General features: G+C 39.2%; 2 long non-coding RNA genes across 2 annotated transcripts; both read right to left on the bottom strand.

Moving 5' to 3' along the window:
• Positions 1–383,535: 383,535 nt before the first annotated feature.
• Positions 383,536–404,266, bottom strand: LOC123385279. The gene is made up of 4 exons (XR_006597501.1): positions 403,787–404,266; positions 399,613–399,691; positions 385,879–386,038; positions 383,536–385,119 (listed from the first exon to the last, which is right to left on the bottom strand). It is a non-coding gene; the product is annotated as an uncharacterized LOC123385279 (long non-coding RNA).
• Positions 404,267–456,977: 52,711 nt separating this feature from the next.
• LOC109499521 lies at positions 456,978–1,038,412 on the bottom strand. The gene is made up of 7 exons (XR_002742161.2): positions 1,037,520–1,038,412; positions 1,033,844–1,034,008; positions 889,528–889,690; positions 724,744–724,965; positions 587,762–587,953; positions 585,868–585,966; positions 456,978–457,586 (listed from the first exon to the last, which is right to left on the bottom strand). It is a non-coding gene; the product is annotated as an uncharacterized LOC109499521 (long non-coding RNA).
• Positions 1,038,413–1,049,533: the final 11,121 nt, after the last annotated feature.

The following is a 1,049,533-nucleotide window of genomic DNA, read 5'->3' as shown; positions in this document are numbered from 1 at the left end:
GGGGTGCCTGGGTGGTGCAGTCGTTAAGCGTCCGACTTCAGCCACATCACGATCTCGCGGTCCGTGAGTTCGAGCCCCGCGTCGGGCTCTGTGCTGATGGCTCAGAGCCTGGAGCCTGTTTCTGATTCTGTGTCTCCCTCTCTCTCTGCCCCTCCCCCGTTCATGCTCTGTCTCTCTCTGTCCCAAAAATAAATAAACGTTGAAAAAAAAAAAAAAAAGAATGAAGAGTCGGGACCTTACACTTATGTGTTTATTCATGGACACACACAGACTTACATAGATACATACATACAACTGTTCTCTTCCTTTATGGACTCTATGCCAACAGTCATTGTGACAGAATTTAGCAGACTAGGGAGGGGAGTCTGACATAATCCCGATCTGAAATAGTTTCCTATATACCCAGAGGGTGATAATGTGAAATCTTTTCCAATCATAATTCAACCCTAAAACATCAGCTAAAAGAGAATCTTGGGTTTTGATGTGAGGTGCCAATTAAGTTGTTGCCTTTCAGCTCCAAACCTGCGCTTCCATACTTGGGGAATGTCCGCGGGGGCTCTGCAAACTGGGTGTCTGCTTTGCTAGCTTGAGCAGCCAATAGGGGGCGCTAAGGGGAGACACAAGGCTACCAGGAAAAAACCAGATTGTGTCTTCCTGTCTGTGTCCCCTGAGCAGCCTGTGGGCTTTCGGACAGCTCGCCCTGAACATCACTCCATCAACGCCTCCTCGCTGGGGAGCAGCCGTTCTGTGTCGTTGGATCCGGTGTGCCATTTTTCCAATATTTGCAGAACCAACGTCATCAGGCCCCCAGCAGGCAGCTGGTACCCCATCCTGGGGGCTCTGGGTCCCAGGCCCATGAGGCCCCTCTTGTAAGTTTCCAAACTGCAACAATCCCGTCTTGCCTCTTCCTCTCTCTCCTGCCGGAAGCTGCTTCCTGCAGCTACTACAGCAGATACCTGACAGCAGGGCTTGGCAAACGACAGCGCGGAGGCTGAATCCTGAATGCTTTGCTAACTGTTTCGTAAATATAGTTTTATTGGGACACACCCAGGCTCACCCATTATATGGAGGCTGCTGCTTTCTTGTTTCTGCAGTAGAGTTCAGTAATTGTGATGACCTGGAAAACCCAAACGATTTAAGCTGGCCCTTTATGGAGAACATTTGCAGATTTCTGACTTAGAGATCCCTTTTTACCCTGTGAGTTACCAAGTTAATAATCTTATATCTAATTAACTGTGTGTGTGCGTGTGTGTGTGTGTCTTAATGTTAAATTCTCTTTTTCAGATAACTGAGTGAGACATTTTCAAATAAACAAGAAACTGGTGAGTTAAGAGAACTGGAAAACAGACTTTGGAAGGGAGGGAGAAAGAAAGAAAACACTCCTAGGTTAACAGGACCTCCCTCAAGAAGCCAACACATCACCAGACTCTGGAATGACCACATTCCTAATGATGAAGGAAACAAAATGGAAAAGTTTTGTACCAGGCAGCAATGATAAATGGTCAAGAGAAACTTTTTAATTGCACATGCTAAAATCAGATAAAGCCCAGCAAGGATATTTATGGAGAGTACCATCGCCATGGAGACAGATACAACAACAGATCAAAAGAACAACTTTAAAACCAAACTATATTTCACTGAAAGTGAACTGTAGGTCTATTTAGCATTTTCCTTCACTCTGCTTTAATAATTTTAAATGGATCTTATGAAAGTTGGGATTATGGGCTCAGCTTACATCTCCATACAATTCTGCATTCCTTTACTTTATATGGCACCTTCTTTTTTTTTTTTTTGGTTACAAAAAAAAATAAAAAGCTATGCAAGGATGAGAAGAGAAATATAGGTATCTACTCTTTATTTTTATTCCATCTTTTGACAGGAGCCCATTAAGGATGTAACTAGTGGGAATATAGTTTCAACATGATATTCCATTAGGCAACTTATTTTTGGCTACTTATTAAGAAAGGTTGCCTAATGTACTGTTTTAATGACTAAATCAGGTTTTTCCTACCTGGTACACAAGGAAAGATTTCTGGGCTTTCAAAAGTAAATGTCAGTCACTACATATTAATAACAGTTTTGTCTGTCATCTCTGGAGATTTCATTGACAGTCTTTTTATTAGAAATCATTTTTGTAAGACATTAAAACCTTATTAATATTTTTGGCCTCTGAATATTAGAAGCCAGCTAGCCTACAAAGATTCTCCACCAGAATTTGTAGTTGAGCATTTTATATTTTTTAAGAGGATGCTGTTTTATACATACATACATACCTACACACACCCATGCGCATGCAAACAAACACGTATGTGTATACATATGTAATTCTCAGTGGAAAACAATTGTTCCTTTTTACTCTCATGTTTCTTAATACACGCCTGATGTAAACTGGTAACTGCTATGTCTTTGAAGCCTGCCATAGTCTTTAATTAGGAAAAAATATATATGTATGTTATAGGACTCAGCAATGACGAAAAACATAGTTGGGGAGGGGGATAACTTGGAACATGGCCTTGGTATTTAGACAATTTAAACATTATCTGATTTAATGACAGGAAAACGCAAGAGAAAGCATTTCATACAATAGCATTTTTTATAGCAGGGTGTCTCTATATCAGGGCCTGGCCAGCTATGGATGGTCAGCCAAATCAGACCCACTGCCTGCTTTCGTAAATAAAGCTTTATTGGAACACAGCCAGGCCCCTTTATTTACATACTGTCTATGGCCGCTTTCACACCGCAAGGGCAGATTTACAACTATAAATCTATAACAGCTATAACAGACGGTATAAGGCTTGCAACGGCTAAAATGCTTACTACCTTGCCTTTTGCGGAAAAAGTTTGCGAACCCTAAACTGTGCAAACCTGGCGTTTATAATTACGCTATTTGATCTCAGACTTTACCTGCCTTCTTTCATTAGTCTCCAGAGAACCAAAGGTTGGAAAAGATGAACGTATGGCTTCCCAAGTCTCAACGTTTCTCAAATAAATGTACACCCCTTCCTCCCATTTCTGATAGTCCTCTGCTGTCCTTTTGACAGTTAGGCAGGCTCCTACCCTCCTTCTCCCTCACCATCTGTACCCCTTGGTGAGCGAGTCTTTCCCTTTCCACACCACGGGCGTCTTCCTCTTCTCTCCATTTAGACTGGCACAGTTGCAGATCCTCTTCTCGATTATTGAAATTACCTCTGATACACCCTACCTCCACGCTACCCCTTCTTCAGTCCATCCCCTCATTATCAATCGGCCACTCGTGCCAGAATGCGAATTGAGCACATCCCTCTCTTGAGGCTATCAGCTTATTGCTTTTATCGTCTCTCCGAATAGTTCTTAACCTTGCTATCACGGCACAGTGGTATGAAGAAAGCTATTCCATGTTTGTCTGATGGAGACAGAGAGCTAGATCTCACTGGCGAATTTTGAGGGGTCTTTCTGATGACGAAAACAGGATTCTGTTATCCCTCTGTTTACCTCGACTCCCTGGGATTCAGACACATGTTTCCTAGGAAGGAGAAAATGGGATGGAACTGCAGGTAGTTCACCTGCAATTATACTTTTTTAAAAAGTCTATTTATTTTGAGAGAGAGAGAGTGTGTGTGTGTGTATGTGTGTGTGTACTTGGGGGCGGGTCAGAGAAAGAGGAAGAGACAGAGAATCCCAAGCAGGCTCCGCGATGTCAGTGCAGAGCCTGATGCAGGGCTTGAACCCACGAACCATGAGAACCACGCCTGACCTGAGCAGAAGTCGGACGCTTAACCGACTGAGCCACCCACGTGCCCCTGGAATTATGCGTGAACATGGATGTTCCCCTGGAGGGCTGGGGCACATGGGGATTCTTCTAATGAGAATCTGTGACCTACAGGATGAGCCTCAGCATCTTAGGATGTACTGAGTGGGCCCAAGACAAACTTCTCCATGGGATCTGTCATCAATTTGTCACGTAGTCTTCATGTCACTGCTGCTGATCTGTCCCCGGTTTCTTGGCTGTCCTTTTAGTCTCCATTACCTCTGCACTCTTGGCATACTATCTCCTCAGCTTTCCGTGTTCTTCCTCATCTTAACGCTTGAGGTATTCCTATTTATCCTTTAAGACTTGGCTTGAGTAATTCCTATTCAAGGGTAGCCCTTTCTGACCTACCCAGGCAGACTGCTACATATCCTTCCCTGATCTCCCCACATAGCATGTTCCTACTTGGTGCCAGATGTTTCCCTTCCAGCCTGGACACACCATCTTCAATGCCTGTATTGTCTTCCCTCCAGAGGACCTCAACTGGATTTTGTTTTCTTTCTTTACGTCTATAGTGCCTAGGACCACACCGGTCATATAGTGGGTGCCAAAGAATTGTTTGTTAAGTGATTGAATCTATGCACATTATTTTTAAAAATCAGAGAAAAGTGGTGGCTGGGTGGCTCAGTCGGTTGGGTGTCTGATTCTTGATTTCAGCTCAGTTCTCATGGATCTCATGGTTCGTGGGTTCGAGCCCTGCATCAGGCCCTTTGCTCACAGGCCCTGTGCTGACAGAATCCTGCATGGGATTCTCTCTCTCCTCTTTCTCTGTCCCTTCCCCAAATGCACGCACACATACACGCGCTCTTTCTCTGCCCCTACCCCCTGCTCGCTCTCTCTGCTTCTCTCTCTCCCACACACAATAAATAAATAAACTTAAAAAAGTAATAAAAATAAGAATCAGAGAAAACTGATGTTTACTGCTGGGACTCTACCCTAACTTCTCCTCACAAAGAGTGAAACAGGGAAGAAATTTCACTCACACCCCAGAGTTAGGAGTTGTACGCTCTCTATATCGTTCAAAGCATTAATAGACAAAGAGCCCTACCTGAAATAGATAAATTTGCAAATGATGCGATTTCAGAATTCGGTAGGAGAAGGTTTGGGGGGTGATGACCTTTCTTACTTCATTTGTGTTGAGCTTGTGTTGAGCTGTATCTTTCGCTGCCTGGGAAGTCTCTGTCCTCTCTTCCGCGTGGATAGAGTGGAAATTGAGAAAGATTCCTGGAGAATCCTGTAAGGTTACCTGGGTGCGTTGATATGAAGTCTGAGGTACAGCAGATGCCAGCGAGAAGCAGAAGAGTTTTTCAAGAAGAGTTTGGGAGGTTGTCAAAAATAAAACATACCGCCTTCCTCTTAATCCTGAGGGCACCAGCTGCTGAAAATATACATATGCTTAAAAAACATACAATTTCAGGACTTTTAACTTTCAGGATTGTTTTTTTAACCAGAGGCTTGTTTTTGTTTTTGTTTTTATTTTTGTTTTTGTTTTACTCTCTATGTGGTTGTTTGGTCATCCAATTGATGGTGAAAAGCCCAAACAACCAGTTTACAAACTACAATGTTACGTAATGATCTTTTTTTTTTCATTTTTAATCTGAATTGACTAGCTATAGTTTTCTCATCAAGTCACAGGGTTTAGTTAGAGCTTGTGACCCAGTAACAGTGAAATAGCAGGTTTTCACCTTCGAGTCATTGTTTAAAAAATGGGGGGTTGGCGGAATCCATTATAGTCGAGGTTAGGAAATTTACCATGAGATAATTCAATCTGAACATGAATTGTGAGTGAGAAGTTGATTTCCGGGTTTTTCAATAATGGCACAGGAAGTAATCAAACTTGATCAGTGACAAGAAACCTATGAAATGGGCACAGCTAATGGGGCTATTTTGCCCTCAAAAGTTTTTCTGAAAACATAGGGTAATGCTATAAGTGCTGAATTTCCCCACCTGTAGCAAAAACGTTTCCTTAGGGCAGAGTCGACGTGAATAGAAACCACAGTGTGATGAAGAAAAAGTCTGGGATGATTTATGTGTGTGGTCTGGCTTGAAAGTGGGTGGCAGAGGTAAGGGAAAAAAAAATTAATGACCTTTCCAGGGCCCTTTTAGTCCTCTTGTTCTATAGAGAGAGCTGTGTTCCGTGGAAATGGAGTGATAAAATGAGGGCTCAAAAAAAAAAAAAAAAACATAAGAGGGATTATTATTAAAATGTTCTCAGAGATGTGGACAAAGAAAGTGAGACTCAGCGGCGTGAGTTCCACTGGAATGATGTTTATCAAGTGTATCGACAGCTGGATGGGACAACAGGGTAAAGAGAGCCAACTTCTAGAAGTATCTGCCAAACCCAACAGTTGGAAAACAACCAAATGAGTAAAACTAATTTGTTTTCTTTAACAAACGTTTGCCTATTGCTTACTGTGCATCTGACACACTTGTGTCTGGTGACTCCCAACTCGTTCAGGATTCTTAACAATCCTACGTGAAAGGCCCTACTCTTAGCCTCATTTTAGTGGGGCACAGGGATGTTGAGTAAGAGGTATGGGGAACACAGACAGCAAGCGGTGAGGCCAGGACTCAAACCCTGGCGGCCTGGCTTCCGCTCTTCACCTCACGGAGAATGAAATTCCCAAGACAGAAAAGGAGTAGGACTTCCTGGGAAGGCACCACGTGAATTGTGCGCAGCATTGGCGTCAGTTGTCTCCAGCGCTGGAGAATTTTCATAAAGTCATATCTTGCCCCTGCGTCTCCTCCAGGGTGCGGGACGTACAGGGAAGAAGGCAGAGAGAAACGGCAGCAGAGTGATCTAGCCAATCTGGCAAGATTGTTCTTGATTGAGAGATTACTTATTAGTGCGGTTGGCTCTTCCAATAGGGCGGAAATGAGGGTTGCTTTAAGCTGCTTTCATGTTTCATGAAGGATTGTTTCTCTGACGTTTTGCTGTTGTCTGAGAATCTGTGAGTGCCCTTCAACCTTTATCTCACCACACGGCCAGGGAAATGAGAGATGATGGCTTACCCTTTAGCAGCATCTGTATGCGATCAAAATACTGCATGACTCTCTCAACAATCTGTTCATAGGACTGTAAAATTCTCTGTCATATAGAACAAGTGTAACTTCCTTCCAAGTCAACTGGAATTAAGGGAGCATTTTCTGCGGACACGTGAGGAGGAAATCCATACGATTCCACCAGCGTTATCCAGGGTACCACCTAAGTCCTTGGTGGCCGACCCGGGCACCCTTCTTCCTTGTCCTCTGGTAGCTGAGCTGACATTTTATACGTGAATTTTGGGAAACTGCACTGACAAACTTAACATATGATTGACTCTGCTTCAGGGCCTCCCTTGCTCCCAAGGGACGGTTGGCTATCTGGCTGCTGTCATCTCAGGCGGGGCTCTGGGGTGTCACATTTTGAGCCATTCTGGTCTGTAGAGTCAGCTGGCCTTGCACTCAGCAATGCCAAGGGTTGGTCTTTCTTGTTCGTTGTCCTTGTAGATACTTCAGCTTTTAGAGCAGCAACTTACTGGACACATCATTTAGCACAGCCAGTGGCAAGAGAGATGGCCAGCTCTGCAAATGGGCATCTCCACTCCTGCTGCAAAGTCAACATGATTTCTCAAGGCAGAGGACCAGGCCTTGAAAAGGAAGATGCCTGCTGTCATTTGCTCTAGGTAGAGACTACAAGGGAAAGTCTGTGTCTTTGACTCTCTATGAAGGTAGACTTCCTGGAGGTCCGGTTACCGGGACAGTCTCTAGCCTGGATTGGATTGAGCCCTACCCTGCCATGGGTGAGGTAAATCATATGTTCTAAGGGAGGAGTGACTGCATACTAAGTCGTATGGCATGTCAGGGTGTGTGTGCGTGTGTGTGTGTGTGTGTGTGAGTGATAAGTCCCCTCTGGGGACAAGTAAAATATTGCATGCGACTTATCTATTAAGCCCAATGCTTATTACATTTAAGACCTGAATACATATTCATCAAATGCTTGATTCATCTACAAAGCTTGTCGTGCCCTGCTTCCAGATATGGTTTTTGGCCCCAAAGTGTATTAACACACTGAGTGATAATATTTGAGCTGTTTCTTTGGGTCAGACCAATGGTCTGTCTTCCCTCTTCTCTCATTTTAAAAGAAGATATTTAGAGAGTATAAAGGTATAAAGGCAGTCTCTTACTTTTGATTCAGAGAAAATCACACCTTTAAAAATAAGGGTGTTCCAGGAGAGTTAGTTACCCTATATTACCACTCTTTTATGGCTCTGAAGAATTAAACCAAAGGTATCTAAATATAAACCCTTTAGATCACTAAAGATAAAACATTAAAAGACACTAGAAATTTCTATAGATCATTAAAGGTATAATGTTAAAAGACACTAGAAATTTCTAATATTCTCCAATGTCTCTCAGTCTCTTTCTCTTTTTCCTACCCCCCTGTCCCACCTTTCAGAGAGCTTAATAATCTCCTAACTGCATGGTGTAGTGGGTAAAAAGTTATCTTTAGGGCTAACGGATCTGAATTTCCATTCCAATTCTCCCGGTTACTAGCTGTCTGAACTTACTAAGCTGCTTAATCAGAGGCTTGGCTCTTAGATCTGTAAATTTGGTATAGAAAGGATTTCTTAGCACAGATATTACAAGGAACAATAAATGTATGTCTGATAATTCCTCTATATTACTTAGCACATAGAAATGCAATAACTACCAGTTTCCTTTCCCTTTTCAGTTGTAAATGGCAAGTAGAAGCTCCACTCTTTAAAACACTGATGGCCTGAGGCGGCTGGGTGGCTCTGTCAGTTGAGCATCCGACTTTGGCTCAGGTCACGATCTCCCGGTCTGTGAGGTGAGTTCGAGCCCCACATTGGGCTCTGTGCTGACCGCTCAGAGCCTGGAGCCTGCTTCAGATTCTGTGTCTCCCTCTCTTTCTGCCCCTCCTCCGCTAATGCACGCTCTCTCTCTCTCTGTCAAAAATAAATAAACATTAAAATAAGTAAATAAATGAATAAAACACTGACGGCCTGATTTAAACAATATGGAAACCCACCTGGAAAACCTGTCCTAAACAAGAACAAATTCAAAAGACCCAAGGACCAGTGCCGGCCCACTGTTGGCTCTTCCCTCTCACTTGTATTTTCTTATCTTTGATAATTGAGAGACCGTGATCTTTGTCCCTAAGGCAGGAAGTTTGTGTGTCTGTTGTACTGTGCACCCAGTCTGTATGGGATTACTCAGCATCGCTTAAATAAACAAGAACATACCAAACACATCCTCCCCATTGAATGCAGAGCCACCTGAGTCAGAATATCATTTCTTTGTAGCTTGACACACCTTTAGGAAGATCAAATGCTGACCCACCCCCCAGCTGCAAGTCCCTTCATAGAGCTGACTCTTAGGGTGTGGCCATTTTTGGGGGGTCTGAAAGACTTTTGGTTGAGTCAAAACTTCTCATAGGCTGATGAAAGAATTAATGACAATGAATGATCCGACCACAGCTCAGTTACCAGTTGCAAATAGATGTTTTATATATTTGCTAGTATATAATTATTTTAAATTATATTACATAATACGTAATAGGGCAGAATATGTATAATATTATATAGTAACATATATCAAAAAATATGTAGGGGCGCCTGAGTGATTCAATCGGTTAAGCGTCCTACTTGAGTTCAGGTTATGATCTCACGGTTCATGGGTTCAAGTGCCGCATCGGGCTCTGTGCTGACAGCTCAGAGCCTGGAGCCTGCTTCGGTTTCTTTGTCTTTCCCTCTCTCTCTGCTCCTCCCCTGCTCGCACTCTGTCTCTTTCTCTCTAAGAAATAAATAAACTGAGGGTTGATGGGGGTTGAGAGGGAGAGGAGGGTGGATAATGGGCATTGAGGAGAGCACCTGTTGGGTGTTATATGGAAACCAATTTGACGGTAAATTTCATATTAAAAAAAGAAATAAACATTTTTTAAACAAAAGTACATATATTTATGTCTGTCTATATGTTTACACACACACACACACACACACACACACACACACAAATTTTTTGAGTAATATATATCCTGATCAATTGAATGATGATATTAAGAAGATGTCATGTAATACTCTGGTTTGCCAGGATAGTATCTGCCCATACAATGCTTCCCTGTTTCGGAACACAAGTAAGATTTGATTCTTCTCTCTCTTCACCTTTTTTCTTTCAGTCTACCATCACGTTTTGTGGATGCCGTCTTCAAAATGTGTCACGTCAACGTGACCGCCACTTCGGTTGAGGCCGTAACTTGTCACCTAGCATATTGCGGTGCAGCTCCATAGGATTTCTTGCTCCCATTCTTGATTCTCTTCCGTCTATGCTTCCCTTGTAAACATACCTTTTCAAAAGGTAAACCGGTTCCACATAAGCAAGGTACAGGCTAATCGACCTAGGTAAAAGAATTCTCCATCCTCAACCATAAACATGGATCCTCAAATACCTCAACAGGTGGCACGCCCAAAGCAGAGGTGGGACGGAATCCAGTCCTTCCTCAGCATTCCAGGCTGACTCAGCATGCCAGCTGGGACATTGATAATTACAGTCCAGAGGCATTTTAATGCCTCAAAATTATCCTCATGACCACTGGCTGTCACTCCCCATCCTCTCCCTGACCCCTTAGTCTTACACAACACCTAATCTTTCTCCATTTTGTCTCTATAGGTTCTGTCTTCTCTTTTGGACACTTCATGTAAATTGAGTCATATAATATGGGTCTTTGGTGATGGGCTTCTCTCACTTACTGTAGTTTTCAGGGTTCATCCATGTCGTGGTATGTGTCAGTATTTCATTCTTTTTTATCGCCAAATAACATTCCATCACGTAGCTATACCGCATTTTATTTGTCCATTCTGCAGTTGATGGACACTTGGATTGTTTTTACTTTTTAGCTCTTATAAGAATGCTACTATGAACATTTGCATACACATTTTTGTGCGGACAAATGTCTTTATTTCTCTTAGAGGGATATCTAGAAGTAGAATTGGTGGGCCACATGCTAACTTTATATTTTGAGCAATTGCCAATTTCTTCCCAAAGTGACTGCACCATTTTGCATTTCCCCCTGCAATGTTACGAGGGTTCCAATTTCTTCACATCCAATCCAACATTTATTATGGACTCTCTAATGTTCGTAAAGTCATATCTCATTGTGATCCTTGCCTTCTTGTAAGGAAAAATGCATAAATAATTATCCTTCGCTCTGCCGTATGCAGCCCAAGTTGTCATCGATACCAATGGGCTAGTGAGTGAATTCTGCAACAGGCTCAGTCAGAAAAAGACTCCAAGTAGTGGTTGGTGGTTTTCCACCAAAACAATATGTGACATGAAGACCTGAAAAGGACTATATGGAAGCCACTTTATATTTTTGCCTTTCCTTTACAAATATTAAGAAGGAGCTATGCAACAGAGCCTGACGTTCAGATGAGCCCTGGGATTTCTTCTCCATGTATATGCACAATGTCTGACTCTGTGACTTGAAGGAGGCATGTATCTGGGACTGCCATTATGAGAAGAAGGGCTCATCGAAGGACAGAAAGCAGAGCAACTTCTTAAATCCCTGCTCCTTCAGTGTATTCAGTGTAATCTGTAAAGTGTCAGATTTCATGGACCACCGTGAAACACAGCTGCACAGAAGCCAAGCCATCCCAGAGCAAATGTTCATAGCAATAGGCTGGGGTAAAGGCTTCCACTCAAAAATCCTGGTCACGCTCGCACCATGGGTTCCATATTAGGCTAAGATTGATGGTGGTCAATGAGCTGACATGTTGCTCCGCCTAGGGATGGCATCCTATCCACAACTGGCTCCTCTGCCAAAAAGCTAAATTAGCGATGTCCACTTGAATTAGGGCATAATTCAAATATCTCATTGAACCACTACTCAGTGAAATTATCCACTGTTGGTAATTCCTCAGTAAACTCCAGTTCTTTGTGGCTTCAAGAATAACCACCATAGGTGTAGCTCAGTGGATGACTGCAGATGCAGTGAGGACTTTTGCTAGACCATGCTGGAATGTTTCTCAGCATCTAGGTGCCTCACTTACTAGACCCATATTTGAAATAGACCAACACTCTTTCTCAGTCCATCTTTCCTGTTGACAAGGAATCCACTCAAAATTGTGCCACGAGGGAAGAATATTATAATAATACAACAGAACACTGGTACTGAATTGCATATGGCCAGTCTTCATGGGAACTGAATATGGGAAGACACTAGAATGACTAATTTTATTTCCATGTTTCAGACTGTGTGTTTTACTGTCTCCCTGCTCATTAGAGTTCCGATATTTTCCCTCCACTCTGTATCTTTTGTCTGTCTGTCTGTCCCTCTCCCTCTCTCAATATGCAAGGAGGAAGAGACATTGATCTGTGTGCAGAAAACAAACAAACAAACAAACAAACAAAACCTAAAAGGCAAGAGACCAAAGGAGAGCCAAGTGAAGGATTAACCTGGGGGCAGCGGACACTGAGAAGGAACCCAAGGAGAAGTGAGAACCACTAATCACCTGGTTAGGAGACGGAATGAGCTCTAACAGGGGCAGTTCTGAAGCAAATGCTGTGAGTTTGGAAAGCCTACAGGACAGTCTTTTTCCACATAGCCTGCTATGTGTCACCAAGCCAGGAGCAAGTTCTGAACGGGACTAATCTAACCTGAGAAATGCATTCTCACGGTTTAGAGTTGACATTACTATTTAGGCATAAGTATTCTCTAGCCTTTAAGAAATCACCGGATGTCACTTCTAAGTAATTGTAGTGGAAATACATGACGCCCCCCCCTTAACTTTTATGAAAGTATGAGACTTTCCTGCAGCATAAAAAGATATTGCTTCTTTAAGCTGGAAATGAGATAGATTTAACCTAAATGAATAAATATATCTTTGCAGTTTTATTCGATGTTAAGATTCTATATGAGACAGAACTAAACGCTTTATTCAGAATCAGAGCTGTTCTTGAGGGGTGAATTCACTCAAGATATGCATTAATACTCTAGAAACACATTGCCTGTCACTTCTTACTGCTTGCTGCTTAATTAAAAGGGATGTCAGACACTTCTGAAAAGGCTCTGGTAAATTGTCAAATTCAACAAAAGAAAGAAAATTTTAGTTAAAAGCACCTTATGTAAATTATGCCTTCCCCCAGCCCAATTTCCTTTCTTCTTCTAACCACAGTTACCGTCATTTTAGGTGACTTTTGTCTGGCATTTAAAAATGAAATGTGATTCTCTTATTCACTCCTTGGCAACATTCCCTGAAATATTCTGTTAAGTGTTTTCAATTATATCCCAACCCCAATAGAATTTCAGTAAGAGGTTTTAAACAGATATTTTATCTAGTACATTATGTTTTTCAGTTTGTATGATATTTATGTTGCAATAAATATAGAAAAATTAGGCAACGCTGAAAAATCTTATTGCTTGAAATCAATACATTTGTATATGGTTGAACACACCTTCTGAAAAATTAGAGATTTTAAGAGGTCATTTCAAACCTTTGCATTAGAAATACCATCAAGGGAGCTCCTGGGTGGCTCAGTTGGTTAAGCATCCAACTCTTGATTTTGGCTCAGGTCATGGTCTCACAGTTTGTGAGACCCAGCCCTACATCAGGCTCCACACTGGGTGTGGAGCCTGCTTAAGATTCTCTCTCTCCTTTCTTCTGCCCTCCCCCACTTGCACTCTTGTTCTCTCTCTCAAACAAAAAAAAAAAAAAAAAGAAAAAGAAAAGAAAAAGAAAAAGAAAAAGAAAGAAATACCATCAAATTTGCAAGCAAATAATTGTTAAAAAATTAAAATTAAAATTATCTCTATAATAACTGGACTGATTATTTGGTTGCATACAGTTGCTTAGAGTCACATAGAAAATCGTTTGCTTATTGAAATTTAACTTGTTAAACGTATAAGTAAAAAAAAAATTTTTTTCTTACGTAATTGGGGCCCAGTGTTATTTGGTGGAAAGTACAATAGGATAAGAAAGAGAACTGTTGGGTTCTGGGCAGGCTTCACAATTTCCCCAGATCTGCAGCCTTCCGCAGAGTAATTAAACATCCCATACTTCAATTTCTCCATCTTTTAATGCTTCTTTTTATTTTTAAGGTTTATTTATTTTGAGAGAGAGAGAGTAGGGGCAGAGAGAGAGGGGAGAGAGAACCCCAGGCAGTCTCTGCACTGTTAGCATATGGGGCCCAAAGTGAGGCCCCAACTCACGAACCGTGAGATCATGACCTGAGCCAAAAGCAAGAGTCAGTCGCTTAACCGACTGAGCCACCCAGGCACCTTTCTCTACCTTTTAAATGGGGATAATAAGATGTGTCCTGCCAACCCCATAGGAATGTGGTGATATTTCAATAAGAAAATGGCTGCCCGCAGCTTTGTAAACTGTAATATGCTGCATATAGACAGGCATCATCGTCAATTTCTCTTCCACTGTTGGCACATCCATAGCCACTCTTGAACAATTGATGGGTTAAAAGCAGGTCACCATTTAACTTTGCCCAGCTCTCTTGGTGATTTAGGTAAACAAAAGAGAGCCGTACAAGAGTCCAATCTGGTTGGCTGTGACACATTTAATTTGTTGTCATCTTTTGCCGATTTTGTAACATGTTTCAAGATTTATGACCTAAGACTTCAGGAAGTAAAACAAGTGGGAAATGAAAACAAAAGGCTGATAAAAGAAATCTAAGAGAGAATTCATGATAGCTAGCATGAAATGAATTATGAAAGTGAAGGTTTTTGAAGTTGCATATCTATTTTAATGATCAATGAGCTATTGATAGTATTAGGGCATATTAGAGGATATTTAACAGAAATATAAAGTGAAAATTATAAATGAATTTCTAGATATTAAAATCAAGAATTTACAAACTCTTACTGTAATTTGGAAAAACAAAAATTGTCCAAACAAGTCAACCCTTATCAAATTTTCACTTTAATAAATTAACTAGACTGGGAGTATTATTCCTGGGAAAACACCCTGCTTGATTAATTAAAAAAAAAAAAGTAAAATCCTTTGTCATTTGCCATCAGGGTAAATGCTGTAATAAGTAATTGTTCTCTGAGTAGCAGCTCCTCCAAAGTGTCATTTCATTCTTTTTTTACATGTTTCACAAATTTGAATATTCCCAAAAGACAGTAGTATGCCTTCAGCATGAATAAGATGATTATAGGATGACAGAATTTTTCTTGAGAGCCATTTCACGAGTCATTATATATCCTTTGCCAACTTGCAGTTGGATGCCAGATGCATTAGGCTATGAGACTGCTATTTAAAATAAAACAGAGTAGGATAATTATGGCAATTGACCAGTTGCAAACTGAAAAGTCTGCATGTTATGTTTTAAAAAATTTATTTCCGCATCCAAGAGTAGGCGACTTAAGCTTAATGGCTATGCCCATTGACTTTTCAGTTCTTCTGCATGTCTCTTATTGATTTTCAGGTTATGAAGATTAGGTGGCCGGCATGCAATATTCACTTTCAATCCTGCGTAAGTCTCAATAATCAGGCCACAAACAATCTTCCCCCCCAACTGGCTATAATAAACACAAATCTAATAGTTATAATTTTCTGCTGTCTCATATCAATGGAGACATTTTTTTTTAGATACAGGCATACCTCCTTTTATTGCATTTTGATTTATTGTGCTTCACAGATATTGTTTGGTTTTTTTTTTTTTTTTTTTTTTTTGTAATTGAAGGTTTCTGGCAACCCTGATTGAACACATCTGTCAGCACCATTTTTCCAACAGCATTTGCTTGCTTTGTGTCTCTGTGTCACATTTTGGTAATTCTCACAATATCTCAAACTTTTTAATTGTTATTATATTATTTATGGTGATCTGTGATCAGTGATTTTGATGTTACTATTATAATGGGGGGGGCACAAACTGTGCCCATATAAGATAGCGAATGTCATCAATAAATGTGTATCTTTTGACTGTTCCATTTCCTGTCTGACTGTTTTCCTATCTCTCTCCCTCTCCTCAGGCTTCTCTATTCCCCGAGAAACAACAATATTGAAATTAGGCCAGTTAATAACCCTACAATGACCTCTTAGTGTTCAAGTGAAAGGAAAAGTTGCATTATCTCTCACTTTGGATAAAAGCTTGAAATGATTAAGCTCAGTGAGGAAGGCATGTTGAAAGCCAAGACAGGCTGAAAGCAAGGACTCTTGTGCCAAACAGTTGGCCAAGTGGTGAACGCGGAGGAGTTTTGAAGAAAATTAGAAGTGCTACTCCCATGAATACACAAATGATAAGAAAGTGAAACAGCCTTATTGCTGATACGGAGAAAGCTGGAGTGGTCTGGATAGAAGATCAAACCAGTCACAACATTCCCTTAAGCCAAAGCCTGATCCAGAGCAAGGCCCTGCCTCTCTTCAATTCTGTGAAGGCTGAGAGAGGTGAGGAAGTTACAGAAGGAAAGTCTGAAGCCAGCAGAAGTTGGTTCATGAGGTTTAAGGAAAGAAGCCATGTTCATATCAGAAAAGTGCACGGTGAAGCAACAAATCCTGATGGAGAGGCTGCCGAAAGTTCTCCAGAAGATCCAGCTGAGGTAGTTAATGAAGGTGGATACACTAAACAACAGAGTTTCAAGGTAGAGGAAACCAGTCTTATACTGGAAAGAGATGCCATCTAGGACTTTGATAGCTAGAGAGAAGTCAATGCCTGACTTCAACGATTCAAAGGACGGACTGACTCTCTTGTTAGAATCTAATGCAGCTGGTGACTTTGAGCTGAAGCCAATGCTAAATTACCAGTCCCAAAGTCCTACACCCCTTAAGAATGATGCTAAATCCACTCTGCCTGTTCTCTATAAATGGAACAACAAAACATGGCTGACAGCACATCTGTTTTTAACATGGTTTCTTGAATATTTTAGGCCCACTGTGGAGATCTACTGCTTAGAACAAAAAATCCTTTCAAAATATTACTGCTCATCGACAATGCACCTGGTCACCCAGGAGCTCTGATGGAGACGGACAGTGAGATGAATGTTATTTTCATGGCTGCTGATACAGCATCCATTCTGCAGCCCATGAACCAAGGAGTCATTTTGATGTTCAAGTTCTTATCATCTAAGAAATCCATTTCATAGTGCTATGGCTGCCATAGTGATCTCTCTGGCGGATCTGAGCAAAGTAAACCGAAAACCATCTGGAAAGGATTCCCTATTCTAGATGCTATGAAGAACATTTGTGATTTATTGGAAGAGGTCGAAATATCAACATGATCAGGACTTTGGAAGAAGTTGATCCCAACCCTCATGGATGACTTTGAGGGACTCAACACTCCAGTAGAGAAAGAGAAAGTAACTGCAGATGTGGTAGAAACAGGAGGGGAACTGAAGTTAGACGTGGAGCCTGAAGATAGGACTGAATGGCGGCCATCTCATGATCAAAATTTAATGGATGAGGAGTTACTTCGGGATGAGCAAAGAAAGTGTCTTTTTTTTTTTAAGATACTATTAGGATTGGTAAAATGACAACAAAGGACTTAGAATAATATATAAACTTAGTTGATCAAGCAGCAGCAGGGTTTTAGAGGATTGACTCCATTTTGAATGAAGTTCTACTGTGGGTAAAATGCTATCAAACAGCATCACGTGCTACAGAGAAATCGTTTGTGAAAGGAAGAAGCGATCAATGTTGCAAACTTTATTGTTGTATTTTAAGAAATTGCCACAGCCACTCAACCTTCAGCAACCACCACCCTGATCAGTCAACAGCCATCAACATGGAGGCAAGACCCTCCACCAGCAAGCTCAGATGATGGTTAGCATTTTTTAGCAATGAAGTATTTTTTAAAAAAAAAAATTTAATGTGTATTTACTTTTGAGAGAGAGTTAGAGGGCGAGCAGGGTAGGGGGTAGGGGTGGAAAGAGAGGGAGTCACAGAATCTGAAGCAGGTTCCAGGCTCTGAGCTGTCAGCACAGAGCCCAACGTGGGGCTTGAACTCAGGAACCACGAGATCATGACCCGAGCTGAAGTCAGATGCTTACCTGACTGAGCTATCCAGGCACCCCTACGTATTTTTTAATTAAGGTATGTACACTGTTTTGTTTTTTTTTTTGACATAATGCTATTACACATTAACAGACTATAGTACAGTGTCAATAAACTTTTATTTGTACTGAGAAGCCAAAAACTTCATTTGACTCACTTAGTGCATTGTTTTATTGTTGTGGTCTAACACCAAACCTACAGTATCTTTGGGGTATGCCTAAGTCTTTAAAAACTATGCCTGAGGAAACGCTGCTCTTTGGGGTAAAAAAAAATCTTTGACTGATGTGCATTTAGTGTTCAAACTGTCCATAGACACAAACATTTTAGAGCTTTGAGCAGTAAAATGGGACGACCAGATGACGATGGATGTACATTAATTATTTTTGTCAATGAACAAAAAATGAAGGAGAGAGTTATGTTATGGTGCTATATAGCCTGACTGCTAAATTTGCTTGAAAGTGGAAAAAGAAGAATGTTGTTGATTATTTATTTATTTATTTATTTTCCCATGACTCCTGAGCTGCCCAGCTAGATCGCTTAAGTTTGGTGTTAGAGGGGATCCGGCAAAACATGAAGATTCTATTTCTTCAGAAGGTATTTATTCAGCAAATAAATACCTGGACAACGCAAGGGAGGAGTTGCTGGGCACGGATCAGCCTAGGGGAAGGACATGAGATTGATATATTGGAGGAAGTAAAAGACGGCCAACGTGGCTAAAGTAAATAAGGGGGAGAGGGTCATAAGATGTGGTCAGGGGGCATTAGGATTAGTCTATTTGTGGGAAATACATTCTTTTTCATTTTAAAAGTATAAGTAAAAATACAGTTAAAAAAAAAATCCATGCAACCAACAACTCATGCCATCACTGGGATATTCCCAGCAGGCCTTGACTCGTTAGCCAGACATAACCAGAAGACGAAGGCAACCATTGTCTTAGCCTTCACCTAGACACAACTGTGCTGGACGATTTGTGAAATTAAAGGCAAGGAAGCTCATCTGATCTGCAGGCTGAAGATGTTGCAAAAATTCTGACATGAAGAGACATTTGAAATTTTATGTACTTTAATATAGGGGGAATAAGTGGTATCTAGAAATTCTGAGGAAGATTTGGTTCTTAAGGAGAATTTACTGCATTCATCTAGATAATTTTCTGTATTAGAAACAAATGTGAGCCATCAGTCTGTTCAACGCCCTCTGCCCCCCAGATCATTCTCTTAGGTAAAACAGGCTTCTGTTGGCAAATATGGCATCATATTTGTCAAATATTCTGGAGTAGTAAATGTTGCCAAACAACCTTTAGAATAAATATTTTTACTCTAGGGAAGCCTGGGTGGCTCAGTCGGTTAAGCGTCTGACTTCGGCTCAGGTCATGGTCTCGCGGTTCATGGGTTCGAGCCCCACATTGGGCTCCGTGCTGACAGCTCAGAGCCTGGAGCCTGCTTCGGATTCTGTGTGTGTGTCTCTCTCTCTGCCCTTCCTCCGCTCATGCTCTGTCTCTCTCTCTCTCTGTCTCTCAAAAATAAATAAACATTAAATATGTATATATATATTTTTATTCTAGACCTTGAGAGTTGAGTGAAACCCTTTGAAATTGTACGTATAATTCTGTATATGCCTATGTATGTATGAGTATGTAGGTGTGTATGCTTATGTATATATAGATATGTATGAGTATGTACGTATGCGAGTGTGTATTATGTACAATTTTGTATATGCTTGTGTATGTACGTGTGTAAGACAGCAGAGTACGGGATGCTATTGAGTCAGGAGGATTCTGGCACCGGCTACCCAGGTTTCAGTCCCAGCTCTACCCCTGATTAGCATATGCTCTTTAACCTCTTTCCCTTCATTTGAGAAATGCATGTAATCGTATCACCCACCTGATAGGACTGTTTTCATGCTCAGATGATTCAAGCATATGGTACCGTGCCTGGAAACATAATCAACACTTACTATGTGAATTTTTCTGGGAAGCGAGTCGTGAAAAGCCCCCTTGCCGTTCACCTCAAAGAAAGAAAGTTAAGAAGGACTGTCTGAGCACTTCAGGAAAATTATTTTTTAAAGTGGCAATAGGCTAACATGTCGAGGTAATTAAAATATCAATCTGCGCATGTTATTTCCTCTCTGAGGATATGCTCATTATTCTGATCTTGTTTCAGAACCACTAAAGTTAACATCTTACCTTCCTTTATTATTAATTTCTTTCAGTGTCATATTAAAGATTTTGTTCCAGTAAAAATAGTAATAACTACTTAGCCTTGAAACCTACTTCCAATATGGAATTTTCTATCATGAGGGAGAAAAAATTATAGTTTAAATAGAATTTTAGAAATAATCTTCAGTTAAAGCAATTACTATTTTTTTAAAGACCTCTCTGGTTTTTCTCTAATTGTACGTTCTATCGGACTTCCACTCTGGTAAACTTTTGTTAACTTTAAGGTTTATTTATTTATTTTGAGAGACAGAATGAGAGAGAGAGAGAGAGAGAGCACGAGTCGGGGAGGGACAGAGACTGAGACACAGAATCTGAAATAGGTCCAGGCTCCGAGCTGTCAGCACAGAATCTAACTTGGGGCTCAACACCACGAACCATGAGATCATGACCTGAGCCAAAGTTGGATGCTTCATTGCCTAAGCCACCCAGACACCCCTGTTTTGCTAATTTTAAAATACAGAGCCCCAATAACCATTAAATTTGTATATGTTGATGGCTAGTACATGCTGGAGAGGGGGTTTTCTAAAACACTAAAGAGTGAAGTGTTTCTCTGGGATGAGTTCCCTTTTTCCTCTTTGAGATTTCTAGAGACACTCAGAACCATGGCCAAGTCTACATGACCTCTCTTATCTGCGTATTGAGTCCTGTAGTGCGACAGAGCTCCAAAGTACCTGCCTTGGTGCGTGCAATTGGAAAGGTTTCATAGAAAAACAAGTACAGTAAGTTGTGGTCAGCTTTCAAGCCGATGCTTTCAAGCATCACATTCAAAGTCTATTTAACATACGCTGTAGCTGAAATAAACCTTGTGTATCTGTGTTTGTATGCATCCGACAAAAAAGTCAGAAAACTATTTCAAGAAAAATATGAACTATCTTATTTCAATCATGGTCAGAGTCTAACAAACACTTGTGTGCTGGTCTGGGAGTCTAACATTTATTTACCACATTTCCCCCTGCTCTTCCCAAATATCTACTTCTCATTGCTACACTGCTTTGGCTTCTGGAAATTTTTCCCACAAGTACATCATTCAGTCTCTGATTAGTCTGACTGACAAAGTCTGGGACCACGTCTGTTCAGTTTGTCTATACAGCATTGAATTAAGACTACTATTAACAGGACTCCAAGAAGCAGGATGAAGCCAATTCTGTACTGACTGTAACCACAGCCCGCAGTAGTGGTCTTAGAACCAACCAGCTGAATAAATCCCGGGAACCATCAGAAACCATAGAAAAATAAGGGTCTATGGCCATACAACCCTGAAGGCTCCAGATGTCATCGGATCTCAGAAGCTAAGCAGGGTTGGGTCTGGTCAGTACTTGGATGGGAGAAAGACAGGGGAGTTTCTTCTAAAGTTTCTGAATTAACCTTTCCTTAAATCTAAGGCAATAATCCAGGTTTGGTGGGATGCATTAGTGATTGCACAGACTGCCTTTACTGCAAGTCTATGCATCTTATAAAAAGAAAAAAGCCTCACCAATGAATTGAGGCTGATCTGTATTCCTTCCAGGGCCAAGGAAGTATAATTGATCAATTTCACTAAAGTCAGGGAAGGACAGATTTCATAGTCACTTTTACAAATGGCTGACAAACATTGTAGTCTTGGGAGGGAGGCAAATTAGTGTATTGTTCTTACACATGCCATATGATCTAAAGGACACACATGGTGGGTCTGGAAAGAAAGTGTTGTTTATAATTGTTGGGGTCCCCAACATGGGACCTACATCATTCAGGGGACACAGGTGAAGGAGTCCCCAAGATAGTCTCCTAGCTAGCTGCTGGGACTTAAGATTCCTAATTCTATTCAAATAATTGAGTCTATTTTTGAAGGCAATGCATCCAATCTGTTCTATTTATTCAAGGCAATATCCAGGCAGCCTTTATCTGCCCGTGTAACGACTGAGAGTGGCAAGGGAGGGTGAACAGAGACATCTGGAGGTGTTTTGCATGGGAGGAGCAAAAACTGAGGCCATTTGCTTTTTCCAATAGAGTCTCAGGGAGGTTAAAAGGAACAGCAGTTGAATCATGGTCAAAATCTTCTCATGGGGGATGATAGATCCATAAATCAGTTAAACTTGAGGGATGTACAACAATTTAGAGGAGCCATATCAAGGCATCTTCCTTCACAAGCAAGGCTCCAGGGGCATTTCTGAAATACAGGAGATTGCTAATGGCCTTCTGTTCCCTTACCTTCCAGATCTGAGGTGTTCCCCACCATGCTGCGGGGTTATGGCTCTCCCTGTCTCTATTGACACAGAAATGGAGCATTCCATTACACCGCCTATCACCTTTTTTTCCACCTATTTCTCAATTCACACTCAAACCTGTCATTTGAAGGGGTAGCGAAAGAGGGATGAAAGCATCTTTATAAAACTTAACCAGGATTAAGTTTGAATCTCCTAGGTCCCTTATGCCCAGGATTCCACTTGGAGAGTGTGTCCATCAGGCTGATCTGGTATTGCAGAAAGAGAGACACGTTATGCCCAGGATGGTCAAGGCAGAATCCTGACTTTTCAAAATAGGTCTCTCCAACCCCTTTCATCCTGATCATTACCTAAGAAGCAGCCAAGAGATGATCATGCCTTTCCAAAGACAGTTATGCTCAATGACCACATTTCCATACCATTGTGTGTGGTCCAGGATTGTGATGAGGGAGGGAGACAAAAATATTTTCACGTCAATTTTTGATGAGGCTGTTCCACTGCTCAATAAAATCTGTAAATAGTAGATCCCTGAAAATTATACAGAGCATTGAAAGCCCATCATAGGTTTTGACTGTCAGCCTACTGATTAGTTGCTTTTGTGACAAAAGGTGCATACTTACACTGTGAATGGCCCAGAAAGCCTAAAGCATGACACAGATCAGTTTCAAAGGCCACAGTGGTTGGCTGGAGTTGGCTGATTGGAGTGTCAACAGTGGTGAATGCCACTGATAGCCTTTATAGGGGTCAAAGGTAAGATGTTGCAACGTTGCCAGGATGGGGTGTGAACGGTGGCTCATGTGATTTAGCTCTTTCACCGTGAGACAGATGGGTCAACTTCTGGTAGGCATCACTCATTTGGTATTACGTGGTGGGCTTTGCAGCAGAAATGTAGAATTCTTGACTTCGTGCTCAGTCTAAAGCAGTGACTTCATGTCCTTTCTGGTACAGTGAATCTCAAAGGATTCACTCATAAGATTACATTATTGTCTCAACTTCACTGTGATCTCTTCTCAAACCACATCAGATGAATCTGGTTCCCTCAGAGACTAGGGGCAGATGGTGAGTTTGATTTTGGGGCCTATATCTCGTGGATCCACAAAACCTTGAGTTCTTCATTTCCATAGAGTTCCCCAGAATATTCAAACTCATCTCATACTTAGTCCCCATTGGAGACAGGAAACCTTGTGCCCAACGCTTGGTCATTTTTTTTCCTTAAAGAATTAAGGTCAGAAAGCTAAGGGGAAGGTGATCAGAAGCCATGGAGGGAGAGAATACCTCTGTGCCAGTAAGTAAGGCAAATTGGCTGCTTGTGGCTCAACCAAATGAATATCTAATGCTTTCTGTTCACCCAAAGCCCAATATGAGTTTGGGGGACCCCTTTAATCTTCCTTCTCCAGCTTAGAGTTAACCTGCTACAGTTTAATGAATGTTGGCTGAAGACATGAGACTCTTGGGTCAGAGACAAAAAACTTTATGTTCCCATTTGTTTCCCATGCTCCTGGGTCTCACAGAAGTGACTCAGAGGGGCCCAGGTGATGCTGTGCCTACAGTGGGTTTGTGTCACAGCTAAGGGACCCTGAGCTTAGGAAACCTCAATACATTCTAAGGGGCTGTCAGCAAAGCTGTATGACCTTTGCTCCAGAGAGAGACATTATCATTAGCATACTAGACAGCAAACAAATACGTCCCTTGATCCAAAAGGAAGACACAGTCTTGCTCTTCCAAAGCTGTTCTCTGTGCAAACATCCCCCAAAAGACAGACCTTCACAAAGGGCTGTCAGTGACTCTGCTTGAAAGATGTGCAGATGTGGGAGTGACCCATGGAGAATTGTCTCCCCACATACCTAATTCATCACGCTGTTGGGATGATTAAATGAGGTAAGATGGTTTGTAAAGCATTTAATGAATATTAGTTATCATTATTACATGGTTATAGTTCTTATAGAGAAATGCTTATTTCTTAAAAATAGAGTTAATTCAATTTAGAGGCATTTTAATCTAAGTTTTATAGTCTTCTGGGTGAGAAAAATGCAACTATATACACAAATAAGCTTTTGAAAGCCAAAAGAAGTATGTATGCCCAGAGAATGTAAAAATGACAGGTCTTAGTATGCATAAAATCCTAAAGATGATATTTATGAATAAAAAAGAAGTTCCTACACTCTTAGATTAAGTGGGCTTTTACATTTTAATACGGTTAGTTTTTTTCCCCACAGTTATAACAGTTCTAATTGAATGCTTTAAGTCAATAAATAGATAATTAATAGATTATTAGCAAACACTTTGCTTACAAAATTTGGCCATTTTTTTTGGAGGGTATTGTTTTTAGAACCTAAAGTGGTGGGGTTTTTTTTTTGGTGGCATTTTATTTATTTATTGTTCTCTTGTATATGCTATAAATTCTCGGTGTTTCAAAGTTTGGCAAATATTTGCCTAGATCATTTACTTCTCCCCATTTCTAACCTAGCCCCCCAGCTTAATTGTAGGATTTATTTGTGGAAATTTTGGTGAGGAAAATAGCACCTGTTTTTGTAGGTCATCTCTGAGTGAGCCTTAATATTCTTTTCTTAAAGCTTTCATCATGAAAAATTTTAAGCATATACAAAAGAAGAGAAAATAGTACAATCCACTTGGTTTAGTCATAGCCCATCTTCCATAGTTATTAGTTCATAGCCAATTTTGTTTCATCTCTACTGCCCTTCAGCACGACCTTCCTTCCCTCTGGATTATTCTTTGAAGCTAATCCAAGATGGAATATCATTTCATTGGTAAATATTTCATCTGTAAATTTCTCTAATACTTAAGGACTGATTTTTAAAGGCACAATACCTTAATCACACTTTCTTAATATCATCAAATATCTAGTCAAGTTCACTGTTCCCCAATTATCTTACAATTTACTTTCATTCTTATTCCCATTTAGTTGTTTAATTTATTAATTAATTAATAGACACATTTGAATTGGGATCCACAGTGTGAAGAGGTAATGCCTGCTAGGTTTCTTTTAACCCATTTGGCTCTACTTGGTGAGTTCTTTTGTTGAAGAATCCAGAGCATTTGTCTTGTGGGGCTTTCCAAATCCTGAATTGAACTGATTTGATCTCTGTGGTTTTATTTGCCATCTTCTCTGAACCTGGCCTCTCTTCTATTTATAGGCCTGGTAAGATTCAAGTTCAGTTTTGCTTTTACTGGTGGATTTTGAAGAGACAACCTCAAAGGTGGCAAGTGTGAAGTGTGTAGGCAGGTGGGGCTTTCAACAACCCGTGATCTGTGCCAGACCCGCTGTCGCATACAGGCTCATGACACGGAGATGCTGAAAGTTCATTATTTCTATAAGGAGAAGCTTCCTGCTATCAACTCTTTGGCTCTCCAGTACCCTTTACAAAGGAAAAGCCGGCTAATTGCTTTTGCCTCTTTCCGTGTATTTACCAATTCGTGTAGTCATGAAATGGTTTCGTAGCACCCAAAGCAACCAGTGAGGTTTTTTTTTTTTTTTTCAAAAATATCATTTTCGTAAATTTAGGCATATTTGATTTTCTAGCCAAGGCAGGTGTTGTTTCTACTGATGGTTAAATTGTTCCATTTTAGCTGGTGAGAGTTTATCCAGACTGGCTGTGAAGTCTTCTGATAGAGAATGATCTCCTTTTCTCGTGTAACAAAATACAAAATTATTTTGTATTTTCCTGCCTCAGATGGAAATCAGCAATTTCTCCAAGAAGACTTATATCCTTTTATGGAAAATAATATTTCCTATGAAGTCCCATGAAATGTCACAATTATGACATTTTGAAGGAGAGAAAACACACGCTCTAGATTGGGCAATCCAGACCAGTAAAACACTGGATTGCGTTTGATACTAGACGAAGGAAAACAGGAGAAAAATATGTTGGAAGAAAGTCTGCTTTTGTGCTTTATCTACTAGGTTATAATGTTCACTGTCTCCAAAAAAGGGAAAGCAAGATTCAAGCCAAATTGCTCCTTCTTTTCGGATGAGGGGGTCTTGGCGTTCACCGTTTGCCTAAGCATACATTTGTAACTTCGGGATTTTTATTAAGTGCAAAAATCTTAGCATTGCCCCGAAGGACCCCCCCGCCTTTAACACTGGATTTGCTTCGAAACGATGTTTGAAAAGCCAGGCATGGTTTCCTATTGATGTGACTGATTTAATAATGTTCTTCTTCATTTTGTTTATGCAGCCTTCTTTGAACTGCTTGCTCCAGACTGTTTTAAGCGTGATATCCTAATCTGGTCTATTTCTGCGGGTAGTACGCTCAGAGAAGAGCCAAAGTGAGCCGAGATGTCCGTTATCCTAGGTGATCCCGAGCGCCGGGGCAGCTCTGCCTTTGGTGACCTGCAATCACAGAGCCCAGGGATGGGTAGCTCTGGGCTTCGATGTGCATTCTGATGAGGCTCCCATGACAAATCTAATGGAAGGCTCTGGCTAGCTGATGCATAGCTGGCCTCCTGCCCTCATTTAACACACAATGCATTCTTCATTCCACATACCATAGTCTATTTATGGATTCTGTTCAGACCAACGCAGAAAATAAGATATATTTTTGTCTCGTTTAATAAAGCCGGACACATAGGAAAAGGAGGAAAAGAATGGCTCGAGCTCTCAGCCGCATTTTAGCATACAGATGGTAACTATAGGAGGTGTTAGTTGCAGGGGGAGAAAAAAAAGAGTTGATCAGGAAGATTTGCTTGAGTGAATTTTGATTTTGTTTCCAGCAGACCTCATCACATGGCATTGTTTATGCAGATAGACCCTCTTTTCAGAAACCGTCTGGCTTCAGAAAACCCCTGTCAGTCGAGCATAAAAGCAAAGTTGTACAGCAGCAGTTAGCAGATCTGAAAGGCTGGCTGAATGGAGCTTGGGTGGAATATGCAGGCAGGCAGGCAGACAGAAAAGCCATTCTTCTCTGTGCCCCGACGGTGTACAGAGAGACAGCAGACCCTGGAGAAAACCCGAAAAGGCCTGGAGAAAGGGAGCAGTCACCCCTCCGCTAGAGAAAAAGAAAAATCTCCGGTAGCGGGAGCTCAGGGTTTTAGACACGAGTGCACTGAAAGAACAAAGACACGATTTCACCCTTTCCACCGTATTTTTAGTCCCTGATACGGGCAAGTATTTATTCTCTCTCTGCCTGTCCGTCTCTGATTCCTGGTTAGAGAAGATTGAGGGAAAAGAAGAAACGGTGTGATTCACTCACAAAGAAATGCATCTGTTTCCATGTTCCTCGCATTTCTTACAGGGACAAACGAGCAAGTTTTACTAACGTCGATGGCAGAGGTAAAATGGGAAATCTGAGAGTTTTTCCTTAGTAATCCGTGTCTTCCTGGATGGTGGGCTGGGCAGCACAGACTGGAAATCTCTGCGTCATGGCACTTTGCTTGTATTTACTGTGTTTACGCGCACAAATAGAGTTTTCCATATGTATTATATGTACGCCATTCACGAACCGTTCTAAAAATATAAATACGGCACTAAGAACAATGGGTTTGTAAATCTAACAGCAGGGAACAAAGGATCGTATAAATTCAAGTGTATTTTGGTTCCCATAGAAGATTATTGTGTTTTTCCACTTTGTGAAGAGCATAGATTTTCCCACAGAATTTTCAAGAAAGGTTAAGAGGCAGAAAATCCAAGGTGGTGGGTGCACTTCTTATCAATAGACTGAAAAGTACTTGTTTTAATTTTTGCGTTGCGCCATTTATTTGACTCAGTTCAGAAAAGGCTGAGAATTATTTTCCTTTTTCTGTATGGATAGATACTTTTTTCTTAATTGAACACATCACCGTATATAACAAGATGGATAGTATATATTAATTGTGTATGAATACAGGGAACATTGACACTCCGATAATGAATATACCTCTTACTTCAACATAGCGTGGTGTTTATTGCTTCTCCTCTGGCCATGGCCTTCAGAGTATTATTATTATTATTATTATTTTTTGACTAGTGTGGAAAGGCATCCATTCTGATCAGGGATAAAATAAAAAATAAAACCCTAGGTCAATGCTACATAAGGGCAATGAATAATGTATTTTTAATAGTTCTGTCTTTCTTGCTTCGGCGGCCTTTCAAAGTGATGGACAAGTCCTGGATGTCTTTCTTGAAGTCATCGTCCAATAACAGCCAAGAATTTCAAAACGCTTTGTCTTTGCGGGGTTTGGAGACCGCTGGTCATTAGGTCCACCTTAGAAGCACATCTTTTTGAGCTACGCAACCTGGAAACAGCAAAGAAAGAGGGCTTTGGCATCATCCACACTTCAGGGCCCTGCCTTCCTTTCGAAGTGGGATAGCCTCCTCTCTCCTTTTTCACCCACAAGAATAACAACAGACATTTTCGGGGGAATGTTGGGGGCTCTCAGCAAAGGGTTATTTCCATCTGTCATCAGTTTGGATTTTGCATATCAATAAAAAATTAATAAACTAATTTCAGGCATATACGACACAGTTAATGTGGAAAGCCTATTGTTAGGAAAGAAATAGTATCTTCCTATCAGTGGATTTAAACAGCCATTCATCATTTCTAAAGGGCAATTATTTGGAATCCATTAAACTGGAATTCATAATACCCCTGCATACTGAATTTTAAATAGAAATCTGTATTTAGATGAAGGAATACATTAGTATAAGTCATTAGAGCACTGAAAATCTATGACTTGTTCATTTTTCACTTTTTCTTCAGATAATATGAAGCACTGGGGATGTTGGTCCTTCAGTAACACCAAACAGAAAGAAAACCAGGCACTCTTGTCACAGCATTGCTATAGATAATGATGTTTTCTTTCTCTTCCTCTTTTTTTTTAATCTTCGTGTTCCAGATTTTCTAATTATTACGCACAAAATGAATCCTCTCATGGAAAACTCCTCAGTAATTGATAGAAAACTCCTTTCTCCAAAATGGTGACCCCTTTCTGCAGTTGTATCTTCTCTGGCTCCCTGGTGTCTACATTCTAAAGGTTACAGCTCAAGGGGCCCCTGGGTGGCTCAGCCGGTTGAGCGTCCGACTTTAGCTCAGATCACGATCTCACACTCCGTGAGTTCGAGCCCTACGTCGGGCTCTGTGCTGACGGCTCGGAGCCTGGAGCCCGCTTCAGATTCTGTGTCTCCCGCTCTCTCTGCCCCTCACCCGCTCATGCTCTGTCTCTCTCTGTCTCAAAAATAAATAAAAACATTAAAAAATTTTTTAAAGGTTATGGCTCAAGATAGCATATCAAAGTTATAGGAAGCCAGGCGAACAGTCACACAATCTCAAATAGGTGGAGAGAGCTCATTTTGATTGGTGCAAATTTAATTTATAAGACATTTAAAAGCAAATTTAGGCCCACTAATTGTAAATAATATGAAAATATTGGTTATTAGACCTGTTTTAATACATGGACAAGGAACATTTATAGTTATTATATTTATGTATATAGAAATGTTTTTTGTTTTTTGTAATTGCTGTATAGGGACAGAAGAAAGCTAGGTTGACAGACCTCTAACCTAGCCAATAATAAATATTACACTATCATTTTGCTTAACATCCCTTTGCCTCAACAAACTGTGCTAAATAAATTATAGTCCAGCCCATGTTAGAATAAATGCCAACTCTGAATTAGTGTGGCTTGATAGACTTCCTCTGTGTAACATCTCTACTATCTTCTAGCTTGAATTTCTGTTGATGTCGACGTGCTAGTTATTTATATTGACTCCTTTAGTAGCTATATTTGGCAAAGGAGAAATGATAAACTCACAGCTAAGAAAGATGAAGTTAAAGAAGCCTTCGCTAATCTGGACCATTCTAAAGCATCCTTCACTAAACTTCCCCACTCCCCAGCACACACACCGATCCCTCTGCTACATGCAGATCTTGGTAAGACAAACTCATGGGAAGGCAACTAAAATAACAGTTACACACACTCTACGTGTGTTGACGTGTGCTGGTAATAAATGAGATTCCTAAAAAACGCGGCATATGGCCCTATGACTTTCAGCCTCATTTGGAACGGTGCAAACCCAGTCTGTTCCAGCATCCGTACTATTAGCATGTTTCCTGACAAGATGTTAAGTTTTAAACATGTGCGCAAGCATGGACATCTGCTTATATGTGCACATGCATGCGAGCGTGCATGTGCTGTATGCACATACTTTGTAGCAGACCAAATCACATGCCAGTAAACAAGTAAGTTGGGTAACGTTGAACTATAGGCAACAGTTACCAAAGTTCAAAGGACCAGAAGCCCCAGAGTTGCTTTTTTGTCTTGGGTAATACACACTCCTATGAAAAATGTACACTCATGTGCTTATACACGCAAAGGCAACAGGAAATCCGGCCAGATTCTGGAGTGTGTGTTTGTGGCTGCTTCAAACTTTTCCTAGATGCACTTTTACGATGTTTATTTGTTTTTTCTCCCCTAGTCTGAAGATATAAATTCCACCTCGCTTTCTTTTTTTCATTTAAAAAAATTTGTTTAAGGTTTATTTATTTTTGAGAGAGAGACAGAGAGAGACAGAGAGAGAGAGATCGTGATTGGGGGAGGGACAGAGAGAGGGAGACACAGAATCTGAAGCAGGCTTTAGGCTCTGAGCTATCAGCACAGGGTGTGACGCAGGGCTTGAACTCACGCACCATGAGATCATGGCTTGAGCCAAAGTCGGAGGCTTAACTGACTGAGCCACCCAGGCGCCCCATCAACCTCACTTTGCTAATTCACAAATGAAAATTAAACATTTGCTAAGCAACTTTTAAAGATGCATTAAAAGGTACCTTGCATATAAAAGTATATGTCACATATTATATAACATACTATATATATTACATTTATACCTGTGTGTGTGTGCACGCACATGTGTGTGTGTGTGTATTTATGTATGTAAACTGGGGAGCAGACAACCATAATAGCTGCACTTATATCAAGCCTTGTTTTACTTTGCTGGACTGCTATAACAAAATACCACGAACCGAGTGGCTTGAACAGAAATATATTGTGTCAAGGTTTTGGAGGCTTGAAGTATAAGATCGAGATACTGGCAGAGTTGGTTCCTTCTGAGGTGGTGAGGGAGAGTGTGTTCCAGACCTCTCCACTAGTTTCGAGTGGTTTCGTGGCAGATGTCGGCTTGCCAAGTTCCTTGCCTTGTAGGCACGGTAGCCTGATCTCCGCTTTCGCGTTCGTGTGGCTTTCTCCCTGTGCTCATGTCTGTGTCCAAACTTCCCTTCTTAGAAGAATGACGGTCATATTGGATTAAGGGCCCCCCCCTCCTCCAATATGGCCTCGTCCTAACTGAAATAACTCATCTACAATGACCCTATTTCCAAACAAGTCTACACTATGAGACACTGGATTGGGATCCCGACACACAAAGTTAGAGGGGAGACAATTACACCCATTACAGGGCCTGTATACACAACCGACGAGAAGAGCTTTTGTGAATCAAGTTTAATGAATGGCTTTGGGAAGGGGGCCGCCTTCATGGGAAGCTACACTCTCTAGCACAACTTTCATTCTCAAGGGAAAATGAGTCTGCTCAGGTGGACTATGTCCAAGGCCCTCTTTTCCACCCCCCTGCATTGCACAAGGGTGTAAACTTTACCAGAGCAACAGTGTGGCTAAGAACGGCTTACAGCCAAGCGGTCACACAAATCACAGTCCGGCCACAGCTCAAAAATGCGATGAAACTGGGCTTACACATGCCAGTTGTGGTTTGAGTTTTGGTGTGGGGAAAAATGGAAATGCGCAGATGGAGACGCTTCCCAGAGATGCTGATGAAGATTTCTTAAATTCTGATACATCAGGAGGACCCAGACTGTCCCGGCCACGCCTCTCTCTGGCGTAATGCCAAGAAGGCCATTTGTCACTATTTCATAGGTAACTCGTTTTGGAAATTTATACCAACACTGTATACAGTTGAAAGAGTATCAAGCAATAACACCTCATTATAAAATAATTAGCATAAAATGCCCACCTCTTAGAGCTAGCTCACAACATACCTCATACATTTAAATTTCAATCTGCCCTATTTTAATAGAAATCCAAGGGTTGCCCTCAGATGCATTATGCTAAAAACATGCAGCCTTATGCAAAGAAGAATGCGAAAGAAAACTGCACGTGATTGATACTTAATAAATGTTTATGGAATGCATTTTGAAATTTTGTTTGATGGGTACTAGAAAGCAGAAGATTAATGGGTGGTCCTTTGGCAGATGTGAATTTAAAAAATACCCAGTTGTTTGGTGAGAGAGAGCACTTTAGGAGAAGCTACCTAAGAAAATCAAGACAAAATTTAGACAAAAATTAATACATCATTGAAGTGACTACAGTCTGAGTTGACCTCATGCTCACTCACTAGATTATCTCCTTTACCTAAAAGGCGGGAATATTGTATCATCTGCCTAACTATTGGAACGTGAGGAGCCAGAGAGGGAGCCCTGCATAAATTCCAAAATAACAGTTTGAAGATGCATGAGATATATTGTTAGAAATAAGATTATGTAGGGGCGCCTGGGTGGCGCAGTCAGTTAAGCGTCCGACTTCAGCCAGGTCACGATCTCGCGGTCCGGGAGTTCAAGCCCCGCGTCGGGCTCTGGGCTGATGGCTCGGAGCCTGGAGCCTGTTTCCGATTCTGTGTCTCCCTCTCTCTCTGCCCCTCCCCTGTTCATGCTCTGTCTCTCTCTGTCCCAAAAATAAATAAACGTTGAAAAAAAATTAAAAAAAAAAAAGAAATAAGATTATGTTCAGTAAACTGTCGTATTATCTATAGTGCTCTTTTTTCCCTATGTTGGAATTTTATTCTTTCCCTCAGTCAATGCTAGAGTGATTAACATTGACGCTATTTAATTAAGCCTTTATGTAAATAGTTTTACTTTTGATAGATTCGTTATGACCTCAGTCCTCTTTAGGGATATCCCAGTTCTTAAACACCTGTTTTCATTGGATCACGAGGTACTTATGAGGAGATTCTGGGCACCATGTCACCGTGGTAAATATATGCTGGGGGAGTTTGGGGCAGCCTAAGTACAAGCAGTCACACAATTCCTCAACACTTACGAATAGAGTGAGGTGGTCATGTCACATTATGTAGTCAGGAATGAATTGGTGTTATGGGTTGAATTATCTCCTCCTAAAAGATACCTTGAAGCTCTAACACCGGTATTTGTGAATGTGACCTTATATGGAAATAAGAATCTTTGTAAATGTAATCCAGTTAAGGTGAAGTCAATTAGAGTGAGTCCTAATCCAATCTGACTAGGGTTCTCACGAGGAGAGGAAAATGCCATGTGAAGAAAGAGAAGCAGAGAGAAAGGGCCATATGAGGACGGAAGGAGATTGGAAGGCTGAAAGCCAAGAATGGTGACTCAGCCGGAAGGCACCAGAAGCTAGGAAGAGGTGAGGAAGTGTCTCCGGGGGGAGCATGTCTCTGCTGACTCCTTGGTTTTGACCTTCGAGCTCTAAAACTGGGAGAGGACAAATCTGTTTTGAGCCATACTTTGCCACGGCAGCCTGAGGAGTCTAATACATTGGGTTCTGGATACTTCGCATTTTGCATTATACAATCTACATGGCTACACGAATGAAATTGCAAACTTCTTGAAAAGCATATGCTTTCTTTGTCTCTAGTCCTGCTTTGGAAATACGTATTTGCCCACATACGTATATATATATTTTTTTCCTGCTTGTGCATGGCACAATTCAATAAATGCATCAGCCTTACACAGTCCAAGGTTGGAAAGTGTTTGGGATTAATTTGTGTGTTCTTGTAAGGGTAAATCAACTCTGGACCTTCACAAACTAAGGAGGTAAGCCAGTCTTTTCAACCTCTTTCTGGATCCCCATCCAAATCATTGCTATCTCTTCTTCCAAATGTGGGTCCCCACTGCCCTCAGGATCCTCTTTAGATTTGCAAAGTTTACTATGGTTCTACCCAAGTCTGCCCTCAAAGGAAATGCCCTTTTCTCCCTTACCTTTAAGAACATAAACATCTGAACTGAAATGCCTGTTTCCTCAGTAAGACTTATCTCAGCTGGGTGGAAGCAATTTGATTAAATGAGTTCACTTTAAAGAATTAATGGCAACCTATTTGATGTTTTCAAGGATATTTGCATTTTGAAAGAGGAAAATTATTAACATAAGTTAGTCTTTTATTAATAGAAATTTAGACGGCATGCAAAACAAAGAATTGTATGGTGTGGAAAGAGATTTTGAAGGAGATGGTCTTTTACATTATTCATCATATCTTATCATTTAGGTAATAGCTTACTCCACATTCTAGTCAAGCAATCATGTTTCCATATTTTCATCACTTGTGGGCACAGAAGAGGAGACTATATTTTGAAAATACTGGTTACTAAATACTAAATACTGAGTATTTCGATTCATATTTCAAATTCATGGAACTTTTAGGGTGAAAATACTTTTGGGTAGAGACTTTTACAGGAAGGTAGACACAGCTTTAAATTTTGGCGTTATCATGTAGGACAATATAAGCCAATGATCGAACTTCATACTGTCCCAATATACTCTATGTGAAATTAAAATTAAATGACAAGACGCATATAAGTTGCCTGGCACTGTACCTGACCTACATTCATTCAAAAATATTTATTGTGCACCTGCTATGCCCCAAACACATAGTGCATTATCAATAAAATTGCTTTATTTCCTTTGTTGGTGAGCACACACCAAAAATATGACTTTGGAAAGAGTGAAACATGTACCGACTCTGTCCAGCAAAATATCATCTGTTTGCCAATTAGATTGTTATTTATTTTTGCCATACCACTTCCAGTTTCATATACAAATTCCCTTATATGCCATGTATAGTCTACAGTGTATGACACTAATCTCAAAGAGATTTGAATTATATTAAATATTCACATGAAGAAAAGGCTGGTGTCATGTGACGATTATGGGTCTAATGCAGCTCTATTATCTACTTCGATGTGGATAACATTTTTAAGGCAGAAAATTTTCACTTTATAGTATGAAGTATTTCGTTTTATTGTTTTTATTAAGGAAATCTATACTGGTATAAAAATTGGAAAAAATCTTTTTCTTAAGCTTATAGAGCAATGAAGTTAAAATTCTAAAAAGAAAGTTCCTCTGACCCACTGACGGCAATTTAAGAAAGTTGCTTAAACTTCTTAAAGCCCCATTCCAGATGAGAAGAGGACCCAGAATTGTCTCACTTCCCAAATAAGGTGTGCTATAGAAAGACAAAGGGTATTTAAGGTCATGATTTAGATTTAGCCTCAGGCTTCTATCAATAATTAAGCTCTGAAAACCTTCTAGGCAACAATTCTTTTTGTTTTCAAAGGTTAATTGCAGAGTTTTTCTGTGTGTTTCTATCCTTTGAGCAAATATTCCATTAGCAAATTAGTTACCTAGCTCAGTGTATCTGATTATTTGTGTCTGTTTGCTGGCTGGGAAAAATCCTCAGAAATCCATCTCCAATGTCTAGGCACATATAAAGTGGCCATACTTCAGTATTATCTGGCTTTGCATGTGGTTTGTACCACACAAAAAAGGTTATGTGGTTCAACCAATAAATACCACAGCCTGTCTTTATTCATTTTTTTTTTCATTCTGTTCATCGGCTTGACTTCTTATCATCTGCATATTAATTTAAAAATAAATTGATCAGTAAGGCTGATCAGTCAGAATCATCCTTAGCTTTCCCAGGACTTTTTCAAATAGTGGTTGGTGATGATTTGGGTTGACCTCAGTCATGTCATTTCACTTGGTTAGACCTTAGGTTCCTCTTTCATGAAATAATGAGGTAGGACTCAAGGTATTTTTCTGATTTAATTTCCAATGAGTCCATTATTTCTGTGCTGGACCATGGCGCTGCATTTACAGGTGCAATACAGAGCCAGTCCCCTGGGGGGGGGGCATTTATCATAGGGCCCATGTGCAGGTGGTGATGACATCAGTAGCAGGGACTAGTGTGGGAAACTTGTACTGGTCACAGGGACATAGTAGACAGTGGGCTAACGTTTGTTCTGCAAGTTTGCCTTTCAGATGATCTAAACCACTATATAGTGGTTAGGGTTATTGATCTATGTAAGAGTAGTATTTGAGAACTCAGGGGAAAGGAACAGTGACTTCCCTAAGGAGGTCTTCTGTGGGCCCACACCAGTTTTGAACTATGTATTCCAGGTTGCTAGTTAAACACACAAGCTTGAATAACCCGATTCGATTTTAATCATCTCCATTTATCAAATTAGGGAAGCCAATGACTGGATTTTTATTTTGCTGAATTTTACTTAAAGATGTTTATCCAACTCATACTGGTATCTCTCTCTCTCTCTCTCTCTCTCTCTCTCTCTGTGTGTGTGTGTGTGTGAATTTGTGTAGTCAACAATTTTTTGATAGGTACCTACTGTATATCAGAAACTATGTTAGACTGGTCAGGGAAGAGCCACTTTTGTTATAACCCGAGGAGAATTTGACTCTTTCCCAGAATTTGTTTATCTTGTACTTGAAACAGGGAGAAAAAAGCATCATCTCTGAAAATGTCAGTTTGAGGCCCAACATATATTAAACTCATGGCAGTGTTAGGTCTCATTCTATCTTATATTTGTATTCCTTATGAGTAGGGGTCTGTTTTCAGTTCATCCTGTAATTTTCTAAGCATGAGTAAGCCTAAAGCCTCACCGATTCAGCCAAGATCACCTAATTAATAAAGCTAAGCTATAATAGCTAAACCTTGAGATTTATAAAATAAAGTGTAATGGTATGATTTAAATTTTTTTTTTAATGCTTATTTATTTTGGAGAGACAGAGAGTGAGTAGGGGAGGGACAGAGAGAGAGGAAGACACAGAATCCGAAGTAGGCTCCAGGAGCTGTCAGCACAGAGCCCGACGCAGGGTTTGAACTCATGAACCGTGAGATCGTGACCCGGGCTGAAGTCAGACGCTTAACCGACTGGGACACCCAGGTGCTCCAGGAGTGTAATGGTATGACTGAAGGCTCAGCCATTCCATTGTCGTCTTGTGTTTCTGGATACATTTCTGACGATTCTTATCTAACATTAGAACCATCCTCTCTCAGTCTTTCCTAATTATTGCATGTGATTGGTGGTCCTGTTTTTGCTTTTTATTATTTTAGCTTTAGTATTTTCCCTGGGTTTCGTCTGTTGAATCTGAACAACAATCAAAAAGATTTTTACTGGGACCATTGTTGGTGTGTAACATAAACTCAGTGAACTAACTAATAAATACCTCTGCTCTGGACAGCTCCCAGGAGGACTCTGCAGTTATGGGCACAACATATGGTAATAAAAAATATTCTTTTGTTGTCTGAATTCTGCTGTTTTCTCAACCAAAGGTACACACTGGTATATAAGAACCAATGAGAAAAATTAAGAAAATGACCATACCAGAACATTTCTCTTTGGATTGGTGGTTCCCCTAATGGCTCATGCTGTTTCTTGCTACTTTTACTCAGAGGTGGTCCCTCTAAAGTTGCTTTCCACCAGGAGGCTGTGCTGAAGTCCAATCTGACTTGAGTGAGTGACACGTAAGGTCAAGGTCACCTCAGTTTTGTGTAGGCCACTCCATCAAATTAATCTTTATGAACATAAATGTTGATATAAATATTCAATTTCTGTCAATTATTCTAATTTTTACACACTGAGAAAGAAGATTGTTGTGTTTACTCTAAACCTCTCACTGGGGTGGGGTGTGTGGGGTGCTGTGTCATACGAACTCACGATATAAATATGGTTTTGCTCCTGACACATCAAATTTAGTGAAAGATTTTGGAAAGAAGATAAATGTGTCATCTCATTAAGCCTATAAAAGTATCATTTTATTAATTGCGGGTATATGTGTAGTGGAGAATGAGTACATTTAAGGCTCTAAGATAAAGAGACATCAATAATATTTCTTTCAATGGAAGGCCTACAGTTTGATTCTTAGGCATTCCCTCATCACTCATCTGTCTGGGTACTTTTCATTCATTCATTCATTCATTCATTCACTGTCTGCAATTAGGGATTCTAAAGAGGAAGAGTTTGAAGAGTCTTGTTCTAAGCAATGTGGGTATGAATGAGGTGTGGGGAGGGGAAGTAATAGGCACAATATGGTAATAATCACATTTTTTTTCTTCCATGGTGATGTTAAGATTTACCTACTTGGACCAAATAATGTTCTGATTGCCATATACTTATGTGAGAGTGACACCCAGTCCCATTACCAATGTCAGTAGAAGAAATAGAAACGGGCTGGAGGGATACTTTTGCATACTTCTAAAATACATGAATGCTGGCAGACTTTTTTTTTTTTTTATCCCCAAAAGGCCATAGAACACAAAGCTTAACACAGAATGATCTGGAGCGATGTTTGCCTTGGAAGGTGGCCGTTTAATGTGTACTCTCTCCTGATGCTGTAGTTTTCTCCCACTTAGAACTCACTTGCTTATTTGAATGTTAGCCGTCGGTGTATGCCGCGTGAGTATCCCAGCTTCGAAACAGCCTCTTCTACGTTTTCCTCACCAGCCAGGGTCCGTGGGAACCTCTACCTACTTCTCAGTCATTGTGAGCAGTTGCTATAATTTTTATTGCCTTTTTAGTTCTTAGAGTGATCTCTGTCTTCTTGTTAATTGTTTTGATACACGCATATCACCTGTGTCTAAATCTTATGTTCTATCTTCTACATATGTATAACATATATTGTATACATACAGTGTATACATACATAATATGTAATACATATTGCATGTACATCTATACAGATCATCCTTAACTTACCATGGGGTTATGTCTTGATAAACCCATTCTAAGTTTAAAATATGGTTAAATCAAGAATGCATTTAATACTCCTAACCTACTGAACATCATAGCTCAGCCTAGCATACCTTAAACATGGTCAGAACATTTACGGTAGCGTACAGTTGGGCAACATCATCTAACACAAAGGCTACTTGATAATAAAAGTGTTAAATGTAATTGACTTTGTGCTAAAAGACAAAAACAGAAGGGTTGTATGGGTAGAATAGTTTTAAGTGTACTGATTGTTTACCCTCATTTTTTTGTTTTTTTTTTCATGTTTTTTATTTTTTTAATGTTTGTTTATTTTTGAGAGAGAGAGAGAGAGAGAGAGAGAGAGAGAGAGAGAACATGAGCATGGGAGGGGCAGAGAGAGGGAGACACAGAATCCGAAGCAGGCTCCATGCTCTGAGCTGTCAGCACAGAGCCCGAGGCAGGGCTTGAACTCACAAACTGTGAGATCATGACCTGAGCCAAAGTCGGCCACTCAACCCACTGAGCCACCCAGGCACACCTTTGTTGTTTACCCTTATAATCGTGAAGATGCCTGGGGGCTGTGGCTTGAGGCCCCGCATCACAGGAGAGGATCACACTGCATATCAATAGCCCTGGAAAAGATCCAAATTCAAAATATGAATTACAGTTTCTAGTGAATGGATATTGCTTTCATACCATCATAAAGTCAAAAAATCATGAGTGGAACCACCATAAGTCACGGACCGTCTACGATGTTATGCTGTATTTTATGTATCATATCATATCTGTGTAATGTATTTATCTCATGTGTGCCTAAATCATTGTGTAATATCTATATTGCCCCTGGGATACCTTTAACATGGAGCTAATGATCAAAATTTCTAATAACGTAGGTCAAGTTAGAAATACAGCCATTTTGCAAAATATATTCCATAGAGCAATATTTGTTCAGTAGTGCTGATAGACGTCTTTTGAAAAATGGGTACCATGGACAATTAATTTGAAGTATGCTAAGTAAAAGCCATTTAAAAACATTCACTGAAGAACTTTTAAGGTCTATTGTGTGCAGTGTCTGTGGTGGATAATTAAAATGAGGTTATAACACACAGAGGTTGCCAACCTCCTTTAAAAGTGGTAGACCATCTTTCAGCATCTCGACTGACAAACTAGATTTTCATACGTACATTTCAGGAAACGCCAGATACTTAGGGATCACTAGAGAGCTTAAGTTCATACTTTGCATCTAAAGATACTATAAAAACACCCCTGTCAATAATGTTTTAATTCCTGATCTTGAGAAACTGGTTTCACATTGGGACATACTCCTGTGTTAGGAACCAGCAATGTTAACTTGGGGGTTAGAAGTCAACTTCTCTAATTATTAGTCAAAATAATTGATGGGAGTAGTATGGCTTATCAAATCAAGTATTTACTGACTACTGGATAAGCATGATTAAGCGAAGAGATATAAATGTAGCCAATGTTCTCAAGGTGTTGACTCCAGGGACTCTGGGGCAGAGATGATCCCAAGACTATCTCTCTGGCTGCAGACCTGACAGCCAATGTATCTGCAATTCCAGCCCTTTTCAAAATATTCCCCATGTTGTCCTCATACATACAATTGTGAGAGTCCAGAGAATTAGTGCCTATGTTTTTCAGCAAATTAGTCCTCCAAATGGCCTTCTAGAAGATATCGTGTCCCTCCTTCCTGACTCCATTTAAATATATCTGCTTCTTACACCTCTTCATATCTCATAAGCTAATCCAATGTGATTTGCCACAGGTTCTCATAATGAATAGTGTTCAACGAGATGCACATGGGCTCATCATTACTAAAATTACCATAGTTGTCCATATGCCATTGGCTCTCCTCCAGTGCAACAGAGCCCTGAAAGCTTAACCAATGTTGTGGGGATTACCAGGTTCCCAGGAGTCAACAGAGATCTCTCCAAGCTCCAGGAAAAGTGGTGATTTCTGAGATCCAAGAGGTTTTGGGATTCAAGAATCAGTGCCTTATAACACAAAGTGGTGGCTGGATCCCAGGAAAGTCGCTAAACTGAATTCTGGGCATTGGAATTCCCAGTCATGGAAACTTCTATTCTAGATTACATAGTGCTTCTAGTGTCCGAAGTACGTGTTACCATGGTGTGCTTAGTGAGGATGTTCCCACGTCAGGGCATGTTTTCACAGCGTGCCAAAATGCCAAAGGACCAAAGGCACACGTTGTTGTTCAGAGCCCCCGGTATTCTGAATTCATGTTCTCATTCAACTGTGTAACAAGATCCTGAAGCAATACTCTTACATGCTTCCAGTGTCTTATGGAATTTTTAAAGTAGCCCTTCTTCAGTTTTCACTTCATTCCTTTCTCCTCCCAGTTCTCAGAATGGAAAGGCTGAGCTAGAGGGTGAATCTTAGACAAGTGTTAAAAGTGTAATTAACTCCCACTCCCATCCTCCCATATTATTGAAGAAATAGTTCCTGCATCCACCTTTTCTGTTGGTGTCTCCTGTCCTTTGAAATAATTTATTCTCCAGTTGGTTCCCAAGGCTGTCACATACTTTGCCCATTAATAAGTGTGTTCCACAAGTCTTTGAGACATACCCAGATATGCTTGGGTGCTTGCAATTAGAAAATCTTACTAAAATGTTAAAGTGTGTTGTATCTCATGAATTTTGGGGGGTCTACTTCTAGTACAAGTAAGCAGTAGGACTCATCTAAGGTAGGAATGTAGGGTTGAAAAGAGCAGGTTTTCAAAGAGAACTTCTTTTCCTGCATTTGTAAGTCTAAGCTCAATTTTGACTGGATATGTAGGTAAGGGAGAGGAAGACGCCTCTGAAGGGAGAAAAGCCAGGAGTCAACAGAGGTTTCCCCAAGCTCCAGGAAAAGTGGTGATTTCTGAGATCCAAGAGGTTTTAGGATTCAAGAACCAGTTCTTTATACCACAAAGTGGTGGCTGGATCCCAGGAAAATAGCTAACCTGAATTCTAGGCATTGGAATTCCCAGTCATGGAAACTTCTATTCTAGATTACATAGTGCTTCTAGATCTCAAGGACGATGCAGGCGTGGATAATGGTCTTCCATGGGTAACTAGAGAGGACCAAGGACTAGAGGATCCAAATGTTTGTCTCCATTTTAGATCTCTGGATGATTAAATAACCCCAAACTTAGCAGAGTCGAATTTCCCATCCATCTAGGCAATGGGAGGTTGGAGTTGAATTTGATTTTATTTAAAGGAAAACACAGACCTGAACGTGCAAGAACAGTTTCACTAATTTCAGAATTCAACCCAGAAACACTAAAAACCTTAGAATCCTCGACCTCATCAAAGTTACGTTTCTATGATAGGCAACACCTAACTTATTCTAACAATGCGAGGCAATATATGTCAAATGCCAAAATGAGTACAAAGTGTAAGAATTTTTAAACCTCAAAGCAGAATGTATGTGTGAGTGTGATACAGGAGAAGTCTTTGGGGAAGATAAGTGACTCCTCTTGGGCCACGACAGTGGGCAGGTGTGGATAGCAAGCCGAAAAGAAAAGAAAACCTTCCCAAGGAGTCAAAAGGTATAGACAAATGTGTAGGCAGGAAAGAGAATCGTGTTTTCAGGGAAGAGGGAGGACACCAGGGTGATGAACAGATAGGAACGAGAGGGATGGGGAAGCAGGTCCAGCCAGCCTTTGCACTAAGTGGCTTACCTATATGTCTAATCTTCATCATAAACAGGCACAGGAGGTATTCGTGTCTCCATTTGCTGGATGAGAAATAGGGACTAAAGAAGTTGGATGGTGTGCCTTCATCAAATAGGTTAAAAATGTGAGCCATGAGCTATGAATGATGGCCAGATCCATTTCTGGCTAAAGCCCGTATGTTTTATTTTAACTATCCTGCATTATTTCTAGCATTAAAATATTTTTATAGCACATTGACAATTCAATAGATGGATTCTTGTATTCTGGGAGAACACATAACTAAATCATTAACTGAAAGTAAACAAATAGCTACTGCTTTTTTTCTTACAGCTAGAATTGTGTTTGAGGAATTTTAAGAATGAGATAAAAATGAAGCTTTCTGTTGATTTAGAGCAATGTCTTATAATCAGGTAAAAGATGCATGAAATTTGCATCAATTAACAAAGCCAAATGAAATCAGAAAAGAGCAAAATTTCACTGTTGGAAGTGACATATTATTTTTTTTAATTTAGTATTATTATTAAATGGGAGCAGAGTCAGCTACCCTACAATGTGGATAACAGGAAAACTAGCAGAGCACGACTGCGGTTGTTTGAAAGGTGGCCCCCCGAAAGATATGTCCGTGCAAAACCTGTGAATATCCCTTACTTAGACATGGGACCTCGTTTGGAAAAGGGTCTTTGCAGATGTGATTAAGGTCCTGGAGATGAGATCGTTGTGGATTAGGGTGGGCCTGCGGCCAATGGTAGGTGTCCTTGTGAAGATAAAGAAAAGAAGGAACAGGACACAGTGGAGAAGGCCATAGGAAGGCGGCGGAAATCGGAGTGATCTGCCATGAGCCAAGGGACCTGCTGGGGGTCCCCAAACATGGAGAAGCACATTCTCCCTCACAGCCTCCAGTAGGAGTCAACCATGCCAGCACCTTGATTGTGAGCTTCTGGTGTCCAGACTGTGAGAGAATGAATTTCTGTGCTGCCGGTCACCCAGTTTTGCTGTAATGTGTCATGGCCGCCCAGCAAACAGATACAATGACAAGATGCCGTGTAAACCATAAGCCCAATGAGGCTCAGAAAATCCTCTCTTCTGCGTGGAATGATCCTAGTCATTACCAAAAGGACTAGTTTCCCTGTGGACAAAACAAACAAACACATAAAACAAAATAAAGAAAATAACATTGAGTGGGGCTACTGGGATTGGGCCTGAGTCTGAGTCTGTTTCTAGAAAGTTTTCTTTTCTTTTTTTTTTTTAATGTTTATTTATTGGGCGCCTGGGTGGCTCAGTCGGTTAAGCGGCCGACTTCGGCTCAGGTCATGATCTCCTGGTCAGTGAGTTTGGGCTCTGTGCTGACAGCTCGGAGCCTGGAGCCTGCTTTGGATTCTGTGTCTCCCTCTCTCTCTGCCCCCCACCCCCCTGCTTGCACTCTGTCTCTCTCTGTCTTTCAAAAAAAAATGAATAAATGTTAAAAAAAATGTTTATTTATTATTTATTTTTGAGAGAGAGAGAGAGAGAGAGAGAGAGAGAGTGCAAACAGGGGAAGAGCAGAGACAGAGAGAGGGAGAGAGAATCCCAAGCTGACCCTGCACTGTCAGCTTAGAGCCCAATGTGGAGCTTGAATCCAGGGACGGTGAGATCATGACCTGAGTTGAGATCAAGAGTCCATTGTTTGACTGACTGAGCCACCCAAGTGCCCCTCTAGAAAGTTTTCTTAACTGGGTTTTCCTATAAGCAAGAGTGGACACTGTGAGAATGTATTCCAGAGTGCTGGAATTTACTCTTTTCTGGTCCTTACAGGATTTTGTCCATTTATATGAAGCTTTATTTGAAGAACAAGTCACTGTGTGCTTGAAAGGACAAATACGTACATTTACTCACATGTAAGCTCAGAATTTAGGCTTCCTTTGCTCTTTTCCTTAACTTCAAGTGAAGGAAAGTCACCAGCACCCTCATGCTCATGTGAAATGAATTCTTGATAATTTAGTTATATAAATCACACACAAATGCCCCACAAATAAAGCCTTTATTATAAATTTAATTACTTACGTGATTTATTTTGTTTTTATGAGACCAATACTTTAATAGTTTTTTTAAGTCGCAGAAACAGTTGTTTATGTAACCACCGTAAAAAAGAATTACTATTCTCATAAATAATAGTGCCTGCATTCAGAAATAGAGAATTACCAAATTCTGGAGCTCATCCTTCAGTTCTATATTTGGAGATTATAAATCAGTCTTCGGGACACATGAATATTTTAATTATCTTAGCCATTTATTGGAAGGTTTCCTCCCCTTTGATTTAAAACAGGATGGCGCATGTAGCAGCCTTGTGACATCCAAGCTCGAATAATATATTTTCATATTCACAACGTGAAACAATACTTATCTCCTTCCCTATCTCCTCTACTTTTACGCTGTAAAAAGGCTTACTTGACTCAAAGGCCACTCCATCCATGAAGCCTTGTGCTGTCATGCTGGTCAGAAATCATTGCTCTCTAAACATGTTTTATTGGTACCTTCCTTTCCAAAATTTACCACGTGCTGCCATGTGTTACAGTGATTTATGGGTGCCGCGCGCACCTCCATGAAGGTAAAAGCTACTCAAGTAGAGGTGGCAAGTCACTTTCACTTGGTAGGTCACCTCCAGTGACTGGCAGGCAATGCCTGAGGCGCCATGTTGAGAAGGATCCAAGGGCCATGTTGCAGCCCAGCAGGAAGACAACGCAAAACAAAACAAAACAAAAAACCTCTGATCAAAGAGGAGCACGTGAGGGCTACACATGAGGGCTTTTGTTCTTTCTGTCCTTCGAGGTGGGACCAGATTGCATTTGCATGTCGATTTCCAACACAGCCCGGCACTGGGGCATATGTCTATTTCCTGTCTGCCTCCAATTAATTAGCTCCAACATAAAAATACCGAAGTCTGCAAAAACTGCACCGAAACTAGGCACACATACCTGATCTGTCACTGATGGATCTCTAGAGTTGTCTTTGTTCCAGTGGGCTTCAGACCTTCTTATTTTGGGGGACCCTTGGGTCCCTGATTTGATTCCATTACGGTTCCTTTTCTTGATTTATACTCTTGGATTAATAACTGGTTTCAGGTTATCATGAAAAAACTGCCTGATGGATTTTTCCTTATTTCTCTAATTGTAATTATATGGACGGAGGCCACTCTCAGTTCCAACACAGACACTGGAGACGTGGGTGACGTGGCAGCCTCTCAGCCCATGGGAAGTAGCCCGTGGCCCTATCACCCCGACACATTCAGAAGCAAGAGATCCATACCAGCCAGATACGTATAGAACTTTTAATTAGCTGATTTTTAAGTGCATCTGTATATTAAGGGGACACATATACCATGCAAATCCTCCCTGCCTTCTGTGAAAAAACGTGACACTTTCTACCTGAGTTATCATATAAAATTAATGAAAACATTGGATCATCGGCCTATCTTTATATTTTAAGTGAAGTATTTAGTACTGAGGAAAGAAAATGAACTGACCCGGAAATAGGTGGATTCAAAAAACACTTCGGTATAATATTTCAAGGAACAAGCTGACCTTGACAAGAGTAAAAGCCTTTTCTTCCTGCCTTTGTGTTTCATTCTGATGGTGGTAATTTTTATTTTTTTGTTGTCGTAGCGGAACATCTTTTGAGTGAAATCTAACTAGTAAATCAAAGGGAGAAAAAAGATCTTTGTAAGGAGAATAAGGTATTTGGGTTTTTAATTTTTTCTTTTTTTTTTTACCTTTCCATGGTCTCTCATGAATGATAATATGCACGTATTGTGTTTGCAACCGCCACGACTTATGGATGGAGAAGAAAATGATTCATTTATGAGTCTTCGGGGATTTCCTAGGGTAGCGCATGCCCTGGGAATGGGCACTAACAGACCTGGCAGGTGGTAAGTCCATTTGTTGGAGGCTATGGGCGTGAGGATAAGGACGAGAGTTTCCTAATCAAGTGGCATGGTTATATATATAAACATACGTACATATACACATGCATGCACAATACACAGATGTATTATATAAAGATTAGAAAGGCAGGGGAAGGCAGATAGGTGTTATATATGCAACCAGATAAGAGGGTCATAATAGAGAAAAGTAGCTAAGGCAGGAAGGTATAGGGAGATAAAATATACTCTGGCATAAAAGAGATGTAAAGTCTACGGGACCCAGCTTCGTCAAATGGAAATAGAGGGCTCCCGACCTCATGAAATTTAGGCAGACAAGTATTCTAGAAGGCAGTGGGGTGGAGTTAAAGCTCTGGCCAAAGAGCAGTGGTTTATAACCCAGAAGAGATTCAGACATAAGCCTTGATCTTAGCCGGGAACCCAGGCCAGACTCAGTGGCGAGATAGGTTTTGCATCTTGTAAAAGCATCACAGGACCAAGAAGGGTGGGAGAAGGAATGGAGTTATGCGGCTGGAAAGGAGGTCCAGGATCCCTTTCCACGGAAGTCGCTCGGGGCCAGGGGAGCCCAGCACCTGTGCTGTGAGGCACGATCTCCCTCGCTGCTGGCCGACGGTGCTCACGACACGGGTTTTGCCGTCACACTTGCATCGGGGATGGATTCTGCTCCTTACTAGCTGTTAAACTGGGCGCAATAATTAACCCCTCTGAGTAACCGTCCCTCAAATATAAACAGTGGCTGATGTTTCAATATTCTTATGAGTATTAACTGACATTATGTACGTGAAGTGCTTAGCAAATTGCCAGGCAGATACTCAACAACCACCCCCCCTCCACAAACAAGAATAAAACCACTAAATATCTAAGCATCTTTACCATTCTAGGTGGGACACCCGAGGCTCCTTGGTTGTAGGTAACTCTGCCCCAATTACCCATGTAGCATATGGACTGGGATTCTTAGCCAGATTTGTCCAACTCTAGAACCTGCGGTCTTGATTCTAAATAGCGCTGAATGTGGGTGCGGTCCAGCCCAGATTCAGAGACTATCGGGAAGGATGAGTTGACTCTTGCCAGGATTAGTCCTGCGGCTGCTTTGCAATGACGAGTAAATCTCCCTCAGTAAGATCTGCTGTCACTTGACGTCAAGATGGGTAATAATATATATATATATGTATAAACCCTCAATAACTTCTGAGTTTTACTTGATTTAGATATTCGAGTCACTTGCAGTCATCACCGCAGCACATGGTGCTGCTGTTCAGAAACTAATGTCCTATATGTTTTGGATGATGTGCTCAAAGTGCTGTTCTCAGGCTCACAGGGTGAGCTGGGGGAAAGAGGCTTTTTGCAAAATCAGGAAACAACTTTCGCAGGGACCCGGCCAAGACTCAACGCCGGAGTTTCTCAATATTCTGGATATGTTTGAAACACCTGCCCTCCTCACCTGCCCTCCGCATTTCTCTCCTCACTTACAGCCACTTGCTACTTTTCCGACACAGGGTGCCCGTCGCAGAAAGGAAATATGGAGTTTGAAGGGAGGCAGGTGATGAGCGCATGGCACACGTCTCACAAGCCGCCCAAGACCCACTGTGATACGGCTCTCGGGAGATCGGATGGAATTAGCGGTCTCCACCTAGAGCTTAGTATTTCCCTATTTGTTCAAGCACAAATCAACTCCAAAGGCAGCGAGAGGAGTTTTCCATGCAAAACTACAGCGAGGAGGCAGGTCCTGAAGCTCTTTAGATCCTCACTTTGATTTATGAAGAGACGAAAAATAAGACAATACAAAAAATGCTATGCTAGTCAGAAACCAGTGAAGTGAGATCAAGAATAACACTTTGTTCTGATCAGTGGAAGGTCAGAACTAATCCTCTGTCTCACCCTCATTTTGAGACTATCAGAGTGCAGTTTTGCAGGGGAATGATGAATTGGGGGTTGTCTCAGCTCGCTAGGTGCCGTAGATCTCATTTATTTTATTTTACAAGTCATTTGGCACAATGGTAATAATGACAATGAAATTGGATTCTTGCTACTTAAAAAGGCCTTCTGCTTTGTGCATAAATACCTTGGTCCATGCAGTCAGTTGTCGGGGGAAAGCCATTATCCACTTACCACCTCTGGTTACAGTAACTTTAATTCGGCGATTTTAGCGCCACAATCAGACCCAGGCATAAGCAGGGTAAGAATTGGCCTGAACGGTGCATTTGGAACTGTGGAAATGATCTCTTTCCCCAGAATACCTTGTCTACCTATATGTGAAAGAAGCAGAAATTCTATTAGAGGACCATTTCTTTCTTTAAAACTCTACGTCCCCATGTATGTTTTAAGGAGCAAAGATTCTGCTGTCGTAAGCCATTTAGTTATCGCTGCGAACCGTATTGTCTCCTCCAGGACAACTAACAAAGATCTTAAGTAACATGAAAGACGGGCCCATGTTTGATTATTTTCTCTGCACCAGACACCGTAACCCAGCACACGATTGTGCACATTGCAGTTAATAAATAATTTCAGATAAAAATAAGTAGCTGACTTCAGTGTACAGGGGGGAAATTACATTTCAAAATTCCAGGCACTACAGGATGAGAAATCTGGATGGCAGATAAAGGAAGAATAATTAGCGAGAATGCAGGCACCACTGAGGCATCGTCAAAGATTGGCAGGTGAATTATAAACATGTCTTGGGCCTGGATGGGGTGAGAATGAGGGTTACCAAAAGGAAAACCAGAGGCTAAGGAAGGGAATGTGAGGAAAATATCCAAGACAAAATTCACAATTCTGCCTTAAAGTGATCCTGACAGAAAAATTTATAAAATTGAACAAATCGAAGCTTTTCTCAGCAACCAACTCCCCATTGGCTATTTCAACCACACATCTCTCTTCTCTAACCTGATCCCACTGTGGTGTATTTGATTTGGATTATTTGCAAAAATATCCCCTCTAAGTTTCCTGATGAAATGTGCTGAGAGCACATTTTGTCCCCTTGAAGTAAATGTGTTTTCCGTGGTTCATTAAATCACCGCGTCTCACGTATAATTCAACTCTGTCCTCGTGGACACCTTAGGACTAAGCCATGCATTACTGAAACACTACTCCTCTGGATTATTGTGGCAATTATTTCAAAGGGATTTCCAGAAATGAATTTGGTGCTCTTCAGGGGCTGTCCAGCCTGGACCTTCATGTTATCTAGCCATACTCATTTAAAGAGTGTTTAAATACAACTTTTAACCTATCCGCCCCCACACACATGCACACAAGACAGAATTTTAGGTGCTCCCTCTTGCCACTGGTGACGCTGATTTTCCATATTCTCAAAGCTGGCCAGTGTTAATACTGGGGGCCATAGAAAATCTATTTTCCTCAAAAGAGTTGAATCGCAGTAGTAACTGGTTAAATGGGGTTTCTCAGCTTTCTGCTCAGATAGCACCATGCTCTACCTTCAAAACAAGGACAAGTTAGAAACGTTAGACACCCATGAACCCCCAGGTGCCTTGACATCACGAGAGGCCACACGCTGAAAAACTGAGGCTTCACATAGGTACGGTGGAAAGGATGTTTATGGATGAAAATGCTTATAGTAGCTATAAACAGTGTTCATCCCTACAGAATTTAGCAATTAGTATTTTTTTTCTCTCCATATTGAAGTCACGATTTCACTTCTTCTGTGATTCCATATATTTCTTACCTTACTATCGACAGACCTGTCATCTTCCAGCTTTCTTTGAGATTATATGGCTTGTCTTGTACCAACATGGGCACATTAAACAAACAAAAAAAGAGGACAGAAATTGTATTTCAAAGGCCACGCACATTCACTCGCCCATCCACTCAGCATTCACTGAGGGAGTGTGTACTGTGCGCCATGAACTGCTGTAGGTGTTCGTGTAAAACACGGGTAACGTCCCGGCACCAAGGAGGCTTTGTGCTCTTAGAGGAAGGTAGATCGTGAAGAGCTGTACCAATAAATAAATAGGATAATTTGAGAGTGCGATGATGCTGAGAAGATATAAATCAAGGTACCAGGATAGAGAGAAATGGGTGAGCTGATCAGCGACAGTGTCTCTGAAGACAAGTCGCCATTTGAGTAGACCTCCTTGATGAGAAGAAGTGAACCCTGAGACCTCTCGTAATAATGTTCCAGGCCCATGAAATAGAAATAGGTTGGGGAAAAGCAGGAAGACCACTGTGGCAAGAGTGAGTAGAATAAGAAGGCACAAGAAGAGAGGGGAAAGAGTTGGTGCGGGGGGGCCCTGGGGACAAAACAAAGGATGGCCTTTCGGGAATCGGGCATTTGAATTTATTCCAGGGATATGATTTGGGTTTTCAAAAGATGACTCTGGCTGCTATTTGGGACTGGCCTGTCCGAATCCATTTGCACAGCTGTACAGAATACCACGGGATGGAGAGGTCATAAACCACAAGAACTTCTTTCTTACAGTTCCGGAGGCTGGAAAACCCAAGATGGAGGAGTCAGCAGATTCGACGTCTAATGAGAACTCATTTCCCGGTTCATAGATGGGCATCTTCTTGCTGTGTCTTCATCAGGCTGAAGAAGGCAGTGAGCTCTCTGAGGTTCCTCATATAAAGGCAATAATCCCCTTGGTAAGAGCTCTACGTCATGACCCGATCCCCTGCCGGAGGACCCATCTCCTAGCACCATCACACTGGGGGTTAAGATTTCCACATGTGAATTGGGGGAGAGGGCTGACAAGCCTTTAATCCATCTCATGGTCTTAGGGGGCCAAGAGTGGAATCAAAAAGACTGGTCATTTTACTAAGTCTTTATAGTTTTGAGTATTGCTTCTTAATTCTTTTTTGACCCACGGATTACCCCGGCTATGGAAATGCACATCATTGCTCTAATCTGCTCCGTACAGAGAAAAGGCACTTGACCTTGCAACCTTGTCAGGGTGATGGGAGGGAGGTGAAATTCTCCCCAGGTCCATTCTACCTGAGCTTTATACATGATTTTCTGACAAGGATAGCTTTCAGATCATAGGTTTGGGGTTTGGATCTCTTACTTTCTGAGGTGGGCAGTAACTTGGAAATAACGTAAGTTCAGAGTCAAGTTTAGAGTTGGTTCTCCGCCACTGAGTGGTTGCATGAGTTTGGGAAGGTCAGTCGGCAGCAGATGCAGACTGTCCCTCTGCGGAGGGAGTACATCAGCGTGTAGGGTCAAGTGAGACGACCATGTGACAGTGCTCCACAGACGAAAGCGCGATGTAAACGTTAGGCATCTTGAGAAGTGAGTATTTAGGCTGAACTCTTATTCACAAGACAGAGATGAACGTATATTAAGGCGCCCTGTCTTATCCAAAATTGGGCCTGTAGCACTGACTCCCCTCACCATCCACACTGCATCAAGGAAAAAGTGGGAACTGGACAGGGAAGGAACAGTCACATCAAGAGTTCAGCTCAGGTCATGATCTCATGGGTTCCTGCATCGGGCTCTGCTCTGACAGCGTGGAGTCTGCTTGGGATTCTTTCTTTCTCCCCGCCGCCCCCACCCCCTCCCCTCTCCTGCTCTCTCTCTCTCTCTCTCTCTGTCTCTCAAAATACATAAATAAACGTTAATTTTTTTTAACTGGAAAGGGAATTTGAAAGCTCAAGTAGTCTGGGGGCAGGCAAACGTTTTCTATGAAGGATCAGAGAGTAAATATTTTACTGGCTGGCTTTGCGGACTCCAGTGCAACCACTCGTCTCTGTGTTGTAGCATGAAAGCTACAATAGACTTTTGTAAAAATAAAAAATAAAATTAAAATTAAAACAAAATTTAAAAAAAGGAGCATGGCTCTGTGCCAATATAGCTTTATTTGTGGACACTAAATTTGAATTTTGTGTAATTTGCGTGCATCCAAAATACATTCCTTTAAAATTTTTCCAGCCATTCAAAACTGTAAAAATTGTTTTTGGCTCGCAGGCCGTACAAAAATATGGGATGGATGTGGCCCAACGTCTGCCGTTTGCCAGCTCCTGATACAGCCCATGCCTCTCTCTCCTCGATTAACTTGAGGCACCACCCAAACCACCTGGCCGCTAATTTATCTGTTAGGGATACTTGAGAAGTTGGGATAATTAAAGCTTTGCAGGGAGACAACATCATTCAAAACACAAATAATGAAACAAAAAGAACTCTACTTCTGCGGGGAATTTTGCAAAGACGTTAATTAAATAAAGATGGCTTACAAACGCTGTGCCGTGGCAAACGAAGACTCACACTGGACCTCCATTGATAAGAACGTCCAGCTAGATTAAGAAGTTTGCTAATTGACACATGTAAGTTTGTAAAAGAGACATAGAGCTTCGTTTGTAGAACACATAGGCTGTGTTGTATGCCCAGACAGACCAAGTTCCCTGTTGCTAAGAATCCTGTCAGATTAAATCAACCTGCAAATCTATAATTGTGACGTCTTGTTCTCCTTGGTACAATGTGAGCCACTGTAGTCATTATCTCAAAGCTCTTTCACTCTGAAGAGTATCAGTGTTTAATTATATTCTTTTATGAGACCTCATTTGTAGACATCCTCCTCCTTCAGAGTTGGCTTTGCTCAGGAAAAGTAGACCATTATTTTCAAGACTGTCCCCAACGGTACTGAACATTAGGTCTCTCAGCCGTGTCCTTTTCAATAGAGCATCGCGTGGAACCAAAGCTCCATGTTCTCGCTTCAAATTCTTTAGTTGTGAGTTGACAGATGAACTCATTCCCAGCTCCTAAGGGCCCTCACCAACCTCGTCAAGACCCACAGAACACGACAGGTTTGCGGTCTGGTCAGTCTGGCAGACAGATCATATTCTTCATAACAAACGGGGGAGGGGAAGGAGGGGAACAACATTTCATGTCTATATTTCAGATAAAAAGCGAAAATCATGAATAAGTCGAGAATAATTGCTAGGACTCTCAGTGAGGAGAGGAATTTCAGTTAACACAGGAAACGAGGGCTGCAAAAGACCAAGAGTTGACCGACTAGGGCCCAGGGGCCAGAGCCGGCACCCTGCCCATTTTAGCAAATGCATTTTTATGGGAACGCAGTCACGTTCGTGTGTTCTGTATTGTGCTGCACGGGCAGAGCTGAGCAGTTGCAAAAGAGACATGTGGCCTGCAAAATCTAAAGTATTTACTGGTCCTTCATAGAAAACTTTGCTGACCCCTGCTAAAGACCGCTGAAATCACCACGTTAAAAATATAAATACATTGGAGGGGCGCCCTGGTGGCTCAGTCACTTAGCCATCTGACTCGTGATCTCAGCTCAGGTCTTGGTCTCAGGGTCGTGAGTTCAAGCCTCTCCCCGGGCTTTGCACGGGGCAGAAAGCCTACTTAATAAATAAAAGAGTAAATAAACAAATAAATGCACTTGAGTTAGCACTTTTGGACAACACTCAAGGATTTTTCCAGAACTAAATTCTAGCATGCTATTTTCAACTTAAAATACGACATGGTGTCTGCAGAACTTTTGCTTCCTTTTGTTCATGTAAATTAATAGTATGTAGCAATGAGTACTATATATGCTACCAGGATTTCAGAGAAAATCCAAGTAAAGTTCTTTCTGGGAGTGTGTGTGTGTGTGTGTGTATGTGTGTGTGTTTCATAGAAACAAGATTTCTCGGTTTTTCATTTTACATTGAGATAGGATGTACGCATTCATGCTATCATACCCAACCTACACGATCTGATGGTGCGTCAGTCAGGATCCAGCTTGCCAGGAGAGGATGCTTCAAAAGTAAGAAAGAAGGACTGCCCTCTCCCTTGGGTGGGACTTCTTGCTCTCCTAGCATCATGTTAGGATAGGAATCACATTCTACACTCCCCTTGTCCGTATCTCCAAAAGTGGTGCGAGGGCTTACTCAGGAGACGGATTTTGTGATGAGCAGGTCTTGTGGATAAGGGAGCCAACCACTTTATCCTTCCACCGGAGATGGTCGGCACACGGTGCCATGTACTCAACAGAAAATCATCCGGTTCCATAGAAGGTTGGAGTCAGCCAAGACACGGCAGCCCTTCTTTAACTGAGTTTGGGTACCATTGTTTTCTTCTACTTCCCCCCCAGTTATTTTTGCACGCATACATTGCTAACAAGTACCACCTGCGCTCTCTCTCCCAGTCAGCACACAGTTGGAAAGTGAGGTTTCATCTGGCAGTTATTGAAAAGCTAGTTTTAAGACTGGTGGCAGAGGCGAGTGTTCGAGCTCCACAAATGTGGTTCTATTTCCAAACAGAAACTTGTCCCAACTAGGATCCATTCACCAATGCCAAAGTAAACATTGTTGTCAAATATGGCACAGGAAAATAAAGGGATATAGAAGCATCTTTTCTAGACATTATGATTTGGATGCTATGTCTTTCTTTGAAAGTCCAAAAGGAACACAAATATCCCTCACTGAACCCGCTGAATCCTTAACCATTAATTACGATTTACTTATAAAGGTCTTCTGTAGAGTGAACAAGGGCTCAGTATATGCAGCGGCAGCTTGATTTTCCTTCTTTTGACATCTGCTAAAAATGAGCTATGATATCATCAATCATATTAACCCTGTGGTATTGTGTTATTCCTTGGGTGTTCCCAGATTTCATCTGACAGCTTTTTCTAGGATTCAAACCATAAACACTTTCTCCAGAGACTGTAATGAGAGGTACAGATAAAAATCAAGGGGACTGGAACTGATTTTAAAAGGCCAAAATACATAAATAAATAAAATAAACCAGACAACACTTGCCCTCTTTCTCTCTCTAACCCACGAAATTCATCCTTTACCAAAAGCCCCTACAAATATAAGTAGCCAATAGCCCCACTAGAGGCTGAAAATCTAGGGATGTAAGTTTAATCACCCAGAAATAAAGAAGGGGCGATTTTTGGGGGGAATAATATTAAATTTGTTATGAAATGGTATAAAGCAGTATAAGAAAATACGTATTATCATGAATTTGAGCACAATGTGATAATCTGCACAGTGATAACCAATATGAAAATTAAGCAAGAATAATGAAGCATTTTATTGGCAACTTCTAGAAGCAACTTATGTATACAATGAGGAATAGTAAGAAAATAGTTTTGTTTAAATTTTTTTTTTCAACGTTTATTTATTTTTTTGGGGACAGAGAGAGACAGAGCATGAACGGGGGAGGGGCAGAGAGAGAGGGAGACACAGAATCGGAAACAGGCTCCAGGCTCCGAGCCATCAGCCCAGAGCCTGACGCGGGCGAGATCGTGACCTGGCTGAAGTCGGACGCTTAACCGACTGCGCCACCCAGGCGCCCCGAAAATAGTTTTGTTTAAAACAATGACGTTGACCAGAGTGGCTAAAATGAACAAATCAGGAGACTATAGATGCTGAAGAGGATGGGGAGAAACGGGAACCCTCTTGCACTGCTGGTGGGAATGCAAACTGGTGCAGCCGCTCTGGAAAGCAGTGTGGAGGTTCCTCAAAAAATTAAAAATAGACCTACCCTATGACCCAGCAGTAGCACTGCTAGGAATTTACCCAAGGGATACAGGAGTGGTGATGCATAGGGGCACTTGTACCCCAATGTTTATAGCAGCACTTTCAACAGTAGCCAAATTATGGAAAGAACCTAAATGTCCATCAACTGATGAATGGGAAAAGAAATTGTGGTTTATATACACAGTGGAGTACTACATGGCAATGAGAAAGAATGAAATGTGGCCTTTTGTAACAACGTGGATGGAACTGGAGAGTGTTATGCTAAGTGAAACAAGTCATACAGAGAAAGACAGATACCATATGTTTTCACTCCTATGTGGGTCCTGAGAAACTTAACAGAAGACCATGGGGGAGGGGAAGGGAACAAAAAGTTAGAGAGGGAGGGAGCCAAACCATAAGAGACTCTTAAAAACTGAGAATAAACTGAGGGTTGATGGGGGGTGGGAGGGAGGAGAGGGTGGGTGATGGGCATTGAGGAGGGCACCTGTTGAGATGAGCGCTGGGTGTTGCATGGAAACCAATTTGACAATAGATTTCATGTTAAAAAAAGTAAAAATAAAACAATGACTTTGATATGAAAACATCATTTTCTCCTACTTTGAACTTTTTATGTTTCTCTTTTCGGATATCTACCCACAACCCAAGAGTGTGGAAGCCCACTTCCAATCAAATCTCAAAATATTGTGTGTGTTTGGTGAAGCTCTGGAATGCTTGTTTGAACTGTAGACAACAAAATAAAATAAGGAGGATTGTGTCACACCAATTTATCTGAGGGATTTTCAATCCATTTCATACTAAAGAAATATATTCTTTTAGGATTACTCATCGCAGGGTAAGCACCCAAGAGACTTTACAAAGACCTTTGTGATCTTGAGGCTGTGAGTTCAAGCCCCATGTTGGGTCAGCTAGCCTTTCATCCCATTTAGTTCTGAGGCTTCCTGGGTAAAATGAGCTATCCACATGCACTGTGCAGCCATAGATCCAATCAGCTGGCCACCGAGCCCCGGCAGCTTCACGCGTGTGGGTGAAAGTGATGTGTGCCATTTCCAGGCTTGGCCCGTAAGAGCTGCAAACATGCGATTCCCTCCATTCTTTCTTCTTTGTTCGTGACCTTGGAAGCTCTCTGTGGAGCATAGTGGAGCCACAAGGTGGAACGAGGTCAGCCCCCTGAATCATGGAGAGCGACCCGGCAACTGGAAACACCCATTTGGGACTTTAAGCGGACAAATGATAAACCGCTGATACTTGGGAGTTTATTTATTAGAGCAGCTAAAGGTACTTTTGTGGCTACAAGTTTGAACTAATTTAGAAGTGATTCTGAATTGTTTTTTAGGTCTGAAGGCTAATAGGTCTATGGAAATGTTGGGTCAAAGGTATCTCTTAATAATTCCCACAAAGTGGGGCCCCTGACTGGCTCAGTCAACAGAGCATGCGACTCTTGATCTTGAGGCTGTGAGTTCAAGCCCCATGTTGGGTATAAAAATTACTTAATAATAAAATCTTTAAAAAATAATAATAATTCCCACAAAATAACTCCAGTCATTATGAAAAGGTCATCTTCCTAAGACCTGCGAGCCAGCTTTGACATAAGGAGGTTGAATAGTTTTAGAATAAAAATAACAAAGATATAATACAAAGCTTGGGGGCTCACATACATCACCGGTTATATCATCTTTCCATGGTTGAAACATTTCCATGGCAAAAATTCTAGTCACTTAATAGGTTCAACTTACAAATGAACCTCAGAGCCTTATTGAAACCGAATTCTTACTTGCAGACCACATGAAGAATTGACTTCCAAAGGAACAGTCCCCAATTCTATATGACTTTTGCATCACACTGAATCCCTAATAGATAGAGTTGGTCTTCTTAACGGGAGGTAGTGACCATGGAGGAAGAAGGAAGAAGAAAATAGTACATATTCACAATGAATCAAGTTTTTGTAAATGTTTATTTATTTTGAGAGAGAGAGAGAGAGCGCAAGCAGGGTCGGGGCGGAGAGAGAAAGAGAGAGGCAGAAAGAGAATCGCAAGCCTGATGTGGTGCTCCAACTCACAAACTGTGAGATCATGACCTGAGCTGAAATCACAAGTTGGACGTTCAACCGGCTGGGCCCCCAGGTGCCCCTTGAACCAAATTTTATGACCCAAGGCACCACTCTCCTGTTCATGAAGACATACACGTTCCTGGACATCCCCATTTTCTTCAAGTACCTTATAAATAGTTACACAAAGAGGTAAAAGTCATAGACAACAATCCCAGCAAATTGAGGTCGGCATCGTGCAAACAGCAACAGTGACAGACCACACCGTTCAGATGCTTTTGGAGGATCCAAAGTAGAATTATTTGTAGTTGGTAACTTTTGGGGTGATGCTCAACCCACAGGCTGCCGACTCTGGGAATGCCCTGCCCATTCAACAGATTCCAGGACTCCTATCTGACTACAGTGCACTGTAACAGTTGGGCAGATAAGAGTCTCCCTCTAGAGATTCTGGGACCTAGATACAGCAATGGCGGTAAGTCTGGGCCGTAACTAGACACAGGGGTATGTAAAGCGTGGTGTTTAAATGGAAAGTGGTGCTGGTCTTCAAAGGAGAATGCTGCAGGCCCATGAAAGAGAAAGGGACAGAGGCGAGGACAGGGAAGGAATGAGCGAATAAGAGAGCAAGGCTAGGTGCCTGGTAGCTCCCCTCCCCCTGGTGATAGACCCTCCTCTGGAACATGTTGAGCTCCTGGCTTTTGCTCATTGCAAATCAATGGCACCTACAAGGCTTTCTGGTACCGGTTGCCCCGGTGAGCCTTAGGTTATGCCTTTCACAAGACTTTTTCTTCCAACTCTCCCTCCTCAGTTTTCGTAATACCCTTTCCTCTGCTTTGTTATGTTTTCAGCAAGCACCTTCCACTTATCTGTAAAGATCTAGATCCAGTATCACCTCCTCTGTGAAGTTTTATCAAATTCTGCTAGATGAAGTTAGTCATTTCTGCACCTGTGTTGGCATAGTACTTTCCACATTCCTGAATTACGACTATTTGCTTATGCACCTCTCATCGCTCCAACTGGGTGCTCTTGGGTAGGGCTGGAATACACTTTTCTTTGAATCTCTAGCATCTAGCAGTGTTCGGCACATAGTAGGTTTTCATTAAATGTTCATCAAATGAATGAATCGGCACAGCCAATTTAGTTGGTGTTTACCTCCTTCGTGATGTCTTAGAACACCAAGGCACTCTTAAAAGTGTTGTGTGTGACCCTCAATATTTTGAGAAGTACCTTTCCCTTCTAAGGAACTCTGCCTCCTTGCCCTCTGTTCTCACCAAGCTTGAGGCAGGATCTTTCTGGAATACTTATCATTTTATAATTATTGTATTTTTCATGAAAACTGACTCAATCCTGCCTATGGCTAGAGTTCTTGAGCAAACAAGGCTTTTGCATTCCAAAAATCACTCCTAGGATGAGTTTACACTCAGGGAAGTTAAGTAGAAAAACAATTTGAAAAACTTCAAAAATCACTATGATTATTACGATGACTTATTATTATATTTATCAGGAGGAACAGTCCATTTTCTTGCTCAAACTAACAAGAGATGCCAGTTACAGCACAAAGCGTCCAACCGATTTGAGGCTAAGTGTGATTGACTCTATAGATTCTTTTAGAGACTGAGACAAGCCTAAAGCATCTTATCAGCATAGTGAGTGAAACAAAGCTGCATATCCTAAGTGTCGGCAGCTGGCTCTCCATCACATTGGAATCAAGATTTCCAAGCTCACTACTTTTAATCCAGGGGGCGGATACTTACTTAAAATACACAAGCAGTTTACATGGCTACAGGGCTTTTACCTTCTTGTTTCAAAGAGGAATGAGCTATTGGATCACCAGAATTGTTAATATCTAGGGAAGAAAAAAAAGAAAGGTTTTTTTTTTTTTTTTGCACGTGTATGTCTTCCTGTCTGTTTCTCTCTGGTGTGTGTCTATATATTTATACACAAAGGCAAGATGAGATGTGTAATATATGCAAGTGCATATACCCAAGTGTATGTATGGATATGTGTGCATATGTATATGTATAAATCTGAAAGAGCTCTTCTGATCTGTTGTGTTTTTTTTTCTTCTTCAACCTCTCATAAGGTGAAGTTTCATCAAACTGTATCATGTGACTCTCCAGGAACCTCACTGAACGGGTCTGACTCATCGTCTGGGAATTTTAAATAGGCATGTGCTTCCATGAGAGTTAATACTTAAAAACACACATACACACAAACTGGCAGTTGAAGAGAGAAAGAAAGAAAAAAAAAAACACAAGCGAAACTTTTGCTTGGCACAAACACTCGGGTCAGACACTGGACATTCCATATTTCACAGTTAATTACCAGGTGGAATTAATTACCTTTAAGAGTGAAGGTGGTGGCTCAGTGCTCAGGGGACAGGGGCAGTAAATCTACAGTTTATATCCTTAAATCAGCCAGGTTGGATTAAGCAGTGAAAAGAACTGCCCCTGAATTAGCTGACCCCGATTCCCCTCTGAGATAGGAGTTCTCCTCAGAACCAAGGGCTGTGTCTGCCCACTAGTGGTCAGATTGCAGAGCTGGGATCCAGACGTTCCCTAGAGGATTTTATGCCAAGTTCTATCTAGATCAACGTAGATATGGTGTTGGTCACCCAGTCTGATTTTTAAGCAACGCTTTGGGGACCTATCAACTCAGCTCTATCAGAAAAGTTAGAGTAGCAGGCTAAGTTAACTCCAAGCAAAACTTTTCTATTTGCCAACGTTCCTTAAAACCCTTATTGATGAGTAAGCTTTGCAGTGGAAATTATATTGTTAATCTATTACCAAAGGATCAACTGCATTAATAACACCTAGTATAAATAAACAGCTTTCTTCTCTCTTTGCTCAGACATCCACAGACATAAAATATTTCTCAGACATAAAATACCACACTGGGATAGTTTCCCGAAAATCACTAAATTGTTCTTTCATTGCCAATGGAATTAATTGGAAAAAACTCAGCTTGGAATTAGAACTTTTCCACTAATTGGTACCAACCTATATTTTCATCATTATCTCCATTAAGTCACTAAAAAAAATCCATATACAGGCTAAACTCAGGTGAACACTTCTTAGCAGAATATTTCCAGTTTGTTCCCTATGCTTTGCCCATGACTGCCCATTTGAACTACATGCCATGTTCTAATATCTACCTATACAAATAATACCTTTAGTTCAAATGTACACACACACACACACACACACACACACACACACACACAGCTTTTTCTTTCTCTTAAAATCAATTCATTCAAGGTCTAGCCATTGTAATATGCCTAAAATTGAAGTTGCCCCAAATAATTCCACCAGATTCAAGCTGTCTTATCAGCTTCCTCAAGAAATACACATTAGGATAGTTTCAGGTTTCAAAGTCCAAACTTAGAACATAAAAATAAAACAATTCCCCCATTTGATTATACTGCCTCCAAATGCACTCGGTACAAAACACATCAAAAGAGGAAAATTAATTAGACAATCAAGCTAGGAACTGCCAAGAATTGAGCAATTATACTTTTTAATCTCTTCTCTCTAAAATATTATCAGAAATCATATTTCAGACACAAGAGAAGGATGTAACTGGTCCATAGGGAATAGTTGATAGCGTCACGTAACTCGGAAGGATTTTTCACTTTTTTTATCATAAAACGGTGTTTTCAAAAACACTACAATTTCTTCTTTTATTCAAAAACCAGTTATCGAGCATGTTTCCTGTTTCAGGCCACGGGAGAGGCATTTGTAGATACATGTATGGAATATCTATCATCAGTTATGGTTGTGATTCTTTGCAAACTGACCAAAGGTTTATGTAGATCTTTGCTATGATATCAACTATGACCAGGCAGATAAGCAACCAGAACATATTAAATCATTATTTTGACTGTTTGCTCACTGATCAGACCCATTGTTCATGGAAATACGGTGTAGTCATTGAAAAAACCCAATAATGAATAAATTATATGTATATTGGCACTTATCATCGGTTTATGTGCCATTCATTATACTTCCTTAGGAAGAAGACAGGGGTAATTGGAATAAAAAAAGGATAAAACAACAGAAATGTAACAGAAAAAAATAACACCATGACTCTTCATGATATAAACGTATAAAAATGTCTAATCTTAGGCACTGGTGGCTCAAGAAAATGGGAACGATTTGAAGGCTACTGTCTTTCAGAAATATTTTATAAAGTTACCTATAAAAAAGAATAAAGTATCTGTGCACAGATTTTCACAAGACATTTATTTCTCCAATCCACCATAATGATGTGACATAAAAGGAAATAGTAGGTGACAGATAAGGGCTGTCACAAATAAGTGTAATACAGAAGAGCAGGAGGTTAAGGTTAAAAATTTAGCCCTGTTTTTATATGTAGCCTAGAGCGATAGGGTTCCCTTATCATCCAGGCTGTATACATTCCCTTTCAAATAAATTTTTATATAAGAACAGTGGTGTCCATGTCGACACAACTACCTGCTATCGCAATGTGGAGCGGAATATTACAGGCATGTTTTTCAATTTTTCATGATACTTTGGTCACATGAGATAGACTTCCAGAGAAGCACTAGGGAATAGTTTTAAATGCAGTCTCCTGTTGTTAGAGTACACAAACTATATAAAGGACCTATACAACTCAACACTAGAACACAAATAATCTAATTAAAAAATGGGCAGAGGACATGAACAGGCATTTCTCCAAAGAAGACATATAGATGACTAACAAATACATGAAAAGACGCTCAACATCACTCATGATCAGGGAGATGCAAACCAAAACCACAATGACCTATCATCTGCCACCAGTCAGAATGGCTAAAATAAAAAATGAGAGAGACAGCAAGTGGTGGCAAGGATGTGGAGGGAAAGGAACCAACCCTCTTGCACTGTTGGTGGGAATGCAAACTGGTACATCCACTGTGGAAAACAGTATGGAGTTTCCTCAAAAACTTAAAAATAGAACTACCCTACACCCCAGCATTTGCACTACTGGGTATTTACCCAAGGAATACAAAAAACACTAATTCAAAGGGATACATGTACTCCGGTGTTTATTGAAGCATCATTTACAATAGCCAAACTATGGAAGCAACGTAAATGTCCACCGACAGATGAATGGGTAAAGAAGACATGTTGTATGATGGAATATTATTCAGCCATAAAAAGAATGAAGTTTTGCCATTTGCAAAAACATGGATCTAGAGAATATAATGCTAAGCAAAATAAACCAGTCAGAGAAAGAAATACCCTATGATTTAACTTATATGTGGAATTTAAGAAATAAAACAAATGATCATAGGGGAAAAAAGAGAGAGGCAAACCAAGAAACAGACTCTTAACTGTAGAGAACCAAGTGATGATGACCAGAGGGAAGGTAGGTGGGGGGATGCCTGAAATAAGTGATGGGGATTCAGGGCACACTTATCTTGATGAGCACTGGGTAATATATGGAGGTGTTGAATCACTACGTTTTACACCTGAAATGAATAGAACACTTCATGTTACCTATGCTGGTAACAAATAAAATTAAGAAAGTGAAAAAAAATTCTCCTGTTGATTTTGTTGACAGTGAAAATTTCATTATATGGAGGAAACCATGGTATTGTAATGCTGAAAGAGAATTTGCTTATCATTTAATCCAGTCCTCTATTTTGCAAATGGGAAAAATGAGGACCAGCATGTTTCAGTGACTTTCTCAGGGTCATATATTTAGCTGTAAAAAAAAAAAATCACAGCTAGAATACCCTTTTTTGGGAGTGATAATGCAATATGCTTTCTATAACACCACACTTCCCACTTGATATTTTGATGGTAATGTTGTCTGACTTAGTATTTGGTATGAAAGTTTTCATATAATGTTCTTTAGCAATGCATTGTTTACTATAGCATAGGACCCATGGCTTCTAACATCAAATTCAATGGCTAATCATACCAAATCTTCTTCAGTGACTGGTAGCTCCTGGGATAAAGGGAAGTTGGTATAGGTTAAAGAGATGGGTGAAGGCTACACTGCCTGTCTTAGCTCAAGCTGTATAACAAATTACCACCGACTGTGTGGCTTAGGCAACAGACATTTATTTCTGACAGTTCTGGGGTCTGGGAAGCCCAAGATCAAGGTGCCAGCTGACTCGGTGTTTGGTGAGAACTCTCTTTGTGGTTTGCAGACAACCATCTTGTATTTTCACGTAGCAGAGAGAGAGATCTCATGTCTCTTCCTCTTTTGATAAGGGCCCCACCCTCCAAGAAGTCCTCTAACCTGAAGTTAGGCCCCACCTCCAAACTCTATTACACTGGATTAGGGTTACAACAATGAATTTTGGGAGGGACATGAACATTCAGTCCAGAATTGTTCCCAGAGAGGAGAAAAGTGCTGTGAGTGGTTACAAAGTCTGTACATTCTCAGAAATCTTCTAGCACTTCAGCACAAGTGGCCATGGGTTCACTGAAGGTAAGAGAACTTTCTTTTCTCTCTTGTCAAAATTTTAAATTCATCTTTTTAGACTGTGCTATTAAAAAAATTGCTATTTACTCTTTTTTTTCTGGGTGGGAAAGTAATACGTGCTATCTGCAAGTGTGCTGAGAGACTAGAAAGAAAGAAGGAAATAAAAAATCACCTATAATGTCATCACTCAAAGATAAAAACAATTCAAATGTTAAGTATTTTAGTATTTGGGGGATAGGCTTAACATATGTATACTTTTTTTTTATTCAGAAGGCAAAAGAAATCTCAGAGAGTTCTAATTAAGTAAATGTTTTACGGTAATTTTATTAACATTTTTTCATGAATGGGGTAAAGTTGTAGAAGAATACTACTCTACGGAAATGTTCAAAGTCTGGTGCTGAGATAAAGGCAGTGAGTTTTGTTGTAGAAAAGAGGTGGAGAGGCCGGGCTACTCACAACAGTGCACTTCGTTTCAAAGTGCCCGTGGCCACTCACTCCCGGACTTACGTGTAATGGCCGCCTTTTTCAATGTTGACTGGGCAGATTCCTCACCGGTCAAGAGCTTTCCTGCACACTGGTTATTAAAGAAGTTGGTCAGTAGCAATGTGCTTAGTGTATTTAGATTAGCTGCTCAACTCCAAGTATTCTCTGCGATGGATTCTCTCATGCATCCTTCCTCAGGCAACCTGGAGACTTCCATTAGCTTAGAACCAGTCATTTCACCTCAAATAATCTTTGCACTTCTTAGAATACCTTTATGTCAGACAGACTGCAATTTGCTTCGCGTACACAAATGAGACACCTTTTGAAAGAGTACAGTCTAATTGAAACTGTCTTGAATGTCTTTATTCTAGACAGCATCTATTACAATATCTATTTTTACATACACTTTAGATTTTTCCACTTTCAGGCTGATTAAGGTTTGAGGCATGAAGGAAAATCATGCTTTTTTTTTTTTTTTTTTACTGTTTTGGGTCATTTTAATGGCCAGTCCTTGAATGGTCTTGATCTTAAAATGGACAGTTTTTTAAAATTTTATAATAAGAAAGTGAAAACAAAGTGGAAGTGTGGGAACCCACATACTTTCTGTCTCTTGAAACTGATCATATGGAGAAATGAAAGACTGATTCATGATGTTTTGAGCATTCAAACAGGCGTATTCTTTCAGAATATAAAAAGATTCATTTTCTGTCTGTCGGCTATGGCTTCTTTCAGCTTTTTGTGTTTAAAAGCATTTTGTGAGGCCCTTTATCACTCTCTTCACACATTTAAGACAGTGTTAAAAGCACAAATAATCAGTATTTATTGAATGCCCTACTATGTGAGTCTAGACTTCAGACCAGAATAGAATAGACTTCAGAATGAGGTTTCATTTCCATTTCTCAGGCTTTGCTCGTATTTGCTTTTTAGTACTTTCAACTTGACATCATTGATTCTAGGCCATTTCTCACTTTCCCTCCAGAGAATCACCTCCTTCTCTCTCTTCCAAGCTCACTTCTTAATCCTTTGTTGTTGTTTTTCGTATTGATTGTTTGTTACACAGGTAACACATGAATAAATTATCCACCGTGAAAGATTCAAGCTATACAGACTCATGTAGGACACACAGTACAAGTGACCCTCTCATCACACATGAACCCAATTTCCTTAGCAGAAATTATCTCGGGTGAGGCTTCTTGTCTTTTTTCTATTCGTATATGAATACATATGCCACATTAAACACAAATGAGACCACAAAACGGGCATTGTTCTGTGACACGTTTTTTTCATTTAATGGGTGGCTTTGGAGTCTGGTTCTGAATAGTACATTAGTCTATCACTTTCTTAATTGTCGCATAGCATTTCAGGATATGTGATACTTTATATTTTATCTAAAACTCTCCTTTTAGGCATATTTAGTTCTTCTCGTTCTTTTAACAGTTTAAATAATACACAGCAAAACCTTTATTCATATATCATTACGCACCTATTTCTGTGAGAATGATGGCATGGAATCCCATTCTGGACCCAAACGTGCGTATTTAAATTTCCATAACTTCCGACAAATTGTTCTCAAATCGTTTTGCATGCCCATCACCATTCTATGGCAGCCCCATTTTTAAAAAGCTTTACCAGCACAGAACATTGATGCTGGTGTTAGTTCAGTCGGCATAATCAAAACCATACCAGTTACTTCGTGTGAGCGGATTCTTAAGACATTTCAGACATGGAATCCTTAGGCCTTGGTACTGGCTTGGATGATCGGGGAGGGGAAAGTGGTACCACTGGTGAATCCGATGCCTCTAACTTATAAATTGAATGGCTAATGGAGCCAGTCACGGAGACAAACAAGAAATCTTAAAAATGAGTATTCACGAATTGAATTCAGCAGCTTTTGAGGTCAGATAAGAACGCAACATGAGGCATTGGCTGAAGGAATTGGAAGACTGGAAAAGACAAAATAAGAAGTAGAAGTGGAAGTCATCGGGCTCCTGGACTCCGGTTGAGCGTCTGACTTCGGCTCAGGTCACGACCTCAGAGTTCCTGGGTTCGAGCCCCGCGTCGGGCTCTGTGCCGACAGCTCGGAACCTGGAGCCTGCATCGGATTCTGTGTCTCCCCCTCTCTCTCTGCCCCTCCCCCACTCGCGCTCTGTCTCTCACAAAAATAAATAAACACTTACAAAAAATTTAAAAATATATAATTAAAAGTTTAGGTTATAGTTTTCTAGGCATAATATTTTGTGGGATTCCATTGTCTAGGAACATAGTGGTGATGGTTTCATGAATGCACACTTACCTCCTCAAGTTGTATAAAGTGAATATGTACGGCTTTTTATATATTAACCATACCTCAAGCAAGGGATTTAAAAGCAATTCAGAACAAAAAAAAAAAACCCTATAAAAACAAACATATTAGAATTAGAAAAATTCAGAGATTAGTGACTGAATAAGGGAGTTTTGAAGAGATGTGACAAAATTCAAGGAGGGAATCAGAAATTATAGAAGAAGTTGTGAAATAAATATCTGATTAAAAAGAGCGTAAGAGAGAAAAAAACATGATAATGCCTTAAGAAAAGGAGAAGATGGGAAGAATATATTTTTTTGCGGGGGGAAGAATATTTTTAAGTCAAGAAGATTTTTAGAGAAAGTGATAAGGGTACAAAATTAGTGGGGGGAAAAAAGGACCAATATATGTATAATAAGTTTTCCTGAGAAAGAAAACCAAAGCAATAGAATAAAACAAATACTAAAAAATATGATTCACAATAATGTTCCTGTCATGAAAGCAATCTAGAAATATGTATTGAAATGCACTTCATTTACCAAATAACTGGCCCAAAATTGCCAATACCAACGTACAGCCTCAAAAATTATTGGACTTTAAAGAAAAAGAAAAAAAAGGGGCAATTGAACAAAAAGAAGACTAAGTCATTCACACAAGAAACAAAACCACATTGTCAATCTGCTTTATACCAGACGTCAAAGGAGTAGGACACTTGAGATACTCAAGAAAATATGAGGTACAATTTTGTGTTCTGGCAAAATGTACTTTAATTCCAAAGGCTACACACAGACCATTATGAGCATCTAAACACTGAAGCCATATTGTTCCTTGGGTCCTTATTAAGGAATTTCTTAGACAACAAGCTGCAGAATTTGGAGCGATTGGAAAGGCATCAGCCAAAGGACAGGTAGGTTTTCAAATGCCATGATTGTAGAATACCAAGGAAAAAGAAGTTTTTTCAAAACCAACGTAAAAGGCAGATGATTTTCAAATATGCAATAGTTAGATCAACCACTAAATTTTCATCAGCACCAATGGAATCCAGAAGACCACGGAATAACGTATTTAATGTACTATAAGGAAATAACTGGCAACCATAAAGTCTGTCTTCAGGAAACAATAACTTCTACAAATGATGTTAAAGTCATTTTTCGGCCAACCAAACCCACAGCAGATTGCCTCCCTAAGACCCTAATTAAATGTCTAAAGGCAGAAGAAAATGAAGCCAGATGGGGGGTCTGATGTCAGAGGGATGAAGACCAAAGAAAATGGTAAATGTGTGAATAAGTCTAAGCAAATATAATCAAACACTAATCGTATAATGCAACAATAATACTATCTGGGTGACAAAAAAATTTAAAAACCTCCAGATAATACTAAAACAATGGATAAAAATAGCAACGATCAGGGGACTTTGAGGGTAAGACACGTAAGTTATTTAATGGTAACTGTGATATCCTTGAGTGTTCCCTTTATCATGATTTGTATATATTATATATTTTATATATCATTTTCGTGTTAATAAAAAACAAATTTCAGGAAGAAAAGCACCACTATACCTCTTAATGGTTGGTTCAAATCATTAATTATTTGATTATAACTCGAGTTACTTTTTTTCCATGTTTATTTTTGAAATATAAAGATATGGAACATGAGTAGGGGAGGAACAGAAAGAGAGGGAGGCACAGAATCTAAAGCAGGCTCCAGGCTCTGAGCTGCCAGCACAGAGCCTGATGTGGGGCTTGAACTCACGAACCGTGGGATCATGACCTGAACCGTGGGACCATGACCTGAGCTGAAGTCAGAGGCTTAACCGACTGAGCCACCCAGGTGCCCCCTGAAGAGCTACTTGTTTTTTAACCTGTTGTCAAATATATTAGCTATGTATGATATGCCTAATGAGAAAGTATGATTTTCCTCAAAGATCCTGATATGTCTCATGCCTTTCAGGCTACATTTAAGAAAGAAAAAAGAAAAAACAAAACAAAAAAACAGCCTTTCTTTTGCTCTGGAAGTTACAGTTGGAATAAGGCTAAAGTCGAAGTCATATGGAGTGTTAACCACTTTCCTTATTAGCCATGTGATTTCCCCAGCTAATTTCTCCCCTTTCTTTTCTATATATTCAGATAATTACAGTCATTAGTGTTACATTGTGGTGAAGATACTATCACGATCACTGTTTTAGGTGAGCGTTTTCACGGTTCAGAAAGTGAGAAAACGCGGAAGTTTGTCCTCAGAGAGCTTTAACGGTCATGATAGGTTAAGTCAGCGCCGGGCCCGAGAAGGGAGGAGTGGAGACAATGAAAGAAACAGCTCGAAAGCTTTAAATGTAAATGAACGTTAATCATGAAAAACACTGATTAAAGTGTAATGATGTAAAAGTTAATCTAGCTACTATGCAATTAACTCAAAATTACAACCATATATTGTATGTGTAATCACATCCTAAGAAACATATTACATTTTAAAAAATGAAACCACTTTAACAGGATGCTTATGGGAGCCTGCTGACAGATAGCTATACCAATTTGATAATTAACTTTTTAAGGCTAGTTCACATTTTGTGTTCCTAATTAATGCCTACTTAATTTTTGATACATTCTATATTAGGTTAAGTGCCAATTAAATGCTGTGCAAGCTCTAGGAGTGGAAAAATCTCTAAACCTCCAAAACCATGTGACTTTATCATTAAATTGCTCAATAGAAATTAACTACAAAAACCAATTTCTCACTAACACCCTAATAAATTTACTCTTGAGTAAAATTATTAAGAAATAGATATGATTTTGCTGTGATGGCTCAATGAATTCGAGTTTTTACGATGATCGCTGTGATCATGGCTTCTAGTTATATAGTCACTAGGAAAAATTTCTTAAGATAACTTGACCAAAATCCCATAACAATCTCCGCAAGGTCCCAAATGATGTAATTGATTATGTCTTCATCTGCACCAGAAAGTAGCAGAGCCCAGGATTGAAATCTTATCCAAGAACACCAGGACAGGCAGTCCAGTCCGAACACCAGACCACAAATAGAAGACACAGGGTAAGACGTGAGGCAAATTTCTGTCTCATCCCATGCCTCAGATTCTCTCTTAACACAGCGGGGATGACAATGTTTATCTCCAGGTTGTAGCGGAAAGAGTTAAACAAACATGTCAGACACATGGCACACAATAGTGGTTATAAGAAACCATATTAACAGTGAATGTGCACAAAGTAGCCTAAGTTCTTTGTACAAACTCGTAATTCTCACAGTATTGCTCTGAAGGGATTTCCCCCCCCCCCCCCCCATTTTGCCGATGAGAAATCTGAGACACGGAGAGCTTAGGTAATTGGCCAAAGTTGCATTAGCTAGTCACTGGTAGAACCAAGTAATTGAACCCAGGTAGTTTGACTCATGCTGTTAACAACTGTGCCACACAGTTTAGTAAAATTAACAGGATTTACACATAATATGTTACCTATTCTCCTCTGCAGTGTGTCTGTGCTTCTCAAACTAGTGAACTCTTTAAAAAATTTTTTTTCTTTTTTTTAACGTTTATTTATTTTTGAGAGACAGAGCACGATCAGGAGAGGGAGACTCAGAATCCAAAACAGGCTTCGGGCTCTGAGCTGTCAGCACAGAGCCCGACGCAGGCTTTGAACTCCCCGATTGTGAGATCATGACCTGAGCTGAAGTCGGATACTTAACCCACTGAGCCACCCAGGCACCCCTCAAACTGGTGAACTCTTAAGCCTGCAGTATATTGAATGTTTTGTACCCTATGCTTTTATCAAAGTATGCAGTAATATGGCAAACTTCCCTGGATTTATAGTTAGAAGAACCTTAAAGGAAAGAAAATGAGCATTAATACATTTGAAGCAAGTTTTAATTTTAGGTATCTAACATATATTCTACAGTGAACTTTTTTTTTTTTTTTTGAAGTATCATATATACAGTGAAATGCCTTCATTATTAGTGTAGGGCTAAGTGAATTTTAAAGTAAGCACCGCTGAGGTGCCTGGGTGGCTCAGTTGGATAAGTGACTCTTGATTTCGGCAAAGGTCATGATCCCCCGATTTGTGAGCTCGAGCCCCACAGTGGACTCTGTGCGGAAGCGTGAAACCTGCTCGGGGTTCTCTCTCTCTCCCTCTCTCTCTCTGTCCCCTCCCCACTCATTCTCTCTCCTTCTCAAAAATAAATAAACATTAAGAAAAAATAAAACCTCTAAAGCAAGCACATCCATGACCAGCACCTACATCAGAAATGCCAGCAAAGGCACCCCAGACGCTCGCTCATGATTTCTTTCACTCACCGTCTCTTCCCCAAGGTCAGTCACGATTTGATTTCTAATGTCATAGATTTTTTTTTTTGCCTGTTTTTGAAATTTATAAACGGAAGCAAACCCTGTGTATTATTTGTCTCTTGCTTCTGGCTTTGCTCATTTAATCTTATATTTGTGATATTTATCCGTTTAGTTTGTCAATAGTTGCATTTTCCTTCTTCTTATTGCTGTGTAGCGTTCATTGTATGAAGAAGATACCACAATTTAGTCATCTATTCTATCATTGATGAGCATTTAGTTTATTTGTAGTTTGAGGCTATTTGTTTTAATGTTTATTTATGTAAAGAGTTGGGGAGAGGCTATGTGAGAGAGAGAGAGAGAGAGAGAGAGAGAGAGAGAGAATTACAAGCAGGCTCTGAGTTGTCAGTGCAGAGCCCGACTTGGGGCTCCATCCCACCACTCTGGGATTGTGACCTGAGCCAAAATCAAGAGTCAGAGGCTTAACCGACTGAGCCACCCAGGCACTCCCAGTTTGGAGCTATTATGCATTGTGATGTTATGGATATTCTTACAGTTGTTTTTTGGTGAGTATATGCACACAGTGCTAGTAGGTCTATCCTAAAGCCGGAAGTGCTAGGTCATGGGGTTGGTATAGGGTGACTGTCCCAGCCCTACTTCCGAAAGTCCTGTGTCTTGGGAAACCCTTAAGGCCGCATGAGCCAGGACAATGGGTCGTGTTATGTGTGCTAGATATGTGCCTTCTCATCATTAGCAGGCACTGCCAGGGTTTTCCGAAATAGTTGTACAAACTTACTTTCCTGAGAGCTGTGTCTTCCCATTCGCACCAGCGCTTGGGATTAACTCTCTTTCATTTTACCCATTTTGCTCGATCCATAATGGCATCTGCCTGCAGTTCTTGCGAATCATGGATTTGAACATCTTTCGCAATTGGGCTCTTTTCTTCGTGACGTTTCTGTTCAGAACTCCTGCCCATTTTTATTTGATTCTGCCTTCTTATCATTGATTTGGTGGCTGTACGCGCTGCAGATGACATACCCCGTTCCATGTCTTGTGTTTTTATTTGCTCAGTGATGTCACTTATTGAACAGCAACTACTATTTTTAATGCAATCCAATCTCTCATCTTTTCCTTCATAGAAAATAGTTTTTGTCACTTGTTTTAGAAATCTTTGACTGTCCCAAGGCCATAAAGTTACTGTCTTTGCTATTTTCGAGAAGATTCATTCTACCTTTTGCGTTCAGATCTTCATTCTCCTTGGAATTGACTTTTATATGAGGTATAGATAAAACTTTGTCTTTTAATATATGGATATTACATTTGCCCAGTACCATAACATTCCAACTGCTCTGCAATGATAATATTTTCATAAATTAAGAGTCTACTTGTATCTTTTGATTTTTTTCGATACTACGTATTCTGTCCCATTTTTCTATTTACTTATCCTACATCTAATACCACATGATTTGGGTTAGTATAATATTATAGTAAATCTTGATACCTTATTGAAAAGGTCTTCCCCCATGGTTCTTCTTCAGGCATAGAAGCCATTTTTGGCACTTTGACTTTTAACATACATTTTGGAATTAATTGCCAATTACCGTACAATAAAAATTGCGAGATCTTTATTGGGATCACATTAGATCTTTAAATCAATTTGTAAGTATATGACATTGTTATAATACTGAGCTTTCTAATTCATGAGAAGGGCCATTTTCATTTACACGTCCATTAGCCCATTCAATAAATTCTTGGAATATAGAGGTATTTTACATATTTTGTTAGCTTTCCTTTCTTTTAAGTTTATTTACTTATTTTGAAAGAGAGAGAGAGAATGTGAGCGGGGAAGGAACAGAGAGAGAAAGAGGGAAAGAATCCCAAGCAGGCTCCATTCTGTCAGCATAGAGCCCGACACAGGGCTTGATCTCATGTTAGTCTCGATGGTATTTGATACTTTGTTACTTTTGTAAATCGTATCATTTTTAATTAGCTTTTATCTATCTGCTTGTTGCCAACATATAGAAAATCAATTGGGTTTTGTTTAGGAAACTTGTATTCGGCAATCTTGCTAAACTCTAATAACTAGAATTATTAATTACTAAAATTTGTCTGTATAAGTTTTGTAATTTTCTACTAATATAATCATATGTATAGATAAGGGTAGTGCTATTTCCTCTTTTGACTCTATACAACTGAATAAACAGTATTGAACACATAGGTGATTCTGGGCATCTTCATTTCGTTTCCAATCTCACAGATAAAAATGTAAATATTTTACTGCTAATACAAAATTATTCTTAGGATTTTTGTGGACAGACTGTCAGGTAAGATATGCTTCTGTTCAAATTTAGTAGAACTTCAAAATGTTTTTCAAAATGGTGTGCCGATTTATATCTCTTCTGCGTGTAAGAATTGCCATCCCATCTCATTCTTGACAATATTTGGTGTTGATAGTCTTTTTCTAGTCCGCTAATACTTCCGCCATGGGTACTGATTCCTAAGAGATCATTTTTTTTCTGCATCTATAAAGATGACAATATGACTGTCCTTTATTCCATTAGTCTAAAGAACCCCACTGATTAATTTTATGGTTATGTCATCTTTGCATTTCTGAAGTAAGCGCAAGTTTATCATAATGTGTTATCCCTTTTAATATATTGCTGAGGGGGCGCCTGGGTGGCGCAGTCGGTTAAGGGTCCGACTTCAGCCAGGTCACGATCTCGCGGTCCGTGAGTTCGAGCCCCACGTCAGGCTCTGGGCTGATGGCTTGGAGCCTGGAGCCTGTTTCCGATTCTGTGTCTCCCTCTCTCTCTGCCCCTCCCCCATTCATGCTCTGTCTCTCTCTGTCCCAAAAATAAATAAACGTTCAAAAAAAAAGAAAATTAATATATTGCTGAGTTTTGTTAACAGTCTGTTTATGATGATTTCATCTAAGATTGCCCATAATTTTCTTTTCTTATAGTATCATTGTAAGGTTTTGGTTTATAAGCTATACTGGACTCTTAAGACAAAATGAGAGGAGTTATCCCTCTTCTATTTTTTGCATGAGTTTGCGCAAGTTTGGTGTTAATTTTTTGCTAAATATTTACTAGAATGTGTTGGAGAAACTATAAAGTTTTTTTTATTTGTTTCTTTTTGGAAAAATTTATAAATACAGACCAAAAAAAATTCAGTGATTGTTTGGATTTTCGATTTCTTTTTGTGTCCAATTAAGAAGACTTTTTCAGGACCTTTCTATTTTGTGTAAAATTTCAAATTCATTGACTTGGAGTTTTCCGTTGTATCCTATCATGGTGTTTTAAAAATGGTAGGTTCTCTAGTGATGTCATTCCAATTTGACTTTGGTCATTTGTACATTCTCTCTAACATATATGTGCACACACTTACATGCACCAGGCACACCCGGCATTATTGAGCTTAATTAATTTTTTGTAGAGGCAATTTATTGCCTCATTGTTTCTTTCCATTGTATATTTCTTAAAACATAATTAATATCTTCCTTTTTCTTTTATATTTTGTCCTTCCTACTTTTTGGGGTTTAAGTGGACATTTTTTCCTAATTTCTGTCATGGATGTCTATTTTATTGGTTTTTCTGCCTCTCTTCATTTTCCATTACACTGGAAACTTGAACTTGTACAAGTTCAAGGCTATGTATTTACCCATTATCACTGCTTTAGCTACATCCCATTTTGAATTTTCATTATCATTTAATTCAGAATAATTCTTAATTTTCATTATGACTTCATTGACACATAGGTCATTTAAAGGTATATTGTTTAATTTTCAAGTATTTGGGATTATAAAAATTCTCTTTGTGTTACTGACTTATAGCTAAATTTCATTGCCACCAGAGAGCATAATCAATTGATTTCAATTTTGTGAGAATTGTTGAGACTTACTTAAATGCTCCATGTGTATTTTTGATTATGAATAAAGTGGCTTGTAAGGACTAGTTTTGGCTTTATATGTTTTAGCTATGTTGCATAGTATAGAGCATTTAGAATAGCTGTATTTCTTGTTAAATTAAACCTTTTATGATTATGAAGGGTTCTCTTTCGAAATCTAACACATGCTCTCCAATTCCTTGTCTCTCTACTTTAGTTGCTACTGTTGAATACTTGCTGTGTCTTGAAATTCCCTCTTTTTTGGCTTTATATATACCACATTTCTCTTGTTCTTCTCTGAGCAGTGCTTTCAAAGGTTCTTAGGGTCTCCTTCTTAAGACCATCCTTTGAACACTGGTTTTCTAAGTGTTCTGTTTTAAGTCCATTGTTCTTCTTATTCAACTCACTCTACTGTGGTATTTTTTAAATTGTGCCATGATGCCAGCAACTCCCAAACATATATCTTTATGTGTGATCTTCCCTCTGGTGTAGACTTTGAAATCTTACAGTCTGTTATAAAATCCACTTAGACATTCCACAGGTACCTCATACTTAAAATGTCCGTAAGAATGATTGCTTTCATGTTCTAAGATCTTCCCCTTCGTCAGAACTTCTGATTTCATTTAATGAAACAATAAATCTTTTCATAAGTGCAACAATAGTCATTTTAGGTTCTTTTATTGTAAGTTTGGTCACGGAGCCATAGAACCCTTGTACGAGTGAATTCTTGCAAGTATGTTAATTACAGAAAGGCAGAGTAGCTATTTTTCAATGTGTTGAATTGTGTGTGTTATTTGGAGTTACAGACGGCAGCTGTGGAGCTTGGATTCCTATTTTTCCCCCCTTTGGCTTCCTCTTTGCTATTGATCTTGGTGACAACTGTAAAAGCACAGTTGTAAAATCATTTACTTAAACCTGTTCCCACCCAGACCATCTTTCCTAATTGGCAATAAACATCAACATGTGATGGTTCAATTACAACTGCTTCTCTTTCTTCTCTCATCCAGATGCCAAGCTGTTTCTCACTTAAATGCTACTTCTCACAAGGTTTTGTTTCCTTGAAATTCAATTCCCTGTTCCTCAATTGGTAATCCCTTTCTGTTCTTTAAAATTCAACTGAAATGTAATTTCCTATAGGACTTCCGAGCCCTGTGATATGATCTAAACATCTCTCTCTCTCAGTAAGTTCTTACAAGAGCTTGTGGAAACATGTAAGTCATTTTTCAAATCACATGAAAATTAGGCTCAGAATTCCTTAAAGGCAGGCTACACACGTATTTTTTGTTCTATCTCTACTGCTTAGAGTTCAAGGCATATGGAAGATATCAGTAAATGCTTGTTGAAATGTTGAGCTTAACTGCCTGGTAGTATATGATTTCAAAACCTGTATCAGAAAACTCAGTATTTTATAAAATCATCTTCTAGATTACAAAGAATTTTCGACTCAATTTTTTTCTAATTTGAGCTCCACAAAAATTCCATAAAATGAAGCACAACTGTTATTTACCCAATTTTACCCTTAAGGAAAGGGGTGGGGGGAGCTTAGAAACACATCATGTCACTACCTAGTTAAACGTAACCTCAGAGCTAGAAACTATGTCTTTGGAACATGAAACTCAGCATTTCTTGGAATCTAATACATTTTTATTCATTATCAGATTATCAATGATTTTTTTTTTTTTTTTTTTTTTTTGGTTTCAAGTTGTATCACTTTTACTTTCAACAATTCCTTGGAGTTTTCAGACAAGTCAGTGTTTTGATAATATCCAAGGAAGTGAAATGATTGTGACTATAGTATCGTTTTGATAACATGGCATTTTACTTTTGCCTATTTGCATTTTCAAAATGCTTTATTTTCCCTCCTCAAATACTCCTATATATTCATTAACAGGGGCTCACAGCCATCCGATGTTCGTTTTATGGAATTTATTTTTCTGGGGCACCTGGGTGGCTCAGTCAGTTAAGCATCCGACTTCAGCTGGGGTCATGATCTCACAGTGCATGGGTTCCAGCCCCACGTCAGGCTCTGTGCTGATGGCATGGAACCTGCTTCAGATCCTCTGTCTCCCTCTCTCTCTGCCTCTCCCCTGCTTACACTCTCTCTCAAAAATAAATAAACATTAAAAAAGAAAAAAGAATTTATTTTCCTTAATACCCAATGTCAGCTGTAAGTACCGCATGGGAACTTCTTCCTGGACACACACCTCTCTCTCTTAGTCGATACAGATTTGGATTTGTTTTCTTAGAATTTTTGGTTGTTTTTTAATCTGTCTTGGATAATCTTTTTATGCTGGCCTTCTTGTGAAGAGCCTGCATATCTGTCTCTTGATTTATGCTTCTACTTTATACAAGTTGCAATTTCCTGTAAAGATTAAGATAACACTTGTCTGATCTGCCAGAGGTGTTGCCTCTATATTTAAATAGGAATATTTTACTTTGTTCTATTTTTTTCCTTGCTGTTCTCAGAGCAAGGGCATTTATCTTAAATGGTCAAATAATTCATGTGTATAAGAGGAAAATAAAAATACCTGACCTCATTTAAATTTTAGGCATGGGCTTCCAGACGGTCACAATTATTGCTGTGGGACATTTTGGCCTAGAACTTCTTTTAAAAAGGTTTATTGAGCCTAGATTTGTCATCAACTTTCGTGAAAATCAGATGTTTTCTGCTATCTGAAATATTTTGGCCTAATTTCAAGCCAAAAATCTGGTACGCTGTGGATATCTTTACTTATGAAAATTATCTAGGATTATTATTTTATGCATATTTTCTGAATGAAATATGGAAATTTCACCTGATTTTAATAATAATAAGTTATAGCCTGATAAATAAATCACTTTAGATAATTTTAAGTTGATTTAAATCTTCTAATCATTCTCTTAGGTAACCTCATGCTACTCAAAAAAAAATCTTTATTAACAAGTAAAATTGTATTAATTACTACTGAATGCTGAGAGAGTGTTCTTAGGCGTTCATTTCTTGTCAGCCAAACCCTTGTCTAATCTTCTTTTTAGCTAAAATGAGCTACTTCAGAGCAGGGACTTGTCGTAATGACCATGGTACTCCCAGTAACTGGAATATTTTTTGCCACATAATCAGCATTAGTAAAAGTTTGTAGAAAAAAATCTTAGCTTCCCCCATAAAACAAAAGTAAAAAAAATCAATATTGGAAGGGTCTTAATAGGTCTATCTACTGAAAAGTTTATCATAAAATTTCATTTCTGTTTTTGCTATATGAATTGGGCTAAGTTGACGGGGGAGATGGGAGGAGAATGGTGATATTTTAGATGAGTTCCTATTGCCCATTCCCTGTCAAATAATGGAGGTAATAACTAATATCATATATATATATATATAAATACATATACATACATATATAAATATATATGTCTATACACATATATTGCTTAAAATGTTGAAACGAAGAGTCAGTTTATTCTTTATTCAATGAAACTATAACTTTTTTTTACAGTTGATCTGAAAATTTTGACTGAGTTGACTGAATGCATATAGTAATAAGTTAAGGTTAAAGCATAATTAAGCACGTACTTTGTGAATAATGATGGATGTTTTTATCATAGCCCTTTGTATCCCCAGAGGGTCATATTCACAGTCTTAACAGAAAACCTCACAAACCTCATTCTATTCCTTCCTAGTTGAATGAACTTAGCCAGCTCACAAGACCTCTTTGTAGATCTGCTAAAAAATGACTGAATATTCTCAGTTTTTAAGAGTCTCTTAGGGTTTGGCTCCCTCCCTCTCTAACTTTTGTTTTTCTTCCCCTCCCCCATGGTCTTCTGTTAAGTTTCTCAGGATCCACATAGGAATGAAAACATATGGTATCTGTCTTTCTCTGTATGACTTATTTCACTTAGCATAACACTCTTTTCACTTAGCATAATACCCTCCAGTTCCATCCATGTTGCTACAAAAGGACATATTTCATTCTTTCTCATTGCCAAGTAGTATTCCATTGTGTATATAAACCACAATTTCTTTATCCATTCAACAGTTGAGGAAGGCACCTGTTGGGATGAGCTCTGGGTGTTGCATGGAAACCAATTTGACAATAAATTTCATATTAAAAAAAACGACTAAATAAGATGACTTTAAATGGATTTGCTCTAATACACAACAAATGTGGACAAGCCAAGGTACTCCAGGGGAAAAAAAAAAGGCTCTAGCCAATACATATTCAATAAACATTTGTTGTAAAGGATATAATTAAAAATTCTCCGGGGGAACTTCTCTGTAGTGTTCCTGAATGCATTGTCACTTCGCATATAGATTTCAGTTCCATGCCTGCCTATGACATCAAGAATTGATATCTGCATATCGTACAGAAGATGTAAACATTTTACTGGGCATATTTATCTGCTCCTTATTTCGGGTAAAGCCAAGCTGCTGCTACTAACTTCTGGTCATATTATTTTTTTCTTTGTTAGGAGAAGCCCAAAAAGATTGAATTTGCACATTAAGATAATATAATTAAGGATAATGAAGTTACTATAGGGTCATTATTCAAGCAAAATCATTCCAAATAGATTGAAAAAGGAAATGAGTACAGGAAAAAAAAATTGAGAACAATCTCTGAAAGAGTCCAAAGGGCATCATCTAATATATTGTATCAGTATTCACACGGAGTTTCCACTCAAACGTTTTTACTTTTAGTTCAATGCCTTGATTTGCTTCTAATACCAAAAGTCCTCAAAAATCTATATACTCCTTTCCACTACTTTGAAGATGGTTCTGTACATCGGCTTGATGTATTGAGTCTGGGTGGGTAGGATTTGCCTGAGAAATGCCATAATACAAGGCCCCTTTGTTGTGTCTTCAACAACTTTGAAACTTGTCCCAGAAAAACTATAAGCCATGCCGCAGGGAAGACATGGCAAGGCAGATCCGGGTGTCTGTGTGTGAGAGGAAGCTCTTTTTTATTAATAAACAGGCCTTTAGTCTCCAGGGCCCATTTCCCCGGCAATCAATTCACTTAGAGAAATAAAATGTCATTTAATTGGCAGGAAAATTGCCTAAATTTTGTGTGACAAACTCAAAGAAATATATTCTGTAGATGGAAAAAGGGAAGAGAAAAGGATATAAATTAAATGTTAATTATGAAGATGATTAAAATGTAATAATATACAAAATGCATCTAGCTCCTTAGTAATTGACACAAAATTATATAAATTTGGGATATGTAATCACAATCAAAGTAATATTATAAACTTAAAAAAATAAATTGCTTAAAATTGATGCTTAGGTTCCATTGTGTTGACAGCTATCTACTAAATCTGTAGAGAATGCTAATTGGATAGGAATGGCTTGCATTTAAAAGTCAGTTCAGATTTTAGGTTAATTGGCATCCACTTCACTTGTGAAGTCTACCTTGTTAAATATAAATTTTTAAAAAATTAATGCCAATAGAAGTGAGAAAACCATTTGACACAAGGCAGCAATTAACGATATAAAACCAAAATTCAAGAATCTCAAAGTTGGTAAAAATGCAAAATCCTTTATTTGCCCTTGAATTTACAAATCAATCATATGTCAAAATGAAACGTAGGGGGAAAAAATGTAATGTAGGAAAATAACCTGCCAAATAGCATAAGAGAGATATCAGAAAATCCAGAATAAATGCAAGTACAAAGATTAAAACAGGAAATAATGAAATAAATGATGATAAAACAGCCAGATACCCTCAGAGTTTTGTACCTCTTTGTATCTTAGTTTACTACTTGAATTTATTATTGTTTAACATCTGTGAAGATTTTTTCATCTTTCATCCAACATGCTTTTGTTAATACTAAGATACGTTACATAGTCAAGTATATTCTAATCTAGAGAATGATGTTAGTGAAAAGCTCTAGTGCATCTGTTTCATAATGACACGCCTCTTCTCTTCCTCTTTATTTTCTGGGCCTTTTATATTGCAACTCAACATATGTTCATTCATAGTCTCTTGTATTTGAAGCACTGAAGTGGTTACTGGAGATATCTATCTCCTAAATCTAATATCTGTATCGCTATGAATGGCAGGTTTTAACAATTACTCGAGGACATCTCTTATTGACAATCTCCCAAGAAAAAAAAAACAGGGACACATTCAAGCATGTCTAAACGAGGAGAGATGATGTAGAGCCTTGGGGAGCTTGGCAGAGGGTACTGAGGGAACACAGAAGAGAACAATATGGAAGACAGACGGAATTTTGAAGTCCAAAAGCAATGGTGATTTTTATTGATTTTGGTGTTGTCTTACTGCCATGATTTTGGAAAAAGCTAAAGAATTTGTGAAATAGACAGATTTGAAATGAATCAGACACGGTTCTATCCCATAAGGAAGTCTCAAGGAATGGTAGACACGTGATCACCTTCATCTTGCTTAGCAGACTCTTAAGACTGTAAGTTCAAGATCTAGTCTACTTGAGTATAGATCCTAGCCCTACAACTTGATCTGTTTGTGCAAATTACTGCAATTTTCTGCCCTTGGTTTCCTCATATTTAAAATGGCAAAGATGGTAATTGAGAGTCTGGGAGCATAAAACAAACACCTGATATGATGAAGGAAGAATGAGGAGACAACTCTGAAAACACAATTTCAACAGAAAGAGCTCAAAATATATATGCATTAAATATCAAAGGACTGGGGCGCCTGGGTGGCGCAGTCGGTTGAGCGTCCGACTTCAGCCAGGTCACGATCTCGTGGTCTGTGAGTTCGAGCCCCGCATCGGGCTCTGGGCTGATGGCTCGGAGCCTGGAGCCTGTTTCCGATTCTGTGTCTCCCTCTCTCTCTGCCCCTCCCCCGTTCATGCTCTGTCTCCCTCTGTCCCCCACCCCAAAAAAAAAGTTGAAAAAAAAATAAATATCAAAGGACAAATAAAGCACAGAGGAAAGCCCAAGGCTTGAGATTAGCATCTCAATTTAGATTAGCATCTAAATTTTCCAGATTTAATTATTTTTAATGTTTATTTATTTTTTGGAGAGAGAGAGAGAGAGAGAGAGAGAGAGAGAGACAGAGCACAAGCCAGGGAGGGGCAGAGAGAGAGAGAGAGAGAGAGAGAGAGACAAAGAATCTGAAACAGTTCCAGCCTCTGAGCTGTCAGCACAGAGCCCAACTCAGGGCTAGAAACCACAAACTGTGAGATCACCACCTGAAGTCAGATGTTCAACTGAGCCACCCAGGTGCCCCTGAGATTTTCCAGATTTAAAATAAAATACACCTACAAAAGAAAGAGAATAAAGCTGGTGTAAGGAGCCTCATCATCTGCTTGATAACATGGCAGGTGTTACGGTGTGGGAGGAGGGTGTCACCTTAATGTGCTGAAAAAAATTATTTTCAAATTAAAATTCTATACCTAGCTAAAATGGTAGTCAAATATGCTAGTAAAAGCATTCTTAAATATGCAGACTCCTCACATATCTTTTTATAAGGAATAGAATAAGTATTTCTTTTTCTAGAAAAATAAGGATAGGAGTCAAGAAATAGAAATCCATGGGGAAATAAATAGCATAGGGAAAAACAAAAAAAATCATATAATTTAATTAATCAAAAAATGTCCATGGAAAGTGGTGTAGCAGGGCAGGAAAAGTTTAAATAAAGGAAATGCAGAATTCAAGGGAAGGTATACATCTATATCTATATGTCTTTAATACAAAAAGCATATAATTAGAGCAATATAAACGTAAAAGATGTTTAATAAAATTTAATACCCATTTTGATCTTTTTTTAACCAATCTAGGAAAATAATAAAAATTCTTTAATCTGATACAGGACATTGCCCAATAACTGTTGTTCACATGGCCTATAATAATGGGGAATGGTAGGAACACTCCCTTAAAAGTCATTACAAAGGCCGTAAATCCCAGAATCACCTAGGCAATAAAGTCGAGGATCATCTTTTTCAGGGCATAGCCAGTGAAGGACAAAAGAAAAACAACTACACATATTAGAAAGAAAGACAACAACTTTTTATCATTCACTGGTAGTTTGACTATGTAGTTTTAAAAAAGATTATACAAGGGGTGCCTGGGTGGTTCAGTCGGTTGAGCGTCCGGCTCTGGCTCAGGTCATGATCTCACGGTTTGTGGGTTCGAGCCCCATGTCAGGCTCTGTGCTGACAGCTCAGTGCCTGGAGTCTGCTTTGGATTCTGTGTCTCCCTCTCTCTCTGCTCCTCCCCTGCTTGTTCTCTCCCTCTCTCTCTCTCTCTCTCAAAAATAAACATTAAAAAAATTTTTTAAAAAGAATATACAGGCAGATTATTAGAATGAATAAGAATGGCATAGCAGCCAAGGCCATAAAACAGAAAAATACAGGCAATACAAGGAAAAAGAGATAGAACATATAGGAAGATGGCAGTCTTCATTCGCTTCCAGTACATGCCAGATCAAACCAAATAGACAAGTAAGGGTACAGAAGATTTGTATTATGTAACTAATAAGGTTCTCTTGATCGACATATTAAACTCTCCACTTTGAAACAGAGGATATACTTTTCAGTTCCCGTGGAAATATCCTAAAAGTTAATCATACATTGTGCCACATAGAAAATCTTAGTATCTTTCAAAACTATGGAAGACAACTATCTTGGTCAATGACGGCTGCTATAACATACACCAGAGACTGGGTGGCTTAAACAACAAATATTTACTTCTCACAGTTCTGAAGGCTGGGAGTCCAAGAGCAGGGAGGCAGCCTTCTTCCTGGTTTGCAGGTGGTTGCTTCTTCTGTGGTGGACAGAGAGGCAGCAAGTTCTCTGGTCTTTCCTTATAAGGGCACTAATCCCATCAGAAAAACCCTACCCACGTGACCTCATCTACACCCAATTTAAAAGAAGAAGTTCTTTTAATGTTTATTTTCTTATTTATTTGTTTTTGAGAGAGGGAGACAGAGCTCAAGCGAGGGAGGGGCAGAGAGAGAGGGAGACACAGAATCCGAAGCAGGCTCCAGGCTCTGAGCTGTCAGCACAAGAGTCCGATGTGGGACTCAAACTCACAAACTGCGAGATCGTGACCTGATCTGAAGTTGGACACTTAACTGAGCCACGCAGGCACCCCTAAACCTAATTATATCCCAAAGCCCCCAATTCTGAACACCTTTACACTGGGAATTGGGGACTCAGTGTATGAATTTTGGATACAAACATTCTGTCTATAATAATAACATTCCTACGCATAATAGAAAAAAATGGCAAAACATTAAAAAATCACCTATACATGGGAAAATTTAAATATTCTCCTTTACACAACTCTTGAATGAAAGGTAATTCAAGCTGGATATGCAGAATATTGACAAAATATCAAAAATGAAAACCGTAAGAATCTATGACATACATCGAACACCACTCTCAAAGGAAAATGTATACAAATTAAATACATCAATTAAAACACATTGGCAAACATCTGAATCAAAAATTCAGAAAAAGGGAAGCTGATCCAAATGAAAGAATCGGTGGAGTAAAAAGAAGGAGTCAACAGAAAAAAGCAGATATAAATAAGTTAGAAAACAGAAAATGTAGAATAAAAGAATTAGTATTTTTTGAAAAAAACAAAATACACCATCAGCTAATCTGGTTAAGGAATGAACATATGGAGATGGTGTGTAGGGTGAGGAGGCATGGGAAAAATGCCAACAACCACATAAAAGCTTTTATGTGGAAATAACCATCAAAATAAAGACATTTAAGAAACAATGTGGAGCCAACTTTTTAAAAACCCTTTACAATTACATCGAAACCTTATTAAAATGGATACAATCTTGTAAGCTGTAAACAGGACAATTTCCATGTATTTCTATAGAAGATAGGGAAGTCCATCAAGAAGCCAGCTTCTCAAACATCCCAGACCCTCGAATGGTTTCATTTTGAATTCTACCAAAACTTTCAAGAGCAGATGTTGCCAGCGCCATTTAAACTGGTCCAGAAAATAGGAACAGAAGTAAAGCTTCCAAATTTTTTAATCGTATTAACAGATCCAAGAAAAAAAAATCATGAATAGCATTGTATATACTGAAAAAGAATTTGAAAAATTTCAAAAGAATTGGGAAAGTTTCAAAACACTCAACCATTTCTTTTCATTTCTTTTTTCTTTTCTTTTTTTCTCTTCTCTTTTCTTTGTTCGCTTTCTTTCTACACTCAACCCGTTCTTTTTTTAACATTTGTTTATTTATATTGAGAGAGAGAGAGAGAGAGAGTGAGGCAGAGAGGCAGAGAGAGAATCACAAGTAGGCTCTGTGCCGTTCCAACAGAGCTAGCTGTCAGATCATGACCTGAGCTGAAATCAAGTGTTGGACGTCTCAGAGGCATCCCAGCACTCAACCATTTCTTGACATGCTAAATTATATGTCCATCTCCGCATTAAAAACATGAATGCGGTGGAAAACATCAGGCACATTCACACTAACTTCAAGAGCAAGATAAACTACCAGTTTCAGTGCTAAGACTCAGCTCTGGTCTAGAGGTACTAGGCTCCAGACAATTTGAAATTACCGAGAGAATTAACTGATGTGCATAGAGTTCATAAATTAGGATACAAACTGTATTAAAGTAATCAGGAATTCATATATAAAATTGGCATTCAATTAAAGGCTGTAATAAGACATAGACCCCATTTATAATGGCAGTAAAAAAGATAACACGGTTACGAATAAATTGAAAGCAACACGGGAGACCTAGTCAAGGAGCAAAAGAGAGACTTGGAAACATGAGAAGACACACTATGTCCTAGTCTTGCCAGACGCCAACTGGATGATACACGTGGCAAATGTATATCAGGTCTCTATAAGTGTGTTTATGAAATTCATGTGATTCTAGTCAAATATTACTAGTTCTTTGTTTTAGCAAGCAAATTCCTTAAGGGTTTTAGAATTTCAGGGAATCCCTGAAATAGGAGAGATATAGCATGAAATGGAGGCTAGTTTCACCAAATATTAAAATAGAATACAAAGCCTTAATAATTAAAACACTGTAGTAATGGCATCTGGATAGACAAAACAGGAAAGCAGAAGTCTAGAAATGGACCTGCATGCACTGGGGTCAGTTTTGTATAAAATACAGAAAGCATCTCAAAATTAGTGTGGGAAAGATAAACTAATTTAAAAAATGGCTGAGGGGAGCCTGGGTGACTTAGTCAGTTAAGCATCTGACTTTGGCTCAAGTCATGATCTCATGGTTTGTGAGTTCAAGCCCTGCATTGGACTCTGTGCTGACAATTCGGAGCCTGGAGCCTGCTTCGGATTCTGTGTCTCCTTCTCTCTCTGCCATTCCCCCACTTGTGCTCTGTCTTTCTCTGTCTCTCAAAAATAAATAAAAATGTAAAAAAAAAATGGCTGATGATCAGATTCAGAACTCCTATTGGGCTGAATTCCCAAGGAATCAAGTGTTCAAAAGAAAGAAAAATTAGAAAAAAAATTAAGCAGTAAATTGACTAGAAGAAAACAGGGAATAATTTGTTATAAACCTAGAGTAGAAAAGACCTTTAATCTCTGATAAAATCCACGATATTTAAATTTTAAAATAAAAACAAAAAAAAACCTTCTAGAGTCAAACAACAGTAGCGAAATAACCCATCCTAGCATTGTGTAATGAAACAATGACAAAGATAAATTAGTAAAACATTTTTCAGCCTACATCACAGGTAAAATTTAACAATTCTTTCTAATGTATCAAAAGCTCCTAGAAATTGAAAAGGAAAGGCCAATAGTCCAAAAGAAAACTGAATAAAATATATATGGACAGATTTTAAGAAAAAGAAATGGTGGATGTTTAACCTGTTGACATTAAGAGAAATGTTGCTATGGTACCAATATTAGCAATATTAGCAAAAGTGTAGAAGTTAAATAACGTTCTAAGGCCACAGAATCAGGGACTCCCCTAAATTGATGGTAGCAATACAAATTCTTTTTAAAGCAGTTTTTTTTTAATATATGAAATTTATTGTCAAATTGGTTTCCGTACAACACCCAGTGCTCCTCCCAACAAGTGCCCTCCTCAATACCCATCACCTACTCTCCACTCCCTCCCACCCCCCATCAGCCCTCAGTTTGTTCTCAGTTTTTAACAGTCTCTTATGTTAAAGCAGTTTTTTTTAACGTTTATTTATTTTTGAGAGAGGCAGAGTGAACATGTGAGCAAGTTGGGGAGGGGAAGAGAGAAACAGAGAATCTGAAGCAGGCTCCAGGCTCTCAGCTGTTAGCATAGAGCCTGACATGGGATTTGAACTCATGAACCATGAGATCACAACATGAGCCAAAGTCAAATGCTTAACCGACTGAGCCATGATGCAAGTGCCCCAGCAATGCAAAGTCTTACAAATCTGATGGAGGGCAATCTGGAAATACCTATCGACAGTAAAACAAATACACATATCACACATGTGAAACTACATTTACAAAGAAATTTTTGCAGCACTGTTGCTAACAGCAAACAAAATAAAACAAAATAAAGCAAAAACCAAAGAAAACAAAGCCAAACAAACAAACAAAACCCCTGGAAAAAACTTAATGTTCACCCAGAGTGGACGAGTTAAATAAATCATGGTGCGTTCCATATAACAGAACACAGTTGAAAAGAAAAATGAGAAATCTCTTTTAGAGACTGGAATGGAAATCACTTCTGGCGATATTAAATGAAGATGCAAGAAACAGAAGCCGTATAGTGTATGCTCTCTTCTAATGGGTGATGGGGAAGAAGGAAAAATAAGAATACATTTAAACTTGTTTCTAAGTTCAGAAATAAATGTTGGTAGGACAAATGAGATAGCATTGTGACAACTCCCTGAACAGTCAGCCCAGATGTTAATAGGGGTGACAAGGAGAGAGTCATTAGATGTGTAAATCATGTCAATGTATTACTTATTCAGTAAAGTTAGAAGAAACCAAATACAGTTATACATATGTGATAAATGTTTTAACCGAGGTATAGCAAATGCCAGGGAAACGGTCATGAAGGGATATTCAATTAACTCGATTAGTCCAGCTGGTAGGAAAGTTTGCAGAAATCAAATTGTAACAATATTGATATTAGTTCTAGAATGTTTCATAGAAATCCACCACGAAAACAGGGTGACAGAGGGGGAAATCCTGGTGAATCCTGGTGAATGAGTGGTCCTCATCTATCTGTCATGAAGCAAAGAGAAAGTCTATCCGCCTTTAGAAATATATCTTTTATGAGGGCAGTTTTTTTCTTCTTGTGAGGTGAATATCAAAATAAGATAAGATTTCCAAAAAAGTTAGATTGCTACTTATATACAAATTATAATATCAGTGCATCAATGTCCAGATTTTTTCTATCAAATTAACAAAGTGATCGCTCATTACTATGGAACGTGCTGAGTTGCCCCCCCCCCCCGCCCTCCCCCCCAGCCCAGTTGTGTGATAAGTTGAAGCCTGGACCATCTTTATTTTCTCTTTGTGTCCCCTCTGTGAGGATGGGCAAGGATTTGACAAATGATGGACTCAGTTCCAAAGCATCTTCCATTTCTCACCTCTCACCCTCTGCCCACTTCCACACCTAACATCCCACCGAAGCTCACCATCCCCTCTCTGAAGCCTTCCTCCTGCTCTCCTTACATCTGCACCCTCCCACTCTTTTATGGTCTCTGCTACCTCAATACCCCAAGACCCTTGTCTCATTTTTCTCATCCAGGTTAATGAGGTGCATTTCTCTGAAATGCATTTCTGAACGCGTTCCTCGAGTTTCAGGACACTGTCATAGGAAATCATAAGGAAGTTTGAAGAAGTTACTAGGCTTATGTATTTTTTCGAGGTATTTAGGGACTTACCGAGGCACGTTCTGATTTCTTTTTCAAGACACATTTTCTTCGTTATTAACTGCTACACCGGTGGCTGGTAAAGCCTCAGAAACTTGACTCTGCTACTTGGAGATGTGTTAATAATTCAGGCAGAGGTAAGGCTAAAAAATTCCCTTTGTACTTCTTATCTAGAATTTTGATTTTTTTTTTAACAAATACATTAACGGTATTAAGACCGTCTGGGTCATTTCTGTGCGATTTAAGAGAACAGATTGTTTTCGAGCATTGGTAGGCAGTGCAGAAGAATCTATTTACATTTAAATTATTTGCTAATTACAAATCATGATTAGCTATTAAGTAAGAAGAGTCACTTAAAGACAACTACTAGGCAACACTTGTTAAGTTTGCTCCAGTGATGAGGACTTGGAGAATAACAAAATTGAGGTTAAAAATAGTTTGTGATCCATATCTCTTCATCAACTCAGATACACCTCCCCTTATTTCCAGGCCAAATGCTTATGGTTTTCTTGGACCCGAAATATCTCAGTACAAAATAATATATACAGGAGGAAGGCTGATAAGTTGTCTGAATTCGAGAAATCATATCCTTCAAGGTTACTCCCCAACTAGACTCTTTCCCTGGATTTTTTCAAGCCTATAATCAAGGAGTAGCACAACACAATCCCGGCAAAGACAGCTGCGGGGGAAGCAGGAATAAACATTTGTTTTCACTTTGAAAATGAGACTGTTGCCAAGAGGTTTTGGGCTCCTGTACAAGTCTTTGCAGAATTACAGAAAGATTTCAGAACATAGGAGAAACAACGGCCACAATTACCTTTGATTCGGCACATTGCTTTTCAAGTCTGGACAGACATACGTCAAACTAGATGCCCTCATCATCTACCATAGAGGTCAACTTAATGAAAGAAGGAAGAGAGTTTTGCTCTAGTCCCTGCAGGGCTATACAGAGCGGTATAAGCCCAGATGATTCCGGTGGACTCCTGCAGTATCTTGGGCTCCATGTCATGAAAAAAACATACAGCTGGAGGAGGGCATTGTGTCATTTTAACCTATTGGTGATCCACCAAATACTAGCAGCATGCATTTCTGTGCCTCCATTATGAACACTGTTGTCTTGTAAGGAATAGCAGGAGAGAAGAGTGTTCTTTACTACCCGACAGAATTCTCATAATCTCTCTGGATGGATTCTCTTTGGCTTTTTAAACTTCCTGCTTCAGGCCACATACTCAAGGCTCCTAGGAGATTCCGTGTTCCTCCTTTTTGCTGCAGATTACCTGGCATTGAAAACATGTCCCTCGAAATAACTGGGAAACGGGCTCAATTTAAGAGGTGATAAGATGATTTTATTTGGGTTATTTATGTCAAACATTCTTGCAAATTCTAAGGCCTTCTTTGATATTACCTCTTATATTTTATATTTTTTTCCAACATATAATACCAAACTCATCCTAATGAGTGGCTGGGATGATAACAGACAATATTTAGGTCATTGACCTTTTGAAATATTGCAGAATGAGTCCTGGGAGCTAGGAAGAAACATCAAACAAAAGAAATATGACTCTGGTTGTCTGTACCATCACTGAATAGAAGAGACAGTCACACTCCATGACTTTTGCCTATACCTGAGCCGTGACTGAAAGTTGGTTCTAGAATATTCGGCTGAGCTGCCGAGCCTAGTGCCTGGCTGAGCTGAGACTTTAAAAATGCCCTGCCAACTGTTTTCTGGAGAAAGACAAAACAATGAATGCTTATGGTATTTCTTTGTTGGAGCTTTGTAATTCACACACTCACGGAAGGCTCTGAGAAATCTGGTTGTAAAGAAACCTGCCAAATTCAAACCGGTAAGATCGTTGAGTCACTATATTGTTCACCCGAAACGAATATAACGTTGTGTGTTCACTATACCTCAATAACAAAACAATGGATTTGGAATTAGCAAAACAAGCATATTACATAAATATACGACAAAATACACCAGAAGAAATAGCAACAGAATCTATCATGGTTCTGGGACGGGGGCATGGGCAGGTAATGCAGAGACCTGACTTTTTTGTAGCTGTTGTTGTAAGCCTTTTAACACTTTTTATGTATTTATGTATTTGTTTTTTTAAATGTTTATTATTGAGAGAGAGAGAGAACAGAGCATGCATGCATGAGTGGGGAAGGGGCAGAGAGAGAGAGAGGGAGGCAGAAGATCCAAAGCCGGCTCTGTGCTGACAGCAGAGAGCCTGACACAGGCTCGAACTTATGAACTGTGGGTTCATGCCCTGAGCCGAAGTCAGACTCTTAACCGACTGAGTCACCCAGGCATTTCTTCCTTCCTTCCTTCCTTCCTAATATAATTTATTGTCAAATTAGCTAACATAGAGTGAATACAGTGTGCTCTTGGCTTCAGGAGTAGATTCCCATGAGTCATCTCTTACACCCAACACCCAGTGCTCATCCCAACAAGTGCCCTCCTCAATGCCCATCTCCCATTTTCCCCTCTCCCCGCCCCCCCCCACCATCAACCCTCAGTTTGCTCTCTGTATTTAAGAGCTTCTTATGGTTTGCCTGTACGTACTTGTAATACTCACTTTGGTGAAACCCATTTTGAATATAAACAAAATTCTTAAAAAAAAAAAAACCCACAGTGATTACTTATGTTTTCTCACAGAACTAAAATACTTCATGACCTGAGAGTGCTAACAATTTCCTTGAGCTGAGTCATTTTTAAGAACTTCAACTCTAAGACTGGTGTTCAGGACACAGTCAAAGCTGTTGGGGCCAGCCCTTGAGTCCCTGCCAGGGCCAGGCTGGAATTGAAACATCCTGTATACATCCAAGGATCATGGCAACAGTATTTGGTAACCACATCTCATTGTCATAAATGATGAGGAAGGGTTATCTTCATTTGCTTCTTCTCATGAAATCATTTCATTTACATAAGATACATTTATGAACCATAAACCAATGATACGGAAGCACTATTGACTATCTTGTTTCATCTTTTTATTTTTTTTAATGTTTATGTATTTTTGAGAGTGGGGGTGGGGCAGAGAGAGAGAGAAGGAGAGAGAGAATCTCAAGCAGGCTCCACACTGTGAACACAGAGCCCCATGCAGGGCTTGATCCCATGAACTGTGAGATCATGACTTGAGCCGAAATCAAGAATCAGATGCTTAACCAATGGAGCCACCAGGGCTTTCCCATCTCATTTTAAATATATATTCCCTGAAAATACTTTTATCTCCAGTGTAGGGAATTTATAATTAAAGGAGTTGTCAAATTGGTCAAGGTGATTTGAATAGTTACAGTCTGCAATAAAAATGATGTTGATTTTTTTCCTTTAAGAAAACAAACCAAGAGTGCCTGGGTGGCTCAGTTGGGCTTCAGACCCTTGATTTTGGCACAGATCATGATCTCATGGTTTGTGGGTTCGAGCCCCGTGTGGGGATCTGTGCTGACAGCGTGGAGCCTGCTAGGGATTCTCTTTCTGCCCCTCCCCGTTGGCTCTCTTTCTTTCTCTCTCCCCCCTCAAAAATAAATAAATAACCATTAAAAATAAAAACAAAAAAGAAGACTGCTTAATTTTATTTAATCCAGAATTTTCCTAAACACTTTTGGAACGGAATCCTAGTTTTGAGAAGCACCAACAAATTAAATGAAAGTTCCTTTTGTTGGAATGGATTTGGGAAATACTAGGTTACACAGGGACAATTTACATCCCTTCGTGCGATAATGAGGAGGCGTGAGAGGAAGCAGCTCATATGAGGAAATCGAACGATGAAGACCAGAAAGAACAGGACAAATGATTGTCAGGTGCTACTAGGAAGAGACCCAATTGCCTACACAGGCCATCATTTTTGCTGAAGAACAAATAATTGTTTTAGAGTTGGAAAATCAACACATGTGTCAATGTGGATGATAATCTTAAGAAATTACCAAAAATGTAAGAATCAATAAATAGAGCAGAATTTTTTAAAATGTGAAATGTTATTCTTTATTTTTCCAGAAAGTTTACTTAAGAATATCTTTGGAGTTGATTCAGAGAGAAGCATCCTTGTGTTCTTCCTTAAGGCTCTTTAATCCGTGCACATGCAGAGACATTTCTATTTTGTGTCCCCTCTCCACCATGTGCTGAGGGTTTCAAACACCCCACCTTCTCTTGTCTTACTCATCAATCCCTAATACTGCCCTCTGGAGTGAGTGTGGTCTGACCCCATGAGGAAGGAGGGAGCACCTAGGAGAATTGTGAATATTTATGTAAGCCATTGAGTAGAATGCAAACAAAGGGGTGATTGTTAGCATATTTCTTGGAGTGGGTTTTCTTTCCAAAGTGGAGATTTCATGTCAAGGCTCCTCTTGGAATTCGGAGTCGGCGGGGTGGTGGGGGGCGCGGTGTGGGGGGAAGAAACTGATGGGAAAATGTGTCCTGTTGTGTCAATGCTGTAAATATTTAACTTTACAGATGGAGACCTGTGAGTCACAAACAGTATGCCAAAGAAAAATTGTTTATTTACTATTTTGCCAAAGATTTATTTTCCTGAAGTACAAACATTGGAAGGGAGGAGTTAGGAAGGTGAGAGGGTGGGAGGCCAGAAAAGGAGAGTGGAAGGGAGGGAGGGAGGAAAAGAGGGGCACATTTTCTCTTTATTAATTTAGAGTAATCACTTTCAATGAAAAAAGCATTGAAAGTCTGACTCAGGGAGCGAACACGGAGAAGATTATCCTTCCTGGAAGCAAAGCTTTGATGTATTTATAGTAAGTTGTTTCTTTTTTTTTTTTTTAAGTTTATTTATTTTGAGAGAGACAGAGACAGCACTACTGGGGTAGGGGCAAAGAGAGAGGGAGACAGAGAATCCCAAGCAGGCTCTGCACTGTCAGCGCAGAGCCTGGCATGGGGCTTGAGCCCACAAAACCGTAAGATCATGACCTGAGCTGAAACCAAGAGTCAGATGCTTAACCGACTGGCCCATCCAGGTGCCCCAAAGTTTTGATGTGTTTGATAACAAAAGGTCCCTGCCAGCCACAGAGCTGAAAATTATCTGAATGTCTATTGCAAGGAATAACTTCCCCACAATCTTTCTGACATTGAATTCTCTATGCCATATCAAGCTAGCAAACATCAATATACATTATTATATTATATAGTATATTATCACACAATAATATCTACAAGGCATATATAATTATAATAAAAATGTGTCTATATATGCACTGTGCTATATGATTTCATAAAATAATCTAATAAAATAATAGCTATAACAAACATTGAAATGACTTAGTGCAGACAGCATGAACGGAAGGTAAATACACATTGGGTGAAGAGCAGGTGACGATATATAATCACACTTGCCATACAAATACATAGACTTTCCCTCAATTCCTGCAGCCCTGATCATTTGGCTCTAGTTACCTCTCCAAAGCAAACATACAACATATCACAGCTTAATTTCCCCTTTTACCAATGCTCTTTCACTTGCATACCTGTTTGATTATATTATTTGAAATTTACAAAGGAAGACTTTGTTTCCTGGGGCACTTGACCGCCTCAGTTGGTAGAGCTTATGACTCTTGATTTCAGAGGTGTGAGTTTGAGCCTCACGTTGGGCATGGGGTCTACTTAAAAACATGTTTTCACTAATTCAGTTAAAAACAAAACAAAACTAAACTAAACAAAACGTTGTCCGCCGAAACATGTTGATTTCATGAGCTAATAAGAATGACTTGGCTAAATGTCATGAGGATTGAGGCAGTCCCCCGAGCATTCCCATAAGGGCACGCACACTCTTCGGTTCGAAGGTGGCAGAAACAGTATCTGGGGTCCTCAAGACTCTGGGTGCTCCTCTAAAAGCAATGATGCTTATCGTAGTACAATTGAAAAGCCAGAGCTTGTGGATGGTGTACATCTTAGCAAGTGGCCAGACTATGTCTCTTCTGAGACATTTGGCCGATTTTAGCTTGAAGCTAAACTCACATGTAGCTTCAGGCCATGATTCTCTACACATTCTTCATCCAAATAATCTCTGGCAATAGTCTTCTGAAAACACAGACTGGGAATGACCGTCATTGGAATGGTAGACTTCCGGCTACGAGTCTTTTCTCCTGTCACCATAATGGGGATTTTCTTGTTCAAATATGGACTTTTTCTTATTAAGTAGGTATCGATGACTTAGTGGTTAAGAACCTGTCGTCAAGAGTACTTGGGTTCAAGACACAACTTCTTCACATAATTTGTAGGAGAGCTTTGGAAGGTGATTTTTTCCTCCCCAAACCTACTTCTCCTGTGTAAAACATGGATAAAAGTATTATCTACTTTATGAGGATTAAGGAAATGAAAATTCACTCAAATTATTGAGCACCTTCTGGTATATAGGAAATGATCGTAAAAAATAATTTGTAATTGTGATCTAAACTGGATTTGGAGAAAATGTGACAATGATTGTACTGGCAGAAGTGGACTGGTTCTAGGTCCTCAAATTGAGCTGGGTCCAGTTCTGTAGCTTTTAGACCAGAAGATCCTGTAAAAGAAAGGAGGCAAAGAGGAGAAACTCAGAACTGTTCTGTATTGAAGGATGATAAATACTTCGTCTCTATTGTTTATATACAGTAATAGGGATGTCAGTGAGTTACTCGGGACTGCTGAGTCTATTAGTTTCATGTATAAATCGGGCATAATATAATTTGCACATTGTTGACCTAAAAAGCCATAAAAGTGCGGTTCTTATTGTTAATTTTTTCACTGGTCCTGACATAAACGAAATGAAAACTAGGAACGTTAACCACTAAGATCTGTGTTCTTTTTCAAATTGCAGTGAAAAGCCATTCCCACTACTCTGGGGAATAAAGCCATTCCTTTCTTGGTTCTTTGTCGGCCCATGGACACACACAAAGACCGTTATGACACTTGTGCTATCTATAGTATTTTTCACTTACAGCTCAGTCCATGGAAAGTTCCCATAATATGCTTTGTAATGCTTAACTGGGTATTTCACAGAAATAGATTATTTCAGGTTTAGTTCATCTTAGCCCTGTCATATGTTTCTTTCTAGTTGGAAAGGAACCATGGATTTTAGGACAAAATAAACAAGCAAACAAAAAAGAATTACAACTGCCATGAAAGTTCAACACTTTATTCCTAATTCTTTGAATACGTCAACAATAAATGCCTAGGTTTCCTCTTGACGGGTCAGTAACTGCATTGCGGACACACAACAGATGTGTGTGCATCTCCGTGTCAGTCTGATGGACCATGGAGGCAAGATTCAGGACTCTGCTTCCAGAAAGCCCAAATACTGCTTTGTGCCATCGAATCTAGTTCTAGAAATCAAATCCTCTGTATGAGTCTGAGTACCATGGAATTCTGGGACTTCGTAACTGTGTTCTCTCTTTTCACTTTGAGACCTAAAGAATATTTCGCAACTAAAAAGTGGCCTTTCCTAAAAGGACTTTTCTTCCAGCTTCCACTTCCAACCTGCCCACTGTGCATGTGATCACCGCCACCCCTGACTCACTACCTATACCTCCTGGGATCTGGGCACAGAGAATGCCAGGGCTGTAGGGAATGTACCAAAGTCACTGAGGTCACTGTGTAAACAGACTGTGCTTAAAAGGAAATCTTAAGAGAGCCCAGGAAATGTGAAACCCACTGTGGTTCTGCCCGGGGAAAAGACGCCCCCACTCCCTAATTCTCTCTTGCTTAATCCATGGAAAAAGATTCAACCAGACAAGTTGCTGAGTTTAAGGTCAAATTGAAATTCTTTTCCCACCTCTTTTCAGTTTTTCCAAGCCAAACATTTCACTGGCTCTAATGCAGAAAGCATAGAAGTTTATCCTTACTTGCCCTAGAAACCCTGCTATTTTCATCTTAAATAACCAGTCTCTGTGCTGGGAGCTTTTAACCCACTACTGAGTGAGGTTTCACTGGATTTGCCCTTCTCTGATTTGTCTCAATTTGTACCATTTTAATTTGTAGATACACAAGCCAATGCGTTGAATTTTGCTTACCTACAATAACCAACCATCATACTTCACCTACAAGGTTTCCCTCCAGCTGAAACCTCACAATTTTCACTTACTGTCTGTAGTACAAGTCTACAAAGATGGTCTCAATGTTCTTTTCCTTCATTTTTTTCCCACTTATCCTGACTAGGTCTTTGCATAAATTAACACTGAAGCACAAGTCACCAGTGACTTCTGTCCTACAAAATCCAATGTTCATAAATGTAACATTCACTCTTATAAAACTTCTAGAAAAAATATAGGACAAAACTTTTGTCAACTTGGGTTAATTAGGCAAATATTTCTTAGGTGTGGCAAGAAAAGGTAATATATTGGATTTCATCAAACTGAGAAACCCCTTTGCTTTGAAAAACACCATTATGAGAAGGAAATGACAAGCCACAGCCTGGGGAGAAAATCTTTGCAAAGCATATATCTGATAAAAACCTGATACGCAGAATGCACAGAGAACATTCATAACTCAATACTGAGGAGACAGACAACCCAATTACAAGATGGACAAACTATTTGAAGAGAGAGCTCGCCAAAGAAAGATAGTAAGCATGGCAGATAAGTACATGAAAATATGCTCAATATCAATAATCATTAGAGAAATGGAAGTTCAAACCACAATGATGCACCACATTTTAGAATAAAATTACAATAAAGAAAGGAAGAAAAAAACTGGAACCAGTGGAACTCTCTTATCTTGCTTTTAGGACGAAAATTGGTTCAATAACTTTGGAAAACAGTTTAGATTTATATATATAATATATAATATATATATACATACAAACTAGTTTATATATATAATATATATTATGTTTATATATATAATATACATAATATATATTATCTTTATATATATACTAGTGTGTATATCTATATATGTGTGTATATATATATTTATATACACACACACACATATATATATATATATATATATATATATATATAAACTTCAACATGCAATTACCATATTACCCAGCATGCTGCTGCCTTGGCATTTATACAAACGAAATGAAAACCTGTGTTCACACATGCAAAAATTCTATGTGAATACTTATAATGAATTCATTTGTAATCTCCCCAAACTGGAACCAACCTTCCACGGGGATGGGTAACAAACTGTAGTTTACGCACCCAATGGATGCTACGCACCAGTGAACGGAGCATCTCCTGATCCATGAGACAACCTGATGAATCTCAACCTGCTTTATGCCAAATGCAAGCAGATTTTAGAAGCTCATACTGTGTAAATTCCTTATCTCTGACATACTTGTAAAAGTAAAGGTGCAAAAAACAGATCCATGACTGGGTCTGGGGATGGCGTTTACTATAAAGAGGCACTGGGAACTGGGCGTTTTGATGGAAACTTGTATGTATTGAGTATGCTGCTGCTAAAAAGTTTCTCAAAACTTAGCTAACCTTATACTAAAAAGAACAAATTCTACTGTGTAAATTACACCTTATTTTTAAAAAAAAAATAGGAAAAAACGTTAATGGGCAATGACTTACTTCATAACCATCCACAGTAATTGATCATCATTCGAAAATTAATCCAGTGGTCAATTCTAAGCCCTCACCTTTTCTGACCTCTCTGGGGTCACTTGACAAAGGTGACCAGCCCTTCCCTTCTGGACTGCTTTTTCCTTTTTCAATTTTGGCTTCACAGATGACAAACTTCTCTGGTTTCCTTTCTACTTCACTGGCGGCTCCTTGGCGGTCTCATTCGCTGGCCTAGAATTTTTTGACCTCATCTGTTACCACTGTCCCCTCCGCTCACTCTGCTCTGGGGACACTGGCCACGCCGCTCCGCTTCAGCCCAGCCGGGCGCTCTTCCTCAGAGCCTTCCCACTTGCTAGCCCACTAACACGGAGCACAGTTCCTTGCAAGACTGAGTCTCTGTTTTCAGGTTCTGTTCAGTTCTCATATCCTGAAGGCAGAATATATCCCTATCTAAAACAGCTGCCCCCAATGCCCATGGTCTATCTGTAGTTGCTTTCACCGAATAGTCTGTTTTCCATAGCACTTATCTGGAATGACCTTTGTTTATTGTCGGTCTCCCATGGGCATACATTAGATCAGAGGCTTTATCTGGTTGCTTGTCGTATGTATGTCTGGTGCATAGGACCAGGCCTAGCACATAGCAGACTCTCAGTAAATACACACACACACACACACACACACACACACACACACACGTCTTCTTTCCTTTACGACCAGCTATAAAATTCTCACCTTCCCTCATCCATAAGTAAATTAACAATAGATTGGACCATGTGAAACGGTGAAATGGTCAATACTTGTTCATTTTGGAACTACAGGATGGACATTTCCTATGTTCAAATTTAACACCATCATATTGTTAAGAAAACAAAATAAAAACACACAAACGTGCCAATGACACATAGATTAAAATAATACAGGTGCTACATAGGTCAGACACCATGGACAGAATATTATTACATATAAACAAAAGCTGGCCCTGCCACTGTGATGCCTCTACCTTTCCATGAAAATCTGTAAGTCAGTGGACAGTGACAGGACACCTGCTTCCTGAATGATAAGAAGAAATGAATGGATTTCACACTGACAGCTTGTTAATCCATTACCTGGCAACCACAGCTTGGAGACCAATCTTCATTTTCAAAAACCCATGTTCTCTGTTGAAGTCTTATTTAAGTAATATCTGTGCAATCTGTGAATGAAGCCAGAGCGGAGACATGTATAAAAATCACAATGCCATTCACTGACAGATATTAGCTCTTTCTCTGCTAATACAGAGAACGGATTTTTTCATTTTTCTTTCCAGCACACCAACTATAATTAAATTTAAGAAGTGCCAAAAATTAATGCTCTCTCTTTTTTTTTCTCTTTCTTACAACTGAAACAAATAATTCCATGGTATTTGCACATCATACTTAATTGCAAATGGTAATCGACAGCATAAATCTTACATTAGTATGCTAGCTTCGGTGACATCTATTTGTATTTCCAACCTTTAATACTGCAGATGGTTTAATACTGAATAATCTCTGTTTTTCAATATCTTCAGCCGCTTTTACCTTTGTAAGTTTTCTTTCTTTCTTTCTTTCTTTCTTTCTTTCTTTCTTTCTTTCTTCTTTCTTTTTTTTCAGAAGCTTTGTGAGTATAATAGATCTATGGATGCCTAAAGCCCATCAAATGGAAATGTGATGGAGTTGATATCCACACCGTGGTTTTCCCAATGGGCATCAGGCTGAAGATTTCCTTCCTCAGTCCTTTTCTTAGTTTCTCCCATTGGCGAATGTAATCGATAAGCCTATGCATTCTTTAAGTGTACTTAACACCTGATGCTTATGCTTTGGAAAAATATGGCACTGAGTAAGTTTACCCTTCTGATAACTCATTTGTGTTTGTGTTTAACTCATCATACTCTGCTGGCTTAGTCAATGACACGAATGGTTTCTCACTAGGAGGATGTGCAAAAGCTCTCGGTTATTAATTAGCTAGGCCCCAGTTATTAATTAGCTAGGCCCTGGATGAACAAAGAATTATTACTAAAAGCAAGACCATCAACTCAATTAAGAGGAAAGTGACACCTTACCCTGTGAAAGCAAGGCAGAGGTTCCTTGAGTATACACAATAAATACCTAAAGTTTCACCGCATACTAGATGAATTTTGACATTTACTGGACAATTTTGTTTTTTCTAGACAATTTTGAAATATCCCAGCACAATGAATGGACTGCTTAATTTGAAGTTTTAAAGTTAACTGTTTATATTTTTATAAACCATGTGCTATAATTGCACATGTGAACAAACTCGTGTGTGTGTGTGTGTGTGTGTGTGCACGTGTGTGCACGTGCAGCTAAGGAGAAGATACAAATGATGATAACATGGTCTAAAAGACCAATGTCCAATAACAAGGGCCAAATACAATGATTATGTCTGTTGGGAGGAAAAATGTAGACATCATAATCTTATCTATTCCTTTTTACTGGGCATTTGTGCATGTTTGATTAAATTGCATTTGTGGGCACCTGGGAGGAGTAGACACTTTAATTTACAAATTTATTTTCCTTGTTTTGCAACTATATAAGTTTTGTCAAATAAACAGGTTCAAAATGAGCAGGATGGTTTAATAAAATGGATGTTCATAGAAATGCTCAAAGAAGGAAAGATGAAGAATTGAAAGTGTTTTTCTGAGGCAATTAATAGTTCTTTGTAATTTTCTTTTGAGAAAGAGAGTGCACGTGCACAAGTTGGGGAGAAGGGCAGAGAGAGAGAGAGAGAGAGAGAGAGAGAGAGAGAGAGAGAGAATCTTAAGCATGTTCCACAACCAGCACAGAGCCCAACATGGGGTTTGAACGCATGACCCTGGGATCCTGACCTGAGCCGAAATCAAGAATCGGATGCTTAACCAACTGAGCCACCCAGGCGCCCCAATAGATTTTTTACTGCATACTGCAATTCCCATTGTGGGGAAGTATCCTTACATGAAACAAAGGTACTAATTCCTGTTCTCTATACTTAATTATTGTACACTAACTCAGACTTTTAAATTTGGCAGAAATTACCTAGTTAGTCATAAAACATGCCTTCCTTAAATCTCCTAAGGTTGGATTCTTGAACAATAGTTCTCAATGTTGGCTGCGTACTAACACCACCAAGAGTTTTTAGATAAACTGTGTTAAATAAATCCTATAGAAGATGTTTACACTGCTCTATAGAGCTACTACATCAGAATGTCTAAAGGGTGAGACCTGGGAAGTCATATTTTTAAAAAATATATCCATTTTAGTTGAAGTAAAATGTGTGCACGGAAGAATGCTACTCTCATAAATGTACAACTTAAGGAGTTATCTATCACAAAATGAACACACCCGTGTTCTGATAAACAGAACATCACCAGTGTCCCACTTACATGCCTTCCTCATAGGTACTAGTACTTCTTAGAACTTCCCCAGAAGATGCTAAGGTGCAGCCAGGGGTGAGAACCACTCTATTTACGGCTAATTGTTTTCTACACCAATTTCTCTGTTTTGATTAAGTTCTGAGGAATGAGTTATGAATCATTATTCTATGTTGGTGTTTTATCTTGAAAATAACCATTTAGACGAGTCGACATTACATCCTTTTGTACAAATGAAGAAGTGGAGGCTGAAAGAGTTGGCATAATTTGTGGACATGATACCTTAAAACGGGGGCACTGGAATGTAAACCCAGGTCAGCTTAGTGGTTAAAAGTTAAAACTGGAAGCAGACAGACTTGGGTTTGAACACCACTTCCTACCTGTGCAGCCCTGAGTTAACTGATTTAGTCTTCTTATCAAGAAAATAGAGATCACAATGTCATCTAGCCCATCTCATTGTTACAGGGCTTGTAAATGACATGGCACAGTGCCTCGTGACTATTATTTTGGCCAGTGTTAGTCTTACATATGATTCTAGAAACAGCTTTTCCTGCCGTCCCAAACAGCTTCTTCTAAAAAGCCAGAAGTGAAAAATGACTTCCTGCCAGATCTTTAAAGCTGTAATTGTTTGATTTAATTTCCAGGCGAAGAAGGTCGTCATAGTATATACACATTCTAGTGTGTTCCCAAATTCTGAAAACCTAGGGCAAACAGTGTTCTTATTATGCCTTTTTCAGATTAATAATTAGACCCATCGATTTAAATTTTGAGAGATTCCATCTGAAAAAGTGTCCAGATATTGAAGAGAAATATATTAAAATATTAATTAGGAATGAAATTGACATTATTTATTGATAATACATTTACCCTACATTTCTTTTTATAAAATGGAGATAGATGAAAGATAGATGATAGAGAGAGATAGACATAGATGATAGATAGATATCTTTGTAAACAGGTAAAGAAACTAGATTAAGTAAAACAAATTATGGGATTTCCTCTTCTCATTCCCTGAGACTGAGACTACCTACCTACAGAGCATTTAGAAAGTCAAGAGATAAGGAAAATAACATTACATCACTGTTGTCCTTTCAGGTTAGCAAACAAAAGCTGGATACAGCAAATCATGTAAGTTTGAGCCAGGTACCTTTGCCTTACTAAATTACAATGTTGGGGAATTTCCACTACATCACGGGGACATGCACAAGCTACCCTACTTCCTTATTAGACCAGTTACCTCACATGACCCATTGTTATTGCTAACCAGACAATTCTTCTAGGGAAAAGAGAGAGAGAGGGAGAGAGAGAGAGAGAGAGAGAGAGAGAGAGAGAGAGAGAGAGAGAAAGAAATCAGAGTGGTTAATGATCGTATTTGACATGTATTTACCCTTCTACTTGGTAATGTGAGGAGGCAGAGACCAACAGCTTTCTTGAAAAATGTCATCAGTTAGACTGGACTCCTGCTCTAGGAATTCCATAATGAAGGCAAATACATTTACTGAAAGAGGTGTGACTGATTACCAGCAGAGTATGTTAGATCTGACTGTGACACTTTAGTTGGTCAAGTACTTTAGACTTCAGCTGTTTTGTGTGTAAAATGTTGCTGTTACCTCGGGTTCCCTGTGTGATTTGACTTTGGAAAGATGAGGACAAAATCCGAGATGTCATGGGACTTTAAAAACTTTGTGTTTTTGTTGTTGTTGTTGTTGTTGTTGTTGTTTTCTTGTTTGTCTTCAAGGCTCTAGGTTTATATCTCTCTATGTTACAGTAGGAATTTCTAAGAGACGATGGTCAGAGACTGTATCAATAATCACAAACTAATTGTAGTATTATAGTATCAGGGCATCTTCCAGGCAGGGACATCTACTCACATAGAGTTTTCTGCAAGTTTCAGTTTTGACTCATCTCCCCTGAATCCATTCACCTTTCTTCTTAAAATTTTATTTTCAGCAATTTTTTTAAGTAGGCTCCATGCCAAGTGTGGAAGCCAACACGCAATCCTGAGATCAAGACCTGAGCTGAGATCAAGAGTCTGATGGTTAACTGACTGAGCCACCCAGCATCCCAAAAGTTTATTATTTTACTCTATTAGATTGAATCCCAGAGAACTTTGTTTTGACATCAGGTGTTTATTCTTAATATTATATAGTATTAACTAATATTTTAAAAATTAATATAAACTAAAGTCTCAAGCAAGAGCAATGGGCAAGACTATCAAACAGGAGTTTATAGGGCAAAGGAAAACTTCCTAGTTGAACCATTCAATCATGTTTTCAGGACTCAGCCAAATTGTAGGAACCTATTTAAAAAGTTCTTCTTTAGAGGAATTTATATTAAGGATGACGATGAAAAGAATAGGAACAGAGATGTAAGAGTTGTTTAGAAAGGATCAAGTGGTTTTCAAACATGAGCTGTCACTGGTTATACCACTAACTTCCGCAGTAGCTCCTTTTGACATGCATGATTGGACTAATTCCATACAAAAATGTGTGATGACAGAGAAAGGTTTCAGCCTAACGACAAAGTTTTCAATCATTTTAATAAATATAATGTATAGCAGCAGCACTGTTGGGCATATTTTGTACACAATTTAGGATTTAACTTTGCTCTGTTTCTGGTACACTTGAATTACCAGGGTGTATGTCCTCGTACTAAGTAAAGGTCAAGTTGATGGTGAGCCATTTGAAAACCGGATACTATTCTTTGGAGTTAGAAAATCTGTCATCGGCGATACAAATCAGTGTTTCCCAAAGTTAATTTCGTATAACGTTAGTCTAAAGCACGCTTTCTCAGCTGTTGACATTTGGGGCTGGATGATTATTTGTTGTGGAGGGCTGTCCTGTGGATTGTGGGATGTTTAACAGCTTCCCCAAACTCTACCCACTAGATGACAGTGGCACCCAGTCATTTGTGGCGTTCAAAAGTGTCCCCAGACGCTGCCAAATGCCCGCTGAGCCGGGGTGAGGGGGTTGGAATGACCATGATTGATACCTGCTTTTCTAAGGTTTCATCCCTTCCCAATGATCTTGTGATGGGCTTTACATGACAAATTCTGCGATAGTATAAGTCTTAAAGATTCACATTTATTATTAGCAGATGAAAGATTCTGAAAAGTCTTATTGCAAAGACATCAATTTATTTTTGTTTAATTTAACATTTCCCAAATATTTTGACTACGGAATCATCTGTATCTCAGTAAATGCTATTACAAATCTTTGCACTTTGTTACAAAACACGTTAGAAACTCCTGGTGAAATCGAATGTGTACACAAGCCCTGGATTCTCTTAGAAGAAATTCTTAAAGCTTCAAAGTTCTTATTAAATATGAAAAGTTTTATTATACCTTTATGCTCAAAAAATCTTGGGGCGCCTGGGTGGTTCAATTGGTTGAGCGTCCGACTGCGGCTCAGGTCACGATCTCAAGGTTCACCAGCCCAGAGTAGGGCTCTGTGCTGACAGCTCAGAGCTTGGAGTGGGCTTTGATTCAGTGTCTCCCTCTCTCTCTGCCCCTCCCCTGCTCATGCTCAGTCACTCTCTGTTTCTCAAGAATAAATAAACGTTAAAAAATTAAAAAAAAATCTTCATTTATATAGATAGCCACAACCTCAACTATAGTAAACTAACACATTTTTTCATAGCACACAATGGTTTACAAAATTGGCAGATGTGAACAAATAGAAAATACATATTTTGGCCTCTGCCCCCAGTTCCTGGCACAGAGCTCCTAAAACCCTTGTAATTTCCTAAGTTGCAAAAGCCCCAGGAAGAGCCTTTATTCTAATGCAGGTTTCCCTCCACCATCCAAAAGTAGAGTGTTCCCATGAAACCTTTCATAAGCCAAAATGACTTTAAGAGAAGAGCAATTATCACTCATTCATGTAGAAAATTTTTGAGTGTTCCCAGAGCCCCCCAAAATGGCATCTTTTGGACTTCTCTGATACCTTCGGACCCATCTTGCTAACGGGTGCACAAAGTCAACCAAAATAAAGCCCAGATGCTCCCAGACACAGTTCACAGCTAGGACAGCTTGATGCTGATATGAGTGTGGCTCCAGAGGAAGGAGGTCCAGGGGGCCCCTCTCACCACTCAGAGTGTGCTGCTGATATATCAGTTTGCTGCAGAACAGACACAGATTGGTATTTTTGCTTTTCACCTTTTTGTGGAAAAGCAAAAATCTTCCTTGATTTCTTTTGGTTAACTACAACACACCAAAGCAGGTCTTTTCCTAAAAGCGAACTTTTGAAAAGTTCAGATGCAGGAGGCACCTGTATTTGGCGTTTGACCCTGGTTCCCGACACAGAGTTCTCTAAATAATTGCAACGTCCTGGGTGATAAAATTATCTTTTGTTCTAGTGAGGAAGCTCTTGGCGGGTCCCACCTTCAAGATGGGGGCTGGCTAGTACAAAGACCAAGCCATGATTAGAAATTTGGAACTTTCGGGCCAATTCCCCATCCTCGGGGAAGAGGAGAGGGGCTGGACGTTGGGTTAATTATCTGTCATGCCTACTGAGGAGGCCTCCTAAAATCTCAGTAGTATATGGGTTTGAAGAACTTGCAGGTTCAGGAACGCGTGGAGTATGGGGAGAAAGGTATCCAGAGAGATCATAGAAGCTTCCCACATACCTGCTCCAGGTAGCCCTCCACTTGGCTGTCTCTCTCTCTAGCCTATGTTATAGTCTTAATAATGGACCAGTAAATGTAAGTGTTTCCCTGAGTACTTTGAGGCATTCTAGCAAATTTGAAGCCGGGGGAGGGTTTGGGACCCCGATATACACTCTGTCAGAAATACAGGTGACACCCTGTGTCTTGTGATTGGTGTCCTCAGGGGCAGGGAGGGGGCACTCTTGTGGGACCGAGCACTTGATGGGTGGGATCCGACATGGACTCCAGATACTGTCCCAATTGAATTGATTCATAATTCACCAGCGGATGTCACAGAAACCCACACATCTGGAGTCAGAGTCAAGTGTGGTAAGGACATGAGAGTAAAGGAGAAACAAACAAGGAGTATTTCCTTGTTTCACAGGGGACATTCATTACCTCCTTTCCAAGATATAGGTAAATGGTATTAGCCTTCTTTATGAGTGAAGAAACAGTCTCGAGAATGTGAAGTAACTTGCACAGGGTCTTACCACTTCAAAATGGAGGGTAGAAACCTCAGCCACATTCTCAGATCACACTTTGGACCCCAGTACACGTCACGGATGTAGCCACTCAGCACACTGCTGCCCCTCTCTGATGGGACACCAGCTGAGCAATGGACATGAGCCCACCCTCCCACTCCCCATGTGCACCAGTGAATAGTTTCCTCAACTCAGCCTAAAGCCATCCCAGATTCACAATGACTGCTTTAGTGACAGGCGCCTAATCCAGACCTACTCAGAGGATGGCACTGTACTACTCTTCTAGGAGTCCACACTTGACCTACTTTGGTCTAGCGGGAGAGTGGTTGAGGGCTTCAGTGCAATGCTAGGGGAAGGAACGCCTTTTGGTCAGGTCCAGCTGATGGTCAGGGGAGCAGACGCGAGATCATTGATCACCTGAAATTTTTGCTGCCATGTGGAAAATTTATCTGCATAGAAAGCCAACACATAGAAGATGGACCCAGAAAATTCCAGAGTAAGAGACGCAGCACCCCTTTGAACTTGCCTAAAGCCAGATCTGCCAGTTGATGTTTCCAGTCATCTAAGATTTGCTTCATTATTTGGCCCGTTTGTGTTTGCATTTGCAACAATTGCAATAGAACTGTAACAATACACCTGAAAAAAAATAGTAATGAATGATTTTGTCATTTCAAAACTTAACTATTGCAGTACAAAACAAGCAATTCATTTTAAAATGCTTTATAAATTTTAAACCACCATATATTTATATTGCAACTCCTGACTTAGGTGTGTCTAAGCTAGACTGCTGTTAGTCACAAAACTATAAAAACAGAATGAAAACAAGTTCTAGGTGACATGATTAGATACAATTTGTATAGTAACTCTAAAGGAATGCCTCAGATAACCAGCTAACTGCCAGATGAGGAAAAAAACAAACCCAACCAACCAACCAACCAAACAAAAATATCTGGAGAACACAGCATGGGTGTCTCTTCCTAAAAGGAGAAAAGTCAGGGTGAACAAAAAATTTAGTACATAACACATTGGTACTGGCATTTAGTAACAGTATTTAGGAAATTCATCTGAACCAGTTAGAAAAATAAGATATCGGTTGCATAATTTTTGACAAAATAGATGAATGCTACTGCTTAATTATTTAATTTACTGTGGAGAAGTTAGAATTGAAAAAAAGATTAAAATCAGTACAAATATTTTTCCAGTTTTTTCCATAAATAGATGATTATAAGAATCGTTTCTCTTTCAGTTCCAAATCTAAGACCTAGTTCATGCGAGAGGCACATTTATTTATTATTTCTGCAGCTAATAATTATTCTAATTTGGTTGGCTTTCTGTTCTTTGAAGTCCACACAGATCCCGAGTAGTGGATAACAAAAAGTGCTTCTGTAAATACTGTCACATGCCAGTGCCATTCAAAGAAATGACCAATCTGTAGCTGACTCTATCCCAGAGTTGCTAACACTTTTTTATTGTAACGCTTACTTACTTTTGAGAGAGAGGTCACAAGCTGGGGAGGGACAGAGAGAGGGGGAGACAGAGACCGGGGGAGACAGAGACCATGAAGCATATTCCTCTCTGTAGGTGCAGAGCCTGATGCGGGGCTCCAACCCACCAACCGTGAGATCATGACCTGACCTGAAGTTGGACACTCCATCGACTGACCCATCCAGGCGACCCCAGAGTTGCTAACTCTTATGTGGAGGAGTCGTGCAATAATAACTACGAGAAGCTACTGCCTAAGACCATAAGGGCAGGTTCTCAACAATTCTGAACCCGTTTTTATCGTCTTAGGTGGTAGCTTCCGTTTACGAGAAACAAACAAACTCAAATAAAAAGGGAGAGGAAGTACTGACGATGGCCACCTTCCAATGGAGTCTTTAAACAAAGGTATTTTGGGATGCACAATTCATCTAGAGTCCTCAACAGCAATAATTTAAGAGCCTTTATTATACACCCTGCTGTGTCCACATTATGGCATACTCTCCACATGCCCACTTTTAATATCCTACTGGAGGAAAAAAAAAGTTTCCTTAGCCTTCACTTTATATATTTTTTCTCTACCTAATTCCTCCACTTACTCATAGTTTCTGTTACCTCATAACTTTGGCAAAGTCCATCATGGTCTTTCCAGGCCGATTTCTACAATATTTAACTTTGGTTCCTGCTGCTAAATGACTCGTTCTGCTAGAATTTCCAACTTTCAGAGAATCTCACTTACTGAGCTCATTTTTGGTGAGCCAGGCCACATCACAGCTCCCTCATCAGCTTTTGGATTCACAGCCCTGAGTCTGGTGTCCTACCTCTTGGTCCAGCTTGGGTTGGTTAAAGAGGTAAAAAACTGTGCAGTAAGAAGTCTGTGAGGCAACTTATCCTGGTAGGAAATGTGTCGACGGTGAACACGGTACTTGGCACGTATAATAGAATTTAGCTCTTTCTAACCAATGGAGCAAACTGCCTACATCCCACCCACACAATTTCAAAGTTTGCCCCAACTTAACACATTCCGTCTATCACACGCACTGTAAATACAGCCACGTCTTGCAAACAGGATGCTGTTAATCTTGTGTCAACGTCATCTACAGCCTCTAGAGACAATGTCAAAGGCCATAGCAAATATTGTTTGGTGATCTTAGACTCTACCAGGTAATGGTTAAGACCACTGATCTAAGGCTAAGTTATTAAAGATGGCTCTGATACATAATCTCTTTATTCTTCAGTCTCTTAATCTATAAGATGAATATGCTTCTTACCCACCCAATAAGACTTGGGGGAGGATAAATTGAATCAATATATCTCAAGTACCACAAAGACTACAGGAATATTAAATGTTACCTACTATTTAAAAAGTTTTTTAGTGTTTATTTATTTTTGAGAGAGACAGAGACAGAATGCGAGTAGGTTAGGGGCAAAGAAAGAAGGAGACACAGAACCTGAAGCAGGCTCCAGGCTCCTGAGCTGTCAGCACAGAGCCCAGTGCGGGCTTGGGCCCACCATCTGTGAGATCGTGACCTGAGCTGAAGTCAAATGCTCAACTCACTGAGCCACCCAGGTGCCTCTGAAATGTTACCTGCTATTTTAAATAGGACCATTGGCACACATTCAGTTTGAATTTGCCTCATATCTGCACTTGTAACTTACACAAGCCTCACTAAACAAGTGATATAAAATGGTAGTAAAAACCTACGACTGTCATAACAGCTACCTTTTCTGGAAGAGAGAAATGAGAAGAAACCTTCATTTCTTAGTACCTAGAGCTCTGTACTATTCACCTGTCTCTGGTCCTGGCCATATATTTCATTTTCTGGAAGAGTTCACTAACTTTGAAACATGTGGTTTCCATGGTTCATATTACAAGGTCATTTATTTTTGGATGGTAAGATATTTTTTAATAGGACGAGTGACTCCAAGGATATTAGCTTGCTACCTACCTTCTTTTAGAGTGAAGAGTCTGGATACTCCTCTTCTCCAGAAATCACAGGTGAGGACTTTATTAGCTACATCATAGCTCCAGTAATGCACTAAATAATTCCAATTACCCCATCATTTCCACTTGCTTATACCTGATTTGGGGTGCAAATTTATGTTTTAAAGCCTTTTTTTGTTACAAGTAAACAAACCCATTAAAGTAGCCTCAACATAAAAAGAGCTTCTCTTAAGGATGTGTGTGGTCCAGATCTGAAACAAGACTGTTGACCAGAATTGAAACAGCTCTAGGGGCCAGCTGTTTTATCTGTATCTCTCAGGGTAAATGAGACTCTGTATTTTGATATCTTTGGTTTTCTTCCGAGTTTATAGCTTCGGTTTTTCATATTCTCTACACTGCCTCATGGCTTCTTTCTTTATGCCTCTTTTGACCTTTAGCAATGACAACCAGTTGCTTAATTTTCTCTGTGCTTTTCAATTAAAACCCCAGAGAAAATGAATTTTGATGGACTAGCCTCCTATATCAGAGGTTCTGTATAGCTGGTAGGTTGATTACCTTTGGTCAATACCAACTCCTGCTCAATCCTTTATAGAGAGAAGAGAGGATAGTTCATTGTTTTACACAGGGCTGCCTCTTCCTCAGGGGCTGTGGGCAGGGGCATTTACTTAGAAGGTTATGCACACTCAGAAGGTGTTATAAATACCAGGTTAAAGGATTCCCTAAGAGGGTATCAAATCTTATTCCTCAGGGCATGGCGCTGCCCATCACTTTTGAAGGACCATAAAGAAAAATTTGCATTTAGTGGTGGCGTCAACCTCGGCAGTTTAAAATCATCTCAAGTGGGAGTATTTTCTCCATGGGAAATCCACCAACACTAAAAATCAGAGCTTCCTGTCTCTTCACTACCCACCAGCCCCCCCATCCTACATCTGGCTTACCAGCACTTTACTGCCTCTAACTCAGTAAGAGTAATTAACTGCCTCTTACTCAGTAACTTCAGGAAAGAAATCCTATTGACATGAGACAGCCAGGCAACCATTCATGAATCTATTACTGTAGTCATGGAGTAGATCAACCAGGTTGTCCGTCCCCAGACCTCCATAGAGCTAGAGTATTGGTTGGTCTTATTAGAATGGCAAAGACAGAGAGGGATAGAAGTGGTTTCATTGTTAGAATTGAATTGAGATCGTTAGAAGAAAAAAATTATGAATAATGAGCATGCAGAAACCACAAGGCAAGACTCTTGGAAAATATGAGACCTGTTTCAATCCTGAAGACAAAATGGGACAGGCCAAGCAGCTAAGGTCATAAAAGATTTCAGGACACTAGAAGATTGTGTGGATGTTACTGGTAATACTTTGTTACCCTAAAATAGAATTCCTTATTAAACTTAATTTCATTCCTCATAACTTCTCTAAAGAAAAATAAGCATTCAGTGTATGTAAGAGAATATAGGAATATATAAGCTTTTCCCCTCCTGAAACTCTTAGAATGATACCTTCTATATTTTATGATCATTATTTAGTGTAATTTGGCTATCAATTATAAATAGAGCACTCAATCTTATAATCACTTAGACATTTCCCCAAATGCTCCAAAATTAGGGTGTGTGTGCATGTGTGTGTGTGTTCAACTAAGAAAACATAATAGCATTCAATGATTATAGCTTTTTCATGTCCACAAAACAAGGCTTGTTGCTTTGCCCCAAGCAGTGTGAGCTCACATAACATCCAAGTAATGAACACTTGCTTGTAGGTCTCCTATGGGTATGAATGCAATCATTAGAAGCTCAACTTGACCACAGAAATCATTCCTGTCTATTTACTGAGGAGTAAAGCCCAACTGCAAGCAATACAGTTTCTTGGCATCTTTTGTTTGCACCAGCTGATGCTAAATGGTGTGAAGATTCACAGAAGTTCCAAGGATTCATGTGATACAACCACTGGCCATTCTTACTTTATGTTTTCACCAAGAATTGAAAGCCCAGATAAAAGCATTTGGTTCCCATCCTCCCAGCATCCCCCCCTCAAAAAAGAGACACTTTTGTTTGTATTTCATTCCATATGCTTGGTCTTCTTCAGCAGAATCGAGAGTTTGTTCTTTTAAATTATTGTAGTATCTGGGACATATGGAATCAGAAATACAGAAATCTCCTTGATTACCTTCTCTGCACCTGACCCTCAAACACACCCAAAAAGGGCTTGGATTTTCCCACTCTTCTTTTACTGTATGGCCCAATAAAAAACACCAAATATAAAAACAAAGTCACCTTCAGTGATTTTAAGACTAAATAATCACCTAATGCCAGTCTTTCCTCTTTGACTATTGACCAAGACTGTTTCATAGAAAAAGTGACAAAGATCTCACAATACTTGTTAATAAAAACTCAGTGACACTAAATAACTAAATAGATTGGGAACAGAAAATTAAAGCTGAACCCACTCAGTCTGTATTGAGAATACCTGACATGAGAATACAGTGACCTTTTTACTATCTCTGTTGAATTGACTTCGATATGGTTCCTTTCAGCCCCATGTAGCAATGAGAAAACCACCTCCCGTGGAGGCTGAGTCTTACAAGAGGTCTCCCTCCCTTGCTAAGATCCTGGCTCAAAAGAAAGGTCATAAAAGCTGCATACTGATCACATTCTAAACCTTTTTGCCCAGGGCCCAGTGGAAGCCTGGATTAATGAGACTGATAAACTCTGACTTACCCTTTAAGACAGTTAGAGAAAAACACCCCATGGTGATCATTCAAGGCCAATAGGAGAGGCCATCACCAACGCTCAGCTGTCTTAACTGGCTATTGTTCCATAGACACTTTCGGTTCACAATAGGAAAGTGTGCAAACCTTCCTTTCTTCCTCTTTCCTTGAGTGAAAAAGGGACTCAAAAGTCAAAATTTCCAGAATAAAGTGATATGTCAAAGGTCACTTATCAGAATTATCGATAAAGTATTTTGATCCCCATCCATTGTGATGATTTTATGTTCAAATGATCCATCTATGCAACACTGGTATCTCCGAAGGTTCTTTCCAGTTCTCGACTCAGGGTGAAATTTGCAATCAGTCAGAAAATATTCAGAGTATTTGGGAGAAAAAAAAATCCCGTTTTTGACAGAAACTCAAACAACAGATGCATATTGTTGGTTCATAATGAGAGAAATAGCATTTGACATATAAAAATAATGATCTTCCAAAAGATGTCCATGCCCTAAATCCTAGAATCTATGAATGTGTTATCTGATAGGTCAAAGAGACCTTGCAGATTGTTATTAAGAATCTCGATTTGGGGAGATTATCCAGGATCATCTGGACGGCCCCAGTTTGTCACATGCAAAGATTTTATGAGCGAAAAAGGGTTGCAGAAAAGTCAGAGCCAGAGGAGGAGGTGTGACAACAGAAGTTAGGAGTGACGCAAATGTTGGCTTTTGAGACAAAGTGAAGGAACGAGGGCAGTCTCTAGGGACTGCAAAAGGCGAAACAGGGAACCTCCTAACCTAGAGCCTTCAGAAAGAATGCAACCCTGCCACTACCTGAATTTTGGCCTCGTGAGACCCATTTTGGACTTCTGACCTCCAGAACTGTAAGTTCATACATGTGTCTTATTTTAATCCACTAAATTGGTTGTAATTTGTTATGGCAGCAAGAGGAGACTAATACATGGTCTAATAACTTCATTATTAAATTACTGTAAAGAATCTATGGGATGATATATATAAACCATCTAACGTATTGTTCTTTGTTAAAATTAGTAGTAACCAGTCTTAGTTGACCTACCCCTTACTTTCCAAAGAATTAGGTCACCTTTAGACTCAGTGAAAACCATGACTGAAATATCAAATTATTTCCCATTTATACTCAACACAGACCTTAAAAAGTATTCACCTGCCTTAAAAGTATTTGCAACTTTAACACTATAAAAACCTACAGATCTAAGATTAAGCTTACTCTCATATTGTACCTAGTTTATTGTTGGCAATCAATATGCCGGTATTCATGAGTAAAGGATAGGCTACAAAGATCTAACCCTTTGTGGATTCTAAGAACTAGAAGTGGTAAAGCCAAATTTAAAAGTTAAGTGATTTCTTTGAATTTTTTCAAAATTAAGTAAGTTATTTAAAATGTGCATTGGAGCGAACAAAATGACCGACTAAACATGCCCATATTTTTATTTTAAAATAGTCTAACTAGCATGACATGTTTCATTATTTCATTAGACTTATGAAATTTCAATTGATTTAAACATCACGCATATGAACTCAGAAGTGTTATCACTGTTAATCATCACTTGTTTATACAAAAAAGATGCTTTGATATTTTTACCAGGAGAGACGATGCTTTTAATCCCCTTGTATTTGTTCAAGAAAAGTTCTAACCTCAGACTACGTCTGTGCATGCAGAGGTAATGATAATATTCTTCCTATTGTCAAGGACAAAAGCAAATGTGGGAAGCTCCAGATGGATATTGAATAGATAAATTTAAACACTTTCATGGGGGAGTAGGGTAGAAAAAACATGTTTTTCCTGTAAGATTTTTCAGTGAGAAGCGATTCTTTGCTAACCTGGGAATCATTGCTTAGAAAATTTTAGCATGAGAAAACTTGAAGAAAGAAAATCATTTCTTTCAACTCTGGTTGTGGCCAGAGTATTTGGCCTTGTCCCCCTCTCTACCCTGCAGGTAACCCAACAGATGTTACATTTCCACAACTGGGCAACCTCCACATTTAGGACTACAGCTGAAGTCCTACATGTCTAAACAATTTAAGCGAAATCTGGCAACATTCATTTTAAAAAAAAATATTTATTTATTTTGAGACAGACATAGAGAGAGAGCGAGTGGGGGACGGGCAGACAGAGACAGAGACAGACAGTATCCCAAGCAAGCTCCGTACTGTCAGTGTGGAGCCTCGACGCGGGACTCGAACTCACAAATTGTGAGATCATGACCTGAGTGGAAATCAAGAGTCAGATTCTTAACAGACTGGGCCACCTAGGCGGCCCAAAATGCATTTTTTAAACCAAGGTATATATGCCTAAAATAAGACATCGGTTACTTCTAGAAAATTTGTGTTTTATATGCTTTCAGATTATATATATACATACACACATGTATACATATATATACACATATATATACGTATATATGTGTATATATACGTATATGTATATGTGTATATATGTGTATATGTGTATATATGTGTATATATGTATATGTGTATATGTGTATATGTATATGCGTATACGTATATGTATATGTGTATATGTGTATATATACGTATATATATGTGTATATATACGTATATATATATATATATATACGTATATATATATATATATATATACACACTTAATTATGATAGTAAGTGTTCTGTAATCTGCTTTTTTCCCACATGATTATACACCTCAATCTTCACCTAACAACACTAATTTGCTTCGGAATACCTCATTGCTGTATCAAAATGCATTAAAATGAGAACTTTTTTTCATTATTTTATTGGGAGAAATTACGACATATTTAATTTCATCCCATTTTTGCCGACAGAAAACTATTTCACTTGAGCAAGTTATATACATCATCAATGACAACTTGGAAGTACAAGAATACACTTTTCATGAAAAATGCCATGCCGTGAAGGCTTCTTTTACTCACCTTCGAAAGAAAAAGACCCAAGAAGCGTGGTGGGTGGTACAGGTGAGGCACGAAGGTGTTGCTGTAGTGGACGTTTCCTCTCCACACCATCTTCAAACCAGATCTTGGTTCCACCATCATCTGCACCCCTGCTGCTTTTCCAAACAGAGTCAGAGCGCAGAGAAACACCTTGAAAGCAAAGCTGGGAAACAGGAGTGCGTCGTAACATCAGGAAGCAGCACAGATGCTCCACGATCCACCTCTATTTCTCACCTCGTTCTCAGCCCAGCGTTCTCAGTTCTCAACTACGTCGGGTAAAATGTCTCTGCCTGAACCAATCATATTGGACTATGTCTTCTTAAAGCCTATGTATTTTAGCAAGTTTGGGGATAAATTCCTTCCTATTCAGAAAAAGTCAGGAGAAGGGATGGAGACTGGAGAGTCTTTACGTGAGATAAGTGTATTGAGAGCGTAATTAGTCGGAGATATTACCCAAGTTATAGATCATGGTCTTCTCTCTCTGGAACAATCCAGTTTAGGAAAGAAGATTGCATCCCATCTATGCACAACAGCCACTGTGAGAAAGATTAGCCGAGTGACACCGAGGGACTTTTGTGGGTGTTGTCGCAATTAGATAAAAACTTTAAAAAATTATATTCATAAACTTAGAGCCAATAGTTCTACTTCAGCGAGCTTGTTAAAAATTAAAAACTTATGTACATGTACGATTATTGTTGTGTTATTTGTAATGGGAAAAATTTGAATCTGTCTGTATGTGTAAACAATAATATTTGTTGCATATGCTGAGATAATTCAAAGCCATTAAAACATGTCTCAAGTGATAGTTAACCCATGAAAATGCATTTGATACATTGCACAGTTAAAACAAAATCAGATTGCAATATATTCAAATCAATCTCAATTTTGTAAAATATCCCTGTAAATGGAGATTTATTATTAGAGATGTTTGAACAGAAATAAACCAAATATTAACTCTGGTTTGCTCTGCTGTGAAGTTTTGGATGATTAATATGTTCTTTTTTATTCTTTTCTGTATTCTCCCATTTTTTCAATAATTAAAAATACTTTAACATTTTTAAATGAGTAAGACATTCAATTGGAAGTGGTTTTTAAAATAGTCTACTGTAAGAGAAGGCAGAAACAAGGCAGTAATTATATTTTGAAATAATATAGGCTACAAGTAATTAGGATTCTATGGAACTGATGGTGGTAAGGGAGAATGTTTCTGTGGAATTTCAAAGGGAAATTTTAGCCAAAATACTCAGTAAAAAGTTAACCAAATGCCCAAAATAGTAGTCATTGAATACACACACACACACACACACACACATATACATTATATATATATATTTTTAAAGTTTATTTATTTTTAGAAAGAGACAGAGCATGCGCAAGCAGGGGATGGGCAGAGAGAGAGAAAGAGAGAGAGAGAGAGAGAGAGAGAGAGAGAGGAAATCCCAAGAAGGCTCTTGTACTGCCAGTGCGGGCTCAAAACCACAAACTGTGAGGTCATGACCTGAGCCAAAATCAAGTCGGTTCCTTAACTAATTGACCCCCCCAGGTGCCCCGAACATATATTTTTAATTTGAGAAGGAAATCGATAAATTCTGGTTTTCTCCCAAATCTTCCACTTTGGTTAGCTGGATGGTTCTAAAATCTCTGAACTTTCTAAAAGTCTTACGGTCAAAGATTATGTATTTCTTTCTATTGCGGAATTCTCAGAAGTAGCCATCATAGAACCTTGTCTATTTGTGAATTTCAATGTTGGCAGAAACCTGCCTTATCATTGTGTCTATGTGGCCATGCTGAGGAGGTCTGATTTGGCCAGAGATGTGAGTTAATACAAAGTGACTGGTTGCTCAGCCTTTTTTATGCATTCACTAAGAAGAACCTTCCAGCTTCCTATATTTTGTTTTATGAGTGTAAGTAGATATGGAACTAAGTAAATATTTATAAAAGTCAGCTATGCCACTAGAGGTACACATAATTTTTAAAATTCAAACTCTTAGAATAACCAGGTATAAAAAAGAAAAATGAACAAATGTACAATTTAGAGATTTTTTTCTGTTCAACATCATACCTACATTAAAATAGATTTATCCTATTTCAAAGTCTATTTCAGATGTTCAATTCACAAGATTTTTTTAAAAACAGGAATATAATAAATACAGTACTGAGACTTCGCAGGCCCAAAGTTCATAATTATCTCCAAGAATCTTTTTACTCAGAGCCACCTGGAGGCAAAATTATAAAGGAGGGAAAGTTTGCATTTAGCGTTTCCTTCCCTATTACCTTCCACCTTTAGGGATGAATGTATTACCCTAGATCTTGAGCCCACCTGGATGCTCGCTCACACGTACCCTTTGTGTCTTACCCATAAAATAGTTTTCCTGTCTATTCCATAGCACTTGGTACTATGCTTTCTTGATAGCCCTGTTTTAAGGGCTAGTCATTATTCTTCCCTACTGAGTTCTAGCCTCTGTCCTCTGTTTGAAGTGAGATTATTCACATAGAGAGTGATTACTCCTCACCAGCAACCATGCACAAACATCACGCACAAAGTCTTTAGCAGTTACACACTTCACACAGGGTTGGAAGTTGCCAGAAATAAGTATGCCGTCTTAGCTACCTAGACCAGCTTTGCATGTAAAAATGGAAGATTTTATCCTGGTGGCTATGGCTGAACAGTCCTGATGGTTTTGCATACGAGTCAAGTGGGGACTATCACCAAATTTTCACGGGAAACAACCCGGGTCTGAGTCATTCCACTGATGTTACTTTCTCCTGTCAAACTGAGCTCTGAACGCTCAAGACATCAGATTTTCCCCCAGTTCACCCACCATCCTTGCCATCAGGGCATTTCCTCCTGCAGTTAAGGCAAAGCTATCCCAAGGGATCAAAATATCCTTCTGGCCTTGTGGAATTGCATCTTTAAATATGTTTGGGGCTTTCCTCTTTTTTCGTCTGCGATTTTGTCGGTTTATTTTTATAATTGGTGTGGTTTAGAAAGGAAAAAAAAACATAAGGGTGCTGGAGGCTATTTTTAAAGAACCAAGATAACCATATGAAATTATTTTTATTGTTATTTTTTTAAATGCTTATTTATTTTTGAGAGAGAGAGAGAGAGACAGACAGACAGACAGTGTGTGAGCAGGAAAGGAGCAGAGAGAGAGAGAGGAAGACACAGAATCCAAAGCAGGCTCCAGGCTCTGAGCTGTCAGCACAGAGCCAGATGCAGGGCTCGAACCCATGGACCACCAGATCATTGACCTGAGCTGAAGTCCGACGCTTAACTGACTGAGCCACCCAGGTGCCCCTAAGATTAATTTTATTTAAAAAAAGTTTTTTTTTAACGTTCATTTTTATTTTTGAGACAGAGAGAGACAGAGCATGAATGGAGGAGGGTCAGAGAGAGAGGGAGACACAGAATCTGAAACAGGCTCCAGGCTCTGAGCTGTCAGCACAGAGCCCGACGCGGGGCTCGAACTCACGGACCGCGAGATCATGACCTGAGCCGAAGTCAGCCGCTTAACCGACTGAGCCACCCAGGTGCCCCCCTAAGATTAATTTTAAATGGGAAATACTAAGAAGAGAAAAGATGATAAATAAAGGTTCTGTATAACTGATGTTGTACAGAGAGACTTTGTAGTTAGCTGAACTGCTGAGCACTTTATATTCTATAGTATTTGTTTTGTTGCTTAATATTCTTGGCTCCCATCTTAATTTTCTGTTTGGTCCACCTTGTACATTAATTTTGAGCAATGGAGCACAGATATAGGTAAGTAATGAGAGATCAACACAGAGGAAAAAGTGACATACTTCCCAAATGTACGACCTTGGCTTCCAGGTGCCTCTGTGGAAACCTTGAGGTCGTGTGAGAAAGGAACAAAGGAGCCGTGAACATGAAGTAAGAGAATTGCTGCAGAACTGATCTAAGACATCTTCTCAGCTAGGGCGCCTGGGTGGCGCAGTCGGTTAAGCGTCCGACTTCAGCCAGGTCACGATCTCGCAGTCCGGGAGTTCGAGCCCCGCGTCGGGCTCTGGGCTGATGGCTCGGAGCCTGGAGCCTGTTTCCGATTCTGTGTCTCCCTCTCTCTCTGCCCCTCCCCCGTTCAAGCTCTGTCTCTCTCTGTCCCAAAAATAAATAAACGTTGAAAAAAAATTTTTTAAAAAGAAATCTTCTCAGCTACTTCAACTTAGACCGTGTGTGAGCCCATAAAACGAAGACAAAAATAAAAAGCAAATGGCCTGAAATAAATAGATGCCAACATCCAAGGAATACCCAAAGATACATTATTGATAAACTGAAAAAAGTACAATGCCTCTTTTGTTAAAAGTTATTAGGCTCTTTGTTACTATCCGCAGGCAGAGATCGCCTTATCTCTGGCTCCAAGATGTATTCGTGGAAGTGAAAACACTGACACACAGGAAAAATGAGGGATTTTCCCAGTATCCCCTAGTAAATTAATCAGTGGGGAAGGAAAAAGGGCCAAAGACAGCCCCTTTTTCAAGTCTTTGGTAGATATTCCAAAAAACCATAAATTTCCAATGTGTGGACTATGCTCATAAGCATGTGTATAAGCCAAAATATGTATTTACAAAGAAGGCTATTTCTTGTTTATGTGCATATGTTTTCACTTTTTGTTTCCAAGGGATTATTATAGACCTATGTGCATATTCAATATTTTTTTTCAAGAAATATGCAGAATCCCAGGATTTCAGTTGTTCCAGGATTCCCTCGACATTTATGTTTTTTGTAAAGCTTGATTCTTGGAATATTCCCCCCCCCCAAATCCTGTCTGGTGACATAATCTTATTAGGGAGGATAATAATAAATATACTTTCCTCATAAAAGGCCCTTTCCACCCACACATATAAACACTTCCTACTGATTTTCTTGAAGTCAAACAGTGAAGAGTCTATATCTCATAGTATATTGCTTTTGGAACTGAAGTTATCATAAAACAGTAGACGCAGGCTTGCCCCTGCAGTTCTTTCGTTTACTCGGTGAAATGACATTTGTGTACATCCTTGAGAATTTCCACGCCCGAACACACGATTTCTATCTGGCCCTTTCATTTCCTGACATTGTCTAAATCCCTGCTCGTAGAATGAGACACAACTGGCTGGCACAGGTGAAATGCCAAGTAAGCTACATGGAAACTAAAAGCAAAAGTGAAAACTGAAAATAAATCCCCTTCTTACAAACAATGTTTCTAGAACACCTCACTATTCAAAGATAAAGAATCGTAAAGCTTCAAGAAGTGAATGTTCGGTCCAAAACACGGAGGCAGAGTTCGAGCCCTGGGTCCGCCATACCTTGTCTGATCTTTTAAGAAGCCATTTCACCGCTACCCCATTATTTCACAATGGGGTTGATACTGACATTTGGAGCAGGATAAGCCTTTTTGGGTCTGCCCAGAAATTTGCCAGGGGTCTAGCATCCTTTGGCCCTCATATCAAAGGTCAGCACTACCTTCCTTTTTTTTTTTCCAAAAAATTTTAAGTATTTATTTATTTATTTTTGAGAAAGAGAGAGAAAGAGAGCACAGGAGGGGCAGAGAGAGAAGGAGACAAGGAGAGAGAGAATCCCAAGCAGACTCCTCACTGTCAGGGCAGAGCCCAATTCAGGGCTTGAACTCACAAACCATGAGGTCATGAATGGAGCCCCAACCAAGATTTGGACGCTTAACGGACTGAGCAGCCCAGGCGTCCTCCAAATTTTTAGGCATTTGTTTAAATTCCAGTTAGTTAACATCTAGTGTTTTATTAGTTCCAAGTATAGAATTTAGTGTTTCCGCACTTGGATACATCACCCGGTGCTCCTTGCAACAAGTGCCCTTCTTTACCCCCGTCACCTATTTCCCCATTCCCCTACCCACCTCCCCTCTGGTAGCCATCAGTTTGTTCTCTGGGGTCAAGAGTCTGTTTCTTGGTTTGTTTCTCTCTCTCTCTTTTCCCCCCATTTGCTCATTTGTCTTATATCTGAAATTCCACAGATGAGTAAAGTCAGATGGTTTTTGTCTCTCTGTACTTAGCATAATACTCTCTAGCTCCATCCATGCTGTTGCAAATGGCAAGATTGCATTCTTTTTGATGGCTGGGTAATATTCCATCGTGCATACGTACCACATTATAGCTATGAGCTGAAAAAGCTCTCAGACACTTAGACTGAGCGGATGTGCGGGGTGCTTCTGCCGGCGAAACAGCAGCAGCAAATTGCACATAGTCTTTATTTCATGTTCACCAGGTGTAAACATTAAAGCACGTTAAAGCACGGAAGGAAAACACGACGAGCCTCAAGACATAGAGCAAAAGCACCTCTGGTGTTTACGTAAAAGCAGGCAGGGCAGCTGTGCGGTTTCCAAGGGCCGCTAAGCAATTACACTGGGTTTGTTCCCTAACTGGCTCCTGGGAGATCAGGAGCTCTGTTCTCACAGTGCTATCGCTTTCTACGTCCTTGGGACCGTAACATCGCTCGCACGTCAGCAGTTACCCCACTCGCTTTCCCAGGGCTTACAACACTCTCTAGAAATAACTCCACACCACATCTCCTTGATCCGTTCCTCATTCGATGACTATTTGGGCTCTTTCTATAATTTGGCTCTTGTTGGCAAATGCTGCTATAAACATCAGGGTGCACGTATCCCTTTGAATTAGCGTTTTTGTATTTCTTCGATAAATACCTAGTAGTACAATTGCTGAATCATAGGGTAGTTCTATTTTTGGCTTTTTCAGGAGCCTCCACGATGTTTTCCACAGTGGTAGCACCAGTTTGTGTTGCCATCGACAAGCACCATTTTCCATTTATCTTGACAGCAACCCCCCTCCTAAACTCTCACATTTTTCAATACATTGGGCAGGAGCTACGAACAGGTAAGTGATATCACCCTTGTGAGAACCTATTTTTTTTTTATCATTATGGATCTTTTATTACCGTCTTTGTAAATGAGATTTTTGCTTCACAAATTAATTGCCTTCCTTCCGTTGTGTGTTTCTTGAATTCTCTACAGCTGCCTAAAAAGAGTAAAATCGTAAAGACAACGTTTTGTGATGGTGGTGTCGACATTTCGTGCTTTTATTTTTCTTGTCTCATGACTAGGACGACTGTGTGTAAGATATGTTTTGGTGGATATTGGTGAAGGAGGTGATAGGCAGCAAAGTATACAATAGGATAGGAAAAATATATATAAAGTTCTTTGCGATATTCATTTATTGAAATCTTGCTTATCTTTCAAAGCCCAATACAAGTGTCATCTGCGATATTTCATTTCCTCCTCTGCCTTTCCCCCCATCTCTTTTGAATGTCCATTACGTATATGCCATGAATTGGAAGTAACAACAAATTCATTGCATCAGCCAGCAACTGGGCTCAGCAAAACAAGGTGAATTTTAATAAAAACATACTAAATCTTAGCACAGGCGGTTGTGTTATGCATACATACCTATGATAAAGTTTAACTTATAAATAATTACTCCCAGCAAGAGATTGACGTCAATAACTAGCAATAAAATAGAACAATTGTAACCATATACTGTAATCAAATTAGTGACTGTGGTCTCTCTCTCTCTCCTTCAAAATGCTGTACCGTACTCACCCTTCCTCTTGTGATGATGTGAGATGATGAAATGTCCACATGATGAGAAGTGAAGTGAGGGACTCGGGCGTTGTGACCTAGTGTCAGGCTACTAGTGACCTAGTGACCTTACACCAGAAGGACAGTCACCTTCTTCCAGACCGTGGTTGATTGTGGGGAACTGAAATTGCAGAACCTAATGGCAGATAGGGGACTGCTTATTGTATTCCCAAGATTTCCAGATAAGTCTCTTCTTTGTTCAAAATCAGAAGGTCAAGGGGTGCCTGGGGGTCAAAATCAATTGAGTGGCTGATTTCATCTCAGGTTATGATTGTGCTGAGAGTGGAGCCTGCTTGAGAGTCTCTCTTTCTCTCTCTCTATCTTGCACATATGCCTTCGCACTAAAAAAAAAAAAAATTGACATCAGAAGGTAGTTTCAATCCCACCTGTTACCTGTTTCCAGAGGATACTGCTGTGCCCTTCTCTTGATGTCCTGTGGGCTTTCTTCTTCATGTACCTGTGAAAATAGGAAAGGGAAGACTGTTAAGAACAAAACCTAGAGTAAACCAAAGTTGGTTTTGTATAGCTGCCTTTGACCTCTCAATTTCTCTCTCTCTCTCTCTCTGTCACTGTCTCTCTCAGTAGGTTTTATGATTTTATATCCACTTGCTTTTGTGAAACTTAATTGAGTTATATTCCAGGACATTCCCATTCATTGTGTGGTTGAGCACCTTTTTTTTTTTTTAAATGGAAAAAGGGTTGGTTTGAATACCAAACGGTAGGTGACCTTTACTCAATGATGAGATTGTAGGAGAGATTTATGATCTTGAAAGCCTTCTTGTCTCTGCAGATAGCAAATCCCAGCATTCCAGGCTCTGCCACTGCGTAATTTCCTTCTGCCACATTGTTTTGCTGCAAGGTTCAGTCATTGTCTTCTTCAGTATGTTTCCATTGACAGGAGCATTTACAAATGAAATCCTTACTAAAGGTGAAGTAAAACGATTTTCTCCTTCAAGGTCTGAATTTAGGAACTTGTCTTTTCTCATAACAACTGATGACATCTCTGTTGTCTAGGAACAGAAGCGAGAATCCATCCATCCCTTGGCAGGCACACAGAAAAGAATATACACAAGGTACTGTATATTTGCAGGGTTTCTTTTCCAAACAGCGGAGACGGGAAATGTGTGAGTTAAAGTGACAATGCTAAATGTCTAGGCACACGTGCTTTTATTTTTGCATAATAATGAAAAACTGGCATTTAGAATGAACTTAGAGATCACACACTGAATAGTGACTTTTCTTCCCCCAAACCATTAAAAAAAGAAAGAAAAAAGCTACACTGTCAAGTTTGGGGACGTGTTGGAAAAATCAAACTAGGTATCCAGTGTACTTTAAAATTATCACTGGGGCCCCTGGGTGGCTCAGTGGGTTAAGCAGCCGACTTGGGTTCAGGTCAGGATCTCATAGTTCATGAGTTCGAGCCTTCACGTCGGGCTCTGTGCTGACAGTTCGAAACCTGGAGCCTGCTTTGGATTCTGTGTCTCCCTCTCTTTCTGCCCCTTCCACACTCATGCTCTGTCTCTGTATCTCTCAAAAATAAATAAACATTAAAAATAAAATAAAATAGAATAAATTGAAACAAAATTAAATTAAATTATCACTGCCATTTAACAGATAATCATTTAGATCCTCTGATGCAGACAGAAATACATGTTGAGATAGGTCTATTAATTTGGAGTCCTAGGATATTCCTCTTTATATTTTAGGTGCTTTTAAAATTATTAATTTTGTCTTCGGAGAAAACCATGTGCATACAAGCCCCCTCCCCCCCACTCCCCCAGATCTGACTGAATCGGCAGAAAAAGCTGTCTGGCTCCTGTGTATTACAATTCCATCATTACCTAAAAAATTGGCTCTTGAGAATGGCCTGGCTTGGATCATTTTAATGATGTGTTACAAAATATATCTGAGCTGCTATAAACAAGTCCCCCTTTGTTTAAAAGAAAGAAAAAAGAGAAAAAACAAGAACAAGTAAAACACTTCCTGTTTCAAAGTGATTACTCTTAAAAACAATTCCTCTGCTTCTGACAACATTCCTCTTTAGCCGCCACACCAGGAACCACACACAGCCAGGGGGAGCGTGTGTGAGTGCACACACACGTGTCTATCTCCTCACGCACGCTGTTGAATTCCCCGTACGTCCAAAACGTTGTGATTCTTCACAACCACTGTCATTTCTATTTCAAAACCAACATAACCCAAATGGGCTGGAGACTTACAACGATGGAAACCTTTGCGCGGTCAGCTTTGCTATAGTGAGAAAGACCGTGGGTTCCTGGTTGTTTAGTTTACCAGCTCCTTGAAGGAAAATATTCATGCACTTAATAAAACTCATCACATAGATGTGGTGGGATTCACGTGAGGAACGTCGGTTCAGGCATGTTGCAGGTGCTCTACGCCTGGAGTTGGTTAAATCTGACTCAAATCTAATCTGCTGTTCTAATGAGAATCAAACCAATGTTCCAGAAGATATCTCATCATTTGAACCAAAACCCAAACAAAATATTACAAAATACAGACATACAAACAGCTATATTACCTTAAAATAAAAACAAAACACAAAAAACAAACAAGAAAAAAAAAACAGGAACTGAAACAAAGAGGTCAACTTAAATTCAGAGGAGAAAGACATTCAAAATGACTCAAATGAATGACTGGGGACTTTCAATATATACCTTCTTTTATAATGTGCTGTAGCATAATGATGTGATTGGTCTCGAACTTGGTTTCTTTGGATCAAAGAGTTCCCTTGAGTCAAGTAAACCAGTCGCCTGAGGCTTAAACTCCACTCTGTTTTTCTCTTCCTATCCTCCACTTCACCTTAATAATGAGATGGGTGGTGAGGGACAGTGGACAGAGAAAAGTACATGGTATGGTTTGCGTAAGGCTTTGAACTTCAACTGCATTGAGGGTACGTGTAGCTACCAAGTCATAGAGAAGAACCAAAGTGTGGTTCTATCACTAATAGATCTGTATCTCACTTGCTTTATGTAAATGAGAGAAAAAGGCACATACTGTCCAGTTTACAGCCACTCAAGCCTCTGCTGGCTCCCACATTTTCTGAATATTTTGATATAGGTTCGAGCTTCAACATGAGAAACATCTAACCATATATAGTTATATATAACATGACACACATAATGGAATATTATTCAGCCAAGGAAAAGAAGGAAATCCTGACATTTGCAACAACAAAGGACGGACCTCAAAGGCATAAGTGAAATAAGTGAAATAAGTCAGATGGAAAAAGACAAATACTGTATAATCTCACCTGTATGCAGAATGTAAAGGAAACAAAGCTCATAGATACAGAGAACAGATCTGTGATTGGCACAGGGGTGGGGGGGGGGGATACAGGAAATGAGTGGTCAAATGATCAGAAGGTATAAACTTCAAATTTGATTTTGATTTTTAATTTTATACTGTTTATTTTTGAGAGAGAGAGAGAGAGCGCAGGAGAGAGGCAGAGAGAGAGGAAGACACAAAATCTGAAGCAGGATCTGGGCTCTGTACTGTCAGCACAGAGCCTGACACGGGGCCCGAACTCACGCACTGTGAGATCACGACCTGAGCTGAAGTCGGAGGTTTAACCGACTGAGCCACCCAGGTGTCCCTTTAATTTTTAAATTATAGTCACCGCACGGTGCATTACACCCCAGAACTTATAACAGGAGTTTGCACCTTTTAATCATTTGATCACTCATTGCACCCAACAAGCTTTTTATTTGATGACTGTTTTCCTCACATTCTACCAAACACAGTAGTCAGAACCAAAGTTAGTGGACTTAGAGTTCCAAAATCTTCTCCTAGGCTGATTGTTAACACACCGTCTTATGAGACTGTGTCTTCTAGGGGCCGCTGGCTGGCTCGGTTGGTTAAACAGTCGACTTTGGGTCAGGTCATCTCACGGTTCGTGAGTTCGAGCCCCGCATCGGGTTCTCTGTTGTCAGCACGGAGTCCACTCCGGATCTTCTGTCTCCCTCTCTTTCTCTGCCCCTCCACCATCGATATTACCCTCCTCTATCCTTAGTCCTTAAGACATTGTCATTTGATGACTTCCAGGTTTATTCTGCGCATTCATTATCGACCTCAGTTTATGGTTTAATATTCCCTAGGTATTTATATCATCCATCACCCCCTTCCTTACACAGTCTGCACATTAGCCCACATTTTTAGGCCTTGTTAGCACATCCCACTGATTTTAGGCAGTTTTCCAAGCCTTTCACGGACGGTAGGGAGAATCTAGTTAAATGACTTTTGACATATTCTAGGTAATTTGTGTTTAGAGAGGGATTTTCTTTAGTACCTAGTATGTTTGTCTTTTTATTTTTTCAAGAGAGCCACAGAAGATGCAGGAATAAAGTCAGGTATGAATTTGTTATTTACTTTATAGACGCGCCTTGAGAGGGAGTCATAAAGAACAACAGGGAACACGAAGTTGAAAGGAAAGCAAGCAAGCAAATCTTCATCGAGAAACAGATGAGGTTGCTGAAGATGTTCTGTGGCCTGGGAGAGCCTGGTCCTGAACCACACAGGGTTTGAGTGAGTAAAAACTGAAAAGATGAATGAAAAGAAAGGCAAATAACAAAACACCTTCCATTTCACACTGTCTCATGGCAGTGGGAAGAGGGTGAATTATGCAAAGGGTGGCTTATGCAACCAGGAAAGGGTGTTTGTGAAATAAAAGAGAGCCTAAGAAACACCCATTTCAGGTTGATTTAACGTGGATCCCTTTCCTTACATTCATACCAGCTTAATTCTGAGTTTCCTTTTCAAGGCCAGTGTGAACTTACCAGTGACCCCCAAGAATGGGAGGGAACTTGCTCGCTCATGCACAAGGCAACTCTACTTTCCTTGGGGTGGACATGGATTATTTTATGGATAACTGAACTATTATACATTGTTTCTGAATATCATTACACATCCTGACTACCTTTTTGCAAAAATAACAGATGAAATAAAGATGGTCATTTGTAAGCTATGCTGCACCTAGGCAAGGAACTTTCCTTCAGGAAATGACAGCTAAATCGCAAACCATGTGTCTTTGAGACGAACTATAACTTGTTCATTATGGGGGGAACATTTCCTTTTCTGAGACTGGCCCAGACACTGACAATACAGCAGCAGCAGTAGTAATAACAGATCCCTGAGTTTGTTCGATTCGTGGAGGAAGAAACTACCATTAATCCTTTCTATTCCTATTTTTTTGTTTACATATTTATGTCAAAGCACCATTAATAAGATTACAAATAAGCACCATTAATAAGATTACAAATAAGATTTCATGTCATGTTTACATAAAATAAATACCCGCCAAATGGTGGGGATCAGCATTTCTCACTGGGGTGGGGGGTGATACTATTGACATACCATGGAGCAGGACAGTCTGGCACAATGCAGTGAAATCAGCATCATTGGCTCTGCCCCCTAAATGTCAGGAGCACCCTTACCCGGAATAAGTAGGAAAACCAAGAATACCCCCTAACACACACACACACACACACACACACACACACACACACACACGTGTGTGCAAGCATTCCCCGGGGAGATGATACCATTCTGGTTGAAAGGCACAGGTATAAAACTCAAAAAGCATATTTTCTTAAAATAAGAAAGACAGTTCTCAAGGAAAGTACTTGTATTTTTCTGTTTTAATTTTGTTTCCTCTTCCCGATCTCAAACGAGCTTCCAGAGCTAGAAAAAAATCCCTTCTTCTTAGAATCAGCCACTTTACCAGAACAGGAAAATTTGAAAGCACACAGAAGAGGTGTTCAATAACACCGAGTTTCTCTGCTCATGCCCCTCTTTCCAAGAGGAGGAAACAAAGCAAGGGAACGTTTCTTGCTGAAATATTTGCAAGATGACTTTACTGCTCGTTTGAAAAGGGTAAGTCATTTTCTTACCCATCTGCTTATCAAAAGCAGGCTGTCCACTCTTGTTTTGTTGCTTCGATAGACAAGGTATAATTTGTTTCATATTGTTAATGTGCAGCCGGTCTTTTCTAGCCAAGCTGTAGGCACATTTTGATGGCAGGAGTTATCAACCTTTAAAGGAAGCCGTGTACAACAAGGCACCGGCACTTTGCTGACTGATAGGGACTGGTATTTTATTTTGGGAAGTAGCCTAGAGCTGTTATGGCTCTGGGTTTTTGACAGCCGTCATGTGTTGCTATTTCAGACGAAACTTTGACTTGAAAAATCAAGTAGCCTGAGGGTTTGGAATCATACTTAAATTTTTAATAAGTTGTCAAAAAAATACTTTTCAGTGTTCATTTGTAACTGGACCAGACTCTACAAATTAATACGTAAACGGTCACAACCCCATTTACAGTTTGCTGCGTAAAAATACTTAAAGGGCCAGTTATCAAGTTTATACCAAGACAAGTATCAGGTCCTACCTGTTTTTTCTGTTTGTGTTAGACAAGACATACTACCCTGGGCATATTTCGGTCTGGAACTAAACTGATATAGGCTGTATTTTGGTTGTTTTCAATTTGACCGTTGAAGTTCTCAGAATAGACCCTGCCATAAAGCTGGTAATTATCCGTAGGTCACCGAGAAATCTACTTAAGATCCAGGGAGAGACAGAGACAGAGAGAGGGAATCCTTCTGTTGAGGCATAGGTGGTGATGTCGGTCAGTGACTCTGTCGTCCACAAAGCAGGTTTCAAAACTGATTACTGATCACTGTCATATGACCAAATGTATGCACAATCAAAAACATTGATTATTCATTCGGTTGACTTAAACATTATTATTGAGCTGGGAAGCAGGTGGCTCTGGGGTAGAATAAGGGACCATGGGTGGTTTGGATTAGGTGTTGGAGAAACGTATAGGGTCATCATGGAACCTTTGAAGACCCATCGTGTTACGTGCAACAAGCAATACGATTTTAATCAGATAGAGCTTATTTTAAAGTCTACAAGCCATGTAACTATGTCTAAGAGTTTTATTCCCTCTGTGTATCAGTCCCTTCAAGTCAAAAATTCCAATACCAGTAATGATGGAAATGCTAATGATAACAGTAATATTATCTGCCTTATTGCACTGTCACAGGGATTTAGAAAATAGGTAAGAAACAAGTTTTGCAATGATTTATGTATCAGACACCTGTTACTTCTTTTCTTGTCTACTCACAGTTGGGTCCCAGGGCCAACAGACTGACACCTGTTTACCTCCAGAACTTATTCAGGTTATTCAGGCTGACAAATCCACCGGCAAAATACTCATGGTATGGCATTTGCCTGTTGTATAGCAGAGTGAGCACACAGCTGGCCAGAAAAGAGAAAATAGACCTGAAAGTCGGCAGCTTCTGATTAGCACGTGTTTAAAAGTTTGTACAAAATGCAGAACGAATTTTGTAGCTGCACTGTCAGAATGACAAATGTGTACGTAAAAGACACGGGTATCTGAGGATACCGTAGAGTCTGATCCCTTACCAATGTAAGATATTCTGCAGAAACGCAACAAAATGTCAGCTGTCCTTTAAGGAGTGGTTAAATGTGGAGAGGTGAAGTATGGAATAAAGTAATTCTAAGGGATCGTGGATGATCCCAGTCCTCAACATGTAAACATTCACGACCTAGTCCATGGACAAAGTTGTTGGCAGCAGAAGTTCTAACGTATTCCCATGAGAGAAAAATTGAGACATTAGTTGGAGGTGTGTTTGGAAAGTCTTGAATGCCCAGTACCCCCTAGATCTTCAGAGTGTTTGACCACTGCAGTGAGGGGGAGAATGAAGCTTCCAGAAGACCCCACACTGATGTGCGGGATGAGTAAGAGGGCAGAGAAAGCAGAGATACAAGCTAAAGACGAATTGCGCACTACGAGTAGTGTGTGTGATGTCTTCGAAAACACGACCGAAAGCGGTGAGGGATAGCCAACAAAATAGAATTGACAAAATGCTGATACTTTTGAAATTGGGTTCCAGATACACGAGGGTTTGTTACTTTCATCTCTATTTCTGTGTATGTTGAAAATCTTTCATAATAAAAAAAAATAAGTATATACTAGCATTCTTAAAAATTTTTGTCCTGGACCGCTTTGAATAGCCAGTCAAGGCAATTGACAGTCCATCTGTAACATGCATGCATTAAAAAATATTTGTGTACATTTGCAGAGATTCGTGGCTCTCTCTTCTCCCTTTCCCTCACCTTGAAGTTCATCCATGTGCCTCCCGGGTTCAACAGATCCCCTGTTTACATACAGAAAATGTCTCCAAATTGAGACTTCTGGAGACTGTGGGACTTTGGGTCAAGTGAAATTCACGGTTCTCATTCCTCAGAGCTTGCTTTAGCTCAGGTCGCTTTTAATTACCACTCTTCCTAAGCACCTTCTGTTCTATGTCACACAGAACTTTCTCAAGGGTGACAGTGCTTCTCTTGCCTGTGTTCTATTTAAAGAAAGACAGGGAGCCAAGGTCAATTCAAAGGAAAGAAGTGGTTTATGATCCCGTGCTGCATGGCCACAGAATTGTTTACGATAGCAGAGGCATTTTCTAAACTCCAGTGAGAGGAATTTAGTATATCACTCAACAGCTGAGTGATATTACACATATCCGAGCTGATTATTATTCCATAAAATGGAAGCTATGTTGGTAAAAATGAGGAAAGGAAGCAAAGCACCCTGTTGGTTAAAAACTGAGATTCTGGAGTGACAAAAAGACCCAAACGTGGTTCCAGAAATTTCTTATCTTTGAGACTCCAAGAAAATCACTCACTTCTGTGAGCTTTAGTTTTTTTTTTCTCTTCTGTAAACTGTGTGATGTATAACTCACAGTTGTTGAGAAGATGAAAGAGAGATAGTATTGATGATCTCTCCAATTAATAGTGGCTGTGGGCTGGTGTTTCAAACCAGGGCTTGACCAGGTTTTTATACAGGACTCAATACCTCATTATTTTATCTGAATAAAGCCCTCAAGCATATCAAGAATGTGGCATCGGTCATCTCTGATGTGTTTGTATAACATCATCTTCTCTGAAGTCGCTTCCTTCTCCTTAGGACCACTCTTTCTATCCTGATTTTTTCATGTCTCCAAATACCCTGATTGACCTCCAGTCTGCCTCCAACCTTCTTACTCTATAAATGAATCCCCAGGATCCCATTGTAGTTTCATTGTTTTAATTACTACCCATACAGTGATGCTTCCAAGTATATATATATATATATATATATATATATATATATATATATCATCTATATCATCTATATTTATATCTTTATCTTTAGTCTTGTGCTTCAGACTTTGAAATGAAAATGCCAGGAAGTCAAAATTTCTGGAATTGAGCTCCTATTCTCTGTCTCTTTCCATTCCTGCAACACTTATCACTCTTGGCTCAGTTATCCCAGCTCAGGTTATCACTAACCAACTTGTGGGTCGCTGCAGAACTTCTCTCCCTCAACATCCAAGTCCAAGCAGCTCTTGCTGAATCCTCCACTCAATTATTATTTTTGTATTCTCTCTTCTCCTCTCCCTGCCTGTTGCTACCCCCCCCCCCCAATTCAGAATGCCATTGTCTCTCACCTGGTCTTCTGAAATGACCTGCTTGTTGGTCCCTCTAACCTCATTGTCTTCTCCTTTCCTGATGCCAGCATCTCTCAACATGTGGTTAATATGAAACGTAAAGCTGTTCTTGAACCCCCTTGCTTAAAAGTCAGTTTGGCATCCAGTGGCCACTACAATGGGACTGGCCGCCATCACAAGCTTCTCCCTAATTCATATTTTATGTTTGGGTGAGCAAAAAAACAAAACATGTGGGGTTCTCTCACTCAGGGAGACTTTATACCTTCTCGTCTTTGATCTTACTATTCTGAGTAAATGAAGCATTCACTTCCACTCGTGTTTTCACATCGTAACCCATCCTCGTTCTGTAAGATTAGTGCTTCCCTAACTCTACCTCACAAATTTCTTTCCCTAGCTAGAATAGTTGTATGCCTCTGTGCTTTATTGCATGGCATAGCTCTATCATGACTCTTTTTTTCTTTTTTTAAGATTTTCTTTTTAAGTAATCGCTACACCCAACGTGGGGCTTGAACTTACAACCCTGAAATCAAGAGTTGCATACTCTACCTACTGAACCAGCCAGGTGCACCTGTCAGGACTCTTGAATTATTTCTGCCCATCCAGTTAGTCCTACGCACCTCAGCGGCAGGGATTTAATTTTATTTTCATTCTGACTTCCTAGTACGTGACACACGTTAAAAACTTACCCAATGTCTATTGTACAAAATTAAACTAACCATGGTCCTTATAGTCATAGGATATTTTAGGCATGCAATCACGGGTGAAAATTCCAGGAAAATATGAAGTACATACATTTCCAAGAGCCTCAGTGGATGCCGGAAACCATGGATTATATCAAACATTATATATTCTGTGTGTTTTTCCCTATAGATACATACCTAAGATGAAGTTTAATTTATAAATTAGTCACAGTAAGAGATTAAAAATGAGAATTAATAATAAGATAGAATAATTATGATGATAAGCTGTAAAAAAGCGATGTGAAAGTGGTCTCTCTCTCAAAATATTTTACTGACCTGTACCCACCCTTCTTCTTGCAGTGATGCGAGATGGTAAAATATTTGCGCGATGAGAGGCAGTGAGGTGAATGACGTAGGCATGTGATGTAGCCCTGGGCTACCACTGACCTTCTAATGACATGTCAGGGCAGTATATACTATCATCTGCACTACTAAGTCACCTTCTCACCATAAAGTCAATGATTTCCCCTGAAGTGATTTTATTCCTTTATCAGCAGGAGAAAGCTGAAGGCAGAGTAGTGGCAAGGGGTTGACTCCAAAGGCCTTCTGGTCCCCAGATGTTTCCTTCACATAATCTGAACTTAAACACTTTGCATGCTTTGGAAGTTCTACCAACGAAAGATCCGTTTTGGCTCCTAGAGGGGAGTCAATCACTAATTCATTTGTGTCCGCCGCAAACTAGAAGTTTTCTTCATATTAAAGACTTGAGATAATAGTGGTTAAGGAAAGAATTTTGAGTGTGGGTAACAGCGAAAAATGAAAGAGACGATTTTCTTGTAAATGTGGGCAACAGAGAATAAGGACAGATCTAAGTGGAGTGACAAAATGGGCCGAGATTTCAATAGGTTGGTGGCATTATGGGGTCCCCCTTGCAGTGTGGTTACAACAACCGGACACTATGTCACCTAACACTATGTCACCTATGAACACCATACATCTAACACTGGAGACAATTCAAGTTACAGTCTCTGCAAATTGAACTACTGGGATGGCCGTAGCTGGTGGCTCTGGTGGGGCCTGGGGGTGGAAAGACAAGAGCTACTAATGCAGTGTGGAGCTACGGCAGATAGAACACACTGAAAAATCTAGACACTGTGCCCATACCCACCGTACTCCCTGCGGGCTTCTTTCTAATAGGCCAAGGCATACAGTATATAACAGCAAAATCAATTTCCAAAGTAATAAACTTTCTCAAATTCAGTGTCTAGGCACAGAACTATAAAAAAATATGCTGTCAGAAAAACTTTATCAAATGAACATTGTGCATATAAGCATTTTCCCCCCTTGGCAAATGGAAACCACTGAGAACAGAGGTTCCTCCATCCTGAGAATTCTCTCTTCTTGCTCTCACGTCAAATGGGGCTGATTGGCTGGTCCTTCACTGAGAAGATTGAGTCTTAACAAGAGAATGGACCTATATATTGAATACATTATGGTACTCTTCCCCAATCAAAACCACACACACACACACACACACACACACACACACATACACACACTGGGTATGACAAAGTGTCCTATTTTTCTGGTTTGTGAAATTATTTATAAGTATACAAAACAGGAACAAGTATTTGAAACTGAAACCATCATAGAAAACCTGGAATATATTGTCACTTATGTTTTTTACACAGAAAAACTCTCATGACCTATCTACTAAAAATATTTTATGTTTTGGGGTACCAGGGTGGCTCAGTTGATTAAGCGTCCAACTTCAGCTCAGGTAGTGATCTCGCGGTCCATAAGTTTGAGCTCCATGTTGTGGTCTGTGCTGACAGCTCAGAGCCTGGAGCCTTCTTCCGATTCTGTGTCTCCCTCTCTCTCTCTCTGCCTTCCCTGGCTAGTGCTTTGTTTCTTTCTGTCTCTCAAAAATAAATAGATATTAAAAAAATATTTAAAATAAGTAAATAAATAATAAGACGTTTTATGTTTTATGGTCCTTTCAGTATAATGCAGTATATCTTTAGAAAGTAAAATTCCTGAAACTGGGAGATAGTTACTGGATTTGTGTCTTGAAATTTAGAAACCAGTGTCAGTGATTAAGTGAGAAGGATGCATGATACCATTATGTCACGGTGATCTTTGGCTCTTGGACGCAGACAAATTCATGATCAGAAAGATATCCCTGAAGACGATGGATGGCTTCAAGCTAGCCCTCATATAAAATCGCTTTTATCCCTCATTTTTATATTCTATGAGCCAAAAATATGGTTGATCTGATGTTGGGAAGACAGAAAATATCTGCCCACGATAGAACAAGCCTACATAATTGATACATTTTTCTGAAAAGGTTTATCAGCAACGGAAGCATCCACGAAAGCCGAAAGGACACTCTCCTTAGTATAGAAATGACATTGAAATGAGGTGTTTTGGAGTCCTCTGCTCCTTCTCCGGAAGCATATCCGGTAGTTTAGTCAGGGAATGTGACAATAGGAAATACCCAGTCTCAGCGAAATTTAAGATTAAGAGAAAAAAGACTTTTTTATTCACCTTAAAACTAAAATTTACCAAAATAAACTCAGGGGGGAAAATGTTCACTAGTAAGAAATAAGAGAGGGCATAGCTAGAAGAAAAGAAATCAGAAAGGTGCTCATATTCTTGGAAATTCAACATTTTCACTGTTCTATAGTTAGCTGAAATAAGGTAAACATTTTTGGAAAGAAAGAGTAGGCACATTATGGCTTTCTTTAAGGCAGTAAAGCTGCTTAAGGGACAATTTCATCAAGGCGTTAGTTCCTAAACTGATCCGGTCCTTGCAAAAGAAGTCACCAGTCAAAATGTCTCATCAAGGGCTGATCAAGACGGCTAATGGTTTAGGTAGGTAGATAGTTCACGACCGGGAGTAATTTAAATTAATCTTTGACTGCCAGGTGTCAACTCTCACCTAACTCATGTGTAAAGAACAAAAAGAAGAAATTAAAAATCAAAGTTTCTAACTTGCTATATTGTATCAGTTCATTTTCTAAAATATTTTAAATACTGGCTTTTCAAGAAATTGCAGGGGAAAATCAGAGTATCTAATTTTTCAGTTCTCCCTTTTCTATGATTTTAATGGCTTATTGCTGCAGAGTTCCTCAATTCCAGTGGGCAGTTGTCTAAATATATATTTAAAGGGGACGCACAGTTGACACACGTATTCATGAGAGACACAGTCAAGTTTGAAAGACATTATTGCTGGGGCGCCTGGGTGGCGCAGTCGGTTGAGCGTCCGACTTCAGCCAGGTCACGATCTCGCGGTCCGTGAGTTCGAGCCCCGCGTCAGGCTCTGGGCTGATGGCTCAGAGCCTGGAGCCTGTTTCCGATTCTGTGTCTCCCTCTCTCTCTGCCCCTCCTCCGTTCATGCTCTGTCTCTCTCTGTCCCAAAAATAAATAAACGTCGAAAAAAAAAATCAAAAAAAAAAAAAAAAAAGAAAGACATTATTGCTGAATAATCCAGTGGATAAAGGAGATAGATGACAAAGCTTTTCCTGAGGACATATCCAGGATAGGAAGTTACAAGGCCCAAGTTTAATTCTTTATTCAATCTCTGAGCACTGTGTGCTTGCTCAATGTGAGAAGTAAGGGAGATGATTCACTTTCAGAAATAACAAATAAAAGCTGCGCTGTCTAATTAACAGTAGGTTCACAACCTATTGGAAATATGTATAACCTCCCCTCTCCCCATAATGGAGTCCCAAACCCTTAGACACTTCACTTCCTGGTTCTTCTTCCCCACCCCCCTTCCATTCTAGGGGCTTACTTTCCTGGGCTTTGCAATGCGTATGCACCAAAGAACAAAGGGAGGAGGGACTGAAAGTCTGCGTTACCTCAGGGAATGTACATTTGTTCCAATCGGACTGCATTTTGCCTTTCGTGGGCATAGGCAACTTCCGGGTAAGGCTGTAACCTCTGTAGTACTCAGCCAATGAGGAATCAGGGCAGAGGCTTACCTGCTAGGAAATAAATTGTCTGCTGTAACTGCACTGAGCATACCTGTCTATCAGCACCCACTCTTGTAAGAACATTGATTAAAGCCTCGCTTTGCTGTGCTCCGAGTCTCCGCCTCCCTCCTTTGATTGGGTCAGTGGACTTATTTCTCACAGTGAAGCCATTTAAACTGTTTCCTTATTCAATTTAAGCCATTTAAACTGTTTCCTTATCCAATTCAATTCAATTCAACCTTCAGTTGTAAGGTCCATTCAAGCAAGCTTGGTGATCCTTCAATCGGCTGCTAAATAAAGCCATGATATCTGTGTAGATGATTTACATTTAAGGAAATTTGCCTTTTTTACACCAGGTTCAGGACCAGATTTCCATTCGTCAGATCTACTTCCCGCCTAAGGCAAGTGACCCAATATACATGGGTATTGTTCTGGTTTTCCTCTGGGAAGTTACCAGCAGATGTTTAGCCTGACATCAAAACTTCGCTCTAGAACTAAGCTTTTCACATGGAATATGACAGGCATTCATATATGCTGTTGGATTGATGAATAAGAAAAGGGAATACATAAATGTAGAAATAATTCATTTGAATCTTTAATCTTCCAACACTTGTTGATTATTTAAGGTATTTCTAAACCATACTAAGTGTTAGCAAGACCAGTCCCCTTGTTTAAAGTCTTACATCTAGTTTGAAACTGTCTTCAATCCTGTGGACAAGGAAAAAGACCATTTTTACTTCCTGTAACACCTCCCCCCAAAGCCCTGGGTCAAAAAAACTGAAGTGTCTGTCCATTTAAGCAGTGTCATAGCAAAAACTTCACCCAGGGCTTGTTGGAACAAAATAAAGCTTCACTGCTGGAATAAAACATTCCACCCATTAGAAGACTCCAGTTGCAAACTTGATTTGGTATAAAGGTGTCTCCTCCACCCCTCGGGCCTCCGCAGGTGGGAGAGATGGGCTGGAGGGAATGACCTGCTGGTGAAGTCCTTCCTTCCTCCCTCCACTTCCCCTCCTCCAGCTGGTTCCTGCTGTGTCTGATCCCCTGGGGTTGGGCCACAGGGAAAGCTGAGAGGAAAAGATAGCAGTAAAGTCCTTCAATCAACAAAAACTTTCCCCTGAGCTAGTGTCAGTGCTCGAGGGGCTTGGCAGAGTTTAAAACTTATTTTGACCTCAGATTTGTGAACTCCTTGGAGACCCCTGTGTATCTCCTCCTCCTCACTTCCACCTATCTAAGGAGCTTGCCCATCTAGTTCCCTCCATTATAGCAAATGTGCCAGGGCTCCAGCGACACTTAGGAAGTCCCTGTGCCAGATGGCCCTTTTGGATTCATGGATTTATCTAAGGGACACTTTATACTTCCTTCACTTTGGAATCTCTGGGCGTGTGGTTACTTCACAAACCTCTTCCCTTTCTTTGCTGACTCTATACACCTCTAGGTTGACTTGGTCACCAGTCCGCTGTAATTTCCTTTTGGAAACTCTGAGGATGCAGGGGCCATTTTGGTGATTTCTTTAAAGCTTCATTCTCCTAAAGTAAGGGGCATTCGCATTTCCCTCCTTTGGGTTGGAAGAGAAACACCACCCTCTTCGAGAAACTGTCCTAAAGTATGTTCTCCATTCCCTAGTTCCAAACTCATGTATACCTTTCACGCGCAAGAGAAGTTTCAGAATTGTCCAGTGTATTCTTACCACCATTTAAAAAAAAAAAAATCTTCCCACTCTTGAGCTGTCACCGTCTTTAAAATGTGCTTCACTTAACATATCCAATTAGGCATCTTCCATAAATAACACTAGGAAATTTTCCTAACTACCCTTGTTTATGTAGAGATAAGTGTGTTTGTTGACTAGTTTCTGAGTACTTAGGGAAATAACTCCTCGAAACATTATTGTATCTGCCAATATCTGACTACAACATTGCATATGGCTTATACTTATGTAACACTAAAATAACTGGAATGTAAAAAGGTGTATCTACAGATGGCCTTTGGAACTTCAGTTTGAAGTGCCCAAACTTAGGCTTTTCATATAGCGTTATCAAAAACTATTAAACATTCTTACCATCCCAGTTTGAGACGCTTGTTATTGTGTTTTGCAGTTGACAACGTGAAGGTTCAGAAATATTGCTGCTGATTTAAATATACATTAAGGAATTCGGCACCAAGAAGTACATTCTGGGGAACTATGAAGCTGCATTATCCATTTTAAGAGTTAATAGCCATTGTAGCAAAATAAAGGTAAATTAATAAACATCCCTAAAATGAAAAATTCTAATTCTTACTTGCACCAGCCACATTTCAAGTACCCAGTAGTCATAATTGTCATAATTGGCTAGATACTACCCTATTGAACAGTGCTCATATTAAAAATTATTTTTTGCCTCATTATAGACATTTCAGTCGAACAGCACTGCTCTGAAGAAAGATGTCATGATTAAACCCATATGCATGAAATCAGATACTCTTCCTTGACAGCAAAGGTGGAAGCTTGTTTGGGGGCTGCTTGGGATGGGCCTTTAAGGCCGAAGCGAAGGTTTGCACCATATAAATGATTAGGTGCCTTTTCTGGGACAGCTCAGCTTATTTTAGTGATGCGATTTAGGAAGGTTTCAAGTTGGACAGTGTATTACAGAACTGGTTCTGCTGAATTCAAGATTACAGCTACTGGGAAATTATCTTGATACAACTAGATCTAGACTTTACTGCCGAAGAAAACTCGAAAGAGAATCTTCCAAGGGGCAAAGTGAGGACACGACGTGGTGCAAATTGAACTCACTGCTAAATGTTAACATTTATTTTTGTAAGAAACCCACTTGATTTACAAATGTGAGAGGTTGCCATTCTCTTTTCCTGTGTCTCTAAGGTAGTTATGATTTGGATTCAGTCATTTATTAGGATAAGAAGGTCTCTAGTCATGGTGGGTGAGATGTCACTGGAACTTTTCTAGGGGAAATTGTAATGCATTGCTCTCTCTCAAATTTATTTATTCTCCTTTGCTTTTTAAAATTGACTTCTTTTGTTTCAAAAGAGCAGGAAAGGATGAGATAAAACCTGGAGACAGTGAAAAAAATATATCCTGTTTGTCTGTTTTCTGTACAAAACAAAAGGTTAGAGTTATTATTTTTTCTCCAAAATAAAGCAAATATCTCTTTGGTCATCCATAATAGGTCAGAGCTATTTTGAACAGTTTGATGTCATTTCTACATCCCTCAAGGAAACAAAGGGGAAAGTCAGAGGAAGGGGAAAAGGCAGCTTTGATAAGTTATGCCAGCCCCTGGTCCCCAAGAATGAAGCTTCCTGTTTTTGTCATGTGGCTGAAAACAGTAGGGGGGAAAAATCCACTGTGATCAATGGTATTCATTCTTTTGTTATTTTGCGGTTACCTGCCATCGTTCCCTAAATAAACTAAACGAGGTCCTTTTTGGTGACAACTGTGAACAATAGATCCGTCTGGGCAAAGGTTGCTGGAAAGTTACAGTCTGAGATGGAGAAGGGATGGTGACAAGCCAGAGAAAGTTCCCCATATGAATAGCATTCAGTCTTGAATGTCTGTTGTCATTAGATTTTATGACAGTCCTATCAATGCCATCAATTAATACTTTCAATTATTGTAAAAGTGGGCTTTATGACATATAAAAAGTAATAGAAAATGTAATGCTCGCAAAAATGAAGAATTCTTTCCAAACAAAAATGTCTTTTAAATGGACTTTTTGTGGTTCCTAGGATTACTATAACCATTAAACATCCAATTATTTAAAAGGACTTCTAGCAAAATGACCTCAGAGATTGCTACTGAAGGGGAGTAGAGTATGCCACCCCAGAATGCACCGCTTTGTCATGTGGATTATTTCAAGCTGAAGACACTCAAGGTCCAAAAGACTCAGGGAGAGAGATTTTAACCTCCCCCCTAACGTCCCCCAGGAATTTAGATAGAGGGCCTGGACCAGGTATGGTAAGATGTGGGGAGCTCAGCAGCGCCTGTTTGTTCAAAATCCTCTCTGTGTCCTCTTGTCTCCCTGTTGGCATGGCAAACATTTGTTTACCAAACATTTGCCCTGCCCATCTTCCTGTGAATTGTCTTCCCTCCCTTTGAAGCCCAGACTCCTCTCCTGCTCCTTAGCTCAGGACAACATATAAGCCTCAACTGCCTGACTTGCCCTTGAACCTCATCTCTTTCTGGCTCCCATACGTATGAAATTAAACTTGTTTTTCTCCTGTTAATCTGCCTTGGATATTAATTACTTAATTCTTAGTTAATAAACCAGCCAAAAGAATCCAGAAGAGTAAAGAAAAAAACTTTTCCTCCCCTACACTACCATTTGGAATTCTTATACATTCGGTCATCTTTTCTCTGGGTGTTCGCGTGCATCCTTATAGCATTTATCAACACAACATTGACAGGAGGCCATTTTATTCTTTTTTTTTTTCCTTCAACGTTTTTTATTTATTTTTGGGACAGAGACAGAGCATGAACGGGGGAGGGGCAGAGAGAGAGGGAGACACAGAATCGGAAACAGGCTCCAGGCTCCGAGCCATCAGCCCAGAGCCTGATGCGGGGCTCAAACTCACAGACCGCGAGATCGTGACCTGGCCGAAGTCAGACGCCCAACCGACTGCGCCACCCAGGCGTCCCACAGGAGGCCATTTTAGCATGAACACAACACAGCAATCACAGAAGAAATGCCTCTCGGCCCACCTCCACGTCAGACTGGCTTCCTAGTCCATTCTCCATGCCGGGGCGGGGAGACAGCGGCGTCTCTACATTTCAGTATATTTAGGAATAATATTAGAGACAAAGTTCCAAGTTATTTTCTTTCATGAGTATGGTTCTTTTCTTAATATAGGATTATGAAACATGGAACTATCTAGTAAGTAAATTGCATTCTTTGCTTCTTTGTCAGGACTTGGAAGAAATATTTAAAATTCCAGTCAATCATCTGGATGTTTGTTTTACTTCCTGCCAAACATCTGGATATTCAAACATATCAAGATAAAGTAATGCTTTTCAGTGATTTTATATGAACTGTGTAGATGTACCCTTCGATTGGGGGACAAAGAACAGTTGAAATGATTTTGCAGAGCTATTTATACAATTAAAGCTTGATCAAGGGGGAATGTGATTTAAACCTCGGTCCTTGGGAACATCATTATGATTTATAGAGGGCTGGCTTACTATTTTAAAATTTCTCTATATTGTTTTCTTCCATAATAGCTCCACGCCTCGTAATGAATTGAAAATATTCAAGTCTTTAGAATCCCAATGGATTGCCACAGGGAACGAACAGAAGGTCTCTCTCCCTCCCCCTCCTTTTCCTGTGTTCAAGTTACAGGGCCAGATATATGGCCGTGAGACAACACAGAAGCAGGGTCAAGAAAACCATTTTGCTCCAGGGACCTGGCAGCTGAACTCTCCCCAAATGCTTTTAAAAAGAAAAAATATACATATTAAATGCCAATTTTAAACAAATCCAAAGATTCGTGGAGCCCTTTTTCACCTCATGATGTTGCTGTAGATATGAATGCACACCAAATGAGGTAACAGATTATGAAAAGTCGATGCTTAAAGTCTCTTGAGTTTTCTAACAAGAGATCTGGGAAGTTTAAAAGCATATCAGGTTTCTCAGAGATTATTAATTCTGGACTGCATTTCAGAGTATATCAAGTGCAGTCTGCTTTATACCAAACAGAGGGGAATGCACCACCAGACTAAGCAGACAGAACTAATAAGAGCTCGAATAAATCAAATTAAGAAATATTTATCGAACATCTCTGTGTCTCCGGCATTGAGCTGTTAGGTGTGCGATGTACATAAAACATAAATGAAAAGTTCTGTGGTCTCAGACAGCTTAAATGAATTTGAAGAGATAAGACAATTGCACAGAAAATAAATAAGATACCAAATCTGAGCAGCAGTTCAAAATGAACGTCTCAAGAAATATCATAAATGACAAAAATAAACCAAAGCCAGGGACATAATAAAGTCATCTTATAAACTGTTGGGCTAAAAAGGCAACTTCCCGAGAATGTTGCTATGGAGAAAAGCGTTGGGTTTCAGGTTACAGACATTTGTGCTTCGGAGGTACCAGGCCTTGGCTGAATTCTGTACCTGTTCCCAGTCTGATGCTGTGCTTGTAATGGCGGCGGGTGGCCAAACTGACCACGGTCAATGGTGCTCGGGAATGGAATTGAAAAAGTAAATCGTAAGACAAAAAGGTCACGGCATTGCAGTGTCAGAAAAAATAAATGGACTTTTGCTCTTGGAAATATCATAAAATGACACAATAACTGAAGTTTCTATTTGAATTTCCAGGCTTCACCCGAATTGTCTACCGATCTAACCATCTCAGAAGTCTCTGAAAGGCCAACTGATGTCATCTTCTTTCTTCTTTCTTGATTACTATGCCTATTAAGACAATCAAAAATTATTTGAACCAAGGTAAATTAAGCGTGCCTTCTTTCTCTTTGACCCTTGATGTGAATGACCTAGATCCTCTGGACATTTAATTGCTATTACCTCATTAGAGGTACAAAAAAGAGTATAAAGAAACAATAATAAATAACCATGAAACCCAGCATAAAATAAACAAACGAAATGTTTTTAAATGAAGAAAGACTTCACAAACTCAAAGTAAATTAACTAAAATAGAGAAAGGGAGAGAGGTGGGAAAAGGGCCAAACCCCTTACCTTGAAGAAACAGGGATCAAAAATTATTTTGTTCTCTGATAGTTTAATATTGTTGGAAATACAGTGTTAAGGCATTAAGCTAATCTCAAAGAGAGCTAAAAATAGAATGCTTACCTTGGAAAGTCCCCGCTGAAAACAACACTGAAACAGATCCTCTCCCAAAACAGAAAATAAATGAAAAGGCAACAAAACTGGAATTAAAGCATACAAGAAAATGAAAACAAGTGAAAGCACACACAGTATACCAACAAAGGATTGGTGGGAGACAGGTAGAAGGGGGTCATTTAACAAAAGTGCTGTTTAAAATGCATGGGCAGGTACAGAGACATCACCAAAGTAAGTCAGTATTCCAGAGCACTCAGCATCAGGAAACTTTACCACCCATAAGCCTGAAGTAATGGGAGGAAACAATGACCAGGAACCCACAAAGTGGGTCTAGAAAGAGAGCCTTTGGCCGGCTGGGGCATTCATGGGAAAGACAGAGCAATCAGGGGGCCCAGCAGGATGAACCAGGATAACTCCTTGACCTTACTCTCTTCCTGTTCTGCTTTGCCCTATCAGGAGTCTCCACTGATTCACTCAACAGAAAGCCAGGGGGCATGAAGTCAGTTAATGTGCCCATGGAATTCAGCATCCTGGAGTACAGCATAGTGGAAACGGGGGAGCTGATGGAGAACCAAAAAGAAGATATCCGATGCACACGACAATTACAAGAAATCATCATAACTGGGCATAACGTCCTTTTGAAGATTTGAGTTTTCTAAAAAAACTGTCTCCTGGAGATAGAATTCGCATACCATGAAATGCGTCCTTCTAAAGGGTACAATTTTGTGTTTTTAAGTTTCGAGTTTTACAACACTGCTATATAACTTTTGAGCATTTTAATCACCCCAAACAAAATCCCATGTCTGTTTTCCCCCTACCCTCAAACCTTGACAAATGCTGACCCACTTTCTTTCTTGATGAGGTTTTCCTTTTCCAGACATTGCATACACATGAAATCCTACAACATGTGCTCTTTATGTATTTGGCTTTTAAACTTAGCATGATGCTTACAAGGTACATCCATGTTGTAGAAGATATCATTATATCTTCATTGTTGTGGCTGAATAATATTCCACTGTGTGAATTTATCAGTTTGTGTTATCCATTCTTCGGTCGATGGACATTTGGTGACTCTACATTTGACTATTATGAATAATGCTGCTATGGACACTCATGTTCAAGCCTTTGTGTGAACATATGTTTTCACTTCCCTCATGTAAATATTTGTAGTGGAAATTTCTGGGTCACGTGGTGTCTCTATGTTTAACATTTTGAGGAACCACAAAACTGTTTTCCAAAGAGCTATTCCATTTTACATTCATGCTGGCAGCACACAAGGGTTCCATTTTCTCCACAGCCTTGCCAACACTTGCTATTATCTGTCTTTTTTTAAATAGTAGCCATCCTTCATGGGTATGAAGATATATCTTCTGTGATTTTGATTTGCATTAATGACTAAAATTGTGGTTTTTAAAATGTATTTCTCGGCCATTGGTATGGTTTTGAAACATCTTTATTCAAGTCCTTTGTCCTAAAAATTGGGTTGTCTTTTTATTGTGTTATTTGTGTGTTTGAAGAGTGCTTCAGATATTCTAGATACAAGTCCATCGTAAGATAGATGATTTGCAAATATTTTCTCCCATCCTGTGGGCTTTCCTTTCACTTTCTTGATGGTAAGATTTCATTTGGATGAAGTCTGGATTATCTATTTTTGTTTTATCACATAGTTGTTGGTTTGTGACCCTCCTAGGAACTCCCCCCATGTAATCTGAAACTGGCCTCTGTGAGAAGAGGGCAGAGAGAAACTGAAGACAGAAGCAGGTCATTCGAAAATGGAATGGGGCACTTTTAATAAAACAAAAGGAACTTACATATGAGGCTTGTCTGGGGAGCAGCAAGACAAATGGATCACTGTACCTGGCCACCACATCTTAAAAGTTTATAAAGAGGCCCTAACTGGACTCAGTCACGTATATCACATAGATGTTTTTAACAGCACATAACTATCTCAAGGTTATGTCCTTGGAGCAGCCTCTGGGACCAGGAAAGGCAAATGGAACCTACACTGGGAGGACAGGGAAGAGGCAAATGGAACCTACACTGGGAGGACAGGGAAGAGGCTGAGGAGTGGCTGGGTCCAGTTCCCGGGTCAGTCAGCGGTCACGGCTTTTTGATCGTATTATCCGCCAGTGTTTTCCATATTCTACCTAACATCTAAAGATGCCTAGTTCAAAGTTAAAAAAATTTATCCTTACCTTTTCTTCTGAGAATTATATAGTTTTATCTCTTTCCTTTGAGGCGATGGTCTAATTCGAGTTAATGTATTTACATAGCGTATTAAGAGTCACAACTTCATTCTTTTGCCCTTGGATCTACAGGGTTCCCAGCACAATTCATTGAGAAGATTTTCCTCCTTTGAATTGTTCTGGCACTCTTATCAAAAATAAACTAGTGATTCGTGTATGGTTTTATTTCCTGATTCTCAACCTCCTCCGGTACTACATTGTCAGTACGACACTGTCTTTATTACTGTAGCTGTACAGTAAGTCCTAAAACAATAAATTGTGAATCTTCCATTTTCTTCCAAGATAGTTTGCCTATTCTGGATTCCTGATTTTTCATGTGAATTTTAGGATCAGTTTGTCAATTTCTTGAGCAAACAAGCAAAACAAAACAAAACAAAACCCAGCTGGGATTTTAGTAGGGATGGTGCTGAATATGTATGTCCACTTGGCGACTATCACCATTGTAGACTGTCACCATTTTAGCAATAATATCTTCCAACCTGAGCATGGGATGTATTTCCAATGGTTTCTATCTTCTTTAATTGTTTTTAATGATATTTAATAGTCTTTAGTGTACAAGACTTGCACTTCTTTAGTAACATTGATTTCTGAGAATTATATTCGTTTTGGTGTTATTAAAATGCAATTGCTCTCTTAATTTTATTTCCCGATTATTCGTTGCTGGTGCATTGAAATGCAATTGATCGTTGTACACTGATCTCGTATCCTGAAACCTTGTTGAATACATTCATTAGTTCTAATAATTTTTCAGCGGATTCCTTAGGACTTCTACATACAAGAGAACACCATCTGCAAATCAAGATAGTTCCCCAGTCAGAAAAGCTTTTATTCTTTCTCTTGTCCAATTACTCTGGCCTTATAGAAGCGGCAAGAATGGACATCGTTGGCTTGTTGCTGATCTTAGGGAGACAGTGTTTGGTGTTCCATCAGCATGTGTGACATTAGCTGTGGTTTTTTCATAGACAGTCCTCGTGAATTAAAGAGGTTTCGTTCTACTTCTAATTTTTTGAACATTTTTATCATGAAACAGTGTTAGACTTTGTCAGATAATTTTTCGTGCTTCCTTCAAGATAATCATGTATGCTTTGTTTTTTATTCTGTTGATAAAGTGTATTGTGTTCATTGATTTTCATAAAAAAGTGAGAATGACCACCCCCTCGCCCCCAAGGTGGAGGTATGTCACATGGTATTGTTCCTTGGACTTGAAACCCAATGGAGTCTGACTGACTAGATTTTGAAATTGCTTGGGGCTGTCGAGTCTTAGTTTTTTTTTTTTTTTTTTTTTTGGACCCTTTTTCTCTCAGTTTGAGTTAGAATACGTATAACTGTTATCCTATGCATTTTCCAACTTTGTATCTTGGGAAAAGATAACTTATATCTTAAGTTTCCAGGTTCATAGGTGGAGAGGAATCGTGCTTCAGGGTAGATTATACCCACACTTGTTTTAGACGATGAAATTTGGGACTTTTGAGATGATGAAATATGGGCTGGCTAATGATTCTGTAATAGAATGAGACTTTAGGGGGATGTTAAGATGACATAAATATATGTGCAATATTCTACTTAATAAGGAAAAAAAATCAGTTATCGAGGCCTGGTTAATATACATTAGAACAAGCTTAACGAGAGAGAAAGGAGAAATAAGAATGGCCTGTACTTATAAGAACGGTTGTAGGTAAGAATCCTCTAGACTGGAATTTAATGGTAAGCGAGGGACTTTTAGAATTTCAGGTGAATGCTGTTTGGGGAGACATTGTTGGAGAGAGATGTTATTCTGTGCATTAGCATTGCCCATACTTGTACTAGGACTTCAGTATGTCCTTGAGATTCAATGTTAAAATCCGATGATTCAATTTTAATGTTTGTTTTACTGGCTGTGCTCCTATGAAAGCAAGTGCACTCAGCAACCATGAACCCCAGCTATATTTGGGTAAATAATGAGGTCTAACCTCTGGGTTGTCAACTTAAAAGTTCTCAGTTTTACCTTGTATTCAAATTATTACACTAGGCTTGAGTCAAGAGTTTCTTTTTTTTTTATCAGACTTTTCAATTTGAGGAAAAAGACTGTACAGAAAAAGGAGTCGGTGGGGTTGGCAAACTTCTCGAGGCATGACAATCCTCAAACACCAGAAACAAAACAAAAGCACACACACACACGCATACATATATGCACACATGCATACACACATAAACTAACACACACACACACATTAAAACACACACAAACACACACACACACGTGAGAAAAAAAACAAAAAAGATATAGTGGAGTTTACACTGAGGTCAAAATTGTTGTACAAGGGAGAATGTGCTGCTGGGCTCTATATTCCAGAGAAAGAACAGTTCTGTGAGTCTGGATATGTGTTCACCAGCTAGAAGAAGTTTTTAAAGAATCCTTTCTGCATTTGCAGCCTGGGAGTATTATACCCAACCTCTAAAGAACCCCTGTTTCTTAAGAAGTTCAAGTCATTTCTGGAAGTGTGGAGAAGATTGATGGTGGCCAAGTTTGGATTAATTCGAAGTTTCTAGTTCCACAAGTGAAACTGGATCCCTGGGGACTTGGAAATTGCTGTGGGATTTTCAAATAAACAGGCTTTGGAACCACTGATACAAGCTAATTGCTAACAGAAACTTGAGAAACTGGCAGAAAGAACCATGCCAATGACTGGTGAATAATATTTGTTTTGAGCAAGATTTTTAATGGCAAGGAATAGAAAGTCTCAGAGCCTGGGATGTTCTGCTGACTCACTTATTCTGCAGAATCTGGCCTGAGTCCTTATCAGTGGATTCATAGCCATCCTTGTCCTAGTTCTGTGCTGGGCTCTCCCATGCTTTTAAGGCAGCTTAAAAGCTGATGACTTGTTGAATTTAAAATTATGTTTTAATAAAGAAAAAGCTATTCATGTTTACATTGGATTATGGGTTCTGCTTAAGTGATGTGCCATTGACCAGTGAGGTAGCACTTAGATATTCCTACAGAGTTGGACAAGACTCATGAAAGGGTAATCTATGAGCCATGTTTGCTTAAAATTCTTGAATTTCATAACAAAACCTAGGGGATAACTTGAATATTCGCTATCTATTGAATTCACCAAGGTTTAGGAGGACAAAGCTGTCACTTTAACTATACTCTGGAAGTCGGATCGAGTAATTACATTTAGATATGAGATGCTGGGACAGCCTTGAAAGTCAGAAGTTCTGCAGACACGCCTCTGACTCTTAAAGGTGGACCCAGTCAATGAGTGCAGTGCTGGTGGATGGAGAGCAGGTCAGTTGGTCAATGTGGATTAGGGTGCTCCTCAGAGCTAGCCAGGGGCACCAAATAGGGATGATGCCTTTAAATGTGAACCCATCAGAGAGCGAACCATAATATTTTAGGCACAAGTACTAGCTATACCATGAAGTTTAAAGTAACCCAATTAGTGATGGACTGGTTGTAGACAACAGAAAAGGCCATGCTATGTTTTTAGCATTGATGCAGGTGGGTATGATTGGTAGGGTCATGTTACAAAATAGAGATAAAAGGAGGAAGGAAAACTTTAGCAAAGAATGTTATCAGTACAATGTTAAATTGACTGGACATTAGCAATCATTCAACCCAACCTGTTCTCTTTATTAATCAGGAAATCCCCGAGGCCTCCAAATCTCAAGTAATCCATTAAAATTAGTAGAACAGATCATCTTCGAACTCAGATTTACTGAAACCGAAGTTTCCAGGTGATTCATCTCAGGGATGAAATAACTCGGGTTTGGACTGAATGATCGAAATAGTAAATTGAGATTTAAAGAATTTCTGTAGAGCCAATAATAAGGGTGGAAGCCTGGAGACACATTTGCCCAGTTCCCTGGGAGTATGAGGATTTAACTGAGAACTCAGTAGAAAGAGGATAGCAATTACATGGTGGTATGTGTGGTTTTGTATTATGAGCCTCAAGTTAAAAGACTTTGTAATATGAAATGGGTTTGCTATAGCCATGGCAATGCAGAGCGCATGGAGCCATTAACATAGAATCATTTTAGCCATCAATCCCTTAAAGTCATTTTGCAGATAAAACAAAGTCAAATAAGGGAAAGTAGACACTGATACTAGCAATCAGTGTCTGCCTATGACTACTGCCTTACCCAGCGCTAATAGGTTTTACGAAACTAAGCAATGGCAAATGGGAATATGGACGTAATGCAAAATAAATAAATAAATAAAAGAAATGGCCAACAGTGGAGCCCACGTTGCATTCCTAATGGAATCTTCCCAGTACCGTCTGCATAGATCTTCTTCTCTATTTGCTCTTTTTAATGTTTCCCACATCCTCCTCATGTTGCACCTCCTTTCCAAAAAGAATTTCTTCACTTTGATTTAAAAACCATTTGTTCAAGGGGCCCCTGGGTGGCTCAGTCGGTTGAGCGTCCGACTTCGGCTCAGGGCGCGATCTCATGGTTCGAGGGTTCAAGCCCCACATCGGCTCTGTGCTGACGGCTCAGAGCCTGGAGCCTGCTTCGGATTCTGAGTCTCCCTCTCTCTCTGCCTCTCCCCTGCTCCTGCTCTGTCTTTCTCTGTCTCTCAAAAAATAAATAAATGTTAAAAAAAAAAACATTTGTTCGAGGCACTTCTGAAGACCCCCAGGCCAATAGAATATTGTTCTTTTAATTATGTACCATGTAAACAATATAAACGTAGTAAACTGACCACACAGTATTCATGGATCTGATCATTTCTGGCAGTCAGTGGCTAAATTTCGTAATTGTCTTTACAGCATAATATATTTGGGGTTGTCAACACACAGAGGTTATATTTACTCTAAGGGACGTAAGATCCCAAAGCAAGGCAACTCTTCCACGGTCAGGGTGTACAAAGTCAGAAATAGATCTAAAACCTTTTGCTTCCTGGCTTAATATTTTGGCGCTATCTTTAACTTCTTGTGTATAACTGTAGCATTTGGTATGGTCAGGATTGCCTGGAAAAGATGTGTCCAAAATTGACTTTCTCCTTTTAGGATCTGCTGAATATAGTAGAAAAGTGTAAAAGAAGATAAGACATTCTCTTAAGGGTGGAAAACAGTATTTATGCTAAGTGTGGAGAGATATCATCGAAATTAGTCTCGGTGCTGAAAAAATCAGTGGTACATATAATGTCTTATGTTGTAACGCTGTTACCCTGAACATTTTAAGGTGATTAACAAAAAAACTGTTACTCTCAATAAAATGTAGAATATGAAGAATAGATTTATGGAGTATGAAATACTATGTCAAAAATAAAACTGTCAATACGCTTCCCTCTCTCTTTATGGTATGATATTATCTAGTTCTTACTGACATTTGGAACTCAAAGCACTGTGGAGATTCAAAAGAAACTTTAATGTTGACAAATGCTGATTCTAAATATATATATATATAAATTTTGATGAGCGCAGAATGTATTTAATAAAGTGATTTAAGATGTTCAAGAAGAGTCCTGTACAAACCCAAAGCAAGTTTTCTTTGAAAAATTGAATTTGTTCCCTTTTTAAAAAAATGACATCATACAAGATGTGTTTTTAATCAATTATCATTGTAGATAATTCAGAGGGCAACATATATGGGAAAACAATGGCGTGATTAACTAGGCATTGACCTCGTGTTATGGCACTGGTCCAGAGAGAGCTTATTAGTTTGAGCTAGCAGTAAATATGAAACCGAGGGCATCATAAATCACAACAGCAGGATTAATCTGAATGTGAATCAGATACATGGGAAAAACTGAGACATTCCCAGTGAGTCCAAAAACAGCTACGTGAAGTCAGTGGAGAGAAAATGATTTTCATACAAAGGTCCGTACACAGTTCTTTCCATTTTATCTAGGAATTTTCAATTGCAGACTTTCAATTCAAGCCCTTACAGCTAAATTAGAATTTTCCTTAATTAAATAAATCAGAAACATGGGCTCTTGGGATTGCTAGTGATGCTGATCAGGACAAAATCTTTGTGAGGGGGGAGGTATGTGGATTTTGCTTCTCAAAGGGTTTTGTCTCATGATACCGTTAGAGGCTTGGACAAGCCGCCTACCTTGAGGCTATTGTTTCAGCTCCATAAACTCATTTAGTTTGTCTGGATCATCACAGAAATTTTCATTCTGAGAAAAACATTGCAACCCACATTTCGCTGTACCAGCCAATTGAATGGTTGACCCATCTTAGATAATAATACAAAATGGGTTGGAAGAACTTTGAGCCCTGTTTTGATTCTCAGGATTTCAAAAAGATCCTAGAGTAATGACACTTTCAAACTTACTTTCTGCATTAAAGAGGAGAATTCTAAGAGTTTACTGTATTTAGGGTCGGCAGGTAGATGTGTTCGTTACCTGCCACAAATATGTTAGCTTTAGTCTGCAATGTTTGATTGAGTCACCGGTCAGACTCAACATGTTTGAATTTTCATTGCCTTGTGATTTCTGGGTATAAGTTTATGGTGATATTACTGCTCGAGAGACATGAAGAGAGAGAAAACACCAGCAAAGTAACTATGTGGTATGATGGAGAAAAAGCAACGGTAACATTGTTTTTGTAAACGTGCTTTTCTTTTTTCTTTTTCACTTTAGGAAAAAAAATATAGTGGTACACTCAGCTGGGTATGGAAACACAGCCATATCAGCATACTAAATCATAAATGTTAGCGAATCAGAAACACACATAAGGTTCTAACTCTTTGGGGTTTCTATATGGGTATTCTTCTACTGACACAGACTTGTTTTTTCTACCAGACATACCAACGACATGTAAAAAATGTATTTCCCCACTGTAGGCTGCTTATAAGCCACCTGCTGTTGCTGCTTTGACATTTTTTCATTAAGACCTGTTTTCTCTTTCCCAGAGGCATCGGTAATATTCACTGTGGTGTGAGTCAGACTGGTGGCTCCTTTCTATCAGAGGATGAGCCCAATGTGGGATGCCTAATTCCAGAAGGTTCTAGGGGAGCAGAAGAGATGATGTATATATCTTCTAGCTCAGCCAATTCCAGAAATGTATGGACAAAAAATAGTCAGTTCTTGCCATCCGCACCAAAGGCTTCTTCAAATGCTTTAATTGCCTTGGACATTCATAGTCGAAACAAAGCACGAATAGAGTGGCTGATGTACAATTACATCGCGCGTGTGATTACTACCCTGCGTTGATGATACACGCTTTTCTCAACCTATATAAGAGAGGGTTAAATAAGCTGAGTAAATTAAAAGATCATATCAAAGGAAGTTAAAAGAGAAAAAAATCTATTTTTTATGATTGAAGAAAATATGAAATTATATAGGGTAGGTAAAACTTTTATGTCATTCAATTTTGTTAGAATATAGCAAGCCAATTATATAAAATTAAATTTCAAGCTTGATTGATTTTTTTAAATATTCATCTTAAGCACTGCATTTGGTGTTTATTGTATTATACAGGAAATACCAGAGAACGGCTGCTGCATCCAGGAATTAAATGAAACCTATACTGTCAATAGCCTGGCTGGGGTTTTGATAAAGCATTATGACATTTCTATATTATGCAGCACCATAAAATGCTAAACATACACAGAGCACAGAACTATAAGTTTCAAAAGCACATACTGGAAGCTAGAGTGTTTTGGCATTTATAGCTGGCTAGCACGGGGAGATAATGAGGAGTCTGATACCTTGGAAATCATAACTATGAAATATATACAATAGTTTCCCATCAAGATGGATCATATATCACGCAATATTGGAGGATAATTCAAGTCTGCAATGCAATCTGCTTTTCATTTCAAGTGGAGGGCGACGTAAGCCATAATTTACCCAGGTAGTACTCGCTTGGGATCTAACGACAAATTTAGAGCAACTCGTGACAAAAAAAATCCACATAGGAAACCATGAAAGATTTGACATCCTCTTGTCTCTCAACTTCCTTCCCCCGACTCTTCTTACCCTTCTCCATAAATGTAAAATCTTTTGTGTTCATATGGATCCGTGATGAAATATAAGTATTCCTTGAAAAATATAAAGGGACATATACAATTACTAGCTAGTAATTCCCAAATTGTTGATGGAGAGAGTGTAGGATAAATCACTCCAGTGAGAGCTTATTGTGGCTGCCCCAGCCTCCACAAAGAGCCAAATTTAAATACCTGTCTACTAAAACCACTTTCCACGTTAAGAGGTGCGATGGCTCTTTCTGTATACACCAATTAATTCTTTATCAAAAAAGCCCTTTTATATCATATGGAAATGGAGTTAAGGTGGCATAGAACCAGCGCTTGTGGACTCCGGAACAAGTGAAATGGCTGATGTTCCATTGTTACTTTTCATTTCAATGTTTAATAAAATATTGAGAGACAGTAGGAAGACAGACGGAATTTGTGGTGGGAAATAGAACAGTCCTTTGTGACTGGACAAAATGGTGGGAACCCTTTGGCTTCTGGCATTTTTGGTCATCTGTGTAGGCTTGGCCAACTGCCACTTGGGCTCTCTGTCTCGTGCCATTGGATGAAAATATACCCCGTGTAGGGGAGTCTCCGAGGAGTTTGACAATATGGACCTGACCTTTGGTTTCATCTCTGCCTTTATTATTATTTTTAAATAAATTAATACATGTATATTAATATAAAGATATCTCTTTGCAACTCTAAAATCTAAAGACAGGATATGCACAATAAAGCAGATACAAAAACACGAGCTTTATATTTAATATTTACAATTCCCCTTCTCCTTCTTCTCCTCCTCCCCCTCCTCCTCCTCGTTCTTCTTTCTCTTCTTCTTCTTTTTCTATTTAGGCTAAAGCTTACATCCCCATCTTCTTCTTGTTCCTGAAAAACAAAGAAAAATCAGTTTGGACCGCTAGTCAAGAGATGGACCTATCTTCACATATCTGAAAACAAGCAGAATAATGTGACTGTTTTAACTTTCTGGTGCTTGAGTTTTACACTTCATTCGTGCTTATAAATATGGTGATAATACCAGCATGACTTGAGCAAATAGAGATAAGACAGAAGGTAATGGCTAAATTCCAGCATAAAATTCTTGGATAAAATATTATTTAAGCACACAGCACCACCTTCCCAATGTTCATTTCAGACTTTGAAGCTTAATTCTTCTTATTTTTACATAGGCTTTACTTTCTAAAGAGATAGAAAACAGTTGTCAAGATGGCTGACATCTTGAATATTATTATTTAATTTCATTGTGATCATTCCCCCCCTTAAAGTCAAGTAATCTTAATTTCTTTTCCATTCTTTTATGTCCTCTTTGTCAGTTATGTAACCATTTCAGATGTTCTACTTGAGTTTCTTTATGCCTTCAAAATGGTCTTTTTCATCTTATTCTCTCAAACATTTGGGATGCAAAATAAAAAATGGCACGGCATAAAAATCAGACAAAAATTAAGTATTTTCAAAAAACGATTACATAGCAAGCACCCACAAGGAAGGATTAGGTTACATAGTCCTGCTCTTCAATTTCAGGGTTTCATTTAGCTTTACTCATTTACTGATTTATAAACTCCCAGACGTATTTCATAAAGGAATTGTCAGAGTTTACAAAAATAAATATAAAAAAAAGATTAAAAAAAACAAAGGTTGAGAGACACAGAGTAAGGGGGAATATATGGGTTATACTCGAATAAACCCCTTGATATACAGAAGTATAAATATATGTAAGGGACACTGTAGTTACCAAAAGAAAGTCACAGATTTGGCCCCGAAGCTTTTAGCAGTTCAAGCAAAAAGGGAACTCATCTCAGTTACAAGAATCACAGTGTTCCTAAGACTTACAAATAAAAACAGCAGAGAAAACCATATTTCAAGAAAAAATACCCCAAACTAAAAATCTGAGCGATCTCCTTCATGGATTCTCATACACAAGTATGGGAAAACGTAATAGAAATAATCCTACAGTGAGTATAACGGCACATTTTATTGGACAGTTTCTTACGGCGTTTTCTATACAGGCAACGGGCATGAAGTTACTGGACAGTTTAGTGAAAGCCAATAGAGATAGTGCCAAACATTTTGGTTCCATGCCCAGTTCTTTGGTTTGATCCAAAGATAGAGTCAACATGCATGAAAGAATAAATCTGTAGCATGCCCATCGAGCCTACATCCGCAAACATCTCTTGACAGCCTGCATTTTGATAAGGATTAAATGGCAGAGACTTAAACATTTTTACCTGCCAGAAAGAACCTGAGGGCACCTCTGTGGTGCTGCAGATTGAGGCCTAAGTCCTATCCCTCAATACTATGAAACAAAATAGGGTCTGCCTCTACCTTCCCTACTTGACCTAAGGTAAGTAGGACCTAATTTTAAAAGCTCAAGGAAATGAATGAAGCCCCCTTCTCTTGGGACCATCGCTTTTACCAACACGCAGTTCGAATGTACCTCTGTGAAAATTAGATCTGTGGTTAGCCACAGACTTCTGTGGAAGAGAGAAACTCAAATTCCAGGCGAATCGGTGCTACCGACGTAAACAAGTGCGGTGCTCTCACCGCAAGATGTGCGTGTCTATAGAAATCGTCAAATACAGTAGCCCATTTTGATTTGTTTGGCTTTCCACAAAACTAAAAAATAAAACGCTACTGCTCATTTGCCAAACACATCAACTATTCGGTCAAATTCATTTTGGAGGAATCCGGAGAATGTTCCGTTGCTTTCAAAGTGGCATTTTTAGAGGACAGGGTAGGCTTGTTCCCACCTCCAATCCCCGAGAGAGAAATGGTAGGGGAGAGAATTCTGGAAGAAAATTGCAGGGTCTCTATTCTCAAGGAGAAGGATTTTCTTATTTGCCTCCTCAGTTCCTTCCAGGGCCACACGGCACTTTTGTTTTACTGCCTTTTATTATTTCTTCCTTTTTCTCCTGTAACCGCTCATCCTCATAGTCCTGAAAGAGTTTAAACAAAAATGACTTTGTTTGGTTCTGCAGAATTAACACGACACTCAGGCATATTTCTAATTGAATGCAGATGTTTTCTAAGCAGAGACAAGCCTCAGCCTTGTGTGCATAATTCTTACCCTGCCCTAATGGAGAGAAGTGAGTCCAAAATTAGCAACTTTTTAAAGCCAAATCTGGCTATGTGCCACAGAGACTTTGCTTTTTTTTCTTTCTTTCTTTCTTTCTTTCTTTCTTTCTTTCTTTCTTTCTTTCTTTTTTTTCTTTTTCATTTTCCAAGGGCGTGCAGACAGGAGGTCTTTAAAAAGCTATACAGGGAGGGCCACCATATTTCCAAGAAACTTAAAAAAGGAAGAGAAAAAGCCAAACTAATCAGCGTAGCAGTACATTTATGTTCTCCTCTACTCTCTGCCCTCAGAAATAAGGCTTTTAAAAATTCACAAAAATGTTGCTCCCCGAGTGGCAGGGGCAGCAAGCTTTGGAGGGAATGAGGTCAACTCAAGAGCTCCGTTTTGACCGTCTTGAGACAGAGTTGCTGACACGGGCAGACTTGTGAACACCAGATGAAGAAAGGGTAGCTCTGTGTTTTCTCAACTCCTTATTTCAACAATTTGCACTAAAGATGTTACAACCTCATTGTTCTGTCCAGATCCAAGGCCATGTGCATGTCTGCTAGAACAGCAGGTTTTGAGACCGATTATGTGGTCCTTAAAAAAAAAAAAAATCACTTTGATTGTTGAGAACCTCATAATCAGGCAGTTTGTGTACAAGGTCTGTGCTCCAGAGGCCTGACCACAGGATTGGCCAGAGAATGAAGGCACGGCCGATGGAAATTCATGTTTCAGATAGAGGATGCGTATGCCATGTTTTCTGCCTTTCCCACTGGTGAAAGATTTCAGGACGATGAAGCAAATTTTCAAAATGTAGGATTATGTCTAATGTGAAAATAAATAATCCCCAGAAATTACACATTCATAACCAGAAACAAAATGCTTGAGTTGTTAAAGAGATGGTTTACTAATGCTAATGAACATAAAAAAAAAAAAAAAAAAAAAAAAAAAAAAAAAAAAAAAAAAAAAAAAAAAAAGGTCAGCTTACACTTAGGTTTAGAATTAGGAAGAAATTTACCTTTTAAAGAGGAGGATTCATGGAACGCCTGCGTGGCTCAGTCAGTTAGGCCTCAGCTCTTGATCTCAGCTCAGGTCTTGATCTCAGGGTCATGAGTTCAAGCCCCATGCTGGGCTTTGAGTTGGGCATTAAACTTACTCAAAAAAAGAAGAAAAAGTGGGGGAGGGGTCCTGGTTGGCTCAGTCGATGGAGTGTCGTACTTTGGCTCAGGTCATGATCTCACGGTTTGTGAGCTCGAGCCCCACATTGGGTTTGCCACTGTTAGTGCAAAGCCTGCTATGGATCCTCTGTCCCCCTCTCTTTCTGCCTCTCCCCTCGGTCTCTCTCAAAAATAAATTAACGTTAAAAAAAAAAAAAGAGGTTTCCTGACTTTCACCAGCATTTTCAGCCCCTCATCCAACTCACTGCGGTGAGAATGATTCTCTTGCTGCCCCATGGTCATTGAGTTTTTATTGATTTCAATAAAAGTTCACCTGCAAGTGGACCATCACACTAGGTTTTAGTGATCTAGAGAACATTGACCTGAGTGGATTTTGCCTCCATGGCATTATTTTCAAGGATCTGGTTATGTAACCATTTGGACTCTACTTTAGGTAGAGAAATATCTCTTTGGCACATGGTTGAGAATATGGCTCTTGATCAAAGCTCAACATGTTGGGGAGAGAGGAAAGGAAGAGATATTTCTTCCCACTTTTTGCAATTCCTGATTGACCTTCCAAGGAAAGCTCCATTACAGAGTCAAAGTAGGTGACAACTTTGAGACACTAAAAGTTGAATCCATCTTCTGAAGAATTAATCCTTCCCTTGCTCAAATAACATGCATGAAAATGGGAAATGCGTGTCCTACTGCATTTTTTTTTTTTTGGACACACCGTAGGACACTAATTAATAAACTACTCACGATTTCATGAAACATTCAACATGTGGGAATCTCTGAAGTTGCCTTAATAATAAGACACTGTTGGGGCACCTGGGTGGCTCAGTTGGGCAAGCATCCAGCTCTTGGTTTCAGCTCAGATCATGTTCCCACGGCTTCGTGGGTTTGAGCCCCACATCAGGCTCTGAGCTGGCAGCATGGAGTCTGCTTGGGATTCTCTCTCTCTCCCTCACTCTGCCCTTCCCCACTCGTGCTTTCTCCGTCTCTCTCAAAATAAGTAAATAAAACTTAAAAAAATATAATAAGACACTGTCTTGAGGGTTGGAAGGTTTTAAAGGGTTTGGCCTGTCTCCATACCTGTGAGAAGATTTGGGGCTTTCATGGTAAATAATTAGCGTGCTACCTAAAAGTCAAAATTGTAATATGAAAGTCTAGGAGAAAGAAATGTTGGAGACATGAGTAATGTCTTTGGAAATACCATCCACTTGAGTGTTCTAAGGGTTCAAAGATGTTAAGCTTCCATCATATCTAACATTATTTCACCAAGCAAAGGCCAAGATGAGTTGAATATAGGTGCTAACAAATTATAAAGTGTACGTGACATTAAAAAAGACCAACAAACCCACACCCGAAACCAATCTAACATCTGCCTCTTCCAAAGCTTGAAGGAAAAGGAGATTATTTTTTAATGTTTATTTAATTTGAGAGAGAGACAGAGAGAGAGAATGTGTCCAAGTGGGGGAGGGGCAGAGAAAGAAAGAGAGAGAATCCCAAGCAGGCTCTGTGATATCATCACAGAGCCGCATGTGGGGCTCGAACTCACGGACCGGGAGACTGTGACCTGAGCGGAAATCTTGAGTCAGACGCTTAATGGACTGAGCCACCCAGGCGCCCTGAAAGGGGATTATTTTTGCAATATTTTCACATTCAAATAGTGATAGAAAAAGACGAACGATCTGTAATCAAGGAAAACATTGAAAGCCGGTTTCAACCGTGAAGACTCGCTCAGGAATGCTGAATTTGTTTTTTCTTCCATGCATTACCCACTGATGCCTCGGGATGGGTATCCTCACAACAGAATCCTTTCTCCTGTGCTTTTGAAGTTCTGTGTTAAGCAGTTTCCAGGGCACCTATTTTCTGGCTTCTTCTTCGGGTTTTAGTTTCTGTTTGTTACTTGCTCTATTTAGTTACCCCTAGGGCACACAGCTAATAGCTTTTAGCTGAACAACTTCTGCTTTTAAAGGGAATTCATAGTGTGATGTTCTCAGGTTATCCTGTAACTGATTGTTTTTAATGAATGGCTCTTCTAGTTTGACAAAGGATTTCTGACCTTTAAGACTGTTAGTATTTCTAGGTGATATTTACTCTGTTGATCTCTGGCTTTCATTGTTTCTTTGCACTCTTTGTGTGTAGTTTCTCTGTTTAAACTAGTGATTTCATGTGTTTTGAAACTAAACACTTAATCTCCTTTGGTTTGTATACTTTGCAGTCATTGCCTATGGAAGCACTCCCTCAATGCATTCGAGAGATGTTGAAATCCTGGTTTCAGATAAATTCTAGTGCTTCTTGCCAGAGGGAGAGGAGGGCCACTTGATGTGGCTTAACAACTCTGGTTTATTTTCTGCTTCATCTTGGTTTATCATCCTTAATAATATCAGACCTTGGCATTTCAGATACACGCTGAGAACAGAGGAAAGGAAAAAAATATATATATCCTACAAGATCTTTACGCTACGGATTATTTTTTTTACTTTCTGGGAATGAGAAAGGGGTAAACTGACGCTTAAAAGAATGCTATTTATTCGCTAAGCATAAGAGCAGATTACAAAATTACCTATCAGGAGGTTGGAGGCCAGTTTTTCTAGGTTGGGGTAAGACCGGGGGCAGCGTTACAGGCCCACCTTTTACCAGTGAAATCAAGTTTTAAAAAATGCTTCCGGAAGTTCTAAAGGAAAGAATCGAACAACCAGAGGGGAACGTGTGAAAGCGGAAACGGTCAGTGAAACCCTTTTTACCTTCATAATTTGCTCTTGCTTCTGGGCTCATAAGCGAAGTTGAATCTGTGCTTCCCGCGAATAGACGCACGGCTGCCTTCGGCCCGTCTGCCCGTGTCTGGGCCCCACACCTGGCTTCTGGAAGAAAAAGGCCAGAACACAGTGAGACGATGTCTTTGATTCACTGCACCCTAGCTTGGATGCCACCCAGTCTTCCCAAATCACTCCTGTGTTAGCTAAGCAATCCGGTCTGGAGAGCAAGGGGAGATCTCTCAGGAGTCTTGGACAAATAAAAGCAGTAATCAAAAGTGAGGTATTTAACACAGTTCCAGCATGCGAGAAAAGGCAACAGATACCATTCCATTTACTGGCTTTCAAAATTGGGAAAAGAAAAAAAAAAAAGATTTAGAGCTGAAGCACACTTAAGAAAGAAAAATCAAGACAGTACAGCAGAAGCTGGGGGAGGAGGGAGCACGTAGAGTAAAAATTCCCTCTGAGCCCACAGAAAGCAATAAGAGTTCTCATTTAACCTCGGAAAATGACTTGAGAATCACTTGTACTTTGAAACGATTCTAAATTGCAAACTAATTTCCCAGTGGGATATGTTGATGGCGTTGCCGTTCGCAGCATAAATAATGAGCTTGCAACCAGGACCCCCAATAAAGCAGCGCACGTTTGTGGAATTTATGAACAATTTTTTCCCCCATCTGACATTGCAATGTTAATGCTTCCAGTTAGGAGTTTTACTGTGTCAGCAGGTGAATCCCCTGGCAGTAAGTCAAGCTTTAATGGAACATGCTGGTAGGAGCGATTATGCTGTTGCAGGGTAAAACTCTGGTGTATTAGCCTTCTAGAATACATGGCCACACTCTGCTACCTACCCTGATCGCCAGTGTTCCTGGTTGTTGGACTTTTACTGCTACGCTTCAAATTGACCATGGCAAGGCAAAATTTCTATCTTATAAAAGATTTTAGAACTGGAAACCATAATGGTATCTAGTTAAACCCTTTTTTTGTTTGTTTGTTTGTTTGTTTGTTTTTAATAAGGAAGAAACCTGAGGCTTGAGGGGTTACCTGGCTGGTTAGATAATACACATGAATAAATGATAAGACTGGGACTCTATCCTAGGATTCGTCTGTTCCTTTAGCACTCTGTTCTTGCCTCCCTGGAGGATGCTGCCTTTGTTGAAAAACAAAAATGGTGAGTGCAATCAATTTTATAAATGTGTTTAAGAAAATGTGACAAAAATATGAATCTGAAATATGCTTTCATCATAGAGCAAAAAGCACACTGCCTGGTCTGTCTGAACCTCCAGTCTTCTCTGGAGATATCTATCTATCTGTCTATCTATCTATCTATCTATCTATACTTATACACTTGTCCTGAGATAGAGAGATAGAGAGAGATAGATATAACTATCTCTCTATCTCAGGACAAGTGTATAAGTGATTATGACGTCTTTACAAGGCTTCATCTTCAAATTTAAAGATATTATTAGGTTGCGTGTCCCTAAAGTGTTAATATGATGCCTATAAACCATTCACTGTGGGTAAGACATCATGATCTCTAGCTAACCTCAAAAGTGAAATCTCTTTCAGTCAATTGATGTTTCTCGAGAAAGGCTTGTGTGTCACGTGGCTTAGGAAGGTGTAGCCTACATATACCCAGCTGCAGATCACTCAGAGGTGTCTACACTCTGTGGGGCCATGTGGTTCCCTCCATGAGAGCAATAACCAAATTCTCAAGTACTTATCCCTGGGTGTTTACTCTACAACAGGGTAGGGGGTGCTATGGGTTCTGCCACTCAAAGCGGTTCCATTCAACAGGTAACCGAGGGCTCGCACAGCTTGCAAATAGTATTGCCTCATTGACCTTCTTAGACCTCCAAGCCTACGAATGAAATCTGCATTCTAGTCCAGCATGAGGATGGTGTCACCGTTGCAAAGCCATCCCATCTGGGTTTAGGATGGCGACAGGTGATCCTTTCCTCCTCGGCTCCTTTTCCTCATCTTCACATCCACCACTACAGTCAACCCTCCTTTCAAACCCTCTACGTCATCCCCTTCATCATCATCCCCTGGAGAGAAGCATCCGTTTCCTGTTTCATGGAGAATGTCAGTCAAGAACACCTCAAACTCTGTCCCGAACCGTCATGCTTTCCTTTCCTACATCTGCACCTCTCTTTTCTGGATCCTGTTGCATTTGGCTGCAAACGTGGTCCACTCTTCTCACGTTGCCTTTTCCTTCTAGCAGGCAGAAGTGCTCAGATCTAAATCTATAGCTTCCCTGTGGACACACACACCTCTGCCACCCCCTCAGACACTCCGTACCCAAATTGTCAATGACTTTCCAGATGCTGATGACAAAGGCCATGGATCAGCGACACCACCTCATCTCAAATTTCCTGCTGGTCATTCTTGCCAATTCTCAGTTGGTTCTTATTTTGATCGGTTCAACGTTGACATTCCTCAGGACTTCATCATCAGCCTTTGTTTTTGTCCCATTGTACCCACTCCCTTTGGGTGAAAATACGGCTCTTGTGGCTACAACTACCATTCTTGTGAGATAACTCCCAACTACAGACCTGTCTTCTGTGGAACAAACAAGTATATTTTACTGTAAATTAAACTTCTTTTGTGGAAACTTACATATCAGTTTATCTAAGTTGATGCAAATCCGGAAACAGTATGCTTCTTACCCAAATCTACCCAATCTTCCCATGTTCTTCCTCTTGATTAGTGACATAGTCAACCATCCAGTTAACTACATCAGGTGACTCAGGGGTATATTCCGTACTTCTCCCTCTTCCCTAAGTTTTCAGCCCAATTGTGACAAAATTCTACATATATTTTTCCATCTTGATGTCCTCAAATCTTCTGCCGGTTCATTGTCTCAACTCCGCTCTTAGTTCAGACCAATTGGCTCCCTCCCAGATTATGAATTCCTGAAATGACAAACTAAGTGGTTTCCTTGCCTTCGCCTGTGTCTTCCTCCATTCTTTTCCCCCTGTGTAGACCATGAAACGAAGAAATTTTCTTCAAATGCTTCCCGCAAGTAAGATTCAAAAGCAAACTACTTAATATGACCGTGAAGCCTCTTTGTCATTTCTTGCCTTTCTACCTTGCAGTCTGGAACACATGCTAAATTGCCTGCAAGGTCCCTTCCTCTCTCATCTCTGCCAAAGCATTTACTCACAGCATTGTTCTTAGGGTTTGTCTTCTCCCTTCTCTATAACCTACTTGGCAGGAAATGGGGACTATGTCTTTCAATAGCTTACAATGCCTGGTCCATAGTAAGTACTCAGTAATATTTCTTAAGTGACTAGAGGTCAATTATCTAAAATAGGTTATTATAATTGTTATTATACCTTCTCATGTATATGCCTTCAATGTACTTTTAATCTTCTTGTTCAATGATATGCGTTTACAAAATATCAAACAGTACATTTCATTTCTTACCTAGCTCTTTAAGCTGATAATAAACATGTTAATTAAGGAATTATTATTTTCCTCAGGCCCACTTTTATTACTTTGCATGAATTTATCTAATTTTTCTAACAGCTACAAGACAGTTATTATTTTCATCTCTATTTTATGTATGAGAAAATTGATGCACACAGAGAAGCGAAGTAGGGATTGGAAGCCAGATGATGTGACTCCAGAGCCCTGCTTCTTAACCGCCATGATACCTTCCAAGTCTCAATGTTATACTGCCTTCAGATTACACTTCATCCTAGCTTTTGTCCATTCTTCTTTTGGAATTCCTTAAACTGTTATTTTGACAGTTTCAAGCATGAATAGCAATAAACCTCCCAAAATGAAGACGATCCCTATTCCCAAGACCTGCCGATTCTGGTCCTTAGCAGTGTGTAATATGTACACAGGCTGGAGAACTGTTTCAATACAAACTATAAAGAGAGGATTAAGAAAAATGGCCATGAACGAGTGGCAAACACTCACACTAAAAGTGTTTGAACACTCCCTTCAGAATCCAGAGGTAGTAAAAAAAAAGTTTAAAATATATTTAGAACCTCTATCCAGAGTTCCGTAAAAGATGCCCAAAGGTGATTGAGATTCTTTTTGTGTGTGTGGTTTTTTTTTTTTTTTTGCATTTGTTGAATGGACGTTGAGTGAAAATACACCCTAGTCAGTGCCCATGATGTGAACAGCTCTCGATATATTCATATGCCTCCAGAATCACATGATCCCCAAACATCCAATCATTCCAAAATCTTTAAAAATAAGGTAGCTATCCCTGTTCTAAAATACACTCTTCCAAGTCCTCAGTTAGGGTAAAGGTGACAGAAGAAATACATCTATTCATTTGCTTGTGCCCACAGTTGAAACCAAAGGGAATATTGGCCAACAAAAGTCGGTTGCCATTATTCTAAAATATCCTCCTCCCAGAACGCCTGAGCGGCTCAGTCCATTAAACGTTGGACTCTTGATTTCGGCTCAGGTCATGATCTCACATTTCATGTGTTCAAGCCCTGCATCAGGCTCTGTACTGACAGCACAGAGCCTGCTTGGGATTCTCTCTCACCATCTCTCTCTGTCCCCTTCCCCTCAAAAATAAATAAATAAATAAATAAATAAATAAATAAATAAATGTTTTAAAATATCCTCCTCTCACAGGAAGCATGATCTCACATTGCCAAAAATATTTATCCCAAGCTGCAGGCAATGTTATACTGAGTCTTTGTTTCAGATTACTAAGTCACCGTATTCAGGTAGGATGCGAGTGCCAGGTCGGGTGTCTCTCAACACACTGTAAGAATGAGGAATGTGGTGGAAAATAGTATACCCTCTTAGAAGGGCTGCCCTTGATCTACTCAACCTGTGATAGCTAACTGCACTCACCAACTTTGAAGACATTTCATTGTCTGAACTGTGCCTGTATCCTGAGCTCTACAATGATATTCAAAATAAAAACACAATTTCCTCTTAACTCTCATCCCATCATGATTTTTTTAATTAAAAGCAAGTGTTGGCCTTTTCTCTTGTAGTTGCTAACATATCCCACTTGAAAAAGACATGAAAGCAGCAAAACCCCGTATGACGGAGTTTTCCCCAAAAGTTGTGTTTTTAATCAACTCATTTATTTCTTTTCTAAATATTTACTCCTGTTACCTGCAATGTATCTGTCACGCACTGGGTGATAGGAATGCAGATACAAAGATATGTCTTCTGCCTTGAAGAGGGTTACAATATCTTCGAGAAGAGACATGAAATTAAGTTACAGCGGGATAAGATAGGTACTTTTGCAGTAATATAAATAAATACTGTGTAAAACGACAATAACGACGATAACAACAAAAACCCTTACAAATCACTGGGGTTTAGCTGATAGCCTTATAGAGGAGGAACTTTGCTTTAATTAGTGCGTAGAAGTTGACCTAAAAATGAGTTCTGCCTTGACCATGAGTACAAACACATGAAGTGTCAAACTGGTCTGATTTATCTCTTGACTTCTGCTGCTGTGGTAGAGGGTGACCACGGTGTTGGGAGGGGGTGAAGAAGAAAGAGAATTTTCTCCTGGATCAAAGATAAAACCTGAGGGTGAATGACCATGAGATTTCATCTCAGAAGTCACATTTCGTTTTACTTTGAAGAGTTTGATAAGTCTCTACCCGTCACCCACTTCAAAGTTGGGACCCATTTGCAAACATTTCAAGCCACCAGAAAGAGTTTGTGCCTTTTGATGGTTACAGACATTGCTTCGATTTAGGCAGTGGTAATTAGGAATGAGAAGTGGTACAGGGGAAGAATTATCGCCAGGAGAGGCATAGAGGCCATATGGATGAAACTTGACAAACCACAGTTGGCAGAGACCGAGAACATTCAATCATTATCTTAGAAGACTTCACACCCCAACACAGCCTGTCTTGCATAGGCACCTACAGAAACTGAGCCATAGAACTGTAGTAATGAAGAAAGATTCACATGAACACACCAATCAGGACCCCTCATCCCATTGCTTCTAGATGAGTCTGGAAAAAACATGGTGAGGAGGCAATCCCATGTAAAGGGTGCAATTGTACCCGCATGTTACTTACTTTTCACTTTAGGTCCGGGCACAGGGCTCGTGGTACAACATTTAGGTGCACGTTTCTTGGCATGTGGGCAGCTCTCCATAAATACTTATGGAGTGAATGAAGTATGGTGTAAATTATCTATTCCACAAGGTAGTTTTCTTTCACCCAGAGTAATCCTTTATTGGTTATTATGAACTCCAAGTTAAAATAATCCCTTCAGCTCTTGTTAAGGAAAGGTCCTAGAAGTGGAAGAACCCACCAGACATGGCTGGCTACCGGCGGGCTGTTCCCATTCCGTACACCATGAGGAGAGCTGCTGAAACGGGCATTCTTCAGTGTGAGAGAGCCCCCTGTAGGCTAGCCTCCTTTTTAACCTACAGTTCTTGCCTTTCTATAAATATAGCTTAAACTGACAAAAACCAAAACCAAAAACCAAAAAGAAACAATCTGGCTTGGTAGATTCTCCTGGTGGCTGTGAGATTGATAGCTCTTTTGGTGAGAGAAGAGTTTCTGTGGGAAACCAAAAGCTGTTACAAGGGCTTTTCGGGAAAAAGTTGCCTTGTATGCTTCATCTTTATTAATGACTGCTAGAGACATTCCTCAAAGCCCAGGCCATGTTAAAGAACAAAGAAAGGCATTCTCAGCCATTTTACAGGAAAGGGGAGGATTGAAAAGGCTTTTAAGGCTTTTTAAAAGCCATCAGAAGATAACTTAAATTTTACAGCACCCATCAAGAAGACCAATAACCGAAAGCTAAAGTAATCCAGGTCCCATTGCTACCGGGATTCATACCATTGATGCAGGACTAGAGATAAGATCCTAGTTCTTGATGAATTACGGAATAAAACTTGAATTTAGAACAATTTTATTGCTTCATATGTTCAATAATGTTCCGTGTATTTGAATATTGGTTAAACATGTACATGTTATATATTCATTCATTAATTTAAAAAAGCATCCCCCCCCCCCCCCCACTATTTGAGAGTCAGTATGCTAGATGCTGGGAGTGCAAACAAATACATTGATTGGTCCCTGCCTTCAAGAAGCTTAAAATCTGGCATACTGGAACTTTCTGTTTGTTTTGTTATATTGCTTTGGCTCACTGACCATCACATTCGCCTGACATGATGGATTCACGGCCATTGTGCAAAAGAAGTGAGGCAGAAGGACATCGGAACAATGAAAAGACATGAAAAGTTCCCTCTCACTTGTATCAGTAGCAACACCTTCTTGCCATTATTTTTGTTTCCAAAGAGTGTCACTTTTTTAACAAATTAAAAACCTGTTATTAGGATACTTTAGGCCAAAACTCAATTCGAGAAAAAAACCACACCCACATGGTGGTAAAAAACAAAACAAAACAAAACAAAACCAAAATTCAAGATTCAAGGCAATGAAATCATAAATAGCTCATTGCCCGACTTAATTGTTCTTTCTCCTCTCAATACTGCCTGTTAACATTTCACAATTGGAATGTTTTCCATCTGCGCCTTTCCCAGAATTGTGTGAATATAGCTGATGAAAACCATTATCACTCTGTCTTTTGTCTTTGATCTGCTTTGTGTTGACACACTCACCACCAGAAAAATGTTAGCTCAGTCATCCACGCAATGTTATAGATGCTTTATGTCCCGTGTTCAAAGTTCTCTATCCGTACTTCAAACTGCTCTCCTCATTCTGAGAGAGAACACCTCATACGCATGTGTGGAAGCAAGATCCAGAGGGTCAATAATTGTGAAAGTTGGGCTGGATTTGTTTAAATCTGCTGCATAATGTAAAGATAAAGATTCTTCTGTACTGATACATGAAAGCAATAAAATATATTAAGCTATCAAATACTGGTTCATGATGCTCTTCCAGTAAAGTATTTTATCCAGTCTTGTCTCTCCCATGCTTTCACATGTTCTTGTCAGAAGGCTGTAATAGTGACCGTGTACTGTTCCGGAGAGCACCATTCACACCACAGATTTATGAGGATGCTGGCCCCACGGACTGCAGTGTACAAGTGGATTGATTTATAGAGTGGGCTTGGGGTAAACACTTCATGATTGTCATACTCACCTCGGGGGGTCCTCAGGGGTCAAATTAGACCAAACTTAATATGAGAGGAATAGGATAGTTTCAGACAACAGGATGCGTGTTGTTTTATCGCATGGAAATTGTTTTTTTAAAGTCTACTTATTTTTGAGAGAGAGAGAGAGAGAGAGAGAGAGAGAGAGTACAAGCACACGAGTGGGGGAAGAGAAGAGAGAGAAAATCCCAGGCAGGCTCCATGCTGCCTGTTCAGAGCCCTATATGGGGCTTGAACTCACGAACCCTGAGATCAGGACCTGAGCCAAAACCAAGAGTTGGTCGCTTAACAGACTGAGCCACCCAGGGATCCCGTCTGTGTGGAAATTGTGAATTGTGAGGTTAGAGAAGAATGTGAATCATTGGAGTAAATGGCAAATCAAATGCTAAGGTGTAAGGAGAGGGTAAACAGAAGGTGAGTCTAAAATTAGAGTGAGGAAAAGGGTGCTTACTTTGAGTTTGAAATGAGAAAATGGTGCTAATTCATTTGATTGTTCTTATTTATTTATTTTTAAGTAGGCTTCATGCCCAGTGCAAAGTCCAATGTAAGGCTTGAACTCATGACCCTGAGATCAAGACCTGAGCCAAGATTAAGAGTCAGAAGCTTAACCAACTGAGCCATCCAGGCATCCTCACTTGAGTATTTTTATAGTGATATCATCTACCCTGTTCATAGTTAACATGATCACAAGAAATTTGGACTTAGAAAAAGAAGTTAAGTACTGTTCTGTATTTCTAGGTAAAAAAAAATATTACTATCTAATTTAGAAAAAGGTAGTTTTTGGGGGCGCCTGGGTGGCTCAGTTGGTTAAGCATTTAACTCTTGATTTTGGCTCAGGTCATGATCTCATGGTTTGTGGTTCATGAGTTTGAACCCCACATCAGGCTCTGTGCTGACAACACGGAGCCTGCTTGGGATTCTCTGTCTCCCTCTCTCTGTCCCTCCTCTGCTCACACTGTCTGTCTCTCTCAAAAATAAATAAACATTCAAAAAATAAAAGAAAAGAAGAAGATAGTTTCTCTACCTCAGTTGATGTCCGGGGAGAAATCTGTGAATGATCCGACACATTTCTTTTGTTCCCCCCACTTCCGAGGGAGTTTGACAGCCGGGTTGTGAGTGCTTCCTCCTGTATGACATGGGGATAATGCCAGTGTCCCTCCCTGGGCCAGTAGGAGAACCAAATAATGGAGCTGAAAGCAGGAAGCAACATTTCCTCAAAAGCCACATGTCCTCATTTAGTTTCAAAACAGCAACCATAGAAGCCCAGTAGACAAAGATAATGCTGAAAATACGATGTATTTGAAATTCATGGTTTGTCTTTTCTTACATGATTACATTAGGAGACATATGCAGGTGAATGCTGAGTAAATTCATTGTTATTGGGCATTATACTTGTAATGGGCTGAATGTATGTGTCCACAGAATTCATATGGTAACGCCATAACCCCCTGGGTGGCTGTATTTGGAATAAGAAAGCAATCCAGGTTAATCAAGATCTTCCTAAGTGTGGGACCCTGATCCAATAGGGTGTTATGAGACACCAGAGAGCTCACTTTATCCCTTTCCGTGTGCATGCACTAAGGGGAGACCGTGTGAGGGTATCAGAAGGTAGCCATCTGCAAGCCAAGAAGGAAGGTTTCACAGAAACTATCCAGCTGGAACTCGATCTGAGACCTCTACCCTCCAGAACGGAGGGGGGGAAAATCTGTTGTTTACCTGAACTTTTGCTATCCAGCCTATGGTATTTTATGACAGCCTGAGCTGACTTATACAGTGTTTTTTGTTCTTGTTTTTTAAAAAGAATGTTGTAGTTAATCATATTCATAGATGCCCTTTGTTAAAACCTCCCTTTATAAAACAATTCCTTGGGAAATTCTCATATATAGGCACGTATCCTTATTACAAGTGTCGCTCATATATCCCTTTGTGTCTATAGTTCTCAGGGGCAAAATAACCTATGTAAGATACCAAGACTTAAAACCAAACAGACCACTACTTATCTCGTTCTTTCATTCTCAGCTCATGCTTGTGAGTTTCTCCCTTTAATTACTATATATATATTTTTTTACCGAGATAAAAAAACGTTCACAGTGGAATGGACAGGTATTTCTAAACCCAAGTGATCCAAATATTTCTGTGTCAATATCTAGTCACGTAAGTAGAACATTCGCCCAGCTCAGTCAGTGGAATATAAGCTATTTCTATGCTCGAATAGATTTGTGGCTGATTAAATTGTAGCATACGATATCACCGTATCCCTTCTTAGGATATACTCTAATTTCGTATAGCTGTTTTATGATGGCGGCGTGCGAGCAGGCGCATATGTGTGTATGCGTGCGTGTGCGAGGGCACTTTCAGCACGTGCTTCCTATTTCTCCAGGATTCACCAGGAAAGCATTTTCCAGAGAGCTTTGTATCTAAGCTTCGCATGAACATCTGCAGCTTTGAAGGTGAAAATGATTCCTCGGGGATTGGTGGTAACAGCAACCTGGGGAGAGCAAAGTCAAGAGGATGAAGGTGGACGATATGACCACGTGCCAATTTCCTCCCTGACAAACCTTTTATATCACTTATCAGGGTTTTAATTCCATCCGCTAAGCAATGCAGGTCCCCAGAGCAGAGGTTATGCCTGTCCTCAGTTGCTATTTCATTACACCGTGCTCTGCAATTTCTTTGGGACTCCTTGGTGATGGGGCAAAGGGTGTTTGAGTTAGACGGTTCGTTCTTTTATTTGTTGTTTCAATAGGGAAAAAAACCCAAAAACACCCAAACACCTATTTTGAAAAGCATTCACCCATTGCTGGATTACGACAGCCCTGTGATACTTAGACCCAAATATTCCCAACCCAGTCACCGGTCCTTTCTACGACACCATTTTGGAATGATTTCAGTTAGAGCATTTAAATAGAATTCTTGGAAGGGAGACCATCTTTCCTTAGCAAAGCTGGAATACTCATTGGCAGGCAGCGGAGATGGGCTGCGTTAATGTCAATTTCTTTACTTTTTACAAATGCCACCTGTGCTACCAGCATTGATTTGAAGGTGATGTAATTTTCTTGCAAATCCATTAGTTTTATAGGTTTTTGGCAAGCCCCACTGCTGTGTTGATTAGATATAGTAACTGTGTCTATTTAAACAGGGTTTTAAATGCCTGGCTCAAGTCTCTGTATTGGCTGGATAACAAGACATACAGTGGATGCTTTAACTTAAAGGCTGTGCTAAGCAATGATTTGACGTATAGCTTAGTGTTTAGCCATTTGTGATAATAAGCACTTTAATTGCGGAGTTAATTGCAGGTACCTGCAAGACATATCTTCAAGTGATCTTGACAGATAAGATACGGACTCTCCACCCTTTTGTGGTGGTTTTATTCTAACAACGTTTCTCAACCTTCAGTCCTCAGACAAGCAATATCAGCATCATCTGGGAACTTGTGAAACATGCAAATACTTGGCCCCATCCCAGGCCTAGTGAATCAGAAACTCTGGGAGTAGGGCCCAGTTGAACGCTTGAACAAGCACTCCTCATGATTCTTCCCAATGCTAGTGTGAGAACCACTGCTGTAAAAGAATCCTGGACACTCTGGGATCTCACACACTCTATTTTGGCCCTGAACAATTCAACGTGACTCACTTTTGTAATTACTCTTAATGAACTAACTTCTGTACCCAAATTGGATCATACTGGAAAATCATTTCATGTTAATAAACTACTGTCAGCTCATCTCTTAATTTTTAAACATTTACCTTTACTCTGACAGACGGTGGCTTATTATAAATACATCAGGAGTGAGGTCTGGGGTGAGGGAGAGCAGCTAATCTTTATTTTCCTTATCTCTCCTTGTCTTCTCTTTTTCATTAGCTAAAGAAGTGAACATCGCATGCTCCATTAAACAAGATGCAGTTTTTATTATCTTGTATCTCTTCTTGAACCCTTTCTATAAATGCTACTTGATTACTCTTGCATGTTGAGATAGACATTTAGAATAATCAAAACATCAAGAAAGCGATGCTTGGTTAATCTATGGCAATACAGCTTCCTCGACACAGACAAATGGGTTGAGACAGATGCAGGCCTTCGTTCTACCCGATGGGCTGAGATGATGCTTTACAGAAGGAATGAGGTGACAGACTGGATGCTGACAAGTAAACAAACAAAATGGTAGTAAGTCGATTTCCCAGCAAAAGAAAGTTTAAATCCCCTGAGGGAAAAGTAGATGATTGATGATTTAGATATCCAAAATGCACTATAGTTAAACCCTCAGCGTGATTAGTTGTTCATATGAGCATTACTTGAGTCAGCAAATATTAATTGAGAAGCTATCATATGCCCTATTGTTGTCTGCGTTTAGCTGAGTTGGAGATATGCATCCCTTCACCACATAGTTCTGGATTAGTGTGGGCCACAGACAAGAGAGATGTTGCATGGCATCTGGAGGGTGGAAGAGAGACGCAGCCATGTTTTCTCAGGCCCCGTGTCACTTACCCCTTGGCTCTCCTTGTTGGAGGGAACAGCAGCCAGGGCCATAGCACCTCCATATCTTGCTGGATATGCTCCTCCAGTGTCTCAGATTCCTGTTCCACTTGTGGGTTGACCACCATCTTGAGAGCTTCCTACTTCTCCTGCTGGTGCAACTGCCATCAAAGGAAGCTGTCAGAGACCAGTATGAGTTCCAATCCATCCCTGTGGCTTCCAGTTTGCTCTCAGAGTTCTCCACCCATCTGTGGTCACTCCCCACCCCCCTACACATGTATCTTCCTTCAGAATTGCCTGCCCTACCCATAGTGGGCCCTAGGTCCGGACACTGAGGTGACAGCTTCAGACACTCTTGAACCAGCTCTCATAAACTCATCAAGTCAAATCTCCATAATAAATCCATGGTTAGATATCATCCCGAGAGTTTCTGCTTCTCTGATCAAACTGTGGTACAGGATTTGGTACTAGATGTGGCCCCAGAAGAGCTGAATCTGAAGCTGTTAGTTCCTCCACTTTCGTCCGGAGTTTATTAGAATTGATTCTCCGTTTTGTTTACATTTAAAGGCATCACTGGCTCGCTTTCTGGTAGTAAATGGGCCAAAGCATGCAGTGGTACAGCATTTCATTAAGTTATAGCCTGCAGTCATGGATCTTTGGAAGACGAGAATTCATTGATCAAGCATGTGGTTACAAACCCCCAAAACTCTACGGCTTTCAGGTCACAGAGATTTCCTTCTGGCTCGTATTACAAGGACACGTCTGCAGGGAGCCACAGCTCCATTCCACCTGTATTTTCATTTTGCAGCCCAAGCAGAAGGAGCAGTCCTGTTCTGAAAAGTGACCTTCTCGTGGCAAAAGGGGTGGCCCAGAGTGCTGGTGGAGCCCCTCCTCCTCATGGACTAGACTCCAACACAGCGCTGGTCCCATGAATTCATCTTCATCAGGCAAACATGCCTCATAGCCAAACCCGAATGCTGTGGCACCAGACTGTATCACCCTCTTACAAAGAATGAGGAATGCATAGTGGCCAGCAGCAATGCATCCTCCCACAGTAACTTTAATATTAGATGACTCCGAACTGAGGTTGGTTATTACGCAGGAGACTTCTGGGAGTTCAAGTGTCAACCTATCTCCAAGCAGGGCAGAAATATAGCATAATGGAAATTATAGTGAGGACAGGAAATAAATAAAAATAGGAGTTCCAGAAGGGGGAAAAAAGCAATTATGGAAAAAAGCATTACAGACACAAATAAAAAAATAAAATGTCCTTGAAATAAAGAGTTCTGGGGCGCCTGGGTGGCGCAGTCGGTTAAGCGTCCGACTTCAGCCAGGTCACCATCTCGCGGTCCGTGAGTTCGAGCCCCGCATCGGGCTCTGGGCTGATGGCTCAGAGCCTGGAGCCTGTTTCCGATTCTGTGTCTCCCTCTCTGTCTGCCCCTCCCCCGTTCATGCTCTGTCTCTCTCTGTCTGAAAAATAAATAAACGTTGAAAAAAAAATTAAAAAAAAAAAAAAGAGTTCTGATTTTGCACCAGGCCATATGGATGAGAAAAAGACACATCTAGGAACATCCCAGTAAAATTTCTGACTCCAAGAACAGTTGTTGTTGTTGTTGTTGTTGTTTTGGAAAAAGGCAATTATCCAAGCATAATTAATAAAATATCCTCCAAAGAAAAAAAAAAATCAGGCCACCAGCAGACTTTTCATCTCTAATGCTGGAAGATTGGAAGCAACAACAAAAACAAAAAAAAACATGAAGTAGCAACATAGAAAGAAGAGAAGAGGAAAAGGTGTTGTCTACAAATCCTGTACCATTTGCTGGGGGAAAATATTTCCTGAAAGTTTTTAAGGACTTTTGAAACAGAAAAAATATCCTGGCTTTGTCCTTTTTGTGGGAATGTAAGTACGGCTTGGTGGGAAAATTTGTAACTATTTTAGTTTCAATAAATTGTATGTTCGTAAGTGTTTGATTATAACAACAGTAACTATTTTGATTGGAAATTTTCAGTAGAATTTCCAAATTAACAAGGGAAGCACGGAAAGTATAGTTACTTGAACAACTGAGCAGAACACAAGGAACGAAAGAGGGGAAAAAACACAGTGTATAATAAAAGATAAAATATAATAAAATGGAAAGAATAAGATCAAGTTTACCAGTTTTAAAGTAAATAAGAATAGTAATTAAAAAGCCTTGAATCTCAGAAAAAATTCAAGGTAAAATAAAAATATCTAGAGCAAGGAAAAGAATGCTTCAAAAGAATAGCTACATAACATAGCAAATAATACCTAGGTAATATTTCCCTGTTTTCTCAGACAAATGAATTGACTTAAATGCCTTTGAGATTAAAGAAAAGAAATAATTAAACATTCATTTTAATGAATTAGAAAATAGAAATGCAAGAGGTAGGAATTAATAGAGAAAAATTTAAGTTGATAAAATAGAAAACAATCAAAACCATTTAAAGTATAGATCATTAAGTCAGTTCTCCTGGGAGAAAAACCACTACAATAGATAAGCTCCTGGAAGTCTGATTAACTAGAAGTGGATGCCCAAAGAGATAAGATTAAGTATGAGAAAAGACACAAAACCAAATATGAAAAGGAAAGACAAAGTAAAAAGAGAATGCTACTTGAACATCACTGTTTACCAAAAATGCCATTTACCAGAGAAGAGTCTAGAAAGGTGAGGCATCTATAATGCAAAATGGATCAGAGCAGCTTGAAGCCAAACATTCATGTACACACACACACACACACACACACACACACACACGCACACATAGACATACACATACACACCCAACCACCCACATGTGTGCACACACACACGCACGCACACACGTGCACACACGCATGAAGGGAAAATAGTTTATCATATCACATATACCATATCGTCACTAAATGAAGTAAATATGATACTGATGTAGGAAAAGGCAAGTAGATTAGTGAAATAGGCAAAGAATGAAGATTTTAGTTTGTAGACCTTTAATACAGAAAAAAAACAATAATTAATTCAATGACAAAAAGATGATTTTTTAAAAACAACACAGGCACAACTGGCCAACCATCTGGAGGGAAATAAAAATGGAACCCCATCTTACACCATACATAAAAATATACTCCAGATGGACCAAAGCCTAGATTGAAAAACAAATGGACGAAGGAAAAACTAAAAACTTTACAAGAATTTAGAAAACTATACATACCAAGACATTAGTGGTTGGCTGACCTTCTTGATCATTTCTGGAAGACTGAAAGTTACTACAAATAAATATGGTTTATTTCATATAAACAAAAACCACAAGTGGAAAAATACATAATAAGGTCAACAGACAATGATTGGTCTGTAAAAGTATTTCTGATTTGATGGCATGAAAATAATTAATATGTGTAAGTTCCTAAAAATAGAAAAATAGTTCAATAGAAGATGGATAAAAACATAAAGAATCCACAGAAAACTCAAACATGATAGAAAACAAACCCAGTAAAATATTTTCATATTCTCTAGTAGTCTGATAAATGAAAATATACAAGTTAAGGTAACAAAAAAAGTGATTACCATCTGTGCACTAGATTGGCAGAAATTAGAAAGATAAGACCTACGGGTATCAGATTAATGACAAAAGAGCATGCCTACCCAAAGATGGAAGAAATGTGAAGCATGACAGTCTTTTTAGAAAAAAAAATTGACAACACATGTTCAAATTAAAAGTACAAAATTCCCTTTTAATCCAACAATTTCATTCAAGAGATCAACATAATAGAAATACAGGTACCAGCAGGTAGGAGTCTAAGTGTTGAGTATCTAAGGCGGCGTTACTTAGAGTTGGCCTAAACTAGAAATGCTCCAAAAGAGAGGAATGAAACTGTTTAAAGTTAGCTGAAAGCTGAAAGCTTTTTCTCTCAGTTCAGGAACAAAACAAGGATGCCCAATCTTGCCAAAACGCTTGTAGCTTTTCACTCTTGGGTATGGTGTTAGCTGTGGGAGTTGTCATAAATGGCCTTTATTATGTTGAGGTACACTTTGTCTACTCAACATATTATTGGAAATCCTGGCCAGAGCGAGTAGGCAAGAAAAAAAAATTAAAGGCCGTCAAATCGTTAAGGAAGAAGTAAAATTGCATAAGTACTATTTGCAGATGACAAGATATTATATATAGAAAACCCTAAAGACTCTACCAAAAATCTTTTAGAAGTAATAAATGAATTCAGCAAAGTCACAGGGCACAAAATCAATATACAAAAATCAGTTGTGTTTCTATATACTAGTGATGAACTACAGGAGAAATTAAGTAAACAACTCATTTATATTTGCATCCTAAGTAATAAGATATGTAGGAATAAATTTAATCAAGGGTGTGAAAGACCTGTACCCTGAAAACTGTAAGACACTGATGAAAAAATTTAGGATGATACAAATAGATGGAAAGACGTCTCGTGCTCATAATTGGAAGAATTAATATTATTAACATGTCCCAAATACCACCCAAAGCAATCTGCAGATGCAGGGCAGTCCCTGTCAAAATTCCAATGGCATTTTTACAGAAATCTAAGAAACAATTCCAATATTTGTATGGAACCACAAAAGACTCTGAAGAGCCAAAGCAACAGGAGAAACGAAGAGTTCAAACTGTATCACAAAGCTATTGTAATCGTAACAGTATTGTAAAGGCATGAAATGAGCATAAAATATAGATAAACCGAACAGAACAGAATGGAGAACCCAGAATTAAACCCATGCATATATGGCCAATTAACTTAACAATCTAGGAGCCAAGAACAGACACTGGGGAAACAGCATTCTCTACAAAGCATGGTGTTGGGACACCTGGACAGCTACATGCAAAAGAAACTGGACCACTTTCTTACACCACACACAAAAATAAAATAGTGGATTAAAGACTTGAATGTAAGCCCTGAAAACATGACACTCCTAAAGGAAAGCAGCAGGTAAGCTCCTTAACATCAGTCTTAACAATAATTTTTGGCGGGACTTTGATAGAAAAAGCAAAGCCAACAGAAGTAAAAATAAACAGCAAAGGAAACCAGCAATGAAATTAAAAAGTAATCTGTACAATGGGAGACCCTATTTGCAAACCACATATCTGATTAGGGGCTGATATCTAAAATATATGAGGAACTCACACACCTCATTAGTAAGAAAACAAATGAACAAGTGAACAATAGGTAAAGGACCTGAACAGACATTTTTCAGGGAAAATATCCAAATAGCCAACAGGTGCATGAGAAGATGCTCAATGTCACTCATCATCAGGGAAAGGCAAATAGAAACCACAATTAGATATCACCTCACATCTGTTAGGATGTCTGTTATCAAGAAGACAAGAGAGGGGCATCTGAGTGGCTCAGGCGGTTGAGCGTGGGACTCTTGATTTTGGCTCAAGTCAAGATCTCATGGTTCATGGGATTGAACTCAGCATCGGCATGTGATGACGGCTCAGATCCTGCTTGGGATTCTCTCTTCCTCTCTCTCTCTCTCTGGCCACACCCACCCCTCAAGATAAATAAATAAACATTAAAAACAGAAGACAAGAGGTAACAAATGGTGGTGAGGATGTAGAAAAAAGAAAGCCCTTGTCCATTGTTGATGGGAACGTAAACTGGCAGAGCCACCGTGGAAAACACTGTGGAGTTTCCTCAAGAAATTAAAATCAGAACTACCATACGATCCAGTGATCTCACTTCTGGATCTATATCCATAGGAAACAAACTCATTGTCTTGTGGAGATACCTGGACCCCCCTATTCATTCCAGCATTATTCACAATAGCCAAGGTATGGAAACAACTTACGTGTTAATCAACAGATTAATGGATAAGAAATGTGATACACATAATGGAATATTATTCGGCCTTAAAAAAGAAGGAAATCCTGTCATTTATGACACATGGATGAACCTGAAAAGCATTATGCTAAATGAAATAAAGAGAGAGACACTATATAGTATCACTAATATATGTGGAATAAAAAAAAATTAAGTCAATGGGGGGGATACTTTCATAATGTTTATGCATATCAAACCATCGCATTGTATACTTCTAACATCTTACAATTTTGTTGCTTATACTTCCATAAAGCTGAAAGAATTAAAATTATAAATATCTATAACTGCAAAACAATGAAACTGTGTGACCTCTTACCTCTCCACCTCCTGAGTCTCACAGCATTGTTCATATTGCAAAACTTGGATACTGTTACATTATCATAATATTATGATATAAACTAAATGTTGGTTTCATATGACAATAATATATTATTGATGTGTCCATACAATTAAAAATGAACAAACAAAAGGTAGCCAACAACAACACATAAATAATTCATGGGTTGAAGGCAAAAGTAATGAAAATTATAAAGCGTTTATAAGTGAAAATGGAGAAAGGCTTCAATTGTCCTTTCACCTTTCTACCTCTTCATTTTATGAGATATTCATGCAGGAGATATGTATGCATCAAAGTTATAGCATCTTGTAACATTAGCATTCTCTTATAAGCATCATAGCCAGTTAGTTTTCCTTAATTCTATACTGGAAATGAATGATGCTGGACACTGGTTACTTAACCACAGCCTCTCCCTATTCATTGTTTGTTTGTTAAATTGCAACAGCAAACAGTGTCTTTTCCCCTTTATTTCCACGAGGGCTCATGGTTACCATGTTTCCTGAGTTTTTATATATTTAAAAACATCTCCCTGTTACCTTATATAAAGACATTTTGGTTCTCACATTCTCTCTCCAAGGACTTTGTATGTATCGATTGTTTTATTCCCTTCTATCACTTAATATTCCCCCCAGAGAAGAATGACGTCAAGCTTATTGATTCTCCTTGTTGATACCTTTTTTGTTTTTTAATGTCTAGGTCACCAAGAAAATATTTCTTTGCCTTAAAGTCCAATTACTTTAAGGACATGACTTACTATTAATTGCCTTGTATCAATTTTTCTTAGTACATGGTATATACTTAGCATACATGGTATAAATTCAATTTGCAGATTCAGGTGTTATTTATTTTTGAAAAGTTTACTGCTTCTATTATGGGAGGGAATATAATTCAATTCCATTTTCTCATGTTTTTATTCTGAAAGAAGGATTATGTATGTGCTACATAACTTATAGTTATCATTTTCCACTTAAAAATTAATTCGCTCACACTGTCTTCTATACTACTGATATTGTTTTCTGTCATGTCTTTTGAATTTCTGCTGCTACCAGTGGCTTTAGCTTGTCTCTTTTTCAGTTGTTCTTTTTTTTTTTTTTTTTTTCGTTAGTTTCCGGCAGAATAGTGCTTAAGAAACCCCTTTTTTCTGAAATATTTAACCAGAAATACTAATTTATGATATTAATTTTTTTGATCTACTACATAAAGAATCACATTAATTAGGGCATATAGAAATAAAAGGCCTGATGGGACACTATTATATCATTTAGGGGAGAGATGATTGGTACTTAGAATATATATACCAGCTGTAAACGATTGTACCATTAGGATCCCATTGAAATTCTCCACTCGTGACATTTTTGCTTAAGATTATATATAACTAATCATGGAGGAAATCAATCTATGGCAAAATCCAGCAATAAATACTCCTAATCCAGTGCACAGAACCAGCTCTACATAGAACAGTGTCTTTTTTAAAAATATGTATTCTTTTCCATTTCTATTAGTTAGCCCTACAATAGTCTTAATAAAGTCTAGAGAATACAATGCCAAGACCTTGATTTTTTTTTAGTTTTGAAAAGAAAAGGACTTCAATATCCAGTAATAAGGTCTCAGTAGGAACCTTCTACTGAAAATAGCCTGGAACACTGGAAAAACATAGGAAGCATCACCTTAAAAGTGTTAAGGAGATCGCAAGTGATCAAGAAATACTCAAGTGAGGGAATGCATGGATGTGGGTCCCCAAAGAGGTTAGCAGAACATTGAAACTGGTTTTATCCAAGAGAATTAGAGAAGCCAGGTGATCCTGGCCATCTGTTTTCAAGGCCTCCAGACTTGGAGTACGTGAGGAAAAGTCCATTGTCTGTAATAGGATCTTCTTTCTGCAAGGAAAAATTGGCTACCTTAACCATGATGCTGAGTTTGAAATTGGGATAACCCCGAGACTTTGAACTCATAAATTAGCAAGCTCTCATTCAGATCTGCAGGCCGAATTCATATCTCTGTGGTCTGAAAACTGTAAATTAATTATTACACTTTAAAGTAATCCTGTATTTGTATTTATCCAGAGGCCCAGAAGAAACAAGCACAAAACCTGTCCGGAAAGCTTTACTGTCTGCCAGACTGCAAATAAATCATACAAATATAATTCTATGTGAAAGAAACACAATGAACAATGATAATAAATTCAGAAGGAAAGAAGGCACCATAAGGGAGGACCAGCAGAATAACAGACCGCAGAAGTAGATCTTCCAATGCTTCACTTACTAAGATTATCAAACAAAAATATTATATAACCATGTATTTAAAAACATAAAATTGGAATATTTTGAGGAGAATAAAAATCTACAAAGAACAGATAGGCAGATCTGAAGCAGAATCAAATAGCACCTCCAGAGATGAAAAGTAAAACGAGAGAAATCTTTAAACAGGTAAATGTAGTGGTTGATAAGATACGGCTGAAAGAAGAATCAGTAGTCTGAAAGATTATGTAGGGGAATTATCTCAAGTATAACAGATAAAGAAATTGACAGACTGATAGAGGTTTCTGGAAGGAGAGAAGACAGAAAATGGGGAGCAATGTTCATTGATAGAGATTATGACTGAGAACGGTTTTGAATAGATGAATCCAGTAGATTTTAACCAAAATATACAGGTGCAGGAATGCCAGTGTGCAGAGTGCAGTATATAATAGTGAAATCCAGACCTGTTCACATCAGAATGGCACTGCCATGCACCACAGACAAGGTGGCTACAGTGAGAAGTCATTCTGATCACAGCTGCTACCACAGCCGTCATAGTTAACGGGGGCAACAGTAGGCTCCAACAGATTTCCAGAACTTTCTAAGTATCAACAGCAGCAGCAGCAACATAGCTGTTGCTCAGATGGTAGCAGAGGAGTAAGCTCCTACCACGGGTGACTAGGAGCAGCTGAAGGTTACTGGAGGGCCCCAGCGGGTTTGGTAGCACTGGATATAAAAATAGGCATGGCTTCTGGTTAGTGACGGGAATAGCAGTTCACAGTTCAGCAGCATCTTCACTCGGTGCCAGAAAGAGCAGCCAGGGGCAAAAATAGCTTCTTCACGTAGTGCCTGGGTGGCTCAGTCGGTTGAGTGTCCAACTTCGGCTCAGGTCACGATCTCGCGGTTCATGGGTTTGAGCCCTGCGTCGGGCTCTGTGCTGACAGCTCAGAGCCTAGAGCCTGCCTCAGATTCTGTGTCTCCCTCTCTCTCTGCCCCTCCCCCACTCACTCTCTGTGTCTCTCTCTCTGTCTCTCTGTCTCTGGAGACAGAGTCTCTTTCTCTCTCTCTCGAATAAATAAAACAAATAAAATAAAAACATTTAAAAAATAGCTTCTTCAGCTATGGCAACATTTTCTTCTCTGTGGATCCTCCAATTCTTGCAATGCCGTTGCAACAAGTTTCTATGTTAAATAAACCTTAATGTGAAATGTTTAGAGTCGTTTCTGTTTTCTTGGACTGGACAATGGCTGATAAAATAATTAACAGGCTTAATCTAATGCATGCAACAGGTGAAGAATACATTTTTCTTTTCAAGCACACAAGGGACATTTTATCCTTTACATTTTGTCTACTAAGGTAGGAGACTGGGTCTTATTTAAATCTTGTATTTTAATAGGAATTCAGTCTCTTTAGGTTTAGGATGTGGTCTCAACCTACTTTTTCAGGCTGTAGTTGATGGCAGTTTAATTTTCAGAGCCTTTGTGGCATTATTTTGTTCCGTTTCATTTATCTGGTGCTCCTTGGACTCCCGCTTCAGTTCTCTGTTGATATTACCTCAGGGAGTCAAAGCAGTTACCCGGCCAGGCCACTGAGCATCTCTTGATCGGGGAGAAATGTGGTGAGACCCTCTCCCAACTCCAGATGCCAAGTGTCTCTGGATAAAGAGGACCATCTCAGTCCTTGGGGACAAAAGCTGTCCAGGATCAGGCCACTTGGCTTGACTACATCCCTCTTGTCTGCTCTGCTGACCAGTACTGCTCTCCGGGTGAAGAGTTTTGCTTCTTGACTTCTTAGACCAAACTGCTTTCATAGCTGGCTTCCTCTTGCCGGGTCTGCTGTCCCCACCTGGGTACCTTTTGATGGGATAGGTAAGTCTCATGCCAAGCGGGAATGCCAGTGCCCCTCCTCCCTGCTAATTGTCAGTGGGCTCTCAACCAATCCCTCTTAGCGGTGTCGTCTGGCTTTTTAATAGGGCCAGAAGGATGCCTGGTCAATCCAGAAGGAGAATAAACCTACCTAACCTACTTTCTTTGGCTGAGTCAGGGGTGGGAAGTGTTGGATCTGGGTGACCTTCTGTTGGTTGGTGTTCCAAACCAACTCGGTTCAGTTGACCCATGCCATTTCCAGGTTTTATAGTGACATTGAGTAAAGACAAGCGAAAAGACAAGGAGGTCTTGTGATCATGCCCTACTGGAAGTAGCCTTAGTATCTTTTAAAGTGTATACATAGGGGGCTCCTGGGTGCTCAGTGGGTTAAGCATCTGAATCAGCTAAGGTGATGATCTCATGTTTCTTGAGTTTGAGACCCTCATGGGGCTCTATGCTGTCAGCATAGAACCTGCTTTGGATCCTCTGCCCTCCTCCCCCACCTCTCTCTCTCAAAATATAAAAAAATAAACATAAAAAATAAAGTGTACAATATGATTTATATGTTGTGTTATTTAGATATTTTTAAAATAATTTAGAATTTTATTTTATTTATTTTTAATGTTTATTTATTTTGAGAGAGAGACAGACAGACAGAGCAAGAGCAGGGAGGGGCAGAGAGAGAGGGAGACACAGAATCCGAAGCAGGCTCCAGGCTCTGAGCTGTCAGCACAGAGCCCAACACAGAGCTCAAACTCCCAACCTCTAAGATCATGACTTGAGCCAAAGTCAGACACTCAACCGACTGAGCCACCCAGGTGCCCCAAGAATTTAGAATTTTAAATATAAGATGCTTACTAGGCTTAATATTTTTTATCTGTATGGTGCCCCCTTAAAACCTACTCTTGGATCACTGCCTTTAGGAAATGCAAAAAAGAGTTTGCATATGAATAAAAGGATTTTTCTAACTGTATATTTAAAAAAAATTACTGTTCATTTATTTTTGAGAGAAACAGACACAGAATGTGAGCGGGTTAGGGGCAGAGAGAGAGGGAGACAAAGAATCCAAAGCAGGCTCCAGGCTCGAGGTGTCAGCACAGAGCCCGACACGGGGCTCAAACCCACAAACTGTGAGATCATGACCTGAGCCCAAGTCGGAAGCTCAACCGTCTGAGCCACCAAGGCGCCCCATCTAACTGTATATTTTTAACTGTAAAAATTAGAGTCGACAAGCAGTGATCATTCACCATATAAATCATTACTTCTTCTACACTTTACATGTAGTATATTTTATTTATTCTAATGGATTTATTGTATTCTGAATCTTATCATCTGTTTGGAAATTTAGGTTGATGCTTGTTTGAGTACCATACAGCCAATTGTAATATAATATTATTGCTTCTTTTGCCCGAGCCCTTAATATACATTTGTTATTTTAAATATACTGTTGAAGTGTCTCATCCTAACAGGCCTACAATCAAAGTATCCACATCTCCATTTCATAAGTGAGAAAACTGGAGGTAATTTTCTATACACTCCCCAGGACTTTCCTATGACCACATAGCTGTAAAAAGTGGCAAGACTGGGGCGGGGTGCCTGGGTGGCTCAGTCAGTTGGGCTTCTGACTCTCCATTTCTGCTCAGGTCATGATCTCAGAGTTTGTGGGATGGAGCCCGCATGGGGCTCATCACGGACAGTGGGGAGCCGGCTTGGGGTTGTCTCTCTCCCCCTCTTTCCCCCCCTACCCATTCTCATGTGTGCTCTCTTTCTCAAAATAAATGACTAAATAAATAAACACTTTTTTAAAATCATTTTTTAAAAGTGGCAAGATTGGGAAATGAACTCCAGTCTCCTTCCAAGTATGTTTTCTATGCGTTGTACTACTGCATTTGTAAAAAATGACAGTATTAAATTAATGATGCAAAGAAAGACAACAAGTTAATGTGCTTACCTAATTTCTTTCTCTCATTCTATTTTTCATAAATTCAAAACTAGAACTTCTATGTTTGTAGTAGAGAGTAAAAAATATTGAAACGGGAAAATCCTGCAGGAACAAGAATCCAAGAAACCTTTCTCTCTTTTTCCTGGTTTACTTTATTTTTAAAATTCTATTGTAATCAAAAACACATAGTCAAAATTGAAAATAGATATTTTGTTGAGGAAGGTGAGTATCCCATAAAATTTAAAGAACGTTTTGCACCCTAATCTTGCTATGTTCCAGTAGACATTAGGAATGAGCTTCCCTAGTTTAGAATGGGTACTATTACTTTGAGCTTGATATAAACATTGTCAGGATAATAAGATTCATTCCATTCCTATAAACATTCATGAGAGTAACGGTTTTGTCAGTGTATTCATAGAACTTACTTGTAGCTTTAATCTGGAATGTTTTCTCCAAGTATAAACTCTTTTTAAGCACTTTATGAAAAGCAATTTCATTCTGACATGGGACATTGACGGCAACTTACTTTATATATCCTTTCAAGGTCTAGATGTTGTACCTGTGTAAAAAGAGTTCCCATTCTGCCATCTCATAAGCAAATTTCCATTCAATGTCTGAACTTTGGCTTATTAAAGAGAGTTTGCACACGTTTACCGGAACATATGACTATCTAAATAAAACTGAAGGCATATTTCACTTGGAAAACAAAAGTTAAAAACCAACCAACATTCTTCAGCTTTTGTATCTATAAATGTCACCATTTCAGACAAAGAAAGAACTCTTTGCAAAAATATTTTCATAAGAAATATACTTGATATATATTTTTTTCAAATTCTTTCTTTAACAATTGGAAGTAACTGCTTTCCAGCTTAACATACTCAAATAAATAAAGCCTTCACCAGATATTTTGTATCTTCTTAGGTTGATGATATCCAGCCAAATCTTAGGTAGCGCTCACCTTTCTTCTGGAAAAGCTGGCATAACAATGCTTTCCTATTAATGTTTTCTAAACCATTTTCGAGGTTTAGGAATTTTTGTTTCCTCTTCCTTTTTAACTTAGCATTAAACTGTTAATGCTCTGGAGCCAATAATGCCTTTGCATTCCTGACCCTTTGGCTATTTCTTATCCTAAGATTTGCTGCAGTAAAAACTTGGCCATCAGATTAATTTGCAAAAGTTATTTCCTGCTTTAGTGTAAATTAAGATAACTCAAGGAGAGGATTCAATCGTTTACTGAATTCTGAATTGTGATCTGAAGTCAAATATTATCATTGATAACCAAGAAACTGGCTTCTCTCTTGAGGATGGCACCTACTTCTTTCCTGAAGGGTGTCTGTCTATCTATCTATCTATCATCTATCTATAAATATATGTATATCTATCTATATTTATATAGATCTGTGTCTATATAAATATAGACATTTACATATCATATATAAATATGTATATATAGATATATAAATAAATATAGATATTTAGATATTTTATATAGATATTTTTATATAGATATATAGGTATTTATTTACATATAGATATAGATATGGAGAAGAATGTAGATATATATAGATATAGTTATAGATAGATAAATAGATATAGATAGATATATACCCCTTTATGAAAACTGTAGAGGGTGCTATCCTCAGGAGATAAGCCAGTTTCTTGGTTATCAATGATAAGTTTTGACTTCAGATGACAACTCAGAATTCAGACAGAATTAAACATTGTATCCTCTCCTTGAGTTTTATATATATATGTATATATATATATATACATACATATATATATATACACACACACACACATATATAAATATATATATAATAACATATATAACATATATATAAAAACATATATATAATATCATATAATAATATATAATACATTGTAAGTGATGTCTATGATATATATTTATCTATATAAATATAAATAGATAGTGATATATATATATGTGTACTAATTTTTATATAGGTAAAAAACAACAATTGATTCCCAACTCCTCTTGTGTATGCTAAATTAGAAATTCCCAACACAATCGCTGAACTCATAAGTAGTCTGGTTTTTGTTGAAAGAATAGGTTTTTGGGTAACCCTTTGCTATCCCCAAATAGCACATAAAAGGGTTGGTGCTGATGAAGGGAGTAACTTTATGAAATCAATGAAATATAGACATTTTGTGACATACCATTCATAGACAGGGAAATACTGTTGTTTCACAAAACTGATTACATATTTTCCCCTTATATATTATAATCAAAGATGTAATTCTTTATTGCCATAAATAGCATTCCCACATGTTGCTCGACATGAATATCAAATTTTTTTCTGATTCTTTTGAAAACCAGCTGGTTTGGGTGGATATTTTTACTTTATAGGGAATTTAATATTCTCTGAGGATACTTTTTGACCTCAAGAGACATCAAATTGACGTCTAATATGTGCCGAGTCGTGGCTCTCAGAGCCTCCCCCAATCACAACCATCACAAGCAAACACAATAACCAACCAGAGTTCAAACTGATAAAAATAAACCCAACTCTATTCCTATTCTCTACTGCATATGCTTATTCTCCTGCTCTAATAACTAACAAACCTCAAAACAGTATATCCATCTGTTATTCCACATAAATACAACATTGACTGTATTTTATTTTAATCACAAATGACGCCTCCCTCCAACTTTAAAATTTTTTTTTGATAGGCATTTGTTTCAGAAGCGAAAACAACATTAAGTCATTTCTAGGCTAAAAATTGAACATTTTTGGTGATAATTATGGATCAATCATGACGAATATAGAACAACATGGACAAATCAAGTATTTGTTTCCCCCCAAATGACATGAATATACATCTCTACTCCCCCTCCATGAGCTTTATTCTCAATTGTTATATTTATTATCATTAAAAAAGATGCACAGTAAAGGTGCCCTATAGAATACTATAAATTTAATGTACTAGGCACAGTCTAACAATCGTCTGCAAGGTTTATCTCATTAAACAAATACTGCTGACATATTTATGTATGTTCTAATTAAAAGTCATTATTCATGGGTTGGAACTTGCTTTAAAAATGTCTCCGGCATGCATTTCAGAAGGCTGGTTTTATTTTAACCCAAAGACATATTTTCTACATTATTTTCTATTTAATTAAATGGATGTTGCTCTCATTCCGTCTCCAGTTCAGTGATATTTTAACTACTGAAGATTTAAGTAAAATTGTTCAGTTATTGGGTTGAAAGTATTATGTTGATGAGGCTGGTAGGGCATTTTCATAGTTTAAGTATCCAGCGCTTAATCTTCAGTAAAGTCGCGGAACTCCACAGAGACAAGTGAAAGCAGGGATTGTTCTTATTATTTCCATAGGGCTTAAGTCAATGCCTTGCACGTAGTTAGCACTTTATAAACGATAGTTGGACTGATGAGTGATGATGATAGCCATCAAGAATATCAAGCCTTTCCTATCCTTTGATACACATCCTGCTTCCTGTTAAATTGCCAGAAATGGTGTGGGTTTTTTTTCTTCCTCTGCTTGAAAACGTAGCCATGCTCACCCAGATGGTTGCATTCATGCACGTAAATCCATAACCTACTGGTTCCTTAAATCCATTTTTAATTACCAGTTGTGAATGTTTAATTTTCAACAAGGCCTTCGCGAAACTCAAAACACGCCTCTCTTATCGCTGAGAAACTCCAATGGCGGTTAAGACTGCCGCATCCATCACGTTGGAAATTAGTGCCTTCAACGAGAGGTGTTATTTAAATAAACAAAATCATCCCATCTTGCAGTATTGAAGAGTGTCGGCTACAGAATCGATGAGAGTTTATTTTCATAAATGTTCTTCTCATGTGCTTCCCATGAAATGCTGGGGTTCACACGGGAAGACCGGAGAGCCGTGTCCCCGCGGTTGGGCTGCACTATCTTTGCTTCAAGGATTGTCCAACCAAGTCACTGCATTGGTTCTAAAGATTGAAAAGGGCGGGATGTAGTGTGCTGTTTTGCCTCTCAGTCCTTGGTCTCTCCAACACCCACGATAATGAAATCTCCATGATGGGGTGGATGGCACGGGCTGGATTATTTGTATTAGGAGAAATCTGCTGGTGACCTCACAGGTGGCCAGAGCATGGTCAGCAAACAGTGGGTTGATTCTTAAAATATTTTAGCATAGTAACCATGACGTCAACATGAGAATAACCCAAGCTGGGGCACCTGGGTGGCTTAGTCGGTTAAGCATCTCACTCTTGGTTTCGGCTTAGGTCAGGATCTCAGGGTTTGTGAGTCCGAGCCCCACATTGGGCTCCATGCTGACAGTGTGGGTCCACTTCGGATTCTCTCTCTCCCTCTCTCTCTCCCCCTCCCCTGCTCACTCTCTCTGTCTCTCTTCTTCATAAATAAATAAACTTAAAAAAATTTATGTCACCTTTATGTCCATACTGTACTGCACAAATACATGTCATTCCAGCGGAAACCAGGAATTCCAGATTGAATGGAATTAAACTTTTTAAAATGTTATGATTATCACAACCTTTATTCCCTTCCACTGCATCAGATCCTTAAAAACTATTAAGGGGAGATATTTTCAGCTCATTCGTGGTGTATTACTATGAGGTCAGGAGACGTCTGATTTTAATGATTATGGGATTTCTGTTGAAATAAATTTCATTGCACAAGTTAGGCTTCTATCTTCAAAGAATGTGGGAAGAAAAGGGGCTCAATACTATACTGCAAGGTCACAGCGGGTGTTCCATGAAAATTATTATTTTTGCTTTACTTGACAGAATTGAATTTTTCCACACTAGTGTTTGTTTTTTTAATTTTTTTTAATGTTTATGTGTTTTTGAGAGAGAGAGCATGAGCATGAGCAGGGGAGGGACAGAGAGAGAAGGAGACACAGAACTCGAAGCAGGCTGACAGCACAGAGCCCAATGCGCGGCTCAAACCCATGAACTGTGAGATCATGACCTGAGTCAGAGTTAGACACTCGACCGACTGAGCCACCACCCAGTTGCCCCTTCACACGAGTGTTTTTTGAAGTATAAATTACATACGATAAAATTCACTCTTTTTTTTAATGGATATAATATTTATTTATTATATATTTTCTTATTTTTAGTTTTTTAATTTACATCCAAGTTAGTTAGCATCCAGTGCAACAATGATTTCAGGAGTAGATTCCTTAGTGCCCCTTCCCCATTTAGCCCATCCTCCCTCCCACCACCCCTCCAGTATCCCTCTGTTCTCCATATTTAAGAGTCTCTTATGTTTTGTCTCCCTCCGTGTTATTTTTGTTTCCCTTCCCTTATGTTCATCTGTTTTGTCTCTTAAAGTCTTCATATGAATGAAGTCATGGGATTTTTGTCTTTCTGTGACTAATTTCACTTAGCATAATACCCTCCAGTTCCATCCACGTAGCTGCAAATGGCAAGATTTCATTCTTTTTGATTGCCGAGTAATGCTCCATTGTATATTTATACCACATCTTCTTTATCCATTCATCCATCGATGGACATTTGGGCTCTTTCCATACTTTGGCTATTGTTGCTAGTGCTGCTATAACCATGGGGGTGCATGTGTCCCTTCAAAACAGCACACCTGTATCCCGTGGATAAACAACTAGTAGTGCAATTGCTGGGTCGTAGGGTCGTTCTATAAAATTCACCCTTTATAAGGTGTTCATGGCTGTGAATTTTGACAAACACACACAGGCATGTCACCGCCATCAGAATAAATGCAGGTTGTCCCCATCATATCAGAACCACCCATCTGGCATCTTTGCCACCTCTCCACCTCCAAGACTTTGGCAGCCAGGGGTCTACTTTCTGTCCCTCTAGTTTGGCTGTCCCCAGAATAATAAACACACAGATTTATAAAGTCTCCGCTTTGGGGGGTCTGGTTTCTTTCACAAAGCCTAATGCGTCTGAAATCCATCCATCTTGTTGCTGCACGAAACGTTTGCTTTCTCGCTGAGTGCTATCCCACTGCTTGACTGCAACATTATTTGTTGATCTATTCCATGGTTGATGGACATCTGAGTTCTTTCCAGTTTTCGATGGTTGTAGGTAAAATTGCTATGAACACACAAAAACAGGTTTTTGTAAGGATATATACTTTTTCATTTCTTTTGGGTAAATGGGATTTCTGGGTTGTATAGTAAGCACATGGTAACCTGGTAAAAAATTACCAGACTGTTTTTAAACCTGGTTTTTGCCATTTTTCATCACCGCAGAAATTGACGAAGTTACTGGTGCCCCATATTGTTAGCAACACATGATATTGTTGGGTTTGTTTTTACCATTCTTATAGGCTGAAGGCTGATTAAAGTTTTAATTTGCATTATTTAGTAACTAAGGAAGTTTAGCATATTTAGACATGTTTATTTGCATCCACATAGCATCCCTGATGAAGTGTGTGTCTAAGTATTTTGTCCATTTAAAGATATCTTTTTATTTATTGAAATATCAACTTCTTAATTATTAAGAGTTCTTTATATGTTCTGGAAACCAGTTAGTTACCACATATGTATTTCTAAATATTTTCTGCCAGTTTTTGGTTTCTTTTCATTCTTTATAGTTTTTTTTCCAAGGAGCAGAAGCTTTTAAAAAGCTAAAGTCAACTTTGCTAAAGTCAACTTTAGCAAACTCTTCTTTTAGGATTCATGACTGTTACCTGCTAAGAGACCTTTAACCATTGCCTAACCCAAGATCTCAAAGAGCTAGAATAAGTTAATATTTAATTCCTTTAAGTGGGTTTGTAAGGCTTGGTGACCATGAATGGACAGCAGGCATGGAAGAGGTGGCCTCCCAAAGCTGGCCCATGACACCTGTTACACCCAGAGAGACCCTGGCAGAAACAACCAACCCACAGAGTCTGACTGCCTAGGGGTAAACAGATGAGTAGACACTGTCCAAAAAGGCAGAGCAAGTTCAAATGCGACTCAAGTAAAGGCCAACAATAAGGAGTCATAAGACAGGGGGATCCGGATGGAGTGAGGGGCTGTAAAGATCAAGGTCAATGCACTGGAATGCCATGACTCAGAAAATCTGCCCCCTGGTGTCAGAAATATGGCTAACGTGATGATCGTCTCATTCATAACATGATATTCATTTCAGAGAGAAGATGAGGAAACACAGATTCCTGGCTCTCTCCAGGAAAACCTAACTCCAGGAGTACTGAGGTGGACCATGAAAGCCTGTGATTTGTTCTTGATTACAGGATCACACAGGTCTTAAAGCACTATTTTTCAAAGTGTGATTCCAGGACCATCTGGATCAGAACCACCTGGGAGGTCATTTAATATGCAGATTCCTGGGCTCCGCCTCAGGCTTGTTGAATCCTAACTGTTGGAGGATGGTGAGTAAGACGCTGGAATTTATATAAGCTTTCCAGGGGACTGCTAAATACTCCACTGACTTAAGGTAGAACAATCATTAACCACCAAAGGACTGGGATGGAGGCGGGATAGGGAAAGAGACAGCTGTGTGGTTTTTACTCCATTCCTGCCTGTGGACAGACCATTGCAGGGGCTGGAGCTGTGTCTGAGTTTAGAAACAGAATCAATCAGTAATGTGTCTGCAGAGGCAGCAAATGGAGAGAACTCCTACTTTGAACTAATATATCAATTGGCAATATATCACATACTACAGAGCATAACATATTACATAGATATAGATTTACACACAGAGAAGATTCGGTAATTACAGAAACCGAATAAATATACTAATCAGAGCAATATTTTAAATGGAAAATTGGGGGGTTTGTGTTGAATAAAACACTTTCTCTCATCACTTGACGTGGTAGCTTTGGGGCGCCTGGGTGGCTTAGCCGGTTAAGCGGCTGATTCTTGATTTCCGCTCAGATCATGATCTCACGGTTTGTGGGATCGCGCCCCACACTCGGCTCTGTTCTGACAGCGCAGAGCCTGCTTGGGATTTCTCTCTCCCTCTTCTCTGTCCTTCCCCTGCTCACACACAAGGTCTCTGTCTCGAGATAAATAAAGAAATATTAAAAAAAAAATGAAGCGTCAGCATCACCTCCAATGATGTGTTGAAAGTTTATGAAGCATTTAAATTACATTTAATATATAATTGCAATAACATGAAAATAATAAAGGTACCCCAGTAACGGAAACCTGGCAAACTCTTTCATATAGATGGTCACGTGCATTCATTCTTAATCAGAACTCCAAAAGGCTGTGGTTTTCATTTCTCTCTCTTACTTTGGGTGTGATACAGTGCTTATTATCACGTCTGTTTCCAATTTCCTGCTTTTACACATTTAACATGCACCTCTATAATGCAAGGGAAGATCTAGTCTATGAATACAAACAAAAATCTAAATAGAAATATACTTGGTAAAATAACCCAGCAAGTGATCTTAAGTCTGAGACACAAAGTCTCACCTGAACATATCAATTACTGGCCATTATTGTTTCAACAGAAAACTAAAAAAGAACCACAGGCAATTCTTTTTAGGGCACAGAGCCCTGAGCTCAGGAAGGCTCTGACTTCTGAGCGGGTTATATCTATTTCACAAGTGAAAAGGAGACCTTGGCCCTCGTGGGCTGTTCTGTCTCTCGGTTCTACCCCAGTAACTCACCAAAAATGAGAAACAGACGTTGGGTCTGTTACAGCATTATTTACAAAGAATAAATCATGTTCCCGCCTGCAAGCGAATTTGGTTTGGTTTCTGTCGCAGGCATAAATTAACAAGGTGTCAAATGAACATCGTGACCCCATTTTAATGTCAAGCAAAGCACACCAAATTCATAACGGAGAGCACGGCCTCGTGCTGCAGCCCAGCGAAACTCGACGTGGAGAATTTCCCCAGCCCAGCCGGTTCTGGGGCACGGCGAATCTGGATTCCGACCGTCATCGGCTGAGGACATCTCCACACTCTGTGACTCACGTCTGGATGTCACGGTGGTCACAGGCTGCCGATTCCGTGTCCCTCCTCTTCCCCAGCGGCGGCACGGACAATGCGTCGTAAAGAAAGCGCCCTTTCAGCCAGCCGTGGGTTTGCTCCGCACAGCACGACCCTGATTTGGAAAGAGCTCGGCTCTGCACCTCCCCTGGGTACGCAGAACAGCAGAAGGGAAGAGTGAAAACTGCCAAAATGCTAATCACGGGGAAAAAAAAAGAAAAAAAGAAAAAAAATAACAAGATCCAGATGGGACAAAATGGACATATTTCATTTATCCTGGGAAACTCTACAGTATATCATTTGTGATGCATAATACACCCAGCCTTGGCCCTTTATAAACAAACACTACGGAGACATATGCCACAAGATTATAAACAGAGTCGGCCATAAATTTGATGGGGCCGCACACTCGGCGTTGCCTACACGGCTGCGGCTTATTCAGCGGGTTCTGGGGGCCGCAGTCTGTCCCTCTGGCTGCTCACCAGCTGTAATCTCCGCTCACCCAACGGGGCAGAATCCCGGTGGATCAATTCACCCTAATGAAACTCAGAGGCTTTTCACACCAAAAAAAAAAAAAACCCAAAAAACAAAAAAACCCTCAGGATCACTTTGATGCGGCCCACGCTGACGCTGGGGAGTCAAGTTCATGGGGCAGGCTTTCTAAAGAGCTAGCTAGGAAAGCTGCTCTCAATCTTCAGGGGGAAGAAACAGGCTGTTTCGAAAGGCAAAGATGCTTAGGGGTCTGCAGCCGCTTCTCAACGTCAGCCCCGCTGGACTGAGTCCAGAGATTTGGGCGAGGGCTTCACATCCACGTTTAGTAAGTTCTTCGGGCTCCAGGAAACGCATGGGGATGAGCACCGACTGGATAAATTGTTAGGTACGTGCATTGACGAGCATCACAAATATTTCCGAGGCTCGCTCTTTCAGCTCCGCTCAGGAAAGAAATTGTCCTCCCCCGAGCAGGGATTGTGTGCTGGAATATGATCAGCCACTTAGGTGGGAACACCCCAGCGACGGCTTGCAAACCATCGAATTCGTTCAAAACACACTAGGCACAAAAAGGGACTTACAGCAAGCAACGTCTTTCACTGTCGGTGCCTCACGTCACCTGTGCACCCCTGACCTGTGGCTTCCGTGCGGGTGAATTGTGCTCTGAGCGGTTCAAGAAGCAGAGGGGTGAGAGCTTAAGGGAGCCCGACTCAGGGACCGTCAGCTAGACATCTGCCTTCGTGCAAGTTGCCTCAGCGCTGCCTTCCAGATCATTCATTCGGACACTCAAGCTCTATGTGGTGTTGTCTGCAAGTTGCAGCATAAAGTGGGGAAGTGAGAGGAATCTAGAAACCCACAGGGTTGGCTCCCCGAGTCTGCGGCCCTTGGTGGCCGAGAACACAGAGGGCAGGGAGGGGGTCTGGTGGAGCCTTGTTAGTCTTATCTGCTCCTCTGCAAGGAAAGTCCAAATAAATGGATGAGATGGAACCGAGGAAATGCCTAGATTTTTACATAATTTTTGTTTTAGTCATGGTTTTGCCTCTTTAAGAAAGTTTTAGTCAAAAACGGTTCTTTTTTAGGCCGTGTACCTGGCGTGTAATTTGCCGTGGACCGACAGAAGACGTTGCTTATTTAATTGTCTTCTGTCCCATCCACCATTGGGTCTTCAAGTCTAATATACTTTCCAGAGTAGTGATTATGGAAACGCAGGACCCTATGGGTGCCTTGTCTACATCCGTAATACGGAACTGTCTGAAGCCTAGGAAATAGAACATAAATCTCACACTGCACCGTGCTATGCCCCGTCGACTTTTCTTTGGCTGAAACCTTTTTTTTTTTTCTTTTTGAAAGTGTTGTCTAACTTCTTACCATGGCACATCGTAGGAAAATCTAGATCTTAATAAATCTTCATACCCTTGTCCAAATCTGCAGTGGACTGAATGTTTGTGGCCTCCCCTCCCCAAATTCATATGTTGAAATCTTAATCCCAATGTGATGCTATTCAGAAGTAGGACATTTGAGAAGTGATTTTGTCAGGAGTATGGAACATTCAAAAAAAGGATTAGTTGGGAAGTCTTGGTGGCTCAGTTGGTTAAGTGTCCCACTCTTGGTTTCGGCTCAGGTCTTGATCTCACGGTTTCATGAATTTCAGCTCCGTGTCAGGTTCTGTGCTCACAGCGTGGAGCCTGCTTGGGATTCTCTGTCTCCCTCTCTCTCTGCCCCTCCCTCACTTGTGCTATCTTGGTCTCTCTCAAAATAAATAAATAAACTTAAGGAAAAAAAAAAGATTTTTTTCCCTTCAAAGAAAGTCCTGAGAGCCCATGAGCTTGCTTTCCACATGTGAAGACACCAGGAGAAGAATCTCACCAGAATCTAAGCATGCTGTCCTCCTGGTGTTGGACTTCCAGTGCCCAGAACCGTGAGAAATACGTTTTGATATGTATAAGTCACTCAGTCTCTGAAACTTTGTTATGGCAGCCCAAGTTGCTTAAGACAAGACAAAAGTTTGTAAAGGAACCATGAGTTGTTGATATCATTCTCTAACATCTTTCGATCAAACTCCCCAAAGGTATAATAAATAATGCCTTTTAGTTTTTCCAATATCACCCTAATTGCAACCTTGGGCCTCTTTCCTCTTGACTGTGAAAAGCAAATGTGGTCAAATTGGTTTCCCTACCTCAATTTCCTCTCCATAGCATCTCTCTAGGAAATTTCGTGGTGCCATGCTTGGGGGTGGGGAGCATCTGATTCTTGGTCATTGTTATTGCAGGCTGACATCTGTCGAGTCACATTTCATTTTACCTGCTCTCTGGACCTCAACCCATGCAGGGTGCTGTAGGGTTGTCCCATGCTCCTGCCCACAGGATACCCCCTGTTCCAGATCTCCACCACCTGCTACTATCCACCTAGCAGGCACTGGAAATATTTAGGTGCTTTTATTTACTGGACTGGAATGTGGGAAACTCTGCGAACATTCTGGGGCCACGAAAGACCCTGTAACATTCACTGATCTTCTAGGGTTCACAGGAAGTTATTCCCATAATATGCAGAACTTTGCCAGTTTCCCAGAATGTCCTCTGTAGCTTAGGGATACACTTCTTTTGTTCTCTTAGTTATCCAGACCAATCCAAGAATTCCAATATCCCGCCCCCCCCCCCCAGCCCAAATGAGGTCTTAAGGACAAAATGAAAAGGTGCATAGACCTCACAAATTTTTCTCTATGTCTTTCTTTTTTCCTCCTGCTTGTTTGTCTTTTCTCCCCATGTGATAAATTTCATCTAGACTCTGGGGGTTAAAACTAATGCTCTGGTTTTGTATTCTTGTTCTCTTTCCAATTTGCTTTCTTGCTATGTCTTGTCTTTTTATTTGAAAGTCAAAAGCCAAGATTTTTATTCGTCATTAGTTGTAGTCTTCAGTAGACGCCTCTCCTATGGCAAGGAAGGCTGGCAGAATGCCTTATTCTAGTTTGGTTGGGATTTGGGTAGGGGTGAGGGTCAGGGAGAACAAAAGGTACAGAAATAGTGGGAAAGTCATGTTGGCTAGTAAAATAACAATAGATTCTTACCAAAATTACTTGTGATCTTATCTAAGCATATTTTTAGGTTTAATCACAGCATAGTGCAAAGGATGGGAGAGTTGGCGGGATGGGGTCAGTGAGTGAGTAAACCAAATTAATGAATTTGATTTTAAAAATGTGCTTTGAATTTAGGCTTTTGTTCAGTTTCCATAAACCAATTATATTTAATTTCACAACGGCATAGACTGCACGGAGCACTGAACAGACTAGATAATAAGTACAAGAAAAAGTGCAGATCTTTTTTGTTTTGAAATTTAGAGGTTTGAAAGTATACAAATAACACTTGATGACCAGTCGTGACTCTTAATCCTGAACACTTGTCTTGGATTGTGGTGTCCTAATTCATTTTGGTACCAGGCATAACCATTTCTCTTTCTTTTCTTTAGAAACAGCCCTCCTCTTTGTTCAACATTTTTTTTTTGAGTTGATAGTTAGGGTCATTAATTGCCTTTTACCCTGGCTGTTATTTAAATCTAAGCCCCATAGGCCATGGAGCATAGAGCTCCATTTCCTCCATGATGAAGCTGTAGGGCATGAGCACACAGGTTGGTGACATGTTCCATATTACAGAGCGCACAATGCTTGATGTGGGAGGGAAAACAGAAGTTGAGATCCGGGGCTGAGTTTACCCAAAGCTCAGAGGGTAAGAAATGGACGCAATTATATCAAGAAACTGAGTCTTCATTCCATCATGTTTTTTAGCACATTAGAACTGGAAAGGGGAATTTTAAGACTTTCTATGCAATTTCAAGTTTTGCTCCTTTAACCTTTAGATAGCTAACATCTGGCAGTTTATTGATATGTGCTGATTAAAATGAAGGAAGGAAGGAAGGAAGGAAGGAAGGAAGGAAGGAAGGAAGAATAAATAAATAAATACTATGTCATGCATGGGGGTAGGTTGGAGAGGAAAAGGAAATTAAGATGCGCTGAGTATTAACTTTATGGAAGATGTTTACATTCTTCCTGTCTGTAAATAGTGTTTGACTTCAAAATGGGCCACACACTTTATTTTTGGTATTTCATATAATGTGGTATGCAGAAATATAGTTCTTGCCTTCACTGAATTTATAATCTCATGGTAGAAAGCTCAACCAAATCATTTTACAAATAAAAATATAAAATTATGATTGTGCGAAGTGTAATAAAGAAGAATTCTCCAGCTACATGCTCTGTAACAGTCTCTTCCAGGAGTGGGAATGGTTGAGAGAGATACCAAAATCTAGAGGGAAACGCCATCTCAGTCTAAATACTGGCATGCCACTGATGGTTCATCATCATCATCATCATCATCATCATCTAATTTGTTTTACTTTCAACAGCCACACTAGCTTTAAAATGTGAAAGTAGTTAAGTGTTGGTAAATAGTTGATTCTCCAAGCCTCTTAGTGTCCACCCTCCATGACTATTCTACTCACTCCTCAGGAATATCTTGGATCATCCCAACCCAGAGCATAACCCAGTCCAACAACCAATGGGTTGACACTTAACAGATTAGTGTCCCTTGGATGCTTCTATAGTCACTGGCATGCATTTTGATTGATTGATTCCCATGTTTTGCATGTTAGTTATTTTCTTTAAGTTTATTTATTTATTTTTGAGAGAGAGAGAGTCCCAAGTAGGTTCTGCGCTGCCAGCATAGAGCCCAACATGGAGCTCAAACCCAAGAACTGTGAGATCATGACCTGAGCCAAAACCAACAGTTGGATGCTTAACCCACTGAGCCACCCAGGCACCCCACTTGTTAAATATTTTTAATGTCACATTTGGCCATATGCAAAAGTTTAAGACAAATTTTTCTGAAAGGCCATTGAAGCTTCTAAGCAAACACCTAACGCTTCTAAGCAGAGAAGCTATAATTGGGAGTTAACGTGGGAAAATCGGTGTGGTAGGAAGAATACATAGCAAGAAGAGATACACACAGGCCTTGTCATGTGAAGGATTATACTGCATGTGTAGAATACAGAGACCAGTGTGGCTAAAGCACAGGAGGAATATGAAAAGGGTGAAATATGGCTTGAGAGCAAAGAAGAGTTAGGTAACTGAAAACCTTAGAGGTCATACAAAACTTTTGTACCTTCAAAAAATGAAATGGCAAAAATGCTGGTTAGTTTTATGTGTCAACTTTACTGGGTTGCAAGGTGCTCAGGTATCTGGTCAAAAATTTTTCTGGGTATGCCTGTAAGGGATTTTTTGGATTATATTAACATTTGATGTGGTAAGCTGAGAAGAAATGAACTTGCCCTCCCCTACATGGGCAGGTCTCCTCCAATCAGTTGAAGACCAAAATAAAACAAAAGGTTGACGTTCCCCAGAGTAAGAGGAAACTCTTCCCGCCCAGCTGCTTTGAGCTAAGGCATTACTTTTTTCCTCCTGACTTCAGACTTTAATTGAAAAATTGGCTCTTCTGGGGTCTTGAGCCTGCTGGCTTTTGGACCTGAACTCCCATCATCAGGTTTTCTGGATCCCAAACCTTTGGACTCAAACTAGAACTCACACTGTCAGCTCTACTGGGTCTCTGGCTTACTGATTGCAGATCTTGGACTCTTCAGCATCCATAATTGCATGGGCCAATTCTTATAATACATTCATATATATCTCCATATCTTATTGGTTCTGTTTCTCTGGAGAACCCAGACTACTACAAGTGAAAGAATCTAATTCAGTTTTGAGAAACAGCTCTAGCTAAGGGAGAAAATACTTTAGAGGGGATAAACGTGAAGACAAAAACACTATGAGGAAGCTAACGAGCTAAGAATAAAGACAACTTGAACTACAGAAGCAATTCTCAGCAGGCTCCAGGCTCTCAGCTGTCAGCAGAGGGTCTGACACACAGAGGGTTGAACCCACAAACCGTGAGATCATGATTCGTGGGAGTGCCATACCTTTTCAAGACAATTTTAGAAAGTAATGAAAACGTCTTTATTCTGTTTTGTTTTATTTTTTCAAGGCAATGGCTATTACTGGAACTTACTGGTGGGTGGGGTCCCAATCTCCTAGGCATATCTTACAATGGGCAGGATATTTACACTTGGAGGGACAATTGTCTCTGTCTTACAAAACTTGGGAATGACCCATTTAAAAGCAGAGACTTTCATATACATGAAAAATCTGTCTTCATGTACATGAAAAATGGATGTCTAGAATCTATGCTTTACATATAAACACACAGTCTATTTACATGATTTACTTTTCCAAGTATGCACGTACTAAATGGAGAAAAGATTGTATTTCAATTTGTTGGGAAAGTTACTGAGTTTCGGCCATTTTAGAAAATCATGTCATTGAAGGTAGCGCTGTTCTCGACATTTGAGTCCAATACAGTGGATCTGTCATCAGCCTGTTTTCAGGCTTTCAAGTCCAGACGGATTCTTTATGGGGGGCGCACATATCTGATGACATTGTTAGATCTTCTGGTCTAGCTATGCCTGATATTTGCATATTGGGAGACATATTATTTGAACATAATTTTCTTCTATTTGCACTTCATATTATAGTTCAAATGGTTTTGTTTTGTGTTGAAACTTTATGGGTCAGTGTGGTTATATTAGGCATGAATTTATTTCAGTATAGTGAGGGAGGTATTATAAAATATTTTCTATCAGTCGGAGGCATTGATCTGAGACAGCTGAGAAGCACTGGCCTTGAATTTATGTTTCTACCAGTGGGTATGGAAAAAATATGAATAGAGTCCAAAGAAATTTAAGTGGTAAAATTAACAAGAAATGATGAGCGATTGACCGTGAGGGTGAGATAAATGGGAAGTGAAGAAAGAGTCCAAGATGACTCACAGAGTATGGCTTGCATCGAGGAATGGATGGAGGGGCCATTTACTGTGTTGAGAGACCCTGGAAGATGACCCAGCTTGGAAAGATCGACATGAATTAAGTTTCAGTGCAATAGGGGAGACAGGACTAAGTGTGAGAGAAAAAAAGTCTAGGCTAGCAAAGTAAATTCAAAAGTCATCACAGATGGCCAAAGTAAAGCCATGAAACTAAAGACGAGATTTCATTTCATTATATTTGAGCCTTGGAGAATTCCAACATTAATGACATTTAACATTAAATTCGTACCACAATGTGTTAGAGAGGCATTACTTACCATTCCCATTTTATGACGGAGAAAATTGATACTAACAGAGATCACTCGAACTAAAAGCAGCAAGGGTGGAGGTAGCAGATTTGGGGATTGTGGACTGAAAAACGAAGTCTAAATCCATTTTCCTTGCCTTTTGAGGGTATCAGTGAATAAATAAAATCTCTGAGGGAATTCACTTTGGTGGGGGGAGCATATATCGTAAAATATAAAAATTCTATTATAGTTGGGAGGCAATTCTCCGTGGGTCTCTTCTGTTTCTGCACTTCTTGCTAGAGAGGCTTTGACTGCCCCTTTTCTGGTCATTATTAACAAGAAGATCTATGCTGTGAACAGCCTTGGAAGACAGAGCTACTATCTCACTCTGAAACAAAGAGTAGGCACATTTATTGCACGCTGTAAAATAATTTGAATCCTCTAAGTTTAGGGTTCACTGCATGTAACACTATACAGTGGGTGTGTAAGCGTCCATCTGGGCCCACTTACATTGCCTCCATGGGGCTTGAAGCAAGGGTAACTAGTGAAAATATGCCAACTTTCATGTGTCTCACTGTGTTATAAAGTAAAATCCTTTCTCTCTGACCCAGCCTGGTGATTTTTGCCAGAATTCATGATATGACAGTCGGCTGACTTGTTAGCTTCAAGTAGAGTAAGAGCTTGAAAAGTCTTAATCACAGATATTCCTCAGCTTACAGTGGGGTTACATCCTGACAGACCCAGCATTAAATTGAAAATTATTAAGTCAAAAACTTATTTAATACACCCAACCTACCCAACGTCATCGCTCAGTCTAGCCTACCTTCAACGTGCTAAGGAACATTCACATTAGCCTACAGTTGGGCAGAATCATCTAACACAAAGCCCGTTTGACAGTAAAGTGTTGAAAATGTAATGTATTGAATACTGTACTGGAGGTGAAAGACAGAAAGGTTGTGCAGGTACAGAATGGCTGTAGGTGGATTGTTTGTTCATCCTACTGATCGTGTGGCTGACTCCGGGCTGTAGCCACCACACTGCCCTGCATCACAGGGGAGATGGTACCACACAAGCTAGTCTGGGAAAAGATCCAAATTCAAAATCTGAAGAACAGTTTCTACTGAACGTGCATCGCTTTTGTCCACTGCCAAGTGGAAAAATTGCAAGTTGAACCATCGTAACTCGAGAACCGTTGGTATATAGTGGACCGAATACTTACGTAGTATGCTGGAAAAAGAGAAGGCCTGCTGGAAGAAAAGAAGAAAGAGAACAGTGTAAGGGGAATAGGTGGGGTTAAGGGTTCTTCTTTTATTTTATTTTATTTTATTTTATTTTATTTTATTTTATTAGTAATCTGTACAACAACATGGGGCTCGAACTTTCGGTCCCGAGATCAGGCATCACATGCTCTTCCGACTGAGCCAGCCAGGGTTCTCTTTTTAAATAGCATGGTTAGTATCTCGCATTAAGAGGTGAGCAAGGACTTGGAATAGTTGTTATGCGAATACAGGAGAGAAGAATATCTCACACTGAGAACAAAAAATCAATGCGAGTTCTCTAAGGCCAGAGTAGAGTCCATAAGGGAGGTCTGAGAAATAGCAGGATCCACCTCAAAAAGGAGTTTGAGGATTTTACTTCTGATTCTGAGCGAGATGGGAAGGAACCATCAAGCAGCCGAGGAAGAGGGTCTAAGTGCTACGTTAAAAGAATCATATTCGCTGCTCTGCCGAGATTACCCTACAAGGAAGCAATGATAGGAGTCGAAAGCCAGTTTAGGAGACATCTATACTTTATTGGCCAAGGACTTTGTTACATTGTTCACCTCCACATTTAGATCAGAGTAAGACAATCTTGTTGTTGTTGTTGTTGTTGTTGTTGTTGTTGTTGTTTGAAAGTATTCTAGGAACACTTTCTCCCTATTGCTTGAGTACATTTAAAATCCCCTCTCCATAAACTATGCAGAATTCAGTAACACTGGTCTCCAGGAACAATGACCATTTTTCTGAACCCATATATTTTGCCATGATATTCGGGACAACGATAAGACCACAGGTGACATGGACCAACAGCTTTGATGAGGGTGATGATGGAGATGATGGATGCTGAAAAAAATAAATAGACAGCATTTACCAACCAAGTCGGTGTTAACCATACCAGGTATCATGCCTTTATTAAAATACTAATGACTTTGGGATGCTAATAGACAACATTAACTCGGCAGGTGCAGTAGATGATTCCGAACGGGGGAATCACTTTAATACAATCTACTCTTTCATTTTTGCCTATTTAGACACAATTTGATTGGAATTTCACTTGTGCACGTTGGCACCTGCGACATTATCTTCTCTAAATGCCACAAAATAGATTTTCCACGCTGCTCCAACCAGGAAACTTCATTATAATGTCTCCGAGGAGCCTGAGAAGGGAAGATTTTTGTCGCAGAATCAGCACTCGAACAACCTCTACATCAGTGGTTCACGGACTAATGTGAACCAGAAATTCGCTGTAGTCTTACAGCAGATTCAGATAGAAAGGTAATTGTCATTACATCGGCACATGTTCTAAGTACAGGTCTGACTGTACCACAGAGACAGAGCAGGTGGGCCACCCCCCCTCCACCCCCCCAACCACACAAAACATAACTGGGAACAAAATGCAAATGACCAGTGAGCGAGTCGGAGGATGGAATTTGGAAGGAACAGGCAATTTCCAGTTTGCTTAGGGTAAGCAAAACCTCCACAGTCAACCTGCTGACTCAATGGATTGACAAATTCAAACATTTTCAGGTGAGGGAGAAGGAAAAATTTGCAAACGAACTGACAATGGATTTAACTGGGTTTAGCCTGAGGTAGTTTAAAATTTTGAACGGCACTTGCCTCGGAAATGGGGGCCGCCTTGACACAAACACTGGCTTTGGATCAGCTTTTCTGTTACTTACAGACCTCTGGGTTCACCGCCTCTCCAAATTACTGTTGATTATTTCAGCATTTTCTAATTGGGTCACAAAAATAGGCGTGCTTCCTCTGAGAAAGCATTGCAGGTACATAGCAGGCTCACGCAAATCAAATAGTCTGTGTTCTGTCTTCTGTTATTAAAAATACTGAAATGTGCCATACTCATGACACAATGAAAATATCCAAACTGCAGGGAGAGGCGTATTCAAATATATAGATAGATATATAGATAGATAGATAGATCTTAGAACATCTTTGCACACTGAAGGTATATATTTCACGCAGAAATATATGTGTTCAAATATTAATAAAACTACCTGGATTTTTTACGTCATGTCTCAGAGGCTGTTTTGAGGTATATTACTAGCCGTAAACTATCCATGGAACACTTCACTATAGTACTATATCACAGTCACAGGCAAACATTCTACCTAAGTGATTTGATAAAGGGGTGATTCTATTACAGCTTTGTCTTGATTCAGCTTGTGCCCGTCACCAGAAGAACATGACTGTGCATTCCACTCTGAGGCCAGGATATCACCTGCTGGGGCTACAAACCAGGGCTACAAGCCATGGAACTGTTAAAAAGTAGTCCCCAATACAAAATCTCATGCAAATCCCCCCTTTGAGACACATGTTCCTTTCTACAGTGAAAACAGAGTTACATCTTTTAACTTCAAGCAGAGAAAGCAGGTTTTGGTCAACCAAGAACAGGATGCTTTGGGCTTGAGCGGTGCCTGGGAGGGATGACACACGGGACGGATTCACAGAGATGAGCTCTGTGGGGGGGAGGAGAGGACATCAGAGACCTTCCTCCAGCAGGAAAGCCCTTGTTTTCTCTCTGTCACTTACAAAGCGGATAGGAGAGAGTAGAAGTGGTTTGGGATAAGAGGAAAGACATTGCTTCTGCTGTAGCAGGCGTTGATAGGATGTCAAAGGAGTTCATGTCTAAGGGTCTTATTTTCTCAGAGAATTGGGCGGCAAAGCGCTTTGCTGACGGTGAAGCAGGCAGGGGGAAAGTCATAGGGTTAAGAAAAGAATTGAGGGCTTAGCAGTGCCAAAGTGGAGAACGAAATGGTAGCCGTAAGAGGGAACACAGGAAGATTGCAGGACAGAATACACACTCCAGGTGAGGCTTTGTGTTTCGCAGATGAATTAGAAGCACAATTGCAAGAGAAAAGAGCTCCAGAGATATTTTGAGCACAATGTCTATCTTTGAAAAGTGTGTGGTCCTTTAAGGTACCTAACCGTCTTGGAGGTGGTGGTGGGGGGTCCTTATTTATATGCATGAGCGTTGATACTTTTAATTAAACACACCTATGTTGTGACATCTCTCATAAACACACACTCTGATGGTTACATGAATTTACACACGTAGTAAAATGCTACAGAGCAATAGAACTATCGCATACCAACATCAAATTCCTGGTTTCAATATTGTACTATAATTTACTCTAGGATGTAACCTTTGCATATAATTGGGTAAAGGGTACAGGTGCCACCGTTGCTACTTTTTGCGAACGCATAATTATTACAAACTAAAAGGAAGAAAAGAAAACAAAACCCAAAAGCACTCCTCTTCGGAGAGTTGAGCATAGTTTTCGGTGTATTCTTTGAGTGGATACGAGCCACGAGGTAAAACTGCATTTACCATCAATTTCCAAGCTTTCTGTCAGCCATTGTACAAACAAATAATGCAATGATACTGAAAATGGTAACCCCAAGTTACATGTTAGAAACATGGCACTAGGCTTTTTGTAGACGTCTGTACATGTTCCAGAGGGAAGTACATCGCCCCACTTTTATGAAGAGAGGTTTAACTTTATTCATCACAAATCATGTAACAAGGGCCTCCAACCACATTTAATTGATTAAAAAGGAGTTGAGAATGTTATTTCAAGTACACAGGGTACAAAAGAACATATAAATTGTTGCCTGAATACCAAGAACAACTATCGATTACTAACTACAATTTGTGTTTTCGAACATGAGAAAAGCCCAGCGGGGTATAATTGAACCACAAAGAAATCTCAAGCCATCTTGCTACAGTGAGGTCCCTCCAACTCTGAACAAACCAAATGAAGAGAACCAAGGAAGAAATGTCACCAGGATTTCATCTTGGTATCAGCAGCTGTACACAGATAAGCCTAGAAGTACACTACTAATGAGAAACTATATATGAATATTTAAAAATTCAAATCTCCCAGGGGGTGCCTGGGTGGCTCAGTACATTAAGCATCTGACTTTGGCTCAGGTCGTGATCTCACGGTTCATGAGTTCGAGCCCCACGTCGGGCTCTGTGCCTACAGCTCAGAGCCTAGAGCCTGTTTTGGATTCTGTGTCTCCCTCTGTCTCTGCCCCACTCACGCGCTGTCTCCCTTCCAATAATAAAAACACTAAAAATTTTTTTAAATATAAAATAAAATTCAAATCTCCTAGAGGACGATGGAAAAGATTTTCTTTATGTTGGGCATTTAACCAAACTTGACATTCTATTTGTATACCTTATACGCATTTTAGACCAATGTTTTCAAAGAGCTAAAGTATTCTTCAGTACATAAATGGCTGCTTAAGTTGCCTCAAAGAGCCTACGGTTGGTTGGAGGGGATGTTTTAATCATCTAAAAACATAATTGTTTTTAATTCATTTTCCTAATTATTTTTAAAGCCTTTCGAAATGGAAAGTCATGATTATTTGATGTCTCAAGTCCTTTCTCACCCCGTAAGTTGGATGTGCAGTCCCTGAGTCAGACACTTAGTGCCTCCAGATGTGCTGAACTGTCAACGTTGTCGGCTGTCATTTTATTCTCAGTTTCCTGGCTTCGAGAGAGAGAGGAAGACACCAGAAGCAACAGCTGGAATGTCAACAGTTGTGATTGCTGATAAATTACTAAACAGTGTGTGTTATTTCTATGAAGTGGCAGGAAAACTGGAAGGGTTTCAAAATATGATTTAAAAGAAACCCAAAAAACAAGAAAGGACCACCCTTAGCTTGAGCATGGGATATAACAGTAGAACAGTTGTATGGTTTTAAATACTGTCTATCCACTAACGATCACACACTGGCTGGAACCTCTGCTGTGAGCTTCAGGGTCATGAATTCAGTGCCCACTCAGCATCCCCACTCGGATTTCTTGCTCAAACACATCCCGTGTCGAAAGCAGATCTGATATTGTTGCAACATTTGCTCTCACGGTACTTCTCCCTGTCTTCGTTGATGGTGAATCAGTAGGGGAAAACCCTGAGTCGGTCTTGGATCTCATCTTTCTCTCACAGCATCCAGTTCCAGAAGGCTACTGGCTGTACCTTCAAATGTATCCAAAGTCCTACCATTTCTTCGCTGACTCCACCTTCATCCCAGCCGCCATTTTTTTTCTCACAGGGGTAACTTTAACAGACTCTTGCTGCCTGCCCCACTCTCTACTCTCCTATAGTTTCTTCTCGGGGGCTCAGCTGGATCAATTACTTCATTCCTTCTCAAAACTTATAAAGGTTAATGCTTTCATTATGAACCACACCATCCTGTAAAGTATGACCCCTCCATCACCTCAGCTTCCTCCACAAAGCTCCCTTTTACTCCAGCCATGCCAGATTCTGCCCAGACATTTTTTGGATCTCAGGTCTTTGCAATGGCTGCTCCTCTTTCCTGAAGTGTTTGTCCCATTTAATCCACATAAAAACTTCCTCAGATACATCAAGTTCTTCCATGGATTATGTTCCAAGGAAGTTTTTCCAGACCATTCTAAAACAGCCAAAAAACATTACATATTGATAAGGAAATAGAGCAGTTTGAGATAGTTATGAAGTGATCCAAATGCATTGAAACAGTTTGGCAGCTTCTTATAAAGTTACACATACACAAACCATATTTCCCAGGGATTCCACTTCTAGTTATTTATTCAAGATAAATGAAAAGCACAGAGGTGGGGGGAGGGTGCAGTGTAGCACAGTAGGAAGCTCTGGTTCCCTGGACCCAAACATACCAATTCAGCAATAATCCATGGCAAATTCCGTTTGTGAGAAGTCAGAAACTAATTAAAGTTCCTCTGCACCCTGAAAAAATGAATAATCGAACTCAATGATGCCAGTAGGGAGAGTTGACATACTTCCTCATCAGAATCCCTGTCCCCATAAGAATAGGAAGAGATCCCTTAGCTATCAGGGGAGAGACAGGGTTAGCTTGTGAGTGCCATGCCTCCTCCTTTCCAAAAGGATTCTCAGAGGACTGGCTTCTTTCACACTAGCCTTGGACCTCTGACAGATCCAGCACAGTCTAGCCACCCAGAGGAGACTGGAGACAGTGGTTTGGGCTAGTAGATGCCATTGATCTTTCTTTCTGCTCAGCCTAGAGCGAGCAGATTGAAAATCCCAGTTCTCAGCTTCTCCTTGGGGAGAGGAAGTATTGATCCATGTGTCCAGTGCCTTAACTTCCCCAAAGGTGCCTAAAGAACTAGTATCTATCTAACCAGTCTGGGGGCACCTGGCTGGCTTAGCTGGTAGAACATGCAACTCTTGATCTCGGGGTCACGATTTCAAGCCCCACGTTGGGTGTAGAGATTACTTTAAAAAACAAAAACAAAAACAAAAACAAAAACAAAAACACTTGCCTAACCAATGTCTATCTAGCGAGTCTGGAGTTCTGATGGGTTTGGTATAGTCTAGCCAGTTTACGGAGAATGGAGGCAATGGTTTTGACCAATAGGCACCATTGGTCTCTCCTCTGATCAGCACAGAGTGAATGGATGAAAACATTACAGCTCTCAGTTTCTTCCTGGGGAGGAAAAGATTTGGTCCATACATCTACCACCACCCCCCATCTTTTCCGGGGCTGCCTTACAAGCTAACATCTGTCTTTCCAGTCTTAAAGCTCTGGCAGATCTTATAGAGTCCAGCTGCCTGAGGAAGAATGGAGGCAACAGCTCAGGATGGTGGATGCCATAGCTAACCCCTGGTTCAGCACAGAAACCACAGCTGCCTGCTTATCCCTGGGAGGGGGAAGATTTGGTAAGGTCCAGAATCCCTGGCTAGGCTAATAGGTGAGGGTCTTCTGTATGAGAACAGTCTATGAAGACTAGGAGAAGTTTCTACATTGTCTAGTGCACAGACAATGGGCTTACATCATTTATCTGAAAGAAAATAAAAATAACTCCTACACAGATGCTCATCGAGATTAAGAGAACAATGTAGGAACAAAATGCACTTTCAACAAAGAGATAGAAAATGTTTTAAAAGTACCAAAGAGAGAACATGTAGCTGAAGAACACGATAAATGAACTGGAAAGCTTACCAGAGGGGTTGGACAGGAGACTAGATCGATCAACCAGAAGAAAGGATCAGCAAATTCAAAGACAGGTCATTAGAAATAAAACAGTCAGAGAAACAAAAAGGAAAAAGAATGATACAAAGTGAAGAAAGCGTGAGGAAACGATCAAGTGGAAGAATATATTTTATATAGGAGTCCCAGAAAGATAAGATAAAGGGAAAGGACCAAAAAGCTTATTTAAAGAAATAATGGATGAAAACGTCCAAAGCTGGGGAAAGACATAGACATCCATATCCACAAAGCCCAACATAACTCAGATAAGAGGAATCTAAAGAAATCCACACTGAGGCACATTCTAGTCAAATTGTCAAAAGTCAAAGGCAAACAGAGAATCTTGAAAGCAGCAAGAGGAAAGCAACTTTTCCAGCCACAAGGTAACCCTGGTAAGAGTATCAGTGGATTTCTTAGCAGAAACCTTGTAGGCTAGAAGGGAGTAGAACTGAAAGGAGAAATTGACAGCAATAAAAAAATGGTAGGATGCTTAAATATCTTGCTTTCAGTACTGAACAGTCAATGAATAAGGAACAGGACTTGAATAACACTATGGACCAAAGGGACCTAATAGACATATACCTCATTCTACCCAACAGCAACAAAATATGCTTTCTGCTCAATCACACACAAGCATTTCTCCAGTCTAGATCACGTTAGGTCACAAAATAAGCCATAACCAATCTGAGAAGGTTAAGATTATACCAAGTGTCTTTTCTGACCAAAGTGGAATAAAACTAGAAATCAACAGCAGAAAGAAAACTAAACATACATACATATATACATTAAAAAGTAACAAATATGTGGACATTAAACAACAGATTATTGATCAACCATTGGGCCAAAGAAGGAATCAAAAAGAAAATTAGAAAATTACCCAGGACAAATGGAAATGAAAACACAACATAAAACTATGGGACGCAATAAAACAGTACTAAGATGGAAGTTTGTAGTGATAAACACCTCCATTAAAAAAGAAGAAATATCTCAAATAATAAGTTAGCTTTATACTACAAGGAACTAAAAGAGGAGAGCAAACTAAGCCCAAGTTTAGCAGAAAGAAAGAAATGTCATAGATTAGAGCATAAATAAATGAAGTAGAAATAAAAAAAGAATAGGGAAAAAATCAACCAAACTAACAGTTTTTTTGCAAAGATAAACAAAAGTGACCAATGCTTAGCTAGATTAAGATAAAAAAAAAAAAAGAGAGATGATTTAAGTAAATTGGAAATATGAGAGGAAACATTACAACCAGTATCACCAAAATAAAAGGGACAATAAGAGACTATTAAGAATAATTAAATGCAATAAACTGGATAACCAGGAAGGAATTGACAGATTTCTACCAATGTACAATCTCCCAAGAGTAAATCATGCAGAAATAGAAAGTCCAAACAGACCTATAACCAGTAACGATACTGGTTATCCTTGCTGTATAGTAATCAGAAACCTATTCTTTCCCCACTGCTTATTAAGTTAGACCATAGACATATGGAAAGAATTCCACATACATGGATTGGAAGGATTAATAGTGCTAAAATGTCCATATTATCCAAAATGATCTACAGAGTCAATGCAGTCTCTATCAGAATCCCAATGATATTTTTAAAAGAAATTGAAAAAAAAATTTATATGAAAATACAAAAACAAAACAAAACAAAACAAAAACAAAAACAAAAACAAAAACAAAAACTCTGCATAAGGGAGCCTGGGTGGTTCAGTCAGTTAATAAGCATCCAACTTTGGGTCAGGTCATGATCTCTCCATCTGGGAGTTCGAGCCTTGCATCGGGCTCTGTGCTGACAGCTCAGAGCCTGGAGCATGCTTTAGATTCTGTGTCTCCCTCTCTCTCTGTCCCTCCCCCATTCACACTGTCTCTGTGTCTCAAAAATAAATAAATGTTTAAAAAAAGCTGAATCATCAAACAAAATATCTTTTTTTTTGAAATTTATTGTCAAATTGGTTTCCATACGACACCCAATGCTCATCCCAAAAGGTGCCCTCCTCAATACCCATCACCCACCCTCCCCTCCCTCCCACCCCCCATCAACCCTCAGCAAAATATCTTTAAAAAACAAATGAACAAACAAACAAAAAACCTCTGCACAGCCAAATCAGTCTTGAGAAAGCCTCACACTTCCTGATATCAAAATATGTTACAAAGCCAGAGTAATCAAAACAGTCTGTTTTTGGCCAAACAGATCTTAGTGAAGACAGTTGAATAAACTCTAGAGATCAGTAGTACAACATTGTACCTTTACTCAACAATAATGCTTTACATGTGTAAAAAAATTTTGAGAGGGTAAGCGTTCTTACCACAATAAAAAATAAAGATAAATGAAAGTACATTAATTATAAGAGCCAAAAGCTAGAAATAACCCAAATGCCCATCATTGGAGGAATGCATGAAAAAAAAGAAAAACAAGTTGTATTCATATAACAGAATACTATCCAGCATAACAAAAAAATGAACTGATAACAAACACAATAGCATGGATGAATCTGAGAAACATTTGGTTGAGCCAAAAAAAACCATATGTAAAATTTACATACATGTATGAGTTTATTTACATGATGTTCTAGAAAGCTCAAAAGTATTCTAATGTAGGTAAAAGCAGAGAGGCAGTATCTATGTCCAGGACTGGGGGCAGGGGATGGTATTACCTGCAAAATTTTAAGGGTGAAGGAAATATTCCATATCTCGATTGTAGTGACAATTACAAAGGTGTATATATTTGTCATAACTTGGTGAATTATATGGGTTAGTTTCATTGTATGTAAATTAAGCTCCAGTAAAGTTGACTTAAAAGTGGGAACAAAATAAACTCAATTTATTTACTATATATCAAGAAACGAAGAACCCCCAAGAGTCAATAATACATATACTACATTCTCTGAACTCATGCCATGAATATAGAAGTCAATACTGAAAAGACAGTTTATATAAATCCAACGAAATTCAGAAAAAAATATATATTTATTTTCTATTATTACTTTAATATTTATATACTACTTTATAAATATTTATTTAATATATATTATATAATAAACTGAGAGCTAAGGCAGTGAACATTATGGAGGTTATAAAGTATTTAGTACTGTAACACAATGAATATATTACACATTTAAAAACGTGTGGATTGGGGCGCCTGGGTGGCGCAGTCGGTTAAGCGTCCGACTTCAGCCAGGTCACGATCTCGCGGTCCGTGAGTTCGAGCCCCGCGTCGGGCTCTGGGCTGATGGCTCAGAGCCTGGAGCCTGTTTCCGATTCTGTGTCTCCCTCTCTCTCTGCCCCTCCCCCATTCATGCTCTGTCTCTCTCTGTCCCAAAAATAAATAAACATTGAAAAAAAAAAAATTTAAAAAAAAAAAATAAAAACGTGTGGATTGCCACTAAGGAGGTACTTAAGATAACTTTGTTTCTATACATGTATTCATTATGTAACAAAAATGGCTAAAATAAGTTTGCTAATTTCACAACTGACAATCCTATATACCTAAAAATTAAAGGAAATAAAAGGAAGAAAATAGTAAACTTAGAATATAATAAACAAAACTATATAGACGACCAACAAATTCAAAGTTGGGTCTTTGAAATGCAAATATAATAGACACATCTCCTAAATATTGACTGGGAAAAGAAGGTACAATATATTGCATTCGGATAGATACAGTAAGAACTAAACCAAAATGTAATGTACATTTCATGATATTATTCAATCGATTGTTAAACTTCATGGACTAGGCAATTAAAAAAAAACAATCACCAAAAATTAATCAAAAATCTATGGGAAACACATATTAGTGAAAACTATTAAAAGGGAAAGGATCAGAAGCCAAAAATTTTCCATTCCTTCAAAAGAAGCAATTTTACAAAATGATCAAGGATCAAATAATTCCTATTTTAAGAAAATTGCCAAACTGGAAAATGATGGTAAAAATTAAAATAATTGTGTATCCTCATCAAAACGAGATGCAAAAGTAATCAATACAAATGTTGACAAACCGAGTCTCTTAGCTTATGAAACCTGTGGAGTTTTCTTCAAGGATGCAAAAATAATTGAACAAGAAAATAATGATCAATAGTATAACCCAAGTGAACAGATTTTAAAAAGGAAAAATAGGGGTCCCTGGGTGGCTAAGTCACTTTAGCATCTGACTTCAGCTCAAACCATGATCTCACGGTTCATGGGGTTCTAGCCCCATGTTGGGGTCTCTGTTGTCAGCACAGAGACCACTTTGGATCCTCTGTCTCCTTCTCTCTCTCTGCCCCTCCCCGTTCACGTGTGTGTGTGTGCTTGTGCATGCGTTTTCTCTTTCTCAAAAATAATTAAACATTAAAGTAAATGAATTAATACATAAATGGGAAAATATTGGGTCCCCTCAATAACCATAGATAATAGTCAATGGTTAATAATTCCTAGCAAAAAAAAAATTCTTAGCAAAGAAAAAATAAAATAGATTGTTGTTAGGCTGATAAAAGGAAGGTTCCAAAACTTATAAAAAGTATCCAATTTGATACTGACATGTCACACACATTCCCACATGGCTCCAAATACAATGAGGATGCTTAGTGCTTCTATTAACACTCAACATTACACTGGTGGTCCTGGTGTGTAGAATGAGAGAGGAAAGAGAAGAGGCATCCACATCTATTACTGAAAAATCCAAAAGTCACTGTTTGCAAAATTCCACAGATTTCCAGTGAACCTATAGTGAAACATAATTTAAAAATACTGTTCAAATAATGAAAATAATAACAGCAACAAAAATAGCCATGACTACATATACATACAGTATACCTGTGAAAAACAGTCTGGAGGAAACTCGGAATTCATGATAGCCGCTGCTCCCATGTAGAGAGGAAAGGAGAGAAAGAAATGGGACCGTGCGAAGAACTAAGGGGTTATCAATTCCTCTGATATTTGAGATTACATAATCGGTCTGGGAAGAAAAGATGATAATGGGAGTACCCTGAAAATGCTGATGGATAGGTAGTTCTTAGAGCATCTTCAATACTTCTCTGTATTTTATCCACTTCTCGCAATAATTTATTATTAAATTAATATTAATTAATTACTTTAGAGCCTAACGGCTTCCATGAACCCTCCCGATGTGGCTTAGAGGAAAAGAAACAGGCATGCATCACTGCCATCAGCAGGATGCTTTGGAAATGCATAATGAGGGCATCCTGAACCAGTGACAGGTCTGGGGAGAGCACGTGATCCTCCATGGGGGTGGGGGGCAGGGAGCCAGCTTGAGGAGGCCACGGACACCAACCTGACTCCTTTGCTAAGGCTCAGTCTTGCCGAATGCTGTGAACACTGGTCCGGTCCGGAGCCCGGGATGGCTTTGCCTTCAGCTGCCCGACAATGGTCTAAACACTTGGTTCTGTCATAGCCTAACCAAGAGTTGCAGTGACTCTCACAGAGAGATTCAGTTAGCTTAGCAAAGGATCAATTCGTTGAGCCCCTTGTACATGGAGTAACGTGCCCACAAAGCAGTGCTTTGTGGTCCAGCAGCTGCCTCATCCTCAATTCACAGCTCTGCTAATCGTGTGCTCTGCTCGCCGTTGGACGAGTTTCAGAGCCATTGGAAGAAAACGTTGCCTACACTTTGAGAATTGAAGGGGCCGCAGATGAGAATGGGAAACGCATCTCTGAATCCGTGTTAGGATCTTTTACTGCTCTTGTAATTACGCTATGATACAGCCACATTGTCCCGCATGTAACCCCAGACCACCGGGGCTTGTCTTTCCCTTTCTCATGCATTCTTCCTGTCTGCACGTCGAAGATCCCAAGCTAAATCAAAACACAATGGCAACTTTTGGCCCTCTCAAAGAAATCTTACTCTTGCCCTTAACGAGGGCAGAGTTGCGGTCCCTCAAGCGACTCCTCCTGTTTCTTGACTTCAGCTTCTTTCTCTTCTGGTGAGAAGTTAGGAAGAAATAAGGCAAAACAATTCAAAATGGTTCTAGTATCTACTTCTGGGAGGGTGCACAGGCTGGAAGGTTGAAGAGACAAAACACGAGACTGCCTGATGTTTCAGATATCAGGAAATGTGTTTTCCAGAGCAGCTGACACTTCCTCACCCCGGGCTGAATCTTGATTAGTCTAAGCAAATCCCAATAATTTCTTTCCCTGATTGTCACTAATTTATTTAGGAAAACGGATGCCATGCCAGAATTGCATGGGGGCTTCTGGGAAACCTGTTCTTGATCTGAAAAAGAGGCACAAGTCAGGGACAAATTCTCGTCCCTTTCTCCAGCTTTTTGCTCTTGAGTGGTGGCTGGAGCTGTCCCCACTGAGTTGTGAATAGGACAAATCAAGGCCAGCTGAGCAGGAAGGGGGAAAGAACTTCGGTCCCTATAGATGTGACACAGCAATGGGGCCAACCAGCCCTGAACCCACCTCCCCTCTGCAGCTCTGCTTCTGAGAAACAGCACCAGTAGGTTTTCTGTTGGTGTGATTTTTAGATCTTTGGACTTAATTGTTTTTCCGTGTTTGGTAAAGCGGTCTGGCTAATCTGACCCATGACTGATACTGCGATTCTGCAGATATACACGGGATTTAGAGGCCAACTCCCTGAGTTTGAATCCTGCCTATGTGTTTCTAACTTGGAGAACTTGAGTCAGTGACTTAACTCCATTCATTCGTTTATTCAGTCACTAAGTCAGGCTGCAGACATTTATTGGCTGGGTATTCTGCCCTCGATTCCACAGTCCTCGAGGGTGAGGGAATTGCATATAAAACACTACAAAAACCAGCTGGCTTAGGTTGCTCTGAACTCTAGTTGACTTAGAGGGAGAAAGAGACACAGAGAGTGTTACTCACCTTCTTGTCTAAGATCCCAAACTTCTGGTCTCTCCCAAGTAGCGATGCTGGATGTGATACCATGTGGATCCATAACTAAGTGTTTCATTTCTCAAGAGCGTCTCTTCACATTCAGTGGGAGAAGTAAAACCCAGTAACGTCCAGAACATCTTCCAAGCATACAGGATCAAGCTAAGCTTTTTGTATGGAAGGAATTTTCTTCCCCCCGTAGTGTGTTGGAGCCTTGTAGAGATAAGAGATCCATCTGCACTTCAAACAGGACTTTTTCCTTTCTTTTTATTTTTTCCCAGGCAAAACAGCGTGTCACGCCCCATTCAATAACGTCATCAGTTATCTGCAGCAAAATCCCCTTGAAATACTCTACAGATTGTCTTATAAATTGGAGAGAGCTAGACTTTATGGGATCCACAGCATTTCTTTCATTTGATATTATTATGTGGTCATTATTAAAAATAATGGGGATCTCATCACCAGGACAAGAGTGGGAGATGTGCAGTTAGCTTTCTCAGATTCCTTCTGTGTTTTTGTCTTGCCTTCTACGGTGTCTAAAAGAATGCAAAACATTCTAGTTGTGTTGCTTTTCCTCCTCAGGCTTAAGTCTTTATCTCTCATAAAGTCTCACTCTGTCTCAATGACTGATTTGAACATGTTCTCCTTTACTAATATAAATATTTCTACTACTTACCTTTTATTTTTTTAAATTTTTTTAATGTTTATTTTTTTTGAGAGAGAAAGAGAGAGAGAGAGCAGAGGAGGCACAGACAGAGAGAGAAAGACACAGAATCTGAAGAGGCTCCAGGCTCTGAGCTGACAGCACAGAGCCCGACGTGGGGCTCAAACTCACAAGTCGTGTGATCATGACCTGAGCTGAAGCCAGACGCTTGACTGACTGAGCCACCCAGGCACCCCACCTTTTATTTTTTTCATGTTTATTTATTTTGAGACAGAGAAAAAGACAGAAAGAGAAAGAGAGAGAGCAGGGGCAGAGCAGAGGGAGAGGGAGAAAGAGAGAAAAACCCCAAGCAGTCTCTGTCTCATCAGAGACAGAGCTCGACAGAGGTACTTGAACCTGGGAACCATGAGATCATGACCTGAGCTGAGATCAATAGTCATATGCTTAACCAACTGAGCCACCCAGGTACCCCTCCACTATTTAGTTTTTAAGCCTACCCTCTCCTCTTGTGTGTAGCATTCTCAATAACAGGGTCGATGGTGATAAAAATTGTAACAAATCTACAAGTTTATCATGTCAGTTTAAAGAAGAAGCACACGTATGGGTGTTTTATTAACTGTCAATTATTATTTAGCTGCAAACTGTAACTATCAATACCTAAATTTAACTACTGATAAATCCTTAAGAAATAAGGTATTCATATCTAAAGCCTTCAAATTTTGATAGAAAAAGGCAAGTTTTGAAGTTTATTTTATAAAACTTTTAGTCCTCTATGTTAAATCAAAATATACATAAGGATAAACATTTTTTTAAAATTTCTCAGATTTTAAAAATATATCTTGGCAGAGTGATAAACATTTTCAGTTGTTGTTAAGATCATGCAATGTAAAATACTGTATTCAATCCACTCAGGTATTCAAAAGAGAACGAAAATAGGGACTCAAATGCTTGTTTGCCAGTGTTTATAGCAGCATTATTCACAATAAGCGAAAGGTGTAAATAACCCAAATGTCCATCAACAGCAGAATGGATTTAAAAAATGTGGTATATGGATACAAAGGAATAATTCTCAGCCATGCAAAGGAATTAAGGTCTGATACGTGCCATAACATGGATGAACCCTGAAAGCATTATGCTAAGTAAAATAACTAAACATACAAGAACAAATAATCATGGTTCCACTTATATATGTGGATATAATGTATATAAAGGCAAATTGATAAAGACGGAAAGTAGAGGTTACTGGGGGCAGGGATTGAGGGTAAGAGTGATTGGAGAATTATTGCTTAATTGGCAAAGAATTTCTGTTGGGATGATAAAAAAAAAATCAGGAACTAGAATATAATGATTTTGTACAACATTGTGAACATAATGAATACCACTGAATTGTATGCCTAAAAATGGTTAAAATAGCACATTTTATGTTATCTTTATATTTAACTACAAAAGCAAAATAATTTAAAAAATTGTACATTTGAGTAAATGTTTCTATTGGAAACCACCTTGTTGTACTTAAGATTTTACTCTTAAGAGCTTACAAAGTGATCTTTGTTAGTCTGGTGAGAAATGTACTTGAATTGCACAGTTCATTTGAAAGTGAGACACAAAACATTCTGACCCATATGTGTCCAATCATCTTCTTACATCCTCTGCTTTGGTTAAAACCTGAGAGGACCTCATGTCTCCTGAGGCAGGTTGGGAGACTTTACAGTGATGAGCTTCAATTCTTATTTTAATTTGCCTGCTTCTCAGCTTCCCCGCCCACTAAAAACTAGAGTTTAGCTCCTCAACAAAAGGGGTTTTTTTGTTGTTGTTGTTTATGAATTTATTCTACCCATGCATTCTAAGGATGAGATAAACAGGATTGCAGAAAGGACAAATGGTCCACAGTATAGGACATGAGGTTTCCTCAGCCCTACACAGACTAAGTAATTTCAATAAAAAGTTCTGATACTAACACGTAAGTCATTTCTAATGCTTTCGTGAGACTCCACTTATTATTCCCCTTTTCTCATTCACATGGGTAACTATCACCTGGTCTTTTTCTCTGAGTTTTTCTGCAATGGAGCTGCACAGTCAGGTACTGTTTCTCCTCATCTGCAAATATTAGCCTAATACTTCCCTGTGGTTGGTTGCCCCCGGTCTCCATCTAATAACAAATCTCTACACCGCCCTCACCTCCCACTTAAAAGTCGTTAGCTTTGCCAAAATACCAACCATAACCATCATGATTATATGAAGAGAAGCATGCGGATTTGCAAGTTGGATCTGGGGGAGCAGATGGTGGGATGTCCGCAATGAGAGGGGTCCATTTGGGGCCCTGGGACATTTTGACCCCTGGGACGGCAGGGCAGCAATCGCAGAGCCTTGGCATGAACCGCTGTAACCACTAACAGTGTCTCTACTCCTGGGGTGAAGAAGGACAGTGGTTTGTAAGATCACTCGGATCAGCTCTGAGATTGCCAGTACAAGGTCAATCCCTGAGGCTAATAAGAACATGCATGCCCCAGAAACCACCAAAGCTTTCCTGAAGAAAGCCTTCAAATCATGGAAAAATCACTTCACTGGTAAAGAATGACACTTTCTGTACCACCATGTGACCTCAGCAAGTGACATCACCACTGTTCTATGGATAACTTCCAGAAAATAGGAGTTAACTTGATTTCATTCTTGGGTATTCTTGCAACGTGGTGTGGACAGAGAACACTTGATATGGTCCTTGAGTCTAAGAATACTTCTCTGGACTAGAATGTATTTATTTATTTTTGTTATTTAGAAAGCAAAGGCACCAAGAAGTGGGCTGTGCACTGAGAATGCCAAAAATAATAAGACAGTTGCCCCATCTTTAGGGACAAGTGAGGAACCATACTTCTTCCAAACAGCGATAACATATAACTATATGGTGTGTTGAGAAACATGACAGGGTGAGCTGGCCATAAGGTAACTTAGTCTAATTAATCCCTTATGGTAGTTTAGAGAGAGAAGTAAAAAAGAGAGTTTTGGAGGAGTAAGAGGTAAGGTTTAGACTGATAAATACAAGAAGATCTTGAATTAATCATAGCAGACAAAAGTTGGGTTGGGAGGGGGGCTCCTGGCAGAGAGTCATGGGCAGACAAAATATCACTGTTTTGGGGCACCTGGGTGGCTCAGTCGGTTAAGCGGCCGACTTCGACTCAGGTCATGATCTCGCGGTCCGTGAGTTCGAGCCCCGCGTCAGGCTCTGTGCTGACAGCTCAGAGCCTGGAGCCTGTTTCAGATTCTGTGTCTCCCTCTCTCTGACCCTCCCTGTTCATGCTCTGTCTCTCCCTGTCTCAAAAATAAATAAAACATTAAAAAATTTTTAAAAAATCACTGTTTTATTTTTGTGGAGTTGATCCAAATACAATATACTGTAAGGATATAATTGAGGGTTTTACAAAGCCATTTCATTTTCCACAGTATTTAAGGGTTAAATGTAAGTATATAAGGGTTAAAGGGTCAATAACTAAAAAGCCTCTAAAGAGAATTCCATTTTGCATAGAGAAAATTCCTGGTCTGTGCTAATTTCTAGTGATAGTCCCATTGCAAAAGAAATTGTTCATTCCCTAAACTGGAGTGTGTGTGTGTGTGTGTGTGTGAGAGAGAGAGAGAGAGAGAGAGAGAGAGAGACAGAGACAGAGACAGAGACATGATATGACCGAGGAGAAGGAAGAGTGTATAATGTTGGCAGGCCATAGAAAGCATCATTTTTCACCTCATAGCAGTGGGTAGAATGACATTCTCTACCACTTATTTGGGCTGATTTTAGACAGGAGGGAATGGAGAATGACCCCTGACATCATGGGACTTATAGACTAGGTGAGAATATGAAATATAAATGAGTAATTACAAATTTCAGTGAGGGAAGCAAAACCTTATATAGAGATAGATAGATAGATAATAGATACATGGATGGATGGATGGATGGATAGATAGATAGATAATGCATAGATAGATAAATAGATAGTAATACATAGATAGATAGATAGATAGATAGATGATAGATGGATGGATAGATAGATAGATAATAAATGGATGGATGGATAGATGGATGAATGGATAGATAATACATAGGCCGGTAGATAGACAGATAGATAATACATAGATATAGAGAGAGTAATACATAGATAGATGATAGATAGATAGATAGATAGATAGATATCATACATAGGTAGGTAGGTAGATGATGGATGAATGGATGGATGGATGGATAGATAATGCATAGATAGGTAAATAGATAGATGATGGATGGGTAGATAAATAGATAACGGATGGATGGATAGATGGGTGGATAGATAATATGTAGATAGATAGATAATACATAGGTAGATATCATAGATAGGTAGGTCAGTAGGTAGATGATGGATGGATGGATGGATGGATGAATGGGTGGATGGATGGATTGACAGATAATGCATAGATAGGTAGATAGATAGATATGATTTCTTATAGGAACATGAATTTACCTGCTTGGGAGACAGTCTCTGTAAGGCGTATGCAGGAGCTTGAGGCCTGTAGGGCAAGCAGCTGAGGGGGGAAAATGGATTTAAAGTGAGCGAAAGAAAGAACAAGCTGGAAGCATGACCCAGGGCCCGTGACGTTGGACTGAAAGCCATGCCAGCTTTGCTGCCGCTGCCGCTGGTGGTGTGGGCGTCCTGCAGAGCCCAAGGATCTTCATCATGCACCTGACCCGGTGGCCGGAGCAGCCGGCAGAGCGAAGAGGAAGCTGGATCCGTCACGGAACAGGCCGCTGCCTCACAGATGGGAGGCGAGCTTGCAGTTAGCAACAGTGCACATGACCTACCAAACAGCCGCCACATCACGCGTGGAATCCCAGTCCCCCCGAAGGACCCCTTTTGCACCTCAGACTCTTTGAAAACATATAGGAAAGGGAGTTCTGAGAAACACAGCTCAGCAGAGTTCAACCGAAAATGCATTACACCACCACGCAAAAGTAGTAGTAGGCTCGTGATCAGGGCAGGCAAGAGAAGATGGTCAATGGGAGAGAACCCAAGAGGCTTCCGGGTGCTGGTCATGTTCCATTTTTTAAAATCTGGATGCTGGTGACATAGAATTTGTGAATTTGGTGAGAACAGAGTGGTGCACTTATGATGTGTGTTTTCCCCGTGTAGGTTATACTTCAATAAAAAGTAAACAGAAGAGGGGCACCTGGGTGGCTCAGTCAGTTAAGCGCTCAACTTCAGCTCAGGTCAGGTCATGATCTCACGGTTCAGGAGTTCGAGCCCCACATTGGGCTCTGTGCTGACAGCTCAGAGCCTGGAGCCTGCTTCCAATTCTGTGCCTGCCTCTCTCTCTTCCCCTCCCCAGATCGTGCTCTGTTTCTCTATGTCTCTCAAAACTAAACAAATGTTAAAAAAAAAAAAAAAAAAAAAAAAAAAAAAACTAAACAAAAGACAATAAAAAAATCCCAAATCACATGGTGATCATTATAAACGGGTAAGTACAGGGGTGCCTGGGTGGCTCGGTCAGTTAAGCGTCTGACTTTGGCTCAGGTCGTGATCTCACAATCTGTGAGTTCGAGCCCCGCATCAGGGTCTGTGCTGACAGCTGGGGGCCTGGAGCCTGCTTTGGTTTCTGTGTCTCTGTCTCTCTCTTCCCCTCCCCCACTCATGCTCTCTCTCTCTCTCTCTCTCTCTCTCTCTCTCTCTCTCTGTCAAAAATAAATAAACATTACAAAAATGACTGAAATAAAAAAAATAAATGGGTAAGTACAGATACAATGAGGGCTAATAAACAAATGGAGCTAACCTATCGAGGGGCTCAGGAAAAGATCCTCTGCATAGTTAACTTTAAGAGGAGACCAAGGCTGAAGAAGCAGTTCTTCTGATGAAGGTGGACAGAGCTTATTCAGATGGGTTCATCTGGAGCACAATGACTTGAGGAGGGCAGGGGGAGGGAGGGAGAAAGGAAGCCTGAAGAAAATGCAGAGATGGATGTCTTAGTCTGCTCAGGCTGCCATAGCAAAATGCCACGGCTGAGTGGCTTGAACAACAGACATTCATTTTCTCAGTTCTGGAGGCTGAAAGTCCAAGAGCAGGGTGCCAGGGTGGTTGGGCTCTGGTGAGAGCCTTCTTCCAGCTTGCAGGTGGCTCACATGGTCTTTCCAGTTCCTCCTGGATTATGACCTCACCTTTATGATCTCACTTAACCTTCGTCTCTTGTTAATGGCTCTATCTCCAAACACAGCCACACTGGGAGTAGGGCTCCCACATATGATTCTGGGGGCAGACAATTTAGTCCCTAGCAAAGGGAGAGCTCTATGAGCCATGAAAACTCTTTACTCTGTCTTTTACCCAAGAAGAGTGTATATAAGATTTTTATGTGGGCGAATCATCTCTTTTGAGGTTTTGTGAGATCCCTCTGTAGACTAGACGGGGTGACAGGAATAAAGGCAAAGAAAATCCATTAGAAGGAAGTTTCCGTATTTCAGCAGGGAGGGAGGGGACGGTTGCTGAGGTCAGAGAATCAGGTGTGCTGTAGAGTGGATACAATGGTACAGAAATGCTTGTGTATGAATTCAGATTCGATTGCTTTCCAGCTGATGCTTTGGGCCAGTGGCTTGCCTAGTGAAGATATCAGTTTTCCCACCCGTATGGCCAATAGACACATGAAAAGATGCTCAACATCACTCTTCATCAGGGAATTGCAAATCAAAACTACAATGAGATACCACTTCACACCTGTCCGAATGGCTAAAGTCAACAACACAAGAAACAACAGGTGTTGGTGAAGATGTGGAGAAAGGGGACCTCCTCTTGCACTATTGGTGGCAATGTGGTGCAGCCACTGTGGAAAATAGTAGGGAGGTTCCTCAAAAGGTTAAAATAGAACTATCCTACGATTCAACAATCACGCTACTGGGTATTTACCCAAAGAATACAAAACACACACACACACACACACACACACACACACTAATTCAAAGGGTTCCGTGTACCCCTATATTTATTACAGCCTTATTACAATAGCCAAATTATGGAAGCAGTCCAAGAGTCCATCCATAGATGAATGGATAAAGAGGATGAATGGATAAAAAAGAATGAAATCTTGCCATTTGCAACAGCATGGATGGAGCTAGAGAGTATAATGTTAAAGCAAAATAAGTCAGGGAAAGACATTGCCATATGATTTCATTCATGTGTGGAATTTAACAAACAAATGAGCAAAGGGAAAAAAGAGAGACAGAAACAAACCAATAAATAAACTTTTAACTATGGAGAACAAGCTGATGGTTACTGGAAGGTAGGTGGAGACACAGTGATGGGGATTAAGAAGGGTACTTGTCATGATGAGCACTGAGTGTTGTATGGAAGGTGTTGAATCACCATACAGTCAAACCTTGGTTTGTGAGCATAATTTGTTCCAGCAACACGCTTGTAATCGAAAACACTTGTATATCAGAGTGAATTTCAAGAACCATTGGCTCAGTTATGATCATGGGACGTTCGGCATCACGTATGATTAGTATGGCAAGACATCGCTCATTTATCAAATTAAAATTTATTGGAAATGTTTGCTCGTCTTGCGGAACACTGGAGGAACACTTTACAATCCAAGGTTTTACTGTATCGTACATGTGAAACTAATATTACACTGTATGTGAACCATAAATTAAAATTTAAAAACTTAATAAAAAATTTCCCCACCTGTAAACTTAAGATCATAACAGAATGGACTTCATGTCACAGGTTGGGCTCCTTGGGCAGCGGAAGCTGTAAAGTAACTGTGTGCAGGAAGTGTCTTGGAGAGTGTAATTTGCAGGATTGGGCAGGGGACAAGTTTTAGTGTGACAATATCACACAAAGACCTCAGGCCCCCCAAATTTTTTTTAATGTTTATTTATTTTTGAGAGACTGAGAGCATGTGAGCAGGTAGGAGCAGAGCGAGAGGGAGACACAGAATCCGAAGCAGGCTCCAGGCTCTGAGCCCTCAGCACAGAGACTGAGGCGAGGCTCAAACCCATGAACCTCGAGATCATGACCTGAGCCGAAGTCCGTCCGGTGCTTACCCCACTGAGCCACCCAGGCGCCCCCCCCCTTCAGCCAATTTTAATGGAAGCATGGAGCACGATGGTCCCCCCACCAGGGTCCTTTCAAATTGGAGAGGCAGGGTTTGCATTTGAACTTGTGCACCCACCAAACATTGGGAAGGACTGTGGCATGGGGTAAGGCCCATCAACCAAAGGCGATTCTTAACAGGGGTCTCGGCTGAGAAGTGTACCAAGCCCACCAAGAACTGAAGGAGTGAGTCCTTCAACGGGGGGGGGGGGGGGGGTGCGGTGTAATGCAGCTCTACGCAGCCTCCCTGCAGGGATTCCATGAGAACTACAGGGGCGAGGGCGGAGTGCTGCTTGCCAGAGTGCCTTGGGTATCGCATTAGCTACGCGTGTTAAAAACGAGGATCATTCCTATAGAGTAAATCAAAGAGGCGTCCAGGGCATACTAACAAGGAGCAGAGTAGTATATATTATGTGATATACTTACTCCTGTTGGAGAAGAAAAAGGAAGAGCGAACTTGGTACTATTTGCAAAAAAGAAACTAAAGAATAGTAAAAAGAACGAATGAAATTAATGATTTATGGAGAATGTGACGTTGGGAGAGGGATATAAGGCGTAGTTTCTCACTCACAAGCAGTTATATTTGGACAGATACGTACAATGTGGGAAAGGTTCATGAGTGGAAGCGAAACTCCTATATTTTCTATATAGTTTTGAGATTTGTAAAACGAAAATAAAGAAACGATTTTTTTAATTGGTCAAAATTCTAAAAATGCCCCAACTAAATACAAAATAAGACATATAGTAACATAAATACATAGAAAAAAATTCATATCGAATGCCATTACAATTTATCCATTTCATCTAAACTAGAAACAAAAGCATTAGAATAAAGAAGAACGTTGGCTATACACACTTAGGAGGCTGATGTTTAGGAAAAAATAGAACAAAATTAAATTTAAAAAAGCCAGTAAGTAGTTTTTGTTAAAAGTGGTTTCGATTAAAAAGTAGTCTTGCTAATTTTATTTGTTGCTATTTTGAAACTAGTCCTTTTTCATTGAGGGACCATATAATTAATAAGTTATGTTAATGATGTTAAGAATCAAAAATAGACAAATTAAGTGAATTACTAAGACACTAAAATTGAATTGAAAATACCAACATAAACCAATGGGATTTGAATATATACATCCTTTTTCCAGTAAAAGAGCCTAGAAGTAACATTGTCCTAGTATAACTGAGGGCCCTTAGAGACCAATTTTTTTTCTCATACCATTTCTTGCCTGCAACATTGGGTTTTTTTGGGAAATGGGTGATTCCAGTTCTAGGGCAAATATATACAAGATAAACCTAGAAAACAAGACATGTATATACATATATATATATATATATATATATATATTTTTTTTTTTTAAATGGGACCATTTTGAAAAATGACCCAATTGTCTACACGAAAGTCATAAGGCATCTACAAGAAATTACTAGGAATAATAAGTAAATTTAACAAGATCAAAGAATACAAGATGAAAATACAAAAGCATTTCTATTTTTTTAAATAATGTCAAGGAACAATTGGGAATTGGAATAAAAACGATACCTAAGAATATTAAAATGTGTGGGATAGATTTAACAATATACATATTCAATTATATTTTTATATACTAGTGCTAAACAATTGGGAAATGAAATTTTCAAACTTCTCTTTACAATAGTGTCAAAAAATAGGAATAAATAACATCAGGTATACTACTTCTCTAAAAAAAATGCAAAGACGGTTCTAAGTTAAAGGAGACATAAATGAATGTATATGCATGTTAAGAAATAAGTTACCCACAAATTGATAGATTCAATGCAATCAAAATCATAATCTCAGCAAACATTTTTGTTGAAACTGACAAAGAGTTTCTCAAATTTATATGGAAATCCAAGAGCTCAGAAGAACCTAAAGCAATCTTGGAAATGGAAAATAAAATTGAAAACTTAAACTACTGACTTCCAGACTTACTACAAAGCTACCATAATCAAGACACAGCGATATTGGCATAAACATATACAAACAGAGGAATGGAACAGAATATAGAGTCTAGAAGCAGGTGAACAGTACGAATGCAAATTGATTTTGACAAAGGCGCCAGAGCAATTTAATGGGGAAAGGAAAATTTCTTTAACAAATGGTGCTCTAACACCTGGATAAATACATGAAAACAATTGGATGCGTCAATATAAAAAGAAGAGTCTCAATCCTTACCTCAAATCATATACAAAAAGTAATTTAGGAGATATCATTGTCCTAAATGTGCAAGTTAAAACCACTAGCTTTTAGAAGAAAGTAAAAGATTATCTTCACAGTCTGGGTATAGGCAAAGATGTAATATCTTTATCTCTATATATGTATATGCTATGTATATATGTATATGCAACGTGTATATGTGGGCATATATACAGATATTCTTCATCTAATCTATAGATACCAAGCTTACGAGTCAGGCACCATCCAAGTGAACAGAGCTGAAATAGATTGACATGGAGACAGTAATTGAGAGTTTCAAGACTGGCTGAGATACGTTCTGGTAAGAGAAGACAGCCAAAGCTCATGGACAAAGCAATATGAACATTAAAGTATCTGGTAGAGAAAAAACACTGATGAAGTCAGTCACCTGAGAAGACACACCAAGGAAGCCACAAGCTGATAGTCTCCGAAAAGATGGAAAGGTCCAGCAATACATGGACTGAAAACATGTGCCTGAATGGTTTACATCAAGATCATTGGCGATGCTATTGACAGCATTTCTGGTGAAGTCACAGGGCAGAAGACAGCCTGGTACATCACATCTCCATGACCCCTTTCTGTCTTCCAACATAACATACTGCAATTAAACTTATAGGAGATTTTTTGATATAAGGGGATAAAATCATCTTAGGGAGCTCCCCATTAGATCACTTAGGTGAGAAAATTGCAAGGGAATCTCTATGAAATAGATATTGTATTAGATAATACTACTGATTACACAATCAGAAAAAAATACATAAGATTGGGAAACATAAAACATTATATTCAAGGATGAGTCACAACAGTCGGAGACAGTTGCTCCCTTGTCGGGAAGACTTTGGTGATGCGTATACAATACCACAACACCAACAGGTTGATGTTGCCAAAATGAAGGTTACAGAAACAGAAACTAATAGATAAATACGCTCTAATCTATGTGTTCCAGGTAAACTGGCGCACGTTAAGTAATAGTAAACACTAAAAAAATATTAAGAACAATCCTAATAACTAATAATCTTAAAGCACATTTCTATTAGGAATTACTGAATATTTAGGTAGTTTGAAAGGGAAATTAGGTTTGTATTTGCCATATACCCTCAAGGTTTACCGTCTTTGAAATACCGTGCGCTGTAGTTGACAAATGGGGAAAGGCTCGTGGAATAACAAAAATAGTGACAGCTGAGTGAAAAATGCCAATCTGGAGGTTAGAAATCTTTCTACCAGACATCAGTGAATGTTCAAAGTGTCGATATATTTTTTCTGATGGCTGCTAGGAAAATTTGGCAATAGAGAATAGTCAGTATGTAGACAGCACACTCTAAGAGGGACATGGCTTTCCTGGCCATAACCCACCACACACACACACACACACACACACACACACACACAAACAACAACAACAACAAAATCTCTGTGAATCATAGAAGGATCTGTGGCAGAGTCAGATGAAAGTAGAATCCATCAGGTTGGATATTTAGGTCTATCTTTACATGGCAATCTATTTGTTGGAGAACCCAAGGGCGTGACAACAGAGGGAAAATAAATGAGCTATTACAATGGGGAAAAAAACTCCCTTCATTCTGTCATTTGTAATATGAGAGCTAAACTTGAGTTCAGGGCATATATGTCTGCAGTAAGATTTCATTTTATCATTTAATGAACCCACACGGAAATTGTTTAATACAAGAACTCATAGGATAGTTCATGCAAATGGAGGAAGCAATCAATTCAAAAGAGATGTTAGCCTAATGTCTTCCAGTAACTATAATAAACTGAAATGCAAAACAGACACCTACAGAAGCTCTCAGTCTGCTTCAAATCACTGAGGCACAGAGACATGATCCTGGTGAAGGGGAACCGGCGTTACCATATATAGTTTTTCAAGTTGATGGGAGATCATCTTGATGTGAAACTCATTTGATAGGTTTCCCTTCTGCCCAGAAAACTAACAAACACAAACAGATACTAAAAGACCTATTTTAAGCCAAGAGATAAATTTGAATGGGTTGTTTCAAAAGGATCCATGTGAAGGGTGACTGGATGGCTCAGTTGGTTAAGCATCTGACTCTTGATCTCAGCTCAGGTCATGATCTCATGGTTCATGGGGTCAAGCCCTGCACCAGGCTCCGCACTGACAGCACAGAGCCTACTTGGGATTCTCTCTCTGCCCCACCCCCACTTGTGCTCTCTTTCTCTCAAAATAAATAAATAACAGATCCATGTGATGTAGTCCTAATGTGTCCAGTGAGTTTCGGATTGCATTCATATCTTAAGCTTTCCTTTTGCAAAGATTATTGGTTTCTATTGGTAAAGTTCTTTGAAGTCCTTGGATTAAATGCTGACTGAAGTTCAATGTTTGATTATTTATCTTTTCATCTGGCATCATGGTTTCTAAAATGTAACTCTACAGATTGTGCACCATATGTTTTCAGTATAGGACTATTTTCCAGAAGTATTTGTTTCTTATATTCAATAATGGAATTACTTGTTTGCTAGATACTGTGTAATTTTGCTACGCAATTATAATGGATTTTGAGAGCTGAAATTTTCTCTTTTGGAAAGAATAGTTTCATAAATGGAGAAGGAGAATTCATAAATTTAACCCCCTAGGACTGGGATCCATGCCCGCTGGTATAAAAATGACATAAGATGAACAGCAGATTGATACATTGGGTTAACCGTGGCATTCGATCAAAACGGGTCGTTTGACTGCAAAGGACCAACATGAAGGAATTTTCTTGGATTATGGAGCTATTCACTTACATGTTTGTGGGATGATTACACCAGTCCATAGGGGCCTTCATTACCATAGAACCATATGCACAAAACACCATCCATAGCTGTCTATCTAAAATAGAGGTATATAAGTGGATGTGTGGGTGTATACATTTTTAAACTCACTGAACATTTAAAATAGGTGAATATAAACCATACCTCAATAAAGTTGATTGGAGATATGATTTTGTCATCTCCTACAAAGCTACAACCTAAATATTTGGTCATATTCAAGCCTACAAAGCTACAACCTAAGTATTTGGTCATGTTTCTGTCATAAAGAGGAAAATAAGATTTTTATACAACACACAGAATAAAATAGCTTCGAACAACATCAAATATACAATCTCCTGTTTCACAGCATATTAGTAACTTTGCATAAGGCAACCCAAATAATTAACTTGGGTTAAACTTTCTAATCAAATTGAATATACTAATTACCGTGGGAGTTTTTCCAGACTAAATTCTTCAACTTAGTCCCTAGACTTCTTTTCTCCCCTCATATTTCAGATCTTAGAATTATTGTTGGAAAGCAATCTACTTATTCAACTTGAGAACAAGAGTTCTATTTACATTAACAGTTTATAATTCTATTTATATTACATATCCCTAGAAAGAAATCAAGCGATGAATCTATTTGTATTATGAATATATTACCACCTGCTAGCAAAGGATATTTATTTGTGTTATTGCTTACATTGTCTTTTGATGACTTAATTTTCATCCACCACTTTTCTCTTTCGGAACTACTACAAATCATCATTTGTATGGGACATGAGAAGGTCACTTGGCAACATGAACATTTTATATCATCGAAGTTCTTTCTGTCATTGGATCACACTGTTTGGCACCTTTCAACTTTGCATTAAAGCATTTCCATATTGAAGCACGAAAACCTCAAATTTTCAAATAGGAAAATAAATTAATAAAAAATAAAAAGGAGTAATTTCAGAAACTAACACTTTCAACAGTATGCAAAAGAAAAAAGTAGGCTCAAAAATAATTCAAATGAACACGGGTGCAGACACAAGATGATTGTTGGGCAAGAAGAAATGTCCATCAGAGGACAATTCGTCAGGAGAACCAATCAAGTGGGTCAAGGGTACATTTTTGGAAAAAGTTTTATCTGTATAAATTTCTAGTCAGAGAATTATCAATTGGCATGCACATCTTTAGGGCCATGCGTGTTTCTGGACTGTGACAGCTATGACCATTACATTCTTGCATGTCTTCAATAGCCATGATTTCACTGTTGTATATTTTTTGCTTGAGAGACCTCAACATGGCAACCCACTTAGTTTTTATTTTTGTGATTATTAGTGAAGCTGGAAACTTTTTTTTCATGTGTTTGTTGGCTCTTTTGTTTCTTCATCAGTAAAATTAAACAATATTTCTTGAGAACCTACTGTGATGAATGAAACATCAACATTTCCGTCTTTGTGAAACATATATACCAATAATTGCTTAATCTAATTCTTTGATGATTTTCTACCAGTACATTTATTATTAATATATTAATATTTAAAGTGTATCACTTGATTGAGTGTATTTTAAATCTTTATTAAATCTATGCAGTTTTTAACCTAATGATCTTTTCCCAGAATCATTTCCAAAGCAGATATTGATGCATATAAAGATGTTTCTTACTCATATTTATCTTATGACTTTTTTTAATGTTTATTTATCTTTGAGAGAGAGAGAGAGACAGAGACAGAGACAGAGTGCAAGTAGACGAGGGGCAGGGAGAGAAGGAGAGGGAGACACAGAATCTGAAGCAGGCCCCAGGCTCTGAGCTATCAGCACAGAGCCCAAGGTGGAGCTTGAACTCACGAACTTCGAGATCATGACCTGAGCCGAAGTGAGACCCTAACCGACTGAGCCACCCAGGCGCTGCATCTAATGATTTATTTTTAATCAATTATTTTTAATTATTTTTAGTTAATGTTGCCAAAGGAAACATATGGGTATATGTTATGACACCGATTTATCATTTTAATCCCCTCTGATATTGAATTAATCGTCAGCCTTTTCATTGACTAATTCTCCCTTTGCCTATTGACTTAAAATGACTATTCTATTAAATATTTATTTTCTTTTATTTTTTTAATAAAATAATTTATTTATTTAATTTGAGGGTGGGGGAGGGACAGAGAGAGGAGAGAGAGAATCCCAAGCAGACTCCGCTCTGAGTGCAGAGCCCGTCTGAGGGCTCAAACCCACCAACCATGAGATCATGACCTGAGCCAAAACCAAGAGTAGGATGCTTAACTGACTTAGTCACTCAAGTGCCCCAATATTTCTTTATTTTATTTTTTAAATGTTTATTTATTTATTTTTGGGAGAGAGACAGGGCACGAGTTCAAGCAGGAGAGAGGCAGAGAGAAAGAGGGAGACACAGAATCTGAAGCAGAATTGGAATCTGTGCTGACAACTCAGAGCCCGACATGGGGCTCCAACTCACGAACTGTGAGATCGTGACCTGAGCTGAAGTAGGACACTTAACCGTCTGAGCCATGCAGGCACCCCTTCTTTATTAAAAAAAAAAGAATTAATGTTTGTTTATTTTTGAGAGAGAGAGAGTGAGTGGGAGAGGGCAGAAAGAAGGAGGGAGACACAAAATCCGAAGCAGGCTCCAGGTTCCAGGCTGTCAGCACGGAGCCTGACACTGGGCTTGAACTCACGAATGGTGAGATCAGATTGTGAGCCTAAGTCGAACGCTTAATCGACTGAGCCACCCAGGCGCCCCCTTTTTTCCTGCTCCTGACTGAGTTTTTACTCAACAGAATGTGTTCCTTCAGGGTTTAAAAACATTAAGATTGCATTTTACTGTGAATTCTGACTGAGACAGAGCTGGACCTATTCCCATGCCGAGCTCCAGCCCAGTCAGTTATTTTCTCAAGGATCTTTATAAATAGGCTATTGAATAAATTGGTCTTATTGGAATAATTATCTTTCATCACACTCAAGCTCCTGTTTGCGGAATCTAGGGACGAAGTTAGAACAACAAGGGCAAATTCAAATGGGATCCAGAATCAGCCTTCAGTTTACCCCAGAGTCATAACCCTAACCTATGACCAAAAACCTAGGCTTTCTGCTAAGGCAAGCAGAGAGCAGGGAGGGGGGCACTCCCACCATCACCTAACAAATGCAATTACTCAGCAGTCAAACTGAAAACAGGGGAAAATTTACTTCATGTGTAGTTTTTGTTTTTGTGTGTGTTTCTGTTTTTATTTTTCATGAAATCGTAGTTGGAGGGAACATTTCATGTTCTCAGGCCATATGGTCCCCAGGAGATAATCCTTCCAGGTGGCCCTCTTGCTATGCATCTCTTCTGCTTAATGACATGGAATTGTTCAGTGAGCAAAATACATCAAGTCATAGATTTTTAAAATAAATATATATCATTTGAGCCCCAGCTATTCCACTGGGGTCAATATTTTTCTGCTGGTGGCTTCTGTACTGTGTGAAATCTCTCTACTGTTGAATTATAAGATCTTCCTAGTTGGTCCCCTTGATGACATATGCCATGTGTAATGACTGCTCCATGACTCTCCAATGCTGAGCTGATTCAACATCCCTTCAATTGCTACAATGTCAACACCATATCTACCACTGCACCAGATGGCAATCATCACCTGGCCCCGACTTGCAAATCTCAATAACTCCCAGCTTGATTGCTCCCAGCCACCTCATTTTGAATATCTTATAATCGTATAGCATCCTCCCTAGAATGGCTGAGAAAATCCCGAGAGAAGAGAAATATCTGATCCTCGCCTAGGAAGAATGACCTAACTCCAAACTATTTGTGTGCTGACTCTAGACAGTTTCTTAAATATGGACCTTGTGGCCCCCTTCAAATTATTCAACTAAGAAAGACATAAATTTAATCTAATAAGAATATATTTTATCATTTTTTCTAAATCATTCTTAGAAATGAGTGTTCAAAGTTATGTGTCTTACTTTGAGCAACAATAAGAGTGAGACGTCTTTATTCCTGAGTTGATTTGATTTTTTAATCACCAAGCTTCATAAGATTATTATGTTTTGGAAGAGGGGAAGTTATTACAAAAGAACAGCAATGTTTCTCTGTATTACTTGACAATGTTTTGGTGTTATTTGAAAACTCATAGTAAATTAGAACTTCTGAGTTGGGATTGAAATGTATAAGATTGTTAGAATAATTATCAAAAACCCAGAATGAGTAATTTAATAAAGAAAACAATCTATTGGGATGTACTATGCCGTGTTCCAGAAAGCAGTTCTATCTTGGTAACTGCATACCAATAGCAAGCAACATAGCGAATTCCTAAGTCTCAGTCTCTAATACCATCCTCTTGTCTTTTTAATTTTTATTTAATTTTAATTTTTTTTGAGAGAGAGAGAGAGAGAATGTGCATAAACATGCAAGCCGTGGGGGATGGGGGAGGAGCACAAAGGGAGAGGGAGAGAGAATCCTAAGCTAACTCCATGCTCAGCACTGAGCATGGTTTATGCTCGAGCTCATAAACCATGAGATCACGACCTGAGCCAAAATCAGGAGTCAGATGCTTAACCCACTGAGCTTCTCAGGCACAGCCCCCTCAACCCCCCCCCCACGCCCCCCGCCCAAACCATCTTCTTATTAAAGGAACCAGACAGAGGTCCTTGGAGAAATGGCTGATTCCAGAAATGCAGCATAAAAAATAGTAATATAGTGTCAGAAAGTAAGGATACACTCAAAGCCAAACCAAATCAAACGTAAAAACAACTCAATAAATCGAATATTATTTATTCAGGCTATCTAAAAACCTATCTTATTACCTTGATGAGAGTATGTCAAAGGAATATAGGGGCCAACTGAGAGAGCTCCCAGGGGCCAAGTTGATACTGATACAAATAGGTGATGGCCACTCATACAAATACTGATACAAACAAATGATAAATATCAAGTCAGTATACTGATTGGATACAGAATCTGATACAAATAAGTGATTGAATAGGTAAAAAAAATGGGGAAAGAATAAATAAATTTCTACTCCTGAAGAAATCTAAATAATTTATGTAAATCCTCTATCTTCAGGAAGGTGGAACATAGTTCCCCACTCCTTGTAGGCCGCAGGTGCTGACTGCCTTCCAGAAGGTTCCATATGAATAGCAGGAGAAAACAAGTGATTTTAAACGATAGGAACCTGACGAACACTTTGATTATTCACATTTCCATCATTTTAATGTAATGTCCTATTTCGGTACCAGGATCCCATCCTGGATACCGCATTACCTTTATTTATCTTGCCTCCTTCAACTTCCTCTTTCTTTGGCTGTGACAATTTCTCAGAGTCTGTCTGTTTCTTTTTTTGGTGACCTTGAGTGGTTTGAAGAGTGCTGGTCATGTATTTTTAGAATGCCCCTCCATTGGAATGTGTGTGATGTTTTCCTCATGATTAGACCGGTGTGGGTTCTTGAGAGGGAGACCACAGATGAAAAGTGCCATTTTCATCACACCATACCAAGAGCACATATTTTCAACAGGGCTTATCACTGTTGGTGTTGACCTTGACCAGCCCGCGTAGGTAGTATTTGTCAGGTTTCTCCCCTGAAACCACTTTTTCCTTTTCATACTTTTCTCTCTGGGACAGTCCCCATGTAAGGAAATTGATTGTCAGATACACAGGAATTCTCTGTACTATCTTCATGATTTTCTGTAAATCTAAAACTGTTCTAAAATTTAAACTTTACTTTAAAAAAACCAATCAGCTCCACTACTGTGATACTCACCGTATAGTGTGGAAACTGGTGAGAACCTGAGTTTGATAGAATAGCTTCGGTAGATGAAATATTATTCGATCTATCTAAAAACCTAAAACCTTGCTACCGCTGAGCAAATCAATACAAATCTTTGATCACATGGAGTTGTGCCTCGTTCTTACATTTAGCCCCAGGAAAATAAATCCTAAGCATGGGAATGGCAAATAAAGATTTTCACTTAAGAAAAATGTTAATAGTTGCCTGAAGATTAGAATAAAATTGGCATTTTTGATTTTATGCAGGGCAGTGGTCCCTATGCAGAGCACTAATGTTTGTACCCAACCCAGCTAAACTACTTAGCATGATTCTTATTTTAGATTCATTGCGTGTAAAGGGGTTCAATTGATGGAGATACACCCGTGTTCAACAGTTTTGCCCAATAGCACTGCTAAGCTCCTTCTTCCTTTGAATGTATCAAGTTAACTAGCTTTAACCTCAGCGCATACAGAAAATTCTAGCTTCTGAAACGTGTTTAAAATGCAATGAATGTTTGCTCTTTCATCTAGAATTTATACATTTTAAAAAGCATATGCAAAATGCGTCTCTCTCCTTGCAACTTTGCCTGAGTAAAGCCATCTCGCATGGAGTTCTTTTCCAGTAAAATTTTCAAATCATGAAGGTTAGCCTGTCTTTTCCTTTCTGGATGATCAGATATCTTGAATTGTCATCTTGCATGTTAATAATTATGTTTCCAAGGATATGAAAGAGTAAATATTACAAAAACACCACTGATGTAGCAGATCATGTATTCAGAAAGCACCGGAGGACAAAAAAAAATTATCTTCAGAATAAGAATCAGAAGACGCGCACAAGTTTCATTTGTATTAGCAAATTTTAGGATTTCTAATCCCTGATTCCAGTGATAATATGTCCAGCAGTATTACCTTACTGTCTGATAGTTTGTTCTATTATATAGTTTGCTTTCTGACAATCCTTTATAACACCTTCAAGATTAAACTAAGGCGTGTTCGTGCCAAAACAGAACGTTAAAAAAAATTGTTACCAGAATTCATGCAATGCATACTGGAAAACAGTGTGATGTTTCAAGCTTTGAGGTGTCATATATGATATTCGATGTCCTGACATTCTTTAATGTGCCACTCAAAATGCATATTTCTTAACTATACAATAGCGTTCTGATGTGTTAGACTCTGAACTGCTAGAATACAGGAGAAGTAGGTATAAAGATAAATGATGTTTTTCTTCTTTTTTGTGATATGATGTAGGAGAAATATAAATAATTCTTTTAATTTCCATTGTTTTCTTAATTCTTAAGCACTGTTTCTCACTGTCTACCCTGTGTCTCCAGTTTATAAGAAAACCTAGTTATTCACTGTGTCATGTCTTATATATTCAGTTCATTTTTTTTTCCATTTAAGGAGAAGAGTATGGAAAACTCTTCCCCCAAAGAGTATGTGTTAAAAATTCTCTCCGTAAGAGCTTCAATGTAGAAAAAGGTCCTGTAGCTGGATGTAAAATGTGCAACTTTGTTTTCATTCCCATTCACTATTGATAACCAGATCAATGCTTTTTTTTTTTTTTCTTGGACTGCAACTAGGATATGTTATGAACCCAAAGCCAATTTTTCTCTTCCGGTTTATAAATTGAGTATAGCATCGTCACAACCTACAGACATGTATTATCCATTTTTATGAAAAATATAATGCTTAGGGGAGTGAGATTTATATATTTTCTGTGACTTTTCTTAACAAGCATCTGAGATGTTGACCTTTTTCAATTAAAACCTCACACTGAAAAACAAAATTGTAGGCAAACCTATGAAAAACAAACACCTTCAAAAAAAACACTAAACCTTCAAAACACAACAACAAAACTTACCGAAATAAATTCAAGCCTATAAACAAACCCATCTCGTTTATTAAACTCAAAATTAAATGAAGAAACACTAAAATATTTGAACTGGCATACCCAGTGATCTCTTACTGCTCTAAGCTTCAGTGCAAAAGACAAGGAGATATTGAAATGTCAGTAAAAATTCCATTTTGCAGTACTCCTGCTAAACAAGAAAAGGCATTTGTCTTTGGCATCGAATTATTTAAGAGGCAAGAGCAAAGGTAGAAAAAATAATTGACTCTATAAAAAAACATGTAATTCAATTGACCACACTGGCTACAGGGAGAAAGGTCTAGCAGCAGCTGTGGAGTTTCCTAGAGGAAGCTTTTCCAGTTAGACTCAAGACAGCACTCATTCACCCAATAAATTATGACTGAAGAGCATTACCTCATGCAGGAAAGTTCTCATTGGCTGGTCAAACAGAAGAAAAAAGACAAATCCTGGCAAATTTAATCTCATTGACGTTTACATATATTTTAGTTGTGATGGTTCCAGCCACATTGTTGAGAAAGTCTTGTTGGCTCTCTGCTCTGGACAATGTCAATTACTTCCCTGGATTCCCTTGTTTGATTTAGTCCCAGGAGCAGGGCAGCTCCTGCTATGAATTTTCTCCTGGTCAGTGTGAAGAAGAGGAGAGTAATGTATTTCATTGGGTTATTATATCTGTAGAAATGACTAAACCTGTTTTAAATAATATGCAACATGATGTATAACTACCTGTACTGAAATATACAGTTGGTCACTTAACATTTATTTATTTTTGACACAGAGAGAGACGGAGCATGAACGGAGGAGGGTCAGAGAGAGAGGGAGACACAGAATCAGAAACAGGCTCCAGGCTCTGAGCCATCACCACAAAGCCCGACGCGGGGCTTGAACTCATGGACCGCGAGATCATGATCTGAGCTGAGGTCGGACGCTTAACCCACTGAGCCACGCAGGCACCCCCACTGTTGGTCATTTAAAAGTTCTACAGCACTGCTACAGCATAATCGTATCTATTATATATACTCATACATATATATACACACACACATATACATATATATGTATATATAATTGTGTTCCTAGAAAATACTGTTCTGAGTTTTTTTTTATTCAAGTGCTTATCTTCTTTCTATGAAAATATTCTTTTATTTCTTATTTGCTCTTTCCTAGAATTTCCAGTCTAAAGCCATCAATCATTTATGCTAAGAAAATTAAGCTGAATTAATCTCCAAATCCTCATAATTTTCCAAAAACTAAGACATTTCCTGAGTGTCTAGATACCTGGTTCTTTTACATTCAGAATAGACCATCCTTCTTAAAAAACTTAAATGTGCCAACAACGATTTCATTCTTTATTAAACACACAAATTTGAACCAGAACTTCTGCTGGCTATTTTAGGGTGTCGTGTTCACTACATACAAGTGGAATTTTTGAGCACAATTATATTTTCGCTGGAGACAGATGCCAAGGTCAGTGGTCCTCCAGATCATAAACTCTGCAGTGATGGGCACCTCCCAAAGGCCAGATCTACAGAATCGTTCAGTGTTCAAGAAAGAAGATCAGGAAGGTCAACTTGGGGTATATGACCATTATATCATCAACCTTCAGAGCTGTCCCAAAGAGAAGACAGTGCCTGACTCTTCACCAATCTCATAACGAGAGACATTCCTGGTTATGTTAGTTTTAACACCAAAAGTCCAACTGCAAAGCCAAACTGAGTTTGAATCAATATACTCATTTACACGTAGTTCTACACAAATGCAAGATCTCACATGAGAAATGTGAAAGGAATGAAAACATTATTGCTTTTGTCCAAGGTACTACTTGAAGTCATCTAAAAACTAACAACGGTCACTGCCAATAGGTCTGGAGTTTCTGGTTCATATTATCCTCATTTATGAGTAAGAAGGTGAAATGGAGCATTTGAAGACTCTTTTAAAGATGTAAAGTCCAAAATAGTTCTCTGATGTACCAGGGACAATGTATCTATCTTAAAAAAAACAAATGTATTCCTTCTTTGATTCAGCAAAATATATTGAGTTTATACCAGTGCTTGTCTGTATGTTGTATGTACGTGCTGTTGTTCTTGTATGTAGTAGGATACAGTATGAGTATGACAAACAAAACACCTGCTCTTAAGGAAGATATGAGGAAAGACATCAATAAACAAGTAATGATAATTCAAACAAATAATTTCAGGCTGTGATAACTGCCGTCTATGAAGAAAATGGAAAAGGAAATTGTACAAGGAAGTGACTAGAGGATTGTCACTTTCAACTGAGTAGGAAGGGAAGGCCCTCTGAACTTTGATTATATGTTAATTATGATCACAAACCAGGGGCGCCTGGGTGGCGCAGTAGGTTAAGCGTCCGACTTCAGCCAGGTCACGATCTCACAGTCCGTGAGTTTGAGCCCTGCGTCGGGCTCTGGGCTGATGGCTCAGAGCCTGGAGCCTGTTTCTGATTCTGTGTCTCCCTCTCTCTCTGCCCCTCCCCCGTTCGTGCTCTGTCTCTCTCTGTCCCAAAAATAAATAAACGTTGAAAAAAAATTTTTTTTAAAAATTATGATCACAAACCAAAGGAAAATTTTAAACAGGTAGACATAGCATCACTTGCTTTTTTTTTCTGTAAAGAGCATATTTATTGCCTTGAGGAGAACAGATTGTACGTTCAGGGCAGGGCAAATGTGGCAAAGCCAAGGCAACAGACCAAGACAGGTAGCAGTAAAAGCAGCAGGAGTTGAGATGTACCTTGAAGGCAGGGTCAAGAGGATTTATTGATACATTGGCTAGCATGCATGTTGAGGGAAAAAACAAGATCAGGAATTGTTTCTAGAGTTAGCAATCGTTTGCAACTCAGTGGGTGATAGTCCCACGTACTGAGGTAGGGGAGACTTGAGAAGAATATTTGATTCAAGGGAAACTTAAACGTTCAAGTAGTAATTTTGAAATGGCAACTTCTTATGTGAACTAGAACTCTTTGGAGAGGTTAAGGTGAGATACACCTTTTTGGGAGTCATCAGTATGAAGATATTTAAAATCATAGATTGGTTAGGTAGAACGTGTAGCTAGAAAGAAACGTACAGCACAGAACTCAGTGCTGGAGACTCTAGCGCTAAGAACTCAGCCAGAAATGGAGGAGCAAGCCAGAGAGAATGGTTAGAAGCTGCCATTGAAATTGGAGAAGTCATGGAAGTCGTGGAAGTGCTATTAACCTGTTTATATATTTATAATAAATATAAATGCAATAAAATTAATAAATCATGTAATAAATCAATTTAACACTTCATGGATAAAACAGCATTTTATCATTATGTTTGATGGTCTGGGGGGTTGACTGGGCTTAGACAGGAAGTCTTCACATAGGGTTCCTCTTGTAACCGGATGGTATAGTCATCCTGAAGTCATCAATTAAATTCAAATTTAAGGTCAAAATGTGTTTGTTTTTAATGTTTATTTACTTTCGACAGAGAGAGAGAGTGCAAGCAGGGCAGAGACAGAAAGAGAAGGGGGCAGAGGATTCGAGGCAGGTTCTGAAATGTCAGCAGCAAGCCCGACGTGGGACCCAAACTCATGAACAAGCAGATCATGACCTGAGCCAAAGTCAACACTCCACTGAGCCATCCAGGTGCCCCTAAGGTCAAATTTTTAACTAATGTGATCTATTTTAAACTAATGTTATGCATTGACTTATTATCATGTTTTTATTCTAAGTGAATTCTGAAGTTTGGGATTTAGTCTTACTCCAAACTGACTCTGGATTCTGTTTCCTCATTTGTAAGAAGTTGTTGCTAAAATTACTTTTATCTCTACACTTCTATCATGTTTCTCGCCAATCTCCTCTTCTCTTCAGCCAGTTCTGTCATTATGACTAAGGTTTCCCATTTCCAAATTTGAACTCAATTCAGGTATAGCAATGTTAAAATAGTTCTGAGATCCATAAATATTGACATAATTGAAGTCTGACCTGCAAAAAATAGTGTGGTAGTCCAAAATTTATTTTTGCTGCCTAAACTTCCATTTCAGTGCTTTCTTTTGTGAAGAAAAAGTCCTTCTTTTCTTCCCTTTTAGGCAATTGTAACTTGCTATCACCTCCATATTCTTCCCATAACAATTGAACTCCGAAAAGGTCAGCAATTATTAAAACTAATATCTATCTTTCATAGACCTATTATCTTCTATTATCTATCGATCTATCTTTCATGTATTTATTTATTCTCTGCCTTAATCCCAAAGAATTAAACTGAAAAAATAAAGCAAATCAATGTAAATCAATGATTGCATGTCCAAGGGCTATATTTTTTTTTATTTTAACCCTAATATCTAACTGAAATAAATACCTATTATTCATGTATATCAGCTATCAGTTGATAAAATACGAATGTGTTGAGTGATTTGGGGAAGGACAGAAATTTCTAGAATTACTCAGACTCTATCTTTTCAACTTAAACAGAAAAACAGTCCTGTTATCTTTTTTGTACTCCTCATTTTGTCTCACATGAATTATGTCTATGCAGTATCCCCTTAATGTAGATCTTCTGTGTGTGTGTGTGTGTGTGTGTGTGTGTGTGGTTCTTTTCTTTCTATATAAATCTGTGCAAGCTGCAGATTTAAGTTCAATCCCTGCTCTATAGGAGGTAAGAAGAGATAACGAATTACGGTCTCCAACAAAGAAGATTATTCAGAGCGCCTTTGGAAGAGGCAGAGAGAGGGGCAGTAGGCTAGTCTTTTATTAAACACATCAGATCTAGGACTTCCTGAAAACTCCTTTCCCTTATCTCTGTCAGTTTATGGGGGAGATACCTAAAATCTGGGAAGTCTGAAAACTGTATTGTTTTCAGAATAAGGAACAGATCACAGAAATTCATGAATAAAACCCCTCTTTCTGCCACAGAAATATCACATGGTTTATTTGCTCAAAAGCACATAACGAGGGGTTGTGTGAGGAATTAGGGTAAAATGCAAGGCAGAGGGAAAAGTGTGCCAAGCAGATAGTTGCCAATGACCTAAAACAGATGCCAAGTTAATCTGGGGGCCAATTTGTCAAACATTCTCTTTGAACTGCAAATTTCCAACCCAGGGAAATTTCAGCTTGAAATATCACGCTGTCTCTGGGAAAGATCCCTCATATAATCAAGGTTATAATTATAGTGGAGGTGATGAAACTTGTTCTGTAATCCATACTTTAGTTGATGCTGTCTGTTTCATTCATCTAACTTTTTATCCCTCTCTTCCCCCCATTCTCTTTCCAAATTTTCTATAAATTTCTTGGACAAGCCATTTATGTCATGTTGCCTAGGCTACTGTATAAAAGAACATCAGTGCCAAGAACCAAAGAAAATTTGTTATCAGGGGACTGGTGGCCTGCAAATCACTGTGACTGGTAGAAACATTCTTGCTGTTGTTAACAAATTGTGTCAAAAGCACGTACAATAAAATTCAAATATGCTAATGCTACAAATCCAATTTGACATCCCAGGGCAGATTTATGCCTGGACCTCGGAACCAGCACTGGAGTAGATAGAGCTATTTATCTATTATTTTAGTCATTCATTGATCTAAGATATTTTATTAGAAAGCTACCTTGTAGGATAAGAATGGAAAAATGGGAGTGGGGAGAAGCTTAAATTAAGATGAAACTGTCAGGTATTCCTAAGACCCTATCTCTAGCTGAAAATGTGCTCAGGGTAGTTAACAATTGCAATGTTTCCATGGCAGAGTTTGATAAACAATTTTGGATTAATCAAAAGACCGACTCCCTACACAGACACTCTGTTCTGTACGATCAATCCCACTTTAAAATAAGAAACAGAATGCTGATCTTTCAAATCTGGGATAATTCCTCCTAATTCTGCAAGCCAGGATTGTACATGGATGGTTCTGTTTGTCCTAAATGTGGTCTACACTAGATAAGGACAGAATTGTGGATTTTGCAGCCAAATGATACTATAAATGTAGAAAGTAATTCATCAGTAACATAAAGAATATAAAATTATTGCTGGAAGCAAATGGGAAGATGGGGTAGAAAGGAAATGAGTATTTATTAAGAACTTAGAGCATGCAGGACATTTCCTATGTGAAATGCCTACCTCAGATTTTCATGTAATCATTCATTCGCATCTCAGACCCTGTTCTAAGTACTTGTGATACAATAGTGAGATAAATGGTTTTTTTTAAAAAAAAAAACTGATGAAGTTCATATTTGATAGGGAAAGACAGACATTGTAATAAATATAATAAATAACTAATCTTAATACTCTGAGAAGACAAATAGTGTAATGGGAAAAAAGGCAAGAACTATGAGGACTCAAGATAGAGGAAGTACAGGGTGAAATAAGGTGTCCAAGTACATAGCAGCAAGAAGGCAGCGTCTGAGCAAAGGCACGGAAGGATGAAGGACTAATCACTTGGACGCTGAGGGGAAGATTATTCCAGAAGGGACAGAAAGCGAAGGTTCTTAGGAGGGACTGCACCCAGGATATTGAGACAGGGGTGTAAGCACACGAGGGTAGACAGTCAGTGGGTGAGAGGACAGGTCAGAGGGAAACTGGGGCCATGTCCCATGAGACTCTGTCCACCACGAAGAATGTTGGGAGTTATTCTGAAGAGAATCAGGAACCTTAGAGGTTTCAGTAGAGGAGTCATGACTGAATGTTTAAACGTTTCCCCTAAAAAACAGACGGCAGAGGGATTAAGAGGCAAAGAACATCACTCAGGGGCTTTTGAGAACATTTAGGTGAGAGCTTATGGGGACTCCAACGAGGATCTTAGTGGCAGAGATGGTATGAGGTGGGTGAAATCTGGTTCTACTTTGAAGATAGAGGCGGCAGGCTTTCCTGACGGAATGTGTGTGGGCTGGGAGACTAAGGGAGGAGTCAAGAACGACTCCGAAGTTTAGTCCTGAGCAATTGGAGGGATTTTTGTTTTTCCTCATGATTTACTGACGTGGGAACAAGTTTGACAAAAACACTGAGGGTTTAATTCTTGAGTGTGTTAATATTTGAGATCATAAGCACACAGTCAAGCAAGTGGTTGGATACGTAAGCTTAAAATGCAGGAGTGAGGTCCGGGCTGAAGTTATAAATATCAATCAATCAATCTATCAATCAGATAATGGTAATAATGATAAATAAAACGGTACCATGAACTGGGATGAAGTAGCCAAGGAGGCAGTATAGATATGAAGGATGTAGTTGAAACCTTGAATCATTCTGAAGACAAGGGATGAAGGAAAGGAGCAGGACTCAGAGACAGAAAAGGAACCCCTAGAGGAGATGCTCATCACCCAGAACCACAAAGAAAGTGTTTCAAGAAAAAGCATGTGGTGAACTATGGGAAAAGCTGCTGATAGTTTAATAAGATTAGAATTGAGATTTGCACGTTGGATTATGCAAAAGTAGAGATCACTGGTGACCTTCCAAAAGAAATTTTTTTAGAGGAGAGGAGGGGAAATCTTTAGGGTAGGTTTAAGAAAGAATGAGAAGAGAGGATTGGTGATACCAAATAATGACACCAACTTCGAAGATCATTTTTACAAAATGGTTGGAAATTAGAGCTACTGAGGAGAATAAGTAGGGTCAAAGGATGGATAAAAAGATTTTTTTTAACGTTTGTTTATTTTTGAGAGAGAGAGAGCATGAGCAGGGGAAGGGAAGAGAGAGAGGGAGACACAGAATCCGAAGCAGGCTCCAGGCTCTGAGCTGCCAGCATAGAGCCCGATGCGGGGCTAGAATCCATGAACCGTGAGATCATGACCTGGGCTGAAGTCGGATGCTCAACCCACTGAGCCACCCAGGTCCCCCAAAAGATTTTTTTAACATAGGAGAAATAACAGTGTTTGCTATGCCCACGAGAAGAACCCAATACAGAAGAAACAGACGGTGGGGTAAAGGGACCAGCTGATCTGTGTCCTGGAATGGGCAAGCAGGAGGGGACACAGCCAACATGGGAGAGTCGGACTCTCTGCAGAAGCACACGGAGCTTACCCAAGTTACCTGGAGCGAACACACCTTCTATGGGTGAAGATGCCCATGCGCAGGTGTTGAAAGTCTCTTCTGACTCCCTTAGTTCATTAGTGAAGAAGGAAGCAAACTCAGCAGCTGAGAATGAGGAAGACGGAAGAGGTTTCAGAAGGAGGAGAAAGCATTAAATAGTCTCCTAGGAGGGTCCAGGAGTCAACAAACTTGCGAGATAAGGAATGGCCACCAGGAGCAGTCCCTCCCTCCTGAGATCACTGGCCACGAATTAAAAGTGCAACCTGCCAGTGAGGTTTGTCCCAGGCCAAGTCCAGACACAGAACGAACAAAATGCACAGAGTATTGTGCTCCTTATTTTTCTAATATTTAAGGTGGCCTTTCCCCAGAGGCCATACTCATTCGTTAAAGCAAAGAGCAGAAGGCACTTTTGTTTCTGTTCAATTTCAATTGTTCTGTCCCTTCCAAACGCGTAGCAATCCCTGCACGTGGTGGAGTCCATATGGGATAAAGTGCCTCTCAGATTGCCTTTCTCCCTGCATCTTTTCTTCATGTGGCTGGGTGTATGGGCTGGGGTCTCTTTTATCTCAGGGCAGTAGAGAAAGCCTGTGCCTCCTCCTTCCTGTGCTGTCCTTATGGTTTCCTGGTGGCTGCATGTCCTGAAGGCATGTGGAGGCAGGAATGGCCATGGGAGAGCAGTCTATACTTACCTGCTTTATGCAATTGGGTGTTGTGCTGGAGGTCAGGGCCTCTCTTTCTCCTCATTCTCCTAGGCTGTCCCACACCTACCTGGAGTGAGGTCACACATTCACAGCACTGTGGTAGGTGTGGGGGGTTCGTTAGCCTTCCTGAGCCACTGAAGTGTTCCTCTTTGTATGGGCGTGGAATTGGGGACACGGGGGCCACCCACAGAATCACGTGGCAGTGAGAGGGGCTTTTGCAGCAGAAGCTGGCAGGCGCTGGTCAATGCTGGATGAAGAACTAAGTGGAGGATCTGTGGCACAGCCAGCGGGAGCCTCTGTGAGGCTGGCTCGGCTCTCAGAGCCCTGCTAGCGTCTGGCCAAGCAGAGTGAGAGCTGGCTACTGGAATCTTCACTTGCAAATGCCAACATTCGCCTGCTCGTTGCAAGGAGAATCTGTGGGCAACGAATACATTTCTGAAGAAGGGATACAAGAAAGGGGGGCCATGAAGCGCACACGTGTACAGAAGCGATTCATGACATTCATAATCCCAACCTACATATGACTAGCACTTAACTCTTTGGGGGGATCTTCTCATGGCTCACGTCCTCCCCAGCCATCCCCTGCCCTCTTACTAACGACACTGGAAAAGCATAGCACCACTTGCTCAGAGGTTTTGTTCTCAGGTAAATGTAAGGAGAGCCCGTTGAACATTGATGAAGTAAATGAACAAGTGAATGAATGCCGCAGGGAATACGTAATGGAGAGTGGGCGGCATTTTGAACTAGACTCACAAGGACGGTAGAGGACGATAGAATACATCCGTAGCAGCAGCACGGCCACCGGAACTAGACAGTATAAGGCATGTTTGAGCAATGTCGGGTAGTCTGCCCCTTGCATAATTCAATGGAAAGACCAGAGGACTTGCACACATACTTTGGTAAAACTCCTGTTTCTTTCATTTATTCTCTAGGTGAACTTGCAAGAGCTATTTAACTTCTTTGCTCCTCAGTGTCCTAGGCCAGACAATGGAAATCATTTTATATTATCTTTCAAGATTATTGCGAGGACTAAATGAGGCAACTCAGACATGTCACCCAGTTGCTTAGCATGTCTTCATAAATGCTACATGAGAAATAGTAACGGGAATGAAATTTGACACAAAGTTCAGGATGAAATAAGGACAGGACTTCAACGTCATGATAAATATCCAGACGGGATGTTATGCTATGGATGATGGTGACACGAAGAAAGGTTGTGAACCGAGGATGTTACCACTGATCTCAGCCAAAGACCACCAAGAAGATGGCTTTGGCTGGTTGCTCTTTTCAGTACATAACTGGGGCGTGTTTTGGTAAGAGGATGTTAGGATTTATAGGATTTGGGTTTTGGTCATTTTGGGGAGGATGTTGGGCTTTTCTCTGGGTTGGATGTTGCCAGGAAGTAGGAGTAAAATTGGGTATGGTGATGAGTACAATCCAGAAAGAGAGAAGATTCAAGGGTAACGATGTTGTACGTAAAGATGCAGTCACACATATTAGCCAGAATATGGGCTTCTGGGTCATTTTTGTGGTTCAGACAACATTATTATTTCTCTCTGTGTTCAGATAAGATTGCAAAGTCATCTTGATTTTTGTCTTGATCTATCAGGGCCCAGAGCAGCCTTATCTGCTATCGATGTTCTAAGAAGTTGTGTGTGTTCAACAGGAGAACACCCAGGTCTAACTGTCATTGCCAGAGGAACTTCCAGCCATACAAAGACCTGTCGTATAGACGAGGCCAGCTCCCAGATGTCTGGGCTGCTCCTTCCATACCAAGAGTAAGGACAAAGATGTGTGCTTTGGGAAATACACATAAAATTGATTGCAGGGTAGAAACCAAAACTGGATCCCCTTATACTAGATGAATGAAAATGAGAAATTGAATTAGAGAATGCACGGATGGATTACCGAACACCCTAGAAACTGGATTACTTGACCATTAGAAATAGTTTAAAGGGAGTCCTGGTGTATATGCTTGGTTGGACAGGCCTTCTACATTCTCTTTAATGCTTAGGATTCATAATTCTGTGCTTTCTTTATCACGCCCCATCAAAGAAGGGTTTTCTATTGTAATGGTGGTTTTAACTACCTGGAGTCATTCCAAATGTCAATTTAGAATGATGCTTATCAAGTCTCTTTCTCCAGAACCCCAGGGTTTTGCAAAACTTTCTGAGATGTCATCTCAGGCTAGCAAGGGGAGAAACAATTAGTGGGCTTCCTCCCACCCGATACCAGCCAGGAACAATCCCCTTTGATTTCTATCATATATCAGGGTTTTTTGTAAGACTATTAAAAAAAAAGTGCACTGCTTCCTGACATTTCATTGCATAAGTTATCTGAAAATCTCCATTCTGGGCGGAGCTAACTGTAGGGAGGTCTGGCTGTTACTTTCCAGGAGGCTGTTTCAAATGTAAATGTTTGTCCTGACTCCCTCTTTGCCTGTGGTTATAGGGAGACCTTGCTGAAAGCTGAACAGTTATTCATTCTCGGCCTTCATGGCCACAATCACTTTGATAGCTTTTTACCTCATTATGCTCCCAGGAAGCTCGATTATTAAGCAAAATGGTTTAAATGAAGAAATGATTACAACACGGGAAATGGCTTTTCAGGAGTATTGGCTTTATAAATTCATTGTTCTTCCAGCTTGATACTAATATTTTATCTATTAAAGGATATATCAAGGCAGGCAGACTTCTGGAGCTGTTTAAAAATGGAACTATTATGCTGCTTTTCATGTTTTCACATTATCGCACTTAAAATCCATTTAATAAATTTTGTGCCAAAGAAGGCAGTCGCTCTACTGCTGATCCAAAGTGTCAATTCTGCACAACTTGATTGCACATTCTAGGCCGTTCCCCAGCATAGTCTTACATGTACATTATAAATATTATGTTGCTTTGGGTTATTTACTCCTGGTGTTTATCCCTGAGTTTCTACATTATTGTAAAGTAACTACAGAACGTCTTAACTGAACCATAATCTCCTTTTATCTAAAATCAGATAATATGGCTTTACTTGGAAATACATTCTGACCAATATCCATAGAGTAACTCTGGTGACGTTTCTGGCAACATATTGTATTTTTAAAGAGCACTTGGGTCTCTGTATTGAATTCTCTCAAGGAACGGCATGATCTCTAGAATAAAAATTGGATGCGTTAATGATACATATGAAGCTATCTCTGATCTGGACCCAGGAAGTGCTTGCTAAGAAAAGCCTCAAGTCCCTGACACTGTTGATTGCCATCTGAAAGCTGAGCTCAGCATCGGGTCACCAGTCCTCCTCTCCTGGTATTAACATAGTGAGCTAACCCGGCCTCCCTTGACATTATGCTTCATTAAATCTTTCTTTCCAAATGCTTTCCCTCTAAAACCCTTATTTCCTCATAAATAAGTACCACTGCATTATTAATCTATTGCAAAGGTGCATTCGTATCTTGTAGCTTTGACTGACATGGGACTGTGAAAAGCAATTTCTCCCTTGAGTAGAGGCAGATGCTTCCTTTACCCCCATACACACCTGGTCACAGAGGATGGTTCAATGTCCACCTGGACCGCAGGACCCCATTCAGATCTTTACTCCTTTTAGCTAAAACACCAGCCAGTGTCTGCCAGCCCCCGGACTCTGCTTCGGGAAAATGATTCCCACAGTTTTGCAATGAAAAACAAACTGTATTTGGTACCTTTGGGCTTCCTTTTCATATCTGCTTTAATTAGGGGAGGACAGCAGCTCCAAGAACAATCAGGGTGTGGGTGGACCAGAGGCAGGACACTGGACTAAAGCAAAACAATCAGAGACGCCAAGCAAATTCCCTCTCTGGATAATTTGAATGACTCGGAGAAATGATTGGGAACCCAAAGGCGAAAAAGGCAATTTAAGATGCCCTATCCTTGGAAATCCCTGCCTTTATGAATAAGGAAATCAAAAAGAAATTGGTAAGGTTTGAAAATTATCCTTTTGTCTTACTGTCAACACAGGAGCTGTGGGACAATGAAAGAAAAATGAAGCTAGACAGATTGATTAAGGTGGAGAAAGGGCTGCCTGTGGGAAAAAAAATGCTTGAGATTTTGGAAGATTTGCAAGACAGATACGGAGGGAGAGAGAGAAGACCTTGAATGCAAAGCTGAGCGGAAACAAAAACGGAGCAGAGGTACGTGCAGGTGTAGCTACTCTACAAGACAGTATTAAGAAAGGATGAGTCGATTTAGTAGATGTTAAAATCAGAAATTGAAACTGGGCCCCCAAAGAAATTTATCAAGACAGAGAGATAAAAATCTCATTAATAACCTGGAATTACTCCTCAGAGATCACCCCAATGCAGGAAACGATGGAGAGTCATTCTCTTAAGGCAGCTCAAAATGAGAGCTCTCAGGAAATCACTCCTTGAAGACAAAATACCTGTTCCAAGTGGTTGCATAATATTTGGGCTGATCTGAGAGGTATAGAAAAAAAAAATACCAGTAGGGAATTATCAAAGCAATCATTTACAAGCTAGAAATGCTATATATGGAGACATCGTTCTTTGCCTAATTGAATATATTCCTAGGAATGTGTGGAGTCAAGGTGATAAAGTCATAGAGAATAGACATAATTTTTGAAGGTGATTAGTATGGCCCGTGTTAGATTGAGCTTAGCCCTGATTGGATCTCAGTCTAGTGGCCACTGTACTTACAGGGTGTTGCTTCTACGTGTATATTGGTACATACAAAATGGTATCAAAACTAATGCTGTATATGTGGGAACTGATCTATATTCCAGGAAGGAAAACAGCACAAAGGCGGTGGGGGGAATAGAGCAGAGGACAAATAGAGCAAGTCTGTTAAGTCTGTCTTCTTCCAAAGCCTGTTTGGAGTCCTACCCAATCGTATCCACAAACATCGCTACGCCAGAACTGGGTCTGAGAGGTGAGTAGGTTTTAGAAAAATCAGGGTTCTACTAATAACTAAGATGGGGGTCATGGATATTGTGCTAGGGTAGAAATTCTGTGAACGATTAATGTTTTCAAGCAAAGTTAGGACTCCTTAACTCTAAATCTCTCACCAAGAACGATCACGCAAGACGGGTCAGAAGACTATGTGAGCTAAAGAAATTTCGGGGCCGGAAGACAAAGTGAAAGAAAATGATGAGACACTCAGATCTCGCAAAAAAATGTCAATCCTATGCGAGGTCAAAAAGTAGGTTTAGGTGTCTCCAATCCAGCTGAGCTTTCCCCAGAAAAGTAAGGACTCGAGTGGGGAAAAAGACCATTGGAGACATAGGGGACGCTATCTTACTATTGCAAAAGTATGTCCAAAAACACTTCTCAAACCCCAAAACATGAAGGAAAATTAAGTAAACATGGCATCTTACAGAGCAGATAGCTGAGTTATTGGTAATTATCTGGCTCAAGGGGCATGAGTTTCATATCCATCAAGAGCAGCTCTCTTCAGGTAATGTGCTGAGGGTGGTTCTCCAATGGGGGGACTGGGGAAACCCCGCTTTGGATGCAGAAAGCAATTATACTGCAAGAGTCCACGGCTGCAGGAAGTTTTCCTGAGCTGGAGTAAACATGGCTTCCAACCAAGATGGGCAGAAGACGGTGGGGCTTGTTACTGCATATCTTCCACAGCCAGTGTGGCACCAGGGCACTGGCTCCTTGATGTTCAGAGAGAAATTAGAAATTGAGATATTTTGAATGTGCTACATGAGAATACAGTCTGAAGAATGGGCTTACTGCCACTGCACATTTTGAACTCCCCTAGACAGCAGGATTATTTTAATGCTGCACACTGAGAGAGAAGGCTTTCTCTCCAAGATAGGGAGAATTTTAACAGTGCCGTAATTATTTCCATGGTGAGAGACTTCTCCCCTACTAAATTTTAGTTCAAGTCTCGAAGGTTAGACCCCCCTGGGGTAGAATGAATGGCAACCTGGTGAGCCTGAAACAGAAGACTTGCCTTGATTTTTATCTCTCCCCTTTTACTCAGATATCATTAAGTCCTAGGAGAGTGTCATGTGGATCTAGTTTAATTGTATTTTGGGAACCTTCCTTTTGTTTGGGGTAACTCCGAGGGGGCCTGAGGATTGGTTTATTGTCTTCATTTTGTGAGTATGTGGCTTAGTGAAAAGCTATTCCTTTGTTCCCAATGTACACTTTAGACTTTTTATAAATAGGAGCACATGAGAAACTTGGCGGGAGTAATCCAATCTCAGAGGCACAGCAAAGTGACATCCTTTCCAGTAAGAGACAGACAGGCATCTACTCAGGCATCTGATTTAGAGTTCTGCTCTCTGGCTCAAGATTAGCCACATTAAAAATAACGGTGTTGGCAATGATGATTTCTGGACTTTTCACTTGAAGATTTTGGATATTCTTTGAACTTAATATTTAAAAAGAAGATTATTTTATGTTGACATCCACCTGAGAATTTTGAGCTCTGATTTCTGTGGCCTTAGATTTGTAAGATCTTCTTCTTGACATTTTAGTGTCTCCTCGTGATAATGAGGGGGTGTTGGTAATTAAATTGGGGATATCTCTACAATGCTGACGACTTATTAGGATGTTTTCATGCTGTCGTTTGATGTAAGAGCATAACGTAGGGTTAAGTTATCCCAGGCAATGTGGCTGGACATACTTTGAGGATAAAAGAGAATAAGAAATACTTTTCTCGGGTGCCTGGGTGGCTCAGTCGGTTAAACAGCTGACTCTTGATTTCGGCTCAGGTCATGGTCTCACGGTTCATGAGATTGAGCCCTGCATCAGACTTTGCGCTGACAGCATGGAGCCTTCTTGGAATTCTCTCTCTCCCTCTCTCTCTCTGCCCCTCCTCCACACACACACTCTCTCTCTCTTACGTGCTCTCTCTCTGTCTCAAAATAAATAAACTTTAAAAAAAAGAAAAAAGAAAAAAAAGAAATGCTTTTCTGCCCTAGGAAACAGCAGGATCTTCACCTAAATATATGGAACTGACCCATTTCAGACCCCTGTGGGGGGAAAGCTAAACTCCCAGGAGCAGAAGGAAACCCAAATAGCAGTGGTAGGTGTTTGGGGAAGGGAGTCAGGACAGATGAGTGGAACAGCATTCACAGAGTGGGACTTGTCTCTTCTGGGAGGGGTATCTACATGGCCAGTGGAATGCAGATCTGAGAGTTAAATGCAATTATTTAAGAAAACAAAATGCTGGAATGTAATGGGGAGAATTTCTAGTTTTCTGAACTCATTTTCCTATTTCCATTTTTCTATTCCCAGAAGACTAACACACCTGGTCTTATTCCCCACCTCTTACTCTTTCCCCTTTTCTGGAGGAATAAATTATATATTGGGGCAGGGGATTTAAAAGAAATATGTGGGCATGACTAGTACAGCCTGTAGTTTCTTGAATAGTAAACCCCCTCCTAAATTCATGTCTATCCAGAATCTAAGAATGTGACTTTTTTTTTTTTTTTTTTTTTTTAGAAATAGAATTGTTGCAGTTATAATCAAGTTAAGATGAGGTCATAAGGGATTAATGTGGGTCCTGACTCCAATGACTAGTGTCCTTATAAGAAGAAGACAGGAGAGGCAGTGTGGCTTAGTTGGTTGAGCGTCTGATTCTTGATTTAGGCTCAGGGCACAATCTCATGGTTGAACCCCGTGTTGGGCTGGGCTCTTCGCTGGGCATGTAGCCTGCTTAGGATTCTCTATCTCTCTCCCTTTCCCCTGACCCAATTCCTGCTTGTGCATGCTCTCTCTCTCTCTCTCTCTCTCTCTCTCTCTCTCTCTCTCTCTCGAAGATGAAGAAGAAGAAGGATAGAGGACACACAGAGACAACAGTGAAGAAGGCCATATAAAGATGGGGACATAGCTTGGAGTGATGGCATCTACAAGCCAAGGATTGCTGGGGCCACCAGGGAGGAGGAGGCAAGAATGGATCCTTCTTTAGAGTCTTCAGAGGGAGTGTGGCCCTTCCAACAAATAGGTTTCAGTCTTGTAGCTTTCAGGACTGTGAGGGAATAAGTATTTCTTGTGTTAAGCCACTGAGTTTATGCTAATTTGTTACAGCAACCCTAGGGAACAGCTCGATCATCTTGCTGTTTTCCATCAAGGTTTGTCTACAAGAGGCACGCCTTCTGGTCTGCTCTCTGCCATGGGGTCATCCAACCATGTTGGTGATGAGTGTTGTGTCTGTCTAAAGCAGGAATATAATGTTAACGAGCCCTTTAAATTGGAAATCAAAAGTATAACCTCTTACTTTCACAGTGACAAAGCCAATATTCTGATCATCTGTATGATCCACATTTATCTCAGGTGACTCAATACAGGAAGGAATTAAGCATAAAATAAACAACATACATTCATCACATACCGTATTATATACAGTATATATTGACTATGCTGTTTATTGTCCTAAAAGCCAACACATCACAATATACAACAAAACTCTCAACGTTGATACATACTATAATGTCTTCTTTTCTCCAAAACTTTCAAATTAGATGACCCCTATGTTAGTCGTATTGGGCTGGAACAAGTTACCAGAGACCATGTGGCTTAGACAGCAGACATTTATTTTCTCACATCTCTGGAGGCTGGAAGTCCAAGATCAAGGTGCCCTCATGTTTGGTTTCAGGCATTTCTTCCTGGCTGGTAGATGGCCATCACCTCCCTGTATCCTCACATGGCCTCTTCTCTTTGATATCTTCCTTTTCTGATTAGGATACCAGTCTCTTGGATCAGGGCTTCACCCTTATGACCTCATTGAACTGAGCTGCCCCTTTAAAGGCCTTGTCTCAAAATGCAGTCACATTGGGTGCTAAGACTTCAACAGGTAAATGTGGGGGGAACACAATTCCATCTATAATAACCCCATTGATTTTGACCTTCTAAAATCTTTGTCTCCAAACTCACAGGATTTTCAAGGACATAAAAATTATCTTATTTATCCGTGAAATTCCCTCAAAACTCTTAGTGACTTTCTCCTCAGGCCTCCCTATTCACTCCTGGTAGGGAGGCAACTCTCTCTTTTCTTTTATGTTCCTTATAAGCTGAAGTCATTACTTGTGCCTTAACAACCTGTGTTGTTTATAACTTGCCCTGGACCATCTCTGCAGCTTAAAATCCTGAATTTACCTGCCTTCTGTGTGCATTAAAAACATCAAATCTCTTCTTTGGGGCTCCTGTGTGGCTCCATTGGTTCAGTGCCTGGCGCTTGGTTTTGGCTCTGGTAACTATCTCACGGTTCGTGAGTTCAAGCCCCACGTCAGGGTCCATGGTGACGGCATGGAGCCTGCTTGGGATTCTCTCTCTCCTCTCCCTCTGCCCCTCTCCTCCTCGTGTTCTCTCTCTCAAAATGAGTAAATAAACTTAAAAATAACCAAATCACTTCTAGTTTAAAAAGTATGTTTTATTGTTTTTCTTCTTGCATCTAAGCATTTTCATTATTTTCTTCTTTCGTAGAATATTCTCACCCTCTTCACTTTTCCATGAGTGTGCATAACTCTATTCAGTACAATTTTCAATAAGTTCTATAACATACTACCCTTGCAAGACTTCATTAGTATTCACCGTAATTAGCTTAACTTTAATTTACTAGAGGATCAATAATTAATTTCCAAAAATATAATGAATAATTAGCATTTAAGGAGCGCCTAGGTGGCTCAGTCAGTTGAGCATCTGACTTCGGCTCAGGTCATGATCTTACAGTTTGTGGGTTCGAGCCCCACATCAGACTGTGTGCTGACAGCTTGCTCAGAGCCTGCAGCCTGCTTCAGATTCTGTGTCTCCTTCTCTCTCTCTGCCCCTCCCCGGCTCATGCTCTGTCTCTCTCTGTCTCTCAAAAATAAATAAATGTTTAAAAATTTTTTTAAATTAGCATTTGATATACGAAAAACATTTAATGAGAATAACAAGGATTCCAACATAAACTATTTTCATAACAAAATGGGTATATTTTCTAATAAAACTGAATCAAAAACATGGATGGACCTAGCAGGAATTATGGTAAGTGAAATAAGTCAGTCAGAACAAGGCAGATACCGTATGACTTCACTCATATGTGGAATCTAAAGAACAAAACATCTGAATAACCAAACAAACCAAAAGCAGAAACAGGCCCACAGACGGAGAACAAACTGATGGCTGACAGATGGGAGAGGGGCAGGGGATGGGCAAAATGGGAGAAAGGGAGAGGGAGGTGCGGACTTCCAGTTATGGAATGGAACAAGTCATGGGAAAGAAAGCACAGCCTGGGGAATTGTCATCATGTTGTAGGGTGACAGACGGTAGCTACCCTTGAGGGGAGGATAGGATAACAGAGAGTTGTCAATCACTGGATTGTCCACCGGAAACTAATGTAATGTGTGCCAACTACACTCAAAATGTCTTTTAAAAAACTGAAAAGTATTACCTGAAAGAGAACCTGTAGTTTAACTGCTTTCTCATCATAATTTGTGTTTCTGGGGGCCCTGGGTGGCTCAGGGGGTCAAGCGTCCGATTTCAGCTCAGGTCATGATCTCTCAGTCTGTGGGTTCGAGCCCCGCATCCAGCTCTGAGCTGCTTCAGATTCTGTGTCTCCCTCTCTCTCTCTCTCTGCCCTTCCCCCCTCCCGCTCTCTTTATCTGTCTCTCTCAAAAATAAATAAACATTAAAAGAATAAAAAAATAATAATAATTGTGTGTCTGTTCTCTCTGTATAACAAGTGGGACTATAGCACATGCTCTTCCAATGTTGGTGAATTTGTGAGGAAAAATAGGAAATGAATGAATGGATGAGGGAATCAATAACAAAAAAAAAAAGGTGTAGCGACAGTTCTGAGGTTCTCAGTTCTACCAGCAGGAATGATTCCATTCTGCCTCCTTCCTCGGGGAGTGCAAAGAAACTATCATGACATGAGAGACCATGCATTGTTTGCTTGTAAACCAACGTGGTAAATTCTCTACTGTGGTGTTACGTTTTCCTCTCTCTACTTCTCTATTTTTATTGAGTGGTGAAGTGGCTGTCCTGCCTTCAGACAGAGAACAAGCTGGAGAGACTCTCTTGAAAAGCACAATTAAGCTGTACGTAGATCATATCATACTACTCGAAAATATAAATATGCATGTAAATAAATATATTTTACCTACATAAAACATTTGTAAGTAGAATTACATGATGCTATTACAAGTCTATTGTGTTCTTAAATGAGTACATTATACTATTCACATCAAATGTTGCATTTGACCTTGCATTTCGTTTTACTTGATCTTTTCAACCGGAAGCATAAGCGTGGCCTTCTCATTTATGCAGTTCTTCTTTTTTTTTTTAATGTGTATTTATTTTTGAGAGAAACAGACAGAGAGAGAGAGACAGCGAGAAAGGCAGAGAAAGAGCAGGGGAAGGGAAACACAGAATCCACGGCAGGCTGTCCTCACAGAGCCTGACACGGGGCTCGAACTCATGGACCATGAGATCATGACCCAAGCTGAAGTCAGACGCTTAACTGACTGAACCACCCAGCCGCCTCTCGTTTATGCAGTTCTGAATAAAACATTCCTGAGTGGTAAAATAACTCACCAGGAATGGTTCTGCCTCTACTATAGCTGTATTATAGCTGTATTATCACACTGTATTATAATCACTGATTCATCTGGTTTCCCCTTCTTAACACAAAGAGGACCTCTAGCTCTGTGTTTATGATTTAGCATCGTGTCTTTTTTTTTTCTTAGCTCTTATTTAAATTCTAGTTAGTTAACCTACAGTGTAATATTAGTTTCAGAGGTACAATTTAGTAACTGAACACTTTCATACAATACCCAGTGCCCATCATGACAAATGCACTCCTCTGTCCCCATTACCTTTTTTAACCCATCCCCCCACCTACCTTCCCTTTGGCCGCCATCACTTTGTTCTCTACGGTTAACAATCTGTTTCTAGGTTTGCTTCTCTCTCTTTTTCCCTTTGCTTGTGTTGTTTCTTAAATTCTGCATAGGAGTGAAATCATGTGGTATTTGTCTTTCTCTGACTTAGTTCACTTAGCATAATACACTGTAACTCCATCCATGTCTTTGCAACTGGCAAAATGTTATTCTTTTTGTGGCTGAGTAATATTCCATTGTATATAAACCACATCTTCTTTATCCATTCATTAGTCAATGGACATTTGGGCTCTTTCCTTACTTTGGCTATTGTTGATAACGCTGCTGTAAATATCAAGGTGCATGTACCCTTTTGAATTAGCATGTTTGTACCCTTTGGGTAAATACCCAGTAGTTAGCATTATGTCTTAAAATTTATAACAAAGTGGGCATTGGATAAAAACTTTATAAGTTTTAGTGGAAGAAAAAACATAAACTAATATCTTAGCAACTTTATTTCCAAATATCATGATTGCTTCCAGACCTTTGATATTAAACAGCTTTGAAATTTTGAAATGGAACCTAATATTCCTCTCTACTTTCCACAATCTCTTCAAAATTTAAATACTACTAGTGACACACAATGACACAGTCACAGTTTCAATGACACTTAGAGGCAACATCCATTTATACGGCTCGGCAAATTCTACCTCGTATTTACTAAGAGTATACAGTAAGAGGAGTCAAACCCAACTGAATGAATATCATGAAGAGGGCTACAAAAGTTGGTGTCTCAGTAATGCTATTGTCGTCTATTTGCTTTGACCTAAGAAGGTTTCATTTATGAGAGACAAATGGGGAAGGTTAAAACGAAAATGATACCTACACAGATACTTCTATTTAAAGCAAAGAAGTCGCTGCTTATAAACTTCATGGGATATAATTGAGGAGAAACAATCTCTGCAAAGGAAATCCATTGCAAAAATGGACACATACTTAAATATAAGTACTACCTGCTAAAGGGAGGGGCCATCATGAGCCTGTGCCAGGTTTATTCTTACTACTAATGCTTATAACCAACAAGGATGGACTGCCAGGTGACCTAACCAGGAGTGACGGGTCTGTGTCACTAAGTGAAGGCCCAGAAATGTGCACTAAGAGAATGACTGTGATAATGAGATAAGTAAATTGGAGATCTGAAAGCAGGATAATTTTATTAGGGCTGGAATAGAATAGTTACATAGGATGACAAAATGAAAAATATTAGCCGACCAGGGGCGAATTAGGTAGGAAAACCCAGGACATGAGGACATCAGAATTGTTGACCAACAACCACACATAAAGGATTTAAGGGGATTTCTACGAAAGATGGCTGAAAATAGTACGAAACGGTGGCTAATTGTAAGAACTGAAACTCAGTAGTCAGGCCTTAAATTTCTATTTCAATGGTAAGCTTTGGCATTCTAAGCAAGTTATTTATAGCTTGGTTTCTTCATCTTTGCAATGGAGTAAATTATAAATCTGTAATAATAGTTACATTTATTGAGATTGAGATTAAGTGAGATAACATATGTAAAACACTTAGCATAGTGCCTGGTACATATAAACGGTCAATAAATAACATAGAAGCATATACACGTTACTATTAACATACAGTTTTAAATCAGGGAGCTACTTGGACACCAGTTTGTCATATATTAAAAAAAAATAGAAGAAAATGATTTTATTTTTTCTGTGCCTTAGAAAGCTACCCGGTAAGATTCTGTGTGAAATTGACAGAGAGGCCAAGTAGAACATTGAGAATTTTAAAATGGCTTAAAATCTTGGCTCCAGTGTAACAATCTATCAGGTTATAATGAAAAGGCTGTGTTCTGTAGTTCACCAGTTGAAATATAACCTGTGCTCCTGCGACCTCAATGTGTGTTAAATTGTACTCTATAAATCGTGGATCACATGTTCTGTAGAACGGTTCAAAAAAATTAAGTGAAATAGAATAAAGCCGAATGCCATATGCTTTGGTTTTAAATTCTCTAAACTCTTCTAGCTGCACAAGTGCAAGATAATCCTATCTGTTAGCCACATACCAGTTATATTCCATTCTCTCAGACCCATCATTGTTTCAAGGATAAACATTACCTAATTACCAGGCAACCTGGTAGTTTTTGTTGCTAAGAAAACTTTTTATAATAAGTCTTGACTTACAAAAATATGAATAGGGGTGACCGTGGTCATGTTTAAATAATATGGAGATTCTTCTGGGTTATATCCACCACTTCTAGGTCCTGAAGAAGCGTCACGAATATTTAGTCTTTTCTCAATCAGCAGATTAACGTTCATGCCAACACCAAATAAAAAGTGGCCACTGATTCTCTCTGTTGTTTTGCCTTGAGTCTTTAGAGCCACCCGACTCCCCTTCAACTTTCTGATCTATTCCTGATGTTTCTGGGTTCTGAACTTGTGACTTCCTTTACAATCACAGTTGTGTTTGTTCCAAGATTTGATCTCAGCATCATTGCCAGTGGTGCCCCGTTACGTCCTTGACAAGAGATGGATTTCTTCTTCGTCTCCACCGCCATGAGTTATTCTTTATAAATAACCCAAGTAGTCCAGCCAGGATTTGAGACTTTATCCCTCACCACCCACCCCCAAAGATAGATATGCATGTCATTTTCAGAGGAACCAGATCATGGGGCAGTCCCCAAGTTGGAGGCAACTTCTGTATAGAACTTCTAACTTCAAACTTGAGCCCACATGTATCATAGTGATGAAGATGTTGTAAAGACTCCTTTTAATACTCTTTCATTAGTTTGGTAAAATCCCCACACTTCTGTTCTCACCAGAAGCTCCAAAGCCCCTTTTACTCCTCAAATGAATACATAATCAAGACTTAAGTTACTTCTTTATTCAAGCTACAACCTAAAATTCCCTTCCCTGTCATATATGGACAGAAAGATGTGTAGGATTCAATAAGTATGTCTCCAGTGGCTTGTCTGTTTCTAGACCACAGGGAAGTGTGCCCTCTTACTACATCCTCAATCTTTTCTTGGTAGAGTCATATTTAGATCTCTTGACTCTCTATCCATGAAACTTCCTACAATTTTTTTCCCTGAAAATTTGTGTGAGAGGCCAAAGTTAAGTGTGGGAAATCAAGTTATATCTCAGATCAGGCGATAGTGTCAATATCATCCTCATGACATCCCTGCATTATTTGATTTTATACCTTCCACCAAAGCTACTGGTTCCCTCCAGATTCCAGCCAGGCGATTCTTCCAGGCTCTGCTTGTACTTATAACTGTAATTTCCCTAGTTTATAATTAGTTTTCCACATTCACTGGGGAAGAAATGATGGAGGAGAGGGAAGGGAATGGCCATAATGCTTCAATTCTAAAACATGATCAATTAGAAGAAAGTGAGATGAACATCACTGATTTAGTATTGGCTTGGGGGGGGGGGCAGGAACCTTATAAAACACATCACAGATGTTTTAAAGGTGCAAAACATCTTAGGATGGAAAGAATGTAATACCTGTAGATTTTTTATTATCTTCTACTGGGTCAGGCAGTGTATGAGGCACATTTTAGGTGCATTAATTCACTTATTCTTCTCAATAGTCCCCACCTGCATTCGATTTTATCCATTTTGCAAAATGAGGAAACTGAATGACTTTATACCTAATGAGCTGGGGCTCAAGGTTTCTGATGTAGTCAGTCAAAGAAAGGCCTATGTTCTTTCATTTCAAGCGCCAAGCTCATGAGTGCTCTCCTGGAGGTATGGTGGATGAAACATTCTGCCTACTAGCCTCAAGGAGCATTGGAAGGGACAGGGGTTTCAATGACTTCGGACAAGCCAACTGTCTTCTCCAACAACCTCTAAGCAACTCATTCCCAAGGTCTTATATTTTCATTGCCTGAAATAATTGTAATCCTCAAAATTTGAATCTACAGTCCTACTCAAACCACATTTTGTTTACTGCTCATGTTTCCTTCATCTTCCTACTCACTTTCCTGATCTCCCAGCCCTTGAAACCCCCTCTTTTCTTCCCACTGATGGATCCCATGTGTATCCTCACTTTCTTTTCTACTGAACTTGAATTAGCTGGCCCATCTTCGCATGTGCTCCTTCACCAGCAAACTTTCTCCCTCAGCCCCCTGTCCCTCTGTCCTCCCAACTCAATCCCCAATTTAGAATTGATCTAATCAATTCTCTCTCAAGCACTGTGTTCAGAAAATCATGCGACCATTCAGACCATTTCTATCCGTCACATGTGGTTGCTGTCCACCGACCTACCTAAGCCTCCAGCACTGCTGAAAATGTGTTTTCTACTCTTGCTGGTTACCTCATCTTGCTTGTCCCATAGTGGCTCTTCCAAACTCTCATTAGTTTCACTAGTTCCTTATTCCAAGCCTGTGTTGTTCTTAGTAGATGATCTTGTTTCCTACTTTCCAGATAAGGCAGAAGAGTGAAGCCCCTTCTTTTCAAAACTCCTCCTCCTCTATGGACTCATGCCAGTTGCCCCTAATATCTAGAGGAGTCACTTGAAGCCTTTCAAGACTTGGCTTATATGCCATTTTTTCCCCTCAATTCCAACTGCTTTATTTAATTAAAAATATCTCCTTCCTCTGCTGGTTTGGTCTTCCTGGTTCTTCTTAAAGCAATCACTTTCTAAAATATTGCCTAATTTTTTTACAGTGTCTATTATTATTGCTCACCGCCCCCAGTGCAATGTAATCTCCACTAGGAGCTTCATCTATTTTGAACACCAATGTATTCTAAGAATCTGAGACGGTACCTGACTCATGGGAGGTGCCAATAGATATTTGCTGAATGAATGAAGAAACGTGCAGAAGTATTTTGGTTGCCTGCTTTCTTCCTTGTCCTTCCGGAGGAAGAGGTTATATAATCCACCTTCAGGTAAAAATGGTTATGAAACTGTTACTCCAGCAGAGATCGGGAAGATGGTGTAATTTTCTTCTTTACCTCTGAATTATGATGCTAAGGTTGCACTCTTGATGGCCAGTCTGAGAAAGCTTTCCTTGTGACCCCTTCCACCTAACTAGTTCAAGGGCCGGGAATGCATTTGCTGACCCCCTCACCTCTGACTATCCCTCAATAAATCTGGGCAGAACACATACCTCTGCTCTACTCCATCTCTGTCACTAAATACATTCCCCCAAACAACTGGCCTCCAGGTTGACCCAAAGGCACTGAATTCTGCTGTATTTCATTTTTGTTTGATAGCTTTGGCCAGGGTTTTTTCATTGCAGTTGAATTCTGTGCAGACGATAGTCTACCTGAGACATCATTGACAGCAGCAAGTACATTTCTCTTTGGAACACAAGTCAAACTTGAGTCACAGTCCCCAGTGAACAGGAACAGTCCAGTGTAGAGCAGTAATATAATCCACTATCCCCTTTGGCTAAAAACTGTTTGCCTGGCATCCACAACCTACTGAAAAAAGCAATGCAAACCTGATGTTTACCAATTTCCTGGGATAAAATCTGATTCTGAGAAATACTTTATCAGATAGATAATACTTCTGAATGCTGAATTTCCAGGCTTTAGCGAAGAAGGCATTCTTAGAAGGCCCATTGCATTTACCCTGAGGGTCTAAGTCCCACATAACAAGTACATCTTTTCTTAATGTTTGAAAATGTTATTGTTGCCTGCCTTCTCATTCTCCTTTTGATGGACAATAGCAATTCCTCTCTCTCTCTCTCTCTCTCTCTCTCTCACACACACACACACACACACACACACACACACAACTCACAATGGTTTCGTTCAATTTACTCTTGGAGCTGTCTTTAATTCTTCCTTTGATTCTTACTCTTACCTGGGGTTGGCTTCATTTTGTTGATGTCAAATCATCTTTTTGATTAAGTAAAGTACTGCGTTAGACATGTGATTGTGTTTTTTTTTGGGGGGGATATTAATACATTGTTTTAAGAAAAGAATTATGAATATAATCTGCAATCTGTATTTCATCAGCAACGATGTTTGACAGGAATGACTGCCATCCGCATGCCTGCTATGGGGATGGGGGGTTAAAGTAGTTTGTAGCTAAGGAAATTAGGTATGGAATTGTGTCCTCCTGTGTTTTCATTTAAAGAGCCTTTGTAGCTCTTATTTTCCTCTTTAAATAAACTATTGGATTAGAGATCTCGCTTCACTTAGGCAGTGACAAGGCCAGACAAGCAGTCAGCCTCCAAATTACAAATGAATCATGTCACTAAAATGTGTTTGTTATCTGCCTTTGGTCCTGTGAATCCCTAATAGATTTTTATGCAGAAATGACATTCCTATGCCAGTTAACATAAGCCTCCTGTCATGATATTTCTTAGGTGAGAAAGGAGTGGCCATGGCCAGTCACTGTTTTGCTCTTTTATATCTCTTGTCCTTTCCATTTCTCTCTTTGGTTTCCATCATGCTTTCCCTCTGACCTTTCTGAGGCATTTCGTCCTTCCATTCTTCCTGCTTACTCTCAGTCTCTTAGCCTTCTGGTGTGGCTTCCATGCCATCCCTACCAAATATCAACCCACTTGTCCATAACTACACACTCACCAGCAATGTCAGCCTCTTGGCCTTCTATGACAAATATCTATCAAGGTGCTACTCCCCTGCCATCTAATATGATACATTTATGGTTTGAGTCTTCACCTGGATATGCTACAATGTTTGATAATCCTCTTCCAAATTTTCACAATCTCCTTTGGTTCTTTTGCTTCATTCCCGTCCACTCTTTCACTCTCTACAGGAAATGTGTTCCTTATAGAGAAATTGGAAACCACGGGACATGCATTCCTTAAACTTGCCACTAATGTAAATATTTCTCCTTATCTTCTTCCCATCTCTTTAAAAGGACATGTTGTTCCTCCTCTAACCAAGTTCAATCCTTCCACCTATGCTTTTGCACTTTTCTTCAACCTTCTTAGACATTTTTCTCCATCACTAATGATTATAGTGATGAAAATTATAATTTTCAACCACTTATTCTCCATTGGATCCTTTTTAAATATGTATTTGAAAATATTCTATGTAGGGGCACCTGGGTGGCTCAGTCAGTTAAGCACCAACTCTTGATTTTGGCTCAGGTCAAGATATGGTTCGCGGATTTGAGCCCTGGGCTGGGGTCTGTGCTGGCAGTATGGAGCCTACTTGGGATCCTCTCTCTTCTTCTGTCTCTGCACTCCCCTCTCTCTCTCTCTCTCAAAAAAATAATAATTTTTTAACAAAGGATTCTGTGTATAAAAAAGAAATAGTAACAATCCATAAATGTTTCCTCTTATTTTCTCCATTTTTGTCCATCTCAACTAAGCTTCTAAAAGATTGGTCCAGTGCTAAGAGAATTTCACATGAAGCCAAGTTCTGGGATAAGCCCATGGTGCTAGGTTAACAGGAAGCAAATGGAACAGGATGAGAAAGGAAAAGAAATAGAGAGGCTGTGATGTTAGATGGATGCCAAAGTCAAGTTTGAAGTCAAACTTTGAAGCCAAAATAAAGGCCCAACTTAACTGGGAGAAAACACTATGGTCAGGCACTAAAATATTAGTAAAATATTAATAAATGAACAGGAGACATCAGAAAGTCCATGGATGAGTTATGAGATGGGAAAAGAGGGGTTGGTATGAGCCTCCATGGAGCAGGAGTTTTACTCCATGGAGAAGGAAAAACAGTATAGATTCTAGAATGGAAGTCAGAGAAATGCCAAGGTAATTCCCAGATATGAGGTCCATGAGATGTTGGAGAAAAAATAGAATCCAGCTGAAAGGGTTGCAGGAAAAATAGCTTTGCATGGCAAAATCCACTTCCAGTTAAGATTGGGAAGAGTGGGGATGTTGAGGAAACAACTCACAAATGAGTGAAAAATTGGCTACAAGATCAGGGTCTTCTGAAGGCAGATGGAGGGCGAGTACTGAGCAGTGTACATTAACTGAGGATGTATTCTGTCAGTGAGTAGCAAGGCTCAGATCTCAGGCAATGAACAAGGAGAGCAGACCTGAGTAATGGCAGATTAAACTGGCCACAAATTGCCGAGATTTGCTGTAAGAATTTCTTTTTCACTTGGGAAAGACTAGCTATGGCTTAAGTTACGATAATTCTGAAGGAAGGGATACTCACTGAGGAACTTCTGACTTGAGTGCACTCTACTAGCTCTGATGATAGGCTCTGGGTATGTGGTTCCTACACTGAGACCCCCTCCGTTGAGGTGTGCGTGCTGAAGGGTTAAGGTGGAGATCTAATGTTCAGAGGCTGAGTCATAGAAGCTAAGAGAAGATCCTCATTAATCCACGCTTCATAAATCCACAGGAGCCACCAGCTACCAGAATCTCCATTAAGAGTACTCAGTCTTGTTCTAATTGACATGCCCCACCGTGGCCTGCATTACCCAGGGTTCTACTCAGAAATCTAAGAGTTATGATTGCTGTACAATTATCGAAGTGCTCGTCACCCCTTCACCTTCTTTCTTTTCCCCAGTAGATACATATTTGTGTTTAAAATACAGCCATTTCACGAGCTTGACTTGAATTTGTTCCTGATGCATTCATGGATGGAAAACAGAATTCGGCCAGCCTCGTTTCTGGGTTTGATGTGCTTTCCAGACTTGTTGGGGTTAGCTGGAAGTAATCTTACCCCGTATAGTGTTTAGATGTTTAAAAGTGCTTTGCTGCACATACAGAGCGGCTTTTTACTGCAGCTAATCAGAAATAAGCAAAGGGACAGATTTACAGTTGGAAAGACAGGGAATATAAAGGAAAGAGCTCTGCTTAGCGAACCTGAAGATAAAAATAAAGTGAAACCAGGATGCCTGGTAGGTGTTGCCATGCCTCCCATCTCCAGTTTTCATTTAGATATTGTACATCAGGTAGACGAAGTTATTCATACCAAATCTGCTATAAAACATATTCCAATCTCTCTCATCTGCAGATTACGTTCATGCAGATGTTATGTGTCTTAAGATGGAAAGTCTTCCAAAAGAGGAAAGTGGTTTTCTTCACGTCAAATGTAATAAACCCAAACCAGGTAAGTCAGCTTTGCAGCCTGGAATCCTATTTGTTTGCATTAGGTTGGCTTTTGTCATTGATCTTTCACCGGTAATATCAGACTATACATCCATTCTGATGATGTATAAATGGAAAATTCTCAGTATAAGATCACATGGGAACCTCTACAAGATCATGCTTTTTCTCTTATTTTTTCCTGCTGCGATTTTGGAAGGCTCTACTTTTCTCCTGTTAAAATGATTAGTGCTTTAAGTGAATGAGATCACTTACTGAAATAAAAGTCCAGCCAAACCATATTCTCATATCGTGATCTCATACAGGCTCAGCCTCAAGAGAGGCCCCCTGAGAGATTTTGCAAAGTTGTTCATCCAATTGTTGTATGCAGCCTCTGTTCAAAAAGGAAACACGGTTGACAAAATCTAGTAAAAAGGGCCCCTGGATGCCAAAAACAATATAAACGCATGTATGCCTTAATACAGGCTGCTATCTTGCAAAAATAATCTTCCTCTGTTGTAAAGCTCATGGTGCATAAAACACCTGAATACTTATGTAATTCTCACTTTCTGCATCGTGAAAGGCCCGAGACTCTGAGGTCTCTGTAGCCATGTGCCCACAAACAGACCGTGGGACATCTGGAAATCCTGAGACCCCCTCCCAGCATCGCTTGGCTTCAGAATTTTTAAACTTGCTGTTCCTCTGACACATATATCTTTCGATTTTCCAATTGCTATCCACTCCCAGCTAGGGGCTGTGGTTCTTGAACATGTCTTAGGTTCTAAGTCATTCCAAAATGATTATGAAAACATGAGATAAAATACAGTAATAATTGTTGGCTTACCTGCAGGATTAATCTAGAAAACACTATAAAGTAGTGCCTGCCACCTCACTGAGCTCTCTCTAGGTCCTCCCCCATTCCTTCCCATTAGAGTCTTTTTCTTCCTCTCTAAATTCTCTCACCACCCATTCTGCGTACGTCTCGCTTACTCCCTCAAAATCTTCTAAAACAAAATGCATTTCATTTTGCCTACAAATCTATCTTATTTTTGTATTGAGGTAAATTTTACAGAAAGTGCAACGGCTACAAATCTGTCTTTTGTTTTTCATTTAACAAATATTTATTCAATGCTTAGTTGGGCAGTGTTGTGAGCCAGGACCTGGTCCTGCATTGACTAGGAACCACGGGTTTAACTTCCAGACTAAAGCCTGAGCCCGAGGAACAGACCCCATCTCACCATCTTTATTTCTGATACTTCTCAGGCATTATATATATATATTTTTTTAATTTTAAATTCCAGTGTAACTAACATACAGAGCTGTATGTGTTTCAGGTGTACAACATAGTGATTCAACAGTTCCATACAACACGCTGTGTTCATCACTTTTTTTTTTTGTATTGGAGCAAACTTTACATGAAGTGAAATGCATAAAGTGAAATTAAGTGTATAATTTGATAAGCTTAATAAATCAACACACGCTTGTCCCATTTGTATCAAGGCAGAGACCACTCTTAACATCCAAGAAAGTTGCTTGATGTTTCTGTTATCAATTCTACCCCCTGTAGGCAACCTTTGTTTTGATTTCTAGTGTCATAGACAAATTTTGCTTGCTTTTGGACTCCAAACAGAAGGGAATCCTAGAGTGTATCCTCATTTCTTCCAGATCCTCTCGACTAGCATGATTTTGAGATTCATCCGTGTTGTTACATGCACACCAGGAGAGGATTATTTATTAGCTGTGTGTAAGTCCACCTTGATATGAATATCCCATGATTTATTTATTATTTTTACATTGATGACTATTTGGTTTGTTTCCAGTTTTTGATATGATGAATTAAGCTGCTATGAAAAAAGTCTCATAGAAGTCTTTTGGGGGACACGTTTTCATTTCTGTTGGGAAAATACTTAGCAGTGAAATTGATGAATATGTCTAACTTTCTAAGAACCTGCAAAATAGTTTTTCAAACTGGTTGTGCCATTTTTTTTTTAATTTTATTTTTTAAAATTTACATCCAAATTAGTGAGCATATAGTGAAACAATGATTTCAGGAGTAGATACCTTAATGCCCCTTACCCATTTAGCCCATCCCCCCTTCCACAACCCCTCTGGTAACCCTCAGTTTGTTCTCCATATTTATGAGTCTCTTCTGTTTTGTCCCCCTCCCTGTTTTTTTATTATTTTTGTTTCCCTTCTCTTATGTCCATCTGTTCTGTGTCTTAAAGTCCTCACATGAATGAAGTCGTATGATATTTGTCTTTCTCTGACTGACTAATTTCACTTAGCATAATACCCTCCAGTTCCATCCATGTAGTTGCAAATGGCAAGATTTCATTCTTTTTAATTGCCGAGTAATACTCCGTTGTATATATATACCACATTTCTTTATCCATTCAGCCATCGACGGACATTTGAGCTCTTTCCATACTTTGGCTATTGTTGATAGTGCTGCTATAAACATTGGGATGCATGTGTCCCTTCGGAAACAGCACACCTGTGTCCCGTGGATAAATGCCTAGTAGTATAATTGCTGGGTGTAGGGTTGTTCTATTTTTAGTTTTTTGAGGGACCTCCATACTGTTTTCCAGAGTGGCTGCACCAGCTTGCATTGCCACCAACAATGCAAACGAGATCCTCTTACTTCACATCCTCATCAACATCTGTTGTTGCCTGAGTTGTTAATGTTAGCCATTCTGACAGGTGTCAGGTGGTATCTCATTGTGGTTTTGATTTGTATTTCCCTGATGATGAGTGATGTTGAGCATTTTTTCATGTGTCAGTTGGCCATCTGGATGTCTTCTTTGGAGAAGTGTCTATTCATGTCTTTTCCCATTTCTTCACTGGATTATTTGTTTTTTGGGTGTTGAGTTTGAGAAGTTCTTTATAGATTTTGGATCCTAACCCTTTATCTGATATGTCATTTGCAAATATCTTCTCCCATTCTGTCGATTGACTTTTAGTTTTGCTGATTGTTTCCTTCACTGTGCAGAAGCTTTTTATTTTGATGAGGTCCCAGGAGTTCATTTTTGCTTTTGTTTCCCTTGCCTCTGGAGATGTGTTGAGTAAGAAGTTGCTGCAGCCAAGATCAAAGGTTTTTGCCTGCTTTTTCCTCGAGGATTTTGATGTCTTCGTGTCTTACATTGAGGTCTTTCATCCATTTTGAGTTTATTTTTGTGTCTGGTGTAAGAAAATGGTCCAGGTTCATTCTTCTGCATGCCACTGTCCAGTTTTCCCAGCACCACTTGCTGAAGAGACTGTCTTTATTCCATTAGATATTCTTTCCTGCTTTGTCAAAGATTAGTTGGCCATAGCTTTGTGGGTCCATTTCTGGGTTCTCTATTCTGTTTCATTGATCTGTCTGTTCTTGTGCCTGTACCATACTGTCTTGATGATTCAGCTTTGTAGTATAGCTTGAAGTCTCGGATGGTGATGCCTCCTGCTTTGGTTTTCTTTTTCAAGATTGCTTTGGCTATTCAGGGTCTTTTCTGGTTCCATACCATTTTTGTGCAACTATCTATGAGATTTCCAGTTCTTCCAGACCCTGACCAATATTTTGTCTTTTTTAATATAGCTGTTCTAGTGGATGTGAAATGTATCATATGCTGGCTTTAGTTCACCTGATAATGAATGATATTGAGAATACTTCATGTATTTATTGGCTATTCATGTACTTTTATGACTGCTTTTTGCCCATATTTGTTGGGAAAAAGGTATTCTTTGCCCCTTCTATTGATGTGTTGGTGTTCTTTTATTTTCTGGGTACAAGCTCTTTATTAAATATTTGTATTTCAAATATATTGTTTCATTTTATGACTAGTCTTTTTAACTTTTTAATAGTGTCTTTCGATGAATAGAGATTTTTATTTTGCATTAAGTTCAACTTTCCAGTATTTTATTTTATGCTCAATTTTCATGTCCTCTCTAAGAAAACCTTGCCCACTGCAAGGTCATTAAGATACTCTTTGATGTTTTCTTTTAGATATTTTATACTTTCAGCTTTTACATTTCTATAATACACTCCAAATTAATTTTTGTGTGCTGTCTGATAAAAATGCCAAATTTATTTTTTTAGTGAATCACTTTAATTTAGTTTTTACAGAGCAATTAAAAACCTGTATTTTTCTCATTGAATTGATTTTAGTGCCTTTGTTAAAAAATCAACTGACATATACTCCAGGGACTAATATTAAGTTCTACATTTTGTTTCACTGGTGTTTTTGTTTATTTCTACACCAACACCATAGTCTTTTGATAACTAGCTTGATAGCAAGTCTTGAAATCAGACACCACGAATCCTTCAATAACATTCTTGTTCAAAATTCCTTTTGCTATTCCAAATCTTTGGCTTTTTCATATAAATGTGTATAATTAACCTGTCAATTTTTATGAAAAAGGCAGTTGGCATTTGAGTTGGATTGCATTAAATTTATAGATCAATTTGGGGGCAATTCACACTTTGAAAATGTGTCAGCAAATGCTTTTTGTAAAGAACTAAAGAGTAAATATTTTAGGCTTTGTGAGTGGGCCATACTGTTGCAGCATCTGTTGTAAGAAATCAACTCTGCCATTGTGGGATGAAGGTAGTCAAAGAAAATACACAAATAAATGGCCATGGTTGTGCTTAAACACAATTTTACCAAAATTGGGCTGGGGAGCCTGTGGGCTGTGGTTTGCCTTGCATTTAAAAAATTGAGTCTCCTGAATCTATGGACATAGTACGTCTCACCATTTATTTAGGTATTATTTACTTATTCACTGCAGAGACTTGTGGCTTTCATTAAGGTCTTGCCTCTCTTTTTTAATTTATTCCTTGTCTCCTTATTTCTGATGTTATGGAAGTGGGATATTAAGATTCCATTTTCCAATATTTGCTGCTGCGCTAGAGAAATACAATTGATCTTAGTATATTGAGCTCATATCCTGAGAACTTGCTAAATACACTGAATTTAGCAATTATTTTGAAGATACCATATGATAATCCATGAAAATAACTGTGTTGTCTGTGGAGAAAGATACTTTCATGTTTCCTTTCCTATCGTTACACGATTGATCATCTCTTTCCCTCCCATTGCACTGGCTGTGATTTCTAATAATAAATACATCCCAGCATTGTTCTTGACAGTAGGGGGGAAAGACCTGATGTTTTATCATTAATTTTAATTTTAGCACTAGGTGTATGTAAATGCACTTCATCATATTGAAGTTTACTTCTATTCTTGGATTGCTGAGAATAATTATAAGATATTGAATAATGTCAACATTTTTCCTATATCTATTGAGATGTTCATATGAAATTTATCTTTTATTCTATTAATATGGTGAAATGCAGTTATATTTAAGTCATTTTATTAAGGTACAAATGATATATAATACACCACACATATTAAATTGGGCAGTTTTGCTACATTTTGATATATGAATACACCTGTGAAACCATCACCACAATCAAGATAATGAACATGTCCAACACAGCCACTTATTTAAATTTTCTCTCTTAGCAATGTTCTACAGCTTTCAGTGCTATAGGTCTTAAACATCTTCTGTCAGACTTATAGCTGAGTGTTTCACATCTTCCTTGTTATTTTAAGTGATTTTCATTTCTGTTATAATCCTTATGTCTAGTACTATATGAAAATACATGTGATAATGTTTACATTCATCTTATATTCTGTAAACTTGCTAAACTCATATATTAGTTCTACAAGCATTTTTGTAGATTCTCTAAGTTTTTATGTAGATTATTAGGTCACCTGAATAAGAACTGTTTGACTTTGTCCTTTCCAATCTGCATGCCTTTTCTTTTCACTGCCTGCAACGCACTGGCTGGAGCTTCTAATGTTAAATAGAAGTGGTGAGAGAGGACATCCTTGCTTCATTTCTGATCTTCGAAGAAAGACTTTTGGTATTTCACCACCTGAGTGTAATGTCAACTGTAGGTGTTTTGTGGATGAAGAACTAACCTATTTTTCTCAATTTAATTAGTTAATGTTTTAATCAGAAGTAATATTGGCTCTTTAAATAACTTTTTAGGATCTGTTGAGATGATTATATGGTTATTCCTATTTGGCTATTAATGTGGTGATTTGCACTGATTGCTTTTCAAATGTAGAATCAAATTTGCCTTCCTGGGACAAATCTGACACAGTTATGACATGGTAAGCTTTTTATATATTATTGAATTACATGTGCTAAAATTCCATTTGTTTGATTCCTTGTTTATAAGTGACTTTTTTTTTAAATTTTTTCAACGTTTTTTATTTTATTTTTGGGACAGAGAGAGACAGAGCATGAACGGGGGAGGGGCAGAGAAAGAGGGAGACACAGAATCGGAAACAGGCTCCAGGCTCCGAGCCATCAGCCCAGAGCCCGACGCGGGGCTCGAACTCACGGACCGCGAGATCGTGACCTGGCTGAAGTCGGAGCTTAACCGACTGCGCCACCCAGGCGCCCCTATAAGTGACTTTTTAAAAATAGATTTGCTTTCTTGTAATGTCTTTGGATTTGTACCAGATTAATCTTGGATCATGGAATGAATTAGGAATAATTCTCTCTTCTCCAATATTCTAAAATAGTTGTGAAGAATTTGTATTATTTTCTCCTGAAAAACATTTCTTTTTAATTTCACCAATAAAGTCATCTGTGCTTGCAGATTTCTCTGTGGAAAGGTTTTTAACTACAAGTTTGATAATTTTTATATATCTAAGGCGGTACAGATTATTTATATATTGTAGTAAGAGCTCTGGTAGTTTGTGTCTTTGAAGGAATGAATTTATCCATTTTCATCTAAGTTGTCTAAAATATTGGCCTAGAATTGTTCATAATATTCTCTTATTATCCTTTTAATCCGTGGGATCTGTAATGATGCCACTTCTATTACAGATAATATTGTTAATTTTTGTCAAATCCTTTTTATCCCTGATCAGACTGACTGGAGGCCAGTCGACTGTATTGATCCTCTCAACAACGCCCCTTTGATTCTGTCAATTTTCTCCTTTTATTTTTTTTTATTTCAACTATTTTCCTTTTATAATTACTGTTTCCTTTCTTCTGCTTACTTTTGGTTTTATTTGCTCAATTTCCCCTCTTGATTCTAAAGTTAGAAGCTGATATCACTGATAAAAACTTATTCTTTCCTTACATGGGCATTGAGAATTATAGTTTCTCTCCCTCATTCCAATTTTTTTATATGGTATACTTTTATTTTCACTTGGTTTAAAAACAAGCTATCTTTTTTTTTTTTTAATTTGACCCATGGGTTATCTAGAAGTATGTGCTTTGGTTTTCAAATATTTGGGAATAATTCCTAATCTAATTTCAGTGTGGGCTGTAAAAATTTCTTTACTAATCCAAATTTTTTGAAATTTATTGCGACTGGTTTTATGACACAGAATATGGTTTATGTTGGTAAATATTTTATGTGCACGTGAAAAAAGCGAGTGTGTATCCTGCTGTTGTGTGCATTGTTCTATTAATTGTCTATTAGGCCAACTTGATTATCTTCACATGCTTTCTGGGTTTGTTGTTGTTGTTGTTGTTGTCGTCGTTGTAATTATTGGAGACACAAGGGCTTAAATCTCAGACTCCAATTATGGATTTGTCTATTTTTCCTTGTACTTTTCTCATTTTCTGCTTCTTATATTTGGATTACTGGTGTTAATGTATACATATTCAGGATTGTTATGTCCTCTTGATATGACTCCATTATAATCATAAAACTGTGTTTATTATTACTCATATGTTTTGCTCTGAAATCTACTTCGCCTGATGTTATTTAATATAGCCTTTCCAGTAGTATTTGGAACAAAATTGGGCCAGAGTATCTTATTTGGTACTTTATATTAACCATTGGTATCTTTATATTTAAAATAGTTTTCTTGTAGACACCTCATTAGTCAGGTCTTGCTTTCTGTATCTAGTTTGACAGTCTCCTCCATTAATTATGATGTATAGACCAAGTAATTTAACACAATAATTTATATAGCTAGCTGAATTTAAATCTTGCATCATGGTATTTGCTTTTTATTTGATCTATTGTCCTTTTTTTACTTCTTAATTTTTTTCTGTTATTTTGGAATGAATATTAATTATGATTTAATTTTTTCTCCTTTTCTGGCTTAGTAGCTATGACTATAATTTGTTTTATTTTAGTGTTTGCTCTAGGGTTTATATTGTACATCTTTAATTTATCATAGTCAACCTTAAAGTGATCTTTTGCCACTTCACACATAATAGGAAAATGATAGAATATTTAAAATTCTCCTCTCCTAAAACTTGTGTTTTCTTAATCATACATTGTACTTATTCATGTATTACCAACTCAATAATTTATAATTATTGCTTTTCAGACCCACATTACAACAAATGAAACATGTTCTTAAAGTAGAACAAGAATGATACCAAATGGAAATATGAATCTACACACAAAAAGAATATGAATCTACACACACTGGCCAAGAAGAGGCTCTTGGGAAGGCTGGCCAGGTTTGCAACATCTCTTTGAAAGCTCTTTGCTTATAAGGGCTTGTTTGCAAACAAACAAAAAGATTAAAAGTCATGAAAATAGTGAATAAAATGATAAATAGAAGAAGAAATTTTCCTCACTTGTAGATTTTTTTTTTAATTTTTTTAATGTTTGTTTATTTTTTAGAGAGAGAGAGAGACAGCATGAGCAGGGGAGGGGCAGAGAAAGGGAGACACAGAATCTGAAGCAGGTTCCAGTCTCTGAGCTGTCAGCACGGAGCCCAATTTGTGGCTTGAATTCATAAACCATGAGATCATGGTCTGAGCCAAGTCGGAAGCTTAACTGACTCAGTCACCCAGGTGTCCCTCCTCACTTTTAGATATCTTTAAAAGACCATGGACAGTTTCAAAGAAAACAACAACTATACGTGAAAACAATTACACATTTACAATAATATGGGTAAGTGGAAATATTCCAATTTAAGGCAAGCACACTATATGTAAAGTAGCATTATATTATTCAAATACTGACCACAAAAAATTAAAGATTCATATTGTAAATTCTAGAACAATCAGAAACATAAAAATACAGGAATATAACTAAAGAAAAAAGAAACAGAAGAACAATATGCAGATAGGTACATAGGAAACATTCATCAAGAAGGAATATTTAAAGGGGGCATAATGATAATTACTTTAAGGGTCAATAATATAAATAATGCAAATAGAAATCAGATTGTGTATATTTAAAAAAAGCAAACACTTGATATATCTTAACTGCAAAAGGACATATATATTACATGGGATTAAGTGGGATATTTATACTCATAAAGAAATTAATACTCGAGAAGACATAATAATTTTAAATGGATATGCACCTAATAACAGAGCTTCAAAATGTGTAAAGCCAAAACTAATAGAATGGAAAGGAAAAAAAAACTATATTTATTGTTAGTTATCAACATTTAGTTCACAGTAACTAATAGAAAAATTTGACAAAAAAACCTGTAAAAATATAGAAGACTTGAGCAACACTATTGATGAAATTGATATAATTGATGTCCTATCAGTAGCTCAAGATAAATTATTAAATGGACACAGATATTGGCAATTATAGACATATTTTGGATGACAAGTCTCAACAACTTTAAAATATTTGAAAACATAAATCATATATGTTTTGAACAAAACAGAATTAAAGTAGAAATCAGTAACAGAAAAATATCTGGAAAACCCCCGAATATTTGGAAATTAAGCAATTCACTTCTGAATAAATGCATTTTTGGAGAAAGTACACACATTATATCTAATTGGATCATAGAATTAAATGTAAGAACTGAAACTATAAAATTTATAAACATTATCTTCGGAAAAATCTTCGCAAACCTACATAGAGTAATATTAATTCATGCAGAGAGAAGACTAACCATAAAAGAAAAAAAACTGATAAATTGGACTTTGTTGAACTTAAAACTATTAAAAGACAAGTCACAGACTGGAAGAAGATAGTGGCAAAACATATATCTGATAAAGGACTCCTATCCAGAATATATAAAGAACACTTATAAATCAATAAGAAAGAAAAAATATATTTAAAAAGCCGAAGATTTGAACAGACATTTCTCAAAAAAATAAAATAAAATAAAATGACCAATAAACACATGAAAAGATGACCAGAATCTTTAGGAACATGCAAATTAAACCCACAATAAGATACCACTACATACCTATTGGAATAGCTAAAATAAAAAAGCCTGATCACATCAAGATTGTAGAGCAGTAAGAAACATTTTATAGTGCTTATAGGAATCCAGAATGTATAAATCACTTTGGAAACACTTTGATGGTCCCTTATAAAGTTATACATATTGCTCTAGGATTCAACCATCCCATTCTTAGTCGTTTACCCCAAGAAATGAAACATATGTTTACATAAAGACTTGGGGTCTAATTTTCATAGGAGCTTTATTCACAGTAGGCGGAAAGTGGAAACAACCCAAATGGCCATCATCTGGGGAATGAATATACAAATCATGGTACGCACATACGATAAAACACTATTCAGCAATAAAAAAAGACACTAGCTGTTGATGCTGTCAACTGAGTGGATGCATCTTGAAAGCATTATGCTAAGAGAAAGAAGCCAGAGACAAGAGATTATACAGTCAATGATTCTATTCAATGAAATTCTAGAAAATGTAAAACTATAGTGACAGAAAGTAGATATGTTTGCAAGTGCCAGAGGGTGGGAGTAGCACAGTGATTCCAAAGGGGCCCAGGTTACCTTTTGGGGTGATGGAAATACTCTATGCCGTTACTCTGGTGTTGGCTACTTGATTATATGCATTTGTCCAAACACATTCCCTTGTATTGTTAAGATTGGTGAATTTTATAATATATAAATAATGCTGTTTAAACATCAATAATGCTGTTTAAAAACAATACAGCTCCAAAACTATAGACGACATATCCCAAACAATACAAAGGATACAGAAAAGAGAATTTCTGTGGAGTAGAGCCAAAACCTGGATCATCTCTCCAGAGATTAGTGATTTAGAATGGCCTCAAGAAGTACCTATTTTAAAGGGATGTGCGTATTAATAAAGGGATGTGCGTATTCATAAAAGATCTCTATTTGATATTCACATAAGGGTGTGTGTGGCGGGGGGGGGGGGGGTGCTTGCGTGTGTGTATGTTTGCGTGTGTGCCTATGCGGATGTTTGAGAGTGTGGGACCATTGATGGAGACTGAGATACCAAGGGAGCCAACGGAGAGATGAACTGGACCCCTGCCCTAGAAGGAACAGTGCCAAGAGGCTGGCCAAGAAGAGGCTCTTGGGAAGGCTGGCCAGGTTTGCAACATCTCTTTGAAAGCTCTTTGCTTATAAGTGCTTGTTTGCAAACATTAATCCATCTCTCCAGGTAGCATTCCCTATGTGTAAGTACCTTTCCTCAGCAAGGAAGGAGGTGCAGGTTTGCTGCTAATATGCAAAGTATTTCATTTAGTAAAGTCTTTCAGTAGGCTCATTTGAAGCTCTCCTACTGCTATGTTAATAGATTGGATCTATATGTTGTTTCCTAACAGTTGCTGTTTGCACTAAACACAATCAAATGGCAACATACCTCTAAAGTAAACAAAGAAGGTTTTATTTATTCTGTTGGGGTTTTCTCCAAACAAAATTAATCTGACCACTATTTCTTGGGTCAAGTTATTTTCTCCCAAACTGCTTGGAGGCTTTCTGAGAATATCTGAGGTCCTTGTTTTCCCTCGAAGCAGGCAGGAAATTATCATTGGAGGGACAATAACACAGACAGGACTTTGTCTCCATGCTTTGCCTTATAGCAGTCACCCTTGCTCCATCATTCAGTCGGTCCCTTCCCTTCCTTGCTCCTGAAAACAATGGGTCACCCTTACTGTACTTCAAAACCCTGGATCTGGAGGATAAACAGAAGTGGGGAAGGTGTGGTAATGAAATTATAGAGCTTGTTTGGGGAATGTTTGTTGATTTTCCCAGTGAACTGTTACCTGCTCAGCTGGGTTCGTTTGCCGGATCCTTCACAGAGGAAAGAGGTGCGAGGGTTTAAGAATTGTTGAAAGCAGTTGATAGAAACTGACTGATGATAGTCTGCTAGTCTGATTCTTTTCCATTCCACACAGGAAAACAGGATGCAGAAAGGGCTCTGCGTGGCAACCTAGTGTTTGTATGTATTTGCCTGTCATTTTATTTCTATTTCCCACAAATACTTGCTGATTTCTCCAGGTGAGACTATGTTCTCCATCAACATCTATTCTTGTCCACCAACAAAGTGAGCAACTGAACAACAAAAGCAAAAACATCCCTTCATAGTAAGCAAGTGTGAATTGGTCTTTTAACTTATGGACCAATGTATTTCACATGTAGTTGAATCGCGTTGACTGCATCAGAGAGGATTTGAGTGGGATATGCTGAGATTTATACTAAGTGACAGCATTCATCTGAATGTGCCTAATTACCTTCACATAGCTATTTTATTCAGCCACTTTCATGTCCCCATTGATGTGCATGCAAAATAATAATAAATAATAAAAACAAAATCACAACCTTTATCATGGTATAAACATGATTAACATGAATATTTATTTCTCTTCAAAAACCTAGTCGGTCTTACATGTCAGGTGGGGGGTTCTTGCTCTATTCAAACTCAGAATGTCATTTGAAATCTCCTAAAAGTCTCCAGGCTAAGCTATCAGTATTTGGGAGAATAAAAAATTACCTGATGGTGCAATCATAGGATGGATGTGGGAAACAAAAGCAGAAGGGAAATGGCAAATAAAATGAAATTTCTGTATAACCTGCAGCCCATTGACAAATACTTGAGGCCAATACAGAGTATAACATTTCTCCAGGAAATCCCGATTGTCTTAATGTTAATCCTTTGCTAGAGGGGAAAACAACCTTAGCTTGACAATAGGTAGACCTCCAGTATCCTGTCAGTCTTCTTTAGCATATGGAAATACCTTTGAAACTTCCTGTTGACTTTACCTCCCCAGCTCCCAAATACATAATCAGTATCCCCTCATGGTCCCCAGCGCAGCTTTTCGTGCCCCCGGGTCCTGTTCCCGTGCTTTAATAAAATCACTTTTTTGCAGCGAAGACATCTCAAGAATTCTTCCTTGGCCGTTGGCTCCGGACCATCACCACTCTAAAACTCCATCAGGATTACTGAATTTTATAGTAGTGAGGGGCCATCAAGAACAAGTCAACCCCAGGAAACTGAGATTTACAGAACTCGCATGGATTTGCCCTTGAACATGTAGCTTGTGTCAGACAGAGCTGGGATAAAATTCTCTAGAACTTTTAGTCTCAGTGTGGCACTAACAGTGCAGGAAAATGTGGCAATAAAAACACTGGCTATGTGTATTGATAAAATGGAAATGTGTGTGTGTGTGTATGTGTGTGTGTGTGTGTGTGTGTGTATACTATACCTATATAGTAGATGGAAAAGAATTCCCTACTATAGGTAGTCAGAGAGGTTTGTGACAAGCAACCTGTTTCCAACTCAACCACAGATGCCTCACACACTCATCAGTAGGGAAGAAGACCAAGTCAGACTAAGCCACAACATGATTTACCTCTGATCATTCCACCCCAAATTCTGTCTTGTGGTTCCAATTGATAAGGGGGCATGAGGCGAGCTGAAGGCAAAGTATGAGCTAGCACTGCCCTCCACCCCCAGGTGGGATATGTGTGATGTTCCTCGGACACTGCTGGCTGCCCAAGAACAAAGGAAAGGAAAGGAAACAAATGGTCAATTGATAGAGATCACAGTCATCCGGACAAGGGTCTCCACCAGTTTGTAAATATCTTCGTAAATTACAAGAAAAAGGCAATGTTATCAGTAGCCTAATCTCCAAAAACCCGTAGACTCAAGTTTTCTGGAGCCCTTAGTATCACCCTCCCCTCCATAGGTGTGGGAACAAAGGCAAGAAGGAAAGAGCAGGCAAAATTAAATTTCTTTATAACCTGCATCCCATTGACAAATACTTGAGGCAAAGACGAGTAGAAAGTTTCTCCAGGAACCCCCTACCATCCTAATGTTAATGTCTTACTAGAGTAAAAACAACCTTAGCTTGACAATAGCAAGGCCTCCGTTATCTTAAAAAGTTCTGTTTAGCACATCAAAGTCCTTCTGGAGGCCTCCCTTTTGTCTTTACCTCCCCAACTCCCATAGTATATAACCAGTCACTCCTCACCACCCCTGTGCAGCTCTTCCTGCCCTGGGGTCCTGTCCCCACGTAATCACCTTTTTGCACGCAAAGATGTCTTCAGGAATTCTTTCTTGGCCATCAGCTCTGAACTCCACCATCATACCCAAACCTCATCACAATGGCTTTTCATCTTCCCAGTCTTCTGTCATCATGTCACAATCTATGGAATTCAAAAGAATCTGGTTCCAGATTCAACAAATGCTGCTGGCACACATAGAACATAAGCTGCCTCTTGCAAGGTGCGGGCTGGACAGCCCTGAGCCAACCAGAGATTACCCGTGCCCTTGTGTTGCTTACAGTCAGACTCAAAAGAGTCCTGGGTGACTTTTAAGTAAGTTTTTAACTTTTACCTTTTAAGTAAGTTTTCCAAAGATGTTGCTTGAAGAAGCCCACGGGCTCAGGCAGCTCAGGGGTATGAATCTTGAGAGCCATGACATCTGTATTGGTCTGGCTGGGGTTGCCTAACAGAATACCCTCGATTGTGTGGCTTTAACACAGAAATGCATTTCCCATAGCCCGAGACCAAGGTGCCAGCATCGTCGGTTTCCAATGAAGGCTCTCTTCCTGGCTTGCAGACAGCTTGTAGACAGCTACCCCAATGGCCTTTCTTGGGTACACATGCACAGAGCGAATGAGAAGAGTGAGCAAGACTCTTCTTATAGAAGTACTACTCCTACCAAACCCTACCCTCAGGACCTCTTCGAATTCCCTAATTACCTCCCAAAGGCCCCATCTCCAAAACCCATCACATTGGGGGTTAGCAATTCAAATATAAGTGGGGGGAAGGGAGCATAATTCGGTCCACTGGAGCATATTTCGTACCTCTACTCATTGTCCCATTGACCCTCATTGTCTTAGAATCTGGGGATCCTCTTGCTGGTGCTTCAACCTGTGACAGAATTAGAATCTCAGACAACTTAAACCTGCTCCCTGAGAGGATGGATTTTTTTTTTTAATGTTTATTTATTTTTGAAGGAGAGAGAGACAGAGCGTGAGCAGGGGAGGGGCAGAGAGGGAGGGAGACAGAATCCCAAGTAGACTTTAGGCTCTGAGCTGTCAGCACAGAGCCCAATGTGGGGCTCGAACTCACAGGCCGTGAGATCATGACCTGAGCCGAAGTCAGACGCTCAACCGACTGAGCCACCCAGGTGCCCCTAAATGCCTTTTTTTAATGAAATAATAACTATCTTAAAAAATAGTCATGAATCATTTAGCTTAGGGTAGAAGTAACTATTAGACGACATTAATGGCTCCCCCACCACCGATGTGACGTCTTCATTTGAGAATTCTAAACAGTGAATCTTCTAAAGATATGGGTGGGGAGAACTGTGAACTCCAAGAGCATTTTGCATTTCACAGAAACATCTAAAATCTCTGCAAATGTATTCTCCCTTTCATATGTTCTGAATCAGTCCAGAGTAAATACATTCAAAATAAAAAGGGGAATTATACCTTGCTATTTTATAGCTGTCACCCAGGCCTTTCCCTGTCTTGAAAATAGCAGTTAAAATCTTTTTCTCAGAATTGAATCTTTGCATGTTTCGTGCAACTTCACACACACACAGTATAAAGATATTCTGAGTGTTTAGGTACAAGAGTTGGCAGAGTGATGTAAGCATTTTTGACCATTACACATTTCAGATTTTTCTCTTCCATTACCTTGGACTTTTTGAGGTATAGTTGATATAAAAAAGCGAAACCCAAAAACCCTGGACACATTTAATTTACATAACCCGGTGAGTGCAGAGATACGTATACACCCATGGAACTATCACAACAATCAAGGTGATAAACATTCATCACCCCCAAAAGTCTTCCCCTCCACTTTCATAGTGTCTCTGTGTGTGTAAGAATACGTAACATGAGACCTACCTCCTTAACAAATATTTAAGTGTACTATATTGGATTATCAGTCATAGGCACTGCGTTCTACAGAAGATAGCTAATACTGGTTCATCTTGTGTAACGGAAACTTGTCTAGAGTATTGTAAAACACATTCTTACTTGTAGATAAAAACGAACAAAAGTCTTGGATTCTTTATATTGAGACATTACATATTGTGAGGCAAAAAGAGACTATGTTACCGGTCTCCAAGCTCTTTCTGGCTCAAGACCTGTATTCATGCTGGCACTTGACCCTTCACTCTGACTTTTTATCCTGCCCCCTAATCCCAATCATATAGTTTATTTAGGTCAGTGCCACCTCTGTATTCTCTATTATCTCACTCAGAGAGCAGTTTTCGCAATTTGGTGTTTCCTTTTGGCCGATTCCGATATAAAATCTTTATTCCCTTTGCACCGTAAGCATTACTTTTGGCACATAGCAGGTGCTCAAACGTTTATTTGCTAGATTTATGAATTCACTGCATTGATAGGCAATCGGGACAGATGCATAGGGCATGGGTTAGGAGACTTATATGCATTTTTGCTTAGTTTTGTGGATTTTTCTCCCCCAGAAATGGAATGCATGAAAGTATGTTAATCTTTCTCACTAAGAACACCTGACAGGATGTCACATTTCAGTATACTTGATAGGTCATGTTTAGTAAAATTAATTTGTTTTTTAATCAGATTTTGATTCTTGCATACCTGCCAGTGTTTATGAGAGAGAGAGAGAGAGAAAGAGAGAGAGAGAGAGAGAGAGAGAAGCCAATGGACCTGATATTCCTAGGAGTGTTTTTTTTTCTTACATGGGTCTCTATAAAAGGAAATAAATAAATAAAAGGAAGAGATGTGGGTGATTACTGGCTCTTGCAATATGATTTTTCAGGTAACCACCATATAAGAGAGTCAAGGAAATGTTGAACTCTTCCCAATTCCAAAGACAACAGCTAAATTCAATTGCAAGCCAAACCCTTTGATACAAATGGAAAATATTCTTAAGCATACTGGTTCAAAGTTCAGCTTAATTTGCTTCTCGTCCTTACCAAATTATCCTACCCTATTGGATTCAAGCATATAGAAGTGACACAATCTCACCTCAAAGAAAAAAATGAAAGGAATAAAGTGGAATAAAACCGATTCCAAATAATATCATGTGGTTTTACAGATAAGCACTTGAGCCCTAGAAGGTAGGCAATTATTTCTAGGGAACAAGAAATGTTGTCGATGCCCTTTACAATTAGGATGAACGTATCCCAGTTTGCCTGGCCTGGTGAAATTCTTAATACTGCCTCTTTTCACTTTCAAAAATGTTCTAGTTCAGACAGTAAATTATATGACCACCTTATTTATGATTTAAGAACATCTGCAACTTGGAAATCTAGGAATTCCAAAATGTGTCTAACTAAACAGCAAAACATACCTTCTAGTATTGGTTTTGCCATTTTAAAACATATTCTGGAAGATAACTGTCCTGAAATAACTGTTCAGAATAACAACTTGAATTCTTATTCCCCATACAGGACTGGATGTGGCAAATTCTTTCTGATAATGCATCCTGTGGTGATCATGCTTTGAGAATGTGTGTCAAGTCAAATGCAGGGCGTTGAAACACTGATAAGTCACAGGATAACTATGGAAAACACCCTCGACATTTAGAATTTCTGTTTTTAAGTTTAAAAAATGTTTATCTGTTTTTGAAAGAGAGAGCAGGGGAGGGGCAGAGACAGGGGGACAGAGAATCTGAAGATGGGTCTGTGCTGACAGCCGAAAGCCTGATGTGGGGCTCAAACTCATGACCCATGAGATCGTGACCTGAGCCGAAGTCTGAAGCTTAACCAGCTGAGCCCCCCAGGCACCGGACACTTGGAATTTCTGCTCAGTGGACCCGGATTCTGGTCTAGGCTCCACCGTAAACTACCTCTGTGGCCATGGGCCATTCATTTCACTTTTCTAAACACGGATTTCCTGATACGTAAAAAGGGACTAAAACTATTTTCCCTTCCCATTGCACAGAATTAACAGCATCTACTAAGAAAATGCATCGTGCGATTGCCAGCATTCTACTTCATTTAAGGAAGATTTGCACGGAACCTTGCCTGGGAGAATAGACAACTGTGAGGCTCATGAGGGTCAGAATATGACTGGGCTTCCAGAGGTCCTGGCTTACAGGTGACTTACTTGGGCAACTTACTCAATCTGCTTAATTCTAAGTTTGTTCACCCGCAAAATGGGTAGAACCATATTAACCTTAGGTTCTTTTTTTGCGAGGTCATGCGAAACGTCTCACAAATAAATATTAGCTTTGTGCTTCCGAGCCGGTTTCTGTGAAGATAGATGATTTCTTGCAATACAAAGCAGGCAGTAGAACCCCTAGCACTTCTAGAAGCCTGAAATGTGTCTCTACATAGAGGAGACCCAACAAAGTGGTGGGGGTGGGGGTGGGGGCGAATCCAAACTGTTTTGGAAGCCAAGGAGTGCCAACCTCCATAGACTCCATGTGGTAGTAGTTTGGGTTCCTTCACTTCTTCTCTATTTGATAATTGCCTATATATCCAATGGTACCAAATATTCAGTTTGCAGTGTGTTTGACTGTGAAGAGAATTTGATATGAAATAGTCACCGAAATGGAGACAGGAGAGTGTTAGTGATTACAGAGCTTCACTGGCTAGATTGAAGCAGATGGAGAGAGACCCAGGGTCTGATTTTCAGAGATTTAGAGTGATTAGGAGAAACATAAAGTAACAGGTGGATTTTCAGCCACATGATATTCAAAAGTTGTCACTGTGGTAGAGATTGATAACTGCAGTTGGAAACCCTAATAAAACTCAACCACAGTTACCTGGTTTAGCCTGTTTCTTGCCTTCAAGCACAGAAGCCTCACGTTTTTCATGGGCAAGAAGTGATTGCAGACATTCACACATTTCAGAGTAAGGTTAATTACATTTTTTTAATGTTATTTTTTATTGAGAGACAGAGAGACACAGAGCGTGAGCAGAGGAGGGGTAGAGAGAGCGGGAGACGTAGAATTTGAAGTAGGCTCCAGGCTCTGAGCTGTCAGCACAGAGCCCGACGCGGGGCTCAAACCCACAAACTGCGAGATCATGACCTGAGCTGAAGTCGGTTGCTTAACCGACTGAGCCACCCAGGCACCCCAGAGTAAGGTTAATTTTAAAATCAAGGAGAGGAGAAGCAAAATATGAAGACTTGTTGCTCCACTGAAATTTTTATGAATATAACTTGTTTTGTAGCTTTTTAAATTTTTTTTCTTCCAGTTCTTCATTAAACAAGATTTAAAATATTTTGTGTATTATTTGTTAAACATTGGATCTTTTATCACTTACTTTTTATGATCTGGGACTGGAAAGGAGAAAGATATTATAGTTAAAGGGGGAAATAATTCATTTTTTACCTCTCTGGATTGAGAACTGTTATGAATGTATACCTAAATTGACATTTATTAATCAACATTGGCAAATTTTTATAGAGGTGCTTTCACTATTTGCCTTCTTGAGTATTAACTATTACTGATATATTCCCTGAGATGGACATAAAGATGAGAGCAAACTCATCCTGACAAAAAAAATAATTAGGGGGGGGGGGTGGAAATCAGCATAAAACCTTATAAATTGTAAAAAGATTACTAGTAATCAAAATGTCTGACTTTCTCTTTATGCAAATATTATTGAAATTCATGCATATGCAAATAAAGATGCTTCTTCATGACAGAGATTAAAGACATACAGTGCAGTCATTAGTATTCTTTGTATACATTCAAATACAGCAAGATTGATATGCAAGCAAAATGAATTACAATCAGGAATAACACTCTATTATTATCATATCACTCAAAACCCATACCCAAGTACCAAATAGGCAATATAGCATTCAGGGCAATGTGGAATGTGGTAAGGCATTCACAAGGGACACAGATACTTCTCTTCTAGTAAGATGATTTTTATTACTCATGATTTAAAATCTATAGGCAACAAACAAAATAAAACACAATGGAAATTATAAGTATTTATAATTATATTGTATAATTATTTACAAAACAAAAACAGTCTTGCATATATTGCAGACCTTGGGCAAGGCTGTTCTTTTTAGGTCTTAGATCCTGAAAATCCATGCTAAACTTTTTACAGAAATTTTTGTTTCAGGAGAAAACTGTAAGTGGTTCCGTCTAGTGTTTTACAAGGAAAAAAACATTCCTACAAAATCCAAATTAGATATTGAATTTGGAAGCTGTTTGGGGGAACCTACTCTTTCATTAGGGAAATGATGTTTAAAAAAATGTTACACATGCCTACTAAGAAGGATCATTTGCCCCAAAGATTAACATAAAATATAGCTTACAAAAGATGAACATAAAATGCCTTTGAACATCGAGCCACAATATCAGTTTAGGATAATAATAATTTATAAGTATGAATTAATAAAGTGTCTTGTTCCCATACTGTTTACTTAAAATTATTATTTGGAAAGAATAAATATGGTATTTCTGAAATCCACTTCCTTTAGAAAGGCATATTGTGGAAAGTAGATTCATTTAGTTCAGATCCATTGCCAAAGAATTTAAAATGTCCAAGGACTTGAGTTATTGCACCTACTTTTAGGTAGTTGATAGATCCATGCCGACCTGAACAATCCCTACTGTACCTCTGACTTGAGATTTGGAAATGTTGGAAGTGCCACGTGAAAAGATGGAAGCACATTAAGAATTATGTTCTTCATCCTCAATCCTCTCCTAGGGTTATCAAAAAGAGAGAAGGAAAAAAGTAGCATCCCAAATAAGTACTACATGAGCTTAGAAGACAGGTAATAAAGACAGGAAGAAGGGAGAACATAGAAGTTTAAATAGAGTGAAATAAACATCTCAAATCAAAAACGTTTGGCTGAGCACCTAGGTCATTAAATCGCGCACTGTCACTGAAACAATTTCATATTGGGGATTGTCCAGTCTGGTCAATAGGGTTGATTATTGCCACTTTTATGTTTATATCTATTCAAAAAGTCCATGCATTTCCTTTCCAAATACGAGAAGTGATCAGTATTTAACTTCCTACTTGTATAATGATTATGGTGATGATGATGATGGTTGTACAGAGCTATATAATGTACATGAATTATCTTTTTGGTCTTCACAACAATACCAAAAGGGACCAGGGCAGACTTGAACATTAACCTTCTTTACCTGAGGAGATAAATGACCCACCAAGGCTACATGTCAAGGCCAATATGGCTGAGGTAAGTGACAGGGACCTAGGTAGTGAAGTTCCATACCCAGTACTCCATGGGAAATACCATATAACCACATTCTCACTGCCTCATGCTGAAACAGACACTTTCTCAGTCTTAACACTTGTGTAAAAATAGACAAATTGCTCTTTAGAATGCTGAATATGTGCTAGCATTTTCTATATTATGTTTCAGTTTTTAATTATCAAAACTGGAGTTAGTTTGCACTTATAAGGCGAGATTCTATTTTTATGTAGACCAATAGTAAATCATTGTTGTGTTTTGTTTTGTTTCATTTAGCGCAATAGTGTTGTTTACATTTCACTCTAAAAGCAGAAACTACCAGTCACCTCCTTAGTGTCAGATCTGAAATCAGGTTATAAATCTTCACTAAAAGATAAGCCTCGTTTTCTTTTTTTCTGGTCAACAATGGCACTCATTGCCCAGCTAATTTACTTTCATTTTGCTTTATGTAATTTAACTTAATTTAATTTTCCCAGCATTATTAAGATATGATTAACAAATAAAATTGTATATATTTAAAGTTTACAATGTGATGATTTGATATATGTATACATTGTGAACTGATTATCACAGCCAAGTTAGTTTAAAAAATTTAAAAAAATTAAAAGTAGTTATCACTTTTTTGTTATGAGAATACTTAATATTCACTCTTTTTAGCAAATTTTAAGTATACAATACAACATTATTATCATGGCACAATCCTTTACATTAGATTACCAGAACGTATCCCATCAGTAGATAGAGTTTTATCCACAGTCGAAGAGCTCCAGCATGCCCTTCCTAATGAGCTACCCTCAGGATTTTAGATTGTTTAGACAGCCGCACTATTATGTGGGTACACCCTTCTCCAGAAGGGTGAGTATTTGAGTATTGACTACTAACACTCATAGTGCACCTTCTGGATATCACCCTCCTCAGACAAGGGCTACCTAGAATGCTACAGCACAGCAGGAATGAGCTTCATGCCCACCAATGACCCTTGCAGATTCTTGTGATTATAATGGGTCCATACAAATTATCCAGAATAATCTCCCTATTTTAAGTTGAATTATCTAAATTCATCAATATGAGTTCTGGTCCCAGATGGTGATGTAAGAGTCTCCTGAATTCACATTCTCCAATGGACGAATATATATACTGAATATATAGCTACACATGCAGTAATTCCCTCTGCTAGAAATCCAAAAACTAGCTGAGTTACTCTTACAGATAAGACAAATGAGAAATATCTACTTTAAAAAATGGTGCTCAGTGCAGAGGGACAATACAGAAGCACCCATCTCCCAGTTTTTCCTCATAAGATGTCTACTTGAATACTTCATGCTTCCCAAGTATCTGACTTACATTCGGCACGCATCTAGATGCAAATTGAGATTCTCCCTTTTGGGACATTGCAAGGTCAAGGCACACCCTCATATGCTGGAAGTCACTAAAAACAAAGAAGGCAGCTTGGACAATCATAAAGGTTTAAGAGAAAACCAAGAAGTTGGGATGAACTCAATGTTAAACTTCATCTCCTATATGAACCACTCTGTCAAGACTGGAAGAGGTAGCTGTGCAGAAGGCAACGAAAAGCCAAGAAACAGAGGAATATGTTTCAAACAAAAGAACAAGATAAAACTCCAGAAATTGGTCTTAATAGAAAGGAGATAAGTGGTTAACTTGATAAATAATTCAAAGTAATAGTTATAAAGATGTTCACTGAGGTCACCAACACATGAATAAGGAATAATTTCAACAGAGACAGAAAATACTTTTAAAAATATTTTTTTAAAGAGTAATCACAGAGTTGAAGAATATAGTACCTTTACTGAAAAATTCAATGAAAGTGTTCAACAATAGACTAGGTCAAGCAGAAGAAAGAATCAGCAAACTCAAAGACGGGGCAATGACATTCATCCAGAGGATCCAAAAAGCAAAAAAGAATGAAAATGAGTGAAAGTAACTTAAGGCATTTTATGGGACACCATCAAGTGGACCAATATTCACATTATATGGATCACAGATGAGAAGGGAGAGAGAAAGTGGTAAAAATATTATTCAGAGAAATATTGGCTGAAAACTTATCTAGCCTGGGAAAAGAAACAGATGTCCAAATACAGGAAGCATAGAAAGTTCAAAATGAGGTGAACCAAAGAGACCCACACTGAGACACATTATACTTAAACTGTCAAAACTTAAAAACAGAGAGAAAGCCTGAAAAGCCACAAGAGAAACACAACTTGTTAGGCACAAAGGAAGCCCCATAAGAAAATCAGCAGGTTTTTCCACAGAAACCCTGCAGGCCAGAAGGGAGTGACACAATATATTTTTTCAAAGGACAGAAAGGAAAAGACAACAGTGACGAAAACAGTCAAGAATATTCTAGCCAGCAAAGCTGTCCTTCAAAATTGAAGAAAAGATAAAGAGTTTTCCAAACAAGAAGCTAAAGGGCTTCATTACCACCAGAAGAGCCTTACAAAAAATGTTACATGGATTTCTTCAAGCTGAAATGAAAGCATATATCTCACTCATAAAGGTAAATGTATACTTTTAAATTAAGAATATTCTTAAAGGAGTAGGTAAATTACTTATAAATGTACTATGAAGGTTAAAATAAAAAAATACTAAAAATAACTAAGCTACAACAATTTCTCAACAGAAAGAAGAGATTAAAAGATGTAAATGGTGACATCCAAGGCATAAAATATGGGAAAGAGGGTAAAAATGTAGAGCTTTCAATGCATTCTTTCAAAATTGTTCATTATCAGCTTAAAGTAGACTGTTACAAAAATAAAAATAAAGTAGACTGTTGTAAATAAAAGATGACTTGGGGTGCCTGGGTGGCTCAGTCGGTTGAGCAACCAACTTTGGCTCAGGTTGTGATCTCACGGTTTGTGAGTTCGAGCCCCACGTCGGGCTCTGTGCTGACAGCTCAGAGTCTGAAGCCTGGTTCTGATTCTGTGTCTCCTTCTCTCTCTGCCCCAACCCCACTCATGGTCTGTCTCTCTCTGTCTCAGAAATAAATAGACATAAAAAAAATAAAATAAAAATAAATAAATAAATAAAAGATGACTTATATAAACCTCATGGTAACCATAATTTAAAAACCTATATTAAATACCAAAAGATAAAAAGAAGGAAATCAAATCATACCACTACAGAAAATCATCAAATCAAAAAGGAGGAGAGCAAGCAAGCAAGAAACAAAAGAATCACAGAACAACTGGAAAACAATTAACAAAATAGCAATAGTATGTCCATACCTATCAATAATTACTTTAAATGGAAATAGACTAAATTCTCCAATCAAAAGATACAAAGGGTTTAATAGACTAAAAGAAGGAAAAACCATATTTTGCCTACAAGAAACTCATTCAGCTTTAAGGATACACACATTGAAGTGAATGGATAGGGGCACCTGGGTGGCTCAGTCGGTTAAGCGTCCGACTTTGGCTCAGGTCACGATCTCACACTCCATGAGTTCGAGCCCCACGTCGGGCTCTGGGCTGATGGCTCAGAGCCTGGAGCCTGCTTCCCATGCTGTGTCTCCCTCTCTCTCTGCCCCTCCCCCGTTCATGCTCTGTCTCTCTCTGTTCCAAAAATAAATAAACGTTGAAAAAAAAAATTAAAAAAAAATAAATAAACGTTAAAAAAATTAAAAAAAAAAAGTGAATGGATAGAAAAGCATATACCATGTAAATGGAAACTGGAAGAAAAGAGGGGTAGATATTCATACTTACATGAGACAAAACAGACTTTAAGACAAAGACTGTAATAAGAGACAAGGATGGTCATTATACAGTAATAAAAGTGTCAATTCATAGGAGGCTATAATATTTGTAAATATTTATGAACCTAACAGAGAGGCACCTCAATATATGAGGCAAATAGAGGGAGACTTGAAGGGGAAAATAGACAATAATACAATGATAGCAGGGACTTTAATACCCCTCTTTCAACAATAAAAAAAAATCATCGAGACAGAAAATCAATGAGGGAACATTGGATTTAAAACATACTTAGACCAGACAGATTTAACAGACATTTACAGAACTTTCCATCCAAGGTACACACGGGATATCGTCCAGAATAGATCTTTTGTAGACCACAAAACCAGTCAATAAATTTAAGTAGACTGAAATAACATTAAGCATCTTTTCCAAACAAAATGGTATGAAACTAGAAACTAGTTACAAGAACAAAAATGGAATATGTCAGATACATGAAGATGAAACAACACGCTCCTGAAAAACCAATAAGTCAATGAAGAAATAAAAACAAAAAATGAAATGAAGCCTGAGATACATGAAAATGGAAATGCACCATATCACACTAATGGGATGCAGCACAAGCAGCTTTAAGAGGGAAGATCCTAGCAATAAACACCTACATAAAAGAAAAGGAAAAGATCTCAAATAAATAGCAAATTGTAAACTTCAAGAAACTAGAAACAAGCAAACTTATCACAAACTTAGTAGAATGAAAAAACTAACAAAGTTATTAAATAGTTCATAGCAGAAATAAATAAAATAGAGACAAAAAATGGGGTGCCTGGGTGGCTCAGTCAGTTGAGCATCTGACTTCAGCTCAGGTCACGATCTCACAGTTTGTGAGTTCGAGTCCTGCATGGGGCTCTGTTCTTACAGCTCAAAGCCTAGAGCTGCTTCAGATTCTGTGTCTCCCTCTCTCTCTGCCAATCCCCCACTTGTGCTCTGTCTGTCTGTCTCTCTCTCTCAAAAATTAATAAACGTTAAAAAATAGAGTAAAAAGATGATAGGAAAGACTATTAAAACAAAGGACTGGTTTTTTTAATGTTTTTATTTATTTTTGAGAGAGAGAGAAGGAGGCTTCAAACTCTGAGCTGTCAGCATGGAGTCCAGCACAGATCTGGAAATCACGAGCTCTGAGATCATGACCTGAGCCACAGTCAGATGCTCAACCAACTGAGCCACCCAGGAACCCTGGACAGTTTTTTTTTAATTCATAAACAAACAAACTACCAGTTAGACATGCCAAGAAAAAAAAGAAGTCACTCAAGTAAATAAAATTAGAAATGAAAGGGAAAACATTATAATTGATACCAAAGGAAAAAAAAAACATCAAAGAGACTACTATAAACAATTATATGCCAACAAACTGGGCAACCTAGAAGAAATGGATAAATTCCTAGAAAAATACACCCTACCAAGACTGGATCATGAAGCAGTGGAAAACCTGAACACAGCAATAGGGAGAATGAACCAGTAATCAAAAACCTCCTAACAAAGAAAGACTTAGCACCAGATGACTTCTTTTGTAAAATCTACCAAACATTTAAGGAAGAATTAATGCCAATCTTTCTCAAACTCTTCCAAAAAATAGAAGCCAGGGGAAACTTCCAAACTCACGTTAGGAGTCAGCATTACTCCAATGGCAAAGCCAGATGTTTATTTCAAAGCTTTTTCTCTAAGACCAGAAATGAAACTCTACTCTCACTACTTTTACTCAACATAGTATTGGAAGTCTTAGCCAGAGTAATAAGGCAAGAAAAAGAAATAAAGGGCATCCAAATTAAAAAGGAAGTAAACTGTCAATATTAGCAGATAGCATGATATTATATATAGAAAACTCCAAAGACTCCACCAAAGTACTGTTACAGGTGATAAACAAATTCAGTAAAGTTTCAGAAAAAAAAATCAGTCTAAAACATCAATTGCATTTCTATACATCAATAACAAAAAAATTAAGAAAAGCAATCCCATTTACAATTGCACCAAAAATAACAACATTTCTAAGAATAAATTTAATGAAGGAAATGAAAAAACTCTATTCTGAAACTATAATACATTGATGAAAGATATTGAAGACACAAATATTATTGGAAGGATTAATGTTGTTATAATGTCCATACTACCCAAAGCAATCTACAAGTTCAACGCAACCCCCATCAAAAGTCCAATGGTATTTGTCACAGAAACAGAAAAAAACAATCCTAAAATATGTATGGAACCACAAAAGACCTCAATTAGGCAAAACGATCCTGAGAAAGAACCAGAAACCTGGAGTCGTCATCACACTCCCTGATTTCAATCTATACTACAAACTGAGAGCAATCAAAACAGTATGGTATCAACAGAAGAACAGACATATTGATTAATGGAACCGAATAGAGAGCCCAGATTTAAGCCCGTGTATATATAAGCAATTAGTTAACTAACACAAAAGAACCAAGAATATACGATGGAGAAAGAAAAGTCTTCAAAAAATGGTATTAGGGAAACCTGATAATCACAGCAAAAGTATGAAACTGGACCTGTATCTTAAACCATCCACAAAAGTAAGCTCCAAATGGATTAAAGACTTGAGCATAAGACCTGAAACCATAAAATGATTGGAAGAAAATATAGGGAGTAAGCTCTTGGACATGGGTCTTGGCAATGATTTTTTTGTATTTGACACCAAAAGCAAAGGCAATAAAAGAAAAACAAATGGGGCTACATCAAAATAAAAATCTTCTGCACAGCAAAGGAAATCATCAACAGACAAGGTCACAAAAAGGCAATATATAAGGGAAGGGTTAAAACGTTCACAAATCACATATCTACTAAGGGGTTAATATCTAAACCATGCAAATAATTCATACAGCTCAACAGCAAGAAAACAAACAAGTTGAGAAAAAATGAGCCGTTGAACTGAATAGGTGTTTTTCCAAAGAAGACATGCAAATGACCAACAGACTCCTGAACAGGTGCACCATATAACTCATTATCAGAGAAATGCAAATCAAAACCACAGTGAAATATCTCACACCTGTTAAAAGGACTGTCATCAAAAAGACAACAGAAAACGATTGTCGGCAATAATGTGGAGAAAAGGAAACCCTGTTGGTGGGAATGTAAATTGGTGCAGCCAGTAAGGGAAACAGTATGAAGGTTCCTCAACAATTAAAAAAGAATGACCTTGGGGCGCCTGGGTGGCTCAGTTGGTTAAGCAACTGATTCTTGATTTTGGCTCAGGTCATGATCTCATCATGAGATTGAGTGCCATGTGGGAGTCTGAGCTGACAACGTGGAGCCTGCTTGGGATTCTCTCTCTCCCTTTCATTCTGCCCCTCACACACACTCTCTCTCTCAAAACAAATAAATAAACTTAAAAAAAAAAAGAATGACCATATGATCTAGCAATCCTACTTCTGGGTGTATATCCAAAGATAATGAAAACAGGATATTGAAGAGGTATCTGTACCCCCATGTTTATTGTTATAGTATTCACATTAGCCAAGATATGGAAACAACCTAAGTGTCCTTCAATGGATGAATATATAAAAATGCATATATATATATATACACAGTGGAATATTCTTCAGTCATGAGAAAGAAAGAAATCCTGCTACTTGCAACAGTACAGATGGAACTTAAGGTCATTATACTAAATGAAATAAACCAGACAGACATAGAGAAATACTTCATGGTATCTCTTATATATAAAATATTTTTATTTTTTTATTTTTACTTTTTTTTAATTTTGAGAGAGAGAGAGAGTGTGTGAGTAGGGGAGAGAGGCAGAGGGAGAGAGAGAGAGAGAGGATCTTAAGCAAGCTCAAAGTTCAGCACAGGCCTGACACAGGGCTCTATCCCATGACCAGGATCATCACCTGAGCCCAAATAGAGTCAGACACTCAACCAACTGAGCCGCCCAGGCAACCCTAAAATATTTTTTAAAGCAAAGCAAAGCAAAGTCAAACTCATTGAAACGGGGAGTAGAAAGGGGCTTTCCAGGAACTGCAGGGAGGAGGGGCTGAGGGGGGATGGAGATTGGAAAAGATTGGTAACAGGTACAAATTTTCAGCTATAATATGAACAAGGTCTGGGTATCTAATGGAAAAATGGTAACTGTAGTTGATAACACTGTATTGTATAACTGAAATTTGCTAAGGAAGTAGATCTGAAATATTATCACAAAAAAAAGACATATATGTGAGGTCATGAATGTGTTATTTAACTGGATGGAGGGGAATTCTTTTACAATCTATATGTATTTCATATCACCATGATTGTCCACTTTAAGTATCTGACAACTTTATGTCATTTATATTTCATTAAGGCTGAAATTAAAACAAAAACAAAAACAAAACTTAGTCACAATCCTATATATTAGATTTCCCTAAATGAAAGTTTATATTCTTTGACCAATATCCACACTTCTTCCCCACTCCCACCCCCTATCAACTAGCATTCTATTCCCTATTTGTGTCAGTTTACCCCTTTCTGGGGGGTTTCACGTTAGACCATGCATTACTTGTCTTTTTCTCTGCTTTATCTCACTTAGCATAATGTTTCCCAGTGTCATCCCCCTTCTCGTGGATGGCAGGATTTCCTTTTATTTTAAGGCTGAATAATATTCCATTGTGTGTGTGAATGCCTGTGTACACACACACACACACACACACACACTCACACACACACATATTCACCCATCAACAGACACCTAGGTTGTGCCCATATCTTGGCTATTGTGACAAATGTGGCCGTGAACATGCAGGGTGGATATCTCTTCAATATCCTGTTTTCATTTCCTTTGGATATATACCTGCAAGTGGGATTGCTGGATCATATGGTAGTTCTATTTTTAATAATTTGAGAACCCTCTCTACTGTTTTCCATGGTGATGCACCACATTACATTCCCATGAACAGTACTCAAGATTTCCCTTTTCCCTACATCCTCCTCAACACTTGTTACCTCCTGTCTTTCACTAATAAAGCAAAAGACAGTAAATGTGGATTCAGAGCTTGTTTTACTCCATTTTCTTTGCTCTTCCATCGTGCAAACATAGGGGAGGTAGAACCTTACCTCTACCCTCTTAGGGTCTTCTGCTGGACCTGAGAATGACCTTGACATAAACCAGATTAACAGGTGAAAAGCACCCAGATTTCATTCATATTTTGGGTGACAAGGGAGCCCGGTAAGGAAATACAGACCCAAGGAAGTGCCAACCCTAAATGCTTTTTATACTAGATTGAACAAGGAGACGATGTTGTTGAGAAGTAACTGAAATATATGGGGAAACTAATGCAAGTGGAGCTTTTTGTTTTGTTTTGTTTTGTTTTGTTTTGTTTTGTTTTGTTTTTAACAAGGTCTGTTTGTACAGACTTCTCTTGGCTTTGGCTCCCCATTTCTGGTGATAAGAATGTTTCCTTCTAGTTAGATAGGGAGACTCATAAGACTCATATCCACTGCTTTCAGGAAGAAAAGGGAAAGTCAGACCATTCTTCTCCCATTTGCTATTTTTTCCCCGTGCCTTTAGCTCAAAATGCACCTTATGCCAAAGTGTCATATTTACGAGTGGCCTACTCTGTCACCTTCCACACACTGCACAACGAAGAGTTTTCAGTTTATCAATTAGAAGATGTACATGGATATCGGTAGAAGAGCAATGGACGTATTTCCGGTTAACTTATAAAAAGATAAATAAAATATTTAACTGTATATAACCTATATGTTAATAGTCTGATTTTTCTGTCACAATGAATCACTCACTCAGAATAAGAGGGGAAAAAAAAAACCAAAGAAGCCTGAGGTAGACATTTCATCACAGGCAAGAGGGTGCTACAAAATCAGGAGAGGGCAATTATTCTAAGAAGGAAACAACAACAAACAAACAAACAACCCCTAAAACTAGCTATATGTCTATAAAGTGAGTTTCTGTAATCTTTGAAAGCTATTTCATGTGATATCTGAGTACATGAAATTATGATTTCAGAATCAGCCACATGAATAAGCAGTGGATAAAATAGATGTTGAGAATTTTTTTTAATTTTTTAAATGTGTATTTATTTTTGAGAGAGAGAGACAGAGTGCGAGATGGGGAGGGGCAGAAGGAGAGGGAGGCACAGAATTCGAAGCAGGCTCCAGGCTCTGAGCTATCAGCACGGAGCCCAATGCGGGGCTCGAACCCACGAACTGGGAGATCATGACCTGAGCTGAAGTCGTGACCTGAGCGGAAGTTGGACGCTTAACCAACTGAGCCACCCAGATGCCCCAAGAATTTAGAGTTAGGTCTAATCTTTAGATTTGTCTTAAAATTACCAAATGGGTTCCTTGATAATGACATGTTCCTATCATTTATTTGATTGTGGTTTTTTTTTTTATTGTTCCAGGTCTTAATTAATTTTGGTGTTGAGTCTCTGTATTTATGAGAAAAGTATTTTCTTTTTTTGATTTACTAAAACATCTACAATCTTTGATGAAACAGCAAATGGGTAGCTCATGTTTTAGTTGGGGGGTACTGTTCTAATTCCAACATTTCCCACCTCTTAGGAAGACCTAACATATTTGAACATATTATATCATACAAAAACAAAGAAACAAGGGAAAAATAATAGAATTTAACAAGCTTTTTATGATATGTCTGAAACCTTTGCTTCTGCATTGGTAAGTAAGACATCCTAAGGGAGAAAAATCATAAAGCAAATGAAAAGCAAAGTCAAATGTTACATGCTCGATGTTAGACTCTAAATGTGGGCACATATAACACATTATAAAATCTGATCCCCCAAAACACAGGTAATCCATAAAAATATTTAACCATTTCTATTTCTATTACAGGATTTCTGTGTTAAAAGATCCCTAAAATCTTGAAGGAGTTTTATGAATCTTACAGTAATAAATATAACTGAATTAAGACCTACGAATGATATTTCAGCAGCAGGAGAATTACTCTTGTGATTACCAGGTATATCACTTTTACAAGTATATTTTTATTTGGTTGTATTTCCTGGCCTTATCTTTAAAATTTATTGGTATAGATTATTATTTTTAACAGCTCTGCAAAGAGAGAAATCAAATAGAGTTTTATGATTTGAAAATTATTTTGCTCCAGCAGCTTTATGTCTGTGAGAAAGTGAAATTTCTTACAGTGAAATCCAATGATGCAAATGGGTTGCTGACACCCTTGAATTAATGTAAGGAAAATCTATGTACACTCAAAATAATTTAAATGACCAATAGTTGTACTTTTTGTCGGACGTTAAAATGAGAATGATGACATACTCTCCATACTCAATTCTTCGGAGGTGGCTCTGTATTTTCTATAAATTACTTCAACGATGTAGGTAGCAATAATCTGCTCATACATTTTAGTTTGCATCGCCTTTCAAAAATTCTAACCACGTGTCAAATTCCCTCTCTTTCAACCAATTTTCTTTAATGACATTAACACATTCTGGAACATTCAACTCTAATTTAATTGGTTGATTAATAGAACCTTCGAAGGTTTTATTTCTGCTTACAAATTTATGGTTTGAATGAATACAGCATTGGTCTTCCGTCTGTATGTACGGAAAATTAATTTCTAAGATGGGTTGGTTCAAAGTAACTTTGCGCATACAGCTAAGGGAATTGATAAAATGCCTTAGGTACATTATTTTCCATTATGTAACCTTGTCAAGTAGCAAGCACATATCCCCGAGCCATTCAAAATCACAATTGGTTTCTATTAAATTCTAGTAATTCACATTTTATTTATTGGGATTAATATTGATTATGTCTCCTCAAAGTAGCTTTTCTATAAACTCGCTGCCTTTTGTTGAAGTACAGGAAACAACAACCACATCATTAATTCATAGAGGTCTTTGATTTGAAGCTATGGTAATAAACCCACCTATAAAACTCAGCTTATAACATTTCTAAGTACTCATATTTAGACTCCAGCTTATGAAACAAATCATTTAAGCTAAAGTGTCACTAAGTCACAGAGAAAATGAGGGGTTCAAGAATGGTAAGCAATAAATCTAAAACTATCTTAAAATCCTCTAGTGAAAATCAGGGCCAGTCTGAATGTTGACGATGACAGAAAGCTTCAGGAGGTAAGAATTTATTCAGGTATAGACTTACAAAAACTCAGAAGACCAAACATCAGAGAAAACAGAAGAGAAAGGGGGCAGAAATAATGATCCAAAGGTAAAAGAGAAAAATGAACAAACCAACAAAAGTGAAGACTAGAAGGTACTTGGAAAAATAAATTAAAATAGATACGGTTTGCAGTGGTTCAGCCTACAATCTAGAAATTGATAAAGACAAAGGAATTCTATAGAGAATGATGAAAGTAATGGAGGCAGAAGAGAATCCTGTTTTAAAAACAGACACACTCAGGGGCGCCTGGGTGGCGCAGTCGGTTAAGCGTCCGACTTCAGCCAGGTCACGATCTCGCGGTCCGTGAGTTCGAGCCCCGCGTCGGGCTCTGGGCTGATGGCTCGGAGCCTGGAGCCTGTTTCCGATTCTGTGTCTCCCTCTCTCTCTGCCCCTCCCCCGTTCATGCTCTGTCTCTCTCTGTCCCAAAAATAAATAAACGTTGAAAAACAAAATTAAAAAAAAAAAAAAAAGACACACTCTTAGCAATACAGAGGTTTAGCTTTATTTACAAGAACTGAGAGACTCACGGCGAATATTTGGGCTCTCATGGTCTCACGTGCCTCGGACAGGAAACTTGGCTCATGTGAATGATCTATGTGAAGTGAATACTTTGATGCCTAATTTATTAGTTTTTAATGAAGACTAGATCACAGATCCGGAACAAGTCAATAACCTTACTCTAGGTCTTATTTTCAATTACCTATTGCCAGCGAAGTGCAATTCATTTCCTCGTTAGCGGTAGCTCCTGAGTCACTATTGAAAAGCAAACATGTAAATCATTTTTCTCTCCTAAGTTTCCAAGGCCAGAGAAAATAACAAAGGTGGTACTGAAACTTCTTTGACGTGAATCCCGCACTGATTATTCATTGATTTTATTTTATAGTGTTCATTACTTCCTAAAAATGTGAAGGAGGCAGCTTACCACGGAAGCTATAAATAAAGAGCAAATAAACAAGTATTTAAAGAGTAATAATAACAATTAATAATAATAACGCAAAACACAGTGGAGAGAAAGATCATTTCTGACACCTGAAGGTAAGAGTATGTAGCTTTAAGCACAAAACGTATCTTCGTGAATTTATGGTACTAAACTTTGGAAACTACTGGCCCCCATTAAAGTCTTTTCCATTCCCCAAGGCTTCCCAGGTTCAGCTTGGCTGAGAGCTCTGCATCCTTTTCTGTATCTCCCTCTGTAACTGGATGTGTATCTAGAAATTATGTATCGGCCTCTCTGATTGCTTACCTTAAACTCCAAAGTCCAACCTCTTTTGGACCAGACTGATTCCTCTGTATGAAGGGGGTACCCTTTTTCCTTTTGATGGGCTGATGAATTTCTGTCTTCAAAATTTGGGGGGCTAAAGTTCTTCTCCCTCTGATGTTTTTCCTACTCATCCTAGATATAATTAATGGCTTATATCTGTAGCTCCATATCAATAGCTTATATATGTAGCTCCAAATCAATCTTTTTCTCCATATCAATAGCTCCCACTATTGATACATCTCTTAGGAGTTCATGGAGCAGGGGTCATCTGGGTGGCTCAGTCGGTTGAGCGCCCAACTTCGGCTCAGGTCACGATCTCGTGGTCCATGGGTTCGAGCCGGGCTTCAGGCTCTGTGCTGACAGCTGGGAATCTGGAGCCTGCTTCAGGTTCTGTGTCTCCCTCTCTCTCTCTGCACCTTCCCCACTCAAGCTCTGTCTCTCTCTGTCTCAAAAAACAACAAACAAAAAACAAAAAACAAAAAACAGAGAGAGAGAGAGAGTTCTTGGAGCTTATATCTTATTGCTGTGTTTGGTTGCTTATCTTCCTCAGAAATTTTAGGATATATGAATTATAAAGATTTTTAATTGTTAACAAATACTTGAAATGAGTTGATAAGAATGTGTAAAAAGAGTCAGAACTGATAAATAAAATTCAAGTTTCTTGATGATTATCTACTTCAATTTTGCACATTTCCTTAAAGTCACTTGCTAGAGATGTACCCCACACCATTTCTATTTTGACAAGCGATTTGCATTAACATTTAATAAATGACTAAATAAACACCTAAATAACTTGCAGTGCTATTATCACCATTGGTGTCCTTGCTGAATGGAAGATCAAACATAGAAATCTGTTATTCTAAACTGGAAGTATCTAAGAGAAGAAGATGTAAATAAGGAAATAAAACAAGTAGAAGTAAATACAAAGCCATAAAAGTATGCCAGGTACTGCAAACCATTTAAAAACATAAATACAATCGACATGAATCTGTTTATCTTGTAGAACCCCACATGGGTTAGTTTAATGCACAACAAGAATGAAAGAACATATCCTGAAAAAAAAAAAAAAAAGAAAAAAGAAAAAGGAAAAGCGAGAGCTGCCAAGAATGAAAGTCAGTGATTTTTGCCTAAAAAAACTGTAAACCCCTCCTTCCCTATATACAGCAGGATGCTTGGGTCACAGTCTCCAAGTCTTCTGTTCTGATGATGAGCGCTATGTTTCATTGGCCTGCAGGCCAGAAGACTATTTAGCAATGGAGACATTTTAAGGTACCAAATATTTGGTGGAACATCGGACCAAATGTTTATGTCAGATCAATAAATATACGTTGGAGACCAAGGATTGATTTTAAGGTTCTGTGACCTATTAGTGTTGTGTAAAATCTGAACATCTAACTAGTTCTATAAAATCTAAACAAATAACTAGTTGTACAAAATCTGAATGTCTAACTTTCCAGGCTACAATAAGATTATATGATTTATACCCCTTGATTTCCTGCCCCCCCCCATTCCCCATTCCAGATTTCTGACTGGGCCCTATATTTGAATCTTATTAATTCCCTTCTTCATTGTTATCTCTAATTATAGAGCTGTCAATCTCAAAACCCACAAAAGAGGGAAATTTGAAAACATTCTGGATTTGTATTATACTATTGAATGCATTGTGGGTTTTTTCGTATGGCTGGAAGGAGACAGCTTTAAATGAACTTTTCACGGGGGAAAAAATAGGTGAGTGTTTAACAAGAAAAAAAGGGAATTGACAGACATATAATTATTTTAGTGTCTGCACTTTGTTTCTTTCTTCGCTTTTGTCAGCTGCCTTCTCTCTTGACTCGCCAACATATCCCCCAAAAGTTATTTCATTCGTTCCCCTTTTATCACATGTACAAAGAGGCCTGAACAGGCATCTATTTGGGTTTTCTTCTTCAGGTGAAGCATTGAGAGTTGGCTGCAGGAACGCAGGGACTGAAATCTTCAGAAGCCAGGGGACTTGGCCCACGGCAAGAGTCATAGCCCCCACATTTATCTAGAGAAGAACGTCCCCGTAATTACTGGTTTTCGGCACAAAAACTATCCATGTGATGCAATCCAGAAGGATTCATTAAAAAAAAAAATCAACGGAATACTTGTAATTAGAAAGGACACCAAAAACGTATGTGAGCTGAATGCCAGAAGTGAGTTTCACTCTGTATGCATATCAATATCCTTGTAATCCTCCTGCCATCAATAATAATCATAATTCAGGTGAGGGAAACAAAAAGAAGTCAGAGGTGTTATGCAAAAACTGTTTTTACAAAATGAAAGTGAAAAGACAGGAGAAAAATTCAGCCGGGGAATTACTCTCACTTTATGAATTGTGACCTCTCATCTCTGTGTATGGTAGCTGTCCCCATTACTTGAATCTACAGAGATGTCATTAAAATTCAATATGGCTTTAAAAATATGCACGTTTCTAACATTTATAACACTGCCACTTGTCTCAGGGTGAGGCCCCAATGTATGTTTTGATATTTTATTGTCAAAACTGTGTGTACTCTTCACCCCAAATTTCTAAAAAAACCCAGAAAGCACAAAGCAAAACCCAGACTTACTATATATTCAAACATTGGTGTTTGAAATTAAGGTATTTGTATATATATTTTTTATATATTAAATTACATTTTATATATTAAATTATTTTTACACAATAAAAGTACATAACATTAATTCTATCCAATGCTAAGATATGTCTTCTTTGTAACTGAATTATATTATCACAGCTATTAGAAACTATATTTTGGATCACTGTATGAAAGAAGAATGAGTGACAGACCAGAGAATTGCTTTAGGAATATTACCATCTTTATTTAAAGAATTCTTACATGGCATTATCCTCTGACATTTCACATGCATCCTATGAATATGTATTGATAGAAGTTCAGATAAGATTACTTCCAGAAAATCCTGTCTTGTGGATTGCTGAATGAGTTTTAGTTACATATTGGCTGAAATTGGCCGAATGTTTCTTTATTAGTAGAATGTCTAAAACAGTATATCATGACACATTACCTAATTCAGCATAATGACTTCAACTGTGAAATTTCTGTCTAAAATCAGAAGGAGGTGAACTGATTCTTTCAGCATAAAAATTATAGTAGTATCAGTTATTTTGAATACAGCTAGATTCAATTCTCAGAAGCCAGGATTTGGCTTACTTAAGGAGAATACTTCCTTCTTGAGAGTTGCGGTCATTTATTTTATCCTATCCCACTTTTAAAGGTTGCTGAATTCCCTTCTTATAGTCTAATTATTTTTAAAGTATGTAAAATGGAGTTAAAAATTAAGGGTTTCCTTGATTCTTGCAACTTTAATACCACGACACGTTTCTTTTATGATGTGGAAAGTAACACATTGCAATATATGACAGGTGGTTTTCATTCCAAAAGGAACCAGAACGAATGTCAGATTTATCTAAGGGGAAAAATACCATTGGTACTTCATATAAATCTCTTCTTCTATCCCCCAAATACAAATTAGCTTAATGTATGGTAGCAACTAACAATGACAATAAATGACTCATGACTGCTGGTCTAGTGATAATGTTGAAGCATATTCTTTCTTCTCTGATGTATAGCTCAATCCATCAAACTATCAACAAATATATGTAATTAAGAAAACTGTATTTATCTCTTCCGGCTTCAAAATTCCAAATCTTAATATATGATGGGCAAGATTCAACATTAGGTGCTCTGACAGTTGGTCCCAAAGTCCTTTTTGCCAGGCACGACGAAAAAAAAAAAAAAAAACCAAGAACTCATCTGGCAGATACATATGGTAATTATAGCTGGAGTAGTTTATACTATTGTTCAAGAGTATTCAGCCCTAGCTTCCTCTTCACTCTCACGGAGGAAAATATGTCCCTGCTCCTCGCCTTTGGCCTCAGCCACATTAATCGCTTTGTCCAGTGCAACATTAGTAGTCATGATGCAAGCAGGGACCTGCGGTGTTTACGGTTGGTCTGCGTGCACTCTTGCCTCTTCCAATCACTGTTTGAAGAACATCTCTGGCCAGCCCGTTTGCCCAAGGAAGATGAGTAGCAAAGCAGCAGATGACCTTGCCAACTTCTAGACCAGCAGTTGGCAGCAGAGTTGCCCTGAGCCACGAACCTGTACCAGGCAGCTATTGGCCACGGCACAGGCAAGTTAGTGGACCCAGCGGAGACCACGGATAATCCACCGATGCGTGAGAAATAGGAACTTCTTATCACATGCCATATTTCACTGCTACCCAGATGAAAGCCAACATTTATGGGATCTCTTACGTGCACCAGATACTGTTCTAGCACCTTACATTTTATAGTTTTACATCAATTTGTTTAATCTCCACTACAGTTCTGTTGCAATCAGCATTCCCATTTTACTGCAAAGGAGACTGAGACACAGAGAGAGAGGTTAAGAATTTGTGCAGTGAGGCACAGCTAGTGAGCGGTGGTATTGGGATTCACATTCTTGCTGTGTGGTTCCAGAGCCACTCAACTGATTGACTCTCAGTAGGTATTTTCTATGTATTTGACTTAAGGCAGTGAGCAACATAGATAGACATAAATGATATGGTCACTACAAAAATAGAGGCATCATTTTTTAAGTTTATTTATTTTTGAGCGAGAGACAGAGAGAGAACGCATGTGAATGGGAGAGGGGCAGACAGAAAGGGAGAGAGAGAGAGTCCCAAGCAGACTGCACACTGTCAGCACAGAGCCCACTGCGGGGCTCGATCTCACCAACCATGAGATCATGACCTGAACTGAAACCAAGAGTTGGATACTTAACCGACTGAGTTACCCAGGCACCCCAACACCACTAACTTTTTTTAAAATTGTTTTTAATGTTTTTTATTTATTTTTGAGACAGAGAGAGACAGAGCATGAGCAGGGGAGGGGCAGAGAGAGAAGGAGACACAGAATCCGATGCAGGCTCCAGGCTCTGAGCTGTCAGCACAGAGACCGACGCGCGGCTCGAACTCACAGACCGTGAGATCATGACCTGAGCTGAAGTCGGATACTCAAACGACTGAGCCACCCCGGCTCCCCAGCACCACTAACTTTTTAATCAAACATCCCAGAACTGATCTCACCATGTGTTTTTAAGACCTGCTCCCCGGTCATCATTACTTTCACCAGAGTCACACATGTAGGGATTGGGGGGTCTTTTCAGAGCCCTCCGTTTCTTTTATCCTCCAAATCCAAGTGGCTACCTAGTCCTCTCCATGGTTCCTCTGAAAGCGCCTCCAAGCCACACTTGCCGCTCGACCACTTTCATTGACCTTGATTCGTTCCATTGTCTCTCACCCAGATAGTACAATGACTTCTTAAATGATCTTCCCACTACGTGTTCCTGTTTCTGTTTTTTAAGTGCGTAGGGCTCGCAAATATTACTCTCTGACTGGTGGCCTTCTCCAGTCAATCTGATCCTCAAAGGAAAAAAAATGTGTAAATGCATGTACACCCAAAATCATGCATGTGATTCAGAGGGTCTTTTGAACCTCTGCAGACTGTGCAGCGATCCCTCAGGGCACTGGATCCCGTCATTGCTCTGACCCCTCCCACCCAATAAGATCAGATATTTTTCAAAAATGGACATCTAATTATGTCCCTTCTCCAATTAAACCCTTCAGGGACAGCCTGTCTCCTGCAAGGTAAAAGTCAAATACATCAGTTTAGAATGATAAGGTTCATTATCATTCCACTTGAGTTCTTCATTTTGGCTTTTTTTTTTAAGTTCCCCACATGTACCATGGCCTTCAGTCACATTTAACGCTCTCCAAAAGTCCTCAGCTGGCTTCATCCGTTCTGTTTATCAATTCTTCTCTGCTTCGAGCACATTCTTCCTCACTGTCTTCCGGGTGAACTCCTGACCCAGGGCTCCTGCCACTTTCTCTATTAGAACATTCACCTGCCTCTGGCATAATGGATTTATCATTTGTCAAAGTCAGAGCATCCCATGAACTCTCTGAAAACCCGAACCCTGTCACTCACATCAGTGATAGCCATTATCTAACTCAGTGTCCAGCTGTTAGCAAGTTCTTAAAGCAAGTTCCTATAAAAGAAGTGGAGGAGAAAGAGAAAGAGAGGGGGTGGGGGGGAGAAAAAAGAAGTTGGGGAAAGGAAGGAAAAAGGGAAGGGGGGGAGGGGGGAGGAAGGAAAAGAACTAACACGATTCTGTTGAACTGAAGACCTTACATAGGTATGGCTGTGAAGACAATTCTATTTATGAAAAGGAAGATAGGTAATATATATTGAGCACGTTTTGAGTGGATATCACATAGGAAACATTCCCTGTCTACTGTCACCTAGTTCTTACAGCAGCTGTGTTTGTTAAAGCTTATAGGTGAATTCAGTGACGCACAGAGGACTACCTCTGAGTAGATGGTTTGCATGCCATCTCTGGGTTGGGCAGGGATGGGGCTGGGATCCTGACCACTTTTTCCATCACACCGGTTAGTCTTCTTAACAAAAGTCAACGAAGGATTTAGCCATTCCCTGATTTACATACAATTTTTCACATGGATCCCAGGAACTCAGAAATGCACACAAAAATGCATGCTTACTTTCCAAAGATGCTGATTTAAAAAAAAAATTATTGCCAAAGTTGGCTAACATACAGCGTATACAGTGTGCTCTTGGCTTCAGCGGTAGATTCCTGTGACTCATTGCTCCCATACGACACCCCGTGCTCATCCCAACAAGTGCCCTCCTCAGTGCCCATCACCCATTTTCTCCTCCAAAGGTGCTGATTTTTAATTTTGCTAAGCCAAGTCAGCTCACTTAACATTAACCGGTCTTACTGCAAGGGTATCAAACTTTCCTTATCGATGTACAGGTTTAGGTCCAAGGCTGGTACATTATTTCTTAACTTAGCCACCAGTTAATGCTTGCTTTTGGCTGAAACACAAAATCCAGTTCCAAGTGGTGCTAGTATAAGATGTAAAGAAAGATAAGGCTGTCACTTTCCATTTCTTTCTCAATAAACATCAACATAAAGCAATCGAGTGTACTTGGTTCTACTTATTAATAGTACACGGAAAACAGAGACCCAAGCAAAACTTCACCGCTGCTGCCAAAATGCAGGGTCGGAAGCACCCAGAATAAGCGACGACAGCCATAAGTAGCTTAAAGAACAGAGTGAACGGTTGCTTTTGTGATTTTACAGGCATGCAGAGAAGGAATGGCTCCAGGCATCTTTTTCAGAGCAAAGCGGATTCTACTTGTGAATGGGGTGGCCCAATGCACCATCTACTGTCCAGCTGCCTGGAGCCTCTTTCCCCCACCCAGCACCCAGGAGCCCCGCCCTGTGTCGTGGTCGTGGGTGGGGCTGCCAGGAGGGTGGCTGTGCTCCGCCCCTGGCAAAGATAACAGAAACTGACATCTTTTCAGAGCCCTGGCTTCTAAAGAGGGTGATTATGTCTGCAGCTGCTTTGGCTCTTCGCTGAAAAAAGTGTTTGTGTCTCAGATACCCGCTTCTAAATCATGTGGCGGTTTCCATCTAGGACCAAAGATGTGTTTGTCTTCAGACATTTCTCTGTTCATATCTTTCATGGTCTTCTAGGGGTTGTAGTCAAAACCGTTTAATTCCACTTTCTAACAGCTTAAATGCTTTTAAATACTTAATGATTTTTATCCAGTAGCTGCCAAATGCAGTCCTGAACTCTGAGCTTCTCCAGATCGTTAAAAACTAGCCCTCCCATTGCACCGTGTTTTTTTCTGAACAACAAGAAGAAAGAATTATTATAAACAGCATATATGATCCTGAGTGCTGTTGAGGTGGGGCGGGGGGTTAAACTTTTTGAAGCGCTGGGTCTGTTTATTATAATGTGGATAAAGACATTGTTATGAACATTGTAGAAGTCTTAATGTTTGAAGTGAGATCTGCTCGGTTCCATATATCATCTCAGTGGTCAGACCTTTCTTGATTCATTTCAAGATGACTGCTTCCCCAACCTAAATCAGCCATATTTCTTTTGATCGGTAGTAGACAGAGCCTTAGAAAAGTTTAGAGTCTTAGGTTGTTAATAGTTTCATGAACCTGGATGGTGATCAAGTTTAATCCTATTTTCCTTGAAAGGAAATTTAGACACAGCCACTGCCAAAAATGTTCTCAAACTTTAATGTACTCGGAATTACCTGGAAGCCTTGCTAATAGGCAGGTTGCTGGACCCCCACCCCTAAAATGTTGGTTTCAGTAAGTCTGGATGGGATTGGAGAAAATCTGTTCCTAACAAGCTCCTAGGTGATGCTGATGGTGTTGGTCACCAGGCCATTCTGTGAGAATCGCTGGCCTGAAGGATTGGCCAAAGAGACAAACAGGATGGAAACACGACCTCGTCACTTCTAAAACAGTGTTTTGCCACTCCTCCTAGCATGTCTTTGTCTCCTAATCCCCTACGCCAATTCCACTAAAAGTAACGTTTCCATTGAACGAACTCTTATGGCAGGTGTCAACCAATGAAGAAAAAGAAGATGGCCTTTGTTGAGATTTTCATTCCAAGAATGATAAATAGCAGCCTAGAGCGCCTTCCCAACTGTATCTGTTCTATCTTGGAAACAGACTATGATAAGGAGGTCTTTGGGCATTGGGTTGGAACGGCATTAGTATTAGGTTTAACAAAAGCTAAAGTACCTTTAAAAAAGAAGGAAAGGGGTGCCTGGGTGGCTCAGTCGGTTAAGCATCCGACTTCAGCTCAGGTCACGATCTCACGGTCCGTGAGTTCGAGCCCTGTGTCGGGCTCTGAGCCATCAGCCCAGAGCCTGGAGCCTGCTTCCGATTCTGTGTCTCCCTCTCTCTCTGCCCCTCCCCCGTTCATGCTCTGTCTCTCTCTGTCTCAAAAATAAATAAAAGTTAAAAAATTTTTTTTAAAAAAGGAGGAAAGAAGGAAAAGTGGGAGGACTATCCACTGTGCACTTTTTTTGGGGGGGTGGGGAGAAGGGATGTTTGAAATTCACATTTTGTTATATCAGGAAGCTGCAAGTTGAATAATCATATATTAATACTATTAATATAAACTGTATAGTACAGTTTTTTTTCCTGAGAACTTTTTCCCCTAGACATAAGGAGGATTTAAATACCGATAAACAGCCACGTCCAGGTCTTTCCAATCAGGTTGCTGTCTGATACCCGTGCTAGCTCTACCTTTATCTCCAAACTGCAGGTGTAAGGACACCACAGGCTTCCAACCTTCTATCTGTTGCGCTAAGCAGGTCACCAGCACAGCTCATGAGATATCTCATTCCCCCTGCCGCCAGCCTGGTGGGAAGCTGGAATAGTTAATGAAGGTATGCATACTTACATCTGAGGAGAGGCCACAAGCATGTCTTTGTCTGTCTCAAGGTTATGCTCCTTGTATCATGTCTTTGTCTCCCAATCCCCTACGCCAATTCCACTAAAAGTAACGTTTCCATTGAACAAAATCTTATGGCGGTGTCGAACCAACGAAGAAAAAGAAAATGGCAAAAGGAAAAACAAAACGCTTGTTTGTTCCACAATCTGTAAGTTGTATAATGTAGGGCTTTATAGTACCTTCTTGATAAATGAATTATAAATAGATTTATTAAGTTGAAAAGGCAACATGAATAAGTGAGGAGCCACAAGATTTGGGAACAGAAATGGAGAAATCATCTTAGAAACAGATATATGGACTCTCTTGAAAATATCTTCTAGGGTCCTAGCGGTGCCACTGGACTCATGAAGGATTGTTAGCAATGCTGGATACTTCTGTTCAAGCTCTAAATGCGTTGTAAGTCCTCATGCATACAAAAGAAAACTTTGCATTTATATAATACTTGATGGCACATTTGATGCTCCTTCATCTTGTACCTTTCTGGTTGAGTTGTGTGCACTCGTCTTTACCCCTCCTCACTCCCCACACCCACCCTTATCCCTGACTCAGCCCAAGCATGGGGGATCCTAACAACCCAGGTGACCTATCACCACCGCCACTGTGTTCATCAGTTTTCATCTTTTTGGAATGCTCTTTCCCTCTCTCCTTGCCTGTTTAAATCCTTTCTTTACTTCCAAGCCTGAAGTAACAGCCACTTCTTATGTTAAGCTACCCTTCCCACGTTTTTGTTCAATAATTTATTTGTTTATACCAACGTTTAGCATTGGAACATTAACCTTTGCCCTGTTATCAAATTTCAGGGAGCATGCCTTCTATTGGTATGGTAGGGATACATGAAACGAGTCAACAGGAACTTAGTTATGGGGAGTATTTACTTCAGGAAAATTCCGAGTTTTAAAAAATTTAGTATGGCTTCTAGCTGATAGTCTCCAATGTTGCACACTGATTATGGCTTTGTTAAGAGAACAGGCTTGAGTGTCACATTGCCTGGGTTGGAGTTCCAATTCTACCACGTAAATGCTAGCAAGTTAGTGTTTCTGTATCTCAGGTTCTTCATGTGCAAAATGGAAATGAAGATAATACTCACCTCCTAGGGTTATTGAGGACGTTATATGAATTAATAAGGTGATTAGAACAGAGCCAGAACCATGCAGACCACCAGCAAATATTAATTACTTTCATGGTTACGATTCATGAAGACATTTATGCTGCCCTAAGCAGCTCTTTAACTTGAAGATACCAGAACAATACTGTAATATATCAGAGTGATGGATTCAGACTTAGATATTCAGGTAAGACATAATAATAAACATGAACTCAATCCTTTCATTGAGCAAGGCATTGCCAAGTGGGAAGAGCATGCTTTCCACTTGCTTAGCTAAATTAAACATTCTATGAAACAACGTGGACCTTTTAACAGGCATTTTTGCACAGCCAATATCAGCGGTCAAAAAATACATAGAAATCACCCAATTTCGTTAGGAAGAGAGAGAAAAAGGATTTAAGGCTAATTTAAGGGCTTTTCAAAGTCTGAAGTACATGATGGTCTATTGCTTCTGGTGTTCATTAAGACTAGTAAATATTATGGGAAAGTGTATCACCAAAAAAGAAAACTGGAGCCCAAAGTAAAAATGTAAGCACCATAAGTATAATTGAAACAATGATGAAAGGATAGCAGTTATGTCCTTAGAAAAACAAAGGCTTATTAAAAATTTCCAGGAATTAACTCTTAAGTGTTCTGTAATTGTGATTCTTGTCAAACACACACACACACACACACACACACACACACACACACAACACCCCATGTCACATTGAGATGTTTACTATAATCTTAGTTCATCATGCACACTTTCCTATATGAAGCTATCATAATTGAAAAGATATTGTTAAATACCTTTTAAAACTTTTTAAAATCTTTATTTATTTTGAGAGAGAGAGAGAGAGAGAGAGAATGCATGATACTTGGGGAGGGGCAGAGAGAGAGAGAAAGAGAGAGAGAATCCCAAGCAGGCATTTCCTTGTCAGTGCAGAGCTCAACACATGTGGCTGAATTTCATGAACCGTGAGATCATAACCTCAGCCAAAATTGAGAATTGGGCACTCAACCGACTGAGCTACCCAGGTGACCCAATATTACTAAATACCTTAAAGATACTCTCATGAGCCTGTAATTTATTAAATTATTTAAAATATAGTTTAGAGGTGCCTGGGTGGCTCAGTCGGTTGAATGTCTGACTTTGGCTCAGGTCATGATCTCACAGTCCATGAGTTCAAGCCCTGCAATGGGCTCTGTACTAATAGCTCAGAGCCTGGACCCTGCTTCAAATTCCATGTCTCTGTCTCTCTCTATGCCCCTCCTCTGTTTGCACTCTCTCTCCCCCTCTCTCTCAAAAATGAATAAACATTAAAAAAATTTTTAATAAAAATAAATAAAAGGCAAGGGAAATAAAAGAAAAAATAAGCTACTGGGACCTCGTCAAGATAAAAAGCTTCTGCACTGCAAAAGGAAACAATCAACAAACCTAAAAGGCAACCTACAGAATGGGAGAAGATATTTGCAAATGACATATCAGATAAAGGGCTAGTAACCAAAATCTATAAAGAACTTATCAAACTCAACACCTGAAAAACAAATAATCCAGTGAAGAAACGGGCAGAAGACATGAATAGACCTTTTTCCAAAGAAGACATCCAGATGGCTAACAGACAGATGAAAAAATTCTCAACATCACTCATCATCAGGGAAATACAAATCAAAACCACACTGAGATACCACCTCACACCTGTCAGAATGGCTAACATTAACAACTCAGGGAACAACAGATGTTGGCAAGGATGTGGAGAAACGGGAACCCTCTTGCACTGTTGGTGGGAATGCAAACTGGTGCAGCTGCTCTGGAAAACAGTGTGGAGGTTCCTCAAATAATTAAAAATAGATCTACCCTACATCCCAGTAATAGCACTACTAGAAATTTATCCAAAGGATACAGCAGTGCTGATGCATAGGGGCACATGTACCCCAATGTTTATAGCGGTGCTATCAACAATAGCCAAATTATGAAAAGTGGCCAAATGTCCATCAACAAATGAATGGATAAAGAAGATGTGGTTTATGTATACAATGGAATACTACTTAGCGATGAGAAAGAATGAAATCCTGCCATTTGGAACAACGTGGATGGAACTGAAGGGTATTATGCTAAGTGAAACAAGTCAGTCAGAAAGACAGATATCATATGTTTTCACTCTCATGTGGAATTTGAGAAAGTTAACAGAAGACCATGAGAGAAAGGAAGGGGAAAAAATAGTTTCAAACAAAGAGGCAGGCAAACCATAAGAGACTGTTAAATACAGAGAACAAACTGAGGGTTGATGGGAGGGTGGGGCAGAGGGGAAAATGGGTGATGGGCATTGAGGAAGGCACTTGCTGGGATGAGCACTGGGTGTTGTATGGAAGCGATGAATCATGGGAATCTACCACTGAAATCAAGAGCACACCGTGCACACTGTATGTTAGCCAACTTGACAATAAATTATATTAAAATAATAAAAAATAATTTAAAATTAAAAAAATAATATAAATAAATAAACAGCCAGATAAACAAATAAATTAAAATGTAGTTTAGGTAACTGCAACCCCTGCCCAATAGGAATTTAATAATAATCCAAGATGGGAAACGCTGATGCTGTTATAAAATAAATGCGATGTATATAGAAAACAAACAGAAGAAGAAAAGGAAAAAGTGATTACCTCAATGCCATTTCACGATGAAGAGGGAGTGGGAAGAGCAGAAAGCTAGTGAAGAATTAATATGTAGCCTTCCAAGTATAAGAAGAGACCCAAGATAGCCACAGAAATGGGATGAAACCAGTACATGGAACAGGTTTTGACCCAACACCTCTGTTCAGGGCAGACCTTTTGCTTGGAATTTCCCACACGTTTCTATCTTATACAAACCTGGACTTACTTAAAATTTTTTTTTTCAACGTTTATTTATTTTTGGGACAGAGAGAGACAGAGCACGAACGGGGGAGGGGCAGAGAGAGAGGGAGACACAGAATCGGAAACAAGCTCCAGGCTCCGAGCCATCAGCCCAGAGCCTGACGTGGGGCTCGAACCCACGGACCACGAGATCGTGACCTGGCTGAAGTCGGACGCTTAACCGACTGCGCCACCCAGGCGCCCCAACCTGGACTTACTTTAAAATAAGTTCTATTTAAATAAGTTCATTTATAGAAAAGAAATTTCAAAGGAGGAAAAACTAATCTCTGGTAATAGGGGAAAAATGAATCTATGATATTAGAAATTAGGTTAATGGTATATTCAGGGAGGGTAGTAATTTAAAAGGGCAAGCAGGTGTTTTCTGGGTTACAGTTGTATTTTGCTTTTTGCTCTGTGTGCCTGTTATACTGTTTTTCACATTGTTATACACATTCATTGAGCTATACAAGTATATATTGTGCACTTTTCTGTCTGTCTGTTTTATTTAAATAACATTTGCATTTTTCAAAATGTCAACTCACACAGCCTCTGCTATGCTTTCCTGCAATATTTTTTCCACCTTAGGTAAGTCTTCTTTTTCTAGTCTCTCGGTACCTACAATATTAAAGTTCATTAAGAGCAAGAGAACATAAATATTTTCTTATTTTATCACCAGCAACTAGAAGAAGACTATTATTAATCAATGCTTAATAAATTACTGATGACATAAGTAATAACTGAATGACAAAAACCTAAGATTTGCATGATCAGACTATGAGTACCAGGAAGGGTAAGATAATTAAAAATTGTTGATAATCAAGATCTTGAAGAAGATATTAAAGAAAGTCCTTAACTTATATACAAATGACTAGTTAGCATGTAGATACTGTCTACCATTTCTTCACATTTCACACATTTTAAATTAATATTGAAGGTGAAAGTTACAGAGGCTCTTTGCCTGTAACTTATCTTACGGTATTTACTTTATATATATTTATCTTATTCCTGTATTTTCATTAAAAAAGGGTTTCCAGTCAATGAAATGTGGTCAAACCATATTTATTAATTAATTTGCGAATAGAAACTATCTGATCATAGTTACCTTAGATTTATTTATTCATTAAATACTTGTTGAGCCTCCTCTATGTGATAGAATTTTTCATATTCAAGAGATACAAATACAAACAAGATAAGTCCCTTTCCTCAAGGCACTTCCTGGTCAGTAGGAAGAGAAATGTATATATATTAATTGCTACACTAAGGGTTAATACAGAGTGCTGGAAAAAGTTTTAGAAGAAGCTATAGTTCAGGTAAAGAAACCCAGATGTGAAACTTTTCTAGAGTTTCAGAGTAAGCAGATCTCTTGGCCTTAAAGACTTATCTTGATGTGATTTGTGATGTTATAAACTCCAAGTCATGAGACCAAAAAGCTTGTAGCAAAAGCACACTTTGGACCTAAAGATATAGGAAGATTCCAGGTATTTGAGGGCTGTGGCTCTCATATTTCCAGTGAAGTTCTAGGCACAAATCGAGTCTTTAGCTCATTTCTTGATCATGCATGGTAATTTTTCACATTGTAGCTATTCAATCCATACCTGCTGATTTTTGAAACTGGGGATGTGGCTACGATGGCCTTATCTCTAGCATGTGATGGAAGCCTTTACTCCCATCCTTACAGCAAGAAAAAGCTGGACAAAGTGAAAACCAATGACTTTTCTCAGACCTATCCGAGAACCATTTTCTTGATATCTAGAAAGAAAGAGCCTCCAGATGTCCAGCTGCAATTTGCTCACCTGGAACAGGAGCTGCTTAAGCTAAAAGCTGGCAGGCAGGCTTTCATGGCAATTTTGATGAATTGCTGAGGCTGAATTAGCATCATAACTTCCTGGGGGCTTCAGTCTTTGGGGGCTGGTCCACATTTCTCTGGAATGGATCTCCAGGAAGGTACATGGAGATCCCTTTGTGGTTCTGGCAGGGAAAGGTGAAGAGGAAACATTTTGAAACACACCCAGAGCCTTGATAACAAAAGCCTATTCTCCACGGGAAAAGATTTGCCAGAGTTTTCCATTTTCCAGATGGGGGAAAAAACTTCTTCTTCCCCAGCCACCTCTAGCCTTCCTGTGTCAGCTAAAGAGGAAAGACAAAACGAAACAAAACCCACAGCCGACAGGTCAGGGCTTTAAGGAAACTGATTGGAAATGCATCCAGGCAAGGGAGAAGGAGGCAGAGGGATAAAAACATTTGTGAAGGTTATGGCCCTCAGACACAGGCCCACAAAAACACGGAGCTGCAATCATAAAATTACAGATTACACTGCTTCTCCATGACTTCCCTTACACCTACATGTCTCCATACAATAATATACATTCCAGATACAAGGACTGTAAGACATAGACTCTCTCTGAGAAGGAGCATTTAGGGAAGCCCAAAGTAAAGAGAGGAAACTAAACCAAGGACATTAGAGAAATTTGAAGCCTCCGACATCTACAGAAAACATTAAACCTCACCACAGCTCATAGCTAGATTAACATAAATTCTCAAATTAAAGGCCTATTTACCTTGTTTCTATTACCTGATAAGGCATGTCAGTCTTTTCAAAAAAATGTTTATTTATTTATTTTGAAAGAGAGAGTGTGAACAGGTGTGTTCATGAGTGGGAGAGGGGCACAGAGAGAGGAGAGACAGAATTCCTAGCAGGCTATGTTCCAACGATGCATGAGCCTGACACAGGGCTCAAATTCACTAACTGTGAGATCTTGACTTGAATGGAAATCAGGACTCCGACATTCAGCCGACTGAGTCACCCAGGTGCCCCAGCATGTCAGGCTTCTGGTGTGAAATTATAAGGCATGCCAAAAGGCAAAACACAAAAAAAAAAAAGAACGCAAAATACACACACACACACACACACACACACACACACCCCACACTGTGAAGAGGTAAAGCAATCATCGTGCTTAGACTCAGAAGTGACACAGATTTTGGAATTATCAGGCTGGAAATTTAAAATAAATATGATACATATGTTAAAAGTTTTAATGGAAAAAATACTCAACATGCGATAGCAGATAGGTAATGTAGGCAGTAAGAAGGAAACTCTGAAATAGAACGCAATGGAAATGCTGCAAATCAAAAACACTGTGATGGAAATAAAGAGTGTCTCTGATGGGCTCATCAGTAAAATTTGACATGGTAGAAGGTGGAATCTCTGGGTTTGATGACAAATCAATAGAAACTTCCTAACTAGAGACTCAGAGCAAAAAATAATTGAAAACTAGCAAAAACCAGAATGTACAAGAACAGGTATAATATCAAAAGGTGTAACGTGCAAAATTTCAGTAGAGGAAATTAAAAAAAAAAAAAAAGACTGGAACGGAAGAAGTGTTTAGAATAACAATGACCAAGGATTTTCCAAACACCATTGGCCATCATCAAACCACAGGTCCAGGAAGCTTGGAAAACAATTAAGGGCATATATACCAAACAGCAACAATAAAATCGCACACCCCCAAGCGTATCATATTTAGACTGTGGAAAACCAAAGACAAAGAAGGTGGAGAAGAGGGAAAACAAAACAAAACAGAACAGAACACCCTACCTATAAAGGAACAGGGATAAGAATTACAGTGGGCTTCTTTTCAGAAACGATACAAGCAAGAAACCATACAACCAGTAACTCAAGGTGATTCTGGCCCCGGGAATTTATGGATCACATTTTAAGTAACACAAACTATGCTCCAATGAACATGCCACGATGAGATTAGACATACAAGGGCTTTGTCAGTGGAAAAGCCTGTGAGACAAAACAGAGAGGCAGGCAGGAAGTTTGGGAGAGACCTCAGGCCACCCTGCAAGTTTAATCTCAAGTGAAGGAGTGGAGGGAAAAAAAAATCTTTGGGTGGAAGAGTCTTAGACTGCCATCTGCTCTAAGGAAAATTCAATCAGGATGCTAGGGAGACCTTGAGACTAAATAGGCTATTACAGGAGTTCTCAGTCTCCAGGAACAGGCTGGCCCCCGTGCTGTAATCACACACAGTCCTTGGTTTGGAACAACACGTGGAAAGTATGGGCTCAGTACACACGCTGCGATGGATTTCAGAGCCCAGCACTTGGAGCTGTGTCTACCCAACTGCAGTTGTGGACCCCAAGGTGTATTCTCATGCCTGCCCTAGTACCAGAGGAAGATAATGATATCAAGTCAAGGGTCTATGCAAAGAGAAGAGGAGAGGAAGCTCAGATGTTTGCCACGAATGTTTGTGAGCAAAGCTCTTTCAATTTTGACAATCTGAGAAGGACAGTTTTCGTTTTTTGTTTTTTTTTTTCACATCTAAATCATTAGAACTCTGGCAAATCTCGGTATTACGACAAAAGGATTAATTTAAATCTGTGAAATACAGCTATAGCATCGCATTTGATGTGGCAATGAAAACACATCTGGGTGATGGGATGAAACGTTCACAGTGATCTTAAGGATAGCCGAGGTCCCAGGTGAAGCACAATTTCTCGTGTGGTGTAATCGTCCAAAAGCACCGTGCAAAATTCTAGATGTGGCAGTTGGATGAAACAGTTGTGAGATTTCAGACCGTTTGCCAAAACAAGTCAGAAGTAAAGCACCCCTGCTTCTTAGCAAGTGGTGTTCGTTGAATCGCTTTTGCTTATGTTTGCTTGTTCTCTCTGGAAGGTCATTCTTTTAAATGGTGTATTGATAATTACCTTCATTCTAGAACATGTATGACAAATTTGGGTCAGATTAATTTCAGGAGAGGCACTCTCCCAGATAAGGAGCTAACGGATGGGGACTACAGCTGACTACAAAATCCAGTCAAGTGCCTGGCTGTGTATGAAATTAAGCAGGGTTTCTTTTGTGAAGTGCCCACGCTTGGACTTGATCTTTGTCATTGTGCTGTGCCAACACTGCTCTCGCTCCTCACAAGGCCGAAGAGTTTTGTGCGCTCATAACAAACAGGCATTATCTCTATTATGTACCAAATTACCATTAAGATTAAAATACAATTAATCCTCCCTCTGGATCTCTCTTCACTGTGCTGTAAATTAATCTGCATGACAGAGCTGCAGATATCAGAGCTGGACAGAACTTTACAAGGGCCCTTCTCTACTCCAATTTCTTCATTTAATAGAAGAGAAAAATGGAGTCCTAGAGACTCACGTACCTTCACCAGGCCTACCTGTAAGGTGAAGACGAAAATGGCTTTCCCTTCTACTTCTCAGAATCTCTGTAGGAATCAAACTAGATATGGGATTCCAATTTTTGGAAAACAATCCAGTCAATAATAACATAATCATAACCACAAAGGTAACATTTATTGAACACCAGGTAAGAACCGGACACCCATGATCTCACACATCAGCCCAACCCTTTCAAGAGAGGTGCATTCATTACCCCGGCTTGGACAGGAAGAAACACATCTGGACTTGGCTGGTGGCGGAGCTGGGAAGTAGCCAGCCTAGGGAGTCTAACTCTAAAGCATACACCCTTTGTCTCATGACCTAAGGACTCACACCTTTTTCAGAAGCAGAGCCCATACTGGACCACGATTTTCTGATAATCCAGGGGATTCCCCTTATGATAAATTAATTCCATAAGGTTCTCTTGGAAGTAGGAAAACTTGAACCTGCCTGTCCCTTTCTGGGCTTAAGGTTTTATGTATTCTTTACTGTTAGCACTGAGTTTTAACGAATAATAAAAAAAAATAGGAGATGCTGCTGCTGCTGTAGGTGTTCTGCCCAGTGCCGTGGTTTCCTATCGCTGTATATTTTGACAGTTGAACCTCCAGTGTCCAGGGCTATTATATCCGAATATGCCTCTCATCACCCAGTGTTCTGCTTCCTTGCTGTAATAAGCATGAAGCTGCAAACTGCCCATCAGGAATTTAGAAAAGAGCCCAAAGACCATGGCAATGGCTTCTGGATGTGCTGTATGCAGATGACGTTAAAATGCTGCCACCTTCTGTTTAGCCCCAGCGCTGCGGATGCACCCTGTGCCCACCGCTTCCCTCTTCTCTGAGCTGATTTGCACTGATCCCAAACTGCACTTCTGCAATATATAATATGACAAGCTAAACGCAGAGCCTGCCAAAAAATCTTGATAGGCTCAGCTTTTGTGCTGCAGCACTTGAAAAGACCATTACTACTGCCATCCCACTAAAGTGTGCTCAATATTTTTGACAGTGAATCATCTAAGCAGGAGTTTATCTCTGCATTCGCGGGGTGGGAGTGGGCTTCGCCCGTTAAAGATTCAAAAGAGGGGAGATGAAAGGGGTGGGCGAAGGGATAATTTTCCATTGTCACTGGATGGTTTTCCGGATGTTGCAAGGGCTCTAGATTTATTCTCAGGGGCATTTTCTGCCGAGACGCTCAAAAGAAATGAAACTGCATGGGCAGGATCGCAAGTGAGGGAACAGCATGAGCACCTGCATTTTTCTCCAACGCGGAGGGTTGGACCGGGCTTCCAGAAGCTGGTTTATCCAGGACAATCACCTCTTGCTTATCAGCCTTAAACTATCATTCGGTCCAGGGCGGGAAACCTGTGGCAATCGCTGACACCATACAGGGTGCGGATCCCTTGGATCTGAAGGTCTGCTGGCCGGCAGTCTCATCCCTAATATCTCCCCAGGAAGCGCAAACAGGGCTTCATTCTACCTCAGCCTCTACAGCTTTGCAAAATTGGTTCTGTCCAGGATCATTTTAATCACTAGCATATGACCACCTCCAAGCATGTGTGTGCACTTAGGTCTGAGCGAGTTGGGACCCCTTATACATTAAAATACCAGGATTGTTTAGTAAAGCTGGAAAGTCAGGAATGGAAAATAGTTCTAGCAGCCAAAACTGCCTACTTAGGTGCTTACTGACCAAGTTTTTCTTGACTAAGAAACTCGTGCCTTATGTCTCTATGATTATACTCAAATCCTCTCTTGGGTCTAAAATTTATCTATCTGTCCATCTATCTAATTTTGCATCTCTCGCTACAAGAGACAACAGACACACAAAATATATTTTATTTCCTCCCGAAGCCCTATAGGAAAAAAAAATCACCTAATCTTCCAATTTTTTTCTCAAATGAATAATACCATTCTTAACATTCTTACTTATTTGATCCATCATTTGCCTAGAAATGCTTCTCTATATTTTAAGTCTTACACATATGATACGCTTAACATGAATTGGAGACATGAATTACACGAATTGGAGACAGTCTTGCTGGTCTCGGATCTTACAAATCCCTAAACTAATTAATAACTTAATTGCAAATAATTTCCAATATAAATGCAGTAAAACAAGATTTTCATATTTTTGGGAGATGATACTGCGTTCGAGGAAAGTTAACACCTCCGTGTAAGGATGCTACGTAACTCTGTGGCAGACATGCACACAGACGGTAATCCTCCCCCAGCCTGGTTGAAAAGATATCAACAGAGAGCTTTCTTGAAGGGTAGACTCTGTACTTTTCAAGGGTTAACGCCCAAGAGTCAGGCACCTGCACAGAAAGTCACTCCGACATAGGAAATCTCAGATGGACCGAAGGCTGGAGCAATTCAGGTGCATACGTTTCCCCACTCACTTTAGCATCCAGACCCCCATGCCTACTAGTAATATGTTTTCCATCTTCAATTTCTTCAAGCTGAACAGATACGAGCAAATACTTGCCAGTGTTCTGAGCTTGTTCGCGTACTATTTAACAGCAACCTCTGCCTTCTTCTGGTAACCAAGCTTTGATAATTTCCACTCAATTTTACTTCGTGGCACTGACAGAAAAATCATAGAGCAACTGTGCCCTGAGACAGAACCATACAACCTGCAACTGTCAGACCTTCTCAGCAAGCCTGCAGAGTATCTGAATTACAGCAGTGAAAGGAGACTAGGGAAGACTCCATTCGTCAGATGCCAAGGCAGGAGGGAAGGAACTCTCCAAAAATCAGATCCAGAAAAACAAGGTGTTTCGAAGCTACATTGAGCAAGAGAGATCTTGATGCAATGCCATCACTCTCTGTGAAGAAACCAAAATGCAGAGAAAGACTCAGCCATCAGGATAGAGCTAACTTAGTGAGGAATCAACCTGGAACCAAATCAACTGGCTGGCATGGCTTCTCTCCTCTCCTTCAACTGCAACAAGAATTCTCAGATATTAGCATCAAAAGAAAATTCAGGGAATTTTGAGTATTTTGTTGAGTAAGAAACAAACTTGGGGGAACAGAAGGCTTCAAAACCTTCTCAGGAAGGTTACAGTGAGGTTTATAAAGTCAGGAAGAGGATGTCTGTAAAGCTTAAGTCTCATTGGTTAAGAGAGCAGGTTACTTAGACCATCCTTAATTTGCTACACCATGCTGAGTCAGATAAGACTCAAACTTTGCGCACAGTTTAAGTGGGTATTTCAGGGAGATGAATCCTTGTGCGTTTTGCTGAGCTGGGTCTGGGCTCTTTGTTCAGAGGCAAAAGGTGGTCCCAGTCTCCATTTTTATTTTTATTTGACATTAGTGTGTACAAAAATCACCTGGGGAATATGATTACCAGGCAGACACAGGCTCCCACTGGAAGGGTCAGAGACATTAGGTCTCTCTGGAGCCCAGCAATCTGTATTTTTAATGGGTGATCATGACACAGGTGGCCTGAACACACTGCTTTAGGAAAAGCCTCCTTCCTTCATGGGAGTAGCTCCCCATTTGTTTTTCGGGAAAGACTTCTGGAATCAAAACTGATTAATTATTCAAGTGTCTAGTCAAGGGGTCACCGAGGTTAACCGACTGGTGTGAGTTACCCTGCTTCCTGTTTCTCCACACTTAGAGTACTCAGGCTGATTTCGGGGGGAGACAGAATCGCGCGTACCAAAAAAACAGAATAAAATACAAAATAAATGTAAAAAGCCTAAATGTCAACTCTGCTCGACTCTGACCCCCAGCCACTTGCCAGTAAGAAAAGCTACAGTCAAAGGCTTCCTTCTCCTGCTGGTCTCTCAAACCTCCAAAGCTTCAAGAAAAATGATAGTTACTCTCTTTCTACAAACGACTCTTGTTTCTGGATCATTCTAAGTAGCCCGGTCCATATTCCTCACAGAAACAAATTCGGAGTTCCTCTTATCAGGGGCCTACACAAAAGCAGATGTGGAAACTTCTGTACATTGGATACATTACAGGAATGGATGACAGGGAGTTTGTTGATTCCAGAGGCCCCATGAGTCTTCTGCGACATTAGAGTACCACAGATGGGTGAGCGAATTCTGAACACCATCACGGTCTTCAGCCATTGGTGGGCCTTCTCCCACGAGCACCGAGATCCTGAATATCGGGCAGTTAGCCTCAGCATCGCAATTAGTTACCTGCTCCTCCCGGCCCTTCCCCCACCCTCTGGAGCTGCAGGCACCAGGCTGGAGGAATCAAAGTAAAACGGATGCATTTCTTATTCCTTCTGCCTCCAACGGGGAGCCGCGGCCAGCCTCTGTGTTAGCAGTGGGAGAAAAGGTAGACCCATCCTATTTGATTCAGACGGTCACCGTCACAGGGTAGCCGCAATTAGCCCACGCCGGGCTTATTCAGGCCTTGGATTCTTTTCAGAAGTGAAAAAGGGAACACTTGAGGTCTATTGAATTGAAGCGTGGCATCTGCCGAACACCGAGGGGAGAGGTCGGGGGTCAGTGCTTGATTTTGATAAAGCGTGCCAGATTAATTGTCTTTGGTAATCCTGTTTGTCATGGTAGATGTGCAGAGGAGTCTTTGTGGCCCAGGCTGACATATGGGCCAGCCTGCTGCTTGCCTATTCAGCCCCCCCACCCCTCCCCAGCACATGCTCTCCACAGTTGGACTGGTTCCCAGGGCCTTGTTTGCCGGGGGAACTGGAGGCCCTATTCAGCCATCCCCCATTTCCACAAACAGGCCTCCTAATCTCCAAGCCTGCCGGGGCTCCTGAAAGAGGCTGCATTATTCAGAAGGTCTGAAGAGAGAAAGGGAGACAAGGCGGTGGGGGGGTGGGGGGGGTGGGGAGGGTGAAGGGGAGGGAGAAATCCAAATACCAGAGACCCCATGAAAGACTCTGCAGACTGAGGAGGGGGTTGGGGGGCAGAGAAATATAATTACAAAAAATAGCAGCCGTGTACTTCAGGCAGAACCCTTCAGGAGGCTGATTACAGTTCCTCTCCAAATCTGAATCCATCACCAAATTATACCCTGCCTCTTTTGTAAAATAAATGTTAATAAGAGGTAATTTGGGCCCTGCTGATTGGTAAGCTCAATGGAGATAGACAATTTTTTTTTCTGCCTCTGTGTGTGTGTGTGTGTGTGTGCGTGTATGTGTGTTTATTGTAATATCTGGAGGGCGTTTTCCCCCCCTTCTAACCAGAATTGATATTCAACCACAAAAGATGAAACAAATGTTCAATGGCCTGACCCAAGTGCCAGAAAATCGATAACAGTTTGAGTTTTATGATAAAGGGTGAATGAACAGATTGGCGATGGGCCCTCCGTCTGCTAGAGGGTGCACTTGGTATGCTCTGGAGAGAATGTCCCCTGAGATTTAGCTGCCAGTGGGGCCCTGGGAGGGGGGTGAACTAATGCCTGCCTCCTGGGGAGAGGAGGGTCCTTGCTCTAAATAGCTTTGCCTTTCTTTGGTTTAAAAGCAGGGTTGTTTTTTGGTTTTTTTTTTTTCATTTACATAATCATTATTTTGAGTTGCTGACAATTCTTTTGGGGGCTTTTATATTTAAAAGCACACAAAAAAATAGAGACAATCCTGTGACAGATCTTTTGAAAATGTTCTTATGATGTGTATTTATGAACAGATCCAGAAACGGCGCAATTAGAAACAATGAATAATAATGTTCTGATCAGACAAAAGCATGGAGATATTAAAATACAAATCCTTGATCGTAAGGCCCTGAACCAGCCTTTCGTGTATCTTCCTTGCTCTGTCCCTCGCATCCGCAGGGCAGAGATGGGGCTGGTCAGTGAATAGCCTCGCTCACCTCACATCGCTTAGGCTCCACTTAGGATTTCTGACTTAAATGCTTTGAAAACCGTGCGTGTGCGTGTGCGTGTGCGTCCGCGTGTGTATGTGATTAACTTGGCAACGTCATTGTCGATTTCAAGGGAAAAAGAAGAGATTTTTCAAAATGTAAGAAATTGAACTAAGAAGAAATCGTTAAATGTTTTTTTTTTTATTACAGATATTCCAAGGAAAAGGTTTTGTGTGGGTTTTGTTTTCCCCTCCGCCCCAAATAGTTGGTAGCTATACTCGTGTTGCTGTTTGGGGATATATATTTCAATATTTATTTGTTTGACTTCTTATAGTAAAGCAGGTTGGGGACTCAGGAACTCAACAGCCTAGGGTACATGAGGGCTCACTGTTGCTTTGCCAGTGCATAGAACAGGGCCAGGCACATCCTATGAACTCACTAAATTTTATTGATTCAAAAAGAATTTTTAGAAATATCGAATAAAAAATAACAAAAAAAATCCACCTTGACATTGCCAAGGAGGAAAACTTGCTTTAACCTCTGCATTATATTATAAGGAAGGAGAAGGAAGCATAGGAAGAGGAGGAGGAAAAAAAGAAATAAATCACGTTTGTGAGCACATAGTCTCTGCCGGTGTAGACATTATCCCATATAATCCTTAACAGGACCTGTGGGATGGGAGCGCTGATATTCATGCGGCACACAGGGGTGACTGAGTACTAGTTAGATGATCCTAACCACCCAGTAACCCTGTAAGATGGGTTGTGATTGATGCCCAAACATCAGTATTAAGAGGCTCTGACGGTGAGGTCTGGGCATCAGTATCTCGTAATGCTTCCCAGGTGATTCTGACAAAATGCATGATGGAGAATCATTGATTTTAAGTCCTGCTTTTCAAATGGTGATGTGCGTGCCAATTAACCAGAGGGTCGGCTACATCGAGGTTTCTCACTAGGTTGGTTTGTGGTGGGGCCTGAAATCCCATAGTCCTAACAAGCCATCAAGTGATGCTGGTATTATGGCTGGTCCGAACCTTCTCTTGAGATGCAAGTCTTTAAAGATTAAGCAATTCACACAGTGGCTAGCCTACACTTTGAACCCTGGTTTTTCCAACTGAAGAAACGGACTTCTTGAGCCCTGTTATATTCTACCTCTTATCAGATCAAATCCTGTGTTTATGGAAGTGTGGTGGGAACAGAAAAGCACTCATCTATGAGTCTGGAGATTTGGGGCTTTGTTATAAGTCTTTCTCTGCCTTTGACTCTGGGCCTTGCCTCCTTGGGTCTCAGTTTTCGTCTCTGAAATTTCTAGGATTTCAAGTTGACTATAGTTTCTGTCCTTGAATTCTTGATGTGTCAACTATTTAAACACCTCCTATGAGATTAGACTTTTCTTATAGGGAAAATGCCACTTTAGGAAGAGCTAAAATTCTTTTTCTTTCTTTCTTTCTTTCTTTCTTTCTTTCTTTCTTTCTTTCTTTCCTTTCTTTCTATTTCTTCCTTTTCTTTCTATTTCTTCCTTCCTTTTCTCTTTCTTTCCTCTTTCTTTTTCTTTCTTTTTTTCTTTTCCTTCTTTCCTTCCTTCCTTCTTCTTTCCTTCCTTCCTTTTCTATTTCTTCCTTCCTTTTCTTTCTCTTTCTTTCTTTCTTTCTTTCTTTCTTTCTTTCTTTCTTTCTTTCTTTCTTTTCCTTCCTTCCTTCTCCCCCTTTCCCTCTCTCTATCTCTTTCTCTTTCTTTCTTTCTTTCTTTCTTTCTTTCTTTTCCTTCCTTCCTTCTCCCCCTTTCCCTCTCTCTATCTCTTTCTCTTTCTTTCTTTCTTTCTTTCTTTCTTTCTTTCTTTCTTTTCCTTCCTTCCTTCCTTCCTTCCTTCCTTCCTTCCTTCCTTCTTCACCCTCTTTCTCTCTCTCTCTCTCTCTTTATCTCTCTCTTTCTTCCTTTCTAAAGGATATATGTGTTTCATTATATGCTTTCTAGGATGAAAAAGAGATAAAAGAATATTTGGTGTTATTAAGAGGGGCCATTGTTTCTACAATATTCCCAGAACAACCCCATGTGAAGTCCTAGATTTTAATTTCCCCCATTTTGTATACTACTACTTGGTCATGTATCCATAAAGGAGACCAATTAAAATGGAAATCTGCGAGGAGATATTAATTATTTATGGCTTAGCATGATATGGTGCTTTCAGAATGCCCTGAGGCAACTCGGATGCAGGTTGGAGAAAAAGGGCGGACGTAGGTGACAGACAAACGGAGGAGGCATCATGAGCCAGAGCTACAATACCTGAGCCTCGCTGGCTGAGGCATAGATATAAAACAGATTCAGAAAGGCATAAATACCATGCCTTACTTTTTTTTTTTTTTTTTGGCTGGTTATCCGGAGAAATCTGTCTCAGGGTCCTCCAGCCTTTTCTGATATTGGCACTGGGAGAACCCCCCTGAAGAGAATGGAAAGTGACCAACACTTAACAGCACCTCCCTCCCTCACGTTAGCATGGTCTGAGCCAAACGCTTTTGAACTTGCGTGATTAGGCTCGGCGGGAGCCAACTGCCTTCCTCTGGAACAGAGGCGAATACCGCCCATCTTCTTCTCATGTTCTGTAGGCAATTATAACACCAGAATGTGCCTCTGAATTCCTCAAATCAGCTTATAGAGGCCGTGTGTCTGGGAGACCTGGGCTGGAGAGTGAGCTGGATTTCCAGGTGGGTGTATTTCAGGAGAACCACAGACATCCGGAAGGTCCACTGCCTAAGGAGGCACCGCTGTCCTCATCTTATTTCTTCTCACCTCACTTTTATTCAACTTATCTGTATCTCGATTTCTTTGCCCAGATTAGCCAGAAAGCTTCTTTGTCGATTTTCGAGTGAGTTTGACAAGTCTGCCCCAGAAAACGCTCCAGTGGCCGTCCATCCTAAGCAGGCCTGTCAAACAGACCGCTGCTTAGAACCAACTTTCCCACTCTATTTCCAGAACAAGCTGTCGCCTTGCTCACAATGCTTTTGCCAAATTTTACAAGGTCAGAAATTCTGTGATGGGGGAAACACAGCTCGAGGGAAACGGAGGAAACCGTGTTTTATTCAGTGGGTGGCTTCCTCTGAGTAAAAGCATTACTCCTTTCAGGGCTGTCTCTAATGTGAAAGCGTAAGGAGTCTTGAAGTTTAGAGTGAAAACTTTGCTCATCTGTTTAGCTCTCCCCAGTGGGCTGAGGACTCTTATGCTTATGGGTTTAATGCTTTTTGCCAATTCAATAGTACTCAGACTCCTAATGGCCACTCATGCTGCGGGTTGTCAGCAGGAACAGGTCAGGGTGACAGAGACTGTGTGATTCAGTCAGGTTACTTACATAAGATCCATCTCACTGCATTTCATTTCCTGAGATAATACGGATGAGTAAGTTTTACTTCTATCAAACAATAGCATAAATAGAGACATTGCCTGGTCCCCCCCCCCCCCCCCCCCCCGCCATGGAATTATCCAAAACCAGGTTAGGGAAAGAAGTGCTTCTTCAATCTGTGTTCTGTATGTCTCTCTAGGGGAAGGAAAATGAATCATCCCTAACTCTTTTTAAAGTCTCCTAGCTGTCGGCCCGCTCACTCGGGTTCCCAGTGTGCTCTCACAGTGGTCTGGCATCTTGGAAATGTAAGGACTCTGGAAAGACACGGGGTGACGGTCTGACTTGGTCTGCTGCTAGAGTGACTTCGTCTGGTCTGGAGATTCGAGCATTCCTGAGTTACCGAATGCCAGTGTCGGCTCTTTTCCCCCTCTTTGGATTTGTTCATCACCCTGCTTACCCAAAGAATTCTTACCTCTTTACCATGAACGGTAATAACAATAACAATAAGTAGTAGTTGTAACGTTAGGAACAGTTATTACTTGTTCAGTTCATTATTTCTCTTTTTAGTAACCCCAAAGTATCGATAACTTGCCCAAGGTCCCACAAGCTACCATTTGGTAGTCAGATTCCAGGGTTTTCCTTGACCATAGTGCAACAGGGGGTACAAAGAATCAAATAAGCAAGCACTTAGTGGAAGCTTGCAATATATAATGCGATGTGTTCAATTGAAAATATCTATATATATGGATATATATATCCTGGCAGAGTTTTTCTCAAAATTCTGGCAGAGCTTTTAGGCATTCCAAAACGTGGTTTCTTTTTTGTAGATGTAAAAAATAATTTTTTTAATTAAAAATAAAATAAATGTAGTCCCTGTCTGCAAGATGCTGGCCTCAAGACAGAGAGATAGGAAAAATAAACCTCTATAAGAATTAATAAAAAAAAATTGGAGAGGAGAAGAAAGATATCCCCCCTCCCCAAACACAAGGCAGTTGTGATGAAATGTCAATGAATTACGTGTCTAATTTACTTGTTGTCACTTAAGGGAAATAGTTGAGGATCTAAGAGCAGAGATAAAAGGAGCAATGGGGGTTCCATTTTGTTGGGTTGAAGGGTTCGCATTACTCTGGCTTTTTTGGTATAAATATTTAAATATATCCTCTTTGAATTGACATGGCTGTATGGATCCTCCTAACACACCAAGAGCTAAGCTGCTGAGTGTATACTTTGCAGATCAAATTTCCAGTGACGCTCTAGACATCTTGTATTCTTAGTAGTGACTGAGTTAAGAGCCTGGTCTGCATGCAGCTTGTTTGTAGAAACTCCAGGGAGTTTTAGACTTGATGTCGAAAGACAGCTAACACCTGAGATTGTAAAAAAGTAATAACAAACAATGTAAAAATGGCTCATATTTATCACATTGCAGGACATAATTCTAAGGGTTCCATGTGTTTAAATTCATTTTAAAGCTCACAAGAACCCTGGAGATACAGAACTCTGACAGAGCTATAGGCATTCGCCAAAACCTGGTTTCTTTTCTTGACTGTGTTTCATATCTTGCAGTGACTTCGTAATTGACTTTGGACCAGAGTAATGTGGACACTGTGATCTTTTCTCTTCCCAGTATAGAACCATATGTCCCTCCATGCACAGTTGCTTCGTGATCGTTCCAATTTCCAGCTGGCTGGAAGGGAGATGCTCCCAACCCTTTCCACTCACATGCTCACGCGCACACACACACACACACACACACACACACACACACAGTGATGCCTTTGGCGTCTTCATACTGAAGAAGATAGAACCACCAAATAAAAGGATGACATCATTCAAAAGAACCATTCAACTTGGGGCATACAGTAGACTATATTGAAACAAGAGATAATGTTTCACTTGGTTAATCCGCCGTCATTTTTTTTTCCTTTTAAACCACAGAAAACATTTTTTTTTCAGGGTTCCGGAGGCTGAAAGGCCAAGATCAAGATGTCAGCAGGGTTGATTCCTTCTTCCAGCTGTGAGGGAAGGATCTGTTCTAGGTCTTTCTTCTTAACTGTTAAATGGTCATCCTCTCCCTTTCTCTTAACATCATCGTCCCTCTGTCCATGTCTGTGTCCAAATATCTTCTTCAGTCATATTAAATTAGGGTCTTTCTTAATGACCTCCATTTAATTACATCTTCAAAGATCTTATCTCTAAATACAGTTCCATTCTAAGGTAGTGGTGGTTAGTAAAAATGCAACATATGAATTTGGGGATTACACAATTCAGCCAGTGAATCCCAGGGCATATAAAAGTTATGTTTACACTGCTAGCTGTTCAATAGCATGATGGCATGATGTCTTAAAAAAAAAAAAAAGGTATGTAATTTAATTAAAAATCCTTTATTGTGGAGGGACAAGTACGCATTGGCGGCTCCAGCAACAGCCACCACATATGATGGCCCCACAATGCCTCTCATCGTGTTGAGCGTGTTCTGAGGCTTCAGACTTCAAGGGGCCCTGGTTCATCCCTAAGTGTCCCAACCAGGGAGTTATCAGCACCACGTGACCTGTTCAGTTGTTTGCTGCTATCTCTTTCCATTGATTGCAATTCTAAGCCACTGAATTTTGAGATTTACTCATTACGGAATCGAGCCGTCCTTATTCTTCCCATTTTACAGATGAAAAACTGAGGCTCAGTTAGGTTAAGGAACTTGCCTGGGATGACTTGGGAAACCAAGATTATAGACTAGGAGATCTGATTCCAGAGCCCCAATATGTATCCACTGCGCTAAACTGGAACTTAACTCCTTGCTTTCCTCTTAGAGGTGATGTTGGGTATACTTCTGGCTAAAACTAAGGTAGTGTTGGCAAGGCAAAATATTAACTGCTGTATTCTTTGGCATAAACAAGCTCCTCGAGCAAAGCAAAATTTCAAGCAGCAGGAAGTGGTTTTTAAAAGGATGTTCATTTTCATCGGTCTCCTTCTGTCTGTATAAAGCATTGTGGCTCATTGTTTTCTGTTTCCAGATTGGGAGCTAGTCCTAACATTCAATCTTACAAACTCAAGGTTGGATCTTGGGGTAAGAAAAGGCAACAAAGTTAGCATTGCCCAGGAAGAATCCAATCTGCTGTGGCAAGGCTGTGTTACATTTTGTGAATTAACAGAAATGAGCCAACTAACCTACCACCAACCAATCAGAAAGGGAAGCAACATATACTTTTCCACATTTATCCTTCCTGCGATGTTTAGTATTCTTGAAGGGAATACTAACCTATAAAAATAAACGTCTTAGGGTAGGTTTCCAAATTGCTGTAATAAAATTAATGTAGATGGGATTGCAAGTCAAGAGTGGAGGGCCAGAGAACAGTTGGGTTGAGATACTAAATTAGACATAATTTCAAACTTCCTCATCTTGATTGGGGAAGATTATTTTGTGTCACACTCTCCATAGACATAATAGCATTCACTTATACCTCTCCTTCATCCAGGCTACTTCTCAATCTCTGCTGTTTATTTTATTTTTCCCACAATCATATTTCCCTACCAGGTTCTTTAAGTCCCTTGATCACTGGGGAGACTGTTTTAATGCATATTTTATCCCTCATATTGTCTAGTCTAGTGTTTGCTCAGAATAAGCTGTTCAATAAACATCTCCTAAATCAATGAATATCTTAATGGTCTCTAATGTGAAATGGGATTTGATTCAACGCTTGAGTCCCTCACCATATATAGCATCGAGAGTTATAATATCTTAGGAATCTATTTTGGTAAAATAAATATTAGTCATTGCTTTCCAAGTAACTGATTCTATGCCTACATGTTCATTTTAAATCCATAAAACATACTGATTATTCACAACACAGAAATGAAAATATAATTTTTGACCATTAGGATTTCAAATTAGTACCAAGCAAAAGGAAAGGTTGGTGCACCATCTCTGAAAGTAAGAAGTAATGTAAAGAAGATATACACAGTTTGAGTGCCTGCAAATCTGGGAAAATCTGAGGAACAGCTAGAGTCTAGCTAACTGTGCTGTGCCAATCAATTTCCTGAGTTGCTAATGCACGGTATTTACACATGTCACCATTGGGGGATGCCAGGTGACGGGCACAACGGACTCCTCTGCAAGATGTTTACAGCTTCTCATGAGTCTACAGTCTTAAAAAAAAATAAAATTAAAAATAAAAACAAAAAAACAGGGCGCCTGGTTAGCAGAGTCGGTTGGGCGACCGACTTCGGCTCGGGTCATGATCTCACAGTTTGTTGGTTTGAGTCCCGCGTCGGGCTCTGTGCTGACAGCTCAGAGCCTGGATCCTGCTTTGGACTCTGGGTCTCCCTCTCTTTCTGATCCCTCCCCTGCTTGCACTCTGTCTCTCAAGAATGGATAAACATTAAAAAAAATTTTTAAAAACAAAAAACAAAGTTTTAAAAAGTAGGGTGAAAGTATTTTAGTGATTTTGTGATAGAAGGCAATAGGAGAAAATATGTGTACCTTTTTAATTTGTGTTATTCATTTCTTATTTAACAAAGGACATTTGGGAAGTTTTTGCATTGGGAACCAACATTAAAGCCCCATATAGTTTTGGCTAATTTAGCCTACTCTGGCCCTTGTGTTAAATATAAATATAAAGTGGCATAAACTATAAGAAAAAATATTTTGGTAATTACTACTTTTTGGTTTTGGCTGCTGAGTATGGTATCTATGCAAGAATAATTCATATGCTCAGATTTTATGCAAACGATGTTAATTTTATAGCCTTCAAACACTTGATATTGAGTCATATAGTATTTCTTTTATTGTACTGATGGCAGAATTTACTGCTTTATGTTTTAAATATCCCCTTACTGATTAAGCACTAGAGATTTCTCCCATCTCAATACTAATGTTATAATTTTATGTTTGCAATACTAGTCATTGAAACTATATTTTACAAAAGTTTAAATTGATCAAGTAAGATCCATCACCACACAAACACAGATACACATGCACATATACACACAAATACAATATTCCATGAACTTAGACATATTCAATTAGAAAAAACAACTTCTCTTTCGGTCTAGAATTCTCAGATAAGCTATTTCCTCATATTGTTTATAATTTATTTTCTGTAGGCTTTAATACAAATTAAAGTATAAATTATAAAGGTATAGATTAATTGTAAAGATATGATTTATATTATATTAATTATGTTAATATGAACCAATACTAAATATAAATTTAATATAAATTTAAAATAATTTATTTATCTTTGCCGTATTCCCTTAAAAACTTTAGTGACATTCTCAGGACTACACTAAATAGGATATCCTTCTGTAATTAGATTTTAAAGATGGAAGAGACTTCATAAGTAATAAAATCGAACTGGCTCATTCCATAGAGTAAGAACCAGAGGGTCGGCCATGCCATGTGGGTTACTGGCTGAGTCTGGATTAGAAACTAGTCTTCTGATTCTCAGAACATGGTTCATTTCACAATCTGATGTTGCCTCATGAGAGAGAAGGTGAAAAATTTTAAACCCGGGGGATTAAAAGTTCCACCTCAGGTCATTGCTTCACGTTACTCCCGAACATAGAAGTGGCCCCGTGGTGACATCTAAGATATTTATTAACACTCATATACAAGAGTGGCTCTCCTTTCCCCTGTGGATTAATCAGACTACAAGGGGGAAAACAAGGAAGGAAAAGAAAAGGAAAATATTTAGGAACTGCTAGTTGGGAAATGCAGTGAGAGGAAGAAAAGGTCTTGAGAATTAAGTCAAGTTGATTCCCAGCGCCCTCATTCTGTCCTGATGGGAAAAGTTGTGCTGGCCAAAAAGAACGTTGGTTTCCTTGCTAAGCTGGAACACTGCAAGGGGCACGTGCTGGCATTCTGTGATCGGTGAGATAGCCAACGGTTTTGTTGCTTCAAAACTATTTGCCGTGTTAATTACCAAATTAGTCGTTTCCCTCCCTTTCTGGTCGTCATCTCATAAACTGCAGTCACTTTTGGAAAAAGCAGAATCATTGCCATTTTAGTCTGTAGGAATTTTCCATATTACACTGATCTTTGCTTTATGAGACCTAAACTGATCTTCCGGTACAAGAAGAGAGGAAAATGGATCTATGGCTTGGAAAAGATGGCTATATCCACTGGAGCTTAAAAACCTGTTCCTACCTCCTTCACTCATTCCACAAAAATCGATAGTGTTCCAGGCCTCCCCTTCCTCCTTTTCATGTTTTCCCTGCTCCCGTCTCCACTGATGTCCATCATCATCTGATGTAGCCAATATCGACAAATTAAGGAAATGAGCAGCTATTGAGGGTATCAGAAAAAAAAATTGTAAGAAACTCTGAAATGGATCAAAATGCTTATTGGGTATCCTCAACAGAAAACTGTGTTGTGGGCTTTGTACCTTTCCTTGCCATTGAGCTATTTTCCAGCTCTCAAAGTTAGAGACAACCAAGAGCAATACAAATAATTATTTCCGATTTGCAAATAGATTCTGTCCAGTGCAGGGATAATTGATTTCCATCCTTCTTATGGAAAAAGTTTTATATCTCTTTGTAAATACATTTCAGCGTTCCTGATGGATCAATACAAGGATGGTTTATTGAATTCTCTTTCAAAATGGTTGTAACATTTGACTTGTTCTCTCATCAATTAAATAATCCAAAAGAAGACATGAAGGATACTATATCCCTTTATGTATGTTCTTCTGAAAGTAAAGATTGTTGTTTCACAGAATGAGATGGTCTGCCCATTCAAGTTATATGCTTAGTTGTGATTTATTGTAACTTAATAATCACTACTATAATTACTGATGGGGTAGCTGGCCGGGTTAGAAGCAAAAGAAAGAGAAAGATACAGAGAGGGATAAAACACACACACACACACACACACACACACACACACACACACACACCGAGAGAGAGAGAGAGAGAGAGAGAGAGAGAGAGAGAGAGAGAAAGTTGGTTTCAATTTCACTTTAGAGGCTACCAGGCAGGGTAAATGTATATAGGGTTTGCTCTCTAGTTTAATGAACTTAGGAACTTAATTTCCCAGTTGATCATAGGATTTTGGAAATAAGTTCAGGTGCATTAATCACATTAATTCCAGGTGGGATCAGATAAACCAGACTTTCATTTTTTAATTTATTATTTTTTTTAAGTTAATTTATTTTGAGAGACAGAGAGATAGAGAGAGAGAGAGCATGGGGGAGGGGCAGAAAAAGAGGAAGAGAGAGAATCCTGAGCAGGCTCTGTGCTGACAATGAAGAACTCGACATGGGACTCCATCCCAAGAACCATGAGATCATGATCTGAGCTGAGATCAAAAGTCCAATGCTCAGCCAACTGAGCCACCCAGGCACCCCAATAGATCAGATTTTTAAAATATACCTTATCCTGGGTGCTAAATGTGACAGAATAATCTATTCTAGTTTGTTTGAAGAGTCCAAAATGTGCTACATAGTAAGCATAAAATTTGAGTACTTTAAACAACTATATGAGGAAGCTAATATTGTTTGGCAAAGTATTGTTTTCAACTATGTTTCAATCTAAATAAGGAATACACATCATTAGAGCTGAAACAGCATCTGCGAACAGTTTTGAAAAGATACTGAAAAATTGTGTGTACGCTATCCTCTTTTTTCTGTCCTCCTTATCAAATGTAATTATCATGTATCATAAAAATGGCCTTGTTCTGTACTGTTTCCTATCTGTAGTTCTATACAAGCTACATTTTATATTGATATGATCCATTCAAGGAGCACCCGTGGCCCTTGCCAAAATTTAGGAAGCATGTCAGTCTTATCTACAACATATTTTCTAAGGCATCTATTACTTAATTTGGGGTTGATAGCTAATAATTGATATCAATAGCTGGTCTATTTTTATATGATGATGTTTCTGTACTGACTTTTGTTTTAGAGTAATTTCATCTATATTTTTTCTGAAATGGAGAAACTATATTCAACTTGAGTGCTTTGCACTGGCTAGCATCAGTCAGCAAAAGAATATTATTTTTAATGAACTAAAGGGGGAAATGAGCCTAAGGGGCCACTTTCTCCTCTAGACATGAAATCCCAGCACAGAATTTCACAGAGATATTTTCCAAGTGAAAACTAAAGAGTCCATCTATGGAGCACGTAATAAATCTACCATGTGAGAGCACACACAGCCAATAATAGATCGGTAAGTGTCACACTCTCCTTAATCTCATCAATGGCAAATTCTTCATCTCAGCTACTTTTCATTCTGCAGTAAGAGCAAATGAGCTTTTCCTCTATGCTTTCTTCTAGGAGTTTTATGGTTTCAGGTCTTACACTAAGTCTGTCTTCCATTTTGAGTTAAAATTTTTGTGATTGGTATAAGGTAGGGCTTTGATTTCATTTTTCTGCACATGGTTATCGAGTTTTCCCAGCACCATTTATTGAAGAGATGATCTTTTTCCCATTGCATATTCTTGGGTCCTTTGTCAAATATTAGTTGACTGTCTATGTAAGGGGGTTATTTCTGGGCTCTCCATTGTGTTCCATCAGTCTGCCTATTTTTTTTAACGTTTATTTATTTTTGAGACCGAGAGAGAGAGCATGAATGGGGAGGGTCAGAGAAAGAGGGAGACACAGAATCTGAAACAGGCTTCAGGCTCCGAGCTGTCAGCACAGAGCCCGACGAGGGGCTTGAACTCACAGACCGCGAGATCACGACCTGAGCCGAAGTCGGACGCTTAACCAACTGAGCCACCCAGGCGCCCCATGCCTGTCTATTTTTAAGCCAGTGCCATACTGTTTGATTGCTATAGTTTTGGAGTAGAATTTGAAATCAGAAAATGTAATGCTTGTAGCTTTGTTTTTTCTCAGGACTGCTTTGGCTCTTTGGGGTCTTTTGTGGTTTCATCCGAATTTTAGGATCGCCTTTTCTATTTCTGCAAAAAATGCCATTGGAATTTTGAGAGTAATGGCATGCAAACTGTAGATATCTTTGGGTAGTATGGACATTTTAACAATATTAATTTTTCTGAAGTATGGACATGATATATGCTTCCATTTGTTTGTGACTTCAATTCCTTTCATCAGAGTCTTACAGTTTTCAGGGTATAGAACTTTCACTTACTTGCTTAAATGTATTCCTGGTATTTAACTGTTTTTGATGCTAATGTGAATGGGCCTGTTTTCTTTATTTCCTTTATAGATATTTCATTTTTAGTGTGTAGAAACACAACTGATTTCTGTATGCTGATGTTTATATCTTACAATTTTACTGAATTTAGTTGGTTAGTTCATCAGTTTTTTGGTTGACTCTTCAGGATTTTTCTCCATACAATTTCATATCATCTGCAAATCAAGACCATTTTACTTCTTCCTTTTTTATTTGAGTGATATTTATTTCTTTATCTTGCCTGATTGTTCTAACAAAGACTTCCAATACTATGTTGATGAAGAATGGCAAGAGTGGGCATCCTTTTCTTGTTTCTGATCTTAAAGGAAAGCTTTTAGCTTTCCCACCATTGAGTAAGATGTTAGCTGTGGGCTTCTCAATTATGATCTTTATTGTGTTGAGCTATGTTTTGTTTTGTTTTGTTTAATTTTTTTTCAACATTTATTTATTTTTGGGACAGAGAGAGACAGAGCATGAACGGGGGAGGGGCAGAGAGAGAGGGAGACACAGAATCGGAAACAGGCTCCAGGCTCTGAGCCATCAGCCCAGAGCCTGACGCAGGGCTCGAACTCACGGAGAGTGAGATCGTGACCTGGCTGAAGTCGGACGCTTAACCGACTGCGCCACCCAGGCGCCCCTGTTTTGTTTTGTTTTTAAACCAAATCTGTTGTGAGTTTTTATCATGACAGGATGTTGTATTTTTGTTGAATGCTTTTTCTGACTTTACTGAGATGGTCGTATAATTTTTGTCATTCATTGTATTTATGTGATGTATCGCATTTATTAATTGGTGTATTGCCTTGCATCCCAGGAATAAATCTTATGTGAACATAGTGTGAGATACTTTTGGCACGCTGTTGAATTTAGTTTGCTAAGATCTTGTTGGGAATTTTACATCTAGATTCATTAGGGATATGGGTCTAGGTATTGGTAACAGTTTTTCAGATAAGACTTTAAAAGCACAAACAACAAAGAAACAAAGAAATGTGTATATTTATTGCAAATGAATATGTGGGACTACATCAAACGAAAATGCTTCTGCACAGCAAAAGAAACAATCAACAAATGAAAAAAAACAAAAACCTAAGGAATGGGAGAAAATACCTGATAAAGAGTTAATGTCCAAATATGAAAAGAATTCATACATAATGATAAAAGCAAACGATCTGACTTAAAAATGGGCAAAGGAACTGAATAGATGTTTTTCCAAAGAACACATGCAAACGGCCAACAAGTACATGAAAACATCGCTCCTCATCAGGGAAATACAAATCCAAACCACAATGAGATATCACCTCACATGTTAGAACGGCTGTCATTGAAAAGGCAAGAGATGATAATTGTTGACAAAGATGTGAAGAAAAGGAAAGCCTTATTCAGGGTTGGGGGAATAGAAACTAGTTCAACAATTCTGTTTTATAAAAACAGTATGGAGTTCCCTCAGAAAATTAAAAAGAGAACTACCATATATTTCAGCAATTCCAACACTGCGTATATATTCAAAGGAAATTAAAAACAAGATATCAGAGAAATATCTATCCTCCCATATTTATTGCAGCATTAGTTACAATAGCCAAGATATGGAAACAACCTAAATGGTAATCAATGAATACATGGATAAAGAAGATATGAAATATATGTATACACACAATGGAGTAGAATATTATTCAGCCATGAGAATGAATGAAATCCCACCATTTGCAGCAACAGGGACGCACCTTCCGGCCATTATGCTAAGTCAGAGAGAGACAAATAACCTATGATCTCACTTATCTGTAGAATCTACAAAAATCCAAACTCATAGGAGCAGAAAGTAGAATAGTGGTTACCAGGGTGTAGAGGGTCCCAGAAATGGGGAGATGTCGATCAAAGAGTATAAACATCTGGTTAGAAGGTGAATAAGGTCTGAATAGCTAATGTACAGCCTTGTGATTATAGATAACAACACTGTTCTCTGCCCTTGTTTATGCTAAGTTAGTACATCTTAAATGTTCTCACCACAGAAAATAAAGGGTAGCCAGATGACACGATGGGGGTATTAGCTTATACAACAGTGGTAACCGTATGGCAGTATATACATACATCAAATCAACACACTGTACACCTTAAAGTTACACCATGTTGTAGGTCGATTGTGTGTCAATAAAGCTGAAAAATATTTTCTTAATATTTTTTTAAAAGCAACTGAGACTTTTTTTTCTTGCTCATAAATGCCTTATCACTTTCTAGAATTCTTTTAGGTGTGTGTGGGTCTTATTCTTTCTGATGGATTTTAAAGCTATGCTCATGCAACCTATTTGGCTGGTTTAAACATAGGGATGAGAACAATGGTCTTTTGAGATATCAGCGTGTAAACCAAAAGCACCTATAATGATTTTTAAGTCTTTTTAGCAACCTCTGGCACCTAATATGCAATGCTATAAAGTAGGCACTCAATAAATGTTTGCTGAATAAATATGAATAAGAAAGCAAATTTATTCTACGTTACATTAGAGTGCAGCAGGACCAGAAACAAGGAATGAAGTTATAGGGAAGTAAATTTTGGGTCAATATAAAAATGTACTGTTTAGGAAATATAGCTAACTAAAAGTCAAGCAGGCTTACATGTGCGGTAATCATTTCCAAGTTATTGCAAATGTTTAATAAAGATTTTAGGGTATAAGTAGAGTTACATGGACTGCCTGAATGCTTATCTTTCTTTGTTTTTCTTTGTTTTTTTCTTTTTTTTTTTTAAAGAGAGTATGAGCAGGAAAAGGGTAGAGACAAAGAGATAGAGTGAGAGAGAAAAATCCCAAGCAGGACCCATGCTGTCAGCACAGAGCCCCACATGGAGCTCGAACCCACCACTGTGAAATCATGACCTGAGCCAAAATCAAGAGTCAGACACTTAACCCGCTGAGCCACCCACAAGCCCCTACGTGCTTATCTTTAGATGATTCGTTAGGTCTTTATAACTTAATAATTGTATATTATTGCAAGAGAGCAAATTTTATATTTGTTTTTTTAAATTTTCTTTTACATTTATTTATTTTTGAGAGACAGAGAGAGACAGAACACAAGTAGGGGAGAAGCAGAGAGAGGAGACAGAGAATCTGAAGCAGGCTCCAGGCTCTGAGCTGTCAGTACACAGCCCGACGTGGGGCCCACACTCACAAACCGCGAGATCATGACCTGAGCCGAAGTCGGAGGCTTAACCGACTGAGCCACCCAGGCACCCCCTTTTTTTAATTTTTGTTTTCACATTTATTTACTTTTGAGAGACAGAGAGAGACAGGAGAGCAAGTTTTACATTTGTAAACCATGTAAAAGGGACTAAACCTTTGCACACACCAAACAGATGTACAAAGAAGATGTACCTTCTAAATTTTTCAGAATCTTTTTTTTTTTGAACCGGCTCCTATACCTTAGAGCAGCTGGAACAAAAACAAACGATAAAATTGTTAACTTGTCCAATCAATATTATCTTAATTCCCAAGGGCTTTAATAGGCCCTGGAAGGATTTTCTCTCTCCTGTTTAAGCGCTCTGTCATTCAGATCCCCCAACTGCTTGATCTTCCCCTTCAAATCCGGACGATAGCATTCAGGTTGGCCTCTGTCACCTCTCTCTGGTGCTACAATTGTATTTTGAGGTGTCTGGATTCTCACCCGCACAGGTATGAATGGTTTTGTGTAGTGTTTGGGGTACATTGTAGAACAAAGTGGAAACTTCTGTCTTACCTGAGCCGTGGCCTCTTTGTCTAACGCCACACTTTCCCTGGTCTATCAGCCTCCTCAACTTCCACTAGGCTTTGTGTCCACCCTGGGATGCCCGATGAGCCAGAGGCTCATCTACAGGCTAATCTATCCACTCATCCATTCAAGATTTTATTTTTGGAGTGGCTCCTGGGAAGGCTTGACTTAGGGCCTTTGCAGGTTTTATCGCTGCCAGTCCTTGCCCAAGTTTGAGGTTTCCTCCAACAAAAGAAAAGTGAGGACCACAGGTTTGACACTCAGCCCTCAGACCCCATGTACGGCTATCTCTTCTTCCGCCTTTGTTGGAAGGAACGGAACGGCCTTCTGTCATGTGGGAAATGATGCAATGGTGGCCTCTGAGTACATGGTGAGGTAAGTTATACTCAAGCCATGGAACAGGAAGGCTCACAGACCAAATTGAAATGAGTGATGCCCGTAGCGTATTTAATTTAGAACACAAAGCGAGACCCACGTGGAAAGAAACACAGTAGCATTACCTGGATTCTGGGTTATGCAGTGTTCACAACTCTACTGCGTAAATGTTCCACCAGGACGGGTGTGCTTAGAGCAGCGCTGAGGTGCCACAAGAGATGATAACAGACAGGAGTCACCGGGCGGCAACACAAACACCTAGTCTGTCGGAGCAAGACCTTAGGGGCAGCTATGTGTGGTCAGAGCGCAGAGCTATAGTTTGCGGATGGTCTCCCGAGTCGCAATGGCCTTTTCCCTGAGTGTCTCAAAAAGGGGACTCTCAAAAAGAGTCACGTGGGTATCACCACTCAGTTCTGGTTTGAGCTTTTATCCATATGAACTGCCTCATGAACCTCATGTGTATCCAGTACATCATAAATATTTACTGTTTACTTTGTCTTTCCATGTCTTTCTATCTTCGTTCACACACATCAGTTTCACTTATTTAATAATTGCCTGACATGAGCAAGGGTATGTAACTTAAGGGAACATTAAAATACATGCTTATTGGGACACTTGGGTGGCTCAGTCAGTTAAGTGTCTGACTTTGGCTCAGGTCATGAGCGTCTGACTTTGGCTCACGGCTCGCAAATTCGAGCTGCGCATCCGGCTCTGTGCTGACAGCTCAGAACCTAGAGTTTGCTTCAGATTCTGTGTGGTGTGTCTCTCTCTGCCCCTCTCCCGCTCACGCTCTGTCTGTCTCTCTCTCAAAAATAAAGTCACATGCTCCACCAACTGAGCCAGCCAGATACCCCATATGTTTATTATTTTAAAACATCCCTATTAATGAACGCTTTTAAAACATCCATTGCATTCATTATCTGTTGTCAGAAATAAACAAACGATTAATTAATTTAGTCAGTTACTGTTTACTATGAGTCTGCTTAGCTTCTGACACTGTACTTGAGCATGTAAAATGCAAGTGAACTGGACTGTTTCTTAACTCCTGTCTCGTGACCTTTAAACAGTGCCAGTACCTGCACAAATGTTCCCCAGTTACATCGATGATCCACCGAATTGAACTGATAACCTTCAACTTTCTAAATATCACAATCTGCTCTTAAAGGAGTATTAGACATGGCTTTGGTCCTCAAGGAGCTTTAAAAAAGGCATATTTATTCTTTCATTCATTCATCTATCCTTAAGACTATAATCAGGCATTGCATAGATTATAGTTTGTAAAAAAATCTTTATTTGAATGCCGAATGGATTCTTAAATTAGGCAGCATTGGTGGGGTAGGGATCTGGGATATCAATGTAGAGGAGACAATTCTTAGAATTGTGAAAGGCGCAAAATCTGAGCACAATGCGTGTACTACGCTCCAAGTATGTATGATAGAGAGTCACCTTCTCAACTAACCAGTTCTCTCTCTTTAATTGTGCATGCAAGTTTTGGAAAGAAGAAGTCGTGCCCAAGAAGCCAAACAATTTATCTGCCAAAAACTAAAATAAAATAAAAGGGCAAAACAAAAGAAGGAAGGAAGAAGAGAGAAAAGAAAGAAGGAAGGAAAGAAAGAGAGAACAAAACAAAACAAAACACGTATCTGAGATGATGCATTATAGCCAGCCGGGATGCATGAAATACCAGAAATAGCCATTTCTCACCATGGTGGAAACCTATCAGCTTACAAAGATGTCATACTTCCATTACCTGCCACATGAGCAACTTTGGATACATTCTTCACCCCTATTTCCCAGCTATCATGTTGACTTTTCTGCTTCTGGTTTTACTTGCTATCATTCTTTCTCGCATTAACATTTTTCATTAAAAAAAAAACCCCACAATTTTCCACCACAGATAATTTCCATGAAGTTTAAGTGTTGTAAATCTCCTAATGATATGTATTGCAGGGTCTTAACCTTTTCATGTAAGTGGTTTCAAACCACAACACTCTTCTCGCAGCCTTGTAGGTGTCTTTTGTAACTTCATCAATACATCCTTATTTGATGAAAGCAACCAATCAGATGTTGTCTCTTTTTCACGGTCTTTGGATTTTTTGGTTTGATCAGCTTTCTCCTGGGTTCCTGGAAATGCCAGTTACGTAAGGAAGTCTGCCGTGCTTGTCACGTAAGATTTTATTGCCTGTTGGTGTGGACATCTGTCCTGCTGCTACATCTATGCAGCCATTGCATTGCAAGTCCATTCTGTGTCTTACTCTTGTTGAATGATCTTCAAACAGTGCCAATACTTACACAGATGTTCTCTAGTGACGTCGATGATCCACTGACTTGAATTGAGGCCTTAAACTTGGCTAAATATCACAATCTGCTCTTAAAGGGATAAAACTAGTAACTAAGCGACTCGCGGACGGCTGTTGGATTTGCACGATGGTAGCTCATGTTGATGGGTAGAAAAGATACCTAGTCTTTGACAAGTCAGACACACTCAGAGCCTCCTACTTCGCCTCCACGATAATAACCGTACACTCTGCCTAATAGTCTCTGGCTCAGTGAGCTTTGCAATCCAACGGGGTTCGGAACACGAAGTCATTTAGAAGCCACTAAAAACTTCAGTGGCTGACCAGTTAAACAGAAGTTTGATTTTTAGGAAATTCTGCCTTCCTTGAGATAATATATGGGAAGAACTGGGCATTCAATATTTATGCTCACTTTTGAAAATTACTGTGAAATGATATACAGTCCTACAGTAATCCCAAAGTAAGACAGGAGCAAAGGGACACAGAGAGTCTCGTGCATGTAAATCCTATTTTAAGCTGGGGTACTGGGATTGCTTATATATGCCAATAAAATCTCCACATGTAGCTGAGGAAGCTCTTGGCTGTTATAAAATGTAAATCCTCTCTTAAGAAAACAACTGATTTGAAGCGCATTTCTATCTGTGGATCATGCTGTCAGGATTTTAGTGTTCTAATAACCCAGTTCTAATGAGTTCTTATGATTTATTCAATAAGGACTAAAGGTCTTTTATATAATTGTTACCTTGCTGGCTAATACCGTAGGAAATGTTATATAATTCTACGTAGATATTTTATTTAGTTCACGTCCTTGAATAATCAAAACAATTAATCATAATTTCTTATTAAATAAGTCACCACTGTCAAAATTACTTTTATTCCTTAGGCTGGAAATCTCTGCTTAAAATTTGCCAGAAAAAATTCTGTGAAGTATAAACTCTCTTCAGGTAGATAAAAGTCATTTTAACTGTAAAGAATTGTCAGGTGAGGGACACCTGGGTGGCTCAGGTGGTTAAGCCTCTGACCGGCTCAGGTCATGGTCTTGTGGTTTGAGAGTTCGAGCCCCATGCCAGGCTCTGTGCTGTCAGCTGGAGCCCAGAGCCTGCTTCGGTTTCTGTCTTTCTGTCTCTCTCTGCCCCTACCATACTCGCACTCTGTCTCTCTCTCAAAAATAAATAAAATAAATAAAATAAAATAAATTAATAAAATAAAAAATAAATAAAATAAATAAAAATTAAATAAATAAATTAAAAATTTTTAATAAATTAAAAATTATAAATTTTAAATTTTTTTTCAAAAATAAAATAAAATAAAATAAATAAATTAAAATTTGTTTTTAGAAATAGGTGAATGAAGTCAATAGTTACAGATTCCATTTTGTTCAGGGAATTATGTAAATGGATAAAGAGAGGGAATTCAGCCCTGAATATTAGTATTACCCTTCTTAAATTTTTTCTGATTTTATTTTATTTTTATGGGTTTTTGATTGTCCAATGAAGTTAAGTGACCTTTTGTCCATATCTACTAGAATAAATAAGGATGTCCATACTTCCTATTGGTTCTTCTGACTGCGATGAGACAGTCACTCACATTGATATAGTCAGTGTAAGGCGGACCATTGGGTTAAGGGGACATCGAACTTAAAATTCATGTCACTGGGAGTGTCGGTACCTCCTTAAGAAGTTAAAGTACTCGTGAAATTTCTGTGATTTGGATTTGATGTGTGTAGTACAATTGTCATTTTCTCCTACGTTCTCCCCTTCGCTGGGATCACACTTCTAACAGGGTGTCTGGATTTTCTCAAATACATTTACTCGGCCAACATCTATAGTACTTCTCTATGTCAACCACTGAAATTAGCATCAGAGACACAGGTGAATATGTTAACTAGACTTTATTGCAGTGATCACTTAACAAGGTATAAAATATAGAATCACGATACTGTACACCTGAACCTGACATAATGTTACATGTCAATGATACCACAATAAAACAATTTCTGTGGAACTGTTTAGAAGTTAATAGGTGCTTGAAAACTGAATAACTTCAGTCGCTGATGAGACATTGAAGCATTTTGTTTGTCGGTAATTGGTGGAAGAGAGGCTGTTTGGAGTTATGCTTACATATTTCTGCACCCTGATGTATGAAGGAGTCATACATGTAATTTCATGTGTAATTTCACATGTAATTACATGTGTCAGTCATGTAATTTTCTCTGGCTTCCGTGCTATTTCAGGCCATAAATTCCTGTACTGTTTTCTTAGAGGTTGCTTAAAACAGTTCTATGATTTGTTATGTAATTCATACAGAAGAATACGTATACAATATATATCACCTATGAAGCATATCAATAATATCTATAATACTTTTACGTGTACATAAAAACTTGCCACTGGATTTAAATTAGAATATTACCCATATAGAGAGCTGTTCCTAATACTACATTTTTATTCTGTATTTATGCAACCCTTCCCTGATTATATAACAACATCCAAGTATTTTAAAGTTCCTGTTATTTCTTCCTTGATGAAGCAGTTGAATTTTATGTAAGTTGTATTTTAATAAAGCTATTAAGAAACAAGACATGAAAAACAAGGTGAAATCAAGGTTATTAATAATTTTGTTGAATTTCTCGGATCTTTATCAGGTTTCTGTAGGCAAGACCTATGCCTTGCATAATTGACAGGATAGTTATGAAACCTCCCAGTATGGTGCTATGTTTTTTAACTTATCCCTATGTTCTATAAATTTTTCCTTTATATATTTTAAAAGCATTTTCAGGTGCATATATTTTTCTGGTGTGTGGAATATTTTCTCACGTGGTGACAATATTCTCTACTGCAAAAACTATTTTGTCTTAAAGTCTATCTATTCTGACATAAATATTGTTCTCCCAATTTTCTTTTGCTAGTGTCTTCCACATTTTCCCCCACATTTTCAATCATACAGTGGCATTATATCTTAAATGTATTTCTTATGACTAACATAGCACAGAGCTGTTTTTGAATCCAATCTGTTTTGAAGTACATAAATATATGTTTCAGTTTATCAGTTTAAATATAGTTTACATATTTAATTATTGTATATATTTTATATATTTAATTATATAAATAGGTCATATTTAAATAAGCATAACATATTTTAATACTTAAATACACATTGAATGCAGTCAGACTTTTCAGTTTTATTTGTGCTTCCCTTCTATTCTGTTTTTTTCTTTCTTTTCTCTCTCATTTTGTTTATATTTTCTTAATCTCTTGCTTAGCTTGATTCCTTTTCCTCTTTCTATCCCACTAATATATCAGATAAAAAATCTATTTCTAGTCATTTATTATTAATTTTTGAAAACTGGTTACACTTCCTTAGCTATACTTGCTTATCAGAGCCTATAATGAATTTGGTCTTAAAACACCTTGCCCCACCTCTCGCACCATGAAAAAAATGTAGAGACTTTTCGATACTTAAGATCATGTATTCAATTTAAATTCCATTTTCGTCTATTTAATTCTCTCATTTGTGGGAGGGAATCTACTGTAGGCTGTTCTTGTTTAGTTTAACATACATTTCTATTAACTTATTTGCTCATCATTCCTTCTTGTATTTCATTCCTCCTACCCCTAGGTCATTTTTATTCCTGTGAAATTATTTCCTTTGAGAGCAAGTTTTGTAAAGGCATTTGGTAGTAACCTGTTCATTTTAGTTTCATCTGAAAATGTCTTTGTTATGTCGCTTGTAAGACAATACACAAAGTATTCCTGTGTGTCAACATAAAGTCAATATTAAGTTTATTTGCCTGTTTTCCACTAATGAAATAGCTGTGGGATTGTGTCTTCACTATCTCCTCTGCTAGCTGCTTATAACTTTACCATAGTAAACTTGTTTGCATTTTATATATTGGTGGGTTTCATAAAATTATTCCCCTGCTCCAAATACCTACTTTATAACCCAAGGAAGTAATTTTGGAGGTCAATTCTTATTTTCCTTAAAGATTGTATTTTTAAGTAATCTCTACATTCAACATAGGGCTAAACTCACAACCCTGAAATCAAGAGTCACATGCTTCACCAAGTGAGCCAGCCAGGTGCCCATGTCAGTTCTTATTTTTAAATAAAATGAGTATTCTAAAAGCCTCGTAGGAATATGTTACCAAAATGTTATCTATCTTGGATGTCTGATATTATAATCTTTAGGATTTTATCACCTTATCTAAAGAAAATCAACTGACCAAACTGTGCATAACACAAGTGATGTATCTCTTAGAAAGAAAAATCTTTGTTAATTGTAGTCCTAATGGCAAGCTTTGAGAAAGTTTCTCATCTTACACATGGTTTTGTTTATTTCATTTTCCATGTATGCACTAAACTTTTTATAGTTCGTCATAAAACACGTAAGGTTTATTTTGAGACTGAAATGGATAATCAAATACAAATGATAGCCACAGTGTCTGCTAAGTGATCAGTATGATGGTTCTTCCTTTCTTGGGTTCAGAACCAATGGATTTGTTTTTCTTCACTGAATTTATTATTTCTTTAGATCAGGATTACTATTGGTAAATGAAACTAAAAAGTCTCACTGTGGATTTATAGTCAAGACTATGTTTTTAATGTTTGTTTTTGAGAGAGAGATAGAGAGACAGAGTGTGAGTGGGGGAGGGGCAGAGAGAGAGGGAGACACAGAATCCCAAGCAGGCTCCGGGCTCCGAGCTGTCAGCACAGAGCCCGATGTGGGGCTCGAACTCACGACCTGCGAGATCATGACCTGAGCTGAAGTCGGACGTTTAAACGACTGGGCCACCCAGTCGCCCCAAGACTATGTTTAAAGTCTCCTTTCTAAGCCTGAAACTTCAGTCAGATGAAATCAGGAGAACCTTCAGTCAAATAGTTTCTGTCTTCTATTTTTTCTGTGATAAAATAATGGCGTCCATCATCCTACCTCTCATTTTACAAGGTGGAAGGTGGGAAAGGCTGTTATAAATCTAGTAGTCTAAACGCTTCAATCTTTGGGAGGGAAAGGTAGTCCCAGGTTAGTGATGCAGAAGAATGAGAGGTAGCAAAGCTCATTAACTTGTTTGTTAGTCAAGAAGAGAACCCATCTGGTGCCTGGATCTGTCTCTCTCTCTCAAAAAAAAACATTTAGGGGCGCTTGGGAGGCTCAATCAGTCTGACTTCAGCTCAGGTCGTGATCTCGAGGTTCGTGGGTTTGAGCCCCACTTTGGACTCTGTGCTGACAGCTCAGAGCCCGGAGCCTGGTTTGGATTCAGTGTCTCCCTCTCTCTCTGCCCCTTCCCCCTCGCACTCTGTCTCTCTCAAAAGTAAACATTAAAAAAAATTTTTTTAAAGAAGATAACTCATTTTTTTTCCATGACACAGACTTGTTTCTTTTTGCTTCAGGAGCCACAAAACAAGCAACAGTCTTAGCTTATCGATGGGTGGAAAATAGCTAACATTTACCATGTCACTGAATTCTCAGAATACTCCTATGAAATATTTACTATTGTTATCCTGATTCTGTAAGTAAGCACATTGGGGCACAGAAAGTTTAATTAAGTAACTCACCCAGAGCTACATAGTTTTGGTGAATGGCATGGCTGCAAACCCATTAGTCAGACCCAGAAAACCACTCTCAACCAACACCAAATATGGCTACTTCCTGTATCATTTAGTCAAATGGAAAGCAAATTTTGAGGAAAAATTCTTGGTTTTAAGTCAGGTGAAGATTCACTTTGGGTTGAATTTTTTCTTTTCCTGGTGAAAGAGTGAAAACACGAGAGAGTGAAAAGTGGGCTTTTGTTCTGGAGAAGTCCTTAGAAAGAGTTAAGTAGACAGAGGCTGAGATTTTATCCAGGTGGCTGGATTGGAAAAAACCTAACTACTCTTCCATATATTCAGCTAGAAGGGCGCAAATGTGGACCCAAGAAATAACGATAGAAAACAAAAAAGAGAAAGACAAAACTCTCCACAGAAAAGCTCCAGGGAGATAGAAGAATTCAGCAAAAAGAATTTGCTCCTCAAATGCAATGTGATCCAAACTGGGGAGCTTGACTCATATTTGCTTCCAGGTCACTGAGAGGAGGCACTACAAGTTTCAGGGATTTTAAAAAATTACACTGAGTCCTGGATTCTTATCAAAGAACATGTTAAAATATCTTGGCGATTCCTAGAGGTGATGAGTCTTTAACTGATTTTAACTGTATTTGCTAAAGGCACACAGTGAAATGGACTACACTTTAATAAAGGGCTTAAGAAAAAAATCATTGAATTTGGGGTAACACCCAGTGAATTCTACCAATAGTTCTGCCAACAAACATACCTGTAAGCAAATTATAGGAAAATACTGATGGTGTTTGGCTTGAGCAGGGTCTCAAACTAGAAGCCACATCAAATCCACCAGCAAAGATGCTTCATCTGGGCAGCGTAGGGTTTTGAAAGATTAGATCTGATTTGTCCTTGGGCAGACCCGGCACGTCAGTAGACGGTGGCACCAGCACTCCCAAGTGGTTTGTGCTCTCTGCCGTTCCTGGCCCCTGATGCTATGCGGATTTCCCACCTCTGGTTTAAGTGTGAGATTTGTTCAAAAGGATAGCGACAGGGGCACTGAGACTCGGCAAAGTTGTAGAAGAAATCCACTCCTAATCAAATACGACCACTACGATTAATGAAGTGGATGGAGTCATCGGCTCTAATTCTCCCCTCCCAGCAACTGTGTTCTCTGCCAGGAAATGCCTTAGTGACATCCCTCTGTGAGTCACATCTCGGCCTCCCGTGTTCGAGTTTGGGCACAAGACTTGCCTTCCCAGATAGAATGAGACAGTGGTGACCGTGTGTTAACGCTAAGCCTCAGCCTCCAGAAGCCTCGTGTGTTTTTGCTTGCTCTCTTGTGTTTCTGCCACAACCATGGTATCAGGATGTTTGGGCTAATCACTGGGCTTCGGAGGAGATAATACACAAATGAATATGCATGATAAGCATGCATTTAAAAATATTCACATGTTCAAAATCGCTAGAAAAATCAAACCGTGCAAATTACATCCCTGAAAGATCATATGTTGCATATCAAATTAGGAATTAAAAAATACTGTGTGCTCCGGGCGCTTAGTTTTGGGATGTGGGAGCAAAAAATAGGGTGTTAATACACGTTTTTGTAGGTTTGTGGATTACCTCCACCTTTCCGGAAAACAATTTGGAATATAGTGTCAGAGACATTCAAAATATTCCTAAGAATTTTTTACCTTAATAATTCTACATTGAAGAATTTTGCCTTAAAATAAAATTGTGCAGACCCAAAGTACACAGATCTTCATAGCTTTTCACAGCTTTGTTTATAATAGCAAAACATCAGAACTCACAGTCGGTAACTGAACTTAAATGATGACCCAAAAATATAATTGGATTCTATAAAGTCATTAAGAATATTGTTACAGACGTACATGTCCTGACTTAGAAAGAAACAGAGAAGAATTGGATAAATTGCCAAAGAAAGAAAGTTACAGAACCATATCTAGATAATTATATCTCTCTTTTCTGCAAAACTATTCAAATATACGTTACATAAAAGTTAAAAGTCTATGCCACAAATATAAAACAAGTAATGTAAATTTTATCGTTCATGTCTATCTGTACTTTGCAGTTTTTTGTAAGTATATTTTTACTTGTGTAATTAAAAATTAAATAACAAAATGGGGTGCCTGCGTGGCTCGGTCAGTTTCGTGTCCAACTCTTGACTTTGGCACAGGTCATGACCCCAGGGTCATGGAATGGAGCCCCAGTCGGGCTCCATACTGAGCATGGAGACTGCTTAAGATTTTCTCTCTCTCTCTTTCTCTCCTCCTCTCCCCCTCTCCTCCATCTGCTCTCTCTCTCTCTCTCTCAAAGAAAATTAATTAAAAAATTAAATAACAAAGGCACCCCCCTCCCCCGCTTAACATGGCTGATTCAATGTTTTAGAGTAGCTAAAAAACAGATCAAACCTGTTCTTTGGCTGTAAATTAAATCTTGAATTCTATTTCTACCCTTTTATCCTGTGTCCAAAGTCTTTCCTCCTTGGTGGTTACTTCTGCTCCTGATCCTACTCTATTTTAGGTTTAACATGAACAGTCAAGGGATCCTTGGGTTTTGGTTTTCCCTCCTGCCTTCACTGCCAAAATATAAAAAGGTAAAAAATAAAATGTGGATTTTTCAAAATTCGCCTTTATAATCACAATACAAATTTTTACTTCTAATTTTCGTTTTTCTAAATATATATATTCCAACTCTTCCTAAATTATCTGTATTATACTTATAATAATTTCATTGTCTACAAAGGAGAGACTTAGAAAGATCATACATTTGGGGTGCCTGGGTGGCTCGGTTAAGCGTCTGACTTCAGTTCAGGTCTCCGACTTCAGCTCAGGTCATGATCTCGCCGTTTGTGAGTTTGAGCCCCACGTGGGGCTCTGTGCTGACAGCTCGGAGCCCGGAGCCTGCTTTGGATTCTGTGTCTCCCTCTCTCTCTGCCCCTCCCTGACTCACACTCTGGCTCTCTGTCTCTCAAAAATAAATAAACATCAAAAAAGGGGGAAAAAAAGAAAGATCATACATTCAACAATAAATATTTGGTGGTTTTAATCACTGTAACACCCCTCACAGTTCAAAACATGGCTATGTTGGTGGCTCCTCACATGGAAAAAATCTGTAGAATTAGGGGGGAAAACGAATGTTGAACATTTATTGAGTGTTTAACTCTCTTACTGACTGTTGCTAACATTAAGAAATGAAGGTAGGCAACCTGACTTTGCTAATGACCTTGAAAATATAGAAATTAATTTCATGCTTGTATTTGTCTTTCTAATAAGTGGCATCCAGACAAAAGTTTTTAGCATCATCTGGCCCAACCACTGGAAGGAATCTTAGGCTAGAATACCAGGACAAATCAAATGTGAAGTCAGTAATTTTCTCATCACTCATGGCTGCTGTGAAATGCAGTCAATGTCTAATCTTCTGTAATAACTACAACCGTGTGCCAATTCCCTTAGTGCTCTGCTAAATATAGAATTTTACTTATTTTGATTTGGGGTCTTTTTTGTGATAATCTTTATCAGTTTTATCTTTTCTTTCAAAGTATTCATACTTACTTCCATTGCTCAACCAACAAAAGGATTTCTTTGAAGAGAAATCCTCAGTCATTGAGCTCAGAAACAATTCCTCTCCCTATTTCCAGGAATCAAAGTACAGATTGAATCGAGTTCTTCTGATAGCTTTAGTTTGGTTTTATTTTTTCCATAGTTCTCAGAAGAAAATAAACTTTAAATGTTGAACTTACTAAAATAATTATACATAAATTAGAAAATAGTGATTTCTGAGTCTCTTTAAGAATATCTTTATTTCTCATTTTAAAGTAATCTCCACACCCAACATGGGGCTTGAACTCACGACTCTGAGATCAAGAGTCACATACTCTACTGACTGAGACAGCCAGGTGCCCCTATTTCCATTTTTTAAACCACCAAAATAAATACATAGGAAAATATACATAGGAATAAAACACACGTAGGAATAAAAACCATTTCAAGGACCCAGATAGGCTTCTCTCTAATACTTAATAATGGAGATGTAGATATTTATCTAAGGAATAGAAACTTCATTATTTCTTTATAAGAATCTAAGTTTAAGTTAAGAACTTGTAAGTTATTAACATTTTTCCAAGAAGGTCTTGGGAAATATGAACCAGATAGTTTAAGAAAGCATCAGATATAACTAGACTTTAATGTGTTTTTCCACAGAAAGGGACTTCTTTCTTCTCAAAGTTGAATTGATATTATAAATTGAATTATTTTATTTTGCCAACGAAAAGTAATTATATACTCAGCCTAGTTACATGACTATCATCATTTAAATAGCTGTATGACTTTTGAGTTATTAACATCTGCAATTCCACATGTCCAGTCATGAAAGGAGGTTAAATATAACCTCAAGTATGCATTCCCTCAGATATTCGTTTGTTCTGCTCTCATTCAAAAGTCATTTTGGAGTCTGCGTTCATGACAGAGCCTGGAAATACAGCCACAAACAAGTAAGGCATTGTGTCTGCTTCCTCAAGCTTCCCTGCTGATAGGAAAATCCAATCCTGAAGACAACTGTCAAAGAGTATTAATGGTAGAGGTAGATCGAGGTGCCGTGGAGCGCTGTGGAAGGTCAACCCACTCACTGTCCAAGGGAGGTTTCCCAGAAATACCAGCATTAGGACCTAAGGTAGGAGCAGTTTTAACTGGTGCTGAAAAATGAATAGTAGCTCCTATGAACTCTTCTAAAACAATTAACTGTATGGACAAGCACAGTCTAAGCGAAGGGGACCACGTGGTGTAAAATCACGAACATGGGCACAGAATGAAAAGACAGGAAGGGAAATATTAAAAAAAATTTTTTTTTAATCTTTATTTTTGAGAGAGAGAGAGAAAAAGAGAGAGAGAGAGAGAGAGAGAGAGAGAGAGAGAGAGAGAGCTCAAGCAGGAGAGGGCAGAGAGAGAAGGAGACCAGAATTCAAAGCAGGCTCCAGGCTCTGAGCTGTCAGCATAGAGCCCGATGTAGGGCTCGAACTCATGAACTGGGAGATCATGGCCTGAGCCCACGTCAGACGCTTAACTGACTGAGCCACCCAGGGGCCCCTGGAATATTTTTAAGATACACCAATTCCACCTTTTGTCCTCTTCATTTATACCTTAGAGTACTGTTGACTCTGGACATCCGTGTCTGATCTTGAAAGATATTGAGGTTAGTAGGGGAACAACACTGGCAGTTTTCTAAAAGGCAAATTGATAGTATTCAAATTGTTTATGTATGCATATATATATATATATATATATATATATATATATGTATATATATATATATATGTAATTGAGCATGTCCATTCTTGGAATCAATCTTCAACAGGTGCTCATATATATATGAACAGAAATTTATGCTCAGTAACAGCAAATGTTGGGAGAAAACTCAACAATGGGGGAATAAAAATAAATACATTTTCACAATATACAAAGTTAGAAATGTGACGCTCAGAAAGTTAGTGTAAGTAGTGAAAAAACATCTAAAGTGGGATAAGACAAAGCTTTTCTACACTGATTATGTATTATTTGAATAGTAAGAAAATTAATATAATTTGCTCTTTTAAAATTTTTATTTTTAAGATACCTATACATCACTTGAATCAGATCATTCGGTAGGGTTGGGAGCCATCTCCACCTCTCTAATATTCTAATCTATTGAAAACCTTTCATTTACAGCATCTCATTGAGTCTACTTCCCAAGCTTGAGAAAAAAAAAAAAAAATGGCCACACTGGTAACTTCTAAAGTGGTAGAAATCCGTAGAATTGGGGGGGAAATGAAATGCTGAAGATTTATGGAGTATTTATTTAACTCTCTGGAAGATACAAAGCTCAGCAACGTACATCTATGATCTGGTTTAATCCCTTGCGACAACAACAGCACCACAAGCAAGGTGATATGAAGCCTCTTTGTATCTCGGACAGGCTGACGTTCAGAGAAATCAAGCGACCGTCCCAAGGTAAGGTTGGCCACTCTGTGACGGGGCTGGAGTTCAAAACCAGGATGCTTGAAACTGCAGCCCGAGCTATTACCAAGTTGAATTGACGCTATGATGACACTCATCTTGGTGATGCAGAAACTGAGGTTCTTAATCCTGTAGAAACGGAGTTCCTGCGTCCAAACTGTAATGCCACACATCTCTTAAAGTTGCTGCTGATTTTCAAATCGATGTGTTCTGAGGCTAAATCTCATGGTTTCGCCCACTACCTTACGTCTATGTGCTTGAGATGCAATGTCTTTTCAGTGACCGGCAATAGCTGAATTTTCAAAAATAAGTAAAGTGCAAGGGACGGCCTGAGGGTAACAATGTTCCTGGCGATTTCCCTGTCGGCCTTCCTAACTCCATAACTTGAACAAATAAATATGCTCTGTGGTTGGTGTGGCCGGAAGCTCTGGGAGCCTGGTGTCACTCATTTCAACTTAGTGCAAGCCCTTGACGGATTTCTTCTTGAGACCCTCCTGTGTTACCTCCAGGGCTACAAGGTGGTATCACCATGGGCTCTGGACCTTCCTCGCCTTCAGATTCTTGGGTCGAATGTCAGCCGTTTAAAATATATATCTGGTCTGATTTGATGACAAATACGTGAAAATATATTTTAAACAAATAAAAACTCAACTGCCATCCCGGGTAGTTAATTAGAAATGAAGCACCGACAGTAACAAAGACATTATCTGCCAGTTTCTCAGTTGTCTTCTGATCCAGTTTACCTGGAAAATAAAGCTTCTGAGTAGAAAGGTAACGATAACAGACTACATCTGATAAATAAAAATAAGGAGTTTCCTCCGCTTGTTGAAACAGGGCCATCCACAGCTCATCACTGAGGTGGAAACCAATCATCTCTCAGCCTACAGTAATGTCATGACATTATAACTGTGATCCACTCAATGGTCTTCTGCAGGCATTTTTTTTTTTAAGTTTTTTAATGCTTATTTATTTTTGAGAGAGAGAGAGAGAGAGAGAGAGCATGAGCGGGAGAGGGGCAGAGAGAGAGGGAGACACAGTATATATGTGAACTGGTGCTTACCTCTGCCACGGTATGAGAACCAAATTAAAAGCATCATTGCAATTTGTGTTTGTGGAGGAAGATTACTCACAAAACAAGCTGACTTTACAGGACTTTAAAAAACTATGTGGCAGGTATTTATAGCGTTGTGCTAGTAACAAAGTATTTTCATTTCCTCATTCAGGCACGTGTGGAATTTCTTTTGGAAATTCTTTTGGAATAGTACTCCATTAGCCCACGATTTGAACCTTAATAGTGTTTATTTGTAAATATTGCACAAATCAAAATTTTCCTTTCCGATTCCCCTTTCTTTTTACTCATCCCAAATTTCAAAATAGTTCAACTTCAAAATAGCTTCTTTTTGTTGTTTTTTTAAAACTTGTAGGCTGTGTTCTATATGCGGCTTGTTCTGTATTAAACTTGTATACTGTGTTCCAAATGGAGCTTTTTCTGGAATATTTCTGTATGCAGTCTCTGCTCTGGGATCCGCTTATCTGCCTCATTAATTTCCCTTTTTCTGTTAGGTCACATTCATTATCATACCCACGGGCTCCAGCATTTCCCATCGTAAAAAACAGACCTGGACTCCAGTGTTCTCCTCCCAAGAGCCCATTCCTTATTCACAGAGAAATTCAGAATTCACTTCCTTCCCTTTCTCTTCTCTCTTGCATTCTTCCCTCTCCCTCTTCTTCTTCACTACACCGATGTTCTCCTCGTGGCTATCAAAGTCCATGAGCCTTACAATTAAGGTATATATATCCGTTATTCGCGTTGGACACGGGATCCCAGCAGCGTCTGCCATAAAGGCCGATCCCTCTTTCAGGATATAGTCCTTGGCTTCTGTGAAAGCACGCTTTCTTGGTTTTCCTCCTCCCTCTCCTTAGCGAATGTCTTGTCTCAAAATATGTGTTACATACTTAATATTTGTTTCGTTAAGGGTTTTTTTTTGGTGAGGTTTTTATCTTGTTTTTTCATTTGGAACAAATTCGTCTCTTTCTTCATTTTGCTTGACTGCATGAATTAGACAAAAAAGCCATATACCACATTCTTGAAAGAGTGGGTGGCCCCCAGGGGCATCTGGCTGGCTCAGTTGGTAGAGCATGCTACTCTGGATCTTGGGATTGTGGGTTCCAGCCCCACATTGGGAGTAGAGATTACTTTATAACACTGAAAGAGTGGTCTCCTGTAGGAGAGGAGACTTACCATTCAGCCTAGACTTAGCACTTGGCTCTTCTCAACCCTTTGTGATTGTCTAAGCAGCAGTCTGATGAAGTTGCTTCCAGCTTATCTCTACTCTCAGGCAAAAGACCCCAAACCCAAACAACCCCCTCCAGGACATAAGGACTGCCTTGAGCCAGCAAGACCCCGCCCATTACAACCACCAACTTGACCTTCAATGCCTACCAGCAAGTCTGCTCTGACCTTTGCCTCACGCTTTCCTTTAACCTGGAAGTATTTTCCGCACTTTGGTAGACCCTCTTTGAGATGTTACTCCACCGTTTTCCAGGGTTGGCCTCACTGAAATAAATTCCTTTCTCAATTAATCAGTGCTTGTTTCTCTGCCTTTCGATCTGGCGGCGGTGAGTGGCTGCAGCTGGTCTGTCTGGGACCCCAGAGCCCTGAGCTCCAGCTACAGCAGGTTTTAAGGGCTCTTTCTCTGTTGTCCTGAGGAACCCAAAAAAGTAAGGCCACTGGCCACCAGAGCCTGGCGGGATGGAGGTGTGTGTGGGGGGGGAGGGGGGGGGCAACCACAAACAGCAGGGTTTCAGAAAAGTGTATAAGCTCTTTTCTGGGAGGCAGGGGTGAGCTGGAGCCAGGCAGAGGGGGGGCGCCAGGCTCTGCAGCACCCTGTTCCCAGACAGCGCCTCCTGGATCCGGAGTCGTGTGCCAAACTGGAAGCCTGCCTCTCCCCCATCAAGGCTTGAGAACAAGAGATCCTGGGGGAAGGGGAGGGGCGTGTTTCAGTCTGCTATGTGTTCCTTGCAGGGTGGCGGTCGCTTAGAACTGCCCCTCTGCTTGTTACAGTCCTGGGGGGACCCAGGCCAGAGATCGAGGGCTACCCTTGGAGGCAGCCAAGAACCATGAGCACCAGTTGCGAGCTGCGTGTGCAAACTCACCTCGGGAGACGGGAGACGGGAGACCCTCAGCTCCGGGGTTAGCTAGCTGGGAGGGGAGGGGAGGGGAGGACTTGCCTGCGCAGAACGACGTGGGGGAGCGCACACCCGGCACCCCAGAGGAAGAAAAAGGACGGAGCCCTAGGCTAGAGCAAGGCAGGGGAGATGCGAACACAGGGCCCACAAGCCAGTGGGCCGAAGACGGGTGCTCAACTAGGTGCCTGCCTCTCGGGCTGGTATGAAGATGAGAAAAGGAGCCAGGGTTGCAGAAGGAGGTGCGGGTCTTCAGGGGCCCCCCCCTGCGCTGCACCCCTGCACGTGAGTACGTGCGCAGTGGGAGCCCCTTTCCAGCCACCTCTCGGTTTCTTACAGTCTCCTGGGTCTGGTAGACCACCGCCCCAGCGGTTTTCAAAGCTAGATGGTTGGGGGCTCTTCTCTCAGGTACAGGCCTCAAAAGTTGGGGTGTCCGATGAGGAGTTCAGCCCCTTCCCTCATTGGGGAGAAGCTCCAGGTTTTGAGTTCCCTCCGGATTGCAGGCGGCGGGCTGTGCAGGGAGCGGAGTTCACGTGGAGAGGGCGTCCCAGCCTTTGCCACCTGCTTCCGTGTGGTTTTCCGCTCGCTCAACTGATGTGCGGTTTTGCTCAGCTAGCATTTACAGTCTCTCTCTCCTTATTTTTTATTTTTTCCAGGGGAAACTCTTCCATTTGTGGCACACACTTGGTGTGCCCATGGGAGAAGGTGAGCCTGGGACCCTCCTGCATCACCACCTTGATCTGGAACCCCCCCCCCCAAATTTCCTAGTTGTGTTGTCTCCAGGGCTCTGGCATAGATCCCCTGTTGTCTCTATATTTTTTCTTGCCTCATGGCCTTAAATACCACGTGAAGAGGCCTCCTACTCCTCAATCTGTATTTCCATCTCTGACCACTTCTCTGAGTTCCAGGCATAATTCCTCAACTACTTTCGTGAAAACTGTAGGTTCTTGCCCGGTAAACATCACAGACTTCCTTACCGGTTACCAAACTGAACTCTTGTGTCTACAACCTTCCTGAATATTTTCTGCCTCTTTTTATTTATTTACTTACTTATTTATTAATTTTTTTTAAGTTTATTCATTTATTTTGAGAGAGACAGAGAAAGCATGAGTGGGGAGGGGCAGAGAGAGAAAGAGAGAGTATTTCAAGCAGGCTCCATGCTGCCAGCACAGAGCTGGGTGTGGGGCTCAAACCCACGAACTGTGAGAGCATGACCTGAACCCAAACCAAGAGTTGGATGCTTAACCGAATGGGATGCTTAACTGACTGAGCCACCCAGGCACCCCTCTACCTCATTTTGGTAAACAACACCATTTACTACTGAGTTTCTCAAGCCAGAATAGTTTCCACGAATGCCTTTAGGAAGAATGAAATTTGTCTCCATAATAAGTCCCAGAGTCTCCGTTTGTCTACTCTTTCTGTACCGTTGTTACCACTCTAGTCCAAGTCTTCCCACCTCCAGTAAGCTTCTGCAAATCCCACAATTGGCCACCCACATCCACCGATGACCTCCCCCCCAGCTTATTATTCATACAGCAACCACATGAGCTTTTTAATAACAAAATTCAGAACATGCCATTTTCTAACTTAAATCCCTTTGCTGGCTTCCCATATCCTTAGGATAAAACACAGAGTTCTGACAAGGCATGTCAAAATCTGCCTTTCTCCCCGTATCTGCTACCACACTGTATGCTTTTCCTGCTCTCCATTCACACAGACTTCCTTTGAGGTAACTACGATACTTTAAATATCCCATCTGAAAATCTCCCCCACTCCTAATTACTCTCTATCACGTCATTGTGTTTATTTCCTTCAGATCGCTCATTACTGCACTTTATAATTATGTTGTGTGTTTTACTTTTTTACTTAGGGATCTTCTAATAGGAAGAGGCATTTATATTCTGGATTCCACCAGACAAGGGACTTTGCCGTACTTCAACTATTTTTTCTCACCACCTAGAAAAGTGCCTGACATATTGTAGGTGTTCAGTAAATATTCATTGAGCCAACAATAAGGCCACTTTCATTCCATTTTGTTAAACTGTAAATGTATCCATTCACGAGTACTAAATGAAAACTTATGTGCTGCATTTGGTAAGAAACTAATATCACTCGGCATCTAGAACAGAGGTCAGCCTACTATAGCCTGAAGGCCAAATTCTACCTGCTGCCTGTTTTTACAAATAAAGTTTTATTGGAACACAGCCCTACCTATTCATTTACCTAGTCATTGTCTGTGCCTATTTGTGCTGTAAAGTTAGAGTTGAGTAGTTGTATCAGAGACTGTCTTTCTCGGCTTGGGAAGGCTGAAAGATTTGCTCCCTGGTCCTTTACAGGAAAAGTTTATTGACCTCTGCTCTAAAAAGATCCCAGTGTGATCATTGCTTCAGTAGGAAATCTTTAGTTAGGTTTTCTTTTTTTTTAATTTTTTTACTTTTTTTTTTTGAGAGACAGAGCATGAGCGGGGGAGGGGCAGAAAGAGAGGGAGACACAGAATCCCAAGCAGGCTCCGGGCTCCCAGCTGTCAGCACAGAGCCCGACACAGGGCTCGAACTCACGACCAGTGAGATCATGACCTGAGCTGAAGTCGGACGCTCAACCAACTGAGCCACTCAGGTGCCCCTAGTTGGGTTTTCAGAACTAACAATCAAGCAAAGAATTTTAAAGACAGCATAATGCATCCTATACAGGATCAAGATCAGTGCCCATTCTTCACCTCCCGACATGTATAGTCCTGAGTCTTCTGGAGTTTTCGTCTAGGCTTATCCATTAACACTTGACAACCACCAGGCCCTAAATGTTTTCTAAGTTCAGTCTCATCATCTGTGAGGTGAGCCGGATAGCATTTGCCTTGACTAACTGAGCACTCGTGAGGAGAGAGTGAAGTGTCCCACACAATGGCTGGGTTTTGATTTTGACTTCATCTCCGATGACTCCTTCCTAGCGCTGTCCTAAACAGTTCCTTCTCTCTGCTTCACTTCTGGGGGATGCTATTTTGATTACGGATTATGATCATGACTTGTTCAATTAGACTGTCTGGATTTAAATTGCAACTCTTGCATATATGAGTTTAAAAAATCATTTTTATTAAGATATGGTTCACATATAACGTTGTATAAGCTTTGGATGTACAACATTGATTTGACGTTTTTATGTTGTGATGTGATCGCTATTGTAGCATCAGCTGACAGTCACATCTCAGAGTTATCATTTCTTCCAGTGGCAGGAAAAATTAGGATCTAGTCTCTTACCAAGTTTAATGTCTATAATACAAGTTTATTGTCTATTATCACCGTACCATGTACAGATCTCGAGAACTTATTTATTTACTGGTTGCAGACATTGATAAGTTCATTTTTTCAAGTCTCAGTAAAATGAGGAAATAACAGCTAATGTTCATATCAAGGTTACTGTGAGTCAGGTGGTGCTTTAAGCCCTTTAGATGCATTCATTTGTTTAATACTCTTAGCCACACAAGTCAGGGTTATTATTATTCACATCCCATTTCATAGATAATAACATTGAGGCACCAAGAAGTTTAAAAACTTGTCCAACATTACGGACGCAATAAATCAAAGAGCTGAGATTTGAACCCAGTCCTCGGGCTTCGCTTTTTATCTTCGCGTAAAATTCTGGTTGGGATTAAATGAAGGAAACGATGAAAAATTCTTGACCGTGCTTACATTAGAAGGCATGCCATAAATGCTACTTATTATTTGATACAATCTTCTGTAGGCTATTCTGAATGGAAAATGTCCCATCCTATTCTTCCAGAATTACTTTATTTCTGAAATGAATATATTTAGTTGATCCATTTGCATGATACCATTTAAATAGCCGCAAACTCACCTTTAATTTTTATGTGTGTGTGACGTCATGCCCTCTAGGAAAAGACCCTAACATCCAGGTAAGCCAGACTTCTTCGCAGCCCCTCTCTCTTCAGCCTGGGTAACCAAGACAAAGTAAAAAATTCCTTCTAATTTTAATCTTAAACCTATCTGTCCCTACGATGTCTGCAACACATAATAGGCCAGGAATTAAAATCTGGGAAGAATAAAGTGAGGTGAGGTGTTCTAAACTTGCGTTTTTCAACTCCTTATTTTCTTTTAATGAGTAAATGTGTTCCCCAATAACAAATGTACCGTTGTGGCAGGACAGGCCAGATCTTCACCGAATCCTCAAGGAAGCCCCATGACGCACCGGGAAACAAAACACGAAAGTACCCGGCTTATGTAACGACTGCACAACAACTTGTCCTCTCAGTGTAATAACATGGAGGAGGCAAAACAATTTGAAAAATCTTTTGACCGGGCTGAATTCGGGGTTTCAAGTCCATCCCTTTGCTGAAAATGTGAAAATCTGATTTTTTTGCGTAGTTCTGGCATCATCACTGCCAGCACAGGGAAGGCGCAGGCTTTACTGGGGAGAAAACTGAGGACACACAGAGAGAAAATGAAAGCATATGGTTTGAAATGTTTCCCAATTATGCCTCTGCACTTTTTGACAGAACATGTTCTGGATTGCTGAGAGTAATACGTTGCAAGCTAGGTATAAAACATGGTACGTTGTAGAAAAAAAGATTCATCTTTTCCGGTTCCCTCTTCCCCAAAATGGTACTTATGGAGAAGTGGAAGATGATGTCTCATCTGTGCAGAGAGCTGGGGCTCCCGAATTCCTCGGAAGAAAGCTTACCACAGCCCACGTAATGGGATGGTGGTGGAAAAAAATGTCTTTAAGTTGAAAGATACAATAGGACGTATATGGCGGGCATATTGCACGAGCTCGGGGACAGAGACCAGGATGAGCAAGGTGTACTCGGAAGAATTTGAGATTTGCTTCCTAAAGGAGAGATTGAACACTGACTGGTAGCAGGAGATACTGTCGAATGAGTGGATTGGGGACCGAAAGCACAGAGCTTTGAACAGAGATTTAAGAATGTTAGAGTTAAGTGGGAACTGTTAGATATTTCTCTCGTAATACGTTATTATGGAGAAGACTGCAGCATTTTAAAACACTTGACACTAAGCACAATGTGTTACTCATTTTGTTCAAAGACATAATTGCAGCCCAAAGGAACCATGGATTTTTGTGTTTTTCTTTGAGCCTATAGGGGGCTCCAGTATCACTGCTTTATTAAGTAGATTGGCCATTGTCTGGAGTTTTGGTTTCTGGACCTTTTTTATACTTGTCTTAGTTTGCTCAGTCATGGCAAAATACCCGAGACTGGGTGGTTCAAACAACCGAATGATCGTTTCTTTGTTTGTTCTCACACTTCTGGAAACAGGAAGTTTGTGATCAGGGCAGCAGCATGGTCAGGTTCTTGTGAGGGTTTTCTTTTTGGCTTGGAGATGCTACCTTCTCTAGATGTCCTCACATGGCCTTTCTTTGCTCGGTGTGTGTGTGTGTGTGTGTGTGTGTGTGTGGAGAGAGAGAGAGAGAGAGAGAGAGAAGAGAGAAGAAAGAGGAGAGAAAGAGAGAGATCTCTTCTTATAAGGCCACCAAGGCCACCAATCCTATCAAATTAGGACCTCACTCTTATGATCTCCTTTAACCTTAATTGCCTCTTAAAAGCCTTCCCACCAAATAGAATCACTGTGGGGCTTCATCTCCAACATACGAATTTAGCGGAAACACAATTCCGTATGTGGAGATACTCTTCAGAATTATTGAGGCTCTCAAAGAGCTTTTGTTCATTGGGTTATATTCGTTGATACTTAGTATGTTAGAAATTAAAACTAAGGAATTTTTAAAACAATACGCAGCGTGCATTCCATTAGCTGTCTAGAAAACTACACTTTATACTTACAGGAGAATAGAGTGACAAAAGCAAAGAGCACTTTAGTATTGTTATGAAAATAGTTCTGCCCTCACAGATGCCCTAGAAGGCTCTCAAGGATTCACAGGCATCCCAAACAAACTTTGAAAATCACTCACATAGAAGACATTTGAGCTGCCTAGATATTTTTAAATAAGCAATTCTTCCAAAAAGAAGAATGAATATATATATATATATATATATATATATATATATATATATATAAATTTATCATCTATCATCTAAATGTAATACATATATTGGAAGTTATATCAAAATCTGAAGATCTCCTTTTTTGCTCCAAAGTTAGGATAACACACAGAAATTGCCGGGCTAGACACCCCCACTTCCTGCCACCAGCATTTGAATACCCAAACCCAAAGACAGTTACAAGCTTTCATTCTCATCTGTATGACAGTCTACTCTTCTTTTCGAAAAATCAACTTCATGGCTGTGCTCAGGGGCCAGACAAAAGATAGGCAGATATTGATTTTCCCAGGAATGACAGAGGGCTCATATTTTCCTTTTCTTATTTTACATCAAAACCTTGTCATTCTTAAGGCACTCTGCACACACACACACACACACACACACACACACACACCATCTTGATCTTCAAAGATAGCAAAGCATTCCCTGAAACTATTTTAATAGGGAAAGACCATTGCAGTGTTGAATTCCAAATTCTTAACAGCACTGGATTCTGTAATAGCTCATATTTTTCTAGCACTGGCTGTGAGTATTTTGCCACCAAAGATTTGGCCTTTTCTTCTTATAGTTTTTTTTTTATTTTTTTTAATTTTTTTTAACGTTTATTTATTTTTGAGACAGAGAGAGACACAGCATGAACGGGGGAGGGGCAGAGAGAGAGGGAGACACAGAATAGGAAGCAGGCTCCAGGCTCTGAGCCATCAGCCCAGAGCCCGACACGGGGCTCGAACTCGCGGACTGCGAGATCGTGACCTGAGCTGAAGTCGGACGCTTAACCGACTGAGCCACCCAGGCACCCCATTTTTTTAATTTTTTTTAATGTTTATTTATTTTTGAGACATAGAGAGACAGAGCATGAATGCGGGAGGGTCAGAGAGAGAGGGAGACACAGAATCCGAAACAGGCTCCAGGCTCCAAGCTGTCAGCACAGAGCCCGACGAGGGGCTCGAACCCACGGACGTGAGATCATGACCTGGGCCGAAGTTGGACGCTCAACCGACCGAGCCACCCAGGCGCTCCCTTCTTATAGTTTTATATTCTCTCTGAATTTCTTCCAATATCACCAGTTGAAATGCTTGGGGCTGAACTTCATTCTAGAATATTGTTCTCTTCTTAGACATTGATGTTTCAAATAATTATAAAAACCACCTCAAAGTTAGTGCCAAACCAGTGAAAAAAAGGTCAGTCAGCAATTTTACACGCAGGAAGAGTCTATACTCAATTTGCACATCAGAGTTTTAATATTATGTTGACTTTAAAACCGAATAAACCATAAAGTTTACATTTGGACAACTTGAGTCAAAATTAATCTAAACAAAATGCCTGAAGTGACGGTGATTTACTAAATGAATAGCAGGACTTGGGTCGGAGAAAGACTAATTCTCAGCATTAAAAGAGCCTCAAATATTTCTATTCCCCCGCTTAAGCAGATGTTAAGATGAATGGGCCGGCTCCCCCCAGTCTACTTTGTGATCACGTCCTTAAGAAATGATTACTTCCATGTGCTCAATATTTGAATAACATTAAGAAGAATTTGCCACCTTCAGAAAGGCATTACCAATGGGAACTGCAGACACTCGGTAATAAGATGACAAATCATTTCATTGAAGCAAGATTTTCCTACGTGTGTGTGTGTCTTATTTAAGAAGTCAGGACACAGAGCTGGTGTCGTCAGAGGGGCAGGGTTAGTAATCGTGTAATCGAAGTCACATGTTTTTTAAAGTTTGGAGTGCACTGAACAGTGTATGCGTTGATTTAAGTCAGTTAAGTTTATGTGTGAAGTTCTCTTTTCCTTTAGAAAAGAGAAAGGCATGAAGAAAACAGGTAACTTCTCTACGGTCTTTGTGGTTGGAGGATGTGAAAGAGACCATGCTTGGTATCAGCTTTCTTTATTTCTCTCAATCCAATCTTGCTTTTCTCCTTCTGCCTAATTACTCTAGGAAAAATATCCAGTTTTTTCTCCCTTTTTTTTTTAATTTTTAATGTTTATTTATTTTTGAGAGAGACAGAGACAGAATGCGAGTGGGTTGGGACAGAGAGAGAGGGAGACACAGAATCCGAAGCAGGCTCCAGGCTCCGAGCTGTCAGCGCAGAGCCCGACGCGGGGCTCGAACTCGCAAGCTGCGAGATCACGACCTGAGCCGAGGTCGGACACTCAACCGACTGAGCCACCCAGGCGCCCCTTTTTCTCCCTTTTAATGTCTACTCTGGCTGGCAGAGAATATGAAGATATAAGGGTGAGTGAAAAGCTCGCTGGTTCTTCTGGCTCACATTAGAATATTTAGAAAGTTAGAGAAATCTTAAAAGTCTAACTCACCCAGATCTCTTCCACGTTGGGAGGCCAATTAATGTATTGGGTTCTGTTATGTCCTATTGGGCAATGTTCTGTACCCCGGAATGTCATTCTGAAGCATTATTTTTAATGACAGAATGAGGAAAATAAATAAACACAAAGTCATTTGCCCCTTGGTTGCAAACAGATATCGAGTTCGGAGAGATCTGATGTATCAATAGAAGAAGGCAGTTCTGAATGCTAAATCAAATTATACCTTTTCCTGTTGGGATTTTAACATCTGCCTCCGTGTAGATTGATTAGAATAAAGCAACCATCAGAGGCCCTTTGTCTGTGTTTGACTGGGCGAAACAACTGACGAGTGGCCATCAGATTACCCACAGAGGGGCAGCTGTGAGATGGGGTTTGACAGCTGACTTCATTATAATTCGTGGGCTGCAGACTGCAATGGATTTGTCCTTTAATTGAGCTGGGCCAGCAAACTGCCCAGAGAGGAAATAGGAGGGAAATGGTTGGATGCTGATAACACAACAGAGGACCTAGCAGGTGAATCCCACTCTAGGACAGAACAGACAGTATCAGGACAACCCTGGAAAGCAATGTTTGGTATGGAGAGAGTTCCAATGGCTCTAACTGAAATTGCCCCACCTGGGCTTTTGGAAGGTCTGCAAAAGTCCTTTTATTCATCAGGGATCTTTTTCCCCCCTTAGCAGGCAATTTCCAAAATATGTGCCTATTGCTTCCTTTGTCACGTGCTCGTGAATGCTGTCTACCAAGGAAAGTGTCTTCAAAAGTGTATGAATAACGATGTGTAAAGAAGGAAAGAAGGTTTGCTACGGTTCGCAAGATTCTGGAGGGGTTTCTCATAAAACATTTTTTTGTTTTGCAGATTGTCAAATTATTATGATTTACCATGATTCAGCATATATAGATATATTCAGGAACATAAAATAGTATATGGTCAAATATTCCTAGGTGAAATCCTGCCGTCTGAACCATCAAAGCCAATTGGATTTAATAAAACACAGAGGTCAAAATAATCCACCATTTCAAGTTAAAAGAAAGACAACTTACAACTGCATATATTGTGAAAATGTTATAGATTTTTGCTTTGGGAAAATAGCTTGGTAATAGTCTTTGGCATTTAAATATATGTGCTTCTGTGATTTGTCTTCATTTGCTTCTGGTAGGTTTTCTTCTGTTCACAATAAGGAGCCAACGTGAAATAATTACTAAAAAATTCACACTGGTCATAGATAAAATAATACACACTGTTCAATGTCACCGTCACAAATGCTTTTTGTGAATGTTTCCATTTACGTTATCATCGCTTTACTTTATAGAGTGGAACTATATAGTGGGACTTCTTTATTTACAATTATAGGATTAATTGAATAAATCAACGGAGGGCATTATTACCATATTTTTTATTACTGTGTTCAGCTTCCTTTCCCACAAAATTTTTTTGCGAGTTCATTGCAAGAAGAAAACTCTTTACATTATTATCATGGTTCAATCTTCCTGTCTGTGAATGCCGAACCAGAAATGTAAAGTAGTTAACCAGCAATCAAAAGAAAATCTAGATAAATGATACCTTGATAATTGCTTTTAGAATCATAGAATTTTAGGTACTCAAATATTTAATGGTCATTTACTCAAATAACTCATTTCTTTCTGGTGGTAAAAATCAATGTGGAGTTGGGGTGACTCATCTTAGGACTTATGACCTAGTAACAGAGATTTTCTGAATAGAACAAGGTGAGGTCTGGTTTATTCAGGCCAGTAGTTGAACGTTACTGTCAGCCCCTTCACAGAATGTCAATACTTAACTCATGAAGGACATTTCCTCAATATGTATAATGGTTAAGTATAGAGGTTAACTCCTATATACTTTGCAACATAAACTCCTAAGAGCGAATTTCTACTATTCTTCTACTATTCTATCCTACTATTATAAAGGTAGGTAATGGTAACCTTCTAATTTTACAAATGAGGAAACTGAGGCACAGAGCGATTTTTTTTTTAAGTGACTTGCCCAATCTCTTTGTGGCTGTTTCATTTGTAAAATTAGGAGGCTAATATTATCTACCTTTATAATATTAGAAATTCTGTGTGTGTGTGTGTGTGTGTGTGTGTGTGTGCAAGCAATGATTAACACATGTAAAAGCATTAGAACAAATAGAAAGTCGGGCACCTCGGTGGCTCAGTTGTTTGATTATCCAACTTCGGCTCAAGTCATAATCTCATGGTTCGTGAGTTTGAGCCCCGCAACTCCGCATCTGGCTCACCGCTGTCAGCACAGAACCTGTTTCGGATCCTCCGTCCCCCTCTCTCTGCCCCTCCTCCACTTGCTCTCTCTCAAAAATAAATGGACATTAAAAAAAAAAATCTTAAAGAACAAATATAAAGTAAGCCTCATATTAAAGCAAGTGTTAACTATGACCCACCCTTCTTTCTCTCAATTAGCCTCATTATATTTTTTTGCATGCTAATGTATTAAATATAAATAAGTGAATAATACATGAATGCTTTTTTATGAAAATAGCATCTAGTGATAAAATTTACAAAATTATCGACCTGTATTTCTTGAGCAAATAACCATTCCAGAAATAAACATTCCAGCCCTATAACCAGTTCTAAAGGCAATTTCTGATTTATTCTTCATGAGATTTTGCCTCATTGGTATGCCCTTTCCTTGAAATGGTTTCCGCAGTTATGGAGACATTGACCTCCAGAGGGGGGAAAAATGGGGAAAATCAGCCAGGCTGATAAAGTTGTATCTCTATGTGACCATGGGAAATTATTCCCAGTGAAGAAAACGTGGATCTATTTTACACCCTTATTTGAATCACGTCCATGGCTTTCAGACCCTATCTTGTTTTTTGCCACCTGTAATCTGGTCTTCCTAGATTTATTTCTTTAATCAACTGCTAATTACTTGTAAACAATCCTTAAAAAACATTTCTCAGGATTCCCAAACTAACTACAAATTGGCAGTAAGAGAGACATGGGATTGGCATCACTTTATAAAATAGTGATGAATGGGGGTGCCTGGGTCGCTCCGTTGGTTGAGTGTCTGACTCTTGATTTTGACTCAGGTCATGATTTCAACTTTCTGAGTTCGAGCCCCACATTGGGCTCAGTGCTGACAGCACAGAACCTGCTTGGGATTCTCTCTCTCTCTGCCCCTCTTCTCCTTTCTCTCTCTCAAAGTAAATAAGTAAACATTAAAAAAAGAGATTTAAAAAATAAAATAAAATAGTGATGAATAATATTAACCCCCCAAAATAATTCTCTAAATCGTTCTGTCCCTGTCCCTGAAACACACAGTCTAGTAATCTCCTAAAAGGCCTCCCATAATAGGTCACAGAATAATAATATGTTATGTCCTCAATATGATAATTTACATGCAACAAAATTCAGCACATGCATAATAAGTTTCTGTATGTTTTTCCACAAACTATAAAGCAGCAGTGGGCATTTTTAGAAAGTAAATGTGTCCATTACACAATGGCCACTAAATTAGGTTATATATATGCCATGCACTAGAATTCCTTACCAAATAAGATAATGGAAACTAACAGAGTTATTGACCACCAATACCACATTTGCTTCATTGTGCACACTAAATCTCTTATGGATAGAGAGTGCCACTTTAGATGTTACACGATTTGTGTTCATATGGAGGAAAAGATAGAAATTAAAATCGAGATTTTATGTTCTGGGTCCCAACTCTCTCATCATTGTCTAAAATTTGAATTGCTAAATAAAGTCAACTAATTATAAACTTTCTCTAAAACTTACAGTGTGAAAAACACAAGTCTTGCATTTGTTATCTCCATGGGTTTGTCTAGTGTCTGTGACTTGGAAATCATGTTTCCTTTGTTAGGTCAAGGCTTATTCCCTCAAATCAGACATAAACATTATATACAAGAACCATAGAGGTTCTCTTTCTTATTCTGAATCCAGGCATTCAAATGAGTAGTTTACCAGGTTCATTTGGGGAAATCACACTTAAAGTTTGGAGGTTCTGTTTTAGCTTTATTTGAAGGACGCCTGTGAATCAGGTACTCATATTCACGTTTGTTTCTAAGGGTGAGGTTTGGGTATGGAAAGGATGTCTTTAGGAATAGCACACCTTGGTCCTTCAGAGTGGTTGCATTTTAATCTTCAGAAAGATCTACGGGACTGATACATCAACAGTACCCGTTGACATACAAAAACGAGATCACTGAATCTGACTGAAGATTAATTCAGCCTCCCTTACTCAGGAACCATCAGGGAAGGACCCGAGATCAGGAGATGAGGTGTAAAGAAGAAAGATATGGAAGAAGGAGGTCAATTCAATCCAAATTTATACAGTTAACTAAATAGGAAGTCTTTATTGGACTGAAAGAAAAGAGAGATTGAAAGAGTAAAAAGTCCAAATTCATAAAACTATGCTTTTAACAAAAACATCAGATAAACTGTTTTAGCCTTGGGGGATTTAAATTTTATCTCATTCTGTTGGATTTCTCCTTTATCTCTGTTGTAGAATGATCATTATTTTATCTCTAATAGAAGTATTTAAGGCTATAATTTCCCTCAGCACTTATTAATCTGTACCTAACAAATTTTCATATCCTGCATCATTATTAATATTCAGCATGAAATGTTGTTTATTTCATTTGTGATTTGTTCTTTGACCCTTAGATTATTTAAAAGTTGTTTTTTTTTTTTTTACATTTATTCATTTTTGATAGAGACAGAGTGAGAGCATGGGAGGGGCAGAGGGAGAGGCAGACACAGAATCTGAAGCAGATTACAGGCTCTGGGCTGTCAGCACAGAGCCAGATGTGGGGCTCAAACTCATGGACTGCGAGATCATGACCTGAGCTGAAGTCGGACACTCAACTGACTGAGCCATCTAGGAACCCTTGGATTATTTTAAAATATATTGTTTAGTTTGAAAATATTTGTGATTCTCATAGATATCTTTTTTTTTTAATTTATAATTACGCCCCCTTGTGAGCAGAGAACATACGCTGCATAATTTAAATTTTAAATGTGTTGGGGCTTGCTTTATAGCCCTACGTAATATCTGTCTTGGTGGACATAACATATGCTCATGGAAAGAATACATTTTCTCTGGGGCGCCTGGGTGGCTCAGTCGGTTAAGCATCCGACTTCAGCTCACGTCATGATCTCACAGTCCATGGGTTCAAGCCCCATGTCGGGCTCTGTGCTGACAGCTCAGAGCCTGGAGCCTGCTTCAGATTCTGTGTCTCCCTCTCTCTCTGCCCCTCCCTTGCTCATGCTCTCTCTCTCTCTGTCTCAAAAATAAATAAAAACATTAAAAATTTAAAAAAAAAATTTCCTGTTGTTAGGTGCAGTGTTCTTTTTCTTTTTAAGTTTATTTATTTTGAGAGGAGGGGAGGGAGGGACAGAGAGAAGGGGGGAGAGAATACCAAAAAGGTTCCACACTCAGTGCAGAGCCCGATCCAGGGTTCAATCCCATGACCACAAGACCATGACCTGCACTGAAATCAAGAGTTGGCCACTTAACTGACTGAGCCACCCAGGTGCCCCACATTTATTCTTAAAGGACAACTTTTCTGAATATAGTATTTAGTTTTTTTGTTAATTACTTTCAAGATATTGTTCACCGTTTTCTCATCTATAGATTTTCTGATGAGAAATCCATGTTAATTCCAACTGTTTTTCTGTAGGTAATGTGGTGCTTTTCTTTGCTTTTGAGATTTCTCTTTCTTCAGCATTTGGTGTTTCAACTATAATGTGACCTTGGCTTGGTTTTCTTCATATTTATCCTACTTGATGTTTGCAAAATTTCATGAATCTTTAAATTTACATATTTCATTAAATCAGAAAGAGGTTGAACATTATTTCTTCAAATAAATTGTCTTCTTGATTGTCTCTTGTGCTTTTCTGAGACTCCAATTACATGTTTGTTGGATTTTTTGATGTAGTTCCACAGTCTTGAGCTCTCTTCTTTTTTCTCCTTTTTTTCTGTTTTTTTTTTCTCTCTGTTCAAGTTTACTGACTTTCTCTCACTCATATTATGTAGGAATTTTTTAAATTTCAGATATTGTGTATCACACTCACTTATTTCTTTTCCTAATTTCTGTTCCTTTATGCTTACTATCTATTCTTTGTGAGCATACTTTCCCTTATGTGCTTAAATATTGTTATAATTGCTATTAAGAATAGCAATTTCTGCTACTTGTAACATATGGATTGTCTTGGGATTGTCTTTTCCATTCAGAATGGGTCTTCATATTTATAGTGATTTTGGATTGTATTTTGAGCATTATTACTGTGGAAGCCGAGGACTCTGTTTTATTCATTTTAAAACATTTAAAATTTTGCTGTTATTTTTGTTTGTTTTAACAGGGAATTAACTTGTAGAAATTAAACTCCAAATTCTGCATCCTAAATCTCAGTGTAGGTTAGTCTATTTATCCTTTGCTGATGACTATCAGGAGCATGTATGGTTCAGGAGAAAAAACAAATTTGGGCAGAACTGATACAAAACATTTCGGCAATTTTTTTCTACTTCTTACTTTCATTGGATGCCCCTCACTTTTAAGCAGATGTTAAGTGCCTCAAATTTTGTTCCCTAATTCTTCAAGGCACAACAATATTAGGTTTTCTATAAAAAAATTAGTTGCCATGTGTGCAGATAACTTTGACCGAATGCCTTAGAAATACAAAATCATCCAAAGTATCCTTTTTCTTCTATATTTTCGTGCCTGAAAGTGTTGTATATTTTTAGTGTCATTATTTATTTTTAGAAATTGATGTGAAGAGAGTAAAAAGAAATAAAGTCATGAGAATGTAATATACAGCATGGAGACTGTAGTTACGAACACTGTATTGTATCGTAAAGTTAATAAGAGAATAGGTCTTAAAAATTCTCATCACAAGGAAGAAAAAATTCTCTACACAGTATCAGATGTTAACTAGACTTACTGTGATCGTTTCACAGTATACACAAATATCAAATCATTATGTTTTACGCCTGAAACAAATATATGTTAATTATAGCTGAATATTTTTTTAAACAAAAATGTTATTTTATTTTTTCTTTTAAGTTTTTATTTAAATTCCAGTTAAGTAACGTACAGTGTAATATTAGCGTTAGGTGTACAATATAGTGATTCAGCACTTACACATAACCCCCAGTGCTCATTACATGTGCTGTCCTTAATCCCCTTCACCTATTTCACCCATCCCCCCACCCGCCTCCCCTCTGGTAACCATTGATTTGTTCTCTACAGTTAAGAATCTCTTGGTTTGCCTCTCTCTTTTTTCCCCTTATGATTGTTTTGTTTCTTTAATTGCACATATGAACGAGATCATGTGGTCTTTGGTTTTCTGTAACTGACATGTTGCACTTAGCATTATACTTTCTAGCTCCATCCACATCATTGCAAATGGCAAGATTTCATTCTTTTTGATGTCTGAGGAATATTCTATTACACACACACACACACACACACACACACACACACGTATGCATACACATCACATCTTCTTTATCCATTCATGAGTTGATGGACATTTGAGCTGTTTCCATAATTTGACTATTGTTGATAACGCTTCTACAAACATCAGGGTGCAAGTATCACTTCAAACTAGTATTTTGTATTCGTCTGCTAAATGCCTAGTAGTACAATTGCTGGATAGTAGGGTAGTACTATTTTTAACTTTCTGAGGAACCTCCATACTATTTTTCAGAGTAGCTGCACCAGTTTGCCTTCCCATCAACAGTGTAAGAGGGGTGCCCTTTCTCTGCATCCTTGAGAATATCTGCTGTTTTTGTGTTGTTGATTTTAGCCATTATGACAAGTGTGAGGTAATATCTCCTTGTAATTTTGATCTGTACTTCCCTGATGATGAGTGATGTTGAGCATCTTTTCATGTGTCTGTTGGCCATATATATATCTTCTTTGGAAAAATGTCTGTTTGTGTGTTCTGCTCATTTTTAACTGAAATATTTGTTTTTTTGGGTGTTGAGTTTGAGAAGTTTTTATACATTTTGGATACTAATCCTGTATGAGATATGTCATTTGCAAATATCTTCTCCCATTCTCTAGGTTGCCTTTTGCTGTTTTGATTGTTTCCTTTACTGTGTAGAAGCTTTTTATTTTGATAAAGTCTCAATAGTTTATTTTTGCTTTTGTTTCTCTTGTCTCAGAAGCATATCTAGTAAGAAGTCACTATGGCCGATGTAAAAGAGGTTAGCGCCTGTGTTCTCCTCTGGGATTTTAATGGCTTTCTGTCTCACATTTAGGTCTTTCATCCATTTTGAATTTATTTTAAGAAACTGGTTGAATGTCATTCTTTTGTATGTTGCTGTCCAGTTTTCCCAACACTATGTGTTGAAAAGACTGTTTTTTTTTCCATTAGATATTTTTTCCTGTTTTGTCAAAGATTAAATGACCATGTAGTTGTGGGTTCATTGCTGGGTTTTCTATTCTGTTCCATTGATGTATGTGTCTCTTTTTGTGCCAGTACCATACTGTCTCGATCACTAAAGCTTTGTAATATAACTTGAAGTCCGGAATTGTAGATGCTTCCAACTTTGCTTTTTCATCTTTAAGGTTTCTTTGGCTATTCAGGGTCTTTTGTGATTCCATACACATTTTAGGATTGTTTGTTCTAGCGTTGTGAAAAATGCTGGTGGTGTTTTCATAGCAATTGCATTAAATGTGTAGATAGTTTTGTTTTATTTCTTCTCTAGTCTTAATTATTTCTCTCTTCCTGCTAGCTTTAGGCTTCATTTGATGTTCTTTTTCTAGCTCCTTTAGGTGTAAGGTTTGGTTGTGTATTTGAGATTTTTTTTGGTTCTTGAGTAAGGCCTACATTGCTATATATTTTTCTCTTACAATTCCTTTTCCTGCATCAGAAATGGTTTGGACCATTTTTTCTTGTTTTCTTGTCATTTGTTTCCATGTATTTTTAAATTTCTTTTTTGATTTCCTGGTTGACTCATTAATTGTTTAGTAGCATGTTGTTTAACCTTCATTTATTTGTGGTCTTTCAATTTTTTTCTTATAGTTGACCTCGAGAATCATAGAATTGTGGTCAGAAAATATGTATGCTATGATCTTGATCTTTTTTGTACTTGTTGAGGGCTGATTTGTGACCCAGTATGTTGTCTGTTCTGGAGAATGTCCCATGTGCACTTGAAAAGAATGTGTATTCTGCTGCTTTAAGATGAAATGTTCTGAATATGTTAAGTCCATCTGGTCCCATGTGTCATTCAAAACCATTGTTTCCTTGTTGATTTTCTGCTTATATGATCCACACATTGATGTAAATGGGGTGTTAAAGTCCCCATACTATTGTTGTATTATTATTATCAATGAGTTCCTTTGTTTTTGCTATTAATTGTTTTATATATTATAATAGTTAGATCTTCTTGTTGGATTGTCCCCTCTATTATGATATTGTGCCCTTCTTCATCTCTTGTTACAGCCTTTTGTTTAAAGTCTAGTTTGTACGATATAAGTATTCCTACCCCACCTTTCTTTTGACATCCATTGGCATGATAAGTCCTTCTCCATCCCCTCACTCTCAATCTGCAGGTGCCTTTAGGTCTAAAATGAGTCTCTTATAGGTAGCATTTAAATGGGTCTTGCTTTTTTTTTATCCTTTCTGACACCCTATGTCTTTTTATTGAAGTGTTTAGTTCATTTACATTAAGAGTAATTATTGACAGATATGCATTGACTGCCACTTTATTACTTGTGTAGTGATTGTTTCTGGAGAGTTTTCCACTCAAAGTATTCTCCTTAATATTTCTTGCAGGGCTGGTTTAGTAGTCACGAACTCCTTTAGTTTGTGTTTGTCTGGGAAACTCTTTATCTCTCCTTCTATTCTGAATGATAGCCTTGCTGAATAGAGTGTTCTTGGCTGCAGAATTGGCTTCCCAGTCAGCTCGTTGAATATATCATGCCACTCCCTTCTGTCCTGCCAAGTTTCTGTTGAGAAATCGGCAGCTACCCTTATAGGTCTTCCCTTGTAACTTATGGACTTTGGTCTTGCTGATTTTAAGATTTTTTTTTTCTTTATCACTGTATTTTGCAAATTTAATTACAGATTGCAGGGCTTCTTGGTGTTATCCTGCTTTTGTTGGTTTTGATGGGAGTTCTTTGTGCCTCCTGAATTTGGATGTCCATTTCCTTGCCCAGATTAGGGGAGTTTTCAGCTATTATTTCCTCAAATACATGTTCTAGCCCTTTTTATCTTTCTTCTTCTTCCATAACTCCTATAATATGAATGTTATTATGTTTGACGGAGTCACTGAGTTCCCTAAGTCTGTTCTCATGTGCCATAATTCTACTTGCTCTCTTTTGTTCAGCATCATTATTTTCCATTATTTTGTCTTCTTTATCCTTTATTTGTCCCTCCGCTTCTTCTAGCCTTGTGTTCATGGCAACCAGCCTGCTTCTAATCTGTTATTGCATTTTTCATTCCTGACTGATTCTTTTTTAACTCTTATTTCTGTTATAAGGGCCTTTTTGAAGTCCTCCATTCTTTTCTCAAGCCCAGTGACTATCCTTATGATCTTTGCTTTAAATTCTCCATCAGGCATGCTACTTATGTCTGTTTCACTCAGATCTCTGGCTGTGACCTTATCTCGTTCTTGCATTTGGGATAAATTCCTCTGTCCTTGCATTTTGTCTAAGTCTCTGCCTTCTTCTGTGTGTTGGAAAAGCCTCTTATGTTTCCCGCTCCTGAGAGTAATGGCTCTATGGAGAAGAGATCATATAGTATCCAAGGCACGGTGGTTCAGGAAGTGTATCTGGTATGTCCTGCATGTGGTCTGCTGTTGTATTTTGTCTGCTGTATCTTTTAGGTCAGTTATCTGCAGAGTCTCTCCTTGCTTGCATTGGGCGGTGTTTGTAGTTGGCCAGAATGTGGTGAGTTTTAACTAGGTGTGCTCTGGTCTGCTTGTTAAATGAGAGCTGATACTATTTCCAAAAGAACTGAAGCCCTGCAGAACTCTCTGGTGGCCATGGGTTTGTGCCGGTCTTCTATGGGAGGGGCCTGTTGGCCTGGGATTGAGGCAAGCTTGACGGAGAAGTGCAGTCCTGCCAGAGAGCAAGTGGTGGGGCTTGGTGTGAGCACATTAGGCAGGCAGTGTAGACATTGTGTTGTTTCCCACTCACTGAAGTTGAGGGGTGGGGGAGGGGATCGGCACCAGCCAGCTTCTTTGTCCCCGGAGAGGTGTCTTCCTGAATACTACCTTGAAGGCATGCATTCCAAGGGGAGCAAATAATCTCCCCCACTGTGTGCCTCAGGGGCTCCTCATGTCTGTTGTTGCAAGCCATCTGCCCCCCGGGGCGTTTGCCTGCCTTCTCGCCTAGAGTAGGGCAATGCTCTCCAGGCTCTATCCCAGGCAAGCCCTCAGACCTTTAAAACTCCAGTCTTTAAGCCCTGCTGGTTGAAAGAACTCTCTAAAACCAGCCCCTCTCATTTTCCCAGCCCATGGCTTTGGGGAGATGTTCTTGTGCTGTTCCTCGTGTGCTCCTCTATCTGTCACCTTTCTCTGTGACCACGGCTCCCTCCCTTCCACAGCATCTGCAATTTGAGATCCTTTTCTCCGCCAAACCATGCCTCCAAACTTCCTAACTTCCTCCATGTGGCCTCTTCTGTTCCTTTAGTTATGGAGCTTGTTTTGTTAGTCTTCAGGTTGATTTCTGGAGTATTTAGAATGATTTGAGAGTAACGTATCAAATCGGATGAGATGAGTCTAGGGTCCTCCTACTCCTCTACCCTCCTTCTTTCCTTCCTCTTAATTAAAACAAAAATTTAAAGGTATTGAGAGTTTATAGCTCTTATCTGCGGTAGGATTATGTCCTTTAGAAATTACTTGGTTATAGCAGAAGTGGAAGAGTGATCAGTGTTTCTTGAAACACAAGAAGCTCCAACTACCCAAGATTATTTGAACTTTTTTGGGCTGGTTACCTAAATGCTTACATGATGCTTAGTTATCTTTTTCCCAAATGTCTTTCAATAAATGGAGCCTGAGAAAGAAAGTCATTCTGAGGCAGTAGCCATGCTGTAGCCACATGCAAATATTTAAGGAACCCAAGAAGGTGCAGTGTATACCCTTGCTATAATTCTAATAATGAAGAACTCTTTAGGAATATGAGCAACGAAGTAGGAGAATTTAATGTTTAAGGGTATTTCTGAATTAAACTCCTTCTCCCCATTCACCTAAATTGGTCAATACTGCATAGAAGGTATGATAAATCTTCCTTACATTAAAATTAAACTGCCATTAAGAATACAATTTGAGCCACATTTTCAGATAGTAGTGATGCTTCTGAGCCCATGATTCATAGCACCTTACTTAGCAATCTCATCGATAATAGAATTTACAGAACAGATTACTAAACTAGAGGCTGAACACATCGCCACAGGAAAATAAAAAGGATTAACGGGATTGGGGGCTGGGTGGCTCAGTGGGTTAAGCGTCCAACTCTTGATTTTGGCTCAGGTCATCTCAGGGTTTATGGGATCAAGCCCAGCGTCAGACAGATCCTACTTGGGACTGCTCCTCTCTTTCTGCATCCCCCCGCCCCGGCTCATTCTGGTTCCCCCTCTCTCTTTCCTTCAAAATAAATAAATAAACTTTTTAAAAAGGGAGAAATGGGGCAAAATGAATTAATTTCAAAACTAAGATATTATTAAATACATAGAAAAATAAATGCTTATGGACAAATATAAGTATGTAAGCCATCTTGCTCTAAAATGCTTATCGAGTATATAAGCTACCCGACACTCAGGACGGGACTAAGGAAAAGTAGAGATGTGTTTTATCCCACAAAAGGTAACAAAATTTATGCAGTAATGGAAACAATATTTGGAGTTGAAGGGAAGTGTGTGCGTATGCTCTTGTGTACACAAGTTTGTCGTTGAATGTTTTTAAAGCAAGAATTCTAGTAGAAAGGGTATCTAACTACCGTCATTCTTTTATGTGGCTTCTTCCCTATTCATGTAATTCTAATTTATCAATCCTGCTGAGAAGCTTAAAGAGCAAGGTTTAGTTTCTTCCTGAATATAATTTTCATTTTTATTGTTTAATCCAATATGAATTTTTATTAGACTTGCTGAATTTTAACACTAGTTTCTTTGCAATATCCTAATGAATTTTTGTCACTGTGGGGCACTTTATATTGCTATCAGATTAGTAGGGGAGCACATGTTAGTTATTAGACTTCCTATAAATAATGTATATTCACTTACGTGGTACCAGTCCATACTGAAAATTGTTTCTTAAGGAACATAGAAGTTACCAAGTTGAAGAGTAAGAGAAATCAAGTTGACACAGAGAGAAGGTGCTGAATTTTCGAGGCTAGGTTAAGAATGTCTGCTAAATGTTAATATTCACTCCTGGTGACTATTTCTATTACACTTTGATATATAAATACTGAAGTTTATATTCAAAAGCTAGTCAGTTGGAGAGGATTTTATGAAAGCTGTAGTAAAAAGACACTTGGCCAAGCTGCCCAACAACTTAATTCTCTGGGTTTTATTTTATGTAAATCAACTAAATGTGGCAAAAATGACAAAGCCCAGTGCTGGTCAGAGTTAGAGATTTCTCACTGAGCATCAACAAGGTATAAATTATAACTTTATGATGGGAAATTAGTCAAAATAAAGGTAATATCATAAAAAAATTATAAAGTCCTTAAATACAGCAATTCTACCTCTACTAACAAGCATTTCTTTGCTTAACCCAAGGAAATAATTAAAAACATGATGAAGCATTAGCTACAAAGACGAATGTCAATTATGGCAAAAGAATTAAATGACAAAAGAATTAAAATTCTTCCATTGTGACTTTTGTTGAGATCAAGGCACTCCACCACCAGGAGGGCCACCTGGATACACATGGTCTGAGGCAGGAGCAGGCAGGGTTGGAGTGTATGGAAGGACATTTGGGCCCTGTCGCATAGCTCTTTGCTCAACTGGAGTTTTTTATTTTGTCTTTGTTGTTGGAAAACATAAGTTAAGTCACTTGTTATTTGGAAAACTATAGGAAAAGGTCACCGCAGTAACTGGTACAAATGGACATTTATTTCTATAATTTCTTTTGCAGGATTTTGAGTATTTTCAAGTTTCTGAATAGTAACTTATTTGTGCGTGTTCAAAACGTGTGAAGAAATCATTCTACCAAATCATTTTACTACAAATGTCAAGTATAAAGATGCATAAAATCGGAAAGCTTATGTAATGTTCTCTTGAATAACTAGCAAATAATTTTCCTCCTGGAGAAAAGTTAGGAATGAACCTAAAAGATTGCACAGAAATCGGATACGTGTGCCATTTTTTCTCAAGCCATTGAAAGCTGAATGGCTGTAAACTCAGGGTCATCTGTCTGATAGTAAGCTATGTACATTTTTTGCCTGGAGTTGTGCAATGAGGAAAGCCCTCCACCGACATCTGTTTTGAAGAATCTGTAGCTATGCATTTATTTCATTATCCTTTTAGCAAAACCAGAGCATTTCAGAGCTATTCAAGTCACGGCTTTCAATACATTACCAAGCCATGATTTAAGCTCTGCTACAAGCCCATATATTTGAGGGGGGAGAAAAAAAAAAACCAATGGGGAAATCATTGGCTCGGGTCCTCCAGTTGAGATCATGGTTAGAGGTGTGACAGTTGCCAGAAACCTCGGAAAAAAAACATCACATATTCTCACATCACTCCACCCTTCACCACAAGAAAAAATAAGGCAATATGAGGCTAACATCTTTCCACCTTTCCCAAAAGTCAGGGCGTTAACGGCCACTCTGTGTGGACTAGATTGTTAAGTTTTGTGTCCGAATGCACAAAGAAATGGCATAGGTCACAGGTGAGATACAGCATCCTGCAATCCACTGTAAAAATCGATTTTTCACGTGGCATTCTCCTTGTACTGAGGTTGACCGTTATTAAACCCAAAAATATCCTGACGTGTAACTGCCAAAATACTTACAACCATATCCTTGAGGAAACTGGAGTGCATGATTTCTCTCGAGGTCAAAACTTGAAGTAGAATTAAATATAAAGTCTCTTGCTCCAAGATAATTTAGTTTGTTGCCCTAATTTACTGTGCTGGTTTAACATTTGAATAGACTTTGGAAAATCTTCTTCTTCTTCTTATGACTGATTTGGAAGACAGAGGTAGAGAATCAGATTAAACTTTACAACCATTGCTTTAAAATACACTCCCGTTCTGCTCTGATGATATCTAATTATTTTATTATTTCTAACAACATAAAAAGTACCCATAAACCACTTCCCAAACCAGTGGCCAAAATTGTTTGGTTATTTATTTGTTTGTCTATATTTTTAGAAGCTAATCTCTTAAAAGTAAAATACAGCTAACCAGTGACCTCTCACAATGCGTAACTCTCACACTCTCTCTACAGGGGTAAATAAATATCATCCCAAATATATATTTGTCTTTTTCTTGCTTTCACTTTTGGAGCAGCTTTATTGAGATATAATTGATACAAAATAAACTGCAAATGTGTTTTTCCAGCTTTACTGAGATGTAATTGGCATAAAGCATTGTATAAGTTTACCGTGTACAACATAACGATTTCACATATGTATATACTGTTATACACAATGTAACACAGTAAGATTATTTCACATCCATCACTTCCCATAGTTATACTTTTTTCTTGTATTGAGAGCTTTTAGGATCTACTCTCTTAGCAACTTTCAAATAAACGGTGCACTGATGTCTGTGCACCAATGTGTTTGGTCTCTGATCCATTTTGATATCCTTTTCTATGATGTGAAGTCCAGACCAAGATTTATTATTAAATTGGGTATTCCGTTGTTCTGGAACCATTTAGAAAAGCTTATTCTTTCTCCCCTGAATTAAATTTGAAATTTTGTCAAAAATCAACTCACCGTATACATTTGGATTCATTTCTGGAACTCTCCATCCTATTCTATTGGTTTATTTGTCTATCCCAGTGACAATACTACGCCTTCGTGATTGGTCTGGTTTTGTAGTCAGACTTGAAATCAGAAAGTCATTTTGATTCCATTAACATCTTTGCATTTCCACCTGAAACATATAATCAGCCTGTTATTTCCAAAAACAGCCCTGCCAATGCTTTCAATTGGATTGCCCTAACCTATAGAGATCTAGTCAGAAGAATTTACAACTTAACACTCTTGAATTCTCCTGCCCACGAACACAGTGCTCCATTTATTTACCTCTTTTTGTAAGAGTTTTAAACTTTCTTTTTAAGAAAAATGCTATTGAAGTGTGGTTGACGTACAATATTATAGTAGTTTCAGGTGCATAACGTACTGACTCAACAATTCCTATGTGTTGCCCAGTTGTTCACCATGATAAGTGTACTTGCCATCTGTTACCATACAGTGTTATTACAATATTACTAACTTTATTCCTTATGCTGTACTTTTCATCGCCATAGCGCATTGAATTTATAACTGGAAGCTCGTGCATCTTAATTCCCTTCACCTGTTGCGCCATCACCTTGCTCCACACCTCCCCTTTGGCAACCCCTAGTTTGTTCTCTCTATTTATGAGTCTGTTTCTGTGTTTATTTTGTTTTGTCTTGTTTTGATTTTTAGATTTCACCTATAAGTGAAATCGTATGGCATTGGTCTTTCTCTATCTGGTTTATTTTACTTAATAACCTCTAGATCCATCTATGTTGCCACAAATGGCAAGATTTCATTCTATTTTATAGGCAAGTAATATTCCATCGTGTATGTGTACAGCTACATCTACATCCATATCTATCTATCTGTATATCTCACATTTTCCTTATCCATTTGTCTACCAATGGACACTTAGATTGCTTCCACGTCATGGCTATTGTAAATAATGCTGCAATGAACATAGAGGTGCGTCTATCTTTTCAAATTAGTGTTTTTGTTTCTTTTGCGTAAATACTCGGTAGCGGAATTACTGGGTCACTTTTAATTTTTTGAGGGTTAGCTTTTAAACTTTCTTAACAATGTTTTGTAACTTTCACACTTTGTTCCAAAATACTTCTTCCAAAGTATTTAATATTTTTGTTGTTATTTTAAATGGTGTTTTTTATTCAACTTCCAATTTATTTTTATTACTATTCTTGATCTTAGGGAGAAAGCATTTAGTATTTCTCTGTTATAGATGATGTTAGCTGCAGGGTTTTCATAGATACCTTTTATCAGGTTGGAAACGCTCCCTTATATTTCTAGTTTTCTGAGAGTTTTTATCCAGTGTGGATATTAAATTTTGTAACATGGGTTGTTGTTTTGTTTTTGTTTTTTTCTTGCATCTATTGCAAAGACCAGATGGATTTTTTTGAGTCTGTTAATACAGTGAATTATATTGACTTATTGTCCACATGTTAGATCAACCCCATATTTCTGAGATAAACCCCACTTGATGTTACTGTATTATCCTCTCTCTTTGTATCTAATTCCATTTGCAAAAATTTTGTTAAGAATGGATACTATAGTTTTCTCATGACATCTCTCATTTTGCTAATATTATTTCTTCTTTAAATACTTGGTAAAACACAATGTTGGATCGATTTGGGCTTGGAATTTTCTGTGGGAAGGTTTAGCCACATATGCAATTTATAATAGATCCAGGGCTATTCAGATTATCTGATTCATCTTGAATGTGCTTTGGTTGTTTGTGTCTTTCAAGATATGTGTCCATTGCCTCCAAACGGTCATGTTTATTTCCATTAAATTATTCAGAATATTCCCTTATTTTAATATTTGTAGAATCTATAGCAATATCAGTTTTCTCATTCCTGATATTGGTAATTTTTATCTTTTTTCCCTGATAAATCTGGCTAGAAATTTACCATTTTTATTTATCTTCTACAATAGCTTTTGTTTTCTCTTTTTTTTTCTATTTCTCTTTTATTGGTTTTATTGATTTGTTGCTCTCACTTCTGTTTAGGTTCAATTTGTTTCTATTTTTCTATTTATGGAAGCTGGAAACTTAGGTAATTGTCTTGACACCTTTTTTTTCTAACATAGGCATTTTGTGCTATAAAATTTCCCTTTAATATTGCCTTAGTGGTATTCAACACATTTTGTCATGTTGTGTTTTCATTTTCATTCAGTTCAAAGTACTTTTAGCTTTTCATATCTTCTTCGGCTCATGACTTATTTAGAGCCATATTCTTCAGTTTCCAGTTATTTAGGGAATGTTTCAGTATCTTTTTGTTATTTATTTCTGATACAATTCCATTGTCTTTGGAGAAAATACTTTGTATGACTTGAATCATGTTAGATATTTTGAGATTTGTTTTGTGACCCAGAATATTATCTTTAAGATAAATATTCAGTGTTCATTTGAAAATAATGTGCACTTTTTGTAGTTAGGTAGAATATTCTATAATAATCTATAATCTATTGAAATTTCTGATCATATTTTCAGATGTGTCTATTTCTTCTTGCATTTCCATCAGCTTTTGCTTTATATATTTTGAAGGTTTATTATTAGTTTTATAAGCATTTAGAATATTTATGTCTTCCTTTTTTAAAAATTTTTTAAAACTTTTTTCAATGTTTATTTATTTTTGAGACAGAGAGAGACAGGGCGTGAGCAGGGGAGGGGCAGAGAGAGAAGGAGACAGAGAATCAGAAGCAGGCTCCAGGCTCTGAGCTGTCAGTACAGAGCCCGACGTGGGTTTCAAACTCACAGACCACGAGATCATGACCTGAGCTGAAGTCGGTCACTCAACCAACTGGGCCACCCCAACGCCCCCCCCTTTTTAATGTTTATTTATTTTTGAGAGACAGAGAGACAGAGAGAGAGAGAGCACGAGGGAGGAAAAGCAGAGATAGGGGGAGACACAGAATCTGAAGCAGGCTCCAGACTGTGAGCTGTCAGCACAAAGCCTGAAGCAGGGCTCAAACCCATAAGCCAGGAGATCATGACCTGAGTTAAAGTTGGATGCTTAACTGACTGAGCCACCCAGGTGCCCTTGGAATTTTTGTCTTCTTGATGAACTGACCCCTTGATCTTTAAGAAATAAACTTCTTTGATAATATTCTTTTTTTTATGAAATCCACTTTGTTTGATATTGATATAGCCCTTCCAGCTTTCTTTGACTAAAATTAGGATGGCGTATATTTTTTTCATTTTTGAACATTAACTCATTTGTCTTTAATTTAAACTGTGCTTCTTATATACACCATGTGTTGGGGTCACTAAATTATCTAATCTGACAATATCTTCCTTCTAACTGGGATAATCATACCATTTGTTTTTTATTTAATTTGAATACAATGGTTTTTAATTAAACTTTTTATTTTGAGGTATTGTAGAGTTACATTCACTTATAAGAAATAATATAGGGAAATACTCATGCCCTTTACTAAATTTCCTCCAGCAGAATCACTTTGCAAAATTATGACTTAATATCACAACAAAGATATGATACCAGTATACTTAATATACAGAACATTTCCATCAGCACAAAGAAGTTACTTCATACCTTTTACAGCCCCAACCACTTTCCTTCCACCTCTTCCTTAACCACTGTCAACCACTTACCTATCTGTTCTTTTCTCTAATTCCATTATTTCAAGATTGTTGTATAAATTCAACTGCATGTTATCTTTTGGGACTGGCTTTTTTTTGCAACCCAATTATTTGGAAATTCATCTATGCCATTGTCTCAATCAATAGTCCATTCATTATTACTGTTTCATGACATTCCATTGCAGAGTTGTAGTACAGTTTGTGTAACTATTCACTCATCGAGGACATCTGGTTTATTTCCAGTTACTAATAAAGAGTGGCTTCCAGACAGCAATGTATGAGTGATCCAGTTTCTATGCACCTCTGTTAGCAATTGATGTGACTATGTTTTATTTTAGCTAGTGTGATATTTGTGTAGGGAAAGCTCACTGTGGTTTTAATTTGCGTTTCCCAAATAAGTAATGATGTTGAACATTTTATCGTGTGTTTATTTGTCACCTGTATGTCTTTTTTTTTAGTTATGTCTTTTCAAATCTTTTCAATTTGATTTGATTTGATGGTGAAATCACTATTAGTGTCTTTTGCCAAGAGTCTATTTGGATTGTCTTATTTTACAATTGAGTTTTAGGAGATCTTTATATATTGTAGCTAGTGGTGTCAACATACACATAATTTGAAAATATTTCTTCTCACTCTGTTCCCTTCATTTTGATCTTCTTCATGGTCTTCTTTGCAGAGAAAAAAATTTTTCAATTGTGATGAGTTCCAGTTGATCTTTTTTTTCTCTTTTATGGATCGTGCTTTTTATGTCAAGTCTAAGAATTCCTTGCCTAACCCAAGATCCTGAAGATTATCTTCTGTATATTTTTTGAAAAGTTTTGTAGTTTTACATATTACATTTACTTCTATATCCATTTTGAGCTAATCTTTGTAAGGTGTCATTTTTTGCCTGTGAATGTACAACTGCTCTAGCATCATTTATTAAAAAGACAATATATCCTCCAATGAATTACTTTTGTCTCTTTGTCAAAAATCAGTTGGACATATTTGTGTGAATTTCGTGGGTTTTCTCTTCAGCTCTATTTATCTATGTAGAGATCCTTCTGCCAATATTATGCTATCTTTACAAGTATGTGTACATAACAAGTCATAAAATTGAATAGACTGGTTCCTCCCACTGGTTCTTCTGTTTCAAAATTATTTTAACCATTTTAATTCCTTTGCCTTTTCATATAAATTTTAGAATAACATTGTTTACATGTATAAAAAAGCATGTTGATATTTGACAGAAATTATGTTAAATCTGTATATTGAGAGCGATTGACATCTTTACTATGTTGAGACCTTTAATCCATGAACGTAGTACATCTCTCTACATCTTCAAACTCTTTCAGAAATGTTTGTAATTTTTAGCGTGCAGGTCCTGCACATATTTTATTAGATGTGCAACTAAATATGGCATTGTTGAGTGATTATATATGGTACTGTATTATTAATTTTGGTGTCCATGTGGTTATTCTTAGTGCTATAAAAATACAGTTGATTTATGTATAGAAATACAGTAGATGATCTAGCTTAGTACATCTTCTATGAACACTTGAAAATAAACTGTATTCTGCAGTTGTTTGGAGAAATGTCTGTAAATTTTGATTAGATAAAGTTAGATGATGGCATTATTGATTTCTTCTATATCTTTGCAGAATTTCTGTCTGGATGCATAAGAGGGAGAAGTGCTGAAAAATCTGACTATATTTATGAACTTGGCTATTGTTTTATTTCTATCGGTCAGTTTTTGCTTTCATATTCTGCAACTGTGGCTGCATGCACATTAAACATTTCTATATGCTTTTTAGTGGTTTGTTTATTTATCATAGTATAATGTCTCACTTTGTCTCTAGTGAACTTCTGTGCTCTGAACTTTACCTTATATTAATATGAATACTCCTGCTTTCCTTTGACTAGTGTCTGCCTACATATCTTTTCCCATTCTTTTACTTTCAAACCACCTATGTCATTATATTTTAGGTGAGCCTTTTGCAAATAGCATATAGTTGGCTCATGTTTTTTATTCCATCCTGCCAATGTTGGTCTATTTATTGATGCATCTAGGTCATTTACATGTAATGTAATTATTGATATGTCAGGTCTTAAGTCTGCCATTTTATTTTTACTTTTCTCTTTATTTTCTCTATTTTTTTGTTTCTCTGTTTCTTTTTTTCTGCCTTATCAGTTACTTGAACATTGTTTAGAGTTCTACTTTGATTTATTTATAGTGTTTTTCGATATATATGTCCACATACCTATTTTTAGTGGTGGGCTATGGGTGTTAAGTTACATATACGTAACCTATCCTAATCTACTTGTACAATGACTTTACCAGTTTGAGTGAAGGTAGTAACCTTGCTTTCCTCCATGTCCCTTTACGATTTTCTTAAATATTTTCACTACATATGGTTAGAATTATATCAGACAGTGCTATATGTGCTTAAGTTGTAAACCATAATTTTTGGATTACTTGAGAATGAGAACATATTGCATTTATACATAGTTTTACTCTTCTTGTTGCTGCTTCTTCTTTCCTGTTGTTACAAAATTCCTTTTTAATCATTACTTTCTGTTTAGAAAACTTCATTTAGTCACTATTTTTAGGGTTCAGATGCTGTTGACGAATTCACTTATTTTTATTCACCTGAGAATATTTTACTTTCTGCCTTATTCTTAAAGAATATTTGCATCAGACAAAGGGATGTTGGTTGACAGATTTTTCTTTTAGCATTTCAAAACCATTGTGTCACTTTCTTCTGGACTCCATTGTTTTCTGATGAATAATCTTCCTGAATTCTAATTTTTTTCCCTCATTGGTAAAGCTTTCCACTTTCAATATTTTTTTTTGTCTTTAGTTTTCAGATGTTTGATTATGATGTGCTTTGATGTGCAATTCTTTAGATTTTCTTTTGGGATTCCTTAAGCTTCTTGAATTTCTAAGTTTATGTATTTTGCTACATTTGAGACATTTTCAACCATTATTACCTGTAGTATTTTTTAATCCCCACCTCCCTACCCCAGACACCACCCATCTTTCTCCTGTCCTTTTGGGACTCTGATGACACAAATGTTACATTTTTTTGTTGTTGTAATATTCTCACAAGTCCTTGAGGCTCTGTTTTTTGTTTATTTGGTTTTTGGTCATAAAAAATTTCTCACCGTTGTTTAGATGGGTAATCTCTATTGTTGTATTTTTCAGTTTACAGATTCCTTCTTCTCTCCTCCCTATTCTGCTAGTGATCTACTGAGTTTTTCATTTTGATTTTCACATTTTTCTGTTCTAAAATTTCCATTTGGTTCTTCTTCATATCCTAATTTCTGTGCCAAGACTTTTATTTCCATTTGTTTTAGGAGTTGAAGTACATTAGAGTGGCTGCTTCAAAATATCAGATAATTCCAACAATCTCTTATTTCAATGCTGACGTCTATTGTTTCTTTTCAATCCACTCGAGATCTTGCAGGTTCTTAGTATGACAAGTGATTTTCAATCAAAACCTAGATATTTACGTGTAATTTAATGATGCTCTGAATGTGATTTAAACCTGCTATTGTAGCTGGTTTCCTCTAACACTGGTCCAGCAGGGGATCGGAGGTTATCACTTTGTTTCTGCCATTTGAGGATAGGATTCCAGGTTCTCAACTCAGCCTCTATTGACATCTGAGGAATGGAAGTTCCTCCTTATCATTGAGTGAGAATGGGAGTCACAGCTTCGCACTAGACTCCCTTGATGCTACTTTAGCTGGGAGGAATAGCAGTGCCTGGTTATTACCCCACTCTCACATGGTCTCTACTGATACCACATAAGAATTAGCCTTGTTACTGCTGGGTGTTGGGCAAATCCTGACACTCTCTTAGGCCTCCCCTGACAGAAAGCCAGCAGGAAAGATGAAATACTTCATACTTACAGGTAGCGGTAAGAGTTCAAGCTTCCATGTGTTCTCTACTGTCACCTGAAGGAGGGGGCAAGTCCCAGCTCCTCACTGGCACTTCTCTAACACTACTCTGGCAGCAGTGTTGGAGTGCTGCCCCATCACAGCCAACGCGGATGGAAGTCTAGATGCCCCACTCAACTTCGCTGGTGTGGGTAGGGAAGGGGCCATATTTTTCCGTCGTGTTTGATTGGAATAGAGCAGTTATCACCTCAAAGTTTTCTGTCTTAATCAGCTGCCCATTTTCTGGTGCTTTGATGAGAGACTGTGAGCTTCTGAGGGGTTTACATTTCTGCATGCAATGACATTTCAAGATTGCCAGCTCCTTCGGTTCCAAGTCTGGCACATAGAAGGCCAAAATAAAATAAATAAATTTAAAAAATATATAAAAACAGGAAACTCAGATGATGTCAGTCTTCATATCTTGAGGACCCCATCTGGTTTTCTTACTTCTCACTTTCTAGAGTCCTCTTATATTTGTTCTAAATACAACGTCCAGAGTTTTTAGTTGTACTTAGTGAGAGGACCAAGAATAAGTACCCTAATCCATTTTCCAGGGAGGAAAAGTCCTAGGTCCACTTATTTTTAAGGTTATTATTCATATATATGGGTTAAAATCTACCATCTACATTTTTTTTTCATTTCCCATGTGTCCTTTGTTCTTTTTTCTCTTGTCTGCCTCCTTTTGAATTAACTGTGTATATTTTATGATTCTCATTAAGTTGCTTTTTAAAAATCTTATTAATTATAATTTTTCTTATGTCATTTTAGGGCATACCTTACAGTAACCTAACCTATTGTCTAACTTCAAGTGATAATATAATATTTTAAAAATACTTTAAGAACTTTACAATAATATTCTTCCATTTCTCCCTTTCTATTCTTTGGGCTATTGTTTTCACATAATTTAATACTCTGTATGTCATAAATCTGACAGTAGAGTTCATTATTTTTCCTTTAAACAGCCATTTACCTTTTAATGAATTTTATATGTCACATGCTCAAAAAGCATGTGAAATTCGGTCATAATATTTGCTTTAGTGTCCTGGTCTATTAATCAGTGTCATTTCTGGGTCAATTTCAGTTGGTTGGGGATTTTTGTTTTTTGTTTTTTTGTGTGTGTGTTTTCCTACATCTTTATGTGTCTTTAATTAGATATCAGACATTTTGGATTTTACATTATTGAGTGCAGTATAGAGTCAGATTTTACAAATATTGAGTTTGTTTAGAGACATGCTTAAGTTATTTGTAAATAGTTTGATCTTTTTGGGTTTTGTTTTTAAGTGTTGCTAACTGTTCACAGAGCTCCATTTCCTAATGTTTATTTTTCTCCATTAGTGAGGCAAGAGGCTTCAGGGTGTTAGAACTAATGTCCCCTGAGTTATAAGATTTTCCATTCTGGCAGGTTTGGCACTTTTTCCTCTAATTCTTTCAGGTAAGTCTTTTTCTGAGCTTGGGTAGTTTTCTCACATGCATGTTATGATCAGTTCTTGATGGAATACTCAAAGGAGATCCCTAGGATTCTCTCTCTGGGCATCTCTCTTCTCTACTGTGTTCTGCTCTATGACATTGAGACTTCTTGGCTTCAGTATACTCCCACATCCACCTGTTCAACTCAGGGAAATGCCTAGGCTCTGAGGTTTTCCTTTGTACACCACGACTTAGAAACTGAGAGGGCTTTAAGGACAATTGTAGTGCTCACTTTGTTTTCTGTCTCTGATACTCAACATTTTAATGTCATTATAACACTGTGATGTCTTATTTGTATTTGCTATTGTTGCTGTTATTTTTGGACAGAAGGTGAATCTATTGTTTGTTTCTCCATCTTGACTTAAAATTTCTTGCTTTCCTTTTATATGTTTTCTCTTTTAAATAATGTCCTCACATATGCCTAAAGAGTATATATAACCATGTTAGAAGTTTTTTTTAATTTATTTTGAGAAAGAGAGCAAGTGTGAGCAGGGGAGGGACAGAAAGAGAAGAGAAGAAGGAAGGAAGAAGAGAAGGAAGGAAGAGAGAGAATCTCAAGCAGGGGCTCGACATCATGAACTGTGAGATTATGAATTTAGCCCAAATCAAGAGTCAGTTGCTTAAAGGACTGAGCTACCCAGGCATCCCTAGAAGTTGATTTTTAACTTTATAAGAAGTATCCTATTGTAAATATTTTCACACTCTTATTTTTCACTTAATTTCATATTGCTAAAATTAATTTATGTCATTGAATTTTATGTGTTTTGACTATGGCATAATACTGAATTGTTTTAATACTTTTAGCTGATTCATATACATTTCTTTTGATTGACATTTGGTGTTTGTGGGGGATAATCTTAGGGATTACCCAGGCTTACACCAATGGGTTAACAAGGCATAAAGAATTACAAAGGCATAAAATGCTCACACCCGAGTTTGGGTAAACCAGATTGGCACCCCAAGAATAGGGTGGTGCAAAGGCACCCTGAGAATAGGTAGGCACAAAGGTGCCAGGAATAGGGAGGTGCAAAGGCACCCCAAAATAGAGAGGGGGTGCAGAGTCCCCAGAATTGAGAGGGAGGGGCAAACGCCTAAAATAGGAATGGTGCAAAGGCCCCCAATACACAGGTATATGAAATAAACAATATTAGAAATTCAGGGAGGAAGACCCCCAATTTAGTACTATGGCAGAAAAGCTGCTTTCACAGGAGGATAGGGACAAGTTAGGTAAATTGGTGAATTGGACTATGGACCGCTGCGCTGCAGGCAAAGCAGCCCAGAGTGGAGATGGTTAACAAAAGAAAAGGTGCCTTGTTAATTTCCCCATCTGTCTCATCCCCTAAACTAGCTAAGGTAAAACAGAGGTGCTGCCTCATGTCCACTGTAAACAACCTTCCTCCCGACTGCCGGCACCCAGATTTTGTTTTGTATTAACCCAAACCCCAAACACTGTATATCTTCAAGACCCCCTTTCCCTTACATCCACAAGTTAACGTTCACAGATTCATTGTCCCTTTGTGCACAGCCATCGGCATGTTTGTAAGCCTTGTGATCCTAATAAAAACAGGGCAAGGACCCTTATTCAGGGGTCTTGCCTTTTCCCAGACATTAGCCATCTCTCTTTCAATCCTGCGTCCCTTTTTTTGCTAGACAAGAGAGAACTTTAGACCCAGAGTCTACGACAGGTATTTATTTCTATTTTGAGAATTACTTTTCTGAAATGTTTATAAATATTTCCTGCTATGCATATGCAAGATGTTCTTTTATATGTATGCCTAAAAATTAAAGTGCCCGTATAGTACATGCGTCTTTAGATGTGAGAGATAATGTCAGTTACATTCCAAAGTGAGTGCAAAGCTTTACACTTCCAATAGCAAGTGTAAGAGATCTCATGGACACACATCTCCAGCATTTTGTGTTGTCACACTTTTTAATTTTTAGCAAATGAAATGGCATTACATTTTGGTTTTGATTTACATTTCACTGACTTATAGAAGGATCAACCTATTAAACATATTTTCTATTCTTTATTTCTCAAATTATTTTTGTTTTTAAATGTCTAAGTATATTTTATTATTTTATTTATACAAGTGTTTCATAACTCTTGTTAGATTCTTAGATATTTGTTATCCTTGGATGCTACTGTAAGTATATCTTTTTATTTTCATCATGTTTCATTCGTGTGTTCCTAGTGTCTATACTCTGTTTTTTCTATTAAATATATTTTCTTCAATTTCTATATAAATTTTACACCCATCTGCATTGTACATGAAGTTTTCAACTTTCTTTTATGCATTTCCCTTACTTGACTCTTAGTTATCCAATAACTGCAATTATTTGAACATAACTTTTAGTACCTCAGAAGATCTTTTGCAAACATAGTTCTTGGCCTCTAAATGCTCAGCTATTTGCTAGAAAGTGAAAAAAATAACTTCTGTGGTAATATTGCCTTTAATGGCTGTCAATTCTTCAAAATATCTGTTTCATCATACTAAATATAACTTAGTGGTATACATGCATCTTGGATACAAGGAAGAGTGCTTTCTTATGCATGTTGTAAACCTCCCATATCTGATAATTCAGTTTTTCTCTGAGCAGACATATATTGGTGTTGAATACTGTTAGTTTGGCCTAGGAAGCCCACCATAATGAAGATTTCTGTAACCAGAAAAATAATGAAGTCATTGAGTAGTGACTAAGTCACCAATAGCTATTGGGTCAAGGAAGTAGATGTGGGGCATGCACAGAGACACGTCTTTCATCATGCATTTATTTTTAATTCATATACTCATTCTATTCCACGAAGATTGATTGAGTTCCTCTTGTTTGCCCAGAAGTGTGACAGAGTGTGAAGTATATGAAAGACGCCCAAGTCTTGCTCTCCTACCAGTGCCACTAAGTTTATGTCTGGGCTTCATAGCAGATTCAACAGAGATTACCTTGCATTTTTATAATCAGTGAGAGACATATTTAACATAGAAATTCAAAAATTTTTAAAGAATAATACATATTATGAGTGCAGCAGTAATACAGATGTTTAAAACTGAAGGTGATTTGAAACTATCTCACCCAACTCCTTTATTTTATTGGTTGTATGACTTGATAAAATTCAGATGGTCCAACAAAAATAGTCTTGACAGTTAGGCTGCCTGGGTACAATCTGAGACTTTATCCTTCATTTTCAGTAGTTCCTTAGACAATGGATTTAATTGTCAGTTACATCTCTAAGCCTCAATGTCCTTTTCTACGAAATAGGGATATAGTTTTAGTAGGACTGAGTAAGTGGAATGCATCACAGGACCTAAGACATAGTAAGCAAGCATCACTTACAAACAATAAACAATAACATGAAGATTTGAACCCACTGACTCATCCTCAAGGGAAGAAACTGATGCTAAATCCCTGGTATGTATGAGGCAATAATCATAATCTACATAGTGTAAGGTGTGCCACATTTTATTATTGTTCCCTATTACTTTCTCTCCCTTCTTGTGAGAGAATTATACCTTCCTGAGACCTGGAAGTCGGATGCGGCCATATTACTTGCTTTGGCTTAGGAACCGGACATATACCATTTTCTACCAGAAGCCTTAAGAGTAATTGTCTAAGTTACTCCTTTTCTTTTTCTTTCCCCATAAGGCCAGCATAACCTGGTAGAGGTAGAGTTTATGGTTCCAGAACAAAGAATTTGTGGAGCAGAATCTCAACTAACCCGTGACGGATGGATATGTATTGTGGTTGAGGAATGAACTACTGCTGTTATAAACTATTGAATTTTCAGGGTCTCCAGTACCACAGAAATAACCTTTGTTACTACAGAATAATCTAGAAACCTGATCAATGCAGTGAACTACATATGTTCTCTGTGCATTGTCTTGTTACTTATTTCCATGGCAGCAATATGTACAAAACCTGCCAAATCTATAGTTGAATGTTGTGCATTTATTTGGCAATTTTATTTGTAAAGTGCTAATCTTCTTTCTGGATGCAAGGGAAAATATGAATGAGTAAATTTTTTTTTTCAGTTTTCACCCCAGATGTTTGGCAACAAACAGACAGAATAGAATGTTAATGGTTTTGAAATGAAATTAGGCCAGAATGTTAGTTTCATCGGGAAAAAAATTGCTTTTTAAAATGGGAGGAATGGGGTGCCTGGGTGGCGCAGTCGGTTAAGCGTCCGACTTCAGCCAGGTCACGATCTCGCGGTCCGGGAGTTCGAGCCCCGCGTCAGGCTCTGGGCTGATGGCTCAGAGCCTGGAGCCTGTTTCCGATTCTGTGTCTCCCTCTCTCTCTGCCCCTCCCCCGTTCATGCTCTGTCTCTCTCTGTCCCAAAAATAAATAAACGTTGAAAAAAAAATTTTAAAAAAATAAAATAAAATAAAATGGGAGGAATAAGAATTGTATTTCTGATGGTAGTCTCTTCTGCATTTATTCAGAAGCTTCTTATTTGTCATCTGGTCTGAGGAAGGGTTCATTCAGCTCAGCTCAAGCAAAGTTGCTGGAAGCCGAGCTATGCCAGCCTGAGTGGCAGGGCCCGGGCTGTGGACGGATTGGTGACTGCTGGGCGGCCCGCCGACAGTGAAGCTTCTTGTCCTCCCGCTTTTAGGTAATTTGGCCTTAAAACTACCTGGCATATTGTCAGTTGGGGAATTGCCCTTGGCAGGCCCCCTGGGAAAAGAACCATTAGGGAAGAAAATAAGGTTCCGCAAGAAATTGCGTGGCCTTACGTTTAGCCTTCGCCATTCCCTATGGAGACTCCTCTTCTTACAGGAAGGATAGCTTCATACGTTTTCCAGCAAAGAGGGCCTGTAAAAGAGAGACATATGGATTTGAAAGCCCCACTCCGGCAACTAAGGAGTGTATCTCTGGGCACAGGTGACTTCAACCCCTAGGCCCACCTGTACCCCCGGAGGCATTCCAGATGATGACTGAACCTAGTCGGTTAAGCTACAGAATGGTTCATTGGTTCCTAGGTGCATGGTCTGTCTCAGAATGTATGAGGCATGGGTTTCTAAGGCTTTTTCAGCCCCTTTCTGGCACCTCGGGTGGAGGCAGACACATTGTTCTTCTGGCCTCATGTGGTTAAGAGGTCATGTCCCTGTAACTGTTCCACTTGAGGTGTTGAGAAATGGAGGGCCTTTCACGAGAACAGCAAAGCAAATGCTTTGTAGATTATAGATAAACGCAGATGCATAATGGAATAATGTAAGAAATTAATCTATAATCAAAGGGTATGTGGGAAAGTTAGGGGAAAATCACCATGTTATTTCTTAAAGGTCGTTTATACAAAGGAACATTTTCAAAATTAGGTAATGTTAGAAAAACATAGTTGACGTATGCTCCAAGGAAATCACTAGCATATATAATGCCACATTTACTGCAATAAATTGGCCAGTTCAACACATTGCTGTTGTCTGTGTCCATTTTTATTTTAGCTTTTTATTTTAATTTTTAATTTTTAATTTTTTTTCGTTTTGTTTTTTTTTTCACTTTTTCGCCGACGCCGTTCATCCTTCGGGAACCCCTGGACCTGCTGCAGCTGGACTCCGGCACAAAGTCAAGTAGATGGATTAAAAAAAATACTAGTCACATAATAACAGCCAATCAAAATACAGGTTTTGAGGCTTTTAGATCACTGTGTATTATTAAATTCAAAAGAGCATGATGAGTAGATTATTGTGAAAATTCCTTAAAACTAAGAATATTATAAAATCACTTAATAGAAAATAGTGATCATCAGAACCAAATAAATTCCTTCTTATTGTCCAGCAGAAGTAAGCTTTTATAAAACAATATCGTTAGGCTGTCTGCTTTGTTTTATTTTATTTTATTTTATTTTATTTTATTTTTTTTTTGATAATGCATCCGAGGGGGGGATGCAACAGAGTAGACAGGGAGAGAACCAATGGGGACTTGAAATGCCATGGTGTTATCATGTTCCTTAAATTTCTGTGTTGTGTTAGGTAGATAGCTATTAAATGCCTCTTATACCTATTTTCATCTCTTCTATATTTAACAACATTTTAAAGAGGAGAAATCCAGTAAGTTGAAAAATGGAGAATATCTGTTTGATTTTTGACGTGTGAATTGTGAGTGACAGTGTTGCAGGAACTGCTTCAGGGAATTGATGAGAGGCAGCCGGACTGGAGACAAGTGGGAAAAGGGCAGGAATTGATCAAATGAAGAAACGGTGTGTTAGCGACTTTTTCAAGAAAAGAGATATGGTAGTAAATGGAAGAGGATGTGCATTAGCAAAAAGTGGTCAGACCTCAGTTTGTAAAAAAGGAAGGATTCGCATGTTTACAGTGGAAAGGAGGACCAGTTGAGAGGAAAAGACAGAGAGAGGAAGGATGCCCGGTAGAGAAAGGTCCTTGAGAAGACAGTAAGAGCAGAATCCCCACTGTACACAGAGGAAGTTGCCTTGAGTTGGAGAAATAAACAGCCCCTTCATTGTAACAAGAAGTAAGAAGAAAAGAATGTGATTTTTCCCCCCAGAAAACCAGGAGACAGATGCTTATTTTCTGAATTAGGGAAATAGCAAAGACAGTGGAAAAAGTGTGTGCAATCAAGACAAATTTGGTAAATACTAATACGACTCTGTTGCTGCTTAAGTTTTTTTTTTTGTCTGTGTTTTGATTTGTTTTGTTTTTTGTTTTTGTTTGTGTGTGTGTGTTTTTCTGGGATTTTTTTTTTTTTTTTTTTGGTGAAGGGGAAGAGTGTGCATGAATACAAAAAAAATACAGGAATAGCTAGACTTCTGGCTTGAGTAGATGGATGGATTATGATGCTATTTGTTATCACTGAGATCAAGGAAGGCGGTAGATTAGAAACCAGTCTCAACTAAGGATCAAACCTGCACAAAAATCCTCTCAGAAACATAGCTCGGAACAAGCACTTTGTGGGTACTACCTAGCCAGTGCAGTGGAATAGTAAAAATAAACAAACCACAGGAGTTAGGAGACCTGGATTATTTTCTTCCGGTGGCACCATTACATCACGTTGACCTGAGCCCACCTCTGGTGAACTCATTGCCTTCATTAGACCATGTCCATTGCTGGTCCTTCATGATATTTTAATGAGCCCTACTGAGAAACCATGTTTGAGAACATCTTCAAAAATCCAAGTTTCAAGGTTTTTCTTCGAGAAGGTTATCGTGATTTTTGGTTTAAACCTGGTTATAGCAAGACAGTGGTAAAAACAAAAATCAACTGTTTTTGGAGCACAGCTTTGAGATTTATATAATTTTAGTATTCACTCCATCTCTTGATAAAAATGTGTTGAGCATGGACCATGTGCAAAGCACAGTTTTGAAAATTTAGCACAAGTAAGTGAAGACCCTCCTGCCATAAAAAAAAAAAAAAATCTGTGCCTTCAGGAAGCTTATTTTCTGGTGAGAGGAAGAAAGTAATGAGCAGTAAAGCTAATACATCAATGATGAATAAAAATAGGATAGAATGTTTGAAGGGGACAAGTACCACAGAAAGATACAAGGAGCAATGAAAGGGAGGTCAGACGTGATGAGCAGCTATGTTGTAATTAAAACAGGATTATCAGCACGGGCAACACTGAGGCAGTAACAGTGAGCGAAGAATGAGGGGTTAGCCACTCAGATGTTTGAGAGAAAAGGGAGCAGCTGGGGAAAGTCCTTGGCATAGAGAGGAACAGCAGGGTGGCCGGATGGGAGAGACCCTGGGGAGAGCGGTGGGGGATGAGATGATGGAGAGAAAGATGTGACAGTTCATTGGCTTCCTCTCCTGCGTGAGATGGGGTGTGTATGTTGGGGGGGGGAGGGGATGGTGGGTCTGAGCAGTGTAGACCCAGAAGTCAGTTCTAAATAATTGAAGTTTGAGAGGTCAAGTAGATATTCCAGAGAACCGGCAGTGTGGATGGTGCCATCCATCTTCCACCTGAGGGAATTCCTCCTCTCGATAGAAGACCCAGGACGGTGCATCTGCGCAGAACGTGCTACATATTTAACGATGGGTCAATATTCAAATTCTTGATATTCTACCAAAGTTGTTCTTATTTGTTTGAATGCATTATTATGGAATAGCTTAGCGTATCCAATGGATACTCCGATGGAATGGAAATAGGTTAGAATATCCCAAAAACAGATTTAGTTAAGCTCTTTCAAAATGCTCAAAGTGCTTGATCCTTGGTAGAAGAACCTCTCTATATTTTTAAAATGTAATCGAGATTTGAATGTTGCTCTGAAATCTAGCATCGCTCCCCATGCCAAATTCCCTTGCTTTCTATATCGCAAATTTCTAAAATAATTATTCTGTCATTTTGCGGTCAAGACGAACATTTCAGTGTGTCATAATATAATCATAAAGCAGTGAAAGACTAGGCCTGTCCCATGTTCCTCTTATTCTGTAAGTAGGTTTCGGTTATTCCTGATGAGGAGATTAATTCCACATATTCAAGTCAGTAATGATTGCCAGACAGGTTTATGGGATGGAAATGCTTACAGACCATTCAGGGACCTTGATTGTAGAGTGATATGAAATATATTTGCAATATTTTCTCTCCGTTATTTTTATATGCTAGGCTTATAGACCTGTAAATAAAAGTGGCAGATTTCCCAAAAGAATTAGATTTCAGCTTATGAGTTTATTTTATGGAGCCTCTATTCTACCTGTGTAAGTACTTCGAGTGGTTACACAGGCAAATATAAAGCAACATCCGATTCTGTTTTATTAGTGTGTTTTACAACAATTCTGCAGATACACAAGCTTCAGAGATCATAAACACCCAAGGTCTTGAAGACTTTACCTTCCTATAAAGTGTTTTTTGAAAAGTGGTACTGCCTTCCAACCTATAAATACATTGCTACCCTTGAGGGAGCAAAGATTTATCTCTTCTCAATTTACAAGTAAATCCATTGTTAACCCACCTCACCTCTTCACCAATAAAGGGCTGATTTATGATCACCGGTCAATGAGTCCATCTGAAGTGGTTTCTACAAAGGCTAAGGGAAAAAAAAAAGTATAAGAAAACCTAGTAAATTGTGCACCATTTAATGTAGATAAAATGAAGTGAGCTGTATTATACTGCGTAGCATTAATCCTGTAAGTACCTGACTGTTGTTTGTTCTATTTCCACGCTGGGAATAATGATGCCAGCTAGTCACCATTCCTCCAATGGAACATGGTTCATGGTGCTTGGGAACTGTGGGTCTGTCACAATTGTGTCTTAGATAATCCTGATGAATTCCTCTTTACAAAAAATTGTCACTTGCCTATTGTTTCTTGCGTTTCCTGCCAAATAATTTTGGCATCCATTTCATTGTTTACATGAATATATTATTCCACGATAAAGAATAACCAACAAAAAAAACCCCAAACAGGCACCTGGGTGACTCAGTCGGTTGAGCATCCGACTCTTGGTTTCAGCACAGGTCATGGTCTCAAGGGTTCTTGAGTTCAAACCCTGCATTGGGCTCTGTGCTGATAGCTCAGAGCCTCCTTGAGATTCTCTCTCTCCCTCTCTCTCTGCCCCTCCCCCACTTGCACTCTCTCTCTCTCTCTCCATCTCTCTCAAAATAAATAAATAAACTTTAAAAAATAAAACCAAAACAAAGAGCACATTATATGTTTATAAATAAGAAATGTTAGAACGATAGATTGAAATAGGGATGGTTCTTACGGCTAACAGAAGAGGATTTTTGAGAATGGAAAGAGTGGTATTTGGAGTTAAGGGTTGCATCTCAAACACACCACAAGTCTTTTTTAAAATGCACTTTCCCTGGGGTGTATAGCATGCTTGAGTTTTCTTAAAACATATCTTCTGGGGTGCAAACCTCCTAAGAGATCCTTCATTCTTCCTCTTTCTTAGAGGATGAGCAGGCAAACATCCACTAAGAGGATCTCTGTGTGACCTTACTACCTCATGGTCAATGGATCTCAAATTTGAGCCCCGGAATAGATCCCAGTGAGCACTAACCTCTTTCCAGTGTCGTGGGGTTAAAACAAAACAAAACAAAACAAAACAAAAACCACTGAGGAATACTGCATGCTGAGTCCTCTTCTTGAAGGTTTGTAAATCACATGAACATTAAAGGGCTCTGGGGTGCCTGGGCAGTTCAATGGGTTAAGTGGCCACCTCTTGGTTTTGGCTCAGGTCATGATCTCACTGTTGGTGAGTCTGAGTCCCACATCAGGCTCCATGCTGACAGTACAGAGCCTGCTTTGGGATTCTGTCTCTGTCTCTGTCTCTCTCTCTTGCCCTTTCTCTCTGCCCCTCCCCTGCTTCTGCGCGCACTCTCTCTCTCTCTCTCTCAAAATAAACAAATAAATAAACTTAGAAAAAGGCACTCATGCTCTGAGCATTCCTACTATAGGGAATCCCCACTGCATGGGGCAACCTTTCTCAAATATATTTCATCATCGATTTTTGTTGTTGTCAAGTTGAAATAAAATTCACTCACACACTGGTGATGTTAACCAAATCCCACTACTCTGGAAACGAGGAAACAGAGACCAGGAAAGGTAAATGATATGAACATGACATCTCAGACTGTGTCACGGTCTACACTAGAGCTGAGAACGGTGGGCTACCAGTTAGGGGCAACTTGGGGGTTTCTGCTAAAGCTCTTGTGAAGGGGTCGAGCTGGGAATCATATAGGGAAACATACAGGGAAACAGAGGAACATGTCCATTTTAAGAAACAGACTGCTGAGTATTTCAAGAAACAAATAATATATTTTTACTGTTAATGTTTTATTGTTGGGCATGTATTGCCTCATTTACCTACCTCTATCAGACAGGAAAGTGTTATACTGTGAACTAATCTGAAACATGATCCTTCTTCTTTAAACTTGGAAAAATTCAGTTGTAGTTTCCTATATTAGTCGGCTCCAGCTGCCATGACCAAATACCACAGGCTTCAACAACAGACATTTACTTTCTCGAAGCTCCAGAGGCTGTAAGTTTAGGATCAAGGCACTGACAAGGTTGGTTTCTGATAAAACTTCTCTTCCCTCCTGGATTGTGGATGGCTGCCTGCCTGCTGGGACCTCACATGGCCTTTCCTCTGTGCTCCTCCTCTGCTTGAAAGGACCCCAGCCCCAGCCCTATGGAATTAGGATCTCATCCTTTTACATTTAATCCTAATGACCTCTTTAAAGATCATTAATGATCTCTAAAGATAGTCAGCCTGGGGATTAAGGCCTCACCATGTGAATTTTGAGGGGACACAATCCAAACCAACCCATTCTCGTCCATATTTTAAAATTGTCTGCTATCGGTGTTGTTTCAGAACGCATTCCTATTTCATGCTTGTTCTCTCAGTTTGCCCCAGGTTAGCCCTTTCTTTCTGGTCCCTACACTTACCACACATACCTCATAACTGAAAATCTCTAACGTTTTGGGAATTGACCCAAGAACAGTCTTGCTTTCCATTACCTTCAACCTTCATAGCCTTATTTTCCAGCATACACTGATCTCTCCCCAGGCTCTCAGCTCCGGAGTCCTTCTTCAAGGCTGGGGCTGCTGTCCTTGGCATTTTTGGCAAGCCCCCTGTAGAGCCTGCCTAGGGTCTTGCTGCAATAATCAGGTCAACAGTTGTTTTCTGGAGTGGGCCCCTGGGCCACCTCCCACCTGGGTGATCAAATTTTTTGTTTGTACCAGCACATTAGGAGTATCAATCTGTTCAGTCTTTCTTTAGAACAGTGTAATCTATTGCATCAAGGAAGAAATAAGCATGGTTGCATCGTGATTACTTCTAAGACTCTGCTAGTTCATCCAGGGCTCCATGCATGGTGTGAGTTCCAGGGAACATTGATTGTGCTTCCCATTCACTGTGGCCAAAGAAAGAAAATATGTAATAAACAGACCAACCAAGAAGTCAGTTGTATTTGATTACTTTCATAACAACCTTGACATTGCGCATCATGACTATGTAATTAAAGTAACTAACATCTCCGTATTGTTTTCAGTTGTGCCTTTTTTATTGCTTCCTGGAACAATGTTGCAAAGCAAGAAGCAGAGGTAGGTAGTTCTATAACTTGGCTGGGATCACACAGCTATTAAGTGGTTGAACCAAACGTAAACCTAATTGACTTCAGCTGAAATTCAATAATTAATGCATCCAACATTGACTGCATGCCAGACCTCGGTAGGATATGGTGAGCAAAGAGGCACCAATTCTGCCCTTGAGAAGAATCAGGTGATAGAGACACACAGACATTCATATGGCAATTAAAAACAGATTTTAAAATTGCAGCCCTGAGAAGTGATGCTTGGAGGGACAGACACTGTAATAATAACAAGTAATAAGAGGGGCTCCATCCCATGCAAGGGATTACAGATAGTAACATTCCATGTTTCAAATAAACCGGGCTATCTCCTATCTGGAAATGTCACTAGCCATTCAATCCCCCTGTTTGTGGTGCCAAATAATCCATCAACCTAATTGATATACCAGGATCACCTTCCTTTTTGATTACCACAAGGTTAGATTAAGATAGATAGATATAGATAGATATAGATATATAGATATAGATATAGATATAGATGTAGATATAGATAGATATAGATAGATATAGATAGATATAGATAAAGCTTGGTAGTATTTGCTATCAAGCATCTATTTCAGACAGAGCTTAGAAAACAGATAACCGATATTCTACCCTGTCTCCCCTAGCCTCAGGTGGAAAGACAGGTACATTTGCATGTGACCAGTAGGGCTATCTACCAGGTTCTTATTGGCCACAGAAATCAGGAAAAGGCATAGAATTAAGGTTGCACAGAGGACCAAAGTAGTTAAGTAGGAGAAGAGCATTCATTCACTGAGGCGGGCGAGAATGGAGCATGAGGTTAGATAGGTAGATAGATGATAGATAGATGCATAGATAAATGATGGATGAATAGATAGATGATAGATGGAAAGATGATGGATGGATAGATAGATAGATAGATAGATAGATGATAGATGATAGAGAGATAGATGATAGATAGATAGATAGATAGATAGATAGATAGATAGAAGATAGATGATGGATAGATAGATGATAGAGAGATAGAGAGATAGAAAGATAGATGGTAGATAGATAATGATGGATAGGTAGATGATGGATGGATAGATAGATAGATAATGGATAGATGATATATGGATAGATAGATGATGGATGGATGGATAGATAGATGATAGATGGATAGATAGATGATAGGTAGATAGAGAAGGTATCAATTTTAGGCAGAGAAGAGAGACGAAACAGGATACGACTATGAAGATTCTTGGAAATATTTTTTCCCCTATAGGAAATACCATTTCCAGGACAGTTAATCATAACATGCACCTAATTTCCAAAAACCTATTTATGTTTAAAGCATATTTTGATTTTTTATCAAGTAGTACCCCTTTGTCTCAATCTAAGAATCTAAGAAGTATTTGCTAAGTCCAGACAATGACCTTCAGTAGTCAGATGTTGATGTCTGGTATTAACGTTACAGAATGTGTGTGTGAGTGTGCAGGCCATCAGCCTTAGACAGTGCAAGACATGACATAAACTTGGCCGTAGTAACTCATTATCAAAAGCTAGATGTAGGAAAGCCTGGGTGGTTCATTCAGTTAGGCAGCCGACTCTTGGTTTCAGCTCATGATCTTGAGGTTTGGGAGTTCGAGCCCCGCATCAGGGTCTGGGCTCGCAGCTTGAGCCTGCTTTGGATCCTCTGTCTCCCTCTCTCTACCCCTCCCCCACATGCTCGTGCTCTCTCTCTCTCTCTCTCTCTCTCACAAAGTAAATAAATGTTAAAAAAATTAAAAAGCTAGATCTAAAGATTACACCCATCTTGAATATCTTTATATTCAATACACTTTAGGGAATAATATTTCTCAATTCATCATTCTAATATTGTACCACTTTTATTTCCTTTATAACTATTTTCTTAAAATGTCAAGAGGTACCTCATTGGTATGTGGTTACAACGTTCGAAATTTAATATTTATTTATTGTCTCTACATCATTCACATTTATAGAAATATCAGTAACATCGGGGTTTATCTTTATAAGAAAAGTCTTAGTTTATTTGATTTTCTTGCAATTTACTCAGGGACATATCTACTATTTTCTTTCAGACACAGTTCTATGTTCAATAATTTTTTTATGATTGTTTGGTAGAAGAATCATCAGCATATTTCTTTATAATTACTTTATACTTAGTTCATAATTACTTTAAACTTACCTTTTGAAGCCGTCTAGTCAATGCAATATTCAATGCTTAACTGTGTGCCATCTATTAGTCTAGTAATGTAATTCAGCAACATGGTGACTTTTTCTCCCTTTTAAAGGAGATGTATTTTGTCTTGCCATAGAAGAAATCAGAAAGATTAAAAGCCCATGCATGCCGGCAAGTAGTTACCAGAAAAGCTTTTTATGAAACATGATTGTAACATGCCAGAAGAAATTTGCACGGAAAATGATGTAGTCTAACTAATAAGAAATACATTTGAAATTGAAAATTAAATATACTTTTGCATATCCTGATATGCTACTTGAGTTGCCTCATTTGCATGCAAATAAGGGTTCAATAACTATTTTAATTGCTATATTCTCCCAAAAGCAAGGAGAGAAGATTCAAAATATATGTATTATTTTGTATGGGAAAGAGTGTTAATATTCACCAAATAATTACCTAATTTACATAGTGATTAGACTCATCTGCAATAAAGTATTTTTATAAATATACAGAGGGAACATTAGACGTTGTGAAATTTGACAAGTGAAATCACAAGCAAATCTAATAAGGAAAATTATATGCAGGTGAAAGACTCCTAGTACATTATTTTTAATATAACTTTATTACTAATGTCAGAATAATAAGTCAAATCCTTAAGCATTTGGTGCATCATATTTGGTAGGTGAGAGGAGAAAAGCAAATATAATATAGTTAAAAAAATATTGAACATGATCAAACACATCTGAAAGAGAAGAATTCCTCAGGGAAGAATTTCCACCTACATAATTTCAAGTGAAGTAATCTATTTTCTAATTAGCAAGGAAAAAATCCCCTGTATATGACCTTGAATTCTAAAATATTAGCTCAGAGGGAATATTTACAATCCAAAGGCTCAGATGCATAATGAAAATACGGACATGACTTTTACTGTTGTTAAGGTTCTTTTTAAATCATTCTTAGGCATAATCAGCCTATGTTGACTGACATTTATAGTATGGAAATTGGCTAGAATACAAATGCAATGGCGTTTGAAATTAGAAAACATTACTGAGGAGACAGGTTAAATATTTGTGGCGTTCAAAGCCATTTTTCTTGGTAGAACCTATACCTTTGCTCATTTTGATCAAGCTTATATTCTAAATGAGTTTTACATATTGAAATTATTTTAGCTCTCCAATGTTACTTCCTTTGTCATTTTCTATGTCGCTGCTACTCATTTCAGAGAAATGCATTTTTCAGCTCTCAACATTTTCAGTGTGATAAAGGAGGGAAAACTTTAGGATTTAAACAAGGCGAATTGGTCAGATTCGGAGATAGGTGCTAAGTGAACCGCCAGCTGCTTGAATCAATGAGTGAACAAACTGACCCTCCTGATTGTAAACAGTCTATTCACTGATTTGTTTGTGGGCTTACAGCGATCTAGAAACGTTAATTACAAGGTGAAGAGCAAGACCAGGCAGGGAATATCAAGAATGAGGAGACCTGATGAAAACTTCTAGTTCACAGCCTTTTTTCTCCAGAATGTGGGACACGATAGAGATTTCTGGCTTCTGGGAGAATAGTGAGGTACTGTATACGCAGAGTTGGAAACTAAAATTATAAGGGAGAGGATGCCACCAGAAAATGTACCTACATTCTGGAGTGAGCCAATGATGACTCCTTCATTCATTCATTATCTGATCCTAGAAAATTACCACTCAGAAGTTCAGGTTCATGTAAAATGAGAATGAAAATACTTTCGGGGTTATTGGGAAGATTCAATACGATTGTTAGCATAAAGTCTGTAGATCATGGCCAGTTTAAATTTTTTTTAATGTTTATTTATTTTTGAGAGAGAGAGAGTGAGACAGAGTATGAGTGGGGGAGGGCCAGAGACAGGGAGACACAGAATCAGAAGCAGGTTCCAGGCTCTGAGCTGTCAGCACAGAGCCCGATGTGGGGCTCAAACTCACGGACCATGAGATCATGACCTGAGCTGAAGTCGGACGCCCAACTGACTGAGCCACCCAGGCGCCCTGATCATGGCCAGTTTAATAAGTAATGGCAAGTTATGTGTGTTATAGACGGTTCAGGAACATAGATTTCTGCGATATTTCCCTCTGCGATATTTCCAACTGACTCTCCTTATCCTTTGAGATACAAGATTCTGCATCTATGATAGTTTCTTTAAAATTTTTTTTAACGTTTATTTATTTTTGAGAGAGACAGACAGACAGAATGTGAGCGGGGGAGGGGCAGAGAGAGACAGAGACACAGTATTCGAAGCAGGCTCCAGGCTCTGAACTGTCAGCACAGAGCCCGACGTGGGGCCCGAACTCATGAACCCTGAGATCGTGACCTGAGCTGCAGTCGGACGCTTAACCGACTGAGCCACCCAGCTGCCACATATGTGATGGTTTCTATGGTATGTTTAAGAGAGCTGACACTTAACATCCACAAGAGCATAGATCAATCATGCATGCATTTTGAAATAGAAAACTAATGGGATCATGGGAAATAAAACTCTGTATGATTATAATTTATTGCACATACTACAAAATGTATATTAATCTAAATGTTCATTCGTAGGTTGTCATTGCCCATGAACTCGATACTCCTGGTATAAAGTTTTATTGTACCCGACACATAGTGGCAGGTGAAATTTATACACAATTCTACAAGGCTTTCGTAACCTTGATATCAAAACCAAAATAGTACATTGCAGGCCAAACAAAATATTGGCAAGATGAAATCTAGCAACATATATATTGTGACCAAGTTGAGTTTGTCCAAAGAATGCAAGGGGGTGGGTGAGGGAGCCTTAGAAAATCCATAAATCCTACTCTCAGTATTAAAAGATTAAAGGAGAAAACACGCAGATGCCTGAAAAGCATCTGATATTATTTAGCACTCATTTGCAATTCAAATTCTTTGCACACCAACATTAAAAGGGGATTTTCTTAACCGAATCACTGGTGTCTATATAAAAACCTCAGTAAAGAAGGAACCACTCCAAATAGAGTGTTAAGATAATTGTTTATTTTAGAAGACTACATTTTGAAAGGCCTGTTTATTCTTTATGTTGCATGTGTCATGAAACCCGGAGCAAATGTCATAAATTGTGTGTGCTACAGAATCATAATCTCTGTCAAGGGGATGTTGCCTGACCCCTGTCTAACTTAATGAGATGAATTCAATTAAAGGAGAAGGAAGCTAATCTATCCCTGTGCTAGCAGTCAGTGTAAAAAACAAAAAGGACCGTTGTTTCATGCACTTATGTTGATGCCCGTGCTGCGATCTTGCACCTCAATTATTCCTGCTGTCAAGGTGGATGATGTTGCTTTAGCCCTTGGTATTCCGAATGCAGCGGGAGAAGAGGCCGCACCAGCGTCACACGGGAGCTTATTAAATATTGAGACTCTCAAGCCGACTCCACCCTCGACCCTCTGAATCCGAGTCTGCATTTTAACAAGGTCCCAGGGCGTTTCTCCGCACGGCGTAAAGCAGGAGAAATGCCGTCTAGGCCCCCGATCGTCCCGAATTTGACTCTTGGCATAGACCATGTGATATTTGGCAGTTTTTGTTTGTTTTACCGGAAGGTGTGGGAATTTGTCGGCATAACAGTAATATTGATAATAACGGACAATGATATTGAACTGGCCACGGCCCTGTCCTAAGCAATTTCGGTGCATTTACTCCTTTTGTTTTCCCAAACTTCCCTGGGAGTTGCATGACTCCAAGGTACAGAAGAGGAAACACACAGACTTCAGTTCCCTGCCCCAGATGAAAGCAGGTAAGACCAGGTCAGTTTGGGAGCCAGACTCCCTGTCTTGCACTGTTAAACTCTCCCAGGCTATTTCTGATAAGAAACCGCTTTCCCGAAGAATGCCAAAATGCTGGCCACGGTGCAGGATAGAGGTGAAAGGTCAGCGGAAACCATCACCCTATTCTACAACGCGAGGTCCACTGGAAAGACAGTGCAAGCCACAGGAGTCGTTGTAAATTTTCTGGTAGCCGAATCAGGAGAAGAAGTAAGGACCAGGTGGAGTTCATTTCAGTCGTATATTTTATTTCACCTACCATGTAAAAACAAGAAACTTATCATTTTAACATAGTGAATAGTAACATTCATTTAAGGAATATTTTATCTGTTTTATACTTTGCCTTTGAAATTGGTGTATATGAATTTTATTTTAAGTTTGTTGATTTTGAGAGAGACAAAAAGAGAAAGAGAGAGAGAGAGGGGAGGGGCAGAGAGAGAATGAGAGGGAATCCCAAGCAGGCTCCATGCTGTCAGCGCAAAGTCTGACACGAGGCTCAAACTCATGAGCCGTGAGATCATGACCTGAGCTGAAATCCAGAGTCAGTGGCTTAACCGACGTAGCCACACAGCGCCTGAAGTTGTTGTATATTTTAAAGTGACGGCTTTAAAACATACATGTTACTCTGACCAGCCACAGCTCCAGTGCTCAGGGTCACCTGGGGCTAACGGCTGCCATATTTGGCCCATCGGGCAGCTTGTTCTAAAGGCTCTGAGCACCTGAAATAAAAAAGTTTGCATGTTAATAAGGAACAGCAGATCAATAAGTAAATCTAATATCAGTGGAACCATCTGTAACACACACCAGCACTCTCTTTCCTTCTGGGCTTTGTGCAAACTTATCATTCCTGCTTTTACTTTTAAAACAAATTGGGGTGAAGGGGTGCCTGGGTGGCTCAGTCAGTTAAGCGTCCGACGTCAACTCAGGTCATGATCTGAGTTCATGCCCTGCTTGGGGCTCTGTGCTGATGGCTCAGAGCCTGGAGCCTGCTTCGGATTCTGTGTCTCCTCCTCTCTGCCCCTCCCACGCTCATGCTCTCTCTCTGTCTCTCAATAATAAATACACGTTAAAAACAATTTAAAATAAAATTTGGGTGAGGGGCACCTGGGTGGCTCAGCTGGTTGAGCGTCCGACTTTGGCTCAGGTCATGATCTGGCAGTTGGTGAGTTCGAGCCCTACATCGGGCTCTGTGCTGACAGCTCAGAGCCTGGAGCCTGCTTCGGATTCTGTGTCTCCCTCTCTCTCTGCCCCTCCCCTGCTTGCTCTCTGTCTGTCTCTCTCTCTCTCGAAAATAAATAAAGATTAAAAAATTTTTAATAATAAAATAAAATAAATTGGGGCAAAATAACATGCTGTGTGATTCTGTGTTTTTAATTTGGAATTTATAATGAGCTTCATTCCATCACACATTATTTTAAGAAATGATCTTAACAATTGCCTAACAATCTTGTGTGATTTTCAACCATTTTTATTTTTTTAACTTTATTTACTTATTTATTGAGAAAGATACAGCATGAGCAGGTGGGGGGCAGAGACAGGGAGAGACAGAATCCCAGGCAGGCTCCAAGCTCAGCACAGAGCCTGATGTCAGGCTTGATCTCAGGAAACCGTAAGATCATGACCTGAGGCAAAACCAAACATGGGACGCTTAATGGTTGGAGCTACCCAGGCGGCCCAATTTTTGACCATTTTTAAAAGAAATGATCTGAGTTTTAGCATTTGGTTTAGTTTTTCTCGATATCAAAAATTACATGATGAAGTCCTGATACCCAAATCTTGGTACCCATGTCTGACTAAACACACACATTTGGAATGGCCTCCATAATATGACCAAATTGCTTTCCAGAAAGAGATTATTAATGGTACCCATCAAACATGTCCTTTATCCCTCTAACACTACCAAACTTTAGGAAACATCTTTGCCACTTTAAGAGATGGTATATAGTTTTTAAATTAGTGTTTCTTTTGTTACAGTTTAGGAAAGTGTGTATGTGTGTGTGTGTGTGTGTGCACGCACGTATGCACACGTACATGCACCTATGTGTTTTACAGACTCTCTGCTTCTTATGCATTTCTTGTTTTTGACCTGGGACAAATTCCTTACATATCGAGGGAATTAACTGTTTTTCGATCAAATATGTTGCATATATTTCCTAGCTTGAAGAAAGATATTGAGATGACCTTCGGTATTTACAGTTACACAGTTATAACTACCAATATTGTCCATCGGTGTGCCCCTTCACTTTTATCTTTACACAGGATCCTTTCCTTCTCAGATTAAAGATGAATCTACATTCCCTCCCTGCTGTTTCATGGTTTTCCCCCATATTTAATGTCTTAACCCATATGGAATTTATTTTTTTCCAAAGTATGTAAATGAAGTGTAACTTTAATTTTTAAAAAAATTACCAGCTCTTTCCACCAAGTATCTTAATATTTGTTGATTGCAGAATTTTTAGGTGCGTGGAATTAGGTATCTCGTTTACCTAAAAAAACAATTATTTTATTTTCTCTTCTCTCATTTCATATTTTGCATAAGACCAGTGTAAGTCTTTTCCTAAATCAGTCCCAAATGATGTGAGAAGTGTGACGTTTAGAATTAACACAGTATTTCCTGTGCGTGGTCAGTGACCCAACAAGTGCAGCAGCGGGTGGGAAGGGAGGAAGCCCAGTGAAAGGTAAGTGCTGTGACAGTGTTACCTTGTGCTGGAACATTTCTCTATGCTGGCCCAGTGCCTTTTTTTTTTTTTTTAATTCCCTGGCATGTCTTTCTTCATCCACAGCCAGCCCTGGTAATAATCACCATGTTTGCCTGGGATGAAGAGCCACATCAGGGGTTGCCTGGGTGGCTCAGTGGATTGAGTGTCCCACTTGCGCTCAGGTCATGATTTCCCGGTTCGTGAGTTCAAGCCCCGCGTCAGGCTCCGTGCTGACAGTCCGGAGCCTAGAGCCTACTTTGGATTCTGTATTTCCCTCTCTCACTGCCCTCTCCCACTTGTGCTCTCTCTCTCTCTCTCTCTCAAAAATAAATAAATATTATAATAAAGAACCACATTAGGTGTAAACATGCAAATAATATCTGCATAATCTTCAGGCTTGACCTAGAACCAGAATCACTTTCCGGTCCCTAAAGGGACCCAGATGCACTCACTCAGATCTCTTGATTTTCCCATGTCCCCCAAGCCACATGCTTCCCCTAACATCTCTCTCATTCTCTTTCTCACTCTCACACACACACGCACGCACACACAAGCATGCACACACATATCTCACGCCCTCAGAAATACCAGCAGCGTTCTGCCAGGTTTCCTCCCTTTCCTTTCCGGTATGCATGCCCTTCCCGTGAGAAGAGTCACATCCCAGTCCTGAAATTTGCTCTATCTTGAATAAAGTGGATCCAGCAGAAATGCTTTAAACTTCCTGGTATTTGGATTTTTCTCTTCTCTCATTTCAAACATTTTTTTCTTTCTATTTTTATATTCAATCGGTGCATTTCTTTGGAAATCTGAAAGTGAGCAAGTAAACCGCCTGTTACATAGTCATCATATCATTAACCGAAAGAGAGAGTATCGCTGATATACGAAGCGTATTGTTAATGCATAACTATTTAGCATTTGCTTGTGCTAAATGCACGCGTGTCTGAAAACAGGCACGCGTGCCCGAAACCCACATTTGGGTGGTTTTGCGGTGGTCTTTCAATAGCATTGAAAGAGCCGATACATTTGGGTATTATTTCGTTTGCCATCAACAAGATCTTCAGCATAGAGAACAGAGTTAATGGATGGAAAATCTTGCTTGCACGCATGGAAGACGCAGACTTTCCCTGTCAGTGGCCATGCACTTGGCACATATTTTTCAGCAAGGTGATATAAACCTCCGTTGAAAAAGTTGGTTGATGGAATACCATCTGATTTTATCGAGAGCATAATGAAGAGAAAAACCACATTCCTTCTGGTGCCATCCCTGGGGTACCCTGCACTCCTCTCTTCCAATAATTGTGTATGGCAGTAAGAAGCCGGGGGCTCTATGCGGTCACTGGTTCCCCCTCACTGCATCTGTAGGTAAGCAATCTGAGAATTACTGATACTGAACACAAGCCACGGTGACGGCAAGACTGAGGCCCATATTGATCCAGTAGGAACATGATGGATCTGTCAGGTTCGGGCAGAATGCATCCTGTGCCTGGTGGGAGAGTTCCTTCCACGGAAAGGGAATTAATTCTTCTCTCCAATGAAACACTTGAGACTGAAGTATACACACTCACAAAGGAGTCTAATAGAACCTAGAACATAGAAAAGAAATAGCTTTCTTCTCTCCTTTTCTTTTTCACTCATTCGTTCATTCATTCATTCGTTGTTTTGGTAGGTCCTGCCTGGCAACACATTACACCGAAGCTCTCTTGGTCTTTCTGAATTTCCTTCAGCCTATCTGGGCATTTTCATTTTTTAATCAGCGTATTCACATTTGAAACTCTGGTTTAAAAGCCTTCAGTTAAAACAGAAAGAGGCAGATTCATTGGGTGTATATGAAGTAGGCAGTAATTGCATTGGAAAACCCCAAAACACACAAGCCAGAACCAGCTGTAACCAAACACGTGTGGAAAGCAGCGCACAGAATTTTCCATGGCCCGCAGCAGCAATGTTATACAAATAGTCCCCGAGGTGTCTCAGCAGCTCCACACACAGTGGAAAGAAATTAGATAATGTTAAAGACTTACCAGATGGATATTCAATCAGTTGTGTGTAAAATTCTCTCTGTAAATTGAATATTGAAGGCATAGCTACACTGAACTTATAAAATTAGCGTCTTTGTTTTCTAGCACGGTTCCCTGATGTGAATGGGCTGCACTAAGAATACCAAGGTCACAGTAAGTGTTATGTAAGTTTATAGGACACATGAAAACAAGCATCAGGGATAACCCAGAAACAACTGGCCGAAAGCACATGGAGAGTAGATTACGAGAACATGCACAAACGAATAATAATTTGCAGGGCTCTTGGTTCAAGATTTGAGATAACAAATTGCCTTTTTAATAAGAAACAGACTTTTTGTTTAAATCGCTGCCTTCTTGGAGAATGCTGTAACTTTCTTAGAACACAGCCATATCTTGCTGTCCATATAGAAAACTCCTAAACTGTATGTTCCTTGTCCCACTAAGTCCTGACCTTTCTATTTTATTGTTAAGTCCCTTTCTAATCAGACTTCATCATAACCTGGGTAAACACCTATTACCCATGCTCACTAATATAGATCAGGCCCAGTCTGTGCCCAGTCTCTTCCATAGCTACTTCAAACCTCAGCGATCTCCTGTCAAAAGTCCCCTACCATAGGAATAATACTGGCTTTCGTCAGGCAGTAGGTGAATATTTATTGACAAGCAAGTCGGAAGGACTACCATTCATGGGTGTTCATGCTAGGAAAGACAAAAGGTGTTAGATCCAAACACATTGAGATAGGAGTGCTGAATCAAAACCACTACAGTGTAGGACATGAAGACTTCACTAATTATAGCAAAAAATCAGGATGGCCATGAGTCCCCATTTGCTCTGGGTGACTCGAGTTTATACCTGTTGTTCCTGTATGTTACCAATGGTACCCTTTACTCTCCAAGTTGTTTCTATTTGGATGATAAATAAGATGGCCACTTTACCAATGCTTGTTGAGCATTTACTACATGACTGGTAATATTCTGAATGCTCTGTGAATTAACTTCTTTGAACTACACAACAGCATTATAAGATGGTCAGTAAAATTATTTTGGTTTTCAAGTGAGGAAACAGAAGCCCAGGGATTATCTTTCAAAAGACCACACAACTATGGAAGTTAAGGCAGCTGTAAAGGACACCCGTTGGAGAATTAGAATGGGTTTTGCTGAATTCTAACAAAATTTTTGAGAATAAAGTTAAAATTAATGTTAAATATTTATGAAGGGGGTTAGAGAGTCCTTGGAGAATTCTTCCCTTAGACTTAAGCAGGTCTAAATATTTAAACAAATGGCACTTAGTGTTTTCTAAACAAAGGCATCTGTGATACTCCCACAGGAAGACCACAGATACTTGCTGAGAGAGATGGGGGGTTGGGAGCTGAAGCAGGAAAAGATTCAGCTACTAATAAGATGGCCTCTAGAGCCCATCAACACAAATGGCACTGCTTGTTTGCATACTGGAGAGCGTCATGCAGATCTTCAGAATTCCACAGGTATTTGGATTTTTAGAAGTGTTCAGAGTAGGGTAGAAGTGGAATCTTAAAAATGTAATTGCTTTGGAGAAATTTATCTTATTAAAAGCAATGTTAAGATCCATTCCCTTCTGGGTGGCTGTGAATTGAAATGAATCTAGTAGCCAGCTGTAAGATATTAACAGTGATAGTATTCCTCTAGGATGTAGAATTGGCTCCACTGAATCTACTCATGGGAGGTGTGCTCCTAGGTGTTCAGTAAATTCTTTATGGATGATTTTTGAAAGTAAGAAAATTTACATATGCTCATATCTGTGAATAATCTTGCCCTATTAAATGCACCTTAGGAAATAAAAATTCAGTTCAATTTTAATGAGTAGTACATTGGGAATGAATTCATTCATTCAGTCTGTATAGTCTATAGTATTTGATCCTTTGGGGACCCAAGAACATGACTATTCTGTTCAAGTTTGTTCTTGTCCTTTGGGTCTATAATTTTCCAGATCATAACCCTTAATCTATTACATAAAGTTTTTAATCTTTCATATTGAGTATATTCAGAGTTTATGCATCATCATTTCTTTTCTCAGGAAGTTTTGCTTCTAGAATAGTCTGTGAATTGTTAGATGCCTGCTTTGCATGGTGCCTTGGGAATGATTTCATGTGTCCTTCCTTGATGCTGCAAATCCACATGTTTCTTACCTCAATACTGTATGTCTATCTTTTGTTATTTGGCCTGATAAATCTGTGTTCTACTTCTGGAAGTAAAATGGAGGTAGACTTCACAATTTTGGGAATAGAGTAATTTCTTGAAGAGGGCAAAAACTAAAAATGGATTCCCCTAATGGTGAGAACATAAATGTCATTGTATTTTGTCTCTAATAGCATAGATGTTTAACACATTCACGCAAATTCAAGAACACTTACAACAATGTCATCTTAATTAGCAATTACTTTCTCTTCTGTGATGCATTGTGTTTGCAAAGGGGCATTTATATATAGCAACTAAAGCATTCTATTTATTAGCACTTGACCTTTTTATTGTTAAGTATCATTATACTTATTTTTTAACACATAGAGTGACAATAATGTGCTTGCTCTCTCATCTCTAAAATCAGTAGCACACTTCTTACTTCTTCACTTCTTAATGTGAAGATAGACACAAAGTACAGTACTTTGTATTAGACATCATTGTCAAGTCAGCATCTAGTACTCCAATATTCCTGCAGATATCATTTCTCATTCATACAGTATCTATGCTTTAGGGAAAGTGGGTTCCACCCTCAGCCCCAGAGGTGTAACCTGATTATTCCAAGCAATTAGATTGTGAACAATCTAATATCCCTGGCCAACAGAGTAGGTTCAGCTGATGACATTGACATAGCCATTAGGACTTCTATTTGATGCTGAGAATGGAGATACTTTTGAGATAATTTGAGATATCCTAACAGATACAGTCTTAGTGTCCTTATTACACTAACTACTTATAAATAAGTTATATAAAAACTAATTAAATTAATATAAAATTTAAATAAATTTAGAATTTATAATTCATATTTATTTAAATTAGTAGTTTATATAAAATTAAATTTAAAAATAAATACAGTATATATATATATATATATATATATATATATACACATACACACACATACACATATATATACATATATATTCCCAAACTGGTAATAATATTACTCCTTAAAACCTACTGCTAAAGGAAGAAAAACCCAAAGTACTTTCAGACAATTTTATACTTTATGGTAGCTACTACAGCTCTGTAGCCTTTTTTCTAAAGGACTGTTGACTAATACAGGACTTTCTCCCTTAGGAACTTTCTAGACAATGGCACAGGGCCATGGAGCCCAAGCAGAAATCAGGAGTCTAACTAAGCTAACTCTACTTAAGCTAAGCTGGCAGAACTGTGGAAGTCCATTGTTCCAATGGAACTATGGGGAGCAGGGCAATGTCTATGTGGAACTACCCTTTGGGCCTTTGACTGAGGCCTAGATTAGTTTGCAAAGTCTAACAGAAATCAGAGGCTGTGCAACTGGAATTGAAATGAAATATCTGAAGTCACACAGTGCTAGGACTTCTTAGAATGTTCCATCTCATCAGAGAAGAAATGCCACACTGAGCATGCTGGGCATTGAGTGAAGCTCCCAGGGGGGGTAAACTTTATAACTATGTACTTCTTAGAGTAGGTCTATAACATAAGACTAAAGACAATAAAGACAGACATGGCCAAAGAAGGTATAAAACCCAGCCTGACTGGGTTGAGAAAATCCATTAATAATTTAACTGTTTATTTAAAAAAAAGTCAACCCCTAGAAATGAAGACAACATATTCCAGATTCCTTATAGTTTAATGTCTACAAGATCTCATGCAAAAGAAAAAAAAATACATGAAATGTAAAGAAGCTGGAAAATATGGCCACCAATCAAGGCAAAAAACATTTAATAAACACAGACCCTAAAATGATGCAGAATTTGAAATTAATGGAAAAATGCTACAAAACAGCTATCATAAATTTTTAGAGGATTTAAATAAAAAGGTGAACAGAAGCAAACAAATGACAAAACTCAGTATACAACTAGAAACTGTTAAAAAAAGAATCAAACTGGAATTCTAGAACTGAAAAATATACATCTGGCATGAAAAATTCACTGAATAGGTTTAATATAAAATTGGAAATGTCAAAAGAAAGGGGTATTTGCGTGAAAAAACAAATTATTCAACCTGAAGAAAAATATTACAGAACGTGAATGGAACCTCAGTGATGTATAGAACTACTTCAGCAGTATCGGGGCGCCTGGGTGGCGCAGTCGGTTGGGCGTCCGACTTCAGCCAGGTCACGATCTCGCGGTCCGTGAGTTCGAGCCCCGCGTCAGGCTCTGGGCTGATGGCTCAGAACCTGGAGCCTGTTTCTGATTCTGTGTCTCCCTCTCTCTCTGCCCCTCCCCCGTTCATGCTCTGTCTCTCTCTGTCCCAAAAATAAATAAACGTTGAAAAAAAAAAAGAACTACTTCAGCAGTATAATATATATGTATTTGAAATCTCCAAAAATAAGGAGAATGGTGTGTGTGTGTGTGTGTGTGTGTCTTTATATAAACATCAGCCTAGAGATCCAAGAATCTCTGCAAACCCAAGAAGAAAAGTACAGAGAAAAATCAGTCAAGTTGTTGAAAATCAAAGGTAAAGAGAAAATGTTAAAAGCAGCCATAGGTAAAAAGACACATAACATACATAGGAATAGCAATATGAATGATGGTTAATTTCTTAATAACTGCGAAGCCCAGAAGATGATGAAAAAACATCTTAAAAGGACTGACAGGGAAAGAAAAGAATGATGTCAATCCAGAATTCTATATCCAATATTTTCTAATGCACAAAAGCTGAAGAACTTATCACCTACAATATTGCACTGAAATACTAAAAGAAATATGTTACACTGAAACAAAGTGATACTACCTGGAAGCTTAAATGTTTAAGAAAAAAGAATATTGGAAGTGGCAAATATAATGGTAAATATAAAACTATATCTCATTTCTTTTAAAAAAAGTTTTTTTAATGTCTATTTATTTTTGAGAGAGAGATAGAGTGTGAACAGGGGACAAGCAGAGAGATAGGGAGACAGAATCTGAAGCAGGCTCCAGGCTCCGAGCCATCAGCACAGAGCCCAACACGGGGCTTGAACCCACAAGCCGTGAGATCATGACCTGAGCCGAAGTCAGACGCTCAACTCACTGAGCCACTCAGGCGTCCCAACTATATCTCATTTCTGTTGCTAATGTTTAGAAATGACAACTGATGGTTTATATAAAATCTATTCAAAAATAGATTGAAAATTAAAGGAAAAAAGAAAAAAATACAATACAAATAGTGAGCATGAACACTCTGAAATGGTTATATTACTTTCAGATGAAGTAAACATCAGTAGAAAGAATATAATCAGAAGTAAAGTGGAATAATTCATAATGATAAAAGGACTAATTTATTAATGAGCCAAAGCAACCATAAATATGTATGCAGCTAACCACAGCATTTAAATATATAAAGAAAAAGCAGAGGTAAAGGGTGAAATAAATCTGTAATCGTAGATGGAGATTTTAAGACCCTACTTCAATAATTTACAGAAAAAGTAATTTATAGATAAAAATATATAAAGATTTAAATGATGATACTATACTATACAAATGATACTATAAACTAAGTTGACCTAATTTACATTTATAGAATATTGTACCCAGTAACATTCAAATATGCATTTGCTTCCTTGTGGAACATTTAACATGATAAAAAATATGCTGGTTCATAAAATAGCTCTCAATAATTTTCAAAATATTTCAATCTTACAAAACATGTTCTCTTACCTTTACAGAATTAAAATAGAAATCAGGGGTGCCTGGGTGGCTCAGTCAGTTAAGCGTCCAACTCTAGGTTTCAGCCAAGGTCATGATCTCATGGTTCATGAGAACCGTGTCAGGCTGTGCTCTGTGCTGACAGTGCTAGGCCTGCTTGGGATTCTCTCTCTCTCCCTCTCTCCTCTCTCTCTCTGACCCTCCCTACTTACATGCATGCCGTCTCTCTTTCTCAAAATAAATAAACTTAAAAAAATAGAAATCAATAAAAAAAAATAGAAATAAGACATCTGGAAAAACCCCAATACTGGGAAATTAGACAACACAAGTCTAAATAACTCATGAGTAAATGGAGAAATCACACAGGACCTTATACAATATTTCACACTGGATGGTAAAGAAAATGCTTTCACATCAAAATTAGTGGGATGACATTATAGTAATGCTTACAGAGAAATTTATAGGTTTAAATATCTGTATTCAAAAAGAAGAAAAGTTCACAAAAATGATATAATATTTTTATCTTGGAAAGCTACCTAAAGGAAAGCAAATTTAGTCCAAAATATGTAGATGAAAAGAAATAATACAGAGTAGAAGCCAATGAAATAGAAGACAGAAAAATAATAGAGAAAAAATAATGAAGCCAGAGTTTTTCAATCCTGAATTCTATATATACATTTTCTGATGCACAAAAGCTGAAGGAAATTATCACCGATAAGATGGCACTAAAAGAAATACTACAGGCAGTCTTTTTTTTTTTTCAACGTTTATTTATTTTTGGGACAGAGAGAGACAGAGCATGAACGGGGGAGGGGCAGAGAGAGGGAGACACAGAATCGGAAACAGTCTCCAGGCTCCGAGCCATCAGCCCAGAGCCTGACGCGGGGCTCGAACTCACAGACCGCGAGATCTTGACCTGGCTGAAGTCGGACGCTTAACCGACTGCGCCACCCAGGCGCCCCTACAGGCAGTCTTTTAAAAGTCTTTCCAAAAAGAGTAATAAAAGGGATAACTCCAAGCAATAGTTTCTTTAAGTTTTTATTTAAATTCCAGGTAGTTAACATACACTATAATGTTAGTTTCTGGTATACAATACATACAACATCCAGTGCTCATCATGACAAGTGCATTCCTTAATCACTATCACCTGTTTCCCCGTCCCCCCACCCACCTTCCCTCTGTAACCATAAGTGTGTTCTCTATAGTTAAAAGGCAGTTTCTTGGTTTGCCTCTCTCTTTTTTTCCCCCATGATCATTTGTTTTGTTTCTTCAATTCCACATACGAGTGAGATCATGTATTTTTCTCTGACTGAACATTTTGCTCAGCATTATATTCTCCAGCTCCATCCATGTCATTGCAAATGGCAAGATTTCATTCTTTTTGATGGCTGAGTAATATCCCATTATATATATATATATATATATATATATATATATATATATATATACACACACATATATATACATATATGTGTGTGTGTATATATATATATATATATATATATATATATATATGCATGCCACATCTTCTTTATCGATTCATGAGCTCGTGGACATTTGGGCTCTTTCCATAATTTGGCTATTATTGATAATGCTGCTATAAACATCAAACAATAGTTTTTATTTTAAAAAATGGCATGAAAGAACAAATTACCAGTGTCAAGATTAAAAGAGAGAATATCTGGCTTCCGATTTTATAGTTGTTACAGAATAATAAGGTACTATTAGGAACACCCATTTAAAACTAAATATGACGGGGTGCCTGGGTGGCTCAGTTGGTTAAGCGTCTTACTTCCACTCAGGTGATGATCTCACTGATCATGAGTTCAAGGTTTGTGTCAGGCTCTGTGCTGACAGCTCAGAGCCTGGAGCCTTAGGATTCTGTCTCCCTCTCTCCCTCTGACCCTGTCCCACTTGCTCTCTCTCTCTCTCTCTCTCTCTCTCTCTCAAAAATAAATAAATATTAAAAAAATTTAAACTAAATATGACAATTTAATTAAAATTAAGAAATTCCTTGGAAAATGTAACTTGGTGAAACTGACACTGTAAGAAATAGAAAGTCCTAATAACCCTGTATCTATTAAGGAAATTGAATTGAAATTATCAAAGAGGTTCCCAGGAAGAAAATTCCGAACTCATTTTTATGGGTAAATTCCAGCAAACAGTTAAGGAAGAAATAAGATGGAACATACCCAAAGAGTTGCACAAAACAAAGGAGAAAAAATAAAAACAAAAAATATTTCCCATATCATTTCATGAGATCAGCGTACCCCAATACCAAAACCTGACCAAGACAATGTAAGAAAAAGAAAAATTACAAACAAATCTCTCTCTCTCTATTAACATATTTGAAGAGGTTACCTTGAAACTCCTCTTCCATGTTTGAAGGATAAAGTCAATCAATATAGTTACTACTCTTACAAGGACCTTAGGACTCTTTCTGAATTTGAGATTGTCTTGTGAAAGTTCACGTTTAGTGCTTGGTGAAAATTAACACTCTGACAAATGAATATTATGGTAGTTATTGTCTGTTGTGAGAAGTTTAAGACTGGAACAGAGATATCTGGCTGGGAATGTTCTCTGAGCATGGCTTCATGAATGTAGGGCTCAGTTCCTCATGTAGGTGACGGTGGCATTTGTGGGTCGGGGGTACGGTGCCAGATGGAATTCACTGCGCACAGGTGACACTGGCTTGCTTTCTGACACATACACTAACGTCTTTCAGAACATGCCTGACTCACTCCATCCTAACATCTCTGAACTAGCGAGCCACTCCGAAGGGATGTTGTACTCACACAGTTCCGTGTGACCTGCTCCTTATCCATCACTCAGCTGTCAGCTACCCATCATCACTGCAGACATGCTCTCCTGACACCCTACCTGGAACCATGGCTTCTCATCCCAGCATACCCTCTTTCAAGTTGCTATTTCTATTTTTCTTTTTATAGAACTTTAGAATGTTTTATTTCTATTAGAGAATGTCACCTCTACCGAGAGTCCTCCCAACATGACCCTTCCAAGGGAGGTCTTCAGTCACTCTGAGATCAGACTACTTCATATTCTGTAGAACCTACCAAGATTAAAAGGTATTTATGTATTTTTGTTTGTTTGTTTGTTTCCCTTGTTATTGCAATGTAAGTTCTTTGAGAGAGAGACTTGGGTATTTTTTTTTCTCTTTAATTAATGTATACCCAGTGGATTGAAGAGTGTCTTGAACATTGTAGATCCAAAATTAATACCTCCTAAATGACTGAATGTATGGAAGTGAAACCTGCTGGAAATATAAGTTGAAACATAAAGTTTGGAAGAGAAAATTAGAAGTCTGGTTAGGTAGGGTAATACTTGAGTCTTTTAAAAAACCCTCACTCAAAAAAATGTTTATTAGTTATCATTGTTTCCAAGGTAAAGTCCTTGAAGGGTAACAAAAGTTTTTTTATTTTTTAAAAGACCTCTGTGAAAGTCAAAAGTTCTCAGGATTGGGAACACCTTTAACAGCAAATAATTTAATGTGAGTTAATCAACACAAACAGAAAATTTGGCAAGCAGCTAAAAGGGGTTATGTGTGATCCTAGCAGAGGGAAACATAGCCAAACTGGGAACACAGGAAAATACCTAATAGAGAAGCTTTAAAATGTTTTCCCAGGGCTAATCATGAAAGAATATGATTAAATCTAGCGACATTCGAATTTTATTGAAACAACTGAAGCCTTTTTCCCTCAATCCTTAAAACTACTGTATTATGCAATGACAGTTTCTTAAAATGAAAAAAGATCAATCCCACAAATTTTTTAAAAAATCAATTATCCAATGGGAAAGAGATGGATTATCATTGATTGCATCCTGCCTGTGGTAGAGATGATGGATGACCGCAGTCATGGCATTGATCTTTGGGAACAGGCTTACACCAGTCTTGCATGGCTTAGTATAGAGCCACCCACTCAGACGATGCATAGATATACAAAAAAAAGACCACATTTTGCATTCTATCAGCGTCTTTCAACTATTCTTTTGTTCATATAACTTCGATACCATGGTCCTAAATTCAAGCATTGTTACTTGCCTTAGACATTTTTTTTCAGATACGATGACTGTAAAGAACTTCTGGACAGACCCGTGCAGTAACAGCATAAGAGAGCGGCCATATAAATGATCCTCTGACAGTCACTGTGGTTTGTTCCTAAGTGAAGTGCTGAGAGCTCATCTTGTAACTCAGACAAATCCTTCACATTTTCAAATAACCAGGAAATGTGTGAAATATTACAGGTTTATTCCAACCTGCAGCATTTCGAGATGATAAACATTTCCCGTTCAGTTTCCATTTACATACTCTATGAAATATATATGTCTATGTTTTATCAATAGTGACTTGTTAGTTAAGTAGAATGTATTGTGACTCCAAGAAGGCTATTTTTATTTAAATTTATTTAAATGGCACATTCTTTGCGGAAAGGCATCTCAACTTCAGCCTCACGTGCTGTTCCAAGAATCACATGAACTCAGGCCTGGTAACAAGAGCCATTTCAGATTCTACAATGCATCCACTGTTCTTTGGTTGTGTACTGAATACGGCACTGAAGCCACATTGCCCCTTCCTTTTATCACGGCCTGACTGGGTGATGAGCAAGGCGGCCAAATGCACATTTACAGAGATGCTGGGTGCCACCATGTTAACCTTTGTGGTGCCAATTAAAAATGGACAAATAGGATCTTGGCTTCATCCTCGTGATAACTGTGTTGCTGTTTACACAAAATACTCAGGGGGAGAAAATGTTGGTGAGGAAGCAGAGGAGAAGAAGTAGGAAATAGATCTTTGTCTCACGTTAACCTAAGTCAATTTGACCGTTCAGCATATCACGTTTTTATTTTTGTGGAAGTTGGTAAATCCAGGGTTAAAAGAAGGAAGAAAGTACATTATTTTTTTTAACATTTATTTATTTTTGAGACAGGGAGAGACAGAGCATGAATGGGGGAGGGTCAGAGAGAGAGGGAGACACAGAATCTGAAACAGGCTCCAGGCTCTGAGCTGTCAGCACAGAGCCCGATGCAGGGCTCGAACTCACGGTCCGCGAGATCATGACCTGAGCCAAAGTCGACGCTTAACGGACTGAGCCACCCAGGTGCCCCGAAAGTACATTATTTTTTTAAAAAGGAGCTCTCATAACAAATTTTAACCAATGAGGTAACATTTATTAGCAAGCAAGTACAGAATAGTCATTCAAACTGGTCTGTACTTTGGGCAAACCCTTTGCCCTCAGCACCTGGAATGAATGGCCATTCTTCAGACACAATGCAAACAATTAAAGGTAACTGATAACCGACTGACATAGATTTGTGTTAACTAGCACATATATTTAACGCTTGTATTTGATATATGTTGATAGTGACATGTTTGATACTCAAGTCTCTTAACAAAAAATTACCACATAGATATAATGCTTTCAAACTGACAAGTTTCATTTGGGGGAATAACAACTTAGCCAGAAGTCACCACCTATATTGTGAGAAGTATTCTAAAATAAAAAGAAGCAGAAGTGAACTTCTTCAAGACTGTGAATGTCTTCACATTTTTTTCTGTGTGACAGTGGGAACACAGCTTACCATTCCATTTTGTGAGACTAAACAAAATTAACCCTAAATGACAACATGGGAAAGTGGAAGGTAGGACAAGATTCTAGTGCCAGCCATTATTTGGAATTGTATACGAATCGTATACGAAGTTCCAGAAATTTGAGGAAAAAAAAATACTTGCATAAGTATAAACTGACCTGCCAGATTTTTGGCAGTTAGAAGGTAGGTAAATGGATCATGTATGTGAACCTATTTTTATGGAAGCATAGTCGTAATAAACTAACCACCCAAGCAAACAGATCTGGACTAAGGGAGAGGACAGGGAGCAAACAAACATTCACTGAATGGCTGCTTCAGGCACAGTATTAACTGTACTCACATTACACCCTCTCCTTCATCACTTGGTGGGGAGTAATTATTGTCATGTTGATGGATGATGAGTCATCATGACTCATGGTTGACGGAGCTACTTGTAAGTATCAACCGATTGTATGGCAAAACTACGTTCAAAAACTTTTGACATTGGGGTGTGAAACATCTGGGTTTCTTCCCTAAAACACGACTTTTTTTCACTTTACATCATATAAGTGCAATGGCTCCCCAACTCTGAAACGGTTGAAATGTTGCCAAATTGCCAGTTCTTTTCCTAGAAGGTTTGCTGTGCCTTTTTTTTTTTTCTTTCCTAGGCACCATCTGGTCATTTTGTCATGTTTACATTATTTTTGTCTCCTTGGAGACTACTGAAATGGTGTGCTTGTGAAAATGGGTATTCCCTTTTCTTTGACCCAGGATGGCTGAGTGTAAGTTTGCCATCATGGCTACACGGAAACCCCGTGCCCATCTAGGCGCCGAGGACATGATAGAACTCAGAGTGTGGAGCACCTGCCTTCAAGGAGCTTACGTTTGCCTGGAATAATTTCCAAAAAAAGCCAACTTTTTTTTCTGGGTGAGCAACAGTTGAGGCTAAACAGTGTAGACTTAGAATTGACCCCTTTCATTTTAGAAAGCAGCTTCTAGCTCTTTACTCATAAGACCACCTGGAAGCCTAGAGACTCTGTATTGTAGTTGACATTGGCCACCAAAGCCTTGCTACTAGAGCAGGTTGGGGAGGGCTGATGTTTACCAACATACAGCAAGCTTTGTAATGGGCTTGTGGGGAGAAATAAAGATTGGCAACCTTGCTGCTCTGACCCACTCCTCCCTTTTAAAATATTGATACTTGTTCTGAAGTCACTTATCACCTTCTGTTGTGGCTAATTGGAAGCACTTGGTCCCACTGCTAGCTTCTTGCTGTGATAAATATTTAATCACAGAGGGGAAAGTGCCTTTTTGAGAACATACATTGGTCTATGGCTCTTGAAAACAGAATAAAGGGCACCGTTACCTGGAAGGAGCCTTCACTCCCTCATCCCGGGTTGAGAAAGGTCCACCTAATTACCTCTGCTGAGAAACAGCAGTCTCCTCACTGACTGTCTGACATTTAGACATTTCTCCCCTCAACTCTTCCCGTTGGTGTGAAAAGGAACTGAATACAAAACGAAAGTCCACTTTGCTAGCAAATTTTTTACCCATCACAAAGTTAGGCCACGGATATGTGGTATGTCACTCTAACCGTGTCATTTTTCTCTCCAATTAAAAATAATGGATGCTATTGGCCTGTCAGGCTGCCCAGTATTCCTATAGGGAGAAAATTAGTTGGTATCTCCACAGTGCCATTGTCCACTAATTTGAAGTTCAAGGTCTGACTGCGCTCCACCTCATGTCTCTCCACGTATCAGAATGTCGCTGAGAATTCGTACTTCCCATGGGAAGGGGTCTGACAGGCACTGTTACAGCCAAACCCATTTTTCCTGGAACAGTTTTCATGCAAACTGGGAGTGAGAAAAGATAATCACATCGTTCAGTTACTCAACTGTATCTCCTGGAAGAAAGTCTTCTGAGTCTGTCAGTAGTTGCCTCATCCCTGGGATGTTAATATATTGTAGTGGCCAATTTTCTGTGAAAATGCGCTTTGAGAACAAAAAAAAAAAAAAAACCCAAGAAACTCTTAATATGTCAGGTAGTAGAAGAGAATAAAGGATATACAGCCACCACTGGTCAAAGGGAGCAATCATTGTGCTTGTGGATATGTTCTCTTTGTGTTTCAATTTCTCCAATATGGAGAAGAATAAACAAGTTGTCCCTCCTCTTTAGGCGAGTTGGGCTGCTGATTGTTAATAGAATAAATGCTAACAATCTCAATGTTGGATATAAATAATTGCAGAGGTGCAAAAACATTTAAGCCAGAAGTAAATGTTAATAGCTAAAAAACATTTTATTCTTCTTCAATTACATCTACTCAGCCTCAGGGCCTTCTCTTTGAAAGACTACTGTTGCCAAGAGAAGCAACTGTGCTGACAGCATGGATCCTGCTTGGGATTGTCTCTCTTTCTCCTTCCCTCTCTGCCACTCCCCCACTCACACTGTCTCTCTCTCTCTCTCTCTCTCCCTCTCTCTGAAAATAAATTTAAAAAATTAAAATATATATATATATATATATATACACATATATATGTATATATATACACACATATATATGTGTGTGTGTGTATATATATATATATACACACATATATATATATAATCTAATTGTAAGTTAGGAGAGCCTTAACCTTATAAATTAGAGGCTTCCTACCTCAACTGACACCCCTAAGAAAATATTGGAAAAATTTGTCAAATCCTTAGAAGATGATAGTTTAGAAGATAATTGCATTTTGGATTCATCTTTTATACTAGTTTTAACAGACTAGAGAAATTATCTGTGTGACAAAAAAAATCAAGTGACTCTTCACAATAAGCAGTGGGATATTTTTGTTCATGAGTTCCATAAATGCACATCAATTAATTTAACATATCTAGGGGTAGGACCTGGAGGAAGAGAGTACAATAACTCTGTGTCATAATCACTAATTTTTGTGTCTAATTTTACAGAGTACCTTGAGACCCAATTAAGAGAAGTGTCTTCCAGAGCATTTGTTTCCTTATTCTCAGCCCCACAGTTTTTGGACTATACCTGTATTTCTCCTTTAATGGAAGAAGAGAAATAAACTACAGAATTTCTGGGTAGACATAAACCTTGATTTTAATTGTGATTAAAAACCCAGGCTATGGAAGCCATGAATTAAAGATGAGTTTTTAGTGTATTAATACTGTAAGAAATCCGACAATGACACAGACAACATTAACCAAAATGCCGTAATATCATTCAATCCCTAATGATGACAGTTGAATTAGGATACGGTACTTTGCTTGGGTTCCACAATTGACCAATGGAGTGACCCCAAGAGAGAAGAATGAATGTGATTAATTGCTGAATTTTTTCTCCTCTTTTAGGAAAACACTTTCGACTCTATTAAGCCTCGAGAGGACAAAAGTATTGTTGGGGGATAGTGATTACTTAAGAAAATTTCATGTGTAAAAAGCAAGATGATTCAGAAGTGATAGTGTGACGTATCACTATTAAGACCATAGCAAGAACTGGGTTTGAGTGGATCAGAGGCATTTAGGTTAGACGTAACAAAGCACAGTGTAAGGGATTGCTACACAGCTTCACATTGGTATGAAAAATGTCTTCCCAGGAGAATTGGAAGACACAAAAGGAGAAAAAGGCAATATCTGTCTAGACCATTAATGTAGATGTCTACCTAAAGAGAGGTTTGTGAATTCAGAATTCCTTTCTGATCCTAGAATTCAGATTACCAGTGACTAAAAATGCAAAATCTACAGGCTAAACACATCTCTGTTGAGACTTTACATATTTAAGCCAGGAGCAATAAATCATATGTAGAATCCTATACAAAGTCATTTAACTCAAAAATAGAAACAGAGTGATCTCCACTGTTTCATAAATTGGTTGAAACAAAAACGGAAAGGAATTTACGTGAGAGATAGTTACAAGGAAAATGACTTATGACAAATAAATGCAGATTCGTATGAGACGCACGCATGCACACATTCAGGAGATAGATTTGTAACAAAGAAAGCGTTTGGGGTGGCATCTAATCTTATTTTAGTTAAATGGGATACTGAGGTACATTTTTCTATTTTGCAAAAGGGAAAGCTTATTAAAATAAGAACTTTGGAATGAGATTCTAATTTTTTTAGATTAAAATAAAGTTAGATCATATTTTATAGAATATCAATCTGTTGCCATAGTTAATACTGCAAAGGGGCATAGAAGTAGAAGATCTTCAAGGACACAGTTCTTTGATGATATGAAGCTTTTCTAAGCTAACTTAGTACTTTGTTTCCTCTCTCTCCTCTCCCACCATGACACCACTACCCCTATCTGTCCAACACCCCTTCCAATAGAGTAGGACACAATTATGCAACAATATTACAGAACGGAACTACAGGAAATGTGTGTCGCTTTCCTCTTGTTGCTGTAAGAAATCACCACAACCTTACCAGCTTAGCTTAAATCGTGATAGATTTCTTGGCTTACAGTTTTGGAAGTCAGAAGTCTGAAATCAGTCTCACAGGGTTAAAATCAAGGTGCACCAAGGGTACATTCTTTTCTGGAGGCTCTGGGAAGAATCCGTTTTCTGGCTTTTTCCACCTTTGAGAGCCTGCCCGCATTCCTTGGCTTATGACCCCTTCCCAAGCCAGCCATGGTGGGCTGGGTTCTTCTCACATCGTCTTACTCTGACCTTTCTTTCTGCTTCCCTCTTCCACTGTTTATCATCACACTACTCTTATGATTGCTTTCAGCCCACCTGGATAAGTCCAGGATAACCTATCATCTCATGGATGGTGATTAGAAATCATAATTCTGTTTGAAATCCTAAAAGCACTCTGTAATGTGGCCTAACATATTCTTGGGTTCAGGAAAACAGTGGTTCCCTTTGGTTAGGGGGAAGAAGGGTGGTATTCCACCTACCACAGTCAAAATGGCCATTGCGCACACTCATACACACTCATGCAGGAAACTGAATCATGGTACCTACAGAGAAACTTGGAGACTCCGCTTTGCTTCAACTTTAGATAAAATAAGGGCTCTTTTCTGTAAAACTTTCTTTGCATCAAAACGAGTGCTGCTGACTTGCATTTTAGCCATGAGGTCCCTCACCTCATGGTCATTCTCTGAATGATATACCCAAAGTGAAGGAAAAGAGGAAATTTATACACATCCTGAAGAGGACCTTTTGTGAACACTGTTTTTTCCTTTTCTTGACTGACTTTAAAATTCACTAGAAAGATGATGTGGGGGATATGGAGGGTATGGAAGAAATCCCCAACATGTAATCTCATTGTAAAAGGGAAATACTTCTGTGTTATTCAACATGCTATGGATCTTTTATACGTGAGGTTAAAGAGCAAGCGTATCACTGAATTGTTTTACAGGACATGCTCAGAAATGCAAAGAAATCAAGAAGAAAGGCATCTGCGTGTAATTAAAGTACTAGGCAATGTCACTAAAGAGGTAGTCTTTGTGTGAGCAAATGACCAAGAACTTGATTCATGGGAAGAGAACTATAAAGAAATAAATATTTTTGGTGGGCATAAAAATAGCTGATCTACGTTCACATTGTGATTTTCTTGTTTGTTTCACAGGCAATTCCTCGGGATTCCCACCCAGACCCCATGTAAATGAAACGGAAATGCTCTTTAAATATCTTTGAAAAGGCTTCCACCCCTTTGTAGTTGCCTTGTAGTTGATCAGCGTGTGGTGTCACATGTAGTGGTGTGAAATGTATATCTTTTGTGATTGGGAGGTCATGTGTCACATCTAATTCCAGGTAATCTGGGAAAGGTAAACTCAGTGTTCCTGATTCACTAGACAGAGAGGGTGTGGCAAATATTAAGATAGTGATGGTTTTATCCGTAATTTATTAAAAATGACTTTAATGAGTACAATAGAATGTCATGCTGAGTAATTATTATTCTTTCTATCATGAAATCAGAACATCCCAGTTAGTACCACTCTTTTGTATCCAGTTCTAGCATTCTTTAAATATTTTTAAATGTTTATTTTTGAGAGAGAGAGAGCAGGGGAGGGGCAGAGAGAGAGGGAGACACAGAATCTAATGCAGGCTCCAGGCTCTGAGCTGTCAGCACAGAGCCCAATGCGGGGCTGGAATTCACAAAACGTGAGATCATGACCTGAGCCGAGTCAGACGCTTAACCGACTGAGCCACCCAGGGTCCCCCCAGTATTCCTAAATCTGTATGCAAACAATTGTCAGTTTCCTTTCAGGATTCTCTATAGAAATCAAGAACATTTTGAATGCTCTATAAAATCAAATAAATTCATGATCAGAACTTTTTTTCCATGCCCAAAGAAAGATACAGATATGCTAAATGGCTTAGAATAACTCTCCTTTTAACCTCCAGAGGAGTTGATATTTCTAAAACTGTCCACAGTAGTGTCCCTTCCCACATCTGTTCACCTTCTTGTTGAAATATATTGAGGGGGCACCTGGGTGACTCAGTTGGTTAAGAATCCGGCTTTTGATTTTGGCTCAGATCATGATCTCAAGGTTTGTGAGGTCAGGCTCTGTGCTGACAGGGTGGAGCCTGCTTGGAACTCTCTCCCTTCCTCTCTCTCTCTCTCTCTGCCTCTTCCATGTTTGTTCCCCTCCCCCTACTGTCTCTTTCTCTCTCTCTCTGTCTCTCCCTCAAAAATAAATAAATAAACCTAAAAATGTTTTAAATGAATATATTCAGTATGTATGTAAGATGTAGATTGTTTTTTAATGTATGCTCTTTATGAAAGGAATAAAAAAGCAAGGTTTAAAGTGATTTTGATGTACAATCTAAGAAACACAATTACAAAAGCCACATACCCACATGGTGAATCGTAATTTTTGTGCCCAGTTTATTTTTCTAAGTGTAAAGTTTCAGTCCTAGAACGAACAGTAAAATCTGGCTAACAGTATACTCGCATTAATCCCACAGACTCATCTAACGACATGGTCTCATGTGAGGAATTGATGTCAGTGCTGTTTTCATGGGGAAAGTATTTGGGCAGCATGGACTATTAGGAACACAGCAAAGCATAGCACGCTTGTGTTCATATAATTCCGTTGTGCTTCCTTTAACATATAATGAAAATATCTTGGCATTTAAATCTAAGACAGATTGATAAAAGTATTAAGAGTGCCTTAAAAGAGTTATTTAAGATTTAGCATCTGCTTATGCTTCAGAGTGAAGTCTGTACTCAGAAGTTTCCTGCATTTCCTGAAAGGGGGGGGGGGACTTGCATTTCCCGAATATATCCCGCCATCTAAACAAAACACCTACCTTGTTTTCAGAAAAGATCTATTGAACAGTGGTGAAGATTAGTAAAGGGCTAAGATGAATCCCATATGCCTTATTTTTTTTATTGCCAATTACTCATTACTTTCTTACCCTTGAAGTAAATTGAGGATACAATTAAAGAGACTACGTAGCTTTGATCTTGTCCACCTCACTCATTATTTTGTGTTGGGAGGAGCATGTACCTTGAGCACATTAGACATTTGTTACCTAGGTGAGGTCTGGTCCATTAGAGGGGGCCCGTCCCAACCATAGAGGCTACAGCCTTGGAGTTATGCCATCCGCCATTCCATTGGAAAGAAAAGGAGGTGGTAGGAAGCAAATATAGCCTCACTCTTGCTTAAGAAACCATTTGATAGTGGGTGTGTGCGTGTGTGCATGTGCCTGTGTGTGTGTGTGCTTGTGTGTGGCAGTAAGACTCATGGTCCAGCTTTCAAAAGTCACTTTGGTTGGTAAGTTCCATCTACTGAATTTGGGCTGCACTCCCACTGCTCAAATGTGTTTATTGGGCACCTAGAGAAATAACAGGAACAGTATTGCCAGTTTCTAGTTTGCAGATCCTGGGGGGCAGGGAAGGTGAAGGAAATGAAGGGGAGATGGGCAAAAACACGGACACAGTGTCAGCTTTTAATGTATCTTGAAGTGCAAACAATGAATATGGATAATTGGGTCACTTACACAACCTGAGTAGATGCCTCATAACTTACCGGCATAACTTAATGAGTACAATAGAATGTCGTGCTGAGTAATAATTATTCTTCCTATCATGAAAGCAGTCTCCGCTAAAATAAAGGGGAAAAAATTGTCCTGAGGAGTTAAACTAACAAATGCCTGTACCCTCCGAGCCATGTTTGCACTGGACAGCTCAGCCGTCAGAACAAAATTACCACTAGCTGAGGATTGCTTTTTCATTGAAATACAGGAAGGGCTGCTTTTAACACATCATATCTTTCCTGAAATGTGTTTCCTGGAAGGCTGCCTTACATATGCAAACTTGGGGTTAAAAACCAGGTAATTGAGATGGAAAACTATATGTGTGCATGCATTAATGATACCCACAAATTGCATGCGTACGTTACTGTTGAATTTCCAAATTGAATTAAATATTTCAAATTTCAGTAACAAAAATGTTATGCCCGTTGGATTTTATTCCTTTATTTAGTCATCTGTCTATCATCCATAGCTCTCTATCTCAGCTCTCTGATGCTCACTTGATACTAGACTGGAGCTTTCTTTGCTTTTAACTAGATTAATTTATGAATTAATATCGTAAGTCATGGTTGAGCTTTGTGACCATCTTGCAAGATCGTTATTTTCTGACTTACAAGGAAACTGAGTCCCAAGGAAGACCCCGCAGGGAGGAGTAAGCCCCATGATAAGAAAGCTCGCTCCAAGACATGTTGAAAGCTGTCTGCCTTCCGCAAGGGGGAGTTTTGCTTGAGCCAAAGAAATGAAAAGGTAACTTTCTTCATCAATTTACCTAGACTTCAATCCTCTCAGGGCAAGTTGACTCTTTATCTCATTAGTCCAGATTAGGTTTCATATAAAATCAAAATTCACTGGACAGTTGCCAACCAGCTCCTATTTATGTTGTGGTAGGACAATCTGGCCTAAGAGGCTTATTATATAAAAGTACTACATTGATGGGGCGCCTGGGTGGCTCAGTCGGTTGAGCGTCTGACTTCGGCTCAGGTCGTGATCTCACAGCTTGTGGGTTCGAGCCCTGCCTGGGGCTCTGTGCTGACAGCTTAGAGCTTAGAGCCTGGAGCCTGCTTCGGATTCTGTGTCTCCACCCACCCACCCCCAACACCGCCCCTTGTCTCTGCCCCTCCCCCACTGGCCTCCCCCGCTGGCACTCACTCTCTCTCTCTCTCAGAAATAAATATTTTTTAAAAAGTCCTACATTGTCGAAATACATTTATTTATTTATTTATTTATTCATTTTTGAAATTTATTTTTCGTAAGTAAACCCTATGCCCAATGTGGGACTTGAACTCATGACTCCAAGATCAACAGTCACATGCTTTACCGACTGAGCCGGCCAGGCACCTCTGTTAAAATACATTGATTAAATAGATTTTTTTCCCTCTTTCTCCTCTGAGTGGAGAAAAATGATGTACCATCAGTATCGACGTGCTCTCACTCTACTATTATTCCTGGACCACCTTGAAAGGAAGATGCAGTAAAGGTCCATTTGTTATGTGCCTACAACAATAGATAGATTTGAATGGCTTTTCTCTCTATCCCTGCATTTGCAGCAGATTTCTTATTGTCTGATGTAACGTGATATACACAAGCAAAGGGCAAAATTCCCAACGTGGTTTATCTTTTTACTGAAACAGGGGCGTGAAGGAGTATTATGTTTTATTACTTGTCTCGCTTTCTTGTTTTGATACGCTTCATTATAAATGGTGACCTATTGTTCATCCTCAGCTGGCTTTTAATCTTAACCCAGAGAAAAAAGCAGCAGTCATGTGTACGCCTTATCAGAATCACTGAGCCAATTCAACTGGGATTTCTAAGACATTTGCCTATTTCCATATTGTGTCCTGTATTAATTGGTTCTACTGAATCTTTATTATATATAGGTCAACTATAGGAAAACAAATATTCTAGAAACAAATCATTTCCCAGAGAATCAATTAGGGAATCTTTGTGACTATTTCATTAAAATTATTCCTATTCTTAAAACCAAACAACATAAATGACCAAATAGGACACCTCAGTACAATCATTCTCTCATGCTAACCTCTGACTGCCAATTTTCCTCTAAGAACTTCTGATTGGTTTAGTATTATTAAACTCACATTTAGTTTAAATCAGAATAGGCCAAGTAGAGCTTGACAAACATTTAAATGACATTGATTAATAAAAATTTTTCCTGTGCCTTAGGCAAAAGTCTTTTGTTTTTAAGGATACGTTCTTAAACTTCAATTATTCTACTCAATTTTGATTGTGGAGGAGAAAGCAGGAGTAATGGTATTAGCAAAATAGCAGACTGTATCTACCGCTGAATCCTCTGACAGTGGGTTTGCTTATATAAATAAGTCCAGACATGCTGGGCTCAGGGGGATCACCGCCCACAAGTGATCAGTCTTCAAGTGGGAAGAGCTGACAAAAAAATGCCAACCTCTCTCCCCCTTTGTTAAATCAATATTCTTGAGTAGAAAGTTAAAACTCCACTGATCTGCCTAGGAAAAACCTCTGCAGCAAAAGCTTAGCAGTTGAAAATGATGAAGTATGGCTTTGCCACATTCACACACCCATGCATTTTTCATTTTCAAGGGATCATAAAATGCAGTTTGTGATTTTCAGCAACTGGCACTGGGAATTTATTCACGTGTACTGCATACATTGATATATAGGAAGCAAAAACTAGTTTGAAAAACACTGACCAAAACACCATGTTACAATACTTCTTATACCACAAACTAAATGTCTTCAAACATCACATTCACTATTGGCTTCAAAGAAGGATAAAACCAAAGCTATTCACATTAGCATAAAAATGAGTATATACTTGCTTGATTGGGGTCTCTCTGGTCAAACAGATTACTCAGCCTTGTGTGCCAGGCACCCAGAGGGAGGACAGATTAAATGTCTGTGTTTTGGATCAGTTAAGGGGGTGGAGGTATGGGGGCTAAAAACTACTACAGTCTCAGGAAAAGTGGTCAAAAGTGATTAAAGACCTAACAAGCAGGAAATCAAGAGCAATTATCAAGGAACCAAAACAAAAAGAGCTCCAGTCCAGAAAGCAGACAATGAAACAAGAGACCAGAGGTCAAGTCCAGGCCACAACAAACGGGATTCCGGGCATCTACTGCACAAGAGAGCCATTCACTTTGTAGACACAGAGTGATTTTGTGTGGCAGTGGGGGCAGAACATGGAGATTCTGAGCCTTCCAACCAAGCCCTAGAATGGAAGGAGAGAAACACGTCTTGCACAAACCTGCACTGACACCCACGGTCACACACACACACGTGTGCACATATGGGAGAAGACGCTCACACATTCTCACTAGTACTTGCAGGGGCATGGCTGTGCCCTGTCTGGTCACACACCCTTCTTGTTCCCGGCTGACATCTATCCACCACTCCCCAAAGCCACTCCACTGGCAAAGGCAGAGTAGGACCAGAAGTATCCTACTATCCATGTCTTGCCCAGCCTGATATCCAAGGTTGACGAGCAGGTAAGATCACTTGTGAGATTGTGAGAAGCCTGGGTGGCTGCCTGCAGGGTTGAAAGTGACCCTAGCACAGAGCTGTTGAGGGTAATCCATAATATACTAACTTAAAAATATTCTGTTTGGGGAAGGAGTGTCTTACGATTGATTACATCAGCTAGCAAATACTTGGGTCAAGTTCATGGTCTCTATATCCAAGAAGAGGCCAGAGAGCCACATGCAAATAGAACAGTGATGGTAATGGAGTATTTGTCATTCATTGCCAGGAGCAGCTGAGATGTGAAAACCCTTTCCTTAAGGGCTTTGTGTCTGTATGCTACATAACTCTGGCTATTTGTTTTAATTTTTGTTTTCTTTTCTATTCTATAGATGTGTTCCCTCTTATCCCCAGGGCTTTGGCGCATAGACTACCTTCTACTTGGAAACTTCTCTCATCTACCTTTCTTCACTTCTCCACAGAGATCCTTTCCTTCTTACTAAACACTTAAACATCCAATAGCTTCAGCTGAAGCACCCTGTTCCTGAAGCAACCCTCTCTGACAGGTCCAGCAGAGGTCTGGGTCCTTTCTTATGAGACCATAAAGTCCTGTTCCTTTCTTTCTCATCAGTTTGTAGCCATATGTGCATTGAGTGGGATGTTCATGATTGAAATTATAGAGGGGTTGCAATTATTGATAATAACAAAGGTAAGATCATGAGAATGAGTGGATGTGGGTGAGTGAAGGATAAGATATTTGGAAGTCAAAGAGTAAAAGGCCAGCCTACAGCAAGAGTCATCTCTATGGGTATTCGAAACACTGAGAAGTATGATGGCAATAGGTGGACAGAGAGATAATGAGTTGGGAGCTAAGCTCTTCAAGGAATGAAGTGCAGTAACTGGAGGAGAAGTGTGTGTCTGTAAAATAAGGAAGTGGCTGCTATTGTGTGATGAAAGGAGTCCAACGTGGATGACTTCACGGAAGAGAGAGAAAAGGTGTCTAAAATTGACAACAAGCAACAATGAAGGCGCTTGCCCCACCATCCTGTGGGGTGTGCAGGCCCCAGAGTGATGAGGAGTTTGGGAGACAAACCATGAGAAGGTAGTACGGACAGCAGTGTCATGAGGAGAAAGTCAGAATTCGTTTATAGCAAGAAGACCAAGTGAACGTGATGATATGGGGGATTTTACTAATAACTGACTTAGGATTATAGAAGCTTAGAGAATTGGGTTCACAGGTTGGAGCATGGTGAGAGAAGTGGTCAGGGCTTCTTTGGGTGACAACCAGGAGCAGGGCAAGGTACAATGAGATTAATCCTGGATGATCCTCACAATCCTAAAGCTGTAAATTCAAGGGGAGGGAGAACTCTAGGACCTTCCCTGGAGCAGGAAGACTTCTCACACACCCACTTGGCTTCTACTAATGGAAGTAAGGGTTTCAGAAAGAATTAGTCATACTTTGAACATGGAGACAGTCTCAATCCCTGCCGATGGTGGTCTGCAGAGATCCCACTGCAGTATGTGCAAATACATGAGTGACCTACAGAGTGGGTAGGAGGCCTTGTTAGGGGTCATAGATTTGTTCTCATTTCTTGCTGCAGGAAGCTTTCAGAAAGGTGAACATGGATAATGGAATCGTTACTACTCTGTTCTACATTCTGGTGGCTCCATGGGTGACTTCACGGGTTTCTCAAGCCCTTTTTCTGTCCTTAAGGCTAAGGCCTAGATTGAATTGGCCAAACTTTATCCCAGGGTAAGAAGCTCCATTTCTCCTTTATCCACAGAAAGTCTTCCTTAGTCTGACCGCTTGCACACCTGCCCTATTGTTTACCTGCTGCTCATCATCAAGCCTGTCCTATCATTGGGAGACCCGCTCTTACACCATGAGTAGCTTCCACGTAGATTCTCTATCTGAACTCTCTTCTGTTTATTTTTCAAATCTTTGTCTTGTTTTGTAATGAAACAGTGCTGATTAAGAAGGTGGGCTCCCAATTGGTTCTTACTTCCTCCCAATGGATGTCAGATTGGATCCATCAAAGCTCTCAATATCCCAAAGAACATAGAGAGTAGCAGATCTTATATTCCCTGTCCTACCGAAGTCAACCTGGCCATGACTAGTTGTGATGCAAAATATGATGTTTTACCTAAACAGTCACATGACTTTTCTCTAAACATAGCATACATCACTGCTCGGAGCAAGCAACACAATCCATTGTTTTCATGATAACGTTTACCAAAAGCAAACAAATGAGCAGCAGCAACACCCATGGGGTTATTTTTATAAGGATACTTATTTTCAGTATGATTTTTGTCTTTCTATTGATGGCTCATTTCCCAGTAGTGTTTTGTTGAACTTAGGGAAGAAATAAAATATTCCTTGTTTAATTTTTTTTAATGTTTATTTATTTTTGAGAGAGAGAGAGATTGGGAGAGGGACCGAGAGAAAGAAGGAGACACAGAATCCGAAGCAGGCTCCAGGCTCCGAGAAGTCAGCACAGAGCCTGACGCGGGACTCGAACTCACAAGCAGCAACATCACAACCCTAGCAGAAGTCCGACCCTCCAGAGTGTCTGCACCAGTTTGCATTCCCACCAACAGTGCAAGAAGGTTCCCATTTCTCCACATCCTCTCCAGCATCTATAGTCTCCTGATTTGTTCATTTCGGCCACTCTGACTAGGGTGAGGTGTTATCTCAGTGTGGTTTTGATTTGTATTTCCCTGATGAGGAGTGACATTAAGCATCAGTGTGGAGGTTCCTCAAAAAATTAAAAATAGATCTACCCTATGACCCAGCAATAGCACTGCTAGGAATTTACCCAAGGGATACAGGAGTGCTGATGCATAGAGGCACTTGTACCCCAATGTTTATAGCAGCACTTTCAACAATAGCCAAATTATGGAAAGAGCCTAAATGTCCATCAACTGATGAATGGATAAAGAAATTGTGGTTTATATACACAATGGAATACTACTTGGCAATGAGAAAGAATGAAATACGGCCTTTTGTAGCAACGTGGATGGAACTGGAGAGTGTTATGCTAAGTGAAACAAGTCATACAGAGAAAGACAGATACCATATATTTTCACTCATATGTGGAACTTGAGAAACTTAACAGAAGACCATGGGGGAGGGGAAGGAAAAAGAAAAAGTTAGGGAGGGAGGGAGCCAAACCATAAGAGGCTCTTAAAAACTGAGAATAAACTGACGGTTGATGGGGGGTGGGTGATGGACATTGAAGAGGAAACCTGTTGGGATGATCACTAAGTGTTGTATGGAAACCAATTTGACGATAAATTTTATATTTAAAAAATAAATAAATAATAGTAAAAAAAAGAAGTCCAACCCTCAACCGAGCCATCCAGGCGCCCCAAAATAAAATATTTCTAATTTCTAATCTTAATTTTTGAAAACATCTTGAGCTGTTCTCGTTGCTTCCTTGCATTCATGACTTCAAGCTGTGTGCTCTGGTAGGAGATTTTACCACATGTGGCTATCAACAGCTTGCCATAATCTGTGTGTCGAAATTTTATAAATCAACCCTATATAATATTTACTAAATCTGGAAGTAGAAGCAAATACTATTTATATGGCCTTTTTTTTTTTTTAATTCTTGGCCATAACCTTCTGGCGTTATCAAGCCTGTGGGAGATGGGTCCTTAAGGAAGTTCAAGAGCACCACTTTTAATTTTCCCTAATTTGCCCAAATAGCTAAATTGACCATCTAATATGAGAAACACTAAATATAAAGAAAAAAGAAAAAAGAAAGAAAAGAAAAGCTTATTCTGTGGGTGTTGTAGATAAATCAAGAAGGGATCAAAACTGCCTTCACTGCTATTGTTCAGCCAAGTCTGGCCCCAGGAGTTTGTTTTCCAGAGACCAGCCACGCTCCTGCTCTAGATGAAAGTGAGAGAGGGGCACCTGGGGGGCTCAGTCAGTTAAGCCTCCGACTTCAGCTCAGGTCATGAAGCTGCTGACAGCTCGGAGCCTGGAACCTGCTTCAGATTCTGTGTCTCCCTCTGTCTCTGCCTCTCCCCCGCTCACACATTCTCTTTCTCTCTCGCTCGCTCTCTCTCTGAAGAAAAAACAAACATTAAATTTTTTTTAATTAAACAAAGGAAAGTGGTTGATAAAGAATGTGGCATTATGGGTCTATCTAAATTATGACTAAGTTCTTTTACTCCCTCATTGTTTTCTGCTTGGGATAGGAAAGAGATGACTAGATTTCCACGGAGAACAGGGTGAACATAAAAATAAATGAACAAGTATAGCGTGTGGTAAATGTTATAAAGGCAAGTTAAACAGACGCTTACCTGAAGAAGTGATGTTAGAACAGAGACCTGAAGATTAACAAAAACTAAACCAGGAGAAAAGACGTGCAAACGATCTGGACAAAAGTAGAAGGAAGTATGGCAGAAGGAAAGTAGAAGGAAAGGAGAAAGTTTGACTAGAGAAAAGAAAGAATAAAGAGTGTTAATAACCACACCGTGCAGTGCCTCACAGGCTATTTGTCATTCATGGAAGAGGCGGGAGAAGCCAAGTAGGCTTTTGGTCAGGAGTCAGTGGGAGACCGGTGACATGATGAGATTTGACTTTGACAAGATTCTTCTGGCAGTAGGATGGAAAGAGGGCCACTCAGTGAGGAGGCCACTGTATGATTTAGAAGAGGGATGATGCTGGCTTGGAGGAGGAAATAATTCGTGTAGAGATTAGAGACGTTGTATGGTGTTGGTCAGTTGGATGATGAGTGTAGTAAATGGCACTGGCAAGATGCTTCCATCCACCTGAATGGCTGGTGGTGGCATTTAATAGGATAAGGTAACTGGGGGAGGAACGGACTGGGTGGATGTGGGAGGACAGGCAATGAATTTAGTGTAGATGTGTTAATAATTTGAAGCACCTCTACGGAGATACTGAGCGTGTAGTGAAATCATATTCAGATTTCAGAAAGTAGGCCTGGACTTACAATAAATATTTGTGAATCATTGTCAGATACATGATGATTGAATCTGTGGAGGTGAATAAAATTGTCCAGGGAGGCGTAAAATGAGCACTGAAGGGGCCCGGAGCGGATCTTTGGGTAATTCCTACAGGTGAGACCCTTTCCCTCCTCCACTTCCACTCTTTCTCCGCTGTGCGTGCATGCACACACACACACACACACACACACACACACACATGCATACACACGTGTATGCACACGCTCATGTGCACATGCACACACAGGCGCTTGCACATATGTGCATGTACACACACAAGCACACCCATGCACACACACATGCATGAGCACACGTGCACACACACACACATGCGTGCACCCACACGCACATGCATGCCTAACTTCAAAAGAAGGGCTCAGTGCTAACATTTCCATCAGTCCCAACGTTTTTCCATCTGAAGTGGGGCTATTGACTGTCAATATATATTTTTCTTTAATGCTTATTTATTTTTGAGAGAGACAGAGTGTGAGCGGAGGAGGGGCAGAGAGAAAGGGAGACAGAATCTGAAGCAGGCTCCAGGCTCTGAGCAAGCTGTCAGCACAGAGCCTGACGCGGGGCTCGAACTCACAAACTGTGAGATCATGACCCGAGCTGAAGTCAGACGCATAACCGACTGAGCCACCCAGGGGCCCCAGACTGTCAATATATTTTTAAGGCCGAATCATTCTGGCTGGAGCAAAATAATTCTAATCCATTTAATCAAATCATTGTTAAAATGCTGTTTTCCCTTCTCCAATATGATCCAATTAAAATAATGTTTAGGGGTAAATTTCCATTAGAAAAATCATAAGATTTGCAACCTATTTTCCCATGGTGGTGAAGGAACGCCTTCAGAATATAGTAAAGGGAACTCATCCCTTCTTTAAGGTAGTGGTTTATCCCTTGGAAAACTTTTAGTGCTGTTGTTTATTTTTGTCTCAATTAATTTTAGGCAACTCCCTAAACTCTATAGCATCTGATGCTGAGCAGGCTTTGAGAAAATACTAAAAATCTCCTGAGTTAGTTTTTATATTTTTAAAGGCGGAGGGGCGCCTGGGTGGCGCAGTCGGCTAAGCGTCGGACTTCAGCCAGGTCACGATCTCGCGGTCAGTGAGTTCAAGCCCCGCGTCAGGCTCTGGGCTGATGGCTCAGAGCCTGGAGCCTGTTTCCGATTCTGTGTCTCCCTCTCTCTCTGCCCCTCCCCCGTTCATGCTCTGTCTCTCTCTGTCGCAAAAATAAATAAACGTTGAAAAAAAAAATTTAAAAGGAGGAAAGGGCTCCTGGGTGGCTTAGCTCATTAAGAGTCTGACTCCTGGTTTCAACTCAGGTCACTATGCCACGGTTTGTGGGATAAAGCCCCACATCTGGCTCTGTGCTGACAGCGGGGAGCCTGCTTGGGATTCTCCCTCTATCTCTGCCCCTCCCCCACTCTTGCTTTCTCACCCTCTCAGCGTTAAGAAAATAAACTCAAAAAGAAAGACAATCATTTATTCGTCTACTCAACAAATGTCTATTGTCTGCTAGGTACCAGACATTGTTACAGGTTCTGAAAATATACAATTTTAAAAATGAAGAAAAAGAGAGAAACATGATTTTAACCTTTATGGGGCACAGTGAGGGAGACATAAGTGTATGAAAAAAGTATGCATATAAATGTTAAATTAAAACTATGGTAAGAGCTATATACAATGGGAAATTACTGGGTGCTATGGAAGGATTTACTAGTAGTTCTGGGGCTATTCAAGGATGGCGGGAAAGTGTTCATGGGGAAGTCATAATTCTATGCGTCTTGAAGTAAGACTAAGAGGTCGCCAGGGTGAAGAGATGGGGTGAGGACTAGAGAGAGGAAGGAAGGGCCCCCAGCAGGTAGATTTTTGTGTGGTAATGAGAGTTTGGCTCTTCATCTTAAGTGCGATGACAAGCTTTTAAAGCCACATCTTCTTAAGTGGCACTCTGAGATACTTAAAAACGTGCTCACGAGAATTAAAATTTATACACATAAAGATCTACTTATTTATAAGTAGAGATGGTAAAATATTTCTTGCCTTTTGATTGTCCAGCAAATGGATATAGGGTATGTCTATGATCAACCCCACCCCTCACCCCCAAAGGCCACGGTGGCCTACCTCCAGAGTAAACAACGTGGAGTGGAGGTCTCCCGGGGAACTCATGTGATTTTAAAAGGCATACAAACCACATTTTGAAAAAAATAAAATACAAGCTTTACTTCTTAAGATGTAGAACTTTTTTAAACTCTGTTAGCCTCATACCTTCAGGCAGGAAGGAAGAAATGCGATATTGGCAAAAAAATTCACTAGAGTTGGCTGGGAATGATGTGTTTCTGGCACTCTGAGATACTTAACACCTTTCAGAATAGAGGGAAAAAGTGCTTTGAAAACGTTTCAGCAAAGCACACATGGAGAATATTCTTGATCAAGACAGGCTGTCAGCATCATGTTTTACCACTGCCATGCTCCCACCCAATTCCATCACTAAATATACTGTGTTATTCTCTCTGATGGGGTCAAAAGTCTAAGAACTGGCTATGGTTTCTGCCCTATCTCAAGGAAATTTACTTGCAAGTATGTTTGGTATTTAATTGCACAGTAAAGAGGGTAGTGCATCAGCAATGTCCCGAAACATACACACGAGTTTAAAAGATAGGTTCAAGCGAAATAAAATGTTTCTCTTACTTCAGTCAAGCTCACAGTACTTCTGTTAGAGAACTATTCTGAAATATTTTGCTCCAGTAATAGTTTGACCTCTTGATTGTATTGTGATTTATTATCAACAGATGGACACCTTAACGTGAAGGGTCAGAAATGAAATCTAGTATGTTGGAGTTCATTGATCGAACTGGGCCACGTTTGCTGAAATTATTTGTCCAGAGGGTGGTAGACAGCGCTTCAAATTTGATCTGATAGATTCAGCCCAATCTTTAATGGCAAACGTTTGGAAAATGATAAACAGATGGGAGTCATCAAATAAGACTGGACACAACTTGCATCTGTTTTGATGAACAGTTGTGATTTACAGTGAAAAGAATGTTGGCCACGGAATCAGCACATCTGGATGTGAATTTGAAGTCTGGTTCACTTATTAGATGCTTAATGTTAACCAACTCACTTGACCTCTCTGAACTTCAGTACTCCCTATTGTAGAGTGGTATAACAATGCCTATCTCAGAGTGGCTTGGGGACGATTACATTGCTTTCGGGTATTGAAGTGCCCAGCAAGAACCTGGGGCACAGTAAGCTTTCAGTGACTGGTTGTGGAATCAAAATTGAATGACTTCAACCTTAGCATTGGGAAGTGTGAATTTTTTCTGGATGAACTAAGACATTGTTTTGCAAAAGGTGAGGGGCACAGGGCTGAGGAGGGTGGCCAAACAACGTGATAGAGTGTTTGCAGAATGCTGGCTCTCTCAGGGTAAGATGAGCCTTTCCCAGTTCATACCTCGGGTTCTCGGTGTCATAGTGGGCTACTCAGAGCCCAAGGAGTTTCTCTAAACTCATGAAACTGTTCCAATAACCCTGAGATGAGTTTTTCTGGAAAAGAGAAAAAATTGCTGTTCCAAAGTTTAATCAAATGAATTCCAATCTCACTAACAGTGACTGAATGCTTGCTATGTATAAGGAATATGCTAAAAATGAATATATATGTCAATAAATGTTTAACATACAGCTGTATAGTGCAAAGAATAAAGTACATGCTAAAATGGGACCTTCAATAAAGTTTCATTTGCTCATTGAGATAAGGAATTTAAGAGAAAGGTACATGGATTTTTTTGGATAGTATTATATTTGAAGAGCAGAGGTTCACATATATGGAGATGTTTAAAAGCATCTAGAACTGAGAGTTGGAGCAAGTGAGCAGAGTCCTAACATCACAGCAAAGAGCTGTCCTAAGCAGACTTTTTAATGTGTCTTTTGGTGCCTTCTGCTTCCTCTTTTCACTGTCTTTTATCCTTTTTATCTTTTCTCTTGTCACCTACAAATTCTCGACAGCCAACACTTGGCGTTTGTATCCTGCCCTGATCCCTCTAATCAGAAAGGAAACACATTCAATAAGGCCAATTAGATTGGAGTTACTCCCCCACCCCACCCCAGAAGACTGGCAGTCCATAAGAGGAATTATTAGAATAGAAAATGAAATGAAACCATATTCCATAAATTTTTCCTAAACTCAGGGGTTTTGAGTGAAGAACATGTGGGGGGTTGGTGAAGATCCCAGGAAGGGACTGTAACACTTTCCACCATGGCCCTGTTGGTAACTGGCTGCTTCTCTAGGAATAACCTGGCCCTGGGCTTTTTTAAAGAGAGGGCTGCTAAAAGGGACTGGCTTCCTCAGAGGCGAGAGTCAAAGGGCAAATGAAGCCATTAAATGCAAAAAAAATAAAAAATAAAAACATTTAAAAAAAGTGCTTCTACTATTTTTTACTAGCAAGATTCCAGGTTGACTTGGCCGCCATCATTGTGAATAGGGTTTTCACAAGAGGGTAGGAACGTAGCTGGTGTCCTTGGCCCTATTAGAGCTAATGGAAGGCTGTGTTTGGGGAGTTGAGGGGACAGACGGGATGCAGGCAGAGAAGCCCTTCTGAATGCTAATCCAAATTTGGTCACAGAACCCCTGACAGAAAAAATTCTTACATTTCTTTGATAACAGGTTGAGATTCAAACAGGCCTTCATTTCCTGCCCTTCACTGCAGTATCCATGCAATTCGTTAAGGCACTGCCATTTTTTTTCCCCTCCAGAGATGACTGCTTTTCAGTTCTGGGTGAAGTGACAGCTAAATATAATGGGGCATAAATCAATCTGCAAACATCTGCTCCAGGGACCTTTGGAAGGAAGGGGAGGAAGTGTACATACATATGCAGGCTCTCTGTAGCAAGACTGAATTTACTGAGATGCTCCCCACATCCTTTCGGGCCCAGGATATGAAAAAAACTTCTACAGTGAAACGGGGAAACCTGCGTATTCAGGCCTTCAAATCTTTGCAGCAGGAAGCATTGCATTACAGTTTTCCATGAAGTTTCCTAGTAGAAGAGGTAATGTTGTGTGTTTGAGTGGAAGAAGGTAACCTAAAGCGCATGTTAATAGTTAACATAAGAATACATTATTAAAAATCCATTAAAAATAAACATGGTTCTTCGAAGGAAAAATGTTACAGGAAAATGCATGACTACAGCCCATACTTAAAACTCAAATGCCAACATTTATGTGTTCTTCCTCCTGTTTTTCTTCTCTCTGTCTGAAAAGAAGACAATGAAGGAGGTTTCAAAACTGCAAACCTTACAAAAGGTTCACGATTATTTTTCAGTGACACTACTAAAAATAATGTGCATTTAGCTTTTATCTCACTGGATCAGCATCTGCTAAAAAATATTCAATCTGCAAGCGTTAGAGACTTTCTGTCGGAGTTACTGAAAATAAATGCTAATACATGGGTAAATTGCAAACGTGATAGAATATGAAGGTAATACATTTTAACCCATGCTCTTCTGGTGTGCTGAACTTACATGAGTGGGCTCATATTTTTATATACTGCAAGTATAAAAGCCCTCAATGTGTTTGCTAGGAAATATGGAGGCAATTCAAGAGCGTGCTTTGCTGCAAGCATGTATTTTATAGGTTTGTCTCCCTAAATCTCACCAATAGGTTATAAACCTTAAGACAAATTTGCAATAGAATTTTCTGTCTTTACTAGAAAATCCAACTGGAAAAACTGTTGGCTGGTAGACAGGGTTTGGGTATTACCCAATCTTTGGGTTGAGATAAGTTTGGAGTAGCTACCTCTGATTATTTATTTTAAAATAAGAAGTATACAATATTATAAAGAAGAGACAGTAAAAGCTCTTCAGACTACACATAATAAGCCAAGAGCAAAGAAGTGTTCCTCATCCCTGAATTGGGTGAAGCATGCCTATGTTACCATTGTAACGTCCACACCATCTTGTGGACGTAGAATCCAACAGAAGCACAGATGTAGGGGAGACACCTGAGTTCTAATCCAATGCTGTCAGATCCTGAGGAAGCCACTTATTCTCTGATTCCTCAAATTTAAAACTTACCAGCATGACTTCTGTGATTTTAACTGTGCTACAATATGTGATGTCCTGATCCAGTGTCGACCATCAGTAGCTATTAGCTGTTGTCGCCTGGTTAGAAATTATAATTATGTGAAGTGACGGATGTGTTACCTAACCTTATTGTGGTAATCGCTTCACACTGCACACATGTATCAAGTCCTCATGACAACATGTACCTTAAACATACACAATGGTATATGTCAATTATATCTCAATAAAGCCGGAGAAAAATAAAAATAACTAACTAACTAAATAAACAAACTGGTTTCACGTTTACAATAGTTGGTCATACTTCCCCTCAAGGCAGAAAAAGGAAATAGTTTAAGAAGTAAATATCGAGTACCTGCTACGTGTTAGAGAATGTGCAAGGTACCAGGAATATAATTGTGAAGGAGAAGGGGAAGGGGGAGAGGAAAAGGGAGGAGGAAGAGGAGGAGGAGGAGGAGGAGGAGAAGGGGGAGGGGAGGGGAGGGGAGGGGAAATGGGAGGAAGAGGAGGAGGAGTAACATTAATTTAAGACTTGTAGGTACTGATCTCGGTATTACACATGTGTTAAGTCCTTGCCCTCCAGGAACTTGCATTTTGGTGGCATACAGATGAGAACATGAACAGATGTGGTACACTATGGTGAGGACCAAGAGAGGGTTTGCTCAAGGGCATAGGGGTCATATTTCCTTGGACAATTAATCAGAACTTGGGAGGAGCTAGAAGATTTCTGAGAGAAGATGGCATCAGTGAGAACTACTTATGGGGGTAGGAGATGCCCTCACCTTCTGAACTTCTCAATGGTAGGATAAAAGCCTTAGCATTAGAAGCAGATTGCACACCGGCCACCTTTGCGATGGCTTCTCTGCCCCACTGGCTTTGATCTTGACCATGACTTGCTTTGGCCAATAGAATGTGAGCGGTTTTGCTATGAACACAGACTTTAAATACGCTTATGTGATTTGGCTTGTCTCTAGAATTTCTGCCATCTACCATGATGTAAATGTCCAAAGCGGCTCAGGGTGACTGCATGTGGAAAAGTCCAGAACCTGACCTGATGTAGAGCTATCCCATTCAACTCACAGACCTGTCCACAGAACAAACAAACAAACAAACAAACATGCTATTCATTAGAAACCATGGAGATATGGGGGCACCTGGGGGGCTCGGTCGGTTAAGCATCTGACTCTTGATTTCAGCTCAGGTCATGATCTCACAGTTCATGAGACAGAGCCCCGCATCAGGCTCCACGCTGACAGCATGAAGTCTGCTTGGGAATCTCTCTCTCCCTCTTTCTCTGTCCCTACCCTACCCACTCTCTATCCCTCTCTCTCTCTCCAAAAATAAATAAAAGAAACCATAAAGATTTGGAGAGTTGTTTATTATGTATTTTTTTTTTGCAGGAAAGAAGGCTGATGAATACAATATAGTTCCAAACAGATACTCTTTATTGTTTTAATTTCTTTAGGAGCGAGGCTAAGTGTTACATTCGAGAAGAGCAAAGCCTAGTTCTAATGGTAGCTGGGTCACAGCTTAGATGTTTTACTTAGAAGTTTAGAAGTCCCTGGACTAAACACTCCTTAGTAGTGGTCCAGTTATGTGCCGTTATTAACACCAGCTGTAAGAAGTATACGTTTTGGAGTCCGCCTTCCTTGAATAGGACCTTAATTCTGCCACTTCTGCATCAAGCAAAGCTGAGCAAATTACCTGACTTCTCCTGATTTGAGTTTCTTCTCTTTTTCTTCATTTGCATATAGCAAGAGCAGCTTCTTTATAAGATAACAAGGATTATGATAGTGTAGATACAGTGCTTTGTGCAGTTTTGGGCAAACAGTAAATTGTCTACAAATTAAGTAGGCATTACTACATGATGATGGCTTTTCTACTCCCGCCTTAAGGGAAATTTTCAGAGTGTTTTATCCAACCTTCTTCTTCAGCCCATTATGTTTCTTGTGATATTTTTGCACCGTTATGGCTTTTCAGGATCCCTGAGACGGTGGTACCTAGAGGAGTGCCGGGATTCCCAGCTTTTAATTTCGTAAAGACCTAGAAATCCTTGACAACTTAAACTAGCTTTTAATAAGCAATGCTAAAATAAAATAACAGTTGGATATGCTTGAGAAGACCATGCTGTCAGATTTTTGGCTTCTTGCTACTTTAGATACCTCTACAAAGAAGAAAAGTGGTTGTAGCTTTCTCTAAAGGAATATTTCCCCCCTGGAAAATATACTCTTTTATTGCATAGAAGCATTTAATTCCCAAAATGTCAGAGGGAAATACTGTTAGCTCACTTGGCCCACCAGAAGGAACTATTTTGTCTAATATCAGGTATCTTAGTGATCAAGGCTTTTTATTAATGTATATTCTTAGACAGCCACATGTAACCACCACGTGGCAAGGTTATGTTTCAGAAACATGGCTGTCTTATAATAAAGATGTTTCCTTCATGAGGTAATGCTCCTGAAATATATGATGGGTAATCCATGATCCACTAAATCCATGAGGTAATGGGTCTGAAATACGTGCCATAAACCACAGAAATTTTCTGATGGGAACACTGGACTTGGATTTTTCTATTCCCCTGAACGTCGGGGCAGTCAGGATGACTAACACTGGTTTTTCCCCATGTTTCCTCTTTTCTTTCTCAAAGACAGACAAAGTTACAACTACCCATCATTTCAGAAGGACAAGTGATTTATAAAAAAATCTTCCTGCAAAGAAAGGAAGAACAATGTGGCAGTTTGAAATGTAGCGAAGTACGTTGTGAGCATTCCCCTTCCCAACATGCACACATTTAAACCATTAATATGGCTTTTTTTCCTGTTAATTAAGTTATAGAAATGAGATAAAATCTTCACTTTGAAGGAAAATGCATTAGTATAAAGTCAAGACCAATTGATTTCAAAATGAAGATATCTTTCCTTAGAGTTACCACACCCCTTGCCAGTGGATATCCCTCTGGAGGCACAAAACTGAAGCTACTTTAAACACAAGTATGTGAACATGTATGCACATATACTTCAAAAACCTTTGTAACCAACTGGTTCAAACCCTTCTTCTTGCAGATGATGAGACAATTTTTTAATGCCATCTGTGGTGGTTTTAAAATATATCCTTAATTTTTTATAAGCTCCCCTCAAAAGATAGAGTCTAATTACTCTGTCCTTGAGAGAAAGACAGAATTGGAGACTTACCTCTGAAGAACAGAATGTAGGGGTGCCCAGGTAGCTTATTGGTTGAGCATCCGACTCTTGATTTCAGCTCAGGTCATGATCCCATGATTCATGAGTTTGAGCCCCGCATTGGGCTCTGCACTGAGAGTGTGGAGTCTTCTTGGGATTCTCTCTCCCTCTCTCTTTACCCTTCCCCCACTCTTTCTCTCTCTCCCTATTTCTGTCTATCAAAAATAAATAAATAAACTTAAAAAAAAAAGGAAAGGACAGAATGTAACCAAAATAATAGCACATGGCTTGCAAGACTAGGTCATAAATGGCATTGCAGTTTGCTTCTTGCTTGCTTTTGGATTGCTTTCTCTGAGAGAAATCAACTGCTATGTCGGTATCCAAGGAAAGCCAGGAGAGTGTGGCAGGCAGCATTCTAAGATGGTCCCCAAGCTTCCCACCTGCTGGTATACACATCCTGTAATGCCCCCGGCCTTGAGTGTGGACAGGACATAAGAATATGACTTTATGTTGGGGCACCTGGGTGGCTTAGTTCGTTAAGCATCCAACTTCAGCTCAGGTCATGATCTCACGGTCTGTGGGTTCGAGCCCCACATTGTGCTCTGTGCTGACAGCTCAGAGCCTGGAGCCTGCTTCAGATTCTGTGTCTCCCTCTTTCTCTGTCCCTCCCCTGCTCACACTCTGTCTCTCTCTCAAACTATGTATCAACATTAAAAAAAAATTAAATATGGCTATACAGAATAGGTAGGCGGACAGTCACTCCCATGATTAGGTTATTTAGGACCGTCATAGCAGACTGGAGAGATTCTCCCATCACCTTAGAAGAAGTTATTTGCCATGCTATGCAAAGGCCATGGGGCTAGGACCTGAGGACAGCCTCTAGGAGCTCCGGGAGATGCTGGCCAACATCCAGCGAGAAGATGAATGAAGGAACTTCATCCCTATAGCCACAAGCAGCTGGAACTGGCAAACAACCTGTATGAGCTTGGAGAAAGACTGTGAGCTCAAGGTGAGAACACAGTCTGGCTAACATCTCAATTTCAGGCTCAGAAAAGAACCTGAACAGAAGACCCCATTTAACCTGTACCCTGCCTCCTTACTCATGGAAACTGTGACAGAATACATTTGTGTTGATTTAAGCCGTTAAATTTGAGGCGATTTGTTGCAGAGCACTAGAAAACAAAGACAGAAGGAAACTGAGGCCTACCCCCAATAACTGACATCATGTGAACAAACCATCTTGGAAGCACATCCTCCAATACCAGTCGAGCACTCAAGACTGAAACTCTGGCTGACAGATTAAGTGGAACCTCACGAGAGGCCCAAAGCTAGAACCACCCAGCTAGGCTGTTCATGAATCATGTTTTTAAAATATTTTGTGCTGCTTTGACATCTTGAGGGGCCTAGCTTGCTGGGGAGAGACTATTTCTCTCAGAGCTAGCTAATTTCTAGAGGTAACAAACAACTCGCGTGCCATCACAAACACATTGCATATGCAACTGACCCATCCTGAGTCTATACCACTCGCCACCTCCTTTGTATAACTCTTATACACCAAGCCAGTGTTTCTTTGCCTTAAATCAATCCAGGGCAACTAAAGACCACCCCTATAGCCCAGAGCCCACTGATATTATTCTGGTAGCCAATTCTAAGCTGTATCCTCTGTCCTCCTTGTGTTTCCTGCAGAAAGAAAGGGTTTGCTTTCTCCTTTTCTCTTGTCTGCCTTCTGCCTGAATCTGTGCTTCCCCATGCAACCCTGCATGGTGTGGCATACCTCCCTTCTCTGAAGAAATGTAAGTAATACATTATTCACTCTTTCAATAGCATTAACTTCTCCATATCGGCACTCCGTCATCTCCATAAATTAAAATCCCCTGGGTATTTTTTAACACAGCTGCTCCCTAATTTCTGATCCACAAAACCCATGTGAGGTTATCCACATTTACTTCTATTTTAAGCTGCTAAGAATTGGAGTAATTTGTTACGCAGCAGTAGATGACTAATACACCATCTTTGCTTGTATTCACCGCCAGGGCCAGAGAAGTGGGTCTAGGTTCTTGATTCTCCTGGACGTATGTTGAAGTAGCAAAAACAGCACAGACTCTGAACTCAGACTTCAATTCAAATAAAAACTGCTGCTTGGGGCACCTGGGTGGCTCAGTCGGTTAAGCTTCTGACTTCAGCTCAGGTCATGATCCCAGGGTTCATAAGTTCGAGACCCATGTCAGGCTCTGTGCTGACAACTCAAAGCCTGGAGCCTGCTTTGGATTCTGTGTCTCCCTCTCTTTCTCTCTCTGCCCTTCTACACTCACACTCTGTCTCTCTGTCTCTCTCTCTGTATCTTTCTCTCTCTCAAAAATAAAATAAACATTAAAAACAAACAAACAAATAAATAAATAAATAGATACTGCTGCCTATGTTATTCTTGAGTTTGGTCAAGTCCCCTTAATATCACCGAGTCACAATTTCCTCAATTTTAAAATTGAAATCATACCTACCTCATCAGTATTTTGTGAGATTTTTGATAACTGACCAAGACAATGCTTATAAAAAACCAAAGGGTTTTTCATGGCATTGACATTCAATATATATTAGGGTGTTTTTTTTTTCTTAATGTCTCCATTGTCATTCAAACACAGTGAATAATCAATTGCTCATACAAAGAAATTGTCAGCCCTAAGATCCCTGGGAAAATCTCTGTATAAGCAACTAACATTTGAAGATAATGGTGAAGGACCATGCTTGGAATCAGAACAGGGAAAATAACAAGACTTCAACATGCAAATGAACAGTAAGAGAAATCACCATCACATCTTGAAAAGTTTCAGTGTCCCGTTGAGTACCTTCCACAATCTTGGGTTGCTGAAGTGAAAGGAGCCACTTTGTTCAGATAGAGCTGGAGCATCATGCCAGATCATCACCATTCTGGAAAAGAGGTGGAACATTGTGCTCTTGTTTGCACATCTCTTATGCATTGCTAAGACCTCCATCCCTATCTTCCTATCTTCTCAGTGACCTACTTTGTCTTGAGACATATCATGTAATTAAAAAAAAAAGGGTCAATGCCAGTTAGCTTACTTATGCATCTCCTTCTCTAATAAACCATGTCAACAAGATATATCAAAGATGACTCTCAAGGAGTTTATACCTAGTTGAGGTGAAAGCTATAGAAAAGTAAAAATACAAACCATGAGATAGACAACTAGACCTCTATGGTGATGATGAAGTCCCAGATGGGTGCTCTAGACTGGGTAGTTTGAAATGAGATAGTCTCCAAACTCTTAGTGAATTTTGATACTTATCCTTTCTTCAATACTGGAAATATGGAAGGGAAACTCCCTACACTATACACAAAATACATTTTTCTCTTTTATAGTTCATGCTATCAAAGGGATTTTTATCTAAGCAAATGCAATAAAGAAGGTTTGTTATATGTATTCTAGAAGTTTTATAGTTTTGAATTTGATGTTTAGGCCTAAAATCCATTTTGACTTATTTTTTAAATTGGGTATAAAGTAAGTATAAATAGCCAATTGTTCTAACATCTTTTGTTGAAAAGGCATCCCTTCCTTATTGATTTACTTGGGTAACATTGCAAAAAATCAAAGGACCATGTGTGCATTTATGTTGGAAGTACCTATTCTGTCTGATTGACCTGTATGTCTACTTTATGTCATTGCCAGATGGAGTTGCTCACAGTAACTTTATCATTAGTTCTGAAATCAAGTAGTGCGAGACATCCAATTTTGCTCTTCTCATTAAAACTTATTTTGGCTCTTCTCTGTCCTTTGTATGATCATGTAATTTTAAGAAAAATCATCAATTTGATACAAAAATTATGCGTCCATGTTGATTGGGATATATACATATATATATATATATATCCTTTGATATATATTTGGAATGTAAAATACAGGTATTGGACATGTTTGCTTGTGGTTTTGTTTGTTTGTTTGTGTATTCATTTATTTGAGAGAGAGTGCAAGCAGGGGAGAGAGAGAAAGAATCTTAAGCAGGCTTCACTCTCAGCGTAGAGCCATGGCCCTGGGATCTTAACCTAAGTGGAAATCAAGAGTTGGATGCTCAATTGACTGAGCCACCCAGGCGCCCCAAGTCATTGTATGTTTTAAAGCAATTCCTACATTTTCACATTATAATGTTATTATAAATGTTCTTTTTAATTTAATCTCCAAATTTTTCATTTCTTGTCTGTAGAGTTGCAATTGAATTTTATATAGAGAGTTTGTATCCTATGACATAAACTCACTTGTTAGATCTAGTAGCTTTTGTTTGATAGATAATCATATTCTTTGAAAAAAAAAACTTAGTTTCTTCTTTAAAATCTGTATGTTTTTTTATTTTATCTTCCTCTCTTGCCACTTTCCCACTCTTTGGGGTAAAACATACAGTTTATCACCTTTGAGAATGATGTTAGCTATAGACTTTTCATAGATTCCCCTCCCAGGTAAGAAAATTCCTAGTATGGGGAACCTGGGTGGCTTAGTCTTCTGAACATCCAACTTTATTTTGGCTCAGGTCATGATCCCAGTGTTCTGAGGTGGAACCCTCCATGCTCAGCATGGAGCCTGCTTAAGATTTATGCTGAGTGAAATAAGTCAGTCAGAGAAGGACAGATATCCTATGTTTTCACTTGTGTGTGGATCTTGAGAAACAGAAGGCCATGGGGGAAGGGACAAAAAATGGTTATAAACAGAAAAGGAGGGAGGCAAACCATAAGAGACTCTTAAATACAGAGAACAAACTGAAGGTAGATGGGGGAGGGGGTGGGTATTGGGAGAGGGGGGAAATGGGCGATGGGCACTGAGGAGAGCACTTCTTGGGATGAGCACTGGGTCCTGTACATAGGCGATGAACCACAGAAATCTACCCCCAAAACCAAGAGCACACTTTACACACTGAATGTTAGACAATTTGACAATAAATTATATATATATGAAAACAAAACCGGAATCCAGAGAGGTTAAGGCACTACTCCAAGGATACACAGTCAGGAAATGCCAAGCTGAGAGGAAGGCCCGGATCTGCTGATTTCCAGCCTGACTCTTTCCTGTACCACTTTACCATGATGGCTATTTTTATGTGTTGTCTGGCCATGAGGGGCTTATATTAAATATTATTCTCGGTGTATCCGTGAGGTGTTTCCAGATGAGATTAGTATTTAAACTGGTGAACTCAGTAAAGCAGATTACCTTTCCCTTGTGAATGGGCCTCATCTAATCCACTGAGGGCCTTGAATAGAACAAAAGCTGGACTCACCCCTTCTCCTCTGGTGGCTTCATCTGGGACAACCTTCTCTTGCCCTCACCCCTCCTGGCTCTCAGGCCTTCGGACCCTTACTGGTCCCCATCCTCAGTGCCCCCTGGCTCTCAGGACTTTGGATTTGGACTAATTACACTATTGGCTTTCCTGGGTCTCCAGCTTGCAGAGGCAGATCATGAGAATTCTCAGCCTCAGTACTGCATGAGCCATTTCCTTATGAAAAATAAATATAGATTTATATTTATAAAAAAAGATTCTCTCCCTCTCTCTCTTTCCCCCACTTGTGCTTTCTCTCTTTCTCTCTAATAAAAAAATAATTAGAAAGTAAAAAGGAGAAATTTCCTAGTATGGACGTTGAAGTTTATCAAAGCCTTTTTGCATATTTATTGAAGTAATCATATGATTTTTACTTTTAGTCTCTTGATATGGTGAAGTACATTGGTTGATTTTTTCTAATATTGAACAAACTTCGTGCTCCTGAGATGAACTCCATTTGATAATTTTAAATTGTCATTCTATTATATTTTTCTGATTATATTTCATTAAAAATCTTCTTTATGCCTGAGAGACATCCATATTTTTATTGTAATATCTTTGCCTGATTTTATCAGTGTAATGCTGGCTCATTAAATAACTTGAGAAATGTTCTCTTTCCCTATCTTCTCTTCCTCCTCCCCTTCCTCTTCCTCCTCCCCCTTCCTCTTCTTCTCCTTCTCCTTCTTCCATAGTTTGTTTAGAAGTAGTGTTGTTTGTTCCTAAATTTTTTTTGTAGGAATTACCAGTGAAGCCACTGTCCCTGGATTTTGTTTATTTATTTTTTTTTGTAGGAGTCATTTGTTTGGATTGTCAGTTACATTTCTTTAGTAGCTATAGGACTATTCAGCTTGTTTCTTTTTGGATTAAATTTGGTAGTTCGTTTCTTTTTAGGAATTTGCCCATTTTGTCTAAGTTATTAAACTTTTTGTCATAAATTTGTTCATAATACTCCCTTACTGCCCTTGTAATGTTTGTAAAATGTAGAGTGATATCTTTCATTCATTTCTGATATTGGTAATTTTTATCTTCACTCTTTATCTCTTGAGCTATCTGACCAGAAGTTGATCAGGTACATGGATGATCTTTTTTAAGAATTAATTTTACTTTCAGGGAGCCTGGGTGGCTCAGTCAGTTAAGCCTTCGACTTCGACTCATGTCATGATCTCACGGTTTGTGAGTTCGAGCCCCGCATCGGGCTCTGTGCTGACAGCTCGGAGCCCGGAGCCTGCTTCAGATTCTGTGTCTCCCTCTCTCTCTGCCCCTCCCCTGCTCGTGCTCTGTCTCTCTTTCTGTCTCTCTCTGTCTCTGTCTCTGTCTCTCAAAAATAAATAAGCATTAAAAATAATTTAAAAAAAGAATTAATTTTACTTTCATTGACTTTTTTTGCTGTCTTGGTCTAGAAAACAGAAGTTTCTATTTGATTAATTTCTCATTTTATCCTAATTATTTGCTCTCTTCTGCTTGTTTGAGTTCAATTTGTTCATTTATTTCTAGCTTTAAGGTTGAATCTTAGATAATTAGTTTTAGGCCATTATTTTCTGTCCTATGGTATCACTTTATGAAATAAATTTCTCTCAAAATACTGCATTAACTTCATCCCATAAATGTCTATATATTTTATTTTTATCTTCATTTGGCCTAAAATCTTTCTTAATTACCCTTCTTTGACCCTTGGGTCATTTAAAGTGAATTATAGGATTGCAAAATATTAGGTGATTTTCTAGGTATATTTTCTTTTTTTTTAATGTTTTTTTTAACGTTTATTTATTTTTGAGACAGAGAGAGACACAGCATGAACGGGGGGAGGGTCAGAGAGAGAGGGAGACACAGAATCAGAAGCAGGCTCCAGGTTCTGAGCTGTCAGCACAGAGCCTGATGCGGGGCTCCAACTCACGGACTGTGAGATCACGACCTGAGCCAAAGTCGGACGCTTAACCTACTGAGCCACCCAGGCGCCCCTCTGTGTATCTTTTCTATCGTTGATTTCTAATATAATTCCATTGTGTTCAGAAAACATGTTTGTGTTTGTGTGACTACCAACTTTTTAAATACATAAAACTTATTTTGTGGCCAAATATATGGTCTTAGAGAATATTTTGTATGCACTTGAAATGTATGCTTCTTTTTAGTGAGTGTTAGCATTTGAATTTTAGTTTTTGAGACAACCATTCATTTCCCCATCCTTCTGCTGATTCAAATGTTAAAAAGAAATGGATTGAAATGGGGAATTGGGGGGACAAAAGAATCCTATGGGTTTAAAATTGGAGCTGATATAGTGTTTTAAAATAAAAGTCACTGGATGCATTAGAAGGGCAATCCCTGGCTAAAAGTTAGGAGGGTCAATAGGATATTTTTTTATCCCCAAATATGGTAGGGGAGAGAAATGTATGAAAGATGGCTTGGTGGAAAGGCATTGGAAATTGTCACCAATAAGATATAAGAGTAATTTTATTAGACACTATATTAGTTTTGGATTGGTGCCATAGTATGTCATGATACGTTTGGTTTAAAACAACACAAATGTGGGGTGCCTGGGTTGGTTAAGCATCTGACTCTTGATTTCAGCTCAAGTCATGATCTCACAGTTGGATCCAGCCCCACGTTGGGCAGCATGGAGCCTGCTTGGGATTCTCTCTCCCTCTCTCTCTGCCCCTCCCCTGCTTGTGCCTGAACTCTCTCCCCAAAATAAAATAAATACACATTAAAACAGCACAGATGTATTCTCTTACAGTTCTGTAGGTTAAAAGTCTAACCTGGGTCTTAACTGGGTGAAAACCAAAGCGTTAGCAGGGCTCTGTTACTTTCTGGGGAATATTTTTCCTTGCCAGCCATCGAGGAGCCACCACATTCCTTGGTTTGTGGCTCCCTGCCTCCATCTTCCAGGCCAACAGCATTGCATATCTTTGATGATTTTTCCATAGTCACATGTCCTTCCGACCACAGCCAGGAAAGATTCTCCACTTTTACAGATGCATGCGATTATATTGGGACTATTCAAATAATCCAGGATAATCTCACCACCTCAAGATTCTTAACTTATTTACATCTGCAAGGGGTCCTTGCCACCGTATTCACAGCTGCCATGGATCAGGAAGTGGACATCTTTGGGCGAGCCATTATTCTATCCACCACATACTTTTCTCTATATATTTTTTCACCATATATAGTGTTTCTAAATGGTGCTTCTACACTGGTTCTTGTCAAATCCCCGCCTCCTTGCAGGAATGCAAAAACCAGTTAAGCAAATGAGTTTCTTTGGATTGTAAATATGATGCCAAAGCATGCAATGTGACACCTTGGAATGAATCCTAGGTCCTTGTGACACAGGGCTCTTGTGCAAGCAAAGGAGGGGCCTGTGATCCAGCAGAGCAGTTCTGTTACAGACACGCTGGGGAAATACAGCTGGGTTACTCTAAAGCCTGCCCACACTCAGTCAACAAGAGGCTCTTTCCTGATCCGTTCTGGTTGACCCCCTGTTTCTGTAGCTATCCTTATTTTCTCCCCTCCTCCCAAGAAGCATCCAGCAATAGGGGAGGGAAATGAGAAGTGAAATGTCTCGAGAGTCACAGTGAAGCGGACTAGTACACGGCACTTTTAATCTTTCACAATGTACTTATTCTGCTTTGGAATGCTTTCTAAATGTGGGAAGACTGGTGAAAATCTGCTACAACTTTTTATTCTTTACACACCTCCAGAATCTGCCAAGATTCACTAATTCATGTCCATGTGGGCGAGCACATTATTTCCTAACTGAGATTTTGTATTTTTCTTCTGAGGATGGAGTGAGTACAGTGTTGTAATTCATGGAAAATACATGAATAGGCTTCTAAATGAGCATCTTTTAATGCAACTCTAATGGAGATCTTCGGAAAATAATTTACCCCCCACAGTGTCTTCATATCATTTATGCATTTGGACTCACCACCTTTCCTTACATTAAAATAATTAGAAGTGTTCATAAAAACTAGAACGTGTGTGTTACAACAGAATCTGTCGTTTGCTGTGTACTAGAGCAAAGTATGTTTGCTGTGATATGCATAGCTTGGGGAATCTGTTCTTACTCCTAAGGGCAACGCTGGCTATGTGCAACTAGAAATACAAACCAGTGGCTCGCTGCCTCCTGTGGCCCTGTGTGTCCAAGGAATGCCACTTCAACTGCCAGTCTCCATCTGGCTTCTCAATTAGAGCCCGACAGGACAACTGGTTTTCTGCCGTTCTGTGATAAGGTAATCAGTTACCTGCTTCTATCCATCAAAACTTGATTTCATAGTGGTATGATATGATTTCTGTTAATACTTGCTTACATACATACTGGCTATTTATGTCTGTGATTTTTATTCCTCATGCCCACCCCATATCCCCTAACAAATGTTTATAACAAATCTCTGAATTATCAAAAGCTGTGCCCTTTACAAACAGAATTGTTTTCAGATTCGGATGGTGAGAGAAAACCAGATGGTTTAATAATCACAGTGCTGGGGGCCCCTGGGTGGCTCAGTCGGCTCAGTCGAGTCCAACTTCGGCTCAGGTCACGATCTCGTGACTCGTGAGTTCGAGCCCCGCGTCAGGCTTTGTGCTGACAGCTCAGCCTGCTTTGGAGTCTGTGTCTCCCTCTCTCTCCGCCCCTCCCCCCACTCACATTCTGTCTCTCAAAAATGAATAAACGTTAAAATTTTTTTTTTAAAAATCACAGTGCTGAAAAGACATTATCAGGATACAATATAAGCTGCATTCCTGTGGTTAACACCATAGATAATTAGAAGCTACATTTGTAAAAAGCTAACTAACCAGTTGACAATGAACCTTGTTCTGTAAGCTTGTTCAGACCCACGCTGTATTTAAAGACACAGAAGTTTGAGAGCTATTTGCGAAAATTCAAACCAGTCATAATTAAAATTATTGGAGAACCAACGTTTGATCTTCTAGCTCTTTACTACAGTCCCTCGGTATAAATAATGGAATGGATATAAGATGGTATTATCTGCTTTTCCACCCCTGTGCCTTTTGAGGGAAATTGTGATCTCAAGGGCATGGCTATCGGGTGGGAATAGAGAGAGGAAGAAAGGTTGTTGGCACATGCTTCGTCTATTTTAAACCAACCCAAACAAGTAAGGTGACATGTGCCTGAATATGTCTTCCCCTCTTTTTCCCAACTTATTCTCAAAGAAAAAGAAATGATCTATCTCTAATCTATCTATCTATCACCTATCTCTAGGTGTATAGATCTAGGTGTATCTCTAGGTATAGATATCACCTATCTATATCTAGATATAGATCTGATGTTATAGTATCTAAATATAAAGGGATAAATTAGGAATGGACAGATAATTAGATGCAGGTGATAGATGATAGATGGATAGATAGATAGATAGAACATAGAATAAACACAGACACATACACCCTACTTTTCTTATACAATTAATTATCCTACTTATGGGGCATGTCTAGGTTAGATGAATGTATATATACATAAGTGTATTTATTTATTTATTTTTTCAACGTTTATTTATTTTTGGGACAGAGAGAGACAGAGCATGAACGGGGGAGGGGCAGAGAGAGGGAGACACAGAATCCGAAACAGGCTCCAGGCTCTGAGCTGTCAGCACAGAGCCCGACGCGGGGCTCGAACTCATGGACCGCGAGATCGTGACCTGGCTGAAGTCGGATGCTCAACCGACTGCGCCACCCAGGCGCCCCCATAAGTGTATTTAGATGTGCATTTTTAGGGAAAAAAAGAATATTGCATTTCTGTAGAGTTAAAATATATTTCTGAGTAATAAAATGAGTTAGACATCTCAGTCATGGAAAGCCAAGCATCTCACTCCTGATGGCTACTCACTGGAATGTGATGGGAGTCAATCCAGCATAGAAATGTTTGTCATGATTTCAATTAATTTCAATGTCTAGTTAGTGTCTCTGCATTGACAAAATACCACCAGAACTCAGGAGTCCAACAGCACCAGTTTTTTTACAATGGTTTTGAAAGATGGATAACATTGCTTAATACAGAAGCGTACCTGGAAACAATTGCATGTAGCTTTGAATCAATAAGAAACAAGGACAAAATATAAGCAATAAATTGGGGTAGATAAACTGCTGAGAGCCATCTCCAGAGGGCAATACAAATAAAAAGACGGAAAAGCTCCCTGAAAATTATGACAGAATCAGGGCAAAATGCAGATTTTATAAAACGATTTGGTAAAAATAATCTAATGGCATGCATATACACACACAGATAGAATGTGTCTATAAAGTAATGAAACCCATTTAACTAATTTCGCATACAAATGTGGTCCCATTCAGATGCTGTAAATTGGAAACTGTCAATTTTCCTGTGGAAAGTTATGGCACCTATCTATAAACAGGCACTTTTTATATTGACTTGGCTATAAAGGATGTTGACTTGCTCTACTTCCTGGTTTCAAATGGAACAATTATGTATTTTCCAGTCAAGCTTAAAATAGGTCACACTGAAAGTTTAATGAGATTTCTTCTCATGAGGAACTTCTTCCTAAAGACTTCAAGGCCACTTTTCTAAGCAACGAACAGGAACTATTCTTTACACCCAGACATTCAGATTCATTTTCTCAATAAATCCGTCATCCAGATGTTCTTCTCCATGTGAGGCCAAATATTTGGATGCTGCTTTTTTTTTCAATGCTTCACATCAAATATGTAAACTTTTTCAGACAATAGTGTGGGGATATACATTGTAAGCCTTATGTGGTTTAAGTAGACCTCTGGCTTTTCTTCCCTCAAGTGAAGTTTGAGCATTGCTGATATGCCGTTCATTTGAATATTATGGCAACCTGTGGAAGTTGACTTTTCCCTGAAGAAAATGGCATGAGCCTATATCTTGAGTGATTTCCTTCTGGGTAAATGGCAAGGACAACATCCTTGGCAAATCTAACCCAAGAAAGCCATGGTCAATCAGCTATGATTCTATTTAGGAAGTGTGGAATTGAAGCATTTTGAAAACTAATGCCTGCAAAGAAAGAATCAGATGATTTGGCAAATGAACAATATCCTCTAAATTTTCTTCTAAAGTAATCATGATGTTTACCATCAGTTAAATTTTCAGAAGAGTTTTTCCCGCATTTGCTTTTGGGTATCCATCCCGAAGTCAAAGGTCACCAAATACCATTGGCCATCACTGTGGTACTTGCTTTTATTCAGTTTGTCCATTTTTTCTAATCTTTGCTTTGGAAAAATACTATATGTTTTAGAAGCAGGATACAGTTATTATCAATAAGTTGGGAATATATCAACTCAGGCAGTGTTAGTCACCAAACAAGGGTTTTACCTCTCCAGTGATACAGGAATCCTCAAGACAGGGTACAAAGCAACTTGAGGATGCATCTGGGAAGGGAGACAGAGAACTCTTTCTTCTTTAAGTATGAACTTGGCTAACTATTAAAAGTGCCAGCAATTTTGGTCAAAGCTTTCAATCACATCAGTCATACATGGTCTGGAAATTAGTTCAAGCAGTAATGTCCCAAGTCTGTGGACTGTTTCCTGATGCACTTACCATCCCATTAGTAACCCCAAGCATTAGTGTAATTAAACCAGAATCGATATTGCTATACACCATGGGGAATACACATTATTACTCGTCTCATGGTTTAAATCTTGGATCCACCATTTGCTAGCTGTGTGGTCTTGCTCAAACTGCTACCCTTCACTGTGCTTCAGTCTCCTCATCTGTAAAATGGGTGACATACTGCCAATTTGACTAAAAGGACTAAGTAAGATAACACCTAGTCACTAGGATCCAGTACAATCTTCCCCCATACTACATGGCAAGCGCATAGCAGCTACAAAACCTGAAGTCCTCTCATTTAATGTTACTCAAGAGTCTTCAATGGCTCACCATTATTTTTAGAGTGAAATAAAAAGTCTTCAAAATGGCCCCAATGATCCTGTACAGTCTGTCCTCATTGCTGGTCCGTTACCCCTTTATCTTCCTTTTCTACAACCCTTTCCTGGCTCAGTCTAGTCAAGACACACAGTTCTCCTTGATTCTTCACAAACATTATAGCCATACCCATGCCTCAGGAACTCTGCACTGTCTGTTCCCCTGCACGGAGTAATTTTCCTCTACACCGTCACATAATCATTTCTTCACCTTCAACTCTTGGCTCTGCCGTCACCTTCCCAGTGTGGCTCCATTTAAAATGACAAACTCATCCTGAGCCCTCTTTGTTCTCTTTATCCTTTTCTTTTTGTTTCTCTGGTATCCGATACTCAATTTGACATGCTATATGATCAATTTGTAATATTTATAATTTGCTACGTTCCCCCCAACTGGAATGTTGAATCATGAAGGTAGATTTTGTCGTTGTTGTTGGCTTGGTTCAATAATTCATCCTTCACGCCTAGAATAGTGCTTGGCATAACATAGGTACTCAAAAAAATACCTGACAAATGAATGGATAATGAATAAATGGTAGTGAGTTTTTGTGTTATTATTTGGCCGAATTTACCTTTGTCTGACTTGGTTCACTGCCACCTCCTCTACCTTTCGTTCTGTTCCAGGCTGTAGCATATGGCAGGTTAATCATTCTTCCCAAGGAGCTACAGCCTGGTCAAGAGTGCAGGCAGCCTCCAGCTACCTTGGAACATAATCATTCCCCATTTCTCCTCATTTGCAAACTAGCCTCCCAGCAGTATGCCTCCAAGTGAGCACCCAAGAGCCTCCAAAGAACACTGCTTTCTTTGTCTTGCTGTGGGGGATAAAAGTCCTCAAGCAAACTCAATCTTGCCAAGTGCCACAATTCCACTCCGTTTCATGCCCTGCAATACAAAGTCAGCTCAGGATCCATTTGTCAGCCATAGCTGATGGCGCCTTGGTCCCCGTGGTTTTCCAGACACTGTGACCATTGGTTGTGGGTAAAGCCTACGATGGACTACGTCCAGCTTAACGGCTGTTGTCGAGAAGAGGCACACACATTGACACAAAATGCTCCCAAACATGTTTGGATGTGTGAATCATGTTGAAGGATGGAATAAACAGTGAAGTGTTTAAAGATTACTTTCTCTTAAACAAAAGTCTGCAGTTTAACTCTCTCCTCTTTCCTTGTTCTATTAATACAAGGAGTATAAATTAGGTAGAGGGAGATGACAGACAGTCTCAGACAGAAAATGTGAACAACAGTTGCTTTGTTTTCATTTGGGCAAACAAGATGAGAGAAGTTCATACCAGAGTCTGGGAGGGACACGTATCGCTGCTGGAGAATGACTTGCAATAGTTGAATAAACTTCTTTGGGATTAAAAAAATAAATGTCTGTGCACGAAACCTACATAGTTCTACTTTTAGCTAAAATTGAAGAGTAAATAAAAACACCGCACCCAGCAACTGGGTTGGAGAGCATGCTTCCGTAAGTTAACACTTTACCAAGTTTAAAATCACAGAAGACAACACGGCTGTGTATGAATAGCACTACATAAAATAATTCCAATCGGATAATCCCTGTAAGTAGGTGGGAATACGAGTAAGCATAATATAGGTGGGGCTCAGTGATTGCCATGCCGACTTGGTGACTCATTCGTGATAGAAAATTTTTCTTCAGCTTCCTCGATTCAGTACTGTGCTAAACTTTGGAGGAAAATGTGGAGAAAATAGTTCTTACCTTCAGGGAAGTCACGGTTGAATGTGGGAGAAAAAACATGAAATATGATTTGCCTTAATGGTTATGGTCAATGGCAAGGTAGTTTCTGAATATTAAGGGGACATAGAAAGACACTGGGGGTGCCAATCTCAAATGGGAAGGCGTGCATGGTACTTATTTCCAAGGGGATGTGACAGGTCAGGAGAATCTTGAGGGATGCCTCAATGAGAGGTAACTAGATGGAAAAGGAATTGAGTGGGAGAAGATATGATTAGCAAAAGGGGATCTTGAGCTCAGCATGAGGACAAGAAAGGGTATGCTGTAGATATACTTAAGGGGCAAGAGGCAGGCGTTAGACTGCAGAAGGCTTTCTCTGCTATCCTAAGGAGTTTGGGCTTGGTATGGAGAACTACTAAAAGAACACCTCCAAGGAAAGACACCACTTACTTTTTCCAAAACTAATACCTCTGGCAATACAGAGTATGTCTCAAAATTCAAGTAAGTGGGCAGATGATAGTTTAATTCATTGAGTTAGAGAAATAAAAGGAGAATTCTTCTGAGTGGATGGCCGATTGGGACAAGTTGATGCTGAATTTAGTTTGAGATATGCTGACCTTAAATACTCAAGGAAGTGTTTATGACCATGGGAAAAGATAGAGTTTGAACTTGAGAGAGATCAGAACTTGAGAAGGACAGTTGAGATCAGGAAGCTCTTCATGAGAGCACATACAACCTCTGGACACATTCCCTATTTCCTGTCTTCCCTTCATAGAAAAAACAAACAAACAAACAAACCATGAGGGCAAAGGCTTTACTTGTTTATTTCTGGATGCTCCGCACCTGGAGCTCTGCCTGGATCACAGTGGGCACATAGGAAATATTTTCTGCAAAGCCTTATTACTTAGAATTGTAGGGGAAGGAGCTGTGTTTGGATAAGATCACTTCATATTTGGAGTGGAAATGAGAGAGGACAGAGAGTGAAATTCTATGTCAAACACTGGGTGAATGATGTCATTTGATTCTGAGAAAGAAGCCTCAGGGAATTTGGAGATGATTGTATTGCCCAAGACAATGGAAGAGACTGTGGAAAACCATGTTAAAAGTCACAGAGCACTAGGAAGGAATTTATGAATGACCAGCCTTATGGAGAGATCTAGAATGGGGATGGTGCATAGGTGGAAGAGAGCCAGAGTGCTGAGAACGGAGGAATTTAAGTGAAGTGTGAGTATCATTACTCTTCTCAGATACTTGAGGTGGAAAAGGAGCAAAAAATGGCCACCCAGAACAATGACGGCCCCGATATATTGGAAGGGACAATTTTACGTCCATGTATTTACTGGGGCTGGTCAATAACGGTTGAGCAGAGGATTTGTAGTGAAGAAGAGACTGATCATAGAAGACAGAGGGAACTGGAAGAAGCAAACCTACAAGGGGTATAAGACCAGGTTATCTTGTTGCAAGCTATATCCTGAATTCCCTGCAAGCACTGACTAGACAGAACAGTGCATGAATCCTTATTAAGCAAGTCAATATATAACAATAAAATCAATGAGTATACAGGGCCCAGATCTGGAAACAGGTAGCTTTGAATGGGAGGTGGGCTGGTCTGTGTCTCTGCCTTACTTCTTCCAGGTAAACACGGCTTCCCTCCTACACACATGTGTTCTTCTTTTCTGGGTATGTAGGGGCTAATGGTTTTGGGGCCCTGATCTCCTTTCCCTCTCCTAAACTCATACCTTTGTGGTTCTTCTCTCCTCACATAAAACACACACCCGTGTCCACTCACCCCTCCTCCAACTGAGCTCGTCAGTTCCCCCTGGCTTTCATGCCTTGCATCACTGATTTCATCCCACTTCCCTGTGTACATCCTTGGGCTCTAGGAGACAGACCACCCTCTTGCCAAACCCATCCACACCCTGCTTGGCTTCCCTATCCCATTTCTGAGCATGGTATGGATTCTTTGAGATTCCTAGGCAACGCTTTCTGTTGTTTTGCAATCAAACCTGTTCCCTGCCTCTTGTAAAACTTATGTGAAAACCTCACCTCCCTTATGAAGTTATCAAAGGCCCCTCACAAAAAACCCACTCAGTGGTTTAACTCATCTGCTGTTTTTATGACTGAATTGACTTCCAATTGTTTTCCATGGAGACGAGCAGATCCTATGACATTTACTAGCATACATCCTCCTCGAGGGCACACCTGGGACCACTGATCATTTTCCTGAACACATGCTGGTACTTCTTTTTCTCCCACTCATATGGATGCGACTAAGAGCTATGCTGTGGAGACAGCACTAAATCATCAAAAATAAATTTCGCAAACTCCAACATAGTGAGCGGTAAAAAAATATTTTTTTAAAAAAATCATGCCCGTACTTCAGACCCTATGAATAGATTAGAGCACAATTAGGTCAGATTTAAGGACTCCAAAGGACAGGAAACTTTATTCTGCATGGCTGTAGCCTGAAGCCTAAATTTGGACTCGCCATCTTATTTGTATGGATTTCTAACAATATGTGTATATAGACAAGGTGTCTCCTCACTAAATTCATCACCAATACCAGAATAGCAATTCAAAGCTTATGCCTTGTTATTGATGGGAATGCAGTGTAGATAAGTTGATTTACCTTGCAGAAATTATACTAATTGTTCCTTATTGCATAAAAAATTACCTTAAGATATAGACATTTAATGGGCCTTTTTTTTTTTTTGAAATTGTCTTGCATCATTTCTGTGGATCAGGTACCTGGGAGCAATTTAGCTGGTGGTTGTGTCTTGGGGTCTCTTGCACGGGCCTCTAGAGCAAACACAGCTCAGTGTCTTTTCTATTTAGCCTGAGGTCACATGCCATCATTTCTGCAATATCTTAGTGTTTGCTCAAGTCAGCTCTATTCATTATGGGAGGGGACTCCACAAAGCTATCAATGCTAGGACCCGAGGATCACTGGAAGTCCAAAGTTTCGTAGAACTAATATAAAAAGGAACTATCTATATGCATATAAAGGTACATCATATATTAAAACATGTTTAGATTATGTGTTCATATATCTGGTTTTCTACTAGTATCCCTCTTCTAACAAAGATGCCCTGTTTACTTCAAAATTATTTACGCTCTCATTAGACTAGTGTCTGCTCTATAATTAGTGCTCAACAGAGATTTACAGATAATAAAGAGAGACGTTGATATATATATATATATATATATATATATATATATATATATTTTTTTTTTTTTTGGCATGCCTTTTTTTTTTTTAGATTTGCTTTTAAATGTTTCAGGGAGAGCTAAAAGTCCAGATTGGCTTTCACTTCAGCCAAGTTAGCTGGCTGTGTTTGCTCCAAATGCCCGTACCTGATTTCAAGGGCATAATGGATAATGCACAGGTTTTCAGTCTTCTTCCAAGAAAACTAGAACCCCCCACTGGGATGCGGAGAGCAGATGTGTAGTCCTGACACTGGGGACTGTGTTGTATGTCTGGATTAGATGTTCATTAAGGGAAAGTGGTGTGGACGAGCTTTATACTCAGGATTTACCACTAATGCTTTCCAGACCTACAGGAACCTCCTCTACTCTTTTTCCTCCACTAACCTAACAGACTTAAAAACAGCTTGGGAAGTCTGAGGGTATCATCTATGCAGGGATTTGTCAACCAATCCAACTGACTTGAAGCAAAAGAATGGCCTAACAACACCTCGTTCGTGTCCCACGGGTTCATCTGCCTTGATCAGATATGTAATGTGGAAAAATGGGTGCAAACACATTGGGGCAGGTCGGCATTACCCCAGCCCCGCTCCATCCAGTGACATTGTGCTGAAATGGGCTGGTTAGGACTTGGGGCCCAGAGGCGTGTCATTGAATGCATCCACATCTCTGCTGCTTCCTTGCCTTGTGAAAATAAAGAGATGACGGCTGACACATCTTTAGAACTCTTGTGACAAATGGCTAATAAAAACCCAAGCAAAAGCCCTCTATAAATATAAAACAGCACTAGATGGGACACGCTCTGACATGATGATACGGTCTAACAGACACAAATGCTTTCAGACACAAATGCTTTTCAGTTTTTGACAAGGTCCTCTCTGACACTGAGGCCTGAGTAACGGCATCTTCAAACAATCCATTCTGTGGTGGACACTCTTTCGACATATCCGTACCCACCTTTCCATTTATTGTGTGGCAAGACCAATGTTGTTTGATTGGGTCAGGGTGCATAGTGCCAATGCCAATGACCCATGGTCAGTCAGGTAACCAAAAATGACACGTGGAAAATAGGTTAATGACTGGTTGACTTTGGTCCGAATCCCCTTCTACTCTCCCCTTTGATCTCTTTTGATTTCTGCTTTGTGAATAATGATATTCTGGATTTGTCTCGTGGAGATTACTGGCTTTCAACCACAATGTTTTCCAGACTGTTTATTTTTTTTTTATTTTTTTAAATGTTTTATTTGTTCTTGAGAGAGAGAGAGAGAGAGAGAGAGAGAGAGCATGAGCGAGGGAGGGGCAGAACGAGAGAGGGACACAGAAACTGAAGCAGGCTCCAGGCTCCAAGCTGGAGCCCGACATGGGGCTGGAACTCACAAGCCGTGAGATCGTGACCTGAGCCGAAGTCGGACGCTCGATTGACTGAGCCACCCAGGTGCCCCCAGACTGTTCTGTTTAAAAGGAACCCTTGTGCGCTGTTGGTGGGAAGGTAAATTGGTACAGCCACTGTGGAAAACCGTATGGAGGTTCTTCAAAAAATTTTTTAAAAAATGCCATATGATCCAAAAATTCCACTATTGGGTATTAACATAGGAAAAACAAAAACACTAAGTCAAAAAGATATATGCATCCTTATATTTATTGAAGCTTTATTTACAATAACTAAATTATGAAAGCAACGTAAGTGTCCATCAATAGATGAATAGATAAGGAAAACATGGCATATATACACAATGGAATATTACAGAGCCATAAAAAAGGATGAGATCTTGCCATTTGAGGCAACATAGATGGACCCAGAGGGTATTATGCTAAGTGAAATAAGTCAGACTGAGAAAGACAACTACCATATGATTCTACTTATAAGTAGAACGTAGAAAATGAACACACAAAAATCAGAGTCAGCACTATAAATACAGAGAACAAACTGATGCTTGCCAGCGGAGAGGGTGGGGGGGATGGGCAAAATGGGGGAAGCAGAGAGGGAGATACAGGTCTCCAGCTATTGAAAGAGTAAGTCACAGGAATAAAAAGCAGAGCATGAGGAATAGAGTCAATGCTATCATAATAGCGATGTAATGGGACAGATAGTAGCTGTACTTGCAGTGGGTTTAAGATAATGTAGAAACTTGTCAAATCACTAAGTTGTACACCTGAAACTAATGCAACATTGTGTGTCTATTATTCAAATTGAACAAACAAATATAAACAAAAAAAATGAAATGAAAATACATAAAAGGCAATTGTCCACCCCCCGTTAACGAGGGCAGGTTTGTGGGGTGAAGATGTCAAAAGATCTTCTACTGGGGAAGCAGAATGGAGGTGGGAGGCTGTAATCATATTTGATTGTGTAACATCCTAAATCTTGCTTATAAATATGCTTTTTGACAACATATTCTTAGTAGATTGAAATTCATTTTTTTTCTGAAGGGCTGGAAGAGGGTTAGGAAAGTTGGAATGAATTATGTTAAATCTGCTATAATAAATAGAAATTTTCTGGAAAGTAGCCCAGAAACACGGAAGGACATCAGAATTGTAATTCCAGTTTTGTCAACTCTTAACTGGGTAGAATGGACATGTGGTTTATCACTCTAACTTCATAGAGAAGAAAAATGAGACATAAATATTAATATCTACCTGTGTATGTGGATTAAGTGAGATAAATGTGGGTCTCTATTTTGAATATTTTGAGGTCAGCAATGGATTAGGGCTTTTAAAAAAATTAAAAGGGCTTATCTAAATGTGTGATTAAAATTTTTTCAGGGGTATATTGTATGGTATTTACAGCAAGTTAAGAATGTATTTAAAATTGATTCTTAATCATATTTTCATTCTTTTAAACTTGTTCTGCCTCATTTTCTCTGTGATAATAACTATAATTATATCCATTCCTCATTATAAAGCTGCTCCTTTTTCTTCCTTGACATTCTGCCTTCATTGACTAATGAGGGTGAGGCTATCCCTCAGGTTATTTATAAAATTCAGGAGATTGCAGAGGAAGGTTATGTGCAGGCTGCATTATATACAGTACTCCAGTTTTCTTACCACAAAATAAATTTACCAAAATTTGCATCGTAACAGAAGGTAAGCACCGATTTGTACATCTGTGAGCTTCTAAATAATCAAGTCAAAGCTGTCCCGTCAAACTTTGGCCATCGATTCACCATTGTCTTACCTTGAAACACCAAGATAAATTGTACCGTTCTTCTCTCTTCCAGTCCCTAAGGCTTTTCAGTTATTACTGGCCTATTTTTTTTTTCCTGCCCCTCTTCCTTCCTTTTTATCTCATGTCTGGAGTCCTCACTAGAGATTTCAGATGGACAACCTTCCACTTATGGTCTAGCTGTTCATAGTTAAAATTCATTTTTTCATAAAAGGAGAAGTCTAGACGATTATTTGGACTTTTAGGGCTCTGGGGAAGGGGACTTATGGAGAAAATGACTTTTCATATTTCCTTATAGATAAATAATCATGTGTCTATAGTCAATAGAGATCATCCATATGCAATTCATCTTTGTCTTCACTTGATCTTAGCCAAAAGGCTGAGAAGCGATAATTCATCTTTTTCTTATGTATTGCCTGTTAAGAATGACCTTGTGTTTCTTGACACATTTTAAAGTGAATGATTTTATAAGGCTGCTTCCGTAGTCCTCCATTGTTTTACCAAGTTTGGCATTTTCTCTCTCTCTTATAATCTAACCCTTTCCTTTATTTGCAGTAATTGTCCAGTTGATACACAACTATTTACGTTGGCTACTTAATTATTTCAAAGGGAAAGAAATTTTCATGTGCAATGATCTTTTTATATATCTCCTATGGATTCAAAATGCATTCCACTCTTACTCCGTTCCTTAGCTCATATCACCTCCCTACTCTCACCCCCTGCCCACCCCCCCAGCTTAGTGAGTACACTGACATTATAGTATTCCTTTTCAGTCTGTATCTTGTATTGTAATTGTGTGTTTTTCTAGTCTATTGTCTATAGTCACAGTGAATTCACTGGGGGCGTGGACCCCACCTTATTCAACCCTGTTTCCAGTACGCAGCAACGTGAGTGACCCCAACTAGTTCAAGAAATATGTGTTGATTATAAAGAGATGCCAGCTACCAACCATGTAATGCTCATTTACATTCAAAGGTAGTTTTGTTTATTGTCATTACTGCTTTTGCCTAATCTCACATTTTGTCAGTTCGTTCCTGACTAACAGCATCAACAAAAAAAAGTGAAAATCAACACATCCATCTTTAGGCCAACACCCACAATTTAGAACGAATCTCACCTGATAGTTTCTTTTGTTTATTCAAAATGTGTATTTCTGTATGATTTACTGCTTTTCCCAAAGAAGTCTGTGAACATCGACTCATCATGTTTCTATGCTGTTATCTTTAAGATACTCTTTAAATTCCAGCAACTAATCTTGGTGGAAACCAATTAAGTTACATCCAAAACATTCTAAAACCCTATTATTTGAAAGTATCTTGGAGTTCATCTAATCTGTTTCATTTTTAATGGATAATGAAGCTCATGTAGATTGATTGACATTTATGCACCTGGGAAAGACAGGTGGAATGTTCACTCATTCCATACATTCCAAGTTGAAGGTATGGAAAGAAACAAGAACACACTTGAGTTTTCAGAACTGAGTTCATGTTTACAAGACTAAGAAGTCTGGCCCACAGTATGATTTAAAGGGGACATATTAGTTTGTTTCTGGTTCACACAAGTTGGATGTGTTTGCCAGAGGCTTTTCTCCATTCTGGGCTTCAATCCCACATGCATCCTCCAGCATGGACATGGCCATGTAAGCAGCTGTGTGGGTGGTATACCAGCTCTTAATCACCTTGGACCAAAACAACACACATCATTTTTGTTTTCCTTATTTGGCTAAAACTAGGCCTATGGGCCTGCCATACTTGACTCTAGCCAGTCTCTACCAAGTTATTCCTCCTGACCACCACACATTCAGAGAGTCTTCTTATACATGTAGTAGATTGACCTCTCTCTAAAGAAGCCAACACAAATACCCCCCAGTCTCTTCATCCAGTGCAAAGGGCAGAGCCACTAATTGGGCCCATCAAGGAGAAAGGGGCCAGAAATGGAAATACGTTGACAATCTCTCCAGATTGTCTTAAGTATGCTACAATAGTGCCTTTCATGATCAAAACACTGTAGTAGGTGGTAAACCAAAATTTTATACATCATGATTCACTTATATGTAGTGACTAAAAGTGAAGAACACACACACACACACACACACACACACACACACACACAAACCCATGGCACCACTTTTTCAATAATTTCTCATAGAAAATATCAGTATTCTTGGTTCATACCCTTAGAAGGACCCACTACAGTCAGTCAAGATTTGACATCCACTGAGTGAGAATCTTTGGTTTGCTTAACTTTTACTTTTTTTATTGTTTTCAGTAAAAACTAAGTGTGCATTTTTAGGAACTAGAACAAAGTAAGGTCCCTGCATCTCCCCCTTTTAAGTGCTGCTGTGTAAAATACAAGGGTGACAGAGCAGAGGTAGACTTAAAATTGAGACCATTCCTGGGGAAGCTGGGTGGCACAGTCAATTAAGCATCCGACTTTGGCTCAGGTCCTGATCTCTTGGGTTTTGGGTTCAAGCCCTGCATCGGGATCTGTGCTGTCAGAGAGGAGTCTGCTTCAGATCCTCTGTCTCCCTCTCTCTGCCCCTTCCCCACACACTCTCTCTGTCTCTCTCTCAAAAATAAATAATAAATAAACATTAAAAAATTAAGATCTTTCCTGTGAAGGCTGAACTAATACAATTGTGCAAAGTAGCCTGAAAATAATTTGTCGCATGGTTTTTACTTTCCTTCACCTTCAATGAGATCCTCTTGATACATAAAACCCCAGGCTGCAAACTGCAGTGAAAGTGGCCTTATAGCAGTGCATGTTTTAAGGTTTATCTTCTCTGAGCTCTTTGAGACTGAGTAAACATGGTTATCCATGGACTATTTCTACTCTGACATTTGACTAAAACATAGGCTCAAGCCAATTAACAAAGTTCAGCTATATAATAACAGGATTAGAGAAATGATTACGGGGCCATCTGACACCTCTTAAGGAAAACAGCAGCTATTAACCCAAATCCATCACTTAAAACTTTTCTAGGAATAACATGTATCAGCAAATAGCTCATTCTGAACTTTCAGTCTGATACTTTCTTGTTGAAGGCATAAACTATATCTTTAAATGTAAATAGGACCCCAACACTGATTTGAGATGCTGCTTAGTTAATTAACTAAGGTGGCCATGAATGGCCCTGTATGCAACCCAGGAAAATTTCTTTCTGTGCCTTTTTTTTTAGTGGACCAAATCCAGCCTCAAATATGGATCTATACTTTGCAGCATCCAGTGTAAACAAAGAAATGGTTTAGTTAGTGCATATAAATTAAGGAGGAAGGGAGGGAAGGAAGGAAGGAAGGAACAAATGAAAATAGGTGAGAGGGAAAGAAAAGGGAAGAGAAGGGAAGGGAAGGGAAGGGAAGGGAAGGGAAGGGAAGGGAAGGGAATACCAGTTTTCTCAGTCCTAAAGTATTTCCTAGAACTGACAACTGAAAGAAATTTCTCCCATGGGGACACCTAATACAAGGGAAATGGATTAAATCTTTTAAAACTTATTGGCAATAAATGTGACATTAAACATCCAATGGATTTTTCTTTTAATGTGTCATGATTATCGTTATTAAATCTAATAATGTCCCATAATCCATTTATTCAACAACCACTGGTTGCATATATAATCAGCAGTCAGTATGAAGGGACAAACGGTGAATGGAACACACTGTCCCTAACTTCAGGGTGTTCACAGCTTGGTGAAGATATGGAAATATAGGCAACTGAGCCCTATGATTGGAGAAGCCAATCCAAGAGGTCAAAGGGAGAGAGCAGTGGTGGGAAGCATCTTCTAAGCCTCCAGTTAGACCTACAGAGTCCCCATGGGAGAACACCATGGCCATTCTGCACAGGGGCCAGGAGAAAAGCTAAGAGATGAGATTGAGATGTAAGCAGATAGTTAGATTAGGAAAAACTGTGTTAAGGAATCGGGCCTTCCTCATGGGGACAGTGAACCCAAATGAAATTTAATAAAAGTAATCCTGTGACTTAAGGAAAAAGAAAAAGAAAAAAAAAGAAAGAAAGGAAAGAAGGAAGAGAAACCCCCCACCACAACACTGAACTCCAACCATGCTATTGTGATGACCTTTAATGAAACAAAATCTTTATGAAGTGCCACTGGGGCAGAAGAATTTAATGCTTGTTGCATGTGACCCATTACCAGTCCTTAATAGAGCAGTTGGTTCCTACTCCAGGGGAGACTGGATGGCAAAGGACACAGCCAGAGTCCCTTGCAGGCTTGTGTCTCTTACAATAGGCGCACACCCTCCCATCGTGCCACACGCCATATTTCCAGCATGGTTGCAGAAGCAACTGTGGTAAAAATGCACCACGGACCAAGAGCATCTGTCGGTCTTGTGACTTGTGCTTATTGCAGATGCCTGTTTTCTGCCCTCCAGGGAGGGAAGACAGTTCTCTGTATCAGAATTAAAACAACAGCTCTACACACTGTCAGCAAGTTTTTTGTTTTTTGTTTTTGTTGTAGCTATGTCTTCAGTGAACTGAGGACAGAGCGTTTTGCTTTCCTTGGGAAAAATAGCCCTGGAAATTTCCCTTTCTGTGCCTCAGGAGAAAGGAAAAATGCACATGTTCTGCATGCAAGCCTCACTCTTTCCAAAGATGCACCACGTTTCCCCCAAATAGCGGCCTCACCCCCTGCCCAGACATATCCATTCGCTAGAGACGGCTCTCTCTTAGAGCTGGAATTCAATTTCTTTACCCAATGAAAAATTAAAATACTTAAGTAATAACATTCAGTAACATTGTCTGCTATCTGATAATGCACAGAAGTGGGGCAATTATGCTTCGCCTCGGGTGGCTGATGAGGCCACTTCAAATTTCAGGCATTATCTAATAATACCCTTGCCTGTATCCAAGTGCATCGTTATAATTATTAGCCATAAAGAAAGTACGGTGCACGTATGGGGGAAATAGCTTTAATTATTTAATTTGATGATACGACAACACAGCCTTGCCATTGCCATCCTTGCAAATTCACATCCTGCCCCAAACACGCGGCACCTCCCCAGCTTGGTACCTCTCTGCATGGGTTCTAGTTTAAAGTCTGGGAAACCATATAATTATCACTTCAAATGAAGAGGGCTTCAGAGCACGACTGCTATCAAGAGCGTATTAAAATAAAAGTGAAAACATACTGAGGGACCAGGGAGAGGATTGTGATGTGTTGGGCAGTAGAACGGCCTCAGGGGATTTCCACGCTCCCATGAATCACAGAATCTCTAATTCAGCAGTTTTCTTTTCTTTTAGAGACCCAGCTGTTCACAGATAAGTTAATTTCTCTTTTGGTGGATACATCCTTGGGGGGATGTCATCCTTACTAAGGTGGACATGTGTGCTAAAGAGAACATGTAGTAATGTGAAAGCACTTGACTCTGAAACCAGTGAGCATGGTTCCAACCCAACCACAATCCCAATGACCTCATAAGTCACAAGGTTTTAGAGTATTTCATTAGAATGCTGAATTTCCAAATATGGTCTGTCCCACAGATGTGTGAGGATAAGCTATTTGACTCAAGCACAGGGACTGGAAAGAACAAAGCTGTGCATGTGAATCAGAGAAAAGGTGAACTTACAGGGTGTAATTGTTGTCTTCCATTATCTGCCAGGTTGTCAAAAGGGAACCGGGGTTTGATTTATTGGTCTTCCTTGCTCCAGTGGGCAAACTATCTCCAAGAGGTAAAAAGATACTGAGAAGCAAATTTTCCCTCAATATAAGATTTATTTTTTATTTTTTAGTTAGAATCCTGTGACGACCATTTGTCATAAATATTTTGTAGGGAAGTTTTCTGCCCTGGGAGGGGAAGTTGCTGAGAACATCTATGGGGTCCCTTCCAATTCTACACAGTCCAAATTTCATAGAACAGGTAAGGGACAAAGAGAAGCCTATTAGTAAATTTAAATCTATTTCATTGAAACGGGTCTCTGAAAGATAGCAACCCAACTTTCCCCATCTTTACCTCCACTTGCCACACCGTCCACTACACGCCCCACTAATGGTTTCCCGTGGCACAAGTCCAAGATAGAGTAATCGTGTTTGTTTGATGACTAGACATCCTTTATGCCTGAAGGATCAGCTCTAACAGTCAAACAAACTGAATTAGTGCCTAATGCCGAAACCAGAGCACTCTCTGGACTTGAGAGAGTGGTCCAAATCACCAATATTGCCAGCCTGATTGGTGTCTCCCTAGAGGAAAAAAATCACTTTGTGTTATTTCAGTTGATTATGAAAAGCTTGAGGGGATATAATTGACTGGAAGGGCAGTGGATTTAGAATGCATGTTGAGGTTCTTGGGTAGCATGAATCTGCAAATAGTATACACAGAGGCCATAAACTGACACATGTTTCTCCCTCCTAAAAGCAAATGTTTTGATTTGACTTGATTTGCATTTGGGGTAAGCAGAGTTGAAACAGAGATGAAAGTCTGAGCTGTTTGGAAAGAAGGAACTAAGTCTGATCTGAATTTTGTAAATTAATGTAAATCAGCCCTGTAGAGAGAATAATTTAGTGTTATTTATTTGTCCTGCTCATAGCCCAGCTAGAGCTTATGCCAACATAACGTTGCCAACACCACGTTACTTTATGAAATCTCCCTACATTACTCTCCCTCCTAGACCTAGATGAGATGAACTTCTATCTGGGAATGTGACATTGTGGGGAAAATCTGACCTTAAGGGGTCCTCTTGCTGTTAACTATTTATTAGAAGGAGGAAATACAAGACCCATTGGTTGTCTGTGAGTCCAATATATGAAGACCAAATGCACACTAGAAGTAAAGGAGAAAGGATGAGAGGAAGCCATACATGAACCATTTCTACTTAATAATAGAGTTTCAGGCAGACTTTACGATGCAATCCTAATATAGGGATTAATGATTTATGAGGTGACAGTATTGAATGATATCCCTTTCTCTACTCTTTTTGAGTACTTTCCAAATTCCAGTAACCCTAGCATCAACTGACTTCTTAAATAATGAAGATCACATAGGCAGGAATTATATTATCATGGCTATTCTTGCAGTAAGATGAATATTTAAGAGAAATTTCGGATGTAAGACTTTAATTATTGTTCTCCTTAGTATGGAATCACCAATTTCTAGAAGAGCATCACACGTCATTTCTTGGTACAGCCTCAGTATGTCTCTGCTATTAAAAATGGTGGGATTCCATTGGAATCGGTTCTAAATTAGTCTGAAATTCTTATCAAAATGAAATATAGTGCTTAATAATCAACTCCTGGTTCCCATTTTCATCACAGGTAGCTCTGAATGTCACACCCTACCAACATTCTGCCATATATTTTGTTTGGAACATATCTTCTTTCAATAACTTTTCCAACTACTCACACTGCTGTGAACCATCTTTACCACTCCATAAATTCACCAACTATTCTTTACCACTCCATAAATTTACCAACTATTCAAAACTTAAGAAGATCTGCTTTGTTTTGTCTATCTCTATGCTAATCTGAATAATTTATTTTTTTAAAAGGGGGGTAAAAAATTAAGTCAGAATAATTTATCTATGCATTGCATTCACCCATAATATGCTGCTTCTTAATTTCTAACCCAACATTTGTCTTTAACAAAGAAGAACACATATATTCCATCACCAGATTCAGTTAGCTTTGTGTTTTTTCTTTATCCCCATCTATTTATGAATAAACGTTATTCTCCATTCATCCTCATATTCAATTAATTGGACAAATCTGAAGACCTACTAAAAATTCTTATTTGACTTGAAAGAGTGAGAGATCAGAAGAAATAGGAGAGATGTAGTGAAAAGGGAATGAGTAAAGTTTTTAGCAACGCTCTTGTCTCTTGAAGCCCCGTGAAATATTTATTCTAAGTACCTAGGATTGCTAAACAATTATGAATATCATTTGATTATCTCCACTGGTGGTAGAAGCCAAACTCCAAATTGCCTCAATCCCTTTCTCATTTTATGAAATCGGGGATCATTCATCAATTCACATTCAGGGGTTAATGGAATCATAGGATACTATTTTCATTGCCTTTATTTTAAAAATTCAGATTTTTCATAGCATAGCCTTCTTGATTCACCTTCTTAAGAAAGAGTATTAAAATTTGAACCTGTTAAAGACATCTTAGTTAATTTTAGCCATCAGTTGGAATTCAGGTATCAAGTTACCAATAAGTGATCTCTTATGTTCATAAGCAACCTGCAGTGTAGTTTCAATTTGGTCGTCATACAATCCTCCCGCCTCTGTGTATTTGGACAGCTGAAATGTCAGAAAATCTTTTAGATGATCAACCAACAAGGGAGAGAGTTTTGAAACTATGACCTGACATTTCAAAGTATACTGCAACAGCGTAATAATCCTAATCATTCAAATAATCATCAATAATACATATTGAATATAGACAAAGAATTTAAAAAATTCAAATACACCTAGAACAAAGACATCATGCCTAAGCCATAATCCATATATTTTCAGAGACATAAGGATAAAATCATAGCTCTTTCTCATCTAAAATGGTTAATGCTCTTGAAGTAAAGAGATATTCAGGGCTGTTTATCAGATTTAAAAAACAAACTAACTAACTAAACTTGCTCTGAAATGTGACCAGTCTCCCATGCTTTGTTTTGAGAAGTTCTCTGATAAAAAGAAATCAATTAGATCAGTAAATGAAACCGTTGCCTGGACTCTGAAGAAATATATCATAGTAAAGAAATTGCAGACTTTTTTTTCTTCTTCTTAATTAGTTGGTTATCTGAAGACAGGTGTTATTGCCAATAAGGAATTTCTTGAAACAGGTTCTCGAAAGAGAAGCAGTCTGAATTTTTCATTGTTTCATTTTTTATTTGTTTGTTTGTTTTGTTTTTTTAAAGAAGGACCTCCAGCAAAGGCAAATATTTTCATTGGATCCCTTTTCATGTCACACATTCTTGGACCCCATGTTCCTCCCGGTCTGCAGCCCATAACCCTCATTCCCATTTCTTGACCATGTCTTGAGTAGAGAAGAAGAGAGGTAGGAAGAAAACAAGTCATTTATGTAGATGGGAAGATGTCTTGAAAAGGCCGAAGAGAGGAGTATGAAGTTCATTTTCCAGGGCAGTTCCTGAAAGATGGGGTGCCATTCTAGCCAACGAGTAGTTGACTAATAGTGACATTGGAGAAGCAGTTGTGACTTGCGAGGGAGAAGATGGGAAAAGACACTTTGGATACTGCAGTGCTCTGTAACATCCCTTGGATATTGTTCAAGAGAGTCAAGGATTTTTTTGTTGACATTACTTTTTTAACTGTTGGACTGTGTTATCTGAATGTGATACAGAGAGAAAAATGGTAGAGTATCATTTACTAGCATGCTTAGCATTACAATTATAAAAGAAAATCCCCATAATGTCTATCTTCTAGCAAATCCATAGCTCATTTGTCATATGTCACAGCTCTTAGTGGCTAATAGAATGCTTTGTATTGTATGTTATAGAATTGCTTGGTTTTCTCTCAAAATTTTGTTTAGTTTTTTAAAATACCTTGAAAAATGTCTTGTACATTATGTTCAATAATTAACTACTACTCCATATTTTAAGTCTGTTTTTTTTTTTATGAGAAAGCTGAAAAAGGGACACGTATAGACCTCAGTGAGTCCTTACTTCTAACAACTACCAAAATGACTTACATACACTCCATCCATTTATATAAAAGAAAAGATAAAAGCCATCTCATTTGTTTATGGGCTTTTGTTTGTTGTTTTGTTTTGTTTTGGTCCTTATCCATGGTGTTTTTCTTTTTAAAGTCAAATTTTAAGGAAAAAAAAAACAATGACATATCCTCTGTCATTTTACAAAATACATATGTTTGTTCAAATTAAATTAAATAAACAGGCATCTATTGGATGTATCTAATGCATATGCAATAATATTCTGGATGATGCTTGGTTGTAGGAAATATACATTCTCAGCAAATACTGTATTTTTTGGAAAACAGCCCACTTAAAATGAGAGGTTTTATGATCCTTTACATTTTACATCAGACCCATTATTTGTGGTTTGTTATATGTGCAAGACTATAAATTTCTGAGGAATATGAATATATGTATATACATATATATGTATAATTTATATATTACATATGTACAGATACATACTCATGTATAATCTAATAATTACATGCATGCATATCTATATATATGTCTTAAAGATATATATCTGTATATATAAGATTTGAACATAGTATTGAAAACTAACACTTTTAAAAAACCTTTAAATGAAATAGCTGTGAGAATCTGTGCTGTTAAACTGTTTTTAGTTTACCAGGTGCTCATCTGCATAAATTGGGATAAAACAAATGTCTTGATCTGACATGTTTATTTCATTGAAGCAGGTCTAATAATTGAGTGGTGAAAGCTTAGAACCATTTGGTTTACTCTATTTACTTTCTGTTCTTTAAAGTTTGACAATGTCCTTCAACTAAATGAGAGTTCTATTGAAATTATCTTTCTTCTAAGATATACTGGCATCTTAAAAGCTCACTTCACAAGAAAATTTTTGATTGCTGTGTTTTTGTTTTTGTTTTAGTTTCAGCAACTATATAAAGAATACTCTCCATGATTGAGATGAATTAAGCCATAATTGTCCTTGGCTTTCATGTCTTGGTAAAGCCACAGAATCAAATGCTTGGAGATTTTCCTAGACTTTAGTTTGTGTTTCTCTCCATTTTACAAAGGACATCAAGGGCAACGGCACAAATTGGTTGAAAACCAAGAAATAGTAAGTTTAGAGGGTACCTGGAATTGCTGACAGAAAGTGAAAATATCAGGAGCAACCGGGTGACTCAGTGGATTGAACATCCGACTCTTGATTTCAGCTCAGGTCATGATCCCAGGTTCATGGGATTGGGCCCCATGTTGTGCTCCTTGCTGAGTGTGGAGCCTGCTTAAGATTCTCTCTCTCTCTCTCTCTCTCTCTCTCTCCCTCCTTTTCCTCTGCCCCTCTTCCCCACTCATGCTCTCCCTCTCTAAAATAATAAAAAGAAAAAATAAATAAAAAAAATTTTTAAATGAAAATATCTGCCATCTGTATTTTTGTATAATGCTAAATGTCGACAAGTCTATCACGAATGGGAGTGATAATCAATGAAATTATCAAACATCGGTTAAGTGCTCACTGGATTTTCTTAAACATATGGATATGTGATATTATATAAGCATGTAATATACTTTCTACCTGAATAGATTGGAGTTCATCAATTAAACCTTATATTGTTACACTTCCCACTGATTTCACTGCACTGAATGTACTTCAGGGCTAATGTTCTAAGAGGATCTCAGTTAAAAACTGCAATTATAATTTCATTTGAGAGGACTTTTAAAGTGGCTTTCAAACTACTGAAATACATGTCCAAACATTTTAGCTCTTGGTTACCCTCATCATACTCCTTGCCACCTGGATTAAACATAAAATTTCAGATGTGCCTGGGTGGCTCAGTTAAGCATCTGACTTTGGCTCAGGTCATGGTCTCACAGTCCATGGGTTCAAGCCCCATGTCAGGCTCTGTGCTGACAGCTCAGAGCCTGGAGCGTGTTTCAGATTCTGTGTCTCTGTCACTCTCTGCCCCTCCCTGCTTGCTCTCTCTTTCTCTCTTTCTCAAAAATAAATAAACTTAAAAAAACACATAAAATTTCATTAGTACACAGACATAAGACTCTGGCATGAAGCTGTTACCCTAGTTTTTTCTAGTGCTACATGAACATATAAAATGATAGAAATAAATTCTTATTTTTTTAAGTTTTATTTATTTATTTTAAAAGAGAGAGCACAAGTGAAGGAGGAGCAGAGAGAAAGTAAGAGAGAGAGAGAGAGAGAGAGAGAGAATATCAAGCAAGGATTTTTTGCTGAGAGCTTGGAGCCTGACCCCGGGCTTGATTTCAGGAAGCACGAGAAGCCTGAGATCATGACCCAAGAAGACCCAAGAGTTGGACGCTTAACCCACTGAGCCACCAGATGCCTGCGTGGCTCAGTCAGTTAAGTGGTTAAGCCTCTGACTCTTGCTTTCTGCTCAGGTCATGATATCAGGCTTCATGAGACTGAGCCCCAAGCCAGGATTTTTTTTCTCCCTCTCTCTCTGCCCCTCCCCTGCCTCTCTCTCTCAAAAACAAATACATAAACTTAAAAAAAATACACTGAGTCATGAGATCTATTGTTTGATGCTAAATAATAATTTTAAACAAATTTTTGACTTTTTAACTCACTCTATCTGTATCAGGTAAATAATTTTTAGAAGGATGAAATTTTTAATGCATCATGAGGATTAAATTATAAATTAAATAATGATAATAGTTGGAATTGATATGACATTAACTTTATTGGTCAAAATATATCACTCTTTTTTTAATAATCGCACAAACTTCAAGGGTCTGTGTTCAAAACGCCCATGCAAATAGCTGTAGATATTAATATATTAATAGGTGAGTTTGAGTTTTTTGAGAGAGAAGGGGTGCAGAGGGAGAATTAACCCACTTGGTATATCATGTAAGTTTGAAAGTTTAAAACCAGTGTTTTCATTTATCCACCAGGATTTGACGCATATAGTCACAAGTGCGCATTCCTGGTTTCTATATGTTGACCTATCATCAGGGCAGGTGCAAAAGATTAATCTGAATTTCATCTTGGTGTTTGGTTTCCTGGCAGAATGTCTCTGTGATGTGTGCCAGGCTACACAGAGTGTTCCTTAGGGAGCGTTGTACCTGTTATGAGCAGAATTGTGGTCCTCACCCCCCTCCAAATTCGTATGTTGAAGTCCAAACCCCCCATGTCTCAGAATGTGACTGTATTTGGAGATGGAATGTTTACAGTGGTAATTAAGTTGAAATGAGGTCCCCAGGTTGGGCCTGAATCCAGTCTGACTGATGTCCTGATAAGAAGAGATTCAGAAACAGATATATAGAGAGACGAGGACGTAGGGAGGAGAGAAAGGCCATCTACAAGCCAAGGATGAAATCAATCCTACCTACACTTTGATCTTGGACTTCTGGCCTCCAGAATTGGGAGAAAACAGATTTGGGTTGTTTAAACCATCCCATCTGGTACTTTATGACAGCAGCTTAGCAAACTAATAGAGTATCAATTCCAAATTTAAACCAAGGCAGGCAGACGTGTGCAGGAAAAGGGAAGAATCTTAATAAAATCATCACTACGACTTATGTTCTTCTGAGAATCAACACGAATAGTTACTTTTCTTCTTTGTTTATGCTATACTTGCTCTATAATAGTGTGCTGAATAGGTAAAGATAAGCCTGATCAAGGATTTCTAGTTATTGCTCCTGAAGTATTCATATCCTTGAATACTAAGCTTTTGGTATTTTCCATAGAGTTAGAAATGTCCTGATATTGATTACTTTGTACCACTATAGCTTCAAAGCTTGGAAGGATGTTTAATATAATGATTTTTTTTTCATGCTCTAAAAAGGAATACCTGCCATGAAATCAAAGGAAGACATTGATTTATGCTCTGAGAACAATGAATTGAAAATTGAATAAAGACAAGGGAAAATAAAATTTCCTAGACCAAGAACAAATGGAAATTGATTTAATTTCCTGAAAAGAAATCACCTCTTTGAGTAGTCAAACAAAGCATTACAATCTCGCTGACTACCAGGAAAGGACAAATTAGAATCAGAAGAATCTGTGAGTATGCAGGCTCCAAATTACTCTAGTATCTTTCTGGTAAATTTCCCCATTTTACACAAAACATGACGTAACATTTCGGGGAATCGTGATTTTTCCACCAGTTAAGTATAATGATATTAAAATATTTTCCTTGCCCTGCCTTTTAAAGAAAGATTAAATTATATTCTATCTTGCAGGCATAGGCAACACGTGCATTTCTGATAGTGGTGCTTGAAACATATGGGCATTCAGCTGTCTGCAGTTTTCCTGATGACTTCTGACTCCCCTTACATACACTTCATTCCCAGAGCCATGGACTGGAATCTTTGGGCAGTGAGAGAGGGGGATGGTCACAAGGAAGGGATAGATTTCTTGCCAGCATAGGACTGACCCTAAGCAACACTTAGGGTGACAACAACCTGGAAGCCTGCCAACTATAAGAAAGAGACAAGGGAAGCTCAAGAAGAAACTAATATTTAAATACTCTGTTCTGAAGAATTGTGTGGCAGACTTGGAACCAAAGTGTAGCATATAAAAATCCTGATGGCTTGAACTCTTTAAGTCTCACCTTGGAGGGAAATTGCACAAAGAAGCCGCACAGGACTTAGCACAGAACAAAATAAATTTAAGTGTCGGCATCAGGTGTGCGGTGTAATTTAAGACAGAATAAGGCAGATGTTGGGAAATAGACACCTGTTTCTATTTGAAGGCCACCTCTAAACTCTTTGTTTTAGGGCTGAGAAATTCCCCCTAAGGGGAATGGTTAGTCTCAAATCAATCATTTTAGGCGGGAAAGAAGGGAAGTCAGCTTGAAGTGGTGGCTAGGAGGGTTGTCTCTTTGGCTAGCTGCACTGGTCTCCACTTTCTATATTTTCTTTTTATTTATTTTGAGAGAGAGCAAGTGTGGGAGGGGCAGAGAAAGAGAAGGAGAAAGAAAATCCCAAGCAGGCTCCACTCTCAGCACCAAGCCCGATGTGGGGCTTGAACTCACGAAGGGCGAGCTCATGACTTGAGCCAAGATCAAGAGTCAGACGCTTAACCAACTGAGCCACCCAGGTGCCCCTATAGCTATGTCTTAGTTTCTTCAAGTCAAAGGTCTTTCCTGCTTTCTCTGTTCTATTGCTTTGTTCTTCTTAGTTTCACTTAATTTAGATTGAAGGCATCATTAATCCAGATTATATTTGGAAGGATATCTCCGGTTAATCAAAATTTCATTTTCCCCCATAATTTTGAGGGGAGAATGTTTCTGTTATTTCTCAAGTATTTCTTACGCCATTTTGTCTTCTGATTGCCTGAGACTTTTGTTTGCTTAGTCTCACAGAATATTCTCAGAATGTCAATTTGGATCTATAAATGCTCACTTAGTATTTACAAAATAGAAAGCCTGAATTTTTTTTTAATTAAAAAGGTAAAAAATGAGAAATCTATATGGAGATGGATAGAAATATAAACATAACTGCTAAGTCTTCCCTCAGTCGCATAAAGTGGCTATGTCCCTAAGGAGTTCAGATATTAAATGTAGCCCCTTCTTCCTCACTTCCGAACAGGTGCTTAAAGTCCGTGCCATCACACCCTTGAAAACTGAACATTGCCTTGAGCATTTCCTCTGACAGGAGCACATTTCTCCTAGGTTGTCCATTTCAATGTCAGGAAGTTCAGGAGGACAGCAAGTTCTCAGTATTGAAATAAGCCGTGTCTCCTGGTCCGCATTCTGTAAGCCACGCTAGCCTGGCTCCTGTCCTCACATCCCCCCAAATTGGCCACTTGTGACGTTTATGACCATACATCCAGTGCTCTGACGCCAGGATTATCTTATTCTTTCAGCAGCATTTGACCCAGTTGGCATTCTTGACTTCTGGAAGTTTCTGTGTTTTTCCCTCTTGCTATGCCACTTTCTCCTGGACGTTTGCCCACATCTCTGGGCATTGCTTCTGCCTCCTTTGCCAACGTAGCTACCTCACTTCCAAAAGAAAAAAAAAGTATAATTTCCAGAAATTCTTTGTACCAGACAAAATAGGTCCCTAAATGCTAATGTTTTCACTTAGAAAAGCATCTAGTATTGGGCCTGTGACATTCAAGGCACTTGATAAATTGGAACGATTCACTCTTCTACTTTGAAGGGTGACAGTAATTAGGATAAATTTTCTTTTGTTTTTAAATAAAAAATGAAATGTCAGCAAAAAATATTAACCAATGATCTCATTCTCCGTGTTTGTTATTGAACTCCATTGCGTGGTATTTACTATTTGCAAAACTTGGAAGCATTTATTTTAGCTAACTGATGATACAAGAAGTGCCTTAGTGATGGCTAATGATTTAAACGGATTCAGAATACATGAACTTAACCACTTTTTTCTCAATTTTCAATTATGTTCCCACCTTAACCTGTAGTAATTCACAAAGAAACAAATCCTTCCATAATGAAGGAAAACTGTACATGTTTTATAATCCGCAAATGTGGCCAGGTTTCCTTTAATGGGTTATATGTCTTGAGGAGATAGCTTGAGGCAAAGTGTGTGAAAGATTTAAAGGTAAAGCAAATTCCCTTGTCCTTTTCTTTAATAAACACCATCACGATTGACCTTTAAAGCTGATAAAGCTATAAGGAGAGACAGGAGCATATGCGGTATTCTGCCAGACCTATTCGAATGAATTTAACAGATGGCCAAGGCAGGGATTCTTTCTTTATCCAAAGAAATTTCAAGTTGATTTCAACTTCTGTGCCAATACTTTGTAATATCAAGGTTTTTCTTACAAAATACATCGAAACAGGAAGTTCACCGGAAAAAAAGAAGACACTTTTCGTCCGCTGGTGTGAGAGAGGGTTTGAGATCACAAGGACAATGGTTTCCAGGGGACGAGGAGGCCAGTTCTGTGCCGTGCCTGAGGACTCAGCCCCACGTTATCCACAAAGGGGTGGGAATGAGGTCGCTTTTCACTTGACCTCAACCATGTTGATTGGTTACATTCTTATTTAGTCTGTGAAACTGTTCAACCTAACCTTTCCTGACTCTTATAATCATCTCGAGTGCTAATGATCTTCCGATCATTCTCCTGCCTTTGGAAATCGTATATGGATCACAAGGTGCACACTCTCAAAGATGATCTAACGCTATTCGGTCTGCTCTTAATTATAAATAGTTCTTTCTAAATTTACTACAGCTATAAACATCATATACTGATATATACATATACAGCCTCTCTCTTATATGCCACGCACATTTATATTCGTAGTTTTAGAGTCACATATGCTACTAATTTCACTCCCAGATGTCTCTCTGCCATATCTCTTCTGTACTTACCATCTAAACTATCTGAAGCCTTTCATATACACCTGGGTGTGAATGAATTGCACACAAGGCTCCCTGAGAAACCCCGGAAGGCAGAAAGTTTCTCTGCGCTTCCTTCAGTATCGTTGTTTTGGAGTCTTTCAGGTCTGGGTAAAGTGTCCCTCAGCATCGCCCAACGAAAAGCTGAAATACAGCACAAAGAACGTTCATCGCCCTTAACTATTTTTATTAATATGTTTCCATTATTGCCTTCCTATTGTCTGTATGTTTTAATACTTGCTGGTGGTAACCATTTGGAAGTGATTTGCAGAGGTGACATTTCACCTCTAAATAGTTTCTCGTGCATTTCCGGAGAGTGAAGACATTTCCGTATGTGACCACAATGAAGTACAACACATGTGATCATTAAAATTAATTTAATTATACCTACTTTAGTCTATAATGTTGAGCCATGACATGAAATTTTTGAAGAGTTCAGGCCAGTTTTCAGTTCAGGCCAATCAGTTGATTGTCCCATAGTCTGGCTCGCTTTGACTCTTTCCTCATGTAATATATTATATATATATATGTTAACATTATATTATAATATACTTAACACTTTTTTTCAGCAGAAAACACCACGTAGAGAATATTGTATGTATACTTTTTATTGCATCCCTTCAAGTGGAACTTGAGTTTTATTTCGCGATGGCTGATACTAAATTTGGTCACTTGAGTAGAGTGGCACCGCAAGTCTGTCCCTTCAATTCATAGTAAATAATCCATGAGTGAGTGATAGTTTTCAGCCCAGGAAATAGAAGTCACCCAGTGCTTTCAGCATCAAAATGTTGCCATCTGAATTTTCAGCTTGTGAGTCTTTTTTTTTTAATTTTATAAAATTTAAATTTATAAATTTAAAAAGTTTGCCAGAAGGTAATGGGTGATATATTCAAATCTAGGGTAAGTGTAAGCTAAGAATACTTGAGAAGTGTTGTATGAAGAGCAACTACCATGTTCTTCATTAAAATAGAAAATGTTCATGTATTTTCAGAGAGAAGCTCCTTGAAAAGTTGCACCGGATCCCTATAGTTCTGTATTTTAGACCACATAATTTCTTATTTTTAAAATATATGTTACTTCTGCTTTCAAAAAAATGTGGGAAAAATGATAATATCTTCTTGTGTGTTGGTTTCCAAATTATTAGTATTTTCCTTAATTACAAAAATATTTTACATTCATTTCTGAGAATAATAATGAGGATTGATGTATAATATTACATCTGATAAGCAGTTGCTACTAACATTTAGTATACTTTCCAGTATTTTTTCTAGTTATGTACTTTTATATTCGGTTCACACTGTATCCTATTTCATATATAGGTTTTTTTTTTTAATTTGTGAATTTGGAATCTATAAGAAGAAAGGCATCTATCCAAATCACATATTAGGGCTTTTGACAAATAAAATAATAATACAAAAACCCCAGTAGCCAGTGTTACAATTCCTACCTTTTTTTTTTTAATGTTTATTTAGTTTTTAGAGACAGAGCATGAGCAGAAGAGGGGCAGAGGGAGAGGGAGACACAGAATCCAAAGCAGGCTCCAGGCTCTCAGCATTCAACCCTGAGTCCCACACGGGGCTCAAACCCACAAACCTTGAGATCATGACCTGAGCTGAAGTTGGACACTTAACCGACTGAGCAACCCAGGTGCCCCTACCTACAATTCCTATCTTTAGTTAGCATAATTCTTGGCAGGCATAAGGTAATTTTTCCTTGGATTCAGGGGACCTTCTGGGTGGAAACTTCAAAACTGACTCTGAGATCTGGTGAATGGGCTGGAGAGGCCATGACTGACACCAGGGGCAAGAAAGAACAATGACGGCCCCAGAGAAGAGCTCACTGGATTTTCTACCAGGCTCTGGCACCTCCTGGAGAAGGGCTGAATGACCACACAGTGTGTGGCTGAAGCTGGTACCATTCAGGGCTCAGGTACCGGATGATAGCACCATGTCTACAAAATAATAGCCAACCTATGAGTGTGAATGCCCCAGTCTGGGGCACCACCAGGTTCTGTGCAAAGAGCTCAGTGGCCAAAGGCATTGTGGTACACACAGCCCCACACAACACCGGGATGGGAGCTATGTAAGCAAGAACGCCAATCGTGGATTCCAATTTCACTCTTTCCTTTTCTGGCCTTTGAAGACAAGCCCAACTCCTTTAAACTGAGTATGGTTCCATGGGTCTTTGGACTTAGAGTGAGAGGGAGATCTTCGGACTGCCCGTTGATGACAATCAATTATTAGAAGTGGAAAAACAAAAGCAAACAATTCAAACAAATACACTGATGTCTTTGAACTGTGAGGCAATATATCCAGCAACGTGAATTACATGATTCTTCCCAGGCATGAAGGAAAACCAGGGAGGCTAGTGGCCCGCCAAAGTTGCTTTTGCCCAAGTTAGTATTGCTCTCAGTACAGAGAAAACTAACCAGGTACAACCATCTGACATCAACAAAGGTACACCCATTCTCCATCTGACATCTACAATTCTTTTAAACTTGACTTAAAAGAAAAACAAAAGCTCAGCTATTAAATGCACAGAGAGTAAGGCTGTCGTTTAATTTTGCTTTCTTTACATTGATAAATAATTAATATAATTCTATATGTGGAGGAAGGCTTAGTATTGCTAGTATTTTGAAGGGCATAAGGAAGGATCATTCCTACTATACTCTTCAGGTCTACTTGAATGAGAATGTATATTTGCCAAAATCTGCCCCCTGTTTAATTCTGAATCTCCACTTGACTGATTCACAGATCATTGGTCTTAGCATGGCCACTAATCTCTTTATGTTTTATTTAAGGGTGAAATTATAACCCTCCTAACAGCCCATTGTTATCTTTGTTTACTGACTGATTACCTTAGCAAATTCAATTCTCAGTTTCCAGACAGTTAAACACATATTTTCAGAAATGTAGAGTTTCTCCAATTAATAAGGTCTTGAAAGTTAACTAAAGTTTAACTCTCACCAGTAAAAGACTAATATGTTTCCGTGCCCCCCTCCCCCCTCGTCTTTGTGAATAATTATTTTTTAAGGAAAAAGAAAAGAAATTCCTTGCACACTTAATCAGGCTAGACTAGCCTATTTGGTAACTGTCACTTGAAATAGATGTGGTGTCACCTTTTCATGAATGGATGAAAACGTACCCCCTAAATAAATGATAAACAGGAGCCAGCAGCGACGGGGTATAACGAAGAGTGTGAGAAGGTGGGGTGGGTATAATAAAAATAAATAAATAAATGAACCAAAACGGTATTACAAAGGGCAAAGATAAATCTCCCTGGTCTCTTGGTGTGCATTTATTTGAAAAGACAGGATGGCATCATTTGGGTGCTCCTTGAACCATTTTATCTTTACCTGTACACAGTGTGGCAACTGCCTTTTTTACCTCAGGGACAGAGAAAAAGAAGGAAAAGAAAAACCAAATCAAAAGAGGGCAATAAAGAAGGGACAGAGCTCACAACCTTAAGTTATCACTAACATCATAGCAATGCTCCTTTTAGACAGCTTGTTCCCCAGGATAGGATCCTGGAACTGGGAATCTCTCGGGAATTTTGTGTCCATTGCTTCTTCAACTTTCAAAGACTGGGACAGGCAAGCTGAGTTACTACCTACATAGAAAGAACAGTGAAATATTTAAAACTTCCTAAAAATGGTGAAGCTGATAAGTTATATTGTATCCCTGGCAGCTATCTTCTTCCTAAAAACTCTGGGATGGAAGTAGGTTTGTTTAAAGGATAAGAGAACAAAAATTACTTTAAGGAGATGAAAATATTTGTTCAGAATGTGGTATAAGCACATAGAGGGATAGATCTATTATCATTTGAGAAAACATCCAAAATATAATGCTTATTTTTTTTTCTAAAATGAGGACTGGTTAGAGCATTAGTGTCATTTTCCCTGTCTTCATTAAATCCTATACCTATCAGGGACTAGCAGAATGAAGAATATATCAAAGGGGGAATCTAACCCTAATGCTATTGAGAACCCTATTTTCCCAGTAACCAGTATGTCACGCTCAAACTTCCAATTTCCATTCAATCAGGATGTACTTCCACAACCACAGACTCTTGTGAGTTCTTGCTTAGTTAGCCTGGGCTGTGAGTAGGAAAACACAGGACAGAGTCTCCAAGGCCCTTCCAGCTTGAAGCTGTCACTCAGTCCTAAAACCACTGTTAGTATTTTTAGGTTTTGTAATGGCAGATACCTTCGTACTTCTGTGTGCCAGTTCCGTGTCCTAAAATCTCTCCCAGTTACTGAGGGCACATAACAAATCATCCCCAAACACAGTGGCGTCCAGTAACTATTTCTTGCACTCGTGGGTTGTGTGGCTCAGGATTTCAGCCAAGTTAGGGCAGAGAAAACTGTCTCTGTTCCATGATGTGTCCTGGGGCCTCAGTGGAAGACTCCAAGGCTAGAACTAGAATCATCTGAAGAGTTAGTCATTCAGTGTCTGGCTGTTAATGCTGACTATGGGCCAGGGACTGTATTCCTGTCCCTGTAGGCCTCTCTATTTGACCTCTCGAAGTGAACTAGTCTGGGCTTCCTATCAGCATACTGGCTGGATTCCAAAGGCAAACATCCCAAAAGAAAGAGAGCAAGCCAAGTGGAGGCTGTATTGCCTTTCCTAACCTTGCTGTGGAAGCCACATAGTGCTATTTGTGCCATGCTCTGATGAGCAGAACTGTCAAAAACCTGCCCAGATTCAAGCAGAAGAAGGGAGAGGGGGTGAGAGAAGGCCTCACCTCATCACAGGGATGGGCAAGGTTCTGGAAAAGCATGAAGGACAGAAATATTGTTATGACATCTTTGGGACAAGGTGCTAAAAGGACAGAATAGTTAAGAGATTTACTCAACAGATCTCTGTGTAGCTGGTAGTGGGGCAAAGAACCAATCCTCTTTCTCACATTCCAAAATCTTGTTTCTTTCACATACACAGCAGTGAGAGAGTATTACTCTCAGCTGAATGACAGTTGCCTTCAATGGAGAGGTGACATCTTCAGGGAAATAAAGGTTCATAAAGAGACAAAAATGAAAATTCTCAGAGCTATTTCACAAAATTGGCATCATACCAGGCTGACCTATAGGAATTTAATATTATTTGAATGTTTTTGTAGACAATGTGCTCTGAAGGGGCTCCAGGGTGGCTCAGTCAGTTAAGCATCCAGTGGCCAACTCTTGATCTCAGCTCAGGTCTTGATCTCAGGGTTGTGAGTTCAAGCCCTGCATTGGGCTGTGAGTTGGGTGTGGAGCCTACTTTACAAAACTGTGCTATGGTCTCAATAGTTCATTTTTGTTTTTGCTTCCCGTGCCTCCAGAGACATGTTGACTAATAAGTTGCTGTGGCTGAGGTCAAAGAGGTTTCTGCCTGCTTTCTCCTCTAGGATTTTGATGGCTTGCTGTCTTAACGTTTAGGTCTTTCATCCGTTTTGAGTTTGTTTTTGTGTATGGTGTAACAAAGTGGTCCAGGTTCATTCTCAAGATAAAAAGCTTCTGCACGGTGGAGGAAACAATCAGCAAAACTAAAAGGCAACTGACACAATGAGAGAAGATATTTGTAAATTACATATCAGATAAAGGGTTAGTATCCAAAATCTATAAAGAACGTATCAAACTCAATACCCCAAAAAATAATCTAGTGGAGAAATGGTCAGACGACATAAATAGACACTTTTCCAAAGAAGACATCCAGATGGCTAACAGACGCATGAAAAAAATTCTCAACATTATTCATCATCAGGGAAATACAAATCAAAACCATGATGAGATACCACCTCAAACCTGTCAGAATGGCTAAAATTAAGATCACAAGAGACAACAGGTGTTGGTGAGGATGAGGAGAAAGAGGAATCCTTTGCACTGATGGTGGGAATGCAAACTGGTGTAGCCACTCTGGAAAACAGCATGGAGGTTCCTCAAAAAGTTAAAAATAGGGGCACCTGGGTGGCGCAGTTGGTTAAGCGTCCGACTTCAGCCAGGTCACGATCTTGCGGTCCGTGAGTTTGAGCCCCGCATCGGGCTCTGGGCTGATGGCTCAGAGCCTGGAGCCTGTTTCCAATTCTGTGTCTCCCTCTCTCTCTGCCCCTCCCCCGTTCATGCTCTGTCTCTCTCTTTCCCAAAAATAAAAATAAACGTTGAAAAAAAATTAAAAAAAAAAAGTTAAAAATAGAACTATCCTACAACCCAGCAATTGCACTACTAGGTATTTGTCCAACAGATAGTAGTGTGCTGTTTCGAAGGGGCACATGCACCCCAATGTTTATAGCAGTGTTATTGACAATAGCCAAAGTATGGAAAGAGCCCAAATGTCCATCAACAGACGAATGGATAAAGAAGATGTGGTATATACATACAATGGAGTATTACTGGGAAATCAAAAAGAATGAAATCTTGCCATTTGCAACAATGTGGATGGAACTAGAGTGTATCATGCTGAGTGAAATTAGCCAGAGAAAGACAGATATCATATGACTTCACTCATATGTGGAATTTAAGATACAAAACAGATGGACGGAAGGAAGGGAAGCAAAAATAATATAAAAGCAGGGAGGGGGGCAAAACATAAGATACTCTTAAATAGAACAAACTGAGAGTTGCTGGAGGGGTTGTGGTAAGCTAAATGGGCAAGGGGCATTAAGGAGGACATTTAGTGGGATGAGCACTGGGTGTTACATGTAGGGGATGCATCACTAGAATCTACTCCTGAAATCATTATTGTACTATATGCTAACTAACTTAGATGTAAATTAAAGAATAATAAAAAATGTGTTCTGTAAAGTTGTATGCTATGCTTCGCAAAGTTTTGTAAATTCATTACTTTGAATGTGTTTAGCCACGAAAAAGTTTTCAACTTACTAGGACTTTAACCAAAGGATACAGGAGTGCTGACTCATAGGGACACATGTACCCCAATGTTTATAGCAGCACTATCAACAATAGTCAAATTATGGAAAAAGCCTAAATGTCCATCAACTGATGAATGGATAAAGAAGATGTGGTTTATATATACAATGGAATACTACTTGGCAATGAGAAGTAATGAAATCTTGCCATTTGCAGCAACCTGGATGGAACTGGAGGGTATTATGCTAAGTCAAATAAATCAGTCAGAGAAAGACAGATACCATATGTTTTCACTCAGATGTGGAACTCGGGAAACTTAACAGAAGACCATGGGGGAAGGGAAGGGGAAAAACAGTTACAAACAGAGAAGGAGGGACGCAAACCATAAGAGTCTCTTAAATACAGAGAGCAAACTGAGGGTTGATGGGCAGGGTTGGGGAGAGGGGAAAATGGGTGATGGGCATTGAGGTGGGCACCTGTTGGGACGAAACTGGGTGTTATATGTAATCTATGAAGCATGGAAATCTACCTGCGAAACCAACAGCAATATATATATATATATATATATATATATATATATATATATATACACACTAATACACACACACACACACACACACACACATATGCAAAAGACGTACATACGTTTTAATAAAGTTATTGTACATAAATATTATACCATAAGAAGAGAAACCACTTTATTAAAAATATCATAGCTACAAAAGAGTCAGCAGTAAGAAAAAATAAATGTATTACCAGAGAGAAGGAGGGCTTAACATGGCGGTCCCCACGCAGAGTAGGAGACAGATCCTTGTATTCCACTAGTTAATGTGGGAAAGTGTCCTAAGGACTCAGGGGTACAGAGAGTGGGATAAAAGAACCAGTGGAGAAACCACCACCACATGGGCGAGTCTTTGCATCTCTCAACCACAGCAGAAGCTTCTGAGGACACTGACAGAATGGATCTCAGCTCTCTCTGCCTAGAGAATGAAACCCTTTCCTCACGGGACAATGGTGCTCAAATGGGCATTGACACCCTCCAGTCCTGGGGTGTACATGCTGAGAGCAGAGCAAGTTTCCCAGTGTTGCACCTGGGAGGATGCCATTTCAGAGGCGCCACAGGGTAGGGAGTGAGAGGAATGCAGTCTAGGAGGAAGGCAATGTGCTGTCCAGGTATACCTCTGCAAGCCTGGAGCCTTGAAGTGTGATTTATGTAAAATTAAATATGCAGTTCTTAAGTGTCCAGATTCAGGAGTGTTGATCATTTCCTATACAAGTGAAACTATCACTCTAAAGAAGATATGCCTGTTACCATAGCCCTACAAATTTCCTAAGGTCTCTCTCTCTCTCTTTTTTTTTCTTGTTTTAGAGAGAGAAAGAGAGCATGAGACAAAGAGGAGGAGGGGGTGGAGGAGGAGGAAAGAGAGAGAAAGAGAGAGAGAGAGAGAGAGAGAGAGAGAGAGTCTCAAGGAGGCTCCAGTCTCAGCACAGAGCCTGATGTAGGGCTTGATCCCACAACCCTGGGATCATGAACTGAGACTTAATTCCCTGTCAAGTGCTTAACCAACAGAGCCACCCAGGTAGCCCCCTAAAATCTCTTTCTTATCAATTCTCCCCAATTTCAAGGCTTCTGATTTCTATCACACTAAATTGGGAGTTTAACTTAAATTGAAATTAGTCTGATTTATATAACAATGTTAATGTAATGTCATCATATGACTTCTTTTACTCAACATAATACTTATGAAATTCATTCATGCTTTTATGTATATCATGCCGTTATGTATATCATACATTTCTTCATATTAGTTTATTTATTACCCAGTTTTATTGTCAGGCAATATTTTCTTGTTGGAATATATTGCTGTTTATCCATTTTGCCATTGATGGCATGGTGTTTTCCAGTTTTATGAGTAAGGTTGCTTTGAAGTTCCTTGTGGAAGTCTTTTTGTGGACACATGTTTATGTTTATTTGAGTAAATACCTTAGAATGGAATTGCTGGGTCATAGAATAAATATCTATCACAACATTGATGAGCGGGTCTACACACGGAGGTGCTAATTTATACTACCACCATTTGCCCCACCATTTGCCCCACCATTTGCCTGCCAGTTACCTTAGTGAGCATGGACTGCGGGCAGAACACCACAGAATGGGTGGCTTAAACAACAAATATTTATTTCTCACAGTTCTTGAGGCTGGAAGACCAAGATCAAAATGCTGGCTCACTCACTGTCTGGTGAGAGCTCTCTTCCTGGTTAGCAGGCAGACACCTGCTTGCTGAATCCTCAATGGGCAGAGACAGAAAGAGAGAGAGAGAGAGAGAGATGATCTCTCTCTTATTTACTCATCAAAAAGCATGAATCCCATTCCTGAGACATCCTCCCTCATGACCTAATTACTTTCCAAAGGCTCCACCTCCAAATACCATCTCATTAAGGGTTAGGGATTTAACACTTGTATTTTGGCCAATCACAAACATTGAATCCACAGCATCAACGTTGCATATTATCTGTTTTGTTTTGTTTCGTAACAAAATGCATTCTAGTGGGCGCCTCATTTTGGAGCCAGTTTGCATTTTCCTGAAGTATAATTAAGTCAAGCACCTTTGGAGGTTCTTATCGGTCATTCTTCTATCTTTTGTGAAGTATCTGTTCAACTCTTTCCATTGTTAATTGGACTGTATACTGGTTTTCTCTCACTGTTGTAGCAAAGTATCACAAAATTAGTGGCTTAAAACAATACAATTTTGTCTTACAGCATTTGACACCTCTCTTATTGGGCTAAAATGGAAGTTTCCACAGGTTGCCCAGAGAGGATCTAGGGGGAAAATCCCCATCTTTGCATCTTTGCTGTTTCCATTTTCTAGAGGCTGCTCACATTCCTGGACCCACGGCCCCCTCCACCATCTTCAAAGAGAGGAAGGTGGCACCCCTCTAATCATTCCTTGTGGTCACATCTTTCTTTCTTTCTGAACTCTGCACTGAAAGTACCTCTGATTTTGAGAACCTTTGTGATAAGACTGGACACACTCAGCTAATCCAGAATAATTCCCTTCCCTCAAGATCCTTAATTGAATCATACCTGTAGATTCTTTTGTCATGGAAAGGGACATATTCACAGGTTCTGCAAATTAGGATGTGGGTATACTTTGGAGGCTCATTATTCTGTCTACAACAGATCCCTTGTTTTCTTATTGTTGTAAGAAACAGAAAGTTCTGGATACACATGTGCATACTTACACACACACACACACACACACACACACACACACACAATTTTTCCTAGTCTGTAGTCTTTTTGGTGACTAGAAAATTTTAATTTTGATAAAGCCCAACTTGTTATTTTTTTCTTTTACATCCTTTGAATTTTTGTACTTTTTGCATCCTATGAAAACTATTTACTTAACTCCAATACCATGAAGATACTTTCCTATGTTTCTCCTAGAGGCTTGATCGTTCCAGCTTTTATGGTTAGATTTATGATCCTTTTGAATTAAATTTGGGTATGAAGTGATACAGTAGTCATAGTTCTTATCTTCAATAACAAAATCTAGTTATTCCAGCACCATTGGCTAAAAGATATTCCCACTCAATTGAATTGGTGCTACGGCCGTAATTTAGTTCTGTGTTTCTGCCACCCTTATCTATTTGTCTCTCTTTACCCCATTATCCCATGATCATGATTATTGTAGCATTACAATCAGTTGTGGCATCAGGTATGTCGAGCCTTCAATTTTGTTCTTCCTTTAAAATGGTTTTAGTTATTATATTCAATAATTCCTTAGTTTGTTAGTATTGATTGTTTAGTTATTTATATGTTAATGTAAATTTTAGAATCAGCTTATCAATTTCTACCAAAGTCATGCTAAGATTAAGATTAGGGTTTTACTGGGGGGGGGGCGGTATAGGGGGATACAAAGGACATATTGAAAACACCAAGTGTCCAGATCCACAGATATAGTATTTCTCTCCATTCTTTAGGTTTGAGAGTACATATCCCTTCTTATTACCAAAGCTGGGAAAACATTAGCAATATTTCATTATGATACAGTTAGCTGTTGGTTTTTCAAAGATGCCCTTCCTATATTAGGGAATTTTCCCCAATTTTCTAGTTTGCTGAGAAGTTTTATTATTAATGGATGTTGGATTTTGCCAAGGGCTTTATTCAGCCCTGATTGAGATAATCATAGTATTTTCTCTTTTATTCTGTTCATCTAATGAGGTATATCAATTTATTTTTCTAATGTTAAACTAACCATACATTTGGGATTAACCCCCACTGGTCATGATGTATTATTCTGTTTGTATGTATTGGTGGCTTTGATTGGTGCTGTTATTCCTGATAGAATTTTGCGTCTGTGTCATGAGAGTTTCTGATCTGAAACTGAAATTTGTTTGTTTCCCTGAATGGTCATCGCCAGGCTTTGTTTCACACTCATCAAACTTCACAGAAATGAGTTGGGAAGTTTTCCCATCTCCTTCTAAAACTGGTATCATTTCTCACTTCTTAAGGTAGAAAGTGAGATAATCATTTTTACATCTTTCTTCTTTCCTAGTAAACATACTTATAGCTGTAAGCTTCCTTTGAAGCATTGTTTTATTATCATTCTATAATTTTTGATATGCTGTATTTTCATCTTCATTCGGTTTGAAATAGTTTTGAATATCTCTTCTGATTTCTTTCTTGACCATAAACTGTTCAGAAGTAATTCTGCTTGATTTCCAACTGTCTGGAAATCACCTGCATCAGTATTACATGATGGAAATATATTGTGAGCCACAGATATAATTTAAAATTTTCAGACATCCATATAAAACCCTCCGAATGAAATAAATGGAATTAAATGTAGTTACATATTTTATTTAACTCAATATGTCCAACATAAATCATTCCAACATGTAATCAATATAAAGTGAATAACGAGATATTCTACATTATATTTGTGTTAAGTCTTTGAAATGTGATATGCATTTTACCCCCACAACATATCTCAATTTGGGTTAGACACATTTCAAGTGCTGGATAGGCATACGTGGCTATGGGTTACCTCATTAGACAGCATAGCCCTGACAGGGTGATACTCTGCTTTTTTTTTTTTTTCCTGAGTCTCCGCATTTTAGGTCTCTGTCTATGCTGACATACTTGATTTGGAAATGTTAGAAGAATAGGAAACTAACAGCTTATCTCTGCTGGTGGCTAGGGCTAGGGTTTTCTTACTAATCGATGTCTCTATTTTTCCAAATAGACGTAAAAAATGGTTGCCTGTGTAGGTAATAGACCGAGGAAAGTAGCAACTCCAACTTACATGGGAAATAGATGAAACCAGTGCATCACGATGTTGAGCTTGGGCTCATCCATGGCACATTAAGAATCCTCAGGAAAAATAATAGAGATAGTTCTCTACCAACTCTATTATGCAGAGTAATTTAGCTTTTCTAAGTCTCTGCCCCAAGCTGCACACTCAAATTATCCTTCACTGGGGCACGGAGGAAACCGTGTCTGTGACATTACCCAGCCTCTAATCAGAGCAACTGGAATTGTATGTGGCAATTACTTTTTGTTTGTTTTGAATCACATCTGTGGTGATTCGCTTTGCACTTCCCTTGTTTCCTTACCAGTGACTTCCTAACATTTCTGTGTAAGTTGTGTTGCTTTGGCTCTGTTTTACAATGATTTATGCAATCATTTTTGTTGTTGGAGTCTATCATCTCTCTCTTTGTTGATCTATACATACATGCATTCATATACATGCATGCAGGTATGTATCTATACCTGTGTGTGTGTGTGTGTGTGTGTGTGTGTGTGTGTGTGTGTGTGAGAAAGATTCTCACACTCATTCACCTAAACGTGGCCATTCCAGGTTTCAGGGTAACATGGTTTTACCCTGATTTTTCACATGGTTTCTCTCTATGGAGACTACACTTTCAGTTAGTTTGCAAAATATCTCACTCTTGTAATTAAAGTACAGACCTTCTTTTCAGCACTAAAGCCCCTTCTCTGTTTAAGAGGAAGGTTTCCATAAATGCTCCTGTAGAAGTACTCTGCTCTTGAAAGATGTTAATATTTAACTGACCTTGGCTTATCATTTTCTTTTTTCAGATCTTCCAAAACAAAAACAAGAGCCACCTAATTTCAGAGTCCTATTTACAAATGTCCCCGTACCGTTGAGGTGCCACAGCGATCATATAAACAGCTCAATGCTTTGAAAACTTTACTGTGCTTCTGAATTACCTAAAGGACTTATTAAAACAGAAATGACCAGGCTGCACCAGCTTACAGTTTCTGATTCTATAGGTCTTGTGTGGGGCACAATAATTTGCATTTGTAACAAGATCCCAGGCGATACTGATACTGCATGTTCAAGCATAATACTTTGGGAACCATTGTTACAGGAATGCTTCATTTCCTGTCCTGCCCTTCTCCCAGACCTGCATAGATGAGAAAAATGTATAACTGTGGTACTGCCCAGGGATTTCTGGGGAACATTATTAATATACCTCAGAACAGTCTATCCCAGAGGATAAAGGCAGGAAACATTGATCCACCGGCTCCTTTATCCCACTGGCCACGGTTGGCTCCATGGACATTAACATACCTGACTTTGCAGACTGCCCATCACTGAATGCAGAATGGCTGCTGATTATTTCCTACCAGATCTTGGCCTGAGATGAGGTTTTGTGTAATTGCACCGTGTGAAGCTGGCTAGAGTCTGCATGAGACCAGTCGCGGCCACAAAGGCTGAAGTTAAGAAGGATTTTGAAGGAAAAGCAAGTGTCCAATATAACGAACGACATTTGTGCAGACAAGATTCTGTTTTATGGTTAAATCTGAACTTCATTGCACGAGAAGATTCTAAATATTTTTATGACATGGTCTATTGAGGCTTTTGACCGAAGAGAAACTTATCACAAAGGAAGGAAATAACACAAAGTCTTGCCTGAAAGAAATCGATAAGCTTAATTTGGAGGATTTTTAAAAGGCAAGATAAAGAACACATGGAATTACTTGGAAATTCATTCAAAATTTCAGATATATTTTTCAACCTTGTAGTGTCCTGGTATAGAAATCAATAAATTTGGTTAGAGTGTATATGATAGGAAAATACTGAGTGAAGAAGATACAATTTTCAATATTATCTAAATTAGACAAACAATCTTTGGAAATCATGGTATATTTCTTGCTGATAAAAGTAAAATTTTGATAATTTTAGCTAGAAATACTTTTTTGGGGAGGGTGGCGCCTAGGTGGCTCAGTCGGTTAAGTGTCCGACTTCGGCTCAAGTCATGATCTCATGGTTCGTGAGTTCGAGCCCCACATTGGATTCTGTGCTGACAGCTCAGAGCCTGGAGCCTGCTTCAAATTCTGCATCTCCCTCTCTCTCTGCTCCTCCCCTGCTCACACACTGTCCCTCTCTGTCTCTCAAAAATAAATAAATGTTAAAAAAATTACTTTTATGTCTGAGTATATTGGATAAAGGTTATGTTTATAATTGGAGAAAATGCCAAAATAACTTTCCAAGAACTTTTTTTTTTATAGATTACTCAAACTTGAATGCTAGGGTTAATAAGAATTCACTATGTAGCGTAAGAGTTACTGCAACTTCTATTACAGAGTTCTAGTAAAAAATTAGACCCTGATATTTTGGGGAGATATTATGTATTTTTTCTACTGCCAAATATTATCACTTGCTTTTTTTTTTTAAATTCTAGTTAGTTAACATACAATGCAATATTGGTTTCAGGAGTAGAATTTAGTGGTTCATCACTTACACCCAGTACTCATCACAAGTGCGCTCCTGATACCCATCACCCATCTAGCGCACCCCCCACCCACCTCCCTCTGTCAACCCTCAGTTTATTCTCTATCTTCAAGAGTCTATAAGAGACCATAAGGGCTTTTTCCTCTCTCTCTTTTTCTTTTCTCCCCACCCCCCATATGTTCATATGTTTTGTTTCTTAAATTTCATATATGAGTGACATCATATAGTATTTGTCTTTCTCTGACTTATTTCACTTCATATTATACTTTCTAGATCAATCCATGTTGTTGCAAATGGCAAGATTTCATTTTTTTGATGGCTGAGTCATATTCCAATGTGTGTGTGTGTGTACCACAACTTCTTTATCCACTCATCAGCTGATGGACATTTGGGTTCTCTCCATAGTTTGGCTATTGTTGATAATGCTGCTGAATACATCAGGTGCATGCACACCTTCAAATCAGCATTTTTGTATCATTGGGTAAAGAGCTAGTAGTGAAATTGCTGGGTCGTAAGGTAATTCTATTTTTAACTTTTTGAGAAACCTCCATACTGTTTTCCAGAGTGGCTGTACCAGTTTGCATTCCCACCAACAGTGCATGAGGGTTTCCCTTTCTCTGCATCCTCGCCAATACCTGTTGTCCCTTGTGATCTTAGTTTTAGACTTTCTGACAGGTGTGAGGTGGTATCTCATCATGGTTTTGATTTGTATTCCCCTGATGATGAGTGATGTTGAGCATCTTTTCATTTGTCTATTAGCCATCTGGATGCCATCTTTGCAAAAGTGTCTATTTATGTCTTCTGACCATTTCTTCCATTTGTTCTTTTGGATGTTGAGTTTGATCAGTTCTTTATTGATTTTGCATACTAACTCTTTATCAGATATGTCTTTTGCAAATACCTTCTCCTTATCTGTATGTTGCCTTTTAGTTTTGCTGATCGTTTCCTTAGCTATGCAGAAGCTTTTTATGCTGACGAAGTCCTAATAGTTCATTTTTGCTTTTGTTTCCCTTGCCTCCAGCAAAGCATCTGGTAAGAAGTTGCTACGGGCGAGGCCAAAGATATTTCTGCCTCTGTTGTCCTCTAGAATTTTGATGGCTTCCTGTCTCACATTTAGATCTTTCATCCCTTTTGAGTTTGTTTTTGTGTAGGGTGTAAAAAAGTGATTCGGGTTCATTCTTCTGCATGTTGCTGTCCAGTTTTCCCAACATCATTTGTTGAAGAGACCGTCTTTTTTCCATTGGATATTCCATTTATTGAAGAGTAGTTGACCATACCGCTGTGGGTCCATTTCTTGGTTTTCTTTTCTCTTTCATTGATGTATGTGTCTGTTTTTGTGCCAGTACCATACTGTCTTGATGACTACAGCTTTGTAATATCACTCAAAACTTGGAATCATGATGCCTCCAGTTTTGTTTTACTTTTTCAGAATTGCTTTGGCTATTCAAGGTCTTTTGTGGTTCCGTGCAAGTTTTAGGATTGTTTGTTCTAGCTCTGTGAAAAATGCTGGTGGTATTTTGATAAGGATTGCATTAAATGTGTAGATTGCTTTGGGTAGCATAGACATTTTATCAATATTTGTTCTTCCAATCCATAAGCATGGGATGCTTTCTTATTTCTTTGTGTCCTCTTCAATTTCTTTCATAAATGTTCTATAGCTTTCAGATCTTTTACCTCTTTAGTTAGGTTCATTCCTAGGTATCTTGTTGCTTTTGGTGCAATTACAAATGGGATAGATTCCTGGATTTATTTTTCTGCTGCTCATTATTGGTGTATAGAAATGCCACAGGTTTCTGCACATTGATTTTATATCCTGCAACTTCATTAAATTCCTGTATCAGTTCTAGCAATTTTTCCGGTGGAGCCTTTTGGATTTTTCTATATAGAGTATCATGTCATCTGCAAATAGTGAAAGTTTGACTTCTTCTTTGTCAATCTGTATACCTTTTATTTCTTTTTGTTGTCTGAGTGCCGAGGCTAGGACTTCCAGTACTATGTTAAACAACAGTGGTGAGACTGGATATCTCTGTCATGTTCCTGACATTAGGGGAAAGATCTCAGGTTTTCCCCATTGAGGGTGATATTAGCTGTGGGTTTTTCATATATGGCCTACATGAAGTTGAGGTATGTTCCATCTTTCCCTACTTTGTTGAGGGTTTTTATCAGGGAAAGATTCCATATTTTGTCAAACATATTTTTTGAATCTATTCACAAGATTATATGGTTCTTATCATGTCTTTTATTAATGTTGTATAGCACGTTGATTGATTCTATTGCTTGGTTTACTAAGCTAATGTTACTGGTCAATTCTCAGTAGGATGTGAGTTATGAAGAATTTTTCCTGTTTTAACATTTTCTTTCCATTTATTTCATACTGTGAACTGACTCTCCAGAACCCAGAGTCATGCCTACTTCTCAGATGGGGCTCCATACCTCTCAATAGATAAGATACATAACTAGAGTTATCTTACTGTCTTTTTCTTTCCTAAAGATTATATTTTTTAAGTAATTTCTACACCCAACATGGGACTCAAACTAACAACCCCGAGGTTCAAGAGTCACATGCTCTACTGACTGAGCCAGCCAAAGGCCCAATCTTACTGTCTTGGATGATGTAACCTAACTGGCCCCTAAGGATGCTGAACCTACAACCATATTAGTGTGTACATTCTAGCCAGCTAAGTAATTACATCAACCATATGCTGTTTATTAATGTACAGATACATCTGACAACTATGTTTTATTCGAGCGTAATTAACCTACAGCATTATGTGAGTTTCACGCGTGCAGTGCAAGATCCAACAATTCTGTACATTACTCAGGGCTCATCGCGGTAAGCGCCCTTCACCTATTTCATCCTCCTCCCCACATACCTCCCTTCGGACAACCACCAGCTTGTTCTCTCTATTTAAGAGTCTCCATTTCCCCCATCACCTATTTTTAATATATGCCAGGGCACTTGGCTCTGTGCTCAAACTATAAGAAAAGAATCAGTGTCCCTGCCCTCTGAGAGGTCACCATCCAGTGCAGGTGACACACCCATTCACAGCTAATCTTAGAACAACAGTGTGAAATGGAAGGGTGTGTGCCAGCACAGGATTTCCGGGAGATTGGAGGAGGTGAGTGTCCGGTGGAGGGCGTCAGGGACAACCACCATGGGGGGAGAGGGGGCTTGTCGCAAGGTGTGTATTATCACAAGGTGTGTATTTGCACTAATATACGATCTGCATAGATCCAAATGTCCTGTTCCAGTATCTGCACAATGCACGATTTAGTGACCTCAGTCCTGGGGTCTAGTAGTGACTCTGGCTAACTTATTGACTTACAGTGGTCATTTCACCTCTTTGTGCTCAGTTAACCTTCACCGCTAAGAGGCGGGCCACCTCATGTTTCAAAGCACTGTTGGAGATACTAAGTAGAATAGCAGATGAAAGCAACTTCTAAGTGTATAAATGCATCTTACATTCATAGGACAACGTATTATTCATATTATTTCCAGTTCGTAGAAGATGGATGTTTGATGCACACAAGTATCACCCTCGTGTGCAAAAGGATGCAGATACTCATTCATTTGGATGCAGTCTGTCCCGGTGTACCGGGAGTAAAGCAGGAGAGAACTGATAGAAGACAGACCAGACTTTGGGGGATAAAGGACGTCTTTGTATATTGCTTTCTTTGTGCAGCTGAGTAAATACTCAGTATGCATTTCTCTGTGATGCTGCCTTTCCCTCGACATATATGTGACACGTTTGCAGGAAATAGCCACAACGTATGACAAGCGATTCCTGGCTTACAATTTCTTTGAGGAAGCTAAACCCTAAATGAGCACTTGAAATGAACTGCTTGCCGACTACATGGGAGGAAGAGAAATGGGAAATCTACATATAATGTTTGCACAAAATTCAAACACACTTTCACTTCCCTAGGCTTGTCGACTCCCTCACCACCCCAATTCCGTCTTTCTGTGCATTTATACCAGATAAAGAAAGAGTCAGCGATCCTGGGAGCTCACCCTCATCTTCCACCTTCTTCGGTCATCTGTGAGCCACCACACATTCAGGCCTTGCTTTTCCTGTGACCGTGCATAAGACATGAGGGGCCGGAGCAAGTGACATTTGCAAGTAACGTGCATATGGCGCGGGGGCCACCTTCCTGCCTTTCAGCTTCCTCACCTTCCACTCTCTGTCCTCACCACACGTACACAGCCCTTGGCTTCTGTTGAGTTTAATAAATGTTCTTAAATGTTCTAGGGAAGAGAGCAGAGTCAGGGGAAAATAGGTGCCATAAAAAATGTGCAAGCCCACAAGTGCCTCGGCTGCCCTAGCTCCTGTGGAAATCAGCGCCGGGCCTCCGTGTAAGCTCTTCCCGCGCCGGGTAAAAATGAAAACAACATGGTCATAAATTAGCTGGAACTGCACTTCCCCAGGGTTCGGTGACAGCCTGATAAATAACCCTGCGCACGTACGATCTGGCTTTCCCTGTGCCAAGGTTTTCTACTGTAATATTTTCAGGCCTTAAGTCATGGTTATCAATACTTGATTAATACAGGGAGGGAAAGTTAAGACAACACAGGGGACATATTTCCTTGGACAAATACAACGTATTAACGGTGCGATAGTGTATCTGGGTTAAGTATTTATTGATCATTATACGGATGGTCATTTATAGACATAATTAGTAGCTGAAATGCTCAAACCCTTCTTGTAAAGTAAATACTTTGAAAAATTCTAGAGGCTCACCTCAGGTTAATCTCTGATTTCTGAGGTATGTGCCTGGACTTCTTTTAATTTTCGTATATAATTCTTCGTATTTACTAATTTTGGCAAAGTAGGTGCTTAAACCTTGCAGCATTATTTGTGTGCAGAATTTATTCCTCAGTACATTTTCCATTTTATATATAGAGACAATATATATGTACATAGAATATATATGCGTGTATATATGTGTATATATATATAAATTATGTATATAGTATGATTGTGTTTTATAAATATTTATATCACATTCACTTAACCTCAATCCATCAAATAAATTCAGTTATATTTGGATAACGTTCACAGGAAGGAATAACTTCGCCTGTAACTTTTCCAGCTAAACTTCTACCGTCAGAAATAAATCTGTATTTACTCTGTATCACAGTCAGCTTCTTTGGGTGGGGAGATGGGGAGGATGAAAAGAGGTAAGTCTTAAACATCCCTTTGTCATTAATTATTGCCCTGGAGAAAGTGAATGTTCAAGTAAATAACGATAAAACCGATTTTTACTGAATAGCAAAGCTGGATAAAGAAAAAAAGAAAGTTGTGTTTTTATTTTGTATAATTAACTTAACTCCAGATACTGAACATAATGTAGTCATTATACACACATTTATTCCTTGTAGCACTACCCATGTACTAGGCCCTAAAAAATATAATGAGTTCAGACTCTCATGATTCTATTTGGGCTAAGTGTGTTTGCATTATGTGTGCGCACGGCTGTGCTGTGTTTTCTGTGCATGTGTTTAAAGAGCGTAATGCAAACAGCTATTATGTATTCAATACCTAATACATACCAGGTACTCTTCTAAAGGTTTTATATTTTTTATCTTATTTAATTTTCAGAGATGATCATGTGCGTAGTTACTCTTGTATCCTCTTTTTAAAAAAATGAGGAAACAGGAACAAGTAATATGCTAGCTGAAACCATTACGTAAGAAAGTGGCAGGACCAGAATTCAAAACCCGTAAGGGTGTCGCAGGAGCTCCAGCCCCTGACCAGTGTATCCCCATTTCACAAAGAAGGGCTTTGGCATCAGAGGCAGAGCAAACAGCATAATGATCTCAAATGGCTTTTCCCTTCAAATATATTTTCCTTATTTCTCAAAGCTGAGTATAACTGGATCTCATGGAGTCTTTGTAAATCTTCCTCAAGGAGAAATTCTCCTGATTAAATTCATCACCTTCCCATCACTTCTTCACTCTTCTCATTCCACTTTATGTAAACAAAAAGTCAAATGACAACTGGACGGGTCCAAATGATCATAAACATTGCTGCAGTGAATCAAGCTTTATTAACATGGAAACACACTGCTGTTGAATCCAGAAAGTTTATTTGGTACAAGAAATAACCAAGCAAGAGGAGTTTCTTCTGTCCAGCCCAAAGCAAGATGTATGTTTATTTATCTTGAAAAAAAAAAAAAAAAAAAAAAGAGCTTCACCAGACGGGAATCATGCTTTCTTCATCTTTGTAACTGTAGGACCCAGTTCTGAGTATGAAACATGACAGGCACTCATGAAATATTTGTTACATTACATGTGCCTAATTGACTCTGACATATTCATCAAAATATTTTATTTCCATAATTTGGATAACAGGAGATTGCACATAAAATAATCAAAGTCTTAGATGTTGGGTTGTAAATGACAACAACAAAAAATCCTTGTTACATCTGAAATAGGAATTTTGGGGGGCACCTGGGTGGCTCACTCGGTTGAGCATCTGACTTGGGCTAAGGTCATGATCTTGCGGTTCATGAGTTCAAATCCCGCATCGGACTCACTGCTGTCAGTTCAGAGACCGCTTCAGATCTTCTGTGCCCCTTTCTCTCTGCCCCTCCTCTGCTCCTGCTCTCTCTCTCAAAAATAAACATTAAAAAAATAAATGAAATGAGAAATTTATTGAAAAGGATGCATGGAAATCAAGGTAAAAAATACGAAACTGGGTTTTACTGGACACCGGAAACAAACCAGAGGGGCCCGGGAAGCCAACTGATTCTCTCTCTTTGGTCCCATGCTCTGACACTGCACCTCTTTGCTCCTCTGTTTGTTGGCAATTTACATGTTCTTGCTACTTTATACACGTGATAGAAAACATTGACTCCAGCCTGATCCCTCTGTGAGCTCCCGGTATTGGTCCCAGCAGCTAAGTGAGTCAGCGTTCCATGTTCCAAGTCTGACTTCCCAGGAGCAAGAATTCAGTCGATCTAGCTCAGCTCAGGCATCAACCTGGGGGCTCCCTGGTTCGCTCCCGCTCAGCAGACACCATGAAAGACAAGTTGCGAAAAGTGAGGGCAGGCAGGAGTGTATACGTGTGTGCACATCGTAACTGGTCGAGGAAAAGTGATTGTGTTTTAGCACCTTGCAGGCACCTGGAGACAACAGAACTCTCTGGGGTCTTTACTAAACCATAAACATGATGTCGTTTTGCAAGGAAAGAAAAATCCTCTCTTCCCATGTAATTTCCATGTTTGGACATTTGTAAAGCGGTATCTACACAATATCCAACTCTCCAAGAAATTTAGGGGGGGGAAATCAATGAAATATTCATTTGGGTAAAAAATATTCCAGATTCAGTGCTGGAAGAGGGTGTTCTTTGCATTTGCATCAGTGAATCTATATGAAACAGAATAAATATAAAACATCAAAACACTCTGGTCATTCAAGCTCCACTTCGGTTGTCTTTAATACAGATCAACCACATGAAGGAAAAGTTACACAAATGTTAGCTCAAAATGCAACCTGATTTATCTGCACTTTAATTTTTAATACAACCAGAGGTATGAGGACATAAGTAGCTAAATATTGTGTTCATCATTCTATTTTCTTTGAAACAAATACCTTTTTGTGATCATGTCCATCCTCATTGTTTTTGTGTTAAATTAGATGTTAGTTAAATTGTGTTAGTTCTGTCTTTTCACATCACTACTTGGCAAATTAAAAGGTTGAAGTATGCAAGTAGGTACTGACAATATTATTTTTGATTAATTTACTTGTTAATGAAAAAAAATACGACTTTGTATTTAAAACACAGGTACAATGAGGACCTTAACACAATAAAATCGGAACATAGAAAAGGGGTCGTTGCAGAGAAAAGTCAGAAGGGAAAGAAGAATTTGCAATTGTGACAACGGAGTATATTCTGCAGCTCTGAGTTTTGTAAAAGTCGAGTCAGGAGAAATGAATTGCTCCCTGGTTCTCATCGCCACATGGCGTGCGAGGCAGGATAACAAGATGCCAGTGCCCCAGCTCTTGCAGCTTGTGTCCCTGTTACCTTACGTGACCACAGGGACTTCGCAGTTACGACTGTCAGGGTGGGGCCAATTAATCACAAGTCCTCAGAAGTTGGGGAAACTTCCTCAGCTACAGAAAACCAGAACAGGGGCAGGGTAAGAATTCAGCCCCAGTTGCTGCTTGTGTCCTGCAGGGAGCTACAGGCAAAGACTGGAAAAGGCAATCAAGTGGATTCTTGCCTAGATGCTTCGGAGAGACTAGAGGCTGACCTTGGCTTTAAGACTTCTGACTCCAGAATGATAAGGTAATAGATTTCTGTTGTTTTAAGCCACTGAGTTGGTGGTAATTAATAAGGCAACAATAGGAAACTAATGCAGATACAAAGATGTAGCCTGTTGATGGAAAATTTTTTAAAAAAGGTTTTTTTTGGTTTCGCTGGTCTTGACTTCCAAAAAAAAGAAAAAAAAAAAAAAAGAAAGAAAAAATATATACCTAGAAGCTTTATAACAGAACAACGACTCTAACTGAAATATTGGAGGGAAATTTCGGAGGTATTCTTAACATGGCTTCCTTATTAATTTTAATTACTAATTTTCATGTTTTTATTTTTATTTTTTTAACTTTTTAAAATATTTTTTTTCAACGTTTATTTATTTTTGGGACAGAGAGAGACAGAGCATGAACAGGGGAGGGGCAGAGAGAGAGGGAGACACAGAATGGGAAACAGGCTCCAGGCTCTGAGCCATCAGCCCAGAGCCTGACGCGGGGCTCGAACTCACGGACCGCGAGATCGTGACCTGGCTGAAGTCGGACGCTTAACCGACTGCGCCACCCAGGCGCCCCTATTTTTTTTAACTTTTAACAATAGTTTTTTTTTAAGAGGGAAAACACAGTAGGAAGAGGGAACGCTGCAGTTCATATGAAATGTGGTGAATCTTTACGAATAGTTAACATACACCTAATACTTGAAAAAAAAAACTGTATAGTAAAATGCCATTATTTTGTTACAACTCAAAATAACTGAAAAATAATAGAAGCACTGTACTGTCCATTAGGATCATGACTTTGGCCTGGACAGTGACTTTCTTTCTTCTCTTTCCTTTTCTTTCTTTCTTTCTTTCTTTCTTTCTTTCTTTCTTTCTTTCTTTCTTTCTTTCTTTCTTTCTTTCTTTCTTTCTCTTTGTCTTTTTTTCTTTTTCTTTTTCTTTTTCTTTTTCTTTTTCTTTTTCTTTTTCACAGAGAGAGAGTGGGCAAGGAGCAGAGAGAGAGAGAGAGAGAGAGAGAGAGAGAGAGAATCCCAAGCAGGCTCCACGCTGTCAGCACAGAGCCCGACTCGGGATGCCAACCCACGAACCTTGAGATCATGACCTGAGCCGAAACCAAGAGTCTGACGCTTAACCACCTAAGCCACCCAGGCGCCCCCGGACTGTGACTTTCTTGATTTAAATTCCCTGGAACATCAATTATGAAGAACACATTTACAAAATGCCTTCAAAAAAGTCATACGCTGATCCATACCAGTGTGCCGTTAAGCATATGTGACATTAAGATACGTTACAGACTTTAAATATCTTCATCCAAGGAACTGAAATGACAGAACCACGACTTTCCTATATTTTAAACTTTCCAGCTTACACAGCAGTGAGGGGCTGTAAAAGTGACGGCACAGGCTGAGACCAGGCAGTGGAAGCCATGGAAAAAAATACAGCTGTTCTGCGACCTTTAAACATTGTGTCAAGGAGCGCCTGGGTGGCTCAGTCGGTTGAGCCTCCAACTCATGATGTCTGCTCAGGTCGTGGTCTCGAGGTTCATGAGTTCGAGCCCCACATCGGGCTCTCACTGACAGCAGGGAGCCTGCTTGGGATTCTGTGTCTCCCTCTCCCTCTGCCCTACTCTGCTTACTTTCCCTCTCTCTCTTTCTCTAAAATAAGTAAACATTTAAAGAAACTGTTTCAATACACTAAAAACTCTGAGAATATCGGTTATAAACGTATAAAGGAATCAAAATTAGTAAAACGAATTTATTTAGTACATCATAATCTCAAAGGTGAGCAGCAACATTGCAGGCATGTGGTATGTTCTTTGCATACAACGCTTCTCAAATAGTCCCTGGAGCAGTGCTTGTTTCCCTATTCCTAGCACACAGGACAATAAGGAGTATCTTTTGCGAACCTAGGAGAGTTAGCTTACTGTAAGTTGCCCACAGCTTTCAACATTTTATCTTCTGCTTTACAATGACTTGAAACAGCTCTGAGAGTTCCTTTGATGTGAAGTCTTATGTTAATGTCATTTGCTCCGGGACATCTTTATCCTCCTGGTCTCAACCACATTCCCCGTTTCTGTCTGCAGGCAGGTTCCCTGTTTCCTTACCTAGGGTGGAGGGCAGCTGGATCAACATTGCTACAAGGAGCTGTTTCTCTTACAACTCCATCAACGAGCCACCCCACCTGCACCTCCGGTGTTACCACCTGCACCCCCCGTGTTACTATGCTTCTTTGCTGGGCGTCCCTATTTGGTGGCATATCTCCAGCTTCAAGTATCTGTTTTTGTGCAATGTCACCCGGGTTTAGCACTGAGTGGTAACAAGGGCTCGCAGCTACACGCTTTGCTCTTTGTGTGTGTGGACGGAACCACCGCTGCGTGGGGACCAATCACCGGCAGAGTTTGAAACAAGGGACATGATTGGTCAAAAGCAAGGATGCTCAAGTGTCGGGAGGCGATTGGGGGGCTGAAGAGTGGGCAGCTGAGCGTGTACTTTATGCGATTGCCCACAGCTAATACAGGTGGGACTTGAAACTTGCATGGACCGTTTGGGCACCGATGTGGTTTAACTGAACCGGGATAACTGAAGTCTGTGCCCATCACCAGCAGGCAAAGCAAGGATTGTCTGTCCTGGGATCTGAGGACCCAAGGAGGTTGAATAATGAAAACTACCAGTTTTGAAAACATGCGAGGGAGAAGAGGGGTGATGATTTAAAGTTATAATAACGTTTTTTTAAAGAACACACACACATTAAACAAAGTAAAAATGTTACTGAACACATATAGATAATCCCATGCAATATGGGATTAAGAGGTACTAGCAAGTGGGGGATGATATAAAAGAAATGTCTTTCTCCTCCTGAATATAAGTGACAAAAGAACCCCTAAAGAAATCAATATGGATGGCTACAGAGAAAGGGTTGGGGGAAACCCAGCCGGAAGTTGCATGGGGAACATAAAGATAGTTTCATAAAGGCAAAATGTGCTAGAATTTTCCCCCATGAAGCCCTTGAATTATGATGACTATGAGTGCTATGGGTGTATATTTGGAAAACCAACTCTGCTTTCTGCTTTCTTTGCCTTTTTTGCACCAATAATTTCTTAAACAATATTCTATTTCTATAGCAGGGCTCTGTCACCGTGATGCAGCCAAGCTTTACTTTGACAAATCAAGTATTAAATAATTCATTGGTGCTCCGAGGGGAAAGATATCCAGAGCACATCCCTGCAGAAAGTTCCCCTTCCTCGTAAACAGAACAGAGTAGCACAGATATGCAGAAGCACGTCCCCTCCATGCGTAGGCGCCTTCGAAACGAGTCAGGATGGAGTGTCTGCATTAGGAAGGAACCGGGCCCGCTGGTCAGCAGTCCGTTCGTCTTATTAAATCATCTTTCCTTCTGCTGTTTTTTAACGGAGGTTAATGGCATTATTATTGGCTTAATCAGCTGGGCATAAAATATATTCTTTCACTAAAGAAAAATAGTTTTTAAGTAAGAACTGATAGCAATTTATAGGGTTTGTTTTATGTATTAACAGTCCCTTCATTTCAGATAGTTTTCTTACAAGAGACAGGAAACTATAGGAGTAGGGAGAGAACGCATGTGCTTGAACAAAAAAATTACGTTGACACAGAACGGTGCAGTGGCTATTGGCAAGGATTAAAATACATTAGATGTGGGGAGACATAGTAAGGATATGGATATCATGCCAAATCTAACGAGGACACGAACAAGGTAAAGTCATTTTTAAAAATGTTACCTTTTCTCAAAATCCAAAGAACGGAGCCAATGAAATCTGATTTTGTTTACAAAGAAACATCAATGTTTCTGCTAGACAAATGCATAGATCTTTCTCTCCCATTTACCAGGTACACAACAAGAGGAAGGAATAATGTATACCATCATAAGATATTTATGTTGCCTATCTCTAGGGGTCTTGAAGTGCCTGACAAAATTCATACCATTAATTCTCCCTCTGTCCCTGGGAGATAGGAAGCAAGCAGACATTATTAGACAATAATATAACTAATGTGCATATGTGGAAGCAGGAAGGCTGGTGAGGCTTCAGCTGGATCAGCTGCTTTTCTGCCTTTGGGGACGGAGAATGGCTGCAGGGAAACTGTACTCTTTCCCGATTCTGCCAGTCCCTTCCCCAGCGCTGGGACTTCTTTGCCTCCAGTTCTTCGAGAACTGAATTTATCTGAGTAACTCCCTAAACTGAATACACAGATGAATCTTCAAGTAAGTGAACGCTCTGTCTCTCTTCGACTCACTTTCTCCCACCTCCTAATAGCAGATTGTCCTGTGGTTCTGAGCCGCTTTGTCCATAGCCAGTTACTGAGCCATAACTGCCCCTACGCTGCACATCTCAGGCTCTACCTCCACGGGCTCAGAAGGAACTCAGAGCCCTCTTAATTTTCTATCTGCTATTTCTGCAAATCCACACAAGCTGCCCCTCTCATGTAGATCCCTTGCGAATTCAAGTCCTCTCAAAATCCTACTGGAGACCTTCTTCTAAGATTCTATACCTTGACATTGCTCCTTCTCTAATGGGCCATGGAGGGCTGGCTGGAACAAAGGTGTTATATTCAGAATCATGTCTGCCCCGACTTCAGCCTTCGAAGGATGGTGGCATTATCTTAACAACCAAATCTCTGTGATAATAATGATCGAAAGATCGTGTTACCTTTACCATGGCTTTCGCAACGCACTAAACACTTTACATTCATGGCCACGTAAGGTCCTTATGAGGCTGGTGTTTTGATTCGACGCATTTTCAGCTGAAAGCGGCTTTAAACTCCCAATTTTACGCTGTCCGAAATCACAGGTATGGACTAGAACTCAAACCCATGTTTCTTCCACGATGAGTTATACGTTCCACACCGCTAAATTTTAACGCTGCTGAAAACTGCGTTTGCCAGCCAATGCTAAGAGCTATACGTTTTTCTTATTATTAATAAATAATTTCAAGAGGGCAAGAGGGAGATTCAAAATTGAGGTGTTAGGATTAGTTAGGTAATATGCCAAACTCCTTATAGTTTTTCTTTTTTCATCTTCACACACACAATATATTTTACCCTGTTGCAGAATGGACTTAGGTTTCATAGCTTATGTAGCTGTGGGCATATGTTGTGGATAGTGCTATCGTATTTCCAACAAATATATTTGCTCCCGGCCCCACCTGCAACTTGAAACCTTGCATTATTAGAAACAGGTTTCACTCCATCGTGATGTGTATGAGGTGACAGAAGGGAACATAATGAATAAGTGGAAGTAGGAACATGGCCTCAGCTTCCCGACATTTTCAAGAGGACGTAATAGGTCTCTACTGCTTCCCTATCAAGAAAAGAACACCAGATCTGTGTGTTAGCACTGTTTCAGCAATATGTAACGCAGTGGCTACTGTTTTGCTCTTTTCTTTCAGTCCTGAAGTTGAGGTTTTAGGTAAAATATGAGAATAATAGTATCATTATGTCAGAAGAAATCATGTATTTGGGATCAAGGTTTCTCTCACTACTTAAGTAGTGTATACAACAGAAGCCTGGCGAATGTTGACTGTGCCCTGTAATTTATTTAAATGCGTTCACTCTTGTAGGGGATTATTTACAGAATTATTGTTTTGCAACATGCAGGTAATGTTGGGGTATTAAATAATTCTCCTTTTAGAACTTCACACCAGTTTAATTTCATATAACAATAATTGAAATGATCACAGACCTTCTGGGTCTCAGCTTTCAGAGGTACGTTACAGAAAAAAAAAATCAAACAAAAAGGACCAAATCAAAAGGATGAGTAAAATGGGTTGCAGAGTGTTTGTTAAAATATCTACAGCCACGTTTCAAGTACTATGAGTCTAGCCTAAAGCAGATGATGTATACTAATATCCCTTTTTCTCTTACATTTATGTTTTTTTCTGAATGTTATTGCAAAGATGAATCTGTGCATTACTGGTTCTTTATGGCTGTATTCACCTCAACTATTTGGTTCATTCATAATTTCTAAGTGCTCATTTTGTGTAGAGGAAAAGCATGTTATCTCATGCCTGAGGATATCATTTTATATATTAAAATCCATAAATTTCATGGTATTTCATTCTACAAGATTTTTATACTGCAGGATTTTCTTCGTTGTTTAAAGCTGAATAATATTCCATTGTATGTATATGCCACAGTGTTTTTTTAATCCATTCATCCATTGATAGACATTGTTTCCACATGTTGGCTGTTGTGAATAGTGCTGGAATAAACATGCAAATGCTAATATTTCTTTGAAATCCCTAACTCAAAAAAGAGGGAAATCCTGCAATATGCAACAACGTGGGTGAACCTAGAGGACATTATGCTAAATGAAATAAGCCAGTAACTGAAGGACAAATACTGCATGATTCCATTTGTATGAGGTATCTAAAATAAACTCATTGGAACAAAGAATAGAACTGTGGTTGCCAGGAATTAGGAGGAGGGAGAAGCAGGGCGTTACTAACCAATGGGTATGAATTTCAGTTATGCATATAAATAACCTGTAGAGATCTTCTATACAACACTGTGCTTATATATAATAATACTTTGTAAGTATCGGATACTTACAAGTCTGTTAACAGGATATGTCTCAACTGCTCTCAACACAGTGAAATAAAATAAGAAAAATATTTTTCTAACATAATAAAGAAGAGCAGATCAAGGACTAAACTCATCTAATTATCAATCAATGCTAATTACTAATGAGTGAATGAAAAGAAATAATAAAGCATGATTGATAACCATTTTAAATTTATTCAAGTAATACTCACTGATCACTTATTATGTGTTAAGATCTTTGTGGGACATTGGAAATATAAAGATGAAAAATTACAGTCATTGGTCCAAGAAGTTTAAGTTGATGCTCAAATCGCAGTAGATACTCAAAGGACTAAGTCATCAATTATGCTTGGGACGAAGGCAGGGAAACATAACAGTTGTTGACAACTGAATCTTAAAACGTGAATAATAGCATATGAGATGAAAGAGGGACTAGCAAGTGAAGAGATTTCTAAACTAACTGAAAATACTTTAGAGAAAAAAGATTCGTTTTTATATTTTGAGAGAGAGAGACAGAGTGCAAGAGGGGGAGGGGCAGAGAGAGACACACACACAGAATCCGAAGCAGGTTCCGGGATCGGAGCCATCGGCACAAGGCCCGATGTGGGGCTCAAACTCACAAACCGTGAGCTCCTGACTCGAGCTGAAGTCGGCGGACGCTCAACCGACCGAACCACCCAGGCGCCTCTAACTAAAAATACTTTTAAAGTCATGAAGTCATGACATGATTCAGGGTCTTCAAAGGTTTTAATGTGATAGGGAGAAATGTAACCAGGACAGCAGGGAGTGAGGTAGGGCGAGGGAAGCCTAGACTCCTAGGCGATGAGGCTGATGGGAACATACTAGGTCTTAGCTCTGGAAGGCAGGCTAAAGAGTTTAGTATTTATTCCAGGGTGATAAAAAGGCTCTAAAGGATTAAAACGGGCATATATGATCTAACGGTTTTCGCCTCAGTAATTCAATGATAGCAGCAACATGGCAGGAGGTTGGAGAGGGAGGAAAACAAGACCAGATTTAGGGGGACCCTCTCATGGTACTTTTTCAGCAGTCTAGACCGGAAGTGATAAAGACTTGCATGCACGCGGCAGGACTACAAATGGATAGAAAGAGAGAAAACTAAGAGTCATGTAGTAGGATAGTGTGAGAGGAATTAATAACCAAATCTTTGTAGATTACAAAGAAGGGAGAAAAATTAATAATGGCTGAATTACCTGGTTTAGGTTGCTGTGTTGATGTAGCGCTCATTTAAAAAGGACAGGAAATTTTAGAGTATAAACTGATTCCAGGGAAAATAATGAATTCCATTTTGGAAAAATTCATAACGGGGGACTCATAATTTAGAAGTCAAGCAACTCATCAGAGTCATTAGCATTCATGTGGTAACCAAATCACTGGAATAGATAAGATTGTCAAGGGATTATATGAGAAAGGCAGTAGAGGGGCACCTGGGTGGCTCAGTCGGTTCAGCCTCTGACTTTGGCTGAGGTCATGATTTTGCAGTCTGTGAGTTTGAGCCCCGCGTGGAACTCTGTGCTGACAGCTTGGAGCCTGAAACCTGCTTCGGATTCTGTGTCTCCCTCTCTATCTGCCCCTCCCGTACTCATGTGTGTGCGCTCTCTGTCTGTCTCTCTCAAAAACAAAAACAAACATTAAAAAAATAATTTAAAAAAAGGCAGTAGAAAACCAAGGATAAACACCAGGAAGCACCATCATTTTAAGAGAAGTAAAGGATAAGAAAAATGGTCAGAAAGAACTAGAAAGAGGACAGTCACTGAAGAAAAAGATGTTCTGAAATATAGGAAAAGGTCGAGAGAATCGAACACTTACGACAAAATACCGTTAAGAATTGAAATGTGTCCACTGGTTTTAGCCATGATTGATTTGGCAGCACCAGTGAGGTTAGAAACCGGATGAAATTATGGGAGAAGTATATGCGATCTAAACACATGGAGAGAGCAGAAATAAAAGCAGTAGACTCTTGTCAGTGAGGGAGGAGAGGGGTCAGATACCAAGGGGAGAAACAGAATTCAGACAGTAAGAGTGACTTCATCAAGCTCAGCATTTGAGAAGGAAAAAAAAAAAAAAAAAAAAAAGAAAACAAAACACTGGAAGAAAGGTAATGGATGAAATTGCGTGGGCGATGGAATACTTACTGGAAAAGATCCAAGAGAAGCTGAAGACAGTGGAATAAAGACTGTGGTTAGAAGCATCAACCTTCAAGGGGGTTGGGAGGTGATGAAGTTCCAGAGGTCTTTATGTGTGGAGGCAGGGAGGTAAGAATGCTCCCGCCTGAGTTCCTCCCTGTTGTCTGTGCAGGTGCTTTCCAGGGTATCGGCTGGAGGGAGGTGAGGGAAGGGGGAGGCTTGGTCAGAAAGCTTGACATTTAGAATAGCCCCTGAGAGAAAAGGTAGGGAAAATTCACCAAGGAAGCACTGGCTGAGATCTGATTTGGAAAAAGCATAGTGATATTTGCTCATTCATTTACATGTTGATGTACTCGACTAATATTTATCAAGCATCTCCTGCGTCCAAGGACTAACAATGAATAAAAACAGAAATCTTCACTCACTTGGAGTTGGGGGAGTAAGTAAGAAACTTATTTGTGTACAACTAGACCATCTACTATGGCACTCTGTCCCTGTTCTCTGACTTTTTCCTGAGGGGGATTACCGTTCTTATCTTCATAAGTTAATGTTAGCTTTAAATGAGCTGATTTATTTTTTATTATTTAAAAAAATTTTTTTTAATGTTTAGTATTGAGAGACAGAGAGAGACAGAGCATGAGCATGGGAGGGGCAGAGAGAGGAGGAGACACGGAATCCGAAGCAGGCTCCAGGCTCTGAGCTGTCAGCACAGAGCCTGATGCGGGGCTCAAACTCACAAACTTCGACCTGAGTCGAAGTAAGACGCTTAACTGACTGAGCCACCCAGGCGCCCCAAATGAGCTAATTTATTTACTTTTAAAGTTTGTTTATTTAATTTGAGAGGGAGAGAAAAAGTATGAGTGAGGGAGGGGCAGAAAGAGAGAGAGAGAGAATCCCAAGCAAGGTCCACACGGTCAGCTCAGAGCCCGATGTGGGGCTCGAATTCAGGAACCGTGAGATCATGACCTAAGCCGAAGTCAAATGCTTAACTGAATCACCCAAGTACCCCAGCCTAATTTATTCTGGAAGCATTTTTTAAACCATAAAAGTATCCCCGGGTGATAACCCATGACCGAGATCTTGAACACAAGTGGCATAGTTGATGAGTGGGATATATGGACTTAAGACAAATAATAGAAAAGAAAAAAATGCACATTCACTGCAGGATAAAAAATTATTAAACATAAATTATGAATGAGGATTAATATCAAGCGAGTGCTTCTTTGTGCCTGCTAAGTTTTATATGTGCCTAAAAACGATAGCACCACAGCTCAGCTATCGAGGAACGGGAAGAGCAGAGTCCAGTCAGGGATGCAGACGCCTGGCCAGGAAACGCTCTGCCAGTGCATAAATGTGAGGGTAGGGACCCAGAGACAGTGCTATGAGGCCACTGAAAAGTGGCTGGATCTCCCTGGTGTCGCCAGTGAAGTCCTCACAGCTAACGGTGCTGAGGTTTACTCTTGAATAATGTCAAAAGAAGCGAGTGAATCGGCAGCAGGACTTACAATCACACGCTCTATTTCCACGATTGTATTATGCAAAGACAGGACATTAAAAGTCCTGTGTAATAAGTTCGACATTCCTTGCCATAGGTTTCGACTCTTCCACCCCCCAAAAATCCAGTTCCGTGGCCAATATCCATTTCATCCTCACGGCTGAGGCCCCACTGGTCTCCCACCACCATTCATGGAAAGGGAGGAGACCAGATAAAATAGTGTGAACAACCACCCTTCAAACACAGAGACAGTTTTGTATTGAATCGCCTCGGCAGACTATCCGGGTCTCCGGTTCTTCAAAGTATTTCATTTAAATTACCATTAAAGTAAAATTAAGTTGGTATTAACCTTGTCTGTTCAAATGATGCCCCTGAAAGGTAAGCACAGCCTTCTGACATGCATGGAAATGAAATGATGAATTGATACATGTACCACTTGGGATGGATGGAGTCCTTCTAATGAGTGATCACCTGTGGTGTAAATGTATTGATTGTGTTTGTACATGTCAAATGAGGCTGGCAAGGATGAACTTGAAGAAATCAATCTTGGAACTTGCTAGGATAGCAGCCTCCTACTTTCGCAGGTACTAAATCATGAACTTGCAAAAAAAAAAAAAAAGAAAAACCCATACACAAAAAACCTGCAAAGTTTGTAAAGTACCAATCTCTTCTTGACACTATTTGGTTTGGCGAAGGATTTCTTGTCAACTTAAAAGATAAACATGTGCTCAGAGAATGATTTGTGGAGGACAAATCATGGCAAGAGTTCATCTGGAGACGCACGTGCTTTCAGCGCTGTCCTCTCGATACCACGAGGAAGAGTTGTTTCCATTTCTACGTATTTTTCTTATAATTACAAAAACACGTGGAGAGATCCACATTCTCCTGCTCCCTCTTCTCACACTATAATGATGAGTTTCTGGGCCTCTTTCTTTATGTTGGATGTAACACTGATAAGAAGAAATGTGTGAAAATGAAGGTGATGAAGTTTATTTTTTTATATTTTTACTGGGAAACGTGCCAGGTCTGTGGGCGTGTTCACAGGTGGTTGTACACACGCAGCCCCATCCTCGCACACACACGCACTCGTGCAACAATGTGGCGGCGTGTGTCATTTAGCAGCGGTTGGCTGGAACAGCCACACCTGCCCTCTCGTGGCGTTGGAACTTCCATGCGCGTGAAATATCGTTTGCATTTCAGGAGGAAAACTTCCTAAGGCAGATTTGGGGAGAGGAATGCTCTCAGAGCAGATAAAATGATGCAAGGCCCACCTCCCGAATTTGCTTCCCTGCCAGTGCCAACGCCCTTGATTTCTGAAGAAAGGCTTCTGTAACCTGGGGCTCCAGCATGCAGGTGGGGTCTTATTGACCCAGCTCTCTCCTTATGCTAGGGAAGGATCTTTTCAGGGTGTTGGTTTTTGTTTTTGTTTTTTTAATTTTTAAATTTTTTTAATGTTTATTTGGTTTTTTTTAATTAAAAAAAATTTTTTAACATTTATTCATTTTTGAAAGGCAGAGTGAGACAGAACGCAAATGGGGGAGGGACAGAGAGAGAGGGAGACACAGAATCCGAAGAGGGTCCAGGCTCTGAGCTGTCAGCACAGAGCCCGACGCGGAGCTCGAACTCACGGACCGCAAGATCATGACCTGAGCCGAAGTCTGACACTTGACCAACTGAACCACCCAGGCAGCCCTGTTTTGTCTTTTAAATAGGAAAAAAATAAAAAGACATGCATAATGTCTTCATCATCCTGACACAAGAGGCTGGCTGAACAATTTCTCTCTTCCTCCACACAGTAGTGAAACAGGTGGTTCAGGGACACGTAGACTTTACGGTAGCAACAGAACAGCACCTACTCGCCTGTCACTTCCATTACTTTCGTTGCTTTCAGTTTTATGTTTATTTTTGAGAGAGTGAGCGTGTATGCACGAATGGGGGTGGGGCAGAGTGAGTGGGACAGAGGATCCCAAGCAGGCTCTGCGCTGACAGCAGACAGCCTGACACGGGGCTGGAACTCAGGAGATGTGAGATCGTGACCTGAGCCAAAGTCAGATACTTAAGCGACTGAGCCACCCAGGGGCCCCTCATTGCTTTTAGACCCTTTCAAAAACACCCTCGAAGGACAGAATATCTCATATATTGAATTTGCCAGGGATTCCTGTTTGTGAACATCATATCATCGTATGCCATGTTGGGCTAAAAAGCAAACTCACAGAATTACCACTCTTCTGTGATGATCTGGGCTGGAACATTCCGGTGAAGAAACTGAGACACAGACTCTGTTGGCATTTACATGGACCGTCTGCCTGCAGTGGGCAAGGGGTGTTACAGACTGTAACAGGAATACAGGAGACTAGTGTGCTCGCCTCCTTAGCGGTATATCTCAGTTCCTATCAGTCTTGCAATCACCCTTTCTCAACCTTTTGCTCTTATGAGGAGGAAGGTATGGCTCACCATGGGAGGGGCCAAACATGAGACCATTGCCTTACATGCAGGGATTGTATTCTGAATCTATAACTTAACACATGGCTTTTAGGCAAGACATTCTAAAGGAATCACACTAGATGCATCCTGTCCTTACTATCTCAAATACTACATATAGCAAATCTCAGGAAGATGAAACTTTCACCATGATGAAAGACTTCTTGCAACATTCTCCCTTAACTCGTTGAGAAAAAAGAAAGAAAGCGATGCATTTTACTTGGTTTCCCAACTTACAGGCCTATTAATTACTCCTAGTCTCGTTGATGAACAATACTGCAATGTTAAAAAAAAATGTTTGAGGGGCGCCTGGGTGGCTCAGTCGGTTAAGCGTCCAACTTCAGCTCAGGTCACAATCTCACGGTCCGTGAGTTCGAGCCCCGCGTCAGGCTCTGGGCTGATGGCCCAGAGCCTGAAGCCTGCTTCCAATTCTGTGTCTCCCTCTCTCTCTGCCCCTCCCCCGTTCATGCTCTGTCTCTCTCTGTCTCAAAAATAAATAAACATTAAAAAAAATGTTTGAACTCTTAGACGCTCAAAGATTTTCCATCTCTCCTTTTGTCTTTCACTTTAATGAATATTATAAATACTTGAAGAGATGATAGACAGTCAGCTTCTTGAATGAAGTAACATTTATACGGATTAGGTATCAGGCATATTTTTATCGTTTTACAAACCAGCTGAAGGGCTGGGCCAAAGTTTTTCACTTCCAATTTTTGGATCAGTAAAGGGGTGAAACTCGTTTTTGTTTTTAAAAAGCAGTCTGTGTAATTATTGCGACTACGGATTTTCCATTTGGTCCAATATGTCAGTACACTTAAATTTTTTTTAAGTATATCAGAGTGTTAGTTGTGAGAGAATGGTGTGTGTGTCTGAGTATATGCACACTTTCTAAGTGAAATTAGTACTGAACTCGACCTCCTCGAAGGCGGCTACGAACTAGTACTGATCAGCCTGGGAGACACTGTGGAGTCATCCCTCAGATATAATCTTAGGCTGGGCAGAAAAGTAGATAAAATAAAACTTGAGAACCCCCACTAAGGTCTAAGATTTCAAAGAGTAGGAGTATTCACTGGAGCATGAAACACAGGTTTCACTTTCCGTTTCACTCAGGTAAGAATAATGACACCAGCAATGTATTCTCATTAAATCGTGATAGATTATAATGGCAATTTCCAAAATGCAGAAAATTTGGAAAATGCATAGAAGCATCAAGAAAAACAAGAAGATCACCTCGAATCTGCCTACCAGACAACCCATGTTAACATCACACCTTCTAGACCCGTGTCCAGTGTTTCCCTGGGCGTAATTTCCTTAGAATTCTGAGAGCTGAATGGAACTCTATCCTGCTCTTCACCAGAATCATTAGGAGAGCATTTTTCATGCCACTGAAAGATAACTGAATGGTGAATCTCAAAAATAAAGATAGAGATTGAAAGAGGGGATTAAAAGCACCGCTTCATTAAAAAAAAATTGTTAATGTTTATTTATCTTTGAGAGAGAGAAAGGCAGAGAGCAAGCGGGAGAGGGGCAGAGAGAGAAGGAGACACAGAATCTGAAGCAGGCTCCGGGCTCTGAGCTGTCAGCACAGAGCCCGACGTGGGGCTGGAACTGACAGACTGCCAGATCATGACCTGAGCAGAAGTTGGCCGCTCAACCGACTGAGCCACCCAGGTGCCCCTAAAGGCACTGCTTCATTAGGTCATGGATTTCGCTTTTGCGTGAGTGTGTGCATGCGTGTGTGTCCGTGCGTGTCCGTGTGCATGTGCATGTGTGCGTGATATTTAGGGAAAGTGTCACATTCAAGGCACTCATCATGTGGATCTTATGTTTCAGTTTTGATGGAATGTGAAAATTAACTGGTAAATAGATTTAGGACCGTAGACGTCAGTCATCTGGAGTATAGGTTATTGCTTGTGCAAGCAGATATCTCATAATAATTCATTTCACTATTTTAAACTTTTCTCATCGAAATGCCAAGCAGTACACCAAAGACTTTTTGGAACCGTTACATCGCCAGAGTCCCTTTTGCGCATGCGCCGTGCTTGTCCCCACCCCCTGCGTCCCCCACCCGGCCATCCCTACTTCCTTGTCCTGCATCATCTCGTATCAAACTTTTAAGTATAGAAGAGAAGCTATGGATTTCCTTACAAGCTAAAACTCAAGTTGCTTGTCCTAAAAACCTAAATGGACTCTTACTATGAATTTCACAACCACATCTTTTTCAGTAAGGACCTTTAGTTCGACGACTATAGAAATAACTACTGTTGAAAACTTGAATTCTACAGCTCAGTGTCTTCATAGTTGAATCCCATCGAATTCCGACTTCCACCCTGTTTCTCTGCTGTGTCCTTTCTCCCTCTCTCTGCTGTCCTCATTCATTTTACCTTTTTGTTTTCCTTCCTGACGGCCTGTTTTCCTTCATTCTTCCTCTGCTCCTGTTCTCTTTCCATTTGTTATACTTTTATGCAGTAAACTGGCTTGAATGTGTTCAACGTGTTGAATTGCCTGAAATGTGTGCATGCACAGTTTGTGTCTTCCCCTGCAGCCCCGAGGCTTGTGCGTTAACAGCCATGACTCTGCTATCAGGAACCAACGTATCAGTGCCCCAGAATCTCTGTTACAAACCCAACTTCTCCTCTACAGACAGAACAACAAATGAACTGAAAGCTTCACCAACCTTGGAGAGCCTTCAAGGTGCTAATGTCTGACAGCTGAGAGTCTTTGCAGGCTGCCTGGCAAAGCAATAAAAGCCTTAAATGGTTTGGGGACCACCCAGTCCCTGCTTTCTAAAGTATTCATGAAATGGAATTACGATACCCGCTACCTTGATATAATTTCTAGTTGCCTCAAGCTCTCTCTGCATTCAGTTTGACCTCCTTTGCTACCTTTGACATTGATCTATTCTTGAGATTGTAGCTATAGGCTTTATGTTTGAACTTGAGATTAAAGTCGGAAATAAAAGTCACCGTAATGTCTCTGCCTGTACGTTGAAGGGCTGCTGTGGTTGTGGTCGTTTGTGCTAATCCGGGTGGCCGCTGAAGGGTCCGCTTGGAAAACGAGATCTTGCAGGACTTGAGTTGGCATGAAACTACAGTAGGAGGTTGTAGGAAAAGGAGGACGAAAGGAATAGTGTGGTGTTGACACTGCTCCTGAATCAGACAAGGAAAGCCGAGAGTGTTGCCGTCAACGGCCACCTGCTCTTTGTATTTAAAATGGGCTCGTCCAACAAGTTCAGCAAGAAATGACCAAATCCATTTTTTTTTCCTTTTCCATTGGGGACTTGCTACGATGCGTGGCTGGGTTTCATTTCCATTACTGTTTCCAGTCTGTTTGCTTTACTACGAAGTAGCATTGTTTATTTCTTCTATGCCCCATTCAGGATAGTCTGGACTATTTTTATTCCTCTGTGCTTAATATTCTATATCCCCCTGTCCCTTCGTGGCTCTTATGATAATCAGCACTTTCCAAATGGGAATAGATTTCTCTTGCTTCTTCTCTCCTGTGTTTCTTTTTTCACCGTTTCTTCCCCTCCGCTTTCTCCGGGACTGTCCTGCAGGTATTCAAAATAAAGTGAAAGCTGCCCAATAGGAATGTCATGCCAACAGGAAAATATACCTGTACCACCCGGACGTTAAAAGCAGGAGCAGGAGGGAGAGGGAAGCAGGAAAAGAGTCTGAGAACCTGTTGCCTTGCCTTTCAAGCAAAGGGACTCTTTTCTCGAGCTAATTTCTACTTAGAAACAAAAGGTTTTTCAGAGAACACAGAAAGAGACGGGGCTGAATGATGCTCCAATTTGCATTTCTGTTCACATAATAGTCTTGTTCAATTGACTAGAGACAGGTTCTTTTTTTTCCCTTGTTCCAAACAGAAGCACCTGTTCAAAAATAGTTGAATCAAATTCTATTCACAATTACTGTTTTTCTCAAATTTATCTCTGATAACCAAAGAAATAATTTCTGAAACCTCTTCGTTTTCTTTTCTTTTTTCAGATCTGCACTGAATAACTTGAGGTAATATGGTAATGGTAAGGGAACATTGTCAGAAGATGTAGTTTATAATCTAAACTCTATCTCATTAGCTGTGTGATATTAAGTAAATCATCTAGACGTCTTGGTCTCCATTTCTTTTCTTACAAAATTAGGACTTTGTATTAGATAATCTGTACTATTCCTGTCAGTTAAAAAAAAATCAAGTTTGGTCGTCTTTCACCTTTATCGTTCAAAAGCTGTTTTTCCTGAAGCAGAATGAGTCTGTAGCCTGGCCTGTTGTAGGAAAGCCACTCTCATGGAAATTTCCAGCACCACGATTGAAGAGCCACATTTGTGAACTCCTGTTTCTCAGACTCTGGGCTGCCATCTGATGTGGCTGACAGCAGTCTAGAATACTCATTGGTGCTTTGGAAATGTGGTTCTTTACTGCTGAATTCTGTGGCATCATTCCTTAATGGGTTGTTAGTGAGGTCAGGGACTGGAAATGAGAATTACATTGGTAGTGATTTTAAAAAGAGGAAGTGCATTATTTTATTTTATTTTATTTTATTTTAAAGTTTATTTATTTTGATGGGGGGAAGGGCAGAGAAAGAGAGAGAGAATCCCAAGCAGACTCTGCACTGTCAGCACAGAGCCCAATGTGGGGCTCAATCCCATAAACCAGGAGATCATGACCTGAGCCAAAATCAACAGACTGAGGTTTAACCGACAGAGCCCCCAGGCATCCCAGGAAGTGCATTTTATTTAAAAAAATGGCCACTTAAAGTAGTGATTCCTCATGACACTAGACGATAGGCTTTTTGAAGGCATGGAAATAATTTTGTTATTATTATGGTACATTCGGTGTCAGGCACTCAGAAATCATCCATAGGCAGCCAGTATATGCGAGATTGAGAAATGCTGAGAATTCTGATATTTCAAAAACAATCTCAAAGTAATGGTGTTCTGAAGGCGAGGATAATTTTTTTGAGCTGTGAAATACGCACTATACCATTCATTCTGTGGAAAAGAACAAATATAGTCTGCTGTGGATTTGCTTATCTCTGTGATTTACCTTTCTGCTTCCCTTCTCCCCTCCCCCACCTTACTGTTCCTTCCACCTTTGCTCATCTGTTAGGAAGGGATGCAGGACACCCAGGTGAAGTGGGCTTGCCACCCCCACTGCCCCCCGGCCCTTCCCCTAGCCCCCAGTTCATTCCTGTGTTCTCTCCATGACTCAGCTCTGGCTTGCTTCTTTCTGGAACCCTTCTTTAACGGCCAGCCTGCTAAGACGCCTTGCAGTGTGTTTTGCACAGTACCCCGACCTTACCTTTTCCAGTAGCACTAGTCAGACTCACTGCTAATATGATGGCTTCATTTGTACAAATTAGGGAAGTATATTCCCAGAGATGAGCAGTGCCCTCTGGAATATGCCGAATATGACAGCTGGCAACACTTATCAGTGTTATCACATTTCAGTAGAGAGCCTCCAGCCTGTTCCACTTGTTTTTCCCAATTTTCTCCTCTCAGGAACGCCACTTTCCTCCACAATGATTTGGGAAATACTTATTCTTGCTACTGCCCAACATGCTTTATAGCCAAACAGAATCTTTCTCCAACTTCCCTTACTCCGGTCTCCCTTCCCCACCTGGCTCATAGGCGCGGGTGACATGCTACCAGCTGGCTGCCCTTCCCTCCTTTGTGTAAGGAGCTCCTGTGGCAGCCAGATGGCCTTACGGTCAAACCCAAATCTCCATGCACGGGGTCCCTGGCCAGTGTGACTTCGGGCTGTGCTCCCAACATCCCTTGCTACAGATAACTGCATTTTTTTTTCTAGACACACAACATTCAATTTATATCTCTCCCATTTTGAAATGGTCACCTCCTCTTGTTTCTTCTCATCCTTTAGAACTCAGTCCTGAGAAACTTTAGCAGCCTCACTGTATCCAAAAAGGTAATTAGAGAAAGACACACACACACACACACACACACACACACACACACACACACACACCTCTCCGATGGCCAGGTTTCTGATACGCTGGAAAACCGCACTACAGACTTACTGAGGCCCGTGCACATAAACATAAGATGACAATACAGGAAAGAAAGTGATCTCGTTGGCTAGTTTAGGCATATACTACTTGCCTGGAGAATGGGATAAAACAAGTTACTTTTTCATTTCTTTCGTATTTATTTTTGCACTCAAAGGTAACTCATAGTTCCCTTTTGAATTCACTGATATTGTGAGATAGATTCTCCCATCTAATCCTGCGACAGTAAAACACACAGCCGGGAGACAACACTGATATGGTCTGCTGGAAGGATCCTACTAATTCAAGTCATGTGGGATCGCATAATGAATGTGTTTCCAAATATTCTAATATTGCACAGTAAAACACATCTGTAATATAAATTTCAAACGTTTATAATAAGCTATACATTGCAAGACCTCTTGATATTTCAAATAAACAAGGGATACATATTTGTCATGATGCTAACAAGTAGACGTTCAAACCATACATTTTCACACATATGCTAATTACTATACTATGAATAGCCAATAATTGATTAAAAGGTATTTTGCAGATGTTACGTCTGTACAAATACATGATCATCAAAAGAATTTTAAAAACCCAATAGCTAAAGGCAGAGATGGAAAAAAATAACCACACTCCAATTACTTTAATATAGGAACAAAAGAAACATATTTCCTACAAAACACGAAAACAAAATGGGTTTATTGCATTTAATGACACCATTGCTGATACTACTGGAGTCATATGTGGGAAAACTGCCTTTTACTCACAAATGTGGGAGCCCTTCTGTTACTCAAATGGTGTCAAGAAAGGTGAGTTGGTAAGTGCATGTAGCTCCAAAAATAAGATAGTTTTGAAATTTATGAAGTAACTAGGAAAATACAGAGTGCTGATCCAACAAGTATAATACCAATGGGAAAATACTGCTGACCGCTTTTAATCTCTCCTTTGATATGTTGATGTGTGTTAGGTCCATCCAGCTATAGGATCAGGTGACGGAAAGAAGAAACTCCTCTTTTGTGCACTCTTTATGCTAAATGTTATCACATAGAAGACTGATCTGTCTACTGTCTAGTAATCAATTTATTCATCCATCTAGACACCTATTATGTACCTATCATTTACCTATCTATCCTTCCAAACCTGTAAGATAGTGATTATTCTCCCAATATTACAGGTGAAGACAGGGCAGAGAAAGCCCATCATACCTTGCCCACGGCCACCACAGCAAAGTGGGAGCTTGAATCCACATCAGTGTATTCCCAGGCTAATACCACCTGAGGAGTCTTCTGTTTTTGTGTCTGTGTTTGCAGTGGTGCCCACGTTGTATCATAATGGGCTTCCTGAGTGCTGTCTTCTCCAATAGCCTATAGGTGGTAACCTAATTATTAATACACCCGTATCCACTAGCAACATGCCTGGAACTTACAGGCCCTCCCCAGATTCATACTGAATCCAACTGAAAACATACTACCTGTGCTGGTTTAACTACAGTCTAATTCTGGATGTTCCAACAGTCTCAGTCTTGGAAATGAGGACTTGTATGAACTGACCTAACTCCGCTGCCAGCTCTTTTCCAGTGTCCTCGTTGTTAAGTTAAACATCACCTGATATTAATTCACTTCACAGGAGAACAAAGGAAACTTTCCCCTCATGACTTTTATTTTGGCCAATTCAGTTTCCATTTCCTTTTTTTCCACTCAAATATTTATTTCCCCAACACTCAGGAAAATTTTATTTCTCCTGTTTTCCAAACAATGGCAACCATTGGTTCAGCTTGTAACAATCTCATATCTTCACTGTGGGCGAGTGCGCTTGAAATTCAAGACAAAGTAAATAAATTCTATTAGCACAAGGTTGTTATTTTTATCATTCTAGTCATACATGTAAGGAAATGTTACAATTCACAGTGAATGTTGCTGGCATGAATACAGAGACCACAGTAGAGAGAGATATATTTAAACTGACAGGTGTGTTATGCCCTAAGCTTTATCAGAACATATGGGGGGAAGGTCCTCTTTTCACCAGGGTTCATTGTCCTGACTTGCACAGTAATTATTTTCCCTGTAGCTACCCCTCCCCCCGCAGACTACTAAAGTAAGACTGAAGCTCAGGTAAAAATGATCACCACAGCCTGCCTGGGAACTTGGAGTGCCATAATTTTGGTTCTTATTGGCCACCAGTCCGTGGCTGGAAAGCACAGCACTTGGAGCCACAGAGAGACACAGAAGAGTAAATAAACACCTTTCTCCTCTGCCCCGTAACTAGCAAACCACACTCTTAGCACAAGGTGAGGGTTTTAAGCTGACAGGATATTCCATTGTGTCCATTGGGATTGAAGCCTAGAAAAAAATGAGTTTATCTCCAAAGTGAATAAATGGTTAGAGCAGAGGTCACCAAGCGATGGCTTCTGCTTCCTTTTGTATGGCTCACAAACAAGAATGTTCTTTTTTCCTTTTCATGTTTAAAGGGTTTGGTAACAATAAACAAACAAGCAAACATACAGGCGTCTTTAAGATTTTTAGATGACTACATTTAATCTGGCTCCAATCTACAGCCTAGACTTTTGACCAAAGATTAGCAAATGTTTTAAGGTTTTGTGAGCCACATACATTTTTTTGAGTTTTCCCCCCAACCCCTTACAAATGTAAAAATATATTATTGTGGGGCAAAAATAGAAACACACATGTGGGCCAGATTTGGCCAGCAGGGAGGCCCCTGCCCTTGTGGATGGTTGACTCATACAAGAGAATGGAATCACCACATGGAGAAAAGTACTCTATCAACCACGAATTCTTCCCAACAGGATCACCTGCTTTGGACTATTATGAGACTGAGAAATAAACATCCATGGTATTCGAGCCAGGGTGCAGACAGTTCCAAGAAGAACATTCCAAGCAGAGGCCCTGGCTCAGGAGCACGTCTCTAGCATTTGTAGAATACATAGGAGGTAAGCGTGTCTGCATTAGAATGACCAAGATGGAGAATATGAAGATTTGAGGCCAAAGAAGAAAGAGGCAACTAGATTTTCATAGGTTCTCATGGATGATTGTTTGGTTTGTCCTGAGAGCAACCCAAAATGGCAACCCACTGGAGAGTCCTGAGTTGGGTAAGGCACAATGTTACTCTGGCTGCTGCACTGAAAATGCATACAGGGAATCAGTGCTGGACCTTTGGGGGGGCAGGGGGAGGTAGAAGACTGTTCCATCACTCAATGGAGCTGGAACCAAATCGCAGCGAAGGATAAGGTGGGGCCCACAGCACTTGCTAATGGATCGACATGGTGCACGAGAATGAGGGAGAAGCTTAAGATGACTTCACATATTTTGTCCTGGGTGAGGTTGATACCGAATTGAAGAAAACTGGAGGACGAATAAGGTTGGAAAACATTACGGGCCCAGTTCTCTGCATCCTAAGTGTGAGATGTATACAGGACCTCAAATGGAGGTGTCATACTAGCAGTTGGATAGAAAAGTCTGGGGCTGAGGGGAGGAGTTAAAAGCCTCCCTCTCTAATCTAGACTTTTTTCCGCAGAACCCCTATTTCACTGCATAGGAATATCATGTTTTGTTTGCATTATTTTTCTCTCTTTCTAGGTTGTTTACTCGTTGAAGGGAGGACTGGTTTATTTATTTATTTTTTTAATTTTTTTTTTCAACGTTTATTTATTTTTTTTGCGACAGAGAGAGACAAAGCATGAATGGGGGAAGGGCAGAGAGGGAGGGAGACACAGAATCAGAAACAGGCTCCAGGCTCTGAGCCATCAGCCCAGAGCCTGATGCAGGGCTCGAACTCACGGACCGTGAGATTGTGACCTGGCTGAAGTCGGACGCTTAACCGACTGCGCCACCCAGGCGCCCCAAGGACTGGTTTATTTTTAAATAATTGTGTGTCCTCTACAGTACATGGCACAAAGAATGTGTTTCGCATGAACAAATGAGTGTAGATATGTGAGTCTACCGATGCCAGAGACAGTGTATCCCTAAGTAAAGTTCCCAAGCTTGTGAAATACAGGCATTGGCCACAGAATGCTTCTACTCTGAAACACAAAACATTTTTTTTTTTTAATGGGGAATAGCTAAGGCCTTCAGAAAATAGTGAAGACTGTATGTCTAAAATATTCACACGAGTTCTCAGGGCAATTTCAGTGCTAACTAAAGTTTAGGATTATTTCTATGGAATTGTGACTATAAGCATACATTTCTATTATGTGAAAGTATTAATAACGATTACATTCCATACCCGAGTTTCATGGAAAACTACCACCAATAGGGCTTTTATTTTTTTTTTATTTTTATTTATTTATTTTTTAATTTGAGCGAGCGAGCGAGAGAGAGACAGCATGCCCAAGAGCCAGGGGGAGGGGCGGGGGAGGGAGAGAGAGGGAGAGAGAGGGAGAGAGAGAATGAATCTTAAGTGAGCTCCACACTCAGCATGAAGCCTGCCACAGGGCTCCATCCACGACCCTCGGGTCATGACCTGAGCCGAAACCAAGAGTTGGACACCTAACCGAGCCACCCAGGTGTCCCCAATTAAGCACTTTATTCCCGTTCTCACCCTTGAGATTTATTTGCGAACGTTATGTCCACCTAACTGTAGGAAAGTAGCCTGAATTTGTTATTTTCCAAGAAAAATCACAATAGAAAATTGGAAAGGGGACAATCACCACCATGACGTACGATAAACGTCTGAATGTCTGCTGAAATAAGTTTACAAAGTGTGCAGATCACCTGCGGAACCTATTTCTTCTGTCAGGGACCAAATCAATGCTGTTATTTCACAAATGAATTATAGGCTACAGCTTTCCTTAAAAAAATAAATTGCACCAGATATTAGATGGTATCTTTGGATTCACAATTGCACCTCGGCATCTTTTTTTCTAGCCTCCCAGGGAGCGCTGCCAGGGGCCTTAAAAGCAGCGTGGTATTTGCCCTCATCGCACCTGTGAGTAGGCTGCGGTGGGTGGAAATGGACTTCATGATTTAAACAGATTACCCAGGAAAGGGATCTTCAGCAGGTTAAAGCAATTACTTAGTTTTCCTGGTTGTGACAGATTTTCATTGTTCCCGAACACAGCCCTCCCCACACAAGGGAGGTGCGTGTTTACTTATGTCTCCTCTTCGGCAGCTGACTTCTCTTTCTTCTTCCCACCCCCCCGTCAGACATCAGACTTCTGCGCCCATCAGATTCCCGCGCCCACTGCACCCAGCCGCCCTCACATCCCCACACCCACCGCAACGCCGGCCAGCAGGCTTACAAATTAGCAGTGTTTCAAATTCATTTGTAGTTTGTAATTTTAAAATGCTTCTGAAGTTAAAAAAAAAAAAAGGTTCAATCATTGACTATCTGTGAACACTCTTCATTTCTAGTTCTAGTCCACTGCGGAGACAGGGGTCTCTCTCAAAGGACGATCTCCCATTACATAGAAATTTTACCCAATCTTTCAGATTCCTGCAGTTTTAAGAGTAAATGACGCCTGTAAGTTTGGCACATGGATTTGCTGTATTTCAGTTCTGACATGCGGAAGCGTCAGAGGTCCCCATATGGATGCCTCATTTTTTTTTAATTAATAAATAAAGAGGGAGGGAGGGAAATGCAAACTGAATATCAAAATCCAATGAATATGACAGTGGTAACTCAAAACGTTAACCGCAATTTTCTCTAAATTGAGTTTCAAAACTTCTTTTTTCTTTATCGCCAGAGGTCTGGGCAGAGCTCAGTGAAAGAATGACATTCCGTGCCTCCCCCCCCCCCGCATTTCCTTGGCCACATTGGTTTGGGACAAGATAGATGGTGGGGGTTCAACGTACAAGAAGCATCCTGCAGCTCCCTGTCAAACTAAAAGGTTTAAAAAAATGGTAAGGGTAAAAGCTTTTAAGGACTGTGACATAAATGACATTTGATGGGGTAGAAAGCCTCACTGTATGTACAGCTTCTATTTAAGACTGGAAGATATTCAGACCAGGTTTTTCTAAAATATGTTTTAGCATCTAAAAAATGACTGATGGGATTAGAAGTTGGGTTAGTTTTGTCTCTTAAGTTCACAATCAGCTTTTTTTCCCCCCAGATACTCAAATGTCATCCATAGTAACTAACTCTGCTCCTTTATTTACATTTTAAATGTGAGTGGCATTAAGGACTTAGAATGGCCTCTGACCTGTGGCACAATCTGTAGGATTTGTCCCCTTGAAGCAATATTCATAAGCTCTAATAGGATAGAACTCTATTTTCTATCAACATCACCTTGACAGATATGGACTCCAACTTCATTTATAATAGAGCATAGAGTATATTTAAGTGCATGAATAAACACTTATAGCTAAAAATCATTTTCTTCACCTATGCTGCAAATGGATCCAGGGATTTAGAAAACAGTCTCTTTACTCCCTCTCTTCTAGAACTCAGGGGCCAGGAAAAAGAAAACACAAACTGGTTATATGATTGAGTTTGAGCCACAGATATTTTGGTCCCTGATTCTTAGCCTGTTGTTAAATGCTGCCCTCAATCTGATAGCAATTTAAAAAGCCCGGTCCAGGGGCACCACGGTGGCTCAGTCGGTTAAGCATCTGACTTCAATTTAGGTCATGATCTCACGGTTCATGAGTTCGAGCCCTGCATCGGGCTCTGTGTTGACAGCACGGAGCCTGGAGCCTGCTTCGAGTTCAGTGTCTCCGTCTCTCTCTGCCCCTCCCACGCCCGTGCTCTGTCTCTCTCTTTCTCAAAAACGAATAAACACTTAAAAAAAATTTTTTTGAAAAAAGCCAGAAAGCGCCAATGCCAATCAGGAGTAGGAAAACTAGAAGTTGTTTTCAGCTCAGCTCATCAAAGGATATGTAAGTATTTTTCAAACATTAATCAGCAAAAAGGGACTTTGATTCACAACAGACATGATCTGTTTAAAATGCAATCAACAAAGACCATGAATAACAGGGGGTCCCCCTCTTTTTCTAATTCAGCGTACAGTGATTGGATTTTAGGGGGATTCACGCTCATCGCGCTTAGCTCGGTATGCCTGCATCGCCACGTAGAAAACTCCCATGTCCCCGTGGTGCTCTTCCTGACCCACTCATGCACCTGCTCAAGGCAGTAACAATGATTAATTTCAGTATCCGAACCTCTGTCTCTGTTTTGCTATGTCTCTCCATGTCTCTTACTTCCTACCCTCACCTCCACCCATTAGCAGTAAAAGTTCTGTCTCCTACTTGACTGAGAAAATTTCACTCATCAGACGAAACTTTAAGTTCTCATTTTAAAACTTGTGTGTCTAAGGGTGTTCTATCCTCATTCATCCCAGACTCCTATAATCAATCATCTGACATTTTTGAATGAGAAAAGCCATCTCACCTCAAAGGTAGTCCTCTTACAATTCTGGACCTTTTCTAGGGGTCTCCTTCTGAGTGAGAATGAAAGAATCACTCACACGGTTATGAAAGCCATATACATGGCTGCCATTATGAAAACCTTCAGTCATGCCCCAGACACCAATACAGAACAAAATCCTTTTGCTTCTATGTCCTCAGTAGAAGCCCATCTACTTTCCACCATCCCTGCTACCATCAACATTGTTCATCTGTCACCCAGTATATGATGACAACTTCTCACATGGTTTGGTTTCTCAGTATCCTGTCTTCTGCCTTCAATGCTTTCTTCACAGTACACTGGGATTATCCTTTCAAAATGTGATGCAGTTAAAATAATTGACTCTTGGGGCGCCTGGGTGGCGCAGTTGGTTGAGCGTCCGACTTCAGCCAGGTCACGATCTCGCGGTCCGTGAGTTCGAGCCCCGCGTCGGGCTCTGGGCTGATGGCTCAGAGCCTGGAGCCTGTTTCCGATTCTGTGTCTCCCTCTCTCTCTGCCCCTCCCCCGTTCATGCTCTGTCTCTGTCTGTCCCAAAAATATATAAACGTTGAAAAAAAATAAAATAAAATAAAATAATTGACTCTTCATTTTGCTCTTGTAGAATATCATTTATCTTGATTTCCTTGCGTGGTATTGGTATAGACCTGTTGTCCCAGCTGTCCCTTGATTTCTGAATGTTTAATAAAGTAGCATTATTAAGAGTTGCATTTTTAAAAATCCAGGGGGAGGAGTGCCTGGGTAGCTCAGCTGGTTAAGCATCAGACTTTTGATTTTGGCTCAGGTCACGATCTCAAGGTTCGTGGGATTGAGCCCCACATCGGGCTCTATGCTGACAGCACAGAGCCTGTTTCAGAGTTTCTTTCTCCCTCTCTCCCTGCCTCTCTCTCTCTCTCCCTCTCTCTCTCTCTCTGTGTCTCTCTCTCAAAAAGCCGGGGGAAAAATGAGGATGTGTTTGTTTGTACTTGCAGTTTCTGCCAAATGTCCATCTGGTCACGTGTGGCATTCCTGAGCAGTAGATAGAATTCTCGCTCTAAAGTCTATTACATTTGTAATGCAACCAGCAAAAGCTCATCTCCCTTTCTCTGACTCAACACAACACCTCTCTTTCAATTACAACGTGGGGCTTTTGCTGTTTAAAAACATGCATTCAGACACAAGCAGCTAGAGACAGATCACCGAGGTCTACGATAAGCGTGAAGCCTCCAGGCTGCCAGTTGGCATCGTCAACAACAAAAAAACAGGAAACTACAGGTGTTTGTAAAATAAGTATGGGAGCTTAGCATTTATTCTGTAAAGGTTATGAGAGCAGTCTTAAGTCCTTTGCTACATATTATTTGTCAGTTTTTTGGTGTCTATCTATAATGATGTTATTGATTATAAACTTTTGTGTGATGAATCTTTCATCAACAATTAGATTACAAAATAAAGTTGCATCTTTAATGAAAACTTAAAATACTAACATGATGTTTCCTTTTCAAGCTGATAACGAATGTGGAACTTACATAAAATGATTTTGTCAACATCTACCATCCAGAATAGGGACAGCAGTGATGTCACAGATAAAATGAAATGAGAAGTCAAAAATCTGCTGAGATAAAAATAATTTATAAATTATAATTTAATTTTTTAAATATATTTTATATTTTTTTATATTTATATATATTTTTATTTATTATATATATTTTATATATTTATATTTTATTTTCTATATTTTTATATTTTTCTAAATATTTTTATAAATTTTTATAAAAATACATTTTTATAAATTTTAAAAATATATTTTTATAAATTATAACTTATTTAGAATTTATAAATAAAAAATTATAAATAGTTTATTTGCTAAGATAAAAATAATTTTATTTTTAAAATAAAAATTTTCCATACCTGTAGCTGCAAAAGTTATATTTACCTATAACTGTGTGAACCGTGACTTTTCAATTAGATGGAATGATTATTTTAATACTTAATTTCACTCATCTTCAGTTCCAAATGTTCTTATGAACTAATAAAATCAAAATGATAGAGTCAATTACCTTGGCCCCATTAGCAGAACTTCAAATTATTGAAACAAGGAAATGCTTCAAAGAGAAAATTATTTAGGTGGGTGATAATAAGAATACATATTTTGAGAATCATTCCATTACTGTAAAAAATGCCCTTACTGAGTAAAATCGCAATGGAGAAGAAATTTACTTGGAAAAGAGAAGTTAAAAATGGCTGCAAATTCCTGGCCCCTCCTCTTTTTGAAGGGTAAAGGCTACTCGCCTTCCCCTAGAGTCTGTGCTGGCACGACCAGCTTGCTTGGCAATGAAATGTGGCAGAGCTGACATTCTGTCCTTGTGAGGTTAGTTCATAGAAAGCTATCCAGCTTCCACCTTGGCCCCTTCAAAGACACATCCTTGGGGAAGGCAGAAGCTATGTAACAAACTTGGAAATCAACCTTAGCTTCTCCAGCCATCCTCACACAGGCATTACCCATGGAAGCCCCAGTACACAAAATGTGGACAAGAAACAAAAGGGCCTCAGTCAAGCTGTCTGGGACATCTGTAGCCATGTGAGCCACGGCTCTCAAGTTGAGAGCCCAATAATTATAGAGCCAGAAAGGAGTTATGTCCTGCTAAATCTTTATCCAGTCCATTCACCTTCCAACTTCTACCCACCAGCCAGACAGTCCACTGTGACTTCTGACTGAATCAACCAACACTCAAGACGGCCACCAAATGGGAATCCTCATGCCCATCTTTCTGCCTACATTTATTGTCTGAGATTCTACTGCAAGGAAGGACTTTTCTTTCTCCTCCCAATGTCATATAATTATTCATTTTTTAATATCAGTAGGATTCCAGTTCCGGTCAATAACTTTGGATAGACTCATTATTTCTTTTGATTCTCAAATTTCTTAGATTTGGTCCTTCAAGCTGACTCCTGGGTCTTTCTGATGTACTTCCATTGTTATTTGAGAAATTTCTTGGGCACCTGGGTGGCTCAGTTAGTTAAGCGTCTGACTTCAGCTCAGGTCATGATCTCATGGTTCGTGAGTTCAAGTCCCATGTCCTGGCTCTGTGCTGACAGCTCAGAGCCTGGAGCCTGCTTCAGATTCTGTGTCTCCCTCTCTCTGTACCCCTCCCTAGCTCACTCTCTCTCTCTCTCTCTCTCTCAAAAATAAATAAAACATTAAAAAAAAAAGAAATTTCATTCTTTTGAGAAGAGAGACTCCCAGTTCATCTTCTTTCCCTTTCCCAGATATGTCTCAGAGCATTCCTGGTTTTCTTTTTTAGTGAAGAATGGTATTTGGAATACAAATCCCAAATGCTTGGTATGTTCACTGCTACTTGGATATAAGTGCAATTCCAGTCCATCTCACATGGAATTTTTGTAGCCTTCCCAATTACTGTTTGTAAATATTTCTCAGACAGAATAATGACTCCCATTAATAGTCACTTACTTCCTTGCTCAGTCAGTTAACATATTTGTTCAATATAACCAGTCACTTATCCACCTCTCCCACCTATCACTTCTAAGCCCTGCTCCTATCATCCAACTTTTGAACACCGATGTCTCTGTTAGGAGAGAGTGAAGGAAGCAATAGAATTCTAAGTCACCATGAGTCAGGGGCACCTGCGTGGCTCATTCAGTTAAATACCTACTCTTGATTTCAGCTCAGGGCATGATCCCGGGGTCATGGGATCGAGGCCCACATTGGGCTCTGCACTATCTGTGTGGAGCCTACCTGGATTTTCTCTCTCTCCCTTTCTCTCTCTGCCCTACCCTGCTTGTGCACTCTTTGTCTCTCTAAAAATAAATAAATAAATAAATAAATAAATAAATAAATAAATAAATAATATGTTTAAATAACCATGACCCAAACAAAAAAGAAATCACAAGGGAAATTTAAAATATGTTGACCTGCATGATAATGAAGATATGAAACAACAAGCCTGTGGACACAAGTAAAATATCATGGTCTACAGAAAAAAGGGACAAATGTATCAACTATTTCAATATTATTTGACTACAAAACACAACTTTCCAACAAACTGCAGATGATTTTATGGCAAATATTAAAATAACACTATATTTAAAAAATTCTTCTCTTGACAAAATACTAGAGACAGACATGGCTGAGAAATGGGTTAAAGAATTTGAAGATGTACCATAAATAATCATCGTACATAGGTCATTTTAAGGTTCATGTCGTAATACAAAATGTTTCTGCTTTTAAATTATGCTTTCAATATACACAAATGCTAAAGTTCGTTAGGCGTACTAAATAAGATAATAAAATAAAAAATAAGTAAAAGCTGAGAGACTGGTATTTGGCGGCCAATTCGTTAGGTATTCCTTCCAAAGAGCACAGTGCTGTATTTATGGGTGGAAATTATGGTCAAGGTGTATCTCAGCCTTTCCCACCACTTTGATGTGCCTGTGCTCAGTCTCTGAATTTCTTTCAGAGAGAATTGGCCCATCTCAGGGGTGCCTTCACTGTGTCCATAGGAAGAGGGGAATTCAGAAATGATCTATGCAACCACTCTGATTAGAACTATTTTAGGGGCGCCTGGGTGGCTCAGTCGGTTAAGCGTCTGACTTCGGTTTAAGGTCATGATCTCGCGGTCTGTGAGTTCAAGCCCCGCGTCGGGCTCTGTGCTGACAGCTCAGAGCCTGGAGCCTGTTTCATATACTGTGTCTCACTCTCTCTCTGGCCCTCCCCCATTCATGCTCTGTCTCTGTCTCAAAAATAAATAAACGTTAAAAAAATTTTTAAAAAAATAACTATTTTAGGGGTGCTTGGGTGGTTTAGTCAGTCAAGTGTTTGACTTTTGATTTCGGTTCAGGTCACGATCTCACCATTTGTGGGATTGAGCCCCATTGTCAGGGTTTGGGACACTCTGTCTCTCTCAAAATAAAGAAACTTTAAAAAAAAATTATCTTTAAAAAAAAGAACGATTTTATACACCCACCAATATATTGGTGGAAATTAGTAAGACTAATTTCTCGTTAGCCAATAATATTTCAAAAGTATATTAAAATATCCATTTATTTTATACAATTATATATATTTATTATATACGTATACACATATATATTTCCTCTGATCACCTTCCTTACAATAGTCATTGTGTCACTTTGAACAACTCAGGATAATGTGTTTTTTTAAACATCTTTCCTTAGCTTCAACCCTTCGCCTTTATTTTTGGAGGTTTGCAAACTGGCCTTTTTTCATTCCTTCATTTATCAAACTTCATTTGCCAAATTGTCTTCTCCTCAGGGCCTTTGGAAATGCCCCTGCATTTACATGAAATGTTCTTTACTTTGTCTCCATATTGCTAGCTTCTACTTATCTTTCAGGCTTTTGCTAAATAGTTGCTTCTGGGACCCATCCTGAAGAGGGAAATCTCCATTATAAAATCTCTCAAAGATACAAATCCCCCTCTTCTCCCTAGTATTTACCACAGTTGGAATTTTGTAGGTATTTATGTGAGGATATGTCTCACATACCATAAAGTAGCTGAAAAAAGACAAGGAACACATCTGTGTTTTCTCACTGCCGATATTAGCCCAGTACCTGTTATTTAATACATGCTCAATAAATATTTACTTGCTGAATAAATAAAGAAATGAGTGACACTGTAAATTAGCCTGCTCTTCCATTCGGTTCCTTACGTATTCAAAAGATCTTGCCCTACTCTCTCCCAGGATTCCTTCCGTTCTTGGAGGCATCACAGACTGTCAGGCACCTTCCTGGATAATCTTTTCTATAAATTGAATTAAATAAATATGTTTTGCTACCAAACAAGGTGTTAAAGAAAATTTCGATAATATCATACTACCTTGAACGATTATATCAGTTATAATTAATCTGTTTTTAATAATGATTTCCACAGAATTTTGGATATCAGGTCTTTTGATCAAGAATGAAACTTCATCACTTAAAACTATTTTAGAAACTCATCTCTTTACATTTACATGACTTTCCGAGGAACCTAACCGGAAGCACTGCTGAAGACAGGTATGTTGGCCTTGAAATAATACCTTTAGTTATGAAGGGCTTTTTTCCCCTTTTTAAAAATTTATTTATTTATTTGGGGGGTGGGGAGAGAGAGAGAGAGAGAGAGAGAGAGAGAGAGAGAGAGAGAGAGAGAGAGAGAGAATGAATCCCAATCAGGCTCCGTGCTGTCAGCACAGAGCCTGAGGCAGGTCTTGAACTCAGGAAACATGAGACCGTGACCTGAGCTGAAATCAAGAGTTGGACGCTTCACCAACTGAGCCACCCAGACGCCCCATTTTTTTTTATATTTAAAAAAATATTTTGGAATTAAATATTTGTTAGAAAAGCTAGTATTTTCAAAACACCTTTTGTAAAGCAAGGCTGCAGTTTGGGATATCTGGAGAGCAGACTCTGAGCCAGAGTTCAGAGTTGGAGCTGTTTATAAGATCAGCTCACCCTCTCTGGAAGGGAGGGAGAGGAAGCAGGCGCCGGTAAAGTGTGACACAGGCAGCCTGACTCAACTCCACTGAGAGCGGCAGAGATGAAATGACCTGTCACAGTCTGTCCTGCTTTGAACCTAAACGGCAAGACTGTTACACCTACACTCTGATCATCAAGGCGCACGTCTTCCCCAAGGGATGCGGTATCTCTCCGCAGCAGGGCAATCCCAGAAGGCACCGCCAGCCAAATGCAGTCTTCTGACCACATTTACAGCAGCGGGGCCTCAGGTCCTTCCTCGAAGGGGATCTGCACCCACATCTCCGTGTCCATTACTAGCAATTTGTTATTTCATTATCCTTTCCTGATTTTTCAAAAAAAAAGAGGAACAGATATTTATTAAATGCCAACTCTGAGCTAGAGACTCTAATAAGCATTCTAAATGCACCATCTCATTTAATGCTTACAAAAACTCCATCATCTCCCAAAATTTTAGCTCCATTTTACAGGTAAGGACACTTGGACACAGCACGTAGATTCCCAAAGGACACACAGAGAGAATTTAGACCCAGACACTCTAGCTGCACATGCAGAACATTTTGACCCAACTAATAGGAGTATAGAAAGTATGGCTGCTTTCTAAAAGGAATGCAAAAAAACATACAGGCAATAAATCATCTTGAATGTCCCAAATTCATTTTTGGTTCAGTGTACCTGTTTCCATTTAGATTTTATTAAGGTGAGTTACATTTGTATGAAAAAGAAAATTTTCTCTAATTATGCTATTGGACTTAAGAGGGTGACCCTTGTAATGATTAATGTTTGATGTCAGAGGAAGGACAAATACAAATACATACAACCTCGTGTGGAAAAAAATAAACCAATATCTCCATCTAAAAGTGTTCCATGTGTATCAGAGATATAAGAATGCAGAATGAAGGAGGGTTACAGAAGTAATTTTATTTTTTACATTTATATCTCACTAGGTAACTGGCAGGAGACATGATGCTAAGGTATATATATATCGTATATATATATATATATATATATATATACGATATATATATATACGATATATATATATATCCATATACGATGTATATATATATCCATATACGATATATATATATATATATATCCATATACGATATATATATATATACATATATATATATATATACATACACACACATACATATATGTATATATATATATCCATAAGATTGAATTTAAGGGCCTAATTCTCAATGCAATATCATGTTAATGAAATGATTTAAAGCATACTGCCTTGGATTTTGTAGGCATTTACAAATAGCTTATAAATCTGAAAATGCACGATACACTTATCCCCCTAGAGAGTATTCTGTACAAACCTCAACCAACATATTTTGCTATATACATTAAGGACTAATTTTTAATGTTATTAGAAAAGAAAATATCTAAACATCAAGAGCTATCATTGTGTGGATTTCCCACAGGATATGTCAGATGAACCAACATTAGAGTTATTGAAACCAAGAATGGACAAAGCATATTTATGGGGTATAGAAAAGGCAGAAAGGTACAAATTGACCTAGTGGTTCGTTTCTATTTCTGAATTCATAGACTGAAAGGTTATAAATTATATTAAAGAGATACAGAAAATATTACACAGCTTATTAAATCATTACAACCCATCAACAACCACCAAAACACATTTATTTTATTTTAAGGGTTACCCATTTCATTATGAATGGTTTAAAAAAAACTTATCTAAGGTATTTAATATAATATAATGGGCGGTTTTTACAAATAGAATAAAGCAAATGCATTTGAAATGGCTTGATATGTTGTAATTGCCACACGCCCAAAGAAATTATTTCCAAGACTTTTATATAAACTGGAGTCTACCCACACCATCCTTATAAATATATTAGTACATCTTCTTAATTCCCTTATAACAATAAAATAACTACCACGGCTATTTCAAAGAAAATGGAAAATCGAGGTTAAAGGTGGTAGAGACTTAAAGGGGACTCAGACTACAGATACTACCTGTGTGTGTTTTTGCACACATGTGAACACATAAGCATGTGTGTTTGTGCACACGTGCGTGTGTATGTATCTCACGTATACTTTTTAGGATGCCTACCAACACTGCTCTTCTGAAAAGACGTGTGATATTACAATGCCAACGCCAAGCATACTGAGAAAACAAAAGCAGCCAGGAGATAATGATGACTAAAAGCTACTTTTCCACCCAAGTGACTACATGAGAGCGTGAAACTTTTACCTTTCAGCTGCCCGTCGGGACTTACCCCAAACTTTTTAACAGATCCCCATGACCACCTTGTACTCCTCCTTCGAACATTTATTACACACACAATAAAAAGCACCATTTTAAGAGAGACAGAGGAGACTGGATGCCATTGTCTTCTATGGGAGCATTCGTTTGCCTCTCCGTCACTCGTCCAGCCATTGCAATACATGTTCTGAGTTTCTCCTACATTTTCACCATAATCCTGAAATGCCCCACTCCCCCCTGTGCGTTCAATTCCCAAATTGTACATGTGGGTATCACCTGAATTACTTCCAAGTCAAACCTTTTCAAGAGGATATTTGGCAATTTCTCGGGAATTCCTTAGTCTACACCCCTAACTACAATTTGCTGTCTCCCTTGGGTATCTACACGACAGGTGACATTCTACCTTTTGTGTTACTTTTCGTATCAAAGTCCTTCATTCTTCCTGTAAATAATGCAAAGTATACTGAAATTCTATTTCCTAAAGGAACTTAATTTGTGTCTGTTTTGTCAGTGATATATATTTTTAAGAGCAATTAAATAGTGAGCCAAAGAATTCCTTGGTGATCGGGAACATCCTATTTGTCAATTTAGAGTAAAATACCTAAGCTCGTTTTCCCTTATGAGCTCGTATTTTCTGCCACATGGTTTGCCTCCAATTTTCAGCCTGGCCTATGAAAATAATGCATTCATATTTCTAAACACACCCAGAGATTAGAACAGAATAGATTTGTGGATGACAAACACTGCTGTCTGGATTAAGCTCTGTGGGCATGACTCTGCATGGAAGCCTGCACAGCCGATAAGGGTGGAAATTTAATTTCTGCCTAAATGGAGCCTTAGTGGGAGAGCATATCTCTGAAGACTTCAGAGGTAAAAATCTAGTGATCATAATTTTACCCAGATGGGCTTTTTTTTTCTTGTATTCTAACTAATATAGAGCAAAATGTCTTTAAGTGGATTATTCCCATTGCAGGGGTTCAATTCAGGGAGTATCACACTTCTCCAGCATTGATCTGTGTTGTTGAACATGATTTCCAATTTTCTTAGATTTTTTTTTTTTTTGCAATTTGGCAACAGGGTGTTATTTAAAAAAGGGAGGTTGTATACAGAAGTATAGAAGTCAGTGAAACTTTGCTCTTCCAAATATCTTCTATCCTATCATCACCGTGACTGGCTCAATCCCCTAGTCCTGGGTGGCTTTTTTCTTACTCTCTTTAAAGATCCTTTTCCTGCTGACATGGAAGCAATTCACGTAATAAAAACAATTTTATCTCTAACATGCAATGATTCATGCACCAAACAGGCGGTCAAATAGCTGGTTTCCACATCACAGTAAATGAAGCTAAAAGAACAGGTACGTGGATGGGGCTGGAAGCTTTAGAAAGCCTGTGCTGAGCTTAGCTGTTTATTCACATACTCAGTGTGAAATTAATGAAGATACGTTTGGTGGCCAAGATTTCTATTACTTTGAAATACTATAATGTAGGTAAGTACACAAGAGTGTGTTTTAAAACACTATTACTGGAATCCATATCTTGTCTTTTCGGGAAATAAATGCAGATTTATTTCCTTCATTAATGAGAAACCTAATTCCATCTAAGATCGTGCAGAGCACAGTACAACGTTAAGGTGTATAGGCAGTTCTGCTCCGCCCCGTAAATGGAACACTACTTAAAATGCAATTTTAATTCCGGTTTAATTCCGCCCCGTAAATGGAACAATACTTAAAAGGCAATTGTTCTAAAATTTCTTGGCAAACAGTTTCCCTAAGCGTTGGCCCAGTTTCTTCATCACTGCATTTAAGTAAGTTCCCAACTTTATTAAGACTTCAGGCTCTTTGTTGCCAAGAAGAAAACCCACTGAAAAAGTAAACAACGGGAGTTGGGTTTTCAAATAAATTTGGGTTTGCTTAGGCTGTTTAAAATTTGGTTTGGAAGAAATCAAACATTATTCAAGCTTTCAGAGAGATGAATTGTGTCAGATCCCCCGTTTTTATGAGCTTTTCAACTGAACTGTTGCCTTTGGACTGGAAAAATTTATTTTCATAATCCTTGCATTTACCATTCCTTTTATTTTAAGTAGGCTTTAATAAGTAAAAAAACAAAAACAAACACACAAACAAAAACGTGGAACTTGCCTTGATTGCTTCAGGTTTTTTTTCCTTTACCAAAACTATTTGGCGATACTAAATGTAGGCTAAATTGTAATCCCCCAGGAAGTAATTTTTATTGCCAATCTGGCTTCATCTGCCAGGAGACTATACATCATCTACCAATGAAATATGAAATACTTCCTAAAGAAAACAAACAATGCATTCCTTTGTGTTATTTTGGTGTGCCTGATTATAAGAGGATACAAAATACCGAGCATTTAAAATTTCAATCCATAGAGATAATTGGTGTTATATCAGAAAGGAAGATGATAGGAAAGCCTGCGTGCTTTTCTAGTCAAAATTGGCATGAAGCCTAGGGTCAAACCTGGCAAATGCTCAATAAAGTCCAAGGGTCACACACATGGAAGATACTTTGCAAAGTCATCTACTGCTATAGCCTTTAAAAGTGGCTTGCTCTCACTCTCTGCCTTTCAACGTCAGTTATCTGAATCTCTTCTCTATTATTAAAGATTAAATAAAGCGAAAAGAAACAGTATTGTGCTTTGACCATCCATTCCTATCTTTAATCTCTGACAACTCTCCCTTCGTGGCATACTTAATCAAATCTCTCAGGTAGCATTTAGTTGTCCGCTTCTTCTCATCCTGGGGAAAAGCTAGCCACCATTATCAATTAGCTAACACTGGGTACTTCTAAAGCTATTTGGAAACCACTTCTTAATCACCTCGCTTCCAAACTAAATAATCCCAATTCCTTTATCCTACCCTCAGAGGCCCCATTTTACACTCTTTAATCATCTCTGTGGCTCTTCTCTGGAATCCCTGCAAGTTCCCAGTGTCCCTAAAAGGCTTTGAAACCCAAAACTCGGTAATAATTTGTCTCTCTTTCATCTGTTGTCATGCGGTGAGAACTGAGGGTTTGGCTTCTCCTATGACCTAGATTGTAGACAACTTCAGGGTAAACATTATATTTCTTTGCATAAGAAGCATTTTTGTTGACAGTAATTTCCTATAGAATCATGTACATCATGGATGCTTTCCATTAGGTTCCTTTGTTTTGTCTTGTTTTGCTTATTGCCCTAGCCTCATTATCATTGAGAAGAACACAATGACTCTCGTGTTATATAAACTTATGTAGGTGCTCTGGTCCCTTTTCCTATTTTGACCTGCCACCTAAAAGTGAAAGGTTGTATGTACTCTGTTGAGAAGGCTCTTAACACAAGTCCTATGCAACGTAACAATTGTTAAGTGTGACTTTGAGTTTTATATGTGTCTTTAAACGTATTAAAAAGGAAACAGGTATTTGTTAGGAAATATTCACCAACTTTGTTTCAAAATGCAAATGAATAATCTTGTCAACCCAAGCTATAATAAAGACACTTGAATGGGGGCAGGGGGAAGACCCCAAACATTGATGTCTCTTTGAATTAAGTGCACTTGTACTAAAACTGGCTAGTTGGAATACATGGAAAAACTAACACACGCCAGAAGTAGCATTCATTAATTCTTGGCAAAAAACTAAAAATGAGGGGCGCCTGGGTGGCTCAGTTAGTTGAGGGTCCGACTTCAGCTCAGGTCACGATCTCATAGTTCGTGAGCTCGAGCCCCGCGTCGGACTCTGTGCTAACAGCTCAGAGCCAGGAGCCTGCTTCACGTTCTATGTCTCCCTTTCTCTCTGCCCTTCCCCATTCATGCTGCCTGTCTCTATCTCTCAAAAATAAATAAACATTAAACAAATAAAAAACTAAAGATGAAATAGCCTATTGAACATGGAATCTAGATTTGCAATGTAACGATAAATCATAGAAGATAAAATTATGAACAAGGCATTATGGAGTGTGTTGAAGAATTTACCCTAGAAAGAACTGGAAGAATAGACTAAGTGTTGGCTCATGTTAAAGACATGAAAGGAATACTAGTAATACTTATACAACCTAAATTATTTACTAAAAGTACTTTCCAAAGGTATACTCATAAAAATCAGAGTTTTGTTGATTTATTAAGTCTATTCATAGATTCTGAGTTGCACATCAAGGCCATGACTTTATTAAATCCATTCGTCAAACATTTATGTATTAAGTACCTATGATATGGCAGGGGCTGTTCTAGATTGAGCAATAAACAGAAAAATGGGCAAACTCTCTGTCCTTATTAAAGTTACATTATATTTATGGAATAGCTTAATAAAAGATGTATATAATTCATCAGTAGGTTGTATATACCAAAAATAAAGAAAAAGATATAGCAGGTAGGAGGAGTTGGGAACACCAGGAACGGGTAGGTTGCTTTCATTTAGGGTGGTCAGAAAAGGTCTCTGATATGAGGCCAGATTAGCAGAGACCTGGAGGAAGTGAAGGAGAGAACTTTTCAGAGTTCTGGGAAAAGAAAATTTGGGCACAAGAATCATCAAGTGCAAAGACTACAAGGGTTGTGTATACTTAGCCTGTTCAAGATACATCAAGGAAGTCAGTGTGACAGCAGAAGAGTCAAAGAGAGGCAAAGACAGAGACAGAGAGAGGATTCGAAAGCAGAGGGATGCTAAAGAGGCCAGATCAGGTCATGCACAACCTTTTAATCCCATGGTCATGACTTTGGTTTATACTCTCAGTAAGATGAGGAGCCATTTGAAGCTTCTGAGTCAAAGATTGGTATCACCAACCTTAACTTTTACAATAAGTCCTTTGGCAACTCTATGGATGATAGACTATAGAACAGGAAAGTGTAGATGTATCAAGACCAATTAAAAGTCTGTCAGTAGTTTGGATAATAAGTGGATGGTGGTGATAAAAGTAGAGGAGGTGAGAAATAGTCAGATTCTGGATACGCTTTGAAGGAAGAGTGGACATGATTTTCCAACAGATTAAGCATAGGTGTGAGAGAAAGAGCAGAGTCAAGGGTGACTCTAGTTTTGGGCTTCCCAATGTTGTGTCAGCCCCAGTGTATTGAAGGTAACACTCTCAGCTAGGAATACCTGAAGCCCTCATCCAACTTGAATTACTGATGAAGAGCCCCCATAGACATTAATCCTACCAGGGCCAAGCCCTTGTAGTTCTTATTACAATCACAGGATGAAGTTCACCAAGAAACCATCAGGGAGCTTTGAGGAACTCGATGTATTACTTACAAGTCCTGTGGGGTACATTTCATGCCTGAGGGCCACATAGTGACTTCACGGGGAGAGACAAATTGAGAGACTGGACTTGGTACCCTGCCTTGATTAGGGTGCAAGGGTGAGAAGTTTGGGGTTTCTGGGGTCACTCATCGCTCGTTCATTTGAAGCATAAGAGCAAGAATTAGGGCATGGGAGAGTGGAGGCAGGGTCGCTCAAGCAGTCAATTATTTAGGTCACCCAGGGTTTTCTGAAAGAGGCACGTCTTGGGTGGCACAGCTGGTGGTATATTAATTCAAGAAGAATGTCTCTCGAAACAGATGCCTCAGCACTGAGAAGTTTAATGTCAGGCACTTAGACCACAACCAAATAAAAGGATGAAGATTCAATGAACTGTCATAGGGAAGCCTGGGTGAAGATCAGACCTTCCTTTGTTGAAAAACAGTTGTGCTGATCTGTATTAATTTGTCCTGTTCTATTGAGTGATGTGTCTATCCCTTTGCCAGGACCACACTGTTTTGATAACTGTAACTGTAAAATCAGCCTGTATATTGAGTATAATTTCTCCAACCTTATTTTCTTTTTACAAAATTGTTTTGCCGATTCTATTTCTTTTGCCTCTCCATATTAATTTTAAACAAATTTCTTAGTGTTTATTTACTTTTGAGAGAGATAGAAAGAGCGAGTGAGGGAGGGTTAGAGAGAGAGGGAGACACAGAATCTGAAGCAGACTCCAGGCTCTGAACTGTCAGCCCAGAGCCTGACACGGGGCTTGAACCCATGAACTGCGAGATCATGACCTGAGATAAAGTTGGATGCTCAACCGACTGAGCCACCCAGTCACCCCTCTCCATATTCATTTTAGAATCAGCATGTCTGTATCTTCAAAAAATACTGTTAGGATTCTGATAGCAATTACATTAAACCTACAGATCTATTTGGAAAGTATTACCATCTTTGTTAGGTTGATTATTGCAGTCCCTGACCATAATCTGTCCCTCCATTTATTCAGGTCTTTGACTTTTTTCATTATCATCGTGTAGTTTCCTATTCAGATTTTATACATGTTTTGTTAGGTTTGTACCTAAGGTTTTAACTTTTGGGGGAACTATCCTAAATGATATTTATTTTTAGTACGAGTTTATATTTATTCATTGCTCAAATGCACACATATGATTATCATCTTCAGATAGTGACAGAAAAGTTTCCTTTCTTTCTTATCTGTATGCATTTAATTTTCTTTTCTTGCTGTATTGTATAGGGTAGCATTCTAGTACTATGATGAATACGAATGGTAAGAATGGACATTCTTGACTTGTTTCCCATCTGAGAAAGAAAGCATTCGGTCTTCTATCAATGTTAACGGTAAGTTTTCTAGTATATGCTTTGTATCAGGGTGAGGATGTTCCATTCCACTCTGAATTTACTGAGATCCTATACCATGAATGGTTGTTAAATTCTGTCAAAAGCTTGTTCTGCATCAATGGGCATGATCACGTGCTTTCACTTCTTTGGGATCTTAATTTGTAGTTTACTTTGAATAATCCTTAGAATATTACTCCATTCTTGCCGTCCTGGAATAAATTCTGCTTGACATTAGTGTATTGTTCTTTTTATGTGTTATCATATTCCATGTGCTAATATTTTGTTGATAATTCTGGGGTCTATGCTCATGTGCTGACGAGGGATGTTGTTCTGTAGTTTTCTGATGTTTATTCTCCTGGTTTTTCTATCAAAGGAATCCTGACTTTATAACATGAATTGGGAGCTCCCATATTCTGAAAGAGGTCATACAGAATTAGTGCTATTCTTTCTTTAAATATTTGGCATTGTTATATTTTAAAAGATTGCTCTGGCAGAATGCATTGAGGAGATGTGCAAACAAAACAGGATCAGGAAGGAGTCTACTGAAGTTATTTTCCTGAGAGATAAAGCTGTCCTGGATGTATGACAAAGAAGAGGGATGGAAATAAGTATATATCACACCTAGAACTCATGTTGGCCCATAGTAGGTAGTCAGCCACTTTTTAAGTTTCTTCTCTGTTTCCCCTTAGCTTCATTTTTGTGGAAGAAGTATAAATAAATCAGATGAATCTCTAGAATAAAGGTCAGCAAGCTATAGCCTGTGGCCTGCTTGCATGTTTTTGTAAATGAAGTTTTAGTGGGTCATAGCCATGCCCATTTTATACAAATGGCCTATGGCTGCTTTTGCACTACAATATTGGAGTTGCCTTTGTTGCAACAGATGCCATGCTGCTCATGAGCCTAAAATATTTATTATCCAGCTCTTTATGAAAAAGAGGACCAATCCTACTGTAGACAAGTCTAAAGATATGAATAAAATTGATAACTTATACGCAGAGGTTTCCAGTAAACATTTTCACTCAGAATAAAAGCCAACATCCTTACAATTTCTCACAACGACCTACACCACCCTGCTACCTGCCTTGCACACTTGCCCTTATCCCTCTCTGACCCCAGTACTTATTACCTTTGCGTTATTCACTTCATACCAGCCTGCTTACTCTTCTCCAAACATTCAGACAGTTTTCCTTCTGGGGCTCTTTCTCTGGAGATTTCCTCTGGCTGGAATTTTCTTCCCTCAAAATCCCCCATGACTCGTCCCTCATTTCCTTCCATTCTCTGCTCCAGTCACCTTCTTCATTTCTTCATGAGGCCCACTCTGACCATCCTATTGTCATTAGACTTAACGAACTCTAAACTAATGTCTAAAACTTTGACAGTCCCCAAATCTATAGAACATTTAAGTTCTCATAAGCCCTTTACCATGGATGCCTAGATTTTATCATCCCCCCAGTACAAATCTAGCCATTTCACGTTGTTTAAAAATCCCCTTTGGTGCACAAAACCTAAATTCTGCCAATAGTATGGAACCACTCAAATATGATTTGAGATTGGTGAGCAAATACTTTGGTAGTGGTCTTGAACATTTCCTAGTTGCCTCTTCTGAAATTCTTCTACTGGGAGCTTGAAAATATGAATTGAACTAGTAGAGAAGGAAAACATGGGATAAAAAGGCCAACGGGGTCAGTGATATATTTTTTTGTACCAAGGGACTATTCTTTTATGAGATGCTTGACATATAATTGGCTCAGCCTAGCAATTAGCTTTCCTTCACAGAAGTCATCCCGTTAGGAAAAGCATCATCCCTGAATTCTACACATGTACCATCTCTTAGATAAACGTCATTCTTATCCTGGGAAGTGTAGAAATGACCATGATGTTTCTATCTGAGAATGCCAGCTGTGGAATGCAAGAAAGGAGGATGGGAGTTTTGAGAAAAATAAATCATAATTTCATTATCTCAGTTTGGACTTAAAGTTCAGGAGAGCAAACCATGTATTACAATGTCAGTTTCCAAAAAAGATGGTAGACTGAAATGCTTTGACTTCACGATGGCATCACTTTTTCTGCCACCTATTCTGTCTTCTTTAAATTGTGTCTTCAAATATTCAGAAAATCATAAAAGAGTCTGACCCATTTAAGAAAGAGGAGCACTGGGATATCGTTCGAGGAGCCAAACTGTCAAATGCAGAATATAGTGAATAGATTTGTTTCAGTTTGTCTTTTAAACTAACTTGCACTTCATGGGAGAGAAAATGAAGGAAAAAAGAAAAGAGAGAAAGGGAGAGAGAGAAGCTGGTTGCTAGGGTAACTGTGTCCTGATTGGAACAGAGAGGGTCGCGGGATTTGATGTCACTGAAACAAGCCTGTCCATGGCTGTGTTTTCTCTCATCTGCTTGGGAACAAGAAGACAAAAATCAGAGAAGGCCTGGAAGAATATTATTTAAAGCAGACCACAGAGCAGAGGATAAGATGTGGCAGGAACTCAAGTATTCTCTCAGAGAATTGCGTAGATAGGTAAGATAACAATGTGCACTCTTTTCTTTTTTTAATTTAAAAAAATTTTTAATGTTTTTATTTTTATTTTTTTGAGACAGAGAGAGACAGAGCATGAGCAGGGGAGGGGCAGAGAGACAGGGAGACACAGAATCCAAAGTAGGCTCCAGGCTCTGAGCTGTCAGCACAGAGCCCCACGCGGGGCTCAGGCTCACGGACTGTGAGATCATGACCTGAGCTGAAGTTGGACGCTTAACCGACTGAGCCACCCAGGCACTCCACAATGTTGTGCACTCTTTTTTTTTTTTTTCAACGTTTATTTATTTGTGGGACAGAGAGAGACAGAGCATGAACGGGGGAGGGGCAGAGAAAGAGAGAGACACAGAATGGGAAACAGGCTCCAGGCTCTGAGCCATCAGCCCGGAGCCCGACGCGGGGCTCGAACTCAGGACCGCGAGATCGTGACCTGGCTGAAGTCGGACGCTTAACCGACTGCGCCCCCCAGGCGCCCCTGTTGTGCACTCTTAAGTACATTGCAGTTCGCAAACATTTTGGTGCCTCTCATATTCCTGCAGTCCACCAACGTTACTCCATTCACAAACATCTTCCAGTGTTCCCTAAGAGCTCTCCTGCTGGTGTCTTTCAAAGCGAGATCATTCCTCCCTTCCTAACATTTTTCACATCTTCCTCCTTCCTCTCCATCCCCATCTCTATTTACCATACACCAGAGCTTTGTCAATTGGCAATTTGGGATTTTGGCAACAGACTGCTAACCGGGTTCCCTGATGGCGTGTCTGCTTTCCACCCCTCGCTGTAATCTCTCTCTCCCATTTCCTTTAGATTTAAATTATATTGGAGAGCATACACGAGGTACTCAGCACCGTGCCTGGGTTTGAATAAATGTTCGTTGTTATTTTTATTGTTCAGCTTAGCAAACATCTCAGACAACATTTCCTACAATAGGACCGATCACCATTTTGGCTATATGTATATGTGTACACATACTAGTCCTATGTATATGTTTACATATATACACACATATATACAGAGAGAGAAGGGAGGGGGCTCTTAAAGAGTAATCCATTGATTAGCTGGAGGGAGTCTGGATCCTCTGAAATGTACTCACCTGTACACACAATACATTTTCACTTTTATCCACGACTGGCCCCCAAACCTACCACAACCACAGCTGCAGTTTCAAAGCCTAACTAGAACTTCAAACTTAGTGCCAGAGTCCACCCTACACCTAGCACGAACCCTGACTCTCAGACCCCAGGTGGCTTCCTGCTGTAGTTCAACAGGATTCCATCCAGCATTGAAGGGTCAGCACAATCAGCCTTGCCTACACATCCAACCCGATCCACTCAAGGCACATCTTCCTACACCAGCGATGCTGGCTGCCTCCTTGTTCTGTGCACATTTTCTTCCTCTGCCCCCATTACTTTGCTCATGCTCTCCCACCCACCCTGCATGGAACCGCTTCCTGCTCCCCTTTGTTCAAACCCAAACTATCCTGTGAGACTGACCCCAACTGCTCCCCTCCCATGGGCACCTGTCTTACTTCAGTGGATACTTTCTTGCTTTTTCTTCTTTCTTTGATGGAAATATACCAACTCTGTTAGGAATATGATATTGTTGTCATTTACACACTGGTGAGAGGACTTGGGATATATTCTAAACAACCAGAATCGGACTAAATAACTAGAAGTGATGTGTGAATATAGAAAGAGAAGACGAGGACCCAGAGTGACCATTTGCTTAAAGCCTTATGAACCCACTCCCAACTTAATGGGTAGCTAGTCTGGCCAAAGAGAATTATTATTCTATCGCCTACCATACACAAGGGATTCCATATGGAATCAAATAGCTAAGAAACAGAAAGTTCTCTATGTGCCTGGAACTAAGATAAGCATTTTACCTACATCATACCATTTAAATCTAATGGTAACCCCACATTTTTTATTATATTATATTATTATATTATTCCTATACCAATTTAGCAGATGAGAAAATTAAGTCCTAAAGATGAATGTACGCCATGTCATACACTTAGTGTAGAAACCGTCGGTTTCCTGACTTCAAAATCTACGCTTCTAATCACAGATCCTATTTCCATATATCCCGGATGTACAAATGATAGCAACCCCGATTTCCATTCATACATTGGTTTTACTGTGAATTCAATCATTGATTTTTTAAACTGGCCTGGAAACACCTTGATGCAGAGGTGTTTAATCAAAACAGAGATGTCCTGAGATGCTCACTTAGGGGCTGTCCTGATTCACATTGACTTTGGTGACAAGTTCTTCCCAGTTATTCTCCTGCAGAAGGTTTTTTTCCACCTTTTATTATCCCGAATTCCATTACCTAGTAAATATGGATGTTTCTTTCTGAATGCTTTGATTTTACAGTATTTTGTTAATATAAAGGATAGATGTTATATTGCCGGATTTTAGGTCTATTGATCCTGGATGTAGGGAAAGATAGAAAGGAATGTATGTGGTTCCAAGATTTTGAGGAAAGCCCAATTAATCGATAAATGTTCCAGTATTCATGAAAAATGCTAATTGCCACAAAATTCTCCATGCTCACAAAAATAATATGTGAAACCCTCAAATAAAAATTGAAGGAAGTAGAGGAGATCAGAACTGGGGGAAATTATTAACAAGTGGAATGAGAGAACTCCTATATTTTATTTTATTTAATCTTTTACACTTACGCCTACATAGAAAATATAGCCCCTTGGAGCTAGTATGATGGCCTCAAGACCCTTCCCTTTTATAGCAGCCCTCAGAGGAAGACAGAGAGTAAGAAGGATGTGCTCGGTGTGGAGGCCTATTTTATTACTGACATTGTTTAGAATTGCTGGTGCACAATGATAATAAAACCCAGAGTAATTTTCGTAAAGTTTACTATTGTTTTTAAATTCTCAGCAGACGATGCACTCCCTTATTGCCTGTTCAGGGGCAACCCACTCTCCCTAATCTCCCCACCATATGTCAGTGCCTGTTTAATGCTAGGAGGGGTCAGGACCCCAATTTCATGTCCCGAGGTTCTTTGAACAAGCAGGTTTACATCTTCCGTATTATACAAGAGAACCCAAGGGAACCACAAACAACAAAAGGGCCCAGTATGGGTAACAACTTAAAGGCATGGAATTCTATAATATTTAATATATATATCAATTTTGAAAAGTATTCAGAAATAATTTGCCATTGAAAATTCTAGGGTAAATGTCCTAGAGTTCTAGTATCTTCTTTTTATTTTAAGTATATGTGCTGTTGAAGTGAGCACTCCAGTATTTTCTCATAAGTCACATTATTATTGAGTCTGCTTTTGGACACTGGAATAGATGGAAACATCATTGGCAAAGGATAGAAGGCAAGAAGGAATTGATAGAAGAAAAGGTTAATTGCATATTTCTCTTAATGGAATGATTCATAAAATTTAGGGAGAGAAAGTGAACATAGCAACATCTCATAACCCAGTGGATTGCTTCTGATCAAAATTAATGAGTTGTGATCAAGTTGGATAAATGAATAGCTAGCTAATTAAGAAAAAAAAAGTTTTGACTGTTCCTTCCAAGTTGGAAAATACATCTACTTAATGCACACCAAGTCTATCCAAGAAACTGTCAGCTGGGATTATCAGGATGGCCTCTCAAGACTTGACCCATCGCCCGGGAGGCCAATGCATGACCTTGATCTCCGTGGTAAAACAATATCTATAAATAATGCATTAAGCATTTTCACATGCAGGCTGAGTAACATTCTTCATATTTGCTCACGAATTCACGCCGTTTATGATGCTGCTTCAGTTTTCTGTATAGTAACCTTTAAAACGTGATTACATGCTTTCCTTTAAAATGAGAGGCTAGTGCCTGTGAATTCCAACATAAAGCCTAAAGCTGTGAACTGTGTAAGGGGGAAAAAAAAATTCCTGTAACATCAAATTAAATGTTTGACAAATTTTTTTTGATAAAAACATTTTACCTTTTTACTACTTTATATGCAAAATGAATTAGTGCCAGTCCAAGTAAACCTTTGTTTTTGTTTTTGTTTTTGTTTTCTTGCATATTTCTCTCAGATAGCTCCCACCTAGTAGGGCGTTCTGGGGCTCTGGATTAGCTGACCAAGAATATTTTACAGAAACTGATTTTGTCTCCCTCTAAATCCTCAGCAGATTCTACAGATTTACACAAACACAATGAAAAGGGGTCCTCATTATATCAGGAGCTTTTGATTTGGTTTGGTTTTCCTTCCAATCATCCTACTCACTGTTAATGGGCAGTACACATAAGGCTCTGAGTTTGCATCTGACCATCTCTGTCTAGAAAATCCAGGTTAATGTTGCATAAAGGCATCGCCAATCTGCTGGAAGAAGCATAGAATTTGAAAAACACAGAAGCGACTTCCTTTCTTTCTCAGAAATCCACGTTTACCTTCTCACTTAAGCTAAGATTTCTGGCCCAACAAATTTCCTTTTGTAATTAAACTATATCTGAAAAACAGTAACAAACAAAGAAACAAACCAGAAGACCATCCCCCTCCCCCCAAAATCCCCACAATGCCTGAATTTTCAATATTGTTTAACATATATTTTTTTTCCTTACCAGCTTTAATTGTATATCAGCTTTTCTGAATGAATCTTGTACAAAATGAACAGATTTTATTTGCATGTTTTATTCCATATTATCTTGGACAAGAAAAGGTTGTGTGTGGGGGTAGGGGAGACAGTAAATGGACGCCCAAACTGGGGTATTACTGCCATCTAGTGTGATGTGCCGTAACCCAGAGGGGGAAAAAGAAAGAGTATCTAGGAGACAATTCTATTTGAGATTGTAGAGGTTTTGAGGGAGGAAAGAGCACAACTCTGAAGAAAGAGCCACCAGACCAGTGCCTTCACCATGTGACGATTCCTTCGCTACAAAAGCTTTCGTATATGTGGTCAAACAATACAAAGGAGTCTATTTCTTTCAGCAAGATGGAAAAACTCTGGTCAACTCTAAAAGCAAGTTCTTTATGAGAAGGCACGTCCCAACTGTAAAGGCTGTTAAACAGCAGGCATGATTTATTCAAGGCAGGAATGTCCATATCCTCTGAAAACAGTACAGATCCTCATATGTCCACAGCTTTCTGTAAGGATGGTCACGTTTGCACACAGCCAGGCAGACAGTTTTAATGGCCATCTTAGTTTCTTTTCAAGCCTTCAGATTCCATGAAATGAAAATAATATTTGTCATTCGAGCAAGCCCATAAGCGGTTCACAATATTTTTGTTGCTGATAGATATAGGAGGTTGACAAAGACTCACTTACAGGATTTTCACAGTTCAACGTAAGCACAAAACATGGCACACGATACACGGCACTCTGGCCAAATATTTTAATTTATTTTTGCTTCACATGGTACACACGTATACATAAAAAGTCAGGAGGGAAGAAACACTGTCCTTCTATAATCTTCCGTAATTCTCCCTTTTCATAGTTTTTTGTTTTGTTTTGTTTTTCCAGATCTGGTACAGATTCAAGCGGGTATTTGCTGGTACCTTTGAGGCTGACATCCAGCACCATTGTCTTCTATTCATCATGGGACAATTCTTCACGTCTTTATTTCACCAACTACAACTTCCCCCACCCCTGCTAACATACACACGCATCCCTCCCACCCCATCCTGCAGCGATTCGTGACGATATACGAGGACTTTGGGGCCCTGGTTATAGTAGACACTTTCGACTCTCAAAGCCCAAAAGGCAGAAACCCACAGGGAAAACAAGAGCTAATTTGGAGAATTGTAAGTGTAAAATCTAAGCTCAGAGGAATTGTACGTCATTACCAATGTCAAAGTAACCTAGAACTGCAAGGTGTTTTTGCTGGTTTAAACGGTGACCTGTAACCCCAGGTATCTCATTTGAAAAGAGCACTGCTGACCCATGTGAGCCCCGGACATGCTGAATGAGGAAACATCAGCAGCCATGCTCTTGTTAGAGAAAATGTATGTAGGAGGATGAGTTGACCTCATAGCCCGAACTGGCACAATCCCCAGTTTCTCGGGCACCTTTTGGGTTGAAAAATATTGGGATTGTGTGTAGAATGCTTCTCAGGTTTTAGGAGGGGGATTCAGGTAAGTGTTCTTCTGGTGCCCTCCTTATCTGTGAGTTAGGAAGGCAAGAGAAGGAGGAAGAGTCCCCTAGAGAAAGGAGACAAATGAAGAGGGGGGTCTCAGGTTGATGCGAGTTTCATAACATGCATAGCATGGGGGAATATTATTTACAGAAATAGTATAGAGTTTAAGCAATCTTTCATCAGCCAAGGAGAAGCACAGATAGAACTATAAGTCTTGGTTCACGTACCCCAACAATCTGCCCTTTATAGAAAACTATATTATATAGTTGAATATAAAAGTAAATCTGTTCATTTATCATGAAATGTAGATCAGAAATAAATAACATCTTAATCTTGGTTACCATAGAATTCAAGTTGACCTGCTTCATCAGAGACCCTTGAGTTGAAAATTGAGCTCCCCTAGAAAAAAAATGTTTCCCTTAGCCTCTGGTGCCAAAGCCCAGATCTCCCTATTTCCTCACTACATTTTTCCTGCCGCTCTGTATTTGTAGGTTTGCATCTGACATGAATAATGTTGCAACCTGGAGAAAACATAGCCCTCTGGTAAGGCACTCACCCAGCTTTTCTAGGATTAATCACAGACTAAAACCCTAAATAATATACTGATATATTAACTCCATTAAAATCTAATTCAGTGGCAATAACTTTTAGAAAGCCAACAAAAGGCTTATGAAGAACAAAGTGAGAAAACACTAAAAAAAAAAAAAAAGATAAATCAGTGCTTTGACTGAAAGTAAATCAGAATTAAAGACAAGAGTATGAATTAAAAGAAACCAGTCTCAAGTCCCAATCCTTACCACAAATTCATATATTCTTGTGAGGTTTATCCTTGAATCTACATATAAATTTAAGCAAGTAATATTGATGAGCTTTTAGCTGATGAAAGGCTTGCACATGTTAGGACGCCCCACTCAAAATTTAGGAAATATAATATCGCCAAATGGATTCCATTCCCACTTTCAAAGACCCTACCTAGGAGTTTCCTTGAATTAATTTTTTGAAGCCTTCTACATGGAGGACGCTCTTCTCAATTGGGGCACAAAGGAGTGAAGGAAATCGAGTATGCCTCAGCTCTCATAGAAGTTGCTAGAATGAAGAAGACATGGAATAGCATTGGAAAAATCCTGAGAGGACAGAGAACAAGATGTTCATTTGAGAAGGTACAGAGGGAAGATATGAGGACATGGGGAGAGTTCAGCCATCTACTAGACAGGCAGAGAAATCTAGAACATGTTCTCCCTCACAGCCCTCAGAAGGGACTAACCCTGCTGATATCTTGGAATTTGGACTTCTAGCCTCCAGAGCTGAAACAAGAAATTTGTGCTGTCTGAGCCATGCATCTTGTAGAATTTTGTGATGGTAGCCCTAGAAGGAGAATACAAATTCTGGATCTGTATTATTGACTGTATTCAATATCTGATGCATAAAATACAGACAAGGATTACACCAGGGACCAGGAGAAAGACATTCCAGGAGGCTGGGCCAGGTTGAGCCAGGGCACCAGGTGGGAAGTCACAATGCACTTCTGAGTCCTGACTCAACGTGACCAGAGGTGCCACTCACATCATTCCTATGTCTCAGAAGTTGCCATTCTTGTGATTTCAATCCTGATTTTATAGGAGAGGAAAATCCTGATATTCCACCAGAAATGCTGTTCATCCAAATCTGATGTTTAAAAGAGTTTTGGACACAGACAAAAAAAAATATATGAAAAAAAAAAGAAATGGGTGAGATAAGATATTTCTGAACACTTTTTCCCCATTGTATATAGTACTGGGCTAGATCTAGTTAACATCAAGCTTCTAGACAAAAAATGGGAAATTCTGTAAGATAGACAGTATTTGGTTTCATTTAACTGCTGCCTCTGTTTTAGCATTTCACCAAGAAACAAAAATTAACATAAATATTAAAAATAACAAAACTGAAAGACTAGAAGAAAATGACAATTTCTGGTCCCACAAATTGCCTGTGTCTGTGTGTGTGTGCGTGTGTGTGTGTGTGTGTGTGCGCGCAAAACTGCACTAATTTTCCCTGGTCTGATTAATGTGGTCTGTGAGGCTACCAAATGCTAGTTTGTAAATCTGCTGCACAGAGCAATGAAAGAGTATTTGTGTAAGACTCACACATGGTGATTCAAGTTCTCACTGCAACCATTCACATTGTGGCTCTGGGTCAGCTCTTCCTTCTGAGCCTCAGTCACTTCATCTGTACAAGTGTGAATTTAAAAGACCCATCTGGCTTATCTTAAAAGGTTACTGTGAGATCCAGGTGGCGTTCTGCAATTGAAAGTGTTTGGCAATAGCAATAGTATGATATTGATAGCAGGTCCCTGGGTCACTATCCTTTAGAAGCATACTAAAAGTGCTACCAGTTGTAACATTCAAGGAGCAGTACATTTCAATATCCTTCTTGCTGATGGCATCGGAACCATTGCTTGTACTGAGCGCTGTGTTTTTCAAGGCATGTCATGATGTAAAATCAAAGGCGTGATCTTGATACCTGAGGTTCTCAGTGCTATTCAGGAGTGGATCGGTAGCTTCAGGTAAATACCAGACAGCTTCATGCTTATTAAAAACAAAACCGAAGCCAAAGCCAAAGCCAACGCCAAATAACAACTCATCAATGTTTTATACACTCAATAATACCAGTTACCTAATATCACTCAGCTAAGGGCCAGGTAATTAGCAGATTGAAGGGGAAAATCTAGAATCTAAGACTTTAATCCACAAAAATAACTTAAATGTACTTTTGGGGGGTCCATGGAGACCTTGCTGAAGTTCTAAAGAAGTAAAGAAACAGACTACCTGTTTACCTTGGCCTCTGTGTTACTCTCCACTCACACTCTCCTTTAGATGGCTGGTGCCTTGGCGATGTGCATCAGGTTTCATACCATCATAAACTCCCTTAGACTACTCTTAGTTTTTTAATCTGACAACTGCTATTTGAGAATGACTCTTACAAAGCACCATGGTAATAACAATTATAAATGTACAGTTGGAGGTCAGTGGAAGCTGTGGATAGGCATACAATTTTCTATGAAATTCTCAGTGTGTTTATTGAGATGTAGATCATATTTTAATACTACACTTGAGGAGTGAAATGATCTCCATCTAGGGATATCAACAGGAAAAGATTTCATTTCACTGGTGTCACTGAGGCTGGATTTCACAGAATGGAAAGAATTGGACCTTGCGGAAATGTCAGAAGCTTTCAGGCTCAGGGAACAGCATGAATCATCCACGGAGACCAGATAATACAAAGTGGTTATTGAGGAGTGGAGACACTTCTCCTACTACTATCAATTGGGCAAGAATTACCTGGGATCAAACTGTAAGTGATCTAAGGGAGTCTGACATCCTTTTCTTACCCAAATTATTAAAAGTTATTGATACAAAATGTTCGTTTAACAAGGCGAACATAGGGAGAGGCTGTAGGTTGGTAGTCAAGGTTTCAATGAGGATTTGTACCTGGAGAATAACAGGAAAAAGGGGATACAAAAGAGCTGTAACAGATGTAACTGGTGTGGCTCATTCATGGAATGCACGTGGGCATCATGGCCACTGAATGAATGTGACAATGCACTTGAGTGGCCCCAGAAATTCCAGGCTGTTAGCCCGAGCGAAGGCCAATCTCAGGGAGAAAAGATGGTGGAAAAGGCAGAACTCAAAACTCCCCCTTCTTGCTCATAAACGTACGAAGGAAAGAATTCACTACTCCTCCCAGGGCAGGGCTGAGTCCTAGAGGGGCAGAGAGAAGTCAGTAGGATGTGTCTGACTGGGAGCACCACCACTTGATAACAGGAAAGAGAAGGTGTTTCCTGCTGCCCCCATCCGAAATGAATACACGGAAAAGAAGACGGCCAAAGACCAATCCTTCATGAACACTCAGACCTGCTCCTCTCCCAGCAGTCCCCATGTCAGTCATTGTCACATCTTCAGGCTCAACTACTCATGTCAGATATTTAGAAGCCATTATTAGCACTCTCAACTCCTTTGCTTGACAAGTTCGGTCTATCTCCAAATCTACTGGTTTAATCTCAGAATTGTGTCTCCTTCTGTCCATCTCCATGCCACCATATGGACCAGGTCTGGGACACCATCATGAAGCTGACGTGGTGTCCTTCCTGGCCTTCTGGCTTCTACTCCTGTCTCTCTACCATCAGTTCACCACACAAGAGCAAGGATGAGTTCTTTTACAATATAGGTTGGATTCTGTCACCTTATGCTTCCAATCCTCAAAAGCAGCCTCCAAATTCTAACCAGAGCTTGCCAGGCCCTCAGTTGCTCACAGTACGGCCCTGCCCACATCTGCTTGAGTCTCCCACCACACTCCTTATCACTCTCGACCACATGACCTCGCTGGCCTCCTTTCTCTTCTCAGGGTCGAGCTCCTGCTGGCCTTACGGGTCTGGCCCTTTCCACTGCTTTTGCCTTGAATGCTTTGTTACCGATCCTTGTGACACTGGATCTTTCCCACAATTTCCAGATTCAGCTCAGATACCATTTCCTCAGAGAGACTTCCTTCCTCCTGAAGGAAGACCTACTTCATCATTTCAAGTAGCCCCATGTTCTACCCCTCAGTCACTGTCTACAAGGTCATCTAATTTTATTGTCTTTACAGTACTTACCGGTATGTTTGTTAGGAACATCATCAAAAAGACTTGTCTGCCAACTGACCCTTAGCTGAGCCTGGGCCCTGGGAGATGCCTTACCCCTTCCCTGTCCTGGGAATGTAGGCTCCCGCTCCCAGAAACCGCACAAGTAGAGGTGACGGAACCCAGTTAGGGCTCCTTTATAAACCCTCAAGATTTGGCAAGTAGGTGCAGGGATCCATTCATCTTGCAAGTTCCCCTTGCTTCTTAAAACTGCAACCTAGAGTGGCCTGTCTCTTTCTTGGGTCTCTATCTGCCCTCCCCATAAGGGGGCAAGTTTCAGATCCCTCCCGGGAAGCTTCCAAGAGGGCTGTGAGCCAAAACCGTTCAAGTATCTTGTTTATGTGCGTGTTAATCATGTATTGTTCTCCCACTGTACCCCCACCCCACAGCATACTGGAGATTAAATTGCTTGAGAGCAAGGGCCTTTGCTGTCCTGGCTGGAGTCTTGCTCCTAAAATATTGATGCTTAAGTGAAAAGAACAACATAAGACGGGGAGATCTGAGTAGAGCTATCTGGACAAAGGTGTCGCCAAGGGAGACTTGGCCGGGCACACACACTAGTGGGGAGGAACCCTGTGGAGAAGAAGGCAATGGAGATACGTTGCTGGAATGAGGCTTCGTACGCATGAGGAGGTAAAACACTTAATATGAGGACTGATTTATCTGGAGGACAAGACCCAGTTCTTTCTCACAGGTACGAGACTTCCGTGTCTCCCCTCAGGAATCTGCTCCCCATTAGCAAAAGGGATGGGCTAATTGTGCCGGACTTGCAAACAACACCTTGGCCAAAAGGAAGTTTCCTGTTTTCTGTTGACTGGTTGTATATGTCAGATGCCCTGAGCACTGGCCCCTGAACTCCCAACATCTGGTTAAGAATTAACCAGAGCACTGGAGGGCGCCTGGGTGGCTCAGTTGGCTAAGCGTCCGGCTTTGGCTCAGGTCGTGATCTCACAGTTTGTGAGTTCAAGCCCCGTGTCGGGCTTGTTTCGGATTCTGTGTCTCCCTCTCTCTCTGCCCTTCCCCCCACACACACTCTGTTTCTGTCTCTCTCAAAAAAAGTAAACGTTAAAAAAAATTGTTTTTAATTTAAAAAAAATTTTTAAAAATTAAAAAAAATTTTTTAATGTTTATTTTTGAGACAGAGCATGAACGGGGGAGGGTCAGAGAGAGAGAGGGAGACACAGAATCTGAAGCAGGCTCCAGGCTCTGAGCTGTCAGCACAGCTGACAGCTTCCTTAATAGCGCCTTTTAGATGGGACACATGCATAGTTCACCCCCTAATCCAGCTGTTACAGCCAGTCGTGGGAGTTTAATAAGTGAATGTCAGGATTGCATTTTAGAAGGAACCTTAAAAATCACGTGGGCCAGCCGCTACCCGTATCACAAACGACCCACCCAGCCTGTATTACAAATGAAGAAAAAAACCCCAAGAGTTTGACTAAAACTCTCCTCTCTGATTCCTAATGGAAGACTGTTCCCATGCTTCATGCCATGAAGATAAAGCCAAAAATCTTTGCTGTTATCCGTTCCTCTTCCTTCTCTGCCCCAGGAAGGTCCCAAAGTGCCACATAAGCTGGCACAAACAAAGCATGGTGGGAATCCCTCCTGTGGACGTCGGCCAAACGACTTGAGTGTTTCACTTCAAATTCAGCCAACCCCAAGGAAATTCTTTTCCAAGTTTCTCAGGCCTCGGTCCTTTTTCTTGGTGCACTGAGCCCCACTCTTTCCAAGGCTGCTCAGAATACATCCCCCAGTGAAGGCACAACACATCGGCAGGCTGGTGTAGACAATCCACCCGTGCACATAGTGCATTCTTCATATAGTGTTCATTCTTCCTGCTAAATCCAGCTTTTAGGTTTTCAGACGTGACAACCCCCTCTGTTCTCAGCACTTGTGGTTGTGGGACTATGATAGGCACAGCATTAAGAAACGTCACCCGCACACTTCCTTGGTCACCCGCGCAGAATCTTCGGGAGATCGAGGCTTCTCTCTGAGCTCCGGGAAGTGCCTCCTTTCTCCAAGGAAACCCATCAAAGACGAAAGTCCCTCCTCCACAGGTCACCCAAGAAATACGAAGAGAGGCAGAAAAGGAGACGGGAAAGGGCGTCACTGCTGAGTGCATTAGCCACGTGTGTGTTTTCCGAGTGCCCCACTCCCCGGTGGCCGCGTGCCATGACGCTAACACTGAAGGGTGACACTGGAGTGTGTGATGTGCTGGGCTGTCCGATTTGTCAACTCGAAATTATCTGGTGGAAAGGCAGTTGTCTGTCCCTGCCGCCGTCCTCCCCTCCCCTGTACTCAGAACACAGGGATTTCTTATTATCTTCGAGGTCCTTGCTGACTCTTTCTCGTGGTGTTTTGTCTGCTAGAATCTGATTGAAGAGCGTTTCTGTTCCTCCCCCCACAGCACACCGGCAGTCCTGACGCTTTCCTGACATTTCTAAACAGCTCAGCCTCTTCTTGCCAACTCCCAGTTGCTCCCTAAACCTTTTTAATCCTGGAGAATGCAAACTAATCTACAGAGAGGAAGGCGCCAGGCCTGGTCTGGCAGCCAAGCTAGGAATGTCAGAGTGGGGAAAATGATAAATACACCTGCCACAGAGAAAGAGAGAGACACGGCCAGACTCCACACCGCAATAAGGTTATTTAATGTACGGAGATAGGCAGGACACTCTCCAGTACCCTCGAGTGCAAACTGCATGGAGGGGATTTGTTCAGGAAGAAAAATGACAGCTATTAATAATGTGCACAGTCTGGAGGCGGCCATGTTTAGGAAGACAGGCAGATAAGGAGCAGGAATGTTCCTGTGTCCCCTCAGACCACTCTCAGGTTTTCTCTCTTTGATTCGGGGTCGCAGAAATCACTCGTGCCTCGTGAATCACCTCTGTGCTGTGGAAGGAGAGGAGTGGCTGCCTCCTTCATAGAAGCAGCTGGATTACGTTCGTATCGGGATGGCCCAGAAGCAAAAGCGTGTCTGTACTCTGTATTTTCATCCCTCCCAGAAGCGGTGTGGGGGGCAAAGCACTGAGTTCTGAGTTACATTTGAATTGGAAAATTGTGAGATGCTTCCACCATCTTTATTTTTTGTAATGTTTATTTATTTTTGAGAGAGTGCAAGCAGGGTAGGGGCAGAGAGAGGGGGACAGAGGATCCAAAGCAGGTGTTCTGCACTGTCAGCAGTGAGCCAGGGGCTTGAACTCATGAACCTCAAGATCATGACCTGAGCTGAAGTTGGACGCTCAAACAACTGAGCCATTCCGACGCCCCAACTGTCTTTCTTTCTTAACTCAATCCATCGTGCCACGACTATGGCCTGATTCTATGTTTCCACGTAATTAAGATACAGGCACATGACTTTATGTGTACTTGTGCAAACACACACACACACACACACACACACACACACACACACACACACCAATGCAAGCTTCTGCTCTTTCAATCAAAGGCAGTATATCTGGGAATACAGACTTGGAAGGGGGCTCAGGAAACAATCACAGCCTAAATCGCAGAAAAAAAAAAATGAAAGATGGAGGTCTGCAAGACTGCCTTAACCAAATCTTTCTAAGATGATAAACTCCTAGAGGGCAGAGACCACATCACTTCCCTTAATTTTAAACCTGAAGATAAGGAGCCATATGTAGTTAGAGAGTTGGGGGAAATTATTTGGATGACAATAACATTGACAAGACAGTTGCAACTGTTAAATGAAATTATGACATAGGCAATTTAGTCAGTTTCTTAGAGCAAAATGAGATTGGTGGATACATAAATGAATAATGACAGACTGAATACTGAGAACTAAACACTTAGGCACCACAGGAATATTGAACTTAAATCAAAAGCCATTCTTTCCTTTTCTATGAATACAGAAAAATCAACTAGAAACTAGACCTTCATATGGAATCAGAGATTCCAGATAGTCTTCTTCTTCTTTTATTTTTATAAAGGAAATATGGCAACAATTCTATCAAATTTACCTGGATTGAAAACAATGTAGCCTAATGAATAATATGTATCCATTCTTTCAAAATGCTGGTCTTACGCAATATCATAAAAAACAAAATAACCTGATTTCCTATAATACTTTTTTTAAAACTTTTTTTTATGTTTATTTATTTTTGAGAGAGAGAGAGAGAGAGAGAGAGAGAGAGAGAGAGAGAGAACAAGCAGGGGAGGGGCAGAGAGAGAGGGAGACACAGAATCCGAAGCAGGCTCCAGGCTCTGAGCTGTCAGCACAGAGTCTGACATGGGGCTCCAACCCACGAACTGTGAGATCATGTCCTGAGCTGAAGTCAGACGCTTAACCGACTGAGCCACCCAGGCACCCCTCCTATAATAATTTTTATATGGAAAAATCAAAGTATGTCTTAGGTCCCCAAAATTAATTGTGAGTTATTCTGAAGCATACACTATATAGCCTGAAGAAATAGATTTTAGGGGTGTCTGGGTGGCTAGGTTGGTTAAGCATCCTACTCTTGATTTCGGCTCAGGTCATGGTCTCACAATTCATGAGTTCAAACCCCATATCGGGCTCCCAGCTGACAGTGTGGAGCCTGCTTGGGATTCTCTCTGTCCCTCTCTCTCTGCCCCTTCCCTGCTTGCACGAGCTCTAGCTGTCTCAAAGTAGATAAATAAACTTAAGAAAAAGAGAGATTTTATAAAACATTTTGTAATAATATAAATACTAGCGACAGATAAATTTTTCACTTAAAAATTATTTTTCTTTGACATTGAGGCCAATATTTTTCAATGTTATAGCCACAAACCTCAAAGAAAATGTGTGTTACTTTATATTTCTGTTCTAAAGCTAATGGAAGCAGCCAATCGGCCACTGAAATCAACATACACCAATACCTGATACAGTATTTTTACAGTTCTTACAAATTCTAGAACCAGACGTTGGGGAGTTTTGATCAATGCTAGACAACAGGAAATTGAACTCCTTCCAGAACTTTCCATCTTTGAACTCTTTCTGAATAGCTTTTACTGAGAAAAAAACAAATCATACTGACTTCATGTAAGAGGAAGGGAAAATCTTGGGAAAATGTATTTAAAATTGTAACATTTTCTAAATACATAAAAGTTATATTATTCATTATTGTATATAATTACATATTTGTGTATTCAATATGCATTATAGATAAATATATGATAAATAAGCATTATGTATATCATATATAATTACTTTGGATAAGATTCATTGTGCTCCTAAGTCAGGCTCAGGGTCTTGTGAGTTTCTGAAAAAGGGAAATAGATCTTGAAAATTATCCAAGAAATGCTATCTTATCATAATAACATTTTATTCCCCATGATCCAGAAAAGATGAAATTCATCACACAGTATGCAGGGCTCTACCTTCGAAAAGTCAGTGAAGATGCTCATGATAACTCTGTCTCCTAAGGTGAACCCATGAGATTTCCAAGGCATTGTGTCAGACTTCTGGATTTGTTAAAGAAATATCATGAAGTTCATCAAACTCAACACAGAGTTATTGAGCACTTATTAAACACCCAACCTGAGTACTCAGAACACTCAAAAAAGCCTTAAAAACAAAATTACTCCCCAAATGCTTCAGAATCATCATGATACCTCAGGTATATGTCTAGTGAGACAATATTTAAATGCCCAAACAATATATACTCACCTTACATAAATCTATCTCAGCAATATCAATTAAAAATTAATCAGAAAAAAAAAGTATTTCATTTTTGGTCAACTGAACAGTTCAGTGGCCTTCTGTCTACTGAGACAAATTTTTTTTATAGTCTTTTAATAAAAATATCTTATCCAAGTAAGAGGGACATGGGTTCACTGCAGGAATGACAGTGTTTCAGGAACTCAGAGCAGGTATTAGGAGATCAAATAACTTGTTTTTGATTGATGAAGAATAATGTATTTCAAAAGAATGTGTTAGAATCCTCCTTCCTGTTTTTTCTGTTTCAAATCTGCATACTCCTTAAATCTCCACTGTACTTCTACTAAAGGAATTCTGATCAATGAAATCTTGTGAAAAATAGCACAGCAAATAATATTAAGACAAAATATTTTAACTGAGTCAATGCTTTCTTCTAATAACAAATTTGAATATAAACTTACTTATTCATGTTAAAAATAAAACAAATAATTCTTCATGTATGAAAACATAAGGTTTAAGCAGAAGCCACAACAATCCATACAAACTGTTTGAAACTGACAAAATTTGATCTCACATTGCCCACTACAATAAGCAAGCATTATATGGTTTGGGTTGAAGTTGGTTCCAATTCAATAAAACATCGTTCTATGAAACTTGAGATTATACTGAAATAGTTTATTCAATCCTATATCAAGGTAGAATTATCCTTACTACCATGTTACAGAAGGCAAGAATAAGCATCTGTATGAAATTCATAATTTTATATGACCAGGAACATAATTATAATTATTTTCTATTAAAGGCACAGGTCAACAATTTGAAGACCATTTTTCATATCCAGATAATACTACAATAACAGCAATTATTTGCCTTGGCCATTACTTGACTCCGACCTGGGGTTATTAATCGCGTATTTACTCTCCACTCTCCCTTGTGTAAATGTGTTATTTTGAAAGTACAAAAGACCACGTTCAAGCATTTAATTAGAACACAGGCAAATGTTACTTCTCAAGAGTTGCTCCACATTCATAGCTAGGTAATCACTTCTTCTGCTACCTTGTTATTGAAGCAGAATGAGTTTGGAATGACAACTGAGAGATTAGGAAAATCTAAGAGAAAACAGTAACATAGGAAGGGTCTCTGATGTAATACCCAGAGAAAGAGGCGGGCTATACCACATACAAATTATTACTTTAACTAAGTCAACATCCTAGGCAAGGAAAATACCCAAGAATCACCTCAATTGGTGTGCTGAGTTGGTAAAACTCTATAATTCCCATTTTATTCATGCTGCTTTTCAATATTGCCAATTTTTCGTAGTATCTATTACTTTATATATTTAGTCCTTTTCTGAAAAAGCGAAAGTATATCTTATATTAAGGATTTTAATCATTTGTATTAGTATAGTACAGACAGCAGCATATATTTGTATATGTGTGTGCATATATATATATACATATATATGTATGTATTTATAAGCATGTGTGTTTATAAGCATAAATCGGTGCTAATGTGTTTCAGTTTTACTAAGTTTCTGAATGGTTTTATTCTCATTCTTATAAAAAGCTCCCTTGGGTGCCTGGGTGGCTCAGTCTGCTAAGCATCCAACTTTGGCTCAGGTCATGATCTCACAGTTCGTGAGCTCAAGCCCCGCATCGGGCTCTGACCTGTAAGGGCAGAGCCTGCTTCAGATCCTCTGGTCTCCCTCTCTCTCTGCCCCTCCCCACTCACGTTTGCTTTCTCTCTCAAAAAGAAATAAACATAAATAAATAAATAAATAAATAAATAAATAAATAAATAAATAAATAAATAAATAAAAGCAAAAAACCCCCTTAAAGTAACTGTCTAAGTAGTTGGTTTTAAACATCTACTTAAACTGGAAGAACAACAAAACGTTTCACAGGATTTCACAAATGAGAAGTACTTAAATGTCCCAAACATCGGAATCAAATGGCAAGAATAAAAATGTCTAAATGTGTTCTTGAAACCAAAGGGCGAAGTGATAAAGAAAGAACATTAGCCTGTTTATAAGATACCTAGAATCGTTGGATCTTGAGACAAACAGTCTATTTTGCCATAGGAACACTTAAAGAATAAACAAGCAATCACAGAAGCATTATGGAGAGTCAGTTATGTGTTTTAAAATCTATGGTGTAATAACGCTAATTCAATATGAAAATCATCCCAATTAGCCATTTCAGGAAAATGGCAAATTAACCAATCTCTTATTATAGAAAGTGCCATTTTCACAATTTAATAAAACACAAATCCATTATGGCAAATAAGGTTAATGTGGAAAAAATGCCATAGAAAGTTTAAAAATGAGACTTTGTAATGTGCTAATGAGTTCTCCGAAAAAACAAAAAACAAAAACAAAAACAAAAACAGTAGGTCATTCTGGCTCTCCTGTGCCACTGTTCTGAAACTAGTCTAGGAAGAAATATAGAGTAATAACATCAAAACAGAAACAAACACTAATTATGAATTCATTTAGGCTCATAAACCTCTTAGTGTATTCCTATAAAATATTTCTTTCAACAACAACAAAAATGTGTTGCTCACAGCCCAGGACTTAGAAAGAGGAAGAATAGAAAGATTGTCATGTCTCCTCTGCAGGTGATTACACAGGAAGTATCCTCATACTTGCTATCTTGTTATCTGTTAACTATAATCTCCTAATACACTTTTATGACATGCCCATAGAGCAAAACATATTTCCAGGGCACCAGCAACGCCGGGATTAACAAAAATAAAAAATAAAAATAAAAACACAGAGGTTAAATTTTAGCTTTGATTAACTTACCAAGATTTTTGCAATCTGAAATAAAGCTATTTTTATGTTGCACCATAAACGTTGTGCTTTATAGTTCAGTGTTGTTTCAAGTTAGAAGAAAGAGGGAAGAATGTCATTTCTCATTGTACTTGGTCTATAAGGTGGAAGTAACTGAATGGAGGAACAGGAGAGATTCAGAGATGTTTGGACAGAAGTTATAACATGGCTTTGTGATAGAATAATACAAAGGGTAGAGAATGCAAACTCAAAGACAGTTCTAAGGATTTTAGCTGGGAAAACAAGGGAATTGTCTCCAGAACTGAGATGGAAGAAGCAGATGAGAATAAAGATATGTTACCTTTGATCTTCCTGTTTAGTTTGAAGAAACCACTAAGTAGCATCAAACAATTTGGTCCCAAAGACTACACATAAGACTCTCCAAATCATATTTGGGTCTGATGATGAGGGAGAGGTGGTCATTATTAGGTGGAGGTGGCCAACTGAAAAATACATTTATGACTTGTCCATGAGTAACTCAAACCTTTCTTAGCCCCCACGCCTAAGGATTTGATCAGATAATATTAAATAAAATGATCATGTATAACAGTAGGCATTATTTTGTTTATGATGGTGCTGTCTGGTTTTGTTTTCATCGTCCTAGGGGTATTAATCTCCAATCTTAGAAACATATGATAATGGAAGATAATCTAAAGTAATCATACCAAGTTACTGGACCCTTCTGCCATGCAAATAAACAAAGTAAAACTTATTTGGCTTTTGGGGGGATTTTTTTTCATTCACTTAGATCATTTTTATCATGATGGTAGCACAATCTTCTAACTAGTTGAATGTACCATACTGGTTGGGAGTGAGGAGGTAATAAAGAAAGAGGGAATTCATGGGTTATTGGTATATTTTAATTGTTGGGAGTCAGCTCTCACCTTCTGTTTTGAATTCTATTTTATCAGGAGACTGCGGGCCTCTAGTAGGTAAAGTACGAGGAAAAGAATATTCGGGAGTGAGTGACATTTTGATACAGATGGTGGATTACCAACGTTAAGTTAGATCTCTGTGTCCCCTCTGGGGCTTTAAAATACCTGTGTTGCTAAGGCCATTCTCCACATTCCATGTCCATGAATCCTTCAGAGAGCCCCACTATGTTTGCTTGAAAGGGGATTTAGAATCCATAATCTGCTCTTTTTAAGAGATGATGAAACGATGCTCAAAGGCCATATAATAAGTCCAGGATGATTTGGCAAAGTAAAAGCATGGGCCAGGGTCTTCGGTTAAACTCCAGAATATACAGAACTTGTACACTGCCACTTCCAAACTTACCACAAGAAAATAAGCTGAAATAACTGAACATCAGTGACTTTTCTTGAATAATCTGAGACCCGTGGTCTTAGGACAAAATACCAGCCTAGAATCTAAAGAGACATGCATCTAGAGAGATACAGCTTCTGAGGTGTGTTTACTTGGAACAGAAGCCACTAGAATCTATAGCCATTGGGAACAGTTGAATGACTGTTTCAATAAAAAGGGGTTGAGTTCAAAATAGTGTGAAAGTGAGTGATTATTGGGGGTAGCGGTCTAAGGGAGGTCCCACCCTCCCCTAAGCTTCCCACTGCAAACCCCCCACCAAGTTCTCATGGTGAGGATTGGAGGATGATCCCGTCACGGCCCAGGCTGGGGAAAGGAAAGAGCAGTAATCTTACAGCCCACACAGATTCGGTGCCCTAACAAAAGGCTAGGCCCCAGAAGGAAGGAATTCACCAAGAGCAAACTTGAAACCTTATCCCAGTTCCGGAAGGAATCCTGCCCCCAACTCCTGCCTCCATGTCTGACTTAGGAAACACAATATATCAGGTAAATAGATTAGGAATGTTGCAATCAGAGAAGGGAGCAGGAGAATGGGGATAAAAATCTACACTCCCCAAGGAGGAACAGAAGCACTGTCGGTCTTCACATCTGAGACTCAGATGTGATGAGGAAATTACAGAATGTCCCTCACTCCTCCAATCCTGCAATGCCAACAAGTATCCAATAAAATAGCGGTGGATGATAACGGAAAGACACTAGTTGAAAGCTTCAACATCCCTGTCAGTAATTGAAAGATCAAGCAGGCAGAAAATCAGTAAGATTATAGATAACCTGAATGACACTATCAATCAACTTGATCTAATTGACATTTATAAAATATTCTATTCAATAGTAGAATACACATTATTCTCAAGCTCCCATGGGATGTTTACCAGGATAGACCATACTCTGTTCCATAAAATGTACCTTAATGAGTTTAAAATGATAGAAATCATACAGAATACGTTCTTAGACCACAATAGAATTAAACTAGAAGTTAAGAAGAGAAAAAGAGCTGGAAACTCCCCATATATCTGGAAATTAAACAACACATGCTGGGGGGAGCCTCAAAGGGATGTAAAAAGTATTTAGAACTAAATGAATGTGGAGACGTACCTTCAAAATTTTTGGAATGCAGCTAATCATACTTAATAATAATATATTTTAGAAAAGAAGATCTATCTACAATCAGTCATTTCAGCTTCCACCTTAGTAAACTAGAGAAAGGAGAGCAAATCAAACCTAAGGAAAGCAGGAGAAAGAAAATGAAATTTGGAGCAGAAATCAATAAAATTAAAAGTGGAAAAGAGATTTAAAAATCAATGAACTCAAATGCTGGCTCTTTGAAAATGATAAATCTCTGGTTAGGCTAACGAGAAAAAGAGAGAGGAGACAGAGAGAAAAGAGCACTTTCCCATGTCAAGAATTAAGGAAGGGTGGGGGGCGCCTGGGTGGCCCAGTCGGTTGAGCATCCGACTTCGACTCAGGTCATGATCTCATGGCCCGTGGGTTTGAGCCCTGTGTTGGGCTCTGTGCTGACAGCTCGGAGCCTGGAGCCTGCTTCTGATTCTGTGTCTCCCTCTCTGTTTGACCCTCCCCCATTAATGTTTAATGGATAAACATTAAAAAAATTTTTTTAATAAAAATGAATTAATAAGAAAGAATTAAGGAAGGGATAGTCACAACTGAGCCAGGGTCATAAGGGCATACCACAAACAATTTTATAAATACAAATTTGAGAACTTAGATAAAACGGACTTATTATCTGATGAACCAAAATACATAAGCAAGGCAGAGACAGGTAACCCGAATAGTTTTATAATATTTATTGAGGATGTTGAAGTAGCAGTTAAAAATCTTCCCAAAAAAAGACAACAGTTGGCCCAGATGGTTTCACCAGTTAATTTTTCCAAACACATACATACGAAATAAACTAATTCTACACAACCTCCCCCCCCCCCAGAATAAATGAGGGAGCACCTTACGACTTGCTTTATGAAGACTACATTACCCTAATAACAAAATCAAATAAAGCTATGGCAAGAAAAGAAAGCACAGACCGATTCCTGATGAAGATAGAGACAAAAATCATGGACAAAATATGAGCTAATCTAATCTCACATAACAAAATAAGTCATCACAACCAAGTTGATTTCATTCCTGGAACACAGAGATGGCTCATTATTCAAAATTAAACCAACATAATTCATCAGAGTAACAGACAAAACAAGAAAAACAATACGATCGTATCAACATATTCAGAAAGATCATTTGACAAAATTACTTATTGATAATAAAACTGTTAAAAAAACAGGATGAGACGGGACTATCTATAACCTCATAAAAATACAAAAAATACAAAAATCTACAGCTAACAGAATCCTTAAATACAAAAGACTGAACACTTTCATGCTAATAGCAGGCCAAAGCAGGGGAGTTGTCTCTTACTACGGCTATTCAACTTCGCACTAGAAGTCATAGGTCGTACAATAAGACAAAAAGAGGTAATAAAACTGTCTTCTATTGCAGGCAGCATGGTTGTCTATGTAACAAACCCAAGGAACCTGATTTTTTTTTAAAAAAATCCTGATAACCTAAGTTCAAACATGTACTAAAGCTCTGTATCTTTACTCTCCCTCCCCACAACATCTTATGTTTGATTTCACAATTTACATTTTACCTTGCGTTAACAAATTTTGTAGTTAAAGTTATTTCAACTTTTGTCTTTTAAATTTCAATAAAAGTTTTCAAGGGCATACAATAGTTCCTGTCCCTGCCCCCCTCCCCACCCCCACCCCCAGGTCTTTTGTCTTCTGAAAAAGCATGAATTTGGAGGATTTTGCATCACCCAATTTCATGACTTATTATAAAGCTACCAGAATCAAGATAGGGTGGTATTGGAAAAAGAAAAGACATTGACAAAGGGAACAGAAGAGAGAGCCCAGAAATGGACCTACGCCAACGGAGGCAACTGATTTTCGACAGAGGCACCAGGAGGATACAATGAAGAGAGGCATCTTTTCAACACATGGGACTAGAACATTCAGATGCCCATATGCAAAAAAAAAAAAAAAAAAAAAAAAAAAAAAAAAAAAAAAATGAGCATAAACACAACTCACTCACAACTTACACAAAAATTAACTAAAAATATGTCTATGATTTAAAGCATACGATATCAAAAGTCCAGAAGAAAACCTAGGAGAAAAATGTATGTCACCTTTAGCTTAGGGATGAGTTTTCAGATACAACATCAAAGCATGATCTATGAACCACATTGTGAAGATGGAGTTCATTACAATTAAAAGCGTGTGCTCTGTGGAAATCACTGCCAAAGGACAAGTCACAGACCAAGAGGATATATTTGCAAATCACATATGGGATAAAGAACTCGTATCTGGAATATACACAGCACTTAAAATTCGGCAATAAGTAAAATCCATTTGAAAAATGGGCAAATAATCTGAACAGAAAACTCACCATAGAAGGTATACAGGTGGTAAGTGAGCCTATGGAAAGATGCTCAACACCATTTGTCATCAGGGAAACGCAAATTAAAACACCGAGATACCATTCCACACCTAGTAAAATGGCTAAAAGAAGGAGGGAGGGAAAATGACAATACCAATTGCTGAGGAAAATGAAGGGCAGGAAATCTCATTCATTGCTGGTGGAAATGCAAAATGGTACAGTTCCTTTGGAAAACAGTTTTAGCTTCTTACCAATCTAAATAGAGCCTTACCATACAACCCAGCCATCACTCTTGTAACTATTTATTCAAATTCTTTGAAAACTTATGTCCGCAGAGAAAACCTGCACGTAAATGTTTCTTGCAGCTTTATTCATAATTGTCAAACACTGGAACGTAACCAAGATGCCTTTCACTAGGTGAACGCAGAGACAAAGCGTGTGCATTCATTCAATCGGATAACACTCAGCAATAAAGAGGAGTCAGCTACCAAGCCATGTAAAGACAGGGATGGCTGTAACCTGAGTGTTATTAAATGAATAAAGCCAGTTTGAAGAGGCCATCTCATGTAGGATTCCAAGTCGGAACTCTAGAGATGGAAAACAGATCAGTGGTTGCCAAGGTTTGAGGAGGGTTATGGCTAAAGAGGTAAAACACAAAGCATTTTTAGGGCAGCGAAACTATTCTATATGATGCTACCATGGTGGACACACAGTAGCACTCATTTGTTAAAACCCATAGAACTTTTCAGTACAAAGAGTATCAGTCAAACGAATGAGGGCCTCTTGCAGCAAGGAATGGTTCTAGGGTTGGAGCAGAGAATATGGAAGCTGAAGCTTCATGCAGTGCTAGAAACCAAGAGGTGCTAAACACACACGCACGCACATGCGCGCGCGCACACACACACACACACACACACACACACACTGATGACAGTATGTCCAAAGGACACAGGAGCCCACTGAAAAATCTCTTAATGACTAAATCTGGAAGAATTTGAGCAACAAAATAAATACTACAGTATTCACTTATCACCCCAAATACATAGTGAATACCCAAGAGCCCATACTGATATACGTCCAGGGTAGAATAAATAAATGGAACATAAACACATCTCCCATACAGAAAACTTCGAATTAATTTTGGTAAATGCTCACCCCATAATTCTCCACCCTTTAGTGTGACCTGCACAGAGCCCACTTTCTCCCAAAGAGGGCATTATGAACAGCAAGCAAGGAGGGGCTTTACAGGGAGGAACCTGGCCAACACTAATTCAGACAAGTGATCAAGATTAATAACCACAGCGTTAAGTCATGCTTTTAACAGGTACCATGTATCTATCCTCAACGAAAGTTGGTTTAGACCCTCTGTGGTCTTTCTTCCCCAAACCCGCAAACCTTGTTTAGCCATGAGAAAAACCAACAGAAAAAAGATAAATTGGGGGACATTCCACAAAGCACCTGCCCAGTAATTCTCAAAACCGTTTAAAGTCTTCAAAAGCAAGGTAAATTTCATAAATTTTCATTCCCAAGGAGCCTATGGAGCATGCTAACCAAATGTAATGTGGGATCCCATATAGGATCCTGGGACAGTAAAAGAACATTCAGGAACAAATAGTGATACTGGAATAAAGTATGAGGTTGGGTTGTAATAATGTATCAACACTGGTTCCTTAGTTGCACCAAATGTACCACAGGAAGATTAACAACGGAGGAAACTTGCAGCTGTGTGTAAAGGGACTCTGAAATAGTTTTGCAACTTCACTAAAGTTAAAAAAAAAAGTATAGCATACTACATACCCTGCTAGCTGCCTCAAATTATCTAGGTACTTTTTAAAGTATAGCAATGTAACAATCTATAGTTGTTTAGTGTTACGTTGTATCCTTTCCCCCAGTGCTTGGTACATAGCAGTCACTCAATAAATATTTCCTGAATGCGAGCAGAGTGTCCTTTCTTAAGTTCCCGGGCAAAAATATTATTGTAAGGGGGAAAAATGGTACAGACACCAACAATATGGAAACTCTTCATCACTGCATTGCTTGAAAAGCATTCTTTCCAATTCTAACTATTTGAAAACAGAGGAAGAACCAAATTGATCTCTAATAGACAACAGCATGGAAGCCAGAAACCAAGTTCTTTCGCAAAACTTTTCTTTTTGGTCCTACGAGAACCACAATAAAAGGCCTGGGACATTCTTAAATGGGAGAAGGCAAAAGAAAAATACACGTGAACTTACACAATTACACCGTGGAGGGGCTCATGAAGGCTCTTCAATTACAGAATTTATCCTGATCGCTGCTCGGTCTTTTGGCTAAGATCAAGTGTAGAATTCATCCTGGAGTAGAAGAGAATTCCAGATTCTAGAGCTCATGTCTGAGAAACTCTTTCCCCCTCCACTGGAGCTTTTAACACTGCTTTTAACAGGCAGCTGTTTTAACCAAGTGGCTTCAAGTGGCTGAGGTAAATACAGGGGTTATAGGTCTCACCTGCCCCAACAAAGTCCCAATTCACAAGGGTCTAAAAGAATTATCACAGAATCGCTGAAAAATTCACGTCAATAATTCTCACTATGGAGATACATTTCAGGAACATTTGTCCCCAGATTTCTTGTAGACAACGGAATGGTAGCATACTGTTAAGTCTTGCTTAACAATGGCAAATTCATTAAGGGTCTCTATTTTGCCCATCTAGAAAAGATAAGAAAAGGAAAAAGAAAATGACCTACCCTATCTTTTCTCCACAATAACATGTGGGAATATTGCCCTTTGGAAGGGGCAGAAGTGGTGAATCTCTTTGTGTTACTAATATATTAGAACAGCTTGCTTCTATTTTAAAATTGGAGATCTCGCTGGGATCCTTTCTCCCATAGTCACCTCCTCTTATCACCCTTCCCTTTATGAGACCAGGATGCAGACAGAATGGAAACAAGCATGAAAGAGAAGAAGAAGAAGAAGAAAAAAGAAGAGTTTCCACAATGAGTTAGAAAATCCCCAGTTAATACGGTGTGCTGTATTTTTATTTCCTAGTTATACACTTAAGATGCTCCTGTTTAAACATTTTATGGCTTCCTTTTATAAAGCCCTCTCTCTTTTAGTGGTTAAGTACCTTGAAGCCAAGATCTTACATTAAAGGAGAATCTAATTAGACCTTTCAATTCAGACAAGCTACTGGATTCTTTTAGCTCCATTATAGAAATGTACAGTAAAACCCTTTTTCCTCTGTGTGGTGAAAATAGCAGTTATCTTCAAGGAAAAAAAAAAAAAAGAAGGAAAAGACATGAATTAGCCCACCTCAATTTAAGCAGAAGGCACACGTAGGTGACCCTGCCTCTTTGTCCTTCTACATAAGAAGGTTTTCAAATTTTGCTGGAGCCGCTGGAAGCAGAGGTGTGGAAAGTGGGTTGTTGCTGCTTTTAAACCCTTAAATGCACCACATTGAAAATGCCTTCACATTGAAAGCATGAAAATTGCAGTAACTACTTCAATAAGCAAGTAGTTTAAATATAATTTCTGGCAGCACATATATATTCACAGGGAAAATGAGTGAAGAAAGACAGTATGCAGTTTCGTAAAAAGGAAAACATAGAAGTCTACGTCATCTTGCCAGTGTGCACCCATGAAAGTAATGTCATTTACAAAAAAAAAAAAAAAAAAAGAGGAAGAATGGGTTATTCACTCGGATTCGTGTTACTCGTGCCACATGTCCCTTGCTGTCATATAGCCTATGGAACAAGGTGCAGTGACAGGAAGATACCAAGTATGTCCCAATGCATCCTGTTGCGTTGTTAAAAGATGCTGAAATCCTAAAACAAGTTTCTTCCAACAGCACTGCACCAATGTAGATAATCAGACACGCCCGATGTTTATAGCCAACCTCTCGCCAAGCTCTGAAATCCGCAATTAACACAAGATTTGAACTCAGTGGTAAATATTTGGGTCGGGAAAGTTAGACAGAAAGAAAAAAGAAAAAAAAAGAGGAAGCAAAGGTCCTTTTCACTGTTTGAGGTGGGCTAAAAAAAGTGATACTTTTTTTTAAGATGTCAGGATGCAAAGAGGGAGACTTGGGGATTTAGCAAAAGCACCTTGGCCTGAGTCCTGATGTGGGGTACACAGTGGCTGAGTGGTATTTACCTCATTTATTCGCTCTGAATTTCAGAGTCCTTATCCACGAGGTGAAGACAAGCATCGCTTGGGGGTTAGCGTCCTGGGTACAGCGTTCCATGCATGATAAGGATTCCTGCGGACCTCACATCCTTCATGTCTCGGGTCACATGATACTGACAGACGTGGTCTCTTTTGGGGGTTGCCTGCTGATGTATCGACCTGGTGCGGAAACAGTATAAACCACATCTTAACAATTCGCTTGATCCAAAGATTTGGGGTTTCCTGATATGTACTCAAGGTTTGACTTGGAGCTCAATTTCACACCTTTTATGTAAGACTTAACTCGTATTATTAATATTGTTACAAGAGTGTCATTTTTTCACAAAATTCAGCCACACCGCACCTCCTCCTGCTTTTTTCATTGTGATTGCCCCCATCACTATCAATAGAGTGACAAATTCAGGTGAACGAGTGCTATTTTCACCCACTCATTCTCTTCTACACTCAACATGGCACTGTTTCTAGTGTTGCGTGCAAAGAGAACTGTGTTACATGGGGCTGGTGTGGTGACAAACACTATCATTGTGGATATAGCATTTCTTGGGTTAAGCCAACCTGTTTTCTTTTTCACGCGTTCAGAGGCAGCCCTGTGTGTGCATCACACAAAGCAAGCGACCGAGTGCCTTCGGAGATGTGAGAGGATGAGAGAGCACGCGCACGTGAGTCTTCCCCGCCATGTGTCACAGCGACGCCACCTCTGTGCGTCTACTAAAGCTGTGGATTCAGAAGGCCACCTGCAGAAAACCCTGCCTTCAGGATGGAATCTTTAAAAGAATCATAAAAAAGCGTGCTTGAGTTTTCATTTATTTGTTTTTCTTGTTATGTCTCCTCCACAGCTACACATGGCCTTATAAGACACCTCCAGAATGAAAGGGAGTATACAGATGAATATAAACGAAAAAGAACATCACGGAAATCATTTTGTGATGGTTTTGTGAAACATCACGGAAATCATTTTGTGATGTATAAAAATATCAAATCACTGTGGTGCACACCTGAAACTAATAGGATATCACGTGCCAACTATACTTAAATTAAAAAAAAGGATACGCGGTTTTCAGAAGCAAGAAATTAAATTGCAATCTTTGTCATATGGCCATAATTAAAACACCACAGAACCTGTTCTATGTAGCAATCTATTTGGCAACGATCAGAAACTTAGAAAGAGGTCTAGGTAGAGGAAAACTACTAGAAATGCAATGCTCAGGTGTACCATGAAATTATTTTCAATGTGTCATCCATTTTCAGGAGGTCAGAGACAAAAACCCTTACATTCGTTCACGTAACACAATGTATTGTGTCAAAAATGTTCATCTGATCCTTGGAAATAAATTATCACTGCGTTCATCCAAATACCAACTTTGCCATTTTGTCCATAAAAAAAAGGATATTTCAGCAGAATCTGGGCGTATTCGATTTTTTTCTTTCAAATGAGGAAATTGATTATTTACCTTAGAAAGCCGAGATTAGCAATGATTCGTGAGGGCTATGATTCAATCAGAAGGGATGGTAAAAATGAGGGGAAATAGGTAAAAGATGAATATAGGTTAATGTCAATAGAAACAATATGCATTTTTCTTCCAGTTTCCCAATTTGCACAAGTGTCCATTTCCCACCCCCACCCCCACCCCCAGGTCTCCATTGCAAGGCCAGCTCTAAGGAGGATGATTACATCCTCCAAGGGTTTACCTTAAAAATGACCGAAATAGGGGGCATCTGGTTGGCTCAGTCTGTTAAGCCTCCAACTTCGGCTCAGGTCATGATCTCGATGGGTTTCGAGCCCTGGGTCAGGCTCTGAGCTGTCAGAGCAGAGCCTGGAACCTGCTTCAGATTCTGTGTCTCCCTCTCTCCCTGCCCCTCCCCTGCTCTCTCTCTCTCTCAAAAATAAACATTAAAAAATTTAAAGAGTAATAAAAAAAAGACTGCAATGAGACCCATTAGAACACTAGTGATGGAGGAGATCCGTGACCTACACCCTGTAAGAGGCCCTCCTCCACCACTGATATTCTGGTTCCTCCCTCACTCTCCAGCCATACTGGCCTCCTTGCTTTTACTCAAGACTCCTGTTCTGTCTCATGTTAGAGCCTTTGTGTTGACTTCTTTTTGGAAATTTCTTTCCCCAGAAAGTTAGGCCTCACTCTAACTCTGTCGCCTCCTTCAAGTCTTCCTGAACATAGCTTTTCAATGTTGTCTACACTGAGAACCCCATTGCATTTTGCAACCCCGTCCCAAGGACCACACTCCAGTCAATTCTGACCAACGCCTACGTTCTTCTTCACAGCACTTCTAACCTTCTGACATATAATTTATTGTGCATTGTGTTTATTGTAAATTGTCTCATTCTTCATTTAGGGTGAAAGGTCTATTTATTATCTTAAATAAATGATTTTAGCTTCCACCCTAAGAAACCAGAAAAATTGGGGCACCTGAGTGGCTCAGTTGGATAAGCGTCTGACTTGGGCTCAGGTCATGATCTCACAGTTCGTGGGTTCAAGCCCTGCGTCGGGCTCTGTGCTGACAGCTCAGATCCTGAACCCACTTCAGATTCTGTGTCTCCCTCTCTCTCTGCCCCTCCCCTGCTCATGCTCTGTCTCTGTCTCTCTCTCAAAAATAAATAAACACCAAAAAGTCAAAGAAACTAAAAAAATTAGAGCAAATCAAACCCAAAATAAGTAGAAAAGATAAAATAATAAGCATTCGAACAGACATCCATATAATAGGAAAGAAAAAATAAAGTAAATGAAAATTTAAAAAGCTGGTTATTTGAGAAAATCAATAAACCTCTAGAAAGACAGATAGGGAAAAGAGGAAATAAACAAATCACAAATAGCAGGATTGAGAGAGGCTCCCCATTACAGAGTGTACGGATTTGAAAGGCTAATAAAAGAATACTATGAACAACTTTGAATTTGAAATTGACATATTAAATGAAATTAACAAATCCCTTAAAAGAAGTAAATTACCAGAGCTCAGTCAAGAAGCAACAGACCAAATGAATAGCCCTGTATATTTTTTGAAAAACTGAATGCATATTTAAAATCCTTTCCATGAAGAAAGCCTCAAGCTCACATTTTCCAAGAAGCCACATGCTAAAGGGAGAAAACTCACCATTACACGTAAAGTCCGAAAAACTGAAGAAGCTATTCTTCCCAACTCATTCTATGATGGTTGCCTTACCCACAGACAAAAATCAGACACAGACATTGTAAGAAAAGTAAACTACTGACTAATATCCCTCATAAATAGAGATGTGAACATGCTAAACAAATTTTAGCAAATCTAATCTAAAAATACTTAAAAGTATTAATAGGCCATGACTAAGTGGAGTTTATATTAGAGATACAAGAGTCTTCTAGCATGAGGAAAGCAATCATTATAATTCACCATAGTAACAATCTAAAGAAAAAGAGACATACGATTACTGAAATAGAAGCCAAAAACACTATTTAACAAAATCCAGCATAAATACTAAAAAATAAAACAAAACAAAGAAAGCCCTCAGCAAAATACTGAGAGGACCATCCTCAACTTAATAAAGGACATCTATGAGAAACCTATGACTAACATAATATTTGATGACAAAGACCTAATTTTCCACCTTTCATCAGGAAAACCCAAGAATATCCACTCTCACCACTTCTATTCAACCTTGTACTGAAGGTTCTAGGCACTTCAATAAAGTAAGGAAAAAAAAACAGAAGACCTCTATATTAGAAAGGAAGTTGGAAAAAATTGAAGAAAAAAAAAGGATCTCAGGGTCTCATAAGGTAATAGCAAAACATCTAATGTTTTAGTAAATGGAGTCCCAAGAATAGCAAAGAGAAACACGGGCAGAAAAATATTTAAAGTAATAATGGCCCCAAACTCGCAAATTTCGGGAGAGACCTAGATTTCCACTTGTGAGATGCCTACCAAATTCCAGACAGAACAAATAAAATGAAAACCCCCACTCTTGCAACCAAAATACAAAGATAGTAAAGTCCCCAGAAACACATACTAACAGGTGACCGCTGATGTTAGTAATCACAGACGTCTTCACTAAAACATCAGAGACCAGGCATCTGCGAAGGGCTGAAAGACAAAATAAACCCTGACAGTCCAGAATTCTCCACCAAGACAAAAATAGTCCTCAAACATTAAGATCAAATAAAGACATTTTCGGATAGTAGAAGAACTCATTGCCAGTCGATCTGCATCACCAGATAAAGGATGTTCTGAGGCTGCAGCAAAGTAATAAATAGCAAGCCCCCTGGAAAGAACGACAGCTCTGGAAACGATAAATATTTGGAAAACCATAAGACATTTTGTTCTCAAGTTAGCAAATATGTATTTGTAGATTCCAAGATGGCTCTTCTGCACACCTGCGCAGCCGTGTGCCCAGGAGAAGCAGGTGTCTGCACTTGAAGCACCTGTTCTTATCTTTATTACGTAGAAAGCTCATTCCTGGACCTGGGTCACACTAATGTTTGCTGGAGGGTAATTCCCAATAAAACAAACAAGCAGGCACGCACACAGAGAGAACCTCTGGGCAGAGGTATCTATGTTTGTTTATTTAAGTCTCTAGCAACACAGCTTTCCCAGGCATGTTTCGAATCTTGTTATTTATGGACCTTCAACGAAAGGAAACAGGTAAAAAAAAGGCACAGAGGTGTATGTCTGCGGTCTCTGGTGGGTTTTAATGCTGGCTGCTGTAATACCTAAGCCCTTAAATCTCCACGCCTTCGCCCAATAACTAGTCGTCGGAAGTCCATTTGGTCAGGATAGGGAAGTCCTACCCCATCATTCAGGAAAGCAGACATGACAGGGCTCTTTCACCTTCAGCTGGAAGCTTCCAAGGCTACCCTGGCTTTTACATCCAGCTAGGAAATAACATGATGGAATCTGGTTATTCTTCCTCTAATGTCTCCATAGAGTCATGATATCTTTAGGAGACAAAAAAAAAGTAATGAGGAAAGTTTATTTCAAACGATGGAGAATGCTGAACTTTATAAGCTGCTCTAGGCCAGAATTTCCCTCATAACCCTCTCATGTATACCCTTCCTTAACACCGACAATGCTTTTTCAATCCAATGAGGCAACCTGATGGGAAGTGCTCATCTCTATTAGGCGAGCAGAGAGCTGGCGGACGGGGGTTGGGAGGCCACAATGGTCAGAATGAAGGGAATAACAGAAACTCAGCAATCAATGAGACACACAGGGAACCAGGTTCCAGCTATGAAGACAGAGAGTAAAATGACAAAGGAGGAAATAAAGCTTGAAGATGTTAAAAGAGCAGTGAGCTTTTAGAGGATGGGGACTCTTTAACTCAGGCATAGATCAGCTAGACCCTTGAAACTCGAGAGTCAGTAGATGATGTTTTGAAACGTGAACCGGTTGGCCTGCATCAGCTCTGTTCGTTCTGCACACTCCTATCACCTCTGTCCCTTCAGACAACAAACGGCCCTTCCAAGCTTCTGGAGTCCTCAGGGAAAGTCTAGGCCTCCAAGGGTTCTGTTGAAAACCCACCAGCTGGTATATACCCTGAGGTCATCACAATGTCCACTGCTGTCACTCCTCATTTCATCTTGGGCAAAATCCTACACGTTTCACAGCGACCAGTTCCTACATCACTGTCTGTCCCTGTTCCAAAACCCAAGAAGAATCCACCCCTCTTCTTCTGGACCCTACTCATCACAGCCAACTCACCAGGAAGATTGCTTGGTGTTCCTGCCAATTGTCCAACACACCATTAGCCCCAACAGCAACGTTATTCCCCGGTGACAGGTAAGGAGCCCCGTCTGCAGCACCGGCCTCACCAGTGAGGGACCTCACGCCCCACAGTGAACAGAAGCCATCTGAATGGTCCTGAGCTGCACTGAGCAGAGCTGAGCTGACTGAATGAATGAAAGGCAGAGTTGCACGGGGGTAGGTTTCTGGGTTTCTGGAAGAATCAGTCATGAGGACTCAGAGGTCAAGAGAAAATGGAAAGAACTTCTAAACACCACAAATCCCAACTTGTGCCTGACTGGATTCAATGTTAATAGTCTGAGCCCATGGTTGGATATTTGCCTGTAATTTTTACGCAACAGAATACCCCACAGTGAGGACTGAAGTAGACTCTGTGCTTTGGCAATCATGGATCTCAGGATGTGTTAAGATTGCTGACTTAGGATTTGGCAGAGTGGGAGGGTCATGAGAATATTGTATCAAAATGCAGAAAAGACCATATATCCAATACAGGAATGTGAAGAAGAAGGAACACTCCAGACCATGTATTATTTTTTTTAAGTTTACTCGTTTACATTGAGAGAGGGAGGGGCAGAAAGATAGGGAGAGAGAGAATTCCAAATAGGCTGTGCATTGTTAGCGCAGAGCCCAACATGGGGCTCAATCCCACAAACCGTGACATTATGACCTGAGATGAAATCAAGAGTCGGAAGCTTAACCTACTGAGCCACCCAAGCACCCCCAGAGCATGTATTATCTCAAGAAAAATTACAGGAAAGAAAATGGTAAATTCAAGAACATTTTTGAACACACACCATGCCTAGCACTCTTGGTAGGTAATTTCCTTTAAATTCTTTTTTTTAAGTTTATTTTTTTGAGACGGGGGGGGGGGGGGGATAAAGAGGGAGAGAGAGGAGAACACAAGTGGGGGAGGGGCAGAGAGAGAGGGAGAGACAGAATCCCAGGCAGTTCCACGCTCTCAGTGCAGAGCCCAATGTGGGGCTTAAAGTCAGGAACCCTGAGATCATGACCTGAACTGAAGTCAAGAGTCAGACGCTCAACCGACTGAGCCACCCAGGCGGCCAAGATAATTTTAACACATGATATGCTCATCTCTCCCAACACCCTGGAGATTTTGTAGAGGAGTCCTCTACAAAGATGACACATAGGAAAGTTAAGGAACTTGTTCAGGACTGTGCATCGGCCATTCACACAGAGAGATGTTCGGTTTCAAAACACGTGCCCTCACCAGGAAATCAAACCTCAGTGTGCATGTCCTCTCATCTTTCTGTTACGGGGACAAAAGCCCTGCCTGGTGTCACACACTAGGATCTCAGCGACAGTTCCCAGCTAGCTTTGGGTACTTCAGGTTAACAATTCTTGATATTTTTGACGTTATTGGTTAGCTTGTACGTCACCTGGGAACAGATAACCCCACTGTGAAGGATGACAAATAGAATTGGAACCTCAAGGGCGACAGCCAGGGGACTTCCAGGGAGCTGTGCAACAGAAGGTATATAATGAAAAACTTCCCAAATCTCCTCCCCAGCAACATGAAACAGTTCCACGTTGATGAAAACTCAAAGCACAACCACAGGCTCAAAATTACTTGAAGACATGGGGCACCTGGGGGCTCAGTCGGTTAAGCCTCCGACTTCAGCTCAGGTCACGATATCGCTGTTCGTGGGTTCAAGCCCTGCATCGGGCTCTGTGCTGACAGCTCAGAACCTGGAACCTGCTTTGGACTCTGTGTCTCCCTGTGTCTCTCTGCCCCTTCCTCACTCACGCTCTGTCTCTGACTCTCCCTCAAAAATAAATAAACATTAAAAACAATTACTTGAAGACATAGCAAAACTAATTGACTGTAAAAAGAGAAAAATTAAGACAAGCAATCTCTAGTCTCGCACGGTACCCATGCCCTTGGTATGGCCAGCAGCAGAGATTGAGAAACAAGAAAAAAAGAAACAGAAAAAGACCTCCAGACCAATTTTACTTCTTCAATAAAGTCAGAATTCTAAAGAAAATATTAGCAAACTGAGTCAATACCTTAATAATACATTAATCAATACATTAATAATAATAATAATAATAATAATAATAATAATAATAATAAACTCTGACAATTGGCATTTATGCAAAAATACAAAGTTGGTTTGATAGGTCAGATTTTTGTCTCTAGAACTTTGAAAGGAGACATTTCTGTTACATTAAATTGCCAGACTGGGGAACCTGGGTGGCTCGGTTTGTTAAGTGTCTGACTTGGGCTCAGGTCATGATCTCAGGGTTCGTGGGTTCGCCCAACATCAGGCTCTGTGCTGACAGCTCGGAGCCTTGGACCTGCTTCAGATTCTGTGTCTCCCTCTCTTTCTGCCCCTCCCCTGCTCACACTCTGTCTCTGTCTCTCTCTCAAAAATAAACATTAATTTTTTTAAAAAACAATTGCCAGACTTGGATTAATGTTGTGGCAACCTTTGAAAAGTAACTCAGACGTATATTTCTTGGTTTTGCTTTCTATAAGGGTCTAGAAACACTACCATGAGTTCTAGGTTTCTAAGTCCTATTCTCCACAGTGAAGGAACCAGGATTTCTTGGGAGAAATTACTGACTCCAGGGCAAAGGCAGAGAATATGCAAGATAAGTCTGGGACATCTAGTGGTATCAGAAAGGAAAGATGTACTCAGAAAGGATGAGGGCTTGTCAAAGGAAAGGGAGCCAACCTGAGGCTACTCCCAATAGACACGGCTGGAATAATCTAAATGATAAAATAAATAATAGGACAGTTAGATTTTAATCTAACACAGACAAACAGACTAAATTTAAAATACGTAAAAAACAAATAATTAGGAAAGAAGGGAAACTTCTTCCTTACAGTAGAATTCCAAGTAATAACTACAGAAACAAAGATGAAACATCAAACACCACTATGCAAACACTAGGATGGTAACTGTTGCAGACAAGTTAAATTCAGTGAGCAGAAGACAAGCCAAATTCAGTGAGCAGAAGTTTGAGGAGTCACACAGTCTCAAAGAATCTTCCCTGAGTTACTTATTAACCACAGAGGGTAGGATAGTAACTTCACAGTGGGAAAATCAACAGAAACCGTCTTAACCAAGTAATCAAAGTCAGTGTCACCAGTAATAAGATATCTGAACATTATGAGCCCCGTGAGAAGATGCACCGAAAAGGACACATCATTTCTTTGATATTCTTGCCAAAGGTGTATAATAACCTCAGCACGGTGATTAAGAAACATTGAACAAGCCCACATTAGGAAAAAGGGGGGAAAGGATATTTATATTTCAGTCAAGAGTTAGAAAACATGTTTAAATTAGTTTAACCCCACTTAAGGGACATTGGAAAATGAACTGATCAATAACCTTTAAAAGTGTCAAGGTCTTGGGGCGCCTGGGTGGCTCAGTAGGTTAAGTGGCCAACTTCGGCTCAGGTCATGATCTCATGGTCAGTGAATTCAAGCCCCGTATCGGGCTCTGTGCTGACAGCTCAGAGCCTGGAGCCTGTCTCAGATTCTGTGTCTCCCTCTCTCTGACCCTCCCTTGTTCATGCTCTGTCTCTCTCTGTCTCAAAAATAAATAAACGTTAAAAAAAATTAAAAAAAAAGTGTCAAGGTCTTGAAAGAAGGGAAAAGTGAGGTATTCTTGCAGACTGCCTGGGAGTTAGGAGAAATAACAACTAACCATAAGGTAAAAACCTGGATAGGCTATTGGAACAGAAAAAAAGGACATTACCAGAAAAATTGGTGACATGAAAATACAGGGATTACTTTGGTTACTAGTAATGTACCAACGTTAATTTCCTGATCCTGATCCTTGTGCCCTGGTTATGTAAGATGTTAGCCTTAGAAGAAGCTGGGAGAGGGAAGCTGTACGGTTTTTGTGACTTTTCTGTAAATCTCAGTTTAGTTCAAAATTTTAAAAAGTGACTGAACACACACAATAGATGCAAGTAACACAGTTTACTGAACAGTTTGTTTAAAAAAATCACATTCACAAAATTAAATACTATTATTAATTTTTTCCTTCCCTCCCTTGCTCACTCCTTTCCTTTTCTTCCCTTTTTTTACTTCCTTTCTTTCTTCCTCCTCTACTTCCTCTCTCCCTCCCTTCTCTCCTTCTTTCTTTCCTTCCTTCCATCTTTCCTTTTATGCTTGATGAGGAAACACATCCCACAGCAGAACATTTGTTCAATCTTGTTATAGTTTTGGGAGACTTTCAAAAGCCTCATTAGAGGGACTCAAGATACAATTATTTGATTAAAATCAAGCCTGGAAGTAATTTGTTTCCATTTGACAAACAACCTCTTTTCTTTGAACCAGGTTTACCTCCACTGCTCAGACTGTTTGGGGCAACTATAATCAAGAGCTATTTACTCCCACTAAGCCAAGGAAAATAGGAAGGGATCATAAAAACGAGAGCATGTTGGAATGGGAACAGGTTTTCAAGAAAAAAAAAGGAAAAAGACAAAGCCAGTAAAATTTCTTTTCAGAAAGCTCTTTTTATTTCATATTAGCGCAAAATGGACAGCTTGCAATAACTATTACAGATTAGGTGGGTTTTTTTTATTTGAGGGAGGATCTTAAAAATGTACAATCTGTGAAATAAATATCACAAGTTTTTGCCTTATTTAAATTATAAGATATAGGACAAAATCTGTTATTACTTTTTTGCCTGTGGGGGCATTTGTGTTATGTGGGAACCAGAGGTCAACTACCTGTCTATTCATACCTCTTGTAAAATTTTCCAATCCCCTCATCATCACCAGCATCTTAAAAAAAAAAATTCTGTATGTCATTACCTCACTGCCCATGCTGCCCTCACCACCACCATAAGCTGACAATGCCATGGTCTTTTTAAAAAAAGGGGGGGGGGGGGAAGAGAGGGCTGTTTTCCATCCTGAAGAAAAGAGGAATCTATTGTCAAATGGAATATTAATCTCTCATATCATATAATTATAATAATGTCAGACATTTTTCATGAAGGGGAGAAAACCAGATAAAATAATTAACAGAAAATTCGAAGGCCATGTGCCACGTAGTAGAGGGAAAGCTTTGTGCAAATAACCAGAACACCTGGGGGTCGTGGGTCCTTAGGCAAGTTAACTTTTTCAAATTTCATTTCCCCCTCTAAAATTAGGAAGCATAATTATATTGCTAAATGCTGCCCAGACCTCTAAATTTGTGCAATTTCAGTAAGTCTGTTGAATTTGACTTCAAGTTTAGTGATAATTTCGCTCAGACACTTGATTCTTTCCCAAAAGCCTTTTTTAAGTCTCTGCTTTCACTCATATATTTTTCTTCTGTCTCTAATCATCACCCTGCAGTTGAGAAATTTTGATTCTAAATATACAGAGGGAGGGCACATATTATATGCAGTGCACTTACCTAATTCTCCCAAAGAGTGCAAATGACAGTTTAGACTTCTGTTCTTAAAGACCAGAAATCACAGCTTTAGGGGAGTTTTATCTGAGATGATCAGGGAAAGCTAATATCTACATAAATCTCTCATCAGGCATTGGGTCCCACCATACCCATGAAATACTTGTTCATGGCGTTAATAAGAACTTCACTTTGTAAGCCAGTGGATACTTTTTCAGTCCTTATTTTAACTGATGTGGTTAACAAGTATCTTTATTTGAAAATAAAAAAAAAAAAAAAACAATACTACTAATCAGGCTTAGCTCTCCGGGTCCTCCTCGTATTCATTCGGCTTCTAATGCCCTGATATACACTCTGTTCCTCAGCCTTCCATCTTTGACCCACACTTACTTTTCACCTTCTCACTGACTGCTTGTTTCAACATTTATTCTCAGGATTTGTTTTCACCAGCAAGGTAACAGACATGAGACAACGCCTTTGAAAGAAGAATTTGTGACTTACATTTCCCGAGAGAACGGGGGCATGGCATACCGCACCCCCTCACCCTGCCAGGCCACATGGGGAAGCACCTCATTTTGCCAGGAAGCATGAGGAGGTGATTAGATTAGGTTACAACTTCCTTTGGGGTTACCTACGGGATAAACAATTTAGGATGGGCTAGTTTCAATGACTCTGGCGGGCCTTCCAACATGGGGCTATTCCCATTGTCTACTACAGGGTCTTGGGTAGATTTGGGGCAGGAGAAATATGGGCTTGGTGTGTTAGAAAAGGTGCAGAACATAAGTTCTAGATTGCAGGAGAGGTAAACATCCCTGGTCATTAGTTTGACCCGGTAATCAATGGATGCCTGATAGACAAATACAGAATCCGAGAAAACACAGCCAGAGTTTACTGTCTACTTGTGGATTTTTTTTTAACAACACTTACATTCATCTCTTAAATCTAGACCTCACTAGAGTCTGCAAACTTCATATATAAGTGTGTGTATATATGTATGTATATGTATACACATCTGTCTACTAGACAGTTCTCTCTGAATATAAGTGAATATCTCAATCCCAAGAACTCAAAATTGGTATCCATGCCTAGTAAACTTGGTCTTTGTCCTCTTTTCCCTACCTTGTTGCCATTATTATACATCCAATCACTCAAATCATACATCTGAAAGACAAGGTTGCCTTTTTAATTATCCTTATACCTATGACCAGTTGTCACTCCCTTCTGTCCTGATCTCTTAAATAATTTTATTAATTCTGCACACTACTTTCAATTCATGATCCCTTAATTTATCAGAGTGTTGTTGCACAACATTGCTTGCCAAATGTCTCTCTCTTTCTCGTTCTACAAATTAGGGACTTTGTGTTTTCCATACAAAGCAAAAGGGAAGTTAGTTGAAAATGAGATTGGGGAAAAAATTAAATGTGTTGACACCAAAGGCTTGGGTGCTAACTTCTCTTTTGTGCATTATGTTAGTATTAAAATAACTGTGATTCCTCTAAAAAATAATCTGTTATTTCACACCTCTCTACAGCTCTCTAATATGTCCCCAGTATTAGGGATGTCCTCTGCTCCCACCCACGAATTTGGCAAGTTCTTTATTAAAATGTCCCTCAGAACCTGTGAGGGCTTTCATTCATTTGGAGAAACTTCCCTAACCCATCTTTTTTCTCCAAACTGCCTTCCCACTCCATGCTTTTTGTTGCAGTTTTCCTAATGTATGGAAAACATGGAAACTGCTTCCTACCAGCACCCCCTGCTTCAAGTTTTTAAAGGGCGGGGTTATCTTGCACATCTGTATCTCACTGACTCCTGTCCACAGTCTGTTTCTTGAATCACCCTGAGCTAAATTTGAAAGATTCCAGAACACTTCTCTGATGGAGGCTCCCCAAATTAAAAGTTACAGAGTAATTTTGCTCCCAATAGAGAAGTAGCGTTTCCTGATAAGTCTATTGCTAGAACTCTAGTCCAAATATTTTTCTTTTTTGGGTTCCCTATTAGGCAGCTGTGGGACAATGCACAGTTTGCATACATCAAACAAAGCCTTCATTATCGATACGTAGTGTGTTCTATGCCAAACGAGCTGTACCCAAAGATGCCCCTTTTAGAGAATATGTAGAGGAGAACATGCTGGGCAGACAGTTTATGTGAATATACAAACAATGATCGAAGAGCAGGGTGTTGTAATAGAGTTTAAAACCCTCTGAAAACATAATTTTCTTTAGGAAAAAAAGGAAAATTTCTCCATGCAAAAAGCATCAGGTTTGAAAGATATCTGACAATAGTGTATTTTTTTTAATTTATTAAATACATTCAATCATGTATTTTAAGCTACAGGCATCAGTTACTAGATATTCAATTCTTTGGAGTAGAACCAAATTTTCTTTTTATCTCAAGCTACATCACTAGGTAAACAAGTCAAATATACTTACTTGCCAGCAATAAATTTTTTAAGTCAGTATTCCAAATGGTGCCTTCCCCTCTTGCTGGATATGTTTAAAACAGACTCACTGTAGGGAGCAATATGCTTTTAAAAATGTGTGTATAAGACAAAATCAAGACAGATAAGTTGATATGTGATAGTGAAAATAAAATTAAATAGTCTTAATATCAAGGCTTTCTTAATATTACACAGAAAACATGGTAGGAAATCATGTTCCCTAGATTCAAAATTCTACTAGTACTAAAAAATAGAGAATCAGAGTTCAACATTTATACTATAAAGAGAAATGGAGAAAAAATATTTCTAATTTTTATTTAAAGACATTTTCTCTATATATGAAACCATTTTGATTCTGGAGTAAGGTAGTCTCATTTTGTTCGTTAAAATACTATTTTAAAAGATATCCATTTTACTAAAAATTAAATGAACAATTGAAATTACTTTAAAATTCTTAATAGACTTCTTGAGAGTAAGAAAAGTCAACGTTCAGTCGTACAGCTACACAAAGACTTTTATTCTGCAAAATTAGGGGGAAAATGTCCTTAGATATTGGTAATAAGTCAAAATCAGCAAATAATACTGCATTTACCTACTAATTCCATAATTTATTAGGTAAAAATGTCAGTGTAGTTGAGGTCTTTTCAAATATATAATCTATCACTCTTTCTTTTCTACTTGTCCTTTTTTGTATAGAATAGCAACCTGAGAAATTTCTGACCCAGTAGTTAGGGTCACATAAACAAATATATGAGGTCTTTTGATGAGAGGTAAGGAATATACAAGAATGCAATATATTTGCAAAATGTCTAACCTGACTCACACTGTTCCAGGATGTTGGTTTGCTTGTTTGTTTTTTTAATGTATATTTTTGAGTGGGGGGGTGCAGAAGGGGGGCGGCCGAGGATCTGAAGCGGGTGCTGACAGCAGACAGCCCGATGTGGGGCTTGAACTCACAAGCTATGAGATCATGACCCAAGACGGAGTCGGAGCTTTAACTGACTGAGCCACCCATGCCACCCCAGGGTGTTGCATTTTTATGGTAGTTTAATATATAGCAACATGAGTCAATAGTTTAGAAATATTTTTCCCACTGACCAACTAATTTGAGTTCTAGAATGTAACATGTAAGTGTTAAAAAATAGCCCCACTATTACTAACAATAATAAATATTTTATTTTTTTAATTAGTTTATTTTTTTAATATGAAATTTATTGTCAAATTGGTTTCCATACAACACCCAGCGCTCATCCCAACAGGTGCCCTTTTAGAACCTAATTGTGAAACCACAGGGAGATGATTATGTGTTCTGCATTGATCGGAAAGCATGTACCTATTTTGAAAAAATAAATTTTTTTTCAAAAAATATTTAGAAAGCTGAATAGGGCAATAAAATATTCTTGGCATAATACTTTGTGAACAAACCACCATATAAAAGTGCATATACATCATAAATATAACTGAATGCATGTATCCAGGCAAGAAGAAAAGTGTTATCAAAATGGTCAAAAATGAAATGCTTACAACTTAATGGTGGAATTATCTCCTCCACATTGCTCTTTAGAATTTTCTAATGTTTTAAATAAATTCATGCAATCTTTGCAAGTAAAATTATATTTAAAGAGAAAATTTTAGCAATAGTATTTGGGTTCAATCAATCAGTATATTAAAAGCAAGGGATATCTGTATGGTGACAAAATTATAATATTCCTTAGAATTAATAATCTCTCTGTTATGTATTTCATAGCGTGTTTGATGTTCTTGAATGCAATGGAAGTACATGCAGTCATGAATGTTCTGCAAACCATCTTCTTTGAATTGGAATGAACTTACTACCAACTGATGACACGATATAGCACCAAATCTCTAAATTTTGAAGCCTGCAATGTGCCACAAGTAGATTCACCAGTACAAATACCATGAGTGACAAGTAAGAGGCATATTACAAAACATATTACAGTGACAAATAAGACAAAGTAAGGTCCAGAGAAGAGAAACAGGCTTTGAACTGTCCACCACCCAGTAGTATAGTACTATAAAAAAACAAAACAAACAAAAAACAAAAAACAAACAAACAAAAAACAAAACAAAAAAACCCCCCAAAACAGAAAGCAAAAACCAAAAAGCCACCTGCTGGGTGACTGAGCTGGCTGAGCATCAGACTCTTGACTCTGGCTCAGGTCGTGAGATCGAGCTTTGTGTCGGGCTCCTCGTTGGGTGTGGAGCTTGCTTGGGATTCTCTCTCTCTCCCTCTCTCCCTGCCCCTCCCCTGCTTAATCTCTCTCTCTCTCTCTCTCTCTCTGTCTCTCAAAATAGTAAATAAACATTAAGAAAACCCCAAACCAGAAAATAACAAGTTTTGGCAAAGATGTGGAGAAATTGGAACCCTTATGTACCACTGGTGGGAATGTAAAATGATTCAGGCATCATGAAAAACAGTATGGTAGTCCCGCAAAAAATTGAAATAGAACTACCATGTGATCTTACAATGCCACTTCTAGGTATATTCCTAAAAGAATTGATAGCACTGAATTAAAGAGATATTTGTATACCCTTAAGGTTTATGGTAGCATTATTCACAATTTCCAAAAGGTAAAAGCAACCCAAATGCCCATGATAGATGAATGGGTAGACAAAATGCGATGTATACATACAATGGAATACTATTCAGTCTTTTCCTTAATTTAAATTCGAGTTAGTTAACATACAGTGTGGTATTCATTTAAGGAGTAGAACCCAGTGATTCATCACTTGCATATAACGCCCCAGTACTCATCCCAACAAGTGCCCTCCTTAGTACCCATCACCCATCTAGCCCATCCCCCACCCAGCAATCCTCCAGCAGTCCTCAGTTCGTTCTCTGTATTTAAGAGTCTCTTATGGTTTTTATCTTATTTTTCCTTCCCTTCCGCTATGTTCATCTGTTGTGTTTCTTAAATTCCACATATGAGTGAAATCATATGATATTTGTCTTTCTCTGTCCAGCTTATTTTGCTTAGCATAATACATTCTAATTCCACCCGCATTGTTGCAAGTGGCAAGATTTTATTCCTTTTGCTTGCCAAGTAATATTCCATTGTGTGTGTGTGTGTGTGTGTGTGTGTGTGTGTGTGTGTATATATATATATATATCACAACTTCTTTATCCATTATTCAGTTGATGGACGTTCGGGCTTCCTCCATAGTCTGGTTATTGTTGATAGTGCTGCTATAAACATTGAGGTGCATGTGCTCCTTCAAATCAGCACTTTTGTATCCTTTGGATAAATACCAGTAGTGAAATTGCTGGGTTGTAGGGTAGTATCCCTTAATTTTTTGAGGAACCTCCATACTGTTTTCCAGAGTGGCTGCAGCAGTTTGCATTCCCACAAACAGTGCAAAAGTGTTCCCCTTTCTCTGCATTCTCGTCAGCATCTGTTGTTTGCTGAGTTGTTAATTTTAGTGATTCTGACAGGTGTCAGGTGGTATCTCATTGTGGCTTTGATTTGTATTTCCCTGATGATGAGTGATGGTGAGCATCTTTTCATGTGTCTGTTAGCCACCTGAATGTCTTCTCAAAAAGTGTCTATTCTTGTCTTCTGCCCATTTTTTTCAGGTTTATTTCTAGGTATCTTATGGTTTTCAGTGAAATTATAAATGGTTATCAATTCCGTGGTTCCTCTTTCTGTTCCATTGATCTATGTGTCTGTGTTTGTGACAGAGATCTTGATTACAGCTTTGTAATACTGCTTGAAATTTGGAATTGTGATGCCTCCAGTTTTGTTTTTCTTTTTCAGAATTACTTTGGCTATTCAGCATCTTCTATGGCTCCATATAAATTTTAGGATTGTTTGTTCTAGCTTTGTGAAGAATGCTGGTGTTATTCTGATAGGGATTGCATTGAATGTGTAGATTGTGTTGTGTACTATAGACATTTTAACAATATTTGTTCTTCTGATCCATGAGCATGGGATGTTTTCCATTCTTTGTGTCCTCTTCAAGGTCTTTCATAAACTTTCTATAATTTTCAGCATACAGGTCTGTATTCTCTGGTTAGGTTTATTTCTAGGTACCTTATGGTTTTCAATGCAATTAGAAATGGGATCTATTCCTTGATTTCTCTTTCTGCTGGGTCATTATTGGTGTATAGAAATGTTACTGATCTATGTATGTTGATTTTACATCTTGTGACTTTGCTGAATTCAGGTAACCAGTTCTAGCAGCTTTTTGGTGGAGTCTTTCAGATTTTCCACATAGAGCATCATGCTGCCTGTGAAGAGTGAAGTTTTGATTTCTTTCTTGCCAACTTCTGTGCCTTTATTTCTTTTTTGTTCTTTGATTGCTGAGTCTAGGACTTCCAGTACTATGTTGAACAACAGTGGTGAGAGTGGACATCCCTGTTGTGTTCCTGACCTTAGGTGGAAAGTTCTCAGATTTTCCCCATTGCAGTTGGTATTAGCTGTGGGCCTTTCATATATGGCATTTATGATGTTGAGGTATGTTCCTTCTATCCTTACTTTCTTGAGGGTTTTTACCAAGAAAGGATGCTGTATTTTGTCAAATGCTTTTTCTGCATCTATTCAGAGGATCATGTGATTCTTATCCTTTCTTTTATTAATGTGATGTATGATGTTGATTGATTTGTGGATATTGAACCACCCCTGCAGCCCAGGAATAAATCCCACTTGATCATGATGAATAATTCTTTTAATGTATTGTGGGATTCGATTTGCTAATATCTTGTTGAGAATTTTTGCATCCATGTTCATCAGGGAACTTAGTCTATAAATCTCCTTTTTAGTGGGGTCTTTGTTTGGTTTTGGAATCAACGTAATGATGGCCTCGTAGAATGAGTTTGGATGTTTTCCTTCCATTTCTACTTTTTGGAACAGCTTCAAAATAATAGGTATTAACTCTTCTTTAAATGTTTGGCAAAATTTCCCTGGGAAGCTGTCCAACCCTGGACTCCTGCTTGTTGGGGAGATTTTTGATTACTGATTCAATTTCTTTACTGGTTATGGATCTGTTCAAATTTTCTGTTTCTTCCTGTTTCAGTTTTGGTAGTTTATACATTTCTAGGAATTTATCCATTTCTTCCAGATTCCCCAATTTGTTGGCATATAATTGCTCATAATATTCTCTTATTATTGTTTGTATTGGAATACTACTCAGTCTTAAAAAGGAAGGACATTCTAACATACGCTAAAACATGGATGAACTTTAAGGATATTATGTTAAGTGAAATAAGCTCATTACAAAAGTAGAAATACTACACGAATCCATTTTTTAAAATACTCACAGGAGTCAAGTACATCCAAAAAATAGAATGCTGGTTCCTAGGGTCTGGAGGGAGGAGGGAATGGGGAGTTACCGTAAGTATAGAGTTTCAGTTTTGAAACATGAAAAGAGTTCTGTGAACAGATGGTAGTCCTGGTAGCAGATGAATGTGATTACACTTAATGCCATTAAAGGGTACACTTAAATATGGTTAATATGGTAAATTTTACGTAATGTGTACTTTCCCACAATTAAAAAAAAGAAATAGGCTATTAAAACAAACAAATAAAGTACCTGAGTAGCTACGGTGACAAAAACCGATGTAATATAATGCCTAGTTACATTCCTTAAAATATATCTTCCCTAACATGATAAAAACCTAATTAACAAAACCATGTAAATTCCTAATAAATAAGACAAAGCAGAGTCTAGATATCATTGCCTTGTCTTTAAAATTTAGTAAGTATTGACTGAAGGAAATAGATGTGTATCTAAGGATAGCAGGCTTCAAGACAATATTTAGAAATGCATGAATGAGAGATAAAAGTCAGGTGTTTTCCTTTCATATCTATTTTACAGTGTTATTTAGGAGATCAGAAACTATTGAATATTTCTCTTTTATTTCATTTCTTTTTAATGTTGAAAGGAAGTATAAAAACCCTAAGATGGAAGAATAATGTTGGCAAACTCATTTCTTTATTAAAGTGTTTTATATGAGTGCAATTTTTTTTTAGCATAATGCCTCCCAGTCTAGGGAAAAGGGTATATATGAACTCCTAAGAAAAAAGGACTTGCTTTAAAATTTTTCACTCAATTCCAGGGCAGCTGGGTGGCTTAGTCAGTTAAGCATCTGACTTCAGCTTAGATCATGATCTCACAATTTGTGAGTTCAAGCCCCTCGTCGGGCTCTGTGCTGACAGCTCAGAGCCTGGAGCCTGCTTTGGATTCTGTGTCTCCCTCTCTCTCTGCCCTTCCCTCACTTGTGCTCTGTCTCTGTCTGTCAAAAATGATTAACTGTTTAAAAAATTAAAAACTTCACTCAATTCCTTATCAACAACAACAGCAACTTAAGTATGAGGCTTTCTTCTCTGAGTCTCAAAATTTTCTGCTTAAAACGGGTAAAAAAACTGGCCTCCTGGGTTATTAGGACCACTCAAGCCACATTTAAAAGGCACAGGCTTGGCAATTAAGAGAGCTAGTTTTCCAAATAGCACTCAGTGTCACTAAAAACTAACAATTGGATATCTCAGAATCATTCAGCAAATGGTGATGACCACATATTTGAATACTGAGAGAACCAAGTTTTAGTGGATGCATGATTCAAAGGAGATTACAACCTATATGGATATTGAATAAATTTTCCGCAAAACAATATAACAAGTTACTCTATACATACTTTGAGTACAGGAAAGAATAATTAAAAACAATGACTTCCAGAGTTAAAGAGAAAAGATGCTCATATTTTTGATGCCTGTCTTAGCAATGTTTCCTTTCAGTGAATGGGGAAAATTGCAAGATATTCCAAGTCAACCAAGACAGCAACAGAGGAGGGTCCTGAGGCCCTCTCCTCCTGGGGACTCACTGAATGTACAACTACACATGGGGTAATTCCTTCTAAAAGAGATTTAGAAACTAGACGAGTCACTCCTACACATCAGATGAATAAGAAAATGCCCACATCAAAATGGGTAAGAAAAATTGAGGTGCACTTTGCCATAAACCCCACCCCTAACACAGTGCCATACAGTCAGAAAGGGACCCCCCAACTCCTAGTTTCTTCCTGAGAAGTGAGGGGTTTGAACACCAGTCCGACTTTTGAGATGCCCAAGGAAGAGATGGTATCCTAAAATACCTAGCTCTGAAAGTCAATAGGGTTTGTATCCCTGAGACTGGCAAGCTATAGCAACCAAAGAAGCAATTCTTAACAGGTGCATGAGAATTCACAGTCCCCAGGACTCAGCAGGGAAAATCTCCAGTCTCTCAACTTTCACTAAAAGAGGCTTATCTGCATACTTTAAAGTTTCTGCATGAGGTCCAGCCTTCTAATCTAACAAGCCTCTAAGGGCAGCTGTGATTTTTCCTGGAGACTAAGGAAACTGGCAGATGCCTTTCATGCTTTCTCCCTCTAGTCTACTCCAATAATAAAACCAAGTCACCAGTAACTCCATAGAAGGAGCCAGTATACACATGTGGAGCCACAGCTTTTGTGTCAGTCACCTAAGAGAGGCAGACCTGTACTGATAGGTTCTAATAGCCAATGGGACTTGCATTCACAAGTCCTACCAGACTGGAGCAAACAAACACAGTTCTTAATGAGTGCTCTAAGAGCACCTCTGCAACTATAAACTTGGGCCAACACAGAGGGAACATGCAAAAACAAAAAACAAAACAACAAACAAACAAACAAAAACATCTATCAGTTTCTCACCAGGAGAGACTTAATTACATACTTTTCCAGCTACTGCCTTGGGGTCCAGCTTCTAATCAGCCTGCATCTAGGGTCTGACTGCAATGCTCCCCTTTTGGACACTGATGAGTTTTGGCACACTCTCAACTATAGGGAGACACTAAGAACAAAGAAGGAAGCTTAGACAAGCACAAAAGTTTGAGAGACAACTAGGAGCTTTGTCTGACTGAGTGATGGGGCTTGTCTCCTACAAGAGATCTCTATTAAGACTGGGAGAGGTATCTCTTTTATCTAATGCACAGAAACTAATATAGCTGCAAGGAAAATGAAGAAACAGAGGAATATGTTCCAAAAGGAAAACATGAAATTCCAGGAATAGATCTTAATGCAAAGAAGACAAGTTATTTATCTCAAAGAGTTCAAAATAATGGCCATGACGATGCTCACCAAGGCCATGAAAGCAATACATGAACAAAGTGAGAATTTCACTAGGAGATAGAAATTTAGTTTTTTAAAGTTCCAAACAAAAATTGGAGCTGAATCAGAATACAATAACTAAGCTGTAAAATTCAATGTAGGAATCAACAACAAACTAGATCAAAGAAAGGATCAGAGAACTCAAAGACGATGGAGTAAGATTCATTCAGGGATGCAAAAAGAAAAAAAAATAATAGAAAAATAGTCAAGACAGCTTATTGGACTAATCAGACACCATTAAGTGAATCAATATATGCATTATAGGGAGTCCCAGAAGGCAAAGAAAAAGGGGTAGAAAGCTTATTCAAAGAAATAATGACTGAAAATTCCCTAACCTGAGGAAAGAAACAGACATCCAGATCCAGGAAGCATACCAGACAGCAAATACAGGAATACAAAGAGACCCACACTGAGACACATTGTAATTAAATTGTCAAAAATTAAGGAAAAAAAACCAAGGAGACAGTTTTAATTGCAGCAAGAGAATAACTTGTTATGTACAAGGGTATCACCATAAGACTGTCAGAAGATTTACTGTCAGACACCTTGCAGACCAGAAGGGATTGGGGTGATATAATTAGAGTGCTAAAAGAAAAAAAAAAGCCGTGCAAAATAAGAATAATATACCCAGCAAAGTTGTCCTTCAGAATTGAAGTAGAGATAAAGAGTATTTCAGACAAGCAAGCTGAGGCACTAGAGTAATCTCACAAGAAATGTTAAAGGAAGGTCTTCAAGCTGAAATGAAAAGACACTAATTAGTAACACAAGTAGAGATAAAAGTATAAAGCTCAGTGAGAAAGGTAAATATATAGTTAAATTCATAATATGCTAATGTTGTATTGATGATGGATAAATCACTTACAAATCTAGTATGAAGATAAAAACAAAAATATTAAAAATAATCATAACTACAGTAATTTGTTAATGGATACACAATGTAAAAAGATGCAAATTTCAACATAAAAAATATAAAATGTGGGGATGGGGAAGCTTTTTTATGTGTTCAAAATTAAGTTATTATCAACTTAAAATGGACGTCAAAAATATAAGATGTTTTATGTAAGTTCATGCGACCTCAAAACAAGTCTAAATAGATACACAAAAGATAAAGGAATTAATGCATGCCACTATTGAAAATCATCAAATTACAAAGATTGAGACTAAAAGAAAAAGAAATGAGCAAAGGAACTACAAAACACACACACAGACACATACAAAATGGGGTTCCTGGGTAGCTCAGTTGGCTGAGCATCTGATTCTTGATTTTGGCTCAGGTCATGATCCCAGATTCGTGGGATTGAGTCCTACTCCATGTTCAGCTAGGAGCCTGCTTAAGATTCTCTCTCTTTCTTTTTTTCTCTCTCCCTCTGCCCCTCCCCACCCTGCTCTTGCACACATGCAGGCTCTCTCTCTCTAAAACAAAACAAAAACAAAAAAACCTACAAGACAATTAGAAAAATGACCATAGAAAGTCCCAACCTACCAATAATAACTTCAAATATAAATGGACTAAATTCTTCAATCAAAAAAACATAGAATAGCTGAATGTGTTACAACAAAACAAAACAAAACAAAAAATAAGACACAGTTTCATATTGCCTACAAGGCAATCAGCTCAGCCTTAAGGACACAGATAGACTGAAAGTGAATGGATATAAAAAGATGTGCCATGCACAAGGAAATCCAAAGAAAGCAAGAATAGCCATTCTTGTATCAGACAAAATAAACTTTAAGCCATAGATTGTAACAAAAGACAAAAAAGGTTACTCAATAATGATAAAAAAGTCAATCATAAGAAGATGAGACAATTGTAAGTATTTGTGCACCCCACATAGAAACACCTAAATATATAAAGCAAATATCAACTGATCTGAAAGAAGAAACAGCCAACAATACAATAATAGCAGGGGACTTCAATGCCCTACTTCCAACAATGGATAGATCATCCAGACAGAAAATCAATAAGGAAACAGTGGATTTTAACAATAGTATACACCAAATTGACCTAACAGTCATATACAGAACATTCCATCTAACAGCAGCAGAATACACATTTTTCTTAAGTGCACATGAGACATTTTCTAGGATAAATCATGTGAGGTCACAAAAAAAAACTCTTAATAAATTTATGAAGACTAAAATCATAGCAAGTATCTTTTGCAAGCCCAATGATATGAAACTAGAAATCAATTACAAGAAGATAACCACATATCCAATAAGGTGTTAATATCTAAAATATATAAAAAACCTATACAACTCAATAGTAGAAAAACAACCCAATTTAAAAAATGAGCAAAGGACATACATTGACACTTTTCCAAAGAAGACATACAAATGGTCAACAGACACATGAAAAGGTGCTCAACATTTCTAATCATCAGGGAGATGTAAACCAAAAGCACAATGCGATAGCACCTCACACCTGTTAGAATGAGTATATCAAAAAGATAAGAGATAATAAACACTGGCAATCATAGGGAGAAAAGAGAACTTTTGTGCACTGTTGGTGGGAATGTAAATTGGTTTGGCCACTATGGAAAACAATATAGAAATTCCTTAAAAAATATTAAAAATAGAACTACCATGTAATCCAGCAATCCCACTTCTGGGTACATATTCAAAAGGAATGAAATAATTATCTCAAAGAGATCTTTATACTTCCATGTTCATAGCAGCATTTATTCACAATTGCTAAGGTATAGAATTGTCCAAGGTATGGAAGTGTCCATCAATGGATGAAGGATAAAGAAAATACTTTTTTTTTCCTGTTCTCTATTTCCCTTACCCCCCAGAAGGAACAAAACTTTACCCTATCCATTTACACTGAGATCATCTTTAATCTCTATTTTTTCAAAATAAGGTTGACTTTCTGGGTCAACTGAGCCACGGTGGCTCAGTTGGTTAAATGTCCGACTTCGGCTCAGGTCATTATCTCATGGTTCATTGGTTCAAGCCCCGCATCGGACCCTGCGCTGACAGCTCCGAGCCTGGAGCCTGCTTTGGATTCTGTGTCTCCCTGTCTCTCTGGCGCTCCCCTGCTCACTGTCTGTCTCTGTCTCTCTCAAAAATAAATAAACATTAAGGTTGATTTTCTCATCTCTATTTCTGATGGATTTTGAAGGTGAGTACCAATATCATTAAAATGAAGTAGTGGAGAGAAACTGGATTACAGAACACCTCTGCCCCACTCTATAATTAAATAATTAAAAATGCTTTTTTTAAAAGCCCACCAGAAGTTTACTAGCTTACCTAATAAGAAAATAGCTGATAGTCTCAAGCTATCATTGTAGCTTACAATGATCATGTCCCTAACTAGAAAGAGATGTGTTTGTGGCTAAAGTTCTAATCTCTCCATCTTGACTCTATATAATTTCTACCCCAGAGAAGGTGCAGAGAAAGAATCTAGGCAGACAACATCCTGAGAATTCATAAACATTCTGCAAATGAAACGCTGTCTGAGGCAGTATGTTTACGACAGCTTTGGGCATGGTTGCATTAAACTGCTATTTTTAGAAGTCCATCAAACCCCTCTAGGACTTTAGCACAGACAAGGGCCTCAAAGGATCTTCCAGGGTATAGTGTTGGCTGGAGGACCAAGTTGAAGGACTTTATAGGTATATCAGGCAGTGATGCAGTTCACTTAAAAAGTAGCTAAGAACATAAAAACTCACTCAAGTCTCCCATCAAGGAATCTTTATACTGATTAAAGGCAACTCAAGGAGAAGAATTACCCATCTCTTAAATGGTAGTTCAAAGACACAGACAGAATATTCCAGCTGAGGATAAACGAATATCTATTAAGTGTCACCCACACAATATCAGAGCTATTAACTTTGCTTACATTAAGCATGGGTGTACTGGGGGGGGAGGTTATGTTAATTTTAAAAAATACTATTTGGAAGCAGTAATGATGACTAAAGTGGCACAGCTTGCTATGAAGTGAAAACACCTGATATGAAAGCCAATGAAAGCAATAACAGAAGACAGTGTCCCAGCAGTGTTTTATAGTATCGAAGACTGTCATAAGAATAAAAGTTCAATGAAAGCAGATTTGAATAATAAAATTATAAAATTATAGAATGGGAATTTTTATTATAAATTATAGAATGGGAATTTTCCTTATAAATAAGGAAGCATAATAACATCACAGAGCTAGAATATTATAGTGGTTATTAGCACATGTATGGAATAACACTTCCTGAACTTGAAGCCTAACCCCTCCCTGTACTAACTGTGCAATACTGGGAAAATTACACAACCTCTGGGTGATTTCATTTCTCATCTTTGGAATGAGAGTAAAAATACTATCTTCTGCATTTGGTCTGATGTGCTAAATAATGTGGCTATTGTTAAATAAATTGCCAAGAACACGGAACAAAATGGACCCAATTGAAAATTAATTTAGCACAACTAGGAAATGACTTGAGATAATTTCAGCAAGCTTAAAGAAAAAAGGGAAATCGGTAAAATTAAAATAATATGATAGACTTCAAGGGTAAGATATTAGGTTGAATATATACAAATAATTTCACTCCATTCTAAAAATCATTACAACTATGATGAAGATATTCCTTTAACATGAAGGCATGTGAGAACACAGGAAGTGGAAATAGTAATAATGATTGGAAGCTAGAAAACATATCAATGTGCACTAAATATCCAAGAATATTAAAAAGTGTAGCTCATACTCTAAAATCCTCAAAAGGCTCAGAAACCTAGAGGAATTCATTGTGTCCCACTATCCTAGAGCCAGACACTCACTTTCTAGACAGGAGACTGGATGAGTGCTCTTTTTTTTTTTAAACCTTTTTTAAAAAATTAATTAATTTTTAGTTTTAACTAGGCTCCATGCCCAATGTGGGGCTTGACTTCATGTCCTTGAGATCACCAATTAAGCCAGCCAGTTAACCCTAAAAGAATCCTTTCTAAGGATGCCAATCAGCCCTACAGAAAAGATCTAAAGATTCTGAACTTGGGTTCAACAAATAGCCTAACAGATTACCATATAGTAAAGCACAGTTTGACAAGCCCCACTATGTCCTGAAAACTTCTAACTAGCCTTTTAACCACACCCCCCCAACACACACACATACAGACACACACACACACACACACACACACACACACACACCTTAATCATGAGCCTCAAATCTGAGAATTTCACAACTCTCATATATAGCATAGAGACTCAAACAAGAAAACAGAAGAAAAAAGTGATTCGTAGAGAGAAGACAAATATAGAAAGAAAATAATTTTTAAATCTATCATTTGTATTATTGGAGAGGTAAGAAAAAAGAATTCATTCATGAAACAAGAACAGAATGAAATGAAATAGGAATAAGAGGTAAATAAAGACTCAGAAATTTAAACATGTCAGTAATTATTTTAAAAATCCTTTCAATTACAAAAAGCTTGCAGTGTAGGATTGAGAAACTCTTCCCAAAATAGAGCAAAAGGAGAAAAAAGAAGAGAAAAATAAGAAAACTGGATAGCTAGTCCAGAAGGTCTAATATCTGAATAATAATAATAATTCTCCAGGTAGAACAACAGGAAAAAAATAAAGATGAAAAATCATTCAAGAGCTTTTTGCGCCAATAGCACATTATTTTGAAATTTCATAATTCCAGGAATCAAGGGACTAGATCCCATAACGTTTTAAAGAAGACTTCACAAATTAATAATCAAGAATCAGAATAACTGGATCTTATTGCCAATATTGAAAAGCAAGAAAACTCTATCAAAATTATGGAGTAAACCAAGAACTTTTATAAAATAGAAAAATAACAACTAGAAGAGAGAGAATAAAATAAGAAAAAAGGGAAGAAGATATCAAGAGCAGTAATGATAGGCGAGCCTAGAAAGACCATTGTGCAGGTATAGGAGACAACTAGTTGAAATGGAACACTGTGACCCGAAAGATAGGCCCCATGGTGTTCTCTGCTTACTGTACAATCTATATAACCTCACCATACAACTGCAGAATGGGATGTGCCAATATACAGGAATAAAACAAAAAAAAGGACGACAGGAGAGTCATTAATTAGGGACACTGACATGGAATTATGGTGAAGGATGACAGTAGTCCTGGAGAGCAACCAACCCACATCAAAAGGATAACTGATGTTTCTGGGAAAGATATTTTCAATCAAAATATAAAACATGTTCAGCTGATATGATTAATATTGTGGGAAATCATAGTGAAAGGCTAAGCTGTGAGAGAACATATACAGCCACACTTAACCTTGGAAGACAAGGGTTTAGTGTCTCCCAAGCCATGGATCTAACAGTCATCACTGCAAGTATAGAAAGGCAATAGGCAAACTTTCTCAAATGATAAAAATCAAGGAAAACAGCAAATAGAAGTCCTTTGCAGACAGTTGGAAAAGCAGAGGTGATGACATTCATCCAAGCAATCGCTAAATCAGAAACAGCACAAAAATCAAGAAGGGGGAGGGAACATTAATCCTTCAAACCATAGAATCTGCACTAAACAAGTATAAGAATTATAATTATAGAATATAATGTCATTTTTACACATACAAATAGAAAAGTCATTTAAAAATAATTCGTGGGAAAGTGTTGTCTTATTCTTTATTTCCTTTTATTTCTATTAATTGAAACTGAAGAATGAAGTTAAAAAAAATAACATGGCTTCAATTTCTCAATATTTTTCATGGTCATTTACCTTGAGAATCCATAGAAATAGTATCTCTTGCAGCAAAAGGAAATGGAAAAAATGTTTATTGGGGATTTGGGGATTACAGCCCTTTTATTATAATTCTTTTTTCTTTTGTTTAATGCATGTAATACAACACATCATATTTATCATCTTTTTGTAGAACTTTTTTTTTAAAGCACATGTAGCATCACTTCTTTTTATAAAGTTATTTCTATTCTTCTGTCCACCCATCTATTTGGGAAGCAAAACTCTCTGTCTGGAGTCATGTGTTAACAAGTGGTTACTACTAGAAATTTGGGGAAATTTATTGTTTTCTTTGTGCTTTTATATATTGGCTAACAAAGGGTTCATGGATCATTGTCCTTAAAATTTAACAAAAGTTCAAGTTTTGTTTTAAAATCTCTGCATGCATAATATAGAATAAAAAGTAAACTCTTAAAAATTAAAAACAGAAAATTCATATACTCCATTCTTGGAAAACTGATACAAGTTAAGTGGACAATACAAAGTTTCAATGAAATGCATTACTTTGGAAAAGAAGTCCTTGTAATGAGATAGGACTTGAGAACAGGTCTACAGCATTGGTTAGAATATTAGCTCTTCTCTGAGCATGCTTCTCTGGGGTATGTAGAGTGTCCACCTTGAGTTATGTTTTGAAATATTCAGAGTTTGATAGAAACTAATTTAATAGATCCCCACTGGCATCAGGAGCTGTCAACACAAAACCTATTCGCTAGTGAGGGGAGAATATTTTTGACCTCCTCTCTAGAGAGTGAAGTGTTTCTGGAATGGCAAAAGGGTACCTATTCTTAGAAATGTCCTGTCAATTAGAGAGTCTTCCTCAGACAGTACATAGGATGTGTGAAATTCAACAAAGTTTCTCAGGTCTTTATTCTGAGTAAATGTGTCCATATGGTGAGGTCATATCTGCTGCATAGATAAGAGACACTGTTCCTCATTCCCATATGTTCTCTCAGGAGGAGAGATAAAGCTGACCAACAAAGCACTGAAATCTCTACATATCATTAATTTGAAACAAATTCCACTTGAGTTAATAAGTAATGGGAGAGTTTACACAGAATCACAGATCCCTAAGCAGAAGTGCATAGGTATTTCTGATAAGGCATTGTTTCCAGTTATCAATGCACTATTTATATAGTTGAGATAGCTTATTTGCCTTCCCCAGAGTCGGTTATATTGGACTGGCCTTTACACTCCTTGTTCCCCCTGTATTATCATGTTTCTTAGGTGGTAATCACTCCATCCTCCCAACATGCAATCAATTCCTCTCTGTTGCTTACCTAAATCCACCATTTTTAAAACTGAGATGCCATTGACAAATAACATTGTATAAATTTCTGATGTACAGTCAGTTGATTTGATAGGTACATGTATTGCAATATAATTACCATTGAAGAGTTAGCTAACATCTCTATCATGTCACTTGTCATTTTGTTTTGTTTTGTTTTGTTTTGTTTTTTGTGGTGAGAACAATTAAGATCTAGTTTCTTAGCAACTTCTATAATAGTATTGTTAATTATAATCACTGCTGTACATTAGATCTCCAGAACTTATTTATCTACTAGCCTCAGCCCCTGGTAACCTCTACTTTCTATTTCTAAGAGTCTGGGCTTTTTAGATTCCACATATAAGTAATATTATACAGTATTTGTCTTTCTCAGTCTAACTTATCTCAGCATAGTGCCCTCAAGGTCCATTCATGTTGCAAATGGCAGTATTTCCTTCTTTCTTATGGCTGCACTATATTCCATTGTGTGTGTATGTATATGTGTGTGTGTGTGTGTGTGTGTGTGTGTGTGTGTGTGTGTGTGTGCGCGCGCGCGCGCAAAATGGCAGTATTTCCTTCTTTCTTATGGGCACGCGTGTGGGCATTTAGTTTGTTTCCACATCTTGGCTATTATGCATAATGCCATAAGAAACACGGGAGTACAGAGAGCTTAATCAACATTCTGCTTGTATTTCCTTTGGATATATGCTCAGAAGTGGAACTGCTGGATCATTTAGTAGTTCTATTCTTAATATTTTGAGGAAACTCCATATTCTTTTCCATAGTGACTGTACCAGATGCTAACAGTGCACAAGGGCTCCCTTTCCTCCACATCCTCACCAACCCTGTATCTCTTGTCCTCTTTGATGACAGCCATTCTCATAGGTATGAGGTGATATCTCACTGTGGCTTTGATGTGCATTTCCCTGATGGTTGGTGATGTTGAGAATAATTTTATGTGTCCTAGCTTAGTTATCCAGAGAATTGCAAACTTCTGGTGTCAAAGTCATTTCTGATGTAATGGTACAATGAGAGGCACTGAGCAGATATTAAATACATCCTGGTTGATTGCTTTCAGCCCAAGGTTGCAAAAAGGTACTGGACCAGAAAAGAAGAAAATAAGGTTTATTTTTCTGCTAGATCACCATCAAGGATCAGAGAACTTGAAAGAGTCACTACTTTTCTGGGCTTCAATGTTCTCATTGATAAAAGTAAAGCAAATCTAAATTTCTAAGACGATACACACAAGTCATTTCTATGAACCATATGGATGATGGCTTATATATGAAGGGAAGATTCCAGAGAGAAGTCCTTTTACTTTATGTTTTGTCTAAATTTAAACGTATGCCTTTATTTTTCACAGTAAAAAAAAAAAAAAGTAAACATCTTTTACCTACCTAATAACAAAGGAAAACCTACCTCCCCCACCACCCCCAGAGTCAGCTCTTTCTCATCAAGTAGAGCTGGGTGTAAAAAATTTAACATATGTCAAAACACATGTTGGAGACTGTCCAGAGCAGTCTGTAAAATTCTGTGAGGTTCAGGCTCCAGGCAGCAGCTTCTAACTTGGTATGTTCTGGCTATGTGCATCTCATGCATTTTTTAAAGCTCTGCTTTAAATGCAGGTTTATCAATAAAAATGCCACCAGAAAACAGCTTTGAAATTTTAATCTCTTCCTGAAATAAAAGGTTTCCTCAAGGCAGGACTGGAATTGGTTGTGTCTGAACGCCATCCACTTTCATTATACAAGAAATTTTCTTAACAGCTGCTAAATCCTAATTTTGCAAAAGTTAAAAAAAATGCAGCTCTGTATCTCTCATCATCAAAAGCAGCATAATTTAAGCCTTTATTGTGTCAGTCATGAATTGTGTCTCCTGTAAGCTCACAATGTCATAATATTCTGTTAGATTAATGAGGATCCCTACAATTACAGAGTGGGAACCGACATGGCGCGCAGCAGGCCTGTCTAATGGCCGAAATTACTGTGAATGCTAATGCATTAGCCAAGAATTACAAGGAGAATTACTCCTGCCACCAATCTAAAGGGCCTACCATGGAAAGACGGTCAGCTTTACCATCCTTCAGGGCCTACTATGGAAAGATGGTTGGTTTTACCATCCTTCAAAGTGATTCTGGGTAGAAGGTGAACTACCACAGGGGATCTGTTTATTCCTTTGTTACATACTGCATGTAATGCCTCCACTGCCTTGGAGATTAGAAAAGAGATTTTTAAGCTTTTTACATTTATTCATTTATTTTGAGAGAGTGGGAACAGGGGAGGGACAGAGATAGAGGAAGAGAATCCCAAGCAGGCTCCGAGCTGTCAGTGCAGAGCCCGACATGGGGCTCAAACACACGAATCCTGAGATCATGACCTAAGAGTTGGACGCTTAACCAACTGAGCCACCCAGGCCCCTCAGCAAAGAGATTTTTTTAAAGCTTTTATGCATAAGGAATTCAGTGCCTTTACTAACTAGTTTGCACAAACAGAATTGAAACATGTGCATCATTCTTGTACATAAACTGCACATTTTCCTCAACTCTCAAATCTGGGTTACTGTTTGGCATGTACCATATATATATTAATGGAACACTAGAATAGGAAACTTTGTTCAGGGCTCTCCTTGCTCCAACTCAATTTCCATTCTGCCTCCAGGTAACGTTATGTTTTAAAAATATGATCTCCCTTACATGTGGAATCTAAAAAAGTCATACTCATAAAAGCAAAAAGTAGAATGGTGGGTTCCAGGGGCTGGGGATGGGGGCAATGCACAGTCCAAGGGTACAACATTTCAGTCCTACAGGATGACAAAGTTCTAGAGGATCTGTTGTAGAGCATGGTGACTATAGTTAATACAGTATGGTAGATTTGAAATTTGCTAAGACAGCAGATCTTAAGTGTTCTCAATGCGCACACACACGCACACACACACACAAGATGGTAACACTATGGGTATGTTAATTAGCATGATTGTGGTAATCCTTTTCTAAGGTATATGTATGTTAAATCCTCAGGTTGTACACCTTAAACGTATACATTGTTTCTCAAGTGTACCTCAATAAAGCTGGAAAGCATAAATAAAAATAAATGTGAATGTTCCACTCTTCTCTTTTACAACCATGGACAAAGTTCACATTCTCCAGCATGGTAACTGAGTTGTCTACAAGTTACCTTTGCAGCCTCGCTTACGCCCAGACCCTGTGCTCACGGTATTGTATGGCATTTCCTTCTCTCTTCTGTGCTTTCAAACATGTCATTTTGATATCTGAAAGTCACTTTCCAGCCCGACAAAGCCCCACTCTCATGTCATTGTTTTTGTGACCGTCACTGACTCCACTTTCCTAGAAGATGCCCACTTTCATAACGTACATTACACTGAATTAAGGTGACTTGCGTTTGCTGATTTCTCCTTATAGAACTGCTCTGTCCAAGCAATAGCTTCCAGACACAGGTAACTACTTAAGCTTAAATTAATCCAAGTGAAATAAATTGTAACATTCAGTTGCTCAGTTGCACTAGCCATATTTCAAGTACTCAACAGCCACACATGACTAATGGCCACTGAATTAGTGTAGACAGAAACAAGTCCATCATCATAGAACATTCTGTTGCACTCTGACACTTGAGAATGTGAGAGTGGGGACCATTCTGTCTCTTACAGTCTAAACAGAAAAACAGGACAGTCTGTAGTAGATTGAATAGGGGCCCCCAAAAGATATGTCCAAATCATAACTCCCAATACCTGTAAATGTGACCTTCTTTGGAAATAAGGTCTTTGAAAATATAATTAACATGAGGATCTCAAGATGAGATTATCCTGGATTTAGGGTAGGTCCTTAATCCAATGACTAATGTCCTGAGAAGAGAAAATAGAAGGACAGTTGAGACAGGGAAACATAGAAAAGAAGGTTGTGTGAAGTCAGGGGCAGTGACCGGAGTGATACATCTACAAGCCAAGGAACATCATGAGTTGGAGATACCACCAGATGCAGAGAGAGAGCATGGAGATTATCCCTTTGGAGCCTCTAGGAGGATCCAACCTTGTGACTTAATTCTGGCCTTGTGACTTTCTGAACTGTGAGAAAATAAATGTCTTACTTGAAACCACCCAATTTGTGGCAGTTCATTCACACAAAGGTTCAAGAAAACTAATACATCTACCCTCTTCCTAACAAAGGAGTATTTCAAGGACACTGTAGTTGCAACAGAGAGAACGGGGATAGAGAATCACACAGATGGTTAGTTTCTGAGAGGGAACAGGGGGCAGTAAGGCCACCATAGCTTGGCTGTAGCAGGAAGCCACCACCGCACCAGGCTGAAGAGATGAAGGGCACAGAAAACTACTGAGAAGTTTCTGGAGCCCTGGGGCCAAGGCCACACCTGTCTCCAGTAGGGACACCGCAAGCCTGAAGCCAAGGAGGCGATGCACTGACCTTATTAAAATGTGACAAACTTCGGGAAAACTTATGTAGTTACATATTATTTCAGCTGACTTGAAATGAAAGTTTACAAATACATTTGTTCTTTCCTTTGTCCCTCTTTCTTGATTCCCCAGTAATTGAGAGTAAAATATCTTTGTCTTTTCTCTTGATTTCTCCAGGCACTTCCCTAAGTTCAGATCTGACGAATGCAATCCCCCCCATCTTTGGACATTTCGAGTGTGGCATTCAGAGCCTGTATACTTCTGGTTTTATTTTTAAAAAATTACTCTAAAACAACAGCAAAAAAATTTTCTTTTCCCCTGCATACTCAGTCCCTGCCCAGTTCTTCTGTATCCTGGCCGATTTCATGGCTGTGAAACCCGATATGCTTTGACCTTCATTTCATCTTGCTCCCCATATGCTCAGTCCAACTGGTGTCAAATCACCTTACCTTTTCACCACTACTTTCCTTTATATTATCGTTTTAGCCCATGCTTTTCTGGCAGCATCCTTTGCTTCTGTTCTGAAATGCTCTCCTCGTTACTGACCTCCCTTGCAACTTTGAATTCCCCAAAGCTCATATTTCCATATATAATGGCTTCTGTGACTAGATCGGGTCTTACTTAGTTAAATGCAGGTTTAAGGGAGAGAATAGTTTTCTTCCAACTTTCTATCAATTTATCTTAATTGTTTAACTTGGAGGAGAATCTGAATGTATAGGTAAATTCTAACTCATGGGATATTCTAAGGTCCTCGAATTGTCTCAACAGTAGTAAGTGATGAAGAATATGTGGTCTAGACATGAATGGTGGATTTGAATCCAGTTCTGACTTTGACCGACTGTAGAATTGGAGACAGCTCACTAAGCTCCCTGTGTCCTAGTATTCTCCACTCCATATATAGATAATTAAAGAGCCTGTCACATAGGTTGCTTAGACTCAATCACATAACACGTTTTACCCCTGAACACAGGACCCTTTGAACTGCACGGGTCCACTTACGTATGGATTTTTTACAGCATAGCACTGGGAATGTATTTTCTCTTCCTTATGATTTTCTTAATAGTATTTTCTTTCCTCCAGCTTACTTTACTGTAAGAGTACATTATATAATACCTATGACATACAAAATATGTGCTTGTCAACTGTTCATGTTATTGGTAAGGCTTCTGGTCAACAGTAGGCTCTTATCAGTTAAGGTTTTAGGGAGTTACAGGTTATACACAAATTTTTGGCTGACTCACCCCCATGTAGCATAGGCCAACTGTATTTTTAAAATATATACAACATAGTAAGCACTTAATTGATATGCCCTATATGACGATTCTTCTTGTCACTATTGTTACTTTGGGAATTAGGACAAGAACTGATGGGCACCTGTGGGAAGAGTAGTTTGTAGAAATATCAGGGCTACAAGTTGAAAGATTAAAGCCAATGGAAGGAGTGAAGTGTACTCAGAATACTTTGGTTCTGAGATGCAGACCTCAAAGAGGCTGGGACATCTCATCTGGTCATGTGTAAGATGCTGTACCAGGCACTTACTTGTTTGTTTGCTTGTTTTGTACATCATCACATGCAATCCTCACTGCTGTGAGCTAGATTTTCACACCCTCATTTCACACATGAAGAGACTAGGGTTCAGAAAACCAAATATTGCACAAGGAAAACATGAGGGCTTTGGATCCGGGCAGATACCAGTCTCGGTCCCGGCTCTGCTATTTACCAGTCACATAGTGTTGTGAAAGTCACATCACCTTTCAAAGCTACACGTTTCATGTGTCATGTGGAGATAATACCACTGATACCACAGAGTTTTGGAAGGATTCAAGATGCTTGTATAGGCCCTTGAACACTGCTTCTGTTCTCAGAAAATGGCAGTTATTTTTATTGTTGTAATATTATAACCATTAATACGTAAGCTAGTTTATCTGGACACCAGATAAACAGGCTAAGGGGAGATCGCCTACTTATAGCCACCATAAAATTCTGAACTTCTCCTTCGTGGGATCTTACTTGTAATCATGTTTCTTCCTTGCCAGAAAACACGCTCCATGAGAGCAGGGGCCATATTTATCTTCCTCCATATGCCCACCTGACTGGCTGACTTTCAGAGTGAGTGGTGTTCTGGGCAGAGAGGAACTCTGGCTGCCGAATGAGCCAAGCACTGAGCCACGCTCACACTGAGCATCAGTGTCTTTGGGAATCACCACGCATCGTCCACTAGGAGAAAAATGCAGAGATTTCAGAGAATGAAACTGTGCACATAAATGTCAGGGAAAGTGGAGCTAAGAGATCCATCTGGAAGTGTCAGTGTGTATTCTAAGATAATTTTTAGAATTGTTTACAGTCCTTGATTTCTTCCATCTCTCCTCTCCGTGTGTAGGTCTAGCTCGATAGTTTATCCCTCTCACATCATGTTTCTGCTCTCAGGGAGTGTCTTCTGTTCCCTTAGGTATAATTAGCAATACCACACAGGAAATATCTGCAACATAACAAATGCCACATCATATGTTTGTGTCTGTAGGGAGCTGACTGAGAGAGAACTAAAATTTAGAGCAGACCATATCCAAGCAGGCTCCACTTTTGCTACCTAAATAAAGTCTTTGTGATTTCAACCTAGGATTCAGTAGTTTCCACATATACAGGGAAAAGAAGTGTGCTCCTTAGAAGCAGATGAACAAATGCAGGCTTCAGTTTACCTGGGATAGTCTAAGCATTCCTGAGATAGTAACAGTTACACCCATTATTCTATAGTAATTATTAATGGTCCTATTTTTTTTCAGCGTATTTATTTTGAGAAAGAGAGAGAGAGAGAGCATGGGAGAGGAAAAAACAGAATCCCGAGCAGGCTCTGTACTGTCAGCACAGAGCCTAACACAGGGCTCAATCCCATGAACCATGAGATCATGACCTGAACTGAAATCAAGAGTCAAACACTTAACAGACTGAACCACCCAGGTTCCCTAACGGTTCCTATTTTTACTCTTAAGCATATCCCACTTAGGATAATAAAGTTCATAGTCTCCCTGCTTATGCAGAAATTTATAATCAGATTCTTCTGAATCTACCCTAATTTATCATCCATGCCTTGATATAGAACCCTGTGATTATCCCCTTTGGGACCTCTTCCCCAGCTCAGACCCATCCCGATATCTGCACCGAATCTGACCACGTTGAGAATGCCTCATTGGTCTCCTCTGTGACTGTGCACCCTCCTCCTGTCCTTCATTGTCAGTCTCTGTCCCCCATCCTTTACCACGTCCTCCCCATGTCCGCTATGCTGATTGTCTTTGACCGTGTGTCATGAGGGCAGTTTAGTTGACACATACAGTTTGGTTTTCCATTGATCTCTGTGTCTCCCCAGTCAGTTTGCAAATTTATCAACAACTTAGAATGATTCACACATTTTGGTCCCATTTTATCCTTTTATTTTCTTTTCCTTACAGAGTACCAGGTACTGAACCTGCATAGGCTAAGGAATCAGAAAAATTGGAAAATCATTTGAGATGATTCAGTCTAGCTCCTGCAACGGAAGCATGAGGAAATGCATTCAGAGGTGCTGAGACATTACAGTCTCAGAATTTACCAGGGAAAAAGTTTGGCTAAGAACACTTGTGCCTCCAATATTCAGTCCTATACTTTTCCATGTTACATTTCTCTCCTGTTTAGTATTTTTAACTGACTTTGTTATCTTACCCATGTTTTTTTTTTAAGATGAAAGTATGTTTCTCATTTCATTTCTCAGAATCTCTATTCAGTGCATCACTTCCAAGGCAAATGGGATAACCACGCTGGTTTCACAAGTAAACAAACAAACAAAAAATACATTGTGTGAGGTCAGCAGTGCCATCTGCCCCCACATAACCTAAGTACATTCTCAATGGCTTCCCTGCACTTAGATGCTACAAGTTAGAGATGCATTCTTTTGATGTAATTCTTACTCTTCAACTAAAACAGCCATGAGAATGATAGCTAATTAAACCTTACTCTGCATTTGTATGTAGCTATTCTGATTTATTAAATTCTTTACTGAAAGTTTGAAAGGCTGGAGAAAGAAGAAAACAAAGTAATATTAGGGCTCTGTGAGAATAGGCAAAGGAGGATTCTCTAAGGAATCAAAGGGCACCAAATGGGGGGGGGGGGACCTGGACATATATATAACAACTCGAGAAATTTATAACTGGGTCCAACTCTGAGGATTATGATCCATGATATTTAAAGAAAAGCTATCCTTTTTTATGCACTGATTTCCGGGGGTGGGGGGGACATGTTTTCTTTTTCTCTTGTTAGAATGGCTTTTCTTATTTTTATAACTCTCTTCCTAAAAAGGAAACATGCATTGAGTGTGAACTATCTTTTAGACCAATTTAGAGTTAGCAAAGGGATGATCCAATAACTAAATGCCTGAAGTTAAGTAAATAAACATTTTACACTTCCATTTTTGGAAAGCCCTGTAAACCAAATGACTTGGGAAAGATTAATAAACTTTGGGAACAGTAGATTTCTGAGATGCCAAATAAACCATGAAAGGCTATACAAAGCCACAAAATCAGGATGTGGGGAAAAATGAGAAGAAAGGGGGTTTAAATAATAGGCAACAGGGGCGCCTGCATGGCTTGGTCAGTTAAGTGTCCGACTTCGGCTCAGGTCATGATCTCACGGTCCGTGATTTCGAGCCCTGCATCGGGCTCTGTGCTGACAGCTCAGAGCCTGGAGCCTGTTTCAGATTCTGTGTCTCCCTCTCTCTCTGCTCCTGCCCTGTTCATGCTCTGTCTCTCTCTGTCTCAAAAATAAATAAACATTAAAAAAATTAAAAAAAATAAATAATAGGCAACATATGTTTGTAGCCTTCTTTTATGGAATGTTATTGGGGCTTTATATCATTTTTCTCTTTTCTTCATCTGTTCAGTTAGATACTAATCTCTTTTTTGGGTACATTTAAGACACTGCTGGTTGCCTACTCAACACCATTTCCTTACTAACAATACAAATTTTGTTCAAATATTTGAGAGTGGGGAAGGTACTGTGTCCAAGAAACATAAATTCAGCTTTAGGAGATGAACATATTGAGTCTAACTCAGTCATATGAGTCCTGTTCAGCCTTTGACATTATGGACTAGAAGTGGGCAGATAGCTGGATTTTTACCAATACAACCTGAGGATACAGTTGATCCTTGAACAGTTTGGGGGTTAGAGGTGTTGGCTCCCTCCATCCCAGCAGTCAAAACTCCTTGTGGAAATTTCGACTCCCCTAAAAACTTAACTACTAATAGCCTACTGTTGAACAGAAACCTTACTAATAACACAATCAATTAACACAAATATCATATGTTATGTATTATATATATGTATTATAAACTGCTCTTGCAATAAAGTAAGCTAGGAAAAAGAGAACGTCATTAAGAAAATCATAAGAAGAGAAAATACGTTTACAGCATGGTACTGTATTTATATTCAAAAAGACCTATGTATGACTGGACCTACACAACACACACCCCAGGTTGTTTAAGGGTCAATCGTGTATGTAATGAAGGTGCTCCGGAGAAGGTTTTCTTCCCCAGTCGAAAGAGAAAAGTACTAGAGGAAGTCCCGCCTTCCTTCCTTCCTGTGAACCTTGACAAGTACTGATGGAACGCTTGGTGCAATGGTGACCACCTTGTCATTGTCAGGTATCAGCCAAGAGAGTAACATTCAGAGTTCTCCCTCAAGAATTTTGAATTGGGATGAAGTAACTGTAGTTCAACCTAGCCAGTCTTTTGGTTTCAAAAAACAAAAGTGAAGCTTGGAACTGGGGGCAATATTAGGCAAATATTGCTTTTCTGCATAAAATCTTCAGAAGTTTCCAGGGCACCTTGGTGGTTCAGTAGGTTAAGCCTCTGACTTGGGTTCAGGTCATGTCTGTGCTGACAGACAGCTCAGAGCCTGGCACCTGCTTCGGATTCTGTGTCTCCTTCTCTCTCTTCCTCCCCCACTCTTGCTCTGTCTCTCTGACTCTCAAAAATAAATTAACGTTAAAAAAAATCTTCAGAGGTTTCCTATCTCACCAGGAGTAAAACACAAAATTTCACCATGGCCCGAAAGACCCTATGTGATCTGCTTCCAGTTATCAGTCTAACCTCAGCTCCCATTTGCTTTATCCTTGCTCGTACTGGTTCAATCATACAGAACTCCTTGCAGTCCTGGAGAGCAACCTTCAGTGCCTCTTTATTTGTTATGACAGATAACCTGGATGGCTTGCTTCTTCAGTGACTACAGTAGAGACCTTTCCTTTAATGATCATAAATAAACAAATAAATACCACTTGCTTTCGATTCTCTTATCTTGATATACTTTTCTTTATAGAAGGCATCATCAATTGACATCATGCATATGTATATATTTCTTTATTGTTTTTCTCCTCCAGAGCTGCCAAAGCCCAGTCTAACCAGTGAAGCCTCCCTTGGCCAAGTGTAAGCAGATCAGTAAAAACCCTCTCCCTTCCCTTTTCTCTTCCTTTATGCTCTCCAGATCTAAGGAGTCAGGGGGAGAGAAAAGAGCAATAAAACTACTTAGATTAATGAAACTTGAGTCTCTCCATAATTTTTCTTTTGATTTAATTTGTGACTAACTTCTGGGTCAAAGAATCAGCTATGAAGAAAATCTAAGGAAATTTAATTGATGTTTTGAAATGTTATCCAAAAGCCATGTACTCACTACTTCTCCTCGGCACACATAAGCCCTTTTGAATCATCACTTGGGCTGCTGTTTCTCTTCATGGTCCAATATGGGGACCCCAAATCCCAAATGAGGATAATGCTCTTGAATCATCCTTGTTACAAGGCCACACATTTAGGCCTTTAGTGTTATAAAGATATTTCAAGAACCAATTACTTTAGTTTTAAAAAAAATTTTTTTAATTTAACGTTTATTCATTTTTGAGAGACAGAGAGAGACACAGCGTGAGTGGAGGAGCGGCATAGAGAAAGGGAGACACAGAATCCGGAACAGGCTCCAGGCTCTGAGCTGTCAGCACAGAGCCCGACACCGGGCTCAAAATCACGATCCGTGAGATCATGATCTGAGCCGAAGCCGGTCGCTCAACTGACTGAGTCACCAGGCACACCGATCTATCTTTTTTTTTATCTTAAAGTTTAAAAGAATGAGCAGAATTCATACTCATTTCAGGGCATGATATGAAGTTTGCTTATTAAAATAAACACCCATATTGGTTTGCATTTTCAGATCTTGCTCATTCTATTAAAATTGAATTATTAAAATAATTTATTACGGTAACAATTTTATTTCAACTGACGAACATTTTTCTTCTAATGATGTCTTAGCATTCTGCCATACCATACATAAAGAGATATGTTAATATTTATACAAAATAGTACTTTTAGGATGAAAGAATGCATAAGGAAAGTGAAGTATATTTATAGATCTCCAAGGAAAGACTGCCATCATGGAAGAAAAAAGTCTGAAACAAGTATTCATAAAAAAGACAACAACATATCCTGTAGACATTGAATCACTACTTACTTCAACAATAGCCAATGAGACAGGTAACAACTGGGATTGCTGATTTTTCTCCAGTATATCTGGCAGAAAGTTAAGTTGTCTCCTTCTGAAATTACCTCTCTTCACACAACTTTAGCCCCTTGATTCTTCTCCGTGAGGGTTCAGAAACGCTATTTCAGAAAATTCAGTGTATACCCCTGGAGCCACTTTCATTGAAACTTTGCACACTTGAATGCTACTGACTGATCTAATCTTGTAAAGTAGAGCAGATAGATAAACTCCAGAGGGACGTGATAGATGTTGTTCATTACACATAGGTAGGCCTGGGCAAAAATCATTGATTTTGAAATGCCAAGACTTTTTTTTTCCTGGTACCCCAAGGAAGTCTTCCAGAACCAATAGAAAACTTGTAGAAATATAAGTGAAAGAGTCTACCCATTTCTATGAGTAGGCTCAAGGTCAAATTTTCAATCCACCTTTAATAATTAGGCAGGAATTCCTGGCATTCATTTTGATTGCCAAGTTTGTTATTTTATTTTATTATCCTTTTTGCCTTTACATAAATCTCTTTACTTATGTTGTTTTATCATATTATACAAGCATTGTTATAAAGCTACTCACATCTTTTTTTACATATGATTAAGGAAATAAGTACTCTTTTTACCCACGACTTTGCTCTATTTCGGTTGTTCTATATTCAAACAACAAACTTTGTCTAACTGACAAGTATTTTAATACAATGGTTTACTTAATGTTTATGATGAATTAAAAAGTTATACTTTGTAATAAAAAATTAAAAAGAATCATCCTGTTTTAAATGACTTATATTCTCTTTTGGGGAAATAAGACCTTTCCATATATTCAACTCAACACACATTTCTTATAGATCACTGGAGTAGGCAATAGGGAGAAATAAACATTTACTAAGCTTGTGATGTGTATCAGGTCCTTGGTATGTTTATTTAATTTAGTATTCAGGACAACCCTTGGTGGTAGGTGACATGGTTTTCATTTGAAAAATTAGGAAACAGAATCAGAGAATTTAACGAATTTTCCAAAGTCACTTAGCTCATCTTCTGGTTATAAAAATCTTGGATGGGAACTAAGGTGTACAAACTCCAGAGCTAACGCTCTTTCCCTTAACATTCACTGATAATGACACAAGGTGTCTTTTCATTGGGTGTGATATCATTTTGTATGATTTACAGAAAACCTGTGTTCTCTGACATAGAAAGGGAGCTGACATAGTAGGGACAGTTCTCATGCAAAGAGGTGGGATTTGAGCTGAGATTTACAGGATGGATAGCATTTGCATGGGCAAAGAAAAGAAAAGTCAAGAGGACTCCAGGTAAGAGGATCTGCACAGGTAGAGCCACAGAAAAGGGAATGAGCATCTCACGTTTAATGGTCAGCAAGATGCCCATCTTTGTGGAGGGAAGGATTCCACTTTAGTCTATATAATGGGGACCTATAATCCTAGGATTATTTTAATGCTATGTTAATGCACCATCATTGTAGATGACAGAGATGAGTGAAAACCAAAATGATGATAACAATAATCATTGCAATACACTCTGCCAATATTCATAACAATGGCAAAAGATCATACCAATGCGCATAGCTTACAGTGGAGGAAACTAAGGTTCACAAATTAACATCTGAACCAGGATCACACCAAGAGTGAGTTCCTATGCTTACCTGCCAAATAGTTCTGCCTCACTGTGGGTTGACTTTTGTGAGCTCCATCGAAGAGATGGGTGCATGGGACCCCTGGGGGGCTCAGAACCTTAAGCATCTGACTCTTGATTTCCCCTCAGGTCATGATCTCACGGTTCATGAGTTCGAACCCCATATCAGGCTCTGTGCTGAGAGCACAGAGTCTGCTTGGGATTCTCTCTCTCTCCCTCTTGCTGCCCCTCCCAAGCTTGTTCTCTATGTCAGAAAGGAAAGAAAGAAAGAAAGAAAGAAAGAAAGAAAGAAAGAAAGAAAGAAAGAAAGAAGAAAGAAAGAAAGAAAGAAAGAAAGAAAGAAAGAAAAGAAAGATGGAGGCAGACAAAAGTGAAATTCTAGTTGTCAAATCACACTAAAGTTTACAGATCTACTAAGTAATACTAACTAAGGGAATTTTAGAGACCTATGGCAATGCCATAATAAAATGTAACCTCTTCTACAAATAAGCAAACAGGCCCAAAGTATTTAATTGTCTATATCATATACGCCAAACCAAGAACATAATACTAACCTGGGCTTCCAGGGAAACGTAGGGCTTCCAACCTAATATCATTTCTATTGTTTTTATTCTGATTTAAAATACCATTTTGGAAATATTTTTTATGTTTTCAATCTCTCTCTCTCTCCAGTTTTTTTCTATTTTTTTCAGTCTAAAATTACAGACTACAACACTGTTATAATGATCACCATTATATTCCAACAGAGATGTTGCCTCTCTCCATACAATTAATAATAGCTTGTATGATTATCCGTATTTATTAAATAAATCATGCTAAAATCGAGATGCCTTTTCCCAGAAGAGATAAATTACACAGGTTATAAAACGGAGATACATTTTGCTAGTTTGATGTTTAATATTTTTAATTAAAAATAGTGAAACTGCCTAGCGAATTTGCCTCAAGTGAGAAAACTAAATTACGGTTGGATGATGTGATTAATAACATCTGGGCCAGAGGAGGAACTTGTAAAGGTCACAACACCTTTTCCCTTTGAAGCAGAAACCCAGTTGCAGAAAATCTTCTTAGTCCATTTTCCCCCAAAGCAGGGGTCCAGACAGCTACTTGGGAGAAAGTAATAAAAAAAAAGTTAATGTAATGAAAAAAAATATATATCCCATAACTAGATGGGTGAAACTAGTATGGGTTGATATCTGACTTTTTATTTTTTATTTTTATTTTTTGGAAGTATAAAGTATTTTTTTCCTTTTTTTCTTTTTTTTGTTTCAAGTTTTTAATTTAAATTCTAGTTAGTTAACATATAGTGTAATATGGTTTCAGGAATAGAATTTAGTGATTCATCGTTTACATATGATACCCAGTGCTCATCACAACAAACATCTGAATTTTTAAATAGTGTTTAGGGGAAAGGACAACAAAGCAAGGAAGAGGAGAAAGAGTAAGAAAGGACAAAAGAAAAAAAAAAGAAAATGTTAAGTAATCTGAAAATCACTTTACCCTTGACATATATATTTTTAGGTGGACTTTATTTCCTTGGCCCTCAGCAAAGTACCTTTTATGTATAGTACCTAGGAATAGTTACTCATAACATCCCACTGAACTCAGTTCATCAGTTTGGTTGACAGATTATGTGGTTGCTTTTCTTATTTTGAGTGAACTCCAGTTAGGCATGAATTAGATAAAGCAAGCACCTGGAATTTCAAAGGGGTTCAGCCACTCCCCCTGGGACACAGGGAGAGGGGACAATGAGGAGGGAAGAAGATGATAAATTTCTAAACCTCGCTGTTCATTTCAGGCAATGTTAACATTGAGGAGGAAGACAGTTACATGGCCAACATTTCTCTCTGGCCATCATTATTTGAGGGGAAGAGCTTTGTTTGGGACCCATAACGTTGGCAATAAGAAGTCCTCATACCTCTACTTTAAGAACCAGAAAGTGTCATCAAGCTGTGATCATTGTAAGGGTCAGGGGAAGTTTTTGTTACAGATACAGCTATGGGGCCTTCTTGATGCTTTCTGAGGGAAGGGAAGAAAAGTCCATTTGGGGAAGTAGACAGATTTAGGAAGGAATGAGGTAGTGAGAAGAGAAAGAGCTGAGGTAAAAGAGCCGAGTAAACAGCTTAAGACCAAGATGTAAGAGTTGAGTAAATGAAGTAGGGCCCAATCCAGAGGGGTTGATATTCCAAGCATTCACTGAATCAGAGTAACTTGAGCCCCAGAGATCTACTGTATTGTGAATGAGTTACCTAGGACAAGATCTCTACCTTATAGAAAAATAGCTGTGCTCTCAGATGAGCAGAGCAATAGTCAACGAGGTGAAGGAAAGTTGCCAATAAAGAAGGAAAAAGCCATGAGGAAAAGTTTTTAAATTTGCATGCCTATTTTTTTTTTAATCTGGGGAGGAGAGAGAGTGGCTGTGAAGCATGGGCAAAATAAACCAGCCAGTTGCGAGCCAGCTGGGCAGTCCCATTTCAGGGTAGCCCTGGAGGCGCCATTTAATTACAGATCATTACACAAGTAAATGCTAACTAGAGGGGGCTTATCGTTTCATTTTTTTCTCCTGTTAACCAAACCAAATGGTGGGCACAGCTGGAAGGTGACTGTCATCCAGAAGAGATCCTTTTACCTAGTCTTTAAATACTACCAGAGAAGAGTGCTCAAGTAACAATTACTAGCCACTGTTCTAGAAAATTCCTAAACAGAAGTAGATAGTGTCTGCTTCTCCCATCTCCTGAGATATATGCTAGTGGCCCCCAATTAAATACACCAGAAAGTCAGTTAGTAGAATACTTAGGGGTCTCAGCTTCCGAGAAACACACCTAAGTTCTAATTTCAGCACTGCCAACTTTTGGCCACCTGATTTCAGTTACAATAGCGTTATGTTCTCAGATTTACTTTCCCCCACTTAGGAAGTGATTCTAGGGTTGTTGTGAATATGAATTAAGTACAGATAAAACCATTAGCCCAATGCCTAATGTACAATGTGCACTCAAGAAATGACAGCTATTTGTACAAAAACTAACTTCAAATATGATGCTTCGTTACATGAGACACTTCAGTGATCGTAAGTTGTACTTGGAAAATACGCCAAACCCTAAATACATCCCTTCGTGACGGGCACCCCACGCATGCCACTCCAGCCTCACATCATGCCGCTCCTTCTCAATGAGATGCAACTGTTTTCCTTCCATTTCTTTCTGTTTCGTTGGCATAACGAATTCTTTCCCCACTCTGTGAACCACTGCACCTTCAGTGCTGAGCACAGTTCCTGGCAGAGTGTAATGTCTGCCAGACCCACAAGCCCACTGACCCAGGCCACTGGAGAACAATTCAGGGTAATAGTTCTGATTGTATGGTCCAAAAGGATGACTACAGTTTCCAAGTGCCTCAGCATTATCATGTAGGTCCGGGGGGAAAAAAAGGCATTTTACTGAGTTTTGGACAAAGCACATTCCAGACATCCAGTTATTAAAACTTTGGATTCTCTCACTGTTTTGTGTTTAATATTAGCTTATCATTCCAAAACTTCTAAAAGTATTTTTGTTTTTATATATTTTACTGATAGTTTTCCTGTTCAGAAGTGTATATATGTATATGTACTTCTGTGTGTGTGTGTGCACGCACGTGTGTGTGGAGACAGAGGTGGGGGGGGGAGAGAGAGAGAGAGAGAGAGAGAGAGAGAGAGAGAGAGAGAGACTGTATGTACATATAAAACTCTCAAAAAGTCACAAAAATAAATAAGAAAGATGGTGGTTCATACCCCATTTATTTTTCATTCTAAAGGGTATGGAATATTTCCTTTCTCTACTAGTGGGCTCACAGCACACTGTCACTCTTCTGTAAACACTTTTATTTGATCAGCATTATAATCATATGACCCATTCAAAGCTATAATGCATTTTCATATCACTTCCTTTCTTTTGCTTTGTCCATGTGGGAGGGGGGTGTTCTTATTTTCATTATTAAATGCCGCATCCACTGTTATGAAGAAAATAATTTTGAACACATTTCCAGAGAGAACTTCTCATTTCCTATTTTTTTCTCTTGCTTAGTCAAACTTAACTGCACACCCAGATGAAAAGCGCCAGTGATTCTCATTCTGTTTCATTAACAATGATAACTCAAAGAGGAACCGGGATGCCATTCCTTTAAAACAGAGTAGAACCATTCCCAGAGAGTAGGACAGAGGGTAAAAGAGGGACTCTAACAGTGCCCACGCACAGGCAGTGTCACTGTGGAGCAGAAGTCATGCACGTAGAGATGGCGCATAACAACAAGGATAGAACAGTGGTTAGTTCACAGAAGGGAGTTAAAGAGATTACACCATTTCCAACTATTGTCACAGAATTAATCATTGAAGCCTAGCCAAGATGGCTGGCTAAGAACTCAAAGCCTCCATCCATGGGCTCACTTCCAATCCTTGTTAAAACTGAAAAGCAAGAAAATATTGTACTTGGTATCTCCCTACCCCCACATCAGTATGGCAAATTGATCTCTCCTTGAAGCCGTTTCTTAAGAATACTTTTTTTCTTCTAAGGAGAAAATGACTTAGTAGCTGAAATGTTAGATGTTACTGCTTCCATCACTATGACACCACTAGAGTACTACCACGGATACTGCTACTGCTTCTACAACTAGTCCTACAGCCACCATGTGGTTTCATGTATACACAGGGCTCAATGCCTGAAGGTCACACACACACACACACACACACACACACACACACACACACACACACACAGTAACTGATCCCCTCTTTGAAGAGGCCACCTTTATGAAGCAGGGAGGAACTGGAAATGCAACACAATGCCTTTCCCCTACCAAATACCTGTGAAAAGGTAAACGCAAATACTTTCAAATTTTCCCTTTGTCTCCCACTCTAAAATGGTGAAAATAAGAGTCAGCCTGAGAATTCTGTTTCTGGACACATATTTGGCTTTACTCAAATAACAAGATTAGTACACATAATAAATAAGAAATTACACTTAAAGTGCAGAGACAAAAAAAACAGTAAGTGAAGCAAAATATGAAGCAGAGAAATATACCCACACATTATTTGAAAACTTGATTTATGATGGAGGCAAAGTTAGAAAGCAGTAGGCAAAAGCTGACTGTTGCTGAGATCATTGGTCTCACAGATGAAACAATTAAAGTTTGATCCCTACCTCACACCATGCAGAAATAGAAATACAGGTGAAGCTAAAACTTAAATGTGAAAAGCAAAGTCAATAAGTTTTTATCAGAAAATAGAATAACATACTGTACGTATCTGGCCAGGAAATCTTTTAAGACATAAAAATTAGAAACTAGAAAAAAATATGTTTCAACTGTATTAAAAGTAAAAACATAGGTGCACTTTAAAACTTAGAAAAGACAAGCTACCATTTGGAAAAGTATATCTTCAACCATTCAATCAATAAAGAATTAGTATTCAGATTATACAATTATCTTCTCCAAACCTACAGTAAATGAACAATCACTCCAAGTGGAAATGGGAAATCATTTAGAATAAGGAATACCTGAGTGAGGAAACTCAAATGGCCAAAGAAACAAAAAACATGCTCAATTCCATCAGTAATCAGGGAAATGCTAATTAAAATACTGAAACGTAACTTCACATCTGTGAAAGCAGCAGAAATTAAAAGTGTGTTGAGAAGTTATAGAGAAATGGAAGTCTCATACTGAGATAGAGGAAGTCTATATTAGCTAAACTTCTTGGGAGAGCAATTTAACAATATTTGGTAAAGGCAAATATGTGAATACACTCTAATCCTATAATTCTACATCTTCATATATACATCACACCTAAGAAGATGTATAAAAGTATCTACAGCAGCATTTCTTATAATAGGAAACGAAATAGAAATAATTGAAGTATTCAGTGATAATTTTAAAATCTTAGGCACGTCCACACACTGGAATGCTAAATAAAGTTAAAATGATTGAACCAGAACTACACGTATTAATACGAATAATGTCAAAACTATAATGTTGAGTAAAGAAGGCAGACGGCACGAGAATACATACATTGTGTATTCATTTTTATCAATTTTCAAAATTTGCCAACCACTATTGTATATTGTATGTGGATACCTATTTATGTACCTATTTGGAGAAATTCATGAGAATAATTAACACCAAATTCAAGGTGATTATTATCTCTGAGTAGAGAATAAGTACATTTTTACTGGGTACCTAGTGGTCTTCAAATGCTTCTGAAATATTTTGTTTCTTAAAAATATCTGAAGTAATCATGGCAAAGCATTAGGATTTGATAGATCTGAGTAGTTGGTACTCACTGGGTACAGACATGCCACTTTATTATTCTTCATGCTTTTCATACATATGAAATATCTCCTAATATAAAATGGCACAAAGGTTAAAAATATCATAATATAAATTGAATTAATATTCCAATAAAATAGAACCCTTTTTTTATGTTATTAAATATTAAAGTATCTAAACTGCACTATGCCTATCCGATTCCTAAATATTTCATAAGGAAATGCATTGTGTAAATTTGAAATACATTAACATAGGATTATTTTGTTTCTAGGAGGAAAATTCAATTAGCTTGATGTAAGAATATCAATGTGCAAATTAATAATGAGTCCACAGCTTCCATTACTGCAGACAGAGCCTAATTGCCACAGTGGATTGGCTCAACCAGCAAAACAGCTATAGCCCAAAACTTGAGCTGAAAAATTGGAAACAACTATCAACATAATCATAATAATCCTTACTGGACAAGCACGTGGTGACCCTTATCGTACTGCCAGTCCCTTCACAAGGCGAAATTTAGATTTCCCCCAGAGCTCCACCTTCTTCTTCCATTACGAGGAACTCCCTCCCTCGTCCTCACCTTGGAGCTGGTGGCCAGCCTGGTTGGTGGCATCATCCTACAACGGATAGCTCAGAGTATCCATGCACTTTTAAGTTTTTGAAAATATTCAGATAGGTCTTAAAGATGGATGGTCCCGGCTCTTCATAAAGTAGTTTTTTGTGTATCTCATTAATAATAATATATTGGATTTTAGTCTTCAATTGGATCTTTAAATCATCCTCTCTAATTTTTCTGAGTAGCATTATACATATTTTTATTATTCTCATTTTACAAGTCAGAAAACTGTGGCTCAGCTATATAACATGACTTGCTGAAGAAATGACAGAGCTTTGATTCAAATGCAATGCTTTTACATCCAATTACTCAGCAATTCTCTTGTACCAGCCCGCTCTGCTTAAGGGAGATAACAAACCATCACATCAATCTGCTTCGGCTTTTAGCAGACTCACGGGCCAAACTCAGACGATCTGATATAATGGGAATCATAGACATCATCTATTTTACTTATGTCATATTTTTATCATCTTACTTTTTTGCATCTTTACTTTATATCTTTTTATATCTTATTTTTATATCTTTTCATATTGCAAATATTACACAAAGTTAAATAAATACAGATGTTACATGAACATAACTTGAGAACAAAAGCCTCTGCAATGTTCACCAATCAATAATAATACTCTAAGTAATTCTATGCATGTAACTCCAATGCTTTCCATGAGTCTTAACATACATATATACCATTAATATTACCATCATCTTTACATATGAATAAAATAAATTCCATATTTTTCAACTTGATTTTTTTCCAGTTAATATGATTAGGGCATAGTTTGCTCGTCCATATATTACCTACTTCATTATTTTCAAGGAATGTATTGTTTGTCATTATTTAACCAGTTTTGTCTTGGTAGGTATTGAGATTCTTCTTACTGGTTTCTTTCGAAGGAAGCTTCGAGAAACTTTCTTGTAGATATCTCCTCCTACACTTGTGGAAATGTTTATGTAGAATAAAATCCAAGAGGTAGAAATTCTAAATATAATGGTATAAACATTTTTAATTTTTATAAATATTACTGAACCGTCCTTAACAAAAGACTATCCAGTCCCCACTAACATTACCTTTTTAAAGAAATTTTAGCATGCTCCAAGGCTGGTGAATTTGAGAATGAAAAATATTGCAGTTCATGATCCACTATTATAAAATGGGAATAACAATGTTTGCCGAGTCCATTTCTCAGCATTGCTGTAAAGACCAAATAGAACACTCTGCATGCAAACATGTTGTAAAAGCTTTTATTTCAAAACGCAACTTTTAATCAAAATAGAGTAGCTATGTATGGTAAAAAGTACCTGCATATGTGTAAACAATACAAAGGAGTTTTACAATAAAAAGTAAATATCCCTTTCATACCAGATGCCCAGTCTGTATCTGTGAAGGCACAGAAATGTTCTGTTTAAACACAGCAGTCATGTATATGTATACGTATATGTATATGTATATGTATATGTATATGTATATGTATATGTATATGTATCTCTCTCTCTGTCTCTCTCTCTCTCCACACACACACACACACACACACACACACACACACACACACACAAATTAGATGCTGTTGTGATGAGTGTGGCAGATGGTGTTCAAAACCCATTTTTAAACTTCCAACATGCAGATGCACAAAAAGCCTATATTCTCTGGAATCCTTACAACTAAAATTCCAGATGTGTTGTACTCCCTGCTAGAATGATGTAGTGGTGTGAGATTTCCAAGGAGAAAATGGGGCAGTGATTAGATTTTTATGCTTTTGGATTCGCTGCTGAAGAGCCCAGTTATGGAGGCCTGTGGTTTTTCCCAGCAACCTTAGTAGAGACCCTGATACTCAGTAACTACTTTATCAAGAGTCAGACGATGGGCCACCCACCCTGATGCAGCCTGATTCTGGAGCTTAAAATGGGAATGCCTTATCCTGATTGTGGTGGAGACAGAGAAATATGGGTTAACAAGTTAATGGGACTTTCCAAGTACCTATCGTTTCTTTCCAACACATGCATCACACATAACCTAACCCAGAGTGTTATGTTCCTGAATTTCTATGTGACATTTAAGTATTTTTCCACAGTTGTAATAGTGTAAGATGATTTAATTTAATCTGTACTGATATAACTTTGTCCACCTTTTCATTTTTTTGTTTACTGAGTCATTGGTTGTCAAGAATGTATTTTTATAAATATGATACAGCTCCTGATGACTTCCTTGAATTATACCTGACATGAATATGAATTTTCTTTTTCTTTTCTTGAAGTGAAACAAGCTGGTCTCACTTATTTATTTACTTATTTGTTTGTTTGTTTGTTTATATTTACATCCAAGTTAGCTAGCATATAATGCAATAATGACTTCAGGAGTAGATTCCAGTGATTCATCCCCTACATATAACACCCAGTGCTCATCCCAGCAAGTGTCCTCCTTAACTCCCCTTGACCATTTAGCCCATCTCCCCACCCAAAATCCCTCCAGCAACCGCTCAGTTTGTTCTCTGTATTTAAGAGTCTCTTATGTTTTGTCCCCCTCCCTGTTTTTGTATTATTTTTGCTTCCTTTCCCTTATGTTCATCTGTTTTGTATCGTAAATTCCACACATGAGTGAAATCATATGGTATTTTTTTCTCTGACTGACTTATTTCATTAGCATAATACACTCTAGTTCCATCCATTTTGTTGCAAATGGCAAGATTTCACTCTTTTTGATTGTTGAGTAATATTCCATTGCATATATATACCACATCTTCTTTATCCATTCACCCATCGATGGACATTTGGGCTCTTTCCATACTTTGGCTATTGTTGCTAGTGCTGCTATAAACATGGGGGTGCATGTGTCCCTTCGAAACAGCACACCTGTTTCTCATGGATAAATGCCTAGTAGTGCAATTGCAGGGTCGTAGGGTAGTTCTATTTTTAGTTTTTTTGAGGAAACTCCATACTGTTTTCCAGAGTGGCTGCACCAGTTTGCATTCCCACCAGCAGTGCAAAATGGTTCCTCTTTCTCCAATCCTTGCCAGCATCTGTTGTTGCCTGAGTTGTTAATGTTTAGCTATTCTGACAGGTGTGAGGTGGTGGTACCTCATTGTGGTTTCGATTACCTCTATTCTTCTCCTATACCGTCCATATACTGATCTTACAAATCAACAATTATTTTTTTTATTCTAAGATATTTAAGAACTTTTTGTTCTTTCTTCATAACTGTAGTTTTTACTAAATTGTATTCATTTATTTAGATGCTTTATTATATTTGCAGTTTGCTCCCTTCTCTCTCTCTAAGGTTTGTGTTTAATTTTGTTTTCATTAAAATATAATGTACATACATTACAACTGTTGTTTCCAGTGCTCAGCTCTTCAAGTTTTGACAAACACACGGGCGTATAAGTAAATACCCATCACTTCAATGAAGATATTCGTCCCCTGAAAAAAAATTCTTCCTTGTCTCTTTGCAATGATTCCTGGCTTCACTCCTATCCCCTGAGGACCACTGATAGCTTGACTTTGCCGGAATGTCATATAAATGAAATCATACAATATATGACTCTTGGAGTCTGGCTCCTTCTGCGCAGCATAATGCACTAGCCATCCATCCATACTTTTGACTGTGTCAGAGATATGTTGCTTTCCATTGCTGAATAACAGTTCATTGTATGGGCGTACCCCAGTTTATTTACCCAGTCCCGAGCTGAAGGACACTGGGATTGTTTCTAGTCTGGCTAGTATGTTAAAGCTCCTAGTAACATTTGAGTATAGGTGTCTGTATAAATATAAATCTTAATTTCTCTTGAGCAAATACATAGGACTGAGTTTGCTGGGGGCATACAGTAAGTGTATGTTTAACTTGAAAAGAAACATCAAACATTTTTCCAAAGTCTTTGTACAATTTTGCATTCCCATCAGAAATCTATGGGAGCTCTGGCTCTCCACAGCCCTGTTAGTTTTGGGTAATGGTAGTTCTGTTTCATTCTGTTCTGTTTGCCATTCTAACAGGTAGGTACTGGCGTCTTGTGGTTTTAACTTGCATTTTCCTAATGACTGATGATGTTGAGCATCTTTTTACATGCTTATTTATCACCCGCAGATCTTTTTTTTCAGTAAGTAATTACTCAAATCTTTTGTTCATTAAACTATTGGGTTGTTGGGTTTTTTGCGATATTTTTGAGTTTTCGGAGTCCTGCATATATTCTGAATACTAGTCCTTTAATCAACATGTAATTTGTATGTCTGTGATTTCTCTTTTCTGTGACTTATATCTAATTATCTTAGCAGAGTCCTTCAAAAAGCAGACATCCATATATTTGACAAAGTCCCAATTAGCAATTTATTTTCCTTATCGTTTCTGCTTTTGTTGTCACACCTAGGAAATCTGTGCATAGCGCAGATCATGTGATTTTCTCCTTCATGTTCTCCTAGAGGTTTCATGGCTTTAGATTTTACATTTAACTCTATAATCCACTGTGAGTTAATCATTCTTATGTGATGAACTCAAAGTGTGAACTGAGGATTATCGAGTTTGTCTAGTGCCATTTCTGATCCCCTCTTCACTGAAGGTGTATTTGTTGTTTTAAAAGCATGTCCTTGGGTGCCTGGCTGGCTCAGTCAATTAAATCTCACTCTTGATTTCAGCTCAGGTCATGAGCTCATGGTTCATGGGTTCGAGCCCTGTGTTGGACTCTAGACTAACGGTACAGAGCCTGCTTGGGATTCTCTCTCTCTCTGCCCCTCCCACATGCATGCATGCTCTCTCTCACTCTCTCTCAAAATAAATAAATAAACTTAAAAAAAGAAAACATATCCTAATTTTCCTCAGGGGTAAGTCATTGTTTTTGGTGAGTTTGACATCTACTTTCTTTGTTCTAGCTTTTCATTAATATTTGGTGATTTTCATTAATAGTTGGTGATCTTCATCTTTGCAATTGAGATTATTCATTAAATTATCTGCTGCCCTGTGTGTATAGCCTGATTTGGTGATGTGGGGGTCTCAGCAGCAGGTGTCCTGGCCAGAAATGGTTCATCTCAGACCTTGCCATCCTCCTGGGCATAGACAGCATAATGGGTCTCCTTTTTCCACCGCCTACTTCCTCACTCCGCACTTCGACATGGAGACACACGTTCTTCCCACTGCGGATTAGCCTGCCTCATGCTTTTACTACTGCTGGTTTCTCTGGGTCCCTTCTAACATCAGCTTCCGCCCTGCGGGCACAGGCAACCCTGATGTTGTTCCTACTTACATGATTGCATCTGTAGACAGAGATGTATCTACACCTCCACATTTTCTCTCTGTGAGAAGAACGGACACCCAATAGATATTCTTAAAACAAACAAATACAAATGAACTAATCCCAGAGAATTTCATAATGTCCCAAATGCTGGTGCAAACTGATATGTCTCCAAAAAAGTGTGACAAGTACGTACTCATGGAAGTAGAAGAAAATCCAACACCAGAAACTCACTCCAACAGACCACTGACAGGTGGTCTGGAAGCCATAAAAATCTCCTTTGTCTCATAGTTCTCTTCAGGTTCGAGTTCTCAAATTCAGTGATAGTATATCCAAAGTATTTCATGCTAATCACTTTAAACTGCATTCAATTTAGCCTCTACTACAAAGCTGTAATCATCAAGACAGCACGGTACTGGCACAAAAACAGACACATAGACCAATGGAATAGAATAGAGTCTCCAGAATTGGACCCACAAAAGTATGGCCAACTAATCTTTGACAAAGCAGGAAAGAATATCCATTGGAAAAAAAGACAGTCTCTTTAACAAATGGTGCTGGGAGAACTGGACAGCAACATGCAGAAGAATGAAACTAGAACACTTTCTTACACCATTCATAAAAATAAACTCAAAATGGATAAAGGACCTGAATGTGAGACAGGAAACCATCTAACTCTAGAGGAGAAAGCAGGAAAAAACCTCTCTGACCTCAGATGCAGCAATTTCTTACTTGACTCATCTCCAAAGGCAAGGGAATTAAAAGCACAAATGAACTACTGGGACCTCGTGAAGATAAAAAGCTTCTGCACTGGAAAGGAAACAACCAACAAAACTAAAAGGCAACCGACGGAATGGGAAAAGATATTTGCAAATGACATATCAGACAAAGGCTAGTGTCCAAAATCTATAAAGAACTCACCAAACTCCACACCCAAAAAAACAAATAATCCAGTGAAGAAATGGGCAGAAAACATGAATAGACACTTCTCTAAAGAAGACATCCAGATGGCCAACAGGCACATGAAAAGATGCTCAATGTCACTCCTCATCAGGGAAATACAAATCAAATCCACACTGAGATATCAGCTCACGCCAGTCAGAGCGGCTGAAATGAACAAATCAGGAGACTATAGATGCTAGAGAGGATGTGGAGAAACAGGAACCCTCTTGCACTGTTGGTGGGAATGTAAACTGGTGCAGCCGCTCTGGAAAACAGTGTGGAGGTTCCTCAGAAAATTAAAAATAGATCTACCCTATGACCTAGCAATAATACTGTTAGGAATTTACCCAAGGGATACAGGAGTGCTGATGCATAGGGGCAATTGTACCCCAATGTTTATAGCAGCACTTTCAACAACAGCCAGATTATGGAAAGAGCCTAAATGTCCATCAACTGACGAATGGATAAAGAAATTGTGATTTTTATACACAATGGAATACTACGTGGCAATGAAAAAGAATGAAATATGGCCTTTTGTAGCAACGTGGATGGAACTGGAGAGTGCTATGCTAAGTGAAATAAGCTATACAGAGAAAGACAGATACCATATGTTTTCACTCTTATGTGGATCCTGAGAAACTTAACAGAAGACCATAGAGGAGGGGAAGGAAAAAAAATGTTAGAGAGGGAGGGAGGCAAACCATAAGAGTCTTAAAATCTGAGAACAATCTGAGGGTTAATGGGGGTGGGAGGGAGGGAAGGGTGGGTGATGGATATTGAGAGCACCTGTTGGGATGAGCACAGGGTGTTGTATGGAAACCAATTTGACAATAAATTTCATATTAAAATAAACAAAGAAACAAACTGCATTCAATTTTTGTAGTACTTCTCAGTGCTTCTTGATATCTAAATAATTAATATCTATTTATCCCAAGTTATGTTAAATTACTACAGAGTTGACCTACTTTATACACTTAATCTCCAGTGATATGATTATAATTAAATGCTTATTGAATATGTAATTTTAAACTCACTGCTAAGTAACATTATTGTACATATTTTATTGTCTCCAATTCTTCCTTATGTTTAAATTACTTAATCAAATACTTACTTAGTCGGAAGTCTCACCTAAAAGGGCTTTTTAGAGAGAATCAATGTATTACAAAATAAAATTAAGTGAAACTATGAGTATTTCCTAGATTTGCAATATAACCAAAGTAAAATGCTTATGTTCTGAAACCCTAAAAAAATGTTTGAGAAGGAACTTGCTTCCTCACTGTTTATGTGAAAAATCATCACATTTTCTGTAGGGACATGCTATTTAAGAGCTATTTAGGCAATGCTAAACTTGTGGATAAGGTTAATCACACAAGAAAATGCGATCACTTTCCAAACCCTTATGATGTTTGTATATATTAACATGATTAAACATGAAAGAAATTTTAAAATATAAAGATTTTTATTTCCACATGTAACTAAACATTTAGCTAAAAGAAAATATTTGGATACTTGATTTTTGTAAGTATCATTTAAATGAAGACAGAAAAAAAATTGTCTGGGTTATCATTTCATAGTTCTAGACAGAAAATGGAATTTTATCTACAATAGAGCACCCAAAGGAAGAAAGTTTTGAGATCTCGGTCGTAGGCCTAACAGGATTTGCCGACATTACTAAACTCACGTGTTATGTCCTAAGGAGAGAATAAAACATGTTTGCTGAGGTGGTCAGAAAAGCTTGCAGACCCTATATAGTCAAGTTTCTCACTTGACTTTCAGAAGTTCACTTTTTCAGGCAAATTCCAATCATTTTGAATGAATAGCTCAAAAGTCATCAAATTGGAATACAGAGGGGGTCGGAGACACTGTGATGGCAAAGTACCAAGGTAATGATCTCTGTCTTCTGGGTTGAGTGCCTAGAAAACCAGGTATGAAGGCTTCATATTCTGAGTACACGATGAGAGAATTCCTTCAACCTGCGACCAAGAATAGACCTGAATTCACTTCCCCTGAGCAAAGAGTACAAATGAAGGACCTGGAAAAATACACCTGCAATCCTGAACTGGAGGAAGAAATTGTAGATGCTGTCGTTGGTGATGGAAATACGCCAAACCTCCCAGCTACATTAATTCCACGTCCACCATGTGAATAAGTGTGAAAAAAAAAACCTGTGCCGTGATGTCACAGCAAATTTTAGCTCAGCAAAATACTGAAGGGACTAGTTCCAATGTTTGCCAATTATTTGAGAGAGTGACATTTTTAATACAAATGGCATTTAAAATAGATGAATCAAACACTTCAAAAAACGTGTCACCCCAGATCTCAAACTCTCCGTTTTGATTTGTTTCATCCATGCTTCCTAGATCATACAAACAATAGTAGCTACCAACGCTCTTGGTAGTTATCTTCAAACGGTAACTATTATTATTGTTTAATACCAGTTGCTATTTTCTCTACAGCTGTGTCATCCTTAAATAACATTTCTTGCTTAAACCCAAATTTAGGTTTTTATTGTACAAACGAATAATTGCCATGTCTCAAAAAATCCTTAATTATTGTAATATTTTAAAGAAGAAAATACTAGAACAAACACAAATGTTACAGGGTTTCTATTTGACTTTATGTTTGGATTGCCAAGGGATTCGAATCTGCTTACGGTCAGACGGAATTTTTGCCAGATATGGAACACTTACCTATCTGACCCAAATGGCAGAAATCACCAAATTTACAGGATTTTAAGAATTGAGAGAGACTATACAAAAAAGTTAGTCTTTATTTGACCAATGAGGGAATGGAAATCAAGAAGTTACTGAATCACTGAATGCCTAAGGTTCCACATGTGGCAAATGGCCATGGCGGAATCAAATGTAAACTCTACAATACCCAATGGTTATATTTATAAGTAGTTTTAAAATACAAAGGAGATTTTTCTCCCTTTACAATATTGAAGTTAAAAGCTCAGAAGGAAAATTATTATTTATAATTATTCAACTTTAATGTTTTGCAAAGTGCTTGTTTTATAAGAGATACCGTCATTAAGAAAAATCTTTGTGATAAGAATTAAATTGAACCACATCAAGTGGTTCAGTACTCTTTACCTAGTGACTCCCCTTTTCTGTTTTGGCACCTAGATATCCCCAGTCTTGTGAATATTTGGTTTGTTCCTCTCCAGCTGTTAACGGATGGTAGTGAGTATAAAAACAAAACCTAGATACTAAGTTTACAGGACAATTTAACATAGTCTCATTAAGTGGGAAGTTTGGTTTGCTTATTTTCCTTTTTTTTGTTTGTTTGTTTTATATTTGTTTTTGTTTTGTCTGCCTGGTTTCTTATCCAGACCTTAAGAGAGCTAAAACTATATAACTTTCTCATGAGACTTTATCAGACAGAACTATTTAAAGTGTATTTGCAATTAAAAAAGTATTTTAATTTATTATATTCTCAATGAAATCTATGTAAAAGAGTAAAAGAAAAAGAATAAGGATTTCCACACGACGAAAATTATTATTATGAATGACCCAAAGAAAATATTACCTAAAGTAAGTAAGTGTGGTTGAATCTAACTCTTCAGGTAAACAACCCAAAACCTTAGACAAATATTGCTAACATGTATAGAATAATAATTAGGGGCTCCTGGGTGGCTCAGTCGGTTAAGCGGCCGACTTCGACTCAGGTCATGATCTCATGGTTCACGAGTTCAAGCCCCACATAGGGCTCTGTGCTGACAGCTCAGAGCCTGGAGCCTGCTTCGGATTCTGTGTCTCCCCCCTCTCTCTGTTCCTCCCCTGTTTTCTCTCTCTCTCTCTCTCAAAAATAAATGAACATTAATTTTTTTAATTTAAAACAATAATTAAAATTTATTAGGATGGATTAATAGTAGAATATTAAATCAGAATTATTTTAGAGATTCTTAGGAGTGATGCTTAAACGAAGCACATGTTTTAGGGAGAAAGAAACAAAAAACTCAGTGTCATCACAGAATCATCAGTTATTGAGAGAACATTTTTAAAAATCAAGATTCGGATACACACAGACTCTAACAACACATGGAGTCGGCTGGGAAATAAAAACAGCAGTTGTTTCTAAAGGGCAGCCCGACTGTTGCGGATGGATGGTTTGCCTCTCACGGGAGGGGAAGGGAATATGTCATCCATGTGGCCATTGGGCAATTGTTCTCCGTAGTTTGTGGGGACTCCATTTCTTGAAGGACAGAGAGAAAGAAAGGAAGCACCGAGAGCTGCCCCCCCCCCCCAGGAGAGCGGGAAACAACAGGTGACATGGCCACACACAGAGGCCACCAGGTGGGGACGTTTCAGCAGCAGCTCTGGGCTCGCTGGGAAGTGGGGACAGCCACTGGCTTCCTTGCCAAGGGGGGAGCCCGGCTCCTTCAGGGGCCTGAGCCTGGTGTCCACCTGTCTGCATGAAGTGGCTGGGTGTGGGGAGGTGTGGCAGCGGGGGCTCTGCAGTTCCGGGAACTGTAAGTGCAAGACAACAACCGCGTGACCCTGGCAGCCACCTGGACGTGAGGACACGGCTGCCATGAAGCACACCGGGGTTTGGCTGACCCTCCTGTTAAGCCAGAAGGAAAGGTCTGGAGAAACCGCCATCCCCACATTCCCACGTGCTGGCTCAACAGGGAATGACTATTTTGTTAATCTCAGACTTGAAAAGTAACCCTAGTCGAGAGACACGGCCGCCAAGAAATTTAAGAGGACACCGTTTTCCTTTCCTTTCCAGGGTCCTTTCTTTGTGTCTCCACTACGTTAATTAGGCACAAGTTGGCCCTATTATTATTATTATTATTATTACTTTTTATTTTTTTAGAAAAACAGCCTGATTCTTTATTTAAGTTCAGCAGAAGGTGATCGAAAGTCACATTCATTTCAAAGTTAGGATTAGGAACGTGAGTTTTCTCTGCATTTCTAAGAAATGAGGAAGAACATATCAATTTTTCAAATAAAAGCAAAAAGTAGCTTTGAATTAAAAGAAAGATGGATATTCATTATATAACATTTAACTTCCAATCACTTTTACGAGTAGGCACTCGTAAATAGGCAAGGAGATAAGATTCAGAGCGACAGACCGGAGAAAGAATAATCCTCCTAATTCAGAAGACATCTGGGTGATTCAGACAACAACAGTCGACATTTAGAAAACATGCAAGCCGAAAGTCTTACGAATCTGTCCAGCTTTTAACAGCATGTTCACTTTACCGGAGACACTTTGGACTTTAATTTTAAAGTTTAGGATAAGCTTCTCAAGAGTCAGATTCTCTTGGGAATTACAAAACCTGTGCATCTAGGTTGCATTTTTAACAGTAAATAGACAACGACGGGACAGAGATCGCCTGGTGTTTGAACAGCAAGCAAATTCTTAAAGAAAACTGTTGAATGTATAGAAATTAAAAGCATGTACTATTTCTCTTTAAAATTATATTTAAAGCTGGTTTTTTCTCAACAAGAGACTTGGATGTTTTGTTATTTTTGGAATTCTAAAACACTTGAAAATCAATATAGGCCAGAGATCAAATGGCTTCCCATTTTGAGAAATTCTAGAACATGTAATCATACGTCTTGTGCCTATTCACTGAAAAACTGTTCATGAGCCACGTATAACCTTGACCATGTTCTCCAAGCCAATGTCAAAGCAGAAAGGGCTCTGAGGTAAAGGGGCCTTTCTAACAGTCTATTTAGGGCCACTTTGAATTTGAGTATTTCATCCAGTGCCAAGAAGTCACAAAGTTTTCAGTTTCCTTCTTCTGTCTTTTCTTTTTCTTTCCCTTTTTTTTCATTTTTGTAAGGTCCAGTTTATTCTTAACATCCCCATAGCTAGGTTAATTCAGCTGTCCTGAGTGATTAATTGCTGTGCTCAGAAGTAAATATCCTGTGCCACATCAATTTCTTTGCATGTACTGTGTGTGGTCCCTGCATTCATCTACAGATACTTATATATGGGACTGAGTGAAAACATACTCTCTCCTACCCCCACTCTCTTTATCACAAAACAATTCCAAGTGAGGACATATTCCAGGAGCAGTATAGCTACAAAGAGAAGAGATTCACTGTTTTACAAAAGCATCACAATTAATGGCATTTTATACTCCCCAAAAGTATTTTTATCTGGAAACTTTCCATTTGCGTATTGTCAAAATACCTTCATTAGAAGTTGAAAATCGAAGAATGACCAAGTAGTCTTTCTTCTTTTTTGAAATTCTTAGCATTCATCCAGCCAGCCTATTGACATACAGGGACCACACAAAAAGTGCTTTAAGCTAATGGACGGAAATAAACCCATTGCTAAATATTACCACCAACACAAATACTGCTAATGATTTGAATATCTGTATAGGTCGTGGGACTACGGTGAACTGAGAACAGGATTATCTTAGTGATTCTGGGTTCACCCAATGAAGAAAGAAATCAGAGTTGGTGTCTTGACCATAAGTTACTGTTCACTATGGAATAAAATAGGTTAAAGACATACAAAAGTGATCACCAGTGTATCTAGTTATAGGTGTGAATCGTGTTGCTGTGCAGACTGAAATGCGTCTGCTTCTTTGTGCATAAAGACTTTTGTTGTATAATAAGGGATGTGACCACAACAAGAACTCTGAGAAAGCACCCACTGTTGCTCAAAGAACCATCATTAAAAAAAAAAATACCAAGTTGAAATTATCTCACAAGTCTACCAAAAAAAATCTAATCTTCATTTGAGAAAGAAAGAAAGAAAGAAAGAAAGAAAGAAAGAAAGAAAGAAAGAAAGAAAGAAAGAAAGAAAAAAAAAAAAGGTAGGTTTGCCATTGGGACACATTAGCTTATATTTGAAAAAAAAGATTGGTAAAATATGAAAGTAAATATTTCACAGGCTGTCTCAGCTGTGATCAAAATAGAGCAATGGAGAAATTATCCTGAGCCTGGAAAATTTTAAGGGCATAGAATAATCTTTATTAGCTGTCCACAAAGATTACATTTAGCATTTAAAAACTGAAGCCTCCACTGCATTGGTCTGTAGAGATTTTTCCTCCAACATCCCAGAGACCACACAGGGCAGAGCCACAGTAGTAAATATGCACCAGATGAAAGTTCTGCAGGAGAGGGAGAGGCTTTGGCAGTAGCTTTGAGGCAAGGCAGTTATATAATATCAAAGGAACATCCTGAAATACTTTGAGATTGATACAAATGCAGGATCCGCCTTCTGATCAGTGAGTCCCCAAGAGCTGAGCTCTCTGGGGTGGGGAGCAGGGATACTTTGGGGAGGAAGCAAGAAAGAGAGGATTTATTGCAGGACATGAGCAGATGTACTAGGTCAGATCACGTCATTTTCCTGGGATGCATCTCTTGTGGGAGAGACTTGGAAACCAGAAACCAACAGAAACAGATCTGGACCAGAGCAGAAATATGAGATTACAGTGTGAATAGCAGGGCTATCAGTTTAGGACCCACTTTTCTGTGTGTTTGTTTTCCTTTGTTTTTCCTCATTGATGATATAAATTACCCAAGTTAATACCAACCTACTCTGGTAGGAATACCTAGCCATGGAAACCGACCATGGTTATCAAATCCTTATTGAAACATGGATGGCAGCCTCTCTTGTCAAAGATTTTCTAAGAATAAACAAGAAAGTGTGACAAAATGCCTATTAGTTGGAAAGGAGTTTGTGTAAAGCTTGTCCTTCATGAGGAGGCACAGGAAAAGCATATTGGATTGGAGCTTCATGACTCTTAAAAATAGGGCAGCTTTTATAATCCCTCTTCCACAGATGAGAAGTTTAAGGTTCAACCAAAATGAAGGCAGCAGAGAGATTGCTGATCACGTATCCATATGCTCGTCATTCACTTTGCAGATGTTCTTGCCCTGAAAGTGGAACTTCGTGATCTGTGTGTGTGGCTAGCAGACCACGAAAGGGAGTGACAGTGTCATTCTGAGCTGGGGCAGTGAGCCGCCTCCCGTCCCTCCCCTGCTGCAGGGTCCTCAAAGCCCATGTGTTCCAGACGCTGCCCCCTCCCCCCCCGCCTACACAGTGGAGGAGGTTGTCCAACAGACAGGGGACAGCATGAGTATGAGAAATGAATCTTTATTATATTAACCACTGTATTTGAGGGTTCATACTGGTGGCCCCAAACAAAAGTACCCTGACTAATGCAGAAAACAGCACTTGAGGTTGGGTGTTGCTGTGACAAGATAACCACTGGTACAGAGGTTGAACTGGTACAGTGGTGATTTAGGTTAGGGAGACACAAGACATCCAGCGAAGGTGCCACATGTGATCACACGGGAGGTGAGCCACAGGCCTATTGCTTTTGCAACTTAGCGAAAAGGCTTGAAAAATGGAAATGTGTTTTGTGAGATGGCCACTATTGGTAATATTTGGCAAGAGGCTATAGACATGAGTAGAGGAAACAAGTTACCAGAAAGCAGCTAGAAATTTAAAGGAATAGATGATGTTTAGAAATTCAGGGACCAGAAAGATTGAGAAACAGAGTCCTTATAAACCCCAAGCAAGCAGCCAGGCGAGCAAACAAACAAATGGAAATCCAAGGTTGGTCGGGGGGGGAGCCATGAGATCAAAAAGAGTCCCGTAAAACTTTTATACCTGAGCTCAACTGGATGAAAGAAGTCAGCATCACTGTAAGGGAGTCTCCTTTCCACCAGCCAGCCCCCAGCCAGCCCCTAGCTTACCCTAGGCATTCCTCAGAAGCAGAGCCTAAGCAGAAAGCTTACAAACTAGTAGTTTCTTTGGAAAGAATCTGAGAGAGAATGAGGGATAAGAAATCCATCAGGAAAAGGGAAAACCAGAGAAATGCTGTCTGGAGTTGGCCACTGCTCTAGATAATGGCATTCAATTTGCTTGATATTGTGAGATTTGCAGAATCCATCTCAGACCTGTGCACCCCGGAATAGAAGACCGAAGACTGTATCCATTGTGTCCCATTCCCCAGAAGCCAAGAGTGGACCCATTTCCACTCATTTTTTTGGCAATGCCACTTCTGGTTTGTATGTATGTGAGTACTGAACAGTCCCTGGGGATGTCACATCAGATGTGACATCAGAGAACCCTAGAATGAGAAGGAAAAGATACTGGGCCCCACTCTGTAGAAAGGTACTGACTGCCTGGTTATGCTTGGAGGAAATTGGTCAAAACCTACATGCGCAGGGGTGAGCAGTGGAAATAAAATATGGGGCCCAGGCTTTGGCATGATGCACAAGAGGCATCCAGTAGAAACACAGCTGAGCTGAGAGAATTTGGCATCTAAGCAAAAAAGGAGGAGGGGAGTCAGATTAAGAACCATGTTTCAAAGAGAATTGGCATCTACTTACTGGTCCATAAAACAGAGAGCGTGCAAATAGATCAGAAATGTACTAATTTGGGGTAGTTGGGGGGAGGTGATATATCATTTTCCCAAAGCAATTCCAAGCCTTGATCTAAATGAATAAGTAAATAAAATCCCTTGCATACTTTGAAAATGGAAATGATCCTCAGGCTCCTCATATTCTACATATATATGTGCGAAGCAGACCAGGAACGTTGGGCAACGTGCAAAGGGGTCACATTCCCCAATGTCCATTTCAGATGTTGCCGAAGAAGATAGTGGAAAAGGAAAAACAGCCAGGAGGGTCCAGCCAGGGTTCCCAGAGAGAAATGGACCAGGGAAGCAACTCTTCTGGGGACAGGAGCAAAAATGCAATCAAGGTACCTCCTGGGTCACAGGGAAGGGGTCTTCACAGTTTCTACACCATGTGATTTCATAATCGTTCTAGAGCGTTTACAGCTGTATCTTATGCCTCTTCCTTCCCATTGGGTTTTGTTAGTGCATCTATCCCATCCGTGTTTCAACATTTTATATATATACGTGTGTGTGTGGGTGTGTGTAAGGGGTGAAGCACAGATCATTGGCCATGTTTTCCCCATGGGCCTCAGGAGCGAAACAGGTAGAGTCTGGATGGAGAAGACATGGGACCACCCAGAAACCTTGGACCTGACCTAAATGTAGTAACTAGATGGGACTTGGGCCATCTCCCTTGGGGAGGGGTGTGTGTGTGTGCTCTGTGTTCAGGAAGAGTGAATAGATATTGAGTGACCAAAAGATAGACTGGGAGAGGCCCTGAAGGCTTACAAATATCTCTGTGCTTCTCTAAGTTGAGTTAGAGATAGGAAAGCCACCTGGCCAAGTTGTTAGGAAGGAAAGTAGTCATTTCTGATCTGGGGAAGTTAAGAGACATTGTGTCCTGTCCTCCCTATCTTCCTCTGCCACAGTGAGGTGATACTGGAGACCACATGTTCCACTGGGTGTGGCCTGAATCCCCCTTTCTAGAAGAGCTATTCCAGGGAGTAGCGTCACCAGCATCAGCTTCTGACATGATTGAGAGTTTAGGTTTTCTTGTGTGAAACCATGGAGATCTGAGAACTTGTATGTTGCACTGATTACCCTAAGGAGACTCAAACCCCAATTGCTTAATTTGAAATCCCCTAATTTTTTAAGCACAGCAAAGCATTATAATTTGTAATTGAAATTAAGAGTGTTTGACATCTATCTGTCATCTTGCTGTCCATTCTTCTAGTATCTGTTTCAACCAGACCTTACTGAAAGGTCAGGGGCACCTGGGTGGCTCAGTCAGTTGAGTGTCTGACTTCGGCTCAGGTCATGATCTCTAGGTTCGCAAGCTCCACCCCTAAATGGGGCTCTGTGCTGACAGCTCAGAGCCTGGAGCCTGCTTCGGATTCTGTGTCTCCCTCGCTCTCTGCCCCTCCCCCAGTCACACTCTATTTGTCTCTGTCTTTCAAAAATGAATAAACATAATTTTTTTTAATAAAGGTCAAATTACTACTATGTCTGTGGTCAAACAGGGGAGGCACGGGGAGATCTGTTCGCCTCTTGAGTCTCTCAGCTCAGGGGTGGCCTCCTCTAAAATTCTAGTGCTGACACCCTTCTTCACTCAGAAGAGCTGACCATTCTGTCTTGGGTTCCCTGTTGACCTATTTAATCTCAAACAAGAGAATCCAACTCTAGCCAGTTCATGCAGAAAAAGAAAATATTTATCTATTAAAACACATCGGGTAGCTTACAGATCCTTTGGGAGGACAGAGAACAAACACAGAGGGCCACAGCCAAACCAATGCCCGAAAAGCATATTGTAGAAGTGGGTTCGGTAGAAATGTCACTGCCGTTACCTACCCCAAGGCACAGACCTTTCAGTTTCTACCGTCAACACAATCCTGGTGGGCACTCGAACGTGCTACTCTCCCTCTGCTAGGCTAGGACTCAGAGCTACCAGCACCCACACGATGCCTGATTCTTTGTTTCACTCGCTCCCTCTTCAAAATCTAGGCCCCATCATAACTGAGAAGTAAGGCTGAAAACGTGAGTAGATGGTTTCCCCCAGACAGGAGCGTGGAGCCTGTAGTTTGGGAATTTTCCCAAACACAAGACAAATGTTCAGGGTCTCGGTGGCCGAAAGAAAGGACCAATTGCCACCACATCCATGTCTCTACTGCGGCTGTGGACCACCACAGGGAGGTGATAGAACTTACTAAGTATGCGTAGAATGGACGAGATAACAAAGGATGGCCAGGATTGAAGCATTTGGTTATTGCTACTCACACCGCCTCACTTTAAGTGGCACACGAGTGATTGGACTGTAAAGCAGGCCATATGGCTCCCGTGAGTGCAAACGAGTTATTATTTCAGCCCCATCCAGTTCAATAGCAATCAAAGCCGGAGGTACAGAGAACGAGCTCCAACTGGAACACTCAGCCCCGTCCACCACCAAGAGGAGCCCAGGCTTTAATGGGACACCGAAGAAAACGGAGGAGGCTCTCAGCATCAAAGCGAGTGGGGAATTAGAACAATTTCCCTGACACTCCAGGCAAAAGTGGGCAGTCTGTCTGGATTATCTAGGTCACTGCTGCAGACTCTTACATTCATTCCGCCCGTGGAGGACTGTCCTGTTAGCTCGTTACCACAGTAACTAACTCAGAAATATGCGCAGGATAAAAACACCCTGGTTCCTAGCAATCCCCTTTTAACTATGTTTAAAGGTCCATTATTTCTGGTCATTTTGATTCAGGCTGGCTTGCAAAGAACCACCCTTGGAGGTGGGTTGCAAATGCCACACACGCTCAACTTGTTATTACGTATAGAGCAGGATGTGTCAAATCAAACGATAAAAAATGAGGATCCAATTCTCTTTCGGGCTGACTTTCAGGATTCCCCCATGATTATGATAGGAATGAATCACCTGCAATGATATTTAGGTTAGTAATGCCATTGTAATAAAGTGTGCAATTTAGGTTAGGCTCCATTATGTCGGGAGAATTGCCACATACTCACCTGTTTCTCTGGCTCCTCGGCTTTGCTCCTGTGGCTCGCTCGGGGCACTGTTAATCGACACAATTAAGAGTGAAGACTGATTTACAGGACCCAGAGGAGCCGCTGGCAGAGTGAGGTTTATGTTCTCGGGAGAAGGTTTTATATACTCTGCATCGACTTCCTTCCCGATACCCCAGTTCTTCTATCCATCGGCGCAAACCCCAGGGTGGGGGCTCCAACAGTATGAGTCTCATCCACTCACTCTCCCCTCTGCTTGCTTTTTCCTCATTATTTCCTGACACTATAATAAATTGTGATAAAGGATCTCCAAACGCCTAACTATCTTTGAAAATTATTTTCCCATGCTTAGGAGGGGAAACGAATACAACAGAGTAAGTGTGTTCTCTTCATTGTATCAGGGAAACTCATGTTCATGGCCACTAAGTGAATTTAGCTTTGGAGACACTGCCTTTCGGCTCGCCGTTGAAACCCTTATTTACCAAGCAACCACTTGATCTGTCTAGCTTAACATCTTAACTAGGAAAATGAAAAAAGCCGGGAATTAAGTGGTTGTTTTTCACATGCAGAGTCAGAGAACAAAAACAGGGGCCCACATCTGTACTTATTTTGGTTCTGTGAGTCTTACACCTCTTCTTAGGAGATCAGCACCAGCAAATGGCTGTTAGCTGGGATAATTATACAGCACTCCGAGCAGCGAGCATAATAACACTGTGAGTGTCCAAGGGTTTGAACAATTTGGGCTGATTTTGTATAGTGTATAATTTACAGTAAAGATTCGGAATGCCTTTTTTCTTCTTTTAAGAACAGCTTTCATCCTTTTGCTCCAGATTATTATACATGGAGACACATATTCACAGCCAGAGCTGATACACATAAATCTAAACATCTGTGAAACGAGGATAATTTTATTGGCATTTACACCACACATTGGTGTCTCGTGCCATTTCTGCGGGTGATTGTCAAAGCCCCGGATGTTAGTGGAAGTTCAACTACTCTAAAAATGTATCCATTTGGGGGAAAGAGGAGACATTCTGAAAAGTGCTGGAGGGGCGCCTGGGTGGCTCAGTCGGTTAAGCATCTGACTCTTGATTTCAGCTCAGGTCATGATCTCACAGTTCGTTAAACCAAGCTCCACATCGGCCTCTGCACTGAGCATGGAGCCTGCTTGTGATTCTCTCTCTCCCTTCCTCTCTGCCCCTCTCCCCTGCTTATATGAGCACTCTTTCTCTCTCTCAAAACAAATAAATAAACATTTTTTTAAAAGATTGGCTTCTGGGTAAACATATTTTTAATTTTTTTAATGTTTATTTATTTTTGAGAGAGAGAGAGAGACAGAGAGACAGAGAGACAGAGAGTGAGCGGGGAAGAGGCAGAGAGAGAGGGAGACACAGAATCCAAAGCAGGCTCCAGGCTCTGAGCCGTCAGCACAGAGCCCAATGTGGGGCTCAAACCCATGAACCATGAGATCATGACCTGAGTCAAAGTCAGACGCTCTACCAACTGAGCCACCCAGGCACCTCTGGGTAAATATATTTTTTAAAAATGTAAAAATAATAACTGGATATTTCTGGGATAAATTTTATTTTTTCATAGCTAATTAATTTATATTACTTTTTGTATTATGTGATGATGCTCAAAGAAATCCAACTCCCTAGAAAGTACAGTATACAGATAAGGAAAAAAAAAAAGAACATTGTTGTGCCTGAAAGTAGTTCACTGCATCATTGTTTTGAGTTAATTCTAGCAACTGTTCTAATGACCTAGTCCATTTGTCATAAAGAACTAGTTACCCAACAGGTTAGGCATACATATCATGAGTTTGCTGAATAGTTACTGAAAATTTATCTCGTACACTGAATTTATCATTTGAGTTCAACAATATTAACTTCAAAAGGTGGCTTCTTAGTAACATCATGTGTCTTCTAAATCAAAAAATAAATGTATGGAAATAAAAAAATATCAACAGCTTTGGAAATTGTAACCAGTATTTAATTTTTTTTTCCAAACCAAGACAAAGATTTAGAAACTTGCATGGAGAATAAGAACACAAGAGGTGAGGTATATTGCAACATTTAGTGGACATAAAGAAAGTTGACATCACAAGAAAAGGATGAGATGAATACATTCTTAACTATTTTGTTAACTATTTCTGATAATTAAAAAAGCATAGAGATTTATGTAATAAATGCTGGTGTGTCCACAACTGAGCCTATGAAATGTGACAACTAAAACCCCGGGTAAAATAGTCTCTGACTGAACCTTTATACCTTCCTACCAGTCACTAATATTCATTTACTTTTTAAAAACATATATATGAAAGTTTTCTAGAGCAGATCTTCAGACTTAGGTAAAATTACCCTTAAGGATATACATAATGTCTCCTCAGAGCATAGGCACTTTAGATGGAAGCAATTCATTATAACTTCCACAAGACTTTTTTCCTACCGTGATCTTCCTGAGAAGGTACCTACTTTTGAGGTGTTAGGTTGTTCTTTTTTATATGTTTATTTACTTATTTTTGAGAAAGAGAGAAAGGGGGGTGGGCAGAGAGAGACAAAAGAGAGGGAGAGAGAATCCCAAGTAGGCTCCATGGTGTCAGCATAGAGCCCCATGAGGGGCTTGGATTCACAAACTGTGAGATCATGACCTGAGCCAAAATCAAGAGTTGGATGTTTACCCAACTGAGCCACCCAGGTGCCCTGAGGTGTCAGGCTATTCTCCCTTTCCTATCTCTCCTTTCAAAATCACTCTTTTCTCCTTTTACGTAAACCTTTCGGAACAAGTAAGATGATCAATGCTGACAATATCAAGAGATAGTAAAGAGACAGACAAATGGTAACTCCCATAAATAGCTGATAAATGCAAAATTGTATAGCCACTCTGGAAAATGGCTTGACCATTTCTTAGAACATTAAATGCAAACTTAACATACAAGCCGGCAATCCTACTACTATGTATTTATCTTACAGAAATGAAAATCTATGTTCACACAAAAGCGACACAGGACCATTTGTAATAGCTCTGCTTGTAATTGCCCCAAATTAGAAACAACCCAAATGTCCTTGGATATGCACGAATGGATAAACAAATGTGGTATATCCATGCAACTGAAGACTACTCAGCAATGCAAAGGGCTGAATTTATACGGATCTCAAAGGCATTATGCTAAATGACAAAAAAAATGTCTCAAAAGGTTCCATAGTATCCGAATGCATTATCATAACATTCTGCAAAAACACATATGTGGTGATAAAGAGCAGACCAGTGTTTGCGAGGGCAAAGGGAGGTGTGGGAAGAGAGCCCGAATACAGGCATCAAGGCGGCACAAAGAAGCTTCTGGGTAGAAGAGGCTGATGCAATTATTCTGTTTCCCTCCTGCTGTGGTTTTTAACTGAATCCATGCCTGTGTTAGAGATTCACAGAGCTATACATGCAGAAAAACAAATGTTTCTGTATTTAAAGCAAAATAAAACAAATGAAACCCTGTGTATCCATTCATAATCTTATCATGGGACATTGCTCCAAAATATAAGAGTTCCCTGAGTACCAAAGGACAGTTTAAAACATGAAGAAACGACACTAATGACTACAGAACATAACTGATGCAGGGTATATGTGGCTCATACCGCTTTTCACAAGATTTTAAGAGGATCTTATCCTATTGTTGGCTAACTTATGTTCAAAAAATTTTTGGAATAGACCTACATGTGCTTTTTGATATGTAACAGTTCATGAGATTAAGAGCTACAAGGAACTTTCTTACGTTCTCCTCTACGTATTTATATGAACAAAGCTTCTCAGCTCTTTATTATAAAGATGAAAGAAATCCATGTAGGAATAGAACTGCTGCTAAACCCTGACTCAGTCAGAACACTGGTTTTTGTTTGCCGATGTCTTGTGATATCTAGCTGGAAAGTTTCTTTATTTCTTTAATCTTGCATATCTATTTTCTTGCTTATTTTCTCAGTCTTTTTGTTTATACAGATTTAAAAGTAAAGAAGATTTTTTAAAAAAAGTAAGGAAGATAAAAAAAAAGTATAGGAGGGTCAGAAGCTTTGTGTATGTTCATGGAGATTGGCAGTTTTTTTTTGGTCTAATGAGTTGGGTTGGTCTGCCCCCAAAATAGATATGTTGGGAGTCCTGACACCCAGCACCTCACAATGTGAGCTTACTTGGAGATACGCCCTTTATAAAGGCAATAAAATTAAAATGGGGTCATTAGGGCAAGCCCCAATCCGATATGACTATTTTCCTCACAAACAGGGCAGATACGGACACAGAGACGTGCGGGGAGAAGACGGCCATCTCTAAGCCGAGGAGGGAGGTCTGGAAGATTCTTCTCTCACAGCCCACAGAAGGAACCAACTCGGCCAACACCTTCAATTCAGACTTCTAGACTCCAGAAATATGAGACACTAAATTTCCGTTGTTTAAGCAGCCCAGTTTGTGGGACTTTATTACTGCGGTGTGAGAAAACAGTTCAAGTGGGAAGCCTTGCGTGTCAGTATCTACACTGTTCTGGTCGGTTGGGTTCTACAAAATACCTACAAAACCCTGCTGGGAACTCATGGGCCTGGCTGCAAGCGTTCTGAGAGCTGACTTAGAGAACAATGCTGGATTCTTCACACGGAGTGTGTTCTCCCAGTAAAATTTTAACTAACAACTTAGCCTGGCATTGCCCAGGCCAGAGACTCTGTTACAACTTCAGGATGTGAACCTCCCGCCTGCTGCCAGGAAGGAAGGCCTTTGGAGCTTCTAACTGTTTCTCATACCGATTTCAACAAATTTCACTACATTTATCCCCAAATTTACCCCAATTACTAGATACCTGATGCTACAAATTCCTGAGGCTTTTGGGGGTGTGGGGGGCAGGGCTCTGTTGTATAAATAAGGTCATTTCTTGGCTTTCCCTTCTGCCTGCTTAGGATCCAGCCTTTCTAGGGGCTGCGAATTCCATTATCACAAGTGTAATGCTTCCTGGCTTCCAAAATGTTAATGCTGTGGTTCTGTTCCCATTTTCCTTCTCCTGGTGGGTCTGTGCCTTCTTTTAAAATCCATCTTGAATTAGGAGTCTCAAGGTTCATTATTTGTATGACTTCAGCAATATGTGATATAAGATACTTGATATCTTTTGGTATATGTTTTGAGTCGGGGGCTATTTTTAGGATGACTACTCAGGCACACAGCCAGAAAAGGCATGTTGTAACTATAACACTTGCTTATGTTGGTCAGAAGACATTAAATCATCTCGGAGCTAGGATCTGTTCTTTTTTAAGCACTAGAGTTTAGCAGGGCTTGCACTTGGGTGTGCTTATTTTACTCTAGCCCAGGTTGAATTGTTGCATTGTAATACATCACAGCCACCTGGAGTTATACCGATGTTATGGGATGATTTATGCTTAATCACTAGCACTAGGTGCAAAGTGAGTCTTGAAATGTGACTTCTCTCTCAGGCTCCATCATTTACAGCTGTGTGCTCATGTTCACCAGCATAACTGAAGTCTCAGTTTCTTCTTCCATAAGATATGTAAGCCCAGAGAAAACACTCTATAATTCTGGATCTTTCATGGAAACAATGGCCACATTTCTTCATGTCCAAGGCATGGAATGGGTGGGTCTTATAGTAATTCTACATTTAACTTACTGAAGATCTGAAAAACTGGTGTTTTTTTTTTTGCACATTAGCTGCGCTATTTTCCATTTCTACATTCCTACCATTTTACATTCCATACCAGTTAGTATTTGCCTTATATGTTTAGATGCTCTGATATTAGGTGCACTAAGACTTACAATTATTATATCCTCTTGATGAGTTGATCCATTTATCATTATATAATGAAATTTGTTTCTTGGAGACCATTTTTGGCTTCACATCTATTTTGTCTGACATAAGTGTATCTACCTCTGTTTCTTTGGGTTATCATTTGCTTGAAATATTTTTCCATCCCTTCACCCCAGCCTACATATGTCCTTAAAGTCAAATTTAGGCTCTTGTAGGTAGCATACCACTGGATCTTGTTTTTTTTTTATTATTATTACTATTATTTTTCAGTCAACCATTCTATCTTTTGATTACAGAATTTAATACATTTATATTTACAGTAATTATTGATAGGTAAGGATTTGCTATTGTTATTTTGTGGTTTTCTGACTGTTCTATAGATTTCTTTTCCTTGCTCTCCCTCTTGATGTCTTCCTTTGTGATATAATGGCTTATTGTGGTGGTAAGCTTTGTGGGTCTACTACAGATTTTTCTTTTGAGCACCATGATGCTTCCATAAAATATCTTACACTCAAAACATCCTATTTTAAGCTCATAATGTAATTTCAGTAGCATACAGAAGCTTTGTACCTTTACTTCTCCCTCTCCCCTCACTTTTTAGGTTGTTATTATTACAATTTACATCTTATTTATCTTATATAGCCAATAACAAATTATATACTTATGGTTATTTTTAAAATTTTTTTTCCAACGTTTTTATTTTTATTTATTTTTGGGACAGAGAGAGACAGAGCATGAACGGGGGAGGGGCAGAGAGAGAGGGAGACACAGAATCGGAAACAGGCTCCAGGCTCCGAGCCATCAGCCCAGAGCCTGACGCGGGGCTCGAACTCACGGGCCGCGAGATTGTGACCTGGCTGAAGTCGGACGCTTAACCGACTGCGCCACCCAGGCGCCCCAACTTACGGTTATTTTTAATATTTTGTTTTAACTTTTAAACCAGAGTTGTAAGTGATTTATGCACCACCATTACAATATCAGAGAATCTGACTTTTACTATGTATTTCCCTTAACAGTGAGTTTTACACATTTATGTGTTTTTATAATATTAAGTAGCAACTTCTTTCAGCTTGAAGAATGCTCTTTAACAAAATCTTGTAAGTCAAGTCTTATGGTGGTGAACTTTCTTAGCTTATGTTTGTTCAAGATCTTTATGTCTACTTATTTCTGAAGCACAGCTTTGGTCAAGTATAGTATTCTTGGTTGACAGGGTTTTTTTGTTTTTGTTTTTGTTTTTGTTTTTTACAATATTTTAAATACTCCATTCTTCTCTCTCCTGGCCTGCAAAGAGAAATCCACTGCAGTGGAGAAATGCACTGATAGTCTTATGGGGGTTCCCTTGCAAGTGACAAGAGATTCCTCTTGTTTTCAAGTGCCTCACTTTGTCTTTGACTTTGACAATTTAGTTATAATGTGTTCTGCTGTACTGAATCCTTTTGCTTCATTATGTCTATTCGTTCCCATGGCTTCTTTTACATAATCAAAAACAAAAAAACCAAAAAAGAGTTCTCTGCTCAAAATCCTGAATTTTCTTACATATTACCCTGAGTAAAAGCCATGGCTCTTACAACAGCTTATAGGACCATATGTGATCTGACACAGCTTCTTTGACCTCTCTCCCTACCACTTTCTTTGTCCACTAGGCTCCAGACACACTTGACTCCTTGACTTTCCCTAAATGCTCCAGCCCACTTCCTGTCTCTAGAGGGCTCTTCTTCAGATATCCACATGATTTGCTGCTGTGGTTCCTTCATGACTTAACATGGGTATCACCTTATCATAAAGAACTTTACTGGCCAGTTTATGTCAAATAGCACTCCCTTCACGTTCTGTTTGCTGCTTTATTCTTCTCCATACTACTTATTATTTTAGAGGATATTTGTTTGTTATCCATCAACCTCCTTTTGACTAACCAGTTCATGAGAGTAATGCATAAGATATATAGATATATATATATAGATATATATAGATATATATATATATGGAATTTTATGGATAATTAATATGGAAATAGAATATTTTGGAAAGAAAATGATAGGTTTGGCTTTGATCATATTGAATTAGACTTGAGGATTGTGTATTTTTTTTCCTAGAGCTCAGAAGACCAGCTGCATACAGATTAGAAGACATTAACACAGGTCACAGTGAAGCCATAAACGTGGGCATAAAGTACATAATTTGTCATTGATAAAACCATTGGCACAAAGTTAAACAATTATAGATGTTGGCACTGACCCTAAGCAGGATGACTTCTCTTGTGGACATTTTCAATTAACTTGGCCATTGAGAGCATAGAGGTTATAGGACCCATAGTCAAAAGCTCTTGGGGTCATTTAGCTTGAACTTCACACAATGCATATATTGTTAAAGTCTAGTATCAGTGACAACACATAGAAGTTCAGAATTTCCCCAAATGCTAAACAAGTGCAGTGTTGTTCCACCTTCCAAATAAGAAAAAAAAAGAAAACAAAAGAAAAGAGATTTTTTTTAAAAAGAAGAATTGGATCCTACATTGAGATTTGGATCTGTGCAATTGTAACAGTAGATTGCTGGGTAGATTCCTTCCTGTTGTCCCAGAATTAGTGAATGATGTCCAAAGATGAACGCAAGAAGGCAAGATTACTACTACACTCTAAAAGGACTCAACACTGGAAGGTCCAGGTGGCTCCCTAGGACTCAAACACACACAGTCAAAAATAATCTGCATCCTCAGCCATTTTTCCTTCAATATCTTTTAGCAAAAGTTATAAAGTGGGAGGAGACTCAAGGATATACATGGAATGGTGGGTCACCAGCATAGAGAAGTGAGTCCCAAGGTCCTTTTCTCTTTTTCTGTGTGGTAGTAGGATAGGAATATGCTTTTGTCATCTTTTACAGCCAAGTAAGAAGGCTTAAAAGACTGGCATCTCATTTTTGATTGTTCATCCACTTAGGAAGAGACTGTGAGGGGCACCTGGGTGGCTCAGTAGGTTATGCGTTGGACTTTGGTTCAGTTCATGATCTCGCAGTTCATGAGTTTGAGCCCTGTGTCAGGCTCTATGCTGACAGCTCAGAGGCTGGAGCCTGCTTCGGATTCTGTGCGTGTGTGTGTGTGTGTGTGTGTGTGTGTGTGTGTGTGTGTGTCTGCCCCTCCCCCACTCATGCTCTGTCTCTGTCTCTCAAAAATAAATAAACATTAAAAAAAAAAAAAGAAGAGACTTTGGATTTGCCCTCTGTCCTCTTGAATAGAGGAAAGACAGAGGGTGAGGATAAATGCTTGAGCAAAGAAAGGAGGACCCAGGAGAATAATAGAATAATCTGCAATCCTACAAGTTTTGAGTAGTCGGGCTGAGAGATTTTCTGTGGCTTAGAAAGACATAGAAGAAAGAAGACAGTCTCACGCTGTCGTGAACAGTCCTATATTTAGACAAAACCTGGGCAAATAGGGTTTCCCAGAAGTATGTGACTGTGGAATACCTAGCTAGAAAAGGCAGCTAATGTGGTATCAATTAATATCAAAAGTGAAGAGTTTTCCCAAGAGCTCATGACAGAACCAGCCCATGAGATACCAGGAGATGGTTCACAAGCCCCAGGAAATGCTCAAGCTCTGAATATCTGTGACACAGGCCAAAGACATGACCACAGTCTGAATACCTACAAAAGAGGCCCTAAGATATGCCTAGAGGCTACATGCCTGTGTCATGAGCAACCTAAAAAGACAACAGTGGCATTTGCTAATAAAAAGATACTTGATGCTTTTATCCAATCCTCCCCTTTCAGTCCAACAACAGGAAAGAAAGGGACACAGAAAAGAGAAAGAAGAGAAGTAAAGAACAGTCTACTCATCTATCCACCCCCAGTTGTCAGCTAAAATCTGACTGGCAGCAGTGGAAGGGGAAGGGGGAGTGTTAATTGGATATGAAATTAAGAAGTCAAGTAAATAGGACATTTTTAATTCCTGAAAGAGATTGAAAAGCCATGGGAGTTGGTGGAGATCACTTAGGGTCAATACTGTAGATCTTTCCAGCCATAGTCAAAAACAGTGAGGGGGGAACATTAAAACATTCTGTTTTTGTATCTGGTTATACAGGTTTTACAAATATTACATTATTGTGGATTGTTTTAAATGTTTATTTTTGAGAGAGCGAGAGAGCATAGGGGAGGGGTGGGGGGGGGCGGGGACAGAGGATCCGAAGCAGTGCTGACAGCAGAGAGCCTGATGCGGGGCTCGAACCCACGAACTGTGAGATCACGACCTGAGCCCAAGTCGGATGCTTAACTGACTGAGGCTCAGAACACTGTCGCCCCTCGTGTGGATTTTTAAAAACATTTTTGGGACTCTTCATTCCTTCCTGAGAAACAGTTTCATTTGGTACCATTTTCCTTCAATCTGAAAAACTTTCTTTAAAAGTTCGTGGAGTGCAGATCTTCTAGTAACAAATACCTATAATTTTCTTTTATAGGAAAGTGTCTCTATTTTTGTTTTCATCTAAGGGTGATATTCTACTAGCTTCAGGACTCCATTATTTTGAGGATAAATCAGAGATCATTTGAGTCAATGTTTCCCTTTATGCAGTTTTTGTTTTTCTCTGGGTCCTTTCAATATTTTCTATGTTTGTTCTTTAGCGGTAGACTGGGATTGCCTAGGTATATATTTTTTGCATTTATCCAGCTGCAGCTTTGCTGAACTTCTTGAATGTTCAAATGTATGTATGTATGTATGTATGTATGTATGTATGTTCAAATTTATGCTAGTACCTATCCTTCCAATACCCTTCCCTGTTGAGCATTACCCAGTATTGAGTTTTAGATATTTATTTTTGGGGGTATCCTTGAAAGTATCTGTCAGAGCACTGGACCAATAGAAACTATCTGGCCATTTCCTACATAAAGACACCTCACTGATATTTTACATGCTGTCAATATCGTAGCATAATATGCTACCCCAAGAAACAAATATTCAGAACTCAACACCGGACCATGCTGAATAAGGAAGTATATTGGGCCTAATAAAAATTACTTCAAAGCTCTCTTTTCAAAATAATTATAATAACTATAATAATAACTAACCATTATTAGATACTTTAATCTTTCAGGTAGTATTCTCAATGCTTTAAATGTATCAATTTATTGAATCAATTTAAAAAAATCACAACTAGATATATCCTATTGTTGACTCAACTTTAGAGATGAGACCACCAGAGTGTGGAGAGCCCAGGCCAGAGACCACCGGACAGCAGACCAGTCGGGAGTGGTACTCAGGTAGTCTAGCTTCACCTAGGGGGTCTGTATCTAACCATCAGCTTACTTTGCCCTGGCATCTTCTTAGCAGCTGATTTAACATCTAACTTCAGTAAAAGGAAGTTCAGTTCACATGGTTTCCAGCGCAGTTTGGCAATGTGAAGGATTTCCCCTCTGAAAACATGAGAACTCTCTAATCCGAGACACGAAGAACTGGGGAAATACAGGCTCTGTGCAAGTGTATATTTTCTTAAAGAAATGAGATAAAGGGCTTGTCAAGAGTTAAAAGGAAAATCAGAGAGGACTTATTTTAGGGATCGCCTCCATCATCATGATCTTACTTTGCACAAACGTTAGTCCACTGATTTACCCCCACCCCAAGCCAAAAGGAGAACTTCTTGAACCCCAAAAGATATTATTTTAAAGGAGCTATTACAGAACAGTGTGTCCCTAGTGTGGAAAGCCAGTGACTGTGATTTTAAAAGTCAAGGTCATTTTGGTGACTGATTTTGAAACACACGTGGTGGTGAGGGTAAAGGAACACGTAAGTAGAACTCTAACTAAACAAACACCATCTCGTGAACTATGTTTTAAAAATAAGAAGTTCAGTCAAGAAGAAAACATAATTATAAGGGCTCTGATTCTGCTTGATATTCAACCATTCCCAACCTGAGACTTAATGGCAAAATAGTTCATAGAGAAAAGGCCTTTATCATTCTTAAAAGGATGGAAAACACAAGTCATGTACCTACTCCAATTTCTCCAAAGGTGAATAGCCACTGATGAAAGGTGAATATACACCTTAAATAATAATAATAATAATAATAATAATAATAATAATAATAATAAATGGTAGCCTACTTTGTTCTAGTCTGAAATACTTGGAGATTTATATTCATAGATATTTGGGAGAGGGCTTATGTTAGAAGCACAGAGGTAGGAGGGAGCTTCAACATCACTCTATTTGATTTTAGCGATGAGGAAATCTCGACCAAAGTCACACTAAGCATTAATTAATCCACTCAACAAAGATTAGTGAAGCTTCAATTCTGTGACAGACACATAATCATATATGCTAGACTATGAATACATGGAAAAAGTAAAAGATGAATTCATAGAGTAGCACAGAGATGGGCTGAGGATTCAGATCTGTGGGTAATTCAAACCAAGAGCTTTCTCCAGAAGGAAAGTGGCTATGCTAGATGAATAGGTGGTATCATCTGAAGAATGACAAAATTTAATTACATTTGGTTATGAGAAAAAGGGAATTTTAAAATCCAAAGCTTTCCATGGAATGCTGTCTAGTAGGGCTTGATGTGTTTTTACCATTTCAGTTAAACTTCAGTATCACCTTTTGAAAGCAATACAGAAAGTTTTTAGTGAATTTTTCTAAGTTTTTCAAATGTCTCCGATTCAGACAGAGCAGTTATCTCCTCCCATAGAACCATGTCTTATTACTTCCATTAATTCTGGAGGCTTGCATTATTCATTTTCAGAAAACTGTTTTAGGTGCTAAATGATGTATTAACAAGCTGGATAATGGCAGATACTCTCCATATTCTACTGCACAGTAAGTACTAGCCTTTTCTGGGGCACCAGGGTGGCTCAGTCCATTGAGCATCTGACTTGGGCTCAGGCCACGATCTCACAGTTCATAGGTTCAAGTCCTACATCTGGCTCTGCGCTGACAGCTCAGAGCCTGAAGCCTGCTTCGGATTCTGTGTCTCCCTCTCTTTCTTCCCCTTTCTCTCTCTCTCTCTTTCTCTCTCTCTCAAAAATAAATAAACATTAAAAATTTTTTAAAAAGAACTAGCCTTTTCTCATACAGCAAGTGAAAGGCACTAATTTGAATTAAATGACCAAATCACAAAAGGCAACAGAGGTTAACTTTGCACCACGTGTTTTCCAACACCATTTGAAACTTAACACAAATTGGGAGGACAAACTTCAACCTGGAAATATTCCCAAACACTCCATTCCCCAAATATTTGCACAAAATTATTAAAATCAAAATAATCATGGACGCTGAACTTTTTAAACATTTACTTTTAATTTATTTCTTATTTTTTAAAATGTATTTTATTTTTCATTTGGGGGGGAGGAGCACCAGGAGAGGGAAAGAGAGGATCTTAAGCAGGCTCCACACTCATCACAGAACCCAACGTGGGGCTCGAACCCACAACTCTGGGATCACGAACTGAGCAGAAATCGAGTTGGTCACTCAACTGACTGAGCCACCCAGGTGCCCTGCTGAACTTCTTTTGTAATGTAAGAGTATTAATTTATATTTTATTAATGTTTGTTCTATGGAACCTAAGATTTTTGTCATTAGTCAGTTACAGTGTATGGCCATGACCAAGTAAGAGAGCTAACATTTTGCTCCAAGTTGATAGAATGATGATACTACCACAGAGTGAAGTTTTACTATGGAAAGAAGCTACAGAAAGCCACACTGTCCTCTCTATTCTCTGAGGTCATGAATCTGAGTTTCGTTTCCTTCCATCAGTAACTTAAACCATATTTATTTTACCTCTATCTGTAAAATATAGCGCAACATGCTGTGGAAGATAAATTGATGACTCAAATATAAATATTTCCTTCAAGATATTTAAAGATTAATAGCAGAGATATAAAATATGTGTAAATTAAAATGCAAGTATACTTGGGGCTCCATTACTGTGTAAACAGCAACAAATCAATAGTAACAACGATGCTCCGAAGCTGCCAAGAGCTATCACTTCCTGAGTACACAATGGGCTCCCTGGGAGCTGATGACAGTTTTCTATCAAGCCAACTATGGGTCAGGGAGAGGGAGTTGTTACCATTTTTTTAAAAGAGAACCTTTGTAGAGGAATAAATTTGAGAGAGAAGATAATGAAACGTACTTGACCGTAATGCATTCAGGTAAGTACGAGTGTGTCTTACCTTCCGTGCCAAGCACAGGTAGGTCTTGAGGATAACCGTGGGCCACCTCTGGCATGTGTTTAAGAGAAGCCACCAGTGGTCTCCATTGGAAACCCAGCATATGACGTAAGGAGAGCACTCTCTTCACTGACAGTTTCAACCTAAACTGCGTCAATGGTCAAGAGTTATTCCTAGGTCTTGGTTCAGAAATTCCTAGGATTCCTTCCTTGGAAGAAAAAGCCCTGATTGGATAGAAAAAGAGTATTCTATCTCTTCAATGGTTTTTTCTCTACTTGGTGGAATTATTCTTTTTGGTGAGGTAGCAACAGGGGATAGATTCTTGACTGAAAAGAATTCCAGGATACCTCGGAACAAGTCCAATGTGGTCTGCTCTCAGTAGCTTCCTTGAGTTTGAGAAGGACCATCATCTTCACTTCCGCAAAGAAGGAAAAACAGCAACAACACACATCTCTTGGCATTACAGAAAATGACCAGGGTAAAGATATAATCCAAATGTTTCACCAGATTTCTCGGTCTATCATTCTTACTCTAAACATTCCCTTCGGAATCAGGTCTCTGGAAAGCCCTCCAGACCAGATTGGAAACAGAACTAGGAATTCATTAATTACTTTCTCTCTTCTCTGATTCTACAAGCATTCATGAGACAGCATTTCCCTGAGAAGGTGACCTTTCAGTCGACTTTTGAAGAATGTGCAAAAGGCAGCTGGATTTTGTAATGAAGAATTTCTTACAGAAGACAGTCATGTGCAAAGATATGATTAGTTTACAAGATAATCTGATATGTCTTGAACTATAGCAATGTTGTGGGGAGAGAGGGGTGTCAATTAGCATCACCAAGCCATGATTGGTCTTACCTGCTATGTCAGAGGGGGGACTTTCTCCTGGAAGTTACAGACTGATGGAACGATATTAACCAGAAAGGCATGAACAATCTTCCATTTTAGAAAGAATACTTCCAGATAAGCCTGAACAGTACTTGGTGCTCAATGAGTAATATTTGAATAAATTAATGAACAATGAGAGCTATAATGAATCCAATAAATAGATTTTTTTTAAAAAAAGACAATTCTAGAGGTAACAAAATGATACACTCTTTAAAATATAAAAACATCAGGGTGCCTGGGTGGCTCAGTCAGTTGAGTGTCTGACTTCACCTCAGGTCATGATCTCATGGTTCCTGGGTTCAAGCCCCACATTGGGTTCTGTGCTGACAGCTCAGAGCCTGGAGCCTGCCTTGGATTCTGTGTCTCCCTCTCTCTCTGCCCCTCCCCTGCTCTCTCTCTCTCAAAAATAAACATTAATAAAAAAATTAAAATAGAAAAATGAAGCTCAGCTTGAAAGTATGCCGTGTGATAAGAGAAAAAAGAAAGAAGGAGATATCGGGCTTCTTGTTTAGGGCTATCCAATGGCCCTCATCCACATGGGCAGGGTTCTATTTTGGATATGCAAATGCTGATGCTCTCTATCTATAATTAGCAGTTATTGAAGCTCCAGGGTGGTAGTGAAACTGTGGGACCTATTTAATTTAGCCTAGATAGCCCTCCTACAACTTCTTGGATGGATGTAAACCATTTAAACCATGTCCTCAAAATTTCTAGCGAAATTGGCATATTGTCCCAGCAAAAACAGCTGCTTTGATTCAAACAGTTCATATAAAAAGCAGGAACACAAACTTCGTAATAGCACCAAAAATTTTAAAAAGCCACAACAACCCACAAATGGTAAACAGGATTCTTTGTCTATTTTTAACATTTGTTTTAATATCAAGAGCAACACATTTTTGAAACAAATAATATTCACTTTTTCCTGAGTTGTTTTCAAATGCAAATCTCTAAAAACACTCTGAGGCAAGCCTTTGGAATCTTTCAACTTAATAAACTCCAGCTGCCTTTAAAAAAAAAAGTGATTTAATCTTACACTATTTGCCTGAAACTCTTCTGATTTTAAATGTAACTGAATTGGTCCAGAGTTATATTACAAAAGAAAAACTGTAAGAGGATTTTGGGAAAGGGAGATGAAATGTTTAAAGTTATTTTTTAGTTCATCTGGAGGACACCCACATAGACCCAAACTGTCACAGCATTGAACTCCCAACAAGTAATCTCACAAGATATTTGCAAACCTGAGAAAGAAATCCCTACTGTAACCCATTTTGAGTTTTAGAAGAGATGAGAAAGGAATAGGTTTAGTTATCTATCAAACTATTTTTTTGAACATCTTACCTGGAGATATCAAATGTTGTATTCCTATATTCTACGTGGCAAGGCTTTACCTGTTGGAGTATAGAAGATGCTAATATCAAGAAACACTTGGTTAGACAGAAGTCTATGATCCACTGATAGATGACCAGGACCTTCCATCACCTTACCGGAATATTGTTTTAATATTTTGCACTCTTAAATAACTTTAATTTGAAATAACTGTAGAATTACACAAAACTTGCAAAAATAACTTAGTACAAGAAGATCCTGTATAGCCCATAACCTGTTTCACCTAATGTTAGCATCTTATATAACCACAGTACAATTATCAAGAAAAGGAAATTAACATTAATCCAACATTCACTAAATGACAAGTCTTATTCAAATTTCACTAAATTCTCCACTAAATCTTTTTACTGTTCTAGTATCTTATATTGCATTTAGTAATAAATGCCAGTAAAATATACAGACATTTTGTATCCCTTGATATGATGCACTACAAAAGACACAATATCATTTTTGTGGTATTTTTGGACAAAAATGCATACAGTCAAACCAATCATAAGAAAATATATCTAACCCAAACTGAGGAACATTTGAAAAAATAACCTAGTGCTCCTCAAAAGCCCTAAGGTCATGAAATACTGAGAAGTTGTGCTAAACTAAATTGAGAAAGAGAAGGCTTCCTTAGCATAACAAAACCACTGGAGAGGGATGCAGGGTGGGGGCTCCTTGCAAGGTCACACTAAGGTTTATAAGAAGTTGGAAGAATCAGTGATCAGCAAGGGTTCCATCTCTTATAGAACCCAGAGAGGGTGCTGGGGACAGAAGGCTTAGGCCTCCTAAAATCCATTTCCTGTCCAGAGCTGCCGACACAACCATGTCAGTTGAGTGTATATGTGGGTTGAAGGAGACAGAGCCCATGGGCTGCAATTGTGTGTGGAAGAAAATATAATGGCCACGGCTAGCACTAATTCTTGTGCTGGAAGTCTTAAGTGGAAAAGGAATGCATGAGCAGTGAGTCTCAGGATCCGATATTCTGTTTGTTCAAAATGATGTAAATTAGATGCACTGGGTCTGGGCAGAATAAAAGTCAAAAACAGAGAGGTTGGGGAAGAAAAGGCAGAATGCACAGGAACCAGAGGTCTGGGTAGGAAGAGTCTAAGATACCAGAGAAAACTGCATTGGCATGCATATAGTTCTATTGAAGATATGTGTGCCCCCCTGTCTCTTGTGTTCCCTAGTAAAGAATCACCCTACGGGCACCTGTGTAGCTCAGTCGGTTCAGCATCCCACTCTAGGTTTCAGCTCAGGTCAGGATCCCAGGGTGCTGGGATCCAGCTTGCATCGGGTTCTGTGCTGAGCATGAAGCCTGCTTGAGATTCTCTCTCTCTCTCTCTCTCTCTCTCTCTCTCTCTCTCTCTCTCTCCCACTTGCCTTTCTCCCTCATCTGTGCTCTCTAGAATAGAATAGAATAGAACAAAACAGAACAGAATAGAACAGAATAAAAAATAAGAATCACCCAGGATCCTTCCTAAATCTGCATTTTTCTTGACACCATCTTCAGAACAAACTTTGAGATGGACTGACATAAAACTAAAGACTTAGGGGCAGATTTGGGGGCAGGTCTTAAAAATCTCAGGTTATTTTAGACACAATTTTGCATGTGGCAGATTGCCCAGGGTTTGATTTAGAGCATCCTTAGATTTCCAGTGAACCAAAATACAAAGGAAAAGTCATGTGAATAATCCCTTGATTGGAAAAGGAACACAAGGTGCTAGAATAACTCCTGTGTTTTTGTCGGTAACAGTAAACAAGTCACAACGTGACCACAACCATGCACCAATGGCCGCGTCACCTAACTCTCATAAAAGCCTCCAAGTTATGACTACCTGCACTGCAGATGGAAAGACTGAGGCCACAAGAGGTTCAGTTCGCTCCTGAATGATAAAGCTAATACGAGGTCAAGCCAGAATTAGCATCCAGGTCTATAAGATTCCTAGGCCACAGACTTTTAAATTATGTTAAGCTATTCATTGCAACCTAATATTTTACTGCAAATCTACTTAATTTTTTAAAAACCCAGTTAATACTTTTTTAGTAATTCTGGTAAATTGGGAGAAATTGTCTATTTGCCTGGTAGCTGTGAATAAAACAAATGTATTTCAGCAGTCAGTCTGGAAGGAAATTAACCAGTTTTCATTAATATACATTTCCCAGCTTCCTCATCTGAAATGATGATAAAATCTTTTGCTACCCCAAGTTTTCTGCTGAACAATGATGTGACTACTTGAGATTGGCTACTAATCTGCTTGGGGTCAGGCTGATAATAGCCAGAGTTGCTGAAGCTCTAGGCATTTTTTTTTTTTTTGCCTGGAAGTATTGTGTTCCTGAATTCAAATATATCATCTTACTGCATCATGATAAAGTTTTATTTATAGCAAGTTGCCTTAAAATTAACACTATAATATAAAAATACTCTAAATTTGGAAAAGAAAAAGAAAATGGTAGATACAAGGAAAAAGAAAAACTAGAATAGGAGATTTATAATCATTTCTTATTCTTAAAACAAACCAGTATTTACTTACTCTAATACAGCGCTAGATTCATGATTTCCTTTTTATAAGTAATAAGCTTATTTTTTAAGAGTAGTTTTAGGTTCACAGCAAAATTGAGCAGAAGGCATAGATATTTCTCATGTATCTCCTTCCCCCACACATGCACAATGTCCCCAAATATCAACATCCTGCACCAGAATGGTACATCCATCAGTGAGCCTACATTAATGCATCATTATCACCTAAAGCCCATAGTTTTCTTAGGGCTCACTCTTCACTCTTCATACTTCACATTTCACATTTTTTAACTTACTCTCTCACTCCATGAGTTTGAACAAATGTATAATGGCATGTATCCACCACTGTAGAAAAGTACAGAGTAGTCTCACTGTCCTAAAAGCCCTCTGTGCTATACCGATTCTTCTCTTCCCCCATTTACTCCACTAAGAATCACTAATCTTTTTACCGTCTCCATAGTTTTGCCTTTTCCCGAACATCAACTAGTTAGGGTCATGCAGTGTGTAGCCTTTTCATATCGGCTTCTTTCACTTGGTAAGATGCATTTCACGTTTCTTCCACCTCTTCTCAAGGCTTGATCACTCATTTCTTTTTAGCACTGAATCCTCTATCCCATTGCCTGGATGTACCACAGTTTATTTATCCACTTACCTACTGAAAGGCATGGTGGTTGCCTCCAAGTTTTGGCAATTATAAATAAAGCTGCTTTAAACATCTTTGCACGGGATTTTGTACGGACGTAAATTTTCAATTCATTTGGGCAAATACCAAGGAGGGCTATTCCCAGATCATATTGCTGAGAGTGTGGTTTTGTAAGAAGTTGCTAAACTATCTTCCAAAGTGGCTGTACCACCCGTGATCATATTTTCAAAGATCCAAAAGATCTCTATGAAAATTATTTTCCCATTTTTAAGATAATTTAAAAATGCACTATAAGTTTACAGGTGGCTTTCATTTAAAACCTGTGAGTTTACAACATACAAACACCCACTCCACTCAAAACCAACCGGATCAGAATCTCTGAAGCATGACATCTGGGCACTGAAATATATTGTTGAAATTACCTAATTCTACTAGGTGCATGGGTGTGAGAACACTTGACGTTGATTATCCGGGCGACCCCCTAAAAATCCCACACCATCACGTGGGTTCAGCTGTACCTGTATTTATGACAAACCATCTAGTAACATGATGATATTTCACTTTTCATGGGTTGGTAAGTACAACTGGGTGTCATCAGGCTGCTGTGTTCTATTATCAAAATGACATTTGTACAAGGGCAGCTATTTACTCCCGTGGAATTACTTCTCCGGTTGTGGAAACAACCTTCTTTGTGCTGGTCGTTCACAACTAAAACATATTCTCACAGAAACAACACTGTGGCTTAACAGACAACATGTGGGGGGAAAAATTAGACTTGGAATCAAAAGAACAGCAGGAAGGGCATATATTGTTCATTAATTGTTTCTGGCATCTGAGAAAAGAACAGAGGAAGACTGAATATGAAAACGAAGAAAATTTGGCAAGGGAAACTAAATGACCTTTGAACGTGTTGCATGGAAAGCATCCCACGGTATATGTAAGTGGTAGAACTGAACCCTTGACCATCACATGGTCTTGCCGACACCTCCCTCTACAAGATGCTGTTTGCTCGCAGCTGGTACTATCTAATCTGAATATGCTAATGCGTCATAATCTGCTAGCCGTAAGCGCGACAGGGCTACAATGAAGACAGCAGCTGGGATATGAAAGCGGGTTCTGTCCTGAGACACTGGAGTTCTCCGGTGACTGCCTTTAACTGGACAACTCCCCGGTGGCCTTGACAAGCCTTCCTTAGGCTGCTTCCCCTCGTCTAGAGCACTGCCAGTCAACTTTCCTTCTGTCCATCCTCTACAAAGGCTCAGACTTCATTCAGAATTCCTGTTTCTTCCCCCATTCTTTCTCATCTGGTGTTTCTCTTAATAGAATTCCCACATGTTCCTCTTGGCCTGCGCTTCTCAGAGGACCCAGGCTAACATATGGATCACCCAAACATTATAAGCTTTGTGGCCGAAAATGAGATTTCTTTAGCAAGCATCATTTATCATATTGAATTTATGATCATTTTAGTATCGAGTTGTTGATTTTCTTTGTTTATATGTAACATTTTAAAAAACCATCCATGTCACTACCAAGAATAACGAAGTCTTATTTTTCCTTTAAAACTGGTGTGTATGTCATTCGACTCTGCAAAGCTTCCTTAAATAAACACGAACTTGCTACAATTCTCTGTAACTGAGAGGGTGGACGGAGTCATTTCCAGAAGGTCGGTTTTATCACACTGACTCCAAGTCAATCGTTTTTCACTTCAGCTCCCTGACCTCCAGAGGATAAGCCAGGCTCCATGCTGAATTCCCTCTCCAAACACAGTTCCCACTTGGGCATGCCCACTCCTGCTATGAATCTAAACCGCCGTCCACTGCTAATGTGTGTTTTACTAAATGAATCAACTCCACCCAGCCTTGCTCATTTACCACAACCCAGTTTTTAAACACTGCTCAGATTCCTGCTTCAACCATTTGTGCCCATGTTGGCTGGCTTCTCCAACAATTTAGGAAAAGTCTAGAGGCCAATAAACAAGTAAACTTGGACAGCCACAAACCACACTGCCCCAAGTCTAAACTACTGAGTTTGCTTATTTAGTATACCTCAAGCTGGGGCAAACCCATTGCCAGGCTTAGCTGGAGGCCAATGAACCTCTTGAGAACGCCTGGCATGCACCACTTAACGTCTGTTAAAAAAAAACAAAAAAACACAGTCTCGCCTATTCAGGGATCCTGCCGTGAACGTAAAGCAATGATTCCTTTATTGCTCCGTAGCGTTATTATCATTTGCTACCATACTTAAAAGTTCTTCACTACCTTTGGGATCTAACCCACTTTTCATTTTCTAGGACAACTGGAGGTAGGGAGATGAAAAGGAGGAAGCATTCAAGATTTTGGGCATTGCCACCCTTGTTGCTTTTAAAGTGAGGTTTCCGACAAATAAGGGAACAGAAGCAGGAATGCAGGCACAGCACGGTCTTCTCCATCACTGGGTAACTGAGCAGTGTGGCATGTGCTATGAGGGGAGGAGGCTCTGTCAACCTTTACATGCTAGAGAATCACCTGGAGAGCAAGAGGGCGAAATCTGGCATAACTGTGCAGTATTACAGGCAGGCAGACTGGCATGGACTTCACCCACATCCCAGACCAATTGAACGAGACTCTCTGGGGGCAATACCTAAGAAGCATCAGTCACTCCGGGGGGCTCCAATTTCCATCATATTGAAGAGCCGTTACTCTAGGCCCAAAACATTAGCTCTCAAACTTTATCATGCACCAGCATCATCTAGATCCTTGCCAATACAAAGATCGCTGGGCTTTACCCCCAGTTTCTGATTATATAGTCTAGGTAGAGAATTTGCATTCCCACAAGTGCCCCGGATATGTTGATACGGCTGCTGGCCCAGGGACTCTGAGACCCAATACTCTAGGAAACTCCAGGCTTTCCAGAAGGGCCACCTAAGCACACTTCTGCTTACATTTTATTGGCAATGACTATGTCACCTGAACATCACCAGCCACCAGAACCAGCATATCGAATATTTTCACTGAGCATAGTACTGCTCCAAACAAAGTCAGTCCCTTAAGATAAGGGGGAAAAAAAAGAAAGAAAGAAAGAAAGAAAGAAAGAAAGAAAGAAAGAAAGAAAGAAAGAAAGAAAGAAAGAAAGAAAGAAAGAAAGAAAGAAAGAAAGAAAGAAAGAAAAGCTATCTGGCAGGTCAGTACTTCCTACAGATTTTAATGTCATGTGAATTTTAGCGTCATGAAGATGATATTATTTTTCTGACACACCAGAGTCAACTACACAGTTTTGGAGCCTGGATGGCAGCCAGCATCTGCTGGGGCAGGGACGCCAGCCACCCAGGCTCTGTCCATCACTGAGGGGATCTGAGCTCTGTCCACGCAGATGATGAAGTCCTGTCCTGACAGCCAGCAGTGTCTGCTATAGAAATATGCCAAGGTAAACTCCTGGTACCTAATTTGTCTGAGGGCTGCATTCTTCAAAGGAAAGAAAAGATTCATACACAGCACTTTAAGCAAATGTCAATTTACATGGGAGCAGGTAAGATAGAGAGGTAAACTCCTAACAGCCAGACTGCCTCTTCCCTTGGCAGACTTCATTCAGAGGGGCATCAGGGAATTGTCTATACCACCAGGGGGACAGAGGATATCCAGCTTAATCATTCTTCCTCAAATACCACTCCCTTCAGAATTTTTCTTTCCGGTGAAGAGATCTTGCCCAACTCCCGGCTCCCACCGTGTCACTTGGGAGTTTTAGAATCATTGCCAGAGATTGGCTGAGGGACCGGGGAGCATGTACCCACACAAAGTGTGCCAATACCCCCAATTCTGCCCTTGTCTTCGGCACACTGTGTCCATTTGCAATGATTGCAAACCCTTCCCATTTTTGTAATGGTTGAATCTGAAAGGGAAGCAGGCCCCTGAAATGCCTTAGTGCCCAGCAATTTTAAGAGATTTGAAAGCTTTTTCCTTCAAGCCACAAAACGTCCTGAAAGCTTATGATCACTTGACTGTATTCCCTCCCACACGGATCTGACCAAGCCCCTATTCCATCAGCCCCCATATGCCCTGAAAAATATCTGTATTTAATCATTAAGATGTTCCTACTGCTTCAAACAACTCAATCACTCCTATAAAAGCTAAAATTATGTTCACTTGACAGGGTTCGGGCTTGTGATTTCCTTTGCCAAAGGAATAGGGCCCATCAGTAAAAATTGCATGAAAGTAAAGGTTTGCATCCAAAATGTCTTATTGTATATAAATAAAATGCAAGAACCTCCAATGTATATTGGTCTCCCCTGTTTAAAAAAAGAGAGAGAGAGAGAGCTATAGCAGTTGTTACAATCTTGATGACAGTAGTGCTGTCATTCTCCAGGTGAAGTAGAGGCTCATTGCTGGAACAGTCACAGAGCCATATACTCAGCCTTGGGTCTGTGACCACCCTGCAACTTCCAAGGCCTACCGTAGGGTGAAATGCTACATCTTTGTTTCTCTGTCTGCTTAAACCTTTGCTCAGAATCGGCTACCTTGTTTCAGACTGCCATCCACTGAGAAGCCTCCTTCAACTGCTCTGGGCTTTTATAGGGTAGTAGGGGCTTTCTATTAAATGTCATAGTGATCAAGGATTAGCAAATTCTGCATTAGATGGGATTGTTAGATTCTATGACCACACAGAGTTCTTATGTCTACCTTCTCCAAGCATTAATGTTCAGAGTGAAAATTATTTAAAGTATGTTCATATCACCATTCCCTTCCTAACGTCATAAAAGTGAAGTTGCAATGTTTTGTTGTTCACGAATCAGCCTAATTCCTTTCATACACATTGACATATTGGGTCTTTTATTTAATCATTGATAAAGAAAACATCACACTGCCTCAATTAGAATTAGTTCGAGTTAATTCCTCAATAGCCACTCAGCAAGTATTTACTGAGTTATCAGCTACACGTAGGCTCTGTGCTATTTGTAGGGGATGCATCAGTGAGCAAAACAGTCATAGTTCCACACTCACCAAGCTCACATATATCGAATAAATTGACTTATAAAGTGCATTTTTAATCATCTATGTTTCTTAACTGGGCTCTTCCCATCATGAGATGAGTTAGTTTTGGATAGTTTTCTCACCGTGGTGGGGAAAAGTAGGCAACTGAAAAGGATCTTCCTTCAGCCTCTGGAATATATGCTTCTCTACTGAGTCTCCTTTACTTTGGTCTCAGTACCTTCCTTCTCTTTTTGTCCTTGGCCCCCAATCCACAAAGGAAGTTAGTAAATCATTTATCTGCGTCTATCTCCCTCCTAGATGAGGAGCTCCATTCTTGAGCACAGAGAAATGACCATTCATGCATGGTTCTTGCCCCTCCCTGACATTCCTCCCCTCCAACACAGCAAATACAGGAGCAGCCATTGCTGCAAGAACTCTCATTGGATGAATGGATGGATGGATGGATGGATGGATGGATGGGGGGTGTGCAGACACCCAGCTGTGCCCAGGGAGAGTGTGCAACTGTTACATTATTGAAGGAATTACCACAATTTAGTCCACGTGGCTTCCTCATAAGTACAGACTTATTTCTTCAGGGTTTGAAGGACTCTGTGAAAGCAGAGTACTCGGGCCCCATGCCACATCACAGGGAAGGGAGATCAACTTTTGCCACGAAGAAAAACTTCAAAGAATCTGTAAGGCATCTCAGAGAATAGCCAGTTCAATCCCATTATTCACAGATAAGAAAAGGAGCCATGAAAGAGGAAATGTTCTACCTGAGGTTATATTGTGGATAAGACACCAAGCAAGGATTAGAACCAAGCAGTCTCTACCTCCAGCCGAGGGCTCTTCTCAGTGCACAGTACGGACCCCTCTTGTAAACAAGATAAAATGAGGCACAACCAAGAATATCTTCAACAACGCAGCATAAACACGAAGGGACAGATGGTTCGCCAGGCCTCCTGGATGCCAGCCAAAGGTCTGGGCAGAAGGACGGGGCACCTTGAATTTATATTTGCTTAAGAGGCTACAAACTGTTTACCCAGAACGTGTGGGAGATGCTGTATCTTTCCGTCTGCCTTGGCTCTGCAGCTGGGGCAGAAACTCCATGCGGCCATGTCCTGTGCAGCAACTCGGTTGAGTGTAGTCCCCACCAACAGAAAATTTAAAAAGACAGAACAAAATAAGAACCCTGACAAAAACCTGAGGTTTTGGAGCAGCAGGATGTTCCCGAAACCCCATTACACGATCCTTAATTGTAATAACACGGGGGCAGGGCACCTAGAGAAAAGAGTCTTGGTACGAGAGAGCATGACGAAGAATGATTGCATAGGTTAAAGAATGGCATTCCCATAGTTATCTAAATGAATAATAAGGTGGTGTCACTTTTCATTCACTCAATGTGTATGACACACAGATGGAGTAGTCTTTAGGATCGGAGAGGCAGATAAACTCTGCTGGCCCCCAAAGGAACTAATACGAATTGCAGCATAAGGAAATCACCCCCTTGTGCTTAAAAGCCCGGCCTTCAGAAGTACCAGTACCTGGGAGAGTTACATCATGAAAGCACATCATCACAGCATCAGGAGTTCACGACTTAGGGCGCATACCTCCGAGGACATGGGGCAGAACAAAACTCCAGTCCCCTCACCGGTGGAACGGGCTTTTTGTTACTCCGGTGGGGGACACGCCCAGCCCAGCAGGTGCCACATCTCGTGACACACTGTAACACATTCTCCTTCCCCAGATAGCTTTTTAAATGGTTTCCGTTGTAAGTCAAAGGATGTCTAACTCAAACTAGCTTCTTGCCCCTGCGTTCATCTCTTGAACGAGAAAGACGGCAAGCAAGCTCCAACCGTGATTCCCTATCTTCACCCTGCTCGCTGTGTTAGCTACATCCCCAGGACCATCTAGGTCTTCCATGTACAAGGAAGGCAGCACCATTCACACCATTCATAGCATTCACAGCAGGAGGCATCGCCTTGTCCCCTGTTCTGTTCCTCAACAAAGTCATGGGTTCTTTCTTGTTAGACCACATTCCAGTACATGCCTTTCTCCAAACCAATCACTGTGGCCAGGAGGATGGACGATTCTGATTGGCTGGGACTGACGGTGGTCGGCATCAAGAATTGTAACCGCACAGGGGCAGAGATGGATGTTTGCTGGGACAACCACCGCAGATGTTGTAAAGAAATGGGATGGCTGTGGTGATGGGGCACAGGGGACAGGACATTAAGATCAGAACATGGGTCAGTGCCTACAGAAGATGAACATAACTGGATTCCAAGATGGAACTAATTTTTTTTAATGTTTATTTTGAGAGAGAGATTGAGAGAGAGAGAGAGAGAGAGAGAGAGAGAGAGAGAGAGAGAGAATGCAGGGGAGGGGCAGAGAGAGAGGGAGATTGAGAATCTCAAGTGGGCTCCACAGTGACAGCGCAGAGCCAGATGCAGGGCTCAATCCCACCAACTGTGAGATCATGACCTGAGCCAAAATCAAGAGTCAGATGCTCAACCAAATGAGCCATTCGGGCACTCCTCACATGGGAGTTCTGTAGTGCCAGATTGACCTATCTGTCAGTGGCAGAAGAAAGGTAAATGGTTGCTTTTAGTTGATAGAGTTTCAGAAAGAGAGTCAACAGGACCACGCATTGTTTTTCAATGCACAGATGTAATAACTTAGAGATCTTTCTGCAAAGGTCTCGCTCGAAGGTATCAGTAGTGGATGGCAAGTACCAAAACATTCACGTTTCTCCTTACATCTCCCCTTCCCTATGAACATAACTCAAATTAACCACAGTAGGACTCTACTGGTCGTTTAGCACATTCTGGGTGGGAAAAGGATAAAGAGAAAAAAGTAGAGTTCCTTTCAACCTTATGGACATTACTCTGATTCGTATTTAACTCCTCAGATATGACTGCGGAAGATCATAGTTATGCTTTTCTTTAAAGTTAGAGGTTCATCTGTTTGTGTTGTGTCCAAAATCTTTAGAGTGTACAGAATGAGCCTAAAAATGACTGCTTCTTTTCTTTCCTTTGTTCCTATGAGGTCATCACGTACGCTCCTTTATGGAGTCTCTCCACACGCGTCTCTTCATATGCCTTATCATGCCAGCATTTTATGAGGTTAATTCAGTGAAATAAATGCTGTAGACAACCCAGCAGTTCAGAATAGTAATAAGTGCACTGCGTTCATGTGATGTAAAACCTAGGAGTCCATCACTAACTAACCGTGAACTTTGGTCAAGTTGTTCCTTTCTCAAGGCACCAGCAGCATTTTCTTTCTAAGACAAGAATATTAATGCTCTCCCTGTCCAAAAGCAAAAAGCTGGACAAGATAATCTCTTGATTTCCCTGTAGGATGAAAATATCTATGATTCTTGGGGGAAAGTCAACAAATGACACTTGCGAATGACATGGTAATAATCCTATGGTATTTCAAAATGTTAGTATTAACATAAATGGGCTACTGGTGTATTCATTGATGGTAAACAAATTACCACCACAGTGCAAGTTAGCAAAGGGCAGCTTTCATTTTGAGATTTTTGTGTCTTGTGTCTCAATCAATCACTCTTCTTCAATTTTGAGATCAGTTTTAGTTGCAACTTTTTTGTGGTATATCAGCATATAAGATGAAAAAGGTAGCTGTTTCCAGATCTGAAACATTACACCAGACTGAGGACTTCTCCTCTACTCCATAAATGCACCGACTATTTAAAATTAACGCATGAAAGGCATTGCTATTAGCTTGATTACTCTTTCTAGGAAACCACTTTTATGTTTAGCTATTCCCTGCATTGTCCTAAAATATGTTTAGTGTGGGACCATTGCTAGACGCTAATTTGTAACACGTGTGTATGCAGATGAACAGTCATCCACGCATGCATATGCCTTATTCATATACACAGGATACCCGGTATGTGGGAGGAACTGAGCTAGGAGCTAGTGAGAGAAAAGGGAGTGAGCAAAGGTCTCCTCTGGCTGCATGAAGCTCTGAGCAACTGTCAACGGCAGCACAAAGGAGGATGCAAGTGTTCTGTTTAAAATTTTTTTTCAACGTTTATTTATTTTTGGGACAGAGAGAGACAGAGCATGAATGGGGGAGGGGCAGAGAGAGAGGGAAACACAGAATCGGAAACAGGCTCCAGGCTCCGAGCCATCAGCCCAGAGCCTGACGCGGGGCTCGAACTCCCGGACCGCGAGATCGTGACCTGGCTGAAGTCGGACGCTTAACCGACTGCGCCACCCAGGCGCCCCAACAAGTGTTCTGTTTAGAGAAACCTGGAAGGATTCACAGATTTGGGTGAGCATCCTCCACATAATAACTAAGTAGGTGACGTTTCCCAGGAAAACAGTACAAAGCTGGAAGACAGGAAAACAGAGTGCAGAATATAGGGGAAAACTTAGATTTTAAGAAGCTGGTGGAAGAAGACAGGAAAAAAATAGTGGAAAAAAAATACAATCGGAGAGGAACAGGAAGCATCAGGAGGCAGGGTCTCTCAGGGATCAGGGCAGAGTGAGTTTCAGGAAGTTGGTCAACTCCACAGAGTGTAGAGTCCAACAGGATGATGTCATAGACGTGGGCTTAGAGATTAGCGTGCAGGTGGGTGCTGGTGATGTCTGGAGGCAGCTTTTAGAGAGCAGCTATTTTATTCATGCTATTCTGGGCAGCTCTGGGCCAAGAGGCCACACTTTGGTCATGGAAACATTTTCAAAAGTCATAGTAATCAATACACCACCACTGATTGGTCATGTCTGCCTTTCTGAGTCAAGGGGTCTTGACAGCTTGTTCTAGGGGGTAGCACTACATCTACGATACATGGTGTCTTTCTTTTAGCCTCTCGAGTCAACTATTTCCTTCTCTAATAAGATACCGAGGGACACTCGCACGGACAAGGACTCCCTGAGATTCCTCTTCATCCTGCAGAGGAAGGAAATGGATTGCACCAATCTTCCTATTTCTTTCTTTCTTTCTTCATAGGTTTGTGCTTGGTCACTTGTATTTTTTTTTTCATTCTCAGTTTCACCAACTAAAAATACTAGCCACGATGACAAAGACAGCTGTGTTTCCATTCCTCTCCATCCCCCTGCGTCAGCATGGATCGCTAGGATCCCGCATCTCTCCTCGGGGACTGGAAACCAGCTTCAGGACACTTCTCAGGGTGACAACTTGCACCCAGGACCTGGCCTGAGCATCTCCGATTTCCTCTGCTTCTACCAGCATCCCCTTTCTTTCACCTTCCTCCCTGATGTTCAAATTAGAGTCTTCTTCTTGGGTCCTAGGCTTTGATTTCTGAAATCATCTTCTCTTAGGAGACCAGCCAAGTCTTCAGACAAAGAAGATTTCTTTTGAGAGAGAGAGAGAGAGAGAGAGGAGAGAGAGAGAGAACGAGCAAGGGAGGGGCAGAGAGAGAGGGAGACAGAGAATCCAAGCAGACTGCATGCTGTCAGGGCAGAGCCCAATGCAGACCTCAATCTCACGACTCTGAGATCATGACATGAGCCAAAATCAAGAGTTGGACACTTAACCAGCTGAGCCACCCGGGCACTCCAGGTAAATAGGATTTCTGATGGTTTGCATGCCAGAGAGGCTAGAGTTAAGATTATGATCCTCTATGAAACTTCTATGATTTTTTTTTGCTGTTTGAAATCAAGCTATGTGTGCACTTGTTTGTTTGTTTGTTTATAGATTTTTTTTTTGACAGAGAGAGAGCATGAGTGGGGGAGGAACAGAAAATCCCAAGCAGGGCTCTAACCCACAAACTGTGAGATCATGACCTGAGCTGAAACCAAGAGTCAGACTCTTAACTGACTGAGCCACCCAGGCTCCCTGAAATCAAGCCATTTATAATTAAAACTGGATAATCTCTTGTTATATTATAATGGGTTTGATTAGAACCAACTCAAGGGGCACCTGGGTGGCTCAGTCAGTTAAGCATCCAACTTCGGCTCAGGTCACGATCTCACAGTTTGTGAGTTCCAGCTTCGTGTCTGAGTCTGTGCTGACAGCTCAGAGCCTGCTCTGGATTCTGTGTCTCCCTCTCTTTCCTTGTCCCTTCCCCACTCATGCTCTGTCTCTCTCTCTCTCTCTCTCTCTCTCTCTCTCTCTCTCTCTCCCCCTCAAAAATTAATAAACATTAAAAAATTTTTAAAAAAGAACCAACTTTAGATTCTCAAAGAAGTATGCATCCTGTAATTTGCACTATTTAAACATGAAATATTAACCAATGCTATTTTTCTTGGCATTTCCTTTCCTGTCTTGAGCCTTATCTCAATTTTGATAGTAAAGTTTTTCTGTGCCTATTGTGTCAAGAAAGGCATATGTGACAATGGAAGAGAGGAAAAGAAGAAAAAAAAATTTTTTCTCTGGGTGAATTTCAAAAGCTTCCACTCATAGGGTAATTAAAAATACTCATGGCCTAAATATACATTTGGGGAGGACAAAAAGAGATTTTGTTTTTCTTTCCACCATACCCTTCCGAGACTATGAAAGAATTTCTTAGGCTAAGAAGAGAGAAGACACTCAACGTGGAACTGAAGAGAGTGTGAGGTTGGTGAAAACCCGAGGAAGAAGAATGGTGTTTCACTGTTTCCTAGGTGGAGCCTTGGGAAGGCAACACAGTCCCAGATCAGTCTGGGGATATGAGAGAAGGTAAGAGATAACTCTTGCTTCCTGGGTAGAGTCCCAGAAAATGGTAAGAACCCAGAGAGAGCAAATGCTCCCAACTCTGTCTGTGTGGCATGGTCCTTACCCAATGTGTTGGGATTGCCACAGCCACATGTGGGTAAGGATATCATGAAAGGGGCATCAAGAATCACAACTGCATGGACAGTTGACAGAAGGCAAGATACCACAATGAACGACATCTGTATTGACAGGTAAATGGTGTGAAGAGAATAGATAGCCCTGCCCACCATGTGTCATTGGTGAGACCAATCACCAGGCTGCAGAGAGCCTCACCGAGGGCTGGGATGTGTAGTCCCAAGCTAGAAGTCATTGTCCCAGCCATAATTCAGTTGTTATCACTACGTGAGAAGGGGGAAAAGTATGTTTTTGACCATAGATAGCATTCTCCGCCACAGGCTGCCACGAGGGTCACCAAATTTCTATACAAACTTCTTCCCAGAAGTCAAATGCCATCTACCCCACTCAAGGGCAATGAAAAATTCCACCTGGTTAGTTTATCCTACTCAGCTTTCATGCTCTGTGGGAAATTTCCGGTCCTCTATCAGGTTTGAACATGGCTCCCAGTCTGCAAGAATTGATTCATAAAAACTAGCATTCAGAAAGTTAAAGTGTGGGACAAACACAGTAGATTAGTGATACATTTCTAATCCCAAGGGGCAGGAATCGAAAAGAATTCCCAATCTGGGAGTGATGACCTCCTTCCGTGTTGGCCTGTATAGTTAGCCTGGGAGAGATTCTGAATAACAATAGTTCCACCCGGTTGTTTAGTAAAAGACACCATTGGTTTTCCACCCTTGTGGGATCCCTGCCTTCACATGCTCTCTGTTATATCATATTTCTCCTTGAAAACTAGCCAGTTATTGCCTGCCTTCATCATTCTTGTAATTCCTAGACATAATCATCCAGAGACAGAGTCACACAATACAACATGAAATGCTTCCATCAAAAGCAAGGGTGTTTAGGCACATTGTCCACCTTTGGGTTACTGGAAGGGGGAATCCTACTAAATATTTGGCCAGAGCGTATGAAAGACGACACGCTCTGCCGGCCGCCATGTGCCTCTGTCCCATGCAGTCTGGCAGCTCAGCTATGGATGTGTATTTGAGTCTTGCAGTATTAATTCGATTAAAGCTACTCCTTTCTGTTAGTCAGAATGAGCTCCAGCTGCTCTCACAAAGAGACTCCAAGATGTCTCTCACAAAGAGACATCAAGAGCATAAAGAAGGTAGGAGGTTCTCTCTCTCACAGTAGCCAAAGGAGAAAGTCTAGGGCCAGCCGGGTAGGTCAGTTGCACCCAGTCAGTCAGAGATCTGGTCCTTTCCACCTTGTTTCTCTGCATGTGCAAGAGTGTGTGACTCTCACGCCCGTCTGTCCTCTGGTTCATGGGGGCGGGGGGGGGGGGGCGGTGTGCACAAGATATTGGAGAGCAGGCCTGGAAAATGAAATGCTACATTTAATCCAAATCAGCCTCCAAAGCTTTGCCATGTGGTGGCCCAGAGCTGCAAGAGGAAGGTCCCAGCCTGCACAAGTACGTTCCAGCTAGGTTTCTGTCGTTATGGAAGGAAGAGAAGATGGGGTTTGTGAGTGTAGTTAGCCGTCTACTACTATGAAATAAGGAAAAATTAGGCTCTCGTGGGTCATTTTCAGCTTCTGCCAAAGCGTGTTCATTTCCCTTATAGTTCACAGTCCTATTGGAGATACATTATTTGTAAGTGGTCTGTTAAAAGCTATGACGGCTATAAACACAGCACGATGTTAAGAACAAAGTAATGAATCCAACCTGGCCTTCAGGGATCCGGAAGTCTTCCTGGAAGAATACATAAAAGGAGTCCTAAAGGATGAATAGTTGTTTTTCTGGTTTGGGGAGGGGGGCTGGGGAATCGAAGGTTGGGGGAAAAGAACTCAGTCTGCATGAAAGCCTGAAGACAGACAAGTCGTGGCGTGAGGGCAAAACCACAGAGAATCACGTGAGAAACACACAAGTTTGTTTTAGGGATGAACTGCTTGACTGCAGAGAGCATGGGGACACTCGCGCAACGGGACTAGGCAACTAGATCACAAGGGACCTTACAAGACCTACAATGTCTAGGTGCAGTCCCGACCTGGACCGTGCAGTCCAGGTTTAACCTAAAGACCGTGGGGAGACACACACACAGGCCAGACAGCCTCCATCCTGGAAGGGAAAACAATTTCTTTCCTGCACCTTTAGCCTCTGATGTCACTCTCCAGATCGCCTACCCCTCCCTTGCCAGTCATTATCCCCACAGGTACATCTTCTTCTCACGTGGCCCAGGGGAGAGGAGATCTGTGTGTGTTCTCATTTACACCTCTGTATTTCTCCCCGCTCAAGGACAGCCCATAGCATCCGCTTCCAGGCAGAGGGAGGAGTAAACCCAGTTGTGCTGGAGCTCCACTCTGACTCATGATGGCTCTATAATATCTCAGCACTATCGCTTCTCGGTAAAGCGTATTCTTTTTGTTGCATCAATTTAAGAACGGGAATCATAATCGAAGCAATAAGTATCCTCCGTAAATACCGTTCTCTTAGCTGCAGTCTCACAAAATCTATTTTACTGTGTTTCCCCAGGGCTATCGAAAACAAAATACGGCCCCAGCTCTTGCCAGGGCCATGAAGGCAGGAGCAAATTGCCCTGTAGAAAACGTGAGCACCAGGTGAAAAGTGCAGGAATTAAAATAAATACGCAGCTGCACAGCCATTGAGGTGTTTCTGTTTTAAGGCGTTTCAATCTTTGATTTATCTATTTAGAGAAGAGGGTTGCCCTATTAGATGGGCTTATTCTCCCTTATTTTTATTAAGGGCACAGTATAGTTTCCATTTTTATCCTTCTTTACACCTGCTGGCAGAGGGAATGTTGGCTGTAACCTTGAATTCTGTTTTGTCCTTCAAGGAGACACGGTTAAGTTCCTGCAGAGGTTTTGTGACAGAGAATAACAGACTTTCTGCAGTGGCCTGAGCACTCTTGGCGACACATAAGTGATGCTGGATCTCACTGTGCCTAACTCACACCAGCCCCGTATGCTTGTCCGCTCCCCACCCCTCTCCAGGCACGCGGTGCACTTCCCTGGGCTTGCCCCTGGGGCTTCCTTCCATCAGCTGCTGCATCTTTGGGCCGTATGTCAAGACTTTGAGGTCTTCCTGACTTTATGCCATTCTCACTCAGAGCCTCAGAGCCTAGCCCGGTTCGAGACCCCGAGGGGGAGGTCGGACACGTTGGTCTCCCCAGGCACCCTAAATTCAATACCTTGAGAACAGAACATCCTTCTGTCCATCGCTCCCAGCACACAACCAACCCTGTTCCTCACCTGCCACTGTACTTCATCAGGTCTAACGTATCCAATTTTCTCATTTAAAGATCTCTGAAGTCAGAATTGTCTCTCAGTGGATGGCATCCTAAAACTGCAGTTGCCAGGCAGAAGTCAAGAAAGTTGACCTTTGCCTACAATAACTTCGTTCTAAAGGTTTTATATTGTTGAAGAGTCTTAACTGGGACATCTCTGTATATAAAGTAGATATATTCCTCAAAAACTGTCTCTAAACTACACTAGGATAATATACCCTGATTTTTCTGTTCACTTATTTGAAAAAATAGTCATGTTCAATCATATGTCAAAGTCATTCTAAGTATACTTCCAATGCAAAACCAATTTTAAAATTAAATGTTAACATCCCAGAAAAAGTCACAAGATAAAAATACCGAAACTAAAAATACAACGATCAGCTGATGAACAGGTGGAAGTCACACATCCTGAGCTTCCACGATCTGACTTTAGGTTTTCACCTGCTGCACATTCACACCTCCAATTTTAGTGAGTATTTTACATTCTTATTTTTCACTATCTGCTAGCATCACCATTTGACTTTCCTTGCACTATTCTGACCCCAAGCAGTCAATCAATCAATCAGTAAATGTCTTAAAAAAAAAAAAAATTCTCAGCAGCTAAACAGGGCATTTAGACGAGGTCCAAACAGATCCAAGAAACTCTAACCACTCCTACGCTCGAGACGTATTTTAGGTTCTTTGAGTGATGATTTATAAACACGTCCCAGCCCACACATAGCAGATGCACAATGCATGTCTGTTGACTGCATAATAAAAATTCCACTGACAGATCATGACAGCAATAAATTAATCCTAACAACAAAACGCAGCATATGACTTTGTTATGAGCAGTGCAGGTCTTAAGAACTGTGCGCTTCCATAGAAGGAGAGATGGCTAAGGCTGACCTCATCAGAAGTTACCTGGGCCTGAAGGTGAAGTGCTACAGGGGGCTCACAGTTTCTCCCTGCTCATTTGGATAAGGTACGCCTGCCTCAGGCAGAAGCAACCCTGGGCTATGCGGCTTCCCAAGCAAAACATAGGCTGGATTTCAGCTCCTTTCCATATACTTGTCTAGAACCTCTTGTTCAGTGAACATCCCGAACAACTATACACGGCAGCTCCAGAAAGAGGACTTCTACCTGAAAAGGCACCGAACGCTTTTCCTTGATTACAGTTTGTTTCCCCAAATTCCCCCGGCATTCCTACAGCGGACATAACTGTTATTTACTGAAAAATGTTAGTCTCTCCATGCTTAGGGCCATCTCACTCATGACCCAGTGACATGCTTTAAACGTTACTTCCACTCTGAAGTCATCTTTTGCCCCCTTGTATGTAAGCCAATTTGACAATAAATTATATTTAAAAAAATAAAAATAAATAAAAAATAAAAAGTCATTGAGTCTCTCCACTGAGAATATAAAATCATAGTAAAATTTGTATGAAAGTATACATTTAGCATCTAATAATTCGCTCTCTGTATCGGTTTTTGTTGTCCCCTTAAATTTTCCCAGCCACCTGTGAGGTGGCTTGAGCAGGGGTCCATTGTACAGATGAGGAAGTTCAGGACCTGAGAGCTTCTGTGATCTATCTGGGCTCTTGCAAGAGGAAATGCAGCCTTAATGTGAATCCTCAGTTTCTGAATCCCACCTCTTAAAAGCCCATAAAAAGAGATCTTTTCTCTCCTTTACTTTTAATTCCTCCTTCCTGAAATATTGATCAAATCAACAGTCAATAAAAAAATTTCATTTAATTTTTATTTTTGAGGATTTGCAGTTATCATTTTAGACACTAGGGATACCGCTTTGAGCAAAACCAGTAAAAATCCCCAACCCTCACGCACCTTTCATTCTGATAGGGAAGATACTCATTAAACAAATTCACAAGTAAATGATACAGTAGGTCACATGTTGACAGATGTGATGAAGGGAAAGCAGGGAGAGGGAAGACAATGCGGCAGGGGGGTGGAGGCGTGGGGGTAGGAGAAATGCTATGCAAATAAGGTGACTGGGAAGTACTATGAAAACTGATCAAGAGTTGAACAGAGATCTGTAAGGGGGGAGCTGTAAGCCACAGTGAGCCTGCCAGACAGAAAGAACCAGAGCTAAATTCCAGATGCAGATTGTTAAGTGACAGCAAGAAAGAGAGGCAAAAAAGAGAGATAGGATGGGGCGCCTGGGTGGCTCGGTGGTAGGTCGAGTGTCTGACTTCGGCTCAGGTCATGATCTCCGGGTTCACGAGAGCGGGGAGGCAGGGGTGAGGAGGAGTACTGAGTGAACGCTCAGCTGTGCTTTTCACTGTACTTTGTGCCCTTCTAATAATGACAACACTTCAACAGTGTTGCAATTTACAAAATAACTTTCAGTACATTATTGTATTGAACCTTGTGATAAATGATAAATCTTAGGGGCGCCTGGGTGGCTCAGTCGGTTAAGCGTCCGACTTCGGCTCAGGTCATGATCTCACAGTCCGTGAGTTCGAGCCCCGCGTCGGGCTCTGTGCTGACAGCTCGGAGCCTGGAGCCTGCTTCAGATTCCGTGTCTCCCTCTCTCTCTGCCCCTCCCCTGCTCATGCTCTCTCTCTCAAAAATAAATAAACGTTAAAAAAAATTTTTTTAAAAAGGTTGGAAACCATACAAATGTTTCAAACTGGTCAGAACGCTAAGGTACATCTATATAATAGAGAGTGATACAGCCATAAAAAAACATGTAAGAAGATTGACACAGAGTGACTTCGAGTTATCTATGAATATCTATGTCATTTGGTACACTACATTTTCATATTAAGAGGGATAAAGAGAGAAGGATTTGCCAAAATTGAACATCATTACTCATGGGAAGTTGTAGGTGGAAAACAGCGTGCAATGTGTGGGAAAGGGGGCAAGGTTTCTCTGAAAATAACTTTTAAATAGTTATAGTTTGGGGGCACCTGGGTGGCTTGGTTGGTTAAGTGTCCACCTTCGGCTCAGGTCATGATCTCACAGTCCGTGAGTTCGAGCCCTGCGTGGGGCTCTGTGCTGACAGCTCAGAGCCTGGAGCCTGCTTCACATTCTGTGTCTCCCTCTCTCTCTGCCCCTTCCCTGCTCATGCTCTGTCTCTGCCTCAAAAATAAATAAACATTAAAAAAAATTTTAGGGGCGCCTGGGTGGCGCAGTCGGTTAAGCGTCCGACTTCAGCCAGGTCACGATCTCGCGGTCCGTGAGTTCGAGCCCCGCGTCGGGCTCTGGGCTGCTGGCTCAGAGCCTGGAGCCTGTTTCCAATTCTGTGTCTCCCTCTCTCTCTGCCCCTCCGCCGTTCATGCTCTGTCTCTCTCTGTCCCAAAAATAAATAAACGTTGAAAAAAAAATTAAAAAAAAATTTTTTTTAAATGATAAATCTTAAATAAACAAACAAACAAAAAAAGAGTCAAAAATAAGATAGTGAAACCCCAGGAGACTGGTCTACAATTACACATATAATTCAGGTATTTCCTAGAGTTTAAGAGAAAACCCGAAGTTTCACAGATACAAAATTGCCAATGTTTCATTAATACCTTGCTCTATATTTTTCCAAAAGTTTGTCATATAATGAAGAACATATGTATTTAAATTTTAATTTCCTTTCCACAGAAAGACTGAGGAGTGTTTTTTAAAGAATGTGATCAAGTACATTCTTAATTTTTTCAAGAAGTTGGAGATGTGGATTTGACACTTTATAGTTTTAAACTTACTTTTATTCTCTATATGGCTTATTTAGTTTATTTATTTCAATCAAAGTTTATTAGGATGAGTTACTGTATTTTTAAACTATTATCTAATTTACGTCCAGGGGATTTTGAAACTCTTCCCACAGTCACTGACCGCAAAAGAACTTTAGTGAGTACTCGATCCAGTGCTTCTGAGTCGTTCCTCGATTACTTGAACCCACAAGAGTGTTAACCTTGCGATGATCTTTAATATTACAATACTACTTGAGTCATGATTATGTGACCTTGCATATGTAGATTTTTCAGGAACAGGCCTAATGGAAATGTATCTTTACAAGTCTGGAGGACTGAGAAAGCACTGCTATAAAAATTAAATGAGTTGATATACATACACTATTTAAAGCAACGACTAGGGGTAGTTTGTACTGTAAAAGTGTTTTGCCATTATTATGGTGATCATCTGTGTATTCCTCTCTTCACAAAGATTTCTTTCAGCATAATTTCTATGTCTCTTTGTCTGTCTTGTTTCTTCCCCACTTGTAGCTAGAAACCTAACAAAGACTTTGTTTACCGGTTCACCCACCGAAGGGCATTTGTGATGTTTCCAGTTTCAGGCAATCGTGTGACAGAATGGTTATAAATATTGTGTATACATTTTTGTATCAACATAAATTTTCATGTCTCTTTGATGTAGTATCTTTTCAAATCTTTTGCCCATTGTAAAATTGAGCGTTTTGTTTTCTTACTATTGAATATTGAGCGTTACTTATATATTCTGAATATTACTGCTTTGTCAGAAACGTGATTTGCAAATATTTTCTCCCCTCCTCTAGCTGCTTTCTGTGAATTCTTCTAAAAGGGTCTTTCACAAAGTAAAAAATACTTAATTTTAATGAAGTCCAATTTATCATTTTTTTCCACGAATCTTTTTTTTTTGCTCACTTAGCCCAGATCACAAAGATTTTCTCTTACGTTTTTATCCATAGCATTATTTTAGCATTATTGTATTACCTTTGTACATTTAGATCTATGAATCACTTTTAGGTTTTTTATAAGGTATAAGGGTAAGTTAATATTTATACATGGCTGTCCAATTCCAACATCATTTATTAAAGTGACTATACTTTCTCTATTTTAAAATCTTTTAAATGTATTTATTTTTTGAGAGACAGAGATTGAGCCTGGGAGGGGCAGAAAGAGAGAGACACACAGAATCTGAAGTAGGCTCCAGGCTCCTAGCTGTCAGCACAGAGCCCAACATGGGGCTCAAACTCATGGACCCCAAGATCATGACCTGAGCCAAAGTCAGACACTCAACTGACTGAGCCACCCAGGCGCCCCTTAACTTTAATGTTCTAAATTTTCCCTTTAGCACTGTTTTAGCTGCATCCCACAAATTTCAGTATTTTTATTTTAATCCAGTTTGCAAGATTTTATAATTTTCCCTTGAGACTTCTTTCATCCTTGGATTATTCCAAAGTGTATTATTTAATTTTTGTGTGTTTCGACATTTCCCCATCACCTTTCTGTACTGCTTTCTAATTTTAATCCCATTGGAACCTGAGAACATAGTTGGGGTAATCTAAATTTCTTTCACATTGCTTAAGTTTTATTTTGTGACCTAAGTTATGATCTATATTGGCATATGATGGGGCGCCTGGGTGGCTCAGTCGGTTGAGCGTCCAACTTTAACTCAGGTCATGATTTCACAATTCGTGAGTTTGAGCCCCGTGTCGGGCTCTGTGCTGACAGCTCGGAGCCTGGAGCCTGCTTGGGATTCTGTGTCTCCTCCTCTCTCTGCCCCTCCCATGCTCATGCTCTGTCTCTCTCTGTCTCTCAATAATAAACACACACACACACACACACGTGTGTGTGTGTGTGTGTATACATATATATATGCCTATATATATATATATATATATATATATATATATATATATATATAGGCATATGCTTCACATACGCATTCAGAAAATACATATTCTGATAGTTCTGAGTAGTGCTTACAAATGTCAATTAGAGCCAAGATGTTGTCAGTTCTTCTGTATCTTTGCTGATTTTCTGTCTACTGGTTCTGTGTGTTTTGGAGAAAGGACTGCTGAAGTGTCAACTGTGACTGTAGACTCCTCTATTTCTTCTTCAGTTTTGTCAGTTTTCCCCTCATGCATTTCGAAATTCTGTAGGGTGCCTACACATTTAGAATTCTTGCATGTTCTTAGAGAATCAGCCCTTCAGTTAGGGTGCAACATTTCCCTTTATCTCTGGTAGTAGAGGGTAGTAGTAGAGGTAGTAGAGGTAAAAGCGTCCCGGGAGATGACCTCGCCCCCGTGAAGCCATGGCTTGACCCAACAGAAACGAAGCCGCACCTTCCCTGGAGTTCGGACTCTCTTGGGGCATCCCGTAACTATCCCTGCCATTTCACACACACACACACACACACACACACACACACACACACACACGCACACACATAATGGAGGAAAGAACAAAGAAGTGGATTTCTTGACTCTTGAATCTTCTCAGCTCTTAAGCCCCAGCTAGAGAGCTTGTCCTTGAGACTTCTGTCTGTACCAGGGGTAACTTCTGGTTCCCCAACTGCTTGGCCTGTATGTGGGCCAGGGGATACCAGAGGGAGGGAAACTGGGAAACTCACCAGTTGGGCACATCTTCAAATGCTGATGTCCTTCCCAATCTGTCTGCTGCCAGTTGCCCTAGGATTATTTTGTTTGCTTTACACACTCTTCAAATAGCTGTGCCATGCATTTTGCCCATGTTTCATAATTGTACTCAGGCAGGGAAAAAAGTATGCTTATCCATCTCACCTGGAACCAGTCCTACACGCTATATATTTATATTTATATTTATATTTATATTTATATTTATATTTATATTTATATTTATATTTATATTTATATTTATATTTATATATAAATATAAATATAAAATATAAATGCATGTATATATATTTATATATAGGTATGTATATTTATATTTATAAATATTTATATATATTTATTTATATATTTAATATATTATATAATATATAAATACATTAGATATATATTAAGATTAATATATTATATAATATTAAATGTTATATAATATTAAATATATATTAATGTTAATACATTATATTATATATACATATATTAAATATACACTATATATAATATTTATATATATTTAAATATATATTTATATATGTATGTATATATATTTATATTTTTAAATATATATACATACATGTATATAAATGTATATAAATATACATACATACATGTATATATATAGCCCCTGGAAGGCAGGCTCCTGTGTTACTCTTTACTCACCTGATATCTAGAATGGCACCAGAGACACAGCAGTGTTCCCTGTTAATAATCATCAAAGAGAAAAACGTAACATCTCACTAATGGCATATGATTTATAGTCTAGAATATTAGGCAACTGCAACTCAAATTAAATCTTCTTTCTAAAATGGATTCCTTTAAAAAGCCCCAAAGCCAGCTTACATGTGCATTTATTTATTCAAAGTGTAAAAATAACTTCTCTTACCTCCTGAAAAGGAGAACGGGCAGACTTCCCACAATCTTGGAAGATTACACAGGAGTCTAAGCGTGGGAGGTTGAATCTAGGAACCAACTAACATGATTTGAAATTCATAGGGCAATGGTTTTGTCAGAAAGGAAAAAAAAAATTATACCAGAAAAGAAAGATCTATCACTAGTTAGAACGAAAGACTCATGTGAAACCAGCTTACCGTAAAGTTGAACACTTGCTCTTACTAAGTGTTGGAGAACAGTATGTCATTTTAAATATGGCATAACTATTGCCTCACCAATCGGTAAAAATGGAACCTTTCTGATTGCATATAAGAGGCTACATCATGAACAGCTGACCAATCATCTATGATTATTTTTAGTAAGGTATTGCCCAGAAAGAGTTTTTATAGTGGACCAGTTAGAATTAAACTAAAGTTTACTAAATATGATAAGTCCTATGGACATATACTTTAAAATACCTAAAACTAAAATCCTGACATACTTCATTAGTTCCTCTTTAGATGGTTCCCATTATCATTGTGCATCTCTGATGACATTTTAATTTATCTGAATATAAGTACTGCTTACAGAATACTTCAGAATACTTTTTTTAATTAAAAAGAAAACTTCTCAATTATTCATTTGTGAGCTAGCTGGAAGTCCCCATTTACACTATGAAAAACTGCTAATAATAATGTGAATTAAACACGCTGTCCCTAAAATGATCTGTTCATTTATTCATACAGTCAATAAGTTTTAAAACATGTTTAATGTTTATTTATTTTTGAGAGAGAGAGAGAGAGAGAAATAGACTGAGCATGAGCCGGGGAGGGGCAGAGAGAGAGAGAGAGAGAGAGAGAGAGAGAGAGAGAGAGAGAGAGGGAGACACAGAATCTGAAGCAGGCTCCAGGCTCTGAGCTGTCAGCACAGATCCTGACGTGGGGCTTGAACCCACAAGCTGTGAGATCATGACCTGAGCCAAAGTTGTACCCTTAACCGACTCAGCCACCCGGGTGTCCCCACACAGTCAATAATTTTAAGTACCACACATGCACCAAGAAAAGCATGACATATACTCTCCTTTGGGATAAAAATAAACAAAGCTAAAATATGTTCTTGGACTTCTCTTCACCTTCCTGAAGAGTGAGATACACAGAATGCAAAACTGTGTCTACCCCTCCTCAAGGATGATCACTGTGTAAAGGAGGCTAGAACCATATCCTCACCAGCCCATTAAACAAAATTCTGTTCTTCATGTTCACTCAGACTAGATAGGAAAAGAAGGTGTGTGTGTGTGTGTGTGTGTGTGTGTGTGTGTGTGTGTGTGTCTGTCTGTCTGTCTATGCACGCATACTCTCTAACCCTTCCATTAAGTAATAGGTGCCACATCAAAGATTCAACTATGTGGGGCGCCTGGGTGGCTCAATCAGTTGACGGTCTGACCTCTGCTCAGGTCATGATCTTGCAGTTCACGGATTCGAGCCCCAAATCAAGCTCCGTGCTGACAGCTCAGAGCCTGGAGCCTGCTTGGGATTCCCTGTCTCCCTCTCTGCCCCTCCCCCACTCACACTCTGTCTGCTTCTGTCTCTCTCTCTCAAAAGTAAATAAACATTAGGAAAAAAAAAAAGATTCAACTTTGTTATATAGATATCATTACCAGGCAGTTTCTTGGTTTCTTTCTTTCTGTCTTTTTTTTTTTTTTTTTTTTGGTCAAACCAAATGCAAGGAAAATTACATGGGAGGGAAATATAATTAGGGGTGAGGTTTGGTGGTTTGGAGAGCCATTATTTTTTCATGCTTGTTGGGTCAGAGACTTAACTGCAATTTCAATTTTAAGTATAGTGATATAAATTACATAACAGACATTTGGTATGTTAAATGAAATACATAGGGGAAAATATGATAATTGCTCAAACTCCTTAATTATAACTGAAAGAATAAAAACACAACAACAACAACAAAAACAACAACAACATCTCATCTACAGATCAGGAGATAACCCAATTAAAATAACCTAACAAAATTATCTCCAGAAAAAAAAAAAATGTGCTGAATCTAAGTGGATGTGCCGAGTAATGGAAAAGCAGCACTAGAAAAAGGTGGAGTTTAAAGTCCTACTCACTACCTCACTAGCATCTCCTGAATTTTTTTTAACTGATACACTGAGGATATTTATATCTCCACCAGCTGTCCTCAGGTGGCTGCACGGTTTAAATAAGATAATGCAAATAATGCCATTTTCACAGTCGACGTCACATGAATACATTCAGTAACACTAATCGCCAAGACAGGGTCTAGAAAAAGAAAGAAAAGGAGAGGACAGGAAGATATTGGCAAAAACCCAGAATTAAAACATCCCCATTTACAAGAGGGCAGATTGTGAGCCGGCTCATCTCTGACATGTAAGGTGGCGTAGTCCCTTCTATTTAAAAATAAATGTGGGTTCAGATTCTAGGAAATGGATTGGGAAATGCAAGAAGAAATCCTGACCACAAAATTATTTTTTTCTCCGAAGTTGGGGGAAAGGAGTAGGCTGGCAGTGGGAAAGACGCATATTTAAGGTTTAGCTGTAGGATTAGCGTTTCTATTTGGTGGCAAATTCAAATAAGTAAATGATAGCACAGATCTCTATAGTTGGCATGGGGGATAGTGATACCCATTTTTCAAGCTATAAACAGGAGGAAAGGTATCTAAAGCATCCCCCCTTAAATTACGGATTTCTGAGTTCAAGCCATCAAACTAAGGCGTGAACGAAATCCGCGCGCACCTCCAGAAAGCGATTCCCATTTCAGAAGTGAATGTCTACACAACACAGTGCCCTAGGGAGCTGCCCTCCCCTTTAATGTCTACAATTCTTCCTTCAGAACCACAAATGACTAGAAACATTGCCAGCTTCTTCCCTGCAAGATTTTTGGAAGCGTTTGCTGGCACACTGTGTCCCAGCTCGGGGTTTGCAAAAGGAAAAGGACACTTTGACAAAGCCAGGTCAGGGAAATGTTATTCCGCCAGCAAGCCAAAGGTCAGACCGCGGTGCAAGCAGCAGTCAGCCCGTCAAGGGCGGAACAGTCGCTGGTTTCATCTCACAAGCAGGGAGAAAATCAATCCCTTAGCAGTCTTCAAGTGCAAAAGTTTAAGTCAGGACAAAAAAAAAAAAAGTAAACTTGTTTTGCCTTTTTTTTTTTTTCTTGTTCTAATTGGTCAGCTGTCAGCTTTGCTTATTCTGTTGACCACATAACTTTTTTTTAGATATCAAGAACATTAGACATTTAATGTGTTTAATGCCCCTTTTTTCTCTCCCTGGTCTCAAAATATATGAAAAACAGGGTAACTAAATGTATACTTAGACCCCAGGAAACTCACTAGCAATGACTATCCAGATGTTGATTTCAAGGACTCCAAAATTAAAAATCAACCCAAAGCCCATAATCGTTTGCGTAAAGATAACTTTGTAGCTAACCACTTGATTTGGTTAAGAATCCAGGCCTTGATGCAGGTTCTTTGGAAAACACACCACTAATTTCAATGTAACACTTCAGGAGAATTACAGGGAAAACAGCTTTGTACTCTGAGACCCGCCTCTGGTTCCCAGAATTTGACTGAACGTTCAACTTGAACTCCACTGAAGAGAGTTGAACCTTTTCCTATCGTGTCATTATTAGCATCGTGGCTTGCATGATTTTGTTGCCGCTATTATTTTAATATGCTCTTAACCTGACTCTGCTGCTCTGCTTGCTATTTAGCAATGCTATATTTTGCTTAGGTTTTATGACCTAAGTTATAAAAACAATGTATTACCACTGTAAATAAAATAGCCTAACCATTCCCAAAAGTCAAACCCCCAATCAATACGGGAGATTGGGGTAGTTCTCCGGCCCTGAGACCTCAACCTCAACCTCAACCTCGACCTCAAGACGGTGCCAGGTTCTTCACTGTGAGTTAGACTCCAAGGACGAGTCAGAGGAAAGTATAGCAGCAGCTTTATTGCAAAGCAACAGCACACACTTTGGGAGGGAGCGCGGGCTCATTCGGAAAGAGGATTTGAGTTGCAGCAGGTGGACGTGGGGCTCTGATTCTTCTGGGTGGTTATAATTGGGTTTGGAATAGTCATATCAAGGCCTGGGAGTAGGCGGGGATTTCCAAGACCTATGCATGATATTACGCATGCGCCACGCTAGCGCTATGCGCATGCGCAGTCTGACTTTTCTCTTGCCTACTCCATTTTTAGTCAATATCTATTGAGTGTCCGTTAGCGCCCCCAGTGGACGGGCCGTTTTAGGTCACTTGTAAACTAACGAGGTCCTGGTGTGCATGCGTGCCATGGGCTTGAGCAACAGGAAGCTTGTGGCCGTGAGAAGCCGCAGAGCTCACGCAGGGTTTACTCGACTGTCACAAACACCCTGTCCGGTGTCAGGGTTCGTTCCCCGTCTTTTGTTTCTCCTGCAATGACCCAACATGTCCCTTTTCTACCTGTCTTAACAATCAGCAAACCTTAGCTATTATGTATGCTTACCTTAACCGCATTTTAACCCCACTACCAACATAGCACCTCCATCCCTCCTAGGGACTATTCAAAGCTTCCTGCCCTCTCCCTGCCTCCTCAGACCCTGGCCTTTCTGTGTCTCACACCACAGCCATCAAATGCAGGTCAGACCATGCTGCTTTCATGCTCACAACTTTCTGGCTTCTTCCTTGCCTTCAGGTCCCTCCTTATCTAAAACAGCAGCCCCTGTCCCTCCCGATTCTCATGTCCTGTGTAATGTTTTCCTAACAGCGTTCATGGAAGATACTGTATTTTCTTTGCCTCCTTCCTAGAATATGAACTCTACAAGGGCCAGGACCTGTTTACAATTATATTCCCAGGACTGGACTCAATAGCACCTGACAAGAGCACCCATTAAGTATTCACTGAATAAAACCCACTCCCTGAAAGTGACCGCTATTAACACTGCGGTGTATCTCCTTCCAGAAATCTTCTACATACACACAAACGACTTTTTCAGAAACAAATTTTTTTCAGTGGTATTGCTTTCAGAGTTTATGTGTGTGTGTTTTTAGACACTCTTTTTACCTAGACTTCCAGGAGCAGAAGTCCAGAAGCCTTCTATCCCTGCCCATGATCCAACCTCTTCCAGCCAGATTCCTTCAGACCTGTTCTGCCTCCTTACCCAACTGTGTCAATATGCCTTGTCTCTTTCCTACCTACCTATTGATATGCTTAGAACTTACCTTTCTTTTAAGGAAAAAATATATATTTTCCAACAAATCACTTCTCCTATCTGCTATCCTATCACTTTTCTTCTTAGAACCACAAGAACTTGAAACAGTGTAATCTACGTTTTCACTCTCCCCTTTCCCACAGCTCAATTGCTCCCTGAGTCCCCCTAAAATCGGCCTTCTGCACATAGGAGTCTTATAAAACTGTTTTCCAAGCTCACCAATTACTTTCTAATTGCTAAACCCAAAAGCTTTCCCATTATAATTTCCTGGGTCTCTGATGAGCACCTGGAAATAATTACTCCAACAATCCTCCTCTGTCCTCCCAGCACAGCACAGCAGAACCGCCTTGACCAAATTAGCTGGACCCCACCCCACCTCTTTGAAATGAGCCCTCACGTATCTCCAGGTCACTTCACTCTTTTCCTGGAAAAGCAGTGGAATCTAGTTCATCAGTGTATCAGAACTATTTGCCCCATAAGTCCCTGGAATTTGGAAATAGTTCTATTCTGCCATTATACCCAAAGGACAAGTACCAAGTACTTGAATGAAACTATGTGGGCAGCAACTTTCCCATTTCTAATTAAATAGCACTAGGTGGTGGGGGTGCCTGGGTGGCTCATCTGGTTGAGTGCCTGACTCTTAATTTCCACTAAGGTCGTGATCCCAGGGTGCTGAGTGTAGAGCCTGCTTAGGGTTCTCTCTCTCCCTCTGCCCCTGTCTCCTGCTCATAATCTCTTTCTCTCTCTCTAAAATATATATATATATATATATATATATATATATATATATATACACATATATATATATATCAGTGAAATAATAGATCGGTAAAATTATCTATATATATCTAGATATCTAGATATCTAGATAGCTATATATCTATATAGCGATATCTAGATAGCTATATATCTAGATATAGCTATCTAGATATCGCTATATATCTATATAGCGATATCTAGATATATAGCTATATAGATATAGATATCTAGATATCTATATAGAGAGATAAGAGATAGATATATATAGATATAGAGATATAGAGATATATATATAGGGAGACTGATCTAATTGATGCCTCCCGTTTGAATCTTTAGGGTTCTCAGGAGTTCTCTGCCCCTATCCCACAAACACGGATGTCAGGTAGTAAGCGCTGTCTTATATCGTAGCCACTTGAGTCTGTTTCCTGCTTTGTTCCTGTTGGCCCCTGTTTGCTGTGGGACCAGGTTTGGCGTGTAGTTGAAGGTACAGATGTGTACAGGTATCCACCACCAAAGGATCCAAACTGGGGAAAAACGGGGTGGCTCCAGACTCAGAATCAGTGTAGTAATCTGTAGCACGATGCATGTAGCAGTGGAAGCCACTTACAATGAAAAATCCGGAAGGGGAATAGAACCTGGTCCCACAGCAAGCAGGGGCCAACAGGAACAAAGCAGGAAACGGTTTGGATCCCTTTGGTGGTGGATACCTGTACACATCTGTACGTCCAACTACAGGTTTCCTGAGTGCACGGAACCTATCTTATTCGTGGCTGGATCCCCTTTGGAACTCTGCTATGTGGCCATTAGTAGATGCCAACTAGGTAGTTCTAAATGAGCAAATAAAGGAGTAGATGCCCTAAAGTGAATCGTTTCTGTTTGAACCTTGTTCTGTTTTCAGCCTGCTCCTGGGCAGAAGCACCCCGTCCTCTATTTCACTGGGCGCCTGCTGGCTTCTGGCTGATTTTCCTTCCTTTCCTTCCTTGTTTCCCTCCTGTTCTTGTTTCCTATGCTGCGAATGGACAGCATCATCCTGTGAGGTCCTCCAACTCCTTCAAATGCTGCTTCTCTGTCAATACGACCGGAAATAATTAGGACGAGTGGCACCTGTTGCTACTGGAGATGTCAGGAAAGGGGCGTTTTCTTGCATGAGCAGTGGAGATGCATCGAGTTACAGCTTTGGAAAACAATCTGACAGCACCAATGAAAATACATACACTCTCAAACTAGAGGTTCAACTGTGGCAATCCCTGCCATGGAAAGAAAAATGGCAACGTCGGCACAGAAGGCTGTTCATTACAGCATTGCTTATCACGGTTTAGAAAACTGGAAATGCATGCCCGTCAAGGGGCAAATGCTTTAATGAGCAATTGTATGTTTGTCCGCCTCATGGTACAACCACGAAATGAGGCAATAGCAGATTACCTGAAGGGATTCCTTTTTAAAATATTTTTTAAACTTATTTTTAATGTATGTTTATTACGAGAGAGAGACAGAGTGTGAGTGGGGGAGGGGCAGAGAGCGGAGAGACACAGAATCTGAAGCAGGCTTTGGTCTCAGCACAGAGTCGGATGCGGGGCTCGAATTCACGAACCATGAGATCACCACCTGAGTCGAAGGCGGACGCTTAACAGAATGAGCCACCCAGGTGCCCCTTGAAGGGATTCTGGAATGAGAGAAGCAGGCTCTAGAAAAGATTGCATTTGATGATGTCACCTCTATGAAATGAAACAATTATCAATTTTTCCACATATATATGCATATTCTTTACAGAATTGCAGAAGTACAGGAAAAAATACAGATAAGCTCTTATGAGATGTGAAGCATGGGTGACCTGTGTACAGATGGGGTTGAGAACAGTGGCATTGATGTGGGTGGAAAAGGAAACAGAAAGTCTTCTCTCTTGCAAAAAAGTCTTCTCTCCTGGGGTGCCTGGGTGGCTCAGTCAGTTAAGCGTCCGACTTTGGCTCAGGTCATGATCTCATAGTTCATGGGTTCAAGCCCTGCGTAGGGCTCTGTGCTGACTGCTTGGAGCCTGGAGCCTGCTTTAGATTCTGTGTCTCCCTCTCTCTCTGCCCCTCCCCTGCTCACAGTCTGTCTCTCAATAATAAGTAAACGTTAAAAAATTGATTAAAAAAGTCCTCTCTCTTGCAAAAAAGACTGTTTTTAAAAGTACACAAACTTTTACATTCACTCATTTCTGTGAAAATAATAGCAAGGCACTTAGATGGTTCATACTCTATACCCAACACTGTTTGAGTGCCAAATATACTAAATCATTTCATCTCCCACCAGCAACATGAGGTAACTACTGTTATAAACCCATTTCTAGAGATGATGAAACTGAGGCACAGGGAGATTAGGGACAAGCTATAGTCACACACTATAGGGACAGTTTGAATTTGAATCCCAGCAATCTGGCTCTAGAGACCATATTCTTTTTTTTTTTTAATGTTTATTTATTTTTGAAGGAGACAGAGAGAGACAGAGGGTGAGAATTGGAGGGGCACAGAGAGAGGGAGACACAGAATCTGAAGCCCACTCCAAGCTCTGAGCTGTCAGCACAGAGCCTGACATGAGGCTCGAACTCACCAGCTGTGAGATCATGATCTGAGCCAAAGTCAGATGCTTAACCGACTGAGCCACCCAGGCACCCCTCTAGACACCATATGATGTCTGTTAGGGTATGTGCCATGTATAAAGAAAAGAAATAAAAAATAACTCTTAAAGATACACATACAAAATGGTAATTAAAATAATAATATTGTTCTTAATATGTAAGTGATGAATCACTAAATTCTACTCCTGAAACTAGTATTAACTATGTTAACTAACTAGAATTTAAATAAAAACTTGAAAAAAAATATTGGTTTTAAATTGTGCATTTTACTAAAGTAGACTAATCTTTTCCTTTATTTAGAACTGATTGCAATTTTTTAAATTTTAGCTTTAACCATATTTAATATGAGCTAATATTATCTTTTAGCTCATGGCTGATGTTCTTTAGGATGAACCCATTCATCCTGGGCTGTATCCGAGACACCTAAAATGGTCTGGGTTGCCACAGTCATTAAAAAACCTAAGTGTCAGGACACCTGGGTGGCTCAGTCAGTTAAGTGTCCGGCTCTTGGTTTAGGCTCAGGTCATGATCTCAAGGTTTGTGAATTCGAGCCCCACATTAGGCTTTGTGCTGGTGACCCAGAGCCTGCTTGGGATTCTCTCTCTCCCTGTCTCTTTGCCCCTCCCCCGCTCGCACTGTCTTTGTCTCTCTCAAAAAATAAATAAAATTAAAAACAAAACAAAACAAAACCTAAGTTATCAAGGATCTCATTTCAGGGGCTGTTGACAGGAGAACATAACTACTCATGGCAGGTGCTGTTTCCATAGGATCGTCTTCCTCTGAAACGTGGATTACCTGAAAGGTCTCTGGGGGCACCTGGGTGGCTCAGTTGGTTAAGCCTCCCACTCTTGATTTCCGCTCAGGTCATGATCTCACAGTTTGTGAGTTTGAGCCCCACACGGGGCTCTGCTCTGACAGTATGGAGCCTGCTTGGGATTTTCTCTCTCCCTCTCTCTCTGCTTCTCCCCACCCCAAAATAAATAAGTAAATAAAAATAAAAGTTCTCTGGGCCAGAATGAAAGAAACCTCACGTGATTAGTGCAACAGACCCACCATATATTGCTAATTCATGAGGAGGGGCCAAGGTGAAGGAAATATTACTCCCCAAAATGGAAATTAGAAACAAATCAACATAATTGACCACCTAAAGAAATGAGTCACTACAAGAAGTGAGCTTGGGGCTTGAGACCCCGGTTCAAACTGGACTCCAATTTACTAGGTGGGGCCTGAGTTATTCCCCAGGAGAATCTACATACCAAGGGATGTTTTTCAGGTTCTTGTTCAATCAGGAAGCCTTCAGAGATTTGTTTTCTGCTGAACTCACCTACCCAGCACTTTCTTCTTGACCAGAGGAAATTACTGATCTGGCTTATCTTGGGAGTGTCCCTCCCTGACACTTTGATTTCCAAATCCACTTCTGTGAGTCTGTTTGGCCTGAATTTGTTTGTCCAAAGTTTAATCACCTCTGAGTAAGCTGATAAGTGGAGATTCTGGGCTCTTGGAGAGGAGGGAGCCTCAGCCCTGTGTCACCTCCCAGGCCTTGTCCTATATCCAGACTTCCCCCTACAATTTGACATCTGGGAGCTGCAATGCCTCTCAGCGGAGGGCCTCTGACCACAGAACTGTCTGTCTTTAAAGATACATCTTGATCTTGACATGCATCAAAATGCATATTCAGGCTTTAGAAGCCTGATGCCTGAGGTGATTCTAAATGATGGAATGGAAGAAAGACAAATGAAAGATTCTTTCATTCTCAAATAGACTGGGCATGCATTTGAATGGCTAGAGGGGGACTCTGATTGACAGAGAAGCTATATATTGGGACAGAGGTTAAAGGTGGACAGAGAGGTTTCAGAATTGTCAATGTAGTCATTGTCACTAAAGCATTCAGCCAAAAGAGGCCACAAAGGGATGTGGAGAAAGGGAAGGAAGCTAGTGGGTCAAGGACAGACTCTTCTGAAAGGAGAAGAAAGACTTGGTGAGAGGAAGAAAGATGAATAGACAGAAGTAGCATCTGCAGTGAATGCCTCTGCTAAATACGAATGAGCGGATTAGCAGGGTAACTGGAAGAATGGGTGGGTTGACATTAGCAGAAAATCAATGGTTCTTAATTAATACCACCGCAAAGAGTAAGGATGATGGGGGCAGAGAAATGGATGATTTACACCAAAGAAGGTCAACCTTGGTTAGAATAAATTATACTCTTTATAGATGGTCAGACACACTGCGGCTTTTGTTTTATTCGGTGTTTTGTTCTTAATTTCTACCTATTGAGGTTATGAGTAGAGGAGCATATGAGTACAGAACAGGAGCCATTCACATCAAACCAACAGTCTGCCTTCATAAATAAAGGAAGCTGCCATTACAAAAATATGGAACAATGGATAGGTGACCCTAATGCCCATGAACCAAAGGTCAACTCCCTGAAAGGCTCTTCACATCATAGATGCTTACGATAGCCTGGCCCTGTTCCATCTGCCAGGATTTCATTCTGCACACCAGGTTTTCTCCCACAATGGGAAATAACAAATCTGAAAATCTCACATTAGATATCCATGGAGCAAAAACATATCAAAAATATAAATTGAAAGAAGAGAAAGGTTTAGCCACTTTAAGAAGGAAATTATCATAGATGGTTAAAAAATACCCATCACATGTGTAATAGGAAGAACATTAATTAGCTCTTTAGAAAAAAGCAGAGTCACGAGGGATATAAGAAATGGAAAAGAAAAAAGAAACCTGAACACAAAGCCATACATTGAGCTTGCAGTGTAGGCCCTTGGATAGCAGGAGGTAGGATGCTGAGGTCCCATCTGACCCCCACTGGACAGAACAAAGAAAGTGGGGAGAAACAAATGTGACCTTGCCTCCAGAATAGATGGTATTTTCCCCTTCTGAGCATCAAAAAAGGAAAAAGAGATGGTCAATGTTGGACTCCCTGGAAAAGACACTGAAAGGTAGAAAAGACACAATCTCAGTGTGTGTAGCAATGTTTCAGTGTTTGTTAGTTTTGAGGCAGAGTTGAAGACATTTAGAAAGGTTAAAACTTAAAATCACAGAGCTGCTAAACCAACTTAACTGAATTGTCCTAGCTCTTAAAGCTCAGAAACAGTTTAGGTATGAATATGAAAATCATGATTCGATTAACTTAAATGGTAATTGGTGACCAGGGAAATGACATTTATTTGCTGCCTCGTTAATATATTATTTTGCAGCTCGCTCTTTATTAGCAGGGAGCTAATCAGTATTTCCTTGCTGCAGTAAACAATCCAGATAAGTGTTTTAATACTTCTAGTATTGAGTTAAAAGTTAAAAGTTATAAAGTTAAAAGTTAAGAGGAGGGGGAGGAGAAGGAGGAGGAGGAGGAGGAGGAGGAGGAGGAGGAGGAAGAGGAAGAAGAAGAAGAGGAGGAAGAGGAGGAGGAGGAGGGTGAGGAGGAAGGAGGAGGAGGAGATTTATGTGTAGCAATGGGTTGTGTTGTTGGTTTTTTCAAAATTTTTACGGTTTGGATTTTGTTGATTTTTTAAAATCTCCACTACTCCACTTATTTGCTTCTTGATTAAGTCCCCATTTTGCTTAAGCCCTTGCCGCCAATACCACCTGGTGATGGTTTCGAATTTTAGGCTGATTTTCAGGAAGAAGTAACCAAGCAATGAGAACTATGCCGAGGAATCTCTATTCCGAGAGTTACACACTAGCACACAACCAAACAACAGAAATTAATATCAGAAATATTTACTGAAACATAACTGTGCCTCTGCCCATTCAGAGCAAACAATTATTCCAGGAAAACCACAGTATAAATCAGAAGATAAAAAGAGCCACCAGAAAAAAATAAATCATCAGTGGCCTATGGAGATCTAGCATTTGTTTTAAGTTGGTTTCCTCAAGAAATAGATGTGAACATAGGATAACAGGCTTAATGAGGCATGTGGTTGGGGAAAAACACCTATAAGGGAGCCAGGTAAGAAGGATTAGGTAGAAGGAAAAGGAAAGTATGGTGCAGTTGAATCAAAATCCTCACTTAAACCCACAGGCCACATTACACCTGAGACAGTTCTCTAGCGATGGCCCAAATGGAAGGGGAGGGACTTTGAACCCCTGCATTGAGCAGTCATTGGATGTAAAGTGTTCCAGGAATGAACATATCAGCTCTCTTGGGACTTAAGACAATTCTGGAGAGGGACTCACAGGTGAAGTCTGCAAACAATGCTCCCAACGCTGAGGGAAACATGTGTCTCAGTCATACATTCACCGGCAGACAACAACAACCATTTAATTCACCCCTGTGGCTCTTGGACCAACTTGCTTTGAATAAATTCAATGCATCTTGGAATAACTCCTCCATGATTTACATTAGTCTCTTTTCCTGGAAATTGTTACAAGAGGGAGTTTAGTAGAATTAATTATTTTCCTAGCACCCAAATTTATAATAGGTGTGTTCATATTTGGGAACCATCATGTTGATTTCTTGGTCTATGGGGTAAGAGCTGCCAGGGGAAGGCCAGACTGAAGTTCTAAATCTATCCCTTGTTGCCTGCCCCAGTCAAGACAGTAAACACAGAATGTTCCCAACTTGGGTGGACCCTTGAGTCAGAAAGGGTGCTTGAATGAGAAAGAAATCACCTGCTGCGGCTGCTTTCGGGGCCGTGTTAATACACACCCTCTCCCTCCTCTGCCACCCATTCTAGATTCTCCTTGCCTTAACTAACACCTCTGCTGATCTAAAGTTGCTTAGCTAATGGGATCATCCAGACTGTCATCCTGCCAGGGCCTATGACTCTCATCACTATGTCCTTCTCATTGTGGCTGCTGCCCTTTCCATTTATTTTCAAAACTGGTCAGGGGGATATGCTGAGATGCTCCTATAGATTACCTTGATGCCAAACTTATTCCGTCCTACCCTCTCTCTTGTGCGCCCGCAGTCCTATCTCTTTCTGATGGTTGGGGTCAAGCAGCCCTGCCAGGGCAGTAACAAATCATGGTGCTGAAGTCCTATGAGTAGAAAATGAAAATCCATATTTAGAACACGTAACCATTCCAGTCAAGATGAAACACTTCCCCTTCCAAGATGGAAGGGGTCTAGTGTAATGAACTTGCCACCAAGTGCTGGTTAGTCTCCTCAACAGATGATGCCATATTAGGGACTCAAAATTACTGAACTGTGGAACATCCGACAATAGGATTAACTAGAACAGCCTTAATGAGTGGAAATCCATGTTGTTGGGCCCACACATAGCATTTATCTCTATTGCCCTGAAGTACTCTGTTTATGCACTCACATGCCAACACTTGCATAGCCAGTGAGAAAGCCTGGCTAATATCAACTGGCTGAGTCACTTTCTCTACTAGCTTGCATAGTGCCTCTTTCACAGTGCAGGATCTCTGGTGGGTGTTATCATATATTACAGGGATTTTCACACATGCTGCCTTCTTCCAAAGACACATGCCCATGCCTCTTCCTCAGATTTTCTTATCTCTGGTCTTTCTCTTTCAAGGTTTCTAACCAATTAATGAAACCATTTACCATTGCCTGTCAATCCATGTATATACCTCCCTCATAGCGCCTCTCTTTCTACAAAAGAAATGACCTGATAAACTCTCTAAACCTTTTCTCTTCACTAGTGTCTTTCCAGGCCATCTCTGAGTAGAGCTTTAGTGCAGAAGCCATCTATTTTGAGTTTGGATTCACATACCAAGTAAACCCATTTGTGACTCAAGCTTGGTCTTCTTCTCCTCCATCAGCTGGTTGTCAGGGACTCTGCATGTGGCCTAAAGTGCTAGCTGAGGGGGAAGTGTCCATGAACTATGGGGCATGGCGTGGAGGGTGTGTTACCTGCTGTAGCCTACTTATACCCCTTTCCTCTGCTTGTGCCCAGTCTTGAATCAGATGTCTGTGCTAGCTGGTCTTAACACCTCCCATGTTAAGATGGACTGCCGTTGGGCCCATTTGATCTTATGATTCTGTGGGTCTACAGGTCCACATTGTGATTTCCCTAAGTGGGCTTCCTAGAAAGTTCACTTGGTGTCTTGTATGCTTCACAGCACAGATATCTCTAATGCCATGAGGTTTTCTGGGTCCTATTGTCCATCTGTAGGGCTCTCTGTATCTTAGCTTGGGCCTCACGCAGAACTCTTTCCTACTCAAGGGTCCACCCAAGTTGGGAACATTCTGTGCCACTTGGGAAATTGGTTGGGGAAATAATCTAAAGTGCGAAATATGCTACCTAACTTGAAGAGGCCTATCAAGCATCACCTTTCCTTCCTAGTGTGGACAGGTGCAACATACACCTGATAAATATACCACATCTGACCAGCTGCAAATGGGCCAACTGTTTGAGTGGTCATAGTCTACTGTGATCTTCCAAGATCTTTCAGATTTTTGTAAAGGCCAGAGTCGTGAATTAAACATGAATCTGACGGAGGCACCAACCTTCAAATCCCTTAGGTCACTAAGTGTGGCAATAATCTCTGCCAGTGTGTGATGTGGTTTCAAATTTACTATCTTGACTTGGGTAGGCAAGAGGGGTAGCTTTAGGACATCAGCCTGGTGTTCCCTGCCCTGGGAGCTCTTAAGCCACAGACCAAGAAATCAGTGTGATAGTTTCCAAATATGAACATGCCTATTATAAATTTGGGTACTGGGAAAATAAGCATGGGGTATACCTGTGAAACCAGTCAGCTTCCTGTGACCTGAACCTGAACTAGCATTCTACTAATTACCTACCCTACTCAAAGTCTGCCATTTCTCAAAATGTTCAGGTATTTCCTTGAGGATATGGCCATAGGTACCTTTGGTGAAGATCTGAAGCAACTGGTACTGTATTTATAAGCCGAGATTCTGTGGGGACACTCCTCCTGGGAAACTGGCCTCTGCTTCAGTCTATGGACTCTGGATTTAAAAACTGGTTACGTTACAGAAGGCAAGGCATTCTTACTGGAATGGTTGCCCTCCATTTCTTGACCACCTTTTTAAAACTTCTTTTGACTGTACGTAAATGTGGAGTAATACTCATGCTGGCTGCCGATCTATTTTGCCCTCAGAAAGACTATGTTCTACTAAACATTTCTGTAGTTTCCTGCAGGTCACTTCTCCATGGCTGTCATTCCAACCTCACTGCTCTTTATGATTATTGTACCCGCCTCACTGATCATAGTTAAATGCTGCCACCTGGGCTGTCATTTCAGGACCTCATCACCTCCATTGTTACTAGGGGACCTAAGTCTTTAACAATACCTCCTATTATATTGGCCCTGTGGACAGCCACCACTGGACTTCTCAATGCTGTTGATGCTTCTCTCAGAAGCTCGTTCCTTGTTGCTTTGGAAATGGAGTATACCATGGTGACTTCCATGGAACACATTCAGCCAGTGGGGTTTCTGGACTTACATGGTATGCACATTCTGGAATGCCTTCTACTGAGTGGCTTTTGATCTCTTCTACGCCTGCCACAGCAGTATTGTACTTTCGTTTTACTTCCTTAGGCTGTCACTCTCTTGAAACTTTCCAAGGCCATTCTAGCAGCATGTTAGCACTGTCTCCTGGGACTCCTGTCTCAAAGGACCCCAGTCTCAAGGGAGAGTGTTCCCTGTGATCAAGTGCTCTCAGAATATAACTCCATATGCTTTATCCTGACTCATCCTGGTATGTGCTGGTCCCAGCTTGCAATTCCTTCAGAATATAGAGCACTTAGCAGGTCAGCATCTTCCCGGCAGATAATGTTTGACTTAACCCTACTTAATGGTCTGTTGGCCAAGTGGAACTGTGTGGGAAGGTCCTGAGTGGGGGTGGGGAGCACACCTTGTCTTGAAAAGCAGGTCTCTGCACTGTCTTCAAACAAAAAGGAGAAGGCACTGGTCTTGAGTGAGAAGAAATGGCCGATTCTGCAGGCCCATAGGATTCAGAAGGATCTAAAGATTCAGGAGTTTGAGTGCATTGACCCATATATTTCCATCCCGAGTGTCAGGTTGCTGTTTCTTCCATCAGGCTTGGCTTAGCAGACTTCTTGGGATTGAGAATTTCACTTTCTCTAGGACACAGTTCCTTTTACAATTGCATCCTGGGTTCTCCTTCCTCTCTCGATAGAAGATGAGAATCTTATATATTGGCAAGGAAGTCATTTATCTAGCTATTACTTTTTGTTTTATGTTTTTTTTCATAGAAGTCAATTTTATTGAGTGTCACACACACACACACACACACACACACACACACACGAGTATGTATCACTTTTTGCTTTAAACTGACTAATCTCCCTCATCTTTGCTTCTCCAATGCATTGATAGCTTCCAGTCACAGCCATTTGATCTTATAATTTCAACTTTCCTGGAACGTCTCAAATGCCTCGGATATTTTGCATGTCCACACATCCCCTCCACTGGTAACCCATCCCCGTGCCCCAATTCCTCACGGGTTGAAGTTTTTGTCATAAACCAGTACTTTCCAGCCCTTGTCGGTATTTTGTGGACCTGGGGTAATGGAGCCCTGTTGTCAGGAGGCTGGGAACTGATCCAGCTCCAAGATCTCTTTTAGGGTCTGTTTCCTAGGACCACTCCTAGCCCTAGATGTCTTACGTTGGTTTCTCGAGAAATAAACACTGAAACCTAGATTTGCATTCAGATGGTTTACTGGGATACACTCTCAGAAACACCTGTAACAAAAAGAGGGACTCGGGATTGTCCAGGGAGGGGAGTTGTACAGAGGTGTACTTGTAACAGAGGCCTCAGGTGATCTCACAGGAAGCTCTGAAGCTAAGATGGTCCTATAGAGACGTTCCTACTAAAGGCAAGGGGGCCCAGGATGACAGTCCCATGCTGATCACTTATTGAATGTGTCCTGTCCCGTAAGGACACATTGTAATATTAGGCAAAATATTGTAATATTAGGCAAAACTGCCTCTTTTGGCTGAGGGCAATTCTTCGGGTAGATGTCGGCTATGAACTGTCAATAGGTACCGTTCTTCAGCCACTGGGGAAAGAAATGCCTCATACGTCAAAAGTGGATCTTGGCAACACAGCAGGGGGATCCACTAAACAACAGGAGACATCCAGCAATAAAGAAAACCAAGTAATCCGTGCTGTGCCTCAGACTGATGGCTGTAGCCCAAAATAACTTTCACATACAAATCCTACACGACATCCCTCTTAGTCAATCAATCAGGTAGAGCTACCTTGACCTTCACCTTTTCAAAGCAGAAAGTTGCCAATAATTTGCCGGAGCAGGGTATATTTTCTTCTGTAGCAAAGTTCTTCCACGATAATTGGAGTCAGAATGGGGTAAATCACCTCCCAACGATGATCCTGAATATGTCTTTATATACTATAACTGCCTGGTAGATTGCAGTCCTACCTCACATCATCCTTCCTCCGATCTGGGAGACAAAATGAATTCCAGAGGATTCTGGTAGGCTTGTCAGACTTTAGCAAAGCCAAATGCTCCACATAATTGAATGTAGATTGGGAAGAATTCTGCCTGAAAATCAGAGCGAAACAGCATAACATATGTCCCGGGTGTCAAATTTAAAAGGGTATTTGTAGAAAGAAGTGTGCCTATCTGGGGGCAATCGGCCACAAAGCTCATGCAAAGGAAATTTTGGAAGAGTTTCAAGGTTAAAAGTCAGTGCTGCAAAGATGACCCAGAGTATTAATGGTGGAATTTCTCTCTTCCTCTTCCATCACCGTTTACTCTTTGCAAATGGACGTTAAGTAAGCTTCATATGTCTGCTCTGTGAGTTTGAGTTTTGGAATTTGGAATGAGTACTCCCATAAGGAAAGAAGAGCCAAGTTTTCAGCTCAGGGTGGAGTCATGCTTATTTGCAATGCAAAATCACTGATAACTGGAAGCAGAGAAGTGAAAAGTATCCCACTTAGATTGAATACAGATATTTTTCACACATATAAAAGTGTGTTTTATCACGCTATTTCAATGAAAACACATACTAACAAACAAAACAAAACAAAACAAAAACTTTCAAAACTTCAAGAGAAAGCTGTCAAGCACAAATGATTTTTTCTCATTCACTGCAAGTTAACCTCTCGCACAATGTGAAATGGAAGGCCTCTGTCTTCCCTCTCAGAAGCCTCTGAATCCCCTACTTTACTCGCAGAAGATGATGTCAAGTTTATACAGCACTTGTAAGGTAAACCATGAGGCTACCAACTGGAATTTCCTCACCTTCTTGTAGACTAAACCTCTTTCCCACGGCTATAATAAAGGAGAGTTCCTCCAGCTATAGAATGCCAATCTTGCAGCCTGTGGTCCGCATTCCACCCCCTACAAAATCCTCAGACGCTTTGTGCTGGTGATTAAGCCTCTTCTTCCTGTGGTTTTCCCTCTCTCCACCTGCTTCTATATTTTCATCTTACACAGACTCTGTAGCTCACATTCAGGTTCTTTCCCTTCTCACCACCGGGATGGCTCCTGAATTTCAATGCTGTTGAACATTCTTTTCTGAACTTACAGATTTTTTTTTTTTTAGTCTGTTGACTAACCCCTACCTCCTTGACTTCCATGTTATTATGCACTCTTGATTTTTCCCTTTCTCCTCTGGCCACTCCATCTCTACCCAACCTTTAGTATTGGCATCCCTCCAGATCTGACCCTGGTCCCTTTCTCACCTTACCTTTCAGTGACCCCTGAAGAGAACTCATTGTCTCAGACAGCTACTGTGGCACAAAACATAATAAGATAGCAATGGCATACATCTTGCCAATGCACCTGTGGATCGATTAGACTCCAGCCAATTTGGGCTGGACTTGACTTGGTTTGTCTTCAAGCTGAAGGTTAAACCCAGGTCTGCTCATGTCTTTTGTACTCCTTAGACCAGCAGCTCACCAAGGCTGATGAAAGGCTATAGCACAATAAGGCAAGCCCGACTGCATAAGCACATTCCAAGCCATAGACCATGTCACAATTGTTAACATGCCATCGGCCAAAAGCAAGTCACATGGCAATCCCTAAGCCTGGACACAAGGAATTAAATTTCTTTCATGATGGCAGAGAGGGGAGGAAGTAGATATTTTGTGAGTAGTGATCTAATCTTCCATATTAGTCACATATTTACCACTGATGACTCTCAATATTTGTATCTTCAGCTCAGAATTTCCTCTTAATTCTTGACCAACACATGCAGTTGTCTACTTGACATCATTAATTACGTTTTCGGATACTTCAACATCAACATATTCAAAATTCATCATCTTCCCTGTCAGATTTCATCTTTCCTCATGATTCCCTAGCTCAACGAATAGCACTGTCATTTCACCAAGTTGTACAATCCAGGCAACTAGAAGTATCCTTAACATCTTCTTCTCCTTAACTACTCCCAAGGAAATATAATTAATCAACAACTTATATCCACTTTAACCCCAAAGTATCTTCTTAAAATCTCTAGACCCACATACAACTTCGATCGACCATCATCCCTTGTCTGGACTATAGCAATAGCCTCCTGACTGTAAACTTCACAACTTTGTCCCACCAAACTCAAATCCATTCTCAACAATGTACCCTGATATTTTTTCAAACAGGAATTGTGCCCTGTGATCCTGCCCACTGACCACACACACATACATTTAAATCCCTTCAATGACTTCCACAGCCTTCTCCTGTGCCTCTTCCTTTGTTTCATTTTGTGTTCCGGCCATACTAATCTTTCTTCTGTTTATCAAAATTTTCATGTTTCTTCGTTTTTGCACATTTAGAGTCCAGAAATCCTGTTTTCTTCCATGCTATCTACAGAAAATTGAAACCTCTGCTTCCTTAGAACTTACAGGTTAAAATCAACATTATAAATATAAGTGCTTATGTCCGTGATATTCTGAGAAGAAGCAGTATTGCATAAATTAAATGAAAGAGTAAATCACTAAGAGAATCAAAAGGCAAGCCATAGACCAGAAGAAAAATATTTGCAAAGGACTTAACTGATAAAGGACTGGTAGCCATAATATACAAAGAACTCTTCAAATAATAAGAAAATGAACAATCCAGTTTAAAAATGGGCAAAAAATCTGGACACCTCACCAGAAAAGATATATGATGGAAAATAAGCATATGAAAAGATATTCACCATTATATGACATCAGGGGATTCTAAATTGAAGCAATGAGATACTGCTACATACCCATTAAAATGGCCAAAATCCAAAACGCTGACAGCAGCAAATGTAGACAAAGATGAGGAAAGACAGGACCCCCACCCCCTCTGCCCCTTTCATTGCTGTCTGGAATGCCAAATGGCACAGCCACCTTGGAAGACAGTTTGACAATTTTTTATGAAAAGTCAACATATGTTTAGCAGATAATCCAGCAATTTTGCTACTTGGTATTTATTCAAATGAATTGAAAACTTACGGCCACACAAAAACCTGCACACAACTGTGTATGGCAGCTTTACTCATAATTGCCAAAAGTTGGAAGACTTTAATCAGTGAATGGATAAGCAAACTGTGCTACATTCGTGAAATGAAATATTACTCAGTGATACGAAACAAAAACAAAAACAAAAACAAACAAACAAAACAAGCCACAGAAAGAAAGGGAGGAAACTTAAAGGCACATTGCTACGTGAAAGAAGGCAATCTGGGGAAGCTTCATCCTGTATGATTGCCAATATATAACATTTTAACAAAGACAAAACTATGCAGACAGTAAAACAAAATCAGTGGTCACCAGGGGTTCTTAGAAAGGAGAAGAGGAATAAGCATAGGAGAAGGTAAAGGGGGATTTTAGGCTGGTGAAGTTATTCTGTCTGATACTGTCATGATAGATACACGCCATTACGTATATTTGTCAAAACCTACAGAATGTACAATATTGAAAGAACCCTCGTATAAATGATGAACTGCAGTGAAAAACTACCTATCAGTATTTGCTCACCAATTACAATAAAGGTACCACCCAGATGTTAATTATAGGGGAAACTGTGGGTTGGGGTGATAGTGAGAAAGTCTGTAGGAACTCTCCACTTCTGGCTCAATTGTTCTGTAAACCTAAAACTTCTAAAACATTTCCTATGGAAAGAAGGATCCAGAAAACATACTGTAAATAGTCTGTCGTTAACCTAGGAAAAAAAAAACACAGGGATTCTCTATCACCCAGCACCAAGGTTGTTGGGGTCCAAACGGGCCTCATAAATTAGTAGTGTATTGAGCCAGAATCGCGAACAATGGATGTGGTTGTAGCCTGGAGAAAACAAAGTGTAATTAAAAAGTTGGTTAGAAATAAGTGTAATCTAATCCTTGTTCTCTCCTCCTGGTGAATAAATTAAAGATAGCACCCTGAGAATTTGGTCATTGATTTACTTTTCAGATGACTGTTCGGTGTCCTAGTCACAGGCCTTCACCGGTATTTTCTTGCTCCCACTGAATTCTTTCCTAAGACAGTGGACAGATGCACCACAGCTGTTGCTGTATGTCAGGAAGCAGCTTTATAACTCTGTCTCCCAATGAAATAAATACAAACTGTAGGTTATAGAAGTTCCAGTGCTCACGTCGGCGGTATGCGCCGGGAATGTATAATGGCTACCACCTGATATATGCAGAGGGAAAGCAAGTACGAAAAATGTTCCATGCACCTCATGCCTTTCTGAAAAATGATAGCTTTCCCCCAAGACATATGGAAACAACTGCTTTCCTGAATGTGTAATGTCTCAGGGTACAGATGAAGCCAGTCGGCTTGACAGATAACAGCAAGAAGAGAAATATATGAACATTTCTCTTTGGGCCAAGAAGCAATAATGTGTCTTACTAGAGTTACTGCCTCTATTAAAACTAGATACAGGATATTAATTGTGTTACTACAGGAGATAGAAACAAGGACTGGAGCCGAGCTCCGAGACAGCATGGAAACTGTCACTTCCCAGTTCAGCCTTCCCTAATTAAGTCCCAATGGGGTCTCCCGTTCATTTCGGTAAGGCGCGCTTCTCAGGATAAATGATATTTAAACACACAGAAAAATCCCTGCATCCAAATTGGTCACCAATTCATACTCGTACTAGATGGCAGTGGCCTCCAGTTGTTACACACTCTCCCAGCGTCTACCAGTGAGCAGATGGGAGTTAGTGGGTTCCCTCTGCCTCTTCAGAGCAACCCCAGCTGTATTTTAAGTCCCAAGTCATCAAAGGCCGAGCCAGACCCATCCAAGGGCCAAACACCAGCAATATGGAACAACACAGAAAATTCGGTCTTGGAGGAGACAATCCCAGAGCCAGCATGGCGGCTGCCTGTTTACCATTTTTGTAGTTTTCAATTTCGCTAGTTTGAGGTGGCCAGGGGGAGGTGGGTGGGGGCAGTCTCTTTTCCTTGAAAATCTCCAGCCAAATCTGCTATCCTTCACACGAGGACTGCAAGAATATTGAGAGAGAACATGCATGTGCACCTGGGGTTGGCTCCCCTGTGTGGCTGTGCCCCTTGCCCAGCTCTGTCTACCTGTGACTTGTATGGTTACTTTGCTCTGCTTCCTTCCAGGGTGAGCTCAGTCTTCTTCTTCAACCCCAGTGCTCAAAAAAGACCTTTTAGTATTAATGTCTCTTTTCCCAGACTTTCTCTGATCTTTTGTTTTTGTTGTTTTTAAATTCAAGCTAGTTAACATACAACGGAGTCCTGGCTTCAGGAGTATAAACCAGTGATTCACATCTTACATATGACCCCCAGTGCTCACCCCCAAAACTGCCCTCCTTAATGCCCATCACCCATTTAGCCCATCCCCCCATCAACCTCCCCTCCAGCAACCCTCAGTTTGTTCTCATCTTTAAGAGTCTCTTATGGGGGGGGGGGGGGCGCCTGGGTGGCTCATTCGGTTATGTGCCCTACTTTGGCTCCGGTCATAATCTCACAGTTCATGAGCTCGAACACCACTTCAAGTCTGTGCTGACAGCTCAGAGCCTGGAGCCTACTTTGGATTCTGTCTCCCTCTCTCTGTGCCCCTCCCTCCCTCCCTCACGCTCTGTCTCTCTCTCTCTCTCTCTCAAAAATAAATAAACATTTAAAAAAATTTTTTTTAAATTAAAGAGTCTCTTCTGGGTTGAACTTATTAAATTTCCAAAGACAGAAAACCAAACAAAACTGTGTCTCCAACTGAAAGCCACAAAACCTAGTGAAACATATAATGGGCACTTATTTTGTACCTTTTATTTCCCCCAAATCTTAAGTTCCTAAATGCAGACATTACATTTTTTCCCCAAATAAAATACATAGATATAGAGTTGAAGTTGACTAAGTAGATTATAAAGAAAGGCCGCCAACTCCAGCACAGGACAACCTACGAGGGTAGGCTTAACTATGATGTATTATTGGGGCCATATGTGACTTGTGCAAGGGTGAATTGCTGATTTTGAAGGAAAAGTCGTATGCCCCATTCACCTGGCCATTTTCGTTCCCCAGAGCCTTGTGTACTTCCCTGCCGTACTATTAATAAAACAAGTGAGTCCTATGAGAACATCTATTTTTCTAAGCGATTATTCCATAGGGTGGTGTCCTAGGTTAATAAAGGCTCATTAACAATTGCTAGCAGAACCCCTGAAGCTTTTCCAAGAATTCATTTTACAATAATGGAAAGAACATCACAATTCCCACCCATATCCAATTTCAAGTGCCCTACAGCAAAGAATAAAAAGTTGGAAACACAAAAAGGTATACGCTATCTTTTCAATGTCAAAAGCACAATCATTCTGGGGGTCACTTTTAGTTACTGAACAACTAGTGTGGATTACAAGTGCACATTATGTTCTTCTTTGTCCTGTGGAACGCACAGCTCCATATCGAATCACATAGATTATGGGGAGAACCCACTGCTTTTGCCCTGGATTTTCTAAATTTCCCACAGAAGTAGCCAGATACGTTTCCCAAAGCCTTCTAACACAAGCACAGTATGGTTGTTGTGCCACATTTCATTGTTGCTGTTTATTTCATGCAGGTACCATATTTGTTAGGGTGAATAAAATGCATAGCTGCTTGGCCTGTGTTTGAAACTTTCATTCAGAGAGACGCATGCTGTCTCAGTAATTAAGAGGTACCCCGGTCATTAAGAACTCAGTGATCTTCAAGAATTTTTTATCCCACAGGATCAGGTGAGACGGTAGAATGGAGAAAAAAATATGTTTTGTTTTTCCATTGGAAATGAAGTAAAAGCCATATGATATTGGGACTGGAATATGGATCTCTGTTTCATTCAGCTTCTGTTTTAACTCCAGAACTTATTACCTTAGAGTATGTTCTTTCATTTTGTTTAAAAAGATGTGTCTTCTAACAATGGTCCGGATATAAATGTTTCTGTTAAATATGCATTATAATTGGCAAAAAAGAAAGTCAGTATTTTTTTCCACCTTAGTTTCATCTGTATTAGAATAATAAAATCAGTCTGTATTCCCGTCCACTCCTTGTCATTTGCCTAATGCCCTTCACCCTCATGTGCCCTTCTGCCTTCTTTCCCATTTTATAGAATTTCTTTCTCTCCACCGATCGCTTTCCCCCCCATCTCCAACTCCCCTCCAAGATGCAAGGCCGTCATATTGCTTTAAAGAATAAAATTTTCTTTTCTGGAGCATTGCACAACTGGAAGTCAAAGATTTCTTCGCAGCAAGAACAAAGATTTTCATTTTGTAAAATACTTAGTCCTGAGTGACCCTCTTTCTTACCGAGTTGAGAATGTCAGCATCTTGCTGACGGCTCAAAGCCATGGAAGCCAGGCAGTGCAGTAGAAAGAAAACCTCACGATGTTTTCCTGTAGAATGTTTTTAATGAAATAATGGTCTTGGGAGAGGTGAGCCTGACAGCTCAAGAGACAGAGATATTCTGATTAGCCAAAGGGCGAGCAAAGTATGGGTCAGCAGTAGGACGCCACCCTGACGTCTGGCTTGGGGCAAACGGGCCCAGTGAAGCACGGGGTCTGTCTGCAGAGCCCAGGCAGCAAAGCACCCGATTAGGACCAGCTGTGAGGCCAGCCTCCTGACGGAGAGATGCTTCAACTCAAAGCCGAAGCAGCTCCCCAGCCCGCTGCCACAAAGTGCCATCAGGCCAAAAATCTCTGTGCCCCCACATCCCTAATCAGGCCCCAATCAAAGACACACCCAACAGCATATTACTTACTTCTTTATCATCTCTTTGGCCCAACATCAATAATGAAACCACAATTCAGGTCTGCCCAGTGTGCTACTTGGATCAAGGGGGAAAAAAAAATCCAAAACAAGAAAAACCTTCTCATCTTTTTCTACTTCCTAGTTCAAATTTGGTGGCTGGAGGAAACCGTTTTCTCTAATGCAAGGACAAATGACTTTACAAAGATTATTAAGAAACCAAGCCCCGGTGGTTAGCAGTTCACACATGAGACCATAGTGCATGGAAAGTGATTTAATTTTTACAGAAAATGTATTAGAAGCCCTGCCTCTCATATTTCTACCTTCCATGAGATGTCACTGAGAAGTCAAACACAAGATCATCACCCCACTACCGAATGGGTCACACCGCCCGCAAATCCATGCCCAGCACCAGCTGCCACTTTTTCCAAACCGCACCAAATGTTGCATCACCGTTGTTTCCTTAGAGTCTAAGGTGTTGCTTTAGCATTCAATAACCAACGAGCATAGCTCATGTGGAAGAAATCCTGAGGCTGTGTCAGAATGGCCAGCAATAACTTCCGCATACATGAAAGTGATTGCGAACCACATAAACATCCCAATAAATCCACCATAAATGTATTCTTAAATTAACTGCCCCCTAGCTAGATGCCCCCGGAAAGGCTCCTGGCCACCCCAACGCCAGCCAACATGAGGGCAAATGGGATGGAAGGGGGTTCAGAATGGAATACCATACTTTTTCAAATTGTATAGGAATACGTGACTGTGGTAAGTCCCCAAGGCACTTCTCAAGGCCGTAGAAGGGTCTGAGATGTAAGAGATGGACCTAAAGTTTAAGAGTCTTGATTTTATAGCAGATTTTCTTCTGATTTTGTAATATATTTGGAAGTTCCATACTAAGGTCATTCCAGAAATTTTAATCCAAATGTGACAGATCTGCTGACTTTTCTACTATGCCAAGCAGTCTTGTTGATAAGTACTCATTTCTCCTCTCAAAAATTGAAATTTGTGGAGACACTGATGCCTGGGCTCCAAAGAAAATGGATTTTTAGGGCCAATTCTGATCCTATCAGGGGGAACGCAGGAAGCATGCATCTTTACCACGTGGACAAAGCCAGACTGACCTGTAACCATGGCAACTAGATGGATCTTCCGGGGCATCTTGTGGGAAAGCCATGGGAGCGGACTCGAGGAAGTGTTGCCTGCCAATGGAAGTTTCTCAGAGTCTAAACGCCAGAAGTAGGCAGAAGTCCTCGAAGATGGGCTGGCATCTGGGAGGTTTCAGAGGGCCTGGCAATGAGTTGTTGGTATCTGGGCAGCATAACATAGCATGGGACCAGGTGAGTCTACGAGGAGAATGAGAATTGGAAGCACAGAGTTAGAATCGGGAAACAGTGTGGCCTCTGGTCCCCAAAGAGTTTCCTCCCAAGACAAGGAAGGAAGGACCCTGTGAACACAACTGGAATTAAAACATGAACACGGAACTCAGTTTTACTCCAAGTTCAGTCACTGGTTCCCTGTTTGAGCCCCTCATGTCTGCATCTCTGTCTTACAGGCCCACACAGTGTCCATCCAGTTTCCATATCTCCAAGGGACCGGGTTTCTGCTTTTCTTCTGCGAATTCATTCATTCATGAGTACAGATGGATGGATGGATGGATGGATGGATGGATGGATGGATGGATAGATGGATGGATTTATTTGTTTGTTTGTTTATTTATTTATTTATTATTTATTTATTTATTTATTGTTTTTTTTATTTTAGACAGAGGGAGAGTGAGTTCGGGAGAGGAGCAGAAGGAGAAAGAAAGAGAATGTTAAGCAGGCTGCACACTCAGTGGGGAGCTCCATCCGGGACACGGGGCTCCAGCCCACAATCCTGGGCTCATCACCTGAACCCAGTTCAAGAGTCAGCCACTCAACCGACTGAGCCGCCCAGGCAGCCGGATCTGTCTGGATGCATGTAAATGCTTGTTGTGTCAGGCTCTGTTCTAATTACAGAATCCCTAACACTTGGGATTCGTAATCCAGTGAACGCCCTAGAAATATGAATATGAATAAACTAAATGTCCTGTGAAGAAAATAACACTAATGGCAGAAGGCACATCCCCAGCGCAGGAGTCACTTTGTCTAGGGTGAGATCAGGAAAGACGTCTGTGAAGACGTGTAACATCCACTAAGTCCAGAGGAAGGAGAGGGGCGGCCACACAACGGTCTAGGGGAAGAGTGTGTCAGCAGAGATGACGAGGACAGCACCCTGGCGCTTGGCATGTTCAGGGATAAAAAGAAGATTTAACTACATGGTGAATGATGCACGAAGTGACAGGAGCAAGGTGTAGAGACGGAGGCTTGGCATCAAATTACCTAGAACTTCAGAGACCAAGTTAAGAAACAGGTGATTTATTTTAATTGTCTAGAAAGTCATTGAATGTTTTAAAGCAGGAAAGTGATGGAAACCTATTTATCCTGCAAAGTGATTGCTCTAACTTCTGCTTGAAAAACATCAACATCCCTCCCGCTATTTCCCATGCCTGGGTGTTTCTTTCCCCTTGATTTCTGTTACAATCCTTCTAGATAACCTCTTTTATCACCTCCTGATGAGCCCATTCAGCCCCTGGAGTCCAGTTCTCTCTGGCTTGGATTTTTTCCCATTACCAACCAGCTCCCGTTCTGATACTACTGAGAAATTCCTGGGTGGCCAGAGAGCAACTAGATGAAGAAGGACCCAAGAGGGTACAGAGCCGGCTGGCACCTGTTGAGAATTTCAGTGAAACCAAATTTGTTTGGAGGGGAAAAGCAATCATTTCTTGTTTAGACTTCCAGATAAATGTGACATATGCAGAGATTATTATCTAATGCTAGAATGTGTATGGGGGGGTGGCAATTACTGTCATTTATACCTTTTCTATTAAAAATAATCAAAATCTGGGGCGCCTGGGTAGCTCAGCTGGTTAAGCATCTGACTTCGGCTCAGGTCATGATCTCACGGTTCATGGGTTCGAGCCCCGAGTTGGGCTCTGCGCTGACAGCTCAGAGCCTGGAGCCTGCTTCGGATTCTGTGTCTCCCTCTCTCTCTGTTCCTCCCCTGCTTGCATTCTCTCTCTGTCTCTCTCTCAAAGATAAACATTAAAACATTTTTTAAAAACATCAAAATCTAATAAAATCCACAGAACACTGCAACTATAATGCACATAATTTATTTATTTATTAATATAACTTTTTGTCAAATTGGCTTCCATACAACACCCAGTGCTCATCCCAAAAAAGTGCCCTCCTCAATGCCCATCACCCATTTCCCCCTCTCCCCCACACCCCATCAACCCTCAGTTTGTTCTCTGTATTTAAGAGTCTCTTATGGTTTGCCTTCCCCGCCCCCGCCTCTGTGTTTGTAACTATTTGTCCCCTTTCCTTCCCCCATGGTCTTCTGTTAAGTTTCCCGAGTTCCACATATGAGTGAAAACATGGTATCTGTCTGTCTCTGAATGACTTATTTCACTTAGCATAATACCCTCCAGTTCCATCCATGTTGCTGCAAATGGCAGGATTTCATTCTTTCTCATTGCCAAGTAGTATTCCATCGTATATATAAACCACATCTTCTTTATCCATTCATCAGTTGGTAGACATTTAGACTCTTTCCATAATTTGGCTGTTGTTGAAAGTGCTGCTCTAAACACAGGGGTACATGGGCCCCTGTGCATCAGCACTCCTGTACCCCTTGGGTAAATCCCTAGCAGTGCTATTGCTAGGTCATAGGTTAGTTCTATTTTTAATTTTTTGAGGAACTTCCACACTGTTTTCCAGAGTGGCTGCACCAGTTTACATTCCCACCAATAGTTTAATGCACATGATTTAATATTCTTCAGTTCAAAGGATGTCTCAGAGTCTTGCAATGGCACATAACTTTAATTATGAGTATCAGCATCAACTGAAATAAGGCTGGCTTCATGGAATCGCATAGTGGTATAGTTTACTGTCTCAGAGATAGCAATACCACCAACAAAGCAAACAACTCCTAGATATCTGTGTCAATAAACTGAACTTTCCCAAACTTACTCTGCTGGGATTCATAGGATACCAAAAGCTCTGCTGATAACTGCAAGGGGGAAAAAATGAAACTCTTTAACCTGCAAATTTCATACAGAAATAAAATATGTTCCGAAACTTTCAAATACCTAGAATCTGGGGGCTGTGCTGCTGGCACATTATTTAGTCTTAACAGGCTGCAAACTTCATAATGGAAAATAAAATATCACATTGCATATATGTTAAGAAGATGTAAAATCTGTTCAAGGTTGGCATACCCAGCTCCAGCCAACAAAAACCCAAAGCCAGATTAGAGGTGAAGGCTAAAAAGGCAAAAAGCTGTCTCCCTAAGGCTAGAGTGGAGTATTGGATTGAACAATATGTAGAAAGAATTGATGTTTTATACTCTCTGTACAGCAAGTTAATCCTATCAGGAATAAGTATTGATTTACATTTCACATCTAACTTTCTTAGCTTCTGTCAAATTTAATGAATGTTGATGCAGATATTGATTTCTCTAGCAAAAGGAAATTAACAGGACATTGTCCAATTTTGACCTTTACTTAATGAGCCATGTATACATCAAAAGCTTTTTAGAACATGTTGTTGATCAGCCACAGAGCCTCAAAAGCAGTCTTCTTTCTGCCCACCCCCCGCAAAATTTAAGACTTTTAATGATCTCCAAACTCATAATTACTATAGAGACAGGGCTCAACAGAAACTCAAAAGAGGGCACTCCCCTTGCCACAATGTAGGCAGTGAGAAATCTTCAGTGGCTTGCAGAATGTGGAAAATGGGATATGTCTACTTATAATTCAAATACCATCTTTTACAAGGCCCTGAGGGGAGTTTATTTAATAGCAATCCTGAATAAAACCTCTGGCTGTGTACCTTTATGTCTACAAATAAGTCCCAGCACATGTTTGTTTAAATCACCGCTACAGGAAAAAGCTTGATTTTAGTTTTGATGTCCTTTGGGGCAAAAATTTGGTTCTGGATCCTCAAAAAGAAATCACATGCATTGCTGTTGATGTGCTGCTTCTAATTATTATGTTTCTTTTTTATGCAACGTGTGCTTTGTCTAGAGGATTGGGAAGCATGGAAATAATCAAATAAATATCTGGATCCTCTGAGTACATGCCCTTATAATCCAACGTGGGTACAGAACAAAAGAGTTGGGATCAAATGTTCCATTTAATGTCCTATCTTGCTAACATAAATTCCAAGGATTTCCTATATTTTGTAGTATATTGTGGATTTTTATAGCAAATTACTCAAAAGCCATAGCTACTACTAAGTCTTGAATATAGTGTGTTATATAAACATAATGGCACTTGTTATAGCCCAAAGTTCAAATTATTGGTAGAAGACTACAAGGGGGTCCGTAATTTGGGTTGAATTAAATTCGGCTGAATAAATTCTGAAGGTCTTTGCAACTGTGTGCTTGACACTGCTCCTTGTTTAAATTATGGATTTTTCAGACTCAACAGGTCCAAGGGCAAATGGAATCTGGAGGCATTATGAAGCTGGCCAAAGAGAAGAGAAATACAAAGTGGTAGGATAGGGACCGGACCCAAGAGAACTGGTCATATGTAGTGCAAGGTAACACCAAGAATCTTATAAATGGAAGGAGGCCAGTATCTGCTTCGTAGAAATGTTCAGATAAGTTATAAAAACGATGCAAATTATATATGGTTCTCAGATATATGTCACCTGAAATGCTGTATATCTGTAAATTAAACTGTGCATGATCACGTCCTTTCCTTAAATAATTCCATTCACTCACTGCATACATTAATTTGAATCCCAAGCTACAGTAGAAAGCAGCCTACTGAGCCTTCTATAAATATTTCTGATTATGCTGTAACTCTGATTATACTAAGGAAAATACCAAGGAGACTGTAATTTTATTAGGCTCTGTCAAGTATTTTTTCCAATTTTTTTAGAACAAATCTAATACTTCTTTTTTAAAATCTGATTTTTGGCAATAAATAAATAAATAAATAAATAAATAAATAAATAAATAAAGTAGATGTCACGGAAACCAGAATGGAGGAAATGGACAGCTTTTGCAAATTCATACGTCAAATAGATTCCTAAAATTTTATAAGAATATTCTTTTAAATAAAAAATTTACAATCAAGACTTTGACCTGATTTCAGGGTCAAATCTCATCTCTGTCCTCTCTCTCACATCCAATACTTGCTTTACTTAGCTGTGTAAAAATAGTTGAGGTCAGTCATTCTTGACCAAGAAATTCCAGTCTGTATACTGAATAATATTAGATTGCATTACATTTCCTAAAAAGCAGATTAACAAATATCTTATGTGGGTGAAAGAGATTAGGCAGTAGAAACAAATTATCAAACAGAGTTTTGGAACTTTAGAAGTCTTCCTTTAAAAGTCTTAAAAATAGGTTACAAAGTCATATGGGATGGTAGAATTGTGGTCTCTCCTGAAGCAGGGAATAGGCCATATAACTCCTTGAGATTCTGCCCAGTTCAGTGAGTCTATAATTTTATTTTTTAAATGCAGTAGCAATGTGTGAAGGCTCTTTAAGAGCTATGGGACTGGGAATGATCTTATTTTTATACTAATGATACACTGTAGTCACATGATGTTCTTTCCTCTCAGGATCTTGGAGAGCTTTCTTGACATTTTCTAATTAACTTTCCTTGCATTTCTCAGAAGCACGGATAAGGCACATGTTATTATCCACACGGTAGGCACAGCAAAGTTGAGTGCCTAGGGATAAAAAAAATGAGTGAACCTATACTTATAAAGCTTGAATACTCAAATTAACAAAAGACTTGCTGTGCTTTTAATAAGGCAGAATTTACGGAGAAGGTAGCTGCACAAAATCCTAGGTGTGTGAGACGAAAAGAGAAAAACCATTTTCAGGGAGCACTGTGTAGAATTGTGTACATGGCGCTGGTTCACTACATGTAGCAAAAGGATCTAAGAGCAACTATGATCTAAGAGCCACTGTAAGCAGCCTTCGGGGGAAAACCCAATCAAAACCGATGGATGGTTCAAGTTATATATGGTATGAATTCCATTTACCTCAACCAGTAATTTTGTTGTATATAAAGCTGTCATTTCAGAAGTCCCAACAAAAGGCATTAAGGGGAAGTGAAAGCATGAAAAAGACACGAAGGAACATAAGGCTCAATTCTGGTGAGCGGGGTCCATTTTTGTTTGGATATGCCACACATGGTAACTCAACTGATATACTTCATCCTCACAATCACCCTCATGTAGCTGTGTGTATTGAAGTTCAAATGGTCAGAGAATTCCTTGGGAGTTTTGAGCATTTGTAGACAGAGAAGGTTTTTGTCCAGTTGTTTTTCTGTCTTCAAAATCAAACATGAAAATTTCAAAGTTTGGAGACTGTCAGGAGGAGGGGCATGTACTCAGGGATGTACCATTAGGAAATCTGTGTTTTAGGTCTAGCCTAGCCTCCTCTTTAAAATTTGAGGTAAAAGTGACACACACACAAAAAAATGTAAGACAACCAGAAAGTCTGCCTTTTCATTTAATTTTTTGTCTACATTTTAAATTTATTTTTTCTTAAAGAAATGAAGAATGAAGCAAACCTGTGATTAAGGAGGAAGTATATAATAACTAGCTGAGAATTATTTGGGCTTAAATCCAGTGAGATCACAAAGCTTCTATCTAAAGTCTCAAGGGCCTGGGTTTTGTATCTGTATGGTGGTGAGGGAGGAAAGACACACACACAGAAAAACTGAGACAGAAAGAAGATAGATAGATGACCACAGATAGATAGATGGGGAGAGGGGGAGAGAGAGAGAGAGAGAGAGAGAGAGAGAGAGAGAGAGAGAGAGAGATTGACAGACAGACATATCTGTGAAGGAAGGAAGGTCCACTTCAAGTATGGCACAATAGATTCTATAAAACCGACCCTACTGGGGAGCCTGGGTGGCTCAGTCAGTTAAGCATCCAACTCTTGATTTGGGCTCAGGTCATCATCTCACAGTTCATGAGTTCGAGTCCCATGTTGGGCTGTGTGCTGACAGCATGGAGCCTGCTTGGGATTCTCTCTCTCTCCCTCTCTCTCTCTGCCCCTCCCCTGCTTGTGCTCACTCTCTCTCAAAATAAATAAACTTTAAAAAAAAACCTTCCTGGAAATAACAACTATAAATTCTGGAAAAAAAAAGGAAAGCAACTCATAAAGATATCACATAGTGAACCAAAAGAGACAAAGACTCTCTTTGAGAAGGAACATTTGCAAGAAAAGAACTGTAGTGGGTAGAACTATATCTCTCAAAAGATATGTGCAAGTTCTAACCTCCATGCTTGCAAATGTGACCTTATTTGGAAATAGGGTGTTTGCAGATGTAATCAAGTTAAGATGAGGTCATATGGCATGACTAATTTCCTTAAGAAAGAGGGATATTTGGACATGAAAACACACAGGGAGAATAACATGTTGATGATGGAGACAGAAATTGGAGGAATGTGTCTACAAGCTAAGGGGCACCAAAGATTTCAGGCAACCATCAGCAGCTAGGAAAAGGCAAAGAGGGATACTCCCCTAAAGCTTGCAGAGAGAGCAAGGCCCCGCTATCACCTAAATTTTGGACCTGCAGCCCAAAGAATAAGTTTATTTTTAAGACACCCTGTTTAAGGTCATTTTGTATGGCAGTACTAGAAAACTAACATGGGGATGATACTGTCTGAATTTCCCCATTTTACAGCTTTTATCCTGAGAGTAGTCCCCAGGATTCAATGTGGGACAAATATAACTTTCAATAGAAAAACCTCAACATTACTGGACTGATAAATCAGAACAAAATTTGGGGCAACCACATCCCTTGGAAATTGGAATTCCAGGAGGGCAGAGTCAGAGAAGGGAGCCTTGGATTCTATATATGTACTCTCCCAAAATCTCTGGCTGACCTTTGTATGACACATGAAGGATTCAAATGCATGCATTATGCAAACAATCATCCCTGGCAAGACTAAAAGAACTGAACTGCAAGGAAAACAAAACAGAATTTTCAGTTTGAGTCAAGCCCACTTACCAGCCTCCAAAAAACAAACACAGAACTCTTTAGAGGAACATAACTGGCACAGAGTTTTGTGAGATGTCATTCACAATGTCCAGAATACAGTACAAAATGACTCAACATAATAAGAAATAGGAAAACATAAGCTGTTCTATACAGAAAAGACAATGAATAGAGACCAACTCTATTCATAAATGTTGGAATTAGCACATAAGCAGCTATTGTTAGTATGCTCAAGATTCTAAGAGAAAATCTGCTTGTACGGACAGAAAAATCTAAGCAGAAAATTAGAAACTATTTAACAATGATCGAATGAAAATTATAGAACTAAGAAATATACTATTTAAAATAAAGAAATCCCATTGGTCTATGTGTCTGTTTTTGTGCCAATACCATGCTGTCTTGATGATTACAGCTTTGTAATAGAGCTAAAGTCTGGGATTGTGATGCCTCCACTTTGGTCTTCTTCTTCAATATTACTTTGGCTACTCAGGGTCTTTTGTGGTTCCATACAAATTTTAGGATTGCTTGTTCTAGCTTCGAGAATAATGCTGGTGTGGTGCAATTTTGATTGGGATTGCATTGAATGTGTAGATAGCTTTGGGTAGTATTGACATTAACAATATTTATTCTTCCAACCCATGAGCATGGGATGTTTTTCCATTTCTTTATATCTTCTTCAATTTCCTTCATAAGCTTTCTATAGTTTTCAGCATACAGATCTTTTACATCTTTGGTTAGGTTTATTCCTAGGTATTTTATGATTCTTGGTGCAATTGTAAATGGGATCAGTTTCTTTATTTGTCTTTCTGTTGCTTCATTATTAGTATATAAGAATACAACTGATTTCTGTACATTGATTTTATATCCTGTGACTTTGCTGAATTCATGTATCAGTTCTAGTAGACTTTTGGTGGAGTCTATCGGGTTTTCCATGTATAATAACACACAGACCAATGGAATAGAATAGAGACTCCAGAATTGGACCCACAAAAGTATGGCCAACTAATCTTTGACAAAGCAGGAAAGAATATCCATTGGAAAAAAAGACAGTCTCTTTAACAAATGGTGCTGGGAGAACTGGGCAGCAACATGCAGAAGAATGAAACTAGACCACTGTCTTACACCATTCACAAAAATAAACTCAAAATGGATAAAGGACCTGAATGTGAGACAGGAAACCATCAAAACCCTAGAGGAGAAAGCAGGAAAAAACCTCTCTGACCTCAGTCGTAGCAATTTCTCACTTGACACATCTCCAAAGGCAAGGGAATTAAAAGCAAAAATGAACTATTGGAACCTCGTGAAGATAGAAACCTTCTGCACTGCAAAGGAAACAATCAACAAAACTAAAAGGCAACCAACGGAATGGGAAAAGATATTTGCAAATGACGTATTGGACAAAGGGCTAGTATCCAAAATCTATAAAGAACTCACCAAACTACACACCCGAAAAACAAATAATCCTGTGAAGAAATGGGCAGAAAACATGAATAGACACTTCTCTAAAGAAGACATCTGGATGGCCAACAGGCACATGAAAAGATGCTCAACATCGCTCCTTATCAGGGAAATACAAATCAAAACCACATTCAGATACCACCTCACGCCAGTCAGAGTGGCCAAAATGAACAAATCAGGAGACTATAGACGCTGGAGAGGATGTGGAGAAATGGGAACCCTCTTGCACTGTTGGTGGGAATGCAAACTGGTGCAGCTGCTCTGGAAAACAGTGTGGAGGTTCCTCAAAAAATTAAAAATAGATCTACCCTATGACCTAGCAATAGCACTGTTAGGAATTTACCCAAGGGATACAGGAGTGCTGATGCATAGGGGCACTTGTACCCCAATGTTTACAGCAGCCCTTTCAACAATAGCCAAATTATGGAAAGAGCTTAAATGTCCATCAACTGATGAATGGATAAAGAAATTGTGGTTTACATAACCAATGGAATACTAGGTGGCAATGAGAAAGAATGAAATATGGCCTTTTGTAGCAACATGGATGGAACTGGCGAGTATTATGCTAAGTGAAATAAGTCATACAGAGAAAGACAGATACCATATGTTTTCACTGTTATGTGGATCCTGAGAAACTTAACAGAAGACCATGGGGGGAGGGGAAGGAAAAAAAAGTTAGAGAGGGAGGGAGCCAAACCATAAAAGACTCTTAAAAACTGAGAATAAACTGAAGGTTGATGAGGGGTGGGAGGGAGGGGAGGGAGTATGATGGGTATTGAGGAGGGCACTTGTTGGGATGAGCACTGGGTGCTGTATGGAAACCAATTTGACAATAACTTTCATATTAAAACAAAATAAAGAAATCCCTGGCTGTGATTAATAGCAGAAAGAGAGGACATAGGAAAGATCCCATTAAACCATTCAGTAGAAATTAAGGACATAAAGAAAAAAAGGCCAAAATTAGCAGCCCCTCAGAAACTTGTGAGATGATCCAAGATATCTACCAAAGATTGTAATTGTGGTGCCAGAAAAAAGGAGAGAAATAATAGAGGAAAAACTACATTAGAAGATATAATGACTGGAAATTTACCAAATTTAATGAAAGACACAATATTACAGATGCAAAGTGACAGAGAGAGAGAGAGAGAGAAACCATAAGATACTCTTAACTATGGAGAATAAACTGAGGGTTGATGAGAAGGGGGAGTTGGGCAGGGGGATGGGCTAGATGGGTGATGGGTATTAAGGGGTTGTATTCAGTGTAAGGAATCACTGAATTCTGTTCCTGAAACTAAATTACACTATATGTTAACTAACTGGGATTTATTTATTTATTTATTTATTTATTTATTTATTTATTTATTTATATTTTTATTTTTGACTCATTTTTATTATTTCCTAAGGTAAAAACTTCCATTTATTTTTTACTTTTGTCTTTGTTACTGCTTTCCTTTTGCTTATTTGAATTCAATTGCTTTTGCTTTGCTAATTTCTAAAGAAATTACCTTAAGTAATTGTTTAAAATCCTTGTTTTCTCAAGTAAGCATTTAATCTTAAAATCTTCCCTCTAATCACTGCTTTAGTTATATTCCACAAATTTGAATATGTTTAATTGTCCTTTAGTTCAAAAATTTTCTATTTGTGTATGTGTGTGTGTGTGTGTGTGTATGTGCGTGTGTGTAGCCTATGGATTGTTTTGACATGTTTATGGTTTTGCTCTTTAGTTTTATTTCTCTAGAGTCAGAAGACATATTTGTATGATTTCAATCTTTTTCAACTTGTTAAATTTAATTTTATTTCCCACAAAATGAGACAACTTGGTAAATATTCCATTGTATTTAAAATGCATTTGTATTCAGCTATTGCTGGATAGAGTGTGTTATAAATGTCAAATAGGTCAAATTTGTTGACACTATTTTCAAAGTTTGTATTTTTGCTGATTTTCTACCTACTTATTTCACCAATTACTGAGACAAGTTTGTTGAAATTTTAACAATACTTGTGTATTTCTCTATTTCTTATTTCAGTTTTGGTAGATTTTGCTCTGTGTGTTTTAAGGCACTTTTATTAGAGGCATTTTGAATTATTATAATGTCTTGAAATTGACTTCTTTATCATTAAATAATATACTTTATTAACGTTGTTGATTTTCCATCTTACTACATCTACTTTTTCTGATATTTTTAATATAGTGATTCCAGTTTTATTTATTTATTTTTGTAATTGCATGGTGTCCCAAGCCAATCCTCCATTGATACCATGAACTAAAAAATGTCACCTTATATGACAGACTTTATAAATGTAATTAAATTAAGAATTTTGAGAGACACATTATCCTGGATTATCTGAATCAGTCCTAAATACAATCACATTTGTCCTTATGAGAGAGAGACAGAAGGAGGTTTGACACAGAGAGAAGAGGTGAAGGCATTATAACCCAGAGGCAAGGATTACAGAGATACAGCCACAAATCAATAAATGCCATAAGTTACCAGAAGCTGAAAAAGCAGGGAACAAATTCTCCTCTAGGGCCCCTGGAGGCATGGTACTAGGCTGACACTGAACTTGGTGCAGGGATAATGACCTCAAACATGTGGCCTCCAGAACTATGAGAGAATAAATTTCTATTGTTTTAAGCCACCAAGTTTATGATAATTTGCTATAGCAGCCACAGGAAGCTAACATACAAGGTCTCTCTTCTTTCATTTTACTCGTAACTGATCTATTTTTTTAAAAACTGTATTTAGGTAACATAGAGTAAGGTCTTTCCTTATTATTCATCTATTCCTGCTTTTCATTATGTTATTTAGGACATTTATATTTAATGTAATAACAAATATAGTTGGGTTAAATCTAGTAAATTCTGGTTTCCATTTGTCCCACTAACTCTATATCCTTGTTTCACTCTTCCATTCCTTCTGTTGGACACAGCATTTTTATATTTCTATTTTTTCCTGCTACTTATTTGTTATTCATTTTTACTATGGATTATTGTCTTTTTTAAACAATTGAAAATTAAAACAAATTATTTTATATTTACCTACATTTTTACTATTTCTAGTTTCACTTCAATTTATTGTGTACACCCAAACTTTTATCTGGATATCATTCTCCTTCTATTGAATAACTTTTCTAAACATTTTTTGTAGGTTCAAGACTGATGACAATAAATCCTCTCAGCTTTAATTTTATTTTAATTATTTTATCCTAATTCATGAAACATGTTATCTAGATGTAGATTTAGAAGTTAATTTTTTTTAATTTTAGTAATGCCATTAAACTGATGTAAAATAGCACTTTGAGGGAAATTTTTATTTTTAAATGTATGATTTTACTTAGAAAAGGGAAAACTGAGGCAAGAATTAGTAAAAGTCATTTCAGGATCAGAAGGGTCTTTACTCATCTGATCTCCCATTTCCAGAGAGGAGACTCTATGCTGTGGAAACTTAAAAGGGGCTCCTAATAAACAATCTGAAACTGAGGTTAAAAGTAGGAAAAATTTGGCAGCAAGGGTCATTTATACCTTTTAGTGACTCTCCAAACAAACTTTAAATTCCATTTCTGGAGTTTTAATACAATCAAAATATCTTATCTGTTTGATTTTTTTTTAACATATTGTCTGGAGAGGTGGATCCTAGCTTTGTAAGATCTTTCCTACTCAAACATTTTATTAGCTTACTGGGGAAAAAATGATAACACATAGCTTGCCAATAATTTTTTTTAGTTTTCAAAAATTTTAACATTCATGACATTATTTGATTATTACAAACTCTATATAAGAGGTTTAGATGATATTCCTTTTCCCTATGCACAGATAAGGAAACACAGACACAGAGATTACACAGCTAATAAGTGGCACCAATGGGACCCAGATATGCTCGTCACCACAACACTACGACACTGACTCAATTCTTTACCATAGCACTGTAACAGTTTGATGTCAAATTTTGGAACCCAAAGAGAATGATATCTAGTTGAAGAATCCTAGTAGCAGTAGTGTGTGTGTGTGTGTGTGTGTGTGTGTGTGTGTGTGTGCTGAACAAAAGAAATAATTGCTTAATAGACAGAATTTATACCCCAAGTGAATGTGAATGCACAAGTGTTATCTCAAATATCCTTCTTTCCATATCATTGGCTCCACTGTGAAATGTATCTCAGATTTTATATTCAAGAATCTTCCATCGTAATCTCATAGATTCAAGTCCCAGGAATTTGAATAAGAGACAAGAGGTTAAACTTGGAAGTGGACCATCCCCCCTCCTCCATTGCTAATATTTTTTTCAAAACTTAAGCCATTTTTGTAGATCAAGCAGTCCCTGAAAGTCCACAAACTCTTAAATATCTCAGTCTTTTACTTTAAATCCATCCTGTTATTAATATATCTGCAGCCTGCTAAACCCAAATATCCCTGAATTAAACCACAGGAGGTCAAGAAATGCAGTATTCTGCCAAAGGCATTTTAAGTTTTTTTCCCCCATTTTTCCACAGGGTTTACGACTTTTAAAATAACAACTCCCCTTCTTTTTTTTCCCTTTACCTATAAACAAGAAACTTACAGCAAAACACTTGAACAGAAGACGTTGTATTCAGCAGTGATTGAGTGTGGTTGGATTGGAAATATGGACTTTGCTGTTACAGTGTTTGTGTATTGAGTTCCTGGCAGGAGAATCCTGGCTTTAGAAAAAAAGAATTCCACCTATAGTGTATTTTTTTTCAGGAATTATCAGTGCCAGGCATGGTTTTAGGTTACATTTTAACAGTGAGGTGGGGAGACATTGCCCCAGATGGTGGATGTAAAATGTGCCATAAATTTTAATGAAGCAAATAAGTCACTAATAACCCTACTGCTAACACTGCTATGTTTGGGGCCAACCTTAATAAAGGAAAATTAAAAAGGCACATGTAGCCCTTAAACAAGGGCCTAAGAAGCCTAATATGATTTACTAATTCAGCTATTCACACGCTGATTGCACAGCCCCTGGTCATCTGCTCAAGTACAGCTGCGTCATGTAAAATAAATAAATAAATAAATAAGTTTATTGACCACCAGATGTCCCAGCCTATAATGTGTGCTGGTAGATTTCAGGTCACTCAAAGTTCAGGCAGATTTCCTAAATATACATATGTTTTTGGTAGCAACGCTACCTTGGAAACCATACGTCTATCTTTTTTTTTTTTTTCAGCCAGAGCCCAGAGATAACTGTGTTTCCTTGAAGTCGTGAGTTCTCTCAACCCATGGATTTGTTTTTGTGAAGCAAAGTCTAACAGATAGGTTACTAGTTAAGGATTCTGGAAAAGGGCATATGGGATTTTTCACCTCTCATTAAAATCCTGGCAAAAGATTCCTGAGGCTAGGTACCATTAAGTCTTTACCAACCCAAACAATTAATTTGGACTTGATAACTGAGCAACATTTTCTAGTTGAGGTAACTGATATTCAAAGAGGTTATGTGACTCAGCCAACAACACAGAGAGCACAGGAAAGAACCAGTTATCAAATGGAGATAATGTAATGATGCACAAATGTAGAATACAGACTTAATAATGTACTAATACATGTGTGGACCATTATATGCACACAAAGTAGCAAAATTTAAGGGATGAGACAGAAATGAAATGAATGATATTTTAAAAGTATCTGGCCAAGTTCGATAGCTTCTCTCTTCTTAACAAAATCTCAAGGAAGAATATACAGTTAAGGCAAGGCTCATCATTAACCATGGATACACATCTCTGTTTCAAATAATCTTTTGAATAATATTAATTCTAGGGCACTGATTTCTCGTCAGATCTGATTATATCATTCCTTTCACCTCCTGAAGCAGTTGATGAAGAGCTCATATGAGGCAGACGTGTGTCAGCTCTGTCACCGACTGTTGGCTGCAATTACATGATCTGTATTATTTTTGACGCAGACCTACTCCTCAGGACTCTTTTTAAGCCACTTGCCCATTTCATAAGGATTTAGTTCAGTTGAAACAGGATAATATCCTTTAAAATCTCAGCTAACCAGAGCATGCAAAGTACAATACATCACGCAATTTTGAAAACCAACACGTGCATGAGGACACCGCTGACCGTCCCTCTGTGGGGTGGACACTTCCTCCTGATAACTCACCTACCTCTGGAACACATGGTGTGCTCGGCAGATGGGTGGAATGGGGGTTCCAGAGAAAATCGATCATATGTTGTAGACATTTCCCTTATTCCACACTATTTCTTGTTTTTAGATAAAAATAAATATACATAGAAGTTCTATTTTTTTCCTCGTGCTCAACTTTAAAGATTAGCACCTTGGAACATATAAATTGTTTCAAAGCATCATCCACAGTCCTTAATATAATGTCCCATGTCTGAGGCTCCAATAAAATATTCTCGTTTGTCAACATGTTCCAGTTTCTCTCCCAAGATAATCCAAAGCTGCATGTGATGTTGAATTACATATTCCTGAACTACATTGTACAGATCAGAAATCACATGCCTCCGGGAAAGTATGAGCAATATTATGGCTGACTTATAGAGATTTGGACCATTTATGTAATTTTTGTAGATGGATGGATGTAGACTTTAAGATTTTGGTCAAATATAAGTAAAAGGAAAGTTCAATGCATAAATTGCATATTTTTGTATGTTCTTTTTTCAATCCAAGTTTGAACTCAAAAAATTACACGACAATTGTTGGTTATATACCAGGAGCCTCAACAGCATGTTTGTGTTTTAAGAAGGACAGTTTTAGCTCATATGATTTTTTTAATGCAAACTTGTTTATCTATTTAGATTGTTCTTCCTTTACTTTTGGTCCTATACAACAAAAAAGATGTAATTTCATCCACACAAGAGGGTGATCCAAACCGACGCTCTACCCCCATCTATCCATCCACAAGCTTGGAGACTCCAAAAGCCCCCTACCAGTTAACCAGTAAGACCTAATACAAAAGAGAACCACATTCCCTTCGCTTAGTGTCAGACATCAGATTCTTTCAGGGCTATATTGATTACATTAACCCTCTGGGTGGACAGGAAAAGAAAATTTCTATTCTTAGGTAATTATTGTGTCTATTTAGATCTTATTTTAAATTATTTGCCATCTTTTCGCAGCCTCAACTGCCTCTCCAAACCTTTTTTCCCCTCCAACTTTTGAGATAATTTCACCCAAGCACCTATGTCCCAGGGTCCTTTCATTTCATAACTGTTTAAGAAGGAAATCCTTGGGGCGCCTGGGTGGCTCAGTCGGCTGAGCATCCGGACTTCAGCTCAGGTAGTGATCTCACGGTTCGTGGGTTCGAGCACATGCGTTTGTGCTGACAGCTCAGAGCCTGGAGCCTGCTTGGGATTCTGTGTCTCCCTCTCTCTCTGCCCCTCCCCCACTAATGCTGTCTCTCTCTTTCTCTCTGTCTCTCTCAAAACTAAATAAACATTTAACAAATTTTAAAAAGTAAAATAAAATAAAAATGAAATCGTTATTTGTTTCTGTACCACATGCTGGTGAAAACCCAGAACAGACCACGCAGTTTTCTAAAATGTTTCGAAGGGTTACGCTGCATTTTCAACGTAAAAGTAATCTGTCGTGTAAAAGTCATTTCACAGGAATTCTTAACAAAATTAATCTTAAATCCAGGTGATCGAGGGGAGGCAGAGGACACGGTAAAGAGAAAGCTTTCTCGCGTGGAGATATGCAACTTTGAAGGCACTGTTTCAGTAACAAATGATCTAGCCTGTCATTTACTTGTCTTGCTCCCGGTCAGGAAAGCGAGGACTGTAATGCTTTTCAAATGAAATGGTACTGAAAGTACAACCATCACAGAAGATCTCAGGAGAACTACCATTAGAAGCTTCAGGGCTGGAAGGTTTAAAACGTAGATATTTTTCTGAATTTGGAGCCAGGTGAAGACGGCCCCACAGAACTGGAGGGGAGGTCGCGCTCTGCCTTACTCATGGGGCTTTCCTCACACCTTCCCCCTAGACATGTTTAATTAGCCAGGGCCTGTTGTGTTTATTTGGTAGATTTGGATACAAATGGGGGAGGGGGGGAGGTCTTTTCATCTCTTTTTATCAGTGGTCCCCCAAAGCCAAGGCAGGTGTCTGTGGGATTAAACATAATTACAAAGGGGGAGAGTGAGAGAAGGGAGACAGATAAAAATTCCCAACAGAGCTGGAATTTGAGAATGGGGGCAGGTGCTCCAAGAGGCCCCATGGATCCAACTAATTTAAGCCCCGATGTTGTGTGAAGGCCCACATATTCACCCTTTCAACAGGGAGGACACTGCAGTCTGTGAACACAAAAGCAACCCGTCGGACCGATGCCAGGATGGCCGGCTTCTACACCATGGCTACCCGGGTAACCAGACCCTGCTGCTCACTGCTGCCTTTGTTGGGTGCCAGCCACAGGGAACAAAGTGCCACTTCTTACCATTGTACAGGCACATGCATAATCACCCTCCTTTCGGCTTACCATCATGAATTAGCAATTACTCTATTATTAGAGGGAAGAGCGGCGGCAGGTGACAAAGCGGGACGACTTCTAGTTTATATTTCTGAACCCCTTCATTTAGTTTTGCAGTTTTGGATCGACCCCTTCGGCGAGTGTATTCCTATTGTGCAGAAAATTCTATGATCCCATAGAAAAGCGGTTTTCTTTCTCAATTTGGAGGGTCTGACCCACGGGTGGACGGGAGGGGGGAAGAAAGCGCTGAAAGAAAGATGGACAAAAAGGTCCTTCTTCCACTCGGAGAACACCTGGACTGCACAAAGGGGACAGAAACCTTGGAGCTCTCCCCCACCCGCTGTGCCAAAGCGGCTTCCCATTGCCGGCTGACTCATCGAAGCCACGACGACTCTGTCTCGACTCCTCATTTGAGATCCATTATTTACTGAAACTTTTCAGATAATGCCACTTTGAACCTAGCTGCACCCACTGTTCTCTAGCATTTGGAGAGTCAGAGGGGAACAGGGAGATTTTAGTTCGGATGACCCTGCGCTTTCTAAACTCAATGAATGGAGAGGAATGTTAATAGTAACTGGTAGATTATTTCCGTGAGTCTTGAAAGAAGGAAGTTTTGTGTAGACCTCAGAAAGAAGAAGAAAGCCCTATTTTTAAAGCTGGGCAAGAATTTTTTTTTTTCCAGACCTTGGAGGAAAACTTGAAAGTCAGCGTTCCAAGTGGTCATAATAAAGCATAAAGAATAACGTTATCTTGCAACACACCGTGGGGTGCCATTTATTTCATAGTGGTGTATACCACGATGTAACAGGAGTATTTTTCTTATACGAGCAAAATATCTGTTTTGAGATTTTTCTCTCCTGTCAGCTAGGAAAAAGGAAATCGAAGGATTGATATTTTCCATGCATGAAATTATAAAATAATGTTCTTGTCCAAGTATATGTTTCAAATAAGCACCCAGGTGCAGTCTTTTTCTCCATATACGTCATCCAGTACATTGTAAAGTACCTGGAAACACAGTATATTTGGTTGCTCTAAGGCCATGGGAAAATGCCAGTAATGTTAGGACTTAGAGTCTGACAAGCATATATATACTTAGGACAAAAGGAAGGACTCAATCTGGGCCCATTATTGGCACATTGGCATTTCAGGATATAGCAGGGCACACTAGGAAAATCAGGAAAAATCTTTGAAGGATTAAAAAGACTTTTTGAGGGGACAGAATAAAGGTAGACCCTTTGAGACAGCTGGTTCTGAGGATTTAGGGTAAATTAAGGGTATGTACTTCTCAAACAACAAACTGAATGGAGAGAAAAAAATCCACTCCGAGAAAACTATTAGGATGTACTGGTTCTATTCAGGGATATTAATTAGGTATCAGTGGGAAGAGATGGGGACAGAGATTAGATTATCAAGAAGGAAATTGTTTTCCACATAAGTCCCGGGGGGCATTTTGTACCAAGATGCTAAGAAGGACATATGCAATAAAATTAAAATGAGTCAAATGACAGAGCTCATCAACTACTTGGAGTTTTGCAAGAATGAGAGTAAAAGGCATCTGTTTGGGGGCTGATAAGGCGCTGGAATAATGATGGGTGAGGGCCCTTCTGCCTTTCAGCCATGCCATCGTTGGGAGCTGGACCTGTGATAAAGCTAACAGCAGTAGTGCGGAGAAGGTGGAATCTCAAAGCAGTGGGACAAGGCAGCAGCCAGGACTGAGAAAAGTCAGTCAACCCAAAGCCTAGAGAAACCCCACGGAAAACCAGCCAAGCCACCCTGGAGCCCCCTGTTTACTTCTAACCACTCAGGGTCAACGATTCCGGAAAATGTCATTCACAGCTTAGCCATGTTGACATGCAAAAATCGGGCGGTCCATTCCCTGTCAGCCTGGCAACATACACACTTCTTTTACAAATAAAGAGAAAAGCAAAATCGATATAACATGACGTCATTCCAAATGCAACCTAAACATATTTACCTTCTCCCTAAAAGGGGGTAAAGGCAGTTTATCCGCATTTGGGTGATGTTCCCTTCTCTCCAAGCTGAGTCACACACCAGTTTTGATATCTTGTAAATTAAATATTGAAACATATATTAATTGCTAACATAGGTCAGGCATCACTGCTGCAATTGTTTATGGGGTCATATTTGGTATATATGATGTTCTTCCTCCAATAGCCACTTTTTATTCTCTTGGACCTCAGAAAGCATCATGATTCCCTGCTGGGTGGGATGAACTGAACCTTCACTCCTGGAGTATCTCCCCATTTGTAGTCCTGACTGAACTAGATTGTAGTTTACAATGAACTTTTTTTTAAAAAAAAAGTTTAAATGCTTATTTATTTTTGAGAGAGAGAGAGAAAGAGAGCGAGAAAGAGAGAGAGCGTTATTGGGGAAGAGGAAGAGAGAGGGAGACACAGAATTGGAAGCAGGCTCCAGACTCTGAGCTGTCAGCACAGAGCCTGATGCGGGGCTCGAACTCACAAACCATGAGATCATGACCTGTGCCAAAGTCAGACACTTAACCGACTGAGCCAACCAGGTGCCCCGACAATGAACTTTTTTTAAAAAGTTTATTTTTATCTGTTTTTGAGAGACAGAGAGAGCAGGGGGAGGGGCAGAAAGAAAGGGAGAAAAAGAGATTCCCAAGCAGGCTCCATACTGTCCGTTCAGAGCCCAGTGCAGGGCTCGAACCCACAAACCATGAGATCATGACCTGAGCAGAAATCAAGAGTTGGAGGCTCAAGTGACTAGTCACCCAGGTGGCCCTATAATGAACATTTATCACAAAACATGGCAGGATAGTAAGAGGTGCACCTCTAACAACTTATCACTTTGTTAACATATTCCTCCTTACCCCCAAATGGCCAGCACTATAACTGAATCTTAAAGATTTAAATTTTTTTGATGGCTATTTATTTTTGGGAGAGAGAAAGACAGAGAGTAGAGGAGGGGCAGAGAGATAGGGAGACATGGAATCCGAAGCAGGCTCCAGGCTCTGTGCTGTCAGCACAGAGTTCAACGCGGGGCTCGAACTCATGAACTGTGAGATCATGACCTGAGCCGAAGTCAGACGCTTAACTGACTGAGCCACCCAGGCGCCCCTGAATCTTTAAAGATTTAAAGGCTGTTTCATGATTCTAACCGCTCAGATGATGCAGGTGATGGAAGACATGGCGGGATAGATGCATTCCATCAATACAAGTCATTGCAGTACTTTAGTGTTGCAGGTGGTCTGAATCCATCTGTGTAAAATATCAGTGAATAAGATATTCTAGAAGTTACAGGCTGTTTCTTTAGAGGCAGTATTTTGAACAGGAAAGGCAAATCTTTATCCACAGTAAGAATCCAGTCTAGTGAGAAGAAACGCTGCTCCTTCCATGATGGAAATCATCCAACATAACCAACCTGCAAACAGATGGCTGGCTCACCCTCTGTGTGCCATATTGGGGGCTCAGGGTTGATCTCTGCTGTAGGCAGTTTGGGAATTCATCAGTGCCTGTAGCCAGAACGGCACTGTTGAATAGATGTTTATGTTGCTGAGTTCATGCATCATCTCCATGCCTGCTTCCATAGCTGCTTTTTTCACAAGCTCAATGTGCGAGGTTAGGGGTTACTGGGGAAAGAGCATGGCCGACATCTGCAGAATGAGCCATCTTGTCCCGAACATCTTTCTTCTTTCTTTCCTTTCTTTCTTTCTTTCTTTCTTTCTTTCTTTCTTTCTTTCTTTCTTTCTTTCTTTCTTTTTTTCCAAGTTAATTATCTTTGAGAGAGAGCTTGAGCAGGGGAAGGGCAGAGAGAGAGGGAGAGAGAAAGAATTCCAAGCAGGCTTTGCACCATTAGCATAGAGCCCAACATGGGGTTCGAACCCACGAACCATGAGATCATAACCTGAGCTGAAATCAAGTCAGATACTTAATCAGCCGAGCCACCCAGGCACCCCTATGTTTCTAACTGTGAGCAATTACAATATCTTCACTCTCAAGTGCCCATTTGAAGAGATACAGTCTTATAATTCCTTCCTAGACATCCATGTTACCAATTTTCCAATTGTGTTGTTCCTAATTTTTACCATTCAGCCAAATTATTAACTATTGCCCATAAATTAATGTACATCTGCACAACTGGACATCTCCCAGTACAAGTAAAGTAAAAAACCTGGGCAACACTAAAAATTTTGCCATTGGAAGGATTTATCTTCACTATTGGATTTCAGAGCCTCCCTGGGATATGGCTATATTGCTTCAAATACCTACTTTGGACAGATTCAGCATATCGTATAAAATCATATGTGAATCAAGACCGGTTTTTTTTTTCCTTCGGTATCTTTTCTTAAGTATCTCATCCCAGATACTTAACCATGAGACCATATATGATTGCTGAGAGACAGAAAGCAAAGTAGCAAATGCAGGTGCCATGGGAATGTGAACCATGCAATTTATAGGTTGGTGTCTTCGTGACTTCTCAGGCCTTTTCACATTCACCACTTCTACTTGATGGTAGAAAACCACTGTGCACATCCAACTCTATAGCTTGGTGGGCCCACACAATACCCAGTTTATTAAAGATGGCTAGGTTACAGGGAATCTTAGGGGCCCATGGACAAGTGTTCTTCCTCTTCTTCCAGGTGCTGGTGATAAGCCAGAAGCTGTTTATCAAAAGAAGAATCGTTATCTACTGAAGATGATATCATTTGATTCTAAAACCCAAAGCTAGTAAAGTGATTGGGCTAAAGGGCTTTACAAAAGCCCCATATAGCATATCTATCTGCAACAGACACTCGAAGAGCTACTGAGTCAGATGGGTCATACAGCCCAATGACAGAGCATCTTACACAGCAGGCAGGACCCGCCACAAAGCCTTCCCCTGCTTTTAGCCACACTCGAAACTTGCATCCTTTCAGATTGTTCCAAAAATGAGTATAAGTGGCTTTCAAAACCCAAAGAGGCTCACTAGGTATTTCACCTCTTTCTTGGTAATTAGGAGGGCCAGATGTAGTAACTTGAAAAGAATATTAACACATGTCCTTGATACTTCACTAAGCTGCCAGGCCCTTGAATGTTAGTGGAATGTATTTCTCAACCTTTGGCATACATGCTTCTTTCCTTCCAAAATATCCAAGATATTTGCTACTTCCTGCCCCTGAGTCCTATCAACCTGGAGTCCGCGGAGGGCCTGATACAAAGTCTTCTTGAATGGAAAGGTGATCGATGCTCCAGTGGATGAGGTTATAACAGAGGGCTGGAGTATTGATATAGCCCCAAGATGAAATGTTGAAAGTATATTTCTGGCTTTTGTGCTCTTTCACTAAAATGTAAAAAGTCTGACTAATCAATAACTGGCTACCAGATATCAAGGTGTTTTCCTTTGCTCCAATAAAGAAACTACATTGGAACAACAGCGAGAGTTGGAGTCACAATGTGATGAAGTTTCAAACAATACCCTAGAATTCTCCCAAGGTCTCTCTGGATTTTGCTCAGGACAAACTGAGGATGTGGTAGGAATCACAATCTCTATTCCTTGTCTTTGATGGTACCTCCACTGCTGCCTTTCTTGGGTGTACTCATCCTAACACGGTGCTTCCATGCTAAATGTGCCCTTGATTTCCCAAACCACTGACTCAGCTGGGAGAGCATGAGCATCCACGTACCTCTTGTGATCAGTCTTCTCTGATTCTTAACAGAAAACAGAGGATCCATAGTGTTACCTCCCAGGTTACCACCATCTATTTTGTATGTAACTTGCTTGAATTTGTTTTGCTTGTGTTAGCTTCTTCAGAAAGAAAAATGTCCCTTCTGTGTTATCAAGTCACTTCAGTGCTGTACCTGCAACGTGATGGGTGTTCGACAAATATATGTTAAATTAACTGAGACATTTGTGAAAGGGAAGGATAATGTGTATCTATATTGGAGCAAAGTTAGGGAGTAAGATCAAAATGCACCGATGTTTGCTAACTTACTAGAACACAATGAGACGTGGTCAGCTCCAGAGCCACGGTTGATGGTAAAAAAAAAAAAAAAAAAAAAAGCCAAGGAGAGACAAAGTTATACTGGTGTCATAGGCTCAAGCCCCTTTCCTAGGGGTGGCACAACCCTGAGAAAACCAATAAAATCAAGTAATAAGGTAAAACAATATTTTCAGGAATATGTTAGGTTGCATTTGTTTCCTTCTTACACATTCACACAGTCACACTAAACAACGTAAGAGGCAGTGCCACATGTACAGACTGATCGTATAATTTAGTATCAAGACACTTGTGAGAGCGAAAAGGTGTGCTATGAATAATTATGTTGGGGCAGCCTAGAGACACAGGCTGCCCCTGGCAACCAGTGCGCATCACCGTGGGGTACCAATCACCATGATACACCTAGTATTCTCAAAACTCATCAGGCTGTACCTGCAGGATGGGGCCTCAGGGGTCACAGCCAGAAAATAACCTGTTCGATGTGATCCACACATTGACCCACATCCCTCAAGACGTAGTCGCCTATATTATGTTTGACGATAGCACTCACTTCCTACTTTTCCCTGCCAATTTCATATGTACCTTCCTTTACTTCTTAATAATTTTACTTCACTCACGATGGTTTCCTTCTGCTCCCGTTCTGATAACCCTCCTCTGATACGGACACAAACAGAATTTACTACTCCACCCTCTGGGTATTCGTTTTAGAGCTAGGACTGAGACTCTTGGGGCAGAATTTCTTACCTGAAGTATAAATTTGCAGACATAAATTCAGGATCTTTTATTTTGCAAGTCCAAGTCTACGAAGAAGTGGCATATACCCTCCGATTCTCCAAAAGTGAAATACTAAAACTACTAGACCTCCTGTTGCCGTGGGCGAGCTGGATTTCTTAAGGAGAAATACTTTGGGAACTAAAATACACTTTGTAAATAAAGCTTGTGCAGCGTTTCTTTGTGTTGTTGTTTTTTTTTGTCTTGTTTTGTTTTGTTTTGTTTTGTTTTAATGTCAGCTACTTTCTGGGATTCTACCTTAGAAAAGTCATTCAAAAAGTAACTGCTATTGAAAAGAGCAGTTTTTAACCGATTTGGCAAATACGGAGGAGTTGCTGAATTCCGTAACATGGACCCTTTGCTTAGGGATTGCCCTGTTGTTTCATAACCGGGGCTCAGGATTCCCATCAGACCTGGGGCACAGGAAATAGCAGATTGCAGGAGGCGAGCAATCACTTAAGGCAATGTGCTGAGGTAAAATCTCCTTCAGGGATTCTCTGCATATCAATCACATTCAGCTGTCATTCGGTTATTTAGCTGGGGCTGCTCATTTAAAATCTTCAAATTGCAAGCTAGGAGTGGCAAGGCAGTGGCAGGACTAAAAGAAAAAAATGCAGAAGTCTGAGCATGCAAAGCCTCAGAAAACACATCAGTCTGTCTACTCTGTTACTGAAACTTTTTCTTGCAGAGTATTTAAAAAACCTTATGGTATGTGATCATCGATGTCTGAAAGATGCCTTTTTATTTTACCTTTCTTAGCGTTTATTTTTGAGAGACAGAGAGCGAGCGGGGGAGGGGCAAGAGAGATGGGGAGACACAGACGCTGACTGTCAGCACAGATCCCGACCTGGGACTCAGAACGTATGAACCGTGAGATCATGACCTGAGCTGAAGTCAGACTCTTAACCGACTGAGTCACCGAGGTGCCCCTTAATGGAAGTCACTATCAAAAATTTAATTAAGCTCCAATGAGCAAAGTTTTTTTTTAAAGAACATTACAGGATTTTTTTCCCCTCCAATCTTTGTGAATGCTGCGTGTGTGTGCGTGTTGTGTGTGTGTGTGTGTGTGTATTAAATTGCTTCATGTATTATGGTTTAAGGAGTTCCATGAATAGGTAAATATTTAACATCTACCTCCTTTTTGCTTAATCACTCTGTCAACTATGATTACATTTGGTCATTATCTATATAAATATAACATTCCAAAATGGCTTGTGTCTCTCTTAACATATTAGGTTTTTCTACACCTATCGTAAAGAAACTAGAAGTTTTTGTGAAATGGCAGAGCATTTTAAATGGGTTGGATTCTCTAAGCGATCAGTGGCTCTCTCCCCATTACTTACAGATCTTCACTGGAAACCTGGGCAAACAGTCTCATTAGTATGCTCCACTGTTTGCTACCTAAAAAATATACATGATGCAGAACAGACCCACCCCTGATATCGCAAAATAAGCTCACAATACACATTCTCCTAATATTGTGTTATTAGCATTTTATTCTACAAAACACAGCCTGTTTTTTAAAGTTGAACCTGTTCCTAGATTCTAGTCTGCTCCACCAATGTAGTCCTGTGCCAAAATTATAATCATTTTGGTTTATAGCATATTTATAAATCAAGTTATAGTAAGTATATAATCAATCAAGTGCATTATCAATTTCTGTCATTTCTTATACATGCACCCATTCTTCCATGTCTGAAGAAAATTTCTTAGAATCTTCAGCCTAGGGGCACCTGGGTGGCTCAGTCAGTTAAGCGTCCGACTTCGACTCGGGTCATGATCTCACAGTTGATGAGTTTGAGCCCCACATCGGGCTCTGTGCTGACAGCTCAGAGCCTGAAGCCTGCTTCTGATTCTGTGTCTCCCTCTCTCTGCCTCTCCCCTGCTCATGTTGTCTCTCTCTGTCTCAAAAATAAAGATAAACATTTTTAAAAAGTTAAAAAAAAAAGAATCTTCAGCCTAACCAACGACAGTGTATAAGGTATCAAAAGGATCTGATTTTCGGAGTATAGCTAATCTATTGTTCTTTATCTTTGTCTCAAAACTTTTCCCACCCAAAGGCTAACCCTGAAAGGCTATATTTAAAAATAATATTAATCAGTGATAATTTTCAAGCTAAGCCAAACAAACCATTAGAATGTTTAGCCATTTCTCTGAAACCAGACTTTGTAAGAAGTTTTTATTACTGAAGCTTCAAACGTACACCAAAGGAAATAGAGTATCATAAGGAAATTTCTGGCATGCTAACTATTCGACACTTTGAAAGGAACAATCCAAATGACAGCCCTGCCTTAGTTTAAAGCTAGGTTCTCTTTTCTGCTTATTATGGATCTTTGATAAGAAATACAATTGCTGAGAAGTCTGTTTTGCTTGCTGTTTGCTACGAGCATTGTGAGGCCTTTCCTGAATGTAACCTGCTGTGTAGTAGAATGGGTTGTAAACCTTCCTAAATGTAGTCTGATATGTAATGGAATGAGTGATTGTACATAAACTAACCGGCATTTCTGGCTTCTGTAAACCTGCTTGCTTAGCACATTCCTCACCTACCCTACCCCCTTCCCCCTTCCCCCTTTTTTCCTCCCGCCACAAGTAACGGACAAAGCCTTCCCGCCAAAGGACAAAGGACGCCCAATCAGAGAACAACAAATGTCCTTACTTTAAAATCAACTAATCAGGCCCCTCATAATTTGAAACCTCCCCTGTGCTATTTGTCTCTGTCTATAAAAACGCTGTACCAACCCTGATCGTGGCCTCTTGCGTCACCGGCGACGAGTGCGCAGAGGACCAGGTTCGAACCTGCAATAAACGACCCTTGCCGCTTGGCTTTGACTTACGACTCTGGTGGACTTTTGTGGGAGGTTTCGGAACTTCGGGCATTACAACTTATGTTGTATCATTCCTGTCCCAGCCTTGGAATAAGCCTTGTCTTCAAGAGGCATGGGTTTCTTGAATCCTTTCACTGTAGAATATGACTTAGAAATCAAGATACCACATTTCATTTACAAACGGGGTTACTTCTAGATTTTCAATTCTGATCCATTGGTTTCCCTGTCCGTTCCTACTCCAGTACCAAATTGTTTTAATTATAGAGGCTTTATAGTGTGTCTTAAATCTGGTAGGTCTAGATACCCCTCCCACCATAGTTTTTAAAGGTTTCTTTAGGTATTTTTGCTTGTTTGCTCTTCCAAATAAATTTTACAATTGCCTTTTCTGTCTCCAGAAGATAAGAGTGGCATCTTTATTGACATTACATTCAATTAATTTATTAATTTATACAAACAATCATCTCTGTGATATTGTCTTCCCATATTCCATATATTCTTATGGAATATATTCCATTACTCTTATATTTATCTTTTTTTAATTTTTTAAAATTTTTATTATTTTTGAGAGAGAGAGAGAGAGAGAGAGAGAGACAGAGAAAGCAGGGAAGGGGCAGAGAGAGAGGGAGACACAGAATCGGAAGCAGGCTCCAAGCTCTGAGCTGTCAGCACAGAGCCTGATGCGGGGCTGGAACTCATAGACCCTGAGATCATGACCTGAGCTGTAATCGGCCGCCCAACCGACTAATCGACCCAGGTGCCCAACCTATATTTATCCTTATATTGTAATTCATATGGCAAGACTCACAAAATGTCTATAATGTTCTATTTTAATCATAAATTGGAAGGTTTTTCTTAAATTCTTATTTATAGATTCTAACCCAAGATATAATCAGTAAATTTTGCTAACCTTGTTGGCAATTTTACCCTGTGAAACTCACCTTCATCTTTTAAAAAATTTTTTAAATGTTTATTTATTTCTGAGAGACAGAGGGAGACAATGCAGAGAGGGTCAGAAAGACAGGAGACACAGAATCCAAAGTAGGCTCCAGGCTCTGAGCTGTTAGCACAGAGTCCCATGTGGGGCTTGAACTCAGGAGCTGTGAGATCATGACCTGAGCTGAGTTGCCCGCCCAACCGGCCAAGCCCCCCAGGCACCCCTCACCTTCATCGTTTTAAACATGTATCATATTTCCATTGCTAGAAACAAAGTTAGTCTTTCCATATTTAAAAATATTATGGGGTGCCTGGGTGGCTCAGTCAGTTGAGGGTCTGACTCTTGATTTTGGCTCAGGTCATGATCTTACAGTTAGTGAGTTCAAGCCCTGCATTGGGCTCTGTGCTGGTGGTTTGGAGCTTGCTTGGGATTCTCTCTCCCCCTCTCTCTCTGCCCCTCCCAGTGCTCGCTCTCGCTCGCTCTCTCTCTCTCTCTCTCTCTCTCTCTCTCTCTCTCAATAAATAAACTTAAAAAAAATTAATGGGGCAAGGTATTGATATTGTTTACGCTTAAACTATCCTTACTTCCTAGTACTCCAACCATTTTATCTCATATACATTGTGTAGTTATTATAACTTTGACAAGAAAAATGCATTTTGGTAAAAACAACGGCAAGTTTCATCAAAACAAAATCAAAATTTAAACAAAATACATTTTCCTTTTTTAATTAAAATCTAAGAGTGGATGAACTTTCATCTCCATTTTTCCATCGAATTTTTCCATTTTCACCTCCCTTTTTCCAAAGAATTCTTTGAATTAACTATATCAACTGCATGGTTCTTTAATAAAAAGGTTTTCCCAATACATTTTTTGTTGTTGTTTACTTGTCTTGTTTCCACAAAATCAGCACGTCTTTCTCTGTTCCAATGTACTGCACACACTAGTTTATGACAAGTAAAATCAATAAGGTCACTGTCTATTTTTGAAATGCTTAACTTGTGCCTACAGAAGGAATCAAGATGGCTTACAATATGCTTACTATATGCAATTGATAATACTTTCCCATATGAATTTACCATTAGAGCAATTTCTACCTAGAAATATGGAAATTTCATACAGTTCAGATTAATAAGATAGACAGATGAGTTTATACAATATAGAAAAGGGAAATATAAAGTTATATGGAAAAGAAGAGAAGTAATTATTCTAAGAACCAGAGCTAAGTTAATTATTGAAATACAATACCTAATTTAGCTATATGTTTTTGTGAAGCTAAAGCAAATAGTGAAAAAGACAGAAAGAAAGAAGGAAAAAAGGGATGAGCCATCCTAAAAAAAAACCTTCATAGTCAAAATTCTGAAGTACATATTTTCATATGCCCTTTGCTACACTCATCAGCACAGAAATTGTTCATAAATCAGGATGTTCCACAAAATTATTTATCCTAATTAACTCTATTTTTTATCAGAGGGATAAAAGAGGTAAAAATACTGTTTGTTATTATTGGTGAAAATATTTTCAAACCATTTCAGTTCCTTGACCTAAAATTAATTACATATTTTGAAAAATTTAAATCTTTGACAAATTACTGAAGGCCTATATAAACACCAACTCTCTCTTTGTAGAGTAATGATTTTGTGGAAAGACTTATGTCAAAACATTTTCTCATCTTTAATATTAAAAAGCATAATTACTGTTTATAGACATGTTACATTACAATTACACTTCAAATTGCATTTTTGGATCTATTAAAATGAAACAAAATATGATCTGGGTCTAGAACATACATAGCCGTGCGGCTGCGTGGCTTATAGGGAGTTCACAGAATGTAAGTGAATCTATAGCAACCTCTTCTGGGACAGTCCACACTTCTGGTTTCAATGACATTTTCTTCCATATTTCAAAATACCTATGTAACTGAGATTTCTGATGAATTTAGTCTCGTTATTTGCTGTCTTAGGAGCCATTTCATCAAGATAGGACAATGCATTGTTTCCTTCTTAGTATGACCTTGCAGGAATGCTTGGAAGTTTTATGGTAATAATCATTCGCATCCATTACACCTTACATAATAAACTCAGATTATCTTTTCATTTATCCCAAATACATTTGACTTTTAGGTACATATGTACGTATGTTGCAAAACAAGAACATACTGGTAAGAAGGCCGTAGTACCTGTCAAAAAAGATCTTACTGGGGCACCTGGGTGGCTCAGTCAGTTAAACATCTGACTCTTGATTTTGGCTCAGGTCATGATCTCACAGTTCCTGAGTTTGAGCCCCACCTCGGGCTTTCTGCTGTCAGTGAAGAGCCTACTTCACATCCTCTGCTTCCCTCTCCCTCTGCCCCTCCCCTGCTCACATTCTCTCTCCCTCTCTCTCAAAAATAAATAAAAAACATTAAAAAAAACCCCAAAACTTAAAAAAAAGAACTTTTTTACAGGGACAAATAGCAATACAAACATTAGCCACAACATAAAGCGTTGGGTGTTTAATAAAAACAACAACGGCCTTGCCTCTAGGGGTGAAGAAAAGTTCCCAGAGTAGGAGCTATTTGAGCTGTCTGTCCTTGTAGGATTATTAGAAATTTACCAGGTGAAAAAAAACCATAGGGAAGGGCATCTGAATTGGCAGTCATGAAAAATAAAGAGATGGTAAAATGAAAAAAGTATGAGTTGGCATGAACAACAAGCAATAGGGCGACCTCTCAGATATGAAATTTAAGGCCAGGTGGAAAATGACTCTCAAAATATCATCACTGCTTGTCCTGGAGTTATGCTCTGTCAGCTGAATGAAACTGGAACAGCATTTGCTAGAATCCCCCTCTCTGGTGGTGGCGGGTGAAGGTGACCCAAGAGAAACGCGCAGAGATTTGGAAGGCAGAAGTGAGGACAAGACATCAGTCTCTGAAGCGGGAGTGGGGGTGGGGGCCGCTGCGGAAACCCACACAAAGTTGCTGATTAGCTTGACTATCTGATGGCCTGGGGCAGCATCTATGTCTGCAACTCCAGAAGCCCCACCTGTCTCCTCCTTGTACAAAGCGCATCCTTTGCGCTGGGGGACTGGGTGCGGTGAGAAGCACAAGCAGGGTCCAGTTTCTCAGGAATTCCAGTTCGTTCTTTAACTACCCCAGCTTTCCTCCCACCGCTGGCTCCACAGACCAGCCACGTCCATTCCCATGAGAGGCAAAGGCAACAGCTTTCTACCAATTTCTTCACCAGCTCCCAGTGTCATGTAAGATCTAAAATAAATCTTTTATACCACATGACTCATAGTAATCTTGCTTCCCTGGTCGAATGCCCAGTGATACACAGCACTTTGTATTATTTAAAATTTACAAGTAAGGTGCCAAAACATCACTTTTCCTTCTGAAGATAAAGACAAATCATGTGTACCAGACTGATTTTTTGTGTGTGGGTTTTGGCAAACCTGTAGGGGAAGCAGCGAAGAAAGATCAGAACTCATTCTACTAGGGAAGCAAAAGGCTAGAAGAATATCTCCATGCAGAGCCCATTCCTCCTTGAAAAGAAAGCCAAGAGAAATGCCTGGGATTCAGATTTGTCCAAAAGATTAGAACTGGAAAGTGCTATCTGTACTCTGGGGTTAATCCGGAATTGAGGTTTTTGAGGTGAGGGCTAATTCTCTCTTCATGTGTATAAAATTATAAATAGTGCTATTAAATAATGCTGTTAAATGTTCTCTTGGACCCATTTGTTGTGAGATCCCACAATATCTTGCCATATTTGATGCTTCAATCCAAGGGTAACTAGCAGAGTGCTGTGTGAATGTTTAATAAATCCGATAAATGTGTTTATTTAATACAGCAGTTGAGTTTTGAGGATTACATGCCTTTGATATTCAATCAAAACACCCGTCTTTCTGGTACATAAACGTAGTTAATAGTTAACTTCAAGCTCTACCTTTCTGTTTCTTTGGCTTATTTGGCCAGGAGGAAAGGATGACAGACACTACTTGAAGACATCTGTTTCAGATCTGGAACAATATTTACCCACAGTCCTTTCTTTGTATGCTGGAAAATAAAGAGCTATTTGCAGTAGGAAAAGGCAAAAGATTGGCTAACCATTCCTGATAGGGCCTTATGATCTTGTGTGTGTGCGTGTGTGAGTGTGTGTGTGTGTGTGTGTGCATGTGTGTGGATGTTGGAGAGGGACAGTGAATGACAATCCCAGGAGGAGGCTGAATTATTTGTCCTTGGGCTGCAAGCTGGAAAGGAAGAAAAAGCTTGTATTGACAGTAAACCTACAGAAACGTAGCTGTAATGATTTCAATCAAATTTGCTGCCCTATTTTGCTAAGAAAGAATCAAGAGCACAATTAAGAAATCAATGATGATTATTGTATGACAAAACACAGTGTCTGGCAGGAAAAAAAGATCTCTGAGAAAAGAAAAACTTAATTTTAAAATGGCCATCACTCCCTCAAAGCTAAATAATTTACAATATAATTTTAAGAACTCTCTTACAAATAACCAGATGATTTTACTCATTCCCAGCAGGATGATAGCTCTGTGATTATATTGCTGTGGAGATAACAACACCTAGCTTCTTTTAAGATAAACATTTCCAAGTGGAACACAAGGAATTTCACATTAAATGATGTGCCCAAGACTTTCTTCATGAGTGGTCTATATATTGTCCCCCAAATGAATGGGATTCATAATAGATAAGGTATTCCCCCGCTAAAACACTAGACTCATCATGAAACAAAATGGAGGTAGAAACATCTGTTGGATGCACGAATATATTCCAGCATCAGCACATGAAAGTATTTTTCTTATTGCTATTCTATGCATAACAGTTTAAATTAAAGATAGGTTGGGAAAGGTGCATTAGGGATAAAAGGATGTAACACTAGCTGTTGCTCAAAGTAGTCTCCATGAAAAACGTGAAGTTGGAGTGCTTTGCAAAGGAGATGTATCGTGAAGGAGGAATGGTTTTCCTAGATCACAATAAGCATCAAAACATCTTGAAATCCACACGGTCTTTTACTTAAAAATTTCTTCTCCCGGTTATTTCCCATAAAATTAAGTGTAGCTCCAAAGATTTCCATTGCAATATCATTTAGAGTATCTAAAAATTTTTCACCAAAAAAATCAACTACAGGGGATGTTTAAATAAAGTGTGATATCTGATATTAAGTTGCAGCCAGGTATTAATATTGGTTACTCATAAAATATTTCCAAAGTATTTTATTATAAAAAATATACATTTTATCAAATAAACTGTATTTGTATGTGTGTGTAAGACAGAGTGAGAGCGAAATCTTGCATTATATACCCCCAGGTGGTAGGGTTTTTCATTTTCTCCTTTGTAGTCTTCTTAAATAATTATAATACACATACTGTTTTCATAATTAGACGTAAGTTATTCCTGTTTTCTACAACATTGAGTGACAAGAATAGAGGATGACCCAGGCAGACTTTTAGATTTCGGAGGAATTTCATAACAAGAAGTTACTAAAAGGCCATTTTTTAAATAAAAATTTTTAATTTAATTTTTATGTATTTTTTAGAGACAGAGAGAGAGAGCATGAGCAGGGGAGGGGCAGAGAGAGAGAAGGAGACACAGAATCTGAAGCAGGCTGCAGGCTCTGAGCAAGCTGTCAGCACAGAGCCCAGCACAGGGCTCAAACCCACCAACTGTGAGATCATGACCTGAGCCGAAGTCGGACGCTTAACCGACTGAGCCACCCAGGCGCCCCTAATGTCTACTCTTTTAAGGGAAAGCCTCTCAATGATGCCTTCTCAATTTATTTTCCCCTTCCTCCTCTCTGTAGAATTCTTGAATTTACTGATGCCTGGCTATCTGGTTTCATATTAACTATGCTTCTTACCATACCCTTTGGTGATGTGTCTCTGGGAAGGATATCTAACAGAATCAAGGCTGTGTTAGCCTAGTGACATCTTTGTTGAGGGTGACATGGCCCAACCAGGTGGAAAAAGCAGCTGTTTTAGGGCAGAGGGCTCGAGGGTAGGGGTTGAATGAACATACCTTGAAGAGAAGCGAAGCAAGGATACATCTAACACTTTCAAAGAATGAAGGATAAAGGAAACCTACTTTAAAACAATATCCTCACTTAGTTCAGCCCAATGGGTCATGGTATTCTGGGTGGTACTCTCTTCCATCCACGAGGGGAGTGGGGTTCAAGGAGCAATCAGATTTAAGACAATTGGCATTCAGCCTTGGCAAGGAGCAGGGACAGAAGGCCCTTTGTTGAATCCAGCAGCCAGAGTACCTTGTGCTGAGCAAAATCTGGATTAAGGGCGTGCATGCTTGCTTGTCACAAATGTTTTATTGTGTGTCTGGGCAAATCATTCTCACTTGTTAAGGAACAGCAAGGGTTTTGTTCTCCGTGGGCTTAAAATAAACCAGAAAAATCAGAGGGGCTTAGGGTGGAGGAGGGGCAGGAGGAGGAGGAAGAGTTCATGTTTATGGTTTATTTTTGTTTAGTTACCTCTTCAGCTTTTTTTGAAAAGGAAACTTCCTTGGGGTTTTAAGCCTTAAAATTCTTTATTAGCTCTGATTTTAAAATACCTTTGATAAGTTTTTAAAAAGCTAAACTGGAATAAGAAATTCGCCCTTTCTCTCAGCATAAACGTCATCGTGGCAAGGTGCATTGCATACCATCAGTGTGTGTTAATCCTGGCAGGCGATGGGAGCTGATGAAGGCCATAGATCCAGTGAAAGAGAGTATTTGAGTGTAGCTTTCCTTAGTCTTCGGCTCCTGCCATTTTCTTGAAAAATATAAAAATCTCACAAACTCCTCTATTAGAAATACCATGAATGCAACGAGAAGCAAATCAACATATTGGAAGACTGTTTTTGTGCTTTTTTTGTAAACTTCCTATTTCCCTTCCTCCATTCTATCACTTCCCCCACATCCACCAACTCTTCCTGGGGCTGCGTGATTCTTATCGAAAACCACGTATTGTTTGAACAGGATCAGAAAGTCAAGTTTCCAGGCCCAGTTCCATTCTAACTCAGCTGCCATCTGTATTTCTAACAGTTATTTGTTCTCTCTGGACCTCCTTTACCTCATCTGTCAAATGTGGATACTATTACCCGCCCTCCTATCTAATAGGGTTATTGAGATTCAAAAATATAACACATTTCAAGATACTCTGTGAATAAAGAATATGTAATAGCAGCAAGTATGCAAGGCCTTCAACTTTGTTATGGAAATGTGGCTAATGTACCAAAAAAAGGGGCATGTATTGTAAAAAGATATCAGAAAGTGAGACTTTGCGGCCATAACTATTTTTGGAGAGAGGATTTGCTTTGCTGTGGGACTACCTCCCACTGTTCCGATGAAGAACTGTCTCGTGTACGTCTGGACAGGTAGGAAGAGCATCCAGACCATTGTGAATGCGTTCACTGCTTTCAGGAGAATTACAGAATCTAGTGCCTGGTTTAGGCCTAAGAAAACTAAAGCAGCTGTGGAGGAAGACAGAAGTGACTGTATTACATTGAGCGACAGATGGGCAGGTGTTTACAATGAACAGATGCAGGCTGGCCATGAAGGAGAGGAAGACGAGGTTGTCTGCTCTTGCTTCCTATGTGACAGAGCTACTGAGAGGGGACAGCGTGTAGGAAGCATATGCTAAGTAATTACAAATTGAACTACATGTTAGATTTCTAAGAGCTACTTTAAAAAACAAGGGAACCAATGACTAGAGCAGAGATGCACCCCACCAGTGAAGGCTCGCCTTGACTTGCAAGGCTCCCAGTAGTGACCATCACCAACAATCAATAAAAGTGCCCCAAGAGGGAAGCAGTCAATTTTAACTATCTTTGAGACTCAGAGAAAAGAAAACCATCTATCCTAGTTTCATACAGTCCTCCATAGTCGTTCCAGAAAATGCAGATGGACATCCTGAAAGCCACCAGAAGTAGGCAGGTGGGAGCAGGAAGATGGAAAACACGAACTGACTCTTTACCTAAAGACCTTTCCTAGAATAGGCATTGCACTGTGCCTTTGTAAATAATGCTAGTTAGACATTTCAGACAGAGAGATGGCGTAAATGTTGGACCCAGTTAGAGCATGGCGAACCAATTCAAAGCAGAGTTCTCTGGAGGAATAAAAGATTGTCAGTAGGAGAGCAAAGAAATGATACCCTCTGTTAAGGAATGAACTGTACCCCTCCCTCCCAATCCTATGTGGAAAAAATTCTAATCTCCAGTACCAGAGAGTACAACCTTACTTGGAAATAGGGTCATTGATGATGTAGTGAGTTAAATGGGGTCATACTAGAGCGGGATGCCTACCCAGTATGACCTGTGTCTTCATTAAAAGGAGAGATTTAGACACAGCCAGGGAGAATACCCCCTGCAGATTGGAGATGTGCTGCCACAGGCCAATTAATTATCAGAAGTTAGGGGACAAGCCTGAACAGATCCATCCCCAGAAACTTCAGCGGCACGAGCTTCCTGGTCCCCAGTCTTGGACTTGGGGCCTCCAGAACAGGAACACAATAGATTTCTGTTGTTTAAGCCAGTATGTGGCCCTTTGTTACAGCAGCCCTAGAGAACTAATACACACTTTGTTAGAATGGGCTTACCAAAAAAAAAAAAAAAAAAAAGTATTTCAATATACATTTTATAAAGGTATAAACATAGTATTTTCAAATAGCACAATAGTGGAATCTAATCCCTAGGGAAGAGGCGGGCATATTGAACATATACAAGTACTTTAAACTCAGATGTTCATAGAAATGACAATTAAGGGCGCCTGGGTGGCGCAGTTGGTTAAGCGTCCGACTTCAACCAGGTCACGATCTCGCGGTCCGTGAGTTCGAGCCCCGCATCGGGCTCTGGGCTGATGGCTCAGAGCCTGGAGCCTGTTTCCGATTCTGTGTCTCCCTCTCTCTCTGCCCCTCCCCCGTTCATGCTCTGTCTCTCTCTGTCCCAAAAATAAATAAACGTTGAAAAAAAAAAAGAAATGACAATTAAAAAGGAAAAATGTTCAGCTCTACAGTCTTATTACATGCTTATGACATCACGTGCAAATCTTCTGTTCACACGTCTGTCTTCCCCACTAGTCTGAATGTGCCTTACGAGGAACCTGGCCATATTTAGCTTTATAATGCTCACACCCTTCACAAAACCCAAAACGGGTCTGTGAGATTCAAACTAAAGAGAATAATCATTATCGGTAACCCAATTGACAACCGGGAGGCATTATTTCAGTGAATCTGTGACCCTAAACCAGGCCTGTGTATATATTTCCTTTTTGTTGTTATTGAATTCTAAACATGCATGATGGGTATGGATTTTAATTTACCACTCTCAGGTGCAAAAAAAAAAAAACCATTACTTAAATTTTCCAAGTAAACTTATTTTTGACTCTGAAACCTTGTCTCAATGACAGAAAGAAATTCCACTGCATTCAGATTGTAAGAATGCTCCCTCCCCAGATCACCAACGATGGGGCTGGGCACTGGTCTTGACAGCCCCCTGGTCTTGGCTGTTATGGTTCCCTTTTGTGTTCCTCCTTGTTGATCCCCAGGTTTCCTTAGAAGAGGTCAACTCTGCATCTGGGTCAGTGTTGAACACCAGGTACCTCTGTCAGCCTGGGAGCCCAGGAGCTTGGGATCCATCTGAAGGAATACACCCCCAAACATCGCCTGTTCCAGGGACCTGGGCAGGAGCAGCGTGCCAGGCTTTCTTAAATGTCCCTTTCAGGAAAACCCTTGCCAGCTTCAGCACCCTCCGCCCCCGCTCCAGGGCCAGGCAGCTGCTTCTGTCTCAGTTCCAAGCACTTCCCCGTCCTTGCCCTACATGGACAATCCTGCCGGATGTCTTTCCCAGGCCCTTGCAGAAGCCAAACCAAGCAGAGGCTGGGTCTCACCAACGAGATGCTTATTAATTCACCCTGTTACATACAGTGTGGAGACGCACAGCTCTTACCGCTAAACAAACCAACATTTCACGAGTGTTAGATTGGGCTATCAGTTAGTGAGACTCTCATATATACCCTTGATGGATACACTCTCCTCTTCCCTTCCAAAAAAAATAAAAAGCCAAGCTTTCCTGAGCATACGAGGGCAGCTAGAAAAAAACAATGGCCCTGTCTGGAAATGGTTCTGGAGCAAGAGATTATTCCCCTTAGTTTGCAACAGGGACTCAGCACACCCTCCTGAAGCCGCCCTCGTTTCTATTCTCCCCCAGCCACGCCTGTGTCTGTACTTCCCCACTGTTGTCTCACACCCGTGTGGAGGAAGGTCGGTGCTCGGGGGACTGGGGACACACATTGGGAACATCTTTCACCACCAGACCAAAAGCTGCTTACCAGATGTGCAGGGCTCTGCCCGCAGCATCCAGGAACACGCCCCACGTAAACTGCAGCCGTCTTGAGTTCACACTAAGTAGGAAAATCAATTAAAGGAAAACCAAAGCACAACTTGGGGAAACCCCTCCAGTCTCCATTTAACACTCCTACATTCTTCCTTTTACTTTAATCAAACTTTGATGAATCCAGCTGACTTTTCCATACACTCACTGTCCCTGCTCATTTGATCAACCCGGTGCGGGGGCGGGGGGGGGGGGAAGCATAAAATCCCTTAGTTGTTTTGTGTCTCAAATGAGTGCAGTACGGCCTCTTGAAATCTGTGAAAGTGCGTGCATGTGTGTACACATACACATGCATTGACACACACACGCACATGCACACAGACTCCTGTTCTAGGAGTGTTGTGCAAAGAATCGGCCCCCATCGACCATTTTATTACTGTTTGCACATTTGGTGCAGAGCGGCAGTGAGGGCCCCGGCGTCTGCAGCAGCTCCGGCAATTAGCTCCGAATGAAACAGTCATAAATAGTAATTAGCCATTCCCTCAGTCGTGTCCCAAAGCCTTTAAAAAAATCCGCAGAGAAATCAATGCATTCTTTTCTAAAGACCTATTACAGCCACACCACCCACTCCACCACCATCATTTCACAGAAGCTCAGAAGAGGGGCGACATTCCTGACGCTCCCCCGGACGCCCCTGAGCCGGTTCCTGGTGGGGATCCGGGCAGAAAAAGGAGCCAAGAGGAGGAGGGGCAGAGTCACGTGGCTGAAAGTCAGAACAGCCCTTAAGGCAGGGAGACACGGGTCGGGTCGGGAGGAGCGGAGGATATTCAACACAAGATCCTAATTAACACAGACTGGCCTCCTTCTGGGGCTCTCCCTCTGCCTCGGCTTGGAGCCCAGAGCTTGGCGGTGGGGGTGGGGAGGGGGGCTCACTCAGGGGCGGGTCTCGGCCTGGGGCCCGTGGGGTCTCGTCTCTCCCGCAGCTGGGCCCGGGAGAGCGAGGAGCCAGCACAGATGCGGTCCTAGTCCCCGACTTAGGAAGGCGGGTCGCCGGCCCCTGACAGGCGGAGCTGCGGCCTGTGGTGAGGAGGCAGCCCAGTCACCCCTTAAACACCGTCGTCCATTCTAGGATGTGCTGAGCAGCCTGGCTGTGATCCTTCCGAGAGCGTCAGTCGGAGGTCGAGAACGGGCCCTGCGAGCGTTGCCGGCTCACTCTCCTGCCCCCCGCCCACGTCTCTTCCGCTCCGTTTCAAACAGATTTGCGTCCAGCAAAACCCTGCGCTCGGCCTTGCGGTATCAGCCGTCTACCTGGACCACGGTTCGGGCGTTCCCCGCGGCCTGAACAAAGGCTGCCGTGTTCTCTTCCGCTTCTGTGGTGCCCTCGGGGTGCCCCGCATAAGGCCTCTGAAACGCAGGCCTCAGCCCCTCTCCCGGCCTTGTTTCCTACCACACGTCGTGAGTTCTCCGGTTAGCCAAACCGCAGGACTCAGTGTTGCCTGAATGTACCTTTTCCGGGTGTGACCCCCACCCCTGACACACACACACACACACACACACACACACACACACACACACACGACACACACACCCCTCGTTAACAGTGCTCTGTCGCTGCGTACCTCCAACCTTCTAGCGGCTGCCTGAGGGAACCACAGAAGTTCAAGGCGGACCCTGTGTTCAAACCCTCACTTTGCAACGGATTAGACGTATCGCCCTGAACTGTTCTTTGGTCCCTGTACGCCAGGAATCCTGCCCCCTGGCTGCCCATTTATACCACCGGAAAGATTTAAACAATCAAACCACAAAGAGCCCTAACCACCACCACTGCCCCGACACCCAGACCCTGCTGCAGACTCCTGAGATGGGAACCTGCAGGGGTGGGTCCCAGGGCAGGCACTTTTCCAGAAGCACCTCATATGAGTCTCTTCCTACCGGCACTTAAGATCCTGACCATCACTTGAAAACTGCATTTCTGCCCACCTCTGAATCCGTGACAATAATGGCCCACTTCCCATGGTTATTGTGAATTTTTAATTCTACGACACGGGTAAATAACCTGGAAAGTATTAAATATATAATCAGTTAACTGTGATTATGATGCTATTATGCGTTTTACGTCCGAGGCATTTTGTCCAGGGCCCCTAAAAGCTATGCTGTAGCACAGAGCGAATTATGGCTGCACCAGATCTGAACCCCCTGGGAGCGTTTCTGCCTGCCCAGGGCTAGGCCGGCATCTGGCACAGGAGAGCAGCAGCAATGAAGGAACCCATTCTGCCTTCTGGAAGGTTCCCTCCGTTGCTCCAGACGTCAACTCACCATTCAAGGTCAGTGTCAGCTTCTCACGTTTCCCTTCAGCAAACTTCTTCCCATCAGAACTCAGAGTTCTTGTGATGTATATCATTCACCTGGTAACTAGTATAACTAACCTGGCCACTCGTTAGAACTACCCTTCCTTGGTGATCTTATGTTATTTTAACTCGTTTGGCTATTTTTGGTTTATATCCTGTCTCTCCAAATAGACATTATATTTTTATCTTTTCTGTATCCCTCACAAAGCCTCACGTGGTGTGTAATACATGGGACATATTAAGAAGAATACATGAACCCTCTGATGGGGGAGGGGCATCCCAGTTTACTTTCAGTGCAGATGGAAATGGGATAGAAATGGCAATATTAAAAAAAATAAAACTTGAGCAAGCATTTTAATTTCAAGACAGTAGAGCATGTGACTCTTGATCTCGGGATTGTGAGTTCAAGCCCCACATTGGTGTAGAGATTACTTAAAAACTAAACTTAAAATAATAATTAATAATAATAATAATAAATTCTTCATGATTGTACTCCCTTTGTTGGTAAAGACCTGGTGGGCACCAGCAGCCACAAATCAGTAAAATCATACGGCAGGAGCTATGGGGTTTGCAGACAATGGAGACGTAGGTTCTGGCCTCAGTGCCGGTGCAACGTAACTGGAGACTTTGAGCAATTCAAGTCACCTTTATGGTTTTCAGATTTGGTAAGAGGCAAGGGTTCTCCGTGGGTCTGTGGAGGTAGCTTTCAGTCCTGACAGTCTGTGTTTGTGACTCTCAGATCCTTAAATACAGGGATGCTACGTTACAGACATTGAGGCCTTCCCAATAGATAATATTATTCCCCTGAGAATGGATGATGGAACTATACAAAAGTGAGAATCCAGGGGGAAAGGGAAAGCAGCGTGAATAATGAAAAGGGAACAAAGAGGCTGAAAGAAGCGTGATTTGTGGGGTTCTACCGCCCTCCTCAGAGAGAAGGGAGGCAGTGAGCCCGCAGACGCCAGTGTGGGCAGGGGGAGAGAGGCCTTGCCTGCGATCAGGATACACGGAGCACACTTTCAGAGGCAACAGGATCCAGCCCAGGTTGAGACAAGGATTTCTGAGATAATCATACACCTCTGAGAGTCTGATGTACTAATTTGAAAGCTCATCCAATCATCTCGACAATTATTCCTACCAACCCCAAGGAAGCCGTGGCTGTGCCTCAGTCAGAAGTGAAAAAGAACATTATAAAACCTTATTTCTCACCCTCAGATAAGCTGCTCACTCCCCTATCTGGTGACTCTTGTTGGAAGCGCTTTAAATGTTTTCTAAAAGCCCCTATTGGCTCCTTACGTTGTACTGGGCCATTAAAGGCCCTCACTAATGGAAGGCTGGGCACAGAGGTATCTTTATGTCCCAGAGTGTCCCCTTCTCCTCCACAGGATAAGGGAGGCCAAGCTCTTTCCTCCACCCTGGCCCCGTGTCTGTCATACCCTCTAAGTGGACCTCCTTCTCGGCCCACCTTTCTTTCCATATGTAAGTCATTTACAAAAACCCATCTCTGAAGCCACTCCTCCGTGAGCCCTTCTCCAACCCTCTGTCACAATCCACTTTAGAGAAACTCAGTGAGGCCATTAACCGCGGAGGATGGAATATAACCATCCCCAGACCACACTAAAATGAGGGTAAGGGAATAAACCCAAGAGAAGAAAGGGAACAGGACAGAAGATAGTATCATTGGAGAGATGGTGTCGTTAATAAAAAGAAGAGAGAGCTCTGGCAGACAGTTTAGGGGAGAACAGTGATAAAGAGCACATTTTAAAAAGGGTCTGAGGTTGTTCTCTACAGGAAAAAAATAGGAAGAAATTAAATGCAATTATCTACAATAAATGATTAAATAAGATATGAAATAATGAAGAATATATTAAAAAGAACGTGCTATGTATTATACTAAAAGCAAATGATGATAGTATGTGAAAACATAAGAATAAATCCTAATATATCATAATAGATGGCTTAACACTTGAAAAGTAAATCAAGAAGTAACTACATATGTATATTTTTAGAACACGGAATAAATGCTAAAAAATAAATAGCTAACAAAACTGAAAGGCGTTGCCTTCAGGGAGGCAAATATTGATGTTGTTGCTTTTGTTACATACCTTTACATGAGATTGTACTAAACTAGCTGCCTGTAACATCTAAATTAAAAAAAAACACATTTTAAAATATAGGTAAAGCATCAACTCATCACTCCCTTCTGTCCTATAGCCCCTACTACACCTTCATTTGTACCTTCCTTATCGTATTATATGAGGTATTATAACTGTGTACTTTGTCTTACTAAATGACCATAAGCTCCCTAAAGGGAGGTGCCGTGACTTTTATTGTTCTATTCCGTCCGTGCTTCCCTAACAAGGGCTATTGGAAACATAGGTGTATATTTTGGGGAGCCGTCATGTTCAGAGTGTACCTGTTACGGAAGGGTGTCACTATTCTAGACCTCCTGCAATCTGTGGGGTATTCCTACCCAACAAAGAATTATCCTGCTGAAAACACTTTAACAAATAGCCAGTGGTATGGTATTGGGTCTAGTTCCCAGTCAACACGCCAACAAGGCCAAAGAGAAAGATTCAGAAGCCAGTAGTTGTCATTTACAACTTATTGTCATTACAACTCAGGCCTATTAGATAAGACAATACATCCATTTTGTTGCATCTCAAAGTAACAAGACAAGAGAGAAGTATGTGTAATAATTTCACTCCCAGCCCCCAAAAGATTCAGAGTCCATTGTTCTGAGGAACAACAGCATCTGGATTTGTGCTGAGCTCATCAGAATACGTTAGGGCTGTCAGGTTTAGAAATCACTAAGTTTAGAATCCACAACTAGAGTAGGAAATAGGATACAAAAGAGAGTTTAGACTCCCTAAAAGAACAGTTCCCACTCTATCCCATTTAATTTAGCGCTGCTATCTGTTATCAGCAACACCCAATCTATTGAGACAATACATTTACTTTCAAATTGCTAAGAAAACATGGGTTTTGCCACCAGCCTACAGACTTCACAGATGTTTTGGGACATGGACACTGTCACATCTTTCTTAATACATGAATAATTATGTCTCTCTTTTAAACAAACTGTTCCTAAGTGTTCTATAATGATATCTGTAACTTCCAGCCCTAAATAGTTTGCCCACAGGTAATATTTAAATGCAGCTCAAAATGAACTTCAGCCTCAGATGAGAGGATGTATATGGTATTATTAAATATTATGCTGTCTAGCCACCAAATAGAAACTGCATGGCCAAATAGACATTTGAATAACTGCTCAGTTGCTCTATCAATCAAACTAACGAAAGTTAAAACAGCGCCATAATATTTTTTACCTGCCAAAATAGCAAATACCGTTACACTTATAACACCCAGTGTCAATTCCATGAATGAAAATTTATGCAAAAGGATTTTTGCTCTTAACAAACCACCTAAGTATCCCACAACAGGAGGATAATTAAATGAATGGACGAACAATTATTTAGCCACTAAAACCATCATTTCAAAGACTGTGTAAAGACCTGGGAAAATCGCCCTCATAAAATAATTTTATAAGGCAAGGTATAAAAACCTACACACAGTATTAGTCAGAATCATAAAAGGTACATCAACAGTCATATATATAAATATACACGTATTCGAATGGGGCAACAGAGCAGTATTTCTGGATGATGAGATTATAAACGGGTTTTATTTTCTACCTTCTTACAGTTTTTCAAACTTGGCACCATGAAAATATGTCATCTATTTTTAATTAGAAAAGATAAACTTCTAACTGCAGGCTGTTCAGCAATACTCAACCACATAGACAACACTCACCAACTGAGGAAAACCAGTTGCTCAGGGCAATTGCTCAATCCCAGAGAGACTTGAGGCCTGATTCAATTAGGGGGGGAAATCATTACTTTTTTTATTCCCCCCCCAAGATGTTTTTTTTATATGTTGTTAGAGGTGGGGGTAGAGTAAGATATACCACGTGGAATACTAAATCAAGAAGAAATAGATCCATTTTACAAGGGTGTGTTTTGAAATCATTATTATAAGTGAACTTATTCACTGTGCATTAGGCTTTAGCAATAAAACAGCACCCTTCTCTCCATGTGTCTCATGGCTACCCTGCTCTGTCTCCACACTTCTGAACAGTAAAATAAATCAAATTACCCCAACAAAAAGCATAGTATTCTCCAAAGAGAGGCCCTGTGTCCCTCCTTTTATTCTATATTGTGCTTGAATAAAGCACATGAGACCCTCTCATTGAATCGGTCTAAATATAAAGCCTTTGGAAAAACCATGCATCCTCCTCTTTCCAAACTCACTTACAATCCCCATTAATGTTAATAAGAGCTATGTGGCGGGATGAGGAAAAGCCATTCCCATTATGTTTTATTACATTTTTATTTTATGAACTGGTCTCTTGGATGATAAATCAGTGCTACTGCAAAACCGTAATTCTTTAGGGAAAACCTCCCTGAGATTTCCCTTCTTTGTGTTATTCTGATGCTGGCAAAAAGAAACCCCCCCCCAAAAAAAACAAAGCACACGCCGAGTGTTTGGGGCCGGTAGTGACTATTTTGCTGTGGGTGGCACCCCAATGAAATGCCAACCGTGCTGTTCTTAATGAGCAGGAACTACGGTCCTGCTGAAAAGACAGAGAAAAGGTGCCTGAGGTGAAGTATTGCGTTTTACAAATACCCACTCAGCAGCTGGCAGTTAAGCAACCTGGAATCAAATCATGCTCAGCAGATAAGTCTCGGGCACCCAAAGCACTCGAGAGCCAGGGTTTGGTCTAAGTGGGGATGCCATCCTGGCCTCGTTTGTCTGCTCTAAGAGGAGGGTACAGGGACTCGTACCCTTACCTTCTCCATACGACAGATACTGCACTGTATCCTTTTCTACATATTTCTATATATTTCACGCCCACCTGAGGTCCCCTCCTCTGCACACGTAGCTCCTGGGATTTAGAAAATTCTTCCTTTTGTTCTTTCCCACCTTGGCCCCATGAACACTTTCCCCCCCATTTGGGTCCACATTATTTTCTTCCCTTTAAAACAAAATAAAACACACACAAACACACACACACACACACACACACACCTTTATTTTTTTAGAGCAGTTCTGAGTTCACAGCAAAACTGAGCAGAAAGTACAGAGCTTCTGTGTACCCATTGCCCCTCAACAGGTACGGATTCTCCCACACAACAGCAGTACGCTGGTTGGAATCAATGAACCTATGTTGATACAACATTATTACCCAAAGTCCATAGTTTACATTACAGGTCATGCTTGGTGTGAGTTCTGAAACAGGTACAACGACATGTAGCCACAGTAGAGCATCGTAAACAATAGTTTCACTGTCCCTCAAATCCTCTGTGCTCTGCTTGCTCAACTCACCCTCTCCATTAACCCCTGGCAACCAGTGATCTGTCTCTATAGTTTTGTCTTTTCCAGAATGCCATGTCATTGGAATCATAGTGCCTGGCCTTTTCCAGTTGGCTGCTTCCACTTAGTAACATTCATTTATGTTTCCTTCACATCTTTTCTCTTTAGTGCTGAATAATACTCCATTGTGTGGTTGTTGGGGTTGGGTTTTTTTGGATGATTTTATCATGACCTACCTTTTCCAGGTTTGTTGAGCTATAATTGACATATAAAATTTTGTAAGTTTAAAGTGTAAAATGTGATGACTTAATAGGCATATACATTGTGAAATAATTATCATAATAAAGTTAGTTGATGTATCCATCACCTCACATAATTATGTATGTATGTGTGGTAAAAAAAAAAATCGAAGACCTACTCTCTCAGCAACTTTCAAGTCTGTAATACAGAATTGTTAACGATAGTCACCATGCTGCATATTAAATCCCTAGTGGACCACAGTGGATCTATCCATTCCCCGACTGACAGACATCTTGGTTGCTTCCAGGTCTTGGCAATTATGAAGAAACTATCTATAAATATCCATGTGCAGATTTTTGTGTAGACACAAATTTTCAATTCATTTGAGTAAATACCAAGAAGCACAATTGCTGGACTATGTGGTAAGAGTATATTTAGTTTTCTAAGAAACCACCGTATTGTCTTCTAAAGTAGCAGCACCATTTTTTGCATCCTCTCTCTTTGGATGAGAGTTCCTATTGGTCCACATCCTCCCTACCATTTGGTGTTGTCAGTGTTTTGGATTTGGCCATTCTAATAGGTATGTCCTGGTATCTCATTGTTGTGTTCATTTATAATTCCCTAATGACACCTAATGAGGCGTGTGTTCAGATCTCTTGCCCATATTTAATCATTCAGGTCATGTTCTTACTATTGAATTTTAAGTGTTCTTTGTATATTTTTGAAAAGAGTCTTTTATAAGATATTTATTTTGCAAATATTTTCTACTAGTCTGTGCCTTGTCTTCTCCTTCTTTTGAAATAGGAAACCAGTTTTAAATTGTAATGGTGTACAGCTTATCAATTATTTCTTTCATGCATTGTGCCTTTGGTGTTGTATCTAAAGAGTTATCACAATACCAAAGGTCATCTAGATTTTCTCCAATGCTATCTTCCAGGGGCCTGCACTTTAAAGTATATTATCTATTTTGAGTTAATTTTGTGTTAATTGGTGAAGGATGTAAAGTCTGTGTCTAGGTGCCTTTTTTTTAAATGTGGATGTCCAGCTGTAATGGCACTTTTTGTTGGATAGATTATCTTTGCTCCATTGTGCTACCTTTACTCCTTTGTCAAAGAGCAATTGGCATATTTAAGTAGGTTTATCTCTTGGCTGTCTATTCTATTCCATTGATTTATTTGTCAGTCATTTTACCTCTTGTCTTGATTGATCTTGATTGATCTCACCATTGTCTTGATTGCTGTGTTCTATGATAAGTCTTAAAAGTTGGTTAGTGTCAGTAATCCAACTTTCTTTCTCTCTCCCATATTGTGCTGGCTATTGAGACTTTTGCTTGTTCACATAAATCTTTTGAACCACTTTCTTGATATCCACAGCTAATTTGCTGGAATTTTGATTGTGATTGCATTGACTCTACAGAGCAAGAACTGACTTGATAATATTGAGTCTTCCTATCCATGAATATGGAATATCATTGCATTGATTCAGTTATTTGATTTCATTGATTGATTGATTGATTCATATAGATGTTGAATGTATTTGGTTAGATTTATACCTAAGTATTTAATTTTGGGGGGGTAATGGGAATGGTATTGTGTTTTAATTCAAATTCCACCTGTTTATGGCTGGTATATAGAAAAACAATTGACTTGTGTATATTAATTGGGTATCCTGCAACCGTGCTGTAATTGCTCATTAGTTCCAGGAGTGTTTTGTTGTGGTGGTTGTGGTTGTTGTTGTTGATTCTTTCAGATTATCTACATAGATGATCAACTTACCTACAAAAAAGGAACACAGTTTTATTTCTTTTTTCCCCGTGTACAGTAATTACCTTTTCTTGTCTTACTGCATTAGCTAGGACTTACAGTATGATTTGAAAAGGACTGGTGAGAGGAAACATCCTTGCCTTGTTCCTAATCTTACTAGGAAAATGTCTAGTTTCTCACCATTAAGTATAATGTCAGCTGTAGGGTTTCTTTTTTTTGTAAATAAGGAACATAATAACTTCCTATTAAGCTGAGGAAGTTCCCCTCTGTCTTAGTTTACTGAGTTTTTAACATGAATGGATATTCGATTTTGTCAAAAGATTTCTCTGTATCTATTAATTTGGTCATGTGGCTTTTCTTCTTTAGCCCATTGATGTGATAAATTACATTAACTGAGTTTCTAATGAAATAGCTTTGCACAGCCGGGATAAATCACACTTGGTCATAATACATAAATCTTTTATACATTGTTGGATTCTATTTAATATTTTGTTAAGGATTTTTGCATCTATTTCATGAAAGATATCAGTCTGCAGTTTTTTTTTTCTTGTAATATCTGTATCTGATTTGGGTACTAGGGTAATGATGGCCTCATAGAACGAGTTAGCAAGTATTCTCTCTGCTTCTATCTTCTGGAAGAGATTATAGAGAATTGGTATAATTTCCTTTTCAAATGTTGGTAGACTTCACCTGTTAACCCATCTGGGCCTAGTGCTTTCTGTTCTGCAAGTTATGAAGTATTGATTCAATTTCCTTAAGATATAGGCCTATCTTGATTATCTGTTTCTTCTTGTGTGAGTTTTGGCAAATTGTGTCTTTCAAGGAATTGGTCCATTTCATCTGGGTTATCAGGTTTGTGAGCATAAAGCTGTTCATAGTATTGTTTTATTATGCTTTTGTTCTCCATGGGATCCATAATGATGTCCCCTTTTTCACTTCTAATATTAGCAACTTGTGTTTTTCCTTTTTTTTTTTTTTTTTTTTTTTTTTTTTTTTTTTTTTTTTTTTTTGCTTGGTTAGCTTGGCCAGAGGATTCTCAATTTTATTGTTATTTTTAAGAAACAATTTTGGTTTTGTTGATTTTTTTTCTTTGATTTCCACCATTTGCTTCTATTGGTTTCTGCTCTAATTTCTATTATTTTCTTCCACTTATTTCATACTGAATTTGCCCTTTTTCTTTTTTTTTCTTTTCTTTTCTTTTTTTTTTTTTTTGAGAGAGAGCAAGAGAGCATGAGAATGAGTGGGAAAGGGCAGAGGTAGAGGAAGAGGTAATCTTAAGCAAGCCCAACCCCCTGAATGGAGTCCCTCAGGGGCTCAATCTCACGGCCATGAGATCATGACCTGAGCCAAAATCAAGAGTCAGGCACTTAACCAACTGAGCCACCCAGTACCCCAGCTGCTCCTCTTTCTCTAGTTCCCTAGGGTGGAAGCTTAGGTAATTGATTTTAGATTTTTCTTTGCTTCTAATCTATGCTATAAATGCTTTATAATCCCCTCTAAGCATTGCTTTTATTGCATTCCAGTAATTTTGATAAGTTGTATTTTCATTTGCATTTAGTTCAAAATATTATTGAATATTTCTTCAAATTTCTTCTTTGACCCATGTGTTACTTAGAAGCATGTTGGTTTTAGAGGATCTTCCAGCTATCTTTCTATTATCTATTTCTAGTTTAATTCCAGTGTGCTCTGAATGCAGAAATTGTCCTATGTCTTTTCTTTTAATGTTGTTAAGGTGTGGTTTATGGCACAGAATATGTTCCATATTGGTGAATGTCCCATGCGAGCTTGAGAAGAATGTGTATTTTACTGGGTTGAGTGAAGTAGTCTATGGATGTCATTATAATCCAATTTATTGGTGATGTTATTGAGTTCAATGATGTCCTTACTGAGTTTCTGCCTGCTGGATCTGTCCATTTCTGAGAGATGGGTATTAAAGCCTCCAACTATAATAGTGAATCATCTATTTCTCCTTGTAATTTTATCAGTTTTTGCCTCACATTATTTTGATGCTCTGGTATTAGGCACATTAAGGATTGTTATGTCTTCTCAGAGAATGAACATCTTTATCATTATGTAATGACCCTCTTTATCCCTGATAAGTTTTCTTGCTGTGTTACCTGCTCTGTCTGGGATTAATATTGCTACTCCTACTTTCTTTTTATTTGTGTAGCATGTAAAATTTTTCCTTATCCATCTATTTTTAATCTATATGTATCTTTTAAAGTGGGTTTCTTGTAAACAACATATAGTTAGATCTTGGTTTTCAGTCCACCCTGACAATCTCTGTCTCTTAATTGGTGCATGTAGTCCTCTGATATTGAAAATGATTATCAATATGCTTGGATTAATATCTAACAAATCTGCTATTGCTTTCTATCTGTGGCTCTTATTATTTGCTGTTGTTTTTTCACCCTTTTACTGCCTTTTATGATTTGAATTGAGCATTTTATATGGTTCCATTTTCCTTCCATTCTTATATATCAATTATACTTGTTATTTACTTTTTATAAGCGGTTGCTATAGAGATTGCAATATGCATTTACAACCAACCCAAATCCACTTTCAAATATCTCTATACCACTTCATGGATATTTCAAGTACCTTATAAAAACAAAATATTGCTGATTCCTCCCTCTTCCATTCCTTTTTATCATTGTGGTTATTTATTTCACTTATACACAAGCATAGGTGCATATATATAATAGAATACATTATTGCTCTATTATTATTTTGAACAAACTGTTATCTGTTAGATTCGTAAAAATAAGAAAGACAAAAGCTTTTATCTTATTTTCACTTGTTCCTTCTCTGATGCACTTCCTTTATATAGATCTGAATTTCTAACCTACATAATTTTCCTCTCTCTGAAGAACTTTGTTTAATATTCTTATAAGGCAGTCTACTGGAAATAAATTCCTTTAATCTGTATTTGTCTAAAAATGTTTTTATATCTCCTTCAGTTTGGAAAAATAATTTCACAGGGTACAGAATTCTAGATTGGTATGGTTTTTTTTTTCCTCTCAGCACCATAAATATTTCACTTCTTAATTCTATATGTCCGAGGAAATATCAGAAATAATTCTTACCTTTGTTCCTGTGTAGATAAGTTATTTTCTTTCTTCTGGCTTCTTTAAAGATTTTTTTTGGTCTCTGATTTTCTGAGGTTTGTATTTTATATGGTTACATGCATTTTATATGATGTTCTCTGAGCTATTTGATGTTCTCTGAGCTTTCTGAATCTGGTTTGGTTTCCAACATTAATTTGGGGTAAATTTTCATTCATTATTGTTTTAAATATTGCTTTCATTCACTTCTCACTTTCTTCCTATTTTGATATTTCCAGTACATGTATGTTATGCCTTGTCGAGTTGTCTCACAGCTACTGGATGTTGTTGTTGTTTTGTGTCTGTTTGTTTTTTTAGTGTTGTTTCTTTTTTCTACTTGTTTTTCAGTTCTAAAGGTTTTGACTGAGATACCCTCAAGCTTACAGATTCTTTCCCAGCCACATCACGTGTCCTGGTGAGCCCATCTAAAGCACTCTTCATTTCTATTACACTGTTTTTGATCACTAGCATTTATTTTTTTATTCTTTCTTAGAATTTCCATCTGATGGCTTCCTTTATGCATATGTTCTTACATGTTGTCTACTTTTCCTATTAAAGCCCTTAGCATATTAATCACCGCTTTTCATATTCTTGGTCTTGTAAGTACAACATTCCTCCCATATCTGACTCTGGTTCTGATGCTTTTTCAGTCTCTTCAAACTGTGCTTTTCCTTTTTAGCATGCCTTGTAATTTTTTATTGAAATGAGGACATGATGTGCTGGGTAGAAGGAACTGTAGCAAATAGGTTTTGAATAATGCACTGGTGATGTGAGGGAGTAAGGGAAGCATCCCACAGTCCTATGATTAATCTCAGTCTTTTGGAGAAGCTGTGCCCCTGGACTATGAACTTCATCAGCACTTCTCAGTGTCCCCCTCATAAGGTGAAACGAGGTGTTCAGAAGGGCAAGAGTCAGACATTTCCCTTCTCACCGTGGAAGGCTACAGCCTGCTGAGGTTGAGTATTCTCTTACCCTCAGTTTGGTGAAGTCTGAAAACACCTCAGTGGATGAGGCTCTGGTAAAATAGTTTCCCCTGAGGGCAGGTCTTCTTTTAAGAAGAATAAAATGCCCTGGAGTATTTCAAAATGATTATTTTTCCTTCCCCCTTGCCAGAAGGACAAGGGAATTTTTCTCTGGTATTTACTTTGAGAACCATAGAGATTCTAAAGGTAAAACTCACCGAACGGTGGGCTCCCCCCACCCCCATCACTGGGAATCCTTGGAGTTTTTAACTCTCACACTTGTCTGCACTCAGCCCCCAGCAATTTGTCAAGCCCAGTTCAGATTCTTCTGCCCCAGCACTGCTTCCCCCGAGGTGTCTGCTGACAAGAGTTGTGAGTCCTGTGACCACCTGTTTGTCTCTCTGATTTGGGGGGCAGTAGTTTGCTTTGTAATCCATTTCTATAGCATATCTGAGAAGGTTTGCTGAGTTTCCAGTCTTTTTCAGCCTTTTATTCATTGTCAGTGCAGAATAGTGACTTCTAAGTTCTTTGCATGCTGGATCTGAAACTGAAAGTCCTTTTCTCTTCTCTTTCATATTTTCATTACACTTCTAAGTACCACATAGTTTATATGGATTATGTGTTTTCTGATATTGATATCTACATTGTTTATATATATATTAACAACTAGATGTTAAGCTTTCTTTGTTGAGGAAATACATCTTATATAGTTTTAATTCCACTTTGCCCACAATGCTGAGTACAGTTCAACAGGTGTCCAATAAATGATCAACAATTGATTGAAGTTTATTAATCATTTCTAATCTCTGAGCACTCCTTTGGTGTAGCCTTGTAACCCTCTACACAATTGTGTCTGTGGAATATCCTTGATTGTGAAAAATGTACAATAAAAAATATCTACTAGATATTAGTAATGCATCTAAATATGCATTTTATTAATGCAAACAGCATTAAAAACGGTATGTGCATTTGTGAGATCTAAGATTTATTTTGTGCACATGTAGAAAATGCTTTTGAACAAATCGATTATAGGTGGACTCCTTGAAAATTCTTTATAGCACCTAAGTACCTCCCTTCCTTCCCACCGCTCACCTGAGACCAGTGTAGTCCAAATCTTGGCTTTGTCACTTACTAGTGATGGGATCAGTAGGTGTTCAGGGGAAGTAACTGGCAATTAATTTACCTTCTCCGAGGCTCAGTCTTTTCATACGTGAAACTGTGATTACACTTCCCTGTGGGGTGCTCATGAAAATTAAATGAGAGGGCACAGAGAGTAGCTAATACAATGCCCGGAAGACAGCAGGTGCTCTGAAAATATTCTGTTCCCACTTCTCTCATACATTCCACTTCAAATTCACTTTCAAGAAAATACGTTGTCTCTCTAAATGGATGTACAGGTTCTCTGTTGCCAGAAAACAGAAGCTCTGTAATTCAATCTAATTCCCCTCTCAGTTTTAACTGCTAATAAACTCCGAGCCAAATCTAAGGTCCCAGGGTTTTAATCCACCAACTCTTATTTCCGCAAGATTTGACTTTCTTCTTCACCTTTTATATGGAAGAGGATCAATTTTCAATTAAATAATCTCAATCATCTCAAAACGTTAAATACAAAAATGCACATATCAATGTAGGTACAAGTCATATATAATGGGAAAAGCACTGAGATTTACTCGCAGCTCTAACACTCATAGCTTATATGCTTAGGCATGTAATTCAATATTAATAGGTGTTAGTAAAATTAAATGATTTGTGAGACCATTTTAAATTATAATTTGCAATTATTCTGATCTTTACATAGGGACACATTCAGAAGAGACATTATGCTCTATATAATTTTGTTACTGTGTCAAATTTTGAAGACAGAAACTTAAGGTACATCTCAAGAAAATGTCTACTAGTATTTCTCTCTTGAGCATGCTTTTAAGGAGCTGAAAGTAGGATAGAAAAGACATTTAAATCCCTACAACTAACAAAACTTGATATTTTGGGGAAGAAAAACCATTCTTAAAAGTCCCTCAAGATGATCTGAACTTCCATCTGGTGTACCTACTATCTACGTTTTTGCAGAAACACATGGAAGGAACCTTGGATTAAGGGCCGAACAAGAAAGTACACTAGGTAAGCAGTTGTAGTTAAAACAAAAAAAAAAGCTCCGTAAGACTAAGGTATTATTTTTATAAGGTCCCTAAATACATTGCCAAGCATTTTTATATACTCACATAACCTAGTATTTTAAAACCTAAACTATTTCAATCTTAAATTGTAATACTTTTTATTTGCTGAAAATAAATAATTGTTTTATAAAAATGATAGTAAAATGAAGCCATCTCAGCATTAACTATGTTTCTAGTAGTAGTGATAAATTCACGCCAATTTATCCATTCTATCTATGTTAATGTATATTTTCATGTATTGACATAATTCACTTAGACACTAATTATCCCATCTTATTAATATATATTTGCTTGACTTCATGTTGGGTCCTTTGTCATTTTCCTTTGAAATTGCTGTTGCTAATTATGCAGACAAAAATGAAGTAAACTTATCAGGGTAAAAATGCATTTATTCAATTCCCTATGTCAGCTCTCCAAACTTACTAAGGAAAGCCGCATTTCCAAGTATTGCACCTTAAGCCAAAGATTTTTATTTGTTTATAACCTTTGAAGTGCCTTCTCTGACCCAGTGTAATGCTAAGTATACTCACATGTAGTCCTGTAAACAGACCATCCATCTAATCATCTGGCTCTTGTGACCCTTTCTAGTGTAGTTTTCTGGCTAGAGAGGCAAGGTTATCCATCCATGCCTACAATACACTTTCTTTTACGAGAACCCATTTATTCATGGTGTATTTGCAGGGATTGAAATATGTAAACAACTGAAAGTCCTCATAAATACTTAAGGACAGTGGCTTTGCTAACATGCCACCCTTGACTACATAACTTTATCCCTTTTCAATCATGATACATCATATTTCCTCAAAATGACCTCTAATACCCTGAAAACAGGCTTGGCAGGGATGAAACACAGAAAATACAGACAACACATTATGCTTTACCAGCATAGGCTAATTTCAAATCTCACTTTCTTAGATTAAAAAAAAATGATAGATTAAAAAAATATTTTAAAAGAATGTTTCTTTTTCTCAGATATGTATTATGCTAATAATATTTCAAGACACGTGAAATGTTCCAAATATAAATGAAATGCTGGCAATGTTAAAATATGTAAATTAAGGGAAAAGAAAACCCAGGGTTAATTCATAATCCACCGCAAAATAATGTTTGCAAGGGTTCCATATGCTGCTTCTTATGGTAAATGTCTTCCTTTCACATGTGCTAACATCCTGTATTCACTGCAGGATATCAGATGCAGGAAGTGAACTGTATCCATTTCTTCATCATTTGATGTTTGGAAGTTAGGAAAAGTACATGGAAACACGGGCTTAGACTGCCAGAAACTCAGCGCTACCCTGACCTGGGCATTAAGCGGCTTTATAACCTTAATGAGTCACTTCACTTTTCTGTACGATTATAGTTCACCCAACATGCTGTGTTTGTAAAATATAAGCATTGCTTGAGGAAAGTAAAGGACGAACTGGATAGTTTCTTCCAGATAAGGAAGAGAAGCTCTAGAGAAAAATTACTTCAGTTACATAATTTTTTGGATTGCCGGAGGCCCTCAGCAGCGAGGGGAGATAACCCTGAAAAGATCCTTCAGCAGAATTCTCAGCACAGATGGCAAACCACAAGAATCCAGCCTGACATGGGCCTTGCATGAGAACTTCAGAGTTGAGTGTTTCCCTCAAGCTGACTTTCCCAAACCCAAATGTGTGACTGAATCGTCTTTGGTTTTTTTTTTTTTTTTTTTTTTTTTTTTTTAAACAAAATCAGAGAAGTTTAGAAACTGGAGGTTATCAACAAGTTACAGAAAAGTGGGTTGTGAGAAGGGTGAACAACTTGTCCGAATTTGCTCAGTTTGCTCAGGGACTTTCCTGGTCTTTCTTTCTTTCTTTTTCTTTCTTTCTTTCTTTCTTTCTTTCTTTCTTTCTTTCTTTCTTTCTTTCTTTCTTTCTTTCTTTTTCTTTCTTTCTTTCTTTCTTTCTTTCTTTCTTTCTTTCTTTCTTTCTTTCTTTCTTTCTTTCCTTCTTTCCTTCTTTCCTTCTTTCTTTCTTTCTTTCTTTCTTTCTTTCTTTCTTTCTTTCTTTCTTTCTTTCTTTTTTTTCTGAAGTCTCTACATTTCAGGAAACCTGACCTCCTGTTGCTTTTGTATTTTCCTATGTCACCCAGAGAAGTAAGGACCTAGATCATTTAACTTACTGTTAATTTATGAACCTCCAGTTCTGTATGTGTGATGATCACATGGCTCTTACCAGGCTCAATTAACGCATCTTCTGCCATTAATGACACACCCCCATGTGCACATCACAACAGTGTCTGTGCCTTCCTAGCTGGGCATGAATATACAAAATACCCAGGGGTCTCAATTGAGAAGGAATCTAGCACATTGGCTGGATTTACTGGACCTAATTTTCAGGGTCGGGTAATAATGGAATTAGAAATAATGGAGTTACACTGGAGAGGTAATATTCATTATTTTAACTTCTGAAGCCTGTTCTGGTCTATTTTGAAATTACAAGACATTATATCTGAGAACAGAACAAAACAGGTGGCCCTGCAGAAGATGAGATGGGGAAATGAAGGTATCGTTGTCAGTTTCTACCACTACGAGTTTAAGTCTTTGTTCAGTGGCTCTCATATCTTGCTTGAGCACAGCAAACTGAAGGGATTGCCAACAACTGTCCTAGGAGAGGGGGAGAGCCAGGAGAGGTCGGTTGAGTGACAGCACCCCAAAATATCCAGGTCATCCGCTCATCCCTGGAAACTATAAATCTTACCTTATGTGGCAAAAGGGTCTTTGCAGATGTGAATAAGTTAAGACTTGTGAGATGGAGAGATTATCCTGGATTATCCAGGAGGGCCTTAAATGCAATAGCAAATGTCTTTATTAGAGAGAGGCAGTGTGAGATTTGACACAGAGGCAGGAGATGTGACTTTGAAAATGGAGAAAGGCACTGAGGCGGGAATGCAGCTCTAGAAAAGTGGAAAAGGCACAGAACGAGCATCTCCCTCTGGAACGTCCCAGGGAGCACTTTAATTTGAGCCTAGGGAAACTGATTTCAGATTTTTGTCATCCAGACCCATAGGGCAATATATGTGTGTTGTCTTAAGCAACCACATTTGTGGTAATTTGTCACAAAAACAATAGAAAATAAATACAGAACATGCAATTAAAGTAGCTTACACTATGGAGCACCTGGGTGGCTCAGTCAGTGGGGCATCCGACTTTGGCTCAGGTCATGATCTCACAGTTGGTGGGTTCAAGCCCTGCATCTGGCTCTGTGCTGACAGCTCAGAGCCTGGAGCCTGCTTCGGATTCTGTGTCTCCCTCTCTCTCTCTGCCCCTCCCCTGCTCGTGCTCTGTCTCTCTGTCTCTCAAAAATAAACATTAAAAAAAAAAATGAAAAAAAAAAAAAGCTTACACTATGACAGTGCTAACAAGAAAGTAAAGGAAAAGGGCCCGGTTTTCAGACTGACTAGTAACATCCCCCAAATCTGCTTTCTGACAATGTTAGAATGATACTGAATACAATAGTAAAGTGAATAAATCTACTTCCAGTTGATCTCTCTGGACAATGAAATTAACAACAGAAATGTAACAGCCCTTGCTACAAAAATACTGGCAGTTAGATTTTAGTTGAAAACACCTTCAATGTCCAGACCATGAAAATAAATGAGTCAAAGACATGCATGCTATAGAAAAAAAAAAAAAAAAAAAAAAAAAAAATATATATATATATATATATATATATGTCTTGAAATAAGTAATTTTGCAGAAAATAATGAAAGACCAGGAAAATCCATCTGGGTCCTCATAAATTCTGGGTGAATCCTTTGCAAAAACAGATAAGCACTGAGCAGAGCTCTTTTTCACTGAAATGCTCACCACCAACAAAGCACACACACAAAATATGAACAATCACAAAGAAACCAACATCACGGCAATAGAGTTCTCTTCATTAGCAGTGCTATACTATCACGGCTGGAACTCTTGCCCTTTTCCAGGAGGAAATCTTTTGACAGATCAAAGACAAACAGGACGAAGGATTAAAGTAAACTTGGGCTATATGTGTATTAAGGAAACAAACAGGTTTTGAATAAGAAATTTAGGAAAAGGTCCTCCATATGGCAGGCCAATAATTGACGAAGGACACATTTCATCTAGCGCCTTTACGTACTAATAAAAATACTACAACTCAAATATCTATGGTAATGCAGGATTAAGAAAGAAAGAAAAAAACCTACATCAAGACCTTATCATGAAACTGAAGAATATCAAAAATAAGGAGAAAATCTGGAAAGCTCCCAAGAAAACAGATTACCTTTAAAAAGTGACAGTACACAACTGTCCTTTCAACAGTTGTGCTATAGATTAAAGACAGTGTATTGATCACTGTTGGGTAAGGTAGTGGCCAACCAAGAATTGTATACCCAGAAATACTGGTTTCGAGAATGAAACAAATATAATTTCCAAAAAAGGAAAACAAAAAGGTTACCACCAACAGACTCTCACTAACAGAAATTCTCAAAGATACAGATCACGAAGATGGCCAGTCAGACCACATAAGAGTAAGAAGCCAAGGGAATCTGAAGTAATGTCCCATAAAAACTAATGACCTAGTGTTACTTTAAAGGCAACAAGAAAAATGTAAAATACATGAAAGTAATAGCATCAAACATGAGGAGAAGTTAATGGATTCATTGTGTAACAAGGTCCTGGCTATTGCTCAGTTTAGACTCTGATAGTTTAAAGTTATGTGTGGAATTTTAGGATAACAATTAAATAAAGACAAAGGGTGTTAAGCTTCCAAACTAGTCACAAAAAGAATGGAACAAGAATAATCAGTCTAAAGAAAGTAAAAGGAGAGAAAAAGAATACTTGCATACTTTGGAAAAAGAAAAAGGTACACACATGATGGAATATAGAGTAAAATCTCGTATTGGACTCTAAATAAAGCAGTAATGACATTAGTATGAGCAGACTCGATGCTAAAAGACAAAGACTGACTAGATTTTTAAAACCCAACGATATGCTTTTGTGAGGGATACATCTAAAACTTAAGAAAAAAGGAAGGTGAAAAAAAAAAAAGGACAGAAAAATATATGCCAGACAAATTTCTACCAAAAGATATTAGTGCTTCAATTGATATATTATTACCAGATAAAAAAGATTTTAAAAAGAAAGAAGCATTCCTATACATAAAGATATTCACTGAATAATAAGATTAATTCACCAGGAAGAGAAAACAATTATAAATATATTGTTACTCAATAATGTTGCCAAAAGGTATACATATGAAAAATTGACAGAAGTAAAGGATAAAGACAAATCCACGATCATACTGAATGACAGAATTTAATACACTTGTCAGTAATGGGTAGGATAAGGTGAAAAAAAAAAAAACAACAACAACTCAGTAAGGATATAGAAGATCTGGAAAACACAATCACCAAGCTTGATTCAATGTAATTTATCCCTACTGAGACAGTACTTTTTAAATGAAAACAACAACAACAACAACAACAACAACAAAAAACAGGGCTAGAGCTATATGGGGAAAGATATTTGCTACACATAAAATCAATAAGGAATTAATATCCACATTATTTAAAGAACTTCTCCAAATAAGTTTTGAAAAGAAAGGATGATATAACAGAAAAATACACAAAAGCCTTGAACCGTTAGTTTCCTTACAAAAGTGACGTTGCAAAGGAATCTGCACAGAAACTATTCTGGTACCTCCTTTGGGCATTATTTATGTTGGCACAGACTCCAAGCCAGGTTCTCTGACCATCCTGGAGATGCCATGAATCTAATGTTCTTTAGTAAATTTCTTTTCTGCTTAAGCTTGCCAAAATAGGCATTTATTCCGTTTGCCTGTTTGAACGCAATCTCTGAATGACACAGATGCCAATACGTGGCCTGGACAGCCAAGTCGCCTGGGTACTGACGACTCTCTGTAAACCTTTTAAGGTGAAGGCTCTACCCAGCCACCTTGAGCTGATACCCACCTTCCATCATCTTATCAAGTGCCAGCAGGTACTTGTTCTATCATTCTAATCTTTCTTCTCATTGGACTGTCCCCTGGTCCCTCTTTATAACATTGGTGTTCTGGTTTCTCCAGTTATGCTAAGAGACTCAGAGTTGAGTATCTCTACAAGTCACTTTGTAGCAGAATTACCACTGACAAAGGAAAGATTATGTTTTCTAGATCTCACTGACCTTCCTGGTAGCCAGAGAGACATCAAAATGTAGGAGAAGCCATCACCAAGACCTATCAAACAGGGGCGTTTCCAGATTAGAAAACATGGAACAAACCACATCTTTCTCACTGAATTATATTTCCTGAAGGAGAAAAATCATGAGAACAATCCTTTTTCTCTAGCCTCTTTTTTCCCATAACTCATTCTGTCGTGTTACAAATTTAACCCCTTGCCCCAAAATCCATGTTCCCCAGGAATACCAGCATTGGCTGTAATGCTAGAATGGCTTGCTAATGAGTTCCATTCTCTACACTATGGTTTTGCCTATTTTGTTCAACCCAGAAAGCCTATAGTCTTGCCTACAAATAAAGCTCACTGACTGTTGATTCTACTGTTCTTTAAAAAGCGTGACATGACGATTCGAACATCATAGTTAATTGAGCAGACGGTAAGCAGGCCCTCATTACAGAGGGAGGTAGACAGAACTAAGTGCACATACTCCAGACTTCTCACTCAGTGATATCTTCCCACCGTCAGAGGGAGGGGGCACATGCGTCTGAAACCACAGAGTGCAGTTCAGGCTCCGCTGCTCATCGTCCACCAAGTGTGTGAACCCTGTCCCGATTCCTTCAGAGGTACCATAATCGCTGTCACCTAGTTCAGATCACAGGCTACACATTAACTCTGTATCATATACACGGCTTATCCATTCTGGGAGCTTCGAAGTTAAGCTAGATGTCATTCCTGTGTAATCCCTATTTTATACTCAGGAAGTTCTCTGGTCAACGTAGTCCTGCTGGACAAAAACAGGCTATTAGTACACCTCTGGTCCTGAGTCCAGTGAATGAGCAGCAATCTTGTTTTCTCAGTCCACTTCCCTTCCAAATATAGATGCTGGCGAGCAGAAGTAGTAGAAAATGTGACTTCACAGATACATGGTGATTTTGACCCAGCCTGAGAGGGACAGCAGGTGCTGACAGAGACTTAAGTTAACCATATTTTGTCAAGTTAGCCCTCAAAACTGCACCCTTTGTCTGAGGCACAAATCCTTCCCAAACTTGAACCTGAACTTCCGCTCAGGTGGGTTTCAGGGGACCATTTGGGATTCCACCTCTAATTAATGTTTGCATATGGTTTTTCTCATCACAGTGGCACTCCCACCAAGAAGACCTCTGCTGCCATAGGGACAGACCTTTGGATTCTGCCCAGCACAGTCACTAGTAAAACCTTCAGCTTACTAAATTTTCCCTGTGTTTTTAGATTCAGAAAATGTTGTGATCAAAAGAATGGAAATATTCTACCATTACCATCTGGTTCCTCTCCCTGTTTTTTATTGTGATTGTTGTTTGCGTTGTTTTGTATTTCTGTTGTTACTATTTTCCTCCCCACCGCCCCCCCATTTATGTCAAGGTGAAGCTGAACTCTATAGCTCCCTTACATGTATTAACTACATTTTAACCTTTTAGATTTCTACTAGCTAATCTTTATGCCTTTCATTCCTTCTTCAAATAGATCCCCTTCCGAATTTTACTTCTGACCAATCCTCTCAATTCAATATGCCTCAGTCTCTGAAAGTGTCTTTCTGTGCTTTATTGTATCGCCATAAAATGGGTATATTGTGATCTTTTTCCTTTGCATGCCCCTGCTTTGTTTCTTTTGTCACAGTACGACTTTGCTATATTATATTAGCTCAGTGCTAATAGAAAATGAGATATTTTATTGTCGTGATCCTTTTATTCTCCGATTCATTCTTCCAAAGTACAGGATACTCTTAACAAGCCCCATGCCTCTCACTGGGAAACAAGGCTTAAAATTCTGTAGATTTGACCCAGTCCTCCTTGTCTCTAATTGTGCCACGTTCCTTCCACTGCTTTCTCACATAGTTTTCATTGCTGTGTCAGAATCAATCCAAGCTGTCTTGCTATTTGGGGGCTGACATACAGTTCAGACTTAGGGATGTTCTCTGGGTACGAATAAGAATATCCTGCAAGGTTGAACACTTTGACTTTCTGTAATTACCATTGTACAGTTTTTCCATACATGTTGGAATCTTCAAGACCCAAATAAATAGCAGGGTTTTGTTTTGTTTTGTTTTTTCCTGGCCAGGATCTGAACAAATTATGAAGTAAAAGAAGTTGAAGTTGTGGTTGAAAGAATAAACAACTCTATTTCCAAAAATCTAAAACCTCATGGATTGCAAGGCATTTTGCAATTTCAGGAACAATAAAAGCGAGAAGTACGTCAGAGTTGATGTGCCAGCATCTGCGTTCCTGATAAGAGATAGGCTGTAGAGTGTGATCTCTGTCTTTGAGAAGGTGTTCCTACTACCAGTGAATTTCAGACTCAGACTCCTGTGGCTTCACAGGCAAGGCTGGCTGGGAGCACCTCCCCCAGAGACAGAAAGGTTGGTACAGCCCAGCAAGGCTGTCTCCCCCAGAGACAGAAGGGTTGGTACAGCCCAGGTAAGACTGTCTGCATTAAGAAGCAGAAAACGTCGGTGCCTTACTGGCAATCCACTCCTTAGAGCACAATGCAAGAGGAGAAGGGTGGGTTATGCAAACCCATTTTCTCCTTCTCCTCTCAGCAATGTAACTCATCCCCGCCCCTCCTCCCCCAGCCCCAGGCAAAGAATGATTGAAGTGCAGAGAAGCCAGGAATGTTGCAGAAAGGGTTGCTCCTTCCAAATGGAAGAAAAAAAAAATCGGGATGCCCTCGTCTTCCCACTACTCTCCTCCCCTGCAAACAAAGAAAAAAAAGAAAGAAAGCAAAAGAAAAAAAGACAAAGAAGTGCTGTAAATTTTAATATAAACAGCCCCCAAAGAATCTCAGCTAGAGGCTTACAAAAACTAAACAAGGCTCTAAAAGAAATCTTGAGGTTGCAGTGAACTAGACTGTTCTTGAGGGGAATCACTCCAGCTCCCCACTGAAATGTGTGAAAGGCACTTAGTTAGTCTTTTCCCAGCCAAAGGGGCAGGAATCACAACCCCTTCCCTGATTATTATGCTCTCGCCACACCACATTCTTGGGCTCCGGTTCTTTACATAAACTTTCATTTCCAGACAATCACACGACATTTCACAATACTATTACATTTGTCTCATAGAGGACTACCACAATTTTACAGGCGGAGTAACAAAATATAAGTTACTATACGAGTCCACAAAAAGAAGCATGAGTGATTCGGTTACAGAAACCACAGGGAGAGCCAAACATTTCATGCAAAATTCCTCCATAGTTTGCATATCTTTCTACATTTCCATTTTCTCTTGAAAAAAAAAAAACAACCTCTATTTCATAACCTTTCAACTGACTAAAACTACAGTGTTTGGTACATGTCGTTTGGATTTCACAATAAACAGCATCTCCTATAGACGACATTAGAAACTCCAGTATATCACAGACACTTTTTAGCATTTTGGGTTTGTTTCCCTGTTTTAGTGTAATCACAGACATACAGCTTCTTGGACACCCTCATCTGTTCCAACTGGTTATAATTTTTATCTTTCTGATGCTCAAATTTTAACAGCTTGTCCACTAACAGGTTGCTTTTTCTGATGGCCTTTTTGTCCTTTTCTACACAACACTAAACATCTCTGAAAATATCTTTGCTTTCTTGCAATAGGGTATTTCAGGTCCCTATTTATTTATTTTACCTCAAGATATGGCATTCTTTTCTCTCCCTGGGATTTCAGTTGCCTTAGTAAATGATATTAGCGCTCAAAAACGGGGGGTCAAGAGTGGCATGAAAATAATTTCCACTGGGTACTTGCGGTAGACAGAGTAACTCCAAAAAATGTAGGGGGAAATATTTCCTTTAGGTTATGAGTTTATATTGATATTTTCAAACTACCTCTATCTTCAATTTGCTTTTCTATTTAACTTGCTGTAATATAAAAGCTTGATAATCCAATTTTTCTTGTGTTTTTTTTTCTCCCTCATCTTTTTCCCCTTTGTCCACTATTCTTTTTTTTTTTTTTTAATTTTTTTTTCAACGTTTATTTATTTTTGGGACAAGAGAGAGACAGAGCATGAACGGGGGAGGGGCAGAGAGAGAGGGAGACACAGAATCAGAAACAGGCTCCAGGCTCTGAGCCAGCAGCCCAGAGCCCGACGCGGGGCTCGAACTCACGGACCGCGAGATCGTGACCTGGCTGAAGTCGGACGCTTAACCAACTGCGCCACCCAGGCGCCCCTGTCCACTATTCTTAACACACTGGGTCACACCAAGCCTCCTTCCCATTAAAAAGTATACATCTTCCCATCTTCCTCATTGACTCTCAGCCAATGCATCCTGGAGTTGACTCCACAGTGCAAAGGTCAAGTTGATTCTGTCTGGAAATGACAGCCTCCCCCAGATAATTTGAAAGCAAATTACTAACTATTCACTTAATAAAAGCGAGGACGCATGGAGCATAGTACAATACCAGCCCTCAAACTTCTCTCCTTAAAGCTCTCCTGTCTTTCCCTTCCTTTTCTTCTTTTTTTATTACTTTGTCATTGGCATTTTGGTTATTGATGCTAGTGCACTGACAATTCCCCATTTATCTTTTATTTAGATATCTGCCATTTCCATTACAAATAATTTCAGGTGTTTTTGGACATAACACCAGAAGTTTGCTTTCTCTGTGTGTATAAGGAAAAAGAATTCAGAATGTTATAGAAGTGGAAAATTATAGTGTAAACATATATGATTTTTTACCGGGTTAAAACATTCCAAATCTGGGGTTACTGTACACATGCTGCAGAAATAAAGCAGCATCATTTCAGAAAAGTTAAAACTGCTGAAATAGAACTAATTTACCAGGAAAGGTGTCCACACATTCCGAATCACAGCATCAGATAAAGAAGTGTGATGCTCTCTCTTTAGTAAACACGGATATCTCTAAGAGCTAATGATTTTTGCACCAAGAAACTTGAATATACCCGGAAGAGACACAGCCCCTCAAGGTCAGAATATATTACTGTAAGAGAAGCAATTTGGCACTTACACTTCAAAACAGAGTTACATGAGCCCAAGCATGCCCTCGATGCGGAAATGGGTCCAAGTTATGAGTTGGGGCTGAAAGGAAGTGTTTTGTGTCAAGTATGTTTGCTCGCATGTGCTTATCCACAGTACAAAGTTGATTGGCTCCTGCGATCTCTCTTCTCTGCAACACCTACAGCCCTCCGTTTTGGGGGAGGGAATGCCCTCCTTCATTCAGCAAAACCGCTGCTTCTAACAAGGTGAGTAGGTGGGAAGACTACATATTCTTCAGGAGGTGCTCTAAACCTCTAAGCCTTACTACTTTGAGTAAAAGGTCATGTACTAGGGACTTCAGACTTGGAGAAACCTGTTTGCTGCATATATAGGCATGTATCCATCCTGTCTGTATTTCAGACTGGTCTCTCTGCTTAAGCAGGGTTATGTATCAGGCAAAAATTGGGTACAATCTAAATGACCTTTCTATGACTGGCTGCTTTCTCTGTGTGTTTCGGGTTTGTTCCTCTTTTCCTGCAGAAACCAAGGAAGTCTGAAGATGGGAAAACAGAAGAATATGAACCCTCCTACTTAGCTGAATGCAATTAGGTGAAAAGGTCCTATGATGCTTTTCAAAATTATAGTGCATATATTTGACGATGCTCACTCTCTAGGTCCTGGGGATACACTGCTAAACCAAACAAGTGAACCTCGCTTGCCTCGTGAAACTTACATTCTAGAATGGCAGTTAGGGTTCAGGAATTCCTAGTTTTATCGAAGGAGGGGTGGGGCTTTTTCCCATGATTTTTTTTTCCTATTTGCCAGCCTGTTTCAGAAAGGAGACAAGGTAGAAATATTGTCATTTTGCTGTCTTTCATAAGGCACTCGGGTTAGTTTTGTTTTGTTTGGATGCAGTGCCATGCTGGATGCATTACAAAGCAGCCCAGGTAGATAGGGCTATATTAGCAGACAGCATCCAGGGCACATCCTAGGTATCCACTTATGCTCACTGCCTTACTGAACCCAACCACCAACAACACATACAGACACACCTCCACATACATGCCCACAATATTTAGGGCAAATAACGGGAATTTAATGTAAATGTATGGACTTGATAAAATTAGTATACGGTCTCTTGACTACATTTTTCTATCACCTACAACCTTTTCCCGTAATTTCTAATGTCTATCCACGCTGTCAAATCATAGAAAAGACTTATTACCAGGGTTTTTATTAATAGAGTATCAGTCCTCATGGTCTCTGGTCTCCCTTGTCTAATGCAAAAATAAATAAATAAAATAAAAAAGAGATCTTATATTTTTGCTCTCAGCATTCCTCTAACTCATCATCATTTCTAAAATTGCTCTGAGACCTGTTTTCTGGGCAGAGAAGCCAGCGGCTCACTGTGAATAACACAGCAACTGTCATTCATCGTATTCTCCGAGGCTAACTACACACGTCCCTTCTTTATCAGAACAGTAGTCCTTTCTACTGTGCCTTCCTTACGGTCCTTGTCCATTTCTGCCCGGATTGTTGTTGACAGCAGTATGTGCCCTGCTTCTGCCCATGCCCGACTTTAACATGCCCAAGGTTTGAATTCCCAAGCTGTACAAGCACAAGCCTGTATTTATTTTCTAATTGCCTTTCATTCGGTAAAGTGTGGAATAGGTAAGACCATCGTCACTCATAAAGAATATCTAGGACTCCTACTGAGATAAAACATTTCTGATAAGAACATATTTTGCATTGTCTCCACTTAGACCATGAATTAATACCGAATACGCTCTGTGTTACTAAAGTAATTGATTTACAAAACAGCTTTTATGGAGCACACACAAACCCACTCTTTTGCCAAATATGAAAGATTTTCAGACGCAACAGTTTGGTGGAGCAGAGAGCCTGCTGAGCTGAAAAGCAAATACAGCTATCTGATTAATTGATTCTGACCTCATAAATATTATACTTTGGGGGCTCTAATGGAACTTCCTGAGGGTAAATTGTATGGTTCACCTCATTCATTTATATCTCTGGCTGACAGATGTACATTATAAAATGTCACTGAATATGCTGGCAATAAATGAGGTATAACATTAGCATCTTGATTCTGTGGTGGAATTTTTATGGAACACTTTTGTTAAATGATTCCAACAGTAGTAAAAAATACTGCAATATCATTCACTGTATGTTGTCCTTTCAATTTTAATCAGTCTCCAGCATTCACATTGATCTTCTTTCCTTATAGCTAAAATGTCTGCCCTTATAAAACAAGTTTCTCATGCTGTGAGCTACCTCTTCTCCGTAATCAACTATCGCTCACAAGAAGTTTTGGGCATTCGATCCTTGTGCTACTAACAGTCTTCATTTACCCAAGTAAAGAATTTGATGTAAAATTTCAAACAGTAGGAGGCGAGACTCAAGAAATACGTCACAAATTGATAGTGTTGCTTAGAATTTCAAATTTTAGTCTCCTAATTATAAAGAAGTTATTTCATTTAAGGAAACATTTACAAATGCAAAAACTAGACCACTAAGGCCAAGAAAAAAAAAAGCAATTTTACACAATTACATATTTTAACACAATAGTATATCTTGTTACTGTACGAACATCTCCCGGAGAAAAATGTATTTTACATATGCTGTGAGCCCTATACAGCATGCAAATTTCAGTGAACATTAATCTCGCCAGTGAAAGGATGATTATTTTAAAGACAACTTAGCTTCAGGAAAAGGATAAAAAGGGAAGTGGTGTATCTGCCAAATGGAGAAATGTAATAATGTACTTGAGGTGCTGTTATTCTTTTGTTTTGTTTTGTTTTGGGTTCCTGGAACATAGGGGAAAAAAAGAAAATTCATTTTCCAAAAGTTAAATTTAAAAAGACAGTCGGTTCTTTTCATGAGTAAAAGATTTGTGGACTTGGATATTATAGACAAAACTTCCCATTGGTAATACGATTGTCACCAGTCTTAATAAAGCCTCAATTTTCTTCATTTTGCTATAATCGTGTATGTATTGATATATCATTATTTTTATAAATCTGTAAGGATTTATAAAATCCTTCTTCAAGTTAGAGGCATGAATATAGGAAAGCTTTGAAGCATGAGTATGGTTTAAAGACACCGACGGTCAACCTGATTATTATCAAATCTCAGAATCTAATTCATTCAAATTGGATGGGTTCAGTCTGCCCTTTTATATTAACGGAAGTCCAGCTAAATTAGTCAGTGCAACTCTCCTAAAAACATACGAGTTGAAATGAATAACAATATCGTTCTAACAATATCGTTCGAGAATTTACATTTTAGGATCCTGGGTTAAAAGTAATGGAAAGGCACGTGGTGTTGGCCACAGTAGAAAGAACCACATTCATTAGAAATACAAATAAAGGTAGCAGTGAAGTTCCCAGACCCTGACAGTGTAAAGGATTGGGAAAAAATTAAAATTTATGCTATGGATACATTTCCAGACTTCCTCAATTAACTTTCACACATGCTTCAGATCTCCACATCCGTCTGGGAGTTGTCCTCTGTCTTCTTTTCTCTTGATGTTACTGTTACTTCTTTTTTTCCATTGTGCCCTTTCATTCATGAGTGTGACTATTTGATTAAGATCTGCCTTTCCCACTAGACTGTTAGGCTATGGAAGAAGGGGCTAAACATATTTATTGTATTCTCAGAGCGCTGGGCTAATCTAAAAATTTAATTTTATATTACTTTTAAGTAAAACTTCTGACTTTTTCCTGATATTTGTGAATATAAATTATGAGCCCTATAATTATATTGGGTTTTAATTTGCTAGAAATAGTTTGAGTATCTCTGTTCCCTATAAATGTTGAATTCCAAGTGGGTTCGGAAAAATAGCATTAGACGACAGACATTTTTATTTTTTATGGAGTTCCATTACACTAATATGTTCATATTTTTTTACAACCCTTTGATTTGTTTGTTAGCATAGAAGCATCATTTTTGTTAATGTTTAAAAAAGAACATTTTATATTTTGACTTCACTCCTTTTAAAGCTTTTAGGTAGAAAGCACAATTGATATATTTGATAAAGATCAGCAAATTGATCATTTGGCAAATTGACTTTTAATAAATTGATTTAAGGCAAATCAACCTGCTTCTCAGTTCTAACAGCGCTCACAAATCCTAGGAAAATAAGTGCATTTGGTTTTATTTCAACTTGTAATCTGTCAAGTTATATACAAACAATAGTTTTTATAATGTAGGAGAGATTCTTGTGAGGCTCCTTTAGATGGATACTGGCTAGGTCACTTGAAAAAGACCTATTAACCTCTCTCAGTGATTCTTTCTTCATCTGAAGAGAAGATACCAATAACTCCCTGGGTCTTACTTGGGAATTTGGGAGGGATTAAGTAATGTATACACAGGGCTTTTGTAAATTGTAGAGTACTATAAAACTATAAGGCAGTCACAAAGCAGCTCAATCTAAAGGGTCATTTCATATGATCCATTTATCTTTGCAAAAATTTTCCACACTCGAGTTATCGGGAAGTTTGAATGGCACATTCACTCTTGAGGGCTTTTGGAGCTAATCCACCAGAGGTCCAAGGTTATAGCAGTTTCATGGGTATTTCCAGGGCATTTGTCAAAAGCCTTTTTTTAAGAAAAGCAAACATAGTATTTCTTTCTTTCTAGAATTCCTCTAGGACTGTACCCACAGAGGGTATGCACTACAAACCGGGACCAGCTGACTTGCAGTCAAGAGGAATCAATTTATCAAGCATTAGGAAAAATGTCTAGAGCCTTCACTAAAGGAGCAGGGCTCAAGGAGGGGGTGGGGGAAGGAGGGTGTTTTTTCTTCTACATTCCTATTTTTTAGTACTCACAAAATGGGATTCACATCTGGGATTCCTCTCCTTCGTAAACTTTCGGACACCTTTCTTGCTCTTTCTCAGGCCTCTTAATTTGTAAGTCTAGACATTGGAGCTTAAACAGCAAGATATCAGTTATTTTCTTACCTCAAAATTTGCCAATGAAATAAAAGATGTCCCAATCCCTTGACCTCCTATGTAGGTGGATGTCATTGGTGGCCTCATGGTGGCTTCCAATGACTGGAAAATGGTCAATGTAGTCCATTTAGTCCCCATTTGACAGATGAAAACCACTGAAGCTTAGTGAGCCTCAGAAGTTGGTCAGTGGTTGAACAGCTGCTAAAGGGTAGAGCTGGGAGTCAGCCCCAGGGCTGTGTGGTTTAGAAAGCTGAGAGCTAACTCACTGGAAGAGGCACATGGCTGGTAGCCTTCCCACAAATACTTTCCTCTTCAAAACCCATAAATCATTTCTCAAATTTGTTCACATGTAACTTCACTCAACATACTTCCAAATTATTCTCTTCTTTTTAACCGCCACTTATAAAAAGCAAAATTTACTCTTCCTTTCAATTCAATACAAAGGCACATACAAAGAGATTGACTCTAAAATCAAATGTCAGTGACAAAAACTGGTTCAGGATTTATGAAAACCAGAATTCCTCCAGCTCCATGTTTTGACTCGCACCGTGACTTATGAGGACAAATGGAAGGGGAAGCAAGCAAGAAAGAGAGTGGTGTTGCATCTCAATGGCAAGAGAGATCTACTGCTGCTCCTCGACCCACCCTCCAGATTTCTTCATTTGCTAAGGCCACCTTGCCTAAATTCAGAGGCTCGACACATAATTTCTGGAGTCCCCTGACAACTTGAGCAACTTCCTGTGTCCTGGGGCCTCTGGTTCCTCATATGTAAAATGAAGGAAATAATATACGCCATTTTTAGGATTGCTGCAAGGATTAAATGTGATGATGTAATAGTGACTGACATTTAGAAAGAGCCAAAATGAAAGCTACTACCATTAATATTGCCATTATTATTAACCTAATTATTATAACCAATCGAGAAAGAGAGAAAAAATGGAAGAGGGGGAGAAAACAAGACCAAAAGAAAGGAAGAGAAAGAAATCTGTGTATTTTTACAGATAAATGAGAGACAGAAGATAACAGAGAACATTAGGCACACTAGGTGTTGCCCCTGTGCAATCTCATTTCTGCCATTCTCTTCTTTGATCCCCATGCTGTAGCCATACTGGTCTACCTGCTTCTTCTTAATATGTCTTTCTTTCTAATACTCTAATCTTCTGCACATTCCATCCCTTCTCTTTAGAAATATATAATTGTCCATCTTATCATTCACCAAACCACTACTGACAGACTTACCAAAGTTTATACAGAAGTGTAGTTACCTGTGTGCACATTTTTACTCTACCAGAACCTACCTTCCTTACAGAGAGTCTTGTTGGCCTTTGTATCCTCTACAACATCTGCAAATGTTTACTGAATTAAATCAAATTTCCACAGTCTTTCTTTATTTCTATAGGTGGAGAAGCAACCAACTAATACATAGGATTTTCCAAATTTTTCTTAGAGTTAAAAACAAATGCAAACTTTTTGTTTTCTTTTACCTAATATTTATTTGCCAATAGAGTCACTTCAGAATAAGACAGTGAACTTAGTGCTATGATGGAAAACTCAGTTCTCAGCCCTGGATGATTCTAAAATACTGATGGCCAGTACACATCCCCAGAAGAAATAAATCAGAACCTATCTTGGTGTATGTTTGGAGGGTATGGGGGATGGGCACACATGCATAATTTTTTGTGTTCCACAGGTCATTTCAATGTTAAGCCAGAGACAAATCATGAGTTTATGTCTGAAATCTCTTTTTTTTTAATTTATTTATCCATTTTGAGAGAGAGAGAGAGAGAGAGAGAGAGAGAGAGAGAGAGAGAGAGAGAACCAGTGGGGGAGAGGCAGAGTGAGAAAGTCCCAAGCAGACTTTGCCCTGTCAGGGTAGAGCCTGATGTGGGGCTGGAACTTATGAACCGTGAGAGCATGACCTGAGTCAAGGTCAAGAGTCAGATGCTTAACTAAGTCCCTCAGGCACCACTATGTCTGTGATCATATAGTTTGATGAGAAACAAGGTACCAAGCATTGCCAATCCATGTTTCAGATCATCTGAAAGCCAAGTTCTTTAATTTTACCCCAAAGAGTGACATGAAGCCCGTCCCATTAGAGGAGGGCATAGTGGTAGAGCCAAGAGCCAGGACACTGAGGTGATTAATAGCTTGTAGGCTTTGTGGTCAGTGACACATTTCCCCCAGACATAGAGATTATCACCAAAAGCAGAGCAAGCAAGTTGAGGATAGATCCCCTTTAGCCAAACGATGATTAACACTGTGGTATAAAGAGTTTAGCTTTGAGGTCAGACAGAATAGTATTTGAATTCTAAGCTTTCCAATTATTTACTAGGGGAGAGTTTCTGTGCCTATATAAACCTTGATTTTCTCACATATAAAATGAGAACAGCAATACTAATCTTAAAGAGTGGCTGCAATAATTGAGGAACTGTATATAATTTGGCTGACAAGTCCTAGCATATCAGTTTACTAAAATTCTGGCCACGTCCTCTGAGAAGCATCTTCCTTCAAATCCAAACCATAGTAGATGATTCTTAAGACACACATTTACTCAGGGCTACAGTGAAATCACACTGACCTTATTCTATAAAGGCAACAAATCACGACTTGCTATTTGTGAGTTTCATCCTTGAATTCCAGTTCTATCCGTTGCTCAGAAACTCCAATGTTTATAGGTTGCCCTTTAAAAGACACAGAATTACTCATGTCCTTAAAAATCCTGGACTTGCATCAGCCAGAAACTTGAAGATTCACTCCTTCCCACCCGCACACCTGTCTTCATGTTCAGTCCTCCTTCCCTTCTACGTGACAGCTCTGGCAGGATGTCTGGAAGGAAACTCGTGACCCCACAGAGTTAACTTACCTCAAGAGTAGTAGACAAACAGGCTTATTTAACCCAGAAGATACCAAGAAATAGTGGCTTGGAAATGGAGACCGGGTTGAGCTCATGCACAGGCAGTCTGGAGAACTATCATTTATAGAAGGGTGTCTAGCATTCAAGCACAGATTAGCTCAGTCTGAAGGCAATGAGCCAGAAGCCAAGTTTCAATGTTAATTATAAGATAACTGGTATGTCTCTGCTGCACATATTCCAGGAACTTTGGTCAGCCGAAAGAGTGTATATCCATCTTGCTCCCACACAAGCCACCACGAGCAAATTTGTGACTCAGACAAAGGTAATGCAATGTATTCAGCTATACTTTCGATCCCTTCCCACTAATTCCCCTCCACAGAGAAAATCAAAAAATTTTATCACCTTTATGTAAGTTTGAATCCTTCATTATCTCCACTCTAGAACAATTATTTGGGTGTGTGTGAGTACGTGGGAATGCACTATTAAGAAAGTAGGGGGGAAATTAGGTTCTTTCTCAAACATTCCTCTCCAATGACTTATTTCTGCTGCCCAATTGAACACATCTAAAACGGAAAATGAGAAAATTAAGAAATATGAGTGAGGTGGAATTGAAGAGAAACCAGAGAACCTGGTGTTACCATCGGGTGTCTTTTTCAAGTTTTGTTATGTCAAAAATGCGCATTCACTCCGGAGCAGGAAGCGAAGAATCACTATGGGAACTTCACTTTGTTAGTTTAACAGCCAAAACCAGTGTCTAGTAACAGGCACCTTCATACTTGACTCAATGCTTTTATTCTCCTTCCTCTTTAAATATCCTGGTACAGAGACTGAGTTTTCTTTGATTTCCTGTTGCTCCTAAATAGTTCCTTGGACGGTAGTGAAGAATGTTGGGGGCATAACCACCTTGAAGGGAGAATGTCCTCTCCTGAACCAAAGGGGGCTGCCATAGGGCTTGGGAAAGGCAGGGGTGGGAAGAGGAGGGCATGCCATTTCCCCCTTTCTACTGTTAACTACCATTAACTATCATTTTTCAAAAACAGACATACCTCTTTTCAGTAATTTCCCTGGGCCTAAGATGAATCATAGTTCATAAATAGAAGACAATTTTCAGCTGCAGGTTGTAATTGTGAGAAGAGATGGGGGAGAGACACTTATTCTTTCTTTTAACAAGTATTTGTTCAGTCCCTGCTGCATGCCAAGGACTCTGCTAGATGCTAGTACTAGGAAGATACAGACCAAGAGCTCATGGCTCCTAACGGAACATAGATGTTTATAAAAGTGATTTCAACATCACATGCTATTTTTCTAGTGGCGTGGTGCTATGTACAATTTTATCAGTGCCACTACAGCGTAGGAGAGAGTGTAAGCCTAGCTACAGGACTGAGAGACTTCCATATAAAAGTTAAATATATCGAGTGCTTGAACTGAGACTAGAGACAGAAGCGGAGTTTGCCAGACAGAACAAGAGGGAGGTATTGGAGGCCAGTGAAGAGCGTGGCAATGAGCAGATGAGCAGGGAGATAAACTTGAGGGTTAACAGGTAAGACTATCAGCAGGGAGAGGGACCAGGATTTGGATTCTGTCATCTAGACGATGGAGAGTCACAGAAGAATCTGGAGCAGGGAAACAACAGAGGCAGGCTCAAGGTTGGAAATGCTCACCTCTGCTAAAAGCAGGGGAGGATGTGCATTGGAGGAAAGCAAAATGGAGACAGGGAGGTTGCTGCAATGGTCCAGACGGCAGGATGATGGCAGTGCCACTGGAAATTGAGAGGTGGGTAGGAATGTGAAAGAGTGCAGGGGCAGAGAAAACATTTGAGTATTAGGGCCAAGGATGTTTGATTTGGGCAAACCCAAGAGAAGCTCGTTAATATGAGAAAATTCATTCAGTAGTTTCCAGAAACATGCGGTTCAACTATTGATCAGTGCTAACTTGAATTATGTAAAATATTCTATATTCGACATAATGGTCCAGGGAGTATTTATATATTTAAATATTCAATTCCAAATGATGAGAGAATCCCAGAGGACATCTGGGTTGAGAGGAATGAAATAAAGGGAGGTATAAAAAAGTAAGGATAGATTGATTCTGCTTTTTATCCTTATAGCGTATGATATCCCTTGTCATAGAAAGTATTTGTGAGTGGGGAGATCAATCAGAAAACCTGAGTCAAGGGAATTACTCTGTAAAAATTAGCTTTCTTCTTCCTATACATTTTTTTTTAAGTAGGCTCCACACCCAGCTTGGGGCTTCAACTCACAACCCTGAGATCAAGAGTCAAATGCTCCACCCACTGAGCCAGCCAGATGCCTCATCGTCTTCATATATATTCTTTACAAAGTATGTAATCAAGTGAATGAGTCTCCCTTTCAACAAGTAAATTGTCAGGGTGCCAGGGTGGCTCAGTCGGTTAAGCTTCTGACTCTTGATTTTAGCTCAAGTCATGATCTCACAATTCGTGAGTTCAAGGCCCTCATTGGCCTCTGCACTGATGGTGAGAAGCCTGCTTGGAATTATTCTCTCTCCCCCTCTATCTCTGTGCCCCTTCCCCACTGCCCCTTTCCCCACAAATAAATAAACATTTTAAAAAAGGAAAGAAATTGTCAACAATTTGTCAGCAAACTGTCAAACATTGTAAATTATGATTTTTCAAAATGTAACCAACATGTATTTATGGAGTCCCTACCTTGTGCCAAAAATCTTCTAGGTCTTGGGCGCGCCTCGGAGGCTCAGTCAGTTGAGCATCCGACTTTGGCTCAGGTCATGATTTCATGGTTCATGAGTTCGAGCCCTGAGTCGGGCTCTGTGCTGACAGCTTAGAGCCTGGAGCCTGCTTCGGATTCTGTCCCTCCCTCTTTCTCTGCCCCAACCCACTCACATTCTGTCTCTGTTTCTCTCAAAAATAAATGAACATTAAAAAAATTAAAAAAAAAATCTTCTAGGCTTTGTGGAAAGAAAGGTAAGTACATTATTGTGATTAGTATTAAAAACATAAAAGTGAAGTTACTGGAATTCAAAGTATAGTACTTGATAGATCCAGAAGAGAGCTTGTATCAGATGGAGAATTCCCCAGGTGCTGACATGCTTGTTAAAATTTTCTACCTTAGGACTTTGCTTCATCAAACCAAGATGCTTTGCTCATAATCTACGCATAGGACACATGGTTCTATTTGCAAGGTATTCATCATTTTTCCTGGAACCTAAAATAGTCTCCATTTTTATATCTGCATTCCTCCTACCAGTGGTGGCTGATTTCATGTGTCAACTTGGAGGGTGTTTGGGATGAGATTTACATGTAAACTGGTAAACTTTGAGTAAGGCAGATTGCTCTTACTAATGTAGGTGGGCTTCATCCAATCAGTTGAAGGTCTAAACAGAACCAACAACTGAATTTCTGAGCCAGAAGGAATTTTATAGAAGACTTCTTTCAGACTTTACTGAGCCATGGGGTGTCCTGGGTCTCCAGGCTGCTGGCTTTCCAACTGGAAGTGCACCACTGGATCTCTTGGGTCTGAGCCTGCTGGCCTTCACCGCAGACTTTGGACTTGCTAGGCTCCATAACTGCATGAGCCAACTCCTTACAATAAATCTTTTGCAATACATAGATACCTTCTATTTGTTCCATTTCTATGGAGAAACCTAACACATTACTTCAAATTCATTATTCTTCCTAAAACCTCCCTTTTCCTTTTTTTTTTTTTAACACATGGGTAGCAAGATCTGTTTCATCACAAGAAAGGTAAAGAACATGTAATAAAAGTTGAATGTGAACACAAGCACACACACAGACATTTATACATGACAAGAAACCTGAACATCTGATCAACTTAATTTGTAATCAGATCACTGATATCATATGAGCGGTGAGGTCATTCCCACTCGCAAGTGCAAAATAAGGTGTTTTTCAGCTCGTTTCCATTTTTCTCCTTCATCATGTTGCTGTTTCTACCTTCACGCTCTTGCCAGCCAGTTCTCCCACCCACAGGGCTCTTTATCATGCCCTCCTGTGCCACAGCCTCCAGTGACCATGACCTTCCCCTCTCTACAGCCAACAAGTCACCAAGCCCCATTGTCTTGCCACCTCCTCTGTGTCCCTTTTCTTCACAGCACTGGAGAGCCCTGAACCCCAGGCTCCATCTGTCCCTAGAGATGGCCCTATTTTTGATACAGCTGAAGACCCCTCAGGCCTGGGTTTGGTTTGACTGAGTAGTGTGTGCGAAGGAAGAGAAAGAGCAGACATGGTCTATGCACGGTGGACTTGAATTCTGTATCATGAGTGAGAGGGGAAGGGGTATTATCACACGCGGTGTTCAGACATGGAAACATGGGAACACTTACATAATTGCATTAGAGGCTATCCACATGGAAGACGAACCTGGGAAATATTACTGCACAATAAAACCAGCTTTGGTCAGGACCACGGATATTCTTTCAAAGGTGGCTATAATTATGGCCGGGAAAAGAGCACTTCAGGTCCTGAGGGACATTCTCGGTTAACACAGAAAAACTCTACAAAAGGCCCCCTGTGTCTTTTCATGACACAGAAACAGTGGCATGGCGGTCCCATGCCTTTGCTTTGAGCACCACCATAAATCAATGTCAACTTCAGAAAAACAAAACCAAAGGAGCATCTTGCCTTCGTGTCCCCAACCTGTTTTCTCAACAGTGCCACCTGCACTGCCTCCTTCACTGGAGCTGACCCCTGGGACCCAAGCCGCACAGAAAAAAAAAAAACAAAAAACTACATGATGTGGAGAAAATGGAGGAAGAGAGACACAATTAAATCCCTGACGGTAAAGCTGGCAAGACTGTTTGTACTGTGGAATGCAAAACACCACTTTCCTCAGACCTCTGGAGCCCTGCTCGTGTTCCAGGCTGAGAGGTAGGAGGGCGGGCTGAGGGGAGCCCCAGGCCCTTTGCCCCAATCCACTCTTTCTGCTTTTCTTTTTTCTTAATTTTTTGAACTTTTAAAAAATTGCTTCAAGTTTATTTTGTGACGGGGGCAGCGAGGGCAGAGAGAGGGAGAGAGAGAATCCAAGCAGCCTCTGTGCTGTCACCACAAAGCCCGATATGGGTCTCAAACTCCCAAACCACAAGATCATGACCTGAGCAAAAAAAAAAAAAAAAAAAAAAAAAAAAAACAAGACTCAGATGCTTAACCGACTGAGCCACCCAAGCACCCCACTCTTTCTGTTTTTAAATACGGGAATCTCATATCATTTGTATCTGAGGGAAGGATTCCACCTTTTTTTTTCATTGAAATCCCATTATAACAAGTACCACACTAAGAGTCAGGACGGCTGGTTTCTAGGACTGTTATGGAGAGTCTATCACTGCACCTCCACTTTGCACTTGTCAATGGAGGTAACATCAGGTCCCTTGCCCTCTGTGAAGATCAAATGAGCCATGTTCCTTTGAGATCTTTGCAAAACTGGAAAATATTGTGCCAATATAAGTGTGGTATTTGCAGCATTAAGCTGACCATAGGTCACCTGCTTAACAGAAGCTGCCCCAAGGCAAGGTGAAGGCTAACCCTTCCCCCATCACCTCCATGACATCGGAGATGCTGTAGTGGCCCCCATGGCTAGGATGCTGTTCTTTTCCTTTGTTCGGTAATTTTAAAAAGGTTGTTTTTTTGGGGTGCCTGGGAGGCTTAGTCAGTGAGCATCTGCCTCTTGGTTTGGGCTCAGGTCATCATCTCATGGTGTGTGAGTTCAAGACCCGTGTCAGGCTCTGCACTGACAGCCTGGAGCCTGCTTAGGATTCTCTCTCTCCCTCTCTCTCTCTCTGCCCCTCTCCTGCTTGTGCTCTCTCTCTCAAAATAAATAAACTTTTAAAAGGTTTTTAAGAAAGTTAAAAAAAAGTATTTTATTTTAAAAATAAAATACAGTAAAATACAATAAAATAAAATTGTTGGGGCTCCTGGGTGGCTCAGTCGGTTAAGCATCCAACTTCAGCTCAGGTCACGATCTCACGGTTTGTGGGTTCAAGCCCCGCGTCAGGCTCTGTGCTGACAGCTCAGAGCCTGGAGTCTGCTTCGGATTCTGTGTCTCCCTCTCTCTCTGTCCCACCGTCACTTGAGCTCTGTCTCTCTCTCTGACTCTCAAAATTGAATAAACGTGTTATAAAAAATTGCTTTGTTGCTGCTGTTCCTAGGTGTGTGTTTTAGAACTTATCAATTTTTATATGAAGCTTACGTGGAAAGTCATTACCTAAGAAAAGAATTAAACAGACTGAACCAGTTGAAGGAGGAGAAGAGGCCCAGAGCCTCGAGCTGGCCCTGCCCCAGGCACCGCTGGCACTTCTGAGGACTGCTGGGGCACGGCTTTCACAGGTGAACAACTCCCTTGGCCCCTGTCGGCCATGTTGGCACCACCTTGTCACCTAAAGAATTTTAATCAGTGCTTTTCCATTCTGTTCAAGAGTCAATGCGGGGGGGTTAGAAATTTGTAGTGATGTGTTCCTTTTCATTAATTTTTAATTCTGATATTTAATTGTCTTCTAACTAATTAATTCGATAAAGTCTGCTCTTCTGAACAGCTTGAGCTGTGATTTGAGGAATTACCTTTTCTCCTTTGCAAAGTAGTATTGAGGTGCCTGACTCCCACAGATAAAAAACAATAAGCAAACAAACAAACAAACAAAGATGGTCCGGTAACTCGAGGTAAGCCGATCAGAATTTCTTTGGAATCTCCAAATTTTGAGCTGAGTGGCACAGGGTAGGGGGAAAAAAAAAAGATGGTAAAGCGCATTCATCCAGATGATGGAAGCCAACTAAGTCTCTTGAGTCTCAGCTTCTTGAGGCCAGAAACCTTGAGCCAAATTGGCTCCTGTTGTATCTGACTTATTTCCAAGGCTGTTTCCCCAGCGTTCTTATCCATCCTCTAAGTTACTTTATCCTTTTGCATAAATCCTTTTTTAAAAATCCACACTGATTTTTTTTTTGTGCTTGTGAAGCAAAGCAACAAAAACAAAATAAAACTCTAGCTGAATCGATGTCCTCAATGACCCTGCAGTTACAAGAGACTACTACATTTAAGTCCAGGGTAAAGATCTGATTGTGTACTTGCAGGATTCTGCCATGTGCCTGTTAGTAGGCAGATGTACAGGGTACTTATGTATGTTTCCTAATTTAGTTACCACACAGTATGACAAACAGACATGATGTTCTCCATTTTACAGATGAACGAAGACAGGGTTAGACAAGTCATATCACTCTTCTAACCTTATATAGCTGGCAGCCTAGTGGTTCAAAGACAGATATACCTAGTCTCTCAACCCTGAGTCTTTCAACTTCCATACTCCATTACAAGTTAAATTATTTGGCTAAAGAAATGCTTTCCTTAGGGCACCTAGGTGGCTCAGTTGGTTGAGCATCTGATTCTTGATTTTGGCTCAGGTCATGATCCCAGGGTTGTGGGAGTCCTGAGCATGGGGACTGCTTGGGATTGTCTCTCTCTCCCTCTGCCCCTCCTCCACTTGTGCACACACCCATACTTTCGAAAGAAAGAAAGAAAGAAAGAAAGAAAGAAAGAAAGAAAGAAAGAAAGAAAGAAAGATGCTTTACTTAGTGTCTTGATTTGGGGTTGTGGTGGTATCCATTCTAGTTATCAGAATAATAAAATAGTAAATAGAGGATTCATTTATTTGCATTTCTATGTTGAAAAGGACATAGGACTGTGAACACGTATTTCAAGGGTTAGTGTTGTTGACAGGGAAGTTACAACATCTAGGAGATGTCACATTTTACATTACCTCCTATAGAGATTCTTAGCCCAAATTTGCTTCAGCTAAATATTTATTGATTCAGCATTGTTCACCTCTCCTGGAGGTCAGGAAGCACCTTGGCATTTTATTAGTGATTCTGCTGATATGGATGAGATCACGTTTGGTCCCAGCCTTCAGACAGGACTATTTCATCGATTTCTCAGAGGTTTGTTCAGATATCTGGCATTTCAGATCCAATTTAATTTTAATTTGATCTTTTCGTCAGTTGCTATTATTTAGGAAATACAACCCTACAGACAGAAAGAAGTAGTCAAAAATGTTAAGGAACGTATCTTCCCTCTGACCTATGACAGCTGCAGTGACACGTATCAAAATCTGCTCTGATCTGATTTTCTCTAACCTACTGTCTTACCTCACAGACAAACCATGCCATGTCTCATTCATCTTCCAAACAACAACAAAAATCCCCATTTTGTGAAAAATACATCTGCCTGTAACACAGTTTTAAATTAAATCTATTAGAATTACCTCCATACACACAGAACATAGAATATTTGCGTGTATGTGTAGGTATATATACATACATGTGTATGTGTATGTATACTATGTGTATATACAATACATATACACACACAAACACATTCATGTAGCTTCAGGGATCTCAATTCATTTAAAATATTCCTATGCTCTGTGAGTAAGAAAATATTTCTTTCTTCACCCAGTAATTTGTTCCTTTTTCCCAATCCATACTTATTTAAAGTTCACCTACTATATGCCCAGGACTGCATTCGTTCCCGGGTAATGAGTAAGGGACACACCACACCCTGACCTCCAGAGTTTGTCGTGGGCCAATGGGAGAATGAGCAAGTCATAAACAAACGAGGGAACAGGATCTACAAACAGTCGATGTACCACGAAGGAACAAAGCGAGAGACATCCCTGTGGAAGAGAGGCTGCTTCAGCCAGGTGCCTCATTGTGCATTGTTTGTTTCCTGATGTATTTGTTCTGCAGACTGCTCCCTACTATATCAAGAAGACGATATTTAGGCAGAAAACTGCACTGACATGAAGGAGCAAAGGGTGCAAAAAGGAACATTCCAGGAGAGATAAAAAAGAGCTTGGCATTTTCAAAAATCCCATTAGTCAGTGCAGCCAGAACAGTGAACAAATGAAGACAGCAGCATGACATGAGTCGGGCAGGGGCCATCACCCAGGGTCATGGTCAGGTGTTTAGACTGTATACTATGTGCAAGGCAGACTCATTTGGAAAGTGAGAAGGTACAAGTCACGTTTTCATGTTTATTCTAGCGGCTGGGTGCAGAATGGGTCGGGAAAGGTCTCAGGCTATTGCAGTAGTGCTGACAATCTGTGTCGCCTTGGATAAGGTGCGGTGACAGAGATGGGGAAAACGTGGAAGCAGTGGGGGCGGGGGGAGAGCAAGCAGAGAAGGAGAGGGGTTGCTCTTGTTTCTTATAAATAGAGTAACTTTTGTGGAAATTTATGTGAACATTTCATGTGTGTGTGTCTGATAAAAGAATAAAGAAGGGCAAACATACCCCAAATTCTCCCACCTCCAATCGGATACCTTTCTCCAGGCTCAATCACATAGAAATGTTTGCAAGCACGCAAGATATTAGACGCATCTTTTTCTAGCTTGAGTCAGTCATTGCGGAACTCTATCCAAATTACCTTGTATAAGTTTCAGTCATTTTTACTTGGGAACATGATAATTGCCTGACATGGCTGCATTGCCATTGATCTATCCCTCTCCGTAGATGGGTTTTATCCTCACTGCCACTCTTTGCCACTATAAACAATGCTGTTTTAAACATCTTTACTCTGCATTGGTGTTTTTATCTCAATGTTAGAGATTCTCAGGAGTGGAAGTGATGGCTCCATATCTCTTCCCAGAGAAGCTATTAAAACTCTCATTTCTATCAGCAATATCTGAGAATAAAATTTTCTTTGCGTATCTTCCTACCATCACTATGATGTGTTATTCTTCCTGGCCATCTACACCTTCTTCACATGCAGAAAACCTTCAGACAACAGACTCTATATACCACATACCTGCGAGCCAGACTCTCAATGAGAATCTAGTGACATAAAGAGCAGATAATGTAAAGAGCCCATTCTGGCAAGGATGGGAAGAGCTCTGTCCAAATCTGAGATGGAGCGATGGGAATAAAATCCAGTGAGGGTACAGCATGAGTTTGGACAGGTTGAGTTTAAGATGCCTTGTCACTTCCTAGCAGAGATTACCAGCCAGACATATGTGTAGGGCTCAGAGGAAAGTGTGGGTTAGATGTGAGAAAGCCAGCATGTGGATGACACCTAAGGCCACAGCGGTAGGTGGAGCCATTAAAAGAGAGGACACAGAGAAAAGAGAAGAGGCAGGTCTCCAGCCTGAACCCCCAGGAAGTCCAAATTGAGAAGTCACTCTGGAGCGGAGTCTGAGAAGCAAACTTGGGATGAACCACCGGGGAGGCCAGAGGTCAAGCAGGCCACTTTGAAATTAGGAAGGATACCTGCTTCAAAGTCTTGTAACAGATACCATCAAATAAAGACAGAGAGCTGTTCACTGCCCGCGGTGAAGGGAAGGTCTTGGAGACGCTACCAAGAGCAGTTTCTGGTGAGTGTCAGAGCAGAAAACAGATTAAGGTGTATGGAGCAGGGACCAGGGAAGGCAGAAAGGGAACCACGGAAGGAAGGACACACTGAAGCCATGTCCCCTCACCTCTTCCTCCTGCATCTCCAAAGCCCAGATGGAGGATGTGCCCAGGGGAGCCGAGAGGAGGGCTCAGGATAGAGGGACTCTTATCCTGCCCTGTCCGGGTTTCCAGAAGGTCCCTGTGACAGGTGACCTGTTCCATCTACATGGGCATGATTGATGGTGTGACACAGAGAGGGTGCAGTGGCCTCCTGGACCTTTTCAGCCCCACCATGTTGCACAAAATGAGTTCAGGGCCTGCAAACCTGCTAGGGGGTCAGTGAAGAGTGGGAAAGGGAACAGAGAATAGTGTAAGGTCAAGCTTCTAGACCAGGATTTGTATAAAAGGGAAGGTGGAAAGTTTAGGTGGGGTGTAGCCTCAGTGACCGCCGAAAAGAAGCAGGTCATAAGAAAAGGTCAGCTGGACCCTGGCTTAGCCTAAATGGGTTGTATTGTCAGTGCTGCTCTAGGAGGCATAGGCATTCCCCCAAAATCACCACACTAGGCAAATGGAGCAATAAAAACTTCAAGGCTTCCTGGAAAGACGAGGCTTGGACAAAACACTCAAAAATTTTGACGAGTGACACATAAAAATAAGTACTGGGACTTAATAAAAATGGAAGCACAATTTATACATGGTAAGTGGTTAAAAAATCCTACACGGTTAATAAATACTCCAAAAACATGGCAGTATACCTTGAATTAGTTAGACCTGGGATTTGCAGGTGGAACCGGACACCAGAAGAGTTGCAGCTTGGGAGTTCCGGAGACAGTGGGAGGGCAGGAAGTTACAACACTGGATGGGGAAGGGAGGGGTCCGGCCACATGGGTATAGTGAGGCAGCAGGAGATGACGGAGGTGCGTGCCTGTGTGCGTTTTGTGTGCCCACAAGGGCTCGGCTCCGCCGGGGGCAGTTGTGAGCATTCCCCTTGTGTTTACCGCTCGAGAAAATGAGCAAAGCAAATGAAGGCAGGATTTATGCTCAATTATTCCCTAATATATCAATCGTGTTTTCAAAACAATCATTAGAGCAGAATTGACTGTAGCATGAATTCGTTGACTGCAGACGGTAGCAGATGTCAGCAAAACAATCAGAGACGAGAATGGCTTAGCCCATATATTAGCAGTTGTCGGGCAGGCACATTTGAGAACCAGCACTGGAGTCTGGGGACCTTTTGCCTCCAAGGCCACGCAGACTTTTGGTTTGTTTGTTTTCTGGAGGATAAGACTTATTTCCGTATTGTTCAATTTTTCTACAACGACCCTGTGATTGGGAAAAATAATACTTTTTCTAGAATAAAATCATTTTTTTTCTAGAAAAAGAATTATTTTTCCTAGTTTTATTGACATATAACTGACATATAACATCGAGTAAGTTTAAGTGTATGGCATAATGATTGATATGTGTATATATTGCAAAATACCATAATAAGGTTAATATATCTGTCAGCTCATGCAGTTATAATTAGTGTGTGTGCACGTGTGTTGAGAACTTTCAATGCGTATTCTCTTAGCAACTTTCAAGTTGTACAATACAACATTGTTAACTATGTTGCCAGGCTATAACATGAAATCTCCAGAGCCTACACATTTTATAATTGGAATCTACAACCCTTAACCACCTTGACCCATTTCCCTCCTATCCCACCCTTCCCCCAGCAACCACCAATCTACCCTCTGTTTCTATGAGCTTAGTTTTTTTAGATTCCACAGAGAATATATAGTATTTGTGTCACAAGCCTTACAGATGTGTAAAGCCCTTCATACAACTGTTCGCTATCCTAGAGAGGAGCAGGGCAAGGGGACGAATTAGAAGTCTGAGCAATTATATGAAGGGACCAAAGAAAACCCAAAGTGACTATAGTAGAATGTATCAGACCGTTTTCACTTTGGGTCCAATTTTGATCCCACCACCCCTCTCAGAGGGGCCTGGGGTGGGGGCATCAATGTGACTAGAATGGCTACAGAGAAATAGAATCATCAACAGGGGTAATCAAGTGATGCATGTACACAACCATTTTGTTAATCTTGCTATGAGAAGGAGTTGAGAGAGGAGCAGATGACAGAAATGATATCTAAGTTCCACTGTAGGTTTTTTTTTTTTTTGGTAGTTATTTATAGTTTCTTAAGGGAAGGCTGTTTTGTTTTCTTTTTTGTATTCAGCAACTTCACTGCAAGCAAGGAGATGATCTCCAAGTGGCCATAGATTTGAAGACAGACTCCAACCCCGTTTCCTGGTCCTGATAGATACGGGGTGTGGCAAAAGCAAGGGGCCACTCCATGGAGAGACCCAGAGGACAGCAAGGAGAAAGAGAATATTTCAAGATGTAAATGGCCATACAGGGGGCTGTGCTGATCCCTGATGCTTGAGACAGGGCAAGGAGAGGATGGCCAAGAAGTGGAGGGGATGGGCAGAGAAGTGCATCAGATTCTATCATGCCGAACTGTAGAAGGGAGAGCATGCAGGTGCTAGTCAATAGTCTGAAAGCTTGGCACTTCTGGAGGAGATTTTGGTGAACATGATCCGTGACCTCATGATGGGTACTGTGATGGGTACCTTAGTACCGCAGACCTAAATGCTTTCCTCAGTGGTATAGGAGCATCCGGAATATGGCAGCTTCCATTACGAACAGGGGAAAAACTAATGCTTATTGAACACTTCTGTGCTTCAGGTCATGTTCTAGATCTGTTATATATTTCTCAGATCCCCTGAAGGTGGGATTATCTCCAATTTACCAAAGGAGACAATTAAAACAGAAAATTTAAGTAATTTGTCCTGATGCACATAACCAATAAACAGAAGAGCCGATATTCAATTTTGACTCTAATGCCAAAGTCCATGTTGTTGTTGTTGTTTGTTTGTTGTATTTGTTTTATTTTTGTTTTTTGTTTAATTAGGCTTTATATCTAGCACAGAGCTCAACGTGGTCCCTGAACTCATGACCCTGAGATCAAGACCTGAACCAAGATCAAGAAAAGTTAGATGCTTAACCAACTGAGCCAATCAGGAGCCCCAGTCTATGTTATTTCTCTAACACCCATTATGCCATTTTCTTCTCTTATATCACCTAACCTCTATTAGCAATGACCTTGTTAAATATACAGATTGTTGCAAATTCATGAAGAAAAAAATTAGATGAAATATATACATATGTATATATGTATGTATATACGTATACACATACACACACACTGTGATACCGTATTTATCACTGTACTTTATATATAGAAAGCAGCTCATTAGTGTTTTTTTTCTTTTTGGTGAATGAACAACTGACTAATATGAAAAAATAATGTTATTAATTCATCCAATCATCATAGATTAGAAGATCCTTATTAGGAAGACCATGACCCATTTGGGGGAACATGGCATGCTGGGAAGTTTTATAATCACTTGAATATAAGCTTTCAGTGTCTGAAACAGTAGCAATAATATTGCTGACTCTTAAATGTCGGTCATTGAGCTGATGAATTAATGAACTAATAATAAATAAACAGGCTCAAGTCCAGTCATCCCAAATTCGTAGTTATTAAGTGTTGGGAAAATTAGACTTTTAGGCTCGCTGAACCTTTTTACTTTCTTAAATTTGTAAAATAAAGGTAATGAATGGCCTACATACAGCTCAAATGCATCCTTAAAAAGCAGGTAAAGAAAGGAAGAATAGACACTAGCATTTATTGAATTGATACTAGCTTCTTTGGTAGACCATTTCCCCTTATTATTATATTAATGAGGCATGACTATGAAAGACCTTCTCAAAGTTATTTTTTTAAGGTTTTTAAGTTTTTATTTATTTATTTTTGAGAGAGAGAGAGAGAGAGAGAGAGAGAGAGAGAGAGAGAGAGAACACGCAGGGGAGGGGCAGAGAGAGAGGGACACAGAAAATTCTAAGCAGGCTCCATGTTGCCAGCACAGAGCCAGACGTGGGGCTCGAACTCACAAACCGTGAGACATCCTGAGCCAAAACCGAGTCGGACGCTTAACTGACTGAGCCACCCAGGCACTCCTTGACTTTCTCAAAGTTTTGATAAGCAATCACTTATTCAGTAACCTGTACATGAGCTTCCATTGCATTGTTACTTTCCCGGATGACATGAGAGGGCATTCTAGGAACTTGAATGACATATTTAGTATGAATCAGATGAAATATCATTAAAAAAACAGTCTCAGAACATTTTATAGGAGTAATACGGAAGTCATATTATAGAAGAAGATAACTGGAAGGCCACATGACTGCTTTAGGAAAGCTGAGAAGAAATTACTAATGACGGAATCATGAAATGACAGCCACGAGTAGCTGACCCTAGTAAATCTTAATGGTTCATGAGTTAAGTGGAGAGCCAGTGCCCTCCCACAGCTATTCAAGCTGTAGAAGCCTGGGTCGAATGAGCAGAAGTCTGAATCAGAGTGGCACTATGGCATTGAATACAGTAATTTTTCCAAGGTCGTGCAGAAAGTCAAAGATAAAACAGGAAATGTCATTCAGCCTTCCTTTGCTACAATCTAATTTTATCCCCTTCAATATACATTACCGAGTTCACGTTCTCCTGGGATGTTTGGGGTTATTTCTATTCTGCATTCCTGTTTTTAGCATTCCGTTTCACTAGAATTCTATAAGCAGTGCACAAAAGTAGGACAAACCGTGCCAAAACAAGAATTAGCTCTTGTTCCAATGAGTGTAGCACCTGAAGGCACGAATAATGCAGGGAAAGAGAATGGAATCGCTATGTAGTAGCAAATAGCATAAATATAATTATTTTTAGACTGAACACTGAGAACATGATTTCTCAGGAGAGAAAGTTAGTGATTAGCAAATACTAACTGGAGATTTGTGTTGTGTATCTACAGGGTTGTGCTCCCATGTGTAGGGCGAACCCTCTGATACGGAGAATGATGGCTGTAGCAGCAGAGAGTAGATTTCCTGTTCTCTCTACCCTTTCCTCTAATCTGGAACATTCAACCTGGCTCTTGTTCCTACCACTGATATTGCCAGCCTGACATTTAAGGTCTTCGCCTCCATGGTTATGTATTTGCTGATAAGGGACTCCTTCATATTAAGAACCTTCAAGATTCAGTGGCATCATCATTACTGGTATAAATGCCAGTAAGAAAGAGGATAGCCATTCAGTATTTGCATCATGCATTAGTTTCAAGATCTTTTTCACCTTCTTTTTTTTCATGTGAGCTTCACAAAAAACCACTGTGAGTTAGATAAGATATAGTACATATCTTGCTCCCAAAGACATTGAGATTTTCCTCTGGTTACTGAGTTCTGAGTTGCAAAGTCGGAGCTGAACTCTAGCAGCCCTCACTGATGCCCTCTCCCCTCTCAAACCCACCACCCACTGGGATTGTTCAGACGGCTCACCTTCATGGGCACCTGCTCAGTGCCCATCTGAATTTATGAACCCTCCATGCTACAAAACCATTATCTTCTGTATGCCTTTCTAGCATATTTATTTATTCTATATGGTTGTAACTGTATAGTATACATTCATTGTATTCTAATTTTTAAATTCAATATAGAGGATACATTTTCCACATTCTGCATGGTAGCCATAGTTATCTTTTTAATAACTCCCAAGTATTGAAACTAGCATATTTTCTTTCATATTTCTCTATTGTTAGACATTATTACTATTTCTATTCATTACAGCTTTATAAAGAATTTTCAATAGCTTTGGTGAAGAGATTCATCAAAACTACTCTTTTTTTATTATTTCCTTAGAAGAGGCATCTAGAAGTTGGATTTTAATAAACATATGTAATTTTATAACTTTTGTATCTATTGCTAAATATCTTTCCAAAAGTATTGAACCAATTTACATCAAAAATAGCAATATATGAAAATGGCAAATGTATTGTTCGTTGTGCGTGCCTTTCTTTCTTCCACAGCACAGCAGACAAAAATAAACTTAATTCATCAAATGTTTGTTCAGAACCAACTACTAGCCAAGTCTTTTGCTAGACTGTAGAAATGCAAAGGCAAATAAGAAAGGCACGCAGCCTACTCTCCAGGAGCTCTGGATAATTTTGCCTCAGATAACTCCAGAGACTCAGGAGGCAGAAATAATGTGCAACCAGAACACATATTTGTTTAGTGAACAAATTATTTTAATAGGATTTGAGTGGTGATGTATCTTCCAGCCTTGTGTGACTCTATCCTGAGTGTATCAATCCTACTCTGTTGTCAACACTCCCATGAACGGGCCATGAGCATCTGTTCATATTCCACATCAAACCCGAACAAAACCAGATTTATCAGCTCTTCTTCATATATTTCCCAGATGAGTCCAGTGATTCGGAGCCCAGGCAATATTTCTTTTCAAATTTTCAGGTAAGAGATGTCATGGCTCTTTTATGGCTCTTCCTTAGCACCAAAAAAATGTGTCTGTAAGGAAGAGACACTAGAGGAAAATCAGAAAATTTTGCTTTAGTCCTACATCTGCCTCTAAGTATGTGACTTATGGCAAGATATCTAATTAGTGTATGTCTCATGGATAGAGAGGATAAAGACAGCTTCCCTGCCTACTCCATGACTATCCTGGCTTAACTATTTCCCATCCCAAGCTTTCTGCTGGAAGCAGACCCATCTTCTCAGACTCCTTTAACATCCATCATAATCCAGGCTTATCTCCAATTACAGAACCCCAGTTCTTTAGTCAAGGTCTAGCTCACCTAGCACCACCTCCAAGAAGTCTTCTCTAATTCCGGGCAACAGTGATGTTCTTCCCTTTCATACCACCCCCCGCATGTGATCATGTTAAATCCGATGTTTTACTGTGAACCTCTTTAAATATTTCTGAAATCATTTCCTGGATTTTTACTCTATCTTCCTCGTAATGGTCTACACAGTCTACGCAAAGATCTAAGCAAATTATATATATATATTTGCTTTTGAACATTTGCTACTATACCAGAGACACAGTAGGGAGTCAAATGTTTGTTTAAATGTGATGAAAACAACCAAAGGAGTCCAAACTTCCAGGAACTCAATGCTGGAGAAAAAAGAACTGCAGAGAAAAGAGGTAAACCTCTGCTTACAGTGTCCCATCTTAGCATCTTGAGATTCTTAAGGAGTACATACATGAGGGAAGCATGGGGAATCCAGCAGAAAGTACAGCAGGGAGACAAAGAGCAAAGCAGCACATTGGCAGCCCTGGAGATGGAGGGTGGAATTCTGGGGGAGCCAAGGTGAAGGGTAAAAACAAAGGGCTCGAAAGTGAAGCATTCCCAAAGAGCAACAACATAGAATTAAGGGTTATGCCTTAGGAAGAAGGGCAGACCAGAGAAAACAGCCATGACAAATCCTGAACATCCATGTTGGTGGACTAAGGGGATTTTATACCAGGACTAGCTTACTGGAAGAGATGATGGAAACAAATATTAGAATTCCTCTGGAGAAGGATAACATTATCACAGAACTACCAGTATTTTCTTTTCTCAATGTCCAATCATTGAAAACTCAAGAATTACATTAAGTTAAACTTTAAATTACAATAAATACATTCTTTAAATTATATCATTTGATGAATTTATAAATGAAGATTCCCATATAAACATCATGACAATTATGAAATAGACATTTCCATTTCCTCAAAAGTTCCTTCATGATGCTTTGGCGAAAATTCCACCCACCCTCCAATTCCAGGCAACCAAATACTTTCTGCCACTACAGATTAATTTCACCTGTTCTAGAAGTGTGTACAGACTTACACTGTGTGTGTATGCAAATATATAAATATATAATATATAATAATAAAGTATGTACTGCTTTGTGTCCTATCTTTGTTATGTTCCTTTTTATTGTGAAATAGTATCCATTATCTGAGTATTCCACAATTTGGTTTTCCATTCAATTGTAGTTGGATGCTTTGGTTTACAGATTGCAGATAGTATAAGATATTATAAGTAAAGCTGTAATAAACATTCATATACAAGCCTTTTTTGTGGGTACATATATATATCTAGATATATATATATATCTAGATATATATATCTAGATATATATATATATATATCTAGATATATATATCTAGATATCTCTATATATATACATACACATATATTTCTCTTGGGTAAATGCTTGGGGGTGGAACTGCTATTGCCTGGTGAGAATATGCTTAAGTATATAAGAAAGTAGTAAAATGTTTTCCAGAGTAGTTTGTATTCCCAAATAGCAACAGATGATAGATCCAGATGTTCCACATCCTTGCCAAAAGTTGGTATTTCAATTTTTTTTTTTTTGTATTTTATCTCAGTCATTGTAATGAGTTTATGCTGCTATTCATTGTGGTCATACTTTGCATCTCCATAATGACTAATGATACTGAGCATTTTACCACGGACTAATTGGCCATTCACAACTCTGCTTTTTTGAAGAACTGCCTTTGCCATTTTTTATTGGATTATTTGGCTATTTTGATTGTGTTGTGAGAGTTTCTTGTCAGATAGATGTATTGGGAATGTGTTCTCCCAATCTGTTGCTTTTCATTTTCTTAGTGTGTCATTCAAAAAAGCAGGACTTTATAACATTAATGAAGTGTAATTTATCAATATATTTTCTTGTTTGGTTAGTACTCATGGTTTCTGTCTAAGAAATCATTGCCTATAACAAAGCCACACATTTTCTCCTTTGTTTTCCTCAAAAAGATTTCTTTTAACTTTTATTTAGGGTTTATAATCCATTTCAACTTAATTTTTGTGTATGGTGTGAGTTAAGGATTAAGGTTTGTTTTTTTTCATATGAATATCCAGTAGTTCTAGCACCATTGTTGAAACCTATTGTTTTCCTATTTAATTGCCTGTTTCTTTTATTTATTTTTTTAAGTTTATTTATCTATTTTGAGAGAGAGAAAGAGAGAGAGAGAGAGAGAGAGCGAGAGAGCGCATAGGCAGGGGAAGAGCAGAGAGAGAATCCCAAGCAGGCTCTGTGCTGCCAGCGCAGAGTCCGATGAGGGGCTCAAACTTAAAGAACCATGAGATCATGACCTGAGCCAAAATAGAGTTGGACACTTAACCGACTGAGCCACCCAGGTGCCCCTAATTACCTCTGTTTCTGTGTTGAATTTCAGCTTACCATGTATGTGTGCATCAATTTCTAGACTTACTATTCTATTCCACTGATCCATTTCTCTATCATTAAGTGAATACTACATTGTCTTAATTGATAGTCTTTACTGTAAGTCTTGAAAACACATAGCGTATGTCCATCACCCTTTTTTTTTCCTTTTTCAAAACTGTTTGGCTATTCTAGGTCCTTTATATTTCCACATAAATTTTAAAATCAGTATTTTAATTTCTATTTTAAAAAGTCTACTAAAATTTTTATTGGAATTGTACATAACTGATCAATTAATTTGAGAAGAACTGATACCTTAGTGATATTGAATCTTCTAATCAAACACCATGATATATATCCTTTATTTATTTAGGATCTTTAATTTTTCTCAGCATTGCTTTATATAGTCCAGTGATGAGCGCTTAAACATGTGCTTAAACATATCCCTAGAGATTCCATCTATTCTAGGTGGTATTGTAAATAGAAATATTTTATATTTCAATTGCCAGTTTTTCATTGTTAATGTATAAATGTATAATTTATTTTTTTAGTATTTTTTAAATTTTTGCTATTTAGTGTAGAAGTTCCTTATGTATTTTGTAAATTAACTCTTTATCAGATATATGGTTGGCAAATATTTTCTCTCATTCCATAGGTTGCCTCTTGACTCTGTTGACTATTTCCTTTGCTGTGTAGAAGCTTTGTAGTTTGACACAGTCTTTCTTTCCTTTTTTTCTTTCTTTCTTTTTTCTCTTGACAGTCTTTCTCGTCTCCTTTTGCTTTTGTTGTCTGTTCTTTTGGTGTCATTTTCATGAAGACTTTGCCAAGACCAATGTCAAGAACCTTTTCCTCTAAGTTTTCTCCTAGGTGATTTACAGTTTCAGGTCTTACATTTAAGTCTTTAATCCATTTAACTTCATTTTTATGTATAAGATAGGGTCCCATTTCATTCTTTGCATATGGATATCCAGTTTTCCCAAAACCATTTGTTAAAGAGACACTCGTTTCCCCATTGTGTATGCTTGGAACCCTTATCAAAGATCAGTTTATACCTCTTTAATTGGCAAAATGGTCTCTCAGATGCATACTCATATTCCTGGTATCTCACTGATCTAATGCAGGATGATGGGAGAGAACTCCTAGGGTTAACACACTTATATATGAAGATATATGCTTCCTCAAGATCTGAGTGTTTCTGTGAGTTTTAATCTTCCTTATTCATTTTGATCCACATTCCACAGTATTTGGTGTTTGCTTTGTGTTTTCATTCAAGATTTTCACCATTTCCTATTCCCATGGAGAATATTTTCTTCAATGTTTATCATCATTTTGTTGGGTTGGTGGGTTTTGTGGGGATGTATGGGATTAATTAGCCTTTATTCCAGTATACTTAACCAAATGTCTCTCCTTAAATAAGGGGTAAATCACTTGACCACAAAATTCCAAATGACTGAACAGCCAGCACTATCCATCATGAACTACTTTTTATTTGACTCACCAAGTCAAAAGGTTGGGTGGAACTTAGGCTAAAGAAAATGGCTTAATTCAAGGTCACACCTATTTTCAAGGGAAGCCCATGACTTCCCTCAGCTCAAAAATATATAATTTATTTTTATCATTGTCCTTATATACTGAGGCCTTGCAAATTCATGTACCAGTTCAATACTATCTTCTGTATTTCATAGAATTTGATACACAAATCATACATTTATTTTTCTTAAATTATTGCAATGCCTTCCAGAACAATACTGAACGGAAGTGAGGACAGCTGACACCTTTGCTTTATACCCACTCTTGGGATAAAGTGTTTAATTTTTTTACATTAAATATTAATAACAGGTTTTTTCAAAAGTGTATTTTATCAAGTTAAGTTCCCTACTGTATAGATATAATGTAGGTATGGAAACAGATGATAGATGATACAGATATAGATACGGATTCAAAAACATACATGTTGAGGGGCACCTGGGTGGCTCAGTCAGTTGGGCAGCTGACTACAGCTCAGGTCATGATCTCACAGTCTGTAAGTTCGAGCCCCACATCGGGCTCTGTCCTGAGCGCTCAGAGCCTGGAGCCTGCTTCCGATTCTGTGTCTCCCTGTCTCTCTGCCCCTTCCCTGCTGGCTCTCTGTCTCTCTGCCTCTCTCTCAAAAATAATAAACATTAAAAAAAAATTTTAAAAACATACATGTTGAGTACAAAAGACAGAAGTCATACAGGAAAAAATGTTTAACTGAAGAGGTAAAAGGGAGCAGTATATGAAGAAATACTAGCTGTTTTTTCTAAACCATTGAAGATATTAAGTCACAACATCAGATCTCAAGTAGGAAAAATACAAGAGGAACAGTGTCTAGCCATATCATGCTCAGACTGATAAAAAATAAAAAGAAAGAAAGAAATTAACGTACCACAAGTGATAAAGGACATATTTCCTTCAAAGGGTTACTTATCAGGCACAGAGTAGCCTCTTCACATGAAACCAAGGAAGCCCAAACACAATAGCATGGTATTGTTAAAGTGCTGTAATGAAACATTATCAAAAGAGAATTCCTTATCAGCAAATACGTGTCCTTTAAAAGAGAGGAAATGGAAAAGGCAAAACAAAGTCTGCAGAGTAAAACAGAATAAAATCATCGTGTTCTTGGGTAAGTAAAAATATGTTAAAGAGGACTACAGGCACTAACCATTAATGGAAAGACTTATGAATCGGGCTACATGAAAACGAAGACTTCTGTTCATCATAGGATGCCATTAATGAGTAAAAATGCAAGACATGAAAGAGGAGAAAGTATTTCTAACACATTTACTCAACATTTTCATCCCCAGTATGTAAAGTTCTCAGATCAACAATAAAAAAGAAAACCAGCCATCTTTTGTACATAGGCAAAGGATCTGAATAGGCACGTCACTAAAGAGAATACAGGATTGCCCAATAAATGAAGAAAATATCATCCCCATCATTAGTCATTGAGAAAATGCAAATTAAAACTGCAGTATGATACCACTACCTACACCCATCAGAACCCTTGAATGGATAAATAAATGACGGCCTACGTATGCAGCAAAATATTATGCGGCAACTAAAATGAGCAATGTACTGCTATATACAACAATCTGGATAACTCTTACAGACATAATGTAGAGTAAAAGAAGCCAAACAAAAAAGAATGTAAATGACTGCATTTATCTAAACTGAAAAATAGGCAAAACCAACCCACAATAAGGTAAGTCTGATTAGTGGTGATATATGGGAGAGGAAAGGATGACTTCTGGGATCTGGTCTCGTTCCATATTCTTATCTAGATGTTTATTATGTGGGTGTACACATATGCAAAATTTAATCAAGCTGTACATTTAAAATCTGCTCCTATCTTTCGAATTATATTTTAATAAAAATGGCAACAAAAATTGAGATTAAACCATATAAAATATCCTATTTTAATATATTGTGATCCAATACAGGCATTCAACAGGGAAAGATTAAAAGAAGATAAAAAGAACTCGGTAAACATACATTTATTTTCTCTCCAAAGATAAAATGAAGGAAATACATCACAATAACAGAAGCGAATGTGATGAGAGTGCTTTGAAAAATATTTTAAATTATTTGGGAATACCATCTATTATCACAGTTATCACAATGCAAATGGTATTTCTGTTAGAAAGATAATTCATCCTCCCAAGCACCAACTATCTAAATGTTCTGAAACTAATATTGATATATTGAGTGCTTAGTGTATTTCAGACTCTATAATAAGCATTTTCAATGCATTACCACAATTTATAGCCTCAGCAACCCATGAAGTAGGTACAGGTACTATTATTTGTGCCACTGGACACATGAGGAAACTGAAGTTTAAATAGGCTTAGTAACTTGAGCAAAGTTATGCACTAGTATGTGGCAGAACTAGGTGGTCAGGGCAGTGCTTGTCATGAGTCTACTGAAAGCACTCAACCAACAGTTGCTGAAAACATGACAAAGGTTCCTAATCCTCTTCATCTATGCTCTGTGTTTGTAACAAATCTTCTCAGGAGGGACCCTTAAAATGTAATGCAAAGTTAGACGTGAAATTGGGGATGATTACTAGATAGTTCATTATTAATACAGTACGTGTTAAGCATATTGATCTGCACAACTGTTTTGATCTCACTATCTGTTGACTGATTCATTCAGCAAGTATTTATTGAGCATCTACCAGGTACCAGAGGAGGAGTATGATGGTAACAAAATTCCTCCTCTCATGTAGCTAACAGTCTGAGGGAGAAGATAAAGGAAGGGAGGGAGGGAGAGAGGGAGGGAGGGAGGGAGGAAGGGAGAGAGGGAGGGAGGGAGGAAGGAAGGGAGTTAACAGAGTGATAAATGCTATTAGTAATAGTAAAGGGGTAAAGACCACAAGTCTACTTTAATGAGAGTGCCTAAAGAAAAGTTCTCCTAACTGCAAACCTACACAACATAACAGTCAGCCAAGCAAAGACCTAGAGGAAGGGCATCCCATGAAGAAGCAGCAAGTGCCAAGGGTCCCAGGTACACTGGGTGGTAGGTCTGAAGAGCTCTGAGAAGGCCATGTGCCTAATGCATAGTGAGCAAAGGTGCTCTTCAGTATCCACATTTTCTAAATGTTTGTTTTGGGTTATATGTAGACTATCATCTGTGCTCATCATGACTTGAAAGTCAGGTTTGCTAGTATTACTCGGGATACTCAGTGTCTGTTACATTATGAGCAATGAAGCTCTGGCTCTAAACTAGCATACTTCGCTTAGCAAAACACAAGCCCTGAAATTTACTAGACTCACCAGTTCAGAGTTAGTTTAGTGAGCAACTATATGAGCATCTCTCTTGAGGTAGAACTCCTCCTACGCAGTTCATGAAAGTCATACCTCTAACCACATACTATTCCTAAGACTGTTTTTCAAAATTCAACGTGGCCCTTGGTATCTTGTTAAAATACAAATGAATTCTGGTTCAGAAACTCTGGATGGGGTCTGAGATTCTGCAGATAATGCCTGTGCTGCTAGATCTTGAGCTATACCTTGAGTCACAAGACCTGAGAATACTTCTAATAAATTAAAATGTGTTTTCCAGTTAAGTATCTATAGATTTTTGGGGGCCTATCAGAATGACATTCTGAGCGAATGGCACAGATGGTCTGCTGCTTAACCTGGCTCCAGTTGTGATAAGTACGTTAAATAACATATGTGAGAACACTATACACATAATAAGTGTACAATTAGTAGTATTTTTATACAGTGAAAAGTTAACTGCCTCAAATGAAATCTGAATTACCAATGATGAAACTATTAAAATCATGTCATAGTAAAATACATTCTTAAACACACTGGACTTCTCATGTCTTTATACACAAAGTGGGATCAGTTAATATACAGTGTGCTTTCTTTGTGTTCAGTATCATGTAAAACGCTGAGAGAAGAGAACCAGGTTTACAGTATGGTCTTTGACCTCAAGGATCTCCAATACAGTTGAAAGAGAGAGGGGAAAAAAAATAAGGGAGAATATAATTAGCTGCTAATTCAGGTGATAGCACATTAATTATTATACCGGATCAGAGGCAAGTGAGATCAGTGAGGTCTGGTGTTGGCTCCTGTTCCATACCTCACTATGGGCGGGGCCTGAGGAGGAGGGAGACCAACCCAAGCCACCAACTACCGTGATTTCTCAATTCCCAGGCCAGTTCCCAGAGTACAAGGGGGACGTGCTGCCATCTTTCCCCACTGTGTTTTGTCTTGCCTGTGGCAACATCTGGGGAATCCATGAGGCAACATTGATATGCTACTACATAATTTATTGATCATATAGACCTGCCCCAAGGCAGTGGAAAGCTACAGGGTTTTATTTTTCCAATTCTCTCTTTCTCTCTCTCTCTCTCTCTTTCACACACACACACACACACACACACACACATTTATTTATTCATTTATTTATTTATTTATTTATTTATCTATTTATTTATTTATTTACTTATTTAAAAGGCTCTACATTGTTTTGTTACCTTCCTGAATCCACCCACGCTTCCACTTGGGGCTGATCTTGGGACACTTTCACATCCCAGGTCATATTTTCATAAAAAAGGAGATTTGATAGCATTAGTCAACCTAGCTTGGCATCTTAACAGCCCTTCTTTGACGATAATACCAATACTAACTGGTTTCCTTCTAAGTGAGCAAAATGTAATACTGTTAAAATTATGCAAAAGAAAAGCCTGATATTTACTTTTCATTTGTTGATTGGTTTAAACTGGCCTTTCTTATGTACTTTCATTTTTATGGGGTAAAAATTTCCCCTGGATTTTTAGAAGGAAGTCTATCTATTTTTAGAATATGACTTGAACTTGAACATAATCATATATTTTATCAACAATGTTACTGCTCACCATTTTACTTTCCAACACCTGTAATAGTCAAGAAAGGCTTCAGGAAAGAGGCAGAACTTTGACTAAGCCTTAAAAAATAAGTAAGATGGATAAAGAATATTACTCAGCCATATAAAAGAATGAAATCTTGCCATTTGCAAAGACCTGGATGGACCTAGAGAGTATTACGCTAACCAAAATAAGTCAGCCAGAGAAAGACATATACCATATGGTTTCACTCATATGTGGAATTTAAGAAACAAAACAGATGAGCATATAGGAAGGGAAAAAAGAAAGGGGGAGGCAAACCATAAGACATTCTTAACTACAGAGAACAAACTGAGGGTTGCTGGAGGGAGGTGAGTGGGAGATGAGTTAAAATAGGTGATGGGGATTAAGAAGGGTACTTGTGATGAGCATTGGGTGCTGTATGTAAGTGATGAATCACTGAAGTCTACTCCTGAAACTAATATTACACTATATATTAACGAACTAGAATTTAAATAAACATTTGAAACAAACCAAAAAACAAAATTAAATGATATTTCATGAACCTGGACCACTTTCTTACACCATACACAAAAATAAACTCAAAATGGATGAAAGACCTACATGTGAGACAGGAAGCCATCAAAATCCTTGAGGAGAAAGCAGGCAAAAACCTTTGATCTTGGCCACAGCAACTTCTTACTCAACACATCTCCAGAGGCAAGGGAAACAAAAGCAAACATGAACTACTGGGACCTCACCAAAATAAAAAAGCTTCTGTACAGCGAAGGAAACAATCAGCAAAACTAAAAGGCAACCGACGGAATGGGAGAAGATATTTGCAAATGACATATCACAAATCAGATAAAGGTTAGTATCCAAAATCTATAAAGAACTTATCAAACTCAACACCCAAAAAACAAATAATCCAGTGAAGAAATGGACAAAAGACATGAATAGACACTTCTCCAAGGAAGACATCCAGATGGCCAACCGACACATGAAAAAATGCTCAACATCACTCATCATCAGGGAAATACAAGTCAAAACCACAATGAAATACCACCTTACACCTGTCAGAATGGCTAACATTAACAACTCAGGCAACAACAGATGTTGGCGAGGATGAGGAGAAAGTGGATGTCTTTTGCCTGCTGGTAGGAATGCACTCTGGAAAACAGTATGGAGGTTCCTCAAAAAACTAAAAATAGAACTACCCTATGACCCAGCAGTTGTACTGCTAGGCATTTATCCATGGGACACAGGTGTGCTGTTTGGAAGGGACACATGCACCCCCATGTTTATAGCAGCACTAGCAACAATAGCCAAAGTATGGAAAGAGCCCAAATGTCCATTGATGGATGAATGGATAAAGAAGAAGTGAGATATATATATATATATATATATATATATATATATATATATATCATAAAGATAAAGATAAAGATAAAGAAGTGGTATGTGTCTGTATATATATATATGTGTATATATATATATATATATATATATATATATATATACATACACAGACACACACACACAGTGGAGTATTACTTGGCAATCAAAAAGAATGAAATCTTGCCATTTGCAACTACATGGATGGAACTGGAGGGTATTATGCTAAGTGAAATTAGTCAGAGAAACACAAAAATCATATGACTTCACTCATATGAGGACTTTAAGAGACAAATCAGATGAACATAAGGGAAGGGAAATAAAAATAATATAAAAACAGGGAGGGGGACAAAACAGACTCATAAATATGGAGAACAAACTGAGGGTTGCTGGAGGGGTTGTGGGAGGGGGGATGGGCTAAATGGGTAAGGGGAATTAAGGAATCTACTCCTGAAATCATTGTTTCACTATATGCTAACTAATTTGGATGTAAATTTTAAAAAATAAAAAATTAAAAAAAAATATTTCAGAGGACCCAACTAGGGAAGGAACATGTGACAAGTTCTAGGTACGTGGAAAAGCAGGTGTTTCCAGGTAGTAAAGGACATGTAATTAAAGCAAATAGTATACATTGGGATGGAATAGAGAGCAGGTTTAATAGAATACATGAAGCCACATAGGGGACAATGCTAATTGCCAGGCAACAGTTTAGATTGAGTCAGGAAAAAAATGCATATATCCTGAGTGTTTGATTTCAGGGAGCGAAATGACATAAATAATGTTTATGGAAAATGAAACCTGAATTTATGGAAATTTAAATTTATTCAGATAATTTAGGCATAACATAACTTGGATCCACAGTAGAGTTTAAAATTAGATAAAGGAGAGCACCTGGGTGGCTCAGTTGGTTAGGCATCTGACTTCAGCTCAGGTTATGATCTCGCAGTTTGTGGGTTTGAGCACCCTGTGGGGCTCTGTTGTGGCAGCTCAGGGCCTGGCACCTCCTTCAGATTTTTTCTCCCTCTCTCCTCCCTCCCCTACTCACACTCTGTCTGTCTGTCTCTCAAAAATAAATAAACATTAGAAAAAAGTATTAAATTAGATAAAGCGACGATAAAGAGGAAAGTAATGAAATACTGTAGACAGCTGCTACATGGATGACAGATACCACTCGAGATTATCCAGCAACTTCATGGGTATTTCTAGATACCCATGAATCTAGAGTGGGATAAATTAAACTTATGAGTTGCTCAAATCTTCATGGACAACCATTGGGTGTGTTCATGCCTCACCCAACTGATGGTTGGGACTGAAATGTCACAACCATCTCAATTCTAAAGAATTCAAGACAAATGTATAGCTTGGGAAACAGAATATCCAGATTGCTAGTCTTTGGAGCATCAGCTTTAGAACTTGACCTTAATGGATTCTCAGCACCTTTTGACTATACCTCCTTGCATTGTTGGAAGACTCCCTTGCTAGAATCTTGATTTTCTGTGCCCTATGTTTAAATATATTAATGCTTTAACAAAAGTCTTAGAAGTGATTTTTTTCAATTCACCATTTACCTGCCAAAAGCAAATGGTGAATCTAAATTCTGGACACTTCCTACCTTAAATTTTGCACATAACAATACCAAGCCACTTATAATTCACTACATACTCTTCTAGATTCTTTCTCCTCCATACATAACATCCTGTTCATCCATTTACCTAAAATGTCCTTCCCCACTGACATTCTTTATGTGTTTAGCTCCTACTGAACAACTCATCTTTCCTAAGATAAAAGATACTCCCGTTTTTAATCTCTCTATTCTCTACTTCTCTAACTGCCATTGATCAATTCATCTTAGCCCTGATATCCTCTGACCTTCCCTACTGCATTCTGGATTGCAATTAGATGTTGCTCTCTCACACCCATGACTACATGCTTTATATATACATAATCTCCATGAAAGCGTGTAACCACAACGAATCACAGTGACCTCTTTGTGAGTCTTCTCCACTGTGAATTGAAAAGATTCACAGGGAAAAGATTCTTGGTATTCTCAAAGCATATTAGAGTACCTAGAAAAGAGTACTCAGTGAAGGTTTACTGGTAGAATGTCCGGATGAGTGTTTTGTGTTCACTGTATTACTAAAATCATTTCCATTGTAAATATGAATAGGAGTCTCATCTGTCCTCTTGAGTCAAAATTTGGAACTCTACTCTCACAGTGAAGTTTCTTTAATTCCTATCACATTCTGATATACAAAGTGTGAAGTTCTAGAAGAAGCTCCATTTTTCAGGGATTTGGGAAACAACTATGTAGAATAGAGTGATCAAAGCATGGATTTTTCTCCAGAAAAAACTTTCCATTAATCTATGAACAGGCATCAGCCTCCAAGAATAATTTAAGAAAAACTAGCAACAATGGGGCTCCTGGATGGCTTAGTCAGTTAAGCGTCTGACTTTAGCTCAGATCATGATCTCATGGTTTGTGAGTTCGAGCCCTACATCAGGATCTGCACTGACAGCACAGAGCCTGGAGCCTGCTTGGGATTCTGTGTCTGTATCTCTCTCTCTGCTCCTCCCCTGCTCTCTCTCTCTCAAAAATTAAAACAAAAACAAAAACAAAAACAAAAAAACAAAAACTAAAAACAAACAAAAAAAGAATAACTAGCAACTCTAGATAGATACCTAAAATAGCAACATACATCTCTGAAGCTACCAGAGACGTAGTACAATGCAGTGTTTAAGATCCAGACTCCTTTAAACTCTAAGATTCTGCCCCCAAATTAGATTATCTTAATTATTATTCTCATTCTGGCAATCACTAGCTGAATGCAACCACCAATAAGTAACTTTTCTATGTCTCAGTTCTCTCCTCTCTAAAATGGAAGTAACAACTAAACCTAGCTGCTGGGATTGTTATGATTCAACGTGTAGGTACCTATCCAAAGCATTCAGAAGACCACCTAAGAGTAATCATTCAGTCAATATTTTGGGGAGAGATAATGGTGGTGATACCAGCATACTATTCTTAATGTGGAAAAAGTATATTAAAAAACCAGCAATTTAATTTGGCAAAGCTGTATATGCCTGGAGATCCAGAGTCAAAAAGGAATGAAGTTAAATTCACTCACTTACAATTATCCTAAGATCCTTGAGACTATATTTTGACAGATTACTAATGATTAGTACTATTGATTACCTTATAGATGAGTGTAAAACAAGACAGAAGCAAACATTTTATGTAGCCTAAAAGGAATATATATACTTTAATGTACCCAAAGGCTATAAAAACTATTGATTATCTTGTTACAGACAAGTGTGAAACAGGAGAGAAGCAAACATCTTATTTTGCCTAAAAGGAAGATATTTTAATGTATCCAAAGGCTATAAAATACGTCAAAAACATGTAAAAGCAATTCTAAATGCTATGAATCATTTTCGCATTTTGAAGCCAAAAGAACAGCAGTATCATGAACAATGAGCTCTCATGGTGGATGAAGAATTACAGTAAGTTGTGAACGGGAAATTTGTAACAACTGTGAAACAGGATATAGGACAACAATAGGAGTAGAAGTAATGAGCGAAACATAAACAAGAACATGTCTCAAAGACTTGCCTTTCGAACCTTTCTCTGCATCACCAAAAGGCCTGTTCTCCACCTGGCCTTGGTATGCCGAAAACTGCTTACAATTCAGTCCAGCATCTCCCAGATATGTCACATGCTCACATTCCTGTCCACTCCACTTACAGCATGTGCAGCCCGGGGTCACAATGACTATGCTGAAGTCCTCTCTCAAATGTCGCTCGCTCTGAGGTCACGGACCTTGTCTTTACTAATGTTGCATCCTCGCCTACTATAAAGATTAAGAACCTGTGTGTTTGCACTTAGAGTTTTCTCACTCAGAACTACACTTCACGCCAGTTTTTAATTCATTTTGATTGATTTGGTTTAGTGGCGCTGAGCTATTGTCAGGTATTTATTGGAAATCTACATTAATCTCTGTGCTATAACTCATGATCTCTTCCTTTGAGGCTCTTAAGATAATTGAAAAGATAGAATGTGTGCAGAAGAACGTTTTAGATGTTCACATAAAATTTCTAATCATATGATGGTCATTTAGTAAGTCATTGATTCATCCAATAAAATTTTAGAAAATACTAACCAGGCACCGTGAGATCTGAGAACACACAAATGACAAGAAGGATGCCTGTCTTCATAGAACTTATGTTTTAGTGAGAGAGAACAAATGATGAAATGAGAAATTTGCAGAAAACATGAGAAGTGTCACAATAGGGAAACACAGTGTGCTAAGAGGACACATAGAAGGTACAACTAACCAAAGCCACAGGCTGAGGGGCAGATCCTCTTTGCTGCATGTAACAGAGACCTCAGAGAAAAGTGAAGTAAATAAGAGAGAAATGTATTTCGCTCTCATGTGAATGAAGGTAGTCAGTTGCACAGCAATGGTCTGTGCATCCATTGGAGAGTCAGGCTTCCTGATCTTGCTACAATACTGTACTTAGTGCACGACCTCTAGAACCAAGATGGCTGCTTAGAGTTTAGCAATCATATGCACATTCTAGCCAATGGGAAGGATGCAGGGAATAGAATGTGCTTTCTAGAATCACACAGTTATATTGCATGAGACAGTGATATCCCACCTAGCTCCAATGGAGCTCCAGTTCCTTTAGCTATTTATTTATTTATTTATTTATTTATTTATTTATTTATAACAGTATATATGATATAATAATATGATATGATATCATAATTGTGATATTATTATAATTGTGGTATAAAGATATATATATATACGAACAGAGGCCTGGACAGCAGGTTGCAGCTTGTGATTAGCTAAATAAAAGAGGGAAAGTAGACAAATCTCCCATGCAGAAGAATTCCAAATCATTTATGGAGACACTCTGCCCTTAAGGAGGCGGAGCTTAATTCCCCACTCCTGCAGTGTGGCTGTGTAAGTAACTTCCTTCCAAAGAGCAAAGTGTGGAAAAGGGGAAAAAAAGAGTAACTTTACACTGGAGAAATTCAGCATACATAACCTCGGCCAGGTGCTCAAAGTTAGTATCATTATTAAGTCGTGCGGATAGTATGTACCTTTGATGCGATGTCGTGAGAATGGCACTTCGTCTCCACGTTCTTCCTCTAAAAACTCCCAACCATAACGACTCTAACCATGGAAAAAACAATATTCCAATTGAAGGACATTCTGCAAAAGGCTGACCAATACTCTTCAAAACTGTCAAGGTTATCAAAACATGGAAAAACTGAGAAAAAAGTTTACTAAGGACACATGACGATTAAATGTAATGTGGTATATTGGACACGTTCCTGATGCAGAAAAAGGACATCAGATAAAAAGTAAGGAAATCTGAATACAGTATGGACTTTATCTAACAGTAATGTATCAATATAGTTTCTTTAACTGTGACAAATGTGCCATGGTTGTAAGATAATAATAGGGGAAACGGAGTACAGAGTATATGAGAACTCTGTACTATCTTTGCAATTTTATGTAAATTTAAAATATTTTTAGTGAAAAGTTTATTTTAAAATTTAACTAACAGCCTTAAATAAACTATTACTTAAAAATAATTTAAATACTTAGACCACTAAAAGTGAAATAACTTTGAGTTTTATGGATATCCATGACTCCTGTTAAAAACCCAAAAGGGTTCATGATGGCTTCATAAGTATTTATTTATTGTTTTATTAAATTCTATGAAGAAGCTACTGAATTTATAAATAAAGTTAACAATGACAGCAGTGATATAACCTCGAAGATAATTAGAGAAATTTGGCCAAGTTATCCAAAGGTTTCGGATTAGCTTCATGAACAGTTATGTGTGAAGCTTACCACATGGTGCGCAATGGTTTCTATTATCACTGGTTGAGGTGTGAGTGCTCATATAATCATAACGTTATATTTTATTACAGTCCATAATGGAAACATATTTTTTTTATAATTGAACCTTATGTATGTGTGAGAATCTTGTACAGCAGAGGAACTAAATATTTCAAGAACATAAAGTTCAGCATAAGATTTTACAAGAGACCACACATTTAAAATATTGAAAGGGAAGCATGCTAACTGGGAAAATGAGTTGCCAACCAGTTTTCTCTCCTGCTGATCTCATAGGAGATACAGCAAGCTGAGAAAATCCAGTTGTACCCTTGCCAGAGAATCTCACATGTCAAAGAAAAGATGCTCTGTAGGATTTGGTTTCCGTGAAAGAGATCAAAATACACTTCCCTTAAAGTGTGCATGTATGTATGCAATATAACGGGGCAAATGTTAAAGTGAAAGCATAAACTCAGAACACTTCCATCTCCAGATTTTGTGTGTGTGTGTGTGTGTGTGTGTGTGTGTGTGTGTGTGTGTGTGAGTGATAGGGATATTAGACCCTAAAGATAAAATGTTCCCATACAAAAATGTGAAATCAAGACTTTAGCACCTCTGCTCTAACAAGATTTATTATATCTACTATTAATTGTATGCCAGACAAATATCCAAACTTTCACACAAATCTGAATATAAGACCATTTTAAATACGAGTATTCCTATAATGTACCTTCTGCCTTCCCTACTGGGGATATAAATTTTAAGATTCAAAATTCTTCAAAGGAATATACATACTTATGTAATTTTTTGTGTAAAGTTAAATTTGAATTCAGTTAGGACCTGACAGATTAGCAATGATAGAAAGGGTGCAGGTGCACAGGAAACCTCTACACAGACTATTAAGGGTGAACCTTGGGTCGGATGTCATCGTACAGGGGAAACCAAGGTAGAAGTACACCAAGCACAGACCCTTAGGAAAATCCATCTTTAAGTGACAGGAGGAAAAAAAATCACAGAAAAGCAGAAAGAGCAATAACTTTGAGAGCGGAACGAAGAATCAAAATGGAAACCTCAGTGCCACCAGCCACCATTCCTAGAGAAGGAACATCAACCCTTTGATTCGATTTGCTCTTCTGTGAGCAAGGGAAATGAATTCTAACTTACCATCTCAAAGATAATATTAATGTAGTGCAAGTAAAGGGCTTAGCTCAGTTCATTGTACAAAGTGAACACTCACTAGGTGTTGGTTTCCTTCCTCATGAACACTTATTTCCTTAAAAAGGAAAGTGAGTCATGGAAACCAATATAGAATTTTTTTAAGTCACTGAATAATAGTAGAAGTCAGGAAAACAACATTGATCCTTTAAGAAAGGCATGGTATTTCCATGGTGCACTTAACGCCAGAGCGACTTTCTCATAGCCGACAAATTCTGACTGTATCCCCATTTTCTCAAGGCTAGCTTTGACCTCACCGAATGAAAGTCATGTTTAATGAGGACGGTGTGCTTGTAAACAGAGCGAAGATTATACCTCAAATTCAGAATTTTTTTCAGAGCAGTGTCTTTGTTGCCAGCTATTTCTGGGCGTTCTGTTGGTCCCATTAGAAAATATTCATCCAAAGCTAAAACCAAGTTGACAAAATTTAGAAAATCCAAATATATTAAAAGAATCAAACTAAAGGAACTGGAAAAGAAGTTAAGTAACACAATATGTCTCTGTAAAAGATGTAAAATTTTAGCTGCCCTTGGATTTGTTAAATGCCTGTTTTCCTTTTAAAATACTTTTGGGAATAGGCAAAACCCAAAAGGTGTTTTACTAAGCACTTTTTCTGTTCATGTAGAAAGGTCCCAGAGGAAATTTAATCTCCATGTTTCTGATACTTTCACACTTAACATCAAAGAATAGTTTTGTAAGAGTTATTTGATATATTGAGAGGCTTTTTGAGCTTTTTTCCAAGGCTTTCAAATTGTTTTTCTTGGACAAAATGTAGTCACATATAACCAAGGGGAAACTAATTCATACACCACTAAGTTCAAATTCAGTTCAAAATTCTGATGCCAAATTATTAAAAAAAAAAGAATTTTCCTGGCTAAAAATAATAATAATAATAATAATAATAATAATAACACTTCCTCCATTATAACATTTCAGCTACACATCCCTACTTTATAGCAGATACATATGAAATTGTCTTCATTACTGCACTATTTTCATATAAATCATTACAGAAGAAGGTAACTCCTTGTATAATGGAAATGAGAAGGTTGCATGTTCTGGTATATTGTTCTCACGAACTGAACATGCATTAATGACTTCACAGAATTTTGCAGAGTCCACAATGGAAGACAATGGGAGCTGTATCAGTCCCAGCTGGTTAAATCTCTGAAAATTGCTAAAGCTGTCTCTACCAAGAGCAAAGTGATTTAATCTCCATTAAAAAAACAAACAAACACTTTAGCCTTGGACTTTCTAATCTTTAGCCCCAAAACATCCAGACACCATAATCTGCTATCTAGACTACAGAAATGGCCTATAATTTTTATTCCCTCTGTTCAGTCTATTTTTCATAGAGCAACCAGTTCTCGTATCTACCCAAACCGTCAGTCCATTCTTTATAGAGAAGACAGCACTATTTCCTTAAAATCAAAACCCAGTTATACCTCTGATCTGCTTAAAGACCATTGGTGACCGTTATAAACTGAATTTTGTGTCCTCCCCAAAATTCATATGTGGAAGCCTCATCTCCAAAGTAATGGTGTCTGGAGGTGGGGTTTGGGGGAAGGTGATTAGGTCATAAAGGTGGAGTCATCATGAATGAAGCTAGAGTCTTTTTAAAAAACACCCAGGGAGATTTCCTCAGCCCTTCTACCATGTGAGGACACTGGCGTCTGTGAACCAACTAAAGTTGGTTTAGTTGGTTTAGTCTGTGAACTAAATCTGCAGATGCCTTGATCTTGGACTGCCCAGCCCTCCACCCAGTCTGTGGCATTATGTTATAGCAGCCTGGATAGACTAGGACAGTGACCATTTTCTAAGAAAAATGAAACACTGAGTTCCTTAATGTAGCCTACCACTCTATGACAAATCCTGAGCCTTGCTGACCTTTTTTGGGACCACCCGTGGGGAAAGCTACTTCCAGAATCAGTGCCTTTGCAATGTTTTCCCCTTGGCCTGGACTATGTCCACCCACCCTTAAAGTCGAATAACCTCTACTCATTATTTGTGTTTTCATACTGACCCATGCTGTGGAGAAGCCCTCTCTCACCACAATACATTCTGCTTTAAACTCACTGAACACCTTCTCGTGATACTTTTTAAAAATTGTAAATAAACTTTGGAGCCTTTTAAATGTTTCAGTGATTGAACTCTACTTAGCTCTTGAGCTCTGCTTTGATTCACTGCAGAAAACTTATCCTAATAATATCCAGAGAAACCAAAGTCAGCTCTCTGTCTCTTTACATCAATCCTCAGGCCTGTTTCCCCTCTTTCATCTTCTCTTATGCCTGTGACCTAACTCTAGGAGGCCTATCTCCTATTCAGGTATGGACGGTGGAGGAGGTCTCCTTCACCTTCTTGGTGAAGTGGTTCATTTCATTGGCTCTTTCTGTAGCAACTGCTAGTGCCATTGTACCTGCCACAGTTCCACACGTTCTGCGCGGACTATTCGGGAGCTCCCTCTTGGCATCTGTTTCTCAATAATACAGAAAATTGTGAAGGCTGCCAGTGCTACCTGAGTATGTGTGTGTATGTGTGTGGACAAGGGTGTCTCAACATCTGTCCAATAACACCATGCAGCTGTTTCCACTCTCTCATGTTGCCACAGAGTGGAAGAAGCTTTTCTTTCAGGATTCCACCCTTCTCGGCCTTTATCCCGAGAGTGAAGGTCAGTTTTGCAATGGGATATAAATATTACATATCAACTGGTTTATATGCAGTATTATCTTTACCCCCAAACCCTTGAGCTGTACCCAAAGATAAGTAGGATATGAGGACTCATGGCAAGCATCCAACCGCATCTAGGTATTAGCAATATTGCTCCTAATAATTGCATATTACCTCAAAGTTTGTCCCAATACATTTTAATTGTGTTGATGTTTATTTCCTTCATTAGTTTACAGCCTCATTCGCAGTATCTGACAAAAATTCTAGATTATAGTAAATACTTGATAATTGTTAAGTTAATATAGCAACACAATAAATAATATAGAATTGATTGCTGATGTATATGTAATTATATTGGTATTTAAGATAATTCAGTTGACAAGACTTAAAAACCACAGTAGATATGAGGCCATTGTATATAGTTTTTGCCTGATCAGTATGGTAAATTTAACCTTAATCATAATTCTTTACTCCTTATAGTTGTATTATAAATTCAGATCCTTGTCATGGCCTCTTGGAGAATAGAACACACATCCTTGTCCTTTGATTTGGGGCTTGGATATGCAAGTTGCATTGACCAGATGGTGTTAAAGTAATGACGCAAATGGACTTTTAACTGCATTTGAATTCTAGATTCCAGTAATGGAGAATATCTCTTATTGGATCAACTCCCGCATAGACCATAGATAACTATAAACACTAGACAAAATACAAAACAAACAAAAACCCACCACCTTGAAAATGCTGGAGAGCAACCAAAAGTAGGAAAAAAACTTAAAGGAAATCTATATGTAAAAGAAGCCAAAGGACTTGAGCGACTCTCTCCTTTTTATGGTCTTTTTTGTTTTGTTTTTGTTTTGTTTTGTTTGTTTTGTTTTGTTTTGTTTATTTTCCATGAGGACAGGACACAGTTAGAGCCTGCAAGGTAGTTAAATTTCAGATAGAAAAGCTGCAACCTTATGGGTTTGAAGGATCAGGGGACAGAGTTCAGGCAGACATAGTAGGTGGAGAGTAAAGGAATAAATCCAAAAAGGAAAGAGCTCAGATGTGAAGCCCTAATGGTACATTTGAACTGCCAAACTCGGCTGACCCTTGCATTATGCATGAGCAGGAAATACTTCAAGCAGCCAAATGAAGGATAAAAGAGTTGAAGAGAGATTTTTAGCTTATACTTATGCCAGATATGACAGTATTTGAAGTTTGAGTCCAACCAATAAGAGCATTAAAAACATCCAAAATTCCTACAATGTATCATTCAAAAAGCCCAGGTTTCAATCCAACATTACTAAACCTTAAAAGAATACGAAAATGTGACTCATAATCAAGATATGTGTCAATTAAAAGAGACTGACCGTAAGACAACACAGGTGGGAAAAGATATTTAAAGATTTTAAAGAAGCTATTCTAACACTATTCAAAAACGTAAAGAAAAATATGTTCTTAATGAATACACTAATAGGAAATCTCAGAAGAGAAACATAAACTGTAAAAATTTTAGAACTGAAAAACATCGCAACTAAAATAATCCCTGGATGGCTTAACAGCAGATTGTAGATGACAAAGAAAAGAATATAAAGACAGACTATTAGAAGTTACCCAACAGGGAGAACAAAGATAAAGCCCTGATTGTACATTGTAGAATGCCTTTAAAAAGTACCCCATATATCAAAAAGTTTCACAAGCTAGCTATTGGAGTCCCAGAAGAACATAAGAAAGGGAACAGGACAAACAAATATTTAAAGAAATAATGGCTGGAATTTAGCTCATGCGTGAGATGGATCCATAAACTCCACTGGCCTCTGCGTCACTTCTCACTGTCTCTAATCTTAATAATAAGGATTTCCTGCTGGAGAAGCTGGCCCCTTCTTCACACACCTCAGTGTCCATCTTTCCCAGGAGTCAGAGAAGTTGAAAAGGATCCAGGGGGATGTCGAGTAATTTCAGGCCCAGCTGCTACTCCATGCCAACAAGATAAGCCTTCCAAACAACTACAATACACATATGGTACAAAAGTGCCCGTTGATGGTGTCTTGATATTTCAGGGGCTAACCACATATGACGATTTGCCTCTATTCTCCAAATTTTGCACAAAAATGCCTCCTGACACTCACTGTAACTGGAAAGGTACGGGGAAGATAAACATGGCTCCCACTAGCTAAGTTGACACATTACAAAACCAATGCGGCCCACTCCTCGTCACTGGCATCCACACATGTATCTTAAACTCTACTTACCTTCCAAATATAGTCTTGTTTCTGCCTAGCATTTTACAGTTGTGTTGCCTACTATAAAAAAAATTGTGCTAACACTAACTCCAAAAGAGAATGTGAAGTTTCTTTTTGTCTTTTGATATTTGTTCTTCTTCTTTTTGATTCACACTCTGTGACTAAAATACTGGGATAAAATCGAATGGGATATCTACTATTAACACATCATATGTCTGATGGTAAGAAAATGAGAGGAAAATGGGGGTACCCGGGTGGCTCAGTCGGTTGAGTGTCCGACTTGGGCTCAGGTCATGATCTCACGGTTTGTGGGTTTGAGCCCCAGGCTGGGCTCTGGGCTGACAGCTCAGAGCCTGGAGCCTGCTTTGGATTCTTTGTCTCCCTCTCTCTCTGCCCCTCCCCCACTCATGCTCTGTCTCTCTCTGCCTCTCAAAAATAAAGAAACGTAATAAAAAATAAATTTAAAAAAATGAGAGGAAAAGAAAGCAAAAAGATTTGGTTAATATATAATAAAACTTTCATATCAAAATAATGAAGAAATATTTATAATTATTATAGTTCTCATTTCTTCACATGGTCATGTAGGTGGTATTTATAAATATATTCTTCCAAAAATCATTCCATATTCTCTTTATGTTCAGAAAGTATTACAGTTGGTTGTAGCACCTTGCCTGATAGATGGCCCACCATTTGTTCATTCATAAATGACCTGGGCCTTTAGCAGTCCTGACAGAAGTGAGTTTCTGTGGTTTTGGATTTCAGTTTCTAACTGAATTGAGCTGCTATAATATCACAGGACACGTGAATACTAAGAGGCGTCCCACAGAATATACAGACATATTCCTCTTTACCCCCTTTACTAAATAGTGATCCCCCAAATTGATTTCTACCTAGAACCACGGAATATAACCTTATTTGGAAATACAGTATTTGTAGATGTAATCAAGTTAAGATGAGGTCATACTGAACTAGGATGGACCCTAAATCCAATATGAATGTTGCTCTTATAAGAAGAAGGAGATTTGGACACAGATCACACAGCAGAAGGCCATATGACAATGGAGGCAGAGATTGAAGTGACACAGCTATAAACCAAGGAATGCCAAGAACTGCAAGCAATCACCATAAAGAATTACTAGAAAGAGATAAGGAAAGATTAATCCTCCTTTAGAGCCTTCAGAGAAAGCTTAGTCCTGCTGACAACTTGATTTCAGATGTCTAGACTCTCAGTATTATGAGAAAATAAAGTTCTATTGTTTTAAGCCACCTAGTTTGTGGTACTTTATTAGGGTAACCCAAGAGAACTAATATAAGGCCATTGTGTACTAACAACCAATTTCCCTTTGATAGTCAAGAACTATTCAGGATAGTAAGTCCCATTTTGTCTGTTGGTTCAATGGCATGAGGAGCCCAAAGTGAACAGGGGGTAGTCTCAACTTCCACGTTAATGGAATCATTGTTGTTTCCCCTAGTGGAAATATTTTTCCCTTTGAAACTAACTAAGACCTCTAGAGCAGCAGAGTCTAAAGTCATGGGCTGTACTTATGGAAAGGCTTCTGATTTAGAGCATATACCATATCCTGCAGGACCACCACTGCCTAGAAAGGTGTTTCCACCTAGCTGGTTCTATAACTGAGACTTCAAAGGACCATCCCACTGTTTTGTCAAGCTAGCTGATTCAATATGAAGAGGACCATGGTCAAAGTAGTGAATTCCTTAGATATGGTCTCATTCTCTTATGTCATTTGCTTCAAAGTGAGTTCCTTGGTCAGATGCAATGCTGTATGGAATACAATAATGGTGGGTAAGAAATTTCATAATTTCACAAATTATATCTCGGCAGAAGCCAGGGAAGGAAAATTCATGTCTAGAGAAAGTGACTATTCCAGTGAAAACAAAACACTGTCCGTTCTATGATGGCCACAGTGCAATGTAACTAAGCTCCCAGTACGTGAATGACTGACCGCCTTGGAAAACGATGCCTGTCAGCTGGAAACAATCCCCTCATCATCATCTTTACTAACAGATATATAGAGATAATCACTCAAAAGATCAAGAGCTGCATACCACATGCAAGGGGATATGCTGATTTGATCCAACAATGAAACCACATTGAAGTCACCACCTGAATTGTTTACCCCAATCCACCATTATTTTCTAAGCTCAATCTTTTTTCTTTTTCCAAAGTCCAAAAAGGTGAGTTGAATGGGGATATGATGGGGATCGCTACTAGTATCTCCTGATGGTAGCAAAACCTTGGCAATCCCTGCAGGAATGCGCTTTTGAGTTTAGTCTTTTCAAAAGTAGAAGCAGTTCTAGTTGCTTCCACTTGGCCTTTCCCACCAAAAACACCCCACATTCCACACATCAGGGAACCAATGTGGGGATTCTGCCAGTTGCTGAGTAGGACTATCTCAATTATGCATTCTGGAACTGGAGAAGTGACCACAGGATAGATCAGGGGAGTCACTGGACCCACTCTGAGACAGAACTGAGCCAAAAGTCCAAAGATCACTTGACCTCCGTAAGTCACTACTGTGACTGGTGTAACACAGTGATTTCCAGTAATTACTGAAAAGTTGGATTATTTTCCCTATACCCTAGGAAGTAGCCACAGGTCCCTTTGTGGATAGTTAGGAGTAAGAGAAACAGTACAATTTTCCAGCAGTGTAGTGAGGTCCTTCCTCAATGGGGCTCAGCCTCTCTTTCATTGAAGGAGTTCTGAGGGGTGAACTGGCTCAAACAATTATTAGAACTAATAAGTGAATTTGTCAAAGTTGTAGGGTATAAGGATGACATGCAAAAAATCCATTGTGTTAAAATATATTAGACAAAACACTTTACAGTGATTCTCATTTCCTTGAGATCCACTCACACACCTATCCCCCTCACCCAGATTTTGTTGATACAAATTGGAAAAACCATGCAATTATTTTGGTATGTATGCCTCTTATATATATATTTTTTTATCTCGCTTTCTAGGCCCTGTTGGGCCTTCAGTCTACTGATGTGTCTACAAGCAAGGAGGAAAAAAATGAAGGTAGGTACTGAGGAGAATCACCAGTACCTTGTGAGACAACTACGATGGGGAGGTCATTACAAGTTATTTAGGCAAGGATTGGTTCATTGATAAACTGATTAGGTCAATTTTGTGTGATATATAGTTATCTGTAGGAATAGTCTTTGGATTTGGTTTTCAGAAATTTCGGCCCTGTGATTATAGAGGAACGAGGTTTCTTTTATGGCAGTCACAGATGCTTTCAGGTCTTTTATAGGGATCTTGAACTGAAAATGATAAGCACCCAGCTCACAATTCCTCTGTAAGTTTTCCAGCACACTTAGAAATCCACCAACTTAGATTATCATACTCTTCTTTTCACACACACACAAATATTCTCTAACAGTAAATGCCTAATCCAAACGTCTTAATTTTTTTTAATATAATTTACCGTCAAATTGGCTAACATACAGCGTGTACAGTATGCTCTTGGTTCAAAATTTGTCTTCAACACACACTTGATTATAGTATGTATGGGTAATAATAATTTATATAACTACATTGCCATTGAACACCATGGGCTAGCATTGCCCCTTTCATCTATTGATAAATAGTCATCAATGTCTAAATTTGATTTAAAAAAATCTCAAATAACCCAGAAACAATTTATTGAGCACATGCTTCAGATTCTTCTTCCGTGGAACCACTGTTGTTCATGATGTATCAGTCAGGGTACAATTAGAGAAAGAAATCAATAGAACTTTCTGACCCTATGCAACTGTGGGAGCTGGTCAAACAATCTCTATAATGCTTTTGTCTTCAAGCTTAAGTCTACAAGGCAGATAATCAAGAAGAGAAGATGAATGTAAAATAGAGAACAAGGACAAGTTGGAACCCACAAGGAATAAAATCTGTGGTAGTTATTTATTGCTCCATATAAAATTACCCAAAAGCTAATGGCTTAGGGGTGCCTGGGTGGCTCAGTCAGCTAAGCATCTGACTCTTAATTTTGGCTCAGGTCATGATCTCATGGTTTGTGGGATTGAGCCCTCCATTGGGCTCTGCATTGACAGCATGGAGCCTGCTTAGGATTCTTTCTCTCCCCTTCTCTCTATCTCCCCCCTCCCTGCTTGCACTCTCCCTCTCTCTCAAAATAAATAAACTTAAAAGAAAGGATAATGTCTTAAACCTAAATTGATAATGGTGTATTATCTCACACAGTTTCTGTGGGTCAGAAGTTCAGAGGCAGCTTAGCTAGGTCTCTCATGAAGTTTTGGTCAGGTACGGACTAGGGCTTCTGTCATCTGAAGGCCTGATTGGGGCTGTACCTACCTCCAAGATGGCTCACACAAAGGGATGGCTGGCTTGCACACTGTAGGAAAAAGAACTTATTTTCTCACTACATGATTGTTTCCCTAGGTCTGCTTGATTTTTCTCTTAATATATCTACTGGCTTTGCCTAGAATGAGTGACCCAAGACATAAAGTGAGGGGAATGTGAAAATGCCTTTTATAACTTAGTCTTTGAAACCATGTACCATCATGTCTGCCATATTCTATTTGTTAGAAGCAAAAATCTAAGTCTTGCCCACACTGACAGGACATGGAATTAGGCTCCCACTTTTGAAAAGTGTCAATAAGTTTGTGGTAATATTTTAAATCATAACATAATTCTACTCTTATATATTTACTCAAATGAAAGAAAGCATATGTTCACAAAAAGAATGATCATAGCAGTTTCATTCAAAATTGTAAAAATTGGAAAGAGTTCACACATCCATCAACAGAATGGAGAAACACCCTTGTATATTCACACAATGTAACACTACTCAGCAATAAAAAGAAAGTTTGTGCAAATATATAAGAACGTTCAAAAATATTATGCTAAGTAAAATAAGTCTTACCCTTTTGATTTTTTATGAATCACATATATGAAGTTCTGAAACAGGCTAAGCTGTACTACATGAACAAAATCAGAGCAGTGGTTGCTTTTGAGGACTGGAAAAGGAGGACATAACGTGGGGTGCCATGAGGGAATTTTCTGTGGTCATTACCATGCTCTGTAACTTGATAAGAGTATGTTACACCAGTGTCTACATCTATCTAAACCCATAGAAAAGTATGCTCAATATTTTTGTATTTCACTGCACGTAAGTTGTACTTAAAATGTAAACAAATACTAAATTCTTTATAATGATAGCATTCTTCTATGTTTAGATGTGAGAAAATCTGTTGTCTGTAACTTTCACATACACAAAAACAGGATGAATTATGGATGAAGAAAGAGACAGAGAGACATAGAGTTGGATATATCTGTGGTAAAGCAAATACAGCAAAATATTAAGAGTAGAGTCTAGGTGGTACTGAATGGGTTATCACTGTCCAATTGTTTTACCTTCTCCATAGGTTTGAAGTGTTGACAGTAAAATGTTGGGGAAGTTTACTTGAATCATTTGACTTGACCACTTGTGATTCTTCCATCACTATGATAAGAACACTCCCTGGTTTGCCCACTGGTCTAAGGTAGGTAAGGGCTACACGGAAAAGACCTGACCCCAACATAAGCTTGGGAGCCCAGCAAGCTAAGCCAGGGCTGAATCAGTCTGTCCTCACTTGCACCACAGACAGAAGAGTAGAGTGAATGATCGTTTTCAGTCTCTGATTTGGGGATAGTTTGTTACATCACATTATTGTGGCAAGAGCTAACCAAACGGCTGAAGTGCTTATTTTCCCACATAACCACCCTGTAGAGAAGTGCTTGTATAAAAAAAATGCTTCATTATATGTTGTAAAGGGGAAATGAACAGCTATAAACCATGTCTTACAGGGCCTTAACAAGAGGAGACAGACAACAAGTGCATGGGCAAATGAGTAGCAGGTATGAAGCTAATGATAAAAACACAGTGAACATATTCCTAGTGATAGAATGGTTAAAGCACTTGCTTTACCGCAGAGGAAAGTCAGCATGTGATAGGACTTGACTGAATTTAAAAGCAACCCATAATCATTTGGGGGATGGTTTAGCTAAGAACACAAGGATAGCCTCCCAAAGTGCCTTCATTATGGTTTTGTGATTGTGCGACTACCATTGCTGCCCAACCCAGAGACAGATTGCCTAGGGAGTGCAATATTAAATTATATTCAACTACACAGCTGCCGTGGCCACAGTGAGTCCAAATTGGAGGAGAATCTCTGAGGATGTTTAGAGAGGAGAAGAAGAAAGGAAAGATTTTGATTTTGATTTATGTCTAGCAACTCACTCAATTACATTTAATTAGCCCTTCAAACTAATTTTGAGCAACTTTTCAATCATTTCATGTGCTGCCTCTTCTTTCTATATCTTTCCTTTCTCCTAAAATAGAACCTTGGAAATAGATGATGGGCTGCAAAGTTGCAAAGCATGATTCTCTCTCACTGTCCATTGAAACCAATACTCTTTTAAAGGGTCTGTGAGCGGTCATGACCCCAGCCTATAGGCATCACCTCCAAGGCACGTCCATCCAAATGGGCTCAGACTGGACAGTCTGGAGTCAAAAAGGCTCCTTCTCCTCTAGGGCAACCATTCATCACCACCCACAGTCTCTGAGCCAACTAATTGAAAATAAATAGGAGCATTTTTACTGCTCCAATAAAGGCTGACCTTTGTACCTCAGACTTTTTGTCAGTTTGGGGAAAAATAAATGAGATTTAAAAAAACATCTCTATGTTTTATGGTTCACGTTCCCCATGGTGAATTTGATTGAAGGCCTCCTGAGAAGAGAAGGTCACCTAGTGCATCAGTCCTTTGACCAGATACAGTATTAACATAAACTGTAAGACCTAGACGGGGTTGGATCCTAGGCAAAATTATTAAGCTGAATGTCATTTTCAGTTCATGCCATTGAACTTAACCTCTCATCCTCCTTGCTCCAAGTGTCCTTGTACACTTGTGTGACCACAGGTGGCTCCTTTTCACCAGGTGTCAGGTAAGCCCCCCATTTCTAAGACCCCTCCTATGCCAGTGCACCCAGCAGGTCCCCCTTTGTTACTGAACCTTGCACTACACAGTTTACTGTTTCTCTTAGTATCTACTGCTATGTATAACTTATAGTTAAACTACATGTATTTATCTCGTCTCTACATAAATGCATACATATGGTGTAGAGAAAAGAAGAGCTCAGAAATCAGAAAGACCTGAATTTGGGTCTTAACAGTAGCTGTGCAATTTTGAACAAATGTCTTCACATTTTTCAACCATGTCTATAAAAGGAAATCATATCTACTTTCTAGGCTTTTGATCTAGAGAGATACTAAATAAAGCCCCCAATGAAAAGGAGAGTACATACACATCTTAGTGACTGTGTAGTATTATAGCCCAAATGTAAACTGCAGTCTATCTGATAATTAAAAGCTACACAAGGTCACATTCTAGGCATTTTGAGAGTACAATCTCTCTCCTGGCTTTCTATACACTCGTGATTGCTTTACCTGTAGTTCTAAATTCTCCCTCTACTAAAATAATTCAGTTTCTAACTTGTACATCCCAGAAAAGCTTAATTTTTAAATTACACACCATATGCATAGGGATAAAGCTTGCAGCAAACTGGAATGAATAGTAGACTTGAATACTTAGGGAGGCAGTGATTGTTTATCCAGAAATACAGACAGTTTCAATTAAGTTTTAGATTAAAGTCCTTGAGCCAATCCCTGTAATGCTCTGCTGTCTTGCTCATGACTTCATCCACATTCAGCTTTTCATGTATTTCTAAGAGAAAGCTGTTAAAATATTGGTTATTTATTCCCTAATATTTGCCTCAGGGTCTCAGCCTCTATCTCAAAGTTTTAGTTGGGTATTTTCTTTAATAATGAAAATTTCTTCCAAAAAGAGAAAGAAAAATGCTTAAAAAACTGCACTAACTTTTTGGAAATTCTGTCACAGACACCCCACATATGCACATACTATATTATATTATATTATATTATATTATATTATATTATATTATATTATATTATTATTGCATTCTATTATGCACATGCATATTAAAGGGGCATTCTGAGTCTGAGTTCTGGCTCAACTTTTTCAAATTACCAGAATAAGAGTTCTAATTTTTTTTAATGTTTATTTATTTTTTTTAAATTTTTTTAATGTTTATTTATTTTTGAGAGACAGAGCATGAGCAGGGAAGGTGTAGAGAGAGAGGGAGACACAGAATCTGAAGCAGGCTCCAGGATCTGAGCTATCAGCACAGAGCCAGATGCGGGGCTCACACTCACGAACTGTGAGATCATGACCTGAGCCGAAGTCAGATGCTTAGCCAACTGAGACACCCTGGTGCCTCCAGATTAGGTCTTCTAATAAATAGATGGGTTCAGTTGCTAGAGAAACAATTCTAAACAAAGCAGCACTATACTTAAAAAACCACTTTCAAGTCACAAATAATAGGAGGCCAAACATTTCAATACTGAAAACGAAGTCTGGGGGCGCCTGGGTGGCTCAGTCGGTTAAAGCACCTGACTTTGGCTCAGGTCATGATCTCACAGCTCATGAGTTCGAGCCCCACATCGGGCTCTGTGCTGACAGCTCAGAGCCTAGAGCCTGCTTTGGATTCTGTGTCTCCCTCTCTCTCTGTCCCTAACCCACTCACATTCTGTCTCTGTCTCTCTCAAAAATAAATAAACATTAAAAAAAAATTTTTAATGAAGTTTGACAGGGGATGCCTTATTAGCATTCCTTAAACAATTAGAATAAACATTTAGATTATGATAAAGAATAAATGGTCATATTTGAAGGTATTTGCAGAGCCTCTCAATGTTACATTATCCTAGCTATTACATGCATTAAAGTTTGCTCAAAAGTATTTCTTCAGGGGCACCTGAGTGGCTCAGTCAGTTAAGCATCCAACTTCAGCTCAGGTCACGGTTTGCAGTTCGTGAGTTTGAGCCCTGTGTCAGGCTCTGTGCCATATACTGTTTCTCCCTTTTCTCTCCCCCTCCCAACACCCCCACTTTCTCTCTCTCAAAAATAAACATTAAAAAAACTTTTTAAAGTATTTCTTCAAGTTCTAATTAAATTGTCAGTGAAATAAATGATAGGAGGCCCTTCATCAGCCCTGTTGATTTTATAAGCATGAAAATTAAAACCACTAACGTTTTTGCCTCATACTTACTAGGGTCATGAAAAATTGACTATCATAGAGTAAAATCTAATTAAAGATAATGAGACAAAATATTTGAACAAATCACATTTTAGGCTTACATCATAATAGATTGGTGGAATTGAATTTGTAAATTGAAATTTCTTTTTTTTAACATTTATTTATTTTTGAGAGACAGAGCACAAGAAGGAGCAGAGAGGGAGACACAGAATCTGAAGCAAGCTCCAGGCTCTGAGCTGTCAGCACAGAGCCCTATGCGGTGCTCGAACCCACCAACGGTGAGATTTTGACCTGAGCTGAAGTCGGATGCTCAACCGACTGAGCCACCCAGGCACCCCAAATTGAAATTTCTTTTTACTAAAATATATCAACTGCCCAGTATTATCTGGAAAAACCAATGATAAGTCAACGGGATGATTTCCTTCTGCCACATGCACATTGTCTTCTCCCCTTGCTAATTCTATTGTAGCAAAATATGAATCATGCATAAATCCTACACTGCCTAGTTCTTAACAGAAGCTAAATCTGACTTATCCATCCATGCAACTTTAATATCATTGGAACCAAAATTGAGAGGAAAACATCATAAAAATAAATATTTTGTATTCTCTTCTCTCTCTGGGTGCAGATCCTTTGCCAAAATGCTTTACTCAAAAATTGGAAATGAAACTATCATTCTATCCTCAGGAATATTATAATGTATCTCCTTTTAGAGGCTCATATGCATGCTTGTAATATGTTTAGGAAGTCACCTTTTTTAAAAAAATTCAATTTACTCTGGCACATTTTGGAAATATTTATCTCCATGTTATGGTACTGGTATGAAATCTAATAAATTAAAGCACTATTTTATATATTCTAAAGATATTTTACTGTTTTTGTTTGGCAAGGAATATCAAGGAATAGAGTTACATCACTGTCATAACCCTACAGAAACGACTCCTAACTTGACAACTTCCAGAGAAGTCATTCCACACAAACGTCTTCCCTTTTCACATAATGAAAATAACAAGTAAAGTAATCAACTAGGCCTCGATTCTTGGACATGTCAGGAGAATTAGATATGAATGAATTTTCTAGCTATCTGAGCATAATTTGAAATCTAATAAATCCAATGTCTATTTTTGGTAAAGCATTGGGTTAAATACACGAAAAGGAAAAAGATAAATAAGATACAGACCCTGCCCTTAGAATTCAGAGATGCACAAACAAATATTCCAAGTAGAAAGTGGACAGAATTTATCCCTAAAGTTTCGCCAAACAATAGGAGATAAAGTAGCTGCATAGTAATTGCAACGTTGGGGAATAGAAAGGATGAGTCTCTGAAGGTTTGTTTTCTTTTTTATTGCTGGCGGTGGTTTTGTTTTTATAGGGATCTTTGAAAATGCATTATGAAGTATTCTAGAAACAGATGACTCAGTGAAATAATTATGAATGTCGATGGCTGTAATGTTCATTAAAAGAGTTATAATCTTAAGGACCACAGGCAGTTACAGAAATGACTGCCCCTGCACTAAACGGTCCCCTGATTATGTAACTTCTGAATATCACATTGACTTTGCCTATCTCTTGTCTCTCATCCTGTTGGAAGTCCATTTCTCCCATTTCCTTGTAATGTACCATTTTAATAGGCAAAAGTTTAACAAATTTAATTATATATCTCACTATAATGAAGTGTCACATAACTTAAGAAAGAGAATCAGTTGAGACAGTTTTGGGGTTTTTGGTTTGTTTCTCAATCTGGATCCTCCTGCCTACTGCACATATTTCTGATTTAGAAGGTCCAAAGTAAGACAAAAGTCTTGTTTGTTTAAAACTTACTGGGTAATTCAGATTTGATCCACATTTGAGATCTATGCTCTATGGGGTGTTGTGTGTGTGTGTGTGTGTGTGTGTGTGTGTGTGTGTGTGTGTGTGTTTTAAGGCAACAGCTTTAAAACAATTATACAAGATTTAATCCCCCCAAAAAGGTAAGATGGCCTTTTTTGAGAACTTTTTAATTGTTGTCCATCTATTTCTAAATTATTGCACCTTAACCAGAAATGAGGCAAGGGTTCTTTCTCTTTATAAGTCTTTGTTCATAGAATAGCAACCCCATCATGTGGTATATTGCTGAAACTGCTCCTCCAGGCATATTAGGTTTAAGTGTATTTTCCTACCCAAAAGCAAATTTTTAAACATTCATTACTTTATTTACTCATTTAATATTTGTTGAGAAGATATATGGTGGTCATAATACAAGGTGGCCAACAAAAAAATTCAAAATCAATACTGTAATCTATTCACACCTGTGTTAAAATCTACACGTCAAAAATAAAGATGGTTGACCCCGAGATATTGATTAATACATTCCCATTCAATGCCCCATCAGATTATTTTAATTAAAATACCTGATTTGTGGTAGTTTGAACTCCCTAAAAAGTTTGTTTAATCAGAACTAGGACAAGGCTAGTTGACTGCTGTACCTGGATGACATATTACCCCACTAATGGGGCCCTTTTCCATTCCTCTCTCAGAGTACATTTGGTCAGGAAATGCCTACAAAACCCAACAGAGCTACACCTTCCAAAAGGCATTTACTGACACTAAAACCCAAATCAACACCGGGTTTGATTTCTTCTTAATTTTTCCTCCAGCACCTCCAAGCATTTAAAAATAATATTTTTTACAAGGGCACCTGGGTGGCTCAGCCTGTTAAGCGTCCAACTTCAGCTCAGATCATGATCTCATGGCTCATGAGTTCGAGTCCCACATCAGGGTCTGTGCCGACAGCTCGCTCTCTCTCTCGCTCTCTCTCTCTCAAAAATAAATACATAAGTAAACATTAAAAATAAATAAAAATAATAATAATAATAATACTATTTTTAGATATGTGACTTTACTATTACCAAATGCCAGAAAAATGAACTGGGTTTGATTCTGATGTACGGATCACAGAGCAAAAGGATTACTCTACAAATTAGGCATCTGCACTCTTTATAAATGAAATATTATCATGGTCTTTCATGCACAATGAATATTGAACCTAATGCTGTTTATTAATGAGAACCAAAGCTCATACACAAGACCATGGTGCTGAGAAAGGATTTTTGCACATTTCTGTTAAGTGCACTCTTTGGTTTTCTTGGCTAAAACAAGATCTTTACATAAAAATTGATATTCTGAAATGCACATTTACTTTAAAAAATGTTAAAAGGGTTCAAAATTTAAATTAAAAAAGGATAACCTTAAAATCCACTTCTGTTGGTAACCACACTACAAACTCCCATAACACTGCTGAACTGACAGTGGTGTGCATACTTATTAGCCATTACTTTCATTGTTTAAAGCAAGAATTTCTGTTAAAAGGGAGGGGGGGGCAAATTGCATTTTACTGTCATGAAAACTCTGAATATTGAGATAAACATCAAGTCATTCTTATCTCCAGTATATACGAGGTTAGACTTTATGAATTTATCAGATACAGGAATAAATGTTTGAGGACTAGAGATTTACTAACGTGTTTACGAGGTAGCTGGCACTGAAACACAAGAATTCTTCCAAAAGACTTACATACTCTAAGAGTAAAAGTGAAAAGCATATGAATTTGCCTGCCCTGTCCAATCCAGTAACCACTAGCCACAGATAGATATTGAGTACTTGAAATGTGGCTACTGTAACTAAGAAATTGAATTTTAAATTCCATTTAATTTCAATTTCTATCAGTTGTAATAGCCACATGTGATCAGTTCCTGCCAAATTGCACAGTGCAGGTCTAGAGTCATGTACTGTAGTTAGGGGCCATTTTATCTTTAATGTTCTCTAATCTCAGCCTTCTCTTTGTGACATTCATATTTTTGGAGAATATATTTGGTGGGTCATTTTTACAGCTCCTTTCCTCACCTGCACATTCTTTTCTGGAACTTCTGTTTGGACCAAGTTTGTAGGATGTTTTTATTGCCATGAATCCTGACAACTTAATACCAATCAAGTGGGCAACCAGCCCATAAAGGAGGTTGCAAGAGATACAAGGGACATCTCTGAAGACAGAGAACTGCCAAAGTCAGGGAAGAACAGAGAGCAAGAGTATGGACTTCAAGTGTATCCCCTGAGGTCCTGCAAGACTGTGGAGTAGCTGTTGATGTAGAAGACAGGCAGAGAGGAGCCATGAGATCTCATAAAGCTTCATTATATGGATAGGAAGCATTGAGTGCTCTGGTGGAAGGAAACAAAGCAAGGAAATCATACAGTACTTAATCTCAACAGTTTATGACCTTAACAATGAAGCTATAATTACTACAGCCCTAGGGGTGCCAGGGTGTCTCCGTCAGTTAAGCATCTGACTCTTGATTTGGGCTCAGGTCATGATACCGGGTTTATGAGTTCAAGCCCCGTGTCAGCACAGAGTCTGCTTGGGATTCTCTCTCTCCCTGTCTTTCTACCTGTACCTGCTTGCAGGCTCTATCTCTCTCTCTTTATCTCTTTCTCTCTAAATATATAAATGAACTGAAAAAAAGGTACTACAGATATGCTATATGCCTGGCTTATATAAGGAGATAAAACAGATACATAGAATTCATCATGAAAATGGTATCATTAATCATTTTAATAGTATAGAAAGGACAACAGGAATTTCTTTGAAAAGTGAGGAAGTAGAAGGAAAAAATAAGGATTTTTTTGTAGGGTAACAATAGGTGTGATCTGAACCAAACAAAATGTATTGTATATGTTGCTATACATGATTCTATCTACTATCATAAAGGGTTGGACTATGTTAAAAATAAATGGCATTTGCACCACTCTGTTAATATACCAAACCCACTCAATTGTCTATTTTCCAAGGGTGAATTCTATGCTATATAAGTAATATCTTACTAAAATTGCAGTAAAATAATACATAAAAATAAAAAATAGTAAATCTGCAGGAAAAAAGAGGGCCTTTTTCTCAAGGGAGGACGGTTGGGGGAGTGCAGGTTGAGCTAGAGATTTGGGAGAGGTGACTCGCTCTGTTCACGCAGTCGAGAAGAAATGTAAAAGTTAGCTGGAAGAATCATCATGAAGATGACTTTGGGAAAGAGGTGGGAAGGGTGAGATATGAGGCCCTCCGTGCGCAGGTGCAAGGGAGCGATGTAAGAGCCCTCAAGGACAGAGCATCCCTAAAGGACTTTGGGACACCACAAGGACACTAAGCAGGGATTTTTAGGCCACTTACCATGGTGTTTCTAGGCACCTGTCTCTTTTCCAGTCTTAAATGTTTTAGTGAATGTGACATTGCTCACTAATTCTTTTTCATCGATATGGATTCTTCAAGGGGTAATTACAAGGGTTAATTTAAGGCAAAAACATACCACGTGGGAAAGCTGAAGCTGAGGCCCAGGAGATGCTGAAGTGTAAATCTCTGGGAATTAACAGTAAGAAAAGAAACCCAAGGAGAATTATGACTTTCAAAAACTGTGGAATTGGAGAGGTTCAAGATGGGATTTCCAATTAACTGTCCCTGATGGCCACAGTCATACAAACAGGGGCAGAGACAGGGACACACATCCCTGGGAAATTGTTAAGATTTGAGGATCAGCAAATACATCCAAGTGTCTCCCCTTTACGCCCCATGTTTCCGGCAGCATAGGGCAAGCACGCTAAATCCCTGCAGCCCACCTCAGCCCTGTTCCATTGTTGCCTTGAAGGGGTGTCTCTTCCATCCAGAAAACACTTCTCAAGCCCTTCCGGGGAGCAACATTTTTCTCTAAGAAAAAATGTAGTCCATGCTGAGAAAACATATTATCTCTCATGTAATTAAATGATACAATGCTCAGTTTCAGTAGTTTATCCTTTTAATAATTAGGCTTTAAGCATCAGAGCTGTTTGTTACATGACAGGCTAACAAGAATATTCTGTGTATATGTATAAAATATACATAGCTCAATTTAGATGGCCATGCATATTTAATTATAAAATATTTAGAAATGTTTTATTTCTTAGGGTGCCTGGGTGGCACAATCGGCTAAGCATCAGACTTCAGCTCAGGTCATGATCTCACCGTTCGTGGGTTTGAGCCCCACATCAGGCTCTGTGCTGACAGCTCAGAGCCCGGAGCCTGCTTCAGATTCTGTGTCTCCCTCTCTCTGACCCTCCCCCATTCATGTTCTGTCTCTCTCTATCTCAAAAATAAATACACGTTAAAAAAAATAAAAAATAAAAGGGCTTAAATATTTTAAAATCGGGGTGCCTGGATGGCTCAGTTGGTTAAGCTTCTAACTTTGGCTCAGGTCTCACGGTTTGGGAGTTCCAGCCCCATGTCAGGCTCTGTGCTGACAGCTCAGAGCCGGGAGCCTGCTTCAGATTCTGTGTCTCCCTCTCTCTCTGTCTCTTTGCCCCTCCCCGGCTCATGATGTCTCTCTCTCTCTCTCTCCCTCTCTCCCTCTCTCTCAAACATAAGCATTAAAAAAACTTAAAAAATTATTTCTGTGTCTTCTATGTAAAACAATAAGTAATATATTATGTTTATAAATAGTGTCATAACACTATTTACATATATATTTATAAATGCTTGTCATAACACTATTTATATACATGGTATATGAATACTATATTAATACTATGTAAATTAATATACTATGCAAGTGAGAGAGAGATTTCAAATATGGTGTGTATGTGTATACAACAAAAAGAACTTCATTAAATTATTTTTTTAAATGTAGAGAAGCCAATAAGAATTTTAATGAAATGTGACAAAGTAGATGGGAAAAAATCAAGAATTCCCAGCCATCTGATTCACAAGAAGCAAAAGTTATTTCTGTATACAATTCCAAATGCTTTGGTGAGAGAATGAATTATGTTAGGGAAGATCTCTCTGCACTCCCTAATTCAGGATGATTGGGGGGGTCCAGGGTAGGTTAGACACTAGGGGGAGTAGAATTGCTTGCATACTAAAGATGCATAACTACGTTTCCAAGGGGTCTTCCTGTGCCATGACTGAGGTCAAGTTCAACTTCCTATGGCACTGATTCCATTTTCAACTTCCTGTATGAGGTGGTCCTCACCTTTGTTCTTGCATTACTGACAGAGGAATCCACTCTTGCCTTATTTGCAAAAATAAAGGTGTAATCAGGTAAAGAAATCCTAGGGCCACACCCAATAGAAATTGACTTTATTTTCTTATTCCTCTCTTGAAACTTCTAAATGAATTTTGTTGTCTCAGAAATACACCTGAGATGAGAACTCTCAGAAAAGAATAGATCACATATCAAAGACTGTCCTGTCCAACAGGCATCCCTAAGCCCATGTGATTATTAAGCCTTCCAATGCAGACAGTCCTAAGAGATGTATGTGTCAAATATACACCAGATTTCAGGCTTAGTATTTTTATACTGATTTCATGTTGAGATGTAATGGTGCTAAATAGACTGTATTACTAAAACGAATCCCCTACATTTCTTTATATGTTTTTAATGTGACTACTGGAAAATTTAAAATTAAATATGTGGCTCTATTTTTATCTCTGTAGAACAGCACTGGAATAGTTAACTTATAAAGTAAGAATTAAAATAGTATAACATGAAAAAACATTTATCTTCATAGCTAATCAAACTAATGAAAACTTACCTATTAGGTTTCAAGTCAGCAAGGTATTTTAAGATGTTAATGCATATTATCAGCAAGGACATGATAAGATAAGCATGGTAACATATATTGCTGATGAGGTTATAAGTTAATTTTATTAATTATATAAATTTATATTAAATAAATGTATATAAGTTATTATATGAATAAATTTATAAACGATAAAATATTTCTTAAGAAAAACTGGAACTGCATTTAAAAGCTTTTAACATACTGGCTCCTTTTGGGGGTGCCTGGGTGGCGCAGTTGGTTAACCATCTGACTTTAGCTCTCAGGTCATGATCTCACAGTTCATGAGTTCGAGCCCCACACCGGGCTCTGTGCTGGCAACGTGCAGCCTGCTTGGGATTCTCTCCCTCTGCCTCTGCCCCTCCCCTGACTGTGCTCTGTCTCTCTCTTTCTCTCTCTCTCTCTCTCTCTCAAAATAAACAAACTTAAAAAAATTGTTTTTTAAATATTGGCTCCTTTTAACCAATTAACTTTACTTCTAGGAAGTGCTTATAAGGAAATGATCAGATTGACATAGTTGCAGTACTATTTATTTTAGAGCCATATTATAATACTTTGTATAATAAAAATAAGGAAATATTTAAATGAAATAGAGTTCATTCACATGGTAGAATAGTGTCCATATTCTGGTCACAGCACATTTGTAATATTAATTTAATAATAGGTGTTCATGCATTGAAATACAAAAATATATTCATATTTGGCTATACTCATCTGGCTAATATTCACTTTTTTTCTTGAATATACTTTTTGTTATTGATAGAGATTTTGTAAACATTAGCCTGAATTACAGGAAGTAAAAATAAAGAAAAAGCAAATGAAGTGGGTACAGTATTTGCTAGCCGCTTTCATCGCATCCTCTGTACTTTCTTTTTCAAATATCCTCATCTTAGAAGTATCTTCAATAGGGGCACCTCAGTGGTTCAGTTGGTTGGGCATCCAGCTCTTGATTTAGGCTCAGGTCTTGATCTCACAGTTGGTTAGATCAAGCCCCACGTCAGGCTTTGCATTAACAGCACAGAACCTGCTTGGGATTCTCTCTCTGCCTCTCTTTCTGTTCCACCCCTGCTTGCAGGATCTCTCTCTTAAGATAAATAAATAAGCATAAAAAATAGTTAAAAAAAAAAAGAAATGGCTTAACTAGGTACATAGATAATTTAAAGTCACTGCCTTTTTTCTCTCACATTTTTCCTAACAAACCAAGTGATTACTGAAGAACACTTTAGCCACAGATAAGCTCTCAAATATTTCCTTGAACATTACTCTTAATTTTGAAATAAATGCTTTTTGCCTCTTATCTAGGTGTTAACATGTTCCATTTTTTCCTAATTCATGTAAAAAGAATCACCTCACTAAATTTATGCATTTATCTCCAACTCTCGTTTTAATCTGTATTCCAGTAACATTTAATTAAAATATTTTAAAATTTCTCACTGCCCCCCCCCAAAAAAACATGGCTTTAGGTAACTATTTAAATACAGAAATAGTGATTTACTTGACTAAACATAAAAACTCAGGTCAATAAGTATTGACATGAGAAACACATCAGTATTTTTCTGACTGGTGTCTGATGTTTACCATGAATAAACTTACATTTCTACCTCCTGTTCTTTAGTGGATCATTATTTAAGAGTGGAAAGAAATGTTCATAATCATCTGGGTCATCCCTTACATTTGCCATCCTTAGTTAGTTTCCGCAGAGTGTATCATGGCTGTACGAGCCAAGCCCAAACTTAGAATTAACTTACTAGGGCATCGGACTTGTGAGCTCACAGTTGTTTCCCCCAAGCATCATTTCAAAACCACTAAGATTCCACTTTTCTACATGGAATGACCAAAACGAAGGGTATGTGCTTATTCTCAGGATCCTCAAAGAACTTAGAATGAATAAAAATTGAAAATTTGCCAAATGAATGTGTATCTATCTGAAGACTTTTTTAACTTTTGTGACAACAAACACTCGCCTACCACTTGGTGCACAATTTTACTTATAAATGACATTACTCTTGAGCAGTACACATTTTGGGCTTTGGTACCATCTGGCATTGCAGGGCCAAACACAGCTCCAGCCGTGCAAGGTGACATGTCAAGCAGTAAGACAGCAGAGAATGGTCTTAATCATATTGACGTCCTTGACAATTGACACAGTGGTTATAAAATATAGGCATTCACAAATGCTGTTAATTATTCTCTTATGCATAACAATAATCTTATATCTAGTCAACAAAAGTGTGGTATTCAGGAAAATATTCTTAAGTCTTCAAGCTGGTGGAATGAATGTTTCCCCCAATAAATAATCACTATATTTCTTAATTAATTGAGGCATACTTTACTTGAAATAAAATCCACTCATGTTAAGCACATAGTTCAATGAAATTTGACAATGTGTATACTCATGATATAAATTTCCTTCAAAGCACAGATTGCACTTCACCCCAATTATTTTGTTGGGTTGTGATTTAATTCCATTCAATTCATTTCCTCTTCAACCCATGGCTGATTTGGAAGAGTGTTTTTTGCATTCCCAATATGTTGTGGTTTTCCAGATGGCTTTCTGTTTTACATTTCTACTTTCAATCTCTTGTGGACAGAGTATATGCTCCGTATAATTTAAGTTCTTATAAATTTACTACTTTTTTTTGCCCCAAACAGAGTCTAGTTATCTTAATGTCCCAGGCCACTTGAAAAGAACATGTTTTCTTCTCTTTTTGTACTGTTGCATAAAATGTCCATCAGGTCATGTGGGTAGTGTTGTTTAAATTTGCCATACCCTTACTGATTTTTCTGTTGACTCAGAACCTCTGAGTTATTGAGAAGGAGCATTTCAATCTCCATACACAATTATAGTTTCATCTATTTTTTTCTTTCAGCTCTCTCAGTGCTGAATTCACACATTTACAAGCTGGGCTATGGGGCTTATTTATTTAGGATTGTTATGTTTTTTAATAAATTGTTCCTTTGTATCATTTTTATACTTTACTCTTTATCCTCGAAAATATTTTTGTACTGGAGTGTAATTTGTTTACCAAACATTAGAATGATTAATATTTGGAGATTATATAATTTTTTATCCTCTTGCTTTCAGCCTATTGTGTTATTATATTTAAAGTGTATTTCTCATAGGCAGCATACAGTTGAGTTCGGGTGGTTTCCTTTTTTATCCATTCTGACAATTTCTGCTTTTTTAGTGGAGGGTTTAGTTCATTTACACTCAAGGTAAGTGTTGATACAGTTGTATCTTGGTGTAGTGTGTTAGTATTTAAAAATTTATTTCATCTTTTCTTTGTTTTTCCCCCCTACCCTCTTCTCAGGCATCCATTTGGCTGAATTGAGTATTTTTAATCTACTCTTTTGATACATTGATGTGCTTCTTTGTTTATTTTTATTTTTGCTGCTTGTGCTGGAGTTTACAGGAGCATCCATAAGTTATCACGGTGTATCTTTAAATATTCTGCCTCTCCATGGATAATGTAAAAATAATACACTTGAACTCACCCTGTTCCAGACTTCACGCTCTCACTGTGATATGTATACGCTACAAGCTCCGGACAGTATCTTATTATCTTTATTTTAGTCAATATTTTTTACTTTTACTTTTTAATTATCCTATATGAGACCTGACTTCATTTTAATTTTTGTGTGTAGTTCTTTGGGTTTGAGTACATGTGTGTATTTGTGTAACCACCACAGAATACAGAATAATGAGAACACAGAAACGTTCCAAACTCCCCCCAAAAACCACTGAGCTACCATGTTGTACATGTATCCTGTGATGGTTAATTTTATGTGTCAACTGGACCAGGTGCCCAGATGTTTGGTCAAACATTATCCTAGGTGTTTCTGTGAGAGTGTCTTCAATGAGTTTAACACGTACATCAATAGACCATGTAAACCAACTCGCCCTCCCTAATGTGAGTGGGACTCATCCTATCAGTTGAAGACCTGTGAAGAACACAAAGGCTGACATTTGTCTTAGTAAGAGAGAAATTTCTCCTGTCTAGTGGCTTTTAAACTGGAATGTCAGCCTTTTCCTATCTTTGGACTCAAACTGACACCTCATTGCTTCTAGGGTCTTGGGCTTGCTTCAGTCTTCAGGCTACCCCACCAGATCTCCTGGGTCTCCAGCTTGTCAACATATCCTACAGGTCTTGGGACTTCCCAGCCTCCATAATCATATGAGCCAAGTCATATGATTGGCAATAGGCTATCGCTTCTGTTTCTCTGGAGAACCCTAAGGCATACACCCAACCTCTCATCCCTGTAAACCCCTGACCTGTTCTCTATCACTATAGTTTTATCTTTTTGAGAATGTCATACACAGTACATGAAACAATAGCACATATCATCTTTTGAGATTGCCTTATTTTGTGTAAAATAATGCATGTGAAATTTAAGCAAATTGTTGCATCTATCAGTAGTTTGTACCTTTATATTGTTCATATTTTTTTTTATTTTATGGACATAAAACAGTTTGTTTACTCATTCCCCAGTGGGGAAGAGCATTTGAGTGCTTTCCATTTTTAAGCCATCATGCATATAAATGCTGTGCACATTTGTGGGTAAGTTTTTGTGTGAGCGTAAGTTTTTAGTTCTCTAAGGCAGAGACCCAGAAGGGGGAGTGATGGGTTTAACCTTGTAAGAAACCGTCAAGCGATAGGCTAGTGACTGTACCATTCACTGTTTCTACCAGTAAGGTACAAGAGTTACAGGTGTTCTTATACTTGCCAGCATCTGGTAGTACCAGTATTTTCTAGTTTAAACATTCTAACACACACAGAGTAGTGTTTCATCATGGTTTCAGCTTGGATTTCCCAAATGGCTAATGATATTGAACATCTTTTCATATGTCAGTTGGCCATCTTTGCATCCTCTTTAGTGGAGTGTCTATTCATATTTTCTGCTTATTTTTCAACTTTTTATCGGTCATGCTTTGGATGCCACATCTAAGCACTCTGCCTAGCTTCAGGTCCTAAGAGTATTCATAAAAATCATTTTTTAAATAAAAAAATATATAATAACAAAAGAAATAAAAAGGGAGAGGAAAAAGTTCTTTTATGTTTACGTATGTCGACGTACTTCATTCTTTTATGTGGGTTTGGGTTTCTATATATCATCTTCCTTCAGCCAGAAGAATCTTCCCTAATATTTCTTTGTAATGCATACATCTACTGGTGACAGATTCTCTGAGCTTTTGTTTTTCTGAAAAGTTTTTATTTAACTTCACTCTGCAGGGCTATTTTCACTGAAATAGAAAATTACAGATCGGCCTTTTTCCCCCCCTTTTTCAGAGCTCTAATGATACCATTCTCCTATTTTATGGCCTGCATTTTTAAATAAAAGTTTATAATCTTTCTTACCTATTTCCCTCATAAGTTATGGAGTTTATTCTCTCTGACTGCTTTTAAGAATTTCTCCTTATTTCAGCAATTTAATTATTATGTGCCCTTGGTTTTCTTTGTGTTTATACTGCTTAGGTTTGTTGAGCTCCTCAGGTGAGTGGCTTGATAATTAAATCAAATTTAGAGTGATTTTAAGTCATTGTTTAAAAATTATTTTGACCCTCTTCTCCTTCTGCAATGCCAATTACATGTTATTTTGGCTTCTTTCCCATTTTTCCATACATTACTGAGCTCTATTTTTTTTACCCTTTTATTCTCCCCGCTCACCATTTTGCATGTTTTCCATTACAGTGTCTTCAAATTCACTGATCTTTTTTTTCTTTTTAGTATCCAATCTTCCCTTAAGACCATCCGGTGAATTATTCATTTTAAATATTGCATTTTTATTTCTAGAAATTCCAACTGGGTATTTTAAGATTTTCAATTCCTCTATTATATCTATGTTTGACCATACACACACACACACACACACACACACACACACACACACACACACGCACTTAATTAGAATAGCTATTTTAATGCTAAGCCATCTGTGTTATGTCCAGGTCCATTTCTATTGGCTGGTTTCTCTTCTGGTTAATGGACACCTTTTCAGGTTTCTTTGCATGTCTGAATTTTCCTTGGACACTGGAAATCGTGAACATTGTATTGTTTGGACTTTGTTTTCTTCTTTTAAAAAAATGTACTTTGTCTTGGTTATCCATTTTTAAGCCTTATTTTCATGATTTGTTTTGGCAGTCAGATTTTTAACATTGGTTAGAATAAGGTAAGGGTAACTTTACTCCAGGGGTAGATTAGCCCCGTGACCAAGGTGTGATCCTCCGTTGTCTCGACTGAATGCTGCAAGTGTTCAGTGAGGTCTCTGTATTCTGGCCAGTTAAAACTCAAGCATCTTGCAGCCCTACGTAAGCCCTACGAATGTTTCAACTTATACCTTTTGAGGTTGCTTGGATGACTTTGTGGAATTTCAGCCTACAGATGCACAGCTTGGTATTCTGGAACATTTTGTCTTCATAGCCCCCCTCCTCTTCACTACTCTGCCCTCCTCAACCTTCTCCAATTGAACTGCCTGGTGTCCAGTATGAAACAATAGCTGGTTCATATATATTGCTACATTCTTTAGACGTATTAATTATTATTATTATTTCAGATGTTTTTCTAGATGTTTAAGAAGACGAGTCAGAGTGATACCAGTTACTCCAACCTGGCTGGAAGTGGCCACTACAGGTAACTATTGTTTTGTGCAAGAAAAATGTTAAGTGTTTGGGATGTCCAGGAAAGGATAATACATCTGTTTTTAAGGTAAAATATATTAATAACTCCATAACCACAGCAAAGGATTCAGTTTCTTTAAAAACTTAAACATGGAAAATCCTAGCTAATATATCTATTGTGATTCATGGAAATAATATAGCAGTTTTGAGGTTTTTTAAGAGTTTGCTCTTGAAATATGATACTCCATGTGGTATCACAGAAAATGGAGCCTTCATTAAGTAGTATCAAATTCCAGGAACAAAATTCATTTCACCCTGAAGGCACACAATTTATAATTCATCTTGCAAAGTGATTATTGGGCTTTTGGGGTAACTGTCTAAAAGCATTTTACATAGTCAACATTTGCAGAAAAGCCCACACAACATAGCAATCCCCCCATGCTCCAGCAAAAACAGGAATCTGAGTGATTGTAGACAAATGGCATAGTTATTCTTTTAAGCAACAAATGGACACCATATCTATTTGTCTATGAAATCCTTGGGTGTCCCTCTTGCTCTGCTATATGTTCTGTCTAGGAAAATAAACCACATCAATGGCCACATTCCATTCTCATTGGAATTAAGATTGGAGAGAGGAAATAAGGAATGTGCAGACGTTTAGGCTTTTAAAATGAATGTTACTTGTTACCACAAATATAAAGGTATTTACTTTTGTAAAATTCTTTCATCTTTTAAAGATATGTTGTACAACCTAATTGCCTCTAAAAATAAAATATATGTTCACATAAACCTACCAGACTCTATTTGACAATCTAGTTAAAAATCACTAACTTCTTTTTTAAGATGTTTGCTTCAGAGTGTTTGCAAAGATTTTTCATTTCACCTTTTCTTAATGGTAAATTATTAATGTTCTTATAAAAATGGTTAATGCTTCCTGGGCTCATAATATAACTTTTTGTATGGTTATCCTTTCCTCATATTTCAAAAATACATTAAAATTTAATTTTACATTTTCCATGTAATTGTTCAAGCTGACAAGCTGTTAAACACAGTTTTTATTTATTTGTGCTATAGAACGTAATCTGTCTTTCCATTGTGAATATGAACAAAAATAAATAAATGAAATGATTTTCTTACTCCCCCTAAGAAAATAAAATTTCCTATGAAACAGTATTTAAGTAAAATAAGCACTTTGCTTCTCTCAAATAAACCAACTGAATAAGAATAAATATTTTATCCCCAATAAAATCTACAATAAACTTAGAACAATTTTCCATTGTCTAAATACTAAAAATGGATTAGTCATAGCTTGGAACTTGGCTAAGCATAGCGCAGTTAAAAGCCAGCACCTGGGACTGTCCCAGCCCGTCGGAGAGGCAGATCTGGAGACACTCTGAGGGGAAGTCCACACTGGCAAAAAGGAGTGTGTTCACCGGACACTATAGAGTGCAATGAGCATCAGAAATTTCACGTAAAGTCATTTGGTTCCCAGTGCAGTGGGCATGTACTTGTCCAGGTATCACAGCTAAGGGATACAAGAGCAGATTAAGCAAATGCCAGTACACACGCCGTCAGCACTGACTTTATTTTAGAAATTGACTTACTGGCATTACTAGGAGAAGCAACGGAGATAGAGTTCAAAGGATGAAACCCAGTTATGTGACCCAGAGCACAGAGCAAGCCTGAAGCCCATGCTGGAACTGCAGCAGCTGTGAAAGGTGATTTTATGTTACATCCTATAGTGGAGGCCAACGCGGTTGTTGAAATCGTCGCCATGTAAAATTGGAATTAACCATGCAGACTGGGACAAGTCAAGGCTGTGTGGCCCTGCTATCATGAGAGTAGTAAGTAATACCAGGATGATTGCAGCCAGTGTCTATGTTACTTATCACTATGTGTAGCCTAGGTCTGAAATATATAATGTCTTTCATTTAGATCCATAGTCAACTGCACACATAAGTGACTGTAAAACATGAAGGCCTGTCACCCGTTTATGATGTTCCTTCATAGGTTTGCATGCTCTAGAGGTTTCACCTGCAAAGTGAAGTAGTTGCCATCAGTTAACAGTGGCCGCTAGCCCCGCTGCATAGACAAATCATGGGATCAAACGTTACGTCATATAAAAACAGGAATAACGGCATATACGAGGCACCTGTTGTGAGTCACATACAATGCCACGGAATTTATATTTCAATATTATTTTCATTCTTGGAGTCACTTTTCAGCGACCAGAGGTCGCTAACATAGAGCTAGCAAATGGAAACTAAGAAAGTGAAACACCTGTCAATGGTAAAAATAAATAAGTAAATAAATAAAAATAAAAACACACACACATCAGAATTAGACCCACGATTTGAATCTAACCTTATGATTAAAATCTGAAGTTGATACTTTTTTTTTTAATTTTTTGATGTTTGTTTATTTTTGAGACACACACACACACACACACACACACACACACACACACACACAGAGTGCGAGTCGGGGTGGGTGGCAAAGAGAGGGAGACACAGAATCCAAAGCAGGCTCCAGGCTCTGAGCTGTCAGCACAGAGCCCAACGTGGGGCTCGAACTCACAAGCAGTGAGATCATGACCGGAGCCAAAGTCAAACACCCAACTGACTGAGCCATCCAGGCACTCCGCGAAGTTGATACTCTTACCCTCTATACTCTTCAGTCCTTTAACATGAATGAATGAGTCATATCTATCACATATTAATGTCTACTAAATGTCTTGTACCTTATATGACCTAAAGGATTAGAGCCAGAAAAAATAAACTGTGCCTTGAATGTAACTATCAAAATAATAAATATTACCTGATCAATAATTTAAAACACTTAAAATATTATGGGCCATGAATGGTTCAACCCAGAAATAGCAGGACTATTTCTTTCCATTCTCATGTTGTTAAGTAGAACTGAAAGCCAGCTACCTCAAATTTTAGATTAGTTGTCACTAAATTCAAAAGTGATGGCACTGTATTGAAAAGCCAATCAAGGTAGCGTCCAAGTCAGCACAAACAGAAGCCAGCCAGTACATCCAGAAGTAGATAGAAATAACTCTTTATTCCATTCTTAGGAAGGGACCCACCACAACATTAAACTCTATCCCTAAAATACATGACTGTTCCTTCCTGTGGTAGCCGGAGTGGAATTTCTCCACCATCAATCCCTTTCTTTATTGATTTGGAAACATCAGTCCTCAGAAAAACATTTAGGGAAAAAATCTGGGAGGTCGATGGTGGTATATTTCATTCTGAGATGTGTCCTCTCCCGAGATGAAGTGCTCTGCTGGGGGTATAAGCAGACGAGCTGGAGGTGCAGAGCAAGCTAAGAATGAAAACACCACAAGTTCTTTGTTGCATGCATGTCAGAACCCCAACAGTGGAATGTATCAATCCAACTTAAAATTTAGAGAACATCACCAGTAGAAGCCTTCTTGAAACAGGATTAGATAACACTATTCAGCTTCATCTATTACACAGCTTTGACCAACACAAGGTGGAACAAAGCATAACTGCACCCTCTGTTTACTGGATAAACATTAAATCTAGAAAGCTATTTTTTTTTATTTTTTTAATGCTTATTTTTGAGAAAGAGAGACAGAGGGCAAGGTGAGGAAGGACAAAAAGAGAGGGAGACACAGAATACAAAGCAGGCTCCAGGCTCTGAGCTGTCAGCACAGAGCCGGACACGGGGCTCAAACTCACAAACCATGAGATCATGACCGAGCCGAAGTCTGACGCTTAACCGACTGACCACCCAGGTGCCCCCCCAAAGCTATTTTTCAATGCACATTTAAGTAGAGTGAAAAAACAAAAGTGTAATAACATGTAGCTGATGAAAGAATGAAGAGCAAAAACAAATGGAACTGTGAAAAAATAAAGCAAAGTATAACATTGCAAGTTTTCTCTTTAAAAAAAAAAACTATTTTCCATTCTCAGTAAAATGCAAAGAAAAGATAATGATAATGATTGATAGTGTGGTGTTGTGATTTATAATAAGAAATATATATTTGGTCCGGTCTCATTTCTGGCACACAGTTCTTAAAAGCCTTGGACTTCCCTAAGTGAAGAAAGCAGCAAGGTGTTTTTTGTTATCTTAATGAGGTGACTTTAGGAAGCCCCTAAGGATGGGGGCTAGTTGCCAGGGTAGCGAACCAACTATATGATTAGAGGGTCAGCACTATCAGTCCCATCCTCCACCTCACTGAAGGGACAAGGGGCTAGAGATTGAGTCCATATGCCAATGGCCAGTGATGTGATCCAGCATATCTCTGTAACAAAGCCCCATTAAAACCTAAAACAATGGTGTTCCAAGAGCTTCCAGGTTGGTGAACACACAAATATTAGAGAGAGTAGCATGCTCAGAGAACATGGAAACTCCATGCCCTTTCCCCACATCTGGCCTCATGCATCTCTTGCCCTATGCCCTATCCATTTGCCTGTTCTTGAGTTCTATCCTTTTATAATAAAATGATAATATAGTAAGTAAAATGTTTCTCTGAGTTCTGTGAGTCACTCTGGAAAATAACAGAACCCAAAGAGGAGGCCATTAAAACTTCCAGTCCATAAAATGCCCTCAGAAGCATAGAGGATAACATGAACTTGCCACCGGCATCTGAAGTGGTGGAAGGAGGGCTGTCTCATAGAACTGGGCCCTTACCCTGTGAGATCTCATGCTATTTGTTGGTAGCCTCAAAACTGAGTTGAATGATGGAACATCCAACTGGTGTTGGAACATTGCTTGCTGGTGAGAACCACACTCCCAAGACACACACACACACACACACACACACACACACACACACACACACACTGCAATTTTAGATAGAGAAATAAAGAGTTGATAAGAAGGCACACACATATATATATTTACATAGACATGCAGGAGATAGGAGAACAAGAAGAACTGATGAATTGGAGGGAATAAATAATGTTCCACAGATCCTTGTATTACTACCTCAGCAACTTAAATGAAAGTAGGAACTTTCTTCCAATTATAAGTTTTGGTTCATTTTTTTCATTAAAAATGAAGTTATGGAAACATGCTTAGACATTTGTGGAAATAAATTATTAAAAATACCTCCCCCAAAGCGAACAAATGTTTTCAATGTCTAAAAATAAAACAAGAAAGGGAACAAACAAAAATTTAAATGTCAGATGTGGCTCCAGTAAAAACAGTCCTGACTGAGTACAAGAAAATATTTTAAGAGATATGGACCAGTGGCTATTCCTTATAAGATCATGCTCAGGGGCTTATCCCGTCCAACACAAATTTTAAAATGGTAAATTTAATTACTTCTAAGACCAAGAAAAGACATTCATATAAAACAAATAAATTATGGAGGAGTATTTGGAGAAAGCTCCTAAGAGATCCCAAAATGCAGTTGTACAGCAAGATCTGAAATGGGTAGATAGTGTCATTCCAGGTCAGACTGAAGAGCTGCAGAGTGTATAAGAGACATTGGAACAAAGAGAAGCATATTGAAAACAGATGTCAAAGCACAATGTTTTCAGCAAAAGAATAGCCAGTCTTTGGAATAAGTGAATAGGGCAAGAAAAAAAAAAAAAAAAGCTTCATATGCTAGATCATCCAGAAAGCCAAACTGATGTTACAGTGAAATTTTCTTCATAGACATTCCTCATCTATCCAGACATTACATTAACTTCTTGTGTTTGTGAACATGATCAAGGGCTGATCTAGTTCATACTTTATCTCAAGTGAAAAAAGAGCCTATCACTACCGAAAGTTTTCAACTGCACACGTGGCAAAATTGGAGAATAACAGAATATTGTATGTCCACTAAGTGCCTTAATTTTGAATAATCATTTTTGTATTTACTTTCTAATCCTGTAAGTCTGATAGCAGCTCTCACTTTCAAAGAAGAGAATTCAAAATTAATAGAGCTAAGGATGGACATCAGGTTTTCTGTTTTCTGAAGAGAGTTATTTTCCGCTTAATGTTTTTTGATTGCCCCCTTAAAATGAAGAGTAACATCCTCTATAGACATTTAAAGATCAAGTATAAGTATCAGATTCTGAGGATCAAATCATCCAAACATCCACACATAGGAGGAGATCAATCAAGGGCTTTCTATGGAGATGGCTTTTTTTAAGGTATATGATAAAGACTTTAAGGGTCAGGCTCTCAAGCAGCATTTGGGGTAAGAGTTGTGATGACTTCATATATCTTGAATTTGTAATGCATAAACTTCTCAGAATGGTAAGATCTAATTGAAAGAATGAAATGAAACAGGCTTTATTCTGGGGAACTGAGTTCTAGTTGCTATTTTTTGTTACAGGTTTCTCACTATCAAAAATTGAGCCTTCCCATGAAACGTTTTGTTCAACCAAAAATGTGGTAAAGTGGAGAAGCAATTACCAGTAATTTATATGAGAAAAAATTTTGAGTGTTCTCAGACCCCCAAAACAACCTCTCTTATACTTTTCTCATACCTTGGGACACAAATTGCTAATGGATGCACAGATAAACCAAGATAAAGTCCAGGCATTCACAGAAGTTCAAAGCTGTGATGGCTTGATGTTGAGATGCTGGGTGTGGTTGTGGGGGAGGGGCTCCGAGGCACACATACTGCCTCCACACACTGCAAAACAGACACAGACTGCAATTTTTGTCCTTTTACCTAAAAGCAAATATCCTCTTTAGATTCCTTTTGGCTATCAAAAACGAGGACTAACGTAGGACTTTTGTAAAAGAAAAGTGGCATAATTGAACTTTCAAAAAGCAGGAGATACCTGTATTTATTTTAGCATTGCTCTTGCCTTTTTTAAATAAATGGACACGCCCTTGGACTTGATGCACTGGGAATAGACCAGTGATGGGAGACTGGAAAGACATGTCGGAGCTTCAGAATCACAGCGGCAATGCTGTTAGCAGGAACCTTCACACCTGGTATCCCAGCCTCAGTTTGCCTATCTGTGAAGAAGCAATACAGTACTTTTCCCCCCAGAGAAGTGACATTAGGGTTAAAATAGGTAAACTTTTAAAGGGCCTAGCATGGTGCTTGACTGTGGTTGCCAAATGAACAATGAATTATTTTTTTAATATTTTTTAACGTTTATTTATTTTTGAGACAGAGAGAGACAGAGCATGAATGGGGGAAGGTCAGAGAGAGAGGGAGACACAGAATCTGAAACAGGCTCCAGGCTCTGAGCTGTCAGCACAGAGCCCGACGCGGGGCTCGAACTCACGGACCGCAAGATCATGACCTGAGCCGAAGTCGGCCGCTTAACCGACTGAGCCACCCAGGCGCCCCCAATGAGTATTTTTTAATGTTTGTCCCATACAATATTCGTTTATCTTAAGTTCAAATTTAACTAGATTGCCTGTGTTTTCATTTGCTAAATCTGGCCACTCTCTCTCTGGCACAAAATGATGCTTAAGAACACTGCTCTCTTCCTATCCTCTAACAGCCTTTCAATCTCAGGCCTGGGAAGTCCTACTCTGCAGAGCATCTGAAGACAGCAAAATCAAACGAACCATTGGCCTACATGCCTGGGAATAAGCACAAAACATCAGGAGAGCCAGTCACTGACGAATAGTGATAGATTCTGCCTCAAAAATTATACAGACCTGGGGGCACCTAGATGGCTCAGTCCGTTAGACCTCCTACTCAATCTCAGCTCAGGTCTTGATCTCAGGGTCATGAGTTCAAGCCTTGCATGGGCTTGGCACTAGGTGTGAAGGCTACTTAAAAAACATATACTATATAATATATGGATCTGAAGTTCTGATGAAAGCAGAGATCCCATCTCAAACCCCTGTTACCAAAAATAAAATATAAGGAAATGTTCTGGTAGAGCAAAATGATAAAACAAATAATCTAGAAATAAAAAGAAATATTTCAATTTTAATTCATTACACTGATATTGTGGAACACATATTTGCCCCAAAACAACTTCAAGACCTAAGTAGCCAAAATGTTAGAGTTTAAGACACAGTCCCAGGGCACCTGGATGGCTCAGTCTGTTAAGTGTTTGACTCTTGATTTTGGCTCAGGTCGTCACTTCACGGCTGGTGAAATTGAGCCCTATGTCAGGCTCTGCGTTGACAACACAGAGCCTGTTTGAGATTTTCTCTCTCCCTCTCTCTGCCCCTCCCCCTGCTTGCATTCTCTCTCTCTCTCGCTCTCGCTCTCTCGCTCTCGCTCTCTCGCTCTCTCACGCACGCGCGCTCGCTCTTGCTCTCGCTCTCTCTCGCTCTCCCTCTCAAAAATAAATAAGCAAAAACTTTTAAAAAAGACAATCACATGCACATGAAATTTTAATGGTTCTTATTCTTAAAGTAAATACTCAGTTTTGAGATTAAAGAAGCAAGTAACTTTTCCCTTTTTTCTTTACTAAGGTGATCAAAACAGCTCGAAAGTCAGGTTTCCTATTTTTTCAGCCTAGAAAATTATGCTAAATCCCAAGAAAGCAAAGCCTCCAAGATGAATAAATGCTTAATGATTTCTCTTAGACAATTAACCCAAAATTTCAGATCATGAAACTCTTTCAACCAACACCTAATAACAAAGATTTATTGCTTACATGTCACATGCCAGACTGTTCTCAGCTTTAAGCTGTTGAGAACACCTTCTTCACAAGAGTAATTATCAGTAGTAAGTCAGATACTTTATGTAAAGCACACAGCACAGACTTGACCAATAACATTGGCTTTCTCATCACTTGCTCTACCTTAAGCCCAACCCAGGTACTGGGTATAAAATGATACATAAGACATAGTCTCTTCTCTATATATTTACATATGCTATGTTATTTGTGATAATGCTTTCTGGCTGACAAGCCATGAGAAATCATCATTAAATTTAATCTGATGGAAGAGAGAGAAAACTTTTCAACCATAGAGAAAGTTTTGGTCCAATTTCCTTGAGAATTGTGTAGGAGCATAATAATTTCCTGAGTTATCAAACTAAAAATGGAAAGGAAAAATATTCTTTAGAATTGAAAAACAATGCTTCAAAAAAGAATATAATCCAATGGGAGGATACACTTGCAAAGGTAGCAAAACAGTCATTTCATCTGACCTGTCAACTCCTCCTTCTGCCCTAGCCTTGAAACCCTAACCTCATTCTCATACCTTCTCCCAGAGGCCACACCACTACTCCAAAAATAAGACCCTACAAAAAGTCTTCAGCTTTTGAGTCAGGCAGATGAAAAGAAGATGATTTTGGCCTGTGTCATCATTAACCATGCCTCGAATGAATTTCACGTAAGACCTACTGTATTAAAAAGCACTCTGAAGATATCACTAAAGACTTTGTCTTTTCAGAGCCCAGACATTAGTTAATATAATTGAGAATGGTTCTTCCCTGGAGAAAGTACCAAAAAGCAAAATAGGGCCAACGTAAAAGGAAAAGAAAGAGCATATATGAACCAGATTTCTATCACAGTTAATGCAAGAGGACTTCTGATATGAACAGACTGCTAAAATAACACATTGTTTTGCCTGGAATCACCATCTGTATATTTTCTTTGACTAATCTGTTTTAATGAAATCCTTACCCCCACAATAATAGCAAGACATAACAACTTCTTGGAAATCCTCCCTCTATTGTGTCAAGAGATTCCAGAAAAGCTGAAGTAAAAATCCATAGATGTAAGCAGAAAGAAAGTCCCGTCCCAATGTGCCCTAGGTTATCAGTCTGTTTCCCATAAACCAGCTCCTGAATTATGCCACATTGCTTTAAAAAATAATAATATACATCTACAGGCTATGTCTGCAAACTAAACTGATGAGCCCATTATGATGGCCAAGTCCAGTAAAAATAAGTCAAACCAAGAGAGAAAATTTGCCTGTTGTGAAGGTAGAACCAGATGTTTACATAGATCCAGTCCAATCACATGGCATGATTTAGAAGCCAGCTTATATGAAACAGATGGCCAAAGTCCTGTTCTTGTGTGCTCTGGGTTTTTTGCTTATATTCCTAGATCTGACTGATTATATTTCATTTTATTTTTTGTTTTGGGATTCTCATTGTTATAGTTTAACTGACGATCATTTTAAAAGTGAAACCAGTTGTGTTTATGAATACAGCTTTTGTAAAAGAAGACAAAGATGCTTAGTTTGTAGAAACAGACACGCTTTAGATTTCTACCAGGAACCTGAGTGACTACAGGGAAAGTTAAATGTTTGGAAATACATGAGGCAGATGAGGGGAGTCCTATGACAACGCCTTCTCTGCGCCCTCGCAAATAGTAAATATTCACCTGGGAGGGAGGAGGCTGGAAGGGAGACCCGGAAGTCATCCTTGACTTCCTGTGTATTTTCCAACTGCCTGAACTGTCCTACCCTCAGTCCTTTCCTGACCCACAGCCAGGGTCCTACTTTAAAACTCAACTCAAGGGTTATCTTCTGCTTGACTTACCAGGCACTCTTTCCAATATCTTCCATTTATTCTGTCTAACAAGAAAAGACCTTTCATTTTTTATTTTTAATTCCCAGCCAAGAATTTCCTAGTCTGCAAAACACTTTCTGGTATACAACACAGAGTTAATCATTGCTTCTTCCAGGCACTGCTGTCCCGAATACTTACCTCTGTGATAGCACCAACCACATGGCAGTCTAGACTCTAGGCTCTAAGGTCTAGAGTTGGTTTTGTTCTCTGTATTTCTACCTTTCCTAGAACACTGACTGATGCTTGAGGGCAGAGACTGTTTCTTGTTGCAACTAGGTGTCTGCAACCCCTTGTGCAGAGCTTGCATTTAAAGAAAAGAACTGAAGAACTGGGCTCCTGGCAAAGGCAGGCTAATTTTCTTTTGGAGCAAAAGTCCATCAGAAAACTAGAAAAAGAAAACAAAAAAAGTTTTTTTTATGTTAGAATGCACTGGAATACTGTTGGAAAAGAAACAGCCAGCTCCAAATGGAGTCATCTGCCTCCAAGACAGCAAACCAAGACTACACTGCAGTTTCAACCTCTCCCAGAAATGTGACTTTATACAGCCAATCGGAGATTTCCTGACCAGTACTAGTGTGGTCTTCTGCATGAGACCCCTGCCCTGCCCATCTCCCAAAAAGAGATGGCCCCATCTGAATCAATCCCCTCTTTTCTTTTACTAATAAGAACTTCCTTGTCCCACACTCCCCTCTGCTTATAAAAATCTTCCATAAAGCTCCTCAGAGAGCCTGTTTACTAGAAGGATGCTGCCTGACTCATGACTCACTAACATCATCAATTAGATCTTCAAATTTACCCAGTTGAATTTTTGTTCTTTACCACCACTAAGACAATAAGAATTTCCAGGGCTTAGGATCAAGACAAGCAGGAAGGCGAGCCCAGTATTTGGAAGACCATTTGCCTCTGGCAAGGATGGCTGATTACCAAAGTGTCTGAGGGTTTGGGAATCTGTGAGAGTTGTCATCATTTACAGAGATTGGGGACAGACATTTGAATGCATGGCCTCCCAGTGATAGGAAGGCCAGGTAAACCTTCCCAGTATGGGATTAGAAGGCAGCAGGATTAGATGCCAGGAGTAAAGAGTAGACTAAAAATACGCAGCTCTCACAACGTCTGAGGCCCACTAATAAATCACCTCATTCTGACTGAGTTACGGTGATTGATCAACAGCAGCACTGCCATCTGAAGCAAAAGTAAATCATCTGTGGAGGAGGATAGCCTCCAATCTATGCATTTCCATATGCAATGCTTAGCCCTCAATCAAAAATAACCAGGCATATGAGAATATAAGAATTTATAGGAAAATTAAGAGAACAGACAATAGGTTTAGACTCTTAGAAGATAAATAAAATAGAGTTATCAGACAAAAACTTTAAAATAATGACAAATAACAGGCTTCAGCAATTATGAGAAGGTGCATGATGAAGATGATCGGAAACTATTTTAAAATTTTTAGCATATGGAAAGACCGTGGGGGCATTTTCTAGGAGTGATTTTGATCTTGGTGGTAATTATATAAGTACATGCATAGACAAAAATTCAACGTTTTTTTTTAATTTTTTAAAAATGTTTATTTACTTTTGAGACAGAGAGAGAGCACAAGTAGAGGAGGGGCAGAGAAAGCGGGGGACAGAGGATCCAAAGGAGGCTCCGTGCTGACAGCAGAAAGCCCCATATATGGCTTAAACTCACAAACCATGAGATCATGACCTGAGCCAAAGTCGGACGCTTAACCAACTGAGCCATCCAGGCAATGCAATGGGCTTTTTTGTTAACATATATCTATTTTACAATATCCTTTGTAGGTGCAGACTCTACTTAAGTACATAAATAGTGCACCAAACACATATGCAAGAAAGTTCAGAGTGACATTATTCTTATATCCAAATAATGGAAATATCCACTGTGAAATGGTTGAATACATTCTGGCTTACTCAGACAATGCAATAATACAGCAATAAAAACCCATGACATTCTGTTTTATACAACTTTCATAAATCTCCAAAGATAACAGTGAGTGAGAATCCAGACACACAAAAAATGCATCAAGGATGATTCTATGCATATGAAGTCCAAAACAGGTTAGAAATCAGAAGTTGCCTTTGGGAGGAGACAGTGATTAGAAATATGTACCAAGAGGTTTGGGGATGCTGAAAATTTTCTGTTTCCTGAGTTGGGTCAGGGTGGGTCCATGAGCATATTTATTTTACAAGAATTCAGAGTCACATTTTATGATTTATGTCCATCTATACATGTAAGTTTTACTGCATTAAAAACTTATATAAAAATTATAAATAGAAGCACTCCACAAATGTTGTTGAAGAATTAATGTATGAATGAACAGATCAATGAATCTTGTTTTGAGGATTTACAGCCACCAGAGAGAAAAGGTAATGGGAGCAGGTACTAAGAAATGAATAACCTAACAACTTCACCTGGATTTATTGGGATTTATGTCACTGTTAAAATGAGGGGGACTATTGGGCACTCAAGATAAATGGCTTTCAGGATATTACCTAATATTTGACTTAGCAATAATTCTTTCTGTTATTCTGACCTAAATCACTCTTGCAGTTAACATTCTATTTGTCTTTGGTCACATTTTACTTCTCTATTTCTAAAAACTGTTCTCAAGATAGGCCAGACTGAATAAACACATCTTTCCCCAGGAAGAGCACTGGGAAAGCTGATTGCTGAAAGACAGAAAAACGTTGTGTTTTGCAGTATATCTGTACCCGTACCTTCTGAGTGTGTCCTTTTGAGATTAACACATACGATTCAATTAACTCTCTTAGCAAACTCTGGTACCAATTAGTACATGATAGTGGCAATTTCCCAGGTGTGTTTCTGAACTCACTGGAAAGCCAAAGGGCACTTTGCCAGAGAGATATGCTTATAAACAATACAATAGCAGCATCTGGTTCCATAATTCTTGGGTGACACTTGATTTGGTTTTCTACCACCCTAGTGTAAATATTTGCCAATTTCTGGTGTTCAGCTTTTTTAGTAGCCACATCTATTATCTGACATCTCACGCAAATATAAACATTCCAGATTGTCTTAGAGAGTGTATGGTAGGGTTCTGTGTTCCCTGGGCTCATAAAAATATGGCTATGGGATGACTTCCATGGGTTGCCCTGCACCACTCTTGAGTCACAGTCTGTAGCACCACATTCCAGGGACCCAGCCAGAAGCTATGGAACCAGGTATGGTTCCCAGGCCAGAACCAGAAGTGAAAAGCAGAAAATCCACTGCCTTTTAGGAGGCAAGGGCCGGGCAGTGAGTGGACTTCCCAACACCTTCTGCCGAGCAGCCCAACACCAGGCCAAGCAGCCCAACAGCAGCACATCCTGAGGCACCACTGCACATCCTGAGGCACCACTGTTCCACCTGGCAGATGTGAGGCATCCAGAATTATTATCTCAGGACACCATGGCTGTCTGCTTCCCTGAAGAATAGCCTCAGGTCATTTGATACATATCACCTTATTTGATGTATCATCCTGAGTGTTTTAAGAAAAAATTAAGTGGAAAATTCCAGGACATGCAGCTGTGAGCACCTGTCGCGTCTGCCAAATACATTTTGGAAGTGAACCTTCTTGACCTCTTGATGCCTAAGGGCCTGACAAAGTCCAGCAGGCTAAGGAAGTGGCCAAGGCTGTGTTCGGCTTAGGACTGTCAGGTCTAAGGACAGCCTTGGTGTCCTCCTCATGGGACTTCCGTCACATACGCTAGTCCTTTGTGACCAAGCAGAGGAAGCAAACCTTCCTTTCTGAAGGTACACTTCTGATTTTGGTGACAGATGACATTGTTGGTCAAGGGCAAGGAGAGTATAAAGTCATTGAAGCATCTGTAACACCAGTGGGGACTTTGAGGGACACCAACCAAATGCCCGTCTGCAGTATGGCTCACTCATTCTATCTCAAAAAGAAGGAGATCCTTGCAAGGGTCATACTGTTGGGAGACAATAAAATATATATATGTAATAGGTTCTTTACAGTATTTTGGAAACAAATGCCAACTGAAACAAATTGTGGTGGATTAATCCTGGTTAATGTAGCCCTTCGTGTGACCTGCCACCCTCAGAATTTTTGTCCTATCAACATACCATTACTATTATTATTTACTTAATATTTTTTCTTTTAATTGACTCAGTGTGTTCACCTTAAAAGCATCAGACTCATCTTAGGTGTTAACGTTTGCAGAATCATGAGCTAGCTATATATGCTAGTTCCACTGTTTATAATATATTTAAAATAAATACACAATTTTTAAAAATTTTAAATCATTTATCCATCCTTCTCCCACTGAAAATTTGCTTTGTAAAATGTATGACACTTTGGAAAAAGCCCTGTTGTATACACCTGGCCTCGGCTCTGTTGATCTCTCCAATCTTCCCTATGAGAATTTGAGACAAGGTATAGGGGAAAGAATTCGATTTAAAATCAGATGTGGGTTTTCATCCTGGCTTGGCCACCAAGTGGCTGTAATTTACACTGTTGACTTACTTGCATCTGTTTTATCATCTGTCAAGTGTGAATAAGAAGACTTTCTTTTCAGGAATATGAAACTTAGTTGAGATTGTTTTGAGAACACTGACTACAGTGACTGTCACATAATAGGAGCTCAATAAATGCAAATCTTCATTCCTTTTCCTTCTTCAGCGGAGATCAAACCCTAGATTTCCTGCCGTTTGCAATTCACTTTGAGCTTTCTTCAGTTCACAACCCTGAGGCATCAGGGGATAGTATGCAAATTAACAACACACACATCTAAGATTATATTGTTCTTGTTACTTGTTGACTTGTACACATCACACTATTTTAAAATTAATTGTTCAGGGGCGCCTGGGTGGCTCAGTCGGTTAAGTGTCCGACTTCGGCTCAGGTCATGATCTCACAATCTGTGAGTTCGAGCCCCGCGTTGGGCTCTGTGCTGACAGCTCAGAGCCTGGAGCCCGTTTCAGATTCTATGTCTCCCTCTCTCTCTGCCCCTCCCCTGTTCATGCTCTGTCTCTCTCTGTCTCAAAAATAAATAAACGTTAAAAAAAATAAAATGAAATGAAATTAAACTAAATTAAATTAAATTAAATTAAATTAATTGTTCATACATCTTGTGTCCTACTAGACTATAACCAGCTTCAGTTCAATTCTACAATCCAATCATGTCCAGAATCTGTCACTTCTTTCCATCCACACTGTGGCTCCCTAGTCCAAACCATCATCATTTCTAATCAAGACCATTGGAACCATCTCCTCCTGGCCTTTCACTATGCGCCCTTGCTCTGCTCAGTCCATCCTTCTATTGTGCAGGCAAGATACCTTCTGTTGAAGACACACATTGTATCTCTCCCACTTAAACCCCTACAGTTGGGGCACCTGGGTGACTCAGTTGGTTGAGTGTCTGACTCTTGGTTCCAGCTCAGGTCATGATCTCACAGTTCGAGGAATTGAGCCCCCACATCAGGCTCTGCACCGGCTTGGGATTCTTGCTCTCCCTCTCTCTCTGCTTCTCCCGTTCCCACACACAACTCGCTCTCGCTCTCTCTCGCAAAATAAATAAACATTAAAAAAAAAATACCTACAGTTACTTAGCATTCCTGTTGGAAAAACATCACAAAATCTTAAACTCGATTCCAAAGCCTTGTAATAGCCTGGCCCCTGCCTACACATCTGGCCGCAAACAGATTATTTCTACATTTCAATTCTAGATTCCCATTCTAGATTTCAAATATAAGGGTCTTTTCTGCATTTCACAAATTACAGTATTCTTTGTCACTTTGAGACCCTTGAACTTGCTGTATTTTTCTGTCTGGAATGTTTTTCCCCAGAACACCTGAATGTTGTACAGTACCAAGGTAAAATCCAATTCCCTAGGGTGTCTCAAACATCTTAGGGTTCTCTATTGTTAGTTCCAAAGTATCTTGTGCTTAGATACTCTTGTACAATGAGGACAGCGACCTCTTCTTTGCATTATCATGTCTTCAGCAACTAAAGCAGCTCTGACATTTAATGAATACATGAGCACCCATGAATGAATCCATAGGTGGACTCCAAGGTAGAACGTGAATCCTTTATTGTTTTATACAAAACTTACTTAGAAATGCACATATATTTAATGATTCAATTATACTCTAGATAGAATACAATCCTGAATAGCCCTTTTACAGTCCCCAAATGTTGTCATGCTTTCCTCTCTCCAAGATAAATCTACTAATACCAATTGTATGCATATTTCTGAACCAAATGTTCACATAGGAGGCAAAGGACCCTCAGATGAGCAGAGAGCTCCCACCCCATCCATGTGAGCCTGCTGACCTCCCCACCTGGGTCCTAACTGGAGCATTCCTCCCTAATGTGTGAAGCTAGTGATATGTGAAATGGATGAATCTGCCTGTCTGCTACTCAGAGGGGGCTGAGGTGTCCATTCCAAACCCACTGATAAGGAAATTCTCTGATGATAACAGCAGGTCTGACATTGATGAAGCCGCCCCATCTGGTGTGTTTAGGGGAGCAATAATGAAGAAGGGGTGGCAAAATGTGCTTTCCTGGCTCCTGGCCACCACCATATTGTGTTAAGTTTTCTCTCTTCCGTTGCTCTGCCATCCCCATCTCAGTGTGACGTGAAAGAGCTGTTCTAGAAATGTTTGGCTGCGTCCAAAAGCTTTCTTTTCCCCTTTTTGACTAAGTCAGGCTATTTCATTTGATAGGGGGGAAAAATGCCTTTCCTCTAGATGTACTCAGAAAGTTCTTTCACAGAGGGAAGAGTTTCATATGCAGCTTGTGTCGTATTAACATTCCCTTAGAGGCCAATGTGGTGTCTAATGCAGTTGCTAGACACATTTTAAAAGTCAGCAACATTCTTAAATTACAGCCGATGCTCTGTTCAGTGATCAGCAGATGATCTTCTGTTTCCATTTGGGTACACCGGATGTGCGGTGGCACACTTCGGCACCCAAGTTGGTCTAATGAACTTAATGTACTTCCACGTGTCTTATTTTCCTATTAAAATGACTTGCAGATTTACAAAAGAACATACCCATTGTGTCGTTCATATAATTGCTTCTGGATAGCCATAAAACAGTCATAGACTGGTCTAGCTATCTATCCACAACTCCTACAGCCTGATAGTAAATAAGGAATAAACACTTTACACTGATGTGACCATCTGTGTATCTCCTGGTGAAGAAAAAAAAAACCTAGACATATCTTTTTACTCATATGCAAGACTTTGCCTGGTATTAATACATACACAGAAATTTTCTCCTAAATGTGACTGCCAATGTACAGAGCAATTAACTTGCTTTGCATGTAACAGGCACTAAAGTAAACTTGCTAATTTTAGAATCAAAGGGCCTAACTAAGAACTGAGAAATAAACATCCTTGCCACAAACATAAACTAGTTAGTGAGAGATTCTGCGATAGAAACCAGTTGTCCTAACTGCTAATCATTTCTTTGTCCACACAACAGCCTGCATCATTTGTTTATTGAATGAGCTAGTGAATTAATTAAATTTTTTCTTTAGCTTCATCAGTAGCTCCAGAAATAATAAAAGCCAACCAAAATCTCTAAAAAAAATGTTAAGACTTCTCTATACTGGTAGCGCTTTTCAGTATAATGATCTATATTCTGCGATTACTTTTGTAGTTCTGATCTAAATCTATAAACAGTATTTTTAGTTTCACCATTATAAAGGTTTGCTTTTCTTATCTTTACAGATAGGCAGATATAGTAATATGTATTTATATCATGTAAATTTTCAATGAGCTACATGATTATTATCTATTTGAGAATTACTCACCCACAGTTAATTTTTAGTTCCAGATTGATAACCACCTGTCACCAAACACTCCTCAGCTGCTACTCTTTAAATGACGGATACGTGCAGATAAGTCGTTTTAACATAGTCGTAAGCAAAATATATTTGTGCCCTACAAGTGATACGTCTTTTATTAATATTGTAACTCTTCCCATAAAAGAGATAAGATATACTCCAAAAGCATACGATAATTAACTTTCCCCTGTCTTTACACTGCCTCTTATTTTCAACAAGGACAATAAGAAACTATGTAACATATCCCATTGGAATATGGTTCTGCTTACAGAGATATATATGACATCTGTTATTGACAACACATATATGAGAGTGTTTTTCACTCTCTATGTACATTCAAATACTGACTTTCTATTTCAACTACTTTTGACAAATCCAAAAAGCTCAGCTGCAGTGTGTGTCCCCAAATAGATGTACTGTTTACGATGGCACAGAGGATCTTGGAAGTAGGATCACATGGCACAATGGTCAAGTACCTTAGTGGTACGCCAACACCTGGATTATATTCCCAGTTTTCAACCTAACAAGTCTGTTACATTAAGCAATGCTAAGAAATTGCCTCAAATGTAGCAACTGCAAAATGTAGGCAATGTCACCTAAGTGAAAAGATTTTTGCTTCAATGAGATTGATGTGCTTAGGCTATCTAGAACATGGTACTCCAGAATTTAAGCTATTATTTTTGGAATAAGTTCATAGATAAATCAACTGCACTTCCTCACAATGGAAGCATTCCATCTGAAATCTCCCCAGCAGATAGTAATCCAGATTCTGGTAAAATACTCCCAATATTAGCAGACTTGCTAAAATTTTCTCTTCTATTACTGGAGCACATTAAGTATAGAAAGTCCACCCTTGTATGGGGTTAACTTCTTCTCACAATCACCTCACCTTCACCTTAGCCCTAAACTACCAGAAAACCTGTATAAATCCAACAAGCAGCCCTTTAAATATTCTAAGTACAGGGGTGCCTGGGTGGCTCAGTTGGTTAAGTGTCTGACTTCAGCTCAGGTCATGATCTCACCATTTGTGAGTTCGAGCCCCGCATCAGGCTCTGTGCTGACAGCTCGGAGCCTGGAGCCTGCTTCGGATTCTGTGTCTCCCTCTCTCTCTGCTCCTTCCCCTGCTCATCCTCTGTCTCAAAAATAAATAAACATTAAAAAATGCTTTAAATAATAAAAAAGTAAATATTGTAAGCATTTACCCTCCACCCTCCCTAAAATTATCCTTCATGCTAATGCTCCCTTCTATGGACATATAGAGTTAATCAAATTGTTAGCGAGGCTAATCATAACCAACTTTTCAAGTTAAACTGAATGGCATTCGTAAGTTTTCTGTTTACGCGCAAAGTATTCGTTTCCATTGAGTAGACAGTATTGGGAATGTGGATTAGCAATAACAGCATTGTGGCCATTATATTTTTCACCTTTTGTTCTAAATGCTACTGTTTTCCCCCCAAAACAAAAGGAGAAATTGTCAATAGGTCACTTGTACCTTTTTATTATTTGTGCAAACCACCTTTGCATGGACTTGCTTGAAGTCACACAACTGTAAAGACGTGCTGCCTAGATACTTAGCCTGTCTGAATTTTCAAACAATTACAGCTTGTATGTTTTCTGTTTTGCCTCTTTTTAATAATCATAAGCAAGGCTCTTTTCGAGTCTTTTTTTTTAATCTGGTAAGAGGTTTTACATAACAATTTATTTAACCAAACGCACATTTTCTTCACAATGTGTTTTCCCCTCTATATATTGATGGAAATAACACCCACTTTTGGAGATATGGGGAAATGTTTTATAAATTATAAATACAAAATTTCATATAAATATTTTATCTTCATTTTTATAGTATTCTAATTTTCTCCTAATTTTATGTTTGTTGCTCTTACCAACATTGAACAGTGTACCTATTAAATAGTTAATTTTTCTTCTTTTCCTACTATTTCCACTTTAAATTTTTCTTAAGCTATAAATCTTTGAGAATTCTTATGGGAAACCCTGTTAGATACTTGTCTTTATGTTCTATCTTCTCAAAGACATTCAATCGTCTGAGCTTTTATGCAGCATGTCCCTAAAGACAATCCTTTAGATCCATGCTGTTTAATACATTTTTCTCTAAAACACCATAATCTCTGGTTTTCTTTGTTTATCCAGATTTAAAATCTACAATCTTTGTAGTGCACAGAATCTCAGGTCCATTTTTTATTGTGCTGATTTAAGTAGCTCATGGTTACCAATGCCAACCGTGATTTTTCTTTTCTTGAAGAAAATAATAAGCATCTCTTATAAAAATATTAGAGCTATTTCTATTATGCTTAAGTCCTTTTTGTTCCATTTGCTAATAAGAGACTGCTTCAGCTCTTTTTTTTCTGATATAGTGCCTGTAACTGACAATTTACAACCAACCACGAGGCACAAAATGTTGCATTGCTGCGATTTTCCAAGTATTTTTAAGAATATATGAAATACTCATCTTTCGTTTTGAAGTGGTATACAGTAAGCTTCTATTATCTGCACTAATAGGAACATAATTGAGGGTAATATTAAATACCAGATGAATCCCAGCTTAAGAGTATCTGGAATTCTAAAAAATGCATAATAAGACACAGTCAATCATATATTGCTAATATGTTACTGGATCAAAATTTGAAACTACACACTTTCCTTATCTTGCTCTTAAATTTCTCTCTCTCTTGGGGCACCTGGGTGGCTCAATTGGTTGAGCCTCTGACTTCGGCTCAGGTCACGATCTCACGGTTGATGAGTTCGAGCCCCGTGTCAGGCTCTGTGCTGACAGCTCAGAGCCTGGAGCCTGCTTTGGATTCTGTGTCTCCCTCTCTCTCTGACCCTCCCCTGTTCGTGCTCTGTCTGTCTCTGTCTCAAAAATAAATAAACATTTTAAAAAATTAAAAAAAAAACTCTCTCTCTTAATGCTGGAATTAGACCACCTATCTCTCAGTTCAATAAATTAAAAAAAAAAACTCAAAAGACACAACTTTTTCCACAATTTAGAGATTTCAGTTTTGGAATGAAAGAGATGAATATCTCAGCCAAAGAAATAAAAAGTCAAGTATTAGGTAATTATCCCAATGCATAGCAAAAGAGACTGGTTACACTTTGCTGGTTTCGTTGTATACAAATAATCTTTGTAATCTTCATTATCATTGAGCACCCAGTCTGTATTAGACATCTTGTAATATTCATGGTAACTCTCTAAGTGTACAGTATAATGCTAAGTTTACAATGAGAAAACTAAGGTTCCGAGAGTGTAAGTAAATTGCCCAAGTACACACAGAGAGTACTGATACTCAATAAGCTGCTGAATGAAGGATTTAAACTAACCTGGAGTTAGTCCAAGCCCAAGGATTAGTGCTATGGATTTCCACGATAAGCTATCGTCCCCTCCATCACTGGAAATTTAGTCTTGCACATCTAACTAAGCCGGGCTCGTCTCTTTTCTCTGATGGGGCATTTTCTCGTCTTTTCTCTGATACTGGCAGCACAAAACAACGTGTACTGCTCTGTGCCATTCTCTGAAACACCTCTGAGAGATCCTTTAGGGTTTTCACTTGAATGCAAATGATGTTTAAAGATTTACTCTTTTCAGTCTAAGAATGAGAGCAGGCATTTTATGCTCTCTGAAGAAGTCAGATTTATCACATATGCCAGTGTCCTGGGACCTGCTGTCTTGGCTATCAGGAGGCACACCAATTGGCTCCTGCAATCAGTCATGCATTGTGTATGCTCAGCAACCTTCTTACTGTTAGGTCTGCCCATATTTCCCACAGTCTGAAATTTATTCACGTCAGCCTGTACCCTAGCAGCAGATAGTTTGTCTCTTTGATATGTTATTGGCTTCTAGAAGCCTGACAGTTCTCCCTGTGTAGTTTTAATACATACTGATGAGTTTCCTGAACTATTATGTACTCTCAAAAATCCTTACAGTACCCTAAAGGCATTCCACCTTATTCACTAGTTCCCAATATGGGGTCTCTGAGCCACTAGAGATTCATCAAGGTATCAAAGGAATTTGGAGTGCTTTTTTCAAAATTTAAAAGACTTAAGAGAAATTGTACTTTTAGAAAAGATAAAGCTATAGAGGCTCCACACAGCATTGGATTTCTTTGTACTAAGATTATGTTAACTCACTCTGACAATCTGGCTAATTAATGCTTATTGAAATCTCTAGTTAACAATTGTGAATAGCAGTGACTTTTAAATATTAAAAAGGAATCAATTGTTACTTCATATAAGTAGTTTTTATTGACAAAATCCTAAATCGTAGAGTCTACAAGGAAAAATTAATACAATGGTTCCTTATAGATGACAAGGTTGAGAACTACTGGTTTCATAGTAATGGTAACTATTATATCAGCATGTGATAATAATATAATCATTTACATGATATGTATACTGTAAATCTCTAATGTGTTAAGTATCTTAATGCACTATTTTTGAAAAACTTGTAACATGACAAATGGATAACACCGCCCCCTTTTTTAAATAGGCAAAATAAGTAAAAACAAACAAACAAAATCCCTGACTTATCCACATTTTCAAAGCTAGCACGCTCTTGTTATTTACTGCCTCAAGAGACCTCCGCTCCAAGAAAAGCAACCATATACTTGAGTGTTGACAGTCAAACTGGATGAATTCACTTTAAGAAATTACCCACTTCAAGAATTTACCCAATTAATTTAAATACAATATGTTCTGATAATTTAATATGAGCCATGCAGTTACCATTTTCCATTCTGTGCCATGTAAATATTTAGTATAAATGAAGTCAGTACTTTCTGTCCACGTTCAGACACAGTTTCTGCATTTTTTCATTATAGTGAAGAGATGAGCAATATGAAAAACATATTTTTCCCTGAGTAGCAACGTGGAAACAGAGCCATCGCCCAGGTGATTCAGAAAGCACCTGAGTCTAAAGGTGCTAGAAAGTAACAATCCTTGAAAGATTACCAGAATCTTACCTTTCCCCCAAAACAGAGTATATGATCCAGTACTCTCATGTTTATGTATTTGCTTATTAGTGAGTACTCAGCAAATGAAGCATGCTGCTTCTAACTGCTTTCCCTTTAGTCTATATTTATCTGTACTCCCTGGGGTGTTTGTGTATGTACCTTCTTCCCCCTATATCTCATTCTCCAGTAGCTTGCCAAGGGTTATGGAATTTTATGGATACTGTTTTAATCTCGCTCCCCAAACACATTATGATCTATTAAATAATATCCAGGGACCATGTCAGTTTCCCACTGACATGTGAAAATTTCAGAGGATCTCTTTTTTTACATATAATTATTCTTCTATCAGTTTAGCACTGAAGTCTTATGTTAAGTTTTTCTCAAGTTTGCAATCATCTCCCGAATAACCAACTAATCAGCCTGACAAACAATTCATAATCTGAAAGTAAATTCAAAGGTGCTAATATTTACATAAAAGAATCCCTCTGTCATAGATGGACTTCACATCGAGAGTCTAATAATGGATTTGTCATGCAAATAATTACTTCTTAATTTATGTGTTTCATAATTAGGTTTGCTTTCCCATATTGAATTTTATGAAATCTGGATCCAGTTTGAATAAAATGGGTTAAATCTACCACCAAGGTGATAGGAGAATATTTTACAAACTTCACTGTAAAATAAAGGCCCCTAGGTGATTTTATTAACTTTCAAAGTCCTCCCCCAGGTCAAAGATATCTCGCTGAAAGTCTGGGCTGGTATTGGCTCTGCCTCAACATTCTGCAGCCAAATTTTCAGTGATTTTATCAGCATAATTTAAAAGCATATAGCATAAAAGATGAGATGGGACTTCTGAAAAGGAAAGAGTGAAAACTAATCATTCTATACACCCCCAAAAATGCTTTGTGAATAAAAAATAGTTCTTCAGAACTGGACAAATGTAGGGAATGAATAAGAGCCTTATAATTAAGCATAGCTATTCCCCCCAAAAAACACTGACACAGAAGGGTCGCATGAAGAAGGCAGAGTCTTGCACCCCTCAGTGGGTCTCAGGGAAAAGCTTCTAGCAGTATGGCAGCATCGCGAAGCTTTGGTACAACCAGTGTATCAATTCAGCATGTAGTTGCCAGAAAACTGGTTTTTCCACTTAAAGAAATGATTCTGACAGCGGAGGAGACAATGAGTAGCACCCTCAGAAGCCAGGTAGACAGTATCGACAAGAGTGACAACTATTAACTATGACACATTACTGTAACTTACAGTATGGAGAGATCTATAATGCTTCGGTAAATTTAGCCATAGCTTTTCAACTGAACAATAACATCAGTGATATATATGTGCAATCCAATTCTTTGATCTTTTAGGTAGTTAATATATATCTTAGCAGTAAAGTGCATTGGAAGTAACTAGAAGTCTGTTGACCTCGGACAAGACCTGGTCCTGCCCCCCACTAGGTATGTCACTGTTACCAATGGGCTCCCACTTTCTTATTTTTTAATTTATTAAATTATGGAATAAGATTTAACTAGGTCATCTCTGTGGTCTTTTCATTCTATGATTCTGTCATCTCTATAACAAATATATATCTATATCTATAAATTATATCTATAAATTTTATATCTATAAATTAATATAGATCTATAGATATAAATTTATATCTATAAATTAATCAATGAAATCATCTAATATTTAATACAATTATTTGCAGTTAAGCAAAGTTAAAAAAAGATTTTTCTCTTGATGAATGGATACAGAAGATGTGGTAGATATATACATACATGTGTGTGTATATATATATGCGCATATATATATATACACACACACACATACCCACACACACACACACACACACAATGGAATACTACTCAGCGATGAAATAAATGAAATCTTGCCATTTGAAACAACATGGATGGAACTAGAGTGTATTATGCTAAGTATAATAAGTTACTCAGAGAAAGATAAATTTCATATACCTTCATTCATATGTGAACTTTAAGAAACACAACAGATGAACATAAGGGAAGGAAAGGAAAAGTAAAATAAAAAAGGAAAGGAAAAGTAAAATAAAAAATAAAAACAAAGAGGGAGGCAAACCATAAGAGACTCTTAAATACAGAGAACAAACTAAGGGTTCCTGGAGGGGAAGGGGGTATGGGGAAGGGGGTGATGAGTATTGGGGAGGGCACTTGTTATGATAAGCACCGGGTATCATAGGTAAGAGCTGAATCACTGGATTCTACGCCTGAAGCCAAGACTACACTGTATGTCAAGTAACTTGAATTTAAATCAAAAAAATTTTTAAAAATGTTGAAAAAAAAAGATTTTCTCTTTATAGAGGAAAAGCAGATGCCTTTGGAGGCTTGGAGGGTCTATGGTATCACAGTCCTTAAATGGGATGAATTTGGGAGATCTCTCTGCTCATGTGTAAGGTATCATATCACATCCCTCCTGGTTGGCAATAATGTAATCAGTGATATTTAATCAGCACTTTCAGGTCTCACTAGCCCATTAGTAGAAATCAGAACACAGACACTAATAATCCACATTTATTTATTCTTTGCCCTACTGGTTCATGTGTGAAACTCTTAGACTTACAAATCTTCAACCCAAGAAAACATTTCTCCCTGGCCCCTGGGATTTTTCTATCCAAATTCACATCTTTCTAAGTTTCAGCCTGGTGATTTTTGTTTTATTCCCTTTCACAGTTCTGCTTAACTCCTTCAATTCCTAGTTTTTATACATCTTGGCATGTTCTACCTCACCTCCTGTCCCTAGTCCGCACCACTTTAGGAATGGCACCGAATATGTGCCTTGACGGCCACTCCAGCACGTCAGTGTCCTAATCACTCTCTCTGCTGTTTGCCAGTTGCCTCCATTTATCAGCTCTTTACATTTTGAATGCCAAACCTGAAATGCAGCAGCAAAAGTTGAGCTGTATTCTCACGAGATGAAATAGAGGAAAACTGGTAACTCCAGGAAGTGAAACTTGGATCAAACCATCATTGCTTGAAACAAATGCCCTAGAATTGAGTAGGAATAATGATTTATCTTTATCACTGGCACGTAAAACACGAAAGAAAACCAGCTAAGGAGCGCCTAGGTGACTCAGTCGGTTAAGTGCCTGACTTCAGCTCAGGACATGATCTCACGGTTCGTGAGTTTGAGCCCCATGTCGGACTCTGCACTGACATCGTGGAGCCTGGAGTCCACTTCAAGCTCTGGGTCTCCCTCTCTCTCTGCCCCTCCCCCGCCCCTGCTCATTTGCTCCCTCCCTCTCTCTCTCTCTCTCTCTCTCTCTCTCAAAAATAAACATTAATAAAACGTTAAAAAGAAAATCAGCTAAAAAAACCCTGAGATTGACAGGAATCTTTGAACCGATCATTGAACACCTCCAAGAATATTGTAAAACAGAGGCTCCTAGCTAATTATGAAAATATTTGCAGGCACATTTACAGGGTCACCATTCCCTCCCTTTTGATATAAGAAGACATGCACCTGAGTCAGTCCTAAAAGAGAGCTGTCACAGGGTTAGCTCATTCATCACTTTCATGGCTGCCAGTCATTTTTTGATTAGCTTTTCTCTGTTGGTAAGATTCTACATTTTGAGTTGTGCCTCCTCAAATTAGAATTTAAAATTCAAATCTTGTGTCTTGCTTTTTTCTTGGGGGAGGTGGGGAACCCCCCCCCCCATCAAAATCCTCCACAAAAGACTTTGACTCTGAAATGAATGGTATGCAGAAACAGATTTGATGTAGACATTTAATTTTACTCTATAGATGGCAAAGAGATAGATAACACCTTTGGAGAAAGCTGTAGTCGCGAGGTTGGATCTCTGATGTGTGGCAGAAACAGTTGCAATAAAGGTGAACTCCTGCCATTTGGGTTTTCTACTGGTGCCAGTAGCAATGGTGGCTGCTTTTCTTCAGATGTGGGACATTTTTCCTAGACCTTTAACCACAAATCAATTTCCTCAGCTCCCCTCCCCATCACTAATGAATTTGGGAGCTACTGAATATACTCCAGTAAGAAACGGCTCTGCTTACATTAGCCTGAGAAGTTCCTGCTGTTTGCCACTAAGAATACTAATCAACCAAAATCATTTGCAGTAGCTAAAAAATAATGAAAACTGTTTAAGTGGAGGAAGAAATGAAGTGTCTGAACCATTAACAGCAGTTCTCCTATGTTCATAAAACTACCAGAAAAAGAAATTACAAGACTTCTCTAGATAGCACAGTTTCACACTACTTACTACCACAAATCCACAAGTATTCAAGATGAATTTTAAGCACAGAGTAAAATAAATAGCAAAAAAAAAGCAAATAATTGAGAATTAAAAACATGAATCCTTTAACAAGGAATTAAAGTTTTGTGATGTTGCTGTTAACTCTAACTCATATGTGTGTGTATATGTATGTATATATATATATATACACACATATATATATATATACATATATATATATATATATGAAGTTAAGATTGTCAATACAGCTAAAGAAATGATCTGCAAATCCATGCCTTTGACAACACATTTTTGCATTTTAAAAATTCCTTTTTATGTTCCATTTACTTACCTTAAATCATGCTTTCCAATTAAGCAAACTTTTTAGTATTCTTTACCTTTAATGTCACATAGACAGTTTCACTGACTGTTAATGCAGCCATTCCATTTTAGTATACTACTTGGTTATTACCTCTCTCAAAATATGGTTGACAACAGGAAAAAAATATACATCAGTAAAGATATGAACTTTAAAGAGTGCAGTGGAACTATTAGCTATCCAGAGCTATACATTTTACATTTATTATGCCCTAAGATTATTTTTCGTTAAGCAATAAGACAATAAGGATAAATTGTAGTTAGTTCATGGTCAATAAGCTTTCAAATCTAAGCTGCAACTGTCTCGGATACTTTAAAACTTCTCAGTGAGTGATAGACAAATCTAAGAGTGTGTGAAGGCTGAGGCAGATAGAACTTGCAATATGAAATGCCAGCATTAAAACTGGATAAACAGCCCCAGGAACCTGAGTACAGTTCCCCATGAGTTTGTTGCTGAATACGAGGCTGCATCGGCAAAGAGTAAACTCCATGTTTACAGCCACATGAAGGGTTGATGAGTTGTGAGCTGGACAGTTACCAGAGCCACACAGATCCAAGATATATATGAGTCCAAACAAGCCAGAGTGGAGTCTTCTTTAATACACAGAATACACAATGGAATCAACCAAGAAGCCATGCCTCAGTAATAGGGCTCAACTAGCCCTAGAGTAAAGCTTATTCCAAATCTACCCTACCGGAGATGAAAAACATTCTTGAAAATGATCAAACTGATTCACAAGTAACTTAAGTAACTTCTAAAATAAAAGCCAATGATATCTAATAGAATACATCGCCTTAGTGTGCTAGTGCTGTGATAACAAAGTACTAGAATGTGGGTGACTTAAACAACTAGAATACATTGTCTTACTTTTCTGGAGTCTGGAAGTCCTAGATCAAGGTGTTGTAAGGCTTGGTTCCAACCAAAGGCTCTGAGGGAGGGATCTGTTCCCTGGACTCTTGCCTAAACTTGTAGATGGTCATCTTCATGCTCACATGATATTCTGTATGTGTGCCTGGATCCGAATCTCCTCCTTTAATAAGAACAAGAGTCATACTGAATTAGGGATCTATTCTACTTCAGCAGGACCTCACCTTAACTTACATAATTACACCTGTAATGACCCTATTCCCAAAGAAGTTCACATTCTGAAGTGCTGGAGGTTAAGACCTCAACATATGAATTTGGGGGAGGAAGGCCCAGAATTCAATCCATAACATACCTCCAACCCTAGTAATCAAATAAGTAAAATAAATAATTTCAGCATCAAAACAAACAAACAAACAAACAAACAAACAAAAATTCCCAGATGAAAAAAAGCAGGAAAATCTGATCCATAAGCAGAAGATACATAAGTCAAAGAAACAGATGCAGAAAATGACACATAAAAGAATTGTAGAAAAGCTATTGTAAATGTGCTCCTGGTTTAATATAAAACATCATCTTGAAGAGAAAAGAAATGGAAATTATATGTACCAAATAGAACCTCTACAATTAAAAAAACAAATAGATTAAATGAAAATTTCACTGGATGAGGTTAATAGCAGATTAGACATGACAGAAGATCAAAATATATAAATACAGCAATAGAAACTATCAAAAATGAACCATAGAGAGACAAGCCACACAGTCTAATATATGTATATTGGTGTCGCAGGAGGAAAAGAGAGGTGAAAAGAAAACAGTATTTGAATACGTAATGGCTTAAAAAATTAGAAATATGATAAAAACTATGAATCAGCAGATGTAAAGCTCAATAGATCATAATAAAATCATGCTGAAACATGTCATGAGAAACTTTCTAAAAACTAGTGACAAAAAGTAAAGCTTGAAAGACTGTCCAGCGGACGTGAAGGGGAGTGACATTTGTGCAGAAGACCAAAAATAAGAACAACTACAGACTTTACACCTGCAAACACACAAACCGGAAAGCACTGGGGTGGCATGTTAAAGTACTAAAAGTAGGGGTGGGAACATCTGATAACGTGGAATTTGATATTCAACAAAAACATCTTTCAAAAATGCAGGGAAAATAGAGGTTTCACAGAAAAATAAAAGTTTAAGAGCTGAGAGAATTTGCTGCCAGAAAACCTGGATTAGAGACATTGAAGAAACTTCTTGAGGCAGAGGAAGTACGGCATCAGACAGTAGCTTGGAATTACACGAGGAAATAAAGAGCTCCAGAAATGGTAAAATTAAAAATAAGTATAAAGTACTTTTTCCTTATTTTAATTTCTCTAAAATACAACCAAGGGTCTAAAAGCACAATAACAACTATTAAGGGCATTGTATATACGTAAAAGTAAAATGTATGACAAAAATAAGACAAAGGATGGGGGGCAGAATCACAATATTGTAAGGTCCTTATATTATATGAGAAGTGGTGTTATGTTATTTGTAGGCAGACTATGATAAGTTGGAGATATAAATGCTAGAGACACCACTAAAAGTAGAAACACAGAGGCACAGCTAATAAGCCAACATTGGTGATAAGGCAGAATACAAAAAAAATAAAATAGTTAAAATAAGAGGAAAACAGAAAAATGGAACAAAGAACAGATGGGTAATCATGAAACAAACAGCAAAGCAATACACATAATAGCAACCATATTGACAATAAAATTAAATATAAATATTTAAAACTCCAATACAAAGGCAGAGTAGGTTAGATTGATTTTTTAAAGGTTGTCTGCAACATGTTTTAAATATAAAGACACATATACTAAAAGTAAAATTTTGAGAAAAGCTGTAATGTGCAAACAATAAATATAACAAAGGTGAAGTAACAATATATTAGGCAAAGAATACTTTAGAACTAGGGCTTTTAGGGGCACCTGGGTGGCTCAGTTGGTTGAGCATCCGACGTCAGCTCAGCTCATGATCTCACGGTTTGTGAGTTCGAGCCCCATGTCGGGCTCTGTGCTGACAGCTCAGAGCCTGGAGCCTGCTTCAGATTCTGTGTCTCTCTCTCTCTGTCTGCCCCTCCACTGCTCATGCTGGCTCTTTCTCTCTCTCTCTCTCTCTCTCTCTCTCTCTCTCTCTCAAAAATAAACATAAAATTTTAAAAAAAGAACTAGAGCTTTTAACAGGGTTAACTTGTTAGAAGACATAACAATCTGGGGCGCCTGGGTGGCGCAGTCGGTTAAGCGTCCGACTTCAGCCAGGTCACGATCTCGCGGTCTGTGAGTTCAAGCCCCGCGTCAGGCTCTGGGCTGATGGCTCAGAGCCTGGAGCCTGTTTCCAATTCTGTGTCTCCCTCTCTCTCTGCCCCTCCCCCATTCATGCTCTGTCTCTCTCTGTCCCAAAAATAAATAAACGTTGAAAAAAAAATTAAAAAAAAAAAAAGAAGAAGACATAACAATCTTAATGGTTTAAGTTGTGTTTAACAGTCGAGCTTCAAAGTAATGAAACAAAAACTGATAGAAATGACTAAAAAAATAAACAAATCCACAATTATAATTGAAGACTTCAACACTTCTAAGTAATAGTAGAAAAAGCAGGCAGAAAATCGGTAAGAAAATAGCGACCCAAATAATATCAAACACATTTGTCAACAGACATTTGTGAAATCATGCCCATAATAATAGCAATTATACATTTTTTCAAGTATACATAGAATATTTACCAAAAATTTCTAAAGTTAAAAGTAAAATGAATTATACATTGAACCCCAGAAATTAGAAAGGAACAATAACATGAAATAAGTAGAGGAGAAAAATATATTATATATAATTATTTTATATAAAATAATATAGTAATATATAATTGATATAAAATAAAAAAATTATATAAGATTTAGGAAACAATTGGTTTGATAAAGAGCACCTCTTCAAAATGCCCTCAATTTAAAGGGATTAGCATAATCAAGAGAAAATAAAGTCAAATAAGGAAAGAATAAACAAAAAGAATGAGTTAATAACTTAATGATCCTATATATAGACAACCCTACAGACTCCACTAAAACACTACTAGAACTGATGGATGATTTCAGTAAAGTCACAGGATACAAAATCAATGTACAGAAATCTATTGCACCAATAAGGAAGCAGTAGAAAGAGAATTGAAGAAAACAATCTCATTCATAATTGCAACAAAAATAATAAGATACCTAGGAATAAATTTAATCAAGGAGGTAAAAGACCTCTACTCTGAAAACTATAAAACAGATGAAAGAAATTGAAGATGACACCAAAAAATGGAAAGACATTCCATGCTCAAGGATTGGAAGAACGTTGTCTGTCTATACTACCCAAAACAATCTAAACACTTAATGCAATCCCTACCAAAATGCCAACTGCATTTTTCACAGAACAAGAACAAACAATCCTAAAATTTGTATGGAACCACAAAAGACCCTGAATAGCTAAAGCAATCTTGAAAAAGAAAAGCAAAGCTGGAGGCATCACAATTCTGGACTTCAAGTTATGTTATAAAGTTGTAGTAAACAAAGTAGTATGGTACTGACACAAAAGTAGACACACAGATCAAAATCAATCAGTCTTCAACAAAGCAGGAAAGAATATCCAAAGGGAAAAAGACAGTCTCTTCAACAAATGGTGCGGGAAAAATTGGATAGTTACATGCAAAAGAATAAAACTGACTACTTTTTTTCACCATATACAAAAATAAATTCAAAATGGATTAAAAACCTAAATGTGAGACATGAAACCATAAAAATCCTAGAAGAGAACACAGGCAGTAATTTCTTTTTAGCCATAGCAGCATTTTTCTAGATATGTCTCCTGAGGCAAAGGAAAGAAAAGCAACAATAAACTATTGGGACTACATCAAAATAAAAAGCCCTGCACAGCGAAGGAAACAATCAACAAAAATAAAAGGGAACCTAGAGAATGGGTGAAGATATTTACAAATGACATATCTGATAAAGTGTTAGTATCCAAAATATATAAATAACATATAAAACTCAACACTCAAAAAAACAAAAACCCAATTAAAAAATGGGCAGAAAACATTAAGCGACATCTCTCTACAGATGGTCAACAGAAACATGAGAAGATGCTCATCATCACTTATGATCAAAGAACTAAAAGCACTAAGTATTTACCCAAAGAATACAAAAACACTAATTCAAAGGGATACATGCACCCTTATGTCAACAGCAGCATTATTTAAAATGGCCAAATTAAGGAAGCAGCCCAAGGGTCCATCAATACATGAGTGGATAAAGAAGATGTGGAGATACATATATACACATACATACACACACAATGGAATATCAGTCAGCCATAAAAAAGAATGCAATCTTGCCATTTTCAATGACATAGATGGAGCTAGTGAGCACAATGCTCACAGTCAGAGAAAGACAGTCCGAGAAAGACAAATATTATATGATTTTACTCATATATGAAATTTAAGAAACAAAACAAATGAGTAAAGGGGAAAAAAGAGAGAGACAAACCAAGAAACAGACCCTTAGCTCTAGAGAGCAAACTGATGGTTACCAGAAGGGAGGTGGGTGGGGGAATGGAGGAAACAGATGATGGGGATTAAGGAGAGCACCTGTTGTGATGAGCACTGGGTTATGTATGGAAGTATTGAATTACTCTATTGTATACCTAATACTAATATAGCACTGTGTTAACTAACTGGAATTAAAATAAAAACTTTTAAAAAATAAATTATATGAAAAAAGAATATTTCCTCAATTTTACACACTCCTCTTTGAAAATGTGGATGAATTGGATATATGTAAGAAAGACATAAATAACCAAAATTTACTTTAAAACAACCATAAAAAGGAAGTGTGCTAAATAATGTTATCAAAGAATAGCACCAGACCTACATAATTTCAAAGCTGATAATTTTCAGACTTTCAGATACCATGTATTTCCAGTGTTATTTAAACTACTCAGTAGTAGAGGGGGGAAATATTTTCATGGAAAAATAAGCATGGAAATGTAGACAAGGAAATTCTGGAAATGAAGAAGAAGGAAGAACAAGGCTTGGAAAGCATGAAAATACTTCCATAAAACTATATTTATTTAGTGTTACACTAGCAGGGCAACAGGTAAGGACATCAGCAAAACAAAAGAGAGAACCCAAACTCAAAGATACAGGAAATCCAGTATACAATAAACATGGCATTTCAAAATCAGTGGGAAAAATATATTATTTAAATGCATGATTTGGGTAGGATCCTAGTCATTTAGAAGAAAAACGAAGCTAGATTTGTATGTTTATGCCTTATACAAAGTCAATCCCAAACTCTGGTGGAAAATTTATGGTGAAAAATATCATGAACAAAGTTCAAAAAATGAATGACTTTCTTGGAGAAGGTTTTCCAATTTCTTTCAATTCCAATGCTCTGTACATGAAAAATATCCAGTAAACTGATGGACTGTCATAGGATATGCACAGATAGAGACATTAACACATAATTGTATGGAAAGCTATGGCAATTCATCATAATTTAAATTGTGACCTAGCAATACCAATTCTGAAATTTATCTTCAGAGATAACCTTACCAGTGGCAAAAATATTTAATTACAGCATTTAAATAGGAAAAAGATGAGAAACAATTAAATTTCATAGAGAATTATATCAATATAATATATACACTGGAATACTAAAGCAAATAAACTTCACTGTAGAAAATTTGTGTGTGTGTGTGTATGTGTGTGTGTATGTGTATGTGTGTATACACACCATAGACATACCATATACCTATACATGAACACACACGTCATATCACACCATAATTTTGTATTATTTTTATAATACAAGGAAGTATAAAGTCAAATGATTCAAATTAGTGTTCTCTTATTCTGGACTATAGATTACTAACAAGGGGGAATTCATCCAAATTCTGTTTACTCACAGTAATGCAAAATATACACTTTAGATTTTTAAAGAGGTTGGGTCTCATATCTTGAAAGACAAATTTGTTTGAAGGTCAAATTCCTTCAGCTTTTGTAAGCACATATAATATATTCTGTAAGCATATATTTCGTGACTATTTTATCTACTGAAGATCATTAGCCATGAAATTAAAGTCCATGTATTTTCTCTAGGAAGTTAAGCATGTAGAAAAGCTTCCATATTTCTTATATGTCATTAAATGATTCAAATCCAGCAGATAGCATTTCCCTTTTTAAGAAAAATTAAAGTATGTGGAATACTCATTGCTATATTTAAAAATCTAGAGATGTTTGTTTATCATGTTTTTGACAAGCCACAAAATGAAATTCCTCAGGGCTCTCTCAACAGCAAAAACTGGGAAGATTGAAAATAAAACTGACCACAGAGGTCTATGCTAATCTCCATCCCAGAAGGATCATGTATCGAAATACATGAAGTTCCCAAAAATCTGTGTTTATTTCAGTTCAGCTGCATATATTAAATTAGAATAAAATTGTCCCACTTTGCTGAGAATCAATTGAAAGTGAACTGAAGCCTGAATAATAACTACTCTTTTTTTAAAAAATATTAAGAATTAATTCTATACAATTTGTGTCAATGATAAAAAATAAACTTTAGGGAACCTTCCATTAATGATATAGCAGAGGTGAAATTTTGAGGATCATAAACTCTAATCCTCAAACTTTGGCCAAATCAATATAAGTGGGACACAGATTTGTTTAAATGACACAGGTAACTATTTAAAATCCCTTCTACTAAACTATTTTTTATTTCAACATTGATGGTCCAAGATGACAACTCATAAAAGAAAATGGAAGCCAATATCATCATGCTTAAATGTTCTTTCATAATTACATTTTGCCCACATTTTCTTTTGATAATATCAGAGTAGTTCAAGAATCTTACTTTTTAAAATGTAAATACTAAATATTTTTCTGAGGTTTTTAAAAACCTATGGTGGCCTTCATAAGCACAAAAACAAGAAAAAAATAACTAATGATTCTTAACCACAAAAGCATCTATTTATCTAGTATAATAGCTTTTAGGCCAAAAGTGAACCACAGGAATGAGTATTGCTTTCAGGGGAAATGGTTTCAGGAACTTATTACAGCTCTCTGTCTTCTACTATAATCAGGGAAAGGGCATTTGGTTAATCAAATTTATTTTGGTGTTCAGAAATTATCTAAGTACATAAGACATGTCACATGAGCTCTGACTTTTACAATAAGAGACAATGACATGATTAAATGCAACGCCTCCCTGGGGAAAGTGATTGGGGAATCCGTGATTATAAGCTTCAGAGTAATTTGCATGTAAAATCCCAGGAACTAGTAGCCATGCTTGATACACTTAGGAAACTGGCTTCTTATGTTTAGGGGATTAAGTATCTGGAGGAGCAAGAAGGGATTTCTGTTATCAGTCAGGGTCTTGCCAGAGATAGAAGCTAGTACGATCACTTTAACAGAGAGAATTTAATACTAACATTTCTCAGCTAGGTATCAGAGAACAGAAAACATACCACTCCTGCTGCTACTACTACTAATAACAATTAAAGACACTGAGAAATCACAAAAGTAGTCACTGTAGGATGAAGCTATAACCCAAAGGCGTAAGGGGATGAATGGAGGAGTGGAGCAGAGGAACTAGGACTCATACCTCTGGGGCAGAGATGCTGTCTATTAATTACCTGGTACCTCAGGAGATGGGGTCTGGGTCCCATGGAGCTGGGACCCAGACCTCTAAGGAGCTTCAACCATCTGGTACTGGCCTCTCTCAGGGGGTACACGGAGGCTTGTTCCAGAAGGTAAAACACCCGCAACCTGAAATCAACTACCATTGCTTGGATAAACTTCCACTGCCAACGTAAAGAACCACTGATGTGATACAATGACAGGCAAAGGAAGAAAACAGGAAGTAAGAAGTATCCTTTTGTCAATCAAGTAGTTTCGTGGTCTGTATCGTCAGAGCTTAACTGGAGACCAACCAACGAAAGAAAGAAAGAAAGAAAGGAAGGAAGAAAGAAAGAAAGGAAGAAAGAAAGAAAGAAAGAGAAAGAGAAAGAAAGAAAAAGAAAGAAAGAAAAAAAGAGAAAGAAAGAAAAAGAGAAAGAAAGAAAAAGAAAGAAAGAAAGAAAGAAAGAAAGAAAGAAAGAAAGAAAAAGAAAGAAAAAGAAAGAAAGAAAAAGAAAGAAAGAAAGAAAGAGAGAGAGAGAGAAAGAAAGAAAGAAAGAAAGAAAGAAAGAAAGAAAGAAAGAAAGAAAGAGAAAGAAAGAAAGAAAGAAAGAAAGAAAGAAAGAAAGAAAGAAAGAAAGAAAGAAAGAGGAAGGAAGGAAGGAAGGAAGGAAGGAAGGAAGGAAGGAAGGAAGGAAGGAAGGAAGGAAGAAAGAAAGATGTGGCTTGGGGAAGACCAGCCCCAGAATCATAAAACAAAACAGAGAAGAGCAGATTTGGAGCTGAGAGACAAAAGTACAATACTGGCAGAGCTCACCCATTTGACAATTCAGTACTATACCTGCCCTCGTACAAATTGTTGAATGCCCATTCAACAACAAAAATGTATAATTAGGCTTTTACATTCTCACCCTCTTCCCAAAACAAGGAGGTGGAAAATCCCAATAGCTCTTGGGCATAGAATTACTCTTCAAATTTAATCACAGTCCAATTTTTGTAGAAAATAATAAGGGGGGAGAAGAAGAAATGAAGTCAATTTCCCAGTGGTTTGTGGTTTCCAGTTCCTATTTTCCTTATCAATTTCCAATCTTTGTTAATCATCAGATAATACATATCTGTTCTTGATTTTGTTTTTGTTTTGTTCTATTTTGCAGACTTGCCTTACTACAGAGTCATTTTTAAATGTTCCTTGGATATTTGAAAGAAGTTATACTCTTTATAATGTTCCTTTTTGCACGCATATATATGTATGTTGACATACACACACACACACACACCGATATATACATACATACACATTGTATATGAGAGTATATCTGTATGTTGCATATCTATGTACATTTCATATCTATTTATGGCTAATTCCATAAAATATGAACATATAATCAAGTAGATGTGTATGCATTTCATTGAATATATCGATTTATACCACTTATTCCCTCTACACATTCATTTGTTCCTTGTCTGGGCTGAGAGATACAACTTAAATTATTCTAATACAATTGTCTACTTCTGCTGTAACCATCCTGTAGTAACACACGAATTCAAACTTCTGGTCAGATGTTAAGACTAGTGGTGCTGTATCAATGGGTATAAAAAGGTTCACATCTCACATAATGAGGCACTCTTGGGAGAGCAGGGCAGGATCCCAAGCAGGTCCAAAAATGACTTCAAAGGCAGGAAACCAGCTTGTTTTTTAACGTGGTTAGGGGCTGGGGCTGGGGTGTGGGTTCCTATAGGCATGAGCTGGGGCTTGCCTGCAGTGAGTTTTCCACTAGCACTGAAGGAGAGGGCACCAGGCTTTCTGATCAGTGTGCCTGGATTTGGGACAGAAGGGGAAAGGTAAATGAGGGACTTGAGACCTCTTGGGAGTCACATATCAAAAACAGAGTCAGATTTTATTAAAATTTTTTATTGACTGTCCTATCATTTTGGCAATAATATTTTGATGCTGTGTTATTTGTTGTACGAAGACACAGGACAATTAGATTTTCAGTTTGGGCTGTATTCTTCATTCATTTAGAAGTGCCTCTCTAGTTCACTATTCATTTTGCTGATCCCTCACATCCATTCAAACTTGCCTTGTGTTAATCTGATTTCTGCTTCCTTTTTGTTTCTCTGGATTGCTTTTTTTTTTCTCTCATATTTGAAATCTGGCATTTTGGAACCATATTGATTTAGCGTTTATAAGGATGTTTAATGGAGTGTGAAATCTGTTTGACCGAATCTAATTTTTTTTCTAGTTAAATTTATGTATATAATATCAAAGCATTTTTTACTTTATACTTTGCTTTCTGTTTTAAAGAAAGATTTCTAGGGCCGCCTGGGTGGCTCAGTTGGTTAAGCAGCCGACTTGGGCTTGGGTCATGATCTCACGGTTCGTGGGTTCAAGCCCCACTTCGGGCTCTGCGCTGACAGCTCAGAGCCTGGAGCTTGCTTCGGATTCTGTGCCTCCCTCTCTCTCTCTCTGCCCCTCCCGACTTTCACTTTTTCTCTCTCTCATAATAAATAAATAAACTTAAAATTTAAAAAAAAAAGATAATTAGGGACACCTGGGTGGCTCAGTCGGTTAAGGGTCTGCCTTAGGCTCAGGTCATGATCTCACGGTTGGTGGGTTCAAGCCCCGCTTCCAGCTCTGCGCTGACAGCTCAGAGCCTGGAGCCTACTTCGGATTCTGTGTCTCCCTCCCTCTCTTTCTGTCCCTCCCCCATTCATGCTCTGTCTCTCTCTCAAAAATAAAAAAATAAACATTAGAAAATTTTTTAAATAAATAAAGATGTCTACATGGTGTCGTGTGTTTTGTTTTGTGGGTTTTGTGGGGTTTTTTCCTAATAGTAATTTGAAAGCATATATATGGCCTAGCTTTTCTCATTTACCTTTAGAAATTATGAAAGCAGAAGTGCATTCACTTTCACTTTTTCACCAGGGAAACTTAAAATCCACTGTTTCTTCTATTTAGTAAAGAAAGAATTTAGCATGTTCAAACCTTCTGGCACCTGTCTAACCTCTTACCCATCTGATTTTTGTAACGTTGTATTTTAATATTAAAGTAATTGTATACACACTTAGATTTATCCTCTGACCATCTCAACAGCTGCGTGGCACTGACACTTCAAAACCGATGCACACATCTTTTCATTTTTGTTTTGAGTCAGGTATCAACCGTCTGAATGTGTCATCGAAATCTTTAAATGATAAAGTTATAATGAATGATGTATCCATGGAGAATGCTTACTGTATTGCCTTAAAACTGGATACTAAATCTGTGTCATTGGTCCTGTTTCCTCAGGCCCTCTTTTCTCCTTTTCTCTCGGATGGCTGTTACATTTGTTTGGCAAAATATTGGAGTTAAATGAAACTGTATAAATTACAAAGCCATTCTGATTTTTCACTCTTTTATGAGTGATATGTATTTGCCTAGACCCTCATAGGGTCTTCATCTTGGAAGTTCAATAACTTTACTGCTATGTTCCGTTGTTTATCAGTTTATGCCAATTTTGAAAATTCAGATATTCCTAGACTTACAAAATAATGTTTATTGATACTTTTGCATTTCTCCTATGATATATGTTTTTAGAAATGATACATTAAACCCTCCCAACTTACACATAATTTTTACCTTATAGATTCAATCTGAAACTCAAAAAATTTTCTCTTATAAAATGGGATTTATCTTCAACGTTTTTTTTTTTTATCTTTTTTTTTATTTTTGGGACAGAGAGAGACAGAGCATGAACGGGGGAGGGGCAGAGAGAGAGGGAGACACAGAATCGGAAACAGGCTCCAGGCTCCGAGCCATCAGCCCAGAGCCTGACGCGGGGCTCGAACTCACGGACCGCGAGATCGTGACCTGGCTGAAGTCGGACGCTTAACCGACTGCGCCACCCAGGCGCCCCTATCTTCAAGACCTTCTATTGTTTTATGCCAAATTAGACTTACATAAATAAACATTTACCCTTATCCTCTTGATTAAATTTAAAAACATGATTGTTTAGCATACTATTGTTGTATACAACTGAATTGCCTAAGGAAATTTTTGTTTCATATAGTTTAGACAACTAAGCAATTACTCTGTTCATTGCTCTATTATTTTTTGCATATCAATGCTTCCATTAGGAGCATTTTATTTTTATCTGATCACCACCTGTTATTTATAATTGGTGCTTTCAGCTGATATTTGAAAATCTTCGTTTCGTGTTTATTTTTATGAAAGCTTTATTTTTAAAATATTTTTAAAAATATTTATTCATTTTTGAGAGACAGAGAGAGAATGTGAGTGGGGGAGGGGGAGAGAGCGAGGGAGACACAGAATCTGAAGCCGACTCCAGGCTCTGAGCTGTCCCTACACAGCCCGACACAGGGCTTGAACTCACAAGCCCTGAGAAAATGACCTGAGCCCATGTCAGTCGCTCAACCGACTGAGCCTCCTAGGAGCCCTTGTGACAGCTTTATTAAGTTCTGATTCACATACCTTAACATTCACCCAGTTAAAATGCACAGTTGAGTAAGGTTTATATTCCTAGGGTTGGGCTGTGATGACCAGTATGAAATGTAGCATTACTTCATCATCCCCCAAAGAAACGCCATGCCCATCAGTCCTCACGTCACACCCTCCTTTTTCCACAGTGCATGGTAAACAGTAATCTATTTCATCCTCTGTGGTGTGCCTATCCTGACATTTCCTATAAATGGAATGACACATTATGGCCATTTGTATCTAGCTTCTTTCACTTTGCATAATGGTTTTAAGACTCAATCTTTCATGCTAGGGCATCTATATGAGCATTGCATTTCTTTTTATGAAAAATATTCCATTTTACTTAACTATTATTTAGTTGGTGGACATTTGGGTTGTTAGCACTTTTTGACTGCTATTAATTACACTGCTATGAGCATCTGAGTTCAATTTTTTTAGACACACCCTTTCAATTCTCTTGGACATATGGTGAAGAGTGCAATTACAGAGTCATACAGTAAGTCTTTGTTGAATTTTTGAGGAAGTAACAAACTGATTCCCAAAGTGATTCCACCATTTTATGGTTGTTCTAATGTATGATGATGGTTCAATTTCTCTACATTCTCACCAATACCTGTTAATGTCTATCTTTTTTAATTTTAGCTATCCTAGTGTATGTAAAAATTATTTCATTGTAGTTTTTACTAAGTTTTACATTTTAATTCCAGTATAGTTAAAATACAGTGTTATATCAGTTTCAGTTGGACAACAGTGATTCGTACATCACCTGGTGCTCATCACAAGTGCACTCTTCAATCTCCATCACCTATTTCACCCACCCCCACCATCTCCTTCTGGTAACCATGAGTGTGTTCTCTGTAGTTGAGTCTGTTTCTTGGTTTGTCTCTCTCTCTCTCTCTCTTTTTACTTTGTTCATTTCTTTTGTTTCTTAAGTTCCACATATGGGTGAAATCACATGGTATTTGTCTTTCTCTAACTTATTTCACTTAGCATTATACTCTCTAGCTCCATCCATGTCATTGCAAATGGTAAAATTTCATTCTTTTTTATGGGTGAATAATATCATATATATATATATATATATATATATATATACACACACACACATATTATATAATATTTATATATGTGTCAATATATATGTAGTTATATATAAAATATATCTTTATATATATATATGATATATGATATACATCATATATATACAATATATATCATTTATATACACACATACATACCAATCCCTTGAATTGGTGGTTTTGCTCCATATTGTTTTCCACAGTGGCTGCACCAGTTTGCTTCCCACCAAAAGTGCACGAGGTTTCCTTATCTTCCACATTCTCACCAACACTTGTTGTTTCTTTGTGGTTTTGATTTTAGCCATTCTAACAGTTGTGAAGTGATATCTCATTGTAATTTTGATTTGTGTTTCCCTGATGATGAATAATGTTGAGCATCTTTTCATGTATCTGTTGGCCATCTGTAGGTCTTCTTTGAAGAAGTGTCTGTTCATGTCTTCTGCCCATTTTTAAAAAAATTTTTTTAACATTTTTATTTATTTTTGAGACAGAGAGAGACAGAGCATGAATGGGGGAGGGACAGAGAGAGAAGGAGACACAGAATCGGAAGCAGGCTCCAGGCTCTGAGCCATCAGCCCAGAGCCCGACGCGGGGCTCGAACTCACGGACCGTGAGATCGTGACCTGAGCTGAAGTCGGACGCTCAACTGACTGAGCCACCCAGGCACCCCTCTGCCCATTTTTAATTGGGCTATTTGTTTTTTGGGTGTTAAGTTCTATCAGCTCTTTCTATATTTTGGATACTAACACTTTATTGAATGTGTCATTTGCAAATACCTTCTTCCATCCAGTAGGTTGCCTTTTAGTTTTGTTGATTGTTTCCTCTGATGGGCAGAAGACTTTTTATTTTGATGTAGTCCCAATAGTTTATTTTTGCTTTTGTTTCCCTTACCTCAGGAGACACACATCTAGAAAAATGTTGCTATTGCCAAAGCCAAAGAAATTACTGCCTGTGTTGTCTTCTAGGATTTTTATGATTTCAGGCCTCACATTTAGGTCTTTAATAAGTTTTGAATTTATTTTTATGTATGATGAAAGTGTTCAGTTTCATTTTTTTGCATGTTGCTGTCCAGTTTTCCCAACACCCTTTGTTGAAGAGATTGTCTTTTTCCCATTGGATATTCTTTCCTGTTTTGTAAAAAACTAATTGACCACACAATTATGGGTTTACTTATGGGATTTCTATTCTGTTCCATTGATCTGTGTGCCTATTTTTGTACCAGTACCATACTGTTTTGATTACTACAGCTTGGTAATATAACTTGAAGTCCAGAATTGTGATGCCTCCAGCTTTACTTTTCTTTTTCAAGATTGCTTTGGCTTTTCAAGGTCTTTTGTGGTTCCATACAAATTTTAGGATTGTTTGTTCTAGTTTTGTGAAAAACGTTGTTGGTATTTTGATAGGGATTGCATTGAATCTATAGATTGCCTTGGATAGTATAGACATTCTAACAATATTTTTCTTCCAATCCATGAGCATGGAATGTCCTTCCATTTCTTGGTGTGGTCTTCAATTTCTTTCATTAATGTTTTATAGTTTTCAGAGTACAGGTCTTTCATGTCTTTGGTTAAATTTATTCCTACGTATCTTATTATTTTGGGTAAAATTATAAATGGGATTGTTTTCTTAATTTATCTTTTTGCTGCTTCATCATTGGTGTATAGAAATGCAACAGATTTCTGTACATTGATTTTGTATCCTTTGACTTTACTGAAATCATTTATCAGTTCTAGTAGTGTTTTAGTACAGGCTTTAGGGTTTTGTATATATTGTATCATGTCATCTGTAAATGGTAAAAGTTTTACTTCTTCCTTACGAATTTGGATGCCCTCTATTTCTTTTTGTTGTGTGACTGCTATGGCTAGGACTTCCAGTACTATGTTGAATAAAAGTGGTGAAAGTGGACATTCTTGTCGTGTTCATGGCCTTAGGGGGAAAGCTCTCTGTTTTTCACCATTGAGTATGATGTTGGCTGTGGTTTTTTCATATGATTTTTATTTTGTTGAGGTATGTTCCCTCTAGACATACCTTGTGAGAATTTCTTGTCAAGAATGGATTTTGTACTTTGTCAAATGCTTTTTCTGCATCTATTGAAATGATTACATGCTTTTTTTTTCTTTTTTTTTTTTTTAAATTTTTTTTCAACTTTTTAATTTATTTTTGGGACAGAGAGAGAGAGAGCATGAACGGGGGAGGGGCAGAGAGAGAGGGAGACACAGAATCGGAAACAGGCTCCAGGCTCTGAGCCATCAGCCCAGAGCCTGACACGGGGCTCGAACTCACAGACCGCAAGATTGTGACCTGGCTGAAGTCGGACGCTTAACCAACTGCGCCACCCAGGCGCCCCTGATTACATGCTTTTTATCCTTTCTTTTATTGATCTGACATATCATGTTGATTTGTAAATATTGAATCACCCTTGCATCCCAGGAATAAATCTCATGTGTTCATGGTGAATGATTGTTTCCATGTTATTTTTGGTTTCAGCTTGCTAGTGTTTTGTTGAGGAATTTTTTATCTATGTTCATCAGGAATACTGACCTGTAGTTCTATTTATTTGTGTTGTCTTTATCTGGTTTTACTAACAGGGTGACACTGGCATCAGAATGAATTTGGAAGTTTTCCTTCCTCTTCTAATTTTTGGAATAGTTTGAGAAGAATAGGTATTAACTCTTCTTCAAATGCTTGGTAAAATTTGTCTGTGAAGCCATATGGTACTGGACTTTTGTTTAATGTAAGTTTTTTGCTTAGTGATTCAATTTTATTGCTGGTAATTGATCTTTACACACTTTCAGTTTCCTTTTGCTTCAGTTTTTATCAGTTATAGGTTTCTAATAATTCACCCATCTCTTCTAGATTTTCCAATTTTTGGCACATAATTTTTCATAATATTCTCTTAGAATTGTTTGTATTTCTGTGGTATTGGTTGTTATTTCACCTCTTTCATTTATGATTTTATTTGAGTCATTTCTCTTTGTTTAAAATTTTTTATTGTGTTTATTTTGAGAGACAGAGATTGAGAGAGAGACAGAGTGTGAGCTGGAGAGGGATAGAGAGACAGACTCTAAAGCAGGCTCCAGGCTCCAAGCTATCAGCACAGACCTCAACACAGGGCTTAAACCCACAAACCATGAGATCACGACCTGAGCCGAAGTTGGACACAAAACCTACTGAGCAACCCAGGTGCCCCGGGAGTCATTTCTCTTTTTTTAACAACTCTGGCTAGAGGTTTATCAATTTTGTTGGTCTTTTCAAGAACCAACTCCTGGTTTCATTGATCTATTCTACTGGGCTTTTTAGTTTCTAGATCATTTATTGCCACTCTAATCTTTATTGTTTCCTTCCTTCGGCTCACTTGGGGTCTTGTTTGTTATTCTTTTTCGAGTTCCATTAGGTGTAAGGTTGTCTATTTGAGATTTTTCTTGCTTCTTGATGTAGGCCTGTATTGCTATAAACTTCCCTCTTAAAATAGCTTTTGCTGCATCTCAAAGGTTTTGGACCATTGTGTTTTCATTTTCATTCATTTCTATTTACTTTTTTATTTCTTCTTTTATTTCCTGGTTAACCCATTCATTATTTAGTAGCATGTATTTAACATTCATGTATTTGTGTTATTTCCAGATTTTTTCTTGTGGTTGATTTCTAGTTTCACAGTGTAGTGGTCAGAAAGGAAGCATGGTATGACTTTGATTTTTTTAATTTGTTGAGGCTTGTTTAGTGGTCTAATATGTGATCTATTCTGGAGAATGTTCCATGTGCACTTGAAAAGAATGTATATTCTGTTGTAGGATGGAAGGTTCTGAATATATCTGTTAAATCCATCTGGTCCATTGTGTCATTCAAACCCATTGTTTCTTTGTTGATTTTCTGTTTGGATGATCTGTCCATTGATGTAACTGAGGTGTTAAAGTCCTCTACTATTATTGTATTACTATTGAGTAGTTCCTTTATATTTGTGATTAACTGCATTATGTATTAGGGTTCTCCCATGTTGGGTGCATACATATTTACAACCGTTCTATCTTCTGATTGGAATGTCCCCTTAATATAGTGTCCTTCTTTGTCTCTTGTTACAGTCTTTGTCTTAAAATCTATTTTGTCTCATATAAGTATTGCTACATCAGCTTTCTTTTGACATCCATTTGCATGATAAGTGTTTCTCCATCCCCTCACCTTCAATCTGCAGATGTCTTTAGGTCTAAAATGAGTTTCTTATAGGCAATATACAGAAGTGTCTTGCCCTTTCATCCACTCTATCACCCTACCTCTTTTGATTGGCTTCTTTAATTCATTATCATTCAAAGTAATCATTTACTGCCATTTTGTTGCTTGTGGTTATTTCTATAGACTTTCTCTGATCCTCCTCTTGCTCTCTTTCATGTTTTCCTGGCTTTATTTAGTGATATACTTGGACTCCTTTCTCTTTATTCTTTGCATATCTACTACTGGTTTTTGATTTGTGGTTACCATTAGGTTTGTATATAACATCCTCTTCATATAGCAGTCTATATTAAGCTGATGGTCATTTAATGTACCCATTCTTTATTACTCTCTCCTCTTGTTTTAGGTATATGGTGTCATATTGTACAACCTTTTATTTTGTGAGTCCCTTGACTGGATTTTACAGATAAACATTCTTTTACTGCTTTTGTGTTTCCTACTTTTCATATCTCAGTTACGATGTTTCATTTCCACTCAAATAAATTTCTTGTAGGGCTAGTTTAGTGGACATGAACTCATTTAGTTTTTGTTTGTCTGATAACTATTTCTTCTTCTATTCTGAATGATGGTCTTGCTGGATAGAGTATTCTTGTCTGCAGAATTTTCCCACTCAGCCTTTTGAATATATCATGCCACTCCCTCCTAGATTGCTAAGTTTCTGCAGAAAAATCTGCTGACAGATTTATGGGGTTTCCCTTGTGTGTAACTGTCTTCTTTTCTCTTGCTGCTTTAAAAAGTGCTTTTCCATCCCCAAAGACAAGGGAATTAAAAGCAAAAATGAACTACTGGGACTTTATGAAGATAAAAAGTTTCTGCTCAGCAAAGGAAACAACCAACAAAACTAAAAGGCAACCAACAGAATGGGAAAACATATTTGCAAATGACATATCAGACAAAGGGCTAGTATCCAAAATCTATAAAGAGCTCACCAAACTCCACACCTGCAAAACAAATAACCCAGTGAAGAAATGGGCAGAAAACATGAACAGACACTTCTCAATAGAAGACATCCGGATGGCCAACAGGCACATGAAAAGATGCTCAACGTCGCTCCTCATCAGGGAAATACAAATCAAAACCACACTCAGGTATCACCTCACGCCAGTCAGAGTGGCCAAAACGAACAAATCACGAGACTATAGATGCTGGAGAGGATGTGGAGAAACGGGAACCCTCTTGCACTGTTGGTGGGAATGCAAATTGGTGCAGCCACTCTGGAAAACAGTGTGGAGGTTCCTCAAAAAATTAAAAATAGACCTACCCTATGACCCAGCAATAGTACTGCTAGGAATTTACCCAAAGGATACAAGAGTACTGATGCATAGGGGCACTTGTACCCCAATGTTTATAGCAGCACTCTCAACAATAGCCAAATTATGGAAAGAGCCTAAATGTCCATCAACTGATGAATGGATAAAGAAATTGTGGTTTATATACACAATGGAGTACTACGTGGCAATGAGAAAGAATGAAATATGGTCCTTTGTAGCAACATGGATGGAACTGGAGAGTGTGATGCTAAGTGAAATAAGCCATACAGAGAAAACATACCATATGTTTTCACTCTTATGTGGATCCTGAGAAACTTAACAGAAACCCATGGAGGAGGGGAAGGAAAAAAAAAAAGGAGGTTAGAGTGGGAGAGAGCCAAAGCATAAGAAGCTCTTAAAAACTGAGAACAAACTGAGGGTTGATGGGGGGTGGGAGGGAGGGAAGGATGGGTGATGGGTATTGAGGAGGGCACCTTTTGGGATGAGCACTGGGTGTTGTATGGAAACCAATTTGACAATAAACTTCATATATTGAAAAAAAGTGCTTTTCTTTATCACCACTTTTTGTCATTTTAATTACTAGGTGTCTTGGTGTGAATCTCCTTGGGTTGATTTTATTAGAGGATCTATATACCTCCTGGATCTGAATATCTGTTTCCTTCTCCAGATTAAAGTTTTCAGCTATTATTTCTCAAATAAATTTTATCTCTTTTCTCTCTCTTCTTCTGAGATCCCTATGATGCAAATATTATTATGCTTTATGGATTAACTGAGTTCCCTAAATCTATTCTCATTCTGCATATTTTTTTCTTTCATTTGTTCAGCTTGATTACTTTCCATTATTCTGTCTTCCAAATCATTAATTCATTCTACTTCCTCTAGCTTGCTATTTGTTCCATCAAGTGTATTTTTAATTTCACTTATTGTGTTCTCATGATTGGTTCTTTTTTATCTTTTTTGTTAAGGATGTCACTGATATCCTCTACTCTTTTCTCAAGTCCAGTGAGTATCTTTATGATCATTACTTTAAATTCTCTATTAGGCATATTACTTATATCCTTTCAGTTAGGTCTCTTGCTGTGGTTTGGTCTTGTTCTTTCATTTGGGACATATTCCTGTCTCCCCTTTTCATCTAACTCTCTGTGTCTGTATCTTTGACTGTACATTAGGAAAGTTAACTATGTCTCCTACTATTGAAGGTAATGGCCTTATGATGAAGAGGTCCTCTACTGCCCTTCAGTGAAGTGTCTTCTGTCCCCCAAGACCTGTTGCTTCAGGAAGTATCTCCTATGTGTCTTTGTGTGTCCTGCTATTGTGTCCTGGCCCCTTCTTCCTTCAGTCATCTGGAGAGGCTCTCTGCCTGTAGTGGGCAGCGTTTGGTCCTCAGTTTGGTGGAGCACATTTTAACAAAGGTGTCCTGGTCTCCTGTGAAATGAGACCTGCCACCACCAATGTTCCCAGAACTGATGCCCTGGCTCCAGAGACAAGGTGTTGGCAGGATTTGAGCTGGTCTTCTGGGTGAGGGGATCTGCAGTGCCAGGACTAGGGCAAGTGTAACTGGAAAGGGTGGATCCACCAAAGCACAAGGCAGCAGGGCTTGGCGTTAGATAGTGAGTGCCTGTGCCATGCTGGTTCCCACAGGTGGCTGTGTATTTATGCTGGGGTATGTGTGGGGGAAATGGTGCCTGCTAGCTCCTTTGTTCCTGGAAGGGTCTCCCTGCAATCCCTGTATCTCCAGGCCATGCTCTGAGAAGATTAAATAACTCTCCCTCCTGTGTGCTCCAGGGGTTTTTCAAACTGCTACTTCTATGCTCTATCTCCATGAACTATTTGTAATGCTGTCTCTCTAGGTTTTAAGTGTCACTGTTTGCAAGAATGCATGAAAATCAGCCACTCTAGTCTTAAGAGCCAACTACTGTGGGAATTCATCTTCCCCATGTAGGCTACCAGGCGTAATAGTCTATTTCTCACCCTTTACTGTGCCTTCAGCTTACTCCTCACGAGATTGCTGTGGTCCCCTTTGCCCCCAAACCACATCACCATCTTGCCTACCTTCTGCAATGTGGACTCCCCTCTACTTTCAATAGAGAAGTTTGTTCTTCCAGTCTCTGAGTCATTTTCTGGGTTATTTACACTGATGTGAGATGCATCCATGGGACTAGGTAAGCTTAGGGTCCTCTTACTCTGCCATGTTTCCAGCCTCCTTTATTGTAGTTCTGGTTTGCATTCTCATAGTAGCTAAAGATGTTAGCATCTTTTCATGTGTGCACTGGCCATTTAAGAGAAATGTCTATTTGAATTCTTTGTTCATTTTTTAATTGTAAGAATTCCTTATGTATTCTGAATATATTCCTTTATCAAATATATTATTTACAAATACATTTTTTTCATTCCATGGGTTGTCTTTTCACTTTCTTGATGATGTCCTTTGGAAACAAAAGAGTTAATTTTTATCAAATCCAATTTATCTACTTCTGTTTTGTTGCTTGTACTTTGACATTATATCAAGAAATCTTTGCCAACTTGAAAGTCATGAAGATTTATTTATTCCTATGATTTTTTCTAACAATTTTGAGAGAAAAATGCATAAGACATACAGTAAAAAAATGTGAAAATTACAGACATAAATCCACTTTTTCGCATTGATTCAACATTATACTAGAGGTTCTAGCAATGGAAATTAGACAAGAAAAAGAAATTAAGGGCTTCTAATTTGGAATGGAATAATTGAGTTCTATGATCCATTCTTTAGCCTTTTAATTGAGTTCTATGATCCATTCTCAAGTAATGTCTGTCTATGGTGTGAGGTATGGATCCAACATCATTCTTTTACATGTGTCTGTCTAGGTATCCCGTTATTGTTTGTTGAATGACTATTTTTCTCCATTGAACTATCATGGAACACTTATCTAAAAGCGAGTAATTATAAATTTAAGTGTATATTTCTGGATTCTCAATTCTATTCCATTGATCCGTATGTCTATCTTTATGTCAATATCACACTATCTTACTTACTGTCACTTTGCTATAAGTTGTGAAGTTTGAGAGTGTGAATCCTCCAATTTTGTTCTTCTTTTTCAAGATTATTTTGGCTACTCTAGGTCTTTTGTATTGTCACATTAATTTTAGTGTAAATTTTCAAAAAAAAAACAACTGGAACTTTGACAGGGATGCACTGAATCTGTAGATCAGTTTGGGAAGCATGGCTGTCTTAAACTGTTAATTCTCTCAATCCATGAGCATGGTATATTCCTCCATTTAAATTTTCTTTAGTTTCTTTCAGGTATGTTTTGTAGTTTTCAATTATGCATGCCTTGAAATTTTAAATTAAACTTATTCCTAAGTTTTTATTCTTAAAATATATTAAAATATTATTGTAAATGCAATCATTTAATTAATTTTTAAATATAATTTATTGTCAAATTGGTTTCCATACAACACCCAGTGCCCATCCCAACAAGTGCCCTCCTCAATACCCATCACCCACTTTCCCCTCTCCCCCAACCCACATCAATCCTCAGTTTGTTCTCAGTATTTAAGAGTCTCTTATGGTTTGCCTCCCTCCCTCTCTGTAACTTTCTTCCCCCTTCCCTTCCCCCATGCTCTTCTGTTTTCAGACTTTTTATGCTATCATATAAAATGCAATTGATTATGTTGATCTTGTATTCTGAACTCTTGCTGAACCTGTTTATTAGCTACTTTTATGGTATCTTTAGTATTTTCTATAAACAAGGGTATGTAATCTATAAATAAATATAGTTTTATTTATTCCATTCCAAATTAGAAGCCCTTAATTTCTTTTTCTTGTCTAATTTCCATTGCTAGAACCTCTAGTATATGTTGAATCGATGCAAAAAAAGTGGATTTATGTCTGTAATTTTCACATTTTTTTTACTGTATGTCTTATGCATTTTTCTCTCAATTCTCACTACCTCCCTTTTTCATGTTAAATTGATATTTTATATTATGCTGTTTTAATTCTATTACTGTCCATTTTTTCTATATTTTTGAGTTATTACCCAGTTATTTCCTTGGGAGTTTCAATTAGTATCTTAAAATAATCTAGCTTTAATACCAACCTAAATTACTAATATATAAAAACTTTGTGCCAATACAGCTCAATTTCTTCCTCCACCCTCATTCTCTTACTGTCATAAAAATTACAGCTTTAACATGATAAGTACATCAACCTGCATTTTAAATTATTGCTTTATGCAGCTGTTTTGTAAATAAGAAGAATAAGTTACAAACAAAAATACCTTTCTAATATCTTTTATATTTAACTATGTAATTACTTTTTTACCAATTACTCTATTTTTATTCAAGTTATTGCCTGATGTCCTTTTGTTTTAGCCTAAAGGACTATCTTTAGTAATTCTTACAGGAGAGGTTGCTAACATATTTGCTCTCCCTAGTGAATTTTTTTTTTCATTTCAGTTACTGTACTTTTCAACTTCAGAATTTCTACTGGATTATTTAAAAAAAATAACATAATAGTGTTTATTTTAGTGAATTCTCTATGAATTCTGTTAAGACTTTATTCTTTGTCATGTGCACTCACTGAAGTCTCTTTTCAGCTGAGTGGTCAGTTAATGTATTCGACAGAGATCTCCTTAAAGAGTTTGAATCAATAAGTCTTATGCAGACAGTCTCCACTTATAATGGTTCAGCCTATAATTTTTAAACTTTATGATGGTAAGAAAGAAATACACATTCAGTAGAAGCCATATTTCAAGTTTTGATATTCAGATCTTTTTCTAGACTACTGATATTTAATACTATTCTTTCCCATGATGCTGGACAGTGACAGCAAGCCACAGCTCCCAGTCAGCCACGGGATTACAAGAGTGAACAAATGATACACTTATAACTTTTCTGTGCCCATAGAACAAGTCTGTTTTTCACTTTCAGTACAAAATTCAATAAATTACCTGAGATATTCAATACTTTAGTATAAAGTAAACTTTGTGTTAGATGATTTTGCTCAACTATAGGTTAATGTAAGTTTTCTGAGCACATTTAAAATAAGCTAGCCTACAGTGTTTCATAAGTTAGGTGTATTACATGCATTTTCAACTTATGAGATTTTCAGCTTATGATGGGTTTATTGGGACATGAACCCATCATAGTGGAGGAAGATCTGTATTCTCTTCTGTATTTTCCATCTGCCTGTCTTTTCACTGTGTCTATTTAATTCTGGATATTTTCTTAAACAGAGTTTTCTTTCCATGTACAATTTCTTCAGCTGTTTGCAATCTACTGTTAAGCTTACGTATTGTGTTTTTAATTTCTATTTTTTTCAGTTCTAAAATTTGATACTTTCTTACTCAAATATATTTTGTCCCTTTTTTCTGAGATACTATTTCCCTGCTACGTTTCTCAATATTGTCTTTTATCTTTCTCTATCCTGGAGAGGCTGTCGCATCACTTTTCAACTCACCTCTCCCCAAATCACCAAATATCCCCAGTAAAAAACACAACCCCAATGACAGTCTTCAAATTCCTGGGTTTCCATCTACTCTAGATCTTGGCCTAAAATTCATATTTATCAAGAGCCATAGTATTTAATGTCATTATACTTCTGGGCATCTATCATAAGGAAATAATATGAATATGGACAAATTTAGACACAAAGATGTTCAAAGCAAAGTAACTTGTAATAGAAAAAGTTTGGAGAGGGGAGCCTGGGTGGCTCAATTGGTTAAGCATCCAACATGGCTACGGTCATGAACTCACAGTTCATGAGTTTGAGCCCCACATTGGGCCCTGTGCTGACAGCTCAGAGTCTGGAGCCTGCTTTGGATTCTGTGTCTCCCTCTCTCTCTGTTCCTCCCCTGCTCTCATTCATTCTCTCCCTCCCTCTCTCTCACTCTCAAAAATAAATAAATATTAAAAATTTAAAAAAAAACATTTGGAGAAAATCTAATGTTCCACAAGCAGAGAAGAATGCATCAATTTGTTGGAATGTCATATAGTCATTATTAGTGATATTTTCCAGTAACTTTTATAACCTAATAAAGTGTTCACAATTTAATATGAAATGAAATTTCATGATAAATATATTTTATATAGCTACCTTCTAAAATAAAATTATTTATTCATAGCACATTACAAAGAAAAATAGAAAATATTCTTGAAGATGTGAGAATACAGAAATTTGATTTTCTTCTTTATAGTTTCCTAAAATTTCTGCACTAAAAACTTAGTGAAGAAACCAATCATAATGTAACTGAAAAGGTAAATTTCAACTAAAAGAAGAGTGACTTTGTAAATTTTTTGTGTGTGCTTGATGAAAGAACAATTTGTTCCACTATTCCTTTCTCCAGTATAGTTGTGACAGTCCTTTTTCTCTTTATGTTCACCTGTGCTGCTGACTCATTTGTTGTTATGGCTGTCAGATTGTCACAACATTTTCTTGAGAGAAGTTGGTTCTGATGCATCTTATATCTTTTCATATCTCTGGGTACGGCCACAGGGATGAGCCCATGATGAATATTTAAGCTCTTGCAAAGGTTATGAGCACCAAGCTTTCTGGGCCATGACAACTGACAGCCTGCACAGTATTCTAATGAAAGTGGTGACAAGTGTCTGGAGTACTCTCAATATACACTTAGTCTTCTGACATCATTTACATATATTAATGATCTCTGAATATGAGCTCTTTCCAGAATTATTAAAAATAATAGCAGGATAATTGGATAATAATTGAGACCAACTCTTTAAAAAAATTATACCTGGATAACATCTATGAATGTTGCCATCACTCACCTCTACTATATTCTGATGTTTTGGCAAAGTACCGTTTATTATCATTGTCTCTTATAGAAGCAATTTTCTTTGTTCATTACATTAATAATGTGATGACTTCTTGTTGGCAAGCCAAATAATTAATCTTCTATGAGTAGATCTAGTTTAATTTAAACATGCTAATCTTTTTGCACTTTTCAAGCAGGCAGTGAGACATCACCTAACAGAGAATTAGCTTTAGCAGCTCTGTATTATATCTCACAAATGATGGAAACACTGATTGTGTGCCAGTGCCAGCCAGAAAACATAATTTCACAGGTTGTGTTGAAAAGAGACATTATGTGAAGTCATATGGCATAACTGTATTTGGGCAAAGGAGAACCTAAATTGTTGAGCAAATTTAAGAGCTGGAAATCAAGACTTGGGAAGAAATTATGACAGGAAGTAGGATTCTTTAATTTTGAAAAAAGATAAACTATTTAATAAGAAAGGCTAGGTAAAGAATGAGTTGTACATCAGGTAAAGTATTTCTTTGGCTAATTGTATTTTACTTCCATTTGGGAAGCAACCTCAGACCAGTGAAATAGGCATGTTACGGAAAGTAAATTTCTCATATGAAATGTTTTGTTGATATGCTAAGCTCAAGTTCAGGAAAGGCGAACACTGATCCCAAAAAGATGGATCTGGCTGATGCAGACAGCACTGGGAAATCCCAGGTTATAAGCCCTGCTGGAAGTGAAGCAGGCTACGACCAGGGTTCGATAGACCGGTTCCTTCAGGGCAGCACTCTAGCTAGAGAGAAATGGAACATTGGATCCAATACTTTGGATGAAGCCTGGCAGTTGCTCAGCTATATCAGAAGTAGGTTCAGAATTTAGTACCACCACAAGAGAAAGATTGAGGTACCAGATCAGGTAAATTCCACTGTACAGTGGAAACAGAAGTAGGATTTTTACCTTGTTACAGTGTCACTTCACAACAGGAAGGAGTTGCCAAGGGAAAGGTAGTACTTTATCCCAGAGATTGTGTAGACACCTACGGTTCAACTATGACACAAAAATTATCTGGTCTATTGACAATAGAGCTAATCCTAGCAACTCTGAATGGTGGCCCACATACTTAAAAAAGAGAGAGTTTAATATTTGGGTGAAAGAATATAGAAAGGTGAATTTAGAACAGATGTGAGCATTACTTCTTGAGTCAGGAAAAGGACATAGATTTAACCTGGGTGGAAGTTTTTATATCTGAGTACTGAGAAGGGGATTCAAAAATCACTCTTACAGAAATGAAGGCTTTCTCCTTATGTATGTATTCCTATCAAAACCTATCTCCTATTTTTTATCAAAACTATTGAAATTATTCTGCACAGAGATGGCCACCTCTCCACATGAGGAAGCTTCAGGTGGTACAGGTGTTGTGAGCAGTGATGCCCACACACTCCAAATAGATTGCTTTATTCCTTAAGAACTCTAATTATTGGAAGTCTGGTGTCTCTCCCATTTCTGGTATGCATGGGTCCAAGAATCAAGGGATGAGAGTGGCTCCTTTCACCCTTATACCTACAACCCCATTCAGAGAGTTTCTGATTCCTCTCTTGGAATTTTGTAACTCTCCTACTTTGGAGAGTTTGTCTATTATTCTAAGAATGCAATGTTCCCTCCATGAGACAGAAAGAAGTCTAGAAGGCGTCTACCAGTTAGGGCTGCTACCTGGTCATTTGGGTTAAACATGCAACTGAACTTTACATTAAGAGGGATCACATTACTGGTGGCTAGGATGGCTGACCCCAATAACCAAGGAAATTGGGCAAGAGAACTAGGTATGGAAGCCAAGGTCTTCTATGGAGTACCTCTTACTACTTCCATATCCACAAGTAAAAGATAATGAGGAATTACAACAACTCCCCCCACACCAACCAAAAGAGGAATGTCCCCTGAGGATTCAGACCCTTCAGTAGTGAAGTCTGGGTCACACAACTGAGTAAAGAATACCAATTAGCTGAGGTTCTTGTTGAGGGTGATGGGAACATAACACAAGTGGTGTAAGAAGAAACTATAAGCATATTAGGGCCTTATGGCAAAATACAACAATGAAGATGCATCAGTTATGTATGGTTTATTCTTTGCTTTCTATGTGTGTATATAACACACAAACACACACACATGCATTATGAATGACTGTCTGACATTTTAGCTAAGCACTTCCTCTACTGTTGAACACTTATGCTTTCTGTAATCACTCCCTATTATAAACACTCCTGCTTTAAACATGTTTATGTATAAATCTTACCATATTCATGATTCATTCCTTAGGGTACGTGAGAAAAAAGCATAATTACTGGAAATGAAAATTTTATACTCTAAGTAGATATTGAAAATATCTCCTAAAATGTTATAGGAATTCTTCCCCCACCCAGAGGTACTTACCTAACCCCATCTTTGTCAATACTGAGTGTAATTTTTTATCAAAAATATCTACTCTGCCCCTCCCCAACTTATACTTTCTCTCTCTTTCTCTCTCTCTCAAAATAAATAAACTTAAAAAATGTTTTAAAATAGGGGTGCCTAGGTGGCTTAGTCAGTTAAGCGTCTGACTTCTGTTCAGGTCATGATCTCACAGTTCATGAGTTTGAACCCAGCATTGGGTTCTGCACTCACAGTGTGGAGCCTGCTTGGGATTCTCTCTCTCCCTCTCTCTCTGCCCCTCTCCAACTCATGCTTTCTCTCTCTCTCAAAATAAATAAATGATCTTTAAAAAATTTTTAAAAACACCTATATTGATTTCATAAGCAAAAAGCTGTATTCCATTGTTATGTTAATAAGTTGACTAAGTGTAATGGTATAGGCTGAAACTGATCAGTGAATTTTCTTTACGTCTTCTATTGAACTTCTAGTAATGTTTTAGTGTCTGCTTAGGAATCATAAAGGATGTTTTTATATTATTGTTATAAAGTCTATAGCAAGATTCATTGTAAACAGTTTCCAAGTTTTTTAATTTCCTTCTGTTTCTTTGTTATTTGATTTATAGAGGTTTTTATTTTAGGGAGCCAAGTCTACCTGCCTTTCCTTTTGAAATCCATGTTCTTCTCATCCAAGGGGTCATAACCTAACTCCCTCAAAAACAGGTAAAAGAATGATGCAAAATTCAGAAAAATAAGATAAGTAGTTTCTTCCACTCCCTTCACATCACTTACTACTCTACTCATTTCACATGCTCCCATCTTGTCTTCTTTACTATCTTAAACAGCCTTGATGGTTGAGTCTTCAAGCTTTTGTCATTTCTAAACTTCTCCAAGATATACAGAAAGACCTCCAGAAGTGTTTTGTTAAGGGGAAAAATATGAATTAATAAGCATATGCTTTATCAGCTTTACAGAGGCTTTCCAAAAGAGCTCAAGGCAGTACACGTTTATTAATTCTAATATATTCTTTCTTGCTTGTTTACATTTGGATAACAAAACTCTATTTCTTGTACACATCAGAAAATAAAATAGTCTCAAGCTAAGAACTGACATTATACGTTGGTATTTCAAAAATAAATTTAATCAGTAAGAAAGTGTCTTACACAAAGACATCTACAATAATTTATCATCTCATGAATTTGGTCTCCAACTTATTTATTTATAGTATGAAAGATACCTTGTAAGTATTTCATAAGGAAATTCTACTCTGTGTACCTACAGTGTATGGCTGAAATATTACACAAAATAAACCAAGGGGATCCCCAAACTGCAGATCATTAGGCAATATTTCAAGTAGCTGCTGCTCTCTGCTGCTCCTGGAAAAATCTGCCTTGGATCAGGTTATTCATAGCCATTCAAAAGAAGCTGAATTCTAAATTAAATGCATTACATTCAAAAGAAGATAGACTATCCGCCTGGGGTCAGAGTTGAGATGATCGCTACAACTATATAATTTTCTTTGAAAATAACTTCACATTTTTGACAAATTTCAAAAAATTTTTTGCAAGAAGGAAAATCTAACTTTCTGGTAATCACAATGATTACTGTCTTTGTGTTTGTATTTTGTGCCTTTGGGAAAAGGCTGCAGGAAATGACTACTGTATGGCTCAATACCACTTTCAAGGGGCTACATAAACTGACACTTTAGGGGAAATGGCATTGTGAGTGAGGATCTTTAGTAGAACAGGTGTCATTTTGCTTATGAGTCAACTGTCCCCATATTTTATATAAAAAATGGTTGATTCCAGGGAAGGGTAAGAAAGCAATGTTTCCACCACCGGCATCAGACAGCAATGGGCTTAAATGTCTCAATCTTATCTGTATATTCCCGTGTGTTCCATCATAAGGTCCCATTCTTGCCAAGCAATGCCCTAACTTAACACATGGTTAAAAAGAAAACATAAAATCAGGCCTTTCTTATCTCTTAAGTCTGACCTTTCCTTTATGATCACCATAAAGATTTTTGTTTTTCAAAATCTTACTACTGAGTTGAAAGTTCAAGACCTAGCCCATCTTTTTCTTTTTTAGGTTCTTCAGCACCATCACAATTATCCATTCCATACCAGTCTATAATTTATAATCATGACATGATATCCCAGTAGCTCGTCCTCCATTCCGTGTCCACGGTCGCCTTCAGATTGATAAACTGCTCCTCTAACAGGAGGTTTGTACTTGGTCGCATTTATTTCCACTTATCCAGCATTTATCAGCAATTCCATGCAGCCCATTCATAGGGACTCTGTTCCAGGAACTTTCTTCTTCCAGAAACAGAACAGAACACACCAATCTGTGCTCTCTTGTTCTTTATCAACAACTGCCATTACCAAAGGATGCATGTTCCCTATTAAAATTTCTAGCTGAATACTGGTCTGGGAGCATTCTCTCAATGCAAAGGGTCTTTATTCTGGGTCTCATCTTTCTGACATAAGAAACACATTGTAAGAAGATTTTAATATCACTGATTTATTCTTTCCCTCTGCCTGCCAGTGAGGTATACGTTTCCAGCCAAACTCTCCATATAGGGTTTCATCTACAAATCTTTCCACATGTGCAGAGATACAACAAACACAGCACAGGCAGAAATCATGACAGTGGATCCAAATGGTCCTGACAAAGCTACTTTCATATACCCCCAAATTGGAGGAGAGTATGGAAAATCAAAATACAAAGTATTAGTTGTAAAGTTAAAGAGCTACTTCCTGTTATAAAAGAGATACAGACTAGCTCTGCAAGGAAATGACCTTTACTCAGATTTTTAAAAATAAAAATATCAGTATTTACGTATTTCAACATTTAATTCCTCAGATAAAATGTTATACTTTAATAAGGACTGGGAAGGAGGTAAAAAAAAAAATAAGGGTTTTTTTGCTTTGTCTTCAACACATAAATATGATAAATAATGAAGCTAGCTATTTATCCAGTTTGAAACTCAGATTTATTCTGTGCAACTTGGATAGTACTTGAGTAGTCATAAAAAGGATAAACAATCATTCATTCAACTACTATTTCTTTAGTGTCTCCTACCTGTCAGGTGTGCTGTTAGCTGCTGGAGCTATAGCATTTAACAGGATAGGTAAGGGGACATAATCCATGGAGATGTAGCTCATGGAACTTACATTCCAGTGGGGAAGGCAGAAAATGAATGAGGAAACAAACCAACAAACAAATAATTGAGATAACTTCAGATAGTGGTGTGGTTTATTAGAATATAAACCAGAATAATATGCTAGCAGGAAGATGGAAAATGTCAGGCAGGATTAGAGTAATATTCCAAATCCATGCTCAAAGAAAGTCTTTCAGAAATAGCTGATATAGAGCTTAACTACTGCCATAAACAACCATAAAAACTGGGCAATATATACAAAAAAATCATTTGTAGGCATTGGGCAGGACTACGATCCTTAAGAGAAGGGACATAAGGGAGGTGATTCCCGAGTCTCATTCCCCCAGCTTTCTCCCTGAGGGCAGAGAAAGGTATTCTCACTCAGTGAAAGAAATATAGATCAGAGTTAGGGGCCGCCATGCATCTGAGATTTGAGAGATGGGGTATTAGAGGGAAAGAACTGCAGAAAAGGAGCCATTAATATCAGCATAAAAATTTCCCTCAGGTCCTAGAGCACCATCTAAGCTGCACATGAGCAGGAAAAGACTCTCATGGAGCAGCAGAAAACAGTACCTGGGAGCCTGGGGAGCAGACCTGAGATGTGAGTTGGCCAACATGGCAGAAAGGTAGGGGGATCCATACTTCCCACGTCTCTCAAAGAAGTGCAGAAGCCAAAGGACTTTGAACACCAGAGCCTGGGAGGAAAAGAGATCTGAGATGCCACACGGTGCCTGAGGAAGGTTGGAGTTCAGACTCAGCCAAGCTAGGAGAGCACTGCATCAACATCTGGGCTTTTGGCTGAGGATCCAGAAAGGCTACCTTCGAAGATTCAGGACTAACTCTAAGAATAAGAGTTATAATACAGATTATAATTTATGTGAGATTAGTTGTTTTACCAAAGCATTTTATTATTCTTGGCATGACTATAAATCTGAAGAAGTTCCTTAAGTGATGATATTATGGAATATTCAGCTATTTATTTTTTTAGTCAAAAAAAGAAGTTTTTGCATTGAAAGTTTTTGATCTTCTAAGAAAATGTATTATAATAAAAAGTAAAATATTATTGTCCATTTGGGATCGATAAGAAATAAAATTATTTCTAACTTTTTAATGACTCTTAAAAGTTTAGGGGCACCTGGGTGGCTCAGTTAAGCAACTGACTCTTGACTTTGGCTCAGGTCATGATCTCACAGATAGTGGTTTCGAGCCCTGTGTTGGTCTCTGTGCTGAGCATGGAGCCTACTTAAGATATTCTCTCTCTCTCTCTCTCTCTCTCTCTCTCTCTCTCTCTCTCTCTCTCCCCCTTTCTGTCTCTGTCTCTTAAATAAAAAATAAAAAGTTACCAGTCCCTGGTGGAAATAGTAGGAGTAGTTGGGTTTGATGAGAATGTGAAAACCTACATTGATTCAGATAGCAGTGAATAGAGGGAGGTCTCCCATGTGGTTCTATTCAGGATACACAAGAATAGAGGGAAGAATTAATTTTACATTTGCATTCTTCTGCTGTTCAATTGGCTCAGTATAACATTTACATTAAGCTTATTCTAAACTTGGATGAATATTGAATCTTCTATTTGAAAGCTGACATCTTGAAATAAGAAAATGCGAAGAAGAAGAAGAAGAAGAAGAAGAAGAAGAAGAAGAAGAAGAAGAAACCAGAAAATGCAAAACTTTCCATTTGCTTTACTCTGATTGCCCTTCTGTCTACAGCTCACTCAGATTCATTATGTGTAGGCTTCCTTTCCAGAAAACGATATCAGTCTATCAGCTACCAATACAGAGTCTTCTAGAAGCCCACAGAAATGCTTATGAAAACACAATAAACACAAGAGAGTTTATAAATCCACAGATAATCAAGATGAATAAATAATATATTAACTTATTTTATCTTATCTTTTAATGTTAATTAAAATATAAATAAATAAATAAATACAAATAAATACAAATAAATAAATACAAATAAATAAATTCCATAAACAAATGGAGCCAGATAGAAAGAAACCTACCTAAAGTAGTCACAAGACCTCAAAAGAGTCCATCAAGATTTAAGAACCATATCTCCCTTCTGACTCAGAAAGCTACAATCTGTACAAAGGAAAAGGCCTCCCTGCATTTAGGCACTTGGGATGAGTACTGGGTGTTGTATGTAAGTGATGAATGTATGTATATATGTATGCATGTATATAAGTGATGAATCACTGTGTTCTACTCCTGAAACTAATACTACACTGTATATTAACTAACTTGAATTTAATTAATTAATTACAAATAAAATAAAATATGGTAACAAACATTGGATAATACAACATTTTTGAAATAAAATATATGCAATAGAAGATAAAAAAGAAATGGGTGATAATTTTATCAAGTCATTTATGGGACTCTGACATGACAAAAATCATGTTATCACCTATGAGTTACATTAAAATAATTTCTAATGTTAAATATTCTTAATAGAGAAAATAAAAAGATCTATAAAAACATACACTAGAAATCCTTGCTCCAAATAATTAGCTACTTCTTAGACAAATGTTTGAAATAGCATGGATGCAGAAAATGTACTATGGGCAACCAAGCAAGTAAAAGTAAGTGTCTACAAACAATGGAACAACTTCCTTGGAATTCCCAAAGGAAAGATGGCGGTCAACAGACTGCACATCCAGTGTATAAAGGCAAAGGGAGGTATTTTTAAGATTCATAAAATATTCACCCATGAAACTTTTGAAATTGAATATGTGCTTTGATCTTGGAATGAAGACACTTTCATTCAAGACAGGGACGGCATGAAAGGATCTTGAGCACTCAAGCTGGCCAGACATCAAATTGAGTCAAAATGATTATTTTAGGGGTGCCTGGGTGGCTCAGTCAGTTGAGCTTCTGACTTCAGCTCAGCTCATGATCTTACAGTGGATGAGTTCGAGCCCTGTGTCAGGCTCTGTGCTGATAGCTCAGAGCCTGGAGCCTGCTTGGGATTTTGTATCTCCCTCTCTCTCTACTCCTCCTCCACTCATGCTCTGTCTCTCTCTGTATCAAAAATAAATATGAACATTAAAAAAAGTTTTTTAAAGATTATTTTAATCTTGTGACTCAATGGAATGAAAATATCAAAAATGATTTTTAAAAAAGAAAAATTCCTAAGTAAAATATTTCACTGAGGAGGAATAATATGAATTTTAAAACCAGATAAAAAATAAAACAGTGTGAATGGAAAGGGGGAAGGAAAGCACATGAAATTTCTTGCTTTCAAGAGTGAAGATTCAAAAAATATGTAATTTTATTTTTGGCTGGCAATGATAAAAATGTAGACTAAAGGAAGATTTTAAGAATAGCACACAGACAATCCAAAATATTGAAAAACATCAAAGAAAACATAGTTAACAAAAAATAAAGATTGAAAAAATACTACAAAGGAAAAATAAAATGAACTGACATGAATAAGACCAATTATAGTAATAGATACAAAATTAAATACAAAAGGACACAAATAAATATATAAAAGGACTAAATGATGAAAATAAAAATAAATTTTCATTTTGACCCTGACTGGGTCTAGATTGAGTTGGATGCACAGATTATAACTTTTCAAGTACAGAACTTCACACACTTCTGCATACGTTGTTTGAGTGAATTAATACCATTTTAGTTCCTCCAAAGATTTCAGAATTAGAATTTAAACAAGCAGGTAAGATAAAGGCAACATCAATGCACAAAAATTCCGTATCAAGATAAACATATTTGCATAGACAGTTTGAAATTTAAAAGTTCCACGAGAAATGGAACTCACCTATTTAGGACTTCTTGGCCAATCTGTGCATTTTAAAAATGGAAGCATTGATGTTTTAGTAGGCAAATGTTAAGACTTCTCATAGAATGAAATGGTTGTCTAAGGCAGTCCAACGACCTAGTGACCTTTGTACAAACAGTGTATTTTCACAAGAAAAGAGAAATAGAAATCTTCCAGAAAAGGAAAACGCTCCCAGACCTTGGCTCATTTTAGTGATTTACAGCACTTAGTCATTCAAGTGTAAGGTGTATTAGGAAAGCAATAGTGATGCTTATTCTTAACATACCTCAGTTGTTCTGGTGAGAACTGCGATACTAGCCTTCAGAGCTGTCAACCTCATATTTTCAAGGGAGACAAATATTGTTTACTTGATGGCTGTCTTTTGAAAATATGATTATGTTCTTCTTTCAAAGGGAGAAAACAATTCTGAATGTTGCCATTCAACTGATTGCACTTAGACTTGTTGGGGTTGGCTAGAATTTCGTGGACACAACACTTCTTGTTATATGAGTCATAACTCTAAGTGCCATCCATCAACACCAATTACTCTGAAAACATCCTACTTGTAATACACACTGGATCCCTGTGCACATGACACACACAAGCACCTTGTGAAAGGAATCAAAAGGAAGTATGGTTACTGGCATCTTCATTGTCATGGCCATTTCTACCTGGAAAACACAGGTCATCATTTTGTAAAAATAATTTTGATCTACAGCATGAAAGGAATAGAATTAAGAATAGACTGAATTAACACGCGGGAAAGTCATGAGGCTTAATCGGTGTGTCTCCATCATTCCTCTCTACGCAGACAAAAGGGCATCATCTCCATATTTTACTAAAGCTTAGAAAAATTGCATTTTCCAAAGTCACATAGCTGTCGAAGCACTGAGTCAGGGTAGAAAAACTCAGGGCTGTCTGCCCCCAAAAGCTGTAACATTGAGAACAATGCTATGTTTCTTCCTCCTGCCTACACTGACATTCACTACGTAGAAGATTTTAGAGTTTTTTCCAAAATAGCAGCATCTTAAAGTGAGTTTTTAAAATGCTTTTGCTGCTGCTCTAGTTGCACCAGCTGAACTTAGTCTGAGCAAAAATTTGAAGTTATCTTTTTTTTTCTTTAGCTGTAGAATTACAGAGCAAGAATGGATTTGCAAGACTAATCTATCCCTAGTTTTACTAACAAGAAAAATGAGGCCATAAAAGTCTAAGATTTGCCTGTAGTTCCTTAAGCAGCCTGTGGGAGACACAGAACAGGACCAGAATCCAGTTCTTAGGAACCCTGCCCAGTCCTTTCTCCACAAGAGTTGATGATGAATGGTTACAAAGAGTGCTTCAGACATTCACATATATTCTAGAACATTTGCAATCTGTGCGTGACAACTTGGCGTGCCATCCAAACACTTGTTTCTATAGAAGCAGGCATAAACATCAACGTCCCTTTCTTCTTTCCTTCACTGAATGCTTTCTATCAACACAGACAGTGTGTATTCAGCTGCCTGTAATCCTGATGCCTTCAGGCTCCACTCAGATGAGCATCATGCCAACGGGCCCTGATGTTTTATTTCTCTTTAGATAAAAATGATTCTCCTGCATCACAACCAAAAACTAGAAAACAAGAATTCTCCAAGCTTTAGCTTTTTGTTGGGTGGTGCGGTGGCATGTACCTCCCCATTTATTTCTATAAATATATAGATATATATATAGATATAATATAGATATAAATATATAGATACAATAGATATAAATATATATCATAAAATATATAAAAGAATTAGCTGTGATGGGCTTCCTAGGAGAAGAGTACCTCATGACTACACTAAGAAAACTGACATGGATGATTCATACTGGAAGGCAGGTCAAACCACATGGAAAGTCATTCCTTCAGGAACCATAAGAACAACTGTTAGTTAAAACTGTAAAGAGGGATGTCTTGGTGGCTCAATGGGTTGGGTATCCGACTTCAGCTCAGGTCATGATCTCACTGTCCATGGGTTCGAGCCCCACATCAGGCTCTCTGCTGACAGCTCAGAGCCCAGAGCCTGCTTTGGATTCTGTGTCTCCCACTCTCTGCCCCTCCCCCCACTCACACTCTGTCTCTCTCTCTCTCTCTCAAAAATAAAATAAAAGCATTAAAAAAACGTAAAGACAAACTATGTACGCTTATTTTTCCTTATGAAATTGTTCTCTTTAATAATTCAAATTTTAATATTTTAACATAATAATTCAAGTTTTAATATTTTCATATTTGTATCTTAATTAGTTTTAAAATATTTTAATATTTCTTTTAAGTTTATTTTTAGTTTTGAGAGAGAGCATGAGCAGGGGAGGGGCAGAGAGAGAGGGAGACAGAGGATGTGAAGTAGGCTCTGTGCTGACAGCAGAGAGCCCGATGTGGGGCTCAAACTCACAAACTATGAGATCATGACCTGATCGAAGTTGTATGCTCAACCAACTGAGCCACCCAGGCACCCAAAAATATTTTAATATTTCTTAAATCAGAAAGTATATTAAAAGATTCTATTTGTAAAGGCTTCATAGTGAAACACAGAGTCTGAATATCAGCTGGGGATAGAAATTTGCTATCAAGATCTGGATTCATAGAAGTATCTACAGAAGTGCGAAAGGTGTTCTCTTAGCTTCTTGTCATTGAACCTAGCCAAGTGGTCTTCAAACTCAGTTACTTCTAGAATAATCAGTCTTACAAAATGCTCAAGTCCCACTCTGGCTTGCTTCCCTTTGCTGTTAGTTAGCAGTAAAACCCAGGGCAAAAGTGCCATTGTTTAGGCTTTACATGAAATAAGATCTTATACTATAGAGCGTCAGACACTAAATGAGATTTATGGAAATTCTTAATGCCTCCCCTGTGCCTTATAGAAGTTTGGGAATCATGGTTCCAGTCTTGTGTCTGCTATTTTGTCTAAGACACTTAACTTCATGTTTGTTTTTATTACTTTATAAAATCTCTTCTGTAGCATGGAGAAGAATATTGCTAACATTCTTCAAAACACTGTTGAGAGAATAAATTTGATAATAGCTATGAAAGTACTTTGTAAAACACAGAACACAAAGTAGTAGTTTTGATCCTGTAAACATGAATCGTAGAAATGTTAGATGGTATAACCTATAGAAAAAGTGATTTTAAATATAAAGCGAACTTGCTTGCACTGCGCAAACACCCAACACTGTGCTTCTGTGGATCCATCCATCCCACCGGTCTGCCTCCCTCCCAGTGCCGCAGGGCCCGTCCTGAAGCAGACCACTGAAGGCAAAGCGAGCTGAGCCTACCCCTCCTGCCCCTGTGCACCTTGCAGATCCACCCGGGCTAATACACCAGATCCCATCAAAGCAGCACCCCAAGCCTGGCAGTGTGCAAGTAGCAGACAGGGGCCACACCACTCCACTGAGTACTGCCCCTGGGAGAGGGGAAGACAAGATACATACCAGTCTGACTGTGGCCCCAGCAGTGGGCTGGGGACAGACATCGGGTCTGACTGTGGCCCCGCCCACCAACACAAGTTACTCCAGACAGCACAGAGGAAGAGCCCTGCAGTTCCCCGTCACTCAAGGGACTTCCCAAAATGACGAAATGGAGGAATTCTCCTCAAAAGAAACGCCAGGAAATAGCGACAGCTAACGAACTGATCAAAAATGATTTAAGCAATATAGCAGAAAATGAATTTAAAATAATAGTCATAAAAGTAATCACTGGGCTTGAAAAAAGTATAGAGAACAGCAGAGAATCTGTTGCTACAGAGATCAAGGGACTAAGAAGCAGTCAGGAGGAGCTAAAAGATGCTATAAATGAACTGCAAAATAAGATGCAGGTTACCATAGCTCAGATTGAAGAGGCAGAGGAGAGAACAAGTGAATTAGAAGATGAAATTATGGAAAAAGAAGAAGCTGAGAAAAAGAGAGATAAAAAAAATCCAGGAGTATGAGGGAAGACTTAGAGAACTAAGTGACATAATTAAGCAAAATAATGTATGCATAATTGGGATTCCAGAGGAGGAAGAGAGAGGGAAAGGTGCTGAAGGTGTACTTGAAGAAATAATAGTTGAGAACTTCCCTGATCTGGGGAAGGAAAAAGGCATTGAAATCCAAGAGGCACAGAAAACTCCCTTCAGACGTAACTTGAATCGATCTGCACGGCATATCATAGTGAAACTGGCAAAATACAAGGATAAAGAGAAAATTCTGAAAGCAGCTAGGGATAAACATGCTCTAACATATAAAGGGGAACCGATAAGACTCATGACCCATCTCTCTACTGACTTGGCAGGCCAGAAAGAAATGGCAGGAGATCTTCCATGTGATGAACAGAAAAAATATGCAGCCGAGAATCCTTTATCCAGCAAGTCTGTCATTTAGAATAAGAGAGATAAAGGTCTTCCCAAACAAACAAAAACTGAAGGAATTCGTCACCACTAAACCAGCCCTACAAGAGATCCTAAGGGGGATCCTGTGAGACAAAGTACCAGAGACATCACTGCAAGTATGAAACCTACAGACATCACAATGACTCTAAACCCATATCTTTCAATAATAACACTGAATGTAAATGGACTAAATGCTCCAACCAAAAGACATAGGGTATCAGAATGGATAAAAAAACAAGACCCATCTATTTGCTGTCTACAAGAGACTCATTTTAGACCTGAGGACACCTTCAGATTGAAAGTGAGGGGATGGAGAACTATTTATCATGCTATTGGAAGTCAAAAGAAAGCCGGAGTAGCCATACTTATATCAGACAAATTAGACTTCAAATTAAAGGTTGTAACAAGAGATGAAGAAGGGCATTATATAATAATTACAGGGTCTATCCATCAGGAAGAGCTAACAATTATAAATGTCTATGCACCAAATACGGAAGCCAAATACATAAAACAATTACTCACAAACATAAGCAACCTTATTGATAAGAATGTGGTAATTGCAGGGGACTTTAATACCCCACTTACAACATTGGATAGATCATCTAGACACACGGTCAATAAAGAAACAAGGGCCCTGAATGATATATTGGATCAGATGGACCTGACAGATATATTTAGAAGTCTGTATCCCAAAGCAACAGAATATACTTTCTTCTCGAGTGCACATAGAACATTCTCCAAGATACATCACACACTGGGTCACAAAACAGCCCTTCATAAAAGAATTGAGATCACACCATGCACACTTTCGGAACACAATGCTATGAAGCTTGAAATCAACCACAGGAAAAAGTCTGGAAAACCTCCAAAAGCATGGAGGTTGAAGAACACCCTACTAAAGAATGAGTGGGTCAACCAGGCAATTAGAGAAGAAATTTAAAAAATACATGGAAACAAATGAAAATGAAAATACAACAATCCAAATGCTTTGGGATGCAGCGAAGGCAGTCCTGAGAGGAAAATACATTGCAATCCAGGCCTATCTCCAGAAACAAGAAAAATCCCAAATACAAAATATAACAGCACACCTAAGGAAATAGAAGCAGAACAGCAAAGACACCCTAAACCCAGCAGAAGAAGAGAAATAATAAAGATCAGAGTAGAAATAAACTATAGAATCTAAAAAAACTGTAGAGCAGATCAATGAAACCAAGAGTTGGTTTTTGAAAAAAAAAATTGATAAACCTCTAGCCAGGCTTCTCAAAAAGAAAAGGGAGATGACCGAAATAGATAAAATCATGAATGAAAATGGAATTATTACAACCAATCCCTCAGAAATACAAGCAATTACCAGGGAATACTATGAAAAATTATATGCCAACAAACTGGACAACCTGGAAGAAATGGACAAATTCCTAAACACCCACACACTTCCAAAACTCAAACAGGAAGAAATAGAAAGCTTGAACAGGCCCATAACCAGAGAAGAAATTGAATCAGTTATCAAAAATCTCCCAACAAAGAAGAGTCCAGGACCAGATGGCTTCCCTGGGGAGTTCTACCAGACATTTAAAGCAGAGATAATACCTATCCTTCTCAAGCTATTCCAAACAATAGAAAGGGAAGGAAAACTTCCAGACTCATTCTATGAAGCCAATATTACTTTGATTTCTAAACCAGACAGAGACCCAGTAAAAAAAGAGAACTACAGGCCAATATCCCTGATGAATATGGATGCAAAAATTCTCAATAAGAAAATCGAATTCAACAGCATATAAAAAGAATTATTCACCATGGTCGAGTGGGATTCATTCCTGGGATGCAGGGCTGGTTCAACATTCGCAAATCAATCAATGTGATACATCACATTAATAAAAGAAAAGATAAGAACCATATGATCCTGTCAATCGCAGAAAAAGCATTTGACAAAATTCAGCATCCTTTCTTAATAAAAACCCTCGAGAAAGTCGCGATAGAAGGAACATATTTAAACATCATAAAAGCCACTTATGAAAAGCCCACAGCTAACATCATCCTCAATGGGGAAACACTGAGAGCTTTTTCCCTGAGATCAGGAACACGACAAGGATGTCCACTCTCACTGTTGTTGTTTAACATAGTGTTGGAAGTGCTAGCATCAGCAATCAGACAACAAAAGGAAGTCAAAGGCATCAAAATTGGCAAATAGGAAGTTAAGCTTTCACTTTTTGTAGATGACATGATATTATACATGGAAAACCCAACAGACTCCACCAAAAGTCTGCTAGAACTGATACATGAATTCAGCCAAGTAGCAGGATACAAAATCAATGTACAGAAATCAGTTGCATTCTTATACACTAATAATGAAGCAACAGAAAGACAAATAAAGAAACTGATCCCATTCACAACTGCACCAAGAAGCATAAAATACCTAGGAATAAACCTGACCAAAGATGTAAAAGATCTGTATGCTGAAAAATATAGAAAGCTTATGAAGGAAATTGAAGAAGATATAAAGAAATGAAACAACATTCTGTGCTCATGGGTTGGAAGAATAAATATTGTTAAAATGTCAATACTACCCAAAGCTATCTACACATTCAATGCAATCCCAATCAAAATTGCACCAGCATTCTTCTCGAAGCTAGAACAAGCAATCCTAAAATTCATATGGAACCACAAAAGGCTTCGAATAGCCAAAGTAATTTTGAAGAAGAAGACCAAACCAGGAGGCATCACAATCCCAGACTTTAGCCTCTACTACAAAGCTGTAATCATCAAGACAGCATGGTATTGGCACAAAAACAGACACATAGACCAATGAATAGAATAGAAACCCCAAAATTAGACCCACAAAAGTATAGCCAACTAATCTTTGACAAAGCAGGAAAGAATATCCAATGGAAAAATGAGAGTCTCTTTAACAAATGGTGCTGGGAGAACTGGACAGCAACATGCATAAGGATGAAACTGACCACTTTCTTACACCATTCACAAAAACAAACTCAAAATGGATAAAGGACCTGAATGTGAGACAGGAAACCATCAAAACCCTAGAGGAGAAAGCAGGGAAAAACCTCTCTGACCTCAGCCGCAGCAATTTCTTACTTGACACACCCCCAAAGGCAAGGGAATTAAAAGCAAAAATGAACTTTTGGGACCTCATGAAAATAAAAAGCTTCTGCACAGCAAAGGAAACAGTCAACAAAACTAAAAGGCAACCAATGGAATGGGAAAAGATATTTGCAAATGACATATTGGACAAAGGGCTAATATCCAAAATCTATAAAGAACTCACCAAACTCCACACCTGAAAAACAAATAATCCAGTGAAGAAATGGGCCACTTTTCTAAAGACATCCAGATGGCCAACAGGCACATGAAAAGATGTTCAACGTTGCTCCTCATCAGGGAAATACAAGTCAAAACCACACTCAGATATCACCTCACGCCAGTCAGAGTGGCTAAAATGAACAAAACAGGAGACTATAGATGCTGGAGAGGATGTGGAGAAACGGGAACCCTCTTGCCCTGTTGGTAGGAATGCAAACTGCTGCAGCTGCTCTGGAAAACAGTGTGGAGTTTCCTCAAAAAATTAAAAATAGACCTACACTATGACACAGGATGCAGGAGTACTGATGCATAGGGGCACTTGTACCCCAATGTTTATAGCAGCACTCTCAACAATAGCTAAATTATGGAAAGAGCCTAAATGACCATCAACTGATGAATGGATAAAGAAATTGTGGTTTATATACCTTTTGTAGCAACATGGATGGAACTGGAGAGTGTTCTCCTAAGTGAAATAAGTCATACAGAGAAGGACAGATTCCACATGTTTTCATTCCTGTGTGGATCCTAAGAAACTTAACAGAAGACCATGGGGGAGGGGAAGAAAAAAAATGGTTAGAGAGGGAGGGAGCCAAAACATAAGAGACTCCTGAAAACTGAGAACAAACTGAGGGTTTATGGGGGGGTGGGAGGGCAAGGTGGGTGGGGGATGGGTATTGAGGGCACGTGTTGGGATGAGCACTGGGTGTTGTATGGAAAGCAATTTGACAATAAATTTCATAATAAAAAATAAGTAAATAAATAAATAAAATGAAGTCATACTTTAGGGTGGGCCCCAAACTCAATGACTGGTGTCTTTATAAAGATGAAAGAGACATTCAGATAGAAACACACAGGAAAGAAGGCCATGTAAAGATGAAGGCTGAGATTGGAGTCTGTAAAGCCAAGAAATACCAGGGGTTGTGGGAGCCACCAGATAAATAAATAAGTAAATAAATAAATAAATAAATAAATAAATAAAAAGCAAGCGCCTTAAACATATCCTGCGCCCTTTAACTACTCCACTGAGATTCTAATCTGAAGAAATAATCAAAGACATGACCACACGTGTACATAATTTGCCAACAATAAATAGCAAAACAACGAAACAAGTAGATAAATGTGGAAATAACCAACTTAAGTAATTTAACCAAAATTTTTAAAATGATAAATTAAGTCCAATTCAATCAAGCAATGATTAAAATCACATCACTGGGGGCGCCTGGGTGGCGCAGTCGGTTAAGCGTCCGACTTCAGCCAGGTCACGATCTCGCGGTCCGTGAGTTCGAGCCCTGCGTCAGGCTCTGGGCTGATGGCTCAGAGCCTGGAGCCTGTTTCCGATTCTGTGTCTCCCTCTCTCTCTGCCCCTTCCCCGTTCATGCTCTGTCTCTCTCTGTCCCAAAAATAAATAAACGTTGAAAAAAAAAATCACATCACTGAAAATTAGTGATACTATCAAAAGTATCTGATATAACAGTGAGCAAGAAAAGCCAGAGAAAATTGCATTTACAGTACCATTATAAATACACATTATACTTATAAATAGATGGGTATGTACATGCATTCGTGTGCATGTGTGTGTGTTTTTGCTTGACCACACTTGAATCAGCTCCTGAACCTTCTTTGTAGGCCTCACTTATATGGCCATTTTCTGGTAAATCCAATTTTAATAAGAACTCCGCTAAGTTAAATGGACCCCCACCCTCTATATCTGATCGCCATTGATATCAGATTAATGTCCTCATCCTCCACCACCCCCAGCGGATGGCTCATCACCTTGGTCTGTCAGGCAGATACAGCCAGACTCCCCTTCACTCCCGATGTTCCCTCTTAGTGATTTCTCACCTAGTGACCCACCCTGCTCCTTGGCTGTAAGTTCCCACCTGCACACACTATATTCAGAATTGAGTTCCACTCTAAACAGAGATATTTTTCCTCTATTGGAATAGCCAGATATGTTTTTTCTTTGACAGTGTGTGTCTGTGAGGGTTCCCTTGTTATCTCTGGGTATAGAAATCATGGATGATTTGCATCTTCTTTATACCCGTCTATCATTTCCACAATAAACTTGCTTTATTTTTTATGGTCAGAATAGATCATTAATACAATTAAACGATGAAAAAGAAACTCACAAGTAACACACACGTTTGCAATAGCACTTTGAAGCATTATAAGCACAGGTGTAACTACAACAATCTGAGCGCTTCTATGTGCCAAGCGTCGCACTAACCTCTGCATGTTATTTTGCAAAGTCTGTGAAGTACAAATTATCATCTCCATTATCAAACTGAAAAAAAAATCATGTCTCAGGTTAAGTATCTTGCCAAAGGATACAGGTTATTGAATGGTAGCAACTCATTCAAACCTTGTTCTGTATGATATCAGAGCATATTTATTTGGCCGTTAACTTCTCTCAAACATTAAAATAGCTAAGTGGGGGCACCTGAGTGGCTTAGTCGGTTGAGCATCTGACTTCAGCTCAGGTCATAATCTCATGGTTCGTGGGTTCGAGCCCCGCATCAGGGTCACTGCTGTCAACGCAGAGCCTACTTCAGATCCTCTGTCCCTCCCTCTCTCTCTGTGCCTTTCCCACTCGTGCTCTCCTTCTCAAAAATAAATAAACATTAAAAATATAGCTGGGGCACCTGGGTGGGTCAGTCGGTTCAGCGTCCGACTTTGGCTCAGGTCATGATCTCACAGTTTGTGGGTTCAAGCCCCACATCAGGCTTTGTGCTGACAGCTCGGAGCCTGGAGCCTGCTTCGGATTCTGTGTCTCCCTCTCTCTCTGCCCCTCCCCTGCTCAGGCTCTGTCTCTCTCTATCAAAAATGAATAAACATTCAAGAAAATAGCTAAGTGTGATTAGCATGTTTTTCTCAATAACTCACTTAGCAAAGTATAAACAGGATATAGGAAATCACATAGTCCCTACAGTAGACCACAAGTCCCTTCAAAGAACTTAGAGTCTACTACAGAAGGAATGTCTCTATCCTATGTACAGCCTCTATCCTATGTACAGCATCCGGAAAGGACAGGCAACACAGCATGAGTTCTGGAGTCAGGTACGCAGCACTTGCAATCCAATCCTGATTCTGCTATGTAGTCACACAACCTTGGGAAAGTCGCTGAGCCTCTCTTCGAAAAGCTTCTAGATCATCTTAAGAGGATGACGATGATAAGGATAATAGTTCGTAGGGACGCAGGGATATTAAGGGAGACAACGGATATTCAACAACCAGAGACGCAGTGACGTGTGCGCTGTTCAGGCGGTTCTGTTCAGCACTGACCAGAGCTTTCGTGTGTTTTCCTTCTGTTCCTGAATTTTTCCTGTTGATTTTCTATTGTTTCTGCTATTGCCATTCTTACCAGAGTGGAGGCGCCCTCAGAGTACTCTGAAGAGTCCACTGCCTCTTCCCCCACCCCTGCCAGAAGCCAAAACACAGCACCAGTTAGGTCAGAGGGGAACTGGGACAAGAAGGAAGACTTAAGAAGGTAGAGGACTTAATCTCGGAGTACTAGCCCGGGTCACAAAAGCTGAAAGGATAGAGTGGCCCAGCTTGGCACCGACACGGGGGAGCCTAACAGCAGCTGCGGAGTCAGGTGCGAGTCTAAGAGCTGCCAAGAGGCTAGAAAGCCAGCTGGGATCCCGAAACAAGGGGGCGACACACGCTGGGTCCTGCCTGTTGCGGGGAGGCTGGCGGGGGTGGGGGTGCTGAGGGCTCCCTGAGCGGCTGCTGACGGCTCTGCTGCCCTCCTGAGGCCCGTGTGTGCAGCCCCGCTCACAGCCCCACCTGGCAAGAGAGAGAGGCCTCACTGATGACAAAGACCCGCGTGGACAGGTGAGAGGGATGAGAGGGCAAACAGAAGATAGGTGGATGGAATGTAAGAGCTCGGGCCCAGTCTGCCTATCCTGCTGTTGCCCAGACACTTCTTAGGGGCCTTGATCACAATGAATCTGACCTCTCATAAAGTATGGAAAAAGAGATTGCGTTGTTTAGGGACTAGAAGGGCAGGGAGAGCTGAGAGCGCCATATTCTTAAAGAATTAGTTCTTCACTAATACTCTCTCATTATGACTTATGTAAAAACTCATATGCCTAGCACAAATGGGCAAATAATTCACACGAGCAAATGTTTTTTGATAAATAATATGTATCTCTGTGAGTGTGATGTTTTAAACTATAATTTTAATGGAATTTTAAAAATAAATTCTATGCATTTCTTTACTTACATTCTTCAGTAGAACCTGGTAAACACAAGAAATGGTGTTTTAGACAGAAGAAATGTAATAAATTATTTTCTTCGTTTTTCTTTTTTTTTTTAAGTTTATTTGTTTTGAGAGAGAGAGAATGTGTGCAAGCCAGGGTGGGCGGCAGAGAGAGGGGGGGAGAGAGAGAGAGGGACAATCCCAATCAGGGTCTGTGCTGTCAGCACGGAACCCAATGCAGGGCTTGAATTCACAAACCATGAGATCATGACCTGAGCAGAAACCAAGAGTCAGATGTTTAACCGACTGAGCCACCCAGGCACCCTGAATTATTTTTTTCTTAACAAAATTATCATTATGAAATCATCATGATATATGTCCTCGATCATACCAGGCAAGTAAAAGTAATGTCCTTGAGAGATGTTGTACCGTTTCAAGTCACTTTTCCTTATACTGAATGGCCTCAACTTGCCCCAGTTTGTGAACCTGTGTTTATTTCTTTAGCATTTCTTTTATTCCTTCACTATTCAGATATCAGTGCTTCCTAGCTACTGCTTTCTTCTACTAGCTATTTGTTTCTAGAAGCTATCATTCCATGCCTGTAAACTGTCCGCCTCTGATCTGAAATGACAGGGGCCTTGGGGTTTTTGGAAAACATAAATGGAGAACAGAGTCTGAGCAGAAGCTTGAAAGGTTTGCTTTAGTGCCTGGGATTTACAATGGCCATTGTTTCCATACATATTTTTAAACTTACTTATACATTCTCAATTATGTTCCTGGTGGTTCTAAATGGCTGAAACGACTAGTCACTGACCTTTAAACAAGTAAAAGGCTACTGAATTAGAACGAAACTCTGTGATGATGAAGAAAGAGAAGAAAGCAAAGGATTGTGATGATTACATTAGGAACTGTAAAATTTTCCAGACAAGCCCTGAGTACGAAGAAATGCTGATCCATCAGATGCATTACCAAGCTGTTGTGTGAAAGATTCTAGGAACACATGGCTGGCCCAAACGTTGGAGTCAACCTCTAAGGATATGTGGTGTAAAGTCCTTCTTCTGGGATTCTTTCCTCTCCTCATATCATCCTACTGCTACCCAAGCTCATAAGCCTAAGACAGCTAGTGGCAGGTCTTTGCCAATGTGTTTGTCCCCAGAGACCACATTCAGGCCCCAAGGATTTAGCCTGTCCTCAGATTACAAGGATATTCATGGGTAGAATCCCTGGAGGCATGGAAATGAGAAATGGTTTAAAAACTAGTAATCTTTGAACTAATGCTGGGAAGAAAGGCGCTTTTTGAACTTTTAGAGTCAGAAAACAGTAAAATAATATGCATGCCTCATGTATTTCGGAAGTTTACTCAGTACATGAAACACTGCCCAGAGATCAGAGTGCATGCACAGTTTTGCATTCCGATATCAGCCTCTCGCTTTCCAAAATTGTCAAGGTCTGTATTGCTTTCTGGGAAAGAACAGAATCGCCCTAAAACTCCACAAAAGGGGGGCACCTTGGTGGCTCAGTGAGTTTAGCGTCTGACTTCTGCTCAGGTCATGATCTTGCGGTTCGTGGGTTTGAGCCCCACATTGGGCTCTGTGCTGACAGCTCAGAGCCTGGAGCCTGCTTCCAATTCTGTGTCTCCCTCTCTCTCTGCCCACCCCCTGCTCATGCTCTGTCTCTATCTCAAAAATAAATAAATGTTAAAAATTTTTTTAAAAAAAGGAACTCTGTAAAAGGAATTTGCCTACGAATATGGCATCTTTCATATGGGACAACTGAAGATTTCTACAACATGACATGGGGGACAAGCGGTCCTCCCAAAGTGACTTTGATGTTTCTTCAACCATAGTTGCAAAGAGAAAAGGCACACGTTCGTCACTAATTCCCCCAGAGACACCTTCACCTGTTCGCATCACTCGGGCCTCTTCCCATGATGCCACGGGGAGGCTCAAAGTGAGAGCAGCTTTTGCTGAGGACGTATTTTACAGGGACAAACTGGAGAGGCAGCCCCAGCAGAGTGCAGAGGCCCCCGCTCAGTGGAGATGTCCTGCAACCATGCACAGGGGACTCAAGCTCCTGTCCTCGGTCGGTGAACTCACAGATACCAAACTGACCCACAGCAGGTTTGTGACTGGGGCCAAATGCACCTCTGATGGGAACGCTGGGAAGAAGTTACCAAGTGGTTAAGAAAGCTCTCTGCCCGGTATCACAGTGTGTGGAATGTTAGATTAAATCTCTGATGAGAGGCATGTAAGAGACTGTGCAGGCACGTGACAGGATTAAAATGTGAAAGATTCCCCGATTTTACAAGCTCCAGTTTTACTGCTGCTTTAGAGACCTTCAGTCACATCTGACGGAGAAAGAGCACTTTGCACACGCAGCCAAATACTCTTTTCAGTAGTTACAGGAAACCTAATCCTTCTCAGTAAAGAGCTCCTTTCCTTAGACACTTATTAGTTGACTTAAAACAATCAAGCGATTTGCACGGGCGAAAATAAACTTAGCATGGAAGGAACACACCTGGCCCCCTCATCACAGCTTCCTCGCCCTAGCGGAACATTATTGCTGGTATAATCGTGGAATCCTCCCATACGTAATACCTGATTGATATAGTTCTTCCTATTGAAATACAGAGCACCAATTATAATATACAGATTTCCAGGGTGCCTGGGTTGCTTAAGTATCTGACTTCAACTCAGGTCATGATCTCGCATTCTGTGAGTTCGAGCCCCACATCGGGTTCTGTGCTGACAGCTCAGAGCCTGGATCCTGCTTCAGATTCTGCGTCTGCCTCTCTCTCTGCCACCACCCCCACTCATGCTCTGTCTCTGTCTCTCTCTCTCTTTCAAAAATAAACTTTAAAAAAATTGAATAAAAATATATGATATACAGATTTTCAAAACCACCCAGGTAATTATAGGCCCGCATAACAAACTCTGTTCTTTATCTTCTCCAAAGGAAGTTTCATTATGCCAGTATTATCTTGCTCGCGGAAAGAATTTCCTGAAGGTGACCTTTTTATAGGTGGTAACCATAGTAACAGATTTCCAGCCACTCACACTCTGACACCGCTTGCACAAGGCAAATGTTACAGAGATGCTGACGATTGATGTTTGGGGCTGCCCTCTGGAGACAAGAAGCTGCATAAATACTTACCAATTTGAGAGTAAAGATGTTAAAAGAAATTTAAAGCCATATTCCCTGCTCCCCTGCTAATCAGACAGCAATCCGTTTTTTCCAAATCTCTGTAATACCCTCGCTTAGAGACTATCAAAGTAAAAATAAAGGAGGTGGATCTTGAAGCAATGTGAGGAAAAAGAAAAACGCGTTTCTTACTCCACTTTTCAATAGGACGTTCAGTGGATATAAGGGTGAGAGACAAACATGCCCCTTCTGGAGTCTATCCTACCTTCTAGCGCCTCCTACAGTCCCCAGGAGCTCTTGCGGAAGCCACGTGCTCTCAGCAACGGGGACCCGCTCGGCTGAAGAACCCCAGAAAACTGCAGCTGCAGCACCTGATTCCAAAAGAGTTAGGGGACTTTTGTGACAGTAGGACAGTGAGATGTGCCAACCAGAAACCAGCCAACAAGACACCCACGAGGACAGCGGGAACAGCTGGTGGGTCACAAGCCAAACGGAAATTCATGCACTCTTGATGCATGTATGGGGGGGAACACATCTTTAATATTTAAGTAAGTGGAACATTGTACACGGTCTCTACTCCCTACTAAAAGAAGGGTTTCAACTTACATGGCTTGTTTCCTTTTTTTTTTTTTTTTTTAGAGATTCATTCATATATTTTCTATGAATAAGTTCATCTCTGGCCTTGTTTTTTATTTTTTTTAACATGCTAAGAAAATAGATTCTTGTCATTTCTTTTGTATGAGACATTTATGGATGACCAAGGAAGCTTTAAATTTGATAAAGTCATCTCTTAAAAATCCAGGTGCTATTCAATTTTTTTGGTGCTTCTATATTTCTTGCACTGGTCTTATTTTTGCTCTATTTTAATTGATATATTTATCTGTGGGTTGTCAATTTTATCTTTCAAAAAAAATTTGGCATGATTCAGATTCTTCCCGTTGTTGTCATTCACCAAACTACAACTTGCTTTTCTGTTATGGATCACTGTTGTATCATATAATAGTTCTCTCTGTGCGTTCAATGTCACTCTTTGGCTTGACTGTTGGGCAGGCAGTATTTCTCAAAATGTGAATCATCTGGAGACCCATCAAAGAGAAGGAAGGAAGGAAGGAAGGAAGGAAGGAAGGAAGGAAGGAAGGAAGGAAGGAAGGAAGGAAGGAAGGGGATCGGGAAGTAAGGGAAGGAGGGAGGGAGGAAGGAAGGAAGGCAGGCAGGCGGGCAAGAAAGAGAGAGAGAGAGGAAGAAGGAAGGAGAAACAAAAGAGAAATGAGAAGAGAAGAGAAGAGAAGAGAAGAGAAGAGAAGAGAAGAGAAGAGAAGAGAAGAGAAGAGAAAGATAGGAGTGGGTTGGGGAAGTGAGGGAAGGAAGGGAGGGAAGAAGAAAGGAAAGGAAGGGAAGGGAAGGGAAGGGAAGGGAAGGGAAGGGAAGGGAAGGGAAGGGAAGGGAAGGGAAGGGAAGGGAAAGGAAAGGAGGAAGGAAGGAAGGAAGGAAGGAAGGAAGGAAGGGGATCGGGAAGTAAGGGAAGGAGGGAGGGAGGAAGGAAGGAAGGCAGGCAGGTGGGCAAGAAAGAGAGAGAGAGAGGAAGAAGGAAGGAGAAACAACAGAGAAAAGAGAAGAGAAGAGAAGAGAAGAGAAGAGAAGAGAAGAGAAGAGAAGAGAAGAGAAGAGAAGAGAAGAGAAAGATAGGAGTGGGTTGGGGAAGTGAGGGAAGGAAGGGAGGGAAGGAGAAAGGAAAGGAAGGGAAGGGAAGGGAAGGGAAGGGAAGGGAAGGGAAGGGAAGGGAAGGGAAGGGAAGGGAAGGGAAGGGAAGGGAAGGGAAGGGGAAGGAAGGAAGGAAGGAAGGAAGGAAGGAAGGAAGGAAGGAAGGAAGGAAAGGAAGGAAAGGAAAGGAAAAAACCTGTATACTCTAGTTTGTGAAATGCTGGCTTAAGGACTTTAGTTCCTATTCTAGAAAGTTATCTTTCAATTTTTTAATGACCACAGCCCAAAACAGAAATTTTGTACTCTGAAGTATCAGAATTTTAGAATTTTGTATTCCGATATGTAAGATTACATATAAAAATGGAGCACAAATTTTAAAATTCTCATAAAACTTACCACTTCCTACAATACATTCCTAAAGTCTTTGAACCTCAATCTCAATGTGAGAAACAGTAGGCAGAATAAGCAAACGTGGGGGCTGGGAGCAGCGGGGGCCACAGCAACTTTAGGGCAAGAGTGAGCATGACTTTCAGTGGGAAAGGGGTGGAGGAAATGTGGGGCTAGGAAGAGGCTCACGTGTAAACCGATGTCTGTAATTCTGGGGTGCCTGTAGTGTATCTGAAACGACCTTTCAACTTTTTGTCATCCTCATTAGAGGGTTTTGTGTGTGTTTGTTCATCAGTTACTGCAATAAGAACATCTCTTTAACCTGGCGTTTATTCACCTAATTGCTTTTTATTGGAGCCCGCCAGCATGCCAAGTGAGGAGTGAGGGATACGGCAATGAGGAAGACAAAATTCAAAATAGACACAGCGTTTGTTTTCATGGGTCAAGAGGGGAGAGACAGATATCAGACAGGTAGTAAAGCAAAAACTACTTTATTTTCTTTCAGGGCATATTCATTTGGTATGAGGGGGAGAAAAAGAGGAGCTATAAGAATATGTACGACACGGAGGGACCTAACCTTGATTTGAAGGTTGGGAAACCATCCCTGAAGAAACATAAAGCCAGCCGGGCCAGAACTTAATGAAAAGGAAGAGACCAAGGTAAGTTTCAACGGAAGACAGAGGCGAGATGCCGGGGCTTTGTGGACCAAGGTAGAAAGCTGCCATTTTCACAACTGCTGTGGGGAGACTGAGCGTTTTAATCGGCAAAGGCTCTATCTGTATTTTATGCAGGTCACTGGCTGCTGTATGGGGTGCTGGCACTCAAGGACATCTGCAAAGTGACCCCAAAGTTCCTCCTTAGGAACTTTGGTGCTAGTTGACTAATCATCACTTCCTAAGCATCTCTCAAACCTCCCACCTCTGTGCCCTTGCACCTGCCCACCCCAGTGCCTATGGCAACTCATCCCTCTTTCCTCCTGTTCACAGTTACTCACATCTAAAGACCCAACCCCAACATCCCCTTCTTTGTGAATTCCGACTGGGTTGCGTTTCTCTCTTCCTAAAATTCTCTCTCCCTTTATTCATTTCTTTTGTGATACTTTCATATTCACCTGTTCTATAATTATTAAGTTCTCCTCATGTTACAAATTTCTTGCTCAGGAAGCTAGGACGCCTTTGCATCCCCAGCAGTATCTTACACGTATTTGTACAAATACATGCAGAGTTGCTCAATGGCATAGAACTTGCTTTTGTCCTTTATGTTGTTTCTGTTACCCTAATTTCTAGTGTCCTGAGGCATCATGCTTTTTTTAAGTTGCTTTCAAACTGCTTTCTTTCCCTATTTATAACCCCAAATGTCTTCTGCAATCAACTTCGATGACTCCATTTCAAAGTATTCTGGGGTTTTTTTTTGTGGTTGTTCTTGTTGTTCATTTGTGTAACAGCTCTTCTCTCAATTTCCTTAGATAGCCTATGTACTTGCTAAGTTAACGTATTTCGTCATTCCTTCTTAGACACCCTGACATAACCTTCATTCTGCCCCACTAGGATGTCTCCTCTCTACTCATTAAGCAACTCCCTCTCTGCTGAGTCCTGTCTCACTCGCCCCCAGACTGAAGTACCACCTCCTGCCCCTCCTTCCTCTGCACCTTCCGAGAGCACATAACCTAGAGCCTTCCAGTTATGCATCAGCCACTGCTATCAAGGCCTGTCTCTATCTTCTACCTCTCCTGAATGTCACTCACAATTTTCCACTGTGTTCTCCCTTCTCCTCTCAATCACTTGCTTCACTGTTAAATATCTATTTAATTTGTCTGTTTATAAGAATTTAGGCAAACTCACATGTTAATCACAAAATTCTACCTAGTGTGAGAGCTCAGGAGAATTGTGGGTATTGTAGACAGGAAACTTCCTGTGTAGGCTCTCACAGTCCCTTCAGCACTGTGACTTTGATTGCTCAGCCCTACCTCTGGAAATGATGCCATGTGGTCCTTTATATCTGGTATATGAAAGGCCACAATCTTCCTGAAGTCACTCTGTAATTTCAGGCAGTTCTCGCTGCCCAGTTCAAGAGAGGATCTGGTGTGAAACTCAGAGCCCCACAACCGCTACAAAAATAATACAAGGACTGAGGACAAGCACTTTTTCTTCTTGGCTTCTCTTTACTGAGCCACGAAAATGAAGTGTTCATCCTTGCTTCGGTGGCAAGTGGAAAACCATCAGTATCCTGCACTACTTAGAAGAGTCAGAAATACATCATAAAATCAAATTTGTCATTCCACTTCTGGGAAGATGCAACAGACAGACTTTTCTTATTTCTCCCACTAGGTACAACCGTCAACCCCAGGCACGATACATAAAACAAATAAAAGAAACGTAAAAGTCAGCAAGAAGAAGGCAGGCTGGCTGGAGAACTCGGGACCCAAGGAACAAAATGATGAATAAAACTAACAAGCCTCTAGTAAGACCAAAAAAAAAGAGGAAAAGAGAAGACACAAATTACCAATTCAGTAATGTAACAGGAGACACCACCGTGGACCACTAAAACGCCAAAGGGATAGGAAGAAAATATCACAAACAACTCTTCCACAGAAATTTGACATCTTAGACAAAATGGAACAATTGCCCCAAAAAACATACACTATCCCAACTTACCCAGTATGAAATAGTTCGTTTGAATAGCCCTATAACTATTAAAGACATTGAATTAGGGGCACCTGGGTGGCTCAGTCAGTTAAGTATCTGCCTTCCACTTGGGTCATGATCTCACGGTTTGTGAGTTTGAGCCCCGCATCGGGCTCGGAGCCTGGAGCCTGTTTGGATTCTGGGTCTCCCTCTCTCTCTGCTCCTCCCCTACTCGCTTGTGTGTGCTCTCTCTCTCTTTCTCGCTCTCTCTCAAAAGTAAATAAACATTAAAAAAATTAAAGACATTGAATTAATAATGAATTAATTATTCATTAAAAAGCACTCTAAACTAGAAATTAGAAATTTGCAGGCCCAGAAGGCTTCACTGGAGAATTCTTTGTAAAGAGGAATTAACATCAATTGTACACAACTTATTTCAAATAACAGAAGAAGAGGGGTTTCTTTTATGAACTGATTACTACTCCACACCAAAATCAGATAAAGAAAATACAAAAAATTACAGAACAAAATCTTTCATGAATTTAAACACAAAAATTCTCAGCAACAACAAAAATGGCAATTAGGATTCAATAATCTATATAGAAAAATATACACCATGGCTAAGTGGGGTTATTCCAGGGATGCAAAGTTGGCTTAATGTTTGAAAATCAGTCCATTTAATCCACCATATCAACAAAATAAAAAAATCATGATCAATACAGAAAAAGTATCTTCATCATACATTCGTGATAACTCTCACAAACACTGAAATAAAGAGGAACTTCCTCAATTTAATGAAGATTATTTACCAAAAAAAAAAAAAAAAACTAAAAAAAGAAACTAATGGCAACATGATTCTTAATGGAGAAATACTGAATGTTCTCCGTCAAATTGGGAATAAAGGCAAGTGTGTTTACTCTCACCACTCTTACTCAACAATGCTGGAGCCCTAACTAGCACAATAATGCAAGAAAAGGAAATAAAAGGTATACACAGTGGAAAGGAAAAAAAAATTAACTAACCCCATTTGCATACATTATATATACGATGTCACTGCCTACCTAGGAAATCCCCAGGAATCTACAAAAACAATGTCTAGAATTAATAAATGAGTTCAGCAAGGTTTCAGGATATAAGATACCCACACAAAAATGTATTTCTACATACTAGCCATGAATACATGGGCACAGAAATTAAAAATACAATACCACTTTTAATCATTCAAAAATGAAATACTTGGGTATAAATCTAACAAAACAAGTTCAAGACTCATTTGCTAAATACAAATTACATAATATTAAAAAAATAAAAAAAATTTAAAAATGAAAATTACACAGCAATGATGAAAGAAATCAAGATCTAAATAATGGAGAAACATACCATGTGTATGGACTGGAAGACTCAACATAGAAAAGATGGCAATTATTCCAAATTATTATATAGATTTAATACAATTTCTATTAAAATTACAGTAAGAATCTTATAGATACAGAGAAACTTACTAAAAGTTTATGTGGAAAGGTTGAAGAACCAGAATAGCTAAGACAATTTTTGAAAAGAAGAATGTAGTGGGAAAAAACAGCCTACCCAATTTAAAGATTTACTGCATAGCTACAGTAATTGAAATATTATGTGTACTGGTAGAGGGTAGACACTTAGATCAGTGGAACAGAAGAGAGAACCCAGAAATGCATCCACACAAATGTTGTGTACAACTGCTTTTGACAAAGACACAAAAGCAACTCAAGGGAGGAAAGGGTAGCTTTTTCAGAAATCAGGTGGGTACTGTGGCAATTAGATACCCATAGAGAAATAGAGAAAAAATTCAATCTCAACATAAGGTTTAACCTTACACAAAAATTAACTTAAAATGGATCATAAACTTAAATATAAAATGTAAAACTCTAAAACTTTTAGAAAAAAAATGCAAGAAAACATCCTTGGGACTGAGGGATGATAAGCAAAGAGTTCTTGGTTTCTTTTGACAGCAAAGGCATGGTCTAGAAAAGGGAAAAGTGATCAATTGAACTTAATCAAAACAAAACCTTTTTCTCTATGAAAGACCCTATTAATATGGTGAAAAGATAAGCTACAGACTGGGAGAAATATTTGCAAGCCATACTTTGGGCAAAGGACTAGAATCTAGAGGATATTTAGAAGTAGCAAAACTCAAAAAAATAAATGAATAAAGCAAAATAAGAAAAAAAAAAGCAATCTGATTAAAACATAGTCAAAAACATGAAGTGACATTTAACCAAAGAATATATACAGATGCAAAATAAGCCCATGGAAAGTTATTCAACACTTTTAGTGATTAGGGGACTGTAAATTAAGACTACAATTTAATACTGCTATGCACTATCAGAATAGCTAACACTAATAAAACAGTAACATCAAATGCTAGCAATGATATGGAGAAACTCCTACATTGTTGGTGGGAATGAAAAATAGCAAAGCAAACTCAATCTGGAAACAGTTTGGCAGTTTAAAAAAAAAAAACTAAATGTGTAACTACCATAAAACCCAGCAACTGCATTCCTGGGCATTTATCCCAGGAGAAATGAAGACTATGTTCACAGAAAAACCTGAACATGAGGGGTGCCTGGGTGGCTCAGTCGATTAAGTGTCCGACCTCGACTCAGGTCACGATCTCGAGGTTCATGGGTTCCAGCCCCGTGTCAGGCTCTGTGCTGACAGCTCAGAGCCTGGAGCCTGCTTTGAATTCTGTGTCTCCAATCTCTCTCTGTTCCTCCCCTACTCATTCTATCTCTCTCAAAAATAAATAAAAACATTAAAAAAATTTTAAAAACCTGCACATGAATGTTCATAGCAGCTTTATTTGTAACAACCAAAAACTAGAAATAATCTAGATGTCCCTCAATAGATGAACTGTTAAACAATGGTACATCTGTATCATGAAATAATATTCAACAATAAAAAGGAAAAAACTATTTTTACATGTAATAACCTGGGTTGATCTCCAGAGAATTATGTTAAGTGAAAAAACACCAATCCTAAAACATTACATACTATATGATTTTTGAACCATATATAACATTCTTGAAATTCAAAAAAAATGCACAAATGGAGATGAGTGGTTAACAGTGGTTATAATGGACTTGGGAGTGGGAAGGAAGTAGGCACAGTTATAAAAGGGCAGTAGGAGGAATCCTTATGGAAACAGAAATGTTCTGCATCTTGGGGCACCTGGGTGGCTCAGTTGGTTAAGCAACCAACTCTTGGTGTCAGGGCAGGTCATGATCTCATGGTTTGTGGAATCGAGTCCCATGTCAAGCTCTGCGGTGACAGAGTGGAGCCTGCTTGGGATTCCCTCTCTCACTCTCTCTCTGCCCCTCCCCAGCTCGTGTGCACTTTCTCTCAAAATAAAGAAACATTAAAAAAAAAAAAAAAAAGAAAGAAATGTCTGCATCTTGACTGTATCAACATCAATATCCCAGCTGAGATATTATAACATAGTTTTATGGAATATTTCCTTTTAGGGGAAACTGGGGAAAGGGTATTTGATATCTCTTTGTATTATATCTTCCAATTACATACGAATCTACAATTGTATCAAAAAATTTAATTAAAAAATAGAATTTGTATAATTAAAATATTTTCTATTCAAAAGAGTAAATTTTTCATGTGTGAAATACATAACATCTGGCTCATATTGCTTCAGATACAGGAGTTCAGTTCATATAAACATTCATCCACATGATAGAAATGTTCAATAACAAAAGTACCAACCTAGAGCAAATGTATATTTGCTGTAGGAAGTTGGGAACTCACAGACTTCAGTGGTTTGTGTGGGAAAAATGAACAAGCTGTATGATTTTAAAACGTTTTGAATACTACTCAAAAACAAAGGGCTTTTTCCTGATTCCCAAATTGAACAATTCTATAGTGCTTTGCTTTCTTTCTCCTGAGAAAGTTATGCAGTCTTACCTAGAACAGTAGGTCCATGAAAAAGACCTTAAAAGTGTGCTTTCTCCTTTTCCCCAACTTTGTGAGGTGAAATTTTAAAAGCATCTATAAATCTATTATTTAAATTATTATTTAGAGAGTCTAATTTTATAATGCTTCACGCAAGGATAAAAGACTTCTCAAAGCAACAGAACACTATGTGGTTACATAACTGTCCCCAAACACCTCTATCATTTTGTTCTTCATTACCTGTTCTTTCCTTCTCTTTAACACCTCAGTGAGAAACATTTATCTGGGCCATTTGCCTGCTCTTATGGAGATTTTTTTTAAAAAGAAGGGCATGAAAAAAAAAACAATCTAAGTAAATTCAGCATCATATCTTCAATCCCTGAACACCATCTTCTTTAGAAAGCTTATGAGCTTATTATTTTTCATGAAAGCTGAAAGCACATTATAAAGCTATCTATTGTCAGTCAAGCATTCCTACCACATTTTGACTTAGTAGGCCTAAGAGTTACCATAGTGACTAATTAACGCCTATGTCCTGAATGCATTAGACTCCGTAGAGGAGACACTGTTTACATTTCATAAAATGCCTTTGTTCCAAATAAATTAAGAGAATATGCTGGATGCATTAAATCTTACTGCAAATAAAATTAACTCACCTCTTGTGAAACTCTTTTTTGAAGTTTTTGAATCTAAGTGTCATAATTAACAGTCTTTCATCTTTGACTAGCTCAGTCTAAATACAGCTAGAATGTTCTCTCTCTCTCTTTTGTTTCTAAAATACAGCATATTGTTATTCTGATCATCTATATTGTTCTGGATCCAAAGTCATGTTTCCAGTAAATTTCAATGCATTTTACTATTAAAATCAGATTTAAATGCCAATGATATCTTATGAGTGATTTTATTATAAAAATTTTTAAAGTATATTCAAATAATGACAATAGCATATTTTTTCTAGAAAGCAATTTATAGTTTCTAATTACATAGTATTTGAGGCATATGAAGGAATCCATAACGCTTGTCTTTTTCTATCCATCCAATATATTGAATTTTCACATAAATCTATGCAAAATTAAAAAGTTAATTTGGGGACACCTGAGTGGCTCACTTGGTTACATATCTGACTCTTCATTTAGGCTGAGGTCACCATCTCAGGATCTGTGGGTTGGAGCCCCATGCCAGACTCTGTACTGTCAGCATGGAGCCTGCTTGGGATTTTCTGTCTCCTGTCGTCCCTTCTCTCTCTTTCTCTGCCCCCCCCACTTGTGCTCTCTCTCTTTCTCTCTCTCTCAAAAATAAATACACTTAAAAACTGTTTAAAAGTTAATTTGGTTTCAAATTCTATACTTTATATCTGTAAACATTTTAAATGTTTATATTTACAGTATAATAGAGTTTTTAAAAATAAAAATAGAATTTAAATTTTATCCTTACAATACTTATACTATTTTGACCTTAAAAAAATCCTAATGTCAACAAATGTCAACAAACAACTTGTTTATGAAGAAATAATTAATTTTACAGTGACTTTTTATCCATTTGTTATCCATTTAAATTTGATTAATACATTATCCAAATAATCACATGCTTTTGTAACATGCTGTAATATAAATCAGAGAAAAATAAAAATACTATTTTCATAGTACCTAATACACATAATACACATCTTGTAAAATAAATCCCACATCCATCTCTGAGTGATATAAATTTCACATGTAATAATGAGACAAAAAACAAGAAGTATTTAAAAAAACAAAACACCTATGGAACTCTTCACCTGAATGTCTTACACTGGGAGACTTAGAAGCATCTCAAATCCATACAACTACCACCATTATCTTTCCCGTTAAACCTGTCTTCTTCTAGTATGTCTTTATTAATTTAGGGAACTCCACCTACCCATTCAAGCCAGAATCTAGAAATGATACCTTCTATCTAACCACTGCCTCCTCCCTGACACACACACACACACACACACACACACACACACACACACACACACACATCCAATGTGTAAAAATGCCTTAAAAGGTTTTCTTCTGTCATTTTCTCTCCATTTCCTGTTCCTATGGTCTTAGTTCAGGTGTATTCTCTCTCTCTCTCTCTCTCTCTCTCTCTCTCTCTCTCTCTCTCTCTCTCTCTCTCTCAAAAAAAAAAATACTCTCCTAACTGTTCTCTCCATCTCCAAATCAGTCCCTCACAAACTCATTCTCCGTATTATTCTTCAGTCTCCTTTATATCACATTACTTCTCTGCTTAAGTTCCTTCCATTCATTTGATGCGTTTATCAAACTAACGTTTCTTGAGGCCCATAATGATAAGCGCTTACAAATGCTAAATCTGCAATGAGTGTGATACAGCGCTCCATGCTCGCCATCTTCAGACACACTTAGATCTCCTCGGGTCCCCACAAAGGCTCCCCCTGTGCCGTCTCTCTTTGCCGCAGCCCCTCGGGTATGGATGCACCTGCCAGCAGTGCTGTACGGCCCCAGAAAGCAGCCTCCAAGACCAACATGGCTTAGGTGATCAGGAAGACTCTAATGACTACCTCAAAGGAAAACAATATGGAGATAACAGAAATGGAAACTGACCCAGAATAGCATAAATGCGTCAAAAACAGGTATAGAGGAAGTGATACAAGAATTTAACGGAGTGAAGAATAGCAAATAGCTCCAAGTTGCTCCTTCCCAAAGCCCTGGGTAATTCCAATGCTTGGTGATCTGGGGAAAACCTTAGTAGAAACTCTGAACTGTAAGGCAAAGACTCAAAACTTTGTAATCAATAATGGCCCTTTATTCTCTAGTATCGGTCTCTATTTCCACTGCCTTCCATTCAACCAACAATCCCCACTCTCTGATACACAGCCCCACCACCACCAATTTCATGTTTTCTCCCAACCCTGCTTCTTTGTACATGCCAGCTGATTTCTCACCCTCAGCTCCTCACCCCTTCTACACCCAGAGATTTCCTTTTCCTTTCAGCTCCGATGTCCCCTCTGCAGTGAAGATTTCCTTGATCATTTGCCTGTCCCCCCGCCACATGCAAAGGAAATTGGGGTCACTCGTTCTGTACTTTCATATTTTACATATAAAACTGGCTTTTCCAATAGATAATGGAACTGAGAACTAGTGAAGTTATGGTACTTCACTACCGTACTCTCATGCACTTGTGTGAGCATAAATTGGAATGACCTCACCGGAAGACAATTTGGCAATCTCTCATGAAAATGTACCTGCTTGCTCATTTCTTTTCTTCTTTCTCTTCAATTCTCCCTCTCTAATGAAAAATACGACCAGTGAAAAGACAAAGATGTATGTAGAAAAGTGTTATTTCAGTCTCACTAATAGTATTAAAAATTGGAAATTACTCAAATGGTCAACTAGAAAGGAATGCTTAAATAAACTGGGGAAACAAAAGGCCAATCAAAGAATGTTTAATCGCATGAGAAAAACATCATTAAGGAAGTACATCAGAATATAAAATTTTATAAATAACTTCTTTTTAAATATTAACAATATGTATATTAAAAAGATTAAAGTAAAATATATCAAAATGCTATAGTGGTTATTTCTGGATAACAGGTTTGTGGGTAAACTGTATTTTTTCTCTTGGTAAATTTTCAAATAACTATGTATTGAATTAAATAGTAAAAAATTACATAATAATATATTTTAAAATAAATTTATTGAATTAGCAGATTGGTACGCTGAACTAATCCATCCATCCATCTATCTATTCATCCATCATTGAGAAAGGTCACTCCAATGGTTTTGTGCGGATGTAACCTTAGTTATGCCCTCTTTCTGCCCCACATCACGGATATGAACGTTTCCAGGGTCTTCAATCTGAGCTTATCGGCCCAAGAAAGTCTGTCTCCAGATAGCACGCTTTCAGAAATTGGACACACAAAAGAGAAAATTGTGAGCTCTCATAAATGAGTGCACATTGCATACACTTTGAAAGCTTGCCCTACCCCAGAAGTGGAATTGTGGCAGCTAATGACCTTCAGGAATAAGACATTCATTATCTCCAGGTCATACTGACATTTTACTTATTATTGGGGGGGAAAAAAAACCTCTTTCAAAAAGCCACTGAAAAAAATCACTTTAGAAAAACTTTATTACATTCTATGTAAAACCAAGTTCCCCTAACTCATATTGATTTTTTCCCTTTTACTTTGTTTATTATTCTTAGGGACATTTTGCGTTTAAAGCACAGAAAAGGATGCCACAAAATCCCTTAAATGCTGATCTTGGGTAAGAAATTTTATTGATACCTGGAGCTCTTGAGCTGTAAAATTAGAATAATATCCCATGCCCTATCCCATTGACAGGGGAATCCTAAAGATTTCTGAATTGTAAAAATAAATGAGATGTAGGTAATATTTATTATTCAATTTTACTGAAAACTATTTTATAATCATTATGTTGGAAGGAGAAGGAAAGAGAACAATGAGCATTGTCCACATCATAGAGCATCATCCCTGTGGAGTTTCCAGATGCTATTAGTGGGAGAAGGTATTTTTTTTAATGTGTATTTATTTTGAGGGGGGTGCAGGGAGAGAATGAGCAGGGGAGGGGAAGAGGGAGAATCCCAAGAAGGCTCCGTGCTATCAATGCAGAGCCCCACACGGGGCTGGATCCCAAGAACCATGAGATCATGACCTGAGCTGAAATCAAGAGTCAGACGCTTGATCAGCAGAGCCACCCAAGCACCCCTGATGATGTATTTTTTAAGTACTTAATTTTTAGTCATTTGGATGCAAAGTAGTTTGGAAAACTATCACCCCTTTGAAGGAAACTGTTCTTTCTTTTTTCCTTGAGGCCATCAGCAACTGCCTACAATCCATTCTCTCAATAGACAGATCTTGCAAAAACGCTGGCAAAGACACACACAGAAGCATTTCTCGCTAAAAAAAGCCGCAGAGCAGTTAACTTCTTTCAATGACAGCTCCATTATCACACTGATTGATTATGAAAAAAAGGAAGATAAAAGGAAAGAGAAAGATAATCTCTCTGTTTCTCTCTCCCTCCCTCTCTTTTTACAGGCTGAGCAATTTCTAAACAGAATTCTTTAGTAAGCTTACCAAGAGGCAAAATAATAACTTTGCAAGTCTTGGTGTCACTCGTAAAGAAACTAAAATCCTTGTGTTTTTCAGCATGTTCTCACTTAAAGACAGTTAAAAGTTTTGTTCATTGCTCTAGACATTATTTTCTTTTGCTAGCTGTCATTTTCATAGATTGAGCACTAAGGCATGGTATCTGAGGGGGAAAAAAATCCATACAGTTCTCTCCTGCAGCCTACAAACCTCATAAATCTTCAAACCTATTTTCAGATTAAAGTGGTCTATCTCCCAGAGATTCATTCTCCAGAAATGAAGCTTCAAATCTGCTTTTGTGAAAGAACATAGACCCATGGAGGTAGAGTGTGGCTCATTTCCCCCTGCCTGGGTGGTTCCTCTGAAGATACTAGCCCAAAGCTTTGGAAAAGCTGAAACGCACACTATCACTGGAGTCCTTGGTCTTCCAGAAATAGGGCAAGAGGATAAAGAGAAAAACAATATGGCATAATAGTCGGAACTGAAGCTTGCAACACTTGCTTGCTGTGTGACTGTGGCTGTTCATTCACCTTCTCTGTTAGCAGTTCCCCATGGATAAAATAAAGGAGACGCTATTGCCTAATGCTCTCCAAACTCAATAGGGAATTGGATCAAATAGCAAATTCCATTTCATGAACCCTTTGAGGTCTTTCAGAAGAGTAAATCTCCAGATACAAAGTATCATGAAAAGTAGAATGACAGCCTAGCAGTTACCCGGATGGGTACAAAAGGAAGAAGAGTGAGGTTTTCTTTTTCTGAGAATGGTCTATGAACTGAGGCTTTAAATAGAGACAAAGGGTATGCTTTTGTAGTGAGAAAATCAAAGGTGAAGGCAATGGATTTTCATTTTATAAATCACAAATGAGGCATCCACAGAGCTGAAGGTGTTAGCAGTAAAGGAAGCAAATACTGTATCAGTCACTTTAAATTCCCAACTCTCTTACGTGGGAATGGAGACTTTGATGTTGTGTTTGTTGCTTGTCTTGTTTTCGCAAATGGCTTTCACGAGGTTTCTGAGCTTTAAGAGATTTTTAATTGAAGAAAACATACCTCCATGGGCAAAGGCTTGCTTTCTTTACCTCACCTGCACACATACCAACTTAGCTCTTTCTTCCCCTGCATCTGATACATTTCACATTTCATCCTAGACATTTCATTCATTCACCTACTATATGACAGTTAAAAATATGTTCAGAGTCCCAGTCTCATATGGAGCACAGATGACAATTCATAACAGGTATCAACCGTGTCCTCTTCCAGCACCCACGACAGACATTACTAAGCAATCAGAGAGAGTGTGATCAGGAAACTACTGTCACTGGTCCAGACTGGCACAGAGTTGAAACACATTTTGTATTCCTATTGTAGTGAAAAGGACACTGGGTTTAGGTCAGATATCCCAAGTTCTAATGCTAACTCGGTGTTATACTTTAGCCAGCTACATACTTTCCCAGGCCTCAGCATTTCCTGTAAAAATGGGAGTTTAACTAGGTGAACTCCAAGACTACAACCTGCTCCAGTTATTTGTGATTCCAGTGTAGACAGATGTTCTTTGAATCACACTACCAGAAAATACACCGCCACGACCAATATTCACATTAATGAATGACATTCTACAACCACTACAACTGCATGTTCAGGCTTTTGTTCATACAGTGCTCCTCCCCCCAAGGAGGAAGGGAGGAAGGGAGGAAGGGAGGAAGGGAGGAAGGGAGGAAGGGAGGAAGGGAGGAAGGAAGGAAGGAAAGACAGAAAAGAAAGGAAGGACAGATGGATGGAAGGAAGGAAGGAAGGAAGGAAGAAAATAAAGAAAGGAAAGAAAGAAGGAAGGAAGGAAGGAAAGAAAAAAGAAATGAAAAGAAAAAAGAACCCTTTCAGATAAGCAAAATATTAAAATGAACTGGTCATTGATGACCCCATTTGAATGAGTTTATCAGATTCTAATTAAAGAGCATATCGACACTTCTCTTTTGGACTCTCTCTTATTTTCTTACTAATTAAAAAAGTAATTAGATCAATTAATCGTTTTACTTACAAAATCACATATTACCATGTATTTATAGCAGGCGTGGTCATTGGAGAGATTTCCTTCAGAAAATGATGAAATCTTTATGTTCTAATGACTATTTCTCTCCCCATAATTTAATACTTATTCCCACCTCCCTGCAAGTAATGATCAGAAAGAACACAGCAGAGCCTACACAATTAGACTGTAGTGTTTCTGTGGTAGAGTATTTCATTGTTAGTACTGGTCCTTATCTACATAGACCATACACAGACAAACTGAAAAAATCAGATTTTATACTGCATAAGAAAAGAATAAGATGAGGAGTAGCAGAGAGAGATGGCAATTTCAAGTATTAAAGGAATAGCAGTGGGGCTCCTGGGAGGCTCAGTCGGTTGAGTGTCTGACTCGTGATTTCGGCTCAGGTCATGATCTCACAGTCAGAAGACTGAGTCCTGCATCAGGCTCTGCACTGAGCATGAAGCCTACTTGGGATTCTGTCTCTCCCTCTCTCTCTACCCCTCCCCTGCTCTCGTGCATGCTCTCTCTCTCTCTCTCTCTCTCTCTCTCTCTCTCTCTCTCTCTCTCAAAATAAATAAACTTTTTTAAAAAGGAAACTGCAGTGTAAAGAAAAATATTACAGAAGAGCACTCGTGATCGCCAACTCAATCTTCAAGGAGAAATGGGTTAATCAAGGAGATGAAATCATGGGCATGGCTGCCTGGTCTCACCTTCAGTAGGGAATCAGATTCTCAGTCAGGAAATCATATTCCTTGTATGGCCATGGGCAAGCTGTTTCATCACTGAAGCCCACTGCATGCATTTCAGAGTGATAACACCAGGGATAATGTGCCATACTCTTTAGGGATCTATAAGAGAGCATGCAGGTATGTAACATTTAACATTATATAATTATTATTTATAAATGTATATTAATGATATTGACCTGCTTCTCAATGTGAAGAAAAGTAGATGATTTCAGAGCTTAGCTCTTTAATTTTTTTTAATGTTTATTTATTTTTGAAGGAAAGAGAGACAGAGCATGAGCGGGGGAGGGACAGAGAAAGAGAGGGAGACACAGAATCCTAAAACGGGCTCCAGGCTCTGAGCTGTCAGCACAGAGCCCAATGTGGGGCTCAAACTCACAAACCACGAGATCGTGACCTGAGCTGAAGTCGGTCGCTTAACCAACTGAGCCACCCAGGCGCCCCAGAGCTTAGCTCTTTACTCTAAGACACTCAACCCTTTCATATCTGGTGAAAGAATTGATAAGTCCTTCTATGACTTATAAATGGTAAAAAAAAAAAAAAAAAAAAAAAAAAAAAAAAAGTCTGTATCAGTTTCCTGGAGCTGCCATAATAAAGTACCACAAACCTAGTGTTTACAACAACAGAAATGTTTTCTCTTACAGTGATGGGGACCAAAGTCTGAAATTTACACGTGGGCAGAGCTGGGTAGACATGGAGAATCTGCTTCATGAGTTTCTCTCAGCTTCTGTTCTTTGTTAGTGATCCTTGCTGTTCCTGGGTTAATGGGAAAACAACACATGGTGTTCTCCATGTGTGTGTGTGAGTGTGTGTGAGTGTGTGTGTGTGAGTGTGTATCTCTTCCTTTTATTTTAGTCTGTTTATAATATATATAACAAAACCTGACAAGTTAGTGAGACAGCTAGCCTGAGATCACGCACTAATAAGGGAGGAGGAGCCTGGATTTAAGTACAAATCGGTCTGATTGCAAAGATTGTGCTTTTAACTACCACTGCATGCTTTTAGACTTCTACATACTTTATACAGTCACAATTTCAAGTATAGCCAACAAAGGAGGAGGAGGAGGAGAATGTGCTGGAATGGGGAGATAATGGAAATTTAACCACTTGCATAGCAACTCTTGCAACAGTGTGGATTCAATTAAATTATGCTCAAAGTGTTCCCTTTCCGAAACATTAGCACCAGAAAACAGGCCAAGGTTCATGGCCGGCACGGGTCAAACATACTATTTGCAAGCAAACATCATGGAAGCAATTAGCTCAAAAACAGACTTCAAGCTCCATGAGTACAAGGGACTATTTAGTTTATCTCCACAGCTTCAGGCTCTGGTGCCGTGTCTCCAGCTCTGCCCCATAACCACCAAATAGCTAACATTTCATGACAATTTACTAGGAGCCAGATGCTGTAAAAAAAAAAAAAATGTTTCCCTTACATTATTTTATTTTACCTTTTACATGGATGCCATGAGGGCTGATATCCCTATTTGTACCTTGGGAAACAGAAGCTCAGGAAAAGATAAGTTATGTCCAATGTTATAAAGTTTAGGAGTGGTGCCATGGTGGGGTGGGGGTGATCAAGCCCAGGCTATTCAATTACTGACCTTCACACTTTGGGTAAAATAGAGAGCAGTACACATTCACCAGCTGTCCAGATGCACCACCATCAAATGCAATTAAGTCCTTCCAGAATAGTTGGGAGTCTTGGAGATAACAGTAACCACTGACAACTGTCTAGCATCATCACTGAGAATAACAGTAAGTGGAAGGCTAATGACTTTGGACCTAGATTTTTCTCCACAGAGCCATTAGCTCTGTAAGCAACCCCATGAAGGACAGACATTACTGGCATAAGCATTTTGAATTCCTAAGAGAAGTATCCACCCAGAAAACAGAACCAAAAATGTAGATTCTGCTTTCTTAACAAGAACATTTTTGAGAATTCTCAAGTCAACACATTTTTTCGAGTTTGCCATGCACAAGTATCTGGTTTTCTCAGCAAACCGGCTCTTCACATTTGGGAAGCATGCCTTGAAAAAGGTTGATTAAAACAGAAATAAAAGAACAACTGGTAATATCAGTAATCCTGATGATCATACAACAGATGGTAGCCTCTTAGCGGAGACAGTCAAAACAGCATGCCACATGTCCCCAGATCATCTTAAACGGAGCGGAACTAGCTACCACAAGCAGGGAGGCTTTGATGACACACAAGTAGGATCAGAGCAGTAGCCGTTTCTGACCCTTCACATTGAGTTCTTCTTCGTCCATACTTTCTGCGAACAAAGCATACCACCCATGCCATGTGTGGTGATGGGCACCTTCTCTCTCTTCTGTAGATCCATTCACTAGACACATTCCCTCTAAGTGTCACTGCATTTACAGCTACGAGATATATAATCATCTACCATAAGAGCTAAAATGTATCGAGTGTTTACTATGTACTAGACTACCGCATACTATGTACCCAGTATTAGGTACTGTGCCAAGAGTCCTATGTGTATTATCCCATTTAGTCTTCTTTTTTTAATGTTTATTTATTTTTGAGAGAGAGTGAGAGGGAGACACAGAATCCAAAGCAGGCTGCAGGCTCCGAGCTGTCAGCACAGAGCCCGACACGGGGCTCAAACCCACGAACTGCAAGATCATGACCTGAGCCAAAGTCAGATGCTTAACCAACTAAGCCACACAGGCCCCTAGTCTCTGTTTTTTTTTAATGTTTACTTATTTACTGAGAGAGAGAGAGAACCCCAAGCAGGCTTACATTTAGCATGGAGCCCAACACGGGGATTGGTCCCATGAACCTTGAAATCATGACCTGAGCTCAAATCAAGAGTCAGAAATTTAACTGACTGACCCACCCAGGTGCCCCTAACCAATTTAGTCTTCAGAACCACTCAGTGATGTCAATACAATGACAATCCCTGTTACACAGAAGAGGAAAGTGGAGATTGCAGTGGTTATGTTACTTGCACAAAATCAAACCCAAGTCTCTCTTATTCCTTTTCATTTTCTCTTAAGCCTATGCTCTCCTTAATTATGTTTGTAAGGCAGGGACTACTCAGCAACAGGACATTTTGGAGGAACAAAGCAGCGGCACAGAGAAAACTCTGCAATCTTGACATCATACAACTCTTACACCAGACAGAGGTAGTGACAGTAAAGAGTCTCTAGCCCAGACAAAGAGACTTAAATGGAAAGACTGTTGACAGAGGGGTTGGCAGGGTTAATGGATGACAGAAAGGAGGCTGATACTCACAAGGACTTGCAGCAGAGGGAAACCAAGGCCAAAGGGAAATGGAAAGAAAACAGTATTCCTGAAGCCAATGAAAACAGGAACCTCAGAAGAGTTGTAGCTATTTGAGGTCAAGGCGCTAGAGCAAGAAAAGAACAGGGACAAAATACCCTGATCTCACTCTCTCCTTCCCATCCCCCCCCCAAATTTGCCAGTCTTCTCATTGGCAGACCCAACTGAAAGCCATTCAGCAAGGGAGCCCAGGTGATACAGTCTTTAGAAGCCAAGCTCTTGATGAACACCACACAGCACAGACAGTGGAAAATGCATCCAGGGAGGCATACCAGTACACTTGGACATAAAGGATCTCAAGACCGCTCTCCTACCTCCCTGGTGAGACTGAAGTCAAAGTGAAGAGTCTGAAAGGAACCTGATAAATAATTAAATACAGTTATCACTTTTCAGTTTGCGGCCTACCATACGTTATTGCCCTAGACAACTTTTATACCCTTATATTTGTGCCCTAACTGCCCCAGGGTAGCATTATTTCAGAAGGACCAAAAATATTCCTTCAGAAGAAGGAATCCTCCCCCCTTGACAATGTCACCCTATCGTCACTGGGGTGTGTTCTTCCTGATACTGCCACCCATTGGTTCCACGTTTCCAACATGGTTAGTATAAACGCACTCATTTTTTTAAGTTTCAGAAACCCCAGAAATCTAGCTCTACAAAAATGATGTTCAGTAGAGAGAGACAGGGAGGAATTATGTGATAAGCAGACTAAAGAAAGCGATACTTACCAATTGTGACAAAATCAAGTGTGGATCCCCTGATGCTGCTCGACATTGAGATAAACCAAACAAGAGCAAAGTATGTTTTAGGAATTGGTCTACCAAGAGCCAAGTCGATTAATAGTAAAGTAGTGCCCCCATTTTCAGGAGATTTAAAAATAGTTCAAATCAGTATTTACTATTTTGCTTAGCAGTCAAACATTTTAAGTTAAAAGGGGTAATAAATCAGTCCCTGAGACAGGTATTCAATTATGTAGTGTGTTTCTAGAATATCCTCAACAGTAACAGATTAGGAAAAAATAATGTCACTTTATTGGATCACATCAGGCTTTTCTTTTAATCTCTTGAGAATAGCCCAAAGTAAGTTTTCACTGGAAAACTTAAATTTCATGAAGCAATAGAATTGAGTAAATAAACAAAGCAAATCAAACTGCTATTTGTAATGTTACTTATTTCATTAGTCGAACACTTCTTAGGGAAACACTGAGAGCTACACATTGAAATTACACATGTCAACTTGGGCATTTTCTATGATCCATTAGGCTTTCTTCAATAGAAAATTAACATAATTTTGCCATTCCATAATTCTCTCCCAAAACGTTTATGCAGGTGTCAAGGATGCATTTGACACAATTCAGAGCCCCATAAATGTCTTTAGCTAAAACATTTATTTTTTTTAAGTTTATTTATTTATTGAGAGAGAGAAAGAGAGAGAGAGAGAGAGAGAGAGAGAGAGAGAGAGAGCAAGCATGGGGGAAGGGGCAGAGAGAGAGGGAGAGAGAAAATCCCAAGCAGGCTCTGCACTGTCAGCAGAGAGTCCAGTGCAGGGCTTAACCCACTAAACCGTGAGATCATGACCTGAGCCCAAATCAAGAGTCAGATGCTTAACCAACTGAGCCACCCAGGCACCCCTAACTAAAACATTTAAGGTGTGGTGCTTGAGTGCGAAAATGCTGTGGACTGAAATGCATACAAATGAAAGTAGCAACTTTTGAGAAGCAAAACATTAAATACACTTGGGAACTTGTACCGTGGCAATTCTAAGGATGTATGTGTTGTTTCCCCCCCCCCCCCTTGGATTTAGATTTGCCTGTTAATGTTGAGATATTTTCTGACAGGTATTTGAAAGAACATTTGAAGACTAATGTGCCGATGCTCTCTTTTGCTCTGAGGTCCCATAGCAAATCTACAGCAATGTAAGTTATTGCTTCCATATCATATATGCATGTTTATTTTTTTTATAAACTTTCTCAGGGTAGAAAATATCAACTTTTAATTTTCAAATTATCATTCACTAGCCAATGCCTTTCCTTCTGAACTTGTTTCTCCTGATATACAGCCCTACGTAGATGCCCAAGTCTAGATGGCTAAAGGAAAGGAACTTTTAGGAATTTGTTAGCTCCCCTGTAACAAGTAATTTTAAAATTTAGCACATTGTTCAGCTGCAATTGCTCTAGCATGTATGATTAAAACTCAATCAATCAATTAATCAATGCAAGCTCCCTGAGTCCATTGTTATGCCCTCCTCAGATCTTCTTTGTACTGTTGAACTTTAAAACAAAGTCCACACCTTCCTTTAAAAATGCATATTTTCAATCTGATGCTACTTTAAAAGGCCTACATATAGTGTGGCAGGCATGAAGAGTGTTTAATGTTTTACGAAGCAGTGTGGTATCTCTTGCCTCAAAGGACCCTGCCAGCAATCTTACGAGACAGAAAGGGCAGGTGGAATGATCTCATTTTGTAGTTGAGGAACTGTGGCTTAGAGAAGTTAATGACTTGTCCGTTTAGTCAACCAGCTGTGGTGGAGAGCACAGGAGACACAACATGGTGTACCCACAATATGGCTTCTGGCGGGATGGTGCTCAGCTTAGCAGAGGAAAGGACTCCAGTCACCTCTACCTCCTTGATTCACAGAGAAACTCAGTAGTCAAACTCTGACTCTCTCTATAGAGCCCTATATGCTGATCACCTAGATCTGGGCCAAGATAATGAAGAACCCTTTTGGGATTATACACCACAGGTATTCAGAAAGTCATAGAGTCTCCTACTAGTTCATTTCTTTGCTTTTTTTAGACTAAAAACCAGAAGTATTTTTAATTGTGGCCCCCAAGGTAGAACGCTAGGGTTTATGTCTGGGCAGGCCTCTGATGTGCTATCTTACCCTGAGAAATGAACTTGACCTCTTTGCTTAACTGGGTGCAAAATAACTGTCATAAGGCTGATCTCTCAGGAGTGGTTTGCAAAATATTATTATAATTGCTATATTTCATCCATGCAGAAGAAAATGCCATGTCGGTTACAGATTAGGACTAGCTTAGATACCAATAAACCTTAAAGCTGGGTAGGTGAAGATATTGATCAAGAATGACTTCCTTAAAAAGATATATAGGGGCGCCTGGGTGGTGCAGTTAAGCGTCCGACTTCAGCCAGGTCACGATCTCGCGGTCCGTGAGTTCGAGCCCCGCGTCGGGCTCTGGGCTGATGGCTCAGAGCCTGGAGCCTGTTTCCGATTCTGTGTCTCCCTCTCTCTCTGTCCCTCCCCCGTTCATGCTCTGTCTCTCTCTGTCCCAAAAGTAAATAAAAAACGTTGAAAAAAAAAAGAGAGAGATATAACAGCAAATGTTTATAGCGTTGGAAAACGCATCACAAGGACTGGCATCATTATGATAGCCTCCCCTCTGGAAATGTTAATGCCTAACAATGATCGGAAAAATTCAAAGTTGTTTCCGAACCTAGTGATCTCACTGAAAGACAAAAAGACAAAAATGAAAAACAAAACTGCAAAGCATTCTAGAAGAAAAAAAAAAAAGCAGCAGGCAAGATTTCAAAGGATATTCCAACTGCCCAAGTCAATCCATCCTGTTCAGCTTGGCGAACCGTGGGGGTTATCCATGATCGTCCCCTCCTGTTATCCTCTCCACACCAACCAGTTATTAACCAGATGAAACAATCTCCATTATACATCAAGTAAAAGCATTTGGCTGCCCTGTCTTTTTGTCTAATTCTAGGTGGGTACGGTTATGAAGAGACAATTTAATATGTGGGGAACGGAGTTCATTTCTGATGGGTTATGGGTTAGTATGTAGCTGCACAGCCTTTGCCAGTAACAGAGAGTGGATGATGTTGCTGCAGACCATAGGGAATGATTATGAATGATACCTACAGAAAAGACCAAGCTGGACCTCTAATTACAGGTTTCCCCCACTATCTGAAAGTAGAGCATTCCTGTGAAAGCTTTTGTAAGAGAAATGGTGTTAAGCGGTGAAGTAATTGCCAGGAACTTATATGGAAAAGTGTTTGAGCATTCCCAGACTCATCCTGCTAACAGATGCACAAAATAACTTGAGATAAAGCACAGATGCTCACAGACACTGTTCAAAGCTATGGCGGCTTGATGCTGAGAAGCTGAATCCAGATCCTGGGAAAGGACGTTGGCAGGGCCACCCTTCCTTTCTGTGTGCACACTGCCTCTAGAAGGGCTTTGCTGCAACACAGATGCTGGACACCATTTTCTCTTTTTATCACAAAAATGAAAATCCTCTTCAGATTTCATTCAGTTAGCGAAAACATGTACTAATGTAGGTCTTTTGTAAAAGCAAAGTGGGGGATACCTGTGATCATATTCCAAAGCACCTTGACATCAGATGCCCTTCTGGTCATAAGCAGCTTATGAGTTGGAGATGACTCTTAGTTTTCAAATAGCCTTAAAGGAAACCACATAATAAAAATAATCTATCAGCTAGGAAGTGATTTCTTAATGAGACAAAAGGAAAAAAAACAAACACACAGGGATATGTTCAATACAAATGAATACATAAAGTCCACCATAGGGGCACCTGGGTGGCTCAGTCGGTTAAGCGGCCGACTTCGGCTCAGGTCACGATCTCACGGTCCGTGAGTTCGAGCCCCGAGTCGGGCTCTGTGCTGACAGCTCGGAGCCTGGAGCCCGTTTCAGATTCTGTGTCTCCCTCTCTCTCTGCCCCTCCCCTGTTCATGCTCTGTCTCTCTCTGTCTCAAAAATAAATAAACATTAAAATTTTTTTTTAAAGTCCACCATAAATTGGCATAATTTCTGGAGGAACTTTGATATATGTTTGTAAAATAAGACATGACCTCTTCTGAGGAGATGGCTGTAATTATCTAGCTACTTTCATAGTTGACTCTCTACTTCATTACATGATCTGAGGAGCATGTATGCTTTTCCTTTGTTTTAAAAAGTAATTTCAAGGTGTTGAGGCAATGGAGATAGTCTTTTTGTTATTCTGTGTATCTCATAAATAAAACCCAATCCAGAGCAAGCAGTGTTTGCTTAACCGGGAGCTCTAATCCACCAATGAATCCATCAATGGACTCATTTCCATCAGAGGAAAACTCGCTCAGACTCGCTAATAGAGCTACACATGTGCTGATAACACAGCACTAATCACACACGGCAGCACCCACTTTTCATCTGCTTTAACCTTGAACATATTACCTCATACCCCTTTCCTTCTTTGGACCTCGACTACAATAAATTCATATCGTCATCATCATCTCAAACAACCCAAAGAACATCACTGGGTTGGGTCTCTTGGTGGCTGTTACTGAACTGCATCTAAGCCCAGAGGAGATCATCTCCAAAATTCTTTTTATCAGAGGGAGACGGTCTCATACAAATCACCTATGTAGGAAGAAGCTCCAAGGGAAAACAGAAGGGCTGTGAAGGGCAATGAAGAACTGAACAGTAAGGGCGTGTTCACGAAGACCACTATGACAGGCTTCAGGAACTTCCCTGTGAGCATACCCCCTGGGGCTACATTTTCTCTTTCGTGGGGAGGTGAGATCAGCTAAAACCCTCACTCTTCATTCCACAGTGAGTGCCACTGTGAGTAAAGCAACTAAAAGCAGCTTTGGAAAACTATAGAAATGAATTGAATCTCCAACTGTTCCTGGGCAATAATCACATCTTTTGTGCTATGTTCTGTTATAATTAAACAATTCCCCACTGGCATCACATTGAGCTAATATGCTCTTTACCCAGAGGCCGCTAAAGGCTGATATTAAACATCCAGTAATGAGACAGCTTTGCCCTCTTACTGTCAGAATTATTTTTAATATGTCAGATAAGATGAACCCATTATGAAAATATTTCATTTTGGACTTCCTCCAAAAAAATTCATATTGCTTCCAAATATATTCCCTCAAATCCTTTCCACGTTGCTGCGGGAAGGACAGGTAGGGTTGTTGACACCCTGTTCACATCAAAGGAGAAGGGGGGTCTGAGTTTATTCGGGCTGATTCAAGCATTTTGATGGCATTGTCTGGTCAGTTGATGGAAGCAAGCATTTGAATGAAGTCATATGAGCTAAATCAGATCTCTCTGGACGCTTCTGGTAAACCAGGAAGGAGCTGTCCATCCTGGGGAAGAGACGTAGGGATGTATCAGCATCAGTTATGCAGGATACTTGTTACTCACATACAAAAAAGCACACACGACTTGCTTTTTTCATTAACTGGAGCAGATTCAAAATTATCTCGTTAACAGTCACCCTGTCTCTGAATATCTGGTGTCTCCCCTAGAGGGAAAAGATTGGCATTACAGCTGATATAATAGGAATTTATGGAATATACATACTGAATTATTACAGCAATTTTCATATACTTGAAGGCTAGGAGAAAAAGTTAAAAACTATGAGTTTCAACTTAGATTACCAGGCTGGATTCATCTATTTACACAACTAAAATAACGAGTGGTCCATTTGAAAGATGAGACTCTATAATAATCCCTACAGACTTTGCCACAAGGCAAAGTAAAATCCCATCACCCAAGGTCACAGAATGAGAAAATGGTGGACTCCAAGCAGCGATGTGCTCTAAAGGAGGGTAGTGGGTAGTAGAATATGCTGCTGAGCAGCTCAGGGTGTGGAGTCAAATTTCCTATCCCATCAACCCCTCTAACTAGCTTTATAGTTTTAGGCACATTACTTGGCTTTTCTGGGCTTAATGTATCACATCTGTAAACTAGGCACTGAAAAACATTAGTTTCACAGGATTTTGTGAAGGTTAATCGAGGCAGTGTTTGTAAAGTGTGATGCAGTATCCAGCGCTTAGTAGGCACTCAATAAAACTCCATAGAGTCAAGTTGTTACAATTATTCTTTAATCTGGTCAGTCATCAAAATCACCAGGGACCTTTGGAAACTTTCTTCCTGCCCCACCCATATCTACTAAATCAGTACATCAGGTTTAATCTAAGAAATTTATTTAATAAAATTTAAGTGAGTCTCCTGATCAGCTGAGTTTTAACATTTTTGCACTAACAAATCCTAATAATTACTTCAAGGAGTTAAACATCTGAGAAACAATTTGTTCAGAAATATTTGCTTTCGGGGCGCCTGGGTGGCGCAGTCGGTTAAGCATCCGACTTCAGCCAGGTCACGATCTCGCGGTCTGTGAGTTCAAGCCCCGCGTCAGGCTCTGGGCTGATGGCTCGGAGCCTGGAGCCTGTTTCTGATTCTGTGTCTCCCTCTCTCTCTGCCCCTCCCCCGTTCATGCTCTGTCTCTCTCTGTCCCAAAAATAAATAAACGTTGAAAAAAAAAAAAAACTAAAAAAAAAAAAAAAAAAAGAAATATTTGCTTTCATACACATTACTTCACCAATTTGCATTTATTTATAGGTATATATATGTCTGTCCACTAAATCTGATTTACATTAACTATCCTCCATGATGGTTGATTATAACTATTTCCATTATACTAAAAGAAATCATGTTAAATAAGCCATCTATCTTATTGAAGCTTAAATACAGTTGATGAAAATAGATCCAAGCAAAATCTCCCCACCTCTGAGATGCTGATTCACTAAATGTTCGTTATTTCTATGATGCGCCTGTCTGTCTTCTTGCTAATGAGATTGTGTCCTTCCCTCTACATGGGAACCGCCAGCTCACTTAACCATATATAGCATATATATTTTGAACACAGATATTTCATCACGAGTAGAGGTAGTTAATAATAGTAAATTTGTTGAAGAAATTTATAAAGAAAACCATTGAAAGCAGAGAAGCAACCTCCTTATTGGAAATGAGGCTTAAGGTACCAAATCAAGTAACGGGCAATACCACTCCCTCAATGTAGGATTTCTTGTTACCCACAGTCCCCAGCCACATGTGCACCACAAATTGCTTTCTAAAAGTAATAACACAGAAGACAAACATTATTCATTTAGACCTAAAATCTATGGGGGACTTTCAGGGGCTTAGATGCTGTAGCCTGCAGCAGACAAGATAAGAAATACTTCAATAAAGATGTACTCAAAGGACTGTTTCCCCTTTCACTGGGAGAAAGGATTATATGAAATATTATCTAAAATTATCTTGGAAAATTCTTCTAATGTGTACAGACAGATGCATATAGACAGATGACCCCCTTTTTTTCCAGGCAAACACCATAATTAGAGATCTTATCAGAATAGTTACTCCTTTCCACACATTTTGATGGAAAGAGAATAGCTTTGTATGAGAGATATCTCCTCTCAATCCCTAAGTCTTTCACTGACCTCCCAAGTGACCCCCTGCATGGTGATTAATCTCTCCTAACCTGAGTTTTTTCACATGCAAAACAGAATTATTGCAAGGATTAAATTTGATAATGTAAAATTGACTGATTCCTTACCTAATGCAGAGCAGGCATTCAGTAAATGTAACAAGGCTTTAAAAAAATTTCTCCTATTTATTAATACCAACCATCCTTGTGCATTGGCTGTAGCTGCATATGTATAACCTGTTCTTGTATTTCAGAAGAGAAAATTGCATTATTTTTCCATTACTCATTATATTTTGAAATCAGTCCTCAACCAAAAATTTCTAATTATAATTTTTTTACTACATAAACATGAAATGATCTGAGAGGGCTGACAATTTCTACCGAGCCCAGATGTCACTTAAACCTTCATGATTTATTTATTTTTATCACTAAGGCTATTTCTGTTTATAAGTAAAAAAAACAGAAGGGACACAAGAGGACAGGAGATGAGAGGTGAGGAAAGGAAGACAGAGAAATAGACACAAACTGATAGAGCAGAGAAAGATAAAAGATGGATTGTGACATAGGAAAAATGTCTACATGTAAACATTAAAGATACCTTTTAGACAAAAATGGCAAGACTATTCAATACGACTGTAGATAAGTTTTTTTAGATATTAGTCACCAAGCTCTGAAATTAAAAGTATATTAACTTCGTTCATTCGACAAGTGCTAGGCAATGTTAGGGTAAACACTTGGGTTATGAAAACACAGTAATAAATACATATGTATATATAAGCTATTCACTGGCAAAAGAGCAAATAATATCTAGAAATAGGCAATTGGCAATTGGCAATAAATGTTTCACTGTGGCTGTTTGGTATATAGAAATTTAAAATCCTGATCCTATGGTAGACAGAAAGGATTGAGGCTGAAAGTCAGTTAATATAGAACCTGGACCCTAATGTGATGCCAAATAACCATGAACTTATGCAAGGCACTTAAATTTTCTGGCATTTAATTCATCATTGTTAAACATGATGGTAATGCTATGTTTCCCACCTACAGTGCAATGCATTTAGGGAAAAAAATGAAAGAGCATCTCACTAAGTAATTTTGAAAATCAAACAAATAAGTGTCATATCAATATCCATGAGAAATTGCTATCAAATATCACCTATATGATCACTCTCAATAACAGATGCTTCTTTACAGTAGAATAAATGAAAATTAAATAAGTGATGAGGTATTCATGTTCCTGGACACAAAGATTTTAATATTGTAAGAATGCCACTTTTTAAATGTTAAAGTATCACAGGATTATCTTTTAATGGAAAATTTGATCATGACAAGTTCCATAGTTCATATGGAAGGATAAATAGTTGAAAGAAACCAGCTTATGTTTTTAAAGACAATAATAATGAAAATGTATTATGAAACCAGAGATATGAAATTTTCTTTTCTCTTAAAGTACAAACAAGCCAGTTTAAGAGTGGCTATCTAAATCTCACCCTCACCACATATACTCCAAAATCTCTACAGATCAACTAGAGGAAGAAGGATCCCAGATCTTCAGCATAACTAAACAAAATAGAGAACATCACTTTAAAAAACAAAAATACAGCTAAGTAAATTTGAAGATCTGATTGGCTTTCTCAGGCAATTTATTAATTGGCAGCAGCCCATCTAGCAAGTAGAGAGATTCTCTGAGTTGTACAAAATGGAAGGTTTCTACAGGAAAGAGAATTGGGCACAGAAGTTGTCAACAAAAGAAAATAAGTTGTTGTTTCCAGTCACTTTCCCTTAGAGGGAGGAGCAGGGGGTCTTAACAAACAGATAACCTCATGTTCCTCTGGGGGATAGAGAGGGCCCATGTGACAGATTACCTCGCTGGTGCTAACCAGAAAATTCCTGCCTGATTGGTTAAGACCGAGTTTCCAGGAAAGGTTGAAACCGTGGTTAGCTTAGGTATTAAGTCCTGGTTGGTGATTTGACTTAAATGGCTCCACTTGGAACCTGTGCATTTCTTTTTCACATCACAAACTCAAATACCTGTGAGTAGAAAAATAAATAGGAGTTTTCAGGATATCTATATTCTGAGACCCCAAAGGAACCTTGCAGAGAGCTAGGAGAAACCTGGACAGACTGTGAACCATGATGAGGGCAACAAAGGATGCAAAATGAACATGAAATCACTCTCAGAAGGAGGAAGTCCATGCTAAGTATGAAAACACTGGGAAAAAACTCCTGGCAGATCAGTGCACTGACTTCAAGGGAGGGACTTAAACATATACAGGATTCAAGGGGGCAGCTTTAGAGAGGATTGTTTCTGGGATCAAAAAGGATTTTAAAAAAAGAAGTACCTTTAAAAGGAATCTGGGTGGTGAATGTGGGGAAAAAAGCAAAAGGGGGAAATGAATGAAGTGGCAGAAAAGAGAAGAGAAGAGGAAAGAAAAGAAGAAAAGAGGAAAGAAAAGAAAAGGAACCATAAAATAGGATCAACATTTTTCCCTCTCATTCCAAAAAGAGCAATCCACTGAAAACACAGAACTTGTATAAACTGAGAAGGGAGGACAATCTTGAACTCCCAAGTCTACCCACAAACTTCAGGGATGTGAATAAGTATCATTCACTACATACTGCTACTAGGAGAGTAAAAACACAAAACTCGAAATGTTGGGGAGAAATAATTTACTTTGCTCTTCAAAATCCTTCTAGCTGGACTAAGAATCAAACTAACATGACATGAGACAGATGAACAGGAGAAAATAGAATTTAACTTCATACATACAAGGAATCCACACAGACATGGAAATTCCAAAGACAGGCAAGATAAGGTACATAAGTTTGGAATGCCAAACTAAGAAGAAGGTAGTAAGTAGTCTAAGACCTCAAAGGGAAAGAAAGCAATCTTCAAGAAGAATGAAAAAGAGTAAATGTTTGGCAAACAAATGTTTGCTGGGTCATTCAGAAACAATATGACATAGAGAAGACTCACCAAACAGGCCTTGCCAGGCTCCTCCCTGTCCACCATGCCTAGTCCATACCAAAATGTAGTCACCCATGGTGACCACTCTCGTCCTGGAGCAGGTCCTCAATCTAAATTCTTTTTAAACAGTTGAGGGGGGAGATAAAGAGTTTTCCTGAATCTGCTGGGTTTTGATGGCTTTTTCACTCAAAATAATCTTCATGCCAAAGTGGCCCATTTGGGGGCAGCCTGCCATTGGTCCATTTCAGACCAGAACATTGGATCTGACAAAATTCTTTCCCCCAATGAACCCGCCATGAAGACAACTGAAATGCAATATCCCAATTTAATTACATACCCCAAACAAGTGTTCTAAGATTAAAAGACAACATGTTAAATCAGAGATACAAAAACTAAGAATAAAAATTGACAAAAAACTAAAAGAAATGAAATGAGAGATAACTGAACTTAGAAAAGAAATTGGGAAGCGGGGCTGGGGGGGGATGGGGGAGGAACCTGGGTGACTCAGTTGGTTAAGCATCCAACTTCAGCTCAGGTCATGATCTCAGTTCATGAGTTCAAGCCTTGCATCCAGCTCTGTGCCAACAGCTCAAAGCCTTGGAGCCTGCTTTGGATTCTGTGTCTTCCTTTCTCTCTGCCCCTCCCTGACTCATGCTCTGTCTCTCTCTATCTCACTTCTTATACAAAATAAATTCCAGATAGATTATTTCTTAAAGTGAAAAAAAATTCATAAAAGGAAAGTTGTAGCAATCACTTCCTAACTATAGATAAAACTAAAGGAAAAGCTTGATAGATATCTCTACACAAAAATGGAAATGTTTACCTAAATAGCCATGAACAGAATTAAAAGGTAAGTTACAAACCAGAAAGATGTGTGCAAACATGTATCAATGCTCTTTCATACACATCATATCATATCATGGCCACACATGTATATGTTACTTACAGCTTTTATAAAGTTAAAAATAGTCAACAATAATGGGGTGCCTGGATGACTTAGTCAGTTAAACGTCTGAATCTTGATTTAGGCTCAGGTCATGATCCCGGTTTGTGAGTTAGAGCCCCACATAAGGCTCTACACATTCCCCGTCTCTCTCTCCTTCTTTCTCTGTCCCTCCCCTGCTTGTGCTCTCTCTCTCTCTCTCTCAAAATAAATAAACATTAAAAATTTTTAAAAATAGTTAATACTAAAATCAAAGAATTCACAAAAGATACAGCTAATAAAAAATATTCATTCTCATCAATAATCAAATAAATGCAAATTAACATAAAGAGACAGTATCTTTATGTATAAAATTGGCAAAGTTTAATAGAAATAGAAATTGCAATACACATATGACCTAGTTTGGAGCAACACACACTTTCATCTCCTACTAGTAACAATATAACTTGGAATAAAATTTCTGTGATGCAATTTGGCAATATTTATCACAAACATTAAAAATACTTTTTCACTCCTTGGAAATGGAAATAATAGCCAATATATCTTTACACCTAGCAAAATAAATTGCATGTAAAAGTAATATCTAATCATGGAATATCTTCTTACCAAACATTTTAAATATTTTATTTAAATATTAGTATTTTGGGGCGCCTGGGTGGTGCAGTCGGTTAAGCGTCCGACTTCAGCCAGGTCACGATCTCGCGGTCCGTGAGTTTGAGCCCCGCGTCAGGCTCTGGGCTGATGGCTCAGAGCCTGGAGCCTGTTTCCGATTCTGTGTCTCCCTCTCTCTCTGCCCCTCCCCCATTCATGCTCTGTCTCTCTCTGTCCCCAAAAATAAATAAAAACGTTGGAAAAAAAAAACTAAATATTAGTATTTTAATGAAAAATGGATACTGTATCTCTGTAGTACAGATGCATTCCTAAGTTCCGAAATAGGGTCAATAATATGTCTGACACCATGTGGGTAGTAAGTCGCATCAACAGAACTCAAATCAAACACTTGGTTTTTTTAATTTTTTTAATGTTTATTTTTGAAAGAGAGAAACAGAGTGCAAGTGGGGGAGGGCAGAGAGAGAGGGAGACACAGAATCTGAAGCAGGCTCCAGGCTCTGAGCTGTCAGCACAAATGCACGTGCTCAAACCCACGAACCGTGAGATCATGACCTGAGCTGAAGTTAGATGCCTAATCTACTGAGCTACCCAGGCACCCCTCAAATCCAACACGTCCAATATGAAGTGTAGCAGAATGTCCTCTTTTCTCAGTAGATAATTCTCAACAGTGTCTATTAAATTGAACAATATAAAATGAATGGACATTTATCTGATATGTGCAAACTGGCTCTTTTCAGCCTCAGTTTTCTATTGGTTTGTTCCACTTAGGTAATTTTTCACCTATATTCACAATTAAATGTTATTACACTATGCATTGGTTTACTAGGGCTGTCATAACTAAGACATACAGATTGGGCAGCTTAACAGAAATTTATTTTCTCACAGTTCTGGAGGCTGGAAGTCTGAGAGTAAAATGTCAGCAGGTTCGGTTTCTTCTGAGGCTTCTCTCCTTGGCTAGTAGATGGTCATCTTCTTCCTGTCTTCAAATGGTCTCACTCTATGACTGTGTCCAAATGTACCCTTCTTATAAAGATATCCATTATGTTGTTTTAGGACCCAACCGAATGACCCCGTTTTAACTTAAAGACTCTATCTTTAAAGGAGGAATCTTTAAAGGTCACCTTTATAAGGTTATAATATAACCTTATAATACAGTTATATTATAAGGTACTGGGGTTAGGACTCCAACATGAGTGTTGGAGGAGGAGGAACACAATGTAGCCATAATATCCTGCATAAATGTTTTCCTTTAATTTACTCAATGGATTATTATTGAAGACCTACAGTGAGCGTGGTGATGAGCAAGGCCATAGAGATGGAGATATGGCCCTGAACTTGGGGGCTGATATTCTACTGAGGAAGACAGGGAAGTGGCCAAAGATTGGTGATGCCAAGTGATGCCATGGTGTGAGAGAGTATATACCGAGTGCCGAGGCATGGCCGGGACCATCCAGCTTAGTCTGAGGGCAAGTCGTGGAAGGTAATTTGAAGAATTTTAGTTATACCCTTAAACATACTGATCAGAAATATATGTACCAATTAGCTCTGGTTGTTGCTAATGGGCTTGAACCTTTTCCCAACAATATATGGCACCAATAAAAGATACTTAAGCAGGGATAATATTCTAACATATGCTTTCTGGAAAAAAAAGTCTCCAAATAACGTAGGTGAATTATTGGACTAGGGACACACAGCAAACTGGAACAGTGAGAGCCATAAAGAGTAACGGCTGTGATAGAAGTAAGACATGAAGAGGGCCCCAATTAAGTTCAGAGTCTGAATGCATAGCATCCCTAGTGATTGTACTGTTGGTTCATATGAATTAAAACCATCTTTTAATTCACAAATACGTGGGTCAATATGAGGATATATCCAAAAAAAAAATCTCTGTTTTCATATTATTTTTTTAAGGGTTAGAATCTTGTCCATGTGGGAGAAAACAGAAGGCCTTCTAAAACCAGACTAGAAAAATACATGGCACGTGGCTCCCCTTTAATCCCTGCTCGCCGCCTCCTCTTGTAGTGAATGAGTTGTCGTGTGCAGCACCCAATCCAGTGCTGCTTGTTAATACTGCCAACTCAAATACAGGAAATAAATACGAGGTGTTTAGCAACACCAAAGGCAATCGTACGTCGTGTTTCTCAGGCCGGAAAGGGAAACAACTTTTTTCAAAGCTTGACAATATCAACAGCCCAACCTCAAATCACACATATGTATTTCTGAGTGAAAATCTTGACACTATTTGATTGACCCTTCTTAACTCCGTAGGTTCTTTTCACCAATATTCACAATAAACATTTATTACATGGCATAAACCACAAACGTAACACAGATAAGGGGAAAGAAGAAGAAGTCTCTTGTCTGTTTTGCAAATAAAGGTGGAAAACAGTGATAGCATCAACACCATTTTTTGAGAAACACTGTGAACATATTTTCCAAGATGGACTTTCAATCATTTGCTGTTAGGCATTCTGTCATAAATATTTGAAACATCTTTTATTTCTAGTAAAATAATTAGAATCTATATTTATATTGTCCTTCTTTAAGGTGGTTTAATCTAATAAATCAAGAAATGATTTGTCCACTCCCTACTCGGTTCCAACCTGTAACTGCATGGGACCCATAAGATAAGCTTAGAATTTCCTTTATAGTCCTCTATTCTCAGAAATTTTAAAGGCCAGATGTCCCAAAACTGCTCCCTAAGCTTCACCAAATCAGATGTTTATCAAGCAAAGCTAGGTTGAATGAACCTGCCGGGGAACAGAAGCACACTGTTACTCAGTAAAGTCTCAGAAAGCTCAGGTCAGGAGCAGATATTTGTAGGAGGTGGGGATCTGGGCTCACATGGTTTAAGGCAGATCTTTCAATGTTGTACTCTGACTGGGATTGGGCTAAATTCATGATGCAATATTTTGGGATTGGTGGACACAGTGAGGTTAGGGTCTTGAAATGAGCCTTGATATGTAAACAGATATTTGTTTGGTGAGTGATTTACCCAGGTGAGCAATCTAGTATCCTGTGCATGGGCTGTTTACCCATATTACCAAAATATTTGCTAAGATAAATTGGTTTTCAGGAATTTCCCAAAGCACACAGTAAATGTAATTACTGGTTTCATCCTTTTCTTGCTGGGAAAGAATTTCTTAGAACATATATGATAGTCATGTGGACAAAGGAGACCTCAGTTGGCATAAATACACTGGCACATTTCTGGAGTTTTTTTGGAGAGAATAGGAGAGTGGAAATTTTCTCTTAGTTCTTAACTATTGGGGCCGAGGGACACACAGCAAAAGTATAATTGCTTCCTCTTGGCCTAACTCCATTTGTCACACCCCGTACTTCCTACCCCAAACATGGTAATCAGACATTATAAGGCTCGGAATGTCAAAGGTTATCTGAACACATTAAAAGGCCTCAGTTTTCCCACCTCCCTAGAATGTCCCCTATCTTGCCTAATAAAAGCCTATTTATCCTTCAGATCCTTCACTACCAGGCCCTAAAATCCAGGTTTAGATTACCTTCACTTCAATAATACTAGATACTCCTTAACTGTCACTGAATCTTTACACTTCATTATAATTGTCCACCTCTATCTCTAATGAGACTTTGAACTCCTCAAGGCAGGACTGTGTCATTTTCATCATTTATTCCCCAGAATCTCACACAACAGTAAATGCTCAATACATATTAGTTGAATAAATGAATGAATGAAGTCCACAGATGGATGAATGGGTTGAAGGGTGGATGGACGGACAGTTGGTTGGATGGATTTATGTGGAATTTGCAGAAATAATTCTTCATTTCTTATTGGAGAAGAAGTAGAGGAAAGATGTGGTTACCGGAAATTTATGGCTGACTGTCCTTTTGTTAACCTTCTATCTGACAAATACTTAGGTAGGCCAAGGACTGTACCAGGTGCTAGATTTAAAAAGGTAGGCAAAGCCAGTGAATGTCTGCCATATTGGAGAAAGTGCTTTCTCACTATAGTCATTTGCCATACATAGCTGCTCGCACAAATCTCCACACCCACAGACACCACCATTGCAACCATCATTGCCATTATCACAACCACAACATTCACCACCACAACAATGACAGACAGCATAAACATTATTAGTCAATGTGCTGAGTATGATCTCCTAAGATTTTTGTAAACCAGGAAATATTGCCTAAAGTGGTTTCTCAAACTTTAACATGAATATGAATCTGATGTGTTTGTGTTAAGGCCTGAGATTATTCATTTTCCACCAGTCGCAGTATGATGTTGATGCTGCTGATGCAGAAGCCACATTTCAAGCATCAACGATCTAGGATACAGTCCCGAGCCCCAGAGCTTTCTGTTTCAGAGGGCATTTAGGGCTGACCAAAAGCTTCAAGACATTGTAATCATGAGTAGGGGCAGAATTGGGTAAGAAAGGACCTGAAAACTTGAAATGACATTCAGACGTTTAAGAAAGTGAAGAGATTTCACTTATTGCAAAACTCTATTGCCCAACATCTAGCATGAGATCATCAGGCCATGTGATGTGACCTATGCAGCTTCCAGAGATTAAGACGTGGACATTGGGGACATTTTTCTGCCAACCACAGTTTACCCTCTGATCTCCAAGATTCATAAGCAAAATGCATTCACCCTATCCCAACATCCCCGAAGTCTCAACCCATTACACAATCACTATAACTACATTATGTTGTGATAAATACCTCTTTTATTTTAATTGACATTTAGTTTAAGGTAGCAACTTTCCTCTCTAGCAAGCAAAATTCAGACTATTGACAGGGAAGATGAACCAAGATGGGAAATGAGAACAATTTTTTCTTTTGGATTTTGAATTCAAGGTTTCCAAAGAATAATGGGCTAAAACCATCTCCAGTTTTCTCTACAATGTTGCCATATTTTATTGGAGTTGCTTCCCTCTTAAGTTCAAGAATATATGGCACCTGGCAGGTCCAGAGGACCTTCACTCTTAACAAAGGAATCAATATGAGTTTTAAAAGAAACCTGTAGAGGGGGGCACCTGGGTGGCCCCGTAGGTTAAGCATCCAACTCTTGATCTCAGCTGAGGTCATGATCTCATAGTCCTGGGATTGAGCCCCATGCCGGGCTCTGCACTGACAGCACAGAGCCTGCTTGGGATTCTCTTTCTCTCTCCCTCTCTCTCTCTGCCCCTCCCCTGCTTGCGCTCGCTCTCTCTCTCTCTCTCTCTCTTTCTCTCTCTCTCTCAAAATAAATAAACATTAGGGGAAAAAAAGAAACCTATAGGAACCATATGAGTTAAAAATCCTGAAAGCACCAAATCATCCTCCTCAATAAACATTTGAAAATTCAAAGATAAACCACAGTTCATCCAATGTTTAATTGATTATAATTCCAGCTAATGTGTTCACTTGAGATCAGATTTTGTGACAAAACAGTTTATTTACTGTGTTGCTTCTATTTCCCTCCTCTTTCTTTTTAAAATCCTTCTTTGTCCTCTACTTCTACATCGCAGGATCTCTATTTATCCTGTCTTTTCATAATTCTCCATGACTCGGTCCTCTTATTCATTTACTAGGTGGTTGTCATATGAATTTTTGGCAATAGATAAGGTTACAAGTATATATGGGTCTAACCTAATGACTTTCCCAGACTAGTTATATAGAAAACATTGGCAAAAGTAAGAATGATGTTGAGAACAACTCTTCTTTCAAAAATGTTGGCAGATGGAAATTTTTTTCTGAACTTGACTATAATTCTGAATACACTTCACTATATATATGCCATATAAGACCTCTCTACATTGTTCCTAGTCAAAGAACAAGATGTATAAAATCCCAAATGAGAAAGATTTATAGCAGCACTGCTAAGTGTCCAACACATCCAAAACTTAGCACTATAAGGCAGCTTACACTTCGAAAACATCTTGCTGTTTAGAGAGTGGCAAGCACAACTGCCATCTGTTGCCAGTTCCCTCTGGACATATCAGGTACGCGATCACCAGCTTTCCCTTTGGTGGGACTTTTTCCCCACTACAGTCCCTCCTTGCTAGAGATTCCTGAACAAAGCTCCCTTGACTGCTTCAGTGGTTTTTCCCCCTTCGGTGGTTGCTGAAAGTGGACCACTAGTTTTTGGTGGTCAACCCCAGACTCTTTGTGTTGAGCTGGCTTTCTGCTCTCCACATAGTCTTCCTGGGAAGGATCCCTTTTAAAACGATCCCAAATCCATGAGAACACTCACGTATCCTTATCCCATTACCAGTAGATACTCATTTCTCTCTTTGTCTTTTCTCTACGGCCTCAAGCCCAAACTCTGGGAAGAATATATCAAGCCCTCCACATGATTCCCTTGAAATTCTTCTTGCTTGCATTACAAAAATGATACTTTCTCTGGACAGGGGAATATGGGTGAAAATGTTTGCATTTTTTAGTCCTAGACCTTAAACTATCTTGTGCACTCCTTCAGATTCTCTCTTCCCTTTCACCACTGACTTGTTATAGGCGACAGAACTACGAGATTAAGAAGCACTTGGAGAATCACCCAGGATAACCAGCCCATTATGAACATATACACTGGAGGCTATACGAGTAAAAAAAATAATAATAAATTTTATGTTTGTAGAGCAGGTAATCTGCTCAAACAAATACAGACCTATATCCAGAAGTGGAATGATGCTGTGATAAAAACTTAAAATATATGGCTTGGGCTTGTTAATCAGACAGCAGGAAAATAAGGCAACTGATATTGAAGACAGATATACAAGTGATTATTTATGTTATACAGTGACCAAAGAGTTGGTAACAAATGTTGCTTACCAAACCTACCGAATGAGAAAAAGTAGTCAGAAATGATATATATGATAAGGGGTTAATATCTAAAATACATAAAGAACTTCACCAACTCAACACCAAGAGAATAAAATATGCAATGAAAAAAATGGGCAGAGGATCTGAATAGACATTTTTCCCAAGAAGACCTACAGATGCCAAACTGGAATATGAGAAGATGTTTGATACCACTAATCAGAGGGAAATGCAAAGCAAAATCACAATGAGATATCATCTTACACCTGTCAGAATGGCTAAAATCAAAAACACAAGAAATAACAACTGCCAGTAAAAATGTGGAGAAACGGAACCCTCATGCACTGTTGGTAGGAATGCAGATTGGTGCAGCCACTGTGTAAGCACTGAGTAATGTATAGAATTGTTGAATCATTATATACCTGAAACTAATATAATACTGTTTGTTAACTACACTTCAATTTTTTGAATTACTTTTAAATTTGTATACAGTAAAAATAAATGTGTGTGCACAGTACTATGAGTTTTAATACATGCATAGATGCTTGTAACAACCATTAACAGTACACAGAACAATTCTAATATCCCAAGAATTCCCTCATGTCACCCCTCTGCAGTCATACCCTCTCCCTACCTTTATCACTTAGCAATCACTGGTCACTTCTCTGGCCCTTTAGTTTTGCCTTTTCCACAGTATCATATAAATGTAATCATACACTACATAACCATTCGAGATCAGCTTCTTCTGCTTAATAAACACATTTTGAGTCACTGCAAAATAAAAAAGTTGCTTCCCAAATTTTTGAAGGCACACTATGTGCCTACTCAACATATAGATTCAGAGTAAAAGGATGAACAAAAAACAATTATAAGTATACACTGGTCGGTATTGGATTTGTATAGCAAATATTTCATGAAAAAGATAAGCCCTTGTGAAAGAAATGAGTTCTTTGAAAGGAGAAAGGAAATAAAGAAATTTAAATCCTTGCATGATTGAAAAATCTAATTCCAGACCTCAAACAATAAGAGGTGGAATTTTAAAAAGCTTTGACTGAGAAGGTGTCAATGAAACTATTTAGTGATTTGACTTAATGGTAAAACCAGATTAACAGTATGATCTTCCCACACATGATGTTACATAGCTTCAAGGTAGCTGCCGTGTACTTGAGAGGGAGACAGGAGGGAAAGGCAACGAAAAATTAAGTAGATTGAAAACTACGTCTTTGAAAGAACTTTGAGTGCAGTTATTAGCATATGTGACTGACTACACAGAGATCAAAGCCCACTATGTTTTGGGGTGCCTGGGTGGCTCAGTCAGTTGGCGTCAGACTCCAGCTCAGGTCATGATTCAATGGTTCGTGGGTTCGAGCCCCGCATCAGGCTCTGTGCTGACAGCTCAGAGCCTGGAGCCTGCTTCATATTCTGGGTCTCCTTCTCTCCCTGCCCCTCCCCTGCTTGCACTCTGTCTCTCTCTGTCTCTCAAAAATAAATATATGCTAAAAAAATTGTTTTTGAAAAGCCCACTATGTTTTTAAGGAAATTACATTGCCAATGAAACTACTTGTCTAAATTTAAAAAGCTGTTGGTTATTTAAACTGCGAACAACTCTACCCCTTCAGGGTTTCTGTACCAGCAAGCAAGTGGCCAGACTGGCGCAATCCCAACCCCAAAGGAGAATGACAGGTGGGCAAGAACCAGCCCAAGGGTAGAGTTTGAGGCTGCAGAGAACAACGAACAACACCGGTCCTTCTGGAGAGTGGTAGCCTGAGCCAATGAAAAGAGTTTCTCAGCCCCAAATCAGAGGGCCCTTTGTGATAGCTGCCAAGTAGCATTTCAGTTTTGCCGAGACCACTGACTATTCTACATCTCTCAATTCTTCACCTTGCAAATTAGTGTGTTTACTAGAGTTGTTCCGTCCCAATTCCACCATCGTCCAGTGGAGACTGAGAATAATATACCCTGTACTTTTAGGTCTGAGGCCACATTGTAAGGGATCACACTCAGAAGTGAAGGAGGGGGCAACATGTCTCCCAAGAATGCTGCTCTTTATTGTGGATGCAGGAAATGGATGGGGATATGGGGTTGTCTTCTTGGGAAAGTGTGTTCCATGATGGGAAGAAAGTGAAACAGAAAGTTAGTGAACATATGGTCCTATTTTGACATGTTGAAGGCTGTATGTTCACCAATATATTTCATTGTCCTTCTGAATAAATAGCCAAACATGACCCGGACTTCACTATAGTTTAGGTGGGGCCTCATGATTGAATTCTGGCCAATAAAGGGTGAAAGAGGTGTAACCCACTTCTAGGTTAGGCCCTTAAGAAGTCACTTATGATCCTCTATAATCCCTCTTCCTCTTTCAGAAAGACCTTTGAGGTCATGTCCTAATTATGATGGAACCATGGGCATTGAATAGTCCTGGATGCCTAGCTATGTCCTAATGTCCTAATTATAATGGAACCATGGACACTGAATCGTCCTGGATGCCTGGCTTAGGAGAGAGCACTGATCAGATACATCTTCATGGAATTCTATGTGAGTGGAAAATAAACTTTGTTGTGTCAACACACTGAGATGTTTGGTTTGTCAACTCAGATTAATGGAATGGATTGAAATAAAACAGAGCACATCACTCCCCTCAACCATGATAGAAAAGGAGAAATGTAAGAAAATCCTCTTCAAAGAAATCCTTAAACCCCTTATATTTTCACTCCCCTGACCACAACTTGAAGAGAAAATAGCTTCCCGCCACGGAGAGGAGAAGGGAAATGTAAGACTGCCTGACGGAATGTTTTTCCGAAATGAGCTCTTTTTATTGAAGTATAATTGACATACAACATCTTATTAGTTTCAGGTGTAAATCATAATGATTTAATATTTTTATACATTATGAAATGATCCCCACAATAATTACCATTTATCATAATCCAAAATTATAGTATTATTAACTATATTCCCTATGCTGTACTTTACATGCCTGTGATTTGTTTAATATCTGGAAGTTCGTACCTCTTACTTATTTCACCCACCCCCAACCACTCCCCCTCTGGTAACCAATAGTTTTATTTCCTATATCTGAGTCTGTTTATGTTTTGTTTCACGTGTTTGTTTATTTGTTCTAGTTTTTTAGATTCTACATATAAATGATACCACGTGTAGTATTTGTCTTTCTCTGTCTGGCTTATTTCACTCAGCATTATGCTCCCAAATTCCATCCATCGTTTTGCAAATGGAAATATTTTCTTCTTTCTCATGGCTGAATAATATTCCATTGTATATATGTACTATATTTTTTTTTTATCCATTCACCCATATTGCCAGACACTTAGGTGGTTTGCATTCTTGGATATTTTAAAAAATGCTACAATGAACATGGGATATCTCTTCAAGATCCTATCTTCATTTCTTTGGATATATGCCCAGAAGTGGAATTGCTGGGTAATATGCTAGTTCTATTGTTAGTTTTTTGGTACTGTTTTCCATAGTGGCTGCACCAATTTACATTCCCACCAACAGTGGACAACAGTTCCTTTTCCTCTACATCCTTGCCAACACTTCTTATCTCTTATCTTTTTATGATAGTTATTCAAACAAGTGTGAGGCAATATCTCATTGTGGTTTTGATTTGCATTTCCTTGATGATTACTAACATGAAGCATCTTTTCATACCTTCTTGGCCATCTGTATGTCTTCTCTAAAAAAATGTCTGTCCAGTTCCTCTGTTCATTTCTTACTTAGACTGCTTTATGTGTGTGGGGAGGGCGGGGGAGGGGTTGCTTCGTTTTGCTTTTATTTTATTTTATTTTTTTTTTTGCTACTCCATTGTATGAAGTCTCTAAATATTTTGGATATCAACTCCTTATAGATACATGAATTGTAAATATTTTCTTCCATTCTGTAGTTTGCCTTCATTTTGTTGATGGTTTCCTTTGCTGTGCAGAAGCTTTTTAGTTTGATATACTCTCACTTTTTTATTTTTGCTTTTGTTGCCTTTGCTTTTGGAGTCATATCCAAAAACACATTGCCAAGACCAATGTCAAAAACCTTACTCCTATGTTTTCTTCTATGAGTTTCCTGTTAAAATGTTTAATCCATTATTTATGTGTATGGTATAAGATAAGGGTCCAATTTTATTCTTTTGCATACAGCTTTTCAGTTTTTTCAACATCATTTATTGAAGACAACTGTCCTTTCCCCATTGTATATTCTTAGCTCTTCTGTTACAAATTAATTGACTGTGCATGCAGGGGTTTATTTCTGGGCTCTCTATTCTGTTCCTTTGATCCGTGTCTGTATTTATGTCAATACCATACTGTTTTGATTACTGTAGCTTTGTAATATAGTTTGAAGTCAGAAAGTGTGATGCCTCCAACTTTGTTCTTCTTACTTAAGGTTGTTTTGGCTATTCAATCGTTTGTGATTCCTTACAGATTTTAGGGTTGTTTTTTTCTAAGAAAAATGGCATTGAAATGTTGATAGAGATTGCATTAAATCTGTAGACTGCATTGTATAGTATATATATTTTAACAATAGTAATTCATCCATTCTATGAGCATGGAATATCTTTCTGTTTATTCATGTCTTCAGTTTCTTCATCAGTGTTTTCTAGTTTTCAGTGCACAGATCTTTCACCTTGGTTAAATTTACTCTAAGTATTTTATTCTTTTTGTTGCAATTGTATATCATATTGTTTTCTTAATTTATCTTTCTAACCATTCATTGTATATTGATTTTGCATCCTATAACTTAACTGAATTTGTTTATTACTTTAACAGATTTTTGGTGCAGTCTTTAGGGTTTCCTACCTCTAATAGCATATCATCTACAAATAGAGACAATTATACTTCTTCCTTTCTGATTAGGATGCATTTTATTTCTTCTTCTTATCTGATTGCTGTAGCTATGACTTCCAGTACTATGTTGAATAAAGTGGTAAGAGTGGACATCCTTGTATTGTTCCTGATCTTAGAGAAGTTTTCAGCCTTTTACCTTTGAGCATGATGTTAGCTGTGAGATTTTTATATATGGCCTTTATCATGCTAAGGTATATTCCTTCTATATTCAGTTCGAACAGCTGTATTAGCCAAACAATAGCTAGGACCATCTCTAAATTAAAACTAATGTGATGATATTTTAATAAGAAAGTTCTTCAAAGTACCACATCATATTTAAATCAGATGGTTTTTGCTGAAGAAGAGAGAGGGAATGTATACTTTTGCTGCTTCTGATTTGTATTAACTATTTCTTTTGTCTTAAGAAATAATTTTAGAAAATATGTAAAGTATTTGAAAAAGCTTGAGGGACATCCAAGAGTACATTCAATAAAACAATACAGCAGTAAGACTATGAATGTCTTTGAGGCTTGCATATTTAATATTTTATGTTACCAACTAAAGACAATGTTTCCAATTTAAGAAAAAAATGATTTTGAAAAAGGCTTTAAAAATAGTGATCTAATACTACCCACATTTTTTTAAAAAGCCAAAACTTCCAAATGTTATCAAACACACAGTTTTTGATAGACTGCTAAAAATTACCTCAATGATTCAATAAGCATTCCACTGTATAGATAACATATTTTAATGTTTTAAGAAAAACTATCTCCTCAAAGGAAGGCTCATGAATCAATGAGAGAAGCAGCAATGTCACAAAAAAGAATGAGAAACTTTGCATCTCTAATTTCATGTCAGTTTTTACCCAATTCAGCCCTGATTTGTGGTACAATTAAACTGCACATTTTATAAGAGATTGTCAAACCCTAAAAAATCTGTCATATAAACATTAGTACAGTTCAAAGATAATAAAGCAATAAGATGGTGGAAACATACAATAACAATAACAGAGGAGATGAACTGCAGATAAGAGATGTCAACACATCTTCAGAAGATGGAAAACATACACATCACTAACTTAGCATAGCAGAAAAATTTGCACCCTACATGGCTGTAGAGGGGTTGCTGATTCAGGTTGTAGAAACCAGGAAGTTCCTGCAGAACTCAGGAATTAATGGCACCAGTCACCACTATGTGGTTGCAAAAGGTGGGACTGATAAGAAGGACTGGTTGAGAGTCTAATTAAGGAGATGTTGCTCCCTGCCATCTCCTTCCCATTTTAAGCAGCATGGCTGACTGTGCTTCATTTATCTTTGTGAATGTAGTAGGCAAAACTCTAAGAACAACCTCAATGACCCTTGCTCTTGGGGTATGGGGAGTATAAACAGAACTCTGTGGATGGAACCCATGAATATGAAATCAATTGCATGACAGTTATATGACAAAAAAAACCCAAAAAGATTCTTCAGATTTGGTCCAAACAAATCGCATGAGGCTTTTAAAAGCCTCTCTGGTTGGTAGCAAAAAAGGAAGTCAGAGAATTCAGGAAAAGGAGTTCTTTTAATGTTTTATTTATTTATTTTGGGAGAGAGAGAGAGGAGGGGCAGAGAGAGAGGAAGAGAGATAATCCCAAACAGACTCTGTGCTGTCAGCACAGAGCCCAATGCAGGGCTTAGTCCCATAAACCATAAGATCATGACCTGAACTTAATTAAGAGTTGGACGCTTGGGGCGCCTGGGTGGTGCAGTCGGTTAAGCGTCCGACTTCAGCCAGGTCACGATCTCGCAGTCCGTGAGTTCGAGCCCCGCGTCAGGCTCTGGGCTGATGGCTCGGAGCCTGGAGCCTGCTTCCGATTCTGTGTCTCCCTCTCTCTCTGCCCCTTCCCCGTTCATGCTCTGTCTCTCTCTGTCCCAAAAATAAATAAAAACGTTGAAAAAAAAATTAAAAAAAAAAAAAAGAGTTGGACGCTTAACCGATTGAGTCACCCAGGTACCCCCAGGAAAAGGATTTGACATGCCATTGCTGCTATTGAAATGGTGGGACCAGGGGCCTCAATCCTACAATTACATTGAACTGAATTCTGCCCAGAATAGACTTGGAAGCAGACTCTTCCCCAGTCTCCAGATAAAAGCCCAGCCTAACCAACACAATAATTTTGGCACTGTAAGACCCTAACCAGAGACCCCAGCCAAATTCATACTACTGACCACAGACCTATGAGCTAATAATTTACGCAAATTATTAAACCATTGTTTTAAACCATTAAGTTTATGTTAATTTGTTCTGCAGCAGTAGAAAAATAATATACCTATACTTCTGTATTACTTGGTATACAAAATAATATAAACATGCTTTATTTAATTTATAATATATTAAGTATATTTATAGTATAGAGCATATATCTAGATAGAAAACTATAATATATAAAGGGATAAGAACTTCATTGTCTGATGTTTAATTATGGATACGTTAATATGTAAGTCTCTAAGACATATTTGGAGACTATCAAGGATTAGCATATATTTAAGGACAACCTCTAACATGGAAGACAGAAACAGAATCAAATAAACTGAATAAAAAGCTGAATAAAAAGGGCTTACAAAAACAGAGCAAAGGGAAACTCCAAAATAATGAAGATGAATACTAATACATAGAAGATATTGCAGGCAGGAAATAACAGAAGAACACAATCAAAACTTGAGAAGGAGGGGTTATGTATGTAGGGAGGTGATGAATAAAATAGGGCACAGATTTTTAGGACCGAGAAGTACTCTGTATGATATAGTGATGGCTATATGTCGAAATACATTTGTCTAAACCATAAGTTGCACAATAGCAAGAGCTAACCCTAATGCAAATGATGGGCTTTGAGTGATAATCATCATTATCATAATCAAGTTCATCAAGTATAACAAATGCCCCATTCTAGTAGGGGATGTTGCTAATGGGGGACACTATTGCATGTGTGGGAATTTATGGGACATCTCTGTACCTGCCTCCCCCCAGTTTTTCCTATGAAACTAAAACAGCTCTAAAAAACTGTCTTCATTTACCTGGGTGGCTCAGTCCGTTAAGCGTCTAACTCTTGATTTGAGCTCAGATCATGATCTCACAGTTCATGGGTTCAAGGTCCACATTGTGGAGCCTGCTTGGGATTCTCTTTTTCCCTCTCTCTCTCTGCCCCTCCCTACTCACTCTCTCTCCTCTCTCTTTCTGTCAAATTAAATAGACTTAAAAAATAAAAAAAAAATGTCTTTGTTTAAAAAAAGTATTAAAAAAAAAAGAAAATGATGACAGCTGAAACAAAAAGTCTCAATAGAAGTTTGGAAAGTAAAATCGAGATAGATTCTAAAACAACAAAACAAGAAAGAAAAAAACAAAACAAAAAGAGTATTAGCGCGTCAGTAGACAAAACTGAGCACGTATCCACCAGAAAGGACAACTACAGGTATTATAAGCAAACAAATTTCCAGAACTAAATACACAGATTTTAGATTAAGATGTTCCACTAGGAACCCAGCATGATGAACTGAAAAATAATTCATACTATAATGCATCATCTCTGACCTAAACCTCAAAACTACTGACCCTGATTTCACTCCCCTGCTTTTAAGAGAGCATTTTCAATGCTCCTAACTCAAGTTCCTGCCGCTAACATTGTCAAAGATGTTATCCTTTATCAGGACACAACTGCTCCTTTAAACAAAAGATCAATCTTTCTTTAATGGCCTTGACTATTCCTTACACTTGTTCTACTGATTTAGTAGCTTTGACCCATTCTCCGTTTGTTTAACATTTTTGTTGTTTGCAATTCAAAACTCTTTAATCCCCAGTAAACCTTTAAGAGATCTTTATTACGCAAATCAACTTCTATGTACCTAAGGTCTCAACAGGTTCTCTTTTTCTCAAGTTCCTAAACAATGAACTCCATACAGCTATTGTTAGGTAGATTACTGTGCTTTTCAAAGAAAAAATTCTACGCCCCTACCCCCACGACAGACTATGAGATATGGTACTGTGGCCTAGCACATTTCTCCAAGGAATGTTGGACATTTATATGTACCCACAGCAGCCAGAGTTTCATCCAGAGTACATCAGATGAGGCACTTCTAATCCCCTTGACCCCTTGGGGGAAGGCACCTGCTATGCCAAAGCCTGGTCGGCTGAGTCTATGGCTGGGCTATGCAAGAAATAGTTCCAACAGACCTCATGGCCTCTTGTACTCACAAGACAAGGAATGATTCATGAGCCAAATTTTAGGTTGTGCATGTTCCTTTTTGCCTTTCACATTCTTAAAAACAATGTACCTTCTGCAGAGAACAGTACACACTGCCACTTAAATCCTGTTCCTCTTACAACACAGTGGAAGTCTGGTGGATGTGGCTTTTCAGATCCCTGTGCACACAACTTACAAATGACAAAGGGATAGAAAAAAGAAAAAAAACTGAATAAAAGGAGCACCTTTTCAACCAAGTGATTCTGAGATAAAGATTACGATACTCCTGGAATTTTAATGAATTGGTTTCATCACTGACCCCTGGAAAATGTCAAATTCCACATTTATATGGAAATAGAGGACACACATGCTTGTTAGCCACAGTCTATCACACTGAGACTGCTGTGTTACTGAGCATGGTGCTCTCTTTCTTTCCCCTCTCTTCTTCCCTCTCTCTTCTTCCCTCTCTATCTATCTATTGTCTGTCTGTCTGTCTGTCTGTCTACCCATCCACACATACACTTCCTCCCTCCCCTCTCCTGGTATGGTCATATCCCATTATTTCATCTGAAGCCTGACAGCCAACATCAGAATTGAAAAATATGACCAAGACAGGCTTTAGACGTGGTCCCATGCTAATTTAACACAAATATGGACCAACCAAAGACCCATGATGAGATGCAAATTTGGACACAAGCTTTACCATTTCATTGTTAAGGGTACCCAACAAGAGTAAGTCAATGAGTCCTTCAAGCAATCATCAGACAGTGTCCTGGGGTAAGTTAAACTATCCACTGCCTATCTTCAAATAGCCCTTGGAGCTTTACTATATGGCAACACCAATATTAATACAAGAGGAAACTGTCCGGGTGGCTGGCTGCTGGGTGCAGGTCAGCTGGCAACAGATCGTCACACTCATCTCCCTCCCCCTGTTGAGAGATCTCCTATCTCTTATTCCCTCTCCAAGTCTCTTTTTTATATCTTGCTTTTTTTTTTCATTCTTTGAAGCCTTCTTAATGAAGATTTTACAAGCGTAATAAGGATATTATGAGGAGGCAGGATGTTTAAAGTGAAAGTGTCTCAAGCCTATATCCAAGTGGCTGGACATGCGTAGTTTAGCCCGATGAAAACAAGTAAGAGGTGTAGTAGGAACAGCTATGTGGGAAAGCAGCGTCATCACCAGCATTTCGCCTTCAGGGAACACAGGGACCCGGGCTGCTGTGGCAGTCCTCATCACGGTGGTATCACAGTGGCAGAGCAAGTTGTAACCAGAGCTTGTTCTGCCTAAACCATGTGTCTTAACCCAGGCAGCATTTTCTTCTGGTTGAGGAAGGCAATACCTCCTTGGCAGCCTGGGGACACGGTAGGGACCCTTGCGATAAAATAGTGACATAAGCCTTGGTGACTCAGAAGCCTCCAAGTGAGATGTGAGCAAAACCATAAAGCAGTTCACCCAGGTCCATTAAGCTGAAGACCATTAAGATTATCATTATGGTTGAAGAACAAAAATATAGTATCCCCAGGGGTGCCTGGGTGGCTCAGTCGGTTATGCGTCCGACTTTGGCTCAGGTCATGATCTCGCGGTTCGTGAGTTTGAGCCCCACGTCAGGCTCTGTGCGGACAGCTCAGAGCCTGGAGCCTGCTTCGGATTCTGTGTCTCCCTCTCTCTCTCTGCCCCTCCCCAGCTTGCACTCTGTCTCTCCCTCTCTCAAAAATAAATAAGAACATTAAAAAAAATTGAAAATATAGTATCCCCAGCCTAGCCCCACAAGCCACCACAACTCCCAGGGACATTAGCTGTGGCTTGCGAAGTGACAATTCAAATTACTTAAAAGGAATGGGGTCTCCACTGGTTACCAAAAACATCACTGAAGAGGTATCTGACAATGAATAGACTTAGAATTTAAAACAACAATGATGAAAAACCTACAGGCACAAAAAAGGCAATATCCCCCAACCGTGTTCTTGAATGATAATCTCAGAACACTAGACTGGAAAGGCTTTTCAAATTTATCTAAGTCACGTATTTTGCGTCTGAGAAAATTGTGGCATAAAGGACAGAAGTGACTTGTCCAAGAATGTAAGGCCACACCAAGCCTAGAATCTAAGTCCTCTCATTTGTAAGCCAAGTATTTTCATAGTAGCATGCTGACTCTTCTGATTGGAAATAAACCCAGTCTTGACCTCATGCCTACCTACAGACAACCTAGGGGATCCCAGGACCAGGGAAGGCCTTTCATCCCCGACAGAATGACTCTTCCTCCTTCATATGCCTAACCTCTCCAGGATACTGGGATTCAAGATGATTAAGGGTCACATGGGGACCCCTGGTGGTAGGAAAAGCCCACCAAACAAGTAATGTGAAGACTACATGTGTAACCCCTCGCACTACTCATTGCTAATCGTGTATAAGGCACAAAGTCTTCTGTTTAATAATCTTAATAAGTGACTATGAAAAAGCCCCCTTTGGATCTCCTAATAAAACTTCAAGATGTTTTTAAACTGTGTTAACTATACTTACCACTGTAACTCACCTGAGATTTCTAATAGGTACTGGAGCATCAGACAGTCTGTTTTCCCAGGGACTATACAGGTGCATATATGCCCAATGCTGCCTTCTGTGCTCATATACCAATCTCTCCCAGTCCTGCTCCCCTTACTGTGACAATCTAGCATCCACAATATTTATGTAAGTGCTTGACTATGCCATAATATCTCTATGGGGGGTACCAGGAGCCCCAAAGCCTAGTCGTGGCCTCACATACCATCCCCATGCTCCTTGGACATCGTTCCATAGTTTATCCCACTAAATAACTCCTATAGTTAAACAATTAGGAGTCGTTTTTCTGTTGTTATCATTGGCTCTTTCTTGTCTTTTTACTTGCCCACATCTCTTCTGTTTTGCAGATTGAGTTCCTTGTCTTACTTTCATGACCTTTTCTTTCCCATAGGCTACCTCCAAACAAATGGGGTAATTATTGGTCTCCTGATGAATCTCTGTATACCCAAAAGAAGCCAGGTGATTCTAGTTTGGGAGAAACATAAAAATGAAACAAACAAAAAGACCCCCGGATTCTGGACTAAAAAGAGGAAGGAATTAATTTGGAGTGAAAATATGTTGGGGCGCCTGGGTGGCACAGTCGGTTAAGCGTCCGACTTCAGCCAGGTCACAATCTCGCGGTCCGTGAGTTGGAGCCCCGCGTCGGGCTCTGGGCTGATGGCTCGGAGCCTGGAGCCTGTCTCCGATTCTGTGTCTCCCTCTCTCTCTGCCCCTCCCCCGTTCATGCTCTGTCTCTCTCTGTCCCAAAAATAAATAAATGTTGAAAAAAAAATTTAAAAAAAAAAAAGAAAGAAAATATGTTGAGGTATGAAAGGCAATTCAGATCATAAGAAACTTAAAGCAGATTTCTCAGGAAGCCAAGAAAATATGGACAGTGAATGACTCAGTCTTAGAGATTTACACACAAATAACCAGACTGAGAACTCTCACAGAAATTATGCAGACTAATGTATATTTCAAATGGAAAAAGCCAACATTCATCTCTGTTCCTGTACCTCTTAGCTATGCAGGTTTCTGACCTGTTTAAACATAGTTTATCCTAATCCAGCCTTACAGGGTCTGAAAGTGGTGACATTACGACCTATTAGAAAATGGGCTTAGGAAGATGAGGTGTAAGACACATTGCTCATCACCACCTACAAAAATAAAGGTAAAATCTCTAGAAAATGGAAGAGAAATTGCCTGCCAAATAGTGCCGAGATAATCACATAAATGAAGGCAAAATGTGTCATCCTTTGCCATTTTAGACATCGACCAAAGCTCAAAGCCAAGGCTGAAGACACAGTAAAGTGGGCAGCCCATTCCAATGAACTTTTAAGATGAGTTTCATAATATATCCAAAAAAGGGACTATTTTCAATAATGTCACTGGTTTCTAAGGTAACTGCCACCAAGTTTGTTTGTTATTGTTTTTTCTTTTAAATCTCTCTGGAGTGTGAAATGCATAGTTTTTGATGTTGGTATCTTTACTGCTAAGATAGTGCTGTACCCTGCCTGCCATTAACTGCCTATTTTGAGCCCTACTGCATGAATGGGCATTATGCAACAAAGGGGTAGAAAGAGAACATGGAAATTTTTACTATTTCTCTTAGAAGCTTGGCATAGTAAATGGACCATTTCACTAAAAGCGTTATGTCTCATTAGAAACATGAGAGGAGAGGTATATAATACCACAAAATAGTTCAAGGTCAGGTAGAAATACCTGATTTTTTTCTAATAATTTATAAAATCATAAATTGGATATAAAGAGACACAAAACAAAAAGTATGAATTTTCAGATCTTAAAACCCAAGAAGAAAAAATATTTCTCTGGAAACTAAGCCAGACCTGAAAATAAACACTCAGCCAAAATCTAGGACACTGGAATCCTAACATTTCTAAACAAATGCATTGGATGAGAGTAATAGACATATTTTAAATACTATTTTGTTTCAAGATTAAAAAATTGAAATAATTTTCACTTTCACATGTTTTCCACTAACTCTTACCCATAGGCACACAAATATTAAATAACTGTACGAGCTATTTTTTACTATGCTTTTCCATCCATATTTATTATTATACATCATTCCACATTCCTGCATTGCTTTCGTGAATATTGTTTTAGTGGCAGCACAAAATTCAATCATACTGATATATCATAATTTATACCATCATTCTAGAAATGACGTATCTTTTGAGTTGTGAATGGTTATTCAAATCTTGGAAAGAGAAAAAACTTGGGTTTCTTTCAGAGGTTTTTCAGCATGGACATAGGGTTAGGGGAAGGGAACAGGTTTACTTAAGAGACTAGGACAAAATTCCATAGATAGTCAATTCTACAAGGTCTTAGTGAGGTCCCAGAACTGCCAAGACTTTGTCTTCTGTCATTCCACAGCTCAACTTTTCTCAAGGGTGCTAATGTGGCTCAAATCAAGTGTCCGTTTCATTGCATGTAACCTATCATTAATATTAATATATGAAATTTTGAGAAGTCCTTTTTTTAAAAAAATTAAATAGGACCAAATTTAAGATTATCCTATGATGACACCATGAAAACTACATTCTGGTGTGCATCTTGAATGGGAAAGAAAGGTGTGTGTACATTCAGAAAAGTGTGGCATATGTGAATGTCATTTCACACATAACACACATAACATATAACACAACAACAAAAAATACTTGTAGGAAATGGACAGCACTACCCTAGATTCTTGACATAGTGTTAAATTGACTGATGCCCCATGGGATTAGTAGTTTCCAGGAATCAGAGTGTCTTTTCTAAGCCTCACTCTAGAAATTCACTAGGAAATGCCCTTGGCTGACACTATAAAAAGCTGAATGCATAGAGTGCCTCCAAATATTCTCCAGAATATTCACTATTTTCAGTAAGTTTAGGAGAAAGAAATGGGGGAGGAGAGTTGGAGACACCATTTAAATGAGGGTTTTTTCTAACGTTGGCCAGATACATCTCTCTTTCTTGTGGCTGTTTGTAGAAAAAAGCATAAGCATAAGAAAACATTAAGATATGAAAGTGGTTCTCAAACTTGGCAAAAAACTGGAATCATTTAAGTTGTTTTTTAAAAAAAAATACCAATGCCTGTATCCCAATAACAGAGATTATAATTTAACTGGTCTGGGGTCAGACCTGGTTCTTCAGATATTTAGAAGTTCCACAGTGATGCTGATGTACAGCCAAGTTTGAAAACTACTGAGATACTGGACCCAGTAAGTTAGCAGCAGCATTAACAGGACCAGGTCAACAACCTTTAATGATTAAGTGCTTTCTTGCCTTAAGTTCTGTGATCAAATTAATGATTCCAATTCGTGGTAAGTAAAGCTCCTGGAAAACTGAGAAGTACAATATTCAACAGAACCTTTTGGCGAAGTATCCATTAGGGAGGACTGTTGTTATAAAAGGTTCAGTCCTTAAATTGGTTACTTGAGATACCAAAAAAAGGTAGTTTTTAACTTGATTGCTTCTCCAAATGTTTCCTTTTGGTTTTGGAGGGGAGGAGAAAATTATTTTCCTACATCTTCCTAGGTTCTCTACGAGGGCCCTGTAAATTAGACTCACGAAAGACAGCCGAACACAAGAAAAACAAGCAGAAGTTTATTCACATGCGTGTCACACATACACACCGAGCAATCAGTGATGAGGAACTCAAAGGGGTGGTTAGAACTTGGGATTCTACAATATCTTCACAAGAGAAAAATAACTTTTTCAGAGAAGTGACAAGACAAAGGAAAAGGATTTGGGGCTTCTACATGGCAAATTGTGGGAAGACAAATATACGGGAAAACTAATGGTAGATAAGGGCTAGTTCTGGCAAGATTTGTTATATAAATTCCCTGGTGCTGTATCTGGGCTGTTTCTGGGCTGTATCTAGAGCTGTCTCTGGTGATTAACATCCATCCTTCTCAGTAGAGAGGACAAGGAACACATTTACAAATGTATGTCCTACTTTTAGGCACATAAAAGGAGAGAGCTTTTCTTTGTTTAAAAAAATTTTTTCTAATGTCTGTTTATTTTTGAGAGAGAGAGAAAGAGAGAGAGGAGAAGAGGAGGGACAGAGAGAGAGGGAGACACAGAATCTGAAGCAGACTTCAGGCTCCGAGCTGTCAACACAGAGACCAATGTGGGGCTTGAACTCACAAGACGTGAGATCATGACCTGAGCTGAAGTTGGACACTTAACCAACTGAGCCACTCAGGCACCTCCAGAGAGCTTTCCTTATATCTGCTTCTTCTCAAATGCCTTTGGCTCAAAACAATCCTAATGCCAAAGTGGCATGTTCGGGGGTGACATATTCTGCCACCCTTAAACTTTTTATCTCTCATTGCTCCCAAATAGTACAAAATCTAATGCCACATTTTAATTTTGCTCTGAATTCCAACAGAATCCAGAAGTGAACTAAATAAGACCCTAGATTTAAAGATCATAATTAGGTGTCTGTTAAAAAATAATATGAGTTAATTGCAGCATTATTCACAATAGCAAAGATATGGAAGCAACCCTGTCCATCAATAGATGAATCAATAAAGAAGATGTGGTATCTTCTTTATCTATCTATATATATAGTATTGCATATATTATATATGCAATATATATAATATTGAAGCATTATTCCCTATATATATACACCACATCTCCATCAATATATATATATTGTATATATTGTGTATGCTACATATATGATATTGCAGCATTATTCACAATAGCCAAGATATATGTTTATGTGTATACACACACACACACACACACACACACACACACACACACACACACACACATCTTCTGTATTGATTCATCTATTGATGGAGATAAATATAGATACAGATATATAGATACAGATATAGATATAGATATAGATATAGATATAGATATAGATATAGATAGATACACACACACACATACATATATACATACACAATGGCATACCACCCCAAAAAAGAATGAGATCTTGCCATGGATGGACCTAGAGGACATTATGCTAAGTGAAATAAGTCAGAGAAAGACAAATACCATATGATTTCACATAGATGCGGAATATACAAAACAATACAAATAAAGAGATTAACAGAAAGACTCTTAAATACAGGGAACAAACTAGTGGCTGCCAGAGGGAAGGTGGGCAGAGGATGGGCGAACTGGATAAAGGGGACTCAGAGTACACTCATCATAAGAACACCGAGTAACGTACAGAAATACTGACTCATTATACTGTACACCTGAAACTAATGTAACACCTTATGTTAATTACACTTCAATTAAGAATTGAGAAAATAATAATAATAATATAATAATAACATCCAAATCTTGAAAATAAAGCAAAAGAAAGACTGCATGTCCTCTCAATGTCCTACTGGAGCATGATCTCACAGATCCACCCATAGATTCTTTAATTATATCAGGGGATACAAAAGTGTTTGACTTGCCATTTATTATTTATCAGAGCTGAGATTCTATGAAGTTACATATTAAGTTATAGATTTTTGTCTGGTAGAAATACAAATTATCTCTTTCCAGTCGCAAAGGTAATCTCAAGGGTTTTTTTTTTCTTCTATTTCCCTTTTATTGCCCTGTTGGACATTAACCAGTCTGAGTTCTAACATAGTAAGTTTACCTCAATATAACTGTCCTGAGGGACTTACTAACTGCTTTTTTCTGATTATCTTTGGCACAACACTTATCATAATACAGGCTTCCTCAAGAATGAATGACATGAATCTTCGCCACGTGTTTAGTCTACATTTGTAAGAAAGTCAGTATTTTTCTTTTCGAAAATTAAACTTTGATTCTTGGTAGCATTTTTTTTTTACTTCTCTTCTCTCTCTAGAACTTCCCCAATTCAGTGTAAATATCAGCATTGTACAAGCCATAGTTGCATAGAAAGCTAAAATACAACAGACAACAGAAGGTTGAAGTTGTGATTAAAAATTAAAAAAGGTTGGGGCGCCTGGGTGGCTCAGTCGGTTAAGCGTCCGACTTCAGCCCGGGTCACAATCTCACGGTCCGTGAGTTCGAGCCCCACGTCAGGCTCTGGGCTGATGGCTCAGAGCCTGGAGCCTGCTTCCCATGCTGTGTCTCCCTCTCTTTCTGCCCCTCCCCCGTTCATGCTCTGTCTCTCTCTGTCTCAAAAATAAATAAAACGTTAAAAAAATTTTTTTAAATAAAAATAAAAAAATAAAAAAAGGAATACATAACTATGTCTTTAACTACTCTAACATGGACTTCCACACTCAAAGGTACAGAAATGATACTTTTTTTTCTGAACTTAATCACAAACCTTGATTCCCTCCCACTAGTTTAAAACACTTAATCTCCCCACTTCAAGTTAACTAAGTAGGTTTCACTTGAAAACAATCTTTTGAGGAATTATTCAGTCTGTTTAGGATTTAAACTCTTAGGCAAGTCAAAATTCAATCACCTTAACAAGTCCTCCTCTTGTCTCTGGCATTTTTTCTTTCCCCTCCTTCCTTGGATGGTGCAGGATGAAGGGAATAATCTATCATACCATGGAGGCAAGGAAGGTTTTTCTTGTCCACATCTGTCCTCCGAGATCTCAATGGATTTGGCTCACTTCACTGCTGGTATAAATGGTCCCACAAAAGAATCTGACAGCATCTCAAGGAATTATCTAGAAGAGGTTTCAGGTCCACTCTTTGTCCTCATCCCAGAACTCTTGTTACTTCTCAGTCTGCACAGTGTTTACATTTACCCTACTGAGATACCCAGGAATATCTGGATCTCCTCCCCTCTAAGTGTAGGCTGTAGGAAAACAGTAATGTTAATTCAGATATTTTCTTCACCTGAACTCCGAATTTACACTGAAAGCCAATTCCTCCAAGAACTGCAGATAGAAGGGGTGTAGGGACATTCTGACCTTGGATTGCTTTGGTGTTTCTCCAACCTCAAGGTTTTGACCACAAGGACAGACTTCAACATTCTTGCTCACCTGTGTCTCTATCCAGTTCCTTTCCTGGCCCTAAATGGAGTTCCAGATCATCCTTTTATAACAGAAAACTATTCTGTTACATCTTCACTGGTCTTGGGTTAACTCTTATGAAATCTCTGCTCTGAACCCTCAGCTTCAACTCCTTGGAACCCAAGTACATTTTATTTTCACTAATAGCCTGAGTCTTATAAGATATACATATGAAGATCTTGGCTTCCAATGATTTTATTTCAAATATATTCCGAGCGCATGTTTTAAAAAATGAAAACTTTGGGGTGCCTGGGTGGCGCAGTCGGTTAAGCGCCCAACTTCAGCCAGGTCACGATCTCGCGGTCCGCGAGTTCGAGCCCCGCGTGGGGCTCTGGGCTGATGGCTCAGAGCCTGGAGCCTGCTTCCGATTCTGTGTGTCCCTCTCTCTCTGCCCCTCCCCCGTTCATGCTCTGTCTCTCTCTGTCCCAAAAATAAATAAACGTTGAAAAAAAAATTTTTTTTAATAAAAAATGAAAACTTTGGGGTGGGCGGAGGGAAAGAGCATCATCTTTGCTCTTGACTGAGTTTAGTCTTCCTCTCACTTCAATGGATTGTAATCTTTAGAAAGGCAAGAATTACTGAGAATTTTTATTAATCTAGATATTTGAAGATATATCCTGTATTACCTGTGTCATTCTCTAATATAGATGAGGTTTACCTCTCATTCTGAGCTTTTATAGAAGTAAAAAATACTCATGTGTGTATAAGAAGCATAAATACTAGTAGAAATTACAAAGACTAACTCGTACACCCTCTCTTCTTTGCACTGCCTCTTTCCTTCTTTCTGATATTTGTCTTGTCATCTTTTCCCATTCAGTTTCCTGTGTCCATTTTGTTCTCTTCTTCCCCAACATTAGAGTTGGTCCTCAGCAACTCTAGGGCATCAGCCTAATGAAAACCCTTATTATAGGAGAACTCAAAGTTAAGAAACTTACTGCATCTGGAAAAAAAAAGTCTTTACTTATACAGTTCAATAAAAACTATAAAAATTATTATTGCAAATGATTACAGCTTACTAAATAAAAATGTCACAAAGATATCAAGTACAGTAAATTAGTAATAAGTTCAGTCCATTTTCCTTGCTTGCTTATGAAAAAATATTCCAGAATCTCCACTTTTCACAGTGTCAAGCTTGTGTGACAATAGGTAAAAAAATTTGTATTCATCAGAATTCCAGTGAACAAAGCAATTTATATGCAACTAGGAAATACTTACATAGAAGGGGGCATCCCAGAGCTACTTGAACTGGGATGCACATGGTAATAAGAAAGGGAGAGACAGAAAAAGCCCCTCAGCTTCCAGCAACCTGCTATAATACGTCTCATCTCCTTAGGCACCTAAAATTAATACTGTCTTCTAAGGCACAGACCATTTTCCTTGGCTGTCTTTGTCATCCTCATGCCTCCTGTTGTACAAGTTTCTGCCTTTATCTTCTGTGAATGTGCCACAATCACAATAATGTTTCTATCCCCCACCTGTCCAATCCACAGCTCTCACTTTGACCATTTATCCTTAACACCCGTACCTCAAATTCATACATACGGGGGCCAAAAGGGTCTAGATTGCTGCAAAGAAAATGAATAAATCCAGTTGCTAGAATTTCTTATATTTCTTACAAGACACCAAGTAAGGATTATTCTATTACTGGGCTGAAAAGAAGTTTATATATAAACTGTAAATACCCAAGAGAAAATATTTATTTTATAATAAAAATATATATATACATATGCATGCACATATACGTGTGTGTGTGTGTGTGTGTGTGTGTGTGTGTACATAATACACACAGAGTCGGTGTTTTAGGGCACTCCTCTGATTCATGGCCTCACAAATCATAGCAGCTGGCCATATTTCCCTGGAAATTTGGAAGCTGGCTTTGATTAGGGCCCAGTAAAAAGGAAGGTAGATCAAAAAACAAATGTTGGACACTACAATATGAAGCCATTCACTTGATGGATTCTTCACATAAATGATACCTTTACTAGGCATGATGGGGTAGGATTAATGGGGTCCCCAAAGGTCGGCACTTCTGGCAGGCATGCACTTGTAAGGCCCTCCCATGTTGAGCTGGGACTGGAACTGTATAACCAACAGCATATGGGAGAAGTGATTCCACATAACTTTTGAGGTCAGATCCCTGTAGTTTCTGCCTTGGCCTCTTGGAACATGTTCTTGGGGAGCTGTGAGGCATAGTTTAAGAAATCACACTACCCCTGGGGCGCCTGGGTGGCTCAGTTGGTTGGGCGTCTGACTTCGGCTCAGGTCATGATCTCACGGTCCGTGAGTTCAGGCCCCACGTCGGGCTCTGTGCTGACAGCTCAGAGCCTGTAGCCTGTTTCAGATTCTGTGTCTCCCTCTCTCTCTGACCCTCCCCCATTCATGCTCTGTCTCTCTGTGTCTCAAAAATAAATAAACGTTAAAAAAATTTTTTTTAAAAAAAGAAATCACACTACCCCAAGACTGCCATGTTAAAGACACCATTTAGATTTGGGCAGTTTGTTACATAGTAACATGGAAACCAATTGGTTTATTAAATTGGTTTATTAAATTTTAATAAATTTCATATTAAAATTAATTAATTAATTAATTAATTAAATTTTAAAAAAAGGACTAGATCAATGGATAATAAAATTGTTAGAAATTTCCCAGTAGACTGCATCTCTAAATGCATTTCATTGTAAGATCTACATTGGTCTCTCCAGTTGGCATCAGTGTACAGCTTTGATTTTTTTAAGTTTGTTTATTTATTTTGAGAAAGAGAAAGCACAAGCAGGGGAGGAACAGAGAGAGAGGAGGAGAGAGAACCCCAAGCAGGCTCCGCACTGTCAGTGCAGAGACCAACACGGAGCTCAAACTCATGACCTGAGTTGAAATCAAGAGTCAGGCACTTAACCCACCGAGCCACCCAGGCACCCCAGTGTACAGCTTTTATAATTACTCAGTTAATCACTGTTCTATCCATTTACTCTTATGCCTTTCTTTTTATAAATTACCTATATAGTTTTTACAATGGTGGATTAGCTTTAGAGCTATAAGCAAATGGGTCTGTCAATGAAAGTAGTGTTTATATTGATTTGTGAATTAAGGAGAGTACACACGGCAGACTTAATACTTGGAAAGTGATGTGGGATAGTTTATGTGGTTTGAGAAATCTTGGCAGGCTTCAGACATACAAGCAGTTAAATAAATCTGGAAATAAGGAAGGTGAGCAAGAGAGGACACTAGGTTCCTAACCTCGCTTATTAGGGAAGTGAGCTGGACTTTAACCTAAAAGCATTAAAGAACGATTAAGAGAATTTAACCCCCAAGTTGTAACATTAGTTTGCATAGCGGAAAACTAACTGGAAATTTTAGGCCAAAATAGTGGATTAACCACATGCTACAAAATCCCCACTCCAACTTCAAACACTACAAATTCCAGCAAAAGCAAAAAAAAAAAAAAAAAAAAAAAAAAAATTAGTAAACATTGCCAATGGTTTCCTGGAAAACAAGAAGCACAGTTCTAGTAAAGGATACTCAGGTTGCTTCTAATTCTTCACTACCCCAAGTAATGCTATGATAACCATCTTTATATCCCCTTTTGGACCTAGACCACATCTTTTTATCTCATTAAATCAAGGAAATTCTAATTGTAAGCCCCATTTTTTTTTTTTTAGCTCTCAGGGAATGCAACCAAAATCATTCTTCACTCACTTAATCCTCCCCTCCTCTAAACTCCCTGGATCTTATAGCAGCCCTCTTGATCATTATTGGTCATCAGTCCTCCATAGTCTCTGGTACTATGGCCGCATCCATCTACAGCACCGTTCCTTCCAAGTCTGTTATCACAGGTCAGATTCTCCAGGAGGCTGAGACATCAACAGATGCTGAAGCAGAGATGGAAATTTAAAAGACTTATTGGGAAGAAATATCTGTACAAGGAAAACAGTAGAAGGAATCATTAGACAGTGATGCAGACCTCACAAATCTGCCAGTATAATCAGGAGATTCAGAGCAAAGATTGTCCATATGAAGAGTTCCTTATACAACAGTATACTTAGACCCCTGTAAGATGCTTTGCTCAAGTCGTTGGCTTGGGGCTGCCCAAACAAGAACTTGGCTCAAAAGCTGAGACAGAGCCTGAAGGAGCTAAGACCTGAGTCTCACACATATTCTCCCCCAACTCCACTGCTTAACAGAGATCAGGGTCACTCAACAGTGACAGGATGTTGACTTCTCTTCTTGCATGCTGGACCATGGATATAAGAAGCCCAAAGTACCTGGGCAGCAGTCATGGCTCACATTTTAGTGAAAAATTTGTTGCATCTCCTAGTGAGAGTGCAGGAGAGTACATATCTCCTTCTGACCTTGCAGAGCTCAGAATTGCAGAATGGAAGCACAAAGCTCCTGATGGGACACTGGGAACATGGGTAACTGGGGTCCATCCTACTTCTGCCCTTTGGTTCCGAGATCCACGTATTCTCTCTATTAGGGAAACAGCACATATAAAAGTCTCTGACTTGATGCTTATACCACATCCTAGAGGATAACTCCACTCCCTTGTAGAATATCAGTGCTAACCAGGCATTTCACCTGCATATTTGGCTGGTCATACCACAGTTCTATCAGGCTGGCAGCCTCTGGGTGGCGTGATGGCAATACCCAGTACAACCAATGGGTCCCCCATCTCCCTCTGTGTGAAGTTATTACCCCAGTTGGATGCTGTGAGACTCCATGCCTATAGATCAGGCATTCTGTGAAATGCAGTAAAGTGGCATTGGCTGAGAGTCTGTGGGAAGGTAAGGGAAATCCACGCTCAGATTACATGTCTATTCTGGTGAGAACAAACCGCCAGCCCTTCCAGGATGAGAAGGGCTCAACGCAGTCAATGTGCCGTCAAGTGGTCAGTTGTTCTTTTTGAGAAGTAGCACCATACCTGGGGCTCAGTGTTCGTCTCTGCTGCTGCCAGAGTCATCATTCAGATGCAGCAGAAGCTACAACAACCTCAGGGGGTTGAAGTCCATACTGTGGCCCATGTATAGCTTCCAACTTTGTGAATGGCCACTTTGTGAATGTGTCTTTCTTGCCAGAATTGGGGTGATCAATGACAAAGTCTGGCCAATATCAACTGGATGAGTCACTTTCCTATGTGATTTTTAGTACCTCTTCCATAGTGGATGATTTCTGATGGGCATCAATGTGTGATACAAAAGTCTTCACCCTTTGTGCCCACTTGTATTTATCTATCTACTTCCCTCAACTCCTAGACAAACTTGTCTCTTCTCTTCTAACCATTCTCCTTCCAGGCCCTGTCCAGCCATACTGCTCAACGGTCACTTGAGGAATACATATATTCTGGTTTTATATTTATATGTATATAGATCACAGTTCCTTCAACACAAAGTACATGACAAAAAAAAAAAAAAAAAAAAAAAAAAAAGAACCGCACAAAGCTCCAGATGCCATCTTTCAAGCTGAGGCTGCATAAAACTGTGTAAGTGGGGTCTCAGCTGCCTACTTGACAGGGCAATGAGCCAGTTTTTCACCAACAGACCTACACTCCTTTCCCATTCCTGAGAAATTTTCCCTCCTGGCCTCCTTACCTCTCAAAGATGTGTCCCTCTCTCCCATCCCAGCCCCACTGGTAGTATTATGGGTTGAACTGTATCCATTAAAAGATATGTTAAACTTCTTACTACTAGTACTTAGGACTGTAGCCTTATTTGGAATTAAGGTTTTTGAAGGTGTAATCAAGATGAGGTCATTAAGGTGGGCCCTAATCCAATGTCACTGGAGTCCTTATTAAAAGAGAATAATGTGGGGCGCCTGGGTGGCTCAGTCAGTTGAGTGTCCGACTTCAGCTCAGGTCACGATCTCACGGTTCGTGAGTTCGAGCCCTGCGTCGGGCTCTGGGCTGATGGCTCAGAGCCTGGAGCCTGCTTCCGATTCTGTGTCTCCCTCTCTCTCTCTGCCCCTCCCTCATTCATGCTCTGTCTCTCTCTGTCTCAAAAATAAATAAACATTAAAAAAATTTTTTAAAAGAGGATAATGTCTTGTGAAGACACAGATACACTGGGAGAAGTCCCTGTGAGGACAGAGGCAGAGATTAAAGTGATGTGCCTGCAAAGCCAAGGGACGTCAAGAACTGACAGCTGTCACCAGAAGCTGGGAAGAGGCAAAGATCTGTTCTCTGGTACAGGTAGCAGTGGAAGCATGGTCCCGCTGACACCTTGATTTTGGACGTCTAGCCTCCAGAAGTGTGAGATAATACATTTCTGTTGTCATAAGCCACCCAGTTTGTTGTACTTCGTTATGGTAGCCCCAGGAAATGAATACAAGTATGTACAGAAGACTCCCAGATCCCTTCATTCTAGGCTGCTTCCAGTGTTCCAATGTTTCTGCCTGGCCCAAATCACTACAGCAAGACATTGCAAGGTCTGACTGCCATTTTTCAATTGTTTAGCAAATAGAAGAAGGGAAAATATGGAAAAATCAAAGGCAGATTGATGTTTTCACAAATTTTCCTACCCCCATGGAACTAAAAGGGACGAATGTCTAGTGGAGACATTGAAGTCAGGCACAAAAATCAAAAGAGATCTCATGCCTAGAATATGAGGCAAAAGAAAGTGTGTGTGTGTGTGTGTGTGTGTGTGTGTGTGTGTGTGTGTGTATCTATATATATGGCAATAATTTTATAATTGTGCCAAAGAATTTTATTTACATATTCTGCTACCTTTTGTGGCAGAATAAACCTTAATAAAAATTTCAACATAGAATAGGCATCAGAATATGATAAATTCAACTGGGTAGTCAACTATAAACAAGATTAACAGTAAATGTTGCATACAAATTTACCCGTAAAGGTTATTTAGGTTAGCTTTTACTAGAAAAACTTGAAAATCATTCCTTTTTCCGAGTTACTTCTATTGTGCAGTCATCTCTAAACTTTTTTTTTGACTTTTTATATTAAGTACCTGATCAGTGAAATATTGGGCACACACACCCTAATTTTTATATTTCTTTATATATTACATATATTAACAAAATTTTATTGTCCTTATTTTTCATAAAAAACAAATGCCACTAGCAGTTCTGATGTTTTCTCTCTCATATGCCAAAAGGCTATGTAGTGCCAGAATCCAAACACCCACCTAGAGACCATTGATCTAGAGTCAGAATTGGCAAACTCTGGGCCCATGGCCCATACCTGGCCTCCAATCTGTTTTTATAAATGAAGTATTATTGGAACTCAGCTATACTCAACCCTTCAGGTATTGTCTCAGGGTGCTTTTGTACCAAAATTGCAGAGCTGAGTCATTGTAACAGGACCGTATACCCAACAAGCCCTAAAATATCTACTTTCTGGTGTACTGACACCATATCCATAGAAATCAAAGCTCTAATTCAAAAGCATGAAGTTGACCATAAACTTTTGAAATCGAGAGAAATAAATGTTAAGTATGATAATCAACACCCAAGAATCTAAATGTGATTTCACTAATAACCTAAAAAGTTGACCCCCATGTAAGGCAAACCTATATATTCCCATTTCATGAATGATTTGTGTGTTTGTTTTGATAACAGGTGAACAAGGAGGCAACATAATATAGTGGAAAGAATACAGGAGTCAATGTCAAATATCTGGGTTTACACTCCGACCCCATCGCTGACACCTGGAAGTTCTTTGGTACTCATTTAACTTCTTAGAGACTCAGTTACCTCACCTGTTAAAATAAAGATAATATTCTACTCCATGCAATTGTTGTGACCACTATAAGAAAATAGAACATAATAAATCTGAAAGTAATTTGTGAAACTATAAAAGCTCGAGAGTAAAATATAGTTATTATTAAATCATTTTGATACTTGATTGAAATAATTAGACCTTTTGACATCATATATAAAATGAGAAATTACTATTCTTCATCACAACACCATCTGCCCCTTCCTACTAATAGTAAAGCAATAAGTATGTGCAAAACACTTTCAGAAACTTTAGGAGATAAATATGCAATTTATGTCATTCCAGATCTGTTTCCTCTCCAGGATGCTAATATCCTAAGTTTTAAGACTTTCAAGGGATACATTGAAAACCCCTTGACACAAACTGCAAGTAAAAGGGATGACGTGTTGTCATGGTAACATGGGTGGACCTGTGTTCCCCAAAAAGATGCATCCACATCCTAATCCCTGGAGCCTACGTAGGTGACCTCACCTGGAAAGGAGTTTTTGCAGATATTGTTACATTAAGGATCCTGAGATGCGACCATGCAGGATTTGGGGCGGGCCTAAATTCAAATGGCAGACGTCCTTCTAAGAGAAAAGCAGAGGGAGGTTCCCGCACTGAGTGGAAGGGCCTTACAAAAGCCTCAGGGAGAGGGCAGTTCTGCTGCCACGAAAGGAGCCACGGGGTCGTCAGACACTGGAAAGAACCGTCCCGCGATCCCTCGGAGGGGATGTGGCCCTGCCAATGCTTGATTTCAGACTTCTCGCCCCCAGAAGGGCGAGAGAATGCATTTCTATTGTCTCGAGCCGCCTAATTTGTGGTGCTTTGCTCCTGCAGCCCTAAGAGACTAAGACACATGGAATGGTTTCATTTTTGCTTCCTTGTGAATCTCAGACTGAACTATAAACAGCTTCAGCACAAAGCGTAAGAGGAGCGCTCGTCCACACGGGCAGGGAACAGTATCTGTGCCACAAGCAAGCTTTTCCTATCGCAGGAGGCCCTGCTTCACTTAGGGGCAAGCGAGAGAGACTGCAGGAGAGGTACGTCATCAGGACGAGGGGCTACTTAGAGAAAAAGCCTGCTTAAACGAAGAAACACTAAAATTAAGGCTTTTAGAGAATTTTAAGACAAGAAAAAAAATCATAAAAATTGATGAAGAAAAGACAGGAGGTGGATTCACTTTCATGGCACTGAGATTTGTTCTATTATTAGACCATTCTAATAGCCTAGGTTCTAAAGATGGATAAGCCCGTTTTTAGAAGTTTGAAGGGATTCTTTTTAAGAAATGCACAATTCTGAATATAAAAGAGACTGCTTGGCACAAGAACAGACACTCAGATTAATGGAATAGAACAGAGAACCCAGAAATGGACCCACAAATGTATGGGCAACTAATCTTTCACAAAGCAGGAAATAATATCCGATGGAATAAAGACAGTCTCTTCAGCAAGTGGTGCTGGGAAAACTGGACAGCGACATGCAGAAGAATGAACCTGGACCACTTTCTTACACCAGACACAAAAATAAACTCAAAGAGGATGGCAGACCTCAATGTAAGACACGAAGCCATCAAAATCCTCAAGGAGAAAGCAGGCAAAAACCTCTTTGACCTTGGCCGCAGCAACTTCTTACTCAACACGTCTCTGGAGGCAAGGGAAACAAAAGCAAAAATGTACTGGGACCTCATCAAAATAAAAACCTTCTGCACAGCGAAGGAAACAATCAGCAAAACTAAAAGGCAACTGACAGAATGGGAGAAGATATTTGCAAATGGCATATCGGATAAAGGGTTAGTATCCAAAATCTATAAAGAACTTATCAAACTCAACACCCAAAAAAACAAATAATCCAGTGAAGAAATGGGCAAAAGACATGAATAGACACTTCTCCAAAGAAGACATCCAGATGGCCAACCGACACATGAAAAAATGCTCTGCATCTCTCATCATCAGGGAAATACAAATCAAAACCACAATGACATACCACCTGACACCTGTCAGAATGACTAACATTAACAACTCAGGCAACAATGGATGTTGATGAGGATGTGAAGTAAGAGGATCTCATTTGCATTGTTGGTGGCAGTGCAAGCTGCTGCAGCCACTCTGGAAAACAGTATGTTGGTTCCTCAAAAAACTAAAAATAGAACTACCCTATGACCCAGCAATTGCACTACTAGGCATTTATCCACGGGATACAGGTGTGCTGTTTTGAAGGGACACATGCACCCCCATGTTTATAGCAGCACTAGCAACAATAGCCAAACTATGGAAAGAGCCCAAATGTCCACCGATGGATGAATGGATAAAGAAGATGTGGTATAAATATACAATGGAGTATTACTCGGCAATCAAAAAGAATGAAATCTTGCCATTTGCAACTAGGTGGATGAAACTGGAGGGTATTATGCTAAGTGAAATTAGTCAGTCAGAGAAAGACAAAAATCATATGACTTCACTCTTATGAGGACTTTAAGAGACAAAACAGATGACATAAGGGAAGGGAAACAAAAATAATATAAAAACAGGGAGGGGGACAAAACAAAAGAGCCTCATAAATGTGGAGAACAAACTGAGGGTTGCCGGAGGGGTTGTCGGAGGGGGGATGGGCTAAATGGGTAAGGGGCATTAAGGAATCTACTGAAATCATTGCTTCACTATATACTAACTAATTTGGATGTAAATTTTAAAAAATAAAAAATAAAGTTAAAAAAAATAAAAGAGGATGCCTTGGGCATAAGTGCACAATGAGTTTTTTTTTTTTCATTCAGTCCAGTTAAACATAAGCAGGATTTGGGGTGGGGAAAATTAGTGGTTAAAATCAAAATAAAAGTTTAGCATGACGGTTTCAAGGCATATTTCAAAAAGCAAAATTGTATTTGAAACCAGTTATGGAGACAAAAAGTAAAACGTAACTGTATGGGGACAGTTATGTCAGAAGGCAAGAAGCAATATTCAAAGGAAATAAATACAACATGGTCAATGGAAACAAAGAAAATTCTTATTCCTCTTATTTTCCCGAGGTCAGCAGAGCCTGGCATATTTGCCCTCAAAATATTGCAGGTCTCAAGGACCTTCTTCTCATATGCTGGTTTTTGCAAGAGCAAAGGCAGAGGGTGGCCCCCAGGCAGACACCACAGGGAGATACACACTCTGCACCTGAACAGAAAAGGTCACACGGGGTTGGTTTTAACAAAGCTTTCCAGGGACTTAACCAGTCACTTCTTTTCTCAGTGCAGAGAGACACTAGTTAAAGAAACATAGTAAAGATCCTCTACCAAAAAAAAAGGAAACACAAAATGGATTCATTGAGTTAAATCTCTATTCCTTTTATCAATCACAACTAAAGAGACCAAGAGAGGGTGAGGTAGGGGTGGGGGCATGGGGCGAAGGGAAGAAAAGATCTATAACTGAGGGTCTAGTCATGTACTTTATCTTGTTATTCATAAATGAAAGAGAGAGAAATGTCACACGGGTAGAAATATAATTTCTTGAGGGGCCACGTGAAATATTAAAAGATTTTCCCATTGCAAATAAGGCAATTAAAACTATTCAATTTGACAAAGCGCTGGACCCAGTTGAATTGCACCATAATTCATGAGGAAAAAAATAGTAGCAAGGGAAATAGAGGAGACTTGAGAACACTGTTTGATAGCTCAATAAGGAAAGAATAAAGGGAACAATCACATCTGAGTCACTAATAAGCATTCTTAGATTTAGCAAAGGAAAATCATTAAAAGAGGTAGTTTTCCCAACTTCAGTTATTATGCACAAGAAAAAAGATTCACTCAAATCTATGTATTTGTGATGTACCTAAGAGAATTGGCCTGAATGTAGGAATTTAAAATTTGCTTTTATTCGTATTTCAGGAAAGCACTTAACAATTTTACGACCATGTCACCTACTAATAATAAAAGCTCATTAATGAACAAAGTACCCCAGATCATTCTGAATACCAGAACTAATGACACCACATTTTACAAGCTGATAAAAAAAATAGCCAGCACATATAAATAGTGCTGGATATTTTCACTTAATTTTTTTTTTTACAGAAACATCTGTTTCTCCCCTTTTGTTGTTGTTAAAGAAACACCTCATAACCATTAATACAACTAGTACATTTTTATGGAGTATGATTTAAAAAAAACAATAATCCTACACTAACTCTACACATAGATCATCTCTCCCTTGACCTTGCCCACTGTTCCTGATTGGTGCTGCAAGGATTCTGTGTCACCCCCTATGACACTATAGGGACAAAACCCCAGCCTCATCCTAGCTAGGCTGCTGTGGTCACTGAATCCAGCCAGGCAGGTAGATTAAAAGGGCTCTAGATTTAAGTTCTCCCCCCATTTTCTCTACTCTTGCTTCTCTTCTTCTGTGTGGCTTTTCACCACCCAGCCCTCGGGAGTCTCTCTGCTTGCTAACATGGAGACAATGAGCAGCATTTCAGAAGCATGAGTATGTGTGTGACAGCAGCATCCTCATGGGAATATTCAGGACACCTGAGTAAAAGCACACGAAGCCGGGCCTGCGATGATCAGGCGTTCTGTCCAGTTAAAAGAGAGCCTATGAGTGGAAACCTAAAAGAATGGCATACGTGAGATTAAAGAAACATGGAGTCAGGTCTACCAAAAGAAACCCATGTTTAATGCTCCCTCCCTGCTAATCAATACTGTCTTGAAAACAGTGTCACCTTCAGTGAGCCACGAAGTGAGATACCCATGGGTGGATGACTGTTCCAAAAGGGAAAAAGCATGGATTAGGTAAAGACCTATAAAGCACCCCCCACCCCCCAGCTCTGAGAGTCAATGGCTCTTTGGTGATGGGTACTAAGGAGGGCACTGGGTGTTGTATGTAAATGAAGACTCACCAAATTCTACTCCTGAAAACAATATTCCACTACATGTTAACTAACTAGATTTTAAATAAAAATTTAAAGAAAAAAAAGACAACAAAAAAAAAAGTCAAGGTCATCTTCAGACACTGTCTATGAGCAACTTTTACTATGTTACTCACTTCAAGTACTTTTGCCAATAACCTGAGTGGATAGTTGAAGCCCCTCAAAGAAAATTTAAAACTTATCCTCACCTTTCACATTTTAGAAATCTCAGATAAAGGAGTACAGAACTGAATTTTTCCTCTAGAAAGGATTGCAAATATAATACGTTAGCATCTATTTATTATCAAGGACTAGTCAAAGAATCTTCAGCCTTTGACAACATTTTTTACATTGTTATTTTTGTAAGTATAAAATCCACCCCTAAATTGGCATCAACAGTAAACTAAATTGTTGTTGTTGTTGTTTTTTAATTTCACTCAAGCAAGAACAAAGGTATATTAATCCCGGTAGATTAAATCATGTGGCAGTAACCAACAACCCCAAATCTCAGTGGCTTCAGTATTACAGGGATTTGATTCTCATACATGTGAGCTCTGCTATCATGGCGGATGGCTCTCGGTGGGGCGGGGGAGGGGGGGGACCTCCATGCAGGGACTCAGAGATCCCAGACAAAGGTGGTGCCCCATACTCCCTTGCTTGTCTCTGTGGAGTGCCTGGCTTCTTCAGTTGCTGTGGCAGAAAAAAAAGAGAACTGAAAGTTGTGCTCTTCTTCCATCCTTTGGCCCCAGAGGGAAAGACGTGAATTACTTCCAGCTGTCATTCTTTGGGCAAGTCTAGACATATAGCCCCAACTCACTTCAAGATGGCTAGGAAATGGGGATGAGTAAATGGAATGCTGGGATTGTATCTCAGCCACACAAATGAAAGGAAGTGGGAGATTAAGGAAATTAACCTGAGGCTCAAGACGCAAACAGCCATCTATCCAAGGCACGCTTATTGAGAGACTCCATTCACAGAGCTTGCCATAAAATCAGTAATAATAATTGCTCACATTTACTGAATGCTTGCAAAGTGCCATATATTGTTCTGTTTTGCCTGTATTAACTCATTTGCTCTTTACAACAATTATATGACAAAAGTAACACTATTATCCACATATTACCAATAAGGAATGGGAAACAGAGAGGCAAAGTAACTAGACCAAGATTACACAGCCAGCAAGAGGCAGAGCCAGAATCTGAACCCAAGCAATCTGGTCCCTCAGCCCATTCTCTCAATCATTCATGATGACGTGGAAGAGAAATGAACATCAATTACTTTGAATTTCATTAGGATTTATTTTTAATTTCTTCTTTATCTCATGTAGGAAGTGACACGTGGTAGAAAGAAGATGAACTCAGTGTCCAAACAATTTTAGTCCAGCCTCACCACATATAGATGGGATATCGAACAAAATACTTAACTTCCCTGAGCCCACTCCTCCAAATGTAAAATGGGACTTGTGTTGTAACGGGCTCCTTGTCCATAAAAGTGAAATAGTAAGTGTAGAAAACATTTTATAAACCCTAAAGTTCCACCAAGGCATACTTCAGATGGAAGCACTATACAAGAAGATAGAACTTGAGCCCACTGGCCCCATCTTTAACTTTACCATTCAGTTATTTTGTTACTTACTTTTCTTTTTCTTAAGATTATTTTTATTTTGAGAGAGGTGGGGAGGGGTAGAGACAGAGCGAGAGAGAGGCAGTGAGAGAGAGAGACAGAGACAGAGAGAATCCCAAGCAAGCTCCATGCCATTAGCACTGAGCCCAACGCGGGGATTGAACTCATGAACCGTGAGATCATGACCTGAGCCAAAATCAAGAGTCAGACACTTAACTGACTGAGCCCCCCAGGCACCCTGCTATCTTGCTTTTCTAGCAAATCCTAAACCTGGATCAATCCAACCATTTGTTCTCTCCACTTCTGTACTGAAGTCCTTAGCTCTGCTAGAGAGAGAAACATATGGGGCCAAGCCGTTTGTTGCTTCTACACATTCAGTTCCCAACCCTGGCTGCACATTCGTTCTTCTTAGATTTTCTTAGCCAGCCCCCTCTACTACTTTCCAAACCTCTTATTCCATAACTTGTTCACCAAACCTCTTATTCCATAACTCCTGTCCCAGAGTCTCAGGAGATGGACCTACCTCCTATTTCATAAAGAAAATTTAAAAATAATCACTTAGGAATTCCCTCAAATTCCCTCAAATTGAAGACACCATGCCTTCAAATAAATTCATCCTTTCCTTTACTCCTCCTGTGACAGTGGAAGAAGTGTGCAGTCCCCACAAATCCTGTGTGAAAAAGGCGAATGTCTCCATCTATCCTCTGCTGCCCATTCCTTCTTAGATTCTCATGGACCTACGCCCATCAGTCATCCACTCAGTTACGATTCTATACCACTGACCTTGCCATTAGCATTTAGTTGTTATCAGGTCTCTTCCCATGCCCCATACCCCCTCCAGTTACTACCCTAATCTCATCTCCTTTCTTAAAATTAAGCTTCTTGAAATATTTGTCTCCTCATTTGCCATTAGTTCCTCATTCTATCACCATTATGGTTTTCAGGGCATTCCATTCTATTTTCTCCCTTCTTCTTTGGCTTCTCCACTACTTATGAAAAACTAGCTTATGGTCCCTATTCCTCACACTTTCATGTCCCTCAGGATTCCATCTTTTCCTTTGACCTTTCCCACCCTAACATTCCTCAGTTGATAAATTCAGACACACACACAGCTTCAGACACAAACTTTTGACCACTGGTTCTACACTAATCTTTCTCTTGGGTGAACCCATATAACGTACTGCCTACTGGATAGCTCCTCTCAGATGTCCCACAAGAACTTCATACTCAACAGATACCACACATTCATGGAGCCTTCACTACATATAACAATATACATTATATACATATCATACAATATATACATATAATAATAATATACATATATAATATAGCCTTTTCTGTGCTATATTTTTGGACTAAGGATATAAATAAGGAATGTGCACCTCCAGTCTCCTTCACAAAATTTCTGTACAGTATGGGAAGGGCTATGATGGAGGCATGCTCCATGTGTACTATCAGACTATGGATGTTCCCCTCCAAAATAAAAATGGATACTATTTTGAACAGACACCTCACGTGACCGATACTTGTGGGCATGTCAAGTAGCACATCAACACTGTTACGTGTTCAGTCCACTGAAATTTGGAAGCAGTGTTTCAGTATTCTCCTTTAGAAGCAGCTTGCTGACAAGACACAGCATCTTAGTTAACAATGATCTGAAGGTTCAATTAGGAACATTTTGGCAAGCCCATGAGAATAAAACATTGGAAGAAAAAGCAAGAGCAAAAAAAGAATATTGATGATTTATGTTTTTCAATTACATCATTATTCTGATCTCCAAAGACCATTCTAGTCCTTTGGGAAATATACTTTGATCAAAACCAGAAATAATTCATCATCTAAGTTGTTGTATCTTTTTATATAGATTTATATATAAGACCGCACTTGAACACAAGTTACAAATCTGTTCCTAAACTTTACTTGTATGTGTATATATGTGTGTATATGTGTGTGTATTATGTATAATATATTATTATAAAATGTATTATGTATATATTATAAGTTATTATATTATTATTCAAGGGAATATACATAATATTAAATATGTTATCAATCTGTAAGCAGATATTCTTCAATAGAAAATTATGGAAACTTTCAGTAAGAATTATTTGTTAGAAAATTATAAGTAGGTGCAAATACAGCCTGTTATTAAACTACATGTTGAACTATAATGTTCGAATGTTAAACTATAATCTTAAAAATCACAGAAGCTATTGAAATAGTTCAAATATCTGTATTTTTTTTGTCTTTACCTGGATAGAATATTTACAACTGAAGACTTAACCTCCCTTTAGACTGATACCTCTGCCAACATTGACTTAATCCGCCCTTTGCTAACAGCATTAATATTCTGGCATTCTCAATCTAGAGGAAAAAGAATGACTGAGTTGATTTACAAAGATGCCACATCAGCAAGAAAAATGAGCGTCCCCAGTCCCCCTCCTGTCCTCATCTCTCTTTCTTCCTCTTCACATTTGTTTCAGATGCAGATAATGCTGGTGGCAAGAAGTCCCCTGGCCTGGGACTTCTCTGCGACCCTGTCCCAGGCTAGCTCATACCAAACCTGGAGGGAGACAAAGTATATCTTAGGTTCTCTACCACTGACCCTTAACAGTCCATCCTTAAGCCTTCCTTTAAGGCATACCCTCTGTCTTAGAGACTCTTCTTCCATTCTCTAATAAAACGTTCATTTTTGCGGCTTTTGAGAATTCTCCTTAGCCATCCCTATGGAAAAATGCAACATACTAATGTATAAAACTTAACAGTCACTGAGCCAACCCCCTCCAAGACAGCAGTAGTAGTAACCGTTAATTATGGAGAGCCTAATATGCACTAGGTACACTGAGCAAGATAGTCTGCTCATAGAATCTCATTTAATGGCTTAAAATAGTGTAGGTAGTACTGCAAGCAGGCACTATTAACTTTTTCTTTTCTTTTTTTAATGTTATTTATTTTTTGAGAGAGAGAGAGAGAGAGACAGAGTGCAAGTGGGGTGGGGGGAGGGGCAGAGAGAGAAGGAGACACAGAATCTTAAGCAGACTCCAGGCTCTGAGCTGTTAGTACAGAGCCCAACGTGGGGCTCGAACTTATGAACAGTGAGATCACGACCTGAGCCGAAGTCGAATGCTCAACCAACTGAGCCACCGAGGTGCCCATTAACTCTTTTTCAAGCCGAAGCATATGGGCTTCAGAGAGATTAAGAAACTATTCAAGATCCAATGATAATGCCAGGATTCTAATCTAGGTAAATGTGACTCCAACATATGAGCTCTTTTCACTATATTTTAATAGTAGTGGAAACCATTTTAATGGTTTTACTAAATATTCTCAGATTTCCAATAACGGAATTCCAAAGACTGTTTAAACACATTTTTTCTTGCCTTTTTCTTTTGTTTTGTTTTATTGTGGTTTTTTATTATTGTTATTCTCTGTATTGTTGCTCTGGGGAAAAAAGTTTAATGGCAAGTACACTATCCGAGGTCAGGTCTACTACCTCTAGTCAGAGGTCAGTCCTTCCTGAATCCAAAGGACCAGCTATCAGAACAAAATGTGAAGGTGCAACCTTCCTTCTCTTCTCTGGATTGTGAAAGATAAATTATTTTCCCCAAAAAGAGCCTACAAAAGTTAAATGAACGCATTTATGAACAGGATATTTATATAAGCTAGGAGTTGTCAAAAGGAGGAACTACAAAACCGTGCACGGGCCTGCTCGCTTCACCCCTACAGGAACCGTCTCACACTCATCTCTGTTCCCAGTAGTTAAAGCACGTGAATTGTCAGACAGAGCCTGGTATGGGCTATGACCTCTAGTAACCAGACAGGGCTCTATCTTCTCCTGTAAGGGCTTTCATGTTTTATTTGTCTCGAGAAAGCATAATTCCAAGCAGAAATTTATTATACAAACATTTTAGTATAGCTCTACAAAATCTCAGTGAAAAAATATTATACCCTATCCCAAGATCATAAAGAAGAAACCACAAAATAGAGTATTACTGGGCTATTTCCAGCAATATCTTCCTTATTTTTAATTATTAGATGGAAGTAAAAAAAAAAACACATGAAAATGCATGTTTGGGAAATTAGAGCTGTATCTGAATGCCACCCTCTCAAGGACAATTTGACCTAGAAAGAGTGGTCTATGCAGGCTGGCCTCAGGAAGAGCACTAATCAGCCCGAGGTATGACAGCTAGTGCTGTCAAGAAGTCACCATGTGCTGGCACTGTGCCAACTTCCTTACATAATTTAGCTCATTCCATCTTCCCAAGTGCCCTGTGGAACAGGCAGTAATAGTCTCATTTGACAAATAAGGAAACCAAAGAGCAGAGAAGTCCAGCCTCTGGCCTAAGGACACAAGCATGCCACTGAAAAACTCAGATCCAACTATCCAACAATAGTCAACGAGCTCACTTTGATCAATCATTACCACTTCCAGGGAATTTTCTGTAGCATCACCTGAACAATATCCACTGTACAGAATTAATGAATGAATAAACAAACAAACACACACACACACACACACAGATTTAAATATAATACATAAAATACATGGAATTTGTGTCTTATAATTATAATTATACACAGTTGATTGTATACATTATATAAACAATCACTGATTAAGTATATTGATACACAAGTATATGAAATAAACAAAAGAATTATGTTTTTACATTTAGCTACCCATTACTGCCTCCAGGAAGCTCCTCTTTGTCTTAACTGTTAGATGTTAACCACCAGGTTGAGACCTAAACCCTTGTGCATTCAGAAGAACTGAAAGAGAATATAAAAGGGAATCGTTGTCTCACCATGTCAATTTTTGTTGTCTAATGCTGTATCCTTGCACTAGCAGAAGCTGTCACTGAAAACACCAGTGACAGGTAGGGAACATGGCATTATGAGGAGTTTGCTCAAAGAGCAAGTGAGACACGCTGGGAATTCTTCCCAATCTAAACTAGAATGGTGCGATCCAGAGGAGAAGCCCTCTAGGTATTTGACAAAGACAGAGCAGCATGGTTTGGGATAAACCTGGTGGGCTCAAAAACAAAACAGAACAAAACAAAAAGTAGGTGGAGTTCAGGCTGAAGATTTTAGGAAGTAAAGGCAGAGAAGAGGGAGAGGGCATTCCACGTGATGGACCATGAGTGAAGGTGAAGGAAAGAGAATACTCACAGGGCACTACGAGGAAACCTGCCTTACGAGATCAGAAGAGACTAGTATGGCATAGCATAGAGAGGGTACAGGCAGGATCACCACTATGGCATTAGATTCTACAGAGCACATTATGATCAAGACTTAAACATGATACGGTAGCTTTCAGAAAGTCAACAAGATTTATTAGCACATGGTACTTTAGAGATCTTTTACTTAAGTCTCACAACCGCCCTGTGGGGAAGGCATGAATACCAAGATTCTCTATACAAGAAATCAAACTTAGTACTGCAGACAGAAGAGCAGGCCCCAAAGATGTCCACTGCCTACTCCCTGGGACTTGTGATTATGTCATGTCACATGGCAAAGTACTTTGTAATTACGTTTACTTTGCCAATGTAATTACGGTTATAGACCCTAAGACAGAGAGAAGAGCCTGGATTATCCAGGTGGACCCAATCTTAGCATCTGAGGCCTTGAAAGCAGACAGCTTTCCCTAGTGAGAAGCAGAAAAGCTGGGCAGAAGAGGAAGTCCAAGTGATGCCAAACACGAGAAGGTTGGGACTCCCCACAGCTGGCTCTGAGTACAGGGGCCTGTGTGCAAGAACCAGCAAGAGGCCTCTAGGAGTTAAGGAAACCCCAAGCTGACAGCCAGCAAGGAAACGGGATCTCAATCCTACAACCACAAGCAACAGGATTCTGCCAATAACTTGAAGGGGTATAGAAGCTGATTCTTCCCAGAACTTGGCAGTAGGAGTCCAGCCAGCCAGCACTTTGACTTTGGCCTTCTCGAGCCTGGAGCAGAGGAAACCAGCTTCTATATACGGAATCATGAGATAACAAGACTGTATTGTTTTTTTTTAAAAATCTTTTTTTCAATGTTTATTTATTTTTGGGACAGAGAGAGACAGAGCATGAACGGGGGAGGGGCAGAGAGAGAGGGAGACACAGAATCGGAAGCAGGCTCCAGGCTCCGAGCCATCAGCCCAGAGCCCGACGCGGGGCTCGAACTCCCGGACCGCGAGATCGTGACCTGGCTGAAGTCGGACGCTTAACCGACTGCGCCACCCAGGCGCCCCAAGACTGTGTTGTTTTAAACCACTAAGTGTAGTATTTGTTACAACAGCAGTAGGAACCTTACACAGTGCATTGGACAACTTGCCCAAGGTCAGAGAGCTGGTAAGGGACCAAGCTATGACTCAAACTCAGGTACATCGACCTCCAAAACCCATGCCTTTAATGACTGCGCTGCTGTGTTTCTAGGTGAACAAAATCACAAAAGCTATACTTAAGACACAGAAGTCAACTTGCCATTGGGTGCGGAGCTGTCTGGAGAAGGAGATGCTGAATGGGAAGGAGCTAGGCTGACCTATCCCACTCCCCATAGTCCGAGCCTTTTCACCTCTCTCTTTGGGGTCTTTCCTCAGTGAGCAGTGACACACACACACACACACACACACACACACACACACACACACATACACACATGCACAAAGTGAGCTTTTTCTACCGTTCAACTTCTTAAGGAAATTTTGGAAACGAGAAACTTAATTTTAGAGTGTCAGAGTCTACTTCAGTGTCAGGGAGGAATGATGATACTTGCTAATTTTCACTCCAAGAGCAGACAGACCCAGAAGAGTTGAGAGCTATTATCCTTAAAATAAAAATGAAGTTTAAAATCATTTTTTATCATACTGTATCACTTTTATCATCACTACTTCATTTATCATGAAGTAATAGCAGCGACTAAATCAAAACTCACAAATGACAGTAATGGGACTTTAAAAAATTTTTAAGCCCGGAATGCTTTATAGTTAAGACACTATTTCAAATATGTTAATTCCAATTTATAATCCCTCTATGAAATAGGTATTATTATCCTAAGTTTGCTCTAAGGAAAAAAAAAAGACTCAAAAAGGTTAAGTGACTTGACCAGCATCATGTGGTTAGCACATAATGGACGTGGGACTAAAATCACGGCACCCACCCCTAGACCCCGTGGCTATTTCTATGACATCAAGCTGTAGGAAAAGAAAGTATGATTGTTTGATGACTTCACAGGGTTGTTTTGGAAATCGGATGAAACTTCAGGAGACACCAGGTTGCATAACGGTAAACCAGTCATCAAATATGCAATATGAGCCTGGCCTCACTCAATAAACACCAACGGGGTGAGATCCTATGGGCGCATCCTTTCATTTTTCAGTGTCACTCCTAAATCCAAGATCACAAAAGCAGTTTTAGTTTTAGCAGCAATTCTCATTAAAAAATTCTTAAAACATATGTGTGATTTACTGGTGAAACAGAATATGCGTAGTGAGTAAGAATGGTGGAGAAAGAAGCAGGAGGGATCAGGGGACGCCTTCCTTCTGTAGCATCCTGCTTCCTCTCCAACCTCGCGCACAGCTGAACAGAGCCAGCACCTCCTGGGGGACCGGGGCTCGGAGTTGGGGACAGGCACACATGTCCAGCTAAGATTACCGGGAGCAGCTGCTCTGCCAACTGTGTTTATCCTTTCCTGGGGCTCATCGCTCGGGGTGGGAGATGGGGCGGACAGATGAAAAAACGCTGCCGCGGCACTTCTGAGATGTGCTGGATTGCACTAGATAAAATGCAGCTAAACCGTTGGAGTCAACTCTCCAGAGAAAACATAACTCTCAGCCCTGGAAAATGGAGAGCACTATAAAAAGGAAAACCCAGCAAGAGAAACTCCTGGCCAAATAAACAATGACGTTTGATACTTAATGCTCTGTGGACTTTGGCTAACCTGGAATGGAATAGTTTCCTAGTCACTGCTGCTACCACGGCAACTGACACACAGGAAGGGAAGCACAGCAATGGAAATGCCTAGAAAACAGAATTGGGTAGGATGTATCACTAATGAGGCAGGCTATAGAGCAGGGTCACAGCCTGGAGGAAGACAGGGTGAGTCGAGAAGTTATTCCTAACTTGCCAGGCTGTGCTGGTCCAGTCAGCCTTTCTCCAACAGCTTTCTGCAGAAGCTGTCCCGGGACTTTTTGTCTCAGGCCACCTTTACACTCTTAAAACTTACAGAAGATAATTTGGTTTGTGTGGGCTATATCAATTTCCAAGAAGCATTAGAAATAATAATATTTGAGGGGCACCTGGGTGGCTCAGTTGGTTAAGCATCCGACTTTGGCTCAGGTCATGATCTCGTGGTTTGTAGGTCCGAGCCCCGTGTTGGGCTCTGTGCTAACAGCTCAGAGCCTGGAGCCTGCTTCGGATTCTGTGTCTCCTTCTCCCTCTCTGCTCCTCCCCCACTTGTGTGCGCACGCTCTCTCTCTCTCTCTCTCTCTCTCTCTCTCTCTCTCTTTCGTAAAAATAAATAAATGTTAAAATAATAATAAATAAATAAATAAATGTTAAAAAATTTTAAGAAATAATATTTGAATATATTTATTTCTTAAGTCATTTAAACATAACTAAACCCACTACTTATTAACAAAATGTATACTAATGAAAAAAAACTGTATTTTCCTAAGCAAACAAACAAAAAAACCAGCCAGAAGAGTGGTATTAGAGATTTTTGCAAATCTCTTTAATATCTCACATAATAGAAGACAGCAGGATCCTAATACCTGCTTCTACATCCAGTCGATTATAGTTCATATGTTATGTAGCTTCTGGAAGAGTCCACTGTATGCTCATGAGATGATTAGATTCACAAGTACAAATAATCCTCAGTATTATTATAATAATATTTTTTACTTCATGAACCCCGGAAAAAGGAGCTGTTGGAACCTCCAGATGTCCGTGGACTGTGCTTTGAGAACCAGTCTTCTACACTTGACCTTTATTCTGATTCTGGAATCAGAATTTTGTAAACTCACAAGTCCCCTCTGGTCTCACAAAATCATTTGTGCAATGTTAGAGTTCCAGAAAGTTACAGCTAGAAAGAGCCTGGTGAATCGAGTCCAGCTTTTTCGCTCATTAAATAAATATTTTCCGTTACCTGCCGTGCGCTGTTCTAGCACTAGAAATACAGAAATAAATAAAATTGAGAGTTACAGAACTCAAATATTAGAGACAGAGGGAATCAGAAAATAAATAAACAATGAGGGAAAAGGCTAATCTCAGATGTAACAAGTGCTCTAACCATAACAAAAAGTCAAGGTAACTGAGTTACCTTTGGGGTTGGCGTTGCCCGGAGGGATATTATAACTTGCTCAAGGTTATGCATAGATAGTTAGAAAGAATCAAGAACAAAATGTAGTGCATTAAAAAAAAAGTTGATAATTCTTTGGGATACTGAGTGGTGCAGATGGCTGTTCTAATTAGTAGAAAATCATCACAAGTAATTTTTGTTGGTGTTTTACTCTAAATTATTTCACCTGAATTTTCTCATAGAAACTGCTCACCAGGTAATTGACCCACATTTAAGTTGCCTCAAACATTTTATAAAAACAAAAGCCAAGATAGAAGTAAATATTTTAAATCTTGACTCTTGTATTAGAAATACGCCAGGGAAGAAAGGTCTTATAACACAGACCATTATTCCCATAAAATTAACCCCAGAAAACAGTTTGCTGTATACATAACTTGCCCCAAAAAGAATAAAATTTATCTTGGGCATCTCCCACAATTACTTCCTTTCCTAATCCCATTCCTGGCCCCTAACAACCCAAGGTCACACCCTGAAGACTCTTTGTGTATGCATACTCTTTAATCTTTTATGATAACATAAGACTCATACAGAAAATTGCAGTTGGCTCAATGAGTTTCCCCAAACCAAACCCTCTCATATAACTAGCACTTACACTGTGAAGCAGGATCCTATTACGAGCACCCCAGAAACTCCCTTTGTACTTTCCTTCAGAAAATACCGCTCACCAGTGGTAAACAATATCTTGGCTTCTAACAGCATAGATTGCCTCTTTTGTACTTTGTTTAAACGGAATCATATAGCATAATGCTTTTGTGTCTGGCTTTTGGAGTTCAACATTTTGTTAGTGGCATTCGTTCATATTGTCGCATGATTGCAGATCATTTATTTTCATTGTTGTAAACACATATCTCATTGTGTGAATACGCAACAATTTATTCATCCAGATGGACATTTGGATAGCTTCCAGTTTGAGGATATTATGAATAGCATTGCCATGGACACACTAATTCATGTCTTTTAATGAACATATGTATATATTTAGTTTTACATGTATTTATATTTATTTATACATAGGCATACCTCAGAGATATTAAAGGTTCAATTCTACACCACAGCAATAAAGCAAATATTGCATTAAAGTGAGTCAAATGGATTTTTTGGTTTCCCAGGGCATATAAAATTTATGTTTACACTACACTGTAGTCTATTAACTGTGCAATAGCATTATGTCTAAAAAAACAATGTACATACTTTAATAAAAAATATTTTAGTGCTAAAAAATGTTAGCCATCATCTGAGCTTTCAACAAGTCATAATCACTGATCACAGGTCACCATAACAAATAAAATAATAATGAAAAAGTTTGAAGTATTGCAAGAATTACCAAAATGTGACAGAGACACAAAGTGAGCAAATGCTGTTGAAAAAATGGTGCTGACAGCCTTCCTCAACACAGCAACACCACAAACTTTCAATTTGTGAAAAAAAAATGTAATATCTGCAAAGCACAATAAAGCAAGCATGATACAATGAGGTATTCCTGCATATTTTATACATATGTTTGTTGTATTAATATATTGAAAGAACTTTTTGGTCATAGGTGGTACTTATGTTCATCCTTACTAAATACTTTCAGTTTCCAAAGTGGTTATTCCACTTCACACTTGCACCAGCAGAATAAGAGTCTTCTAGAAAATCTTTTTTCCTATTGAAATTGGAGGACTGTCTACTATTTTCTCAGGGCCATAGTCTCTACTATTGGATTTTATAAACTACTCGATGATTAGTTTCATATTTTTGATACCCACCATGTTGACCATTCTAGAGGTACAGACATCCTAATGTGGATATCAGGATTTGTCACATATCTTACCTAAAACAAATTTTTTTTTAAATTTTTTTTTCAACGTTTATTTATTTTTGGGACAGAGAGAGACAGAGCATGAACGGGAGAGGGGCAGAGAGAGAGGGAGACACAGAATCAGAAACAGGCTCCAGGCTCTGAGCCATCAGCCCAGAGCCTGACGCGGGGCTCGAACTCACAGACCGCGAGATCGTGACCTGGCTGAAGTCGGACGCTTAACCGACTGCGCCACCCAGGCGCCCCTAAAACAAATTTTTTAATGGAGCATCAAATATTTATCAACCAGCCAGTACAAAAAGAGGGTCTTAAGGTTTTGGTTCCCAAATGCTATGGTCTGATCTGCTATCACTCTGCAACAAATAAAAGCCAGGTTCAGATACTTGGCATTAGGAAAGAACCACTCCTCTAGAGCCATTCCCTGCAGGCTGAAGCCTGGTACCCTCCGTGGTTCTCCGACCTACAGCGCTAACATCACCTAGCACATGCTCGTAGCACAGAAACTCAGCCTGCTGCCCCAGACCTACTGGACCAGAATCTTCATTTGGCAAGATCCTCAGGATAATTTGAGCAGTTCTGTAGAGCTGTACAACAAGGTGGAGCCTCAGATGCCAAATTTCACTGATATGAATTAGTAGAGCTTTTGGGGCAGTTCACAGCCTAGGCACATACACCTCCGAAAAGTCACCCAGTGCATCTCTGGGATGTCTTTTCACCCCCTACTGGGTGATGGCCTTAGTGCCTAAAGAGACCAGAGCTTATTGGGAGGACACACACATAAACAAACTAATACAATGTTGTTGCAGTCATTTACAAGACTTACAGCAAGTGTGATAGAAGAAGGAGGAGGAGGAGGAGGAGGGGGAGGAGGAGCAGGAGGGGGAGGAGGAGCAGGAGGAGGAGAGGGAGGAGCAGGAGGAGGAGGGGGAGGAGGGGGAGGAGGAGGGGGAGGAGGGGGGGAGGAGGAGAAGGAGAATTAGTTCTGTTTGCAGTTATGGGAGAACATTTCAGAAAGAGAAGTTGTGCCTGGTCTGGAGTGATAGGGGACAGCTTGCCAGTCAGGGAAGTGGCAATCCAAATCAAGAAAGAAGAAAAGAGCAAGAAAGAGAAAGAGGGAAAAAAAATATCCAGGAAAGTTTCCTTTGCAGCATTTCTTTCTTTACCTTCTGGGCCTTTTCCTCCAACTCTGTGGCCCTCAGATTCCATGCAGTGTCAATAGAAACTCTCTTTCCTCCTGCACATTCCCTCTAGATACGCATTCCTACCTGTCTCTCTCCACCTGCCTGATCACTGTTTCCTAACAGCAGCCACAATGAATGTGCACAGCAGAACTCCAGAGGAAAACACTCAACACAGACAAAAACACAAATGGCATTTTTTGGGAGTTACACTCTGCAAATATCTGAACACAGTCAACCCAAGTCTTGCTGTTGTTACTCAAAAGAATACCTATTATAGGAGTTACATGATGGGATACCTCTCAGGAAATACTCTCTTCCTTTGATTTCTGTGATGCTGTATAATCATGTGATTTCCTTCCAAAATTTCCAAATATGATTTTTCTAGCCCTCTGCCTTCTTACTCTGAATGACAGCTGTTATATTCTAGATTCCCAAAGCCTCAGTCCTCGGCACTTTCTTCTTCTTCCAATTAAAACATAACATTGTTCTCACAGAATACCCAATGGTAATAGCTATCCTGATTCCCAAATTCCCAAATCTCCTTGTTGGTTCTCTCTTGTGCTCTCACTCTTCTGTTCCATATCCATAAATGTCTACAGGACTTTTATTGGCCTCCAACACTTATGAATAATGCATCAAATGCGTACGTGCAAACCTACACACTCACTCCTCCACTACCAAAACACTCCGCCTAAACAATTCCCCTGCCTTTCAAAATCTTGGAGTTACCACCAATCCATTTTTGTATTTCAGCTACATATACAGCCAACCTGTTGATTTTTTTAAATCTACGTTACATTTTTCATCTTTCTTTGCAACCTCACCAACTGGCAAACAAGATTGCATGCAATTCTAGGGGGCACTGACTATAAGGCCCTCCTTAACTTTCTTATTCAAGAAAGCACAGCAGAACACAGGAGAATGGGAAATAAGAGAACGATTTATGGTGGGGACAGGTTTGAATACTTTGTTTTTTTAACTAAATCGTTTACGAAATCCAGTATCTTAATGATGATTAGTTACAGTGACTCACAGCACACCTCACAAGCAATGTCACCTGTGTGACCTGAGACCCAGAAGTTGATGGCATGGAGGGCATGACTCCTTCACTCACATTATCGGCATGTTCATTATACCTTATAAAGTTCTGGAAACAAATGATCAGTCTTACATGTTACCCACATCTCTGAGGCATCACATTCAGCATGAATTTGACATCCCTTTAATGAGTAGGGAGCAGAATCTTAAAACACAGAAATAAAGGAACAAAGGCAAAGTTCCAGGCTCTCTCCAGGGAGTATTTTACCAAAGGGGACTCATCATTGGGATGCTGGCTTCCAGAGGCCACTATGATCCCTGGCTTCCACCTCTCTCTCCAGAAAGCACATGACTCCAGTCTCCTCTCTGTCACCACATGGCCCTGTCCTCTGAATCTCATCCTCCTGGATCTCTCTCTCTCTCTTTTTTTTATAAGGGAGCTGAATAATCCAGAATAATCTCTTCACCTCAAGGTCCTGAACTAAGTCATATCAGCAGACTCTCTGCATTGTAAAGTAACACATTCCCCAGGTTCCAGGGAGTAGGACACGGGAGCCATTATTCCATCTACTATAGGAGGTGAACACGAAAGGTCAAAGAAACCAAACTAGCAAAGCCAAGCACACAGGAAGACATAGGACCTACTTCCAAGCTGCTCCTTTTTAACACTTTAAAAAGTAAACTAATTTTGTTTTTATAAAGATAATGCTTTCAAGTTAAGAAAAACTCAAATAGCCATGATCCTGCCATTTAAATAAACCACTGTTATTCTGAAGGGCAATATGTCACTACTAAGTCGAATTAAGCATACATGTATGTTATAGCCCACAATGATAGGGGAAATATCAGTGAGGATGCCCATTTCAGCATTACTTATGGGGCAGAAAGTTGGAGGTAGGCTGGGTATCCAATATTGGAGAAGCAGGTGGGGAAATGTGATGACAGAGACCATGAATATTATCCAGCATCAGCAGGAATAATCAGATGTACCTAGCACTGAAGATGGACCAAAAATAAAATACGAGTACAAACTGGGTAAAAACACAAGGTAATAGCACAGTACTATTTACATAAATCATATATATATACACATATATCCCTTACATATATTTTGCAAGAACACACACAAAAATTATATACATCATGGGTGTGTATCTCTAGGGAAGGCATTAAATTGGGAAATGATAATAAAAAGGAATAAACAAAACAATGTATAAAAGAGAAAAAAATACTCCACTGTTAACGTGTTGGTATATTTCTTTTTCCACCTGCATGCTGTTTGTGTGTGTGTGTGCGTATCACTTATATTAAGTAATGGGCATCACTTACAGTTTTGTATCTGGCACTTTTGAATACTTAACATTAAATCATGAACAGCTTCTCATCTTTAATAGCATCATTATTATTTATTTCATCAGAACAGATTCCTAGAAATAGAATTACTATGTTAAAGGGTCAAAATATTTTAAATGCTTTTAATGTATAATGTCAAATTGCTTTCCAGAAAGACTGAACCATTTAAAAATAACACCAACACTACATAAAAATGTCTGTATCACAGTATTATGAGCATCATCACTACTATTCACTTAAATTTAAAGGTTAAAAGTAGAATCCCAACACTGTTGTATAGATGTTTTGTAACTAGCAAATCTGAGCGTGTTCATGTACAGTTGACTCTCATTATTCAGGGTCATTATTTTGTATAAAGCCTCTACGAATTAGCAAACACTAAACAATTTCTCCCAGGGCAAATAAAGGTTTAGGTCCCTGCAAGCCTCTGCTCACAGCTGATCAATACACAATCTTGTCTTGTGTAGATCTCTATTTAAAGACACGCTATTTAATATATGTCTTATCGATTCATTTACACTGAACTCATGGCCAACAGCACTATACCTCAGGCCTCCAGGAGGCCTACCTAACGCACACCTTCTCTCTAGAAGGCACACCACAGCCTTCTTGCACTTAGGAACACTAGTCAGCACTTCAGCACTAAGCACGGGGGCCACTTAAAACAGCAAAATCAGGGGCGCCTGGGTGGCGCAGTCGGTTAAGCGTCCGACTTCAGCCAGGTCACGATCTCGCGTCCGGGAGTTCGAGTCCCGCGTCAGGCTCTGGGCTGATGGCTCAGAGCCTGGAGCCTGGTTCCGATTCTGTGTCTCCCTCTCTCTCTGCCCCTCCCCCGTTCATGCTCTGTCTCTCGCTGTCCCAAAAATAAATAAAAACGTTGAAAAAAATTAAAAAAAAAAACAGCAAAATCACAAAAATGAAAAAAATCAGGGCAGTATACAGACTTTAAAAGAGACACTTGTTTACAGCGTCAGAGTTGAAGTAAGAAAGGAGACCATCAGCTTGTTGGACATCAGCTGGGAACGTAAGCATCACGTGACTCCACGTTGCACCACTACCATGAAAGTGCCACGAGCACTGGTTTGAGGAGTACAAACAAATTACAGCAAGTAGGTGAATCTGGACATACGGAATCTATGAATAATGAGGATTAACTGTACTTATGTATCATTTTAATTTCTTCTGTCTTAAAGTCTTCAAATTTTTGTCCTTTTTGTCTATTTAGTCATTAGTACATTTATTATCCACTTATATCAATTGTTCATATAGTTAGAATATTAGCCTCTTATTTCTTTGGTTTGGGACAAATACTTTATCAGTTTGTTGTCTATTGATTTTGTTCATTTTTTTATTTACATAAGTTTTGTAATTTCAGTATGCTAAAATCTATTCCTCCTTTTTCTTCGTAATACTTTCATTGGTGTTATTCCTAGAAAGCTCTTCATATCCAAAGATTAGGTACATAGTCACATAAATATTCTTTATTCCTGTATAGATTCAATGTTGTGTTTAACCATCTGTTTACGGTCCATATTGGCATCTGGTATGAAGAGTGATTCTTATTTGGGGTGCCTGGGTGGCTCAGTCATTTGAGTGTCCGACTCTTGGTTTCGGCTCAGGTTATGATCTCACAATTTACGAGTTTGAGCCCCGTGTTGGGCTCTGCACTGGCAGCACAAAGCCTGCTTGGGATTCTCCCTCTCCCTCTCTCTCTCTGTCCCTCCCCCACTCATACTGTCTCTGCCCCTCTCAAAATAAATAAATAAACTTTTAAAAAAGTGATTCTAATTGTTCTTCTAAATAATAAATATTCCTGGTGATATTTATTTAGGAATCCATCTCTTCCAACTTTACTGAGATATAATTTATGTATAACATTGTATAAATTTAAGGCATACAATGGAATGATTTGATACACATGTATATTGTGAAATGCTTACCATAATAAGGTTAGTTAACATGTCCTTTACCTCACATAATTGCCATTTTTTGCTGTCATTATGGTGAAAACATTAAATCTCTACACTCACAGCAACTTTCAAGTATACAACACACTACTGTTAACTATAGTCACCATGCTATATGTTAGATCCCCAGAACCTATTCACCTTGTAACTGAAAGTCTGTACAACATCTCTCCATTTTCCCTACCCATCAGACAACCACTCTACTCTATAGGAGTTCACTATTTTTAGATATAACCTCCAAGTGAGATCATACAGTATTTCTCTTTCTCTGGCTGATTTATTTCACTTAGCATAACGCCTTCAAGTTCCATCCATGTTGTTGCAAATGGCAGGACTCCTTTTTTATAGCTGATTTTTAGTTGTTGGTGTTGTATTCTAAAACTACTAAATGTGTTCATTAGGTCTTAAAGTTTTTGGTAGAGTCTTTAAGATTTTCTATATACAAGATTACGTCGTCAACAAACAGAGACAATTTTATTTCTTCCTTTCTGACTTGCATCTTTAATTTCTTTTTCTTGCCTGACCGGTCTGGCCAGGACATCCAGTACTGGGTTGAACAGGACTCATACAGTGGGCACCTTCATCTCCCTCGCCATCTGAGAGGAAAAGCTTTCAGCTTTTCACTGTCGAGTACGATGTTATCTGTGGGTCATATGTATATTGTTCCTTTAACCATGGGCTTAACCATTAACTAATAGTCAACCAAGGATGTGGTTCTTACCCTTGGAGAGAGGTCTATCAAAGTACACTTTCCTACCATCATACACTTCTACCCCAAGGCTACTGTTCCTCTGTGGCTCTTCCTGGAACTGCTGACAGATGTCAAACCACTTATACTAGCTGAGAGGAACCGCCTATCAGCACACTAATACTTCCCTCTTAGAGGGAACAACCTAACAACCCTAGTCACACAGCCTTATTTAGGGTGTCTTTCCGGAGTAGCATATTTAAAGCTTCTTCATTTTTATTTTGCTTCTGACCTCCTCTTGGCACCTCAGTACTGCACTGATGTTGGCTCTATCTAGTGACCTGGGCTCTACAATCTCTCGTAAGCGGCCATTTTTAGTTCTGTGTGACAGTGGCTACTTCTGCTGCCTCTTCCTATGACATAGCTCTAGCCTGTGAGATCAACCTCCCTTTCCGCACATGCTATTTCCAGCTGCAGAATCATCCCAAGCACACTTCTGATTTTCATCATGTTGTGTCCCTAGGGCTAACAGTTAGGACTAATACTCGTGCCTTGTTCTCCTCAAGGTTTTCCTTAGCTTTTGAAAATCCCACAGTGAGTAGCATCTGCTTTTCATACACCTTTCTCTGCAGTATTTCAAGTTAAAATGCTGGTCTTATTATTTTCAGGAGGGTTACACAGAACGTATAACCTAGTCTTCAAGCTGAATGCTTTTCTTCCTAACACATACAGGGCTAACACCACTTGGCTTTCTTCCTTTCACTTGTGTTGGGTCTCTTCCCAGCCATTCGTTTTCCTAATGTCATCTCCTTAAATCTGTGTTGTGGGATCTCCCACAGTGAAAAATGTAAGTAATTTCTGAGAATGCCAAAAGAATCAACTGTTCCAACAAATCTTGTCTCCTGTCACATAACCTAGCCATGATGTTTGCTGAGGCCCCTGTGCTCACGAAGGGCATCCACAACCCTCACCACCTGAACATTGTGTATCTGCTCAAGTCCATTCTATACTCAGTCAAGACGCATATAAAAATTGACACCCACCTGTGAACTCAGCTGCCCTAAGCTGTCGTCACCACCCAAGTAAAATACAGCATGGCCCGAGATGGTCACTCTCCCAACCAGGCTACATCCATAAAAAGCCAAATGGATGAATGCAACACCAGCTTTGTTGCAAACCATCAAGTTTGAACTTCACGTAGGCCGGTGCCCACAAAAATTTCAATCTCTAGGTTTTATTGTACTGCCTAAATCCCAGTCTTTTTCTGTTCTTCTTCAAGGTTCCTAAAATGCACTAACTATTGCGTTATGAGGACATAAATAACAACCTGAGTTGTGAGCCAAAGGAGAAATCAGACAAAAGAATAAGGCAGCTGCAATATGTGAGCGCCCAGTGAGAAGACTCGTCTCTCCCTTCATACTTCCCAGGGAAGTCTGAGCCTGCCATCAGTCCACCCCACGAGGATTCCGTCTAGGGAACCAACATGCTCGCATCCTTGCTTTATGCTGCTCTTGGGTAGAGGGAGTTAGAGAATGACATCTGAGAGAGTAAATTTACCAAACAGGGAAATACGCACCAATAACTGGAAATAAAACGTGAGACAAGAAGCCAGAAGTGCTCCGGAAAACAGTGGTGTGTGTGAGACCTGTTCCTCGAGCACTCGCCTATGGTTCTTAGCGTATGGAATAATGATATAATGATGGAAAGCATGGAAATATGGTAAAAACTCTATCTATCATCATCACCCTCATCATCATTATCATGCTATTATTCCTAACTTGGTTGAGAGATGGAAAGTCTGGATAGAAGAGAGAGAAGTGATCTATAATCTGAACAAACTCATATTCACATTTTCCTCTCCTCCATTAAGACTGTAAAAGCCTATGAAAGAATTACAGTTCATAGAAGAATAGTAATATTACCTTGACAATGAAATATATAGATTATATCATTGGCTATTTTTTCTTTTGAGGTTTTCATGGCATTGCCAGGAACCCTAAGGTCCTTAAAACTTATTGTAGAAGGCCCCTTTCTTTGAGCTTTTCTGTTAGAAGTCAGAGTCTACGAGCAATTTCTCTACTCAGCATTTTGACCTGAGCGCAAAGAAGTGAAAACCCATGCTTTGGATGCAGGAGAGAAAACACAGAAATTTCAGAAAAGAGCTAGAAATCAGGGCTTATGGGGACACAAGACCAAAGGCTGTTGGGAGGCTAATCTTGGGAGAGTTTGGATTCTCCACACAAAGCTTGAGACGGGAAGAAACATAGTTTGGAGTGGGTGTATTCTGCCCTACCTTGAATTTGCATTCAGAACTAAAGAATATTTAACTGAGACAAGACCCCACAAGAAAAGAAAGGAGGTTTCTAAAGGTCAAGATGTAGAAGATACCAAAATGACTAGAATCTGCTGCTGAAGAACTTGACATTATCCATTTCAACCCCAGCTTAGAATGATATCTCCTTTCATACCATCACTAAGACTGTGTGTAATTAAAAGCAATTAAAGGGGCGCCTGGGTGGCGTAGTCGGTTAAGCGTCCGACTTCAGCCAGGTCACGATCTCGCGGTCCGTGAGTTCGAGCCCCGCGTCAGGCTCTGGGCTGATGGCTCGGAGCCTGGAGCCTGTTTCCGATTCTGTGTCTCCCTCTCTCTCTGCCCCTCGGCCGTTCATGCTCTGTCTCTCTCTGTCCCAAAAATAAATAAACATTGAAAAAAAATTAAAAAAAAAAAAAAGCAATTAAGGAGTTGCTCCGAACTCATTGCATCTGTCAAACTGCCTTAATATAGTCCATCTCGGGACCTAAGGTAGATATAATATCCACATCAAACATAAAATCGACATCAAATAACTTATAACTTAAGTAAAGTGAAGCATTAAAACCCATGTGACATACGAAAGCTTAATAATAAAACACAAAAACTCAATGGCCATTTGCTTCAGTTGAGCCATGACTTTCCTAGGACTCCAGCTCCACCTGCATAAATGGAGTGACCACAGTCAGTGATCTCCAAAGCTCATGCCAGGGCCCAAGTTCTTCCATGTATAAATGACTCTCCCTGTTCTCTAGCTGCTCCTTCACAAAGGTCCAAGTCTCCAAGAAGCGTTGGACAGTGGACAGGACCCCTGAAACATCATCCTTTTTGTTCCCAAAATTAGGACCAGGACAGTAACACGTGTTCAGTTCTGCAGGTGTCCCATGGACACCTTTTACTCCCTTTCTGCCTTTTGGTTATACAGCAAGAGGTAGTCAATACACCCAGCAACCACAAGCAAGCCAAGAAACAGAACATTAGCAACATTCCCACCAGCCCCATCTCTTCCCCATTCCAGTGACAATTCATTCCCCATCCCCACAAGAGATAAGCACCATTTTCACTTACAAGACAATTACTTCCTTGTTTTTTTAATTTTTTAAGTGTTTATTTTTGAGAGAGAGACAGAGACAGAACATGAGTGGGGGAGGGGCAGACAGAGAGGGAGACACAGAATCCCAAGCAGGCTCCAGGCTCCCAGCTCTCAGCACAGAGCCCGACGCGGGACTTAAACTCGTGATCATGACCTGGATGAAGTCCGACACTTAACCGACTGAACCACCCACGCGCCCTTCCTTGCCTTTTTTTTATAGTCTTACTACCACCCATGTATGAATGCATCCCTAAATGACATGGCTCCAAACTGAGTTTTGGAACTTTATATGAATGAACTATTACTGTTCTATTCTTTCATGTCTTCTTTCTTGTACACATTTTATTTGCAAGATAAATCCAAGTTGAGTATATCTAAGATTCATTTTCATTGCTCTGTAATATACTCTTCCATGAATCAAACATGGCTTTTTACCCATTCTCTTGTTGGTGGAAGCACGTTTGGGTTGTTTTCAATTTGGGGCTATTACATAAATGATGATATGAAGATGGATGTACATGTATATGCAGTCTAAAGCACATGTGCACGCACCTTGTTATTTGGGAACCAGCCAGGTTATGGAATAAACTCACCTTCCCACTATTACAAAGTGCCATAAGGTGTTCTGTTTCGGAAGGGGTAGTACCAATGCATATGATGGATTTACAGAAAGCAAGGAGAGAAAGAGGAGAAGGAAAATGGCAGGGGCTCATTATCTGTATTTTCTGGTAATGAAATTCTGTATAGTTAAAAACAAATCCCTCTTTGGGTTTTGTTTTTGAGGGTTTTTTTCATGGATTTTTTTAACTCCCCACTATTATTAGACCTCCAAATGATAACTGTAACCGGACCACTGCCATGTATTGACAAATTTAAGTCTATTGGAGTTAACTGAATTTATTTATTAACTATGGTCTCTTAAGATTCAAATTACTCAGGCCCTAGATGCAAAAGTATATATTCTCTAACCTTTTCATATTTCTACCTACTCTAACTAAGCTTTGTGCAGGTACCACATTCTAGGATCTTTCCAAAATCGGGGAAGATTGCTTTCTCTGTAGTCGTTAATACTTTAATTTCTGTAACTGTAACGAAATAGAAATTTTACGGTTCTCCGAAAGACCTACCAAAGAGTTTTTGATGTCCTCTGAAGCCCCATCAAATACGCCCAAATAACACTGTCCTTCCTGCTCATTCCCAGTAGTTGGGAAAATGTAGTCCAAGCAAACCAGAACTCTAAACTGGCCCAAGAGAGGAAGATGTTGCAAGAAATTTCAACGTGCAAGAAACACAGGCTGCTGCTCCAGGAAAAATGAGGGTGTGCCCTCATTCTGTTTTATACCCTTCTCCAGGGCAGAAGTTGAATCTGTTCATAGACTCCTCCTGCGTTTAATCCCACTCAACCTCTTGCAGGTGAATCTCAATAATGTTTAGACAAAAGACCTTCTTTTCAGTCAGGATAAACTGGGTAAAAGCTAACCCATTTTAATAAAAAGACCCCAAAATGCAGTGGCTTAAAAGAATAGGCATTTTTCTTACTCATACAATGATGAGGAGGCCTGGTCTGCAGGGTGGCTCCGCTCCAGATGGTCATTCAAGGATACAGATTTCCTCCTGCTCACTGCTTCACTATTCCAAACCATTGTCCATTTCTGAATGCTTAAAACTGGACTGTAGGCATTCCCATGCTGTAGCTAATAAGAACTGAAAAGAGAAAAAAATCAAAGGCAAAAATTTCCTTTTAAGCAAGTAAAGCTGAAGTTGGAATACATATAGCTGTAAGATTTCCATGTTTTACTCAAAGAGGCAAACTACTAAATTTCCAATGTAGAAATTTTATCAATTTTACAATCTCTTCCAGAAAATGGAAGAGCTACAACATTCTTCAACCCATTTTATGAGACCTGCATTACTCTAATACCAGGCAGACAAATATATTACAAGAAAACCCTAGAGCAATATCCCTCATGAATATAAGCACAATAATCCTCAACAAGATATTAGCAAATAAAAATCCAGTGTTATATAAAAATAGATCTCATCACAACCTAGTGGGATTCATCTAAGGCAGGCAAGGCTGGTTCAGCTTTCAAAAACCAGCCAATGTGATTCACCATATTAACAGACTAACAAAAACTGTATTAACATCTCAATAGATGCAGGAAAAACATTTGATAAAATTCAACATCCCTTTATGCTAAAAACTTTTACCAACTACAAAGAGAACTGAACCTACTAGAAGGGCATTTACAATAATATCAATGCATCTAACATCACACTTAATGATAAGAGACTGAATGCTATCCACCTAAGATCTGGGGGAAAGCAAGGCTATCCTCTTTCCCCCCACTGTTATTCAACACCAGACTGTAAGTCCTCACCAGTCAATACGATAATAAAAAGAAATAAAAGGCACATAAATTGGAAAGAAAGAAAGAAAGAAAGAAAGAAAGAAAGAAAGAAAGAAAGAAAGAAAGAAAGAAAGAAAGAAAGCTGTCTTTATTCTGAACACGTTTGTCTATAGAAAGGATCCAAAAGATTCTACAAAATAACTCCTTGATCAAATAAGTGAGCTTAGCAAGACTGCAAGATACCATATTACTATACATCAGGAATAAACAACTTGAATTTGAAACTTAAAAAGAAAAACATTTAAAATAGCACCCCAGTAATGAGGCTTAGGCATAAATCTAACAGAAGATGTGTAGGATCTATATGCTGAAAACTACCAAACATTGATGAACGAAACCAAGAAGCTCCCAACAGAAGGAGGGATCATTGTCATAGATTGGAAAATTCCATATTATTAAAGCCATCAGTGCCCCACATTTGGTGTATAAATCCAATGCAATGTTAATCTGAGTCAGCAACCTTTTCTGTAGATAATTAACAACTGAGTCCAAAATGTATATTGAAGTCAAAGGAATTCAAGTAATCGAAAACAATTTTGAAAAGAGGAACAAATTAGAAGACTCATAACATCCTACTTCAATCTTACTATAAAGCTACAGTAATCAAAACAGTGTAATTTTGGTGAAAAAAAAAAGATAAATAAATCAAAATTGACAAAATTTCCATAAACTGAGTTTTGATCCAGGTGCCAAAGCAATTAAATGGAGAGAGAATAGTGTTTCTGACAAATGCCTGCTACAATTAGACATCCATTTTCAAAACAAGAATTTCAACATGTGCTATATTTGACAAGACTTAATTTAAAAATAGATTATAGTGGAACACCTGGGTGGCTCAGTTGGTTGAGGGTCCGACTTCAGCTCAGGTCATGATCTTGTGGTTTGTGAGTCAAGCCCCACATGGGCTTGCTGCTATAAGCATGGAGGCTGCTTCAGAGCTTCTGTACCCCTCTCTCTCTGCCCTCCCCTGCTCATGTTCGTTCTCTCTCTCAAAAATAAGTAAAACATTAAAAAATAAAATAAAATAAATATAAATATATCATAGTCCTAAATGTAAAGTCTTATAAATATCAACCTTTTCGAAGAAATAATGGGGAAAAAAAATGGTTGAAACCTTGAGTTAGTCAAACATCTTACACCTGGCACCAAAAGTATGACGTATAAAAGGAAACAAGATGATAAACAGATTTTATCAAAATTCAGAATTTCTGCTTTGTGAAAGACATTGTTCAGAGAAATTTTTTTTTTAAGTTACAGACTTGGAGGAAATATTTGCCAATTAGATGTCTCACAAAGGAATGGTACCAGGGTGAGGGGAAGAGAGTATAACAAAAGGGCAACATGAGAGAATTTTTAGGGTAATGGAACCATTCTTTCCCTTGATGGTGGCGGTTACACAACTGTGTGTATTTGTCAAACTCACAGAATATACGTTAAAAGGAGTACATTTTAGTGTATATAAGTTAAAAAATAAAGAAAAGATGATGTGAGTCGACAAATTTTTAACCACTGGTACAGCCATATGGATGTGTACTAGGTGAATAACAGCTCTGAATAAAACCAATACCCATGAGAAAAAATTTAAATAGTCTTATGAACCACGTGCTTTAGGTCTGTATTTGAGGAAGTGCTTGATTTTTTTAGCTGGATTATCTTGTCTCTTCAGGGTTGTGACACTTCCAGGGAAAATTCTGGAAATGAACTGAGTTTGTCTCCAGAGAAAGACAAAGTGCTACCTCAAGAACCATCTCATGGGGGTACGACTCTCGAAGTAGAGCCAATGATGTTGATAAAAAATCAAGACTAAATATTTAAAGGATTCACAGAGCCCGTGTTGACTGAACAATTAACATCTCCTGGTCTGCAGACATCCAGAGACAGTCTGCATGGGCTTTTCACTTCTCAAAAGGAGAAAACGGGAGCTTCTGAGGAGAAACTGAACACATCTGTCTTTTAGTCTCCAGTCCCCACCTTTCACATTTGCCCCCTCATAGATCAGAACCTCAGGAGGAAACCTGATCTCAGTAGGCTGGCCTTAGAACTTTGAGTGTGAGGGTAAACTTTGCAAGTGTAAAGCAGGAAAGCTGAACTAGCACAGGACATCCATCAATGCAGTGGTACCTAGAACCTTAAAGAGCAGGAAACCTGAATTTTGGAGGAAATGGCCCCCCCACCTCACTCTGCTGCCACTCTGGCCTTCTTCCCTATGCAAAGCACCCTCCCCACACACACACACACACACACACACACACACACACACACCAGCCCTCCGCTTTGGAAAACAGTTCTTGCATGCATCGGTGTTCATTTACATCAATCCATTACCTATCCCAAAGGCACATGCATGTTGAAACCTCACCTAATTAAGAAATGGCAGATATATGACACCTGTTAAACATCAAAGCTGGTGAGAAAAAGTTTAAGAAGCTTGGGAACGCATGTGTGGGTGTGGTGGGTGCTCACAAACAACCCCCCATGGACGGTTTTGCTTAAAAAATGAGGATAGCTTTATTGGCTCGCACTGTTAAATACTCCTTATTCAACTAGCAGAAAGTTTCAAACATCAGGGAATTTCACAGCCATGCAATGGCTGTTTGGGAAGCAATTTGCCAGATGTCTATGAGAGTTAACTCACTGTAGGTCCCTGTGCAGTCAGGCCCCTAGTTAACAGCTTTGGAGCCATTAAAAAATCTCACTATCAGTTGTCTGGTGCAATATCCTTTATCCAGAAATGGTCCCTGTGTGACACCGCAGCAGAGAACAACGAGCACCTGGCACACCGTGAGCATGAACTCAAATCTTACCTCCAATTGTAAAGCCTCCAAATGGGAGAAATAGTTCCCTGACACAAGTGTGTCGTTAATACGTGTTTACTGCAATCACTGGTCAGAACTTCTTTTCATTAAAAAGAAACAGGTCAGAAATCGCTCAGCAAATGAGTAAATGCTGAGGATGCTATGATTCTTTAGAACCTGAAAGAAAATGGTGAGGCTTCAGGAACACTGCTGAGTTTGCTCTGCCCCATCTCCTTCCAAAGAGGGAAATAAATAAATAAAAGCAAACTATTCACTGTCTGGGAAAGAAATTACTAGTAAGACATATGACAGGGATCAGTGTTGGGAGGGATTGCAGATTTTAATTATGTATACAAATGACTCGGTACTGAGAACAAGATTTGCAGATTACATTAAACGGGAAGGGGGAGGGGCACAGCACAGTTAATAATAAGGTACCCAAATGCCAAGCGGCAGTCAAGGATTTACATTATTATGTGTTATATGTGGGCTTAGAAGATGGAAAATGCAGATTAAGTGTAAATAAATGTCAAATAATGTGCCCAGTGGCCAAGAAATATTGAAAGTGAATCTGAGATCAGGGGAACAGTGCTGCTGCATAATGATCAGGATAAGAAGCAAACATGGGCTTGTTCCACCCAAACACGCTTCCAGGGAAGCCAGAATGTTTCTGTACAAACTGGGATGAAAGGGAAAACCTACTGCCTCTGGTACACAAACATCCACCTACTACCTCCCAACCACAAAGTTACTGGCTTCTCCGTCTAATTCATCTGTGATCTGCAGGTGGCATTTCGTTGGTATTAAAAGGAAGCATGGAGGGGCGCCTGGGTGGCGCAGTCGGTTGAGCGTCCGACTTCAGCCAGGTCACGATCTCCCGATCCGTGAGTTCGAGCCCCGCATCGGGCTCTGGGCTGATGGCTCGGAGCCTGGAGCCTGTTTCCGATTCTGCGTCTCCCTCTCTCTCTGCCCCTCTCCCGTTCATGCTCTGTCTCTCTCTGTCCCAAAAAATAAACGTTGAAAAAATAAATAAATAAAAAATAAAAAAAGGAAGCATGGAGCTACGGGGCTGGTTTTACTTAGGGCTATGTCTGTCACTGGCCAGCTGGTCACCTTGGACATGCTGCTTCATATCTCTGGACCTGTTTTCTCATCTGTAAAATGATAAGATAGGCTTGGTGATGTTCCTCACATTTATTACAGGACCTCTCAGCCAACTTTTATGACAAATGGTCACAGAGAGCTTTGTCAGGGCTGAGATCCCCTGCACGTGGCAGTGCCCTGGCATCTTGGATACTTAGCACACTAGGAAAACATCTGTTACATGTCGAATGAATGGTTGGGTCCTTTGTGACATGTTCACTTCCATGATTCAGTTCATCCCTTGTTGAAATTTCTTCTTTAAAAAAAAAGAAAGAGTCTTGGGGCGACTGGGTGGCTCAGTGGATTAAGTGTCTGACTCTTGATTTCGGCTCAAGTCATGATCTTACGGTTCACTAGATCCAGCCCTGTGTCAGGCTTTGTGCTGACAGCACAGAACCTGCTTGGGATTCTCTCTCTACCTCTCTCTGCCCCTTACCCCTCTCTTAAAACAAATATATATATAAATACTAAAAAAAAAAAAAAAAAAAAAAGAAGAAAGAAAAAAAGTTCCTTTTTTTTAATTAAAAAACAGGGGCTCCTGGGTGGCTCAGTCAGTTAAGCGTCCAACTCTTGGTTTCAGCTCAGATCATGATCTCAGGGTTCCTGAATTTGAGCCCTGCATTGGGCTCTGTGCTGACAGTGCTGGGCCTGGTTGGGATTCTCTCTCCCGCTCTCTGGGCCCATCCCTCATTCAAGTTGTCTCTGTCTCTCTCAAAATAAATAAATAAACTTAAAAAAATGTTTTAAAAAATTAAAAATTAAAATAAATAATTTTGAAAAGATTTAGTGTTTCAAATAAATATTTTCCAATTGAAATCTAGAAGTCAAGGAAATATCTGATTCATTAGAGAGCAAAAAACTGGGTGTTTCTTGCCAAAATATCTCAGAGTCCAGAATCATATAAAAGCCACTTGTTTAGAATCCCTACTTGGAAGGCAGGGCCACTCTGCTATCAATTTCTAAGGCAGTTTGGCATACATTATTTCAAGTTTTACAATAGTCCTTTGAGTTAAGAATTGTTAACACACTCCCTATTGTAAAAATGAGAAATCAAAACTCAGAGAAGAGCAATGATATATATATATATATATATATATATATATATATATATATAGTAATAATATAAATGGCATATATTTATATATATAACATATATATTCAAATGGCCATTTTCTTTTTTTCCGTTTTCTTAATTATGCAAATAGTTCAGATAAAAACATAAAGAATGAAGAGTTTCTAACACAACTTATGTAGGCAATAGCCTGAATACTAGAGATTCACTCCTTAAGGTAATTGGTAAGGACCTGGGAACTGGATTCGCACCTTGTGTGTGGCTGCTGGCCTCCCCACTTACTATTTGGGCAACTTCAAGCAACTTACTTCAGTTTTCTACTATTAAGCTGCCAGGTCTATAAAATGGCAATAATCAGAACCCCTACTTCAAAACACTGCTGTGAATATGAAGTGAGATCACACATTTAAAGTAATTGATATGTAAGAAATGCTCAATGAATCCAAGCCACTGAGTATGAACAGCATATAAATATTGGACTAAAACAGGCCTGAAATATACATTTTAAAACATGGAGGATGAAGCTCAAGAAATAAATATTTTTGAAGCATGTTAATAATATAACACAAAGATGAGAGAACAGAACAAGATATATAGCCCTACATTCAATATCACTTTGTTGAATAACAATATAAATGGTTGAAGAAAACACTGGAAAGAGAACTCTAAAGTATTTGCAGTATTTGTTCCCTGGTGGGGAAATTATTGATGATATATTGATGAATAGTGATTTCCTATTCAGTGGCCTCACCAGAAAAGATGAGCCTCTGGCAAATCATCTTACTCATTTAACCAGCGGAAATACTGCAAAGTAGCTCAAATTCATTGCCTCACACTTCAACAATAAGAATGAGCAGGCAATGTGAAAGGAAGTGTGTGCTTAATTAGTGAACTCTGCAGAGCCCAGCATTACAAGGACACCATCCCACTCATGGAGGTTCTTCCTTGGGTTGTGTCTTATTAGTACTTCTGTCATCACTAGATATATAAAAACAAGAAATCAGGACTTGAGAACTAAAACATAATTTACAAGCACCTCATAGGACTTCTTCAATGTATGATTGAAAGAATACAGGTGCAACTATGTGACTGGACAAGGCTAAAGGTACAGTCTGGTCAGGAGTCCATGTTTTGTGATCTGCAGGCCCTTGAATTTCCCCAAACACCCTTATGTCCAAGAGGAAGTACATTGACATATCCAGCCAAAATTGCCTTAACCAAATATCAATGAGGGAAAGGATGTAAGTTTCAGCATATGTACCCAAAACAAATATTTAAATCCAGAACAGCTTTTCAACAAATCATCAAAGTTCCTTTTCCTTTCTATTCAAATGAAAACAATATGCAATACAAACAAACAAAAAAATCAACCCCGAAATCAAATCCCTTATGATGTAGGTTTTGCACAGGTAACAACAGCACTCTTATCTTTGAAGGTCACAAATATCCACGGTGTCATTCAGTCACCAAGAAATAGTAATGGAAAGAGGATAAATATTGCCTCATATAACAATTACATTTTTTTTTCTGAAGGGCAAAGTAATATGTCTTGCATAATCTCAGAGATTTTTTTTTATTAGAGAGGCAAGAACACCAAATCCCCTTTTCATGAATGCTTCACATAATAAAACTCAGGCTCATAGGCAGATAGGCAAGCCAATGTGGGCAGAATGATTAAGATCCATGACTATGAAGAGCTGAAAAGGAAGGCAGGCTTCTAGCAGTGAGGAGTAACAGAGTGATAATGAAAACATAGGGATAGTGCCCTGGAAGGGAGAGGAAAAGGATTGGAGACCTAATGGTTTTGGTCTCCGAAGCGAAAATCCATCTGCCCATAGATTTGATACACAGAGCCCACTCACGTCAGACCGTGTGCTACCCAGCAGGAAGGCTCACTCTGCGTTTGAGCAGCCCAGTTCTGAAATTCGAGCAGCAATTGAGAATTAATAGCTGCGAGGAAGGTTACTTGGGCATCTTGCGTGTCTTCCCAAGAAGAATCCACCTTCACAGCTTCCGAATTCTCTACCCAAAGCTGTTCAAGCTTAGAAAGAGAGACCTGAACACTGGGAGTCTGATCAATTATATTAAAAGTGAACAAGTCCCCTTTCTGCCTTGAGAGCAAGCCACAGAAATACAGTTGATGTTGTCACCCGGCAATTCACCTCTTCATCAGAGAACGTGAAAATCTTAAAGAATGAAAGACGCCACTTGGAAGATGATGAGGAATAATAATGGCAAGCTGTACAGGTTGTCTAACTGGGCAGCATAAATAACAGTTGAAAGAAACAGACCTAAGAAAGTATCTTACACATTAAAAAAGAAATCGTAATTGCCTTCCATGCAAGATTGTTAAAGGCAGAAACTGGGACCATTTACAAAGCAATTAGGTGTTATCCTGGGGAAAACATAACATTAAAAAGATTACGGTCAATTGTTCAAAGCCTTTTCTTGTGTCCTGTAGGGTCCTGTGCTTTAAATGTCCCATTGAAGAGCTGACCTACCAGGGATATCTGGTGAGGTTCTCCAAGCCAAGACGCTGATGGCAAAGGACAGCTTCATTACAGTACAATAACAGCTCAACTTGGCTGCTTCTTACAGACCTGAAGTGCCCCCAATATAATTGGATAGTTTCCCCCCAACTGAATTCCAACATCATTGCCAGTCATTGACAGAGGACAAACTCAGCATTACACAGAAAGTCCAAGGACACATAAATTAGTTGAGGAGAGCTGCTTCTAAAACATGAAGGGTGAGGGAAGGTAAAGCAAGAAGACAGATGAACAGCAGAGACGTTCCCCTGCTTGCATCAACCTTGCAATCATCCGTTTTCCTCGGGGCACTCCTCTTTATCAGCTGAAGCCTCTTATTTCTTAGTTTTCTCACGTTTCAGCCATTAAACAAAAATCAAGGGCTAGTGGTCACAATGCTTGCTGAGATGGTTCACCTGGGACTTTCCAACTGGAAACTCGAGCCATGAATTCCTCCCTTCTAACAGGAATGCTGTAGTCGGTCCTCTTATTCCCTGGAGTGTGTGTCGGCATTGTTCGTTCTGTAATCTGCCCCACTTCCAAACCCCTCCAGGTTTCCCTGAATTGCTTTTCTCTCCTGCCTTATCTTCTACTCATCTGCTGAGTCAACATGTGCTGCTGTTTTCCAAGAACTAAAATATCTGTATTCCATGTACATTTGTTCTGGATGTGCAACCAAAGTGAAATTCTGTTGGACAGTACATGTTTAAGGTTATAACCAGCTCCAACCTTTGGGGCATGTCAGTTGGAACAGTGACAGCGAGTACAAATGGAAATTAATGCAGTACTAGCATGTAATTGTTCATTTTAGACTATGGTTGGAAAGATCAGAGTGTAAGGGGGAACCAAATAGATTTATCGGCACAGGTTTTATTAGTAGCTTCAGCTATGCCTTAAATACTCAATAGCAAAGACCTTTATAGCACAATGATGAAGAACAAATATCAGACTACTTGGATTTGAATCCCAGCTCCCTTTACCAGCTTTGTGACCTTGACCTTCAGCACATTATTCAACTTCTTACAGTCCCAGTCTTCCCATCTCTAGAATGGACATAATAGTATACTGTAGCAACAATTATGTGAGATAATCTTTTAAGAGCTTAGCACAATGCAAACACACAGCATCAAGAACTAAACAAAGGTTAGCTGTTTTCGGAAAGTATTAAAGAGAAAATGAGTGGAATTAAGGTTCATTTTTCTCAAGGGACATCCTAGAAAATTCGTGAAATCTCAGCAACATCAAAATTTCAAGAGCCAAGATTCTCAAATTTTAGCAAGCATCAGAACCATCTGGAGGGCTTGTTAAAACTCCAGTTGCCGGACCCCAGCCCCAGAGTATCTGATTCAGTAAGATTGGGGTGGGGCCTGAGAATCATTTCTAACCAGTTCGAGAGGATGGTGCTGCTGGTCTGGGGACCAGCTGATGAGAGGCATTCCTATACCAACAGGAGGGCTAGAGCGAGCTGATTAACTATTAGGCACCTACCATGTGTCGGCCACTCTGTACACCCACCATATTTAGTTCACTGAGAGGCACCGACCTTGCTCTCGAGATATAAAAGCCTATATTTCTAAGTCAGTCATAAATTTTGCCATTCAATTCTCAAAGGTTGGCTGGTATTGAGATATTTTCTTGGGCAAGAAAATTATTTTCACTTACATACATATGATTTGAATCAATCCTGCTCAATCACTATACCCAATAAACAGATTTCTTGATCTATTAGTATGCTTTGGAGGTTGAATAATATACTCTACCCAACCCTCCAAGATTCACATGCCAAAGGATATGTCATACCTAAATGAAAAAGGAACATGGGAAGGGAAGTAAGTGATAGGTCAGGAAAATAAATTCCTAATAAAAGTATCACTTTTCAATATTCTCTATTTTGGTATTAATCCAAATTTAGCTATCAGTAACATTCATTTCGTTATTAGTGAAATTTTAGTAAGAATAATAACTACTCTCTTTCTGATCATTATCAGCACTTAAAAAAAATACAAGCCACATAATAAAATAACATCACAACATGAACTGAAAGTTTAAATCTATGTTTTAAAATTTTCACAAGCACGTGGTAGAACGTGATTTGAGGAAAAGAAAAGTTTCTTTAAAATGGGAATGGGATAGGGGTGCCTGGGTGGCTCAGTCAGTTGGGCGGTCGACTTTGGCTCAAGTCATGATCTCACGGTTCATGGGTTCGAGCCCCACGTCAGGCTCTGTGCTGACAGCTCGGAGCCTAAAGGCTGCTTCAGATTCTGTGTCTCCCTCTCTCTCTTCCTCTCTCTCTCTCTCTCAAAAATAAATAAACATTAAAAAAATTAAAATGGAAATGGGATAAAGGCTCTTTTAAACCCTTGAAACTCCATGTTCAAGATGAAGAATGAGGACATTTCTACCTTTCATCTAAAATATTATTCAGAGTATAATTTTTGAAGTCAGTTAAATCAATAAATGCCATGCAAAACTCTGGTATGAACCAGATGACCTCATTAATGCCAGCTTCACAGTTTAATGACACTCCATCATATTGAATGTTAAGGTGTAAAGTACAAATTAATCACGGCAATAGGAGTGTGTGGTCCCATTTTGACTTGTTAGAATGCATTCCTTGACTACAGTTAATTTGACCTTCCTAGCAATACCAAATGAAACAAATTTTAAAATAAGTGTATAACAAGCCTCTATTGGGTGAAATTTAATACCTTCTTTCAAATCACTAGCAAGTACCTTCTAGAGCAAAGCTTCTTACAAATTGCATATTTCTTCTAATTATCAGCACCTAAATCTTGGATTTCCCCAATCTTCTTGAATGTTTCAATAACCAGGAACATGTTCAAAGAACTGTAATCTCACAAATAAAAATGTGATGTATGACTTAAGAGGAAAGCATTTCATCTCCATTTTAAATACATTCCTTATTTAAGATATTTCTAAAATATAGAAATAATTATCAACTGATGGATGGATAAAGAAGATGTGGTTTATATATACAATGGAATACTACTTGGCAATGAGAAAGAATAAAATCATGTCATTTGCAGCAATGTGGATGGAACTGGAGGGTATTATGCTAAGGGAAATAAGTTACTCAGAGAAAGATAGATATCATATGTTTTCACTCATATGTGGATCTTGAGAAACTTAACAGAAGTCCATGGGGGAAGGGAAGGGAAAAAAAAAGTTACAAACAGAGGGGGAGGGAGGCAAACCATGAGAGACTTAAATACAGAGAACAAACTGAAGGTTGATGGTGGGGGTGTGGGGCAGGGGGGAGAGGGGAAAGTAGGTGATGGGCATTGAGGAGGGCACCTGTTGGGATGAGTACTGGGTGTTGTATGTGAGCCAATCTGACAATAAACTATATTTAAAAAAATAGAAATAAATGATATTTTGAGAGGAAGATTTCTGTTGCTAGGAGTTTGAATATTTTTCTTTAGCCAAAGTGCAAACCAGAGCTCATTTGTGCCTCTAAAAATGGGCAATAAATATTCTTCTATCTCATAAAACAAAGCCTAATTTTCATGACATGCCTTGGTTAGCCAGATTACCCCATTTAGCCTTTCAACACAGACATTTTCTAAAAGCTGAGGCCACTGAGATAATAAGGAACAAAATGTGATGATGAAGATTTGCTGAAGGAATAAGGAATTCTAGGCACATCTGATGAGTCTGTTCACCAACAATTATGGGAGCCAGGCTCCCTACAGAAATAGCTATTCTCAAGCTGTGTAATTATTGATCTGCAGATGCTGTACATGAGCTGACTTGGGGAAGAAGCACTAACTCCAAGCCCTCTCTGCTTAAACATCATCAACTGATCTTCTTCTACCCGTCAGCCATTATTCTGGAGATACCAAAGGAAAAGAAAAAGACGTTGCCCACCCATCCTCACACCCTTGCCCCCCAACTCAACTCTGTTTTGCAATCTAGAGGGTTTGCAGTCTCCTGGGAGAGAACAGTCACGTGCATATTCTGTCCTTCTTTTCTTTTGCTGTCTCCTGCAGGTGCCCTGAACTCTAGCACGTTGGTTCTTTCAGGTTCTTGAATGCATCATGGTACCTCCCACCCCAGAGCCTGAGTACATGCTCTTCCCTGCCACTCGGAAAATGCTCTCTGCCTTGATCGTGGTACATATTACTCAATCTTCAAGCTTCTTAACTCACATTGCTTTCTCAAGGAAGCCATCCCTAACCCCCTGTTCTATATCCTCAGAGCTCTGAGATTTTTCCTTTATAGCATGTAGCACAGTTGGTAACCATGCATCAGTAGAAATACTTGATCCATATCTACGCTGCCCACTTGTCAACATCCAATGTTCTTGGTTGCTTACCATGTGCCATGTAGAGTGTTGGGAAGATAAGTGTGTTGGGAATTTGTGTTGGGAAACCAGACAGAGTCCCTATCCTCATGGAACATTCATCAGATAAAAATCAGAATACTATGAAAGAAACACACAAGGTTTTATGCTTTGTGTTTATACCTAGGTGTTTATACCTATTTGATATAATGGAGTTAGGGACACTGACGCATCAGAAATGAGATGGTGCTAACAGAAAATGTATTTCAGGGGCGCCTGGGTGGCTCAGTTGGTTAAGTGTCCAACTTCAGCTCAGGTCATGATCTCGCTGTCCGTGGGTTCGAGCCCCATATTGGACTCTGTGCTGCCAGCTCAGAGCCTGGAGCCTGCTTCGGATTCTGTGTCTCCTTCTCTCTCTGCCCCTTCCCTGCTCACGCTCTCTCTCTGTCTCTGAAAAATGAATAAACTTTAAAAAAAATTAAAAAAAAAAGAAAGAAAATGTATTCCAGGCACAGGGAGAGGCCAGTGCAAAAAGGCCTGGAAGAGCTTCCTCCAAGAAAACCATCAGATAAGGCAAACAGAACTGGGACTTAGCAATGGGGAGAGGACTATGGGATAAAGATGAAGTGCTCAATTAGGCAATAAATCCCATAGTCAAAGAAAGACTTGTTTTTACTCTGAACCAGATGGAAGAGTGGATTTTAGTACAATCAGGGAAGTGGTTTTGCTGAATGAGAAGAAGCATAAAGTGCAAAGAGCATGGACGGGAGAATGCAAGAGGTCATTAAGGGACCAGCCAAGAGAAAAAGGAGAGGTCATTAAGTCTACACATGGTGCCTTGTTACTCGGTTCTAAGACAACCACTCTTTAGCCAACGTTCTGGAATAGACAGGATACTGCAATCACCCATGAGGCACTGTCTGTTGTGCCAGCCTAACCACCTAAAACAATAAAGAACTTCCTTTATGCATTGGCATTAAAAAAAAAGTCTACACACATTGCCTTTGCAACTGGAGATTTCACAGAAAAAAACATATTGAGTTGCTAAGGTCCTTTTACAAACACACAAGTCCTCTTCATGCCCCCGTAAAACAACTCTATTGATATAAAAGACTGAAATGAGCAAAAATAAATGTTTACTGTCAGCTCGAGTCAAAGGTGTGTGTTCAGTGGTCTAGATCAAGGAATGGCCAGCCATGTGCTCAAGATCTTGGACTGCTGCATGCATGGGTACAGAACCAAGCCAGGATAAAACCACAAGGCCTCTCCATAATGTGTGTGTGTGTGTGTGTGTGTGTGTGTGTGTGCGCGCGCGTGCATGCACACACACGTAATACAACCATTACCCAACCTTTCAGTTCTATGGCACCGGAGAGAGCTTTCTCAGTGGAAAGCCCAGGCAGTACAATTTTCAGCTGTCAGGATCCTACAGCACTAGATGGTTGACGCATGACTAGAGAAAAGTGCTCAGACAGCATCTTTCCACTACCCTCTTAGATTCAGTGACTGTAAAAAACTGAAGCCAAAGTAAAGGTTTTCTGTACTATGATGTTCTAGCCTAATATACCCTGGAAGACATAAATATTATAAACAAAAGCAAGGGAACGTAGGGGGAGTCAAGAAGTTTCCTTAGAAGAACGGGTCTGGATGTGGGATGCTAAAATTTTTTCTGAGGGCTGCCATAACAAATTACCCCAAATGGGGCCATTATTCTCTCACATTTCAGGAGGTCAGAAGTCCAAAATCAAGGGGCTGGCCCCTTCTGGAGGCTCTGAGGGAGAAATGGCCCCATGCTTCTCTTTCTTAGCTGCTGATGGTTACCATCAACACCTGACTGTACTGTGCACGTCATAGCATCTGCACACAGCCTTCTTATAAGGACCCTGTAAATCCTGAATGGTTTCATCTAGAGGTCCTTAACTAATTACATCTACAAAAGACCCTATTTCCAAATACGGTCACATTCCGAGTTTCCATGCAGGCATGAACTTGGCACAACACGACTCAACCCACTCCAGATGCTATTCCTGCTGCATGACTCCCACACAGAGTTTCTCTAGGCTCCAAATGGCAAGGGAGGGGGTGCCTTTAGGTCTAGACTGGTAACTGAGCACTTTCTACTACAAGGTTAACAGAAACGATGCAGACATCCCTCTGTGTGTGTCCTCCATCATGGCTTTTGAAATGCTTCTTTGAAAGAGAACCCCCTGCGCTAATATGGTCCTTCACATAGTTTATCAGTACAACCTCAGGAAAATTAAACCATAAAGGCATTTCCCAAAAAGCATTTTGGGAATTTGAATGACGTCCACAAAAGTTCAAAAGCAAGAATAAACCCTGGTTGTCTGTGCCTTCTCCATTCATGAGGCTTTTCGGCCGTTCAAAAACAAACAAACAAAAAAAAACAAAAAACAAAAACGATGCCAAGCACAAAAAGATTGCTGGCCTAGATTTGGAAGTGTGAATGTGGAGAGCTTGGCTGTTGGCTTAGAAGGGTGGACATCACAAATGCTTACTGTTGCCTTCATTCAGGTGGGTGCTTTTTTTTTTTTAACGTGGCTCAGTCTTTTCTGCCATTAGTGATGAGAGAAACACCTTTTGTTTAGCTCAGCCCAGGAAGAAGGGCCCCAGCCTCCCATCAGAATAGAGAGCACACAGATATAGCCCCAGGTGGCACAGACCCGACCTAATATAAAACTTAGGGCTTTACTGTTACAAAATATCAGAGAAGGCCACACGTTGGCTTCAAAAAACAGAGGTCAAATTCTGTAGATCTTTCTTAGGCAACATTCCCTGATGCTCCATTATTCCCTTGGTTCCTTACAACGGATGGCAGGCTTCATTTATACGGCGTTACAGGAGAAGGAAATGGTACATGATGCTAAAAGTCCCTGGATTACATTGGAAACTGGATGGGGAAAAAAAAAAAGAAACTGGATGAGACTCTGTAAACCTCCCTCCTCCTGTCTAGTATGGC

Source organism: Felis catus, chromosome B2 (genome assembly GCF_018350175.1).
Source record: "Felis catus isolate Fca126 chromosome B2, F.catus_Fca126_mat1.0, whole genome shotgun sequence".
NCBI classification, from domain to species: domain Eukaryota; kingdom Metazoa; phylum Chordata; class Mammalia; order Carnivora; family Felidae; genus Felis; species Felis catus.
The sequence above is the reverse complement of the archived record's forward strand: the minus strand, read 5'-3'. Positions and strand labels throughout refer to the sequence as shown.